The sequence below is a fragment of the Rhyacophila brunnea genome, unplaced genomic scaffold (assembly GCF_057557595.1).
Source record: "Rhyacophila brunnea isolate RB1 unplaced genomic scaffold, BYU_Rbru_1.0 scaffold_21, whole genome shotgun sequence".
NCBI classification, from domain to species: Eukaryota; Metazoa; Arthropoda; class Insecta; order Trichoptera; family Rhyacophilidae; genus Rhyacophila; species Rhyacophila brunnea.
In genome coordinates, this window is record NW_028232871.1 from 15,797,189 (window position 1) to 16,950,621 (window position 1,153,433).

The 1,153,433-nt window shown below is 34.6% G+C and overlaps 12 protein-coding genes and 1 non-coding gene across 16 annotated transcripts; 6 read left to right on the forward strand and 7 right to left on the reverse strand.

The window, feature by feature from the left end:
• Positions 1–14,460: 14,460 nt before the first annotated feature.
• Appl (amyloid-beta-like protein) lies at positions 14,461–694,862 on the reverse strand. The gene is made up of 13 exons (XM_085949210.1): positions 694,732–694,862; positions 188,147–188,341; positions 168,944–169,079; positions 97,600–97,821; positions 28,567–28,791; positions 23,901–24,352; positions 21,867–22,130; positions 20,902–21,150; positions 20,477–20,671; positions 18,685–18,948; positions 17,556–17,723; positions 16,984–17,157; positions 14,461–15,922 (listed from the first exon to the last, which is right to left on the reverse strand). The coding sequence occupies exons 1-13, from the start codon at positions 694,795–694,797 to the stop codon at positions 15,809–15,811; spliced, it is 2,724 nt and encodes a 907-aa protein (XP_085805336.1). The 5' UTR covers positions 694,798–694,862; the 3' UTR covers positions 14,461–15,808.
• TRNAS-UGA (transfer RNA serine (anticodon UGA)) lies at positions 252,033–252,114 on the reverse strand. The gene has a single exon. It is a non-coding gene; the product is annotated as a tRNA-Ser (tRNA).
• A 1,094-nt stretch (positions 694,863–695,956) lies between the features above and the next one.
• LOC147070789 (persulfide dioxygenase ETHE1, mitochondrial) lies at positions 695,957–704,841 on the reverse strand. Its single transcript, XM_085948785.1, has 5 exons — positions 704,483–704,841; positions 702,273–702,417; positions 700,273–700,487; positions 697,164–697,434; positions 695,957–696,390 (listed from the first exon to the last, which is right to left on the reverse strand). Exons 1-5 carry the CDS (start codon positions 704,615–704,617, stop codon positions 696,341–696,343), a joined length of 816 nt encoding a protein of 271 aa, XP_085804911.1. The 5' UTR covers positions 704,618–704,841; the 3' UTR covers positions 695,957–696,340.
• A 2,018-nt stretch (positions 704,842–706,859) lies between these two features.
• On the forward strand, positions 706,860–828,126 carry mlt (tubulin folding cofactor E like protein mlt). The gene is made up of 7 exons (XM_085949211.1): positions 706,860–707,197; positions 786,046–786,419; positions 792,174–792,853; positions 792,931–793,030; positions 818,149–818,333; positions 824,448–824,579; positions 826,267–828,126. Exons 2-7 carry the CDS (start codon positions 786,129–786,131, stop codon positions 826,460–826,462), a joined length of 1,584 nt encoding a protein of 527 aa, XP_085805337.1. The 5' UTR covers positions 706,860–707,197; positions 786,046–786,128; the 3' UTR covers positions 826,463–828,126.
• On the reverse strand, positions 720,570–726,720 carry LOC147070791 (uncharacterized). The gene is made up of 3 exons (XM_085949251.1): positions 726,609–726,720; positions 725,275–726,335; positions 720,570–720,587 (listed from the first exon to the last, which is right to left on the reverse strand). The coding sequence occupies exons 1-3, from the start codon at positions 726,718–726,720 to the stop codon at positions 720,570–720,572; spliced, it is 1,191 nt and encodes a 396-aa protein (XP_085805377.1).
• A 7,561-nt stretch (positions 828,127–835,687) lies between the features above and the next one.
• Positions 835,688–847,230, reverse strand: Grp170 (hypoxia up-regulated Grp170 co-chaperone protein). Of its 2 annotated transcripts, none has more exons than XM_085949209.1 (6): positions 847,115–847,230; positions 846,629–846,959; positions 843,598–844,059; positions 840,527–840,743; positions 839,110–839,448; positions 835,688–837,563 (listed from the first exon to the last, which is right to left on the reverse strand). In XM_085949209.1, exons 2-6 carry the CDS (start codon positions 846,946–846,948, stop codon positions 836,157–836,159), a joined length of 2,745 nt encoding a protein of 914 aa, XP_085805335.1. In that variant the 5' UTR covers positions 846,949–846,959; positions 847,115–847,230; the 3' UTR covers positions 835,688–836,156. The 2 variants fall into 2 exon arrangements, with proteins under 2 accessions (XP_085805335.1, XP_085805334.1); XM_085949208.1 differs by having other exon boundaries at positions 839,101–839,448.
• A 2,867-nt stretch (positions 847,231–850,097) lies between these two features.
• On the forward strand, positions 850,098–881,353 carry eIF5 (eukaryotic translation initiation factor 5). 2 transcript variants are annotated; one of them, XM_085949213.1, is made up of 11 exons: positions 850,098–850,279; positions 850,541–850,679; positions 869,500–869,596; positions 870,180–870,646; positions 871,597–871,795; positions 874,077–874,194; positions 874,393–874,576; positions 875,067–875,207; positions 877,195–877,451; positions 879,227–879,434; positions 880,059–881,353. In XM_085949213.1, exons 5-11 carry the CDS (start codon positions 871,639–871,641, stop codon positions 880,374–880,376), a joined length of 1,383 nt encoding a protein of 460 aa, XP_085805339.1. In that variant the 5' UTR covers positions 850,098–850,279; positions 850,541–850,679; positions 869,500–869,596; positions 870,180–870,646; positions 871,597–871,638; the 3' UTR covers positions 880,377–881,353. The 2 variants fall into 2 exon arrangements, with proteins under 2 accessions (XP_085805339.1, XP_085805340.1); XM_085949214.1 differs by having other exon boundaries at positions 850,271–850,411.
• A 25,819-nt stretch (positions 881,354–907,172) lies between these two features.
• SrpRalpha (signal recognition particle receptor alpha) lies at positions 907,173–917,149 on the forward strand. Its single transcript, XM_085949215.1, has 10 exons — positions 907,173–907,339; positions 907,455–907,707; positions 910,174–910,293; positions 910,962–911,100; positions 912,455–912,608; positions 913,325–913,478; positions 914,272–914,414; positions 914,572–914,727; positions 915,294–915,501; positions 916,337–917,149. The coding sequence occupies exons 1-10, from the start codon at positions 907,223–907,225 to the stop codon at positions 916,765–916,767; spliced, it is 1,875 nt and encodes a 624-aa protein (XP_085805341.1). The 5' UTR covers positions 907,173–907,222; the 3' UTR covers positions 916,768–917,149.
• Positions 917,150–937,783: 20,634 nt separating this feature from the next.
• Usf (upstream transcription factor usf) lies at positions 937,784–944,982 on the forward strand. Its single transcript, XM_085949018.1, has 7 exons — positions 937,784–937,915; positions 938,189–938,238; positions 939,583–939,672; positions 940,541–940,714; positions 941,076–941,182; positions 942,122–942,324; positions 943,520–944,982. The coding sequence occupies exons 1-7, from the start codon at positions 937,869–937,871 to the stop codon at positions 943,674–943,676; spliced, it is 828 nt and encodes a 275-aa protein (XP_085805144.1). The 5' UTR covers positions 937,784–937,868; the 3' UTR covers positions 943,677–944,982.
• An 8,991-nt stretch (positions 944,983–953,973) lies between these two features.
• Positions 953,974–959,222, reverse strand: Ype (yippee zinc finger protein). The gene is made up of 4 exons (XM_085948953.1): positions 959,134–959,222; positions 958,818–958,956; positions 954,675–954,834; positions 953,974–954,339 (listed from the first exon to the last, which is right to left on the reverse strand). The coding sequence occupies exons 2-4, from the start codon at positions 958,933–958,935 to the stop codon at positions 954,252–954,254; spliced, it is 366 nt and encodes a 121-aa protein (XP_085805079.1). The 5' UTR covers positions 958,936–958,956; positions 959,134–959,222; the 3' UTR covers positions 953,974–954,251.
• Positions 959,223–960,825: 1,603 nt separating this feature from the next.
• On the forward strand, positions 960,826–962,672 carry LOC147070797 (uncharacterized). Its single transcript, XM_085948969.1, has 2 exons — positions 960,826–961,403; positions 962,099–962,672. Exons 1-2 carry the CDS (start codon positions 960,958–960,960, stop codon positions 962,475–962,477), a joined length of 825 nt encoding a protein of 274 aa, XP_085805095.1. The 5' UTR covers positions 960,826–960,957; the 3' UTR covers positions 962,478–962,672.
• A 12,789-nt stretch (positions 962,673–975,461) lies between these two features.
• On the reverse strand, positions 975,462–991,027 carry LOC147070798 (uncharacterized). Its single transcript, XM_085948807.1, has 12 exons — positions 990,832–991,027; positions 990,458–990,699; positions 988,490–988,669; positions 988,263–988,396; positions 987,603–987,863; positions 986,565–986,784; positions 982,191–982,307; positions 980,614–980,734; positions 980,400–980,537; positions 980,154–980,302; positions 979,876–979,970; positions 975,462–977,204 (listed from the first exon to the last, which is right to left on the reverse strand). The coding sequence occupies exons 1-12, from the start codon at positions 990,961–990,963 to the stop codon at positions 976,543–976,545; spliced, it is 2,451 nt and encodes an 816-aa protein (XP_085804933.1). The 5' UTR covers positions 990,964–991,027; the 3' UTR covers positions 975,462–976,542.
• Positions 991,028–991,238: 211 nt separating this feature from the next.
• Positions 991,239–1,036,259, forward strand: LOC147070799 (protein FAM177A). 2 transcript variants are annotated; one of them, XR_015070922.1, is made up of 3 exons: positions 991,239–991,535; positions 993,565–994,736; positions 1,036,225–1,036,259. XR_015070922.1 is itself a non-coding variant. In XM_085949216.1 (2 exons), exons 1-2 carry the CDS (start codon positions 991,359–991,361, stop codon positions 993,853–993,855), a joined length of 468 nt encoding a protein of 155 aa, XP_085805342.1. In that variant the 5' UTR covers positions 991,239–991,358; the 3' UTR covers positions 993,856–994,852. The 2 variants fall into 2 exon arrangements, 1 of the variants encoding a protein (XP_085805342.1); XM_085949216.1 differs by lacking the exon at positions 1,036,225–1,036,259 and having other exon boundaries at positions 993,565–994,852.
• The last annotated feature ends 117,174 nt before the right edge of the window (positions 1,036,260–1,153,433 follow it).

Below are 1,153,433 nucleotides of genomic sequence, written 5' to 3' on the forward strand. Positions count from 1 at the left end.
ACGCCACGTCGTGGAATGGATGACGCTTTTAATCGAGAATTGGAACGTGAACGTGAATATGATCGAGATGCATTGAACCTATCGGTTCGATCGAATGTACCAATGTTGAACCCCGAACAGAAGGAAGTGTACGATACGTTAATGAAGGCAATTGATGATGGAAACGGTGGCTTATTTTTTCTCTATGCGCCCGGTGGAACTGGGAAGACATTCCTCATGTCATTGATTTTGGCTACTGTTCGCGCGAGATCCGAAAATGCTGTAGCACTTGTTTCTTCTGGGATAACGGCCTCATTCAACGTTGAAATTGCCCTTAAACCTTCAAACGACTGAAACACCGACAAGCAGTATTGCGAAACACTCAGCAATGGCTAAAGTTTTGGTAGCAAGTAAAATCATCACCTGGGATGAATGCACAATGGCGCACAAATGCGCATTGGCAGCACTCAATCGAACTATGAAAGATCTGTGCAATTACTCAAGATGTTTTGGTGGCGCAATGATTCTACTATCTGGCAATTTCCGCCAAACACTACCAGTCATTCCAAGATCGACCGCTGCCGATGAAATAAACGTTTGCCTCAAATCATCGACTCTGTGGCGCTATGTGAAGAAACTTCAGCTGACGACAAACATGCGAGTTGCATTGCTAAACGATCCATCTGCCGAAGATTTCTCCAAGCAATTGCTGACTATCGGTAACGGCCGTGTTGCTGTCGTAGAATCGAACGGATTTCGTTTCCGTTGAATTTTTGCAATTTCGTCTCAACGAAGGACGACCTCATCAACAAAGTGTTCCCGAACATCATTGCTAACCACAAAAATCACAATTGGTTGAGTGAACAAGCAATTCTTGCGGCAAAGAACATAGATGTGGATCACTTAAACTTCACAATTTAAAATCAAATCGTTGGTCCACTGCATTCCTTCAAATCTATCGACTGTGTAACAAACGAAGACGAAGCAACCAACTATTCAACTGATTTTTAAACTCATTGGATCTGCCTGGCATGCCACCGCACAATTTACAACTGAAGGTTGGCTCGGTAGTCATCATGTTTCGAAATCTGAACCAACCAAAACTATGTAACGGAACGCGTTTGGTGGTGAGAAAACTCATGGGCAATGTGATTCACGCGACGATAATCAAAGGAACGTTCAAAGGTGAGGAAGTTCTCATTCCGAGAATTCCGATGATCCTAACCGATATGCCATTCGATTTTAAACGAATTCAATTTCCGATTCGTCTTGCATTCGCCATAACGATCAACAAATCACAAGGCCAATCCTTGAGTGGCCTGAATCTAGAAAATGAATGTTTCTCTCACAATTGTACGTAGCATGTTCACGTGTCGGTGGTTATTCGTTCTCGCACCTAACAACAAAACGAAAAATGTCGTAAGTATATCACAAGATGTTTCTATGAAGGGAATCGACTCGAGTGCAACCCATCCAGCAAATAGTTTAACAGAAAGTAGTGCAACAACGCTATGCAAATAATTTCGATTCGCTTCAATAAAGCAAATACCTTGCTGTCACGTGAATTAAGGTGAATCGGGGTAAGTGTAACTTTGGGGTAAGTGTAGCTACTAAGATATCTCAGTATCTACTACAAATTGGATGATACCATCTATGGAAAGGTGATAGCAAAGTCACTGATTTATTTTTCATTCATCCGATTGCGACGAAACTTTGGTAAGTTGTTGTGTGCACACCCGCCGAGATTTCTGAAATAGTGCAACCATATTCTCTATTCGTATGCGTTCCTATACCATTCATCCGATTGCAATGAAACTTTGGTGAGTTGTTGTGCGCATGCCCGAAAAGTTTTCTGAATTAGTACAACCATCTTCTTATTCTTCATTCTATCTTTTTTTATTCGTATTGTTCTTTTACCATTCATCCTATTGCGACGAAACTTTGGTAAGTTGTTGTGTGCACACCCGCCGAGATTTCTGAAATAGTGCAACCATATTCTCTATTCGTATGCGTTCCTATACCATTCATCCGATTGCAATGAAACTTTGGTGAGTTGTTGTGCGCATGCCCGAAAAGTTTTCTGAATTAGTACAACCATCTTCTTATTCTTCATTCTATCTTTTTTTATTCGTATTGTTCTTTTACCATTCATCCTATTGCGACGAAACTTTGGTAAGTTGTTGTGTGCACACCCGCCGAGATTTCTGAAATAGTGCAACCATATTCTCTATTCGTATGCGTTCCTATACCATTCATCCGATTGCAATGAAACTTTGGTGAGTTGTTGTGCGCATGCCCGAAAAGTTTTCTGAATTAGTACAACCATCTTCTTATTCTTCATTCTATCTTTTTTTATTCGTATTGTTCTTTTACCATTCATCCTATTGCGACGAAACTTTGGTAAGTTGTGTGTGCACACCCGCCGAGATTTCTGAAATAGTGCAACCATATTCTCTATTCGTATGCGTTCCTATACCATTCATCCGATTGCAATGAAACTTTGGTGAGTTGTTGTGCGCATGCCCGAAAAGTTTTCTGAATTAGTACAACCATCTTCTTATTCTTCATTCTATCTTTTTTTATTCGTATTGTTCTTTTACCATTCATCCTATTGCGACGAAACTTTGGTAAGTTGTTGTGTGCACACCCGCCGAGATTTCTGAAATAGTGCAACCATATTCTCTATTCGTATGCGTTTCTATACCATTCATCCAATTGCAATGAAACTTTGGTGAGTTATTGTGCGCACGCCCGAAAAGTTTTCTGAATTAGTACAACCCTCCTCTTCTTCTTCATTCTATCTTTTTTTATTCGTATGGTGCTTATACCATTCACCCGATTGCGATGAAACTTTGGTGAGTTGTTGTGTGCTCACCCTTAAAGGCTTCTGAATTAGAAAAATCATCATCTTCTTCTTCATTCTATCTCCTTTTATTCGTATTGTTCCTATACCATTCATCCGATTGCGACAAAAATTTGGTAAGTTGTTGTGTGCACACTCGCGGAGATTTCTGAAATAATGCAACCATCTTCTTCTTCTATTCGTATGCGTTCCTGTTCCTATACCATTCATCCGATTGCAATGAAACTTTGGTGAGTTGTTGTGCGCACGCCCGAAAAGTTTTCTGAATTAGTACAACCATCTTCTTCTCCTACATTCTATCTTTTTTATTCGTATGGTTTTTATACCATTCATCCGATTGCAATGAAACTTTGGTGAGTTGTTGTGCGCACGCCCGAAAAGGTTTCTGAATTACTACAACCATCTTCTTATTCTTCATTCTATCTTTTTTTATTCGTATGGTGCTTATACCATTCACCCGATTGCGATGAAACTTTGGTGAGTTGTTGTGTGCTCACCCTTAAAGGCTTCTGAATTAGAAAAATCATCATCTTCTTCTTCATTCTATCTTCTTTTATTCTATCTCCTTTTATTCGTATTGTTCCTATACCATTCATCCGATTGCGACAAAAATTTGGTAAGTTGTTGTGTGCACACTCGCGGAGATTTCTGAAATAATGCAACCATCTTCTTCTTCTATTCGTATGCGTTCCTGTTCCTATACCATTCATCCGATTGCAATGAAACTTTGGTGATTTGTTGTGCGCGCGCCCAAAAAGTTTTCTGAATTAGTACAACCATCTTCTTCTTCTTCTTCATTCTATCTTTTTTATTCATATGGTTCTTATACCATTCATCCGATTGCAATGAAACTTTGGTGAGTTGTTGTGCGCACGCCCGAAAAGGTTTCTGAATTACTACAACCATCTTCTTATTCTTCATTCTATCTTTTTTTATTCGTATGGTTCTTATACCATTCATCCGATTGCAATGAAACTTTGGTGAGTTGTTGTGCGCACGCCCGTAAAGTTTTCTGAATTAGTACAACCATCTCCTTCTTCTTCATTCTATCTTCTTTTATTCGTATGGTTCCTACACCGTTCATCCGATTGCGATGAAACTTTCGTAAGTTGTTGTGCGCACACTCGCAAAGGTGTCTCAATTAGTACAACCATCTTCTTATTCTTCATTCTATCTTTTTTTATTCGTATTGTTCTTTTACCATTCATCCTATTGCGACGAAACTTTGGTAAGTTGTTGTGTGCACACCCGCCGAGATTTCTGAAATAGTGCAACCATATTCTCTATTCGTATGCGTTTCTATACCATTCATCCGATTGCAATGAAACTTTGGTGATTTGTTGTGCGCGCGCCTAAAAAGTTTTCTGAATTAGTACAACCATCTTCTTCTTCTTCTTCATTCTATCTTTTTTATTCATATGGTTCTTATACCATTCATCCGATTGCAATGAAACTTTGGTGAGTTGTTGTGCGCACGCCCGAAAAGGTTTCTGAATTACTACAACCATCTTCTTATTCTTCATTCTATCTTTTTTTATTCGTATGGTTCTTATACCATTCATCCGATTGCAATGAAACTTTGGTGAGTTGTTGTGCGCACGCCCGTAAAGTTTTCTGAATTAGTACAACCATCTCCTTCTTCTTCATTCTATCTTCTTTTATTCGTATGGTTCCTACACCGTTCATCCGATTGCGATGAAACTTTCGTAAGTTGTTGTGCGCACACTCGCAAAGGTGTCTCAATTAGTACAACCATCTTCTTATTCTTCATTCTATCTTTTTTTATTCGTATTGTTCTTTTACCATTCATCCTATTGCGACGAAACTTTGGTAAGTTGTTGTGTGCACACCCGCCGAGATTTCTGAAATAGTGCAACCATATTCTCTATTCGTATGCGTTTCTATACCATTCATCCGATTGCAATGAAACTTTGGTGATTTGTTGTGCGCGCGCCCAAAAAGTTTTCTGAATTAGTACAACCATCTTCTTCTTCTTCTTCATTCTATCTTTTTTATTCATATGGTTCTTATACCATTCATCCGATTGCAATGAAACTTTGGTGAGTTGTTGTGCGCACGCCCGAAAAGGTTTCTGAATTACTACAACCATCTTCTTATTCTTCATTCTATCTTTTTTTATTCGTATGGTTCTTATACCATTCATCCGATTGCAATGAAACTTTGGTGAGTTGTTGTGCGCACGCCCGTAAAGTTTTCTGAATTAGTACAACCATCTCCTTCTTCTTCATTCTATCTTCTTTTATTCGTATGGTTCCTACACCGTTCATCCGATTGCGATGAAACTTTCGTAAGTTGTTGTGCGCACACTCGCAAATGTGTCTCAATTAGTACAACCATCTTCTTATTCTTCATTCTATCTTTTTTTATTCGTATTGTTCTTTTACCATTCATCCTATTGCGACGAAACTTTGGTAAGTTGTTGTGTGCACACCCGCCGAGATTTCTGAAATAGTGCAACCATATTCTCTATTCGTATGCGTTTCTATACCATTCATCCAATTGCAATGAAACTTTGGTGAGTTGTTGTGCGCACGCCCGAAAAGTTTTCTGAATTAGTACAACCCTCCTCTTCTTCTTAATTCTATCTTTTTTTATTCGTATGGTGCTTATACCATTCACCCGATTGCGATGAAACTTTGGTGAGTTGTTGTGTGCTCACCCTTAAAGGCTTCTGAATTAGAAAAATCATCATCTTCTTCTTCATTTTATCTTCTTTTATTCGTATTGTTCCTATACCATTCATCCGATTGCGACAAAACTTTGGTAAGTTGTTGTGTGCACACCCGCGGAGATTTCTGAAATAATGCAACCATCTTTTTCTTCTATTCGTATGCGTTCCTATACCATTCATCCGATTGCAATGAAACTTTGGTGAGTTGTTGTGCGCACGCCCGAAAAGTTTTCTGAATTAGTACAACCATCTTCTTCTCCTACATTCTATCTTTTTTATTCGTATGGTTTTTATACCATTCATCCGATTGCAATGAAACTTTGGTGAGTTGTTGTGCGCACGCCCGAAAAGGTTTCTGAATTACTACAACCATCTTCTTATTCTTCATTCTATCTTTTTTTATTCGTATGGTGCTTATACCATTCACCCGATTGCGATGAAACTTTGGTGAGTTGTTGTGTGCTCACCCTTAAAGGCTTCTGAATTAGAAAAATCATCATCTTCTTCTTCATTCTATCTTCTTTTATTCGTATTGTTCCTATACCATTCATCCGATTGCAACAAAACTTTGGTAAGTTGTTGTGTGCACACCCGCCGAGATTTCTGAAATAATGCAACCATCTTTTTCTTCTATTCGTATGCGTTTCTATACCATTCATCCAATTGCAATGAAACTTTGGTGAGTTGTTGTGCGCACGCCCGAAAAGTTTTCTGAATTAGTACAACCCTCCTCTTCTTCTTAATTCTATCTTTTTTTATTCGTATGGTGCTTATACCATTCACCCGATTGCGATGAAACTTTGGTGAGTTGTTGTGTGCTCACCCTTAAAGGCTTCTGAATTAGAAAAATCATCATCTTCTTCTTCATTCTATCTTCTTTTATTCGTATTGTTCCTATACCATTCATTCGATTGCGACAAAACTTTGGTAAGTTGTTGTGTGCACACCCGCGGAGATTTCTGAAATAATGCAACCATCTTTTTCTTCTATTCGTATGCGTTCCTATACCATTCATCCGATTGCAATGAAACTTTGGTGAGTTGTTGTGCGCACGCCCGAAAAGTTTTCTGAATTAGTACAACCATCTTCTTCTCCTACATTCTATCTTTTTTATTCGTATGGTTCTTATACCATTCATCCGATTGCAATGAAACTTTGGTGAGTTGTTGTGCGCACGCCCGAAAAGGTTTCTGAATTACTACAACCATCTTCTTATTCTTCATTCTATCTTTTTTTATTCGTATGGTGCTTATACCATTCACCCGATTGCGATGAAACTTTGGTGAGTTGTTGTGTGCTCACCCTTAAAGGCTTCTGAATTAGAAAAATCATCATCTTCTTCTTCATTCTATTTTCTTTTATTCGTATTGTTCCTATACCATTCATCCGATTGCGACAAAACTTTGGTAAGTTGTTGTGTGCACACCCGCCGAGATTTCTGAAATAATGCAACCATCTTTTTCTTCTATTCGTATGCGTTTCTATACCATTCATCCAATTGCAATGAAACTTTGGTGAGTTGTTGTGCGCACGCCCGAAAAGTTTTCTGAATTAGTACAACCCTCCTCTTCTTCTTAATTCTATCTTTTTTTATTCGTATGGTGCTTATACCATTCACCCGATTGCGATGAAACTTTGGTGAGTTGTTGTGTGCTCACCCTTAAAGGCTTCTGAATTAGAAAAATCATCATCTTCTTCTTCATTCTATCTTCTTTTATTCGTATTGTTCCTATACCATTCATCCGATTGCGACAAAACTTTGGTAAGTTGTTGTGTGCACACCCGCCGAGATTTCTGAAATAATGCAACCATCTTTTTATTATATTCGTATGCGTTCCTATACCATTCATCCGATTGCAATGAAACTTTGGTGAGTTGTTGTGCGCACGCCCGTGATGGTCAGCGATAAAGGACGAGGAAAGCATGAAAAAATGCTACTCGACCGCGAGAATTTTTTCAAATAAATTTCCAGCGATAAATATTCCTCGGAGAATGCTTGAAAATTCGTCTCGCCAATATTTTATTCCTCCGTGACAACTGATTAATGGAGCTGAGGATTAATAATAAAAAAGACCCACGTGGATATGCACCAAGTTGAGTTTCAAAGTTAAATATGCAATAATTGCCAATATTCTACATTATTCTTTTCAACATTCTATAAATTAGGAGTTATAATGATCCAGTATTACCAGGGAACACAAAATTAATGGGAACTGGCTTAGAAAGCATAGTATGGTATAACAGGGTAGGAATCTAGAGTTAAAAGAAAAAAGAAGAACTTAAACACGTGTTAAAGAATATGTTATTTTCCAAGACCCACTATATTCAGACCGTTCCACGAAACTGAATTTCGATTGTAGTACAAGTTATTGGTTATACTTCGAATGTAATATGGAAAACCTCGTATATACCTATGGGATATGGGATGCCTCCACCAAGGGCATGCACACATATTTTTGTTCTTTCCTAATTTTTAATGGCGATTTCAGATAACCGGTTTGGCACCTGACCGCTACACCAGTTGAGTTTTGAAATAGTGGATTCGCTGTAAAGCTCTATGAGCATGGACTTGTTACCAGACTTACATGTCCATGTGGCGGAAAACTACAGCATCCATACCACATCTTCTGGGAATGTCCGAAAAGGTGCTCCGAAAGGGAAGATAAGTCGGTCCAATCAGCTGTTGGGCCCATCAAGCCGTCCGTCCTAGTAGTCACACATGCCAATTTTGTTTAAAACGTTTGCGGCGTCTTATGTGGAAGATCACTTTACATGTACGGGCCCAAAGGGTTCAACGAATATCTACAAATTCAACGGAATGTCCCCTGTCCCGGAATTTTGAGGACACGGCCATCGTGATGCTTGCAAAAATGTAAGGTTAGTGAACGAAATGTAGGACCTGGAAAATTATAAAAAGAAAGATAAATTATTATACGGACGGGAAAAGGATGACAGGAACAGGTAAAAAAAAAAAACTCTCTACATACCTGGATTGTGATACATAAAAGTTATTATCTATTTAAGACGGCTGACATGTTTATTGTTACACGCATATCACGCATCGGAACTCCATATCAAATTATAAATTACCAGCCCTGCAAAAGTTTACAATCCTTGATAAAACTAAATAAATGTTTCGCAAACGAACGCGTAGTTTGACAGCGTTCCTTCACACAGGGCCACGTACACCTTCTTAGAAAATACATGCAACCTTGAATACTGCAGGCGCATTTACCGTTCAGAGTTTCAACAATTTGTAAGTCTCCCCCACGCGTCTTCCGAGCGTGAAAGTACCCCTCGTCATTAGGATTTTTTAGATATTTTTTAAAGTTAGGATCAGTATTGATACGACGTCAGAGGAGAGATAAACACCTATCCCGTGCGGCGTGACGGAATGCTTGATTACAAGCCGTACAAGTGCGTAACCGCTAATATTGTGTAAACCAAACCATGTGATGAGTAAATTAAAGTGAAGTGCAAACCAATTAAATGTTGCGTGCCCTTAAGTAACCGACATGCATAACCCCCGCCAAATTTAATGTGTTTTATCACCGATTGTGCGCCCTATAATAACTACAATCTATCTTAGTCATGCTGAATCAATGTATACCCTAATGTATGACTTCAATGTGTCGAATGAACAAATCTAGCTCTGCGGAGCTTTAAAAAAAAAACCTGTGTTAATCATTTTAATACTATTTGTGCCCGTTATACAGCATCTCTTACTTTCCAAACCTGAAGTAATGGTTAATGAAGGATTCCACCAACATACACGTGAGTCCTTTGAAGGTATTAACGGCCATATATTTCCGATACAAGATTTCACGGCGATATTTCACGGCGGAGTTTCCGGACACGGTCAAATTGGGGGCTCTGAGGTAGCTACAACCCCTTCGCGGTCCTGTGGGTATGTATGTAAGTTTCAGTTATGAAGAGAAGAATAGAATAACATGGTTTTAATTAAATAAAATAAGCATTTGTGTTTTATTAGTTTTTATTATAGATAAGTTTAATTACAATAAATGGCCACATAACAGAAAACATTCACAAAAGTACTAAGCTATAAAATCTGAAGTATAATAGTCCCGTCTTGCAGCTCGCAATATTTCATCCTCAACTTTTTATAGAAACTAAATCATAATCATATCGACAGACACATATCAAATCTATTTCTTCTTTAAATACTTTACGAGGTAACTATTCTTGCATAGCCCCCCCCTTAATACGAAATATAATTTATTTTTTAATATTTCGAAACAAACACCCTATGCACATCTATTGTATATTAATGTTATTCATTTTTTTAAACACATAACACTAATCTTAGATTTTAGTTTACAGTTAGTATTTTTTTTTTTTAATTAAATGTGTACTCGTGTACTATCCAAAATAAATCTCTACTACATCAGGGTCAAAATTGATGATTTAGATTTTGCATACCTTTTCAATTGATAACTGTACATACATTGATAAAAGCTTTATCGAAAGATTTCATATTTTATTTATTATTTTGAAGCGAAAAACTCTAATCCAACACTCCATTTACTTCTTACGATCGGTTTTACATAGTGTTTTTTGGCAACACTTTTCACAAACACCGGACAATGACAACATCCACTAAAACACTAGTATTCAATACTTGTTAGATCAAAAATACAGCACGCTGACGTCAATCAATGGGCAGTCAATTTAGCATTATAAACGCATATTACATATTTTATACCAAAATTGAAACTGTAAACCTATATGTGGTAAATTCAACAGATGAGTTAATTGTGTTGATTTTTTTTCATTTGGGATTATTGTGCGGTGTTTTTGAACAGTGTTGCCCGTTTTTTTGTTTTATTCCAGTTTTACTTAAAAATAGTTTAGTGTACTCGATAGTCTACATTTCGAAACTTAGGGTAATTTTACAAGATATTGTGCTATTAATATCCGGACGAATTCATGATTACACTTGTCTCTCTAACATTATAAATAGTCATTAAAAACAGAAGCCACCGCTCTACTAATAATTTACAACTTTACCACTTCAAGTTGTGAACATTTCAACGCCGTGAGGTGAAACAGTATCTCTCTCAACTCAAAATACACCCGACTCTCTTTCTCTCTCTCCCTTAAGACACTCCCATATATTTTCAGCATTATATATTTTTAGACTCACTCAACTCTGCTCGAAGGCAATTGATTTTAAAGTCGAAAGTAACAACTATGTCTGTTTAAATTTTTGTTACTTAAATTGAAGGTTGTATGTAATTATGATCTTTAATGCCTAATGCGGTCCATTTAAACATTATATTATAATACCTCAATTTGGCTAATGAAATAAAAAAATACACAGTATAGTTCATTTCAATACCCAAAGAAATAATAATACAATTGCTTAATTGTGAAATATTTCTGCAAAATCTGTAGGTGTCTGAAGACTTTTCTAATGAAATAATCTTCGTTTAATCGTTTTGATGGATTTGGTAGTTATATTATTATCTCTTTCTGAGTCGTTAAGTATACTTAGCTGTTTTGAATGAAGCTATTGAAAACTTTAAGTTATATTTTGGTCAATAGAGATTATAATAATTATAATTTGATAACTTTAATAATATAATTACATTGCGGGAGTTTCGTGTTATTTTATCAAAACAAAAAGATTTTGCATATATATTATAGGAATGCTTAAGAGAGATGTATACCGCTTGTTTTCAAAGAGTCGATTTGTGACGTACATACTGCTATTTTATTATCTCGTGAAGGAAAACATCAATTTGCTTAATATACCAATAACAACAAAGTTATGATGGAAAAACTTGCAAATAAAGTGCTGGAATGTGGGTGACACAAAATAAATTTGACTTCTTAAATACGATATTAAAAGTAAAAACTAAAATACTCGAGATGCTTTCGAGAATTTATTATCATTTTGATTTATATTTTATTACAAAAACTGGAGAGAAACTAGAATATCTTCTAATTTCAACAAGTGAAAACGAAAGATAAATACATAATATTATAAATTTCATTTCACACGTTGAAGTAAGATTTTATATACCTCCAGAATTTTAATTTATATAATAAATTACTTAAATAAATGAATAAAATTAAAGTTATATATCTCAGGTAAATGGAAATCGACTGCGTATATATATATTATGAATAGTTATAAGAGGATTTAAATATTTTCATTTAATGCTTCCATTTGGGTGATGAAATATAAAATATAATAATATTAAGATCGCAAAAATATGAGAATGCGAACGGCCGATGGAGATTCATTTGCTCTCTACGTCGAAGGAACAGGAAAATCCGCTACATATTTTATATTAATACTCTGATTATTACAATGATAACGATTCTTCAGCCATGTTTGTTTGATAACCCAAGCGTAGAACACGTTATAAGTAAGTACGATACAATTATTAAGATCTAAGGATTTTATCCAAGCAGACACGATCAGATCATCATATGGACAACTCAAATGAACCAATGTTCGAATCATTTCAGTACAATATATCCAATCGAGGAAACGCGGATTGAATATTTGGAACAAACCAATTATTATTCACAATCTATAATATATAATGCAATGTTACATCATATTATGAGAATACTACCATAATTTAAGGGGCAAGGGCGCAACGGTAACGAATGCACTGATCCCGGTCTCCAATGAATTCACTTTAAATATAAGTATTATAATCAGTGATGTGACTTTTTCAACATTAACACTTTTTCACACCATAAATAGTGAGTATGTATGTATACTGCTAATTTTACAATATTTGAATTATTTATGCTGACAGACAGAACTATATGTTTGAGGCAAATTTTAGTGCACATTCAATAGACGGTAAGATGTCAGTTGTAACCGTTGCCTTATTATTTCCTGAATTATTATTAAATATTTTGTTCAAGAAAATAGGATATAGGTATTAAATTGATTCGAACAAAAATTCTTCCGAACAAGTCAACACACCATAGTATATCAAATTGTGTTAAAATAAAAATGAAAAAAGCCATAAATGGAATGAGTTTATAATAATATATCAAAGTAATACTAAACAGGAGTATAGATAATATTAAAGCTTGATGCACTAATCCATTTATTTATTTTTGTATTACATTTTACGACAATTTATAATAATATATTATGATTCTAAAATAACATTGTCCATCTTATTGTTTATGAGAGTGACTTGACAAATTAATTAAAAATACCGAGCGTATATATATTTTTGACTTTAATTAAAACATAGCAGCCTCTAATACTTGTAGAGTAAAAAATAAGAAGTAATTAAAATATAATTCATCAGCTACCTCAATAGAGGCGTACGACACTAGACATTATTGTATTTTAATAATAGCTTAAGGATCTTTAGTATACACAGGCAATTTAATCTACAGTCAAAAATCGACTCTTACTAGATCTGTATATAAATTTTTACGATTTATAATAATCAAAAAATAAAATACGAGATAATATTTTAATAAATAAACGAAATAATAATAACAACTGTTGCAAAGTATTCGACAATACCTTTGACAGTACATCAATTATTTACTTTTTAGACATTATGTTTTTTTTACTGCCGATTTTTTAGTGAAATTATATTTTCATAACTATGACCGCATGTGGCGGTGGTTGACAAATTTTGATGACACGTAGAAACACAATCAACTTTTATTTTAAAAAAGTTTTAGTTATTATTTGTTTGTTGTTTATGACAGGTTTGGAGGCCCCCTCGTGATAAGCCGATAAGCAGATAACCTGTTTTAAATTTTCGAAATTTCTGACGAAAGTCTCAAAACCGCCACTTTGTTTATGTATGATTTCATTTCAATTTGACATTAAACTGAGTAATGATTTCACTCATTCGGAGAATATGGACCAAAATAGTGAGATTGGTTGATAACCTATTGAATCCCATGAGAATTTGAGACAGTTACGCGATTTAATTGCGCCTGTACACGTGCACGGATTTACTTGCATCAATAGTGTGTATTTTAAACTATCACAATAATAATAACAGTTTACACGTAAAAGCACTCACTGTCTAGCCAATCTCATTCTTCAAGAATAAGCGACACGCGATGCTATTATATGGTACTGTTTGACAGGTCATAAAAATCGGTTAACCTCAAAATGAGTCTATGTGCGGTGTAGTTGATTTTTTTACCGGCAGATTTGCACGGTCCAATTGTCGCGTGAAAATACAGAAGCTTCTGAACTTTTTTGATACAATAGTCATGTAATACGATAATACGTACTGTCAGCAGTAAATCCATGCACGTGTAAACAGGGTATAAAGCATTATATTATCACAGTGGTGATTTTATGTACGTGGAGGCTCCCCTTGCGAAAATTCTGCTTCTTACGATGAACCGCCATACGGAATTTATTCTTTGACAAAGCGCTTGACTCATCTGCTTTTATGTCAACCACCACTAAGTCAGTTAGAATATTATTTTTCACTAAAAAAAGTGCAGTGGTATTGTTGAAAATAACAGTATAGAAGGAAATTGCATGTAATGTACTGTAATGTACATTGGAAAAAATGTAGGTAAAATAAAGTTATGTTAAGAATGATATGGCCAATGCAAATTTGTTTACCTATGGTAAAAGTAAAAAAGAAATTATCTTACCACGCAATACATTACTTTTACTCGGGTCTGGCTTAATATATTATATTAATGATTTCTTCTGTCACTAAATACAAAAGCGGTAATGAATGTTAATTTATTGTTCTCTGCATCATTTCTATAACGTATTTAATCATACACGAGATATTGCATGTATATCTAAATACAAATACACGTATAAATATAATATAATATATATATTTTATAAACATAGCTGCGAAAATACTGGGAGTCGTCGTCCTGTTTACAATATGTGAGTGAATCTTATTACTTATTAGAAGAAAGTATTGAAAACATTTTACAAATAATCTTTATTTTAATCAAAATGTATGTTTATGTATAATGACTACCTACGAAAACAGAACAATGAATAAAAGAAGAAGACAAATAAATTATTGGTAATAATATTAAACCCGTCTCTTAACGATACATAAAAAACTTTGATAATTTACACAAAACTTTCTCAATTTTTCAACAAAAGCCGAGCATGTGTTAAAATTAAATCAGTCTAACATTATATTCCTCGGTCATTGTAAAAATAAAATACACGCCAAGCTTCAAGATTTGATACTTGCGGCGGATACTGGGTACTGTTCTGTATACGAAAGAAAAAGGAAGATATGTCAAAAATTACTTTTTACAGAAGAGCAAAAAGACAGCTTTTTACTAATTCATAAGAGTTCGATTTTCTCATTTATGCAGATGGTTAATTTGGAAAATTGATTTAATTTTTTTAGAGTTATCTTTCTTTTCTTTTCACATACAGAATTTTTGTCAAAAGTGAAGAGAACAGACGATGCAGGCGTTTGTTTAAGCCGGTTCTCACATCAAAACTCGTCTTGTGTGGCACGCAGCCATAAAACAAACCTTCCGAGAACTGATTGAGTATTACTTACACAAGACTGCGCACATCTACCTAGTGACAGTCGCCCGTAGCCTTCAAAACGTATAGATATTTGAATGCGGTGATCAGCGAGCCGGTATAGGAATGATCAATTCGTAGGTGTTTGTATGCTAAGCTCGAGAAGGATGCAACTTGTCGATTGCAACAGCAGATGTTTTTTTCAACAACTAAACAGTCGCATTAGATCAATCTGCGGAGCTCCATTTGGCAACATGTGTTTTGGAAATAACGATGACGTCACATCGACGTATTCGACATGTTTCAGACGAGGCGAGTTTTGATGTGAGAGCCGGCTAAGTGCGCTGAGGTGAAGATGCGACATTTGTTTTGACCTGACTCAATTTAGAGGGATTCTTAAACGTTGTTCAGGGTGTTTCAATGTATGAGGTTGTTATGAATTACCCTATTGCATAAGTGGAAATATATGTTTAATTAATTTGATTTTAACAGTGCTCTATGTCAAATTTATGCAATGAAAATTTTATATCGATCAATGTACAAGTTCTAAGGTTAATATGAAAAATTCATAAGACTCCTCTATATGTCCGTAGGCTACACACAACATCAATACAAGTTTTCAAAGTAATCGAGAACTGGAGCGAAAGGAAACTGAAAGAATGCCATCGCACTCCAATCTGAATGCACTCCCCCCGCCGTCTGATAAACCGGTGTTTGAAATGCGAAACAAGGACCGAGACGGGTCGAATGGAAAAAAGTGTACAAAAGCGGATTATTTCTACTCCTTCACTTCAAAGTATTTGTAGGTGGGATTCTCGTAGCCGTTTATCTGCATGTTGGCCACGTGGCGCTCTTCCGGTGTGGGCGGAACGCACGGTCCGGTCTGGTCAACCTGCAAACAATTATAAAGATTAAATAAAATTTAAAAAAAATAGATTCTGCGCGGGTTACCCAAGGCAGACTTGACCTTCTCTAATATAGGTTATGAAATAATGCAAAAACGGTTTTGCACTTTGATAAAAACAAATTTCTATAATCTAATAATAAAAACTAATATGTATGTACTATCTTAATTAAAATATGAATATTGGCAACGTTATTTGAGGGGCTCGAAAGTAAATAATGTTGAAGGAGAAATGTTGTAACAAAGATATTTGTTAAAAAATCTGGTTTTATATTCCCCATAGCAACAAAATTGGATGAAATAATAATAGAAAACATGATTTTTATCCCTTTACTAATGATGGCATAATGGAGGCATAAAAATAATATAAAGAACCGTTTACATGATTCACTTTTGACGATCATAGCGGAGGAATCATCCCCAGTGACCCGTGTAAACGCACACTCATCAATGAATCATCGAAGGTGATCATCCGGAATCAAAAGTGAATGAAGTTCAACTAGTTCTACTTTTTTATCATTTTGTGTTCACTGCGGATGCACACTGCTCCCCTGAATACTGTCATCACATTCCCCATGATATTACGTCGCATTACCTTTGTATATTAGTATATTAGCTTATGGTTTTATCCACCAACGACTCTTTTTCCTATTCCTCTTTCTCTCAATGAAATTTCTGCATTCATAAAACAAACCATCACAAATTGTTTGAATTCCATCCTGCAGCATAATTTCACTTGACGCCATTTTGGATGAATTGCGTATTTCACTTTCAGTGACAGGTGTAAACAAAAAATGAACGCCTGCATTCAATTCACTGCAGATGATCATCCGCAGCGACTAGTCTAAATGAGCCTGAACTATTTTTAACATAAGAAAACTACAAAATTTATGGATACAACATAACCACTAAACATTTTCTATTTATTCTTTTGCTAATAAAAATATGACACCAAATTTTTTCGAATATTTGTCCCATAGCATTTTACTTCAAAGCCAGTTATTTAATGCTTCATCTCTTTTGACAGTTTAAATAGAATAAGGTTGTACCTCGACGAATCCCATAGCGTGCGGGCTGGCGGCATTGCGGCGTTTGACGACAGCCACTCCGATACCCACAGCGCCCAGCAGAGCGGCGATACCCACGAACAGCGCCAGGTACAAACCATGGCCGCCGTGCCCTAATCCCCCACCTCCGTAGATCTCCCGTCTCACTGAGTAGCTCTGCGATTAAAAACAAATCGTCATTAGTAGTGAATGTCAATTGATTTACTTCATATTTCTATCAAACTATTAAAACAGCAGGTTCTAAAGCCTTTTCATACTCTAATTCAGCAATGACCAACATACTAAAACAACACAGCTAAAAAAAACCAATGCAGATTCTTGTCTATGCAGATGACAAGAAATAATTACCTAACAGATTCTGATATGTACTAGTAGAAGCTTTCACTGGTCTGGAAGCATCCGCTAATTTATTCATTAGTCTTCACATTCATATATTTAGGTTCTATCTAGTAGGCAAGGTTTCCTTCATACACTATTTTAAAATGTCCAGGGAACAAGAAGTATAGAAGAAGACGGCTTCTATCTTGAATTGATAAGTGATATAAAGTACTTACGGGTTCTCCATGGCCGATATCGTGCATCATGGAGTGTGCTGGAGGGGGGTCGGGATGCGATCGGGAGGCGGCTGCCGCCTCTTCCGCCAGTCTCTGCACGGCTGCGTCATCCACCGTCACAGCCGGAGACGGGCCCCAACTTGCCGGTGCATGTGATGACTGCTCCTCCTGAAAAACATAATACGGCATCAGCGCTATTCATTATTACCTGTTCATATCATTCCAAGCCAGGCAGGAATGATATTAACCGATATGTCATATTCAGGGAGAATACATCTGAAAATTTTATTTCAACCGTAATTCATGCATTTAAAATGTATGAGATGCCAAGTGCAAAAATAATTAGTTTTTTAGTTAGAAAATTGCAAGTGACCAATATATAGAAATAGTGTCCCTAGAGAGAGACATATAGAGCAGAGACGCATTCAATTAATAAATAGGTACATGGATGGGCTTATTTGATTTTTACAAAGCAACTCATTTCGGTTTTATGTTGCATGTGTTTTATTTATTTCATTATCATCATTAGCCTGTATCAATCCACTGCCAGATGAAGACCTCTCGGAGCTGATTTCATTCCTCTCGTAAATATTTTGATCGTCAACTATTTTGTCAATCCAGTGACCTTTATACCCTGTTTACAAGTGCATGGATTTAATGTTGACAGTAAGTATTATCGCGGCCAAAACTAGAAAATGTATGGGTAAACATGTATTATCCTGCAGTTGCAAGCTTGCATGCATGAATCAAAAAAGTTAGAAAGCTTCTGAATTTTCATGCGACAGTAGGAATTTTTTTGATATGCCCCTGCGCAGTAGAACGATAGTGGTGAACCTGCCTGCAAAAAAACGATCTATATTCATTTTGAGGTTGATGAAATGAAAATGACAACATCACGTCTCGCTTACTCTTGAAGAATGAGACTGGAGAGACAGTCAGCATTTTTACGTGTAAACAGTTATTGTCACTATAGTTTAAAATAAGCACTATTGCTGCCAGTAAATCCATGCACGTGTACAGGTGCTATTAGGTCTAATTTTCAGACGTTTTCTGCGTCTTCGCCACTAGATGATTGAATAAACAACAAAGAGCTCCAAATGACTGTTGGACCAGATATCAATCAAAGTACCTGGCTGTCTTCAGTATTGCTTGTGACCATTACGTCCCTGTCTTGATAGCCCGTGGTGGGCGTTGCCTGCGATGCAGAGATTGGGGTGGGGTTGGGCTCTGCAGTGGCCACGGCAGCCGCGGCCGACACGGCGGGGGTGGGTTCGGGGGCGCGGCGAGCGTCTTCTGACGGCAAGTCGAGAAGAGCATCATCAGCGTCATCATCGTCTTCTAATGACTCTTGTTCGAATGTCCCTGCCATCTTCTTTCCCAGAACGGCTTCCACCTTAAAATGAAGATATTTAATATTCAATGAGGGAACTTGATAAAGTTTAAACATAAATCATTTTAATGTTTCATAATTACTCAGAGATCATAGATATGATGTGTAGTTTTTATGATAGTTCCTTCATCAGAAATTACCAAAATCTTAAAAAGACACAACTGCAGAAATAAATATGGATAGCGTAATAAATAAAATTAAAACTACTCCACTGTATGTCGTATGTAAGGCGTGACAGAATAGATCCTCTCTTTCTGACATTAATTTATCAGAGTGTGAACATTATTTGCTGTTTGAAATCTTTAGCAATAGTTAATTAGTAGTAGATAACATAAATAATTTTCTTTTTCTTTTCTTTTGACCATGTCCGATCCTAATAGGATCATATTATGGGCCTCCACAGAGTGGAGGTTTGTATTAACAGATTTTATTTTTACGAGAAATGGATGTCAGCCACTTGCTCAACCTATTAGGACCATACTCTGACTCATGCACAAATTGAAAAAAACAATATGTGAACTTGCCAGACCCAGGATTCGAACCTGGGACCCTCGACACTATAGACCGGCGCTTAATCCACGCGGCCATTGTGGGTGGATACAGGATAAGTCAATACACATATTATAATATATTTGATTACAAAAATCGAAACCAAGCCAAGCCAAGCCAACAACAAGCAAACCAAAGATAAATAATTACAAAATCACAAAATCTGTGTTTTAAAACATAAATGCCAGTATAATTATTAATAATCATTTAAATCAAAAAACATCATAATATAACCTACGGCCATCCGCTCACACAGAAACTAAAATCTGATGAACTGGTTGGTGATGGAACTCATAAACTGGCCAGTGACTGATGCTTCGCACACGGCGCTACCTATTGAAACCTAATAATCTCATAACCTCAAACTGTCAAACCCATTGTCTTTCCTACTTCATTCTAAGCTTTTTCTGTAATATCTTTTCGGGAATATTCTGGCAGCTTGTAATTATACAGGCAGGAGTATTTCTCAACATCTGCCACATGTTTTAGATTAAAAATCGGTTCGCCCATCTTTAACTTTTGACGTCTTGACTTGTTAAGCTTGATAGTTCAGTTCAGTGCTACCAATTTTGGTAAGAAAATATGATTTTTCATCTAATAAACTGATATTGGTACCAATGTTTTATGGGTGACTGGAAACTGAGAGACTGGGAGACTAGCACATCGTGTGTCTTCGGTTTCGGTAGCGGACGTTTTGAAACTGAGAGATTCCAATCTTGCCGTCAGCGAGCCGGCATTGAAATACATTAGCTAGATACTGGAATTTTAGTCTTGTCTTTTTTGAGTATTCACGTGAGCAGTTGCCCTTAATGTATTGTAATGAAATTGCCTTCGGCGATTCTTATAGAAATCACAAATGGGTCCATTTGGAAGAAGATTCAACATCTTTACATAAAACAGTCTATCTAACTCATCGAATGTTAGGACTGAACCCACTATAATAAAGTTTCAATTACTGAAATATCATGGGATATGATCTTACCCGATGTCTTTCTTGTCTCATGTCGGCCCTCTGCCGCCCTCTCTGTTCTTTCCTCATCCTCTCCTCGGCCTTGATGCGCTCCTTCTCTGCAATCTTATGCTCAACTTCGGTCCTGTACTTATCCAGAATGGCGGCTTCCGCTTCTGGCGTCATGGACAGCATAGATCCAGGCGTCTCGTCTTTTGATCTCAGAGCCTGTTATCAAAGATGCGTAATATTGAAATAAAGCACAAAAGAACTATGTCTATCCATCTATACAACTGACACAGAATATATAGAATTTCGAAATCACCAGATGACCCAATTTGGTAGTTCCTATCAAATCCGAAATAACCAAGATATCTAATATGGACACATCACTATTGGTTTCAGCGGCGTTTCTCGAACAATTGACAAGCTGCCACATATACAGAGGAACCCATTACCTGAACATAGTCATCCATGAGCTGTCCAATCTTGGCATGAAGGTCGGGGTACCGCCTCAACATTTGCAGGCTATGGTTGACGGTTCGGTCGATATCGACGAGTCGCTCTAGGGTTCGAGGCCTCTCTGCAGCGGCCGCCTCGGGACCTCCTCCTCCTCCCAGAAGATGACGGTAGTGCGCGATGGCATGGGCTCGGTCCTTGTGCAGGGCTCTCAGTAATTTTTGTAGGCATTTTTGGACGCGATGGGTCTAAAAAGTAAAAAGGTACAGAAAAATATTATTTAACAAAATGCTTAATGAGTTGGATTTGATCACAGAACAGATAATAAATAGAATTCCGATAGGCTATATACCAATACAGTAAATTTTGACGTATTGTTTTGAATGTGTGAGTGTTGTACGAAAATTAACCACACATTATAGACGTGCAATAGTGTGTGTAATGCACCAATATTAAATGAGCATCAATGCATAAACCACGAGCAGTTGTCAGTATTCGATGTATGACGTATTCTTGATAGGTGTTTAAATTTATCCCGTATTCTTCCTTATTCGAGATCGGTTGCCTGCTTCTCCTTACCCGTTAGGTATTTCAGTTTCCATTATTTATAAGTTCCCTAGATTTGATAGATAAATGTTTATAATAACTTCATCTATATTACCTACCTTTACCTATATTAAAGTGTGAGTACCTAATACATATTCAATTAAATCTATTACAAGTCAAGCTTTGATGAGAAGAAGTCACGATTGTTGTACGATAGTCAATACTGCAAACATTTTGAAAGCTGAGAAACTGTTTCATCTAGAAACAAAGTCACAATGGTCCTCAGGATGGTTGGACTTACTTGGGTACACCTTACCTTTCAACTGACATGAGAACACTGCCACAGATATGATCTGAATTTACAATTATTTAAAGTGTAACCGGAGCTAAAATTCTGATAAAATAAAATGAGTCTTACATTTGGTGGAGCATCGGCCAAGGCCCGAGTGTAACAAGCGAGAGCATCCCGTCTTCTCTGCGCGATGTGAGCCAGAACCCTCTGCTGGTGAAGGGCGGCGAGTCTCCTCTGTTCAGCGGCCCCGGATCTCTCCAGATCTCGCACTCCCGCCTGGAAGCGAGACGTCATCCGTCTGCGGAATCCGGCGGCTCCCCGGGGATCGGCAGCGCGCATCTCCTGGTATCGCTCCTCCAGCTCCGACCATTCCTTCATGACCTTGGTCACCTTCACCATTTGGGCGTGGTGAAGAAGACAAATGAGGGACAAGTAATCAATACTGAGCAGGACGAATCGACACAAAATACAGACAGTCAGTGAGATGATGCTCATTAACATTCATTTAGTTCTAAAATATTACACTGTGTCACAATAAAGGCCGGTTCGGATTGGTTGAGTAGTTTACTCGAGTGGCAAGTGATTTAGTTACCAATAAATGATTTAGTAACTGAAAAATGTCCGAACATAGTACATTAGTGAATGACGTGTCAAAATGAATAGAGCACAGCGTAACAAAGCAAAAATAAATAATTAATAATTTTTTTTATTCAACGAATTCACAAGATTTAAGAATGTAGGTTTAAAAAATAAATAAGTTAATAACTTCATTTATAATGGCTATATTAGAAGATTCGGAGAAAGAAATTCTACAACTAATGAACTTGACTAAAGAAAATGTGTTCAGACTTGTCTCATGGCTTGTTTGGTATTTGGGGAGAGGTGGTGGGGGCCGCTACTCAACCGAAAAAATAGAACAAAATCGATTGACTCGACTAAATGATTTTACTAAATTACTTGACTAAATTTGCCTCTTCATACACGTTTAGTTACTAAATTACTCGCTACTCGACTGAATTACTCGACTAATCCGAACCGGCCTTAAATTGAAAGTCAAAGTGATAGAAATACTCTCATTCCAAAACAGTTCCAAAAATGTCTATTAGATATAATTTTTAGGATTCTTCTGACGAAACGAATGAAGTGGTCAATTACCATGAAGTAAATGATGTAACTGCCACCTCAGAAAAATATTTCAAAAAGATAATCAAAAGCATAGAACAATAATTCTGTAAGTACGTGAGAGCTAGATAACGTTAAATCCCAAAAAAACTCTTTAAGTAAAACGAATTATAATTTGCAATTTTTCATGCCCTTTCTGTTAATGGGTTACATGTAAATTGTACGTAAAACATTTCACTGTGGCACAGTTCGCCGTGAGCTTTCTTATCGGAAAGAGATGACCATACGGTCTCCAATTTTATTAGATTCAATATGAACGTTAATTCAATTTTTATAGTTGATTTTGGCAAAATTCATGAATTCAAAAATGACTTAACCTAACAAATAATCCGGTATATCGGCTATTTTCAAAATTTGTTTGCTGCTGGCTTCCTGTAAAGTGTAAACCGACAAGAAACGTGTTTTAGTTAGCCATGAATTTTATGTCAGTACTATACGACCTAAAGAGGTTGGACGGTCTTTAATATACGACCATATTATTTATAGTACAAGTTTCCGGACACACTGTTAATATACTAGGTAACTTAATTGTTTTAAGAATATCTGGTTATTCTTATGAATAGAGTCAATGCTTGAATTGGGATTGTTGTAATCGTTTAGGTAAAGAACTTTTACCTATCTCAATTTCGACATAATTGGACGTCACACACTGGCACTGAGTTATAGAAATTGAAATATATAAAAATTCGTAATAATGACTATTTAATACTCAGGGAGCTTTCGCATAGACAAAATTCTCGTAGCGAATCCTCCAAATTTGTTTGGCTTTCGGGACGTAGATATCTAAAGCCGCTACTGAACGAATAAAGTAAATAGTCGGAAATGGACGACGTTCGGAAGCGTGTATACTCAATAGCAGTGAGGGTGGAGGTAGGCTGTTAAAATCCGACATAAATAGTGCACATTAGCTACCTCTACCCTTCGCCACTGCTTAATAGTAGTTTGGTAAGATAGAAAAAAAACAAATATTGTAAAAACCTTCTCGCGATGGGTCTCCTCGAGCCTCTGCTGCGCGTCTTTGAAGCTCTGGTGCTCCGCCCTGGGGTCGAAGTGTGTGAAATAGGGATCCTGGGTGGCGACGGAGGGTGCAGCCGAAGCGGGTCTCGCTCCGTCAGCGGGTGCTGCGGTGGCTACGCGAGCTGGCGGCGCGGGGGTCGTCCTCAGCGGGATGACGGTGATCGCGGGCGTGACGTGTTGAGGAGTTGACATGGCGGCCGGGCGCTTGGTGGTCTTGAGCCCCCATCTCCCGGCGCTGGCCGACGGAGAGGCGTCTTCTGGCTGGCCGTACGCGTCGGAATCGGCGTCCTCGTCATCGTCGTCGTCGTCCGCCTCTGCGTCGCGGGAGTCTGATCCTCCGACATCGTCGAAGCCGTCTTCGGAATCTGCGTCAGCCGCGTCGTTGTCGATATCGTCTATGTCATCTTCGTCCACTGAAAGATGAGAAATTTACTTCATCAATCTCGCATTTTAATATGATGTACTGTCATGGTCAATTTGAATCGAACCTGCTCTAAAGCAGGGATGGCGAACCTTTTTACTTACGCGTGTTAAATTTTCCCAAATATTATTCTTCGACTGTCTCACGTGCCGGGCAATTATGGGGAAAAAATAGTTTTTAGAAATCCTATTAAAAAAATGATGATATTCTAGATACCACTCACAGAACATAGCAAACATATAGTTTTATCACTTTTGTCAATTCTGTCATACATTTTGGTCTACCAATTTTGAAACTGTCTTACTACTAATTTGTATTCATAAACAAAATTTATTAAACATAGCATCGAGCATCCTGTTGAATAACAATAACAGAAACCATGTAATTTAGGTATATTTCTTAGATTATCTAAAATTATGCACGTGTATGTGTATATTATTTAGGGTCTATTAAAGTCAGACTTTTGCAGTGACATCGTCACATTGTACAATAATTTCTTCATATAATTATTTTTACATATTTCCACAATACACGGCTGCATATTTGTACAGTTTCTTTTAGTTTTTACTAAATTGGAGGCATAGTAGCGGTAACCGTTGAGCGTGTCATCAGCTACTGGCAGATTGGAAGTGACTAACAGTGACCATGCTGGACATGTGCGCCTAATATGCTAAAACATTATTCAAATAATAGCGGCTGTGCTACCCGCTTGGTCTAGAGAGCTACAATATTTATGCCGAATAAGACTGTGTTCTTTTGATTTACACCACCACCGACTGTAGTGGGTGTAGTCGTTCTTTTCGCCGAATGTTTACCGTCAATTTTTGGTTTTTTAATATTGAGGTTCCAAAATATTAATTGAAAATGGACAAATAAAAGTATTATTGCATTTAACTATACACAAACCTACTCAACACAACACAGTCTAATTTCTCGTTTATTCGTCTTTTGTCTATTGCGCTCGGTGTACCTACACCATGGCCCCCACATCCTGAAACGGGTCCTCAGGCTAGGATATTTGGCTGGCCCTCTACCTACCGTCAAGATTAAAGGCAGTGTGAAACACTACATTAATGTTTTTAAAATTGTGTTTTAGTTCAAATTAAGAGTACTTATACAGTGAATTATTAGCGATGTTTAATAAATCTACTAATAATGGAGCTGTCGAGTATCGACACATACCTAATAATCAGAAAATATATTGAACAATTATATAATTTTAAATGTTCACGACCATGAAGTATAATAGAGCCACAGGCGACTTTTTTTTACTATTAAAGCAAATTTATGTGTGTTTATCTCACCAGCAGTTTAGGTCAACCCGACACGCCGAGCCCCCAGGCTAGAGCCCTGTCAGCCATCACCGGACATGGCCTACACCACTCCGGAATTCGGATGGACACCGAGAATTTTTTGACAGTTCCATTAGGGATTGGGTTTCTAAAAAAACCGACATTAGTGTTTCGAAATTTTTGTGTTAGAAATTAAAATCTAAGAAATTTTTCTAAAATGGGTGCTGGAGAATTACAAATCATTTTTTTGTCGTGCTTTTATTTGGCTAAGCCTAAGGTATAGTTTATTGGCTTTCAATTTCAATGTTTAAAATCATTCTGATAATTGTTATGTTTGGGGTGCCAGGGCCCCTTGCCCCCCCCTGGGTGCGCCACTGATTGAAATTATAATACTATAAAAAATACACAAAACAACCAGGGAAAGTGTATTGCCATTCCAAAATATAAAAATAATGCCTTCTTCTATTTTCAGTGGTTGTTTTAGGTACATACGCAAGCTTAAAACACTGTCATGTTTGGATAAATATGGACCTGCTAAAATGATAACTATGTGATAAACCGTCATTAACGATTACGCTTAATATAGAATAGTCACATTTACGGGATTTTACATTGATTATTTCGATGGCTTAGAGCAAAAATATTGTATCTCCAGTTTTGGTCGAAAATGAGTTAAGTACTGAAATGTACCAAATATAGCCTATATTTTTATGTGTTAAAATATTGCATCTTCTAAACCTACCATTTCAAAGATATATACCTATTTTTATATCACAAAATCTAATTTTCCAAGGTTTCCAAACTTTCAATTGCAGTTTTCTCAATATTATGATTTATGGAGATACAATATTTTAACTCTAAGCCATCTTCTGCAAACGGAAGAAGGTTTCCTTCAGCATATTTGAATAGAACATTGTGTAATCAACTTTTCTACCTACCTTTTATGCCAGAATTACTACTACTAGATTCACAAATTTTTTGTTTCTCATTTTTTGCAGATATTTATTGTGGATAGAAATGAAATTATTTGATAATAATTAGTTTGATTATTTATGCACAAATTGACACCAGACTTTCTCCGATCAGATGAGGCATTCTCTCGCTATAGTGGTCACAAGCATTGTAAATCGATCAAAATAAGTTTGCAGTGCGGCTTCTTCTGGCGCCTGATAAGGTCAGTGCGATAATATTATGCGTGATGAATAAAGCCTAAGGACCGACCTATGCAATTATATAATTTACATTAAATGTAATGCTTATTTTTGAAGATTATTTGCCTGCTATATCTATCCAATTGGACCTATTTGGAATAAAGTAAAATGCAGTGGGGTGTGTTAACAATATTATTATAGATAACCGCCTTGTTTATGCGAGGCGAATAAAAATAACGGGAATGTGTAACCCAAACTGTTAACTATTTAGATGAGTTTATAAAAATATATAAAAAATGTCATAGTTCTCTAAAGAAAGTATTTCTTTCATACAACTCTTAAACCAGCATGGATGCTTCCACTAAGTAATTTCCACTATATACGAGGGTGGGTCAATAAGTCCTTAGAAAAGCCGACAAGTGGCGCGACTAGTACTGTAAGCGGTTTGTTTTCATGCAGCGGCACTACCGATTCAGTATGCTGCGAAGTTTCAATCAGATTGGTCGGGTTGTTGTGTGTTTTTCGTACATTTAAAAAAAAAATTTGCTTGTGGAAAATGGAAAAATGGAAAATGGAGAAAATTGAGTTTAGAGCTGTTATTAAACATTTTAATATAAAAGGGTTAACAGCAAAGGAAATAAAAAATGAGTTGGATTTAGTTCACGGCATATCTGCTCCTTCACTTGCAACTATTTATAACTGGTTAAATGAATTTAAACGTGGTCGTACATCAACAAAGGATAAACCACGCTCAGGACGTCCTGTAGAGGTGACTACACCAGAAATGATCAATAAAATCCACGATATGGTGTTAAGTGACCGAAGATTAAAGTTGAGTGAGATAATTGAGGTTACAGGGATCTCAAAAGGTAGCGTCATTTCTATTTTACATGACAAATTGGGCATGAAAAATATTTCTGCAAGATGGGTGCCGCGTTTGCTCACAGTCGACAATAAACGCAATAAGGTGGTGGCCTCTAAAGCCCTGTTGTCACTCATGCAACGCAATCCGGATGAATTTTTTCGTCGCTTTGTGACTGTAGATAAAACATGGATACACCACTATACTCCCGAGACGAAAGAACAGTCAAAGCAGTGGATTGCGAAGACAAACCATGTCCAAAGAAGGCGAAAACCGTAAAATCAGCTGGTAAGGTTATGGCTACTGTATTTTGGGATGCACGTGAAATTATTTTCGTTGACTATTTGGAAAAAGGAAAAACAATAACAGGGAATTATTATGCATCTTTATTGGACCAGCTAAAAAACGAAATTGAAGAAAAATGGCCTCATTTAAACAGGAAAAAAATCCTCTTTCATCAGGACAATGCCCGTGTTCACACATGTTTACGATCAATGGCTAAAATTGAAGAATTGAAGTTCGAATTGGTCGACCACCCACCGTATTCGCCAGATTTAGCCCCCAGTGACTTTTTCCTTTTCCCAAACTTAAAAAAATGGCTAAGTGGACAACGTTTTTTTTCAAATGAAGAAGTCATCGATCGGACAAATGCTTATTTTGAGGACCTTCCGAAAACTTATTTTTCTGACGGTTTAAAAAAAATTGAGAAACGTCTAACCAAGTGTATTGAGCTCCAAGGAGATTATGTTGAGAAATAAAAAAAAAATACAAAAATAAAAACTGTTTTAATGCTTTTTTCTAAGGAATTATTGACCCACCCTCGTACCATCGGGTTTTCGTTAAAATTTACTGGGTTTTATAATTAGTTTGAGCGAGTATTCGATTAAAAAAAAACCCGTACCGTCAGAACCAACCGCGCCGTTAGACGAAGGTTCGTCAGCCATTTCTTGATCGTCTTCTTCCTCGTCAAGGTCTTCGGTTTCGTCATCATCGTCATCATCATCGTCATCCAGAGCTTCGTCGGCCGCGTCACCGTCTCCCGCGAGGATATCGTCGTCCTTCGTCAGCAGGTCGGATTCCGGCTTCAGCAGGTCCAAGTCAATTGGTTTTTTTACTTTCAAGTTATCTGTTGAAAAAGAGAAAATGCACGGTTATTGATCTGGTCAATAATTTGGCACCAGCCGGAGGGTAGAGAGCTCCCCAACCGATACGTAGATCAAATGTTCAACACCCGCAATTAATTAGGTGATTACATTGATGGTAGGGAGTGAAGGGACCCTATGGGAAATCTAGATTTAATTCTATATTACATTTCACATACCTATATCTCAAATTATACAATGGCGAAGACTTGATACGAGCGAGTATTTTAAGTTTAACTTGATTCATTATTACGTCCATGAGTAATGAAATTACAACGTGAGAAACTAGCGATATCTTTAAATATTATGTATATATTTCATTATTGGGTCTGTAATCGTAACTATAGAATACGCAAGAAGACTAGAGATCAACAGGGATTATTGGAGGCACAAGTAGCGAACAAGGATTAAGAACAGGGCTTGAAATGGACGGAAGCGTACTGGAACGCCGATCCCGTTCATAAAATCCTAAAAAGTTTCGCTTCCTTCTCGTGGGAAAATTAATTTGACTAAGCTAGATCGGCCAAATAACAAAAAAAAATCTGACGCACTTATTTATATAAAATTAGATAACCCTGTAATATTTTCGTAAAATTACCGAGCGCTCCAGTTCGTAAAGTGTTTCATTTCGAGCACTGATTAGGAAATAAAAAAAAACGTAACTAATATTTGTGTAAAAGTAATTAGACAAGTTTGCAGAAATAAGAAGAAATCAGAAGGTTCTATGTATAAATGATATTTGAAACAGTCAATTTATTCTGAAAATTTTGAGTTAATCCGAATATGATATACCCAACATAATATTGCCGCACGTTACTACTATAATATTATATCAGTGGTGAAGGGTGGAGGTATGCTGTTAAGATCCGCCATAAATAATCCACAGTAACCTTGGTCAGGCATACGTATTTGTTTTCATTGAAATAAGTCTACAATTTACAGATGGTGTTGTTAGTTCAATAAAAACAAATACGTATGACTATATAGTAAAGTTTAATGTGCACTATTTATGGCGGATCTTAACAGCCAACCGCCACCCTTCGCTACTGCTATTAAGTATATATATATAATATTATATTGAACACATTGATCTCGTTTATTCTTTTCATTTGAATATAATCGTTCACCTCTGTCTGAAACTACAGTATCTAGAAACTGGCCTGTGGGGGTGATTCGCACACAGCGCTACTGGAACTCTAATATCATAACCTCAACCTGTCAAACTGGGCCATCAGCTGTTTTGTACACGATGAACAGCAAATCGTACCAAAAATCCGACAACACGCACGCTGACGCAATTACTAGAATACATCACTCTCTTTAGTTTATTATCCTGTCCATCGAATATTTAATAAATAATGTCTTCGAGCGGGTCAAGTGATGACGAGTCTTTTACGAGGTTATTACAGATACAGCAGACAAAATAAAAGAAGATTTTGGATACATCCTTATATTGTTGCCTTCTTTGACGTCATGGTTTGTAATCTTGTATCTTGGTGGTTTATGTTTATGGCATGACGTTGTTAGAAGTGCTACCAATTTTGGTAAGAACATATGTTTTTTTCATCGAATCTACTGATATTGGTACCACAGTTTAATGGATGACTGGCAACCGAGAGACTGGGAGCCTAGCATGTCGCGTTTCATCAAGTTCAGTTGCGGATACTTTGAAACTTACCGTCAGCGAGCCGCCATTGAAATACATTAGCTAGATACTGGAGTTTCAGTTCCGGCGGATTTTAGTTGCTGCGTCGGCGAAGGGCCTTATAGTGGAACAACATAATCTTAATATTGCGCAGTATGAGATTTCTTCTACTACGCACTGATCTTATTTATAATATGAAGCCTATTGCATCGTTTTCTCTCGCTCTAACTACCTACGTCATATTTTCTGCCAAAACTACAAAACTTGACGTGAAGTTTTAATAGTTTACTTTGTGGTTATGGAGTAAGAATGACATTAAAAATACCGTTAAAATATGAATACATCCTGTCGAGTGTCTGGTATTTGAATAACAAAACAAAATAGGTCAGCCTCACGGGCGCCAAAGCTGACACGAAATTTCCGATACAAGCTTTCACGGCGTATCTATATAAACGAAATCACGTAAATTCATATTAGTATAATATTATTGGTTCTGGAAACTGGTAGCCGCAAGCAATTATTAAAGTACACAGGCAATAAATACGTCGTATGGAAAATTAGACGAACAATAATTTTAATATTAATACTATCGACCGAAGGTACTTGATGGAATTTGAATTTAGCCGTAGTGATTTGGCGGGCACGGCGCGGCGGCGTCTTGCGGAACTCAAACGTATAACCGTGTGTATTATGCCCCAAAAAAGACACTGTCTACGAAAATTTTACACACGGTTATACGTTTGAGTTTCGCAAGACGCCGCCGCGCCGCCCCCGCGCGACCACTACGTTCTTGCACTAATGGATTAAAGTTTTGTACTATTCCATTTAAGTCGTTTTTTGCCACTCGGGTTTCGCCTTTCGGCATCACCAGGCACTGTGTTTACTCACCAAAAGGCAAACACACACTGGCAACGAATACAATTGGCTCTAACATATACCTATAACAAATCAATACAATAAAGTAGTTAGGTATGTATCAATTAAGTCAATACAAATAAATAAAAAATAAGTAGGTGAAATGCTTATACTTATATATATACATAATAATAGTATCTACACTCGATAAGCATATATAAATCGTCAAAACCTAATAATAGATCGTTAGTAATTATAAACAATAAAAATACAACTGGGAACAATGGTATCGTATTGGGAATTAATGGAGTTAACTAATAAGATATATCTATGATATCAGTCTGTAAAAGTTATCAGTTGAACAATTAATTCTTCTTCTCGACCATGTCCGACCCTAATAGGATCATATGGGCCTCCACAGAGTAGAGGTTTGTATTAACAGATTTTGTTTTTTACGAGAAATGGATGTCAGCCACTTGCTCAACCTATTAGGTCCATACCCTGACTCAGACACAAATTGAAAAACAATATGTGTACTTGCCAGATCCAGGATTCGAACCTGAGACCCACGGCGTTATAGTACAACGCTTAAGCCGCGCGGCCACCGTGGGCGATCAATTAATTACAATTAATAGGTATTCAATAATATTTTTTGACTATACCTACTTTTTTTTTTAATAATATTCCTATATAACCAAACCAAATCAAACAAATGGGTAAAACAAACATATCTAAAAGATCAGGAGTTCTATTCGACAAAATGTTGGTTTCTGCAAATGCGACACTTTATCTCTGGGATAGGGAATGCAATCCCGAGCCAAAATTCTGATCCCGGGATTTCGGGATAACAATTTGACAATCCCGGGATTGCCATTTTTTTTCCATTGTTGATATAAAAATTTTATATTTACAAATAACATTGATAAAAATAAATCTAGTATACTTTATACTATTTAAGACATTTATTGTTAATATTTTATACGTTCAATCTTGGAAATACATAAGTTTAATGGAGTAAATAATATTGTAATATAAATAATAATGTGAATTTAATATGAGATTGCTGTTTCTGATAGTGAAGACTTAATGAATGGGTTAGCGAGTTTTAAAATAGTAAAGCAAATCATGGTGTACTTATGGCCTTTCCGCTTCATATATCTAATTAGTCAGCCAAATATGAAACTGCCGTAAAACGTATGAGATGATGGTGGAATTACTTTGTTAATAGTGCGAAGCATTGTTTTTTTTCCAATCTTTCTCAATTTTATTAATTTATGTGAAAAAATAAAATCAATCGGCAACTTACACATGGGTATAAATCAAACTTCATTCAAACTCAGTTTATTTCTAACGTAGTTATTTGTTATTAAAAGTATTTTTTTCTGTTCTATTCTCGTTTTTATTTTATTTTCCATAAAAAATGATAAAAAAATCAATCCCGAAAGTTTCGGGATTATGTTTATCAATCCCGGGATGCATAGGTATCGAAAATAGCTCGGGATCCCGGGATTGGAATCCCTACTCTGGGACATCGAACAGTTATTGATTGAGTTCACTCAAAGTACTCTGAGTTTATCATAATTAAAATTCCAAAGAAAAATATGAATTAGATAAATTTCACATTTGACGCGATATTATGTGGATTTGAAAAATAATCACATGTGTTACGATGAAGCAAATAAGTTTTCATTAATTAATTTAACAGTTTTTTCTCTACAATTTAATGGTAGAATTACGGTACCTACAGAATATTTGGCAAAGCTTTCATAATCGGTAATAATTGCGACACAACATCATAGCTAGGTACCCATTGAATTAGTATAATTTCTATAGCAGTCATAATTATTTTAATTCCAAGGAATATTCTCAAAGTGTTCAAAGCAAAGTTGCCTTTTGTTTGTTGACTAAAAACTTTCCGTTCAATTTCGATTCCTTTGAGAACTGTAGCGAGGGGAAACAAAAAAATGCAGTGGCGTTTTGAATGAGATCATAACAAGGTTTATAATAAATATATTATACTGTCTTCTATGGCATATGTAAATGAGTATATTTATAACCCCCACGATGGCCGAGCGGGTTAAGAGTCGGCCTATGGTGCCGTGGGTCTCAGGTTCGAATCCTGGGAATTTGTGTATGAGTCAGAGTATTAGAGTAGAGAGGACTTAATAGGTTGAGCAAGTGGCTGACATCCATTTCTCGTGAAAACAAAATCTGTTAATGCAAACCTCCGCTCTGTGGAGGCCCATACGATCCTATTAGGATCGGACATGGTCAGAATGAAAAAATCGTTAACAATAATAATTATTAATGTTTGGGGATGATGAGGTGTGTGAAGATAAAGTCATAGTGGCTTGTACGTTGAGAGAGGAGAGTTTATTCATCGTTATAAGAATAAATAAATACAATAATAATACCCCGTTTACACGTGCATGGATTTACTGTTGTCAGTAAGTATTATCGCGGCCATAACAAGAAAATGTATGGGTAAACATGTATTATCCTGCAGTTGGCAAGATTGCATGCATGAATCAAAAAAGTTTGGAAGCTTCTGAATTTTCATGTCTACAGCAGTGTTGCCATCTTTTTCTATGCTAATTATAGTACAAAGGTGTAAAAATTATAGTATTTCTGAAAAATATATAGTACAGGAACATTTTACGTCTTGAATCCTTTAAAGTTATAGTATTTTGGCATATTTGGCGTAAAACTATAGTATTTTACATTTTTCGCGAAATCAAAATTACAGTATTGTACTATAATTATAGTACGGTTGGCATCACTGGTCTACAGATAAATCTAAATTATTACGCAGAAATAAAATACTATCACTGATTGGTAGGCAACACTGGACGCCACTGGATGAGTGGCGTAATAGAGGTTGTATTTAAGGGTCTATTCCGGTCGCTTTTAAGCAAAAGACTTTCTCCGCGTAAACCAACTTTTCTCAAAGAATAGTGATTCTTTTGAAGATACTATATTCTTAGTTCTTACTCACACGGGTGTTCGACAGTAGGTGGTTTTGACAGTAGGTACGAATTTCATTAAAAATAAAGGTCTCGTGTTTTAGTTTAGCACTGAACGTATGTCGGTATATCGGTGTATTGAAATATCAATTCAACATAAGGACTGTTTTGATTCATATTTCTTTGAAATTATTTTGTTATGTGAACAAAATTATTTGAATCAAGGCTTAGCCTATCAGCTTTATTAATGTGAAAATTCCCCCAACAAGAGGCGCTTAGTGAAAACACACAAAGCTTGCAAATTGGGACATTTTTGATATTTTACATATTTACGGCATGATCTCAAAATTTAAGCTCAAATCGAGACTAATAAAAAAATAAATATAAAAAATCAATAAAACTGCGAATTTGTATTTTTCCCCAATATATTACAGAAAGTTTAATAAACTATATTTTAATAATAAACATTACCATAAAATAACATGTAATAATAAAATGGGATCCTTTAACGAATTCACATTTTATATTACTTTTATAAAAAAATATATAAGTTTATCTTTGTCTTTGAATAAACATATTATTTGTCAATTTAGATTGAAAATTATCAAAAAATGTATCAAATTGCAAGATTCGTATTTTTCCTGTAAGTGTCTCTGGTATGCGGCGCATTCACCTTAATATAAATCAGGGCTAATACAAAACCCGGTTGTCCTCTTTAGTAGGTATTACCAAAATCAAAATTCGCTTAATTTTGAATGAAAACAAATCGTTACCTCATTACTACAACTAGATAACTTGATTTTCACTGTTTTTGAGATAGCTATTGAATATTCTTCTACGTTTCCTTCTCTACAAAATGATAAAACTAGGTAAGTCAGAAGTTAATGGGAACTGTCTGAACTGAACTGGGAAATGTTTGAAAATATTAGAGAACTTTAAAACAATAAAGGCATTAAATAAATAAAATAATATATCTACAATATTTTTTCAAACACTTAGACAAGCACAACTTTCCGTTTTTATTTTAAATAATAATTATAGCTTAGATGTATGTTAATCATGGAAATTTTAAATTTCATTTTCCCAACAATGACCAAATCAGAGTTATCTACAGTATAACCTCGTTTTTACGTGCCCGGAATTCACGTTTTCCCGGCAATTGCGTGTATTTTTTTCAGTCCCGATGTATTTCAGTACATTTAATACCCGCATTTACGTTTTTCTTTCCCGCGATTTACGTCGGAAATATTCAAAATATGCGAGTTACGCGCACTTGACAATGATTGGGTCGTGACATTCGAACGATTTTTCAATAAAAATTTTAATTGAATGTTGTTTTTTAATAAAACGTTATTTTTTTAGAAACATAAAATTTAAATGTTCTTTTTTTCAATACCCCCCTTTTACATTTTCCCTCCAATTAGGTTTTTTTTCTTCAGTCCCTTAAAAAACGTAAAATAGGGGTTATACTGTAGTTGTAGTATTAAGGTGACGAAATAATTTTACCACAATTTTTGTATAATTATAAAATCATGTGATTCCTAGCGGTTCCCAGTTCTCGGCCATTTAACCTTTTAAACCAAATCGAGCCTATAGCCACTTTTGAGATAACTTTTAAAATAAGTTTTAAAAATGTCAGTTATGTTTTGTTAAGTTGATATCCAATCATAATCATGCGTCGGTTCGCATCCCTTACTGATGCATCCTATGCATACTACCATAATACCCCGTTTACACGTGCATGGATTTACTGTTGACAGTAAGAAAATGTATGGGTAAACATATTGCATCATCCTGCAGCTGGCAAGATTGCATTCATGAACAAAAAAAAATTGGAAGCTTCTGAATTTTCATGCGACAGTAGAATTTTTTCGATCTGCGCCTGCGCAGTAGAACGATAGCGGCGAACCTGCCGGCAAAAAAAAAAACTACGAATGAATTTTCAGGTTGACCGATTTTCACTACCTGTCAAATAGTACGAAATAGTACTATAAAATGACAACATCGCGTCTTAAAGAATGAATTGGAGAGTGTCAACACTTTTACGGTTAAACAGTTATTGTCACGATAGTCTAAAACACTCACTATTGCTGCCAGTAAATCTATGCACGTGTACAGGCGCTATAACTCGAAATACCTGACGACGTCAGTTCAACAGCATTTAGCTATTGTATAACTGCGGTAAGCATGTAATTTCAAACACCGTTGAAGCTAATAGATGGATGATCGGCTTATTAGCTTAATCAACTGATTATGACGTACGCAATGTGACGTCACATGATGTAACTCATATCACTTCATATTTGTAATACAAAATGGCCGCTTGTCAATTATAATTTGCAATAATGGATTCGCTACCACAAACGTTTTTTGCCGCGAGTGTTCAGAGCCTTGTTCATTTTGTAGATGCCGCAGTTTTGCGATATTTAACGAGAAATGATCAGTAACAATGTTATGAACACGAAACGTCAAGATGCGTTATTGGCAAAAACTGCATGTATTGTCATATGGAAATGTTTACTGTGAATACTTTATCATTTCGTGCATTAGAATTATAAAATAAATGTGATAATATAACTGATATTTTTTTTAAAGTTCATAATAATTATTCAATTTATATGGTACCGTTCGCAAAGTTTCACACATATTCACAATTTCAAAATCTTAAATTAATTATCGGGGAATCAAAATTTAGAAGTTGGCATCGATATGTCGCCATGGCGCGTATGACGTTACGAATGTCACTAACCAATGGATTTGATTTGCGTTTATGCATGCAAATTGGCAGTATTTAAGTAATTTGACGTTATATGCATACGGCGGTTAGAATGCTTTTTGAGGTTTCCGTTCGGTGCTGGATTAATCAAGACTATCTTTCCTGGCGCAAATTAGCTGGAAAATTTTACGCGTTCCTTTTATAACCACGGCTGTGATTTTTAATGAGGCTACCGCATAAAACAAACACTAATGTGCCCAGCCGAAATGTGAAAGGGGGTTGAAAACGCCCCCTCGTAAAAGGGAAAGGCATCTCAGTGAGACAATACGGCCGAAACATCTCACATCCGACTCGAGGATTGAACTTTACTGGGTAAGAAATTTTATTTGACACCAACTCTGTAGGGGAAAAATATAAGAAAATCACGTAAGTAAGTAAATTACATTGTTCGATATTAAGCAGATGATAATATCGGCCTCCACAGAACGTTTTAACAAATTTGGGTTTTTACGAGAAATGCCATTTGCTCAACCTATGTGTCGATGCTCTGTGCCCAGGATTCGAACTGGACATCAACAAATTTATGAACCGCAAAAACACGCGATTTTGACATGAGTCGAAAATGTGTAGGCACGCAGAAAATGATAAAAAACGTTCATTGAGTTATGCGGGTGTCGATGTAGCGCGGTACGCGTGAGGGGACCTCATTGTTGTTCTGGTGATTTCGGCAGATTTTTTAAATACCAAGAAAAACGACATTACATATTTTTACCCATGCAGCCAACTGTGACAGCACATAACGTTCTCATAATATATTTGAACCTTTAGTGTACTTACTTCATTTATAAAAGTGCTTGTATTTAGCTTCCAACACTAATAAGGCTAAATTCTAATGGATTTAAACATAAATCCATTAGAATTTAAATTCAGATTCCATCAAGTACCATCGGTCGATAGTATTAATACTAATAAGGCTGTTTTATTTCAGTGCGGCCCTGGACAATAAATCTCAGAGGTTTGTTGCAGTATAAGAAGGGTTTTATTCAATATATTAATTGATATTTTATCAACACGTGACCAGATAAAAGAGTTTGAATACATAGTATCATAATATAATCTGTTTGTACACTAAAAAGTAATTTCGGAAAGTTTATGGTGTGGTTGAAATGGGTAGCTATAAAAAAGTATACTTAATTTTTTATTCTAATAAACACGGAGAACTATTTTGATGGTTTAACAATAGGTATGATATAGTAGTATTATTTGTGAGTTTTTGAAGTTATTCTTCTTTAGGCGCGTTTGGAAAATCAGATCAGGGGCATTATGTTGTAACTTGTGAGTTCAAGTCACTCGGCGACATGACGTCATATGACATCATTGTGACGTACTACCGGAGTGAGTCAATAGTCTTAGGGAAATTAACGCTACTTTAATACTGGCGTTATTCATTGTCCTCATACACAAATAGGTGTTTCAGCATAATAATATCTATGGTGAGCCGTGTGCATTGAGCGGCTCGCCTCGATGCGTGTATTGAGCATACGGCACAATTACGTCATGTCGTCGGTGACTTCATGTCACAAGTTACAACATAGGGCTGCAGAGTGTATTTTTGGCGTGTGACATGTAACACATAATTTATTTTTTCACCCGAAAAAAATCGCACTCGATTGGATTCGAACCACGATTGTTCGGTTATCAGCCGAACGTACTGCCTTTACGCCACATACATAAGTACACACACCGATATTTTTTTTGATTTTAATTAAACTATTCTAATAATGGTTAATTGTATTACTTATTTTACAACTGTGGTACTAATTCAAAGTCATTTTATCACAGAGTTAAAAACGTGTGTCATTTACTACAAATTAGTATAATTTGCACATTTTTTCAGCTTCACTTGATATAATATTTAGGTATTTAGGATATGTCTCTAAAGAACGATATCTTCAACGTCTGTGCTCCAGACAAATTGCTCCGATTGTAGAAAAGGTGTAATGTTTAAAATAATTTAAACACAATTTCATGCATATAAATAATATATGCATGAAAGGAACATATTATTATGCATATATGAAAGTACGAACGACAGACGCACGCGAACAATCACAATTTAGAGCGAGGATGCCGGAAGATTTGGAGCCTCTTATATGGCGATATATCACTTATGATGAGCACCGCTCGGGGACGCATTTGGAAGATGTTGCCAAAGCAGAATGTGTCCCCGCGTGCCCTAAATCATACCCGCTAAGTGGAAAGGTGTGTGGCTTTGCTTCCTTGACACATTTTTCATTCTTGTGTTTACATCAAAGCGTAAAATGGCGATTTGCATTCATTAACGTGGGAAACGACAATACAGGTAGACTTTTGCACACGTTTTGTAAACAGAATTGGGGCACGTGGAAGCTCACCGTTTAATATACCATCTATTAGGTGCTACTAATCATTGGAATAGGGAATCCAATCCTGAGCAAAAATTTGGATCCCGAGATCCCGGAACTGTTCTCGGGATTTGTATTTTTTTTTAAATAATTAATATTACATTTTTATATTATATTATACAAATAACATCGCTCAAAAACGTCTAGCGTAATTTATACTATTTTAAGACATTTATTGTGAACGCTCAATTTTAGAAATACATATTTAATGGAGTAAATATATTGTTATATAAATAATGTGATAGTAAAACTGTTTTAATATTATTTATTTAAGAAAATATAACAAATACAAATACAAGTTCAATTGTGTTGACAATAAATACAATACATATAATAAAATTCACAAACATTCCGAGATTCTAAGAATTTCTATTCATTCGTGGATGTGTTTGCATTAAATTCGATGAGAAAATTAAAACATACATTCATACAATTTGGCGTAGAAACAAGAGGTTGCGATGAACGTCCGTGGCACTGGCGGTTAGATGCCATTTGCATGCCGGCACGTCAGTGGCGTCTAACTGCTTAAAGAAACGGATTTATTATTTTTCTGATATTGTAACGATTGCGCATGGAAGCAAAAAAAATGGTTATTTATTATCAGTGGGCATCCGGTGATTTCCCCTGTGACATGACACGTCACTAACATAATGATTTTGTAGACATGCCAATTTTATTGATTGTGATTGATAACAAATCAATACCGAAAGATTCGGCATTATGAGTATTAATCCCGGGATTTATACGTATCGAAAATTGTCCGGGATCCCGGGATTGGATTCCCTACATTGAAGATAACAAAAGTATCGTTACTTATAATAAGTATAAAGTTCCATGAATATTGTATCATATGATATTAATGATCTTTACCATGCATGCCAATTATTCCATAATTTATTAATTAACCAGATTTTAATTAGTTTTGGGCCTGCTTAATTGCTCATCGCAAGATAGAGATCGAAAACTATAACTTGAGATGCGGCGTAATAGCTCGCAATACACCGGTAATACTCAAACCGCAACACTGGCGCCAAAGCCACGTCTCGAGTTATATTATAATTATTGTTGTCGGTATTAATCTGTCGAGACTCGATTTGTTTGTGCATGTTTACGTGCTCAGTACAGGAATTCTACACGCAATCACAATACGAAACCGAATGTGATAATATCAATGTTCCATCTCTTTTTCGACGCGGTAATTTTGTACACCCACGATGAACACCCAAATTCAGATGCTGTTTTTCAATAAACGTGGACCAGAGTATGGACCTAATAGGTTGAGCAAGTGTCTATATAATATATAAAAAATGTAATATAATATGTATATAATTATAGTATTGGAGATTAGTATGGATGCCAACAGAAAAGGAGATTAATTAATATAAATGTGGCGAATGAATGACAAATCATCGTGGCAATGTCATTTGGGATGTAGCATACGGGTATGCTTAGTATTTTAGCGAAAATAGTAACTTTTTAAAAATCACACCGTCTTTTTCATAATAGATTTCAAATATAATCTTAATATAAATTTGTTTCAAATATGCGAGGATATTATTTGACATTGATTTTGTTCTTTCGCACAAAGAATCATTATATTAAGAGTATACAATTTGACACCCTGTGTTTTTTATTGCTTTTAATGAAAATGTATTTGAAATGCGTGATTACTTTCAAATGTTGAATAAATTAAAGGAATTTTCCAACAATCTATCGCAGGGGTAGCAAACCTATGGCACGCGAGATGATTTTGCATGGCACGCGTTTGAAGAGAAAATAAATACATATAATAATAATAAATGACAGATCACATTGTATAAAAAATAGCAGGCAAATACTATTCAAGAATAAGCATTACGTATAATGTAAATATATAATTGCATAAGTCGGTCCTTAGACTTAATGCGTCACATATAATATTATCACACTGACCTCATCAGGCGGCGGAGGATGCCGCAACGCGAACCTCTAATTTTGATCGATTTACGATGCTTGAAACCACTGTAGCGAGAGATTGCCTCATCTAATCGGAACGATTCTCGTGTCAATTTGTGCGATAAGAACCAAACTTATTAATACACGAACAAACAATTTCATTTCTATCCACAAAAAATGACTGCACCAAATAAGAATCAAAAACTTGGTGAAGCTAGTAGTGGTAATTCTGGCAGACAGTTTCAAAATTGGTGGACCATGTATGGCGTAATTGAAAAAAAAATCGGTGTGTGTACTTATGTACACGCGTTAGAGGTTTACTTCTTTGGCGTAACAAAACAAAAACAAAACTTGTGATAACCTAGATTCTTCGACTACCTCTTAATTATCTTGTTAAATTACACTATCAAGAAAAAGGACCGCTTATTGGAACGAAGTTGGTTTATTTCTATACACTTTAACTTATATTACTAAATTATATAATTATTTATCGTTGTTTTTGTTTTTAAAGTAACAACTGCCACTATGACGTTTAATAGTTTGTTTACGCAAGGAATTGCAATTGGCCGACAATAATAAATTCGCTGCCTAGACAACGGAACAATTCTAAACTATAATATTATACTGTATAATCGTCACGATTGCAATAAATTGTAAATATGTGGCGTAAAGGTAGTGCATTCGGCTGATAACCGAACAATCGGTGGTTCGAATCCAATCGAGTGCGTTAATTTTTGTGTGAAAAAATAAATTGTGTTACATGTCACACGCCAAAAATACACTCTGATCTGATTTTCCAAACGCGCCTAAAGAAGTATAACTTCAAAAATGATAAAGCTATACATATAATATATTCTATGAGTGGGATCTAGAAACCATCATTTTTTTTAAAACGATTTTTTTTCATGAAAAACTGCTCGGCACGTCAGACAGTTGAAAAATAATATTTGGGAAATTTTGGAACGCGTACATAAAAAGGTTCGCCAACCCTGCTATCGTATATACTTGATCCAACGGAATAACTGGCTGTCATTTCGATCACAAGCGCAACATCGCAAAGCTTAGGCCCCGGTTTCAAAAACCATTATATAATTAAATCTGGAACAAGTCAGACGAATGAATGTCAGAATCATTCTCTTTGCGTCCACTTCGCTGAATATTCGCGGCAACTTACAAAACTGACTTCCGGGAGGAGACAGGGTGAGTCTGAACTGAAGTAAACAATTATTCGGATTCGCAGAAGTGTCGTGTGATTTATCAGGGCGATGACCGGGTAGCGGAAGGATTCTGATGAAGAAGCCACAGCTGTTTTTATGCTAAATTTTGAATACATACTACAATTATTACTGAAACAATCAATGATACTTCTGAGCAGTGGCGGCTCGTCTATATGCACTGCGGTACTGCAGCACCCCCAAGCAAATTGAGACAAATGTAATATTATAATATACATATTTATTTATGTATATTATATGAAAATATCAATATTATTAAGCGTGCAATCAACTCGCCCGCGCATCGATACATCTGTAGTGTTCGATACATCTGTAGTGTTCGATACATCTGTAGTGTTCGATGTGTGGGTTATCACTTTGGGAGTCGTCGATGTGTCGTAGGTTATGGTGTTGTGGATGATGATGAAGAAGTCGAAGATGTATGCCGGAGCGAATTTTATTAGCCGTAACGGTTGGTACAATAGTATGTTACAGAAGTTATGTTACAATACTAAACTTATGATAGGTACGGATCCGAGGTCCGCATCTCGGTACAATCAGATGTTGGGCGAAGCGATAGAGAGACTGCGATAGTAACAGACTGGAAATGTATATTCGAGTGACATTTTGATAAATCATTATTCGTAATTTATGCAGTCGAAAGTAATACCTAAACATTATATTCCAGTACATAATTATATTGAACGAGTCTGTTAAGATCCGCCATAAATAGTGCACATTAAACTTTGATAAGTCATACGTATTTGTTTTTATTGAATTAATACTACAATTTACTGATGGTGTTGCGCGATATGACAAAGTTGTGCACAATTTTTAATTCATTCTTATTTGTTTTTGTTGGATTAAAGATACATATGAATGACCACGCGGTATTTGAGGGTGCTCGGTAAATGCAATTGAAATTATGGTGCAGTCATATAAATTATAAATGGTACTGAACAGCCGACATAATTCAAAAAGAATCTGTATGGTTACAATTAGCATAATAAATAAGAATGAGTGTTTACTTTTGCTTGTATTGTTAAGTAAATACATATCCACGCTTTCCAGATCAGTTTGTAAGGATTTCATCAAAACATGTCAAGTAAAAGGAAAAACTTATACTAAATTTACGTGGTCCATTAGCGAAGTCTCGTAGTAACGAATATACTTAAGAGAGGAAAAGTAAACTCGCTTTATTTATCTGTTAGTCGAAATATATTATAATATGGTCAATGGGGTGCAATTGGGGTTCTATTGAATATTCATCAGCTCAGAAGTTGGGCAAACAACTTTCGCGAATTACTTCTGCGCAACCCCAAATGCCACGGGGGAGTATTTTACTCACATCAACTAAGTATTCGGGATATTAATTACAATGTTAGACAAATCTAATGATATTTCAACTGAATTTTAAAGCCATTACAAATGATAATGAAACAAAATGGTTCCATAGTATTTATTCCCCCGACCATGTCCGATCCTAATATGATCATATGGGCCTCCACAGAGTAGAGGTTTGTATTAACAGATTTTTGTTTTTTTACGAGAAATGGATGTCAGCCACTTGCTCAACCTATTAGGTCTACACCCTGACTCGCCAGACCCAGGATTCGAACCTGGGACCCACGGCGTGATAGTCCAACGCTTAAGCCGCGCGGCCACCGTGGATGTTAAATATAGTAGTATTTATTCAGTCATCCGTAACTACATTTATCAATAAATTTATAAAACTATTTAATTCTCTACACAAACTGCCATTATGCACATAAACTATGAGAAGGCGTTCGATTTATTATATTATTTTCAATAATATATACAGTAGCGCCTGTCAATCTCCATAAACTATCGCGCAGATTTCCTATCAGCAAAGGAGTCCGACAAGGTGATGCAATATCATCTAAACTATTTACAGCAACCCTTGAACACTTATTCAGACAACTTGGCTGGACTGACAAAGGGATCCCTATAAATGGAGAATACCTGAGTAATCTGCGATTTGCCGATGACGAAGTAATTTTCTCGCAAGACTCAGAAGACCTTCAAAGCAGAATGCAGGAACTCGCCGAAGTAAGCAACAAAGTAGGCTTGAACATAAATGTAACAAAAACTAAAGTCATGTTCAACTGCTTCGCGGGCCAAAAAGAGATCCTCATCAATGGCACTCAGCTCGAACAGGTATCTATCTGGGACAACAAGTGTCTATAGATGGATGTATATTTGATGAAATTGTTCGCAGAGTAAAGCTAGGCTGGAGTGCTTTTGGCCGCCTAAATAATGTCTTATAAAGTGACCTCACACTGTGCCTAACGCGCAAAGTGTTCAACGCGTGTGTGCTTCCGTAATCACTAATGCGTGTGAAACATGGACCCTAAGTGAAAGAGAGATCCACAAATTTAGAGTAGCACAACGTGGTATAGAGAGGTGCATGCTGGGCATAACGCGAAAGGACAAAAAGAGGAATGAGTGGATAGGGAGACAGGCAAGGGTTTGCGATGGCATAGAGTTCGTAAAAAACCTCAAATGGAAATGGGCTGAACACATAGCTCGAAGAAGGGACAATTGTTGGACAAATTTAGTCATCCAGTGGTATCCAGGAGGTACAAAACGTCCACAAGGTAGACCTAGAGGCCGCTGGATTGATGAAATTGTAAAGTTCTGCGGAAGTACGTGGTACGCAACGCACAGGACCGAGAGAAGTGGGATCATCTTATAGAGGTCTTCATCCAGGAGTGGACAGATTCAGGCTGATGATGATGAAGTAAATGGTGGAAACATATTTTTATTGAACCGTGTTTCAATGTTAATTTATTTCAAGAACCAGATGCGGCAGAATTAGGTTAACAGTGTAAGCTTAATATGGCTCCATACAAAATGTAACACGAGTCGGTATCGATAGTAAAACAGGTACCGAATAATCGATACCCGCGAAGTGAGTGAGTGGCCGCAGCATACAATATAATTTATAAACATGCCCCCCCCCGCAGGAAGTGAAGCCTCTTTACGAGGTCAACATTATTCCAGTGGCATGCATAATTCAGGAGGATAAAAAGTGTTTCCGCCGTCACACTCTATTTTGCGAAGGCGGGAGTGAGGGGGGTGCACTTAGGTTTTATTAGCGACAATAAACTATGTTCCGCGGGAGGTATTTAATTTATTTCATCTCGTTTCGTTTGTTCTACGTGAATTAATGCCGCGTCTCCCCGATTTCGTAAACGCGCGTACCACTGTCCAACAACAGCTGGCGGCTGAGTTACGAAGTGAAGGGTGGTTGGTTTATAATCACTAATTACTATTACGTTGCTTTATTCTTTTTGAAATTACACTTTTTTCATGACACTAAAATTCACGGGAACGTTGAACAACGCTGATCGGTTCTGAAAAACCATCGTGATTTATTTGAATTTGTTGACAAACAAAAAAAAAAAAAAAAAGAACGGGCAGAATCGATCAGTAGACCTTTCGATTAGCAAGCGCGCATGCTGCCTATTCCGGTCATTGGGTGAAAAATAATAAAAACTATTTTCTATATGATTTAAGCCTCAATTACATTGAGCTTCTTTACGAGCTGTTTATTGGCGAATTTACAATCTGCCTGTAAAGTCGCCCAGTATAATCATCGAATAAGCTAATAAGCAGGTTGTAAACACTCTACCGAGAAAAGTTGAAAGCCGGTCAACTTTACACGCTACAAGCCAGCGTGTGGGCCTACTGCGTCTGCGCAGTAGAGCGCAGTACCAACCTCCCGGTAAAAAAACGAACTACGTTCCGTCAAAATAGTTGCTGGCTTGTGGCTTCTCAGCGAATGGAAAGTTTTGTGTGTAATCATCAAATCGCAGTAGCTGAATCGCCCGCTTTCAAATTCGCCAATAAACAGCTCGTAAAGAAGCTCAATGTAATTGAGGCTTTACCTTCAAATTGAATTAGAACATAATAGCGCCTGTACACGTGCATGTATTTACTGGCAGCAATAGTGCGTATTTTAAACTATCGCGACAATAACTGTTTACACGCAAAAGTGCTGACTGTCTCTCCAATCTCATTTTTCAAGTGTAAGCGAGACGTGATTTTGTCATTTTATGGTACTATTTGACAGGTAGTGAAAATCGGTTAACCTCAAAATGAAGAAAGTTCGTTTTTCTGCCGGCAGGTTCGCCACTGTCGTTCTACTGCGCAGGCGCAGATCGAAAAAAATCCTACTGTAGCATGAAAATTCAGAAGCTTCCAAACTTTTTTAATTCATGCATGCAAGCTTGCAACTGCAGGATGATATAAATATTGTTTACACATACATTTTCTTGTTATGCCCGCGATAATACTTACTGTCAACAGTAAATCCATGCATGTGCAAACGGGGTATAACACAATAAATTGTAAATTTTATTTCATCAAGACCTTAAAATTAAATTTCATTGATATAAAACAAAACTATTTTTGTAGACGAAAACAATTAATACATTATCGATTTTTATAAGAATTAGTTATGTAATATTAAGCTAGAACGAGGAAAAAAAGTAAATTACATAATCGATTCGAATGGTAGCATAGAGTGGAGGTTGCTGTAATAACAGATTTTTCATAAGGAATTCGTCCATCCTATTTGGTCTATGCCAGTGGTCTTCAAACTGTATTCCGCGGAACCCCGGGTTTCTGCGGCACCTCTCTGGTAAAAAAATGTAATTATTTTAAGATATATTTTTATAAGGATGGGATGGGGTCCCCGAAAAAAACTTATAATTCTAAGGGTTCCGTGAGACGGCAAAGTTTGAAGACCACTGGTCTATGCAATGGAACAAAATATATAACATACATAATTTTGAAAACACTTCTGAGAAAATAATACATATAGGTACCAACAGAAAAAAATCTTTTTGAAAAAAGTAACCTGGATCATGTTTTCAGAAGTGTTTTCAAAATTATGTATGTTCAATAATATTATATTACATTGTAATCTTATAAAAATATAAATCAGTCAGTTTATATAAAACTGTTTTTGTGACGAGTGCTTCATTATCGACTGAGACAATTAATTTGTACTCTATAACCTCGATCGATGTTACTATATGGATTTTCTTATTGAAAATACGTCGTTGGCTGAAGGATGCCACACGGTGTGAGATAAGAATAAGCACTATGATAATACAAAGACTCATTCTATATCTTTCCCACTTTCTTCACGCAAATCAAAACAATACTGTTACAGTCGTAGAATTTGTTACAATTCGTTTACACGGTGTTGCTGAAACTAAAAGAAAACCAAGTTTCTCTCAAAATATGGCCCTGCAAACGGTAAAACTTCATCTCACTTGAAAAGCACCAAGTAATATGTACGCGGTTTGCACAGCCACTAAACTCGACAAGAGCTCTGCGCGGAATAGGTACTTAAGTCATTTCAAAATATTATTAAAACTTATTATGTAGAATCTTTACGGGGCCTGTTTTATTATTCTAAAAGACGTAAGTAGGTAATTATAAAAGATAACGCATATTATGTATGTCTATTACCAGCGATGTATACATTCTCTAGTGACGATGCACACAAGCAAATTGTTCTAAGGTACATGGCCAAAAATCAAATCTTAAATTGTCAAAAAAATAAAACAGCGTTTTATCGGGGGGATGACAATGATGTTTACTTACCCCCGATGTTAAGATTAAAGTTTAGAAAGTTGCACATGGTATGTTCGGGCAGTGATGAATTAATACACGGGGTTGGTATTTTCTTGGTTTAATTTTATGATAATAAATTTCGGATAAATACGGCACTAAGAAATGACCATCACATTGATTTTAGTCTGAAATAATTATATACTTAGAGGATATCTAGCGTAGACCCACGTCTACAGATATCTATGTTGTAGCAGCGTAGCTCAACAGGTATACGACAAAAATACGCGCTGGGAAAGATAATCGAGAATTAATTAATACCATTATCGAAAACTAATTAATTGTAACTGGTGGACACTGCATATTATTAAAACTATAATACATCATATTATTGTATACACAGCGTAGAATGATTTAAAGTAAATTTATTCTTTATTGACTATTTAGATAAGAATCACAACAAATTGAGTACGTCACACGTACTTAGCAGTAGCGAAGGGTGGACGTAGGCTATTAAGAGCCGCTATATAAGTGCACATTAAACTTTGTTAGTCATACGTATTTGTTTTTATTGAACTAAGACTACAGTTTACAGACGGTATTGGCTAGTTTTTAAAATTCAATTAAACCCTGCCTAACCAAACCATAATAGTTTTGGTATATTTTGGGCAATACGACAAAATTGTGCACACATTTTCGTTCATACTTATTTGTTTTCGTTGGATTAAGAATACATATTACACATATTGCTGGTTCATTAAGCCCTGCCAAAACCAAATTATAATACTCGTAGATACAAAATATTATTCTATCTATAAAATATTCAAAGTTATGTATGATTCAAACGCATAATTTTAGATATTTTATAGATAGACGAGTATTTTTTGACTAATATCTATTATCGCTTGTTTTTCGCAGGGCTTAATTTAATTTTAAAAACTAACCAACACCATCTATAAATTGTAGTTTTAGTTGCGACTGACAAAATTTAGTGTGCTCTATTTATGGCGGATCATAACAGCCTACCTACACCCTTCGCCACTGGTACATAGTAACGAAACCTCAAAAATAGACCAAATATGACAGCCTTGACTGAATTTTAAATGCGCTGTATATATTGTCTATGGCTACCATTTCAATCACACTAAAAACGCACAGAAATCGTCAAGTATTGTAATAAGAAAGTTATAAAAGCTCTATCTAGTTACAGGTAGTCCAAAATTTTTCTAAATCACAATTCACGCTGCAAGATGGGTCAAATGGGTCTCAGCAGTGTGAAGATATCTGGACAAATTTTTTTGCACGATATCATTCGCATAACATATTAAATTTAATATGCGCTGGTTCCTAACACACAACATATTGAATGTAAACCATAAATACGCAAGATCAGAGGTCACGACTCATAGAAACAATATGCGAGGGTTTTAACCCTTGCTCCAAGGTGGACGCATAAAATTATGCGTACTTTAAAATGGCTGCCTAGGTAAAATATACGATTTCGTCGAAACTTTCCGGTTTCTTTGTGAAACTAATTTGCAAGTTGTTCGAGTGGAACAATTATTATCATTATGACAGCAAAACTTTGCGTACAGTCAGACATCATGTGGCATACATTATAAAAAATATAACATCATTAGAGTGGCGAAGGGTGACTTTTGGAAAGAGGTAGGCTGTGGAGATCTGAGAAAAAGAGCACACTCGTCATGTATACTTACGAAATAAGAAGTCAATACGATATTACTACTAATGAATAGGTACACACTAGGGATTCTCGGTATCCTGGGATTCGGGATCCCGGGATCCCGAGATATTTTCGATACCTATGAATCCCGGGATTGATAAACATAATCCCGGGATTTCGGGATTGATTTTTTTATCAATTCTTATGGAAAATAAATTAAAAGCGAAAATATAACAGAAAAAAATACTTTTAATAAAAAATAACTACTGAGTTTGAATGAAGTTTGATTTATACCCATGTGTAGGTTGCCGATTCATTTTATCTTTTCACATAAATTATTAAAAATGGAAAGATTGGAAAAAAACAATGCTTCGCACTTTTAACAAAGTAATTACACCATGCTATCATACGTTTTACGGCAGTTTCATATTTGGCTGACTAATTAGATTTATGAAGCGGAAAGGCCATAAATACGCCATGATTATTTTTGCTTTACTATTTTAAATCTCGCTAATCCATTCATTAAGTCTTTACTATCAGAAACAGCAATCTCCTATTAAATTCACATTATTATTTATATTACAATATTATTTACTTCATTAAACTTGTGTATTTCCAAGATTTAACGTATTCAGTATTAACAATAATTGTCCTAAATAGTATAAATTATACTAGATTTATTTTTGACCGATTTTATCAATGTTATTTGTTAATATAAAATTTTTATATTAAGGGGGGACATGCTCGTCGAAGGTCAAAATTGAGTTTTTATTGTATTTTCAAACCATGATCCTGGACACTCCTTAAACGTTGTAGATGATCTATTTATATAATTTTGAAGCCTTATTATCCTTTATAGTTATTTTAAACATTTGATGACTGCATGAAGTATTTTTGTTACATAAAATAGTATTCTTTTAAACCTCTCGCTCTAATGTTTTAGAATATAGTCATATTTCGGTACATAACTGTGCAGTGGTGTTAAGATTTTTTACATTTATTAATTTTTAAATGCATTTATAAAACCATTAGTATAATTAATTACGAGATAATTTTTGTAAAATATTCACGATAAAAAATTATTTTGACAATCTCTGTGATCCCAAATTTGACAAGAATTAGGCATTTTATTATTCAAAAAATCGGCAAGATTAACACATTTGAAGATGATTCTAAAGATATTTATTATAAGCTATGTCTTTCACCATTCAAGTGTGATAAAAATCTTATGAATAATGATTGCTTTATAATAATTATTGACCTAAGAATAAGGTAGTGTTTTTTTGAAATACGCCATTTCTTTTGTCATTCCCTAGTGGTTAAGCTACAACATACGGCCGTAGCCATAAAATGACAAACTATAATTAAAGTAGGGAGTAAAATTATGTTAACGCGCGTGTTTGAACATGTACCTAACCGAATTTTTTTTAATTTTTTTTTAAACGGTACATGTTCAAACACGCGCGTTAATATCATTTTACTCCCTACTTCAATTTTAGTTTGTCAATTTATGGCTACGGCCGTATGTTGTAGCTTAACCACTGGGGAATGACAAAAGAAATGGCGTATTTCAAAAAAACACTACCTTATTCTTAGGTCAATAATTATTATAAAGCAATCATTATTCATAAGATTTTTATCACACTTGAATGGTCAAAGACATAGCTTATAATAAATATCTTTAGAATCATCTTCAAATGTGTTAATCTTGCCGATTTTTTGAATAATAAAATGCCTAATTCTTGTCAAATTTGGGATCACAGAGATTATCAATATAATTTTTTATCGTGAATATTTTACAAAAATTATCTCGTAATAAATTATGCTAATGGTTTTATAAATGCATTTAAAAATTAATAAATGTAAAAAATCGTAACACCACTGCACAGTTATGTACCGAAATATGACTATATTCTAAAACATTAGAGCGAGAGGTTTAAAAGAATACTATTTTATGTAACAAAAATACTTCATGCAGTCATCAAATGTTTAAAATAACTATAAAGGATAATAAGGCTTCAAAATTATATAAATAGATCATCTACAACGTTTAAGGAGTGTCCAGGATCATGGTTTGAATATACAATAAAAACTCAATTTTGACCTTCGACGAGCATGTCCCCCCTTAACAATGGAAAAAAATGCCAATCCCGGGACCAGTCCCGGAATCCCAGGATTGTCAAATTGTAATCCCGAAATCCCGGGATCAGAATTTTGGCTCGGGATTGGATTCCCTAGTACACACTAATGACAACGACACACTAATTCAATAAACCTTCAAAAACTCGCTGACGACATAAAATTGAGCGATGAGTTTAAATTACGTATTTTCCAAAACATTTATACACATCAAAAACCGTTACATAATTTATTTTTTTATTTTTCAAACAATCTATTATTAAACTATGATTATGATTTTCATATGATGAGATGATTTCTAATTAAATTATGATTAAACACCATATTTTTTTTTAAATTATCTAATAATTTTAACTATTATCTAATTGTATGGTTATTAAAACCTTTTATAAAAATTATATACTTTATTTAAAAAAAATAATCATGTGAGGATGGAGCACATTTCGACCTAAGTGGATCTGTTATTAAACATAATAAATGGTCAGTAATGGTGAACCCTATATTCGTAGTACGATTTTTTTGGTATGACATTTGACTGTTGGCATCAATGAATCATTTTTCTTCAAATATGACAATTAAAATGCTGTTTTTATGAATAAAATAAAATTTCGCGACAAAGTAATTCACAGAAACGAATTGAAGGAATAAACAAATTCATTCATCACAGGTATTACAATCCAATATGGTTTTTGGTCGCCACCAGAAAACGTCTACATCCCCCTTTGCCTGCCAAAAGCTTCTTCCACTATATTAGCTTTAGCGGAGTTGTCCATCGTTACCAACTAACTGTATGTGATGTATGGTAAAGTGGGGCAACTCTATTGGGTAGGTCATGTATATCTCTAAGATAGCAGATATAATATATCGTCGGTGTTTTGTAAAAAGGGCGAATTAACCAAAATGCTATTTTACAGGAGGAGGATTTTTAACTTTTGACATTTATTTGTTTATTAACTGTGGATGACTATAAATATCTAACAAGTTTATAATAAAGCTTAGAAAGAATATTGTCATTATTATATAATATTTTAAAAGGCCTTAAAAGGCCTAATATGTCACATTCAATTTTTATTCGTAATTTTAATTAATTTGATTTTAGTCGATTATCGTTTTTTAAGTACTTTCCTGTGGAGAAACAAATGCGCCGTTTTTACACAACAAAGCTAGTGGGGTACATATTGTATTTTCATTAAAATCTCGATTTCGCCAAAATCGTCGATTCGCCATTTTTACAAAACACTGACGATATATTCACGGTCCTAATCGAAATACCACAAGAGAGATTTCGTTGAATTATTTACGGAAAATATGAGCGTTTTATCTACATTGGGTTGTACCTAGTGCCGAAAGAGACTTCCAATAAAAAGCAGATTTCATTAAGTTTTAATTTCAATGTTTTAAAATCTAAAATAAAGGAAAAATACATATTGTATGTACTGCAGTGGCGAAGCGTGGAGGTAGGCTGCTAAGATCCGATATAAATAGTGCATATTAAACTTTGTCAGTCATTCGTGTTTGTTTTTATATGACTACAATTTACAAATGGTGTTTGTTAGTATTTAAAAATCAACTAAACCTCGCCTAAACCAAATCGATTCATTTCGATCAATTCAATCAATTGGCATTTTATGGGCATAGGCGATTCGACAATAAAATGTAAACTTTTTCATTCATACTTATTTGTTTTCCTTTAATCAAGAATACAAAATATTGCATATTATGTTGTCGGCTAGTTTTTTTAAAATTCATTAAGCCCTGCCTAAACCAAACCACAGTAGATAAAAAATATTATTCTATCTATAAAATATCCAACATTATGTATGATTTAATGTCATAATTATAGATATTTTATAAATAGACGAGTATTTTTTTACTATTATCTATTATGGCTTGGTTTTCGCAGTGTTTAATTGAATTTTAAATAACTAACCAACACCATCTGTACATTGTAGACTTCGTTCAACGAAAAAGCATGTATGCCTGACAAAGTTTATTGTGGACTATTTATGCCGGATATTTACAGCCTACCTCCACCCTTCGCCACTGATGTATTGTATGTACGCTGTAGAAATATTTAAGATAGAAAATACAATTTTTTAAATAACGTTGTTGAATTCCATGTAGCTAAATAGTTACTTATTACTTTTAGCTACACTCGCCCGGCTTTGAAATCGGTGCATTCCGTTTTTCAGAGCATTTATACATCTTTGGATCAAGGCGAGGAAATAAAATTGCATTTTATTCGTTTAGGGGCGCCTTTAGACAGCTGAACACAATGTATAAAGAATGATACGATAGCATTGCTCTGAAGAAATTATAAAATCTCAACCAAAACTAAACTCAACCACGTACTTATTTGGATATTCCCGATAGAAAATTTTATATTATGTAGTGCGAGTGATATCATAATGCATCTGTAATAGTGCCTGTACACATGCATGGATTTACTTGCACCAATGGTGTGTATTTTAAACTATCTCATTCTTTCAATTTCATTCTTCAAGAGTTAGCGAGACGCGATGTTGTCATGTTATGTTACTATTTGACAGTCGTATACCATTATGGGCGATAGCAGTAGCGAAGGGTGGAGGTAGGCTGTTAAGATCTGCCATAAATAGTTCCTGTGAGTCATAAATATTTGTTTTTATTGAATTAAGACTACAATTTATAGATGGTATTGGTTAGTTTTTAAAAATCAACTAAGCCTTGCCTAAACCAATCCATAATAGTTTTGGTATATTTTGGGCGATACGACACAATTGTGTACACTTTTTCATTCATACTTATTTGTTTTCGTTGGATTAAGAATACATATTACACATATTGTTGGTTTATTTTTTATATCCATTAAGCATTAAGCCCTGCATTTAAACCAAACTATAATTTATAAAAAAAATATTCTATCTAGGTATAAAATATTCAAAGTTATGTATGATTTAACTGCATAATTTTAGATATTTTATAGATAAACGAGTATTTTTTGACTATTATCGCTTGGTAATCGCATTATTTAATTGAATATAAAAAATAACCAACACCATCTGTACATTGTAGTCTTATTTCAATGAACGACTGACAAAGTTTAATGTGCACTATTTATGACGGATCTTAACAGCCTACATCCACCCTTCGCCACTGGGTGATATAAATCGATAGTTAAAGTAAAGAAAATATATTCAGAATAGGAACACTGCAGTAGATTAAAAACGAAACTTAGGAAAAGGATAAGTTTCCTTCGAGTGGTGTTTTAAAACAGGAATGTTTATTCTACACTAAAAGTAGAGGTGGAAGCTTCGCTTTGGAAGAAGTGGCCTTCTTAAATAACATTGTTGCAGCTATGCTCGGCTAGACTTCACATTTCTACTTGTACACTCCGATTCCATTAGTTATTCATGTGGCTTTGGAAAAACTCTGTCTCAATTGATAACTTCCTTCACCTTGTCACGCCCCGGTGTAGGAATATAGGGCAAGCACAAGGTCGGCACTTTTCTCACTCCAACCTTACGTATCGTGCCTCTTGCCAGTGACGTCCCGTGGGGGTAAGCCGATTGAGCGTCGCTTGGGGGCGGCAGTTACCCGAAGGGCGGCAAACCGAGGAGAATAATTAGGTACCTACTTATGTATAGAAATAGCTACCTAAACTTAGTAATAACGGAAATATCTTTCCATTAAAAACATCGGCTCACTGGGTGGAGACAAAATGTATTAATTACTATAAAAGGTTTAACAGGACTGTATTTTTTGTCGGGTTCGCAATATCTAGTTTACTTCGATACTATGAACGTTGCGTCTTTGGTGATCAGCAATCACATGTGCAGATTTGCGAATTACCTTTCAATTAAAAGTAGGTACCTACATACTTAATTAATTTAAATTTATCCAAATATGTTTGCCAGTTACTCGCGAGTTTTAGAAGTTGTTAGGTGTATTTTTAAATGTATCTGAAACCGTAGACTGGCAATATTGTCTATTGAAGCAGATATGGCATTTAAATTAGATTTAGATACAAAACATTTCTTAGATATTGATGTCATGAAGGGATGATAAAAATACGATATAAAAAGGGGGCGTCATTTTGGCACTACCTAGGGGTGGCATTTTGTCTTGGGACGTCACTGCTACTTGGCACGTGAGACCTGTAGCGCGTAAATCGCTTGTGTAGAACCGCTGCAGGGTGAGGGAAGGTCGGCTATGGTGACTTAATACATGTCCCAACCACGTGAAGCGTCTCTTCGAAGAGACACTTTTGTCACAATTAGGTAATACAACATGATTTATAATACATGAAATATTGGAAAACCTTTTTCCAATGCCTGAGTAAATATTTATATAAAGATAGTGTATTTTTAGGTTCCTTCCAGGCGCGCACAAAAGGAGAGTTTTCGGGTTTAGACCCCAGGAACGAAAAAAAATTAAATTATTTAAACAAGTGGTGTTGAGAAGGTGCTACAGTCACGAAATATGGGTTTATTTACAATTTTTGAAATTAATAATTTCTGATACCTACTATGTTGCGATAGTGAAATGAGAAAAGATGGGGTATCATAATGACATATTCTTATTTATTTTTCTACAAAATCGATTGATTGCTAAAGCTTAGCTCCCAATGCCCCGAAGTATTAATCTTTACAGCACGTTGGCTCTCCATAATAGATGGGTCTATTGTTTTGGCACCGCATCAGTTGAAGTATGGCACTATGGTCGAGAGGGTGCAGAAGAAATTCTTGAGACTCTTACTTGAGGTTGTATGGATACTATCCGTGGCTTTATCCAACTGACATTCTCTTAGGTATGCTTACATACAGCAGTCTGCAATTTAGAAGAGATCTTTATTTAGCTATGTATTTTTTTCGACTTATACGAGGTATAGATGAGAACTCTCCCATTCTGGGCAGTGTTGGCCCTGTGTGTCCCTTATAAATATCTTAGAAATAGAGAGCATCCGTTGTTTATTCTCCCAAGGTGCAGAACCAACCTGCCACTGGCAATGCCAATAGGGAGGGCGATAACTTTTCAACGAAATTGCTTCGGGTGTTGATATATTCCACTTGCGTAAGGTGAGTTAGGTGGATGCTATTTTATAAATTCTTAAAATAGTCCCCTTAGCAAACGCGGTGTACTTCTTTGAACTTCTATAATATGTATAATTAATTGTAGTTTCACTACTTTTGTATGTTTATATTATGTTCTCTTTGTATATTTTCATTTTTATTCCTTTTATTACTATTCTTTTTCTTTCTTCTTAATAATAATGTTTCATGTCATGTTGTGAACGTCTTAAACTTATAATTTGTATTGTCCATAATATGTTAAAAAATAAATTGAAATATACGTCAATATTTTAATCGTAACAATGGATACAGTATGACCGTCCAGGCAACAGGAATATGTTGAGAGAACCGTCTCTAACCGTCGAAAGCTCTCTAAATGTATGTAGTAAATGGGTTACATGCAGGAAGAGCGAGGAAAATTTCACATGGATACTTTACATGTTACATTTACACGATGAAATTTGAGTTGTTACTTTGTGAGTTTAAAATAAAACATTTGAAATAAACCATTTCTTTTATTCAATGAATAATTCACAAGATTTTGAGAATGTAACATTCCATATTGTAGTGAACATACATAACTTGAAAACATCGCAGATAAAAATACCCACTAGAAAAAATGACATTTGAAAAAAAAATGGATTGATTGATAACCATTGATGTCGCGCCAATCTGTGCATTAACCAATTATGTTATGAGCCTCCTATATAATTACGACAATTTAAACTAGTAGGTCGTACACGAAATGCTTATCAAATTGCGTTATTATCGACTATCGGTTTTTGTGTATTAAATCAAATTACTAACCAACGCCCGGCTCTCGCCAAATATTTTAGTTATAACGTCTACTTGAACTTGCTAACATTTTTTAATAAAAAAATTATTTTATTCAATGAATAATTCACAAGATTTTGAGAATGTAACATTCCACAATATTGATTTAATACACAAAAATCGATAGTCAATAATAACGTAATTTGTTAAGAATTTCATGTATGACCTGCTAGTTTAATTTGTCGTAATTAGATAGGAGGCTCGTAGTATAATTCATGCACAGATTGGCGCGACACCAATGGTTATACGGTTTCAAATCTCGTCGAGTTTCTTATCGTTTTTTCATCATTTTCTACATGCCTACACATTTTCGACTTAAGTCAAAATCGGGTATTTTTTGGTTTTGGTGGTTGGCACTATCTACTTTCTATGCGAATATTGTCTATTATCTATTGTCTGTAGGTTGGGTTCTGTTAAAAATATTATCTATGGATATAATATCGCAATTAATTGTAACGTACGAAAACGTAGAATCTGTGAAAAATAATTGAAATTAGCATGAATAATAATTCAAAATACTAATTTACTGTTTTTAAATAGAAAATTGGAAAGTGCAGTGACTTACTGCAACTAAATTGCAGGTGCACACAATATTATTTATAAACAACTTCGGTGCACTTCCAAACAAAGTAGTTTCAGAAAAGTTTTCGGCTCATACGAGTTGCTTGCGGGTAATGGGTTCGGTTCGTGTGAAAGGTGCACAAGGTACCGACCGGATACAAGAATGTTTACAACTTGTTTCCGACATTATTTATGAAGTTGGAAATCACGAAATATGCAGCCGGAAGTTCAAAAGTAAAAGTCAGAAGTTGGCGGGAATATTAAATTTAGAGAAAACGCTAAGTGTTTTTGAAAGGTACACAATATGTATGTTTATGACATCGTCAATACGAAACATGGAAGCGAAAAAACGTGGCGGAGTAAAACTCAGAAGAGTGGGTGTGATTCGGGATGGTTTTCTTTTTCAGTTACGTGACATGACGAAATTATCATATTTAAAATGTAGACCACGATCATCAGTAAAGAAGCAATGGTTAGTTAGGAAGGTGGAATTTTTTTGTTATATAAGTACAAAAGATGATTGCCAATATTGGCGGCAATTTAACCTATTGAAGACAGACAGAAATAGTGGACCAACAGCCAGATTAAATTCTAGGGTAAATTTAACAAGAGCCTAAAACTGCTACAACTTTTATAGTATGTATATAATTAATTTTAATATTTTTTAAACTTGTGTAGGTATTGAAACGCTTCAATATAAACTCATATTGTAGGTAAATTTTTAGGGTTTCAAGAAATATTTAAAAATAAAACATTTTCACCAAATTGACGCCATTTTCCAGAATCACTTGGTCAACAGCGGCATCAAAATGGTGTCGATTGTCTCCAATGGGTTAATCGGTAAACCTGGTCACCAGGATATCAACGTAAGTGATATTCAGTCAAAAAAGTGCCCCACGTAGTCCAATTCGCAAAGTACTGGTTTCTTATATTAAGCGGTGTCCACATTTGCAACAAGTTGCTGGCAATCTCATTAAATTTCTATTAAAATAATTTATGATCGTAAAATTATGATAATTATAGTACTTAGTACGATTCTCAGTGAGGTCACAACACATATATCAATATGAACTTTACTTATTTGGTATTCAAATTTATTTTACAGATATTTGACAGATTATAAATTCCCGGCATTCACAACATTGCATTAAACAACATTTAAAAAAACGATAGGGTAAAAAGAAGAGTAAAACGCATTCGTAAGCAGATTGTAGTGTATTTTTGGCGTGTGACATGTACACATAATTAATATTTTCACACGAAAAAAAACGCACTCGATTGGAGCCGAACGCACTACCTTTACGCCACATTATGATACTGCAATCGTGAGGATTATACAGTATAATATTATAGTTTAGAATTGTTCCATTGCCTAGGCAGCGAATTTATTATTGTCGACCATTTGCAATTTCTTACGTAAACAAACTATTAAACGTCAGAGTGACAGTTGGTACTTTAAAAATAAAAACAATTATATAATTTAGTAATATAAGTTAAAGTGTATAGAAATAAACTAACGGCGTTCCAATAAGCGGTCCTTTTTCTTGAGTGTGTAATTTAACAAGATAATTAAGAGCTAGTCAAAGAATCTAGTTTATCACAAGTTTTGTTTTTGTTTTGTTACGCCAAATAAGTATAACTTCTAACGCGCGTACATAAGTACAGACACCGATTTTTTTTAAAGTACACCTAATGTCAGAAAGAGTTTCATTGAATACGGTTATGGTTCTTCAAACTATCATTACCAATGGCAGTTTAGTTCTGAACTTTGGGAGAACACAACAGATTTCTCCCGATTTCTAAGATGTATCTGTTGTAAGTTTCATAAATAATGTTAGTTACACAGATGGAATACTTTTAAAAGTATACACTTAAGTACACCTAATGTCAGAAAGAGTTTCATTGAATACGGTTATGGTTCTTCAAACTATCATTACCAATGGCAGTTTAGTTCTGAACTTTGGGAGAACACTTAACAGATTTCTCCCGATTTCTAAGATGTATCTGTTGTAAGTTTCATAAATAATGTTAGTTACACAGATGGAATACTTTTAAAAGTATACACTTAAAAAAATAATTAGAAGACTTTAATTAACGTTTAAAGAGCTTAAGGGGGGACATGCTCGTCGAAGGTCAAAATTGAGTTTTTATTGTATATTCAAACCATGATCCTGGACATTCCTAAAACGTTGTAGATGATCTATTTATATAATTTTGAAGCCTTATTATCCTTTATGGTTATTTTAAACATTTGATGACTGCATGAAGTATTTTTGTTACATAAAATAGTATTCTTTTAAACCTCTCGCTCTAATGTTTTAGAATATAGTCATATTTCGGTACATAACTGTGCAGTGGTGTTAAGATTTTTTACGTTTATTAATTTTTAAACGCATTTATAAAACCATTAGCATAATTTATTACGAGATAATTTTTGTAAAATATTCACGATAAAAATTATATTGATAATCTCTGTGATCCCAAATTTGACAAGAATTAGGCATTTTATTATTCAAAAAATCGGCAAGATTAACACATTTGAAGATAATTTTAAAGATATTTAGTATAAGCTATGTCTTTGACCATTCAAGTGTGATAAAAATCTTATGAATAATGATTGCTTTATAATAATTATTGACCTAAGAAGAAGGTAGTGTTTTTTTGAAATACGCCATTTCTTTTGTCATTCCCTAGTGGTTAAACTACAACATACGGCCGTAGCCATAAAATGACAAACTATAATTAAAGTAGGGAGTAAAATTATGTTAACGCGCGTGTTTGAACATGTACCTAACCGAATTTTTTTTTATTTTTTTTTAAACGGTACATGTTCAAACACGCGCGTCAACATCATTTTACTCCCTACTTTAATTATAGTTTGTCATTTTATGGCCACGGCCGTATGTTGTAGCTTAACTACTAGGGAATGACAAAAGTAATGGCGTATTTCAAAAAAACACTACCTTATTCTTAGGTCAATAATTATTATAAAGCAATCATTATTCATAAGATGTTTATCACACTTGAATGGTCAAAGACATAGCTTATACTAAATATCTTTAAAATTATCTTCAAATGTGTTAATCTTGCCGATTTTTTGAATAATAAAATGCCTAATTCTTGTCAAATTTGGGATCACAGAGATTATCAATATAATTTTTTATCGTGAATATTTTACAAAAAATATCTCGTAATAAATTATGCTAATGGTTTTATAAATGCGTTTAAAAATTAATAAACGTAAAAAATCTTAACACCACTGCACAGTTATGTACCGAAATATGACTATATTCTAAAACATTAGAGCGAGAGGTTTAAAAGAATACTATTTTATGTAACAAAAATACTTCATGCAGTCATCAAATGTTTAAAATAACTATAAAGGATAATAAGGCTTCAAAATTATATAAATAGATCATCTACAACGTTTAAGGAGTGTCCAGGATCATGGTTTGAATATACAATAAAAACTCAATTTTGACCTTCGACGAGCATGTCCCCCCTTAATTTAGTAGTACCTAAGTATTTTGTATCCAATTAAAGCGATACGACTTTTCTGAAAACGTATGGACGGCATAAAAAGTATGCAATAAGAATTTTTACGATAATAAACAATACTAACGATAAAATGACACATTTTGAAAAAAATTCCGTGCGTTCATGAACATCTTAAAAGTTTTATATGGCTTTCTGAAGCGTAAACATTTTTTTTATATCGCATAAAAGAACGAAAAATTTTAATATTGTCTAGGATATCTTGTGTAAAAAAAGTGTAATAAGTAAGTCAATAAGTCAAGGATTTTAACGACTTTTACTTTCAAAAAATAATAGCAATAATAAGAGGTAAGTAGGTAGTACTAAATAAAATCTTAGTCTACGGTCTTATTATTATTTTCAATGCGGCTAGTGTCGACCTTTAAAATAATAATAATACAGATAAATATTTACATTGAGGTAATAAACTTATTTCTTCTTCTTTTGGCCATGTCCAATCCTAATAAGATAACATGGGCCTCTACAGAGTGGACTAGCAGATTTTGTTTCTACGAGAAATGAATGTCAGTCACTTGCTCAACCTATTTGGTCCCATACTCTGACTACGCAAATTTGAAAAACAATATGTGTACTTGCCAGACCCAGGATTCGAATTTGGGACCCACTATGGCCGCGGGGCTTAAGCGTCGGCCTAGGTATTAAACAGTGGACGGAATAGAAATATGGACCTATCGATTATCAGGCGCGTACGGTCGTCGTTACGCCACTTACGTTGTTGACAAATATTATTGGAGATGCGAAAATATCACAAAATAAACCAATCGATAATGAGGCAGATAACAGTGTGCGATGTGATAGAAGTCACCGAGCAGGTAAAATAATACTGGGCTGGATATATCAGTAGCGAAGGGTGGAGAAAGACTGTTAAAATCCGCCATAAACAGTGAACATTAAAGTTTGTTAGTCATACGATTTTGTTTTTATTGAACTATGACTACAATTTATAAAGATGTTGGTTAGTTTTTAAAAATCAATTAAACCCTGCTTAAACCAAATCATAATAGTTTTGGTATACTTTGGGTGAGCTTAATTGGTTTGTTATAATTAGTTCATAAAAATAAGCAATTAGTTTGAATTACGTATGTATGTTCCTTAACATTTATAAACGTAACGTACGCTCAAAATATATTACCTATCATCTATGAAAATATCCGTTGTTGTATATTATATATTATGTTCCATAAAAACTAGACATTTTAAAATACTCTACATTTAAAACACAGACTTAGGTAGGTACAATATCAGATATCTAAATTGTCTAATGAGTGAAATAATAAATAAATAAAAACCACGACATAAATTATTTTATATTTTTAACAATAATCAATACATATTTATGTGATTGAATCCCATAGAAATTATTTTTTAAATTATCTTCTTATTAATTATTTTGAATAAATGTGCTCTCGCGATGTAAGCGCTAACGAAACAGCTTGTGCATTAATTATTGTATGCGGGATGCCAGACATTTTGAAATAATGAAAAATAAACTTCATATTGAAAAACGCGATATACAGAAGCGAAACGCGGTGTGTTCTATTTTTTTAAACTTTCGAGAGATGCCATAGATGGTGCTTATTAAAATATGGGAAAAGATCGTAAAATAATGACAATTATACGATAGATGTCTTTGGGCATATTGAATATATTATTATTTGTGATTATATAAATACGTCAACATGAAAATAAAAATTATTTTTCTTAAGAAGGTAGGCTTTAAATAATCGCCTACTATGGAGTCTTCGCCACTGTAAGGTAGGTTATTATTTGTGATTATATAAATACGTCAACATGAAAATAAAAATTATTTTTCTTAAGAAGGTAGGCTTTAAATAATCGCCTACTATGGAGTCTTCGCCACTGTAAGGTAGGTTACCACCCAGCAGTGGATCGACCCCATCTGAGACTAATCAGCATTTCAAGAGACTTCTACCAAAAAAATGTGAGTTAATATCAGTCCAATTCTGACATTAACCTGTTACTAGAGTAGGTACATAAGGTTGCCACACTTTAACACAGCCTCTTTAATCGACTGTCATGTCATCAGTGATAAAAGTCATACAATATAAAATAGAATGTACGAGGCATATCAGCTGTAATGGTGAATGACAGGAAAAAATGTGTGCTAATGGAAATTGACTGAGGACCGGGAACGAATTACCGAAACGTCGGAAGAAAACTGATAGCGAAAGAAAAAAATATTTCCCATACGTACAAAACATTGAACTATTTACTGAGAATTCTGTATTATAATCATATACGCAGATACGAATATTGAGCCATCTGTCATATAAACAAATCAATACTGACAGCATTACCCTTGTACTGGTTAGAATAAAATAAATAGAATTTTGAAGAAACGCAATCTTTTGTACATAAATAATTTTGAAAATACTTCTGAGAAAATTTATTATAACCAATAGAAAAAATCTTTTTCAAAAAATTAAGACACCCCGCAGGAATTGATACACTCTGTGTACTAGAATGTCCCTCTGTGGAGGACGAAACCGGTCCTAATCTATTGATTAAAAGTGGAATAAGTACTATAAAAAAATTGCGTTTCATTAATTTAATACAACAATACAATGCAGTTCCACCATGAACTAACAGTTAACAAAATAAAAGAAAAAGAAAAAAAAAGTTAATTATAATATTTAGAATAATATATATTATTTTTAACCTAAAACTCCGTCGGTTTAATTTATATCGTAGTGGCTTTTAAATCAGTCAGTCTCCACCTGTTACCTTCGCGTATCTAAAAGCACCACTGAGAACACCGGTATAAATAATAAAATTGGCTGAATTTAATTAATGAAAATCAGGAATCAAAGGCAAATAAAGTGCAAAATACGAAACTACCTATGTACAAGTCGTAATTTAAAGTATATAACATTGTTGATAATAGGTTTGATTACATATATATTTAAGAAAAAGAATAAAGGATATTTTTATGTAAGAATAAAGCACTGTTCTACGCGATTATTTTCATTTGAAACACAAGGTTAGTTTACAAAACTCATTCAGGTATGTGCCTACATAGATAGATCGCATTGTCCGCAGGGCGCAATACTATTATAGCCTGTTAAAGTTTGGCGCATATTTTTGGCTTGTCGGACATTTGCAATAAATCTTCAGCGGTGACAGGATTCGGGCATTTGAGAAAGAGGTAAATTCACGACAGGATTTCAAAGGAAGGAACGATTCCATTAATCCGATAACATGTATTATTCGGAATCGACAATGGCAGATGGAGAATTTTAAGGAAATACCTAGTAATGGAATGTAAGTATAAAACAACGTTTGGGGAGGTCTTTACTTTGTAGCAGATTTGTCCTACGAGAGAGTAACGTATACCTATATTAATTACAGAAAACTGTATTTTTGCGACTTGCTAATAATATGTTGAAATATCATAAAATACATTTATCATTTCAAATAGAGAACGTAAACGTTGATTGCAAACTTAAATGGAAAGTTTACCGAACATATTTTACTGTATAAATAAAACAACGTTTGGGGAGGTCTTTAATTTGTAGCAGATTTGTAATACGAGAGAGTAACGTATACATTAATTACAGAAAACTGTATTTTTGCGACTTGCTAATAATATTTTGAACTATCATAAAATACATTTATCATTTCAAATAGAGAACGTAAACGTTGATTGCAAACTTAAATGGAAAGTTTACCGAATATATTTTACTGTATAAATGTTTAGTAAACAACATTAAATTAACTTTTTAATTAACTATTATTTTTATTCAACGAATAATTCACAAGATTTAAGAATGTAACATTATAATTATTGAACATACATCAATTTGAAAACACTTCTGAGACAATATTATAACCAATAGAAAAAATCCTTTTTTTTTTTTTGAAAAAGAATGACACCCCAAAAACTATTAGCAAGTTCAAGTAAGTTACAACAAAAATCTTGAAGTGATCCGTGACGTCGGTTAGTAATTAAAGTAATATTATATCTCCTTTGATTTAAAATACAAAAAGCCGATTGCCAATAGTAGCTCAATTTGGAAAGCGCTTCAGAGAGTATTAATAGCTATTCGTTAAAATTTGTCACTATTAAGTATGTCGCCTTTAGCATAGTGGTCTATGTGCATGGGCGCGAAACCCGCGAGATGCAGGTTCGATTCCTGCGGGTATCATACTTTTTCAAAAAAGATTTGTTCTATTGGTTATAATATTTGTCAGAAGTGTTTTCAAAATTATTTATGTTCATTAAATTAACTGTATAATATACGAGTCTATAAAACAATAAGTTGAAAAAATATATATAAAACAGACGTCTTATGTACGAAAATATGGCTTTATTCTCAATTTTACAATGATTACGTTAATATTAATACTTCTTTATGATAATAATATATTTAACAAGGTCATAAAATGATTTCTTGGACGAGCAAAGGTTTTTCTTTTGTACCGTCTTTCAACGAAGGTTAGCGACCTGATTGTGGTGTACACCTCTCTATCTTGGGGCAGTAGTACCAGATTCCCGATGCCTGGGATCTTGAATTGGCCAAGATTCTTTCTCTCTACTTAAGCTTCTACTGCTCTCTACGCCATTGCGGAGAATATGACCGAATTATGAAGTTTTCCTGCGTTTGATAGTGGGTTGTAAGTTCCCTTGACTTATTGGCTTGTCTTAATATGAGATAGGTCATCGTGGTGGCATATACATATTTCTTAAAATATATCCAGATAGTTTAGGCTTACCACCTAGAGATATCCTTTTTCTTTTTTAATTTTCAATCCTTATATGGCATGTGGATCCTTAAGTAAAACGCCTGCGCATCTATTCTATACACAAGACTGCTTTCGGCCGCTATCTAGGGTAGGAAAGTATCCAAGTATTGGCACTTATTGTGTTATATTTATTTATTTTATATATTTAATATATTTTTTTTTATAATTATGTACCTTTTACTTTACTTTTCATACTGTTTTTATGATACTGCATATATTAATTTATTCTTTACACTGTTTCTTTGTTTTTAAATGTCATGGTTGTGAACGTCTTAAATTTGTAATTTGTAATGTTCACGGTATGTAAAAAAAAAAAAAAAAAAATGGATTGTAACAATCACAATAAGTTAGTTGTAATTGTTACAAAAGTGTTATGTTTAACTGCACCTCTCTTGGCTGTGATAAATTTTAGAGTGAGATAGATAGTTTTGGCAGTTCATATGGCTAACTAATTGTAATTGTTATAATACGTGTTAATATTTCGATACTTTCCTACCCTAGTTAGCTGCCGTAAAGGCCGAAAGCAGTCTTGTGTATAGAATAGATACGCTGGTCGTTTATAACCTTTAAGGGACCCCAAAAAATTAAAAGGACGTTTCATTTAAATGGACCATTACTGCTGCATCGCTTTATTATAAGTTTTAAGTATTAAGTACGAGTATTATAAGTTTTAAGTATTAAGTACGAGTATTATAAGTTTTAAGTATTATAAGTTTTATACTTAGATTAATGAAATATTTCACGTAATTTTATATGAAAATACATATATATATATTAATCTCCCGAGCACATTATGTACCCAGTGGCAGCAGGGTATAAATAAAGCGGCCAGCGAAACGTCAGCCGAGAGCTGCAATCGCCATGTCCGGAAAATCCGGTTCGCCGTGCTGTTCCGGTCGATTGCAATCGTAACAGAACAAACACCACTGGCAGGGCCGCAAGAACAGACCCGGATAGTAGACACCAATTAATGATTAAACAGCATCGATTCGTACACCCGCGACTTAGCAGTACTTAATTAATTTCGAAATTTTATCTTCGATCCACTTTCTAATTATCTGCCGTTCTTTATTTCCCACATACAATAATGATCCATACGTTGCAGTACAGTGCAATTAGTCCAGTGTGATTAAGCCATTCAAATAAACAACACCTAATCGAGTAGTGTAAAATAAAATAATAACATGTGTTACATACGTTCAATATTTTAAATCATGCCCCCCCCACAAGGGGTGACAGGGCTCTAGTCTGGTGGCCCGGCGTGGTGAGTTAACCAATTAAGTGTCATAAACACATACATCAAATTTACTCGAATAGTAAAAAAGTCGCCTATTTCACTTGAAGAATATTGATATAAAAAGTTGTAGCTGTGTGATGCAATTTGATTGATATAATTAAATGATAATTCACGCGTAGAATTTTATTTCATAATTCATTTAAGTGTGTTGTATCCTATCTAATAAATGTGGCTATTTATCCAATATGACAAAGGGTCGTTGTTTCTTGGTTACCAGATAATTGTCGCTAACAGTTCTCCATAATAGTGTCGATAACTCAATAATTCAAATGATTTTATTTAGACACGAAATGTCCTTAATTTCACCGCGGAATACAATTTTGGTAACACTACTGTAGAACATCAGACTGCCTTAACCTTAGCGGTATGTAGGGGGTCCGCCAAACATCCTGGCCTGGAGGCACGCTTCAGGATGTGGGGGTCATGGTTCAAATACAGTCGTAAACTTGTTTTTTATAATATTATGCAGATAGTGATAAACACATCATATAAGTTATCACGAATCTACAAAAAGAATGCAGAATCTCTCGAGCAGTTTAAAACATAATTGAATTAAAGTCTCTTTTGTTTGTATTTTCCAGTTAGTACTGAGTGATACTTACACTCCCATAGTGATAAAATTAATAATCTCACTAAATTCTTATAAAACCAGGGCCGGATCTAGGTTAATTCCACCCTTAAATCAAATAATCACGCTTGTATCATTAAAACTATAAGGCGCAATCCAAACTAATATCGCCCGCATGATAAGCATGTTGCTCCAGCAGGACTGGCGCATAATCCGCCCGCAATGGGAAAGTTAAGCCTTTGATGGCCCTAATCCGGACCTGAATAAACCCCCTAATAGGCGGCGAAGGGTCCGGGACCGACCCGCCCCCGCCACTGCCTCGATTTCAGCCCGCCGATATAAATCGTCCGTAATAAACAGGGAATAAATTTACGGGCGACATCGCATATAAATGTACAGCCAGTCACTGATAAAAAATTACCTTGTTATACGAACGTATTGAGAAAAAAATGATCAGCGGACCACTGTCTCGCTTCAACATTATTATGAAATCGTAAACGACAGAAAACATATACTTTTCTTAATAATAACGATGAAGAGAGTTAGCATTACAATAATCTCAAAAGATATTATATTAAAGGTGATAAGCCAAAAGGGGCGTAAAGATCAACTTGCAAAATAGATAGCAAATTGATAAAAATATTTTCCTGGTTTCATAATTATAATTTTGACTAACACCGTACGGTGCAGTGGCGAAAAGTGGAAGTAGGCTTTTAAGGTCCAACATAAATAGTGCACATTAAACTTCGTCAGTCATACGTATTTGTTTTTATTTTACATATGGAATTGGTTAATTAAAAAAAAAAAAAAAACCCTGCCTAACCAAACCGCTTTGAGCGATCCGACAAAATTGTGTACACTTTTTCATTCATACTTATTCGTTTTCAGTGAATTAAGAACATAATATTATTATACACGTTGTTGGTCACTTTCTTATAATTCATTAAGCCCTGGTTAAATAAAAAGATACTATATAAAATATTATTCTATCTATAAAATATCTACATTCTATCTATAATATAATTATATGTATGATTTATTATTTGGTTAGGAGATGAAATAAGGAACAGGCAGGGTAGGTTGGTTTAACTCCCAAATGAATAACTCAGAGTTTGGTGCGTGAATGAAATGAACCCTGGTTTTATTATCTCCTTCCAAATAAATATTGATTTAATTATTACAGATAAGTTTATAGATTATAATTTAGATGTGTGAAATCACGATAATGCGTTCTGATGAATTGCGAAGTTCGACCGGGCGGAGCGTAACGATAACCTTATGGTTAAATCTTTGATAACTGACTGACGATGTTGATTTCTTCTACTGAGTGTTTTATAGTGATTCGATACAATAGAAAATGCTGCTATCACTACTTGAATATTTTGATAATCATGCTTAATTGTGTAATGCATGATTCGTTTCGTAAAGTATAAACAATTGATTTCAATTTGAACAATTATGCAGTTTTAATTAATTGAGCAAGATTGATTTTCATACAAACAACTTTTGTACATACCATGGTAAACCTATATAGCATTATTTCTTAATTTGCGATATTATTGATTAATTGAATTATTATATTATTTTGCAAGATACATTGTAATTATAAATTAATTGTTTCCTGCCAAGTTATGCTGGATGGTAGGGTATTGACCGTACAAATATCATAATTATAGATATTTTATAGATAGATGAGTATTTTTTGACTATTATATATTATGGCTTGGGTTTGCAGGGTTTAATGAAAACAAATACGTATAGCTGACAAAGTTTAGTATGCACTATTTATATCGCATCTTAACAACCTCCCTCCACCTTTAATACCTACTGCTACGCTGTGAACATTTCGTAATTAGTAATGTTGACTTATTTAAATAGAGAGTATCCTATGGGACAGTACAAAACTCGCAACTAGTTGGAAATTAATAATTTCTACTAGCCAAATGTCCGATATTAAGTTAGCCACAACTGAGACGTTATATTATTAATAATATTAAACACATCGCTTGTGTTTCTTACTTGCATTAAGTCGCTGATGTTGGCAAGGTAAATTAAGTTGCTTAATAATGACCACATGCATAGTCAGACTGAACTGTCTTAATCTTACGCAGTCAAAATCGGCGAATTAGTAGAGCGACGTATTTAAGATTATTTCTAATATAACGTCTCAGTTGCGGCTAACCTAACGTCGAGATCTCTGCATTTGGCCCTGAGAGAAATTTATGTTCGATGTTAATTAAAATTCTTGGAATACCTATCATTAAACATATTATCCAAAATTAAGGTGTTATGCTAATGAAATCCAAAACGATCACATAATAAGTATTGATTGGTTTTGGTAAATAATTATACTAACACAAGAATACTGAAGTAAGAAAAGCCTTTAAACAATTTCATTATTATTTATAATATATCAAAGAAAGACATTAATTTAAAAGGATTTAAGATTTTCGCATCCAAAACAATATACGAATAAAGATGAAACATTCTATCGGTCTTTGTCCTGAGATTACAGATCGTTTCAACTAACGATTCCACTCACGTATTAACCCCAGTTTACAATCTATGTAAAACAAACAATAATCTTAAAAACATGAAAGTTTATCGTATTTCAGTTCACTATTTAAACTTTACGATTTGCTTACCTATAATTCAGACGGAATATAGTTCTGACAATATGCATTTTTTAATAGTGTATCTACGAGAGTAAGATAGATTACCTTCGTTAGAAAACTTATTCTGGGATTGAACGAAGGGAAGAAGGTCGACCTTTCGAAGACTATATCCAAAGACGTTGAATAAAACCGTATTTATACAGACATTTATTATGTGAAGCTGAAAAAAGGTTACTAAGACTAAAGATTTAATTTTATAGCTGCAAGTAATTTAGTATTGCAGTAAACTTCAAACTATTATTATTCGAATTTGCCAAAAAGAGAACTATTTGGTATAGAAAAATCTGTAAGTCATTCGGTAGGTTGGGCCGATTATGGCCCAAATCCCACCCTTAAACCCGCAAAAATATATCAAACCGACCATCCTTATTATTATTTTCATCCAGGCACTTAACAAGCACGGGTCAGTGATAGCCCGTGATTTAATGACAGTGAGTTAAGTCAACTTGCAAGTGTGGCCATCGTTTAATCAAGAATTCAATACGAGTCTCCATACGAGCTCAGTAAATAAGAACATTTTTATTCAAGCCGTGTTACCGATACAGGATGTTCTGATCATTCATACAAACGTTATCATCATTTATATTAGCCCAAGTGTAACAGTGAGAGTGACACTCCAAAACTATTTACCTACTAGTGCGTGATTGCATGATCCGGGACCAGTCTTAGCGTGTGCCAGCCCTCTGAACATCTCCTTCAAAATTACAGTTCACAAAAGCTGAACCACAAACTTTGCACTGTTAGTTGTCAACCGTATGAAGCGAAAACCGCAAGTATTCAATACAATTTGAGATTCTTGAAATAGAGTTAAAGAGAGAAATAGAAAATATAATATGCATATCATTATTATCGGGTCTAGGACGATTTGGCACCGGACAACTGGACGTCACGGAATTCAAAAATAAATAGACGTTAGGTACTTATAGGTACTTTAAAAAAATATATTCAATATTAGTATTTATATTTCAATGATTATAATATTATGATTTAGTAGTTGGTGAGAATGTAAATATGCATACGTAAACAATGATTTAATCGTGCATATGTTTAAGTTCCAACGAAAAAAGAGTTTTTTATTTTATATAAAGCCTTAGGCATGGTAATTCTCAATCCGCGATAAAGAATACAATATTATGCTAAGAGTAAAATAAATTCAAACTACTAAGTAGTAAATAGATACTGATTAAAATACCTCGTCTACACGTGTCTACGACAGCGCGGCGTCCAATTGTCCGGAGGCCAGTCGTCCCATTCCTTTATTATCTATATAATTAATTGAAGTATCACTTTACTTTTATTAATAATGCGGTTTTATAACTTTACTACAAAAGGAATCACTAAACGAAACATAGTCTACTTAAACTTGATACGATTCAGAATTCGCAGGTTGGCTGTAAAGAATGGGAATCTAATTTCAGAGAATGTCTTTTGTTTTCTAAATAAAAAAGAGCAAGCTATAAGATTGTATAAAGCGATTTGAAAGAAATTGAAGCCGGGATGGATCATCTGATTCTCAATAGACAATGAATAAAATACTTCCAGATCAACTATATACCTATATCTTATGTATAAAAGTAGGTATGTACCTCATGAATAATTATATGCGATGATTAAAATATAAAAATGTATCATATAATTAATGAATACTCTGGCGAATAGATACATATATTTATATTTTGGAGGCGCAATTGCATTAGTATAGCAGAAAAGAAACGGTTGTGTAGTAGTAGCAGTGAAACAATAAAAGGCGAGGTAATCGTAAGGTTAAATACAAACTAAAATTTAGCTTTTTTTAAAAAATAAACTATTTTCTTTTATTCAACGAATAAGACACAAGATTTCAGAATGTAACATTCTATATAATGAATATATATAATTTGAAAATCTTCGTTTAATTGGTAAAACATACTGGCGCGAATCTAGCAGATACAGGTTCAAGTCTCGTGGGGTGTCGTATTTTTTCTTCTTCTACAAAACGATTTTTTCTAGTGTGTATATGCATGAGATGTTTTCAAATTATGAATATTTTAAAATTTAGCTAGAAATGACGACGTCCTATATAACCTTAATTAAAAAATTATAAAGATAGTTGTCATTATGGACGTAATTTAAAAAAAATTCGGGTCGGTTGGTGAACCCAATGCTTACGGGCCTTTTTAATTAATTTTTTAATTAACGTGTTAATTTGCATTTTAAAAGCAATTAGCAAAAACACAATTTTGTGCGGCATTGGGTTTTAATTGGTAAAACTCTCGCCCGAAACGTGATAGATGTGGGTTCGAACCGTGTACCTACAGATCAATATTATTTCAAGGGTAAAGATCCAAATTATGAAATAACCTTAGAAATTAGAAGCGTATCACGATTAAAGTGTCAATTACATTGAGCTACTGTACGAGCTGTTTGTTGGCGAATTTACAATCTGCCTGTAAAGTCGCCCAGTGTAATCATCAAACAAGCTAACAAGCAGATTGTAAACACTCTACCGATAAAAGTTGAAAGCCGGTTAACTTTACACGCTACACGCCGGCGTGTGGGCCTACTGCGTCTGCGTAGTAGAGCGCAGTAGCAACCTCCCGGTGAAAAACAAACTACGTTTTGTCAAAATAGTCTCTGACTTGTGGCTTCTCAGCGAATGGAAAGTTTTGTGTGTCATCATCATAATCGCAGTAGCTGAATCGCCCGCTATTAAATTCGCCAACAAACACCTCGTAAAGTAACTCAATGTAATTGACGCTTAACGTAGAAAAGCTCGTAGCATCGAAACAAGCCTTGCCTATACTATTTTTTTTCCAGATTTAATATTTAGCTAGTGTTTACGCCAATTTCCAAATCCAAACGTCATTTTCACACCTTCCGCGTGTATCAACAACACACGTATGTGTGCACAAAAATAAGTCTCAATTGTGTCAACATAGAGATGAGTACCCGAGGTCCCACACTTCTGTCACTCCTACTTCGAATACAGTCCACTATTTTAGAAGCAGCTAGATGTACTTACCCTTTTAAAAAACGAATATAGTATATGGCGTTAAAGTTAACATTTTTGACACTACAGGAATAAAATTATTACAGACGCTTAGCGTTGACCATACCGTTGTTAATTTTATGTAAGTAGTAGAAATGGTAAAAGAAAAAGAATAGAATTGTAAGCATTAATTAAATATCAATGTGAAATTATTGCTTAAGAAATAGGTAATTCAATTTATTAGTTAGTCCAATAACCAACCCTTTGACTGGGAGAGGTAACCAATTCGGAATCGCGCCCGAAATACCAAAACAACAATAACTCATTAATTCGCTTTTCAAGGAGTAATATAACCGAAAGCGGGTGGGTGAGAATCCTTCGCTCGGCGCTAAATATTCAATATTCCTGGGCGGGAATTTCTCACATGACAAAGAAGCTGGATTCCCCGCGTCAAACATGATTGTATATGCGAATGCGGGGAATTTGGGGAGAATCGTCAAAAGCCTTAGCGATCAATTTGGATTCCTCTTTCGCCTATTAATACGGAGGGCTGCGGGATTAAGGTATTACTAATAGGGAACGCGATACCTAAATTGAACGCAAAACCTCGCGGGAAAAATTCCGGAAATATTTTCTTTATACACTGAAATGATAGAACTTAGAAATATAAGAACATTTGAATAGCGTGATTGATTTCAGATATTGATTTTTTCATCCAAGATAAATAAAGAAATTATAGGTAAGATAAATTTTACGGTAAAACGTCACATCGAAAGGTTGAATTTAACGATTTTTGTATATAAATTATGTACGTGTTAAAATTTAATGTTTAGCAACTTGAGCAAAAGAGAAGGACAAAAGAAATAATGAAATTTTATTGACTGTATTTTTAGTTCTCTGTGAATCCTCCTATGTCTGATATTTACGTTTTCGGTAGTTTTCTTATGTTTAAATGGTAATATCGGTATCTTGAGTTCATGAGTTTGTTGTTTGTTGATGACTTAAAATTCTTCATGGAAGTTGTCACCTTGGACGATTGTCGTCAACTGCAACTTGCTATTATAGATAATTTAGATTGGGGCAGGCGTAACAAACTGGACTTCAATATCGATAAATGCAATATTTTATCGTTTACTAAAGCCTCATGAGTATTGTTTTTCCAGTATTCTCGCGAATATCATCTGTACGGGATCCTGGCATTACGTTTGACAGTAAGCTGACATTTATTTAGTGGTCATATGGATACCATTTGTAAAAAGGCGCTAAAAATGTTTGTCTTTGTCTTCCGTATTTCCCGGGTTTTTTTTTGATGTTACGGTACTAAAAATTCTCTATTACTCCTGAGTTAGAAGCAGACTTTAGAGTGAGTCTATTGTTTGGGCTCCGCATCAGTTGAAGTAAAGCATTATGGTAGAGAGGTTCCATAAGACATTTTTGAGACTCCTTTACTTTCGGCTGTATGGATATTATCCGTGGCTCCAACGTTGCACGTCAAAGATTCTGGATCTAAAACAATAACTTCGTTTGTGGCGGTCAATTGTTCGCGAACCTCAATACAAACAGTGGTTACCCTGTGCCGGTGCTACGACGGCGTAACTCTGCAGTCGTAAATAATTGTATTTCGCAGAACAGGTTTATTATTACTATTACGTTAACAACTTGTTTGCGCAAACAATGACAATGTTTAACTACCTGCCAGATAAGATATGCTTTTCGAATTTAATTTAACCCTTACAACCCTCACAGAGAACGCTGCATACGTGACGTTAATGGTGGTATTTAAAAAAATAGTTTTAAGTTATTTTACGAATCAACGAACACGTAACCCTTTTATTGTTTAATACAGTACTTTTTTTAGTCTTATAAAACTGTGGACATTACTTAAAATTGTACAAAATATAAAGTAAAAATATTAAAATATGAAAACATGTAGTAATATCTGAAGTAATTACCCGGCATCTGGTGTGTACACAGAAAAATGGTATGGGAACGCATGTAACGGTCCATTTAAAAAAAGCGTAATATAACAAATTTATTGGTTAAATTTTATCAAAAAAAAAATGGACCAAATTCCATAATTAGCCGATGCCACTGATTTCCGCTCTTACACCGCCTGTAACTTACCGCGCCTCGTCGTGTCTACAGAATATCCTCACATTTTTCAGCATACAACGTGCCCAGACATTCTATAGTCTGCAAATATAACCACTGATGGGATGCTTATCCATGAATCGCTGCGACTTATCGTAATCACGAGTGGTAATTCTGTTTATATTAGATGGTCCTAAATATTTGAATAATAAATGTCCGTTTATGTCATCAGCGACTCGTTGTCGCGTTTATTATACATTTCGTATGGGCATAATGAAATAATATATTATTTATAATTTATATTATATCGTTACATAACTAAGTAATATTCCATTCACCTAAATAATTTGTGTTTTTTTCATTAGGCTCTCATATAGACCCTCTAATGTGGGCGTCCGCTCTGCTTGTGTCTGAATACATACGATGTCGATAATTTGAATAAAAATAAATAATATAACACGCTTAGCATTTCACGTATCGGAGCCGGGCGTCGGTTAGTAATTAAGGTAATTAATATTCCTTTAACACACAAAAACCGATAGTCAATAATAACGCAATTTGATAAGCATTTCATGTATGACCTACTAGTTTAAATTGTCGTAATTATATAGGAGGCTCGTAGCATAATTGGTTAATGCACAGATTGGCGCGACACCAATGGTTATACGGGTTCAAAGCAGTCGAGTTTCGTATTTTTTTTTACAAATAAGATTTTTTCTAGTGGGTATATATATCTGAGGTATTTTTAAGTTATGTATGTTCAACATTTAAATATTTGGTACCTCTGAATAACGTTCTTCAACTTCACCGTCGGATGATTCCAGATACAAGTATGTGTTATCTATAGTATTTCTGTCATTGATGTTAATATTGATTTAATTTTAGCAGATTCCAAAATGTAAACGAAATTTTTTGTTCGAAGCAATTTAGTTTCACTCGAAAATTGGGTAGATATTTAAATAACCTACGTAAATAAAAAAAATCGCTTTGTTTGCTGAACGTACTTTTAATTCAATTAAAAGTTGCATCCACATTCAATTATTCATTACGTCACTCTGGCGGTGGAACTGAAAATAACAAAAAAAAACGCTGGAATATTGCCGCGCTTTTCAAACTTTTATTCAAAATTAATCTCGTATTTTAGTTTCTTACAAATGGGTATTAACTGCTGATAAACTAAAATGTCCGTGAAGTCTACAGAAGTCATGGAAAATGTACTGGTTAATAGAAAATTATGGTTTATGTACGCAGTAAAATTGTAATCTACACATATGTGGGGTTCGATGTGAGTTACCACTGTGGGAGTCGTTGACGTGTCGTGGGTCATGGTGTTCAGGATGATGATGAGGAAGTCGAACATGGATGCAGGAGCGAGGTTTATTTGCAGCGTAACGGTCGGTACAATAGTATGTTACAGTAGTTATGTTCCAATATGATACGGATCCGAGGTCCGCATTTCGGTACAATGAGATGTTGTGCGGGACGATACGAAGATTGAGATAATAACAGACCAGAAATGTATATTCGAGTGACATTATTGTTCGCTATTTATACAATCAAAATAATATTCTTTTTATTGAAATAATCCAGTCAGATATTATCTGGCGTTTGCGTTAATGGATGACTGACTAAGTGAAAAACGGATATACGGAATTTATTATTGCGGTCAGCTCCTTACCGAGTTTGCTATAATTTGACACTACGGAAAATTGATTTTAATTTGTAATTATATATTTCTATACATGTACACACAGTCATACACCCAACAATGCCTTTTCCAATTCGGGAAAATAATTGCATGCAGATCTTTCATTGAATTCTCCAACCGCCACACCTTAGGAGTCCCAAGACTGCTTCGCCCTTATAATGCTTGACTGACTGATCGGTCCATATCTATAATCCACAACATTGAATATCGTGACGCTCACTTTAGTCGTGCGATTTTGAAGGTTGATAATATACAGTCCCCTAAATACTTATTTGTACACGTTATATAATATACTTATTATTTTTTCACTGATACAAAAATTAGCAGCAGAATTTCTGCTGCACATCCAGCGTTTTGACTCACATGACAAATCGCAGTGACATATCTGATCTTTGTGTTCTGGGATAGCAGCTCAGATTTTTAGAAGATCCCAACGTAGTATTTATTGGCAGTTTGTTTCGGTATTATGTGCCAATATCATTGTCGGTTGTAACAAATGGACAATGAACGATATTAAACACCTTATATTGTTAATATCGTAGGGACCAAAATGGAAATGGCTAAGATAACTCATTGCTCGCCAACCGTAGAAGACGGGACTAAGAGAAGAGAAGAGAAGGGAAGAATATAAAAATGACAATAAATGCTATCACTCTGCTGATAGAAGGGGTGTGTAAGGTTCAACTTCAGAACTTGAAAACTTGTACACTATGACTAAAGAAAGAAAAGCTCCGACAGAAAATCAGGGAATTTTCACTGCCCATCACAATAAAACACAAAACAGTCTTACGTCTGTTTACACAAAGATGAACTTATTTGAATTCAGTATACTATTTTGTTTCCGAGCCTACATTAGTACGTATGGATCCTGGAATACTTTTGTCATGGTTTTGTGATGCCTTTCATATATGCATCAAAGTGAAAAACGTTAAAACACGTTGGCGAATCTAGAGAGGCAAGCCTGTGACTATTTGGGAACCGCCGCGATAATATGCATTATAAACGCCATTTTGAATTGTTAAAAATTAGTCCAGTACAGCCAACGGCGGCGAAATTAATTTCTCGCGCTTTTTCGATCAGCGTCGCGCGTGATTGATTGGACGCAGGACTGGGCAGAGTGGCCATTTTGACGACAGTTATTGTTCGATGAAAAACACATAAATTTGAATACAGAATTGTTCGAACCTAGTTAAAAGGATGTTGTAGAAACGTTAAGGTAAAATAGAACAATGGTACTCAATAATTTGGTGACGCTCACACATTAACACTGATGAAGAGGATATGATAACTTGTCGTTTTTCTTCCGAGAGTCTGAATTTCTGTAATAAATCTAATGATATTCAAGAAAACTGTTATGGAATAAGAAAACTTATATTAATTGATCATGTAATTTATTAATAAAGGCTGCGCCAAACCATTTTATTAGCGAGTAAAGGTGGTAACATGAAGTATGTTAAAATTATAAAACATGTTGTGAGCCCTTTGTTCGGGAGTTGATATCCGGGAGGCGAAGGCTGGACCGTCTATCCGCCGGAGCTCCCGCGATTTGATTGTCGATCTCTGGAATGCCGAATCGTTAATTAAATATTTTAATTATTAAACTGCCGATGTTGATGGTGTAAAAATAACTCGTAATAAACTAATATAGACTTATGTCACAATATGTTTACGAGTTCATTATTGCCGCAGTAGTTGGCATGCGGCGCTCCCTCCACCTTTGCGTTTTCATGTTGGGCTAAGGCTTCCTTATGAAGCCGTTCCCTAACAAAACCAAATAGAGCCTTTTTTAATAATTATATATAAGTTACACCCACGATAGCCACGCGGCTTAAGCGTCGACCTATAGCATCGTAGGTGTTAGGTTCGAATCCAGGGTCTGGATAGTACACATATTATTTTTCAATTTGTGTATGAGTCTGAGTATGGGCCTAATAAGTTGAGTTGCCGAACTGGCTGACATCCATTACTCGTAAAAACTAAATCTGTCAATACAAACCTCCACTCTGTGGATGCCCATAATATGATTTTATTAGGATCGGACATGATCGAAAAAATATATATATATGAGCACAACGTTTCTTAAACCTTAAAATAATTTAACAATGTATATGGATTACAATAAAACAAGCAGTGTAATATAAATGTTCTTGAAATCATTTTAAAACCAGATACAGTTGAAATTTTTGGAAGGATGCAGTTGTGTTTTTTTGTTTAAATGTAATCATAACATAAAAACCGAGGAAACAATCGATTTTGCGAAAAATAGTCGCATTTGAAACCATATACAATATCTACAAACAAGTATTTTCAGCCATTGGTTTTAGAACGACTCCATTTTCTTCTCGGCTGATAAGGGTTTTAAAGTGGATTTTGAAAAACGTCCACCCAAGTCACATTAAATCGATTATTTCTGTATTTCTCATAATATTCGTATGTATGTTAAATTTAAAGTTCTTTATTGGCAAATCCATATTTTCTCTTAGAACACTTTATAATTATTAAAACTACCTAAATGTTGAATATTGTCCGTATGTTTAAAAGGTTGACTATCCCAGCAATATCTCTCGATTAAGACCGAGGGTGGTACGGGGCGGGTTTGGTGGAGGGACTTTAACTATCCCAGCAATACATTACCGTTGGATTTTTTTTAAATATTAATAACCATGCCCTGCTTTTTGGTACAAGGTAGTTGGGTGGGTTAGTTGCATGTTAGTTGATGTGGAGCTAATTAGGTTCCTCCATGTATGTCTTTAATTTTCTTTATGGCCAGGATTAAATATTTTGTGTAGTGTTCTTGAGTTGTTCTATTGCTTAGTACTTCGTGAGGCTTTTGGAGGTCAATTTCATAATAATGCTGTCTACATCGAGTCCTGAGAGTCCATCGCTTCCTTTCTAGTATAGGGCAGTCGTTGATGACATGCCGCACAGTTTGAGATGTGTTGCCGTCACATGGACAACAGTAATCATCCCTCAATTTAAAACTTTTTAGATAAGCTCGCACCGCTCCGTGGCCTGTTAGTATCTGTGTGATATTTTTAAGTTCCTGACAAGAGTGATGGCACAGTTTATGTTTGGAATAAATTTCTGCGTTATTGATCCTGTAGCGGATGTTGTGTATCTGTGGTTCCATAGCTCTATTGTGTCTTCGTTTAGTTTTTGTTTTGCGTAACTTAGAGGGAAGTGTGTGTAGGTTAAAGGTCTTTTATCTGTTGTGGCTTGTTTAGCGTATTTATCAGCTTCCTCGTTTCCGGCTATCCCTGTGTGACTTCTTATCCAGAAGAATCTAAGGTTTGTTCGGTACTGTTCGGTTATACGGAATACAGCGGAAAACCCATTTTGAAAATAGCCGATAAACTGGATTATTTGTTAGGTTAACCTAACCAAACCTAACCTAACCTAACCCAACCAAACCTAAACTAACAAATAATCTAGTTTATCGGCTATTTTAAAAATGGGTTTTCCGTTGTATTCCGTATAACCGAACAGTACCGTTTGTTCCTATCATTCGATAGTGTTAAAATGTCTCTTACTAGTGGGTGTGTGGATGATGGGTTTTGGATAACCGTTGCATTAAACGCAGTGGAGTCGTGGAAGATTTTTACTATTGGCTATATTTTCTCATGATTGTTTTCAGAATTATGTATGTTCAGTAATATAATTGTTCATATTTCACTCGCGACTCTGAACTATCGTGCCGAATGGTCGGTAAAAGTAGCCGAGTGTTAATTGTAATTAAGCCACTGTAAGGCAGATGATAATATAATAAAAGTGCATGTTTATATGTATACTTATATGTAATTAGTACACAATGAATAGAAATGTACCTACATAAAACATTACAATTACTAATATGTAACAAGCTCAACTACCCTGCGCGCCTGTAGCAAATAACCAAACAGACACGTAGTCACATTATTATGAGATGACGTTTTTTTTTTAAAAAAGGAACGAAATTGGAAAACATTTGAAAATTCGAAATTCGAAACGGCTAAATAGCGGGAAAACAATTACAGTCAATTAGTTGACGCGACCGAGCGGAAAAATATGCAAATAAAACGTACTGCTGACGTGCCGGACGTGCCTAGTATTTTTCATTATATTATGCACGTGCTTGCTATTCCTTCTTCGTTTGTTTGTTTTTTGTATTTATTTACAACCCCAACAAATAAACAGAGAAAAGCGCGGGACGAATTGCGCATTTAATTGCCGATTGGAAACAAAATGAAAGAGAAAATAATAACATGTTCATTTTGTAGTGTATGTAAACGGATGACTCGTTCAAATGTACGAGCACAATATTAGGGGTTTCGTTTGCCTCGAGCGAATATTGAACGTTGTAAAATAAAATAAAACAAAACAATCGTGCGTTATCAGATGAATACATGGGGTCCTAAAAGACAAAATATTTTCTAAGCTTATTAACCAAATTAATTAAATAAAGTAATACTTACTTTGATTTAAAATACAAAAGCCGATCGCCAATAGTAGCTCAATTTGGAAAACGCTTCAGTGAATATTAAAAGCCATTAGTTAAAATTTGTCGCAATTAAGTATGACTCATTTAGTATAGTGGTCTATGTGCGTGGGCGCGATACCCGAGAGATGCAGGTTCGGTTTTCTATTGGTTATAAAATATATTTTTCAGAAGTGTTTTCAAAATTATGTATGTTTATTAATCAAAGATGTTGAAAAAACTTTCTACAGAAACATACAAAAGATTCACCGATAATGTTAGTTATAAGTCATTGCAGAGAACTTCACACTACTGATGACATTTGTTTTTCAATTTGCAGGGTGCGTAATAGTACAATCCGTCACGACAAGTAGATAAGATGAAGATGCCGAAAGGCGAAACACGGGTCGCAAAAAAAGACTCGTATAGAATAGTATAAAACTTAAATTCATTAGAATTTAAAATCAAATTCCACCAAGTTTACCTATGTAATGATAGGTATGGGTTTACGTAGGGTGTTGATTTATATTTTTCCACTTATTAAAAACATGGATTCAGGGACATTGTAAGTAAGTTGTATTTCGCTTGACAAGTAACAATTAATTATTAATAACATTTGTAAACGCACGCTTTGGCGCAAAAAAATGGCAAATCGTATTTAGAGGCGACGTTCAAGGTTCAAGGGTAGGTTACCGACTGACTGTCCCGTACCTACTCTCGATCCTTCGTCCGCCCAGAAAACAGATAACGGTAACATTCTTTTCGTTCGTTTCGCTGTGCGTGCATCCTGGTCTAGCCTTGACTCATTTACAGTTACAATAATATCATCATATTCCCAACTCTGTCGATTATAGGATTTTTGATGGGTGATTTAGGCATTATGATATTTGGTATCAGTAAGAAATCGGGAGTATAAGGAGTGTTTTCCATTGATGATGCCAATTGGAATGGAAATGCATGTGCTCAAGTAAACTGTCGTATATCGATATATTTGACTTAGCTGAGTTTAAAATGTAGCAATTATAGTTGTAATTTTAAAACATATGCACGAATGATTTTGAATTGACATAATATAGAGTTACCACTCAATTATACTATTACCGGACAGCAATACTCGAGATCAATTAATTATATATTAACAATGTCCAATTACCAGTCCCGATGTGCATGTTTGTGGCAATAACATACTACCGTATTCATAGTCTGTTATAATAATTAATTTCACGTGTTGTCTCATGTAATTAGGGCGAGATTGTTTCGATGCTACTCGAGTCTATCAATCAGAGAGCACCTCGCGTTTACAGGTGTGCACACTGACAGACAGATCTTATTGTGTAAAGCAGGTGTATTCAACCCGCGGTTCTGTCGCCTGCGGCGCAGGATAGGTAGTGATGCGGCCCGAATAAGTGCACTAAAACATATTACGAGCATATGCTGTGTAGTTTTGATGTTCGGCATTTACAGTTACATATTATTCGGAAAATCGACTTACAGAATTTTTTTGACTTTGTCTCCTTATTGAACTTCACTGGGATTCTATCCTACCAGATAATGTTCCTATCTTCACCATTACGCCATATATTTATGTCACGGTTTTTTTGGAGCACGTAAATTTATGCGCAACAGTTTTAAAGGGTGAAGCACACCACGAGTAAAATCAGAACAATAATTACAAGACAAAAAGAACTTTTTATATACGTTTTTAAATTTTCTGTTGAATCATATAAACTTGACTTGACTAGCTTAAAACGATCAAAAAAATTTGTACTTGATAGAAATACTGAATAATGAAATGTCATTTCATATTGATTTCCATGGTAACGCACTGTCATGTTATTTTCATGACACACTATTTTTATGTTGACAACACTACGCAAAAAATGGACAGGAGCACGCCGGATAGTTCGTACGCAGTTCGTCGAACTATTTCCGGCGCTAAAAACATAAAAGCGGCTTGAGAACAGAAAGGCGAGCGGCAAGGAGGCTCTCAGTTTTTAGCCTTCAAGTGAAGCAGACGTGTTTCTCGAGTTCCAAGTCCCGGGAACCGGGGCACATGGCCTTGATGTCCTGACGTTTTGGAGACGTTGATGAAAGCCCACTGAAGAACGTCCCCGACAGGCCAGGAGATCGAAGGTACCCCCATGGACCCGGCACGTTCAAGGACCGCGATGGAAACTGAAGAGCATATTTTTTATATTTGGTATTGATTTTTGTTCTTTTTATGTTACGGTCCACCAAAGTAGCCTTTGATTCGAACTAGCTTTTGATTTTAATTCTACCTATGTCTGAATATTATATCGCGTTAGGCGCTCGAATTCATTTGATAAATAATTATACAATTTTATACAATGTCGCCCGCAAGGTAAACTCATTCATTAATTATACATTTGTTGAAATTTCTCTACTTGCTTTTTATTTAATTATCCTTATCACTATTGTCTCTATGCATCATCATAGAGTGGCGCTCAAACCGAGATCATCATTTTAATTCCATTTATATGTCTTTCATTATTATAGCTACCATCGAATGAGTGAAGTAACCGGACAGGTAACTGAGGTCCGAGAGGTAAAAGTCAATCTATCCACGACCCTGCATCTTTCCCCGAGTCTCATGCTATCCCTATCCGATCCCATCTCCACGCACCATACCCAGGCGCACCTGCCTACATACTTCCCTTCCAATTCCCTTCCTATCCATACAATCCTACCCACCTCCCATATCCATACCTATTCCTCATACCCCCACATAAATCAAACCATGATAGCACGTATATATTATTAATAATTTAGTAACCCTAGCAACCAATAATGGTATTGAAATAACTTTTTATACAAAACAGAATTAACTAAAAATGAATTCAATTCTACTTAAATATGGCTAAAAGTATTAAAAATGCACTGGCATCGTGTTCTGATATATTCTAAAAGTTTCAAATGTCTAGCTAGTCGGGAAGTTAGTTAAAAATCGATTGCAAGATTTGTACGGGACAAACAACCACCGGACAAATAAGAATACGAACTAAGAAAAACGTTGTAAAACTATCTGACGAGCATCTTGAGAACTCACTGAGAATAATTACGACTGCTACCATCAAACCAAACACTGATGCTTTTGTTAAAAAAAAACGTGAAATATCGAACTTGTTTTATATTATCTCTATTTCTTTTATTTAATTACATCATTATATAAAAAAGATACCTATAAGTAATTAATATAAAATTACCCGCAACATTTGTTCTCTGCGAACAATTATTTTTAAATGTTTAACTTGTTCTGCTAATAAAAAAATGGTGTGTGTACGCGCGTTAGAAGTTATACTTCTTTGGCGTAACAAAACCTGTGACAAACTAGATTATTTATCTTCTTAAATTAGACACTCAAGAAAAAGGACCGCTTATTGGAACGCCGTTGGTTTATTTCTATACCCTTTAATTTATATTACTAAATTATATATTGGTTTCTCGTTGATTTTATTTTTAAGGTAACAACTGTCACTCTGACGTTTCATAGTTTATAAGGAATTGCAAATGCCCGACAATAATAAATTCGCTGCCCAGGCAAAGGAACAATTCTAAACTATAATATTATACTGTATAATCGTCACGAATACAGTATCATACTGTGGCGTAAAGGTAGTGCGTTTGGCTGATAACCGAACGATCGGTCGTTCGAATCCAATCGAGTGCGTTTTTTTTCGTGTGAAAAATAAATTATGTGTTACATGCCAAAAATACACTCTGATCTGATTTCCCAAACGCGCCAAAAGAAGGATAACTTCAAAAATGTTCTACATCACTCGTGTACAATGTATATATTATTATATATTCGAGAGAAATTAATTAATTGGGTCATATTACATACATGGCAGCCAGGATTATGTATAAAACAATATGTCAATCAAAATCCGCTCTAGGTATGGTGTATCTATCCAGCCATGCATGTATAATAATATGATTAAAATGATTTTATTATGCAATAAGTATATTATGTCAGACTTCACTATTATATATGTACATTGCCACTAGACTAACATTTTGAGTTTTATTTAGTTTATTTTATATGTATATTAATGTGTTTTAATGTATACAAAGCGACGTTTATGGTTGTTGCAATGAGTCGAGTAGATTTTGTGATTTTAAATTCTTGCGATGAAATGGTGCAATATATTTTAAGGTACTTTCGACTAGCACAATATGTTATGTTGCACAAACCTTCAATAGGTAATCGATTAAACATTCAATAAGAAATGTTTGATATTTATCAATTTTGTCTATATAAACAATTTTAATTGGTGTCTTCGTGGTTGGAGTGTTAAAAAACATTTAAGCGATTGATGAAGAAAAAAAATCGGTGCGTGTTTATGTACGCGCGTTAGAAGTTACACTTATTTGGCGTAAATTTTAATTTATTTATTATGAAGGTTTTAATTAACTTGTTAAATAAAACACTCGAGAAAACGGCCAATTATTGGAGTGCCGCTGGTTTAAAATTATCTTGTTGCTTCATTCCATGTTTATTAATATTATTTATTATTATATTATTAAATTACACACTTAGAAAAGGAGTCAATTATTGGAGCGCCGCTGTTTTAAAATTATTCTATTTCTTCATTACGTAATTATTAATATTATTATTTTAATTATCTTGTTAAATTATAAACTCAAGAAAAAGGGCCGCTTATTAGAGCGCCGCTGGTTTATTGCTATACACTTTAACTTATATTACTAAATCATATAATTAATTTTCGTTGTTTTTATTTTTAAAGTAACAACTGTCACTCTGACGTTTAATCCTTTGTTGTGGTGACGCACTTTCGTAACGGTGTTTCGTAACTCTCAATTTCACCGTCTACCAAATGCGCCAAAAGTTTGTATTATAAAAAAAAGAATTAAAACCAGTCAACGTAATCACTGGACAACCACGTCATAATATTATATCGCTGGTCGGTAATCAGAATTCTCCGAAACCGGAAAAGGACAAAGAAGTGTCCTACAAGTGCCTACCAACACATAAAGAAAAGAGCAAACACAGACATTTTTTGATGTCAAATGTCACCCATTCGTATTATTCGAACTAACGCAAAGGATCGTTGGGGTGGAAACGAAAGTTTTCTACTTCTAAATAATATTTCAAACGAAAAAACGACGTCCTTGGCAACGTTTGATAACAATGGAGTGGAAATAACTAATATCCCAACATGATGTATTATTACACGCGACCGAAACATGGGAATTTGATACGCTGTTTATTGAGGCATGTATATCAGAAGGAACACACACTTTTGTTAAAAAAACGTTACTTTAATGTTGTGTGAAACACCAATAAAGTGTTTAGATCAATAACCGGATTTTTTCGTTCAGTAAATATTTATCTATGGTGGTAAACAACTCAATCCATGTCAGCATATTGATCGGCGATATTAAATATTATCCATTTCCCGTAGTGTCAAATTATGGCAAACTCAGTAAATAGCTTACTACAGATATTATTTCCGCGATACCCATTTTCCATATAATCAGCTATATATATCCAATGCCGCAAACTCCATATAGGTACCTAGTAGCTGACTCAATTACAATAATTATTTCCTAAATATTCTTTTCAAGATATCATTTTGATTGTGAGTACATCAATAAATAGCGGATCATAATTCACTGGACATGTCACTCGAATATAAGTTCCCGGTCTGTTAGAATCTCAGTCTCTAAATCGCTCCGCACAACATCTCATCCTCCCGAGATTCGGACTTCGGAACAGTATCATAAGTATTGTAACATAACTACTGTAACATAATCTTGTACCGACTGTTTACGCTGCAAATAAAACTCTTTTTATGTATTTCGAATAAAGAATCGAATTACATTAAAACACTTCCAAATTGGTAGGATCTCTGCTGATTCACACTGGATGATTTGATTTATAAGACAATAAAATTCGCCTTTGATTAAAAGTAAAAATAGCAGGCCATTAATTATGCAATCAAACATTAAGTACCCAAAGGTTGTAAAGTTTAACCCTCAGTCTGCCTACGTATGCAAATGAAACGAACCGCGGCTACACCTACGAGCTCAAAATCACGATCGTGCGAGTAAAACAGTGCGGAGCGTGGTGAATAAAATGTTAATAGCTCCAAACCGATTTAATGGGATATTAGTTCGCTACGCAGGGGTTAACTGTGTGTATCGATTCGCTAACCCACCGGCGACGTGGGCGGATCCAAGGGCAGGGGCCATTGCCACTTTATCGAACGAATTTAATTTTAAGTTAATTGAATTATTACTTCATAATATGTAGAGGTCTACTCAACCCTTCAACTGACGCATTATTGTCTATGCTCTTTTATATAGTATATACAATAATACGAACAGGAAATAACAGTCAATAAATCAGTTGCATTTCGGCCTTTCCACAGTGTTCAAATTTTCCATTTACGCGCGCAGCTCCGCGTAATATTTAACCTCAAATCAAATCATAATGTAAACCTTCAAACTCAACATAAAAACTAATGTGACAGTCCTAGTATTAGTACCGTGTGAATCCAAACTTTATATATACAATACAAAAACAAGAAAATGCAATCACTGTGTATCATTCGTCAATACCCGCATAACCAAATCACGCACACTCAATGCTACCTTCCAGAACAGATAAAAATAACATAGGGGCTACATCACCATCACAGAGATAACCCCCGATACATGTTGATTAAGTTTACTAAAAAAATCGAAATATGAACTGTGTGTGGTTCCCGGTATGTGCTATCGACAATCGATTTATTAAACAACATCGAGAGATTATAGTTAAAAGTCACGAGTCATCGAACAATTTATTGATATGAGCAAACCTAACAAAATTTATTTTATGATATTTAAATATATATATTATATAAATTAAAATAACAAGATAAGTTCTGTGTTAATAAAAAGTTTTGCCAATCTAAAATTAAAGTTAGTAGTTGTGCCACATCACAAAAAACTACAAATGGTGACCACGACATGACATCACAAAAAACTACAAATGGTGACCACGACATGACATCACAAAAAACTACAAATGGTGACCACGACATGACATCACAAAAAACTACAAATGGTGACCACGACATGACATCACAAAAAACTACAAATGGTGACCACGACATGACATCACAAAAAACTACAAATGGTGACCACGACATGACATCACAAAAAACTACAAATGGTGACCACGACATGACATCACAAAAAACTACAAATGGTGACCACGACATGACATTACAAACAACTACAGGATAACGGTATATTGTACGTGTTAAAACTTTGTTTAACTTCTCGGGCTCCACTAACCAAACAATAAATCGCGAAACCTAGTTTCTTAAACCAACTTTACTTATAAAGTAAGATCATTTAAAATTATTTTTGATACACGTATTTCATTAAAAATCGTCAATCCCAGCAGTGAGCGAAGAAATTTTGATGATGATGATAATGATAGAGAATGGTAAATGCTCCTCCATTAAAAAAATACTAAACAGTAAACACACTATTATATACAAATCTATATGTCGGCAATGTTCACCCGGTAGATCGAAAAACTGTTAGAAGGCGCCCTTAAAGAAAATTGAATAAATTAGCATAATTTCATTTTATTTTCTCCAGTATTCTAGTAAATATTTTTTGTATGTAATTATTTACAAAAAAATGTCGCTTGCGATGCAATATCATTATAAACATTAATTCACGTAATATTCAATAAATACATATAGGCACTTGCACAACAATCTATATTTATGATTTTTCAATTTTTTAAGAGTTCTGAATGAAGCGCGATTTTAAATTATCAAAGTAGCTTTAAGCTTCAGCGATTAAAATTTGGAGTCACCGCTTAATATCGCACAGTTGATAATTTAAAATGACTTATTTTTGGTGAATTAAATGTCCCGCTTCTCTCCAGATATTTTGCTGGATCCGTAAGTGCTAGCAGAGAACAGGTTTAGGGTCGTAAATGTTTGATTCCGAACAGAGTGCCCTCCCTGCGAGGACTTCTGCGAGCCTGATACTTTTTCGGCAAATCTGAAATGATTTATTTGACGTTTCCATATTTTTTATGATCATCTTGACGGGTGGATATCTGCTGCATGAAGCCTTCCTTACCCACCCTCATGCAATTTCATTATAAATGGCTCTATTGGGGTGGCTTTTATTATTATCGGTTGAATAGACGTACAAAAGGTTATTGCCATTGTGGTATAATAAGTAGGTCTAATCTTCCGTAGGTTTCCTCTAAGAATTCTGTGAGACGGATACATTTGGATAAATAAGGAATGAAAAAAATAAGTTTAAAAAAGCTTGGTCAACTGGTTTCATACGCGCTTTTTGTATTACAACGCTTCGACTTTTAATTTGGTAACCATATAAAAGTAGGTTAAACTATCTTGTACATATACAAATAATAAACCATTTCTTTTATTCTAAGAATAATTCATAAGATTTGAGTATGTAACATTCCATATTATATTGAACATACAACTTGAAAACAAACCAGAAACTCACTAGAAAAAAGCATCGTATTTTTTTTCAAATGTGATGTTTTCCAAGTTATGTATGTTCATTGTTCAGTATACAAATAAGTTTAAGGGTTTTGATATGTTGTTATACCCACATGGTTTTGTAGCGTACGTATATATCACATACTTATTGCTGTTTATGATTATTCATATAAAGTCTAAATAGTGATATTCGTTGAACAATAATTATAAATAACATGTCTTACGCTGGCAAGGCGTTTTTATCTTTTATGTCTGGAAAATAAATGTCTATGGAGAAAAGTGTAACACAAATTAATAATATGCAATGTGAATACTACCGTGCAGCTAATTTGATCGTTAGCCTAAATAAATTTTTTTTGAGCCCCACTTTCATTGGGTTACATGTAAATTGCACGTATTACATTTCACCGTATCACAGTTCACCGTGAGATTTCTTATCGGAAAGAAATAACCGTATACAATACGGTCATCTCTACTTTCATATCCGATTTTGGCAAAATTCATGAATACAAGAATGACAACTTAACCTAACCTGACAAATAATCCAGTAGGTATATCGACTATTTTCAAAATTTGTTTGCTGCTGGCTTCCTGTAAAGTGGAAACCGACAAGGACCATGTTTTATTTAGACATGGATTTTATGTCAGTGCAATACGACCCAGAGATTTAATATACGGCCATAATTATTTCCGATACAACATTTCACAATGAATTGTGATACGACGAACTGCATAAGTACAAGTTTTCAGATACGACAGTGGGGATGCCTAGAGTTGGGTTTCGGGAATTTCCCGACGGGAATTCTCGAGAAATTTTAAAGATTTCCCATCCCGAATCTCGAGAATTTAAATTTTTAACATTTCGGGAAATCCCGGATCTCGAGAATCTTTTCTCTGGATTCGGCATTTCTTTATTATCAAATATTAATTGAAAAACGATTTTCTATATGAAAAAAGTGGACATATAACACAAAACGTTCAAAGACTGATCGGGACATTTAACACAAGTCGGCTCAAAATGAGCGCAATTTTTGCAACATCACGGAATTCTGTGTCTCAAAGCGTAGATCCGCGATTGTCAGACGCAGCGATTGACAGTCTGTGTTTTTTTGAAATTCAATTTTAATTAGTAATGTTTTGAATAAGTTTTGTTTTTCTACTTCCATTTTGTTTGTCTTCTTACATAAATAATTTTTTTTTTTGGAATTCGTAATGTTTGTGTTTTTACACTGATTTTAGGATTTTTACAGGTTTTTTTAAATTTCCCGATATCTCGAGAATTCTCGAGAATTCTTTTCTGGAAATCCCGAATCTCGAGAATTGAAAATTTCATCATTTCGGGAAATCACGAATTTCGAGATTGAGATTTTCTTGGGAAATACGCAACTCTAGCTATGCCTCTAAGAGTTCCGAAGAAAAGAATACAATAATATCCCGGGAAGTTGAAGATGACATGGTGAAATGGAGAAGATAAAAAGGAAATTTTGGAATGAACAGTGTTACTTTGTAAATCTCAGAATAAAAACTGATTTTACCATCTATAGTAAGAACGCCAAGGATTAATTCAATGTCAAAATTAAACGGTTTGACAAATTGCAGACATAAATAATTAACTGTCAGTGACAACCATCAGTGTAATTAACGAAGTCAGATGTATAAATTTACCTCCAAGTGCTGATTACAAAGCAGAATTAACCACTATTTACTTAGAGATTTATTATTGAAACATCGCCGAAGAGCAGAGATTTTGACGTATGGCCTTAATAATTAATATCAAACTTATCCAACAGTTGTACCTATAAGATATTTAATAGAGTTGTCTTACAGGAATACAATATTGCGCATTTAGGGCAGGTGAGCCAAACTCTGGGATTTATTAATTTGTGAATATTTTTTATTATTCCGCATTCAATTGTTTTCAAGATTCTTCTCATATAGATATTTACATAATGCATAACTAGGGATTCAATTATTTATCGATACCGAAATACTGGTTTCAAAAAACAAAAATACCGATATTTTCAGTATTAAGAGAGCAAACACGTTTATCATACATATTTTAAAAACACTTCTGAGAAAATGTATTATAACCAATAGAAAAAATCTTTTTGAAAAAAGTAAGACACCCCATCGAACCTGCATCTCTTGAGTTTCGCGCCCGTGCACATTGATCACAATGCTAAAGGCGCCGTACTTAATTGCGACAAATTTTAACTAAAATGGCTTTTATAATACTCTCTGAAGAGATTTTCAAAATTGAGCTACAGTGGCTGATGGCTTTTGTACTTTAAATCAAAGTAGGTATTACTTTTATTACTAACCGACGTCACGTATTACTTCAAGATATTTTGTATTGTAACTTACTTGAACTAATAATTTTTAATTAGCATTTTTTTTAAATTCATCGAATAATTCACAAGATTTGAGAATGCAATATTCCAAGTATTGAACATACATAAATTGTTAGGATCAACTAAGTTATCTCGTTCGCCGTAAAAGTAATAGATTTATTGTATTAATACGTACGAAAATGTTCATTGTAGACACCAAATCATAACGATCATAAGTTAACTGAAGTGTCGGACAACACAAAAAACATGGAGAACGTTAAACATACTTGTCTGATTTAACACATTCGAAATAAACCTACTATATAATAATAAAATACTTATATAGTTGGCATATTTACATAATGTTGGTATAGTAGGGTGAATACCCTACCATCCACCATGACTTGGTAGGAAACCATTAATTTATAACTACAATGTAACTTGCAACATAATATTGTTAAAATTGCAAAACAAGCGATTCATGTGAGTCAATCAAATTTCAACAGAAAGCTAATTTAGCAAAATAATATAATAATTCAATTAATCAATAATATCGCAAATTAATAAATAATGCTATATAGGTTTTCCATGATGTGCACATAAGTTGTTTGTATGAAAATCAATCTTGCTCAATTATTAAAACTGCATAATTGTTCAAATTAAAATCAAATGTTTATAATTTACGAAACGTATCATGCATTGCACAATAAGCATGATTATCAAAAATATTCAAGTTGTTGATAGTAGTATTTTCTAATGTATCGAATCATTATAAAACACTAAGTAGAAGAAAGCAACATCGTCATTCAGTTATCAAAGATTTAACCGTAAGGTTATCGTTCCGCTTCGCCCGATCGAATTCGTAATTCATCAGAACGCATTCCCGTGATTTCGCTCAGCTAAATTATAATCTGTAAACTTATCTGTAATAATTAAATTGATATTTATTTGGAAGGAGATAATAAAACCAGGGTTCATTTCATTCACGCACCAAATTCTGAGTTATTCATTTGGGAGACAAACCAACCTATCCTGCCTGTTCTCTATTTCATCTCACTTCCAAAGTATAGTACGGATGTGAAGAAATAAGAAAGCTGATAAGTGACAGAATGTCCTAGACTCTAGAGTCACGTGGTCATATACTGCTACTACTAATAAATTAATATGGCAGAGGAAGATTAAAATTGTAGACAAAAAATGCGTTTCGATTAATTGTGATTCCTGCTACCCTTCGCGATCCAATACCACGGAAATAGGAAACGCTGGTTCACTGGGATGAAATGAAATTAGTTTCGTTGGTGGAATAAAACGTCCAGCCATAAATGTAAAAAAGAAACCGCGAATTTAATGACCTTTCCGATTTATGTGGCCCTTGTAGCAGCAGACTATTCGACAGAATAAATATAAATAAATAAAATCTACGCTGTAAATCGGACTTTTATGGGTTTCCATTTGAATGGAAGTATGTACGGTAGGTGGCGATACATTGTGAACGATTTGACAACTTCTTGCAATGGCGATGATCGCACTTAGAAAGTAGTTAGGTACATTCAAAGATCCCACCACTTAGTAAGTACATATTATTATTATGTTCTAAAGACGTTGCAAAAGTTTGATTGGTACATTTAGTTAGTTTTTACTAATATTGGTCAACTATAAATACGTCTACCTACTAGGTAATTATTCTTAATAAGAAATGTTTTCTTCCTTTTAAAACTTATGTGAGCCTGATACATTGGTTGATGAAATAATATCTGTACCTTAGAGCTGAAAATGCGGAAGTCACATTTTTATCGTTTTTGAGTTAGTATACAGATTTAAATGTGTATTCACGTTCTGCTAATGCTGAACATTTGGGTTCAATTTCACACGTTTTTCAAAATACTTACCCACTGCTAAAACGACGGTAGTCCAATTATATTTTAGTGCTGAAAAAGTATGTCCAATTTAAGTAAATTTTGCTTTAATTTATACCAAAAAGATTAATTGCAAAAGTGCCAAAGTTCAACATTAGCAAAATAATCTAGGATATCTGAAAAGTTACATTTGTAGAGACATTTGACTGAAAAGATTTAAAACTGCTGTCCTGCAAAATATTGAATATGTGACTTCCAGACTTTTAGCTCTAAGGTAGGATTCAGAAGTTGCAGAAACATATTAAAGTATTACCAGCAAGTCATTTCGCATTGAAGATTCATTCACATACAATTTATCAGTGTGTTAAACTTACGAACATTCCATACCTGTTACATCTGCAGAAACTGCAAAGTTAAACGTAAATCTTGAATTTATTATGAATGTTGGCTTTACAATTTACCGATACGAAAAATCGCACCCAATTAAATACGCCAACATTTGATTGATTATTTGTCAGGGTTGCACTGCGATAAAAACTCCTTGTTGTGTTATAAGCGGAAAACATACATATAAAACCAGACATCAATAAAATGTGAGTGTTGGTTGTATTAGGAGTGCATAAACCAAGCATGGCCACGAATTAGATTATTTAAACGGTCCACATGGGTGGCGACAAATATATTATATTATTTCACTTTCAATGAAGTAATGAACCAATTAAAAAAAGCCATTAGTTAAAATTTGTCGCAATGAAGTATGACTCCTTTAGCATGCGAGGCCGCGATACCCGAGAGATGCAGGTTCGATGCCGGCGGGGGTGTCTTACTTTTTTCAAAAAGATTTTTTCTGTTGGTTATAATATATTTTCTCCGAAGTGTTTTCAAAATTACGTATGTTTATCAACTAAAGGTGTTGAAAAAACCTTCTTATATAGAAGCATACAAAAGATCCAGTGATAAAGTTAACTATAAGTGTCTGCTTTACGCCCCTGATGACGTTTATTTTCCAATTTGCAAAAGATTTTTTCTATTGGTTATAACATATTTTCTCAGATGTGTTTTCAAAATTATGTGTGTTTAATGAATTAATGTTTAAGATGATTAAAATCCACAATATTTATCTAAAATCAAAAGAATGAACAAAAGTCAAATGTATCAGGGACACATAAGATGACAATGGATACCTACTAAGACGCGAAATGGATTTTATAAGACAATAGAGTCAGTCTCCATTCTGCCGGGAGAGATGGCGCGTGTAAATAGATTTGGAGACAGAGTCTGTGCTGGCAATCCGTTTAGCGCGCGCTTCGGGCGCCAAAAACCGCCCTCATTCGATATTCGAAATGAAATTGTGTCAAGTTGGAGTATACAAAGGCAAAATGGAGGAGACGCTAACCTGACGACCTGATTGATGGATTTCCAATCTAAATATATATATATTAAATACCCGAATTTATTTTTACACTTTATATGTAGTAAATTTAACTACCTACATACAACATTAGGTTAGAAATACAATATAACTTATTTAGTGCTGACACCGCGACTGGCGCGTTTGCATGCCATTAGATATAACTAACATGATATTTAAATCAAGACTTTTAAAGACTGATATCATAGATAATATATCTCATTAGTTAACTGCATTAATTCCCAATACGTTACCATTGTTCCCAGAATGGACGATTTTACACCTCTTGAGTGTAGTATTTTTATTGTATATAATTATAAGAAAGACTAGTAGTCTTGATAATGGTGTTACAACCGAAACACCTATCGACAAAACCTTTTTAAAAAAAACCTGTAGAATTTAATATTATTTATATGTTCATTTCTTGTAAATTGGAATTCTACCAAGTAAATGCTAACTCAATTAATAAATAGTATATAATTATACCAAAAATAATAGAAGGTTTTATGTCACGGTCCGGTATATAAAGTAAGCGAGGCAAAATAGAAAACATATCCGTACTGTTAAATATGCTAATGAAATAATCCGTCATACTACGAACATTTGACATAATACATTAAGACTATGATTTATTTGTGTAATGACACTCAAAATATTGTGGCATAACACATTTTTATCGCTAAGATCCGTTTCGCACGGGACACCTGTGTGGCGCCACACAGGTGTCCCGTGTGAAACGGGTCGAACTGTCATTAATCGATATAAAACGATGGATATTATACTATCTAAAGTCAATGAAAGACGGACTTTACCACTGTCAACGCAAGATAGCTCCGCTCCGGCCATAAATATGCGTTGAATTCCGTAGAGTTCTGAGCAACTTTTTAAGTTCATTGATGTTATAGCATGATATGAACAGATTAATCAGGAAAAAACCTACCTTTGAAGTGCTTCGGGCAGCAGACGAATTCAACTCCAGAAAACAGGCTGATACCGCAGGGCAGGAGCATGGCAAAGCTCCTCAACTGTAGTCCACGGTCCTGGCATGCTCTCCCAGCAGTCACGTTCCACCTGCCGAACTGCCAACAATGGCTCTGATTGTGGATATGGTCGAATAGACAGCTCTCTGGCACGAGCAGAGCGTCTGATTGGAATGGACCCTCTGGAAAGAATAAGAGAATAATGAAATTAGTAACAGATCTTCAAACTACTAATAATGTGTGGAGAATGGATCAATTGAAAATGCATATAAAGAAAACTTCTGTAGACAGGAACACTATTTTTGATTATTATTATGATGCAGTAGATGGAGAATGTTTATTAATACATATAAGTTGTAAAAGACATTGATAAGACCAGTTATTAATTGCATATGGTGCAAAAACCTGGCGTACAACCAAAAACAGAGAACGGTGCGAGCTTTTGAACGAGAGTTGGACTTCGGACTTATTAATAATACTCATTCACGGAGACGATTGGAGATACAATGATGAGCATAATGAGTTATACAAGGACCCGCATATCGTCCATATAGGTACTATTAATAATAAGATATCAAAGAAATGAGTGGAATGTGTCTTTGCCCAAAGGATATTATTAAAAAATCAGGATTATCTTATTACTTATGGTGTTGTACGACTAGTAGATTTTGCCAATAGAAGTTTCTTTTTTCTTCTTAATTCATATACGCTTATTAGTTACACCATATGGATACCATTCGCAATCTCCAAGATTGTCACTTGACAGTTTTCTTGTGTCTTCCGAGGCCATGCCAATATTCTATAGGTCCGCTGTATACACACTGTTGATGGGATTTAGCGGTCTTCTGGAACGCAGGAATCCAGTTGGTTTTAAAATAGTCTTGTACACTTACAAATGGCACATTTTAGAGGCTGCATGGTTCTAAATATTATCTCATTTTTACTGCTAATTTCATACGCACATACAGTATCTATCGCAGTGATTAAAAATTCATTAATCGGTCATTTTGAGCCTTTGCACCGGCGTAGCACCGTCATAATACAGACATCGACTGATGCTCCAGCAATTCCCACTCGGATAGCGAGTTATCTTTGCGAAGTGTCATTTTTTGGTGATGTGCACCCCCGGCATGGCCCCCACATCCTGAAGCGGGCCCACAGGCTAGGATCTTTGGTGGCCCCCCCTACCTATCTCTAAAGATAAATGCAGTGTGATGCTCTACAGTAGCGTTTTCCAAATGGTGTACGCAGTAAAATTAATGTGTATATTTCGTGTTTTTTTGTATATTTTAATACTTACATCAAATTATGTTATCCATATGAACTATTATGGAGTTGTCGAGTATCCATACACATTTAAACATTGTACAGAAATTGTGTTAACATACGAGGGTGGGTCAATAAGTCCTTAGAAAAGCCGACAGGTGGCGCGACTAGTACTGTAAGCGGTTTGTTTTCATGCAGCGGCACTACCGATTCAGTATGCTGCGAAGTTTCAATCAGATTGGTCGGGTTGTTGTGTATTTATCGTACATTTAAAAAAAAAATTGCTTGTGGAAAATGGAAAAATGGAAAATGGAGAAAATTGAGTTTAGAGCTGTTATTAAACATTTTAATATAAAAGGGTTAACAGCAAAGGAAATAAAAAATGAGTTGGATTTAATTCACGGCATATCTGCTCCTTCACTTGCAACTATTTATAACTGGTTAAATGAATTTAAACGTGGTCGTACATCAACAAAGGATAAACCACGCTCAGGACGTCCTGTAGAGGTGACTACACCAGAAATGATCAATAAAATCCACGATATGGTGTTAAGTGACCGAAGATTAAAGTTGAGTGAGATAATTGAGGTTACAGGGATCTCAAAAGGTAGCGTCATTTCTATTTTACATGACAAATTGGGCATGAAAAAAATTTCTGCAAGATGGGTGCCGCGTTTGCTCACAGTCGACAATAAACGCAATAGGGTGGTGGCCTCTAAAGCCCTGTTGTCGCTCATGCAACGCAATCCGGATGAATTTTTTCGTCGCTTTGTGACTGTAGATGAAACATGGATACACCACTATGCTCCCGAGACGAAAGAACAGTCAAAGCAGTGGATTGCGAAAGGTGAACCATGTCCAAAGAAGGCGAAAACCGTAAAATCAGCTGGTAAGGTTATGGCTACTGTATTTTGGGATGCACGTGGAATTATTTTCGTTGACTATTTGGAAAAAGGAAAAACAATAACAGGGGATTATTATGCATCTTTATTGGACCAGGTAAAAAACAAAATTGAAGAAAAACGGCCTCATTTAAACAGGAAAAAAATCTTCTTTCATCAGGATAATGCCCGTGTTCACACATGTTTACGATCAATGGCTAAAATTGAAGAATTGAAGTTCGAATTGGTCGACCACCCACCGTATTCGCCAGATTTAGCCCAGTGACTTTTTCTTTTTCCCAAACTTATAAAAATGGCTAAGTGGACAACGTTTTTTTTCAAATGAAGAAGTCATCGATCGGACAAATGCTTATTTTGAGGACCTTCCGAAAACTTATTTTTTTGACGGTTTAAAAAAAATTGAGAAACGTCTAACCAAGTATATTGAGCTCCAAGGAGATTATGTTGAGAAATAAAAAAAAAATACAAAAATAAAAACTGTTTTAATGCTTTTTTCTAAGGAATTATTGACCCACCTCGTATTATTGAAGGACAATAGCGACGCACTATTTACTATTGGAGCAAATTTGTGATATGGGTTTATCCATTTACCTGGTTAACTCGTCACGCCGGGCCCCACCTGAGCCCGGGCCCCCAGACTAGAGCCCTGTCAGCCCCCCCCCCCCCCCTTGTGGGGGCCATGACCCCCGGTATGGAAAGTTTTCGGCACCCTCGATGTTTAGTCCACAGCTATTCAGAAAAGATTTGTATCGGGCAGGTGTTATTATAATACATGTATAAAACGTTGGTTTTCTTTGCGTTGATCTTCAAACTGACGCAAAACAAATTATTGTTATGCAGTATGTTGGGGGGGGGGGGGGGGGTACTATTACGATATCTTCCTAATTTCTTCCCGTGTGCAATAAATCCGAGGGCCATTTGTATATTATCTATTGGAGCTATTGTCCACAATGGACACATCGGTTTTGTTGTATCAGTTTATCTCGCTCGATATGATAATATAATTATAGGCACTCCGTGATGCTGCTAACAATCTAAAGTCGGAGGTTGAGCCAAATTGTAGAAGCCGTCATTCCTTTCTTTCCACCTACCTTCGAATCCTTATTTTCTTATTGCAACAAGACCACCAGTCACGGGTCATGATTGACCGTGTTGAAAGTTAAGTTCAGTTACGTCTTCGTTCAGTTCAGTTTGTTATACCGTTACCGTCGCTAACTAAAGCGTGACTCATATTTAACATATCTATTCGACCTTCTAACGCTAAATCTGATACAGTGAACGTCGCGTCTATATCATCCATCCTGAACTCATCCTCATCATTCATCAACCTCATAATATATCCTCCATCCAAAAGTGTATCGTCCGTTTACCAGTGCGTGAGTGCGTGAACACCGAACTAGTTCCAGTGCGCGCCAGCCCTCTCAACATCAAAGGTATTCTCGTGTAAATCGCCCCCCCCCAGATCCGGAATCTAGAAGCATCCTTCAAAATTACAGTCCACAATAGCTCATCCAGTCGGTATCGCTAAGTGTCAACGATCGCACCTGTTATATCGCCTTGTCTCTATTGAACCTCTTTCTTGTTTCTTGCCCAAGCTATCGAATTTTACATATAACCTGCTTATAACCAGTCTTATCAACTGACGGTTCACGTTAAAAATATTTAACGGCCCACGTGCGCCACGTAGGTCAAAATGGAGATCTTATGGTATTTCATGACATTCCTTAAACGTTGTAGATAATCTATATACTTGTATAATTTTGAAGCCTTATTATGCTTTATATTTATTTTAAACATTTGATGACGTGAAAAAAACGTTTTTTTCGGTTCGGTACATGTTCAAACACGCGCGTTAACATGATCTTACTCCCTACTTCAGTTATCGTTTGTCATTTTATTGCTACGGCCGTATGTTGTAGTTAACCATTGGGAAATGCCAATAGAAATGGCGTATTTCACAAAAATACTACGTTATTCTTAGGTCAATAATTATTATGAAACAATCATTATTCGTAAGATGTTTATCACATTTGAATGGTCAAAGACATAGCTTATAATCAGTATCTTTAGGATTATCTTCAAATGTGTTAATCGTGCCCATTTTTTGAATAATAAAATGCCTAATTCTTGTCAAATTTGAGATCACAGAGATTATAAAATATATTTTTTTATCGTAAATATTTCACTATATAATGTTAACATTAATTTAACTAATGGTTTTATAAATGCGTTTAAAAATTAATAAATATAAAAAATCTTAACACCACCGCATATGGATGCTCTGAAATATGATCATAATATTCTAAAACATTAGATCGAGAGGTTTAAAAGAATACTATTTTATGTAATAAAAATACTTTATGCAGTCATCAAATGTTTAAAATAAATATAAAGGATAATAAGGCATCAAAATTATATGAATAGATTATCTACAACGTTTAAGTAATGTCCAGGCTTATGCTCTGAAAATACCACAAGACCTCAATTTTGACCTACGTGGCGCTTGAGGGCCCAGAAGTAAAAAAAAATGTTAAGTGAAGAATGTTAAAGATTAGTTTCGATTGGCAAGGCCGATAAGAGTGATAATGATAAATGTACCGCTATCAGTTGTGAATAATGATACTCCGTTTACGCGAACTTATACATTGCGGCGTTCGTATAATTGGGCGTAAAGCCCCGCACTCATCATGGGAAAACCGTAAAAAAGTCACCGGAATAAAATTGTGGGGTGTGACAAAAATCCATCTATTTCTCGCGGCGCATAAAACATGAATAATTTTTACATTTCCTCCAGGCGGACGCCGTATTAATTCCCAGTCCGCGGTCGTAATCCGTGATCCGCTCTCGAATCTGGGACTCGCGTTGCGAAGCTGCGGGTCGCGTACGATTTAGGGCCAAAAAAATTAAAGCACTTCTTCATTTTTTCATTTTTTATTAGTCCACGTCTATTCCGTAGGTAAAACATTATGGACACTAGAGGTGAGTTAAAAATACTGTCACCAGTTTGTGTACTTAAGTCTCGGCATGCAACTACCCATACTAAATACGTGTGGACCAATAAACTTGTTAGAAAGCATGAGATGAGATCATCGCGACTCGCCTTTCAATACTGTTCACATTAAATGCGCGCGAGCGAAATTGCATAATACACGTATGTCGAGCTGTGATACACACAACTGTAATTGGCGTCATTGCTCTCTCTTTCTCCCCAGTTGTAAAGTTGGTATAGTGAAGGACAGTAATGGTGACAAGTTCGTTTTATAGTACTAATATGGAGTTAGTTTTAGTTCCAGTTAAGTATGAGATTGATAAGTATTTACGCGTTTATCTGGTTTCGTAACGACGAGTTTCTCGATTTTTTAGTGTTATAAACTGAATTCAAATTTTGGGCGTGTTGTATAAATGAATAATAATTATATAAACAATTTGTGTAAAAATGGCTTCTAAAAAGCACTGACACAGCTTTGCACGCTAAATATATAATATCGCAAATATTAGTAAGTATTTTGGAACAAGTTTCGATACTAAGAATTTTTTATACTGGTAGTAAGTATACTTAGTCTTCAAAATAGATCAGTTTTCCCACCCCTAATGAACACCACTGTCACTCATTACTTGTCTGTATTTATCAAGGTTTAATCACAATGGATCACAGAACAGATAATAAATAGAATTCCGATAGGCTATATACCAATGCAGTAAATTTTGATGCAGGGTTTTGAATGTGTGAGTGTCCTAAGAAAATAAACCACGCATTATAGACGTGCAATAGTGTATGTAATACACCAATATTAAATGAGCGTCAATACACAAACCGAGAGCAGTTGTCAGTATTCGACGTTTGACGTATTCTTGACACGTGTTTAAATTTATCCCGTATTCTTCCTTACTCGAGATCGAGTGAGAAAAGATGTACAATATTTTTGTCGGACCGTCCATAGCATGCCAAAACTATTATGCTTTGGTTTAGGGAGGGTTTAATTGACTTTTAAAAACCAACCAACTTTATTTGCAAATTGTAGTGTTAGTTAAATGAAAACAAATACGTATGACTAACATAGTTTAGTGTGCACTTTTTGTGTCGGATCTCAACAGCCTACTTCCACCCTTCGACACTGCAACCAAGCAACAATGACCTTCTATATCCTCAACCTTAATCTACTGCCAAACTACCAATATTCTTGATGGAACGACATTTTATTAGAAGTATTGAATAGTTTAAATTTTTTCGTGATTCTATATTAAACCTAAGATCGGTTTTACCCTAACGGATATGTTTAACTAACCCACGATGGCCGCGTGGCTTAAGCGTTGGTCTATTGGGTTGTGGGTCCAAGATTCGAACCCTGGGTCTGGCAAGTACACATTTTGTTTTTAAATTTGTGTATGAGTCAGAATATGGACCTAATAGGTTGAGTAAGTGACTGACATCCATTTCTCGTAAAAACAAAATCTCTCAATACAAACATCTACTCTGTGGATGTCCATATGATCCTATTAGGATCGGACATGGTCGAAAGAAGATAGCCCATCCATGCATTTGCGTACCTACCCCAATCGGAAGCCGCAGTAGGTTACTCACAGGAACTGAATAAACAAACGGCCGCTCGCGTAGGTACCTAATCTAATGTAAAATTATTTTTCTAGGACGGGTGGTTTGAAACCCCTCGGCCCCGGGTTCGCGCGAGAGCGGGGTTTACGCAAAGATAACGACGAAGGATCCCGGGCGAGTCCACTTTTCCCTCAGCCGCAGCCGGAATACTGATGAGTCGCCATTTTTCAACGCGCTCCTCGCTCAGACTACCTACCTACTAGGGTTGCCACATCATTACTCCGACAAAATGATCACTAGGTAGGTAAATTACCGTTTCCGGTACGACTCGTGGCATATAGACAAGAGGTTGTTTTACAAGGATCATTTATTAGCCGCTCGCTCATGTATCAGACCAAAAACACACATTGATTCAAGAAAAAACAATCACAATGAGATTTATCAGTGAGTTTTTATTTGTAAATTTTTAAACATTTATATGTAAAAAATAAAACACGATTAATAGGTCGATTATCAGCTCGATTTAAACTTGGCTCAAGGATACACGCTTATTTCGGGACAGTGTACAAATTGGATGACACCTTTATTTAGCAGTGAGTTTAGAACCTGTGATCAATTGATCTGTAAGATTGCGTCTGCACGAATAGGTAATTTAGTAAAAAAAATATAGACATTAAGTACCCAGTATTAAACTTAACAACGTCTATCAAATAATCTAAAATTCTAAATATTAAAGTAAATAAATTGACAGAATATGTCAGACATGAACGAAAATTTGAAAACGCAGTTTTATTGCAATGTGGTTCATTTTTCAACCAAAAATAATCGCAATTTACGTGTATATGGTAATATTTTAAGTGTACACGTTAGCATAATAGGATAATGATACCTACTGTAAAGCCATTGCAACGTATCATGCTACGATGTACCTATATCAGTAAGCTAATGTTTAACATACAGAATCGTAGTAGTAGAATAAAATATATATTTAAATTGTAGGCATACTTTTATGAGAAAAGTTAATTTCATTGCACATTAAAGTTCACTGGCTGTTTTCCGAATATGTCCAATACTAATAAGATCATAATTATAGGCTTCCACAAAGTGGAGGTTTGTATTAACAGATTTTGTTTTAACCAGAAATGTATGTCGTCACTTATTAGGTTACTATTAAGTCCATACACTGACTCTTACACAAATTGAAAAACAATATGTGTAATTGCCAGACCCAGGATTGGAACTTGGGACCCACGACGTTATAGGTTGACGCTTAAACCGCGCGACCATCGTAGGTGCTAATCTAAAATTCTCGAATATTAAAAAAGTGCATAAATTTATTGTTTAAATACAATATTCCCCATATTTTATTTATAACGTCCAAAAGCACAACCATTCATTTAAAAATCATCTTCCGTTTGTCTTTTTGACAGACCGAATACACGTAACTAATTGAATTTGAATTGAATTTTAATAAAAAATAAAACACAATTAATAGGTCGATTATCAGCTCGATTTAAACTTGGGTCAAGGATACACGCTTATTTCGGGACAGTGTACAAATTGGATGACACCTTTATTATATGTTGATATTATTCCGATCCTAATAGGATCATAATATCATATTAACAGATTTTTTTTATTTTTACGAGAAATGGATGTCAGCCACTTGCTCAACCTATTAGGTCCGTACTCTGACTCATACACAAATTTAAAAACAATATGTGTACTTGCCAGACGTAGGATTCGAACCTGGGACCCTCGACTCTATAGGCCGGCGTTTAAGCCACGCGGCCATCGTGGGTGTTGATATAATATATAAAAAAATACTCTACCGCTTATGGAGATATACCTACACATTCGGTAAAATCCTACAAAGCCCACTGTCAGTTGTGTCTACCGTGAAGTTAGCCTCAAAGCGATATAATTGGTTGCATATCGACTGATACCGATGGTTCCACCAACGAACGTTCCTGATTACCTTTCATGAAACATCAAAACAATTGATAAAAAATGTTAAAAAAATATAAATAATAAAATTTTAAAACTGTGCAAAGCAAGACATATCTACCTAACGTAAACTTTACGCGGGGATTCTAGCAATACAGAATTATAAAATTTACAGGAGATCTAACAAAATATGAAATCATTGAACATACATAATTTTCACATAACAGTTCACAGAACATACATAACACTTCTGAGAAATATACGTCACTGTTCTGGCAGAAGACACTAATTCGAAAAAATTATATTTGTGTTAGTTATACAAAAATGTTCCTTATTTCAAACTTTACCGTCTGGAAACCTTCTTAATAAATAAACAGTCTTTATTTTAAAGTCGTCCTTTTTACGATTACTTAATAAACTCACATGATAGACCATTTCAAACATTTTAACAACTTCAAAGTCAAATGACTCAATATTAGTATTCTCCAGTTAGTGTGTTCTGCCAGAACAGAGACGAATTATTATTATAACCAATAGAAAAAACCTTTCTGAAGAAAGAAAGACACCCCACCCCGCAAGAATCGAACCTGCATCTCTCGAGTATCGCGTCCACGCACATAGACCACTATGCTAAAGGAGTCATACTTAATTGCGACAAATTTTAACTATTCGTTGAATAAAAAAAAATAGTTAATTAAAGATTAAATCATTCATAAGAAACTAAAAGAGTATATATTATTTTGTTCGCTGTAAAATATTTATCATTGGGAATTTTAAATATTACATATACCTACCATATAATGGATTTTTTTGTAAATATGTTATTTAAAGACATATTTGTTTTTCTAGGTAGGACAAGTACCTATCAATTTTTTGTAGCACTTAATGATACACTGATTAGCAACTTATTTGCGAAAAATGTAAATTTTGACACGGACGTCAGATAGGACGCATTGTAAAAATTCCCGTGAAAAAATATAATATACGAGGGTGGGTCAATAATTCCTTAGAAAAAAGCATTAAAACAGTTTTTATTTTTGTATTTTTTTTTATTTCTCAACATAATCTCCTTGGAGCTCAATACACTTGGTTAGACGTTTCTCAATTTTTTTTAAACCATCAGAAAAATAAGTTTTCGGAAGGTCATCAAAATAAGCATTTGTCCAATTGATGACTTCTTCATTTGAAAAAAAACGTTGTCCACTTAGCCATTTTTTTAAGTTTGGGAAAAGGAAAAAGTCAATGGGGGCTAAATCTGGCGAATACGGTGGGTGGTTGACCAATTCGAACTTCAATTCTTCAATTTTAGCCATTGATCGTAAACATGTGTGAACACGGGCATTGTCCTGATGAAAGAGAATTTTTTTCCTGTTTAAATGAGGCCGTTTTTCTTCAATTTTGTTTTTTAGCTGGTCCAATAAAGATGCATATTAATCCCCTGTTATTGTTTTTCCTTTTTTCAAATAGTCAACGAAAATAATTCCACGTGCATCCCAAAATACAGTAGCCATAACCTTACCAGCTGATTTTACGGTTTTCGCCTTCTTTGGACATGGTTCGCCTTTCGCAATCCACTGCTTTGACTGTTCTTTCGTCTCGGGAGTATAGTGGTGTATCCATGTTTCATCTACAGTCACAAAGCGACGAAAAAAATCATCCGGATTGCGTTGCATGAGCAACAACAGGGCTTTAGAGGCCACCACCCTATTGCGTTTATTGTCGACTGTGAGCAAACGCGGCACCCATCTTGCAGAAATTTTTTTCATGCCCAATTTGTCATGTAAAATAGAAATGACGCTACCTTTTGAGATCCCTGTAACCTTAATTATCTCACTCAACTTTAATCTTCGGTCACTGAACACCATATCGTGGATTTTATTGATCATTTCTGGTGTAGTCACCTCTACAGGACGTCCTGAGCGTGGTTCATCCTTTGTTGATGTACGACCACGTTTAAATTCATTTAACCAGTTATAAATAGTTGCAAGTGAAGGAGCAGATGTGCCGTGAACTAAATCCAACTCATTTTTTATTTCCTTTGCTGTTAACCCTTTTATATTAAAATGTTTAATAACATCTCTAAACTCAATTTTCTCCATTTTCCATTTTTCCATTTTCCACAAGCAAATTTTTTTTTTAAATGGACGAGAAACACACAACAACCCGACCAATCTGATTGAAACTTCGCAGCATACTGAATCGGTAGTGCTGCTGCATGAAAACAAACCGCTTACAGTACTAGTCGCGCCACCTGTCGGCTTTTCTAAGGACTTATTGACCCACCCTCGTAATATAATAAACGATCTCGAGTACCTATTCTCAAAATAGAAAATTCGAAAAGCAAGAATGTTACTTATACATTTTATTATACGGATTCGCACGGGGGGAAAATATGGACACCCTAAAGGGTCGTAAGGCAAAACACGCGCTATTTCTTTTGAATGACATGCGCGCGTGCTTTTGGAAATCGAAATAATGCGTTTCACACTCTTGCACTATTGGGAATTCAGTTTGAAATTGGAGAAATGGTGGCGATAACACCGAGCTGTGGTTGGAATACGACAAGGTGTTAATAATAAAATATTAAAATAAATAAGATAGAGATAAATAAATACATTACAAAGAATCTAGAGAATTCCTACTCGAGGGGTACAAAAGCAAAGGCAGCTATCTCCCAATTTTATGTTTTTGAGAAAAAGCCCAAAAACTTATAAATATTATAGGAGATTTCGTTGGAATCTAAAAAAAATACATGAATTTAGTATTTTGATATCAGGAAACAAATTCATTCTCAGTTTTCTTTAATGTAGTCTATAAAAATAAAATTAACATTTAAATCGGGAGATTGTTGCTTTTGCTACCAAGCGGTGGAGATTGCTGCCTTTGCATCTGCAATGCCGACATCTTTGCTGTGTGTTAATTAGTTCGAAGGAAAACCTCAACTTTGAAAGGGAAATTTAAAAAGATTTAAAATTAGCACCAACTAAAATCACCGTCTAGTATGGAGCGGCCATCCTGTGGCGTGACATTCCCTTGCATTTAATTGGTTGAAGTGGAGATTGCTGTGTATGCTTTTAAAACGACAGTGAGATTACTGTATTTGCTTTTAATAGCGATTTTCAAAGGTGCGTTTTGACGATACAATGCTGGGTTTGCCACTAAATATTGAATTTATTTGGTTCACAATTATAATCTCTATGGAACTGTATTGACAACTTTTTTTTCGAGATTTCGGAAATTGCTATCTATGCTTTTATACCCCTCAATTAATTTATTCAACTTTTTCAATAATATCTCCTTAAACCAGTTTCAATTCTAACTCAAAGATATTTTTAAATCCGTTTACATACTTATTAATGATCAATAAAATAAAATTAGAATTACACTACGCTACTGTCATGTACAAAGGGCGTAGCAGACGGGTTTTAAAAACGAATACACCTTATTATGACGAAAACGATGGCTGTTATTATATATTTTGTTTTAGTCATATTTAAAATGTTCTGATGATGGGTTTGTCACGTAATCGCTAGTTCAACTAATAAATAACATACATAATTTCAAACACTTTTGAGAAATATCTGACACAGGATTCGCGCCCATGTGCTCTGACCACTAAACTATACGTGTCATATCTAATTGTGAAAAAGTTGACTAGTGTTTTTAGAATACTTTCTGTCTGAAGAGCTTTTAGATTTAGTTACTTTTTGGCAATCGGAATCTTGTATTTTAAATCAAAGTATTAATATTACCTCAATTACTAACCGGTGTTAAGACCTATCCAAATTTTAGTTGTAACGTACCTACTTTTACGTGCTAGTAATATTTCTACAAATATATATTATATATTTGTAGAAATATTACCACTCAGCAGTAAATGAGTGACAGACTTCAACGTGTACGTTTTTTTGTCAAAACAAAACAGTAGAGCGATAATAATCGTCAGTATTTCCTCAATTAGAACTAGATCTGTAGGGTATGTTATGATTGGTTAATTGCGACAATATCTCTTGTACTGTATGTATGTACTGCATTTGTATAAATTTGAAGGACAATGCATCAATCTTCACTCAACTAATGTAACATACGTTCAATATACTCCACGGTGAAATAATCAACGAACACATACTTCAAGAACAACGGCTTACGAAGAAATGTTATACGGTCAATTGTATACGTACAAATTTCCGGACACGGACTTGCATATTATGGTTATAGGGTTATAAAGAAAAGTACGATATTTAACTGCAGTTTGAGATTAAATAAAACATAGTTTAACTGACGCATTTATCGCGAAGCATCAATTGGATAACCGATACAGAATGTTTACAAACACAAAATATTTTAAGTAACGAAGCTCTGCAAAAACTTTTTTTACGTTTCCATTCACGCGTAGGGTTCCCTCGTGGATAGATGGCGTCAACAAACAAAATTTTTCAACATATTACTATGAATGCATACAAATAAGAAAACTCGCATACAAAATAAATATTAAATTATGCGTGTGTATACAACATGTGAGCAAACCTGATCTACTAATATAAAAACTAATTAATTAATTTTAATCATATAGCGAGCAGAATAAAAGACAGGATACAAAATCAATGGCTACATAGAGCTATCGATGACTGCTGTTTACTTGGGGTAACGAGTTGGGAACAGGTTACTTTGGATAAGAGCAGATGGAGAAAGTTTTTGGAGGAAACCAAGATCCGCCATGAATTGTCGCGCTTTTTATGATGATAATAACATATATACAATGTGATGGTTACATGTACATTGTACGTAAAACATTTCACCGTGAGCTTTCTTATCGGAAAGAGATGACCATATTATACTATACGGTCTCCAATTTTATTAGTTTCAATATGAACATTAATTCAATTTTCATAGGTGATTTTGACAAGAATGAGATGAAGACATGAATGCTAGAATCAAAACCTAACCAAACCTAACAAATAATGCAGTATATCAGATATTTTCAATAATTTGTTTGCTGCTGGCTTTCTGTAAAGTGTAAACCGACAAGAACCGTGTTTTATTTAGACATGAATTGTATATCAGTACTATACGACCCAAAGAGGTTGGACGGTCTTTATTATAAGGCCATATATTTTCGATACAACATTTCACGGTGAAGTGTGATACGGCGAACTGCAAAAGTACAGGTTTCCGGACACGCAATATATTATTTTCAGAAATGAACTTTAGTATGTTTAACGCAATTTTTTATAATATAAATGATAACAAGTTGGGTTTGAAATTCAAAATCTGGTAAAATCTCACGGTGCATCTTTGGAACCAGAGCAAGGACCCAATGAGTTCAGTAAATATTTAAAGTATTTTTTTAAGGTAAAGGGACAGCCTCGTAATCAATTTCAAATATGCTTCACGAGGACAGGCACCAAAAAAGAGGAAGAAGAAGTGAAACAGTTATTTGAAAATAGTCGCACCATTTACATCGTTGCATGAAACACAAATAAAATCGTAAACAGTAGTTTTTACTGTGTTTTAAACCAAAAGCCCGCTCTCTCGCGAGGATTCATTGCCGCCATTAATTCGGAGGCCCTCTTTAGTATGAGCGGTGGGTAATGGTTTAATTATTTACCGCCATTTTATTTCACTGTCTGTTTCGTTCGAAGGAATAGGCGCGCATCGCAAGAAACTAATTACAGGCCGTAAAAAATTTAGCTGGCGGACTTAGACCTCCTTTGCACAAAATGAAAATACTTAAGCGTGTCCTTAGAGACCATTTAAAACTGAACCAATCCAAGGAATCACAGCGCACTGAACGTATAAAATAATAATGAAAGCAATACAAAATTAACACTTATTGCAGTTGCATGTAGAGATTGCAATACCGAAAGAAAATATCAATACCGGTGTTATCAGTAAATCGAATATAGCTATTACAATCTCTTTAAAAACATTATTTTTAAGAAAAAAACCTATCTACCTACATTTATTATGGTGACATTTAAAAGTTTCGTATTAATTATATTTTCATTTCTTTTAAAATGGAATTCTACAGAGTAAATGCTAACTCAATTAATGACTTTTTATTACTTACCCGATTAGTTTAATTAATTTAGTCTGACACTTTTACAAACAAGTAACGCAACTTTACTTTTAGTTGGTAGGTACAATAATTATTGTATTTTGTTGGTAAGAAAAGCCAATGCAAGAAATAATTTATAATTATAAAAGATGATTATTAACGTGGTCACCCACAGATTTTTTTATTCAAAGCTAGCGGATCGCAGGGAACAAGACAAAAAAAACTGCCGACTTTACCGAATCACCCTGGGCTGTCGAAGACGTCTTACTTGTTTTTAATTGTGTGCAATTTGGCGGAAAAATATAATATATACAGTTGCTTACCATTCGGTTATCCAATGAGCTGGGTTTTGTTTACTCTTCTGCCGACATCCTACAGTTTTATTTTTTATCTTGCCCATCTCGCGTAAGGCTATCTGATATTACAAAAGTCACACAGTACAACAGTGTTTAAATCTAATATGTAATTGCACCGGTTTAATTAAAAACTATAACGAAATTAACATTTTAATGATTTACAGATTTTCCTATGTTATATCAACTTAATAGCAATTTTAATGAGACCAGATACATATTACGATATATCCAAAATACACATCATCAGATAATATGTGAAATATTTTGATAAGCAAAAAAATAAGAACAATACAAAAATAACATAACATAATCAGCTAGTCTTTTCATAATTATTTTAGATGAATGTTGTATGCCGTCTGACGCTTGGAAGTATGTAATTATTCCATCTGTACAGTAAGCTATTTTTAACTTAAAATTTTTTGACAGCCCTGTATTCCGTCGGCCGGCACCAGGCTACGTCGCATACATGTTATGTTTGAATGTAATAATAATAATAGTAATAATGATTATTCATTCGACAGAGAATTTTAATTAATAATTATTGCGTTTCTTAAAATAAATCCCCGATGGTTAGAGGTTTTTGAGGTTAGACTGAATTAAAATGACGTCCTCTTTCAACGCTGAGATTACTCTCTGAATGAACTATGAATGACCTTGTTCCTGTTCAGCTCAGTCTTAAGTATAAATAAGCACGCTGCAGGAAAAGCTTATTCATTTCATCACTTCGTGTACAATCATCAATAATGTTATTATAGAATAATTGAATATTTGTCACGGATGTTTTTTATTTCGAAATAATATCAGTAGGTATGTTAATTTATCGAGACAATTTTATAAATGGGCATATTTAATGTATTGTGTTTTATTGTTATTTCACCTATGGATTCAGTCAACATTTTGCATTTTATCAGCACATAACTTATACACTCAATTGAATAGGAAATACAGTACAAACCAATGAAGAAATAACATTAAATTCATCGTATCATACTGAATAATTCGGTATTTTCGATTATTAAAACCGGTATTTCGGTATTTATAAATACTGTAATACCGGTTTTTAAATACCGGTATTGCAATCCCTAGTTGCATGGAATGTCACAAATCGCTATACACTATTTTCATTGTCTATTGACTGACGAATAGTGAAAATAAATGTAATGTGTGCAACAGCATGCGTATATAACTAGTCACAATGCCATATGGTAATACAAGGTAATAGCGCCTGTACACGTCCATGCATTTACTTGCAGCAATAGTGTGTATTATAAACTATCGTGAGAATAACTGTAAAAGTGCTGACTGTCTCGCCAATTTCAAGAGTAAGCGAGACGCGATGTTGTCATTTTATAGTACTATTTGGCAGGTCGTGAAAATCGTGTAACCTCAAAATGAATCTGCGCGGAGTAGCGCGGCGTTTTTTACCGACAGGTTCGCCACTATCGTACTACTGCGCAGCCGCAGTAATAGAACAAATCCCAACTGTCGAGTGAAAATGCAGAAGCTTCCGAACTTTTTTGATTCATGCATGAAATCTTGCAACTTGCATATTAATACATGTTTACACGTGCATTTTATTGTCATGGCCGCGATAATACGTACGTACTGTCAGCAGTAAATCAATGCACGTGTAAACGGGGTATTACACTAGGATTCATAAAGATAAACATTGTATACAAACTGTTTTAAACATTATAATTTTCATTTTGAATTATGACACGCAGTTTTTTGTAAACATCCCAGAAACCCAGAATATTATAAGCTTATGCATATAACTGACTTTGCAACTGTTTATTGATAAAATTTATATTAGAATTCAAAATAATAAATATATATATTCTTACGATAAAATATTATACTTACAGTATTTTTAAAAATAAGATTAAGAAAATTATGTTATATAACATTAAAAATAATTATTGTATTACTTAATTTAAAAAAAAAATACAGAGAACATCTGTCACATTTCTTGAAGTAGGCTATAAAAATATTGTAATATGTTCAGATTTTCGAGTGTATGTACTCTGGCATAGAAAATGTTCAGACTATTGACAAAAATAGGCAATAAGATTTTACGTGGTAGGAATACAGAAAAATAGTTTTTACTAGGCTAAGGCTTCTTCATATACTCTCTATACTATAAATAGAATTTGGATGTTACCATTCAACGTGTGACGATTCACCATTTTTCAACCCGGTGGAGCAAGATAACAATAAAAGTAAACTGCGTCATCTTTTTAAATTAGCAGTATTCTTTTTTCATTGCAACAGTGTCGAATAAAATGTGCTTTCTATAAATTTTGAACTAGATTTAATGCAAGAAAAAGGCAGAGCATTCGTTATCGAGTCATCTTTTTTCTACCACATTTTAATAATCAGAGATAATATTTAAGCTTCCTCTTCTTTGACCATATCCGTTGTCACGCGTAGACCATATGGACACCACACGGCGATCCAACCCGTGCCGGATCCGGCGATCCATGTCGAAATTTTTGGCGAAGAAAAGATTTGGCGAAGAGAAGATTTTGGCGAAAGAAAGAAAGAAGAGAAAGAAAGACAAAAGATTGTTAATATTATGCCTTTATTAACGGATTACTTATGTTATAATGTTGTAAATGAAAAAAATGGGGGCCCATATGAAGCGCCTAGTTTCAAAAGCCCCTAAAACGATTTTAGGTAGTTAGTTTAGGTGAGAAAAATGAGAAAAACTCATATCTATTAAATCTACGATGTATTTATTTTTTAATTCGTTACATTCTATAGAGTATTTTGGTTATCCATTTTAGGGATATTTGAAAATCACACCCAAGCATTTTAGCGGGTTTTGAATTTTACCCTAATTTTTCATCATACGTATTGACGATTTTTAGCGTTTTTTAAAGTTCAATCTTTGGCCATCGTATAGCGGACAGCAGAGCCAGTCCAAAAAGGTTTTTTTCTTCCTTTCTTCTTTAAGCACTACGGTGCATGGTTGTAACATCAGTCTCGTGCGGCTCCGTTTCTGGAAGTCATGAGCACTTAAAATCACTTCTCTCAGACAGATCATAGTGTCATGGAAGGTAGCCGTGCATATCCACGGCTGTACATACATGACGGGTGGTGGTGGGATAACAAAGTAGGTAATAAAAATATCCATTTGAATACATATCTAACTCAAAAATTTTCAAAAACCGTTTTAGGGGGATTTGAAACTAGGCGCTTCATACTTGGAAAACAGGTTAATCACAAATATGACGGGATTCAATTGTTCCCATTTTTAGTAGTCAGAACCAAACCATCGGTAAATTAAAAATAATACCTATATTGAAAAATAATTCAACTAATTAATGTAGAGAGGATACAAAAGGCCAAATACAAAACAATTCCAATTTCAAAATAATTTTATACTTTGAAACATGAAAATTATTTGTTCGAAATTTGAAATATATATTTTTTTAGTTTGAAATTTGAAATAATTATTTAATAGTTGGGAATTATTTTGCCGCGAGTCAATACATTCGATTGCCGGAACGATAGAATACTGTCCATTCCAAACAACAATAATTCCACAGAAGTTGGAAGGAATTAATTATTTGTTTTGGAACTCACTTCAATCTGCGGATAGCGGATTTCCACAAAATTGTATTATGGGGATTAAGAAAGATTGGGTACCTGTTAACTTAAATTGAAATCTGAAATTGGTTGTTATGTCTTTGAATAATTTATTGATCATCATCATCACAATACCAGAATAGATAATTACATAATATATAATATTATGTACTTACTTGATTACGTTTCTGTATTACTTTTTCTAGATCAAGAGGCCCGATTAAATATAATTATATTATGATACAAAGGGAAATAAATTACTTTTTGGATGCGTTGCCTGTTAGCAATAACATGCCACCTTCACCGTCATCTTTTGAGCAACCTAGATTTGCCACCCCCTTCGATCCTCAGTGTCTGAGTCCTGAGACAGACCGAGTAAGGTTCTTCGCTTGGTCTGCCCAGCGCGCCGACGCTTTTTATCTGCTTCGGCTTCCCTGGAGGTTACCCAAAACCACCCTCTCTACAGGTTATCCTATCCGCGATGAACAAATCGTCCAAATCACCGCAGAATACGTCTCAAATATTTGTTGAGAGCTGTTCCTTAATATGTAGTCCCTGGATGATTGACTGGTTCGTCCGTCCAAGAAATGCGAAGCATTCGGCGCCAACACCACATTTAGAAGGCATCAATTACCTGTCGCTTCCTTACCCTCAGGGTGCATGACTCGACACCGTACAAAAATACGGGGAGCACGAAATAATAGGTTGATAAATAGGTAGATCTGCGCGGTCTTCATATGCAACATCGGATCGACGTTCTTGGAAGGTTTGATTTATGGCTGAGCGGCAGACGAGGCGTGTTTACACGTGAGAGCCGGCTTAGTTTCAAAAAAAAAATCTGCTGTTGCAATTGACAAGTTGCACGTGTCTCAGGCTGATACGAAGACGCCAGGATGCATACAAACACCTACGAATTAGTCATTCCTATACTGGCTCGCCAATCGCCGCATCCAAATATCATCCGGATCGACGTTCTTGGAAGGTTTGATGTAATCTCAATTGTACGTTGTTGCTACATTGCACGTCATTTTATTTGTGAATACTGATCGAACGAGGTTAATTTTAAATCTGTCGTTAGTAATTCACTGCCAATGTTTTTGGTCTTCAATTACGACATCACTGCAAATAATATTATCAAATAAGCCTCATTCACAAAGGCCTTAAATACACGAACCCTAATGAAAGCGACACAAAAAAGCTCAAAGCTCTCCCCTCTACGCCGCGCGCCGAACAAGCGAACTTTTCATCATCACAAATAGAACCTTTTAAAGTGACTCTTAATTACGGCCCTCGGCCCCGCGCCTCGAGCCGCAGAAAGGTCGTTATTTTCTTTTTATTGGACATTTTCGTTTACTCGCATAACAAGTTTAGCGTGGCTTATTGTCCGGCTGAGTGTAATTCTTATTTTTTAAGAAAACACTTTGGCGATGAAAGAGCACGCCATTTCACTGTATCTTCTATGCCATTAGGAAGTTTTTTCTTCATAATTTAAAGCACTTGGTATTATCGTCTTGTCTGCTGCCACCCTAGCCACATTACTTTATCAGCGGATTCAGCGTTTACTCTGTAGTAATACGTATTTTATAAACACCAAGGCAGCCAATGTGTAAGGCCAACTATAATCAGGCCACGGTAGTGAATTGCGAGTAACAATAGTAGTGCTAATTATAATATATCTTCAAATGAAATACGGAAACCAAATTACTTATCATTATGCCCTCTGTATACATACATATATTTACAGTTGAGTGGTTCACAAGCATAGTGAAGTATTTTATAAACACCAAGGCAGCCAATGTGTAAGGCCAACTATAATCAGGCCACGGTAGTGAATTGCGAGTAACAATAGTAGTGCTAATTATAATATATCTTCAAATGAAATACGGAAACCAAATTACTTATCATTATGCCCTCTTTATACATACATATATTTACAGTTGAGTGGTTCACAAGCATAGTGAACCAAGTCCATTCTGATTATTTTTGAGTAAGCTAGGTCAAAACATAATATTTGAGCATTTCTAATTATGATTACAAATTTGAAGTGTTCATTTGAGTGCATCTAAGTTATTATATAAAGGAAATCATAGAATAAGAAATACTCAAATATTATGTTTGAACCTAGCTTACCAAAAATAACCAGAATGGACTTGGTTCACTATGCTTGTGAAACACTCAGTAAAGTTCGAGGGCTTAGTGTCAAACAACACTATCTACAAAAGTGCAACTTTACAGGAGAGCCAAAAATCGTTATTTTAGATTCTTGTAACTCAACAAGGGAAGTGTTTATTTAAAACCTAATGTTAATATTTTATAATTTATTGTGTATTGTACATTTATCTTGCTTATGATGATGTTAAAATTTATAGGGATAGTTTTTAAAAAATATGAAAACAAGGGTAACTTTTGTAGTTAGCGTTAAACTTTACTGACGATTTAATAAGAAATTAGAAAAGATTGACTTAACGTTGTTTGACTAGCATGTAGCCGTAAATGTAAAATAACGTTATCTCAAAAAAAAAAAAAAAACACTTTTTTGTAGATAACGTTGTCTGACTTTAAGCACTCGAGTTGACAGTACGTATTGCACGTATCGTAAATGCACGTGTAAACACGTATTAGGGTGCATGTTGTAAGATTGCAAGCATTAGGTATGCACGTGCGTAGTAGAGCGATAGTGGCGACCCTGCCGGAAAAAAAACCACGCACCGCATTTTGACGTTTACACTTTTTCACAACTTATCCAATAGCACTATACAAATACAACAACGCGTGTCGCTTATGCTTGCAGAAGAAGATTGGCGAGACAGTCGCCATTACGTAATACCATTTATTTCAATATGACACAATCATCATGTTCTATAAAAACTAGCATTACAAATCAGGATTCATAGTTTCGTGCCGCAGCCTGACTATATAGAGAGTCTTCAAAGATATCGATTGCGTTATTACAACGTTTTTCTTAGGTCGTATTCTTATTTGTCCGATGGTTGTTTGTCCGGTACAAATCATGCAATCGATTTTTAACTAACTTCGCGACTAGTTAGATATTTGAAAATTTTAGAATATATCAGAACACGATGCCAATGCATTTTTTTAATACTTTTAGCCATCTTTAAGTAGAATTGAATTCATTTTTAGTTAATTCTGTTTTGTATGAAAAGTTATTTCGATACCATTAATGGTTGCTAGGGGGTCCTAGCAACTAAATTATTAAATAATATATACGTGCGTTACTATGGAAATTAATATGAAATGACATTTCATTATTCTGTATTTCTATCAAGCACATTTTTTTTGAGCGTTTAAGCTAGTCAAGTCAAGTTTATATGATTCAACAGAAAATTTAAAAAAGTTGTATATAAAAATTTCTTTTTATCTTGTAATTATTTATTATTTTATTTCCAATGGCCCACAGGTCAAAAAATATTTTTTCCCGCTTTTCTTTGGAACACTATATCTACACACTATTTAAATATAGTGTTTACTTTCATTCAGTAATACCTGTGTACTATAACTATTGATATATCGCACCCCCAGTAAAATACTGTAGTAAGTCAAAAATTGGCATTTTGCAGGAGAGCCATTTGAAGTTTCAAATATTCTTTGTAAATACAGGAAAAGTCTGAATGTAAAAATTATTACTCATTTTTATGGAAAAACATGATCTATTTTCAACTGTATTCATCATTTTTCTCTAAAACATATACAAAGGGAGATACGACTGTATTTTATTAGGATATTTGACAATTTCATGGTAAAATTTGAATCAACTCAATACTTTCTATGTAAATTTCCCTACAATCACTCTAATAATTTCAACTAATTTGTTGGGCACTGTAAATGAAGGTTTTCAAAATATTAAGTTATGGTACAATCTTTAAAGATTTATTGAAAAAAAAAGAAAAATACAATTATTAGTTCAAAACAACAAAAAAAATACTTAATTATTTAATTTAATGGGAAAATAAATTTTTTACATACGATTTTTAATTTTTAAACATCACTTGGAAGAGAAGCAAAAAATCATAATAAAATTCACGATGTTTAGCGGTGCAGAGGAAAGCAAATCCTTCTTTTTAATTGTCGTTATTTTTGGCCACTCTTGATATGCTTTGGATATATTGAGACCATCCATTGGTAACGGTTTGCCTATTTGCTGTTGTCGAACATTCAATTTCCTACATTCTTCATGATAACTGGTTTTAAAAAAAATAATGTATGGATAGTCTCTGTCTACTTTTATAACTTTAATCTTCTGCCACAAAACTTTTTCTCCATTTTCATCCGTGTTGTAATTTTTACCGATTTCATCTGCTAGTTTTTTCATGTTGAGAAAATTATTTGTCGTCATGGGTTTAACTATGTATGGTTGTCCTGTTTTCTTACTTGTTTGTACAATGGTAATCATTTGGCTGGGCACAAATATTGGTCCACTTTTTAGAGCCCTGGTTTTCTGCTGCTCAATTGTAGAATGGACGATATCGCCTTCATTTTGTTTATGCCCGGTGACCAAAAACTTATGAGAGATCGTTGTATTTTTTTGTGAATTCCCGGTGGCATATAAATACATTGCAGCAATGTATTTATTTTTATTCTGCCCGGCACAATTGTCACTGTAAAAAATAAAATGCTCATTGTGGTGATATTTTTTACATGCATTGTAATCGAGTACACAGCTACCAATTTTATTGGATCCTCATGCAGGTTGACTCTCGTCCCACATGTATCAGTTTGCAATATTTTCAGTGATATTATAGACTGTACGATTGTACATTGCCAAACTTTCGTTTATAATGGAAAGTTGACACATTTCCGCAAGGAAGCGGTAAAACAGCCTGCAAATCATATACAGCTACATTAATGACGCTATTTTGGCCATTAGTTCGGGACTCTGCTACGTCTTTGATCTTTTCATCCCTTGCCTCTTTTTTCCAGGTTGATGTGTCTCATATTTTTCTTGAAGTTGTTTTTTTTCATCTGGTGGTGAAGAATTATTGTATAGGTAGCATTCAACGCACAAATCTTTTTTTAGGCTTAAAGAAGCCAATATTAAATTCGTCATTAAATATAGATGCGTATAATAGTGTTCTTTTCCAAATGGCATATTGCTGTCAGCTTGTTGTTTTTTGTATAACCGATACATTTCAGCTATTGTTAATTTACCATCTAAATACAATTTGGACGTCTGTGCACGCAAATAATGTTACTCGATAACTGGGAAAGACTTAATGTGAGCTCTTATATAATTTTTTTAAACATCACTAATTTTTTTGTGATTTTTGTGATCTCTTTGTTCTGGAATTGGCGTTCCGGAAAGAAGATCTCTTGTTTTCCATGCAGTGGAGCAGTACCTTTCACTCACCCCAAATGTGTTGATAAAGTATTTTTTGCATACTTCTTGTATTTTACTTCCATTTAATTGTTGATAACAAAAATTTTTGCCTCTGCTGCCTCGGCTTACTATACGTTCATAAATCAGCAGGTTTAATCTTGTCGATACATTAAATAATTTATAGAACTGACCGAATGAAAGAATCTAAAATTATATTGGAAATGGTTGTGGTTTTTGAGAAATGCGAGGAATAGCAGCTGTGTGAAATCTCCCGTCTTAGTGACATAATTTTGTTCACTTTCATAAATTTAGATTCAGTCTATAATAATAACAAGATAAAAAGAACTTTTTACATACCACGTTTTTAAATTTTCTGTTGAATCTATAAACTTGACAACTCTATGTATTATTAAATATAGAATACTGAAATGTCATTTTGACATTTCATATTGACTTCCATAGTAACGCACGTATATATTAATAATTTAGTTGCTAGGACCCACTTAGCAACCAATAATAGTGAGTAGTAAATATTACTTTTAACGAATTTTTTCCGAAACATACAAAATAGATGGCCAAAAGTATTTAAAAATGCATTCCCGTCGTGTTCTGATATATTATAAAAGTATCAAATGTCTAGCTAGTCGGGAAGTTAGTTAAAAATCTTGGACAAACAAATTAAATCTGTACGGGACAAACAAGAATACGAGCTAATAAAAACATAGTAAAAATAAGATTATCTTTGTAAAATATTGTTTTTCCGTTTACTGCTTTCTATATCAAATTTCCAAGAGTTATTGTTTTATTACTCACACCATCATACCAGAGTGAATTTAAAATATAATACAGACATAATTTTGAAAACACTTCTGAGAAAATATATTATAACCAATTGAAAAAATCTTTTTGAATAAAGTAAGACACCCCGCAGGAAACGAACGTGCATCTCTCGGGCTTAGCGCCGACGCTCGTATACCACTATGCTAGAGTTACCATACTTAATTACGACAAATTTTAACTAATGGCTCTTATAATATTCTCTAAAGCGCTTTCTAAATTGAGTTACTATTGGCCATCGGCTTTTGTATTTTAAATCAAAGTAGGTATTACTTTAATTACAAACCGACGTCACGGATCAATCCAAGATATGTTAGTGTTGAAGCTTCCTTGAACTTACTAATATTTTTTAATTAATTTTAAATATAATAGAATATGGTGGACTTCTTATTTAGACAAATGAAAAAAATAATCTAAAAAACAGAAAATTAAATACATATGCTTATTAAAGCTTAAAGCATAAATTTGATAAAATTCTCCAGTGGCGTTCCTAATACTTTTCAATGTGGCGGCACACCTGAGTGGAATAAGTTATTGGCATTTGGCAGCACACCGTGGCTTATTTCACGCCACATAGTTTGTAAATCACTGTTCGACAGTATAAATGAGATATTCCAAATTTTAAATATCGAACATTTTTAAAATACTATGTTAATTAAAAAAAAAAAAAACCTTTTTTAAAAGGCGAATGCTGAACTAGCATTCGTTTTTTATTACCTTATGTTATATAATATACTATTATTATTAAAGGGTTTGTCGTATATACTATGTGGAATGTAATAATAGACCGCATCATGAGGGTAAATTAAAATGGTCGAAGGCTGTCGAACGAGTGAGAGCCAATTTATTTTCCGTCAGCGAACAAAATAATATTTTTCGCAACGGCAGCCATGTTTTTTCAATGACGGATCGCTTTCGCGCCGGAAGCCTCGTCACTAAAGATTATTTCGTATAATCTCAACTGACTTCCACTTGATAGGGCTTCTTAGCGAATGATATCGGAAACAACAACACGGCAGGCATTTTAGTACAGACTGTAGCGGGAAAAAGATATACGAATTAATTATACACATTATATACATACCAACATACAGAAATACATACGCCATACTAAAGAACAGTGGAACACAACCACAAAATCCCGGTTTTCAGTAATTTTATCTGTTAATCAATACCTACTTTTAACATACATAATTTTGAAAACACTTCCGATAAAATATATTATAAACAATAGATTTTGAGAAAGACACCCCTGCAGGAATCGAACCTGCATCTCTCGGGTATCGAGCCAAAAACCGATCGCTAATAGTAGATCAATTTGTAAAGCGCTTCAGTAAGTATTAAAATTCATTTTGTAAAAAATTGTCGCAATTAAGTTTGACTCCTTTAGCATAGTGGTCTATGTGGGTGGGCGCGATACCCAAGATATGTTTTTTTATGCTGGTACGCAGGGCATAATATAATGATGTATATTGATTTCTATGAATGGTCGTTTATAATTCTTAAACTGTTTCTTTAAGATTTACGAATAAAGCTTTGGTTGTTATTAGAGATGCATACTTTGGAACGTCAGAAACATTCTGGTTATGAAATAGCGAACTACTTTGATAATTGCACGCCAGACGATGCACTAAATTTTCATACAACATATTATTATATTCTCGATTGAAATATAAAAAAAATAGTTGTAAGTTTAGATGTAATATTAGGACAATTAATATTTCATGAAATTGATTGTTGGGTGATTATAATTCTTTGAGTATCATTATATTGAGAGTGATGAAACGACGATGGAGCTGGTTAATCCACGTGATAAGGATGTTTCAAGACAATTTCGGCAAGGCCTGCCTAATCTTCAAGCCAACCGAATATCGGCACCCCGGTATACCGCTAAATACGACGGAACCACATGGTGATGGTATGACTTGGGAATACGCAAGAATATTGGGTGAGCGACAAGGATTCTTAGCAGGACTGAGGAAACTGAAGAGCAGGCATTATTAAAGAAGAAGAATAATAAATAATATGAACTTTGCTTTATAAAAATGCGAAATAGAATGCAGTTAATAATAAATAATCATAAGTCCAATGTAGTATTATTGTTAGCTATTTAGGGTTAGTTTTCTATAAAAGATGTTCTTCAATCTTTTTTGGAAGTCATTTTATTTATATATACATAGGTAGGCTTACCATACGTCCCGGTTTGACCGGAATTGTCCCGGTTTCACACATTGGTCCCGGCCGGTTTGGAATTCTGTCTCGGCTATTATTTCGCGTATAAATGATTGGCAATAATACATTATTATGATTGGCTGTAGGCGGACAACGCATTTTGTAAGTCTTACTAACAACACTTCAAATAGAAAAGAAGTAAAACTAGCGCCTGTTGTCGTTATATACTTTTTACCATTGGAAGGTATGCACGTAAAACTGCTGGATTTTGAGTCTGTTCACGGCGAGACATTGGAAATGTTGACTGACAACATAAGTTGAACATGGTGTGTAAAACGCCAACCTCCGCACCCGTTATGTATATGCTGCCACGTCATACGCGGCCGGCTAACATAACCCTCACGTGTGCCAGATCAAAGAATTTAAGCCCTCATTTTGTCCCGAGCAGAGCCGCACGGGACTGGTGATGCAACCTTGCACCGAAGTGCGAATGCATGATGTTAATTTGTATGGCAACTATCAGAGTCACTTTAATTTGAAGAGTCGCAAGGGTAGTCGAGAGTGTCCCGCTCCCCGTACGCTCTGGCGAATTTAGTAAAGGCCGCAACATAAGTTGAACAGTGCGTCGTCATGAGATTGATAAAAAGATTACATTTTGTAGTAACAATAATTGTACACGAATTTTGGAGGCGTACATAGAAGATGGCAAAATAACGTTTGCAGCCGACTCAAACAAGTATTTGGTGTTAATATCGTCGCAATTGGATGTGGAGCACATATTGTGCACAATGCACTTCAATCTGCTGTAGATGGTCTGCCAATTGAAATTGAAGCTCTTGTTTTGATAATATATAAATATGTTCATATCTATACAGTTCGAGTAACTCAGTGCAACTTTTTTTATGAGTCAATGTTAAAAAAGTTCATACCAGCGAGAAGTATCTACGACTAGTACAATAAATAAATAAAATAATTTAAATTTCTGCTGTAGCAGAATTCTTCCTTTAATAATAAAACAATTTTTAATGGTTAAATTTGGTCCCATTCTTGTCCCGGTTTAGAGTTTCATAATTATGGTAAGCCTGTACATAGGCAACGCGTCTAAATAATAGTGTTTCAATATATATAATCTATGATGTCATAGATATACAATCCAAAAGTGACTAATTAATAACCTACACTAAAATATCCGACACAATCAATACTCATGATATCAAGAAGCCTTAAGAGTGCTCGCAGTGAGTCAGACGAATGATTTAGCGAATAATGCACACGTGGGGCGGACACACACGACACGCGAGCGCGCCATCGCATCCCGCAAACACTTCCGGCTTCCGGGACCGCAAGATGGCGACGGGGCACTTCCGGCGGCGGGGTTTACGCGGTTTGGCAAACACCCGCAGAGCGCCACTTGAGTACGAGTCAATCTTCCCGTCGGTGGGTGCCTGCCTACCTACCTTTGAGCGCTCGGACATTAGTCATATGTCCTCTTTATACAAACGTGTTTAGACGTTTAAGGCTATACCTCAGCTGAAGCATGGTCTAAAAAAATCGTGACTAGGCGATGCGCGGAATGCGGGTCGCGGGTGCAAATGACGCATGCCGACCGAAATATAATTTGTCATATAAATCCAACATGCGTCTATTTAATGTTCTGTTTATTATTGGAATTCGAACGAGCGGAGCTGTTTGCCAGGGTTCGTCCTCACACGGGCCCAATTGGTCATGGAGATCTGGTAGCAACCGAGGACAACTTTGCGGCATTTGAGAAATTTGCAGCGTCGTATGGGGAGCGGGATAGTCCCGACTCTTCTGTAGACTCATCCATTTCAATTCGTGACACTCAGTATGCGGGTACACAAAGCGCTTAACGTCAGCGGACAGCAGAGCCAGTCCAAAAAACAAACATTTTCTTTCTTAACTTTCTTTTTTAAGCACTACGGTGCATGATTGCAGCATCAGTCCCGTGCGGCTCCGTCTCGGGACGGAATGAGCACTTAAAATCACTTCTTTCAGACACGTTTAAAGCGTCATAGAAAGCGGCCGTGCATATCCACGGTTGTGCATATATGACGGGTGGTGGTGGGCACTTTAACGTATGTTCTATTAGTAACAATAATAATATATTCATTGACATGTTTTCTTTTAAAAGTGAATGGGTAACGTTTTTAGTCATCTTTACACGATTTAAGAATTAATACCCCCGTCGCCATCACGAAACAAAATGACGTATTGACACCTCGACATTCGCTCTCAGACTGCCAGCTTGTCCAAAATTTCGTCGCGCCTATAGTTGAAAATTATTTGCCGTTTCACTGTAACACGTATTCACCGTTTCACGTGTTTCAAGTATCGCCTTAATAACATTACAAAATTATATGTTAATTCTCTAAAAATTATCACCTCCATCAAAAACCCTCAATTAGACAACTTAATCACAATTTAAAGGTATGGTACTCAATGTTGTATCTAGATCAGCGATTTCCAAACTGGAGGCGCGCCTATCTGGGGAACCGCAGACTATTGCAAAGGGATACGCTATAATGATGATAAATTTGGGTTGACTACTGTTGAAAAGTACAAATTGATTGAATTATCATGCGATACTTTGTTGAAACAAAAATTTTTGAGTTTTCACTCTTTTCACTAGGTCAATATTGGTAGAATCGAAGTGAAGAATGTAATATTTTGCCAAGCAAAGTAATGCAAGTACTCAACCCTTTCGTAACATCATATTTATGCGAAACGGGATTTTCTGCATTAGCTGCAATGAAATCCAAATATCGAGCCCGTTTAGTGGAAGATAAAGAGCTACAAACACATCCATCATATTAGAAACTAATTAATTTAAATATAAATATATACCATATAATACAACGATGGTATTATTATTATGTTAAAAACTTTTTATATTTTGTATTGATACATTTTTTACGATTTAAAAATAAGTTTGTATTATTTTTTTAAATATAGGGTAGGGGGAGGCGCCAAAACTAGTTTTTTTTTTTTTTAAAGAGGGGTGTAGTAACATAAATATAATATAGATAATGGATAATAATTAACCACGCAGACAGATTCAAACTATTCATACATTCATATGATTTTTTTGATAATACGGAATGCTTGAAAGCTACATGGATTCTTGGAGACGCCGCGTGGCGAACATGGATTAGAAATAATGTGACATTACATCTCCCCATATCGCCATCTCACCGAGGAAGCTCTTTGTAGAATACATACTTATATATAGTTACATAGCATAATCTATCTACATACGATAAATATCAAGCCATCCTATATAATGCGACACTTTAATCGGTTAGACGGTGTAAGTTTATCCGACAATATATATTTTCTATTTGGTTGGGCCGATTATGATTCCAATCCCATCCTAAGGCGTAGCTACGATCCTTATATGTAATGCATCCATCGGCTGTCGGTTTTTGACACGAACATAAAGGCGCTCGCAATGCTCGATGACTCGAACAACAACAGGATTCGTATCGAGATCGTGTGCCGTCCATACAATTCGCGTTTCATTACACGTAGCTGGATCCGGAATTAAGGCCGGAAAAATGTGTCACACCTACTATCTTCATTAATATTGGCATCCAGGCATTACACAATGACGGGTCATCAGTATATCGTAACAGTCAGTTATTAGTGGAGAACGAGAGAGTCAACTTGCTACAGTGTGGCCGTCGTTTAAGCAAGAACTTAATACGAGTCTCCGTACGAGCTCAGTAAATCGGAACATCTATTCAAGCCGTGTTACCGGCACAGAGTGTCTAATCATTCATACAAACGTCATCATCATTCATATTAACCCAAGTGCGAGTGACACTCCAAACCTATTTACCTACTAGTGTGTGAGTGCATGACCCGGGACCAGTTCCAGCGCGCACCGGCCCTCTCAACATCAAAGGTCAGTGCCTGGCATCCTGTTTAAATTACCTCCCCTCAGAATGAGTTAAAGAATAAAATATCAAGTCTTTGAGATATCACCGTCTATAGTTAAATTGTTTACCGTTAATACGGTTTTGTAAACTGCGGAAAAAAATGATTATCTGATGGTGCCAGGTCGGTAAAGTAATATGGTGGATATGATTTGATTCCCCATTTAAACTGCCTCAGTTTTTGAAACGTTCTTTGTACCGTATGGGGTCTGGCGTTATCGTTATCGGGAAAATGACAACTCTTCTGTTGGTCAGAGTCGACGTTTTTTCTTCAACGAATTGCGTTCGACGGTCCATGTCACATGCCTATTTCAACACGCTATTGGTGATGTCAATTGGGAGGGCAATAAATTTGTTCAACCAAATCGCTTCGGATGTTGATATATTCCGCCTACGCGAGGATGAGTATACATAGGTGGACGTTGTTTTATAAATCCTTAAAATATCGTCCACTTAGCTCATTAGGTGTGCTTCCATGCTTTATAATTTATATTTTTATAATTTTTGTACCTTTTACTTTACTTTTCATACTGTTTTTGTAATACTGCATGTATTTATTTCTCCATTACACTGTTTCTTTGTTTTTAATGTCACGTTGTGAACGTCTTAAATTTATAATTTGTAATGTTCACGGTATGTTAAAAAAAAAAAAAACATGGAGGTAGATCAATTAATTAACGCATCTCGTCAATATGCCGCAAGAATTAATTAATTTTAATATGTAAGTCTTAATTGTATGATGTAACTCATAAAATGTTGGAAAGCACTGGTATTTGGAATATAAAATCGAATGACATGTACATTACACATTGTCGTTGAAATACATATATCATTAGACGACATCAACTACTTTCAAAAGTGCTACGTCGTTCTAAGCCACTTCTACGCCGTGAAAAAGCTCCCGATAGTGATTCTTTACACTGTTTCTTTATTTTTTAAATGTCATGTTGTGAACGTCTTAAAATTATAATTTGTAATGCTTACGGTATGTAAAAATAAATAAATAAACATGGAGGTAGATCAATTAATTAACGCTACTCGTATTATTCAATGTGCCGCAAGATATAATTAATTATAATAGTACGATGTAACTCATAAAATGTTGGAAAGCACTGGTGTATGGAGTATAAAATCGAATGACACGTATATTATACATTGACGTTAACATACACATATCATAAGACAACATCAACTACTTTCAAAAGCGCTACGTCGTTCTAAGCCACTTCTACGCCGTGAAAAAGCTCCCGACAGTGACGTCATCGCTGCTACAATACGACGACGTCGGCGAGCGTCGCGACGTAATTATTTTAAAATAATAATAACAGTTTCACGTCGCCTGGTGGAAAACTGATCAGCGATCGCCAAGCAAGTCTTTTCATTACATCTTAATGGGTGTAGCAGGCCTGATCGGATGGTTAATGAGGCATTTATTTTAGCGCTGGATAGGCCATGTTATTAATATTTACGGAAAATTCGTAATGAAAGGAAATATAATTTAGCTAATAAGAAAATGATTGATTTTAGAAGGGTGGCAATTAAATGATATTACACGAGAAAGGGGGTGGAAAGATTCTATGTCTTTTCCGTTATCATATACGGTGTGGAAGCTTGGAGCCGAACGGATACAATGTTCCAAGAAATTGAAGCCTTAAATAACGGTATATAGGCTTACAGGCTTGAACAACATAATATGGAGTTTGGGTGAATACTTTCTTTATGGCGTTGAAAGTTGGACCATAGAAGAAAAAAAATAAAGATGCCAAGATGTGTCGCTGGAAGAATGTGAGGTTGGTCTGAGGATTGGCGCGCGAAACTGCTACTCAATAACTCAAAAATTGTTCTTCTTCTTCTTCTTCTTCCACGGCGCTACATCCCGGGGTGGGATTTTGCCTCCTCCACAACCGCTCTCCACTCACTCCGGTCTCTCGCCACACTTCTCCAGTTACCGGGTCTACCTAGATGAAGCCAGTCCATTTCTACGGCGTCAGCCCATCTCCTTCTTGGACGGCCTCTGGGTCTCTTCCGTTGGGGTAGCCACTTCGTCATGATCCTTGGAGCTCTAACTTCAGGCATTCTCTCCACATGTCCCGCCCATCGTAGTCTTTGGGACTTATAGTATCTTATGATTGTTTGCTGTTCAATCAGCTGTTCCAACTCGTGGTTCATTTTTATTCTGTAGTTCCCATTTTCCCACGTTGGAAAATGGGAACTACAGAATAAAAAACTCAAAAATTGTTAAATTAACAAACACTTTGTTTCAAAACTACGTAAACGCCCAATGAAAGAAAAATGTGCAATGAAATATTATGATTAGTCAAAGTTTTATTATTACTGTCTTCGTGAGTATTAAAAGAGGGATAATTAAAATAATTAAAATTTATGCCCTCCTATAAAATACTTAACTAACGTGGATATAATTAATTGTTATTACATAATAATAAAAGTGTTTTGAATGTATTTTTTAATATTTTTATGGAACATTTTCTAATAACAAGGTTTTAATTAGATAACAATTCAAAATTTTAGTATATTCGGCGGGCGTCATTAACAGCTTTTAGGTAAAGCCGAAAATCCGCAAAGTTCGATAATAGTATTAAAACTCTTTGAGTGCAGTGTCGGATGGGCGATCTGTTTGTATTGAAAACCCATTGTGCGCGCAACCCGGCGGCCCACACCACCATGCCCACTGGAAAAGTCCCACCCTGCTCCGATCGATCGATAAGCTAGCGGGCCATCGGTAAACTATGGCAGGGCTAAATGATGTGGTCACAATACTTCTGGATAACAGATCGACTGAGCGTTTTAGGCCCTTTTTGTGATTGTAAGAAGTTTTGTTAACACAACTGTATTATATTATGCAGGTAATATAGGCCAGGAAAGGACGTAGCATATACCGAAAACTAACTGTAGAGAATACAAAAATGTAATTTATTACAAAACAATAAAATCGTCAATTCAATTCTAAATTATCCTAAATGCCAATTTTTCTAAATACGTGTTTTTATATCAATCGATTCTTTATGAAATTTTTAACATTTCTGTAATATAAAAATAAATGCTTAGGATTATATCGAATTTAGAAAACAATTATTTTCATGCCACTTATTCAGTATATTAAATGACATTATTTGCATGCGCATTAATGTAGCATGCAGAATCGCACTAATCTGGAACTTCAGTAGTCTGGCATGATCTGAAGACATTTTTGGATTTGCGTAATTTATGAGAGAGAGTTTTGGAACAAGAGAATACAATCCTCGATAATAGATTATTTTGGTAAACAGACGAAAAACATATGTGGGAAAAAATGCATTTCATGTTTTGTTTATTTTCCAGTTTTTCATAAATTTTAGTTTTTCGGAAATTGCAGTAATCTAGCATTATTAGGTTTTTATCGTGCCTGATTAGTGTAATTCCATTGAAGATTTTGAATCTTGATTATCTGTGTTACTTGTGCAAATATTAGTGTTCTCCATATTTTTATACGGTATCGAATCATGGACCCTGAAGGCAAGGGAGCAGAAGGCAAACGATGCCTTCGAAATGACGTGGTGTTGGCGCCGAATACTTCATATTTCTTGGACAGAGCATAGGACGAACGAGTCGATCATCCAGAGATTTCAGATAAAGGAACGACTTTCGACAATATGTCTGTGATTCTGCAGTTTTATTGACATATTTTTTGACGCAAACCGGTTAACCTGGAGAGACTGGTGGTTCTGGGTAACCTCCAAAGAAGATGAAGCCGTCTTGCAGTCTTGACTCTGTCTTGATAGAAGCACAGGATCGAGAGTGGTGGAAAGACTTGGCCGCTCAAATGATGACAACATTTCAAGTTGGTCACAATCCTCAGTCACGAGGGAACGTCCGAGAAGAAGAAGTGTTTCCATAACCATAGTAAAAATACAATCGACAAGCGTACAGATATAAAAAATACTTAAAATACAACTATTACAAACGTTCACTTATTGTACCTAGTAAGTAATATAGAGACATCAATTTGACAATATCAATTATCTTCAGCTATTGATATCAAAAAATTTCATTTTGTTTCACAAAAGTAAATGGCATGATTTCCCCTGTTAGTGGCTGACGTCGATGGGGCCCCCACCCCCACCCCCACACGCACTGTCTGCCGTGACGGGGTAGTTTTTTCGTTCAGGTGACTCAGACAGTCGTATCAAAGGAAGGGGGGTCGATTTTTAAACAGAAAGAGTGAAAGAAAAAGGGACAATTCTTGCACAGTTCATTTCTTACGTGATGGATTCCACATTCCGCCGATTTCTTCGGAGGAATTCCAAATCTGTGGACACGCGCTGAATTTTACAGGATTCTTGGGAGTCGTTTTAAGGTAAAATGTAAGTTATTTTATCTATTCGGGATCGATTTCTGGGTTATTCGGTCCAGGAGGAGGATATTCAGTAATGTCTTTGACAGGCAAATAAAGCATATCATCACGTCCGAAGCAAAACCTCTTATCTGAAAGGATGTAGAGTTCCGTATTCTACAGGCAAATTCATACTTATATAAGTTAGTTATTTTCAACAAGTATTAAGAATCTAACAGTCTTCAATTTCTGTATTCAGTAAGTAATAATTACAAGATAAAAAGAACTTTATATATACCTACCACGTATTATATATATCTATTCTATGTATTAATAAATACTTTTTTTTGTACTAGATAGAAATACTGAATAAATATAGAATACTGAAATGTCATTTTGACATTTCATAATTATTGATTTCCATAGTAACGCACGTATATATTAATAATTTATATGCTAGGACCCCATTAGCAACCAATAATAGTGTTTCTAATGGTGAACTTCTAACACTATATTATAAAATTAATTTTAGTAATATTATTCATTATCATCATCAGCCTGAATCAACTACTAATGAATGAAGGCCTCTCCAAGCTTATTCCACTTCTCTCGGTCCTGTGAGTTGCGTTGGATCGTACTTCCACAGAACTTGTCCATTTCATCGATCCAGCGGCCTCTAGGTCTACCTTGCGGCCGTTTTGTACCTCTTGGGTACAACTAGATGACAAGATTTGTCCAACGATTGTCCCTTCTTCGAGCTGTGTCCAGCCCATTTCCATTTGAGGTTTTAAGTGAGCTCTATTACCCTAATATTATTACCTTGATTTAGTTACAAAGCATGTTGCTTTCTCTTAATGGAATTTGAAATACCACGGATAGCCTAGTTGTAAGAATGAGCCCTCAGTTTTATGCACTCAGTCAAACATTTTTTTCCAATTAAATAAGGTATGATTCTGAGATTTTCCAAAATGATGTATTCACATTTCATAACTTAATTAATGCCGTGTTTCAATACTGCTGAGGCATAGAATATCATTTTGTGTTCTATAGCTACTGACTTACCCATATTAAAAACTTTCTCGAGTCGCTTTAGTAAAAAAAATAATGTTATGCAAATTGTTCATAATTGATTTCCCCTAGGTAAGGTATGCATAGTATTATTACCCAAAATCTACTCGTATTAAATGATTTTAATTAAACTCCACTCCAGACATCTTACAATGTCAAGAAGAGGTACAAAATGCTGTAATAAGAATACAAAATTAATAAACAATATAAAGAACTGAAAGATTTCATTCAAAATACTTTACAAAAATGGTGCTGTTTCATTTTCATGAGATTAGATCAACTTGGGTGTTGTCTTCGCGATCAAAGGAATATCTATTCTTTTGTTTTCAAGTCTGTAGAAAATTGTTGTACATAAAAGTAGATAAACACATTTTTGCAATGAAGTAAAAAGTCTTACGATTATTTTGTGTTCTATCGTTTTGGGCCAATATTTATCTTCTTTGGCGAATTTACCATACTAGGTTCGTAATTAAATTATTTTTCAAAGAGAGGTTTCTTACTTATATCTTATATTGTATGTCAATTCAAAAATATTTTAATAATCTACGGAAAATCGTAATTTCAAAATGCCATAGGTAAGGATCGTAATTGGTAATTAGTTTTAGTGTTTTTGAATTAAATTTAACTTAATCGGTGATCTTTCAAGAACAAAAAACCAAAACTGAAACTAAATTAATACTATCGTTCGACGGTGCTTGATGGAGTTTGAATTTAAATTCATTGAAGTTTTGTATTATTCGAGTTTCGCCTTACGTCATCTTCGGGCACTGTGCGCACTCAACAATGGTAAAATGTACACTGACATTCTTAAAGCCTGACATTGTGGTAACGCGCTTGATGCATTTATTTTACCGATTATGGATTATACCCTAACTTTTAGTTTTTTTTTTATTTAATTTGACATTTGAAAAAGACATTGACAATTGAATAAATTTGACATTGCTCATTAGTTAATTATATTAAATTTCCAACACGTTACCAAGTTGCATTATTTATGAGAAATGACAATTTAATGAGCTTTCTGAATGTGATAATAGCAAGTATCTAATCTTTAACGGGTTTTTACACTTAATGTTGAAAATTTGTTTTTACTAAGGATTGAACAAAAGCGAACCATAAGTTCGAGTAAGAAAGCATTCGGCACACTTATATCTCCGTAATATGAATTACAGTAAGATAGAATTCTACGGCTGAATTAAATATTTTTGTAAACCTCGCCGGTAAATATTGATTTGAATGATTACATTCATTTAAAATCTGCGAGCACGTTATTTTTTGTTTTTGTGTTAAATATAAAGTTAATGGTAATTATTTTTAGTTAATTTTGTAGGAAATATGGTTAACTATATTGTGTTTAAATTTGGTAGCCATACTGAGAAGCAACATGATGGTATATCGTTTAATAACATAGTTAAGTTAATATAATAATACAATTATTGAGGTTCTACTGTGTGTTATACGCAAGAAACACGGGTTCATTTTACCTAACGATACCCACTCTCTTTATATTAATACTCTGAGGTTTTTGTATTTTCTTATAATCTTTTACTTTTATTGCATAAACAAGAATAAACTGTATACGTTGTCAGTATGCATTTATCATTGGTGGGTGCGCATAGTGCCAGAAGAAACCCGGATATCAAAAAACAGCTCTAATACGAAATAGTATAATCAATTAGATTACATAATCAACAATTAATTTGTTAAATCAATTAGAATGTATAATTGAAACATTACAATGTTACAATGCAAGCGGTATGTTTACATTTACGTAACAATAACAAATTCCATTGTGCCAACTGAATATAATTATTGTAGTTAATAAATAACTATTTGCAGTGTTGTGAATTTTAAATAACGCGTGTTAATAAATTCAATTTGCGAAAGCGCCATGTTACATTTTCAATTCTATTAACAAAGTACTTGCTTGACAGTCGATAGTTATATAATTTATTTGAAAATCGCGCCGTTCGTGTCACCGGAGATGAGTTCTCGCTGTAATAAACTATCGCTCGGAACTCAGTCGGCCATGGGAAAGGAGTACGGCACTCCTGCTTGCGGTTGTATCGACCGCAAAATGCGGTCGTACAATAGCAAGTAAGTACTGGCCAAAGATTAATATTGAGTTGTTTAAAAGACAATAATATGTCTAACGAAATATCAAAAAGATTTCTAAGAAATAGAAGGTGTAATTGTACATTTTTTTATACATACTGTATCGCAATAACATTATGCAATTTAATATGTACTGTTACCGGCCAAAACATTGCATCACCGGAGGATCCAATGCCATGAGCCCTGAACCATTATCGGGCGGTTTCATAGAGACATGAGCGGGGTCGATTACGAGACGTCGCAATTTCTACCATGTAAGAACATTTTATAGCCACCCTTTGAAACTTCATCATTTTAAAATAATATTCATTCTTTAAGGTGAATAATAATCAATAAATGTTTCTACGCCGGCCTTATGCAGTGCCCACACTGGCAACCACATTTTTTTTTAAATACGTTTGAGTTGCGCACGCCGCTCAACGCTCCGCCGAACGCGTCTAACTTGGACGGAGCCTAAGACTATTACCCCATTTACAAGTGCATGGATTTACTGCTGGCAATACGTATTATCGCGGCCATAACAAGAAAATGCACGTGTAAACACGCATTGTCATGCAAGTTGCAAGATGGCATGCATGGATCAAAAAAGTTCGGAAGCTTCTGAATTTGTTGGGATTTTTTCGATCTGCGCAGTAGAACGATAGTAGCGAACCTGCCGGCAAAAAAACGAGCTACACCGCGGCCGATTTTTTCGACCTGTCAAATAGTACCATAAAACGACATCACGTCTCGCTTACTCTTGAAGAATAAGATTGGAGAGTCTGTCAGCACATTAACGTGTAAACAGTTATTGTCACGATCGTTTAAAATACACACTATTGCTGCCAGTAAATGCATGCACGTGTAGAGACACTATAAGGGTATTATTGTATTCATGAGATAGTTTCCAATCAGTAGGACGAGTATGGCAGAAAACTGTTTATTAAAACTATAATAATGCAGAAAGGCTTCCGGCGGGGTCTCATTCGCTTTTCATGAAAAGGACTAGAATAACAATATAATGCATCGTGTAGACGAGAACATATTGACAGGTAGGCAGCCATAGTCATCATTATTGTAATTAACGGTGCTATACTATAAATACAAATTATTACGTTGTGAAAGGGTGATGCAATAAACTTTTATGGAGAGGGTTGATTGAAACCGGATTAATAGTGTCGCATTTTGTAATGACACATTTATAAAACGAATTGTGACTAGCTTTAAATTAAATGCAAAATAGTTGTCATATACACAACTCGTGTTAAACACGTGGATTTGGATCTAAATCAAGGATGTGTGCAACAACTTTTCGTATCCTTCTCCCTTTCATATATGGTATTGCTGTATTTCCAGTATGCCTGTTTCTGTGTTTAGCTTTTCCACTTTATTTCTCTCAACTTAGGTAATATGACGAGGCGTGTGAAGATAAAGTCGTTGTTGCTTGGATGTTGGGAGGAGAAAGTTTATTTATCGTTACGAGAATAAATAAATACAATAATAAAGATGACATTGTGGGGTTATAATCTCGGGTACCTACAGATGTACTGGTGAGATCGATGTGATCGAGAGATTGATTATATTAATGAACTGAGAGACTGGACTCGGGTGGTATGATGGTTGACTATGTTGAGTGATCGGACTCGTGATGATAGTAGTGCGTCGCGTGGCGGACTCGATGAGTGAGTGAGGATTTATGAATTGTCCTTCTTATTACAAGAGACATTGTCGCAATAATTAACAAATCATAATAGACCCTAATGATCTAGTTATAATTGAGGAAATAACAGATATATAATGTGTTATATAACGTGAAAGGACAAAAAGAGGAATGGGTGGATAGGGAAGCAGACAATGGTTTGCGATGTGATAGAGTTCATTAAAAGCCTCAAATAGAGATGGGCTGGACACATAGCTCGAAGAAGAGACGATCGTTGGACAAATTTAATCATCCAGTGGTATCCAAGAGGTACAAAACGTCCGCAAGGTACACCTAGAGGCCGCTGGATCGATGAAATTATAAATGACCGAGAGAAGTGGAATTCGCTTGGAGAGGCTTTCATCCAGCAGTCGATAGCTTCAGGCTGATGATGATGATGATAATATTTGAGACTTTGGGTGATGGGTTGCGGTTACAAACGTCATGGCTTCCGGCACTGTCAGCAAAATCCAATATTCGATCCGGTATCTCTGGTCGTAACGATCGACACATTGGCTAATCGGATTCCTTTTGGCATTCATCATAGAGCGACGTTTGCATTTATATACCTACACTACACTTCATCATAAATCATCTCTTGATAATGGCCTCTGCAACGAGCCCGAAACGTCGAGGATAGAAGAAGGAAGTACACACGGTGGAAACCCAAAAATCTATTACGATATTCAACAGTTAGTTTTTATAATAGAACCACAAGTGTTTTAAGATAAGATAGGGATAAAATACAGAACTAGAAAATTACGACCTATGAAAAATAATATATGGAAAAATAAATAGGTACAATTCATGTATTACTGTCTTGTTTCTATGATTGATGTCATATATATACCTACTTGTATTTCCTTTGCCAAATTATCTATATCCATTATTAACATGACGTTTACGTGTAAAAACTAAAGTAAAGTTTTTTCTTATTAATAATTTTACTTGATATTTTAGTTACATAATATGTTGATCCAATGACATGGGTGAATAAGGAATGAAACCGAGATTGTTTAAGAAAATTTAGAAAAATATTATATTATTCAGGTAATCTTATAAAAAACAGTCACAATTAAATAGTTCAGATTTTTGAACCGTGGAAAAATGACCCAACTTCCATAATCTCTGTCTGGAGCGGATGTCAAAATCGAGCCTTGCGAAAGCTTTGTAACTAAATTTCAAATTGATTTCAGAAATCAATTTCCTCTGAAAACTTTCAATGGTGAAAAGGAAACAAGTTAATTTGCTCATAAGTGGTACGTGTCGACTTTTCGCGAGCTTTCAGACGTGGAAAAATGTCAGAGCTTTCGCAAGAGGCCTTTGTAGGTTAGGTTGGCGAGGTCGGCACAAAGGGCGCGAATCCTACACAAAAACGAACCCGACACAAAGCCGAATACGGCACAATGGCGGCCTTCAATGCCCGCCCGGCCGTAAACAAAGGAAGTCATTTTCAAAATGTCACCACGTGTTTACTGCCGATAATAAAGTCTCGATAATGTGTGTTTGCTTTCCTTCGGTTGGAGAACTTGGTTATTAAGTGATCATTTATTACTAGATATTACATAACGATTGCTTGGATCATAACACTATACGTTAAATGCTAGAAGATATCAATATTTGGCCACGTATTTTTTTCGACTTATACGTGGTGTAAATGAGAACTCTTCCATTCTTGGCAGAATTGACTTGTGTCACTTGTGTGTCCCTGACATGGCTCCCACACCAAGAAGCGGCCCCCAGGCCAGGATCCTTGGTAAGCCCTCCTACCTATCACTAAGATTAAAGGCAGTACCTATGGCGCTCTCTACAGTAACGTTTTCCAAATGGTGTTCGAGGTAAAATTAAGAGTATTTAGTATATTTTTTAGCAATTTTTAACCACTTGAATAAAATGTTGAGTATCGACAAACATGAAAAATTGAATGCCATAACTACATGTTCTAAAACCATAATCAACATTAAAATTCGAAGTCAAATAGTCCCGCAGGAGACCGGGTCCGGGCCCCAGGCTAGAGCCGTGTCAGCTCACCCTTGTGGGGGCCATGGTCCCTGATAATTATCTTAGAAATTGGGAGCTTCAGTTGTTTTATCTCCCAAGGAGCAGAACTAACCAGCCATTGGTCATGCCAATTGGGAGGGCAATAACTCTATTCAACCAAATCGCTTCGGATGTTGATATATTCCACCTTCGTGAGGATGAGTATAGGTAGACATCGTTTTATAAATTGTTAAAATGGGGTCTACTTAACTCATCTGGTGTACTTTCTTGTACATATCTAATTTATATTTTTTGTATTTACCTACACTTTTCTACTGGTTAATAACTTAAAACTGATCTATTTTTTTAATAATACTGTTTTAATAATATTTCTTTGTTTCTAAATGGCACGTTGTGAACGTCTTAAATTAACAATTTGTAATGTTCAATATATGTTAAAAAAAAAATAACAAAAAAATAGTAATACTTAACGGTGATTCTGTAACGTTTTTAGTATGTATCTTTAGCAGAACTGATATCTCACCCTTCCCGGCACCAGTCCATCCATCCATCCAGTCAATCCAAACCATAATCCACAAAAAATATTCTTCCATCTATAAAATATTTAAAATTATGTAAGTTTTAATGGCATAATTTTAGATATTTTGTAAATACTCGTAAATGAACATTTTTTTACTACGTATTATCTCCTTACAATATGGCTAGGATTAGGCAAAGTTTGATTGAATTTTAAAAACTAACAAACACTATTTAACAAACATTGTAGTTTTAGTTCAATGAAAACAAATAAGTACGTAATATGATTGACGAAGCTTAGTATGCACTATTTACATAGGATCTTAACAGCCTACCTCCAACCTTCGCCACTGATATTTGCATACAGTATATATAACAATGTATCAAATAACAACTCGTAAATGGATACTATCCGTGTAACAAAGCCCTCAGCCTGAAACATACGGTTTTAGTTAGAAGCTTCGTATGCGAACATGGTCTGGTGCGACAGGAATCATCAATCTATGACTTAGCGAGCTGGTTGTCAGGCCGGTGGCATTTTGATCGTGAGGGTCCCGAGAAGACGAACGCGTCATTTTTTACAACTCCTGCTTAAGGTTAGGGAAATATATTATTATTTTTAAACGTCTGTCATGGCCCGAGGCTGTCAGGCGCGGGTCGCGGGGGAGGGGGTTGTTGTTATAAATGATACAACCAGACATGCCGAGGGTGGGGTAGTGTGTGTTGTAAGAATAATGTAAAGATGGATGGGGAAGATCGCATAACCGACGGGGAGCGGTCATATTAGTCGAATAATAGGGGAAGAAATGAATCAAGGGTGAGAAATTATATTTGAAAATAGATATCTCACAATGAACAACGGAATGAATTATCATTTCCGCTGCAAGATGTAGGACAAAGTAAAATGCAGAGACGAAAAGTAATTCAATTCAATTTAATTTTTTTTTAAACATATTGTGGACATTACAAATTATACGTTTAAGACGTTTACAGCATGACATGAAACATTATTATAAAGAAGAAGAAAAAAGTAATAAAAGCGATAAAAATGAAAATATAAAAAGAGAAATAATATAAACATACAAAAGCAGTGAAAATACAATAATACATCTAAAGAAGTTCAAAGAATAACAACGAGTTTACTAAGGAGAACCTATTTTAAGAATTTATAAAATAGCGTCCACCTAAACTCGCCTCACGCAAGTGGAATATATCAACACCCGAAAAAATTTTGTAAGTTGATAGTAATTCAAACACGATTCTCTTTATGCGAACAGTTTTCTGGTTATACGGCAAGGTTCTTGCTAGGTGCCTTATTCTGGTAATGTATACATTGCCCCCACTAATAAAAAATCAATAACCCAAACGAACTTAAAACTATTATCAAGCTCCAGAATACTGCATACTTCGGCCATTCAGGAAATAAAGCAGCAAAGGCAAAAGCTATAAAGAGATTCTTTTCGCTACGCAATCTATAGATCAAGATAGGGAAATGTACTGGAATTTAGTTTCCAACATTCGATAGAAATATAAAAAGGTTGCGCATAATTGTTTAAGATCTTAAGAAAAAAAGATTTTTTTTTGGCTTATTTGGGAATCGAAAAGAATACCAGAAAGATGTCTCATGATTCCCGAGTTGATTCTAAATAAAAGAAGAATTTATAGATATGTACCACATTGCCAATATGGTTTTTTATAATATGGAACAAAAAATGCTTTCGATAAATTAAGTTTTTTTTGTTAGAAATAGTATTATTTACTTACAGAAATAATATAATATAGTATTGAAAAATAAATTCGCCTGTTTGTGAAATAAAAAGAAAAGTAATTCATGGCGCTAAGAATTCTTCAGATTTCGAGAATACTCGAATTAATTTAATCCTATCACGCATCGCTGAGTATTTCTTCAGTTAACAAAATTTTGAATAAAAGTTTTAAAGTTGAACGTAGACAGTTAATAACACTTTGGATGGTGGAGTATTTAAATTATTTTCCAATATTTAAATTCGTTAAAAGACAAAAAACTATTGTTTTGAGACCGACCATTTTTTTTATTATTTGGAACTTGGAAAAACTGTTTTTGAGATGTAGACTTACCATAGAATATTTAAAAATCGATGTTTTTAAAATTGAATATAAAAAAAATATTAAAACTATGAATTAGTCAAAAATCTCTTAGGGTCAACATAGAAAACTTAATAAACTAAATTGTAATAAGTACTAAATATGGCCATAAAATATATGTAATAATAAAATGGGTCCTGTAACGAATTCACATTTTATAACATTTTTTTACAATAATTGTAAGTTTATCTTTGACTTAAAATAAAAAAATGTTTTTCTTGTTAATGTTTTAAGATACATATTTATTAATCAATATAGTTGAAGTTGTAAATTATCAAAAGAATGTCTTAAATTGCAAGCTTCGTATTTTTCCGATGGGTGCCTCTGTTAGGTAAAGACATAACCTTAAATTGTTGTCAGAAGAACTCAGTTAATTTGTTTAGAAATGTTTATATTAAAAAAGTAGTGATTTATGTGAATCGAATCGAACGTATTCGTTTATGAAGCAGTCCTGATACTTTCGCGACAAATTTTGATCTCGCGTTTCTTTATTTCCGGGTAGTTTAACGCTTCCGTGACTAAAGAAGTTTTTTTCTATGTTTTTCTTTTATAACGTCAAGTTTATATGCGTATAATAGTGACTGAAGTCAATGTCTAATACATAATTTATTATTTTACGCATAAAAGTCAACAACATACAATTCCCAGAGCAAAAGTTGTAAGTGGGTACGTAGAAGGGTTAAGAATGGGTGTTTTTAAAAATGGCAGGTGCTACGGGAGCTTTGCTCACTCATCCGTAAGAGCCTTAAAGACGATATCTCGACAAAGAACGAAATATACTTCACCATCCTTTCACCCTCATCCCTCGCCGCTTCAACCCCCTGAATTATCATCAGCCGGCTATTTCCGGGTAGGCTGGAATCCACAAATAAAAGTACTAACTTACATCCATCAGATAGCTTTATGATGACTACAAGTAAAAATATCTTAAACATATGCGTACATAATTCATACATTATGTATACAAAAGAAGGTGACAAAAGATATTAAAATACCTCACTTAACATCGATGAATATTTTCCTATGGAGTAAGGAAGCATTCGCACGTACTACACTATTACCGGGTACTACAGTCCAGTTGGTAAAAAATGCAGAAATATGAATAATTATAGCTATGGAGAGGAACTGTTTTGTTCTCTTGCCTCATTTAAAATAAGTTGGTTCCAACGTTACACGAAAATTGTGTAACCGTATTTTGCCTGCCTTACCCAAAAAATATTGATTACTGAGTGTTATTGGGACCATTATATAATTTAATTTCTTATTAAATGTAAAGTTTATATATCTCTATATAACTCTAGGACAGAGTAAATTGTCATTTTATTTTTCACACACTACGTCAATATAACATTTATACGCCATTTATACGTCGAAAAAGTAAAATTTCAGGATAACGGATTTTAATTTTTCATCCGTTTGGTGTCTATCGACTTTCAGCATTACTGTTTTAAGAATTTCATGTTTCCGTTATGAATAACTACTGAACAGATGAATTGGGTCTGAAAGATATGATATTTAAGTACAAAAAAGTGCAACATTGTACATACGCACTGGATTTGATGTATAGATGTAATGTAATCTAATAATACTGGATTACTTGATAATAAAACATCGTGGCTATAATGATCGAATAATTTGTAAGATGTCACAAATGTTTCATTTCAAGCCAAATATTCTAATTCTTGATTTCATCACTTCAATATGATTTATATTTGGGTGGTTCACAATAAATATGGATCAAGTACAATATTCATAAAATTAGTTTTTTTGTTTCAGTGGCTAGCGTAGCTTTCGTAGCTCTACAATTTTCCGCATAAATGGCGATACTAGTATTGACAAGACATCAAATTGAATGAGAATCATGTCCATTTTGACAGTTCCTTCAGCAGAATAAGAGGTATTATTTATGTTTACTTTATGTTTCGACTATTTATTTTAATTGATCCATATATACAGTGAAAACATTCTTGAATTTTACAAAAGGAGTTTTAACTTTAGGTACAAATATATCAAGATCCGTTTCGATGGACTTGATCCATAATGATTGTGAACCACCCATTTGACATTCATGTATATCTAGAAATTAACCACTTATAATAAGCGTCATGTGAGATGAAATCGTATAATATATTCGACAGTTCGTAACGCATTGAGACGCCAATAAAGTAGAGCAGAACAAAAACCGGGTACAACGACCCGGAACCAGTTTTAAAATTATGTTGTAATTGCATAATAGGCTTCAATTACATTGTAAAAAAAACCTTTAAAACGCCACAAAACATTGACAATGGCACCCAGGGGAGAGACAATTAGATCGCTCCCCAAAATTGGGTTCAGCGGCAGAGACACCGCCCGACAAATGGGCGCCGATATAGATTAATGCATCGGGCGTCGATTTTCCGGGGGCGTCGCGGCGCTGCAAACGACGCTATGATTAATGGTGAGCGATCGGATGTGAAGGTGGACGTCTATCCGGTTTGCACGTGTGTGCTGAGCATCGCGACACGTGTAAATGGCGGCGCAGAGTCTATTAACTCCGCCCGAGGGGATGGGATTCAATGGATTCCGATGTCAACAGAAATTAGGTCTCGCGACGATTATTTATGACCCCGTTGAAGTGCAACGAAATCGGCAACATTCATATTAAACAAACATCAATACAATAACTCTTATAAAATAAAACACGAAACCACGAATTCACCTTTTATTACACGGTATAGGTAGTAGGTACCTATTCATCACATGCGAAAAAAGTTTTAAGGGGTCTCAGCCATCACGTAACGAGTTTTAGGTATCTTTGGGAGCTAAATTTGAATAATCTGTAGACTTTGTAGGAAATATGTATGTCATTATAATGCTCAGTCTTTTTTCAGTTTAGAAATTAACAATCGCTAACGTCGTTGTTTGAAATTGTGAATAAAGTCATAATTTGGTACATCAACGCAACTATTCTACACACAAGACTGCCATCGGCAGCTAAGTATTAGCACTTATTGTAACAATTACAATAAGTTAGTTGTAGTTGTTACAATAAGTGTGTTTTAACAGCATCTATCTTGGGTGTGCTAAATTTTAGAGCGAGATAAACAGTTTTGACGGTTTAGACGACTAACTATTGTAACAATTATAATAGGTACTTCGATACAAACAAATATAAAACTACCCTCGATAGCAGTCTTGCGTATATAATAGATGCGCAGATATCCATTAAGCAATTTTTACAATTATTATTTTGTCAAACCATACAAAAAAAATATTATTCCAGAAATGTTATGTAATAATATTATGTCGAGATGATGTCAAGATTGAGTAATTATAATAAGAAAAGTAAAAACCGAGAGAGTAGGTTTACTTTGATCATATAACATACATCCCAAGTCGCCTGGGGGCCCGGTGTGGCGGATCGACCAGCTAAGTGAGATAAACACACATCACACGTTTGCTATAATAGTAAAAATATGCGGCGCTATGTTACTAAAATAACATTAAAATTTTAAAATGTGTGGCTGTGTGATGCAATTTGATTTGATGTGATGATTTGTATTCCACTTATTGCATGTAGAATTTTGTAAACGCTACTGTAGAGAGTGACACTACCCTTAACTTCTTAAAAGTAAAACTTAAAAGATCCTGGTCTGAGGGCCGTGCCCAAGAGTTATTAACGATTGCATATTATCAGCTTTCAAGGGAAGATTTCCGATAAACAAAGACCTGGAAGAGCCAGAAAGTTCTGGATTAATCTCAGAGACTCTTATGAGCTCAGCACTCCATCTCTTTTCCTGTTCAGAGTAGTCATACAGTGAAAAAGATCATCGCTGACGTTCGATAACGTATATGGGAGAGAAAGAAGACGTGTTATGTCCTATTATGCAGTTAATAATTAGTACAAATTAACAACCAATTCTAAATCATTATGTTTGCAAGGACCTCATAATCGTGTGATACAGTCGTCAATGCACATTTGTTACCTATTTAATTATTAGATACAGGTTACATCTGGAATAGTGATGATAATAACGGTACTGAGTCTCATCATAGAAATGGTTTAATTAACTTGTCTGTTAAAATACAGATAACTGCGAGGGAATCAAACGGTATGTTAGTGCGGAGTTATCGTTCAGTGACCCGTCAGTTTATATGATTGGGGTTTTATGTTTTGTTTAATTTAAATTAAATACAATGAAATAAATAGATAAACTTATGTAATTTAATAACTATTTGGATCGGTTTTATTAGCGTGAGAGTTAAATACTCTATAACCACCCATATAATTTTAATACTTAAAGCGTCAAATGACTGATTGAATGCAAAAAATTGTAAGAAGGTTAGATCAATATACATTTTAAAAGTTTTCATTTTTCATATACAGTGTACAAGCGGTCTCTGAAAGTCATGGGTGATGATTCGAATCTCGCGTCTGGCAAAAACGTTTTGTTTTTTAAAATCTTAATTATTAAAATTTAAATCCAGAGAACTACTACGTCGCCATATTCGATCCATAGAGGATCATATGGGCCTCTAGATAGTGAAGGTTGTATTAACAGATTTTGTTTTTACGAGAAATGGATATTAGCTATCAAGCGTCAACATATTAGGTCCATACTCTGACTCCAAAAACACAAACTGAAAAACAATAATATGTGTTCTAATAGATTTAAGTTTTGTACTATTCCATTTAAGTCGTTTTTTGCGACCCGGGTTTCGCCTTTAGGGATCTTCAGGCACTGTGTACACTAACCAAAAGGCAAATACACAATGACAACCCACTGATACCCGGATCGCAAACTTAAACCCATGAGAATTAAAATTCAAATTCTATCAAGAAGCTTCGGTCGATAGTATTACTAATATGTGTATTTGCCAGACCCAGGATTCGAATCTGGAGCCAACGACATTATAAGCAGACGCTTAAGCCGCTTAAGTGGGCGTAGAGAAAGGATCATATTATTCTGAAAAACCATTGCTCATAAAAAGCCTTCGAATATAATTTTCAAGCTATGGGGGGCGTGGAAGCCTATAAGCAACGATTAGAAACTAAAATGGTATTTTACCAATTATGTATTCTTCAAAATTCTGTCAATTTCAAATGTTAGATTTTAACTAGGTATGTCGTAAATGATGGCGTCCGAAAATATGGTGGGTCCATTGCATGATTTTAATTGAATATTTAGATAATATTTAATTCAAATTTACAAATGTCAGAAACTGCATACATCTAATATACGTGTTTGGTTGATTTTATTTAGCTTCGACAGTATTTTTAAAAGGTGTGATATTATAATAATCTACCGTTATTCGAGGACGCTTGAGCCAGACGAAAGATCAAATATATTGTGACAATTTATTGACATTAGACTGACGGCGTCTATCACACTATTCTATAATTTCATACTATGTACGAAGGAATGTCTGCTTTTAATGTATTGAGTAATTCCATATAAGTTATATTATTCTGTGGTTATATTAAACCCCTGTGCAAAGTTATGCTTAGCACGTCAATGCTGAATTCGAGCCATATTACGTCTGGAGTGCAACAGTCTATGCAGAAATGCAATTAAAACAACGAATAAGGAACATGGCAATAGCCAAAAGCAACGTGGCTGTGATACAAATGTAAAGTGAACAAACTATACCTGATTGCAATGTTCTAAAATACTTGGCTTGGTGATATCACATCAGTGATAGAAAATTATTGTGTCAAATAAGTGTATCTTGAAACCCGTATAAATATTCAATGAAATACACGTTTTATGCGGAAGTATGAAGCCAAAATTTTCAGAATTGGCGTCTGTGCATAAGAATAATTGGTACTGTTCGGTTATACGGAATACAGCGGAAAACACATTTTGAAAATAGTCGATCAACTGGATTATTTGTTAGGTTAACCTAACCTAACCTAACCCAAACTAACAAATAATCCAGTATATTGGGTATGTTCAAAATATGTTTTCCGCTGTATTCCGTATAACCGACCAGTACCGAATAATTATTTGTATTTTATATCATCATCAGCCGGGGCCAATCCACTGCTGGATGAAGGCTTCCCCAAGCTTCTTCCAACTCTCTCGGTCCTGTGTCGTTCGCTGCCACGTATTTCCGCCGAACTTTACCAGTTCGTCAATCCAGCGGCTTTTAGGGCGACCTTGTGGCCGTTTCGTGCCCCTTGGGTACCACTGGATGACGGCATTTGTCCAGCGGCCGTCCTTTCGGCGAGCAATGTGCCCCGCCCATCTCCATTTCAGCTGTTTGGCAACGTCTATTACATCGCGTACTCCTGTCTGCTTCCTAACCCATTTGTTTCTTTTACGGTCCTTTCGCGTGATGCCCAACATACACCTCTCCATGCCTCGCTGTGCGACTCTTAGTCTTTGGACATCTCTCGTGTTGAGGGTCCACGTCTCGCAGCCATACGTGCGCACGGGTAGCATACATTGGTCGAACACCCTATGCTTAAGACACAATGGTAGGTCACTCTTGAAGATACTATTCAGACGTCCGAAAGCACTCCGTCCCAGCTTTGTTTTTCGAGCAATTTCATCGTGCATGCTTACGTCTATGGACACCTGCTGTCCGAGATAGACGTAGCTGCTGACTTGTTCGAGTTGGGTGCCATTAATACAGATAATCGCAGGGTCCGAAAAACAGTTCCTCATCTTACAACAAAAAATCTTGGAGTGATCCGTGACGTCGGTTTGTAATTAGTGTAATACCTACTTTGATTTAAAGTGAAATAGCCGATCGCCAATAGTAGCTCAATTTGGAAAACGCTTCAGAGAGTATTAAAAGTCATTAGTTAAAATATGTCGCAATTAAGTATGACGCATTTAGCATAGTGGTCTATGTGCATGGGCGCGATACCCGAGAGATGCAGGTTAGATTCTTGCGGGGTGTTTTACTTTTTTCAAAAAGATATTTTCTATTGGCTATAATACATTTTCTCAGAAAGTGTTTTTCAAAATTATTCATATGTATGACAAACGTGTTTGCTCTCTTAATACTGTTAAGTTATACTTTTTTTGGGGCGTTTGGTAGAGAGTGAAATTAAGAGTTACGAAAGTGCGCGACAGTATGAAGTTAGCTGCGAATCAGTCAGCTGTATACAAACGCAAGTTTGATAGTAGAATTGTTCCGTTGCCTAGGCAACGAATTTATTATTGTCGGCCATTTGCGATTACTTACGTAAACAAACGATTAAACGTCAGAGTGACAGTTGTTTAAAAATAAAAACAACGAGAAATAATTATATAATTTAGTAATATAAGTTAGTGTATAGAAATAAACCAACGGCGCTCCAATAAGCTCAAGGAAAATCTTGAGTGTGTAATTTAACAACATAATTAAGAGCTAGTCAGTCGAAGAATCTAGGTTATCACAAGTTTTGAATTTGTTTTGTTACGCCAAAGAAGTATAACTTCTAACGCGCGTACATAAGTACAAACACCGATTTTTTTCTATTGGTTTATTCTCTCAGAAGTGTTTTTAAAATCATGTATGTTCAATAAAAATATGAGGTTGAATTTGATTGGTCATTCAGGTACTATAATGCCTCAAGAAAGTCTTAATGTGGTCTGCTTTTCTTCGATATAATCGAATTTGTCCTGAAAATAGCTAAATCCATCGGAGAAAGGAAACAAGATATAGGTATGCACTTAAAATCAATTTTCGAATTTTTCACTAGACCATAAAGTTGTACAACTTTGTATTTGAACTGTGTTTTGTGTGAAATTTGGTAACTCAGATCAAGTCGTACACAATTTTGCACACATAAATAATCCACAGGGTGTCCACGGCGCTACGAGGCGCTGGGAAGACGGAAGAAGACAGGAAAGTGACAGGGATTCTGTTGTACATAGACTCCACGAAAGAAGAAGAAAACGATTACAATAATTATTCGTAACAGTAGATGATGTAAGTAAACATGCCACATTTCCCGAATTCACCCTACGCAAACTGCAATCTTGCTCAAATAGCTCCGCAGAATAAACAGAGGGGAAAGGCACTCTTCCTGATAGCTGTTTGATCACAATATTATTACTACTATTTTTGTAGGGGGAGACGTTAATGTGTGAAAATTGAAGGTTTCCCTCTCGCTGTTTGCTGAATATAAGGTACGATTAATGGAAATAAAATGTGGATAACGAGATTGGACGGAAGAATATTCAGGGCGAGCTATAAGTACCTATAGCCTATATGAAGGAGCAACCCGAAATCAAAATAAAAATTAAATACAGTTATTTATTTTAATCAATGAATAATTCACAAGATTTTGAGAATATAACATTCCATATATACAACATACATAACTTGAAAATACCTCAGATATATATATACCCACTAGAAAAAATCATATTTGAAAAAAAAAACGGAACTCGACGGGATTTGAACCAGTATAACCATATGTGTCGAGCCAATCTGTACATTAACCAATTATGCTACGAGCAACTAGTAGGTCATACATGAAATGCTTATCAAATTGCATTATTATTGACTATCGGTTTTTGTGTATTAAATCAATGAATATTAATTACCAACCGACGCCCGGCTCTCGCCAAATATTTTAGTAATAACGTCTACAACTTATGAACAATTTTTAGTAAACCATTTATTTTATTAAATGAATAATTCACAAGATTTTGAGAATGTAACATTCTATAATATATTGAACATACATATCATTATATATTAAATTAAATAAAGTCAATTATAGACGTTACAGATATATGGACTATGTCGAAAAACGCAACAAAAATATGCTAACTTAGCTAAGTTATACCCGCGAAAGTAGGCAGTAAATAAATTCAAATATTTGCATTTCGTGTATATAGTTACAAGACTTGTGCAATTTTTAAATAATTGAATATATTCGACGGAAATACTTTGTTCAATTAGCGGCAATATCTATCTATAGATATAGCGATGGTTTAAATTATAGATATTGAAAAAAAAACTAGTTAATCTGCACTGACGTGGTACTAGAGTCTTATGTTATAACTCCCCATGAAGCCACTTTCAATTACCGACCATGGAAAGCCCTCAATGAACTGAGAACATGGTGAAAGGAAATTGTGGATTCCACGATGACCAAACCTGCAAGTGCACAGAAACATATTATATTCATGCAAGACATGCTGACTACAACTTAATTTTAAGGAGACCTGTAGAGGTTTTACCCAACTCTACAAACGGCCACACTATTGTCTATGCTCATGTTTGGGGCATAGACAGTAGTGAAGCGGAAACATGAATATGAGAAATCTCGAGTAACCGCTTTTCTCTGTAAAGGTTACAAGGGAGCTCCGGTCCTTCACTAACATATCAAGTTAAAAGATTCATCAATATAATGAAATTTCAGTAATTTACTCGAGTAATTTACAGTGTATAACCAAACAAGTTAACTGTGCGCCATATGTAAATAATACCAAAACGCAACAAGTGTGTATTATTCTACTCTGCCCCGAAAACAATATGTCACGCATATTAGCAACCTTTCTGATAAACTAATAACGGATGTAGTTGTAACACCAAACTACAACCAACATCCCTTATAGATCAAGACAAGGAAAATGGTGTTGACGTTGCTAAGTTTCAGAGCAAACTCCTGCAGCCATCAAAGAATAGTCACAATCAAGAAAATTGACGTCAGCTCTACATGAAGGTATTCTAGATCTTCAAAGATTAGTTTGATAGTTAATAGTAGCTAATATTCATGGGACTTTATTATAATATCGTGCATTAAATTCATTCTTCAGATTGCCGGTAAATGCCCTCAAACATTCCGCGTCACGCGCATTATGCATTAAATGTCGCATAAAAGACCCGAAATAATATCATATAAAAGAAGCCATCATTAGTCCCCGCCATTAGCTTTCATTTTAAGCGGGTATCAGCCAATTTGTTTCATTGTATCACTACTTACTTACTTACCTTGGCATCAAATGCCAGAATTCGCACAAAAGACATTAAGGGCCATTACGCTGACAAAAGGTTCGTTAGAACTGTCATTGCGATGCGTGTTGTCTACGTTTCGCAAACATAAAACATTTGTTATGAAGATAGCGCAAATTCTTAAAAGTACAGCGAATTGACACTCGATTTATCGAGGTTGTATTAAACGGGTGGATTAATCGTTACGAAAAAAGGAAACGAATGAAATTTCATCCCATATCATTTATTTAAGTGAAACTTCTTTATATCGATATATATATTGATATCGGCGAGAAGTTGAGTATGACCGACTGGAGAGGGAGAGAGCTTGGGATACTGATTCTTGAGGACGGTCTAGCAGACAGCCATGAACATAGTCTCTAACGGCAGATTAAGAGACGAAATTTCTCACTAGTCGCCAATCGGAGACAGACAACGAGGTGTCCGCACGTCGATTTGTTTTGTCATGGCGTCGGATGAAAATATTCTTAAATCGTGTAAAGATGATTAAAAAACTTTACGTATGTACTTAAAAAAGAAAACAAGTCAATGAATATACTATCATTATTAGTAATATAACAATAAACATAACATTAAATGGACGCATGTTGGATTTTTATGACAAATTATATATCGTTCGGCACGCGTCATTTGCACAATCCGCGCATCGCCTAGCCACGATCTTTTTAGACTATGCCTCAACTGAAGTATAGCCTTAAGTAATTCAGTGTAATGTGGCGTACTCAATCAAATACTGTAAGTGTTTATTGTATGGTAGTTTAGTTTATAAAATTAGATACTTTAGGACACATACTGAATTGTTTCTACAACATGTGTTTCGCTCACTTGTTGATATTTAATAAAAGGTCCTTTACAACATTGTTGATTTTTTACCAGGTTTTAACATGTTTGACCAGGCTGCTATAATTAGTTCAAAATAAGTAGTTAACGAATTTATCTTATTAAAATACTCTATTTGATTCATTAGTTGACAATTGTATTAATAGGTATTTAACATACGTAAGTTTGGTATGAAATCTGTGAAATTTTCACAATAGACATTTTATTGTACCTGTGATATATTCACACGGCCAATGCCTCACTAGGTTCTACTGATCAAAAGATTTTTGCACAATGCATCCTAAATATCGATCCCAGGATATAGCATCACAATTTATTATTGGTGCTTCTTGCAATAAAACTTGTGGGAACTTACTCTTAAAAATCTCACACAATAAATCTTAACTTCGTTAAGTAATCGGTACTTATTCTAAAAGGTGTCCCTTATTTATTGATTGAAAAACATCCCTAGCAATATTTACACAAGTAGTAGTAACATATTAAATAATTATATTAGTTCACATCTTATACACACCTATTAATATTTCATAACAACAGCTCTTTATTCAATATTGCGAAAAAAATACTAACATTGACGGTGAGACAAAAGTGTCGTTTCCGATTCGCACAGCGTCGACAAGACACAACATTCGCCGCATGTCAAAGTCAGCTCACTCGATCAGAAGGAAACTCCTCCAAGTCTTAATTGTCGACGTAATGTACGGGGAAACGGCCACCTTTGTTTTGGCTTGCTCAAACAATGGATGATAACTCGCTCGTGGCTTGTATCTTGTATATCTCGAGTCACCTCGACTCTACACATATTATGTACGCGCACCATATGTAGGCATCGTATAATTTATAATATATCGAGATTGCTAAGTCAAAATAGCGTAAATTAAGTTTTGCAACTTTACAAGAGAGTGATTTGAAATAAGAATTTTGTTAGTTTCCTCATTTTATATTTTTCGTTGACATCTTCTTGGTCGTTCCCTTATAGTTGAGCATCATTACCACCACAGAACAGATAATAAATAGAATTCCAATAGGCTATATACCGATACAGTTTATTTTGAATGAGTGTCCTACGAAAATGAACCACGCATTATAAACGTGCAATGAGCATCAATGCATAAACCGAGAGCAGTTGTCAGTATTCGACGTATGACGTATTCTTAACACGTTTTTAAATGTATCCCGTATTCTTCCTTACTCGAGATCGGTTGCCTGCTTCACCTTACCAGTTAGGTATTTCAGTTCCCATTATTTCTGAGTTCCCTCCCTGATTACCACATTTATAATGCAGTCATCTTCTATGCGACCAGAACCGGAGGTTATCCAATATCACCGGTAACTCCAGATCATCCGGTTCGTAACGGATAATATATCCGAAAATTGGCGGAATGCAACTGACATAATGCATTACAATTATTAATTAAATTAAAATGATATCAAAGTACAAGTTGAGTACTTACACGACAAAAAAAGTTCATTTACCTACGGTAATACTTGAGCACCCGAACGGAGGTGTTGAACATGTCAATGTACGAACAGTAATAAAAAGAATGAATTAAAAAATCTAAAATAACAAGCTTCGTATTTTTCCGCTAGGTTCTCTGTTGGAATTAGGATCCCCCTTAACAGATTTTGTTTTTACGAGAAATTACGAGAAACTTGCTCAACGTATCAGATCCATACTCTGACACATACATATTAACAAATTGAAAAAAAATATGTGTCCTTATACTTGCCAGACCCAAGATTCGAACACGATATTATAGACTGACGCTTAAGCCGAACAGCCATAGTGGGTGGGTATTTTGATTTGTAATGGATCAAAATATATCGTCTCTCGATTGTGGACACGAAACTGGATCATACTCAAGAGCTCACCATAGTCAAATATTAATAATAATGGTATCAAACATTTTAACAAGACGTTCGAAAACCAACCCATTTGAAGGGATTGGAAGAAACAAAAAGTGAATTTTTGGCGCGTAAACGATAACCGGACGAAAAATCGAGAAATCGCAGGTAAGTCCGTACCCTGCCTGTCACCTGGCGACTCGCGACGCGTGACTGGTGACACGTCACGTGTCGCCGCGCGTGTTTCCGTCGCGCTACGTCGTCAAATGACAATTTAACTGAAGGACACGCTTGAGACTTTACTTTGTTTGAATTTTGGACATTCGGATACAAAAGCTATCATAATAAACCAAAGGTATGATTACAACACTCTAGATATGGCAACAGCGTACAGCTCAATAAATGTATGCTTGAAACACAATATGTAAATTCACGATGTACCTCTATGATATTTTAATAAATGGCAACACTATTAATAAAATTAGAATCAAGAGCCCTAAATAATGTTTATCAGAAGGGATCATGATATACATTTCGATGGAACGGTAGTACCTAATTGAGACCAAAACTAGTCACGTCAAAATGTCCAGGCATTCAGTCAATTCATGTATTTTTTTTATAAAAAGAGATGTTTTTTTTTAATCAATAAAACTATAAATTAATCAAAATTCTTTTCTATACATTAGAGAAAACGGTACTGTTCGGTTATACGGAATACAGCGGAAAACGCATTTTGAAAATAGCCGATAAAACGGATTATTTGTTAGGTTAACCTAACCAAACCTAACCAAACCTAACCCAACCTAACCTAAACTAACCCAAACTAACAAATAATTCAGTTTATCGGCAATTTTCAAAATGCGTTTTCCGCTGTATTCCGTATAACCGAACAGTACCGAGAGAACTTAAGGCGATGTCTTTACCTACTAGAGGTACCTAGCGGAAAAATACGAAGCTTGCTATTTGAGACGTTTTTTTGACTATTTACAATTTCAACTGTATTAATTAAAAATATGTATCTGAAAACATTAAAAATAAAAATATTTTTTATTTTAAGTCAAAGATAAACTTACAATTTTATTGTAAAACATATTATAAAATGTGAATTTGTCAAAGGACCCCATCTTATTATTACATATATTTTATGGTCATATTTATTATTAAAATTTAGTCTATTAAGTTTGCTATGTTTTGTCGATTTTTGACTAAATCATGGTTTTAATATTTTTTATATTTATTTTAAAAAACATCGATTTTTATAAAAATATAAATGTGTATAACTTGAAATCATTTTTATTTATATCAAATCGAGATTCAATATTGGGACCATGACTAAATAAGATTTTCAGATAATCATTATTTGTAACTGATAGACAGATAACCTCCCTAGTGTTTATTATTTTTAGACGACATTTTAAAATGGAAAAACATTATAAATACACTATTTATGGACGACATTTAAATGTTGTATGTGACCCTTTCGCGGGCAGGTAGCTTGACATTGTGAACTTTCGTATCATTAAAATATCAATACAGCAAACATGTTTAATGAGCCATATGGAGACAAGTAGATATACATTTATTACATTGACATTTTACATGATAAAAGGTCTATGATTATTTTAGAATCTAAAATATTATCACTTATGATATTTAAAACATTATTCTTCACCTCTTTTGGCTGCTGGTCAACTATGCCGACATAACACGGCGTCACAGTAAATATGAGGAAAAATTGATTGTGTTAAGATTTAAACCTATCATGCAGAAATTCAGATGAAACAAGACTATCAAAATCGATAGGTATAGAAAAAGATAGGTGTTATTTTAGTCGTGTTTAAGCACATATCCGCTCGATTTTTCAAGTTCAACCATTATTCACTTCCGAGGATTCAAAAATTTAATAATATGTAGCAAGGCGCACTATTATCAGCGATCGAAATGGAAAATTGATAATTTTCCCATATATTAATATAAATATTAACATAGTTATGTAATTTTATAAAAATAAGTGTGTTAAATTTTTTTATATGGCATATTTAACTGAGACGGTCAAATTATTTTTTCCACGAGACAGTGATCATTTTGGGGATGTCATGAATTTGAACGGCGCTCCGGTGCGGTCCGATCCATTTCGAGCTTTGACTATTATGGTTAAACCGTGACACTAAACGTAAAGAATAGTGAAAACTTATAAATTATTTCCTTAATTCCACGAATAATTTACAAGATTCGAGAATGTAACATTCTTTATATTGAACATGTGCGTCGGTTAGTAATTGTGGCACATAATAATTGACACCTTGATTTACAACATAAAAATCGGTAGTAAAACTAAACGCAATTTGTTAAGCATTTCATGTAAAAGTTACTTAGTTAATTTCGTCGTAATTAGATAGGATGCATGTAGTTTAATTAGAAAAACACATTGGCGACGTGAATCCAGTAGTTACAGGTTCAAGTCGCATCGGGTGTCGAATTTTTTTTTTCAAAAACCTGATGTGCTTTAAAATGCAGTTAAAATTCTGGTTATGAAAGTAATATATGTATGTATTACTATTATAAAATTGAAATAACTCAAGTATTATAATTATGTAACCAAATCTACGACGCATCCTGGAATACTGAATAAAATAATGATAACAAAACTTGAAACGCCAGTACAAATAATAGTTTCGAGTAAATAATATTCTAAGTAAATTAATTCAGCGAATGCTCGACTTTGCACTCCGGGATGCATCTCATTACCCACTGCGCGCATTGGTGACACATGACTCGAGAATTGCACCACGAATGAACAAGAAAACAGTAAGTAGGTCCTTACATATAAAAAGAATTTTTCTACGTAATGAACGTAGGGATATTTCAGTGTAGAAATAACATGACGTTATATTCTATGTAATATATAATTACAATTAAGTGTTTTGATTTTGTCCGCTCTGAGGAACACGATGAACCGACATTAACCATACATCATAGGTATTTATACAGAAGATAATTGGACGGTCTGGATTTTGACATATTGCTTTGAATAGTAACATACTGTTTTATGGAAAGCGTCAATTACATTGAGCTTTTTTATGAGCTGATTATTGGCAAATTTATAATCTGCCTGTAAATTCGCCCAGTGTAATCATCGAATAAGCTAATAAGCAGGTTGTAAACACTCCACCGAAAAAAGTTGAAAGCTGGTCAACTTTTCACACTACACGCCGGCGTGTGGGCTTACTGCGTCTGCGCAGTAGAGCGATGGTGGTGGAAAAACGAACTACTCATTTTGAAATTTACATTTTTGACGTTTAATGGAAACATTGTTATGGAGCGTAGCGACCTCCCGGTGAAAAAACGAACTACGTTCCGTCAAAATCGCTCGCTGGCTTGTGGCTTATCAGCGAATGGAAAATTTTGTGTGTAATCATGAAATCGCAGTAGCTGAACCGCCCGCTTTTAAATTTGCCAATAATCAGCTCATAAAAAAGCTCAATGTAATTGACGCTTAAGTGTATATCTGAATTATATTTTTTTTTTCATAATAAAAAAAAAATATTTTCTTTTTAACACTACAGGCCATGAGACTCAAATACAAAAATGTAGTATATTTAGTAGGTAATATAAGAGACACTATTACAACACCCAGGCTTTGAGAAAATCACATACTTAAATACATAATATTATTAATACTATCGACCGAGGATTTGGGAATTTGAATTTAATTTATTCTAATGGATTGTATTCCATTTGAGTCGTTTATTATATGAAACCCGGGTTTCACCTTTCGACATCTTCAGACACTATGTACACTCATCAAAAGGCAAATACACACTGACAACGAATACAGTTAATTCTAACTTATATAATAATAATAAATTAATACAATAAAAAAATTTAACAAACAAATTATGAATAATTAACTATTTTTTTTATTCAACGAATAGTTCACAGGATTTAAGAATGTACCATTCCAATTATTGATAATTTTGAAAAACACTTTCCGAGAAAATATAATTTGTCGGAATTAGTAGTCACTGCGTAGCATAGAGGTAATGCGCGGATGGGACGTAAACCCGGGAGATGCAGGGTTCGATTCCCTGCCGGGGTGGCTTACTTTTTTCAAGAAATAATTTTTCTATTGGTTATAATATATTTTCACAGAAAGTGTTTTTCAAAATGATGTATGTTAAATTATGAATAGTTGAAGTGTTCACATACACATCACATATCAGTATCACTAATAAAACAATCAATATGTGTAATAAAAGATCATTAGATAATAATCAATTACACTAATTCTATTACTACATTCAAGAGGTGTAAAATCGTCAATACTGGGAAAACGATGGCAAAGTATCGGGTATTTTAATGGAGTTAATTAATAAGATATATCAATAATATCAGTCTTCAAAAATATTCTTACATGCTAGTTTTGTATTCGTTATCAGTGTACCTTTTGGTGAGTGCATTTGTTACCTGAAAATGCGAAACGCTAATTATATTCTAAGAAGCTATGTTAATTTTATTTATTTATTTTTTAATCATATCTCAAAAATATAATAATAATATGCTACATTATATTATATTTTCTACCCGCTTAAGTTTTGGCCTATAGTGTCGTGGTCCCGGGTTCGAATCCTGGGTCTGGCAATTACACATATTGTTTTTCAATTTGTGTATGAGTCAGGGTATGGACCTAATAGGTTGAGCAAGTGGCTGACATCCATTTCTCGTAAAAAAACACAAAAATCTGTTAATACAAACATCCACTCTGTGGAGGCCCATAATATGATCCTGTTAGCATCGAACATGGTACAAAAAAAAACATTACATCTCCATGTTCGATACTAAGAAGATCATTATGGGCCATCAATGAATAGAAGTTGTATTAACTGATTTTTATTTTGATGAAAAATGGCCGTTAGCCATTTGCTCAAACTATTAGGTAAAATATATGTTAAGGGTAACTGCAGTATGTTCAAAATACGTGTAGTAAAGTAAATACATACTTGTAAATGTTTTATCACTCCAATTAATTTCACGAAAGCTTCGAGTGGCAGAACACGTGGAAACGATCAACTACCCAAGTCTACATTTTAAGAGTTGTGCCCTGGGAACATAAAAATAATAGGAAGTGGGTTGGTTGCCCTGTAGGTGGCGTAAAGACATGATAAAGAATATTATATTTTCAATAGTTAAATCTGTATCATAATAATTATGTATTGCAGTCTGTCACGTAAACGAAACGCACATAACAGTTTTGTAATATTTCAGGACACTCTAATAAATAGACATGGCGACTGGCTTTCACATTCATATCTGTTCACAATTTATTATGTGGTGCATTACAGTTTCAGCAAAAAGCTTAAAGAACACCATTCCGTTCAAATGATAGCTCAAAGAGCTTGGCAGGGAAGCAACCATGTCCATGCGGCGAAGAAAAACAGGATGCAAACCACAGACTCTGGGAATGTCCGAGAATGTGCTCCGAGAGGGAAGAGATGCTCAAATCGGCCCAACCAGCTGTTGGGCCTATCGGGCCGTCCAACCTGGTCGCCACAAAGGCCAATTATCTTGCTTTTAGAAAATTTGCGGCGTCTTACTGCGGGCGTGAAAATCCCTTCACATAATTTTTGGTACCCGTACGATTAGCATCGTTTTTTGTTATATATATTTTTAATTAATTTTCTTTTCGTTAATTCTCTGTGCCTTTTCTCGACCCCGGCACTTCGCAAAAGAGTAAAATCAGTAAACTCAGTCAAAGCTCACTTGAGAGCGTGGCGACTTCAGACTTGGGTAACTGCTCCTGAGATATTCCCAGTCATAAAAAAATGATGTTTCACATCCAAACGTAGGGTCATGTGATACGCCCAATTAAGACCGGGTGTGGTGCGGGGTGGGGCCATTAACTTCAATGTTGAAATGATATTTTGCCATATGTGAATCGGTTTTTAACTTTCGTCCAATTTGACTTCGTACAATTAACCATAGAATAATTATATGAGTCGCTTTTCTCAGCAGAATACAAATTTAATATATTGTAAAATGTAACGTGTCACGTGTCACGTAGCATCTGGACGGGGGTAGGGGTGGGGATGTTTTACGTGTACTGTATTATTTCCTGTGCTCACTGCAGCCTGCAGAATGCACGGTTGGCCTGCACTGGGCGCATCGTTAATTCGGCGTTACGCTATTTTACGTTATGCGATGCCCTCCCGTCGGCGCCACGACGTGCGCCTTCGACCGAGCAATAAAAGTAGCATCGCCGAACTAACTGCCTTATAAATACATACACGACATACCAAGAAAACTAAATTATAAGTTATAAGCAATGCCCTTATAGTAGAATTATTGAATCAAAGTAGCATTATGTAGAATGGCACCAATCTTTTATAAAATTACGGTACTTCTGTGGTGGCTATTCGCATGCTCGCCTTTCATTCTCTTGAAGTCGTAGGTCACGTCTGCTTTTAAAGGATTTTTCCCTGTTCTCACTTCGTATAGTTTCCAATCCAGATATTCTAGAAAATTTGAATTTTTATGCACTCGTCAATTGCATGGACCCATGACCTATTTTGGGTGAAAGCTGTTTCCTCATGTCAGACTCACCAGGCACCAATAGCGAGGGCTGTGCCCTAGAAATATAGACATTTTTAGCGATACATCATGATATATTCTGTTTTTAAAATTCTTTTTTATTGTTTAATTTGTATTTTTTATTAATTTTTTTTGTTGTTTCTTATTTTATTTCTTTTCTATATAAATATATACCTAAATAAAATCCACGGTAGCCGCGCGGCTTAAGCGTTGGACTATAACGCCGTGGGTCCCAGGTTCGAATCCTGGGTCTGGCAAGACACATATTGTTTTTCAATTTGTGTGTGAGTCAGGGTATGGACCTAATAGGTTGAGCAAGTGGCTGACATCCATTTCCCGTAAAAACAAAATCCGTTAATACAAACCTCTAATCTGTGGATGCCCATATGATCCTATTAAGATCGGACATGGTCGGAAAAAAAATAAAAAATAAAACACAGTTCTTGACGGTTTACACTTTTGGCAGAAATAGCCGATTATACTAGATTATGTGTTAGGTTAGGTTTTCATTTTTGAATTCATGAATTTTGCCAGAATCAGCTGTGAAAAATGAATTAATGTTCATATTGAATCTAATAAAATTGGAGACCGTATAGTATACAGTCATCTCTTTCCGATAAGAAAGCTCACGGCGAACTGTGCCACGGTGACATGTTTTACGTACAACTAATAATTGTAACCCGCAAGGAGAGGCATTAATCCAGCAGTGGATCAAGAGTAGATGAGACGATTATTCATATTATGTATATTAAAAATCGAGGTCGGGTAAAAACGACACTATAAAAGAACTAAGTATATTATCCGTATGTAAGTCACCTGCGCTAGGAAATAAATATCAGCGTAGAAGGTCGCTTGACTTGGGTCGTGTTTCAGCAATCCATTCATGCAGATAAAATAAATCACCTCGTCGACGATGTGCATGCGCACCACGACATGGCTTGGACTTGCTCGCGGGATAACTCTTGGCGTTCAATTACACTGCGGAATATTTCTGCAGATCTACAAGATACTATATATTTTTTACCATTTCGTCAATCTAGCAATATGTATTAGTAAGACATCCAATCCCGGGATATCGGACACAATAAATTATTATTATGTGTACAACATATTGTTAGTGAAGAGTCTGTACCTGCACATGTCACAGGGGGGAATCGCTGCATGCTCATGTTTAATAAATTTAATAACCATTTTTTGTCGTCATACGCAATCGTAAGAACATCAGAAAAATAATAAATTCGTTCATTTAAAACCAGTTAAGCCAAACACACATTGAGGTGCATGTCGCGGACTATCACGTGAACTCACGGCGATAAAAATGACTATGGTTTAGTCATTTTGCAGAATATTTTGAATGTGCACCATCTCGTAAATTCACTGAATAATGACACTGATGAAGAGTGCCTACTATAATGTATTAGTAATTTGAATTATTATTCATGATAATAATTTCAATTAATTTTAACAATTTCTACGTGCGCGTACGTTAAAATACATGCGGCGTGACATTCATAGATAATAGAACACAGCCTGCAGACCATAGATAATAGACAACATTCTCATAGAAAATAGGTACATAGTGCGAACTGCTAAAAACAAAAAAGAACGTCAGTTTGAAATTGACACGTTTGACGTGACAGACAAAAAGTGTTGGCATGTGGAATATGATAAGAACGTTCAATAATTATTGTCGTTCATTGAATCATGCAGGTGCCAATGTAGTGAAAATCAACGTAAAGTGCGCTCGTTCTTGTTTTAATGATTACGGCAGATTTTGCCAACTGACAATGATAATTTAAAGGTTGAAAATGTGCTACGGGATGGGAGCATCAGTCTGATAAGATTTTGAACACCAAGAACAGCGACATTACACACTTTTTTCCCCGTAGCGGCAGCCCTTAACATGCACCTATAAGTGGGTGTGCCTTTAGACCGCACTGGCGTTCTGGCACGCGAACGGCGTTTAACCGCCAGTGCCACGGACAGTGCCACAAGCAGGCACTTGTTTCTACTTCGAATTTTATGAATTTTATCTTTTTTTTGAAATAAATATAAAAAAACTGTTTTACTTTCACATTATTATCTATATTACAATATTATTTACTCCGTTAAACCCATGCATTACCAAGATTGAACGTACACAACGCACCGTGAGTGTAAAACCAAGGTAACTGCAAAATACATATTTTGGATATATTAGGGTTTGAAGTCTTCGTTTTGTTAGGAGAAAGAGTTTCTAAAAAAAACCATAATGTTATTTGGTTTATATCTACATTATATTGCATGTTCTTTCAGTTACTTCACTTTTACGTTATCAAGTTCACGACTTTTGCAGTTGTTTTGCATTTATTCTCGAAATTGAAAAAATTGCAGATGCCTTGGTTTTACACTCACGGTGCGACAATATTAGCAATAAATGTCTTAAATAGTATTTAATTTTACTAGATATTTTTGACTTTATCAATGCTATTTGTATCAATAAAAAAATATTACCTATCAAAAAAACGCCAGTCCCGGGATTGTCAAATTGTAATCCCGAAATCCCGGGATCAAAACTTTGGCTCGGGATTGGATTCCCTAGTGGTCTGAGACCATACCGGCAATTTTTCAGATGTTACGGTTTAATTTGTTTTTAATTAAAACTTTACGTCGTATTTTTTTTTACCGAGAATTGGTTATATAAACAAAACGTGCCACGTGTTTCAGTCTATTATGTAAAATGTTTTTTATTATTTGAATAATGCCTGTTTATTAAATGAAAGGTGAGAGCAAAAATAGTCATGTAACATTATGAGCGAAGGTACTACATTATATCATTATGTTTCGCCTGATTTATCTGTCTGTAACGCAACGTGACAAACCACAACGTACACACATATAGCCACATCGAATATATAAAACGCATTGAGCGCATCGATAATAATGATGACAGTTGGCATTGCCACCTGGTATTTTTTTCTAATTTTATCAGAATAATATAATTTCTTTAATGGTATTTACTACCAATAATTGTTGGTGGAAAGACATTATATTACTTAAAATAAAACACAGTAACATAGTAACTTATATAACAAATTAATAGAATAAAATAGGTACAAATTTTATCAATTCCATATTAAGGCTATACCTCAGTTGAGGCATGGTCTGAAAAGATCGTGGCTAGGCGATGCGCGGATTGCGGGTCGCGGGTGCAAATGACGCATGCCGACAGAAATATAATTTGTCATATAAATCCAACATGCGTCCATTTAATGTTCTGTTTATTGTTATATTAGTAACAATATTAATATATTCATTGACATGTTTTCTTTTTAAAGTGTAACGTTTTTAGTCATCTTTACACGATTTAAGAATTAATACCCCCGTCGCCATCAAGAAACAAAATGACGTATTGACACCTCGACATTCGCTCTAAGACTGCCAGCGAGTCCAAAATTTCGTCACGCCTATAGTTGAAAATTATTTGCCGTTTCACTGAAGTATCGCCTTAAGTGAATGATCACAATAAAAAATATAACAAACAAATTACCTTATCAGTTGATCACTAATAGTAATAAGTAATAACTCAATAAGTGTAAAATCGTCCATTCTGGGAACAATGATAATTGATAACGTATTGGGAATTTAATAGCGTTAACTAATGAGATATAATAATATGATATATCTATGATGGCGAAAGGCGAAACCCGGGTCGCAAAAAACAACTCAAATGGAATAGCACAAAACTTAAATCCATTAGAATTTAAATTCCATCAAGTACCTTCGGTAGATAGTATTAATATTAATGATAAATATAATGAACGAGGCTATTTATTATTATCGAATCAAAGCGTAGTTAGTACCTACCGATATTCAGTTACTATATTTTATATTGTGTAGTAAAGGGGATGCTGTTATGACGTATAACGAGTTAGTAGGCAGTAATAAATCACGAGGTAAACTGCTGAAAGTTTATTCCAAAATGAATACGGTTTTCATGATATTAAAATTTTAGCGAAATTAACTGCGGCCGTAAAATATGGGCCGCAGAATTTAGTTTATCGAGAGCAAATTACCTGCCAACAGGTGTGCACTAAATATCACTATTGTGCGCGCCGTAATATTATAATTAATGCTTATTATAGACTATGAAAATAATTAATACTGATTTATGAATATTATATTTGATACGATGCGAATAGAAACTATATAAAAGGATGCTCGCCTTTTGTAGGGCGATGAAACGAAAAATCTACCTTTCAATAGAATTTCGACTACACTTAATACGTACAATGCAGTTGCCCTACCTGTGTAGCAGTGGCGTAGGATGACTTTTGGAAAGAGGTAGGCTGTGGAGATCTGAGAAAAAGAGCACACTTGCCAGGTATAGGCCGTATATTGTAGCTTAACCACTGGGAAATGCCAATAGAAATGGCGTATTTCAAAAAAATAGTACTTATCTTATTTTACTTACCAGAATTAAGAAGATAATACGATATGAGGTACTACTAATTAATAGGTACACACTAATGACAACGACACACTAATTCAATGAAACTTCAAAAACTCACTGACGACATAAAATTGAGCGATGAGTTTAAATTACGTATAATGCCATTAAACGCCATAGTATTTTTATTTCAATTATCTAATTATTAATTATATTAGTTAAAGTGCAGTCATCGTGGTTTTAGGCTCTGCGATAGGGGCCTATCATATTTCATACAATTCGATACTCACAAATAATTAATAAATAATCCGACATTTATTTACGTCAAGACAGATGGCGCGCTGTGGCATATTTTTTTTAAACCGTTGCTTTTGTAATCAGTATAATACAGTCCTACATACTATACGACATCTGTCGTTGGAAAATTAAATTATAGATTACAAAATAATCAAGTGATTATATTATAAATACATCGAAATGCAATTGAAAAATATTTTTGTTAAGAGGTAGGCTTAAAATAATCGCCTAGTATGGAGTCTTCGCTACTGCTATGTAGTCTTATGTACATTCACGTGTACTTATTGAATATGATGGAAGCCTGACGATACCTCTTTGCAGGATTGTCAGGTACATAATTCAATCAAGACAAACCCATGGATTAACAATATATAAGTAAAACACGGATAGCTAATGTAAAATCACTGCGCGGCACACGTTTATTTTCGACACATTAATTAGCGGTACGTTTATACATAGTTAGAAATAGTTCGATAAAAATAACTAAAATAAATAGTTGAAATGTGGCACACTGGTATTTAATATGGTGATCGAAGGTACTACTTGAGAGAAAGGTAAAATCACTGGTGGTGCTGTTGGAAGCAGGCTGTGGTGGGAGCTTGTGATTTCTCGTCTATTTTTTTTCGAGATCCGAGAATTAAAGTAAATTAAAGTTTTCTCGTGAATTCGAGATTGGATTATAAATTTCTTGAGAATTCTCAACAATCTCGAGAAATCAATATTATAATGAAATTACCTAACCGATTTATCTTTATTTTTAAGCCGTTTCGACCAAAAAAAAAACCGGGAAATTTAGGAAATTCGGTACTGTTCGGTTATACCGGAGGCAGCGGAAAACGCATTTTGAAGATAGCCGATAAACTGGATTATTTGTTAGGTTAACCTAACCAAACCTAACCTAACCTAACCTAACCTAACCTAACCCAACCTAACCGAACCTAAACTAACCCAAACTAACAAATAATCCAGTTTATCGGCTATTTTCAAAATGCGTTTTCCGCTGCCTCCGGTATAACCGAACAGTACCGGAAATTCTATTCACAATCAAAAAGTCAAGAGGTTTTTAGCATCTCACTTTATTTTAGTAGATGTAATTGTTTTGCAGTTTTTTTGTGTTATTCAAAATAGGTATAAAGCTCATATGAAAAAAACTTTTAATGCTCAATAGTTTTAGAGGTATGACTGTTTTGAATGCACTATTGACTATATAATACATTTATCCAATAAAAAATTGTTTTTTTTTTAAATTCTGTAAAATATAATAATTTTAAACTAATTGAATTTTAGCGCAGGTACATTGACAAAGTTTGAATGAAATTTTGTCATAAACTAATATCGAATAACTTGAAATGATACGGAAAGGTATTTCAGCGTAATTGTTATTAGAAACTATAACGTTTCTACCGGATGAAACCCTCTCTAAGCTTTAAACTAGTAAAACGGTTATGCTCGAAATATAATATACATGTCAGGTGTACATTACTTATTACATCAGACCTTCTCGTCTCCACTTTCCATTAAACTCAAAGATACCCGGCGCGAGTGGAAGATCGCGGTCGGCTGAGATATCGCCGCGCTCCCGAGCCGAGGGTCCGGCCCCTAAGCCTGGCAAGGGTCGGACTCGCGTAATGGGCGATGGGCCGCCCCGGGGACGATTTACAGCTGGAGATCGGAAGCGCCCCGAGGTGCTGTAACGGCGGAAACTTTGCCTTAAGGCCCTCGGCTTTAAGCTTAGAGAACGGTTCTTGTAATAATAATTATTCCGACACAATATTGTGGGGGTTGCATATGAAATTTGGTAAACATTATTATTAGATGTGTGAGTACGCGATGATACTTAGTTTAATAGTAAAATGGATTGACATTTTATGCTACATCGTTTGGTAGCGATTCAGAAAATCGCATAATATTCAGTAAGCGTCTAATTTAAGGTTGTTAACATACATAACTCAAAAACACCTCAGATATATATCTATCTTCGACAATGTCCGATCCTAACAGGATCATATGGGCCACCACAGAGTGGAGGTTTTGTATTAACAGATTTTATTTTTACGAGAAATGGATGACAGCCACTTGCTCAACCTATTAGGTCCATGCTCTGACTCATACACAAATTGAAAAACAATATGAGTACTTTGCAGACCCAGAATTCGAACCTGGGACCCTCGACTCAATAATAGGCCGGCGTTTAAGCCACGCGGCCATCGTGGGTGTTGATATATCTATACCCATTAGAAAAAATCTTATTTGAAAAAATAGGATGCTCGACGGGATTAGAACCCGTATAAATATATGAAGACGTGCGATCTTTAAAATAAAACATCTATTTCCCTTAACAAGTTCAAGTTCGAATGGTCATTGTGGATATTCGATCACGACCTACAGGAAATACGGTTCATCTTCAGGCTCAGTGTCAGCCCAGTCTATCCGTTACTCCAAAGTCCACGCACCCCTTTCTCTGTGGTCACAATTACGCATTCCATACAGTCCACAAGTATTTGTGAAATCATTGCGACAATTACGGGTAACCGTGAAAACAAAAATTGGACTCACCGAGGCAGCGGAAGGGTTTGACCCAGCGGGCAGCCTTGCACTTGGCGGGATTGCTGGCTCCTAGCCTGCACCAGCCGCCCACTTTTAGGTAATGTGATGCCTCTACGATGTTCGTGATGTCTCGCGTTGGGTACACCTGAAAAGAAGGAAAAAATAAGCATTACATTTATAAATTTTAGACATTTTATCGCATTGCTGCGGTAAGTGAAAAAAATGTACGGCTGAGATGGCTGTAAAATATGAATTGCGCGTCGTACTTGACAGACACATTGATATAAATGATTTGAAGAATGATACTTTCTAGTGGTGCGTTCAACTGATTAAGTGTGTCGCCATCTCACATATATCCAACAAACATTTAAAACTAACCTAGTAAAACTGGACTATACGTAATAATTTAATAAATAGATTCCACAAAAATGAATGATTTTTTTTCCCCTTTGGCTGTTCTATTTTGTCAGTGTTCTGTTTTGTCACCATTCTGTTTTGTCATGTTCTGTTTTGTCCGGTTACCGAATTAATATTCCTGTCATGGAAATATCTAGCGATGATATAAATGTCAATAATTAAGCAAGAACTATCATACACCACCCACTACGTCTCACACACACTGAAGTATACGCTAACCAACCCTTAGGAGGCTGCTCATGAGATATGCGTGCGGCGGCCTTATCCAAGACGTAAGGCGCATCAGTTGATGGTGGAGAGAGCAGAAGAAACGCCTTTACTTTCGGCTGTATTATATATTATATACGATATTATCCGTGGCTCAATCCGACTGACTTTCTCTTAGGTATGCTTACATACGGTAGCTTAAAGCTTAGAAGGGAACTTTATTTAGCTTCATTTTTTCCCCCGATTTATATGCGGCGTAAATGGAAACGCTGCCATTCTTAGGGGCATTGGCTTGTGTGAATCGAGGGCATCCGTTGTTTGTTCTCTCAAGGTGCAGAACATTAGTGATACCAATTGGGAGGGCAATAACCATGTTTAATGAAATCGCTTCAAATATTGATATATTCCACTTACGCGAGGGTGAATTTATCAAATCACTTCGGATATTGACATATTCCACTTACGTGAGGATGAGTATAAGTGGGTTTTGTTTTATAAATTCTTAAAATAGGGTCTGCTTAGCTCGTTCGGTACTTCCTTGTATCTAATTTGTACACTTTTCTACTCTTTAATGCTGATTTATTTCTTTTTATGAAGTTATACTTATTTTGGCGTTCGGTAGAGTGAAATAAATTGAGACTTACGAAAGTGCGCGACAGTATGAAGTTAGCTGTGAGTCATTCAGCTGTATAAAAACGCAAGCCTGATAGTAGAATTGTTCCGTTGCCTAGGCAACGAATTTATTATTGTCGCAATGCCTTACGTAAATAAACGATTAAACGTCAGAGTGACAGTTGTTACTTTAAAAATAAAAACAACGAGAAATAATTTTATAATTTAGCAATATAAGTTAAGTGTATAGAAATAAACCAACTGCACTCCAATAAGCTCATGAAATATATTGAGTGTGTAATTTAACAACATAATTAAGAGCTAGTCAATCGAAGAATCTAGGTTAGAACAAGTTTTCATTTTGTTTTGTTACGCCAAAGAAGTATAACTTCTAACGCGCGTACATAAGTACACACACCGATTATTTTAAATAATAGATGATACTGTTGTATTAATATTTCTTTACTTCTGTTGTGAGCGTCTTAAATTAATAATTTGTAATGTTCACTGTATTATGCAAAAATAAATAAAATTTGAATTATATTTGACCCTATCAAGGGCTGATGTTTCTGTGATTGTCTCACTGATACTATTACATACCTAACATACTATCGTCACAAATTTGGGCTAACCCTAACGAATCTGGTTACATGTAAGTTGTACGTATGCATTTCGGGACACTTATTCGTGCGCCGCAGTACGTGAAACATGAGTTCGTAGAACATTTTATCAAATGACGAGTTCTTCGTTGAACATTTCACCGTGGAATACATTTGTAGGTATCTTATAAAATGCGGCGATAGTTTGCAAATAGTACTGTTCCAATTATATTAGCCCTAACCCAACCTAGTAAAGACATCTCATAAAATTCGTCACATGTTGTAGCATACGTACAAATATACTCCACGGTGAAATGTTCAACGAAGAACTCGTCATTTGATTAAATGTTACACGAACTCATGTTTCACGTACTGCGGCGCACGAATAAGTGTCCTGCGGTGAATTGTTTATGTACAAATTTCCGGATACGAACGAGTCTCTGGATAAGGTGTGTTGTGTAGCGAAAAACGAAATTGAAGTGAAAAATAAGGAAGATTTTTATTGCGATCACAAGACGAAATAAATACTTTTATTTATATTTTCTTTTTTTTCCGACATAGCGTTGAAAGCTAATCTAAAGTTAGCAATAGAGTGCGTGGAGCAGATTCTCATTTTGTTTTTAATTAAAGTTTTAATTGGCATACGCCAGGGGTTGTCAATCATCGATCGCTCGCGAAGGACGGGCGGAATTTATTTCATATTATTCGCGAAAGTTAAACAATGGAGTTGATTTTAATTAAACACTCTTTAACGGAAAAACATAGAGATTGATTCGTTCATTGTTGATCATATTCATTTACAGCAATATTATTATGTACCTACCATTGGCGAAGACTGCTTAGTTATAATCTTTGTATAGTAAATAAAATGAATTTTCCGACTCGTTTTCTTCTGGGTATGCTATCAATGCGATCCTTGTCCACCCGAAGAGTGATTGCTCTTTTAAATCATTTCTTTTTACTTCTTCGTTGGTTCAATTTTACAATCTGTATATACTGGCATATATTAATTTTCATGTTCCCACCAATATTACTCGTAACTCTATGGTCTTCACGATACCCAGTCGCAACGTAAGAATTGATAGCACAATAAAGGTTGATTTATTTTTTATTAACTATATCATGTTTGTGGACGTATTAAATAGGTTAAATTTATAATTGTATTTATCATTTTACTCTAATATCTACATAAGCGCATATTTTCTTTTCTACCTTTTTATTATATTGGTTGCTATTTGTAATTAAGTCATTTTTATAATTTGTATTTATTATCTATTATGGCGCATTGGCCAATCGCTGTAATCCCACAATACTCTTTTTCTAAATACATAAATATACGATTTTGAAAAACTTTCATACACAGCTAAATTGTTATTTAACGAATAATTCACAAGATTTGAGAATGTAAAATTCTTTATTGAACACGCATAATTTAGTTTTTCTAATGAAGTGGCTAAATTTTTAAAGCAAGCTCAGTGCATCAGTTGTACGACTGCTAGTAATTAATTTCGTCATAATTAGGTGGGATGCCAGTGACTCAATTAGTAAAACACATTCACCGACCGAAATCCGACTCAGTCTTGGGTACTCTCTCCCAGGTCATTCCCAGGCAAAATTAAAATAGATGCTTCACATCGCCACTGTAGGGTCCCGTGATATGCTCGATTAAGACCGAATGTGGTGAGGAGCGGGTTTTGGTTTGGAGGGAGTAACTTCAATACCTTTTTAATTACATTGCTTGTCATGTTGTGAAGGTTTTAAACCTAAACTTTGATAAGTTCAAAACAAGACAGGTAAAGAAAATTCTTTCGATACCCAAGTCATAATTTTTATTATATTATTTATTAATAAATTGCAGCAAATTTATATTTGAATTAATTTCGGGTATGTTTAAATGTATATCGCAACACATGTTAATTAGAGCAGGTAAACATGCTCTGCGCAGAGTATGGGTAAAAACTCCATTCATTTTAGTAAACAAAATTAATTGAATGAAAATATTAAGTAAGTAACATCTTTGGCGAAGGTATGTACTAATTCAAACGTTCTACATGGGTAACTATTAACACAATAGTTATATATCATAGAGTTGTATTCCTATAATATCAGAATAATTATTCCTGCAGGCTTACAATAAAATAACATTCAATAAAACAGCGTTGACATAGTGTCCGCTCTCAGCGAGGCAAAATAATTTTAGTTGACGCAAAAATACGCACAATAAAAAAAGAGCACGGGGATTCCCTCCGGGCAATATTTACACATTATAAATATTATTTTAATGTTAAATAAATGTGTTTTAATGAAACAAAAAACATAAATTTCAGTTAATCATGATTTTCGTAATATATACGTAATGTCGCCCCATTTTTATGACTTTATTTTATTTCAAGTAAGTATAGGTAGGTATATAGATACTAAATTTAATATGCTGAATTAAACATATTACAATAAAACTTTAATTTACACGGAGTATTCATTTTAATGCTACCAGAGTGCTCAGGAGAAAGAGGGAAAAACGTGTTCCAATGTGACTATGACTAGGTATGTAATAAATATATCATTGAACACACCGTCTCAATGATAGCTGAAGAAAAATAAGTATACAATACTGTTTAGTATATTTAACATCATAGATATTTAAGAAAAAGCCTTCTTCCATTTGAATTAAGAATATGAATGTGATGTTGCATGGCAGATTCATTTGTCAGAAGCATATACCTAATTATAGTTTTTTTTATACTAATAACTAAGATTACATATTGACCGATTGACTGCTGACTCGATAATTACTTTTTAATTACCACATTTAAAAAGCATGTTAATTATATCGAATGGCCACCTTAATCGTTACGCGCCGGGCGCGTCTTTAGCGTCCAATGTATTAAAGTATACAAGTAAATTGCCTTTTTCATTCATAAACGAAACATTACGAAGTTATTATCAATTATAGTTACCCATTCAGTACTTGTAATGAATAATCATTAATAAAAAACGAAGATTTTTGCCGGTAGATACGAGCCGGCAATCTACGTGCTTCCTCGACAAACTTGGTCCCATTGTTTCGCATTTAGACAAACAATATATAAATCCATAAGTAAGCATCCAAAACAAGGACATAGACACCAGGTCGCCATTTGTATTAATTCACAAACAATGTATTCGATGCTGCCAATACAGAAAATTATTTTTTCTACAGTTATTCTATAATTAAGTACTTCGTCTAAAAAATATATACCACTAAGCTGGATTTACAGAATATCTCAAATGCGCAAAACCATCATCAAAATACGTTAAAAAATGCAGTAGTATTCATATATACCGATATAACATGAAATGAAAATGGCTTATCCAAGTAGTTCCTCATAACATACGCGAAAGAAGGTATGGAAGCAAGCAGCGAGCAGAAAATATCACCAGCGACATATCTCAGTGCTTTCTGGATAGGTAGCCGCGACGAAAGCTTCGGAGGAATACTTGAAAGCTCATCCTGTCAGTCGCAGAACCGGTAGACTAGATACAACGAGAGCTTTCACTGAGTGGCTAAAGCTACATGCATGAAAGGCGACCTATGGGCTTTTTAATTTGGGATATATCATAATAATATTATTAATAACTGTATTATCAACTTTCCGCGTTGCACAAAATTGAAAAATAAAGAAATATAGAATATTACAATGATCAAATCAATAATTCGTTGAATGTTCAAGTAGCACATCTCTATAAATTGTCTATATCGTCACCGTTCAGGCAAAAGTCACCAACCCTAAAAACATAGTTTTGAGATATCGCAATTTGAAAGTTTGAAAATGCTGGAAAAATCAGATTTTAATGTTTTTAAGGTTTTATCTACATTAAATTATTTTCGCATGTCTTCTTAATAATTTCTTTAAGGTAATTTTACTTTTTGATGCTAGTTAAAACATCTGGAAGGTTTTGAAGGAGGCAAGGTAGCTCAATTATGGTTTGGTGACTTTTGCTTGTTAATAATCTGAACAATGTTAGCCAAAAGAAGGATCAGTAAAACTCACCATCCATAGTATAGTGACTTTTGCTTGTATATTTATAACGAAGGATTAATTTTTTTTGTATAGTCAATAATGTCTATTCACCTATAATGACTTTTGCTTGTTAAGATTTTATCGAAAGTCATTTAGTGAAAAACAAATAATTCGGATTTAAGCAAAATTTTACTAACTAATGTACTGTGGTGAGTTTTGCATCTTAAAGAACATAATTTTACGCTTCGGGTGACATACTCAACTCAAAACAGCCATTTTCAGGGTTGGTGACTTTTGCCTGAACGGTGACGATATGTACTTTACACCAGTGAACAAGCCAATAAAAAAGCGAATGGTATTATTATATAATTATATTACCTAGTGAAATATAATTTGTTATATTATAATTGAGCCCTATTTCGATAAATCTTTTTCAATGACTAGTCATACGTTTGTCTAGATAGTACTAATCAAAAATCAAAAGTTAATCTCGATAACAGATTACAGCATGTATCTATGACATGTCATTTGAACTGACGCGTCTTGTTTAACGCTATTTTTTCGGAGTGGCTCAATTATATTTCGTATTTTTATTTGTACTTCAACTACAATATAATTCATAATGTATGGTACCATATTATGGTACTGTAGTGAGCCAGTGGAAAAGGGTGGAAGTAGGCTATTAAATCCAACATAAATAGTCCACAATAAACTTTGTCAGCCATGCGTATTTATTATTATTCTATCTATGAAATATCAAAAGTTATGTATGATTTAATTGTATAATTTTAGATATTTTATAGATACACGAGTATTTTTTGACTATTATCTATTATGACTTGGTTTTCGCAGGGTTAAATTGAGTTATAAAAACTAACCAACAGCATCTGTAAACTGTAGTCTTATTTCAATGAAAACAAATACGTATGACTGACAAAGCTTAGTGTGCACTATTTATGGCGCATCTTAACAGCCTACCTCCACCCATCGACAATGGTGCACTGTTAAACTATATAATATGTGTTTTGATCTAAAAATATAATACAGTATGGGTTACTTATTCTCGATATTCTGTGCAATAGGTTACAAATAATTTGTTTCACTACCCATATTTTTCAGTATCAATTTACTGAATAATTTCACGTATAGATAGAAAGACACACCGCCTCTATATCAGTAGCTTTACGTGTTCAAATCTTATGGATGGATCAAATGGGTATGATTTAAAAAAATATATGTAATTTGCAATTCAAAAAATGGGATAAATGAATGAGTAAGGTTGCAATTACTCGCTGCCCCACATTGCTGATGAAGCGCGATTGTGATCGTTGGCCTGAAACCATCAGTGTTAGTTGGCATCCTGCTTCTGGCAAAATTCATGGGATATTTTGATGTTTGCAATTAAGAACATGTATCCAATTGGTTGAGCGAATAGGTAACCTCTATTGCATTGGAAAAGTTTATTTTTAATGCAAGTATACTTTGGTAGACAATTTATCATGGTTGAATTATAGTACACGTTAATACAATTAATTTTGCAATAATACACACCCTGATAAATATTTTGTGTATCATTTATTTAGAAAGCTCTCTTCTCTTGTATATCTTATATGATACAAAGAAAGCTCCAGCCAACTACCTGGCCTCTTACACAACAGCTGTTCCGAGCTTTCCACTTTGTTTTCAGCTGTTATAGTCATCTCAGACTGCCAGGACGTACCTGTATAAAGTAACATATGACGATGCACATGTATTATGTCGTACGAACGCAATACTTCTTATAAAAAATATAAGACAAACATATCATATGAGACAGTTTAAGCCACAATTCTAAATGAGAATTGCATTCTTAAACGATGGTTGATAAAATAATACTACACAACGAATAAATCATTCTGTGCTTTTTAAATTCATATGTCAAATCTCTGTAAAGAAATAGCACCGTGCATTTAAAATATGACAAATAATGCATTCTAGTATCCATATCGACTGTTTTTTTAAAACAATTTTACATAATATATTTACGTATACGATTAACATATTAATTTTTAATTAACTATTTCTTTTATTCAACGAATAATTCACAAGATTTAAGAATGTACCATTCTAATTATTGAACATACATAATTTTGAAAAACACTTCTGAAGAGACCTACGAGATTCAAGAGAGTAAAAAGTAAGAATGCCTTGTAGAAAGGCAGTCGGCAAATAATCATTTGACGAATTATCGAAAGGAAAATATGTCTTAAAATAAAGACATCGAAGACGCGACGCGTTCTAAAATAAGCTTATAGGAAACCTTATAAAGACACTAGATACAGAATTTACTCATTCATCTCTGAGAATTGTCAGTGAGACAGAATTAATGCGTTTTCGGTTACATTTGAAATTGTATCAATTATAATAATGGCACTATATCTGGGCAACACTGTGTTTATGAGGTCTCTATACATCAATATTAGAAATTTCTGATAAATAAATTAATAATATTAATTCCGATTATAATAGCAGAATTTAAATTCCATAATATTAAAGACAATTAAATCAGTCAGTCGATTGTGTGTTGTCAGGGTTGCCACACGCGGATTTTGCACTCGGAGCTTCTGTAAGTCGCTTCAAGGGGCGAGCCAAGTAGCAAAGGCACTACACGCTAGTCAAGTGGACGGAAATAGTACCTAAGGCTTCAAGTCGGAAGGCAGCATACAGGAGACACTGATAACACGCGAAAAGAAGATTTTGTTCCTTAAATAATTTATCATTGTACCCAGGGTGCAGAATTAGGACAGGTGGATTATAAACAAAGATGGATTATTTGATTATTATTGAGTGTACAACATACTCTAATATAAATAACCCAATATAATAAAATGTGGAATTTCTGATGTATAAATGAACGGTGAAAATAATTATGTGAGATTAAACGATATACGAGATATATAGAGGCATTTATCGGTTGCCAATTAATGTTAGAAATTTTAATTATTATTTTGAAGCAATAAATATAGTTGTATCGGCTACGCCACTGTTATGAAGAAATGTGAAAGCGGATATTTCCATAATACACCTTCTCATTCTATCATGACTATCAGCTGAGCATGGACATTTTTGATACTTAATCTTTAAAATTATTTATTGGAGACTGTTCCGAAGATGGGTTTACAGCCCAGAACAGCAGTCAACATAAATAGGTGATAAACTATTATTGAACCTGCTAAACTATGCGAGAAGCTCCTGAAAATGAATATCCGTATTACTATTGAAGCATAATACGTCTGTTTACATAATGAAAAATTGTTATCGTAGTCTTATTTCAATGAAAATTAATACGCGTGACTGACAAAGTTTAGTGTGCACCATATTATGTGGCGGATATTAACAGCCTGCCTCCACCCTTCGTCACTGGAGTTTGTATTAACGAACCTGAACATAATGAATAAGTAATAATAAAAAACTAATTATTATTTCCCACGACACGAAACTGATTTAAAAAAGACTATTATCTATTATGGCATGGTTGTCGCAGGGCTTAATTGAATTTTAATAACTTACCAACATCATTTGTAAATCGTAGTTTTATTTTAATGAAAATTAATACGCGTGACTGACAAAGTTTAGTGTGCACCATATTATGTGGTGGATATTAACAGCCTGCTTCCACCCTTCGTCACTGGAGTTTGTATTAACGAACCTTAACATAATGAATAAGTAATAATAAAAAACTAATTATTATTTCCCACGACACGAATCTGATTTAAAAAAGGGTTATACAGTTTAATTTTCCCTTTGTCACCCTCACTTAGTCCACTTGCAATATCCATGCGTGTCCACTCATGCAGGAGCGAGGATGCCAGATAATAATACCATAATCTAGCGCACGGGCCACGGGGTAATCCGGGGCAATTGTGCGAGCGTAATCTGAAACTCGAGCCTTAAAACCTGAAAAGTAATTACTTTCAAGAGGAGCTGCGGGCAAGACCGCGCTCACAAAGGGCCTTTTAATAAATTAACATTTTCCGAGGGCGCGCCGCGGCAGGCCATCTGGTGTCTAATTTTTACACCGAATTCCGCTCCGAATTACGTTCAACCAGGTTTACCTTATCTACGAAGGTGCGATACAATACTACCCAGACATGCACTGGTGTATTTTCAGGAATTAGTTTCATTATACAAGTTAAATAGGTCACTGACCCTAAATTTTTCAAGTGGGCGTCCACCGACGGAGTGGTATTTAATACTCGGGCGGTTTGCATTCATTGCATTGCATCAATACTAAAAAGAGATTTGATTACATATTATAAAATCTGTGATATAAAGAAAAATATTTATAAATTCATGCACGAGATGGTGACAAGTTAGTTGAATGAAATAATGTTTTTTTTTCTAGTAAGGTTTATTAAAAATTGTTAACAAGTTCAAGTAAACGTTATAACTAAAATATTTGGCGAGAGCCGGGCGTCGGTTAGTAATTAAGGTAATTAATATTCCTTGATTTAATACACAAAAAACCGATGGTCGATAATAACGCAATTTGATCAGCATTTCGTGTAGGACCTACTAGTTTAAATTGTCGTAATTAGATAGGAGGCTCGTAGCATAATTGGTTAATTCACAGATTGGCGCGACACCAATTGTTATACGGGTTCAGGTATATATTATCTGAGGTGTTTTCAAGTAATGTATGTTCAATATATGGAATGTTACATTCTCAAAATATTTTAATTATTCATTGAATAAAAGATATGGTTTATTATTATAATACTACCGATAGCCCGCATGGAATACGGTAAAAAATATATACAAAATGAAAAATAGACTGCTTCAATTCATTTTTTCTCAGATCAATGAGATCAACGGTGGGGTGTAGGCAGACGCCTTTCTACCAGCACCTCACCTCACCACTCCACCGATGCTATTTGACCACTTTAACCGCTCTTGATAAATTGCTTCAAATTCGTTATTCACCAACGGTTGGATGTAGGCGTGCGAGCCTCGAATGATACAATAAAAATCGAAATACAATATATATATATGAAGTTTTTATGCACGGAAAGTGTGTAGATTCTGTGCAACTTGATTGAAAGACGCAAAAAAGTCACCTTCGTTTCACATTATATGGTTTTGACCGTACGGCAAAAAAATCTAACGGCGACATTTTTTTAGTGGCGGGAAGATCATGGCCATTTTCACATTACACGGCGACGGTTAAAAACCGAAACGGCGCCGTATAACAGCCGTCCACTTCCACTGTATTCACGGCGCCCAGATGGTCACCGATGACTGTACGTGACGCACGCTTTCACATTAAGCGGTTTTAAATCATACGGTCAGTCGATTCATTATAACCAAACAGCACAACACTCAACCACGAACTGAGCTTGTGACGGAAAAAAATCGTGCATAAACCGTATAGTGTGAAAATAGCATGAACTTGTTGCCGATTCGGATTATTTACTGTTCGATTTTTTCCGTACGCTTAAAACCGTACAAATAGTGTGAAATACGGGTAAAACAGTTGGACTCGATCATACCTACAATGTGGATAAATTCAAACAGGTAAAACAGAATTATTATTAGTCAGTCACTTGAGGTCTATTCGGTGACAAATTAAAAGGGGCAAACGCTACCCCTATTTTCATTTTCACCCCAATCGCCATTACCAATGTCAAATTCTAGTGTCGAAGAAGAAATAATCGATATTCTTAAGTGGTTCAACACTAAGAACAGTCGAATAATTGGTAGAAAATCCCTAGAGTAAACAATATCAAATAAAGATTATAATTTTAAGATAAACGCTATAAGTTTATCTCGGAGACAAGATCTCTAATAAAACTGACATCAATATATCCATCCAGATAAAACTCACCCCTAGAAACAGACGTCGTCTCGCTTCGTGGAAACTTATTAAAATCACAATTAAAATTTAACGACTTGTGATCCGAAACGGACCCCTTTTGACCCGCAATGAAAGCTGCGGCCGGACCGCCCCAAAGAAGTAAAGGTCGCTTGACCCATTCGCTTAATCTATACATATTTATATAGACCTTTCTTTTTGGGGGAGGGTTTGGTTTTATAGGGTAACATTTCACAAATTGCGGCCTTTTCTTCGAGGGCGGCGTCATTGGCTAGGGATTTCGTTTCTTTTGACGTTGGTTTTTAAGCGCATAAATCATAAAAAATAGAAAGGTAGGTAGGATAAGTTTTCTAAAAATACTTATAATTTTTGCGAGTACGATGGTTCTGATAAACAAAAGTGAGACAAATTCAAACCCCATAACATAATATGTATAATAAAAGTATGAACCTCAAAAACATACATGAGACTTGGCGCCTAATGAGACTTGAACCCACATCCAACACACTCTTGGTGTCACCTTTTCCGATTAAGCTACCAAATCCATTTAAAATTTCCTAACACCCATGGGTCTGAGATGTTATTTAAAATTTCGTAAATAATTTTAATATTATTGGAAACAATATTTTAGTTTTTGGCATAGGTACCTACATATGTACGTATACTTGCTGATACTTATTGTTTTTATTTAAACCTGAATAATAAATAAGAATTGAGAATGTAACATTCTTTATTGAACGTAGATAATTTAGTACAAGTAATTTTTTTTCAAGAATTTTCTGACGTTCTTCCGTGTTTTCGACAGTCTAATTTATTTGTTTTATATATTATATAGTGAACATAACAAATTATACATTGAATGACATTATGACACGAAGAAAATAAGTAACAATATATAATCAAAAAATCGTGTAATAAAAAAGGGTAGAACATACTGGCGCAAACCCAGTGGATTATGTTCGAGTTCTGCAGGGTGTCGTATTTTTTTCTAGTAAGTTATATTTTTCTGGGTGTATGTAAATACAAAAATCATAAAAAAGCCTATTTTATAATTTTATGACAACGTCCACATAAAATCACCCTCACGCAAGTGGAATATATCAATATACGTAGCGATTTGGTTGAACACAGTTATTTTCTCCTTGATTGGCATTACCAATGGCAGGATAGTTCTGGACTTTATAAAAGCAAACAACTGATGGTATTAGTTTATGACCGAAGACTCAATACTACTAAGAAAACCGGGTGTTCCGGATGCCGCCAAAGAGTACGACACTTCGTACCTTTGTGGCACAGCCTCAAAAGTTCCGTCGTCGTGACCGGCCCTTGCTCACTCTGCAGCGGTGCTACAAAAGCGATCTACGCGTTGCAGGTCTGTAATGGCGGGAGGCGCAAGAGTAGGCGATGGATCGAGGGAAGTGGTGCGAACTTGTGCTTGCCCTATGCCCCAATACTGGATCGTGAGATGGTGAAAGAAGAAGAATAATAAAAAGTCAGTAAAATAATTGCGAAAAATTTCAATCATACGTCCATATTTTAGCCGCTGTCGAGTATTAAATATGTACAAACCTGATTCGAACTATAATATCGTAAGATCCGAAGAGACCCGGAAAGTACGCAGGACGAAGCACGTTATTTGTAGTGTGTCATGTTACATTTCACGTGACATGTCTACTTCTTCCCGCTTTTTTGAAAGCGTCATGTCAACAAACAACTTATTTCCGCCCACAAGATCTAACTCCGGGATTAGATTTAGTGCAGTACGGATGTGCCCGGTTAACATTTAGATACAGTTTCAACGCCATTTGTAGTTACTTCCTTTTGGACAGGAAGGGTTCGCAGTTCATAATTCCAGCCAAGATGAAGTTCCAGCCATCACACTTAAAACATAAAGCTAAGTAATCATTACCATCTTAGAAGAAATACTCTATGTCCCGTACCAAGTGAACGCTTCTCAAATTTGTATTAAAATTTGTATTTGTTTTCGTATCATTTTAAATTTCAATGTAAATTGGTTGTGTGTAATTAAATAACACTTTTAACGATTAAGCTGTGTTCTTATTTTTATTTTGTTATATTTAATTTGTAAATACACACCTTTCAAGGCGCCCAAAAATTATAATTTAATATTTCAAACGAGTTTACAAATGACATTTTATTTGAGGTAGATGATGATTTATAAAGCATTCTTTACAGAAGGTTTAAGTTAACAGAAAGCCGAACTCATATGCTGTGAGATTAATAGTACTAAATATTTCATGTTTTATCGATTGAATTAGTTGGCACTCCATGTTTAACAATTGTGTATTACAATTGTTAAACTTCTTCTCTATTATCATTCTAACGATACTACTTTACACTTTTCCTTTTTTTTAAATATGACAAGTGCCTTCATACAAAATGGCAATCATATTATGGTCACTAAACGAATTTGCACAAAAAACTTATAGTATCATTTTTATACTTAAATATGAGATAGTAAGTAGTAAAGTTTATCTCAGTACTAGCGAACAGATACGCCGAATAACAGTAAAATGTTTTGAATTCTGTTAGAAACAAATAATAAAGATCAACCAAGGATTACCGCTTGACCGCAGAGTATCGAATCGGAAAACTCTGAGGTGAAATTGACGGCACGTGCAATGCGCATACAAGGAACCGAGTGGAGTGAACACGGAATGCAATAATTTCTTTTGAGTTAGTTAGAAAAACTTTGAGTTCTTGTGAAAGTAAACCGTCTACGCGATACGTCGTGGTTTACCCCATCTCGTCTGTGATTCTATATTATTTCATGCCTAGATTTTAGTAGAGAAGATTCAATTCTTATCACGAATGATGCAAGCAGTAATATTATAAATGATTGGTAATGTAATATTTCTTCATATTTAAACTATGCACAGCGCGAGAAAATACTGGCACCAATGTAACTACAGTATATTTAACGAATAATTCACAAGATTTAAGAATGTAACATTCTAATTATTCAACATACATAATTTTTATAAACACTTCTGAGAAAATACATTATAACCAATAGAACAAAATCTTTTTGAAAAAAGTAGGATCGAACCTGCATCTCTCGGGTTTCGCGCCCATGCACATAGACCACTATGCTAAATGTACCTTACTTATTTCTCTTATAATACTCACTGAAGCGCTTTCTAAATTTAGCTAATGTTGGCTATCGGCTTTTGTATTTTAAATCAAAGTAGGTATACTTTAATTACTAACCGACGTCACGGATTACTACAAGATATTTTAGTGTTGTAGCTTCCTTGAACTTGCTAATAATTTTAATTAATTACTTTTTTTATTCAACAAATAATTCACAAGATTTAAGAATGTAACATTATAATTATTGAACAAAATGTGGGATGGTTTCCGATTCAAATGTGAATTTATACGTATCCGTTAATGACTTATATTATATTTTTAATCAAAACTGTATTTTGGTGTCAGTTATTATCAGGCAACAGTAGAAAGCGCTGTATTAATAATCAGTGCGCTTCCCAGATACGTACATAAGTATCGACGTTGCATTACTAAAATCGGTGATGTGACAATTTTGTCAGAACGTTTTTTTTTATTTTAATATTTTCTATTCGTTTATATCAGATCTCAAAGATTAGTAAAATTCTGTATATAACACAAAATATAAATATAATTATACAAATCTGGATCCCAAAAACCCGAGTCGGAAAAACGACTCACAGTATAAAATTTACATCAGTTAGAATATAAAAATCTCCGATGTGCATGTCTTATACTACTATTATTAAAAGCACTCAATGATGACGAGCTTTAAGTAGTGTAATCAAAGCCTACCTTCATTGCTGTGCTTATAAAGCAGTTTTATCTTCTGTAAAATTTAAATTTAAATCACTCGGAGAATTTAACAGTATTGATCAGTTAATTGTATTTATTGTGATTGTTTTTATAATATTTACATTGCTAATAACTTGTTTTTTTTTAAATATCATGTAATGAAATAATAAGTTGTAATATCTAAAATACGTTTTATTAATAAATGAAATTATAGTGACAAAATGCCCCTCGTGTAGTTAAGTGACGTGACTGCACTGGCTGCAGCCGCATCTCATCCACTGGGAGAAAGAACCCCATCCATTTGCGTTGGCGCTCAAGAGGCAGTCGTAGCACTAGTAACAAGTCTTACGCAAGCCTTCGTAAGTTTTGCCAACTAATAACAATGTGTGTTAACTGGCGAAGTTGCGAAGTAACGGCCAAGTGGCGGCTGGATGACGCGAGGGTTATAACGAGGCAGGCCCTTTTCATCTCCACAGTGATTAAGGAAAATAGTGCACAGAGCCGGTGAGATATTGGGTTTCCAATTATAAGTATACAATTAATAACTCATAAAAAATAGTTTCAGTTGTTATTTAAGGCTTATATTTCAGCTGAGGCAGGCTTTAAAATGATCGTGACTACGCGACGTTCAGATTGTGCAAACGACGCGTGACAAACAAAACATAATTTGTCATAAAAATTCAACATGCGTCCATTTAATGTTGTGTTTATTGTTATTTAAGTAATAATAATAATAATATACCTATTCATTGACATGTTTTGTTTTTCGAGTAAATACGTAACGTTTTTTAGTCATCTTTACACGGTTTAAGAATTAATTCCTCCAACGCCATCACAAAACAAATTCACGTGCTGACAGGTCGATTATCGCTCTCCGATTGGCAACGCGTGCGAAATTACGTCCCACCTATTGCTGAAAATTATTTGCCGTTTCACTGAAATATGCTCTTGGGATATTACGTCACTACGGGAGTTTTAGTGATAATAAATCGTCGTCGGGCACGTACATTTTTCGAACGGTACGACCACTTAATGAAAATAAATATAATGTAATATTGAACATACATAACTTGAAAACATTAACCCACTAGAAAAAATAAAATTTGAACAAAAAAATACGATAGATTTGACCCGTATAACCACTGGTATCGCGCACAACTGTTCCATTAACCAATTATACGAGCATTCTGAATAATTGCGACAATTTAAACAAGTAGGTCATAAATTAAATGCGTATTAAATTGCATTTTTGTTGACTATCGGTTTTTTTGTATCAAATCAAGGAATACTAATTATTTTAATTACTAACCGACGCCCAACTCTCGCCAATTATTTTAGTTATAACATCTACTTGAACATGCTAACAATTAAAAAAAAAAAAACTATTTCTTTTAATTCCCAAGATTTTGAGAATTTGACATTCCAAATATTGAATACACATAACTTCAAAACATCTCAGATATATACCTAGCCACTAGAAAAAATCATATTTTAAAAAAAATACTAAGCTCCGCGAGATTTGAACCCGTATAACCAACCACTGGTATCGCACCAACCGCTATATGCTTGATTAAAGGTGACAACACCCAAGCCACTTCCCTATAGTTGTCTTTATTGGTCCTATCAATCTGATTTTTTCGCCAATCGATTGTCCTCTATATAAAAAAATATGAAAAATATGGTATCGATCTACTTTTTAAGATAGCGAAAGTGGCGTTTAATATCTGTGTGCATCGCAAATCCTAACTCACCACACACCGCCTTGGAGCAGTGTTACAAACGTAAAACAAGCTGATAATTGAATCATCATCATTAAAAGCATTTTGATGAACAATCATAAAAAATGCAAACGACAATATATACGGTATACGTACATTATCACAAACGACAAAGGAAGCCGACAAATATGACGACTAAAAACTCTTGTTAAGACATATTTTTTGATAAATTCTAAATTTCCACAGCCTTATATTATGTCAAGTCGACAGTCAATACGGATGCAATGTGATAAATAATACTTATTTATGACGATGACGTAAAATGGTATGATAGGTTTACATTGAAAATATAAATATAATAAAATATACCTGTGATAATAAAACATATCTCCACACTGTTGGGTACTGTAGAGGTTTCGTATAACTCTACAAACTGTCCTGTTGTTGTCTGTGGTCATTGATAGACTACAGATAACAACGCAACGATCATCAAACAGTTGTCTTTCGGCCTAGCTACAATGTAGTCGATACGCCCCGCTCTTCCGCGTATCCTTCTAAATTCAAAATTCAATCTACCTAACAACCAATATAAATGTGACAGTCATTTACTCTGTGCCGTGTTTATACTAAATTTATTACTACAATATAAAACCATGGAAATACCATCTCTGTGTATTATTCATTACGTCCCGAAACACTCCATGTCACGCATACGTCCGCAACCTTCAGAACAGATATTCACAACATCGGGGACCCCCGATAGTACCATTATTGTATACCATTTGTTTGTATTAAATAAAATGATTTTTTATAAATCTAATGCAATATTTATTTATTAAATGGATAACTAAATTAATTTAAAGACAAGCGCCTACGCATCGAGCGTTTAATTTAATAATGTTAGTAGTTTTACAAGTTAAATGGCTCTTACAAGATTTGCTTAAAATTTAATGTTCAAACAAGCTTATAACTTGTCGCTAATATAAAGCTACCATTTTCAATTATAACAGCATTATAATTAATATTAGTATGTGGGTGGCATCAACAACGCGAAGCTCTTTAGAAACACATACATTTGACAAGACGTCAGCAGTGAAAAATGGATACAGTGAGAATGGGAGAATTTTAATGGAATATAGATAACTAAGATAAAGAAAATACATAGTTCTGATACTAACACTCATGAGAAAATATGGCAAATAGAAAAAATCTTTTTCGAAAAAAGTAAGATCATGCCATCAACATAATGTCACACCACTCCAAACAAGCGTCGTGCACGCGTCGCGAAACAAATTGTCATTAGCCCATCCACACTGTGGCAGCAAAATCCTCTATGTTCGCGAGAAAACCAGACTTTAGTTATAGTTAATGCTTGCAGGTCTATATCGACAATTAGAAGCACACTGGTATGATTGATTAATTAATTGTTTTTCAATTTGTGTATGAGTCAGAGTATGGACCCAATAGATTGAGCAAGTGCCGACGTCCATTTCTCGTAAAAACAAAATCTGTTATTACAAACTTCCGCTCTGTGGAGGTCCATATTATTAGAATCGGATATGGTCGGGAAACAAGTATTATCCTGTAGACGCAAGCTTGCATGCATGAATCAAAAAAATTGGAAGCTTCTGAATTTTCATGCGACAGTAGGGGGTTTTTTTACGGTTTGGGTACGCCTGCGCAGTAGAACGACAGTGGCGAACCTGCCTGCAAAAAAACGAACGATACTCAATTTGAGGTTAACCGATTTTCACCAACTGTTAAATAGTACCATGAAATGACAACATCGCGTCTCGCTTACTCTTGAAGAATGAGTTTGGAGGACAGTCAACACTTTTACGTGTAAACAGTTTGTCACGATAGTTTAAAATACACAATATTTCTGACAGTAAATCTATGCACGTATACAGGCGCTATTACATACAGTCGAGTTCGTAAGGTGATTGAATGATTTGATTGAATATTGATTGAGATCCACAAACCTTTTTGCAGTACTCCAAGATATCCATCTTGTCCTTCATGCACGTGGCACCAGCCGTCGGCTTGGTTGCGAGGTCCGTCTCCCATCGTCCTTGGTCGTTCATGAACTGGGGGTGGTAGGTGGCGCCAGGGTCGCACAAGGCCGCCACCTGCGGCTCGAAGTGAGCAGCGCTTCCGCCTGATGATGATGCCAGTGTCTGCAAAGAGAAGAAATAATTTTAATAAGTTTTATGGATGAAGTATTCATAATTGTATCACAATATTATTCTATCTCTCCTTCTTAGTGAAGCATGAATACATGGGGAATGGCTACACGATCCACGTTTTAGTGAATATAGAGAAATAATAAATCTTTCTCTCAAGATTTAAAATATTATTTTTACGCACGTGTCTTGATAAAATGAGAAAACCTGATTTTGCTATATATTTTTATAGTGCCTTTTTAACGAGCTACATGACAAAGCATGAAAATAATCCTTGTATCGTGTAGAAAATATTATTATACCAAGAATTCTTTCGATTAAAACATGTTTCTTTTCCAACTATAATAACAATATCAATAAAATAAAAATATGCCAAACCGAACACATTCACCGTGCTGTAGAAAAGTAGGCACTAATCTAAGGGGCATCCATAAACTGAAACCGTGTACCATACAAAACTTATAGTTTCTGGTCATGAAAATATATTTTAAAAATATATAAGTTTGTAAGTGGAAGTGTATGATATACTATAAACGGATATGATCAGATGCTTATAATATACTTTGTGAACAATGAACATAATATGTTTCCATGAACAGAAATCATAAGTTTAGTATGCACACGGTTCTAAACCGTATACGGTTTCAGTCTTTGAATGGCCTCTAAGCCCCTTTTCACATTACACGGCGACGCTTAAAAATCGAAACGGCGCCGTATAGCAGCCGTCAATTTGAACTGTATTCACGGCGCCTGGACTGCCACCGGTGACTCAGTGATGTACGTGACCTATTGCACGCTTTCACATTAGTTTTAAATCCTACGGTCCGCACAACCACAAACTGAGTTTGTGACGGAAAAAAACCGTGCATATACATAATTTTGAAAAACCTACACATAAACATACACATAAACTTTCGGGATTCGAACTCATCTTTTACTTCCCGGGTGAGATTATCCAGTACCTACTCTACCGATCCTTTTACAAGTCATGCGAATAATATTAACTACTACGTTGTCTGAGGTGTTTCAAATTCAAAATAGGACTTTTATTAATACGAAGTTTTGTAGGTACCTCCATACCTTTTCTATAATTGTGTCAACTGTCAATAATTATTGTTGTTGACGCTTCAGTAAGCTGTTTGACATAATATTGTAGTTAAATATAATTGGAGATCTTGGCTTCAAATTTATGACTTATTAGAATTAAATTCGAGTTATATAAACAATTAAAATTAAAATTTGCATTAACATTTTTCAAAGTCATAATGTAGGCCATTAGGTAATGTAAATGGCCGATATAAGCTGATAGCAGCGCCGCGTTTGAAAATGGAACAGCGGAAAAACTTTGGCGGGTTTTTGTGGAAGGGAAACAAAGCGGGCTCCGAGGCGAGCGCGGGAAATAATACTGAGCGGTCGGCAGACACTGTTTAATAACTGCATTTTGCAATCTGTGTGCCTGCAGGGTTAGATAATACACAGAATGGGATTTCCCCAAAATAAATTTAATATACTGTTTCAATATAATGTACATAGTTAACGTTTACTGTAGTTATATATTGTCGCTCTCAAGGCAAAACCTTTTATCAGAAAATAATGAGTGCATATTATTACATTATTGTAATAAATGAGAATAAAATTCAGTTTTTGATGGCGTAGCATTCATATTTGTACAGTAGGAATGCGTGAAACGACAATTTAATTGAGAGTATTTTGTGAACTGAAGGATTGGATATCGACTAATTTGATCGTGTGAATAAATTATTTACCTTTTCTCAATCCAGCGCATCCATTCTATACAGAAGACTACTATCAGCCGGTAGGTATCGGCGGTTAACTAGGGTAGTTTATGAAATGTTAGTATTAAAGTAGTATAATTATTGTTACAATAAGTTAGCCGTCTAAACAGTCGAAACTGTCAAACTTTACCACAGCCAAAAGAGGTGCTGTTAAAACTTAGCACTTATTGTAACAATTACAACTAACTTGATGCAATTGTTACAATAAATGCTAATACTTAGATACAAACCTTCCCTAGATAGCTGCCGTAGCGACCGAAAGCAGTCTTTCGGGTGTTGCTACAAGCGTGTTATAAGTTTGAGCCCCGCCAATAAGTTAAAAATCAATTCCATAACCGTGTTTAAATTACGATATAAATGTACATTGATGTGAATTAGTAGCAAAATAAATGATCATAATGTACACACTATGCTTCACGTGAATAATTTATATAACATTTATTGGTTAAGGATTCTTGGCAGATTTTCATAATGAATGGTTGAAATAAATTCGTTCCAACACATACAGATATTGTGCAGGAGTTGAATACGAACCCATGACCGATGGATTCTGAAGTTGGCATTCTAACACTCGTCCGGTGTGTTGCATTAGCGTGTATTTCCGAAAAACTTAACTATATCGTCGATCCAACGGTTTTTGGTTCTACGTTTAAAATGTTTTTTTTTGGCCAATACCATTTTTAAAAAGGCACTAAAGATGTTGGGCTTTGTTTTGCGTACTTCCCGGGTCTTTTCGGATGTTACGGTACTAAAAATTCTCTATAACTCATTAGTTAGAAGCAGACTTGAGAGTGGGTTTATCGTTTGGGCCCCGCATCAGTTGAAGTACGGCCTTATGGTGGAGAGAGTCCAAAAGAAAATTTTGAGACTCCTTTACTTTCGGCTGTATGGATATTATCCGTGGCTCTATCCGACTGATTTTCTCTTAGGGATGTTTACATACTGTAGCTTAAAATTTAGAAGGGATCTTTATTTAGCTACATATTTTTTCAGACTTATACGCGGCGTAAATGTGAACTCTGCCATTCTTGGTGGTGTTGACTTGTGTGTCTCTGATAATTACCCTAGGAATCGAGGGCATCCGTTGTTTGTTCTCCCACGGTGCAGAACTAACCTGCCATTAGTAATGCCAATTGGGATGGCAATAACCATGTTTAATGAAATCGCTTCGGATATTGATTTGTTCCACTTACGTGAGGGTGAATTTAGCTTTGAATTTATAATTTGTTATGTTCATTATATGTAAAATAAATAAATTTGATTTGAATTTGATTTAAATTTGATTATCACTGAATAACTAGATATGTCACATGAATAGTATCATCTGTACCCGACACATGTGTACTGAAACTGCCTAAGTTATTATATCCTCCATCGGATGCAGCGTGGGGGTGTACGGATCCTGAAAAATAGCTCCTCTCAGTCGGATCTCATCTTCGGGCTGTGTCATAGAGTCAATTCACCAATAATAAGGTCTATCTGATTTAGATTGCGGTAATTGGACTATTTAAAAAAAGAACAGTGGGGAAGTAGATGTTTCTAGAAGCCAGTCAAGTCGTACATTGGGTTGTTTTACAAATAGTGATGATAATAAGGCATATTTCCCAGATTTTTCAATAACTAAAGTACATGCTATCCAAATTATGATGGCTTTTATGCAAATCGTCTAGAGTGAGAGAGGGTCACGTAAAGAGTCTCACCGTGTCAAGGTTCGCGCGTGCAAGGAAAATAATAAAATTGAAAATAAACGAGGGTCGTTTGGAGAGTGCGTCGAGTGATGTGGTTTTAATCTAAACTGAAAAGCCACGCTCGTAAATCGAGAGTGCCTCCGGATAAATTCAATTTAAATTTCCCTCAGTTCAAAGCGCTTTAATTGTTATTACTATTATCCTTGCAGCTTCATCGGAAACCAATTTCAATGAATTAATCACTAAATGCTATATACACAGTAATAACAAAAACAAACAAAGTAAAATTGATTTGGTATTTTTCACATAACAATCACGATTGATCTAGCACCGTTCACTGATTTTTAGCACGAATCACTACAGAATGTTATAATCCAGGGCTCGAAATGGACCGGAGCGCACCGGAGCGCAGTTCCTGTTCGTGAAATCGGTAAAATTATCGCTCCGTCTCGTGGAAAAAATAATTTGACCGTCTGAGCTAAATAGGCCATATAATAGAAAATCTATCACACTTATTTTTATAAAATATACATAAAATTTGATAACTATGTATTGTTCTTCGGAAAACTGTCGAGCGCTCCGGTTCGTAAACTTTTCCATTTCGAGCGCTGTTCTAATCTAGTCTACGCCAGACACATCTATATATTATGAACTTATGAATATTACGAATTTTGAAACAATTTTGACAACTTTTGTACACAATGTGCAATGTTAGTCTAGTCCACGCCACACACATTTGTATATTATGAACAATAATTCCCATTTGCATCCAAAAACAAAACTGCAAGATCATTATAAACATATTAACTGTACGTAAATGTTCGGTAATAATTTTGACAACATTTGTACACAATTTTTAATGTTAACCGATGTCAAAATTCACAACTTTGCATTGGAGAAATGTATTTAAAAAAATATATAATATATTGGTGACTTTATTTATTTTGACAAACTATCCTACTAGAAAATAGTTGTAATACTTGTATCTTTGTCACGGTTTACCAGAATTTATTGGTAATAAAATACGTCAAAAACTGTAAAAATCTCAATATTCTTAACGCAAACACGGATTGGAAGAGTATTAAACAATGAAAATTCATATCGGTTTGAATACTTTTATGCTTTATGTGAATCTGCCCTATATTTTCTTTCATACGACAACTCAAACGTATAACCGTGTGTGAAAATGGTCGTAAACAGTCTTTTTTTCGCCGACGTCGCCGTTATGGTTTGGTAAGACAGGTTTTAATTGACTTTTAAAAACTAACCGACACTAATATACAAATACGTATGACTAACAAAGATTAATGTGGACTATTTATGGCGGATCTTAACAGCCTACCTCCACCCTTCGCTACTGGTAGGGGGTGGCACGAGGAATACGAACGAGTGTTAGCCAATTCCTTGTTTCGTATTTTTTTATACACTGAATCGAAAGGCAAGGTAGTTCAGTAAGCACAAAACAGGCACCTAATTACTATCCACGTAAATACAAAATATATTTGAAATCACAGACCCTAGAATAACCGCTAACGAGGTCCGGCGAAATCTACTACAGATATCAGCTCATCAATCCGCGGAAAACGCGATCATTAATTATTCGAAACTTTTACGTAGGATTCCGATTTTCATTTTGTAGAAATCCTGCTTTGTATTTCGGTGCATTAGCGAAATGGAAAGCTTTTGTTTTGATGGCCCATTGTGCTCCGCCGTCGGATTATTTGGTACGCTTTATAATGATTCCGAATTAATATTATTTGATACAAAAAAGAAAAATACAACAACCATATTTGCACAAACTTACGCTAGCGAAAGCCCGCAAAATCATATGCGTAAAACAGATCCACAAAATGAAGATATTATTTAACATCCATAATTTTGAAAACACTCATGAGAAAATGATATAGTCAATAGAAAAAATCTTTTTTGAAACAGGTAAGACACCCGGCAGGAATCGAACCTGCGTCTCTTGGATAGGTATCGCACCCTATGCATTACCCTACGCTACGACTGTCATGCTTAATTGCGATAAATTTTAACAACTGGCCTTTTTAATACCTGCTCATAAGCGCTCTCCAAATTGAGTTACGGTATGCGATCGGTTGTTGTATTCTAAATTAAAGTATTTATTACTTTAATTACTAACCGAAGTCACGGATCACTCCAATATTTTATGTTATAACTAACTTGAACTTGCTAATTTAATTTAGTAATAATAATTTTAATTAACTACTTCTTTTATTCAACGAATAATTCACAAGATTTTAAGAATGTACCATTCTAATTATCGAACATACAAACTTTTGAAAGCAGTCATGAGAAAATATATCCAATAGAAAAAAATCTTTTTTGAAAAAAGTAAGACACCCGGCAGGAATAAAACCTGCGTCTCTTGTGTATCGCGCCTTGTGCATTACCACTATGCTACGACTGCCATGCTAAATTTCGTCAAATTTTAACTATTAGCCTTATTGGTCTTACTTTTTTCAATTTTTTTTTTCTATTGGCTGTATTTTCTCATGAGTGTTTTAAAAATTATGTATGTTGAATGAATAAAAGAAATAGCTAATGAAGGTATTTGTACTACTACACTACTCCACCACTGCTACCTGGCTACTTTACCTAATCGTGATGATGTGTCATAAGTGTGTGATTCGTCAAAGTGTAGATATTGTCACTTGCCACTCACCCGACGTCAGACTAACGTGAACGCTTGTCTGATTAAATTAATAACTACTTGAATACTTAATCTGTACGCCAACTGTAATTTTTCTTGGTAAAATAAAAACCGTTCTCCACCAAGTTATTGGTTATTTGACTCGCCACCCTCCAGGTTTAACACTACCTACAGTGCCTATCTAATAGGGTTGGTAATTGGATAATTTACTCATGTTTGTAGAAGCTTTGGCAAATCTTATTACATTTAATTAACATATTAACCTCTTTTAAAGCAAAGTAATATATTATATTAATAATGGTTTCTCCAAAATACTAAGGATAACTGAATATTCATGATTAATAATCGCAGGAGTGATAGAGAGGGAGGATCCCATGACTTTCTGAGTGAAATACTTTGGCTGAGACAGATTCAAATTCAATTATTTTTACACACTTATAGTGAACATTACAAATTATTAATTTAAGACGTTCACACCATGACATTTATAAACAAAGAAATGTTATTAAAACAGTAATACCAATATAAAAAAAATAGATCAGCATTAATACTTTGGACGCTGAAGACGCACATGCGCGTAATGACCAGGCGGCCGATCGATGTACTTAACGTTCATTTTAAAAGTACTAATTAAAAAATCATTATATAGTCAGCAGCGAATGAGTTATTAAGTTATTAAACAGCAGAAAAGTGTAAATACAAAAAAATACACCGAAAGAGCTAAACAGATCGTATTGTATTAAGTAATTTATAAAACAACGTCCACCTATACTCATTCACACGTCGGTGGAATATATAAACATCCGAAGCGAGTTGGTTGAACAGCGTCATTGCCCTCCCAATTGACATCATCAATGGCAAGTTAGTCCTGCTCCTTGGAATCACAAACAACTGATGCTCTCGTTCAGATCATGTATCTTTGTAGTCTTGATAATAGTGTGACAACTGAAATAGCAATCGACTAATAAACCAACCTGTAGAATTGAATATAAGTAATAAATTTTACACTTTTATAAAATTGAATTCTACAAAGTAAATGAAAATGCGGTGAGTAAATTAGAATGGCAAGAAAAGTAAACAAAATGGCCGCTTATGTGACAAAAATGTTAAGTGGTAAAAGGCTATAAATAATTGATGGAAAAGATTAAAATTATTACATTAGTAAGGCGTAAATTAGTCGATAATATTCGATATGTAAGTACAACTTAATCTTGTGATTAATTAACGGGGGTAAATTACACTGATTAAAACCTGGCGGTAAAGGTAAACAAGATGGCTGCCCGCATGGTCGAAACGTCACGTTATAAACATATTGCGGCCGCTCGCAAAAAAGACCTCGTAAACTTTCGGGCGCGGGTGTGGGAACCCTTTGTTTGAACATTTTCATAAGCGCTTGGGATTTTATGCAAACACCGGCTCACAATGGTACGACTTAATTAGAGCGACGGGACACGTGGTGGGGGTTCAGCGGGTGATCGTAAAATGTCTAACAGATAAATCGTAAAAACATTACGTGCATTCCGGAAGGTTTACGAGGATAATATTATGTAATAAAAATCGGTCACAATCCACAATTTTATGGCGATACAGTTTTATTGGAAATGAAAAATATGAAATAACCGGCCGAGATTAGTGTAATAACTTATAACATCACCCTTAACTACTTAACTAGACTCAAAATGCCTCCCTATATTATTGTTAGTCAAAATTTATAATACGTATCGTCCATATCTACTACGTTATTTTGCCATTTTAAGCTGACCTGTTAATTAATATTCAATTACCACATTTAAATATCATGTTAATTATATCTAATGGCCAGGAGGTAATACAAATGCGCCAGTCACGTTGTCAGCACTAAATGAGTGAAACGGATATACGCAATAGATTATTTTTTATCACAGGTACAGTATACACAGATTTTCTAGAGATCGGTGTTTCAAAATTTTAGTTATCAAAAGCTTTATTTGGCATTAATTATTACTATAGGTACATACATAGTATAACTATCGCAAACAAAATAAAATAACAAATACTAAACGTAAAGCTTACAAACACAATTTAACGAGAGGAGTCTCCGTTGAAATTATGAGTAATGACAAAAATTCTGTTTCTATTAGGTATGTTGTCGCAAAAGTTATCAATGATGCTTTGCAATAATTAGATATTCTTACTGTCGCGTTATCCAAAATTCTGAAATACTTTTTTTCATTCAATTCCGCTTTTATCAAGGGCCGCGATCCATGAATTTGGGAAGCACTGCACTAATAGTCTCCTCCTAAAAGTGCCATTCAATGCATGACCTGCTGGCCACAAAGAACATTACCTACCCTCATTTCTTTCAGACATTGGATTCATGGGAGCTTTACCATATTATTTTTAAAACCAGTTGCTAAGGTGAGATAGTGCTGTTAAAGGAAAAAAAATGTGGGAAGAACAATAATTTGAAGTCATCAACGGTTGCAACAATTGGATATATCATTGAGTTTGTGCATTAGCGCGTTGTAATAATTCACATTGTCTCATTTTCTTAACAAATTTTAAATCGGGTAAATAAAAACTGTAGATACTTCCTGTTCACCCGTTGCTTTGTGATAAACGCGTGCAAGTGACGCGGCTTCGTGTAGTGGTTGGAAGAAGAGCTCTCTTCTCTCATCCCGTCGAAGCCTTCGTTTAGTTTTGGCGCGAGGTTTATGGCGCGAATCGCCATTACCCTGAGCACAAGTTTGCGTCTTCAACACAAGCCATGCAAACAAAATTTGTGTATAATATGGAAACGTAAACAATATAATATCGTGTCTACGGGTATAGTGAATATTTGAAGGTACACTTATGGACACTACAAGTTATTGAAATTGTAGGCATGGATTCAAGATGTATCTTCTTATCGATTGTTTCAGCATATTATCATAAAAATAAGTATTTAAATGGTTTACGGACATTGCGGAATCCATTATCTTTGACTCCAGGTATTACGTATTCAAAACGAGATTTTTCGGAAAACGGACGATTCGGTATCGCCGACTGGATGCCAGGACAACTGTACGACGGACATCTGGAAACCATACAGATTAATGGAATACACGAAGAAATACGTATGCGTTACGACTTTACGAAATGTTATATCTGAAATATATGACCGTATATTAAAGACCGTCCAACCTCTTTGGTTCGTATCGTACCGACATAAATATCATGTTTAAATAAAACACGGTTTGTATCAGTTTACACTTATCTCAATAAGCCGGCATCAAACAAATTTAAAAAATGGCCGATATACTGGATTATTTATTAGGTTTTCATTCTTGAATTCATGAATTTGCCAAAATCAGCTATGAAAATTTAATTAATGTTCATATTGAATCTAACAAAATAGGAGACTGTAAAGTGCATAGTTTCTTAACCGGTGGTCCGCGAAGATCTTTGGGTGGGCCACAAAAATTTTCTGCAGTTCAAATAGTATCCATTTTTAAAAGCTTATCTTAAATTTCAAGTAATAAATATCTTTCAGAACTCGTGCATCTAGAAGGGTTCACAATGAATTAACAAGTCATTTATGGAATGAATGACAATATTGTATATGGTCATAAATCGTTTCATAGAAGGACGGGAGCGTGGTTTACCTAGAAACGCAACATTTGAAGTGGGGATGTATTATATTTCGACAATTGTTTAAAAAATGGTGTAGGTAGATATAAATATATATTATTTTATTCCAATGTTGATGGTCCGCAAAATAGTTTTTGATTTTTTTGTGGTCCACGGATGTAAAAAGGTTAGGAACATTGGTTTAGTATATTTCCGATAGAAAGCTCACGGCGAACTGTGCCACGGTGAAATGTTTTAAGTACAATTTACATATAACCGTACGAACGGGGGCAGCTTGAGTAGAACTGACAGAGTGTATCGCGAGGTTTCGCAGTGTTATGGGGATGTCGATGTGAGGTTAGCAATATTCAGAGATTGTAATTAAGCGGGCCGCACACTTGGGAAGGCACGCGGGTGCATTTCCGTACCGCGACTCTAATAGACGGGCTGCCCCGTTTCAGATAACGACGCCTTCTGTCTGCCTTCGCGGCACTATGTCACAGTGGCGTCGAAAGAAACCCAACAATAATGATAAAATAAAATGATTTTAATATTTTTCAACAACAAATCAATTTCATAATGTTCGCGTGATTATTAATTGCATCGGTCGCTTACTCGGTAAAGCTCACCGCCCGGAATACGCTGAATTTGGTACATTTGTAAAGGGTGGGCGTAACGAAGATTCCACGACGATAGTTGGAACTAAAGTAAGAAAATATTTGAAAAGACTAGCAGTGTTTTCTAACTAGTGTGTCCTGATTATCTATTTCTCATCGGAAAGACATCACCGTATGACGTATACTATACGGTCTCCAATTTTATTAGTTACAATATGAACATTAATTCAGTCTTCATAGGTGATTTTGGCAAAATTCATGAATTAAATAATGAAAATCTAACCTAACCTAACAAATAATCCAGTATATCTGCTATTTTCAATATTTGTTTGCTGCTGGCTTCCTGTAAAGTGTAAACCGACATGAACCGTGTTTTATTTAGACATGAATTTTATGTCAGTAATATACGACCCAAAGAGGTTGGACGGTCCTTAATATACGGTCATATATTATGCAATGCGTTCTGTTCGGGAATCGAAAAATAAATGACAAACTTGGAACGTCTGGAACATTAGACTGAATCTAACTAAAACAATATATTATTATGTGTAGGGTCAACGAAATAGCATCGCCAGGATGACATTTAAGTAGTGTATTTTTTTAAGCTTCGCTATTAAGACTCTAATAGTAAGTACAGACGCACGTTATTGCTCGATGGTTTTACGCTGATTCCAAATGTCTCAACGTATGTACCAGGGAACTCAGAAATAATGGGAACTGAAATACACAACGGGTAAGGCGATAGCAGGTAACTGACTCGAGTAAGGAAGAATCCGGGCTAAACTGTCTAGAATACGTTTTACGTCGAATACTGAAAACTGCTCTCGGTTTATGCATTTACGCTCATTTAATGTTGATGTATTACACACACTATTGCACGTGCATAATGCGTGCTTCATTTTCGTAGGACACGCACACATTCAAAAGCCTTCTTCACCATGCGGCTTATTGAATATAGCCTATCGGTATTCTATTTATTATCTGTTCTGTGGTGTGTACCAACCATCTGGCTCGATAGTTTTTTGTTCGACATCGAACAAACTGCGCTATCCTAAAATATTTGAGTGAGGACGCACCGGCAAGGCTAGTGTGGCCTCACTCTCATTCGTGGTCGAAGTCATGGCGGTGCGACGGTGGCCTCACAGCGTCTTGAGACGAGCATGCTTCCAAGTCAACATGCTCGATCGAGCAAAACCGTCGAGCAAGAACGTGCGTGGGTACAAGGCATAAATTTCTATAGATCTTTGTCTTCTACGTTTTTGTGTCCACTATGTTTAGTCAAGATGCCCCAACGAAGAAAAAAACATCGTTTTAATTAATTACTTCAAATATTGCGTGACATTCCAGTAGCGAGCACGCCTTTGAAAATTAAGATTTTGTTGAGCAGAAACACCGGTATGTTTACAAGATTGTGCCGGCTGAGAAGATTAAAGCAAATTGCTAATGGCTCCGGCAATGATGGAAATTACTTCGCTGTTGTAGCGACGCCATGTTTACTCGACTGCACGACGGTTTTGTTGGCTGCCAACGTCAACATACTCGGTACATTATTATTAATATTAATCGCATGCCTCTGGATATTCATTTACGCAGTTTTCACTCAAATTTACTGTACGGTAGGGATGCAACACGAATATCAAGTGGCAGCACACATGACACGACGCGAGATTCAATTTGTTATGCTACCGGTAGGATTTATTTTATTGTATATATAGTCAGTCATATCAGGGGTTTTACCTGAATATTATTCATAATTAACTATTTCTTTTATTCAACGAATAATTCACAAGATTTAAGAATATATCATTCTGATTATTGAGCATATATAATTTTGAAAAAAACTTTCTGAGGGAATATATTATTATAACCAAAAAAAATCTTTTTTTGAAAATAAGTAAGCCAACCCCGGGGAATAGACCCCGTATCTCCTAGGTTTACGCCCTGATCCGTGCATTACCACTATGCTACGAGGTGACATACCAATTGCGACAAATTTTAACTATTGGTCAATTTTAATACCTACTCATCAGTGCTCTTCCAAATCAAGCTACGTTGGCAATCGATTTTTGTTTCTTAAATCAAAGTAGGTAACTATTTACTATTACTTTGATTACTAACCGACGTCGTGGAATTTCTCCAATATTTTTTAGAAGTAACTACTTGCACTTGCTAATAAATTTATAATTAACTATTTCTTTTTCAACGAATAATTCAGTAAATAGCTTGATTTGGAAGAGCACTGATGAGTAGGTATTAAAATTGACCAATAGTTAAAATTTGTCGCAATTAGTGTGTCACCTCGTAGCATAGTGGTAATGCACGGATCAGGGCGTAAACCTGGGAGATACGGGGTTCGATTCCCCGTTGGGTTGGCTTACTTTTTTCAAAAAAGATTTTTTTCTATTGGTTTTCATATATTCTCTCAGAAAGTGTTTTTCAAAATTATATATATATATGTTGAATATTATTCCCCTAACTAAAGGATATACTGCATATGCATAGTAGCATCCAGTCATAATATAAATATTATTTTTTTTTAAATTTAAACATGAAGTGATGATTTTGTCACACTCTTTTTAATTTACTGTGGTCACAATACATTATTTTTTTATTGGCTAAAGATTAATTTTAAAACACGTAATTCAAATAAACTAATTCTATATGTACGAAAGCTTCATCTTGTGGGGAATCGATTTTAGTAATGATGTTTTTACAGAATATAAATGATTCTCAGAAAAAAATAGTTAATAATTTGTAATCGTAAGTTTCATGATGTCAAATTTTCTACAAATCAAAAACCTACCATGTAGTCCCCTCGTTAGAGATCAGTCACATTATATCAGGCGAAGGGTGGAGGTAGGCTGTTAATATCCGACATAAATAGTGCATAATAAACTTTGTCAGTCAAAAGTATTTGTTTTCATTGAACTAAGATTAAAATGTGTAGACAGTGTTTGTTAGTTTTATAAATTCAATTAAACCTATATAATCCAAGCCATAGTAGGATGATGGTAAAAAAATATTCGCTTATCTTAGATTCTAAGATGAATATATTTTATCGATTATGGTTTAGTATAGGCAGTGCTTCATCAATTTTAAAAACTAACCAGCACCATCTGTAATATGTACCTATTCTTTATTCAACGAAAACGAATAAGTATGACAGAAAAAGTATGCACTATTTTGTCGAACTGCCCATAGCATACCTAAACTATTATGGTTTGGTTTAGACAGGGTTTAATTGAATGTTAAAAACTAGCCACCACCATCTGCAAATTGTATTGAATGACAAAGTTTAGTGTGCATTATTTATGTCGAATCTTAACAGCCTACTTCCACCCGTCGCCACTGATATCATACCCCTATTTCCCCTGAGGGTGTAACATCATATATGAGCATCTGTATACCTAGATACTTGATTACTAATGACGATCGACGCATAACAAAATTAAAGTAAATACTATAATAATTTACCCAACTAGGTATATTACTTATTATAATTTTGTTGTTCGCTAATGAAGGAAACTTACATAATAAAGGTTTAACAAAGTAACGAAGCGAGGGAGATATTCTCGGAAAAAACAACCCCAAAGTTTGTAGATGAAAACATATTGCTGAAAGTGCGCGCGAGAAAACTGGTGGGAAACCACATAAGACGCCTCGGGGCTGGCGTGGATATCATCACACGGTAGAAAATATTGCCATGGAGATGAACACGGCGAAATATTGCATGATGGAAGAAATCACGGAGACGTGATGATTTTGAGTGAACGGTCTTTCTGTACTGAACAGATGTGTATTCTTATCAGACTGCACGGATTATTAGATAAAAATGCTATTTAACATTTTTAAAAAATCATACACGTGTGAAATTCAATGTTATTTTATATATTGCATATTAATTAAAACGTAAACCAGAAGCTTAGATATTATAATTATAACAGTCACTGTCCAATATAATGAATCATTCAAAATATGTCACAATTGAAAGGTTGAAAATCTATAGGGTCTAAGTGCCAAAAAATTATATAACAAGTTTTTTACTTCAATACAATCTGTACAATCTTACATTGAGCTACTTTACGAGCTGTTTGTTGGCGAATTTACAATCTGCCTGTAAAGTCGCCCAGTGTAATCATTGAACAAGCTAACAAGTAGATTGTAAACAACCTACAGAGAAAGGTTGAAAGCCGGTCAACTTTACACGCTACGCGCCGGCGTGTGGGCCTACTGCGTCTGCGCAGTAGAGCGTAGTAGCAACCTCCCGGTAAAAAAACCAACTACGTTCTGTCAAAATAGTCGCTGGCTTGTGTCTTCTCAGCGAATGGAAAGTTTTGTGTGTCATCATCACAATCGCAGTAGCTGAATCGCTCGCTTTTAAATTCGCCAACAAACAGCTTGTAAAGTAGCTCAATGTAATTGACGCTTTAGACCCTATATATTTCAATTATTATTTATTGATTAAAGAAAATGATTCATATATGAAGACGTCCATTATAATTACTATATACCGACCCACTGACCATTAAATGCAATAATTAGCGCTATCCTCGAAGATATTTTTTAACACTCGCAATGAGAAAAAATCCGTGGGAGCCAAGTCAAAACTGTAGGATGGGTGATTTCACTGATGGTGTCCTCGCCCAACAGCAAAGCACAAGCTTCTAAAAATATTCACGAACTGTTTTCTAGAATATACCTGCCATGGCGTATATTTCAAATGTTTGAAACACAAACCTTCGGTCGCCTGCCTACTAAAAGTAAAACCTTAACTTTTTGGACATTTCTTTGGATGTTGCTTCCTCGGGTTGACAAATGTAATGGTCAACTTTTGTGGAAATTTGATTTAGTAATTTGGAAAAGCGTACATTACCACCAAGCGTTTATTGACCTTCTTCGTCATTTTCCATTAATGATAAAAAAACTGTACCGCTGTAAGATTGTACGAGGAACATGGTATTACATTGAATGACAAAAGCACACTAGGTTGTAGTGCCGAAGGGTGGAGGTAGGCTGTTAAGATCGGCCATAAATAGTGTACATTAAGCTTTGTCAGTCATACGTACGATATTTGTTTTCGTTGAAATAAGACTACAACTTACAGATGGTGCTGGTTAGTTTTTAAAAATCAATTAAGCCCTGCGAAAACCAAGTCATAATAGATAATAGTCAAACATACTAGTCTATCTATAAAATATCTAAAATTACGCAATTAAATCATACATAACTTTGGATATTTTATAGATAGAATAACATTTTGTATCTAATATAGTTTGGTTTAGACAGGGCTTAATGAAAAGCAATATTTATGTAATATGTATTCTTAATCCAATAGAAACAAGTAAGTATGAATGAAAAAGTGTGCACAATTTTGTCGTATCGCCCAAAATATACCAAAACTATTATGAATTAGTTTAGGCAGGTTTTAATTAATAGTTCATTAAAATCAATTACGTATGACTAACAAAGTTTATTGTGCACTATTTACAGCCTACCTCTACCCTTCGCTACTTCTGGGTTGAGTAAATACATCTTTAGCTCAAGCCAATATATTCAAACATTTTTAATCGCACTCAATATTTTATTTTATCCGGAGTATGATCATTCATTTTAATGAACGCCCAAAGTAAATAATATATTGATTTTTCGTGTAAAAAGCCACTGTTATTACAAGTCTCATATCATACATCAAATTATCAATAAAGTAAGCTACATTCTCAAACAGTCATTAATAAAGATAATTAATTTACAAATAAAACAATAACAATCAATATACCTAGACTAAAATAACATTCGATAGCTTTCTTGGCTGGTTTTCAAAAAAATAAGCGAAATCATCATGCGATTGTCCGAGAATGAGCACAATACAATTGCGTTCAATATTTTGAAATATTTTACCTCGTGTTATAACACTCTTTGAAGGGAAAATTGAAACTTCAAGCAGCAATATGTGCTGCGAAAGTAGGGAAATGGGAAAAACGTAATACCGAGGATCTTGTACAATCAAGTAAGAATTCGCGACATACTTAAAGGGGGTTGGGAGCGCTCACAGGGATGGGGTGGCAGGTTTTCTTGCGTTTTCACGATACCATAATATACATAACGGAAGAAGATATAATAGTTCAATAAATATATACCTACGTACTTGTATGTTATTGTGTTTTACTTATTTTGATTTTCAGTCAGGAGATATCAACTAAATATGTCAAAGTAAATAGTTCTTTTATATCAATCACTATAACGATAGCTATGGTATTTTTTTTTTAAATTTATAAACATAGAAAAACTGTACTTAGTATTTATTCAGAGTTCAAAGAGATTTAATCAATAATAACCGGAAATACTTCAAACGGTAGGTACAAGAAAACAGATTAACAAGATAAGATGACTCGCTCGACCAAATAACCACATGAACTTGCCAAAGAATTATTTCAGTTCAGGTAGGTATCACATTTGACAACTAGAGACCACACTTATCACTAGAAACGATAGTGTAAGGTGTTAAGTTTCAAAATAGACGACCTGTATTATCGAAAGGGTCAAAGCTAATCAGACTAAGCTGACTGGTTGTAAGATTGAGAAATAAAAATAACAGAGTCAAATCCTAATCTGTCTACATAGCGCTTGCGGTGGCCAGTCAATGGGCAGCGCCATCTATGGATCTCTTTTCGCAGTCACGCCGCTACATAGCTAGAATAAAAATATAAAGGACGAAAGAATACAATGAATTTGCCAAATATACACATTTTTAAGTATTTATAAAATAACATCCACCTGCTGTTTAGATGCGAAGCTTGCTGTCATTCAATTAATATAATATATTATATATTACACAAGAATTTGCAATTCTAATTGGCATCCAGTTGGCTTAGTTCCAGTTTCATCCAGTTCTGTTCGATATTAAATATAATAATGTATAATATAAAAGTAACTGGGATTGCCTTTACAAAGTCAAAGAGTCTATAGTCTCTGGAATATTCACAACAAAATTCTACGATTTTCTACACACCAATAACGTAACACTGAAAAACGACTTAAACTTCGAAGTCGAAAAATGTGGCCAAAGTTTATGTTGTCATAATTTATGTATGTACTAACAATGACAGATGCCGCACAACATGCTTCAGTCGGAAGCATTCAAACTGAAATCACTCACAATTACTTATAAATAAATCAAAGCAAAGTTTGTATTACCAGATCGTAAACAAGGCGGTTTGCAGAGATTGTGTTATGTAATCTGATTGCGTTGAAACAGCGAATAAACAAAATATGTGTTGCCATGATACAAATTATATTATCGACCACATTATTAATAGAAATATTGGCGATAAAATATATTAGGTTTATACCAGTGGTGCACAAGTTTTTTGAAAGAAGGGCCAGTTTATCCATTTTATAATTTTTCACGGGCCGCAAAAGGTAAAAGTGTTAAAAAATAATGATATATTATACTATATGAGAATTATGTTTTATTTTTAATTTAAGGCTATACCTCAGTTGATGCATGGTCTAAAAAGATCGTGGCTAGGCGATGCGCGGATTGCGGGTCGCGGGTGCAAATGACGCATGCCGAACGAAATATAATCTGTCATATAAATCCAAAATGCGTCCATCTAATGTCCTGTTTATTGTTCTATTGGTAGCAATAATAATATATTCATTGACATGTTTTCTTTTTCAAGTAAATGGGTAACGTTTTTAGTCATCATTACACGATTTAAGAATTAATACACCCGTCGCCATCACGAAACAAATCGACGTATTCCCAGCTCGACGTTCTCTCTCCGAATGCCAGCGAGTCCAAAATTTCGTCGCGCCTATAGTTGAAAATTATTTGCCGTTTCACTGAAGTATCGCCTTAATAGTTACATAATTTTATCAGTAACTTCAATCAATCTCCACTCCGCATTACGTGAATATTTGCACGATGGAACGAGTAGTGAGATTTCTGACACTGCATACTGGCCAGCAAGCATTTTGATGTCTGGTTCAATGTTTGTGGTTGCTATCCTCAGTACAGCACTGATGTTATCACTGTGAAAGCGGTTTCTGTGTAGAGACGTGTTTAGTTTTAATAAGGAAAACGCTTGCTCGCAAATGTAGGTGCTTCCAAAAAGACTTGCAAAAAGCGCAGCCTTATAACGTAGGGTGGTAAACTGTTCTCCAGGAAGATATTTGTAAACATTCTGCAGATCGCCTTCCTGATATTTCGATGTCAATTGATCGTTGTTCTGCAAATCGATCAACTCTAGTTGCGATGATGAATCGGCCTCGTTGATTTAATTCATAGACATATCGAACACAGATTTTTATCATATTCAATGAAAAATATGGTGATTAAATACTTGTTATTTTAGGCCGCAACAAATGCCATTTCGGCCGCGGTTTACACTGTTGATATCCATGGCAGGGTGGTTTTCCATGAGGCAGGTGAGGCTGACGTTTCGTCAGAATGTAGCGAATTAATATAATTGATGTATTATAATTATAATATACGCAAGCTTTCGAGCCTTACTTGCATATTATAATGTGGTACATTTTGGTAATTACTTAATCTGAAAATTGATTAAAATATGTAAGTCATGGCCATATTGAATTTATGTTTATTTTTATCACTTACTATATAGTTGATAGAGTAAAGCAAATAAGTATAGAAGTAGGTACAGTATTTTTTTCTACGAATAATTCACAAATATTAAGAATGTACATAACGAAATAAAATAATTAGCGACATATTTTTAGACGTGCTTTCGATGGACGCAGGTTCGAGTCCTGTCCGGCGCACTATTTTTTAACGATTTTTTCCCAGTACGTATGTTTTTCCAAATTGCGTATGTAAAATACCTAACTATACATTGCAAACTTTCGATTGTATTTGGCCTATTCCGCATACGTGTATATTTTGACGTTAGGATTTTGTATGTGAGAAAGTATCGCGGTATTATAATATCGACTTCTCCACGTCAAAAAGGCGTAAGTAACATTTTGGTGATTTTCAGTTAAATATTAGGTTTAAAACAGAATGGCAAAAGGGCGTTCTTCGTAGATGTTTGCAAACGGAGTTACGATTTTTCAATTCGGGCGTAAGAATTAACGTACATACCACAAACGCAACGTAACGTACAAAAATTAAAATGATTATAATAAACAAATAAAACATAACAGAAATATCGTAATAGATTCTTGGGTTTCCACCGTGTGTACTTCTTCCTTCTTTTCTCGAAGACAAGAGAAGATATTTATAATGGCCTCTGCAACGAGCACGAAACGTCGAGGAAAGAAGGAATAAGTACACACGGTGGAAACCCAAAAATCTATTACGATAAAAACAACCGTGAAAGTGAATAAAATAATTAAAAAAAAAACAATTGCGCGTTTTTTTATGAAATTTGTATTTTTTCTTGGATAGCCTAAAGAAATTAAGTGATTTAAAAATTCAAATTGCAAATAAATAAATAAATTAACACTTCAAAAAGATTTTTTTTCTACCATAAATGAAAGAAAAATAAACTCGAATACTTAGAAAGAAGTTGTGAGGAAACGAAGTTGTTCTTAACATGATTTTTTTGCACTCTTTTGTTTTTTTCCTGAATAGTAGCGATTTGTCAATAATGCCCTTTTGACTTGGGAAAGCCGATATTTTCAGTGATGGAAATAAAAGTTGCCAAGTCGTATTATATTATGGCCAATCTACGTCAGGGTCGCGCGCGAAGCGACTCAGCGAACGCCAACATTGCCCCCGACCCTGCTCGCTTATTGCCCGTTTAATTAGCTGCAATTTATCTTCGCGTTCATCCGGCATGACACTCTAAATCACGCGGACCTGCTTTTGAGCGAACGCACACACAAGGGCACACACCCTCAAATATCAAAATATCTACCACGTCATGAAGTAGAGTGATGTGCGAGCAGTAAACTTCAAAGTGTATGCACGTAAGACAGTCACAAAGGGTCCGATGCTCTCCAATAATCGGATTACGATACTACATTAACTAATAAATTACGAGCTATGACAAAGCACAGTAGGTACTATTGAATTCCATCAATATCGTTCACTGATTAAAACACATGTAAAATACACTGATGTAAATATTTTTTTTTAACTTGATATAGCTATACGTCTTATAATACTCGCCAAGTCTATCCACGTCGTTTCGAGCTTACACCGTGAAGTTGTACGAGAAGCTCCATAAAATTATCGATTTGGGTTTCTTCAAGGCATGCTATGCTAGCCTTGATGCTATGCTAGACAAGTGGTTCTCATGTGAAATTTAACTGTGGCCGCACAATTGACATTGACAGTTCTATTGAAACGTCTGGTGGCCGCACCAAATTTCACTTTTGTTGTGATTGAAAAAATTGAAGCGAAATTTTATTTATTAAAAAAATGAATCAATTTATTTATAGAGAAGTCCATTTAATAAAAGACATTTGAATATTTTAGTACATAACTATTTATTTAAAAATAATGCAAATGGAAATTTCTCAATTTCAATGCGAGCTGCATGGCTGCTTTTAAGTTTACATCTGTCATCTGGGTTCGATATTTGTTTTTAATTAAGTGCATTACACTGCATGATCTTTCACAGTATACAGTAGAAAAAAATCGACAATATTAATAACGAAATTGTTGCCAATTCTTTGAATTGACTTGATTCTTGGTTGACGTATAACTTCGACCAAAATTTTTCAAAGGTGGTATTATTAAAATGGTTTTGTTACTTGGTCATGACACATTTCCAATAACGCATATTTAACGTTAGCCCAGTTAACTAAATTAAACACTGAAAATGATGTTGGTGGCCGCAGCAAAATCTTCTGGTGGCCCCGCACATAGCTACCTACTAGACAGAAGCTCATAGTTTTATACCTTTGTCTTATTTATAGCAATTTATCATGGTTCCCAATCTCGATGTTCTAAAAAGTGTGAATTTTTATGCATTTGTCATTTACCTAAATCGCAAAGTTTGTAAAATTGAGTTATGAATGCCATCCGTTAGGTAATTTTGAAATCTATATAATATTCTGTTTACTTTAAAATCAGTATTATCACTAAAATACCATTAAAATCGTTAATGAAAAAATGAGCATCTGTTACAGTGATACACAGTTCTTAGCAAAAAGGCAGTAATTGCACCTATTAATTACAGTTACTGCTTGTTTATTATTACTTTGTTTGTATTTTAACATCCTACTAATAAAAAATATCACCGTTTTTTATTAATACACAGTAGGTACAACAATTAAAAAAATACATTATGTCATTTATCTTGAAAGTGTGTGAGAGTCTGTTACTGCCTTGTTCCTTGGAAGGGCAGTATAAATCTCTTCAGACCAGTCTAGCTACATTCCTTAGATATATTCATTTGCTAAAAAAAACTTTGAAGAAAACATTTTTCCACGGAGAAGGAGCCTAAGAGAAGAAAGCGAAAAAAAACTTTACTAAAGCCAATGGTTAATTTAGCTGCAAGCAATTCTACATTGCGGATTCATTAAATTTGTCGAAAAAAATCACACTTTTGTGAATTCAGGGCCAAAAACGTGACAACGTGATAAAAGCGCAGTATCTAAGTTTTACAGAATAAACTATCATTATCTGGAATATTTCGATGGACAATTAGAAATAACAGCAAATATTATTACATACAGTATAGTATAATGAAACGTCAAAACAAGCCTCGATATAATATATTTTTCAATCATATCTATATTTCAAAAAGTTGAATCGCCCATCGAACCTATAATTAATCAATGACCAAATTCTGTGAACATATGTTTCATTATGAACCTTTAATACATAACATCTAAAGAAATAATTATTACACAATGACTTAGTGGATACCTGCACGTAGCAGTGAATGTTATATAATATCAACTATCTACTGCAGCGCTGTCCAACTTCTTTTAGGCCGCGGGCCATTTTTTCTTTAGGAAACATTTCGGGGCCAAAGAGGATAGGTACCTAAATGAAATGTCAGTTAATGTCAATGACATTAATATGGACGAAGCATCTGGAAAAAAAATGACACTCACTTTTTTGTCGGGTCTGCCGAATGGCATAATCTGTTCTAACGCCATTACAATAGAGGTGATATTGCTATAAATTCCGGATGATTTTTGTCTGATCTGCCGAATTGTTCGGTTCGAACGGGTTCGCTCAAATGAACATTGATACTAGAAACACTGTTCTAACGCCATTACAAAGAAGGTGATATTGCTATAAATTCCCGATGCGTGATATCGCATAATGGAAATTGCGTGACGTCTACCTATACATGTGCGAACGTATCTCTACTATAGTACGACAACATCTTTTTGGCTACGTGTTAAAACTGTGAACTAACATGTTCCGCCCATTTTAACCCGCAATTCACTAACAAGCTCCTCCCATTTAGTAGACAACAGCGCTTAGAAGCGTAGCCAAGAAGATGCTGTCGTGCAATAGATTGAGTGCGTTGTCCATTAATAATGTCATTGGATAATGTCAATTCAAAAGTTATTTATCTATACAAAAAAAATCAAAAATTACACATATCTAGAAATAATAAAAACAATAATAGATATTATTAAGTTATTTAATTTTTTTTTTTGTAAATTTTTTTATTCATCATAAATTAATTACGTGTACAAAACAAAGATTATATTTATGCGTACTTATAAGTTATTTAGTTGGAGCATTGTGGCCTTAGTTATTGAGCAACAATTTCTTTTATTTCAATATCAACATTTGTTGTGGCAAGTCTAATTATATTTTCAAGCGTGGAGTCCTTCAAGCTGTTTCTATATTTTTATTAGATGTATTTCATGTCACGCTCGCAGATATATCTACTTCCGAAGTCCAGAATCTCACATTTTTGGGTATTTTTCGATATCCAAAAGTTTAAACACTTCTATTCCAGTTGCTCCACTAGATGGGTCAGCCTGAAGGTCGCATAATTCCAATTGATATTTAGAATCAACAGAGCTAATATCGATATTGAATGGATCACTGAATAAATTAATACTCAGCTTAAGGTCATCAAATTGTATGATGGAAAATAATTGAAAAATAATTGGCGGGCCGCCAGCTGGACAGCGCTGATCTACTGGTTAGGTTAGCGATTCGAGACCAGTTCGATACAAATGTCAATAAAGTGACTGGGAGGAATATTTAAAATTCGAACGCTGAAATCAATTGGCAGGAAAGAAGAGACAGGCGTCAAATATGCAAAAAAGTAAGAAAGGAAGATGCAAAAAGAAAGTGTCGAAAGTGCCGCCTGAAATTCAAAATAAGAAGCGTCGAAGTCGCGAGGTTTCTTTTCCCTCTTTTTCATTTCTGACGTCTTTAGTTTTTAGTTTTTTCTTCACGATTTTATGCTGTCTCCCTGCAGCGACATTGTTTTCCCGGCAAGGATTTTGTCTTAATGGTTGCCAGAAAGACAAATTCCTACATTTGAGGGCTACACATCGCGCATACGAATTAGTTTATAATAAACGTATTAGAACATTATATATCTGCATATTATGTCTTAAAAATCCAGAGAAGAGATGATAATAGTTTAAAAACACATTTTTTATTATTACAAATGCGGTGGAGCGCATCTAAAGCCGCCAAAACGTTCGTAAAGAAGAGTTTGTTAAAGATAACTACCATTATATGCAAGCCAATAACAAAGAGTTACTGCTACACCTTTAAATGGTTAAAAATGTTAGTAATTAAACCTTCCCTATTTTGGGATGTGAATACAGCTGTCTTATTCATATGTTCTGTTGTCTGATATCTAAGTCTTTAGATATCAGGCCTTTAATCCAGGGTGGTTATAGACTGCGTAAAGAGAAGAGACCAAGTGTGGACCAAGTAACAGGCAGCGTCCGTATGAGAAAGTGTTTACGTATCTGATTTAACATTGTAGAGCTGTCAATCATATCACGATTTCGTTTAAGCCGACCCTGGAATTGAACATCCATGCTCTAGGCAGGTAATTGTTATGAAACTTAAATCTAATAACGACATAACAATATAAAATAATTTAATATATATTTTAGAAATGTGCAGTTAACTCCCATTTGTTTCGCTGCCAAACGCTGATATTCTGGCGTGTTTTGGTATCAATTTCAAATTTGAGAAACGCATTTATTTGAATAAAATATCGGATTTCGCTATATATACTAAGTATATACTCGTATAAATATAGGCAATGCCATTCATAGATACAATTTAAAATATGTAAGTAACATATACAAATCGATCAAATATTAAGTTGGACCGATGTGATTGTGTATCAGTGATTCTTTTTTTTTTTACATTTTCATCCTGCGGCCATACAGATGAATGAATTAATACAATAAAAAAGGTAGCCAAAGTAGTAAAGCAATTTTTAATTGGAGAAATTTTCCGGAGAGATGTAGCGTTAACCAATTGAAAATCTTCCGAGACAATGGCGACAACCGCGAAAATAAAAGGCGCGAAAATGTTCGTAGCGTTTCTTCCGGTTCGAAAATGAGAACGAAGCTTTTCCGCCTTGTCTGTGGTACGGTTTTTTTTTTCTGTTTTGCAATTCAGTTTTGTCTGAAAGCGAACAGAGGTACTTAAAACAATATCGAATAAATATTTAGACGCTAATTAAAATAATACGTTCGATCAATTTATATTGAAAGACGCTAATTAATATGACAGCAAATATTTAAATTTTAAACAATGATAAATGTATCGGAAAAAACATTTTTCGAATTCCGTATCACAAAAGCTAGAGATGGCATAAATAAATAATGTATGGAATGTAATATAAAAACAAATTCGTAGCAAAACTTGGTTAACCCTTTATTAGAAAGTTTGATGTTGCGTAATTACTATCTATAGGTAAACTATATCGCCATACTAGGATAAACTCGGTACATCGGTGAAAAAACACTGTCATTTACAGCCATAGCATAAAATTCCGTCCAAGTTTTACGACTTCATTTCCTTGCTGGACTATTGAATTAGTTGGGTGCTTTCCATCCTTGTAAAATGGCTTGTCCAATGGGATTAAAATCACCTTCGTGTGTAAAGCCGGATGCTCATTAGCGAGCCGTAACTAACCGTACCAGCGCATCTATTCTATACAAAAGACTACTTTCGGTCGCTACGGTAGCTATCTAGGGTAGGTTTGTATTGAAGTATTATCACTTATTGTAACAATTACAATAAGTTAGCTGTCTAAACAGTCAAAACTGTCTATCTCGCTCTAAAATTCAGCATAGCCAAGAGAGGTGCTGTTAAAACAATTACAATACATTAGTTGTAAATGTTACAATAAGTGATAATACTTTGATACAAATCTATCCTAGATAGCTACCGTAGCTCTACGAACTCTGAATGCGAAATATATTATGGTGCATGTCACCTACCATCACATGACGAGTGTGTAATGTCGCTTTTTTGGTGTTTAAAATGTTATCAGACTGATGCTCCGATCCCGTAGCACATTTTGAACATTTAAACAAACATTGTCAGTTAGAAAAATCTAGCGAAATCACCAGAACAACAATGAGGTCACCTCACGTCCATGATCTGCAAGTTGGGTTCCGTTCAAAATATTATCTATGGATGTCATGTCGCAAGTAATTTTAACGCACGCACACGTAGAAACTGTTAAAATTAATTGAAACTAGCATGAATAATTAATAATAATTCAAATTACTAATACATTATAGTTGGCACTCTTCATCAGTGTCACTTTTTAGTGAATTTACAGAGAGTGTGACAGTAGGCGACATGCACCTCAATTTGATTCGCGCTTTATGGTCAGTTACAAAGTTCAAATATAATAAGAGTAAACGTTGATCAGTGTCCATATGTGACAAAACTCAAAACATCCACGTAAAAAATAAATGCATTATAACGACCAAAAAACAAGCATGTATTTTTAATCGCAGGCCGCGGTCGACTCATGGCACGCCACACAAAAGTAATTGCAATTTTATAACGCGCCCCAAACTCCGGCATAAACATTTCTGGCAGGGTTCCCGCACCAAAACAAACACCCCGCGGTCTCGTACCAGACCACCCTCCCGTTTGCTTACTTTTTCGCCCACCTACGAACGGAGATAATTCCAAAATGTCTGGACGCAGGCATATTATTACGCCAAATTCGTTTAGTTATTTACACATTTGTGTGCAGCGTTGGGGTTCTGGCGGGGTTGGTCAGGTCTGCGACGGACGGCTGCTGCTCTTTAGGGTTTTTGGCAAACAACAACACTACAGGGCTGCGAATTAAAATACGTAGCGTAATGCTTGCCTTTGTGCAACAATGTGAACTAATGTCCTAAACAAAAATGTTTCCAGATACATGTAATGTTTGGCGCATATGTATGACAATTGTGAATATTTTATCCGAAACGCACGATTAGAGTTTGTTTGATTGAAAAGTTAACTTAACATCATCACAACAATTCTCAACATCTAACTATTCTAACTCATCAAACTCATCATCATTCATGTCTAAATAAAACACGGTTCTTGTCGGTTTTAAAATAGCCGATATACTGGATTATTTGTTAGATTAGGTTAGGTTAGTTTAGGTTAGGTTTTCATTCTTGAATTCATAAATTTTGTTCAAAATCGGCTATGATTATTAGCGCGGTTCACGCCTGACATCCCCATAACTGACTTGTACCAAATACTTTCTTATCTATAAAACAACCAAAGTTATGTATGATTTAATTGCATAGTTTTCGATACTTTATAGATATTTTTTGTCTATTATCTATTATGATATGGATTTCATAGGGTTTAATCGAATTTTAAAAACTAACCAACACCATCTGTAAATTGTAGTCGTATTTCAACGAAAACAAATACGTAGGTATGACTGATAAAGTTTAGTGTGCACTATTTATGGCGGAGCTTAACAGCCTACCTCCGCCATTCACCACTGAGTGAAAAGTAGAATGATATACTATTAATTATAGAATTATACACGAGCAACGTTAAGCAAAAGTCCTTCGTCCTTTAAAGTTGAATGCACTGCGTGTATCCTCTTTGAGGTTCATAGCAAAGGAGCTTACGTAATAAGATGCGACATTCAAGATCGAACTATCCGGCCTGCAGATATCACTGCCGTAGGACGGCCTCGTTGGGTATTCAAGTCGGGTGTTTTTGAAAAATCTCGCCCCTCCCTCTGAGTCACCCACATCTCCCCGTGGCGGCCCACATGAAATATTCAATCTGGGTGGGTACAAACCACACACTCTCCTATGAGTTATCTGTCTTTGAATAACATATACGTGGATATTTAAATTAAAAAAATATCTACATATTAATGGGACACTTAAAATCACTAAATTTAAATATGAGTACAATACGTCATAATATATGTATGCCCGAAACATCACTGACGTGTACGCCTACTGCCATTTCTAGCTATTTGTGGTCAATCATAATGTGTTACGAATCTTATGGTCCGATCACATAGTAAGTCTTCTTCTTCTTCGATGGCACAAAAGCTCAAGTCGAGCCCTGGCCTCCTCCACCGCCGTCCTCCAGCCGGGACGGTCATCCGCACGTCATTTCCAGTTCCTGATTTTTAGCAGCTGGTTGGCATCTTTTGTAATGTTATCACCACATCGTGTACGTGGCTTTCCCACTGGCCTTTTCCCCCCGGGTTTCCTTCGAGGATCTTCTTCGGTATCCGTGACTCAGGCATGCGCTGGACATGGCCTACCCAGTTTAGCCTCTGGAGTTTTATGAAGGTGGAGAGTTTTGAATCTTGGTATGAGCAATATAGTTCGGTGTCGTACCTAATTCTCCACTCCCCACCATCATTCATGGGTCCGTATATCCGCCTCAGGATCTTTCTCTCAAAGCAGTCCACAATTTCAGCTGCTTGTATTGATTTAGTATATAAGTTAGAGTTAAGAGTGTTAGTTGTCAGTGTGTGTTTGCCTTTGGTGAGTATACACAGCGCCTGAAGATGCCGAAAGGCGAAACCCGGGCCACAAAAAATACAAATGGAATAGTACAGAACTTAAATCCATTAGAATTTACAATAATAGTGTAATGTCTATACAATGTCCTGTGGTAAATGGCAAAAACGCAATGTTTTGCCCGTTTCCTCGATTCCACTAGTGACTACGACAAATTTTTATATTACCTTTGTACATAATACATAGAAAACCCAAATTTGTAATAAAAAGCTAAGTCTATATTTTAATAATGTCCATACGTTTTAAGCATCACGATTTTCAAATTGCTTTTGATTTTTTTTTGTAGAAAATATAAAAAATATTTACAAAAAAATTAGTTCGCAATAACTGAGGTCACGTTTGCCTCACTCTTCTCCGCGGTGCCCGTCCACATGGGCATCTATCGATAAATCACGAAGTCTGAAGCGCGTGTGAAGGCGCCTTTGTGGGACTCAAAGACGCACAAAAAGACGATTCTCATTTTATTATTCTTTTCAGTCTGCGATCGCCATTTTGATTTCGGTTCAAACGCCAAGGTCGCGCGGGGACGTCGTACAGAATGCAGTGAAAAAAGGATTCGAGATGCTTTGTACAGTGGCTCTTATTTTACCTCAATACATCTAAAGATGTGACGCATATTAATCTATGTCGCCAATGCTACCGAATCATACATCGCAACTAGAGATTGCAATACCGAATGAAAATTTCAATACCGGTTTTTCGGTATTTCTTAAACATTAAAAAACAGAAGTAGGTGCTTATTAATAAATAATATAGCTATTAAAATCTTTTTGAAATATTATTTTATAGCAAAAACCTTCATACCTATATTTCTTATGTTGACATTTAAAAATATGTATTGATCATGATTGTAGAACTAGTGATTATTTACAAATAATTTGAATATATTGATAATTTTAACAAAAGCCCTCAAAAGTTCATCAAGTGCAAATAAGTCCGGCTGCAGGAAAAACTTCTTAAATTCACCGCTTGTGAAGTCATCAATAATTTTAGAATAATTGAACATTTTTGTCACGGACGTTTTCTATTTCGAAATAATATTATGATAATTCATTGCGACAATTACTTTTGATGAAATTTGTTTTATTATTTCTTCACCTCTGTTGGATTCACTCAATATATTTGCATTTTAGCAGCACATAATTTATAATTCATTTTCAAAAACGTAAACGAGTGTGCTTTTTTAATACCGATAATTCCGGTATTTTGGATTTTTAAAACCAGTATTTCGGTATTGATACATATTGGTATACCGATATTGCAATCCCTAACGCAACTACGTCGGAGTGAACTATATTATGTATAAATAAAAAATAGACACACCCACACACATATCCTTATATTACACATATATATGGGTGGTTCAAAATAATTATGGATCAAGTCCATCAAAATGGATCCTGAGATATTTGAACCTAAAACTCCTTTTGTGAAATTCAGGAGTGTTTTCACTGTAAACTTGTACGTACCATAATTATGTTGATAGTACATGGATCAATTAAAATAAATACATAGTCGAAACATAAAGTATATTCAAGCTTTATTAATGTTAGCAAATACCTCTTTATACTGCTTAAGTAACTGTCAAAATGGACATGATTCACATTCAATTTCATGTCTTATCAAAACTATTATTGCCATTGATGCGGAAAATTGTAGAGCTACGATTGTGATATTAACACAATATAGAAATCTGTTTTATCTAGCCACTGAAAAAAAATCGAATTTTATGAAAATTGGACTAGGTAGATAGATCATTATAAAATTATATTATTTAGTTGAAAATGTCGGTAGGACGAAACCGATCAAAATTTATAAAATAATAGAAGTGGAATAAGAACAAAAAAATACGTTTTATTAAATCAATCAATAAAAAATTCATGCATTAGGTATAAGCTCGCCACTTTCACTGAAAAGTGGGTCCTTACATGATCCATAGGTTTACGGTAACCTACAGGAATTACCAATGTAGGTAGGTACACAATAACAAGACTGGCTTCACTTCATTCCCCAAGTTTCATTTGGGCGCCCGTGTGCAGACATTCGTTCAGTTTTACAGCTTATCGTTACTGTAACGGCCGTTAATTTGGCACGATGCCTCAGCTCGTAGAGGGCGGCGCTACAACCCGCCTACGACAAGCTCTACGCCGCCGGATGTAGGCACTGTGTGGACATTCTTATTAACCGGATACAGTTTCTTTTTCATTCCTTTCGCAGCGGACTAAATGAATGTAATTAAACGTTTTAGTTGGATAGTTAATTCTATTTATCTAGAATTGGCTAAATTGACAGCAGAGCTTTTAATGTATTGGATTCGCGCAAATTCAACATACATTTTTCTAGACTGTTGTGTAATTCACAAAGTCATAGATAATGTTAGATCATCTTGTAGCTTTTTGTGTTTTTATCGGTAGGTACCAGTAAATAAATATAGCTATTAAGTGCAGGTACATAATATGATGTGCCCCTCTCACTTTTTCTATTTGATACTTAAGGGGGGACATGCTCGTCGAAGGTCAAAATTGAGTTTTTATTGTATATTCTAACCATGATCCTGGACACTCCTTAAACGTTGTAGGTAATATATTTATATAATTTCAAAGCCTTATTATCCTTTATAGTTATTTTAAACATTTGGTGGCTGCATAAAGTATTTTTGTTACATAAAATAGTATTCTTTTAAACCTCTCGCTCTAATGTTTTAGAATATAGTCATATTTCGGTACATAACTTTGCAGTGGTGTTAAGATTTTTTACGTTTATTAATTTTTAAACGCATTTATAAAACCATTAGTATAATTTATTATGAGATAATTTTTGTAAAATATTCACGATAAAAAATTATATTGATAATCTCTGTGATCCCAAATTTGACAAGAATTAGGCATTTTATTATTCAAAAAATCGGCAAGATTAACACATTTGAAGATGATTCTAAAGATACTTATTATAAGCTATGTTTTTGCACATTCAAGTGTGATAAACATTTTTAGAATAATGATTGCTTTATAATAATTATTGACCTAAGAATAAGGTAGTGTTTTTTTGAAATACGCCATTTCTTTTGTCATTCCCCAGTGGTTAAGCTACAACATACGACCGTAGCCATAAATTATCAAACTAAAATTAAAGTAGGGAGTAAAATGATATTAACGCGCGTGTTTGAACATGTACCATTTAAAAAAAAATTTTAAAAAAATCGGTTAGGTACATGTTCAAACACGCGCGTTAACATAATTTTAATTCCTACTTTAATTATAGTTTGTCGATTTATGACTACGGCCGTATGTTGTAGCTTAACCACTAGGGAATGACAAAAGAAATAGCGTATTTCAAAAAAACACTACCTTATTTTTAGGTCAATAATTATTATAAAGCAATCATTATTCATAACATGTTTATCACACTTGAATGGTCAAAAACATAGCTTATAATAAGTATCTTTAGAATCATCGTCAAATGTGTTAATATTGCCGATTTTTTGAATAATAAAATGCCTAATTCTTGTCAAATTTGGGATCACAGAGATTATCAATATATTTTTTTATCGTGAATATTTTACAAAAATTATCTCGTAATTCATTATACTAATAATTTCATAAATGCGTTTAAAAATTAATAAACGTAAAAAATCTTAACACCACTGCACAGTTATGTACCGAAATATGACTATATTCTAAAAAATTAGAGCGAGAGGTTTAAAAGAATACTATTTTATGTGACAAAAATACTTTATGCAGTCATCAAATGTTTATAATAACTATAAAGGATAATAAGGCTTCAAAATTATATAAATAGATTATCTACAACGTTTAAGGAGTGTCCAGGATCATGGTTTGAAAATACAATAAAAAGTCAATTTTGACCTTCGACGAGCATGTCCCCCCTTAAGCAATTAGCATTCTATTATTGGAAACAACACAGTGTTTGTCAAAACATTCACATTGTAATGCATATGCGAATATTATTATTACATGTAGGCGGCTCTCGTGGTGCAGTGCGTAAGGCGCTTGCCTTCCACCCGAGAGTTCCTGGGTTCGATTCCCGGTCAGGACACACAATATTTATGTGTTTTTCTTAAAGCCTGGGTGTTTGTGATTGTCCAAAAATTACTAACCAACCACTTCGTACGAAAAAGCAAGGATATGGTTATTAATAATTCTAAAAAAAAAAAAATATTATTACATGTAAGGGAATAGACCACATTACATATACTTATGTATTTATGTGTTTTTAATTGATCACAATTTTTGAATACACATTTCATTTAAATGGTTTTCCTCTAGCATATTTACTATACCTACTTTGATTTAAAATACAAAAACCGATAGCCAATAGTAGCTCAATTTCAGAAACGCTTCTGAGAGTATTAAAAGCCATTAGTTAAAAATTATCGCAATTAAGTATGGCTCCTTTAGCATAGTGGTCTATGTGCGTGGGCGCGATACCCGAGATATGAAGATTCGATTCCTGCGGGGTGACTTACTTTTGTCAAAAAGATTTTTTCTATTGGTTATAATCATAGAGGTATTAAATAAAAAGAGTGGCAAGGAATAGGCTTACTCATACAACACATCGAATCAAGCAGGCCAACAATAGTCGAGAACTTACGAGAAATAGCGACGCGATAAAAAAAATCAGTGCATCACGGAGGATTTGCTTTGGTCATTATAACGTACCCATATAATATAATGTTAACGTGGAAATTTTGCCGCAACTTGATTACCAGCCCGCCTCACCATACTTTTTCACCATACCAGCCTGCTTCACCATACTTTCATATAACCTGCCGCCCCTAGAGTTATAATATATTTTCTCAGAAGTGTTTTCAAAATTATGTATGTCTAATAATAAAACTTGGAAATATATGCTCTGAAAGGGGGCTCTGACGTACATCTTACAATATAATAAAATTTATGTTAGTAACAAAAGCGATAAATAATAGTATACCTTTCAATAAAATGTGTCTCAGCAAGCCATACGTCATGCCCTGTGCAAAAAGGTTAACTATTCGTCACCGCACCCTTTTATTCCTCTCATCAGAGAAAACGGGGGTCATTTTGGGTCAAACGCTGTGCCAAATAATCAGCGAACTGCCGACGTAACGAGCGATCCAGATTTACACACGGTTTTTGTTGCAAAAGGGTCACAGCAAAACTATTTTTTCTTCTTTTGTTTTACTCCTCGATTGGGTAATGTGATTGATGGATGTATTCGTAGAAATGTTACATCATTGTGATCAATCAACTGGGTAGGTAGGTACCCGGGAAAAACTGTTGAAAGCGTAGGGTAAAACTCTTTACCATGGTCTGAAAAATTATCATATTAAGACGAACGTTCCCTTTAATTTTTACCACGTTTTTCTTAGCTCGTATTTTTGTTTTTCCGGTGCTTGTTTATTCAGTACAAATCTTGCAATCCATTTTAACTAACTTCCCGACTAGCTAGACATTTGAAACTTTTAGAATACATCAGAACACGATGCCAATGCATTCTTTTAATACTTTTAGCCATCTTTAAGTAGAATTGAATTCATTTTCAGTTAATTCTGTTTTGTATCAAAAGTTATTTCGGAAGAAATCCGTAATCCAATCCAATATTATTGGTTGCTAAGGGGGTGGTCCTAACAACAAAATTATTAATATATGCGTGCGTTACTATGGGAATCAAAATGACATTTCAGTATTCTATATTATTTGTTTGTTTGTTGCAAAATAGCAAAAAAATGATTTGTTGACAATTGCCTTATTTGTCCTAAATTATTAATACATAGAATTGTCAAGTTTATATGATTCAACAGAAAATTTAAAAACGCGGTATATAAAAAGTTCTTTTTGTCTTATAATTTCAATTTCAGTGATTTTATGTAATAACACTAACAACGATGATTTTTGAAGTAAATTCATCCCATATCGATACTTGACGTACAAAATTACAATTTTTTTGCACAGATATATCGGTACTTTCATCAAAAATTACATTCGCCTTCCGAGATATGAGTCGGAGAATAATTATTATTGTGCATGTATTGGTTTCGTGCATTCTAGCAAAATTAAATCTGGCGAAGGAACTTTATTTTACAATATTTTTGTATGAGGGCTATGCGGGGGATGAAAACATGAGTGCGGACACATTTTGGTAGGTGACATTTACAGGGAACAGTGATTAAGACGGATATTCTCACTTTACTGGTGTCGATTCTTGATAGAAAAATATTATTTGTAATATGGGAATCGGGGGATGGCGAACCTATGTACACACCCGTAGCGAAGGGTGGATGTAGGCTGTTAAGAACCGTCATAAATAGTGCATATTAAACGTTGCTAGTAGTCATACGTATTTGTTTTTATTGAACTATGACTACAATTTACAGATGGTATTAATTAGTTTTTAAAAATCAATTAAGCCCTGTCTAAACGAACCCATAATAGTTTTGGTATATGTTGGGCGATACGACAAAATTGTGCACACTTTTTTATTCATACTTATTTGTTTTCGTTGGTTCATTTTATTTTTAAATCCATTAAGCTTCACACACTGTACGAGCAATCACACATGTATGCGACCTTAGTGGTGGGAATCGAATCAGACACCCTTGTTGTGCGAAACAAGTTAAACTACGAAGGCCGACAAAACCGTTTTGTTATTTAAAAACGCTGGATTTAAGGGCGGACGTGCTCAGCGTGGGTCAAAATGGAGCTTTTTTCTATTTTCAAAGCATGATCCTAGACATACCTTAAACATTGTAGATAATCTATTTATATAATTTTGAAGCCTTATTATCCTTTATATTTATTTTAAACATTTGATGACTGCATAAAGTATTTTTATTACATTAAATAGTATTCTTTTAAACCTCTCGCTCTAATGTTTTAGAATATAGTCATATTTCAGTAGATAACTGTGCAGTGGTGTTAAGATTTTTTACATTTATTAATTTTTAAACGCATTTATAAAACCATCAGTATAATTTATATCGACATTATTTTAGTGAAATATTTACGATAAAAAATTATATTGATAATCTCTGTGATCCCAAATTTGACAAGAATTAGGCATTTTATTATTCAAAAAATGGGCAAGATTAACACATTTGAAGATAATTCTAAAGATACTCATTATAAGCTATGTCTTCGACTATTCAAGTGTGATAAACATCCTACGAATAATGATTGCTTTATAATAATTATTGACCTAAGAATAAGGTAGTGTTTTTTTGAAATACGCCATTTCTTTTGGCATTCCCCAGTGGTTAAGCTACAACATACGGCCGTAGCCATAAATTGACAAACTATAATTGAAGTAGGGAGTAAAATGATGTTAACGCGCGTGTTTGAACATGTACCTAACCGATTTTTTTAAAACGATATAACAAATAATAAAATGCCTAATTCTTGTAAAATTTTGGATCACAGAGATTATCAATATATTTTTTTATTGTAAATATTTCACTATAATAATGTCGATATAAATTATACTGATGGTTTTATAAATGCGTTTAAAAATTAATAAATATAAAAAAATCTTAACACCACTGCACAGTTATGTACTGAAATATGACTATATTCTAAAACATTAGAGCGAGAGGTTTAAAAGAATACTATTTTATGTAAGAAAAATACTTTATGCAGTCATCAAATGTTTAAAATAAATATAAAGGATAATAAGGCTTCAAAATTATATAAATAGATTATCTACAACGTTTCAGGTATGTCCAGTATCATGCTTTGAAAATAGAACAAAAGCTACATTTTGACCTACGCTGAGCATGTCCCCCCTTAATGCCAGATGCTAAAAATACAACACAACTGTTGGTAAAAAAAATACGTTGACTTGACCGAAACCGTACAAATTAAATTAATAATCGTGAACAATTTCAAAAATTTTCATCCATCCAATAAAAGTTTACTGCGCGAAATCCCTAAAATAATTTGAATGCGGTTATATATAGAACGCGGAGTATAGGAAATGGAGAACACTCCCACCAAGACATAATAAATTAGCTAAGCAGCTACCCGGCGTACGTACCTACCACTATGAATAATTCTTAATGCAGGCGCAGGACTGGAGGGGTAGGGGTGGCTGTGCAGTGACGCCGTAAGAAAACATGCCGGCCAAACTTTTCCAATTACGATTATGTACACTGAAAGGCAAGATTGAAACCTGAACTGGCTGTAGTTAGGCGCGTAGCATTGGCGTACGGAATTGCACGTACATATGATATAATATAGTACTAATATAAGTTTTGTGGATTGTGTGTGTGAATTTCGGTGGGTGACCGGTGCACTAATATAAAAGTGAAAATGATAAAATTTAAGTATCGTAATAAATATCAAGTAATAAACGATAAAATTTGATGGGGTACATATTGAAACGTTACCATATTAATCAATTTTTGAAAAAAGTCACTGATATCTACTAGTTAAAATAAATTGCAAAACTATTATTAGCAACATATTATAAGAATAAGTAAGGCTATCAATTTTAAAGTGGGTAACCTCCATTTTTACTTTTGTTGATATTTTTCTGGTTCTCTAAAAGTACTTTTAAATCGTATGTAAGTATATATTCATCACAACTAAAATTCATAGAAACCCTGACACCGGTTAGTTATTAAGTGTGATAATATATGCCAACAGAGAACCTAGCGGAAAAATACGAAGCTTGCAATTTGAGATTTCTTTTGATAATTTACAATTTTAACTGTTTTCTTTTTAATTCAAAGATAAACTTACAATTGTAAAAAAATGTGAATTCGTTGCAGGGTTACATCTTATTATTGCATTATATTTTATGGTTATATTTATTATTAAAATTTAGTTTATTAAATTTTCAAATTTTCACCGTTTAGATTTTTGACTAATAATTCATAGTTTTTATATTTTTTATATCTATTTAAAAAAAAACATCGATTTTTATAAAAAATATAAATGTGTATAACTTGAAATCCTTTTTATTTATATCAAATCGAGCTTAAATATGGGGACCATACCTAAATAAAATTTCAAATGTAAGATTTGTAAGGATGCATGTAAAATATACTTTACTCTATAACTACTAATAATTCAATCACGCTAAAAGCCGATATGAATCTCTTTATAGAAATAGATCTAACTATTGTAATGTATTTTATAAAAAAAAAATTACTACCTACGTTCTTGGATGAACATCTTTTTTGGTACGCCAGTTCAACATAACCTATAGCTATAAGATAGAATAAATTTCATCTTAACAATATAGTTCCGAGAAAAAAGGTGAAGCCAAAAAGACGTACGAATTCTAATCAATTCCTGGTACCACAGAATATTCTAAGGGCAGCCTTATTATAATATGATGTTCAAGTAAATAATATTATCAAAAGAAAATTTTGAAAAGTTTACCTTTTAAGAGAACTAAATAAATGTACAATATTATGTATTACCTTACAGCCATTTGTATCGTGTACCTAATACAATATTATTTAGTTACTACAAACACTTTACAGCGCTTTCCTTGTGATCGTTGTATTGACGATACCATGTATCTTGTTTCTATGGTTACTATTAATCGATTGCAATTAATTATTATGTATTTACTAAATACTTTATAAATGGTGCTCTTCTAAAAGTCAAAAATCTTTCAGAACTACTGGTTTAAGAGATTTAGAACTATCATCCACTGCTGGATCGCCTCCTCTAAGTCATTCCACTCTTCCCGGGGACCCGCTTATCGCTGCCACGTACATCCATAGAACTTTAGAATAATATTACGAATTAAATACAATGAGGACTACGTCGACCAATAAAAACCCATTTTATAACATTTTAGAAAAAATAAATATATTACTAAAACCAGAAAATATTCACAGTTATAATGAATGTTAGCAAAAAAATGCTGAATGTATTGGAAAAATCACAAGTTATATATTTCAGCAATCATACCACTCAGCATTAAATGAGCGACATCCAACAGCATTATCCAACTCATTATCTAAGGAAAGTACGACAGAACAATAGACCCCTCCAAACCAACTGCCCCGCACCACACTCACGAGATTCTACATTTTGGTGTGAAGCATCAGCAGTTTTTACGCCGCGTCTCAGGAGCAAATACTCACGACTGAGGACACAACACACTTAAGTGTGTTTTGACATAGTTTACACATAAGGATGAAAGATTATTTGTAAACGTCAAGAACGTAATGAGGGCAGCTCCACCGAAATGTTCTGGGTCGTCATATCATCCTGTTGGTGGCCGATGGTGGAGACCAGAGGTGGGAAAACTGGTCGATTTTGTAGACTATTAGTATATTTATTACCAGTATAAAAAAAATACTTAGCATCGAAACTTCCAAAATATTTACTAGTATTTGGGATATTATATAGAGAGTTCTGCGTGCCAAAGCTGTTTCAGTGATTTTTAGAAGCCATTTTTACACAAATTGTTTATATAATTATTATCCATTTACACAATCACGCATAAAATTTGAATTCAGTTTATAAGTTCCAATTATAACGCTGAAAATCGGAAACTCGACGTGACGAAACCAGATAGACGCGTAAATACTTATAATACTAACTAAAACTAACTCCATATTATTACTATAAAACGAACTTGTCATCATATCTGTCCTTCACTATAAATATACCAACCTTACTGGGGAGAAAGAGAGAGCAATAACGCCAATAACAGTTGCGTGTATCACGGCTCGACATACGTGTATTATGCTATCTCGCTCGCGCGCATTTAAAGTCAATGGTATTGAAAGGCGAGTCGCGATGATCTCATCGCATGCGTTCGAACAAGTTTATTGGGCCACACGTAGGTACTGAGTGTGTGTAGCATGCCGAGATTTGAGTACACAAACTGGTGACAGTATTTCCAACTCACCTCTAGTGGAGACGATAATGATAAAAATGTCTGAATAAAATAATTGGATTCGTTCCGCCAGAAATATACAATACATTTATGGTCGCCATGTGGCCATAATATGGCGGAAAATTAAGAATAAAAATATTCACGTCGCAGCCAGAGGGAAAAGGAGATCGGAGTAGAAGCGGGTACAGGGAAAAGCGGAGATGGGGAAAACCGATTTCCTGCTCGTGTATTATTTTTCATGACATAGGATTCGACATCAAAAGGCTTGTGTTATTATTAAAGTACGTCCGATGCTTAGTTTGATGTTATCAAATAACTCAGTTAGGGGGACGAATATGGATTTTTTGTGTATTATTATGTGTGGAGGAAATGAGGGAAACTTTATCGTATCCGTTTTTGGAATACCAAAATATATTCGACTATAAATATATTTTTCCATGCATACATTTATATACTGTCATTTAGGTCGATATACAATAATATTTCAAATAAATATATGTATGATTTTCGTAAATAAAAATTTAAACGACACAACATACAGTGATTACTGATTAGTGAGAACCATATATAATCAGCTATATGGTGTTTAAATGAGATTATTTTTCGTCTGGTTATTCAGGCAAACACCATCAATAAACACGACATATATCGAGGAGTCTGAACTGCTCGTGTCCAAGATAAAGATCTCAATAATTTAAAAAACATACATTAAATTCTAGAACATACATAATTTTGAAAACAGTTTAAAATTGAAACTGAAATTGACACTGAAAAATGAAAATATATTATAACCAATAGAAAAAATCGTTTCGAAAAAAGTAAGACACCCCGCAGGTATCGCGCCCACGCTCATAGACCACTATGCTAACGGAGTCGTACTTAATTACAGCACATTTTAACTAATAAAAAAATATTTAATTAAAAAATACAGTAGGTACTAACAATAAAAACTTTGTCTCAAAACCATAATGGAGTTCTACCACGTAAACGCTGGGTTAAGTTATAACTAACTACATTAGTGCATAAGTAGATTCGTGAATATACGCTGTCGCAGATACGATATAGTAAATTAATTACTATCGGCTTATTACTACAAGGTGATTAGGGTTAACCCCACCATTTGCTAAGTTCCATTTTCTTGAAAAAGAGATCGGTGACACTCATCTTTTTTAACATTTCTATGTATAAGAAAACCACCCATGAAGAACCAATTAGTGAAGGTGTCAGATCGACAGGATCATTAATAAAAAAGTTAGTTTATTTTAAGTATGTTGTATGGATACTCCATTTTTGAAATACCGGACCCCGCCTACAAATCTTAATATAATATATTACCACTGGATTAGTACTTGTGTAGGTACCAAATTTCAAGTCTCTGGCAAGCGAAAAGATTTTTTTAGCGGAACAGAAAAAGAAACATAAAGGCAAAAGGTTGCAGAGTGTAACTTATTTTTTTACATTATATAGGGTAGATATTATAATACCGATGTTTTTCGGTATTTGTCATATACCTGTATGCCTACTAGGTGCCTTCTACATTCAAAAATTAATTGTAATTCAAAAAAAGAAAGGAAGCGTATAAGATCAAGCTATAGGCAGGAATACGCGCTAAATTTGAAGAAAAAACTCGTTTTCCCCAGCGTGATGGGTTCAATTCCCCGGTGGGGTGGAATGAAACATGATCCGGTAATTTACCTATGCACACTCAAGCCACGTCAGCTGCTTTTTCCCCTGCCTCCACTGGCAGGCGTTTGCTATTAGCTATGTAGGTGCTATTAACTGCTGGCACATTTTGGGGGATAATCGAGTCGAGTTTTTAGAATGGGGGTAGGTATTTCGGATTCGGGGAAGATTGATCCACTAATATATTATTCAATGGTTTATATTTTTTTATATTATTACCTAAGTAGGTAAATCACCATTTTCTGTTCCAATATTAAGCCCAATCGAATAAACTGAATCAAGGTATTTTCAGATTTAGATGAATAATTTATATTTTATATTACATTTTCGGGGTTGTTAAAAATCAAAGTAAATATTGATACAATTTTTTAAACGAACATAATTTGAAACAACTCCAGAAACATGCTTACCTCCAGTTTTATTTGACATGGATGTGGGTTGCAGTCTCATTCGATGCAATGAATTATTTTCTCGATTTACCAACAAGAAATCATTATCTTTTATTCAATACTGAATATACATACGGTTTAAGAATGTTAGATTCTTTATTATATAAAAAAATACATTTTTTTAAAACCTCAGAAACATACATATTAGACTATTTTTTTCTATAAAAAAGAACCTAACATTCTTAAACCGCATTTAGATCGAGCAATCGAATGTTTGTTTTTCCCCCACTCCAGCGAAATTCTCTTGACGTAAACGCTTTATGTTGAGCAAGCATATCAATTTCGCTGGAGTGGGGGAAGAACAAACATTCGCGCGCTTGGTCTAAATGCGGCTTTAGACCTCATGTAGGTACATACAGTGGCAAGTAAAAAAATTAATTACAAAATAGTATAATAACTCTGTGATAATCAAATCTGTACAGCGTCAGACGTCTGTTACAATTAAGTTAATAATGTCATTTACCTACTCTAATTAATTGTAAAGTATAGTGCCTCCAGATCGGTGGAAGTAGCTTGGGTTAAACATAACTATAAGAAATAATTCGGATGAATCATTAACGGATCGATAGCTGAGAGGCAAAAGCACTGATCTCGAAAGTGAAAGACGTGAGTACAAGCCCCACTCGGACCAACTTTTTTAAAAGATTTTTCCATGAATGTTCTAGGTTTTTCAAAATTGTTATTGAAACTACTAAATTATGTATAAAGAATGCAAAGATCTTAAATATTGAACTTCATATATTATTTATTGAATAAAAAAAATCAAGTTATTACATTTGTTAAATACATAACGTAAAAAAATGACAACTAATTCCGTGTACTTTGCGTAAAATGTAAATACCTTTAGACAATCAATTCATTTTCTATTATTTTACATATTCACGTTCCTAAATTATAGTTTTTTCAGTATAAATTTACTAATAATTAACAAGAATTTTGATAATTTTTCGTACATCTTGGGATGGGCTACATGATTCCTACATACCCGATCGGAATATGTAGGAATCATGAAACTGGAAATAATGAAAAAAAATCTGAATTTTCATTAGGTAAGTATTATAATATAATATTCACAGAGATTTCATATACGAGAATATACAACGACTGTTTCGCATGCAATATAGTGCAATATATATGCGACGCGCGTGCCTATTAAACCCACTGGCTTTTCTCGTAAGATACTTACCTACATTGAAAATCACACACACGGGAGGCATTGAACTTGTATATGGAAACACTGAACATTATTATCGATAGCTGGATATATAATATACAAAATCGCGATATATACGTTGACTGAGATTAACGTTTGAATAGAATATCACAAAGAAGGGTTTAACAAATTGTACTAATTAATTAATGAATTACTTAAGGCTATACCTCAGTTGAGGCATCTAAAAAGATCGTGGCTAGGTGATGCGCGGATTGCGGGTCGCGGGCGCAAGTGACGCATGCCGAACGAAATATAATTTGTCATATAAATCCAACATGCGTCCATTTAATGTTCTGTTTATTTATTAGTAACAATAATAATATATTCATTGACATGTTTTCATTTTCAAGTAAATGGGTAACGTTTTTATTCATCTTTACACGATTTAAGAATTAATACCCCCGTTGCCATCACGAAACAAATTGACGTATTGACACCTCAACGTTCGCTCTCCGAATGCCAGCGAGTCCAAAATTTCGTCGCGCCTATAGTTGAAAATTATTTGCCGTTTCACTGATGTATTGTCTTAAGAAATAACCAGTAACTATTTAACGTATGGTTGGGCCAATTATGGTCGAACTCATCCATATATGTCCCTCCTACGGGTCACCAGTAGACCGTGATTGAAAAAAAATTAGTTACATCAAGAGAACGGGTGCACCTAGGCTTCTTATTACAGCTAGACCGTCGTTTAACAAGTAATTTAAAGCGCATACAGACTGATTCAAAAATTTAAGTGCAGACCACAAGCGTATACAGAGCAATCGTCATGGAAACCATAATTTTATTCGAGTATCCGTTCAAACTCCGTTAAAAAAACCACCCGTGTCCGTGTTACCGGCATATGGTGTCTCCTCATTCATAATATCGTTCATAAAAAGTGTACCGTGCTAGTGGCTAATAGGACGTGAGGGCAGGCACTAGGGACCAGCTTCAGCCAGACCGCTGAACATAAATAAGGTTAATGCCTGGACTAACTCCCGTGTAACCGCCCCCCCCCCATCATCCACATCTATCACAATCATTCCACCAAAAATTACAGTCCACTATGAAAAGCGCAGCCAATATACATAATATTATAATGGTATACTCATTCGGAATCGTGTGAGAGGTGTTTTATAAATAAAATTTGAACACATCAATTAACACAAACTTAAATAAAGCATATATTTAGATATACTGTAGAATCGATAATATCAAATTTCTATATAAACGATAATTAACTGTATTCGTTGCCAGTGCGTATTTGCCATCGGTGAGTGCGTATAGTACCTGAAGATGCCGAAGGGCGAAACACGGGTATCAAAAACGGTTAAAATAGAATCATACAAAACTCAAATTAATTAGAATCAAAATGACAAGTATTGGTCGATAATATTAATTAAAAAATACAATAAATTGCAGTTTTGATATTGCAAAAAAACACTAGCGTAAACTAACCAAAGATATTAATGTTGAACGCATATAATATTAGAAAATACCTCATATAATATACCCTTATACTAAAAAAACTTTAAAATACATAAGATGTCCGGCGAGACTTGAACCCGCATCCACTTGATTCGCACCAACGTGTTTTACAAATTTTACCACGTGCATTTATATTGCAACTAAAATTTTGAGAGATACTGACGTCGGCTAGCAATCAAGTACCTATTATTGGTACATTGATTCAAACCACAAAAGTCTATTACCAAAATTAACACAATTTGTTAGGCGTTTCAGCGCATCTATTCTATACACAAGACTGCTTTAGGCCGCTACAGCAGCTATCTAGAGTAGGTTTGTATCGAAGTATTAGCGCTTATTATAGTAATTACAAAAGCCGAAAGCAGTCCTGTGTATATAATAGATGGACAGATGACGTATGGATAATTCTGTCGTAATTATGTTGAACGCTCGTGGCTATATCTTAGGTATTTTTAAATTATGTATGTCGGATAAAGAATCTTGAAGTCTTGTGAATTAACCGATGAATAAAAATAAATAGTTTATTATAAATATTGAGTTGGTAACGATTTTATTCATTTGTTTAGAAAATGCCATCGCGATTCTGTGGACTGAATATATACAGGTTTATTATAATAGCAACTTACAGAACTATTTAAGTCGCATAGCAAAAATACCTTAATACACCCAGTCCTTCAATAAATTTAGGTTTTTTTGTACGTTGGATACGATAATTTACTAAGTAATAGTCGGAAAGTCACACTATTTAAAACACATAAACGTCGGAAATCGACAGAAAAAAAACCTATTGAGTCCGTTATCGCGACGCCAATGAGCTGCAATGGCAGAGTTAGTAGCAGTTGACTAAAAAGTAATGCGATGAGCGTGTATGCGGGCTGCGGGCGCGAAGCCGTTGAGGGTGGCTTCTGAAAAGCCGGCCAAGAAAGGCGTTTGATTGGTAGAAATGTATGGAAAGCGTGAGACTTTTGCGAATAAATGCGCCACTATATTTTAAAGACAGGGGTTTGCACCCCATTGCGAGATATTAAAAAAACTTGTATGTATATAAAGCTATATAAGTACCTAATATGGAAGAATGAAGGTGTTTTTACAACCGACGTACACTTATATACCTTCCAGCTTTTGAAGGTAAAGACCGAACATTTCATCACACACTTTTAATGCATATAAAAGTGATAAGGGATTACTACATTGATTTCGCCATCTAGTAGGCCAGCAGACCACACACAAACAAGTAAGAGACTTAGGCGTCGGTCTAACTATATCATATGTCAAGTCAAAACCACAGATCAGATTAATAAATAGAATTCAGATAGGCTATACTCCAATACACCAATATCGAATGAGCGTCAGTGCATAAACCGAGAGCAGTTGTCTGAAAGAAAGACAAACTTCTTTGTCGTGTCGGGTCTTCAATATATACAATGTGCCGCTCCAGAAGTTGGCGAAGGCAACACCATTTTCCTTGGCTTGTAGGATCTCGTCGAAATTGCAGCTTACTGGGCAAGCCTTGCATGAAAAAAGGTGCTCCATGCTTTGCATTTCACCGCACCCACAGATTTTGTCATCGGAGAACCCCCACTTCACCATGTTGCCTCGAGTGCGCCCTACCATGGTTCTCAGTCTGTTTAGGGCTTTCCATGTACAGTTCCCGAGACTAGCTCCGGGTGGGAGATGCTCTGCTGGCTTTACCCAATTTTCGAGACTCTCAGAGGCTGGGTTCGCCTCCCATGCGGATAGTCTATCTTCTTCGGGTGGGACGGTCAGAGCTTAGAATGGCGTATTCTTGACACGTTTTTAAGTTTATCGCACATTCTTCCACACTCGAGATCGGTTGCCTGTTACTCCACACCCGTTAGGTATTTTAGTTCCCATTAAATCTGTGTCCTTTGGTCAAAACTATCAAACTTCACGCTATAATAATTTAACTAACTATTTTATCAATATTTAAGAAATGGAAAACATCATTTTTGTTTCTAGAGTACTCAAAGAGTGATTTCATTATTTATAAGATTGTAAGTCATTTCGCAATGTAGATTCAGTTTCGGTAATTTTCACTTATACAAAGACGGGTCACGTTAGTGTTACAAGCCAATATATTTTATTAGGAAATGAAAAAAGGTCATATTATATTAATTAAAATAAATCACCACATGTAATACTTATATCACATATTATAGAGCTTAATAATAATTAGTACCGGTTTAGTCCGCTTCAATGGACTAAACTAAAAACTAAATTTTTAATGTAATATTTTCCATAATATCTACAATAAATTTAATAGTTTTGCCGTTAAAAATTGTTTGTATACTCGTGATATTATATAATATTTTGTATTAGTTGACGATATTCCATTGAAGCGAAAGAAGCCGGTCCTGACTAGTATAGAAATATGTGAAAAAAGTCTTTCCACTACAAAGTGATGGTTTACAGTTTAATCAGACAATTTGTAAAAATGTTATGATTTTTAGCTCTTTAGAGGTGTTCTGTCTGAAATTTATTAAAAATCTATAAAATAAATCTCAATTTCTTGAGCATCAATAATATTCTTTATTAAATTCTCGAATCTCCAATTGTATTGAATTACAATACTAAAGTACATTTGGTTTAAAACAGGTACCCAGGTATTTTTTTATGGTAGTTTGTAACCCCTTCGCGTCCGCAGCGATAGGGAACTAAGCCGGACACGTTTGCCATCCGGAAAAAGGTTTTATTAGAAAATTTTCTCTTTCGAAAGCACGGCGCAGACTACACGTAGAAGGAGTATTTCTGTGGGCGAAGTCGATATTTTTGGGTTGGCTAATCCAGCGTCATTTCAGTCACATTCTTATCGCCCTGCGACGCGAAGGGATTTTTCCATCGGGGTCACTCTCGTAGGTACCCCAACGTCCTACGCGCGCAGTGAAAGGACTACGGTATCGGAAGGTTTTACAAAAACATACAATAGCGTTGTTTAGCCAAAGGTCTACAGACAATAGTGATTTAACGAAAATCTCATTCATTTACAACTAGCAGTTATTGCATTTACCTACCTCTAAATTCGAGCCATTCGAGTCAAGATGTTGGTTTGGGCGTTAATCGATTAGCAAATAAGGCAGATAAGCAAAAAGGACCCAACTAACGTTTTTAGGTATTTTGAGTTGTTCAAAAAAAATCTTTCAATTTGCCAAAGAAATCCGGTGTAACTTCCATTTTATTTACATTATTTTCTTTTTGCTTAACGTTGTTTAAACCTCAAATTTTCTGTTATGAAAAAAGAACCAACTGCTGAGTATCTGTCATAGACAGTATCAAAGTGTCAGAAGAGGCAAAAGGTCAAGGTTTCTATGATGGTATGGAGTACTCTATCTTTACCTTAAGTTATTTTGCTTAGGTTACTCATTCACTGTTGACTAGATATTGATTTTTTAATTACCACGTTTCAAATGCACGTTAATTACATTGATCGGCCACCTGGTCTTTACGCGCCATGTGCGTCTTCAGCGTCCAAAGTATAAAAGATTTACACATATTTATTTACAATTTGATATTTTATGACACATAGACCGTTTACGACTTTGTAAGTAATATGGAATAATAAAAAAGAGAATCACCCGTTGGTTCCTTTATTTAAAATAGTTTCTAGTGATTGTTTGTATGGAAAATGTCATAAAATGAAAAGGAACCAACTGAATTATTGACTAATATCCTAAAATATTATATTACTGTATTTTATATTCTTTTACTGGTAATATAGATATATTAATAATAGTCACAGTATTTAATAGTTTTCATGTTCACAGCATTTACAGAAAGTAAATAAAAACAGGTACAGACTTTGAAGCTCAATATTTCAATTTAGTAATTTTTCAGTTGGTTCCTTTATGTTTATCTCAATCCGATTATGGATTATTATCAACCCAATCACATCCTTAAACCCGCAAAAATATGTCATACCTACCATCCTTATTATTATTGTCATTCAGGGACTTAATAGTCACGGATCATCAGTAGATTTAATAACGATGTGTTATTCGTAGACAACGACAGGGTCAACTTGCTAAAGTGTGGCCGTCGTTTAAGCAAGAACTAAATACGAGGGTCCGTACGAGCTCAGTCAATCAGAACATCTATTCAAGCTATGTTATCGGCACAGGGTATCTGATCATTCATACAAACGTTATCAACATACATAAATCGAAGTGTAACAGTGAGAATGACACTCCAAAACTATTTACTTACTAGTGCGTGAGTGCATGACCCGGAACCACCTCCAATCCACGCCAGCCCTCTCAACATCAAAGTGCAGTGCCTAGCATCCTGTTTAAATTCCCTCCCCTCCCAGATCCGGAATCCATAAGCATACTTCTAAATTACAGTCCACAAAAGCTCAACCAGTTGTATTTACGTGCATTTAGATTTAGAGGCTCCTAATATGAGATCTGCTCTTGTCGCCGTCAAATGCTTTAAATCAGAATGAATAAAACTATCAATATGTCTAATACACATTCTTATCTAATTTGTGTTTTCAAATTTTCTACGATATCAAGTCATGCACCCTAAGGCCTTGTCCATATGTCGCGATTTTACTCGCGCGCAATCCAGGTATATGTAACCTCATTGAGCCGTCCACACGCACTCGCGCCATCACGACTGTCGCATGCGGTCGATGTACAAGTGAACTCATTGAGGCCACATGCACTCGCGGCGAAACACGCGCCATGTGGACAATGCATAAAGGAAAGGAAACGCAAGACAAAATAAAAGACAAAAAGCATACGACGATGATGCCAAATGCTTCGAATTCCTTGGAAAGACCGAAAATCGGTTAGATCAGTCAATTCTAAAAATAGATAATGTGTTTCCTACGTTAATGCAAGGTAAACCAATCTAATTATTCATACATAACTTATGCACACATATATGTAATGTTTACAACAAATGAATCTACAATACGAGATAGTAGCGAAGGATGGAGGTAGGCTGTTAAGATCCCCCATAAATAGTGCACATTAAACTCTGTTAGTCTGTTATTGAATACAGACTACAATTATTAAAAATCCATTAAACCATACCTAAACAAACCATTATAGTTTTGGTATACTTTGGGCGATAAGACAAAATTGTGCACACTTTTTTATTAATACATATTTGTTTTCGTTGTATTAAGAAGACATATTACACATATTAATGGTTCATTTGTTTAAATTCATTATGATCTGCCTATAACAAACTAAAAAAATATTATTCTATCTATAAAATATTCAATTATGTATGATTTAATTGCATAATTTTAGATATTTTATAGATAAACGAGTATTTTTTGACTATTATCTATGTATAATTACTATTATATATGGCATGGTTTCGCAGGGTTTAATTGAATTTTAATAACTACCCGACACCATCATTAAATTGTAGTCTTATTTCCATGAAAACAAATACGTATGACTAACAAAGTTTAGTGTGCACTATGTATGGCGGAACAGCCTTCCTCCACCCTTTCCCACTGATACGAGATGACATGCAGCAAATTTAATTATTTGTCTTAGTAAGACTTTATTTCAGCGTCACTTTATTTTACCATATTTAATTTATGCTTCGTATTCCAGTGAATCCAAAATAAGTACCCAGTTTAGTTCCCGAAACTGAAAAAGACGCGTTGCGATTCACCGATTAATTTATGATATTGGAAAACAAATTGCCGAAAATACCTGTTTATAGCGAAAGCAAAATGCAGGACAAATCGATATGGGCCACTTGTGCGAAGAGAACGCGCGTATGATATTCCATAAAGGCGTAATAACGAATACTTTATTGGCAATTCGACTATCAGCCCATAAACTGCGACCTCCTTTGTCAAATAACCTTTCGAGGGCCGTACGCGCGGATACCCCTGGAAGCGACCGAATCACTCACTGCGGGATACATGAACATGCCCAAAGATACGATATTATTTTGTGAAGGAGTCTTACATTTTCATAAAAATATCGACAAACAAACAAGGCGATACGTCTGCGAAATATATTATCAATACCTAGCAGGTAGATACAAAGTGGTTATCGCATACGGGTTTCTTTAAGAGCAAGTATAATATTAAAGTTATATGAATTTTGTACGAAAACATAACTAAAAACCATCACGCTGATTAAATTTTGACGAAGTGGTAATCTGTACAAAGTTTGAAAATAATGATGATCCATGTAATTTAATTATATAATTGAATATTTCATAATAATTACGGTGGTATTGTAATATGATATTCGTCGTAACTAAAATTAATTCTAAAAGACTATAATGGGATTCAGTACCCACCGAAATTATCAAATACATGTGTCAAACTAACCTCCAATTAATAAGTAAGATTTAAATGTCGAGCTGAGATAATGGCACTTTAACAACAACATGATATTAAAAATGTATGTAAAATGGAAAATGTATAATTTTAAATTGTATTTTATTTCAAGAATAATTTGTTTGCAGCTTGGCTATTGTCAGCAGAACGTAGAGAAAACCTCGCATCTGATCTATATCATATCTCATTTTTTTATTTTTTGTGGACTGGCTACTTTCTGAATAACTATGTCTTTTTCTGTTCTGTTGATTATACCGAACAGTTGCTGTCGGTGGCGAAGGGTGGAGGTAGGCGCTGTTAATATCCGCCATAAATAGTGGACACTAAACTTTGTCAGTCATTCGTATTTGTTTTCATTGAAATGAGACTACATGTTACAGCTGGTGTCGGTTAGTTTTTCAAATTCAATTAAACCCTGCGAAACCAAGCGATAATAGATAATAGTCAAAAAATACTCGTCGATCTATAAAATATCTAAAATTAGGAAATTAAATCATACATAATTTTGGATATTTTATAGACAGAATAATATTTTTTATCTATTATAGTTTGGTTTAGGCAGGGCTTAATGAATTAAAAAAATAACCAACAATATGACGTGTAATATGTATCCTTAATCCAACGAAAACAAATAAGTATGAATGAAAAATTGTCCACAATTTTGTCATATTGCCCAAAATATACCAAAATAATTATGGTTTGGTTTGGGCAGGGTTTGATTGATTTTTAAAAATTAGCCAACACCTCCTCATTATTTTCAACTATGCGGACAAACGGAACGAAATGCAGGGATCGACGAAGATACATAAGGCCATTCAAGACGAGGTAAAAACCTCAGCAGTAAATTACACGAAACGAATAATGGTTAATGGTTCTACTCGCAGTTGTCATTCGTATGTTTTATTTATATTTTGTTCTACATGAACATAACGAGGTCCAAAAAATACAAAAGTAAAATGAAGGCCACACGGCATTGTCATAGATATCTTTAATGCAACCCATTCAATCTCCTAAAAGGGTAGTGGAGGCGAGGGTAAACATTATTATAACACAAAGAATAAACAAGATTATCAAACACACTTTGCTGTTTTCGACAGCCATAACAACAAGTTATTTTTACAAAGGTTAATAAGAACACTAAGTACTAGTATATTATACAGAAGGGTTAGTTTGATAACAATTTAATGGGAAATAACTTAAAATGAGTATTTTTGGAACAGTAAATTTTAAATGTTGTAATAGTCTATAGCTCTCCCTACACTATATTAATAACTAACATAATTTAATTCTTCCACTTTTTTGCGGCTACTGATTTTTTCCAAACATAATTAGTTCGTAAATAGAACATATTTTGCGGCAAGATTGGAACAATATGGTATGAAATTTTAACAAACACAAACACCCTCTCCAAACGAAACCCGCCCCGCACTACGTTTGATTTGAAGCATCCGTACAGTTGTTTACGCCTGGTAATTTCCCAGGAGCAGTTACTCAAGACTGAGGTCGCCACGCTCTCAAGTGAGCTTTGAATGATTTTACTCTAATGCAAAGTGCCGGGGAGAGAAAAGGCACAAGGTAATTAACAAAAAAGAAAGGAATTTAATAATTATAACAAAAAAACGAAAGCTAATCATACGGACGGCAAAAATTATGTGAAGAGATCTTCACGCCCGTAGTAAGACGCCGCATTTTTTTTTAAATGCAAGATAAATTGGCTTTTGTGGCGAAAATGTCACTCGAAAGTCAGATTCTGTCCAGTTGCGAGTCCTTGATTGGGTCGTTTTCGACTGTGGCTCCCCCATTAATTTTTGTAGGTCTGTACTTAGAATTATTATTTTTAATGACATTGTGCATTACAGGGATACCCCAGTACTAAAAATACTACCCAGTGACGTCCGTAAAAGAGTGCCAGTCGTAAACAAAGTCAGACCCTACCACTGTGCATTGTACAAGTCATTGGATAAATACAAATCCTACGATGTGTTCTTCTCACCAGCGCAATTGGATTGCATCGCAGGCGAATATTTCATCTCTACGAAGTTAGTTTCAAATGTAGTAATAGTCGTACTTATTAGTTAAAGATTATGATACCTGCCGATACCGTTAGCATTCAACCATGCCAAAATTGTATGCATATGCAAATGTAAAAACCAATACGTATTTGGATATTTCCGCGCGTGTAAAAGCGAAGCATTCATCAGTGGCAGAAATACCTGATCCAACAAATGGCCGCAGATCTATCTTGGGGGAGCTCTCTCTCCAAGTAAGTGGTGCTCTGTATGCGGAGGCATCGACAGGGCCGAAATAGGTCGCCGCCGCCGCTATGCGTTCGGCGTTGTTTATAGCGAATTTGCATGCAGGGTGGGACTAAATTATTTACGCAAAAATGCCGACCCCGGGGGACTGAAATGTGAACACAGCCGAGCCAAATATTCATTGGGTGATCTGCGTTATATTCCGCTTACGAAACACGACAGGGGAAAGAAATTTGGGATAGTTTGACGGAGGCATATTGTATTTTTTTACTAACCTTATTGTTGAAAAAAAAAATAAGTTTTCAAAAGACGTACTATAATGGGACTAAAAAATAAAAAAGTTTTTATCCCAAGTGATATTTTGTTCATTGAATCGAATCTCAGAATAAGTTAAATCAAAATTAAGTGCATAACAATGACAAACACATAATACATCAGGCATCGTTATATGTGAGGACTTCCTTTGGAGTCTTTGATCATTGCATCATTGTCGACTAAATATTAATTATTATATGAAGTTTTAGAATGTTCTTCTTATTGTGCCATCCCCTAGCAGAGGTCGGCCACCATCAAGGCGATCCTAACTTTGTCGTCTGCTACCCGGAACAGTTCAGTGGAGTTGCGGTTTTGAAATCATAATTATTTGTTATTATTATTGTTATAAAGTTATCTAGCTCAAACGGTCATATTAATTTTTCCATGAGACGGAGGTATACTTTTAGGGATTTCATGAACCGGCGATCTAGTCCATTTCGAGGCCTGAATAAAATGTTTTAATATCCGTCAAAATATTGAAAAAGAAACTCCTGCAAATGTACTATATCAATAGCTGATGCAATTTGGTTGAACGCTGTTATTGTCCTTCCAATAATAAATTAGTTGTTCGCCTTGGGAGAACAAATATCTAATGCAAAACAAAGCATTGTACATTATTAAATCCAACTAGTTGAAATAGACACTAAATAAAATAGAGTTTAATACAAATCAAAGTTGTAATGCTAAAATTAGTTGTTCAAAACAGTATTACTAAAGTAAGAATGAGTATTGATAGATTTATTTAAATTTACAATAAATCTTGATTCATCTTCCGACGAAATTCTGTATGCGATACGATGCGAGTTATTGCGCCGCCGACGGCCATACGTTAACAGAGATAAGCTGCGGTAGGTATGTGAACGGAAACGCCGGTAAGAGAGATAGCCGTGAAGTTGGCGACGAAATTTCCCACCTAACGACGCGGCAAACGTCAAAGTTTACGCTCGCGATAAGCCTCGTGTTATGCTATCGCGGCGCTTATGACAGGGGATTTGTTTAAGGCGTTATACAACACGATCGGTTGATAAAGACTGATTATATTCATTATCCAATTCAAAATAACGTATAGTATACAATACAGGTATGTACTTAACATTTATATAAAACATAAATACATATATTTTTATTTATGAATTATAGTGCGTCTCGGGTGTTACGGCGTTACAAAGTATCGGGTTTAGTAGAGTAGGTTCTTAAGTTTCACATTTCATAATAACAATTAATATATATTACGTAATGTCTCGATGACAAAAGTAATGATGAGCCGATTGCTGAATCAAAGGTGATTCTTATCAATGGCACTCATTATCGAGCAGGCCAACAACTACGTCGATTACGGACAACAAATGCCAATTGACGGGTGGTATGATTGACGAAATTGTTTTCAGAATCAAACTGGCATGGAGGGCATTTGGGCGTCTAAATACTTAAAATTATTTAAATAGTAGTTAATTAATTAAATAGTAATTAACAGGTCCGCAGTGAATGAGTTTTAAGCATAAATGTTCAACCAATGTGTGCCACCGGTGCTCACGTTTGCATGACAAATATGGACCCTTAATTAAATAGAAATTCGAAAATTACGAATAGCGCAACGCGGCATGCCATGGTGAATATAGGGTTTGATGCAATGAGTCATGTGGCAACCATAAAAGGGGTTCACGATTAGTGCTTCATAACGTGATGACGAATGCCGACAACTCAATAATTTGGATAATGGATATTGTAGATCTATTTAAAAATACGTGCAATACCTTTAATTTTACCTCTCGGAAATCTGAGGTTCCGCAGAATGCCATTTGGGAAATAATGGAGTGTAGAATATTACGCTACTCTTAACCATTGCGATGTGAAGGGAGGCCCGTCAGACATCCTGGCCAGGGGGGCCGCTTCAGGATGTGGGGGCCATGATTAGAATACAAGGCTTGAGAATAGTTAAAGCAGGTTAAAACAGAATTAAATGTAATTTAATCAGACTTCATGCTTCTATGTATGCAAAGTATAAATAAAAAGATAGATTTAACCATAGTAAGTTCTTTTATAAAGATTTATTCTGCCAAGCTTAGCGAAAGTCTGACATAAAGTATTTGGTAAGTAATTATTATTATATGCTTTAACTTGCTGTAACTCTGCTTTATAAATTTTATAAAGTAAAGTTACTTCCCTGCTTTATAAATCACCATTACTGTGGAACTGGTGGGCGGTTGGTATAGAAATGTTGACTACCCGTGATTTAAAGCAACGGAAAGAAAACACGCTTAAAACTGTGTTTAACTATCATTGGAATGGTAGAAAACTGGACAATATTGACCATACATACTCATACGCCATACACAACTCAAAAATATTCCGTTGCAACAATATCAAGACCGGATTAAAAGCATAAACGACAATAAAATACGAAATAATTCCATATAAACCAGAGCGTTGGTCTAAATTATTTTTTAATAGTCAGAGGAATGCGGCATGGCCACCTTATTTTATCCTTTTAATGCGACCCCCGTCGGCCGAGACTCGTTTTATAATTTAATTTCATAAATTCGGGGCGAATCGAAAACAAATTAGCGAGGGTAGGTGTATTCGAAACTCATTCAGTTAATATACACGACTGCAATCAAAAGACAGTAAAATACACGTTTACGTAGAGCTTACGGATGTGACAATATCGTTAATAATAATTATAATGTAACATTCCAGCATTTTCTATACTTATATTATGCACAAGTGGGTTGAGAAATTTATCATTCAAATCAAATATTGGCTATAAAAAGACCCCTGCAATTATTTTGGAATTCCGCTTGATTTAGGGATTAGATTTTATATGATTTTAAAACAACGAAACATACTTTCTATATTTATGGATTTTTTTTTTTTTTTTTGCATTAACACATATTATTAAAATGCCCACGATGGCCAAGCGGCTTAAGCGCCGACTGAAATGATCTAAAATTTAAATTTAAAAAATAATAGTCATCTAATTTGTATGTAGGTACCTACTAAATTTAAAGCTATCACAGTATTTTTATTATTTTCGTGCAGGGACAAATATTTTTTGAAATACTTATTTTAGTCTAATACGTCGGCTTAATCGTTAATAATAATAAACAAGAAATATGTCGGTTCGAATTTTGGGTCTGGAAAATACACATAATGCTTTTCAATTTGTGTTTGGAGTCAGAGTATGCACATAATAGGTTGAGCAAGTGGCTAGCATCAATAAAAAAAAATCTATATAATTTAAAATATAATTTTACATAATATTGCAATTATAATCAAGAGCGTAAAAAATGATGCTGATAAATTAACGTCTGACATCTGAGCGACGACTCTGTGAAGCTTCAATGCCGATTGCACAAAAATGGTATGACCCTCGCTATTTTATATACAGCATCAATTTTATTAATAGTCCCAGGATATTGTAATAATGTATATGTATTATCGATCTAATTTCGAAATAAACCAGCAAAACAGAATAACTATACTAATAGTTGAATATCATTACGACGATAAGGCAAGTATAAAAAACAGTCAATTCTCACTAATATTCATTCGATATTTCAATATACCTAAACTTATTTATTTAGTTAACTATTATTTTTTTTCAACGAATAATTCACAAGATTTAAGAATGTAACATTCTAATTATTGAACATACATAATTTTGAAAACACTTATATATATTATAAACCAATATAAAAAATCTTTTTGAAAAAAGTAAGACACCCCGCAGGAATCGAACCTGCATCTCTCGGGTTTCCAGCCCATGCATATATGCCACTATTCTAACTGCGTCATACTTCATTGTGACAAATTTTAACTAATGGTTATTAATACTCTCTGAATCGCTTTCCAAACTGAGTTACTATTGGCGATCGGCTTTTATATTTTAAATCAATGAAGGTATTACTTTAATTACTAACCGACGTCACGAATCATTTTTTTTGTAACTTACTTGAACTTGGTAATACTTTTAAATTAAGTAACTATTTTTTTTATTCAACGAATAATGGATTTAGGAATGTAATTTATAATAGATTTTTAAATATCCTCTGAAGATTTCATAAATACCTAAACATTTTTTTAAAAAAAAATCCAATTATGTATAGGATTATTCAAAGAATTATATATTGTTTTATTCATAACATGTTTGTTACAAATATTATTTTCTCGAAATCGTTATGTTACTCACGTCTTTAATCACTTTAAAAGAATTAATGCTTCGGTACTCCATTTACTTGGATTAATTATTAAGTGGAATTTGACGCATATGGAATGGGGACACTAGATATAATATACATACTTGGGTATGTACAAAGAGGGTGGCTTCGATGGGTAGTAAATCCCCAACATTTCAATAAAGCGCGCCAACACGGCGGCGGAAATGGAGTAATTAAGTTTGAAAATGGCGCCGTCCTGTGCTCTGCCCTTCCGAAGGTAAACGCCAGGTCAACAGGAAACGGGCAGAATTTCCCGCCTTCCGAAACTTGCCAATCAGATGCAAGGACAACACCGTGTGACGCACCGACACTACATAAATGTACACATGCATCGTGGAAATTAAAATAATTGCTGAATTTATTTTATATTTATGACTTAACTTTATGTCAGACTTTGGCAGAATAAATCTTTATAAAACAATTTACTGGGGTTAAATCCATCTTTTTATTTATATTTTGTATACATCGAAAAATGAAGTCTGATAAAATTACATTTAATTAACACAATGAAAATGTTTTTAAAACCCCTACCGCCCATAAGGTTTTGAACAATCAAAATCTTTTCTAGTCTACATTATTATCTCAAAATCAATTGAATCAACATAACGAAACATTATTGTTTGACAATAACGACTTGTACCACGTCGACGGGGTCGTTTATGCCTTCCGTGACTCATCCATCCTGTGTACATGAGCCAGTATCGCCGATCAAAATGCTGACACGTATTGAGTTGTTTATCCCCATATACTGCTAATAGAGATCCCCAAGTGCACGAAATTCTTGACCCTCTCAAAAGTGCTGTTGTGTATATTGAAAGTATCACAAGGTCTATCCGGCCCTCTTGATACAGCCTTATATTTTATTTTATCCACATTAACAGAGTCCTAGAGTGCTGGCGTTTTACTCAAGGTTCACAAATTCTTCTCTGACAACAGTAGAGAAGAGTGGAGGTAGGCTGTCCGCCATAAATATTGCACATTAAACTTTGTCAGTCATACGTATTTGTTTTTCTTGAACTAAGACTACATTTTACAGATGGTGTTGCTTTGTTTTTAAAAATCAATTAAGCCCTGTCTAAAATAAAACCATAATAGTGTTCGTATATTTTTTGGGCGATACGACAAAATTGTGCACAGTTTTTCATTCGCACTACGTCTTATTAGTTTTCGTTTAATTAAGAATACATATTACACACATTATTGGTTCATTTCTTTAAATTCATTAAGCCTTGTCTAAACCAAACTATAATAGATAAAAAATAGTCTATAATATATAAAATATCCAAAGTTATGTATAATTTAATTGCATAATTATTTCAGATATTGTATAGATATGAGTATTTTTTGATTATTATCTATCATGGCTTGGTTTTTGAAGGGGTTAATTGAATTTTAAAAACTAATGAACACCATCTGTAAATTGTAGTCTTACTTCAATGAAAATAAATACGCATGACTGAAAAAGTTTAGTGTGTACTATTTGTGGCGGATCTTAGAAGCCTACCTCCACTATTCGCCACTGTCTGACAGTATTTTCGTTTCGGCCTACGATGTAAATGTCAGGTACCTATTTACAGAAGAGAAAATACACAGATCATATTATTCAGATCAGGTATCTTATCGTAATATCAAGGTGTATATTATAATGAGAAATTCAAATGAACCGAGGTAATATTTAGCTTATCGTGGAATACCAACATAAAAAATGAAGTCGTTAATTTTTTATAACTCCTTAAAAAGAGAATCTTAAACACGCATCATAATAAACGTAAAAACCGAAACATGTACTACACAGAATTTCTCTACACAGTGCTAAGACCGTAAGATTAACTAAAATTTAAAATGTCGTCTCGGTATCATCACAATAAATTAAATATACCTACTACACACAGCTTGAAATTATACGGAAGTTTAAAAATGTGAGTGGGAAAATATTTGATTTAATATTGTTTACGGAAATCCTTAGTGAAAATAACAATTTAAAATGTCTTGATAAAACAGTTAAATATTTGTCAAATAAAAAACACATGTTTAGATAAAGCTAATTTTATATGGGGATTAAGTTTACGTTAAATCAATCTGTAGTTGTACCGTTAATTATGTTTTAATTTGGTATTACCTTCAACTAGTAAGTTTAGTTTTTTTTTTTATATGGATACATATTCGATTAATAAATACAAAACTGTTTTTATGGTTGTTTATTATTACATGTCTATTTTATATTTATATATTACATGCCAATATGGCTTTATAATCTTTGGTAGTTTTATGTTTATTGCGGACAAACAAAGAATGTGAGGAACGATTATTCGGTTATTTGTGAACTTCTTTATTGAAAGGTTTGACATCGACTACTCCTTATAATCTATATATAAATATTTTCGGTTAACGTTAGTTTATGTTAACTGTTTTTGTGGCGACTACTTCATTATCGACTGAGATAGTTCAATTTTATGTCGATAGATGTAACCATAAATCAACCTATTTAATTCCTTGCATTTTCGTCGATGCACTCAATAATACTATTTTTATATCGTTACCAAATCAATATGTAGGGTAGCAATATTCATAGAAATTAGTATATTATATCTATTTCGATAAGGCCGGTGTATTTTACGTGAGTTTCATTGGTATTGTCTAAACACGGTTATTTTATTTATAAAAACAAACGAAACTTTAATACAATACAGTGAATGTGTTAAAAAAGTATGTGAGCCATATGCATAAACGTGACTATGCGATTATCCGCAGTATACATGATGGTGTTGAATGTACGCGATCGCGCTACAAAGACGCAAAGTTTTTTACATGAAAATGTACATGCGTCAGAAAGAAACAACGTATGTATTTCAGACAGACATCAACACAAATATAGATATAATGTAATAAATAAAGACATTCCAAAATAATAACCAAGAATTTAACATACATAATTTTGAAAACACTTCTGAGAAAAAGTATTATAACCAAGACACCCCGCAGGAATCGAACATACATTTCTTGGGGTTCGCGCCCGTGCAATTTTAACTAATGGCTCTTATAATACTCTCTGAAGGTTAAATTATCGTCTAAAAAAACTCGACTGAGGTTAAAATTGAGGTGGATAAAAATAACTGTACCAAATAATGAATATAGTGTTAACTCAAGTATGGATGTATATTATTACACCCACTACATTAAAGATGGCGCAGATCTCATTCCTCTATGAGTCTATGGGAGGTTATACACCGTGAAATCAATTTCACGTGCAGCCGACTCACTTCGCATAAAATATGACAAGAGGGAGCAAAGAAATAGGCGCGGGAGGGATAAATAAATATAGAGCCACCCCCTGGGGTAGAGGAGTAAAGTCTTTGGCGAATTTCATTATTTTAGTGAAATGGTTTAGACATCTATAATATTGTTCAAAAATGCAGTGGTAGTTAACTTAGTCACTGGATATCATAAAAGAATTACCAGACGGATTGCACATAGTCTATTTCAGTGATGGCGAACCTATGGCACGCGTTTGAGGTGAAAAAAATACCTATAATAATAATAAATGACAGATCGCATTGTATAAAAAAATAACAGACAAATAATCTTCAAGAATAAGCATTACGTTTAATATAAATGATTTATTATAATAATTGCATAGGTCGGTCCTTAGGTTTTATACGTCACATATAATATTATGGAACTAACCTCATCAGGTGGCGGGGGATGCCGGGCCGAGAACCTCTAATTGTGATCGATTTACAATGCTCGAGACCACTGTAGTAAGAGAATACCTCATCTGATCGGAGCAATTCTGGTGTCAATTTGTGCGTGTTTCCCCGTGAAATGCTCCCCATGTTCGGCACGTTAGACAGTTGAAAAATAATATTTGGGAAATTTTGGCATGCGTATGTAAAAAGATACGCCAACCCTGGTCTATCCTATTGCAACCTGACTTTAACAAGATTAATAATTATACTACTATTATAAAATATATATTGAGAGAATGTCTCTTCTCGTTAGTTACTCGTTACTTATATATAATTTCAAACCAGGAATACTTACATACTGAATGAGCGCTATGCATACCCATGGTTTTGGGAGTTCTTCCTAAAACACTCTCGGCAAAACATTTCTCCCTCCAAGCACATTTTGGCCAAATAGAATCTCCAACTTGTTTATGCAGCGAATTGCAGGATGCCGATCACATCCTCTGGGAGTGTCCCCATATGTCGGTTGTAAGGGAAGAGCATCTCGAGTCGGTCAGACCCTCAGTTGGACCGGTCGGCCACTGCGAATTCGTATATACGAGGGAAAATGTCTCAGCTTTCAAAAAGTTTGTGGCAGAGGGCCTTTTTTCATCGAGAATTGACCGTAATGAATTATATAAAAAAAGCAATCACGCACACTCAACGTCACTCAAACTCACTACATGTCAACGATCTTGGGATGATTCTCCTGGGACACTCTGAGCACGGTCACCGAAAATTCGTTACGCCACAGTGTACACCTGCATAACGGATTAATAACAAGCGCAATCACGATAAAACTAAAAGTTTGAAAGATCTTGATGTCGGTTTAGCAAAGGTAAGTTAAGTAGGTACTTATTATTGGCACCTTGATTCAAAAGCCGATTGCAAAAATTATAGCAATTTGTTAAGCCCTTCAAGATGTATGTGTAAATCATCTAAGCTGCTGTCATACAAAAATCTCATATAAATGCGTTTTAAAGATTTTGCAAATCGCAGAATATGACATTTTCGATCTGCATAAAGCAACCAAGCTGCTGTCATACAAAAATGTCATATAAATGCATTATAAAAATATGACATATTCGATTTGCAAAAAGCAGCCACATGATAATATTATGTACTTACCTAATATTGAAATCCTGACTGTAAGGTTTGTTTTTCTACATTCAATAAAATTAATAAATATTATTTTCAATATTAGATTATATGTTTTTCATTTTATTATATATTATATAATATATAGATTTTTCATGTAAAAATTAGTGCCAGGCAGCTAAATATTATTGTATAATTTACAAGTTTTTTGAATAATTTTCAGAACTTTGAAATTCCCATAATACTTGAACAACTTAGAAGGTTTTTTAAGAAAATAGATGCAAAAATAACGATTTTTATTACAAAAATAAGAGTTAGCTGCATTCAAGAATGAACATTCTAAAAAACCCGTTTTGCACAAAACAGCCTGGACTGCTAAAACATCAAAATTTCATAGATTTTATGCTTTTATCTCTTTATAAGTTACACAAAATCTTATATATATATATAATATCTATCATTCAAAAGGTATAAACAGTATACAGAGGCTTTGTGGATTTAAAGAAACACACTTTACATAAAAGTGTTTGTGTGGACTGGCTGCTTTGCTCGCTCAATTGATAAACCGCATTGGCGCGAATCCAAATGCATGCGGTTTCAAGTCCCATCGGGCGTCATATTTTTGTTGAGTGGGTATATTATATCTGAGGTGTTGTCAAAGTATGTGTGTTATATTATAAGGACGTGTTTAACTTTCTCTGACTGTGACTGATAATACACGTCATTCCGCAATGCAAACTGATAAGAAAAAACAATGTAAATACTATCAACAATAATGGCACAAACTTTTCGCGCATACATCTTGCTGACGGAAAGAAATGTGCATTATTCTAGATATATTTACACAATTTTACTACGATATCTCAAAGTTACTGTACGCATTTGGCCTTCGAGTGACTTTCACTTTAATTTCGTAACGGTTCTAATAATAGAGTACATATTCAACAATTCGATCACATTACTTCACTAGGCTTAACTAATCTCGCTAAAAATATATAATATATTGAACATACATAATTCTGAAAACACTCATGAGACAATATATCGAATAGAAAAAAACCTTTTTTAAGAAAAAGTAAGACATCCGGCAGGAATCGAACCTGCGTCTCTTGGGTATCGCGCCCTGTGCATTACCACAATGTTATGACTGCCATGCTTAATTGCGACAAATGTTAACTATTAGTTTTATTAATACCTGCTCATATGAGCTCTCCAAATTGAGTAACAGTAGGCGATCGGTTTTTGTATTCTAAATTAAAGTATTTTTATTACTTTTATTACTAACTGACGTCACGGATCACTCCAATATTTTCTGTTGTAACTTACTTGAACTTGCTAATAATTTTAATTAACTATTTCTATTATTCAATGAATAATTTAAAAGATTTGTGAATGTACCATTCTAATTATTGAACATACATAATTCTGAAAACACTCACGAGACATTACAATACTACGACTGCCTCTTCTATTGGCTATATTGTCTCATGAGTGTTTTCAGAATTATGTATTTGCAATTAAAATAATGTTACATTCTTAAATCTTGTGAATTATTCGTTGAATAAAAGAAATAGTTATAATATTATATTATATTTTACAATATTTTTTTTTGGATACGATAACACCAAATAGTTTTTTTTAAATATTTGTACAATTTATACATTGTACATTCAGATTCAGAGAGAGGGAGCGTAGTAGTATTATAAAAAAAATGTTAATTATATATTACGTCTAATAAAAAAAAAATAAAAAAATCTCGCTGAGGACAGGATTCGAACCTGCGCGGGCAGAACCCATTGGATTTCAAGTCCAACTCCTTAACCACTCGGACACCTCAGCTGTTGATAGCTTCGCGAATAAGAACTATCCGTTCACTTTGTATCGCATGAATTATTTATGCCGACTCATCATTCAAGTTATTTGATTGCAGAAAACGGCTGAGCAAATATGATGCAACAGTGCAACTCAGATTAAATGTATTATTATAATATAATGATTAATGAACATAATATTTACAGTCAATTATTTATTGTAAAACAATTAATAATAATAAATTGCCAACCATACTATAAGTATAGTATTTTGTACTATAATTTTGTTTTTTTATTTTTATTTAACATAAGTACTTACATAAGTACATAATTTTGAAAACACTTCTGAGAAAATACATTATAGCCAATAGAAAAAATCTTAAAAGTAAGACACTCCACAGGATTGAACCTGCATCTCTCGGGTATAGCGCCAACGCACATAGAACAATATGCTAAAGGAGCCATACATAATTGCGACTAATTTTAACTAATGGCTTATAATATTTACTGAAGCGTTTTACAAATTTAGCTAGTATTGGCGATCGGCTTTTGTATTTTCGTTTTATTCGTTGAATAAAAAAAATAGTTGATTATTACCAAATTAAAGTAAGTTACAACAAAATTCATCTTGATGGAAAATGGAAAAATCTTGGAGTGATCCGTGACGTCGGTTAGTAATTGAAGTAATACCTACTTTGATTTAAAAAACAAAAGCCGTTCGCCAATAGTAACTTAATTTGGAAAACGCTTCAGTGAATATTAAAAACCATTAGTTAAAATTTGTCGCAATTATGTATGACTTCTTTAGCATTGTGGTCTTTAGCAGCGGGGGCGCGATACCCGAGAGATGCAGGTTCGATTCCTGCAGGGTGTCTTACTTTTTTCAAAAAGATTTTTATTTATTTAGGACAACCAACAGGATCAATCACAGAGGATAATTATAATATAGAAACTATATGATGGTCCCAATAACAGGCGGACACAAAAAGCATAATAAATCAAATTAAATTAAATCAAATAATGTTAGCTACAGCTGTAATGAATATAATTGTAGAGTTATTAAAAATCGTTAAGAAAGAAAACACCGTAGTAATCGTAAGAAAAATACAGAAAAAAACGAAAAAACATAAAAAAGTAGAAAGTACATAGTAATAGAATAAGATAGGCAATATAAGAAAAGAAAAATACAATTAAAACAGTCGTCCAGACACAATAATTATGAAGTCGTAGATTTTGGAGCAACTTAATTTGAAAGAGGTAAGAGAACAAAACAGATCCACTCGATCACTATGAAGATTTAATGTTCTGCAGAGTAGAGCCACTGGACAATTGAAACCGAGATTGGTTTTATATGTATGGATGTATGAAAGTGAGAAAATGTGTGGACGAATATTGACTCTTGGTACATTAAATTTAATGTAAGACAGTAGTTATGGGGTACCTTAATGGTTATTAATTAATTTGAAGATAAATAATTACAAGATAAAAAGAACTTTTAATATACAACGTTTTTAAATTTTCTGTTGAATCATATAAACTTGACTTGACTAGCTTAAACGATCAAAAAAATTTGTACTTGATAGAAATAATACTGAAATGTCATATTGATTTCCATATGATAACGCACGTACAAATTAATATTTTAGTTGCTAGGACCCAATCAAGCAACAAATAATAGTTTTACTTTTTACGGATTTCTTCCGAAATAACTTTTCATACAAAACAGAATTAACTGAAAATGAAATCAATTATACTTAAAGATAGCTAAAAGTATTAAAAAATGTATTGGCATCGTGTTCTGATATATTCTAAAAGTTTCAAATGTCTAGCTAGTCGGGAAGTTAGTTAAAAATCGATTGCAAGATTTGTACAGGACAAACAACCACCGGACAAATAAGAATACGCGCTAAGAAAAACGTTGTAAAATGAGGTCAGAAATAGTACGCCGTGTTTCTAAAGATTTGATTTTGAAATGTTCCATTTGGGAAGAATAATTGGGTAAGTTAATATTAAGGTGATTGCTAAAAGATAAATGATTTAAAAAACGTTTTTGCACTAGTTCCAATCTGTTGACATGAATAGTGTAGTGTGGGTTATATTCTGAACTGCAGCAGTATTCGAGTTACGATTTCTACCAGAGTGTTATAAAGAAGAATGTTGGTAGGTTTTTTAATGTTGGTAAATTCCTTCGATAGCCTCAAAAGAAAACCGAGCATTGAATTGGCTTTGGAAATAATCGAATCAAAGTGGTAGTGGAACGTCAACGTGGAATCAATAATCACCCCGAGATAGCGGATTTGCGACACTTCGGTGAGTACCATGCCATCTATATGGTATTTTGCCTGGTATAGTCTAGTTGTCTAGTACTCCGAAAATACTATATCGGAAAAAATGTTTTTTTTTATTTTTGAGATCTAAATTAAAAAAATACGTCAAAAGTATCAAAATTTCGATATTTCCGCAATACAAATTGCTGCGAAGTATGGGTACTATAATTACGTATCTACCTAATATAAAAACAAGTTACTCGAAAGACGTAAGTAAACAAAGCCGTTCACTATGATTTTAAATGGAATTTCTTGAATTCGCCGGTAAGCATTTTTGGTCGAAAGAGGTACTTAAATAAAAAGGGGCTTCGGAATATCTCAAATTCTCCATTATTTTTTTTGTGGGAAGCAAAAAACTTATACATTTTCAACAGATGCCAACTCGTACTATATTTTGTGACGAAATACTGTAGTTTATTGGACCGCGTACTTATAATTCGGTGACAAACATTCATATTACTTATACCTAATTAGAAGTGCAGATGAACACAACTTTTAATTCTACTGGGTACATACGTATTATTTATCACTAGCGATGGTCCACGACTTCTTCAGCGTGACATACAGAAAGAGAAACAACACAGATATACAAAATGAACAAATGTTTTGAAATCAACGACAGAATTTTAGTGGGTCCAAATATTTTGTATAGCATTCCATGGTTCTTTAGTTAAAATTAAAGTAGATTGTTCAACTTCTTGTAAAAGAGGATTTTTTTTTATGAATGACATTGGTGCTGCTGATGTTATTCTGGACCTAATACGTAAGCAAACACTTCGATATAGCAGTAGCAGAGCATCAGCGAGCGCCTGCATCGTCAGATGTCATTCTTCCGATTTACTGGTCGCAGAGGCACTGAAAGTCTTGGAAGGATAAAATGTGTTGCTGAGTTTCAAAACCCGCTATAACACTTTTTCATTATGTTGAGAAAATCAATAAAAACTTTTTGAACTAAAAAGGTTTTTGAATGTTTCAGTAGTGTTATAGCGGAATTTGATAGACACATTGATTTTGTTTCATAAATGACAGTTAATCGTAGCGGCTTTTGAAAGAGGCGATAAAATTTTCATGTAGAGATTTTAATAACGAATCCAACGATATTATATATATATCTTAATTATTTCAAAAATGGGTTATAGCGGGTTTTGAAATTTAGCGACACAAATATGTTATGCACGAAGAATATTTAAGAGTTACCAGATGAAAGAATTCACAGGAAAACATCATCCGTCACAAGGCTTGTAGAATATAGAGAAGAATGACTAATCTAATTCACAATTCGGCAGTCTGTCGGGATGATCAAAACAGTCACCAGGATTCCGTCGAGGGTGAAAAAGAAAACATAGCTCCGGTTTAATGATGTTATATTATACTGATGTTGAAAATATAATCCAATGAGATAGGTATGCAAATAAAGCCGTAGCTACAAAATGAATAAATAACACTATGAAACTCGCGCACATAGTTCACCAAATATCCTGGTACCGAAGATATCCTCAATATCCCGTGTAGCGTGAACTGGAAACGTATTACACGTCCGTATAGTCATGTAGTGTGTAGTGAATACATACTACGTGTATGTGTGTTGAATCTGTTTCAATACATGCGCGAACTCGATTAGGTACTTTATCGGAAAATACGGCGGCACACGGTAGACTTGGCTGACAGGGTGATCGTGAAGTAGTGTGAATTTTATATTTTAAGTTGACCGCATCTCCACCTGTCGTATTTGCAAACGTGTCGTAATGAAAAGATTTTAGTGCCTCACATCCGCGTCCTTAGACCAAGACGCAAATAAGGGATAAATTATTAACACCACTGTATTTAAAAAAAGAATTTATATCATAAGAAAAACATGTTGAATATAATAGGTAACATATTATATTCATTATAAACTGGTTTCGTATTTTTTTAATATAAAATAAAACACAAACAAATTATCGCGTTAATTAATTGTATGGTTTTTATGTTACGTTTGAGAACGCTTCAATGGGTCTACACAGAAATCTTGGTTATTTGGATCTGATCCCGTAAATCCTATGAGCAGAGACGCACACAACATCTAAATTGTTGACAGTTTTAGATATTTTGCAAAAAGATCATGTAAATGGAAAATCATCAAAAGAGTTTTGGAAGGTTCCAAAATACCATCCATCGATGTAGGTAATCCGACGGAGTTTCAGGATACGAATATGATCTTGGTCCTAGCTGGGAGGACTAATAAAGGACTGGTGAGCGACATGGATTCGTAGGACGACGTGACCATATGCTTCAAATGAGGAGCGGACGTGGACACAGAAGAACACAATATAATTTCGATTAGGGTATATACTACAGGCAATAACTATTCCATTCGCAATCAATTAAGTACTGTCTATCAACTAAACCTCTCAAACTTACCAATTACATTTGATATCAATCGGGTATTCCCACAGCCACAAAATGTATGTAACGTATCTGCAATTTGTTTATGTTTCAGGATTAACTAAATCAAAACTGCTTTCCTAAATGTCAATACTATCGACCGAAGGTACTTGATCGAATTTGAATTTTAATTCTGATACATTTAAGTTTTGTACTATTCCATTTGAGTCGTTTTTTGCGACCCAGGTTTCGCCTTTCGGCATCTTCAGGCGCTCATCAAAAGACAAATACACACTGATAACGAATACAGTTAGCACGAACAAATTAATACAATCAAGTAGGTACAAACTTTATCACCTACCTATTAAAAAAAATTAACAAACAAATTATTAATATTTAAAGTGTTTGTAAAAAACCCCTACCTTATCACTAATAGATCATTAGCAATTATAAACAATGAAAATACTACACTCAAGAGGCGTAAAATCGTCCATTCAGGGAACAATCGTCACGTATTAGGAATTATTTTTACCGTGGTTTTGACTTCCATATCATATAATATTCTCTTCTGAGTGAGATTCCATTGTTCAAGTCGTCTCTCCGATTCTGTAGCTTACAATTTTAGCGAGGTCTTCCATCCTCTACAGTTCCAGGGCAAATTTTAGTTCTTTGAAGTTTTCAAGTCGCAGCTATATCTAGGTACGCAGTGCATATAAATTTGGGGCATTGTATCGCTATGTGAAGTTTTTTACTCATACTATGGCTTGTGAAGTTTACGTAATGAATATGCTTTTGAAAACGCCTCGTAGTTATAGTCACACTGTAGTTAACCCTCCCACTTCGAGGCGAGGTCCCGTGCAAACACTCTTGATAAATAAGTACAGGGTAAAAGTGCGAGATATATCACGCGGTAAAGATCAGACCCGCGGTCAAAGGGTAAAGGCGGGGATTTCCATTGAATATTCAAACTTGCGTGCTACATCCATCGGAATCTGGCCAATTCATTCCTTGCCTTTATCGCTTGCCGGGAACAATGTACGTCACTCAAAAAAACTGCCTATTTCGGAAGAGAGAAAAATATATTTAATCAAATATGCTAGGAAAAATATTTTCAACCAAAAAGTTTAGACGCAGAGGTTGGGGAGACTCCACAGTAAATGATTATTTGAGGTTTACCTTTGACTCTTTAATTAATTACTTTTTTTTATTCAAAGAATAATTCGCAAGATTTAAGAATGTAACATTATAATTATTGAACATACATCATGTGACGTCGGTTAGTAATTAAAGTAAGTAATAACTACTTTGATTTAAAATACAAAAGCCCATAGCCAATATTAGCTTAATTTAGAATGCGCTTCAGAGAGTATTATAAGAGCCATTAGTTAAATTTTGTCGCAATTAAGTATGATGCCTTTAGCATAGTGGTCTATTTGCATGGGCTCGATAGCCGAGAGATGCAGGTTTGATTCTTGCGGGGTGTCTCACTTTTTTTTTGATTTTTTCTATTGGTTATAATATATTTTCTCAGAAGTGTTTTCAAAAATTATGTATATACATAAATAAATCATTTACATACGAGCATAATATATTAATGCGATTAGTGCTACAAATCGTACTTATTGACAATGCGAGTAAATAATGATATAGGTATACACGTTTAAAATCTATGGAAAGCGGCAGTGTCATATGCTGCGACCATTGCTTGTGTATTCCCAAACTCCATTTATCCGCCAGCCAGACAGTGGAGTTGATGCAGCTGTATCGACATAGCTTTTGACGAGTACATTTGAACGGGGACCAAATATAGTGTAATTCCAAACCCTACTTATCTGCCACCAGTGCGTCGCTGTTAATAGATGTGCTGATTACATAGCTACTAACGGAATGATCATACAATTCCAAAGCTTTTCAATCAACCTGATGGATGGCTGAAAGTCCCCCAACAATATTCTCTGCATAATATATATTATTTTTCCTGATTATTATTTTTTAAAACGCTACCTGGGACTTGGATGTTCCTATATTTTGGTGTATCATTAATTCGCCTCGTTACAGCACTCTGGGATTTCAATGCATTCAATAATATGCCTTATTGTAACCCTACGTAGAATTAATTTTGCAAGAGCATTATCATTTGTCAAGATAATTAATACACCCAGGCATCTTTATTATAAACGTAAACGCCAAACTGACAAGACGCGTGGCCTTCAAGTCAATCTCTCACCCGGATCGTTAAGGCTATACCTCAACTGAGGCATGATCTAAAACAATCGTAACTAGGGAATCCAATCCCGAGCCAAAATTCTGATCCCGGGATTTCGGGATTACAATTTGACAATCCCGGGATCCCGGGACTGGTCCCGGAATCGGCATTTTTCCGTTGTTAATATAAATTTTTTATATTTACATATAACATTAATAAAATCGGTCAAAAATAAATCTAGTAAAATTTATACTATTTAAGACATTTATTGTTAATATTGTATACATTCAATCTTGGAAATACATAAGTTTAATGTAGTAAATAATATTGTAATATAAATAAAAATGTGAATTAATATGAGATTGCTGTTTTTGATAATAAAGACTTAATGAATGCCTTTCCGCTTCATAAATCTAATTAGTCAGCCAAATATGAAACTGCCGTAAAACGTATGAGATCATGGTGGAATTACTTTGTTAATAGTGCTAAGCATTGTTTTTTTTTCCAATCTTTCTCATTTCTATTAATTTATGTGAAAAAATATAATGAATCGGCAATTTACACATGGGTATAAATCAAACTTCATTCAAACTCAGTTTATATCTAATGTAGTTATTTGTTATTAAAAAGTATTTTTTCTGTTATATTTTCGTTTTTATTGTATTTTCCAGCAAAATTGATAAAAAAATCAATCCCAGGATTCATAGTTATCGAAAATAGCTCGGGATCCCGGAATTGGAATCCCTAATCGTAACTATGCGACGCGCGGATTGTGCTAATGACACGTGCCGAACGGAACATAATTTGTCATAAAAATTCAATGTTTATTGTTATATTAGTAATAATAATAATATATGAGGCGCCGAGTGCCAAAGGAGCTCAAGCGCCAACTTTACAATTTTTGACATTTGGATGTAGGTTTTTTCTATAAATCGATATGTATCATGCCACAAAGTCTTATCGCTCAAATAATTATAGATAGTTTACAATAGAGATTTATTTTCTGTGGCATAATTGTTTTGGTCGTTATGTCGGCACGCCACAGAAGCTTATCCGCCATTATACTATGGAGAGCGCGAGACCAAAACAGCTGTCAGATTTGTCTTATTGAATATGCGTTCTCAACAGTGAAAAAAACTAAAAATGAGCTCAAGAAGGATTAGAAAAAAAGTTTCAATGTGTGTTAAACCTGTAAATGAGGAAAATCGCGGTAAGTTTAACATGTTTTATCCGTTTTTCATTCACATACGCTGTTGTTTAAAATATTTTAGATTACTTTTGAAATATGGTTATTAACGTCATTTTAGTAATTATGTCCACTAAACTTTTACTTCCATGAAAGAAAATAACTCTTATTTCTAATTTCATCTTGTTTTACATCCAATTACGATTGATATACACTAAAAAAAGTATTTAAAAAATCACCCGAATCCTTGAGAAAAAATGATGGTGTTAAATTTGAATAATGATTTTGTTATTTTGGCCAGTTTGGAGTAACGATTTGATTTAGTATTATTAATAATATTGGGTATATAGACGGTTATTACAAAAAAAAACAATCCAAAGGCTTTGAAATCATTGCTGTAATGGCAAAAACGTATTTAATATTATAAGGCAAATTTTATGCCAAACAAACTCATGTAACAATCATAACAAATTTGACCATTTTTTCAGTGTTTATTTGGCATAATAAAATTTGTTTATATCAAAATGTTTTTTTATTGCTATCCAAACCCTTACATTAAAACATTTTTTTTAAATGATTTATTTTTTTAAATTAACGCCATTATTTGAGTTTGAAAATGTTAATGCCACAGAAGCTTATGCAACAAAAAAAAGTATCAAGTGCCACCTTTTTTCATTTTTCTATATGCCAAAGGGGCTCAAACACCATTTTTTTTGGAATCCAGTAGATATTTTTCATTAAATATTATTGCAAATAATACTTTGATTTTTTTAAATTTGCTTTGCTTAGAAAATAATTGTCCATTTCAACATACAAGTTTAAAATTTAAAAAATAAATTCACTGAAAACTTGTCGGCCATTTTGTAGCACTTTTGTTAAATGGTGCTTGAGCTCCTTTGGCGCTCGGCGCCTCATATCAATTGATATGTTTTCCTTTTCGAGTACAGGCTAACATTTTTCAACATAGAGGTATTAAATAAAGTTTAAAAAAATCGACGTGCGCTCTCACCTCGAATGCCGCTCGGCGATTGGTGACGAATGCGAAATTTCGTCCCACCTATTGTTGAAAATTATTTTCCGTTTCACTTATGTATGCTCTTAACTGAACCGTGTCAGAAAATTAAATTATTCAATTTTGTCCGTGTTTCTCGGAAACAATTCAAAATGACATTTGACGATCGGGGCAGATAGTCGTTGAGTCTGAATCTCCTCGTGTAATTTTCATTTTAGCAAAGCAATGGTCAAGTCATGTGCGCAAAGGGTGTGAAGACCCGACAATGGGTGTAGGCAAAATCATGCATAGTCATTGCGTAATTCCACCTCTCGTTTCTGCTAACGACACAGAAAACAAATTATCCGCTGCCATTAAAAAGTTCCTTTGATGATTTTTTTGTGTTTTATGTTATTATGAAACGTCGAACGGCGCTGATTCTCTTGCAGCCGCCAGGGGACGTAATATTTCATAATGACAATAAAAGGTCTCTTCGAAGCGCGTTTCGAAAAGGTCAAATACGTAATAACAAAGTCGAATTATTATTATCAGTGCGAGGGGTGGACTTAGGTCTTTTCGCAAACGCGCGATAGAAAATTGAGACGCTTACCTTTTATGAATCGAATAAAAACGGCGTATATTTATGTATTATTTTTTTATATTATATTGTCTTGTAAATGGCAAAACGATATAAGTTCAAAGTAGGTCAAGAATTGGCATTTGGATTTAGCTCATAATTGTTTATCGTACATTCCTTTGTTTTCAGTAGGTTACAAAATAATATTATTACGAAAGGCATGTCATTATTATTTTAGATTAAATTATTTGAGATTCTTATAACTATGCTGGATATTCTTGGTCCATATAATAAATATTCCTACGTATGATTTTCTTTCTCTTCTGTGAGAGTTGTCAGGAGGAGAGATGATAAGTCGAGACTTGGTGGTTGCTCCGATGGATGGAGGAGCGAGTTTTATTCGCAGCATAAACAGTCGTTACAAGAGTATGCTACAAGAGCGTTATTTTACATTACTTATGATACTGTTCCGAGGTCCGAGCTCGGTGGAATAGAATGCTGTGCGGAGCGACTGAGATGAAGCTTACTGATCGGACCGAGATTAAGACTGATACTAATAGGTATTTAGACTGACTAACTCATCAACTATGACCTGCTAATTATATGCATGAATATTCGGTAAATTGCGAGTCATTGTTGATTAAGTTTGCAATTGAGAAATCTGTTGGCCTCTGCATTATTGCACTTCGAACGTTTCGATGCCATCGAAGAGTGTCACGCATGTAGAATATGCTGGCTGTACAAGGACAAGGTCCGAAGTCTGACCGCTACAGTAACTACTTTGTTTTCCCACCACCATCCGTCATGTATGTACAGCCGTGGATATGCACGGCCGCCTTTCATGACGCTATAAACGTGTTCTGAAAGAAGTGATTTTAAGTGCTCATTCCGTCCCGAAACGGAGCCGCACGGGACTGATGCTACAACCATACTCCGTAGTGCCTAAAGACGAAAGTTAAGAAAGGAAGAAAAAAAATGTTTTTGGACTTTCTCTGCTGTCCGCTGACGTTAAGCACCCTATGTATCCGCATACTGAGTGAGTTGAAATGGATGAGTCTACAGAGGAGTCGGGACTATCCCGCTCCCCATACGACGCTGCAAAGTTGGCCTCGATTGCTATCAAATCTGTGTGGCCAATTGGACTTGTGTGAAGACGGACCCTGGCAAACAGCTCCGCTCGTTGTTTCCATAAGCGGGCAATCCCAGAGGACGTGTTCAACGTCATGCCGGCAGGTGCAACCCGGCCCATCTACTATCAGGTCAAACTCGTGGAGTTTGGCGGCAAAGTTGCCATGGCCGGTGAGGAACTGGCTAATCCAGTGCGAAGGTTGGAGTCTTCTAGTTGGGTGCTTGCAGAATACGCCTGGAAAAGTAACTATAAACAATTTAGACTGTTGTCGTTTTATTTTGGTATTAAAGTTGCCGTCACTTTTCCATGTTTATTATTTACACTTATACTCTACAACCGCGCGTGTGAATAAGTGAATGAATAACCAATAAAATGTCACATCGAATACAAAATTAATGTAACGCGATATTAATCGTAACTTCCAAAAACATAATGCGACAATATTATCGCGAGGAAAATTTCGATATGCGTGCTTGCGTTTACGATATTTCCTTTGTTGCATGAAAAACTTTTAACAAACATGACTCCGTGGAAAAAAACCTATCAATATAATCCATGAGCGAGCCAAAAGCATTTCACTTCAAACAGACTCGATGTTGTTTGGTGAAAAACGTGTATGAAAAGCACGATGCATCATTCCCTATTCAACAAAATACACTTTGCAAAAACTCATTTTCGCTTTCATATACAAAAAAATGCTACCTTACAACATATACCGTGCCGGAAGCAATCAATATACCAGTGTTTTCTCTGCGTTTTTATAATAAAGAAAATTACTACGTTCGCTTCACAGAGTGAATTTTATATTACCAGACTTTTTAGTAAGTATCTTACTCCTGAAGCGGGCTCCCAGGCCAAGATGTTTGGCGGGGCCCCTACTTATCGCTAAGGTTAAGGGCAGTGTGATGTTCTACAGTAGTGTTTTCCCAAACTGGTATTCCGTGGAACCCTAAGGACCCGCAAGGTAAAATTAGGGGTATTTCGTATATTTTTAGCGATACTTTGTATTTTTAAATAAATCTAGAATTATTGAGTTATCAGTACTTGGCATCATATCATGAAGCACTGATCACGATCCCCTTTTGTGATAGCCAAGTAACATGCGACCCTTCGTCATATTGGATAAATGTCCATTTTCATTGAAATAAGTCTAAGACATAAGGGAATCGAAACCTGCATCTCCTGGGTTTACGCCCCGTCCATTGCATATACCTATATGCTACAAGGCGACGTACTAATTGCCGGGGTGGCTTACTTTTTTCAAAAAGATTTTTTCTATTGGTTATAATATATTTTCTCAGAAAATGTTTTTCAAAATTATGTATGTTCAATAATCAGAATGGTACATTTTCAAATCTTGTGAATTATTCGTTGAATAAAAGAAATAGTTAATTATAAATTATTAGCAAGTTCAAGTAAGTGACATCATAAAAAAATATTGGAGAAATCCACGACGTCGGTTAGTAATTGAAATAATAGCTATCTACTTTGATTTAATAAAATAAAAACCGATTGCACAAAGTAGCTTGATTTGGAAGAACGCTGATGAGTAGGTATTAAAAAGGCCAATAGTTAAAATTCGTCGCAATTAGTACGTCGCCTTGTAGCATAGAGGTAAATGCAACGGACGGGGCGTAAACCCAGGAAATGCAGGGTTCGAATCCCTGCCGGGGTGGCTTACTTTTTTCAAAAAGATTTTTTCTATTGGTTATAATATAATATATTTTCTCAGAAAGTGTTTTTCAAAATTATTCATAATTTGTTTGTTACATTTTTTTATTGTGACTCTTGACTCGATAGGTAGGTAATGGAGTTTTTACCAACTTTATTATATTGATTTGTTAAATAACTTAGAATTAATAGTATTCATTGTCAGTGTTTACTTGCCCTTTGGTGAGTGTACACAGTGCCTGAAGATGGCAAAAGGCGAAACCCGGGTCGCAAGAAACGACTAAAATGGAGTAGAAAAAACTTAACTCTATTACTACTGACTATTTATATTATCACATTATCGGTATGACAGTTTTATAGAATACACCATTGGAAACTAGGCTATTTATTAGTAAGACTACAAAACTTTACTACAAACAAAAAATAATTTTACCGATAGATAGATTCGTTGGATGCATAGAATACTAATATTAGATATATCAATAATGAATCGGCTGTCAGTCTCAGGACTGGTAACCCAGTTATAAAAACCGAATCGATCAATAGAGTATCCACCCCCGCCACCCGCTTAACTACTAGCATACCTACACGGACGATTTATTTTAAGGGCGGGTTATAATGCGACCCTGTGTGACGCACTGCTAGCTACTTACACCCCAATGGTTACGAGAATTACCAAACATTTTGTTATACAAGCACGGAACGTTGTCCGCTCAGAGGGACATTGGGACTGATGGAAAAATACAATTTTACATGTATTATCATTAAGAGGAAGATTCACTGAAACATTTGCGTCGAAAAATTGAAGAAATCAAAGCATATGTTTTTACTATATGGTTATACCTATATGGTTACCGATAATCTCAGAATTTCGAGGGGTAACGTAGCACAGCCAGACCAGGCAGAATATATGCGAATATTAGAGTAAATTCATGTAAAATTGGCGTTACTATTAATTTTACTTATAGAATACTAAAGTTTCTGTCCCCATGATGGACTTACACTGGGACTAGAACGTCCGCCATTGAAACCGTAGGTGCGATGTACACTGCTGCGTTTAGAAAAATATGTCTTATTTAATCCAGCGTAAACCCCAATGGGTTAGGCCGACGGCTTACAACCATTCCTCGTAAGAAAGAGTTTTTAAACATAATCTTCACCATGTGATACACTGAATAATTTACTTGGTAATTGTGAAAAAAATATATAGTAGTTACAGTTTTAAAAACGCATTTTTTATTTGAAGTACCCACCAAAAAAACTAAAATTGTATTAACATATAATTATAAAGATATTAAAACCAATTCCACGCATGTATATGCAAGTAAGTTTCCGATTAACGGATGAAATCCAGCCATAACCCAATTATGTCAGTATTAATAGATACAGTAACCATTTTATAAAAACACGTTATAAAATTATATAATGGAAAACGATATGTATACCAATTTGAAAATACGTAATGTCGAATTACAATGGAATAGGGTTGCCTATCACGTACGATTAAAGATTTAAATTTAGAACAGGATTTTCAAGCATGGGTTAAATATTACATCAATCCCGGGATTATACAAAAACATGTCATTTTTTTTAGTGTCTGATATTGCAGCATAATTTTAGGTTATGATAAAAGAAAATGTCTAAAATGTTCCTCTTTGGCGGACGAAACCGGTCCTAATCTATTGATTAAAAGTGGAATAAGTACTACCAAAAAAATTGCGTTTTATTAAATTAAAACAACAATACAATGCAGTTCCACCATGAATTGACAGTTAACAAAATAAAAGAAAAGAGAAAAAAAAGAATATACCTAAAGACATTTCACATTCAAAGACACTTTCTTTATTAATGGTAAACATTGTTTATGCAAAAGATGTCGAATCTTCTTCTAGATTAAGCCTTCTGTAGTTTCGTTATAAATATCGTTGAAACAAGCTCCAGGGGCCTTATGTTACAACTTGCGAGTTGAAATCGCCCGGTCGACATGACGTTATATGACATCATTGTGACGTACTACCGGAGTGATAATAGCATTCGAGAAAATAACGCTACTAAAATACTGGCGTTATCCACTGTCCCCATACACAAATAGGTGTTTCAGCATAATAATATATATGGTGAGCAGTGTGCGTTTGGCGGCTTGCCTCGAGCGTGTATTGGCTTACGTCACAATTACGTCATGTCGTCGGGTGACTTCATATCACCAGTTATAACATAGGCCTGCAGTTCGATGTAAGTGACTTTTTTGTATGAAAAAAAATATCATCAATTATGCGAAAATTAAACGTCCCGGCTACCTTATTTCTGTGGCGAAAGGTGGAGGTAGGCTGTTAAGATCCGCCATAAATAGTGCGCACTAAACATTGCAGTCATGCATATTCGTTTTCATTGAACTAAGAATACAATTTGCAGATGGTGCTGGTTAGTTTTTAAAATTCATTTAAACCTGCCTAACCGAACAAAAATATTCCACACTTTTTCTGTCAAAATTATTTGTTTTCGTTGAATTAAAAATACATATTATTACACGCGGTATTAGTTAGTTTTTTTTAAATCATTAAGTCCAGCCTTAAGGGGGGACATGCTCGTCGTAGGTCAAAATTGAGTTTTTTTTGTATTTTCAAACCATGATCCTGGACATTCCTTAAACGTTGTAGATAATCTATTTATATAATTTTGAAGCCTTATTATCCTTTATATTTATTTTATATATTTGATGACTGCATAAAGTATTTTTATTACATAAAATAGTATTCTTTTAAACCTCTCGCTCTAATGTTTTAGAATATAGTCATATTTCGGTACATGAATGTGCAGTGGTGTTAAGATTTTTTTACATTTATTAATTATTAAACGCATTTATAAAACCATTAGTATAATTAATGACGAGATAATTTTAGTAAAATATTTACGATAAAAAATTATATTGATAACCTCTGTGATCCCAAATTTTACAAGAATTAGGCATTTTATTATTCAAAAATTTGGCAAGATTAACACGTTTGAAGATAATTCTAAAGACACTTATTATAAGCTATGTTTTTGACCATTCAAGTGTGATAAATATTTTACGAATAATGATTGCTTTATAATAATTATTGACCTAAGAATAAGGTAGTGTTTTTTTGAAATACGCCATTTCTTTTGGCATTCCCCAGTAGTTAAGCTACAACATACGGCTGTAGCCATAAATTGACAAACTATAATTGAAGTAGGGAGTAAAATTATATTAACGCGCTTGTTTGAACATGTACCGTTTAAAAAAAAATAAAAAAAAATTCGGTTAGGTACATGTTCAAACACGCACGTTAACATCATTTTACTCCCTACTTCAATTATAGTTTGTCAATTTATGGCTACGGCCGTATGTTGTAGCTTAACCAATGGAGAATGCCAAAAGAAATGGCGTATTTAAAAAAAAACACTACCTTATTCTTAGATCAATAATTATTATAAAGCAATCAATATTTGTAGGATGTTTATCACACTTGAATGGTCAAAGACATAGCTTATAATAAGTATCTTTGGAATTATCTTCAAATGTGTTAAATTTGCCAATTTTTTGAATAATAAAATGCCTAATTCTTGTAAAATTTGGGATCACAGAGATTATCAATATATTTTTTTATCGTAAATATTTTACTATAATTATCTCGTCATTAATTATACTAATGGTTTTATAAATGCGTTTAATAATTAATAAATGTAAAAAAATCTTAACACCACTGCACATTCATGTACCGAAATATGACTATATTCTAAAAAATTAGAGCGAGAGGTTTAAAAGAGTACTATTTTATGTAATAAAAATACTTTATACAGTCATCAAATATTTAAAATAAATATAAAGGATAATAAGGCTTCAAAATTATATAAATAGATTATCTACAACGTTTAAGGAATGTCCAGGATCATGGTTTTAAAATACAAAAAAACTCAATTTTGACCTACGACGAGCATGTCCCCCCTTAACTAAACCACAATATATAAGAATTAATTATTCTTCTGTCTATTGAATATTTTTGCCTATTATATATTATGGCTTGGTTTACGTAGTTACATAGTTTAAAAATTAATGAACACTATCTGAAAATTGTAGGCTTAGTGCAGTGATTACAAATATGTATGACTAACAAAGTTTAGTGTGCGCTATTTATGTCGGATCTAAACAGCCTACCTCCACCCTTCGCAACTGCTTATTTAAATATACCGCAAGTTCGCGACGAGTGAATTGTTGCACGCCATGATTTACACATACCACTTACGATAGAACAATACATTTAATATTTTAACTTGGAATAACTGAAAGAACTTAACGATTTCTATAATATGAAAGATAATAAAAGACAAATAAACTTATGGTTTATTTTAATTTACCAAACAAAATTTGAAAAGTCAAACCCTGATGTCGACCGATGCGAAACCTGACCACCTCTTCCACCCCTTCTGCGTCAAGTCCTGGTGAGTAGGTCAACTTCCTCATTGTTGTGAAAAATGAAGAATATTATTCGATTGATACCTGACGATCATCCGTCAGACCGTCTGATATAAAACCATGATCACTTGCATACCTGAAACGAGAAAGAAAACAAATGATTAGTTATCTTAAAATTGAAATATGAATATACTTGCACGAATTTTTAATAGTATAATATTTATATAAGGGCACTAAAGCAAACGGAAAAGATGACAGCATTTCTTTGAGTGGACTATTGTTTATTTTTCAAAGTAAATTCCATCCAATTTTCTCACACAGTTCAACAATATTCGACACCATTTCAACACTTTTATTTAACCATATATACTGGCAAATATTATTTTTTATGTTCCCACCAATATCACTCGTAACTCTATGGTCTTCAACACCCTGTCGCAGTTTCATGATGCTGTGTATCGTGCGATTAACTTATTTGACGGCACCATAAATGTTGATTTATTTTCTATTAATTATATCATGTTTTAGGACGTGTTAAATAGGTTAAATTTATAATTGTATTTATCATTTTACTTTAATATCAACATAGGCACATACTTTCTTTTATACTTTCTTGTTATAGTGGTTATTATTTGTAATTAAGTCGTTTTTATAATTTGTATTTATTATGTATTATGACGCATTGGCCAATCGCTTTAATGCCATAATACTCTTTCTAAATAAATAAATATCCCTAATGTTTCAAAGTAACCATTTTCACTTCTAAATCTTTTTCGCGCATGACTCTCTGTGAAAATTATTAGTTTTTTTGCAGCACACGAAACAGCACCGAACACGCTTTTAATAGCTACTTTTAATTTCACATATCTTGTGAGAAGATTAAATTCTTTAGAATAAATGCATTTCGTAATATAATATGTCTCGGTCGATCAAGGAACTCAGAAATAATGGGAACTGAAATACCCAACGGGTAAGGTGAAGCAGACGACCGATCTCAAGTAAGGAAAAATACGGGATAAATTTAAAGACATGTCAAGAATACGTCATACGTCGAATACTGACAACTCCTCTCGGTTTATGCATTGACGCCAATTAATATTGGTATATTACAAACACTATTGGACGTCTATAATGCGTGGTTCGTTTTCGAAGGACACTCACACATTCAAAAGCCAGCGTCCAAATTTACTGTACTGGTACATAACCTATCGGAATTATTTATTATCTGTTCAGTGGGGTCGATGCTTGGAAGAGCTATTTGCAATTCCGGTTCTTCTTCTTCTTCTTCCACGGCGCTACATCCCGGGGTGGGATTTGGTCTCCACCACAACCGCTCTCCACTCACTCCGGTCTCTCGCCACACTTCTCCAGTTACCGGGTCTTCCTATATGAAGCCAGTCCACTTCTACGGCGTCAGCCCATCTCTTTCTTGGACGGCCTCTGGGTTTCTTCCGTCGGGGTAGCCACTTCGTCATGATCCTTGGCGCTCTAACTTCAGGCATTCTCTCCACATGTCCCGCCCATCGTAGTCTTTGGGACTTACAGTATCTTATGATTGTTTGCTGTTCAATCAGCTCTTCCAATTCGTGGTTCATTTTTATTCTGTAGTTCCCATTTTCCAACGTGGCTCCAAAGATTTTTCGGAGTATTTTGCGCTCGAAGACAGCTAATTTGTTTTCCTCGTTTTGAGTTAAGCACCAAGTCTCACAGCCATAAGTGACCACTGGCCTTATAATTGTTTTATAAATTAGAAGTTTACTTCTTCGGCCTAGAATTTTCGACCCCACCAGTCGCTTGCAGGCATGCCAGCATTTATTCCCGGAGATAGGTCGGATTTTTATCTCCTCTGCTGTCTTATTTTGGGTATTTAAGCTGGATCCGAGATACGTGAACTTGTCCACCCCTTCATATGCATGCTGTCCTATGTCTATATTCTGCAGCGGTACCTGCGTGTGCTGACCATATACTTAGTTTTTGACTGGTTTATTTGCAGCCCAGCGTTTTCTGCTTTTATTTTCATAGTGCCACCATGGTCGATCATCCTCTGTTTGGATCTCCTTGTAATTACTATGTCGTCAGCATAAGCGCACATCTGCGTTGTACGTAATTTCGGTTCTAATAAATTTAAATATTACTATTTCTCTTGCGTCGAATGCACCATATTCGATTTGTTACGAGACGTTAATAAATTAAACGTTTGAATCTTACCTCATACTCGTAATATTATGTAAAATTGTAAAACATCGTGCGATCCACTAACCAGTTGTTCGCGGTACACCAGTTCGGGAACTAATAAAAGGAAAAAGAAGAGGAAAAAGGAAAAAAAAATAAAACCCACCACCGGAGATAAAATGATTCAAGAATTTCTCATAAAAAGGGTACTTACACATTTTTTTTTACTAAATTACTTATAAGAATACCAATCTAGCAGAATAATTCTTTATAAACAACCAAAAACTATGTTTTTTTTATAATTTTGCAGTTATACGATGGTGAAACTTTTTGTGATTGCGAATTGCAATTTAAAAATAACGTAAAAGCGAATTTAATTAAAAATTCAGTGGCTATAGAAAATATAACTTAGTTTAAATATTGGTGTTCTTTATAGTATATCGACATCGTTTTGTAGACACTGTTTCTGCAAAGGTGATATAATCCATTTTGAAACTAAAATTGGAAACGAACAAACAGAGCCAAATAGGGGTCTAATACGTGCCCGCTCAGATAGGCCTGCATTCTCCACCGGAATTCCAATATCCTATCCAATCACTTCCTCATTACTTTGGCCTACTTCGGTCGCCATTTTCGTTTGACCATCGCTGCAAAATCGCAACACGTGTACACACGGACTACAGCGTCAGTGCAATATTGTATCTTTTTTTAAACTATGAAAATTAAAGTGATTTCCATAATTTCGAAACAAACCTCAGAAACATAGGTAGATACATAGGCAGGTAAAATGTAAGGAAAACGCGTTATTCTGTTGAACTAAACTTTTTACCATTGAGGTGAAGCCTTTACTGAGCCTTTTTTAAAGAAGCACCTAGCGGAAAAATATGAAGCTTGCAATTTGAGATTTTTTTGATAATTTACAATTTCAACTGTATTAATTAATATATATGTATCTGAAAACATTAAAAAGAAAAATATTTTATATTTTAAGTCAAAGATAAACTTACAATTAATTGTAAAAAATGTAATAAAATGTTAATTTGTTGAATCGGACCGCATCTTATTATTGCATATATTTTATGGTCATATTTATTATTAAAATTTAGTTTATTAAGTTTTCTAAGCATCGCTTAAGAGATTTTTGACTAATTCATAGTTTTATATTTTTTATATCTATTTTAAAAAATATCGATTTTTACAAAAAATATAAATGTGTATAACTTGAAATCCTTTTTATTTATAACGTAATTATTATTTAACGTTGGTTGTTAAATTAATTAATTATTTTTTGTAAATTTCGAAATGGGAAAATGTGGTGTGATTATTTTGCACTTTTTATTCAATAGGCAAAAAGAAGTACATATTGGAATTTTACTTTCACAAAATCTAACGTTTTTTCCTGCCAACTAGCATGTTTTCGGACCCCGTCTGGCATGTTTTTATCAACGCCAGTTGACATCAATTTGTCTGAATTTTCGTTTTCCGAGTTGGCACTTTGGATTTCAGTGTTTTTTAATGATTTTCTACGTATTAATGCACATATTATAAACATACTTATGATAAACATTTCAATGCAATACCTTATAAACAATGAGGATTTATATCAAAATCATTCGAAAACGTCCGAGTGCTACGTACATTATACGTATCATTTGTGTTGAATATTATTGAATATGCCAGCATTATTTGGAGTCCTAATAGGTCCATTTACACAATTAAGTTGGATCGAGTCCACAATAGATTTCTTAGATTTCTCTACTTAAAAACATACGGGTCCTTTCCTTATGATAATGATAATAAAATGAATTTCCCGACTCGTTTTCTTCTGGGTATGCTATCAATGCAACCCCTGTCTACCCGAAGAGTGATTGTTCTTTTAAAGCATTTCTTTTTACTTCTTCGTGGGTTCATTTACAATCCTTATACACTGGCAAATATTAATTTTCATGTTCCCACCAATATCACTCGTAGCTCTACGGTCTTCAAGATACCTCGTCGCAGGACAGATGTTATGTTTCATGATGCTGTGTATCGTGCAATTAACTTACTTGATGGCACCATAAAGGTTGATTTATTTTTTATTAACTACTAGCTGAAGTACCCGGCTTCGCACAGGGTCACTTCGTGGTTATATTTATCTTAGATATTTGAAAAATAATAAAAGTTAATTATTTTTTTAATATTAAAATATCTGTGTAATACAATATGGCAATATGAAAATAATTCTAATATGAGTAAAGGTCAAACATAAGAACACTAAATTAAAATCGAATCCAAAATATGAAAACGTTATTAATGTTATTAATATGTATTAAAAAAAAATCAAAATTGGATGGAACAAACAAACAACAAACTTTGTATTTTATATAATAATAATTTAGAAACCTTCGCAAGTGTGCGCACAACAACTGACAAAAGTTTCATCGCAATCGGATGAATGGTATAGGAACGCATACGAATATTAGAAGAAGATGATTTTCTAAATCAGAAATCGTCGTGGGCATGCGCACGACAACTCACCAAAGTTTCATTGCAATCGGATGAATGGTGTAGGTACGCATTCGAATAGAAGAAGAAGATGATGGTTTTACTAATTCAGAAACCTTTGCAGGCGTGCGCACGATAACTCACCAAAGTTTCATTGCAATCGGATGAATGGTATAGGAACACATACGAATAGAAGAAGATGGTTGTACTAATTCAGAAACCTTCGCGGGCTTGCGCACAACAACTGGTCAAATTTTCATCGCAATTAGATGAATGGTATAAGAACGCATACGAATAGAAGAAGATAGAATGAAGAAGAGGAAGAAGATGATGATTTTTCTAATTCAGAAATCTCATGGATGTGCATACAACCACTTACCAAAATTTCATTGCAATCGGATGAATGGTATAGGAACCAGGGAAGAAGCAGAAGATAGTTGTACTAATTCAAAAACCATTGCGGGTGTTACCACAATAAATGACGAAGGTTTCATCGCAATTGGATGAATGGTATAAGGACCATACGAATAAAAGAAGATAGAATGATGAAGAAGAAGAAGATGGTTGTACTAATTCAGAAACCTTCGCGGGTGTTGGCACAATTATTGACGAAAATTTTATTGCAATCGGATGAATGGAATAGGAACGCATACGAATAGAAGAATATAGAATAGAAGAAAAAGAAGAAGAAGAAGATGGTTGTACTAATTCAAAAACCATTGCGGGTGTTACCACAACAACTGACGAAAGTTTTATTGCAATCGGATGAATGGTATAGGGACCTTACGAATAAAAGAAGATAAAATGAAGAAGAAGATGGTTGTACTATTTCAGAAACCTTTGCGGGTGTTAACACAACAACTGACGAAGGTTTTATTGCAATCGGATGAATGGTATAGGGACCATACGAATAAAAGAAGATAAAATGAAGAAGAAGAAGATAGTTGTATTATTTCAGAAACCTTTGCGGGTGTTAACACAATAACTGACGAAGGTTTCATCGCAATCGGATGAATGGTATAGGAACCATACGAAGAAAAGAAGATAGAATGAAGAAGAAGAAGAAGATGATAATTTTTCTAATTTAAAAACCTTTATGGATGTGCATACAACCACTTACCAAAATTTCATTGCAATCGGATGAATGGTATAGGAACCATACGAATAAAAGAAAATAGAATGAAGAAGAAGAAGATGAGAATTTTTCTAATTCAGAAACCTTCATGGGTGTGCATACAACCAGTTACCAAAATTTCATTGCATTCGGATGAATGGTATAGGAACGCATACGGGACAGACACACAGACAGACAGACATACAGACAAACAGACATTCATTTTTATATATTAGTATAGCCTATACTCTTCCCGCAAGTGCAAACAATAAGTTTACAAAGTTTTATCGCAATCGGATGAACGGTATGGCTGCGCATTAAATACGAACAAACAAACACACAAATATTAATTTTTATATATTAGATATAATGTGTGTGGACGTGTTAAATAGGTTAAATTTATAATTGTATATATTATCATGTTTCTTTAATATTTACATATACACATGCTGTCTTTTCTATTTTCTTGTTATATTAGTTGTTATTTGTAATTAAGATATTTTTATAATTTTGTATTTATTATGTATTATGGCGCATTGCCAATCGCTCTAATGCCGTAATACTCTTTTTCTAAATAAATAAATAAAGATATCACTTGTCTTATTTGACACATATATGTATAATACCTATGTTTAAAGTTTTATACATATATGTGAGATTTATAACAGTCGATAAATAGCGTTGGGAATAAAATGGTTTTTTCACCCCGGCCCAGGTTGGGGAAGGTTAAGGCGACCGCAATAAACGCGAAACTGCGGCCTAGGTGGGGGTTGAAACGACCCCGCTACGTACAGTTAACCCTCCGCACTTGAATATTCCAATTTTCTCGGAGACACTGAGTTTTATTGGACGGGATTGAGGGGTTTTTTTAATATTCAGATTGAACAAGTTATTTTTTATAGTATTTTTTTACGCGCATATCGAAAAACAATTTCGCCAGAGTGAATATGAAAATAATTTAAATCAGTTCGCTTGGATGGTGCGATGTAAATGATTTATTAAGTAATTGTATAGGCACTTCTAATTTTAACAAATCTATTTGATATTATAATATTCTTCTTCGTGTCGGGATCTCATAACTGAGAATCGTGGTCCAGATGACTTGGCCATCAGATGGCAGATTCTGTCTTCAAAACTTTGCTCGATCCCACTCATTATCCAGTAACACGCAAAGTCTGTCTACCAAAATCTGCCGAAATCACCAGAATAACAATGAGGAGGTCACCTCAGGTTGTACCGCACTGCATCGACACCTGCATGACTCAATGAACGTTTTTATCATTTTCAACATGCCTACACATTTTCAACTCATGTCAAAATCGCGTGTTTTTTGTTTTTTTGCGGTTGACACTATGTATGTTCTATAAGAATATTGTATATTATCGATGGTCTGCAGGTTGAGTTCTATTCAAAATATTATCGATGCAATAATATCGCAAGTAATTTTAACGTGCACATACGTAGAAACTGTTAAAATTAATTGAAATCAGCATGAATAATGAATAATAATTCAAAATACTAATAATTGGAGTTAGCACTCGCTATCATTGAATTTACAGAGGTAATCGTTTAAAATATTCTGCAAAATGACGAAACCATAGACTAAATTTGTCGCCGTGACAGCGTGACGTGCATCTCAATATAATCACAACTTTAGTCATTAAATACTAATATAACTAATACGTGTACATAAAATACTGTAATAGATTGTTAATGTAATTAGTTTTTTTATATTAAAAAACATTTCAAAATGATTCAAGCTTTCTTAGAAATCGAAATGACTTTGTTAAAACAAAAGATTCAAATACGAAAGATAATTCTATCGAAATGTGTACGTAGCTCTAGCCGTAATGTAGTTTCGAAGAAAAAAGTGCAAAGCGATGTTGTGATTCATTTACCTACCATTAAATAATAGAGAACAAAGCCGGCGCCGTGACTGGCTGAAAGATTCTGAGAAATCACACAACCTTTACCAACGCAACAAACGCCACAACAAAAGCTCTTCATTTAATATGCATTTACTTACTTGCAGCGTAAAATAAACTTAACGCAATAAATGACGCTACCAGTAACAAAGAGCGACGGCGATTCTCTCGCTCAAAGGGGAGGGCAGATTGTGAAAGCTCTGGGGACGCCGGAGTAGTGGATAAAGCTCCAGCGCATTTTTTATGAGCCGTCGCGACGCCTGTATGCAGCATTGAATGCAAGAAAGAAGCCTTATCGAAGTCTGTTTGAATATGTCATACGTATGCAACCATTAAATTACGAGTATTACTCACATATTATTATATTAATTTCTGTATACTTTTTGTTTTAAGTCGTCACCGTGTGTTCTTACTTACTCTATATAAAACGTTTCGGGATCGTTGCAGAGTTTATTCTCGAGGGATAATATAGTAAAGTCAGATGTATGAATTATAACGCCGCTGTGTGTCGAAAAAAAATTTGCTAACCGTTATCGTTCCACGGAGGAGAGGGATGGGGATAGCAATAGTATTAGTTTTGACTTTCAGAACACAAACAGAAAGAATACACGGTGAGAGACAAAAAAGAGGCTGCAGCAAGATAATTATAATCCAAGCTCCTTGCAGAGGCTATTCTTTAAACAATGTTCGCAATAATTATGCATTTGAGAGTAAATCAAACGCATATAGAGAGGAAGGAGAAGGAATAACACGTCTCAAACAATAGAAAATGATGTATGTACAAAATTATGTATGTTCATTAATTAGAATGGTACATTCTTAAATCTTGTGAATTATTCGTTGAATAAAAGAAATAGTTAACTAAAAATTATTAGCAAGTTCGAGTGAGTTACATTAGAAAGAGAAAGGAAGAGAAATCCGTGACGTCGGTTAGTAATTGAAGTAGTAGGTACCTACTTTGATTTAATAAACAAAAACCGATTGCCAATAGTAGCTTGATTTAAGAACGCTGATGAGCAGGTATTAAAAAGGCCAATAGTTAAAATTTGTCATCATTAGTATGTCACCTCGTAGCATGGTGGATAATGCGCGAACGGGGCAAACGTGGTAAACCCAAGAGATACTTTCTTCAAAAAAGATTTTTTCTATAGGTTATAATATATTTTCTCAGAAGTGTTTTTCAAAACTATGTATGTGCAATAGAAAATTAATTATAATCAACGTTATTTCAGTATGTAGTAAATCTTTAATTTAGTTTCAAAAGGTTGACTATATCTGACTGTAGAGCGGCCCTCAAAGCCTACCCAGTGACGATGGGAGGGTGTCCTGCGATCGCGATAGACGATAGACCAAATGGAGACGATGCGGGCGGCGAATCATGAAAATGCAGACATGGGGTGATCTCAAAGACAGATTCCGCTGCTTGCATGGACTCACACAAAAGCTGGAAGTGTTTACAGCTACTCAACACACGCTGGACTTTTAATAATGTGGACACAATGTATAGTAAATAAGTTTTGTAGCAAAGAGAGACAGTAGTGAATGAAATGTGAGAGTAGTGTTTAAAGATTATTTAGCTTTGAAATTAGATATGTACTGTTTTACATTTAAACAAATGATAACGTAATTACATAAGTATGTATACAACGGATACATCATCAAAATATGATTATTTTAAAATGACTATATATTTCTGAAAATAATATATCTTCATGTAGTGATATAATGTTTAAAGGATTTGTGATTCGAAGAAATAACATCAGGAATCGTACGTTTTTTATACCTACTATAATAATGTTTAAATATCTATACAATTATAATCTGACCAGAACTATATTTCATTTATTATTAGTATTTTTTTTTGAAGATTAACCGAGATTTTGTTAAGCTTATATTACACAGTAATATCTACTTGAGCTTGTAATATAATGAACATAGCCAGTTTCATCCAAGTAGATTAGACATAGGGTCGGGAACATGGATACATTATCATAAACGGGGGTGAATATGAAAATTTTGATAATATAATTTCAAAAAAGTACTAGTAGAAATCAATATAGAAAAATTCTAGACTTTGAGTGAAACTTATTCTTTATTTTAAGTTAAGGGTTAGTTTTGTTTAATTTAATGTGAAATATTATTTAATACAAATTTAATATGTTGTGGAAAATGCTTCCAGACCCCTAATTTAAACGGCCAGCCTTAATTATTAAGCGGACACCAGTGGATCTGATCGCTAATAATTAAATATTTAAATAAACAAATATATAACTTTCATTTTAACAGTTTTAATTCTAATTCATGAAAGTTTTGTACCCGGCTAAAAAAAAGGATACCAAGATGTTGTTTTTCAATATCTTTAAGCACTACGACTTCTTCTTCGTCGGGAACTCATGATTGAGAGTCATGACACGGATAATTTAACCAGCTGACAGCTTGCTTCACGGGTTAGCTCTATCCCGCTAGTGAAACACCTGTAACTTCACAAAAATAAGTCCCACGTCCACCTTTATCAGATGTATACGACCCGTGATTAATGCAATGTTTTTTCATCACCTCTTTCTGAGCGGCAGACTAGATTTCTGCATAGTATTATTACAATCAATGAACACCAATATGATCGATGTATAGATCGGTAAAAACGATTCCTATGAAATAGTAAAATACATTCATCAATTAAAACTCCATAAGTACGTTCACTCGATAGTATTAATCACATACATTTAAGATAACTTTGTGCAAATTATTTTTTTTCTTTTTCTAATCATAATGTAATCCTCCGTAACGACTACTTCTCAGATAAACTTTGCTAATGTCTTGATGTAGTATCTCCTTATTTACTGTATGGGTATACATAAAGAAATGAGTTTACACGAATCTGTGCGCTTGCGCAGAGCATCATCATCGCTGAGATGCATCTTTTAAGTGCATCGGTCTTCTGACGCGCCGACACGAGAGCTCATTTAAGTTTTACTAACTCCACACTCTTCAGATAGCTGGATACACAGTGGTGTAACATTGCAATACGAAGAAAATACCAAGACTGTCATTGAAAACTGTCACAGAACTATAAATTGAGTTCAATTAATTATTACAAGTAGTTGAAAATAATAGCAACACAATTTTCACTACTTCAGCAATTGAATAATTCTTTAACGACTGTATTTCGCTCACATGGTGAGCTTTATGAACAGGGAACTGGCTTATATAACTGGGTGTGGTATAACAGGCTAAATATCTGAGTGTGGAAAAATATGGGATAAAATTAAACACGTGTTTTAACACGTGCTATTTTCAATAGCTAATATTATGCATTTTAGTTTGTCACGTTAATATCTTTGGTAACAGTCGACGTGGTTTTGATTTTATGGCGGTCAGGCCATAAACTACCCTGCTTTAGATCTTTGGTCCATGGCGATGGTTTATACATATATATATATATATATATATATATATATATATATATATATATATATATATATTAATCTGTTCTGTGTTTATGAAGTATGGGTATTTATAGAAATTTGAGCTGATGAGGATCGAAAGGGAGCTATGTAATATGGGAAAAGGATAACAATTCGTAAAATTCCAAGATATATAAAAGGGGATAGCATTTGTGTACACTTGTGCAACCAAATTTTAAACATCGTGAATAAACCATTATGATAAACTAATAAAAAAATATATTAAGAATTATTGCCAAGTAAAGGCTGAATTTATATTTAATTGAGATTTAAGAATGCCAGAGTCTTATGCATTCTCAGGGAGTAAAAATTGGATGTATGGATTGGCCAACATTTGAAACTCTCAGATAGCGTAGTTATAATAAATTATTTGTATGATTCAGACTATGATTAGTTGCTTAAGAGCACTTACCTGGAAAGTAAAAGTGAAACATTCACTTCAAAATTTGACGATTATTTGTTATTGTATGTGATTTTTTAACTTTACTGTAAGAAGTAGTTATAAGCAAAAGGCAGCTATTTGCCAAAGTCACGGTTTTTCTTTTCTTAAGAAAATTTTCAGTAATGAGTCTTTTGATTCATGGTCTAAGCAAAAACCAGTATATTTTGAATCGATGCTGTGTTTTTGCTTATGAATCTCGTTATACTGTCTTCTTGTTTAGAATAACTACCGTTTTCATGAAAAAAAAACGAAAAACAATGTCGATTTTTATACTGCTTTTGACTTTATGTCAAATGGTTCAGAATTTCACGTAGAGCATTATCTGTATACTGACTCAATTTGTGATTTTTGTCGAGAAGCTGCCCTTTTTATGAGGGCAGTGCACAACTAAGTATGTACTGATGTAAAAACTTACAGTAAGTTTTTTTTCAAATTAGGAGTATTATATAAGTTATTTATTCTCAGCCCCTCATTTAGCAAAACAGTTAATAATGGAATAATTATACTGTCGTTTGGAAGAACAATTAATTCGATGAACAAAGAAATAGGTTAAAAGCTTCATTAAGAAATATCACGTTTTCATTCACAGTTGAAATTAATCACAACTCGTAACATATATGTTTCAGTATATGATATATACGAGTAGCATACCGAGAATATGGAGCCAACAATATAAAGATATCTTGTATACACACCTACTTATATTATAATAATACATAATTTTGTATTATACAATATATATGTATATTAACATAGGTGTAAGGATTCGATGTGACACCACTGGTGTTAGATAAAATGTTTTAAGTGAAAAACTTTATGCTAGTACCTAACAAAAACGTAAGCGAGTATTTTTCATTTTTTTTTCTTCATTTTATTGAGATCGGGCTGGATTTAAACGACTTTTAATTAGTTACTGCAAACGCTGACAGTTTAATTACAACTTACGGCGAATGTAAAGCGCGACAATGTTAATTTAACAGCAAAACAGTGACATTTAAAATAAGACAAATGTTACAAAATAATCACAAAATTAACAATAATAATCATTTATTTTGGATTCGTTAAAATAACTTAGGCTAGGCCAAGGGTCGGCAAACCGCGGCTCGCGAGCCACACGCGGCTCTTTGAGTATTGGCGTGCGGCTCTTTGCCAAATTCCCAATTCACATTTTTTACAAAAAGGTATAATTGTTGTCGTTTTAAATCCGCCCATTGCAAAAGTCGACAAATAAAAATTTTCTCCATTTCATATTGACACGAGCACTTTTGAAATAGATTTTTTTTGTGGGTTTAACAGGCAAAGAGTTATGTAGCTCCAGTGAGCGCTCTAAAACATCTACAAAATAAGGTAGATACTACGATTTTTTATACATGGTAGATATATCTTTCCGAACTCATATTCAAGTCTACATAATAAATGTATGTGAAAAATCATTTTCAAACATAACAACAATATAAATAGCATTTAGAGAAGCCAAATAACCGATGAGAATTTGGAGTCGCGCCTAAAATTGAAAACTACAAGTTACATACCAAACATACAGACAATCTCCAAAGAAATGCAAGGAAGGTCATTGTTCACATTAGTTTTAAGGAATGCGTGAAAATTGTATGTAACTCATTTAATGTAAAAATTATATTTATAATTTCAACAATAAAAAAAATATATTTACGTTAGTTTTATTCGCAAAATCTTCTTGACTTGATAAATAAATAATAACGTTCACTGAAATAAATCATATTTATAAAAATATATGTATGGCTCTCGAAAAAAATTTTAACCGTTGTGATACTCATATTTGGCTCTTTTGGTCCAAGAGTTTGCCGACCCCTGGGCTAGGCTATACTTCAGTTGAGGCATGGTCTAAAACGATAGTGGCTAGGCGATGCGCGGATTGTGCAAATGACGCGTACCGAACGAAATATAATTTGTCATAAAAATCCAACATGCGTTCATTTAATGTTATGTTTATTGTTATATTACTAATAATAATAGTATACTCATTGACATATTTTATTTTTTAAGTACATACCGTAAAGTTTTTAGTCATCTTTACACGATTAAAGAATATTTCCATTCGACGCCATGACAAAACAAATCGGAATTTCGTCGCACCTACTGTTGAAAATTTTGGACTCGATGGCAATCGGAGAGCGAAAGTCGAGCTGTGAACACGTCAATTTGTTTCGTGATGGCGACAGGGGTATTAATTCTTAAATCATGTAAAGATGACTAAAAAACGTTACGCATTTACTTGAAAAAGAAAACATGTCAATGAATATATTATTATTGGCACTAATAGAACAATAAACAGAACATTGCATGGACGCATGTTGAATTTGTATGACAAATTATATTTCGTTAGGCACGCGTCATTTGCACAATCCGTGCATCGCCTAGCCACGATTTTTTAGACCATGCCTCAACTGAGGTATAGCCTTAACATTCGCAGTACATAGTCATGTGTTACGATTGGAATACAATAATTATTAAAGCTGGAACGGACCTCTGTCAGCTAGTACCTAAGTATTGATAAGATTTATAACTCTAACAACATCAATCGCTATTATTTTTGGGGGGGGTCATTACTACTAAGTGTAGCAACTACTAAAAACATAATAATATGTATAATACATCGAGATGTGATACCAGCAACGACTGCTTAAGCCTCAATTACATTGAGCTTCTTTACGAGCTGTTTGTTGGCGAATTTATAATCTGCCTGTAAAGTCGCCCAGTGTAATCATCGAACATGTTAGCTTGTTTGATGATTACACTGGGCGACTTTACAGGCAGATTATAAATTCGCCAACACACAGCTCGTAAAGAAGCTCAATGTAATTGAGGCTTTAAGATATCTGGATCATGACTAGAAGGGGGCCTGACAGGGCTCTAGCCTGGGGGCACGCATTAACGGGAGGGGGGTCGGCGTAGCAAGTCGACCAGTTAAATGAGAAAAACATAAACCACAAAATTACTCTGATAGTAAAAAAGTCGCCTGCGGCGCTATTTTCCTTAATAATTATTAATATTAAAAAATATGTGGCTGTGCAATGTAATTGATGTGATATGATGATTAATATAATAAAATGATAAATCAATTGTAGAATTTTATTTTATAATTATTTTAAGTGTGTTTGACTTAGACTTACAAAATGGCTTTTTATCCAATATGGCGAAGGGTTCCATGTTACTTGGGTGCCATAAAAGAAGCTCTCGATCAACGCTTCATAATATGTTGAGTGCCGACAACACAATAAATCAACGGGATTTATTTAAAAAATCGCTAAAAACACACGAACCCTGGAATTCCGTGGAAACCACTTGGGGAACACTACTGTAGAAAATCATACTGTCCTTAAGCTTAGCGATAGGTAGGGGGGCCCGCTTCACGATGTGGGGGCCATGATCTGGATAGAATATAGTACCAATTCCTCGATACTGCGAGGGCTGCGTATCAGAGACAGACACTCTTCTGTATGTCTGCCTCGTATTATTAGCTTATTTGGTCATACTGTTCGCTGTGGATCGAAAGATTAATTCATCTCGTCAGAGCAATATGCTTGGTAATAGAGGCGGGGATCAGGATACTAAATTCTATCGGCAGAAAATAAAAACATATATCATCGAACAGTCAATACAAATAGACTTCATCCATCCGCAAATGATGTAAAACTAACTAATTATGTACACATAATTTCTTTTATTGTGTTAACTGTCAATACATGGTGGAACTGCATAAATTTAATAAAACGCAAAAAAAAATGTAGTCATTCCACTTTTTTAATTTTTAATAAATTTGGACCCGTTTCGTCCGCCTCCGGTAATAAGTATAAATAAAAAAGTGTGCACAATTTTGTCAGATTGCCCAAACAATACCAAAACTATTGTGGCTTGGTTTTCGCATGGTTTAATTGAATTTTAAAAACTAACTATCACCATCTGTGAATTGTACTATTAGTTCAATGGAAACAAATACGTATAACTGACAAAGTTTAGTATGCACTATTTATTTCGGATCTTAACAGCTTACCTCCACCCTTTGCCACTGGTGTACACGTATATCTGCAGAGTGCACATCACGTAAGTTTAAAGATAAGAGCTGTATTAAAAGTTTATTCGAAATGTATCCCACGGCGGCAATAGCCGGCTTTAAGGTTGTTTACATTCCTGAGGCAACATAGTCGTCTTCACCGCCGCATTCAATTACAAACGAGATTGCTGTGTGGCCCACAGTATACACGATTCGAGAGAAAATGTAATATATTTAAAATACCGAGACAAAAAAAAAGTCAGAAAATTTCTTTCGGTAGATGTTAATAAAATCCGAGATTCCCGAAGCGTCTTCAAGAATCAGCCCTGGAAAACGACGCCGACCTGGCAACGAAGGGAAAAAGGTAAAAAAAAGAAAATGAGCAATAAAATAAGGGTTGCAGAAGAGCTCTCGAGAATATCAGCCTTGCTCTTATTCTTTTTTACGGTAAAGCAGCGCTTTTTTTCGTGAAACAGACTATTACACAGCTTCTCAAAATACCATTCAATCTAATTCTCAAAATAATATCAATTTATTAAACAATGTATCAATATATGGGTGGTTCACCAATGATGGCCGCGCGGCTTAAGCGTCGGCCTATAGCGTCGTGGGTACCAGGTGCGAATCCTGGGTCTGGCAAGTACACATAATATTGTTTTTCAATATGAGTCAGAGTATGGACCTAATAGCTTGAGCAAGTGGCTGACATCCATTTCTCGTAAAAACAAATCATCTGTTAATACAAACCTCCACTCTGTGGAAGCCCATATGATCTTATTAGGATCGGACATGGTCTGGTCAAAATAATTATGGATCAAGTCCATCAAAATTGAACCTGAAATATGTGGACCAAAAGTTAAAACTTGTTTTGTAAAATTCAGTTTCACTGTTTTCACTGTGAATACTTACCATATTTTGATAGTACATGGATTAATTTAAATAAATAGTCTAAACATCAACTAGGTATATTCAGGCTTTAACTCATTTAGTGCTAACACCGCGACTGGCGTGTTTGGAGTCGTTGGCCGTTAGATATAATTAACGTGTTATTTAAATGTGTTAATTAAAAGGTAAGGGAAGGTAAGCAAATTAATGTTAGCAAATACCTCTTTATACTGCTGAAGGAACTGTCAAAATAGACATGATTAACATTCACTTTGATGTCTTATCAATACTAGTATTGCCATTTATGCGGAAAATTGTAGAGCCACGACTGTGATATTAACACAAAATATAGAAATCTGTTTTATCTAACCATCAAACTTTATGAAAATCGAACTTGATAGATAATTATTGAGAACACCTATATATTAATGCTATCGACCGAAGGTACTTGACGGAATTTGAACTTAAATTCTAATGGATTTAAGTTTTGTACTATTCCATTTGAGTCGTTTTTGCGACCCGAGTTCCGCCTTTCGGCATCTTCAGGCACCATGTGCACTATCGTAATAGATTTTTGGATTTCCACCGTGTGTACTTCTTCCTTCTTTCCTCGACGTTTCCGGCTCGTTGCAGAGGCCATTATCAATATATGATATGGTATATTAGTAGATAGAATGCAAAAATGGTATCTCATTTATATCACGTGTGTCACCAAAACTGTAGTACCTATTTATACAACCTCAAATAGAGGCCTTCGAAGTTCATCTGAATCTCTTGGCCATTAGGTGAAACTTCGACTAACACAGGGCTCATTTGATCAACCACAACCGGCATCAAACTGACTAATTATAAATAAATTTTAAAACCATATCTTCTGTGTTAGTACCTATTTATTATAAATTCTAATGGTCGCGTTATATATCGTCGTATTAAGTCAGGTTGAAGGTCGAAGAGGAAGAGGATGAGTTCCATCCAGATGGACGGACCAAATTAATAATTCTACTGGTTTTCCGCCGATCCTTGGAAAATGATAAAATCATCTAAGCCACGATCCTCAGTCATGAAATACCGATGAAAAAAATAAGAAGAATTTAAGTTTAAAGTAGATTTATTCATTTGGAACCTTCAAATCATCAGCTCCATAATTATTATGATAAAAATATATCCACAGTTTGACGTTAAATCTATTTACTATTTACGCGCGAAAAAACAAAAAAAGCCTGAGTCGGCTGTTCCCGATGAGTCATCGCAAAATATTGAGCGTCACTGCATGATTGCCTATTACTCACCGGTCCTTCGCGGGGGCCTCCGCCCCGCAGTGTCTACGCCGCGCCGTAGAGCCTCTTGCGTAGCCCGCCTTCTACGCTGGCCGTAGCAGAAGATAAATCAATACTCACTCCCTTGAGCTGCTACGAAGCGAATAGCCAGTCATTCAGTGCGGCGTGCTGTATAGACTATTGTGGAGTGACCATGCTTTCGAGAATTTGTTGACAAGCATTCAAAATTGAGTGATTACGTTTTATTAATCACTTTACCAGTGTTAACTTTTAATTCTTGTTGGAAAGACATAGAGCCTGATGTATACAATGTAGAAGTTATATAAATCTAAATAATTATAATCAATATCCATAGATGACTTTTACGAAAGCAGTCAATAAGATGGCAACGTCGTCTCCTGTGATCAAAATTATCGCCCGTTGTATAATTATGATCTTTCGTAAATAAAATTAATAAAATATGTTTAATAGTAAACATATGAAACTGCACAATGAAATGAAAACACGCTCTTTGTGTATATTAAATGTCTCTATCAGTTCATCCACAAAGAATCTGCAAAGTTTGCAAGGCCTACAATAATGCATACAAATTATGCAACCATGTGCATTTCCTATCTGCGTAGATAAATTATCTACGCAGACCGAATCTCTCGGTCATTTTTTTTTTAATTTTGCCACCAGTTTATTTCCTACTTAACCGGAAATCAGCTGATTAATTCACTTATTCTATATTAACAATTTTCTACTGCTTACTATCATACTCGTAATAGCGTCTATACACGTGCATGGATTTACTGGCAGCAATAGCACGTATTTTAAACTATCGTGACAATAACTGTTTATACATAAAAAGTGCTGACTATTTGACAGGTCGTAAAATTCGGTTAAACTCAAAATGAGTATTTCCGCGGTGTAGTTCGTGTAGTTTATGCCGGCATTTTCGCTACTATTGCTCCACTGCGCAAGTACAGAACGAAAAAATCCCAACTGTCACATGAAAATTCAAAAGCTTTCAAAATTTTATGATTCATGCATGATATCTTGCAACTGCAGTTCGCCTGTTATTGGGACCATCACATATAATTTTTTTCTTTAATTCATATATATCCTCTGTGATTAATCCTGTTGGTTGACCTAAATAAATTTATAATTACAAGATAAAAAGAACTTTTTATATACAACGTTTTTAAATTTTCTGTTGAATTATTATGCTCAATATGCTCAAACTTGTACTTGATATGAAGTAAATAAAAAAACAAACAAACAAATATTATTATTATTATTTTATTCGACCATGTCCGATCCTAATAGGATCGATCATATGGGCCTCCACAGAGTAGAGGTTTATATTAACAGATTTTGTTTTTTACGAGAAATGGATGTCAGCCACTTGCTCAACCTATTAGGTCCACACCCTGACTCACACACAATTTGAAAAACAATATGTGTACTTGCCAGACCCAGGATTCGAACCTGGGACCCACGGCGTTATAGTCCAACGCTTAAGCCGCGCGGCCACCGTGGGTGTTAGCAAACAAATATAGAATACTGAAATGTCATTTTGACATTTCATATTGATTTTCATAGTAACGCACGTATATATTAATAATTTAGTTGCTAGGACCACCCCCTTAGCAACCAATAATAGTCTTTTACTTTTTACGGATTTTTCTGAAATAACTTTCCACACAAAACAGAATTAACTGAAAATGAATTCAATTCTGCTTAAAGATGGCTAAAAGTATTAAAAGAATGCATTGGCATCGTGTTCTGATATATTCTAAAAGTTTCAAATGTCTAACTAGTCGGGAAGTTAGTTAAAAATCGATTGCAAGATTTGTACTGGACGAATAACCACCGGACAAAACAAGAATACGAGCTAATAAAAACGTTGTAAAATAATACATATTTACACGTAATCTGAGAACTTTGTCCTCAAGGAAAACAAATAAACATCATGAAAATTACGAAAAGTTCATTGTCATGGAAGTATTGAAAGAGGTAATTTTTAAAATTGTCCTTCCCACGAAGACTGGTGGTAAGTTGATGGAATTATAACTCATACTTCACGCGAAGAAATTGCGACTAATTTGGAAATGATATCAGAGTTGTTTGATAGATATTTTACACACTGGGACCTTATGATGTAACTTGCGAGTTGAAGTCGCCCGGTCGACATGACGTCATATGACATCATTGTGACGTACTACCGGAGTGATAATAGCATTCGAGAAATTAACGCTACTCAAATAGTGGCGTTATTCATTGTCCTCATACACAAATAATAGGTGTTTCAGCATAATAATATATATGGTGAGCCGTGTGCTTGGGCGGCTTGCCTCGATGCGTGTATTGAGGTTACGTCACAATTACGTCATGTCGTCGGGTGACTTCATGTCGCAAGTTATAACATAAGACCACTGGAGACTTAAATTTTTTAGAAGAATAAATTGCCGAAAATGGATAAGAGAAGAATTTTTTGATAGTTAAATGACAACATTCGTCAAGCGATATAATCAATCCGTACAACGTATTAATTTATATTTAAGTTCACTCAAGTAACCAAACACAATTTTTTGAAAATACTAATACACTAAATATACAATAAATAGACTACCTATGTACTCTATTATTATTGATTGAACTCGCGTAAATTACACTTTTTATAATATTTATATTGTACCTGGCAATTCGAAAAAGATATTCACACTAATTTAGCAACATACGTGTCGTGAGTCGGTACTAACAAGTTAGTATCAGTGGAGTTTTAGCTTCAAGCGGCGTGTTTCTTTTTTACCCTACATTTAATTATTTTGTACCAATCGATAGTAATGTTGATTGGCTTCATTGTTGTCGATCATTGGCGGCGGTACCCGTTGTTATTGATTGTTTTGGGTAAATACCGCGTATAAAGAAGATAATTGACGAATGTCTTTCATTTAAATTCATTATTATTAAAAAAAAAAAAGCTAAATACATAATACATTTGTAATGCACTCCCGTTAGGCCCGTTTCAGACGGGACACCGGTGTCGCGCTCGATATAATATAGGAGGCCTTTATATTCGAATAAAGGTGCCTTTGTATTATGTTTATGAACGCCCCAGAGCTCATAATGAGTCAACGCATAATTTCGGGTTATAAATTAGAACATAAAACTGGCTGCGGTAATCAAAACAAATGTGTGGGCGGCTTGAGAATGTAGCAGCCGACGGAAAAGTGTACCGGACACGCATTGACTCATTAGCTCTGTGGCGTTCATAAACATAATATAAAGGCCCCTTTATTCGAATACAAAGGCCTCCTTATTATATACGAGCGCGACTATTATATACGAGCGTGAATGTAATTTAAAACACCGTTGAAGCTAATCGATGGATGATCGGCTTATTAGCTTAATCAACCGATTATGACGTAGGCAATGTGACGTCACTAATGTCATTTCATAATTCAAAATGGCCGCTTGTCATTTATAATCTGCAATAATGGATTCGCTACCACAAACGTTTTTTGCCGCGAGTGTTCAGAGCCTCGTTCAATTTGTAGATGCCGCAGTTTTGCGATATTTAACGAGAAATGATCATTAACAATGTTATGAACACGAAACGTCAAGAAGCGTTATCGGCAAAAACTGTATGTATTGCCATATGGAAATATTTACTGTGAATACTTTATCCTTTCGTGCATAAGAATTATAAAATAAATGTGATAATATAACTTTTTTTAAAGTTCATAATAATTATTCATTTATAATTATTCAATTTATATGGTACCGTTCGCACACTTTCACACATATTCACAATTTCAAAATCTTAAATTAATTATCGGGGAATCAAAATTTAGAAGTTGGCATCGATATGACACCATGGCGCGTATAACGTTTCGAGTGTGACGTCACTAACCAATGGATTTGATTTGCGTTCATGTATGCAAATTAACAGTATTTATCTTGAAGGCAATTTGACGTTATATGCATACAGCGGTCATTCACTAAGTCGAATGACAGCAGAATGTACATTATTTGAGATTGTTTTGTTCAGATTCATCAGAAATTCCCGGAGTCTCAACAATCTCTGGAAGGTCAGCCGGGAAGACGAAGGCTAGCGGGTCTTCGTGCAATACGACGTATGGGATATAAGTTCCCGGCATACTTTCCACGTGTGCATTCCAGAATACCCCATCCAACCACATCCTTAACTATATAATATAATAACCATATTTCACGGATTTGCAAAATAGATTTTGTTTCCACTGTTTTATTGTTGGTCCTAGAAACGTTTCGTAAAAATATTATAAATAATTACAAAAACAAAACCAAAAGGACTTTTGCGTGGTTGAGGGACGAGACCACTGTGATTGGGGATGACCAGGAGGTGTAAATGGAGAGTCGTCAGGAGGAGAGATGAGAAGTCGAGATTTGGTGGTGGTTGCTCCGATGGATGCAGGAGCGAGTTTTATTTGCAGCGTAAACAGTTGGTACAAGAGTATATTACACGAGCGTTATGTTACAATACTTATGCTATTGTCCCGAAGTCCGAACTCGGTGGAATAGGAGCGACTTACAAGAAGCCAAATGATCGAAAGGAAATTATTAATGATACTAATGGGTATTTAAACTGATCAACTCATCAACTACGAACCTGCTAATTATATACATGAATATTCGGTAAATTTCGAATCATTGTTGATGAAGTTTGCTATTGAAAAACTGCTGGCCTCTGCATTATTGCATTTCGATGTCACGCGTGTAGAATATGCTGACTGTAGATGCGACGATTGTGCGACAGTTTAAATGACTTGCTAATTATTACAATATTGAAATAATGATGACAAGGCCCGAGGTCATTGACAACTACAAAACCAACACAAAATTACATTGCCGGAGATGGTTCTCACTAGAAAAGCACCAGTGAAGCCAGTATTTTTATCAGGTATCAACGGTGTCCCGAGGGGAAGGCATGTAGGGTACATATTGTATCTCAACTATTTGCTTAGTGATTTGATTTTCTCTGCAGCGACGGATTTAATCTCATTATTGACACCTAGTATGTGTTTGCGAGTGAGTTGGGTACCTGGAAACTCGGGAATTGGGTCTATCACCAGATGGGAATTTCTCACTCCAGATACCAGCATTCATACTGCAAGACTTTTCGAAACTTATACCAGCTACTTGGCTTAGTTTATAACGGTATACCGATAGAAAGACGATTTTATTATAAAGAAGGAGATTAGAATATTGCCAGAATTTTATTCATCTTCTACCAACTGTACAAATACATGTATAAATACAATAACTAATGCACAGTAAGAATTGGAACCAATGGAAACACTAAGATTACATTGCCAACCGAACAAACAAAACTAACTATTTAAAGGCAAACGTCGCTTTGATCTAACCGTAATTCATTCCCACTTCATAAATCCATCTGTCAAGACGTAAATCTATTAAAAATTATATTTAAAAAGCATTTCGGGCTGTTTAAAATTAATGCTAATATTAATTATATAAGTGTGAATAATATAACTTAAAACTAGTAATAAATTAAGAAGTAAGGCAAGACGCGGTAGCCAAGAAGTCGCTGTGAATAGTTTAGACGCACCCTGCTTCAAAACTGCTACCTCGTACCGTAGGGTAAGCCATTTCCCATTAATTTTGTCTTCCCCGGAGGGCAGCATAGCGGTAGATTTTCGTACTAACGCATCCTAAGAAATTAGAACAAATTTCGTAATGTTTCACAATTAATACTGATTGTGTTTTACAATTTGATCGTTAACTTTTGATACAAGAGCACAAAGTTTCACCGGAATCTGCTGTCAATTTTCGATCAAAACGTCTTTTTTATAAATTTCAATGACATTCTACTTCTCATACTTTGTCAAAGTTTGTTCAAAGAAGTGTCAACTCGGTACGTCAAATACTTATATGAGAAATATCAAAAACATATCTTCCATTAAAAACATGTTTTAAACATATTATCCCCGAACTTTTTTTATTTCGTGTCGTATCATATGTCGAGAGTTTGGGAAAGTTGTTGACTTAGAGAGAGAGAAAGAGAGAGAAGGAAAAAATGCCAAATCACGTTATTTCGAAGTAAAACAATAAACTTTCGGGTACTTCTCTCCTCCTAAATGTTGCCAAGGAATAAATATAATATAACTTTTTGATATTTCTCCTTTGCGCCGGCGAGGAGCAAAAAGCGGCAGATGTTTGATTGAAAAAAAAACAACACGAACACAGATATGATTTTCTTTGATGACTGTAGATTATTTGCCAACGTGTAGTTTAATGGGAATTCAAATAAAGTTATTTACGAAACTGTAAAAATAAATTCACATTCCCGATTTTATTTAAATACCTACCTTCATAAAAGAATTGCCATACATAAAATAAAAATACTGTGTTTTTATTTAGGTCAGGCTTTTGCGAAACTCCAAGCACGTTGTATTCATATTCCGAAATCATTATATTTTTACTAATTAAAATAAAACAATAATGTATTGTATAAATAGTCCTACATCCGCCATGGTCGACCGGTTATGCGTCAGGTCTACAATATCGTAGGTCCCGGGTTAAAATTTCAGTTGTGTACTTGTAGATCCAGAGAAGTGATCTAATAATGTTGAGAAAGCGGCTAACATCCTTGTAAAAAACAAACTCCACTCAGTAGAGGCTCAGCCCATAAATGACCGTCTTAGGATCGGACATAGTTTTTTATAAATGTAGTAAATATATACGTGTTCAACATAATTTAATAATGCTCAGGACCGGTTTCGTCTTCTTCAATGGGACACCTATTTATTGACGACATGTCTAGTTTAAATAGCTTTAAGGTTGTATTTTTTATCAGTTGACGCAATGACCTTCACAGTTTAGTGCACAACCAGAATCAGATGAAGGTAAAAAGAAGATCGCCAATATTGAAGAAATTTTAAAGAACACATTGGATGCATAGTTGTTAATACACATTTCTGCATGGCCGGCATGGCCCCTACAAGGGGGACTGACAGGGTTCTAGCCTGGGGGCCCGGCGTGGGGGTTTGACTAGTTAAGTAAGATAATCAAACACCCAAGATTTGCTCTAATAGTAAAAAAGTCGCCTGCGGAGCTATTGTACTTACAAATATTAATATTTTAAAATATGTGACTGTGCAATAAAATTTGATGAGATATGATTAAATGATAATTCACGTGTCGAATTTTATTTTATATTAATGTGTGGTTTCTGACTAATAAAAAAGGCTATTTATCCAATATAGCGAATGGTCACATATTACTTGGCTACCATAAAAGGGGGTTGCGGTCAGTGCTTTATAATAAATGCTGTCGAGTACCGACAACTCAATAATTTAAGTGGATTTATTGAAAAATAAAAAAAATCGCCCTAAGTACACGAAACACCCTTAATTATAACCCGCAGAACCTTGGGGAACTCTACTATAGAACATCAAACTGTCCTTAACCTTAGCGATAGGTAGCGGGCCTGCCAAACATCATAGCCCGCTTAAGGATGTGGGGGCCATAAATTTTTGCATGCATAGTCTTTGGGCTGGTAGTTTATTTGGTAAAGCTTCTCGCCCAGATTGCAATAGGTATGTCTTTACGTTCCATTCTATCCGATATCTTTTCCAAGGATTTTCGTAATATTATGTTTTTGAGGCTGTTACAAATGTTGTATGTTATGATGTAACATTATAATATAACAAGCTTATCCTATACTGAAACAAAGTATTAAAAATGTTAGTATATATAATATAATCCAATCTAATAATTTTATTCTTTAAATAACTTTAGTCTTATACCTATTATCGTTATCACTTGTCAATTTTTCAAATGGGCGCTACAATGTTTCCGGCAGCATTGTCGACAAGTTTCTCGGCAGACTAAAAAACTTTCGCGATTTTGTTCATTCCGACAACCCTTCGCGTGGCGCTGAGAGGGTTTGGGGTTAACCCCCAGCTATCTGATAAGCGTATAATCTTTAGTGAATCTTGTAATTGTATTTGAAGCCCTGCGTCCATATTCAAAACAGATTCCATCCAACTGGGGATCCAATCATTCTTTATTCCGCCTTCGAGGTTCGAGCTTTTTATAGTAAAATTATTATAGCCGCGGGTCACAATAGAAATCGAAATGAAATTAAAATTGAAACCGAAAGGTTTACTACGATGCAGTAGCGAAGGGTGGAGGTAGGCTGTTAAGATCCGCCATAAATAGTGCACATTAAACTTTTAGTCATACGTATTTGTTTTTATTAAACTAAGACTACAATCTATTTACAGATGGTATTTGTTAGTTTTTAAAAATCAATCAATCCTTGCCTAAAGCAAAACATAATAGTTTTGGTATATTTTGGGCGATACGAAAAAATTGTGTACACTTCTTCATTCATACTTATCTGTTTTCGTTGGATTAAGAATACAATATATTACAAATATTGTTGGTTCATTTTCTTAAATTCATTAAGCCCTGCCTAAACCAAACTATAATGATAAAAAATATTATTCTATTTTTAAAATATCCAAAGTTATGTATGACTTAATTGCATAATTTTAAATATTTTATAGATAAACAAATATTGTTTTAAAACAGATTTTTGTTTTTTCGATAAATGGATGTTAGCCAATCGCTCAACCTATTAGGTCCATACTCTGACTCTAAACGCAACTTGAAAAATAATGTGTATTTGCCAGACCTAGGATTCGAACATGGAACCCGATTAATTATTACCGAATTATAAGCCGACGCGTAAGCCACTCGGCGATCATGATCGATCATCAACTAATAACAATTATGTGGATGATTTGAACAGGTGTCGAATTCCTCTGCTGCGGCATAGTCTCAGTGCATTGGAACAGAGAATATTTCATATCACTATAACAATAGAGGAAGTCAAGAATCTTTTTTTATTTCTCTAAACACTTTCTTTGACCACCGACGTGCATGGTTCCTAAGTCTCATTTCGGGACAAGTAAGTTTGAATATACATAATTTGAAAACATCTCAGGCACACCAGAAAAAATCACTTTGAAGAAAAAATACAACACCCGACGGGACTTGAACCTGGATGTTTTTCCAATTAAACTACGGGAATCTTAGTTAATTATGACAACTAGTAGTTGTTACATGAAATGCGTTATAATGTTGGCCATCGGTTTTAGTATATTACATTAATTAGTTAGTTATCAGGGACATACAAGTCAATACAAACAAGAATGGCAGAGTTCTCATTTACACCATGTATAAGTCGAAAAAAATACGTGGCCAAATATTGATATCTTCTAGCATTTAAACTACAGTATGTAAGCATACCAAGGATAAAGCCACGAATAGTACCTATCCATATAACCTCAAATATAGGAGTGTCAAAAATTTCATAAGGTTATATTTCAACTGATGTGTGGCCCAAACAATCGACTCACTCTTAAGCCGGCTTCTAACTAAGGAATTATAAAGGATTTTTAGTACAGTAAGGTTCGAAAAGACCCGGAAAGTACGTAAGACCCCAACATCTGTAGCGCCATGTAGAGTAGTGAAAGGAAAACTACTTGAGTTGTTAACACAGTAACACCATTATTTCGATCGTCACAGATCTAACTACAGTTCGATAAAAATTAATATAAATAATTACAAGATAAAAAGATTTTTTTATATACCTACCACGTTTTAAAATTTTCTGTTGAATCATATAAACTTGACAATTCAATGTATTAATAAAAACTTTTTATAATTAACTATTTCTTTTATTCAATGAATAATTCACAAGATTTAAGAATATATCATTCTTATTATTGAACATATATAAGCTAGAAAAACACTTTCTGAGAGAGTATAATATTATAACCAATAGAAAAAATCTTTTTGAAAAAAGTAAGCCACCCCGGCCGGGAATCGAACCCTGCATCTCCACGGGTTTACGCCCCATTCCGTCGCATGTAACCTATATGCTACGGCGTGACATACTAATTGCGACAAATTTTAACTATTGGTCACTTTTAATACCTACTCATCAGCGCTCTTCCAAATCAAGCTACTTTGGCAATCGATTAGTATGTCACGCCGTAGCATATAGGTTAAATGCGACGGAATGGAGCGTAAACCCGTGGAGATGCAGGGTTCGATTCCCGGCCGGGGTGGCTTACTTTTTTCAAAAAGATTTTTTCTATTGGTTATAATATACTCTCTCAGAAAGTGTTTTTCTAAATTATATATCTTTAAAAACTTTTTATTGTACTTGACAGAAATACTGAATAAATATAGAATATTGAAATGTCATTTTGACATTCATATTGATTTTCATAGTAACGCACGTATATATTAATAATTTAGTTGATAGGACCCCCTAAGCAAACAACAATAATAACTTTCCATACAAAACAGAATAAACTGAAGACGAATTTCAATTCTGCTTAAAAATGGCTTAAAGTATTAAAAAAATGCACTGTCGCCGTGTTCTGATATATTCTAAAAGTTTCAAATGTCTAGCTAGTCGGTAAGTTAGTTAAAAATCTTCAGTCGTCTAATACAAATCTTGGACAAACAAGAAAAAATTTATACTGGACACGCAAGAAAAAATCTGTACCGGACTAATAAGAGTACGAGCTAATAAAAACGTTGTAATTTACGACATTGATACACTATAACTATATAATATATAGAAGAATTTGTATAATAAGATACAATTGGTAAGTACTTTTCAAAATTCTTTTGGGTAACCTTAAGTAGGTAAACGAAAGAATTTCTAAAAATACCTATGTGCAAATAACACAAAATGAACAATTATGGAATTCATACGCCTTCGCTAAAAACCGAAACGAAAAATATCATATTTATAGTACATACTTACTGAAAATAGTGAAATATAAATATTTTTTTGAGAATTTATTTTCACAAAAAGGCGCGTCGACAGAATCTATTTTGGGTCCAAAGGTAAGAGTCCCAGAAATACGTCGCCGTAGTTTAGCATTAGCATTCTCCAGTGGCGCGCAGGTTAATGGTAAAAATGCGTAACGCGAAGGGGCAGGGGGTGCAGACGTCTCCGGATGAAAAACGGAAAAAAACATTACTTGTAATTCGTCGGACGTTCCGATCGAAAGCGCGACTCGTCGACACCTGCCGGCGGCCTTGTTCACACGGACTTGACCCCCCCCCCATTCACTTCGAAGTCTAATCCGTGATGATATGTTATACTGACAAAGGTAGTTAGAGACTAAGATTCGGGAACTTTTTTGGGTTGAACTCAAATAATATTGTGTTACTCGTATGATATCCCCCACCCGGCTAATAAACAAATACACGTAACGTAGCAACCCAATTTAGAAAGCGCTTCACAGAGAATTGTAAAAACAATTAGATAAGAGACGCATAGTGGTCAAAGCACATGGGCGCGAATGCCAGAGGCGCAGGTTCGTATCTTGACAGGTGTCATATTTTTTTCAAAAAGATTTTTTCTAGTAGTTATATATTAGAAGTGTTTTCAAAATTGTGAAGAATAAATTATTTCACTTATACGTGCCCAAAATGAATATAATCATAATAATAAATTGTGTTGCATTGGTGGGCGCAACTTCGTCACACGCCAAAAATACGGATGGCGGACAAAATCCCGAATGCTGAAATCTCGAATGGCCGAAATCCCGAAAGCCGAAATCCCGAATGCTGAAATCCCGAATGGCCGAAATCCCGAATGGCCGGAATCTCAAAGGCCGAAATGCCGAAAAATAAAAAAATACACAGTAATAATTGCGTAATCTTGAATTGCGCAAATTTTACAAGGGAGACAAAAACAATTTTTGTAGTGTCTCTCCTTTCAAAATTTGCGCAATCTTAACACCTATCTTGAATTAATTGCGCAACTTTTACAAGAGAGACAAACAAACCATTTTTTGTAGAAAATGGGTTTTTGTCTCACCTGTAAAGAATTGCGCAATCCTAACACTTATCTTGAATTGCGAAAAAAAGATAAGTGTTAAGATTGCGCAATTATTACTGTTTGTATTTTCTTTATTTTTCGCGATTTCGGCCTGCGGGATCCCGGCCATTCGGGATTTCAGCCATTAGAGATTTCAGCATTCGGGATTTCGACCCAAACCCAAAATATACACTCTGGTCTATTTCCCAAACGCGCCAAAAGAAGTATAACTTCAAAAATAGACAACAGATACTCTTCTGATTGCGTTAATCCTAGTCCTTCTACGATAAACTACGCCAATGTATAATCTTAACCCTTGTACAACAAAACCAATGTTAACTAACGCACGATGCACGAGAGACAAAACCACACACGATCCTGTGAGTTTAATTAAATTGGTAAATGAAAGTCAGGTTAATAACATTGTAAATATAACATCGTCGATACTAAGGGTAAATAATTCATACCGAATACTGCGATGTGATGATGCCTTCCTTTCCCTGCCTTAATTTGCCCGTATAACAAGGGCGGTTAATCTAAGGGTAGGAAGAGTTTATTTCGCAAAAGATGATCTACAAATATAAACCAAGTACCTATATGGATCCCAACCAACGAAATTGGAGAATTAATTTTGCTTTAAGGCTATAGGTACCTCAGCTGAGGCATTGTCTAAAAAGATCGTCACAATGGGACGCGCGGATTGTGCAAATGAAGCGTGCCGAACGAAACACAATTTATCATAAAAATTCAAAATGCGTCCATTTAGTGTTATGTTTATTGTTATATTAGTAATAATAATAATATATTCATTGACATGTTTTCTTTTTCGAGTACATGCATAACGTTTTTTAGTAATCTTTACACAATATAAGAATATATTCCTCCGACGCCATCAGAAAACAAATTGACGTGCTCACACCACTCGCCGATTGGCGACGAGTGCGAAATTTCGTCCCACCTATTGTTGAAAATTATTTGCTGTTTCACTTATGTATGCTCTTAACAACATAGAGAGTCAGCAGCATCACAATTCAATTTAAATTTAAATTTATTTTTTAACATATTGTGGACATTACAAATTATAACTTTAAGACGTTCAGAACATGACATGAAACATTATTATAAAGAAAAAAAGTAATAAAAACGATAAAAATGAAAATATCAAAAGAGAACATAAAATAAACCTACAAAAGCAGTAAAAAATACAATTATACATCTATATAAGTTCAAAGATGTACACCGAGTGTGCTAAGGAGACCCTATTTTAAGTATTTATAAAATAGCGTCCACCTAAACTCACCCTCACACAAGTGGAATATATCAACACCCGAAGAAATTTGGTTGAACATAGTTATCGCTCACCCAATTAGCATTACCAGTGGCAGGTTGGTTCTGCACCCTGGGAGAATAAACAACTGATCCTGTCTACTTCTAAGATAGTTATCAGCGACATACAGGTCAACACTGCCCAGAATAGCAGAGTTCTCATTTATACCTCGTATTAAATACGTAGCTTAATAAAGATATCTTCTAAATTATTGCAGACTGCAGTAAGAAAGCATATCTAAGAGAAAGTCAGTTAGATAAAGCCACGGACAGTATCCATACAACCTCAAGTAAAGGAGTTTCAAGAATTTCGCATAATACGCATAGAAACATCCCTTAATTTTCATGATGAGGGTTATATTATGAAGTGCAAAAAGAAACGGATCATTGTTATTATTGAGAGACTACGACGATATGGAAAATTATATTATAAAGCATAGATCCATATGACGTTCTAAAAAAGCTTGGTATATGGATTAAATAGTTATACAATTAATTATAGTGCGGCGAATCAGCCTTTGTGGATTATGTTATTTCAGGTAAATCGTAAACATTCTAATTGAAATGCGGTGCGCGCCGGAATTACAAGAAAACATTAATTTACAGGTGTATTTATTACTACAGATAATACTTGGGTAGTTATTATTGTAATATTCATAGCATTCAACAAGGTTATACACAAAATAGCTCAAAATATTATGGCTGCCATATTAATATATTCTACATCCATCCCACATAACAAAATAAAAACCCTTATATCAAATAATATTTGTACCATAATATAATTACTGATTGTTGAAAAATCATAAACATAAACTTGAATTAAAAATACTTTTTTAACTTTTTTAATGCATTTAGAAATTGAATTTGTTAATGCCTCCAAGAGCTTTAAATGTGTTGAAAAAAGGCTAGATATTTAGTTTATTTATTTTCGTGCGCATCAAATTTCTGACTATCAGATACTTAATTCAGGTAGGTCGGTACCTATTTTAGTGAGAAATAAAATACGATGAAAATTTCATGCTAAATGTTTTTCTATATTACTCCGATTCTCCCTCCGCGTATAGAAAATATGAATATAACAATTTATTATTCGAAACATTCTAAACGGTATATTATTCTTTAATTCTCTATGTCTGTACCTACTACAAGACATAAGCTGTCGTCTTCAAACATAAAACGAAACTTGAACGCCGTTGATACAATATCGATATCTGTTGTCAATTTTGAAATAATTTCTGTTAAAATGTGTTTTTTACACGTACCTAACGACATGTTTTCGATTCTTGCACTTTTTTTCGATAAGCGAAAGCAAAAGCATTCATTGACTTGGTAAAATAATTTTATTTTTACAAAATCTAGCATTTTTTCTGCCAAATAGCTTATTTTGATACCCCGTCTGGCATGTTTTTGTCAACGACAGTTGGCAACATTGCTTACAGACCTATTTTGCATGACGCTTGTTTCAGATCATTGAACATAATATTATATTCTGTATATTGTAGTATGTTTGGTTCTCAAAATTATATCGACGGAATCTTTATTAACCAGTACTTGCACAAGTTTATTATAGATCAGGGTTTCCCAAACTTTTTCTGCAATAGAACACTTCGCAAACCCGGAAATTGTAACGGAACACTTAGTTTATTTTTTAGGTTATGTATGTATTAGCGCGGCTAAGAGTTCTGTCAATTTTGGCAACTGTCGTTAAACTGACAAGATTTGTCAGGTAAAAACAATATACCCCATCTTTTTCATGCGCACGATGTGAGAAAAGATGGTACCTAGATCATGGCCCTGACATTCCGAAGCGGGCCCCACACTAGGATCTTTGGTCGGCCTGCTACTTATCGCTCAGGTTAAAGGCAATGTGACGATCTACAGTTGCATATTCCAAATGGTGTCCGACGTAAAATTAAGGGCACTTTAAGCGATTTTTTGTATTTTTAATACACCCACTTTTATGTTGATATGCACAATTATGGACATGTCAAATATCCACAATAACGACAGTGGAGATTGATCATCACTCGCCTTTCAATATGAAGAAGATTCTTTAATTATTTTAGTTTTACTTATTTTACTTCTACTTAGTAGAAGATCTTTAAATGTGTTGCAGTGTATAAAACCTTTCCAAATGGTCACGGAACACCTATTTAGGTTCGGCGGAACACTGGTGTTCCGCGGAACATAGTTTGGGAAACCCTGTTCCAGATGATTCTAGTGGTGCAGATTTTCGAGTCTCGAATGATTTTCTCCAGGACCACATTGAATAAAACACAGATCCATGTATCGTTTAGATATTATAAATATATAAATGAAATGAATTCGATATCCAAAGGTGTAGCTAGATCAAACTACTGCCAGGGGTGTGTCTTGGCTCACTAATAGCCGGTATGGGGAGAGGGGTGCAATGCTGTGTGTAGGGTCTTATCGAATTACTCTGTTCGAGAAGAGTACGTACGAGTAAGTGGATTGTCACTTTATTATGTTGGTGAGGAAAATTGGCTGAAGAATTGAATTTGTCCCGCGGCGGCCGACAGATGGCAGAGCGCAACGCTCAGAAAAGTTCGCACTGATTAAGTGTTCTGCAGGCGATATAAGAAGCGGGGAATTGCAAATGTTCGGCTAATTTCAGTGTCGAGATATGAGTCGCTTTTCAAATTTACGAGGGGACTGGAATTAAATGCGAGTTGCGACGATTCCGCGGATTCCGATGCGAGAAGTGCTACTGCGATTGAGTGGCAGTGGATTATCTACCCTGACTTTGATCGTGTTGACAACTTCACCAACTATCTATTTAACTACAAACTACATATTTACGACATTAAAAATTACTTGTAAAAACGCTAGAATTTTGTCATTTTTGTGTCTTATTTATGATAGGTTACGACTAGCTATGGGAAATGAGTCACTTAATGAGGACTCCGACCGAATAGGTTAATTACGGATAGTGATTTGTTCGGACAGATTAGGTCAATTGTGTCTTTTGTAGCTGTAATAAAATGTATAGTACTAGCGCGTACGAATTACGGAATCTCGTCGCCACCCCACACGTTTCTTCCAATACTGCGCGCGCACTCTCGCGAATCTCGTTCGCCCCGAACGACATATTCCGTTCGCCGGCCAGCGTATCCTTCGCACCCACGTTTCTTCCTATACTGCGCGCGCACTCTCGCGAATCTCGTTCGCCCCGAACGACATATTCCGTTCGCCGGGCAGCGTATCCTTCGCACCCACGTTTCTTTCTATACTGCGCGCGCACTCTCGCGAATCTCGTTCGCCCCGAACGACATATTCCGTTCGCCGGGCAGCGTATCCTTCGCACCCACGTTTCTTCCTATACTGCGCGCGCACTCTCGCGAATCTCGTTCGCCCCGAACGACATATTCCGTTCGCCGGGCAGCGTATCCTTCGCACCCACGTTTCTTCCTATACTGCGCGTGCACTCTCGCGAATCTCGTTCGCCTCGAACGACAAAAGCGCCAGGTGACACGGGACCGATTTGTTCGCTGGCTAAAGATTAGTTTTAAAAGATTCGTTCGTTCGAGAACGACGCATGTCTAGTTACGACCACAGACCAAATTTCATAATTAAAATATATTTTAGTTATATCACCCATTTATCAGTTCACAAAACAGTAAATTCTTTTATTTTACTATCCTGTCTATAGTAATGATGTATTAAAAAATATGTATTTTTATATGTCAATTTTAATCATAATTTAACACTAGTTTTTATTATTACAACGCAACAATTTTATATACTAAGTCCATTAGCCTCTATCTCCCGTCGCACTAAACGCATACTGTGGCGTAGAGTTGCTACTTGATAACTTTTCACTCCGGCTCTAGGATGGCAATGGTGTATATATATATATTCATCAACCAAATTAATCATCCATCAACAGTGTACCGTCAAGAGCCGGGCACCGGTTAACCCAACAAACAATACCACGCGAATGGCAGTGCAACCAGACAACGGAGCCATTATAAATCATCATAAAAGTGAGTGTCTGGCATTCTGTAAAATCGCCCCCACCCCTAGATCCAGAATCCACATCCAAAATTATACAGTTCACTGCAAAAAGCGCCACCATTATGGGATCGGAGTATATTAAAATAATACAAACCCCAAATAAACTCCGCCTCTCTAGACAATATGCTGATAAGTTAGGAATAGCAAACCGGGCTAATTATGAGGGTTTATGACCATAATTTAAACATACAAGTAATAAATAGGGATATATAAAGCCAATCATTACGCCGTATGTGGGTTACGCCAGGACTAAGATAACGTAAGATAGTCCAATGCCAACATAACGATAAGTCAATAATACCTATAGTAAACTAGTACTTACATCTACGTCATTAAGAGAATGATATTCCAATGTAATACAATAATGAGTGTCTCGTAATTAAGCTAATGTGACTACAGCTTTAAACCGATACATACCGTTCAGTAAGTTCAGTATGACCGAGAAAGTGGTTATCTCGTAGACATACTGCCAGTTGTTGTAACTAAGTGTAGAAGTTTTAACACCACGCGAACCGTGAAAGAAAATAATACCTATTGTTTATTCGATTAATATTAATAATAACATTATACGCGGAACTCGATTAAATAACTGATTGTGGAAAACTAATCATATATCGTCTCTGTTCTGGCAGAACACACTAACTGGAGAATACTAGTTTTGAGTAATTTGACTTTGAAGTTGTTAAAATGTTTGAAATGGTCTATCATGTGAGTTTATTAAGTAATCGTAAAAAAGGATGACTTTATAATAAAGACTGTTTATTTATTAAGAAGGTTTCCAGACGGTAAAGTTTGAAATAAGTAACATTTTTGTATAATTTGCTGGTCGCAATAACTTTTCATTATTATATTTTAAATTTTTGTAATCAAAATGTAACTGTTTGTTTCCTTAATAAATAAAAATAAAATAACTAACTCAACATGTAATTTTTTCGAATTAGTGTCTTCTGCCAGAACATTGACGATATGTTGCAGTGTCGAAGGGTGGAGGTAGGCTGTTAAGATTCGACATAAATTACACGCCAAGCTTTGTCAGTCAAACGTATTTGTTTTCATTGAACTAAGACTGCAATGTGTAGATAGTGCTTGTTAGTTTTTAAAATGCAATTAAACCTTTCCTAATTCAAGCCATAGTAGATAATAGTCAAAAAATATTCGCTTATGTACAAAATATCTAAAATTATGTGATTAAACCATACCTACATCATTTTAGATATTTTATGGATATAAGAATATTTTTATCAATTATGGTTTGGTAGGCCAAGGCCTAATAAATTAAAAAAAAAAACAAAGCAACACCATCTGTACCTAACACGTATTATTAATTCAACGACAACAAAATAAGTACATATAACTGAAAAAGTGTGCATTATTTTTGTCGGATTGCCCATGGTATACAATATAAACTATTATGTTTTTGTTTAGGCAGAGTTTAATTGATTTTTAAAAACTAACCGGCACCATAATATGCTAATTAGTTCAATGAAAACAAATTATGACTCTCAAAGTTTAGTATGCACTATTGATGTCGAATCTTAACAGTCCACCTCCACCCATCGCCACTAATGTGTTGTATTATTTATAAAGAACTACTGTTATTTTTTAATGAAAGGAGAGATAAGTAACTACGCTGGATTAGAAGTAGGAGAATGGTAGTTTGACATGTCGTTCCTGACTGATTATAGATCGTAACAAATACTATCAAACATATTCACGATGCCGAAAGAAAATGCTACACAAAACAGGCCAAAGAGGATTCACAGAGACCTAAAAAATACTCACTACAGTCAACATCTTTCTTTCTAAATATGTCGCCCTTCCTTCACTTCACACCCACGATGGCCTATATCATCGTGGCAAGTAGGACACATATTGTTTTTCAATTTGTGTATAAGTTAGAGTATGGACCTAATAGGTTGAGCAAGTGACTGACATCCATTTCTCGTAAAAACAAATGCTGTTAATACAAATTTCTACTCTGTGGAGGCCCATATCGTCCCCTTGTTTACATAAGGGCACATGTGTCTATTATGTTATTCTGAGATAATCGATTTTAAAGAATTCAATTCTATTTTTAAGGTATTTTTACATTTACTAACGTTAATAGTTAGTTTCAACTATCTAGTTTAATCTAGTATTCAGTTTCAACTATTTAAATTGTAATAGATGTAATGAAATTTCAGATTGACAATGTTGTATAATAATTTTTTTTTATTGAAAATTGTATTTCACCTTATTTTGTAACATACTATCTTATGCCATTAGAGAACTATAAATCTTTCGATTCACATGGGACCCTTTGCGGATGAAAGATATTTTATTTCTTCATAATGTGGCATTTATAACTTAATACTGACCAAAATCGCACATACGACATTATAAGAATAATGACGCGATATGATCTTATTAGGATCGGACATAGTCGGAAAAAAATATTGTTGTTACTTCATCAGTTAAAATATTTTAACATCCTCAAAAAGAGATTGCCAACAATGAACTTATTAATATAACCTTTTACGTAAAATTTGCGGTCCAGTTATAGTATAAGCCCCGAGGTTTTTTTTTCATCAGAACAGAGGTTAAAGAGGTAGCTCTCGCAGTCAGAGTAAGTTATGAATTAATTATAAATGCTGTTTTGACCCACAATTTGGCAGCAGCAGCAAGTTGTAAATAGATCGATAAATCAAAGTCGAACGGGCATCAGCAAGTTAAGAAGGTATTCGGCAAATTTAATAACATCTTGATTCGAGATGCTAATTAAGAGATAGGGTGATTAGGGAAAAGGATAGGGGAGGGGCGTCACCGTGTTTATGTAGCCATGGAAATCAGTGGCGTCGCAAGAATTATCTGCGAAAAATAATTAATAACAATTTGCCGTATTTATTATTCAAGCTGTAAGATTTTGAAACGTGTCATATTTAATATAAATTATTATACAATAACAATTAACGTTGAGCAATATTCACGCAGAGAATCTAAAAATGCGGCAAGTATTCTTAGATACACATATATATAGCCATAAGCTTCACATAATATTAATGTGAAAATACATAATATTATGCATTATGCACTTTATTTAATATTATAGGATTGAGTTTTTGAATTGGATAGAAATACAAGATTGAAGTTTATTTGCAGCTTAAAAATATTTAATTAAAGGCTTAATTACATCGGCGGACACGCAGATCCAACGATCCACGCCGACCGTCGTGACCAACGTCTTTACACTATAGCAATTATTACACGCAAAGGTTCGATCGCATTGGTCCTTGCTTTTGATTGGTTTAAAATAAACAATGTGGTGGGTGCTATTATTAAAAATATAGGCTGACCGACGAAAACTATTTCTTCATTAGATTGGTGGCAACACTAAACAGTTTTCCCTCGCAATTGTACCTCAAAACTCAGCTGTCAAACCTAACCTCGCAAGCGGGCGGCAGCTTTGGATATTTTCGTACATTCTCGGCAATCTTCGTGAATCGTGGCAGACGGAAATAGGATTGGTTCCAATGTGCTCAAGATCGTTCACGATCCCGGAAACCATAGATAATAGATTTTGGCAATTGCGGCAGACGATCGGGCCAGACGCAATCTACCAATGTAATTTGAGCATAAGACTAGTAGGTCTACTGTTTTAGAAAATGAGACTTTAAACACATAAGAATTTGTCAGTTATTGGTTGACGTATTTAATTTGATATTTAATGCCGAGGGAGTTAAAATATGCTATCAGCGTATATGACGGCTTGATGATCAAAGATAAGTTAGAGAACGCATATCCATGCATTTGTAGTGACGGTTAAATAGGTGAAAGAAATATAATTCTTTACCTTTTGAAATATATCATTAGGTCAATTAATTACGACAAAGATTGTCGTCATTATATTCTATTTGATATTTCATTGGTATATTCGGATGTTTTTAATATAATATTATGCATATCATTATAGTAACATTGGCGACCTGTTCTTTATTTAAATAATGAACAATCCTTTATTTATAAGAACATGATGTCTTTTGAATTTATTTTATTCTGAAAAACCCACACTTTAGAGATTGGCAACACCAAGATATTGGGACATTTACAATAGAAAAACTTAATATTTAACATATTTATGCCAAAAAAAATATGGTGTTCGTAATTATAGTGGTTACATGTATCTATGTATAACTGATAATAAACTTTTTGTGTTACAATTCGTTACCACAATGTGGGATTTAGTGGTGGTAGTGCTAGCACAGTAAAATGATTGTGGCTATTTTAAATTATGTCCATTATAAAACAACGGAAACTTAAGGCTAGGTATACTTCAGCTGAGGCATGGTCTAAGTTTAAAACGATCGTGACTACGCGACGCGCAGATTGTGCAAACGACCCGTGACGAATAAAACATAATTTGTCATAAAAATTCAACATGCGACCATTTAATGTAATGTTTATTGTTATTTAAGTAATAATAATAATATATTCATTGACATGTTTTGTTTTTCGAGTAAATACTTAACGTTTTTTAGTCATCTTTACACGATTTAAGAATTAATTCCTCCGACGCCATCACAAAACAAATTGACGTGCTCACAGGTCGACTATCTCGCCGATTGGTAACCCTTGCAAAATTACGTCTCACCTATTGCTGAAAATTATTTGCCGTTTCACTGAAGTATGCTCTTAACACTTATGAACAGTCTTCCTTAATATATACGCCAAATCTTCAATGATAAATTTCTTTATGATTAAGATTAAGAAAGGTTTATTAAAAGAAGGACGTCACTGCCGGTAAAATTTAACCCTTGGCGGTACGTAAATACGCCCCCGCAGTATGAGCGGGGATAGGAAATATTAATAATAAATTATCAGAAGATAAGAATGACTCGTTGCCAGTTGACGGTGATTCATCACCAAAATACGAGCACAAGAGAGAGATTTCGCGTTAATCATACGCCTTGGCAGAAGGGATTAACCCTTGGTTGGACGTGACTCTCACTGAAGAGAAAAGGGCTTTTATTTTGGAAGCGAATGAAGAAAACTTGAACGTCATATTTTCTTCAACTTAATCTACGTCACTGATAGCTATCTGTCGACAAGCAGTGTGTTCCTCGTAGGTGCAGAGCCAATCTATTATTAGTAATACAATGGTTACACATTAAACAAAATCGCTTCGTATATAAAAGGATACCACTCACGTGTTGAGATCAGTGAAACCTTTCAAGTAATATTGTCAATATATTAAGGGGGGACATGCTCAGCGTACGTCAAAATGGAGCTTTTATGCTATTTTCAAAGCATGATCCTGGACATTCCTTAAACGTCGTAGATAATCTATATACATAATTATGAAGCCTTATTATCCTTTATATTTATTTTAAATATTTGATGACTGCATAAGGTATTTTTATTACATAAAATAGTATTCTTTTAAACCTCTCGCTCTAATGTATTAGAATATAGTCATATTTCTACTATCTAGCTAACTACACCAACACTACCTTATCCTTAGGTCAATAGTTATTATAAAGCAATCATTATTCGTAAGATGTTTATCACACTTGAATGGTCAAAGACATAGCTTATAATTAGTACCTTTAAAATTATCTTTAAATGTGTAAAGCTTGCCTATTTTTTGAATAATAAAATGCCTAATTCTTGTCAAATTTGGGATCACAGAGATTATCAATATAATTTTTTATTTTAAATATTTCACTATAATAATGTCGACATAAATTTTACTAATGGTTTTATAAATGCTTTTAAAAAATAATAAATATAAAAAATCTTAACACCACTTCACATGGACGTACTAAAATATGACTATATTCTAATACATTAGAGCGAGAGGTTTAAAAGAATACTATTTTATGTAATAAAAATACTTTATGCAGTCATCAAATGTTTAAAATAAATATAAAGGATAATAAGGCTTAAAATTTATGTAAATAGATTATCTACAACGTTTAAGGTATGTCCAGGATCATGCTTTGAAAATAGCATAAAAGCTCCATTTTGACGTACGCTGAGCATGTGGGCCGTTAAGTTCAGAATAATTATTCGTAGGCCGCACAGAGACTATGGTATATTGTTTCCTGATCTGTATTATCACGCTGGTCACTGACCAGTTTGCATTACGTAAATTATAATATGATATTTTAAAAGGCCTAATAGCCCTAATATGTCACATTCGCTTTTTATTCATAATACGACTATCGTTTTTAAATACTTTCCTGTGGAGATACAAATTCGCCATTTTTACACAACAAAGCTAATGAGGTAGGTACATATTGTTTTTTCATTAAAATCTCGATTTCGCCAAAATGGTTGATTCTCCCTTTTTTACAAAACGCCGACGATGTGTCTTTTGTTAACTAATTTATCTTTTTTTTTTACACAATAAAAAAATTCAACCAATACAAAGCCTAATATTTCTCGCAAACTCTTGCAGAGGAGTTTGTTTCTTTTTTGTACTGCAAAACCGAAAACTTTCATCGAACCTTCACAAAAGAAAAGTTTTGTATCGAAAGGCTGGTCGTAGAATGGTGCTCTTAGTCAGTATTCACCGCTAACTTGTTTCCATACCGTCGCTTTTAGTCCACTTATATATTTCCAATGCCAGCAAACTTTTTCTACGGAACTTCCACGTCAATACTAAAAGCGCAACCGTATTATGAAGTTAAAGTTATTTGTTTCCGGTTCCCGTATTGCCAATTTGCAAACCGAGGAAAAAACAATAGCTACAGTAAACGCTCTTGTACCGAACAATAATAAAAGGTATTGATTTAATTCAGCAATTATCGAAGCACTCCACTGGTATTAATAACCCTAGTAATATTCAATTGCCGTTATGTATTTGAACAGAAGAATACAATACAAGAAAATAAAAATGTAGCAAAACTCAGTGGTACTATCACACAGATAATTTATTGAGGAGAATGGAAGTGCATATGAGAAAAAACTGACTAAGAGGCCATCAATAGACAGAAACTGCATGCGGTCTAGAACCGTGTGCCATACTAAACTTATGACTTTTGTTCATGAAAATATATTTTCACTAAGTTTGAAAGTATAAGTGTATAGTATTAACGGATACGATTAGATGCTGATAATATGCTTTGTGTAAATAATGTATTTCCATAAACAGAAATCATAAGTTTAGTATGGCACACGGTTCTAAACCGTATACGGTTTCTGTCTATGGATGGCCATAACGACATAATAGCATTTCGGCAGATAAATTTCAATGAAAAGTTATTAGGTGTCCATATTGAAATAAAAGAAAGGAAGTAAGTATTACACGACAATTCCGTAATGGGCCAATTAGCTGATACATTCCGGCCAGTGGGAAACGAGAAAAAAGGCAGTGCATTGCATAGTCAGCGGTGAAAGGAAAAAGCTCACGAACCGCTAATGGCCTGGTCATAATGAAAAGCGAGAGCCTGCACCGTAGCGGTGGCGACTCAATGATGGAGTGAAGCTAAACCATACCGATTGGAGTTAAATTTAATTATAGAATTAGACACAGACAATGCGGTCTTCTTTTCGGGCCATATTATATAGGTCGAAGGACCTAAAGATTTGTTGGTTCCTAAATCTTACTACCTAAGTATCACTTCCGGTCGAATTTGAGAGGGAAAAATGTGTAGGTACTTCTTCCCGAACGTTTGGGCGTCAGTAGACATCGTCTGTGGCTTGGTAGTCTTCGGAGCGATAAAAAAGATGATGGTTTGAAGAAAACGGTGAGATTGCTGAATAAAATAAAATTACGGTTGTTACATTTTGAATAAAATTATATATAAAAATGTGCAAGGGACGGTTATAAACGGTTAAATACTGTTTTAATGCTATTTCTTTATTTTTAAATGTCATGTTATAAAGGTCTTTAATTAGTAATTTGTAAAGTTCACTATATTAAAAAAAAAATTGTTTGGAAAAAAAAATTAGAGCATAGAATTTTAATAGAGCGCACTGTAATTGAATTAGTACATCTTTATATATATATTTTTTTTATATATAAATTTAAATATATATATATAAATTTATATATATATAAAATATCGATAGAAGTTTAAGGGAAAGATATCGTCGCTATTGGTTTGTCGAATATCCGTTTTTGTCGAAATCGACCTTTGAATGCAGAATGATTGTTTGTATCTAAAAGGACCAGAACCATCCTTTTCTTTAAATTGCTTTGTAATGAAAACAGCATTCATATGCTGTAAAAACAACAATTTAATTACCTTCATGTATTTAAATAAAGGATAATCAAATTTGTTTTTCGTCTCCTGAACATTTGACATTTGGTCTATTCGACAAACCAATACTACAGTGACGGATATGTGCACTGCGTATTTATATAGCGCACGAGTGAAGTTGATATAAAAATAAAAATGTGACTGCTAAGTTTTAAGAATAATATAAATAACTGCGAAATATTTCCAAACCGATGAAAAAACCTTAATCTGCATATTTTACAATACTTTTTATAGGAATATTATAGATTTAAAATTACCTCTCTCATATAGTAGGTAAATACGGTATAATAAATAGCATAATAGATACGTGTATAGTAACAATAAAATTCTAAACAAAAAAGAATATCATAGAGTTAAAAATTTCTTCAAATTTAGTTCAACTAAGTACCTACTAACTTTGTTCGCATAGCTATCAAACAAATAAACCTTCCAAATCTCTGGAGTAGCTGCGAAGAAAAACGAAAAACAAAAGCATAAGCGAGAAATAATTTGTCACCGGGGAGCCGGCCCGACAAACTTTTGAACACCGCAGCGCAAGAGCGCGCGAGAGGAGGTAATTACTGCCAAGGTTGCCATTCGCTGCACCAACAGGCTGCAGTTGGCGCCCAGCAAAAAACCACAAAAGAAACAACGAACGTGGAGAGTCCATTTTTCAGGAAACCTTCGCTTACCCGAGCTCTGTGGTGCTATGCTACGCAGGTCTCTACGACAGCGTTACTCAAAGTGCAGAATTCCACCAAATTACAATACAGAGATATTATAAATTATTATAGTCGAATTGAAATCATTATTTTACGTTATTAGCTTATCATATTAAATGGAAGTATGAGTGAAACATTGAAGTTAATCCCTCCAAACCAAAACCCGTCACGCACCACATCCGGTCTTAATCGAGCGTATCACGTGGCCCTACATTGGCGATGTGAAGCATCTAGTTAAGTTTTAGGCCGGGAATGCCCTAGGAGAAGATACCCAGGACTAAGGTTGCTACGCTCAAAGTGAGCTCTGACTGAGTTTAAAGTTACTTTCTAATGCAAAGTGCCGGGGAGAGAAGAGCACAGGGAAATTATGAAAATAAAAATGATTCTAGTGTATATAAAACAAAATAATGAAGCTAATCATACGGACAGCAAAAAATATGTGAAGAGATCTTCACGCCCGCAGTAAGACGCCGCAATTTTTTTAAATGCAAGATAATTGGCCTTAGTAGCAACCAAGTCGGACGGCTCGATGGTCTCAACAGCTGGTTGGACCGACCTGAGCATCTCCTCCCGTTCGGAGCACATTCTAAGACATTCCCAGAGGATGTGGTTGGCATCCTGAGTTTCCCCTCCACACATGTCCATCATGTCGGAAATGAGTGAAAGGAAACGTAAAAAAACATACTAAGTTTCTAGTCACCAGTAAGCGTAGCTAAAACAAAATATGCGTGTCTGGAAACTTGTACGTATGCAGTTCACCGTGAAATGTTGTATCGGAAATATATGGCCATATATTAAATACCGTATAACCTCTTTGCGATGTATAGTAGGTACTGGCATAAAATTCATGTCTAAATAAAACACGGTTCTTGTCGGTTTACACTTTACAGGAAGTCAGCAGCAACAAATTTTTAAATTAGCCGATATGCTGGATTATTTGTTAGATTAGATTAGATTAGGTTAGGTTAGGTTTTCATTCTTGAATTCATGAATTTTGCCAAAATCAACTATGGAATTTGAATTGATATTCATATTAAATCTAATAATACGGTCATCTCTTTCCGATAAGAAAGCTCACGGCCTTTTGAAAACTGTTTTACGTACAATTTACATGTAACCAAAATATGGATACAATGTATTTCCATGAATAGTTAATCTATGTATCGTTAATAGTTTCATGAACCATACCAATGCTATCAATGTAATCCTTATCCACCCGAAGAGTGATTGCTCTTTTAAAGCATTTCTTTTTATTTCTTCATGGGTTCATTTACAATCCGTATATACTGGCAAATATTAACCTACATGTTCCCGCCAATATTACTGTTAACTCAACGGTCTTCATGATAACCAGTCGCAGGATGGATGTCATGTTTCATGATACAGTGTATCGTGCGATTAACTTATTTGAGGCACCATAAAGGTTGATTTATTTTTTATTAACTATATCATGTTTGTGGACGTGTTAAATATGTTAAATTTATAATTGTACTTTAATATCTACATAAGCACATACGTTTTTGTTATATTGGTTGTTATTTGTAAGTCATTTTTATAATTTTGTATTAATTATGTATTACGGCGCATTGGCCAATCGCTGTAATGCCATAATACTCTTTTCTAAATAAATAAATGTGTATTTTTACTAGTACTTAATAATTCTTTGTTATATTAAATCAAAATGTTTAAATATCACCGATCTACGGGACTACGTAGACCTCTACACAGCCCTCTACGTCTACGAGACTATGTAGACTGCTACGCTGGGCGGAATAATTGAGTCAGATCGCGGCCTCAATGCTAACAAATCTGTAGAAATAAGTTTCGCTGGGCGACACGGAGCACAATGAACGAACTCTTGCAACTAATGACTCATTAAAAATGTAATACCGGAGAGCACTAGAACTAGTTAGGATTGAAAGGAATTAATACTGTGTTTATGAAAAGCTATTGCAATTAATACTACGTGGAACTATGCAAAACGTAGCCAACAATTATTAAAAAGTATAATGAGATAAAAAGAAATAAGGACTCGCCTACGAAACGTTAATGGTGGTTTAGCCTGCGCACCCATTAATGGCGTTTTTATGTATGTTTCCCTTCTATACCTCATGTAGACATACTGCGCCCACTGTCTTATGCATTTATTTATTTATTTAAGAAAACAAAACATTTTGGAAATAACAAATCTAAATTGAAGACGTACAAAACATGAGATTTACATTGTAACAAATATTACCGTCACAAGAGAGAAGAAGAGAATATATAAAATAATAATAAAACCATACTAAAGTACAATTTTACACAGAAAAATAAAATTTCGAATATAAAATACATAGCTTGTCACCGAAAATATCTACGTCATTGCGGAGCGCATTGACTAGTCTTGCACCCCTCGCTAATGGTTCCTGATAGGCTTGACACGAGGAAACGCTTCCGATTCGGAATAAATCATGGCTGCGACAGGCGCATGTAAATTCAAATTCATTAGGACAACAGGATTGTAAACCATCCCTCGCGATAACAGGCAAATGTATTATTACTACGGGATTTACAACGGCAAAGGTCGACATAATAGCGCTGGAGGGAGGGTTTGTGCGGAACGCACCTTTCAATGGTGCATGTAGGCGCACACATAAAGTAAGTGTACCTAATATAATTGTATAATTTTAGTACCTAATAACACTACACTACTTCACACAGTTTAGTCGAAATATTAGGTAGTACTACGCATATATATTCTTCAGAACACTACATAAGATGTGAGTCTAAATGACGGTTGTGTAGTGAAACAGTAGTGTAGTAGAAGGCTTTGAGAAAATTACATAAATACATTGTGACCTCTCTCAACTACGAGGGCCGCGAATATTAGTTATTTATTAGATAATAAATCGAACACTGTAGAATTAACGAAAATATATGATTTCTAATACGTGAATGCCAATTCAATTAATCTATATTCTATAATAATATAAAGAGATAAGTTAAAATCTCAGAAGAATATAAATTCGGTGCCTACACAGTTTAGAAAAAAACGTTAAGTCGATTTAAAAAGATTAGAAATCATAAGCAAGCTGTTAACTCAAGGGTTAAAATAATCACCCAGATAGTGAAAAGTTGTGAATTTCCGAGTCTCACTTGACCAAACTTTTTTCTATGATTTTTTCTAATGTGGTATAAGGTATATTTCCATTAACTATAATAACAATATACTCACTAATAGATTCATCATATCGGGTTTCTAGGTGTAAATAAAAAACAGGTACGAATGTCATCGATCTATTTTTCGAGATAATTTAACCTAAAAATTACCTTATAGACGTAAAGGGCGAAATCCCGTTACTATAATAATACATTGTTATTGAAAATAAGAAAAACGTTTATGGGTTAAAGCATATTTTAGAAGTTGAAAAGATTGGTTATGGAAGAGAGTAAACCCATTTAATGCCCGCATTTATCGCAGAATCCTGACCCCATATTTCGAAAAATACACGTGTATAAATTTAATATATTAATATGTGAATAGATTCTAAAGAATGATTTCTCACTATAATATCATAAGTATACATACTTACACGTACCAGATAAATGCACAACAGACGACAGGTCAAAAGGTGAAAAGATGAAAAGCCTTACCTGTAAGAAGAGAAAAAATGTTATTAGTACAAATATTATTTATCAAAGATTATCAATAATTAGCATCGGAACCAGTCCTAAAAAAGACCCTATCAATATATCCATCCACGATTAATGTCTATGAATTTTCTACGAATTCGACCTCGTATTTGGAATCACACAACACCCTTAACGGCTTACATGCCCAACGAAGGTCAAAATGGAGGTTTTATGGTATTTTCAAAGCATTAGCCTGAACACTCCTTAAACGTTGTAGATAATCTATGTATATAATTTTGAAGCCTTATTATCCTTTATATTTATTTTAAACATTTGATGACTGCATAAAGTATTTTTATTGCATAAAATAGTATTCTTTTAAACCTCTCGATCTAATGTTTTAGAATATAGTCATATTTCAGTACATCCATGTGCAGTGGTGTTAAGATTTTTTAGATTTATTAATTTTTAAACGCATTTATAAAACCTTTAGTAAAATTTATGTTGACATTATTATGGTGAAATATTTACGATAACAAATTATATTTATAATCGCTGTGATCTCAAATTTGACAACAATTAGGCATTTTATTATTTAAAAAAATGGGCAAGATTACCACATTTGAAGTTAATTCTAAAGGTACTGATTATAAGCTATATCTTTGACCATTCATATGTGATAAAACATCCAACGAATAATGATTGTTTTATAATAATTATTGACCTAAGAATAAGGTAGTATTTTTCTGAAATACGCCATTTCTATTGGCATTTCCCAGTGGTTAGGCTACAACATACGGCCGTAGCCATAAGTTGACAAACTATTAACTTAACTAGGGAGTAAGATCATGTTAACGCGCTAATGATGATGATTATATTATGAAACATGTTCGTATCAAAATTAAGTATGTCAACACCAAGGACAAAATATTTTCTCATAGTATAAAAATAGTAGAAGTCTCGATTTCATAATACGATATTTTCCAAAACAACAAGACATTGTTTCCGCGGCATAATAACAATTATTTGAAATGTAATCAAAATGGGTGGCGTGCTCTAGAAATCACTCCGCCAGACATTACGATGTTGTTTTCCTGGGCAGAAACTTTACCCGGTGAAAGCTTCGAAGAAAATCGAATTTGGAATCGTAATTGTTCGAAATAAAAAGCTTCCTCTAATTTGATAGAAACGCCCCGAACGGCCTAAGTGAAATATAATACAAATGGAGACATTACGGAAAAGGAGGACAAAGCCGTATTTATAATTGTGCCTATTACAAACGAAAAGAAGTATTAATATTGTCAATACGTTAATCCACGGTAGTTTTTAGTTGCCAACAAATCTATATATTAAAAACCTAATTTATTTATAATTATATCATTACGTATTTTGAAAAGCACCATGACATATATTTTAACAAAAAATATTATACAAAAGCTCATACAAACGAGAGACAAGGCAAAAATATGAATAACCACTACGAAATCATGAATCAAGTGATACCATATAACACTATTGAATTGTCTTACGAAAATAACACAAAGAAAAATAAAGGAATTAAAATAGTAACAAGCTGTTGAGATCACTTAAGATTTTAGGATGTCTATAAGATATTGTTTGGAAAAACAAATATACATTATTAATAAACCATTTCTTTTATTCAACAAATAATTCACAAGATTTTGAGAATGCAACATTCCATAATATATTGAACATACATAACTTGAAAACACCTCATATATATACCCATTAGAAAAAATCATATTTGAAATAATTACAAGATAAAAAGAACTTTTTATATACCACGTTTTTAAATTTTCTGTTGAATCATATAAACTTGACAATTCTATGTATAAATAATTTAGGATAAGTAAGGCAATTGTCAACAAATCATATTTAAGCTATTTTGCAACAAACTAACAAATATAGAATACTGAAATGTCATTTCGATTTCCATAGTGACGCACGTATATATTAATAATTTAGTTGCTAGGACCATCCCCTTAGCAACCAATAATAGTAGATTGGATTACGGATTTCTTCCGAAATAACTTTTCATACAAAACAGAATTAACTGAAAATGAATTCAATTATACTTAAAGATGGCTAAAAGTATTAAAAGAATGCATTGGCATCGTGTTCTGGTATATTCTAAAAGTTTCAACTGTCTAGCTAGTCGGGAAGTTATAAGTATAGTTATAACCACTGGTATCGCGCCACTGTGCATTAACCAATTATGCAACGAGCCTCATATCTATTGCGACAATTGAAACTAGTAAATAAAGCTCAGAAAGGTGGTCTCTCGGATGTATCACAGGCAAGATGGACAGATAATTTACGATATTTAGGATATAGTTAGATTGGGTAGATAAAGGATATTATTTTCAACACTCAAATTCGTGAGAAGAACAGCATTAGGTGGTTGAGACGACATGTGGATTTTCAAGATAACGGCCAAGGCAGTAACACTCTGCTTCATTAGAGCACAGAAGTGAGGAATCCGTCATTGCCTGCATTGATGCTACAAGAGCCATAATCGGCCTTCGTAGTCCAATGCGTAAGACGCTGGTATTTCATCCGAGGGCTTTGGGTACAATTCCCGGTGTAATCACAATATATTAATGAGATTTTCGCAAAATCTGGAAGAATCTGTTTCACTACACTACTCTCATTGGGTTTCATGCACTGTTGTAATTTTAAAATTAATATATACGTGATATGCGGGCGTAGAGTTGGACTAAGATATCGAATTGGATTAATCTAACAATATTAAATGTGTGATATTGTCGAAAATGTCGGATAATCATGGTGTAGCTCTTCCAAATGACACAGGAAAGTTCGCATTTTCCCCTACTGTCACATCATTATACGGTGTTAATGTCAACGTTGTATACTGTAAGGACCAAATGCCGATTGACAAACGCGTGCAAACTATATATTCACCAAATCTTAAGGTTACACTGATACGACCGAGTTACAGACACTCGAGATCGTGAATTGATACGTTATTCCTTCGAAAGAGTGCGTCTCTCCCTCACCCTGCAGCGGTTTTATAAAAGTAACCTACGTACTTCAGGTGGTGCGGCCTCATGTTTGCTCCTATGCTGGAGCGTGATATAGTAGAGTAGTTGTGGTATTCCACTATTCTACACCATTAAACATGAGATGTTTAACTCGTGTAAAACAACATGTTAAAAGACAGTGTTACAACACAAAGATAATTTGTTCTTCCAACTTCAGGAAACAGTCACACGGAATGTGTCGCCACATATATAGCAAGATTTTAGGGGTTTAATAAAAAAACAATCTGTCAAATTTTCCAAGTAGCTAATAGCAGATAACGGCAATGTGTAAAAAAAAAAAAAAAAAAGAGAGAAAATTTATTGCTCCGGATCGGCGGATGAGATTATAGTTTCCGGAAAATTTATTGAAAATGACATGCTAAATTTCCCTCGGCATCCCATCAATTTCATTTTCCACCTACAATATCATTACGAATTATTGCCGACGCAGAAACCCAGCTTCTTTTGGGCGGGATAAATATTTGCGGAAGGACATTTATAAGTTTATTGGACAAAATTCATGTATTTCTTTTACAATATTAGGTATTTTAGACCACAACGATGGTGCAGTATCGAATACTGTATTTTATACATTTACTCTGTCTAACAGGCTTTCGATTTGCGAGTAGCGTGATCTGAAAATACCCGGAAGCCAATATACAGCCGAAGGGGAAGGAAGAAAATATCTTAGGATTTAATAGAGAGTAATGAGTTAAATCTGTGATTTCCAACCAGGGTTCTGCGAGAAAAAGTGCAACCTTTTGGTTATAAAGTAATAACAATGCTTAATATCAATTATTTTGAAAGTTAAGCCTAGGGCATAAAGTCCACTAAAGCAGGCTTACGGAGCGCTCGCGCATTTTCTATGTGAATCATCGAAAATACAACGTAATCAAATACGCCAGCGCACACTGGATTTGACGACGCCTTGTGCCCGCCTGCCCCATGAGTCATCGTTTTTTGGCTTCTCAGCGATACGAATTGACGAAAATACAACGTAGTCCATTCATTGAACACGGCAAGCAAAATCACGCTCCTCGAAGCGTCGTCGATAAGACGGGCGAGAAGCCATTATTTAAGAACAATGAACTCTTTGTTTAGTTATTGCGTGTCCGATATTAATTACATGCCTCGAAAATTTTAATAATATTTTTATTGCTTTGTTATGAGAGACGCTGATAATAATAATTATTTTGTGCTCCTTGAGCCCCTTATTACATAGGTGAAGGGTAATGCGCAAGTGGGAGGGGGCCTACTCAGTAGTGAGCGCACCGAACGCTTTTTTGGTGGGCTTTATGCCTAGGTGTCATAACTATTAACGAATTACCCACCATTTAGGTACCTATATAGGAGGAAAATTTTTGGAAAATAGTAATAAGCGTCGCCACCTATTATGCACTGTTTTTTTGTTTCTGAAAACACTAATGTTACAGCAAAATATTGATTCATCGCTGTTTATGTTTTTATTGTAAAGTGCTTTATTGGACAATCCATTAATTTAAGAGTGTGGGAATAAACTTCGATGCTTCGTATGTAGTTGTGTAAACGATGTGTACGACATTAAGGGGGGACATGCTCAGCGTAGGTAAAAATGGAGCTTTTATTGCATTTTCAAAGCATGCTCCTGGACATTCGATATTCGACAATAGATTATCTACAACGTTTAAGGAATGTCCAGGATCATGCTTTGAAAATACAATAAAAGCTCCATTTTGACCTACGCTGAGCACTTCCGCCCTTAATATAATAAATTTTATCCCTAAATTGTTAGCTAATCCTTGTTTACTACCAGCACTGTCAGTGACTTTCCACGCAGGTAAGCAGGTCGTGTGTTGCTTGAGGTAGCACATTTCGATGGACGGCAAATTAAGGAAAAATGGTGAATATACGTAGGTAACTTTTCTAACAGAATATTCATTGGAGGACATTTCATTATCAGTCAGGTAATAGTTCCCCAAGGTTTTACAAAATATTGGTAGCAAAGATTATCTGTTACGATTACAGCATACCAACAGAATACAGACAGTAGATATATAAATTATAACATGTCTACCTCCAGCAAGTAAAGCGCGGTAATATGTACTCGTACCTATGTCATTTTTGGCATCTCTCTAAAATTGCAGAATAAACGATAGATGCTCAATTTATTTTAACTATTATTACAGTCAAACTTCTTCGTATCCGGAAACTTGTACATATTCAGTTCGCCGTATCACACTTCATCGTTAAATGTTGTATATATATGGCCGTATATTAAAAACCGTGCAACCTATTAGGATCGTATAGTACCTACTGACATAAAATTCATGTCTAAATAAAATACGGTTCTTGTCGGTTTACACTTTACAGGAAGCCAACAGCAAAGAAATTTTGAAAATAGCCGATATACTGGATTATTTGTTAGGTTAGGTTAGGTTTTCATTCTTGAATCCATGGATTTTGCCAAAATCAGCTTGAATTAATGTTCATATTGAATCTAATAAAATTGGAGACCGCATAGATACGGTAATCTCTTTCCGATAAGAAAGCTAACGGCGAACTGTGCCACGGTGAAATGTTTTAAGTACAATTTACATGTAACCAAACTTCTTAGGGTACAGTAGTGCAAATTCGTACAATGGTAATCTTAAAATATGTATGTACGCGTATTATGTCAATGTTTCGTGTCATGTTATAAACGCCTTGAACGTGAAATTTGCATGTTCACTCATGTAAATAAATAAATTAGAATCATTTCAAAAGTATAAAAAAACAGTGACGCAGTGTGAATTCAAAAATAATATTATTATTTCATGCGTAAAAACAGATTTACAAGTTTATTGGAGATTTCATTGCCTTAGCTCAGGGGCGGGTGTAAAATATGAAATGGGTCTTTAGACATGTTACAATAAATAAATAAATAAACGAAACAATAAAAAGCTACGGCGGCCTTGGCACGTGTATCGTGCGTCCTATCATGATATCCAGGGCTTGTCAGTCCGCAATATCTCAGCAGTAGGTACACCTACATGTACTTTGGTTAATAATTAAAAACGTGTGATTATTTTCTTTATAGCTGATAATGACCACACGAAGGTCAAGTGGAAAAGGCAGATTTTTAAAACTTTTTTGCATTGCTTGAATTAGTGTTTTCTAAACTATTTTATGGATGGTTAGCAAAAAAGTAAATAAAGTACTTACATAAAACATATTTATGTCCATCATCCGTTTCGCGACACAAATATTGAACCGGATATTGATTACTGCACCAATATAATATAATTACAAAGAGCTACATCCAATTATATAAAGAGTTTTAATCATTTGTCTATATATTAATACTATCGACCGAATAGATGGAAATGAAGTGATGGAATTTGAATTTAAATTCTAATGGATTTAAGTTTTGTACTATTCCATTTGAGTCGTTTTTTGCGATCCGGGTTTCGCTCTTTCGGCATCTTCAGGCACTGTGTAAACCAGTGGCGAAGGGTGGAGGTAGGCTGTTAAGATTCGCTATAAATAGTGCACACCAAACTTTTTTAGTCATATGTATTTGTTTTTATTGAACTAAGACTACAATTTACAGATGGTGTTAGTTAGTTTTTCAAAATCAATTAAACCCTGCCTAAACGAAACCATAATAGTTTTGGTCTAATTTGGGAAATACGACAAAATTATGCACACTCTTTCATTCATAGTTATTTGCTTTCGTTGGATTAAAAATACATATTACACATATTATTGGTTAATTTTTTTAATTCATTAAGCCCTGCCTAAACCAAACTGTAATAAATAAAAAATATTATTCTATTTATAAAATATTCAAAGTTATGTATGATTTAATTGCATAATTTTAGATATTTTATAGATAGACATGTATTTTTTGACTATTATCTATTATGGCTTGGGTTTTCAGGGTTTAATTGAATTTTAAAAACTAACCAACACAATCCTTAAATTGTAGTCTTATTTCAATGAAAACAAATATGTATGTCTGAAAAAGTTTAATGTGCACTGTTTATAGCGGATCTTAACAGCCTACTTCCACCCTTCGCCACTGGTGTAAACTCACCAAAAGGCAAATAAACAGTGACGACAAATACTATTAACTCTAACTTATATAATCAATTAATACAATAAAATAGGTAAAAACTACATTAACTATCTATCAAGTCAAGGGGCACAATAAAAAAATATAACAAACAAATTATGAATAGTTGGAAGTGTTTGAAAAAAAAACCCTATCTTATTAATAATAATACACTCGATAAGCGTACAATAAATCGTCAAACCCTAATAATAGATCATTAGTAATTATAAACAATAAAAATACTACACTCAAGAGGTGTAAAGTCGTCCATTCTAGGAACAACGGTGACGTATTGGGAATTAATGGAGTTACCTAACTTATGAGTTATTACTAACTTTCTCTTAGGTATGCTAACATACTGTAGTTTAAGTGCTAGAAGATATCAATATTTGGCCACGTATTTTTTTCGACTAATACGTGGTGTGAATGAGAACTCTGCCATTCTTGGTAATATTGACTTGTGTGTCCCTGATAACTATCTTAGAAACCGGGAGCATCAGTTGTTTGTTATCCCGAGGAGCAGAACTAACCTGCCATTGGTGATGCCAATTGGTAGAGCAATAACTCTGTTCAACCAAATTGCTTCGGATGTTGATATATTCCATCTACGTGAGAATGAGTATAGGTGGACGTTATTTTATAAATTCTTAAAATAGGGTCTGCTTAACTCATCCGGTGTACTTCCTTGTACCTATATACTTCATATTTTTTGTATTTACACACTTATACTATAGAATAACTTAATATTGCATAATTACAATATTACATAATACTTTTTTAATAATATTTATTTGTTTCTAAATGTCATGTTGTGAACGTCTTAAACTTATAATTTGTAATGTCCACAATATGTAAAATAAATTAAAATTGAAATTGAAATTGAAATGAGATATACAGTGAAACGGCGATTCTACGGGTTTGCAAGGGGGAAAAACGATAAATCCGTGAAAAGTTTTTTTTTTCAGTCATAGTCGGAATAAATAAAGACACTTGTTCGTTAAAATTATTATTAAGTACTTACCCACCCTTAAGAAAAGTATATTCACTTTTCAATAGTTTTTTTGCACTGCTACATGCTGATAGTATTTTTCAGATCGTAACTTTATACGATATTTTTAAGTAATGTCATAAAAAGGACTTATCATTCTTAAACTTGGTCCAAAAAGTTTTAAGGGTTACTATCCACTAAATCTTCACCAGTATAGGTGTAGTCACCCTGCATAGTTCAAATTCTATATTCTCGAAAAACACAACACTATTCTGATCTTGCCTTTAACAATTTTATATCAACACTGTCACCAGGATGCTTCTACTTTTATATCATTATATAGCCTGTCAGAGTTGGGAAACTATAAAAAAGTAGCGAATTCAGCCGATTTTACGTGAAAACGAAGCGATATTTCCCTGGGCGGATTGTTTCACCTACGTGACAGTTTTTTTGCTGTCACAATCATGTCAACCGGATGAACGAACTGTGTTTGCTCAAATTGTTTCGTACAACGGAATATGTTCTCACATTTCACATTACTTTTTGTATACCTGCTATACAACAAATATAAGTAAGTGAAAGTTATAACATCACACATACGAGTTAAATTTAGCATTTCCGTGAGAAAGAATGACACATTGACCTTAGCATTATAATAATTTACATAAAATTTCATCACGAAGTGTGATTGAAGATAATAATATGTACCTATATTAAATTTAGTCAGGAATTAACCCTCATTGAAGGTCAACTTGTTGTCAACAAGACTGTTTTATATAAGCGTTTGTTTTCTAAGAAATGAAGATATAATTAATATTAAATTCTAAACGTTTTTAAAAGGTTTTGTCGATAGCTATTTCGGTTGTAACACCATTATCAAGAAGACCTAGTCTTGATAATGGTGTTACAACCGAAATAGCTATCGACAAAACCTTTTAAAAACCCGTAGAATTTAATATTAATTATATTTTCATTTCTTGTAAAATTGAATTCTACCAAGTAAATGCAAACTCAATTAATAATCTTTTGTTTTCTATGTTATTATTTAATTTTTCCCTTTTCTCCGTGCATCACTCTTTCATTAGCACAATTACACAACTCAGTTACAGCACACTTGAGTGTCCAAATTACCCAAGACTTAGGTAACTCCTTATAAGATGTTTCATGTCATAAAACAATGGTAATGGGTCATATCATACCAAGGGTCTCGTTGGTGCGGAGGATAGTGTGATATATTGCAACCAGACCACAGAGCCATCATCAACATTATAAAAGGTCAGTGTCTGGCATCCTGTTAAATCCCCCCCACCCTAGATCCATCATCCACCATCACCTTCAAAATTATACAGTCCACCGCAAAAAGCGCCACTATAACTACATAGATTCCATATTATCAACTTCCTTTCGATTTGGGTTCGGTGCGATGTTTAGTCTGAAATTTCTAGCGTTAGTTTATTTGTTTATTTCTCTTCTCTTTTCCGTTTGGTATTACTTACTCAACTAGTACCAATTTGAAGATTTCTTTGTTTATACTTTAACTTCGATTCCTCACTACGGAAATCGAAAATAACTTTCAATGCCGGGGAGACTATGGTTGCGCCGATTGTGAGCGATTGTCATCCTTATCTCCCCACCCACATCCAAATTCCTTGGTATTGTCACAAGAGCCAACGATAAGCAATTACGGGTCATGAAAAACCGTGTTGCAAAGAACATTCAGTAACTACCAGCCAGCCGACGTGAGCGGGCTTCTGATAGCTTACCGTGGCTAGTAATTCAATTGAAAATACAGACAAATTCAGGAGTGACTTCAAGTGATTCAAGAGTGATCCAAAGTTAACTCAAAACATATCTGTAAGACATTCGTACGTACAAACCATTATCATTTATCATATATCATTATCATCCATAAATTGTGTACCAAGTGCCGCGAACAGGGTGACCCAAAACAAACTAGTGCGTGAGTGTAATACCCGGGACCCACGAAAGTGCGCGCCAGCCCTCATCACGTCAAAAGGTCAGTGCCCCGTATTCTTGTACATCACCGCCCTCCCCTATATCCGGAATTCCAGCATCACCTTCAACAATAATACAGTCCACTTGCAAAATGCTCAATCATAAAATGGTCCACATAATAATATGAAAATATTACAGTTAAATGTTTTAACGGACTGCGGATATTTGGCCTAATAAAATGCGTTTAAAGTGTTTTTATATTAGGATGTCTGAACACTATAAACAAATTCCTATTCCACTTTTAATAAGTAGTTTTAGAAAAGAGATCTGTTTGCTTTGTTCTGGGTGGATACTAAACAAAAAAAGCAATTTCCAGTATCGTGAGAAGGATCGAAAACTCTCAAAGGAGTTGAAAGTCATTTTTGTACCCACGAGGAAAACATTAAAAAAAGGTTTTTTCCCCATTTCCAAGATAATTCTACTTAAGGCTTTTACGCCTTGGGATCTGCATCTCCCAAAAAGACGATAAGCAATTTCAATGAAACATTTTATTTGGTTATTTCAGTTATTTATTATACCTCTGAATTTACTTTATAGCCATAATAATATTATTTAAAAAAACAATGGAAAGATAAAGTAAATACGTGGTCAAAATAATATTACAATACCTATATTCTGGCGGAAAAGTAATTAATTTTGCAGTATCGATTAACTTATTGCCCAAATCTATCAAAAATTAAAAGAAATTTTAGATTCACTCACTCATTCAATTCTACATATTTAGTATATATATTTAGTGTGCAGGTTTATCTAAGATAAACCATAAAATTTTAAGTGTTTTATGTATATTATATCCTCCAATATGTATACTAATTTAATTTGAACCATTAATGTTTAGAATCTAAACGAATAATCACGTAAACTCGCAAAGGCATACATCTTCTATACTAGATTTATTTTAAAAATTTACTTATACTAAAATTAACATTAGTATTTAGAGGCATTCTATTATTTAAAAAAAAAACAGTAGGTATGTCATAACATAAAATATCTTCATAAATTTTAAATGTATGAACTATTAATCCACATACACCACTGAAAATGCTTCAAATACGCAAAATAAGTATATCGATATTATTTATAGTAGGTACATAGTAATTCCATATTATTGCGTTTAATAAATGCTGTATATAATTAAATATTTTATTTTATATCACAAAAAACATTATTATACTATTTGCAAAGGCCATAGTTATCTAGTTATAGTCCCAACTCTTCTATGTGACGGCACACAAGTACCATCCAGCATTACAATTATTATACTATATATGCAGTGGAAGTTACACTATTCAACAGAATTTCAAATACCTACCGTACAAGCACACATTAAATTTAAAAAAAAAACACACACACACACATTACAGAGAAGGACGCTTTTAGATGACGAACTAAACATTTGCAGGCAAGAAAAGTGTTCGATGGTAATTTTCCAATTATATATCTCCCCTCGGACAAATTGCTGCTGCTGAGTTGTGATTATATAGAATGACTGACAATAAAAATTTACAACTCTCCCCATTCCCCAGTGCTATAAGAAAAGTGCAATGTTGCATGAGGGTGTCAAGTGAAGTCAAGGACTTCAGCAATTCCACTTATTCAGTAAAGAGAGGGTGAAATAAATATCAGACATCGTATATTATACATTTGAATACTATCGACGGAAGGTACTTGATAGAATTTGAATTTAAATTGGAATGGATTTAAGTTTTTTACTATTCCATTTCTCTTAAAGACTGATATCGTAGATATATCTCATTGGTTAAAACTATAGATTGCGCTTCTTAAATGTAGTATTTTTATTGTTTATAACTACTAATAATCTGTTATTAGGTTTTGACGATTTATTATACACTTATCGAGTGTATTATTATTAATAAGATAGGGGTTTTTTTTACTAACACTTCAACTATTCATAATTTGTTTGTTATTTTTTTTATTGTGACCCTTGACTTGATAAGCAGGTAATGGAGTTTTTACCTCATTTATTGTATTGATGGGTTTATAAGTTAGAGTTAATAGTATTCGTTATTAGTGTTTATTTGCCTTTTGGTGAGTGTACACACTGCCTGAAGATTCCGAAAGGCGAAACTCGGGTAGCAAAAAATGACTCAAATGGAATAGTACGAAACTTAAATCCATTAGAATGTATATTATAAAACTAAGAGATATGTATGTGCTGGTGTTGAAAGTACTGGATCGAAGAAGAAAACTCGTGATATAACCATAAGGTTTGAGATATAAATTAGCGAAAATCTACGAAAAATTTTATTTGATTTAATAGCAGTAGGTAGTGTATAATCAATATTTGGTATAAAAAATATACAACCAAAATAATAATAATAAGACCTTTGTTTAATAGATTGTTAATTTAATAATAACATAATAAATAAGTTAAATAAGTAAGTCTTTTATTAAAAAAAAAAATCAAATAAAAAGTATCTACTTATGCAGAAATGCGACTTCTAAATTTGATAAATGAAAATTCTCCAAGAATTTCTTATGCAATATCATTCAGAAAAAGGCATAAATTATTTCGAAACGCTACTTGGAACGGAAAACTCTTAAAATTTTAACGTTTTTTGGTGCTAGAACACCAGAATGACTTGCGAATTAAAAATGCAATTCGCTATGGAATAGTCGTTTGCAAAGGACGAGAGCTATTCAATTAATGTATTTTAACAACATATCTACATAAATATTGCAATATTTAAAAACGACTATAAGAAGTCAACCAAAACATCCCATGATTGTATTAAGTATATCATTATACTGATATAGATTGCCAAATTCAAAACATACGAGGCCATCTGTAGTTATACAAGAAAATATAGACAAGGTAATGCGAAATAGATTGAAATCAAAAAATGCGATAAGTAATAATATAATCTACATTCTGGGTCGCTTATAAACAAAAATAAGTCATATTATTCTCTTTATAAATCTAATGGATAAGAATGTAGACTGATTAAGTCTGCCCGACGTTCAGTTCGACCAATTAGCAATTACGACTTGGTTTCCACAAGAGCTAATTTCTTAACATTTAGACACTGAAGTCAATGGGCCCACCAAACCACACCTGGTCTTAATCGGGTGTATCACGGGACCCTACGTTGGATGCGAAGCATCATTTTTATGACCCATGACTGGGAATGTCTCAGGAGCAATTATCAAAGACTAAGGTCGCCATACACTCAAATGTGCTTTGACTGGATTTAAATGACTTTCAGTTTAAGTACCGATGGGAGAGATGAGCACTTTATATTAAAAACCAAGCCTGACGGTCCGATGGCCTCAACCGGTGGTTGAAACGACTTGAGCAGCTCTTTCCTTTCCGTACACATATTAGGACATTCCCAGAGATTCTGATTTGCATCCCATATTTCTCCGCCACATGGACATGTTGAACGGGTAACAAGACAAAGCGAAAAGCGTCTGCCACTGAAGCGACCATATCCAGTCAAGAATTGACTGGTGTAATGATCTGGAGTTAAAGCGATTATCTCCATTCGCCATTTAATATATGGAAAAAAACATTTATGTGTGCCTGCCTTTGGTGGAGGCATCCTATTTTTTCTGTCAGGTTATTGGTAGCATTTAGTCAGTTTTAAGTATCATACTATAACGAGTGAGACAGTTTCTTCCCATCTCGGTTCGATAGAAATCAAATAGAATTGCATACTCCACGGCAAGCCGATCGCCTAAGTTCTTATTGGGATACTCACAGCGCAGCTTTGAACGCCACATACGCAAAGGTATACACATGTGGCGGGTCGTGGAAGAATAACATGCGTAGTGATATTATGTCCAAACTGTGTAATTAACATTTAGTAGAATACACAGTTTGGATTTTCACAGTGAGATAGCAATACTCAATTTACTGATGAAAGAATAACTACACTTATTTGAAGACTAATGGCTTATATCAAAATCTCATAGGTATACATAACTGTTCGACGCCATGTTCAGATATAAAAACCATTATAATATTCTAATCGCAAATCTGCAGTATGTATGTAACTATAGCTTGCTAAATTAAAATAGTTACTAGTAAACTATTTCTTTTATTCAACGAATAATTCACAAGATTTTGAGAATATAACATTCCTTAAATTGAATATATACTTATATGTTTATTAAAAAATTGTTAGCAACTTCAAGTAGACGTTATAACTAAAATACTTGTCGAGACCCGGGCGTCGGTTACCTTGATTTAATACACAAAAGCGATAGTCAATAATAACGCATTTTTTTGATAAACATGACCTACTAGTTTAAATTGTCGTAATTAGATAAGAGGCTCGTAGCATAATTGTTTAATGCACAGTTGGTGCGATACCAGTTATACGGATTCAAACCCGTCTAGCATCGTGTTTTTTTTTTAAATATGATTTTTTTCTAGTATGTATATATATATATCTGAGGTGTTTTCAAGTTATGTATTTTAAATTAAGTAGTTTGAATCATATCTTGTTTTGTAACCGGCCAACAACCATAGATGTAGTAAATAAATATACAGAAATTATGCGAAATAGTTTGCTAATCCGAGAAACTTAAACGCTGAGAATGTCTGGACTCATAATCGTGGTATTTGTTCATAATGGCCGATTTGATATACTAGTATGTATGCAAGTCAATGGGATTCGCATACTTTGGCTCGTTTTTAATCGATCCAACGACCTTCAAACAGGTAAATATAAAACATGCCTACTCAAGTTCACGAAGTTCGCGTATACGGCGTTTTATCCCATTCACTCGACAACGTTGAATGCAAAATAAATTTCATTAAGAGACCGACGCGAGTTTTAAACCTCCCCCCGCCCCGCCAAGCCCGCGAGCTTTATAATGTTTGCAATCTCATTTCGGGCCATTAAGTAGCCAGCGAATGCACTCCTATTTCAAAAGCTACTTACCTCCAAGCTCCTCTTTTATTCAATGTTATTTAAGCGGGCAACATTTTCCGGATGTTTGATTAAAAAGCTCACTCGAATTCGAGGGTATCAGTCGTTCAATTTTTGACGCATAATACGTCTTTCAAATACGTCCTATACGGGGGGCCGAATCAAGCCAGATATCACGATAATACTAATAATATCGACCGAAGGTACTTGATGGAATTTGAATTTAAATTTTAATGGATTTAAGTTTTGTACTCCCTATTTCATTTGAGTCATTTTTTGCGACCCGGGTTTCGCCTTTCGGCATCTTCATGCACTGTGTACACTCATCAGTTTTTATTTGCCTGTTGGTGAGTGTACACAGTGCCTGAAGATGCCGAAAGATGAAACCCGGGTCGCAAAAAACGACTCAAAGAAAATAAATAACTACAATATGGCTAAAACTCTCTTATTTAAACCTACATTTCTATAATGTAATTTTGTGTTAATAGTTACGTCTAAATTTCGACAACGAGGATTCGACCCACATAATTTATAATATGTAACTGTATATTTTAGCGATGCAATGAGATAAAAAAGCTACATTTTCTAGTCTTAATTAGATTCACTCTAGGCGGCTGTAGCAGTATCTATAACTATATAGGTAACTGAATATCATTATAATCGAATTTAATTGAAAACTAAATATACAATAATATCGATGTTCTGGTAACATCATGTGACAAATATTTACAGCAATTATTTATACCCCCATGGAACAAGAACAAAAATCTCGGCCCTTATTCTCCGGAGGCCAACCTAACACTGATCACGGCAGCAATCAGCAAGGGAAGGCAGAGGGTGCTAAGAATCCCCGGAAAGACGGTAACGGCTGCCTACCGATGACCATTGCCACCTATAACGCGAGAACATTATCCAGCAACGCCAAACTTCTAGAGCTCGAAGAAGAACTCGAAAAAATCCATTGGGATGTTGTCGGGCTCAGCGAGGTAAGACGACAAGGAGACGATATCGTCAATCTCCACAGCGGACATGTACTCTGTTATAATGGGACTAAGACCGGACGCACGAGCGGTGTCGGATTTTTAATCCACAGACTTTGGAAAGATCGCATAGTTGAATTTGATTTCTCCTCAGATAGAGTAGCAAGTTTAACACTTCAGCTCAGCAAAAGATACCAGATTCTGCTTTTGCAAGTTTATGCGCCCACTCAAAACTCACCTGATGAAGAAGTGGAGGAGGTATATGAAGAAATCAGTACGTTGAAAAATAAACGGAAATGTCATTTCACTATCATCATGGGGGACTTTAATGCACGAATCGGATCTCAACACCAGGATGATGTAGCGGTCGGGCACTTCGGACATGGCACCAGGGATGGCCGAGGAGACATGTTAGTGGAGTTTGCGGAAAACCACAATCTCTACATCATGAACTCATTCTTCAAAAAGAAGCCTTCCCGAAAATGGACATGGCGAAGCCCAGCAAAACGAACCAGCGAAATCGACTACATCCTCACCGACAAGAAGGATATTTTTCTAGACTGCACAGTCATTAACAGATTTAATACTGGCAGCGACCACCGAATGGTAAGGTGTAAAGTACGATTTAACATCAAACGTGAGAGATCCAAACTGATGCAGAAGCCCAGAGTCCGCAGAGGTTTGAAAAGCAGAGTCGAATTCCAACAAGAGCTGGAGAACAGGCTAGCGGCTTTCCAGGCTGAAAATGACCCCATCTCCCTACAAAACACCGAAGCAATAACAAAAATCATTATAGAATCTTCGGAAGAGACAGTTGCTGCTGTGGTTGAGCGAGTAAGCAAACTTTCAAAGGAAACGTTGGATCTTATGAAGCTGCGTAGGAGTACGAAAAGCGAGCAACAAGTTGCAAATGATCTCGAGTACTCCACGCTGTGCAAAACTCTACGTAAAAACGTACGAGAAGATCTTCGTAAGTTCAATATGAACCTTGTAGAATCAATTGTTGCGTCAGGAAGGAGCTTACATAAGAACAAGCAGCATCTGTCAATAGGGAGACGGCAGATCGCGACACTAAAAGCGCAAGATGGAAGTATCGTGCGTAACTGGGATCATCTACTGGACACTGTTGTAGAGTTTTACAGTGCTCTATACAAAGATGACACTGACATCAATTCAGATCTTTCGGTGAACGGAGAATATGGAGATCCTCTTCCCGAGGTTACTACCACAGAGGTGGAATATGCTATAATGTGCATGAAGAGTGGGAAAGCCCCGGGAGAAGATGGGCTGACTATCGATGTTCTCAAACTGGCCGGGAGGACGGTGAGCGAAGTGCTCGCACGTCTGTTCACGTCTTGTCTGCACGAAGAGAACATCCCAGAGTCATGGAAAAATGCCTCCATTATTATTCTCCATAAGAAAGGAGACACTGAAGATCTGAAAAACTATCGACCTATTAGTCTACTGCCAATTCTGTATAAGGTTTTCACGAAAATACTCTCAAACCGTCTCGAAACAATTCTAGACGAGAACCAACCAAGAGAGCAAGCCGGATTCAGAAGAGGCTACAGTACTATGGATCATATACAGGTCGTCAGGGAAATCATAGAGCGCTACCAGGAATACAAACTGCCATTATATCTTGGTTTTATAGACTATGAAAAGGCGTTTGATTCCATCAAAAAATTCTCAATTATAGACGCCCTTAGCAACCAAGGAATTTCCAGACGCTACATAAATATATTGAACAGTATATACAGTGATACCACAGCATGCGTGAAACTCCACAAACGGTCGTGTAAATTCCCCATTAACAAAGGTGTCCGGCAAGGTGAGACCATTTTACCTAAACTATTCACCGCTACTTTGAGGACTTATTTAGGAAACTTGATTGGGAGGAAAAAGGTGTTCCAATTAACGGAGAGCACCTCAGTCACCTGCGCTTTGCAGATGATATTGTTATACTCTCACAAGACCCGAAAGACCTCCAAGGTAGAATGCAAGAACTCGCGGATGTCAGTCAAACGGTCGGTCTAAAGATAAATGTCTCAAAGACAAAAGTGATGAGGAACTGTTTTTCGGACCCTGCGATTATCTGTATTTCTGGCACCCAACTCGAGCAAGTCAGCAGCTACATCTATCTCGGACAGCAGGTGTCCATAGACGGAAGCATGCACGATGAAATTGCTCGAAGAACAAAGCTGGGATGGAGTGCTTTCGGGTGTCTGAATAGTATATTCAAGAGTGACCTACCATTATGTCTTAAGAGTAGGGTGTTCAACCAATGTGTGCTACCTGTGCTCACGTATGGCTGCGAGACGTGGACCCTCAACACGAGAGATGTCCAAAAGTTAAGAGTCACACAGCGAGGCATGGAGAGGTGCATGTTGGGCATCACGCGAAAGGAACGTAAGAGAAACGAATGGGTTAGGAAGCAGACAAGAGTACGCGATATAATAGACGTTGCCAAACAGCTGAAATGGAGATGGGCGGGGCACATTGACGAAAGGACGGCCGCTGGACAAATGCCGTCATCCAATGGTACCCAAGGGGTACGAAACGGCCACAGGGTCGCCCTAAAAGCCGCTGGATTGACGAACTGGTAAAGTTCGGCGGAAATACGTGGCAGCGAACGACACAGGACCGAGAGAGTTGGAGAAAGCTTGGGGAGGCCTTCATCCAGCAGTGGATTGACCCCGGCTGATGATGATGATGATGATTTAGTAGGTATAGATAATTCAATTTATGTGTGTAAATAATTTATTAAGCTTTTCAGAATTTTGTTTATTTATTCAGTAAAACGAAATATGATTTAACTGCAAATTTATGTCACGCATTTAGATAGGTATATAATATTTAATTTATATCAAGGATGGGTTCAATATAATATATTTTATAGTTACTATATAAATTATAATAAATGTAGGTACGTAAATGTAAACATTTTGACGTATTTACATAAGTGTTTGCATACGATCAATAGGTAGTATTTATTAGCTGTTCGAAGTTATATAGAAACTTCATAAAAACATTTTCCTATACTCATTAAAAACTTACCCTCGTTAAAGTGTGCGAGTAATGCTACGCGATACATTGTCTGCTTTGTAAAAAAAAAAACTCTAATAATTACTTACAAGTTGGTGGAAAGAAGGCGGAAGATTTAAGCACAAAACTTACGAAAAGCTTTTGTAGCCATAGACCAGAGTGTAAGCACATCTTATGCGAGCTTTTTCAGCGCCGGCGACGCAATCAATCTCGATCAGCGCCGGGCGGCGATAAAAAAGGACGTCGCGACGCCTTGCAGGAGAGGGGCGACGCCCACCGGAGGGCTTCGACTGCTCATTAATGTTGCTCGCTCCAGGCGAGAGCTTTTGCACAGTGTTTTACATAGTGCAAACAGTGAAGCCTTTATCGATCAAGATAATAGCGTAGCTACACCCAACAAAGGCTCCGTATCAGGTATTCTTTTAATTATTTTTCTACAGTAGGTATTTTCTCTTCCTGCTTTTCTGTTACTCCCAGAATGGAAATGATAAATTATAAAACAGAACAATATGTAGGTACTGCATTACTACACATATGTAGGTATATACCTAGTTTATTTATCAGTTATAATAATAATTAAAATAATAGACAATACATTAAATATCAATTTCTTTTGATTGGTTCTACAAACCTATATGAATATTGACTGCGACTTAAAGGATTTAAAATCTTTTTAATGAAAAAAATAACATGTAAGACACAGCTCAAGGTATTAGAATTGGATCCTTGCTCTGGATTCACACACAAAGCCCATGTAAATGTGTCAGACTCGGAATTCAAACCCGAGACCGACGACTTAAGAAACAGTCATTTTACCACTAGACCACACTCGAGCAGTGGACAAAACCCGTATTGAGGTTTATTATATTATGTGAAATATTTAATATTATATATATTAATACTATCGACCGAAGGTACTTGATAGAATTTGAATTTAAATTCTTATGGATTTAAGTTTTGTACTAATCCATTTGAGTCGTTTTTTGCGACCCGGGTTTCGCCTTTCGGCATCTTCACTGTGCATTCACCATCTCATTAGCTAACTTCTTTTTTTTTTTTTTTTTGTGATTTTACCGAGGCTTTGACTGCGACTCGCTGTCATATCGCCTCTTCTCTTCTAGAAGGGGATCCTTCGATCAGGTCCTCACTCCTATTCTGTTAAATGGCTTTATAATTATTTTGTCTAGCTCTTCCGTCTTTCTTTCTTTCTTCTTTAGACGCCAGTGTTTTATGCACCAGAATCGCTCTCCTCCGTATCCATCCCTTCTGTATTTTCGATACATCGTGTAATCATTGAATTTCAGATAGTCTAATTCAGACCTCAGCCAAGTCTCTGAGATTAATGCTATTGAAATTTTTTGTCTTATTAAGTAGAGTTCTATATCATCCTTTTTTTTTGCTTCATACTTCTGGCATTCCATTGTAAAATCCTAATTTGTTTTTTATTATCCATTTTGCTCCAGAACCTCCCCTAGAATTTCCTTTAAGTGTCCTTCTTTGAATTGTTTGCATACCCAGTCCACTGCTTTAATTATTAGTTGTTTAATGATCTGCTGCCAGTCTCCCCCTTTCAGCAAGACTTTCATAATTTCTCCCATCGCGTTAACCTCTGTCTTCCCCTTTGAATTTTTCTTATTTTTTGTAGGCTTTACGCTACTATCATTAAATTCCTAGTATTGACGATTTTACACCTGTTGAATGTAGTATTACTATCTAATATTCTATTATTAGGGGTTCGACTATATATACGCCAATTGATTGTATTATTAGTGATAGGGGTTTTTTTACAAACACTTCAACTATTCACAATTTGTTGACTTAATAGGTGGGTAATTCTACCTACTTTATTGTATTGATTTATTATATAACTTATAATTAAATGTATCCGTTGTCAGTGTGTATTTACTTTTTGGTGAGTGCACATAGTGCTTGAAGATGCCGAAAGGCGAGAACCCGGTAGCAAAAAAAACGACTCAAATGGAATAGTACAAAACTTAAATCCATTAGGTAGTATTATAATAATATTGTGTTTAATTTTAATTAACACGATGTCGTTCGATCAAGAATTGCCAATTAACACAGTGTGATTGACAGTTTATTTGAATGAGTGAATATTTCTTTATACCTTCATAAGAAATTATGGTACTGTTCGGTTATACGGAATACAGCGGAAAACGCATTTTGAAAATAGCCAATAAACTGGATTATTTGTTAGTTTGGGTAGGGTTAGGTTAGGTTTGGTTAGGTTAGGTTAGGTATGGTTAGGTTAACCTAACAAATAATCCAATTTATCGGCTATTTTCAAAATGCGTTTTCCGCTGTATTCCGTATAACCGAACAGTACCGAAATTATTTATATCTCGTCGTTTCATGACATTCAATAATAAATGTTTGGCTTGACAATATATAAAGTCGGAACCGGGACAGGACTGACAAATTGAATGGAAGTATATTGTATACAAAATGAACTTCAAGTTTTCTTTTTTCTGTGAAAAGATTGACAGCAATGACCTGAACAATTCAGTACGTTTTGGAGAGAGAATATAATAATAATAACCGCAATGTCAAAATGAACGCAAAGCGTGACAATATTATTTATTTTTTATTACAATATTTCCTTCCTATGCAGCGGTATTCATTCAATTGCAGTCAATTAGTACAAAAACAAATGGATACTTATTGGGTGTATGCAAGCTAGGCAGCTAGTGTTGTCCGTGATTACCCACCCAGCTCAATTCCAGCTACGTAACTCCATAACACCAAATAACACCGTTTCGTTATACTACTGATAATCGAGATAACGCCAATAAAGTATTCGTATGCAGTGGACTATCGCTGACATCACAATACATGATACCTCGAGGAGCTATATAATTGACACGCCTGGTGGGACCGCTGTTAAAAGTGTAATTTTTGACGTTTCATACTAAATGCACGGAATAAGTTACATCATTTTTATTACAATTTGGCTCTGATTTTGGAGTTAAGTGTTGCGTTGGACGCTAATAGAAACACCATAAGCTAGATGCGTTTTTTGCAAGGTAGACGCCTAAAAATGCTAGATCTGGCAAGAAAAACGCTAAGTTGGCATGGGACGTGTCAAGTCAACTAGTGGTTTGTCATTTTTTGCAAAATATTTAAAATGTATCTCCGGGCAAACATATAGTTGGGAATCATTGATCTAGTCTAGAGCAAGGACCAATTGAATTTGACGACTGGATAATAATTATCATTTCTCGGAAGTCTGCTATTCAAAACTCCATTTTTGTAAGTCGATATTCTCAACTCTTAAGGTTATACTTCAGTTGAGGCATGGTCTAAAAGATCGTGACTAGGCGATGTGCGGATTGTGGAAATGACGCGCGCAGAACAAAACATAATTTGTCATAAAGTCAACATGCGTCCATTTAATGTTATGTTTATTGTTCGATTACTAATAATAATAATATATTCATTGACATGTTTTCTTTTTCAAGTACATGTGGAACGTTTTTTAGTCATCTTTACACGATTAAAGAATATATTCCTCCGATGCCATCACAAAACAAATTGACGTGCTCACACCTCGACTGTCAGTCTCCGATTGGCGACGACTGTGAAATTTCGTTCCACCTACTGTTGAAAATTATTTGCCGTTTCACTTATGTATCGTCACTGTTCTGGCAGAAGACACTAATTCGAAAAAATTACATATTGAGTTAGTTAAAAATGTTCCTTATTTCAAACTTTACCGTCTGGAAACCTTCTTAATAAATAAACAGTCTTTATTTTAAAGTCATCCTTTTTACGATTACTTAATAAACTCACATGATAGACCATTTCAAACATTTTAACAACTTCAAAGTCAAATTACTCAAAACTAGTATTCTCCAGTTAGTGTGTTCTGCTAGAACATAGACGGTATGTTCTTAAGCGAAATGCTAACGTACATTTTTTATATTTTCAAAATTATATACTTATACGAAATATCGTACAACAATTATTTTAGAAATAAATACAAAAGAAATCGAGCATAATAATATAATTTAGCTAGTGCGCATCACGTGGTGTGTTGATCCGGTAAATGCGACCTACTTCTTCTTCGATATAAGGTTAACGAAGCCAAGTTACATTATGTTATCTGATTCGGGTCATGGTTGATTCGCCAAAGACATTTTGCATGCATATAAAGAGAACAAATGTATCACATATAAGCTTTTTGTATAAGCAATACTATGTCGTCTCTGTGATTAATTCGATTTAATATACGTAATTAAATTCGTATACTGGTAAACCTTAGTTAAGACTAGCATACTGAAATAATTGGATAGTATTTTTTAAGGAACACTAACAAAAATACCACATATATTATGTATATATTTATTTGTTTAAACTTGGTGAATGCACATTAAAAAACAATAATACTAATGTACACGACACAGAATTTTTTTACTGATTTGACTTGAGATACTGAACATGTTAATGGAGGGACTATTAGTAAATGAATGAATCTTTAGAGTTTACCATTTTTCTTGACGGATCTAGATTTTTTTTTAATAGACATCTAACTTGCAAAATAGGCAGCTGGCGTAGGACGTTATATCTGACGTTTTTCGATAACGCAAACAGCTTAAAATGACTGATAAAAAAAGCTGAAATATTACACAAATTTCCTTGAAAATCAACACGCTGGCTGCATGTTTTTTTTATGATACGTAACGAAATGTAACATACGATATTTAAGTGATGACCAAACAACCAAAAAAACTTGTAAGCATATTTTGAATATTATATACCTAATATATAATATCGATTAAAAACGAAAAAACCATCTCATTGTTTTGTCAAAAATGTTGACATTAATTTTCGAAAATACACGATACGAAAATCCTTCCTTAACAAATATATACGAATCCAGTATATATTTCAGTATGGGTGAATAATTGATTTAATCAACCGCTGATATTAAATTGTTTAAATTAACTATGAATTATTAAAATTAAATATTCAATTTATAGAGTGATAATTTGTTATATATATTATGTAGGTATGCATATAATTTATTATATATGTATGTTTTGTTATGTATGTATATAACTTATGTGTATAATTTACATAGTGAGATTTGATATTGGGTAGGTACTTTAATCGTATGACAAGAATACGTATTTTAATAGTTATCGGGAAATCAAGATTTATAAAAATTGCAACATTATTAATAAAGGCGGAACGCGATGTGACAGACTTGAAATTATGCATGTTACGTTGACGTTATTTAGCATAATTTGACATTAAATGCATCTCAGACTTTTTTTAAAAAGAGCACAGCGTCAGCTGAATGCAGAACTATTCTAACTCACATTTGAAATATTTTGCAGAAGAGTTTTTTGAAACAGCCTACTTCAGTTAATTATTATTATATCATTAAAATATGATGCATCCATTTATCCATAAAGATGATAAATAATTTCAGTAAATTGTTTCAAAAAATTCTCTCCTGAAAAATTTCAAATGTAAGTTAGAATAGTTCTGCATTCAGCTGACGACAGGTTATAGTATTAATAATTAAAGAAATTGCTTTTTGAATTGACAAAATGCTTTCTGCTTTGACATGAAGAATTAGGTCATTAATTAATTAATTAATTAGGCCTTATTATCTTTACTACAGCTGATTGTGACGTTGCGATATAATTTATTGTCAAAAAAAAATCAACAATAAATTGCACGTCTTTCTTTCTTCCCAATACAAAAAAATTAAACATAACTCCATAATAACCCGCCCATAGTCAATTGAAAAATGAGTGTTTGTTCTGAAAATTTTCTTCTTTCGCCGTGACAAAGCGGAAAAGTAATTTATCATCTTGTAAAACTTGTAAATTGACTTTTCCGCTTGAGCAGGAGCAGTGACGGTGGCGGAGTGTAGTTTAGTGCAGTCATCCTCAACCGTTATGCCAACTCTCACGACACACTGGTATGTTATTAGGTGTGTCGCGAAAAATTTGACTATATTCTAAAATAGTCAACTGCCAAGTAGTGACCTAATCAAAACACGAAAACATCACTATTCGAGTTAAGTAGGCGTAACCTGAGAAGAATATTAATATCATATATTTTTATACTATATTCTTCTTCTTATTTTACATAATTTTAATATATTCTTATCTTATTTTACAGAATAGATAACTTAGTGGTTTTGCATCGCTTTTTCTCGCTCGGCATCGCTCTAACTATTTCTTCTTTAATTAACTATCTTTTTTATGCAACGAATAATTCACAAGAATTAAGAATGTAACATTCTAATTATTGAACATACATAATTTAAAATACAATATATAGACATAATAATTAGAATGTTACATTCTTGAATCTTATGAATAATTCGTTGAATAAAAAATAGTTAATTGAAAATTATTAGCAAGTTCAAGTAAGTTACAACAAAATATCTTGGAGTGATCCGTGACGTCGGTTAGTATTTAAAGTAATACCGACTTTGATTTAAAATATAAAAGCCGATCGCCAATAGTAACTCGATTTGGACAGCGCTTCAGTGAGTATTAAGAGAAGTTAGTTAAAATTTGTCGCAATTACGTATGGCGCCTATAGTATAGTGGTCTATGTGCATGGGCGCAAAATCCGAGAAATGCAGGTTCGATTCCTGCTGGGATTCTTCCTATTGGTTATAATATATTTTTTCAGACGTGTTTTCAAAAGTATGTATATTCAATTTTTTTATTTATGTAAAAACCACCGAACTTTACGGTAATGTATTAGGTATATTTATAGCACGCTGTTTATGGCAAACTAGAAAGACAATTGCAGTCCCATTGTGACAAAATGTTTTAGTATTACTTAAAAAGATGCTTATTCTGATGTGTCACAATGGTCGTAATTATAATATAATATGGTGAAACGCTATTAGAAAAAGGTTTAGAACTCATGTTTTACCGAACGGGTTCAAATAATATATTGCGCGATAAAGCTTTCACACAAAAGTGGGCTAACAAGGTCGCGAAAACTCCGATAATATCGACAAATACTTTGCACATTACATTATTTTCAACTAAAGCCTTACTATCGCAATTATAACTACATACCTATCTCGTATTACTTAAAGTAATCAAAGAGGCCAATACTTTATTAAGTAATATAATTATTGTAATATATCAAAAGGTTGTCCAAAAGTAATTTATTATGTTTAGTATAAATACATATCAGCCGATATTAATATACTGAGAATAGTGAAAGAAGTCATACATATTAAACATTTCTTCGTTCGGTATTTTTTTTTCTACTATTCAATGTGGAGTAATTAACTTACCTCTCGAATTTAATCATATTATTGGCTTATTCGAATCAAGAATGCTACATTCTTAAATATTGTGTTATTAAATTTAAAATATAAAGCGAGTAAGTACGTTAAATCTATAATTTGGTAAAATCCTGACTCCATTTAGGAATATAAGCTAGTTTTGTTAATAATTTGATTATAAATTATAACTAATGCTGCAGACTTATTCTAACACATCACTTAACATCGAAAAAGAACTAATTGTGATAAATATATCACATTTATCACTTAACGTATTCCGGCGGTTAATTATGTAAAAAAGTTAACCGTCTGTACTGTCAAAAGGTTTTATCTTTTTAACTGTGTCTCTGTCGGGCGTGCTAACGTGAGAACGAGACAGAATAAATTTTACATATTGAGAATCGAGATGCAAGATGCTTCGAAAAATAATTACGTCAACATCTCCGCGTCCTGTTGACATTGTAGGTTATGTTGACTGTTTGAGGCTTAAGGGTTTAATTTGTATATAAACTTCGCGGATTTCGACGTTCGGGAACCAAAACTATATGACATGACTAATAAAATTATAGGTTATGTTGATATGTCAATACAAAATTCTTGTGTTCGGCGGATTACCGATTAAATGGCGCTAGTTCGGCTTAATCTGCTCTTGTTTGGTCTTATCCGTTTGGGTTCAGCCGCACGAACATATCCATATATCCACCGACATGTCTAACAAGAACTAAAGTCAGCCGCCTTTTACTGTTTAATCACATTTAGTGTAAATAATTCCTGACGTGCTAATTTTGACCAATAGTAATACGGAAACGTGCGAAAGTGATACCTGTTAAGAATCGACCTGCCCAGTATTAATTAATTTTTTAACAACACTTCAAATTAATGTAGAGTTACCTATATTTTTCAATCTTTATAACACTGCAACACCCCATGAGGCACAATGGCAAAGTGTAGTAATAGTAAAATATTAGTGCAGTAGTAGCAATGAAAAAAATCACAGGCTTTGGAGGAAATCACATACAGAAGTAGATTGGTTTACGATGGCCGCCTGTATGTAGATATATCAATTATTATTGTATACGTAACTTAATCAGTGTCAGTGCCCGGATTGTGATGGGACCCCACTCGATGTAAGATTATTTCTAGAATTTTATAAATTATATATTTTTAATAAAAAAAAAATGGGAAGTAGATAATATTTCTGGGTGTTGAAGACCCCTTACCAAAAATATTAATAGGCTTCTACTTACTTACATAAGTACTTTAGCCTAAAAGGGTGAAATGAGAAATGAATAGAAGATATTCTGCTTGATTCTACCTGCCACCGCAAAAACTAATTTTGAAAGGGTTAACTGAAAATAGAAAGCCTGGGATTTAGCTCGGCATTATTATTAAATGTTGGATATTTCTATTTGAAACTTACCGTGACAGGATTTCCATTCTATGACATTTACGTTATTTTCAAATAATTTTTGGCCTTATACAGACCAAAGTATTATTGTTTCCGCAGTATACCTAACCTTTTACCATATACATATTATTTTTTATATGATTTAAATCATTGATAATCAATAAAATTATTATTAAAATGTGGGACAACAAACAAGAGCTTTAGGCCCATTTCAAACCGGACACCGGTGTCGCGCTCGATATAATATAGGAGGCCTTTGTAATCGAAGAAAGGGATCTTTGTATTATGTTTATTGACGCCCCAGACCTAATGAGTCAACGCGTGTCCGGTACACTTTTCCGTCGACCGCTACATTCTCAAGCCGCCGATACACTTGTTTTTATTACCGCAGCCAGTTTTATGTTCTAATTTATAACGCGAAATTATGCGTTGACTCATTAATTCCGGGGCGTTCATAAACATAATACAAAGGCCCTTATAAATGTATTCGAATACAAAGGCTTCCTATTTTATATCGAGCGCGACACCGGTGTCCCGTCTGAAACGGGCCTTACTTGACATAATTGAGATACTGTGGATTAGACGAGTACAATAACCATATACATATTTATGTGTGAAACGGGATTCAAAGATTCAACTGCTTTGACTGAAAACAATTGTGTTCCGAGCGTTGAAATTTAAGATATGAATGTGTATAAACCCTTGTCTGTCTTCTTATTCCTCTTTCTGTCCTTTCACGTTATGCCCAGCGTGCACCTCTCCATACCACGTTGTGCTACTCTAAGTTTCTGGATCTCTCTTTAACTTAGAGTCCATGTTTCACACGCATATGTGATTACGGGAAGCACACACCGGTTGAACACTTTGCGCTTTAGGCACAGTGGGAGGTCACTTTTAAAGACATTATTCAGCCGCAGATGTAATAGAGTTCGTAGTAAATGGGCTGGATACATAGCTAGAAGAAGGGACAAATTTAGTCATCCAGTGGTATCCAAGAGGCACATAACGTCCGCAAGGTAGACCTAGAGGCCGCAAAGTTCTGCGGAAGTACGTGGCAACGCAACGAACAGGACCGAGAGAAGTGGAATCAGCTTGGAGAGGCCTTCATCCAGCAGTGGATATATTCAGGCTGATGATGATGATAAATAGTAACAGTGGATCATTTGAAAACAAGACCTGATTTACAGAATGCTGAAAAAGGTTGCGTATATTTTCCAATCGCGTATTTATTTTTAAGTCGATTTACTTAACTTTGTCACCGGTGTACTGATTGATATTCGTTTAATCCTCACCTTATAAATTCTTCTTTGTCCATGTCAATTCATTAGGCAGAGCATAATATCGTCGCCCCAAAAGCAAAAGGGCACTTGTGCATAAATTGTTTTGAGAAAAAGTGTTTTTGGAGTGAAAAAAAATCGTGGAGAGGTTATTACTTAATATTTTGAAATGAAATTTGGAACACATGTGACCTAACTACCCAAGATTGAAATGCAATTTAATTTGTTTTTATAATTTGTCAATTTTTATTTTTAAGGGGTTTTAAATCACATGTTACCCTTTTCCTATAATTATGCATTTATGAATAGCTTTATCTTCATCTTTTGATTTGCGAGCGTCCAATTTATGCTTATTGTGATCTTCCAAAATATTTATTTGGGCCTTTTTGTCCGCTGCCAACATGTTTTTAAATTTTTCACAAATTTCACAAGTGCCCTTTTTTGCAAAGAAATTATTTTTTTTGTGCAAAGGCCCTTACTCACTTTTAAATAATTACACTTGTTACCTTTTTACTATACTATTTTTGTAAACATTGCACATAGTTCCTAAAATCGTGTACATGTTACCTTTTTCCTATACATTAAATGTAGATCAGTTTACAAATACACAAGTAACCTTTATTTTCTTTGCTCAATTGTGAATTCATGGGTTTTGCTTCACAAATGCCGTTTTGCCTATAATGTAGAGAAAAAAATTACGAAGAAAACTGCATTCATAACTCAAAACCGTCAAAATTGCACATGTGCCCTTTTGCTTTTGGGGCGACGATATGGACATCATAAGACGAATCCAAAATCTCTGTTATTTACTAAACGACCCAAGTCATTAAGCATCTCGCAGATCCGCCGAATATAATATTAGGTATAATATGGATGATATGTATTGGTCGTTACCTACCACGTAATTCACTCGTATGGATCCTACGGTCTCTAATTCTACATTTAGAACGTATTCTACCAACCGGACGACTAATTTTAAAAATCTAATCTAATCTTATCTTCGTCTCTTCTTGTAGCTGGCTAGTGTCCTGCTACTCTAGACTCTTGTTTTTATTTCATCTCTTTTACTGGGTGTCCATGTTCTGCAAACATAATATGTGATAACGACAAGTAAAAACATGTGAGCTTTGCATTTTAGTTACAATCGGGGGTCACTTTTGAGAAATTAAGATTTATATCTTCAGTTAATAGATATATAATACATATATATATAAATATCGTTGCATTTGATAGTAGCCGTTTATAAATAGATACAGACGCGAAAAAGCTTGTACTTACTCGTACATTGTTAAGAGGACGTTCTACAGAATTGGCCTTGAGAATTGAAAATATGATTTTTTAACATGTGGTCCATAATATCTGGTCTACTAGTTAATATAAAAAGGTCGTGTGAAAGTTGTTTGTGTCAATAAATTTGCTCTATGACTGATCAGACTCATATTTCACATTTATTTCATCAGGGCTGTCGAAGACATAAATCATAAATAATTATAATTTTAAATTTGTATTTATAATATGTATTATTTAAGTTTTGTGCATCTAATGCCGGGTCCACACTGGCAACAAGTTAAGTTGCTGGCAACCTCGTTAGATTTTACGATAATTATGATGATTATCGTAAAATTTCTTAAGCAATTATGGTAAGTATCGTAAAATTTAATGAGGTTGCCAGCAACTTGTTGCCAGTGTGGAAATGGCTTAATATCCACTGTGGTTCACGTAGTGGCATGGACCTGGGGTTAACTAATTCAGGAAGTCAACACCCATGATAGAATTTTTTCCAGTTTTGGTTGCATTATACCTATTCCAAAACTCTTCTTTAAAATTCGTTTCCGATTTTATAAATGGAAATTTCTCGGTGTACATAGTAAACAAACCTACGAATAAAAAAAGACAAGAAGGAACATACTGATTCATCGCAGTAAAATCTGGCAATCAAATTCGCCATTTTGAAAAGCGACGATTTTGCGTAAAAAAATATCACGTGGTCTGTACGTGTGCGGCAAACTTCGAATGTGTTTGTAATTTTGTGTATTTTATGTTTGTGTATCACGCATTGTCGGCCATATTTGCCGGCGTTTCTGATTGCCGTGATTTGTACACATCTTCCTTCCTGTCTTTTTTTATTCGTAGAAACAAACAGTATTTTTTATTAGTTATATGAAGTTGGCATTGAATTTGTTATAAAATAATACACAATTAAAAGATTTTGAAATAGAAAAAAACACATTTCCAAGCTTTCAGCCGTGCTCACTCATGCATGTCATTCGTCATTTAGATAAGTATATACACATTTTGATGTTATCTTTGCAAAGTGCGAATGTAATGTTTTCAAATAATTGATATGGATTAATTATACCATCGTATTATTTTCTCGAAATCATAAACATACTATAATAGTATTTGAGTATCAACCTATGTTCAATTTGAATTGGGTTATAATACTAATATACCCGTATATATATCAATAGTATGTTTGCTACAAAATCCACCCAAGTTATCAGTACGTACTTGCACAGGTTTGATTAAAAACTATGATGAAATTAACATTTTAAAAATATTAATGCTTAATATTATTTTGACAGCCCTGTTTTCTGATCGGCTTCATCTCGCATGTGTTCATAAAATAATAATAATGCTCCGCGCGGCAGACAATATCAGTAATAATAATAATGTTTCTTGAAATAAAATCTCCGATGATTAGTGATTTTTGCGAAAAGATCGATTTAAAATAACGTAGTTACGACGCCGAGGTCCTTTTCATACTGAATTATATTTGAATGTCGAGCTCTTCAGCGGCTCCTTAAAGTAGTATTTTAAATATCCACTATATTAAATAGATTTATTAGAAATCATATGTGGATAAATGGAGGCTTAACAACTACAACTAAAAAGCTTTTAGGTCTTCCACCATCAAGATTTTCGGGGATGTTGTCGAGGTGGACCGTACTGACCTTGCAAGGAAGAATGCAGTAACTGACTCTCAGATACTTTCGAGATAAATGACATAATGTGTTTTTTTCAAATTTTAGTATTGTGAATTCATAAATAACGGTGATATTTTGTATTAGTAGTATGTTAAAATACAACCAAAGTAATAATAAACAAGCAGTAAATGCAATAAATAGGTGCAATGACTGCCTTTTTGCTAATAAGTGTGTATCATTTTAACAGATGTAAATTTTTTCATAAGGGATTTTAACGGTATTTTAATGATAATACTGATTTTAAAGTGAACAGAATAATATATAGCTTTCAAAATTACCCAACGGATGGCATTCATAGCACAATTTAACAAATTTTGCAAGTTACTGCATTTTTCCGTGGAAGGGTAGAGTAGTCTGGGACTTATGCTTTTGAAGTAAAATGGACGACTACTGGACTGAAATAATGATTACAATCCAGGACGCAAGAGTGTACCGAGTTCATCTACTCTTTTCCCTATTTGAACCAGTTCAAGACTTAAAATTAATTGCTAAAAATCAGTCCGATGTGTATACAAAACGAGTTATAACACGATTGACAATGACAGTATTCATGATTAACCAGACATATCAGTTAATAAATCATTTACTATATGTACAATAAGATACAAAATACAGTGGACAGTAATAAAGCTCTAAAGCTCGGAGTAACTTAACCTTAATTACTGGCAATTGCAGAAAGCTCTGTATATAATTCGATGCCATTGGCGTGTTCCGCACAATTCCGTCAATTGCCTCCTACGACAAATCGACGGTAAAAAAAGCTCTGGGGAATAATTCTGTTCAAAATCTCATGGAGTAGACATATCAAGAATATTGAGTTAGTCTCTTTGATTAGCGTGTCGATTTTGTGACTTTCCTTGGCATACTTAGGATTTACATAACCTTAAAAAAACACAACTGAGGAAAATGAATGATACCTGTTGTTCGTCAAAGTCGAGAACCCAGAGAGAACTAACCATCAAAGCTTTTGATTGCGAATGGTGTTTACTACAATGTGCTACAATTTTTATTTAAGCTTTTTTTCTAGCCAGTGACGCCGTAAATATAAGAAATATAAGTTGTCGCAAAGTTTAGCAGAATTGACTACATAGGTCCTAGTTCTTCCAGTTCAACCGATATATGGGAATACCTACTCCCAGAGGAAGTGCTTCCATTGCCATTTTGCAATTACGTGATAGTATCAAGAAGATCTGTGAATAGTTGGCTGTATAAGTTTTTTATCTGTCACTTAAATAGGCCGACAAAAACTTAATAAATTGTTCTAAAAATACAAGACTACGGTAACGTTTGTGAAATGTAGTGTTTATTAAAACTGTTTTTTCGTTAGACATACCAGACCGTCATCGGAAAAAAAATTAGGCACTTGTACAAGACAGAATATTTTTTAATCTAAAATAATATTGGTTTTAGTGTTACGTTGATAATAAACTGTAGTCCATGGCCTTTCAGTTATTAGTAAATTCAAGCATATTGAGTTACTCGTACATCTCCATATATTGAACATACATAACTTGAGAACACCTGATATATTATACCCACTAGAAAAAATCACACTTGAAAAAAAATACCGCGGTATGTGGTATCGCGCCAATATGCTTTAACCAATTAAGCTACGAGCCTCATACCTAATAGCGATAATTTAAATTGATGTATGTTCAATAAATATGGAATGTTACAATCTCAAATATTGGGAATTATTCGTTGAATAAAATAAATGGTTTATCAAAAATCTCCATATATGATTATGATGGGCATTCATACATTATTATAAAGGAGTGTTACTTGAGATTTTCTAAACCACACGTTTACTTTTCAATATATATTTATATTTCTTAGAAACTCGGCTTTAAAAACCATGCAGATTGGGCAGGCATGCTCCGAGACTTTATTAAGATGAGAGTGAAAATATGGTCACCGTAACTAAAGTATGTTCAAAGATAGGTAAGGTCTATGTCTAGCAATAATCGATTCTCATCGCTTTTACACTGTTATTGCTTAAATTAAACGACAACATGCATACATTTACAATTCGCCGGCGACAGGTACACTAAGTGCTCCGCCCTCACCTGCCTTTTAAGAGAGGCAGAGTGTTTAATTGGAGATTACATGCGGCCGCCTGCATAATGCAGACGTGCATGCACAAGTGCATTTGCTGCAGGAAATTGAGCGAGGAATTCAATTAAGAAGTTTATGTAGTCAATACATGCCTATATGCGGAGTATATATGATTGCAATTTTCGCGATAGTAATAGCAATATAATATGTAGTCATAATAATCGAACTATCACAACATTATTAAATCGAGAAACCAGACGTTAAAATACTTTATAATATTATCGAAAAGAGAGAGCGGTCGATGGAAATTAAATTCATTGAAAGTTTATAAATTTTAAAAGTTCACAATTTTAATATAACTTTAAGTTAACTATTTTAGTTAAGTTGACTAGTTAAGTAATACGTACTTTGATTTAAAATACAAAAGCCGATCGCCAATGTAGTTTAATTTAAAAAAACGCTTCAGTGAGTGTTAAAAGCCATTAGTTCAAATTTTACGTAATTAAGTATGACTCCTTTAGCTCTGTGGTCAATGTGCGTGAGCGCGATACCCGAGAGATGCAGGTTCGATTTCTGCGGGGTGTCTTACTTTTTTCAAAAAGATTTTTTCTATTGGTTATAATATATTTTCTCATCAATAATATTATGTATGTTTTGTTTAACTACTCTCAGTTATTTATCAGCTTAAAATTTCCCATAATAAAGCTAAAATATTACACCAGATTTGATCGAAAATCAACATGCCGATCGTATATGTAGTTTATATCTTACTAGGGGGCAGCGTCGCCTGACAACATTCTTGTCGATGCGCCATAATGCGATAATGTATGAGTCTCTGTGGGTGTCTTGTGCTGCGTTACAGACAGATAAATCAGAACAGATATATTATATATGTAGGTACATATTAAAATAATTAATAGACTAAATGTTACATACAAAATGACGACTAAATTTCTTATCTGCATTAATATAAAATTTTATGACCGTATTAGTTGTAAAATACTAAATTCTTTTTCGATCTTTGTTCTTGTAAAAGCGATGTTTAAAATTATGACACTTTTCTATCTGTATTATTTTCTTACCCTATCTGGCATATTTTTGTGAATGACAGTTGGCAAAACTGCTACTAAGTTAAAATCAATATCGTACTGAGTCACGAGTATTTTATTTAATCATGCATTGTCGGAACAGACCGACTTTCTATTATGGTTTCATCGAATCGCAGTAAATTGTATTCCGTATCGGATATAAGATTCAGCGAAGTGTTCTCACAGAGTGATGGAACGGGCTAGTTTTATTTATTGATGATCCGCCGACCAATGGCATTAAATGAAACATTTCAAAGGACTTAGATAAGCGAAAATCTAAAACAGTAAAATAAAAAAAATCTAGTGAAACAGATTTCGCTGTGTGTGCGTACACCAGGGGTGTCAAAAATATTGTCTGCCACCGAGATATCTTTATTCATAAAACAATATAATTATCACACTAAATCTAGAACCTTGTATGGGAACCTAAAATTTTTCATGCGGATTCTTTATCATACATTTAAGGCTTGAAAGTCTATAGGGACTAAGTGCCAAAAAAACATATAACAAGTTTTTTACGTCAATACAATCTATATGCCTAGCCAAATGATATTCTGAAGGGTCTAAGTTCCTAAACTCTACCATTTTTGTTACACAAATACATTGAAATATGGGCGGGGTCTATGTGCCCCTACATACCTCTCTACATATAACGTTTCAATATTGTTAATATGTTATATGCAATTTGTTTAAATAATTAATTCTTCCTTTGTTTATTTTATCTTTAGAAGTATGCAAATTTATATTATACTGATGCTCTGTAATTTTGTAAAAATAAAAATAAAAAGTTTTCATATACCTATTATGTATGGTTTTACTTTCTTTTTTTTTTTGTTATATCTCAGTTTCACATTTTTGGCACATAGACCCTATAGAATTTCAACCCCCCAATTTTAACACACTTTCAAGATATTGATAACATGAAATATAAACAACGTCATAGACGCGGGTCTCGATTGCGAGAGAATTAACCGTAATACAATTATATTGACGTAGGAATCACGAACGCTTAGTGCACGCCAACCGAGGTTTCGGGAAGTTGTTCCTGGGACACTTTCGACACAACGCGAAGAGAGCCCAACGTTCGTTACGCCACAGTAGAGCGTAGAAACATGGAGGGAAAATCAAGTTGAATATTAGAATTACATTTATATACTTACTATTAATGTCAGTGCTTATGGTACCTATTAACAAATATATAAACCGTACGATGGACAGCCTCATGCAATACCATATCTGTACGCATTATGAAGATTGCAAAATTTACTTAACTTCAATAAAAAAATAGCTAATTAAGAATGGTTTTCATACTCATTTCATACCTTATGAAAATTGTGTTATCCAATTAAAGAAAAATGAGTCGGAAGCCAACAGCGGTGGAGTGAGGTTGTACAACTTCGCTTGAGTACTCGGGTCGCTATTCGCCTGGTTACTCGCGAACGGTTATAAATACGGGATACAACAAAAATAATATTGTTTGTAAATGAATTTGACAATAAACTCAACATGTGTGGTCCCATGTGATTTTGACAATCAGTGCCAGTGCTTGAGAAAAAGTGAAAAATATTTATTGTTGCACGGATAGTGCACTTTGTGCGGGGAGTGCGTCAAACGCTGTGAAGCGAGGGGTTGTCCACACTGTTTTTTGTTCACACTGTTGCGCGAATTCCAAGACCGCGTGAACGGCAAAAGCAATAAAATGGAAAACACCACGATGGAAGTGAATGAAACCAAAAAAACGAAGAAGAAAAGAAACGATGATGAAGAGGAAGTGGTTGGAGAAAAAGAAGAAGAATGGCAGACGGTGACCTCTGGAAAAAAACCCAGAAGAGACTCTGGGGTCACTCCAAAGGGAAACCAAAACATCGTCATGATAGCGACGGGAAGTAAAATTCCATTAAAATTGAAAATAGCGCAGATGCTGCATAAGGCAGGAGTAAAAGTACAGAAAATTTACAATAAAAATTTAAATACGTACATCCAAGTAGAAGACGAAAAAGAAGCAGATAAAGTGAAACAAGCTGGAGAACTCAAAGATCTCGGTTTTGTGACCAAAGAGAATGACTCCTGCTCTTATGGAGTAATAAGAAAAGTCGATATTGATATGGACCTCCAAGAACTGCAAATGGAAATCAAAAGTGATGCAAAAGTAATCAACCTTAAGAGGTTGACAAGAAAAGGTGATACAGGAGAGCTGACAAAGACCTCGTCAGTCAGTATTAAATTTGGGGAGAAAATATTGCCGAGAACAATTTACATATATGGAGTCTCTTTTGCTGTAGAACCGTATGTATTCAGGGTTATGCAATGCTACAAATGCTGGCGATATGGGCATATCGCGAACAATTGCGGACGTACAGTAGAAACGTGCCCTAAGTGTGGTGAAAACCACAAAACCTGCGAAAAAAATGAGGAAATTACGTGCATCAATTGCAAAGGTAACCACGCGGCAAACAGCCAAAAATGCCCAAAGTGGCAAGAGGAAAAGAATTGCAAAGAAGCAATGAAAAAAATGAACATACCTTTCAAGGAAGCAAAAAAAAATATGTTAAATAATAGCTATGCTGACATATTAAAACAAAAAAAAATCGTAGGAAGAGATGAAAGCGAAACAATTCAAAAAACTAAGGAAAACAAAAAGAAAGAAGAAGCGGTGGTAGAAGCTTCAGGCTCAACAATAATATCTACAGGTAGTAGCGTAAAGCCTACAAAAAATAAGAAAAATTCAAAGGGGAAGACAGAGGTTAACGCGATGGGAGAAATTATGAAAGTCTTGCTGAAAGGGGGAGACTGGCAGCAGATCATTAAACAACTAATAATTAAAGCAGTGGACTGGGTATGCAAACAATTCAAAGAAGGACACTTAAAGGAAATTCTAGGGGAGGTTCTGGAGCAAAATGGATAATAAAAAACAAATTATGATTTTACAATGGAATGCCAGAAGTATGAAGCAAAAAAAAAGATGATATAGAACTCTACTTAATAAGACAAAAAATTTCAATAGCATTAATCTCAGAGACTTGGCTGAGGTCTGAATTAGACTATCTGAAATTCAATGATTACACGATGTATCGAAAATACAGAAGGGATGGATACGGAGGAGAGCGATTCTGGTGCATAAAACACTGGCGTCTAAAGAAGAAAGAAAGAAAGACGGAAGAGCTAGACAAAATAATTATAAAGCCATTTAACAGAATAGGAGTGAGGACCTGATCGAAGGATCCCCTTCCAGAAGAGAAGAGGCGATATGACAGCGAGTCGCAGTCAAAGCCTCGGTAAAATCACAAAAAAAAAAAAAAAAAAAATCAAAGAAAAATCGGTGCGTGTACTTATGTACGCGCGCTAGAAGTTATACTTTTTTTGCGTAACAAACCAAAAACAAAACTAATTGTGATAACCTAGATTCTTCGACTAGCTCTTAATTATCTTGTTATTTCTCGTTGTTTTTATTTTTGAAGTAACAACTGTCACTCTGACGTTTAATTTGTTTACATAAGGAATTGCAAATGCCCGATAATAATAAATTCGTTGCCTAGAACGGAACAATTCTACTATCAAACTTGCGTTTGTATAGAGCTGACTGATTCGCAGCTCTCAATTTCACTGTCGCCCCAAAAGAAGTATAACTTCAAAATATGCCACAAAAATATTGAATAGCTAACTAATAATAATAAATAGTTTCAAGCATACATATGGAATGCCAATATATACGCGCAGTCATATAGTTTGAGTAGTCTTAGTGGTTGATATGACGTTATACCTACACAGTATAGCCAGTTCACCCCTAGCGTTTGGCAGCCCGTCGCGAACAATTCCCGAAAGCAGCTCGGTTATTGCAAATAAGGTCGTATTTTTAATTCAACTCCAAATGATAGTCCGACAGAGTGGAGTCGAGTCCCGGCCGGGGTGGGGTGGGGCGGAGATCGCATCTGGGGAGGCCAAATTATCCCATAAAGCAATTCAGGGCCCAGGAGACTCGTTTCGCTTTATTAAAGTGATCCAGCAGAGACGAGTGCCACTGCTGACTGTGACGTATGAACTCTTTAGCTGGGAAATCGAAAGAGCCGGCACAAAGCTAACAACGCACTTATCAGACGGCATTTGCTTCAAAAGCTTACTATTTTCGACGTCAAACAATATAATACGTATTATCATTGAATGGTAGAGTAGTTTTATTAACACCAGTACAGATTGACAAAATATTTTTGACAAATCGTTACCTTACTTTGAAAAGGTTCTAACTGACATTTTGGCCTAAAATTACTTTATGGTGTAAAAGAGTTACATTAGCCATATTCTATCATTTACGTTCTATTCACATATATTGTCAAATATGGGAATTAGCAATATGCCGGAGTTCTTTCTACATGTTTTTTTTTTATATTGAAAATATATTTCATAAATTCCAAATTTCAAACGCTCATAGCTCAAAACATGGTCAAATGCAATTAGAACCATTTCAAAGTAAGGTAACGAAATGGCAATGTAAATAATACGTGACAAAGGGGTATTGATAAAGTTTGAATGTATTGAATTTGTCTGCAGGTACGGTTCGTTATTTTAGTAGGGCATTGTTTTTTAGATCGTGTTCCCCTTTAAAAATCACTTTTAATCTTGATTACCTGTTTTGCTACCCATTTAAAGTATGTAATGTATAATATACATTATTTATATCTTGCAGTGGCGACAGGTGGCTTTTGGAAAGAGGTAGGCTGCGGAGATCTGATAAAAAGAACACATTTGTCAGGTATACTTACGAGAAATAAGAAGATACTACGATATTACTACTAATGAATAGGTACACACTAATGACAACGAAACACTAATTTAATGAAACTTCAAAAACTCATTGACGACATAAAATTAAGCAATCAGCTGTCAAATTACGTATTTTTTCAAAACATTTATACACATCATAAATCATTTGATAAAAGTTCTTTTTATTTTTAAAAACAGTCTGTATTTATTAATATTCGATTAAACACCATAGAATTTTCTTTTTTTAATTATCTAATTATTAATTGTTTAGTTTTAGGCTCTGCGATCGGAGCTTACGTTAGTTCATACAATTCGATAGACTGGGCGGGGCTACGTGACGTAAAGTCCATATCAAAAAATGGAGAATTATTTGAAACATAATCCGACATTTATTTACGTCAATACAGATGGCGCGCTATAGTATATTTTTTAAAACCTTTGTAGATTATTTTGTAATTATCTGTGTAATATATTCCTTTGCATACGGCATCTCTCGTTAGCAAAATAAATTATTTTATGGAATATATAATCAAGTGATTCTATAAATAAGTCAATATGCCATTTAAAAATATTTTTTTTTAAAAGGTAGGCTTCAAATAATCGCCTAGTATGGAGTTTTCGCCACTGATATCATGTTTGAAACATTGAAAATACTAAACGATGTTAAATTTGATTAAGTTTTTAGTAATATCGAAATAATTACATACAATATTATAAGAATACTAGCTGACCAGGCAAACGTTGTTCTGCCATATAAATTATTTCTAGTGAATATTTTGGTTGTTAAATAAAAAGTAACGAATGTATCGTAAGTGTGTGGGGATGGGATCTATGACAGAAAGAGGAATAGAGCACTGTAGACGATGACCACCGATAAAAACAAAAAAACATCAACCATTCATTTTCTCAATTCAAAATGAGTAATGATGTGCATAATGAATGAATTACCTGTGACAGGATCTCGTTGTTTAATGTTTATGCAATATCCGTCTTGTCCCTTCCAGAAAATTAGCGGATATTGGAGAGCGTCGTATGAACGGTGTGTGTCAGCGATGAACTCCAGATTATTGTTTCTTCTTCGAATCACGATTTCTCGCGTCGATGTGCGGTCGCCAACCATGATTCCAGCAATGTCGTCAACAACAGTCGCATTGAATCGACGTACGTGCTCTCCAGCTGGTGTTTTATCAGGATTGATGACAATAGCGTGATTGTCACTTTGCAATTCGTGCATGTGTGAATTCGTGAATTGAGGCTATTGTAGCCGCAACGTGCATCCACATAATTGATGTCCTCACCGCCGCGCCCATGAAGTCGATTTGTAAAAATGTATGTGGTTCGTTTGGCATTAGCAGCAATGAGCCTACTTTGTGGTATACTTGACCTTTGATTTTGAACGTAGAATGGAATTGTTGACCGTTTGCCGCAGTATTGTGAACTATTTCTGTTGCTCCGGACGAAGTCATTTGGAAGCATGAATTGAATGTGCGAATGGACTTCAGGAACAGGTTTGAATCTGGAACCGTGCCAATGAGCAAGCTGTTCAATGGTTCTGGTGGTATCTCAATTTCTGGTAGTTGCACTTTTCCTGATGCGCAACACATCCCGGCTGACTCATGTTTGAATTTGAGCGCATGACAATGGGGACATTCTTTGTCCATAGCACCAATCAGCACTTTCGGATGAGCGGAATATTCAATATCTGGCTCGTACTCGAATGCGAGACGAAGGAACGAAGCGGATGTAAATGTTCGATGTAATTGTTGGCGTTGTCGGTCATTTTCTCTGCGTGTGTTAACTACGAACCGGCGCGCTTGGCTCCGTTCCAATTGTCGTTGTTGATTTCGTTCAGCTCGTGCCTCTTGTGATTGAGATGCACGCAATTGCGACATGCTTACACGCACGTTTTTGTTATCATGTTGGATTTGTTCGTCTGTTCTTTCTACTCTACTATTTCGCATGTTTGTTGCTTTATTCGTTCGACGGCCCAAATGGCCCCCCTTGCGTCTTGCTGGCATTGTGCACTGTAATACACGCACATAAAAATAGATAAATTAAAATAAATCGTACAAAATTTTGCACGCACTGCGTTGTGATTTGCCGAATGAAATGTCAAAATGAATTCTTCTCGGACGTAGTGCCATCTGTCATTCAACAACATAAATAATTTCGTTCTGTTTAAATACGAACGACGGTTAAATTTGTTCATACAAAAATAATAAAATCGCGAATAAAAAATGGGAGGATGGGGTAGGAAAATGAAAATTTGATGTAATAGGTATTTTTTATGCTAAACAATAAAAAAAATACAAAAAAAAAATTGTCAAAAAAATAAAAGAAAATTTTTCTGGATAGAGATACCCTGATCACCTAGCGGTATGAAATATACTTGTTAACCTATTCTCATACCTACCAAATATACGTAAAAAATTCATAAAAATCGGTCGAGCCATTTCGGAGGAGTTCGACCACAAACATCGTGACACGAGATTTTTATATATATAGAGATATTGTAAGTGTGTTTAAATTATAATTATTTTCCAATTCAATTTTTACATCTATTATACCGCTAAAATTCTTGTATAATGACAAAAATACTTGTGCAAAGTTTTTACGGTGACACACTCTTAACGCACGTGATGTCATCTTCCTCCATTTACTAAAGTGGAAAGATGCTGTCACTTTGTTCATTTCTATGGTTTTTCGTCTGGATTCGGGACTAGGAGGTGGACAAATAACACACCGGAATTGTGGTGGAAACGACGAGATTTATTTAGATATAGATTTATATACTAATGGTTACATTTCCATAATTTCTTTTATACGTAGCGCGAGTTAACAATATTTACTGTCTGGCAGTCGGCTGCGTTCTCCCCGCCATTTTATGTTTTGCTACCAGCGAGAAGCGTTGTCGAAAAGACGGCAATGGTGACGTTGCAGATATTTTTAAACGGCCGGGATGTAACGGGATGCATGCTGTAATTGCCGGCTTTATTATTATTTATTTTCGTAATTAACCCTTACTATTTGTTCGTTTGATACCGATTTTGGCTTTTCCAGATTCAAAGAGACATCCCCAAATGGGGACCATTTGGGAATGTAACAGTAACCAGTACCAAAATGACTGTTATTAAATTATTATATAGACAATTGATACCGCCTGAAGATATCTGAATTTAAATTGTGTGAAATCTATAACAGCTATCTGATATTCAAAGTGTTATCTTGGAACACAAAATAACCTAACATTTCCCGACTAAAATGAACTGGTTATGGTCAATGAATGGACCTGTGCAGAATAGTTCGGATTTTTTTTTTTTTTGCGAAGCCGTCAGTATACGAGCGATTGGGACTCCGAATTGGAACTGATGAAGACTACTTACGGAGGCCAGGGTCCACCCCGGGTAGTTACGCCACGAATTATGAAATAACGAACTATATGTATGTTTCGTATTATTTAATTTAGTGTGATGGCTTTTTCGGCGAGAAAAATGACAGTTAACAAACAGTTTGATACCATTAAAGTGATTATGATTATAATTAGTACAGTCCGGTTATCCAGTCTCTGGGGAAATAAAAGGATAATACATACAAAAGTACATTGTGTGAATATAAAGGTAATGTGACACATAAAGCTAGCTATAAATAATATTGGCGATGGCACAATAGTCCGAATATTAGGAGAGAAAAAACGACACGATATCGGTCACGTCAAAAATGATATCCGCCTAATTGACAGTTTGTCAGACGAGCAACTCATTCGGACGCCAGCTGTGTTGGAATAATATGACAAAATACCCATGACTATAATGAATAATATATCTCCGAACATATAAGTACAGTTAGTATTAGGGATTCCAATCCCGGGATCCCGAGCTATTTTCGATACCTATGAATCCCAGGATTGATAAACATAATCCCGAAACTTTCGGGATTGATTTTTTTATCAATTTTTATGGAGAATAAAATAAAAACGAAAATATAACAGAAAAAATACTTTTAATAGCAAATAACTACATTAGAAATAAACTGAGTTTGAATGAAGTTTGATTTATACCCATGTGTAAGTTGCCGATTCATTTTATTTTTTCACATAAATTAATAAAAATGAGAAAAATTGGAAAAAAACAATGCTTCGCACTATTATATTAACAAAGTGATTCCATCATGATCTCATACGTTTCATATTTGGCTGACTAATTAGATTTATGAAGCGGAAAGGCCATAAGTACACCATGATTTGCTTTACTATTTGAAATATCGCTAACCCATTCATTAAGTCTTTACTATCAGAAACAGCAATCTCATATAAAATTTACATTATTATTTATATTACAATATTATTTACTCCATTAACCTTATGTATTTCCAAGTTTGAACGTATACAATATTAACAATAAATGTCTTAAATAATATAAATTATACTATATTTATTTTTGACCGATTTTATCAATGTTATTTGTAAATATAATTTTTTTATATTAACAATGGAAAAAAATTCCAATCCCGGGATTGTCAAATTGTAATCCCAAAATCCCGGGATCAGAATTTTGGCTCGGGATTGGATTCCCTTGTTAGTATGTATTCAGTGTCTAATAGTACTATAATAGTAAGTCTATAGTAAGCATTCGTGATGCAAAACTAGCCACGTCTAGGTCCCCTCTATAAGTAAACGGATTGTTACAATTTGAAATAAAGCATCAGAATATTCTAGTTAAGTTTATTATTAATTACTATTAATTCATACAACTCACATTTAATCGATTCACTAATATCTAGTTTGATATTGGTAGTTGAATTATAACCTAACTCGCTGGCATCAGTATATCACACCTGGTTAACCAACGTGTGAGCACAGTTCATTAAACCCACGTAGGTGTTGTTTGTTTGTTTATTTCGTATAATATACTCGTAATGTATTATATCCACAAGCCGGACAGCTAAAACTAGTCTGAGCGCCCGTGGTGCACCAACATGTATTTACGAATGCACTCTCCAATGACATGCCTTGTGCTAGAGTTAGAATTATATATTATATTCTAAATATACGTTTTGATATTTTAGTCGTATATATTTTTTTTCAACAGTATAATATGAGAATCATTGTCTTTATTCAAGACATTTACAACAGAAATGTTACAGTGACTCTACCGTAGTTACGACTTTATAAACATAAACGAATCTCGTCCAATACCAATAATTGATTGAATGTTACTCCATGTTACTCCAAATTGCCGTCACTGCTGGCAGATTAATTATAGACATTTTTATGATAAGAAACAGCTACAATGCTCACGATTTCTTAGGTTACCTATCTACCCGACAATTAATAAGAATACGAGCTAATAAAAACGTTGTAAAATATCTAAAATAATGCGGTTAAACCATACATAATTTGAGATATTTTATAGATAGAAGAATATTTTTTGTTGATTATGGTTTGGTATTAATAGGCAAGGCTTAATGAATCTTTCAAAAACTAACGAACGCTATCTGTAATATACATTCTTAATTCAACGAAAACAAATAAGTACCTATGACTGAAAAAGTGTTCACTATTTTTGTCGGATCGCCCATAGCATACCTATACTATTATAACTTGGCTTAGACATGATTTAACTGAATTTTAAAAACTAACCAGTACTGCCAAGCAACCAACTGCAAATCGTATTATTAGTTCAACGAAAACAAATAAGTATAACTGACAAAGTTTAGTGTGCACTATTTATGTCGAATCTTAACCGCCTATTTCCACCCTTCGCCACTGTAGTCTATCTATTTACTGGTAGATAAAGGCGGAAAGGCCTCTCTTAAATTCATTTTAATCTTTTATGTCCTTAGTTCATCGTTGCCACGTATTTAATGAGTTTGACGAACATGTTTTGGTCTGCTTCCCTACCCATAATATTATTTTACTGAATTTCCTCTTTCTTTTTAGTACAAATAATCAAAATCTATGTTAGGTATCTAGAGGTAGGCTGATCCGCCATAAATAGTGCATACTAAACTTTTTCAGTCGTAATTATTTGTTTTCATTGAACTAAGAATATAATTTGCAAATGGTGCTGGTTAGTTTTTAAAATTTAATTAAACCCTGCCTAAACAAAATCATAATAGTATAGGTATGCAATGGACGATCCAACAAAATAGTGCTTACTTTTTCAGTCATATTTATTTGTTATCTTACGTTATGGTGTGAGTTAGATTTATAAAATTAATCAAGCCCTGTCTAAGTCAAACCACAATCGATAAAAATATTATTCTATGATATAAAATGATGTATGGTTGAATGGCATAGTTTTAGATGTTTATAGATAAACGAATATTTTTGACTACTATTTGCTATGGCTCGGATTAGCCTGGGTTCAATTGAATTTCAAAACCAATTTAAACGAATTTTAAACACTACCTACAGATTGCAGTTTTAGGTAGTTTTAATATGTTCGATTGACAATGTTTAGTATGCGATATTTATGTTGGATCCTAACAGCCTATATCCACCCTTCGCCATTGCTATCTACCATATTGTTCATTTAACTACGCCATGCATTCATCTGAGTCTGACGTTTAGCTTCACAACAGGGCATGAGTTCCAATAACAGCAAAGATAAGCCAAACACAGAGATATCCGAGTTTTTAAAAAATCACAAAAATGTATTATGACCTCGAACCCGGAGCTCCCGGATGAGAAACCAAAGATTATCACCAGTTGACCGTTGAGCAGCTGTAGCTATCTGCTCGGTACCACGGCCAACTCCATCTCGGTATTTAGCAGTAGAATCCATGTCAGTGAAAATGAGGTTCACCAAATTCCTCGTAGGCCCAGTTTGAATGAACAAGCAAACTGACCGCGATCTAACGTTTTCATCCGTCATACTACGAGTACCAAGCTAGATGTATTCTACGAACTGTAAAACCATGTAAATATTTTTATAATATAACTATGTTAAGTCACATCGCCATTGTTTTCGGGGCCTAAGAGAAAATGGCCTTTAATTTTTCTATTTCAATTTATTTTTTAACATATTGTATGCATTACAACTTATAAGTTTAAGACGTTCACAACATGACATGAAACATTATGACAAGAAAAGTACTAAAAACGATAAAAATAAAAATATAGAAAGAGAACATAATATAAGCATACAAAAGTAGTGAAAGACAATTATACATCTATAGAAATTCAAAGAACTACACCGAGTTTGCAAAGGAGAACCTATTTTAAGAATTTATAAAATAGCGTCCACCTAAACTCACCCTCACGCAAGTGGAATATATCAACACCCGAAGCAATTTAGCTAACCATAGTTAGCGCCCTCCCAATCATAACTCCCCTCGGTACTTTTAAGTATCATAATATTTAAATTTATTAAATCGTATTTTGAGTGTTTTTACATAAGTACATAACAACTTTTATGTTAATATAATATCCTAAATATGTCATTTAACGGTTTGTATTTGTACTCAGAACGTGGTCTTAACAGGTTGAGCAAATGGCTGAAATCCGTTTCTCGTAAAAAGAAAATAGCCAAGATCCACACCGGACTGTGAATCCAATAAAGAAAAAATGACAAGGTGATAACTTTTGGTGTTTCAAACGGATCAGACAATTAATAATTGGAATCCCGTCTTGTCAACTTCTGCCGAATAGTGTAACTGTGAAGGCTTCAGATTATACTACTCACAGAAATTCGTAATATAAATAAATGTATGCTAGGAAAACTGTGTATGTATTTTTATTTTACTTTAACCCGCCCTCGGCGATATGTGCATATTTGAAAAAATGCATTGATTGCTTTTGGCTTTTAACAAAATTCCCACTAAAAGCATTGAGCGCATGCGATCGCGTGTGACTGCCCACTCCACCCCTTCAATTTCTAGTCCGTCTCTGTAAATTTATATCGATTCGATGGTAAAAAGCCGAATGAAAATTTTATTGATGATCCTAATATCACTATTGCAGTGACCCGTTACAACGATAGATTTCACTGCCGGTCTATAAATCCCTACAATATTTACTATCCAATCGTAATTCCCTTTATTTTATTAAGTTTCAACCAATGCGTTCTTCCACTACAGCAGAACCTCGATTATCCGGATTTATTTATATGCATGGCTGATAAAACTCAAGATTATCACATAGCGGTATGGAAAGGTGCATGTTGCGTAAAAAGCACAAGGGTCGAAAAAAATATGAATTGATAAGGAAGTACATAAATAGAAATGGTAGATATAATGCCCACGATGCATCAAAAACTCAAAGTGGAGATCGGCAAGCCACAGAGGATCAATAAATAAGTCATAATCCACTGACAACCAAGTAAAGGACGAACAATTTCGCTGAATCTATTAGATAATTAAATTTAGCGAAAGTACATCTCTAGGATGAAAATGATGTAATATATTCTAAAAATATATGTTTTACATAATATTATCTATCTATTTGTTTATTTATTTATTACTACATATAATTATTAAAGCAAGTGAATATCATTTGATCTAATTTTAAACGAGGTAATCAGGCAAATAGACGTATCAATGTAGTAAAAAGTGCAAAGTTATAAAACATATACTCTACGTGGCAACGAAAGAATACAGACAGAAAAGAGTGAAGACAGTAGAGAAAAACCTTAATCGAGCAGTGGAGCGAAAGTAACTGAGATGGAGTTGAGAAACCTATAAAGACGTAAGAATATTGATATCTATCTGCTCCGCATAAGGTGCAGACAATGGCCAAATTGACAGAATGTTGTTGTTAAGTGCAATATTATAAAGAAAGGTAGGTAGGTTATGCAAGTAATTATGTGAACTATTATTGAACTGATTAAATTGTATTGTATTGTATCGCCTGGTTGCCACAAAGGCCTGGTTGCCACAAAGGCCATTAGTCGCCACAAGGGCCAATTTTCTTTGACGTTGCAACGTGCAGATCTCTTCACTTAGAATGTTCGGCAGTTTTGTATTAGCTTTAATTTGTTACTTATTTACTACAATTTTTAATATTGCCTCTACGTGCTCATCTCTACTATGGGTACCTTATGTTAAAGTCATGTAAATTCAGTTAGGCACATTTTAGTGCATGGCGACCTTAGTCTTGGGTAAGTGCTCCCGAGGCATTCCCAGTTTTTAAAAAATGATGCTTCACACCAACAGTAAGGTTCAATGATACGCTCGATTAAGACCGGGTGTGGTTTGATGGGGCCATTAACTTCAATGATCAAATTGCAATCAAAACAAGTAATTCTCCATAGGTGCATACAATCGATGTGTCCAACACAATTTTATCACGATGCCACAAGAGAGTTCTACGCGCTGCACGGCTTAAGTATATATCTTCCTTATCGAATTCATCAAGACATCGTAAGATTATGGAAGGATCACGCTACGATACTTGTACAACTACTCACTCAAATTCCACGGTTGATTTCGGATAAAAAAGCGACAGAATCACCGTTCTTACCTGTAAAAAAGAAAAAGACAACACATTAGTTTAACAGTTAAATAAATCTTTTTAAAAAGTTTGACCTACTTCTCAAAATAAAATAAAACTTATTTAATTATGTATATCGTAACAATGCACCGTTAGCGTCGATTGACGGTATTGCAATGCACTAATGGAATTAAGATTCGACAAGCCCCTTCCCTTCCGGACTAACGAGACACCTAATGGCGTCTCCCCTAATGCAAGATGCGTGTAAAGCCTTACATCAATTTAGAACTACCCTCACCGTAGTAGAAAGCCGTATATATCTTGTAACCTTTCTTTGTGTTATATTCCATAGTGCTGTGATAATAAGCCAGCATAATATAACACATGCTATAGATGCGTTGTATACTGTTCAACGGAATAAAAAGAAATTTATAGAAAATATTATTTTCCGAACGGCAGTATTCGTATATTATATGGCATTCGGCCACACGCACATTGCTCAGTTAGAAAGAACATTGGAGAATATCCTGCCATAGCTTTTTGATTTAATTTGTAAAATAAGGTTATAAACACTCATATATATTATGGCACTGTACGATATTAAACTATAGTGTCTCTACATAACTTGAAAACACCTCAGATAATTATTATACCGACTAGAAAAAATCATATTTGAATTAAGGTAAGTAATAGTCCTTGATTTAATACACAAAAACCGATAATCAATCATGTAATTTGATAAGCATTTCACGTATGACATGCTAGTTTAAATCATTGTCGTGATTAGATAGGAGGCTCGTAGCATAATTGGTTATTGCACAGTTGGCGCGATACCAGTGCTTATACGGGTTCAAATCCCGTCGAGCATCGTATTTTTTTCAAATGTGATTTTTCTAGTGGGTGTCTGAGGTATCTGAGGTGTTTTCAAGTTTTGTATGTTCAATATATGGAGATGTTGGAGTAAGTCAATATGCTTGAGTTTACTAATAATTGCCAGGCCATGGGCCAAAGTTTATTATCAACGTAACACTACAAACAATATTATTTTAGATTAAAAAATATTCTGTCTTGTGCCTAATTTTTTTCCGAATGACGGTCTGGCATGTCTAACGAAAACAACAGTATTAATGTATGTTCAATATATATGGAATGTTATATTCTGAAAATCTGGTGAATTATTCGTTGAATAAAAGAAATGGTTTATCACAATGTCTCTATTCCGTCACTAGCCATCATAATCGGACGGGTTTACTAGACCCATCTCCAATATACAATTTCAATTATAAAAACACTCAATTTAACTGATAAAACAAAGTAAGTTAAGTTATACAACAGTTTTTACTGGTAATACTTTATGGAAAGACTTTTTATTAAAAATAGCAGTTGTGTAATGTGTAAGTTATAAATTTATTTTTGTGGTTTTTTAAATTATTTAAAAACGACATTGTATAGAGACCTATAAATTCCAATGATAGTATATTGATTAGATCCATCGCAGGATAGATATTGCGTTTCATGATGCTGTACATATTATATCGTGCTATTTATCTATTCGATAGCAACACTGAGATCGATGTATTGTCTGTGAAAATATTGAAAAGGTTGGATATATTTATTATTATTTTATTGTTCAAATTCTTAATAGTTTGTTTTTTCTCAAACTATCTCTTATTTACTTTCGGATTACTTGTACGATGTACATAATTTTGGGAAAGGGATATCTGGGCGCCACGACAATTGGGCGCCGCACTGTCGAATAAAATAAATAGACGTTCGTTACGATTTTATACAGAAAGTCGTCGAGAAATATTAATCAGTTTCTATGTTCCAAATTGAGAACTATTAAGCCTGAGGCTTTATATAAAACTAAAAGAATTCTCTTCTCGTTGAAACTTAGACATGTCCACAATTAAATCATTATTTACGTGTGCATATTTAAATTCTCACCAAGTATTAAACAATAATTTAAATATTTAAAATAATACTTGATATTTTAAAAATACCTATAATTCGTATATTTATTTTCGAATTTCATTCGAATGCGTGGCGCCCAGTTATCCCGGCGCTGAATCGTCACAAACCCATATTTTTATATGATTTCTTATATTAGTGTTTTAAATTCCTTCCAATTAAAAAAGTGCTTCCCGTACGTGAAACATGGACCTTAAGTAAAAGAGATATCCAGAAAGTAGTACAATGTGGTATGAAGAGGTGCACGCTGAGCATAACGCGAAAGGACAAAAAGAGGATTGAGTGGATAAGGGAACAGACAAGGGTTAGCGATGTAAAAGAGTTTGCTAAAAACCTCAAATGGAAATGGGCTGGACACATAGCTCGAAGAAAAGACAATCGCTGGACAAATTTTGTCATCCAGTGGTATCCAGAGGTACAAAACGTCCGCAAGGTAGACCTAGAGGCCGCTGGATCGATGGAATGATAAAGTTCTGCGGAAGTACGTGGCAACGCAAAGCACAGGACCGTGAGAAGTGGTGGATAGATTCAAGCTGATGGTATGGCAAGTATTTAGTAGGTATAAATAGCAGTTTGAATAAAAAACTATACCTAATGCAATATTTAACGGAATAAATTGTTTATACACATTTTCTAGAGAATGGATATTTGCTTTTCTTTTGCAGCAGCTTTTTAAGCGGGTCATAGCGATAAAATATTACCTATATAATATATTTTATATAAAAATCTCTTCAAAATGGCCAAAAGCCGGCAATTTGGGAGGGACGATTTAAATAAATCACTGCATAAAATCCACCCTCTAATAAAGGGTGACGTCACACGCAAAGTGATTAATAATGTATCCGCACGATGGAACAATGCACATTATTATAAGAATATCGCTACGAGGGCAAAATTGCAAAAAGCTTTCCTTGGGGCGGATGTGTTTAATCGGCAAAAGCTCGCGGAATGAGGCTCGATAATTAATTATTAGCTGAAACTGAGAAGGTCTCTTGTTGATTGACGTAAAAGGGGAACAGACAATATATAAATAACGACAACACCCGTTTTAAATATTTAATTATGGATGTTATCGTCTATAATCTATATCAAAATTAAGGAAGATATTGTTGCATACAGTGAGATTGAAGCGACAAGTCAACGACACGTAATTCGTTGGATTTGATCCGAATACAATATGAACTGTCTGAATATTATTTGTATATCCACGGATGTTGTTACAAATATAATTATACAGTAACATAATATTACCAACCAAACAATTTAAATTCCAATAGAATTGATTACTTTATCATCAACCATCAAACCTATTCAAATTCAATTCTAATTGTATTTATTTATTTTTACAAAAAGGCTGCGCCAAATTGCGGTGGCCATAATCCTTACTCCCCCCTCCCTCAAAACCCAGTATTATAGACCAGACAATTAACAATTACGGGTCATAATAGACCGGGACTGCAATGAACATTCAGTCACCTCAAGAATACGAACGAGTGCGTGTTGCCGCGCTACGTTAACTACCGAGTGATTCAAAACATTCTGTTCTGCCTTCGTTGCACTAAGCCTGTTACGGTTTGAGTGAACGTAGCGTTCATCACTCATAAATCCTTCCATCCTTCATCAACCCTATATCATATCATCCTTAAACAGAGCAGGTACGAGTCAAGTGCCGCGCACCGGGTGACCTAATATAGACAATACCGCGCGAGTGACAGTGCAATCAGACCATGGATCCATCATAAATCATCATAAAGGTCAGTGTCTGGCATTCTGTAAAATCGCGATTCCGGACTCCACATCATCCTTCAAATTATACAGTCCACTGCGAAAAGCGCCACCAGTGAACATTACAAATTATTAATTTAAGACGTTCACAACATGACATTTAGAAACAAAGAAATATTATTAAAATAGTATTACTTAAGTATATAAAAAAAAAGAAATAGATCAATATTAAGTTATTAAACAGTAGAAAAGTGTAAATACAAAAAAAAATATTAATTAGATAGGTACAAGGAAGTAGGTACACTGAATGAGCAGACCCTATTAAAAAATATATATAAAACAACGTCAACCTAATACTCATCCTCACGTAGGTAGGTGGAACATCATCATTATAATCAGTCAGTGGCTGATTTAGGGACGCTGAGACCCGACGTACTGATTAATTTTAACCACCCAACGATAAAAAATTAAATAAAGTCACGTCATTTAAATAAACATAAATAATTATAATTTTTATTTTTTTATTATAACTATTATTATTTTATATATTCTCTTCTTCTCTCTTATGACGGTAATATTTGTTATAATGTAAATCTCATGTTGTGTACGTCTTGAGTTTAGATTTGTTATGTCCACAATGTTTTTTTTTTTTTTTTAATAAATATAATTGAGGATGCCAATGAATAATAATAGTTTATTTCTTATCGTTATGTAAAGCTGTCCCTTTGTTAGTTCAAGGCATGCTTTATGTATATAAAATGTTATACGTAGGTAGGCTCGATTTTGTGAGAAATACGCATCTTTTTAAGATTATGGTATATTTAATTTAATATTTATATGACTGATGTGAACTGTTTCGATTGTCCATTTTAAATCTCCTAGCGAATCTATTGCGTCGTCGAAGAAAACCGCCGCTGAATGTGATAAATTAAAATAATATGCCTAGTATCGCGAAATGTTTCGTTGTCAGATCCAGTGACGTCCCTAGATAAAATGCCGCCTCATTTTTTTATACATTATTTTTATCATCTTTCATCCATCCAATACCTAAGAAATGTGTTGTATGGATACATTACTAACAAAATATCAGACTAATAAGGACGTCGAAGGGCAACGGAAGTAAACTAGATATCGCGAACCCGAAAAAACCAATGAGCTGATTTTTTTAATGGAAAGATATTTTCGTTATTACTAAGTTTATGTAGCTATTTCTATATATTCCAAATAATTATCCTCAATTTGCCGCCCTTCGAGTAACTGCCGCCCTCAAGCGATGCTCAAACTGCCTACCCCCACGGGACGTCACTGGTCAGATCTTTCCAATATCAATCCTCAGTCTCCATCCATATGATCAGCCTACAACCTTCAACTAAACATCATGCAGCCCGCAGCTCCTCACAACATTAATGTGTTTCCAGAAAACTGCAAGGATCATACGAAAATATACTAATACAGATCCTAAGATCATACAGTCTTCGCTACTGGACGAATCATATTAAGCCGGTTCGCACATCACAACTCGCCTTGTGTGCCTGACGGCCATAAATCAAAACTTCCTAGACCCGCCGGTCAGTGTTGCATGATACAACCTCGCACATCTCTAGCGATATCGACATTCGCCGCATTCGCGCGTAATCTCCCGAAACGTCAAAATATACTCTAGCTAGACGACGCCATTGCGCAAATATGTCATCAGACGCGGAAACAGCGATTATTATGTATTGGTACCGGATACATTTATGGAGAACTCTCTCGTCTGCCATTTTTATTGTGTTGATTGTATGAACAAACGTCAAACGCGGTGACCAGCGATGAGCGAGCAATGACAGTGTAGACAGAGACAGAGACAGAAATGGCCGATTGTGCGGCTCTGCGCATGCGCGGAGTCGACATTTGTCGATATCGACATGCAGGCTCTAGCAAACGCAACTCGTCGTATGCAGGAGCATCGCAGTTGCATCGGCCAATCTGCGAAGCTCCATTTGATAACGTTTGTTTCTTGGTTTACGATGACGTCACATCGACGAATTCGTCGTAAGACGCATGCGGCGAGTTCTGATGTGCGAGCCCTCTAAGGCTATACCTCAGCTGAGACATGGTGTAAAAAGATCGTAACTATGCGACGCGCGGATCGAGCTAATGACGCGTGCCGAACAGAACATAATTTGTCATAAAAATTCAACATGCGTTCATTTAGTGTTATGTTTATTGTTATATTAGTAATAATAATAATAATAATATATTCATTGACATCTTTTCTTTTTCGAGTAAAGGCATGACGTTTTTTAGTCATCTTTACACGATATAAGAATATATTCTTACGACGCCATCACAAAAAAAATGGACGTGCTCCCACTTCGAATGCCGCTCGGCGATTGACGACTAATGCTAAATTTCGTCGCACCTATTGTTGAAAATTATTTGCCGTTTCACTTATGAATGCTCTTAATTTACTTCTCTCTCGCTTTAATACGAAAATGGATGACCCGCGCATCCCATAATAGAGATGAACATCTGAGGAACTGCTTCCCTCAACCAAACAATGATCGCCTCATTAGTCATTAAAAGTCCGGTGACGTCACAACGGGCGGGTTCTCTTTATTATCCGACTGCCGTATGTTCGCTGGCCCTTTGTCTCAACTCCTTTCACGTCTGGCAGTGATACTTCGCGCCGTGTTCGCGTCACACTCCAGAGGACCCTTCCGGCCCTTTACTTGATACCCCCTGAGGGACCTCGCTCGCCGTCGAGTGGAGAATAACGTAGGAGGTATCTATTTTTGTTTTTCCTTATTGCCAGAATAAAATTTGGCCCTCCTTTTCGCAAGCTGTTTATTAGTAGGTATTATAATTATAATATGGCAAGTATTCTGGCCTGCTAAGTAAACCAACAGTGTTTTGGCTTTAGTAAAATTAGAACCTAAGTTTTACCCATTACAATGTCTATTTAGCAGTGGCGAAGGGTGGGGGTAGGCTGTTAACATCCGTCATAAATAGTGCACACGAAACTTTGTCAGTCATACGTATTTCTTTTCATTGAAATAATACTACAATTTACAAATGGTGTTGATTTGTTTTTAAAATTTAATTAAACCCTGCGAAACCCAAGCCATAATAGATAATAGTAAAAATACTCGTATATCTATAAAATATCTAAAATTATGCAATTAAATCATATTTCATAGATAGAATAATATTTTTTATCTTTTATAGTTTTCTTAGGCAGGGCTTAATGAATTTTATAAAATTAACCAACAATATGTGTAATATATGTTCTTAATCCAACGAAAACAAATAAGCATGAATGAAAAAGTGTGCACAATTTTGTCGTATCGCCCAAAATATACCAAAATTATTATATTTTGGTTAGGCAGGGTTTAATTGATTTTTAAAAACTACCAGTACCATCTGTAAATTGTAGTCTTGATTCAATAAAAACAAATACGTATGACTAACAGAGTTTATTGTGAACTCTTTATTGCGGATTTTAATAGTCTACCTCCACCCTTTGCCACTGCTATTTAGAGATTATGTCAAAACAATCCAATAATTTTAAGTAATATAAGAGAAAGTGTAGTATAAAACTTAGCAGGGCATTCTTTAAGACTATTATGGGATGCCAACAAGTAAGTGAATTGTCAAAATCTGTGTCAAAAAATATTTCAGTCCAGCAGAAAATAAGATATAGAACAGTGGTCTCCAAACTCAATAAGAATGTGAGCTACTTTCAGAAATTGAAATTGTCTGGTAAGCTACTTATACATATTACTTCTTTATATTTTTTTTATCATCGTCCTTTATCGTACCATAAATTATTATATTACTTAAAATAAATTAGGACACCGGACTTCCAATAAAACATAAAATGCGTGGGCACTTTAATTGTTTATTTATAAACAAAATAATAATTGAAAAATATCTTGATATAAGTGTGAGTAAAATTTAAAATAATTAGTGAAAAGAATGGTATTCACTTTCCTCCACATTTTTTTCAATTCTCGGTGAGTACCTTGTCACTCCCAGCCAGTGTTGCCATATTTTTCTATGCTGATTATAGGACAAAGGCATAAAAATTACAGTATTTCCGAAAAATATATAGTACAGGAATATTTTTCGTCTTGAATCCTTTAAAATTATAGTATTTTGGTATATTTGGCGTAAAATTATAGTATTTTACATTTTTCGCGGAATTAAAATTATAGTACTTGTTGTACTATAATTTATTATAGTACAGTTGGCATCACTGCTCCCAGCCGAATGCAATTATCAAGATGTACATTAGTGACCCTTGAAGAAGTGTCTTTGGAGGGCATGAACCCTCACCTGGTTAATAATTTTAAGAAGTTTCATTACCTCATTGAATTTTAGGTATTTTGCACACAGTGGCTGTTGGTGAATAATGCAGTGATAGGATGAAAAGGCTGGAAACATTTCAACTTTCTGGCATTCGGAAATAAAGTCCACTAATAAAATTTGAGAGCCAAATTTATAAATATGATAAAATATCCTACGCGAGCTACCGAAAATGCCATCGCGAGCTACCGGTATCTCGCGAGCGACCGTTTGGTGATCACTGATATGGAAGCTGATGTAAAACGCACCCTGGATGGTGTAAAACTTAAATTCCTTCCCCTTTAGGGGATTTTAACGAGTTGTAAGTGACGAGGACCGTTGCGGAAGCGATTCCGGATGAAAAGCAATTTAGATATCTGGCCGCGCCGTAAATTACCAGCGCAATTATTATTACTATTATTGGTGGCAGGCGCACGATTTGAATTTTCCCGCTCGCCGCCATTTTATGACGCCGGCCATTTTGCGCGACTAGCAAAAAAACATGGCATCATTAAAGATAGGTACTACGTTACATACATTCATTATTTAACTTCATACAACACATGTTGGGAGATGATTTTCATTAATTAAGACTATAATAGAACTACCTACTACAGTCCCGATTGAAGCTATCAAATTATACGTATTCTACAGATTATTAAAAAAATAGTCAGTATCAAAACATCAGTTCAAGAATAGACTAAAACCGGGGTCGGGGATTATCCAAAATCTATGTCTATCAAATGGTTTTTATTAGTTACATGCAATTAGATAATCGATTACATTGAAGAATAAGGTTCTTGCAAATACATACATGAAATAAATGAAAATGGTAGAATAACTGTACTACTGAAGCATTTTATTTACAGTACCTTCACGTTTTTATATTTTTGAAGGTTTGGAAAAGCAGGTTTCATTTTTAATAAAAACAACATTGAGTTCAGGGCTTTTATGTCAGAGCGTTTAACCCATTTGGGGTAATTATTTTCTTCCTGTTCCCCATTTCCCGAATCATTGCTAAATGGTACCTACACAACGCGGACAAACTATATTTACCCTGAACGTCAGTAGGTACATAAGATAAATGTGAAAAAAATCTAAAATTGTACATTTTGAGTTTACACATGGTCTGGTTGTTGAGGGACGAGACCACTGTGTTTGGGAATGACTAGGAGGTGTAGATGGAGAGTCGTCAGAAGGAGAGGTGACAAGTCGAGATTTGGTGGTTGCTCCGATGGATGGAGGAGCGAGTTTTACTTGCAACGTAAACAGTCGGTACAAGAGCGTTAGGTTAAGTTAGGTTAGGTCTGGTTGTTGAGGGACGAGACCGCTGTGTTTGGAGATGACCAGGAGGTGTAGATTGAGAGTATATTACAAGAGCGTTAGGTTAAAATACTTATAATACTGTTCCGAGATCCGAGCTCGGTGGAATAGAATGCTGTGTGGAGCGACTGACACTAAGCTTACTGATCGGGTCGAGATTACAATTAATACTAATAGGAAATTAAGCTGACTAACTCATCAACTATGACCCGCTAATTATATGCATGAATATTCAGTAAATTGCGAGTCATTGCTGATGAAGTTTGCAATTGAGAAATCTGCTGCCCTCTGCATTATTGCACTTCGAACGTTTCGATCCCATCGAATAATGTCACGCGTGTAGAATATGCTGACTGTAGATACGACGATTGTGCGATAGTTTAAATGACTTGCTAATTCTTACACTGTCGAAATAATGCTGACAAGGCCCGAAGTCATTGACCACTACACATGTAAGGAGGAGAAGAGGGGCGATATTTAAAGTTTTCTTAAAGACTATCTTCAATAGGGACGTCACTGTATGTTTGCAACATACATTAATTATTATTTTAGATGCCCATATATTATTACGTCGGGAGTGGATGTAGTAAAAAAAAAACAAAAATATTTTGATAAACTGTTTTCTATACCGCTTTTATAATGGATATTAAACTCTGTAATACGAAAAATATGGTGCATTTAAGTCGAAACACACCCAATATAATACATTTTATTAGACTATGTGTACAATTAAAAATGTTATGAGGCTTTATTTTTATTTATAGGCACAGCTTATGTTCGCCAAATATATTACGGCAACAACGAACACTGTCAGATTACAATTCACTTTACTGGAAAAAAAACTTTTTTACACTTTTTTTCTAAAGTGAGTAAGTGGGTCAGAAAACATTGTGTGTTCCATTATTTTCGCAGATAAATCACACGTACAATACTAAGTGTCTTTGTTATATAGTTAACACTAGGGAATCCAATCCCGAGCCAAAATTTTGATCCCGGGATTTCGGGATTACAATTTGACGATCCCGGACTGGTACCGGGATTCGCATTTTTTTCGATACCTAGTTAATATTTTTTTTATATGCAAATAGCAATGATAAAATTGGTCAAGTATGTCTAGTATAATTTATACTATTTAAGACATTTAAGGTTAATATTTCGTACGTTCAATCTTGAGTAAATAATATTGTAATAAGTATAGACAATAATGTGAAAGTAAAACAGTTATTTATTTAAGAATAATTCGGCGTAGAAACAAGTGCCTGCCTGCACGTCCGTGGCACTGGCGGTTAGACGCCATTCACGTGCCAGAACGTCAGTGGCGTCTAACTGGTTAAATGAACGTATTTAATATTTTTCTGATGTTCTTACGATTGCGTATGACAACAAAAAATGGTTATTTATTATCCTTGAGCATCCGGCGATTCCCCCTGTGACACGTGCAAGTACATACACTTTACTAACATATTTTTTTACAAAATTTAAAAAAAAAATCAATCCCGAAGGTTTCGGGGTAATTAGGAATCGAAAATTGTTCGGAATCCTGGGATATGATTCCCTAGTTAACACACATAGGTTATACCACGTATTCAGTACCACTACCGAAATACATTCAAGAATAGTTTTAATATTAAATTTGGTTAATAGTCAAATGATTAAGTTCTAAACTATGTTCAGTTTAAGATTTCCTCGGGAGAGTTATTTGAATAATATAGTGTACCTACATAACTACTAAGAATATACTATAAACAGTCAGACTCTGGACCAGTGGTGCGCATTAAATGTCACTCAGATATGTTAGATTTTTTAACTAGCTCGTCAAAAAATACATATTTTTTAAATATTTCACACTAATTTTAATACAGTTTTATTGTCAGTACATATTTATTACTAAAAGTTTTCAAATCTTTTTAACACGTTATAGTTCTGGCTGATTCTATTTGATGCGACGCCCGGTCTGGGTTAAGACCAATGACATTAATATGGACGAAGCATCTGGAAAAAAATTACACTCACTTTTTTGTCGGGTCTGCCAAAAGGCATAATCTGTTCTAACGCCATTACAATAAAGGTGATATTGCTATAAATTACCGATACTTTTTATCGGGTCTGCCGAATGGTTCGGTTCGAACGGGTTCGCTCAAATGAACATTGACACTAGAAACACTGTTCTAACGCCATTACAATAAAAATGATATTGCTATAAAATCCCGATGCGTGATATCGCATAATGGAAATTGCGTGACGTCTACCTATGCATGTGCGAATATCGCTATGCGCGAATTTACTTGCTAGCTACTGTATTGAGTGCGTTGTCCATTAATAATATCATTGGTTAAGACGCGGACGACTTGTCGTAGGTCTCGAAACTCACTCTATTAAATCTAGCATTTTAGAATGCAATAGTTCTTACTACATAATATGTAACTATGTATATCACTGCATATAGACGATGTTTTAATTGGATATAATTATTATCAAGTATAAGGTCGTGGCAACTAAAATTGTGAGTCGGTGGCCCTTACACTATCTAAGAATTATATTAAGTCTAATGTCATTACGTCGGTTTATATTACAAGACGAGATTGTTCACAGCACCAAACTGACATAGAGCCAGAGTGCATTTGGGCGCCAGAATAGTATCTTCAAAAGTGACTTCCCATCGTCTTAAGCATAAAGTATTTAACTAATATGTGCTACCAACGTTCACGTATGCGTGTGAAACTTAGACTCTTAATGTTAGCATAAATTACGAGTAGCACAACGTGGCATGGAAACATGTTGGAGATAATGCGTAAATATCAGAAAAGAAACCAATGGATAAGCAAGCTGAGTACGCGACGTGATAGAGATCGCTAAACACGTGAAATGGCAATGGGCTGGACATGTAGACAAATGTCGTCATACAAAGATACCAAGGGGTAATAAACGCCCACAGGGAAGCCCTAAAACCCGCTGGATAGTTGAACTCATATAGTTCGGTGGGTGTACGTGGCAAAGAACTAGAGAGCCAGTGGAGGTTTTAATCCAGTGTGATGATGATTATGTTTGATTTTATTTTATTTGTCATGCTTTGTGTGTCCGTCTGTTATTGGCACCATCACATACTCTTTATTGCAGTGGCGAAGGGTGGAGGTAGGCTGCTAAGATCCGCCATAAATAGTGCACATTGTCAGTCATACATATTTGTTTTCATTGAAATAAGACTACAGTATACAGATGCTTTTGGTTAATTTTTATAACTCAATTAAACCCTGCGAAACCAAGCCATAATAGATAATTAATAGTCAAAAAATACTCGTCTATCTATAAAATATCTAAAATTATGCAACTAAAACATATATAAATTTGGATATTATAGATAGAATAATATTATTTTATCTATTATAGTTTGGTTTAGGTAGGACATAATGAATTAAAAAATATAACCAACAATATGTGTAATATGTATTCTTTTCCAACGAAAACAAATAAGTATGAATGAAAAAGTGTGCACAATGTTGTCGTATGGACAAAAATACCACCATTACTATTATGGCTTGTTTCAGACAGGGGTTAATTTATTTTTAAAAACTAACCCACACCATCTTTAAATTGTAGACTTAGTTCAATGAAATCAAATACGCGTGGCTGACAAAGTTTATTGTGGACTATTTATGTCGGATCTTCACAACCTACCTCCACCCTTCGCCACTGCTTTATTGCAATTATTGATTATACTATTATTCTCTGTGATTGATCCCATTGGTTGACCTATAAAAAAAGATGATATTCACATGTTGAGGAAACATCCACAGGCATTATAATAAGGTGAAGCGTAGTCATTTTATGTTGTTATGAGAACTTACATACATTATTAATTTGTACAAAAAATACCATACTATAAGCAGTGTTCCGGTAAGGTACTATACTGGCCTAGATAAACTGTAGAACTACCCACTCGTCGGGTTAAGATTTCACCAAACAGCAGAACCCTTATCGGCTTATGAGAAAGACTACCCTCCATCCCTCTCAATGCCCCGCATCTGGAGAAGGGTTGATAATCCCAGCAAAGCGTCTGCTGGGGTATTGACCAAGCGGGGTTGTTAGCGGCCATATTGTAAAAACAAACGAATCAAAATCGGATGATAATATTATATTAAACATATTTGCAGTTTACGCTAGGGACGATCCGATGGGGGAGATAAAGTATGGACAATAATAATATTATGTCGCATTATTGAGACAGATATTAGACCACCTTTATAACAATGCAATCGTTTAAATAATTAAATTTCGAACAGCCTAAGAAATGTTACATATTATTATAAACCTAATATATTTTTCTCTCCAAATTTGGAGAAATTTTGACACCGATCAGTAATTAAAATACATAATAATTAATACTTAAATTTAAAATACAAAAGCCGACTGCCAAAAATAACGAAATTTAGAAAACACTTTAGAGAATATCGTCATCATAACTGATTCATAGAGTTGGTATAACCCAATTTTATAAATAAAATGCTTATAACTTATAACTTTTCGTATAGAGTACTTTGATATTATTTGAATCGCTTTTTACACATAAATTAATACCTTTTTGGTAATGTGAAAAAATCTCCAAAGTAATTTTATATATTAGAGCACATTAGTTTCAAAAACTACGTAACGACCATTTTTTTTTTCAAATTTTGATGCCAGACTGTTATTTATTTCAATATCTAAATACCTACAGAGATTATGCATATAAAATATGGCATTTAGTTGCAAGAACTAGTCAAGTTAAAAAAACGTTTAATTTCGCATTTAAGGTTGATTTTCATTTATAGTCAATGATATCAGAAAGCAAAATGGACGTTTTCTTTTTCCAACTAATTAGGGTTATATAAAGGAAACGTTATTGTAAGCAGGATAGTAAATTTGGTTTCAAAACCACCTAAATCCATAATATGATTCACTTTCAAAACCTATCCAAGTATATTTTAGAGTAAATAACCTTTTGCTTCACATTAAAACCCGCAGAAAAGGTGTTAATATTTATGTCTTCTGTATTCGTTTTAGCTTGTCTTATTTTTTCGTATTTGTCAACAATTTGGTTTGTGTAGTTAAGCAAATTTTGATAATAATGTACATACTCATATATCACTTACGTTCGTTTAATTCTCAGCGACTCAATTAAAAATATGTTTACCAATGTGAATAATACAATTAACTTGGAACTATAGAGCTTTCTGTCAAGTTGTAAGTACATATTATATAGGCAGGTATAATGTATGTTTTTGTTAGTCAATAGGTACTAGAAGGAGGAAATTTCCAGCTAACAATGTCATTAATATGAAATATTAATGTAGTTACTGGCGGTAGGCAACTTAAAATATTGTTTACTTGACTATCGTGGCGTGCGCGGATTCGGTAATAATAAACTAGTGTTGCTGGGAGTCTATTCCAGGGTCGGCGAACCTTTTTACGTACGCGTGCCAAAATTTTCTAAATATTATTTTTCAACTGTCTGACGTTCCGAGCAGTTTTTCATGGGGAAAACATAGTTTTTAAAAATTCTATATACAAAATGATAATTCTATAGATACCACTCACATAACATAGCACACTATACTATCACTTTTTTCAATTACGCCATACATTTCGGTCCACCAATTTTAAAACTGCCTGCTAGAATGACTACTACTAGCTCTACCACGCTTTTGTTTCTTATTTGGTGCAGCCATTTTTTGATGGTATAAATGAAATCGTTTGTTAATGTAGGTATACATTATTTTGGTTCTTTTGATTTACACTAGAAGTACTCCTATCAGATACGGCATTATCTCGCTACAGTGGTCTCAAGCATTATAAATTGATCAAAATTACAGATTCGCGGCGCGGCATCCCTGCTGCCTGATGAGGTTAGTGCGATAATATTACATGTGACCAATGACATTAATATTGACAAAGCATCTGGAAAAAAAATGGCACTCACTTTTTTGTCGGGTCTGCCGAATGGCATAATCTGTTCTAACGCCATTTCAATAAAGGTGATATTGCTATAAATTCCCGAGGCTTTTTGTCGGGTCTGCCGAATGGTTCGGTTCGAACGAGTTCGCTCGAATGAACATTGACACTAGAAACACTGTTCTAACGCCATTACAATAAAGGTGATATTGCTATAAATTCCCGATGCGTCATATCGCATAATGGTAATTGCGTGAAGTTTACCTATGCATGTGCGAATGTCACTATGCGCGAATTTACTTGCTATATACTGTATTGAGTGCGTTGTCCATTAATAATGCCATTGCATGTGACGCAGAAGGAGTAAGGACCGAATTATAGGTACACTTATATATCTACATTAAATGTAATTCTTATTCTTGAAGACTATTTGTTTGCTATTTTTAATACAATACGATCTGTCATTTATTATTATGGGTATTTTTTTCTCTTCAATATAAAACATTCGCGTGCCATGCAAAATCATCTCACGTGCCATAGGTTCGCCACCACTGGTCTATTCGATCGCAGATAGAAAATGTTTTTCTGGATGGCGAATACAATTTATTCGAGTTACATCAAGATACTGGCAACACACTCGCGATTTATGTTGCAAAGCTTTTCAGAAACAACACATAAACGCCTTATTATTTATAATATATCGGCGAAGACTTCGGTTATTGGAGAAAAAACCAATACTATAATAAGCCTCCTCGTCTATTAACAGTCCGTAAGATAACTTAGATAACATATAAGTTAAATATATACATATATGACTCATTTATTATCGATAGCAATACAGTTTATTATTAATCTAACTGATCATTTGTTAGTAATTAATTGATATTGTCTTTCAACTGGTCTGCACAGTAATGATCACTTAGCGGTCACTAGGCAAGTCATAATATCGAAAGATAACCTGGTATCGCAATCGTATCTGAAGAAAATATCGGAGTATCGGTCAAAAAGTGTCGATACTTTATTGACATCCCTAGTGGTCACTACCATGAATTTAACAAGGTCATCTTTAAAAATCCTTGACCCAAGATTACTAGTAGTTCTTTCAAGCATCGACCCAGACGTATTATCCATTATTATAGACACGACCACCAACTACTGCGAACTGCATTGCCCATACTCGATACTAGGGAATCCAATCCCGACCCAAAATTCTGATCCCGGGATTTCGGGATTACAATTTGACAATCCCGGGATTGGCATTTTTTTTTTTATATTTACAAATAACATTGATAAAATCGGCAAAAATAAATCTAGTATAATTTATACTATTTAAGACATTTATTGTTAATATTGTATACCTACGTTCAATCAATGGAGTAAATAATATTGTAATGTAAATATTAACGTGAATTTACTATGAGATTGGTGTTTCTTATAGTAAAGACTAAATGAATGGGTTAGCGAGATTTAATAGTAAAGGAAATCATGGTGTACTTATGGCTTTTCATAAATCAAATTAGTCAGCCAAATATGAAACTGCCGTAAAACGTATGAGATCATGGTGTAATTACTTTGTTAATAGTGCGAAGCATTGTTTTTTTCCAATCTTTCTCATTTTTATTAATTTATGTGAAAAAATAAAATGAATCGGCAACTTACACATGGGTACAAATCAAACTTCATTCAAACTCACGTTTATTTCTAATGTAGTTATTTCTTATTAAAAGTATTTTTCTGTTATATTTTCGTTTTTCTTTTCCATAAAAATTGATAAAAAAATCAATCCCGAAGGTTTCGGGATTATGTTTATCAATCTCGGGATTCATAGGTATCGAAAATAGCTCGAGATCCCGGGATTGGAATCCCTACTCAATACTGTATTGGACGGCAGCACGGTCGGGCGCTACTTAAATGCTACTCGGCGCAACTGACTACCGGTAGGATACTACCTCACCCTGGACCCTGTATGTTCCCCATATCCTGATACTTTAATTGGCGCATTAATTTATGGTAGTAATAGTCCGTAATTGTAACCATTGGTAGGATGTTACTCACCTATGAATTGTTGCGACCTGTTGTCGAAGTGATGTTACTGTGGATTACTATTAGTGAATGTTACTCACCTAGTTGAACACCATTATAGTTTTCCTTATAATCGTGATGAAGTTGGCAGTTTTAAACATTCAGCTTTGATTTACTATATCGGTCCTGATTAATATTAAACAAAGCGGAATTAGTAGTGTTTTATTTTAATTAATTCAGCATTGAGTTGAATTCTCATTCATGTAACCAGCATAAATAAGACAAGATAATTTCATGAGATAATTTAGAAACAAACGCATTATAATACTTCTTATAAGTACGTGAAGTTAAAAAAAAGAAAGTAAAAAAATACGTACCTACCTACATAGTTATGTGGGGGAAATCTGACACTGACGTATCGTGACATTTTATATAATAATAATTCAAAGGTGAAGTAATTTCTTGCGACAAATCATTTTAAATGCAGTCAAAAAGTGTTAGTAAATTCAGAACAAAAATCGCGTGTCTGGGTTAAATAACCATTCTTGTGCGTACAATAAATAAATCTTCACAATCGCCCTTGGTCGACAAAAATGTATTACGTATTTAAAAGAGAGGGCACTTTATCAAAGGGGCGATATTTAAAAATTAGCTAAATTTCTTATTTCTTGCTACCACGTGGAATTTTCACCAATAATAATATAATTTTGTAATGCCCAGAGGTCGAGAGGAATTAATAAGTTAGGGACTGCATTAGTTATGTATATATTATCACATTATGAAGGTACAGGAAAAATATCAATTAAACACAACAATGATTAAAAAAATTAATAAAACCGGGTTAGATCATTGTTCTGATGCAGTCTAGACCAAAGGTTCCCAAAATTATTTCGCAACGCCAATAACTTCAACTATAGTCTAAGTGCCTCAAGCAAGTCAAAAAAAACACAGCAAAATAATTAAACCTGTCGACGTTGTAAGTCCGTTGGCGTGTTTTATTTATAATGGTGTAAGTAGCACTGCAGTGGTCAACGGCATTCAATATAAAATAGCTGACGATGGTGTGTTGACACTTGCGAGTTCTTAATACCTAAAATTATAGAAGTTGCCGTGATTGCTTCACACTGTAAAACTACATTTTTCAAAAGGTCTGCTTCATGAAATTTTACTGCAATGACTCGGTATTTTGTAACTACAGGCAATACTACTTTGTGGTACTTAGAGCCTTATTTAATACACGTATTCAAATTTGGAGAGATCCTCGCGTCGGCTAGGAATCAATGTATTACCTACCTATTATTTTTACCTAGATCAAAATACCACAAAAACCTGATAAAGTACCAATATCTATAAATGCAATTTGAGAAGTGCTTCAGTTATATAAATACTAGTTAATTTCATCGTAATTAGGTAGTACAGAGGTGGAAAGTATTGGTCGTTCAATAGATGAAAAATTCCATGGTGGTAACAATCCTCAGCCACGAGCGAACGAACAGATAGTACGCAGGTGGCTCAATTGGTAAATCACTTTGGCCGACATCTGAGAGATGCGAGTTGTGTTCATGACCTGTTTAACGCCTAAAAAAAGTTTGACAGATATTAGTGACAGGTACCAACATTTTGGGTACATTTTGAAAATAAGCCAGACCCTGCAAATAAGATAGCTGCAACTTTCTAAAATAAGTTTGTTTGTGAATATTGTGTTAAAGGTTTGTAATAATAATCTGCCTGGAGCGTGGCTGGGAATAATTCCGAGAAGGCAGGACGCCCTACTCGACTGTCACCTTTGGTGCATTGTACTTCGCATCTTTTTAATAATAAACATCATTCTCCGTTTACATGTACCTATACCGCATCCTAAACTGAAACAACCCTGGATCAAGTTCTCATCTACAAGCCTTCATACTAGATTATTATCGATTTGGTATCACGATAATTACAAAATAACACGCAACTACTTTATTTAAGCGGAGTTTCTAGCATAAATAAATAAACACGATGTAACATGCGTAAATAAATAAATGCCTCCAAGCAATGGGCTTTCGTTTCTTTTAAAACGACGTTCGAATTACAAACAAAGGTGATACATCAAACATTGCTCGAAAAATACGCGTCACGTTGCCAAAAACAAAATGCGAAGTCTATCGCGCTAAGTTTGCGCGAATGTTAAGCAAGTGCTTTTGACAGCTTTAAGCTTCTCGACTCGACCCACTAACGCAGGCGTATCCAATGCCATCATCAATCGGGTTAACTTTCAACATCAGTATAACTTTGGATCACATTTATTTAGAAGATTATCATGGCATTACAGCGATTGACCAATGCGCCATAATACATAATAAATACAAATTATAAAAATTACTTATTTACAAATAACAACTAATATAACAATAAAGTAGAAAAGAAAGTATGCGTTTATGTAGATATTAAAGTAAAATGATAAATTTAACATATTTAACTCATCCACAAACATGATGTAGTTAAGGTGACGCATCAGTGAAACGCCAAACAATGTTCAACTGTACGCGCGACGAAAATTTGTACTTGCTTCGCATTCATTGAGAAAACGTGGAGTCGGACGCACGTCACTTTGCTGCGTGATGGCGACGGGCCAATTAATTCTAAAATCGTGTAAAGATGACTAAAAACTTTACCCATTTACTTTAAAAAGCAAACATGTCAATGAATATATTATTATTGATACTAATAGAATAATAAATAGAACATAAAATGGACGTATGTTGGATTTATATGAGAAATAATATTTCGTTTGACAGGCGTCATTTTCACCCGCGACCCGCAATCCGCACATCGCCTAGCAACGATCTTTTTAGACCGTGCCTCAACTAATGCATGGCCTTAATAAAAAATAAATCAACCTTTATGGTGCCATCTAATAAGTTAATCGCACGATACACAGCATAATGAAATATCACAACCGTCCTGCGAAGAGGTATCATGAAAACCGTAGAGTTACGAGTGATATTGGTGGGAACATGGTAATTAATATTTGCCAATATATTTATTTAAAAAAAGACACGTTGAGTACATAACAAATTATTTATTCAGGACGTTTACAACATGACATTTAGAATAAAAATTTCAAGTAATCAGTTAGAGAAAAAACAAGGATAGAAAAAAACAAAGCAAAAAATAGTTTTATACAAAAGAAATAAAATAAAAAAACAGAATATATAATGGATCGCCAAAAATATCTTTATCTCTCATCTCTAGGGAGTGCATTGCCCAGCCGCACAGCCCTCGCTATTGGTGCCTGGTGAGCCTGACATGAGGAAACAGCTTTCACCTAAAATAGGTCATGGCTGCGACCATGCATGTAATTGACGGATTGTAAATGAACCTGTATATATACGGATTGTAAATGAACCCACGAATAAGTAAAACAGAAATCTCCCTGGATTAAAAAGCAACGAGATAGAAAATTGACGATTTAAAACATATTATATGTATCCTTTTCCGATTCCCAGTTACCATGATTATATGCCCAGAATTTTGAAGGAATATTCTGATATGTCAGTGAGACACAGAACACAGAACGCGTCGTACGAGGGTATATAGGTACGTCATTCAACCATTCAATTTGGAAAGGCTTCCAAAAAGCAGAGACATTATTGACTATCAAAAAAACATAAGGTGTAAAGTCAGAGAGGCGGTTTTGGATATAAGGCAAAAACACCACCCTAGAAACCAATGGATAAATAGACAGGCCAGACTATAATAAATGTGGTTAACTAGTAATGCATTAGACATCTCGCTTGGGGTCCAGGTCGCCGATTGGTAATTAGGGCATTTATACCTTTTAATACCTTGGTTTAAAACGCAAAAACCGACAGACAAACATTACAAAATTTGATGAGCATTTAATGTAAAAACTATGTAAAAGCTAAAAAAAATCTTGGGAGTGATCCGTGACGTCGGTAAGTAATTAAAGTAATACTTACTTTGATTTGAAATACAAAATCCGATCGCCAATAAGTAGCTCAATTTAGAAAGCGCTTCAGTGGGTATTAAAACCCATTAGTTTAAATTTGTCGTAATTAAGTATGACTCCTTTAGCGTTGTGGTCAATGTGCGTGGACGCGATACCCGAGAGATGCAGGTTCGATCCTGCGTGTCTTACTTTTTTCAAAAAGATTAGTGTTTTCAAAATTATGTACGTTCAACAGTTAGAATGTTACATTCTTAAATCTTGTGAATTATTCGTTGAATAAAAAAAATTGTTAATTAAAAACTACTAGTTAAAATCTTCGGAATCAGATATGGTGCCCGTAGCTTAATTGGTAAAGCAGATTGGCGTGAATTCAGTGGTTACAGTCGCTCGTCAGGCGTTATATCGTTTTCAAAGAAAAACAATCTAGTTTGTGTGTATCTGAGGTGTTTTCAAATTAACGTTCGTTCAATAAAATTATAAATAATGTACAACTACACATAGGTATTGTGTAATTATTGAGTTTTAAAAAGTTACTTTGGGAATAAAACAACTTGGAACTGAAATTGCTCTATCATTAGTATTAAAATCAGTAAAATTCTAATGAGTTTTGCTACAAAATTGTTTATATTTAGCTCTATAATTCTTATTGACTCCTATTGCACCTGGTGCCTAGCCTCCCAGACGCATCCAGTACCACTTTAAGAAACCATACTTTAAAAAATGATATTTAATGATCAGTAAACGATAGGTTAAAAGGCCCTGATAAGATAAAACAAACAGTACGGTCTTTACTAAGTTCCAAAAGTAATACTTCAATTTGTTTGGCTCGGGGGGACATAGGAAATGAGTGAGGTGTGTTTGCGACGCTCGCGGTACCGTACACTAGGTAGGTACTTAGCGAAACTTAACAGCTTATAATACTAAGATATAAGAACTTGAGATGGTATTAGGATTTTTCGTGGAATTATGTCTGAATAAAGGAATCAATTATTTATTCAAAGAAACTTATGAATAATAAGTCGATTTCTTGGATAAAAGCAAATAAGGTCAGGTCAACCAGAGAGAAAGACTTTTAATATTTCCCGCCTTCCGAAGTGGTTTATCAACAGCTATTTTTTATTCATCACTTTAATATACCACGAAGGTACTTAGTGAAATAAAATAGTCACAGAAAATCACAGGCTTGAGAAAAGCACATAAGCGCACAAGTACATAATATACATTGTGACCTCACCAGGTCGAACCCAGAACCCCCAGCGCAGTGTTTTTCAAACATATTCGTCCTTCATGTCTAAAGATCGGGGTCCCAAAAAAAACTGCCCGAACAAAAACCGCACGGACATTACCGCCCAGACATTACCGCCCAAACATTGCCGCCAAAACAATTTAGATATGAGACAATTTTTATTTTTACATAATATTATATTTTAGATTAGTACTTACACAAATAAAAAAACATACTTAGGTACAAATAAAGATATAAAAAATATAAATTATTTAAAATTAAATTTCAATATTGTGTGCTAACCTTCTTAAATATTCTAAATTAGAAATACTACCATACAAAGGCATTAACAAAGTGTTCAAAGTTGATGATTTTAAGTTATTACTCTACTAACAACGGATTGAATCTCAAATTACACTGATTATCGTAAGTATGTAAATTTATATTTATACGCAATTCGATAAACCAAAAAAGGAGGTCTAGGTCTACTTTTGTCTCAAGCTTTATGTAATTATTAACAATCTCTTCTAATATTACTCCGCTATTTTTAACGGATACACCACGCAATTGTCATCTTCACGAAATCTAGTCTCAAAAGTTGTATTATTCATAATCCCTCCTAACTTTGCTGCCCCAAGCAACGTATCTCCTTATAGCCACACGGAAAGCCAATATCACTGCGGCTACCCTCACTTCCATCATATCTTAAGATCTACAGGGATCTATTATCTTCATGAAAGTATTTTTTATCAAATTGGGACAGGTGCTGTCCAGAAATCATAAGTATCGATGATTATCATTGATTTAACAAAGGGGTCTCTCACTTATATCACGAATTATCGCGTTATAATATTGTCTGGAATTATTACATTTCTGTGTTAGTCGCGATGCTCCAATGCACTTGAATATTCAGTATACACATGTGGTAGTAATTTCTGGAATTCTCGAGAACACAAAAATTTCGTAAACTAAAAATCTCGAGAAAAGAGAACCAACTTTTCTCATGATTTATCAATCACACCTTCCACTAAGCTTACCCACCATAATTATGAAACTCTAAACCGGGACAGGAACGGGATATATGGTAAAGAAACAAATTTAACTACCAAGGATTGTTTTATTATTAAAAGTATGCACAATAGAAGAATGCAGGCCTGCTGCAGCAGAAATTTAAATTATTTTATTTATTGTACCAGTCGTACTTCTCGCTGGAATAAACTTTTTTCGCACCCTACCCCGCCGTCTCATAACATATACGCTGCTACGGTTAATCATGACAATTTTTTATTGACAATCATTCGTACGCGGAACTGCTGGGACGAAATGCAAACCCGGCCGGGACTCCGGGACCAATGTGTTAAACCGGAACAATCCCGGCCAAACCGGGACGTATGGTAAGCTATAGATACATTTTTCCCAAACTTTTGAGAATTTCCGCGGAGCCTTGACGGCTCGCGAAACCCTCGATCGAAATCACTGCATTATTGAGTAAGCAGAAACAATGTATTTTTTAAGAACAAAAAACTAACCCGGTACAAGTGAAAGGTTGTTGGGTTAACATTGAATCAGTGAAATGAAATAAAAGTTAAAAATAAGAAAACGCTTCCATTGTATTCATTGTATTTCTTTCTAAAATAAAATGAAACAATATTTCAAGCTTTCGCGGTTCGCCGACAAGCGGTATGAGGTCGCTGTTTCTCTTTATTTTATTCCCGTGTAAAATTTTATCAGCCGCCAGAGAGAAAATAATACAAAATATTATATTATTACGTAGGTATTTCTTGACTTTTTTTTTGCTCGGCGGTGTTAAAAAACTAAATCGGCAGCTTTATTTTATAGCCGGTAGAGGGCGATAAGAAAAACCTGCGATACGTCTAGCTGAGATGAAGTACCGTTCGTATGTTTTCCATATTTTTATTACGCGTAGGTTACAAGAAGCAGGTCCGGTGTTAGAACGATTACATCGATTGGGCCTTGCGCTCTATGGGGCCGGGCCTTACATTTGACAAAATTAAAAAATAATATAAAGTTCGTTTTTAACAATAATGAAATATTTGTTGTAAAATATAAAAACTAACTTGTGAAGTAGAATAATAGAATATTGTAAATTTGACCTCAGTATTTAAGAACATCTGCGACGTGTTTTGATAAAAATCCAAGACCACTTTACTGAAAATACGGTCAAAATGAGCTCCTCCTCATTGTGAGACATGATACATCTGGAATGAAAGTCCTGATAAGGGCAGGGCATACGTATCTAATGGAAAATGGCATGATGCACCGATCGGTATGAATTATGAACAGCTCATAAAATGTATACCTAGCTACCGGAAAAATATGTACAGTATACTGAAAGAGTAATTTAAATTGTATTAGAATTTGAACAGTCTTAAGAGCAATGACAATAATTGTTGAATAAAATAATAATATATCAAAAGGGACCAAATTTCACTTGGTCAAAACTCTGGTCTTCTCCATCTTTCTTTACAGTGGAGACTTACGCCATAAAGAAATATGGACGTAAATTGCAAATGCATTTAAGTTGCGGTGTTAGAGGCGTATCCTAAAGGCTCATTTAGACGAGTCACTGCTGATTGATCATCCGCAGAGGATTGCATTCTGGCATTCACTTTTTGTTTACACGAGTCACCGAAAGTGAAATACTCAATTCATTCCAAAATGGCGTCAAGTGAAATTGTAGTGTAGGTAAGAATTCAAACAATTTGTTTATAAGAATGACTGCAGAAATTTCATCGAGAGAAAGAGGGATAGGAAAAAGAGGTGTTAGTGAATAAAACAATGGGTAAAGCGATATAATATCATGGGGAATATGATGACAGTAATCAGAGGAGCAGTCCGCATGCGCAGGACTTTTGGAATCATCCGCAGTGAACACAAAATGATCAAAAAGTAGAACCAGTTGAACTTCATTCACTTTCCACTCCGGAAGATCACTTTCGATGATTCGTCGATGAATGTGCGTTTACACGGGTCACTAGGGATGATTCCTCCTCGATGATCGTCAAACGTGAATCATGTAAACGGTACTTCAGAAGTTTTCCATTCTGTAAAAAATAAACGTCTCACGAAAGCCAGTTCTCTAAAATGTCTCAAAAGAAGTGCTTTCGCCACATAGCCAGGAGGGAAAACAATAATTAGGAAAGTTAGTCGAGACATCCAGTGTCGACGCGGAAGAGAGAGGTTGTCTGCTTGATACTACGAACAAGGAAAGGACCCTACGCGATTCTAATATCTTCAGCTGTGCAGACGGAAATGTGTATGTTGGCATAACAATAATATGATATATATATATATATAATTTAGAAGAGATTTTTATTTAGCTACGTATTTTTCCGAATTATACGAGGTATAAATGAGAACTCTGCCATTCTGGGCAGTGTTGACCTGTATGTCCCTGATAACTATCTTAGAAATAGGGAACATCAGTTGTTTATTTTCCCAAGGTGCAGTACCAACCTGCCACTTTTAATGCCAATTGGGAGGGCGATAACTATGTTCAACCAAATTGCTTCGGGTGTTGATATATTCCACTTGCGTGAGGGTGAGTTCAGGTGGACGCTATTTTATAAATTCCTAAAATAGGGTCTCCTTAGCAAACTCGGTGTACTTCTTTGAACTTCTATAGGTGTATAATTGTATTTTCAATGCTTTTGTATGTTTATATTATGTTCTCTTTTTATATTTTCATTTTTATCGTTTTTATTATTTTTTTCTTTATAATAATGTTGTATGTCATGCTGTGAACGTCTTAAACTTATAATTTGAAATGTCCACTATATGAAAATATAAATTGAAATTGAACTGAATGATCAAATTTCAAGTAAATTGTTAAAATGTAATAATTGATAATTACCTCATGGTGGCCACAAGTATGTGTTCCAAACGGGGCTAACACTTGCCAGGACCGGCCCTGGATAGAACACAAGTATAATGTACGGATCGGTACGACGGATAATACCTATTGAGACGCTATTGAAACCGGCAGGTAAACAAAGATAAAGAAGCAATCTCAAGGGAGGTATACCGTTGTTACTTTTTGCAAGTAAATTGTGGCTGTACTCTCGTAGACTGAAAAATCTAATCTAAACACCACTATGCTAAACTGGGTGTATCGTTCCTTTTTTCAATCTTTATGAAAAAAAAACTTTTTTTATACTATTTTCTAGTAAGTATCTTCTTCTACCGATCTTCACTTAATTGACTGCTCCCCGTAACAGTTCAGTGAATGATATTAGTCGTCTTCGTTGACCTTTCCTTCGTTAATGAGCTGCATAATTCTATTATATAATAGTACACCTCAGTTATTTTGTTTGAGAACATCGATATTAGTCAGCCTATCAGTCAAATGGATTTAGAGAATAGACCTATGACCTTTTTAGGCCTTAGGTTACTTTATAATGCTCAGCAGAAAACTCTTGATTTCATATCGAGGGTGTGGTAGGTAAATGAATTTGATTTACGGACGGATCCCGGAGATATTTATTTTTTATACAAATTTTAATATTAATTGACAAGGCACATTATATTTTATTTAATAGTTGTGCCTCTCCGTTATTAAATTGATTTTAATGTATTGATAGGGGCTCGAGAGTACAACACAAACATATACCCCTCCAAATCAACCCGCACCGCACCACACTCAGAATTAATTGAGCGTATCACGAGGCTCTACGTTTGGTGTGAAGAATCAGTTGTTTTTATGGCTGAGAATTTCTCAGGAGAAGATACTAGGTCGAACAGCATGATGCGCACAGCAGCTGGCTGGGCTGACTTTAGCATATCTTCCTTTTCGGAACACATTCTCAGACGTTCCCAGAGGATGTGGTTTGCATCCTATAGTACTCTGCCACATAGATATGTTGGTCTCGAGATTATAATTATGTCCTCTATTGTCTTTAAAAAGTGTGGCGCTAGCTCGCTCTCTCTCTCTCTCTTTTCCTCGTGGCTGAGGATCGTGACCGCCTTGAAATTCTGTCATCTTCTGAGCGACTAATACTCTCCATCCATCTCGGTCCTCTGCTTCCATCAGGACAGAGTGAAGGCATCAGCTACGTCATTTTAAATTTTACATTTGAAAACACAGTTTTCTAAGAAGACCGATCTAGGCCAGTGATGGCGACCCTATGGCACGCGTACCACCAGTGACACGCGAGATGATTTTGCATGGCAAGCGTTTGAAGAAAAAAAAATACCTATAATAATAATAATAAACGACAGATCGCATTGTATAAAAAATAGCAGACAAATACTCTTCAAGAATAATCACTACGTTTAATGTAAATACATATATAATTGCACAGGTCGGTCTTTACGCTTGTTGCATCATATATAATATTATTACACTAACCTCATCAGGCGGCGGGGAAAGCCGTGCCGCGAACATCTAATTTTGATCGATTTACTATGTTTGAGACCACTGTAGAGATAGAATACCTAATCTGATCGGAGCAATTCTGGTGTCAAAGAAGCAAACTAATTAATACATTAACAAACAATTTCATTTCTACCCACAAAAAATTGCTGCGCCAAATAAGAAACAAAATCTTGGTGGGGCTAATAGTAGTAATTCTGGCAGATAGTTTCAAAATCGGTGGACCGAAATGTATGGTGTAATTGAAAAAAGTGATAAAACTATATGTTTGATATCTTCTATGAGTGGTATATATAACATCGTCATTTTTTTTAAATAGAAATTCTTAAAAAATATTTTTTTCCCACGAAAAACTGCTCGGCACGTCAGACAGTCGAAAAATAATATTAGGGAAATTTTGGCACGCGTACTGTCATTTCCCTCCATTTTCGAAAGTGGAAAGCACGCTGTCACTTTGTTTGTTGGTATGGATTGTCGTCTGGATTCAGGACTTGGAGGTGGACAAATAACACACCGGAATTGTGGTGGAAACGGCGAGATGTATTTACGTTTACTATTATATAATGGTTACATTTTTTCACAGTTACTATTTCTTTTATATGCAGCGCGAGTTAACGATGTTTACGGTTTGGCCGTCTGGCGCGTATTACCCGCCATCTTTTGTTTCGTTCCCCGCGAGAAGCGTTGTCGAAAACGGCGACGTTGCAAATATTTTTAACGGCCGGAATTTACGGCATTGCCGGCTTTATTATTATTTATTTTCGTAATCAACCCTTACTATTAGTCGATTTGGTATCGATTTGGCCTCTCCAGATTCATAGAGACATCCCCAAATGGAGACCATTTGGGAATGTAACAGTACGTAAAAAGGTTCGCCAACACTGATCTAGGCTGAAATCTCTATAAAGTTTATACATAAATAAAAAAAATCCTTCCTTCCTGATATCGAGCCTGCGATCACGTCATGTGGAGCTCGCCTACAAAGGCATTGTAAAACATGCATACATCTTGCTTTAAAGGTGAAAAATCCATTGACACATTTATCATTGAAGGGAAGCCCCTCCTGTACAGGTGGACGGGTAATCGATACTAAAACGGCACATTATCTAATAACACGGCGCGCGTAAAGGTGACGTCACGGAGCGACGTTATCGCCTCAACATGCCTACGCGGCGAAAACAATAATCCGCTAAGCCGTAAAGCCCTGCGCCAGTGGTGACTGTGCGTCTCATTTTGATGGGGACACTCTCAATTTTGATCTCTACTTCGCGAACCACTAAGAAACTTCATGCTGCAGTAATCTCCAGCCAGCGCAACATACGTTAAAGTGCCCACCACCACCCGTCATATATGCACAACCGTGGATATGCACGGCCGCTTTCTATGACGCTTTAAACGTGTCTGAAAGAAGTGATTTTAAGTGCTCATTCCGTCCCGAGACGGAGCCGCACGGGACTGATGCTGCAACCATGCACCGTAGTGCTGAGTCAACTAGGCCGAGGAGTGAATAGGTAAAATTTCTCCCTGGTCGCGAGAAAACAGTGAGGAAATACAGAACGGCCTACGTATACGCATGCTCGAGTGAAGGCGCCTTTTCATGATATCGCGTATCGCTACAGATGTGGACGGCATGTTTATTCGATCTTCTTTTTATTGTGCCATCCCCTAGCGGAGGTCGGCCACCATCAAGGCGATCTTAGATTTGTCGTCTGCTACCCGTAACAGTTCAGTGAAGCTGAACACGGAGGTTCTTAAGCCACGAAATGCGGCGCCGTCCTCTGCTACGCTTGCTATTGATCTTTCCTTGAATGACATGTTGCGAGAATGCTGTAATTTTGTCCTCTCATAATGTGGCTGAGGTACTGTATGTAGTATCCTGGTTTTGATACTACGCAGAACTTTTCGGTCTTTTCCCATTCGATTGAGAACTTCAACATTTGTTACCCGGTCAGTCCAAGGAAATTTGAGAATGCGTCTATACAGCCACATCTCGAAAGCTTCAAATCTCCGTGACATCTCTTGGTTTAGCGTCCATACTTCCATACCATAGAAAAAGAATTGAAAGAACATAACAACGCACCATACGCAGTCTCAGACCTGAGTTAAGGTCTCGATTGCTAAGGAGGCGTCTCATTTTGAGAAAGACACTTCAAGACAGACACTTCTCGTTGGAACATAAATATATGCACGATTAAATCATTATTTACGTGTGCATATTTAAATTCACACCAACTTTTAAATCATAATATAATAATCTAAATATAAATAATAATATTAAATATATTTTTTTAAAGTACCGATGAGTACATAACGTCTATTTATTTTCTAATTGCGTGGCGTCCAGTTGTCCCGGCGCCAAATTGTCCTAGACCCATTGGATCATCCTAGATTACTAACATGTAATTTGTATGATTCGTACAAAATAAAATTAACCGAAAACACTATTCACTGTAAAAAAGCATATTGAAGGCGCTAATTACTTTTAATATTTATGTCATATTATTCAACAGAATAATTCAAAAATCTCAACACAGCACTATAGAGTGTAATATTTGTTAGCGATGGGAAACCTTAAAAATATATTATATACATACAATTTTTGGCCGTGTAAAAAACGACGTAGAACACACCTCAGTGAATAATAAATTCAAAAAAATCTGTCCCGTTTGGTAGCACAAAATATATGCATCCCAATTTTCCGATACGTAATGTTCTCGTGAATGAGAAGCCGAACGCGTATTTGTTACACTGAAGAAAAGTGTTTTCTGTTCGCGTATATTATATGCTATTGAAAATTCGGCGAATCAATAACCCAGCGGGTAGGTAGGATAATGTTATGAGATGGAAATTTTTGTTTTCCCAGCGAGTATGGAAACATACTGAAGGCGGGATTATATCGGAAAACAATTACTGGGAAGATATATTTCGCGGGTATAATGTAATATATTATAATATTTTCTCGGCGTCTGAGGATTTCGTCTGGCGTTGTCTATCCAGTCTGCTTGGACGGAACGTCTTTTATTTAAGACCTGGTTTCCACGATCGACAAATGCATGGCGTTTCAGAAATTGGCAGCGTCATGAAAAATAATAATTTGTCTTATCGTAGAGTTAAGACCGGATCTAGAGGACCCAGCTAGAACTTTTTTATCTCGTCAATCTTGCAACAATTAAAAACGAATATGTAAAGATATTGTAATAACAGTGGAGTGGTGACGTGAGTATAGGCGCACATTATCTATCCAACCGTTGTCTATTCTCGATCGCTAGTACACAATACAATGGTAGAGCTCCCTTTGTGATATGTAATAAAAGAACAATTAATGGATCAGTGGGTCTATTCTATACTTATCGACCGCTAAAGTGATAAAGTGATAGATATTATCAAACTTAGGGTAGGCTTGTATGTAAGTATTAGCACTTATTGTAACAATTATAATAAGTTGGTAGTATTGTTGCAATAAGTGCTATCTTTTAACAGCTGCAAGAGAGGCGCTGTTAAAATGTAACGCTTATTACAACAATTACATCCAACGTATTGTAATTGTTACAATAAGTGCTAATACTTTGATACAAACCTACCCTAAGTTTGATAATATCTATCACTTTATCACATTAGCGGTCGATAAGTATAGAATAGACCCACAGGGGTACCCACCCAATTCGTTTGGTAAGCCAAAAAAAATATTACTGATTTACGTGTAACCCAGATAAAAAAATAAAACAAAAAACTTATTCAGAATATTTTATTACCTTATAATTAATTGTTTTAACTTGTTTTTGTATATTCTTTGATATCTTTTTCATATTGACTGGTAATTTAGCCGACGTGCATCGCAATTGATTGGTCGTCTTTTCATCGAACAACCTGCTGCGACGTTTCGTTTTTACATTTAATTTCTGTTGATATGTTGTCCCAAATGCTGCTGTAATGCACATTGACAGTCGTTTTAACTTGAAAATTTATCTTGGAGGGCATATTTCTGATAAAAACTCAAGCTTATTCACTTCAAACATGCACTTTAACTCTATGCTTGATTGCAGTTCTATTAGCTCCATTTGTAAATTTGGAGGCGCTGATTCCACCTCCACGTTAAGAATATTTTGAACATTTCCTCATACTTTTGCATAAATGAGAATCTGGTATCAAATTCTTTAATTAACTTTGTGGTTTCATAGAATATATAAAAAATACGGTCACTATTAAGTACGGAGTGTGTGAAGCCGGAATAAGCTTAAAAACAGGTGCTAGCACGCAGCACAACAATAAAGTTCTAATTTCACAAAATATAATATAAATGTGAATGAATACAAAAATGCAAAATATAGAAAGCTGAAAACTTCAATTGGGCATTGGGTCGCAGGTTGGGCATGCCTGTAATAGATAGTAATTACTAACGATTCGCGTCGCAATAACTCACAGATTTTAAACTTTTCACGCATTAAAATCATATTTTCCACACAATTCACCGCAGACATTAAAAAAATTGAAGGTATTGCAATAAATTTAATACTATTTCAGTTATGTATTTAGATTAGACGTCTAAAAACAAAAAAGGTGATAAATTAAACCATTTGAAAGCTCCGTAGATAAAAGTATGAAATAGTGCGCGACTCGGACAAGAAAAAAAATACGATACCTTTATACCCCGTAATCCGGTAACAGTTACATTAAAAAAATGATATTATGTTATCTTATATTCATAATCTAAAAAATATATCATTAGGGGTGTACGTATGTACGAAAGTAGGTACCTAATGAGCTGTTTTAAAAATCATTAAATGCGAAATATTGATAACAAACATTGAAAATAATTACATACAGCAACATCAAACGCTAATGACATATTAACACACATGCTCTTTATAAAATATCGTCTCTATCGTATTTCGTCACTGTTCTGGCAGAAGACACTAATTCAAAAAAATAACATATTGGGTTAATTATATCAAAATGTTCCTTATTTCAAACTTTACATCCTGGAAACCTTCTTAATAAATAAACAGCCTTTATTTTAAAGTCATCCTTTTTACGATTACTTAATAAACTCAGATGATAGAACATTTCAAACATTTTAACAACTTCAAAGTCAAATTACTCAAAACAAGTATTCTCCAGTTAGTGTGTTCTGCCAGAACAGAGACGATTTATTTAAATTATTGTTTTAAAACTTTTCTAGTGACTTCGTGAAAACATTTGCATCACAAGAGATATTGTCGCATTTAACAGATTACAATAGAGCTTATTGATAGTTATAATTGAGGAAATGCTGACCATCGTTTTCGCTCCATTGTTTTGTGTTGACAACAAAACATACTCACATATTATTAAAGTAATGATTGCCACATCCCATTGCAGAAATAAGTACATACGTGGGATTTCACGATGTTGTCTATCATGCTTTTGACCAATAGGTAAGAAGATAGCATGATATTATTAATTATTATGTTTTTTTCGATAAATCATTGGATGTTTTCGACAGTGTTATATAAATGGGTCGGGGTCCAGGCCAAGATACATCGGTTCAGTAAACATTGAACATTGTATACAAACTGTTCGAAAGTTGAGATTTTCTAGTCGAACATACAATTTGTGAACATTTAATAATATGGTCTGATACTAACAGATGACCGTGGATTGTTGATTTTTGATAAGGATGGAAAACATTGTTGTTTTAAGTTGTGGCATTATAGATAATTTTATATTATAGGTATTTAATCGACGCTGATAAAAAAATCAAAGAAAACTCCTCATCTAGAGTTTGACATAATATTATTTATGTGTTTTAAATTTAAAAATATATCTTAACATTGATTTAACGTATTCTCAGATCATAATCGTTTTTATCAATTTCAATGAATAGACATATTTTAACATATGGATTTTCTGATTTCTTAGCCCTACATATAGTATGTTTGTTTGACTACTTAACTTAAAACTTTAATAATTATTTAATGTATGTATTACTTATTTTAATTATTTATTACAATATAATTTATAGATTAATGTAGATCAGGGGGGAGCAAACTTTTTGGATGGAGGGCCAAATTCAAGAATTCAAAATGAACGGCGGGCCGCAAGTAAAATACCATTTTTAGATATGCACTATTTATAAATAAACATTACAAAGAAATTAATGAGAAGAATGAAACTGTTGTACATTTTTTAACATTTTTTTAAATTCAGGTGTTAATTTTGTAGTTGATATTCTCAAAACTGGTTGTAAATGGGCATCGGAGATATTTGATCCTAAGGATTTTTTATTGAGGTTCATGATCGAAAATGTTTGTTCACATATATTGGTTGATCCAAAAATAACGAACATTTTTCTTGCATAATCTTTAAGTTGGTCGAATTTGTCTGAATTAAGGGCATTGTAAATTTGGAGATTTCTTCACGATGATGCAATTCTCTTAAATCAGAGTCACACTGCAGATCAATAATCTCAAGTTGTAGCTCTGTCGGTACACTATCAATATATATTGAAAATGGATCGCGTACTATTGCTAAACAAATTTTAATCTATTGTCAATATTTTTTTTAAAATATTCATAATCAGAAGTACAATTAATGATGGCGGGCCGCAAAAAAATACCCGGCGGGCTGCAGTTTCCCCCCCCCCCCCCCCCGATTGTAGATAATATAATAAAACATATTATATACCATTCAATGTAATGTAAATACCATTAGCGTGTTGTGTGTAGGCTTTTACGTGAAACATTTATCAGATAATATAATTATATATTGAAATAATTGATGCAAATTTTTCGTCCGGGTAAGTAAATCAGACTGAACAATTCCCAAGATAAAAAAGTAAATTCATTGAACTCGTATACTAGTTACTAGTGCACCAAAGCTTTACAGAGCTTCCAATCTGAAAGCTCAGCCCTGAATAAGTCAGACAGAATAAATGGAAATGTTCTTTGAGTTCAGTCAGCGGAAGAAATTATGGACCATGATAATGCAATAACTCCTAACCCCAACCAAACTTGGTGCTTCAAGTTAGACGTGTATTGCAAGACGGATAACTATTTTTCTAGACAGAAAGAAAGAAGATAACAAAGCCACTGACCATAAAATAATTAAAAGGTAATGTACATTATATACCTATTATATGTTTTTCACTAATTTCGAATATGTTGAATTAGGTAGGGACTATACTTAATAATTGAATATCAAAATTAACTTACCAACACATTCACTTATATAGTGGCAGTGTTTAGAATATGAATAACATAATTTATAAATTACCCACCCACCCGAAAAACACTTACGATGGCCGCGTGGCTTAAGCGCCGGTCTATAGTGTCGAGGGTCCCAGGTTCGAATCATGGGCAAGTACACATATTGTTTTTCAATTTGAGAGTATGGACCTAATAGGTTGAGCAAGTGGCCGACATCCATTTCACGTAAAAATAAAATCTGTTAATACAAACATCCACTCTGTGGATATGATGCTATTAGGATCGGACATGGTCAGGAAAAAAAATTATAAATACGCCCAGAAATAAAAATGGAATTATTTCTATTCTAATGGATTTAAGTTTTGTACTATTCCATTTGAGTAATAGTACAAAACTTAAATTCCTTTAGAATTTAAATTCAAATTCCATCAAGTACCTTCGGTCGATAGTATTAATGTGTAATTATTTCTCATCACAGATTATCAGTACGTCATGCTATATTACACGGGTCTAGGACAATTTGGCAACGGACAACTGGACGCCACGGAATTCGAAAATAAAGAGACATTAGGTACTTATAGGTACTTTTAAAAAAAATATCCAATATTATTATTTATACTTCAATGATTATATTATGAACATTATATTATTTAGAAGAACACTAACCGAGAGAGTATATCACAACCAATAGAAAAAACTTTCTTTGAAAAAAGTAAGCCAACCGGTCGGGAATCGAACCCGGCATCTCCAACGGGTAAACGCCCCAAACTAGTCGCATTCAGCCATTATGCTACGGAAGACATACTAATGACGACAAATATTTAAGCTATTGGCTATTAAATACCTACCACTCAGCGCTCTTCGAAATCATGTTACTTCGGCAATCGATTTTGTTTATTAAATCAAAGTAGGTAGTTATTTTACTATTACAACGATTACTAACCGACGTCTTATTAGCAAGTACAAGAAGTTGCTTAAAAAATATTGGAGAAATTCCTAGACGTCGGTTAGTAATCGTTGTAATAGTAAAATAACTACCTACTTTGATTTAATAAACAAAAATCGATTGCCGAAGTAACATGATTTCGAAGAGCGCTGAGTGGTAGGTATTTAATAGCCAATAGCTTAAATATTTGTCGTCATTAGTATGTCTTCCGTAGCATAATGGCTGAATGCGACTAGTTTGGGGCGTTTACCCGTTGGAGATGCCGGGTTCGATTCCCGACCGGTTGGCTTACTTTTTTCAAAGAAAGTTTTTTCTATTGGTTGTGATATACTCTCTCGGTTAGTGTTCTTCTAAATAATATAATGTTCAATAATCAGAATGATATATTCTTAAATCTTGTGAATTATTCGTTTGAATAAAAGAAATAGTTAATTAAAGATTATATTATGATTTAATAGTTAGCAAGAATGTAAATATGCAGACGTAAACAATGATTTAATCGTGCATATGTTTAAGTTCCAACGAAAAAAGTGTCTTTTATTTTATATAAAGCCTTAGGCATGGTAATTCTCAATCCGCGATAAAGAATACATTATGTTAAGAGTAAAATGAATTCAAACTACTAAGTAGTAGATAGAAACTGATTAAAATACCTCGTCTACATGTTTCTACGACAGTGCGGCGTCCAATTGTCCGGAGGCCAGTCGTCCCATTCCCATATTACACACATCGGTTATGTCCGATAGTGTGACCATCCGTAATTTAAGAAGATAGTCCTGTATTTGAATATGGTATCCGTTAGATTTATTTTATTCTGAAAAACCATTTTTTTATATAATCGTGTTTTATTTCAGCCGAGAAAACATCTGTCACATTAGTGGATTTTGTCTTAATTCCAAACGGATATTTTTGTAAGAATATTTTTCATCACTCATCAGTTACAGGATTATTTCCGAAGAAGGTATCCACCATTCTCGCCAATGCAATATTATCTTCAGCGTAGATATATTACTAGATACTTCCCCAGATGCTAGATTTTCGTGGTGAGATTTACAAAGCTCACTGTCTCAAGGTCTATTTTTATTATAACGTCGTGAAGCCTTTCCTGATTTTAACCGGCATACAGACAGGAAGAGCATCACTTTGTGGTGCTGGGGATGAATAATGTTGGCTTCATGGACCGCTGAGAAGGCGAACCAGTCGATTGACAATAAGCCAGATAATCGCGACTTGCGAAGGCTGCCCACCATCAACCAAAGTTTAGTGCCCGGAGTTTCCTCGTCCGCCATACCCATTATACAGTCCACTAAATTATCACTAGCTAGTATTTTTTAAATATGTGCTCTGATATAGTAGGTACTTGATAAAAATCTTATAGAAACACTAAAACTTTCAACTCGCACAATTTTAGTGAGAATTCTGAAAGGATTAAACCAGTGGTTTCCAAACTTTATGTTACTACGCCTCCCTTAAAAAAAATCTAATTATGGCGTCTCCCCCCCCCTTTATTTCATTAAATAATACAGACACATTTTGAAACTCAACAACGTACTAAAAAAAAGTGAAAAAAAATATATAAAAATAAACAAGGTTTTACTACTTATTATATTCATTTTTAAATTAATTTGTTTTTCATGCGATGAATGTGCTTGTTTATTAGCACAATCAATTTCAATAGTAGTCAATCCAAATTCATCATCGTCCATTGACAAATGGATTCTATCATGGGCCCCACATCCTGAAGCGGGCCCCCAGGCCAGGATCTTTGGCGGACCCACCTACTTACCGCTGAGGTTAAGGGCAGTGTGGTGCTCTAATATAGTGTTTCCTAAATTATACACGGGAGTTATCATTTATGTATATCAATTAATTATCATATAGGTATCACGTGAAATTGCAACGCACAACTACATTTTTAAAATATTTAATAGCCTTGAAACATGAAACCTTGAATAATGAAATAATGTGAAAAGTGCATTAGCAAACTAACCAAGAACTCGGTAAATAGATTGTTTGCTTCAATATATTTGGCGCAGAAATCATTTAAAAGTGGAAACATGGCAACTTATTTTTTCCAATGCTCCAATTTTTGATGAATCCCTTCACTTTGTCTTTTTAAATCAGTGAATGCATTAGTGGTCCTTGCATTGATTTATTCACTCATTTTTTTTAAATTTCAACCAAATAGACAAGTTTAACAACAAAATTATCGTTCCTAAACAAATTTGCCACAAATTTCAACATTATGATTTGTCCCTTTTATTTCATTTTTTCACGAGATAGCCAGCGCGCTTCACATTGAAATTGAAGTGAGGTATTATCAAATTAGTCTCCATATTTTCAGACAGGTTTGCAAACAACATTTTATAGGACTGTTTTTTTTATGTAGTTTATAACTAACTGCCGTGTTATAAACTATGCATTTGCAAGTGCAAACCTGTGGTTACTAAATTTTGTTAAACCTTTCGCGCCTACCAGTTTGGAAATCGCTCGATTAAACTGTTAGATCGGAGTTATTGCATCCTTTACCGCTACGCATATGGGTATATTTTATGATATAGAAAAGTAAAGTGGGCAATGTATGTAGGGGCTTTTCCCGAGCCAATATATTTTCGCAGGGAGGGAAAACTCAAACTTAATTCCATGCAGGGGTGGCGAAGCCTTCACTCACAATTTGCTCCTGATTCATCAAGTCAAACGTAATTTTATCTACATATTACGTTGAAAAAAATGATGCGTTTAAAAAAAACATTATGTTGGCAACAAGCGAGGTACCTAGCATAAAAAAGTATTATAATATTGTGTAACATCCAATCCAACAGGTGTTCATTCAACTAATTTATTATTTAGTAATATATATCTACTTATCACACAAATAAGTGTTTTAATAATATATGAAAATTAACCTGGATATTACGTCCCTAAATATATTAATATGTATCTATTCATAATATTAATTAATACTACGACCGAAGTTGATCGAATTTGAAATAAAATTCTAATGGATTTAAGTTCTGTACTATTCCATTAAGTCGTTTTTTGCGGCCCGGGTTTCGTCTTTCGGTATATTCATGCGTTGTGTACACTCACCAAAGGCAAACACTTAAATCCATTAGATTATTAGAATGGCGTCGGTAAATTTATATCTTCTTGGTATATTGTGTGATTTCAATGAAAAAATATCAAGTTTAACTTCAAATTAGTATTCAGCACCATAAAATACATGTCCAAATCGGAAGGCAATTATAGAACATTGAATTTTTCTTCGTCCAATTGGAATTATGGGCCTACAGGGAAAGCGGTTCAATATCTTAAAAATGTCCCATAGGATTATATTCATTCATCATGCTAAAATTCCTTCTTTTATATAAAAGTACAAAATTTTTAGCTGCCTTGGACTATAGGTACATGCGCGATTGGTTCATATTGAATATATTATATTGCCATATTTTTTAAGTTATACTTCTTTTGGGGCGTTTGATAGAGAATGAAATTATTCAGAGCTGCGCGCGCACACCGTTAGGAAAGTGCGGGACAGTATGAAGTTAGCTGCGAATCAGTCAGATGTCTGCAAGTTTGATAGTAGAATTGTTCCGTAGGCAACGAATGTACGAGTATTATTGTCGGAAATTTGCAATTCCTTACGTAAACAAACGATTAAACGTCAGAGTGACAGTTGTTACTACTGTTGATAAAAACAACGAGAAATAAATTATAATATTAATAGTAATATGATAGGTTAAAGTGTATAGAAATAAACCAACGGCGCTCCAATAAGCGGCCCTTTTTCTTGAGTGTGTAATTTAACAAAATAATTAAGAGCTAGTCGAAGAATTTAGGTTATCACAAGTTTTGTTTTTGGTTTTTTACGCCAAAGAAGTATAACTTCTATCGCGCGTACGTAAGTACCTACAGTCCTACACGCACTGATTTTTTTTTTAAATATTTTACCACGTTTTTATTAGCTCGTATTCTTGTTTGTCCAGTACAAATTTTTACTTGTTTGACCAAGATTTGTATTGGACGATTGAAGATTTTTAACTAACTTCCCGACTAGCTAGACATTCGAAACTTTTAGAATATATCAGAACACGACGACAATGCATTATTTTAATGCTTTTAGCCATTTTTGAGCAGAATTGAATTCATTTTCAGTTAATTTTGTTTTGTATGGAAAGTTATTTCGGAAATAATCGTAAAAAGTAAAACACTATTATTGGTTGCTAAGGGGGTCCTAGCAACTAAATTATTAAAATATACGTGCGTTACTATGGAAATCAATATAAAATGTCAAAATGACATTTCAGTATTCTATATTTATTCAGTATTTCTATCAAGTACAAAAAAAAAGTATTTATTAATGCATAGAATTGTCAAGTTTATATGATTCAACAGAAAATTTAAAAACGTGGTATATAAGAAGTTCTTTTTATCTTGTAGTATTAATTGTTAAGAATCTGTGTATCAAACGTACGTCATAATAAATATATGGAAGTATACAATCAATGGTACGATCCGTAGTAGGGAGCAATAGTTATTATTCGTTTCACCGATCGCAGGCAGTATGTCATAATATAAGTTTAAATAACTTCCCAACAATAACGCAGAGCGCGTGTTGCCCCGAGCCATAAATTTCAAAGTTTAGAATATGGATGGCGTTTTGAAGTTGGAGGTGTACCTAACCCACCTAGCATAAATTATTGCTAGCCAACAAACAGAACGATCTGCGGACTATTTGGAAATACTGCGCAATGACTCACTAGGCAAACGAGGGTAGATTTTGGCAGGGCGAGCATAAGGCTGGTGTCACACTGTACGGTATCTTTTTTTGAAGTGATCTCGCTCCAATTTTATTATATCCGTGAATATAGGTTTTTTTTCAACCAAACTATACACGGTACCTACCTTAGACTATAGATACATCTAGACGTCACCCATTGCATTGCTAAATGAAGCTGCGTGCCGTGCGTTTGGTTTGTGGGCGAGCGAACGCATTCGTATTCAAATGTTCGAGACCATAGACCATTTCGCTAGTGTTCGCCCAAAGTGCTCGCGCTCAGAATTAAAATATATTTTTCTATTTTTTTACGTTATATAGTATTTTCAAGCGGTCAAAATGCAACCATTAGGTAAAAATATTCATAAGTTAAGTTATTTTAAAGAAACACGGTCACTTGATATTAAAATATATAATAATATACAAATAAATTATCACGAACATGTATCAACTTACCTATGAAACGTAATACCATCTTCTTGCTTATCAGTACGGCTACCAAATTTTAATACAACACACAGAACCATATTTTCTACTTAATTAACTAAAAATATTTACCACTGACTTTATGTTTAACACAAAAAATAGCTATGTTAGCAACACGGTTATCGACGCATAGTTAAGCAATACGGTAAGATTTGGCGGCTACACCGTAGCAAAACATCTCCCAAATCTGTAAACCTTTTATCTTACTCTAGAAAATTTAAAAAAAAATTAAAATGTTAAAAAAGTTCATTCCAGCGAGAAGTACGACTATCTACAATAAATAAATAAAATAGTTTAAATTTCTGCTGCAGCAGAATTCTTCTTTTAATAATAAAACCATTTTTAGTGGTTAAATTTGTTTCTTTGACCTATCTCTCATTCTTGTCCCGGTTTAGAGTTTCATAATAATTATTGTAAGCCTAATTATATATTATTAAAACTTTTGTTTATAAAATATTTCAGGGTCCTACTTTTCGGGCGTGGCACTACAATGATAGTTAGATTATTTACTTTTAATTAGAGAGATTTACTTAATTTGGAGATTTTAAATAGTTTTGTTAATATATAACCATAGCGGTATTCGAACCCGCGCTAATGTGCTCTACCAACTAAGCTACGTGCATCCCACATAATTGCGTCGAAAGTAGCTAGTAGATTTGTTACACCTCTTGGAAGAGCTTCGCCAATTGGCAGTCGGCTTTTGTATTTTAAATCAAAGTATTAATTACCTTAATTTTATTACTAACCGGTATCACGATCTCTTCAAATTTTAGTTATAACATATTTTGTACTAACTATTTTTTTATTCAACATAATATAATATTTGTAATGATAGTTTATTGAATTATTAGGAAGTGTTAAAACTAAAACTATGAGAGATCCTGACATCTGCTAAGCAATTAAGAAAAGTACTTATCATTGGTACCTTCATTCAAACTACAAAAGAAGATTGCCAAGATTAACGCATTTTTTTAAGTCGTTCAAGATTTATAGATACTAGTTAATTTCGTTGTAATTAAGTATGAGCAGTTGGCTCAATATTGTTAAAGCATATTGGCCGGAATCCAATGGATGCGCGTTCGAGTCCCGCCCGGCGTCGTATTTCTTTCAGAGATTTTTTCTAGTAGGTACCTACATATCCAAGGTGTTTTACAATTGTATAATATATTCAATAAAGTATTTACTTTAAATGATATTGTAAACAGTATTGTTATTTTGGCGGCCGTATAAACTTGACTTCCAATTGAGAACACCGATTGATGTAATAGTCCGGTGTTTCCCAAAGTGTGGTACGCGTACCCCCTGGGGTACGGTAGAGTTTGGTGGGGGTATGCGCTGCAACGGGCTTTGGCTGCGCCTGGTGTAACAAGCATTAATACGACATCAATACAACATCCATGCTAGAAGGTTTATCGCATCGGATGAAGAACAATTGTTGGAATTAGCTTCAGACGGATTATTGAAAAATAAATATTAGGAGTGTACTTTAAAATCATTCTGGTTGCAAATGCAACATGTGTATCCAGTTTTAACTGAGAAAGTCCTGAAATACATTTTGCCTTTTCCAACATCATAACTATATGAAGTTGCTTTTTCAGCATTTAAAATAAATGGAACAGGCTTTTGGATGTGGAACCTACCGCATCTCAGATTAAAATTAACAACCAGGGAACCAAATTATGATGATCTGTCTCAACATAAACAATTTCATTCTTCTCATTAACTATAATGAATTTTATTTATAATATAACTTTTATTTATATTTTATTATGAATGAATTTTATTTTTCATTTATTATTATTTTGTTTATGTACTAAAAAATGTAAAAATAAATATTATTGATTGATTGTTATTGAAGTACTTATATGCAATTTTTTTGACGAGGGGTACTCAGTGTTACGAAAATTATAGAAGGGGTACACATATGTCGAATGTTTGGGAAACACTGGAATAGTCCCAGGGAAATTAATATAATGTCCAACAATCTTTATATGACACTATAATTTTTTTAATGTGTAATGCTCATAAAACAAACTAATTAATTAAGAAAGGCTTCTGAATCCAATTTTCGCCTCGAAATAGCCTGACAATAACGTAATTAATGAGGGCGGACTCTGGCAGGCAGAAGGTTAAAGAGGCTTTTAAGGAAACGAATACAATCGTAAGTTAGAAAGCGGTTGACTTGTTTTATTCGATGCGAGGGGGTGGAAGGCAATGAATTAGCGAGGGCTGCACAAAAACATACCAATTTATTGAAGAGACCTGACAACCTTTTTTGCCGAGGAAAGCCTGAGACGCTTAGAATTGTCAGTTTTGTCTTACTTGTGTAATGCGTATAGCGCATATATCTGTGATAGTGTACATGTGCAATTCAGATAGAGGAAACATATGGCCGTATAGCAGTGAGATAAAATTCAAGTCTAAATAAAACACTTACGAAAACGTAATAAAAATCACATAGAAATACAATCATATCGTATAAATTTATATAGAATTCTGAATAATTCAAAAGAATGTTATCATGTGCAAATACTCCAAGAACAACGCGTCATTTTTGATCGCAATGCTATATGGCTATATTTTTCCGGTACGACAGCTCACGGTGAACTGTAATACGGTTAACTACGGTTAAATATTAACCGTTAGCATGTTTCGTCGACGAGCATATTGTTTCGAACAAGTCGAGGCGATCGACTTTTGTATTTTAAATCTAAATTTAAACATAACTTAAAAAAAAAAAAAATATGTATGGTCCTAATATTGAAGCTTGATTTGATATAAATAAAGAGGATTTCGAGTTATACACATTTATATTTTTTATAAAAATCGATGTTTTTCAAAATAGATATAAAAAATATTAAAACTATGAATTAGTCAAAAATCTCTTAGGTGATGCTTAGAAAACTTAATAAACTAAATTTTAATAATAAATATGACCATAAAATATATGTAATAATAGAGTGCGGTCCGATTCAACAAATTCACATTATATTACATTTTTTACAATTGTAAGTTTATCTTTGACTTAAGGGGGGACATGCTCGTCGAAGGTCAAAATTGAGTTTTTATTGTATTTTCAAACCATGATCCTGGACACTCCTTAAACGTTGTAGATAATCTATTTATATAATTTTGAAGCCTTATTATCCTTTATAGTTATTTTAAACATTTGATGACTGCATAAAGTATTTTTGTTACATAAAATAGTATTCTTTTAAACCTCTCGCTCTAATGTTTTAGAATATAGTCATATTTCGGTACATAACTGTGCAGTGGTGTTAAGATTTTTTACATTTATTAATTTTTAAACGCATTTATAAAACCATTAGCATAATTTATTGCGAGATAATTTTTGTAAAATATTCACGATAAAAAATTATATTGATAATCACTGTGGTCCCAAATTTGACAAGAATTAGGCATTTTATTATTCAAAAAATCGGCAAGATTAACACATTGGAAGATGATTCTAAAGATATTTATTATAAGCTATGTCCTTGACCATTTAAGTGTGATAAACATCTTATGAATAATGATTGCTTTATAATAATTATTGACCTAAGAATAAGGTAGTGTTTTTTTTAAATACGCCATTTCTTTTGTCATTCCCCAGTGGTTAAGCTACAACATACGGCCGTAGCCATAAATTGACCAACTATAATTGAAGTAGGGAGTAAAATGATATTAACGCGCGTGTTTGAACATGTACCTAACCGAATTTTTTTTAATTTTTTTTTAAACGGTACATGTTCAAACACGCGCGTCAATATCATTTTACTCCCTACTTCAATTATAGTTTGTCAATTTATGGCTACGGCCATATGTTGTAGCTTAACTACTGGGGAATGACAAAAGAAATAGCGTATTTCAAAAAAACACTACCTTATTCTTAGGTCAATAATTATTATAAAGCAATCATTATTCATAAGATGTTTATCACACTTGAATGGTTAAGGACATAGCTTATAATAAATACCTTTAGAATCATCTTCAAATGTGTTAATCTTGCCGATTTTTTGAATAATAAAATGCCTAATTCTTGTCAAATTTGGGATCACAGAGATTATCAATATAATTTTTTATCGTGAATATTTTACAAAAATTATCTCGTAATAAAATATGCTAATGGTTTTATAAATGCGTTTAAAAATTAATAAATGTAAAAAATCTTAACACCACTGCACAGTTATGTACCGAAATATGACTATATTCTAAAACATTAGAGCGAGAGGTTTAAAAGAATACTATTTTATGTAACAAAAATACTTTATGCAGTCATCAAATGTTTAAAATAACTATAAAAGATAATAAGGCTTCAAAATTATATAAATAGATTATCTACAACGTTTAAGGAGTGTCCAGGATCATGGTTTGAAAATACAATAAAAACTCAATTTTGACCTTCGACGAGCATGTCCCCCCTTAAAATAAAAAATATTTTTCTTTTTAATGTTTTCAGATACATATTTATTCATTATTATAGTTGAAATTGTAAATTATCAAAAAAAAATGTCTCAAATTGCAAGCTTCGTATTTTTTTCGCTAGGTGCCTCTTTAAAAAAGGCTCAGTGAAGACTACGTCTTAAGAATGACTCCTTTAGCATTGTGGGCAATGTGCGTGGGTGCGATACCCGAGAGATACAGGTTGGATTCCAGCGGGGTGTCTTACTTTTTTCAAAAAGATTTTTCTATTGGTTATAATATATGTTCTCAGAAGTGTTTTCAAAATTATGTATGTTCGACAAAAGGTGTTGTTATTACAGTGCTTTCTTTAAGAAAATTGCCGATAACTAACCAACGCATTAACAATGGAAAGGTTACTAATTAATAAGAGAAAACTAGTAAATATTGTCACTATTTAAACATCCTTATCAGAACTCCTTGGAATACTCTGCGATGAATAAAAAAAATAAAGAAAAATATCATCGCATAAGCGCCTTCAGACGTCAAACGAAACGATCGCCCATACTGATTTGGTGTAGTACAAAAGCTTCCAACGGATTTCAACTCATAAGCTTTTAAATTATTAAGAATATGCATCCTGCATTATACCTACTGCAAAGTAAACAAGACTTTTGAGATATTTACTTCTGGAAATAAATTGAAACAGGTTTAAAATTACGCAATGTAAGGTAATACAGGTAATAGGTAATAAGGTAAATATTTTCATCCCGAAACTTGAGAATTGAAATTTTTAACATTTCGGGAAATCCCGGATCTTGAGAATCTTTTCTCGAGATTCAGGAATTGTTTATTATCAAATATCATTTATTGAAAAACGTTTTTTTTTTTAATTAACAAAGTTTGGTTCGAGAGGTTTGTCACACAGTGTGCGATCGTGTGATTTTAGTTCTATAAAGACTCTATTCTACTATATTCTGTATTCTATAAAGAATATATTAGACTGATCGGAGCATTTAACACATTTAAGCCAACGTCGACTCAAAATGAGCACAATTTTTCAACATCAAGGAATTTTGTGTCTCAATCAATGACATTATTAATGGACGACGCACTCAATACAGTAGCTAGCAAGTAAATTCGCGCATTCGCATGTATAGGTAGACGTCACGATATTTCCATTATGCGATATCACGCATCGGGAATTTATAGCAATATGACCTTTATTGTAATGGCGCTAGAGCAGTGTTTCTAATGTCAATGTGCATTTGAGCGAACCCGTTCGAACCGAACCATTTGGCAGACCCAACAAAAAGCATCAGGAATTTATAGCAATATCACCTTTATTGTAATAGCGATTATGCCATTCGGCAGACCCGACAATAAAGTGAGTGTCATTTTCTTTTCCAGATGATTCGTCTATATTAATGTCATTGGTCTCAATAGGGTACGCGATTGTCAGATACAGCCATTGCCAGCCTGTATTTATTGAAATTCTATTTTAATAAGTAATGGTTTGAATTATTTTTGTATTCCTATTTCTATTTGTTTGTCTTCTTACTTAAGGGGGGACATGCTCGTCGAAGGTCAAAATTGAGTTTTTATTGTATTTTCAAACCATGATCCTGGACACTCCTTAAACGTTGTAGATAATCTATTTATATAATTTTGAAGCCTTATTATTCTTTATAGTTATTTTAAACATTTGATGACTGCATAAAGTATTTTTGTTACATAAAATAGTATTCTTTTAAACCTCTCGCTCTAATGTTTTAGAATATAGCCATATTTCGGTACATAACTGTGCAGTTATGTTAAAATTTTTTACATTTATTAATTTTTAAACGCATTTATAAAACCATTAGCATAATTTATTACGAGATAATTTTTGTAAAATATTCACGATAAAAAATTATATTGATAATCTCTGTGATCCCAAATTTGACAAGAATTAGGCATTTTATTATTCAAAAAATCGGCAAAATTAACACATTTGAAGATTATTCTAAAGATATTTATTATAAGCTATGTCTTTGACCATTCAAGTGTGATATACATCTTATGAATAATGATTGCTTTATAATAATTACTGACCTAAGAATAAGGTAGTGTTTTTTTGAAATACGCCATTTCTTTTGTCATTCCCCAGTGGTTAAGCTACAACATACGGCCGTAGCCATAAATTGACAAACTATAATTGAAGTAGGGAGTAAAATGATATTGACGCGCGTGTTTGAACATGTACCGTTTAAAAAAAAATAAAAAAAAAATTCGGTTAAGTACATGTTCAAACACGCGCGTTAACATAATTTTACTCCCTACTTTAATTATAGTTTGTCAATTTATGGCTACGGCCGTATGTTGTAGCTTAACCACTAGGGAATGACAAAAGAAATGGCGTATTTCAAAAAAACACTACCTTATTCTTAGGTCAATAATTATTATAAAGCAATCATTATTCATAAGATATTTATCACACTTACATGGTCAAAGACATAGCTTATAATAAATATCTTTAGAATTATCTTCAAATGTGTTAATATTGCCGATTTTTTGAATAATAAAATGCCTAATTCTTGTCAAATTTGGGATCACAGAGATTATCAATATAATTTTTTATCGTGAATATTTTACAAAAATTATCTCGTAATAAATTATGCTAATGGTTTTATAAATGCGTTTAAAAATTAATAAATGTAAAAAATCTTAACACCACTGCACAGTTATGTACCGAAATATGACTATATTCTAAAACATTAGAGCGAGAGGTTTAAAAGAATACTATTTTATGCAACAAAAATACTTTATGCAGTCATCAAATTTTTAAAATAACTATAAAGGATAATAAGGCTTCCAAATTATATAAATAGATTATCTACAACGTTTAAGGAGTGTCCCGAATCATGGTTTGAAAATACAATAAAAACTCAATTTTGACCTTCGACGAGCATGTCCCCCCTTAAACTTTAAAAAAAAATCAAAGTTTTTTAGAATTTGTCTGGTTTTAGATTTTTTTAAATTTTCTCCATTTCTCGAGAATTCTTTTCTAGAAATCTCGAATCTTGAGAATTCAAAATTTCATAATTTCGTGAAATCTCGAATCTCGAGATTGAGATTTTCTCGGGAAATACCCAACTCTTAATACAGGTACGGTTGCCTACTGTTCGGTTCGAAAAAAACTAGTCAAATGCTATTGATCTATCAGAAGCTAACAAAGCCTTCTTTAGCTAGAAGCATAATATGATATTATTATCAGTCATTGATCACATTCAACCCTTTGTTAGCCAACCTCCGGCGGGGAACCCGGGGTGGGAGACAGTCGGAATGACGTCACGGGCGTCAGAAAAGCCCGCCATACAAAAGTGCGCGCGGACCTCTTCCGGAGGGCGGGGAATCCTTATCTCATCCCTCAGCATGGCGACAGCATTTAAAAATAGCGGCAAACTGTTGTTGGAAGTCAGCCCATTGTCGGCGCTGTCTCCGTGAGGATTAGCCGCTTCGACTGTGTTGTTAACACACCATTTATAGAAACAACGCCACGTATTTTTAGCGTCTACAGATTATGGCGTTTTCTATATAATATCTCATTAGTTAACTCCATTAATTTCCAATAAGTTACCATTGTTCCTATAATTGACGATTTTATACCTTTTGAGTACTGTAGTATTTTTTATTGTTTATAACTACTAATGACCTATTATTAGGTTTTGACGATTTATTATAAAATGCTTATCGAGTGTATTATTATTATTATTAACTAGCTGAAGTACCCGGCTTCGCACAGGGTCGCTTCGTGGTTATATTTATCTTAGATATTTAAAAAATAATAAGAGGTAATTATTTTTTTAATATTAAAATATCTGTGTAATACAATATATCAATATGAAAATATTTCTAATAGGAGTAAAGGTCAAACAAAAGAACACTGAATTAAAATCGAATCCAAAATACGCAAACGTTATTAATGTTATTAATATGCACTAACAAACCAAAATTGGATTAAACGAACTTTGTATTTTATATAATACTAATTAAGAAACCTTTGCAGGTGTGCGCACAACAACTTACAAAAATTTCATCGCAATCAGATGAATGGTATAAGAACGCATACGAATAGAAGAAGATAGAATAGATGAAAAAGAAGAAGAAATGGTTGCCTCAATTCAGAAACCTTGGCGGGCGTGAGCACAATACTTGATCAAAATTTCATTGCAATCGGATGAATGGTATAGGAACGCATACGAATAGAAGAAGAAGAAGATGGTTGTACTAGTTCAAAAACCTTTGCGGGCGTGCGCACAACAACTGGTCAAAATGTCATCGCAATCGGATGAATAGTATAAGAACGCACACGAATAGAAGAAGATAGAATTGAAGAAAAAGATGAAGAAAATAGTTTTATCAATTCATTAACCTTTGCGGGCGTGAGCACAACACTTGATCAAAATTTCATTGCAATCAGATGAATGGTATAGGAACGCATACGAATAGAAGAAGATAGAATATAAGAAGAAGATGGTTGTACTAATTCAGAAACCTTCGCGGGTGTTGGCACAATTACTGACGAAAGTTTCATCGCAATCGGATGAATGATATAGGGACCATACGAATAAAAGAAGAAATAATGAAGAAGAAGAAGAAGAAGAAGAAGAAGAAGATGGTTGTACTAATTCAGAAACCTTTACGGGTGTTACCACAAAAACTGATAAAGGTTTCATCGCAATCGGATGAATGGAATAGGAACTCATACAAATAGAAGAATATAGAATAGAAGAAGAAGATGGTCGTACTAATTCAGAAACCTTTGCGGGTGTTATCACAACAACTGACGAAGGTTTCATCGCAAGCGGATGAATGATATAGGGACCATACGAATAAAAGAAGAAATAATGAAGAAGAAGAAGAAGAAGAAGAAGAAGATGGTTTTACTAATTCAGAAACCTTAACGGGTGTTACCACAAAAACTGATGAAGGTTTCATCGCAATCGGATGAATGATATAGGAACCATACGAATAAAAGAATACATATATAATAAAGAAGAAGAAGAAGATGGTTGTACAAATTCAGAAACCTTCGCGGGTGTTGGCACAACCACTGACGATCGGAATCGGATGAATGATATAGGAACCATACGAATAAAAGAAGATATAATGAAGAAAAAGAAGAAGATGGTTGTACTAATTCAGAAACCTTTACGGGTGTTACCACAACAACCGATGAAAGTTTCATCGCAATCGAATGAATGGTATAGGAACAATACGAATAAAAGAAGATAGAATTAAGAAGAAGAAGAAATAATGATTTTTCTAATTTAGAAACCTTCATGGGTGTGCATACAACCACTTACCAAAATTTCATCGCAATCGGATGAATGGTATAGGAACCATACGAATAAAAGAAAATAGAATGAAGAAGAAGAAGAAGATGATGATTTTTATAATTAAGAAACCTTCATGGGTATGCATACAACCACTTACCAAAATTTCATCGCAATCGGATGAATGGTATAGGAACGCATACGGGACAGACACACAGAAAGACAGACAGACAGACATTCATTTTTATATATTAGTATAGCCTATACTCTTCGCGAAAGTGCAAGCAATAAGTTGACAAAGTTTTATCGCAATCGGATGAACGGTATGGCAGTGCATTCAAAACGAACAAACAAACAAACAAACCCACAAACAAATATTATTTTTTATATATTAGATAAGACAGGGGATTTTCAAACTCGAACACTTCGACTAGTGATAATTTGTTTGTTATATTTTTTATTGTGACCCTTGACTTGATAGGTAGGTAATGGAGTTTTACCTACTTAATTGTATTGATTTATTATATAAGTTAGAGTTATGAGTGCTCGTTCTCAGTGCGTATTTGCCATTGGTGAGTGCGCATAGTGCCTGAAAATGCCGAAAGGCGAAACCCGGGTCGCAAAAAACAGTGCAAAGTCGTACAAAACTTAAATCCATTAGAATTTAAATTCAAACTCCATTAAGTACCTTCGGTCGATAGTATTAATATTAAAACATGTTGTATTTGGCTGAAGTCACTGAGGCGTTATAAAATTAAACAACGATTTGTGTATTTTAACCATTACAAAGAAATATTCACATTCGTTGTTAAAATGATAAGCTTTCGTTTTCTTTGGGGCAATTGTTGCACTGATCGTCAAATTCTTTTTTTTTTCTTTCGACCATGTCCGATCATAATAGGATCATATGGGCCCCCACAGAGTGAAGGTTTGTATTAACAGATTGTGTTTTTACGAGAAATGGATGTCAGCCACTTGCTCAACCTATTAAGTATACACTCGGACTCATACACAAATTGAAAAACAATATGTGTACTTGCCAGACCCAGGATTCGAGCCTGGGACCCACGACGCTGTAGGCCAACGCTTAAGCCGCGCGGCTATCGTGGGAGGATCGTCAAATTATTATCATACTATTCAAAGAGCCTACTACGCAACGTATAAAAAGTGAGGAGATCTTTCAAATCAATTAGAATTTAACTTCAAATTCCATCAAGTGCCTTCGGTCTTGTCGGATCTTGATAATAATATTTTCATTGTGATATAACAAAACGCTGATTACCACCTCCTTAAGGGGGGACATGCTCGTCAAAGGTCAAAATTGAGTTTTTATTGTATTTTCAAACCATGATCCTGGACACTCCTTAAACGTTGTAGATAATCTATTTATATACTTTTGAAGCCTTATTATCCTTTATAGTAATTTTAAACATTTGATGACTGCATAAAGTATTTTTGTTACATAAAATAGTATTCTTTTAAACCTCTCGCTCTAATGTTTTAGAATATAGTCATATTTCGGTACATAACTGTGCAGTGGTGTTAAGATTTTTTACATTTATTAATTTTTAAACGCATTTATAAAACCATTAGCATAATTTATTACGAGATAATTTTTGTAAAATATTCACGATAAAAAATTATATTGATAATCTCTGTGATCCCAAATTTGACAAGAATTAGGCATTATATTATTCAAAAAATCGGCAAGATTAACACATTTCAAGATGATTCTAAAGATATTTATTATAAGCTATGTCTTTGACCATTCAAGTGTGATAAACATCTTATGAATAATGATTGCTTTATAATAATTATTGACCTAAGAATAAGGTAGTGTTTTTTTGAAATACGCCATTTCTTTTGTCATTCCCCAGTGGTTAAGCTACAACATACGGCCGTAGCCATAAATTGACAAACTATAATTGAAGTAGGGAGTAAAATGATATTGACGCGCGTGTTTGAACATGTACCGTTAAAAAAAAAATAAAAAAAAATCGGTTAGGTACATGTTCAAACACGCGCGTTAACATAATTTTACTCATTACTTTAATTATAGTTTGTCATTTTATGGCTACGGTCGTATGTTGTAGCTTAACCACTAGGGAATGACAAAAGAAATGGCGTATTTCAAAAAAACACTACCTTATTCTTAGGTCAATAATTATTATAAAGCAATCATTATTCATAAGATTTTTATCACACTTGAATGGTCAAAGACATAGCTTATAATAAGTATCTTTAGAATCATCTTCAAATGTGTTAATCTTGCCGATTTTTTGAATAATAAAATGCCTAATTCTTGTCAAATTTGGGATCACAGAGATTATCAAAATAATTTTTTATCGTGAATATTTTACAAAAATTATCTCTAATAAATTATACTAATGGTTTTATAAATGTGTTTAAAAATTAAAAAATGTAAAAAATCTTAACACCACTGCACAGTTCTGTACCGAAATATGACCTTATTCTAAAACATTAGAGCGAGAGGTTTAAAAGAATACTATTTTATGTAACAAAAATACTTCATGCAGTCATCAAATGTTTAAAATAACTATAAAGGATAATAAGGCTTCAAAATTATATAAATATATTATCTACAACGTTTAAGGAGTGTCCAGGATCATGGTTTGAAAATACAATAAAAACAAAATTTTGACCTTCGACGAGCATGTCAAAGCCCCCTTAAGTCAAACTAAAAACCAAGGACACTATCAAAAACTAAGGCCAATGATGTTTCTCCTGTCAGAGCAATTGAGTGTGCGCTCTTAATTCCATACGACATGTAAAACGCCAGAGGTGAAAGTTGCTTTATTCCAAAACAAATAGCACACAAAATATGTGATTACGGAGGTAATTCGAAATGCGAGGGTGTAACGGCAAGAAAATTAAACGGCCATAATGTATTCATGAAGGGCGGGGGGAGGCGGTGACGAAGATGGCGGCATTTCGCTTAAAATAATAATAAGGAAGCCGAATAATAATTATAATTTCGCCGTCTCTTTTGGGGCGGATGCTCGAGCGACGCCGCTGCGAGGATTCCGACGATCGCGAGGAAACGTGACGAATATTGCAACGGAGATTTGCTGCGGCGCGAAGACTTCTAAAATAAATCGTTACCATCCGAGATGATAATTGGTTTTGAGCGTTGAAATGGCATAACTAATTCAATTCAGAAAACTCAATGAGGATTACATCCAGGGGCGGGTCTAGCGGTAAGCGGACTAAGCTACCGCGTGGGGCCCCGAGGTACCAAGGAGTCCCGAGATCTTGGAATGTCTTTAAAGAATTGTCTTACTGACGGATTTTGATAATTTCTGTGATTGGGTGCAGTTCATCGTATACTTTATTATGGTCTAGCTACTTAAGTCTTAGTTTCCGAACAATAATATTTCTTAAAGAAAACAAGGACACATTAAAACCACACCAGACGTCTATCGAGCTTCCAAAGAAATGTCTTGCACATTCCCAAATGTAGAAATATTATTGAATTTTGTTTTAACAACCCCTTATCTAATAAATGCGTCAGGTGAAAGATCGTTTTCTGTTTTAAAGCGTGTAAAAAAATATTTGAGACGTGGGAGAAGAAAGATTAAATAGTATGGCCATTTTGTATATAGATCAAGAAATTTTAAACCGAATTGACACTGCCAAAATAATTGACGAATTGAAGAAATAAATCAAGACAAAAATTTATTTAAAAAATACGTTTTTTTTATTATATTTGAGGAAGTGAGATGGAATAAGGAACCGGAGGGCAGGTTGGCTCCCAAATGAATAACTCAGAATTTGGTGCGTGAATGAAATGAACCCTAGTTTTATTATCTCCTTCCAAATAAATATCAATTTAATTATTACAGATAAATGTACAGATTATAATTTAGCTGAGTGAAATCGCGATTATGCGATCTGATGGATTTACGAAATCGATCGGGCGAAGCTAAACGATAACCTTACGGTTAAATCTTTGATAACTGACTGACTATTTTGATTTCTTCTACTGAGTGTTTTATATTGATTCGATACAATAGGAAAATGCTGCTATCACTACTTGACTATTTTGATAATCATGCATTATTGTGTAACGCATGATTCGTTTCGTTAAGTATAAACAATTGATTTTAATTTGAACAATTATGCAGTTTTTAATAATTGAGCAAGATTGATTTTATACAAATAACTTTTGTGCATATCATAGCAAACTTAAATAGCATTATTTATTAACTTGCGATATTATTGATTGAATTATTAAATTATTTTTGCTAAATTAGCTTTCTGTTGAAATTTGATTGAGTCGCGTAAATCGCTTGTTTTGCAATTTTAACAATATTATGTTGCAAGATACATTGTAGTTATAAATTAATGGTTTCCTGTCAAGTCATGCGGATGGTAGGGTATTGACCCTACACATTCCTTTGTTATATTTTATGTTAATAAATGAATGAGAGTTTCTATGTATAAAACTTTTTTTCTAACTTAAATTTGGGGGCCCCGAAGTTTTTACCGCTCAGCGCCTCCAATTGACTTGATCCGCTACTGATTACATCGATTCATAAAAGTTGTAAAACGCAAATTACCATTTCTAATATTCCCAATAAAATATCACCCGCCGCAAACCAGAGCTTAGCATACGGCTTCCGATCATTGATAAATTGTCCATTGTTATTCAATCAATGATCTAATGGCTATGGCTAACGCATTTTAGGCGCAAATCCCACAAGAAGCGACGCGATGTGGCGTTGTGTGGAAGAAACGACAAGTTTAACAAGACGTAAGCAAAGCAAATAGAACTGTAAACACTACTTGACGATAACCCTATCGAATAAATAACAATTCTTAAAACACTTCGAAGTAAATATATTATAACCAATAGAAAAAACCTTTTTGAAAAAGTTGTGTATGATCAATAATTAGAATGTTACATTGTTGTTACATTGTATCTTGTGAATTATTCGTCGAATAAAAGAAATAGTTAATTAAAAATTATTAGCAAGTTCAAGTAAGTTACTACAAAAAAGCTTGGAGTAATCCGTGACGTCAGTTAGTAATTAAAGTAATACCTATTTTGGTTTAAAATACAAAAGCCGATCGTCAATAGTAGCTCAATTTAGAAAGCGCTTCAGTGAATAAAGCCATTGGTTAAAATTTGTCGCAATTAAGAATGACCCTTTTAGCATAGTGGTCTATATGCGTGGGCACGACACGAGAGCAACGGTGCAGCATTCAGGTTAGATTCCTGCGGGGTGTCTTACTTTTTTCAAAAAAAAGATTTTTTCTATGGGTTATAAATATAATATATTTTCACAGCAGTGTATTCAAAATTATGCATGTTCAGTAATTAGAATTTTACATTCCTAAATCTTGTGAATTATTCGTTGAATAAAAAAAATAGTTTATAACGTCGCCCATATAATGTGAACGTCTTGAATTGATAAGTTCACTAGTAAAATTTAAATAAATAATTTTGAATTTAAATTCTTGGAACAGCGTAATAAAATACGGTCTTTAGTATAACCCAGAAACGTTACCACAGTGTCAATCGATAGCGGTCGACCTTGCGAGAGCTTTGCGTGAATAAAAAATAAAGCACAGACCTCGAAGGCGTTGCAAGGAGCTTTTTAGTGTCGTTAGCTGGCGCAATGTGATCTCTGCCAGCTGCTCGAATTTATTGTACTTTACCGAGAACTTTCCAAGCATAATTCACCATCTCTTACCTGCAAAGAAGAGAAACATAGTATTAGGCTACAGTACATAAATTATAATTTAATATGTTATTCCTATGTTAATAATAATAATACACCCACGATGGTCGATCCTGGATCTAGCAAACACACAAATTGAATACCTATGGACCTAATAGGTTGAGCAAGACGTGGCTAACATAAATTTTTCGTAAAAACATAAATCTGTTAATACAAAGTATGTTGAGTATAATCACATTTTAAGGTCAGTTATTATATAAGTTAGAATTAACTGTATTCGTTGTCTGTGCGTATTTGCCATTGGTAAGTGCACATAGCACCTGAAGATGCCGAAAGGCGAAACCAGGGTCGCTAAAAACGACTCAAATGGAATAGTACAAAACTGAAATCAACCACAATTTTAATGCAAATTACATCATGTACGATAGTATTAATATTATAAATTTAGATGTAAATAGATATTGACCACGTGAAAATTATTATTGTTTTTGTTTTTAAATGCACCCTTTAAACTTTTAACAACATCCCGCTTTGTTGTTCTCTAGAACATAAGCATGAAAGTTTAAGGCCGTAACATACATAGGTATAATTCGGGTCTAGGACGATTTGGCGCCGGGACAACTGGACGCCACGCAATTCGAAAATAAATAGACGATAGGTACGTATGCGTACTTAAAAAAAATAGTTAATATTATTATTTATATTAAAATTATTATATTACGATTTAATAGTTCGTGAGAATTTAAATATGCACACGTAAATAATGATTTAATCGTGCATATGTTTAAGTTCCAACGAAAAGAGTTTTTATTTTTATTTAAAGCCTATGCATGGTAATTCATTGGTAATGGCAATAAAAAAAACATTATGTTAAGAGTAAAATGAAATAAAACTACCACGTAGTAGGTAGAAACTGATTAAAATTCATCGTCTACGTTCTGTTTACGTGTCTACGACAGTGCGGCGTCCAGTTAGTTGTCCCATTCCCTATAATTCGTACCTGCTTATTTTTTACAGTCTTTACACACACCATCGGCAGGCTAAATTGACAACTCACCCTATGTGTTATAATATAAATTATAATAGAAAAGCCGATGTCAAGGTTTAAGCAGTAAATAATAAGCACGTAATAGTATCCCATTTTCCTTCAACTATTATACAGCAGCTAGTAAGCTTTTGACAAATATGCCTGTCACTCAGCGGTCTGGCCCGCAAATTGCTTCACGACCTCACAATCAATCAATCCCGTCGATATTTACGGAATAACCCCGGCCGGCGACATTAACCGGCTAGATAAAATATTCCACCATCATTCGGCTGATGCCAAATTGGGGGCGCCCAATCCGGAAATCCCCGAGGGGCGGTCCGGTCCGCGCTCATTGTGTGCGTATGACGAGGCGATAATTACATTTCAATCATTGGCCGCCGCAGCGGTAGGTGCGACATTATAAATTCGATTAAACCGAATTCCCGACGTGGCAATACATTTTTCAATCAATTTATACAACCGCGGTTCATACTCTAAACCACTTCAACCAGCGCTCCTTAAATTTGAAAACATGGCCTCCTGAAGCAATAAGATCGCAAAATTAGACAATACAGTAGGTAACTGGCCATCAGTGATATGTTGTGACTTTTGAACACTAGAAAAAATCGTTTGATATGCATCATGAGATGTTTTCAAATTATGTATATTCAGTATATATAATGATCCATTCTGAAAGCTTGTGTCTTATTCATTGAATAAAAGAAATAATTTATGAAAATTATTAGCAAGTCTAATTAAGTTATAAAAATTAAATAATGGAGTAATCCGCGACATCGGTTAGTCATTAAGGAATTGATTGATACATACCTTAATTTAATATACTAACCGATAGCCAACCTTATAACGCAATTCGATAAGCATTTCATTTAACAACTACTAGTTAAAATCGTCGTAATTATCTAAGGCGCCCGTAGTTTAATTGGTAAAACATAATGGCGCGAATCCAGCAGATACGGGTACAAGCCCCGTCGGGTGTCGTATTTTTTTCTACAAAACGAATTTTTCTAGTGTGTATATATATATATGCATGAGATGTTTTCAAATTATGTATATTTAAATACATTGTTAGCATGCATACCTTAATATGGTCAAAAGACGTAGTCTTAAAAAATTATAAGGCAGATAGGTACTTGAATTTTTACTGCTCCCAACACTATTAATTGGCAGCACACTCGCTCGCAGAACACTAGCTGGGAAGCTCTGTTCTAATGCACTCAAATGTATATTATATACCTATATGAATTATTCCAAAGTATACATTTAGCTAGCCTAAAATCTCAGTGAGTACGAATCTCTCTTTGGGATAATTATTCTAATTCAGTCTTAAGTTTACTACGAAGTTGTTTGCATGTAGTATACCTACGCAGGTACTCCAGTTTGACTGTCCCTATAGACATATCGTTAATTAAAATTCTCAGTATTCTCTGGCATGTCTGAGAGAAGAATAAACGAGGGCTTTTGGCTTTCAAGCCTTGGCCTAAATATGGAGCTTTTTTTATTTTAAAACTTGCAATAAGTCAGTTTACAACGATGCGCTGGAAAGCGTTATAAATAACAACTCCATTTCTCACGATTTTGTCCACCAACGAAACGGATGAAAAACTTTTTGTATTCCAGGATATGATCGGCATAAATTATAGCGACGTTAGACACTAATTACTAGTAAAATGACGTGATACGATTCTATCTCAACTAACACACTATGGTTTTCGCTAACCAGGTTTAGCACTCAGGTATCGTCAGGCTCTTTTTTCAACACCACAAACAGGCAATGGTGCACAGTGGCAGTAATATATTAGTTGGAACCGTAGTAGCAACACAAACACGCCCTCCAAACCAAAACCCGCCATGCACCACACTCGGTCTTAATCGAACGTATACGAGGCACTACGTTTGATGTGAAGCATCTGTACAGTTGTTTACGCCTGGTAATGTCCCAGGAGCAGTTACCCGAGACTGAGGTCGACATGCTCTCAAGTGAGCTTTGACTGAGTTTACTGATTTTACACTGCAAAGTGCCGAGAGAGAAAAGGCACAAGGAAATTATCAAAAAAGAAAGGAATTAAATAAATATAACAAAAAAAAACGAAGCTAATCATACGAACAGCAAAAAATATGTGAAGAGATCTTCACGCCCGCGGTAAGACGCCGCAATTTCTTTTAATGCAAGATAATTGACCTATGTGGCGACCAGGTCGGACGGCCAGATGGGCCCAACAGCTGGTTGGACCGACTCAAGTAACTCTTCTTTCTCGGAGCATATTCTCGGATATTCCCAGAGGATGTAACCGTAGTAGCAGTAAAACAATCTCAGACTTCACCGGAAATCGAAGCCGGACCCCCGAATGAGAAACCACTACTTTAAGGCTAAGACTCTGCAAACTGCAGCATTCGCGTAAGTTTGCAACGCCGTATGTCTTAGCCCTTACGCGTTTCTATTTACTCGTCAATTACTCTGTTTATGTACCTATTGCATATTGTAGCAGATTTTTCAGCCATAAGTTTCGTTTCTACCTATCGGATAAAATCAATAAATTTTCAAAATCTACAGCACACATATTTACCATACAAACATTCGATTAAAATTCTGTAGTTCCCGTGCTCGGTCTTTAGAAAAATTGAATTGCAGGGCTCGGATTGGAATCGGTTCGAATGAATAGTTTCCCGATGCATTTTTATGAGCGAGCGAGCACATCAATTGCATTCTGCCCGGCAGACCGACAATACTATTCACGAGCTGTTATTGCATTCCCCGAAGGATTGCCAGCAATAAATAGCCTATTACTGTTATGAGAAACATAATAAATTGTCAGTTCGAGCGCTGCACATGTGATAGAATAAATAAATAAAAATACTATTCTGATTCAAAATACATGTTTTTTAAACAAAAATTATAATACATGTATATATACAGAGCTTAAATATCATAATATGTGTAGAGATATAGAATTAATAAGTAAGGAGCTGAACTCAATAATAAATTCTGCATATCCATTGTTCACTTAGTCAGTCACCCATTGATGCAAACTCCAGGTAATAGCTGACTCGATTATTTCAATAACAAAAATATTATTTTGACTGTATAAATAGCGAATAATATTTCATCGAAAATGTCACTCGAATATATGTTCCCGGCCTGTTAGAATCTCAGTCTCTATATCGGTTCGCACAACATCTCATTGTACAGAGATTCGGACCTTGGAACATTATCATAAGTATTCTAAGTATTGTAACATAACTACTGTAACATACTATTATTATTGTACCGACTGTTTAAGCTGCGAATAAAATTCACTCCTGCATCCATCTTCGACTTCTTCATCATCATCCTCAACACCATGACATAAGACACCCCGACGTTCCCACACATGTGAAGCTGAAAAAGTGTTACTACAACTAATGAGTAGCCTCAAATCACTTCACATTACGAATTCATTTCTTACAAACTTCACACTGCAATCGCCCGCATCTGTCAAAAACAGCAAGCATTTGAAGACTGTTTTGATATTCACTCAACCAACGAAAATCAAAATATAAATCATCATCATAGATGAGGAATGTATTCATGTGAAGAGCAGGGACAGCAAAATTAAGAACGATGATACTTTTTGTTGTTTACAGCCCTAAAGAATCCACAAGAAGATCACCAAGTCGTCACATCATTCATTATCGTAATTTAGTGACTGATTTTGAGGCCCTATAATGTACGATAAAAATGAACAATCGTCCACGTTCACGAAATCTAATATAACAGATTTCGGTATGGAATATACGTAAATTATTCCTTAATTTGCCGTTTCGTATCAACGGATGAGCTTACTCCCACGAGACGTGCACAGATTTTAATCATTGTTAAATGATATTTGTTTGTTTGTTCTTTCTGTCTAAATCGATAGTTTTACAAAAATCATCAATTTGTGAGATATAAGCAGATGTTGATATAATTAAATTCTTTTATTACTAGTTTAAAGTGTTCGAAGGTTTACTTTTTAAAAGTTCTAACGAATCTGTTGCATGATTTGCATCAAAGGAAATAGCTACTGGTGGCGATTTTAGCAGTGGACTGTAATTTGAGTGATGATGCTGGTTGGTGGATTACGGATCTGGGGGGGGGGGGGGTTACTGAGAGCGCTGGCGCGCGCTGGGGCCGGTTCGGTGTTCACGCACTTGTAAACGGACGGTATACTTTTGATGGATGCAGTGACGTCCCGTGGGGGTAGGCAGGTTGAGCGTCGCTTGGGGGCGGCAGTTACTCGAAGGGCGGCAAATCTAGGAGAATCATTTGGTATACATAGAAATACCTACCTAAACTAGTAATAACGAAAACAAAAAGTGTTAATTAACATAAAATGTACAACCGGACTGTAATTTTTTGTCGGGTTCGCGATGTCTAGTATACTTCCTTCGACGTCTTCGGTAACCAGAAATGACACGTGCAGATTTGAGAATAATTACAGTTTGACTGATTAACCAGTGCGTCGTAATTCCTCAAGACAGCAAATTAATGTATCGCAAAAATGACATGTAAGAAACAACTAAATTACCAACGTTAAAAAAATCCCCACTCTTAGCGAAAAAATATATATAAATTTAATTTTGTATGTTTTATTGGTAGATAGGTATATATTTGTCAGTAATGTATCCATACAACACATTTCTTAGATATTGGAATCCTGAAAGGATGTTAAAAAATACTGTAGTGGCATTTTGACGCTGCCTAGGGGAGGCATTATGTCTAGGGACGTGACCGGATGGATGATATATGAGGTTGATGAATAATAATGATAGGTTCAGGATTAATGATATAGACGCGACGTTCACTCAAACCGTAACAGATTTAGTGCTATGACGGTCAAGCATATGCATTTTGAGTCACTTGGTAGTTAACGACGGCTAAGCTATAGCGAGCCCGCATGGTGACCGCTTTCTTGATGTCACTCGAGATAACTGAATGTTATTCGCAAGCACGGTCGTCGCATGACCCGTAACTGCTAGTCGCCCTGACGTGACCGGATGGATGATATATGAGGTTGATGAATAATAATGATAGGTTCAGGATTAATGATATAGACGCGACGTTCACTCAAACCGTAACAGATTTAGTGCTATGACGGTCAAGCATATGCATTTTGAGTCACTTGGTAGTTAACGACGGCTAAGCTATAGCGAGCCCGCATGGTGACCGCTTTCTTGATGTCACTCGAGATAACTGAATGTTATTCGCAAGCACGGTCGTCGCATGACCCGTAACTGCTAGTCGCCCTGGTCTTGCGATAATAATAAATAAGGATTCGACGGTAGGTGGGAAGAATGGATGAATGCGACCTCAATTGGCCCAACCAGCCACTATGTATTATATACGAAGCCATGACTAGGAATCAAAACGAGAATGGTAAAATGACTGCCCGGTCCGCATAGATATCGCTTCGTATCAGCCAAAAAAATAAAGTGACGAATGTCTATCGTGAAAGGGATCAAAGAAATAATCAAAGCTTAAAAATAGATAGAACTAAGTTGGAATAGTTTCGCTTTATCATCACTACAGATGCTACCTTATTCGTCTTGGCCCAAGAAGCTGATATACTGGTTTGAGCTTAGTAGTTCACCTATGTTTCGAACAGCGAATGACAAGAAAAAATGGTGAAAATCGCTGACGTCAGATAACCAATATGAAGAATAACACAGAAAAAAGAAAAGTCATTTTCAGTACACGTAAGAAGACAAATAATATGCACTGCAAAAACCATTTTGGTTGCGCAAATCCGATCAGCTGATGACAAGGCGAAAAGACTGCAACACATCGTAAAGAGTGAACCCGTCGCAGTAGGTAATTCAAAAATCGCACCACAGTCACTCGTAAAGTTTACGATCGAACAGAAACAAATCCGCAAACAGCCATACATCACAGTGCTGCGCTCGGAAACAGTCCAAGTCAAACTTTTGTGGGTTCCATGCATTGACATATTATAAGTTATACATACATATATCATACATTATATGTGAAATAGACAATGTGTCTGCAAAATAAAAGCATTCCTAAACATTCATGATCGGCTTTTAATAGGTTAGGTTGAAATGGAAAACGTATCTGAATTCAAAATTTATGGGGATACCTACACTTTATTTCTTCGAATTTGACATAAATTGAATACAATTTAGGGCGGATTTTCCATGCATCATGATCGTAGGTTCACCCATATTGACGTCTTTTTAGTCTCCCCCTATCTGATGTTATCCTCAATTTTAACTGAGGATTTTTCTCGGAATTTCCTCATTTATAATCTTCACTACATACAGTTTTGGCTGCAGATGCTCTGACCTTGATCCTAAACCATCAACCGCTTCCTCTACTCCCTTTCTCTAGTTCACGTACGTGAGTTCATCGATCGAGAGATGTTTTAAGGCGTTCCTATGGTCGTTGAATGCCCCCTGAGTACAACTATGTTTGTATTTGTCCAATGGTCGTCCAATCGCCGAGCGAAATGTCCAGCCCATTGATATTATCAGCATAACGACGCCTTTCTCATCGCGTAAGAATATCGATACTCTTGTCTGATTCGTCCATTGGTTCGTCCTTCTGAGTATTGCTCAACGTGCACTTTTCCAGGCCACGTTGCGCTACTCGTAGTATTTTGATTTCTCTTCACATTGAGAGCAATGCTTTACTTGCATACGCGAAAACAATAGTTGAAAAAATTTTACTTTTGGCACAATAGGGGTCACCGGTTTATATACTTGTGAGATAATTTCACAATTCAGATCCTGGTATTAATAACATTTACTAGACTAATAAAACTAATATAAATAAGAAATTCACAAGCAACTATGGTTCTCCCAAGGAGCAGAACTAACCTGTCATTCGTGATGTCAATTGGGAGGGCAATAACTCGTGTTCAATCAAATCGCTTCGGATGTTGACATATTCCACCTCCGCAAGGATGAGTATAGGTGGAAATTGTTTTATAAATTCTTAAAATAGGGTCTGCCTAGCTCATTCGGTGTACTTCCTTGTATCTAATTTAAATTTTTTGTGTTTACACTTTTCTACTTAATACTGATCTATTTCTTTTTTATATAATACTGTTTTAATAATATTTATATGTTTCTAAATGTCATGTTGTGAACATCTTAAATTAATAATTTGTAATGTTTACTATATGGGGGGGAATGAAATTTGAATTTAATAAAACTTCACTTAATATAGTCACGGAGACAGATTATAGAAAAAGCCGACCTAAAAACATGACGACATTTTATCTGATTTCTAACATTGTATCATACTATTCATACTTCCAGTCAAAACATAGAAGTAAATAATTTGATGACAGACATAGAAATCGTAAACCCCGATTCGCTATTTGCGCAATGACAGATTTATTATAATCTTTAGACATTATTCGAATAGCACATACATCTTAAGTTCGCAATCATTTATTTATATTAACAACATCAACAAAGTGACGAAATGTTTTATTACCTACCTATAAAAGAGAAGCACAGTGACATACTTAATTGAATGCAATATTTTATTCATAAATGTATTCAGACTGAAAGAATAAATCGTTACTTTGTTAAGTTTTCGGAATTATAAGTAAAAAAAACAGCATGATACAATGACCCAGGCATAGATATCTTATATAAATTCTAACAGGAAAGGTAGCATGGCGAACATGTGAAGCGCCTAGTTTCTAAAGCCCCTAAAACGATTTTAGGTAGTTCTGAGAAAAATGAGAAATAACTATTTTACGTAGTTTTGAAAAAAATGAGGAAAAATCATATCTATTAAATCTGTGAACTTTATGTAAGTATTTATTTTTTGATTTGTTACATTCTATGGAGTATTTTGGCTTTCCATTTTAAGGGTATTTGAAAAGCACACCCAACCATTTTAGCACGTTTTCAAATTTACCCTAATTTTTGATCATACGTATTGAAGGTTTTTGACGATTTTAAAAGGTCATTCTTTGGCCATCATATAGGTAACAAAAGTAGATATCCGTTTAAATACATATATAACTCAAAAAATTTCAAAAACCGTTTTAGGGGCTTTTGAAACTAGGCGCTTCATGTCTTGTGTTCTTGGAATTTAGCCAGCCACCATTCATCTAGGCGGGTAATTGATTGCAATTTACGGATATTTAAGCTCATTTTAAGTAAGCAAGTTCCCTGGAGATAAGAGAACGTGCAAAACTAATTGAGTGCCCTTGGAGATAGCATAATATGTCATTGTAAATGATAACTAGGAATTGAAAGCCAGCAATGCTTTTTGAGGCACGACCTAAAACTGGGACTCAAACTGGTTACATACTATGTCCTTTTAGGCTTTTAGTCCTGTTACTCCTGTTATATTATGGTGTGGAGGTGTGGACACTTACAGTAATGGCCGTCTGACAATTTTAAGCTTTCTAAATGTGGGTGTAGAGACGCATGCTCCTTATCAGCTGGAAAGACAAAGTTATGAATGACGAGAATGAAAAAGACCAACGAAATAACCAGAGATATAAAAACAAGAAAGTTGATATCAACTTCTGCATCTTATCAATCAAGGGAAGATCTCCGGTAAGCCCTGGAAGAAGAAGAACGGCCTGATTCAAGAAACTCAGAGACTTGTTTGAGCTCATCGTTTCATCTTCATTTAAAACAGCGACGACGTCCGATAACGGATGTAACCTAATTTTAATATAAAACCCTACACTAAACCTTGGCGAGAGCTGGGCGACGGTTAGTAATTAAGGTAATTAATATTCCTTGATTTAATACACAAAAACTGACAGTCAATAATAACGCAATTTGATAAGCATTTCATGCATGTCCTACTTGTTTAAATGGTCGAAATAAGGTAGGAGGCTCGTAGCATAATTGGTTAATGCACAGTTGGCACGATACCAGTGGTTATACGGGTTTAAATCCCGTCGAGCATGGTATTTTTTTCAAATACGATTTTTTCTAGTGGGTATGTATCTGAGGTGTTTTCACGTGATGTATGTTCAATATATGGAATGCTACATTCTCAAAATCTTGGGAATTATTCGTTGAATTAAAAAATAGTTTATTAAAAACCCTAAATATTTTTTTACGCAACCTAATTATAAGGCTGCCAAAAGCCGGTTCCAGGTGTCAACTAGTCGAAATTGGTCGGTTTTATTCTTCGTCTTTGGTAATGCGGTAATATTTTTACTGCATAATAAAATTAATAAATAAATTACTGCTGAATTGGGCTGTATCTGCAGTTAGGCATTCGATTAAAAGTTCAATAGGCCACGTAGCTTCTTAATGTTTTTTCGAGGCCACAAAATAACAATTTCTGATTAAATTCAACTTTATTAGAATAACATCATTACCACGGCCCATAAATTCGGCTGGAGTGGGCGCGCACCACAAAAGACAAAAGGAAAATTAAAGACTGCCCTCAAGATATAAATATTCAGAATGGCGATTCAATTTTTAATTAAAAAAAATAATTGCCCCGAGTGGTTAAAGTCAAACAAAGGAGCCTGGCTTCTGCCGCCCATTGTTTTCGAGCGACTGCACGTTTCGATAACTCGATTTAACTCTCTGTTCAAACAATGCGTGCGGAATTAAATTTGTAGGAAACGAATAATACGATTAGGTACTAACTACAAACTACATACACATTTTCTTTGTGTTAAGGTCAGTCGCGAAATGGTCCGTAATCCACCGACGATCAAAACATACGGCCGTCAAATGCACGATATAATATTATGTTTTCTTAGTTATCGCTTTTTTTATATTTTCGTGCCGAAACATAATATATATTCGTTGGGATGATTTTTTCGAGTGAAAGCATAGAACTTTTAAATGTTTTTTATTACCTACAATTACAACAAAATACGTAAAAACGTGGAAGTAGGGAGACAATAAAATATACACTTGTTCGCAAAATTAAAACCAATCCACTATTTTTTTTATTCAACGACTAATTCACAAGATTTAAGAATGTGACTTTTTAATTATTACTTACATAATTTTGGAAACACTTCTGAGAAAATATATTATAACCAATAGAAAAACTCTTTTTTTGAAAACATTAAAAATTAAAATTAAAAATCTCAGAGTGATCCGTGACATCGGTTAGTAATAAAGTAATATTTACTTTGATATAAAATAGAAAAGTAACTCGCTTTGCAAAGCACTTCAGAAAGTATTAAGAGCCATCAGTTAAAATTTGTCGCAGTTAAGTATGACGCCTAGAGCATAGTGGTCTATGTGCATGGACGCGAAACTCGAGAGATGCAGGTTCGATTCCTGCTGGGTGTCGTATTAAAAAAAAAGATTTTTCTATTGGTTATAATACGTATATTTTCTCAAAAGTGTTTTCAAAATTATGAACATAATATGTTTAAAACTAATCAATTCAGTGTGTTTTAAATTACTTTTCACGACCAGTGCTAACTATGAAATAATATATTTTAATCCGTAGTGTAAAAATTTAAATATACCATGTATTTGTATTTATCCACGCATATATTAATTGAAGAGCCCGGGTCAAAACGGTGTCAACCGTCATATATTTAGTTTTAAGAAAAAAGTTAATCGACCAGTTTTTAATCCGTAGTGTAAAAATTTAAATATACCATGTATTTGTAATTATCCACACATATATTAATTGAAGAGCCCGGTTCAAAACGGTGTCAACCGTTATATATTTAGTTTTAAGAAAAAAGTTAATCGACCAGTTGGTGTAGAACTAAACTTCCGCCAATTTGTAGGTAATACTATTTCACCTCAATATATTAATTATTTAAATACCGAAAACACGCAAATCCGGCGAGTTTGTATAATATATTGTTGTTACTTCAATACAGATCCAAAACACCTGAGAGACGATTCTCATAGTTGGCAAACTGGATTCAATTTTAACAAAAATGAAGTTTGACACTATCTTATCCCGGGCCCTTTAATTCAACATATCTACCAAACGTGGACAACCGATTATGGATAAATATATTTTCACACTTATCGCTTAGTAAAAGCTATCCAAAGAAGTTATCTACCAAACGTGGACAACCGATTATGGATAAATATATTTTCACACTTATCGCTTAGTAAAAGCTATCCAAAGAAGTTATCTAGACAAAATCAATATTTTATCCGCATCACTGAGAATATTATATATTCATTTAGAAACCGTATACCCAAAATGTTTCTTCAATTCAAGGACTATTGAAAGCAAAATATCCTTTTAAATATCACCACAGCAGTTTAGCGACGAGCGGAATATACTTGGCCGAGCAAAATGAATGCGCGGGAATTCGGACGACTTTTTTATTTCATTTGAACGGAAACTGTTTATAATATGAAGAAAGCCTTACAAATTTTCTGAGCCGACTTAATCGGATTTCGCAGAAAAGACTTTTTTGACAGTAAACAGATTGTTTCGCACAGGGTGATAAGGAAGGCGCTTAATCGTCGTCTCGTTTTATTGCAGCGCGACAGACAAAATCTTTGTCCATTCTTTCTTCAAAGCTAATTTTACCAACGAAGTAATCGTCATTATCAGCAAGGGTAGAGTCGCTGCTGGAGGTTGTCGGAAAAATTTCTACGGTCAATAGTAGTTAAAGAATGAACAATCCAAAACGGGCTTAGTAAAAAATGACAATTTTTCATGTTTTAATGTAGGTACCTAACACGATAAATTGTGTTGAAGATCTACGTCTCATTAAATATTCGTTTGATTCACTGAATCGTAAGTAATGTGATTTTCCTCAACACTAAGGTAATAACTGATACATACCAAAATGCACTAGATGACTAGACATAAATAATTTTAATATATACGGGGGGGCTGACGGGGGTCTAGCCTAGGGGCCCGGCGTGGTGGGTAAACCACATCTGTGAGATAAGTACACATCACGAATTTGCTCTAACAATAAAAAAGTCGGCTGCTCACGACATGAGGTTGTGCGGTGCAATTTTTCACTGTTTTGTGCTGATACTCTAAATTTCAATAATTCAAGTAGATGTATCAAAACTACAAAAAAATCGCTAAAAATACACTGAAGGGCATTACTTTTAGGTACCTCTAAAACAGTTTTGAAAACGCTTCTGTTGAGCGTCGCACATGCCATTAAACTTAGCAATGGGTAGGGGGGCCTGCTTTAGTATGTAGAAGGCATGCCGATGATCACAATTTAAAATTAGGATATTTTGGAATGATAATCTTCAATCAGGGCAGACAAAAAACATATTGAGATATATGTATAAAAATTCTACTAATTTTTACTCATCTAATTGACTGAAAGCTCGAAATATGAAATTTCAAATCTGCATTATCAAACGTCAGGCACTTATAGTGAATCAGACACGCAATTATTATTGAGTCCAACTCTGAAGAAGCATTGTCTTCGTTTAAAGACGATGTTAAAATATGATGTGATACGTACTGAGCGTCACAACTTTATGTGTTGATTGTAGACACTTTAAACGCATGACGCGTCATTTGAACTGATTTATTAGCGAAAACAGGCGTTACCGTGACAACACTGATAATGCTCATTTTCCAAAGAAGCGCTGAACTATTTTTCTTACCGCTATATTGGTAAAGGAAAAAACACAAAGTGAATTATTAATCTCGTCAAGGTATATTTTCATAAAAGCAAAAGTATGAGGACAGTAATAGTCACCCTGTATCGACTCAGCAGGGCACATTTTTATATTGCCTTCTGCTTTTAATATGTTCGCCGTTTCTTCCTTACTCCAAGGATAACATTTTCATTTGGCGGTGTTCAAAGGGAGTTGCGAAAAAAATGTTTTTCCTGCAAAGTCTTAAGTATCGTTGACGTGATAAATTGTTGTGAGTTCGCATTTTAAACAAGGTCTAAACACATCGAGGCGACGGTTCGCATTTTTACATACAAGCAGGACTTGATGTGGCCAAGATATTCTGCAGGTTTTCGCGTACAATATCTATTTAGTTCTGTGAAAATATTTCCGCACAATTTAAATGTACAAAATATTGTTACTTAATTAAAACTACGATGATACAATGTAAAGTAAAGGCTAGTACGTGTCGTACAAAATTGAAACGTAGCATGTGGAGAATTCAAAGTACAACAGCGGTATAATACAATATTATCGTAGATATAAGCATGAATTACCACAAAATAAACGCTGGCTCTATTGGGAAATTATTTCCATGCTTTACCAGCCTAACCACAGCGTTCGCTTATAATCAGCGGAAATTTGAAATAAAACGAAACACGTGTCTAAAAATCAATGTTATGGCGTGTGATAGCAACTGTGTGTAATGTTGGACATTTTTCAATATACGTATTATATTCATCAGAAGAAGGAAGGCATTACTACCCGGAATTCTATTCTTGCACATAGCTATAATATTGCAAACCTACAGGTTTAAATTTTGAAAATCGGTTAACAAAAAAAATGCATTTAAAACGAGAGTTGCATTTTGAAACATGTCTTCTTCATTCAAGAGCATATGGACCGCATCCAATTTTATTATACCTATCGCTCGCGAGTCGTTTCTTGCGTCTCGCAGGCCATGCCAGAATCTCATTGCTCATGCGGCATCCTTAGCACTTGACCGAGCCAGGTCTAACGTAGTTGCTTCATGTTAGATTGCTGTGTGGTTTTCTCTCGCCATTTCTGAAATACCACTCCCATCCAGATACCGATCTCTCTTTGAATTGCCATTTTCTATGATATAAAACCCTCAGGTATTTAATACTTTGAACAATCTCAATACACTGCCCATCACTGATCGAGGGACATTTTGATCGGGCCGACCTAATGCCGATAAAATAACAAAACTTGACTGATTATAAGTCAATATAAGATACAATTGTATGCAGCGCAGTTCAATTAAGATTAGGAGACTGCTCTGCGTAGGTCATGTACACCCTATGAATGGTTATTATTCAGCAACGAGAGTAATGTCAAGTAACCTGATAAAAAGAGGCAGAAAAGGTTAGATGAAGCTACAAATGAAATGACTACCGTGTACATAGGGTACCAAACTGAAAAGCGTTCACTATGGATGGGACAAGAGGAGAGAGTTGGTGGAAGAAACCAATACCTCCCCGAGTTGTTGAACTCCTGATGATGATAAAGTCAATAAAAAAACTTAATTAATACTCAAGAATTTCATCTGTTAAGCACTGAATTAATTTCAATTAAATAAGTAAAGTGAATAGCGTCTCGTTTTGCAAAAGAATTTGTAATAAAACATTCATTTAGACATTTCCAGACGCCATGACTACAATCGCAGTAATGAACGTGGAGAAACAAACGGTACACTATATTATCATGGATGGAAAACGTGTGGCAATCGTGCCCAAAATGACTCAGTTGGTATTAATGCTAATAACAGATTAATGAATCCCCGCAGCCCAATTTTTGATCGAAGCACTATGAAACCCGATGTGCGGGTGTACTTCGATTAAAATAGGTGAAATTTTTAGTTGGACATAATTATAAGAAATAGTGTGTGTACACGTCTTCGAATGGTATCGAGGCATGAATAAAAATGAAACATAAGTGCGAGTGAGTAAGCATTGAGTAAGATAGAATTTTTACGGATGAATTAAAAAGACACGTCGACACGGAATTTAAATAACATTTTTATCCATTTTGGTAATGATTTCATATTTAATCAGTACTTACCCGTTAACGTTGCATTATTAAATGATATGAAATGGATATTTGCAGTTTAATTGGGTGGGTAACCTAAGGTGACATTAGTTTTTTTTTACCATTCCGATTCTAATAAGATCGTAATACATGGGCCTCAACAGAGTGGAGGTTTTGTTTTTACTAGATATGGATGTTAGTCACTTGCTCAACCTCTTAGGTGCATACTCTGACTCAAACACAAATTGAAAAACAATAAGTGTATTTGCCAGATCCACGATTCGAGCCTGGCACCTACGACAGTATAGATAGACCGACGCTTATTGCTACATACACATAACGTACATTTGTATGAAATTGAAAAAATAACCCACCTAAGTTACAATATGATGTCACTGGCGTATTCTACTAACGTGTCCACTTTAATATTGAGAGAACTATTGATTTATATGTACCCGTATAAATGAATGATTCCAACAGTCCAAAAATGGAACGATGTGTGCTTAATGCTGGTTTTCTTTTACATAATAATCTTACGAAAAAATATTATTTATTACAATGATCTTTATAAAATCAAAACTGACGAAATCTCTACTGCGTGACGTAATATTCTCAGTTTTCCTATCCAATTGATTGTTATGTATATCCAGCGTATTGCATATAGCATAAGGCAGTAGGTATATGATATTAAAAACAATTAAATATGTCCCAGATGAAAAAAATAAAATGCAGCTACAAAAATCACACGTCTCACTTGATTCTTGTTCACTGAAGTTTCGCCTTCAAATAGAACATTAAACTAAACACAGCAATCGTTAAATCATTTTAGTTTTTTTATAATCGTTCAAGTTAAACATTTTTAGGTGACAATGATTGAATTTCCTAGCGAGCTGAAAAAGGTTCGCCGTCCCCGAGCTCCTTGCGGTGGACACGATGGTGAAAATATAAAATTAAATTTAGTAAAAGGAGAATGGCAATACAGATAATAATAATAACTGTCAGATGATAATACGTTGCGTATAATTATGTTGAGAATGCGAAGAAATTTAATAAAACAAACGAACGCGCCTAAATGTTATCACGAGACTGACTGGCTGCGATGAGCTTTCCCAGAGTCAGACGAAAGCTTTTATTCCCACTTATAAAAGAGATAATAATTAGTTATCTCAGAATGCGAGATATAATATTAATTAATATTACTATAGAGCTAATTTTAATTAGTACTTGCGTGTTACGAATGCATTGATATAATTGTGGAATGGAGTACGCCAAATACGATATTTATCTTTACAAGGGATTTAGCGTTAACTTGATGAGATTCATGATAATTTATAAAATGGGTATTTACCACATAAAAATTATCTTACGACACATCATTTATATTATATTATACTTATGTGATATTACAATTATTATCAATAGTATGGTGAGGGTAAAAAATTGGGTATGCAATGTGGGAAAGAACAATTATTAGTACTTACTTCACCCTGTCACTGTGGGGCATTAGCCGGCTCGCACATCACAACTTGCCTTGTGTGCCTGACGGCCATAAATCAAAACTTCCGTGACCGCCGGCGAATGTTGCATGTTACAACCTCGCACATCTGCCTAGCGACATCGACATTCACGCGTAATCTCCCGAAACGTCAAAATATACTCTAGCTAGACGACGCCATTGCGCAAATATGTCATCAGACGCGGAAACAGCGATTATTATGTATTGGTACCGGAGACATTTAAGGAGAAGTCTCTCGTCTGCCATTTTTATTGTGTTGATTGTATGAAAAAACGTCAAAGGCGGTTCCAGCGATGAGCGAGCAATGACAGTGTAGACAGAGACAGAGATGGCCGATTGTGCGGCTGTGCGCATGCGCGGAGTCGACATTTTTCGATATCGACATGCAGGCTCTAGCAAACGCAATTCGTCACATGCAGGAGCGTCGCAGCGTCGCAGTTGCATCGGCCAATCTGCGAAGCTCCATTTGATAAAGTTTGTTTCTTGGTTTACGATGACGTCACATCGACGAATTCGTCGTAAGACGCATGCAGCGAGTTCTGATGTGCGAGCGAGGGACCATACGTCCCGTTTTGAATGGGACCGTCCCGTTTTTAGATAGCCTATCCCGTTGTCCCTTAGCACAGCTTCGGGATGCCGAAAAGTCCCGTTTTTTGAATGAAAGTAACCCACGGCAACAATTTCAGAAAAACAGGCGCGAAAAATCAAAAAATCGATAGAAAGGCACCGGTAGAAAGGGTATGTTGACTTTTGAATAAATTGTAGATGAGCGAAAAAACACAGCTGCAAGTCGCAGTTCTTAAAGCAATGTTACGAGTAATTACCTGAGTAAATTTTAAGAATTCCTGCCAAGAATTTCATTCTTATTTGAAATCAAAACCAAACTTTGTTCTTGAAAAAAAATATAGGACGACATAAATTATTTATTTTCATGTGTTCATTCCTGTTCTTTTCATTAATAAATAAAAACTATGAAGAAAAAATACACATACTATTTATTACCTAAAAATTAGTAGATGTTCCGTTTTGAGGAAAAAAATAAATAGTCACGTTAGGCATATGTCAAGAACAGGATCGCATTTCCCCATGGTCCATCGCCACATCTCGCGCCTCCCACCACGGGAGACCTGCAGCGCGTAGATCGTTTTTTTGCACACATAGATTCTGAAGTCTTAAAAGTCGACATCTTTGAAGCTTGATGAGATGCCACGCCATACAAGACCACAGGTAATATTTAATAATGGCGTGATATTTAATAAACAGTTATAAAAAAATAAACTTAGTGAACAGTAAGTAAACACTGTGCCAAATTTACTCTGATTTAAAAATATTAAAAAATACTGTCCATTCAAGCTTACTATCTTTAAAATTATTTCATTTTCGAATTGCATTTAGCATTGAAAACACTGCCATCAGACGACAAAGCCCTCAATGATTGAAATACCGTTAAACCAACCATTCATAAGTTTATAGCGACTTCTCGCGGTTCAGATAAGGTTGGATAAAACATCAAATGAATCACGCTCCGCCGACCGTACCTACTCGTGCTACATAGTTCGGTGCATTCGATAAAATATATCGCCTTCGAACGAGCTTCGCCTTACGAAACATCCGTTACCTATAACACCGGAACGGTTCGGTGCTAAACTCTGCGGCGACAGAATGGAGTTACAGCGACGCCTATTATTATTACTTGAACGTTCACGGCAGAGCTTTCAAAGCTCCTTCATACATAATAGCTAAGTTAAAATTACCGTCGAGTTTTTTGAAGTTTAATTTAGCTCTAAAATATGATTGAATTCATGTAATAGTAATTCAATTCTTTAAAATATGGGTGGTTCAAAATAATTATGGATTAAGTTCGTCAAAATGGATCCCGAGATATTTGGACCTAAAGTTAAAACTCCTTTTGTAAAATTCAGGAATGTTTTCACTGTATATACGAGGGTAGTCCCAGAAGTACCCGACCTAACAAAGAAAACACAAAAAAATTGGGATTTTTTTTTTCTCTGTGGTTGTTTTTTCTTGATTTCATCACTCAAACGCTGTAATAAGTTTGCATAATACACGCCGTTGATCGATTTTCCTTTCTGAAAATAATCAATGAAAATAACCCCACGCACATCCCAAAAACTGACGCCATGACCTTGCCTGCAGATGGAACTGTCTTCGCCTTCTTTGGAGCCGATTCTCCCCTTTCAGTCGATTTTTTTGACTGTTCTTTCATCTCAGAAGGGATGGACCCATGTTTCATCAATGGTTATGAATATACGCAAAAACTCTGCTTTATTGCTGTGAAACTTCGCCAAACACTCGATTGAAACATCCTCACGATGCTGTTTTTGTTCCATTATGAGTAATCGCGGCACCCACCTTGCGCACAGCTTTCTCATGTCCAAATTTTCAGTCAATGTGTGATGTACAGCACTTTTTACAATGCCTACCATGTCTGCTAGCTCGCGCAATATCAGTCGACCTTCGTCCAATACCGTTTTGTGGATTTTCGTCACCATTTCTGGCGTGGTCACCTCATTTGGTCGACCACTGCGATGTTCGTCTTGGCAGCTCGTCCGAGCTCATTTAAACTCAGCCACCCAATATGTTACTGTTGTAAACAAAGATGCAGACACTCTCAGAGTAGAATCTAGCGTCGCTTTAATATTGGTTGGACTGAAGCCTTTCAAATGAAAGTATTGTATCACATAACTATGACCAATTTTTTCCAAGTTTACAAATTCACTGAGAGCGTTCACTGTTGATGGCTGACAAATAATTACTGAACAACGTAGCGTCGTCAAACTTCAAACTTAGGATTTATAAGGTTGGTACTTTCTATCATGGTCATTATTTTCAAACAACAACTGCTATCTATACGTCAGGTCGGGTACTTCTGGGACTACCGGTACTTACCATATGTTGATAGTAGGTACATGGATCAATACAAATAAATAGTCAAAACATAAAGTATATTCAGGCTTTATTAATATTATCAAATTAATGTTAGCAAATACCTCTTTATACTGCTGAAGGAACTGTCAAAATGGACATGATGATACATTCAATGTGATGCCTTATCATTTATGCGGAAAATTGTAGAGCTACGATTGTGATATTAACACACAATATAGAAATCTGTCTTATCTAGCCACTGATTTAAAAAATCGAATTTTATGAAAATTGGACTTTTACATATAGCAATCAACCAATCATACGACAGACTACAGTACAGACTAAACTAAAAAGGCTTGAGTGGATCTATTGTTTGAGCACCGCATCAGTTGAAGTATGGCCTTTTGGTGGAGAGAGTTCAGAATAAATTCTTGAGACTCCTTTACTTGAGGTTCGTATAGTTGGATAATATCCGTGGCTTTATCCAACTGACTTTATCTTAGGTATGCTTACATACTGCAGTCTGCAATTTAGAAGTGATCTTTATTTGGCTACGTATTGTTTTCGACTTATACGAGATATAAATGAGAACTCTGCCATTCTGGGCAGTGTTGACCTGTGTGTCCCTGATAACTATCTTAGGGTCGTATGCATGAGATACCCAAAAATCTTATAGACTATATACTGCACGTTTGTATGCATGAGTACAAACGTAATTCGTTGTTTAGTGACTAGTAGATAATGGCAATCTTATAAAAATACATTCCCCGATCAATAATTCAAAATTTTGAAATTGTAAATGTGTCTGAAAGTGTGCGAACGGTACCATATAAATTTAATAATTATAAATGAATAATAATAATAATTATCAGATTTATTTTATAATTCTACTGTACGAAAGGATACAAGTATTGCCAGTACACATTTCCATTTGGTGGCAATACTGAATACATACATTTATTATTATGACTAACTTCACTTCAATTCAATCCAATTCAATAATGTCGAAACAGAATAAGAAAAAACGACAGAAATGCAAATGGGTTTAGATAATAATATGTAATGATATCTATATAATATTAGCATTTATACCAATCACCGTATGACACTAATGATGTATCCAGTGTATTTGAGAATTGTGCCTTGTTTATTACAGTTATCTTACAATAATTAACTAGGTAGGTAGGTAACATAATATTTTGAAGAAAGCAGAATGCTTCCAATTGCATATTTTAATGCCAGATACAACAGTAGGTACCTATTTTGCGGTCGTTAAGCGGCGATATTTTATCGTAATCTTACGTAAATCCATATTATCTCTCCATGAGAAATATTGCGCTTTGTAAGCGAAATAGGTACGAGGCATTGTATCAGTTACCTACTAAAATGAAATTTGAAAGTGACAGATGAAGCAGCCATTTTGAATGGCGTGTGACGTCAGATTGCTTACGTCACAAATAGTGCCATACGCTATATGATGTAAAATCGGTTAAATAGCTAATAAAGAATTTGGGAATCTCATACATACGGCCCTTAGAAATAAATAACATCAGTTGTTTAATGCTAGATTTAGCAATAAAAACGCTAAATTGGCAACGCTGCTCACACATATTTTTTCTAGTACATACCTAGGTATGTACCTATCCGAGGTGCAAATTATGTATGTCCAATAGCGAATGCTATATTGATAAGTTGTGTACATAATATTATTCATTGAATAACACAAGGTTAAATTAAGTAATTTATTACAATGGATTGCCAATTTTATACATTTATGTAGAAAATGAAATTATTATAATAATATTACAATGTTACCGTTTCTAACACTGAAGTAAAAACACAACGTAATTCTCGATAAACGCTTCTAAATTAAATTAAAAGCTCCTGCATACAATGTACGAGTCCAACCTCCGGTAGACTGCGAAGAAGCGCCGCAGATAGACGTCCAACCGACTAACTACTTTACATCGAAATTGTTCGTGTAACTGCAAACTTGCGAATGAAGTTCTCTCCACAGTATGTATGTAGGTATATGCACTTACATTACACTCATTCTGCAGGCAATACGTCGAGAAATGATGTATATGGCTCCGGAGAAAGAACCTTGCGTCACATCAAACGTAACAAAAACGGAAAGTTCTCTTACTTGAGAAATAATGGTAATAAATATTGTGATTTATAAGAATAATTTATTTATTTTATTGTGTTAACTGTCAATTCATATTGGAACTGAATATTATTATTGATTAATTTAATAAAACGCAAAATTGTTTAGTACTTATTCCACTTTTATTATTTAATAAATCTGGAACGGTTTCATCCTCCTCAAAGGGGCATTTTCGTAAAAAAAGTCTTAATTAAGTACGGTACCTTAACGGCCCACATACTCAGGGTGATTAATTCGTCCCTTAATTGGAGCATATGGATACCACGCGGCGCCTCCAAGAATCCCTGTCACTCCCCAGTCTTCTTGCTTCGTTCCAGGTCAAACCAGCATCCACCGTATACACTCTATAGTCTATAGATAGTATTTAGCGGCCTTTCAGAACGCCGGAATCCGGTCGGCTTGAAGAACAGGCAAGCCAGGTTGAGGTTCTCTTCTGGCATCCGCAGCACGTGGCCGAGCCAGCTCCAACGTCGCGTCTTCACTCTCAGCGTGATGAGAGGCTGCTTGGTGCGTTCTCTTATCTCCTCGTTGCTCCTAAAGCAAGCCATACCACACACCCAGTATCTGTCACAAACATCTGTTTTCGAAGCTCAGTATACGGTTGCTCTGAGCCTTCGTAAGGTGCCATGATTCACTACCGTAAAGCAGCACCGCCAGAATACAAGCGTCGAATAGGCGGCATTTGGTTTTGACCGAGTACAATCGTGAGTCCCAGATATTCCGCATCGAGTTGAATGTTGCTCCAGCCATTCCCATTCGGATAGCGAGCATTTAAAGGGTGTATTTATATTTAGTTTGAAGTCAGGGGGGAGCTAATGAATATCGTTTAGCAGTATTCTTTTGTAATACACAAAAAAGTTCTCCAACCTCTGGCGTAGAATAACGATTTCTTTTGTAGCCAATTCCGTTATCTTTTACGATTGTTTTGAGCGTCAGGCTTATAATAGCGGACATCGCTCTCAAAAGCAGCAAGAAGTCAATGCGATATCCCTGAACGATGCGAGCAATCTCGAAGATTAATCCTCAAGTGAACCTAACTATCTGGTGCATCGCTTGTATCGAAATCGATTAGGGTGTGAGCAGAAGGCGAAGTGTTCAGGAAACGGAATAATAATAGCGTTTCACCTCGCATGCGGAGATTATTACGGCGATCAGGAGATAAATTGCGAACAGCGCAGATTATAGAGTCGTTTGAGTAATTGCAGGATTGCATCAAAAGGATCGATCCGCACATAGAAGCTTGTAATATAGAACAGCACTTTTTGTAAATGAAAGAGTAAAACGCGAATCAAATTGAGGTGCATGTCATGGTGCATGTCGCCTACTGTCACGCTGTCGCGGCGACAAATTTAATCTAAGGTTTCGTCTTTTTGAAGAATATTTTGAACCATCACCATCTCTGTAAAGTCACTGAAGAATGACACTGATGAAGAGTGCCTACTATAATGTATTAGTAATTTGAATTATCATTAATTATTCATGCTAATTTCAATTAATTTTAACAGTTTCTACGTGTGCGTACGTTAAAATACTTGCGGTATGTCATCTATAGATAATATTTTAAACAGAACCCAACCTGCAGACCATATATAATAGACGACGTTCTTATCGAAAATACATAGTGCCAAACGTTAAAAAAACCTGATTCCTGAAACCTGACCATGACATTCGAAAAGTGTAAATATGTGGAATATGATAAAAACGTTCAAAACGTCATGCAGGTTTCGATGCAGTGCAGTTCAACTTGAGGTGACCTCATTGTTGTTTTAGTGATTTCGGTAGATTTTGCCAATTGACAATGTTCGTTTAAAGGTTAAAAATGTGCCACGGGATGGGACATCAGTCTGATAACATTTTTTTCCCGTAGCCGCAGCTTACTGTGACGTCACGTGATAGTCCGCGACATGCACCTCAATTTAGTTCGCTCTTAACAACGACGAATAAAAAAATAATGCATTACTTCCTGCAGGTCTATTCTTAACAGTTATCACTTTAGCACGTTTTAGTTATTATCATTGGTCAAAATTAGCACGTTAGGAATTTTTTACACTAAACGTGATAAAACGCTTACCGACGGATATCTTTAATTCTTGGTGGACATATTGATTATCTGGAGAAGTAGGGAACTTCATCTAGCATAGTTTATAAAGTATTTGCTATTGGTTAATTAATTAGCAAGCTTTGTGAAAGCCTACCGTATAGTTTTGAAAAATGTTGACATCAGTTAGTTTATTAGTTTAAAGGTATCTTTCGTCAGCAAAACTGATAAATGACGACTTATAACTCGGAAATTCTTACATAATATTGTGTTTATAAAACGCTGTCTACAATAGACATGTTTTTATCGTTTTTACACAAATACTTTTAATTTTTTCAAACAAATCTAAGCTTCTTGTTTACATATTGATTAATATAAAATGCAATAGAAGCATAAATTCCTAAGATGGGTGTAAAATTTCAATGTTCAATAAATAATCTCTTCTTAAGTCGGTAATATTTTATGTATCCAATAGAAAAAAGTAATTCAAATTCAAATTTGATTTATTTTTAACATATAGTGAACATTGCAAATTATTAATTTAAGACGTTCCAAACATCACATTTAGAAACAAAGAAATATTATTAAACCAGTATTATAAAAAAGAAATTGATCAGTATTAAGTTATTAAACAGTAGAAAAGTGTAAATACAAAAGAATATAAATTAGATACAAGAAAGTACAACGAATGAGCTAAGCAGATCATCCTCACGTAGGTGGAATATATCAACATCCGAAGCGATTTGGTTGAACAGAGTTATCGCCCTCCCAATTAGCATCACCAATGGGAGGTTAGTTCTATTCCTTGGGAGAACAAACAACTGAAGCTCCCGATTTCAAAGATAGTTATCAGGGACACACAAGTCAATATTACCAAGAATGGCAGTTCTCAATTACACCACGGATTAGTCGAAAAAAATACGTGGCCAAATATTGATATCTTCTAGCATTTAAACTACAGTATTTCAGCATACCTAAGAGAATGCCAGTAATGAGTAATTCGTACAGATACATTATAAACGTACCTTTAAAGTACATTTAATTAGTTAGCAATACATACTTTTTTTACCATGTTATTCTTAGCTCTTACTCTTGTTTGACCGGTGGTTGTTTATCCAGTAAAAATCTTGCAATCGATTTTTAACTCACTTCCCGACTAGCTAGACATTTGAAACTTTTAGAATGCATCATAACACGATGCTAATGCATTCTTTTAATACTGTTAGCCATCTTTAAGTAGAATTAAATTAATTGTCAGTTAATTCTGTTTTGTATGAAAAGTTACTTCGGAAGAAATCCGTAATCCAATCCACTATTATTGGTTATTAAGAGGGTGGTCCTAGCAACTAAATTATTAATATATACGTGCGTGACTATGGAAATCAAAATGACATTTCAGTATTCTATATTTGTTTGTTTGTTGCAGAATAACAAAAAAATGATTTGTTGACAATTGCCTTATTCGTCCTAAATTATTAATACATAGAATTGTCAAGTTTATATGATTCAACAGAAAATTTAAAAACGTGGTATATAAAAAGTTTTTTTATCTTGTAATTATTTACAAATAATATGATTTTGGGGCTAATAAATAAATCGGGAACCTGAGATTGCAATGCCCAGTCGTAGCTTAGCCTTGGTCAGGTATCAGAAAGTTAATAAACTAAATAAATATACCTACTTATCTTGAAATCGACTACAACAATCGAACAGAACGAGCAGTAGGTACCTATATAGACAATCACCAAAGCTGTTATTTCACTCTAAAATGTTTTAAGCAGAACCACTTCGATTCAAGCGTTGCACTTGCCCTCAACAATGGCGGATTCTCCAAACAATTCATTCAAATTACAAACGCTCGAATCGGCTAAACGCTAAGCCCACCCATTCAGCTCCACCACTCACTCCCATCTCCTCCCCCATCTTAAGTGTGACAAATTTATTGTCAAGTCTAAACAAAGCAAAGTTCGTCCCCGGCGTCCTGGCAATGCGGGCTTGATAAAACTTTTACTAATGCAGTTATCTCGATAACGACCGTGCCACGATTCCGCGAATGCAAGAATATCATACTCGGTGTGAACGTGAACTTACTGAGAGAAATTACTGTTATATTCTTATTGTCCATGTTATAATTTTAAACACCGCATAATTAGTATTTAACTACGATATATTATGTACCCACATCTATCAGCTATTCGGTGATTCTCAACCGTTTTTTCGTCTCTCTCTCTCTCGATCTCGAAAATCTCGAGGAACTCCACCTGTTTGACACGTTAACGTATTGAAGCCTAAATTACAAGATACACGTATAAAACACACATACGTAATTTGTTTTCCTTCCATTTCACATGACGATTAGAAGAAAACGGCGAGGTTTATTGCTGAATAGAATAATTGAATGTAGTTATGCAGAATCTAGCCAGTCCACAATAGTGTCGAGCTGAGATAATGGCACTTTAGCAACAACATGATGTTGAAAATGTATGTAAAATGCAAAATTGTAAATAGTATTTTATTTCAAGAATTAATTTTTTGCGGCTTGGTTATTTTCATCAGAACGTAGAGAAAACCTTCTCGCATCTGATCTATATCATATCTCATTTTGGTACAGTTCGGTTATGAGGAATACAGCGGAAAACACATTTTGAAAATATCCGATATATTGGATTATTTGTTAGTTTGGGTTAGTTTAGGTTAGGTTGGGTTAGGTTAGGTTTGGTTTGGTTAGGTTAACCTAACAAATAATCCAGTATATCGGCTATTTTCAAAATGTGTTTGCCGCTGTATTCCTCATAACCAAACTGAACCTACATTTTTTTTATTTTTTGTGGACTGGCTACAATTACAGTTGTTACATTTTGAATAAAATTATAATTATATAAAAATGTGCAAGGGACGGGCCTTGTCAACAAGTACAAAACGCTTCACAAAATCTTTCTCGAAAAATCGAACAGCATCTGGCTGCCACGTATGATCAAAATCACAAGTGTAATATATGAATATTAGAAAAAAATTCTATTAGAAATTAGATTATTGATCTACTGACAATGTCTGCCGGTAAAGGACATCTGATATTTCCTTCCCAAGACCGTGAAAGACAAGAATGAAGAGTATTAATTAAGTTGTCAAAGGGTGGCTATAAAATCTTATTACGTGCTAGAAATGGATCCGTCCATAATAGACCCTGCTCATACTAATATGAGTCCGCACAATCACATTATTAATGGACGACGCACTCAATACAGTAGCTAGCAAGTAAATTCGCGCATTCGCATGTATAGGTAGACGTCACGCAATTTTCAACCCGTTCGAACCGAACCATTCGGCAGACCCAACAAAAAGCACCAGGAATTTATAGCAATATCATCTTTATTGTAATGGCGTTAGAACAGATTATGCCATTCGGCAGACCCGACAATAAAGTGAGTGTCATTTTCTTTTCCAGATGATTCGTCCATATTAAAATGTCATTGAGTCCGCATGAAAATGGTTTCGGTCTCTATAGATATCTAGAGGAGACCTACCACAAATGGTCAAATTGTTAATGTTAATTAAGAGTCGATATATTTTTGAGCATTCGAGCAACAAGATGAAAAATATCTGTATAATCCGTAATAACAGAATTCTAAGATCACTATTATTATTGTTATTTTGGAGGCATCAGTTTAGTTTACTATTACAGACCCAGAAATGATGCAGCAGCGACACATATTAGTTGAATGTGAAACAATTTAGTTAGGTACGAGAATAGTTTCCCAACTACGGAATATGTTGAAGAGTTACTCGCACAAGCAGAACTCGGATATGCGAGAGATGGAACTCGAAACGGAAGTATGCCATTGCAGATCGTTCGAGTCGGGAGTTATACGAGAAGTTATACGCCCTTACAGGTGGATGGAATAATAAACACACAGTTGGAATGATTATTTAATATTTTACATACAAGTACACTAACTATTTTTGTATATTTTGTTGAATATATTTTGATGTAAAATCATGAGATTCTACCATTGATATACTACTAGATGAGGAGTTCCCATACAAGTGTCATTTTAAAAATGTACCACAAAAGAAGATATTACCAATATCGACTTATAATATTTCCTTGTAGGTATAATGCGTTAAGGCCGTTAACATGGATTCCCGAATTTCACCCGTATTGCCCTGGCTGTAAAACTAAATTTGCGTTCTTGGAATAGTGACCCTAAGGGTGTCTGCAACCCAAAGCTTGCAAGCTACCAAAAATGCATGTCTGAGCGGACAGAGCAAGTCATCATGCGCTGATTATTAGTTAGAGTAAGATGCAAGCTAGATCGGGCTTACTCTTAATTATTGCCAGGTCGTTTTCGAGACAAATATTAAGTGAGCTTATATAGAGTTAAGTCCGCTGATATTAAAACAGTAAGTTTTAACACTGGCCGAGTCGCTGAAAATCGGGCGTCATTTTAAGAAGCATATGATTCATCCAGTAGTATATCAATGGATTCTACATATAAAATATAAACGCATTGCCTTTTCTTACTCGTTATTAGAGAATCCAATCCAGAGCCAAAATTTTGATCCCAGAATTTCGGGATTACAATTTGACGATCCCGGGATACAATTAATATATTTTTTTATTTATACAAATAGCATTGATAAAATCGGTCAAAAATGTCTAGTAGGTATAATTAATACTATTGAAGACATTCATTCTGGATTATTTGTTAGATTAACCTAACAAAACCTAACCTAACCTAACCCAACCTAACCTAACTTAAACTAACCCCAACTAACTAAGAAATAATCCAGTATATCGGGTATTTTCAAAATGTATTTTCCGCTGTATTCCTCATAACCGAACTGTACCATTATTTTTTTTATTTATCCAAAAATAGCATTGATAAAATTGGTCAAATATGTCTAGTATAATGTATACCTATTATGTAAGACATTTAATATTAATATTGTGTGCGTTCAATCTTGGAAATACATGGGTTTAATGGAGTAAATAATATTGTAATATAGATAATAATGTGAAGGAAAAACAGTGTTTTTTTTTATTTAAGAAAATATAACATTCTTAAATTCCGGCGTAGAAACAAGTGCCCGCCTGCACGTCCATGGTACTGGTGGTTAGAGTCTGTATTCTATAAGCTGGCGTCACGTCACGTCGTTCGCGGACGGAGAGTATTGTGCCATCGCGTCCGACTGTTGCAAGTTTTCAATGGGAGGGAACGAGAGGGAATGCTGCAGCGGGGGGAAATCGCACACCAGCTTATAGAATACAGACTCTAGACGCCGTCCACATGCCAGAACGTTAGTGGCGTCTATCTGGTTAAATGAACGATTTTATTATTTTTATGATATTCTTACGATTGCGTATGACGACAAAAATGGTTATTTATTATCCGTGAGCATCCGGCGATTCCTCCTATGATATGTGCAGGTACATACACTTCACTAACACAATTTTTATACATACTAATTGATTGTGATTGATAAAAAAATCAATCCCGAAGGTTTCAGGATTATATTTACTAATCCCGGAATTCATAGGTATCGAAAATTGTCCGGGATCCCGGGATTGGATTCCCTACTCGTTATCACCTGCACGAATGAGGTAATTGCAATTACTTTCTATTGAAAATACTGCCGAAATATGGATAAGTAATGAAAAGCGATAATTAATTAAATAATTCTTCAGTGAACTGTACTTAAACTAAATTTTGTTATATTTAGAGATTATTGTTGAGAGAAAAAATAAAATCATTTCATATTATACTTAAGTACATAAAATATTTTACTCAGTATAATGAATTAGTTTGATATAGAATGTATTGGCTGATTATTTTTAGAAATATGTTTTTCCGAAGAGGAAAAATATGAAATAGAAACTCTCAGTATGAAGGACTTACAAAAACGTAATTATTGTATTGAGAAAGAATAGGAGACACGAGATATAATGAAATTCGTTCTTGTCGCTTCGCTGACAAAGTACCTCTATAACTAAAGGTATTTTATTTCAAGGAAAAGATACTTTTCAAATAACAAACACTCTTGGAATACCTCCCATTTGTAGGTAAAACAATGAGAGTAGAGTCGTTTGCATATTATCCAAGGTTGGATAGTTTTCGCTTGGATAACAGAGCTCTGGGGGTTGACATTATCGGGGATGACGATGATGTTTTCTTACCCCCGATGTTAAGTTTACAGTTCAGAACGTTGCTTGATGTGTGTGACATGGTATGTTCGGGCAGTGATGAATAAAACACGGAGTTGATGTTTTCTTGGTTTCATTTGATGAAATTAAATTACGGATAAACACGGCACAAAAAAAATGACTATCACATTGATTTTAGTTTAGAGTTGAAAGGTTTACATGAATTTGGAATTTAGATTTGGTGAGAGACACAGAGCAGTGGGGCGTGACGACTACATTATAGGAAGGCCGAAAGACAACAGTTACATTTGCGTTTGCGTTAACGTCTATGTACCTATATGGTCTATAAATGACCATTGACAATAACATGTCAGTTGTAGGGTACTAGACTACTTGTACTAGACCTCTACAAAATAAACGAATACAAAATAAAAATCATAGTAATGGTTTGAAGCGGTCACCTGTTCAATAATGACGTACTTTAAGAACTGGAGATAATAATTAACGAATTTATTTACCCCAGCTCTTGCATTACAAACACTGAATGCTGTGATAAGAATATTTATTACAGAATCGGCACCACAAAGGGAGCAATGACTCACCTGAACAACATATAGAAAAGGTGAGTAACAATTTAAGAGACCAAATCTCGCCAGGTGAAAACTGGTCTTATTCACCTTTCTTTATGGAGTTGAGACTTTCTGTAAAAAAATCAACATGACAAACTGTGTGACATAGACATATGGAAATACAATCATTTGGAAAGGCTCATCGCTTCCAGGAATATCGAGGGACGACGCGGATGATATAGGTCGCCTTCAGCTGATGTGACACTACTGTACAACTCGAAGTTTTTTTTTTAAATGCGGGTCGTACAGACGAGTCACAAGACTTCAATTAAATGGAAGGGTAAGGCCATCCTCCCACGGCGCAACTGAAATCTGATGGAACTGGTTTGTGAAGGAACTCATAAACTGACCAATGTGATGCTTCGCACACGGCGCTACTGAAACCCAGTTGAAATAATAATCACATAACCTCAAACTATCAAACTGGACTGTCAGCTGTGTTGTACAAATACTGACAATACGCGCGCTGCAGCGTTTACAATTATGTTATTTTAATTTTCCGATTAATATTTACTTTTGACGTCTCTGGTTGTTTTGGTTTTTACGATATGACGCTAGCGGCTTTACGAAGTGCTACCAATTTTGGTAAGAAAATATGATTTTTCACCGAAATCTAATGATGTTGGTACTACTGTTTTACGGTGACTGGAAACTTCAGAGACCGCGCGACTAGCATGTCGCATCTCTTCGCGACTGTTTTGAAGCTGAGAGATTCCAGTCTCGCCGTCAGCGAGCCGCCATTGAAATACATTAGCTAGATACTGGCTGGAATTTTAGTTTCAGTTTCGACGGACATAAGTTGCGCCGTGGGAGGATGGCCTAAGAGTAAAAAGCGTTCTCTGTATCTGATGTAATATTTATCTGTTCTAAAGGTTGCTGATGCGTGACATGGAGTGTTTCGGGACATGATGAATAACACACAGAGATAGTATTTTCATGGTTTTTTGATTATCGTTGCGTTGTTGACTGTGGTAGGATAGGAATAAATGTCAAAATTTTAACCGTGAAGAGAGGATTTCTGATTAGCCTGGCAGGAGAACGTTATACGTCAATCATTTTAGTAGAAACCTGTAGAAACCAATTGGACAATTTGTTCAGAATTTTGATGGACAGGAAAACGCTTCTCAAAATCATCGTCGACGAAAGATAACAGATAGAGAAAAAAAGAAAAATAGATAGGTATTTATATATATAGATACTGTTTTCTCTACATGCTTTGTAAGATGAAATTCATTGATTTTTATTTCGAATGACATTTTGTTGTATGAAAAACCGGTTTTCTTCGTGAACATATGGCACATACGAGATACTTCAATGGTGTGCGTTTTTTTCTTCCCACTCTGGCCCATATATCCCCAACGCTGTCGAGCGTGACAACATTGTCTGCGGAGGAAAAAAAACGTCATAAAGTACGTCGCGTATTTGAGTAAAACGAAACCACACAAAGGAAAAAATAGAGTATCACAATATAATAAATACACTTGGAAATAAATTTACTTTTTCCAGACACACGCCGTAAATTATTAATAATCTTTAGAAAGAATTGCGAAATTGTGTGCGGATTCTTGGCGCATTGTGGCGAACGTATTATTTATTTATACAAAATAAAATTGAGCTGAATAAATGATATTCTTACAATATGATTTATATAACTTAATCCTCCTACAAATAAATACAATGTCAGTATAATATACATTCGAAGCACAGACTGGCCTCAGACAAGGAGATCTTCTGGCATCCTTTTAAAATATCATTAGAAAAGACGATGAGAATGACTGAAATGTATGTACATAATGGACATTAAAATTCTAATGGATTTAAGTTTTGCTTTATTCCATTTGAGTCTTTTTTTGCAAACACTCACTGACAACGAACACTCTTAACTCCAATTTAATGCGAAACCCTGGTCGCAAAAAACGACTCAAATGGAATAGTACAAAACTTAAATCTATTAGAATGTAAATGCCATCAAGTAGGTACCTTCGGTCGATAGTATTAATATTATAATGGAGATTCTCGCCAAATGACATCATCAGACCTTATTTCTTCAAAAATGGGGCTGGAACTCACGTTGCGGTCAATGGAGATCATTACCTGACCATGAAGAACATATTTTTTTTAAATATGGATGACAGTGATCCGGACGAGATGTGGTTTCAACAGGATGGCACTACGTACCATATGGTGACTGCAACCACCGTCTTATTGAACTCTATAATTGATTCCGAAAAATGGAAGTCAATTGGCCTCGAGAATTGTGCGATTTTATACCTCTGAATTAGTTCCTGTGGGGCTACGTAAAGTCACCAGTTTATACTGATAAATCAGCAAGAAATTGTCGCCATGGAAACCAACATTGTCCTTGAAATAGTGGCCCAAAATTGGAGGTCCAGAATGCGCTTCATCAAAAACAGCCGTGGTGGCCATATACCGGAAATCGTTTTTCAATGCTATGTATTGATCTTTCAAATAAAAACATGATGAAAAGTTATTTTTGTTGTATTGTGTTTTACAATTCCAAGCACTGTTCTATCGGATTGCACAGTTAATGTACGACAAAAATTGTTTCATAATACGCCGTTTATAAACAAAAAACATTGACCGATTATTGTCAATTTCGGTGCTTTTTCAAACAAGTTGTATTGAGGACCTGATAACTATCTTAGAAATAGAGACCATCAGTTGTTTATTCTCCCAAGGTGCAGAACCAACCTGCCACTGGTAATGCCAATTGGGAGAGTGATAACTATGTTCAACGAAATTGCTTCGGGTGTTGATATATTCCACCTACGTGAGAATGAGTTTAGGTGGATGTTGTTTTATAAATTCTTAAAATAGGGTCTGCTTAACTCACCCGGTGTACTTCCTTGTACCTATCTAATTCATCTACTGATATATCTCTTTTTTTATGTAATACTGTTATATTTATATATCTTTGTTTCTAAATGTCATGTTGTGAACGTCTTAAACTTATAATTTATAATGTCAACAATATGTTAAAAAAATAAATGAATTGAATTGAATTGAACCAAACACACCCGATGGAAGCCATGGGTTGACGCTTTGATTTAGTTTTTAATTTCCATCCGACAGTAGAAGGCTTTATTCAATATCTTCACATAGTTCTGAATTTTTTTATTGAAATACTTAACTCTTTCAAGAAATTTCAATAAATTATTTTAAAAGTTAAGCCGCCAGAAAGTCCTGACCCGTGATAGGTGATGGTTTCATGAAAAGTTATTGAGGTGACCAGAGACTTGAATGAACGAGTCATCGCCCAGCACTCGTCGTCTGGCGTACTTAGACACAAAGAAAATAAAATCAAATCGCTACGTTATTTTATTGTACACTTTATCGTTGATTGGAAGTTCTGATTGGATAATTAATTATTCATTTCTGCGTCATTAACTTCAAGACAACTCTAAAAACTTCTATATAATTTAATTTAGATAAATTGAACAATGGCAACAAAAAATATTGACATTCCATACATACATTCGTAGACAAAGAATAATTCTTTTAACAGTATATTTAAACAATGGGTTAGTAATAATTATTAAGTGGTACCCCGCAATAGACGAGTGTTAAAAGTATCCACTTATGAAGTGGTGGGTCTCGAATCCTGAGTCTGGAAATTATTATGATGCTGTTGTGTATTTGGACCCAAAACATAGACCAAATATGTATATTAGATTGTAGAATATATTATTCAATAGCATTGTTACTTGAATGAACAAAGAAAAATATTATGTTTTCATAATGGTAACAACTACCGAGGTTTTTTTTAAATTTTCAAACATATTAACCATATTGAATTTAACTCAGTGACTCAATAATTAGAATGTTACATTCTATCTTGTGAATTATTCGTTGAATAAAAAAAGTAGTTTAAAAATTATTAGCAAGTTTGAGAAAGCTACAAAACTAAAATATCTTGAAGTAAACCGTGACGTCGGTTAGTAATTCAAGTAATACCTACTTTGATTTAAAATACAAAAGCCGGTAGCCATTAGTGGCTCAATTTAGAAAGCGCTACAGAGAGTACTACAAGACCCTTTAGTTAAAATTTGTCGTAATTAAGTAGGTATACTTAGTCCCTTTACCATAGTGGTATATGGGCGTGGGCGCGAAACCCGAGAGATGCAGGTTTTTTCTATTGGTTATAAATGTTATTTTCTCAGAAGTGTTTTCACAATTATGTATGATCAATGACTCCAGTTGACATGCAATATTCAAGAACGCCCTGAACTATATCAGCGAGATATGTGAAAGCCGAAGTATCACAAAAACCTGAGCTCTGGTGGGAAAATAATCGACGTGTATGAGATGTAGTTCCGGTGGAAGATTTTCCAGATACTTTGGGGGGTCATTCGCACAAATGTGTCATGGAAATTTTTGACATACGACATCAAAGAACGTCTTTCATGCACATTTGGCCGCATAATCAGAAGAAAATTAGTCGTACAAAGTATTTCTTCGACAGAGTGATCGGTAACTCCATGTAAATCGAGAAGTCTGATGGTTTCAGTCACATCTGCTTCATATAAGTGTATTGTACAAATTGAGGGGTTAGGAACCTCACGAAACGTACCGACACTAAATAAAAATTCGCACAAAGTAAACGTAAATGGTTTTAAACCGTTTGAAACGCGGAGCCATGGTTACACTTATTTTAATTCGAAACAGTTTGACATTATCTGCGCTCTAGTCTAGACAGAACTGTGTCTAAGCACTGTGAATAAAATTCTGATACGTCCCACCGCCTCCAAAGAGTTTTATGAAGTCTACGTACAATTTTAATAATGAAACACTGCGACTTTCGAGTAATTTGATCTGAATACGTTGATAATATCCAGAAGGCGCGCTGACGTCTACCCCACACTACTTATACCTACACATAGCTTTATGAACTAATTCAAAATATAATTATTTGAAGTCATAAGTAATATAATTAGTAAGTATACACTGTTACCTATAAAATAATATGCTGCTAAATCGTTAAGGGATGAAAATTAATTTATTATTAAATTATTATATTTAGTTTTAGCACTTTGACATCTATCTCCATTTGATATTAAAATCCATAGTTCTATAATCCATCCGCCGCAGCTCGGCCATATCGTTCCATTGACCGGACTACGGACAGCTTATTTTATTATGTGTAACCTAACCATGCAAATTCATTTCGCTATATTTCCGGGACAGCATTCGAAATGTAACCTGAAATCGTAACTTACTTATAAGTGGGTGAAGAGTGGAGGTAGACTGTTAAGATCCGCCATAAATAGTGCACATTTAACATTGCCAGTCATACGTATGCATTTTTATTGAACTAAGACTACAATTTACAGGTGGTGTTGGTTAGTTTTTAAAATTCAACTAAACCCGGCCTAAACCAAACCATAATAGTTTTGGTATACTTTGGGCAATACGACAAAATTGTGCACACTTTTTCATTCATACGTGTTTTCGTTGGATTATAAATACATATTACACATACCTATTATTGGTTCATTTTTTTAAATTCGTTAGGCCCTGCCTAAGCTAAACTGTAATAGATAAAAAATATTATTCTATCTATAAAATATCCGAAGTTATTTATGAATTAATTGCGTAATTTTAGATATTTTATAGATGGACGAAAATTTTTTGACTGTTATCTATTTCGCAGGATTTAATTGAATTTTAAAAACTAACCAATAAAATCTGTAAATTGTAGTCTCATTTCAATGAAAACAAATACGTATGGCTGACAAAGTTTAGTGTGCACTATTTGTGGTGGATCTTAACAGCCTACCTCCACCCTTCGCCACTGATGTGTACCGTAAATCGTTTCACTAGAATATTTTGCCGGGGATACTACGCCAGTCAAACGAATTCTATTAGACATGAATTTAATGCATGAATGTGTCTAATGACCAATCTGCATGATTGAAGAAAGAAGAAGATAAAAGATGACTTGATTGCAGAACATCTGAATTGAAGGACGTGTGAGCAAAAGAAACGTATTGGAATACAGCCTAGAAAAATAAAAAGATAAAAAGGATTTTTGTTCATTTAAAGACAGTTAAAGTTTGTTGTAAGGTGGATCAATACTTGGATATCCCTCCCTTCAGGGAAGGATTATAGCAAAATAGCTATACGATTTTCCCAATAAAAGAAGATTGCCCGAGTATATAGATGTGAATATAACTGTGTACTATACAGGTAGGTTTAAGTGAGTGAAATCACTCTATTTCATCTGCTTCAGTGTTGACGGGTACATATGTTAATAATAAGTATGAAGTTGTAATACGTCATAATGAATCTAGACTATGTATGTATAACAACTGCAATTGAGTGGTAACTAAGAAATTTGAAAAAAGAATTAGAAATAAAAGATATTCTGAAATAATTACAAGATAAAAAGAACTTTTTATATACAGCGTTTTTAAATTTTCTGTTGAGTCATATAAACTTGACTTGACTAGCTTAAACGATCAAAAAAAATTGTACTTGATAGAAATAATACTGAAATGTGATTTTGACATGTCATATTGATTTTCATAGTAACGCACGTATATACTAATAATTTAGTTGCTAGGACCCCAGACCCCTAGCAACCAATAATGGTGTCGAAATAACTTTTCATACAAAACAGAATTAACTGAAAATTAATTCAATTCTGAACTCAAAAAAGATGGCTAAAAGTTTTAAAAAAATGCATTGGCATCGTGTTCTGATATATTCTAAAAGTTTCAAATGTCTAGCTAGTCGGGAAGTTAGTAAATCGATTGCAAGATTTGTACTGGACAAAGTACCACCGGACAAATAAGAATACGAGTTAAGAAAAACGTTGTAAAAAATGAAAAGTTTCCAATGGTAGGTAGGTATGGCATAGGTTAACATTGCAATACCATTTAAATTAGTACAAGGGGTAGTTATGTAGGTATTTTATACCAGTATACCTACTAGAAAAAATGCACAGAATGGGATAGTTTGAAAATATCAAGTATTAAGCGATGATGACACCCTACTAATGCCATTTGTTTAAAATAAAACTATTTACTGGTTAGTAACATGGTTTTTTTATATCGGAATCCATCTGGATGCATTTAAAAACCTTCAGTAATAAAGCCGATTCTCGAAGCATTTAAAGTTTACCCCGCCCCCCATTTGAGCAGTGTTTTGATAACAGCACCGACGCCTATGTCGAAGTGGTTAGACGCATTCTAACCACCCCCTCACCCCATTGTCAAGTGTTGTGTCAACATAACATTATAAACCAACTGTGTAATTTATATTGTGAATCAATAACCAGTTTGCATAAACAGTGAATGAACCTCCTCCCACAAAAAATATTCCACCCTTCAATCCCACAATTCCACCCTGTATACATCCGGAGCCACGAGAACGGTTTGTTAGTAGGTACTTTGAACCAATGAAAATTCTCTGAGAATCGTGTAATTTTAACAGCCTGTATGTTGGATGAAGACATTTCCAATCTGATTTCATGCTTCTCAGTCTTGTGAATTTCGTTACCACGTACCTACATACGCAGAACTTAACTATTTCTTCCAGCACCCTCTAGCTAGGACCTAGGTCTATCTTTCAGATATTTTTTATGTTTTAAGTACCACTGGATGTTAGATTATTTGTTAAACGATTTTGTATTTGAACTAGGTGTTCAGCCCATTCAATTATTATATATTTTGTGAAACATGAATCGTATGCAATGAGCTCGATTCGACCATTGTTTCTCAACTGAACTGGGTGCGGCAGATAATATGAATAATCAATCACCAGAATGCAACGAGGTCGTATAAACAAGCTGAATCGGAGCGATAATGAATGACTATATTCGCAGAATGTGTTTTTGTCAAGTCCGCATAATGCTTTGTTTCAAAGTTTAAACAATACCTGGTGATGCACTGATAAGTGAACACAATAATCGCCCATAATGACTTCGTTAAGTTGCAAACCAGATCTTCTGAAATATTTTGACATCGTGACCCCAATTGAAAGTTAGAGAAAACTGAAAACTCTTGAAGTTAATATTAAAAACTTCTTCCACAAAACGCGACTGCACGCTTAAGAGGACGTTCTACAGAAATGGCCTTGAGAATTGAAAATATGATTTTTTAACATGTGGTCCATAATATCTGGTCTACTAGTTAATATAAAAAGGTCGTGTCAAAGTTGTTTGTGTTAATAAATTTGCTCTGTGACTGATCCGACTCATATTTCACATTTATTTCATCAGGGCTGTCGAAGACATAAATCATAATATATATTTATAATTTTAAATTTTTATTTATAATATATATTATTTAAGTTTTGTGCATCTAATGCCGGGTCCACACTGGCAACAAGTTAATTTGCTGGCAACCTCGTTAGATTTTACGATAATTATTGTAAAATTTCTTAAGCAATTATGGTAAGTATCGTAAAATTTAATGAGGTTGCCAGCAACTTGTTGCCAGTGTAGAAATGGCTTAATATCCACTGTGGTTCACGTAGTGGCATGGACCTGGGGTTAGCTAATACAGGAAGTCAACACCCATGATAGAATTTTTTCCAGTTTTGGTTGCATTATATTCCAAAACTCTTCTGTAAAAATCGTTTCCGAGTTTATAAATGGAAATTTCTCGGTGTACATAGTAAACAAACCTACGAATAAAAAAAGACAAAAAGGAACATACTGATTCATCGCAGTAAAATCTGGTAATCAAATTCGCCATTTTGAAAAGCGACGATTTTGCGTAAACAAATATCACGTGGTCTGTACGTGTGCGGCAAACTTCGAATGTGTTTGTAATTTTGTGCAAAGTGCGAATGTAATGTTTTCAAATAATTGATATGGATTAGTTATACCATCGTATTATTTTCTCGAAATCATAAACATACTATAATAGTATTTGAGTATCAACCTATGTTCAATTTGAATTGGGTTATAATAATAATATACCCGTATATATATCAATAGTATGTTTGCTACAAAATCCACCCAAGTTATCAGTACGTACTTGCACAGGTTTGATTAAAAACCATGATGAAATTAACATTTAAAAAATATGAATGCTTAATATTATTTTGACAGCCCTGTTTTCTGATCGGCTTCATGTCGCAGGTGTTCATAAAATAATAATAATTCTCCGCGCGGCAGAAATTTTCAGTAATAATAATAATATTTCTTGAAATAAAATCTCCGATGATTAGTGATTTTTGCGAAAAGATCGATTTAAATTGACGTAGTTACGACGCCGAGGTCCTTTTTATACTAAATTATATTTGAACGGCGGGCTCTTCAGCGGGCCCTTAAGCCCAGATTATTCCTACGTGATATGTTATAATACTTTACATCACGCGGTTGACCTACTTATGTCATATTTATAATAATTACAAAATATATAGTACTAAAAACTAATTAAGAACCAATATGAATTAACTATTCATATTAGTTAACTCCATAGGAACATAATATTTTTATTATTCAACCACGGAGACACCCATTGGAGACAGGGTGAATTTTTCATGGTTACTTAAAAAGGCACACTGATTACTAATAATTACAAGATGAAAAGAACTTTTTATATAAGTACCACGTTTTAAAATTTTCTGTAGAATCAAATAAACTTTACAATTATATGTATTAATAAATACTTTTTTGTACTTGATAGAAATACTGAATAAATATAGAATACTGAAATGTCATTTTGACATTTCATATTGATTTCCATAGTAACGCACGTATATATTAATAATTTAGTTGCTAGGACCCCCTTAGCAACCAATAATAGTGTACTGGACACAAGAAAAAATTTGTGCTGGACAAACAAGAATACGAGCTAATAAAAACTTGGTGAAATTGATAGAACTCATTTATTATTCATTTAATTCAAATAAATCTTTTAAATATGTATAGGTAAATATTGAATTACTTATTCTATTATTTATTTATATTTTAACATGGAAAATGTTTAACTCATGATCTCCGATGCAAAAGAGTTACGAAAAAAGACGTAGAATTACTATAGACGCGCAGCCCGCCCGCGGCCCGCGCCCCGCCCCGATTACTTACGCGAGCCGATTATTTTTATTTTACGTTCAGTAGCCTGCATTCTGTGCGACGTATTATTCGTCTGTTGTTATTACTTTTTTAGTTTAATTATTGTAATTACATAATTTTCAGAAAAGTAAAATTGTTTGAATCCTTTGGATTCGGTTACTTTGACAAATAAATTTTCTTTCGAATTTGGACAACCAGCATTCAGAGAATCAGTAGGCAAAGCATCTTCCATATTTAACAATTTTGGCCGTCAGGGTTAAAGTAACCATCATCTGAGGGGCCCAGAGGGGCGGAGCCCCTCGCGAGGCGCAAAGCGCAGAGTTTTTTATGTTAACTTTATGTATCAGTGGAATCAAAAAAACATGTCAAAGATAGTTTATTGGGTTTTTTAGCCCTTTTTTATACAAAATGACATAGATAAAAAGTCCATGATAGAAGTAATTGATAAAAGATAGCTATACCAAAACCGGAACTAAATATAATACACTTAAAGATATTTAGACGATGGAGGGAAATTATATGTTGTTTACCGTCTCAAACACCTCATATCTACCAAACTGATCATTGTTATCACAAATTTAAATAAAAATAGATTTTATAAATCAAATAATTCGTAAAAAATATATTGGACTGTATATAACTAACAATTGTAGGTATCCAAGAGGTACAAAACGTCCGCAAGGTAGACCTAGAGGCCGCTGGATCGATGAAATAATATGGTTCTGCGGAAGTACGTGGCAACGCAACGCACAGGACCGGGAGAAGTAGAAGCAGCTTGAAGAGGCCTTCATCTAGTAGTTGATAGATTCAGGCTGACGATGATGATATAACTAACATTATAAAATGATAGCTATATCCATTATTAAGTAATTTGAAATTTAAAAAAAAATCAAAATATGATTAAAATTGTTTGATTTTCATCATGTCCTGCATCCTATAAAAACGGCGTCAAATTGGCGCAAAAATTTAAGAAACATGATCATTCAATTGAATTCATACAAAAAAAATTTTTATATTGTTCCAAAATGTTTATAATACCATTCCAGCTTCATAAATAAAACACACGCGTGACTTCACATTGCACGGTTTTGTTATTCTACGGATGTTCCTTTCGTTGCGACAGATGATAAGGCTCATTCCACATAGGCGATTTTTAATGTCTCGCGCACAGAGAGCGAAGCTCGGTCGAATGCACACGGGTCATTCGGATCAGGCACTCTGTGAGCTCGCATCAAACAAAATGCTAATTCAAAATGCATTAGCCATCTGGCGAACGTTTGAAATTTAGCTTAAAAATATAACAAAAAAAAACTAATCTCGTATCTTGCGTTCATGAGATGGTGGTTATAGATTTTTCGGCCTGTTGTAATCAACGAAGCGCATAGTATTAATACCTAATGAACTCGTAATAAGTAGGGAATCCAATCCCGAGATCCCGGACAATTTTTGTTGGCTATGAATCCCGGGATTAGTAAACATGATCCCGAAACCTTCGGGATTGATTTTTTTATCGATCACAATCAGCTAGTATGTGTACAAAATATTGTTAGTGAAGTGTGTGTACCTGCAAATGTCATAAGGGGAATAGCCAGATGCTCACGGATAATAACAACCATTTTTTGTTATCATACACAATCGTAAGAACATCTGAAAAATAATAAATTCGTCCAGCTGGACACCATTGACGTTCTGGCAGGTGAACGGCGTGGCGTCTAAAGCCTCAATTACATTGAGCTTCTTTACGAGCTGTGTGTTGGCGAATTTATAATCTGCCTGTAAAGTCGCCCAGTGTAATCATCGAACAAGCTTCGTACATGTTCGATGATTACACTGGGCGACTTTACAGGCAGATTATAAATTCGCCAACAAACAGCTCGTAAAGAAGCTCAATGTAATTGAGGCTTGACCGACAGTGCAACGGACGTGCAGGCAATTAAAAAAACGGTTTTAATTTCACATTATTGTCTATATTACAATATTATTTACTCCATTAAAACCATGTATTTCCAAGATTGAATGTACACAATATTAACATTAAATGTCTTAAATAGTAGGTATGCATTATTATACTAGACATATTTGACCAATTCTATCAATGCTATTTTTGTATAAATAAAAAAAAATGGTACAGTTCGGTTATGAGGAATACAGCGGAAAACACATTTTGAAAATACCCGATATACTGGATTATTTGTTAGTTTGGGTTAGTTTAGGTTAGGTTAGGTTAGGTTTGGTTAGGTTAATCTAATAAATAATCCAGTATATCGGGTATTTTCAAAATGTGTTTTCCGCTGTATTCCTCATAACCGAACTGTACCAAAATAATATTAACTATCGAAAAAAACGCCAATCCCGAAATCCCAGGACCAAAATTTTGGCTCGAGATTGGATTCCCTAGTAATACGTCATGAGTTAATCAAATGAATATCCAATAATCAGTAATTTGAAACTATTATTCGATAGGGTAATCTATCAATACACCTGTCAGGTACAGCAAGACAGCAAGCAAATCAGAGACAAAAACCGAGCCAATAGTTTGACGTCTTCTGTAGAGCGTAGAAAAATCTCGTCAACAAACATTCCACGTGGGATAAGAAAAAAAGACGCATTAAAATTTCGGAGTTATCGTTTGCGGGCGAAGAAAATAATATTTTGAGTAGAAATTAATTTCTTTTTTCATATTTTGTTTTAAAAAATCTCTTTTAAAAAAATGCGATAGCTTTATTCAACCCTCCCATGGAAAAATCAAACATGGAATTCTAAATAGAGAAAAAATATAGTAAGATCAAAGGCATGAGAGCTTTTTTGGCAAAATACCTATAACATTTCGTTCGTTCGTTCATCATAAAAAAAATATAGCGATATAATAAAATCATTTAACATAGCTCGAAGAAAGGACAACCTTTGGACAAATTTAGTCATCCAGTGGTATCCAAGAGGTACAGAATGATAAAGTTCTGCGGACGTAGCAACGCAACGCACAGGACCGAGAGACGTGGAATCAGCTTGGAGAGGTCTTCATCCAGCAGTGGATAGATTCAGGCTGATGATGATGAAGATAGTCCCGAAAATATGAAAAAATTGGATTTGGACTAGAAAGTGAAATGATAAGTTGGCAACGCAGTTTATTAATCGTATAAGAATCACAATACGATGAAAAGCAAAATATGTAACCATTATTGACTAAAAATATATTAAACAATACATATTATCTAAAAGTAGTTGACAAAGAGGTCCTCACCGTAATTTAATTATGTTCTTTATGCACTAGGTATAAATTTTGTTTTATTTTATTGTATGAAAACTTCTAGGTATTTGTCAGTAATAAACAACAATATATCAACACAAAGGATTAAAACGCGTAAATCCAAAAAAGGGGAAACTAACATTATACGGGCCAGCGGGGCAATGTACAGTATTACCTCATTGTAAGAATTCTCATCTTCCCCCAAAGCCCCATAATAAGTGCGCCCATCTCCTCTGAGAGGCTGCATAATTTTTCGGAAGGCGCCGCGCGACAAATCAGCGAAATGAAAAAAAACACCCTTTCAAAAAAAAAAAAAACACGTAAAATTTCCTTTCCGCTCCAAGAAATACTACACAGCGAATACATTTACACATCAACCATGTTTCTTTTCTCAGAAGCAAGGATAAAAGATTACACTTTCATGCCGTGGGATTTAGTTTTTCATTCGATTATTTTTGTAAAAATAAGATAAACTAATAAGCAATTCTTCATTTTGTGAAAAGGGGATTTCTATTGAAGCTACTGGAATCAAAATAAAAATTACGACAGCTTTTTAGGCAGACTGTCACTTTCGCACGGCTCTCTGGCTACCAACAGCGGTTGTGTTTTCTTCGTCGATATCTTTCAACTGCTCATTGAAAACTGACACATACATTATTATGGTTATATCGGATACACTGATACAGTTTTCTTTACGCCACATAAATTATTGATGATACAAGGTAGCATGTATCAGTCAGTTAGTGCAGGATCCCATAGACTTACTTCGTATCCAAGAAAAATAACGAATGAACCTCTACCAAATTATTTAGTTAAACCATGCAAATGTAATTCTAACTGCCGTACATCATCATGTAGTTATAAGAAATCGGCTTTGACATGTATATCATTGTGCAAATGTGTAAGTAGTGTTTGTAAAAACTGTGATCATGATACTTAAAGGAGTTTGGACACTTGACTTGTTGTTTCTTTTTTTTTTTTTTTTTAAATAAATGTGTACTTAGTGTGGTTAGTGGTTATCGTTATTTCATTTATTCACCTACCTATATATGCAACCTACATTATTTCTGTATTAACCATAATACTAAAACTAATGTCATATGCTAGATATAGTAAAGAAATCAATCTGGGTGATTCTATACAAAAATGCTACTAAATAAAATAATTTAAGCCAAGGAGGAACTTACGAATCGATAATTTTGAACACATTGCACTACCAGCTATTTTTATTTTTTCAAATCGAACGAACCGTTCTACGACCATGCCGATGGTATGGTACAATTATTGCATTTCGCAATCAATCCTTGATTCGGTCTTGGTTTTATTGAAGAACTCAGAACAATTTTTGGTGGGTTATAAGAAAAAAAATTAAAACCTCAATAAAAAAAAGATACCACTAATATCGCCTGGCAACATCTACATTATATATCTTTGTGACCCCTAGATCCTATTCCAATTGTCAAAATGCGTTCCGCATATTATGTATACGAAAAGTCTATGGGATCCTGCACTAAGTAGAATACAATTGTTACATTGATCAATAACCATCTTCGAATAACGATGATGTCAAAGTTCGGTCGTGACGTTTTCTTATATTATGTCTTCTCCGGACAATTGGCGACCGAATTGCAGCGAATTCCTTTATCTTAGGCCAATTATTATATCACATCACGATCTCCTTAAAAATTACCACCACTTAGGAAGGTTTTGTAGCCAAGATAATCTCCTTCTGCGTATACCTCTTTACTATTCATCAGAGGCGAAGGGTGGAGGTAGGCGGTTAAGATCCGACATAAATAGTCCACAATAAACTTTTTGAGTCATATGTTTTTGTTTTCATGGAACTAAGAATACAATTTCCAGATGGTGTTGGTTAGTTTTTTTATATTCAATTAAACACTGCGAATACCAAGCCATAATAGATAATAATAAAAGAATAATCGTCGACGTATAAAATATCTAAAATTAGCTATTATACAATATACATACTTTTGGATATTTTCTAGATAGAATAATATTTTTTATCTATGGTTGTGTTAGGCAGGGTTTTAATGAATTTTAAAAAACTAACCAACATGTGTAATAATATGTATTCTTAATTCAACGAAAACAAATAAGTATGAATGAAAAAGTGTGCACTATTTTGTCGAATAGCCCATAACATACCAAAACTATTGGTATGTTATGGGCTATGGTTTGATGTAGGCAAGGTTTAATTGATTTAAAAAAACTAACCAACCGCATCTGTAAATATTGTAGTCTTAGTTCAATAAAAACAAATACGAATGACTGACAAAGTTTAATGTGCAGTATTAATGTCGAATCTTAACAGCCTACTTCTATGTGAGATGGTAGCTATAAGTATTTTTAGATTATTAGTAAAACCTCATGATTGATATTGTGATCAGTTTATGATGTCACCATCAAACGCCGAGAGAGCCGCATCTAAACAGCTTTATTAACAATCACAAGAAAGAAATACTATTTATCATAATCCCTGAATTGTATTATTATTGATCATCAATTTCCGACTTCGTGAATTAGGATGATTCGAACTCGTGAATATAAAAATTATCTCTCACTCACCCCAGAACCCTTGTTAATATTTTTATGCATTTCGCCTCCGGCGCATATTCTTGCATTATCAGCTTTTACGTAATTATGATTTCTTAAGGCTCTTCAGCTAAGGCATGCATGGTCTAAAAAGATCGTGACTAGGCGATGCGCGGATTGTGCAAATGACGCGAGCCGAACGAAATATAACCTGTCATAAAAATTCAACATGTTATGTTTATTGTTATATTAGTAATAATAATAGTAAATTCATTAACATGTTTTCTATTTCAAATACATGGTGCGTAACGTTTTTCAGTCATCTTTACACGATTTAGGAATATATTCCTTCGACGCCATCACAAAACAAATTGACGTGCTCACACCTCGACTTTCGGTCTCCGAGTGCGAAATTTCGTTCCACCTACTGTTGAAAATTATTTGCCGTTTCACGTATGTATGCTCTTAATAACGCGTAGAAAATGGGTCGTGGATAAAATTACATTAGTAACCACCGATCCAATATCTGGATAACCCAGGCATAATTTCATATTAATTAATTACGAATTGATTCACAAACTAGTGCCATTTCCGATAAGACCATGACCTCCAATAAGTTCAGAGAATAAGACACACTTATCGACAAATCAATGTTGAGTTGACATATTAGGGCAAAGCGAAGGTTGAAGTCAAAATAACATATTGTTCTATTGAATATTAGGTATCTTAACCAGACGGCGAACATTACTCGAATGCCCCCAAACAAAATGTCGTACGAGAGGGTTAATATCCAAAGTGACAAAATGTTCATTCATAAATATTAAACGGGGCCTCCGACGAGGATAGCAAGGCTGTACGGGGAACCCCGGGGTACGTTAAACATATGAAAGCCTTAAAAGGGCGGATTCAAGGCCGCGGGCGAATTTCGTTAGTCACTGGCTCCTGTGTGCTTAGGTACACGTGTGTGAATTTCATAATGGCCACGTGGATTGCTTTGATTAAACTTATTATTTTGAATCGTCGAAATATGAACAGTGAAATTTATTATTTTGTTAAAATTTAGTAGGTATTTCTAAGTACTTCTACGGGTCTAAAATGAACATGCTAAATAAAAGAAAAAGAAATAAAATATACTCAGTACTAAATCAAATTTATAGAAAAAACTACATAATATATGAAAATTGAGCTGGGAAACGGTTATTAAAGCCAATGATTAGATAATTTGCGAGAAATTTCGCGTTTCAGATTCATTTGTAGCAATTGCACAGCTTTGTTATCTGAAATTTATTTGCTAAATATAAAAAAACGCTTAGCACAAGTGTTACAAGCGTGTAGCGTCAATTACATTGAGCTACTTTACGAGCTGTTTGTTGGCGAATTTAATAGCGGGCGATTCAGCTACTGCAATTGTGATGATGACACACAAAACTTTCCATTCGCTGAGAAGCCACAAGCCAGCGACTATTTTGACAGAACGTAGTTCGTTTTTTTTTTACCGGGAGGCTGCTACTGCGCTCTACTGCGCAGACGCAGTAGGCCCAAACGCCGGCGTGTAGCGTGTAACGTTGACCGGCTTTCAACTTTTCTCGGTAGAGTGTTTACAATCTGCTTGTTAGCTTGTTCGATGATTACACTGTGCGACTTTACAGGCAGATTGTAAATTCGCCATCAAACAGCTCGTAAAGTAGCTCAATGTAATTGACGCTTAGAACAGGGTTTAATTTACAATGAATATTTAAATGGAAAATAACCGTACAACCCCCGTGTTTAAATACCTCTATTGTACTTTGTACAGGAAATTATTTTTTTTCTACAATTACCATTTTTATTGAACTACACGATAGTTTCTAATATAAAAAAGTTAATATCGACCATGCCCATACACCCAATAGTGTTTTATAACTTTCTACTAACTCACGATTTTATAACTAAGTAGGTATCTACATTATATTGTATTTTATTTCATACATTTTACTTTACACCAAGCATTGACCGTTAACAGCATTAAAGTGATTTGTATATTAATATATTATAATTGGCCCAAATATAAATATCGTTGTATCGCGTAGATGTGGAATCAACATTGTCAAATCCGTCTCCATTTCACTTGTCTTAACATCATGTACCTGAATCGAAAGATACTTTTCCTGGAACCCACACTGAGCAAAGTAACCAGTGTTCGTGGAAATAGGGGAGGAAGAAATAATAGACGCGATGAGTCATGGGATAATATAGTGTCGCGTCGCATATATACGATACGGCATACATATACGTCGCCTTCGAAATATACAATATGATATCGCTTCTCTGCGACGTAGCGCCCATTACTTCGAGTGCGCAAGTCATACTATTTGATACGAAGACGCCAGACACAGTGTTGGGCCATGTTACAACCAATAGGTGTTATACACAATGGTATACCTACATACACCAACGAGTAGAAAGCGCTTGACTTTGAACAATGTGTAATAATAATTATCGACAAAATGTAGATGGACTATAAAATACTGCTTGCAATAATTGAAGTTATACTTCTTTTGGCACGTTTGGGAAAACAGATCAGAGAGTATTTTGGCGTGTGACGAAGTTACGCACGCCAATGTAATACGTTTGGCGTGTGACGGAAGTTGCGCGCGCCGATGCAGCACATAAGTTATTATTATGATTATATTCATTTCGGTCTCAGGGGTACATGCGCATGCGTATAGTGTCATTTAGTAAGTCGTTCAATACAACCAAGTAAACAGCACGTGTTGTAAACAAAACCAATATTGTGTTATAATAAATATGTATGTTTATAAACAAATTTCAGGAGACTAACATTCTACACTTTATATTTGAGTGTATATTTATTTTTCATTGTAAAGATTGTGTTTCAAGATTCGGGAGTATATTAGTGTAAGTATTATTAATGATTAAATTATATATTAATAAATACATAAATTTTGTGAATGTTTAGTTGGTAAATAATTCAAAAAAATGATTAAAATTTGATTTTTTATTAATTCACAATGGGCACTTCTGAATCGATTATAACCGTTGTATGGCAAAGATGAGTTTTGTTATTGTAAGTATATTTTATTATTTTTTAACCTAGGCCAGTGGTGGCGAACCTATGCCACGCTAGATGATTCTGCATGGCACGCGTTTGAAGGAAAAATACGTGATGATAATAATAAATGGCAAATTGCATTGTATAAAAAAGCAGGCAAATACTTTTTAAGAATAAGAATTTCGTTTAATGTAAATATATAATTGCAAAGGTCGGTCCTTAGGCTTTATTCGTCACATATAATACGAGGGTGGGTCAATAATTCCTTAGAAAAAAGCATTAAAACAGTTTTTATTTTTGTATTTTTTTTTTATTTCTCAACATATTCTCCTTGGAGCTCAATACACTTGGTTAGACGTTTCTCAATTTTTTTTAAACCGTCAGAAAAATAAGTTTTCGGAAGGTCCTCAAAATAAGCATTTGTCCGATCGATGACTTCTTCATTTGAAAAAAAACGTTGTCCACTTAGCCATTTTTTTAAGTTTGGGAAAAGGAAAAAGTCACTGGGGGCTAAATCTGGCGAATACGGTGGGTGGTCGACCAATTCGAACTTCAATTCTTCAATTTTAGCCATTGATCGTAAACATGTGTGAACACGGGCATTGTCCTGATGAAAGAGGATTTTTTTCCTGTTTAAATGAGGCCGTTTTTCTTCAATTTCGTTTTTTAGCTGGTCCAATAAAGATGCATAATAATCCCCTGTTATTGTTTTTCCTTTTTCCAAATAGTCGACGAAAATAATTCCACGTGCATCCCAAAATACAGTAGCCATAACCTTACCAGCTGATTTTACGGTTTTCGCCTTCTTTGGACATGGTTCGCCTTTCGCAATCCACTGCTTTGACTGTTCTTTCGTCTCGGGAGTATAGTGGTGTATCCATGTTTCATCTACAGTCACAAAGCGACGAAAAAATTCATCCGGATTGCGTTGCATGAGCGACAACAGGGCTTTAGAGGCCACCACCCTATTGCGTTTATTGTCGACTGTGAGCAAACGCGGCACCCATCTTGCAGAAACTTTTTTCATGCCCAATTTGTCATGTAAAATAGAAATGACGCTACCTTTTGAGATCCCTGTAACCTCAATTATCTCACTCAACTTTAATCTTCGGTCACTTAACACCATATCGTGGATTTTATTGATCATTTCTGGTGTAGTCACCTCTACAGGACGTCCTGAGCGTGGTTCATCCTTTGTTGATGGACGACCACGTTTAAATTCATTTAACCAGTTATAAATAGTTGCAAGTGAAGGAGAAGATATGCCGTGAACTAAATCCAACTCATTTTTTATTTCCTTTGCTGTTAACCCTTTTATATTAAAATGTTTAATAACAGCTCTAAACTCAATTTTCTCCATTTTTGTAAACAAGCAAATTTTTTTTTTTAATGTACGAAAATAAAAAACAACAACCCGACCAATCTGATTGAAACTTCGCAGCATACTGAATCGGTAGTGCCGCTGCATGAAAACAAACCGCTTACAGTACTAGTCGCGCCACCTGCCGGCTTTTCTAAGGACTTATTGACCCACCCTCGTATTATCGCACTGACCTTATCAGGCGGCATGGACCAGACTAATTAATACATTAACAAACAATTTCATTTATATCCACAAAAAATGGCTGCACAAAATAATAAACCAAAATTTGGTGGAGCTAGTCGTAGTAATTATTCCCATAGACAGTTTCAAAATTGGTGGACTGAAATGTATGGCGTAAATGAAAAAAAGTGATGAAGCTATATTCGTGCTCTGTTCTATAAGCGGTATCTAGAACATCATATTTTTTTTAATAGAATACTTAAAAACTATTGTTCCCCATGAAAAACTGCTCGGCACGTCAGACAGACGAAAAATAATATTTGGGAAATTTTGGCACGCGTACGTAAAAAGGTTCGCTAACCCTGACCTAGGCTCAAGACACACCGGCCGCAAAACAGAATATTTGTATGGTGTTAATTCCTGGGTCATAATACTTGTATACATTTTAACCATCAAATGTATACAAATTATGTATGTGATCCCGGGTGATCATTGTTGAGATAGGTTAGTATTATTTAAATTGAAGTTAAGGAATAGATAATTTCTTAAATGTACATTAAAAACGCAAAGTCTAAACACGTACCATTTACAATATAAATAAGTAGTGAAAAAATGTGGTCCGTTAATGGATACTACTAAGTTTTCAACCCTCTTACTTTAAATATAAAAAAAAATATTCGGTTTGCAGCGAATGACCTTTATCCCGTATCTTGGTAAAACTTTAAAACTAAGTAACTACATACTTCCAGACACAAATATATTAAGTACATGGTTTTCATGTTGCGACTTGAAAATTCGCAAACAATATAATCGTTTTGTAATTTTTAAAACAATTAACAATTTTCTAAAAAAATGAGACTATTTATCTCAGACAGGCTGCAATACAGTAATTGTTGTTAAGTGTCTACTGATGGGTATGGGTTTACGTAGGGTGTTGATTTATACTTTTCACTTATTAAAAAAACACTGATCAAGGAACATTAAGTATATTTGACTTGACAAGTAACAATTAATTATGAATATCATTTGTAATCGCACGCTTTGGCGTAAAAAGGTGGCAAATCGTATTTAGAGGCGACGTTCAAGGCTCAAGGGTAGGTTACCGACTGACCGTACCTACTCTCGACCCTTCGTCCGCCCAGAAACGGTGCTTTCTTTTTGTTTGTTTCGCGGTGCATCCTGGTCTAGCCTTGACTCATTTACAGTTACAATATTATTATTATATTCCCAACTTTGTCGATTGGAGGATTTTTGATGGGGGATTTAGGCATTATGATATTTGGTATCACTGCTTATTGTAGATAATGGTATCAGATATCAGAATACAAATACAGACAGCCAACAAGTACTTTGGATTCCGTAAACAGCTGAAACCAAAGTGTTATTTCGAAATACGAAAATCTAAATACTTAATATCCAAAACACTTCAGAGACGAGTTGTCACATATATGGATCAGAATTTTAAGAAGTTTAGAAAAGGTCTAATATTTGAAAAAAAGATAATAAATAATATGGAGTTTGAGGCCGCAGTTTCTTTGAAAAGCTAGATCCAAACTATTAAAATTTATCGAGTAAAATGGGCTGGTCATGTTCGATGAATGGCTTAAGTCGATCAGCCTAAGGAGTTGGGCGGATAAATGTTGGGAGGCACGAATTGCGTGATTCAGATTCTGAGTGGATGATTGCAGATGATAAACTAGACTAGAGACGATGACTTGAGAAGACCAGGGTCCGCCACAGTGATGACGTATTATTGTCAATAATAATCAAATAAATAAATAAAACTATTAGGTATATTCACACCATTGTCGAAGGCACGTGGAGGCGAAAGGAATGAAGAAAACAGACATCATGCGGAGATTACAGGCGTCCCGAATGCTTTTTACTGATATTTATGGTTAGTTTTTGGTCAGCCCTTGACCTAAATCGATATTTAGATACGTGAATATCAAAAATTCATTTCGACTGTTAAAAGGAAAAAGGACTTAATCCACACAAATCAAATTTTACAGGAGGCACAAAAACGTTTCTGTTATGGTTTTCCGTAAAAGTTAAAATATACAATAGATGTAAATAAACTTTTAGTGCATTAATATGATTATTTTGTTATTTTATTTTCCCAATCTGATATTAATAATTCTTGAGGTAATTAAAAAAAATGATGGTTAATTCTTTTTTCTCACTTGACTTTCTTCGACTTATTCGACATTTGCCGATTACATCTGCAAATCTTATAAAACCTCAAATTCAAATTTTATTTATTTTCACATATAGTGAACATTACAAATTATTAATTTAAGACGTTCACAACATTACATTTAGAAGAAAAGAAATATTAATACAACCGTATCCCTATATAAAAAAGTAGAAAAGTGTAAATACACAAAAATATAAAGTAGATACTTACAATGAAGTACACCGAATGAGCTTAGCAGACCCTATTTTAAGAATTTATGAAACAATGCCCACCTACACTCATCATCGCGCGGGTGGAATATGTCAATATTGTAAGTGATTTGGTTGAACAGAGTTATTGCCCTCCCAATTGGCATTACCAATGGCAGGATAGTTCTGCACCTTGGAAGAACAAACAACGGATCCCTTCGATTCTTAGGATAATTATCAGAGACACACAAGCCAATACCACCAAAAATGGCAGAGTTTCCATTTACCTATTATACTATATCCAATAAAACCTATTTTGAAAAAACTGATGGTTAACACATTTTTCCTTTCTACAGTAGATTTGTTTCTCCCAAATAAAGCACATCGCTATTGCCTCATTGAAGATGGCATTGTACCTGCATGTTCTAATGTACATATATAAATCTTTTTAGTAACATCACACTAGCCGCCTACGCCAGCTGATTATTTGATAAATGTGATCGATAAGCAATTGCCCATAATATTAAATGTTATTGCTTTGTTACACTTTCTGCAGTGGGCGGCTATAAAGCTTCAACTTAGTCTCTTCCTAGGCGGGGACGCGACAACTGGCTTTCTCTTAGGTATGCTTACATACATACTGTAATTTAAATGCTAGAAGATATCAATATTTGGCCGAGTATTTTTTTCGACGTGGTGTAAATGAGAACTCTGCCATTCTTGGTAATATTGACTTGTGTCCCTGAACTATGTTAGAAATCGGGAGCATCAGTTTGCTCTCTCGAGGAGCAGAACTAACCTGCCATTGGTGATGCCAATTGGGAGGGCAATAACTCTGTTCAACCAAATCGCTACGGATATTGATATACTTATCCACCTACGTTAGGATGAGTATAGTTGGACGATGTTTTATAAATTCTTAAAATAGGGTCCACTCGATGTGCTTCCATGCTTTATAATTTATATTTTTTATAATTTTTGTACACTTTACTTTATTTTTCATACAGTTTTTGTGATACTGCATTATTTTTTTTTTACACTGTTTTTTGTTTGTTTTTAAATGTCATGTTGTGAACGTCTTAAATTTATAATTTGTAACGTTCAGGGTATGTAAAAAAATAAATTTGAATGTGCAAAAGTCGACATCACAAAATACGCCCGAACATTATTCTATATGGCAAATGTTTCTTATTAATGCTTACAAATACTAGTTAGCCAATATCGAAAACGACCAAAACGTTGATGATTTTATAAAGCTAATACAGAAAAAGCATAGATCATTCTTGAATCTGTATCTGCTGGATTCACGCCAGTATATTTTCGATAAGCATTTCATGTAACAACTACCAGTTAAAATCGTCGTAATTATCTAAGGCGCACGTAGTTTAATTGGTAAAACATCTAGCGCGAATCCAGCAGATACAGATTCAAGTCCCGTCGGGTGTCGTATTTTTTTTTCTGCAAAACGATTTTTTCAAGTGTGTATATGCATGATGTTTTCAAATTATGTAATATATTCAGTAAATATTTTAATATTATAGCATCACAATTCAATAATAATTCACAAATTAATGAATAATATAATTAATTTTATATGAATTTTATTCAGCGATATTGCGCAATAATTTATACGGATGGAGCAGAATTTTTTGCAAGTCGGGCAATATTATAATATGAAGCGCCTAGTTTCAAAAACCCCTAAAACGATTTTAGGTAGTTTTGAGAAAAGTGAGAAAAAATCATATCTATGAAATCTATGAAATCTGTGAACTTTATGTATTTATTATTTAATTTGCTACATTCTAAAGAGTATTTTGTTTTTCCATTTAAGCGGTATTTTAAAAGCATACCCAACTATGTTAGCGGGTTTTGAAATTTACCCCAATTTTTGATCATACGTATTGACGAATTTTGGCGTTTTTTAAAGTTCAATCTTTGACCATCATATAGGTCACAAAAATATCCATCTAACTACATATCCAACTCAAAAATTTTCAAAAACCGTTTTAGGGGCTTTTGAAACTAGGCGGTTCATATATAGTATTTATATTATATGTTTCTTTTTACTCCTTTTTGCGAGGCTTAGTAATGAGTAATGATAAATAACATATAAAACGATATCATATCGATAGCACGTTGGTGGTTTCAGGCGTCGTTTTCTTAACCACACATTGCCCCGTTTAGTGTCAATCCCAAGTTACTCCATTATGGCCCAAAGATTGATTGACAACGGTCATTACAGGGAACCGAACCCGGTATCGGCGCAGATAAAAAAAACCATTATTCGGTGGATTTAGTGAAGACGGTTCGAAGCAATTACGAAGATTTATCTGGCGCGTTCACAGTGAAATGCATTTTGGTATTGACTTGTGTGGACGGGTAGGTACATCTGCGACTGGGATTTCTACTGGAGTCTGGTACAAACTCCTACGCACAAAGATAAAATATGATGCGCTCAATTCTCAATAGAAAGTTATATCGTTCATGAGACATTACGTGTTTACCACAGATGGCGATATTAAGTACCCATTACTACTTCTCTATTATGTAATATTCCCTAGATAATTTCTCTATTGCATGATAATAATATTGTATTTAAAATCAAAATATTAGATTAGTGAAAGAGTTTTTATAGTTTGTTGTTACCTGGCTGCTGTTATAGGTACATAATATATGAGACAAGGATAGTGTTTATACAGGGCTCGAAATGGACCGGAGCGCACCGGAGCGCCGTTCCGGTTCGTGAAATCGGTAAAATTATCGTTCCGCCTCGTGGAAAAATAATTTGACGGACTGAGCTAGATAGGTCATAATATTATACAAAAAAATCTAACACTAATTTTTATATAATACTCAAATTAATTTATATGTAATTTGATAATTACGATTAATGTTAATATCTGTTATATAATGTTAATATCTGTTAATAATAGTACGACATTTAGGCTTCATTCATGTATTATGCCGTTTAAGGCACTGAAAGTGTGGGTGTCACTGGGTTCTCTCATACGAATATAAACTACAGCGCTCGAAATGGAAAAGTTAACGAACCGGAGCGCTCGATAATTTTATGAAAATATTAACGTTGTTATCTAATTGTATGTGTATTTTGTAAAAATAAGTCTGTTAGATTTTTTATTATATTACATATCTAGCTCAGACGGTCAAATTTATATTTCCACGAGACGGAGCGATAATTTTAGCAATTTTATGAACCGGAACGGCGCGCCGGTGCGTTCCGGTCCAATTCGAGCCCTGGGTATGTACGAAGATTGCTTCGCAGTTAAATAATTCAGGATTGAGAGACTGAGCAGTGTTGATCATGTTCATCGTATAGCAATAGATTATAGACGATAATACGTTTGCAAAAAAACAATGTCGAGTAAATCAATACGGTACAGAAGGGTTGGTAGGACAAAAAATCGTTGCCTAGATGAAGTCAACGCTGACTGCCGTATCCTTGAGGTACAACTATAAAGAAGGTATTGGAAGAAACCAGGACACGTCCTGGTTTATTGCGTTCCTGATGACGATGATGATGTTATATTAAGGCAGCAATATTATGTCCGCAACCATGTCCGATCCTAATAAGATCATAAGGGCCGCCACATAATGGAAGGTTTATATTAACAGATTTTGTTTTTACGAGAAATTGGTATCAGCCACTTGCTTTAACTATTAGGTCCAAACTCTGAGTCATACACAAATTGAACAACAATATGTGTACTTGCCAGACCCAGGATTCGAACTTGGAACCCATGACGCTATAGGCTGACGCTTAAGCCACGCGGCCATCGTAGTGGATCTCAATATTATCATAATATAATTTCATTCGTTAAAAAATCTTATTTTTTAAATACAATATTAATAATCATATTCATTGTTATATTATTGCCGTACAAGACACAACTTAGAGTTATAGTAGACCACGTATTTGGAGAAAGGGTCATCCCACAAAGTAGAGCTTTGGAACTTTTCCAATAAACAATGGCCTCGACTTGCGAAACTTATGATTATGCCCATGCGCCCAGATGTACATTTGCAAGACGTTTCGGCGCCATTGGAGGGGTTGGCATTGCATTATTTGATTGTCGAAACTATAACGCGTGATATTTGAAAATACTTGTGCCATTATGCCAACCCTCAATCCTGAGCTGGTTCAAATTCACACTGTTTTAGTTTCATCCAATTGTTCGAACGAATTTCTAACAATATTAACTCGTAAAAAAAGTGTATTAATAAAACATACAATCTTTGGAGATTTACACGCTCCCCCGTTTTAGAAATTTACGTTGATAATTCGAACACCAGTTATCTTACAAAGGTTGAGGGAATCGAGATTAAACATATCTAATAATTATTCGAATTCAAAATATCGCTACCTCAGTACAAAGGCACACTATTTATTTGACAAAAACCTGTTAGGAGAAAATGGCTGTCAAAGTTTTTGAATACCAATAAGAGAGTAAATAGATATTTTTATATAGTATTTATATATTATTATGTAAATATCCAAAAAAATGTTAATTAAAATTATAAAGAACCACCTGAAATTCCCTCCCATATATTAAATCAATGTATGTAATAAAGTGTAATATTGCACTAAAATTATTATTCTTTCGACCATGTCCGATCCTAATAGGATCATATGGGCCTCCACAGAGTAGAGGTTTGTATTGACAGATTTTGTTTTTTACGAGAAATGGATGTCAGCCACTTGCTCATACTATTAGGTCCATACCCTGACACACACAAATTGAAAAACAATATGTGTACTTGCCAGACCCAGGATTTGAACCTGTCCAACGCTTAAGCCGCGCGGCCACCGTGGGCGTTAAATTATTGAGCACTTAAAATCACTTCTTTCAGACACGTTTAAAGCGTCATAGAAAGCGGCCGTGCATATCCACGGTTGTGCATATATGACGGATGGTGGTGGGCACTTTAACGTAGTCCTTTGATATTCATATTGATGTCATACAAATTTATCTGAAATATTAAGGTAAAATAAATTTCTACAAAAGTAGCGCTGATTCTCCATGTTTTATAATTCATAAGTCAAAACTGGCATTTTGTCAAATAGTATACCTGAGGCTGCGATATATATTGTGATGTTCGTATGTGTGGCATATTATATACTTAACAGTGCCCACTAGGTTTTATTATGGATTATAGATTCTACAATTCTTTTTAAGTTGATAACTATTTCAGTGGCCATAATGTTATCTACGAAACCACGTATATACCACCTACTGCAAATTGTGAAATTCAATAATTGTGTCGCTACATTTCAAAATCAGCCAAGTCCACCTTTAGGTATTTTTGACTTTTTTGTGAATTATTGAAGAACTACTGCTTTCTAACATTTCTGCATTATCAAAATGTGGAATTTATTAATTTTAAATATTCTATACTCGAAATAATATAAACTTTCACCCTTGTAACTGTGTAGAAAACAAAAAGCTGTTTTTCTCCTATTCATCTATTATGGACTTGGCTGATTTTGAAATCTAGCGACACATATAATCAACACTACACTGGTGTAATATGAAATTCTACTACTGTTCATTGCTAGACTACGGCATCTATATCGAGACATACACATCATCGCGATCGTTTCTAGAACTAAAACCATTGCAATACCGCCAGCATGCAAAAAACGCATGGCGTAATACTGTAATCGCATACCATGACGTAACGTAAATGTCAATATATAGAAAGCGCACAGTATATTTTACATTATAGCGCCTGTACACGTGTGTGGATTTACTGGCAGCAATAGTGCGTATTTTAAACTATCGTGACAATAACTTACTGTTTACACGTAAAAGTGCTGACTGTCTCTCAAATCTCAATCGTCAAGAGTAAGCGAGACGCGATGTTGTCATTTTACGGTACTATTTGACAGGTAATGAAAATCGGTTAACCTCAAAATGAGTATAGTTTGTTTTTACCGGCAGGTTCGTGTCGCATGAAAATTCAGAAGCTTCCATACTTTTTTGATTCCTGCATGCAAGCTTGCAACTGCAGGATAATACATGTTTACCCATACATTTCTTGTTATGGCCGCGATAATACGTACTATCAACAGTAAATCCATGCACGTGTAAACGGGGTATTATACTTTCTTCGACAGCTGATGTCAGTAACTGTTAATGATATAGTGGCCATTATGGAGTTATTTTGTGTTTTTTTTAATAAAAAATGATTTTTAAAAACTCACTGCTCAAATAAAAAAAATATTTTAATGCGGTTATATTTAGATTAAAATACAAAAAGTATTCCATATAGCTCACCCCCTTATAAATTTTCCCAGAGGCAGATCCGCTTGTCACGGAAACCAAAAATATCCCTCCTACTGACAGGGGTTAAAGGTTAGAGGGCCCCGTCGTCAAAAAAGTTTTGACAGCCTCGTATTGTTCAGATAAAGATTGGGAAACTCATATTTTATTTAACAGATTATAATATTATTATTAAATATAAATATATTAGTAACACAATTTAAAAAACGGTGCACCTGTATCTTTTGAAAGTTTTAGCACAAATTAAAAATGTAAAAATCCAAAAAATACACCGTAATGAAAACAAAAATAACAATAAACCATCCTTATTTAGTAGGTCAGTATGACAATATTATAAACATATCCAATGCCTATATATAAGGGGTAGCCAACTTGTTTGTTATTATAATCATTTTTGTATAAAAATGCAGTCGCAAGCAACAAAAAAAACAGTGTAAGTATTGGTTTTCACTAGTACCTATGCGTTATATTGTTATCTATTTTATAATGACCGAGATACAAGCTTTTAAATGAGTCAACATCGCATTTATATGGTTTCATTGGATTTATACCTGATTTTAAATTTTAATTTTCTATTTTAATTTTCATATAAATCTTCTATTTTTTTTAATCTGGCAAAGTCTCCAGCATATGTTTTATGAAGTATCTACCTACTTACTGCAGCATGTTTTTAAAGGACAAACTATAGTTCGAATATCTTCACAAATAATAATCCTTATTTATTTCGAAAGTGATCAAGTATAATAAATCAATATTAATTAGCAATGAGGAGATAAGAGAACGCACCAAGCAACCTCTGATCACGCTGAGAGTGAAGATGCGACTTTGGCTGACCTGACTCGGATGCCAGAAGAGAACCTCAACCTGGCTTGCCTATTCTTCAAGCCAACAGGATTCCGGCGTCCTGGAAGGCCGCTAAATACTATCTATAGAGTGTATACGGCGGAGCTACCGGATGCTGGTTTGGCCTGGAACGAAGCAAGAAGACTGGCAAACGACACGGATTCTTGGAGGCACCGCGTGGTGTCCATATGCTCCAATTAAGGGGCGGATATGGCCGAAGAAGAAGAAGAATCACCATTAAACATTGATTTGTATAAGCATTAAAGCTACCTACTAAACATGTTAATTTGTCTGACACGTGGATCCATAGAGCATAGAAAAATGCAATGTTGAAGAATGCGGCTGGGATCGACCCATTGACAATAGATAGATTAGTTTAAACTAATATTTACATAATTATGTATGGCCTTTTACATATTTGTATAGTACGCACACATTGACGGGTATTAACATGAATACTGGAGCTGTGGTCGACCCTGTATTTACTCCGCAGCGTTGCTACAGGAACAATCTGCATGCAAGTCTGCAAGGCATGGGAAGGGATGAAACCGCCTCGCTGTTCCTAGTGAAATGGCACGACCTTGTGTTTACTCGATGCTGATGCGTTACAGGGTAAGTTACTCACATACTGCCTTCGCCGTGGCAGGTTACAAGTCACTTTATCAGAATTTCATAGGGTTTACCTGGAAAAAGAGAAAAATACAACTATTAGTGATTAGATATGTAAAGAGAGACAAAGTGTCTTGTGTAGAGTGTACAGTAGTGTAAACGTGGAAACAATCATTTACAAAATGGAGAAATGTTATTTATATTGAAATATGTAGGTATAACCAGCGACAGAGACGCGTGAAAATTTGCATATTAAATTCAATGCGTCGTCTTTTGCACTAGTCGTGTTATTGAAAATTTAATCTAATTTTGCAAATGTCCGTTGAAAATGTTTTGTAACTGTAATCATTTATGATACCTAATCTACTCTTGCTCTAGTTCAACAGTAAATACGGTACAAAATTGCTCGCCACGTGATTTTAGCTAAAATAACAGGGTGACAAAGCAATCAATATAATAGTTATTCTAATAATAGTTGTTCTCTATATTATCATCACGGATGTACAAGCTTACCTGTAACACCCAAAAATGCCAGAAAACGGATACCTCACCAGGAAAAAGGAAAAAAAAACATCGCCAAAATTCATCGACAAGATCGTTATGTTACTGTCGATGTACTCAAAATGGGTAGGTACCTACATACTAATTAATAAAAATGCTTAATCTCCAGAAAGTGAACAAATTATTGTGAGTGCTATGATAGTTGATAACGCCATATTTTATGTCCCAATGCGCAACGTTCAACCTTTGTGTGTCTGATTTATTACTTTTAATGTGGAATAATTTTTAATTAACGCAATCATTTTAATCTCCGTGCGATATATTCAACAAGTGGAGTTTTCATCAAATTTTATGTACCTACACGTAATTTGAATAATTTAGATTTTTTAAATAAATTATTATATTCTTATTCGGTTAGTATTCCCAAAAATAACGTTATAACTTTAGATTATATTATGAACTAAGTATAATATAGTTCTGAAATGTAGGTACAAGATACTTAAACTACGTCTTACGCCTTGTTAAAATGTTGGAAATACGAGAAATAAATATCAGAACGGGCGAAATACCTCAAGAAAATAAAACTTTACTGCCTGCCAAAGTAAAAACAAGAAAAAGGTATCGAACTTTTAATATAAAAATGACATTCAAAGACGAGGCCATGTTACTGTCTATTAGACACAGACGTATAATATCAGTGATGGCGAATATAAGTTACGCGGGCGAGTTTCGAATAAAAAATCAATATGAATAAGACGTCTCTATAAATAGTTCTAGTCGTCACCTTTAGTCGGTTGCCACTGGTGTGACAAATAAATATCATATTATTAAACTGTACGCAAAAACTAAGAATACTATAAGAATACATTTCTTAAACATCTTTATTTTAAAGTTTATAATTATTTTCCTTTTGACAGGTTCTCAATTGAGTATTTTCCAACTAACTTTCTTCAAGGCATGCTCGCCTTTCATTTTCTTGAAGCTTGTAGGTCACTTTTGCTCAGCATTTTTTCCTGCTCTCGTGTGGTATTTCCAATCCCGATATTATAGAAAAATTGAATTTTATGCACCCGTCAATTACATACGTGGTCGCAGCCATGACCTGTTTTGGGTGAAAGCTATTTCCTCATGTCAGGCTCACCAGGCACCAATAGCGAGGGCTGTGCGGCTGGTCAATGCACTCCCTAGAGATGTAGACATTTTTAGCGATGCATTATGTATTCTGTTTTTTAAATTATAATTCATTCTTAAATTTGTATTTTTTTTTTAATTAAGTATTGTTGTTTTTTTATTTTATTTCTTTTCTATAAAATTATTTTTTGCTTTGTTTTTTTTCTCTACCTTGTTTTTTCTCTAATTGATTTACTTGTACTTTTTATTTTAAATGTCATGTTGTGTACGCACTGAATTAATAATTTGTTATGTGCTCAGCGTGTCTTTTTTTTTAAATAAATAAAAAAAATAGTAAATTTTGGGAACGTAGTAGTTGATATAACTGGATGAAAGTAGTTATCATGCCAATTCGCCATGGCAATATTCATTTATCCTATAAATGTCAAAAAGTATTAAAAAACCTAGATATCTCAAAATATAAATTGTATCATCAGAATGTAACTGTAGACACAGTGAGGGTTATAAACATACAATTTTTCCAATGCCTTGTAGTAATGGTTTCCATAGAGTTATAAAATATCTGCTGATCGCAATGTGCAGTGAATATAATAGTGTATCAGTTTCACTAATATTCGTAAAGAAATACATCATAACTCAAGTTAAATAGTTGGTGATCACGTCGGGGTCACCACTTTGGGGTTGATGAGGTGTGTGAAGATAAAGACGTGGTTGCTGGGATGTTTGGAGGGGAGTTTATTGATTGATACGAGAATTGATTATATTAATGAACTGGGAGACTTGATTCGAGTGGAACGTCGGTTGACTACGTCGAGTGACGGACTCTCATGACGATAGTAGTGCATCACGTGACGGACTCGGTGAGTGAGTGAGGATTTATGGATTGTCCTTCATATTTATACAAATGCAGTCCATATATTACAAAAGATATTGTCGCAATTGACAAAATCATAACAGACCCTACTGATCTAGTAGTGATTGAGGAAATGCTAACAATCGTTTCGACGATAAAAGATACATATAAAAATGTGTCACCCATGTAATGCTGAGTGGTATGATTGCTACATAGTTATATAGTGGAACAACTTAACCTTGAAATTGCGCAGATTGTAATTTGTTCTACTGCGCACAGATTGCAAAGTTAATATTTCCGACTGCTCTTACATGAAGCTTATTGCAACGTTTTGACTCGCTCGGTGTTTTCTCGTATATTGTCTGACAAAATCATCCAACTTACGTTTATGTGGTATGTTTATGTGGTGATATTGTGTTTGCAAAAAAACTATTCAATCGATGAATTTTAACAAAGTGGAAGTAAGATCTTGGTAAAGATTTTACCACACCATTTGAAATGTCCAGTCTCCAATGACAAACTGTGAATAAAAAGAAGTTGAATCAGACAACGACAACAAAGTGTGAATTCTGTAAATATATATTTTTTTAATTGTAATATACTACCTAATTAATACCTACCTAATCGTAATAAATATACCTAATATATTTGTCTAATTTGAATAATTTTTAAAGAATCAAAATATATACATTTAATTTGTACAGCTAAGCTAGCCATCACTGATGTAGACATTGAATAATAATATTATCAATCTTCCTGCAAGAAAAAAAAGTTTTCTCTAGTTATGACTGATTCAATCCGAGCCATCCATCAGCCATCGAAAGAAATTCAAAATGATATTTTTCAAAAAATAATTTTGTTTGACAATGGAGATGAATTGCGGCTCTTTTTTGCGCATTTATGATACGAAATATATAAGCAATCCGTCACAATATGGATTCGCACACAAACATTATTAATAAGAACTGTATTGAGAAAAAGGCTCATAATAATTATGTAAGTAGTCAATATATTATATTATCTCTCTATATTTCTTTATTATAAAGACAGACGTTAGATTGACGCCTTTGAGATGTATTTCATTGATGGGAAATACCAAAGAAAAAAGACCGGCTTCATAAAATATAATATCTCCAAAGAGTTATGCAGTTGAACATACATAATTCTGAAAACACTTATGGGAAAATATAGCCAATAGAAAAAATCTTTTTCGAAAAAAGTAAGACACCCGGTAGGATTCGAACCTGCGTCTCTTGGGTATCGCGCCCTGAGCATTACCACTATGCTACGACTGCCATGCTTAATTGCGACTATTGGCCTTTTTATATTTTTCTCAAGTAGCCTTAGCTTTTTCTTAAGTAGCTTAAGCCTTTATCAAGTTCTATATGAGGAGATAATAGAACGCACCAAGCAGCCTCTCATCACGCTGAGAGTGAAGAGGCGACGTTGGAACTGGCTCGGCCAAGTATATAGCGTATACGGCGGAGCTACGGGATGCTGGTTTGACATGGAATAATGCAGGATGATTGGCGAGCGACATGGATTCTGGAAGGCGCCTCGTGGTGTCCATATGGTCCAACTAAGGGGCGGCGGATATGGCCGAAGAAGTATTTTTATAGAAAAGGAAATAATGTTGAATCTTTTTTTATTTCGGCATTTACGTTGTATCAATTTCTATAAAATGTGACAATCTATTAATCACGGTCTAATCGTTTGTTGGGGTGATGAATATCATGTGGCTACTTACTTTCTCATAATATGATTTATACCAAGTTCAGCATTTTCTCATAAAATGCAATTTCTCTCTAAAGAAACATTCTTTGCTCAAATAACTATAATACTTTAAGACCGATATTACAAATCTGCGCGCTTATATGTATTTTTAATTCATCCTAAGGGGCTGCAATAATTCATTGGTTCAGTGGAGTTAGACAGATGTCAAGGTGTGTAATTTAAAATTGCCTAAACATCGCCTAATTCCCACATTAAGGTGAAAGTTAAATGTTAGTTAACCTTTTGCCATTGAGTCTTTGCCAATGGTATTTTTGTCAGTCTAATCACTAAATACCCGTGGCGAGGGGTGGAGGTAGGTTGTTAAGATCCGACATAAATAGTGCACTCTAAACTTTGTCAGTCATACTTATTTGTTTTTATTGAACTAATAATACAATTTGCAGATGGTGCTGGTTAGTTTTTAAAATTCAATTAAACTCTGCCCGAACGAAACCATAATAGTAAAGGAATGCTATGGGCGTCCGCCACACACTTTTTCCGTAATACTTATTTGTTTTCTTTGAATTGAGAATATATATTACAGACTGTGTTGGTTATTTTTTTTTAATTCATTAAGCCCTGCCTAACCAAACCATAATCGATAAAATTATTCTTCTATCAATAATTTCAATTTTCAATCAAAGTTTAGTGTACACTATTTATGTAGGATCTTAACAGCCTACCTCTATCCTTCGCCACTGCTAAATGACAACCAAGCACTGGGGTAAGGATAACTGGTAAATACAAAGATTTTGTTTTTTAAATGGGTGTGTGTACCTACTTATGTACGCGCGTTAGAAGTTATACTTAAAGAAGTTATAATTAAGTTATGCGTAACAAAACAAAAACAAAATTTGTGATAACCTAGATTCTTCGACTAGCTCTTAATTATCTTGTTAAATTACACACGTAAGAAAACGGGCCGCTTATTGAAGCGCCGTTGGTTTATTTCTATACATTTTAACTTATATTACTAAATTACATAATGGTTCCTCGTTGTTTTTATTATTAAAATACCAAATGTCACTCTGACGTTTAATAGTTTGTTTACGTAAGGAATTGCAAATGGCTGACAATAATAAATTCGCTGCCTAGGCAACGGAACAATTCTAAACTATAATATTATACTGTATAATCGTCACGATTGCAGTATCATACTGTGGCGTAAAGGTAGTGCGTTCGGCTGATAACCGAACAATCGGTGATTCGAATCCAATCGAGTGCGTTTTTTTCTGTGAAAAAATAAATTATGTGTTACAATATGTCACACGCCAAAAATACACTCTGATCTGATTTTCCAAACGCGCCTAAAGAAGTATAACTTCAAAAAAATACTAAACGAAAATTGTTGATATTAATGAGTCCATTACTTATTCAGCCATTTATTACAAAGAAAATGATGAATAATAATCTCGCTCACAATTTGGCGAAATTCTGTGCAGAGCATTTTTAACTCCCCAAATGTTTGGGTTGCTCATAATCCGTCGGACAAAGGGCGGCTCGAACACGTCTCGAAAGATTAACGCCAGTCTGCGATAATCAAAAAAAGCTTCCGAAGCAAGAATTCTTGACCTAAATAAAGCGCATTTGGCATAGGCCCCTCCCCTAATGGATTTGGCAGCCCGCAGCCGCCGGGAGGCAAAAATTTCACAATTGCCCCAACTAAAGAGGAGAGAGAAAGATAGACAATTCCTGGAAACGCAATCTGAGAGATACGCCATTTCCGTTTTTAATAAAAAGAGTTTTAACGACGTACTTGCGCCATCATTCTCGGGGCACGGCTTTATTTATGGCCCCGTTGTAAAGTTAAATTATTTATTTAATGCACGGGACGCCACTGGAAACAATTTTTCGCGCGATATAATGAAGTGATTTATTTGTCTGAAAGTGTTTTCAAATATTACTCGAAATAATTCAGCACTGCAGATATAGTATGCAGATAATCATAATATATAGGTACCACAATAAACTTTGTCAGTCATACGTATTTTTTTCATTAAACAAAGTCGACAATTTACAGATGTTGGTTAGTTTTTTTTTTAAATAAACCCTGCCTAAACCAAACCATTTATTAAAAAAAAAAAAACCATAATAGTTTTGGTATATTTTGGGCGATACGACAAAAATGTGCAAACCTTTTCATTCATACTTATTTGTTTTCGTTGAATTAAGAGTACATAATACACATACTGTTTGTAATTTTTTTTTAAATTCATTAAACCTGCCTAAGCCAAGCTATAATAGATAAAACATATTATTACAAAATATCCAAAGTTACGTATGATTTAATTGCATAGTTTTAGATAAGTACTTTATAGATAGACGATTTTTTTTTATTATCTTCATGGCTTGGTTTCGCAGGGTTTAATTGAATTTCAAAAACTAATCAACAGCATCTGTAAATTTTAATCTTATTTCAATGAAAACAAATACGTATGACTGACAAAGTTTAGTGTGCACTATTTATGGCGGATCTTAAAAGCCTACCCCAATCCTTCGCCACTGATAGGTACTTACAAGTATTAAAAATAAACAGAAATTATCTGTGTGTAAGGAAAATGGATATAGGTCATTAGAATCATTACTTTTCAGGAGACCCAAAATAATATTATGGTAAAACAAGTTTGTACGGAAACTTCCAGACTTGTGTGCGAAATTTACAATGAGCTCACGTTATTATAAATTAAAATATTATACATTATATAGTACATTGCTCACATTCACACGATATAAAATCTCATTAACTGATAACCACTCCATACTAATCAGTCGATACCTCATTCGCTGCATATCGTTGAATACCACTACGCCCACAAATGAACGGTTTCGAATGCGTTTTGAAATGATAGAAATTTTGCATGCATCAAACTATGTGAATTTAGTTAGCTAGGGGCCTATCGTACTCGTAAATGGTAAATCAATGGACATTTACTAATTTTCAGCGGTTTCGATACGACTCGTCGCTTTTCTCCTTTGCATACTTTATATGCATTATTAAATTGGCATATTTAACTCATTTCTTTTTACCTTTCGCACACCGCATTAGGTACCACATAACCCAAATTCAAAGCAGAGTCTACCGAGAGGCCGGAGAGAGGATGACAACGTGAAATAAAATCATTGTATTTCATTATGTGGAAGGTAGGAGAGAACAGGAAACATGCTTCAAATGGACAGATTAAATCAATACATGATTTTCCAATGATTCAGTTACTTTGCTTCGAGCCAAGCAGTTCTAGATTCCAGACAGAAACAGTGTTTAGTTACAATTTAAAGACAATCCCACCGATACAAGTAACATTACGACACAATGTTACGGTCAATTACGGTCAGTAAATCGATGTATTAATACAAAATATTATCATCCATTGCTTTCGGTCCCAGCAGTCTACAGCAACTCCACCCATCAGTAAATCGATCCAGCGACGCCATGTTCCTTCCACCTGTGGGTTTGGCACCAGGTGGACATGTACTGTCAATCTGAGCTAAATATATAAATATTTATAGTACATTGTACGTGTGGTATAGCTATTCATTCCACTTTAAAAATCGTTTGCCCTCAAACACTTCCGCAATTTCATCCTACCCACCCTTTCATACAGTCTACTTAAATTACAACCATTGGCATATCTTTTTCCATTCCTCGATTTACGTGCAGACAATAATGACTTAAAGGTATTTATTCCACAGTGTTGTCATTCTATTCCAACAATCCAAATTCCATTTTTTGTCCGGTGACATAACTTGTACATATTTCGAATAATACACAGTCAACTGCCAGTCCTTCAAAATCTCAACATGCAATTTATTTTTATCACTAATAGGTAGCTACTCAACGCAGAAATTCTTCAAGGGTAGGCACACAAATAATTATAAACATTTTCTAAGAATTTATGACAGCAGTAATGGCTTACGTAAATTTGTTGGAGCATATTATTATTTAAGCTTGGGGAAAGAATGGAGATGACACAATAATGAAGATCTCTGAAAGTCGCTGCTTACAAAATGTTGTAATTAATTATACAAGTACTAAGTAATTTTAATTTTTATCAAAGAAAACGAAGCCTTAAAAAAACTATTCTTCTGACTAGCGTGATGACCGCTTAGCTACAAAATGGGGTGGTAACATCAATTTATGACGCATGAGCGATACTATATTTATTTTATTAATAATCTAATATGTTCTATAATATCTATATGCGAATAGAAACTTCATAATCTGAATAAATTATAACTGCCAATAACAACTTAGTTTTCGAAATGTTTCGTATTGATAGGTTTGGTAGTATAAAGGTAAATTTTAATAATAAAAATAGCACTCATTGTCAAAAACATTGACCCATAGAATATACTTAAGTATTTATTTCGCCGTATGAACCATAACCTCATTACTACATTGACTTTAGTAACTGGCTAACACATATAGATACTGAAAAAATATTCCCGAATCAACAATATCATAAGTATGAATTTATATTGTCACGTTTACTGTAAATTCTTTGTGGGAAAGAAATCATTAATTAAAATAAAATAAAATAAAATAAAATATACAAAACTTATTTTAATCCACAATTAATAGTAAGTTGTAAATGCCCTTTTAATATTTTATTCCTTTGTTGTGAGAAGAATTTTTTAGGTTTTCAAATAAAGTGTCATTTGAAGTCTTTTTGTGTCAAAGTGTCATTTGAAGGTCACTATAATCATAATAATAATACACGCAAGATGTAAAAGTGTAACAATGAAAATACCTTTGCATTGTTTATACCTCTAGTGACTTACATAATTAGAAAAATCCCAGAAACAAGTTAAACATCCATACTTAGTGGGGGTGAAATGATCACAATCACAATATGTATAGAGATATAGAATTACAAAAGTAAATATCTATTTTCCCCAGTGTCAAATTATAGCAAACTCGGTAACAAGCTGACCGGAATAATAAATTCCACATATCTGTTTTTCACTTAGTCAGTCATCTATTGACGCAAACGCAAGATAATAGCTGACTCGATTATTTCAATAAAAAGAATATTATTTCGATTGTATAAATAGCGAATAATAATTCATCGAAAATGTCACTAGAATGTACGTTTCCGGTATGTTACTATCTCAATCTCCGTATCGTCCCGCACAACATCTCATTGTACTGAGATGCGGACCTCGGATCCCTATCATAAGTTTAGTATTATAACATAACTGCTGTAATATACTATTGTACCGTCCTTTACGCCCCAAATAAAACTCGCTCATGTACTCATCTTCGACTTCTTCATGATCATCCTCAACACCATGACCTACGACACGTCGACGACTCTCACAGTGGGAACTCAAATGGAACCCCACATCGATGACCCACATCGAACCCCACATATGCATATATAATTGGCATATAAAAATGCAAAAGACTGCGTTGCATCTGATGGTATAAAAAGGCCTGGTCGGCCGAGATTGAGATGAATACACTGCGCCACAATTTAAAAAAACCGCATTGCTGAAATGTCCAGAATGGAGAATATTTTGAGAAGGGTTGTAGAGCCAATAATTAAATAATGATGTGCCGACAGAAAAAAATTGCGACTAAATAGATTTATAAATGTATATTTTCAATCATATCACCAATAAAATATTAAAAAAAACAACATTATTCTGAATAAAAATGCACAAATTGATTACGAGAAAAGCAAATGAAATATATTGGGTAAGAAAATATATTTAGGCCAACATCAAAATATTAAAGACGCTAATAACAAGATCGATTGTCAATTTATTTTTTAAAAAAATGTTACCGTCACATCAATCAAGTCTCTGTGATCTGACTATGGTTAACTGGCGAATGCTAACGATCCTCTCATTTCTGGCAGACTAAAATGAAGGTTACATTTCCCATTATCCTTCCCATTCCGAGCACTGAAGGCAATTTCGCGAACAACTTTGTACCAGTAGACACAGACATTCTAAAGAAAGACCATAATATTAATTGTACAATGATATCTCTTCTGACTTCTAATAGTCTATTAAAATGCTTATTATTATTCAATGAAAACGGTTCAAAGAATTGTAAAGGGTTTTATCTTCTCTAAGCTAAAATACTAACTTCTTAATGGCGCTAACTAAGCGAGATTAGTTCCTTAGTGGTTTATGAATATATACATAATCACAGTATGTTGAGTTATTTTAAGAGAATCGTTCCAAATACGACGGCGTGTTTTCAGATTTGATGCCGGCTACCAAATAAAATAAACGACTTGTCTAAAGATGTTTTTTAAATTTTAGATTTCTGCCGTGTAAGGTGTAAATAGAATATTCAGTTTCGATAATAAAAATAAATGGGGATGAAAATGGGGATTACTAAATTAACTAAATTGGTGGTAGTCAAAAATCGATCGACTCGCAAGAGAATCGTATCCAGGATGCTTAGAAGTTTTTTTTTTAAATTTCAACTAAAGCGATAGAATCTGAAATAAAAAAGAATATTAGCATCGAGTTTAGCGCCCGCGTTGGATGCTAAAGTTCCCGGTTCGAATCACGTGTATAGAAAATTGTGATGTTGCTTTTAATGTGTGTTTGGTCCCAGAGCATATACCAAATAGGTTGAGCAATTAATTGTTTAATAGCCATTTCTCGTAGAAAATCTATTCGCGATATTCACACCGAATCGTAGGGGTTAATAAAAAAAGGGGTTAATTACTTAGTTATAAGTTAGCCGTCGAGCAAACATTTATTAAACAACGATTCATTGAACGTTACGTTATATAACTAGTTTTGTGGTGGTATGCTTGTGATGCGAACCCACGATGGCCGCGCGGCTTAAGCGTAGGCTTATAGCGTCGTGGGTCCCAGGTTTGAATTCTGGGTCTGCCAAGAACACATATTGTTTTTTAATTTGTGTATGAGAGTATGGACCTGATAGGTTGAGCAAGTGGCTGAAACCAATTTCGCGTAAAAACTAAATCTGTTTATACAAACATTCCAATCTGTGGAGGCCCATATGATCTTATTAGGATCCGACATGGTCGAAAAAAACATGATACTATTGCTGCCTTGATATAAATATCATCATCGTCATCAGAAGCACAACAAACGAGGATGGGTCCTGATTTCTTCCAATACCTCTCTACAGTTGTACCTCAAGGATACGGCAGTCAGCGATGACTCCCTAGCCTGGACCTAATAGGTTGAGCAAGTGGCTGACATCCATTTCTCGTAAAAACAAAAATCTGTTAATACAAACCTCCACTCTGTGGAAGCCCATATGATCTTATTAGGATCGGACATGGTCGAATAAAATAATAATGATTGTGATTTTGTTTTCTAATATATTGTATTTCTTAAAACAAAAGTTTTTAAGAGTGATTGCCCAAGGCGTCATAATACACGGAACAAATACAAAGTACGCAGAATCAACTAAATTAAATGTGTCATAAATCCATCATTAGATGTCCCTACTGCCATTAAACTCCACGTTAAGTTAATTAAACGAAGCAGAATTTTGAATATATTCTGAGCACTCACTCAACCACAGTCCTATCAACATCAACCAATAATAATATGTCTGACATAAAAAAAGTAATATTGGGCGAAAAAGCAATATTTTATGAGCACTTTTCTTTCATTCGCAATGGATTTCATTCTCTCTGTCTATTTTTATAAATTATAGCACATATAACTTTAATATCTATCACGAAAAGAATATTTCTAAATGTCAAGCCGCTAATTTATTGTAAAAGTGGTACTAATTGAAATCATTATTAATCAGTTTTTATAAGTAATAACATAATATTAATATCAACATAATTGAGAAAATTCTCAGAAACATATTAGAAAAATTCAATAGAAAATAGTTTCCGAGTAGGATTCGAACTCACAACATCTTTCACTGTCCGGGTGAGTGCTCTAATCCTTTTAACTATCGACTCGGCTCATGCGTATTAATACAAAAAAGTATGTTGTTCGAGGTTCTTCAAATTCCGCTTATGGACAAACATTAAATTATTATTTGTTTTATTGAATATGTACCTACTGAATATAAGAAAGTGAGTGAAATTACACAATTTTGAAAAACTTTAGAAACAATCATCAACAATCAATCATATTTTATTTTTTGGAAAAACTCGTCTGTGAAAGATATGAATTCGAATTCCACTCGGTCCAAGTTTTTTTACTTATATATGTTTCAGAGGCTTTTCTAAATGACGTGTTTTCATTTAAAAGAATCTGACATTTTCTTATATTTTACGTATATTGAATATTCAGTATTCTGACATTGTCTGGTAGGTATATGAGTTAGGTACAGATTTTATTGAAGTATCATATTATCTGATCTTTCTGCACCCTTTCGCCATATTGTGCATATTCATAACATAACAGAAACCTGAAATTCTTAAAACCATAAACTCTTATTTATTGACATTAAGAAAAATGTTAATTAAATAAAAAAGTAATATGTGATATCGTCATAATTAGATAATACGCACGTGGCTCAATTGGTAAAGCACATTAGCGCAAATTGCTAAGAGATACGGGCTCGAGTCCCATCAGGCGTCGTATTTTTTTGTTTAAAAACTTTTTCTAGTACTTACCTACACTTATGACGTGCGTTCTAATTATGTATGGGAAAAAATAGTTAGAAAAGGTAAGGTAAGTTTAATTTAATTTTAAGAGTCAATGTTATAAGCATACCACATAGGCATGAAGTTCGATAGTTTTGACAGAAAATATGACGTGGTTATGTGGTGGGTTAAGTCCTTTGCTCGGTACAAATATTTTCCAAAAATATTTTTGTTTTTTCTTTGTATATTTTTGAGGTTGTCCCAAGTTACATAAGTTAATGAAGGATGTTAAATTCTTATACTTTGTGTGGGTATTATCCAGTCTTTCTTATTGGTATGTTGCTGAGGCTGTTTCAAATTATGAAGAATAATTCTTCAACATACCCTTGTACACCACTAACCCTGGATATTGTTATACAAAAAGCCTATTATATTTAATAACATTAAAATATTCACAGTGTGTAGTTTTCCATACAATGATCACATGAGTTTCCCCACACGTATATTATATAAGATGTGCTATAAAAACTACATGTAATAATAATATGATAAAATGTCTGCAGAAACGTAGAGAAAAAAGTGCTATCACGTGAATGACAATGGGAGCGGGCCATAAAATTCCTGCGCGACCCAACTTGGCGGAGGAACGCCTCGCGAAATTCGCAAATTCTCGGCGCATATTAAAAATTCCCTCGCGGATATTCGGCGCCCGCGCGCCTGCTAAAAATGAGCAGGCGGCCTAATCCCCCCAGCCGCCCCTGATAAAAAAATATATTCGCGTATCGCGTATTTGTATGCAAAGCTCCTTTCTGCGACGAAATATAATGACTGGTTTAGTTTTTACACTTGGGTAATAAATATTAATCGCGGTCCATCAAACCAGTGGATTATCAATACTACTGCTAAAATAAATACTCTTGCTTAGAAAATTGCACGCAGGTCGAATTAAAAAAAAAACTATTTGCTACTGATAACTCTCCTTCCCGGCACCTCGTGAAGAGGGTGGGAGACCGAGTGATGGTACCTATTTACTTTGGGGTATGCGGTGTATTGTAAAACACGTTGACACAATATCAAGAGCGTACTTCAGTGAAACGGCAAATAATTGTCAACAGTAGGTGCGACGAAATTTTTCACTCGTCGCCTGGACTCGCCAATCGGAGACAGACAGTCGGAGTATGCGCACGTCGATTTGTTTTGTTATGGCGTCGGATGAAAATATTCTTAAATCGTGAAAAGATGACTAAAAAACTTTACGTATGTACACATGTCAATGAATATACTAATCTTATTAGTAATATAACAATAAACATAACATTAAATGGACGCATGTTGGACTTTTATGACAAATTATATTTCGTTCGGCACGTGTCATTTGCACAATCCGCGTATCGCCTAGCCACGACCTGTTTAGACCATGCCTCAACCTAAGTATAGCCTTAAGTATTAAAATATTGACAATAAAACAAAAGATAATATACATCATTTTGAAAACACTTCTTAGAAAATATGTAATAACCAATAGAAATCTTTTTGAAAAAAGTAAGTCACCCCGCAGGAATCGAACCTGCATCTCTCGAGTATCTCTCCCACGCACATAGTCCACTAAGCTGAAGGAGTCATACCTAATTACGATTTTTTTAACTATTGGCCTTTTGGCCTATTGGCGCTTCCCAAATTGAGCTACTATTTGGCAATCGGCTCAATTAGAATGTTACATTCTTAAATCTTGTGAATTATTCGTTGAATAAAAAAATAGGTAATTAAAAATTATTAGCAAGTTCAAGTGACAAACAAAAAATCTTTGTAAGTGACAAACAAAAACCTACTTTGATTTTAAATACAAAAGCCGATCGCCAAATAGTATCTCAATTTGGGAAGCGCTTCAGTGAGTATTAAAAAGGCCAATAGTTAAAATTTTTCGAAATTAACTATGACTCCCTTAGCATAGTGGACTTTGTTTGTGGGCGCAATACCCGAGAAATGTAGGTTCGATTCCTGCGGGGTCTTACTTTTTTTTTAAAGATTTTTTCTATTGGTTATAATTAGGGAATCCAATCCCGAGCCAAAATTCTGATCCCGGGATTTCGGGATTACAATTTGACAATCCCGGGACCCCGGGACTGGTCCCGGGATTGGCATTTTTTCCATTGTTAATATAAAAATTTTATATTTACACATAACATTGATAAAATCGGTCAAAAATAAATCTAGTATAATTTATAATATTTAAGACATTTATTGTTAATATTGTATACATATCTACGTTCAATCTTGGAAATACATAAGTTTAATGGAGTAAATAATATTAAATATATATAAATAATAATGTGAATTTAATACGAGATTGCTGTTTCCGATAGTAAAGACTTAACGAATGGATTAGCGAGATTTAAAATAGAAAAGCAAATAATCATGGCGTACCTACTTATGGCCTTTCCGCTTCATAAATCTAATTAGTCAGCCAAATATGAAATTGCCGTAAAACGTATGAGATCATGGTGGAATTACTTTGTTAAAAATGCGAAGCATTGTTTTTTCCAATCTTTCTCATTTTTAATAAATTCTGTGAAAAAATAAAATGAATCGGCAACTTACTCACGGGTATAAATCAAACTTAATTTAAACTGAGTTTATTTCTAATGTAGTTATTTTTTTATTAAAAGTATTTTTTCTGTTATATTTTCGCTTTTATTTTATGTTCCATAAAAATTGATAAAAAAATCAATCCCGAAATCCCGGGATTATTTTTATCAATCCCGGGATTCATAGGTATCGAAAATAGCTCGGAATCCCGGGACTGGAATCCCTAGCTAGAACAATCCCTAATTATAATATATTTATATAAGTGTTTTCAAAATTATGTAGGTATGTACAATATATTATATCAAATTAAACGATGAAAGATTATTATTCTAAAATTAAATTCGGGCATATAAATTGTATGTTATAAAGTTTTTTTTATTGACAAGCAAGTAGGCTGTAACTACGTCGAAAGTTTCTAAACTATGGCTAAATAATTTGGCACAATTACGATTTTATGAAGATATTTATGAAAACAAATAAAAACTATACATATGTACGTCAGTATGATGCCATTATAAAACAAGCTTTGTTAATTTACTCCAAGGTCGATTCTAATCGCGTTTCTTTAAGAAATGCGCACTCAATTTCCCACAATGGGAAACCGCTTAAAGTATTAAAAGAAAATTCCACAAAAGTTCTATTGAATTTTATCATTAATATCTAGAAAAAGAAATTTATATCACAATAAAAAAAATATAATAGAATCTGAAATAATTGTAGTAGGTAATGTATTTTCATAATTTTAATTAATTAATTTTAAGTTTTTTACTATTCGCCTTCTTCTCCCAAATCAGATTTAGTTTACCTTGCCTATGCCTCCTCTACCTAGTACTCAATCCTTTATCTGCTACTTCACTGCTTTCAATCCTTCCACGAATAATACCCTGCAAATACGCCATGCGTTATCATCACCATCGGCCTGTTTCGATCCGCTGTTGGATGAAAGCACCCTAAAGTTCTCTCCACTCTTCGCGGTTCCTTATTCGTAACCAAACCTTAATAATCCAACGTTCCTACGACATTGTGTACAGGACCGCATATGCGGCATGACAGGCGAGGTGGACTGCGTCCCCCAAGGGGCGGCACACTTACCGTTTTTTTCCAGGCGTATTCTGCAGGCACCAAACTAGAAGACTCCAATCTTCGCACTGGATTAGCCAGTTCCTCACCGGCCATGGCAACTTTGCCGAGTTTGACTTGATAGTAGATGAGCCGGGCTGTACCTGCGAGCATGACCACCAACCACGACCACCAGCAACCTAGGCCAACTTTGCGACATTCGAGAAATTTGCAGCGTCGTATGGGGGACGGAATAGTCCTGACTTCTGTACAGACTCATCCATTTTAACTCATTATGCGGATACATAGGGTGCTTAACGTCAGCGAACAGCAGAGCTAGTCCAAAAAAAAATCTTTCTCAACTTCCTTCTTTAAGGACTACGGTGCATGGTTGTAGCATCAGTTCCGTGCGGCTCCGTCTCGGGACGGAATAAACACTTTAAATCATTTCTTTCAGACACGTGCATATTCACGGCTGTACATACATGACGGGTGGTGGTGGGAGCCTGGGTAGGCTCGTATATCCCTCGGGTACCACTGGATTATCGCATTCGTCCAGCAGTCATTTTATCTTGTTGAGATGTGGTTCCACCTTTCACCATTTAATTAAACATAATTAACTACGTCGAATACTGCCTTATGAAAATCAGAAATGTACTGAGAAAAATGTGTCGAAAGTGTTTTACGGAATTATCGAATGATAATCGAGAATTTATTTAGTATACAACCTAGAGCACAATATTGATAAAACAGTTAATTGTTATTCACATATTATTGTTATCCACAATAACAAATAAATTTAATACAATTTAATAATAATTTCAAAAGATGTCATATTATTTTCGGTAGTTAGGTTAGTTAGGTAGTATAGTTTTGTAAAAATGCCTTTTTTACAGGATTTTTAAGTTTTGACATTTATTTATTAATTACCTGTGGATGATTATAAATGTCCAACAAGTTTATAATAAACCTTAGAAAGAATACTTGTCTTTATAATAGGCTTTATAAACCTATAATATTTTAAAAGGCCTAATATGTCATTTTACTCGTAACACTAAGTAGATATTTGCCCTTCCGATTATCGTGTTTTAGTACGTGTAGATATTAATTCGCCGTTTATACACAACAAAGCTAGTGAGGTACATATTGTTTTTTCATTAAAATCTCGATTTCGCCAAAATGGTTGATTTGCCCTGTTTACAAAACAACAACGATATTATATAAATGTTAAAAATGAACCCTCTTTTACGTTAAAAATATTGCCACATCATGACAGTTGTCTTATTCGAATTGTTGTAAATGAATTTTCTTACTGTACATTAATTTGCTACAAGTAAATGAAATTTCCATATCACGGAAAAAACTAGCAGTAAAAACTGGAGGTTATGGGAGTCGGCTGTTGGCTCAGTGCCACGTACACTCGCTGTACAGCGGTGGGTTTTGTCTTGGCTTAAGATGGCGCAGTGGGATGCTTCTCATATGTGTGTGTACTAATCAGGACAGTAGGTCGTTCTGTTGAATTTTTGATTTTTTTCTCTGGCCCGATTCGGATCAGGGACAGTGCGACATTATAATATCTGAAATTACACTGCACCAAATCCGTGCAGAGCCATATAACCCAGTGGCGAAGAATGGAGGTAGGCTGTTAAGATCCGCTGTAAATAATGCACATTAAACTTTGTAATTTATACGTATTTGTTTTCATTGAACCAAGATTACAAATAATTACAGATAGTGTTGGTTAGTTTTTAAAATTCAATTAAACCGAGCCATAATAGATAATAGTCAAAAAATACTTGTCTATATATAAAATATCTAAAATTATGCAGTTAAATCATGCATAACTTTGGATATTTGGTGGATAGAATACTATTTTTAATCTATTATAGTTTGTTTCAGGCAGGGCTTAATGAATTTAAAAAAAATAACCAATACTATGTGTAACATGTATTTTTAATCCCACGAAAACAAATAACTATGAATGAAAAAGTGTGCAAAATTTTGTCGTATTGCCCAAAGTATACAAAACTATTATGGTTTTAGGCAGGGTTTAATTGATTTTTAACTCACCAACACCATCTGTAAATTGTAGTCTAAGAGGCCATCCATGGGCTGAAACCGTATGCGGTTTAGATCCGTGTGCCATACTAAACTTATGATTTTTCTTCATGAAAATATTATATTTTCACTAAATTTGTAAGTGGAAGTGTATGGTATAAACGGATACCATCATATGCTTATAATATACTTTGTGAAAATATAGTTCCATGAACAGAAAATATGAGCTAAGTATGGCACACGGTTCGAAACCGCATACGGTTTCAGTCCATGGATGGCCTATTAGTTCAATAAAAACAAATACGTATGACTGACAAAGTTTAATGTGCACCCTTCGCCACTGTTACTTACTACCCCTTACTAACTACTGAAAGATATACATACTTATTTGAAATATTGAAATAAATGATTATTTTTACAATATCTACACGTTCTGGATTGGGGAACGTTCATTAAAAATAATAAGACAGATCGTAGTAAACTCCTACGCAGACAATAATTTGTCCATTCAAATCATGCACGATGAATACTAATTAAGCCCGGAACGGAGTGTCATTCAACTCGCCCCATCCACTGAGCCAAGCTTCCATGCGAGCGGCTGGCATGACGTAATCCGGGATTAGGCCGGCACTTGCGTCAGCGGCGTCCGACTCTCTGGCGCTGATATGAAACCTCGACTGAGGTGGCCTGCCAAAATCCCCCCGATAACTCACGAATTGAAAAGCCATAAACGCCCCCTTTGAACAGCGGCGGGAAAGTGACTGCTCGCCGCCCCTGACTGCCGGAAAGAATAAGCAAAAGTCTGTGTTCCTAATCTTGAGATACCAACAGGCGCGCTGCGTACTTGTGCTATAAATCTCGAGGCGTCAACCTTTTGGCGGACTAATTACGAATTGATATTATCCGCCAGAAGCAATTCAATAAAACAGATCACAAAAAGGTTGTTGACAGAGTTAACCTCGACAGATTTTCTTTGCTAGGAAAACACTCGAGCAAAGCAGACAAATCGGAACCTATTTTCATAACATTCGTAAATATCGATTGTCCTAGCTAGGCATTCGAATCCCGGGATTCCGAGCTATTTTCGATACCTATGAATCCCGGGATTGATAAAGATAATCCCGAAACATTCGGGATTGATTTTTTTATAAATTTTTATGGAAAATAAAATAATAACGAAGACATAACAGAAAAATACTTTTTTATAACAAATAACTACATTTGAAACAAACTGAGTTTGAATGAAGTTTAATTTATACCCATGTGTAAGTTGCCGATTCATTTTTTCACATAAAAATAAAAATGAGAAAGATTGGATAAAACAATGCTTAGCACTATTAACAAAGTAATTCCACCACGATCTCATACGTTTTACGGCAGTTTCATATTTGGCTGACTAATTAGATTTGTGAAGCGAAAAAGCCATAAGTACACCATGAATTGCTTTACTATTTTAAATCTCTCTAACCCATTCATTAAGTCTTTACTATCAGAAACAGCAATCTCATATTAAATTCACATTACTATTTATATTACAATATTATTTACTCCTTTAAACTTATGTATTTCCAAGATTGAACGTATACAATATTAACAATAAATGTCTTAAATACTATAAATTATACTAGATTTATTTTTGACCGATTTTATCAATGTTATTTGTAAATATAAAAATTTTATATTAACAATGGAAAAAATGCCAATCCCGGGATTGCCAAATTGTAATCGCGAAATCCCGGGATCAGAATTTTGGCTCGGGATTGGATTCCCTAGTCCTAGAATTGGCTAAATCCGCTAAATAGCCCATCTTATTATTATAGGTTGGCGTAGTTGGCGTAGAGCGCCTGTCTATGAATCGATTGCTTCAAATAATATACTTATTATAAAAAGATGAAAATATATTTTCATGAACAGAAATCATAAGTTTAGTTTAGGCACACGGTTCTAAGCCGCGTACGGTTTCAATCTATGGATGACTTCTAAGATACCGAACATCATTTTGATAGCAATGTTTACGGTGTGGATTTTCGTTGAGTTTCAAACAAACTATTGGGGCACGTGCATTTGTGTATCAGCGAAACTTTAAAAACAATTGTATAATTATTTTGTAATAAATATAATATCTCTTGGGTGATTTTGTGTATTTCATTCATAAGACATGGCCTACCTAACGGATATGTCCCATTTTTAAATAATATGTTATGTATTTGATATTGGATTGTGTTCAGTTATAATAATATCGATGAACATAACCCTCTCATGGCATGATGATAATGACTGGCGACATGAAAAAGTGAGGGAAATGGGTTACTTTCTGGGTGTAGAATTAAGAATGTACAATTCTCGAATGAGAAGAAATAAGGATAAAGTTAAACACTTTTTAATATTAATTATATCTGTGTCATAATAGGACACGCGGATTCAATATTGGTAATATTAAAGGACATTGTGGAGGCTTTGTATAGCCTGAACGTCATTATTAAATCTCAAACCAAATCTAACTTCAAAGTTGTGGTTTATGGCGACTGGGTTTCGCATTCTGCGTCATGCACAATGGTTTTGTGGGTGTAAAACAGTTTCTTGTAAAGTATAATGATGCCCGCCTACTATAACGTCTTGCTATCGCGTTCCCCGCCACACGCCGCAGATACTTCCACCGTATGGAGTATAGAAAAGAGGTGAGTTAGAAATACTGTCACCAGTTTGCGTACCTACTCAAATTTCGGCATGTACTACCCATACTCAGTACGTGTGGCCCAATAAACTTGTTCCAAGAAACTTGTTCAAAGTTCGAACGCATGCGATAAGATCATCGCCGCGACTCGCTTGTTGGTAATGTTGGTAGACATTCAATAATAGTGACATTAAATGCACGCGAGATAGCGTAATACACGTATGTCAAGCCGTGATATACTCTACTGTCATTGGCGACATTGCTTTCCACAGTTGTAAAGTTAGTATAATGAAGGACAGAGATGGTGACAAGTTCGTTTTATGTAGTAATAATATGGAATTAATTTTAGTTCCAGTTGAGTATGAGACTGATAAGTATTTACGCGTATTGGTTACGTCACGTCGAATTTCTCAATTTTTTAAAGTTATAATAATTATTGGAACTTATAAACTGAATTCAAATTCTATGGATAATAATTATATAAACAATTTGTGTAAAAATGGCTTCTAAAAACACTGACATAGCTTTGCACGCCAAACGCTCTATATAATATCCCAAATACTAGTAAGTATTTTGGAACAAGTATCAATAGTAAGTATTTTTTTATACTGGTAATAAGTATAGTAAGTTTTCATAATCGCCCAGTTTTCCCACCTCTAGTTCGCATAACCCAACTACAGAATGAATCCTCTGACCCACGACACTATTTTGTATTTATTATGAGTAGTTTATTATGTATATAATATGTCGTCACTGTTCTGGCAGAAAACACTAATTTGAAAAAATGACATATTGAGTTAGTACCAAAATGTTCCTTATTTCAAACTTTACCGTCAGAAAACCTTCTTAATAAATAAACAGTCTTTATTTTAAAGTTATCTTTTTTAAGTTTACTTAATAAACTCACATGATAGACCATTATTTCAAACATTTTAACAACTTCAAAGTCAAATTACTCAAAACTAGTATTTTCCAGTTAGTGTGTTCTGCCAGAACAGAGACGATGTCATCTGTAATAAAATTGTACTTGTGCCATATGTAAACAAATAAATGGATAACGCTAACAATTTAAATGAAATCCGATGAATGCAAATTGCATTAACGGCCCACATGCTCAGGGTAGGTCAAAATGGGGGGGGCGGGGTTTCATGCTATTTTCAGAGCATAACCCTGGACATTCCTTAAACGTTGTAGATAATCTATTTATATAATTTTGAAGCCTTATTATCCTTTATATTTATTTTAAACAGTTGATGACTGCATAAAGTATTTTTATTAAATATAAAAAATTATATTGATAATCTCTGTGATCACAAGTTTAACAAGAATTATGCATTTTATTATTAAAAAAATGGGCAAGATTTGCACATTTAAAGATAATTTTAAAGATACTGATTATAAGCTATGTCTTTGACCATTCAAATGTGATAAACATTCTACGAATAATGTTTGCTTTATAATAATTATTGACCTAAGAATAAGGTAGTATTTTTTTGAAATACGCCATTTCTATTGGCATTCCCCAGTGGCTAAGCTACAACATACGGCCGTAGCCATAAATTGACAAACGATAAATGAAGTAGGGAGTAAGATCATGGTAACGCGCGTGTTTGAACATGCACCGTTTTAAAAAAATATTTATTTTTCAGTTAAATACATAATAATATAAATAATACGTAATAAAAATAATTTATGCAGTCATCAATTGTTTAAAATAAATATAAAGGATAATAACGCTTAAAAATTACATAAATAGATTTTCTACAACGTTTAAGGAATGTCCAGGATCATGCTTTGAAAATAGCATAAAACCTCCATTTTGACCTACGCGGCGCACGTCCCCCCTTAAACAACATCACAAATTACTACCAAGTGAACGTTCGCTCCATTGAAAAGATACAAAAGGGGTAGTAAAATATAACGAATCTGACTCATTGATGGTGCAATAGTGATGGCACGTAATCCGATATTGACGACGGCTGCTCAATGCGGTCGTCTGAGTCATCGTCCGGCGGCCAAACGTTATCGATTTTGTTCGGCGGAATTATTACGTAAATACACGCTCGCCGACCACGGACTGCCAGACGTTTCCAAGTGGAGCGCGAAGACTGCGAACGCGGCGGGGGAGAGTTTACATGCAAAAGAGAGAAATGGGGTGTTTTGATTGGCTTGGTTTCATTTACTTTCTTTGAAGAATTTTTGTACACAAACAAAATACTGTTTGATTACAACATTGTATTAATTGAAATATGTAGCGTTTTTCCTACACCCTACACTATAATTAATTCAAGTTATTTTTTAATTTGTTTTTATACATTTACATACTTACTTACTATTATACCCCGTTCACACGTGGATAGATTTACTGTTGACAGTAAGAAAATGTATGGGTAAACATCATAGAGGTATTAACTCAATTTACACTCTTTTGAATTTCGTAGGTCACTTCTGGTCTTTAGACATTTTTGTCTGTTATCGCGAGGGATGGTTTCCAATCCCGGAGTCCTAAAGATATTGAATTTACATACGCCTGTCAATTACCTACGTGGTGGCAGCCATGATCTAATCAGGGTCGGAACCGTTTCCTCGTGTCAAGCTTATCAGGCACCATTAGCAAAGGGTGCAAGACTAGCCAATGCTCTCCCCATAAACATAGACATTTTCAGTAACGTGCTATGTATTTTGTTTACGAAATTTTATTTTTCTGTAAACAATTGTATTTTTTATGTCTTTATTTATACTGTCTTTGACATATTATTATGGGAGTCTACGATGGATCGGTCACGTATATAAAGTGCCGGAGGAAATACCAATAGGACGAGCTATGTATTCATCGCCAGGTCGATAGAAAAAACCTGGACGGTCGAAACTGGGGTAGGTAAGTACCTAGATTGCGGGGATTTCAATTTCAATTTATTTTTTTAACATATTGAGGACCTTACAAATTTTAAGTTTAAAACCTTCACAACACGACATGAACATTATTTATAAAGAAGAAAAGTAATAAAAACGATAAAAATTAAAATATAAAAAGAGCGGTGAAAATACAATTATGCATCTCTATAGAAGTTCAAAGAAGTACACCGAGTTTGCTAAGGAGACCCTATTTTAATAATTTATAAAATAGCGTCCACCTAAACTCACTCTCACGCAAGTGGAATATATCAACAGCCGAAGCATTTTGGTTGAACATAGTTATCGCCCTCCCAACTGGCATTACCAGTGGCAAGTTGGTTCTGCACCTTGGGAGAATAAACAACTGACGCTCTCTATTTCTAAGATAGTTATGCTCGGCAAAAGCAATTGGAAAACAATGGCATAGAGAGAGAAAGTATATGAAGGAGGTCAAGACCTGTCAAAAGATGCGACAAAAATTAAGATATGATGAATCCCGAGTAAGGGTGAGAACATTTCGCTCAAACATCACTTCTACGGCATTGCGTGCGAGCAAGCTTCTAGGATTCGTCATGAGACAACCCAAGCCATTCAAGATTCCAACTGTTTTACGTACACTCAATGTGTCGTTAGTACGGAGTATATTTGAGTATGGGTTTCCTATAAGCTTGTTTTAGAGCGTGTTCGGAAAAAAATTCTTCGACATCTTTATGTTAAAGTTTATAATTATTTTCCTTTTGACAGCTTCTCAAACGAGTATTTTCCGACTAACTTTCTTTAAGGCATGCTCGCTTTTTATTTTCTTGAAGCTCGTAGGTCACTTCTGCCCTGCTCTCACGTGGTGTTTCTAATCCCGATATTATAGAAAATTTGAATTTTTATGCACCCGTCAATTACATGCGTGGTCGCGGCCATGACCTATTTTGGGTGAAAGCTGTTTCCTCATGTCAGGCTCACCAGGCACCAATAGCGAGGGTTGTGCAGCTGCTCAATGCACTCCCTAGAGATGTAGACATTTTTAGCGATGCATTATATGATTATTTTTTTGTGCTATGAAATTATTTTTTGTTTTGTTTTTTTTCTTTACTAAGTTGATTTACCTGTACATTTTATTCTAAATGTCATGTTGTAAACGTCTTGAACTAATTATTTGTTATGTGCTCAACGTGTCTTTTTTTTAAATAAATAAATAAACATGCCTTGGAGCGTTGGACTATCACGCTGTGGGTCTCAGGTTCGAATCCTGGGTCTGGCAAGTACACATATTGTTTTTCAGTTTGTGTGTGAGTCAGGGTATGGACCTAATAGGTTGAGCAAGTGGCTGACATCCATTTCTCGTAAAAAAACAAAATCTGTTAATACAAAACCTCTACTCTGTGGAGGCCCATATGATCCTATTAGGATCGGACATGGTCAAAAAAAAAAAAAAAAAAGGTTTGCATTAATACTGATTTATTAAATCAAAACAAACATTATTCATAGTCTCGTGGCATAATTTGCATAATATTAATGTTGCGGCAAAACTTTAATACAAGAAGTTTTCAAATTTTTCCGGTGGCCATATGAAATTCTCGGAAGAAAATTAGCATCTGGGAAATGTCGGCGGAGTAATTATCATTGCGCTCAACGCAGAGCATTCTCACAACAGCGAACTCACAAATTCATTTCGCATCTTGACTTCACAATAAGAAAGTAAAATGAAGACTTCCAACAGAATTAAACTGTGTTAAAAAAATATCCATCATTTCATATTTTCAATAATATAATATATAGCAGTTATATTAAATTAATTCGCATTATGGCGACCGCGATAAAATGACAGGTGATTCAAAAATTCAAACAGATAAATAAATATCTCTAAATGAAGTAGAATAAAAGTATTTCAACAAAAATATCTATGAAAGTATTATAACCTGCATGCAGTCAGTCCTCTTATAAACGAAAATATCTTTCAAATGTTTGTTTTTAATAATTAGATAGGACACAGATAACTTAGTGGTCAGGGTAAATCGTCGCAAATCCCAGGGGACACGGGATCGAAACCCGTTGGGAGTATTATTTTCAATTTTTTTCTTCTAGTGGTTATTTAGTGAGATGGAATAAGGAACAGGCAGGATAGGTTGACTCCAAAATGAATAACTCAGAATTTGGTGCGTGAATGAAATGAACCGTGGTTTTATTATCTCCTTCCAAATAAATATTAATTTAATTATTACAGGTACGTTTACAGATTTATAATTTAGCTGAGTGAAATCACGAGTATGCGTTCTGGTGAATTTACGAGATCGATCGGGCAAAGCGCAACGATAACCTTGCGGTTAAATCTTTGATAACTGACTGACATATTGTTTTCATGTACTTACGTGTTTTTATAGTGATTCGATACAATAGAAAATGCTGCTATCACTACTTGAATATTTTGATAATCATGCTTTGTTGTGTAATGCATGGCTCGTTTATAAATAATTGATTTTAATTAGAACAATTAAGCAGTTTTTAATAATTAGGCAAGATTGATTTTCATATAAAAAATTTTTGTGCATATCATGATAAATCGTTTTGTAAATTATAAATAATTTATAATACAATTATTGAATTATTTTTGCTAAATTAGCTTTCTGTTAAAAATTGATTGTCTTGCTATTTCAACAATATTATGTTGCAAGATACATTGTAATTATAAATTAAGTCATGCGGATGGTAGGGTATTGACCTTCCTTACAGTTATATATTTTTTCTGGGGTGTTTTTTAAATTATGTATGTTCAACAAAGAATGTTAGTCTTATGCCGTATTTAGACCAAGCAAACGAATGTTTGTTCTTCCCCCTGCGAACTTCTTATGCTCGCTCAACAAAAAGCATTTACGTCAAGAAAATTTTGCTGGAGTAGGGGAAGAACAAACTTTGCTCGCTTGGTCTAAATGCCACTTTAAATTTTGTGAAATATTCGTTGAATAGAAAAAATAGTTTATTGAATTAAAATGATTTTGATTTATAATAAATGTCCGCAAGATAAATACCTACTTACTTAATAACTTATTTATGATATATACTTAGAGGATGTATAAGGAGGCTACATAATATAAAATATTATGTCAATTAACTTATACCTAGTATTTTATTGTTACATTATGAATACAAATTTACAAAGTTAGTTTTATTATTAATTTGCGTAAACAGATTAACGTACGTGCGTGATATCTGTTTCATGTTATATTTGTTCGTTTTTTTAATGACAAGTTTGACAACTCCCATACAAAATTTAATAGTGTGATAAGCAGACTCTGAGTATTAAAAATACAGTACTTTAATAAATAATATTGAAATATAAAATTGAGTAAAATATTCACCTGTTCAAGATTTTATAACTTTCTGGCAAAACAACCGTATCATGTGCTTCAAGGAAAAACGCCAGTAGTTGGTTATACTTATTTTAAATGAATTTAAGCAGAATTAAATATATGTATATGTTACACCGAATGTGCGAAATCGACTATTACATGAAATGGGCTAAATTTTGGCTAATTCATGTAATAGTCAAGCCTGTTGCCTTATTCATGAATTAGGTAAATTTTCTGCTGAGTACATGAATTCGCCAGGGTATGGAATTCTTGAACTGTCAACATGACAGAAGAAAAAGTAAATTTAATACGGATGGTTTTATTAGTTATAATTGGACATAATATAATATTATTATTATTAGTTTAGGTTAAGTTAGGTTAGGTTTTGTAATTCTGAATTAAATTACTCAACTGAATGTCCATTTTGAGGTTAGCTAACAAGTGTCAACAAACTATCACAAACATACAATCGACCATTGCACGATTGATACCCAAGCACGAATCAAATCGCGAAAATACCTTTCAATAAAATTCTTCCGTTATCATATTATAATGGATAGTAAATGGATATGAACGTTATTGTAGTTATCGATTGGTATATTTTTATATTATAATCAATGACATTTGACACATTTGGTTAGTTTGATTAGTTGCAAAAAACACCACCGGAGCGCGATCATCTATTTTGACCATAGATAATATTATATGTACATTTTGACCAATGCATGAGCATTTGAGACATTTAGTTTAGTTGCAAAAAATACCACCGTAGCGCTACTATCTAATGTGTCCAATGCATGAACTAGGCAGAAAAATTACTGCCGAATTCACGCACTCGCCAGATATTTTGTCTAATTCATGAATAAGGCAACGGGCTTGCATTTTTCATGATTTAGGCAAAATTCTGCCCATTTCATGTAATACTCAATTTCGCACATTCGGCGTAACATATATACAGTTATTCTATAGAGGGCTACATTTCGTATTGCGAATATAGCCCTCAGTTAATTATGCGCTGTTTAAATTCACCAGTGATCCACTGAAACACGATTTGAAAGATCACCCCGAGTGCATAATCACTAGTTTTAAAGGCCATTCTTCCAGTAACTACACGAAATTCAACTTTGACAACACACGAATCAGCAGTGCTCATTGCTAAATAGCTTAACCCACATTCACGGTTGAAGCGGCAACGGAAGCCTACAACGAGGCTTTTTTGCGCGCCCGGTAAAACTAAATTGTAAGGCAATTGAAACAATGCAAACACCTGACTGTGCTTTCAGGTCTAGCATAAAGAAGTGTAGAGCTTTCTTTTGAAGAAAACTGGGGCGTTTGTTATTTAAAGCTATAAGCGACTGTGAAACCTTGACATTATGTCGTATATAACGATAATACTGCCAACTGAAAGAGATTGGTGTAAATTAATTTTAAAGTAGAAATTAACTATGTACTTAATTTTTATATTCATACTATTATAAAGATCGTTGTATGTGACCCAAGTTGGCAGTCAGTTTTATACAAAGCCATTACCTGTATATTGTGTATTGGTTGATGGCAACTCTGGTGGCGAATAGCAGTAGGGTATAGGTACTCGTAGATACGTACTATATTTATATTATACTTCTTCTTTATAATAATGTTTTATGTCATGTTGTGAACGTCTTAAACTTATAATTTGTAATGTCCACAATATATATAAAAATAAAATGAATTAAAATTGAATTAAATAACTAATACACATAACTAATAATAATTACAAGATAAAAAGAACTTTTTATATACAACGTTTTTAAATTTTCTGTTGAATTATTATGCTCAAAATGCTCAAACTTGTACTTGATATGAAGTAAATAAAAAAGAAACAAACAAACAAAATATAGAATACTGAAATGTCATTTTGATTTCCATAGTAACGCACGTAAATATCAATAATTTAATTGCTAGGACCACCCCCTTAGCAATCAATAATAGTCTTTTACTTTTTACGGATTTTTCTGAAATAACTTTCCATACAAAACAGAATTAACTGAAAACGAATTCAATTCTGCTTAAAGATGGCTAAAAGTATTAAAAGGAATGCATTGGCATCGTGTTCTGATAATATATTCTAAAAGTTTCAAATGTCGAACTAAGTTAGTTAAGAATCGATTGCAAGATTTGTACTGGACAAACAACCACCGGACAAACAAGAATACGAGCTAATAAAAACGTTGCAAAAATGATTCTGCGTTAAAGTATGTATATTAATACAGGAATGACGAAATCAAATATTTATTTGCACTCCACTGCAAATAATACAACCCTTAGATATTTTTTCATCCTACGATAATCGCGAGAGAAAATGGGACGCAAGACTATTGATGCATACAAATTTACGCTTCGATAACTAAGAATCTCGAACAAAAAATAGATTTGAATGAATTTCTGCAGGCTTATCAAAACTGAGACCCGCAGCCTTCATCCGGACCCACTGACTAACACAAAACTGAAACTACCCATACATATTATACAGGGATTGCATTACCGAATGAAAATGTCAATACCGGTTTTTCGGTATTTCTCATTGAATACCGATAGTAATACCGATATTTCTTAAACATTAAAAAAAAACAGAAGTATGTGCTTATCAATAAATATAGCTATTAAAAACTTTTTAAAATATTATTTTATAGAAAAAAAAACTACGTAGGTACCTACATTTATTATGGTGACATTTAAAAATATGTAATGATCATAATTGTAGAACTAGTGTTTTTTACAAATAATTTGAGTAAGTATATTGATAATTTTAACTAAAGCCCCCAAAAGTTCATCAAGTGCAAACAAGTCCGGCTGCAGGAAAAGCTTGTTAAATTCAACGCTTGTACAGTTCATCAATAATTATTGAATAATTGAACATTTTTGTCACGGATGTTTTTTATTCGAAATAATATTATGATAATTCATCCCCACAATTACTATTTGATGAAATTTGTTTTATTATTTTTTCACCTCTGTTGTATTCACTCAATATATTTGCATTTTAGCAGCACATAACTTATAATTCATTTTCAAAAACGTAAACGAGTGTGCTTTCTCAATACCGAAAATTCCGGAATTTTGGTTTTTTAAAACCGGTATTTCGGTATTGATAAATACTGGAATACCGGTATTGCAATCCCTAACATTATATACTTTCCCGTAGAAGACTTTAGATGAGATACCAAGTACCTAGCTTTGAAATGGGGGAGACCAAATGTCTAGCCGATTTTATTGGCTATTTAAAAAGGGTCCGAAAGGCCATTAACGCCAGACTGTGTTTGAGTAGGTGAGGAAAATGTGAAATAGCACGAGTGCAATTACTTTTACGCATATCGGTATATCTCTGTAAAGACTGTATAGAACAGGCGTACAAAACAGAATTATCCAAGTCAAAACTGAAAACGAAATAGTCAAACAGTTTAAGGTTATACATTAGCTGAGGCATGGTCTAAAAAGATCGTGACTACGCGACGCGCAGATTGTGCAAACGACGCGCGCGGAACAAAACATAATTTGTCATAAAAATTCAACATGCGTCCATTTAATGTTATGTTTATTGTTATATTAGTAATAATAATAATATACTCATTGACATGTTTTCCTTTTAGAGTACATGCGTGACGTTTTTTAGTCATCTTTACACGATTTGAGAATATAATCCTCCGACGCCATCATAAAACAAATTGACGTGCTCACATGTCGACTTCCTCTCTCCGATTGGCAACGATTTCAAAATTTCGTTCCACCTATTGTTAAAAATTATTTCCCGTTTCACTGATGTATGCTCTTAACGAAGAATTTCATATGAATGTGGACGCACAGGACAAAAGCACCAGACTTTTCCCCCGTAATAAGGGTCATAGCTATTGATTTACGCTAAGAACCACCTACCCCAGGAGCCATCTTGAATTCCATAACAGCCATCTTGAAATATAACCTAGAGGCGGCAGATTATAATATGAAAGTATGGTGAAGCAGGCAGGTTATATAAAAGAAAGTATGGTGAGGCAAGCTGGTAAATAATTTGCGGCAAAATTAACGTTAACATTATTAATTACGTTATAATGACCAAAGTAAATCCTCCATGATGCCCTGCATTTTTTTATCGCGTCGCTATTTCTCGCAAGTAGTTGGCTATTGTTGGCTTGCTTCAATCAGTTGTATGAGAAAGCCGATTACTTGCCCCTCTTGTTATTATCTAATATGTACCTCTATGAATATAACTATATTACCAATATCCCGAGTTCGAAAGCACTTAGGATCACAATCTCGGTGTGTAAAAAATATACATTTTATAGGTATGTAAAAATAAGTCGATGAACCATTTTATTTTGGATAAAAATACCGATTTCACTAAAAAAAACTAAAGGATATAATATGCAATTTAGGTACCTACTATGACTAATGATAATAGTTTACATGTCCGAGAATGGAGGGCAAAGTAAAAAGTTTCAATTCTGTCGCATGTGTTATATACACACATTCAATAATAAAATTATTCTAATAGTATTGGACACGCCTATATTTTTTTATAACAACACTTGATGGCGATTCCAAAATTCCAGTTATATTGTAGTTGAATTGACAGCGATAGAAAAAAATAATACCTATATTGAAAAATGGCGGTCTGTGTTGACGTTTTCTTATACTGTAAGTACATACATTCTGCTATTTATTTTCGATGAATATCTAAATACGAGTATCATGGTTAATTGCAGAAAAACTGTTTTACGCTTGAAATACTAAAGTATTGCGTTGCAGCCATGACAATTGAATCTCAGACCAGAACACTGTGAATGTAATCCAAATTAAACAGCAACCTGAAAGTACTTACAAGGTCAATTGTTTCCATATAAGAAGATTTCTTCCTTGTAAAAAATTTAAGCAAAAATACTGTTAAAAAGTTTGACTGAAAATTTTGTTCACATGACTAAGAAATTGACTGTGAAAATCAATAGTGACGAGATAACAGACATTCACATCAAAATAAAAATAATATTGATAGCATCTGGTTACGTATATACATGTTATTCGCAAATAAGTAAGGTAAAGTCCAGTTTACTGCTCCCCTTTGTGAGAAAACTGAAGGCCGTAGGCGTTTGCGTAGAAATATTAGGGTAGGTGCCTATACTAAACTGACACCACCGTTTTATCTGTAATCCCACTAGTGGCAGTAGAAAGTTTTAAAAAATTGCCAACGCCTCAGAACAGTAAGTACTTACAAAATTTACCCTCTCCCTCTCTCGATGGAAAGTTATAGAATTAAACTTTATAATAATACTTGGAAAGGGGTGTTTTTACGATATTGTTACGTAGTGAACTTCACTGATTAATTCGACAGTATGAAAGTTTGGCTTAAGTTGGTATGGGCTTATATACGTAATAACAATAAAATTCCCAAAGAATAATATTATTATTTAGGTACTTTGTAAAGTTTATTACATAATATTATATACTAGCCCAGTGGTCGGCAAACATAACGTGCATTTTATGAAGCCAATAATTAATTGTTTGACCACACCAACTGAACGTGCTATAATATATATTTTATTTGGATAAAACGATTTTTAAAAAATCTACATAATATTATATTAGGCATGCTGCAAATCTGTGATTTCTGTTAAATGTACAAGATTAGCCGTCATTTTATTTGGTATGACTGTAGATTTACTAACTGATGTTTTTACAAGACGCATGGATTTTTTGGGTACATGACCCGCACCTGATTATTATTGATTAGGGATAGGATGGGTTAAGAATCTTATAATAATTGTAGGCAGTATTGTGAAATTTGAATAAACTTAAGGGCGGACGTGCTCGGCGTCGGTCAAAATTGAGCTTTTTTTCTATTTTCAAAGCATGATCCTGGACATACCTTAAACGTTGTAGATAATCTATTTATATAATTTTGAAGCCTTATTATCCTTTATATTTATTTTAAACATTTGATGACTGCATAAAGTATTTTTATTATATAAAACAGTATTCTTTTAAACCTCTCGCTCTAATGTTTTAGAATAGTCATATTTCAGTACATAAATGTGCAGTGGTGTTAAGATTTTTTACATTATTAATTTTTAAACTCATTTTTAAAACCATAGTATAATTTATATCGACATTATTATAGTGAAATATTTACGATAAAAAATTATATTGGTAATCTCTATGATCCCAAATTTGACCAGAATTAGGCATATTATTATTCAAAAAATGGGCAAGATTAACACATTTGAAAATAATTCTAAAGATACTAATTATAAGCTATATTTTTGACTATTCAATTGTGATAAACATCCATCGAATAATGATTGCTTTATAATAATTATTGACATAAGAATAAGGTAGTGTTTTTTTGAAATACGCCATTTCTTTTGGCATTCCCCAGTGGTTAAGCTACAACATACGGCCGTAGCCATAAATTGACAAACTATAATTGAAGTAGGGTGTAAAATGTTGTTAACGCGCGTCTTTGAACATGTACCTAACCGATTTTTTTTTAAACGGTAAATGTTTTTAAAGAGTATTGTGGCATCACAGCTATTGGTCAATGCGCCATAATTCAAATTAAAATCTATTTATTTTACTTACATATAATGAACATAACAAAATATAAATTTAAAGCGTTCATGACATGACATGAAATAAGTGTTAACAATTTTTCAAATAAAAATACAGAGCAATGTGAGTTAATAATAGATACAACAAGTAATAAAATAAGAAATAAAATAAGAAAAGAAATAAAATTACATAAATAAAAGTAGATGGAAGCACACAGAGTTAACTATTGATAGACCCTTCTTATCTATCTTAAAAACCTATAAAACAACGTCCACCTAAATTCACCCTCACGATCCTGCTGGGTGGCTTACTTTTTTCAAAAAAAAAAATTCTATTCATGTTTAAGTATAATATATTTTCTCAGAAGTGTTTTCAAAATTATGTACGAGTATGTTCAATATCATATACTCGCATCGAAGTGACTTGATAATTCTCAGTCTACAAGCCATTGGAAATAGGTACTTACTAGTACGATAATATAATCAGCTCGAGAGAAAATTTATATAAAATCAAGTGCTGATTCATGGTTGTCAACCAAACACAGCAGGGCGTGTAAATTCTAAGAGCTTAATATTAGACGAATATTATTGCATTATCTCTACTTGTATATGAACGATCCCCACAGAGATAAATGCAATGAAACTTAAAAGCATTACATTCTAGAAAATATAATAATATTGATGGTTAATTAACCCATAGCTTACGGGCCGCACAAAATTGTGTTTTTGCTAATTACTTTTCAAATGCAAATTAACACGTTAATTACAAAAATTAATTAAAAGGGCCCGTAAGCATTGTGTTAAGACAATGAAAAAAATATACGTAAATGTAGTACGTGTGTTTAACTAATATTATATTATCTTCTTAAAGCCTAGTATTTTGATGTCGCAGTTAATGCATTTAGTTCACTTACGAGTATACTTTAAAATTGATTTTTTTTTATGTAAGTGTATTTATTTAGTTGTATTTCTCAATAAAACCTAGCTCCATTATTTACTAATAATGACAATTTAATTAGCTTGCTGAATATCATCATCATCATCATCATCAGCCTGAATCTATCCACTGCTGGATGAAGGCCTCTTCAAGCTGCTTCCACTTCTCTCGGTCCTGCGCATTGCGTTGCCACGTACTTCCGCAGAACTTTATCATTTAATCGATCCAACGGCCTCTAGGTCTACCTTGCAGACGTTTTTTACTTCTTGGATACCACTGGATGACTAGATTTGTCCAACGATTGTCTTTTATTCGAGCTATATGTCCAGCCCATCTCCATTTAAGGCTTTTAATAAACTCTATTACATCGCAAACCCTTGTCTGCTTCCTTATCCACTTATTCCTCTTTTTGTCCTTTCGCGTTATGCCCAGCATGCACCTCTCCATACCACGTTGTGCTACTCTGGATCTCTATTTTACTTAGGGTCCATGTTTCACAGGCATATGTGATCACGTGAAGCACACACTGGTTGAACACTTTGCGCTTTAGGCACAGTGGAAGGTCACTTTTGAAGACATTATTCAGGCGGCCAAAAGCACTCCAGCCTAGCTTTACTCTGCGAACAATTTCATCAAATATACATCCATCTATATACACTTAGATAAATGTAGCTTTTCACCTGGTCGAGCTGAGTGCCATTGATGAGGATCTCTTTTTGGCCCGCAAAGCAGTTGAACACGACTTTCGTCTTTGTTACATTTATTTTCAAAGTTGCTACATTATACCCACTACGAGTTTTACAAAAATTCCAAATATTCAAAAATTGTTTTTACACTGTTAATCCTTTACTTAGTAGTAATAAGGTGTTTACCTTCTTTCATTGGTAAATAGAATTAGCTGTATTCGTTCAGTGTGAATTTACCTTTTGTGACTGCGCTTAGTCCCTGAAGACGTCGAAAGGCGAAACCCTGGTCGCAAAGACGACTGACTCAAAAGGGAATAGGACAAAACTCAAATCAATTAGAATTTAAATGTATATATTATTATTTCTTTAAACTTTAAAAATTCATTTATATTTATATCTATGCTATACCTAACTAAGTATGATAAAAGTACTTATGTAAAAATTGAGCTGCATTCAATTTTTTAAATTGATAATATTTTATGCTAGGTTTTACGACATATGCTATAATATTGTGATGGGTAAGTAGCATTTATTCAGTTCCCTACAGTGCACTTGAATGCATAAAATCGAAAGGTTAAAATGGACACGTTCTGACAAAATCTTCAATAATCTAAGTGAATGTATATAATTTATTAGTACATTATTACAAAAACATTTTTATGAGTAGATGCTAAACAAATGTAAACATAGATTACATTTGAAATAATGACCATTATTGCAATGTCGGTAGAGTTCATTTTTCAATCACGTTAATCTGTATCCAATATCTATATATTATGAATGAAAGAATATTGAAAATTGGAAACTGGCTAAAACTAAAACTGTTTGGAGACGGCACACTGATATGATCACCCGTTGATAGTACCAAGTAGGGATTGCAATACCGGTATTCCAGTATTTATCAATACCGAAATACCGGTTTTAAAAATCCAAAATACTAAAATTTTCTGTATCGAAAAAGCACACTCGTTTACGTTTGTTTGAAAATGAATTATAAGATATTATGTGCTGCTAAAATGCAAATGTATTGAGTGAATCCAACAGAGGTGAAAAAAAATAGTAAAACAAATTTCATCAAATATTGTCGGGTTGAATCATCATAATATAATTAATTTTAATTATTAAAGTTAATTATTCTATAATTATTGATGACTTTACTAGCGTTGAATTTAAGGAGCTTTTCCTGCATCCGGACTTATTTGCACTTGATGAACTTTTGAAGGCTTTAGTTAAAATTATCAATATATTCAAATTATTTGTGAAAAATCACTAGTTCTACAATATGATCAATACATATTTTTAAATGTCAACATAATAAATGTAGGTATGTAGGTTTTTTTCTATAAAATAATAATTAAAAAAGATTTTAATAGCTATATTTATTGATAAGCACCTACTCCTGTTTTTTTATGTTTAAGAAATACCGGTATTAATACCGGTATTCAATAAGAAATACCGAAAAACCGGTATTGACATTTTCATTCGGTATTGCAATCCCTAGTACCTAGTAACATGTCAAAGACATCTGACGAAAATTTAATCACCTTCATTGCTATAGAGGAAGAATTCATTTTTAACTACATACCAGATGTACACTAAGATTTTTGGCGGACAAATGATGAGGTGTTAGCAGAATAGGACAATAATACTGTAAATACTTCGCAAAAGTATAATTATTACCATTATTGCTATGGAGACATACTTACTTTTTCAACCACGTTTACGTGTAGGTAGTAGGTACCTGTTCATCTATGAATGACTGAAATTTGAATGAACGTACTTTGACAAACACAGATATGTATGATTAGTATGGCTTATGAGGGCTTTTTATTTTTCATTTGCTATAAATTAACTTCGAATATGTAATCTATATTTTATGAAATAATAAATACATGTAAAAAAAATATTTTGTTTATATATAGTATAATAGGATGCTGTTTTTGATGCGTTACAATTAACTTGAAACCAGTTTCCACAATGTACGTCACTTTGTACCCATCCAAAACGTGAAACATCCACTAATTATAAAAGGGAGTGCGTAGTCGATTAACTGCATTTGAAATGATTCAACAGCGCGACGCATGTCATTTGCGAGGTGGGCGCATTAATCTAACAACCCGTCGCTGTATATTTCAATTACGCATTGAAGAAGTATTGGTCAATCTGCGGCTCGTGGCCCGATTTGTGTTTTTTTAAGTTAAAAGGTTATTATAGAATCTGACAGGATCGTCAAAAGTTGAGCAAGAAAGCAATAAAAAGTAAAATAATTTAAAAACCACATTCCCAGAGGTACAATTACAGTCTTAGAATAACTCTCACTGAATTGACCTACCTAACACCACAGCAGCTTAGGGATTCAGCTGGAATCGGTTTCTGGTTGTCTCATAGCTAGAGTTAGCTTCAATTTAGTTATAAATAATATTATGTTGACTAATATTTATTGTATTTTTATGACATTCTGAATTTGTGAAAAACAATAAGTTGGCTGTTATTCTAATTCCACCAATTCCATATTGAATAATTAAGCGATACGGAGGATCGAGCCTACTCACTACCTATTCTAAAGAGATGAGCGTTTTAGACTATATTATATCGCGGCGAAATAAATTATAGAAAGTAGGAAATTTCGCAAAATAAAATAAGACCCAAAATTAAGCTCTACGTGGCGATACTGTAGAGTGTAGCATCATCATCGTCATGATTATCTAATGTAAAAATGGTAAATTATATTTCAGTAAACTGTTACAATATTCATTAATACTATTGCCAATAAACATTTCAATGAAGTCTTTCGCCCGTTCACCATAGCGATTGTACAGCCCTGACGCGGAGATATGATTTATTCGAAACGTTTCCATACAAGCGCACTTAATTGAGATATACAGCCTCCATATAAATAAAAATTAAACTCTAATTCGACGTTTATAATGCCTTTTTTAATTTATAGACCCCAACATACAGCGTAGCGATGAAATCGACATGTTTTTTTTTTAAATACACAAATTTTCAACGAATCGTGCTATAGAACGAGACCAGAAGATGTTTTACATTCAACTATTTCCTGTAATAATTCTTCAAATGAGTATTTTGCGAAATTTTGTTAAACTCAAATGTTCTAAGAATGGGAATAAAGGGAGGCGGATGATCTGGCAAAGGAAGCTGGCCATTCAGGGATGCCATATCAGTGGATACCAGAAAACCTGGACTGGAATGAGGCCATAAAGAATATGTGCCAAAGCATGTGGATAGATTTTCACCATAAGGCATCCCTAGAAAAGGGGGAATGCAGTAAGTCTATTCTACCATCACCACAATTGGTGCCCTGGTTTGCAGAGTCTCCTTTGAAGAGAAATCAGCTTAATCTGATACTGAGGCTAAGAACAGGTCACACAATGGGTAAAATACTTAATGTCTTCATGGGAAGAAGCGATTCGCAACTCTGCGATGAATGTGATGTTTTGGAGGACATTGTACATATTTATAGCTGTACAATGCCATAAATATGAACGACACAGAGTGCATCTGCAAATTGCGGATATCTTGAGAATGTCGACAAATTGACAGGTGCCCTGGCGGTGGGTAAGACGGAATAACTTGGCAAAATTGTCAAGTTCTTTTACAGAATTGGAGTGAGGACTTGATCGGCGGATCCCCTTCTAGAAGAGAAGATGCGAATGACAGCGAGTCGCAGTCAAAGCCTCGGTAAAATTATAAAAAAAATATATGGTGAATTTCTTTGTACCTTTCAATTATTACCTGCGTACTCGCAAGCTATGATTTAATCTGGATCAATACTGTGTATTTAAGCGCGAATCAAATTGAGGTGCATGTCGCCTACTGTCAAGCTGTCGAGGCGACAAATTTAGTCTATGGTTTCGTCATTTTGCAGAATATTTTGAATGATAACCATCTCCGTATATTCACTGAAGAATGACACTGATGAAGAGTGCGAACTATATGTATTAGTAATTTGAATTAATATTTATTATTCATGCTAATTTCAATTAATTTTAACAGTTTCCACGTGTGCGTGCGTTAAAATTACTTGCGACATGACATCCACAGATAATATTTTGAACAGAACCCAACCTACAGACCATAGACAGGCAACATTCGTATAGAAAATACATAGTGCCAACGGGTAAAAACAAAAAAACGTGATTTTGACATGACAGTCGAAAAATGTAGGCAGGTAGAAAATGATAAAAACATTCATTGAGTCTTGCAGGTGTCGTTGCAGTGCAGTTCAGCGTGAGGTGACCTCATTGTTTTTCTGGTGATTTTGGCAGATTTGACTGACAATGTTCGTTTAAAGGTTCAAAATGTGCTACGGTATGGGAGCATCCGTCTGATAACGTTTTAAATACCAATAAACACGACATTACACACTTTATTCCCGTAGCAACAGCTTACTGTGGCGTCACGTGATTTGATCAGAACTTTACGCTTATCAGACACCAAAAGCGAGGGTTAAAATACTGATCATGAAAGTGTACCACGCATCTCTGCGCAAACAGTCGCAAACAGGCCTTCATTTTATTTAAGCCAACCGTACTCTTGTAGCCTAGAACAGTGGTCCCCAACCTTTTTATCGCCGTGGCGGTCAACGTTTGATAATTTTACCGCGCCCCGCTGAAGGGGTTGATTGTTTATATTTTAGATTGTTTTCATTTAATAATTTTAATTTAATTGTATTTAAACATGCCTTCAAAATAAAATACAGTTACACCAAAAAATTAATATAAAGTGATTTAACATTTTAACTCACTAGAATGCTAAATCAATGAGAACCCTGAACTTCTTTCTTTGCAACGTGACGGTTCCATTTGGGAGACAATCACACCCGAAGTGTGCTGCTATGTCCAGTTTTCTCCGTTGTTTTGTTTTGATTGCTGTCATTGTATAAAACCTCGCTTCACACAGATAGGATGTCGGAAATGGCAATAGGGATTGAAGTGCTGTGGTGGCAATCTCCTTCCTTGGGTTCCTTGGCAGCCCGGTACCATTTGATCTACGGACCGGGGGTTGGTGACCATTGGCCTAGAAAACCGCTTAATATGGATCTAAGACATGCATGACATGGCATAGGAAAACTAGTGCGAAACGAGTATTTTCATAGACGTCAAGTAGTGTTCATAATACGTTCCGATGAGATGTGTACTAAGAAATAAGAATATAAATAAACACGTGCAAATTAAGTGGTGTGGCAATTTTAAGCTCGTAATATGATCATCATCCGCCTTCCGCAGTTTGGACTAGTCGGTATGGTTACTCTATAACAACGTTATCCATAATATTGTGGAGAGAGCAATCGGCGGACCTTTATGAGGGCTTATCGGACCATTCCGACCCAAATGTACGGTGACCATCATTATGAAACTGTTGGTATGTTTTGTGATGAAAACATATCATGAATAGGTAACAGTAGCGAAGGGTGGGGGTAGGCTGTTAAGATCCGCCATAAATAGTGCACATTAAACTTTGTTAGTCACACGTATTAGTTAATAAACTAAGACTACAATTTACAGATGGCATTGGTTAGTTTTTCAAAATCAATTAATTATTTGTAATTAAATTAAACACAATTTTTTCAGTACTTATTCCACTTTTTAATTAAATTTTTGTACCGGTTTCGTCCTCTTCAAGGGGACATTATCGACAGTTGATAATGTCCCCTTGAAGAGGACGAAACCGGTACAAAAATTTAATTAAAAAGTGGAATAAGTACTAAAAAATTGTGTTTTATTTAATTACAAATAATTAATCAAATAATACAATGCAGTTCCACCATGAATTGACAGTTACCACTAAAAGAAAATCAATTAAGCCCTCCCTGAACCAAACAACATTGTTTTGGTATATTTTGGGCGATACCTCCGGCATCCTCAAATTACTGTCCACTGCACAAAGCGCAACCAGGGGTTGTACTGCGATTTCTTCGCTAACTGTCGATAGAATACGACACCAAAAGAAGAAGAAAATAAATCCTGTCCTCGTTATATATGTATTATATCGACTTCACATTGGTGGTATGCGCCTGTTTATTATTACAAATTACTTATTTTCTTTTCTTTCGACCATCCACAGAGTAGAGGTTTGTATTGACAGATTTTGTTTTTTACGAGAAATGGATGTCAGCCACTTGCTCAACCTATTAGGTCCATACCCTGACACACACAAATTGGAAAACAATATGTGTGTCGCTAGATTTCAAAATCAGCCAAGTCCATAATAGATGAATAGGAGAAAAATAGCTTGTTGTTTTCTCAAATACACAGTCACAAGGGTGGAAGTTTATATTATTTGGAGTATAGAATATTTAAAATTAATAAATTCCACATTTTGATAATACAGAAATGTTAGAAAGCAGTAGTTCTTCAGCAATTCACAAAAAAGTAAAAAATACATAAAGGTGGACTTGGCTGATTTTGAAATGTAGCGACACATGTGTACTTGCCAGACCAAGGATTCGAACCTATTACAAATAGCAAATTACAAATTACAGTCCACTGCAAAAGCGCCCCCACATACGATGACCCAAAACTATAAAAACTTGACAATGAATTGTTTCATATCGCAATCTGTAGTCACCCCACGCCGTCCGGCAGTGTATGCGCATAGAATTAATCAGATTAGCGAAGGCAGAGTCTCGTTTTGCTATTAATTTGTACATTAACACGCGACCGACCGGCTACGCTCCCCGCCCCCGAAACATCCGAAACACAACAACCCCCACTCGATATTACACCCCCACACCAATAATATTTCCCGCTGCAAATAGGGGATATGTATTAGATTTGGTTAATCAGGGTTGCCCAGATTACCCACCCGATTTGGACACATAGAAAGGTTGCAAAATTTTGCATGGTATGTAATTATCGTCGATACAAAATGGCTATAACAGTGAACATGAGTGTTAGTGGGTGTTTGTGATATTCTCTTCCGATCATGTTATAACCCCGCAAAGAGACCATGGGATACAATCCACCAGTGGAGGTAGGCTGTTTAAGATCAGCCATAAATAGTACACACTAGACTTTGTCAGTCATACGTGCTTATTTGTTTTCATTGAAATAAGACTACACTGTATACTTAGATGGTGTTGGTATAGTTTTTAAAATTCAATTAAACCCTACGAAACCAAGCCATAATAGTCAAAAAATACTCGTCTATCTATAAAATATCTCAAATTATGCAATGAAATCATACATAACTTTGGACATTTTATAGATAGAATAATATTTTTATCTATTATAGTTTGGTTTAGCCAAGGCATAATGAATTTATAAAAATGAACCAACAATATATTGTGTAATATGCATTCTTAATCGAATTAAAAACAAATAAGTATGAATGAAAAAGTGTGCACAATTTTGTCGTATCGCCCAAAATATGCCACAACTATTATGGTTTGGGTAGGCAGGGTTTAATTGATTTTTAAAAAACCAACCAACACCATCTGTAAATTGTAGTCAAGTTCAATTAAAACAAATACGTATGACTAACAACGTTTAATGTGCACTATTTATGACGGATATTAACAGCCTACCTCCACCCTTCGTTACTGCAATCCACACTAATAATATCAACAACAAACCATAATGTTAATATGATATATTTATTATTATAGGATTTACTTATTCACCCGTATGGCGGGGTGGTGTAGTTGACAACATGAAGCGTCTAGTTTTAAAAGCCCCTAAAACGACTTTTGACAGTTCTGAGAAAAATGAGAAAAATTCATATCGATTGAATGCGTGAACTTCATGTATTTATTATTTGATTTATACACTATAAAGAGTATGATATTTAGTATCCTTTACTCACTTTTTGCATATTTTACTGAGAGAATATATCAAAAATCAGATGATTTTCATTTTAGGGGACCGTTTTAGGGGTTTTGGAATTAACATGTATGATTTTAGGGGGTTATGAAACTTACATTATAGCAATGGCGCATGAGGAAATTGCAAACTGTGGTTATGTTTCTTGGAGAAAAAATAAATATGTTTTGTACAAATTAAAAAAATATTTATTCGAAGTTAAGTAACTAAAATTAACAATATAAATTATGTTAACTATATAGAATTTATTATTGTATACATACATATATAATTTAAAATATTACAAATAATAATGAAATAGAACAGTAGTCTATACTTATATATAAATAATTACAAGATAAAAAGAACTTTTTATATACGTTTTTAAATTTTCTGTTGAATCATATAAACTTGACTTCACTAGCTTAAACGATCAAAAAAATGTATTATAGTAACGCACGTATACATTAATAATTTAGTTTCTAGGACCCCAGACCTAGCAACCAATAATAGTGGATTGGATTACGGATTTCTTCCGAAATAACTTTTCATACAAGACAGAATTAACTGAAAATGAATTCAATTCTACTTAAAGATGGCTAAAAGTATTTTAAATATGCATTACCATCGTGTTCTGATAATATATTCTAAAAGTTTCAAATGTCTAGCTAGTCGGGAAATTAGTTAAAAATCGATTGCAAGATGTGTACTGGACAAACAACCACCAGACAAACAAGAATACGAGCTAATAAAAATGTTGTAAAATACGACATCGTTATATGATGACATATCATTGCATATATTGCTTTCCTCTAAATTCTGAATGTATCAAAAACAACCTATAGTTGATATTCGTCTACATCGAAGTTAATAGTATATAGTTTGTAAAAACGTATGCAGCATCTGTCGTAGTTAGAATTATAATTCAAAACGCGAATAGACTGTCAAACATATTAGGTACATTCCTTTAGCCAACAGCCGACTGGACATGTCGGTCACGCTGAAGCACTCTCAACCCCTCTGGATGGACATGGCGCACAAATTATTTAACTCCGTTGCAGTCAGATGCAGGCCACTCGTGATACAATTAGTGTGTTTGGTAGTTCTGCCGCTAAATGGTCTTGACCTAAAACAATTGGCGATGAAACGAGTCGTGTAATTATTGACCAATTCCATCTAACGATTTGTGGAGTATGCCGAAATACATACTGATGCGATGGGACATAGTACATGTTTATTTATATACCGTTGTTGTTGGATATTTTACAAAATATTCGCTGGAATAAGCTATCGGGGGGATGAACGTCGTGTTATTCTCACCCCCGATGTTATGTTTAATCGACGAAAGTTGCTTGATGTGTGTGTGACATGGTATGTTCGGGCAGTGATGAATAATACATGGAGTTGGTATTTTCTTGGTTTTATATTGTAGTACTAAAGTTTGGATAAGCACGGCACAAAGAAATGACTGTCACATTGATTTTAGCTTGAGTTGAAAACTGGTTTACATTAATTTGGAATTTTGAAAAAGTGAGAGACGCGGGACAAGTGTAGACCACATTATATGAAGGCCGAAAGACAACTGTTACATTTACGTTTGCGCTGTTGTCTATAAATGACCATAGACAATAACATGTCGGTTGTAGGGTTATACGAAACCTCTACAAAGTATTTTTTATGTGTTAAATTTAAGAACATAACTGCACGTATTAGAAGACTCTAAAGTCTAGTTACATGACGTAATGATGGCTGCATGTAAATACGATGTTCATGACACAGACAGCAGATTTAAACGACAAATCAATATTGTTTCATCGTCATCTTTGAATAAAGTTATTACAAGTTTTAATTGGTTATCTAATGGAACACTGAATCACAAGTAAAAATGTAGCAGTCTTTTTACTGAAAATATATAATTACTTTACCGTGTACTACAGGTATAACGAACCTTTTTCTATACATGTGTCGTATTATTCGCGTCTAATTGGCGCATAATCTGTTCGAACGTCGACAAATTAAGCCAGTGTTGCCAGATACAGTAAATTTTAAAATTCAATAGATTCTAGATCAATTAAAAATAAAATAAAATATTACATTTTGCATGCAAATTTCGAACATTGTCACAAAAAATGATGTCATAGATTTGCTATACATGCCGTACGATAACAGTTAAAAATAACAAGTAAAAAAATCTCACTATAAAATCCATAAAATATTTTATCTCCACAGGTATCTACATACTAACTGCCAAAATATGCATGATACTCGTACCTACTTTTAGTGCAAATAATTATAGAAAACTCACACAGGATGACACCACTAGTTCTCGTAAGCAACTCTGTCATTTTAATTGTAACCGAATCAAAAAAATACATATCTAACATTATATATTTGGTAGCGAGATATATAATAGACGAAGTACCTACTAAATCGATGCCAGGTTGCTAGTTCTCGTAAGCAACTCTGTCATTTTAATTGTAACCGAATCAAAAAAATACATATCTAACATTATATATTTGGTAGCGAGATATATAATAGACGAAGTACCTACTAAATCGATGCCAGGTTGCTGCAAGAGCTGAAAATCATAATTTATTCCATTCTGCCAGCGAAGTACCTACCTATATATAAAAAATATTAAACTGTCTAAAATAGATACGTGAGTTTTTGAATAGCCGTTAGTTATCAGCACACACTGATGCAATATTAACGTAACGTATAAAACTGCATTGGTTTCCATGTTTTCGGGTTTCGCCTTCCCCACAATTTCGCAATTTGCCTAATTGGCCAAACCGTTTCTCGGGATATCTCTCTCATAACTACCAACTAACAAAACTAATAACGACCAACAACAAAGGGATATAAGCCTTTAATATGAATTGTAGTAATTGCTGGAGATATAACCTTTGTAAGTACGGTAACTGAGAAATATGTTTGATCAATTTTAATCAATGGTGCCTTAAAATTCACAGACACGATGGCAAGTGTTATTAGGGAGGTAAGTACAATATTACAACTGGATTAAAATGACTTATTCGCACTATACTCTTAGATCAAATGCATAGAATGTCGACGTTATATAAATCTAACGAAAGCTTTGCATATACATAATATGAAAAGAGAAGATACCAAAATTGCGATTTAAGTGACAACGTTGCGTTCTGCGATCAAAAGTTTTAATATTTTTTATATGATGCTGGTACTATTGTATTGTATATTGGGATATTGTACCTACCTATAATATTTGATTAAAACTACATACTCAATGGGTTGGGCGAATAAACAACAGCAATTCCTCGTTAAAAAGTCCGTTAATACAATTAATACAACTGCTTCGATTAGGATCAAATCGGGTAACGTACCTAGTGATAAAAATAGTTAATATAAAACATTTCATTTAATCAACGAATAATTCACAAGAATTTGAGAATAATTCCATATATTGAACATACATAGCTTGAAACCGCTAGTCAATAACAACGCAATTTGATAAGCATTTCATGTATGACCTACTCAATGACATTAATATGGACGAAGCATCTGGAAAAAAAATGACACTCACTTTTTTTGTCGGGTCTGCCGAATGGCATAATCTGTTCTAACGCCATTACGATAAAGGTGATATTGCTATAAATTCCCGATGCTTTTTGTCGGGTCTGCCGAATGGTTCGGTTCGAACGGGTTCGCTCGAATGAACATTGGCACTAGAAACATTGTACTTACGCCATTACAATAAAGGTGATATTGCTATAAATTCCCGATGCGTGATATCGCATAATGGAAATTGCGTGACGTCTACCTATACATGTGCGAATATTGCTATGCGCGAATTTACTTGCTAGCTACTGTATTGAGTGCGTTATCCATTAATAATGACATTGGACCTACTAGTTTAAATTATCATATTTGGATAGGAGGCTCGTAGCATAATTGGTTAATGCACAGTTGGCGTGATAGCAGTGGTTATACGGGTTCAAATCCCTCCCGAGCATCGTATTTTTTCAAATATGATTTTTTCTAGTTGTTTTCTAGGTGTTTTCAAGTTATGTATGTTAATATAAACATAAAATGATTAAATGGATCATGTATTATTGTTTTATTTGTAAACAGCACACTGCGATTAAAGCATTTCATGCATATTTTGGACAGACACACCCACACGAGTTCACTTTGTCGATTGATCGATACGCCACTGTTAAAAATGCATGACCAATGCAAATCTTAATATAATATAATTTTCTATTTTTTTTTTTACGTTATATAGTATTTTTAAGCGGTCAAAATGCAACCATTAGGTAAAGATATCCATAATTTAAGTTATTTTAAAGAAACACTAGGTCACTGATATTAAAATACATAATAATATCGTATACAAATAAATTATCACGAACATGTATCAACTTACCTATGAAACGTAATACCATCTTCTTGCTTACCAGTACGGCTACCACATTTTAATACAACACACAGAACCATCTTTCCTACTTAATTAACTAAAAATATTTACCACTGACTTTATGTTTAAAACAAAAAATAGCAATTTTAGCAACACGGTTATCGACACTTAGTTTAGCAATAAACTAAGATTTGGCGGTGACACCGTAGCAAACCATCTCCCACATCTGTAAACCTTTTATCTTACTCTTGCGCGTGTCGCAGAGATTATAAGGGTGCCGAATACTTTCTCACTCGTACTTATGCATCGTTTTTGTTCAGGCCTTGATGCAAATACATTTTATTTCATTTTTGGTTTGTGTTCCCGTAGATAATTCTTAATGAATACAATATCGCTTCGTACGAAACCGTGTTCACCATGTATGTTTACAGATGTACAAAAATGTAGATGCCTTTTTCAATGCAAATGTATGAAATACGTAGATATAATGTATCCCGTCTGCATCTGAAGAAGTAGGCAGGTAATCGATTTAATTCCTTCGCGCAGACGGTGGCGTAAAAGTTGGCAACATATTTCAAGCGTTATCTAAGCGGATCGGCGTGCAAATTGAAGATTGCGGTCCGCGATTCGCCGCCCAGGACACCCCTAATAGGCGGCGATATCTCATCCGCCCTCCTACCCCATCCGCGGAAGGTTGGGCGACCGAATTCGTCTTTCTCGTCCTGTGATGCGAATGGCGCACGACGAGAGGCGGAAAAGTGATTCAAGGCAATATCAGTCGCCTAGGCCCTAAACCAAAGCTTCCTAACTGGGGTGCCGTAAGATAATATTATTGTAAATTAGATACAGTAAAGCTCGGACAACAACGACTTGCATTGACCCACACTTACAACTAAAATGAACGACTGAAAAACATCGACGAACATTGTGTGACTCTGTATACACGTAACTGCACCGTGTTTGATACGCGAAATATATTATGGTGCATGTCGCGGACTATCACGTGACGTCACAGTAAGCTGCCGCTACGGGAAGAAAGTGTATAATGTCGTTTTCTTGGTGTTTAAAATGTTATCAGACTGATGGTCCCATCCCGTAGCAGATTTTGAAACTTTAAACTTTTTACTAACATTGTCAGTTGGCAAAGTCTGCCGAAATTACCGGTACAATGAGGTCATCTCACGTTGAACTGCACTGCATCGACACCTGCAATGAACGTTTTGTCATCTTCTACATGCCTACACTTTTCGACTGTCATGTAAAAATCACGTTTTTTTTGTTTTTAGCGGTTTACACTATGTACATATTTTCTATAAGAATGTTGTCTATTATATATGGTCTGTAGGTTGGGTTCTGTTCAAAATATTATTCATGGATGTAATATCGCAAGTTGTATTGCAAAAATAATTTTAATCAGCATGAATTATGAATAATAATTAAAAATACTAATACATTGGAGTTGGCACTGTTCATCGTTGAATTTACAGGAATTGTGATCGTTCAAAATATTCTGCAAAATGACGAAACCATAGACTAAATTTGTCGCCGCGACAGCGTGACAATAGGCGACATGTAGGCGACATGCACCTCTTGTGCACACTTTTTCATTCATACTTATTTGTTTTCGTTGGATTAAGAACACATATTAGACATATTGTTGGTTCATTTTTTTAAATTCATTAGCCCTGCCTAAACCAAACTATAATAAATAAAAATATTATTCTATCAATAAAATATCCAAAGTTATGTATGATTTAATTGCATAATTTTAGATATGTTATATATATACGAGTGTTTTTTGACTATTATTGATTATGGCTTGGTTTCGCAGGGTTTAATTTGATTTTAAAAACTGACGAACACCGTCTGTAAATTGTAGTTTTATTCCAATGAAAACAAATAAGTATTTCTGACAAAGTTTAGTATGCACTATTTATGGTGGATCTTAATAACCTACCTCCACCCTTCGCCACTGTTAGGTACATAAAAAAACTTTATTAACTTTCTTCTTTAAGCACTACGGTGCATGGTTGCAGGATCAGTCCCGTGCGGCTCCGTCTCGGGACGGAATGGGCACTTAAAATCACTTCTTTCAGACACGTTTAAAGCGTCATGGAAAGCGGCCGTGCATATCCACGGCTGTGCATATATGACAGGTGGTGGTGGGAACTTTAACGTAGTTACATTTTAGCAATGTGTACGTATTATGTAATAAATATTATTCGGTGTGCAGCATTTTTTTATAATTTGGATAGCGTGACACGATAAAGGTTGGGAAGCACCGGTATACGCAAACGCCCACACCCGTAGCGCAAATATATTATATATTTATTTGTATTTTTACTGGGGTGACAAGTGTTGCGAATCACTTTCCGTAGAAAATAACCAGGCGACTCATATGTACATAAATATATTTAAAATATGTAATTTTAATTAAAATATTTGTTATTCGAGACTTATAACAAACAAGATTTAAGCATGCAAGATTCGGCAACAAAAAATGAGAAGTACAAGAGGTCGTGCATATTATATGACTTCACCAGAGGGGGGGTATCTGATATAATGTGATAAATAAAACAAAAATACTTATTTTCAGAAAATAAAATATTCCAAGAGAAGAGTACAGGTATATTAAAATCGATCATTTTTAACAAATTCATTTTTTAGTGAATGGGGTGGGGTTCAAAAATGTAACAAAATTTAAACAGGGTGGTAAAATAATATGTCAATTACGGTTGTCCCTATAACTAGGTAGATGAGTCATTGATAAAATTTGATGAATTTGAAGTCAGGAATGTTAACATACTTGAAATTCTAATGGATTTAAGTTTTGTACTATTTCATTTGAGTCTTTTTTGCGACCCGGGATTCGCCTTTCGACATATTCAAGCACTAAGCGCACTCACCAATGGTAAATACATACTGAATACGAATAGAGTGAATTCTAGCTTATATAATAAATTAATACAATAAAAATAGGTAAAAACCTTATTGCCTAGAGTATGTATTCTATAAACTGGCGTACACGTCGCACGGTAAGCATTCTGCCATCGCGTTCGACTGTTGCAAGTTTTCAATGGGATGGAACGAGAGGGAATGCAGTGCTGAATCTGAAGCGGCGGGGGGGGGCGGGAAACCGCACGCCAGTTTATAGAAGACAAACTCTACGCACTAAGTAAAAATAGAGTACAGTTGAACTACTATAGATGTATAATTGTATTTACACTGCGTTTGTATGTTTATATTATGTTCTCTTATTATATTTTCATTTTTATCCCTTTTATTACTTTTCTTTTTCTTTCTTCTTTATAATAATGTTTCATGTCATGTTGTGAACGTCTTAAACTTATAATTTGTAATGTCCACAATATGTAAAAAAAAAAAAAAAAAATATATATATATGTGAATTAATTAACCCATCGTCGATACACCTACGTCCTACACCGATAATTGGTTTTGGGCAGCCTCCAGAAGAAGAGCGTCGGCGCGCTAGAGCGACCAAGTGAAGAACATGACATGGGGCAGCATTCACTCTGCCCTGAGAGAAGCAGAGGATCGTGCAAAGTCTTGATCGTTCAAAAGATGAAAATATTCCAAGGTTGCCACGAACCTCAGCTATGAGGTAACGACCAAGAAGAAGAATACCTATACAAATATAAAAAAAATATGGTCACATTAGCACATATGCATGGAATGTGGAAGGGGCGGTTGCGTCTTGTGAGATATCTGGGTCACGAACGAGCCTCCCTCCCCATCGGGGCCCTAACTCAAAAACACCCGAATTTACATTCATTAAGATTTAAGAAACACCGTATTTAACTTTTAATAAAGATCTCCCCGCCAAATAATGAGGCCCTCGGCCGTTAGCTGCGGAGATGTAATATTATACAAATCAGAAAAGAAAAAAATTAAAAACACTGATAAAGAAAACTCTTCAGAATTATTATTAAAAGTCAGAATATTACTCCCAGGTATATGATACCTATAATATTACATTTCGTAACTGTGTTAAAACAACTGTCACCACTGAGTTCGGCCATTCCGCCGTACCCATCGAAACTGAATACCTACAGAAATAATAATATTCTTTGAAATTAACGCAAAATGTGAGTTAGTTTCAGCGCTCGAAATTGAAAAGATTACGAACCGGAGCGCTCGAGGATATTAACATGTTTATCAAATCTTATTTATGAGTATTTTATAAACATAAGTGTGATAGATTTTTTGTTATATGGCATATCTAGCTCAGACAGTCAAATTATTTTGTCCACGAGACGGAGCTATAACTTTATAGATTTCACGAACCGGAACGGCGCTCCGGTCCATTTCTAGCACTGGTTAGTTTTTCACTAACCTTATCTAATATTAATTTAAGATCCGATATAAATAGTATATACTTAACTTTATCAGGCATTTCATCAAACTAAGACAGTGGTCGGCAAACCGTGGCTCGCGAGCCACATGCGGCTCTTTGGCCCCTTGATTGTGGCTCTGCCACAAATGACCACGTACGGAGAAAAACAGTGAAAGATAGAGCAATCAAAATGTCTTCGAATATAACCAACCATTAAGTCGAAGATTTTAAATTGGTTTCAGCTTTATCAATAGCAGTTGACGAGTCTTGTGACATAAATGATACAGCACAAGATTCACTTTTTGTACGATTTATTTCATCTACAAGTCCTAAAGAAGAACTTTTATGATTAATGCCACTCAAAGGTCAAACACGTGAAGAGGATATTGCAATTAATGCTGTAATTGAGTGAATCGAAAAACATCATATTCCACTCAATAAAATTGTGTCAATTTCAACAGATGGGGCGAAAAGTATGACCGGCGTAATAGAAGAGGTTGTTGCTATTTTGAAAGAAAAAAATTATCACGAGATACCTACTTGCTTACTATTGCATACCTACCTATATAGTTTAAGTTTAAGAAATTTGGCTCTCAAAAGAAATATCAAACGTTGTACTGTTGATATTTGGCTATGTTGACCTTTGAACTAAGACAACAATTCGCAGATAGTGTAGGCCAATTTTTAAAAATCAATTAAATCCTGCCTATACCAACCATAATAGTTTAGGCGTGCTATGGGCGATCCGATAAAAATAGTGCACACTTTTTCAGTCATTATTACAGATGGAGTTGGTTAGTTTTTTTTTAATTCATTAAGCTCTGCCTAAACCAAACCATAAGAGATAAAAAATATTCTTCTCTATAAAATATCTAAAACTATATATGATTTAATGGCATAATTTTAGATATTTTATAGATAGATAACTAGTTTTTTACTATTATCTAATAATGGCTTGGTTACGTAGAGTTTAATTAATTTTAAAAACTAAAAAACTAACCAATAAATACTATCTGCATAATATTGTAGTATTAGTTCAATGAAAACAAATATGTATGACTGACAAAGTTTAATGTGTACTGTTTAATGTCGGATCTTAACAGCCCACCTCCACCCTTCCCCAGTGATACATATTTTAATAATAATATGTGTGTACGTTTTTAAACTCTTGGTTGATTTTTTGAGTACCATTTCCCATATATTTAAAGACTTGAAATTTGGTAGATACATATTATACATTCCGGTGAGAATTCTGTTGAAGTTTTCAAACAGGGGGTCTCAAAACAACATTCTTCCCAAAACAAGACAGAAATCTAAAAAAAAAAAAATAGTGATGTCGATTTAGTTTCAGAATATTTTTCATATAATATTATTATACAGATCGAACATTAATGATTATGTAGATATCTATTCTGAATATGGTATATTCCGACAGTCGGCACAATTATTATTACGTAACACTGAAATATGAGATTGGAAATTGTTGACTTTGAATTAAAATAAAACAGTATTTTTTAAATTTCGAAAACGAATATACAATGGGTTTACATTCAATATGTAGCATATTTTATAAAGTCACTTATCATGATTTGCCACCCAGTAAACGCTCTCAATAATCTCTTGGAAAGGTTTGTGCTAATCTTTATTCATTATCATCATACTTTCTGACGATTTGGTCCCTTTATAAGTTTATAAGGTGACTGATGAATATATATGTTATATTAAAAATAACGATGTATGACACGTGGCAGGCAATGGTGGGCACATCGTGACTGCAACCAGTCGCAGCCACAATAATAATAGTCGAGTGTGCGCTAGCTCTTATCTCACACGTCATAAATAGAGAATAGGTACTATTGGTTAGGTTATCACACTATTTGACATTCACTGTCAACATTTTATATATTTTACGTAAAATAAAAATAAAACATCTAGAATCTTACGATGACGTCCAAGATCCGACTGTTTTTCTGTGTAACGTTAAGTAAATTACCTGAAACAAAAAGAAAAATAATGAGTAATATTGTATATTAGTATGTCAAAAATCAACCAACTTACTCAGAAGAATAATAATGTCAAGCATACTGTATAAAATTCTTTATGTTTTTTTTTCTTCTTTTCACTTGTGAGGGTAATATTTGTTATAATGTAAATCTCATGTTGTGAACGTCCTGAATTTGTTATGTCCACAATATTTTTTTTTCTTAAATAAATATAGCAATCATACCATTCATCATTAAATGAGTGACACTTTAATATGTATGTTTTGTTGTCAAAACAAAACAATATTTCCTCAATCATAAATATATCAGTAGGGTCTGTTATGATTTGTTAATTGCGATAATATCTCTTGTAATTTATGTCCTGCATTTGTATAAATTGTAAGGACAATGCATGAATCTTCACTCACTCATCGAGTTCGTCACGCGACGCACTACTATCGTCCTTCACTCGACATAGTCAACCGACCACTCAGTTCATTAATATAATCTCTTGATCACATCGATCTCATCAGTACATCATTACCCGTGATTATAACCTCACGCTGTCATCTTAATTAAAGTAGGTATTATTGTATTTTTGTAACGATACATAAAATCTTCTCTCGCAAGCCTATAAGCCACTACGACTTTACCTCTTCCACCAGTCATCAACCACCAGATAAATATAATAACCACAAGGTAACATTAAGTGCCACCTCGTAACTATAATGTATTGATGTATTATTATATATTCATTTTTTACAAATTAGTTACACAAGGATCAGTGTTAATAAGGCATGGAAAAACGGGGTAAATAGTTCGTAACCAAAAATAATAGGTTACAATAGATAAAGAATTGGACAGAAAGTTATGGGTAGGTGCATACTTATGAAATCTTGGATATAAGTAAAAAATTTAATATTAAAAATATTATGAGATTTTTATTGATGCATAGACGCCATGAAATATATGAAAATTGAAAATCTTATAGACAATATAATATAATAATCAGTCATGTTGAAGAAACCAAATAAACCTAGATCCCCAATTTCTCTCTTCCTCTCCCTAGCGACACTATCTCAGTATAATAATGTATAAGTATTTCTTTTTGCAAGCTATTGCAGAATCATTTTTTTTTTTTGTAGAATCGCGGAATCTGGTTTTCTTTTAGCATCAGATGTCGCCACCAGTTTTCAAATATTCTAAACGCGTGAATTACATTCGAAACAATTACAATACAATTGCCACCAATTGGTCGCTATGTGCCTTATTTCAATTCGCAGGACTACATATTATATGTGATTGATACATGCTCGTAGTAAAATGATATTAAGAATTAAATAATCATTTTACTGTTAGGTATTTGCCCATGCGACATAGAACGACTATATCTAATGTCTCGAATTGCAACTGTATGATGATACGTAAGTTTACAGTAGGTAATAAATACATGAGATCAGCTATTTTTAACTTAAGGTGACGCATCAGTGAAACGCCAAATAATTTTCAACTGTACGCGCGACGAAATTTTGGACTCGCTGCCCAGCGTTGCCATGTCTACTGAAATTTCAGTAGATCTACTGATATTTTTGGCAAAATACTGAATCTACTGATATTTTCTGAAATCTACTGATATTTCTTCATTTCACAAAATTCCCACCAGCCGGGAAAAAAACTAGCCATTTTTGAAAACTTGGGAATCTGCGGCCCGCGGCGAAACTTTTTCTCCTAAAAAACGAGCCGACCATGAAAAATAGGGAACCTGCGGCCCGCGACGAAATATTTTTCCCAAAAAAAAACAAGCCGACTATGAAAATCTGGGAACCTGCGCCTAAAAAAAACAAGCCGACTATGAAAAATTGGGAACCTGCGGCCCGCGGCGAATTTTTTTTCCTAAAACAGAAATCTACTGATATTTTGTCGAATCTACTGAATTTTTTTACACATTCTACTGAAATTTAAAATTTTGACTTGGCAACACTGGACGCTGCCATTCAGTGAGAGAATGTTGACCCAGAAACACTTCACTTTGCTGCGTGATGGCGACGGGTCAATTAATTCTAAAATCGTGTAAAGATGACTAAAAACGTTACCCATTTACTTTAAAAAGAAAACATGTCAATGAATATATTATTATTGTTACTAATAGAACAATAAACAGAACATAAAATGGACGTATGTTGGATTTATATGACAAATAATATTTCGTTTGACAGGCGTCATTTTCACCCGCCACCCGCAATCCGCGCATCGCCTAGCAACGATCTTTTTAGACCGTGCCTCAACTAATGCATGGCCTTAACTTTATTTGATTGACATTTCATTTGAACACCCACTTTTGTCTACATTTTAACGGTGTAATAAATATGAATATTTTATTGTGGCATATAGCAACGAACAAGTCAGATTACAAAAAATCATGAAAGCAACAAAAAAAATGTCAATAAGTCAGATAGCTTTTGAAGTAATGAGCTTTTTTTGGGCGCACGTTGAAACAAAAAGCATTTTAATACAGTAAAAGCTTTTCGCAGTTTGCCAAACTTCCAGTAGCGATGGATTTTTGAAGCGAATTTAATTTAGATCGAATGGAATTTTGAAAATATTTTTATAGTTTTCAATTAAACTAAGTGTATACCAGATAGATGGAAAATGATTAAGTATGATTGGCATCCGCCGACCAGAGTGCGAAACTCCGTGCCATTATGCCTATGGTATTACAAGAGAGGTCTACGTATTTTAATATTAGCAAGAAAAACAAAGTCAATAAGTCATAGCATGAATCGCATAACGTAAGCATTGAACCGAGGGAAATTGCGTGGCCTTGTGCTTTCTCTATGTTTTGTATTAGTAGGCCGGAGAGTGCGGTGGACTATATACAGATAAGACGATCTGCACACAGAGTCGACGCGATACTAATTAATCTGAAATCAAAGAAACTGACCTCGCGTAATAGCATGATTGTTGAACGTCATGCACAATAATACCAGACGAAAAAACAGTGACAATGTTACGCATTACATTAAATTTGTCTGTGTGACAGGTACCTAATATATTTTTCAACCTTCTGGATAAAAATATATTATCAAGATAGTCCATCATTGTCGTGTGTACAAAGTGTTGGTTAAACACCATGTTACATAATTTGGTTTTGGGAATTAAATAAATAAAATTCATAGATCGAAGTTGCATAATATAGTGTTTATTTTATATTGTGTTTTCATTTTGACAATTAACATAAACAGATATGAATTAGATTGATTCAATTGACAACCCAACATTGTTGCCAACTGTCGTTGACAAAAACATGCCAGACGGGGAATGAAAACAAGCTATTTGGCAGTAAAAAACGCTAAATTTTATGAAATTAAAATTTACTTATTAACATGCCAGACGGGGAATGAAAACAAGCTATTTGGCAGTAAAAAACGCTAAATATTGTGAAATTAAAATTTATTTATTCTACCAAGAAGGAAGTCAATATTTTTGCTTTCGCTTATTGAAAAAAGTGCAAAAATCGAAAAAACGTCGATACGTGTAAATATCACACATTTTAACATAAATATATTTCAAAATTGACAACAAATACCTACAAATTGTGTCAACAGCATTCAAGTTTCGTTTCATGTTTGAAGATGAGAGCTTCTTTCTTATAAGACAAACATAGATAATTAAAGAACATACCTTTTAGATACATAATTATTGTTAAATTATTATTTTATATACGCGAAGATTTGGTATAATATACAAAAAGATTAAATAATGCATGAAATTGTTTCATCGTATTTTATTTCTTATTAAAAATAGGTACCGACCTACCTGCATTAAGTATGATTGTCAGAAATTTGATGCGCTTGAAAATAAATAAATTAAATATCTAGCGTTTTCCCAATACATTCAAAGCTGTTGGAGGTATCAAAAAACGTTAGTAAAAACGCCACACGACTTAATAATGACTGCGGAATATAATAATAATTAACATAATGATGTGTTGATTTCATTGCAATACAAGGAAGCCGTGTTTTCAATATAGTATGACATCTTTGTTTATGATGTTCTGTTTCTGTTCTGTGTTTGGGTCTGTTTTAAATATTTTTGTAGGGTTTGTTGTACAGATTCATTGCAAACATACAAAGGATTTGAATTCACAAAACCCCAATCCAAGACGGTTTAGGTTTCCGGTTTCTAAATTTCACCATTCGGCAGAATATAAATAGTTTCATTTCCATGGCACTTAACCTTCTCAGCCATTTGTTAACCGCTGACCGTGCTCGAGTACTGTTGAAAAACGAAAGTAGGCTGTGAAGAGAATCGATAGCTTTTTACAGGTGACTATTTTACACAGGACAGTGCGTCGCGTCACTGCGCCACGTAGTATTGATTATTTAGAACATTGTTTTGCTGTGAAACTAAAAATAGATACAAACTACACCAATTATGGAACATTCCGACTATGATAGTATTCATTTACGTTTACATGGTAACGGTAAATGGTAGTGGAGAAAACTCATTCTTAAACGTTTATTTGGCTTTGAATAAAAAACTTTAAATAAAAAATTAAGTTTATTACCATTTTAAAATAATGTTATACAACTGTACTAAACCATAGTCCAGTGGCGAAGACTCCATATAAAAAGCATGAATATATTAGATAATATGAAGCTACAGTAAAAAAAGCCGTTGAATTTTTTAGCGCAAATTCGATTCCCAATTGGGCATTGATTTTTTCAGCAAAATATCTATTATAATCGTAGTATTAGTAGTATAGTATAGTATATAAAGTAGGTATTACTTTATTTACTAACGGACGTCACGATCACTCCAAAATATTTTAGTATTGTAGCTTCCTTGAACTTGCTAATAATTTTTAATTAATCATTTTGTCAAAAAAAAATTCTATTGGTTATTTATAAGTAATATATTTTCTCAGAAATGTTTTCAAAATTATGTATATTCAATAATCGAATCTCGGTGGATAGCCACTGAAGTAGTATAGTTTTTATGTTGCAGCGTGGTAGGTATTATACATTTAAAAAAATATATATGTATAAAATATTAGTAATATAAGATTGTAGTAAATCAAATAATGATACATACCATAACAATAAATATATGTCTAATATTATTACGTAGTACGTTGTCCACTATTTCTGGACAAACTCCGCATCTACAGCATTTATGGACCGAACGCCACTGATATATAATATTCAGTGGTTTCCAAACTTTATGTTACTACGCCCCTCTTTAAAAAAATCTTGCCCCCCCCCCCCCCCTCTTATTTCATAAAATCGTCTCTGTTCTGGCAGAACACACTAACTGGAGAATACTAGTTTTGAGTAATTTGACTTTGAAGTTGTTAAAATGTTTGAAATAATTGTCTATCATGTGAGTTTATTAAGTAATCGTAAAAAGGGTGACTTTAAAATAAAGACTGCTTATTTAAAAATTAAGAAGGTTTCCAGACGGTAAAGTTTGAAATAAGGAACATTTTGGTACTAACTCAATATGTCATTTTTTCGAATTAGTGTTTTCTGCCAGAACAGTGACGAAATAATACACACATTTTTAAATGATAAAAAATGTATTAATACAAAAAATCGTAATTGACAGAATAATAACAAAAATTACTAGAAGTACCTACCTACATAATTATATATAAAATTTTAATGCGAAGGATGTGCTTGTTTATTATATTAGCACAAAGTTTATCAAATTGCAGATAATTCAGCTAACCCCGTTTCGCAAAAATATGATGTTACGAATGGAAACTTTACTTGCATTGATTTGCTTGACAAAGTATTATATTTTTCACTTCGATTCAACTAAAATCGAACAAGGGTTTCACTCTGAATTTTTTGTTTCAATGAAGATAATTCTATATTTTTTTTCCTTTTCAATAGAAGTTCATCCAAATTCATCATCTAGATCGCGCCTCCTTTCGCCCTAGTCTAAGTCTCCCAGTTTGGAGATCGCATATTATATAATAAACGTATCTCATACAAACCGACATGTCATCAAAACTTCTGTGAACAACTTTTTCCCCTTATTACCATAAAAAACGAAAATTCTAATATGATTCACAGCTAACCCTTGTGTGTATAACACGACAAAGGGCATATTTATGTAAGAAGTCACACACAAAAGACACCTGTGTGTAATGCGGCAAAGGAATAATAAATTAACAATTAGCCAAACTTATTCGGGGGGCGGGGGAGAGTCTGGGCGAAGGGAGGGCGTCATTGAAAGTAAGCAAAGGCGAAACCTCTTGTGTAAGCACTTAATTGGATTCGGCATAATGAAAAGTTGGGTCGAGCCGGCAACGTTGCGGCAGGGATAAATCCCATTATCTTTCATTTGAGCCAAAAGTTTATCATTGCCGAAGACAACTTTTCAATGCGGGGTTGCCGAATCTCTATCTGCTCGAGCGCGGTTTGATAACAACGCGAAGGAGATAACGGTCCGCCTGCGAAAGTCATACAACGTCGCATTGTTTACGTTTGTGCGGGAAACTAATTTTCTTCCAACAGTGTACATACGTAATACATATGTCATGACGTAGAAATTACTAATACAAGAAAGTATATAGTCAATATAAACTTGCTTGGTATAAACGCTTCTTTAAGCATAAAAAACGGATACTTAACGGCCCACGTGCTCGTCGTAGGTAAAAATTGAGGTTTTATTGTATTATCAAACCATGATCCTGGACACTCATTAAACGTTGTAGATAATCTATTTATATAATTTTGAAGCCTTATTATCCTTTATAGTTATTTTAAACATTTGATGACTGCATAAAGTATTTTTGTTACATAAAATAGTATTCTTTTAAACCTCTCGCTCTAATGTTTTAGAATATAGTCATATTTCGGTACATAACTGTGCAGTGGTGTTAAGATTTTTTAAATTTATTAATTTTTAAACGCATTTATAAAACCATTAGTATAATTCATTACGAGATAATTTTTGTAAAATATTCACGATAAAAAATTATATTGATAATCTCTGTGATCCCAAATTTGTCAAGAATTAGGCATTTTATTATTTAAAAAATCGGCAAGATTAACACATTTGAAGATGATTCTAAAGATACTTATTATAAGCTATGTCTTTGACCATTCAAGTGTGATAAACATCTTATGAATAATGATTGCTTTATAATAATTATTGACCAAAGAATAAGGTAGTGTTTTTTTGAAATACGCCATTTCTTTTGTCATTCCCCAGTGGTTAAGCTACAACATACGGCCGTAGCCATAAATTGACAAACTATAATTGAAGTAGGGAGTAAAATTATGTTAACGCGCGTGTTTGAACATGTACCTAACCGATTTTTTTTTTATTTTTTTTTAAACGGTACATGTTCAAACACGCGCGTCAATATCATTTTACTCCCTACTTCAATTATAGTTTGTCAATTTATGGCTACGGCCGTATGTTGTAGCTTAACCACTGGGGAATGACAAAAGAAATGGCGTATTTCAAAAAAACACTACCTTATTCTTTGGTCAATAATTCTTATAAAGCAATCATTATTCATAAGATGTTTATCACACTTGAATGGTCAAAGACATAGTTTATAACAAATATCTTTAGAATCATCTTCAAATGTGTTAATCTTGCCGATTTTTTGAATAATAAAATGCCTAATTCTTGTCAAATTTGGGATCACAGAGATTATCAATATAATTTTTTATCGTGAATATTTTACAAAAATTATCTCGTAATAAATTATACTAATGGTTTTATAAATGCGTTTAAAAATTAATAAATGTAAAAAATCTTAACACCACTGCACAGTTATGTACCGAAATATGACTATATTCTAAAACATTAGAGCGAGAGGTTTAAAAGAATACTATTTTATGTAACAAAAATACTTTATGCAGTCATCAAATGTTTAAAATAACTATAAAGGATAATAAGGCTTCAAAATTATATAAATAGATTATCTACAACGTTTAAGGAGTGTCCAGGATCATGGTTTGAAAATACAATAAAAACTCAATTTTGACCTTCGACGAGCATGTCCCCCCTTAAGCAAAGATTTTATTTTTTATTTTACCGAGGCTTTGACTGCGACTCGCTGTCATATCGCCTCTTCTCTTCTAGAAGGGGATCCGCCGATCAGGTCCTCACTCCTATTCTGTTAAAGAACTTTACAATTTTGCCGAGCTCTTCTGTCTCACCCACTGCCAGGGCACCTTTCAATTCGTCGACATTCTCACTCTGTGACGTTCATATTTACGGCATTGTACTGCTATATGTAGATACAATGTCCTATAAAATATCACATTCATCGCAGAGGTGCGAATCGCTTCTTCCCATGAGTACATTAAATCTTTTACCCATTGTGTGACCTGTTCTTAGCCTCAGTATTAGCTGGCTCCTCTTCAAAGGACAGATACTTAAACAAAATAAAAATTGGTTCATTTCAATTCAAATTGGTTTTAGAGGGAAAAAATAAGTAAATATTGACCAAGGTATACAGTTATACATAGACTCCTCTAAATTAATCCATCCCGGTCTTAATCGAGCGTATCACGAGACCCTACGTTTGTTGGTGAAGCATCAGCAGTTTTTTACGCCAGGTAATGAATGTCTAAGGAGCAGATACCCAAACTGAGGTCGCCACGCACTCAAGTGGGCTATGACCATGGCCCCCATATCCTGAAGTGGGCCCCCAAGCTAGGATTTTTGGCGGGCCCCTCTACCTATCGTTAAAGATAAAGGCAGTGCGACGCTCTACAGTAGCGTTTTCCAAATGGTGTACGCGGTAAAATTAATGTGTATATTTATTATTTAGTATTTTTTTGTATATTTTAATACATCCATTTGAATTATGGAGTTGTCGAGTATCAAGTACAAAATAAAAACTTGTATCGTACAGCCACATAATTCTAAATAATAACATTATGAAGAAAAGTAGTGCCGCAGGCGACTTTTTTACTATTAAAGAGAATTTTTTATGTGTGTTTATATCACTTAACTGGTCGACTCGCCATGCCGGGCCCCCAGGCTAGAGCCCTGTCACCCCCCCCTTTGTGGGGGCCATGGCTATGACTGAGTTTAAAGAGACTTTCTAATAAAAAGTACATGTGAGAGAGGAGCACGTTGAGATAACAAAAATAAATGATTCTAATTAATAAATAGGAACAATGCGGACATACAAAACTTTTAAACGCAATAAATTGGCCTTTGTGGCGACCAGGTTGGACCGACTTGGTAACTGTGGATAACTAACATTCGGTGCGCTCTTCACCTTCACCAAAAACGGTATTCGCAAGTTCGTGGCGAGCAATATTTCAAATACATGTAGAATACGTCAATTTTTAAATTGTCGACAGAAATTATTCCTCAATTTTCCATAGACTAGGTACAGGTACCCATTAATTAAAGTAAAATACACAATGTACAGTACTTTTGCTACGTGCTAAAGTACGATATTAATTGGACATAGTTATGCAGAAAGTAGCCAGTAACAAAAAATAAAAAAATGAGATATGATATAGATCAGATGCGAGAAGGTTTTCTCTACGTTCTGCTGAAAATAGCAAAGCCGCAAAAAATTATTCTTGAAATAAAATACTATTTACAATTTTACATACACTTTTAATATCATGTTGTTGCTAAAGTGCCATTATCTCAGCTCGACATTATTGTGGACTGGCTACATTCTGCATAGCTAAGTTCAATTAAAGTTTAAATATAAAGTAATTAAGACTATACTTCAGCTGGGGCACGGTCTAAAACGATCGTGACTACGCGACGCGAAGATTGTGCAAATCACGCGTGCAGCAGAACAAAACATAATTTGTCATAAAAAGTCAACATGCGTCCATTTAATGTTATGTTTATTGTTCTATTACTAATAATAGTAATATATTCATTGACATGTTTTCTTTTTCCAAGTAAATGGGTAACGTATTTTACTTATATTTACACGATTTAAGAATTAATTCCCCCGTCGCCATCACAAAACAAATTGACGTGTTGAATAGTTGAAAATTATTTGCCGTTTCACTGAAGTACCGTCTTAATGGTTAACAGGTGATCGTTAAGAGGTATTTTTTAATACATTATCGTATAATATTATGTAAATAATATGTTATAAAATAATATTGCTAAATATATAAAACAAAACTAATGTTATAAACTTTTAGACGCCCTGAAAAGGAGCCTTACATTCACATGTAATGAGACTGAGCATTAAATTTATGAATGAAGAAATAATAGATGGCTATACTTAAAATCAACTTTTTAAAATAGATATGGTTAAAAATAGAGATCATTAGAGTAAAATCTGCGTCAGAATGATCATAAAGTCCGCGATGAATATCTCAAATTATGATTTAGTCACGTTTTAAATCATGTTACGGGATTCGCTGAACCCGGGTGAAAGAGAGAGAGAGAGAGAGAGAGGGAGAGAAAAAGTTTCTTCCTCCTTAAAAGCCTAATGCGATTTGATTTCATCTTTTTTTACGCTCCCTTCTTCTTCTTCTTCTTCTGCTTCTTGCTACATAACGAAATCTCGGTAATTTAATAATAATGAAAACGTACTTTGGAGAGGCTAATTTGCCCCCCGGCGAAATGTGTGCCAGCGTAAAGACGTATCCTTATAACGAACGCACTATACCTCCTCACTTACGCACTGTACGCCGAGTAATGTAATTTATTATGTTTCTTTAGTCACTTTTCGTCGCTTCATACAGTAGAAGCAACAATCTAGTGAGTGATGGGGTTTTCTCATAGCGCCTGGCGGATGCCACATGCTCCACTCCAAGAGTGGACATAAATATAGCATATATAAATCTAATTAGTTAACTCCATTAATTCCCAATACGTTCCCAGAATGGTCGATTTTACACCTCTTGAGTGTAGTATTTTTATTGTTTATAATTATTACTAATGATCTATTATTAGGTTTTGACGACTTATTATACACTTATCGAGTGTATAATTATTGAGAAGGTATGGAGTAACCTATTAGTAAACTATTATCGGTTTCCACCGTGTGTCCTTCTTCTTCCTTCTTTACTCGACGTTTCTGGCTCGTTGCAGAGGCCGTAGGCTTCTATTGATAGGTGGTAGGTGAAGTTTTTACCTACTTTATCGTATTGATTTTTTATACAAGTTAGAGTTAATAGTGTTCGTTGTCAGTGTGTGTTTGCCTTTTGGTGAGTGTACACAGTGCCTGAACATGCCGAAAGGCGAAACCCTTGTCGTTAAAAACGACTCAAATGGGATAGTACAAAACTTAAATCCATTAGAATTTAAATTCAAATTCCATCAAGTACCTTTGGTCGACGGTATTAATATTATAAATATATTTATTGTAAAAATAAATAATCGCCCAACTAGGGACTAGGATGCGTACACATTTTCGACAATAATTATAACCATAAGAATTATGTGAAATAAATTGTACATTCATTTAGTTATATATTTCAAGTATCACCTAATCGCAACTGTGTCAACGAGCTAAAAGTACCATCGTATTTATTTTTTATAAAAAAGGGAAAATGAACGTTGGTACGAAATAAACACACTAAGATCGACTTAATATTTCACTCCTGCGTACGTATTTCATTTTTAAAGCCATCTCATTTTTTGTCTTGCGTATTACGTGCATGTACTATGACACAAAAACATACACATAAAAAAAAGAAATTCCCGACAAACAACCCAAACAACAAAGAGTGAAAATCAACCCTTAAAAAGGGCGAAACGGCGGCGGGTGGGGTGTAACTTCGTCCGTCATGATGCGAAGAGCTGCATATTTACGGGGACCGAGACGGTATAAAGATGAAATATTGGAATCGTACCGAATGAAATATTACAAACTATTATTGTATTAATTATAACTGGACATTATGAAAAAAAGCTCTAACTTTCTTTGTTATTGTTCTATTCCTCTGGCAAAAAAATATGAAGTTATCCGAATAATTAAATTACTAAACATCTAATAATCATCATTATCATCAGCCGGGGTCGAACTAATGTGGGATGAAAGCCTCGCGTAACGCAAAGCGCTCTTCTCGATCCCTAGTTCTTCGCTACCATCTACGTCCACCGAACTTTATGAGCGTCTATCCAGCGGGATTTATGACATCATTGCGATCGTTAAGTCCCCACTGAGTACCACAGCGTGACGGCATTTGTCCACCGGTTGTCCAACCGCTGAGCGACATATCATGTCATCTGCTTGAAGATCTCTATTACATCGCCATCATCCACATGTCCATGCCGCGCTGCGCATGTATCACGTGTATACCTATGTAACCACTGGTAGCATTGGTCGAACACTTTACGCTTAAGATACAATGGGAGTCACTTTTGAACATGCTATTCAGACGCCCAAATGCGCTGCATGCCAGTTTAGTTCTCTTGGACATCTAGTAATACAATAATAAAACTCCATTATCAAAATATTCCAGCCATTTTGTTCAATGTCTTCAATTGCTCCATTAAGCGGTTTCTTAAGGCCTATGGGTTCATTCGTAAGAATCAAATTTGATGTAAGCGCCTCAAAAAATAGCCATACGCTTCAGCGCATATCAAAGTAAAAAAAAACAAAAATCGCTTCGCTCGGCGTCTCCGGGAGTAGATACGAAATCAGAGGTTTTAAAAGTGTTGAATTAATAATAAAAAAATTTTTCCTAACATATTTTATAAACATTTTTGTGGTAGGTAGAATAAATTATAATAATAAAAATAGTAGACCTCCAAAATAAGAACCTCATATTATTGATATGCTGAATTTGTGAAGTGACACCTTTTCTTGAACCTATCATATTGTAGGTTCAAATTCAGTCCAAATATTTTTCAAAAAAAAATCTAATACTTATGTATGTTTCTGAGGTGTTTCAAATTGGTATATTATTTATATATATCGGTGTGTATGAATACAAAAGTTATTCATTTTTTCATGAGCTAACATTACAAATTATAAGTTTAAAACATTCACAAGATGGCATAAAAGATTTCTGTTATTATTGCGTTATTATTGAATTATAAAAACATGACTCATAAAAGAAAGCAATTCAATGAATATTTGTCGAGGCACAATTTTTTTTAAATTTAGTACGCAACAATCAAGATTTAAGAAACCATTATTATAATAACGTGTATTTGACGTCAGTACGTTTTGGTCGCCGCGGAGGATTTCAGAACATTAGTGTATAGAAAATTAATAATTGGTTCTTTAATTAGTGTACAGGCTTAACGGTATGTAATATATTAGAATAACTATTATAAATTATTATTTTTTTAAATTTTTTTCTTCTCTATTGATAGCATCTAATATAATTATTTTATTGAGGGTTTATTATATCCATCGACCGTGTTAGTCTAGGATCAGCGAGTTCAGGCAATATACAATTCATATAAATCTTGTCAGTTGTGATGTAAAGAGTAATATTGTTTTTATTATTCAATGAACTAGGTTCTTACCTCAATATATTTTTTACTTGTGTTAAATAATTACTAATAAATGCCTAAGGTGATTCCATTCAATTCAACTCGGCATTAAATATATTAAATTCTAATGGATTTAAGTTTTGTACTATTTCATTTGAGTCGTTTTATGCGATCCTGGTTTCGCCTTTCGACATCGTCAGGCACTATGCGCACTCATCAAATACACACTGACAACGAAAGCAGCTAATTCTCACTTAACAATAAATTAATACAATAAAGTAAGGTAAAAACTTTATCACCTACCTATTAAGTCAAAGATCACTATGAAAAATTTAACAAACAATTAATTATGAATAGTTGAATTATGGCAGTATGAAAAAAAAAGATTTTACCACAAACCATCCGAAAAATGCATATATCATAAAACATATACAAGATTTTGTGCCCCAAAAGACTTTTTTTATTATTATTTTAACGATTAATAAAATTATGACACATGTTTCAGTGGCCATTACGATGACAGCATTCGAAAACGTATTTTACTTTAAATTTTCTACCAATTTACTATTTGTGACATAAACCACTTAACGGCCCACGTGCTCGTCGTAGGTCAAAATTGAGTTTTTATCGTATTTTCAAACCATGATGCTGGACACTCCTTAAACGTTGTAGATAATCTATTTATATTATTTTGAAGCCTTATTATCCTTTATAGTTATTTTAAACATTTAATGACTGCATAAAGTATTTTTGTTACAAAAAATTGTATTCTTTTAAACCTCTCGCTCTAATGTTTTAGAATATAGTCATATTTCGGTACATAACTGTGCAGTGGTGTTAAGATTTTTTACATTTATTAATTTTTAAACGCATTTATAAAACCATTAGTATAATTTATTACGAGATAATTTTTGTAAAATATTCACGATAAAAAAATTATATTGATAATCTCTGTGATCCCAAATTTGTCAAGAATTAGGCATTTTATTATTAAAAAAATCGGCAAGATTAACACATTTGAAGATGATTCTAAAGATACTTATTATAAGCGATGTCTTTGACCATTCAAGTGTGATAAACATCTTATGAATAATGATTGCTTTATAATAATTATTGACCTAAGAATAAGGTAGTGTTTTTTTGAAATACGCCATTTCTTTTGTCATTCCCCAGTGGTTAAGCTACAACATACGGCCATAGCCATAAATTGACAAACTATAATTAAAGTAGGGAGTAAAATGATATTAACTCGCGTGTTTGAACATGTACCGCTTAAAAAAAATAAAAAAAAATTCGGTTAGATACATGTTCAAACACGCGCGTTAACATAATTTTACATTAAAAAATGATATTAAAAAAAGTACGTGGGTTAATCAATGAAATGTATTATTTCACGCATTTCTTTCATACAATATATACCTGCAAAACTATTATTAAGTTCAACATCCATTGTGGCGTGACAGTCGTTTTGGCCAATTTCGAAAACAGGACCCGACTATTTGTCATTTATTTTAAAAAGTTAAGCGATTCAGAAAATTTTAATGACAAAAAGATTTATTTGAATATTATTTATTAGATTTTAAATAAATAAAGAGTTTATTGTGTATCAGTTCGTTTTAAACGTGCTTTCTATTTCCACGATTCCGAGAAGACAGGAAAAAACGGGTCCAATGGCCGTAAGAGATTACTAGAAAATAATGCTAGCCACTTTCCCAACGTATTAAGTCCGTGATCTGGGTTCAAACACATATCTAAAAACAGTAAGAATTTGCCAAATCCAAGATTCAAACACGAGATCCACTACTTCCAACTAAATATTTTGTGTAAAACATTTCTCCGCCATTTTTATTTGAATTTAGGTTATACTGGGATATTTTTAAAACGGCTCTTTATCTTAAAAATTACCCTTACGTTATATTATATAAAAGTACATTTGTTACCTATTTTGCTGGACTATCACGATCCAATATTATTATTAAATATTGAATATTATTAAATATTTTAGCCGATTTGTTAAAAATAAATTATGAAAATAAGTCCAAATAAAAATGAAATAATAATAATAGACACAATGTCAGCATCGCGTGGATGTTGCGATGTCTGACAGTATACATCAGGCTGGATGCGCTATAGAAATTAATCTCGGAATTGACGAAAGTAAATATTTACCAGAAGAAATCGTAGACATTTTTTCCCCATTGTGTGTTTCCCTGCGCGAATCTAGATGCGTATTTGACAAGATATAACGATTTTCAAGTTAGCCAAATATTCTTGCATGCCATAAATAGAGTTGGGTTTCGGGAATTTCTCGACGGGAATTCTCGAGAAATTTTCGAGATTTTCAATCCCGAATCTCGAGAATTGAGATTTTTAACATTTCGGGAAATCCCGGATCCCGAGAGTCTTTTCTCGAGATTCGGGATTTCTTTATTATCAAATATTAATTGAAAAAAAAACACAGGAAACATAAAACGTTCAATGACTGATTGAGACATTTTACACAATTAAGCCAACTTCCAACTCAAATTGATCGCAATTTTTCAACATCAGGGAATTTTGTGACTCAAAAACGTACGCGATTGTCAGATGCAGCGATTGAGTCTGTGTTTTTTGAATTATCTTTGTTTTCCTACTTCTAGTTGTTGGTCTTCTTACATAAATAAAAAAAAAACATATTTTTTGGAACTTGTCTTTTTTACACGGATTTTAGGATTTTTTACAGATTTTTTTAAATTTCCCGAAATCTCGAGAATTCTCAAAAATTCTTTTCTGGAAATCCTGAATCTCGAGAATTCAAAATTTTATCATTTCGGGAAATCCCGAATCTTGAGATTTAGATTTTCTCGGGAAATACCCAACTCTAGCCATAAATATTGTTTAATTCTTTTCACAATCTTAGATTTTACACCATGGCCGTCTCCTGTATAGGTTTCTTAACAAGAGAGAGATACAAGAGATTGGAATCCCGGTATTAAAAGATATTTTTTTGATACTAAGATGCCGGGTATAGGACAACGTTAGTATCAATCACTGTAAGCACGTCATAATATGATTTTGTACTGACGAAAAATAATGTAATAAAGAATTAGTACATAGGTACATAAAAAGTACATGGTATGTTTTATATCAAAAAATATATGGGACTAATGAAATTTTTATGTATTTTAATATTTTTTGATCATAAACTTACTGTTTTAGTTGTGACAAAACTCAGTCAGCAAGTTCAGTTCCGGGATTTCGGAATCAATATGTCTACTTAATAGAATTACAATTGGTACATTAGTAGAATATCGTAAAATTCTTCTCAGGCGATATACTAAAACTGTTGGAAAGTAATTTCGTCGTGGCGTAATGCTAGAATAATTTGTCATTTTTCTACTATACATCGAAAAAAACAGCATCTGAATTCAGATGCTGTTACCTAATTAGGTACAGTCGCAATATTCGAAGGCGCAACTCATGGATTTAGAGCAGGCGATAATGAAATTTGTTTTCTTACTAACCTATAGCAGACAATATAGGTAACTAGCAACACTGCAATCAGTCAGTTAATTGGTAGCGACTGCAAACAATATAATTATTATTATCAGAAATTCGTGACCCACACTAAAACCACGACGACAAAGATCATGTGAATAATGACGTATACTGGTGTTCCTTTTTTTTGTGCCATATCCGTTAACGGACGTTGACAATGGGTTCGGTCATTTCCTCCCTGTCTATCGCTGTTCTAAATAGGGTTGAAATGCTGAGATAAAACCAGTTTCCAAGGTTCTTGCGCCAAGATGTACTTCTTCTACCGGGGCCTCACATACCGGAGATCTTTTCTTGAATGATAACATGCATAATTTGATACTAGTGCTATTTCAATAAAACATATGGAATAATCTCTAACTAAAGGTTGCTATTAAAAAACTACCTACCTGAAAAAAATTCTATCGCAATCCGGGAGATTGTTTTACCAATAATAATTAAGCTACAGACTGAATTCAGTTCAATTATATTATTACAACTATGCATGTATTAACAAATTAAATACCTACATACAATAAAATGGTATTGTTAAATCAAATCCGAAGATTTAAATCCTTTTATACGAATTTAATGATATAGTATGTTGATATTTAGAAAAAATAGATGAGTTGCCTAATATTGTATCCCGTTATATGGCCCAAAAGTGCTGTAAAGGTGCTTTAAGCATCCGGATATTTTGTTAAAAAAAACGTTGTAAGCATTATTATAAAAGAAATTAAGCTAAATAACTTCGGAAAGAAATTACACGCTATTTCGTGCTCCAGTTTACAAGAGAGTTGTATATGTGAGTGGGTATACGAAACGCGGCCGGAAGCCTCTTATAAATATGGCGTCTGGGAAAACGCGACTTCCGGAGAAACTTTGTCGAATTTTCATCTGGTAGTGTTCTGCGCGGATGATGCCGTAGCAGGCGTAGACCCGTCGTAGACCGTCTACGCCAAGTATACAAAATAGTTGTTTAGTATAATGGACAATTAATTCAGTGGTAACATTTCTTATTACGACAGTTTTTTGGGACAATCGTAAATAGTAAGTAATTATTATTTCGTTTTTATCATATTTTATTGTTTTTATTATATACTAGCTGAAGTACCCGGCTTCGCACAGGGTCGCTTCGTGGTTATATTTATCTTAGATATTTGAAAAATAATAAGAAGTTATTATTTTTTTAATATTAAAATATCTGTGTAATACAATATGGCAATATGAAAATAATTCTAATAGGAGTAAAGGTCAAACATAAGAACACTAAATTAAAATCGAATCCAAAATATGAAAACGTTATTAATGTTATTAATATGTAGAAAAAAAAATCAAAATTGGATGGAACAAACAAACAACAAACTTTGTATGTTATATAATAATAATTTAGAAACCTTCGTAGGTGTGCGCACACAACTGACAAAAGTTTCATCGCAATCGGATGAATTGTATAGGAACGCATACGAATAGTAGAAGAAGATGATTTTCTAATTCAGATATCTTTGTGGGCATGCGCATGACAACTCACCAAAGTTTCATTGCAATCGGATTGATGGTATAGGAACGCATACGAATAGAAGAAGAAGAAGATGGTTGTACTAATTCAAAAACCTTCGCGGGCGTGCGCACAACAACTGGTCAAAATTTCATCACAATCGGATGAATGGCATAAGAACGCATACAAATAGAATAAGAAAAGATGGTTGTACTAATTCAGAAACCTTTGCGGGCATGCGCACAACAACTGGTCAAAATTTCATCACAATCGGATGAATGGCATAAGAATGCATACAAATAGAAGAAGAAAAAGATGATTGTACTAATTCAGAAACCTTTGCGGGCAAGGGCACAACACTTGATCAAAATGTCATTGCAATCGGATGAATGGTATAGGAACGCATACCAATAGAAGTAGAAGATGATTTTCTAATTTAGAAATTTTTGTGGGCATGCGCACGACAACTCACCAAAGTTTCATTGCAATCGGATAAATGGTGTAGGTAGGCATTCGAATAGAAAAAGAAGATGATAGTTGTACTAATTCAGAAACCTTCGCAGGCGTGCGCACGACAACTCACCAAAGTTTCATTGCAATCGGATGAATGGTATAGGAACGCATACGAATAGAAGAAGAAGAAGACGGTTGTACTAATTCAGAAACCTTTGCAGGCGTGCTCACAACAACTGGTCAAAATTTCATCGCAATCGGATGAATGGTATAAGAACGCATACAAATAGAATAAGATAGAATAGAAGAAAAAGAAAATAGTTGTAACAATTCAGAATCCTTTGCGGGCGTGAACACAACACTTAATCAAATTTTCATTGGAATCGGATGAATGGTATAGGAACGCATAGGAATAGAAGAAGAAGAAGATGGTTGTACTAATTCATAACTCTTTGCAGGCGTGCTCACAACAACTGGTCAAAATTTCATCGCAATCGGATGAATGTTATAAGAACGCATACAAATAGAAGAAGATAGAATAGAAGAAAAAGAAAATAGTTGTAACAATTCAGAAACCTTTTCGGCGTGAGCACAACACTTGATCAAAATTTCATTGCAATCGGATGAATGGTATAGGAACGCATACGAATAGAAGATAGAATAGAAGAAGAAGATGGTTGTACTAATTCAGAAACCTTTGCGGGTGTTGGCACAATTACTGACGAAAATTTTATTGCAATCGGATGAATGGAATAGAAACGCATACGAATAGAAGAAGAAGAAGATAGTTGTACTAATTCAAAAACCATTGCGGGTGTTACCACAACAACTGACGAAGGTTTCATCGCAATCGGATGAATGGTATAGGGACCATACGAATAAAAGAAGATAGAATGAAGAAGAAGAAGAAGAAGATGGCTGTACTAATTCAGAAACCTTCGCGGGTGTTGGCACAATTACTGACAAAAATTTTATTGCAATCGGATGAATGGAATAGGAACGCATACGAATAGAAGAATATAGAATAGAAGAAGAATAAGAAGAAGAAGATGGTTGTACTAATTCAAAAACCGTTGCGGGTATTACCACAACAACTGACGAAGGTTTCATTGCAATCGGATGAATGGTATAGGGACCATACGAATAAAAGAAGATAGAATGAAGAAGAAGAAGAAGAAGAAGATGGTTGTACTAATTCAGAAACCTTCGCGGGTGTTGGCACAATTACTGACAAAATTTTTATTGCAATCGGATGAATGGAATAGGAACGCATACGAATAGAAGAATATAGAATAGAAGAAGAATAAGAAGAAGAAGATGGTTCTACTAATTCAAAAACCGTTGCGGGTGTTACCACAACAACTGACGAAGGTTTCATTGCAATCGGATGAATGGTATAGGGACCATACGAATAAAAGAAGATAGAATGAAGAAGAAGAAGAAGATGATGATTTTTCTAATTCAGAAACCTTCATGGGTGTGCATGCAACCACTTACCAAAATTTCATTGCAATCGGATGAATGGTATAGGAACGCATACGGGACAGACACACAGACAAACAGACATACAGACAGACAGACATTCATTTCTATATATTAGTATAGCCTATACTCTTCCCGCAAGTGCAAGCAATAAGTTTACAAAGTTTTATCGCAATCGAATGAACGGTATGGCTGCGCATTAAATACGAACAAACAAACACACAAACACACAAATACACAAATATTAATTTTTATATATTAGATTAGTGTATAGTTAGTATTAATATTAGTGAGATCATTAATTATTGAATATTGATGAGTGTGTGCATAGAGTTTGAAGATATTATACCTTCAGATAACAATGGACAAAATACGGAACGCAAAATTTTAAAGAAATTTACGAGTTGATTATAAACTCCATTGAATAATTTACCGAATATATTTTGACAGGGTATAAACTGTTAAATTTTATGAAAATTTAAGTTATAATGCGTCTGTGATAAAATAATAAATTGGAAAACTATGGACATATTTATGGCTTTATTTTCAATTTTATCACAACGACGTTTACAACAATACTCATATGTGGTATTAATATATTTTATATGGTAATAGTAACGAAATACCCTTAACCTTGGGGTTCCTTGGAAACCACTTGGGGAACACTACTGTAGAAAATCACACTGCCCCTAACCATAGCGATAGGTAGGGGGGGCGCTTCAGGATGCGGGGGCCATGACTGTATTTCACGAATAAGAGGATACAACAGAGAAATTACAGTATACCTACATAACACCTTAAAGTTAATAAAAATAAGAGCTATCTTAAACCGAAATTACAGATTGTCTATCCATACACGAGTTTAACAAATTAAATCAGGGAACTATACCGCCTTGATAGATATGAAATATTCTTAATTTTCGACCTTCACACAGCACTCTAGCCCAAGAGCGCACTTCAGTGAAACGGCAAATAATTTTCAACGGTAGGTGCGACGAATTTCTCACTCGTCACCTGTACTCGCCAATCAGAGACCGATAGTCAAAGTGTGCACACGTCGATTTGTTTTGTCAGGGCGTCGGATGAAAATATTCTTAAATCGTGTAAAGATGACTAAAAAACTTTACGTATGTACGTAAAAAAGAAAACATGTCAATGAATATACTATTCTTATTAGTAATATAACAATAGACATAACATTAAATGGACGCATGTTGGATTTTTATGACAAATTATATTTCGTTTGGCACGCATCATTTGCGCAATCCGCGCATCGCGTAGCCACGATCTTTTTAGACCAAGCCTCAACTGAAGTATAGCCTTAACACTTTCACGTACACTAAATTCAACTCATGCGACGCAGCGTGTACTCGGTGGTAATCCATGCTAATTTTATAGACAAAGCAATAAAAATATTTAAAAATATACAGCTGAGTGTCTCTCAGGGTGTTAAGCCGGAAAGTCAAAAAAAAAAAATATGTAGGCGGAGAAAGGTATGAGGATATTACGCATTTAATGTTTCCCGGATCATAATTATTTATACGAGGATACACCAACTTTGTCTTACTTCGCGAAGATTTTCTCTTCTTTTGAGAATACTCTTTTGTCGTGTCTTTCATTTCGCGCTGATTATAATAACAGCTGCGGTTCAGGTCATATTATATGTATTGGGATAAACAACTCAACCCGTGTCAGCATATTGATAGGCGATATTAAATATCCATTTCCCCGTAGTGTCCAATCATGGCAAACTCAGTAGATAGCTGATTGTTTCCGCGATATCCATTTTTCCACATAGTCAGCTATATCCGATGACGCAAATTCTATATAGTATAGCTGACTCAATTATAATAATTATTTCCTAAATATTATTTTCAAGATATTATTTTGATTGTGAGTACGTCAATAAATAGCGGATCATAATTCAATGGACATGTCACTCGAATATAAGTTCCCGGTCAGTTAGTATCTAAGTCTCATAAACGCTCCGCACAACATCTTATTCTACCGAGATCGGACCTCGGAACAGTATCATAAGTATTGTAACATAACTACTGTAACATACTCTTGTACCGACTGTTTACGCTGCAAATAAAACTCGCTCCTCCATCCGTCGGAGCAACCACCAAATACCCCCATACCACCCATGACATCACCATGATCCCCACATACGTATGACCACCAATATAAAGGTATCTTAAAGGATTGGCTATTAACTTCTTAAAATACAATCTTTTCGAGGTAAAGGAAAACAACATCGTACGCGGAGACGCAATATAATAAAAATAAGACTGAATTTTCATGAATTTCGTCAGTAGCGTCGCAGGAATTCAAGTTATACATATTGTAATTTTCCTCTTTGGCTAGATTGGAAAAAGGGGTCTAATTCAGAATCCAACAAGTAATTATAATGTATTTATTTAGTATCGGTAAATATGATCCTACCTTGAATATACATAACTTGAAAACACCTCAGATATATACCCACTGGAAAAAATCATATTTTAAAAATAAATACGATACTCGACGGGATGTGAACCCGTATAACTACTGGTTTCGCGCCAACTGTGCATTAATCAGTCATGCTACGAGCCTCCTATCTAATTGCGACTATATAAACTAATAGGTCATACATGAAATGCTTATCAAATTGCGTTATTATTGACTATTGGTTTTTTTTTCAAATATGATTTTTTATAGTGGGTTTAACTCTAGTGTTTTCAAGTTATGTATGTCCATTATATGGAATGTTACATTCTCGAAATCTAGTGAATTATTTGTTGAATAAAAGAAATGGTTTATTAAGGATCCTATCTGTTGTACACTTTATTATAGGAATGATATTAATTAAAACTTCGACATAGTCAGTAAATAGGTGGGTACAATAGAAAGTGTTCATTTAAAATCAACCAAAATGAAATTCGAATCATAAAAACGTTTAATTTTTGTAATTAAAATAAAATACAATTCAATTCATTATCAACTTTTTCAATTACAACTTGTCACAAAACAAGACACTAATACAATCACTAGTGTACTAAAGTAGCCTTCGCTGACACTCCGCGTCTCTATTGAAAAATTATCCACTTGTTACCGTCACAAAAAAAAATAACAAATTTTGTCTCCACGACAATGATAATTTATGGAATGAATTGAATAATTTAAGTCGAAGAGAAGTTTACTTTCAGTTATTTTTCTTTCAAGTAAACCATACAAAAAAACTAAAGAAAAAGGTGAAAAAAAAACCTGATAAAATTTTAGTTATGAAAATAAGAGGTACGACTTTTATTTAGTTTTGAAACTAAATAACTGGCAGGGGTCAAAAACCTTGTAGAGGAAAAAATATAATTACTTGTTTAGATATGTAAAAATATCAAGTCATAAATGAGTCGTATAGTATCAAAAGTATAACTGTCGCAAATATATTGAAATTTAACTAAGTATGCCAAATTATTCTTCTGACCATAATGTACGACTAGCAATATAATATTCGAATCAAAATCAAATTCGTATGGTATAAAATTGTCATGGAAAATAGGGCTTGGTATCAGAATTAGAACTGTTCAATACTTTGGAAACAAAAGTAGAACTGTTCAATTTTAATTGAATTTCTAATTTCTAACTCTAGAAACATATTGCATGCTATTATAACACTAAAAACCCCAACAAAACGTTTTTCGTCATTTTCTCGAAATGATGAATAACGCACAGATCTACTTTTGATACTATACGACTCAAATATAGTATCACAGCAGTAGCGAAGGGTGGAGGTTGGCTGTTAAAATCCGCCATAAATAGTGCACATTAAGCGTTGTTAGTCATACGTATTTGTTTTTATTGAACTATGCCTACAATTTATAGATGGTGTTAGTTAGTATTTAAAAATCTATTAAGCCCTGCCTAACAAAACCATAATATTTTTGGTATACTTTGGGCGATACGACAAAATTGTGCAAACTTTTTCATTCATACTTATTTGTTTTCGTTGAATTAAGAATACATATTACCTACACATATTGTTGATTCATTTTTTTTAATTCATTAAGCCCTGCCTAAACCAAACTATAATATATTTAAAATATTCTTCTATAAGTATATAAAATATCCAAAGTTATGTATGATTTAATTGGAAAATTTTAGATATTTAAAAGCTAGATGAGTATTTTTTGACTATTTATTTTTAAAAACTAGCCAACACCATCTGAAAATTGTAGTCTCATTTCAATAATAAAAAATACGTATGACTGACAAAGTTTTGTGTGCACTATTTATGAAGGATCTTAAAAGCCTACCTTCACTCTTCGCCACTGTATCACAGTGTTATACGGAGAGGTAGATTTTGTGGACGTATTTTTCAATTATTCTTCTTCTACATTATTGGTTGAAAGCGGAGGGTGGAGTGTCGACTTCATTAATTGTATTATAAGGTTGTCGCATTTTTGACAATTTTTAAAGTTTTAATGAAGTATTATTTATTCAAGATTTAATGCAAACAAGTTTTAATAATGCAGCATTATTTTATTGAAAGTATGTCAATTTCAAAAGTATCAGAAACATATTTAGAGCTTAACCAACCCTAGTGTCCTTCCTGCGATGTCTGGTAGGTAAACTATGTTACATATTATTATAAGTATAATTTAAATCTAGGTAGGTAACTACATTAATAGTCTGATTTATAGACGGCATCAGCAATACTCGAACTGTCTTAGAATGTTTTTTAACTGAATAATAATGCATTATTTTCATTGACTAATGCCTGAAAAGCCAACGAGAAGTAGACTTTGAAAGCGTCAGGAAGTTTTTTGGTTAAGAATACCTGTCGACGACAATATTGATAATAAATAAAAGCTTCATTCATCGTAGCCTTGGCCTATAGTACGTACGCTGTACCATGCCACTCGAGATAACATCGTCCGTGATATTTTGCGAAAAGTTCACCATCAGATAACACCATCGACTACCGGTGAAGAGACTGGCAAAGTGCCCGCGAGCAGCGAACGTACCGCACTTATCGAGAGGAAACTTCAGACGCTGTGCAAAATTTTGCTAGGATTTCTTTTATCTCTTAATGCATATTTTTATATTCATCTTAAGTATCCTATGTACTAGTTTTTTTTATCCCCCGTATATTATTCGCCTTAATTGAAAGTGTGTTCAATTTCAAATTATTAATAAATAAACATATCCGCTATAGTTTCTTCGATATTTCAATGTAAGCTTTTGATGTTATGTTTGTGTTGGGTTGTAAAAGAACCTCTGAAAACTCGAGCTACTCAATAGATCTGGGGTGACATCACCCTTTTCACTCATAGTTGGTGTTTTATTTACCTAAATGGCATCATAGACTGACGACCGTGTGCCCTTTATAGTATTTCGGGCGAGGTAAGTTAAATATTCTTCCCTTAGTTGGAGCATATGGATACCACGCGACGCCTCCAAGAATCACTGTCGCTCGCCAGTCTTCTTACTTCGTTCCAGGTCAAACCAGCATCCCGTAGTTTCGCTGTATACACTCTATAGATAGTATTTAGCGGCCATCCAGGACGCCGGAATCCGGTTGACTTGAAGAACAGGTAAGCCAGGTTGAGGTTATCTTCTGGCAGTTCCAACGTCGCCTCTTCACTCTCAGCGTGATGAGAGGCTGCTCGTTGCGTTCGCTTATCCCGTCGTTGCTCCTAAATTCATACCATTCGCACACCCAGTATCCGTCGCTAAACATCTGTTTTCGAAGCTCAGTATACGTAGCTCTGAGCTTTCCTATTCGCTACCGTAAAGCAGCACCGTCAGAACGCAAGCGTCGAATAGGCGGCATTTGGTTTTGGCCGAGTTCTGTTCTAAAAGCTACAACTAAGTAACCAATAGATACTATACATTTAATATAACTCCTAGCTATATTATCGTATAGATTAGTGGTTCTCAGGTAAAATTTATATGTGGCCGCACAATTGACATTGACAGTTCTATGGAAACGTCTGGTGGCCGCACCAAATAAAAGACGCTTGAAGATTTTAGTACATATCTATTTATTTAAAAATAATGCAGATGGAAATTCATCAATACTCCTCTTTTCCAATGCGAGCCGCATGGCTGCGTCTAAGTTTACATCTGTCAACCGGCTTCGATATTTGTTTTTTATGAAGTGCATTATACTGAATGATCTTTCACAGTACACAGTAGTCGGAAAAATCGTCAATATTAATAAAGTAATTGTTGCCAATCTTTTGAATTAACTTGATTCTTTGTCAACGTAGAACTTCGACCAAAATTTTTCAACAGTGGTATTATTAAAATAGTTTTTAAGTACTCATTTCCAATAATGCATATTTAACGTTAGCCCAGTTAATTAAACTAAATACTGAAAATGATGTTGGTGGCCACAGCATAATCCTCTGGTGGCCGCACATGAGAACCACTGGTATAGACAGTGTACAACGTAGTAGATATTATCAGTAGCGAAGTGAAAACTGCTCCCAACTCATTTTTAATTGTATGTCACTTGTACCCATTTATTTTTCATCGCTTCAGGGATGACACAAATTGAAAGTACATAATTCAATTTGCCTTTCTCCGGCCAGTTTAGCTCGGAGTACCTACCTCATTGAATATAAAATACTGCTGTAGGTAATCCAGACAAATCTGTATCGCCCAACAAGATATTGATTGGCAGACTCGACCCTAAAACTACGAAAAAAAACTATCGAATAAAACAAATAGGGCTATAAATCGAATAAGCGATACCGGCGCCTCTCTGTGTTCGCCATAATCCTACCAATTCATTTCTGACCCTGTATTATTGGGCACACAATACCTATTATGTACCTATACAGTAGATATATTTATACAGGTCCAAGCAGAAAGTCGTGCAAATCGAGGATTGTTTAAAAATAGAATTCTCTTAGTGACAAATTAAATTGTTTTTTTTAGAAAATATAATAAAAGATATAGGTTTTTGCTAATGGCCCACATAATACGAGTATCATCACTGTGGGTAGTCGTGGTGTTGTGGAGGAAGAAGTCGAGATTTGGTGGTTGCTCCAATGGATGTTGGAGCGAATTTTATTTGCAGCGTCAACAGTCGGTACAAGAGTATTACAGTAGTTATGTTAGAATAATTATGATACTGTTCCGAGGTCAGAATGAGATGTTGTGCGGAGCGATATAGAGACTGAGATTCTCTTATATTCTACTACTTATATTCGAGTGACATGTCTAATGAATTATGATCCGCTATTTATTGACGTACTCACAATCAAAATAATTCTTGAAAAGAATATTTAGGAAATAATTCATTTAATTTAATCAGCTACTATATGGAGTTTGCGTCATCGGGTATAGCTGACTATGTGGAATATGGATATCGCGGAAACAATCATTGCAATCAGCTATTTACTGAATTTACCATTATTGGACACTACGGGAAATGGGTATTTAATATTGCCGATCAATATGCTGACACGGATTGAGTTGTTTATCACCATACACATAACCTAAGAGTATCATATGGATCTCAACGGATTGGAGGTTGTAATAAAAGATTCAGTGTAAGCTAAACCAGCGAGAATTTTCCTGATGTGCATATAAACAAATATTAAACATATATAGGCTTTACCTTCTGAGCCTCACCCATTTCATATACTGATGAAGACAGTGAGTCAGGTCTCAAAGACAAACATCATTAAAGTAGGCACATAAGAAAAAAAACTTTGGATTATAGCATACACTATGACTATTATTTATATATGCATATGTGAATCATATAAGAGACGGATAACTTCGTAAAATAAATATATTATGGCGCTGCTGCTTAGTAAATAAATATGTTGTCTCTATTCAAGGTTGGTTATTTATTATATTGATTTATATTCCTTTAGAAGGTAAGCTTTAAATAATAACCTTCATTTCACCTGCGTTTCATACAGGGGCTCCGGGTTCGATATTGCCGGTGCAATGACAAATCAATTTGTTCAACACCTTGCCAAACCCAAAACCTCGGATGTATAATATATTATATTCTTGAGTATGGGTCCATTATCTGGAGTCCTTACAAGGTTTCCTATAAGCTTGTTTTAGACTGTGTTCAGAAAAAAAATCATGGACATCTTTATTTTAATGAATATAATTATTTTCCTTCTGACGGCTTCTCAAACGAGTATTTTCCGACTAACTTTCTTCAAGACATGCTCGTCTTTCATTCTCTTGAAGCTCGTAGGTCACTTCTGCTTTCTAACAATTTTTCCCTGCTCTTGCGTGGTATAATTTCCAATCCAGATATTCTAGAAAATGTGAATTTTTATACACCCATCAATTACATGCGCTCAACGTGTTTTTTTTTTAAATAAATAAATAATTAAAATAAAATATATGAAAAACTATACATACAGAAATGAATATAACCAGACCACCGGAATTCAAATCCATGAACCATGTTTAAAAAGCTCAAGGTGCTAACCTACATTGGATATATACGAATACATTATGTGTATGTATAAGACTCCGTGATAATATAAAAACATATTTATAAAGGTGCAAAACAAAAGTACCTACTGAAAGACAGGTCCTGGTGCAATATATACGCAACAAAATAAAACAATAAGTTTATATCTGCATAACTAGAACGAAAGATGTTCAAGAATATGGTCCCGCGGGAGTGATAGAGAGAGTGGGTCAAATGGTGGGTAGCTCTTTCCTGCTTCGTCGAAATATATAAGAAAACGTTTATACAGTGGCGGACCATGAAAAAACAGATTATCCAAATAAGAAGTATATAATCTATACTATAGTGTTATAGGTATTTTATCCATACCATAGAGTTTACTTCACGTAGTCGAAGCCTTCACATGTTCAAACCTCTCGCATCTAAATATTTATAATTTTGTGTTTAGCATGGGTATAAGTACTGTTAAGGCGATGTCTTTACATACCAGAGGCACCTGGACGAAATATACGAAGCTTGAAATTTGAGACATTGTTTTGATAATTTACAATTTCAACTGTATTAATTAATAAATATGTATCTGAAAATAAAGAAAGGTATTTTTTTTATTTTAAGTCAAAGATAAACTTACAATTATTGTAGTAAAGAAATGTTATTAAATGTGAATTTGTGAAAGAATCCCATCTTATCATGACATATTATTTTATGGGCATATTTATTATTAAAATTTAGTTTGTTAAGTATTCTATGTTGTCCTAAGAGATTTTTGACGAATTCATAGTTTTAATATTTTAATATTTTTTTTTGTGATTTTACCGAGGCTTTGACTGCGACTCGCTGTCATATCGCCTCTTTTCTTCTAGAAGGGGATCCGTTGATCAGGTCCTCACTCCTATTCTGTTAAATAACTTTACAATTTTGCCTAGCTCTTCCGTCTTACCCACCGCCAGGACCCCTTTCAATTCGTCGACATTCTCATAGATATCCGCAATTCGCAGCTGTACTCTGTGAAGTTCATATTTAGGGTATAGTGCTATATGTACAATGTCCTCTAAAACATGACATTCATCGCAGAGCTGCGATTCGCTTCTTCCCATATGGACATCAAATCTTTTGCCGATTGTGTGCCCTGCTCTTAGCTATATTTATTTTAAAAAACATCGATTTTTATAAAAATATAAATGTGTATAACTTGAAATCCTTTTGTGGAGAGAGAATAGTCGTCGTTACTTGGATGTTGTGAGGAAAGAGTTTATTGTCCGATACAAGAATAAATAAATACAATGATACAGGCGACAGAGTAATATTATAATCGCGGGTACGGACGTACTGATGAGATTGACTATATTTTTGAACTGACTGCCGATTTACCGAGATGTTAATATAACCGAGAGACTGGACTCGAGATGAGTCGAGTGACGAACTCGATGTAAAAGTGAGGATTTATGGATTGTTCTGTCTTTTTATAAAAATGCAGTTCATAGGTTACAAGAGTCATTGTCGCAACTAAACAAATCATAATATTCCCTACTGATCTAGTTATGATTGAGGAAATGCTGACTTCGTTTCCGCTAGTTGTTTTGTTTTGACAACAAAACCTACATTATGCTGAGTGGTATGATCACTACATGTCCGTACGATTGGTGAGATATTCGAACAATATAAGTACCTAGTTCATTTTTGAGGCCGCAAAGACCCAAATGTTAGGTTTAATAGTGTAAATGTCAAGTTGTTAGATGCGATGGATCTAGGGCTCTTTTTTTAATAGTGCCCACCACCACCCGTCATATATACACAGCCGTGGATATGCACGGCCGCCTTCTATGACGCTTTAAACGTGTCTGAAAGAAGTGATTATAAGTGCTCATTCCATCCCGAGACGGAGCCGCACGGGACTGATGCTGCAACCATGCACCGTGGTGCTTAAAGAAGAAAGTTAAGAAAGAAAATTTTTGGTTTTTTGGACTGGCTCTGCTGTCCGCTGACGTTAAGCGCTTTGTGTACCCGCATACTGAGTGTCACGAATTGAAATGGATGGAAATGTGCCGCCACCAGAGGAGATAGGCGGACAACGTTAAGAGGGACGCAGAGAAGAGTCAAAACCGCCCAACGGGTCAAGGGGCAACACATATTCAAAAAAATATATGGTGATTACACCCATCAAGATTGAAATTCTCACCACTTTTTGATTAATAATCGCGCACGCTCCAGATCAGGCTAACCAGATTATGGGAGGTTATTCCCGGGAAACTCCCGATAAAAATATAAGGATATCTAAGATTCACCTCACACTAGGTATTACACAAGAATAAATTGAGCATATACATAAGTATTTTGTATAAATCGATAGTGCATACTACGAGGTGCCCCTGTTCGCTCAGGTTCCGGAAAAGGGCGTCGTTGCTCCTAGGGTGAGCGAGTGGCACCCCCATCGACGAAATCGGGCGTGACATTTCAGGATGCTATTGTTTTATTTTTATTCCCGATACTCTTACTGAAATACACCGTTAACTTTTTTTAGTCCGTTTTATTTTACTTGGTTTTTTATTTGGATAACGAATCAGTTCAAGCGATTATTTCAGGAAGGTGTCGGCGTCTCGTGGAAATTATGGTTTCATAATGGTTTTAGGTTGTCAAAATATAAAGTAGGTAAGACCCAATAATATAACTAGAGTTGCTCTTTTGATCGCTGCTTCGACAAAATATTGAAACGAACTTCTACGAATGAATACATTTTTTTATTAATATAAACTGTTTTGTAATAACGAAGGACTCCCCAAGGACCTGTCAATCACTTTCACCAGATCATCATTGCATTTGACCCGATTGCAAGGGTAGAATAGCAAATGACTGAACTCAACGGTTAATATTTCCTACCTTTCCAGGTTTAACTTACATCCTGAGATACCGACTCTTAAGTACATGCAATACCTTCCAAACATAGAAAAAACTAAAAATATTATGTGATATTCATTAGTTAACCAGATTTACATTTAACTATTTTAAAAAAATGTATTAAAAGTATGGTTGGGCCAATTGTGGTCGCATTCATCCTTTCATCCCACCTACCCTCGAATCCTTATTTATTATTGTCGCAAGACCAGGGCGACTAGTATTTACGGGTCATGAGACGACCGTGATTGCGAATAACATTTAGTTAGCTCGAGTGACATCAAGAAAGCGGTGGCGTACGGGCTTGTTATAACTTAGCCGTCGTTAACCACAAAAACGAATATACTTGTACTTCGTTATGCTAAATCTGATACGGTTTGAGCGAACGTCGCGTTATCATCCATCCTGAACTTTTCATGATCATTCATCTCAAAACCAAAAGAGAAACCGTGAGAGTGACATTCCGAACAAGCTTCAGCGCGCGCCCGACCTATTAACATAAAAAGGTCAGTGTCTGGAATCCTGGTTAACCCCCCCCCCCACTACCCTAGATCGGTAACCCACCAACTAGCATCTTCAAATTACAGTCCACTGCAAAAATCGGCACCATATTCCTCACATTTCACTCATATCATGTATACTCTTACTATTGAATTCTTAGATATTCAGTTACTTATAGTAAAAAAACTGTTATAAAATCTCATCGCGAAACGGTAAAGATTCACACCGCATTGGTTCTCCGAAAATCTAATAATAATTAATATAAAAATGGATGTTAATATACTAAATGGGTAAATAAATACGCTTACTGCATCAAAACTTATCTTTCGCAGGTATAACTCTTACATATGGTACACCTCTATTAAAAATCTCGCTACGAAAGAAATACACGGAATGGAAACTAGAATAATAAATAAATGTTGTAAAATCTAGATCCCGCTCTATGTATGTATTTATAATTCATGCCGTGTATGGAAAGTTTATAAAGATGGGAAAGAAATCCGAAATCAAACGGAGCGACTAGGCCGGAATACAAAACGGTCCGAATCTCCGCGGCCAAGACGCACGGAACATATTCTATGGTAATAATAATATTAAGAAAACATATATATGCACGTACTTACAACCTTCATTGTTATATTTTTTGAAAGCTTCTTTGTGGTATAAGCTAATATAATATCTAAGTAAGTCGCTACATAATTTAATTTTCTGTTTCTTTCAGATTTCTTAAGGGACGCGGAAAGCTTTCACAAAAAGTGTAGATTCTCTTAATAAATAATGTCATACATATATTATTTTTTTCAGAATGAGGTTAATCGAAATGTGGACCGCCAAAGATTGTATAATAAAATTAGAAACTGCGGCAAAAGATTATACATTCTACCACGTAAATGCTACTCCACAAAAATACAAACCAGATATGTTAAATCTCCTTTGAGGTGGAGCCTTCTTTCAAAATCTTTGAAGGCGATTTCAGTTTGTCGTAAGTACTATTTTTGTATGCAAAAAGTATTTTTGGAGTTTATATGCGCTTATATGGAAATTGCACCTCTGGGCTATTGCACTGGGCATAACGCGAAAGGACAAAAAGAGTAATGGACGGATAAAGAAGCAGACAAGGGTTTGCTATGTGATAGAATTCATTAAAAGCCTCAAATGTAGATGGGCTGGACATGTAGCTCGAAGAGACTAGGAGAGAGAGGGAGAGGCCTCTCCAAGCTGATTCCACTTCTCTCGGCCCTGTGCGTTGCGTTGCCACGTACTTCCACAGAACTTAACAATTTCATTGATTCAGCGGCCTCGGGTCTAGAACGATTTGGCGCCGGGACAACTGGACGCCACGCAATTCGAAAATAAATAGACGTTATGTACTTATGTATTTATACGTACTTTAAAAAAAATATTTAATATTATTATTTATATTTAAATTATTATATTATGATTTAATAATATTATAGTAATAAATACGCACACGTAAATAATGATTTAATCGTGCATATGTTTAAGTTCCAACGAAAAAAGAGTTTTTTATTTTTATATAAAGCCTTAGGCATGGCAATAAAAAACATTATGTTAAGAGTAAAATGAATTAAAACTACCAAGTAGTCGATAGAAACTGATTAAAATACATCGTCTACGTTCTGTTAACGCGTCTACGACAGTGCGGCGTCCAATTGTCCTGGCGTTTAGTTGTCCCATTCCCTTCAGGCGGCCAAAAACAATAATTAATGACAAGTAATAAATTAACAACAAAAAAACACAATTTAAATTCATCACAAAAAATGCGTCACTAAATATTCGTCAATTTCGTATCTCGTCATTAATGTGTACCAATTATTATTGATCCATAGTATTCTCAGAGTATGCATTCACTGTCCGCACTCTTTGCCTCGTGAAATAATATCGTGATATCATAATGAACGCATACAATATTCATAACGATTACTTACTTAATGATTGTGCTGTTTCATTGAAATATCTAAAGAGCGAGTCGGGGCCGGTACCTATTAGCGAAATGAATTTTCCGAGGATAAAGCGAAGTAGTTCCGTTACATATATATGTTTATATCGATCTCTATGGCGAGTAGAGGTGAAAATAATATTGATTATATTCTAAGCAAAGTAATATTATACAACAATGATGCATATTATCTAGGTTTCTTATAAATAGTAGCAGATATTTTAGTTTACTTAATTATCTCAATCTACCAAATATTACAGTCATTGCTTTATTGCTTGGTTTAGTGAGACTATCTTTGAATTAAAATATTTTAAAACCATCATTTTTCACAAAAAAATACTACAGCCTAGTTCTATGATGGGTGTATGTAGGATAGGCTTTTACCTAAATTCGCATAATTATCTTTGACGCGTACATAGTTTTTGACATTTCGTAGAAAAATATGAGCCATTCATTGGTTTTGTGTTTTGTGTGCCTACTGTTTTTATATTTACATCTTTGCATTATAATTCGCATATAAAAAGATAGCAACACTGCCTCACGTTAAAAAGTGAAAAATATCTGAAGTACGCCAGTAGACAGTTGAACGAGTGCGTCTAACACATTTAATGTAAGGCATGTGCAAAACTACTCGTTGTTAAAGCATAATTACAAGTTGAAGGGAACTTGAAGATGAAGACGACGAAGTGTAGATATAGCTAATAAAATGTACGTTATCAATTACCAAACCACACCCTGAGACGAAATCCCGATTTGACCCTCTACCGTCCCTAAAAAGTAGCATAATTAAATTAGTTGCCTAGAGTCATAACTCACATATTATTCCAAAAATCGAGTTTTGAGATAATCGCAAAAAAGCACCAGAGCAAGTTCTTTTGTAATTAGATGAAAGGTGTTGAACTCCATTGAATATTAATGAGTGAGTGAGTGGATTTGCATTATTATTTTTTTTGATATATATAATACTCATAAGGTTGCAGATACACAGCTTACTATGAGAAATAGAACTCCCTGATTGGTAAGAAAGGCCTTGGTGACAGAACTCACAGTATTCATTGAAAAATGTCAGTTATGACACCAACATTCAACTTTGTCAACGATTTTCACATGGTATAAAATGAATTTTGACAGCCAACTACTGTTCTTTATATAGATTAATGCCCTTAGAATCACTTGGTGTATTTAACTAAAAATGACAAAATTGCAAAATGTGAGTTATGATTCTAGGCGACTCAAGGGTTAGGCTAAGGCCACATCGGTAGGTGCCTTGCTTGATGGCTACGTGCTAGGTGACATATCCTAGCGAACGGACGCACACTATACTATTGCAATGGCCACAGTGCACGCCTCGCTACGTGATTATTAGTCACCTCGTGAGTCTCCCAGCGAACAAACGTGTTGATTATTTTTATTGCGTCATCTAGTGATTTTGCCATTATCTATAGATTTTTCAAGATGGCGGATGTTTCTTTAGTGTGACAAACGTCAAACACCGTATATTTTGAGGTTATGAATAATGACGCATGTGATGAATTGACATTATGCATCCAACATGTTCGAATTTGAGACTCGAAATTTTAAACTTTAAATTCTCTGTGAGAAGTAGCTTTCTGGTTAGTTTTGAGAGTAAAATATCGTTGTTGACTAGAGGGCTCCCAGATGTTAAATGAATTTGTACCTAAGCACGTAGCGTGCAATGTGGCAGTAGTGTTTTTAGTAGACAAGCTTACACCTAGCTCAGCACTAGCGAAGCACTTGCCTATGTGGCCGAAGCTTAACACTACCTATGGTGATTGTTAAATGCTTAAACTACATCTAGTTCAACGGGCAAAATTCCCATTGTATCTGCCTCAGATAAAGCAATAAGTAATAAAAAAAAGTAACATCATTATTTCTCCGTCTAACGAGGAAACTAGTCGAAAATGTTTTCCGCCATTCTCCGTTCCCAATTGTTATTTTGCATTGTTCCCGAGGTCTTTATCAGTGCCGGTTAATTGTCTCGTTGAATATTCGCGAGTCTTTTCCAGAGAACTTTAGCATTCTTAATTAGATGACCCGCCGGCGAGGGAAAGAAAACTAAACAGAAATAATGACATTCGGATGACTGCGCTGCAGTGGACAATTTTCGGAACAGATTAAAATCATTTAGTTACAATGAGGCGCTTCCTTGGCAATCGAGACTTTAACCCAGCGACTGCGTATGGTTCGCTGTTCAATCTTTTTCCATGCTATGGACACAAAACCAAGAGCTGTCACGGAGAGTTGAGGCTTTCGAGATTTTACTATATAGACCCAGGGGTAGTCAACCTGGTCCATATCGCCCACTAGTGAGCGTTTCAGCTTTCATAGTGTGCGGTAGGAGTTTTAAAATTTAAAAATTGAGCCAGATATCCAGTATTTAGTTTCGCAGCATCAATCTCATTAATGATTTAATTAATTAAATGTAATTTCATCAGACTTCATTCTTCTATGTCTAGGCAAAGTATACATAAAAATATAGACTTTACTACAGTTACTTGTTTTATAAAGATTTATTCTGCCAAACTTAGTGAAAGTCTGACAAAGTATTTGATAAGTAATTATTATTATATGCTTAACCTTGCTGTAACTCTGCTTTATACATTTTATAAAGTAAAGTTACTTCCCTGCTTTATAAATCACCATTACTGTGGAACCGGTGGGCAATTAGAAAATTTTACTACTAGTAACAGGGATACAAAAGTGGGCGGAAGGTATAAAAAGGTTGACTACCACGATATAGAAGATTATAGACCATGACCGCCACATCCTAGAGCGGGTCTCCAGGCCAGGATGTGTGACGCGCCATACCCCTCGCGCTAAGGTAAAGGGCGGTGTGATGATCTACAACAGTGATTCTTAAATGGCATTCCACGGATCCACATGATCTCGCAAGGTAAAATTAAGGGCATTCCGTGTATTTTAAGGATTCTTTTGTATTTCTTATTAAATCCATTCGACATATTGAGTCGTCAGCACTCCGCATAATATTATAAAACACTGATCTCGACCCCTTTTGCGATAGTCAAGAAGTACCTAACATGCGATCCGTCGCCATATTTGATAAATAGCCATTTTTATTACTATTGAACCAAATTTGTGGTGTTTGTTTATCTCAGATAACTGGTCGACCCGCCAAACCGGGCACCTAGGCTAGCAACATGTCAGCCCCCCCCCCCCCCACATTATGGGGCCTATGATATAGAATATACACATCCTCAAAATTCCTTGAGCTGACAGGGTGACAAAATAAATGTTGTCGTTCTCAATATAATGGGAAAGGACCGATAAGTTCTGTGTAGAATTACAACCTGCACATCTATTTTATACACAAGACTGATTTCGGCCGCTATTTCAGCTATCTAGGGTAGGTTTTATCGAAGTATTAGCACTTATTGTAACAATTACAATAAGTTAGTTATAATTATTACAATAAATGCTATCTATGTTTTAATAGCACCTCTCTTGGCTAGGCTAAATTTTAGAGCGAGATAGACATTACACTACTAACTTATTGTAATTAGTATTTAATTAGTAGTGGCCGAAAGCAGTATTATGTATAGAATATATGCGCAGAACACTACAGTAATTATTAGTACAATTATTTATTATTTAATAGTTTTAAGATTCGTATGTATACCTAATAATAGCAATGATGATCTCGGTAAAAAATCATATCACAAGAAAATTAACTACAAGGGTTCGCATATTAAAAAAACCCATATAATATAAACACCGTCTAAAAAATATGTGCATAATGCAATAATTAGCCGGTGCATATAATTAAAACATGGCTACCCTTCGCGCCAGTTCCGAATAAACAACGAGCGCTTTGGCGGAGAAAAACTGCACTATTACTTCATTGTAGAGTTTTCATTGGAGTGGAAAGGGAAAAACTACACCTCACTGGCCAGGTAAGTGGCGCTTACAACGGGCTAGAGAGAGACGAATATAGTCGTTTTGCCCCACGGATTATGGCGTTAAACGAAGCGGCAGGAACGCTAAGATAAATTGCCTGCTGTAATGCATTATTATTGCGCTATACTCGTGTTTGTTTATATGTATATGTATCTAGATACATTTAAGTAGGTAGTTAGTAGTTACATAATATATTATATGTTTAATATTTAAACCTTACCTTACATACGTAGAATCTTCTCATATTTTATTAAAGGAACCTTTTGATAAAATTAATGATCTCTGTCTACCCGGAATGTCGAGATTGTGTATTATTTAAAACAGAAGGAAAACGAGTGATTATAATTAATCATAGTCAGTCGCAGAAGCCTGTCCTGAATGAGGCTGAAAATCGTTCCCGTTTCTCGACGAAGTACAACATTTATCCAATGCGTAGTGATTGCTTGTCACTATTGTCTTTTCGTCCAGTCTATTGGATTCTTAAGTTGTGATTATATGGAGATGCATGTCGCGTACTATCACGCTGTCATGGCTACAAATTTAGTCTATGGTTTCGTCATTTTGCAGAATATTTTGGTATGCTTACATACTGTAGTTTACGTGCTAGAAGATATCAATATTTGACCACGTATTTTTTTCGAATTATACGCGGTGTGAATGAGAACTCTGCCATTCTTGGTAGTATTGACTTGTGTGTCCCTGATAACTATCTTAGAAATCGGGAGCATCAGTTGTTTGTTGTCCCGAGGAGAAGAACTAACCTGCCATTGGTGATGCCAATTGGGAGGGCAATAACTCTGTTCAACCAAATCGCTTCGGAAGTTGATATATTCCATCTACGTGAGGATGAGTATAGGTGGACGTTATTTTATAAATTCTTAAAATAGGGTCTGCTTAACTCATCCGGTGTACCTATATATTTTTTTTTGTATTTACACATTTATACTGTAGAATAACTTAATACTGATCTATCTCTGTTGTTATGTACCTACCTAATATTGTTTTAATAATATTTCTTTGTTTCTAAATATCATGTTGTGAATATCTTAAACTTATAATTTGTAATGTCCACAATATGTAAAATATATGAATTGAATTGAACACGATCTCTGTAAATTCAATGATGGAGTAACCTAATAACGAGTCTCTGTAAATTCAATTATATTTTAAACGGAACCCAACCCGCAGACCATAGATAATAGACAACATACATATAGAAAATACATAGTGCCAACCGCTAAAAACAAAAAACACGCGATTTTGACATGACTCAAAATGTGTAGGCATGTATAAAATGATAAAAAAACGTTCATTGAGTCATGCAGGTGTACTGCAACTACAATGTGAGGTGACCTCATTATTGTTCTGGCGATTTCGGCAGATTTTGCCAACTGACAATGTTCGTAGGTTCAAAATGTGCTGGGAGCTGGGAAAAGGGGATGGGAGCATCAATCTGATAACATTTAATAGCGGCAGCTTACTGTGGCGTCACGTGATAGTACGCGACATGCACCATAATATATCTTGCGCTTTTGGCACATTGAGATCGAACACGCAGCCACGACTAATTGTTAAAATTATAATACGAGTACTTTAATACAAAAATATGAAAAACTGCCCTCGATAGCCGCCGATAGCAGTCTTGTGTATAGAATAGATGCGCTAGAGTGGTATAATACCACTTCAGTAGCAGACAACTGTTGTCATCAATGATATTGGTTATTAGTAGTGATCGGAGGATGATTGCTGCTTTACGGTATGAAAACAGCTACAGACATAGGTTTTGCTAGATGAATTCCGTTTCAAAATGTCTTAAGGAAATAATACTTGCTTAAAATACACTTTAAATCTACATACATAATCAAACAGCAAAATATTTTTTTGTCGACCATATCCGATCCTAATAGGATCATATGGGCCTCCACAGATTAGAGGTTTGTATTAACAGATTTTGTTTTTTACGTGAAATGGATATCAGCCACTTCCACTTGCTCAACCTATTAGGTCCATACCGTGACTCACACACAAATTGAAAAACAATATCTGTACTTGCCAGACCCAGGATTCGAACCTGAGACCCACGGCGTGAGAGTCCAACGCTTAAGCTGCGCGGCCACAGACACCAAATCTTTTCCACGATGGCCGCGTGGCTTAAGCGCCGGTCTATAGTGTCGAGGGTCCCACCTCCTTGGAAACCTTGGAAACCTGGGTCTTTCAAGTACACATATTGTTTTTCAATTTGTGTACTTCAACTGTTCAACTCCGTGGAGGCCCATATGATCCTATTAGGATCGGATATGGTCGAAAGAGGAAGAAGAAATCTTTTCATGATATTATTTCATAATCGATAGAAATGAATGTCAGCCACTTGCTCAACCTATTAGGTCCATACCCAGGACTCACACACAAATTGAAAAACAATATGTGTACTTGCTAGACCCAGGATTCGAACCTGAGACCCACGGAGTGATAGTCCAACGCTTAAGCCGCACGGCCACCGACACCAAATCTTTTCCACGATGGCCGCGTGGCTTAAGCCCCGGTCTATAGTGTCGAGGGTCCCAGGTTCGAAACCTGGGTCTTGCAAGTACACATATTGTTTTTCAATTTGTGTATGAGTCAGAGTATGGACCTACCTAATAGGTTGAGCAAGTGGCTGACATCCATTTCTCGTAAAAATAAAATCTGTTAATACAAACCTCCACTCTGTGGAGACCCATATGATCCTATTAGGATCGTATATGGTCGAAAGAGGAAGAAGAAATCTTTTCATGATATTATTTCATAATCGATATACGTTTTGAAAAATTAATACCAAACTTTCCAGCACCGTTCCATTGTTAAGCCCGGCTTCGCAACACAATAGTTAAGGCTGACTTTTCTAAAATATGTTTCTATTATGCTTACAGCCGGAATAATGGTCGGTCTATTCATTTGGAGGGGAGGGGGGTGTTTTAATTTAACGCGGCCGCTAGAATCGGAATCGCCGCGATAAAACCGCGATGAGAAATGACCGCGTCGTAACTTACGCCACTTACATACTTATTCAGTTCGCCGCTTTTTATTTAGTGTTAAATCGAGCCAATAAACAAAGGAATAGTGCAAAAGAATACAGCGAACTGGCTCTAGTTTTAATATGGGTAGGTAGTAGGTACCCGCTGATCCTAATCGAGTGTTTTAATTCGCAATATGTATTGGTTACGACAGTGGTAAGCAACACCAAGCCATTTTCACATGCCAGATTCGAATCGTGGGTATGGCAAGTGCACATATTGTTTTTCAATTTGTGTATGAGTCAGAGTATGGACCTAATAGGTTGAGCAAGTGGCTGACATCCATTTCTCGTAAAAACAAAATATGTTACTTAATACAGACTTCCACTCTGTGGAGGCCCATATGATCTTATTAGGATCGGACATGGTCGAGAAAAAAATATATATTATTCAATGTACCAAGGTACATAATGTGTAGGTGGATAAAGATGCAAAGAAGAGTACGCGATGTGATGAGCTATCTAAGTAGGTGAAGTGGCAATAGGCTGGACAAATGTCCAGGCATTAAACTGCCATAAGGAAACTACCTCAAAACCCTCAGCATTGACGAACTTACTAAGTACGGTCGATGTACGTGGCAACTGGCAGCGAAGAACTAGGAACCGATAAGACTAGAATGAGCTAGGGGATGTCTTCATCTAACAGTGGATTCACTCCGGATGATGATGATTATGATAATAATTGAACGATTATTGCAAATAACAGTAAATATATGTTATTAAGAAAGTGCCTACATTCGCCTAATTCAGTCTTCCAATGCTGCAATTTAACGTCCATGTTTACCATATTAGTATGTGTTGCCTTATCTTAACTATTATATCTTCCTAGTATATCTTAATAGCCTACCTCCACCCTTCGGCACTGATACCTACTATTATCAACACATACTAATATGGTAAACATGGACGTTAAATTGCAGCATTGGAAGACTGAATTAGGCGAATGTAGACACTTTCTTAATAACATATATTTACTGTTATTTGCAATAATCGTTCAATTACTATCATAATCATCATCATCCGGGGTGATTCCACTGTTACATGAAGACATCCCCTAGCTCATTACAGTCGTATCGGTACCTAATTCTTCGCTGACAGTTGCCACGTTCATCCATCGTACTTAATGAGAACGTCAATGCAGATGATTTTGGGGTAGTTTCCTTATGGCAGTTTAATGCCTGGACATTTATTTTGTCCAGACTATTGCCACTTCATCTACTTAGAGAGCTCATCACATCGTGTACTCTTGTCTGCATCTTTATCCATTGGTTTCTTTTGTGGTTTTAACGCGTTAGCCCAACAAGCATATTTTCATGTCACGTTACGCTACTTGTAAAATTATAATATATACATATTTTGTACATAACTAAATGAAAATGAGAAATGAGCAAATTGGGGTAAGGTAAGAAAGACTACATAATTGAATGAAAATTATATAAAACAATACCAAATTTGTGGAAATTTTCGATATTGATATCAGTATTTTCCGTTGCCCCCATCTAACGGCAAGTGTCGCAGTTACCTTGAAACAGAGTGGCGAATATTTTTTAGTTTTTATTCGTCGCACGTTTCCTTCCAGCCATCTTGTTTTATTCTATTAACAATGCGCTTTTCGGATGACGTCGTCTGCGCCGGAAGGAAGCGTTTTCGCGATCGGAACTAGTTTTTAAACCCGGCGTTGGCTTCTTTAAGCCGCAGAATATTGTGGATACAAAAGAATAACGTATATTGAAATACGTATCGATTACTATTGCATATTGTACACGTACCGTCGCTGGTAGAATATCTTGTAAAAAATACAAGAAAATTGTAGACCAGTGGCGAAGGCTCCATAGTAGGCGATTATTTGAAGCTTGCCTTCTAAGAAAAATAGATAGAAAGTATTTAAATTTAAACAAATAAAAAAATGTCTGGGAACCAATTGTATAAATCGTCAGAATAATTAATTAATATTTAAAAAATAAAAATGAGAGCCATCTATCGTCAGAATAAATAAAAAATAAGTGACGAAGCAGCGCCTCTAACGAGTATTGAAATATCGATTCACTCGAGATGACTTTGGCGTGCTTTTTGTATGAACTGCGTGTCACGTGGCATCGAGGTGGCCTGGTTTTGTTCATACGAATCTATAAGCTTATAAGCAAAGCCTATCTTCGCATGTATTTTGTGTCTATGGCTGTCGCTTTATTCAAATAATAATAATGCGATAATTAACAAAAGTAATTTCTATGGGTTCAATCACGTCATAAAAAAATTGAATATTTTTGAAAATAAATAATAATTTTGTTGTGATTATTATTTATCGGTTAATTCAGTCAGATACTAACATATTTATTATTTTTTTGTTCAGTTGTTTGTCATTTTGAGCTGTTGATACAGCTATATTTTTAGGCGTATGCTACGTATAGGATCCACAACCTACCTCTTTCCAAAAGTCACCCTTCGCCACCGTTGTAGACATGTCGTGATAAGCAAAAAAAAAATACAATGAAGCCCATATAAGCTATCAATGAGTACAAATCTGGGAAATTACACGAAATCATATATGTGGAATCACACCTGACTCCTTAAAATGACACCAACCAAGACAAGTTTAGTATTAGCGGGAAGAGTACTATGGGGACCAAATCTTATTACAGTTCACAGAGTAATTTGATATTGTGGCGCTTCTAAAATAAAACTAAAATAAGGCTATATAAAACCTCCATCCGGCCCATATAGTTTGGAATACTAACCCTTATCAAAAATAGGAAGATTCCACGTTGTCAGGAATACTCTTCAGTTAATTGGCTATTGTGACTTGAAGGGGAGGTAAGGAGTGACGGTTGGGCTAGTAGACATATAGGTACAGATCATCCTTGAGGCTTAGGCAGCAAATGGAGCTTGCGGCAGATAATTTCGTGGGAAGATATTTCCTGGGGGCAGCTAAGACTCGGTTAACGGTTATCACCAGCCTACAACCTTCATTCACGATTGTATCGTCTTTTGATGGTGGAGGCAACGGACTGATAAGAATATTCCACTCTAAAAAAAGATGGCCGACGATATCATAAATAAAAGCAAAAAATATCAGGCCACTGCCGAATTCAGCTAGAGTAATATCGATTAAAAACTAACAAGAAGTAATAAGCGGCTAATCGGCAACACGCGTCAATTTCTTTCCCGTTTGACTTGTATAATATCAGCTGATAGATGATGAATTTTTTCACCGGACTATCCGCAATTTCCCCTGGGCTCCGTGATTATCCTCGCCGGAATCCGAAAAAGCCTCATGATAAACGATACAAGCGCCTGGCAGGCATCCCACATTCTGTTCGGAAGCCCCACACCCCCGACCCTCCGCCCACGTGTCATATTAATCAATCTCTCCTCCGAAGCGATATAAAAAGGAATTCTCCTTTGAGGGATATCATTTTCTCGCGCGATTCCGCGCCGTGTTGTCAGTATTTATTTTTTTGGTGTATCTATTTTTTCTTCCATTCGGCAAAATGAACGCCCTGGTTTTTTGGCAGGCTGTTTAGATGTTTCTTTATGAAAAGAAAATACTATTTAATAAAAATGAAAGAACACGTTCAAAATAAAACCAGTATTAATTTCCCAGGAATTCCAAAGCAAAGCTTCTTTGTGTATTTAAAAAGATATTAAAGAAGGAGGCCTTCGGATTGACTGAGAGGCTAAATAGAGTTCAAATGTAGTAACATGTTAGGCAGTGGCGAAGGCTCTATAATAGGCGATTATTTGAAGCCTACCTTCTAAGAAAAATAGATAGAAAGTATTTAAATTTAAATACCTACTTATATTTATATCGTCAGAATAATAATTAATATTTAAAAAAAATATATATATATATATATAAATGAGAGCCATCTATCGTCAGCATAATGTATAATAAATAAATAATAAGTGACAAAGCAGCGCCTCTAGCGAGTATTGAAATATCGATTCACTCGAGATGAATTTGCCGAGCTTATTGTATGAACTGCGTCTCAAGGGCATCGAGGTAGTCTGGTTTTATTCATACGAATCTATAAGCTTATAAGGCAAAGCCTATCTCCGCATGTATTTAGACTGTGACTTTGACGCTTTATTCATTAATAATTAATAATGCGATAATTAAAATAAATAATTATCTCGTGATTATTATTTATCAGTTAATTCAGTCATAGACTAACATACATATTATTTTTTGTTTAGTTGTTTGTCATATAGGGCGGTTGATACCTCTATATTTACCGATGATTCATTGCTCAATTCTATATCGTCAGTGAGCTATTGAAACTTCATCGATTTCGTGTGACGTTGACATTAGTGTGTACCTATGTGTGTAATATCGTATTATCGTCCTATTTCCCGTGAGTATACCTGACAAGTGTGTTCTTTTTCTTTGATCTCCACAGCCTACCTCATTCCAAAAATCACCCTTCGCCACTGATGTTAGGGAATTGGGCCATGTGATTTGAATACTCGCGATAGCCAACAACGTGAAAAATATAAGCAAAGGAAACACTGAACAACATAAAAATAAACAGAATACACAATGGGTAGAAGATATGATGATCTTCCTCGTAGGTGAAAGCAATTCAAGACTCTACGATGAATGTTATGTTTTACAAGACATTGCACACCTAGTGGTACAATGTCCCAAATTTGAGCGACACGGAATATAGCTGCGACTTACAGATGTTTTGAGAACATCGAGGAACTGAAATGTGGCTGCGCGTTAGAGAAGACGGGAAGCTCAGTAAATTTGTACGGTGATTTTGAACCCAGTATCTACGTCAGACAACTTTCCCTTATGCGAAGCGCCATCAATTATTATGAACCCCGAAGGTATAGGTACATACAGCTTACAAAAATAATAATAAGATTTGTTGCGGTGCTTTGATAAACGATTGTGAAAGTTTTCTCGGACAGTCAGTGGTCAGGTTTGATTAATGTATCCGGCTTAGTGGGGTAATGAAAACATTTGAGGAGGGTGGACGGGTTCGTTTCCCGCCCGCGCGCATTCATTAATGCATAATTGATGGCGGGGGTTTAATTAATTAATAATAAAACATAGCGCCCCGCGTACAAACGAAACCGCCCCAAACTACACCGCTGGCGCAAGTCCCGTTTATGTTTTTTTTTCCTTTATTTCTCTGTCTCCTTTCTTCTTCAAGGTATAAAAATATGTATCGGTATAGCCGCGAGGGGAAAGTAAAAAAATGTATTTTTTTATTTTTTTAAGTGGATTAATTTTGAAAGGAGTACCGCCATTATTTCGATGAAAAAGTATTACTACTATTGTGTTGTTTTGGATTATAAATAATGAAAAATACTTATACTTTATTTTATAACCACCTACTTTAGAAGTATTTTCTGAATAATCATTTTCACTCCGTGATGTTGTACAATATAATATAATTATGGTATAGGTTTTTCTCTTTTTTTACCCTTATCGGACGTCATTACGATTAGGGAATCCAATCCCAGGATCCTGGACAATTTTTGATACATATGAATCCCGGGATTAGTAATCACAATCAATTAACATGCGTACAAAATCAGTATGTTAGTGACGTGTATGTACCTGCACATGTCACATGTCTCGCAGGGGAAATTGCCGGATGCTCACTTGTAAATAGATAACCACGTTTTGCTGCCATACGCAATCGTAACAACATCATAAAAATAATAAATCCGTTAGACGCCACGGACGTGAAGGTACGCACTTGTTTATATGCCAAATGTTATGAATATATGTTTTATTTTTCTCATTGAATTTAATTATTAATTAATAATTAACACAATATCTATGAATGAATAGCAATTGTTAGAATCTCGGAATGTTTGTGAATTTTACTTATTGTCAACACACGAATATGTTATTTTTTATTTTCATTGAACTTGTATTTGTTATCTTTTCTTGAATAAAGAAATAAAACTTATTTGCTTTCACATTAATATTATTTACATTCAATATTATTTACTACATTAAATCTATGTATTTATTTACAAGATGGAACGTACACAATATTAACAATAAATATCGTAAATAGTAGGTATAAATTAGACTATACATTTTTTACCAATTTTATCAATGCTATTTATATGTATAAAGTGTACCGAACATCGAAAAAAATGCCAATCCCGGGATCGTCAAATTGTAATATCGACATCCCGGGCTCAAGATTTTGATTCGGGATTGGATTCCCTAATCACGATAATTTTGGATATTATTTATTGTCGGTGACTACGCTAAACATGGGTGGTGTCCTGAGCTCAAATATGTGTCTGATATTCTTAAGCCAAGACGTTCTTCTTCTCCTAGGGCTTAGTTTGCCAGAAATTTCACTCTTCGTCTAATTCCATACTACCCGCACCATGCCCGGTGTCCTGGTTCATTGAGTTGCTTCTGAGCTTAAATTAACTCAAGTTGATATTAATGTAAAAATTAAACCACACAACGGGTAAAGAAATTGATACCATCATAAAAAGAAACGATACGCAACTTTGCAATGAATATCATGTTCAGGAGAGATTGCACACATAGCGATACAATGCCTAAATTTGAGTTATTCCCTACGATATGCAGACTTCTTAAGAATTTATCATCATCATCATCAGCCTGAATCTATCCACTACTGGATGAAGGTCTCTCCGACCTGATTCTTTTCTTGGTCATGTGCGTTGCCACGTACTTCCGCAGAACTTTATCATTTCACCGATCCAGCGACCTCTTTTGTACCTTGGATACCGCTGGATGACTAAATTTGTCCAACGATTATTCCTTCTTCGAGCTATGTGTCCTCTCCATACCACGTGTATGGATCTCTCTTATACTTAGGGTCCATGTTTTACACGCATATGTGATTACGGAAAGTATATAATGAAACTGAAATTTATTCTGGTATTGAGGAAGACGGGGGAGTTTGGTAAACTCATATTGTTTTCAAATACTTAATTGAAGAGAAGGTTTGAATAATGGATTCTCACTCAGGTTAAGAAATGATAGTCAACACCTCGTTAAAATTATGAAGAAAAAATGTTACTTAAATATAAATTTAATACCACATTGCATGTTTCCACTCCCCAGCTAGCAGTAAGAACGGATATGTATTTTCATATTTCTGATTTCACGCGGAAGCTTTTGAATGCGAGCTTTCAAGAATACTCGGTGTGAATTCTCATATACAACTCCCGAAGCTGAGAGAGCGAGGTAAAGCTTTTTTAAATGCAGGCATATTACTACGATACTATCAAAGGAAGTGAATTACATTCTGCCAGTTTACCTATTCAAAGCTTATTTCTTCCACTTCACGGGGAGCATTCGCATTTATTGTTGAGAACGAATGCAGTAAACTCGCTAACAATTAGGCTTTGAGCGAAGACTGCTTGTTGGAATCAAGTAAACGTTGGTTAAAGCAACTACGAGACTAAAGTAAGTTGTGCTATAATAATTAAAAATATGATCCTTTCCCAGATTACATTGCTCATTTTCTAACGAAGCAGTATTGATAATAATTATAACTTGACATAAGTTTAAACGAAAATCGTGTAGGTACTTTATAAGCTCACTATATGAGCGAAACACGTGTCGTAAAACAATCTTTATATTATGTTCTAATGGATTCAAGCTCTGTACTATTTCATTTAAGTCGTTTTTTTGCAACCCGGGTTTCGCCTTTCGGCATCTTCAGGCGCCGTGTACACTCAAGAGAGTTCGTTGTCAGTGTGTGTTTACCTTTGGTGAGTGTACACGGCGCCTGAAGATGCCGAAAGGAGAGACCTGGGTCGCAAAAAACGACTTAGATGGAATAGTACAGAGCTTGAATCCATTAGAATTTAAATTCAAATTCCATCAAGTACCTTCAATCGATAGTATTAATACTTTATATTATGTGCTAAATAATAAGTGATAAACTATCTAAACGGCCCTGGTAGTCCAGTGCGTACAGTGTTGGCCTTTCATCCGGGGGCCTCGAGTTCAATTTCCTGTATGGTCACGATATATTTATGATTTTGTAAAAGCCTGGGTGTTTGTGATTGTTTCCTTGCTATTACTAAATACCTACACTACGTCTTTGGGCATCATGTCTTGCTGTAGTTTAAAAAAAATATATATACATACCTATATGTATATTTAACAATTCTAATTAATAATATTAATAGTATAGAAATTTAGTCTACTAAACGAAGTGCTATTGAAAGATACATCAGAATCTAGAGATGTGATTATATTGAGATGCAAGATGCACCGCTATGGTTTCGTTTTCTTGCAGAATATTTTGAACAATCACACATTATTCATGCTAATTTCAATTAATTTTAACAGTTTCTACGTGTGCGTACGTTAAAATTACTTGCGATATTGCATCCATAGACAATATTTTGAACAGAACCCAACCTGCAGACCCTAGATAATAGACAACATTCATATAGAAAATACATAGTGCCAACCGCTAAAAACAAAAAACACGCGATTTTGACATGAGTCGAAAATGTGTAGGCATGTAGAAAATGATAAAAAAAACTTTCATTGAGTCATGCGGGCGTCGATGCAGTGCGGTTCGCGTGAGGTGACCTCAATCTTGTTTTGGTGATTTCGGCAGATTTTGCCAACTGACAATGTTCGTTTAAAGGTCGAAAATGTGCTACGGGATGGGAGCATCAGCCTGATAACATTTTAAACACAAAGAAAAGCGACATTACACACTTTTACATCTTACTGAAACGTCACGTGACAGTAGGCGACGTGCATCATAATATATTTGGCGCTTAAGTTTTGGTTGACATAGAAAAATGCACACGAAACGACACTTAAACAAGACAAATAGTACAACCTTATACCTATTCATAGTACTCCATGATTTCGGCTAAATGTGGTAAAGTATCATTAAATTGTGTTAAATCCGTAATATGTTAAATATTATTATCTATGTCAGTGGTTGCCAAACCGTGGGGCATTGCATCTTTTCGCTTACTTATTCTTTTGAAGTAGGCGCCATAACTGAATCCATCTTCATAATTTCAATACCTGAGTGCTTTATGAAATTGATTAAAAGCAAAACAAGGTCGCGAATACCTGACTCAAATTTGAAGAATTCTCTGCTGCTCAGTAAAAAATTTAACACCAAACATTGAAAGACTAGCGAAATCCAAACGCTCAAAAGCTCTCAGTGCTCCATCCCGCTCAGAGCTCTCTCTCAATGTCTCATCACATCCAACAACACTGTGGTCCAGAGTTATCGTTACGAAACGATCCTCTCCAGCAGCTGTAGCACCATCAACGGGGTCCACGACAGCGATCACCCTCTCGTCCAAGAGATCATTTCTGACTATTGTAGATTGGTGCTCCAATAAACGTGTTCTTTGAAGTGGCATAAATTAATTAATTTAATTGCATGTTTGAGTTATTCCTTTTCCTCCCCTATCCCAATTTACCAACCCCAACCGTGAACGTAAGAAGGTAGAAAATGTGCTCGAGTTGTATGGCGCATCTGAACTCGTCTGTAAAAAAAATGGCGCATGGTATGCAAAAGGTTGGACAAAAACCATAACGTGGATATAACGTCAGTGCCCCGATCTCTCTCGCTGGTCATAGCGGACGTTCCTGCGGCCGTGAACTTGTACAAATTAGTTCGCAAGTTGAGGTTAGCATTAGCAGAATACTTGCGACTGAAGCAGAGTTAAGGCGAGAAAATTAAAATGACTAATTGCCGCAATTAGAGCGTCGAGGATAGTAAAGCGGACGCATAGAGGTCAACAGTAAGAGACTTCGCGTCTAGTGCACGTTTTTTATCTTTGGCAACACCTTACCTTGACAATTCATATTGTCAACTAACGACGCAGCATTATAGCCCCTTACACATGCGTAGATGGTTGCGCCGATTGTGAGTAATTGTCATCCTTATTTCCCCACCCACATCCTAATCCCCAGTGCTATTGTCACCAGACAATCAATTAGCAATTACGGGTCATGAGAGACCGTGTTGCAAAGATACAAGCAGTTACATCTACATAGCGGACATGACCGAGCTTCTGATAGCTTACCGTCGCTAGTAATTCAATTGAAAATACAAACAAATTCAGGAGTGACTTCAAGTGATTCAAAGTGAACTCAAAACATATCTGTAAGACATTCGTACATACAAATCATTATCATTTATCATATATCATTATCATACATAAACTTTATACCAAGTGCCGCGAACAGGGTGACCCAAAAAGAACAATACCGCGCGAGTGATAGTTGAAACCCGACCACGGAGCAATCATAAATCATCATAAAGGTCAGTATTTGGCATTCTGTTTAATCGCCCCCACCCCTAGATCCGGACTCTTCATCACCTTCCAATAATACAGTCCACTTGCAAAAAGCTCAACCAGTAGATTTATTGCTGTCAATACATGTTATCGCGACAATCAAAATAAAAGTCAAATGCTAACCCTTATTGTCTTGGAATTTGCAATATTGTATGCATAGATTAAAATAGATAATAACATAACAAACAATTGCACCACGCAGGACTTTTGACGTTTTACCGCCCCACTTAAATTTTGCACAATCTGTCAAATATCACACCACAATAATTTGTAGAGGCTTTCTATGGTCATTGATAGAGCATAGACAACTACGCAAAAACGGAAATGGGAAGGGTTGCATTTCGACCGTCCTAGAAAAGTTGCATTTTGGCCTTTCAACAATGTAGTGTACTTATTCCGCGTCTCACTTAATCTAAATTCCAAATTATAATGTAAATATATCAACTCAAACTTAAAATCAATTGAAAGTCATTTACTATGTGCCGGGTTTATACTAAATTTATTACCACAATATAATACCATGAAAATACCATCGCTGTGTGTCACGTCCCGAAATACTCCATGTCACGCAAACATCCGCAACCTACAGAACAGATATTCATAACATCGGGGACTACCAAGCATCTTCATATTACCCCCGATAAGTGACTTGAAAAATAAGATTGGCGAGATAATCAGCATTTTGTGTGTAAACAGTTATGTTCCATATGTGTTTTCGGACATCGGTAATGATTTTGACTAGCCTTTCCTGTATGCCATTACTCTAAACAGAGATAGAGTACTGATAGAAAACTAGTCTCTGAAATTCTTGACGTTCGTCTTCTGCCAGAACCTTGCTTACCAATCTTCCCTTGAATGATAAGATGCAGAGTTGGAATTTTCCAGAATGTCAAACGATGTGGCCAAAGCGACACATTTTATACTATGAAATTATTGAGCCTGTAATCGTAACTGTTATTTGTATGACCGTGGATAATTAGCGCCGCAATTGGCAAAAAACAAAAGAGATTCAGTTTATAATAGAAAATTTCTATACTAAAATAATGAAAATGGACTGAAAAAAAATAGTTAGCTTTGAGATTTTTGTGTTACACCCAATATATAATAGAACGAATAACTTTTATATCTTAATGATTATCTCTGTCGTCATTCATCAAGAAATTCGGTGGGAGTACGTTACAAAACACAAAAAAATGATAAAATATTTAATTTAAAACTTTAAAAAATATGGGTGTGGCATTTTGATTACATATTCGCAATATTTAATATGGAAACTTAAATACAGTTATTTTAATAATTACGCAAATAAATGAGGCAATTCAAATTTAATATTTTTATAAATATTGTACCTATTTCGTATTTTACGCTCATTCTTTTCTGGCTCAATGAAATTTAAACGCCTACTAATTGAATTAGACCATCCATAATAATTACGAAATGTACGTCTGTTTAAATTCAACGTGATCTGTACTATCATGAATGATACTGAAACCCAATAAAATATGTAGATATAATATGTATGTATTATGAAAAAATCACATACAGCCAATGATATAGCTTCACTTTACCTCTAGATACTAACAATACAATCGTTTGTATCTATTTAAACATATTTTTCAATTGTTTTTACGGAAAATAGTAAAAATAGTCGTGTGGATTAATATTATTAAAATGTTAAAATCGTGATGTAGATTTAGCATTATACTGTATAGTTTTTAACGCTTTTTCGGATGATTTATTAGATATTAATGATTACTAAGACTTCGGCCAACATAAGTCTAGTATCCTCTCCTATCGTACGAAAATTTATATATATATATTACGTTGACCTGACCAATATTGACATTAGTTGAAATGTTGACTCTCACCAAGACCAATAAGAATACGCTTGGAGTATTCGAGAGAAAGATTCTACGTGGGATATTTGAGTCCATAATAGTAAGATAAAAGTGGCGTAAACGATATAAGCTAGAGATATAATGAATGCATATAATGAATATAAGAAGAATGTATCTCTGTAATCGTTAAAAGCGTAAGTGAAACGGCAAATAATTTTGAACAGTATGTGGAACGAAATTTCGCAGTACTAGGCAATCGGAGGCCGACCGTCGAGGTGACTGCACGTCAATTTGTTTTGTCATGGCGTCGGATGAAAATATTCTTAAATCGTGTAAAGATGACTAAAAAACTTTACGTATGTACTTAAAAAAGAAAACATTTCAATGAATATACTATTATTATTACTTATTAGTAATATAACAATTAACATAACATTAAATGGACGCATGTTGAATTTTTATGACAAATTATATTTCGTTCGATAATTTGTCATAAAAATTCAACATGCGTCCATTTAATGTTATGTTTATTGCTATATTAGTAATAATAATAATATATTCATTGACATGTTTTCTTTTTCGAGTACATGCGTGAAGTTTTTTAGTCATCTTTACACGACTTAAGAATATATTCCTCCGACGCCATCACAAAATAAATTGACGTGCTCACATCTCGACTACCTCTCTGCAATTGGCAACGAGTTCGAAATTTCGTTCCACCTATTGTTGAAAATTATTTGCCGTTTCACTGATGTATGCTCTTAAACTTTGTAGACTGCCATAGACTGAGAATGTAGCAAGAATGGACAGTGCCCAACGACTCCGGTGATTAGACGGTATCAACAAGGATGTTAGATTGGTCGACGAAGACTATTCGAGAATAGGATAGAGGAAGATGTAGAAAGTTCTTGGGTGAATCAAGAATCCGTCATGGGTTGTTAAACTATTGATAATACCACTGAAGACTTATTCAGTTTACTTGTATATCGTCATAATAATTATGTATATAGTGCCAAGGGGAATGCAATATGCATGCAGAATGTAGCCAGTCCACAATAATGTTGAGCTGAGATAATGGCACTTTAGCAACAACATGATGATTAAAAATATATGTAAAATTGTAAATAGTATTTTATTTCAAGAATATTTTTTTTGCGGCTTGGCTATTTTCAGTAGAATGTAGAGAAAACCTTCTCGCATCTGATATATATCATATCTCATTTTTTTATTTTTTGTGGACAGGCTACTTTCTGCATAACTATGTCCAAATGTGTATAGTGTATAAAACAGTAGCGAAGGCTAGAAGTAGGCTGTTAAGAATCGCCATACATAGTGCACATTAAACTTTATTAGTCATACGTATGGCCCCCACAAAGGGGGGGCTGACACGGCTCTAGCCTGGGGGCCCAGGCTCAGAAAGGGCCCGGCGTGGCGATTCGACCAGATAAGTGATATAAACACACATCACAAATTCTCTCTAATAGTAAAAAAAAGACTTTTTTTCTTCGATAATATCTATTATTATTTAAAATTATGTGGTGTACGATACAATTTTTAATTGTGTATCGATGCTCGACAACTCCATAATTATTCAAATGGAAGTATTAAACTATACAAAAAAAACACTAAATATACACATTAATTTTACCGCGTACACCATTTGGAAAACGCTACTGTAGAGCATCACACTGCCTTTATCTTTAGCGATATGTAGGGGGGGCTGCCAAAAATCCTGGCCTGGGAGCCCGCTTCAGGATGTGGGGGCCACGGTCATACGTATTTGTTTTTATTACACAAAGACTACAATTTACAGATAGTGTTGGTTAGTTTTTAAAAATCAATTAAACCCTGCCTAAACTAAACCATAATAGTTTTGGTATACTTTGGGCGGTACGACAAAATTGTGCACATTTTTTCATTCATACTTATTTGTTTACGTTGGATTAAAAATACATATTAGATACCTACACAAATTGCTGTTTCATTTTTTTTAATTCATTAATAAGCAGCTCTGCCTAAACCAAACTATAATAGATAAAAAAATATTACTCTATCCATAAAATATCTAAAATTATGCATGATTTAATTGCATAATTTTAGATATTTTATAGATAGACGAGTATTTTTTGACTATTACTTATTATGGCATGGTTTCGCAGGGTTTCATGGAATTTTAAAAACTAACCAACACCGTCTGTAAATTGTAGTCTTATTGCAATGCAAACAAATACGTATCTTCACAAAGTTTAGTGTGCACTATTTATGGCTGATGAGTATAAAAATATAAGCGAGCGGTTCAAAATGAGTGCATTCGTGTATTTTTATAGCTATTCAGCGGCAAGAAGACATGTCGGCCAGTGCAATAATAATTGCATCAGGCGACGGTCAGGGCAGGTCTCCCCAAGGATTGAAGACAGTTATAAAATATGCAGTTACATAATATATCGGAGAAACGGACTAATGCATTTACAAGGTAGAGTATAAAACTGAATATATATATAATATGGTGCTATTTTATAAAGACACATGCAATGCATAACAAGTATCTAAAATTAAACGTGGGGAGGGGTATTAATTATTTAGGGTTATATGTTGTTTATAGTGGAAGTTCGTCTTTGCTGAGCGTCTCCTCAAGTGTATAAATGAGTCGGAATGAGTCGGTCCTTAAATGAGTCGGAAACAATGCGCAACCAAATAAATCTGTATTCAAACTTTTACACTGTAGTTTTCAGGTTCGAATCTTGGATCTGGCAAGTACAGACCTACAAACTTATCTGAAGAATGAGATGGGGGAGCCACTGTTGAAAACTACCCAATCACGACTTGTAACTGGCCAAATCTGACATTCGAATGACCTTTTTCAATATGACGTCCTATGGTAGTTCGTAGTTCCATTTTTGGTCATTCTCCAGATAAGTTTGTAGGTCTGAACACAGTGTTTTTCAATTTCTGTCAGAGTTTGGATCTAATAGGTTGAGCAAGTGGCTTACATCAATTCCTCGTAAAAACAAAATCTGCTAATACACACCTCCACTTTGTGGAGGCACATACGAACGTAACATACCCAAAAGAAAGAAAGTTAGATAAAAATTATGGCAAAGACTTAACACTAAACAATTATTTAACATTGCCACAAAATATAATGTAATATATATACTTATATTATTTTTTCTTTTAACTCGAAACATTGAAATTATAAGTAATAAACATTATTATATATTATGCATTGTCGGCATAATTCCAAGTCGATAGTACAACATTATTCAGAAAGTTTGATAAAAAAAATAAGCAAAGTGTCATCAAAATTGCCACGCGTGACTGTATGGCTGTCCAAGTTTGCACCGTTAATTTTTTCGCCTACTTTTACGCAACTGACAAATATTAAGTATTCGAAGTAAATAGCTACCGGATCCAAACGATCGATCCATTCTCAATCATGTCTTAAACTAATGATTTTTAAAATCATCCATTGGACGCACTGTTGGGAACCGATATTTGAATAGCACTGGAATATAGGTCACATAGATTCGATGAGTTTCGTCAAACGGGTTTGGACGGGGAATAAATGCATTATGTTGTGCAACGAGTGTGCATTTTGTTTGAATTGGGGCGATACGTATTTTGTGCCAACACTATTCCTACCAAAGATTTTAGCGAAATTGTGTACTCGTGTAAAAAATACAGATTTTATATGGCAAACTTTTTAGAAATGTGCATATAAAACAATTTAATAATTCATACCCGGTATGTATATCGTATATAGGAAAAATTGTCTGTTGATGTGTACGTTTAATCTTTTTATATCATCATCATCTCAGTCACTCTCGGATCCACTGCTGGATGAAGAAGTCTCCATTATTATACGTGAAGGCCGTACGTCCACGTTAGATGCATCTTATTAGTCAATGGTATCTAAGAGATATTAAAAGAGCTGAAAGCCGACGAAACAGCTCGCTGGATCGATGGGATAACACAGTTTAGCAGAAGTACATACCATAGTCAAACGAAAGGCTATGGACCGAGACGATTGAAAATCCTCCATCCAACAGTGGATCGAAAGGGGCTGAGATGACTTAAAAATAAACACTACTATCATAATATTTGGTTCCACAACCCAAATTCTCAAATAGCAGAATAAATCAGACAGTTAAATTACCCGGAATCATACAAATTCGACGATTATCGCAGCCTAATCTACACATACAAAATTAAAGGAATACATTGGTGACAGCACAAATGATATTCCAGATTATATAGACAAAGTTGGCGTTTTTAGAGAAGCCTATGGTATAAAAATAAATTCAATCCAGAATACTATTACATGTAGCATCGGTACTGTAGCCAACAGAGTCTATCGAAGCATCGTATTCCCCAACACTCATTACAGCATTATTATTATTTAATAACGTCAAATTCAAATATGCAAAAAAAAAGATTTTTTCTATTGGTTATAATACATTTTCTCAGAAGTGTTTTCAAAATTATGTTTACATTCTTAAATCTTGTGAATTATTCGTAGAATAAAAAAAATAGTTAATTAAAATTATTAGCAAGTTCAATTAAGTTACAACACAAAATATCTTGGAGTAATCCGTGACGTCGGTTAGTAATCAAAATAATACCTACTTTGATTTAAAGTACAAAGGCTGATGGCCAATGTAACTCAAATTTTAAAATCGCTTTAGCTTATAGTATTATAAGAGCCATTAGTTAAAATTTGTCGCAATTAAGTACGGCGCCTTCAGCATTGTGGTCAATGTGCACGAGCGCGAAACCCAAGAGATGCAGGTTCGATTCCTGCGGGGTGTTACTTTTTTCAAAAATATTATATTTTCTATTGGTCATAATACATTTTCTCAGAAGTTTTTTTTTCAAAATTATGTATGTTTATATTATATCGCCGTTTGGATGTTGGATCAGTCATTTTGAATCATTTTATATTTCCGAAATACATATTAATACAATGAAGAAATGGGTACATAGAAAATACGTATTTAAAGCATTCATTTAATATACAAATTGAATTAATATCATAACGTCGAAGGACCTAAATGAATAGATGAAAAATCGCTTTGATTCTCGTATCAAAGGAACGAGGATTCCGATGGGAAACGAATTTGTATGTCAACAAGCGCACAAAATAAAATTTTCATTTCACAAACATATCCATTTTCCCTCTCCCTCTCTCTCCTTTGGAAAGCAATCAAAAGAATAAAGAAGCGGATCAGGGGTGGAACGTGCGTCCCGGGCGAAACGGGAGCTAACCACGTACCGATTTTTAGTTTACTCAGTATGCATGTCGAATACACTGCAGCTTACAATGTGTACGGAAAAAACACACAAAATAACAACAATGCACACAAACTAAAAAGAAAAACGACCGAGCATGATACGAGATTGGTTATGGCGTGTTTTCAACTATACTTCAAATAACTACTTTGAGGTTGTTTACTATTTAAAATTGATTCACCTATTGGGGTAATCCTGGATAGATTCCAGAAATACACCCAGGATCTAATTCAATAGCGAAGGGTGGATGTAGGCTGTTAAGATCCGCCATAAATAGTGCACATTAAACTTTGTTAGTTTGTTTTTCATTTACTTTTAAGCCAATCTCTAGTGCGGCCCTTTGGAGGTGGTCAAATTCTTTCTTCACAATCTGTATGGATCTGCCCATCATGTTGAGGTCGTCTGCGAAGCTAGCCAGCCAGTTGGCTCGGTCTGCTTAATATAAGTATGTAAAGTTATGGTACAAAGCCGACAAAATCAGAGTAGGCTGAGCCAAAGTTCCAGTTTTGGAAACCATCAATTTGAGCTTGTCAACCAATTCACATACCTGGGTTCCAATATTACAAAAGAGAACGAGGAACTGGAAGAAATAAAAGCCCGTATAACCGCTGCAAATAAATCGTAATTCTCATTGATGCCCATATTCAAATCCAGAAATGTCCACAGATAAACTAAGACCCGCCTCTATAAAACCGTCATACGCACAGTCGTTGCATACGTGTGCGAGTCATGGATGCTAAATGTGAAAGCAGCTGAAATGGTGGATTGCTTTGAGAGAAAGATCCTGAGGCGGATATACGGACCCATGAATGATGGTGGGGAGTGGAGAATTAGGTACAACCGGAACTATACCGCTTATACCAAGATTCAAAACTCTCCACCTTCATAAAACTCCAGAGGCTAAACTGGGCAGGCCATGTCCAGCGCATGCCTGAGTCACGGATACCGAAGAAGATCCTCGAAGGAAACACATGGGGGATAAGGCCAGTGGGAAAGCGACGCACACGATGGGGTGACAACATTACAAAAGATGCCAACCAGCTGCTAAAAATCATGAACTGGAAAAGACGTGCGGAGGACCGTTCCGTCTCGACTTGAGCTGTAGCGCCATCGAATAAGAAGAAGAAACTTTGTTAGTCGTACATATTTGTTTTTATTGAAATAAGACTGCAATTTACAGATGGTATTGGTTAGTTTTTAAAAATCAATTAAACCCTGCCTAAACCAAACCATAATAGTTATGGTATATTTTGGGCGATATGACGAAATTGTGCACACTGTTTCATTCATACTTAATTACATTAATTGTTTTCGTTGGATTAAGAATACATACTTATTACACATATCGATGTTACATTTTTTAAATTCATTAAGCCCTGCGTTCATCAAACTATAATGGATAAAAATATTATTCTATCTATAAAATATCCAAAGTTATGTAAGATTTAATTGCATGATTTTAGATATTTTATAGATAAACGAGTATATTTCAACTATTATTTATTATGACATGGTTTTCGCAGGGTTTAAATGAATTTTAAAAACTAACCAACACCGTCTGTAAATTATTGTAGTCTTGTTTCAATGAAAACGAATAAATACGTATGACTGACAAAGTTTAGCGTGCACTATTTATAGCTGATCTTAACAGCCTACATCCCCCCTTCGCCACTGGGATCTATATAGCTACCACATTACTTATTCCAAACTCAAAACTTAATTGTATACACCTCCGTAACTATAATTATTACATTCATAATAATTCATCTGTAAGGCTTGTAAACCACCATATTCTTATGCTAACTATGATGGTATAACATGACAAAAACCCGTCCCGTTTGTTATTAAATTAAATAATATTCGTGGGATACCGTCGGGAAAAAATTTTCTCTTGAACTCGGTAGATGGCGATAAAATGCAAGATGGCGGGATTGAAACACCGCAAGCAGCCCCTACGATCAGGCAGTCCCCATTCTTAACACAGAAACAGAATGAAGGACAACATAAAAATATTATGAAAATACGGTTTCCATTGGGCCTGTATGTCGCTACATGCTGAGAGGATGCCCGCTGGACAACGTTTTCATCCGGGTCACGTAGTACTGACGAAGAAGATTCGTATTGATAGAAGACGAAGACTGTCTATAGCTTCAGAGAGATCATCAAATGACACTTCGCAATGGGACTAACTGGGGCAACAATCATCCCAATGCGAAATATCTGCGATCCCGAATTAATGATTCCGTTCGATCAGAACTAAAATATACAACCTGTCCTACACTTGTGTGACAGCATACTGACATGCACGGTCCCCATATTCTGAAGCTGGCCCCTCTACCTATCACTAAAGATAAAGGCAGTGTGACGCTCTACAGTAGCGTTTTCCAAATTATGTACGCGGTAATATTAATGTGTATATTTAGTGTTTTTTGTAAATTTTAATACACCCATTTGAATAATGGAGTTGTCGAGTATCGATACACAATTAAAAAAATTATCGGACAACCACATAATTTTAGATAATAACATTATTGAAAGAAAAATTTGTGATGTTTGTTTATCTCACTTATCTGGTGGACTCGCCTCGTCGGGCCCCCAAGCTAGAGCCCTGTCAGCCCTCCTCCTTTATGGGGGCCATGTTGACATGACAAGTTGAAGATGCGAGAGGATCGGCAACAAAAAGAAGGATTCTTAAAGAGAACGAATAATGTCAAAATGAAGAATAAAACATATGCCATTGACGAAAAAAAATGTATCCACTGGTATATTTTGCTTACCCACGACATATATAAATTGGTTACGGCGTCAGAAAATGTATGCTCAGCAATAAAATATATGAGGCGTATAAAATTACATTTTAAACGTAAATAAAGATAAACAAATTGTGCTATATCACGGATTGATCTAAATCTAAATAAATACCCGAGCACTTCAATCAGCGCCGCAGAGGCGTGAAGCATGACAAAGTCATCCCGAATAAAGTACATAGTCGTCTGGGTGATGTTCATTTCAATCGGGCAGAGTTGTTTGCATACAAACTTAGAACCACTTTTTATTTTATTCCACGGCATACAAAATGAAACAAAGAACGAAGCGTTTAGTCATGCTTGGCGGAGTCAAACGTGCGTCCGTTTGCTTGAGAGACAGCAACAAATTATTATCATGTCTAAGTAGTGTTGTTACAATTAATATACCTGTATCATATTATTATTATCGTATATTTTATCAGAAACGGACTAAGGCATTGGCTTTTAGAGCTTACATTCCAGGAGGGAATGGGACGACTGTACTCCGGACAATTGGACGCCGCACTGTCGTAGACACGTAGGTATACAGAACGTAGACGAGGTATTTTAATCAGTTTCTATCTACTACTTAGTAGTTTTAATTCATTTTAATCTTAACATAATGTATTCTTTATTGCGGATTGAGAACTTTCATGCCTAAGGCTTAATATAAAATAAAAAACTCTTTTTTCGTTGGAACTTAAACATAATTATGCACGATTAAATCATTATTTACGTGTGCATATTTACATTCTCACCAACTATTAAATCATAATATAATCTTTTAGATATAAATAATAATGTTAAATATTTATTTTAAAGTACCTAACGTCTATTTATTTTCGAATTCCGTGGCGTCCAGTTGTCCGGTGCCAAATCGTCCTAGACCCGTCCAGGAGGCTCCATTTGTTGAAGCCCCGATTTTATTCTGCTATTAAACTTTTTTTGTATATTTTAGTACAATGGTGGTGAACCTATGGAACGCGAGATGACTTTGCATGGCACGCGTTTGAAGAGAAAAAAAAATACCTATAAAATAAATGACAGATCGCATTGTATAAAAATTATTAGGCAAATACTCATCAAGAATAAGCATTACGTTTAATGTAAATATATAATTGCATATATCCGTACTTACGCTTTGTGCGTCACATATAATACTATAGCACTAACCTCATCAGGCGGCGGTATAAGCCGCGCCGCGAACCTCTGATTTTGATCGATTTACAATGCTTGAGACCACTGTATCGAGAGAATGAATCATATTATCGGAGCAATTATACTGCCAATCTGTGCGTAAAGAACCAAACTAAGTAATACAGTTACTTACAATTTCATTTCTACCCACAAAATGGCTGTACCGAATAAGAAACAAAAACTTGGAGGAGTTTGTAGTAGTAATTCTGGCAGACAGTTTCAAAATTGGTGGACCGGAATGTATGGCGTAATTGAAAAAGCGATACAGCTATATGTGTGCTATGTTCTATGAGTGGTATCTGAAACATCATCATTTTGAAATAGGATTCTTAAAAACCATTTTCCCCATGAGAAACTGCTCAGCACGTCAGACAGTTGAAAAATAATATTTGGGAAATTTTGGCACGCGTACGTAAAAAGGTTCGCCAACGCTGTTCTAGTAGATTGCTCGATATATCAGCAGGATTTGTTTAAATTAAAATGTTTGAAAACAAAGCTAAATACTATGTAGGTAATTATAAAAAAAGAGAATCCTGTAACAAATATATACGAAAACATTTGAAAGGAAAACGAATCAATAGCGGCAGTGCTGAGATAACTAATCACAATTTTTCAGATAGCAAACGCGCACGATTCCAGAGTAATGATAGAAAGAGAGAACGTATTGAGGATGGGGTTATATCGCGGACAGCGACTCAACTATTGTGCAATTAACTACTTACACAAGACGGCTATCGGCGGTAGTTAATCATATTTATGTTTTGAGGTGGTTAATTGTTAAAATAAGTTAACCGTCTAAACACTCGTTCTTACTTCGTTCCAAGTCAAACCAGCATCCCGTAGCTCCGCCGTATACAATACATAAATATGATAAAGTGATAATATCACTTTTTAGCCGTCTATAACCGCCTTGTGTATACAATAGACCAACGGGTCACTTTTTAATGATACCTGTATTAATTTAGTTGACGCAAATACAACAATTAATTCAGAATCCGGAATTGCAAACTCAAGAGTGCAAAAAGCGTTAGCTCTTTGGAAAAGGTTCTCAGTCCATTCTAGGACTATTAGAAGCACTAGAGTCTGAGCCTACACGATTTTTTAAACATTATTTTCTCTAATAATCAACATCAATAAACACCACAGGCACATTGAATTTATAAACATACAAAAATAAGTATTGTGCAAGACAGTGTGAAAATAATTTGAGTATGCAAAAACAGAGCTTTCACGAATGGTAAAGCTCCGAGGCGAAAGCTCTTGAAGACGGTCGATAAAAAGCGCAAGAATTTTATTTTATTTAGCGCTCTGAAAATGCTGACATCTTATTCCGTTTACAGGTAACGCAACTTATAGAGCGGGACTTATGTCGTGGTTTATTCGCATAGAATAAGTACAGCTCGAGGCGGTATTCAGAATGTCTACTGAATATTTTCTGGCGGTTTGGGTAGAAATAGGCGAGCGGTAAATTTTGCGTCAAAACCACACGTAGTACAGCTAGGTAACTCGAATATACCAGCCACATAGGCAAATAATTATTATCTAAAAATGAGTGCTTAATTAATAGCGTCTAAAAACTGATAATTACATTCTTCGACTCCATATTGCCAAAGTATTCATTATATTATAATATTATGGAATGACTAAGAATTAGACTTAATTATGACAAATTATGCCAGATCGACTAATGCTAATGCAGACTGATTGCCCGGTCTAATAATAAAATCAGATCGTGCACTGTTTTGTATTGTCTTTGGTAAAAGGTTCAGAAAATCCTCATATGGGGACAGTTGACAAGGAAACATGGCTGCAGGCTGTAAAAAACGGTCAACACGACGACCACGGGTTTCTTTACCAGGCTAACAACGATATCGACTATTGAGAAACTTATATTCGGATATTTATAATTTATAATGTAGTAAATTGTCACACCATGCGTTGGCTGTTAAGGAGTAGGCCGTACTCTGAGACCCCATTCTGTATTTTAATTTTTGAAGTGTAATGGGGAAGCTTAGGATTCTTAGGTATTTAAATATTTTTTTGAGCCGCCCCCCAACAAAATATCAAAAATATCTGTCTGTTTCAGACAATTTTCAAACATGTAAGCCCTATTTGTTAGCAACTATTTTTAAATATTTTTGGATAATTACATATTTTTACATATTCTAGGTTTAAGCACATATTTTCACATAAACACAAAATTTCAACATCAATCACTACCTCCTCAACCCGTGATAAAAGATTCACTTTCGAAAATTTATTATTTATTGTAATAAAGAGTTTTTTGTTTTTTAGCACATAATTATGAAATTTTAATAACATATTTTCCAATTAAATCTACATATTTTAGGTACCTATTATTCATTTTTTAGCACCTAAAAATCCTAAACCTAGTAATGGTATATGTTTATATTTATGCAGTAGACAATGCAGACATTGTTTGTAGTGTTTAAATGCACTAAATCCTCTAATTGAAATCCCAATTCGTAGCTCTCTGTCTAGTGGAAGACAACGGAAAGTCATTAGGTTACAGTAGGTAGGTACCTATAAAAAATGATTTGTAAAGAATATTTATCGCCCATCCAATATCTAATGCAAAAGGATCGTAACTGCAAATTCTTAGTTTCGAGAAAATCGCATTTGAAGTTTTGTATCTACATGAAATGTACAGGTTTAACAGCAAATATCTCGAGTACGGAGATATTTTTATTTTGTTTTCCTAATGACTTATGGCATTTTTAGAGTATAATTATATGAATCCTACGGTTATTTTTGCATTTAAAACAGAAAATCAAGATTATATCACCTTGTGGTCCTTTTGCATTGAATGGGCGAATGGTTCAGTGGCGAAAACGTATATATTTGAGACTCATCTAATATATATATACATAATATTTTTTAATTACGAGAATTTAAGGGCGGACGTGCTCAGCGTGGGTCAAATGGAGCTTTTTTTCTATTTTCAAAGCATGATCCTGGACATACCTTAAACGTTGTAGATAATCTATTTATATAAATTTGAAGCCTTATCCTTTATATTTATTTTATACATTTGATGACTGCATAAAGCATTTTGATTACATAAAATAGTATTCTTTTAAACCTCTCGCTCTAATGTTTTAGAATATAGTCATATTTCAGTACATAAATGTGCAGTGGTGTTACGATTTTTTACATTTATTAATTTTTAAACGCATTTATAAAACCATCAGTATAATTTATATCGACATTATTATAGTGAAATATTTACGATAAAAAATTATATTGATAATCTCTGTGATCCCAAATTTGACAAGAATTAGGAATTTTATTATTCAAAAAATGGGCAAGATTAACACATTTGAAGATAATTCTAAAGATACTCATTATAAGCTATGTCTTTGACCATTCAAGTGTGATAAACATCCTACGAATAATGATTGCTTTATAATAATTATTGACCTATGAATAAGGTAGTGTTTTTTTTTAAATACGCCATTTCTTTTGGCATTCCCCAGTGGTTAAGCTACAACATACGGCCGTAGCCATGAATTGACAAACTATAATTGAAGTAGGGAGTAAAACGATGTTAACGCGCGTGTTTGAACATGTACCTAACCGCCGTCGAAAAGCTCCATTTTGACATACGCTGAGCATGTCCCCTTTAACATATATAATCTATCTATGTTACGTTATGACCATTATTAATAGTTTCCTATAATACCAAAATAACATTATCGAACGTTGAGTTTGTAATATGTAATTAATATTGAAGGATAATAAATACAATTTGATATATTTTAATTTAGGTGAGAATTTCTTTTCAAACGAATTAGTAATGTTGGGACATTTAGTCTTTATGAGTAGTCGTATGGTTAATAGCGATTATCTGCAGATACTTATCTGTGAGGACAGTAAAGGTGACATAAGCCGTCAGTGGAAGTGTTGTGATGTCTTACCTGAAACAAAAGAAAAACAAATATCAATTAGTTTTGCATTAAATTATCAACAAACCATTGAGTAATTAAAAAATTCGAATTCAGAATAAATGTAAACATTGTGTATTTTAGTAGACTAGTGATTATAGCATAATAATATGTTTAGTCTTGTAAGATATCTAAGTAAATATTTGATAATAATTGTATTCGCTTATATGCAAATTTGATCAGCTGAGATGGTGTTCAAAAGAGGTAATTTTATTAAGGTAAAGATAAAAAGATTTTTCTTTCAGCGTTTGATGGTAGCAGAATGTATGAACCCTGATTTATACTGTACGTGTGTTTATTGACGAGAAAACTTTCCAATTAAATTTTCACATTAAAAATCATAGATTTGACTGAAATATTTTGAAAGCAATAGGTAAATATTATAACTATTTTTTTTATTCAACAAATAATTCACAGGATTTAAGAATGTAACATTCTAATTATTGAACATACACAATTTGAAAACTCTTTTGAGAAAATATATTATAACCAATAGAAAAAAATCTAAGCGCATCAGAATTAGTTAAAATTTGTCGCAATTAAGTATGACGTCTATAGTATAGTGGTCTATGTGCATCGGCGAGAAACCCGAGAGATTCGGGTTCGATTCCTGCTGGGTGTCTTACTTTTTTCAAAAAAAAAAGATTTTTTCTATTTGTTATAATATATTATTTTCTCGGACGTGTTTTCAAAATTATGTATGTTAAATATTATGACGTTTAAGGGTATCTTTTTCTTGCCAATGTCGGAAAGGTGAAAGCGGAATTTGAAATCGGATTGAATTCATAATGATACGGGTTGGATAAACCGATAATTTCGGCCAACGATAATCGAGTCGCAACCCTCGTGTATAACGGCCAAGTAACTAAACAAGGCACAGTCATGTAATATACGGAATAAGAGTAGTCCTTAGTCGCAACGATTTCCAAAACTCCGTTACGAATAAGATTACATTCGCCCGACGCAGCATGCTGTCACTACCAGTGCTGGCTGGTGGTCAAGTAATCTTGAAAACCTGCAGCATTCTACCCTGCCTCCACCATGTGTCATTCATTCACACTATCACAATTAACTTCGATAAAATAATACACAGAGTGTGGTCTTACAATGGAGTATACTACACTCCCATCATATCAAGTTACCATATTGTAGGAAAAGTGTTGAGAAAATGTGAAAATTGAATGAGGCCGTGAAGGGCGAACAGCTGTTCCCGGCAGCCTCCAGTGTTTCTGGGCGCAGCGCCGAGTGGAAGGCGACGTCTTCCGCCAATTTACGTAGGCGTCGGAAAAACAGACGTCGCGTTGAGTCACCTGTTTAAATCGAATTTATTACAACGTATGTAAAGTTCCCCGTCGCCATGAAACTTATTCTCCTGGTGAGAGGGTATTTTTGAAAAAAATCCCCCAACGTGTCAATAATAGAATGTGATTATTCTTCATAATAAGAACGATTACAGCGAAACCCATATTTGGAACATTACACACAAATATAACATTCATAATGACGTGTTAAATCGGTTATCGAAAAAAATGTGGTCACCACTTAAAGCTATCCACCATTCGCGAAATTAGCCACCCGAGATCAATTTTTCAATTCAACCATGTCCGATCCTAATAGGATCATATGAGCGTAGAGGTTTGTATTACCAGATTTTGTTTTTTACGAGAAATGGATGTCAGCCACTTGCTCAACCTATTAGGTCCATACTCTGACTCACACACAAATTGAAAAAACAATGTGTACCTACTTGCCAGACCCAGGATTCGAACCTGGGACCCACGGCGTTATAGTCCAACGCTTAAGCCGCACAATTTAGGCAATCGTTAAGACGCTTCAAATTATCATATTTGGCACAGTGAATCTAATTAATTGGTCCTTAGAAACCATATTTTTTTATTCAACGAATAATAAAAATGAATGCACTAAACGGACGATACACTGTGATGGATGATAATAATATGAGGTTGATGAATGATGATGATAGGGTGTATGAATGATGGATGCGACGTTCCCTCAAACCGTAACAGACTTAGTGCAACGAAGGTCGAACATATATGTTCTGAGTCACTCGGTAGTTTACGCGGTGCGGCAACACGCACCCGTTTGTTCTCTTGAGCTAACTCACGCGCGATGGCTGTCTTGAAGTAACTGAATGTTTTTCGCAATTACGGTCGATTCATAACCCGTAACTGTCGGTCACTTACTTGGTCTTGTGACAATAATAAATAAGTGGCTTTGAGTAGGTGGGGAATAAGGATGACGGCCACCACAATCGGCCCAACCAATTAATGATGAAGAAAATTGACGCGAATCAAACGGATGCGGATGCAAGTCACATCCGATTTTTTGTATTGGGTACACCTATATCTGATGTATTTTCAAATTATATATTATGTACATCGTCTTTTTTATCGTAATATTATTTGTGCTAGGACAACTAAAGAATAATTAATAATGTATTTGCAATTTTTCTATTATAAAGTCTTCGATCAATCGAATGAAAAAAAATGTCACAGAAAGCCGTGTTATCAACATAGACTGCGTAATTACGCTATCATTTTACTGTTGAGAAAATATTTCAAAAAACAAAATACCGAGCTTTATAAACAATTAAATATTATTAGTATGAATATGAATTGAGTAGGTATCTATTACGATCACCGCAAACATTTCTTCAACATTTCAACGGAATCTTTGGAAATTATGTTTAGTATGGTTTTTAATAAACCTATAAACATTCGATAAATAAATGTAATATCGAAAAAAATATTAAACTTTTATTCACATAAATATAATAAATAGAAAAAGACATATCCTTGAGACTTATTCGTGGAAGAAACTTGAAGCAGATATTCTGAAGTGGTCCTCTTTGGATTGTAGTAACAGTGATAATAACACTTTATACTATATGATGGTTTTTATTTATTTATAAGATAGAAACACTTTGAGCCCACGCTGGTCTTCAGTTTTAGTGTGTTTTAGTTATAAAATAGAAACACTTTCGGTTTTAGTATTTATTCCGAATTCACACAAATTAATCAACAATAACAGAGAATACTCCAAACTGCTTACGAAAACAGATTAACAAGATTAGATGACTCGCTCTACCAAATAGCCAGATGAAATTGCCAAAGGATTAGTTCAGTTCTGGTAGGTCGGTAGGTATCACATTTGAAAACTAGATACCACACTCATCACTAGAAACGAATCTCGATGGTGTTAGGTGCTTAGTCTCAAAATAGAGGACCTGTACGATCCAAAGTCAGGTCAGGGTTAATCAGACTACACTGACTGGCTGTATGACTGTGAGAGATGTCAATTTTAAAGTCAACATAGAGTTAAATCTTAATCCGTTTACATAGTGCTTGCAATGTTCAGTCAATGGGCAGCACCATCTATGGGTCTCTTTTCGAAGTTACGCCGCTGTCTATAGTTAAATTGTAATCTGTTTACATAGCGCTTGCGATGTCTAGTCAATGGGCCATCTATGGGTATCCTTTTCATTTTTCATTTCATAGCCTTTCCAATTGCAGATGGCGTATTAAAGTATGTCGTACATTCGTCAGGGTGGGAAACAACGAATCGATCTAAAGCCACGGAGATCACTAATGTGGTACCTACTAAAACTTCTGCATGGGTCTGAACGAGTGTGGTGCTTACTAGAAATGCATTATATTAAAGTACCCACCATCGATTGTGCATTTTAGTTTGTTTTCAGTGTCGCCGCTCTGAAATTTCGCAAAGACATTTGGCGTGTAATGTAATATCTTATTCTCGTGTGGCAACACTTTCCAGCGATAAGAAACATAAAACTTGTGCGAACATTTGCCACGCTCGGCGTTTCGTGAATCGACCGACGCTTCTCAAATTTAGCATGCAAAGTACACAAAGAATTTTGACTGGATATAATACTAGAGGGAAACCTTATGAACATTTTGTATTACAACACTTGTGGAGCGGCTTGTTTTGACATTGAATTTTATGATTGTTTGAAAACATATTCTAAGTAATGAATGCTTCGGTTCCAGTACAAGTCAACCATGATTCGTTAAATTAATAAATATATATCACCTTTTCACAATCGAATCAAAATTCAGGGATTATCTTAGCAATACTCATTGAATGAATCCAAAAATATGTTGAAATGCTTGACTCGCAGTGACTTTTAATAATCTATTTTCTATCATATTTACGTTGCGTCTATTCTTTCGAGTATACTTATAATCAATTAAAATAGATACCACTGTAAAGTATCTAGGCCTTCGACGTTGCTACAAAAGCAATCTACGCTGTGTCAAAATTGAATTTCATATACGTGTATAATATGAATTCGTAAGACGATATTCTCATAGAAATTGAGTATTGCCCGACAACAATAAATCGGCGATAACAGGAAGTAGCTGTAATCGCATTTGTAAAAGACTTCTAGTGACGTACCTGTAATGGCGGCAACGCGTGCTAGTGGCGTATTTAAACACTGTATCGGCTCTCCTTTTTGATACTACTCTTTTTTTCCCGCAATAACCTAAAAGTTTACTAATAATAATTCTTACATCACTCCTGATCGTTTTAGACATTTTTATTATAAAAGAGCTTCTAATTCCGTAAATTGATAGATCAGTACACAATGGTGCCGTAAATTTAAATGATAAATTTGGGGGCGTTCCTCTTTTGAAAACGGAAGTGTGATTAGCTGCATTGAAGTGGATTGGTAGTTCACAGTTTTAACACGTGGACAAGAAGTTCTTGATTGACAGTTTTTCGACTTTTTATTTTTGTTAATATTGTTCTGTTATTGGAATATAATTATAAAGAAAGATTGATAAATCATTTTAATTTACTTTGTATGTGTTTCAATATTTTGTTTATAAAAAATACTAAGGCGTCTCTTACATAATCAAATTGACAGATTCGATCATAAAAATTGATCGTAAAGTACATCGTGTCAGTTTAACAGTCAGTTTAGTCAAAAAGTAATGTCATTTATATTATTCGGATGCCGACGCTGCAAGCAGGAAGCCAATTTGAATTATTTTGACTGATGGGTCAATAAGTCCTTAGAAAAGCCGACAGGTGGCGCGACTAGTACTGTAAGCGGTTTGTTTTCATGCAGCGGCACTACCGATTCAGTATGCTGCGAAGTTTCAATCAGATTGGTCGGGTTGTTGTTTTTTATTTTCGTACATTTAAAAAAAAAATTTGCTTGTTTACAAAAATGGAGAAAATTGAGTTTAGAGCTGTTATTAAACATTTTAATATAAAAGGGTTAACAGCAAAGGAAATAAAAAATGAGTTGGATTTAGTTCACGGCATATCTGCTCCTTCACTTGCAACTATTTATAACTGGTTAAATGAATTTAAACGTGGTCGTACATCAACAAAGGATGAACCACGCTCAGGACGTCCTGTAGAGGTGACTACACCAGAAATGATCAATAAAATCCACGATATGGTGTTAAGTGACCGAAGATTAAAGTTGAGTGAGATAATTGAGGTTACAGGGATCTCAAAAGGTAGCGTCATTTCTATTTTACATGACAAATTGGGCATGAAAAAAGTTTCTGCAAGATGGGTGCCGCGTTTGCTCACAGTCGACAATAAACGCAATAGGGTGGTGGCCTCTAAAGCCCTGTTGTCGCTCATGCAACGCAATCCGGATGAATTTTTTCGTCGCTTTCTGACTGTAGATGAAACATGGATACACCACTATACTCCCGAGACGAAAGAACAGTCAAAGCAGTGGATTGCGAAAGGCGAACCATGTCCAAAGAAGGCGAAAACCGTAAAATCAGCTGGTAAGGTTATGGCTACTGTATTTTGGGATGCACGTGGAATTATTTTCGTTGACTATTTGGAAAAAGGAAAAACAATAACAGGGGATTATTATGCATTTTTATTGGACCAGCTAAAAAACGAAATTGAAGAAAAACGGCCTCATTTAAACAGGAAAAAAATCCTCTTTCATCAGGACAATGCCCGTGTTCACACATGTTTACGATCAATGGCTAAAATTGAAGAATTGAAGTTCGAATTGGTCGACCACCCACCGTATTCGCCAGATTTAGCCCCCAGTGACTTTTTCCTTTTCCCAAACTTAAAAAAATGGCTAAGTGGACAACGTTTTTTTTCAAATGAAGAAGTCATCGATCGGACAAATGCTTATTTTGAGGACCTTCCGAAAACTTATTTTTCTGACGGTTTAAAAAAAATTGAGAAACGTCTAACCAAGTGTATTGAGCTCCAAGGAGATTATGTTGAGAAATAAAAAAAAAATACAAAAATAAAAATAAAAACTGTTTTAATGCTTTTTTCTAAGGAATTATTGACCCACCCTCGTATTATGGTCAGTTATTTCATTTAAAGAAGAATCGTGTGGTACTAGAGACATAGCAACCGAATGCAGCCAATTAAATTAAATAATTGCAAAATTATAGAAAAATAATTTCGATTGACGCAACTTAACTGGGGTAATATTATAAAATGCTTTATTTTATACAAAAAAACAAAATCAAAAATACATTAGTCCGAGTGATTGGTACGAGACGGTAAAGTGAACCGTGTCCAGAAACTTGTACGTATGCAGTTCGCCTTAACACACTTCACCGTGAAACGTTGTATCGGAAATATATGGCCGTATATTAACGACTGTCCAACCTCTTTGGGTCGTGTAGTACTGACATACAATTCATGTCTAAATAAAACACGCTTCATGTCGGTTTACACTTCACAGAAAGCCAGCAGCAAACAAATGTTGAAATTAGCCGATATACTGGATTATTTGTTAGGTTAGGTTAGGTTTTCATTCTTGAATGAAATGAATGTTGCCAAAATTAAAAGTAGACTTGACATATGTTTGGTTCTCATTAGGTATACTTATATAAACTTTTCTACCATTCATGGAACCAGCATTAATTAATAATGCCAGAACTGGAATGTACAGATATTTTATTGTACGTATGCAGTTCGCCGTATCACACTTGTGAAATGTTGTATCTGAAATATATGGCCGTATATTAAAGACCGTCTAACCGTCCGACCGTCGTATAGACTGACATAAAATTCATGTTTAAGGGGGGACATGCTCGTCGAAGGTCAAAATTGAGTTTTTATTGTATTTTCAAACCATGATCCTGGACACTCCTTAAACGTTGTAGATAATCTATTTATATTATTTTGAAGCCTTATTATCCTTTATAGTTATTTTAAACATTTGATGACTGCATGAAGTATTTTTGTTACATAAAATAGTATTCTTTTAAACCTCTCGCTCTAATGTTTTAGAATATAGTCATATTTCGGTACAGAACTGTGCAGTGGTGTTAAGATTTTTTACATTTATTAATTTTTAAACGCATTTATAAAACCATTAGTATAATTTATTACGAGATAATTTTTGTAAAATATTCACGATAACAAATTATTTTGATAATCTCTGTGATCCCAAATTTGACAAGAATTAGGCATTTTATTATTCAAAAAATCGGCAAGATTAACACATTTGAAGATGATTCTAAAGATATTTATTATAAGCTATGTCTTTGACCATTCAAGTGTGATAAAAATCTTATGAATAATGATTGCTTTATAATAATTATTGACCTAAGAATAAGGTAGTGTTTTTTTGAAATACGCCATTTCTTTTGTCATTCCCTAGTGGTTAAGCTACAACATACGGCCGTAGCCATAAAATGACAAACTATAATTAAAGTAGGGAGTAAAATTATGTTAACGCGCGTGTTTGAACATGTACCTAACCGAATTTTTTTTTATTTTTTTTTTAAACGGTACATGTTCAAACACGCGCGTCAATATCATTTTACTCTTTACTTCAATTATAGTTTGTCAATTTATGGCTACGGCCGTATGTTGTAGCTTAACCACTGGGGAATGACAAAAGAAATGGCGTATTTCAAAAAAACACTACCTTATTCTTAGGTCAATAATTATTATAAAGCAATCATTATTCATAAGATGTTTATCACACTTGAATGGTCAAAAACATAGCTTATAATAAATATCTTTAGAATCATCTTGAAATGTGTTAATCTTGCCGATTTTTTGAATAATAAAATGCCTAATTCTTGTCAAATTTGGGATCACAGAGATTATCAATATAATTTTTTATCGTGAATATTTTACAAAAATTATCTCGTAATAAATTATGCTAATGGTTTTATAAATGCGTTTAAAAATTAATAAATGTAAAAAATCTTAACACCACTGCACAGTTATGTACCGAAATATGACTATATTCTAAAACATTAGAGCGAGAGGTTTAAAAGAATACTATTTTATGTAACAAAAATACTTCATGCAGTCATCAAATGTTTAAAATAACTATAAAGGATAATAAGGCTTCAAAAGTATATAAATAGATCATCTACAACGTTTAAGGAGTGTCCAGGATCATGGTTTGAATATACAATAAAAACTCAATTTTGACCTTCGACGAGCATGTCCCCCCTTAAATAAAACACGGTTCTTGTCGGTTTACACTTTCCAGGAAGCCAGCAGCAAACAAATTTTGAAAATAGCCGATATACTGGATTGTTTGTTAGGTTAGGTTAGGTTTTCATTCTTAAATTCATGAATTTTGGCAAAATCAGCTATGAAAATTGAATTTATGTTCATATTGAATCCAATAAAATTGGAGACCGTATAGTATACGGTCATCTCTTTCCGATAAGAAAGCTCACGGCGAACTGTGCCACGGTGAAATGTTTTACGTACAATTTACATGTAACCAAAGTAAACATCACCTCGACGATGACATAAAAAGATTGTCATATTGTCAATCATCGTATATCTGGAGACGTCTGTTGCTGGAGTAGACTTCGCGTAATAGGTAAGTATATTATTTATGTATTCACGTTTTTTCTTTAAGATTTACAGCGTTGCTCGCAATACTTAGGTAGGTATGGGTTGCTGGCAATTAATTAATGTGCCTTCAATCACCGATGACGTGTCCATATGGACTACTATTCTAACTGTTCATAGTATGCGATGTATATTTACATTTTAAGGTACCACATTTTCTCCACTTCAACGTCGAGCTCCACGTATTTATCTATCTTCATATTATTATTATAATGTATTGTGTTTATAATATTATTGTAATATGTAGTACCTACTTACCACAATAATACAATGAGCTTTCGTCGAAAGTACCTCGCTTGAAGAATCTGTGCTGGAGAAGTTTGAAAGGTGTTTACAATGAAAGTGCTTTGCGATTCGAGTGGAAGGCTTTTCGATTAAATTCACATTACGGCGTCAAAAGCTTCGCTGATGTTCGCGAAAATACTCACATATTCGTAGGTACATACTCACTCGTCTGTCGCACATACCAGGAGCTTTTGCATTTTGCAGGTAACTAAGTATAATATGAAGGGAGAAAATAGAGTGATAGATTTCTATCGGGGGAAAATATGCTTAAAAACCTGGTGATACCAGCAAGATGAAACGTATACTTCCTATTAAGTAGGCATAATGCGTCAGTAAGAGATGAAAATTAATGCATGTTGATGGTGAAAAAATCATATTTTAACTTACACAGTGCTTACAATACGGAGATAGCATAACGAATGATTAGAGTATCGAGAAATTAGCGTGTAACCCAAGAGATTTAAGAGTCATACCTAATTATAATTCAGATATGGTGATGTATCGGGGGGATGAATGAATTGTTATCTTTCTTACCCATGATGTTAAGTTTATGTTCTCATGCTTGCTTGAGTGTGAATGATATAATATGTTCGGGCAGTGATGAATAATGCACGAGTTGGTATTTTCTTGGTTTTATTTTATAGTCATAAAGTTCGATAATACGACATTAAGAAATTACTGTCGTATTGATTTTAGTTTGAGTTGAAAGGTTTAAATTATACTTTGGAATAATTTTGATATGGTGAGAGACACTGAACAGTGGCGCGTGTCGACTACATTATAGGACGGCTCAATGATAACCGTTCATTTCCGTTGCATCATTGTTTATGGTCAATAAATGACCATAGACATTAACGTGTCGGTTGTAGGGTTATACAAAACCTCTACAGATGTATGGTGAACATTAGGCAATATACACAATCAATAAAAAAATATATGGATGAGGAAGAACCATCAGCTTATCATCGGCGTTTGACAAATAAACGAGTTAAGCGATGGCGTGCTCGGCAAAGTCAGTACAAAGACTCCACCAGGCTAATGCAAAATAATTGCGTCTGAAACATTAGAACAAAGACAGTATGATATAACGTATAAATAAACTATGAGAGAAACGGAGATAGGGATAAAACTTATGAGAATGTTAGGTAATAGGTACTGCCATCCGGTACCTATTTTTTTTTCGACCATGTCTGATAATAATACGATTATATGAGCCTCCACGAAGTGGAGGTTTGTATTAACAGAATTCGTTTTTTATGAGAAATGGATGTCAGCCACTTGCTCAATACATACTCTGACTCATCCACAAATTGAAAAATAATAGGTATGTGTACTTGCCAGACCCGGGATTCGAACCTGGGACTCACGGCGTTATAGGCCGATGCCTAAGCCGCGCGGCTGTATGTATCTACTATTTGCTAGTAAATGACATTACTTATATTTAAATAAATTGTTAGTTTTATAAGATGTACCTAATCATTTTATTTTGAAATAATACAATGTATCTTTATCATAAGAACAAGAAGATTATCGCGCTATTGTGTACTTTTCTTCTGTGCATATAACATTCAGAACGTAGTACCTTTTTATTAAAAACGAGTTGTCTAAAATCTACCGATGAAATGGTAAAAACTGCAAAAAATAACTATTTTAATAATTCACGTAACAGTTGTCGTCTGAGTACTTTGAATCGAACTACAACATAGTTGTAAACTAGAGAGCTTTCATGGTACGGGGGTGTCTGCGTTTGAAATTCAAATTAGGCTGGGAGCCATTTTGAATTTGACAAGTCATAAAATATTTACCTGTTTGATATCTTTTAAAAGCGAATTATCGATTGGCAAAACGATAATGGAGGGATGTTTTATGATAGTTTAGTTACATACACAAATTTCATGTTTGTGATTTAAATAATATACGAAATTAATCAAATATATATACTTCGAATTCAAATTTAATATACCTACTTAGTGATGTGTTATATCTCTGTTAAAATTGTCTTAGAGACCTTATGTATCTTTGACACCTAAAACTTAATAATGACCATTAATTTAGGTACAGATTAACTTACTTAAAATAAATGTGTTAAAGTACGAAATTAAGGTTAACAATAAAAATAAAATATGCATCCGCGATGGCCGAGCGGTAACGAGTCGGTTTATAAGATCAAAGGTATCACGTAAGTATTGTTTTTTATGTGAGTTTAGACTCAGATCATGGACATGTGGTGAGTGAGATGGGTAACATTCATTTCTCATAAAACAAAAAAATCTGTTTCAAAGTCTGTTTTTGAGATCGAGGATCCACATCGGAATGTAGAGCCAATTAAAAAAATTAAACCTAGTATGTATTAAATCAAATAAAATTACAGAAAATTTATTTGGTATTTTTTATGACTAGGAAATCATTACCCGAAAGGAATATTAACATTTGCGAACATACATAATTCTGAAAACACTCATTAGAAAATTCGTAACTAATTTGGAGAGCGCTTATGAGCAGGTGTATTAAAAAGGCCAATGGTTAAAATGTGTCGCAATTAAGCATGGCAGTCATAGCATAGTGGTAATACTGTTAATGCACAGGGCGGATACCCAAGAGACGCATGTTCGATTCCTGCCGGGTGTATTACCTTTTTTTTTAAAAGAGTGTTTTCAGAATTATATATGTTCAATAATTAGAATGGTACATTCTTAAAATCTTGTGAATTATTCGTTGAATAAAAGAAATAGTTAATTAACAATTTTGTTATTATAAAAACTTAATTTCACTTTATGGCTAAAGAAGTTTATATAAAAATGATAACGTCATAATTATCAAATATAGTTCTTCACTGATATTACTTGCTCCTAATATGAATATCTCTCTAGCGTCGTTCCCGCCTAAATGGCGTCACAACGCCTCATACATATTTCGACGTCGAATAAGAAGACGTAGTGGCGTCGCCTAACAAAATTTGAAGTATTCCAATATAAGCGTCTGAATGGTGTCCACAGTCTGGTCCAGTGGACGAATTGCATTCGCACGTCCTCGCGTTGCGAATTGCGCCAGTGCATTCCGGCGCGTCGCCTCTCCGAATAGTTCCCGCTGAATTATTGCACTCACATTGCCAGTATTAGGCATAATACGCCAGACCGCTTGCAAATATGACATTGTATAATTCGGGATATTATTATGCAGTGGACAAACGCGCCTTGCGGTTTAAACTCGATTAAATGCGCACTCAGATTAGCTAATAAAATGACGCTATTATGCAGATACTTTATGTAAATGCAATAATTATTATGCAGTGTGCTCAGTAGGTATACTCAGTGAGGACCAAAATGCATGTTATTCTGAGCGTGCGTGCAATCGATGTTGCTGTGACATCCACTATTACTAACATCTTTCTTATACAGAGGTAGCATTAATTTTGAAGACGTCATTTCGTCATCGAAGACGAATTTGCATCTAGCGTATGGCGTTAAAACTAGTGTTTTTGACATCGCAAATGGCATATTTTTTCATAAAAAAGTTAAAATATTACACCAGACATCCTTAAAAATCAATATTCTAGCCTTCTGTACTCTAAAATAAAATAAATGCAACATAGAATATTTAAAATGTACCATTTAATTATGACTAAATTTCGTGGTTTCGCACACAGTCCATATATTCTATACACAAGGCTGCTATCGGCGGCTATCGAGGATAGTTTATCATATTTATGTATGGAGGAGGTTAATTTTTTACAATAAGTTAACCATCTGAACTGAATTAATATTATATATACTAGAAAATAAGTAGATAATACAACCATAGATAGATATATATACATAATAGATATATTCATAGGTTATATTATATACATATTCATTAGATATAGTCATTTAACTGTCATTTACTTTTGTTTGTAAGATATAAAAAGGCTTTTTATTTTATTTTATTTATTTAACCATCTGAATTGTCAAAAAGTGCTATGTTTTAATAGCACATCTCTTGGCTGTGTTAACTTTAAGAGCGAGATAGACAATTTTCGACAGTTTAAACGGCCAACTTATTACATCAATTATAATACCTCAATGCATAAATATGATAAGCTACCTTCGATAGCCGCCGATATCATATGCATAATATATGCACTGGTACCCCTACTATACTGTTTGAACAAACCACCAGTCGTTTTCGACACCTTACGCGCAACTTCCTGTGACCGATAAGAATGGAGGGAGGTTGAAAAGACCCGGGCTGATGATGATAATGACGAATCGTTTGTTATCGACTCTACAACAATGGTATTTATAAGATTTTTTATCGACTCCTACCTATACCTTCTGTAAATAAACAATGTTTTCCATCCGCGTCGAAATAAAAAAAAAACATGAAATTTGTACCACAACTTTAAACTTCTAAATATTATTATGTTTATAAAAATGTCGAAGAAATTTTTATTTTAATGTATATTTATTTTCCTTTTGACAGCTTATCAAACGAGTATTTTCCGACTAACTTTCTTCAAGGCATGCTCGCCTTTGATTTTCTTGAAGCTCGTAGGTGACTTCTGCTCTTAAAAGCATTTTTCCCTGCTCTCACGCTGTTTAGTTTCCAATCCCTATATTCTAGAAAATTTGATTTTTTATGCACCCGTCAATTAAATCACCTATATTGGGTGAAAGCTGTTTCCTCATGTCAGACTCACCGGGCACCAATAGCGAGGGCTGTGCGGCTGGTCAATGCACTCCCTAGAGATATGGACATTTTAGCGATGCATTATGTATTCTGTTTTTAAATTCTATTTTATTGTTTAATTTGTATTTTTTTTTTGTATTTTATCGTTGTTTTTTTATTTTATTTCTTTTCTATAAAATTATTTTTTGCTTTGTTTTGTTTCTTTAGTTGATTTACTTGTACTTTTTATTCTAAATGACATGTTGTGAACGTCTTGAATTAATAATTTGTTATATGCTCAACGTGTCTTTTTTAAATAAATACAATTTGTTCACGCACATACATTTGGACTAGTGAGCACCGCACGCACCTTCAAGTAATAATAAGGACGAATTTTAAGGGTGAGCAAAATAACCGATTAACTTGAATTATCAAGACTAATTATTGGGATAGAAGATAGTCCGGATAACGATAAATCCGGATAATCTTTCGACTATCGAGTTTTCACTCAAATAATTATCTTTTTTTTTTAAACCGAAAATATACTGTATTCAAATTTAACTTAAATAATTATTGGTTGTTGGTGATCGTCATTCATCGCCCTTCGCAAAGATCTCTCACAGCACCCATTCGTAGCAAAAATTCAAAAACAGTTTCAGTTATTTATTTAGAAAAGAGTGTTATGGCATTACAGCGATTGGCCAATACGCCATAATAAACACACATTATAAAAACAACTTAATTACAAATAACAACCAATATAACATGAAAGTATGTGCTTATGTAGATATTAAAGTCAAATGATAAATACAATTATAAATTTAACGTATTTAACACGTCCACAAATATGAAACAGTTAATAAAAAATAAATCAACCTTTATAGTGCTATTACTATCTATCCTCATTCTGCTATGTTATGTAATGTCCAATACGGTTATTTTACAATGATCATGAGAAAAACATCCATCATAAGGGTTTAAAGTTATATTTTACATTGTCCTAAAACTCTCTCTGATTGTATTAATAAAATAATAAAAGTTTCATTTCATTTGCGCAATAAAAATCTCGCCGTCGTAATCCCAGAACTACCAGCTGACCGATACATTGTTTTCGTTTTTTAAGGCAAAATAAAAAAAAATACGCTGGCAAAAGCACCCCTTGGTCCAGCGAGAAAAACATCAGCGCGGGCGCATAAATAATGGGTTCATATCGAAAGGGGAAGGTGGGGTGAAGCGGACCGGAAACATTTGTCGTACACTCGCGAAGGGTTTGCTTTTTGTTTTTTTTTTTTAATCTGACAGTCGGAAAAGGGTTCGAAAGCGACCATTTCCTGCCGCCATTGCGGTCCGCCTGATAAGCTTCGCGGCTTCCTACACTTCGCACATTCTCACCAAAGTCGCAGTCTCGATAATTTCCGAATTTCCTCTCTTACCCTATAATAATGTATCGTATCTCGTATACAGAATAAAGCCGATCAATTTTATAGAGGTCGACAAAATGTAACATAAGAATCATGGTGTATATTTTTTATGTAGCTACATTAAATGGAGTAGAGATTTGAAATCTTTTTTCTGTTTTACCCGATCCTTGAAGACGCCTGCGCTTGTGGTGTCAGGCTTTCCTGATACCCTCCGTTTTTCACAGTATTCCTTTATCTTGAGCAGAGAATGATACATAGTTTAAAAATTAAATAATATGCATACACTCTCAATAAACATAAAAATTGAACATACATAATTTTGAAAACACTTCTGAGACAATATAACAAATTTTAACTATTTGGCATTTTTAATACTCATTGAAGCGCTTTCCAAACTGAGCTATTATTTAGCAATCGGCTTTTGTATATGAAATCAAAGTAGGTATTATTTTAATTACTAAAAGACGTCACGGATCACTCCACGATTTTTTGTTTGTAACTAACTTGAACTTGCTAATATTTTTTAATTAACTATTTTTTTTATTCTACGAATAATTCACAAGATTTTCTTAATGTAACATTCTAATTATTGAACATACATAAGTTGACTAAAAAAAATAGTTAACTAAAAACATAAAAATCCTGAAAACTGCCAAAATAGCGGCTTTATTTTGCTCTTCTATCAATCAAGCAACAAAACATTTTAACACAGATTAACTTGTCGGCGTGACGTTTTACACAAACAATTACAGTTCAGTTGCAGCTTGAACCCATTTGTTTTTCGTCTAATTTTGTAGTAAATATTATAGACAATCGACTATTTGAAAAAATGAGATAGAGTTTTTTTTAAGCTATTAAGTTTTTATTAATTAATAATTAATAAGCTACGCTCAACTGAGTCTTATTTACCTTTACGTTTACATATACACTGTTAATACATAATTATTACAATTACTCATGCAGTTATTACAAATCAAATTTACAGGAGAAAAAAAAATACAATTTACACTTGTAGGCCACACTCCGTCAGAAACACTTGGACACACTGGAACGCCTTGATATTCAGCCGAGCCCAAAATATCGAAAGATCAGTGGCAATTGGTACTTTTGTTTGCTTAGTTCTTCAAGAAGCCTGTCTCTGGGCATCATACAGAGGACATTGCCTAGCAACGTGATTACTATCTTCAATTTCACGATGTGATGCGAGCCAGGGATGCGGCGTATCGCGCCCTGTGTATTACCACTATGCTACGGCTGCCATGCCTAATTGCGACAATTTTTAACTATTAGCCTTTTTAATACCTGCTCATAAGCGCTCTCCAAATCGAGTTACGGCACAGTTAATGGACAGGGCACGATACCCAAAAGACGCAGGTTCGATGCCTGCCGGATGTCTTACTTTTTTCAAAAAAGATTTTTTCTATTGGCTATATTTTCTCATGAGTGTTTTCAAAATTATGTATGTTCAATAATTAGAATGGTACATTCTTAAAATCTCGTGAATTATTCGTTGAATAAAAGAAATAGTTAATTAAACGAAAATTGGTAAAAATATTGAGTTAATTTTCACGGAAATAAATGGATTAAGTATATCTTTTAATCACCCACGGTGGCCGCGTGGCTTAAGCGCTGGACTATCACGCCGTGGGCCTCAGGTTCGAATCCTGGGTCTGACAAGTACACATATTGTTTTTCAATTTCTTTCTTTCTGTGTGAGTCAGGGTATGGTCCTAATAGGTTGAGCAAGTGGCTGACATCCATTTCTCGTAAAAAACAAAATCTGTTAATACAACCCTCTACTCTGTAGAGGTCCATATGATCATATTAGGATCGGACATGGTCGAAAAAAAATATATCTTTTAAAGTACCTAGTCTTATTTTATTTGACTCATTAGATGTTTGCAAAAATAAGAGTGCTCTCCATATAGCTCTCCAAATCTTTCGTGTCTCCATATAGCTTACTCATAATAAAAACACACGTGTACAGAGATATAAAAATGCGGTGTTTGCGAAACGCACCCTAGTCCGCGCAGCAGTAAATTGCCTCAACCCTCGGGGAAGCCCCGCCAGCCCGACTTATGAATAAATTCGCCCCAGTATAAATTGACATTGTATTTCGTGTCCAGAGTAGATGTGCAGATTATCATCGCGGATGACGAATGGGGAATGCCCCTGACGAGCAGGTTATTCTTTCGAGTGTTTTCCAGACTGTATTAAGAAGAACGAGGAAAATGAAAGCACGTTTCGGATATATGTTTTATTTTTGTATACAATGCATTTAGAATTAGTGACGCGACCTGTGTAAATAATTTCGCGGTGTGTTCCTTAATATGTCTAGTGCACAGTGGCGAAGGGTGGAGGTAGGCTGTTAAGATCCGATACAAATAGTGCATAGGTACTAAACTTTGTCAGTTATACGTATTTGTTTTCATTGAACTAAGACTACAATTTACAGATGGTGTTGGTTAGTTTTAGAATTCAATTAAACCCTGCGAAAACCAAGCCATAATAAATAATAGTCAAACAATATCGTCTATCTATAAAATATCTAAAATTATGCCATTAAATCATACATAATTTTGGATATTTTATAGGTAAAATAATATTTGTATATAGTACAGCTTAGTTAAGCAGGGCTTAATGAATTGGAAAAAAAAACTGACCCACATGTGTAATATTATGTATTATTAATTCAACGAAAACAAATAAGTATGAATGAAAAAATGTGCACAATTTTTTCAGATCGCCCAAGTATACCAAAACTATTATGGTTTGGTTTAGGCAGGGTTTAATTGTTTTTTTTTAACTAATCAACTCCATCTGTAAATTGTAGTCTTTGTTCAATAAAAACAAATACGTATGACTGACAAAAGTTTAATGTGCACTATTTATGTCGGATCTTAACAGCCTATCTTCACCCTTCGCCACTGCTAGTGCATGGCCTCCACATCCCAAATCGGGTCCCCCGGGCAGGATCTTTCGCGGGCCCCCCTACCTATCGCTAAGTTTAATGGCATGTGTGACGCTCAACAGAAGCGTTTTCAACATTTTAGAGGTAAAAGTTATTTTTAGCGATTTTTTTGTAATTTTGATACATCTACTTGATTTATGGAAATGAAGTGCCGAGTATCAACACAAAACAGTCAAAAATTGCACCGCAAAACCTCATATTATCTGCCGGGCCCATAGGCTAGAGCCTTCTCAGCCCCCTCTTTGTGGCGGCCATGCTCTAGTGTTGTACCTATTGACGGAAAGTTGCGAAGATAGTTCACTTTCCAAAAATATGAACGACTGAAGCAATATTTAACTCGATGCTGAATATCTGGGACTGTATTTGGATTAAACTAAATTACAAAGTAACAGACCGCCCTCGTGTCTCCTGATGAATAGGAGTGTAAATCGCGGAAGAGAGAGTTTGAATGTGTTTGATGAGTGGTGGTTACTTCAGGATGAACACTGCTTATGATAAACTGATTTATTGACACGGTAGAAATTACAAATATGGTATAAAATATTGTATTTGCACAACGCGTGTGCGGGAAGACTTTATTTAGAACGCGTATAAATATTATTTCTCTCCTCGCACAACGCGTGTACTGGAGAGGTATCGGCCAGAAGCCACATACTGAAATACTTTTCAAGTGGGGGTAGTGAATTTTGTGCATCTGAGAAACATAGTAAACCAAATGCATCACGTAGCTTGAGCGGACACAATGTTGCCTGTCGTACAAAAGGGGTGTCAGTGGGTATCTATAAATTCAAGTACGACTGGATTCCATATTTTTAGCATTAACCGAACATGGACATGTTTTTAAATTTATATACTTAGCTGATAAATATAAAAAATTGACTCTTAACTCCAATGTATTGATGTAACCACTCACGGTTTGGAGTAAATAGATACCTACTAAAATTTTGAAATCAATTATGGCGCATCACGTTTGACACCAGCGCCCTGCTGTGTTTAGCTAAGATTATTCAATAATCATAATAATATATTATGCCGAGTCTGTCATCGCAGATATCATACGTCTGTTCAATGAGACGGAGGCATTATGATAACCCGCGATAGCTGATGTTTACCTTACAATAATAATTTAGATATAACGTTTCACTTAAAATCTCGATTTAACCCGCGTCACGCCGCAACCCACGTCAAACATTCAACAACGCGGATTAGCGACTAGCTGCTCAATTAAATTAAAATATTTTACAATAATACGAGTAGGTATGTTAAAAATGAAAACGCGTTTACATATAAATCAATTATTGTTTTACTTTGCCAGTGGCTGCCGATGGTACCATTTGGTGGGAGTGCACTGAAAACCTATTTACGTTAAAAAACAAGTTTTCAAAAAACACAAAATTAAATATGTCCATGGTGAGAGATATCTTTTGTAATAGAAAGGTACATGACGTATTAAATTATATATTTATCTTGATTAATCTGTCTGTATGTTTGTAACGCAGCGCAACACTGCAGAGCTTCGCACACTCGCTCTGTCTGCCAAAGGTATACACATCTAGCAATAAGCTGTGTCTATCTGACGTACATAATTTTACATACATATGAGTTTGCGCCTTTGTTGTGCGATCGCATAAATGGAATACCCACGTTGCATCTCTCTTATGCGAGCTGTAATAAATTGTCGCTTTTAAGCATTTCGCTCACACGCTTCTTAACCCATTTACTGTATTGTAATTAAAGTTTCGCTATTTTTATAAGTAAATAGAAAAAAACTACTTTACGACAATACCAATGAAACTCAAGTAAAATAGGTATACCATTTTATCGAAATAGATACCTACCAATTTATATTGGTCTTCAAAATGACGTGGTAAGCTATGAATACTGTTACCCTATATTGTTATGCTTAAGATATAATTTTTATTATTATTAGCCAAATAGTATTAATGACCGCATCGACTAGAATGTTGACAGGTGGCACTGCCACCTCATATTTTTTCTAGTGATCTCAGAATAAGTTAAATCAAGACACATAACATACTCTTGGGGCGTGATGTCATATATGGACGACCCCTAATACCATAAGTGGAGGAAAGACACATTCTTCTGCAAACGAAGGCTACGACGAAATCACTTTGCAACGGTGTCAGTGTCATTTTGAAAGTAACCATACCGACATCTAAATGAGTCACCAATACTACCAGAATAATCTGACACCATTATACACTACAACAGTTGTAGTGAGCAGAATGTTTTAATTTGTTCCTTTCCATACGAACTGAGGGAACTTTAAAGTAATGCATGTAGAACATGAGCGTGCTACTGGTGATTCAAAGTAACTGGTGCAGGAATCTTTAGCGGCCAACAGGTTAGCCATAAAAGTAAAGCACGATGCACACAACACAGCAATGGCAGCGACTAACATAAAAGTATCGTTGGAGCGCGCGAGTGTAGCATTACACGGCAAACAAATTGAACGTAGTTTGTGCGGAACGATTTGCAACAAAGTGAGCTGTTTTGTTTCGCTAAGTCAGCGGGATGCAACAGCGCTGCACGAACTGTGGTCCGCGGAATTATGTTACCATAACTTTACTACGAAATTGAAAATGAAACTTACCGTTTGTAGAGTGAAATGGCGATAGAAAGTCCTGACAATACACGCATGCATTAACAGAACGCAGTGGCGAAGGATGGAGGTAGACTGTTAAGATCCGCCATAAATAGTGCACACTAAACTTTATCAGTCATATGCATTTTGTATTCATTGAAATAAGACTACAATTTACAGATGTTGTTGGTTAGTTTCTAACTTTTTTCTAAACCAAGCCATGATAGATAATAGTAAAAAAATACTCGAATATATATAAAATATCTAAAATTGTGCAATTAATTCATACATAACTTTTGATATTTTATAGATATAATATTTTTTATCTATTATAGTTTGGTTTAGGCAAGGCTTAATGAACTTTAAAAAAATAAACCAACAATGTGCAATATGTAGTCTTAATCCAACGAAAACAAATAAGTATCAATACAAAAGTGTGCACAATTTTGTCCTATCGCCCAAAATATACCAAAATTATTATGGTTTGGTTTAGACAGGGTTTAATTGATTTTTAAAAACTTACCAATAACATATGTAAACAAAGTTTAATTAGTACTACGAGGGTGGGTCAATAATTCCTTAGAAAAAAGCATTAAAACAGTTTTTATTTTTATTTTTGTATTTTTTTTTTATTTCTCAACATAATCTCCTTGGAGCTCAATACACTTGGTTAGACGTTTCTCAATTTTTTTTAAACCGTCAGAAAAATAAGTTTTCGGAAGGTCCTCAAAATAAGCATTTGTCCGATCGATGACTTCTTCATTTGAAAAAAAACGTTGTCCACTTAGCCATTTTTTTAAGTTTGGGAAAAGGAAAAAGTCACTGGGGGCTAAATCTGGCGAATACGGTGGGTGGTCGACCAATTCGAACTTCAATTCTTCAATTTTAGCCATTGATCGTAAACATGTGTGAACACGGGCATTGTCCTGATGAAAGAGGATTTTTTTCCTGTTTAAATGAGGCCGTTTTTCTTCAATTTTGTTTTTTAGCTGGTCCAATAAAGATGCATAATAATCCCCTGTTATTGTTTTTCCTTTTTCCAAATAGTCAACGAAAATAATTCCACGTGCATCCCAAAATACAGTAGCCATAACCTTACCAGCTGATTTTACGGTTTTCGCCTTCTTTGGACATGGTTCGCCTTTCGCAATCCACTGCTTTGACTGTTCTTTCGTCTCGGGAGTATAGTGGTGTATCCATGTTTCATCTACAGTCACAAAGCGACGAAAAAATTCATCCGGATTGCGTTGCATGAGCGACAACAGGGCTTTAGAGGCCACCACCCTATTGCGTTTATTGTCGACTGTGAACAAACGCGGCACCCATCTTGCAGAAATTTTTTTCATGCCCAATTTGTCATGTAAAATAGAAATGACGCTACCTTTTGAGATCCCTGTAACCTCAATTATCTCACTCAACTTTAATCTTCGGTCACTTAACACCATATCGTGGATTTTATTGATCATTTCTGGTGTAGTCACCTCTACAGGACGTCCTGAGCGTGGTTCATCCTTTGTTGATGTACGACCACGTTTAAATTCATTTAACCAGTTATAAATAGTTGCAACTGAAGGAGCAGATATGCCGTGAACTAAATCCAACTCATTTTTTATTTCCTTTGCTGTTAACCTTTTTATATTAAAATGTTTAATAACAGCTCTAAACTCAATTTTCTCCATTTTTGTAAACAAGCAAATTTTCTTTTTAAATGTACGAAAATAAAAAACAACAACCCGACCAATCTGATTGAAACTTCGCAGCATACTGAATCGGTAGTGCCGCTGCATGAAAACAAACCGCTTACAGTACTAGTCGCGCCACCTGTCGGCTTTTCTAAGGACTTATTGACCCACCCTCGTATTTATCTCGGATCTTAACAGCCTACTTCCACCCTTCGCCACTGATAGAAAGATGTCAAGAATATAGGCTACCACTCCCAGGTTTCATTAATTATAAAAAGGTATTTGATTATATATAAAAAAAAAACAATTATAGCCGCCATGTTCAATAAAAGGGATCTCTAGGCGCTATATAAACTTTAATTTAACGTCATGAATAACATATGCAGTGATGTAACAGCTAGCTTGATAAGCCGTCTTGCGGGTGTTTTATTAGCAAGGGTGTCCGACAAGACGCCTCGATCTCACCTAAATTATTCATCGTTAATCTGGAAGATCTACTCGGACGAGTTAACCGAGAGAACAGTGGAGTCGCCATTAATGGCGAATACCTGTCACCTGCACTTTCCAGATACTATGTTGTGTTTGCGAATGGCCCAGGAGACTTTCATAACAGGATGCAGGAGCTTACAACTGAAAGCCGCAAAGTAGGTTTAAAGATAAATGTCTTGAAGACAAAAGTAATGATAAACGTCTTTGCTGAAGCAAAAGCGATCTTCATAAATGACACTCAAATCAATCGAGTCAATAACTACGTTCATCTTGGACAACAAATGTACTTGGATAACAATGCATAACGAGATTGCTAGCAGAATTAAACTGGGATGGAATGCATTTAGACACCTGAAAAGTACCTTCAAAAGTGATCTCCTATATTGTGTATTAAGCATAGTGTTTAACCAATGTGTACTACCAATTCCCACGTATTAAATTTCAAATCAATTTAATTTAAATTTCAATTTGATATGACAATGGTCCGGACATATCGCTCGGCAAGTGGACAACTGCTAGACAAATCCCGCCATACAGTGGTACTGAAGGGTCACTAAATAACCACAAGGAAGCCCTAAAACCCGCAGGATAGACTAACTCATAAAGTTCGGTGTATGTATATGACATGAGAGCTAGGGAAAGCCTTGATCCACCAGTAAACCGACCCCAGCTAATGATGATGATGATGGTAACCTCAGACGCGTCACAATGAGTGGAAAACAATATTTGGTTGTTTGACGAAAATACATTAAAATGGAATATCGACAGAGCGTCTATGAATAAAGACCTGTTCGATCTCCATAAGCCCAAGGATAACTGATGTAAAAAATGCAATATAATCAGGCCTCGAAGCCACGATATTGGCGCAGCATGACAGGTTGACAAACAGCGTAAACTCGATAAGTACACGATGCTTCAAAAGCAGGCGTCCCACTCGCCCGTGTAAACATTGCTGCAGAATTTATCATCCGGCCAAAGTGGACAAACGATCCAGGCTAGTACAGAGTGGCTCTTTTGAAACGCGGATTCGAGCCTGAAAGCCTTTGACGTCAGTTAATTATCATTACTTTGCCAAAGGACTATCAATAATTCAAATCGACTTCTGACAGACTTCGACATAGAAAGAAATAATCAAACAAGTAGAATAAACGTTAGCCCCTTTACTACCCTACCAATATGTTTTAAAACATAATTTGAAAAATGGAGTGATGGTGGATTAATTTAGGAAATTTAAAATCGCAATAAAAATATTAAAAATGATTTAATAACCTATTTAGTTAGACATGTCACATAATTAATTCGATAAAGATTAATATATGGGTGGCTCATAATAATTATGGATTAAGTCCAATTTTCATAAAATTCGATTTTATTGTTTCAGTGGCTAGATAAAACAGATTTATATATTGTGTGTTAATATCACAATCGTAGCTCTACAACTTTCCACATAAAATGGCAAAACTAGTATTGATAAGACATCAAATTGAATGTGAATCATGTCCATTTTGACAGTTCCTTCAGCAGTATAAAGAGGTAATTGCTAACATTAATAAAGCCTGAATATACTTTATGTTTCGACTATTTATTTTAATTGATCCGTGTTCTATTAAAATATGGTAAGTAAGTATATACAGTGAAAACATTCCTGAATTTTACAAAAGCAGTTTTAACTTTAGGATTCAAATATTTCAGGATTCATTTTGATGGACTTGATCCATAATTATTTTGAAACACCCATATATGTAAATCCTGTACATAAACCAGTGTTTGACCATCGATAATACGTTATCATCATGGTTGAGAATTATTTATATGCGCAATACATCAATGTCTAATTAATAATATTTCGACGGAATTTTTAGTTAGGGATCAAAAGAGACTAAAATTTTCAGTGAAAACCTTATTACATTACATTACATCACCATGTTTGATCCTAAGAGATTCGTATAACACTACACAGAGAGGAGGTTGTATAAACAAATATTTGTTTTCACGAGAAATGGATGTCGGCCACTTGCTCAACGTAGGAAGTCCAAACAGAAGTTAAAAAAAATAACATGTGAATTTTCCAAGACATAGTAATTGAACTCGGGACTTTACAAGGTGACACGTTACCGCTCGGCCACCTATATATATAAATTTTATATTTTTCAACAATTTGTTTTCAACGAATGACAGGGGGTAAAAGATTTTGTTACGAACTGTAACTGAAGTATGGGGGGGGGGGGAATGCTGAAAATTGTGTGTCGTCATTAATGGACAAAAAACCCCTTGCGACGTTTTTGTTGGACAATGCGCGAAAAACAAGCATCATATACGTTGATGACAAGTCTATCTTTGGCACAGGGTGGATGATGTATAAACAGAGATTTGTTTTCACGAGAAATGGATGTCGACCACTTGCTCAACATATTGAGTCCAAACACACGTTGAAAAATAACATGTGAATTTGCCAGAAACAGGAATCGAACCCGGGACTTTATAAGGTGATACGATACCACTCGGCCATATAATATATTTATATAAAATTTATATTTTCAACAATTCATTTTTAACGAATGGAGTAAACAGTATCATATACGTTGATGACATGTCTATCTTTCAGTGGCGAAGGGTGGAGGTATGCTGTTAAGATCCGCCATAAATAGTGCATACTAAACTTTGTCAGTCACGTATTTGTTTTCATTGAAATAATAATACAATTTACGGTGGTGTTAAGTTTTTAAAATTCAATTACACCCTGCGAAACCAAGCCATAATCGATAATAGTGAAAAAATACTCGTATATCCGTGAAATATCTAAAATTATGCAATTAATTCATATATATCTTTGGACATTTTATAGATAGAATAATATTTTTATCTATTATAGTTTGGTTTAGGCAGGGCTTAATGAATTTAAAAAAAGTGAACCAACAATAATATGTAATACCTATGTATTTTTAATCTAATGAAAACAATTAATAATTTTAATGAAAAAGTGTGCATAATTTTGTCGTATTGTCCAAAATATATCAAAACTATTATCGTTTGTTTTGAACAGGGTTTAATTGATTTATACTAACCGATACTATCTGTAAATTGTAGTCTTAGTTCAATAAAAACAAATACGTATGACTACAAATAAAGTTTAATGTGCCTAATTATGGCGGATCTTAAGAGCCTACCTCTACCCTTCGCTACTGCTATCTTTAGTATCCTCATAAAAAGATAAAAACAAAATAACAATTAGCTTCTCATATTTATATTGTTTATATTCGCCACACCGTATCGTTTGCAACGAGCAATTTTCCCGAATACCCTGGACTAAATTATACTTCGCTACATACTCCCTCGTTAGTCGGATGAGACAAGCATAAAGAATGGAGCTCGGACAGGAGGATCACGACTGCAACATTGCCATGCGTGAAACAAAACGTTATTTAACGACCTCTGCAGATAATTCATTGCTCACGTCATGAAATGTTAAAGCCGGCATTTCGTGGCCAATCAAACAGAATGTAGCACAGTGCAACTCAATAACACAACTACAAGAAATTATATAGTAGATATATCCAAGTAGCGAAGGCGAAGATCCCATACTAGGCGAAATATATTGTTTAACTGCTAATAAGGTACCAAATATAAATTGACTGGCGGCTCGATTAACTCGATTTATATAATAAATTTTAAAACATTTCCATGTTCAGTTAATGCTAAAAACACGGAGTCCAGTAGTACCTACTTGAATTTATAGATACCCACTGACATCCCTTTTGTACGACAGGCAACCTTATGTCCGCTTCAAGCTACGCGATGCATTTAGTTTACGATGATTCCCAGATGCACAAAATTCCACTAATTCCACTTGATATTTTAGTAGTTCAGTGTGGGACTTTTGGTCGCTACCTCTCCAGTACACGAGTACTCCGAAAGTCTTCCTGCACACGCGTTGTGCAAACTGTTCCGGACAGCAGATAATAAATCAAATATCACCCTGCTGGTAACAGACTTAAAAGGTACCACTATAAAAAGAATAGAATTTTTAGCTTTATTAGTATGTACATACTACATGTTAATAATTTTTTCAGCGCAGGAAATTATTTTTCTTAAGCGTATATATATCGTAAAATATCCAAATAACTCAGTGTGGAATTAGGGCAGTGTTTACTATATTATAATCCTTCTCATGCGGCTCCACACCCACGTCTAGCGATGTCAAAAAAGTATTAAAACATATTTTTGACAGTTGACAAATTTTTAATATTGGGTAAAAAGCTCTCGTCGACAAAGATTTGTGATACTAAACTTATATGTACCTGCAAGTTGACACTTATCAGTACCTATCGATACTTTCTTATGATATGACAAGCCTACCCGTGATAGAGCAAACGCCCTTGATTACGAAGGCAAGGCGTGTATCACTGTGGGAATATAAATGCAGTTGTCAGTTAGATCATTTTTGGCATGATTTTGGAGTACCTAATTAAAAAAAAAGAAGCAAGTGTAAATATAAATATTTCTCAATAATTTAAAACAGCTTCATAGCTTTCAATAGGCACACACAAAATATAATTAAGTACCATTGTTTGTAAGTAAAACATGTGTGTCAAATCATATCTAGTATTTTACTGATAGTCATATTCCTTAATCTATTATAAAAATACAAATAATTATATTTTTAATTAAGGGCATACTTATTCAGTGACATTCAGTAAAGCAGTAAAGCACATGCGTACTGAATAAACTTGTTTATATTGTCATGAAAAAACCTGAGTATTTTCCCGACGTTGGCTTATTCTTTCAAATTATATTTCGCCATCAATTAGTGTTGTGATACTTTGGGTTATAAATCTCCCTCCAATTATGGTCCAAACTACGGTTTATCCTGAGATCGCTAATCAACGCTGTGCTGGAGTTATTTTTCTGCATCTGAAAAATGCATTTAAAAGTGACTTGTCTACCGAAATTTATTGGTGACACCACAAAAGCCACCATTTGGAAGTAGTTCAAGATCTTTGTATATAATAAAATTTGCAGAAAAACCATAAACCGAAGCAGGACACATAATTCAGAAGTAGCCCTACTAGAAGGTAATCCACAAAGGTAGACCTAAAAGTCGCTGGATCGACGAGATGAATAACTACGTCGAAACGTCATGAACAAAACGAGGAATGCTATCAACTTTGAGAAACATTCATCCAGCAGTGGATTGATTCAAGTAGGTGATACGAGTAGATATATACGAGCGTGCTCAAAATAGAAAAGTTTATGAACCGGAGCGAATATCAGTGTGCGAGGTTTTGTTATAGGTATCTATACCTTATGCATCTACCTAACTACCTTAGACATTCAAATGCAAAAACAGTTTTTAGACATCTGATATGCGCTACCTACTACTAAAGATTTGAGCAGGGAAAGTTTTTCAGCGCCGCAGGCGAAAAAAACATTTTTTACGAAATATGCTATCAAAATGGTATTATTATTTTTCCATACTTTATCTGCAGCATTTAAGCAGAGCATGGTGTGTCTTTTAGATTAATTAAATTAGTAATATCCTACAATATCCACAGACATTAAAGATATCAAAAGGCGAATCCTGGAATACTAAACCGAAATCCTATAGAATAGTACAAACCTCTCATTAGTCAAAATTATGCCACTGTAAGATTGTATAAAAAAATAAATGTAACAAAACAGCCCAAAACCTTATTATTGTTTGTAGAAATACATGTGTACGACATGTCAAGTTTCGTATTAAACTTTATTAAACAATGTCAAGGAACCGGAACGCCATTTTTAATTTTTCCACGAGACGGAGCAGTAGTCTCTAAAATTTCACGAACCGGAGCTGTGCACATTACGTAGGTATATATTTCAACTTTTTACGAAAACATTACTAAAAGTGGTCGTTGTAAAGATGGAATCAAAAATTTTAGGAGTAGGTATGATAGTAGAATTGGATCTGTAATGTTGTTTTTAATTAATAAAACGCATTTTTTGTAGTACTTATTCCACTTCATTTAGGATTAGATTAGGACCGGTTTCGTCCGCCTCAGAGGGACATTTTCAGTGACAGTTGACTACAAAACAGTACTACAAAAAAATCGCGTTTTATTAAATAAAAACAACAATAGAATGCAGTTCCACCACGAATTGACAGTTAAAAAAAAAAAAAAAGAATTTGATCTGTTTTAGATGAAAGAAGTCCATTCCACCTAATTGACTGGAGACTCAATAAGAATAAATGATAATATATTAAAAATAGTATCGGTCGCCAGATCAGTCTGACAACCTTGCCAGTCTGGTCTACATTATTCCCAATGTCATCGAAGCGAGAAGCAAACAAAGCAACGAATTTCGATCAAATGATGTAACAATAATAATAATAATAATTCATTTAGTGTTTTTTTTTTATTGGCGAAGCCGTGCCTTTTGACCTCGCCGAGTGATTCAATGAATCAATCAGACAGAATGCAAATTCGAGATCCAATACAGTTTCGTCGAGATTCATGATTTATGACGTCATAACGTCGTTCCATCGTCATTTTTATCGGCAGAATGCGCCGTCCGTAAAAATGTATTGTCCTTCATATGCTATACATTACTTCAGCTGAGGCATGGTCTAAAAAGATCGTGACTACGCGACGCGCAGATTGTGCAAACATGCGTGCTGAACAAAACATAATTTGTCCTAAAAATTCAACATGCGTCCAAGTATTGTTATGTTTATTGTTATATATTCGTAATAATAATGTATTCGTTGACATGTTTTCTTTTTCGAGTAAATGCGTAACGTTTTTTAGTCATCTTTGAGCAAGTCAAATTGACGTGCTCACAGCTCGACTATCGTTCTCCGATTGGCAACGCGTGTGAAATTTCGTCCCACCTATCGTTGAAAATTATTTGCTGTTTCACTGATGTATGCTATTAAACTTTGTAGACTGCCATAGACTGAGAATGTAGCAAGAATGGACAGTGTCCATCGACTCCGGTGATTAGACGGATCAAAACAGATGTTTACGAACAAGCTGTGAATATTTTGGTTTTGTACAGCGGATCTCAATCTTTTACATCGTTACCATTATTTAACACTATACGGTTTTAACCGTAAGGAAAAAAATCGATTGGTAAAAATCCGAAACGGCAATAAGTTCACGCTCTTTTCACACCATACGGTTTATGGACGGTTTTTTTCCATCACAAGCTTAGTTTGTGGTTGAGTGTTGTCGATTTAAAACCTAATGTGAAAGCATGCACATCGGTGGCCGTCCTGGCGCCAAGAATACAGTGGAATGGACGGCTGCTATACGGCGCCAATTTGGTTTTTAACCGTCGCCGTGTAATGTGAAATGAGCCATGCTCTTCACACCGCTAAAAGAATGTCGTCGTTCGATTTTTTGCCGTACGGTCAAAACCGTAGAATGCGAAATGAGCGTAATGCCCGTTTCAGACGGGACACCGGTGTCGCGCTCGATATAGTATAGGAGGCCTTTGTATTCGAATAAAGGGACCTTTGTATTATGTTTAGGAACGCCCAGAGCTAATGAGTCAACGTATAATTTCGCGTTATAAATTAGAACATAAAACTGGCTCCGGTAATAAAAACAAGTGTTTCGGCGGCTTGAGAATGTAGCGGCCGACGGAAAAGTGTACCGGACGCGCGTTGACTCATTAGCTCTGGGGCGTTCATAAACATAATACAAAGGCCTCCTTATTATATTCGAGCGCGACACCGGTGTCCCGTCTGAAACGGGCCTAACACACATTGTAGCCACTATAGTTGGGTTTCATGCCCTATTGTAGTGTTTAAAAATTCAACAAAAAAAATCAAAAAATGATAATACCATTTTGTAAAATGGAAGTCTACCAGGTGAATACTAACTCGATTAATAAATAAACTGATTAAATCAATTTAAAATTATTGTTTGATGCCACTTATTCAAATGGGGAAGTAGGTATCTAAGACCTGTCGCACATTACAACGCAATTCAATCATAAATCGCAGGGTCATTTTGGTCCTTTTAGGTCATTTTGCGTAATTTTAATATTGCGATACGAAGCCACAGATATGTACCTACGTAGATTGTGAAAAATATACATATTATGTTTAAGTTTTAGGAATTTTCAAGGACAATCCTTCAGCGATCTGAAAAAAATCGCCAACTCATTCATGTACTATGAACATGAATGAGTTCAATGTTGCCATGATCAAGAATATTATGAGAAATATAATATTATTCTCTCTGGTTAAAAACTATCCCTAGTTTAAAATACCCATGATGTGGGCGGACAATCCGAAGTAATCGGTGTGCATGCTGACCGTTAAAGCCAAACAAAGGGATCTTTATTCATCACTGCAGCCCACTGACGTCTGAGTTACATGCAATGGCGTACTAACGAGAGGGTATCAGATAATTGTCTTCACTATCTGAACGAAAACATGTGTTGTATCTTCCATATTATGTGACTAAAACTATGCTAAACATATTATTTAAATTTTGTGATTGCAATGTAGGTAAGTACATAATATCTAATATTCTAGGCGAAATCAAAAGTACCTATGTAAATGTACGCTAGAACTATATTAGTTTAAAAAAATGTTTGTGTAAAAATGTAATAAATCAAAAAAGTTATTTTAACGTGAGCCCTGTAAATTACTCCCTATTATATAAAGTAAATTATTTATAGGTATTATTTTGAATACATTAAGTACCTACATGATATATAATATCATTAAGTGGGTAAAAAAAATCGTAGTCAGTTTATGTTTTAAATGAGAACTCTGCTATTCTGGGCAGTGTTGACATGTGTGTCCCTGATAACTATCTTAGAAATAAAGAGCATCAATTGTTTATTCTCCCAAGGTGCAGAACCAACCTTCCAAAGGTAATGCTAATTGGGAGGGCGATAACTATGTTCAACCAAATTGCTTCGGGTGTCGATATATTCCACTTACGTGAAGGTGAGTTTAGGTGGACGCTATTTTATAAATTCTTAAAATAGGGTCTCCTTGGCAAACTCGGTGTACTTCTTTCAACTTCTATAGATGTATAATTGTATTTTCACTGCATTTGTGTGTTTATATTATGTTCTATTTTTATATTTTCCTTTATATCGTTTTTATTACTTTTTTTCTTTATAATAATGTTTCATGTCATGTTGTGAACGTCTTAAACTTATAATTTGTAATGTCCACAATATGTTAACAAAATAAATTTAATTGAAAACGTCCGACATGTATGGATATGACATAAGAATTGCAATCCGGGATTTCGTGATTAAATTCTCGATCCCGATCCCGGAATCCCGGGGCTGGCGAAAAATATACTATGCACAGATAGAGCCCAAGTGATGTAAACAAATGTATGATTAGAAAGAGATGATATAGCGCGTTTCATTAGGTACATCCCGAGCACTGGATAAGCACTTCACTGCTACGATGCTAATTCCACATATACGTAATCCATGTAATAAAACACCTCCAGCTAGCTCTGTATTTCGGTGGGATGGCAGCCAGGGTCGGATGGGAGGATATTAAATGGAAATTGCCCGTCGGATTTGCATGGAGGACTGTACGCCCACTCGACTGACGGGTAGATACCTACATTGTTAGTAGGTATAGTGAACATTGAACACGAAACTGATTTAAATATTTTGTAAGTATGGAGATATTAACTACAACGGAGAATACATTTTTGGAAGTTTTCTGAAAAAAAAATACGTTTATCACAATATTCGATAAAGCTAGTAGCATACGTTAAAGTTCCCACCACCACCCGTCATATATGCACCGCCGTGGATATGCACCGCCGTGGATATGCACCGCCGCTTTCCATGACGCTTTAAACGTGTCTAAAAGAAGTGATTTTAAGTGCTCATTCCGTCCCGAGACGGAGCCGCACGGGACTGATGCTGCAACCATGCACCGCAGTGCTTAAAGAAGAAAGTTAAGAAAGGTTTTTTTTTTGTTTTTTGGACTGGCTCTGCTGTCCGCTGACGTTAAGCGCTTTGTGTACCCGCGTACTCAGTGTCACGAATTGAAATGGATGAGTCTACAGAAGAGTCGGGACTATCCCGCTCCCCATACGACGCTGAAAATTTCGAATGCCGCAAAGTTGGCCTCGGTTGCTATCAGATCTCCATGACCAATTGGGCCCGTGTGAGGACGGACCCTGGCAAACAGCTCCGCTCGTTCGAGTTCCATAAGCGGGCAATCCCAGAGGATGTGTTCAACATCTTGGTTGTCATGCCCGCAGGTACAGCCCGGCCCATCTACTTACTATCAAGCCAAACTCGTGGAGTGGGCCGGTGAGGAACTGGCTAATCCAGTGCGAAGGTTTTAGTCTTATAGTAGCAGTAAGACGAAGACTCAAATGGGAAGATACAATTTTGATTGATAGCCATTCATTCAACAAATTTTACACACGCCCTGGATTCAACCGCACATAATGAAAGACTACACACGGGTTTCCGTGACCCTTTTTGTTAGTGTGCGAAATTTGCAAGCATTTATTCTGGCGTAAGTCTATTCATGGTGAAATGGCAAACCAGACCGAGCACAAATCAGCTATCAGCCTGCTGTCAAATTGGCTATCGCTGGAAAAAGTGTTGCCAATTCGAAAACAAACCTTTAAAAAGACACTCAAGAAGTAAACTTCTCTGTTTGAAAAACAGAGTCGAGATTTTTTCAGATATTTGAATCGTTAGAATTGACCAAAATCCACCCCGCAATCAGACAAATATATATACAACAAGCCAAGTGGTTATCGGTTGTACTTGGCACCATTTTTTTTTATAATAATGAATGTTTTTTTTTAAATGAACATATTATGTATTATGAAAAAAAAAACAATACATTAGTAGAGAAAACTTAATAAACTAAATTTGAATAATAAAAAATATGTCCATAGAATAATATGTAATAATATCCTTTACCGAGTTCAACGAATTCATATTTTATAAAGTTTTTTTTAATTGTAACACTACACTGCAATAATATATGCATAGAATAAAAAATATGTTTCTTTTAAATGTTTTTTTTTAGATATAAATTAACACTTTAAAATATAAATTATCAAAAAAATAGCTAGCATCATATTTTTCTTTTGGGTTCTGTAGGTAGAGTATTCACCTCACTCACATACCTACTATGAAATATTATTATACACAAGTATACATTGGGGTCAACAATGTAGTGTTGTTTCCAAGGCAATTTCGTCACAAATTAAAAATTACAACGAACTGGCTTATATAGGGAAATTCAGAGCTTCGACTGCAATTCAGAATGCAGGTCAAAATGGCATGTGGCCGGCGACGAGTGTGTTTGTGTTCGGCAAACCGTGGTCCCGGGCTGTGTGTTTACCGGGCGCAAACAACCGGGGAGCGATCGCCCGTGCGGAACAACCCTGGTACACCGGTAATGGAGTTCGGCATAATTAAAACCGGTGGGTCTGATTTGGGCGTTTCGGATTACGCGGAATACCTATGTCATCACATCTATTTTCGGGGGATGGTTCTCGTCGTCCGACTTCGAGGACGGTCGAGGGTAGGCTGCGCGGCATGTACCTATTACTTACTGTAATGAAATACTCATCATGCCTACCGGCTATTATATCACTGAAATTCTCGGCCATTCTCCTTTCAATTCAAATTGCGAAACCTTAATTAGGGTTTAAAATACAAATATGCCGAAGCACTATCAGCCAACATGACGTTATACTATATTGTCTGTATATTGAATATTACGGAAAATATAACTCAAAATAAATGTAAACAGTAAAGCCCATATTCTTATATTGACTTTTTCAGAGACTAAAAACATTTTATTTTTAATAAACCATTTCTTTTATTCAAATGAATAATTCACAAAGATTTTGAGAATGTAACATTCCATATTATATTGTACATACATAACTTGAAAACACCTCAGATACCCACTAGAAAAGAATATATTTGAAAAAAATACGAAACTCGACGGGTTTGAACCCGTATATCCATTAGTGTCGCGCCAATCTGTGCATTAACCAATTATGCTACGAGCCTCCTATCTAATGACGATAATTTAAACCAGTAAGTCATACATGAAATGTTTATCAAATTGCGTTATTATTGACTATCGATTTTTGTGTATTACAATAAAAAATCTCGAAATCTTGTGAATTATTCATTTGAATAAAAGTAATGTTTTATTAAAAATTGTTAGCAATTTCAAGTAGACATTATAACTAAATAAAAATTACAAGATAAAAAGGACTTTTTATATAAGTTTTAAATTTTCTGTTGAATTATTATGCTCAATATGCTCAAACTTGTAAATATTGTCAAAATTGTAACAATACTGAAATGTCATTTTGACATTTCGTTTTGATTTTTATAGTAACGCACGTATATATTAATAATTTAGTTGCTAGGACCACCCCCTTAGCAACCAATAATAGTCTTTTACTTTTTACGGATTTTCTGAAATAACTTTCCATACAAAACAGAATTAATACTTTGGACGCTGAAGACGCACATGCGCGTAATGACCAGGCGGCCGATCGATGTAATTAACGTGCATTTTAAAGGTGCTAATTAAAAAATCATTATATAGTCAGCAGCGAATGAGTAACTGAAAATGAATTCAATTCTACCTAAAGATGGCTAAAAGTATTAAAATTGGCATTGACATCTGTCATGTTATTTTAGAACATAACACACTAAGCCAAGCGAAGTCTTTACGACGGCAACACTACGCAAAAGATCGGCCGGATCACGCCTGCGCACGGGATAGTTTGTACGGAGTTCGTGATACGATTTCCGGCGCTAAACGAGATAGCGGGCTTCGTACATGAAGGTGAAGCAGGAGTCGTTCTCTCAGTCTTGATCGTTCGAAGGAAGCAGACGTCTTGGCCAGTTCCGAGCCTCGGACCCGGGGGCACAGGGCTTTCGATTTCCTGACGTTTTGGAGACGTGGACGATGGCCATCCGAAGGACGTCCCCCCCACGCCAGGAGATCGGAGGAACTCCACGGTCCCCACACGTTTGAAGACGTACTCCTCGATTCCGTCCTGGAAGGAATCGAGGGCAGCGAAGAGGCTGGAGAGCCTTTTGTGTAATTGGTATTTATTGTTCTTTTATGTTACGGTCCACCGACCGAATAAGCTTTTGGGTTTTTGTTCTTATTTGTTTAAATATTATATATAAACTATATTCTAAAAGTTTCAAATATCTAGCTAGTCCGGAAGTTAGTTAAAAATCGATTGCAAGATTTGTACTGGACAAGCAACCACCGGAAAAACACGAATACGAGCTAATAAAAACGTTGTAAAATATTTGGCGAGAGCCATATTATATAATATCTTTCTTTCTTTCGACCATGTCCGATCCTAATAGGATCATATGGGCCTCCACAGAATAGAGGTTTGTATTGACAGATTTTGTTTTTTACGAGAAATGGATGTCAGCCACTTGCTCAACCTATCAGGTCCATATCCTGACACACACAAATTGAAAAACAATATGTGTACTTGCCAGACCCAGGATTCGAACCTGGGACCCACGGAGTTATAGTCGAACGCTTAAACCGCGCGGCCACCGTGGGCGTAAATATAATATAGCTAATGAGATTAATGATATTATTTTATTAAATAGTAGCAAAGACATAACTAGAAGCTATTAAGAACTATTAAAAGGCAAATAATTTTCAACTGTATGTAGACCGAAATTAGGACCGCGTTGTCATTCGGAGAGCGATAGCGAGGCGTCTGCACGTCGATTCGTTTTGTCATGGCGTCGGATGAAAATATTCTTAAATCGTGTAAAGATGACTAAAAAACTTTACGTATGTACTTAAAAAAGAAAACATGTCAATGAATATACTATTATTATTAGTTATTACGAATATAATAATAAACATAACATAAAAAGGACGCATGTTGAGCTTGTTTCGTTCGGCTTCCGCCATTTGCACCCGCGACCCGCATTCCGCGCATCGCCTAGTCACGATCTTTTTAGACCATGCCTCAGCTGAGGCATAGCCTTAAGTCCTTGTTTCAAGAGATTCTAGGAGCCTATATCATAAGAATCATAATTAAGGTGTGTTTCTCGTGTATTTTAAAACTTTAAGCGACGCACATCCAAATATAAATGTTAATATAAATATGTCCGCTTGTTAGATCAGCAAATATAGCGTCGTAAGCAGCTATATCTCGTTTTACTCCCAAAATGAGTTATGCAAACTCATATCGCGTTATCGCTCAAAGTTGTCTCCCACTTCGGGGAGAGAAAATCCAGAAGAGCCAACAAACGCAACGATAATAATAATCAGAGACGAAATCGAAATAATAAAAAAAACGAGGAATTGCGAAAAGGGAAACAAAATTCGATAGTTTCTATTTTCGCGCCGCGATACAAAATATGATATGACATGGAGAGAGTTCCCGGAAGATGTGTTTCCATTTTGTTTGTTGCCAGAAAAATGAAACAGAATATACTGGAATTGAAGCGAAATGTGAACCGAAAATATTATTATTGATCTATATCTAAATAATGGGAAAATAACGTGGGCTTGATGTGTTAACTGCATTGACTTACGAATCGACGAAGTATGTGAAAAATGAAACAGTCATCATTGTTACAATAAATGCTAATACTTGGATACTTTCCTACCCTATTTAGCTGCCGTAGCGGACCGACAGCAGTTTTGTGTATAGAATAGATGCTGTGGTACTGAATTACGAGGTGATGCTAGTTATTGATTATCTTCGAACGCAATGCGGTAACCTGTTCGCGATAAATAAAGATTTTCGATGGAATATTTCGTTAAAATTATTAATATTTATTTCAATATTCAACAATCATCATTCTACAAACAATTTACCTTTACTATATAGCATTCAAACTCAAAGTATGAGCAATAACTAGCACTACCATCGAAGTTTATATAGTCGTGTCAAGGCCTGACTGTATTGGGTCTTAATCTGTCCATATAAATTTAAATCTTTCGTGAACAGTTGAATACGAATGTAGATGAAAATAAATTATACCTAGTGTCATTATCGCAATGAATTGCGTTGAATTCTTTGCAGAATTGTTGTAAGTAATGTATTGTACAATACATGTTAATAATTTTATGTAGGTATTTGTTATTTTACCTACATTGCAACTATTGTGATTATTGCAAATGTAATGTTTGCTTGATGTATTTCCCATTTTATATTCTAGTAACATGGCCACGTCTATTTTGAGATGTTGTATTAGTCTCGTCATAGTAAACGAAAATGGTTAACTTTTAAATTTATATGAACCATAATTATTATGTTGTAAAAATAAATGACAAAAATGTGAAAATAACACAAATTTGTAATCATATAAGTACATTGTAGTTATTGAGGTTTTCGCCACTATGAACACTGGTTTTTTATACTTACTTTAAATGTCACATAACCGAATTAAAGACATATTTGAATAATGTGGTACAATCAAAACAAAATTAAAAAATCCAGTAACTATCTCGCAAATTATATGTAATTAGATTTGTTTGGCTAAGTTGAGTTGGGTTACATTAATAACTTATGTTTTGTAATGTTAAGTGGTAAATATGTGTTTATATAAAATGATATTAATTGAGTATTAAAAAAAAGATAATATAACTCATTTATTAATTTTCGATTTATAAAAACTATTTTGCGCAGCAGTTTCTTAGATTAGATAGGAACAACAAACTGACAACAACGCTCCGTGTACACATGGGTATCTTAGAGATAAAAAAACACCCTCTTCGCCAGTTTATGGTGAAATAAGGCTTTGTCTTGTTTAGCTGAATATCTGCAAAGTGTTCCTCGCAGCTGTCATTGTCGGGCGAAGAAATTTCGATTTTCCGAATTTCCCGATTAAGTTGTAAAGTGATTTCCTCGACGCTCGTAAAAATCTCTCCACTTGTACAAACTTGTTTTACGACTCCCATTAAATTACGAGCATTACCTAAACTCACACACACACTCATTTTTCCTGAGGTGTTTTTAAATCCACCAAAACTGGATTCACTTAGTTGCAATTTTCGCGGATCTCGTTGTTGGAAGGAGAGAGACCACTGTGTTTGGGGATGAAAAGGAGATGTAGATGGAGAGCCGTCAGGAGGATAGATGAGAAGTCAATGTTTGATGGTGGTTGCTCAGATGGATGCAGGAGCGAGTTTTATTTGCAGCGTAAACAGTCGGTACAAGAGTATGTTACAAGAGCGTTATGTTACAATAATTATGTTATGATATTGTCCCGAGGTCCGAACTCGTGGAACAGGAGCGACTTACACGAAGCTTACTGATCAGACGGAGATTATGATTGATACTAATAGGTATTTAGACTGATCTGCTAATTATATACACGAATGAAGTTTGCTATTGAGAAATCTGCTGGCCTCTGCATTATTGCACTTTCATGTTACGTGTGTAGAATATGGTGACTGTAGATGCGACGATTGTGCGTAATTGTGCGAAACATATAACTGATCGTGTTTCGAACCCAGATCTGTCGCATTGTGGGCGAGGTCTTTACCAATTAATCTATCAGCTTAAATACTTTAATTAACTAATTTACCAACCACCACGCATGTGAGGTATTTTTAAATTCCGTCAATAATGAAATGACAAACATATTATGTAATTGATATCAATGGACCGATCGTATACTTAATGGATACCGGGTGTGCGATAGTCTTTAAAAATATGGAGGACGTAAGAAAGCGGATCGTACAGCCTCTCGTTACATTGCAGATGAAGATGAAGAGAGCACCATTGCACTGTGCAATGAATACATGAAGAAAGTCTCAACCTACCCGGCCCTATCTTAAAACCAGCCAGATTTCAACAGGTCACTAAATTTTGTAATATTTAGTGATTATTTAGTAAATACCATCCACAGAATATATACGGAAGACCTACAGTATGGTGACATGACTGGCATTGGATTCTTGGAGTCAATATACTCTATTTAAAGAGCGGACTTGGACAAAAATATAATTAATAATACTAAATTTATCGCCTTTATAATATTGTGTTCAAAATCGTTTGTTTTCTTTAGTAGGTACTTGGGGTATTAACGCGTGTGCTAGTGTGTTATCCTCTTCAGCATTTATCGGTGTTTTGGGGTCATTCCAGAGGTCACTTTTGTGAGCTAATTTTGTGTTTACTCAGTTTACTGTATGGTAGATGAGGGGATAGTAAAAGCGATGATAATCCAATTGCCAAAGGATGCAAAAAATAACCGCGAAACGATTAACGCGACGAATGGATAATCAGAACTGTGTATTTGTTTAGTATAGAGAAAACACTGTTATTAGATTATGAAATGAATTTTTGAATGTTAGGTGTTTAACCCAATACTGTAATTGTACGAACGTCTGCTTTACGATGGCTCGCGATCAAAAAGAAGGAATAGTTTGCGATACGGATAAATAATAAGGTAATGTAGGTATTCAGAGTTAGAGAAAAATATAACTGGCTAGGTTTAATTTAAAATAGATCCATCAGTGTGTGGCGATTGATTTAAATGGCGCGCAAGAGGGGTGTATACGTACGCCTGCGCGTGACGTCACTGCCCATTATTTTATTCCTCCCTCCAACCCCTTTATTCAATATCCATATTGGCGGAGGAATTTTAGAAGTATTAAACTGATGTCGGGTTATTTATGGCATTATGGATATGGAAACTAATAAAAAAAAACTTTTGGTACTATAAAAAGTGTAGTTTATTAAAAAAACTTGGTTACGGGCAAAGTTAACTAAAATAAAAGAGAAAGATGTGACCAAACAGAGTAGTGTGTATAATATTGATACGTTGAAGTATGTGTGTGAATGGAAACTGTCAATAACACAGTCAGCGACTGGATTCTATCTAGACGAAATGTTATGGAATCCGGTAAAATGCATGTAGTTATTATATAATACTTATTATGTGCATGAAAAGCTATATGACCGTAATGAAAAAAAATTTCCGGTTTGATTAGTATAAGCAGGGAACTGCAATACCTAACGAGTGTGGAGAAGCAAAGAGCGGGAGAATACGGAATAAACTTAAACACGTGTTTAAGCCGTCTAAGCAGTCAAAACTGTCTATATCGCTTTAAAATTTAGCATACTCAAGAGAGGTGCTGTTAAAACAAAGCACTTATTGTAACAATTACAACTAACTTATTGTAATTGTTACAATAAGTGCTAATACTTCAATACAAACCTACCCCACATAGCTGCCGTAGCGGCCAAAAGCAGTATTGTGTATAGAATAGATGCGCAGGTCATAGTTGCATAGTTGCTATATGGAATTTGGAAATAGAAATCAAAATATCGTGGGTTGTAAAGAAACTCTTTGCGTTTAATGTTTTAATAATAGGTACCATCAACGGATTAGTGTGTGAAAATGTTTTACTAACGAAACCGTTATTGATTATTTTAATAAAATTTAATATGGAAGAAATACGTAGGTAAAAGGCTAAAAAATATACTTAATTAATTAATGCCTTTCGTGGATTGTTATATAGTGATACAACTAATATTTTTCAAGAGTCGAAGTAGATAATAATATGTTTAAATATATCTCTCCATTGTTAACACAGTGAAATTGTACACTAGAGAGAGTGTTTATTTATACTGTGCATAATAAAAGCATCTTAATAAATACATGGTGTATAATTATGTATATTTTATTTTTTACTAACTATTATTACTGAACGAAATCCTTCAGTATACTTAATATGTGTTAAAATATTATAATAGCAGTTCATTACGGCTATATTGATTTTTCAAGATAAACGATAGCTTGTTCAGACAAAATCTATTATTTACGATACAGTGGCGTGGCGTGTATGAATAGAATAAAAATTACAACCTAAGTAAACGATTGACGACCGTGACTGTAGTCAGATCGGGAGTTCTATTTTACCTATTTGTTCGCAGTTTTCTCATCCATCTTTCCTCTTTCATCCAAGTAGAAATAACTCTATCAAAGCACATTTGAGTGTGAAGTGACAAAGGTCATAACGTAACACATTCCCAGCCATATAAAACAACACCTCATCTAGTTGCGCCTCGTGATATGCCCGATTAATACCGGATGAGTTTTATTGGATTGTCAGAATCCTGCAATCGCGATATGCAATCAATCCAATATTCAATATTTGTTTCAATAAAATTAATACCTACTAATTGAAAATATATAATTTTGAAAACATTTAACCTATTAGAAAAAAAAATATAAAAGGGTAGGCCAAGTCGAACTCGAAACTCACATCTTTCACTATCCAGTTGACTGCTCTAGCCCATGAGGTATCGGTCTGTTCATGACTACTGGCTTTGTAATTAAATTGAGGTAATTATATTACTAACTCGACTTAGTTAGTAGTCGTAGTAGTTGCTAGGCGTTAACCAAATTTATTTATGGGGTCTCCATACTTGTGAACAATTATTAAATTGTGAAAGAGGCACAATATGAAGGTTTTCAAAACTGTGTATTTTCAATAAGAAAATGTTAACATTCATAAATCGTGTCTATTCTGTATTTAATAAAAAAGGAAAATTAAATATTAATACTTTTGACGCAATACTGTTTCTAAACCCCGATTTTTATTACTAATCACAGAATTTATAGTTTTTTTTTTATGTATCAGTCAATATCGGTCAACAAAGTGAAACATGGCACAATGAAAGTGGTTTACGTTATTAAGAGCGTACATAAGAGAAACGGCAAATAATTTTCAACTGTATGAAGAACGAAATTACGGCAGCGTTGTCATTCGGAGAGCGATAGTCGAGGCGTCTGCACGACGATTCGTTTTGTCATGGCGTCGGATGAAAATATTCTTAGATCGTGTAAAGATGACTAAAAAACTTTACGTATGTACTTAAAAAAGAAAACATGTCAATGAATATACTATTATTATTACGAATATAATAATAAACATAACATAAAAAGGACGCATGTTGAACTTTTATGACAAACTATATTTCGTTCGGCTTCCGTCATTTGCACCCGCGACCCGCATTCCGCGCATCGCCTAGTCACGATCTTTTTAGACCATACCTCAACTGAGGTATAGCCTTAATTATTTTTTCCCCATCACCAGTACTACTGTGATAAAAGATTTATATACATACGCAAAAATATTATATGTACCTACATTTTATTCATCATATAAAAATATAAATGTTGGAACCTCTTAGGAACGCTATCTGAGAATATCAAAAAGAATCAAATTTCAACACGAATGTTGAAAAGGTATGAAAACCGAAATACTTAGTATTCGAGACCTAATATTATATTTCGAAGAATTGTAATATAGACCTTACTTTTTCTTCGCGAAGTAAAAGATTTTTCGCATGATATTACAACAAACGTGGGAACATCTATATTATATCTGATAAATAAGTAAGTACTTATAATACGGGCCGAAGTGAGTCATGCCACTGATTCAGGGGGTAGTTAATTTCACATTCAGCCGTGGTCCCTCTGTGAGAGTAGCTCGTTAAGTGCATTTGTATTTTTAATTGAATCGACGTCGCGGCGGCCGTCTTCGAGAAATGGCGACCGGCGCCGGTATGCGGTCGATAACCTTTTAAAGCAAATCTATTTCTATTATAATACATTATTTATAAATTATAACAGAGCTCTCGTCACGTATTATAAACAACAATACTCATACAAAATATATTAATTAATCCACTAGTTTTAATAGTACCAACAATTTATGGTTATAATTATAGCATAGCTATTTTAACTAGTATAGTTTTTATTAAACTCGTCCTAACGAATAATATTGAAGTTGCCATTAACAAAAGTTACTTTAGGTTTTACTATGTATGTTACGTGAGCTTGAATCCGCATGGGTGTGGCAGGCTGCATTCAGCCAACTTGGAGTCGCATGGAGGTCAAGGCTGTATTCTGTGAGGACCAAATGTCGGTTGTTCAGCGCGTGCGTGCTACCTGTGATCCTGTATGGCTGAGACATAGCATCTTACTAAGCTTCAAATGTCTCGGCTTTTGAGCTTTGAGAATCGATGTCTCCGCCGAATCTTAGGGGTACATTGGTACGACCGCGTCACAAACACCTGAGTTCGTGAGCAGACACAGCAGCTTTCAGTGATTGAGGTAATCACGAAGAGACGTTTTACGTAGCTGGGACACGTGTTCCGGATGCCGCCAAAGAGTGCGACACTTCGTACCCTTGTGGCACAGCCTCAAGGGTTCCATCATCGTGGCCGTCCCTCCCTCACCCTGCAGCTGTGCTACAAAAGCGGTCTGGAATGGCGGGAGGCGCAAGAGTTGGCGATGGATCGAGGGAAGTGACGCGAACTCGTGCTTACGCTATGCCCCAACACTGGGTCGTGACAGGGTGAAAAAGAAGACGTTGATAAAATATACCGAAATAGCCATCTACTCAATTTTAACCAATTTTAACCATAGTATTTCAAACACCATTTTATATAGAATTCTTTGTATGTATTATATTATGTTAAATAAATTAATTAACTGGAAAATTAATGCTACCCAAATTTTGTATATGACTTTAGAGTAATACTTTATATTAAGAATAAAAATACACAGTTTATGTAGGTATCCATCATTTCATTAAATTCATGGGTACGCTGACAATGTACAATGTAATATCTTACAGTGGCGAAGGGTGGAGGTAGGCTGTTAAGATTCGACCTAAATAGTGCATATTTCTTCAATCATACTTATTTGTTTTCGATGAATTAAGAATACATATTATTTCACATTTGTCGATTAGTTTTCATTTATCGTTTCATTAACCCCTACCTAAAGCAAACCATAGTAGATAAAAAAATATTTTAACTATAAAATATCCAAAATTATGTATGGTTTAATGGCATAATTTTACATTTATTTTATAGATAGACGATTATTTTTTTAGTATTATGGCTTGATTTTCGCAGTGTTTAATCGAATTTGAATAAAGTAAAAATTGTAGTCTTAGTTCAATGAAAACAACTACGTATTTCTGACAAAGTTTAATGTGAACTATTTATGTCGGATCTTAACCGCCTACCTCCACCCTTCGCCACTGTTATCTTAAGTTAATTGAGAGGAATAAAAATTCAAATCAGAGCGTAAAATAAAATATAAACATAATAAAGTAAAGCTTCTTTCCTGTGTTCGGGAAGAACGAACGCCTACAGGACAACGTCTGCATCGGACGTGGGAATATTACCCTCACAATTAATCTGACTAGGTACTCAACAAGCGACCTCCTCCCGATCCTAAGTGAAAGCTTCGTTTCCCATTATAATTCCATGTGAACGCGCCACTAAATTCTAGTGGATATTCATGCCACTAACACGCTGAATATTTAATTTTTTTAATATTCCCCATGATTAATCATAATTCGTTTATTGTACTTTCCTACTGACTTTTCTCCTACTTATGTATGCTATTATACAATAATTCAGATATTATATATATTAATTTATTAGACCGTGATTTCTACACAGCAGCTCTCCTTTAGCTTCTGTCCGTTTTCACTCTCCTGACATTAGCACGCTTTCGCACACGGTTAGAATCTTCTACTACATAACTACAATCTTTGAAGGTTTAGCTCTCTCTGGGGTAGAAACTGCAAACAAGCCCTGAACATTTTGATAGAAATATTATCTGCTGTATTTATATGCTACTCAGCGATTACATGACCAACATTAATAATTGTTCTGTACTGTGTACACTGAATTGCAGCGCAGTTATATGCATTACGATCAGGAGACTGTGCTGGCAAGATCACGTTCATATTATATAAATGACAGCGCACCCACGAAGATGGTAAGCTCGAGTAATTCAACAGAACGCAGAAGAGGCAGACCAAAAATTCGCTCGCTAGAAAGAATCACCAGTGACCGCAATAATACTTAAGATATCGAACTGGAAAGTGGCCACCATGGATACGAACACAGAGGAAATTAGAGGAAACATTAGAGGAAATCAGAAGCTGATCTAGCTTGTCGCACTCTTGATAATGATGATGGTGATAGTCTGAGATTATTTCAATATTAAGCCGCATTTAGACCAAGCAAGCGAATGTTTGTTCTTCCCCCACTCCATCGAAATTCTCTCACCTTTTGTTGTGCGAGCATACGAATTTCGCTGGAGTGGGGGAAGAACAAATATTCGCTCGCTTGGTCTAAATGCGGCTTTACCACTTGTAGAATCGGACAATGGCTTATTGATTAATATAAATGATCATGTTCATAGATCTCTAGTATTCCACTTTACAAAATGATAATAAAAATTAGTAGTTTTGATTATGACGTGTCAACCGAAATAGTTATCGACCATTGATATAGAAACAGGATATTATTATATAATTCCATGCATTAAAGACAGCTGACAAGAATCTGTAAACATCACCTTTACTGCAATATAGTTAGAGTCCAGTTTCAACTACATACAATAATTAGTATTATACAATAAGCATTTGGAGTTAGGCTACATACGCATTGGTCTAGAGCAGGGGCGGGCAAACTTTTTGGATGGAGGGCCAAATTCAAGAATTCAAAATGAGCGGCGGGCCGCAAGTAAAATACCATTTTTAGATATACACTATTTATTATCACGAAAAATAAACATTACAAAAAAATTAATGAGAAGAATGAAAGTGTTGTACTTACATTTTTTCAAATTCAGGTGTTAATTTTGTGGTTGATATTTTCAAAACTGCTTGTAAATGGGCATCGGAGATATTTGATCGTAAAGAATTTTTATTGAGATTCATGATCGAAAATGTTTGTTCACATATATAGGTTGATCCAAAAACAAAGAACATTTTTCTTGCATAATCTTTAAGTTGTTCGAATTTGTCTGAACTAAGGGCATTGTAAAATTTGGATATACCTATCTTCACGACGATGCAATTCTCTTAAATCAGTGTCACACTGCAGACCAATAATCTCAAGTTGTAGCTCTGTCAGTACACTATCAATATCTATTGAAAATGGATCGCGTACTGTTGCTAAACTTGTCTCAATTTTTCGGAAGTCACCAAATCATTGTAAAAAATCGTCATTCAGAACTTTAATAATTTTACCATAATTCTTCAAATTTATATTCTGGTATATTCAGCAACTTCAAAGTTGGAAAGTGGTCCACGTTCTTATTCGATATTTGTCGAAGGAACAACTTGAGTTTTAATTGAAATCCATTCAAACTCTTCACCATATCGTGGGCATATATTTTTTTCCTTGCAACGCAGAGTTAAAAGTATTTAAATGTGTCACGATGTTCAACATAGAAAAGAGTGGTTACATAGTGTGAGACGAGACGCAAGGAAGACGTACTGAGATAATACATTAACGAAACAACAAATTCTTCAAATTTTAATCTATTGTCAATATTTTTTAAAAAAATATAAAAAAAGTTATTCGTAATCAGAAGTACAATTAATGATGGCGGGCCGCAAAAAAATACCCGGCGGGCCGCAGTTTGCCCTCCCCTGGTCTAGAGCAAAACAATGATACATTAACGCAGTATTTAAAATTACCCTTATTACAATGCAGGTAAAGTTAATTTTTCACATATAATTATTTTTTATCCTACAACTATTAGTTTAAATCATCGTAATTTAATAAGATGCCCGTAGCTTAATTGGAAAAACATACTGGTGCGAATCCAGCAGATACAGGTTCAAGTCGTCGTCGTCGTCGTGTCGTATTATTTTCTATAAAATGATTGTTTTTAGTGTGTATATGCATGAGATGTTTTCAAATTGTATACCTAGACCTAGGACGTATTCAATTATTTATCCGTTTATTATGAAAACATAAAATTTCAATGAGACGTTTCAGGCAGACTAAAATGTATGCGGCTTGGTGTCATTTTATTTTTCACATACTTCGCCCATTTATAATCGACTCGTAAACCAACATAAAATTTATATTATCATTCGTTAAATGTTACAGGCAAGACATACTGATAAATATCAAGAATCTATTTAGGTTAAAGTAAATACAATAAAGCCAGCAGTGAGGTACTGTAAAGCTCCCGCAGAGGGGAATAAGAAAAATTGAGAGAAGATTTTAAATAAAATTATTTCAAAAGCGAGCCGTTATCTGATATCTCAGTTACTTCTGCTAAGTCTTTAAGAGGCTTAGGACAAAGGACGGAGTTTCTTTTTAATTTCACTAAGCCAATAAGAGGTTGAAATATAATAATTTATCAAGATCAATTAATGAAAGATTAAATAGGGACTAATATTTTTTATTCTGAGTATTAAAGACGTAATCGACACTTTTCAGGATTACGATTTACATCTGCGAAAAGGGTTTTCTTAATAAATCATTCTGCAGTTCAAGAATTATTTGTAAAAAATTCGTCCGTCATGTTTTTATGGTAGTTGCATGGTAACCATTTTTTCTCAACCACTTTTAATGAGTGGAACATCATCAGGAACATTCGAACCAAATAAATAAGCCGAATAAATGTTATTAAACTAAATATAACAGTTTTTAATAAACCATTTCTTATATTCAACGAATAATTCCAATGACATTAATATGGACGAAGCATCTAGAGAATAAAATGACACTCACTTTGTGTCGGGTCTGCCGGATGGCGAAATTCATATTTTAATATCGGTATCCTACGCTCAAATGAACATTCTGCTTGCAAGCGGTCTGGCGACACCGCTGGGTCTGCCCATACGGACTGTCAGGTTTCGACTCCACCGTTATTATTGTGTTACAAAATGCCAATGTGCCTAGTTAAAAATTGTAAAAAAATCTACTAAACACTCCAAGAAAGATGGGATATCACTTTGCATGTGTTAGTATTATTTATTATTTATAAAATGCCATTTTAAGATATTGATGAATGTTTATTCAATGCAATTGAATGACAGGAACCATTGGACAGTCAGTCGCCTGTGGTTCGCTGGGCTCACTTGCGTCTAATCTCCGAGAAGTCGTAAGTAACCGAGAATCTGTTTCTAACGCAATGAGTCATGACACTAATACGCCATTACAATAAAGGTTATATTACTATATATTCTCGAAGCTTGTATCACATAATGGAAACGGATACGTCAATGGTCACGTGACATCTACCTATACATCTGTGAATGACTTTCATGCACAATTTCTCGTGCGCGCCGGGTATGAAGTGAGACGTCCATTTAATATGTCATTGAATAATTCACAAGATTTTGAAAATGTAACATTCCATAATATTGAACATACTTAACTTGAAAACATCTCAGATCCACTGAAAAAAATCGTATTTGAAAAAAATACGACGCTCGACGGGATTTGAACCCGTATAACCACTGGTATCCCGTAGACAGGTGCGAGCAATGGGTGGAGTTTGAAACAAATGAAACTACAACGCGAAATTACTTACAACTAATCAAACCACTAGCACTATAAATATTTAATTCAGCTTATTTTATATATTTATTCAGCTGCACAACAGAATATCTTGGACATCTTTGGGCCACACCGATATTTACTGGTAAGAATTTAGTGATTCACTAAAGCTTCAGCCACATAGGCAGGTGCTTCGCTAGTCCTGAGCTAGATGCTATGCCTGTCTACTAAAAACACTACTGCCACATTGCAGGCTACGTGCTTAGGTACTACAATTGACATTTGGGAGCTTCAAAACTAACCAGAAAGCTTTTTCTCACAGAGAATTTAAGTTTAAAAAGTCTCAAATTCTAACTTGTTGGATGCATTCATATCATGCGTCATTATTCATAACCTCAAAATATACGGTATTTGACGTTTGTCATACTGAAGAAACATCCACCATCTTAAAAAATCTATAGATAATGGCAAAATCACTAGATGACGCAATAAAAATAATCAACACGTTTGTTCGCCGGGAGACTCACGAGGTGACTAATAATCACGTAGCGAGGCGTGCACTGTGGCCATTTCAATAGTATAGTGTGCGTCCGTTCGCTAGGATATGTTACCTAGCACGTAGCCATCAAGCAAGGCACCTGCCTATGTGGCCTTAGCCTAACCCTTGAGTCGCCTAGAATCATAACTCACATTTTGCAATTTTGTCATTTTTTAGTTAAATACACCAAGTGATTCTAAGGGCATTAATCTATATAAAGAACAATAGTTGATTATCAAAAGTGGCCATTGCGATAGAATAGTGTGCGTTCGTTTACTAGGATATGTCACCTCGCACGTAGCCACCAAGCAAGGCACCTGCCTGTGTGACCGAAGTCTAAGCCATGGCCTTTATGAAATTATTCATCCCTATATTAAATCATTGTAACTAAATGAAATTTATGCATTATATTAAATACTCGCCGATACAACTATAAGTTTGTATAGCTGAGATAATGAAATCAAACTCAAACTTCGGGGTGTAACAAATTTCAAATAAATACCTCACACACCATTCAACCGAAACTGATTTTCTCAGGCGGGTTATGTCAAAGTTTAGAACAGGTTTCAGTCGCTGGGTGCTTGAGTGGATTTTTATGGATGGCTTTCCCGAGCAAAATAATGCTGTATAAAAAAAAGTTTAATAGCTTTCGAATTGAAGAGGCTTTAGGAGTAGTTTAAATTGTGAAAAGTTGAACAGTTTTTTGTTTCTTTCTTTATTCTTTTAATAGAGCCGTAAAAACTGAACGGGAAAAATTATTATCAATTTACTGCTATTTTAACAGAGTTACGGAAACTAAATAATGGTTTTATTGCGTAATTTGAATAACAAAAAATCTACACTATATCCTGGGGCAGTTTTCTATAAAACCGATGAGGCGGCTGTATCAGCATGCTTAATCCAGACTAAGAAATGAACATTATATACAAATTATTGTTTCCGAACTTTTTATTATTCTGATACCAATATCCATGAATTGTTGTTTTCCGACGTGAATGGAAAACATTATTCATGTACTGATATCACTGGCGAAGGGTGGAAGTAGGCTGTTAAGATTCTACATAAATAGTGCACATTAAACTTTGTCAGTCATACATATTTGTTTTCATTGAAATAAGGCTACAATATGCAGATAGTATTGGTTAGTTTTTTTTTTAATTAATTGAACCTTGCGTAAACCAAGCCATAATTAGATAATAGTCAAAAAATAGTTGTCTTGTCTATAAAATATCTATAATTATGCCTTTAAATCACACATAGTTTTAGATATTTTATAGATAGAAGAATATTTAGTAATCTCTTATGGTTTGGTTAAGGCAGAGCATAATGAATTTTAAAAAACTAACAATCACCATCTGTAATAATATTACAGATGGTGATTGTCAGTTTTTTAATGTGCTTATTATGTATTTTTAATTCAATAAGTATAACTGAAACAGTGTGCACTATTTTTATCGGCTTGCAGGGTTTAATTGATTTTTAAAAACTAACCAACACTACATATCTGCAAATTGTTACGTATGACTGACAAAGTTTAGTGTAAACTATTTATATCGGATCTTAACAGCCTACCTCAACCCTTCGCCACTGACTGATATGCATGGTCTGGACTACTTCAGAAAGTATCAAGATCTTAAAAACATGTATATTTTTCACAATATGCGTGTATAAAAATGAGGGTTAATCGTATATGACTTTTAAAACTATAAGCGTCTCAAGAATCCACCTAATACTAAATATATATACATATAAAAATACGTAAAATCTTCATTATTTAGATACTAATTTCTGGCTCTGATTTTAATGTAATTTATTCACTATATTACAAACGGTTGGATCTAGACGCGCGCCCCACTACCGATACTTCACCACTCCACCTTTTCTAATTGTCTACTTTACCTACTCTTGATGAATTGTTGCAGATGCATTATTTTCGAGAAATTTTTTCTCAACCTTGAGATGTCGATACTTTATTATATTTGTACCAATAATGTAGTATATAAACTCTGCAAGTTTCATCAATATTCAATAGAGTAAAAACATTTCATCATTCATTCAATAGAGTAAAAACAGACAAAAAAACAAAAATTAAAAAGGTATAATGTAAATATGTAGTCAATATGCTGATCAAAACCAAGTTTTATTTATCGGTATAGATTGACCTCAAACCTACTGTTAATGCTACCTTATAATCGTCTGTGTTCTGGCAGAACACACTAACTGGAAAATACTAGTTTTGAGTAATTTGACTTTGAAGTTGTTAAAATGTTTGAAATAATGGTCTATCATGTGAGTTTATTAAGTAAACGTAAAAAGGATAACTTTAAAATAAAGACTGTTTATTTATTAAGAAGGTTTCCAGACGGTAAAGTTTGAAATAAGGAACATTTTGGTACTAACTCAATATGTATGTCATTTTTTCGTATTAGTGTTTTCTGCCAGAACAGTGACGATATTTAAAATACATAAATTCCGATTAAAATATCAAATGGACGCATTACCCTAAATACCTAAATGTTTCAGGCCACCGCTGAATGGTAAAATTCACCAAGACCTTCAGGCCGGAAACGGAAGTGGATTGGGGGGTGGAGAACTATTAACCGCAGGCCGATATTAAATCGAACGTTTGCCAATTTTAATGACCTCTCCAACGCTGAAAAATGCCTTAACATGGTTGGGAATGATGGCTTAATGAGATACTCTGTAGAATATGTATGGATATATTATTTTAATAACAATGGGAAAATTAATTTTCGTCGGAAATTGCACCCACATTAATTTTATAGTGTAGATCAATTTATAGTCGTGAGCAGCGTTGCCTACTTAGCATTTTTCGATAGGCTTGCAAAAAAATACATCTAGCTTATGGCGTTTTTATCAGCATTTTTTGATGCCTCCAACAACTATAAATGTGCTGAAAATAAGCTAGATTTTTAGTTTATTTATTCAGATATTTAATGAAGGTGGGTCGGAACTTGATGAATAAAACAGCAGAAGGTAACAATTTGAATATGAATTTACATGCGCCTGTCAATTACTTACGTGGTCGCAGCCATGATTTATTCTGGATCGGAACCGTTTACTCGTGTCAAGCCTATCAGGCACCACCAGCGAAGGGTGCAAGACTAGTCAATGCACTCACCAAAGACGTAGACATTTTTGGAGTCGTGCTATGTATTTTGTATTCGAAATTTTATTTTTCTGTATAAAATTGTAGAGGTGAAAATTTCCTCAAATCTTCCACTTTTCTCGGTTTCATTTGTTGCTTCTTGGATACCAATATATGATAGAAGTGAGCTAGCGCAACAGTTGTTATAGTAGGGTTTTTTTATCACTATTATTATTTTATATATTCTCTTCTTCTCTTTTGTAAGGGTAATATTTGTTATAATGTAAATCTAGTGTTGTGCACGTCTTGAATTTAGATTTGTTATGTCCACAATGTTTTATATTCTTACATAAATAAACATCTTACGCAATCTTTACATTATAGTGATATATTGGTATCAGAGATTATAATTTAATGTGTGCTTAGACATGTGGTGTGGCATCGGATTGACGATTATCGTGGATTCCACTCTCAGGTATACCTAATTATTACTTATCGTAGGTTGTTAGATTAATTAATTATTTTTTTATAAATTTTGAAATGAATTTCTGAGAAAATGTGGTGTGATCAAGGCCTGAACAAAAACGATGCGTAAGTGCGAGTGAGAAAGTAGTCGGCACCCTTATAATCTCTGCGACACGCGCTAGAGTAAGATAAAAGGTTTACAGATGTTTGAGATGATTTGCTGTAGTGTTGCCGCCAAATCTTAGTTTGTTGCTTAACTTAGCGTCGATAATCTGCAAGTGCGTGTTGCTAAAATTGATATTTTTGTGTTAAACATAAAGTCAGTGGTAAATATTTTTAGTTAATTAAGTAGAAAAGATGTATCTATAGTCGAAGGGTGTGATTTTTGCACGTATGCCCATTTTTTAATGTTTGCACTTTTTTCTATCAGCAAAGAAAGGTATTAAAACTCAAACTCAAAATCTAGTGTTTTTTCCTGCCAAAAGGCTTGTTTTCGTACCTCGTCTGGCACGTTTTTGTCAACGACAGTTGATAGCACTGGTCGTGAGCTACCTACCAAATGGTTTACCACTAGTATGTGTCATTCAAACATATATATAGATATTTGATATTATCTTCGACGTGTTCAAATCTAACTTTTTGGGAAGTTTTTAATTTCTACGCCATATTTTTCAAATGTCAAAATTAAATTAATGTTTTTTAAATGGTAAGTGATTAATGTCTTTTTGGCGTATCTTTCATCAACTTTAAATAGTGATTTTGTAAGCAATAAGGCCACTGGTTTTGTAATAGGAGGGAGTTGGAGTTATATGACTGTCAAGCAATACCTAATCACACTACACCTACACCCTTATATCGATGGACAAAAGTTCTGTCCAGAATTCAGACTTATGCGTGGTGAAAAAAAGAATTCTACACATTTTGGCCGATGTTGATAGAATGTGTGTCCCTTCCCTACTAAATCGATTATTTAGCTCAGGAGTAGTCAACCGTTTTATACCTACCGCCCACTTTTGTATCTCAGTTAGTAGTAAAAATTTCTAACCGCCCAGAAATGGTGAGTTACAGTGACGTCCCGTGGGGGTAGGCAGACTGAGCGTCGCTTGGGAGCGGCAGTTACTCGAAGGGCGGCAAATGGAGGAGAATCATTAGGTATATTTATATAAATAGCTGCCTAAACTTAGTAATAAAAGAAATATCTTTAAAAAATCAGCTCGCTGTTTTTTTTTTTCGACCATGTCCGATCCTGATAGGATCATATGGGCCTCCACAGAGTGGAGGTTTGTATTGACAGATTTTGTTTTTTACGAGAAATGGATGTCAGCCACTTGTTCAACCTATTAGGTCCATACCCTGACACACACAAATTGAAAAACAATATGTGTACTTGCCAGACCCAGGATTCGAACCTGGGACCCACGGCTTTATAGTCCAACGCTTATGCCACGCGGCCACCGTGGGCGGCCACAGCTCGCTTTTAGAAAACAAAATGTATTGTTGTTTTTATTTAATAAAACGCAATTTTTTATATAGTACTTATTCCACTTTTAATTAATATATTAGGACCGGTTTCGTCCGCTTCAGTGGGACATTTTCGACAAAATAAAGGAAATTAAAACAAAATGTATTAAGTAATTAACATACCTACAAGGTTTAACAGGACTGTATTTTTGTCGGGTTCGCGATGTCTAGTTTACTTCCGTTGTCCTTGGAGGTCACGTCCTTGATGACCAGCAATGATACGTGCAGATTTGTTAATTATAGGTAGGTACATACGTGCCTAATTTAAAAATTTTCTAAATATTTTTGCCAGTCATGAATTTTGGAAGTTGCCAGGCGTATTTTTAAATGTATCTGAAACCTAGGACTCACAATATTGAAGCAGGGATAGCATTTAAATTAGATTTAGTAGTATATATTTTGTCGGTAATGTATATAACAACACATTTCTTAGATATTATAGTCATGAAAGGATAATGAAAAATACTGTAAAAAAAATAGGGCGGCCTTTTTTCTCTGCCTAGGGGCAGCATCTTGTCTGGGGACGTCACTGGTGATTTATTTTATAACGTAAGGAAGTTATTATATATTTATTATATATTATAGGAATTATTATATATCATTTATATATAGGAAGTTATAGGATGTAACTTTATTCTATAAAATTTATAAAGTAGAGTTACAGCAAGTTAAAGCATATGATAATAATTACTTACCAAATACTTTCAACAAATACGTACTTTCACTAAGTTTGACAGAATAAATCTATATAAAACAAATTACTGGAGTTAAATCTATCTTTTTATTTATACTTTGCATACATATAAGCATTAAGTCTGATGAAGTTACATTTAATTAATTAAATTATTAATGAGATCCCCGAGGCTGATGCTGTGAAACTAAATAGGTACTGGATATCCGGCTCAATTTTGTGAAATGTTTTTAAAACCCCTACCGCCCACCTTGAAAGCTGGAACGCCCACTAGTGGGAAGGTAGGGAACAGGTTGACTACCCCTGATTTAGCTCATTCAGTAGACTCCACGTCGTCTTTATTTATTAAGTATTATGTTTATAGTATGGAAAGAGAAATAATTGCTTGTTTTCTGCATGAAAGTCTTAAATTGAAAATTTATTATAGAAAGAAAGAATGTTTTTTAAAATTAATTTCGCATTACTTGTTAACCAGCAATAGATAACTTGATTAATGAATACTGCAATAATTCACATGGTTATATCTAATATCTACACAACTATTTAACACCGAGTCACTTTTCAATACACTCGAAGTCCATAATATTGGCGGTCATTCCGAAGGAAGCCATTTTAGATTTATTATTGCGAGCCTCCGTCGCTGGCAGCGCTGGAATGCACTTCCCGCGTACATTTCAATATTCATGAGTTCCGGTGTGGAAATGACGGAAGGAAAGGCAGAGGGAGCGGTAGGAGAGTAACAAAATGACGCCTGAAGTGGAAATTTGAGTAGATACGTATAATTTATTTACTCTGCAGTTTGGCGTGCACCTAAATGCCGTTATAAATAAAAAATATATCCCGATTCCGGGTAATGTACTGTAAGTAATTATAACTATTACATACTATAAATTGCAGGAAATTGCAGGAAATTGTGAGTTTTTTTGACATGTGATGCGTAATGCTTGGTGAAAAATACCAACTGCAAATTGGGAGAACTGGAAAAAGAGGTCCAGACATAAGACAAGCCAAATTGTTATTATTCCAAGCAGCAGAACGGACGACACTGGACTAAGTTAGGTATTATAGAAAGCAGTAACGAAGGGTGGAGGTAGGCTATTAAGATCCGCCATAAAAAGTGCACATTACATTTTGTTAGTAATACGTATTTTTTTTATTGAACTAAGACTACAATTATTTAATGATGGTGTTGGTTAGTTTTTTAAATTAAATTAAATCCTGCTCAAACCAAACGATTATAGTTTAGGTATGCTATGGGTGATCCGACAATAATGGTGGACACTTTTCCAGTCATATTGATTTGTTTTCGTTGAATTAAAAATACATATTATCACTGTTTAGTTATTTTTTTAATTCATTAAACCTATACGAAACCATAATCTTTAAAAAATATTCTTCTATCTATAAAATATCTAACATTACGTATAATTTGATGTCATAATTTATAGATACTTGAACTATTATCCTCAATTGCATGGATTAGGTAGGATTTGATTGAATTAAAAAAAAAACTAACAAACGTTATCTACAGTCTACACATTGTCGTGATAGTTCAATGAAAACAAAATGAGTTTGACTGACAAAGTTTAGTATGCACTATTTATGTCGGATCTTAACAGCCTACCTCCACGCTTTGCCACTGAATTAGAAAGACTACAAAAAATAATATTGCGAGACATTTTATTTCTTATTGAAAATGGAAGGAATAAATTTATTGTGAAAAAAAGATCCCCGTCATCTAGACAAAAATTCAAAACCTTTTTCAAACAATCTTCAAGCTACAATCCTATTATTACAATAACTAGTAGATATTAATGTATTGTGTTAAGTCAATGTGAATTCGAAATGTTTCGTATGATTTTAAAATACATATAATTGAATTACTGTGAAAAAGAATCTCAAATTCAAGACAATTATGAGTCAAATTTCAACTCAAAATCATACGTGCATAAAGCCTAGTACCCACGTACGTTCTTGCTCGACGGTTTTGCTCGATCGAGCATGTTGACTTGGAAGCATGCTCGTCGTTGCGTCCATACAGTCGAGCAACTCGACACAAGACGCTGTGAGGCCACCGTCGCGCCGTCACGACTTCGACCACGAGTGAGAGCGAGGCCACACGAGCCTTCCCGGTGCGTCCTCACTCCCTCACTCAAAGTACATCCCGCAAGAATTACCGACTTTCAATCTTTTTCGGATAACGCAATTTGTTCGATGTCGAACAAAAAACCATCGAGCCAGATGGTACACACGTTGAGACATGTTGGAATCAGCGTAAAACCATCGAGCAAGAACGTGCGTGTGTACTTACTATAATATCGTGAGCTTATTCTATTAGCCGTGTTTAAAATTAAATTCACTGTATAGCCATATGAATGGCCATACGAATCAATAACTCGCTATGGTACTAAATTTAATTAAACTAAAGAAAATTGACTTGCAACGCCTATTCGATATTCACTGAATGCAGCTAATGAATTAAATATTAAATAAATTAAATTTACTAATTTTAGAGCGAGTCTGTAGATGCACGTGGTTGCAATGGATATGACGGCCAATCCAAGTGTCAGGCAAATTTTTTAATATAAGTGCACGCGGTTATTTAAAATATCGTTTTACACAAGACCACAACACACCAGCTCCACAATGTATAGGTACACGTTACTAGGTACACTATCAATTAGTGGTTTTAACATAATTCTATGGACTGGAATTCGTCGAGATCACTAATATAGAAAACTTTAGTTGGTCAGGTATAAATAATTTTATTAGGGAAATGTCGCTCGACAACTGCCCCCAGTGGGCACTAAGCGATAACAGTGACGCTTTATAAACCGGTGGATCGACAAACTTTCAACACATGAACGTGGTAGCTAAGAACTAGGGACCAATAAGAGTGAAAAGTGCTATGAGATGCGAGGATTGACCCCGATTGATGGTGATTGACGAAATTAATAATAATATAAGGGCGCTAATATTAAAACAGTTAACAATATTAAGCAGAAATGCTACGTTTTTTTGCATAAATCTATTTAAAATCAAAAAAACAGATGAGGTCAAAATTTCGCACGAACGCGATTGTCAAATTGTTGTGCTTTTCGGATACGAGACAGGAGCCCCTGTGAAAAGCAAACGGTATGTACATAGACTTATTTTTTAGTTCCAGGACCTTTTACTATTTCTATGTTTATTCTTTACTTTACAATTAAGCAAAATAATCAATAACATGACAACGTTTTAAAAATGTTAAAAAAAGCTTTTGGTGATCGAAAGTTACAAGAAATCCAATTTTTCGTAAAAAAAAACAGTTCATAGCATTTGGACGATACTTCTTGAATTGCAATATATTCTAATAATACTTATTATTCTTTTGAAAACCTACTACAACATGCCATGAATCCCAATGACAGCGATGACGTAAAACAAGTGTAGCTAATAATATAAGTAAAACAATAAAAAGCCTGAATACTTTGAGGAACTCACATACCTACATATTATATTGTTACCTCACCAGGATCGAACCTGGAGCGTAATTGTAATACTACGTCGATTGAAGCAGGCGTAGTTACACAAAATGTCAAACTTGTTTTAGTTTGAATAATATAATAAGACATTTAGTACTGTTATTCTTTCGTGTTTGCGTAGATAATCGGTGCCAAATATAATGTTGCGTTGTCTGTAATCGGTAAACGATATTAAATACTAGGTATGTTTACTTGATTTCTGTTACAGTGCATAATATGCTTGTTATGCGTCGTGCGCCCGAAAATCTGGTATATACTAATAAAGTATTTATTATTAGTAAAGTATATACTAACAAAGTATTTATTTTTTTGTTATAAGGCAGGGCTGGTTAACTTTCGTCAGGGATATTCTAATAATGTTTTTAAATTTTTGGTTAGATTACTGATTTGGAATTTGAAACGTTTTCGTGCTAGGGGTTTCGTTTGGTAATAATACTATGAATAGTATGAACCCTTTTATTAATTTACATAATTAGAAATGACAAAGCATATGGCCATTAGTTGAAAAGGTAAATTCTACAAAAATCGTTTCCAGCTACTCGAAAAAAGTGACGTACGATTATACAAATTTAAAAATTGTAAAAAAACTTTTTAAAACTCTTATTTAACTAAAACAAATCTCTCTTTACTCGCGATGAATAACAAATTAGAATAGTCCTGCATTTCGTTATTTCAAACACAAAACGGGTGTTTTGCTAAAGCTCAGTAGGCTTGAGCGCCACGCAGCTTTTAAATTTATTACGTAGAGGCGTTTCTTATTCCCAGCACAAAAAACAGACCGCGATGTTTACATTTTAGAGACGCTCTGTATTTATTTACACTCAACTCTGAATATACGTTAGTTTAGTTATTTGACTTTAGATTCTACTCTGGGTATGGATTACCAGCGGTCCCTTAACTGTTTAACTCTATACGAATATGTACCATTTTACAAAAAAAAATAGATCGGAGAAATTTACAAAGTTGTGGATGTGGTCAGTCATGGAAGACAACTCCGTAATGCAGACATGTAAATGATGGACGAAACTAGAAACTCACATATATGTATAGATAGCTAGTATTCAAACATTGATTTACTACTGGATGAACCATATTATGCTTCTTAAAATGACCCCCCATTTTCAGCGACTTGGCCAAGTGGGAAAACTTACTGTTTTAATATCAGCGGACGTAACTCGATATACACTCAATTAAGTATTAAATAAAATAAAATTAAGTAATATTCCCAGTTCGTTCCTGATAATTTTCCAATACCATAAACAGTGTTTTTCAAACACCTTTAGAGTCACTATTCCACACACAGAAATTTAGTTGTACAGCCCTTGCGATACGGGTGATATTCGGGAATATATACATATTATACTTTTTTTTATTGTGACCCTTGACTTGATAGATAGATAATAAAGTTTTTACTTACTTTATTGTATTGATTGGTTAAATAAATTAGAGATATTCGTTGTCAGTGTTTATTTGACTTTTGGTGAGTGTGCACAGTGCCTGAAGATACCAAAAGGCGAAACCCGGGTCGCAAAAAACGACTCAAATGGAATAGTACAAAACTTAAATCGATTAGAATTTTAATGGATTTACTATCTATCGACTGCATCCGTGTGGAAGTTAATAAATACTCCAGTTTAGAGAAACAGAGTTCAGCTGAATATATGTTAACTGCGTCTACATTCCTATCATGCGACACTTTAACAAGCAAGTATTCTAGCTTAGTGTTTTCCGTTTAACACACGGCATACCATGAATGCAAATACGCGCGGCGCCAGCCCCGAGAGATTTCTCTGCGCCGCGCCGAACTTTCAGAATGGTAATGAGAGTTAAAAGTTACCTCGCAGAGCTTTCGGAGGTTTTCGGCTCTAACTTCAGCGGCTGAGAAAGTGCTTACGTCTGGCATTTACAAATGTTTATTATTTATCATACTTGCAGTCGGTGGGTATACATTATTATGGCTACACTTCTGTGCCCAAAGTTTAAACCGAGAACTCGAGAAGTGCCATCCATGCATTAGGGGTGTTCAATTTCATACTAAACTCACGAGTTTAGTTCTCACTGGAACATTAAACAACACAAACTCGATCTTAATTGATCGTATCACGAGGCACGTTTGATGTGAAGCATCTGTACAGTTGTTTACGCCTGGTAATGTCCCAGGAGCAGCTACCCGAGAATGAGGTCACCACGCACTCGAGTGAGCTTTGACTGAGTTTACTAATTTTACTCTAATACAAAATGCCCGGGAGAGAAAAGGTACATCGGACATAAAAAAAATTCGGTGCCTTACTGCGGGCGTAAAGATCTCTGTATGATTAGCCTCGTTTTTTTGTTATATTTATTAAATTCCTTTCTTTTTTGGAACATTTAACAATTGATGATTAGGCAGCTAACTTCTTACTTTCTTAAAAACAGTCTCAGAAACCTCTTCTTCTTTTTCCTGGCGCTACAATTCTAAGCCTCATCCGACATCTTCCCCTATACAGGATGTATATACAAAGCCACTTCCCTCCAGTTTAGGATACTCAATGTCTTAGAAACAGACCAATCAGAAAAATCATAGAAAAATACTTGGATTGAGAGGATTCGAACACGTGTCCTTCGTTTACCGGGCAAGTACTCTTATCCAATTAAACCACCGATCCAAGTATTCTTCGGTTACATGTAAATTGTACGTAAAACATTTCACCGTGGAACAGTTCGCCGTGAGCTTTCTTATAGGAAAAAGATGACCGTATAGTATAGGTCTCCAATTTTATTAGATTCAATATGAACATTAATTCAATTTTCATAGCTGATTTTGGAAAAATTTATGAATTTAAGAATAAAAATCTCACTTAACCTTACAAATAATCCAGTATATCGGCTATTTTCAAAATTTGTTTGCTGGTAAAAAGTGTAAACTGACAAGAACCGTGTTTTATTTAGACATGAATTTTATGTCAGTACTATAATACGACCCAGAGGTTAGACGGTCTTTAATATACGGCCATATATTTCCGATACAACATTTCACAAGTGTGATACGGCGAACTGCATACGTACAAGTTTCCGGTATTTTTCTCGGTGACACATCTAGGCAAAGAGTCGTCCTTAGGCAGTCTGAAGATTTGGCCAATAAAATTTCTGTACATTCCAGTTCTGGCATTATTAATTAATGCTGGTTCCATGAATGGTAGAAAAGTTTATATAAGTATACCTAATGAGAACCAACCATATGTCAATTCTACAGTTTCCCTTAATTCTGTTGTGATTGTAACGTACTAAATTAATTATAGGCAGCAATGTTTTTCCGCAGTATAAATAATTAATTTGTACTAAGTAATTTCAGGTGAAATTAATTATTAATAGTACCTACTTCAAAGTTGAGACTTTCTTCTAAAGAAAAATCCAAGTAATTATATGCTTCTACCATTTTCTAGCTTAGAAGTGTCTTGACAGTAATTCAATATTAATGAACCTACGTGGGTACATAATTATAGTCTAGTATCTAGTAGTAATAAACTATTTGGCAGGTATCTTGTATACTTTAATGGTGTTAATTTATTGTCAATTATTGATGGAAAGACATTTTATTAAGTACCTACTTAATTAAAATAACACAATATATTATAATATTATCCACATTTAATGTGATACTGATAACTAGGGAATCCAATCCCGAGAAAATTTCGATCCCGGGATTGGCATTTTTTCCATAGTTAATATAAAATATATATATATACAAATAACGTTGATAAAATCGGTCAACTAGTATAATTTATACTATTTAAGACATTTCTTGTTAAATATTGTGTACGTTAAATCTTGGAAATACATAGGTTTAAAAGAGTAAATAATATTGTAATAATGTGAATGTAAAGTTTTATTTATTTATGAAAAGATAACAAATAAAATACAATTGCTATTAAAATAAAAAATAACATATTGTGATAAAAAAAATTTAGATTTAAGTAATTAAACCATTGTTCTGAATAATATGCCCTAAGTAATCTCCAGAATAGCATTTTCTGGTAGTGTGCAATGAATGGTTTACTTTTTATAAAAAGAAGACAGCTTAGATGTAAATGGCTGAAACGTCTAACTAAATGTTTCTTGATTTATTTATTCTATTTCTCAAATTCATTTTACGGATGTTACCTGCATCGTATATATTATCTGGAATTTTTAATGTGTGTTAAACTATTTACAAATCTAAACTATTTACTGTAATTACTGTGTTAAAAGTGCGAAGCATTGTTTTTTCCAATCTTCCTCATTTTTATTAATTTATGTGAAAAAATAAAATGAATTGGCAACTTACACATGGGTAATAAATCAAACTTCATTCAAACTCAGTTTATTTCTAATGTAGGTAGTTATTTGTTATTAAAAATATTTTTTCTGTTATATTTTCGTTTTTTTTATTTTATTGTCCATAAAAATTGATAAAAAAAATCAATCCCGAAGGTTTCTGGGTTATGTTTACCAATCACGGGATTCAAAGGTATCGAAAATAGTTCGGGATCCCTACTGATAACTGTCTACGACAGTCGAGGAATGAAACTCGCAATTGACAGTGTGAAAGGAAAAAAAGGAAACAACCTGTCAATAGGTTACTCACTTAAAACAAATACTAAATCATAGTATATTGATCGAAAATGGAATTGTGAAACTGTCACTGGATTCAAACCTCCAACCCGCCGATCCGGATCCGACGGTACGAAATTCAATCCCCTGTTCCATTGTATTCATTGCATGTAGGTATCAAAAATAAATAAATCCTTCGTAGTGAACTTCTACAAATATGAATCATCGAAAATAACATCAATGATAAAAATGCTTTCAATTCTGTTTAGCTTTCAATATTGTGATGGTTATAAGATAATAATATTATATACAATTTGATAGCATAAGGAGATATGATTTACGCCTTCTTACTATTCCAGCAACGTAAATATCCGTATGTTATTATATATTACCATTGGTAGTTGGTACCTTTTCCTAGCAGGAAACACACGCACTTTTTACCTGAGATAAAAATGTATACAAAAAATTCAGTCGCATAATCTTTCGAATTAGAAATTGTGATACAGCCACGAAAGGTGAGCGGAGCTTCTTTAAATTTAATAGAATACAAATAAATGTGTATTTTTTAATATTTAAGTACTAGCAGCAGAATAATACTGCCCTTATTGTACCTAATTGGAAAAAGAAAATTGAATTACCATTTAAGCTCTAATTCAGATCAGAACGAACCTACAACGTCAACAGCGTTAATGTATCTTAAACACTTTTTTGCATAAAATCATCATAATCATCATCAGCCTGAATCTATCCACTGCTGAATGAAGGCTTCTCCAAACTGATTTCACTTCTCTCGGTCCTGTGCGTTGCGCTGCCACGTACTACCGCAGAACTTAACCATTTCATCGATCCAGCGGCCTCTGGGTCTACCTTGCGGACGTTTTGTACCTTTTGATAACTAGATTTGTCCAGCGATTGTCCCTTCTTCGAGCTGTGACCAGCCCATTTCCAATTGAGGTTTTTCTAGTGAAATAGTTTAAATCACTCAACCATTTGTTCCATAAAGACACATTGAATTGATTAAAAAAAACAAATGAAAACACCTCAGATATTATATACCCATTAGAAAATATTATATTTAAAAAAAATACGAAACTCGGCGAGATTTGAACCAGTATAACCATTGATGTCACGCCAATCCGTGCATTAACCAAATATGCTACGAGCCTCCTATCTAACGACGACAACGTAAACTAATACAAATGGTTATACGGGTTCAAATCCCGTCGAGTTTCGTATTTTTTTTCAAATATAATATTTTCTAGTGGGTACCTACTTATATATCAGAGGTGTTTTCAAGTTATGTATGTTCAATATATGGAATGTTACATTCTCAAAATCTTGTGAATTTTTCATTTGAATAAAAGAATATTCGTTTATTTTCTGTTTTACTTGAATACACCTGTGTAAGTATCATATTATTTCTTTCTTGTAATTAAGTCATTTTCGTTTATTTCATATTCTCGGCTTTACTTTTCATAAACATTTTACACTTGTATTTTTTGAGTAGGTATTGGTCAATCACTGCTGTATGATTCAACTTTTTTTTTTAAATAAACAAATAACAATGACAACTCGCAATCAATCAGCTTTGGTGTATACAATTATCTTCGAGAAAGATTGCATGTCATTCCTTATTAACAGGTGAGCGCGTTATAATTTATTTTAGTATATTTTTTGTACTAAGTATTATAATAAATTAGTCTCTATAATCAAGCCGGGCTACCGAACGGATTAGTCCACAATGAATTGTATAATTTAGTATTTATACCTGCGATACACGAACCGAACACCGTAACTCAGATGTTACAAAAACAGAATAAGAAATGTATCTTTTCAATTAACAATTTCATGTTAGTAGCTAGTGTGGACATGTGAATCAATGTACTATCGTGACCCGAGTTTAATTTGATAAAACATGTCCATGTTTCTAAACTACACTAAAACCACCACTTGACTCTTGGGGAGGTGCCTACTCAGTAAATCATATAGTTAAAAATCGATAAAAACATCTTACAAGTAGGTACCTACTCGTTTATAGTGTGAAATGAACAAAAGAATTTCGACTGCGTCCTGCCGGCGAGAATCGAAGTTTAACTGGATAAAGTATGATTCACCTGAGATTGGTAGGTAATTAGGTAGATATTTTCATTAGGCACATAACACTCTTCTGCCATACGTACAACTATTTATTATATAGTGTATGTGTTCTTTCAAATATCACATAACCAAGTATGCCTTTTACCCATAATTCTTGGATGGATTTTTTTTATATCTACACCTACAGTCTAGGCCCTAGAAGGGATTCATAGCAATCATAACATATGCTTCCAGCTCACAATTCAAAAGCATTGATACATTTTTATTGTCCACGGCATGGATTTGAAAATCAGAATTTCTAAATCAACATACTTACGAGTATTTATTATACGGTTACATGTAAATTGTACGTAAAGCATTTCACCGTTCGCCATGAGCTTTCATATCGGAAAGAGATGATCGTGTACTATACGGTCTCCAATTTTATTAGATTCGATATGAACATTAATTCAATTTGCATAGCTGATTTTAGCAAAATTCATGAATTCAAGAATGAAAACCTAACCTAAAAAGTAATCAAGTATATCGGCTATTTTCAAAATTTATTTGCTGGTGGCTTTCTGTAAAGTGTAAACCGACAAGAACCGTGTTTTATTTAGACATGAATTTAATATCAGTACTATACGACCCAAAGAGGTTGGATATGTGTTGTACGGCAAACTGCACACGTCCAAGTTTCCGGACACGTTATTATACATGTATTAGATTTTAGAAATAAGATAAATTTGGAATTCATTAAAATATTTCATCTTAGTTTCCTTCATTATCTCCAAAACCAAAGATTATAATTTTATAAAATTTTGGTTGGGTATTTTTTTAACTAAGTATAAGTTTTTAGTTATTACCTGACAAATAGATATAAAACATTAGTATTACTATTATAAAACTATTAACTCGTAAAACGTATTAAAATTACTATTAGCTTCTTGTTGTAAGCTTCTCACATATTAGAGGCACCTGTCAACCCGCAGGGAAGATTGAAAAATAGATCTTGTTTTATTAGAGGCTCTAGTATACAGAAAAAAATAATAGATCGGTGCTTAAATAATACCTATACTACCCTTTCACACGATTCAGAGGATAGTGTTTACTCAAAGATGTGTCTTTTTATAAGAGACATTAGTTTTATTTACTACATATTATTTACTTACTATCTGAGATTTCGATCCTAAGGATAAGTCGCCGAAAAGCATGACTTAACTATAGACAATCCTGAGTATAGAGTTAAGGAATCCTTAAACATAGACTACTTTTGTTATGAACACGCCCCCTTCTGTATTACCATTTACCACTGACAGCTGCTGTCAAAATAAATTCGCATGTCTATAAAACAGTCCATACACTCAAATTCATTTAACAATGTATCTCAATATGGATATTGAAAGTGTTAATTCGTTTGGCATGTACTTGCAAAATATTATTTTACTTTTATACGCCAGCCCGCAGAAATAAAAGATGCCAGATGATAGAATGACACTTGACGCTAGTGTTACTATGTTAAAAAAAATATCTTGCGGTGCCTGTGGAATCACGTATAATGACTTATAATGGAAACATAAGAGTTTTATAATTAAATATTAATATGTATTTATAGTTATTGCATTTATAAAATCCAGTTGTCATATTTTTGTCATCGTTTAACAATTATAAAATAATTTACCTAAACTACAGGAAAGAGAATTTTTAAATATGCTATTATTTTCAATAGAAATGATCTTAACTAAGGACAATGATTCTACATAGTGTTTTCTGCTAAGGAAATTTTTGTTATGACAAATGTTGCTGCATTCCGCTCTAAGTATTTATATACATAACAGTCCTTTCAAGCTCCCCCCCTTAAACATCTCTTCAAAATTGGTTGTGTAATAATTTAGTTGTTGTGAGTTGTTATCAAAAGAATTAGGCATCATGGTACTTTTCCTTCGTGTTAATACAATATGAACAGTATTTTTTTTATTTCCACCATAATAAAGTACTTACCTTATCTACGGATTTTGAAAAAAGGGACAAAGGTCGGTTTTTGAAATACAAATTAATCTGATGGACGCTGGTGCTATAATACTTAAATGACATAATGGACGAATGGCCACCGTAGCGATAAGGGAAGAGAAGTATACACGCTGTTATCGTGAAGGTGGAAAGAAGACTTAACTGGCGAATAAAGAATTTGAAATATTGAATATAATATATCGAATCATTGAAATAAGGCGGTCTGGAATTATACTTTTTCGAACAATCTCAGAAGAAAAATTACTCGTGGTACATACTTTGAATACCACTATTTAAAAATATTATGTTGGATATTACACATTTAATAAAACAGACATAAAACGTGTATATCGAATTATAAAATACCATGGACAGAGCGAACATTAAGTAGGTAGCTCACGTAAGTGGAATATATTATTGATATTCGAACAAAACCATCACTCCCTGCTCAGATCAGTTAGTTCAGTCATTATTTTTTTATTGTGTCTTGCCACTGTGGGTAATTAACACTTCATATCAATAACAAGTCCCATTCTCAAGTAAAAACGTAAGTAATGTGTACTGTAGAATAAAGTTCACTATGTTAATATATTATTATAATTACCTTATTTACTAACAAAATATAGGTAATTATTATATTATACTTTGATTTAAAATACAAAAGTCGATTACCAAACAGCATAACACTATTTAGAAAGCGCATCAGAGTATTATTTATAAATAATAAACGTATACATAGCTCAATGGTCAGAGCACATTGATGCGAATCCCGGGAAGCGCAGATTCGGATACTGCTGGGTGTCTATTTTTTCTTCTTATAATGGTTATATTATATTTCTCAGGAGTATTTTCAAATTATGTATGTTTAATAGGTTTTATTATTGGTGACTTTAATTCGTGATTTTATTCACAAGTTAACACGTTTTGAATGGTTAATTTGCACTATTAAGTTTTGCTGCGCGTGGAGATCAGGTCACACTCACAATTTTTGTGCTACGTGTCATAACTGTATAGAGAAATGGAACCGTCAACCATCGATGTAATCATCTCACGTTGTGTATTCAAAAATTAGATCATAGGTATTCAAAATAAAGGATTTTATTACTCGCGATTATGATAACATGGTCGCGACATACAAAGTAAGTACATATTTATATAATTTTTCAAAATAACACAAAAAACACATGGCTGTAGGACGCAGCTGTTTTGTATTTAATTAATTATCAGTCTATATTCATTGGTATGATCTTCGTGCATGTCGCTTTGTTAAATTCGATATAATTACTTGTATATTTTCAATAATTATTAATAACCCGTTTGAGATTAAAAAGATTTATTAATAAATTTAATATCACAAATTAATTAATTGTGCTATTAATGTCGTAGAATATTACTATATTATTTTGAATTGAAATACAAAAGTCGATTTTCAAAAACTAACGCAATTTAGGAAGCATATCACAAACTATTGTAAAATCCCCTAGGTAACTCTGTCGCAATTAGATAGGACAGTTATAGCTTAGCGAATCGTGCTGGGTGTCGTATTTTTTTCAAAAAGATTTTTTCTAGTAGTAGTTATATTTCTGTGTTTTCAAATTATGTATATTCAGTAAATGAATGATGTACTTTTGCATTTTGTTTTTGCAACTTTATTTTTCTGTAAGTATAAAATTGTATGTTTTTTGTTTTCAAAAATTTTATTTTTCTGTATTGAATTGTACTTAAGTATGTTTTGATTTTATTTTATTTTTTATTATTATTGTTATTATATTTTTTCTATATTCTCTTCTCTCTTGTGAGGGTAATATTTGACTTATAATGTAAATCTCATGTTGTGTACGTCTTAGATTTGTTATTTCCACAATGTTTTGTATTATTAAATAAGTTAATAAATAAATATATATTGTGAATTATTCTTTAAATAAAAAAATAGTTGATTAAATTATATGAATTTAAAGAATAGTAGGTACATATAGAAAATTCTTTTTCTATATTCTTCTAAGAGTCTCTAAGAGAGTTTTACATAATAAATATAATCAATTAGTGTGTTTTAACTATAAGTAATTCATTGATCTGACATTACATTTGCAAAATTCATTACATTTATTTATAATGTTCTATATTTAAAATGTGTTGTTTTTTTCTTCCTTTATTAAAACAATTACAAGATAAAAAGAACTTTTTATGTACAATGTTTTTAAATTTTCTGTTTAATTATTATGCTCAATATGCTCAAACTTGTACTTGATAAATGAAGTAAATAAAAAAAACAAACAAACAGATATAGAATACTGAAATGTCATTTTGAGATTTCATATTGATTTCCATAGTAACGCACGTATATATTAATAATTTAGTTGCTAGGACCACCCCCATAGCAACCAATAATAGTCTTTTACTTTTTACGGATTTTTCTGAAATAACTTTTCATACAAAACAGAATTAACTGAAAATGAATTCAATTCTGCTTAATAAAGATGGCTAAAAGTATTAAAAGAATGCATTGGCATCGTGTTTTGATAATATATTCTAAAAGTTTCAAATGTCTAGCTAGTCGGAAAGTTAGTTAAAAATCGATTGCAAGATTTGTACTGGACAAACAAGAATACGAGCTAATAAAAACGTTGTAAAATAGAATACATCTCGCATACTATCATTCTGCCTTGATACTTTGTGATATGATATTTCGTCTTACATTCCTTTCCCTCCGGCGATTTTACGCTACCGCAGCTAAAGAAGTGTAACTTAAAAAACCACGACAATTTAATCGGTAAGTGCTTTCAGTTTTGCATTTTACCTGAGTATTTCATTGATAACTTATAACTGCGCAGTACAAGCAAGGCAGTGATGAAAACTGGCGGTCTGCGACTGCGAGTCAAGAATATGAAATTAGCATAATATGAAAAACAACGCAATAGGTACTAGGTAGGCTGGGGTAAATCGCGTCGCGTGTTCGGCGACACTCGCGTCATGAAATTATAAAAATGTCGACCGCCTACAGTCCACTGCCTATTTTTAAACATTCAAGGCAGGCAGAACTATAATAAATTCAGATCAATTTTAAAACCGCCACCTCAGGTCTTTATTATTAACTACCTACACTATCATAATTCGAACGAAATGGGGGAGGCTATGGTCATTTCTTCACTAGGGTTATGTAATATATATTTTTTATATAATTAACTGCAAATAAATACTTACGTAACAAAATATTCAACGTTTACTTGAAGGTAATTCATAATAATGTAAGTATACAATTAGTTAATCAGTTGATATTCACCATATAGGTAGACACGCTCGCATTTCATTCTCTTGAAGCTCGTAGATCACTTCTGCTCTTAAAGCATTTTTTCCCAGCTCTCACGTGGTATACTTTCCAATATTGGTATTATTTTATGCACTTGTCAATTACATGCCTGGTCGCAGCCATGCGCTATTTTGGATGAAGGCTGTTCCCTGATGTCAGGGTCACCAGGTAGTGACGTCCCTAGACAAAATTCCGCCCCTAGGCAGCGGCAAAATGCCGCCCCATTTTTTTATACAGTATTTTTTATCATCCTTTCATGACTCCAAAATTTACAATATTACGAGTCCACGGTTTCAGATACATTTAAAAATATACCTGACAACTTTCAAAACTCGCGAGTAACTGGCAAAAATAATTGGATAAATTAATTAGGTAAGTATGTGTCTACCTATAATTCAAATATAATTCACCCAAGGATAATGGACGTAAACTAGACATCGCGAAACCGACATTAAAATTACAGTCCTGTTATACCTTTTATGTTAATTAATACATTTTGTTTCCAACCAGTGAGCTGGTGGAAAGATATTTCCGTTATTACTAAGTTTATGTACATGTTTCTTTATATACCAAATGATTTTCATTGATTTGCCGCCCTTCGAGTAAGTGCCGACCCCAAGCGACGCTCAATCTGCCTACCCCCGCGGAACGTCACTGTCACCAGACACCAATTGCGAGGGCCGTACGGCTGGTCACTCCCTAGATATGTGGACATTTTTAGCGATCCATTATGTATTGTGTTTTTAAAACTTTATTTTATTTCTTTTGCTTTTTTCTTTACTAAGTTGATTTTTAGGTGTACTTTTTATTCTAAATATCATGTTATGAACGTCTTGAGTTAATAGTGTGTTATGTACTCAATGACATTAATATGGACGAATCATCTGGAAAAGAAAATGACACTCACTTTATTGTCGAGTCTGCCGAATGGCATAATCTGTTCTAACGCCATTACAATAAAGGTGATATTTCTATAAATTCCTGATGCTTTTTGTTGGGTCTGCCGAATGGTTCGGTTCGAACGGGTTCGCTCAAATGAACATTGACATTAGAAACACTGCTCTAACGCCATTACAATAAAGGTCATATTGCTATAAATTCCCAATGCGTGATATCGCATAATGGAAATTGCGTGACGTCTACCTATACATGCGAATGCGCGAATTTACTTGCTAGCTACTGTATTGAGTGCATCGTCCATTGATAATGTCATTGTATGTACTCAATGTATCTTTTTCAAATAAATAAATAAAAATTGTTTTACGACACGTCCTTCTTTGTATGGTAATTTTTTTATCAAGAATGGGTTTCTGTAATTTTGATAATTATTATTGTCAAAACTGTGATCAAAAGAACTGTGTGATATAGAAAAGAGGTGGTTATATTCAAAACTATAATTGAGGAGAGACGCATAGATTAAATTAATAATTAGAGAGGCTAAGAATTATTCGCAGAAAACCCGCTTTCGGAACTGTGGCAAATACACATGTTTTTCAACATGTCTTTAGTTCCAGATTATCTAATATTTTAATAGGTCAACGACAATTTTTTTTTGCAAATATATCTGCTAAAAAACATCATCCGAAGGCCCCCAGTCGAATCGGATTATAGACCCAATGATTGTGTTCAGCAGTGGCGAAGCGTGCAGGTAGGCTATTAAGATTCGACATAAATAGTGCACACTAAACTATGTCAGTCATACTTATCTGTTTTCGGTGAACTAAGATACAATTTGCAGATGGTACTGGTTAGATTTTTAAATTCAATTAAATCCTGCCTAAACAAAACCATAATAATTTAGGTATGCTATGGCCGATCCGACAAAAATAGTGCGCACTTTTTCAGTCATACATATTTGTTATCGTTGAATTATGAATACATACATAATACAGATGGCGTTGATTAATTTTTTTTTAAATTCATTAAGCCATGCCTATACCAAACCGTAATCGATAAAAATATTCTTATTTTATAGATAAACGAATATTTTTTGACTATTATCTACGATGGCCTGAATTGGGCAGGGTTTAATTTTATTAAATGTTAAGAACTAACAAACACATTGTAGTCTTAGTTCAATGAAAACAAATACGTTTGACTGATAAAGTTTAGTGTGCACTATTTATGTCGGATCTTAACACCCTACCTCCACCCTTCGCCACCAGTGTTTAGGTATACCTAATATACAATATAAATATATTTAATATTATCTTGACGTTGTGCGGTGTTAAAATGTTCTGTTATAAAAGTCAGATCGCTAGTTGAGATAGAACGACTAGAGAAATATGATAAAGTTTTGAATTACCTACATACAATAAATTGTATTGGAAATCAAGATGAATTAAGTGTATTTTAACATCTCAAATTTAATTAAGTATAAATTGTATCCATCAAACACACCCAAGGATTCGAGTTTATCGAAATGTTAGTACCTACTTATATTGCCCGTCGACGACATTCACAAAAGAAGTTCCCAATAATGGTCGCGAGTTTTTTTTCTTTATTTAAACAGGGAAATGTCGACATAAGGCCTGCGGGCCTGTTTTGCCTCCAACGACTCCCTTCACGAACCTTTACGAACCCCGAAACATTGTAGAAGAACAGATAGTCAATATCATACGAATTTTCTGGGATTATTTTTAAACAAATGCCAAAACTAAGTTAAATCTAGTTAATTAAATCATAAATAACTTTGGATATTTTAAAAATACATAGAATAATACTTTTATCTATTATGGTTTGGTTTAGGCAGGGCTTAATGAATTAAAAAAAAAATGAACACAATATGTGTAAATTGTATTATTAATCCACCGAAAACAAATAAGTATGAATGAAAATGTATGGACAATTTTGTCGTATCGCCCAAAATATACCAAAACTATTATGGTTTGGTTTAGGAAGGGTTTGATTTATGTTTAAAAACTAACCAACACCATTTATAAATAATTGTAGTCTTAGTACAATAAAAACAAATTTTAACAACTTTACTTAGTAGGGCAGTATGTATATTCGCTCCTTTATAGTTTTATTGACATGACGTGATAGTTTTAACCCTGTAATTCATCATGTAAAAAAATGAATTTAAATATTTAGGTACTTCATCAATCCTTCAAACTAGGTTAATACCTACTTCAAAAAGTTTTTACGAAACCCATACCGTATACCTAATATTATATGCTTGTGTTATATGCTTATATGTTACCTAATATTATATGCTTGTCTGTGATAAAGACAGTGTGTGCGTTTTTTTATAAATAATTAAAAATCATTAATAATTTAATTATTTCGGTTCAATTAGTCCACATCGTCAGCATCGAATGTTCCAAATAACCTCAATGAATTCCCTTGACAAGTACCAGCTATAGGTTAGACTTGACAATGCCTGCTTCAAAGCTTTGAAATTTATTCAAGCGCATGCACAGCTTTTTGCTCGTACCAAAGCACATTCGAAACTTAATCAATACTAGTCTAGTCTCTAGTCGTGTCTTATCGTAAAGTAAAAAGCATCCATATCGCAGGCGATAGTCAAATACCTATACCTATATTTAGGTTATTAGGTGATTAATACAATAATCAATCAAACACTTTAGAGACCTATATAGAATGGTTCATTTAATAATATGTTTATAATATTAATACTATCGACCGAAGGTACTTGATGGAACTTAATTTAAATCCTAATGAAATTAGGTTTTATTCCATTTGAGTAGTTTTTAAAGACTGACATAGATATATGTCATTAGTTAACTCCATTAATTCCTAAATATGTAACCATTGTTCCCAGAATACATGATTTTACACCTCTTAAGGGTAGTATTTTTATTTTTTATAATTACTAATGATCTATTATTAGGTTTTGACGATACGCTTATCGAGTGTATTATTATTCTGATAAGGTAGGGGTGTTTTTACTAACACTTCAACTATTCATAATTTGTTTGTTATATTTTTTTATTGTGACCCTTGACTTGATAGGTAGAGTATACACAATGCCTGAAGATGCCGAAAGGTGAAACCCGGGTCGCAAAAAACGACTCAAAAGGAATAGTACAAAACTTAAATCCATTAGAATTTAATATGTTTGTACTACAAAACATTCATGGCGATTCCATAATCTTTTCTCTGCACCCGTAGATATACCTACTTAACAATAATTATAATATAATATTATGAATTAACAGCATTGGAACATGCAAAAAAAGTAAAATATGTGTTATTTTTGGTATTGTCGGCCTGTTAGGCATAAAGCCCATTGACGCAGCGAGTGCGGCGCTCGCGCAAAATTTCTACAAGTGGCGCCGTAAATCATCAAAAATACAACGTAATCAAATACGCCAGCGCCCACTGGACTTAACGATGCCTTGCGCGCCGCCTGCTGCATGAGTCACCGTTTTTCGCTTCTCGGCGATACGATTTAATGAAAATACAAAGAAGTCCATTCATTGAACACGGCTACCAAAATTACGCTGCTTGAGGCGTCGTCGATCGACGGGCCAATAGCAATTATTTAATAACAGAGAACCCATTGTTTTATTTTATTCCGTATCATTATATTTCGCTGGTTGAATAATGTCGTCGTAAATATTTATTACAAGCCCCGAAATAATATAATATTTTTATTGATTTGTTATGAGAGACGCTGTAAAAATAATTGTTTTGTGCTGCTTGGGCCGCTTATTACATAGGTGAAGGGTAATGCGCGGCGAGAGACGTGTGATTATGGTTATGAATACGCCGACTTCGCCCGCTCGACGCGTTCTGTGGGCACCATCGCTTAGACGCTTTGATATTATATTATACATACAGTTTATACACCTACAATTAATTGCTATTAATGCTAATAATTGTAAAATAATAAAGATAATTTTGTAACATAAAATACGATACACGTATTGTACCTATATAAATTTTCAATGCTGATACAACCGTCATAACAAGATTTGGATATAGAACTGTCAGCAGTGCTTCTACATCACTGCAAAGGTCTTCGATATGTGGAAGTTTTTTGGTGGTGATTGCTCGCCATTCGCTCGACCCCCTTTGCAGCATATCAGAAGTGAACAGCTAACATCTCATAATATAGTCAGGGACGATAGTTTACCCTATCTACTTTCACTTTTATCTTTCTACAGCAATTCGCCATCTTCTCAAACAACGGTTAGGAACATATTAATTAATGATTTTTTTCCTTTGTTTCTTGTTGTGCTGAGTACTGAACCCGGGACTCTCTGAATGTTGTCCCCGAGATCACTCTAACTATTCACTGAGTAGGTACTTTATTTACATGCATTGATAATATAATATTACCCCGAGCACACCCAATAATAAAATATTCGTAGGATGTAAAGTTAGTCGCGGCAGTCAGTGGCGGAACTACATAACGTGAGGGGGGGCAGTTTTTAATGCAAGTGCATATTTACAATGGTTATATTTAAAACATTAAATTGCATCATGTAGCAACCAACTTAGTTGGTTTATTTGTATTTTTAGTAATAATTCCACATTTTTTTATTATCTCTAAATATGAATATCCAGACCCCGTCACGAATAGGTATTTATCTATCTTTAATATCTTGATTCAAAATCACAAAAAAATGGTCGCCAATTTGACACTTAAGAAGCATATTTTGTCAATTAATTACAGCGTGGTTAGGTTTGGCAGAGGTTACTTAACTGATAAAGCAGGCTGGAGTGCTTTAGGCCGCCTGACTAATGTCTTCAAAAGTGACCTCCCACTGTGCCTAAAGCGCAAAGTGTTCAACCAGTGTGTGCTTCCCGTAATCATATATGCGTGAGAAACATTGACTGTAAGTAAAAGAAAGATCCAGAAAGATAGAGTAGCACATCGTGGTATGGAGAGGTACATTTTGGGCATAACGCGAAAGACAAAAAGAGAAATGAGTGGATAAGGGGACAGACAAAGGTTTTCGATGTAATAAAGTTCGCAAAAAACTTCAAATGGCAAAGGGCTGGACACATAGCTCGAAGAAGGGACAATCGTTGGACAAATTTAGTCATCCAGTGGTATCTAAGAGGTACAAAACGTCCACAAGGTAGACCTAGAGACCGCTGAATCTATACGATGATAAAGTTCTGCGGAAGTACGTGGCAACGCAACGCACAGGACCGAGAGAAGTGGCATCAGCTTGGAGAGGCTTTCATCCAGCTGTGGATAGATTCAGGCTGATGATGACTTAATTGGTGAAGCGCCGCAATCTGATGGACGCAGGTTCGGGTCCCACTCTGTGACAATATGTTTTAGCAAAGAATACGGTTTTTTGTGAAATAACTATTAGGTAGACTTAATAAAATATTACAATACTTTTTTACAACGAATAAAAGTAGGTAGGTTTTACGATTGCTGGTGATATCAAGGGGGTAACAGTTTTTTCGTGTGGGGTCAAAATTTGAAGTGACGCCAATGCCGACAGTGTGTCGGAAACACGAAACCAGACATTCGAGTTTTACATAACTCAACCATAAAGCACCCACGCCAGAAGGATTGTGTTACATTAACACTGTTACAAGTTACAAGGCTGGCCGTGTTTCCCGGAGAACAATATCGGATCTCGCGAGGACTATTAAAACTTGCGGGAAGATATTTTCGACGAGTTTTGTGACAGATACCCTCCGACAATGCGTTGCGACAATATCCTCTTTCATTTTGATCCCCGTATAGACGTGACTCTTTTCATAGGTAAAAGTTGGGAGAGCTCAGTAGATGTATGAAATGCAGAACAAGGAAGAAATGGAATATCATCGAGGAACACAACGAATTCAAATTAGATAAACAGGACCGACTATTTGTCATTTATTTTAAAAAGTAAAGCGAATCAGAAAATTTTAATGACACAAAAAGGTTTATTTGAATATTATTTATTAGATTTTAAATAAATAAAGTGTTTATTATGTGTCAATTCGTGTTAAACGTCCTTGCCATTTCCACGATTCTGAGAAGACAGGAAAAAACGGGTCCAATGGCCTTAACTAAATCTTATTTTTTGAGATCGACATTTTTTAATTTCAGTGTGTCACAGTTTTACAATTATTGTACTGTGGGAAACATTAAATTTGACTTCATCGTTACGCATAATTATTGTAGAATTGTGTAATATAATAATTCTACATACCTACCTACCAGTGGCAAAGGGTGGAAGTAGGCTGTTAAGATCCGCAATAAATCATGCACACTAAACTTTGTAAGTCATACGTATTTGTTTTCATTGAAATAAGACTACAATTTGGGAATAATGATGTTGGTTTGTTTTTAAAATTCAATTAAAACCTGCGAAAACCAAGCCATAATAGATAATAGTCAAAAAATACTCGTGTATATAAAATATCTAAAATTATGCAATTAAATCATACATAACTTTGAATATTTTATAGATAGAATAATATTTTTATCTAACTATAGTTTGGTTCAGGCAGGGCTTAATGAATTTAAAAAATGAACCAATAATAGTGTAATAAATATTCTTAATCCAACGAAAACCAATAAGTATGAATGACAAAGTTTCGTTTAGGCAGGGTTTAATTGATTTTTAAAACTAACCAATATCAAGTGTAAATTGTAGTCTTAGTTCAATAAAAACAAATACGTATTACTAACAAAATGTGCACTATTTATGGCGGATCTTAACAGCCTACCTCCACCCTTCGCAACTGCTACCTACTATGTTATACGCCATAATATATCCAGTGTTGCCAACTAAAATATGCCAGACAGAGTAAGAAAATAAGCTAGTTATCGAAAAAATACTAGACTTGTCAGAAATGTTTAGAAACTAGTATTTATTTTGTAATGTCATATTATAATATAAAAGAGAATAAAATTGAAAAAGAACATATTATTTCGCAACCAATAATTAAAAATATATGACTCCGAATTAATGTCGGTCGATACGAAGGAAGCCTAAATTTATGAAATTTAAGCAAAAAAGACAACTGGTTCATATAATATCTTGACATTAACGACGCATTGCAGATTCATTTGCAGAGAACTTCACATTCAAGATTACATTTATTTGCCAATTTACAGGGCGTATAAAAAATACTTATTATTATTATTCAGTTTAAAAATCATGTACTTACTTAAATGTTTTTAACTGCACTAAAGTAAGTTATCACAGTAATCACAAAAAAGATTTCCTCCGTTGTGTATGTAAGAAAATCGGAATGGCAACTGAGCGATCTTAATATTTTTTTTGTGGAGTTTACCAACTTATCCATGTTACATATTGTGCTTACAAAATTATTCCAAATGTCAAAACAGAAATAACGTATTTATATTAATAGTCAAAAATATTTATTGTGCGTTTATTTAGATTGAAGGTAGAAAAGAATTGCATTGAAGCTTTTAATGAGAAAGCTCAGCTGTTTGTGGTATTGAAAAATACTAGATTTAACGCCATATACGTAATATTTTGTAAGTTAGATGCATATTCAACAATACTAGATCTGACATGAAAAGTGTAAAATTTAATAAATACTACAGAATGAGAACTCCGACATTCTGGGCAGTGTTGAGCTGTATGTCCCTGATAACTATCTTAGAAATAGAGAGCATCAGTTGTTTATTCTCACAAAATGCAGAACCAACCTGCCACTGATAATGCCAATTGGGAGGGCGATAACTATGTTCAACCAAATTGCTTAGGATGTTGATATATTTCACTTGCGTTAGAGTAAGTTTAGGTGGACGCTATTTTATAATTTCTCCTTAGCAAACACGGTGTACTTCTTTGAACTTCTATATATGTATAATTGTATTGTCAATGCTTTTGTATGTTTATATCGTCACTGTTCTGGCAGAAGACACTAATTCGAAAAATGACATGTTGAGTAAGTTATACAAAATGTCCCTTATTTCAAACTTTACCATCTGGAAACCTTCTTAATAAATAAACAGTCTCTATTTTAAAGTCATCCTTTTTACGATTACTTAATAAACTCACATGATAGACCATTTCAAACATTTTAACAACTTCAAAGTCAAATTACTCAAAACTAGTATTCTCCAGTTAGTGTGTTCTGCCAGAACAGAGACGATATTATGTTCTATTTATATATTTTCATTTTTATCGCTTTTATTACTTTTTTCTTCTTTATAATAATGTTTCATGTCATGTTGTGAACGTCTTAAACTTATAATTTGTAATGTTCACAATATCCTAAAAATAAATAAATTGAATCGAATTGAATTGCATAGTAACATACTTACTAAATAATAATATTATGCCGTAGGTAGAGGTGAATTTAATATTTAAGACGGTCAATAACACCAACATAATATTTGTTATCCGATAGAATTTGCTTTATATGGCTACCCATTGGCCGATATAAATAGTCAGTATTATCAGTTACTTTAATTAAATTTTATTGTATACTAGCTGAAGTACCCGGCTTCGCACAGGGTCGCTTCGTGGTTATATTTATCTTAGATATTTGAAAAATAATAAGAGGTAATTATTTTTTTAATATTAAAATATCTGTGTAATACAATATGGCAATATGAAAATAATTCTAATAGGAGTAAAGGTCAAACATAAGAACACTAAATTAAAATTGAATCCAAAATATGAAAACGTTATTAATGTTATTAATATGTAGTAAAAAAAAAATCAAAATTGGATGGAACAAACAAACAACAAACTTTGTATTTTATATAATAATAATTTAGAAACCTTCGCAGGTGTGCGCACAACAACTGACAAAAGTTTCATCCCAATCGGATGAATGGTATAGGAACGCATACGAATAGTAGAAGAAGATAATTTTCTAAATCTGAAATCTTCGTGGGCATGCGCATGACAACTCACCAAAGTTTCATTGCAATCGGATTAATGGTATAGGAACGCATACGAATAGAAGAAGACGAAGAAAATGGTTGTACTAATTCAAAAACCTTCACGGGCGTGCGCAAAACAACTGGTCAAAATTTCATCACAATCGGATGAATGGCATAAGAACGCATACAAATAGAAGAAGAAAAAGATGATTGTACTAATTCAGAAACCTTTGCGGGCAAGGGCACAACACTTGATCAAAATTTCATCACAATCGGATGAATGGCATAAGAACGCATACAAATAGAAGAAGAAAAAGATGATTGTACTAATTCAGAAACCTTTGCGGGCAAGGGCACAACACTTGATCAAAATTTCATTGCAATTGGATGAATGGTATAGGAACGCATAAGAATAGAAGTAGAAGATGATTTTCTAATTCAGAAATCTTCGTGGGCATGCGCACGACAACTCACCAAAGTTTCATTGCAATCGAATTAATGGTATAGGAACGCATACGAATAGAAGAAGAAGAAGAAAATGGTTGTACTAATTCAAAAACCTTTGCGGGCGTGCGTACAACAACTGGTCAAAATTTCATCACAATCGGATGAATGGCATAAGAACGCATACAAATAGAAGAAGAAAAAGATGATTGTACTAATTCAGAAACCTTTGCGGGCAAGGGCACAACACTTGATCAAAATGTCATTGCAATTGGATGAATGGTATAGGAACGCATAAGAATAGAAGTAGAAGATGATTTTCTAATTCAGAAATCTTCGGCGGCATGCGCACGACAACTCACCAAAGTTTCATTGCAATCGGATGAATGGTGTAGGTACGCATTCGAATAGAAGAAGAAGATGATGGTTTTACTAATTCAGAAACCTTTGCAGGCGTGCGCACGACAACTGACAAAAGTTTCATCCCAATCGGATGAATGGTATAGGAACGCATACGAATAGTAGAAGAAGATGATTTTCTAAATCTGAAATCTTCGTGGGCATGCGCATGACAACTCACCAAAGTTTCATTGCAATCGGATTAATGGTATAGGAACGCATACGAATAGAAGAAGACGAAGAAAATGGTTGTACTAATTCAAAAACCTTCACGGGCGTGCGCAAAACAACTGGTCAAAATTTCATCACAATCGGATGAATGGCATAAGAACGCATACAAATAGAAGAAGAAAAAGATGATTGTACTAATTCAGAAACCTTTGCGGGCAAGGGCACAACACTTGATCAAAATTTCATTGCAATTGGATGAATGGTATAGGAACGCATAAGAATAGAAGTAGAAGATGATTTTCTAATTCAGAAATCTTCGTGGGCATGCGCACGACAACTCACCAAAGTTTCATTGCAATCGAATTAATGGTATAGGAACGCATACGAATAGAAGAAGAAGAAGAAAATGGTTGTACTAATTCAAAAACCTTTGCGGGCGTGCGTACAACAACTGGTCAAAATTTCATCACAATCGGATGAATGGCATAAGAACGCATACAAATAGAAGAAGAAAAAGATGATTGTACTAATTCAGAAACCTTTGCGGGCAAGGGCACAACACTTGATCAAAATGTCATTGCAATTGGATGAATGGTATAGGAACGCATAAGAATAGAAGTAGAAGATGATTTTCTAATTCAGAAATCTTCGGCGGCATGCGCACGACAACTCACCAAAGTTTCATTGCAATCGGATGAATGGTGTAGGTACGCATTCGAATAGAAGAAGAAGATGATGGTTTTACTAATTCAGAAACCTTTGCAGGCGTGCGCACGACAACTGACAAAAGTTTCATCCCAATCGGATGAATGGTATAGGAACGCATACGAATAGTAGAAGAAGATGATTTTCTAAATCTGAAATCTTCGTGGGCATGCGCATGACAACTCACCAAAGTTTCATTGCAATCGGATTAATGGTATAGGAACGCATACGAATAGAAGAAGACGAAGAAAATGGTTGTACTAATTCAGAAACCTTCGCGGGCTTGCGCACAACAACTGGTCAAATTTTCATCGCAATTGGATGAATGGTGAATGGAAGAAGAAGAAGAAAATGATGATTTTTCTAATTTAGAAACCTTTATGGATGTGCATACAACCACTTACCAAAATTTCATTGCAATCGGATGAATGGTATAGGAACCAAGGAAGAAGAAGAAGATTATTGTACTAATTCAAAAACCATTGCGGGTGTTACCACAATAACTGACGAAGGTTTCATCGCAATCGGATGAATGGTATAGGGACCATACGAATAAAAGAAGATAGAATGAAGAAGAAGAAGAAGATGGTTGTACTAATTCAGAAACCTTCGCGGGTGTTGGCACAATTATTGACGAAAATTTTATTGCAATCGGATGAATGGAATAGGAACGCATACGAATAGAAGAATATAGAATAGAAGAAGAAGAAGAAGAAGAAGATGGTTGTACTAATTCAAAAACCATTGCGGGTGTTACCACAACAACTGACGAAGGTTTTATTGCAATCGGATGAATGGTATAGGGACCATACGAATAAAAGAAGATAAAATTGAGAAGAAGAAGAAGATGGTTGTACTATTTCAGAAACCTTTGCGGGTGTTAACACAACAACTGACGAAGGTTTTATTGCAATCGGATGAATGGTATAGGGACCATACGAATAAAAGAAAATAAAATGAAGAAGAAGAAGAAGAAGAAGAAGAAGAAGAAGAAGAAGATGGTTGTACTGTTTCAGAAACCTTTGCGGGTGTTAACACAACAACTTACGAAGGTTTCATCGCAATCGGATGAACGGTATAGGAACCATACGAATAAAAGAAGATAGAATGAAGAAGAAGAAGAAGGTGATGATTTTTATAATTCAGAAACCTTTATGGACGTACATATAATCACTTACCAAAATTTCATTGCAATCAGATGAATGATATAGGAACCATACGAATAAAAGAAAATAGAATGAAGAAGAAGAAAAAGATGATGATTTTTCTAATTCAGAAACCTTCATGGGTGTGCATACAACCACTCACCAAAATTTCATTGCAATCGGATGAATGGTATAGGAACGCATACGGGACAGACACACAGACAGACAGACATACAGACATTCATTTTTATATATTAGTATAGCCTATACTCTTTCCGCAAGTGCAAGCAATAAGTTTACAAAGTTTTATTGCAATCGGATGAACGGTATGGCTGCGCATTAAATACGAACAAACAAACACACAAATATTAATTTTTATATATTAGATTATAATCTTTTAGTTTAAACTATTATTATTGAGCACAAAAGCTACACAAACCCGTCTTATAAATTTGTACTGAGTCTACGTGTATATTTCATTATTTATTTGTTTTACACATTGGTGCGTTGCGAGCAGATTTGTCAATGACATTATTAATGGACGATGCACTCAATACAGTAGCTAGCAAGTAAATTCGCGCATTCGCATGTGTAGGTAGACGTCACGCAATTCAATTATGCGATATCACGCATCGGGAATTTATAGCAATATGACCTTTATTCTAATGGCGTTAGAGCAGTGTTTCTAATGTCAATGTTCATTTGAGTGAACCCGTTCGAACCGAACCATTCGGCAGACCCAACAAAAAGCATCAGGAATTTATAGCAATATCACCTTTATTGTAATGGCGTTAGAACAGATTATGCCATTCGGCAGACCCGACAATAAAGTGAGTGTCATTTTCTTTTCCAGATGATTCGTCCATATTAATTAATGTCATTGAGATTTGTCATCGTGTCATCGATCTTCGTTGAGCAATTAAAACTAAAATAATGACGATAGATTAATTAATGCCATTAGGAATGTCGTAGGAATTTATTTATTTTTTAAGGCGACGTGGTATTCTAAACATTAGGTGTTAGTGTAAATAGTTTATGCTTCGTGAAACTTGGGCGACGAGGATATTATGAAGGAATGACGACAGCGACTAAACGCATTTGGAATGAGACGAATATCGAGTCTCCCGGATGGCCAATCAGACAAATGACTCCATCGTCAGAGAGCTTGATATTGGAGAACTCCTCGGTTTTTCTGCTAAAAGCTCTCCTCTCGTTTATTTTTGGTCGTATGGCCGCAGCGAGAATGACAACCTGGAAAAGCACAAACCTAAACCTTTGTGATAAGAAAGTCTGGAAATTCAAGCAACTCCTTCGATGAAAAGTAAATTTAACTACGATTAATAAAATTCGATCGCATTAAATTGTAATAATTGTACGTATCACCTGATCTCTGAATATAAGCTAATGTAGGATTAACAATTCCATTTGCTGAAGAAACACAATGTAAATCATGGATAATAAAATAACATTACACAAGTCATTATATTATGTTAATTTTATCAACGAAACCCACTGACAGCAGTAGGGAAGGGTGGAGGTAGGCTGTTAAGATGCCATAAATAGTAAGTACACATTAAACTTTGTCAGTCACAGATATTTGTTTTTATTGAACTAAGACTACAATTTACAGATATGGTGTTGGTTAGTTTTTAAAAACCAATCAAACCCTGCCTAAACCAAACCGTAATAGTTTTGGTATACTTTGGGCGTAACGACAAAATGGTACACACTTTTTTTCATTCATACTTATTTCTTTTCGTTGGATTAAGAATAGGTATATATTACACATATTGTTGGTTCATTTTTTTAAATTCATTAACCCCTGCCTAAGCTAAACTATTATAAATAAAAAAATATTATTCTATCTATAAAATATCCAAGTTATGTATGACTTAATTGCATAGATAATAGATAATATATATTTTATAGGGGGGATATTGCTTAAGCGTTGGACTATCACGCCGTGGGTCCCAGGTTCGAATCCTGGGTCTGGCAAGTACACATATTGATTTTCAATTTGTGTGTGAGTCAGGGTATGGATCTAATAGGTTGAGCAAGTGGCTGACATCCATTTCTCGTAAAAAAACAAAAATCTGTTAATACAAACCTCTACTCTGTGGAGGCCCATATGATCCTATTAGGATCGTACATGGTCGAAGAAGAAGAAGAATATATTTTATAGACAGACGAGTATTTTTTGACTATTATTCATTATGGCTTGGTTTCGCAGGATTTAATTGAATTTTAAAAACTAACCAACACCGTCTGTAAATTATAGTATTATTTCAATGAAAACAAATACGTAATATGGCTGACAAAGTTTAGTGTGCACTATTTATGGCTGATCCTAATAGCTTACCTCCACCCTTCGCCACTGATTGACAGGTACATTATAAAACCATAACTATTTTATTTAAGAAATAACAACTGTTCGGCCATTTCCGCCCCTTGCTGGAGCATATGGACACCACACGGCAATAACAATATCTCATATTCACTATCACGTTGTTGGTTTTATAAGGGCAATTATAAAAAAAACAATTCTGAATAATAATTATTGTAGGTACTGAGTACTTTTCCATGAACAAAATAACGCTTGTGGGGTCTAAAATTACATGGTTGAAATAAGATAACTGAAAATGAGATGCGATATGAAGAGATAAATTATTATTATCTCTATGTATGCTCATGTTTAGACAGTGTTTAGTTTAGTTAGCTGTTAGATATACCTACAACAATTCTATGATTACATCCACTACGTACTTTTTATGACTTGCTATAAAACCCGAGTCATTGTTTAGACTTCATAAAAACATCTCTACGTGCTATGCTATATAATATGCTATGCTATATGCTATGCCGTTTAATACAAATATCATAAAACGTAGGAATACCTAATAATTATTATTGGATTGTGAATTATTTTAGTATGACAAACAATTTAATAATATTATCCATATACTTAGTTATCTATCCATACCAATAATAGTAAAATACGTATTTATTTTCCGATTTTCAGCGTATTATATTTTGAGAAAATACATACTTAGGTAAATTCGTGTCAGATTCTTGTGGCAGTGCAGGCGACTTATTTAGGTTGCTTTCGTTATGTACTTTTAAATGACACCAACACCGTTACACAGTGGTTGTAAAAAACCTTACTTTAAAGCTAAAGCAAAAATATGTCAGTTTCGTATGTCTACAAATCCAGAGTGCCGTCCAATCTTTATAATAATTATAAATATAGATAAGTGCCTAAATACAAAAGGCGTTGTCAGTAATAATCATTGATTGGATATTCTATCTACCTATAATATTAATTTTACTTACATCTCTTGCAAGAAAGACGTGATAAGTAATGAAATAAAACACTAATTTTAGTATAGTGCACATCAGTGGACTATCCTCTACCTCTCATAGGGTCAATTATTGTCAGGCGCCCTTCCGAAGTTTCCTTTATTAAGCTTATTTTAGAGCGCGTCCAGAGTAATTTCTTTGACATCTTTATTTTAACAGATATAACTATGTTTCTTTCGATAATTTTCCGACTGCCTTTCTTCAATGCGTACGAGGTTTTCGCTCTATTGAAGTTCGTATGTCACTTCTGCTTTGAAGATGCACTCGGGAGGAATGGTTTCCAATCCTGGCGTCATGAAGAATTTAAATTTATAGGCGACCGTCAATTACGTACACGGTCGCAGCGCAGCCATGATTTCTTCTGGATCAGAACTGTTTCCTCGTGATAGGCTTATCATACACCACTAGCGAGAAGTAAGAGACCAATCAATTAGGTACCAACAATCAGACAAACGTCTTCAGTGACTTTGTTATATTGTTCCAACACTTTTCATGTTTTTTTTTTTCTCTTTCTTCTCAGGGTAGGTAATAATTATATATGTAACTTACTCGATTATAACCAGTTTTATAAGTAATAGTTTAATTGTCATTATGTGAACATTCTGAATTATGTTTTTAAATAAATATTACTTTTATGAAAGTGAAAAATCAGGAATAGGTAGGTTAGTACTTACGCAAATATTTTATATCATAATATTTCATTTTTTGCCATTCGTTTCGACATAAATTTGTCAATTATGAAATTTTACTCCAAGTATTGTAAAACATTATTTATGTTATTATTCTCATCTCAGGCTAATGTTTTCTATGTATTTTGACTTAACTCGTTCGATTAGATTTGATTAGAACCAGTTAGGTATTTAAAAATTATAATGTCATGTTGTGAACGTCTTGAATATAGGTTGAAAATATTTATTTTTAAGTGTTTAAAGACAAAACCGCTCTTAGGTATAGACATGTGGAAAAAGAACATACTTAGATACTAATTTTAAAACTAATTAAATTAGTGTTTTATGTTTTCTTCATTGTATATTTAGACTGTTCCCTACATTTTATATCCTTCTAAATATTGTTTGTAATTTCTTAATTGATAGACTATGGGGACCTGTTTTTATCTGTATACTGTTTTATCCGGTTTTTACTTTTGGTTCTATCATTGCTGCGGATTTGAACATATGAAAACACCGTCCGAATATAAACAATAAACTTATAAAGAACTTTCAAGACCTGACACTATATTCATTATTCATTCATCTCTGTGTACAGATACAGATGTTAATAGGTTCCTAAATGAATGTCTCTTCATAAGAACACTTAATTAAAAATTAAACTTGGTCGATTGTACATTTGTAATTACATTCTGACTTCATATAGTGAATGCGTTAATAATTAATAAGACATTATCTAGCTACATACTTAAGTGTCTACCTATACATAGCTTAAGTAAAATAATTAAATATATACTTGTATAATTAATAATATACCTAGGTATGGAAACAAGTCTTCTTTTTTTATAGGGAACTACCTATCAAATTTGTACCTGTCTACTTATGGCCTAGGTACAGCCTGCATAATTTCTGGTTATTGTGGGCTAGAAATGATCGAAAACATTATTACTTTCAAAGATAGAAATAAAACTTACAGGTTCTAGATAGTTTAAGTATGTTTTTTTCTTTATTTAAGTAGTGTTTTATACAATAAAATTCAATTTACCTATATGCTGATTTATATAAATGAAATAAAACTTGATAAGTCGTAAGAAATGTACCAATGTAAACATTTGTATATTTTTAATGAATGTGGTGTAACTTTTTCAAAAATATAATTTATAATAAATATTAAGTAAGTATGTTTAAAAGTATTTCGTTTCAGAAGAAATAAAATGACTTTTTGCATCATAATAATTACCTAGTTACCATAAAACTGTAGGTATACAATTTAAGTGACATAGAAAATTATTAAGGGTGCAAGCACAAAAAAAAACTGTGAATAAAATTGTAATTTTTTTTTTTAAATTACGAAACAATACGATTATGACAACTGTCCTATCAGATTCTAATAAGATGTAAATACCTTAAATAATACAAAAATACACTTTAATACAGTCTATTTTCGAAACTTTTCACTAATAAGTCGTAATATAAATTTTAATGGATGAAATCGATTGATAATTTTCTAAAAATATTCGTATTCATATTTCTTGAAGATAGATTAATTGCGCATTTCGACTGTTGTGCAATTATTTGGGTTCACAATAAAAAAGCTCATTTATGTTATGTCATGACATTTGTTAAAAGTTCAAATAGATAAATAAAATTTACAAAATACTGAAATAATTCGATTGTTTATTTATCTTTTATTTATCCAAACACGGGAGTGTTTCCGTTGAATGAATTTTAGGTACTTAGCAAAAGCGCTATAATGACAATTGAGCGGTTAGTTGAATATTAATTCACTGAATGTAATTTTTGAAGCATAGTCCACCGTTCGAGTTAAACGGAATGTTTTATAAAAGACAACAGAAAATCGATGAGGGGACGACGTCAGCCTTGGAGAAACATGCAAGGGGCATCGCCGTTAATGTTAAGTGTCAGAATCGATCTTCAGTCGGCGCCCGAACTGTTAAAAACGTCAATTTTAAATGAAAAAAACGGCAAACCTACCTGGCCAACTGCGAAAATCCCACAGAACAGTAGATAAGCACACATCATTGTAAGAAACCTCGACATTTTGGGGGTTTTACCAGCCCAATTTAACACGGACACTGTCACTCTTTGAATTATTTCACTGCACTGGCGGCCGTGGTAGCAGACAGTATGGGAGGTGTCTTCGATACAAGCCAGTGTTGCCATATTTTTGTGATCGAATTATAGTACTCGGTCCAAGAAATTATTGTATTGCGGCCAAAATTATAGTACGTGTTGTCCTTATGGTGAAATTTTATACGATTTTTGCTTCTCACAAAAATAATAACTTACCCTTTTATTTAGGTACCTACCTCTTCCGACCAAAAACGCTTACCGACGAATTCAAGTTACAACAGTCATGGATTTTTTTACATTTTTTGAGCAATGTTTTATCCAGGTTCTCCAAATGTCCTTCTTGGCGAAAATATATTACTTTCATTTTATATTATTAGAGTTCATTAAAAGCCTCAAATAGAGATGCCCTGGAGACATTGCTAGAAGAAGAGATAACCGTTGGACGATTTCAGTCATCCAGTGGTATCCAAGAGGTACAAAACGTCCGCAAGGTAGACCTAGAGGCCACTGGATCGATGGAATGATAAAGTTCTGCGGAAGTACGTGGCGACGCAACGCACAGGACCGAGAGTAGTGGAAGCAGCTTGAAGGGGCCTTCATCCAGCAGTGGATAGATTCAGGCTGACGATGATATTACTTTGCAACAATTTATAGTACGGAATTGTCGAAATTTTAGTAAGTATTTTTTACGTATTTTTCCGATATTCAAAAATTATAGTATTTTGGGCGTACTATACCTGTTTTATATCGCACATAGTACGCAGAAGAAAATTAGGTTCTATACGTTTATCCTGGATACAGCGGCAAACACATTTTGAAAATAGCTGATATACTGGATTATTTGTTAGTTTGGGTTAGTTTAGGTTAGGTTAGGTTAGATTATCCTAGCAAATAATCCAGTATATCGGCTATTTTCAAAATGTGTTTGCCGCTGTATCCAGGATAACCGACTAGTACCGAAAATTATAGTACAAAATACTATAATTATAGTAGGGTTGGCAACACTAATACAAGCGAGAGCCGAGAGGCGACATCTATCCTACGCGCATGCGTAAATCGCATCTCGCACAAAAAAACATAAATGACAGAATTGATTCGATTTTTGAAAAATAATAAAACAAACCGATTGTAATGTTCAAATCGTTTATTTGGAATCTAAAAAGTATGAAAAATATTTATACGAATGATAATACAGCCTTAAATTAGTCGCATGTTCCCAGAGCAGCTTTTAAAATTAATATGAAAAATTTGTATTCTGCACGAGTAGTAGGACATCATGGTGAAATAGATCGATGGCGGTTGCTAGGCAACCGTCAACACGTACTGCGCAATAATAAACGTATATACGACGTTTATTTGCGAATATTGTTTCATGTTTCATAGGCGCCACTAATACTTGATTTTCTTAATTAAATCGTGCTTCACAATAATCATAATCACAACACAACAATATCATTTTACATATCTATTTACCTATAATAATTGATCTTTTCGTAACATTCATACTTCTTTACTTTACTTCAAAAAGACCGCATACTTTATTGGCGGGCACCGCTTTGTCTGAAATTTAAAAAAAGAACAACCTTTAGATTCATGTTAGATAAAAATATTTTTAGGTACTTATTACAATAAGAAAAAATACGGAAAATAATAAATCATAACAATCTGTTAAAACATTATCGATAACCAATGCTCAACTGACAGCTCGATGAATGCTACCCAAACCTTTTTATTTTAGGTATGGTCCCAATATTGAAGCTTGATTTGATATAAATAAAAAGGATTTCAAGTTATGCACATTTATATTTTTATAAAAATCGATGTTTTTTGAATTAAATATAAAAAATATTAAAACAATGAATTTAGTCAAAAATCTAAACGGTCAAAAATTAAAAACTTTAGTAATAAGTAAACTAAATTTTAATAATAAATATAACCATAAAAAGAATGTCTTTTGAAAATGAAAAATCTTTTTAATGTTTTCAGATACATAGTTATTAATTAATTAATACAGTTGAAATTGCAAATTATCAAAAAAAAATCTCAAATTGCAAGCTTCGTATTTTTAAACTAGGTTCTCTGTTGGCATAAGGATCCCCCTATGATCCCCCTTAAGCGGGAAATATTAAAACATTAAAATTACCCTTCTAATTTTAAAATTAATGAATATTATCGATTTGTAGAAACAAAAGCAATACATATTGGAATCTAATAAGATACCTACCTGTCAAAAAAATAAACCATTTTATTATCATAAGAAAAACAATATCGACAATCGATCGTAATGAAAAATAGCAATATGCATAAAATAAAAAAGGTTTCGAAAAGCTCACCGATCATTTTCGGGTATGGCAGATTCAAATTGTCCATAATTTCCACGAACTCTTCCAAGCTTTTGCTCAGCCTGGGATTGTAGTGTTTCTCTTCGGCAACAGATGTCGCCGTGAGGCCTTTGTAATCGTGCGCCGGATAAATGGTGTAGTTCTCGGGTAATGAGAATATTTTTTCGTAAACCGACCGATAGAGGGTTCTGGCGTTGCCCTCTTGAAAATCCGTCCTGCCACAGCCACGAATCAAAAGAGCATCTCCTGTGAAGGCGATTCCCTATAAGGAAAAAATAAATTTATTAATTAATGAATTACACTTCATGACCCTTTAGTTTTTATGAACAGTCATCGGGTGATTGTTTTCATCCTTCTAAAATTTAATTACCAGTATCTTCTGCATCCTAAATTGAGAAAACGAAGCTCCTATAGCCAATAAGCATGAGTGTTGTGTACACAGTAGAGCAAAAGAAAGTTGCATACAAGAAAAATTCAGTGATTAAAATAGTTATATAATGTTTGAGGCTTTCACAGTAAGTTGTTTTATCGTAGTAGATTTTTGGGTTTCCACCGTGTGTCCTTCTTCGTTCTTTCCTCGACGTTTCGGGCTCGTTGCAGAGGCTATTATCAAGAGATGATATGTTTTTTATGAAATGTAGTGTAGGTATATGAATATAAACGTTGCTCTAAGAATGTCAAAAGGAATCCGATTAGCTGAGAGCAAACGTTGCTCAGAGTAATGTGTCAATCGTTACGACCAGAGATACCGGCTCGAATATTGGATTTTGCTGATAGTGCTGGAAGCCATGACGTTTTTAACCGTAATCCATCATCCCTATTAATATTTTCAAGGTTTCTATGGATTTCGATGGCCTAATTTACCAATCGTGCGAAATATCCTTTATTCCGACCCAATATCTTGGTTTTAAAGTCAAATTTGTGTCCTGTATCCATTGAGTGCTCAGTAATTGCTGACATCGTATAGTGTTTATGTCGGTATGCCCTCTCATGTTCACTCAAACGTTGAGGAAAGAAGGAAGGACACACGGTGGAAACCCAAAAATCTACTACGATGATTAAAATAGTCTTTTGATTATTGCTACTGATTGACCACATGTGGGTGTGACAGGTTTGCAATGACTTGTAACTAAGCATCCCACCAGTGGTTATACCTACAGGCCTAAATAGCTAAATCATAGCGTGGAGTGTTTGAATATGGTGAATGTAGGCAGGGAAGTGACAAGGTGTGTGTGAACATCCCATACAAATATTGTGGGAAATTCAGTTAGCAGCATGCGGTTACGACCGGTGGTTGTGGTTATTATGTACTGTTTAACAGCCTTAATACGACACGATGCAGAATCGTTTAAAAATATTGCTATTCAGATATTTCTACAAACTACAGATTTTTTAAAATCTAACTAACTCTTTTTAAAGTCTAAACACATTGCTCACAACGGATCGAGTAACATGTTTTCCCCCACCACCGACAACAACATGCTGCTCCGAAATGATTAGATCGAGTGGAGTGTGGATGCATCACGTTGTATCGGATCTTAACAATATGTTTCTGTTCCATAATACACACTAGAAAATGGTAAGATATGATGACATTCCACACATGCTATGTTCCATCGTATGGTACGGTGTGTTCCCCACTTTATCGGTAGGTATTAGTCACAATTTATTGTCACTCAAGCATTTATAAGCTTCTTGTGTAACTTTTAGAGAATGATAAGTTTAATTGCAATTTTGGCAAATGGGTTAAGTGCGTACTTGTATCAATCTATTATTATTATACTGAAAATTATCTTATCTGAAGACGAAATCGCAGACATATGCAGTTTTATTTCTGCGTGTCTATGCACGTGTCCGGAAACTTGTACGTATGCAATTCGCCGTATCACACTTTAACGTGAAATGTTGTATCGGAAATATATGGCTATATATTAAAGACCGTCCAACCTCTTTGGGTCATATTATAGTACTGACATAAAATGCGGTTCTTATAAGTTTACTTTACACTTTACAGGAAGCCAGCAACAAACAAATTCTGAAAATAGCTAATATACCGGATTATTTGTTAGGTTAGGTTAGGTTAGTGAGATCCCCGGGGTTCCAGCGGCTAGCTCAGAAGTCCATCGAACCCCGGGGATCTCAATGGCGCCCCACGTTGGGCGCCATTGAGATCCCCGGATTCACAAAAAAATAATTTCAACGGTCGGAGTATAAATAAAACTCGGTCTTTCGTGCTCGTAACGTGGTCTTCTTATATTTTCTTAATTTTTTAGTTTTACAAATTATATTTGGGATTTTTACAGTTGTAGTCGTCAGGTCCGTACCTATCGGAAAGGGGACGCTTACTCACTCTTTTCTTTTCTTTTTTCAAATCTCGCGTACCTACGCCGTCCAACAAAAAGGACTCTCGTGATTGGCCAAATTTTATCGCCTGATTTTGATTTGACGAATCACGAGGACCACCTCGGCGCAGGCGCGCAGGGATTTTTACGTTGCCGGCAAGCGCGGCAAAATTTATTATATTTAAATACTTATATTTAGTCTTAAAATTATCTCTTTCATACATCATCATTTATACATTTTAAATTAAAAAAATTACTTACGTGGTTGAGCAAGGAATCAGATTAGATGTTTTATGAAGCCGTTTCTAGAGGTCAGGGTTACGTTTCGACTTGAGCTACTAAATGATTATTTTACACCGGGAGAAGCCCGCCTGTAACAGGGGTGTATCATTAGGTTTGCATTTTTGGATTCATGAATTTTGCCAAAATCAACTATGCAAATTGAATTAATGTTCATATTGAATCTAATAAAATTTGAGACCGTATAGTATAAAATCATCTCTTTCCGATAGAAAGCTCACGGCGAATTGTGCCACAGTGAAATGTTTTACGTACAAGTTACATGTAACCGTCTATGCAATAGTCTTTGATCCCATGTCGGATCTATAATGTTATAGTCTCCCTTTGCATCAATTACAACGATAACCAAAATACAAATGGACTCCTTAAAATTCGCTCATAAGTAAATTTAACACTTGGCCGTCAATAAAGGCATAGCAACCAAGAATATACACTGACAAGCAGTGACAGTCTTTTACCTGTTCGTGAAGAATATAAGTGACGCATCCGTTCGTATGTCCCGGCGTTGACGCTACCACCAGCTCATGCCTTCCAAACTGAATGTTATCGTTGTCTTCAACATATTCATCTGCCTGCGCCCCGCTTGCTTTTGAAATGATGCTTTTGGTACCGGGCACATTTTTCTTTAACACTCCACTTCCAGTTATATGATCAGCATGCATGTGCGTGTTAACTGAAGCAATAGAAACAAAATGATTTAATTATATATCTGTTAACTGCAGATACGTCATAGAACTTGTTTTTAAATTCGAATTAATTATTTTAAGTGTTGGGTATTTTTCTACAATATTTGTCAGCTTATATACATTGTAATAAAGTCTTCAAAAGTGACCTTCCACTGTGCCTAAAGCGCAAAGTGTTCAACCAATGTGTGCTTCCCGTAATCACATATGCGTGTGAAACATGGTCTCTAAGTAAAAGAATGATCCAGAAACTTAGAGTAGCACAACGTGGTATGGAGAGATGCATGCTGGGCATAACGCAAAAGGACAAAAAGAGGAATGAGTGGATAAGGAGCAGACAAGGGTTTGGGATGTAATAGAGTTAATTAAAAGCCTTAAATGGAGATGGGATGGGTCGAAGAAGAGACAATCGTTGGACAAATTTAGTCATCCAGTGGTATCCAAGAGGTACAAAACGTCCGCAAGGTAGACCTAAAGGCCGCTGGATCGATGAAATAATAAAGTTCTGTGGAAGTATGTGGCAACGCAACGCACAGGACCTAGAGAAATGGAAGCAGCTTGAAGAGGCCTTCATCCAGCAGTGGATAGACTCAGGCTGATGATGATGATGATATATACTGTAGGAAGATTTATACACATGCCGAATGCAATGTTTGTGTCGTTAAAGGTGATCTCATAACAGAGACAATAAATTACCTCCTGAAAAACACCATAAATACGACATATGAATTCAGTATGAATATTATGTAAAATATGTTTTTATGGTTGTTGGAGATGTCCGCGTGCACATTGAGATCAGGTCTGCAAAGAGTGAGGAGCATTAAAATACATCGGTTGCCGTCTACATGGAAACTGGAGCCCAGACCGTTAGATTATGATTAGGTTTGAGATGGCAAGAAGCACTTTTGAAAAAAATGAAACATGTCTTCTGCAACCGAAACATAGGTCCGGGCACTAGATGTAGGTCGACCGAGTACTACTTGATCGATGGAATAGAAGCCTGGACGTTAAAGAAACTGACAGTAAGAAGACTGGAGGCTTTCGAGGTGTGGTTTTATCAGCGTACCATGAAGATATCCTGGGCAGATCGCATTATCAACAAGGAAGTGTTAAGACAAGCCAATACTACAGCACACTAAGAGGCCATCCATAGACTGAAACCGTATGCGGTTTAGAACCGTGTGCCATACTAAACTTATGATTTCTGTTCATGAAAATATAATATTTTCACTAAGTTTGTAAGTGTAAGTGTATGGTATAAACGGATACGATCAGATACTTTGGGAAAGTATATTTACATGAACAGAAATCATAAGTTTAGTATGCCACATATTTTTTGCAATGAGAAATATGATTCACACCAACTCATAATGCTGAGGCATAATATGTAGAAGGAGAATCTCTTGGAAGCATTATTCTATGCTATCATATTTAGGTATAGTTTGAGAAACCAAGGCCAAGAGGTCTTTTAACCTAATCATTTTTGTAGAACTCACAATCTTATATCTATTGACGAAGAACCCACAGCCCTGGTTCGTGGGTTTGAAGGGAAGAAGTATTATTAAATTGCATTATTATTTAAATCAATTCAAAGCGTTAGACGTTTGAATAACAAATTTAAAAATTAAATTGTTGTTATCTGCTTATCTCGATTTCAATTCAAAATTTTAATTGAGTAGGTACCAACTACCTTAACATGAGTACATATTAATGTGTTCATTTCTCCGACTGAAGTTTACCACCAATCTTTAAAAGCTAACGGCATCTCAACTTACTTGCATATTTAAGTTTTAGGCCTAATTCTTCTAATAGCCGGGCATCACGCTCGGCTTCCTCCAGAACTGGATCAATCAAAATGGCCTCCATCTGCTTTGTATCAGCAAGAAGATATGTGTAAGTACAACTCGGAACAGAAAACAACTGAAAAAGATAAAAAAGAGACCTACTATTATAGTATACCTATCATTATATTGTATAGTGTACAGAGTATCCAATAATAGAGTTATTGGGATATTTTTAATCATTTATTTACTTAACAATAATAAAATTTAAAACCTAGCGGTACATAATATTGTTAAAATTAGGCCTAAACGAGACTTTTTCTAAACTGATTACAAATAACATACGCATCTGCGATGGACAAGTGATAAATTATCTGCTAATACATTCGTGAGTCTCACATTTGAAACCCGTTTCGGATACATTCACATGCTGTTTTTCAATGTCTGTTTTGATCTAGCTAGAACATGGACCTATGTAATGGTTACATGTCAATTGTACGTAAAACATTTCACCGTGGCACAGTTCCCCGTCAGCTTACTCTCTGAAAGAGACGACCTTATACTATGTGGTTTCCAATTGTATTAGATTCAATATAAACATTCATTCAATTTTCATGAATTCAAGAATGAAAACCTAAGCTAACCAGCGCTCAAAATGGAAAAGTTTACGAACCGGAGCGCTCGACAGTTTTCTGAAGAATAATACTTAGATATCATAGTTAGAAGACATAGTTATCAAATTTTATGTGTATTTCATAAAAATAAGTGTGTTAGATTTTCTATTATATGGCCTATCTAGCTCAGACGGTCAAATTATTTTTTCCACGAGACAGAGCGATAATTTTACCGATTTCACGAACAGGAACGGCGCTCCGGTTTGCTCCGGTCGATTTCGAGCCCTGAAGCTAACCGAACCTTACCTAACAAATAATCCAGTATATCGGCTATTTTCAAAATTTGTTTGCTGCTGGCTTCCTGTAAAGTGTAAACCGACAAGAACCTCGTTTTATTTAGACATAAATTTTATGTCAGTACTGTACGACCCATATAGGTTGGACAGTCTTTAATATATGGCCATATCTTTCTGATACAACATTTCACGGTGTAGTGTAATACGGCGACGTACGTGCATATGTACAAGTTTCCGGATACGCTTATTTTATAGGTTAAACAAGTGGCCAACATCCATCCATAACAAAATCTGTTAAGATAAGAACCTGTTTGTGAAGCGGCCAAGATCCACATTGGATTGTAGAGCCAAAGCAGTTAATTATTTAAGTTTTTAATAAATTATGTGCCTATTCTCAGTAAATCCCTATTATCGGTATATGTGATAGGAAATGTCAGTTCATTAATATTATGACCCCCCTCCCCACCGTCACTTATCTGGTGGCATCTTATATGGTGTGTCCGGAAATTTGTACTTATGCAGTTTACCGTATCACACTTCAACATGAAATGTTGTATAGGAAATATATGGCCGTATATTCCTCCTCTTTCTGTCATATAATACTAACATAAAATTCATGTCTAAATAAAACACAGTTCTTGTCGGTTTACACTTTACAGGAAGCCAGCAGCAATTTTTTTTTTTTTTAAATAGCCGATATACTGGATTATTTGTTAGATTAGGTTCGTTTAGGTTAAGTTTTCATTCTTAAACTCATGAATTTTGCCAAAATCAGCTATGAAAATTGAATTCATATTCATATTGAATCTAATAAAATTAGAGACCATATATTATAATACATGGTCATCTCTTTCTGATAAAAAGCTCACTGCAAACTATTCCATGGTGATATTACAATTTACATGTCACCCTTATATGTTAGGTTGGCAACAAAATTGCAATAAAACTAAATTAAATAGCCTAATTTCATTTTACAATAAAATTATTACATACTAATTATTATAAAATAACATTAAAGTAGGTAAGTAGGTACATAATATTTTTTTAGAAATAGTAGAAATATAAAAAATAGGTTGGTAGGTATGTTGGTAGGTATGTTGGTAGGTACTTACTTGGTACCTACATAATAATAAATTGGGAAATAAATTATTTTTATTGTTCAATACCTACCCACTGAATATACTTAATTACCTACCTATAATATAATAATGTAAAAATTTAATTGCCGGAAATGTATAGGAAAATAAAAGGAGTTTTATTTTTTTTAAATACTATTGTAAAAAACCAAAGTTACCTGTCGGAATAAGAAGTCTTTGGAGAACGGCACCTTTTCGGTAAGCATCTTGGAATCACAATGATGAAAACGAACGAAATACCTGCCGGCCAAGCGGCTAATATTGATCAACCTACTTCCTGAAGTTAAGGCCATTGTTATTATTTTGGTATTACGGGTGGAATTAACTAATACAAATACAATAATATTAAATTGATCGCGTCTCGCGTTACACTAAACTTCGTATGAATCAGAATCACTCTCACTTGTAGCAGACAGGTTGGTTGTAATTATAACTTGATAACGGAATGTAATCTCGCTCACTGCGCAACATACTTGCAATATTTTGCGATGATTTTGTAATTTTGTTTTTGTTAAGTGTCAAAAGTCAAATATGCTGTCACGTAGACACAAATCAGCTGATTGGGTGCTTTCATTTTTACATCATAGATGGGCTAAACGAATCCAAAATTACGATAATGATTGATTTTTTTATTATATTTTTCAAATTTATTATTGTGTATTATAGTCAATTTATATATTTTTTATTCTTGTAAAATAGGTAGTAATTACTAAAAATTGTTAAGTACTAACTATTTGTATTATTTATTAGAAAAAGTTTTATTAATGTTAGAATCGCGTGTTGAGAAAAATCGATAAAACATAATTAGTATTTTATACACTAGGTACCTATCTATTTAGTAAGGGGTAGCTATCATTTTAATGTCAATGTTTTTCAAAAAAAAAAACAATGAAGACTGTTTGTACATTATGATAATTTATTATTATCTATCTACTTCGTAATTAATTTAATTTCAATGTATATTACAAATGTATAGCTGCATACAATGTTGTCTAGGAATGGTAAGTCTATGGGATCTTATTTATCAAAGCGTAATGATTTTTTAATTAAATGATATCATCCTACTTATTATAATTTATTGTTGCACAGGATTATAATATTATTGTATACTTAACTATAAATGTCAGATTTTTATATGTACAGTATTTATGGCGCCAAATCCTTTATCGTAAAAATCCATATTTTTTGGATTGAATCTGTGCTACACCGTTTAAAAAATGAGAAAAAACTTTTGATAGATGGACCCAGATAACACCTATTTTAGTAAATATACAGAAATTGAAACAAATGCACATCAAACGACTAAATTGTTCGTGTAAATCGGGAAAATTTGTCGTGTATTATTTTTTATTGCATTCAGCTACTGATTTTTTTAAAATTATTGATGGTGTTATTTGTTATAAATACAAATTTAATATTGGTTACCATATTAATATCCATGGGTAAATGTTGGCTTATTTGTCAAAATTTTTGTCGCTCGTAATTTAATATTAAATTTTATATTTAATCAAAGTATTATTTTTTTAATACTACATAAATACTAATTACACACTATTCTTGTCGTATAATTAATATTTTCTTATGAATATCAAGTAAGGACTTATGAATATTGTCCTTATTATTCGTAAAACGACGTCGTTTGACAGCGAATCAATATTGACATGCAATCCATTTTTGAATTTTAATCAGTGTTGCCATGTCTACTGAAATTTCAGTAGATCATCTGATATTTGTGTTTTTCCATAATTATTGTAAGTAAACTTATGATTGTTTTAATAATAAACGTGAAATAATTTACGCACGCCCTTTTTTGATGTCTGACACTTCTACATTGACAAAAAAACATTGTTACTCTACCCAAGAGCGCCATTTTACTCACTAACATAATCACTGTTCACAAAAAATTAATATTATTAGTTAAGCCTCGATGCCATTTAGCTACTTTACAAGCTGCTTGTTGCCAAATTTACAATCTGCTTGTAAACTCGCCCAGTATCATCATCGAACAAGGTAACAAGCGGATTGTACACAATGTACCGAGAAAAGTTGAAAGCCGGTCAACTTTACACGATACATGCTGGCGTGTGGGCCTACTGCGTCTGCGCTGTAGAGCGATATTAGCGACTTCCCGTAAAAAAACGAACCACTCAATACGTCATCTCAAAATAGTACCCAAAATTACGGTTTCAACTCGCTAGCTTGGCATCATCACAATCGCAGTAGCTGACTCGCCCGCTTTTAAATTCGCCAACAAGCAACTTGTAAAGTAGCTCAGTGTCATTGGTGCTTTATTGTTATTCTTATTAGTCTGAAATCATATCTAATATACTACATTTTCCAAAATCTACTGATATTTAATGGAATCTACTGAATTATTTGTCAAAATCTACTGAAATTTTAAATATTGACTTGGCAACACTGTTTAATAATACCAGTGAATGGTCACGTGTCCAATTGGTATCCAATAAGATTGTCTCAAATCCTGTTAGAAAAGAGCATGCGCCATAGCACAGCTGATGTAAACAAAGCGAAGTCAGTTTTCATTGAGCGTCTGCCAGGTGCGGTCGCTGTGAAAATGTTTTTAATGCTTCTGTAAAAAGTATTTCATTTGCCATATCTCGTAAGCCAGTTTCTTTTCTGTACACGTATGACGGAATATTGATGTTATAATAGTCGTTTTTCGTATTTGATTTACCGATAAGTGGAAAGTGTTATCTTTGTTACAAGTTTTTTTGCCTGTTCTGACATCTAATGTTTTCAACCAGTTTCAACAGTGCTATATCGTGCATAGTGTGATACTCTATCGTGACGAAAGATTTTCAAGAGACAAAGGATTTGCTCGTTTATGGAAATACCAGTCCAACAGAGCAGAGGTGAGAACGTCCTTCTTGAATAATATTATCTTAAATACATTTTCATTCTTTCCTAATAGATTCCTTATAGCAAAAGGAAATATATGTTCGAAGATTCAACGTCATTCAAAAAAATTGAAAACGTTCTTCGCACGTTAACTTAAGATAGACACCTACGTATGTATCTTTTTAAAACATTGATAATTTATTGTACACGAAAAAAACCTCTATAATGCTCCAACTTTTTACCTATGTACTTAGGTAGGTACCTGATTGAAATTAGGTCGTATGGTACCTATTTACGTAGGTATGCTAGCATTTCGGAACGGCTCTTGACAATATGTCTGAGAAGATTCTGCAGTTTTTTGGACATATTGTCAGGCGCGCACCGGACAACCTGGAGAGAATGGTAGTTTTGGGTGACCTCCAGGGAAGGCGAAGCAGAGGAAGAGCGTCTGCGCGCTGGAGCGACCAAGTGAAAAAGCTGACTGGAGGCACCATCCATTCTTCCCTGAGAGAAGCGGAAGATCGAGAAGGATGGAAAGTCTTGGTCGCTCAGAGGATGGCAAAATTAAAATGTGGCCACGATCCTCGCCCATGATTGCACGACCAAGAAGAGCTAGCATTTAATTTAAATTATGGTGGCTGTAATAGTTTTGGATAATTCGCGATCAGCACGAAGATGCAGAAAGGCGAAAACCTCTTCGCCAATTATAATCTGCAATAATTATCTTATTATTAATACGTACCTAATAAATTAATACTTTAACTCATTTAGTGCTGACATCGTGACTAGCGCATTTGCATTAGTTGGCCATTAGATATAATTAACATGATATTGAAATGTGGTAATTAATTAGTAATTAGTAGGTGAGCAGGGAATCGGATATTATGTCAATACATCAATACGCCAAACATAAAAAAATTAATATACAGGAAGACGGGTTGCATTTTCAATATGTATCTACATAACTAACTCCGTATAGCTGAAAAAGTATATTATAATAAAATTATATTGACGATGAAATCACCTTCAGTTTATTACAAAACGATAGGGAAAAATTTACGTACTTTGTGCTGTATACTAATGTATTTACTATATTACACGCCTAGGTTTTAATCAATAAAATAGAAGTAAATACCATAAGTATGTGAGTACATAAGTTATCATTTTTTAAATATTATTTTATTATTGCTGTAAAAACGTCACATTTCACATTGATTGGCGATATCTACCCTGTGGATAGGTATCTAATATTTACCTAATCGATTGGAACTGTCAGTCTATGAGCCCGATGCTCAATTCGTACTTACCATAAAATAACAGTAAAAATTGTAAGTGGCCGAAATCCATCTCTTAACTATAGATTATAGAGATAAGGAATCCTTAACCATAGACTACTTTTGTTATGAACTCGCCCCCTTGCCCCCCTTCCGTATTGCCATTTACCACTGACAGCTGCTGTCAAAATAAATTGACGTGGCTTTAAAACGGCCAATACACTCAAATTCATTTAACAATTGATCTCAATATGGGTATTGAACAACTATTAGATATCCGTGACATTTAATACGAAATATTTTCCTTTACTTTCTTGATTCTGTACATGTCTTAATTTAGTAAAACCGATTATCGAATTGAAATGTCAGTATCAATGAATTATGAATTAACTTTTCTTATTCAGATTTAGATATTTATGTAATATTAAACCAATAGATAGGTAGTTGAAATATATAAGTACTTAGTTACCTACACACCAACATGGTAATATTAGTTTTAATCACTCTATATAATTATTCACATCATGGCATATATTTGTAATAATTGTAAATGACAAAATCTGACATTTCAACGGCAAGTGTTACCGTATCGGGAAAAACATGGTCAAAAAATAACTTATATTATTCACTAATTGCGGAGACATTTAATCATTTTTAATAAATATTAATTGTGTATTTATAGTTATTGAATTTATTTTGTATATTTTTCATATTTTTGTCATCGTTTAACAATTACAAAATAATTTACCTAAATTATGAAAAAGAGAATTTTTATATATGGTAATATTTTCAATAGAAAAACAAAACGAAGCTATTGCAGATTTGGTGGACCATAGACAACTCGATCATAACTATGAAATGCTTTCTGCATAGTGTTTTATTGTAATTTTGTTGTAATTATGACAGACGATTGTGCATAGGGCTCTATATGTCATAATAAAATTAATCATGTCATAACAAATACAAAATTGACCTTGGCAAGAACGTGTTTATGAGATGAGCGGGTTCAATTCTGCGAGACAACTTGACTATAATTTTTATTACAAACTTCGTATCGTGCATAACTAAGTAGGCAGTCTCCCACTACTGGTGCTAGATTCTTTACTATAGAAATAAAACATAATTAATGATTAAAAAAAAAACATATTAATTAGTTGCAAAAAATACCACCGGAGCGCGACCACCTATTTTGACCATACATAAAATACGTATATTTTGACCAATCCACGAGCATTTCACACATTTAGTTTAGTTGCAAAAAATACCACCGTAGCGCTACTATCTAATTTGTCCAATGCATGAACAAGGCAGAAAAATTACTGCGGAATTCATGCACTCACCAGATATTTTGTCTAATTCATGAATAAGGCAACGGGCTTGCATTTTTCATGATTTAGGCAAAATTTAGCCCATTTCATGTAATAGTCAATTTCGCACATTCGGCGTAACATATATAAGAAAAAAGTTGTTCCTAGTGGAACCAAGTTTTTTTCGAGATTTCTGATGTTTTTCAAAATTATAAATACTTGCAAAATATTATATTTTTTACATGTTCCAGCCAAAAACCTAATGTTATGCGATAGTTACCTTCTACCTACCTCCTTGGCGCTATATTCAATTTCAATTTATTTTTTCAACATATTGTGGACATTACAAATTATAACTTTAAGACGTTCACAACATGACATGAAACATTATTATAAAGAAGAAAAGCATGGCCCCCACATCCTGAAGCGGGCCCTCAGGCTAGGATATTTGGCTGCCGCCCCCCCCCCCCCCCTACCTATCACTAAAGATAAAGGCAGTGTGACGCTCCACAGTAGCGTTTTCCAAAAGGTGTACTCGGTAAAATTAATGTGTATGTTTAGTGTTTTTTTTTGTAAATATATTTGAATACATCTATGTATTTGAATTATGGAGTTGTCGAGTATCGATACACAATTAAAAACTGTATCGTATAACCATATAATTTTAAATAATAACATTATTGAAGAAAAATAGCGCCGCAGACGACTTTTTTTTTACTATTAGAGAGAATTTGTGATGTGTGTTTATATCACTTATTTGGTCGACTCGCCACGCTGGGCCCTTCCTGAGCCCGGGCCCCCAGGCTAGAGCCCTGTTAGCCCCCCCTTTGACCATGAAGAAAAGTAATAAAAAACGATAGAAATTTAAAAAAAAACATACAAAAGCAGTGAAAATACAATTATACATATATAGAAGTTCAAAGAAGTACACCGAGTTTGCTAAGGAGACCCTATTTTAAGAAATTTATAAAATAGCGCCCACCTAAACTCACTCTCACGCAAGTGAAATATATTAACACCCGAAGCAATTTGATTGAACATAGTTATCGCCCTCCCAATTGGCATTACCAGTTGCAGGTTGGTTCTGCACCTTGGGAGAATAAAAAACTGATGCTTTCTATTTCTAAGATAGTTACAGAGACACACAGGTCAACACTGCCCAGAATGGCAGAGTTCTCATTTATACCTCGTATAAGTCGAAAAAAATATGTAGCTAAATAAAGATCTCTTCTAAATTGCAGACTGCAGTATGTAAGCATACCTAAGAAAACGTCAGTTGGATAAAGCCACGGATGGTATCCTTACTACCTCAAGTAAAGGAGTCTCAAGAATTTACTCTGAACCCTCTCGACCTCTCGACCATAAGGCCATACTTCAACTGATGCGGTGCCCAAACAATAGACCTACTCTCAGGCCTGCTTCGAACTAAAGAGTTATACAAAATATTGGTGGGATTTGGCCTCCTTCACAAGCGCCCTCACCAGTCTTCTCTAGTTTCCGGGCCTTTTCATCTTCTTCTACACCAGCGGTTTCCAAACTGGGGGTCGCGAAAAGTTTAACCTGTAATCCTGTATTGCTTCGTGTAAAATTACATTTTAGGCTCCAAGAATTTTTGTGAATATGGAGATTGATTGGATAAAGATTAGAAACCACTGTTCTATACAGTCACCCCACGACATTATTGACCTCCGTCTAGCTAGGTCGTATCCGCTGGGGCCCCTCTCGACTTAACCCGCCCATCGCTAACCATCACATTCAAATATTTAAAGGAACAATCACAAAAAATCGAAAAGAAGACTATGTTAGACGTAAACTATCACCAACTTATGATGTCAAAACAGACCTCCATCCTGTTTATCGCCACCTACTTTAACTCTGCACCAACGTACAGAATATTAATTTTCCCAACTGTTTGAAAAGTAAGTATAATAATGTTAGCTTTCACAATACTGTTCGGCAATAATTCGGTTTGATCGGGAAAAGGTGGTAATTCTAAAAATATTAAATAATAATATGTTCTTTTTAGTATTACAAACTACTTTTTTATTTTTATCGGATAACTTTTGCTTTTTAAAAAAGTTTTTTTGAATTACATTATCGCCCTTTTCGCCCATCCGTCGAAGTATTTCAATAATTAGGTATAATGAATGATGCAGGTCACAATATGAAGGTACAACTTTCATCGTATGTTACTGATAATTAGTGATAAGTACTGATAAGTTATATGAAACGAAACGAGTATTGTTTTATCATGGCTTACTTAGTTTATGTTTTTTTAATCAACCATCGTCCATCATATTGTGCCTTTATCTTTCTGGCGTTTAAAAATCGACCCACCCACTGATTTCTTTGTGAAAATGGACACGTTGATTTCAATTAGAACCCGACAATATTATAGAAACATAATAGCCCGTTACTTTTGGATGATATATATTATCTATTATATGTCTTAATATTTAGCAAATAGACAGCTGTGATACGCCAGACTCGACAACAATGGTGAACAGACACCGAATTAAAAAAAAACTGTGCGTCTACCTACTCATTTTTATATAGATTTATTGACATGACAACACTTCCTGCAAATTGTATTTTGCATATAAACATATTTATTAATATTTTCTTGCTGCTAATAGTAAAATCAGTGAACACAAAAATCTGTTCTGTGTGCAAAACGTTTCCAATGAAAAGTAGAGGAAACATCATAATGTAGACACGAATCTTATTATGAATTTTCAAACTGTGGAGGTGAACAAACGACTATTCGATGTGCGGATTCAAAAACACAACCCACTGATCGGTAGACGGCTAACAGAGTCACGTGAACGTTAACAATGAGATGAGTTGAATGAGTATTGGCTTTTAGTGAATTTAATATACGAATATAATATAAAAAAAAACATACATTACAAAGAATTTGATTTGCACAAGGTTTGTTTCGTATTTGGTAAAATACTATTTAGAATAGAGATATTCGCTCTAGCCATTGGGTCCTTGCTCAGGCTCTAGCGCACATTGCAAATAATACAACTTTTGAACCCGCACCCACGGCATCAAAGACGGGCATTCTGTCACTAATCGATTTAGAGTTTTGATGTTTAACTTATGTGGTAACGTTTATTCAATCGTAGCCAACGATTAATTTAATATTATTTATTTGAAGTATATTGAAGTCACGTCCCTAATGTGTTTGTTTTTGTGCTGCGACTTGTTTGTTTTTTATTGTCTAGCTTAATTTGCAGCGCAATCGTGAAGCGATTTGTCATTCTCAAGGGGAAAATTAAAAAAATATACACAAAGTCTCGAGTTCAAGCTGGTTGTTCCTAGCGTTGCCCTTTGTCGTGACTTTGCGCTATAACCTTTTGCTGTGCTAAAATAGGAGGACGCGGTCAAAATTAAATTTGTGGCTAGGTACGTACCTGACAACTTTATTTTAAACGACTACGTTAAAAAGAGTTTTTTTTACAATTGGTGCATTCGTTCCTATAGTAGTTTTAAGGTGTGTTTGTTGATTTTTGTTTAACTGAGAGTGTTTACTTCTGAAACTCGCCTGTCAATGAACATTTTTTAACATTAAGTATCCACTTAATAGAAAATGAAGACAAAACTGTAAAAAAAATTAGCAGCTTTCTAGATCGTGCTACCAATGCAATGCACATTTCGCACTCTGGACCTGTATGTTGATAGGTCAGAAATATCTGAATATTTTAGAATATAGTTTACATCAATTTTTAAACGCAATAGTTATGATGATTTACAATATTTACATTTTAATTAACTATTTCTTTTATTCAACGAATAATTAAGTAACAGATTAAGAGCCCTATGCACAATTGTCTGTCATAATTACAACAAAATTACAACAAAACACTATGCAGAAAGCATTTCATAGTTATGATCGAGTTGTCTATGGTCCACCAAATCTGCAATAGCTTCGTTCTGTTTTTCTATTGAAAATATTACCATATATAAAAATTCTCTTTTTCATAATTTAGGTGAATTATTTTGTAATTGTTAAACGATGACAAAAATATGAAAAATATACAAAATAAATTCAATAACTATAAATACATAATTAATATTTAATAAAAATGATTAAATGTCTCCGCAATTAGTGAATAATATAAGTTATTTTTTGACCATGTTTTTCCCGATACGGTAACACTTGCCGTTGAAATGTCAGATTTTGTCATTTACAATTATTACAAATATATGCCATGATGTGAATAATTATATAGAGTGATTAAAACTAATATTACCATGTTGGTGTGTAGGTAACTAAGTACTTATATATTTCAACTACCTATCTATTGGTTTAATATTACATAAATATCTAAATCTGAATAAGAAAACTAAATTCATAAATCATTGACACTGACATTTCAATTCGATAATCGGTTTTACTAAATTAAGACATGTACAGAATCAAGAAAATAAGGGAAAATGTGTCGTATTAAATGTCACGGATATTTAATAGTTGTTCAATACCCATATTGAGATCAATTGTTAAATGAATTTGAGTGTATTGGCCGTTTTAAAGCCACGTCAATTTATTTTGACAGCAGCTGTCAGTGGTAAATGGCAATACGGAAGGGGGGCAAGGGGGCGAAAAGTAGTCTATGGTTAAGGATTCCTTATATCTATAATCTATAGTTAACAGATGGATTTCGGCTACTTACAATTTTTACTGTTATTTTATGGTAAGTACGAATTGAGCATCGGGCTCTAACAGGCGTATGCATATAACAGCAAACTGCATTCAAGCTATTTACTGCAAATTTGCATGCATAAACCTAAATGTATCTGACGGATAGTGACGTCACGTCGCCGACGTAATACGCGTCATGCCATGGATAATGTTACCTAATTTTAAATTTAAATTTCCTGAAAATTAATTTAAAATTTTGAAATTGTGAATCAGTGTAAAAATGTGCAAACGGTACCATATAAATTTAATAATTATAAATAAATAATTATCATGAACTATAAATAATTTATTTGTTACAAAATCATATTTATTTTTTACTTCATAATGCACGAAATGATCAAAGTATACCCAGTAAATATTTCCATAATATGGCAATACAGCTTCACGGATCATTGTCAATATTATATTTACAAACACCTCCATTGAACCACGATCTCGATCATTTTTAAAAGCTTAGCATCATTTTTATTTTCATTTTTTAGCATCATCATGAATCCTATTGTGGCACAACGACGACGGGCAGTTAACTTCACGCAAGATGAAAAGGAATTATTAGTTAGCTGTGCCGATAGGGAAACATTGATAATCTCTGATGTATCTTTTTTGCAGTCGCAAGCGTCTCCTCCTTTCTGTTTCACACACATTTTCGCAATAATTTATAAAACCTACGAAGGTTTCAAGCCTCCTACTAAACGTTTGTTGTGATGAAGTCATTGTGTATTAAAGTGACACTGACAGCTCGCGCAGATCGCCGCCATTTTAAGTTTGGTGCGCATTCCTGTGCGCATCTCGTGACGTATGCATTTTTTATAGTTTCCTTAATCGGCCGATAAACGGCTTACTACGTTGAACGCAGTTCAAATGTATATGAATACGGCAGTAAGTGTATAAATTAAGAATGCACCATTATAATTATTAAACACACATAATTCTGAAAACACTCATTAGAAAATGTAGCCGGTAGGAATCGAACCTGCGTCTCTTGGGTATCGCGCACTGTGCATACATATGCATAATAAACGTTCCACACCACCGTGAGGTTCGATACTTTGTGCACGAAACAAGGCATAGTCGGGGGGGGCGCCAGGTAAGAGAAAGCGGTATAATATGCTTAGTATAAATACAATCGACAATCGCAACCGTAACAATAATCACATTCGCCCTGCCCAATTCTTACGCTCGAAAGTTTATTTTTGTTTTTAGCAAACAGGTCTAATAACTAACCGAAACTCTTCAAATTTAGCACCTTGTTATCTACCTATCGCATTTACTAAAATTTACGGGTTTGCCGTTCGCCATAAAATACTTACGCATGACTCGGTAAATTTTATGCATTGAAACCAGTGTTGTCATCTTTTCCTACACTGATTATAGTACAAATGCGTAAAAGTTATAGTATTTCTGAAAAATATATAGTACAGGAACTTTTTCGTCTTGAATCCTTTAAAATTATAGTATTTTGGTATATTTGGCGTAAAATTATAGTACGTATTTTACATTTTTCGGGGAACTAAAATTATAGTATTGTACTATAAATTATAGTACGGTTGGCATCACTGATTGAAACAGTTGAATGTCCGATGATACACGAGTCTTGGATTGAGAAATCAAAGCGATACTGTTCATTGTATGGAGAGGTTGCACAAAGCGGCATCATCCCACGCTGAAATTTCTGGCGAGGATCACTATGGCTGCGGGCATTGTAATAGGTATGGCCACTAACAACGCAAGACTGACTTAGTATGTGTATCCATGTCGTTCGGTAAAGTTCACCGATTTGAATGACAATCACTGCAATTACTGATCAAGTGATCCGCGACGGGTTGGTTGAACTGGCTATAAGTAATTCTTCCATCCAAGTTCATGTTGGACTCCCCAATCAAAGAAGTCATGTTCGATTGGATCAATTCCTACAAAACAGTAATACAATTTACTAAATAATTATATTAAGTATAATATATTTGTCTTTATTTCTATCTGCATGCTTAGGTAGTGTGTCTTTTTGAATTTGTTGCATCTTTTTCTTCGGCCATATCCGTCCTGTAGTTGGAGCATATGGACACCACGAGGCGCCTCCAAAAATCCCTGTCGTTCGCCAGTCTTCTTGCATCGTTCCAGGTCAAATCAGTATACACCAGTGGCGAAGGGTGACTTTTGGAAAGAGGTAGGCTGTGGAGATATGATAAAAAGAGCACACTTGTCAGGTATACTTACGAGAATAGTACGATATTTACTACTATTGAATAGGCACACACTAATAAATGATAACGACACACTAATTCAATGAAACTTCAAAAACTCATTGACGACATAAAAATGAGCGATGTGTTTAAATTACGTATTTTTCAAAACATGTATACCCATCAAAAATCATTAGATAAAATTTATTTTTATTTTTAAAAACAATCTATACTTACTTATTTATTAATATTCGATTAAACGCCGTTGAAATTATTTTTTCAATTATCTAATTATTAATGATTTTGGACAAAGTGCGCAGTCGTGACAACAATATTATGCGCGAATGTCTCTGCGAAAGGAGCTTGCCTCATTTCGTACAAATCAGCAGACTTGCTGAGGTTACGAGACGTAAAGTCCATACAAAAAAAAATCAGAATTATTCCAAACATAATCGGAAATTTATTTACGTCGAGAAGTCGCGGCATTTATTATTTAATTTACGGCGCGGCGCGCTGTGGTTTTTTTAATACATTTGCAGTTGTTTTGTAAACTGTGTAATACTGTAATACATTCCTACATATGCGATCTCGTTGGCAAAATAAATTATTTTTATATAACATAAAATAATGAAGTGATTAAGTATATAAATATGTCAATATGCAATTAAAAAATATTTTTCTTAAGAAGGTAGGCTTTAAATAATCGCCTAGTATGGAGTCTTCGCCACTGGTATACACTCGATAGATGGTATCTAGCGGCCTTCCAGGACGCCGGAATCCAGTTGGCTTGAACAACAGGCAAGCCAGGTTGAAGTTCTCTTATGGCATCCGAAGCACGTGGCCGAGCAACATCGCCTCTTCACTTTCAATGTGATGAGAGGCTGCTTGGTGCGTTCTCTTATCTTATTACTCCTAAAGCCTTCGTAAGGTGCCAAGATTCACTACTGTAAAGCAGCACCGTCTGAATGCAAGCATCGAATAGGCAGACTTCCCAGACACACCAGACAAAGGCATTTGTTGCACATTATGTGTGTTCAATTATATACACTGTATTTTTGATAAAGTTGTTTCCACTGTGTATTCAAAATAGTAAAGTAATATCTCCAAGTAGAATTAGCATTCGATATAGTATTTGATATATTTTTAAGTTGCTGTCATACATTCCTATTAGCTAAGGGCTGGCGAACCTTTTTACGTATGCGTGCCTAAATTTCCCAAGTATCATTTTTTTTAATTGTGAGAAAAGAAATAGTTTTCAAGAAATCTATTAACAAAGTTTAAAAATTGCTTGAGATTCTATTTTTCACCGTGTTTCTAGCCGAATGTAGGTATATTATCTTTTATTCTTTGGATAAATTTTTACTTGCTATAAAATTTTTCCAAGAGATGGTGGTACCATTTTAACCGTGCTTCTTTCATATTATATTCTCGTTCACTGAACGGTTTTCCATTTTTAGCGATTATGTTTGAGGCAAAATAACAAGTAGCTATTATATTTGAATGATTGCCAATAAATTTCATTAGGTTTGTTGATTGAAAAAAAAAATATTTTTATTGTTCGATCAATCAAGGACCGACCTATGCAATTATATCTTTACATTAAATTGAAATGAAATGAAATTCTTACGTTGAAGACTATTCACCTCCTATTTTTTATACAATGCGATCTGTCTGTATTAACCATGAATTTCGTCGTTTCCGTTCACGCATTGATTGGTAAATTACTAGTAAAAATAATATTAAAAACCGAAGAAAATACGCATGGCTTTGTCGTTATTGTTTTTTGATATTATATAATATAGATTTATTTGTAAAACTTTTTTGTTTTTTTTTTAATTAAGTAGTTTTTTTTCTCTTCAAAATAAAACATTATTCGCGTGCTATGAAAAATCATCTCGCGTGCCATAGGTTCGCCATCACTGTATTAGCTATTCATTTTGTGAAACATATATAGACTTATTGTGAACACTGTAAATATGGAAATAGTCTAGACATCCTAGACTCTTAGAAGTCATAGAATCTTCATAAATAATGAATATCTCGCATCGCACATACCTAAGTCAATATGCATCTAGAAAAAGTCGCATTTTATTTTTATCAAAGTTCAACGATGCCTGTCTGAAGTCGGTTGTTTGATTTATTCTCCTATGCCATTATCTAAATGAAAATCAAATAGCAATGCCATTGAAATCTTCTTTGAAGTTTGCTTTTTGCAGATATTTTGGCAACAGAGAGTTTTTGAGTTCAAATTAAACTGTTTTCAACTTAAAACTAATACCTACGTCTTTTCTTCTTTGCTCATGTTATCTTGGGTGGAGTATAATACAATAATATTTGTATTCAGATATGTGTCCAATCTTCATGCGTGTTCACAGACCTTGGCAGTGACGGTTGGCTTGAAGAAAAGTCAGTTCCAACGTCGCATTTTCCCTAGTATGTGACTAGAAGTTACGTGATCCGCTATTTTATACCTATCTCCTCGTCTTGAGTCTTCTTAACTAACCATAATAGCGCCTGTACACGTGCATGGATTTACTGGCGGCAATAGTGCTTATTTTAAACTATTATGACAATAACTGTTTACACGTAAAAGTGCTGACTGTCTCTCCAATTATTCATTCTTTAAGAGTGAGCGAGACGCGATGTTGTCATTTTATGGTACTATTTCGTACTATTTGACAGCTAGTGAAAATCGGTCAACCTGAAAATTTGTTTTTTGCCGGTATGTTCGCCACTATCGTTCTACTGCGCAGGCGCAAATCGAAAAAATCTTACTGTCACATGAAAATTCAGAAGATTCCAAACTTGTTTGATTAATGCATGCAATCTTGCCAACTGCAGGATAATACATGTTAACCCATACATTTTCGTACTGTCAACAGTAAATCCATTCACATATAAACGGGGTATTACTTGCATTAATAAAACAGCACCGTCAGAAAACTATTTCGTCTTGAATAATGTTATGCATAACCAACTAATAACGCGTAGTCGAGTAAATCCATTCACATATAAACGGGGTATTATAAAAACTATTTCGTCTTGAATAATGTTATGCATAACCAACTAATAACGCGTAGTCGATGTAAAATAAATGATACATTAGCATCGATTATACTGAAGAATAACATTATCGTACCAAGAATACTCATCCTATATGTAGCTGCAATCAAGTCATGTAATCAGCTCTCTAAACAGCGTATTGTATATTTTTAGTTCAAAATATTACTTAACTGATACGTGCACACCCACGGTGGCCGCGAGGCTTAAGCGTTGGACTATCACGCCGTGGGTCTCAGGTTCGAATCCTGGGTCTGGCAAGTACACATATTGTTTTTCAATTTGTGTCTGTCAGGGTATGGACCTAATAGGTTGAGCAAGTGGCTGACATCCATTTCTCGTAAAAAAACAAAATATGTTAATACAAAACTCTACTCTGTGGAGGCCCATATAATCCTATTAGGATCGGACATGGTCGAAAGAAGAAAAAAAAAGATAGATAAGTACGAATTACTATAAGTTTGATTATTTGATTTAATTCTTTAAATTCAGTAATAAAAATGCTAGATCCTCATGTTATAATGTTAAGTCGATAATGATGCAATGCTGATAGAAAACCCTTCATCTATGACGATGATGTACCCACTTACTTTGGTTTACATTTAAAATGTGTTTTAATCTATGTTTAACATTCTTTTCTATCGAAAATGGTATTTGTTAATTAAATTTTCAATGGTTCAACATACTCATTTTTTCTATCATGTAGTATAATTGTAGTAGGTATCCTTTATGATTGAAAGCTTGTTTTTATTTTTGCTCAAGTCTTATTTATCTCTGTCTTTTCCGGTTATATTATTTGGTGATGTTAAATATTATGGACACTATAATTATTTTCACATGACGTAGTAATTTTATTGTCAGCCGGCTTTGTGCCGCTAAAAATGCAAAACAGTTCGGTCACCCTACTGCGCTTGTATTGGAAAGCGACAACGACCTTGCACCGTTCCACATCGCATGCTGTGACCACACATTCGCGCCCTCCCGGGTACACTCATCGAGCTCGACGACCCCAAAAACCAGACGCTGCCTTTTTATATCGTCGGCTACAAAAGGTATAACCAGTAGATATGTGGATGAATTTCATTGTATCTGATCGCGTTAATGCACTTTTCACTTATAGCGTGAGTCCGTTTTATGTTGTCTCATTTTTGTGATATGGCAAAATGAAATTCATCTGAATCATGCTTTGTGATTTTGTTTTTAATAACATGTTGGGGACTTCTGTCTTCTGTTCTGGGAAATTTTCTGTATGGTTTAATAGCATCATTAAAATACCATCCCAGTTTTTCGACTTAATTACTTACCTTTGCACTAATGCGATGAGATCATTACGGTGCATTGATCTCAACATTTTATTTTATTATCTATTCATTCTTCTCTATAATATAAATAAAATTATGCTTATTTGCTAAAATGTGCAGTGTTTTTCTGTCTTGCTGTACTTGAAATTCGGTACACAGTTGATATAGCGATGATAAAACATTTGGGGGCGATCTAGTACTCCAAACATGGAGTCTCTACACAGTACCTGTACACAATCTAAGTTCATCAAAAACTATTGTTAATGACGCTATCAATCTTTACAATTAAAAAGTAAAGCCTTTACATTAGTAAGTTACTCGTGGACGGGTTTCAGATATTTTTTTTTCTATTCGATCAAAAATCCGATCAGATGTTGTAAAAAAAACTTAGATGTCGTCAATCCAATTTTCGAGATGTTGGAACACATTGCATTAGTGCACTTAGCGGCTTGCGGGGGGGGGGGGGTATAAACTTCACCATTACCTACACTATATTTTAATTGAGAGATGCGTTTTCTATAAACAATCTTCCTACAAACTCGTTATCAACAGACACTGTCTGTGTTTCTATTAGACATCTACAAGTTATTCTAATAAATTTGTTGAAGCGAAGTATCTTCAGCCAAAATTGCCTAAGCCTAATGCATAAAGCCCACCAAAAAAGCGCTCGGTGCGCTCACTACTGAGTAGGCCCCCTCCCACCCGCGCATTACCCTTCACCTATGTAATAAGGGGCCCAAGAAGCACAAAATAATTATTATTATCAGCGTCTCTCATAACAAAGCAATAAAAATATTATATTATTTCTCGGGGCTTGTAATTAATATTCACGATGACATCATTCTACCAGCGAAATATCGGACACGCAATAACTAAACAATAAGTTCACTGTTATTAAATAATGGCTTCTCGCCCGTCTATCGACGACGCTTCCAGGAGCGTGATTTTGCTTGCCGTGTTCAATGAATGGACTACGTTGTATTTTCGTTAATTCGTGTCGCTGAGAAGCCACACGACGGTGACTCATGGGGAAGGCGGGCACAATGCGTCGTCAAATCCAGTGTGCGCTGGCGTAAATACGTAATCAAATGATTACGTTGTATTTTCGATGATTTACGCGCCACTTGTGAAATTTTGCGCGAGCGCCCCACTCGCTGCGTTAAGTGAGTTTTACGCCTAATGCCTGGTCCACACCGAAAACAAGTCGCGCGACAACTCGTTAAATTTTACGATAAGCATGATAATTATCATAAAATTTCTTAAGCAATTATGATAATTATCGTAAAATTTAACGAATTGTCGCGCGACTTGTTTTCGGTGTGGACCAGGCATAAGGCCCTAAAGAAACGGAACTAAGACAATTCGTCACGAAATATAATAAATAATAACAATCGGGGTTTGTGGGTAGTAATTCTCTTCGTGTTTCAACACGCTTCAACTGCTTAATTTGCATTTACTTAAAAGTACTTTTAAAAATAAAATCCTACTAGTAACATTTTATATCATATTATCAGCGTATTATTGTTATTATCATAAGTTTTAATCAAAGCATTTTGAAATCGAGAATCATAATTATTATACATCCTCTGTGCATGAAATACGATGTTTGTCGGTACGTGTCTACCGACTTTTCAATAACTTAATCCCATTATATTTCTTACAATATTTTTCTCAAGTAACCTTCAGTAAATATTTTTTACTCATTATTAAAATTATTTATTTACATAATATCTCGATGGAAACAAAGGATGTTTTAATGAATTCATCAAGACCGGCTATTGCCAACATTAATTATTTTTATTGAAAACAGATCAATTATCTTTTCAAGAATTTAAGCGTTGTATTTTATAAACTGATAAATTTTAATTACTCCACGTAGCTACGCGGTTAACCATCTTTGTAAAATTTAATTCTCGACTGCATTTTAATGCAGTTGTCCGCATAACGTAAAGCCCTAATATTATAATGCACTTATATAAGGAAGACGCCAAGTTGTAGTTATGCCCATATATTTGCTAATTTTCGATTTTAAGCGATTGTACATGCTACATAATGACGTCTCAGTGTATAAAAAAACGTCTTTCTGTTTTGTTAAAACCTATACAATTCGTTTTTATTTCGCTGCAGCCTTGACAAATGAATCATAGTGCTCATGACGTGTAAATTTTGCCACAACTAAACCGGCAATGGGAAATGAATTGCTGCTAATTTTATCATTAGCATTTGTAACCATATGACCAGATTCATGTAAATTGTAAAACAACAGACAAAGGCATTAAATTAATTTTAACAGGTAATGCGGGTTGGTGTATTCGTTAATAATTCGATAGCATAGGACCGGTGTATTTTATTACAACGTTTTTCTTATTTGTCCGGTGGTTGTTTGTCCGGTACAAATCTTGCAATCGATTCTTAACTAACTTCCCGACTAGCTAGACATTTGAAACTTTTAGAATGTACTATCAAAACACGATGCCAATGCATTTTTTAATACTTTTAGCTATCTTTAAGTAGAATTGAATTCATTTTTAGTTAATTCTGTATTGTATGAAAAGTTATTTCGATACCATTATTGGTTGCTAGGGTCCTAGCAACTAAATTATTAAATAATATATACGTGCGTTACTATGGAAATCAATATGAAATAAAATGACATTTCAGTATTATTTTTATCAAGTACAAATTTTTTTGATCGTTTAAGCTAGTCAAGTCAAGTTTATATGATTCAACAGAAAATTTAAAAACGTTGTATATAAAAAGTTATTTTTATCTTGTAATTATTTCTTTATCGTCATCAGCCGGGGTCAATCCACTGCTGGATGAAGGCCTCCCCAAGCTTTCTCCAACTCTCTCGGTCCTGTGTCGTTCGCTGCCACGTATTTCCGCCGAACTTTACCAGTTCGTCAATCCAGCGGCTTTTAGGGCGACCCTGTGGCCGTTTCGTACCCCTTGGGTACCATTGGATGACGGCATTTGTCCAGCGGCCTTTCGGCGAGCAATGTGCCCCGCCCATCTCCATTTCAGCTGTTTGGCAACGTCTATTACATCGCGTACTCTTGTCTGCTTCCTAACCCATTCGTTTCTCTTACGGTCCTTTCGCGTGATGCCCAACATGCACCTCTCCATGCCTCGCTGTGTGACTCTTAACTTTTGGACATCTCTCGTGTTGAGGGTCCACGTCTCGCAGCCATACGTGAGCACGGGTAGCACACATTGGTTGAACACCCTACGCTTAAGACATAATGGTAGGTCACTCTTGAAGATACTATTCAGACGTCCGAAAGCACTCCATCCCAGCTTTGTTCTTCGAGCAATTTCATCGTGCATGCTTCCGCCTATGGACACCTGCTGTCCGAGATAGATGTAGCTGCTGACTTGCTCGAGTTGGGTGCCAGAAATACAGATAATCGCAGGGTTCGAAAAACAGTTCCTCATCACTTTTGTCTTTGAGACATTTATCTTTAGACCGACCGTTTGACTGACATCCGCGAGTTCTTGCATTCTACCTTGGAGGTCTTTCGGGTCTTGTGAGAGTATAACAATATCATCTGCAAAGCGCAGGTGACTGAGGTGCTCTCCGTTAATTGGAACACCTTTTTCCTCCCAATCAAGTTTCCTAAATAAGTCCTCAAGAGTAGCGGTGAATAGTTTAGGTGAAATGGTATCACCTTGCCGGACACCTTTGTTAATGGGGAAGTTTCACGCATGCTGTGGCATCACTGTATATACTGTTCAATATGTTTATGTAGCGTCTGGAAATTCCTTGGTTGCTAAGGGCGTCTATAATTGAGAATTTTTTGATGGAATCAAACGCCTTTTCATAGTCTATAAAACCAAGATATAATGGCAGTTTGTATTCCTGGTAGCGCTCTATGATTTCCCTGACGACCTGTATATGATCCATAGTACTGTAGCCTCTTCTGAATCCGGCTTGCTCTCTTGGTTGGTTCTCGTCTAGAATTGTTTCGAGACGGTTTGAGAGTATTTTCGTGAAAACCTTATACAGAATTGGCAGTAGACTAATATGTCGATAGTTTTTCAGATCTTCAGTGTCTCCTTTCTTATGGAGAATAATAATGGAGGCATTTTTCCATGACTCTGGGATATTCTCTTCGTGCAGACAAGACGTGAACAGACGTGCGAGCACTTCGCTCACCGTCCTCCCGGCCCGTTTGAGAACATCGATAGTCAGCCCATCTTCTCCCGGGGCTTTCCCACTCTTCATGCACATTATAGCATATTCTACCTCTGTGGTAGTAACCTCGGGAAGAGGATCTCCATATTCTCCGTTCACCGGAAGATCTGAATTGATGTCAGTGTCATCTTTGTATAGAGCGCTGTAAAACTCTACAACAGTGTCCAGTAGATGATCCCAGTTACGCACGATACTTCCATCTTGCGCTTTTAGTGTCGTGATCTGCCGTCTCCCTATTGACAGATGCTGCTTGTTCTTATGTAAGCTCCTTCCTGACGCAACAATTGATTCTACAAGTTTCATAGTGAACTTACGAAGATCTTCTCGTACGTTTTTACGTAGAGTTTTGTACAGCGTGGAGTACTCGAGATCATTTGCAACTTGTTGCTCGCTTTTCGTACTCCTACGCAGCTTCATAAGATCCAACGTTTCCTTTGAAAGTTTGCTTACTCGTTCAACCACAGCAGCAACTGTCTCTTCCGAAGATTCTATAATGATTTTTGTTATTGCTTCGGTGTTTTGTAGGGAGATGGGGTCATTTTCAGCCTGGAAAGCCGCTAGCCTGTTCTCCAGCTCTTGTTGGAATTCGACTCTGCTTCTCAAACCTCTGCGGACTCTGGGCTTCTGCATCAGTTTGGATCTCTCACGTTTGATGTTAAATCGTACTTTACACCTTACCATTCGGTGGTCGCTGCCAGTATTAAATCTGTTAATGACTGTGCAGTCTAGAAAAATATCCTTCTTGTCGGTGAGGATGTAGTCGATTTCGCTGGCTCGTTTTGCTGGGCTTCGCCATGTCCATTTTCGGGACGGCTTCTTTTTGAAGAATGAGTTCATGATGTAGAGATTGTGGTTTTCCGCAAACTCCACTAACATGTCTCGGCCATCCCTGCTGCCATGTCCGAAGTGCCCGACCGCTTCATCATCCTGGTGTTGAGATCCGATTCGTGCATTAAAGTCCCCCATGATGATAGTGAAATGACATTTCCGTTTATTTTTCAACGTACTGATTTCTTCATATACCTCCTCCACTTCTTCATCAGGTGAGTTTTGAGTGGGCGCATAAACTTGCAAAAGCAGAATCTGGTATCTTTTGCTGAGCTGAAGTGTTAAACTTGCTACTCTATCTGAGGAGAAATCAAATTCAACTATGCGATCTTTCCAGAGTCTGTGGATTAAAAATCCGACACCGCTCGTGCGTCCGGTCTTAGTCCCATTATAACAGAGTACATGTCCGCTGTGGAGATTGACGATATCGTCTCCTTGTCGTCTTACCTCGCTGAGCCCGACAACATCCCGATGGATTTTTTCGAGTTCTTCTTCGAGCTCTAGAAGTTTGGCGTTGCTGGATTATGTTCTCGCGTTATAGGTGGCAATGGTCATCGGTAGGCAGCCGTTACCGTCTTTCCGGGGATTCTTAGCACCCTCTGCCTTCCCTTGCTGATTGCTGCCGTGATCAGTGTTAGGTTGGCCTCCGGAGAATAAGGGCCGAGATTTTTGTTCTTGTTCCATGGGGGTATTTGGACATAACACACCACGCTGTCCAAACGGGTTGGTGTGTGGTTTTCTATCTGGGTTTACCTTCCCGTAGCCGAAGGGTCTCTCGTTTTAAGGCGCCAGAGTTTCGCCTTTCACCCTTCTCTATTAGCTACAGATGAGTTATACTGTCACAAGACACACCACATCTGCATTGCCCAGGGGACGCCGCGTGGAGGCTAGAGATAGGATTTGTTGGCCATCTGTAGAGTAGTGTCTCAACACTTTATAGAAATGCACCTATTGGCATTAGTGCATTTCATTGAGGCCCTAGCCAACCATTTGCCCCCTAATTATTTCTTTATAAAGTAATGAAATATGTACATGCTTTAAAACACCTACAATTTAAAGTATATAAACTGTCAGACGAAGAATTGTCTGCAAGTGTTGAAACATGATTACATATTTACTCGTATTGCGCTAGGGCATATCCGTTGAAATAGTTTTCATTTGAGAGGCAACAGATGAACCTCGATATTCTTATGCCAGTGTGTTTTCATCTTGGTTGGGTTGGCAGATAGTCCCCCAGGAGACTCCTATGTGACGCAGTACAGGTCCCAACGTGGGTTGAATTTCTCCATACTCACCCGAATCATCGAGATAATGGTTACATGTTGTACGTAAAACATTTTGCCGTGGCACAGTTCGCCGTGAGCTTTCTTCTCGGTAAGAGATGATCGCATACTATACTCCATCGATATTATCTCCAATTTTATTAGATTCAATATGTACATCAATTATTCAATTTTCATAGCTGGTTTTGGCAAAACTCATGAATACAAGAATAACATAACCTAACCTAACAAATAATCCAGTATATCGGCTATTTTCAAAAAAAAATTACTGCTGGCTTCCTGTAAAGTGTAAAAAATCAAGAACCGTGTTTTATTTAGACATGAATTTTATGTCAGTACCTACTATAAGACCCAAAGAGGTTGGACGGTCTTTAATATACCGCTATATTTCCGAAACAACATTTCACTGTTGAAGCGTGATACGGCGAACTGCATACGTACATGTTTCCGGACACGCGAGATAATACCGCCAAGAATATAACCGACTATAGCCATGTCTAGAGTTGGGTATTTCCCGAGAAAATCTCAATCTCGAGATTCGGGAATTCCCGAAATGATGAAATTATGAATTATCGAGATTCGGGATTTCCAGAAAAGAGTTCTCGAGAATTCTCGAGATATCGGAGATTAAAAAAAAACCTGTAAATATGCTGAAATCACTGTTAAAACAGACAAATTCCAAAAAACTATGATTTATTTTATTTATGTAAGAAGACAAACAAAACAGAAGTAGGAAAACAAAAATAATTCAAAACCTTACTTCCGTCAATCGCTGCGTATGACAATCGCGTACGCTGTTAAAAAAAATTCAAAATTCCCTGATGTTGCAAAAATTGCGCTCATTGTGAGTCGACGTTGGCTTAAATGTGTTAAATGCCCCGATCAGTCTTTGAACGTTTTATGTTTTCTGTTCACTTTTTTCATATAGAAAATCGTTTTTTCAAATAATATTTGAGAATAAAGAAATCCCGAATCCCGAGAAACGATTCTCGAGATTCGGGATGGAAAATCTCGAAAATTTCTCGAGAATTCCCGTCGGAATTTTCCCGAAACCCGACTCTAGGCCCATGTATCCCTATGACGTCGACGTCTTGACCGCCTCTCGATGCGGTTTCTTAACAGGGCTTTTTACGAGAAATGAATGTTAACCACTTACTCAACCTATTAGAATACACGGTAAGGTACATGTTCTGGGTCCAAACACACCTTGAGACGTATGCAAAACAACATGCGATTTCTGGTTACGGACCCGAGATCCACGACTTGATAAGCGGACACGTTACCACTCGTCTATCGAGAGTGCGAGTTATACTTACAACTTACAACTGACAATCAATTTGTACCTACCCTTGTTTGTAATTAATAGTAGGTAACTAATATAAGTGGTACCGCCTACCGCATTATGTATTCTGAATAAATAAAGCTATCTACATTTTGAATGATCAGTCGACCGGAATAGCTACCTATTGCATTTATTATTGTTTACCGAAAATATTGAATTAAATTTATTCTCACCGTCCATAGCGTATTTTTCATTCCATGGTACCAATGGGTACATCACATTACCATTTAGATGGGCAGCTGCCCCCCATTTGCTACACGCCATTATTATTATATAGACAGCGATATAATAAATATAATAAAACAATGTTTTAAAACTTTTCTAACCCATTGTAATCCAGTTAACTACATATACGGCAATTGAATTACTTAATTGTAAATAAATTATTAACACAACATAAATTCTTCATCTTTGACCATGTCCGATCTAATAAGATCATATGGGCCTCCACAGAGTGGAGGTTTGTACTAACAGATTTAGTTTTTACGAGAAATGGATATCAGCCTCTTGCTCAACCTATTAGGTCCATACTCTGACTCATACACAAATTGAAAAACAATATGTGAACTTGCCAGACCCAGGATTCAAACCTAGGATAGGTCCCACGACGCTATTGCCCAAAACATATTATATGATTGTAAAATACATAAATTGGATTTAATTGGTAAAGCACTCGCCCAACATGCGATAGATGTGAGTTCGACTCCCACTCGGTCCATGAACTTTTCAAGATTTTTTCACTGATCTTACCAAACTTCAAAATTTCGAAAGTTCAGATCCGAAGCATGTGAACGAAAATTACAAATTATTAAGGTAAATGGAATACTAATTCTTCGTCAGGACCTCATGACTGTGGATCATGACCTGCGTGATTCACTCATGAATTGGTGCAACCATGTGGGGTTTCTAATTTCTAATGTTTGCTTGAATATTCTGATGCACCATGAGGTCTAAAACACAAAACAGCGCTGACGACATAAACGGTTAGGCCATGCACATAACTACTTGTGCATGCGACAGCTCGAACTTGTTGGTGAGCACTGTTAGTTGTAGTTGCAGTCCAGGTGTTTATCGTTAGACTCAAAGTGCGAAGTATCTAAGTATGGATAATGTATCCGGGAAAATGTGGGGGTCCGAGGTTTTAGCGACGTAAAGCTATAACTAGTAGGCGGGGTAAATGTGGAAATCAATGTCACCTCTTAGATTTTATTAACCCCGACTCCTGCCGCGGTAAAATCAATCACGGATTATAAATTTTTTTCAAAATGGACCCCTCCCCAAACTATTTTTATATTATTCACTTCATTTTAAATGTCAAGTTTTTGACGTTTTGGACCATTAATTTGTAATCTCCATAATGTGTTGAAATAAATTTAAAAAATAATATTATAAAAAAGTAGGTATCACGTAAGAATATTATTGAATATTAATTGTTTAACTAATATCACAGATATACCCATCTCATTAGTTAACTCCATTAATTCCCAATACGTTACCATTGTTCCCAGAATGGACGATTTTACACCTCTTGAGTGTAGTATTTTTATTGTTTATAATTACGAATGATCTATTCTTCGATGTTGGCGATTTATATACACATAACGAGTGTATTATTATTGATAAACGCGTGTTATATATTTTTTTATTGTGATCCTTGACTTAATAGGTGGGTGATAAAGTTTTTACCTACTTTATTGTATTGATTTGTTATATAAGTTAGAGTTAATTGTATTCGTTGTCAGTGTGTATTTGACTTTTGGTGAGTTTACATAGTACCTGAAGATGCCGAAAGGTGAAACCCGGGTCGCGAAAAACGACTCAAATGGAATAGTACAAAACTTAAATACATTAGAGTTTAAATGTAATCGAATTGATCTCACTTAACGGAGCATATTATGGGCCTCCACAAAGTGGTTCCTCAATCTTTATAGGCTCGGCACTCCGATTTAAAGACACTTCTAGTAGACATATTAATATAATTAATGAACAGATCAAATCCGATTAAAAAACTTTCAATGTGTATTGATTTATTGTAGGTGTAATTTTTACTTTTATTATTTAATTTAAAATCATCAAGGGTCAGCTTTATTTTAACAATTATATTACCAAAATTTTGTTATGCCGTCAGGTGTGCATTGAAATGATACACCTTGCTTTTCGTTGCATTGTGTTGCACGCATTAACAGCTAATAGTAGGTCCCCTCTAGAATCTATTTCACGCTTGGGAGAGCGTTCAACTGATAGACATGGATACTGTTTTACAACTGCCTCTGTTAGGTACTCTTTTCTGCTAAAATAGTTATTAAAGTGAACATAAACATTTTTGGCAGCTGTACTTACGTGAAGTTTTACATTGAAAATAATGTCTGATATACGAAAATTGTGTAAATAGTAAGTAGTATACAAATCAATTAATTCACTTGGTCATTCGACTTCATCGGTGTTCGCTTTTACCAGGCACACTGCCCAAAACCAATAACCATTCGAAGCTTTCTGGGCGAAACATGAACTACGGAGCATGTAAATTAGACGTGAGTTGAAAATACTGTCACCAGTTTGTGTACTCAAGTCTAGGCATGCAACTACCCATACTCAGTACGTGTGGCCCAATAAACTTGTTCGAAGCATGCGATGTGATCATCGCGACTCGCCTTTCAATACTATTGCCATTGAATGCGCGCGAGTGAGATAGCATAATACACGTATGTCGAGCCGTGATACACTCAACTGTCATTGGCGTCATTGCTCTCTCTTTCTCCCCAATTGTAAAGTTGGTATAGCGAAGGACAGAAATGGTGACAAGTTCGTTTTATAGTAATAATATGGAGTTAGTTTTAGTTCCAGTTGGGTAAGAGACTGATAAGTATTTACGCGTCTATCTGGTTTCGTCACATCGAGTTTCTCGATTTTTTAGTTGTATAATTGGAACTTGTAAACTGAATTCAAATTTTTTGCGTGGTTGTGTAAATGGATAATAATTTGTGTAAAAATGGCTTCTAAAAAGCACTGACACAGCTTTGCACGCCAAACGCTCTATATAATATCCCAAATACTAGTAAGTATTTTGGAACAAGTTTCGATACTAAGTATTTTTTTATACTGGTACTAGTAAGTATATATATATATATATATTTTATTAAGCTTCGAAGTCTCAATTGAGTCTTATTTAGCTTTACTTTTTAACATACACTATTAATACATATTATTACAATAATTACTCATACGGTTATTACAATACGAATTTACAGGAGAGGAAGAAAAAAAAGAAAAAGAACAAAAACAGTTTAAACTTGTAGGCCACACTCACTCAGAAACATTTGGAAACACTGGAACGCCTTGATATTCGGCCGAGCCAAAAATATCGCAAGATCCAGTGGCAATTGGTACTTTTGTTTACTTACATCTTTAAGAAGCCGCTGTCTCTGGGTATCATACACACCTCTAGTGGACACTCGTACCGGGGCCCCAGGTTTGATTCCCGACGAGATTTCAATACGTCCATGTGATTTTCGCAAGCCTGGGGTTACTGCGATAGCATCACTGTTACTACTACATACATTTTTATATCCTTTTTTGTGTTACTTTATGTCTTATTCTTGTATTTATCAATTATTGTGAAAAATATACATTTTCTTGAAAAATTATAGAATTGTAATGAGTTGGCAACCACTACGAAATATGGCTGCACTCACTGTCTTAGAACCCGATCGCAGGTTACCAGCTTAGCTATCGTTTCGTAATCATATCTTATTTAGCAATCGTACGTGACCGTGGAATTTATTTTATGCGCCATTCTCTCAAATATTACGTGCGAATTATTGTAGGCATTCTTCTTCCTCTCAAAGCTGTTAAGCTTTAAGTTAAACTTATTTAACACATATGGTACCGTAGCTAATAACAGCTGGTAATAAGTTATGTTGTACATCCCAACTAGCTCCAAGGGCATCCATTTCACATGAGTTGTATCTCATAATCTCACCTTGTAGGTACCTACATTATGCGACGGCACAATATTCTATCATTTTATTGGTGAAAATGGTTAGGGTAGTTAAGAGTGGCTAACGGTGGAGGTAGGCTGTTAAGATCCGCCATAAATAATGCACACTACAATTAGTCAGTCATACGTATTTGTTTTCATTGACCTAACCCACAATTTACAGATGGTGTTGGTTAGTAAATTCCATTAAACCCTGCGAATTCCAAACCATAATACATAATAGTCAAAAAATACTCGTCTATCAGTATAAAATATCTAAAATTATGTCTTTAAATCATATATAAGTTTGAATATTTCATAGATATGATAATATTTTTTATATATTATAGTTTGGTTTAGGCAGGTTTTAATGAATTTGAAAAAATGTTCAACAACATGTGTAAAATGTATTTCTGATTCAACGAAAACATAATAGTATGAATGAAAATATGTGAAAAATTTTGTCGGTTTGCACAAAATATACCAAAACTATTATGGTTTGGTATAGGCAGGGTTTAATTGATTTTTTAACTAAACCCTGCCTAACACCACTTGTAAATTGTAGTCTTAGATCAATAAAAACAAATGCGTTTGACTAACAAAGTTTTAGTTGTAGTAAATTTATGTTGGGTACTAATAGCCTACCTCACCCTTCGCCGCTGGTAGTTAGTGGCACTTATAGTAAAAAGCAATCTTTAGCTATCCCAAGAATTAACAAAATATCAGACCAATGATATGTTCTGAAGTTCGTCATTATTTCTTCTTAATCTATCGAACTTTCCGTAGTGTGCAAATCGACGAATTCTGAAATCGCGAATGGGTGACTTCCTAAATAATGGCGACCACTTCAATGTTATTATTTTTTCTGCATCTGGTTTCCCTAGCTATAAGTTCTCTTGATTTACTGGTTAGTCTTCTTCTAATTGGTCACATGATCCATCATCTGGAACTGCCCGCTGACGGGATCCGACCGAGCGGAGCTGTTTACCAGCTGTTTACTACGTACCGGTGGCGAAGGGTGGAGGTAGGCTGTTAATATCCGACATAAATAGTGCACACTAAACTTTTCCAGCCATATGTATTTGTTTTCATTCAACTAAGGCTATATTTACAGATAATGATGGTTAGTTCAATTAAACCCTACGAAACCAAGCCATAATAGATAATAGTCAAAAAATACTCTACTACTAGAAAATATCTAAGATTATACAAATAAATCATACATAACTTTGGATATTTTATAGATAGAATAATATTATTAATCTATTATAGTTTGGTTTAGGCAAAATAAACCAACAATATGTAAAATATGTATTCTTAATCCCACGAAAACAAATAAGAACGACTGAAAAAGTGTGCACTACTTTTGTCGGATCGCCCACCATAGCATACATAAACTATTATGGTTTGGGTAGGCAGGGTTTAATTGATTTTTTAAAAACTAACCAACACCATCTGTAAATTGTATTCTTAGTTCAATAAAAACAAATACGTATAACTAACAAAGTTTAATGTTCATTATTTATGGCGGATCTTAACAGCCTACCTCCACCCTTCGCTACTGTTATTTAGATATAACCACAATGTACAATAATAAAATTACTCTATAATAATAAGTTTGTACCACACCTACGTTCTTTTTAAAAAATGGTGTGTTTTGCCGGATTTCAATTGGTAAATTAATTTTAATTTTCCTTAAATAGGTCACAACCTTCTTATGGATATATGAAAATTTAGAAGAAAAAGAGGTTACTAACGCCGCTTTCTCACGTGGCGAGTTTTGTCGTTCAACTGTATGTTGAATGACAGTTGAAAGTCAATTGATAAGAACCATATTCTTATTCAACAAATATAATCTAACTTATATTAATATAACTTGTCAGTTGATTTAAACAAAGTTGATAATATCCTCTCTACTTTTTCCGATTCAAGAGTGAATCATCAATCGAATCGACCGGTTCCCTAGAAAATTGCCTAGAGCCAAAGTAACCAACATAGATGTACTAAATATAGTAACCAAGGTATTAACAACTCACATCGGCGTGGCAAATTGGTTTGTTTTGCTTGAAACCAACTTGATTGCGACTATCGCTTCAACTGAAATCGATACGTGCAAAGATTGCTTTCAATTTCATCGTCAACATTCAACAGACAGTTAAGCAACAAAAACGCGGTATGAGGCGTACTGATAAATTAAATATTTCGCAATTGCGTATTCAGTTGTAACAAGAATAACATTTTTATTATATATACTATGCAATGTTACGTACTCAGGTTGTAAATTTGTAACACAAAAACTATCACACGAATCCCTCTTGATTTCGTCGACATTATGTACTGTATCAATATATTAATGGTATCAAGTAATTCCCATTCGTCTCTTTTTCACATTTTCTCTCCCCTTCTTTGTGAACATTACTTTTAATCAACATTATATAATAATACTATAAACATAATATTTACTTTGTGCTCTTATGAACGTAGGTGAGACTCCATAAAGTCTAAAATTAAATACGTGATACACGTGACGTCTAAAAACAAAATACGTGACGTGTACGTCACTTTGCTCGGAGGTGATTTTATAAAATTCATATGTTAGTCATACAAAATTATAAATTGTAATGAATTAAATTAATGGAACATACGTTTAAGGGCGAGCTACGAATTCCCAGATCTAAATTGACGTATGTAAATGGGATTTAATAGTTTTTAGTTAATAGAGATTGAATACCGATCCTATTATGAGATGTTAGTATTTACCTACTTCTTCTCGGTCGTTCCCTCATGGCTGAAGATCGTGACCACCTTGGATTTTTTTCATGTTTTGAACGACCACCACTTTCCACCCCTCTGCGTCTCTCAGGGTATAGCGAAAGATGCCACCAGTCACCTCATTCACTTGGTCGCTCCAGCGAGCTGACGCTCTTCCTCGGTTTTTCTTTCCCTGAAGGCTGCCCAAAACCGCCTATATACCTACAGTCATGGCCCCACATCTTGAAACGTGCCCCCAGGGTAGAATCTTCGGCGGGCCCCCTACCTATCGCTAAGGTTGCGATTTTTTGTATTTTTAATACACCCACTTGAATTGTGAAGCTGTCGAATATCGACAAACAATCAAAAATTGCATCACACTAGTGCAATTTTGTGATGTGTGTTTATCTCACTTGGCTGGTCGATCCACCACGCCGGGTCCTCCTTAAGCCCGGGCTCCAGGCTAGAGCCCTGCCAGACCCCCTCTTTTGGGGGCCATGCCCACAGTACAATAGAGATAGCGTGGGTCAAAATATTCAAATTAAATAACAAAATGTAATGTCTGACGACTGAAGTCCCCTAAAATATGTATGCAAAATTAATGTAATGATGCCAGTATTTTTAGGTAAGAATTCTTCTTTTTTCACCTGAAACGCTAACAGAATTTCATAGAAGACTTTCTCGTAAAAGGTTTATCCAAGAATCTCACTCCATAGTTTTCCAGTAGGTAGTACACTGGTCTCACGATGAAGTTTCACGTTTAGTATTCCGGAAGCTTCTGCTAGCTAGCATTTACCTTTTAAGGAAACCAATGAGAAGTTCAAAGCCTTAGGAGCGATCAGCAAAGTACTGCAGCTGTATTTTGTATGGTCCGACATAGTCTGATAAGGCATGTAATGTCGTGATAGTTTGACCTCCCGTATTTGAATTATTTGAAAGTGTCCGTTCTCTGAGATATATTGCAATATTGTAATTCGATTTCCTTAAAGGCTGCTCGGCGAATCCATTATAGAAATGAAAGCTTGCATGTGAACAATATGTACCTTCTAATTAAGAAGTACATGAATGGTTGAAAGGAATTTAGAAATTATTCTAGAGAATATGTTTAAAACTCATTCTTGACGTAATATTTCGGATGCGGAAAGAGTATATAATGATCCGCTCTACAGCGATTAATTGTGACAATTGTTTCCCTATTTCGCATTTTATTGGTATAGGTACCATGTTTTGGTTTCAGAACTGTAATATTTTTGAAAGCACTTTTTTCCTTTTGTTAGTCCTTGTTTTTTTAATATACCTATTATCTGTTTTTTAGCTATTCACTTGAATTTTTCAAAAAAGTTTGTATATGGTATCTCCTCTCAAGAGTTGCTGTTTTTGCTAGACCCTCCTAGGTCCCTGGCTGGTGACCATGATTTTGATTACGGTATATTTACATTCAATATGTCAGTTTATTGTCGCGTTCATCGATTGTACCCATTGACACAAAACGATAATGAAATTTATTCACTCGGCATGCGATTTCATGCATATAGGACAGGGATGGCGAACCTATGGCACGCGTGCCACCAGTGGCATGCGAGATGATTTTACATAGCACGCGAATATTTCATTTTGAAGAGAAAAGAAATATTACTATTTTATATGTTTAAAAAATGTTTTACAAATAAATATATAAGTACTTCTAAAGGTACTTACTTGTATTATAGTATTAAAAATCAATGACGACATAGCTATGCGTATTTCCTTCGGTTTTTCATATTATGTTTAGGTTACCAATCGATGTGCGAACGGAAACGACGAAATTCATGCATAAATAATGACAAATCGCATTGTATAAAAAAATGCAGGCAGATCATTTTAAAGAATAATCATTACGTTTAATGTAAATATACGATTGCATAGGTCGGTCCTTACTATCGGGGATTAAAAATAAAAATATACAATCAACAAACCTTATGAAATTAATTATCGGCAGTCATTCAAATATAATAACTGTTTGTTAATTTACCTCAAACATAATCTCTAAAAATGGGAAACTGCTCAGTGATGGAGAATATAATATGAAAGAAGAGTCGTTCAAATGCTTCCACGATCTCTTTGAGTAATTTAAAAACAAGGAAAAAAATATTCAACGAATAAAAGATATGCCTTCGGCTAGAAAAACGGTTAAAAATAGAATATTAATAACTCAATTGTAATTTTTAAAGCTTTTTATAGAATTCCTAACTATTTTTTTAGAAAACTTAAAAAAAAATCGCCATAAAAAAACTGCTTGGCACGTCGGACAATTGAAAAATATTATTTGGGAAATTTTGGCACGCGTACGTAAAAAGGTTCGGCATCCCTGATATAGGATAACGGAAAAAGTATCGCTGTTTTTCCATCCGAATGTGAACCGCCATCGATACTGCAGTCAAGGTAGATAATAATATAATATATATTATTATTTAGGTGCAGAATCGTTTTGGATAATAATTCATTTGCATACTTTTCATGTTGAAATAGCAATTAACCCAATACGGTCATTCTTGATGTGTGTAATGTCACTAATGTGTCACGGTATTCTAAAGGCGGGTTACATCTATCCATATTGATGAGTAGGTACAACTTCCAACTGACAATTACAATAATCATTACCCGCGATTGATCGACCTCTATGTGAAAGCAATCTCCAGATTCGGTTCCTCCGGATCCTCGGTTCCACTGCTTTTCAGGTCTTTGCCTCGGTCGTACCAGTGGAAAAGGGTGACTGTTGGAAAGAGGTAAGCTGTAGATATCTGAGAAAAAGAGCACACTTACGGGAAATAAGAAGATAATACGATATTAAGTACTTACTAATCATGAAAATTACACACTAACTTGATGAAATTTCAGCAGCTCACTGACGACATAAAATTTAGCGATGAGTTTAAATTACGTATTTTCCTACACATCAAAAATCATTAGATAAAATTATTTTTTATTTTTAAAAACAATCTATGTAGGTACCTTGTATTATTATCTTATATATTGTTTATCCATGTGATTAAATGCCTTAGAAATTATTTTTTTTGAAATTATCTAATTATTAATGATTTTAAACAAAGCTGCAGTCATAAACAATAATGTGCGCAAAGGTTTATGGCTTGGCAATTGGAGCCTACCATATTACATACAATGAGGTACACAGACTGAGGTTACGTGACGTAAAGTTCATACAAAAAACATCGGCATTCCTCGACGAATAATCCGATAAATACGTTAAAGACAGATGGCGCGCTGTGGCATATTTTTTTACACCTTTGATAGATTTTTCTGTAATCTGTATATATGTATAATATGTATATTCCTACTGGTGTCGTTCAATAATTAGATTATTTTATATAATATAAAATAATCAAGTGATTATATAAATACGTCATATGCAATTAAAAATATTTTTCTTTAGAAGGTAGGCTTTAAATAATCGCCTAGTATGGAGTCTTCGCCACTGTCTCGTACAGTATGGCTCCGTCATCGGTTTGCATCCTTGCAGTTTGAGGGATCATCCAAATGCGATTTATCGTCATCCAAACTACTAGACTTGCAAATACCCTGGTTAAATCTGTTCCTCTGGTACCGTAGGCAATGAAAGGTTTCCTGCGTGAAGAAGTGCCATCTTTTGCGCCATGTTTTTCTCCTTATACGGCTTACAACCACTGAGTGACAGCTGTCTAGTATTTATTCAGTGATTATCAACTGTCATAAAAGTAGATACCTAGTTTATTTCACAATGAATATAATATAACAAAATACTAATTATTGTCTACTAATCTCTTCATCGGACATCGACGATCCTGCAATTCTCCGACGCGAAATTTTGCATGTTAATTTTCTCATTATATGCATTCATTAATAAAGTTTCCCCTGAATCAATTTGCTTTACGTATTTTATACGAATTTTACCTCATACGTAAGCTCTTTGTGGCAAAGGAAAATATTTATTCTTCGTTCACTGACACTAACGTGACATATTTGACATTAACGTTTAATAAAAATATTTCGCAATACTTTTTTATTTGCGTCTTTATTATTTTTGACATTTCGGTAAACAACAACGCCATGCTAAAAATTTTAACAGTTTTATTTTATTCATTTTTTAGTATGTAGTGAACATTTTTTATTCATAGTGTTTATCAAAATAAAACAATAAAAGGTCTTCCTAGGTACTTTTTTGTTAATAAGACTGGTTTTTGTTTATGCCAAATTCTTATTTACTTTGTTGGATCTATTTATGTATTTATTTTAAATAAGACACGTTGAGCACATAACATATTATTAATTCAAGACGTTCTCAACATGACATTTTGAATAAAAAAGTACAAGTAAATCAACTAGAGAAAAAAAAACAAAGCAAAAAATACAAATTAAACGATAAAATTGAATTTAAAAACAGAATCTATAATGCATCGCTAAAAATGTCTACATCTCTAGGGAGTGCATTGACCAACCGCACAACCCTCGCTATTGGTGCCTGGTGTGTCTGACATGAGGAAACAACTTTCATCCAAAATAGGTCATGGCTGCGACCACGCATGTAATTGACGGGTGCATAAAAATTCAAATTTTCTAGAATATCGGGATTGGAACCTATACCACGCGAGATCAGGGAAAAATGCTTTACCTACGAGCTTCAAGAGAATGAAAGGCGAGCATACCTTGAAGAAATTTAGTCAGAAAATACTCAATCAACGTAGGTACCTATCAGTAACCGTGTTTTTAGTTTAGAAACTTACTAAATATAAACCTCTTTACTTTCTAATTGAGGTGCTGAGGATTAAAAATGAGACTTACTAAGAAAAGTTACTCAAATATGTAATTATTTTGTATGAAAAGTTATAAGCGTTTTATTCCTAACATTGGAAAACACTTGTTGTTGTTGTTATTTCAAAAAGTGTTGTTATTTTATTTTACAACTACGTAGGTACTGTCATTTCCCTCCATTTTCGAAAGTGAAAGGCACGCTGTCACTTTTATTCTTTGTATGGATTTTCGTCTGGATTCAGGACTTGGAGGTGGACAAATAACACACCGGAATTGTGGTGGAAACGGCAAGGTATATTTTCGTTAATATATTCTAAATGGTTATACAAATTCTTTTCAATTTAATTTTGGCGGATAGCGAGGCTAACACTGCTTACTGCGTTGCTGTCAAAAATGCTTCTCCCGCTAAAACAAACCGTCGCTTACGAGCGGTACAAATGCGGCGTTGCCGTTCGTATTTTTTTAACGGCATTCAGACAATGTTGCCGGTCAGATATTTAACATTATTTAATTATTTTCGCAATCAACCCTTACTATTTGTTGATTTGATATCGATGTGGGCCTCTCCAGATTCACAGAGACATCCCCAAATGGGAGCCATTTGGGAATTTAACAGTATCTATCTAATTTGAATGTTTGTCCTGAGTTGTCTTCCTTCAAACCTTGAAAAACGTAAATAAATATCAATATTTCCGGAATAGTAATCATTTGTGAAAACTGCTTCATTTACAGAAAGAATGTTGGAAACAGTTGTGTCCGTTTGTTTCATCCGTGCCGCGCTCTTTTAGACTTACTTGAAGACGCCCCCCCCTAAGAAGAATTTACAATCGCATATTTAACGTCGATTCACTCAACTTGATCAACGGTGTACTAATTATATTTCTTCAAGCTTCCTAAATTCCTTGATCCCTCAATCGTGTTAGGATGAAATTATTGTCCCGCGGCTCGTATTGGTATTTGGAATTATTATTACAATTAGGTACCTACGTAGGTACATAATATTTTTTTCGTATTTTTTGCACAATCCGGTAAGGCCGTGGATTAAAAAAAGTATTTCAAATTATTGCAACGTCTGTTTCCTCGCCACTCGATGAATAAATTAATCCGCTTTTCATTTTCCACCTTGACTCGTGGAGTAAGCATGCACCCAATTCATTGCCGCTCACCTGCATGTTGGAAAACCTTGATGAATTTAATAACGGATATTCTTTTCTAAATACTATATAGTAACAGCTATAAGTAACTACTAACTGCCATTTGAATATTTTCCGATTACGAAGCAAACATTATTAGACTTACCGTTTCTGTTGACTTGTTATGTAGGTAGCAGTAGCGAAGGGTGGAGGTTGGCTGTTAAGATCCGCCATAAATAGTGCACATTAAACTTTGTTAGTCATACGTATTATACGAACTAAGACTACAATTTACAGATGGTAATGGTTAGTTTTTAAAAGTCAATTAAACCCTGCCTAATCCAAACCATAATAGTTTTGGTATATTTTGGGCGATACGACAAAATTGTGCACACTTTTTCATTCGTACTTCGATAGATTAAGAATATTGTTGGTTCATTTTTTCAAACTCATTTAGCTGTGCCTAAACCGAACTATAATAGATAAAAAATATTATTCTATCAATAAAATATTCAAAGTTATGTATGGTTTAATTGCATAATTTTAGATATTTTATAGATAAACGAGTATTTTTAACTATTATCTATAATGGCTTGGTTTTCGCAGGATTTTATTGAATTTTAAAAACTAACCAACACCAAATTGTAGTCTTTCAATTAAAATGACTTACAATGTTTAGTGTGCACGATTTATTGCGGATCTTAACAGTCTACCTTCATCCTTCGCCACTGGTAGATAGGTATCTAACGAAAATCAATAATACCTCATATTATTATAGTTTAATGTTGTCTAAATTGATTTTTATATTCTTCGTTCCTAAATATTGAAATTGTAGCCCGAGAAACTGACATTTACAAAATAATATCGACCGTGTTTAGGAAAAAGGGCGTAACCGTCGATTTTTCGAAAAGTGTTTTTATTAGATATTAACAATGTATACAACTAAATACACGTTCTATAAAAAGGAACTAAGCCGCAAATGTTGAATTTGTACTATTGGATTAATAACAAATCGATTTTTTTCGACTGCTTCTACAAAGAGGTTTATCAACTGATTTTTAATGATAAGTAGCTATCATGATATAGATAGATATACTATAGAGTGTATACACTCACTCCAATTATTAGGTCCATGTTATGGATCCAATAACAATATAAGAATTTGCTAGGCGTGGGTTTCTAACCCACGACTTCAGACACGGAAGGTGGCAGGTAACGAAACTGTACCAGTCGTCCATCGCGGACACGATAAATAGATTGTTTGAATTTGTTAATTTAAAAGTTCTTATTAAATTTAATAATGTTATAAAACTGCCAACACCGCATACTTAGTTAGATAATAGTTAAAATTTGAGATTTAGTAATGTCTACAATTTTTTTAAATACACTAAATAGACATTTTGTTTGTCATTGTTATAAGTGTTGTAATTTGTACACTTTCTCCACCATCTGCAAAGTCTCTACGCACATCCTGATGTATACCGTGGCATGAAAAGCGCCGTTTAAAGTTGTGCATACCACCATGTCGGTTGTAAATGGCTATGTGCAGGATTTGTCTACAACCCGTATAAATTTGTACCTTGTACTCGAACATATTGTCGCGCGTTACGGACATATATGACAGATATATCTACTACATATTATTCTTTTGTATACACGTCATTTAAATCCACCCATAGAGAAATCATCGCAGATAACAGATAGCAGACAGACGGGAATTACTAAACAGATACGGGGTGTAAATATTAGTCGCTCCGTTGTTGATTATATTATTACAGCGTTGTATTTCGCACATCGTATGTTTGCTTTTACTTTTGTTATACGGGCTTGCCATATTATTTTCTTAGTCAATTTATTCAATTTTTATGGCTCCATTTGAAATAATTTTCACTTGATCCCTGGCCCCTGGATTAAAGGTTTACTTCCAGAGATGAAAATAACTGCAACTAAAGTTTTACTATGAAGACCACAACAACACGATATGTGTTAGTACGGTCTTATGGTGAATATGGTCCAGAAGATGTTTTTGAGACTCCTTTACTTTCGGCTGTATGATTATTATCCGTGGCTCTATCCGACTGACTTTCTCTTGGGTATACTTACATACTGTAGCTTAAAATTTAGAATACTGTAGCTTAAAATTTAGAAGGGATCTTTATTTAGCTACATATTTTTTCCGAATTATACGCGGCGTACATGGAAACTCTGCCATTCTTGGTGGTGTTGTCTTATGTGTCTTTGATAATTACCTACGACAATTACCTACGTGGTCGCAGCCATGATTTATTCTGGATTGGAACCGTTTCCTCGTGTCAAGCCTATCAGGCACCATTAGCGAGGGGTGCAAGATTTGTAAATGCGCTCCCCAAAGACATAGACATTTTCAGTGATGTACTTTACTTTTTTTTTTCTTTGCAACTTTATTTTTCTGTGTAAAATTGTATGTTTTTTGTTTTCAAATTTTTTTTTCTGTGTATGTTTTGATTTAATTTGTTTTTCTGTTATTATTATTATTATATTCTATATTGTAATATTTGTTATAATGTCAATCTCATGGTGTGTACGTCTTGAATTTAGATTTGTTATATCCACAATGTTTTGTATTTTTAAATAAATAAATAAACAAATAATTATCTTAGGAATCGAGGGCCTACGATGTTTGTTCTCCCAAGGTGCAACAGAACTAACCTGCCATTAGTGATGCCAATTGGGAGAGCAATAATCATGTTGAATGAAATCGCTTCGGAAATTGATATATTCCACTTATGTTAGGGTGAATTTCAGTGGACGTTGTTTTAATAGTTATTAAGATAGGGTCTATCAATAGTTCATTATGTGTGCGTTCATCTACTTTTATTTGTTTTCTTATTTTATTTGTTATTTTATTACTTATTGTATTTCTAACTCACATTGCTCTGTATTTATATTTCAAAAATTGTTAACACTTATTTTATGCCATGTCGTGAACGCTTTAAATTTATAATTTGTTATGTGTAAAATAAATAAATTTGAATTTGAATTTGAGTTAGTCTAAAATCTTCGTCACATAGCCACATCATAGTGAAGTGACGTTGAAGATAACCAACCTTCGATTGAAAAATCGAAATGTACGTACGCCTTGTATGTTCCTAACCGGATTTAGTTTCTGATGATCGTTGCCAATGAGTGAAGAGATCCGGTATTTTCCCTGCCCGGAGACCCACTGAAGCGTCTATTTCCGTTACCGAGAAAGATTAGGCCGTCGGCCATGGTGCGGTCGATTGCCAATGATGAGGTCGGATTGATTCGCTGCATCTGAATCTCGAGTTGCGCAATCGCGATCGATCACTGGGATCGTGTTTATGTTTTTATGCCAATGCTGCCTGCCAAGTCGACTAACATTTATATTTAAGTGTACTAATGCCCACAGTGGCTGAGCGACTAGCGCGTCGGCTTATGCCGTGGATCCCAGGGGTCTGGCAAATACACAATGTAATATGTGTCTGTGGAGTCAAAGTATGGGCCTAATAGATTGAGCAAGTGGCTGACATCCATTTATCGTAAAAACAAAAATCTGTTAATACAAACCTCCAATCCGTGGATTCCCATATGATTTTATTAGACTAGGTAACAAAATCTACTGTTAACTACTTGGCGTACCTACTTCTCAACGCAAGGTACGAATCAAAATAATTTTGCCAATCTTCACTGATTTTGATATTTAAAACAAATTAAATTATGTAATGTTATTATTGATGTACAGACATTCATCTAAAGCATATTTTTTCATAATTGACATTTTGAAATATCTGCAGTTATTTTTTATAACTCCATATTTACATTTTTACATTTAGAGCCGTTTCACACGGGACACCTGTGTGGCGCCACCAGCGTGGAGAGATTCCGTATTTACGCATAACTTAATGGGCGTGTTCAGACGGGGACACACGAGTGTCGCGTTCATTTATAATTTATTTATGTAGATGCGGAATCTCGTAGAAAATAGCAATAAAAATAATGTGTCTGGTAGGATGTGACCGATTTTTATTTACCTATATCGAGGTGTTACGAAAGAGAGACCATTCATTATAAAATAGAATAATAATTAAATTGCGTTCGTTGATATAATTTTATATTCCGTTTACGTGAAAACAATGTAACATCGTATCGTAAGTACCTACTACCCAAAGGGTCATCCATATGTGACACCACGGCGAAAATGTTTTGATTTAAAATGCGCCAATTGTTTTTTGAAGGTTCTGTAGAACATACACGACTTTTTCGAGAGGTACCTCCTGAAGTGATGATTTTCAACGTATTTGCTTGGGAGAGTTAAAAAAGGTGACGTAATTTAAATGAGGGTTCTGTTTTTGTGGTGATTGGAGAATGGGAGGGTAATTGAATTTTAATTCTAACGATAATGTTCATTACATTTCTCTGTTATTATTGATTAAATCTCTGTGAACTAGGAATAAATACTAAAACCGGTGTAAGTTCACTAAAGTGTTTCTATTTTATTAATCGGTACTATAACATACTCTAACTATAACTAGCGACATGACCCCCATATCGGGAAGCGGGCCCCCAGACCAGGATGTTTTGTGGCCCCCCTACCTATCGCTAAGGTGAAGGGCAGTGTGATTTTTTTTACATATTTGTGTTCCCTAAATTGTATTCCATGGAACCCCAGTATTTTTTAGGTCAAATTAAGGGTGTTTCGTGTATTTTTACCGATTTTTGTAATTTTAAATAAATCCAGTAAATTAAATTTATTGAGTTTTAGGCACTCAGAATCATATTATAAAGCACTAATCGCTTTCGCGACCCCCTGTGTAGTGGCTAAGTAAACCTTCGACATATTGGATAAATATCCATTTTTATCGTCAGGAAACACACTAAAAATAATTATAAAAAAAAATACTACGGATGAATTATCATTTAAGTTTATTAATCTTCATATGATATCAAATTTAATTTAAAATTATCTAATTATTCTATATACTTACATATAATAGCACCGCAGGCGACTTTTTTACTATTAAAGCAAATTTGATATGTATATCTCACTTAACTGGCCACGCCGGGCCCCCTCTAAGCCCGGGTCCCCAGGCTAGAGTTCTGTCAGCCCCCCCCCCCCTTCGTGGGGGCCATAACTGGCGACCAACGTGGGCCTAAAGTATTTCTATTTTATAAATAAAAACCATCCTATAAATTGAATTTAAACGTTAATTAAAATGAATCACAGATAATGAACAGAATGTTTAAGATGAGCAGCGTTTGTCATCTAAATATTATTAACGAGTGGCCAGGCCACTTGGTCGGTAGGTGTGTTGAATTATTGATCCCGGAAGCTGAGATTGATTCGCAGATTTCGAATGCAGTGTACTATCAGTTGAAATAAATTACCGCGTTACACTCGGCTAATCGAAAGTTATACACTCACCTCGATAATTCAGTAAAAATATATTATACGGATTACTTATGTAATAATGTTATATTATATTTTAAATATTGTGCGTACGTCTGCGATAATAGAAATTCAAGAAGTGAGTAAGGAAGTACATATCTGTATGATTTATCGTTGAACAAAATGAAAATAATTGGAACTAAAACAGATTCAAATACTCTAATCCAGTGCTGCTCAAACTTTTTTATACCACAGCTCCCTAAATTAGAAAAAAAATCCAAGGCTGCCATCCCCAAAAATTTTAGTTTTTAGTGACCAACAGTATGTACTTATTTACTATTCATTATTATTATAGGTACATTTTATTAAAAATAATAGAACTTCATTACTTGCTTGTCTAGCAAAAATTAAAAAAAAAAACTTCAAATTTATTACAGCTGTTCAATGAGAGGAGTGTGATTGCATATTTTAACATAATAAATCAATATCCTGTACAATGTTCTAAATACTAATTCGCAGGGTTTGCTCCAAAGTCTTGAAAGAGACGACCTGTGTTTATTTTGTATTACTAGTAATGATGAAAATGCTATTTCACATAGGTGTGTTGTCGCAATTAGGTCAATATAAATTTTGTATAATATTTGTTTAATATTAGTACATATTGTGATCCCGTGAAAATTCGACCTCGAGATTTAGACTGATTTGTATGAGGTATCGTCCAGTGATCACATTTTCATGATTTTTTTTCAAATACTTACTGAAATACTTCGCTGCTCCCTGGCAGGTGCTCTAAGGCCTCCTAGGGGGCCGCGCCTCGCAGTTTGAGAAGTACTGGACTAAGCGATACGTAAATGTTGTGTACATATTATTTAATAGATCGTAAGGTACCTAATTGACCCCATTTGGGGATGTCTCCTCTAGGAGTCTAGAGAGCTAAAAATACACCTTAATTTTACCGCGTACACCATTTGGATAACTCTACTACAGTGCGTCACACTGCCTTTACCCTTAGCGATATGTAGGGGGGGGCGCCAAACATCCTAGCCTGGAGGCCCGCCTCAGGATGTGGGGGCCATGGGCAGCAGATTAACTACAAGTATGTAGGTGTGGTGTATTTTCGTGTAATACTACAAAACTTGAGGAATACGTGGCGTTCTTAGATCTATAATAATTATTCATCGTACGTTTAATTGATCTAAATTTATTCTGCAATATAATAGTTAGCTGTCAGTGGCTTGTAAAGATTAAATAAATATAATATACCTTAACTTGATTCCACTCTGTTGAAATTGCCGTCATAATTTCGTAATGAAAGCTCTCAGATTAGTTTGTATAACATAATAATTTTGTTATAACTCGCTGTCGGGGCGAAACTGTGTCAAGTCGCTTGCACAACAAACCTCGCAACATTTAAAATAGGTTCGGGAGTAGGTCATCTATGCGCAGAAACAGCGCGAAACTTACCACTGTTTTATTTTGAGCCCAACACTAATAAATACGTAAGTTAGAGGTACCTACATACTCATCAATTTTCCTGCCACCTATACGACGTTGAGTCTTTCATATGGCTCACTGTTTTTTTAATCGGATGGTGGAATATAATATATTGTTCCTATTCCTGTGTTTCGAACACGTTACAGAGTTCATTCTCAGGTGTAAAATTATGTGTGAACTACAAATCAGAAAAAAATTGTGACCTCTTCAATTTTGAAAAAATATTGATAATAATTTATGATTAATGTGGCGGGAATTTAGCAGGTACCACCACATTTGCCTCGCGGACCCTCGCACTTTTCCGGGTACATACCCCATACGCAGACACTCCGTGCTTCGAGCCTAGCGATGAACACCTGACCTACCTCTATAACTATTTATGCGGATGCTCAGAAACGAGTTATTGCGACATCTTGCATCCAGGAGTGGTTATCGAATGCACGCGGCCTAACGGTTATAGTTATTTTTTGGATCGTTGCGCTCCTTTCACAGTACCTACTATACGGTTTTGACAAAACGTGGCATCAATAAGAGCATGGGCTCTTTTCATATTACACTGGGACGGTTAAAAACTGAAACGGCGCCGTATAGCAGCCGTTCATTTCACGGCGCCCGGACGGCCACCGATGACTCAGTGGTGTACGTGACCTACTGCACGCTTTCACATTAGACGGTTTTAAATCGTACGGTCAGCACAACACTCAGCCACAAACTGAAGAGCTTTTGACGGGAAAAAACGTGCATAAACCGTATAGTGTGAAAAGAGCGTGAACTTGCTACCGATTCGTATTTTTACCGTTCGATTTTCCGTACGGTTAAAACCGTACAGTGTGAAATAATGGTTAATGTCCGTTTGTGTCGTCTGCGCTGTCTTGTCTTTTAGACATGCCGCGTCATATTAAAGCAAATATCGAAGGCCCCAGAAGTTTGCACGGATCCATGAGTGTCACTGGTATTCCACTGACACCATATCGTAGAACGCCGAGAGTAGTGGTGTCAACTTTTTGAGAAGTCAACTTTCCTAACGGAGAAGAATACCTAAATATGATTTTTTGAAAGAGGTCCGCACCCGAACCACCCCCTTCTTGTGTGCGTGCCTGACTCCGGGCATTATTTTTATCGCGCTATTATTATTAATGACAATACTGACTGTTGCCACTACTATTATTTGTCCCACCATCAAGCCTAGTTCAGGTCGACTCAACATCGTACATAATATGAAGATGGGAGACATGTGGAATCGTGAAGACGTACTGACAAACAAGAAATCAGTTTTTAATTGAAGTTTACCGTGATTTTTGTACTGTTCCCGTCATAAGTAGAGACGCATGGTTTCGTGGAATGTTGTTTTTAATAAAAACGCAATAATTAATAGCGGGATTGTACATTACTAGACTGTGATATTTTTGCATTGAAAGATATATTTTTATTTCACTAATTTAATACGTATAGATTCGCCGATACGGTAAAGGTATTGATTGACAGTTTCAATTTATTGATGTAATAAAAATAACATGATTATTTTTTGTAAAACAATCAATACAGGTTGCCCACGTTCATTATGAAAGTTTTAATCGGTTTCGGAGAAGAAGTTTCAAAGATACAAATTAACATTATGTTATGAGATATGGACCAATAGTGTAATAAATCATCGTTACAATATATTAATATGAACACAATAAAATAACCCACCAATCAGTTTGTTCAAAGATTCGTAATCTTTATGTAATACTTAAATTGTTATTAAATTTAATATAATATTATTCTTACAAATTGCGCACACTAGTATTTGTTGCAAATATAAAAATATATATTTTCTAACGCTCCACCCATATTTTATGTATTCAATAATAATTATTATGCAATCATTACCTACATCAGTGGTGGCAAACCTATGGCACGCGAGATGAATTTGCATGGCACGCGTTTAAAGAGAAAAAAACCTATATTAATAAAAAATACTCTTCAAAAATAAGTATGACGTTTAATATAAATATATAATTGAATAGGTCGATTACTATGCAGTATGTGTCACATATAGTATTATCGCACTCCACTCATCAGGCAGAGGGGGAAGCCGCGCCGCAAACCTCTAATTTTAATCGATTTACAATGCTGTAGTGAGAGAATGCCTCATTTGATTGAAGTAATCCTGATGTAAATTTGTGTGTAAATAGAACCAAACTAAGTTATACAGTATCAGACAGTTTTCTTTGTACACATTGAAATGGTTTTACCAAATAAGAAACAAAAACTTGGTCTAAAAGTTCAATTTCAGTTTTTGGGGGACCGAAATATATGACGTAAGTCAAAAAAAGTAATAAAGCTATAATATGTGTGGTATATTCTGTGGGTGGTATCTAGAACATAATTATGTTTTAATAGAATTCTTAAAAAAAATCAATTTCAGTTTTATGTGGACCGAAATATATGACGTAATTGAAAAAAGTAATAAAGCTATATTATGTGTGATATTTAATATGTTCTGTGGGTGGTAACTAGAACATCATCATTTTTAATAGAATTCTTAAAAACTATATTTTTTTACATGAAAAACAACTAATCGGCACGTCACACAGTCGAAAAATAATATTTGGGAAATTTTCAAAAAGGTTCGCCAACCCTGACCTACATGTTATGTAAATTTAGTTTCATTTTAAACATCAGAATGGTATTATTATGCAAAAAAACTATAGCCTACTTTATCATAATTATCTATTAGGTATCTGTTCGTTGGTCGGTAGATACTTGGGAGTTTTTCATTGTCGAAAGTCTTCTGTAGGCAAGTTCCGTGAAAAAGGTACAGTTTTCGGCGTGCTAGCTCCCTTCGGCCCCCCGCCAGAGCAACATCCTCCCTTCGTTCGTCTAAGTTCCATTATCCCGAAAAATAAATCGAAGACACCCAGATTTTTTACACGTCTATTTGAATTCCGTCCATGAGAAATGTAGCAGGGTATATATTTTTTTAAAACGTTGCATTGAGACGCCATATTTGGAGTGCCGGACTGCCCCTAAATTTTCAATATAATGTCACCGCATTAGCACCTGTGTACCGAATTTTAGCCGAGTGTGTCCGGGAAATAGGCGAAAATTTAGCGATACATAAAAACGTTGCAGGTTTTGGCTTATCTTTTTTATATTATAGAGTAGACTCGTTTTTCGTCAGCAAGTGGGTACTTGATTTATTGAAAATAATATGTTTTTTGAGTATAAAATGACAACGATCGATAAGATAATACATTATTATTTGTATCTCAAAATTTCATTTTGATGTACCTAGGTATCTTTCCTCAAACTTATCTCGGACTGACTTATGAGATTAATTAATTGAATCATTTCTTTTATAATAATAAAGAACAAAGTCAAAAGATTATCTGCATAGTAACAATAATTATAAGTTGTCAATAAGACTGGCGTGTTTACTTGGTAGAATTCTATTATAATGATTTTGGCTATAAAACTACTCTCAGAAGCATAACGATATAAACCTAGGTACACTCTCTCTAATTTTCGGAAATTCACTGTTAGGGTTAGTTGTGTGTTTTTAGATGGTTCTGTGGATGTGTTCTGATAATCTATGCTCATGACCCCCGCAAGGGGGGCTGACAGGGCTCTAGCCTGGGGGCCCTGTCTCATGGAGGGCCCGGTGTGGCGAAACGACCAGATAAGTGAGATAAATACACATCAAGTCGTATTTTACTTCAATACTGTTAATATTTCAAAGTATGTGGTGATGGATGCAATTTTTAATTGTGTGTCGATAACTCTATAATTATTCAAGTGGATTTAAGTAGTAAAAATATATTAAATGCCTACCCATAATTTTACCATGAACACCATTTAGAAAACGCTACTTTAGGGCATCATACTGCCTTTAACCTTAGCGATAGGTAGGGGGGGGCGACAAAGATCCTAGTCTGGGGGCTCGCTTCATTATGTGGGTGCCATGCTATGTTATAAGGTTGGAGTAGGTCTAATGTAGGCAGTGTTGCCATATTTTTCTATGCTGATTATAGTACAAAGGCGTAAAAATTATAGTATTTCTGAAAAATATATAGTAGAGGAACTTGTTTGTCTTGCATCCTTTAAAATTATAGTATTTTGGTATATTTTGCGTAAAATTATAGTATTTTACATTTTCCACGGAATTAAAATTATAGTTTATTCACTATTTCATCATCTATTCCTATTCAAATAGGTAATAGGAACATTTATGAGCTCCCTGTATAGGAAGTAGCTGTCCAATGAATATTCTAATACAGTGGTGCCCAGCCTTTAGTATATATCGAGTAAATTAAGAATATTTAGTCTATATCGAGCAAAATAATAATTTTAAAATTTTAAGCGAGCCACACATAGGACGATGACCTTTTTTTTAATCAGCACAATAGGTAAAATAAAACATTACACTTTTTAGGTTTTTTGTGCATTGCAAGTATATGTGCAATCTTAAATGAAGCAATTGTAGCAGCTCTTGATTTAGCTACGGATAAGGATATTCAGTACCATATTTTTTTATGAACCGTTGTAAAATGTCGTTCTACGTTGCACTTTTTTTCCAATAGCAACAGCTCCTGAACCGCAAATCAAATAAATACATTTGTTCTTAAAATAAATAAATATTTCTATATATATCCACGAGCCACATTAAAACGGTATGCGAGCAACACGTTGCTCGCGAGATACAGTTTGGGCACCGCTGTTCTAATACATTATTATGTACAATCATTATGGACATAAAATGTAAAGTTACTATAGGGCTCCGGCGATTATTTTGTGATCCAATAATAACCAGTGCACGCACCATCAAATCAATCGACGAAGGAAGGCCGTTGCCGTTCCCGAATTATTTGGGTCACTGTCACGAGGACAGGTTTCTTGTACACGTGCCGTCCGCATGCGCATTTCGCGCGAAAAACTTGATAAAATACCTACTGGACAAACACTTTTTCCGATACGTAATATTCCGGATTGTTATTCTTTTACTATGCCATGCTGCCAATTTATAATGAGGCGCAATTTTATAAATATTTCTGGCTAGCTTACGTCAGTGTGTCGTACTACTATATGTATAGCGGATTTTGTGTGGGGCTTGGTTCGGCACACGTATATGAATAATTATGTTGCGTACAATATGAATAGTTAATAACAATAACACACGAAGAAGTCATAATTATGCCGGTTGGAAAGTATCTTACTTTCCAAACTGGATTTCTCGAAATGTAAATACTTGTAACAATAGGCAATATAATCTTTCATAGCCGTGAACCGTGATTTTTAAATATCCTAGTTTGATGTCTTTATTTTAAGACATATAACTATTTTCCTTTCGATGATTCGTCAAATGATTATTTTCCGACTGCCTTTCTACAAGGCATGCTTACTTTTCACTCTCTTGAATCTCGTAGGTCTCTTCTGCTCTTGAAACACTTTTGCCTGTTATCGTGAGGGATAGTTTCCAATCCTGGTGTCCTAATGAATTTGAATTTACATGCGTCTGTCAATTACCTACGTGGTCGCAGCCATGATTTATTTCGGATCACAACTGTTTCCTCTTGTCAAGCCTATCAGGCACCATTAACGAGGGCTTAGATGTAGCATATGGACACCACGAGGCGCCTCCAAAAATCCTTGTCGCTGGCCAGTCTTCTTGCTTCGTTCCAGGTCAAACCAGCGTCCCGTCGCTCCGCCTTATACACTCTATAGATAGTATTTAGCGGCCTTCCAGGACGCCGGAATCCAGTTGACTCGAAGAACAGGCAAGCCAGGTTGAGGATCTCTTCTGACATTCGCAGCACGTTGCCGAGTCAGGTCCAACGTCGCCTCTTCACTCTCGGCGTGATGAGAGGCTACTTGGTGCGTTCTCTTATCTCCTAGTTGCTCCTAAAGTCATAGCCACCGCACACCCAGTATCCGTCGCAAGCATCTGTTTTCGAAGCTCAGTATACGGTTACTTCAGTAGTCTTCGTGAGGTGCCATGATTCGGTACCACAAAGCAGCACCGTCAGAAAGTAAGCGTCGAATGGGCGACATCAAACTTAAGCTACCAATTTTTAAAAAAAAATGTGCTTTTTTTGAACACTGTCATCTTATTATTACATATTATAATACTATTGAAATCGTAAAATTATGACTTCGGCTCCATGGTGTATCGCGCGGGCGAATATTACATATTATTACATAATATATCGCACCGAAATTTTCAATGTCGTAGGTCCCAAGTTCGAATCCTGGGTTTGGCAAATACACATTGTTTTTCAATTTGTATCGATCTAATAGGATAAGCAAATGGATAACACATATTTCTCGTAAAAAAAAATTTTTTTCATACAAAACCTCCACTCTGTGGAGGCCCATATGATCATAATATTAAGAACGGATATTGGTCATGGTCATAAATAATCTACTGACTCGGTGAACACAGCCCGTTAAGAATTCCTTACCTGTATATTGTTATAAGTACATAATATTCTTATTGAACAGATGATTTTGTTGGCACTGCGCACTATATTTTTTTTTCAATGTTTACAAACAAACGCGCCCGCACAGAGCCACTCACCAGTTGCCAGTTCGATGTGCTATTTTCACTATCTAATCGCAGGTTTTTGAGCATACTAAAACATAATATTATTATTATTTATTATAGGTACTATGTATGTATACATTTTTATGAAATTCGTAATAGAGATATCTGGCATAACTGGTTCAAGGTTCATCATAACAGTCATAATGTTTATTTTACATGTTTTACAAAGTTGACATTGGTTTAATCAACTGGTACCTAATTGATTTCTCTTGAGTTCTTAAGGCGATACTTCAGTGAAACGGCAAACAATTTTCAACTACAGGCGCGACGAAATTTTGGACTCGCCGGCTTTCGGAGAGCGAACGTCGAGGTGTGAATACGTCAATTTGTTTCGTGATGGCGACGGGGATATTAATTCTTAAATCGTGTAAAGATGACTAAAAATGTTACCCATTTACTTGAAAAAGAAAACATGTCAATGAATATATTATTATTGTTACTAATAGAACATTAAATGGACGCATGTTGGATTTATATGACAAATTATATTTCGTTCGGCATGCGTCATTTGCACTTAATACTTATTGTATTATTAACTCACACTTCTCCGTACCTATTTTTATTTTTAAAAACACTTATTTTATGTCATGTCATGAATGCTTTGAATTTATAATTTGTTATGTTCATTATATGTAAAATAAATAAATTTGATTTGATTTGATTTGATTTGATTCGATAACTTAGCTACATATTACAATAGAACCTCGATTATCCGGACTATTTTTAATATTACCGATATGTCATCAAAAAGAAAACGTGTCGTATTATCATTAAAAGACAAATTGGATATAACCTATGCTTTGAAACGAGGTGACTCGGGACGTTATCTATCTAATAAATATGGTGTCGGAACGTCAACTATCTCGGATAAAAAAAACAAAGTGAAACTATTATGAAGTTTACTAAAATGTCAGAAGATGGAATCTCAAAGCGGAAAGTTATGAAAAAGTCAGGAAAGAAAGAAGTTGAAGAGTGTATTTTATGTGGTTCATGCAAAGTCGAAAGAGTCACGTCAGTAATACAACCAATGAAACAGGGTGTAATAGAAACATCAAACGTTTATATAGAAAGATTATTGCCAGCAGACGAAAATAATGAAGAAACAGTTATCAGCTGCTACAAGAAAATAAATTTAAAAGATTGTTCCTACATGGCACCAGATAGTTGGAATTTTTTAGATGTGTCAACTTTGAAAAATTCATTGAACAAACTTTTGAAAAGACGTAATAACAAAGACCATTAGTAAGTTCCAGTAACGCGGTAGAACCTGCTTTAAGCTTTAAGCAAAAATCAATAATTTTTTTTTTTAATAAAAAAATATTTATTATACATGTGTATGTATTTGTAAATCTAGACAAATAAAAATTATTCATACTGAGTATACTTATCTTTCTCTGTTAATTTTGATTTTTTTTCTATTATCCGGATTTTTCCTTATCCGGACTATCTTCATCCCCAATTAGTCCGGATAATCGAGGTTCTACTGTATTATAAAGTGTTTTTTTTTATGATTTTACCGAGGCTTTGACTGCGACTCGCTGTCATATCGCCTATTCTCATCTAGAAGAGGTTCCGCCGATCAGGCCCTCACTTCAATTCTATTAAAGAACTTTACAATTTTGCCTAGCTCTTCCGTCTTACCCACCGCTAGGGCACCTTTCAATTCGTCGGCATTCTCAAAGATATCAGCAATTCGCAGCTGTACTCTGTGTCGCCCATATTTAGGACATTGTACTGCTATATGTACAATGTCCTCCAAAACATCACATTCATCGCAGAGCTGCGAATCGCTTCTTCCCTTGAGGACATCAAATCTTTTACCCATCGTGTGTCCTGTTCTTGGGCGCAATATCAGCTTAATCTCATTTCTCTTCTATAAACCAGGGCACCAAATGGGGGATGCTAGAATGAACTCACTCCATTTCCTGTTTTTTAGGGATGCCCTGTGGTGAAAATCTATCCATGTGCTTTGTGCTATCATTCCAGTAGGTACAGGATTTCTGGTATCCACTGATATGGCAACCCTGATTGGCCAGCTTCATTTGCCAGATCATCCGCCCTTTCATTGCTCTCAATACCCGTGTGCGATGGGATCCATTAAAAATTATCTTTACCTACATTGCAATAAGGGTGTTTGAAATTACCTGCTCTGCTTCAGGTCGATCTTAATATTGATATTTTCTTTATTAACATTATTTTGCAAGATGTGTTCCATATTTATTTTACTAACATTTTAGTTTAAAATCCTTTCTTTTCGCGCATTTCACAATAACACGGAAAGCCGTCGATTTAATTTGTATAACATTTCTTTGGATTCCGACGTAATCTCAAATTATAACAATGTGCAAAATTCAAAATCCACAAAAATCACGATTAATTAAAAATAGTTTTCTGACAGCAAGCTGACTCCACCAAAAATAGTTACAAACAACCCCGTGGGTAAACTTTATTGCCGATTTATCGTTTATTCGGAAACCTACAGTGATATAAGATTACAACACGTACACAGTGAGGAGGTATATTAATAGACTTTTATGCGAATTGGATGTTAACCATTTGTTCAAATTATTGTATGCGTGGTTTGGATCTACATATGCCTACATATCGATTAAAAGCAAGCGGAATTCTAACTTCTAACCACTATGATTGATTGAGCAGCACAATAAACGAATTTACGAAAACAGGGCAACCAAAATTACTGTAATCAAAGTTCTCCCATGAAATACTAAATGTTCATTTTACTTTCTCTCTACCCTACACTTTCTATAGCGTCAGGTTATTTTTAAAAAATAAGACCGACTCCTAAAAAATGATAGTTCGGCTACGAGGGTAAAATTGTCAGCTTCCGATATGTTTGCAACTTCTTACGGGGTGGGGGGTGAGAAAGTCTCTTCTCGTCAAGGCTTGGCCATAATATCTAGATTAATTCAGAATAGGAATCACGCACATTCTAATGCACGCCAACCAATGTCTCGAAGGGGTTGCTTCAGTGGCACTCGGGGCATAACCTTGAAGGGGGCCTATCATGCTTTAAGTCACGGTATACGCTTCCGTACCGCGTGAAGGAAAAAGCACGTTATATACAGGAAATAATTCAGCCACTGTGTTTTAAGCCATGTCTATATAAAATAGGTTTTCATATTGTTGAATATAATATGTATAAGAATTCACGCTGGTAGTATTATAGTCTTGATGACACTTGTTGTGTAATGATTACACTTGTCTCTGCTATGCGTCAATCATTCTTTCCTGGCAACGTTTCTAGTGGCCCAGCCGTGGAAACAGTTTTCAGTTATGCTGTTCTACGATTCTTGGATAATTTCAGTCCTATTCGTGATACATGAACGATTTTATTTTTAGTTAAATTAAATAATTAAAAAATGTTATTTTTAAAGTTTTAGTTCGAGTAAATTATAAAACTAATACTTATTTATATTATGTTTATCATAAAAACAATTATCAACCGTTTTCATACTATTTTAGTTAATCGCTCTTAAAATCAATACTTAAATTGATGTATTTACATTAAGATACTACGTACATTTTTTCTCCACTTCGCCACATACCAGGTCACGAGTTGACCACATCCATACCAGACTCCTCCATAACTACTACCCCATTTTCTTTCTCCTCATAATAGTACCCGTTATAAACTAATAATACGAAATTCTGGGTTACTCTCGGTCAATATTGCCAGATAGAAATTTCAAAATTATTTAAGTAGGTACCTACTTACCTAGATTAAATATTGACCCAAAATATCACTAAAAATGTATGAAAATTAACCAACTTAATGATAAAATTGAATATAGAATGCATATAATTCACAAATATCTTACAAGTGATACTTTCCAATATCTTCTTTTCTGACCAAAAATATAAGTAGAACTACCGAATTTTCAGTAGACATAGAAAAACTGCTCTCGGCACAAGTTTAAATGAGCGCCCAACGTTTGTTACATGAAGGTATACGCGCGTACAAAAATCCTCGTTAACGTGTTGGGTAATAGAGCGGAAAGCTATGTGTATTATTCACTGTATGTATAAGAATATTTGTATCCAAATACAAGTTTTGACGGTAAAAGATTTCGAACTTTTGGCGATACAGTCAGCTAATACTTATGAAGTAGACATAGGCTTAGTATCGTGAGTTGGACTTTTAATGCGGTAGATATTTCATAACGTTCTACTCGCCTAATTGGCCAAATTTATTGTATTTTAGAAAACGTTTTGAAGACTTCATAAGTAGTTATGTAGTTGTATCACTTGCTTATATAACGCTTATATATTTGGGTCGAAGCACCTTTTTGTCTCGTACCTGTCCATGTTCATTATTACGATGATTGCTAGTCTTGCACACTGTACTTGCAACCAATTTTCATTTGAAAAATGTACCTATATCAAGCCAAATGCACCATAGGTATACAATAATATATATAAGATTACGTATATTGTGGGATTAGAATTGAGTGGTCAGTCAAATCGTGAATGCCTAGAGATATACATGGCCCCCACAAGGGGGGGGGGGGCTGACAGGCCTCTAGCCCTAGCTTAAAGGGGTCCCGGCGTGGCAAGCCGACCAGTTAAATAAGAAAAACACACACCACAAATTTGTTCTAATAGTATTTTAAAAAAAACCTATTATAATATATAAAGGCGCTATTTTACTTCATGATTATTAACGTTTAAAAATATGTGTCTGCGCGTTGTAATTCGATGTGATATGATGATTAATATAATTAAATGATAATTCACACGTAGAATTTTGTTATATAATTATTTTATGTATTTTTCCTGACTTAGGCGAATATATGGCGAAGGGTTCCATGTTACTTGGGTACCACAAAATGAGGTCGCGATCAGTGCTTCATAATTTGCTTAGTGCCGACAATTCAATAAATCAACTGGATTTATTTAAAAATCGGCATAGATCCTGGCCTGGGGCCCGCTTTAGGATGTGGGGGCCATGGATATGACATTTATTGGTCGATACAGAGTGCTCGGAAAACTAAATAGATCTAGCTATCAACTCACAACTGACTAAGTCATCTTATCATCTTTTTTGCTACTTTCTTATTTTCTTCCCCCATACTCACTTCCAATTTTTAAGGGAACTAGCGAGGAGCGAATGGCATCTCGCTGTCCAACGTTTTATCATCACCTTAGCTATTACTAGGCAAGGTGGCTTCCCTGTCAGGCATAAAACCCACCAAAAAAGCGTTCGGTGCGCTCACTACTGAGTAGGCCCCCTCCCACCCGCGCATTACCCTTTACCTATGTAATAAGGGGCTCAAGGAGCACAAAATAATTATTATTATCAGCGTCTCTCATAACAAAGCAATATAAATATTATTAAATTTCTAGGGGCTTGTAATTAATATCGGACACGCAATAACTAAACAAAGAGTTCACTGTTCTTAAATAATGGCTTCTCGCCCGTCTTATCGACGACGCTTCGAGGAGCGTGATTTTGCTTGCCGTGTTCAATGAATGGACTACGTTGTATTTTCGTTAATTCGTATCGCTGAGAAGCCAAAAAACGATGAATCATGGGGCAGGCGGGCACAATGCGTCGTCAAATCCAGTGTGCGCTGGCGTATTTGATTGTATTGTATTTTCGATGATTTACGCGCCACTTGTGAAATTTTGCGCGAGAGGACGAATGGACCGGAACGCACCGGAGCGCCGTTCCTGTTCGTGAAATCGGTAAAATTATCGCTCCGTCTCGTGGAATAAATAATTTGACCATCTGAGCTGGACAGGCTAAAAAAATCTAACACACTTATTTTTATGAAAAAAAACACATAAACTTTGATAACTTTAGTATGTAAAAATCTTCAAAAAACTGTCGAGCACTCCGGTTCGCAAATTTTTCCATTTCGAGCGCTGAGCCCGGCCTAAATTTCCATTTAGCGGGAAGTTACAGAATTGAGTTGCTCAAATCGATTCGACATAGTCGTCACAAAGGCCAATTTTTATGCTTTCAAAAAATTTGCAGCATCGTACAACGACCGTGAAAATCTCTTAACTTAGACTGTTCGGCAGATTAGTATAATATATCAGCTTTTTGTTATATGATTTTTATATTTTTCTGCTCTTAATTATCTCCCATGGTGATTGTAGTTAGTTCGTGGCGACACCAGACTTCGGAGAATTCGTTATAAGACATTTCCAGACATTACCACTCGTATAGTATCTCCTCACATCTTACAAATAACTACCTGCAATAGTACGCCTATCATCCTATGCAAGCATCTATTCTGGAAATCAGCATAATATGGTTGCTACGAATCTTTAAACCTTTACTTTAACTATGTCTCGCTACCGTGTACCATCACTGTCCACTTTATTTTATTGTCATATACCTATCATTCATATCTCACTCAGGTGTGATATAAGACAATTGTTATTAGTTATTACTTATTACTTAGTACTAGGGAATGCAATCCCGGAATCCGGGAATATTTTCGATTCCTATGGATCCCGGGATTAGTAAACGTAATCCCGAAACTTTCGGGATTGGTTATTTATCAATCACAATCAATTGGTATGTGTACAACATTATTATGTACTGCACACGTCACAGAGGGAATCGCCGGATGCGAATAATAAATAACCATTTTTGCTGCCATACGCAATCGTAACAACATCAGTGGGTCTATTCTATACGTATCGAACACTAAAGTGATAAATAGTATCACACTCAGGGTAGGTTTGTATCAAAATATTAGCACTTATTGTAACAATTACACGAAGTTGGTTTTTATTGTTGCAATAAGTGCGATATTTTAACAGCAGCAAGATAGGTGCTGTTAAAATATAGCACTTATTGCAACAATAAAAACCAACTTCGTATAATTGTTACAATAAGTGCTAATATTTTGATACAAACCTACCCTAAGTTTGATAATATTTATCACTTTATCACATTAGCGGTCGATAGGTATAGAATAGACCCACAGAAAAACAATAAATCCGTTTTATTTTATAAGTGAGACTTCATGGACATGTAGGCACGCACTTGTTTCTACGCCGAATTTTATGTCATCACTCATCACTCATCATGAATGTATGTTTTAATTTTCACATTTAATTTAATACAAACACGTCCACTGGGTTTATTCTATGCTTATCGACCGCTAAAGTGATAAAGTGAAAAATATTATCAAACTTAGGGTAGGTTTGTATCAAAATATTAGCACTTATTGTAACAATTACACGAAGCCGGTTTTTATTGTTGCAATAAGTGCTATATTTTAACAGCACCTATCTTGCTGCTGTTAAACTATCGCACTTACTGCAACAATAAAAACCGGCTTCGTGTAATTGTTACAATAAGTGCTAATATTTTGATACAAACCTACCCTAAGTTTGATACTATTTATCAATTTAGTGTTCGATAAGTATACAATAGACCCACACGAATGAACAGCAATTGCTATATTCTCGGAATGTTTATAAATTTTATTATACGTATTGTATATAATATTGTCAACACAATATGTACGTTATTTTTTTAATTTTAATTGAACTTCTATTTGTATTTGTTATCTTTTCTTAAATAAATAATTTCACATTATTATGTATATTACAATATTATTTAAATTCTACCTAGGTATGTATTTCCATGATTGAACGAATACAATATTAACAATAAATATCTTAAATGGTATAAATTATACTAGACACAATGCTATCTGTATACATAACAATAACTATCGAAAAAATCTCAATCCCGGGATCGTCAAATTGTAATCCCGAAATCCCGGGATCAAAATTTTGGCTTGGGATTGGATTCCCTACCAGTACCTAATTAATGATATTAATCGTAATCTTCTGTTTTCACCAAGGAGTTGTTAATTGGCCAATCATTTACAGTCCTCCAATCCTGGAGGCCACCATCGAGCTATCTGTTCTATTTTATTTTTGGTACGATGTTATCCCGTTGTTATGCTGTGTCGAATATTACCGTTCGCTGCACTCATTCAATCAGTAGCTTCTCATCTGTCATCATTGCACAGCAAACGACTCCGAAATCTCCTAAGTAACCAACTCTACGGACGTTGTCTTCATTGGGTCAGATTTCTTATTAAACTATTGTCTCTGTACACTTGTAATATTACATTATTATCTCTTACAAAATATGATATTATAACTAACAACTCGCTAAGTAAATGTTTATAATTTGAGACTGGTCTATTTTTTTTTTTTACTTTCTCTGTTGAGCGAGTTTTTTTTTTCATTATTTCACGTAATAATGAATTCAGCGAGGCGTACTATTTTGTTGTTTGGAATCCGAGCACATTTTTCATAGTTCGTTGTCGACGTGTAAATAATTTAATTTCGTTACGATTGACAGCTATGTCCACATTGGATAGTTTCAATAGCTACAGGTGTCACTTCTGTCATGGCAATTATCAAATTCAGCCAACTGAAGGCCCAAAGCGACTCATTATTTTGAAATTCGTAAAATCATTAATCCGAACTTTTTAGGTGTAAATATGTTTAATTTACGTGGAGGTCAGAGACACTGACACATTTGGAGGCCCCCTTGTGATTTTTTAAAAACTAAAATGTGTATCTACTTTCTAACGAAGTCACCACATCGGTGACTTGATAGAAAACCGCCAAAGGTTTTAATAATCGTATTCGTTTCTTTATTTACCGCCCTTAAGCAATGCGTAACCTGCATATCTCCACAAATTCTGTTTTATTGTTTTTTTTTAATTATTGTTGTTTTTTATTTCTTTAAAATATTTTTTTTGCTTTGTTTTTCTCTCTAGTTGATTTACTTGTACTTTTTATTCCAAATGTCATGTTGTGAACTAATACTCATATAATTTACTAAACTCATTAATAATTTGTTATGTGCTCAACATGTCTTTTTTTAAATAAATCAATGTATACAGCTATTGTTAAAACTTCATAAACAGTCTTGAATGTTACCTATTAGTAAAGGTGCTATCACTAGTCGCAAATTTGTTCAAACAAATGTACCTACTGACTGCATAACCGACACAAATTAAGAGCTACGTTTGTCACGTTCAGCAAATATCTATCATATAGATGTGGACGTGTCCAGCGGGACCAAAATACTATGGAGCGCAGTTGGACATCTGAATGATATCTTCAAAGGTATTGTCACATTGTGCCTAAAACGTAAAGTGTTCGACCAATGTGTTCTACCAGTGCTAACATAATATGTATGTAAACATGGACACTAAGGCCATCCTCCCACGGCGCAACTTATGTCCGTCGAAACTGAAACTAAAATTCCAGCCAGTATCTAGCTAATGTATTTCAATGGCGGCTCGCTGACGGCGAGACTGGAATCTCTCAGCTTCAAAACGGTCGCGAAGAGATGCGACATGCTAGTCGCGCGGTCTCTGAAGTTTCCAGTCACCGTAAAACAGTAGTACCAACATCATTAGATTTCGGTGAAAAATCATATTTTCTTACCAAAATTGGTAGCACTTCGTAAAGCCGCTAGCGTCATATCGTAAAAACCAAAACAACCAGAGACGTCAAAACTAAATATTAATCGGAAAATTAAAATAACATAATTGTAAACGCTGCAGCGCGCGTATTGTCAGTTTTTGTACAACACAGCTGACAGTCCAGTTTGATAGTTTGAGGTTATGTGATTATTATTTCAACTGGGTTTCAGTAGCGCCGTGTGCGAAGCATCACATTGGTCAGTTTATGAGTTCCTTCACAAACCAGTTCCATCAGATTTCAGTTGCGCCGTGGGAGGATGGCCTAAGTGAATTTCGAGGAATGAAAATAGTAATATGCATGTTGGCACACGGCCACAAATAAACCGATGAATAATCGAGCGGACAATATGTGATGTTATAGATGTCGCACAAGTTGAGGAAATACCAACGGGTTGTATAATATAATTATATCTAAGCGAGTACACAGTAGTACCCGTTGGGTACCAAAGGACCTAGGGTCATCCTAAAACCTACAGGAATGAGCAGTGACGTCCCAAGACAAAACGCCGCCCCTAGGCAGCGCCAGAATGCCGCCCCATTTATATACACTATTTTTTATCATCCTTTCACGACTCCAATATCTAAGAAATGTGTTATATCGATACATTACTAACAAAATAATATATACATACCCACTAAATGACTATAAGATACAAAATTAAATTAAAAATGGTTTCGTGGGGATTTTTTTGTGTTTTACGTGGGGTTTTTTTGACGTCGGTAATTCGTATGTCATTTTTCCGATACATTCATTCGCTCTGTCTTGGGAAATTAAGGGCGATCCGTGTCGCTTTTCTTCTTCACAAAACTTGGCAACATTTGTAATGATATTTTTAACCTGAAATCGATATAATGACGGCGCGACACTTCGATACAGACTAAAATCGTTGACCATTACCGGTACGTGGGACGCTCTGTAGCTCTAGTTTGGCGGCCAACGCAACTTCCGTGCGCACTCTGTAATTATTCGCAAATTTTCACGTGTCGTTTCTGGTCACCAAGGACGTCGAAGGGTCAACGGAAGTAAACTAGACATCGCGAACCCGACAAAAAATTATAGTCCTATTAAACCTTTTATGTCAATTAATAAAGGTACCTATTTTGTTTCCAACCAGAAGGCTGAATTCTTTAATGGAAAGATTTTCGTTATTACTATGTTTAGGTAGCTAGTTCTATATATACCAAATGATTCTCCTCGATTTGCCGCCCTTCGATAAACTGCCGCCCCCAAGCGATGCTCAATCCGCCTACCCCCACGGGACGTCACTGGGATTGAGTAGAAGAGACTAGGGGACACATTTATCCTGCGGCGGATCGACCACGTGATGATTGATGATAAAATTTATGCAATAATTTACCATGTCGATTCGAACTTTTCGGTACAGGAATGTCTTTAATAATATTTACATATGGTATCTGTAAGATTTGTAGTCGTCCTTCAATACGTTATAATGTTATATGCATAGATGTAGGTACCTATTTAATTTGTCAATAATTGCTATACATTTTTAGGAAGTTATGCAAAGAAGGCAATAAATAAAATTATAATTGACAGTGAAAAATATTGAACCGGTTGCTTACCGAAGTGTACCTCTGTCAAATTGTGCCACGTTTGGATTTCCGCACTCTTTCTTACCAGTGCAGCGTTTGATAAAGTTAATTAATAGCATTCATTATTGCAAAATGGCAAATCAGTAGACCGAGTTGCATCTATTGCAGACGTTTTAATTGCTGACCAGTTACTGGCTGGTACACCTCCTTATTGTACCTATCTATTAATCTAACTTACGTCAACATTGCAAGACGATTCACTTAATATACAAACGGAAATAATTATTTTTGTTATAGGAAAGACGAAAATTTGTTAATACATCTTTTTCATAAGCATCACATCAGTCTCGATCCATTGCTGGATATATGCCTCTCCTTGTTGTCTCCATTATTCTGGTTTCTTAGTCTTTCGCTGCCGTGACTTCCGCGCTAGACTTGATTGTCTCTTTGTGACGCGGTCGTCATTTAGGTTTCTTCGGTAGGTACCAATTAATGATGAAATTTGTCCAACGATGATCTGTTCTTACTATCAAACCTACCAAACCTACCTGCCCATATCCACTTAGGTCTTAACATTTTTTAATATACACAATAATTAAATTTGCTCCATATTTTTCATTATTTAAATAGGAATATAATCTTATTAAATAGCAATCTTGTCTATTACCTAAATAAATCTCCACACTATGAAGAGCCTATATTTTTAGGTACTTACAGTTTTTTTCTCCACTGCGCCACGCGAAAGACTGTTCTACAATAGCAGAAGCATGTGCTACATAGCTAAATCGTGTCCGAAAACCTATACAGTTCGCCGTATCACACTTCACCGTAAAATGTTGTATCGGAAATATATGGCCGTGTATTAAAGACCGTCCAACCTCTTTGTGTCGTATAGTACTGACATAAAATTCATGTCTTAATAAAACACGGTTCTTGTCGGTTTATACTTTACAGGAAGCCAGCAGCAAACAAATTTATTAAGTTAGGTTAGGGTTTCATTCTTGAATTTTGCCAAAATCACCTATGAAAATTGAATTAATGTTCATATTGAATCTAATACAATTGAAGACCTGTAGTCAATGACATTAATATGGACGAATCATCTGGGAAAAAAAATGACACTCACTTTATTGTCGGGTCTGCCAAATGGCATAATCTGTTCTAACGCCATTACAATAAAGGTGATATTGTATTGCTATAAATTCCCGATGCGTTATATCGCATAATGGAAATTGCGTGACGTCTACCTATACATGCGAATGCGCGAATTTACTTGCTAGCTACTGTATTGAGTGCGTCGTCCATTAATAATGTCATTGCCTATAGTATACAGTCATCTCTTTCCAATAAGAAAGCTCACGGCGAACTGTGCCACGGTGAAATGTCTTACATACAATTTACATGTAACCATGCTAAATTCACCTTTAACAGTGAACACTTCGAATTGATCCGTTGAGCTTATGTGAATCTCATAATATTACGTCGCATTATATGTTATTGATATTCATAGCTTGCATTCAGTGAACAATTAAGCCGATGTCATAAGTATTATTGCATTGTAATCCATGTCATCAGTGGAATATAAATGATACAGGCAGGTGATCACTGATCAACGATCATCTTCCGCGTCAATTAATCAGCGACACGATTATAAAATACAAATAGAAAACGCAACACGCCGCATTTAAACACTACCAGTTTCTGAAAACTTGAGTTTCGAATCAACAAAAAAATTAAATTCCTTCCAACATAAAAAGTTATGCTAAAATCTACAACAGTTTTCCACCGCGCTCAGTTTTCACCTATTTCCCTTTTTTGTGATTTTACCGAGGCTTTGACTGCAACTCGCTGTCATATCGCCTCTTCTCTTCTAGAAGGGGGATCCGTTGATCAGGTCCTCAGTCCTATTCTGTTAAATAACTTTACAATTTTGCCTAGCTCTTCCGTCTTACCCACCGCCAGGACACCCTTCTATTCGTCGACATTCTCATAGATATCCGCAATTCGCAGCTGTACTCTGTGAAGTTCATATTTAGGGCATTGTAGTGCTATAATGTACAATATCCTCTAAAACATGACATTCATCGCAGAGTTGCGATTCGCTTCTTCCCATGAGGACATCAAATCTTTTGCCCATTGTATGTTCTTAGGCTCAGTATTAACGTAAACTCATTCCTCGTCAAAGGAGACTCTACAAACCAGGGCACCTCTCGTGGTGATGGTAGAATAGACTTACTCCATTTCCCCTTTTCTAATGATGCCCTATGGTGAAAATCTATCCACATACTTTGGCCCATTTTTTGTATAGCCTCATTAAAGTCCAGGACCTATTTCCCTTATATAATGGCTTTTAAATCAGTACACAGATGCTGATATGGTGTCAATTTTATCGAAATTTGGGTGTGGTCCGTTACTCGTACCTACGATCTTCTTCAAAAAAATAACTTGTCTGACTTAATGTCGCTATCGATCTGAAACACTCCTTCTCATAGACGTTTTCCAGGAGTGTAAAAACATTGGTGTAGCGATTTACTTTTTGAGATAACGGAGCTGCATGCATTAGTGCGCGTCGTCGTTTTGCCCTGTAGCGAAGGGAGGGCATGGACTCTGGTAGGGTTCAGGGTTGGGCCCCCGAAAGTTGCCTAACTAGTAATTTTATTAAAGTGTAATCATTATATTAAACGTTTTCTTGCGTAGCTTTTTGTATTGATACATGAGATACAAGCATAAAAACGGGGTAATAGCAGCGTTACACTTCGTCACTAGACAGTATCCGACAACTAGATAACTTGTTTTTCACTATTTTTGAGATAGCTTTTGAATATGATTATACATTACCTTCTCTACGAAATGATAAAACTATATAAGTCAGAAGATAATGGGAACTGTATTAATTTTGTGTTTGAGAATATGAGATAACTTTAAAACCATAAATGCATTCAATGAATAAAATAATATACCTGCAATAACATCTTTCATACAATTGAACATTATTTAATTATTGTTCCCAATTCGTCAGCTGAATGCAGAACTATTCTAACTCACATTTGAAAGATTTTGCAGAAGAGTATTTTGAAACAGCCTACTTCAGTTATTTATTATTTATATGGACAAGTGTAGACACCATTTTTTTCATCAATAATCCTATTAAAATATGATGCATCCATTTATCCATAAAGATAATAAATAATTTCATTAAGTTGTTTCAAAAAACTCTCTCCTCAAAAATTTCAAATGTAAGTTAGAATAGTTCTGCATTCAGCTGACGAATTAGACAAGCACAATTTTCCATTTTTATTTTAAATAATAATTATAGCCTAGATTTATTTTAATCAAGTAAAGTTTAAATTTCATTTTCCTAACAATGACCAAATCAGATTTATCTAGTTGTAGTATTGAGGTGACGATTTGTTCTTAATCGACCAATGGCTGCATAGTGGTCCTTTTTGTCTCGCCTAATTTGCTAATTCACCGTATTTATAGAAAGACAAGTGAACGCAGGTAGGTATAATATGAATAATGAGAGTCTGGTTAATTTCATTCTATTCCAGCTCAAGTCAACCCAATACTGCAACCTCGGTTTTGCCCTATAGCTCCCCATCCATTGCTATTATTATATATTATAAGGGTTTGCACGTAGGTATAGGTACATCATGCTCTCACTACAAATCATTTGCAGACCATTGAACTATCGTAGAATTACGCCTACGTTGTGTATACAATGTAAAGATCTACTGTTTTCGTTTATTACACTTTATACCTATAATATTGCTGCTACCCCAATGAAATGAAATTAATTAATATTATCTCAATAACTCTTCAAAATTACGTGTAAAAACTACCCTATCTCATTAGTTAACTCCATTATTTTCCAATACGTTACCATTATTCCTAGAATGGACGATTTTACACCTCTTGGGTTTAGTATTTTTATTGTTTATTTATAAGTACTAATGATCTATTATTTGGTTTTGACGATTTATTATAAATGTTATAATATGCTTATCGAGTTTATTATTATTAATAAATAGGGTTTTTTTACTAACACTTCAACTATTCATAATTTGTTTGTTATTACCACGTTTTTATTAGCTTGTATTCTTGTTTGTCCAGTACAATTTTTTTCTTGTTTTTCCAAGATTTGTATTGGATGATTGAAGATTTTTAATTAACTTCCCGACTAGCTAGACATTTGAAACTTTAAAATATATCAGAACACGATTACAATGCATTCTTTTAATACTTTTAGCCATCTTTAACCAGAATTGAATTCATTTTCAGTTAATTCTGTTTTGTATGGAAAGTTATTTCGGACAAAATTCGTAAAAAGTAAAACTATTATTGGTTGCTAAGGGGGTACTTATTAATATATACGTGCGTTACCATGGAAATCAATATGAAATGTCAAAATGACATTTCAATATTCTATATTTATTCAGTATTTCTATCAAGTACAAAGTATTTATTAATACATAGAATTGTTTCAGTTCGAAATTCTTTTTATATTGTAATTATTTTTTATTGTACCCTTGACTTAATAGGTAGGTAATGGAGTTTTTACCTACTTTATTGTAATGATGTAGAGAAGTTAGAGTTAAGAGTGTTCGTTGTCAGTGTGTATTTGCCTTTGGTGAGTGTACGCAGCGCCTGAGATGCCGAAAGACGAAACCCGGGTCGCAAAAACCGACTCAAATGGAATAGTATAAAACTTAAATCCATTAGAATTTAAATTCAAATACCATCAAGTACCTTCGGTCGATAGTATTAACATGATGTTTTAGAAGTTTGCGCGAAACTCACTTTATTTTGAATAGGTATAATACACACTGTAGAAATGATTAAAAACAGTTAAAAAATAAATAATAAACATAGTAAGTATATACTATACATATAGTAATGTATTTTGTCGCACAACGCATATTTATTATAATATACACTTACAGGCCATACAGCGGTAGACATCGACTTAAATGTGAAGGGTACTCTAAAGAAGGGTAGTTTATCGGTTATTTTATAGCCCGACGCGAGAGTTCTCATCATGATACATGTGACAGCCATTTTCTTAACGTCACAAAAAGTTCGTAATAGTATCCAAAATATTTTTGATATTATTCTATAAAATGTTTATCCCCGACTATTTAATGTGTTAGGAACTGTACAAGCTTGTCAAATGCATCTCTAGAACCATCAGTAATAATTTTCTTGCGCTACGTTTGTCAGTGTTTAGGGGAGGGCGAGCGGATATTATCTCATTTTCCGAGGGTATAGGGTTGTGATCATAATAAAATGTGCTTGCGATGCATCCAATGCACCTTTGCGTTTTCACCCCAATGGAAATACCACCATTTCTAAAAGGTAGTCAACCTACCCTGCTGTAAGTATCGGAGCCGGTTACAGTAAGCGTTCGCGAGTCAGCATTTTTCATACTAGACAATTTAGAATTTTTGAGGAAGCATTGTCATACTCGTATCTAGCTTACAAACACTAGTAGATACCTATGTGACATTAAGTCTAGCGTATTTTGTATTGGAAAATGTTGTTAAAAATCACTAAAGGTGGGCGTACAACATTTCCGCATACCCACGCGTATTATCTACAGGTACAAACCGTCCCCGAAATATTATATCTAGACTTCCTAACATCCTAAACTTTATGGTTGCGTCTAACCTTAATAATCTCAATCTCTAGATTCGGGATTTCCAGAAAAGAATTCTCGAGATGTTGGGAAATTTATAAAAAAAAAACTGTAAAAATCCTAAAATCAGTGTAAAAACAGACAAATTCCAAAAAAATATGATTTTTATACTCATAAGTAGAGTTGGGTATTTTCCAAGAAAATCTCAATCTCTAGATTCGGGATTTTCAGAAAAGAATTCTCGAGATGTTGGGAAATTTAAAAAAAAAACTGTAAAAATCCTAAAATCAGTGTAAAAACAGACAAATTCCAAAAAAATATGATTTTTTTTTATTTATGTAAGAAGACAAACAAAATAGAAGTAGGAAAACAAAAATAATTCAAAACATTACTTATTAAAATGGAATTTCAAAAAACACAGACTGTCAATCGCTGTGTCTGACAATCGCGTATGCTTTTGAGTCACAAAATTCCATGATGTTGCAAAAATTGCTCACATTTTGATTCGACGTTGGCTTAATTGTGTTAAATTCCCCTATCAGTCTTTGAACTTTTTGTGTTTTCTGTCCACTTTTTTCATATTGAAAATCGTTTTTTTCTCAATTAATATTTGATAATAAAGAAATGTTAAAAATTTCAATTCTCGAGATTCGGGATGGAACATCTCGAAAATTTCTCGAAAATTCCCGAAACCCTACTTTACTCATAAGTTCAGTCCCATGCAACAATTCTTTTCTACGGGAAAACTTCAAAAATGTGGCTATAAGTCGCTGTGATGTCTATCCACCATTACATACTGTTTTCGTCTTATCTAAGGGCATTTTTCAATATTACTCATATTAGCTACGATATAAACGGTAAGCTTTCTAAATACTGACACCCTCTTCGAGTAATTATAGGTATGGGTAATATGCCATCGCACCCCTAAATCCCGACAGTTCTAAACTGCATTTGATGTGTTTAACTCATGCAGAACAGACAATTTCAACAGAGGTTGCAATAGGGAGTTCACAATAATTAACTATTTTTTTTAACATGGTATCTATATATATATATATAGTTATCTAAGAGTTAACATTATTCTATACGTACTTCTTATTTTTGATCGAGCTGAAAATGGAAACAATATTGTTCACTAAATTAAATTAATCACATCGGCCTACTTATAAATTGTAAAAGTCTTGCCATACCAAAAGTAGAATTATGTACAATATAGATATGAAAATAATACGTCATAATCTATCCCTTAATGAGTTAATAATTTGTACGCTAATGTCAGTGTTGGTGGCTAGGTACATTGGTAACACGTGGTGGCAATTTGCACCCCCGAACTGCTGTTGATTATGTCTTCAACCCCTTCCGTCCCGCTTATTGGTTTTATTGATCCAATCCCCCCCTAAGCAGTCACTAAGCGTAATTTACTCTAAAAAGTGACTTTCAAACGGAAAATAAAGGGTTGTCTTTTTCGCCAGTGTCGGTATAATTCCATCAACCTTTTCACTCATATCTCAATATATTATATTATGCTCTTCGCACGATAACCATTATCATCATCGGGAGTGCGACAAACCGAGGCTTATCCTGATTTCTTCAAACCACTCACTCTAACAGTCCCTATCCATAATGGCTTTGAAGACGTATGTGAGCACAGGCTGTATTAGTTAGTGTCTTGTGAAGCGTGCCTTTAGCGAGATAGCAGGTGTGACTTAGAATATTTTTAGAGTTTATTTAGCAGGGGTAGTCAACCTTTTTTTACCTACCGCCCACTTTTGTATCTTTGTTAGTAGTAAAATTTTCTAACCGCTCACCGGTTCCACAGTAATGGTGATTTATAATGTAGGGAAGTAACTTTACTTTATAAAATTTATAAAGAAGAGTTACATCTAGTTAAAGCATATAATAATAATTACTTACCAAATACTTTATGTCAGACTTTCGCTAAGTTTGGCAGAATACATCTTTATTAAACATCTTACATACTGTAGGTATTGCACTGTATTACTGTAGAAGCACGAAGTCTGATGAAATTACATTTATTTAATTAAATTATTATGAATTAAAATGTTTTTAAAACCCCTACCGCCCGCCATGAAAGCTAGAACGCCCACAAGTGAGCGGTAGGGACCAGGTTGACTACCCCTGAGTTAGACCAATGTAGTTTTTTTCACTGACATGATTCTTTTATAAATTTTCAATGACCCAAGGCAGATGAAACGGTCGACTCTATGAAACTTTCTCATGGTGTTTATTATTTTAATTATATTTCGTTTATCTGTCATATTACCTAAATTATTAAAAAGTAATCTGTCTTATTCATTCGCCATTCCCAGATGCCATATCTTCAATGTCCATAGCTATTTGGATCTCTGAGTAAATCGCTTACAACCAATCCTTGTGAAAGTATGTCAGGACACTTGTATTGTAGAGGCATCGTAATTGGCATTTGGAAAAGTTGAAAAATTATCATGTTATTTCTCCAGCATATACAATTATTATTGGTAACAAAGAATGGTCTGATCCTTTATCAATTCTTCTGTTAGTGTCAATATACTCTCGCTTTGACATTGCATCAACTTCTCGACTATTGTGGTTTCATAATGTGCGACTATTATCGTTTGATTTAGCGAAAAGTGAATAAACCACACAAATTGCATCTGAAATAGCGGTGTGTAAATTTATAATTGGCCTAATTACCTACTTGTTTGTATAATGAGTTTATTATTTTAATGGCAGCGTAAACGGATGAAAAACGAAGACAAGCAGGAAATACAATAATCGTTTCGCTTTTCGCCGTGCGGTGTTGCGCAACAGTCGTGACGTCACTGCCACTGTCCAATGTTGTGCTGTCGTCCAGTTTCCCATCCAATTAAGTCATAATGCTATTCATCTATCTATCGATATACGTCCATCAAGCGATTTTACATTGATCATTAATCATACTATTAGAAACCGATTAATTCTCAATTAACTATTACAGTATAATACCTCGATTTACGCTACCCTGACTGACGCGAATTCGGAGTTACGCTACCCCGACTTACGCGAACTCGGAGTTCCGCGATTCTTAATTTTTTCGTTTACGAGTGATTTCGATGTAAAATCATAAAGTTTGGGTGACAGCTATTGTTTTTGAGGACTGGTTTGGTCACCACTTCATATCCGAAGTCGAACGTTATTGCAACTCTAAAGAGATTGCATTTATTAAAGTAATGCTTGCTACGATGAAATTATGTGTACAAAAAGAAGGTATTGTGTCGTCAGACGAATTACTTAGATCTTATGAAGCCATCGACATCAAAATAACTTTTTTACGCACCTAACTCATTTATTTTTTTAAATATTTTGTACATAATATTAATATTTACAAAGAACTGCAATCTTATTAAATATCTATGTATTTATATGCACAGTTTGTTGTATCCCGTCTTTACGTGCAAGTAAACTTCTAGGACCTAGGTCAGGGGTGGCGAACCTATGGCACGCGAGATGATTTTACATTGCACGCGTTTGAAGAGAAAAAAATACCTATAATAATAATAAATGACAGATCGCATTGTACAAAAATAGCAGGCACATTCTCTTCAAGAATAAGCATTACGTTTAATTTATATATGTAATTTCATAGGTTGGTCCTTAGACTTTATGCGTCACATATAATATTACAACACTTACCTCATCATGTGGCGGGGGATGCCGCGCCACGAACCTCTAATTTTGATCGATTTACAATGCTTGAGACCACTGAAGCGAGAAAATGCCTCATGTGATCGGAGCAATTCTCGTGTCAATTTGTGCAATAAGAACCAAACTAATTAATACATTAACAGACAATTTCATTTATACCCACAAAAAATTACTCCACCAGATAAGAAACAAAAACTTGGTGAAGCTAGTAGTAGTGAATTCTGGTAAACAGTTTCAAAATTAATTGGTGGACCGAAATGTATGGCGTAATTTTGGCACGCGTACATAAAAAGGTTCGCCAACCCTGACATAGGTCCTAGAATTAATCATAGGACAATTTACATAATTCAAGAATCCAAAAAATACCATGCGTACACTCGATGCATCACTAGTGTGTAGTATTCTTTAATACCGATAAATTATCTGGAATCCTTATGAACATTCCTACAAGTTTATTTTAGAGCGCGTCTAGAAGAAATTATTAAAACAACTATTTTCCGACTGCCTTTCATCGCTCGCTTTTCACTCTCTTAAAGCTCGTAACTTTATCTCTTTAGGACATTTTTACCTTCACTCTCGAGGAATGGCGTCCTGAATGAATTGAATGTATATGCACCCGTCAATTACCCACGTGGTCGCAGCCATAATTTATTCTGGACCAGGGGCCTTATGTTATAACTTGTGACATGAAGTCACCCGATGACATGACGTAATTGTGACATAACCTCAATACACGCATCGAGGCGAGCCGCCCAAGCACACGGCTCACCATAGATATTATTATGCTGAAACACCTATTTGTGTATGGGGACAATGGATAACGCCAGTATTTGAGTAGCGTTAATTTCTCGAATGGTATTGAGACACTCCGGTAGTACGTCACAATGATGTCATATGACGTCATGTCGACCGGGCGACTTCTACTCGCAAGTTACAACATAAGGCCCCAGAAGTGTTTCCTCGTGTCAGGCTTATCAGACCCTATTAGCGAGGGGTGCGAGAATAATCGATGCGCTCCCCTGATACATGGTCAATTTCAGGGATGTCCGTGAATTTTATTTGGGGAAATTTTATTGTATTAACATTGTTTAATATATTTTTTTTATTTTCTCTCCTGATGGTAATATTTACTATGTAGGACCCAAAACATTCCTGTATCTAAGGGTAAACTGTGGTGGGAATATATGCAAATACTTTTGTACCTGTTATTTACAGGTTCATCTAGTCTACAGTTTTTGAGATATACTGGGATGACTTGTTTGCACTGCACGTTATAAGTAGTCCGGTATTGTTGTCATGAGATATCAGTATTTCTAATAATATTTTATATTATTCACATATTGAATGCAAAGATGCAGTGGACGAGCCGTATACAGTCTGCTTTTGAATCCATGGATTGCGAAATTGAATCCCACATTTTATATTATAATATTATGACTAATTTATTCATATGTTGATTTTTTCAATGCCTGGTTAGCGTTTGCATTCAGTTAAACGAGTGCCTAACATCATTTCTCATAGTAAAAATCCATTTAAAAAACCTTTTCGTGCGGCGACCAAGATTTTCATCAGTTTGTATAGCCAAAAAGTCACATTAAGGACGGTATTGGTAAACTACTTTTTAACTTTTTTTAAACATTTCTACGTTTTTTTAAGGAAACAAACAGTTACATAGATATTGATTACAAAAATTTTAAATATAATAATGAAAAGTTATTGCAACCAGCAAAGTTTCCATGTATACATTATAATATAGTTAAGCCTAACAAGATAGAGAGTAAGAATAACATAAATATAAAGAAATTACATAAGAAAATTACATGAGAAAAATGAGGAAGAATAATGAATAATTAAATTATATACAAAAAAGTAACATAAAAAAAATATATAAGTATATATACTTAGATTATAGAGATTATATATCTATTTATACGACATTTTGGAGATAGCGCGTTTAAATGAAATAGGTGAAATATTAAAAGGATCAACGGTGGAGAAATACATTATTATAATTTAAACAAGAACGCCGAATAAAAGAGTTTTGTGCATAATTAGAATCGCTACGACTGACATGGTACAAAGTTTGGTTTCGCGTAAATCTTGATGGACAATGGAAACCCACCCTTTCGAGTAGGTTTGGCGAATCAACAAAACCATTGATAATTTTAAAAAGAAAATATTGATCAGATATAGAACGTCGACTTTCCAAAGATGGTACCATAAAAGTTGCAGTGGTCGAAATAGAATTAGATAAATTTAATCATAACAGTAAGCTTTAAATAACTAGATACTGATCATTTACCTACATACAACAGGCACTCTTCTCCACTGGATTTATTATTATAGCAAAGACACTGATTTCAACAAATTCTTAAACGCGCGCTTTTTTCTTCTATTAATATAATTATTATACCTAACGTATTTTTATATAATCCGTTTCATCAGTTTGACATCCCTGAACAGACAAATCTTCCCACACACTTTTGATTTCTCTTCGCTAGCTAATTAATGAATAATCATTGTAATACAATAATGTTGCTTGCCTCTGGCATAGTGACCGCTGCGGCCGTTTCGACGAGCACAATACGACCAAAGTTGATATTAATTGTATGATAATTTAATTCAATTTTGTTATATCCGCTCTAGTGTGCCAACATTGTACATGTGCACTTTAATAATGATGGGTAGTATTACATCATGATTGGCGATTTGATTTTGATAGTATGCTTCTTATTGTGATATTTAAGAAAATAGTTAAGTACTTAATACAACTTACGGATGAAAAGTTTTCCTATAAAAATCAATCGTTTTTTTCTGGAACTAAGTTATAATGCCAACAATGCAAGCAGATCCATGGCATGGGCAAGAAATACTCACATTAACAAATGGGCGATTTTTAATTATTATCTTCTACCGACGGTACGCAGGTCCGGTCTCAGGACAGTTTGACCGATTGGGCCCGATAAATCCTCGAGCCCTAAGTGACTGGTCATCGTCGTAAGAAAAAACAACAACTAATGAAACGACAAGAGAAAACTTGTTTTTTTTTAATTTAACTAACTATTTTATAGTACAGCAATTAAAACGCGAGGCCATTATAAATCTAGAGAAAGTTCGACGCCATTATCTATTCAAGAATATCTTTCGTGTATTTATTAAAGGTATTCAATAAACCTTAATCCCGTTTTTATGTTAATATTAAATCTTACAGAAGAAGCTAGGAAGGAGATTTTTCTGATAATAAAATATCATCTCGATTCACTAAGTAGTGTTGTAATTATCAAAATTTCAAGTAAATTGTTGTATATAATAATAATATCTACTATAAAAATAATTGTTTATTGAGTTTGTTAAGTTTTACACTAAGCATCCCCCGCCTCCGCCCCCTCCCCCATTAGGCCGTGGCCTCGCAGATATACTACTCAATCCCTGCGGACCAGTTAATTACTATTTAATTTACATGCTAATAGTATCGAAAGGCCATCTAATGGCAACGCACCAGTTGCGTTGTCAGCACTAAATGAGTAATCGGGCCTCACACTTGATACGACCGGCCCCGATGTTACGTTACGATCCGTATAAAGAATAGTAATACATATCATAAAATATAATCTTTGTAAAAGGCTCTGGCCTTCGACCTGGCAAGGAGCAATACATGTTAGTGTCATTTTTGCTACTGGGTATGAAAAATGAAGGTTTGCTACCCTCATCCTATTGGATTCATCCATTACATGCTACGATGTCAAGTCAGCTGACTTGTTCAACACATGAATACATTTTTAGTGAAACTATCCGAATCTTTGCGTGAGCTTTTCAAAATATTTTCTCGGCGTAATCAGAAGTGTCTAGAGAATTTTTTTTTATTTTTCATGCCAATAATTAACCCGACTAATTTTGTGTGCGCCAATCAAATGTCTTTCAAATGGCATTCGTAATAAAAATTAATAGATACAAAATCATTCTCACTTTTATTTCATAATACCAACAGTCGAGGTAAGTAGATCATTTGTGCAGTGGCGTAACAGACAACTAACAGCGTTCAATAGCACAACATTTTAGCAAGCTGTAATTAAAAATGTATGCATGCATATTATTGTGCATTCAAAAAATAATGATTGCGAATTAATTAAGCCGCAATAAAGTGAGTTAAATTTATAATAATCATTTGATTCTTGCGTTTAGATAACTTGGTGATTATTTATCGTGCATTTCAAATTACATATTGTACATAATATTACCTTGTGAAATTTCAAAATTTTACTTATCCATATAGTATTTCACCGTATACAGATTCGGCGGTTTTTTTTTCAATAAGTAATATATATCATCTTCTAATGTCATTTCTTCTTCTTGGTCGTACACCTATGGCTGAGGATCGTGACCACTTTTTAATTTTGCCATCCTTTGAGCGACCAACACTTTCCATTCTTCTCGATCTTCCGCTTCTCACAGGGCAGAATGAATGGTGCCCCCCAGTCAGCTTTCCCTGGAGGCCACCCATAACCACCAGTCTCTCCAGGTTGTCTGGTCCGCGCCAGACAATATGTCCAAAAAACAGCATAATGCGTCTTGACATATCTGTCGAGAGCCGTTCCTTTATCTCTGCAGTCTCTGGATGATTGACTGATTCGTCCTGTGTTTCGTCCAAAAAATACGAAGCATTCGACGCCAACACCACATCTCAAAGGCATCGATTGCCTTCCGCTCCTTTGCCTTCAGGGTCCATAACTCGACTCCGTATAAAAATATAGAGAACACTAATGTTTGCACAAGCATCATTTTTGTGGCAATCGAAATTCCGTTATCCTTCCATATACCTAGTGGTAAGACGTGTTATCGCATTTTTCAATATCAATCTGTGTGCGTCTTCTTATTTCCGCTTCACATCCGCCCTTTCCATTGATGGTCGATCCCAGTTATACAAACTCGTTCACTGTTTCTAAGTTTTTGAGTGCACTTGCTGTGTTGGTAGAAGGTTAGCCCGATCGACTACCATTAACTTGGTCTTAATCCTTTTAATAAGGAGGCCGTATTTGCGACTTTCTTCCTCTATCCGGTGTACAGCTCTGCGAGTTCTCTTTCATCAGCAGCGATTAGTGTGGTATCATCTGCGAATCTTAAGCATTTAATTTCGTATAAAATATTGTAATTTATTACTTATAGTATTTATTGCTCCCTATTTTTACATACGTGTCTGTTAAGATTTTTTTCATTTTAAAGTACCTACTTAGATACTTTTTTGGAAAATCCCCAGAAACCTAAAACCTAAAACTAATCTTGTACTAGGTGGGGTTCGGGCAAACGTTTTCGATATATTGGCCACGATTCTTGCCACTAAGTTACTGACCCAAGTAGGTACTAACCTTGCAGATGTTACCTAACAATTACGATTTTTACTACGTTTTTCTTAGCTCGTATTCTTGTTTGTCCGGTGGTTGCTTATCCAGTACAAATCTTGCAATCGATGTTTAACTAACTTCCCGACTAGCTAGACATTTGAAACTTTTAGAATATATCATAACACGATGCCAATGCATTCTTTTAATACTTTAAGCCATCTTTAAGTAGAATTGAATTCATTTTCAGTTAATTCTGTTTTGTATGAAAAGTTATTTCGGAAGAAATCCGTAATCCAATCCACTATTATTGGTTGCTAAGGGAGTGGTCCTAGCAACTAAATTATTAATATATACGTGCGTTACTATGGAAATCAAAATGACATTTCAGTATCCTATATTTGTTTGTTTGTTGCAAAATCGCAAAAATTATTTGTTGACATTTGCCTTATTTGTCCTAATACATAGAATTGTCAAGTTTATATGATTCAACAGAAAATTTCAAAATTACAAATTAAATTACAAAGATTGATGTTACTTGTGGAATTTAAAACACCTCAAATATCGTAGTTATTATAATATTAAGGGTTGGTTCTTGGGCCGTTAAAATAGTGTTAATAACCCTCACCTGGATTGCGTAAGACGTGTGTTCAAATCTCACTCGGTCTAGGGTTTTTTCTATGTTTTTTTCCAATACTTATGTTACAGAATATGCCTTTCCAGATTATGTGTGGTATTGATCAATTATTTGTACCGTGTCAAAATATAGTATTATTTGAATTATTATGTTGTGATTAGGTTTTTCTATTTCGCTATTCGTTGTTATATCTAATTATTTCACACTATAATATATATCAAAATGGCACCTATGGCACGTGAATGTTTTATATTAATGAAAGAAAAAATATAGATATAGATATAAATAAATACTAGGTACTGAATAATTTAATAAATATGTTGTTTTACAAAAAAGTTTTACAAATTAATATACTTATTATATTCAGTACTTATATAATATTAATAAATAATTTCAACATAGCCACCATATGTATTTTCAAAGGTTTTTAATAATATTTGCCAATCGATGGACAAACGGAAACGACGAAATTTATGCATAAATGACTGATCGCATTGTATAAAAAATAGCAGGTCTCAGTAACCCTTCAAGAATGAGTAGATATTACATTTGATTTAAATTGCATAGTTCGGTTCTTAGGTTTTATTCGTCATACATAATATTAGCGCACTGACCTAGACAGGCGGCGGGGGAAGCCGCGCCGCGAACCTCTGATTTTGACCGATTTAGCGGGAGAATACCCTGATCAGCGGCCATACCATGTTGAAAGCACCGGTTCTCGTCCGATCACCTGATCAGAGCAATTTGTGAAGTGTCAAATAATACAGTTATACTCATGAATTCAATTACATATTATATTTATTATTATTGAACCTCTTTATATAATTCTTATAACTATTTTTTTTCCTTATAAAAAACTGCTCGGCATGTCAGATAGTTAAAAGATAATATTTACGGAATTTTGGCACGCGTGCCTACGTAAAAAGGTTCGCCAACCCTGCCCTATATAATCCTAATATGATGTCAACTAGTTTTTTGTGAATATGTAAAAATACATGTTGATATGTTGGAGGAAACAACTGACTAAATTTTTAATCGAAAAACAATCATTTTTGTTTTTGTCATATTGGTAACATTTCGTTTCGTGACGACGTATCACGCTCCATGGGCATTGCTCTCCACTGCGGGCAGGAAAGGGAAATAATGATGACTGACATTTTTTCAGTTGGCAAACTGCAAGAACAACGAATTTGACAGATTCTGTTTGAATTTGCCGTCATGATTTGTGCGGCTCGCGGAACTGGGAAATTCGCCATAGATAATTCTTGCGACATTAAAAGTAAACTTCGAATATTTTTGATCGATAATTTGTTAATGGAGTTGACAATGAGAGATTGACCTTTTTATTATATTGCACGACCATTGCAAATTGCAAAATCAATAGACGGCTTGATGTGGTACTTAAGTTGAAAAAATCACCATTGCTTTATCTATGTTATCGATCCGTTTACGAGCCACGCAGATAGTAGGTATTTGTTAGCAAAAAGGAAATATATCGTTATACATAGGTTCTCCGAGTAATGTATTAAAGATAATAATTATGTGTGAAGTAGAGTCCAGCATATTTGATAAAGTTGGTTTCGAATCTGACATCAGCAGAAAATAACCAATATCAAAATCAATTTAGAATAGATAAAACACTAATTCATGTAATAAGAATTAATATCGTGTTTTCCCAAATTGTATATTATATTTATACGTCTGAGACTTTAAAGAAAAGAGAAAGATGTAAACTAAACCCATTTGAAATGTGGTGCTGAAAGGAGATGCTGGGAGTCTCATGGATGGGAACTGCAGATTCGAATCTCTCCGAACTCTCAAATCTTTTGATTACATAACCAGTAGCGGGATGGAGTGGAGATGACGAGAAAATGCTTCTTCAAGATTCTAGAATAGATTTATATATTCATTTAAGAAAACGAAACATTTTGGACATAACAAATCAAGATTCAGGACGTTCACAACATGAGAACATTATAACCAATTTTACTCTCAAAAGAGAGAGGAATAATAATGCAAAAATAAACAATTTTTTACAATAAAATAAAGTTTCAGAAACAAAATGCAAAGTATATCCACTGAAAATGTCCATCTCTTTAGGGAGCGCATTTACTAGTCTTGCATCCCTCGCTAATGGTGCCTGATAGGCTTGACTTTAGGAAACAGTTCTGACCCAGAATAAGTAATGGCTGCGACCACGTAGGTAATTGACAGGCGCATATAAATTTAAATTCTTTAGGACGCCAGCATTACGAAGATGAACGTACGCAATCAAGAATGCTATGGGTTTTCTTATGGGTTAGCGTGCCGCTGATGATTTATGGTATAAAAGCCAGTCACACAGAGTGGCGAGGTGCTGTAGAAGAAGAATAATTGTAAACCCACAAAAATATTTATTGAGTCTTACTGAATGTTCACTGAATTTATTTGAATTTACTACTTTTTTACTTTGCATAATATTTTGCTGTCAGAGAGCCGTCCAATCTCTTTGGTTGCTATCCATTTTAATTGCATTAACTTTTGAAAAATGAAAATGCTCCAAATAAACTGTAAAACCCATCCGAGTATCTCATGGCGTTTTATAAGAACCGAATAGATCAATCGATTATAGTAATTTAATGAAGCAATAAATTACAAAGTGCGGCTTAAAAACAACAACTTCCGAGAAAAGTAATTTGCCGACATTTTAACGGACAAGTTCTGAACATTTGCTTTAGTTAGAAAATTGCACTACCTCCAATAGAAACCTTTCTCTTTTTATGATTAGTGTTATTTGTTGCAGTGCATTGGTTAGATAGACATTTAGAAACCGCAAAGAAAATCACTTAATTCTTTTGAATTCTGATAATCGTATGCGAATAGTAGGTACGTAATATGCAATGAAATAGATTTACCTTAACATAATATCTGAGGAGAGAAGTGAGGACATCGTAAGCATTCACGACCTAAGATCAACCCAAATGATATTGTTTAAATAACTCCAATCTGTATTCGACTCACTATAACATTACCAATAGTCACAGCACTCACAGCCACTGGTGATAACCACGTGTTATGCATTGCATTTTTCTTTACCGACTGTCTGTATAGGACAGGGGTCGGCAAACTCTTGGACCAAAAGAGCCAAATATGAGTATCACAACAGTTCATTTTTTTTTCGAGAGCCATATGTAGATGTATTTTTATAAATATGATTTATTTGAGTGAATGTTATTGTTTATATATCAAGTGAAGAAGGTTTTGCGAATAAAACTAACGCAAATATAAGTTTTTTTATTGTTGAAATTATAAATATAATTTTTAGAGAAAATGAGTTACATACAATTTTCACGCATTCCTTAAATCTAATGTGAACAATGACCTTCCTTGCATTTCTTTGGAGAGTGTCTGTATGTTTGGTATGTAACTTGTAGTTTTCAATTTTAGGCGTGACTTCAATTTCTCATCGGTTATTTGGCTTCTTTAAATGATATTTATATTGTTCATGTTTTAAAATGATTGTTCACATACATATCATGTAGACTCGAATATGAGTTCGGAAAGCTATACCATGTATTAAAAATCCTAGTATCTACCTTATTATGTAAATCTTTTAGAGCACTCCGCTGTGTTGTGAAATTAAATTGCATTTTTCTCTCTCCAAATCCTCAATTTTGGTGGTAAGACCTACAAATTTGAAGCTACATAACGCTTTGCTTGTTAAATACAAAAAAAAATCCTTTTCAAAAGTTCTCGTGTCAATATGAAATGGAGAAAATTTTAATTTGTCGACTTTTGCAATGGGCGGATTTAAGATGACAACAATCCTTTTTGTAAAAAATGTGAATTGGGAATTTGGCAAAGAGCCGCACGCCAATACCCAAAGAGCCGCATGTGGTTCGCGAGCCGCGGTTTGCCGACCCCTGGTATAGGACATCCGCACAAGCCGGTTGCAACTAACTACGGCATTCAAAATCCCCACAGCTACTTGATGCAACTGACTGTCGCTCGTACCTATTACTTTACCATGCCCAGTTGCCTGCTGCATCTTCCCATTAATACACACCTGGTCTGCGGCTTACTGCACTCACATGTGGTGATCGCGGGTGCGTGGCATTACTACATACTAATATTAATTTGTCACCGACTAAGATGTGGGTACCTAAATTTAGGGTCACCATTCGCTATTTCGATATTCTCCTAATTGGATTGGACGGGTGGTGGTGGGCACTTTAACGTGTTCTATTAGTAACATTCTGCAGGCACCAAACTAGAAGACTCCAACCTTCGCACTGGATTAGCCAGTTCCTCACCGGCCATGGCAACTTCGCCGCCAGACTCCACGAGTTTGGCTTGATAGTAGATGGGCCGGGTTGTACCTGCGGGCATGACCACCAAGATGTTGAACACATCCTCTGAGATTGCCCGCTTATGGAACTCGAACGAGCGGAGCTATTTGCCAGGGTCCGTCCTCACACGGGTCCAATTGGTCATGGAGATCTGATAGCAACCGAGGCCAACTTTGCGGCATTCGAGAAATTTGCAGCGTCGTATGGGGAGCGGGATAGTCCCGACTCTTCTGTAGACTCATCCATTTCAATTCGTGACACTCAGTATGCGGGTACACAAAGCGCTTAACGTCAGCGGACAGCAGAGCCAGTCCAAAAACAAACATTTTCTTTCTTAACTTTCTTCTTTAAGCACTACGGTGCATGGTTGCAGCATCAGTCCCGTGCGGCTCCGTCTTGGTACGGAATGAGCACTTAAAATCACTTCTTTCAGACACGTTTAAAGCGTGCCGTGCATATCCACGGCTGTGCATATATGACGGGTGGTGGTGGGCACTTATTATATTCTCCCAATTGGAATAACGGTCGTTTTCATTGTTTCAAACTTTTGTTAGATATACATATTGTGGTGCATTGTGCTAAATGAGTTGTTTCTTTGATTGCAGACTAAAATCACGTATCCCACGCACAACCCCATCCGCCAGCACCACGGAAACCCTCGGCGCGCCAAGCGTGTCCAGGGGACGCGATGCCCTCCCTCCTAGAGGCGCTGGACAAGAAGTACGGCTGGCAGTCGCCGGCCAATGGGGGCGTTGACTGCGCGGGCTGCTGCTCCTCATCGCCGGCCAAGAGCGCCGTCGCCGACCTGCCCGTCGCCATCTTCGTACCGAAACGGCCGCCTAGGCTCAGCGTCCCTACGTTGCTCGTGCTAAACGATTGCGACATCGAGACGGCTGGGGACGCCCATCAGCTGGATGACAAGTGCGCCGGCGTCGAGGAGTTGGACCTCGCCAAGAATAAGTTAACCAAATGGGAAGAGGTAAATATTGTCTCATGTTTTTCGCATTTTAGTAACATCTTATATGAATAGAACTTCTAGTTACTCGTCTCATTTTTTTCAGAATAAAAACCATGACATAAGGGTTGAATTTAAAAGGTTAGTTCAATTTAGTTATGTCCCACTCCCCTGCAGGGAAGTCCTGCGCTTTCAATGGCGGCAAATAAAGACAGGAATGCGAATATTACTTTTATTTCAGAGTAGTTTCGTGCAACCGCAATTTGATTACAGGGGGTACTCGCTCTTAAAAGTGGTTATGTATTTGACAGTTTAAAAGAGTTGCGTAGCCATTTTTCGCTTAAGATATATGAAAAGAAATAATAAAATATAGTAGTAACTATAAAGCCTTCTCCAGATAGCGCGTGTCTCGCCGCGCTTTACGCGCGAGTACCAAAAATGTGCTGAACAAGTTAGGTGACGTAATTTATTTTTGAATGTGCATAAACAACGTCGCCTCGAGCGGCGAGGCGGTCGACATCACATGCTACTCGAAGCGCAACACGCGCGTACTCGAAAGTCTGGCGATCGCACGCGCTTGACGCGCGAGACGTCGACAACTCAATGAAACACGTGCACCTGAAATTTGCGTGAGTCATTATGCGCCATCTAGACAAGGCCTACTATAGCAAGTGTCGAGTGTTTGCCTAGGTTTAAAAGTTTAAACCTATTTCAGACTGAAAATGAAATTGACTGCAGATACTTTATTTAGTGTCGTCACTTTTTTTCATTACAGTACGTTGCACATTCATTTATTGATAGGTTATGTAAGTAGCAATGATTAGCTTAATTTTTTTCGATGATAAGAGACTTAAGGCGATACCTCTACCTACCAGAGGCACCGAGCGGAAAATACGAAGCTTGCAATTCGTGACATTTTTTTGATAATTTACAATTTAAACTGTATTAATTAATATGTACTTATCTGAAAACATTAAAAAGGAAAATATTTTTTATTTTAAGTCAAAGATAAACTAACAATTTGTCAAACGATCCCATCTTATTATCACATACATTTTATGGTTATAATTATTATTAAAATTTAGTTTATTAAGTTTTCTATGTTTTGTCTAAGAGATTTTTGACTAATACATAGTTTTAATATTTTTATATTTATTTAATATTTATTTATTTAATAATAATATAAATGTGTATAACTTGAAATCTTTGTTTATTGATATCAAATCGAGCTTCAATATTGGGACCATACCTAAATAAGATTTCATATATTATGTTTCAAAGAATAACTTACTGGTAATGGACGTTCAGTTCTGTTCTAAATTCTTCAGCATTTATTCTTATTTATTATTAGTTGACATGATTTTTCACTAAATCGACATGGCTTATTACCTATTTGTTTTTTATTCTTATTATTTTAGATTGTATTTTTAAACTTGACATTAGCAGTACCTTCGCGAAGGCTGCTATGGTGGCTGGTTTTGTTAAGTACTTGCATAAAACATAGTTATAAAATAGTCATTAGTGTGAACATTGGTTTTTATTATTTGGCCTCGATAAAGGGAATGTTGCCTCAAACACTAACTAAACGGGGTGCCTACACCGAGTGAAGTGAAGGCATTTGGTATTTTCATTTGAATGTACAAACTGACTTCGCAAATTATTCTTATTGATACTAATATCGTGAAATCTTAGGTGGCCCGTAGAGAATCAACGCAACCTCAACATAATTTGAACTTCTCTGATTCCGATCTCGCGCACAAACAACATGTTATCACAATTTTGAAAACACTTCTGAGAAAAGATGCTATAAGTGTTATAACCAATAGAAAAAATCTTTTTGAAAAAACTAAGACACCCCGCAGGAATCGAACCTGCATCTCTCTGGTATCGCGCCCACGCACATAGAACGACTATGGTAAAGGAGTCATACTTAATTGTGACACATTTTAACTAATGGCTTTTAATACCAACTGAAGTGCTTTCCGAATTGAGTTACTATTGTCGATCGGCTTTTGTATTTTAAATCAAAGTAGGTACCTATTACATTAATTACTAACCGACGTCACGGATCACTCCAAGATTTTTGTTGCAAGTTACTTGAACTTGCATGTTTAACTAACTATTTTTTTTATTTAGGTTCAATAATTAGAATATTACATTCTTAAATCTTGTGAATTAGTCGTTGAATAAAAAAAAATTTTTTTTCGACCATGTCCGATCCTTATAGGATCATATGGGCCTCCACAGAGTAGAGGTTTGTATTTACAGATTTTGTTTTTTACGAGAAATGGATGTCAGCCACTTGCTCAACCTATTAGGTCCATGCCCTGACTCACACACAAATTGAAAAACAATATGTGTACTTGCCAGACCCAGGATTCGAACCTGAGATCCACGGCATGATAATTAATAATTAATAATAATAATAAATAGTTAATTAAAAACATGTAATCTGCTAAACGAAGGGAAAAAAATTGGAGTGCATTCGTAAATTACAGACAACATTGTATTTGATCATAGCTTGGATGTTACTGTGATTGTTTCATTGCAACTGCTAGGTACCTACTGTTTCACTACTACTACAAACTACACTATTGTTATTGGATCTCATGGAATATTGTAGTGGGAAGAGAGAAAAAAAAACAACGACTTGGACGAAAAACATGTTATTCTCACGGCCTTCTAGTATTGTCGTGTTGTTGTTCATTTGACAAGATCATGAAAATGGCTGCAGCCTCAGCTGAAAGCGACAACCATGCAGCGTAGCTAACAATAAAGTTTTCCGCGCATATTATTTTAAACTGTGTGTATGTGGATGGGTGTATTAGGTTACATAATATATTTTTTTAATGTCAAAAAATTACATATGTAACGTTGATAAATTGGGACTGATTCAAGCATGCTTAGTTAAACTCTGGCTGGAATAGAAGATTTTTGGCTCTGGTCAGCCTCACTTACCTAAACAAAGATAGAAATTAATTAAAATAATTAATCATAGGTAAAGGCATTTTCACATAGTGAATGTTATATTAGGTAACATACTTTTTAAAACTTAAACTGCCCTAGCCCATTGAGTCCTTACACTAGATCATGGGCGGCCAACCTTTTCAGCAGCCGGGCCAGATTCTAAAAATGAGATTTCCTCCCGGGCCGCATGACCTATTTTTTTTTATTATACAAAACAAAAACGAAATATATATTATATATCATAATAAAATAAAACAAAAATGAGAATCAAACATATTTATTAGATTAGACTTTTTTTTAAATACAATTTGAACAAAATAATATAAAAATAATAAATTTTAGTGAATAGTTTGATTTTGTGTGGCAGAACTTTTTCGACCATGTCCGATCCTAATAGGAACATATGGGCCTCCACAGGGTAGAGGTTTGTGTTAACAGATTTTGTTTTACTTTGGCAGAACTAAGTGCATCAATATCGATATCGAGTGAGGTTGTTCCTACACGCATACAGTTTTCCAAATACACATCAGTGATTCGTGTTCTCACTCGGGATTTGATAATAATATGCTTCATCCGACTAAAAAGCATTGCATTAGAGCATGTTTGTAAAATGCAGGATATTTCTCCTTGTCCAAATATGTTTTGTAAAACTCTTCCAAACCAACCTGATGGAGTTTCCCCTTTAATTGTTCATCGCAACACATTTCACTATGTTGTTCACCATTTGTAAATTTCCCGGTAATAAATTCACGTCTACTGAGAATAGCGTTACAAATGCAGCAAGAAGCACACAGTGCTTTTTAAAATCTTGAGCCAATATCGAATCTCAATTTGTGAAATTTTCTCACTGCTCCACGGGCCATAAGTTGACACCCAGTGGGCCGCGGGTTGGCCACCCATGCACTAGAACTAATAGATATTTAAAAACAAAATGAAGTTTTCACCAGCTGCGGGCTTCGTATTTTTATATAATCGGCCGAACTCTCTACAAACTAGGCCAACATGGGTGAGATAGCATTAGTATTTTTTAAATTGAAGCTTTGCATGCCTTGCTTCAATTCTGAACTACAAACTGGCGTATAATACCAGCTATAGACTGTGGTTTATTGTCACAAAATGGCGTTGTGGGTTCATGGATTGACTGCTTCCAGTGATGAAGAATGAACGTAAGCAACATAGACAACAGATAGGCAACCATCTGATCCCAGTGATTCTTGTTTTATTCAGGTTTGAAAGTCGAACTCGGTTATTACGATCACGGATAAAGCGAGATCTCGGATGTAAAGAGGAAACATTCGTTTACATTTTAGTTTATGATTTTCTCCATACATTTATTCACTGTTCTAACGAGCAACTTATCGGATATACCGAGAAAAGTTTTTCTTAAAACTGTCAATGTGTCGATCGTTTAAAAACATATCGACCCTAAGCAATAAAATCCGACAGGACAGGATGCCGCCGAGATCGCATTACGTTTATGACACGAGTTAAGTGTCTAGGTACCTACCTAATTGGTGTTTTTGTCGACAATATTGGAAAAGTATCCAAGCATATGGTTGAAATAAGTAAAAAATCCAAGGTTTGTGAAGTCAGTAGGTACAATAAACAACTTATTTTGTAGTTTATGAATGCCATGCTTGTTTCGGGGATTTTTACGATGGTTTTCAGATTTTTTTATTTTCGACTTTTTGTGTTATGTTACCACTCATTTAAAAATACCTATTCTCTGATATAACGAGTAACGCTTATAACGAGGAAATTCAGTAGGTCCTATCTTCCTCGTAATAACCAAGTTCGACATTTATTATAATACTGCTTGTTATTTCCGTTGACTTCTGTTTCACAATGATGTGTATAAATAAAATATCAATTAATTTGTGGGACTGATGACTGGTGATGAATTGGATGTCAGATGTGGGATTAATGACTGCATACGATGACCCCCTGATGTGTGAATTTCAGAATTTTCATCTCGAGGATGTTTTCCGCTTAAAGTTAGTGCTTCTTCAATTTTATAAAACAAATACTTAAAAACCATCAGCAGATAATTTATCCAGAACCAAACAGACAGCAACTGTCATCGTGTCAACTCTGTTATTTATTTTATGGAGATTTTTTACTTATTCTTGATTTACATTATTCTGCCGTATTAATTTTCCCCTATTATTTGTGAAGTTCGGTTGCTATTTATGAAGGATGTGTTTCATTTCATCGAAACACCGTTATACGTGCAATGCTCCCTAATTTATTCAATTCGTGTGTAAGCAGATCAGTTTAAGTTGTCTTGTGCTGACCGCTGCAGCGCGAAAAGCTACTCTTCATATTTATATTATTTATTTTTATGTATATTTAATTTGCGGTACGCGAGATTTTAAATTAGTATATAATTGAAACACGCCACCGACTGATAAATAATGTAATTTGTGTTCACTCTGGTCCGAATCGTTGAACATTGCAACCGTTGAACATTATACAACAATCAACTTTATTCCGCGTCAGTATTCAGTAACTATTTAACATTTAGATGTACTATTATGTAGCGGTGGTGTAGTAGTGACAGATCGTCTGCCTCTAAATCCATCAGTCGCAGGTTGGAATCCCGCACCTGACTTGTTTTTTCTTCGATTTGGGTGGGTTGGTGGTCGAATAGCTAGCAAATTTATTTAAAAAACGCCTGTTAAGATAACTTCAACTTTGTGGAGATCCATTTTATAGGCTCTGGCTATATATGTTTTTTACCTTGTAAATAGTGTCACTTAATAAGTATTTCTCAATTACATATTGCCAAAACCCAATTTTCTTTTTTTGCAGGTGTTTGGAATTCTCCAGCACATGCCTCAAGTTAAATTTGTCAATTTGAGCTTCAACCGTCTCTCCGATCAGCTGGATGCCCTCAACAAACGCGCTTCGCACAACGCCTGCTGGTCGCATCTCCGCAACCTCGTTCTCAACTCGACGAGAGTCGACTGGGCCAGCGTTCAAGCTCTGTTAAAACTCCTCCCTGCTCTCGAAGAGTTGCATCTGAGCCTGAACGAATACGACCACGTCAATTTAATACAAGATTTCGAAGGAGATAAGCACATTAATGGAGGAAGTAACGCTAATGATGCCATGGTTGTTGATGATAACAGGAACGGTACAGAAGACGATGAAGATAAAGAGAATCTTAATTGCGATAGAGTCAATGGGTCTGTTGGTGCTAGTGATCAAAGCAGACTCGGAAACGAAAATGCTGTGAAAGGGAGAGATGTATTTAATAAGACTTACCCCCAAGTGAGGAAACTGCACTTTAGCGGAAATCCCGTGAGCAGCTGGCGAGAAATATGCAAATTAGGCTACGCCTTTCCAAATTTAGAGTCTCTCGTGCTGAATGAGTGTCCGCTGAACAGTCTCGACGTGGACGGAAGCAGCGCCAGCGGCTCGGAGTTCGGCAGGTCAGAGAGTGAATGCGAATCTGCCACGCCAGTGGAATCTCCACATAACGGTTTCAGGTTGGCAACTGTCTATTCATCTCATGCTATTACTTTTTTGTTTGGCGTCTTGTCACATTTGTTTATTTTCTCCGCAGGAACCTTCGATTCTTGAACCTGAACAACACCGAACTGGCCACGTGGGACGAAGTGGACAGACTAGGGAGATTTCCAACCCTCACCAGCCTTCGAGTTCAGGTCAGTTTTTTTTCTTCAATTTGAAAACATTGTCTCATTTTTTAACTATGTAGATGTGTTATGGATCATCGATAATAAAATTACATCAGGAGTTGATTTGATTTTGTCATAATATTTGTTTCAGGCTTTCGAATCTAAATTGAATATACCGTTGCTCGATCACTATAACAGATTGTATTAATTCTTCTATACCTAGCTGTTTTCTTCCGAAACAAAAATCTAGGCTTATTTTTCTTTCAAAAAACACATCGATATCCTAGTGACTAGTCCTATAGGAAGACAACTCAATTTTCAACTCAAAAAAATTCAACGGGTCATAAAATCGAACAACCCTTTCTGTGATTAATCATTAATTTAATTATAAACGGGAATGTCTGAGTTGAATTCCATTGTGAACTTACCAATGAAGTTATTTTGAACCAAATAAAAAATAAATACATTTACGTACTTCAAAAATCAAGGCTTTAACGGTTTAAAGGTTTTGAGTTAACAATGCCATTCGATGCAGAAAAGTCTCCTTTTTATAATTCAGCAAAAAAAATAGTCAAAAATGTCTTCAATGTGTCATAAAATCGAATAACCCTTTCTGAGATTAATTAGTAATTCCGTTATATAATCAAATTTATTGGTTAATTCCTTATTAAAATGTACAATTTCATTGTGTATTGATGAATTCCACTAAATTAAATATAAAAAATCATACAATTTCAACGAAATCAAGGCTTTAAAATTAAAATGAGAATTACTGCAAAAAAATCAAACGCCATTATCTTGGAACAAGGTTTTATGAGTTGTTCCCCTATTGAACTGGGGGTATCGATACAATAAAATGAGAATTTGTGCATAATTTTCAAACGCCTTCAAAATCTTAGACTTAGAATAAGGTATTTTGAGTTATTTCCCTATATAACTAATGCATGGAGTCATGTATCCCTTATTTCGAAATCATTGTTTTATTTTCTTTGTAATTTTGAAAAAAAAAATACCGTGCATAAATTGAAACAGAAAAAAATCTCACACGTTCGATTCTGATTAAATTTTTGAATTTGCATCTCAGAGAACATACACTTTTAGGGCGTCGTGAAAATGTCTTCCACCCCTCTCTAAAGATGTGTGCGGTGGAGATGGTGAATGGCGTATAACCAAATTTATTATAAACGCCGATAAAATACCTCAATAATTTAGCATGTTCTACATAATATTATTGTTATAACCTACACAATCAAACATGTTTTAATAGGGCAATCGTTCAAATAAGTGGATAACATTTTCGTTGTTAAGTCGAATCCCTTTAGCTTACATTATTATTTTTATGGTTGGTTCGTCCTTAAATATGTCGTGACCTCTCTCAACGAACGGCCCTTGGCTTTTAGGGCCCGGGACCGAATCCCCGATACTAGGTCAAGGGCTTCTGGGCTCGCGGCTTCCGGGAATAATACATTCTGCTCGCCTAGGTTTATGTTGCGAAATGTTTCTTTACGTCGCCTATCATTTCGATTCGTTGGATAACTGTACGTACATTTTATGGGCTTTTTACCGGTTTATACAATAATATAATAAATGCCTACTATTAAACCGATTAGATTCACCAAAATAATATGCTGAATTCAGTGCTAATTTTGATTCTTTAAATTGATTAGGTCAAAAATAAAAGGGCTTATCACTTACACATTGAGATACCTACATAACAATAATGACACGGTTGTGATGGGTTTTTAGATACATTGTACGTTTTATTGTATTATATCATGTTAATAGTGTCCTGAGCGACTTTCACCATCTTTTAAATTAAAAATATTAAAGTTATTTGGTTTAATTTGAATATCTCAAAGAGTGACTGTTGTGCATGTCGAAAATTTAGAGAACCCTTTTGCTCCTTACTTACTCAATTGTAATTCAATTGTAACATAATTTGAAATACCTCGGAAACATGTATTTTAAAGGAGAAAAAATCTCGATAAACAATTGTAGTTGGTCCTGGACCATGGCCCCACATTCTGAAGCGGGCCCCCAGGCTAGGATTTTTGGCGGGCGCCCCTACCTATCGCTAAAGATAAAGGCAGTGTGGTGCTCTCAATGACATTAATATGGACGAATCATCTGGAAAAGAAAATGACACTCACTTTATTGTCGGGTCTGCCGAATGGCATAATCTGTTCTAACGCCATTACAATAAAGGTGATATTGCTATAAATTCCTGATGCTTTTTGTTGGGTCTGCCGAATGGTTCGGTTCGAACGGGTTAGCTCAAATGAACATTGACATTAGAAACACTGCTCTAACGCCATTACAATAAAGGTCATATTGCTATAAATTCCCGTTGCGTGATATCGCATAATGGAAATTTCGTGACGTCTACCTATACATGCGAATGTGCGAATTTACTTGCTAGCTACTGTATTGAGTGCGTCGTCCATTAATAATGTCATTGGGTGCTCTACAGTACCGTGTTCCAAATGGTGTGTGTTTTTTTTTTTGTATATTTCAATACGTCCATTTGAATCATGGAGTTGTCGAATTTCGATCCAAAATTAAAAATTGTATCGTAAAACTGCATAATTTAAAATAATATCATTATTGAAGAAATATAGCGCCACAGAGAATCTGTGATGTGTGTTTATATCACTTATCTGGTCGACTCCCCACGCCGGGCCCTTCCTGAGCCCGGACCCCCAGGCTAGAGCCCTGTCAGCCTCCTCTTTGTGGGGACCATGTCCTGGACTCACATACATCGCATTCCGGGCGTGCAATAATATTCATCCCGAAAATTCTCAACAATTAACTATGCATCTGATGTGCTAATATTGTCGACGATCTTTTGTAATTTTGAATCAACGGACCTCTCCAAGTATTAGTTTTATTGAAGTGTTACTTGCGCATTTTTTTTTATTTAATGAATACTACACAGGATTTAAGAATGTTGCAGTTTTTATTGAATATTTTAATAGTCAAAATGAAAATAATTCTGACAGCAGTAAAAGTCAAACAAAAGAATACCAAATTAAAATCGAATTCCTATGCAGTCTGTAGTAAATATTCAAAATTGGAAGGAACAAACAAATAAACATACTTTGTATTTTTTTACATATATGTACATATAGAAACTATGGAGTTTCATATTATTAACAAATTATCAGCGGAATAAACAATATAAACAATGAAATATCAGTAACAAAATATTTCAACAGCTGTTTCAGACGAACAATGAATTGCTGTCTTTGATCGAAGCTTTATCATTCTATTCATCTGACAAAATAATAAATGACATTTGTATAACAATATTGTAATTATTTAACCTTCTGTCTGCCCATGTTACACGTTATACCGCTACCTTTCAAATGTCTGACAACTCAAAACAAATAATAAATATAAATATATTATCTTTTGTGTTAGGTACCTACTTTAATTTTAGACTGACAGTTTTATTATTGGTTAAGAACCGGTATATAAAAAAACATGCGCACCTCTTAATCCAAACAATTTAGTATGGCTTTCCAATAGTCGAGAAATGATTCGAAATACGGGGCCAACGTGGTTAGATGTAAATTGTACGTAAAACATTTCACCGTGAGCTTTCTTATCGGAAAGAAATGGCCGTATAAGTCCTATACGGTCTTCAATTTTATTAGATTCAATATGAACATTAATTCAATTTTCATAGCTGATTTTGGCAAAATTCATGAATTCAAGAATGAAAACCTAACCTAACCTAACAAATAATCAAGTATATCGGCTATTTTCAAAATTTGTTTGCTGCTGAATTCCTGTTAAGTGTAAACCGACAAGAACCATGTTTTATGACTATACGACCCAAAGAGGTTGGACGGTCCTTAATATACGGCCATATATTTCCGATACAACATTTAACTGTGAAGTGTGATACGGCGAACTGCATGCGTACAGGTTTCCGGACACGGGCCAACGCACATATGCACGAATGTAAGAACTTGGGCAATCGTTATTCTTAAAAAAAAGTTCATTTATAATGTATTTAATATAAGTTACGTAAATTTTCTTTTCGGTTTCGATACATTATCGATACATATATTTTTTTAATAATGTTTGTCTATTTTATACTTATATCAAAGTTTTTGATCAAACGAAAAAAAAAATCGCACAGAATTACGTGCTGCCATTTGCCTAAATAATTCAATAAACAAAATAGCTGTAGAAATAGTTAAATATTACTACGATATAGTGAACATGAAAACATACAATTGGCACTTTTATTTCTTCATTATTTCGACGCAAACTTTTGATAATTCGTTTGACATGGGTTTTAAAAAACTATTGACAATTTGACTAAAAATATTAAGTAGTTATTACGTATTCTAATAATTTCGTGTCCAGCAGCTGCTGTCAAAATGATTCATCCATCATCGAATTGGTTAAATAAGCTTTTAAATCTAAAAAAACTCTCCATCAATCATCTTATCACGCTCCAGCATACGAGCATAAGGAAAGCACGAAGTTACGCTACCTATTTTAATTTTGCAACGCGTAGATCGCTGCAATGTGAGAAAGGGTCGGTCACGACTATGGCATCCTCAAGGTATGTCCATAAAAATATCCCTGAATTTCTTTTACTTTTCGGGCTAATTTTGCGCCCACTACAAATCCTTGCCTTCCAGTGCCCACTTGTGTCTTATGGCACTTATGGCACCCATCAGAATGTAAACTGTTCACACTTTCCTAATCATAGTTGTAAAGTATAGAGAAATATGTTATGAAAATTATTATAATTACCCATTTAAATAAGAAGGTTGTTTACAATTATTTTTTTCTACAATGTATAATATTTAAGTAACATGGTCATGTTTATACGTATAGTCAATAAAGTTTAATGGTTCTTTACATTTTCCAAAATGCGATGCAATCGTCGAATCCGGTCGCGCCGCTAAAGCCTAACAATACAGCCTGCGGTGCTTTGACCTGTGAACGGCGTTAACCCTTTGACCGCTGGGTTAATAATAAGCGTCGTGCTTACCGCAACAATTATGGTTTACTTACCGTTGCGAAAAAATAATAACTCTTCGAAGAATTATAAAGAATTTACTTTTTAACTTTCATTACCTACCTATATTAAATAACTTTAGCTCCTGCATTATAATTGGGCAAGCACAAGATCCCGCAACTTCCTTTGGTCCATCGCCACTTTTACCGCTTAAGCGTCAATGACATTGAGCTACTTTACAAGCTACAAGTCGGCGTTTTTACAATCTCCTTGTAAACTTGCCCAGTGTCATCATCAAAGTAGCTAACAAGCAGATTGTAAACAATCTACCGAGAAAAGTTTAAAGCTGGGCTACTTTACTCGCTACTTGCTGGCGTGTGGGCCGATCTGCGTCTGCGCAGTAGACCTATAGTGGCGAACCTGCCGGTAAAAAAACGAACTACTAATACGTCCTGTCAAATAGTACCAAAAATGACGGTTTCAACTCGCTATCTTGTTGGCTTTTGAGCGAGTGGAAAGTTTTCTGTGTCATCATCACAATCGCACTAGCTGACTCGCCCGCTTTTTAACTCGCCAACTAGCCGATTGTAAAGTAGCTCAATGTCATCGACGCTTTACCGCCGTGCAGCGTGTATACCGCTCTTGTCAAACCGCTGCTGCGTTAGGTAGGTTCAGCCAAGGAGATGGAATCCTTGAATCTGTACCACAATAGTACGAAGTTTAGCACTCTCTGGCTGCATCAAGCGACGTGAAGAGCTTCTTCAAAATTACGTCAATTACCAATGACAAGTGTCAGCTTACAAACTATTGCTTGTAACGTAAAGAATATTGCAGAGAGACATTATACCATTTTTTCTTCGATTAGTTTATTTTCGATTGGTGAAATAACGTCATAATCTTCACACAATTTTTAGTTTCCACCAGAGCGTTAGAGCGGAGCTCGGAGCAGGAGCACGGAGCACTGGAGCAATAGGATTTTACCCGGAGCAGAAGCAGAGCCGGAGCACCGAAAATTCGTAGTGCTCCACTGCTCCGGATGTTTTTTTTTATTATTAAATTTTCGTTCTAAAATCCAATGAAAATAGTACCTACTTATATTTTGACACTTTGCAACACTGGAGTTATTTGAAATATGGCAATATTTCCGAGTGATAAATAACCTCACTTTTTTGACAGAAGAGGCACTGAGAGATGATTTGCTGTCGGGATTTTGTTTAATATTTTTCTATAATCTAAGGTTTAATAGAATTAATAATTAAATGAGGATTATTTTAAAACTACTTTTAAAACTTTTACCCGGAGCGGAGCCGGAGCAAGTATTAGGTCCCGGAGCGGAGCTGGAACGGAGCAACTCAAAAAAGGGTCCGCTCCAACGCTCTGGTTTCCACGACATATCTTTGTTATAATAGATGATTTTTTATTACGGTTTTATCGTTTGGACATATTTTAAAGACGTCGTGGGGTCAGACCACATCGACCCCATAATGTGACGTATTAAATCTTGAACTTTGCTATGCCAGTTTAGAACGTGTACCTAGCTTTGTATAATATGACAGCTAGTAGGTAGTTACCTGTAACCAGTTTTTAACTGGTTGTTGCAGAGACGCAATAGATCAAGTTTAATGTGGCACGTAGTGTTTGTTGGTGTTGGGCTCTTATACTTAGTGTGTTACATTATTTATGTCATGCAATTTGGATCGTGATTGTCTTACGAAATTATGTTAAACATTATTTGCAATTATTAACTACATTCGCCTATTAGCATCCAGGTTCGTGAGGTATTGGATTTATATATTATTATCATTTGAGGAGAGAAATTTATCATTCCCCATTCAGTATCATTTTATGATAAATTGATAACTGTCGCTTTAAATAATTAAATATGTAAGTATTTCATTTTGTAACAAAAAAATCTCTCGTAAACGGTACCGTGTTTTATGAGGAATAGTAAAGTTGTTGTAGAAACTCATTCGCCCTACAAATTCGATCCTTGCTTTGAAATGAATGAATACACGATTTGAAAAAACTAGTTTTTTACCCGACTCTACGACTTCAGAGATGGATAGGTCCACATTATTCTACTAAGGCTTTTCCACTCAAGACTATACTCAAAAAAGGCGAGACTGTAACTAAAATTCCAGTCAGTATCTAGCTAATGTATTTCAATGTGACTCGCTCACGGCAAGACTGAGGCCTTATGTTATAACTTGTGACATGAAGTCACCCGACGACATGGCGTAATTGTGACGTAACCTCAATACACGCATCGAGGCGAGCCGCCTAAGCACACGGCTCACCATAGATATTATTATGCTGAAACACCTATTTGTGTATGGGGACAATGAATAACGCCAGTATTTGAGTAGCGTTAATTTCTCGAATGCTATTATCACTCCGGTAGTACGTCACAATGATGTCATATGACGTCATGTCGACCGGGTGACTTCAACTCGCAAGTTACAACATAAGGCCCCTGGGGCCCTATGTTAGAACTTGCGAGTGCAAGCTTCCCGGTCGACATGACGTCATATGACATCATTGTGACGTACTACCGGAGTGATAATAGCACTCGAGAAAATCACGCTACTCAGACAGCGGCGCTATTCATTGTCACCATACACATATAGGTGTTTCATCGTAATAATTATCTACGGTGAGCACTGCGCGCGGGCGGCATGCCTCGAGCGTGTATTGGCTGACGTCACAATTACGTCATGTCGTCTGGTGCCACACGAGTCGATAGTTAGGAAATCGGGGCCCTGGAATCTCTCAGTTTCAAAACGTTCGCAACTAAACTGAAGACACGCGACATGCTAGTCTCCCAGTTTCTCAGTTTCCAGTCCCCCATAAAACAATGGTGACAACTGACAATATCAGTAGATTCGATGAAAAATCATATTTTCTTACCAAAATTGCTAGCGCTGAACTGAACAAGCAATAATAACTGAAGACGTCAAATGTTAGAGATGGGTGAACCCATTTTTATTTTTTTAATTTGTGGCAGAAGTTGAGAAATACCCCTACTAATAATATTCCCGTAAAGATATTACGGAAAAGGCTTGGAATGAAGTAGGACAGGCAATGGGTTTGACAGTTCGAGGTTATGATATTATTATTTCAAGTGGACTTCAGTAGTGCCGTGTGCAAAGCATCAGTCGTTGGCCAGTTTATGAGTTCCATCAGCAACCAGTTCGTCGGATTTTAGTTTCTCCGTGAGCGAAAGTCCTTAGTAGTACACCGTGGGGATATTGTATCATTTATTAATATAATAATACATATTTATTTATTTAAGAAAACAAAACATTGTGGACATAACAAATCTAAATTCAAGACGTTCACAACATGAGATTTACATTATAACATATTACCCTGAGAGAAGAAGAGAATATAAAAAACATAAGTACATTTTTTCACAGAAAAATAAAATTTCGAATACAATACAATAGCACGTCACCGAAAATGTCTCCTTGGGGAGCGCATTGACTAGTCTTGCACCCTTGCAATATTATACTGTCCAATACATAATGTTGCTTATTTCAATATATATATTTCACAATAGTTTTACAATAGATTAAAATCTTCACGTCTTAAAATGAGTTTCCGGTTTGGGAGAATATAACTGTTTGCAATTATTATAGGACTGGATTGGTTGTAAATATGGATCGTTTATCCGCAACAAAGTAGTAACTACGAAACAAGCAATTCAAATAGCACAACGGCGATAAATATTGGAAAATCACTTACTAGGTACTTTTAAAAACGCAATTTGAAAAAATACACCTTTTGGTGTGTAGTAAATAAATTAAATTGTGTTATGTTTTGTAAGGCATTTAGACGCACGTGCTTATTTTAGTAAAATAAACCTGTCGAAGGTCGACCGTGTATTGTTTTTTTAAACACTTCTTAAGTTTTTTTTTGTTGTATGGAACTACGTCGTTTTTCCGAGCAACGTAATAATATGTATAATAAAATAAATAATTGAATCCGTATAGCTAAAAAAACCCATTTTGTGAGCCTTGACATTGAACATTGTAGTCAGAAAACCAAACCGCTACAAACACTATCACAGCATTCAGATAGAGTCAACCTTTGACATATCGGTTGCGTATTGGAACGTCCGTCATTCAAACGTATGTGAAATATGCTCCATAGTGACGATACAACATTTCCCTTTCAAATATATTATGTCACCCCCACTGTTTATCAAATTAGGCAAATAAAACTCCAGCGTTTCGTTGCTTATCTCCCCAATCCAATTATAGCTTCTGGCTGTTCGTTAATCGTGTGCTGCCCTCCGAGTACATTTCGGTATCGCCTTAATTTGGAGAAGTTTTCCTCGCGATATTTTCACTTGATTAATTTCGTTCAATAGATAAATTATCTTTGGAATCCCATAAGAATATTTAGGATAATTTATTAAATTTATTGACTAATAGATAGGTAATAAACCGGGTAAACAGTGGCTACCAAATTACAAGTATTTTTCAATTAGGTAGGTACTTATAATATTAGAAGACATTCTACCACCGGACCATGAAAACAAATGCTTATACCGAGTTGTAATTTATTAATTTGAGTGTAGTCTGATAATCAGCTTTCTCAATTATGGATAATCTGCCATTATTACTCCATGTCCAAATGCTATAAAGACAAGAGCGTGAATTTTCGACATGCACCCTTCTTGTGATACAGGCACAACGCAGTTTCGCCCTTGTACAATATAACATTATAACAAATGCATAATATGTGTTATGAAAGAGTGAAATAGGCAGGCCTCCAAATGAACCGGAGCGCCGTTCCTGTTCGTGAAATCGGTAAAATTATCGCTCCGGCTCGTGGAAAAAATAATTTGACCGTCTGAGCTAGATAGGCCATTGCCATCTCCCGTCAAGTCGGGGGCGAAAAGATGCTTCCTCTCCTCACTCAGTATGCTGGTGGTTTCGTCATCGTCTGTCATTTGGTACTTGGGAGTGTACAAAATAACACCGGAATGGTCGAAAACGGCGCTTTTTATTTGGAGTATAGGTACCTGGTGCTACATTTTATATGATTTTAATAACTTTTGCGGAGATCAAAATGTAGGTACGTGTTTACAATTCGACTGTCAAAATACTTCTGCTGCGCGGTGTGTTAGCTGTCAGTGAGTACAAAATGCGGCGATGCCATTCATGTATTTTTTAACGGCATTTAGACAATGTTGCCACGTATTTACTTTCCGATAATGGCTCGGGCCTCTTCAGATCCAATGAGGAGACATCCCCAAATGGGGACCATTCGTGGGTGTAACAACATATATAATAAAACATCGAACACACTTATTTTTATGAAATACACATAAAATTAAATAACTATGTTTTTTTTTAACTATGATAACTGGGTTTGGGTCGAAATCCCGAAGGCCGAAATCCCGAATGGCCGAAATCCCGAAAGCCTAAATCCCGAAAGCCGAAATCCCGAATACCGAAATCCCGAACGCTGAAATCCCGAATGGTCGAAATCCCGAATGGCCGGAATCCCGAAGGCCGAAATCCCGAAAAATAAAAAAAAATGCAATCACCAATAATTGCGCAATCTTGAATTGCGCAATTCTCGCAAGAGAGACAAAACCCATTTTTTGTGGAAATATTAATTATATTATAATTTAAGATAAGTGTTAAGATTGCGCAATTTTTGCAGGAGAGACAAAAACCCATTTGTTCTACAAAAAATGGCTTTTGTCTCTCTTGGGAAAATTGCGCAATTACTGATGTTTGTGTTTTTTTATTTTTCGTTCTTTTATATTTACACAAAAAATGGGTTTTTGTCTCTCTTTTTAAAATTATTGATGTTTGTATTTTTTATTTTTCGGGATTCCGGCCATTCGGGATTTCGGCCTTCGGGATTTCGTCTGGCACCCATGATAACTGTGTATTGTTCTTAAGAAAACTGGCTCGTAAACTTTTCCATTTCGAGCGCTGGAAATAGGGCAATCGAATGTTGCTTGAACCTTTTCTAGTCATTATGTGTATGTGGATGCAATGTTCCGCCGACATCCGTCGTATGCGCGATGCGCATTTTCGGCTTGGATGTTGCTCGTGCAAGCCAAATCTTGACTAAATTATTATACTGCGATGTTGTATTAATTATTAATAATGATCAAAGGTTGACTCATGCTCGCAGGCTGTATTTAAATGACCCGGAATGTTGCCAATCGACAGCCAAATTGACAGATTACATAACTAAAAGTAACCATGGCAACCAATGGCAACGAATCAGCGCTCCACGACGTCAATAACGATTGCTTTTTTCATGTTTTCAATTTTTTACTGGTGTTACCATAAATTATATATTCCAACTACCTACCTACATAGTTTTATCAAACTTTTTTGGTTCCGGGTGTGCGCACACAAAAATTACATAATGACCAAAATGGTGTTGAGTCTCTCCCGAAGCATTGTCCATCTCACTTAATGTATGTTTTTTAAAAATTTAACATGGATAACGTAGGTATTTCCTTGGCGTTACAGTAAGTTGAATAATCATAAAAAGGCTCTTTGAAATAAGTAAATTTGAAAGTAGTATAGGTACTTATCTAGACTAGATCTTTTATTCATTGTGATACATTTTAACAAATTTCAGAATACAATTCATAAGTCATCAGTGGTTACATAATATTGTCTTCCGCCAATGTAATATTATGGCGCCCTTCTGGTTTCGTTTGCTTCACAGACTTGGCCAATTCATTAATTTGCACCCCAAAAGTTGCAATTTCCAATTCTGTTGCGCGTTTTATTGATTCATCTGTAGGAATTTGTAAAAAATTTCATAAAAAAAAACTCCAGAATATTATAAATGTTTGACCAGCAGCTCCTTAGCTAATGAGACTGCAAGACTACTATGACTTGATTACAGCAATTCTTGGACCAGTAAAATAGTTGGACCGCTTTTATTCGCCTAAGAACATTGTGTTATATTTGTACTGCATCTCTCTCCCAATTACCATGCTGCCGAACTTATTTTCCTGAATCTATTAGTCCGAATAATTCCGAAATGTCAGAATAATTCTAATTTGCTGCTACAGAAGGGCCGCAAATTGTATGGTTATTAAATGGTTTACAATAGATATTTCATTACAATTTAAAACCAACTTTTATCGGGTCTGGGACGATTTGGCACCGGACAACTGGACACCACGGAATTCGAAAATAAATAGACGTTAGGTACTTATAGGTACTTTTAAAAAAAAATTCAATATTATTATATATATTTCAATGATTATATTATGATTTAATAGTTGGTGAGAATGTAAATGTGCAGACGTAAACAATGATTTAATCGTGCATATGTTTAAGTTCCAACGAAAAAAGAGTTTTTTATTTTATATAAAGCCTTAGGCATGGTAATTCTCAATCCGCGATAAAGAATACATTATGTTAAGAGTAAAATGAATTCAAACTACTAAGTAGTAGATAGAAACTGATTAAAATACCTCGTCTACGCGTGTCTACGACAGTGCGGCGTCCAATTGTCCGGAGGCCTGTCGTCCCATTCCCCTTTTATCTGGTTTCTTTTTTTTTTTTTAAATAAGACGTGTATGTATGGAAATAAGATGCCCTGAGACGGCATCAATGTATTGTTAGGGTACGGCGTAGGGCGAGTCCAGGTTTCATACTACGTCAAGCTAAACGCTGATTCTGGCTTATTTTCGAAAGGCGATCACACGTACGTATCAGTTCAGAGTACCTCTGTTGATACTACACAGTGTAGTACACATATACCCCACTATCATTGTGACGGGAAAACAAACTTGTATTCAAATAAATAGATAGAGATTAAAATAATTGCAAACAGTTATATAGGCACTGAACTAATGTATAATAATAAATAATATATAAACATTATCATAATCATATTTTGCGGCACGTGTTTGAAATGGTGACGTTGCATTTTAACCTATGTAATCATTTTACTTTATCTTGCAAACAAAATGTGCAAATAATCGCATTAGCAAACGCTTTTCGTATTTGTATAAATTTTATATTGCGTAGTAGATATTCTCCTTATTTACAGGGTTCGAAGTGGATCGGAAACTCTCGTGTATAATTCATCTGTCCGTCTTATGGAAATATTAAAACTTACGCTTTGTTTGGTGTTTGCTTTATATAGTTTTTCTTCATTTTAAATACGAAACATAATACAAGATAACAGATAATATTATGTATGGCGTGTCTGTCGTAAACCCATATTTCTACAGGCAATAATCAGAAATATTTTTGGGCGATTTCAATTTTGGTCAGCAAACAGACTATTAATAAATGGGCCATGAAACTAACTAGTGACATTTGAGAATGCTCGTATTTTTAAAAATATTGGAATACTTACCTTCTAATCAAAATGTATGGTTGTCATAATAATTGTTTTGTGTTTTATTACTGTACCTTAAACAAAAGATGGAAGAACAAAATACACGATAGTAAAATGCGAAAAATGACGAATTAGAACGAGAATTCGTATTAACGTTATTGTATATTCGATATTAATGAGTTCAATTTGACTGGGACACATTTTGTGTGAAAGAAGTGAGTGTTGTTTGTGTCTAAGTGAAATTTGAACTGAAGACTGGTACCCAATAATAGGATCATTTCCTTTTTATTTTTAGGTATGTATTCCGCTTAGAGAGGGTATAATTGCTCTGATTGCGACGATCTTATGAATAAATTCGTAATTGAAATCTTTCCGGAGCATAAATAAATAAAATAAAGTACCATGTTTATGAGTTGATTTGATCAAGAATAGTAGACGCGTTTTAATTTAAAAATCTTAATAAAGACCGCCATCTTGAAAATAATTTATTCAGAGTTGCAAAAGTTTTTAAAAAAACCCCAATAAAATATGCGTTTAATCCTTTCCACGTGGACGGAACACCTGTTGTACACTAATTGATTGGCCATTCAATATAATTAGCATGTTATTTAAATGCGGTAATTAAAAAGTAATTAAATGCTCTGCAGTCAACAAGTTAAAAAAATAGTCTCGCGACGAATGATAAATTATCAAATACATTCCAAGATTTCAAAAATAAGGAAGAAAATTTCTCTAATCCCACACATTTGTATTCAAAAGAAGAACGATCAGGGGATGGATTTTTTTAACCTATCGAACATGACAGGTGGCACTGCCACCTGATATATAAAGTATGTAAGACCAGTTTGTTGATTTTCAAGCAAATTTGATTTGAACCAGCTTTATTATGAGATGTTTGCTATGGATATTTTGACAAATTTGATTTTGTGCCTACTAGAAGGTAGTTATATAAAAATTAAATCGAACGTACTCGGAAAATTTTCGAGGCTTCCGGTTCGTAAATTTTTCCATTTCGAGCGCTGTCTTATAATAACCGCAAAGTGATGCTCATGATATTATTATATTAATGTGGCTAGCCTTTGTTAGATGTAGGAAACTTATCTTATTGAGAGTGAGTACCTACTTAACACGTCATTTTCCGACGCTTCTTCAAAAATACTTTGCCGCCCACATAACTATGGCGACGCCTTGCAAAATATAACGACGCAATTGAGAGTGTAAGGTATCGCACGATAGTCTATCTCTATCGGATACTATCCAACAAAACGATATCTTCATAAATATTTTCGACATAGAGATAAGAATTTAAAAGAAAGCTTTAATTTAATATATCTAATGAACTTAATTTAATTTTGAGAAGCATTTCCATTGTTCATTTACTGCTTTCTAATTTAAGATAAATCGTTGCATTGCATATTTTCTCCATCACAAATATTATTGTTTAATGTACCTACATTAAACTGTAGGAAAATTATTGATTGTTTATTAACTAGTTTTGTTACTTATGTATAAAGAATTAACTGAGGATATACCTAATACAATTAGGTCAGAATACTAACGGTTTATTGAATATTATAAATTACTAATGATATTATTATGAATTATGACTGTGTACCTACTGAAGACGATGGTAATTATTGCTAATGAACAGTAGAATACTGAACTTGTATGAGATGAAAGGAGGAAATCACGAACACATCTCGATGTAAAATTACTTTAAAATATTTACAAGACAAAAATAACTTTTTATAGTTATACAACGTTTTTAAGTTTTGTATTGAATCATATAAACTTGACAATTCTATGTATTAATAATTTAGGACAAATAAGGCAATTGTTAACAAATCAATTTTTGCTATTTTGCAACAAACAAACAAATATAGAATACTGAAATGTCATTTTGATTTCCATAGTAACGCACGTATATATTAATAACTGTGTTGCTAGGACCACCCCTTAGCAACCAATAATATTGGATTGGATGACAGATTTCTTCTCAAATAAGTTTTCATACAAAACAGAATTAACTGAAAATGAATTCAATTCTACTTAAAGATGGCTAAAAATATTAAAAGAATGCATTGGCATCGTGTTCTGATATATTCTAAAAGTTTCAAATGTCTAGCTAGTCGGGAAGTTAGTTAAAATTCGATTGCAAGATTTGTACTGGATAAACAGCCACCGGACAAACAAGAATACGAGCTAAGAAAAACGTGGTAAAAAAAATACAATTTTCTGAAACCTCAGATACATAATATCTACGTATTAGAAAAAAAGTTGAACCGAGTCGGACTCAAAATAAAAAAAATCTGTGTGTACTTATGTACGCGCGTTAGAAGTTATACTTCTTTGTCGTAACAAAACAAAAACAAAACTTTTGAAAACCTAGATTCTTCGACTAGCTCTTAATTATCTTGTTAAATTACACACTCAAGAAAAAAGTCCGCTTATTGGAGCGCTAGGTACCGTAGACGTCAAACCACTCGTCCGGACAGTGAAAGACGTGAGTTCGAGAAATGAACTCTTTTGCCAGGTCAATGCATTGACTATAATACAAATGCTTATGTTTGTTCTTTATATTTTTCTTGGGTGCAAGAAGAAGAGTTCCCAGTGGTTCCTATGGTGAATTTGCACTGTAATGGTCATTTTAATTGCCGCGCGAGGAAACCACACTTAATTTCTTTTTAATTTGAACCTATTTGTATGATATTTAATTTCCTAGTGTCGCTAGGCTCTTTCATATATTCCTTCCTTTTCAGGGCTTATTTACACAAGAAACGTGATAAATTTAATAAGAGAATGTGAAGATTAATTTTTCAAACGTATGGCGTAGGTAGATTTCAGTTTCATTCATCACAGGCCATTCTATTTTCAGAAAACATATTATATTATATTCCTTCACTATTCATATATGGATACACTGCTAATAAAAATACGAGTTGCTATTAAACATGCTGTTACAAATCGATATTTCCAGCTGTCTTGACACAGGGTATGGTTTTATTTGGATAGATGAGTTACATGATAAATAATATGCTAGCATAAACACACCTACAAATGTAATGCATAGATCAATGCTACATATTTTTTGGAAATCGATTACCACCAGTTTTTGTGTGAAGGACTAGTCTGACTTTGACAGCTGATGAATAACAGGAATGTATATTATTTATTAATAACACTGATAGTTAATATATTTGATTTGAGAATATTTTATAATTCAATTTGAAACGAGAAAGGGCGAATCAATATGTCAAGCAATCTAGGATCTGATTTTGACAGCTGAACAGTGGACCACTCGTTGCTTGTGCAGTCAGTCCCGGCACCAGATTTTTTTGATTCTTTTATTTTTTTCAACTTTTGCGAGTAGGTAGATCTAAAAATTAAAAAGAAATATTAATGGCTACTTAGTAGGAATTAACTACTTATTCTGACAAAATTATTAAATTGTAATAAAAACAAAATATGTTGTAATAAATAAAAATCTATACGTTTTGTGTATAGGTATATTTTGTGTAATTTCATTGTTATCTTTGTCAATAATGAATATCCTTAACAGCAAGATTGTTGTCAAAGATGTACAAAAAAGTACACTATTTCTATTGAAACCCCTATAAAACCTTAGTATCAAGGAATAAGCTCAGTTTACCTTATTCACTTATTTCTAACTACAAATTACAACGCAGAGAGTTATTTTTTCTCGCAAATTTCTTCCTCCAATTCTTCTGTGATAGCCATTACAACTGAAGTTATTAACTTGTTTATTTTTGCTTTGTTACGTTGTGCTCTGTTCATTTTGACACGTCACTCACTAATGAACTGTGTTCGGACACTTTTCAGTTACTAATTCACTAAATCACTCGCCACTCTACTAAATCACTCGCCCAGTCCGGACCGGCCTGGCTGGGCTAGTGGATACCTTTAGTCCGACTGCTGGCCGGCCAGAGTCTTTGAAATGTTTCAAAGTCGTCAGGTGAGCGCAATAAATTCAATGGGTCCATTCTAAAAAAAAACATCAGTTGCCTACCTATCTATGTACTTGCCTAGTATTAATCTAATCGCTCTGGTATTCAATTAGCTTCGCAGGTACTTGACACATAATAATTTTGTGTGACTACTGCGCACTACTTTTGTCGCTGACACACACGGACACACCCACACTAATTATTACCCACACTCAGACGAACTGCAATCGGTGTGATGCTTTGTTGTTTTTTTTTTCTTCCATTTTCCTAATGTGCCTTTGCCGAACGTATTTTTCATTATATTATTATACCTAGTCGATATGTTATACGAAAATTGTTTTTCAGATAACCGCCAGTTTCAGATGAATTTCAATTCAACAATAATTATTCCAAAGTTCGATAAAATGTCCAATGACTATTTATTTAATGTTGGTTGTAGGTAGAGTTGGGTATTTCCCGAGAAAATCTCAATCTCGAAATTCGAGATTTCCAGAAAAGAATTCTCGAGATATCGGGAAATTTAAAAAACAGTAAAAATCCTAAAATCAATGTAAAAACAGACAAATTCGAAAAAATGTGATTTTTTTTATTTATGTAAGAAGACAAACAAAATAGATGTAGGAAAACAAAAATAATTCAAAACATTACTTATTAAAATGGTTATTTCAAAAAAACACAGACTCTCAATTGCTGCCTCTGACAATCGCGTACGCTTTTGAGACACAATATTCAATGATGTTGCAAAAATTGCGCTCATTTTGAGACGACGTTGGCTTAATTGTGTTCAATGCCCCAATCAGTCTTTGAACGTTTTGTGTTTTCTGTCCACTTTTTTCATATAGAAAATCGTTTTTTCAATTAATATTTGATAATAAAGAAATCCCGAATCCCGAGAAAAGATTCTCGAGATCCGGGATTTCCCGAAATGTTAAAAATTTCAATTCTCGAGATTCGGGATGAAAAATCTCGAAAATTTCTCGAGAATTCCCAAAACCTAACTCTAGTTGTAGGCAGTTTCAATATTAATTTTATGTTCACTTACCTAGTTGATACAGGTGCATAGAAGAACCACGCCGAAGAAGTCTGAAGAAAAAACTCATTTTTAGAAGGCATATAAAAGAAATTTACAAACGCAAAATATTCATACTATAACCATAACATACTGAATTATAACGTGATGTGATTTAAAATAATCGAATCAATAATCGTTATTTATAAAGAAAAATAATTGCACCGCGGGCGACTTTTTTAAATTAACAAATTCGTGAGATAAATTTTTTTCGATTATTATTTTATCTCTATGACTCACTGAGTTTTCTGCCCCCCATTTGTCGTACAGATAATTGTATTTTTGCAGAGACGTTTCGGCTTAATTTATCATACTATTGAGACGTTGAAAGAATGCTTTTTCTGTGTGTTTGTATACAACTGTGTTGTAATAGTAAGTTATAGATACTTGTAATTTTTATTTAAATTAAAGAATGTTTACTTATTCGGTCCTAGCAGTTGCATACAACATTCGTCTGCCAACAGAAAGAATTATTATGATTGATATGTTTAACATTTCTGTCGCTACTAAGGTTTAGGATCACTGTAGTTAAGATTATACGCGTAAATACATAAGTACATACCCAAAACATAAGCTAAGATTTAGCTGGTCTGAATGTGGGCGAATCTGTGTATAGGTATAATAATTAGATGGAAGCTTCCCAAACTTTTTTGAACGGCGAACTAGTACAGATCTGGGACACGAAGAAAAAAGATTAATTTTTAAATGTAATATAATAATTCATTTGATACATTCCGTACTAGTTATCGGTAATTTTCATGCTCCAACCGACGTAACTCGTAAGTCTTCGGTTTTAAAGATACCTACCTTATCGCACGACATACGTTGTGTTCTATGATGTCGTATATCATGCGGTTGGCTTATTTTATGACACCGTTGTATAATGTGTTTAATATGTGATGTCTTGAATAGTTAACAATTGTTGTATATTTTCTGTTGCATTACTTACAGAGCTTTATTTTTATTGTTTATCGCGTACCCAATAATATAATAACAATTATGTAATGAGTACTTTTTTATTTCATATTAAACTGTAGATATAAAATGTGGCGTATTGTCTAAAAACTGTCGTAATAGTTTAGAATCAATAAATAAATATACCTACTTATTTAAACTGTTTATAAGTTTATACCTAAGTATAGGTAGCTATTTTTATTAATTTCACACAAATCACTTGCAATTAATTATAAATTAATTAGACATCCTAGATCCTAACAATTAGACATAATCGAAAAACGTGGATGTTAGATAGATATGTGTAAGATAATATTCAAGTAATCAGTAGGTTATCTACATATTATAACCACTATACATTACCACAAGTCGTAGGAAGTCTCAACCTGGTGTTCATATATGAGGTGATTTGGACATCGCGATTTTGCGAGTTGCCAGGAAATACCTATATACGGTGAATGTATCGTGGTGAGGCGGGGACAATTAATCCAAGCCGTTCCTGAAAGTGAACTAGTCTGCGACGTCTTGCGATTTATCCGTTGTATTAGTTATTATTAAGGGAATCAGCGTAGCAGGCGAAACCTTTATCAAAAATCTGCCGGCAATCTTAAGAAAACTTTATTCAAATAGATATTTTATTACGTGTGCACCGAAGATTTTTTTCTATTTTTTATTTAATCTTTGTGACTAAATTGTGCCAAAAATCACCAAGCGATCCACGAGTTTTGGAAGCGCTGAGCTATATGTATAATTTAATAGTTTGCATTTCTTTGTGAATATACATGTGGTTCGATGAACCGCTATTCTTATTTGTGCTTCGCCCAAGAATCGTCTCACCAATCACCATTCTGCTTCTTCCGAAGACACCGCATTATTGTCTTCGTCATCTCGTTTGATTGATGTTTAAATTATTGTTCACGTGACACATTGAGTGATTGTTCAATAATCGGTTTTGCAGGTTTTGCAAGCTGTATTCATATAACGTTGTGCCGGTCATTTCCAGACTATTATGCAAATCGAAAATAGCGATAATATTTATGATTTTGTGGTCCTTTGGATTTGGTTTGGTCTTCATGAGGTTTTTTTTTTTAGAATTATTAATAACCATGTCCTTGCTTTTTCGTACAAGGTTGTTGTTAGTAATTTTGAATAATCACAAACACCCAGGCATTGAGAAAAACACATAAATATTGTGTGTCCTGACCGGTAGGATCGAACCCAGAACTCTCGGGTGGAAGGCAAGCGCCTTACGCACTTCACCACGAAAGCCGCCTACTACATGAGGTTACGTCGATGACCCTTCTCACATGAATTGGTTCTACAATTTATTGATATTGCCTATGTCTTTACTCTATATCCTGGCATGTTGAGAATTACCTGTTTTCCATGATTGTATAATATAAGTACACTGTTTATGTTATTAAAGCTTCTGCCTGTTTGCCCTATATAAACTATTCAACAAGTTTCACAGTAGTAAATAAACACCGCGTCTCTGAAGTTGATTATAGTCTAATCTTTACTATTTTTTTTTTTTTATATTATTTTAAATGTGTCATTTTTATGATACGATACAAATGGTCGTGGGGGGTCATTAATAGATTGAATATTGTTTTGTACTCAAAATGCGCATCATCCGTTTGACCTTGTGTAGTAAATTTTACACCAAGTAGCGTAGCATAGTTTAATTAATGTTATTTGACATGGGCCATCACAGCACCACAGTTGTGTTTTAAGGCATAAAGCCCATTGACGCAGCGAGTGCGGCGCTCGCGCAAAATTTCTACAAGTGGCGCGTAAATCATCGAAAATACAACGTAATCAAATACGCCAGCGCACACTGGACTTGACGATGCCTTGTGTCCCGCCTGCCGCATGAGTCACCGTTTTTCGCTTCTCGGCGATACGATTTAATGAAAATACAAAGAAGTCCATTCATTGAACACGGCTACCAAAATCACGCTGCTCGAGGTGTCCTCGATCGACGGGCGAAAAGCAATTATTTAATAACAGAGAATCATTGTTTAATTTTATTGCGTGTCCAGTTTATCGCTGGTTGAATAATGTCGTCGTAAATATTAATTACAAGCCCCGAAATAATATAATATTTTTATTGCTTTGTTATGAGAGGCGCTGTAATAATAATTATTTTGTGCTGCTTGGGCCGCTTATTACATAGGTGAAGGGTAATGCGCGGCACGAGACGTGTGATTATGGTTATGAATAAACGCTTCATACGCGGACTTCGCCCGCTCGACGCGTTCTATGGGCACTATCGCTAAGGCGTCTCATAAAGGATACGTTTTTACTTGTTTTGATGCGATCAAATCAGCAATGCATAGGTATACTAGTGATGTACAACATATTTGGAAAATGGATCAATTTATCCAATTACCCCCATATTTTTTTCCCGTTATACTGCGAATGGCATACGTGTTTGACATATTTGTGGTTATTCATGTTAATATTCTCTAAATATTTTGACATCATTAGCACACCTTCCGCTGAATCCATGTAATTGCGCGAGGGTGAGTTTAGGTGGACACTATTTTATAAATTCTTAAAATGTGATCTCCTTAGCAAGCTTGGTGTACTTCTTGGTACCTACTTCTATAGATGTATAATAATTATATTTTCACTGTTTTTGTATGTTTATATTATGTTATCTTTTTATATTTTCATTTTTATCGCTTTTATTACTTTTTCTTCTTCTTTATAATAATATTTCATGTCATGTGGTGAACGTCTTAAACTTGTTATTTGTAATGTCCACAATATGTTCAAAAAAATTGAATTGAATTGAAAATAAAATTCAATTCCACATTGAGAAGCTATTTCACGAGTCACCTATTTCCCAACCATTTCAGAATTACATATTTCTCATTTTTTATGCCATTTAAACTTCATCTATTGGGAAAATATATATTAATAATTTACAATACATAATGTGAATTCAGTATTCGAACTTGTTTTGAAATTTGGTAGCAATGTATGCGATTTGTAAAGTTCCACAATATCAAATGAGAAGTGTAGAAGCAGACCGAGCGTCCAGTTCCACCTTCACTTCCATCTATTTACTATTTAGGCTGTCCCTGGTAGTATTGGTGGACAACATTTTTGGCAATATATATATATATTATTTTTAATATACAGGAAGGAAAATCTGCCCCTGCGGGTTCTATACACAAGCCTGCTTTCGGTCCGCTACGACAGCTAAATAGGGTAGGAAAGTAAAAAAATAATTCGATAATTTCCTACCCTATTTAGCTGCCGTACCGGACCGAAAGCAGGTTTGTGTATTGAATAGACCCGCTGGTAGAATAGAACAATTGCAACAGAATTTCTGTCGGTGTAAAATTTATAATTGCTTCAATGTTTTGTTTAATGAAACATTTTATACAGAAAGTCTTCTTCATTTCTTCATTTTCCACCAGCATATTATGGCAATCCTGCGTTACTTCAATCGTTTAATTGGCGTTCCTAAATGCCCCAATAAATCTGTCGTTTTCCTCACCACTGACCTACTATTAAAGTGAACACTGCAATTTCTTTCTCGTCTATTCAGACAGGCATTAATATATTTTACGTCGCTGTTTTGCGGTGGGGTTTATTACATTCACCGTGAACTATATACTTTGTTACATGGAATGATGATACAGTTATTAAGTGTTTTCAAGGAAACTTGGTTCTAACGGGTACTGGCGTAAAGGGCACAGCCGCGGTCGTAATATTATTGTGTATTATTTTCTAGTCTTTGCGGAAAATTCATAGCATGTTGGCTAATATATTTTAAAAATTTTGTACCTAAGTATTTTGTTGTATTTTTATCCAGATGTTTCCTAATTAACATAGCATAATGCTGATCAAAAACATTTGTATATTTTCAATCTTATAAAAGATTATTAATAACAAAATAATCAAATTATAAAATATCTATACGAATCGGGAAACAAAAATTATAGGTCGTAATTGTATCGTACGTAAACGTTTCGATAGAAATGTTTGGAAACAATTTTGATACAACATTCGAATAGTAACAGTCGTATAATACACGGTCTATTTTTCTCCGAACCAATATATCTTGGTCTGGACCAGTGATCGCCAAACGGTAGCTCGTGGAGGCATTTTCGGTAGCTCGCGTAGGATATTTTATCATATTTATAAATTTGCCTCTCAAATTTTATTATAAGACTCCGAAATGAAATGAAGGCATTGTTTTGTTCTACCTACTTATGTGAATCAACGTTTTCCACTATGAAGGTGGTTAAAGGTAGAAACAGACTCACAGATGTACACAGGGGCGGCTTTACCTTAAGGGTTCGTAGGGACCGTCCCCACCGTTATCATGTCAAAAATACACGTCCGATATTTTTACCATAGTCATAATATATCTACTTAATTACATGACTAAAAAATGGACTATTTAATTTATTTAAATCCATCTAAAAAAATTGCAAATTTATAGAGATATTTATTATTATTGTACTTATAAATAAATAACGCAATGATTGTAAATTATGTAATAACATAATGATGATTACGCGGTATTAAAATAATAAATTAAATTAAATACGCCCTATTTCACGGTGACTACATATGTACAAATTAAGAAAGCTATTTCGTCTATTTTTTTCTGACCACTCAGACCTATCCCGTCGCCGCAGTAGAAATCTCGTTACTTATACAAAGGATGTGAATGCATTAGCGTTAGTATACGTATACTAGGGAACGAATCAAATGACCCATTAGTGATTAAAAACGCTCGCTGTTTGGCGTTGCTTGAAATTGATAATGGTAAATCTATATATGTAATAGTATCTAATTATTATTATTCAGTTAATATTTTTAAGTACGCTTTTTGGATGTGATTAAGTAACGACTTTGAATATCATATTATTTATTCTGAAAAAGTACTCATTTTCTCATTCATAACATCATATTATTATAAGTAGATTGGTACATAGTAGAAAATAGGTAGGTATGTATATTTAATAATAATTAATGGCTAAACCCCACCACCAAGAAAGTCGTCGAGCCGCCACTGGATGTACATCTTGATAATTGCATTCGGATGGGAGTGACAAGGTACAAGGTACTCACCGAGAATTGAAAAAATTGTGGAGGAAAGTGAATGCCATTCTTTCCACTAATTATTTGTACTTTTACTCACACTTATTTCAAGATTTTTCAATTGTTATTTTGTTTATAAATAAATAATTAAAATACGTATTTTATAAATTTAATTGAAGTCCGATGTCTTAATTTATTTTAAGTAATGTAATAATATTATGTATGGTAGGATAAAGCGGGTAAAGGACGATGATAAAAATTTATACAGATGGAATATGTATAAGTAGCTCACCAGACTATTTCAATTTATGAAGGTAGCTCACATCCTTATTGAGTTTGGAAACCTCTTGAGTCTCCGGAGAGTCTCTGGACTAACCATGACAATACGGGGTTTATTCGTTGCATTTAATTAATACATTGCAAAATACCGTGTGGACGGCTTATTCATTCCGTTAAAAGACATAGATAATGGTGGTAAGTACTTCCTTATCTCTGAAAAGGATAGTGAGATGAATGTAAGTGTTAATTTATACTTCTAACACACTTTACTTCGGTTGATCATCTTATTTTCACGGGAACGGATCAGAGAAGGCTCGCGTCTATCGTTTATCACAGCCGCCATGATACTTTTTAAACTGTGCGCGCCCTACGGAAACAAAACTGCGAGAAATATATTTTTTTTAAATCTCCTAGCATAATTATTAGTATACTTCACGTTGCATCCCTTATTGATGTATTATTATGTTGTTTGTATGTTTTATTCTAGGGCTGGCCGTTGTGGGAGAGATGCGAATCGACGGAGCACGAGCGGAGGCAGCTGCTGGTGGCCAGATTGCCCGCCGTGGAGACCCTCAACGGCGGAGGCAGACTCGGCGCCGAGGAGAGGGAGGACGCCGAGAGGGCGTTCATCAGATACTACATGGAGAGGCCCGAGAGCGACAGACCAGACAGGTATTTTCATTTGCTATCCATATTCAGTCACCGTCTACTTGCACCTACGAAACCCATAGACTCGAGATGCCTGATTACTTTATGTAGTAGGTAGTTTGGATGGAGTCATGGTTTTTTTTAAATATCGAGAAAACCACCGGAATGTATAAATAGGACACATGATTCTACACGTGGCATATATCTGAAATTATCAACTTGTGTTCAAATGTGTCCAATTCAAATGGTAGACAATTAAGGAGTGCAAGTATTAAAATATGAACAGAGTACCATTTAGATAAGAAATTTGTGAGTTATATAAGAGATTTAAGGGTAATAATATGTAATCTTATATATACTTATCGAGTTTCCAACTCCAGATAAGGCTATCCGCTCACGTGAATACTCAAAAAAGATGAGATTGATACTCTAGTATCTAGCTAATGTATTTCAATGGCGGCTCGCTGACGACAAGACTGGAATCTCTCAGTTTCAAAAGTCCGCGATCGAAACCGAAGAGACGCGACACATGCTAGTCTCCCAGTCTCTCAGTTTCCAGTCACCCAGAAAACACTAGATTCGATGAAAAATCATATTTTCTTACCTTACTTAAATTGGTAACACTGAACTGAACTAAACAAGCAATAACAAGTCAAGACGTCAAAAGTTAAAGATGAGCGAACCGATTTTTAATTTAAAATATGTGGCAGATGTTGAGAAATACTCCTGCCTGTATAATTACAGGTTGCCAGAATATTCCCGTAAAGATATTACGGAAAAAGCTTGAGGTTATGCAGCGCTCGAAATGAAAAAAATTGCGAACCGGAGCGCTCGACAGTTTTCTGAAGATTTTTACATAGTAAAGTTATCAAAGTTCATGTGTTTTTTTTTTTTCATAAAATTAAGTGTGTTAGATTTTCTATTATATTATGGCCTATCCAGCTCAGACGGTCAAATTATTTATTCCACGAGACGGAGCGATAATTTTACCGATTTCACGAACAGGAACAGCGCTCCGGTGCGTTCCGGTCCATTTCAAGCCCTGAGGTTATGAGATTATTAGGTTTCAGTAGCGCCGTTTGAGAAGCATCAGTCACTGGCCAGTTTATGAGCTCCATCACCAACCAATTCGTCAGATTTTAGTTTCTTTGTCAGCGGATGGTCTAAGTATACAATTAAGGGTTTGTCCGAGGGAACAATTATTAATTCTGTGGTCCCCGATTTGTATAAGATAATTTTTTACCTCCATAGTCTGCAATATATCGGCTGACCGTGTTGTTACTGTTCCTAATTATAATGATCCATCTTCTGTCGTATTGTGTTGGTTTATTTTCCCGCTCTGTGCAGAATGACGGTAATTCGAACTTATGCAATCGAGTAATTATTAGTATTTCCCGCCAATGTCCGCTTCCGGTCACTGTGTCCGCCATGACATTCCCCTGACGCGCACGCGATGGGACGATGTTTTTTGAATTATTATTAAATTATTTTCTTGTATTTTATATAATAATGCGATGTTATATAATACGTTTGCTATATAATACGTTTGCTCTCGGTGGATATTTGCCGCTTTCGAATGATTTTTTTATCTCCGCCGTCACGTTACTTATGCCATCATTATAATATTATGAACAACGATTAATGACACTATTGCATTATCTTTTCGCCAACGTCATTACATAATTACGCTTCCAGACATTTTACAGGAATCTGTTGCTGACCTTCTTTGTTTTTCAACCCCTATAACGGGCTCTATACAATATAAGCGAAATGATTCAAACACTAATAACGTAATAACTAACTATAAAAACAATACATAATAATATATACCTACTAAATTATACATTATTTTATTCAGAAATGGTATCATAGGAACGAATTATTTTGCAATTTAAAATCGCGGATATTAATGTATATAAAAGAAAGTTAAAAATGAATATGTACCTGTCTAATTTTTACTTCCCACTCTAAATTCATCTGTTAAGCATGAAAAATAAATAATTATCGGTATTAGGTACCTACATTAAATTTGATCAGATCTGCATTCGTAGCTAAACCGAATCGATAAATAATAATTTAATATGAATTGATGAGGACAAGCGAATAATTGTACCTACATAGGCTATTACACGATGCTTGTTTGATAAATGCTTGGGAAAAATGTCATCTTACCCATACCCGATTCTAATGCATAATATAGTACCTATTTAAATTGCGATGCATTTTTTTAAACTTGAGCTAACGTGACAAAGTGAACACAGAGAACAGAAAGTAACGTGACAAAGTGAACACAGAGAGAGCGTCATAAAAAGTACAAACTTTATCTTTCTATGTATGTACACGTACCTACTTACAATATCATGGCCCCCACAAAGGGGGGCTGACAGTGCTCTAGCCTGGGGGCCCAGGCTTAAAGGGGGCCCGGCGTGGTGATTCGACCAGTTAAGTAAGATAACCATACACCACAGATTAACTGTAATATTGAAAAAAAAGTCGCCTGCGGCGCTATTTTACTTAACGTATAGTACCATTTAAAATGATTGCGATGCAATTAAGTGTAATATTATAATGATTGATATAATTAAACGACAATTTAAGTGTAAAATTTTATTTTGACCTGACCTGACATGACAATGACTATTATAACACTAATGTAAAACATCACACTGCCCTTATCTTTAGCGATGGGTAGGGGGGCCGCCAAACATCTTGGCCTGGGGGGCCGCTTCAGGATCTGGGGGCCATGTACAATATAGTACACTAAAGTGACTTTATAAAACATCCCTTACCTAAACTCAACTCACGTAAGTGTACATAATAATAACTCATACATACGTATAGGTATCGAGTTCAACAATATTTCGGAGCAGAGAATTAGTTGTCGTATCTGATGCATGTGTATACGTATGCCTGCAAGAAATCTTTAAATGTAATTTTACCAAACAGTTTTCATGAAAACGGAATTTACACTTAATTTATTCTTTTTTGCACACCTGGTATAGTTTGTAAAATACTCTTCAATGAACCCGTGTTTCGCGGGTATAATCCCGCGGTCGGCAACGAAAACATGCTGTTATTTCAATGTGCGGTTGATCGAGAGCAAGGGTGCAGGATATCGGACGAATGGCTAACAACCATTCCCCGTTTAAAAAAACTGCCAATCTCTCAACTCCATTCTGCTTCGCTCAGGAGTTCGCTCGTAATTTATTTTATATCGATAAAAAAATAACTGATTTGACACAGAAATTATCAATAAATTAAATCATAATAGTAATATAACATTGTTAATTTAGTCCTGTCGTTTTTCAAATCTTGTTACTAGTCGTGGGTCCCAGGTTCGAATCCTGGGTCTAGCAAGTACATATAGTGTTTTTCAATTTGTGTATGAGTCAGAGTATGGATCTAATAGGTTGAGCAAGTGGCTGACATCCATTTCTCGTAAAAACAAAATCTGTCAATACAAACCTCCTCTCCGTGGAGGTCCATATTATGATCCTATTAGGATCGGACATGGTCGGAAAAAATGAAATTATGAAATATATTGCCTATGCTAAGCCAAATGGGCGTTATTGACAATTTGTAACTTACGTGAGGAGTAAATGTGGGAGTAAAAAATAGTAATTTTGTCACGAAATAATTCTTGCTGACACATTTTCGGGACGCTGAAGATACATAATTTTTTGTTAACTTCATAAATAACTGTTATTCGGCATAACATCCCTAACATCATTATTATTATTTACATCGTGTCCAATTCGGCCCTGACAGATTTTTATTATTTATTAGCAGCCAGATCGAACGTCCTACGATCTCAATAGTGAATAGAGTAATAATTTCTCTATCCATTTTGAGAAACTTGAACAATTTAAAGTAACACGTATGGAAAAATGATAATGTACGGGGTTCTAAGATATCCTGAATCACCGTTGCAGGCTCCAGTCTCAAGGTAGCTAACACTAGAGATGATAGTAGACCCTGTGACCAATTATAATCTATCAAAATCATTGGAATGTTACTTTCGATAACACCAAAAATTTTGAAAGAAAAATCTACGCAGATGTAGCTTTTTATATATGAAAATTAAGCTGGAAATGGGTTACTAAAACTAACGATTAAATTGATTACCTGTAAGTCATTTCGCACTGCAGATTCATTTGTAGCATGTTTTATCCTTGTCACGTGGGATTTACTTGTTAAAAGTCACACTAAGAAAAAATCTCAATGTACTTATATATTTACTTAAGGTCATACCTCGGTTGAGACACGGTCTAAAAAGATCGTTGCTAGGCGATGCGCGGATTGCGGGTCGCGGGTGCAAATCAGGCATGTCAAACCAAATATAATTTGTCTTATAAATCCAACATGTGTCCATTTAATGTTCTGTTTATTGTGTTATCAGTAACAATAATAATATATTCATTGACATGTTTTCTTTTTAAAGTAAACGGGTAACGTTTTAAGTCATCTTTACACGATTTAAGAATTATTACGGCCGTCGCCATCACGAAGCAAAATGACGTGTTCCAGCTCTACATTCTCTCTCCGAATGGGAGCGAGTGCAAAATTTCGTCGCGCCTATGGTTGAAAATTATTTGCCGTTTCACTGATGAATCACCTTAAGAAAAAAACATATTGAGTACCTACATAGCAAATTATTAATTCAAGACGTGCACGATATGACATTTGTGTCATCGGCACTGGATAGAGGCCACCAGGTTGACTGTTCTTACAATGACTTCTCGAAAGCATTTGACAAAGTCGATCATGACATCCTGATGGAAAAACTCCAACTTATTGCATTGTCGGATCGATTTTTGAAACTATTCGTTTTTTTTTTTAAGTTATTTTAGGAACCGTCAACAATACGTATCGTACGGCCTTTATCAGTCACAGACTTTTTACACATTTTCTGGTGTCCCCCAGGGCTCAAACTTAGGGCCGTTGCTGTTCACGATTTTTATAAATGACATAGGTAGCATTGGTAATAAAAAAAATGCTATGTTTTTGTTGTTCGCTGATGACTTGAAACTGTTTTTGGAAGTTGTCACCTTGGACGATTGTCGTCAGCTCCAACTTGATATAGATAATATATTAAATTGGGGCAGGCGTAACAAACTAGAATTCAATATTGATAAATGCAATCTTTTATCGTTCACCAGAGCCTCAAAAGTGTTGTTTTTCCAATACTCGATGCATGGCAGAGTTCTGTCACGAATATCATCTGTAAGGGATCTTGGCATAACGTTTGAGAGTAAACTGACATTAGCCATATAGTTACCATTTGTAACAAGGCGCGTAAAATGTTGGGCTTCGTCATGCGTACTTCCCGGGTCTATTCAGATGTTATGGTATTAAAACTTTTATTTATTTCTTTAGTTCGAAGCAGACTTGAGAGTGGGTCTATTGTTTGGGCACCGCATCAGTTAAAGTATAGCCTTATGGTGGAGAGGGTACAGAAAAATTCTTGAGACTCCTTTACTTGAGGTTGTATGGATACTATCCGTGGCTTTATCCAACTGACTTTCAATTAGGCATGCTTACATACGTCTGCAAATTAGGATAAATCTTTATTCAGCTACTTATTTTTTTCGACTTATACGAGGTATAAATGAGAACTCTGCCATTCTGGGCAGTGTTGACCTGTGTGTCCCTGATAACTATCTTAGAAATAGAGACCATCAGTTGTTTATTCTTCCAAGGTGCAGAACCAACCTGCCACTGGTAATGCCAATTGGGAGGGCGATAACTATGTTCAACGAAATTGCTTCGGGTGTTGATATATTCCACCTACGTAAGAATGAGTTTAGGTGGACGTTGTTTTATAAATTCTTAAAATAGGGTTTCTTTAGTTTGTTGTTTTCAAATTATATGTTCAATAAAAGAATCTTACATTCTTAAATCTTGTCAATAATTCGTTAAAAATAATTTATTAAAAAAATTAACAATGAAAGAAAATTTTCTAAACAAAAATACTTATTGTGAAAAAAAAAAGTTTTTTTTATCGCTGAACCGAACTGAAAGTAGTAATCGCTTTCAAGTGTTGTAATACAAAAAGTTCACATGAATCCCTCTGGTTATAGTCCAAAGTCTTCTATTTAATACCTATTCTCTCAGTAATGTAAATATTTTCAATTTCAGATACTCGGAACTATTAGCCGTCCACGGAAAACTGGATCCTTTGGTGAATGTAGACCTTCGGCCAGAGAAGAGAGTCAAAGTTACCTTTACATTTGGAGACGTCAGCGAAGTTCGCACCGTCGATGTTTACAGGTACAATGCCATGATTTTATCATTATTCATTCTTACCTCTCTATGACTGTCCATGTCAGTGGTAACTAGATAGGTACCAGGTTTTCAGAATCCAAGCAATCATGAGAAGAAGAAGACAGTGCTTAGGCTTTTCCGAGACATCATCTGTTCCCTCATCATTTTTTACTGACTCCCCCACCGTTTATCTCAAGCATCGGTTGACCTTGAACCTCTGTATGCGGGTATTTTAGACCTTTCACTTAGAACAGCTGGCATTTAATTTTAAGTACTACGACACAGAAGACTGTCTTGCTTTTCCCTTCACCACCCATCACATCTCCACAACCTTTATGCGGGCGTATAGCATGACGTAACAAGCGTTACGCGCCTTTCAAAGTTGTGCTGGGAGTATCCCAAGATCAACTTCTTAAGATCTCGGTTGATGTGTGTGATTCCTATTCTGATATAATATATTAACTTTTTGAAAGCTAAGAAATTTTCCCTCGCAATAACCGACCGGTATAACTGAGGTCGGACCAAACATGACACTCACATAGTACAATTATATCTGACATCTGATTATAAGTTTGCAAAGTCCTGGGTTCGATTCTCAATAATGATCCTAGTGATGTTCATAAGCAAAGTGTACGCTTTTATGTTTAGTCTCAAATTCAGTATCTACTAAAATCGAGTACTGCATTTTATTATTTCTTTTCAGTTTTGTATCGGAAATATACAAATTTAATGCAATGTAAATCATTCAACTTCTGACATATTGTGTCAGTGCCATAGGCGAAAATAGCTCCTTTTTACGAAACCTAAATATAGAATCATTCTCTTTCTTTTATTTATTTGCCATCCATAAGCAGCGCATGGTTTGCCTATGCTTACGGGATGTCACATAGTCTTTTCTTACCCAACCCATACTAGGTATCCAACTGACTTTCTCTTAGGTATGCTTACATACTGCAGTCTACAATTTAGAAGAGGTCTTTATTTACCTACGTATTTTTTTCGACTTATACGAGGTATAAATGAGAACTCTGCCATTCTGGGCAGTGTTGACCTGTGTGTCCCTGATAACTATCTTAGAAATAGAGAGCATCAATTGTTTATTCTCCCAAGATGCAGAACCAACCTGCCACTGGTAATGCCAATTGGGAGGGCGATAACTATGTTCAACCAAATTGCTTCAGGTGTTGATATATTCCAATTGCGTGAGGTGAGTTTAGGTGGACGCTATTTTATAAATTCTTAAAATAGGGTATCTTTAGTAAACTCGGTGTACTTATTTGAACTTCTATAGATATTGTATTTTCACTGCTTTTGTATGTTCATATTATGTTCTCTTTTTATATTTTCATTTTTATAGTTTCTATTACTTTTCTTCTTTATAATAATGTTTCATGTCATGTTGTGAACGTCTTAAACTTATAATTTGTAATGTTTACAATATGTTTAAAAAAAATAAATAAGAAATACTTAATATTATGTAATACTATATCGTTCCATCATTCTTTAAAATGTAAAGAAAATCATGTTACAGCATTACATTTTCATGGCAATGGCAGGGTGAGCTTTGTGTACACGTCATCTTGATTTTATAATAAATTAAGAATCCTGATATAATGTGTTGGAGATCAGAACTATGTATGAAAGTTAGGTATGTACTGGTTTTTTCTTAAGATTGTATAATATGATGTTCCAGGACGGTGGTCGACTTAAAGCAGAAGCTGGAGAGGATGGCGGGATTCCCGGCCAATAAGATGCGACTATTCTACGTCGACCAGGACCTGCGAGACTTCCAGGGCCCCGAGGAGATGAAGTTCCCCCACAAACAGCTCTACTCCTACAACATCCGCTCCGGAGACGAAATCATCGTCGAGTCCAAGAACACCAAGTGAATTAGATAATAGACCACTAAATACCGTGGATGATTTAATGCTACACCATTCTGTGAAGAGATATCTATTTGTACTTGTTTTACCATTATCTTCGGTATTCAAAAGTAGGTACTGAACCAGGATCACAATTCATCGGCACACACAATATAAGTATCTAAGGCATAGTAATATTAAAAAAAACAAATCGATAGCCGACACATCTAACCGTTTCATTTATTTGAACGTTAAGATATGCGGCTCTGAATAATTTCATGTCTGCAATCATGGAATAGCAAAAATGTTTCACGTTTATTTTTTTATGAGACTTGTATAACTAGTTATTAATCCAGCGAGACACGCAGGGGTGGTGTTATATATCCATTCATACTGTTTCGTAACAGTTTGTATTAAGATAAGTAGATACTTATAACCACCGCACTCAGTACTGTCGAGTAGTTTCACAACAACACCCAATTGCCATTCTATGCTGTAACAAATAAGATTGATTGAAACCGTGGTAACTTTTACCGTGCATTGACGCAGTCGTAGGACGGTTTGTCCCAAAATTAAAATTGTAGATTTTAGCGTTTTCAGCATTATCGATTCATGGAATCGGGTTTAAATTCTTTTGCAAACAATAATTTAGTATGTAGAATTTCAGCATAGAAAAACATCTGTTAATTTAACGGAATCTACAAGGGTTGTGCATGCAAAAATGAATTGTTCTCGCTTTGAAACTAAGACTACCTACCGTAAATAGGTATATACTGCAGTATATTTCATATTTTTAATAGAATTTTGTCTTTAGTAAGAAGTTTGGAAACTCATTTTACAAATTTCATTATTCATTAAATAGATAGCTTTAGTTTTTGGAATGGGCGGGTTTTTTGACAAATATAACACGTTTAGGCAAATAATATCTCTTTGTGGGATGCATATAAGTATAATGGTGGATTAAATCTTATTTAAATGGATTTGCAACTTATTATTTCTAACAAGTTTGCTTTAGTTATTTATACTTGATTAACCTATGAAATTCGGCTTCACTTTGCAATGTTACATATTCAAAGAAACTATTCCATAGTAATGGAACGTGATAATTTGCCTCATATATTCTTTTAAAATAACAATGGAGTAATTATTATTTCAATATTATTAATAATATCTTAGTCAAACCAAAAGTTCACGATTGTATGGTGAAGGGTGGCTGCAGATTGCAGAGCTAACCAGCCGGCTAGGCCCTATTGTACAATATATCTTTGGTTTGACAATATAAAGAAATCTAATGTATAATACCTATTATTAATCATATCTTTTCATAAATTATTGTCCAATGTAAGTAAAATAAACGGTATGGTTTTTTTTACCAGATACCTACCTATTATAGGATTATAATAATTGAGGAAATGGATAGAAAGAGTACACCATAACCGTAATGTTATTTTCTTAATCCGAGATAAGAACCTCGTGTTATGTATCATTCTGTGCGCAAGACGGTTTTCTAAAATAACTGGTAGTACGGCATTAGGCGAATCTTTGAGTCAGTACCCGTATTTTACCCATCGTGCGAAGTCACACCTTTCGACTATCCGACAAAGATGGTTTTAACCAAGAAATATCTGTTTATTTAAGCAATCTGCCATTTTGTTTGAGTCATCGTGTTATGCCATTGGAAACAAAGCTGACGTCGCATATAATATTTAAAAATAAAATATAATCCCACAAGGTACATTTCCATTCTAAGTTGTGGAAAATATGTTGAGCGGTGATGAGATAGTACCCAAAAATTCTAGTTAATCTTAACGCAACCGGCGGAGGCATTATTTTTTATGTTTCATACCTGAGATAATTAATGACTTTTAATGATTTCAGGGTTAAGGGTTACGTTAGAATACATCTGCCGCTCGACTCCTATACTATGTCACCAAAAATCATTTCATTTGCCGCTGATTAAAATGTAACATGCTGAAACGTCTTATAGATGTATTATAATATCGATATGTCATAAACAAGACGGCATCAAAATATTTATTCGACCCCTCTTCTACCTATCTCCTCAATTGTTTAAAAAAAACTATTTACTTTTTTGAATAAAGCGAAAGTGAGACCACTGTCAATAATATAATAGAAATGAAAGTGATAATAAACAGAATTTATTATAGTATACTAACAATTTATTGTGTAATATTTATAATATAAAATTATTCTGTATGTGTAATCATTGGAATATAATAATTAAAAGTAATTTTCAAATTATTAAATGTTTATTAGTTGCCATAAACGAATTAACTTAATTAATAATATACCCATGCACTGTTTAACTGCCAAATAAGAATAAACTAACAAAAGTTTAATTAAATATTATTGTAATAGAAATTGATTATTACCAATAATTTGTATTGAAACCAATTTATGTAGACACGGTCGAGTTATATACGATTACAGAAAACAATAAAATAAATTTCTCTATTTCTACTAGTTTTATATTTTCTCTATATTATATTATTATGTAGTTGTTCGTTTTTTTCTGTAATGACACCGAGTGAGTACCTTACAATTGACTCTCAATTTACTGGGGCTTAAAAAAACATTAAATCCCCAATATGTGATGGAAGAAATGATAAATTATTACTATACAAAGATGTTGAACTGAACCTTTGTAGAGTCTAAATGTTTAAAGTGAAGAAAAATAAACCCTATGTCTACTAAGGGTTCATGGTTGATATCAGTGGCAAAGGGTGGAGGTAGGCTGTTAAGATCCACCATAAATAGTGCACATTAAACTTTGTTAGTCATACGTATTTGTTTTTATTTAACTAAGACTACAATTTACAGATGTTGTTGATCAGTTTTTAAAAATCAGTCTAGTCAAACCCTGCCTAAAGCAAATCATAATACTTTTGGTATTCTTTGGGCGATATGACAAAATTGTGCACACTTTTTCATTCATATTTATTTGTTTTTTATTACACATATTGTTGGTTCATTTTTTTTAATTCATTAAATCCTGACTAAACCAAACTATAATAGATTAAAAATATTATTCTATCTATAAAATATCCAAAGTTGTGTATGATATAGGTATTTTATAGATAGACGGGTATTTTTTAACTATTATCTATTATGGCTTGGTTTTCGCAGGGTTCAATTGAATTTTAAAAACTAACCAATACCATCTGTAAATTGTAGTCTTATTTCAATGAAAACAAATACGTATTACTGACAAAGTTTAGTGTGCACTATTTATGTCAGATCTTAACAGCCTACGTCTACCCTTCGCCAAGTATACTCACTAAAAGGTGCTAAGTGATCCACTGGTATTATTACATTTTTATGTGAATGTAATGTGTAAACGCACAACACATGCAATGAAATTGAGGAAGACTATTATGATAAATTGTGGAGCTATGAATATTTTTATTGAAATTTTAGATTTACAGAGAAATAGATTACCCCGTCCGCCCTGGCAAATCGATAGTCAAACTGTATTTGTTTTGAATTAATTTCAGAGATATTTCCATTGGGAAATAAATTCAACTTCTTATTAGCTAAATTCTACGTAATCAAGTGACAAGAAACCAAATTCAACACACAAACTTAACATAACAGCTGTTAAAATGAGTAAAGTTGTCAGTAAGGTGCATTAAGTTATTCATAAATATAGTCGAACTTGGTTATTACGAGGAAGAGGGGACCGACTGAATTTGTTTGTTATAAGCATTACTCGTTATATAACATTTTTCGCGCCACATTCTTTTTGTGAAGAAAGTGTAAAGAAGTTGTTTATTGTAATGAGGTGCTGAGCCGCCGGCGCTGGTAGGTACCTACTGACTTCACAAAGCTTCGATTTTTTACATGCAATTTCAACCATATGCGTGGAAGCTTTTTCAATGTTGTTGGCGAAAACACCAATTAGGTACTTAGACACTTAACTAGTGTCATAAATGTAATCTGATCCCGGCGACATCGGTATAGTTAACTGCCCGGTAAGATTTTATTCCTTAGGGTAGAAAATGTTGTTTTTAAATGATCGACACATTAACAGTTTTGCTCAGTATACCCGAGAAGTAGCTCGTTATAAAAGTGAATAAATGTATGGAGAAAATCATAAACTAAAATATCAACGAATGTTTCCTCATTACCTCCGAGATCTCGCTATTTCTGTGATCGTAATAACCAAGTTCGACTGTATTCTATTTTCAAAAAAAATATTCTATTCTAATTCAAAATATTCAATTTGAAGGGTTTGATTCCCCCCTACACTTTTATATGAACTATTTTTTATCATAGTTCATAATATTGGATAACTAAAACAATAACAATAAATAAACTGATAACTATGTAAGTCTTTGTTCACCAAATATGAAGGTTCCAAAAAAATAATTGTAATCACACATACTGCCTTATATCCATTTAAATTTAGCTACATCTACCTACAGATTATACTTTTCTATAAACATCTCATGTTACTTTGAGTCATTCAAAACTAATACAAGTTATCTGGTGATAAATGCCTATTTCTTTGTGTTAACAAATTTTGGTAAAATGGCGACAAGTCAAAATAATTAATTTTACTTTCTTAAATTAGTGAACAAACATACCGTACACTTCGAAAGGGAAGAAATATGTATCCTTATCAATTTAAAAATAACCTATTACGGTTACATGATACTGTACAATTTTTAATTATCGCAAGTATTAAGAATAGGTATGAATATTCATCAGTCAAAGACAATTTGGCGGTGTCAAATATTGTTAGGCGTAATAATTCCTTGACCCGATATAAAAATATACCAAGCACCAGATGGTTACAATATGTAAATTGTATATATTACTTTTCACCGTAACAGTTCACCGTGAGCTTTCTTATCGGAAAGAGATGAAAATTTACACATTGTTCATGGACCATTGTAGACAATGTTCCTTCAAGAATGGAAACCTAACCTAACAAATAATCCAGTATAGCTATTTTCAAAATTGGTTTGCCGCTGGCTTCCTGTAAACCCTGACAAGAACCGTGTTTTATTTAGACATGAATTTTATCTCAGTACTGTACGACCCAAAGAGAATGGACCATATATTTCCAATACAACATTTCACAGTGAAGTGTGATACGGGAAACTGCATACATTACATCACATAAAGCATTAAAATCTGCGAGAACTCAGGAGAACGTCTTTATTATACATTCTATTAAATGTAGATACTCTTTATTATGTATTAGGCTTACCTGTCTACTCACTGCGAGCATTTCATTCATCTGTAGCTGTATCCAGATGTCTCGTCAATCAGTTGTCCGGCGGACCGGATCGTCTCGTACCTAAATTCATCAACTAATAATATTGCAGGGCATATTATATCAGTGTTGCATAGATTCCATCTGTGATTCCGATGACAGTTCTAAAACTAAATTACAATTACGCAGTGTGTTGTTTGCGCCGGTGTCTTTATTCAACGGATACTTCGAAAAATATCACATTCTAAGAATAGCTACGGGTTATTAATTTTATATAAGACTTCTCACCTTATAAATTAATAGGCGGTTGGATGAAAAATTCTTTAACATTTCATGAAGCTATATTTTTATCAACCGATGATGAATCACATCGTACAGGTATGATTTGTAAATATGCATGATCGGTGAAACAATTTACAGTATACACCGATCCAGTAGTCCTTAATTATTAGCAATGTGATTGACTTTTTGATGTTTTAGTTAGATGTATTAATCAATTATTATAAGAATTAACTCCAAGTTTTGTAGGCTTTGTAATAATCCTCTAACTAAATCTCATCTAAATATATTAGTACTGGGCCCTGTCTGAAAATTTAGGAAAATAAACATAGAGACGTGGATTTCTATACGATTTTCTGAATACAGTTGCCTTTCGATTTACCGAGGTCGTTCAATAAATAGCAAAAAAATACCTTTCCTCTTTTGAATTAAATTTTGCATCCCCTACGGCCTGCTGAAAAGTGTTTACAGTGGAACCCCCTGATTTATCGTTTTTTAAGAGCCCCTCCAAAAGAAATGATCAATGCGAGAAAGTCCAAAAAGTAAGAAAATCATTTTCAAAAAAATTTTAATTATCGGATTGTTTTAACCCTTAACACTCGAGTGCCGCCATATCGGCGGCATTAGAAGTTTCCCGTATTACTCGAGTGCCGCCGTAGCGGCGGCACCGCCTATAAAGTCATTTTTTATAATATTTTCAGAAATTTTTATAATGCGATTTCAATCAAGTTAGAATGAATAATAATAGGTTATTACATTTATCTGAGAAAGAAGTCGGCAAAAGAATACTGCGTGCCTAATTTCAACATAGTATTTTTATCGGAATCTTCTCTTTTTTTATTCGTAGGTCGTCGCTTGCAAGCAATGTTTTTTTGTCACATAAATTTTATTTATTGAACGTTCCCAGACTAGAGTGAAGTGTTTGTCACGCATGATTTTGAAGTGTGTTTATATTTTTTATTGGTTCTCGCTTGCGCAGGGGCGTCTCGTATAGTTTACAGTTTTATATTTGAATACTGTTTTTGATGACAATACTTACTAGTATATTATGCCGATTCGGAACCTATATAATGTGAAATACTCTAATGAGTCAAATGAAAATTATTACGTATCGATTTATTATTTTTTGAGAAATCTTTTGATAATGTGTACCGCACTGGGAATGAGTTGTTATGATCCCGAAACTAATTTAGGAAATTTACGAGACAGCCGCTTATATTACAAGTGTATTTGAAGGCAATTCATTTGTATCATATTTACAGTCATAATGGACGATTTACACTTTATAGCCAGTTCTCTACATACCGCTATTTCATTACGATTCTGTGATAAGCCAGGATTACATATTGGAGATTGCTTTGTGAAATACCACACAATGAAGAATTATAAATAAACTAAAAATAAGTACAGTATATTCATTATAAATTTATTTTACAGAATAAAAAAAAAAAAAATTTTTACATTTTTTTCACCAATTAAATGTTTCATATTGAAATTATGCTTTGTGCGGGAAAAAGTCTCGAGTGGGTGGTATGTACCTATAAAAAAAATTTCGAGTGGAAAAGGTTAATAATAATGAAATAGAATCAGAAAATTTATCTTTTTACAAAGAAGTCTTTCATAGTGAGTTGCCTCGGAGTTTTAATTCAAATAATGACCCCTCTAATTCGCTCACTTTTGAGTAGTAAAACGATCAATCGGGGTAAATTTGTTGATCGAGGAAAACAATAGATCGGAAAACAATGAATGCGGGATTATTTAACACTGTTCTTATGACTTTTAAAAAAGATGGATGAATACGGGAACGATAGATCGAGGTTCCACTGTGTGATGTCGAAATATTAAACACATGCAGCGAAATTGCCGTCCTGGAACCAGACTGTACTGGGTATAGCATACTTTTAAGATGATCGAATCCAAAAATTTTAGTGTCACCAAACTTGTTCGGTGGAGGTAGACATAATTTGGTAAAAAAAAAACCACAATACATAATAGAAGTCGTTTGATAGTTGTGTAGTAAAGTTGTAGTAAGTTAATAATGTATGCATGTAATCAATTCCGAGCCATGGTTAATGTAGTAACTATTTTACTAGTCTACCCGGTGCACATGAATAGCTTGATTAGATTACTATTGTATTATGATAAAAGTTGTACATCTAACTAAAAACTGCATTTTTTGAGATATATAGTGCAGTCTGGTGCCAAGATGGCGAAATATTTTCATTAATGTTTTGAATTAAGTGAGAAATTTATTATCCGGAAAATAGACAGGACCCATTTACCCCGGTAAATTGAAAGTCAATGTTTTTAGACACTGTTAATAGGACCGCATGACCCTTTTTTATTCATAATTCACAATTTACTAAATGAAAATAATTTGAAAATATTATGACATCTCACAATGTTTTGCATACATTTCGATCATAATGTTATTGTATTAGTTTAACATATCCTACAATATGAGCGAGACAAAATTATGAACAATAAATCACTTAACGTATTCACTGGAGACATTTTCGTAAATGAAGGCTGATAGCGCTCCGACTATTTCAAAGGTTATTTATATATGTAACCGTAACAGCGTTATACATATACATAAATGTGCATAAAATGTAATTATTAAATTTAGAAAATAAAAATTTTAGTGACTAATAAAATGATATTGAAAATTTTAAATGTTTTATTTCAACTGCCCGTAGTATTGTGATGACAATTATTGTAAAACAGTGATGCACAAACCGCGGCCTGTGACCGCACGCGGCACAAAATAACAAGTAATTCATCACCAATATGTAAATTTAAGATAATAAAATGTATGCCTCGTCTGGTATAAAATATCATTATTTATTAAGACTTTTACCCACTGTGACCCGTCAGAAATTAAACAATGGATAAATTGGCTCTTCCAAATAGGTTCTACATCACTGTTGTAAAACATTTCGAAGGTTGAATGTTGACCCAACAATAATAATCTAACTTAGTTTAGTGCTGGAAAAAATGCATATCGATATATTATATCTGTCAGCATATTTAAATTACGTATAGTGACATGTCTAATCTCGATGGACCCCGGATTTGACAAGCATAGTTAAAATGTATCGAAGACGGTGGTGAACGGTAAAAAAAGGCGCCTAGCAAAAAGCTCGCCATATAAACATAAAAAAACCCTGTATCTATAAAGAGAATATCAGTCTGCATACAATATTATTTTTCTGGTGTAAGCCATTACAGCTGTAATTATTTAAAATGACAAATAAAATTAGAAGATACTTAAAATCATTATTTAAATATATTTATATTAATTTACTAATAATTATTTAAAGCAAAATATGTACAAATGAGGCAAGAGGTTCATGGGTCGTAAAATACTTAAGATAAAACAAAATTAAAATGTCTAGTATGACAGTTATAACAGGGCTTCAAACCATTATATTTTTTTCATTTCGGTAAGCACAGAATATAATATATTGGTTCAGTTCCGGTTTTCGTTCCAACAAAAATTACGGCTTTTCAAGTTTTCGGTTCAGTCCCAGTTCAAAACCCTGAGTTATAATTTGCACTTTTTGTGAATAGTGCAGTGCACTCTACAATTATTGTGTTAGAACAGCTGCCTGTGGAAAAAAGTACAGCATTTTCCAGGAACACGCCGCATTTCGCAGTCACAGGGGCAAAAAAGTGAAGGAGAAGAAATAATTATCTAGTTGTCAGGGGTAAAAAATAAAACAGTTAAATTGAAATAATTTAATATATTATTGATGAGTAACATAATATTGATGACATCCCTCGCGGACAGTTTGTCTCTCACAGAGTTCTAGTGTCTCTCTTTCTAACTCTTTTCTTCCTCAGTCGCCTACCGATGCCGATAGCCATAATACGGACCACAAGGGCGAACATCTCCGATATCATCTTGAACGATCGGAGAGCCTTTCGCTTTATTAGCGCCCGATCGCCGAACAAATATTGAAAACGCATGGGTGAGTCGCCCGCGGGGATGTGGAATTTCATCAATTTAAAAAATCCTCGACCGAACATAAATAAAGTATGACGAAGGGGCGTCTGAAAATGAAATGTCTGAAGTATCACACGTAAACGCTCGCTTTGGGCGAACGGCCGACCTCCCCGGTCCCCCGAACGGGGCGGCTGCTACCTCGGGCCGCCGGAGTGGTCGTTGGAACTCTCCCTGAACTAGCCGACGAGGGATTATAATTCCCCGTGCGGCGGCTCTCCGCTGGCATCAGGCGGAGTGGAATCGTCATCGTCAGGTGCAGGCAAGACAGGCTCCTCGGGTGAGTCAGCCGTCTCTTCGGCAGGCGGGGCGTCGATTACATTCTCTTCGGTCTTCCCGGCGGGTTCTGTCGCTTTCTCTTCCTTTGGCGCGGGGGGTTTCTTGGGTTTCCACATCTTCATCTTGTTGACCAGGTACTTGACTTCCCTGTCAAGCTCTCCCAACTTCTCGGTTATCGACTTTACGGTGAGTTTGACCTCCTGGTTTTTCTTCTGTTTCTTCTGCTCCGCGACTGACTCTTTCATCCAGGCGTCGGTGTCGTCTATCGCTTTGGTGAGCACAGTGATTTCCACCTCCGTGAAGACATCCCGCTCGGGGTTGGCATCCTTGGTGAGATTTTTGGCACTGAGCAGAAAGGCGCGGGAGGCGTCGAGCAAAGATTTGAGCGCGGCCAGCGCGTCAGGTCTCTCATCATGCTCCCAGTGCCGGCTGTAGATTTCGTTGGTCTTTTTCTTCAGCTCCTTGAGGCGGCGCTCGTACTGTTCCACGTCGGCGTCAGCCCCGTCCTCGTACAGCCATTCTGAGGCCTCCGAACAGGCGACACGGACTGCCTCCACCTCCTCCTCTGTTCCGCAGGCGGAGTATTCTTTGGTATCCATCTTAGTCCGGGCGTCGATGACGAAGGCCTCCAGGTTATTGAGCGCGGTCTCACGGCGCGTCCGCTCGGCATCAAAACGATCGAGGGCGGCAATCTTGTCGAAGGAGACTGCAAAACGCTCCTCTGTCATAACGGGCACGGACAGCGCGCTCTCCGACGCCTCGATGGCCTCCTTGAGAATGACTATCTTGGGTTTGGCGGCCTTCGCCTCCTCGGTTTCCGTGGAATTCTCCTTCGGTCTTTCGGCGGAGGTGTCATTCTTCTCGGCAGCCGGCGCCTCCGTTCGCTCTTCCGCCCGTTCCTCATTATCCCCATCGGGCAGGGGCTCCTTTTTGGCGGCATCGGAGCCAAAGAGCTTGCTGATGGTGCTCCCAAGCTTGGCGAAGGAGCTCTCCTCGGCCTCGTCCTCTCCGGGGGCGAGCGTCTTTTCGGCGACAGCCTCCACACCCAGAAGGCGCAGCAGCCCGGAATCGTCCATGGCAAAGTGCGCCTTGATCCCCTTGGACTCGGAGTCGGCTCCTTGATTCTTGGCGAGAGCGTCCGCCACACCCGTCAGCTGCACACGGGACAGGTTGAGCGAGCCTACATTTCGTAGCTCGTCGGCCGGCAGGTGATCCATCTCAGCATAGTTCACATAGAAGCCGAAATCGCCAGCGTGCCGGTTGAACGTGATCACTTTCTTTTGGGGGTACGGGTTCATTGGTCCGAAGAGAGTTCTCTTTACCTGAAAATAACAAACAAGGCAGTGATCGACAAGTGTATATTTTTTATATCACATTTTCAAAGGCACAAAATATTTCGTGTCTGTCATTTTCTCGATCCGACCGATGAAAATTATAATATTTGTAGGATTAAGAAAAATAGAGATACTAAACACAGCATTCTTCGGCATTTATACAACCTGAGATACTATTTCGTTCCTGTATATTTAATACGTCCTATGTGGCTCGAGTCCTATTCTGAGATAATCGAAAAAAACTGTTTTAAAAAATAGTCGTAAATGATATAAATTTTTTAACATTTTTCATAGATCCTAATCATAAATTAAAATTGGAAATCATATTTTTTTATAATATATTTATCGTAGATTTTTCCACGTTTTTATCAGATAGGATTAATTCTATATGCTTAATGTTGAGCCCGTTGAATCATATCATCGGCTTAACTCGCAAACTGCTCATCTCCAAACTCCATGCTGTCAGGAGAAGGAGAATAATTCGTATCAGAACTTTTTTAGGTACGGTTAAAATTATTGTTAAATCGATAAATATTGTTATTCACATAACATATTATGTGATATTCATTAGAAAATATTGCCTAACTCCAAATTTATTCAGTTTTTATACTCTCCTGAACATTTTACCAAAATGTATATAAGCAGTTTGCGAGTAAGCCAACGATATGTTAAAATACTGACCTATTGCGGTGGACGCTCACATAGGATTAATTACAGTGCATGATTTTGAATGCTCTCACATAGTATTAATTTAATATTGATTTTATTTATTTATTTGATCTTTGCACAAGTGATATAATACAGATGGAAGAAAAACTCATTTTCATCAAAATCACCACATAGAAGGTATTTAATACACAGGGACGATTTATTGCCCAAAGGTAATTGTATGCGAACAAGAAACCGTTTTTGTTCCTACTATCTGGGAATTCCAGCCATAGTCTCTATTCAAAAAGTCATCATAATAATATCATGTCCGAGTCCAACAATTTATTGTCATTTTATTATCATCTTGTAACGGATTTTGAACTACTGACTTTAGATTTTTAATTTAGCTAAGTAGGTATTCATGAAGCATTATTCATATTATTTTATAAATTTTAAATATATGAATACGACAATTAAACTTATGTGTTCTTGTAAACGAGCTATAGCAGGTTGGATTTTCATGACAAGTTGGCAATTTCAATAAATGTGTTATAATAAAATTATTGAATTAATTAAGTACCGGCAACACTAATTAGTTGTCAAAAATCGCATTCCCGCAAAATTTCTGTTGTTCAGTTCAGTTTGGTTGAAATGCTGGAACAAAGCTAAACTATTCAACGCGATGCGATGCAAGAAGTATAACTTTGTATGTCAGTGATGCCTTTCGAAGTGATGTGTGATGTATTTTGTAAATATTTATACATATTATTGTTTACGCGGCGGGGTGATGTTCAACGATCGATCGAATGTATAATTCTACTGTACCATCGTTAAAACGGACATTGTCGTTTCGGTGGAGAAAATTAGGGAATCCCACCTGTCTGACCTGGCCTTCGCTGTCCCTCTCGAAGAGAACTTGAACAGGGAAAAGAACGGCGTCCTTGATGATGAATTTCTTGACTTTGAATCCGACGGAGAGGTCGGCGGCACGGTAGACGGCGCCCAGTGCGGCCGCCTCGTCCGTGTTGATGTTCTTCCCTAGCTCTGAGCCCACGTTCTTCTGCAGTATTTCCTGCACTTTCGGCATCCGCGTGGCTGCACCTACCAGGATCACCTGGCTCATCACGTCCACGGTGAGTCCCGCATTCTTCAGAGCCGCTATGAGGGGTTCGGGCACTCTCTCCAGCAGATCTTTACACATCTCCTCCAATTCCTCGCGGGTCACCTGAAACACCCGCATCATCTTATGAATCCTACGTTTGCCATTCTATGGTAATTTATTTATGATCGTAATGAATATTGCTGATGCTCCTGCTCCGTACCTACTGCAAAAAATGCTGTCGTATTGCAACGATACTAATATGTACACCGAATGGAAAGTGATATATAATGCAACAGCCTATCTTGGTACATAGTGATGCAATATAATCAGGTTCAATGAATCGAAAGCGAGTAAAAGCACTGTATGTACATTCCAGTAGTGCACAACATTTTTCAGCTAAGGGCCAATTTACCCAAAAAAAATCCTACTACTAGGTGCCGTAAGCTTTTTTTATTTTCTCGCTCAAAAAAATACAAAATTTCACCATCTCACTAATTTAGTTTTACTAAAAGTTTAACTGAACAGCGGTTTATTATCAAATTAAATAATTATTTTGGACCAAACGTTTTTAATAGTTTTCATTAGAAAAATCACAGAATAACTTGTAAATGTATGAGTGTCTATCAGTGGCGGGCGGGGGTCTTTTGATACTGCGCAATGGTTTACTTTCTATAAAAAGATAGCTTTGGTGTAAAATGGCTGACTTCCTCAGAAGGTGAATTAAATCCTTCTTGGTTTATTTATTCTGTTTCTTTAAAAAAGTTTTAGATTAGAAAAACACTTCACAGATAACACCTGCATCGTACATATTGTGGATTTATTTTTTCAACAAATATGTAACCATCGCTAAACATCGTTAAAGTAAAGAAAAAAATATATTTTTCAGAGCGCTGTGCTAAATAAAAGTCCCAATGGGAATTTAATCATTGGCCTTAGTGGCTTTTATTGAGTTTCACTTTTATATTGGGCTCTCTATCTCTTTATAGAAAAATGTCGTTTTCAACATCTTCAACTGAAGAAACAAAACAAAACCTTTAAGCCTTGCCATTATTTCATGTATTCAGATCAGTCACTAAAATAATATTACGAGTGATCGGAGTAATATGATTAACAATGGTGAATCAGTAAGTTTGCGAAGAGTGTCCATAAACATGCAGAACGATGGAACGAGAGATCCAACGATGCAATAATGTGAACGAACCTGAACTCTGAAGTCATGGTCATCCAACAGTCCTTCCACTTGCGCGTAGTGGTCTGCGTTGGCCGACAGCACCACCTTCACCCGGTTGGCCTCCTTCAGGAGCTTGGCCATGCTGCGAGGGTTCTTTGTGACATCATTGGGGGTCTTTTTGAGTGCGTTGAACTTGGCCGCCAGGTGATCTCTCAGCCGCAGCGTCACCTCCAGCCCACCTAGAGTTCTGCGAACCGACCTTAACATTTAAGACTCACGACAGCAGTGAAAGGTGGAGCTAGGCTGCGGAAAGCCAACATAAATAGTGCACACTGAACTCTGTCAGTCATACTTATTTGTTTTCATCGAGTTAAGAATGCAAATTGCAGATGGTGTCGGTTAGTTTTTAAAATTCAATCAAACCCTGCCTCGGTCGAATCGAAATGTGATCAGTATAGGTAATCGGAAATCGAATACTATATAATAAACCGCAACGTATAGAAACACAATAGACAATCTTCATTTGGATTTTAACAAGTAAAAATGTGAATTTTAGGCCGGTATAAAAGTAATTTTGATAAAATGGAGTAGGTACAATATATTAACCAAAATTTCTATTGGAGTTTGCAACTGATCTGTAATTTTTTCAGAAATTTGCAATATAGGTACATGATACATTTTACAATACAAAAAAGAGTCTTTAATAAATTTTTAATTTTATAAAAATCGATGTTTGTTTAAATATAATGAACATTACGAGGGTATCTGACAGAACGCATTAACTCAGTTTTTGTTGTTTTTCTGTTTTAAATGCCAAAATGTATATAATTTTACGCTCTACGTCCTGTAAAACGCACAAAGGCATAGGAGAATAGGCATAGTGAGAAAATAGAAACATTATTAAATCATATTGTTATTTTTTTATTCTGATAGAAAGCATGATAATGACCTAATGCGTTCTGCGTATACAAAATACAGGACTTGTAACATGTCGTATATTGTGTTTGTCATAAAGGTTAGTCTTTATAATGAAGAAAAAATGTTTTTAAATCATAAAAAAATCTACGTGGGAGAACGCTTTGAAAAAAAATTTAAAGTCCTTTTTGCGATTATCTCAGAACTTGTTTTAATGACTTAATGTTTTCTGTCAGTATACCCTCGATTAAAACTATGAATTTGTCAAAAATCTTATCTGTACATTAGAGAAAACTTAAACTGAATTTTAAAAATAAGCAAGACCATAAAATATTATGTAACAAGATGGGATCCACCTATAACGAATTGACATAATATTACCTATAACATTTCTTTTTAAGGTGACGTCTTTACCTACCAGAGGCACCTAGCGAAAAATACGAAGCTTGCAATTCGAGACATTTTTTTGATAATTTACAATTTAAACTATATTTAACTCGTTCACTGCTAACAAGTTAATTACCCTATTTAATTATAACATTAATTGCTACAAGCTAGGTGCGGTGTGCGCGTTGAACGACTTAATACAATAAATGTATCTGAAAACATTAGAAAGAAAAATATTTTTTATTTTAAGTCATGATAAACTTACAATTAAAAAAAATATTATAAAATGTGAACTTATTAAAGGATCCCATCTTATTATTACACATTATTTTTATGTTCATATTTATAATTGTATGCTGTGTATTGTGTGCTGGTAGGTGGAGTAATTGCCTTAAAAATTATATAAAAATTTATCAATTCCTCGCTGAATTAATTTTCATCAACCAACAAAAATATTGTAACATTAATAATAAAATGAATTAAAATAAACAATATGTAAAAATACTGTTTTAATGTTATTTTCGTAAAATAGTAATAACCCGTTTACACGTGCATGGATTTACTGTTGACGGTAAGAAAATGTATGGGTAAACATGTATTATCCTGCAGTTTGCAAGATTGCATGCATGAATCAAAAAAGTTTGGAAGCTTCTGAATTTTCATGCTGCAGTAGGACTATTTCGATCTGTGCCTGCGCAATGCAGCAGAACGATAGTGGCGAACCTGCGGGCAAAAAAACGATCTACGAATGAATTTTCAGGTTGAGCGATTTTCACTACCTGTCAAATAATACGAAATAGCACCATAAAATGACAACATCGCGTCTCGCTTACTTTTGAAGAATGAGATTGGAGAGACACTTTTACGTGTAAACAGTTATTGTCACGATAGTTTATGGCACTATTTATTCCGACCATGTCCGATTCTAATAGGATCATATGGACCTCCACAGAGTAGAGGTTTGTATTAACAGATTTTGTTTTTTATGAGAAATGGATGTCAGCCACTTGCACAACCTGTTGGGTCCATACCCTGACTCACACACAAATTGAAAAACAATGTGTACTTGCCAGACCCAGGATTCGAACCTAGTACCCACGGCGTGATAGTCCAACACTTAAGCCGCGCGGCCACCGTGGGTGTGACACTATTACCGCCAGTAAATCCATGCATGTGTACAGGCCATGGCCCCCACAAAGGGGGAGCTGACATGGCTCTAGCCTGGGGGGCCGGGCTTAGGAGGGGCCCGGAGTAGCAGGTCAACCAATTAAGTGAGATAAACACACCGTAAATTTATAAGCTCTAATAGTAAAAAAAGTCACCTGCGGCGCTATAAGATGGATAGAAATTTATTTTATAACTATTTTTGGTGTTTCCTGACTAACAAAAATGACTATTTATCCAACATGGCGAAGGGTTACATGTAACTTGGCAATCACAAAAAAGGGTCGCCATCAGTGCTTCATAATATGATCCCGAGTGCCGACAATTCAAGCTGATTTATTTAAAATACCAAAAATCGCTAAAAAATACACGGAATAACCCTTTATTTTCACATTAAAAAATATACGGAGTTCCGCGTAATATCATTTAGGAAACACTACTATAGAACATTACACTCCCCTTAACCTTAGTGATAGGTTGGAGAGCCCGTCAAATATTGTGGCCTGGGGGCCCGCTTCAGTATGTAGGCACTATGGTACAGGCACTACTATATTGGAATGCACAAATTATGGAACAAACTGAAGAGTTTAATAGGAGATATGCACAGATGATGATGAAGCAGAAATGTGACTGACCTGTCGTAGCCCACCCCGAGCACCTGCAGCTGCGGGTTGGTTTCTGTGAATCCCCTCTCTTTGGTTTTGACAATCTTGTACTCGGCCACGGACGCCTTTGTGCTGTGCGCGCCCATGTCATAGAATACCACATAATGGGCTGAGTCGTTGATTTCTTTCCGCCGAAAAATGCCATAGTTGAGCGCCACGGCCGCATGGTCATTCATCAACTGCAGAACACGCACCTCGGCCAGGCGCGCCGCCTCCAGCATGGCGCGCCGCTCCGCTTGGTTGAAGAAGCCCGGCACCGTGATGATGCACTCCGTGATGATCTGGCCCGTGCTGGTCTGCGCAAACTCCCGCGCCTTGCTCAGCAGCTGAGCGATGAGCTCTTCGGGGGTGAAGCTCGTGTTCTCGTCATGTCTGAACACGGGAGTCCCCCGGTCGGGATCCGCCGATATTTCATAGTGCGGGAAGAGTCTCCTGCGACACGGAAAGTAAGGAAATTAAAAATAACATTCCTATTCTCAGAGAAATGCATGGTAGTGACCAATCGTAGAGATAGACTGCAGGAATCCAATATAAACAGTGCACACTCTGTTGTCATACTATTATTTTGTTGTCATTGGAACTTAAAATACAAATTGCAGATGGCGTCAGTCATGTTACACTTAGCCAACAGGCAGTACATTAACTCGGAGTCACATTTTTTCATGTGTTTGTAATTATAATGGTCAAATTTTAAAAACATGGCTGAAAAAAACATCCTACCAAATATATTTGTGCTATCACAAAAATGATAAAAATTTAGTAAACAAAAATTTATTATAATACAGCCGAACTTGGTTATTACGAACATGGAAATAGCGAGATCTTGGATCTAATGAGGAAACATTCGTTGACATTTTACTTTATGATTTCTCCATATATTTATTCACTTACGTATATAATGAGCTACTTCTCGGGTATACCGAACAAAACTGTTAATGTGACGATCATTTAAAAACAACATTTTCGGCCCTAAGCAATAAAATCTGACCAGGCAGTTAACTAGACCGATGCCGCCGGGATCGGATTAGGTTTATGACACTAGTTAAGTGTCTAAGTACCTAATTGGTGTTTTCCCCGACAATATTGAAAAAATATCCATGGATATGGTTGAAATTGCATGTAAAAAATCCAAGCTTTGTGAAGTCAGTAGGTACCTACCAGCGCCGGCGTCTCAGCACTACATTACAATAAACAACTTCTTTTATAGTTTATGAATGCCATGCTTGTTTCGGGGATTTTTACAATACGATGGTTTTCAGATTTTTTATGTTCTATGCTTAAATAGAACGTGGCGCGAAATAACGATATAGCGAGTAATGCTTATAACGAGCAAATTCAATTGGTCCCATCTTCCTCGTAATAACCAAGTTCGACTGTATAAAAAAACATCATTTGTGCACTTTTATTTTCAGACATTTCGTCGCTGTAGGATTGGTTTCCCGAATAGACCAAATGTTCAGGAGACGAAAAACAAATTTCATAATCCTATATTTAAATACATGGAGATATTTAAATAGTTATTTTTACAGTATATGAATGATGTATTCATTACCATTACAAAGTGATTTAAAGAAAAGGATGGTTCTAGTCCGCTTAGATACAAAAAAATATTCTGCATTAAAATGTCGATTTTGACAAAAACGGATATTCGGGAAACCAATCCTATAGCGACGATTTGTCACTGCAAGATTATGGATCATTTCACGACTACTGGACAGATGAGCAGAGACAACATACCCAGTGCAAGTTGTCACCTCGCAAAACCAAATATCATAGTTTCTTTCAATCAACTGATTGAGCGACATAAGTTTTACAGACATAAGAAAATAAGATACATACTGTCCAACAAGAAGATTTAGGCACAAGCCGGAAGGCACTGTCGTTGACTAAATGGGAGGAGCTTGTTAGTTCAGTTTTAACACGTAGCCAAGAAGATGTTTGACAGTAGTTATCGTATTATTTTACGTACTTATAGATTTCTGAACACCGCTCTAAGAATGTCCTTAGAGCTGGCGTTCGCATTAATACACCTACACTACACTTCATCGTATCTCTTGATAATGGCCTCTGCAACGAGCGCAAAATGTTGAGGAAAGAAGGAAGTACACTCGAAACAGGTGAAAACTCAGAAAACCAAAAATACAATAACAAACCGTGAAAATCTTAAACATTAAATATTATCTTACATCTGTAAAATGTTACGTTTCACAATCAGTCGATTGAAAAAACTATGATATTCAATTTCCCGAGATGAGAAGCTATGCTGCGTGTACTATAAAATATATTAATCACTACATGCAGTACTCTCAAATAGTTATACAACTAGACCAGGGAATTGTCGTTAAATCATTTTGTGGTACAAGTCGGTTATCCTGGTTACAGCGGCAAACACATTGGTAATTGTGCCGCAGAGGTGGACATGAGCTTTTATAATTTTTTTTTACGAAAACAGTTTATTCTATGTAGACAATTACAATAAATACCTTTTTCTGTCGGCGCATCGGCTTTTCGATCCAATAATCGTTGATTGAAAATTTGAAATTTTCATACATTTTGATACACCATTATCACAAACTTAAATTATATGAGGTAATATTAGATTGGGGTAGGTTAGGTTAGGTTTGGTTTGGTCTAAAAAGAAAGTTGTAAAATCTTATGTCCACCTCTGCGGCACATTTACCAACACATTTTGAAAATAGCCAATATACTGGATTATTTGTTAGGATAACCTAAGCTAACCTAACTTAACTTAGGTTAAGCTAACCCAAACTAACAAATAATCCAGTATATTGGCTATTTTCAAAATGTGTTTGCCGCTGTATCCAGGATAAACGCATAGAACCCATTTTATTATTCTACGTTCGACCGATATAAATATTTTTAGTTAATTTGACAGTTTAGTTACAATTTTCCTCTACACGCAAGAATGATAACCGATTTCAACAAGGATTTTGCATAACCTTTTTTATTAATGGACAACAATAATGGTACGCGCGCTCACATGTATCTCTGAACCAAGGGGTGGTCCACTGTCTTTCCCAGAAGGTCCAGCAGATGAGAGTAGCTGTTCTTGGGAAACCTCACTCCTATTGTGAAGGCGTCTTCGCCGAAGGTCCTCTCTCCGTCTCTGAAGGCCACCACGGCGGGAGTCTTCCTCTTGGACTCCTTGTTCAGGGCCATCTCCATCGGCACTCCGGGTGACACGACGCCGACTTTCATCCACTCGGAGCCGAAGTCGATCGACATGACCGCCGCTCCGCTAGCCGGGCGGAGGCTCATCGCGCACAGCACGAAAGCCGCGAAGCCCGCGGAAAGCTTCATTGTAAATACGCCTGAAATGTGATAAAATATTCAATGAATGCGAGATGTTAAATGAAAAAAATAAAAATGCCGCATAGGCGTTCTGCTATGTTGTGGAATGAAATGTCAAATGTTTAAGAGGGAAATCGCGAGTAACTATACGTAATAACAGGAAAAATTCACTGGCCTTGTGAGGACTTTTAACTTCCGATGAGTCTACCGGGCAATGTTATTTGGTAAAAGAGATTTTTAATTGAAATTTCATCACTTCTCTTCGGGTCTGGACCACGTCAGGCCATGTGCATAGACAGCTGGTAGTTCTAGAGGTTTTTTGGTTTGGTGTGGCGTTCGGTGATTGGTCAATTTTATTGTACCTCTTTTTTGATTGGCTGTTTTCTGTTACCACAAAGTTTTCTCGCTTGACTGAATTGTCAAATGCATGACGTACGGTAAAACGGCAAACTAATTTCAAACATATTATAAGGCTATAAAGTTACATATTATTAAAACTATTATTTTTTTAAATTATATAAAACAATAATTTACCATATTAAAACCATATGAAATTGCCCAACCACCATTTTCAGCTGGTAAATAATAATATTAATGTCATGAAAATAAAATGTATTATTATTGGGGTCAGTCGGGTCGATGGTCCGATGGATAGTAGGTAAAGTATTCGACGTATGTACTTTAAATACTATCTACATAATATGTACTATTAACTTTATTATTATAGTACATATGCTCAAAGTAGGTACTAAAACTTAAAAATTGACAATAAAATTGGCTAGCGAGCCGATCCGCGAAAAATATATTGATAAAAAGCAGCGCCATCTTTAGATTAATAAAGCCTGAGCATATTTTTTTGCACAAGCAACGAGTGGTCCACTGTTCAGCTGTCAAAATCAGATCCCTGATTACTTGGCGTACCTATTGATTCGCCCTTTCTCGTTTCAAATTGAATTATAAAAAATTCTCAAATCAAATATATTAATAAATTATAAATAATGAAAGGAGTTTTACCTACCAATAAAACTCTTATTATTCATGTTGACTTTGAAGTCATTGACATAGGGTTTGCTCTTTCTTCTTCGCGTGAGGTTATATTCTACTAATTTATTTTCCTTTTTCTTCTCGTTGGTCATTCCTCCGTTTTTATTTACTGGTCATACCCGCGCGTCAATTTTTTAAGTATGGAGTTTGGGATCCTTTTGTCTTCATTAAGGATTTTACTTTCTTATTGTTTACATGTTACGTCTGACAGTTCATTCTAACTATCAAAAAAAATTATCTATGTTTTGTCTTGTTCTGTTTTGTCACGTTCCGTTTGGTCGTGTTCTGTTTTGTCTTCGTTTTGTCGCGATATTGAACGCGTAATATCACACGTGACAGACGTCTGCTGCTACAATTTATATGTTATAGATCTACCATCGTAAGTTGGCAGCCGGTCGAATTTGAAACTAAAATTGTCAATCGAGGATAAATGGTTTAGTAAAAGAGTGTGTTATTTTTACACACTGCATTTTGACATTTAGCTCAAACACAGTTTCGTAAACAAACCATTCTTGAGATAAAACAATTTAATCAAATTCTTCCGCACACAGCATAACCAAAATATAACGTGTGAACAAGTTTAGCTTTATTATTATACAAGAAAGCATCTCTACACACTTAATTTGTACATTATAAATGGTTATACAAAGAAGAAATATTATACTAGCTGAGCTTCTGCAGGCGCTAGTATAAGTTTAAGTCAAAACAAAAAGTCTGGGTTAAAGACTATAGACGGTGTTTTGGTCACCTATCCTTAATTCGTGGATTACGTCAAAACTATCCCGATGATTTAAAAAATTATTTAAGAATGAACAGTAGTTCATCATTTGATTACAGATTCATCCTCATTATTCCCGATCTCCTAATCCATATTTGACATGTTTGCCGTTGGAAGCTCTTGGTCCTTCGTGAAGAGCAGCAGATCGTAATACCACAATGATGGCTCATATACCTACTTCATCTTCTCCGCTAGGTACCGCTACGTCGACTTTCCTCTACTTTTTTTAAACTCTTTCCGAAAAGAACCCCTAAGGTTTTAATTTTTTTTTACTACAAAGTCTCTATTAGCCTCGGGAAATCCTCTCTCTTTGAAAAAATTAATTATTTTTGGATACGCCACATCGCGTAAATTTCTACTTTCATATGCCGCCGATTTGATTCTCCACAAACATGGGAATATTTTATACAATATGTCCATAAGGTCCGTTATACATTGGAAAGAGAAATTGCGAACGTCCATTTGTGACGAACGTAGTAAAACGATTTGACGTATGGCACACGTGAAAGATGAAACGTAGTAAAATGTGTTAAAAAAACGACCAAGCGCACGGCACGCGTGAAAGATTGGACGCGACTAACCTCACTCTTTCCGTTGTTCGAAACGAGACTAGACACACGGTCATTCCCGTGCGACATCGCGCACACGAAGCTTTCACGCAGACAAGATTGTGTGTGTGCAGGCTGCTAATATCAGTGACGTCCTTAGGTAGGTAGGTACAGAGTGCTATCCCTGTGAACCCTCAAATTATAACTGGTCTCACAATGTGCACAAGTACAATGGACCTCAAGTTGTCATAATTATTATGGTTCAATTAAAATAATATTGGTTTATAGCCCGAAAGAGGTGTATGTTAACTAAATAACTTAATTATGGTAAAATTAACAATTAACTAAAATAAAATAATAAAGAACTATAAATACTAAAATAGTAAATGCTAAAAACTATAAATACTAACATAATAAAGAGATTGAAGACAAGTTTTAAACCAATATAATGCACCTACCTAATTCTGTCACGTAAATGCCAATAATTCAGGTAGGTAGATACAGACCTACAAACTTATCTGGAGAATGGCCAAAAATGAAACTACGAACTACTATAAGACGCCATATTGAAAAACGTCATTCAAGATCAGATTTTACCAGTTACGAGTTGTGATTGGGTAGTTTTCGACAGTGGCTCCCCCATCTCATTCTCCATGTAAGTTTGTAAGGCTGTACCGTTCCATGCGATGGTGGATAAAGTCACCCTAGCGATAGTAATTTATATAGCTGGCAATCTTCGCCAGTGTAAATTGAAATTGAACGCTTCCGGCAGTTCTAGAAACATAAGAATTCTAAATTTTCATTTATTTTCGGTCGTCATTTGAGACATCGAGGGTCTTTTTATCTGAGTTATTCGTGTTCTTATAAGTACTATTTTAAATATAAACATTTAAGGTCATTCCAGTTCGCAGCGGTGACCGACGCAGATTATAATATCTACTCGTACTTTCGGCGATTGTACGTAGGCAACGTGAGTGTCCCACTCCATAATACAATTTCGTGTTGTTTTCTTTTCATTTTATCTTTAGCTATCAGTACCACGTTTTGAACCATATGGGTTATGCAAATTACACAGTTTGCTGCTTTCGTTCTCGAGCTAAAGGTTCCATAAGTGATTTATTTCATTCAAACATAGCTCAAGTGTGTCCTATAGTAAATTCATAGGAGTGAAGAAATTGTGCTATTTCGAGCGCTGTGTGACTTCCTAATACATACTGTTTTATTTTTTTAGATTGTGTTTTTAATAAACATTGAGGCGGCTCACGGAAAGTTATTCCCACCTGCATCAGTGAGGATCCCTTTTATTTTCAAAGTCCTGATACCGTCCAGAGGGGCGTTACCATTTTATATGACTTTAGAAAGATTTGCTGGTGAGTACATACTGTTAACTTTTATAATATTTATTTTACGAATATACCTACATATTGATTATAAAATTGATTATTCTCAGTTTCATTAACCATTACATATTGTACAATCTAAAGTTGAGTGTATTTTCCCAATTCACTGTTCAAATTTACTGCATACGTATCGTAATTGACAGTATGTAATAATAATTTTGTGAATACGGCTGTTGCTCAAAACGTCATAAACGTAATATAATTTCTAACCTAAAATGAGCGATTCGATTTCGCTACCATTTATACCAAATTACCGGCGAAGACGATGCTGCACCATTGTAAAACGTTTACCTTACTCGAATTAGTTGACATAATGTGACCTGCAACTGGCACAATTCGATTTATTCTTCCATTTTCCGTAACTATTAAAATTACAACCAGAGAAACGAGCGACATCTATTATGTACGAAATTATTGGTTTAATAATCGACATTCGACAATCGTTCTGTAAGTACCTACATATTGAAATGCGATAAATTAGATCCTCTAGTGACGTCTATAAGTTTGAAATTATTGGCATGTTAAGAATAATTTGAACGAAAACCACTAGCTACTTTAGAGAAATAAGATGGATTTTTAAGATCTCTATCAAAATAATATTTAATAAAGTCAAATTAGAAAAGGAATTTCCATACGTTATTTTATAGGTATTACCGTCAACAGAATATAACACTCTCTGTCTAAGCTTCTGTCTATTCTGAGACCTCACAAAGTGTTCCGAGTCCAGTTAGCGTTAACACATTTGTTACTTTCATTTGATCATTTCTCGTACTATCTACTATCTGTTTGTTACTACTTAATAGTTTTTTTTTTAATTATTAATAACCATGTCCTTGCTTTTTCGTACAAGGCGGTTGTTAGTAATTTTGAACAATCACAAACACCCAGGCTTTGAGAAAATCACACAAATGTATTGTGTCCTCACTGGGATCGAACCCAGAGCTCCCGGATGGTAGGCCACTGCACCACGAGAGCCGCCTGTTACTAATAGTTGTCTCTGTTTGATGTCATCATTATGATTATCCGGCAGGGTTTATCAATGGCTACCAACAGTGGCGGCTCAATAACTTTCTAAGTAGTGGGGTTTAGTCATTAATGATTAAATATACACACCTACTTCCCCATATTATACATTATGTATCAAGCTACTTATAATAATATGATTTTATTTTTATTAAAGGGTAATAAGTAATTTTTCAGAATTCATACTATGATTATCTGAGTCGTTACTCAATCACATCTAAAGAACGTGTTTAAAATTATTAACTTAAGTAATAATAATAATTACGTAGTATAGACTTACCATTACATGCCGGTTTTGAAGAACGACATTACAGCGAGCTTTTTTTTACTCACCTAGGGGTTATTTGAATCGCTCCCCGGTATGCATATACTAACGCTAATCCATTCGTATCCTTTGTAGAATGAGATTTGTACAGAAGCCATAGCTTTCTTTATTTGTACATAGGTGTCACCGTGAGATAGAGCATATTTAATTAAATTAATTACATATTTTAATACTGCGTAATCATTAATATGTTATTACATAATTTACAATCATTTATTTATTTGTACTTATAATAGTAATAAATTTATCTATATAAAATAGCAACAGGTTTAGATGGATAAAATAAATAATTCAATAAGTAGTTCATTTAATCATGTAATGAAATAGGTATAAGTATTATGTCCAATAATAAAAATATCTGACGTGTGTTTTTGACATGATATGAATGTGGGAATGATCCCTACGAACCCTTAAGGTAGAGCCGCCACTGGATACCAGTCATTTCTTTAAAACTGGAATCAATTCGCCGATGCTGTGGATTGGTGCTTTTCGAATACCTCATATAGTATGGCATTTGAACAGCAGTTTTCCACGTTCAGTTTATTTCCACCATTCCAGTACCGACCTAGTTGCTTTTTTCTATTTTTTTTCTCTTGCAGTCGTTTCACGTTAAGCCCATCATGCATTTTTCCATATTGCATACCGCCTTAAATGACATCATTTCGCTTAATAATTATAGGTACATTGCGTAGCAACACAAAACATTAGGTTTCTTTAGTATTGAAATGCATTGAAATGTTTTCATTTTTTAATCTCTCCATGGTATTTATAAATTAGTAAACAATCAGCATTAAAACAATAATATTCAGGCATAGTATAGGCTTATCTGCCAGTATTTTTCCTTTCAAATTTATTGAATGCATTTTGATTGCATAGTTTCAATACCACTTACCTACTCACTCACTGATTAGGTAGGTACAATATGTTTCAAGTATGTACCTAGGGACTTATATATGTATGCATTATTAATTTTGATTTTTATTTCGATGGTTAAATTAGTATTAGCCTGCCACCTCACCTTTTATTAGGCTCGAGGTAGGTATATTTTACTTTTTGAACACTTTGGAAAAGGTATTCAATTAGATAATTTTGGTATTATCAGACTAGCTTGGAAAAGGTGAGGTCTACCAGTATTTGGTGTCAGCACATAAATGAATGTTTGTGATATTCTATTACTTCCTTCTTACCCATTCACCAAATAGGCCTTTGGGGATATGGGGTTTGATTTAATCTAATACATTTTCGGAGCCCCGAAGCCAAATACTCTTTATCTTGAAGTGGGTATTATATTTTACATGTTCCTATTGGGTATCTCTGTTTCATTCTTGATTTTGGATGAACTGTCTGTTTTCTTTACTATCGGTTCATTAATTGAATCTTATTTATCATCATTGAACAGTTAAAAACCTCAAATACAATTTTATTTTCACTAAGTAAAAGATGGGCAAACATCTGAAGGCCAGACTTACGCTTACCTACCAATAATAATTATGGTAATAGTTTCTTTATGTTGTTAATGCATCACCTGAATTCTTTACTGATAACCGATAAGTATTGCCGACTCCTGACTTTTATATATGTCTATACTGATAATGTCTCAATTATTCTAAAATGTAACTCCTTAATTGATTTAAATCATGATTTGCCAACCTAGGTGACGGTAAGTGGTAATGCACAGAGCGCGAAACCCAAGAGACGCTGGTTAGATTCCAGCGGGGGTGTCTTCCTTTTTTCGAAAAATATTTTTTTATTGGCTATATTTTCTCATGAGTGTTTTCAGAATTATGTGTGTTACATGCATTAACGTATGAATGGATTTTGTATCGACAGTAATAATGTCATTAAAATTAAATGTATTATTATGAAGTGCTCATCCGTGAAGCGAATTTTCTCATTGTCGAATATAACCTTCGTTTTTATTTTCATTCCAAACCCGACGTATATACATACCTGCACGCTCCGTTTTAATTGTGCATCGAAAAGAATATTTCGATGATTATATTTTTTTACAATAATTGCAAATGGATATTATGTTTTTTTTACATGTATTAACCTTGCGGATTGATAATATGTATAGGTCTGAGTAATGGCAAAAGGCTGCGCGAAAATAATATTAGTTTTATCTACAGTCCACCTACACCAGGGTTGGCGAACCTTTTTACGTACGCGTGCCAAAATTTCCCTAATATTATTTTTCGACGATCTGACGTGCCGAGCAGTTTTTCATGGAGAAAAAATAGTTTTTTTAGGAATTCTATTAAAAAATGATCATGTTCTCTAGATACTATTCACAAAAAATAGCACACATTATAGCTTTATCACTTCAATTAGGTACGCCAGACATTTCGGTTCATCAATTTTGAAACTGTCTTCTAGAATTTATACCACAAGCTCCACCAAGATTTATTTTCTTATTCGGTACACCCATTTTGTGGGTAGAAATGATTTTTTTGTTACTGTATTACTTAGTTTGGTTATTTACACCCATATTGACATCAGAATTGCTCCGATCAGATGAGGCATTCTCTGGCTACATTGGTATCGAGCGTTATAAATCGATCAAAATCAGAGGTTCACGGCGCAGCTTAACCGCCGCCTGATGAGGTTAGTGCGATTATATTATTTATAACGTATAAAGCCTAAAGATCGACCTATGCAATTATATAGTTACATTAAACGCAATGCTTATTCTTGTCATTTGTTATTATTATATGTATATTTTTTCTCTTCAAAACAAAACATTCGCGTGCCATTCAAAATCATCTCGCGTGCCATAGGTTCACCACCACTGGTCTACACCTAGCATCTACCTGCCTGCATGACGTTACGCAACAGAATACATACAAACACAAACGTCACGATGACTTGATAAATTACATTACAGTTACACTATTCTATTGAATATTGGGATGAGCAGGCTGCAATCACTCAATCAGTCTTCAGATTGTATCTTTTGATTGTACAAAACTCGACATGTAGGTGTCTTAATTTAAATTCCACTCTTCCTTTTTACCGATTATTTATTTATCGAGATTATTATACTTTCCCCACGATGGCCGCGCGGCTTAAGCGTCGGACTATAGCGTCGTGGGTCCCAGGCAATGACATTATTAATGGACGACGCACTCAATACAGTAGCTAGGAAGCAAAATCGCGCATTCGCATGTATAGGTAGACGTCACGCAATTTCATTATGCGATATCACGCATCGGGAATTTATAGCAATATGACCTTTATTGTAATGGCGTTAGAGCAGTGTTTCTAATGTCAATATTCATTTGAGCGAACCCGTTCGAACCGAACCATTCGGCAGACCCAACAAAAAGCATCAGGAATTTATAGCAATATCACCTTTATTGTAATGGCGTTAGAACAGATTATGCCATTCGGCAGACCCGACAATAAAGTGAGTGTCATTTTCTTTTCCAGATGATTCGTCCATATTAATGTCATTGGTCCCAGGTTCGAATCCTGGGTCTGGCAAGTACACATATTGTTTTTCAATTTGTGTATGTGTCAGAGTATGGACCTAATACGTTGAGCAAGTGGCTGACATCCATTTCTCGTAAAAACAAAATTTGTTCATACAAACCTCTACCCTGTGGAGGCCCATATGATCCTATTAGGATCGGACATGGTCGAAAGAAACGAAAATTATACTTTCGTTTGCAATGGAAAAGGTCGACTCAGACCCGAAGAAATAGTGCAAACTTAGGAAGAGTCACACTTTAAATCATGATTTTAATCCGCTGACCGTCCAGATTTTACAATTTAAGATTTATGACTTTTTGATAAGACATATTTTCAAACATAAGCACATTCTTCTTTTTATTGTGCCATCCCCTAGCGGAGGTCGGCCATCGTCAAGGCGATTTTAGATTTGTCGTCTGCTACCCGGAACAGTTCAGTGGAGCTGCACTCGTACCAATCACGGAGGTTCTTAAGCCACAAAATGCGGCGCCGTCCTATGCTACACTTACCATTGATCTTTCATTGAATGACAAGTTGGGGAATGCTGTACTTTTGTCCTCTCATAATGTGGCCGAGGTACTGTAGTTTCCTGGTTTTGATACTACGTAGAACTTCTCGGTCCTTCCCAACTCGATTGAGAACTTCAACATTTGTCACCCGGTCAGTCAAGGAATTTTGAGGATGCGTCTATACAGCCACATCTCGAAAGGTTCAAGTCTCCGTGACATCTCTTGGTTTAGCGTCCACACTTCCATACCATAGAAAAGAATTGAGAGAACATAACGTACCATACGCATCCTGAGACCAAGGTTAAGGTCTCGATTGCTAAGGAGGCGTAAGCAGATAAGTAATTTAAAATCCGGTTTATCAAAGATAACTTGGTATTTTAATAAGGATAATCATGCCGAGAAATTGCCGAACAATAAAAGAGATCATGATTTTTTCTAAATGTAACAAAATTGACATTTGTGGCGACCAGGTCGGATGACCCGATAAGGCCCAACAGATGGTTGAACCGACTTGAGCAGCTCTTCCCTTTCCGTTCACATTTTAGGACATTCCTAGAGTACAATGTTGATCGGGTAACAAGACCAAGCTCATGGAGTCCGCCAGCGAAGCCACCGTGGCCAGTTAAAATTTGACTGTTGTGATGGCCCGTACTCGGAAGTTAAAGCGGTTATCTCCATTCACCTTTTGATATTGCGGCGCACACTTTGAAAACCACTTAGGTATGTGCCTACTGACATTGCTAATTTTGTTGGCGATGCGGACTGTTTCGGTTAGGCGCATTGCAGTCATTCGCTGCTGCATCACGCTGGTTTCCAATTTTAACCTTGTCAGCCAACAAGCCTAGTCGGCTAAGTATTTACGACTCAGTCAATTAGATTGGTACAGTGCCTAAATATATTACAGTCGAACTCGGTTATTACGATCTCGGATGTAATGAGGAAACATTCGTTGACATTTTGGTTTATGATTTTCTCCATACATTTATTCACTATATATATAACGAGTAACTTATCGGATATACCGAGTTAAAATACTGTTAATGTGTCGATCGTTTAAAAACATTTCCACCCTAAGCAATAAAGTTTGATCTGACAGGATGACGCCAGGGTCGGATTACGTTTATGACACTAGTTAAGTATCTAAGTACCTACCTAATTGGTGTTTCGCCGACAATAATAAAAAAGTATCCACGCATATGGTTGAAATATCCAAGGTTTGTGAAGTCCGTAGGTAACCTACCAGCGTTCATTACAATAAACAACTTCTTTTGTAGTTTATGAATGCCATGCTTGTTTCGGGGATTTTTACGATGGTTTTCAGATTTTATATTTTCGACTTTTTGTGTAATCTGACCGCTCATTTAAACATACCTATTCTCTGATATAACGAGTAACATTTATAACGAGCAAATTCAGTCGGTCCCATCTTCCTAGTAATAACCAAGTTCGTGTATAATGAAAGCGTTTATTGGAAATTGGTTGGGTGCTTTTGTATTGCATATTTGTTTGTACCGAGGTCTTACTTTGGTGCTCGGAGATTTATTTGCTTAAGGGGGGACATGCTCAGCGTATGTCAAAATGGAGCTTTTGTTCTATTTTCAAAGCATGATCCTGGATATACCTTAAACGTTGTAGATAATCTATTTATATAATTTTGAAGCCTTATTATCCTTTATATTTATTTTAAACATTTGATGACTGCATAAAGTATTTTTATTACATAAAATAGTATTCTTTTAAACCTCTCGCTCTAATCTTTTAGAATATAGTCATATTTCAGTACATAAATGTGCAGTGGTGTTAAGATTTTTTACATTTATTATTTTTTAAACACATTTATAAAACCATCAGTATAATTTAAATCGACATTATTATAGTGAAATATTTACGATAAAAAATTATATTGATAATCTCTGTGATCCCAAATTTGACAAGAATTGGGCATTTTATTATTCAAAAAATGGGCAAAATTAACACATTTGAAGATAATTCTAAAGATACTCATTATAAGCTATGTCTTTGACCATTTAAGTGTGATAAAAATCCTACGAATAATGATTGCTTTATAATAATTATTGACCTAAGAATAAGGTAGTGTTTTTTTGAAATACGCAATTTCTTTTGGCATTCCCCAGTGGTTAAGCTACAACATACGGCCGTAGCTATAAATTGACAAACTATAATTGAAGTAGGGAGTAAAATGATGTTAACGCGCGTGTTTGAACATGTACCTACTAACGGTACTTTTAATGCTAAGCAGAATTGAATTCAGTTAATTCTGTTTTGTATGTTTCGGAAAAAATTCGTTAAAAGTAATATTTACTACTCACTATTATTGGTTGCTAAGTGGGTCCTAGCAACTAAATTATTAATATATACGTGCGTTGCTATGGAAATCAATATGAAATGTCAAAATGACATTTATGTATTCTATAATATTTATTCAGTATTTCTATCAAGTAGAATAAAAAGTTTTTATTAATACATAGAATTGTCAAGTTTATATGATTCAACAAAAAATTGAAAAACGTGGTAAGTATAATTATAAAAAGTTCTTTTTATCTTGTAATTATTTTTTTTAATCTTTAGGTATGAGTGAATTTCAGAAAAATGCGTTTTAAATTTGGAATGGTTACATACCTATTATAAACATAATAATATATCGGAAAATACCCCTTACGAATTTACTCTATTAGAATTATATATGATATGAAATCGTTGAAGAAAAGAGCATTCTCGTTAAAGTTCTTGTGTATATTGAAAATAGGTTAGTTACTCGGAAAAGCGAGGTGCAGATTTTCTTTGAAAATTGGCCCTTGAACTGCGCGGAGGCAGGATGCGCCTCCCCCCCACCTCTCGACCCTCTCGTCCCGCCGTCGGCGAAGTTTCCCGGTGCAGCGTCGAAATGCACCCGCAGACCGCCGTCTACCTGGTGCACCGACGCCGCGCGCACGCGTCCCGACGCGATCAATCCTGCAGGTGCGCGCGTGCGTACCGCAGCTTCGGCGGCGCGTGCAGCCTCCTCGTCGCTCGGAAACCCCAGCCTTGAACTGTACCTACATGCCGTCGATTTCCACTTTCTGTACTGTATCTCTATACTCTGTTGTCCACTCCCCGAGTGGGGCACGAGTTTCGACGTAGCTACTGCACTCTCTGTGTCTCTTAATTTTTTATCCGTCAATCGATGCTTCCATTCGTGAATAGCGGTGGCGAAGGGTGGAGGTGGGCTGTTAAGATCAGACACACTAAGCTTCGTCATTCGTACCTGTTTGTTTTCATTGAAATAAGACTAGGTACAATTTACAGACGGTGTAGGTTAGTTTTTTTCAATTAAACCCTGCGAAACCAAGCCATAATAAATAATAGTCAAATAATTACAAGATAAAAAGAACTTTTTATATACAACGTTTTAAAATTTTCTGTTGAATCATATAAACTTGACTTGACTAGCTTAAACGATCAAAAAAATTGTATTTGATAGAAATAATACTGAACTGTCATTTTGACACTTATTGATTTCCATAGTAACGCACGTATATATTAATAATTTAGTTGTTAGGACCCTAGCAACCAATAATAGTGGATTGGATTACGGATTTCTTACAAAATAACTTTTCATACAAAACAGCATTAACTGAAAATGAATTCAATTCTGCTTAAAGATGGCTAAACGTATTAAAAAAATCATTGGCATCGTGTTCTGATATATTCTAAAAGTTTCAAATGTCTAGCTAGTCGGGAAGTTAGTTAAACATCGATTGCAAGATTTGTACCGGACAAACAACCACCGGACAAATAAGAATACGACCTAATAAAAACGCTGTTAAATACTCGTTTATCTATAAGATATCTTTATGCAATTAAATCATACATAACTTTGGATATTTTATAGATAGAATAATATTCCAACAGTATGTGTAATATGTATTCTTAATCCAACGAAAACAAATAAGTATGAATAAAAAAGTGTCCATAATTTTGTCGTATCGACAAAAGTATACCAAAACTATTATGGTTTGGTTTAGTCTGGGTTTAATTGATTTTTAAAAACTAACCAACACCATCTGTAAATTATTGTAGACTTAGTTCAATAAAAACAAATACATATGACGTAACAAAATTTATTATGCACTATTTATGGCGGATCTTAACAGCCTACCTCCACCCTTCGCTACTGATTCATAGGCTATACCGTGGACGCATTGAATACACCATTACATACAATGTCTTGACACAAATTCAATAACTATTATTGCAATGCAGGTAATGTTAATTTTCAACTGCGTACAATATGTATTTTTACAATGAAAATCTGGCGATATAGCTGTAATGGCATATATCTTCAACGCGAATTTTTCAAATTGATCCTTATTACAACGCATGTAGAGTTCATTTTTTGTTCACTTTCATCTGCGCGTATGAGTGAACTCGGGCAGACTAAGGATGTATAATGTGGCACAGTGCCTTCACTCATTTCGTCCATTACTATTAATACGTCAATAGCCGTAAATGAAAGATGAACTTTAGACTTTTCAGGTATTGTGGAACATGGAACGTTGCATCTTTTTCAATTTCAATTTATTTTTTAACATGTTGTGGACATTACAAATACTTATAAGCTTAAGACGTTCACAACATGACATGAAACATTATTATAAAGAAGAAAGAAAAAGAAAAGTAATAAAAGTTCAAAGAAGTACACCGAGTTTGCTAAGGAGAGCGTATTTCAAGAATTTATAAAATAGCGTCCACCTAAGTCCTAAACTCACCCTCATGCAAATGTTCAATTTTCTCTACAAGATAATGAATTTATTTCAATCTGTCCGTAGGTACTTTCAACTGTCGACAATCCCTTGATTGCATTCGCAGACCATTCTGTGTTTGTTGGTAAATACGTTTAGCGGGGCAAGTCTCGCTTGGGTTGGTTATCACTGTTATGACTTGGGGTAGTCACGCCGAAATGGCACTCGTGGAACGCGTTAAATAACACTTGTCTAGGTCAAATATTCAGCGACAGGATTTCCATTGCCCAGGTGTTACATTGTAATTTATTGATCTCAACACATCAAAGTATGGGTAGATTTAGCGACGAATATTTCTATATCACGTTTTTCAAAGTATCTAAATCTTCTTTGTGAGACCAAAGTTAGTCACAAAATATTATTTAGCATCAAGGCAGCATGCTATGCGATTTCGCTTCATTCGTTTCGAGTTAATTAATTTATTTAAGAAAAAACATTGTGGACATAACAAAATTAACATGTATTTACATTATAACAAATATCACCCTCACAAGAGAGAAGAGAAGATATAAAATAATAATAATAAAAAATAAAAGTAAAAACATACTTAAGAGCGTACTTCAATGAAACGGCAAATAATTTTCAACAGTAGGTGCGACGAAATTTCTCACTCGTCGCCGATCGGAGAACAACAGTCGAGGTGTCCGCACGTCGATTTGTTTTGTCATGGCGTCGGATGAAAATATTCTTAAATCGTGTAAAGATGACTAAAAAAACTTTACGTATGTACTTAAAAAAGAAAACATGCCAATGAATATACAGTATAACCTCGTTTTTACGTGCCCGGAATTCACGTTTTCCCGGCAATTGCGTGTAATTTATTCAGTCCCGATGTATTTCAGTACATTTAATACCCGCATTTACGTTTTTCTTTCCCGCGATTTACGTCGGAAATATTCAAAATATGCGAGTTACGCGCGCTTGACAATGATTGAAGAGGTTGATATTCCAACAAAAGAAGAAGCAATGAGGTTCATCGAGGGTTTAAAAACCTACTTTACAAGCTTTGCTGATATTCAAGATGACACTTTTAAATGTTTATAAGTCTTGAAAGAGAATTTCGAAAGAAAAAAACAACGAAAGCAACAAACTAATATACCTACTTACATGATTTTTTTAATAAAAAATAAAAAAAAATTCAATAAAAATTTAAATTGAATGTTGTTTTTTAATAAAACGTTATTTTTTTAGAAACGTAAAATTTAAATGTTCTATTTTCAACCCCCTTTTACATTTTCCCTCCAATTAGGTTTTTTTTCTTCAGTCCCTTGAAAAACGTAAAATAGGGGTTATACTGTACTTACTATTATTATTAGTAATATAACAATAAACATAACATTAAATGGACGCATGTCGGATTTTTATGACAAATTATATTTCGTTCGGCACTCGTCATTTGCACAATCCGCGCATCTCCTAGCCATGATCTTTTTAGACCATGCCTCAACTGAAGTATAGCCTTAAGTACAATTTTATACAGAAAAATTAAATTTTTAAAACAAAAAACATACAATTTTATACAGAAAAATTAAATTTCGAATACAAAATACATAGCACGTCACCGAAAATGTGTACGTCTTTGAGGAGCGCATTAACTAGTCTTGCACCTCTCACTAATGGTGCCTGATAGGCTTGACACGAGGAAACGGTTCCGATCCAGAATAAATCATGGCTGTGACCACGTAATTGGTACCACAGGTAATTGACGGGCGCATGTAAATTCAAATCCATTAGGACACCAGGATTGGAAACCATCCCTCGCAAAACAGGCAGAGATGCTTCAAAGTGTTAAATGCAGCATAAAATAAACTAAAACTTTCGAATCGAGTGAAATGAATTTTCTTGTTAGATATTTATTATGTAAGTACACAATACATTGATATATTTTGCTCATATTTTTATTCTTTCTTATTGGTCGTTTCCTCACGGGTGAGGATCGTGACTACCCTGAAATGCAGTAATCTTCTAAGCGACCGAGGCTCCATCCCTCATATCCTCACAGTCTCTCCAGGTTATTCGGACCGCCCGAGTAATACGCCCCAAAATTGTAGGATGCGTCTCAGCCGTATTGTCGAAAGCCGTTCCTTTAACTGGAGCCTCTGCGTCTGGAGGACTGGTTCGTCCTGTGCTCTGTTCAAGATATACAAAGCATTTGGCGCCAACACTACATTTCGAAGGTATCAATAAAATTGCCTTCCGCTCTCTTACCCTCAGGGCCATGATTCGACACTTGAGAGTAGGTATCTATTTAAGGCAGTGGTCGGCAAACTCATTAGTCAACAGAGCCAAATATCAACAGTACAACGACCGAGATTTCTTTTGAGAGCCAAATTTCTTAAACTGAAATTATATAATATGTAGGTGCCTACACTGTTACCACTATTAACTTAATAAACTTTAGTTAAAGATTTAAGTCTTAATTAAACTGTAGGTACACTGAATGAAACTTGATATCATACTTAATAATGATATCATGTATTGATAAAAATTAAATTGTAAGTAAGGTATCCATAAAATTAAATCATGACAGTGACTGACAATGTGAATAATGGCCTTGCATCTCCTTGGAAAGTTTGGTTAAGTCAGGTTTGTATGTTGTTTTTAATTTTAAGCACGATTCCAGGTTCTCATCAATAAGACGACTTCTCAATTTACCCTTGATTTCCTCTCTTAGAATTCTCTTTACTAACCACAAAACATGCAATATTAACATTGTTAGAAGATTTTATTCTGCAATTAAATACGGAACTTAATTTTTCTTGACTCTTTTAAAGTTCCTCAACTGCTTAGTGCGAAATGACGCGTGTTTAGTTGTAAAGTGTCCCTCCAAATTTGACTTCGTGTTATGCGCCAATTTTTTCCGACAAATAATACAGGTCGGTAGGCCATTAAAGTTTTGAATAAACGCGAAAGTCTTGGTCCATTCAACTTTAAATTCACGGTTTTCGTCATCCGTTTTTCTTTGCGTCTTCTTTGTAGCCATTTCAAATAGGGCAGATGGCATTTGTGGCAGAGCCGCACTCAAGGGGCCAAAGAGCCGTATGTGGCTCGCGAGCCGCGGTTTGCCGACCACTGATTTAAGGTAAGGTCAAGAGTGGCGAACCTTTTTATGCAGTGCCAAAAAGCTGTAATAATTAGCGGGGCGACTGGAGGGATTAAAAAAAAGTTTGCTATTTTAATTTTAAGGAGGTTTTAGGTTGCTTTTAGGAAGGGGCATTAGAAAGCTCTCGAGAAAGCCGAGATCTTTTTATTAGCTCCCCTTCCCGATATTTTTCTGCACAAAAGAAATTTTCCGTCCAGAAACTAGATATTTTGAGCGTTCCCTTCGAAATGATTTTAATAATATAAGTAAATATGCGTCCAGAACCCGAGTGGATTTCCCACGTTTTCCAGGTGCTATGTATAGTTGGTGCCCTTTATTTATTTTCGTTAAAAAAACCGCCGTCCCGAATGAGGTTCAACAATTCATTCGGGAAATGGCGTACCCCTTGGACCTAGATCGTGTCATTTTCATCTTTGAATGTTTCGTGTATACTTATAATATGTACTTCATGTTGAAAATAAAACGGTAGGTGTCTAAATAAATTTAATTTTAATTAAGTGCGCTGCTACTGTATTTTCTTTTTGTTGAAACAAGGGCACGAGTGTACGGTATTTCACCAGTACTTACTTTGAAGCTGATATAGCATGACTAGGTCAATAATAATTATGTCCCGAAGTGGCTATAATACCTATGCCTATCCTCTTTAGTCTCGGAGACAAATTTAATGTAATATTATGGATTACGCATAGCGATAGCGCTTTGTTGTGATAGGGGTTGCCTGTGGACCAGCATAGTGTGTTCCGGTCATAAACGAATAATGAATGTGCCAGAATATAAAATTGAGCGTTTCAAAGTGCGATCACGCACGTTTCGCTCGCGGCCGCCCTTTCATTCGAGCGTGTCGATAATTCGCACGCCATTTGTGGTTCCGTTCGCCCACCTTCGCACTCTCCGGGCGAAACGTACGATTGATATCGTGAAAAATATAATACATATTATATTAATATCGGGAAAGGAAGAGGGCGATCGATGCCCGGCCGGCTCGACCGGTAACGGCCGCGCAGGCGCGTCACCCGCCGGGCTCGCGCGTCCGCTTCCGGCGCCGACGCGCGCCAGTCCCGGCGGAAAAGCCTCCGCGGAAAGTCGCGCGCCCTCCCGTCGATCTCGCACAAAGGAAATCCGCCAAAGCCATTTCCCAAAACCGATTCGAACGCTCCGAGCGCGCCCCTCGACGAATCGTCGCCCTCTCGAGATTCGCGTCGAGCCGAGTCCCGTCGCGGAACCCGTCCGCCCAATCCCAGTCGCCGCGAAGGCGACCGTCACCGTCGAGGTTCGTCTGCGGCTTCGAGAATCGCTCTGTCAGGCGTGGCGAGGTCCCCGGGCCGCCGGGAACCCCCCGAGCCGGCGCTCCGCTGGTCCGCTCTTTCGGCGACCGCCGCGCGACGAGAGTGCGCTCCTGCGGCGCCGCATTGCCGCCCCCGGAGGCTCGGAGGCGCGGGCGCCGCCCAGCCCCCCTGACGCCGCCGACGCCGCCGCATCCCTTCCGCTTCGCCAAGGGCGCGCGCCTCAAGGAGGGCCGCCGGCCCAGCCGCATATGGTGCCCGATAGCGGTAATCGATCTCACTCTCTTATCGCGATCCCGTCTGCTCTTTCGGCCGATCATTTTATATTTGGGTGGTTCACAATAATTATGGATCAAGTCCATCAAAATAGAACCTGAGATATTTGGACCTAAAGTTAAAACCCTTTTGTAAAATTCAGGAATGTTTTCACTGTCTATACTATATTTTGATAGTATGTATATGGATCAATTTAAATAAATAGTCGAGACATTAAGTATATTCAGGTTTCGTTCAGCAAATTGATGTTAGCAAATACGTCTTTATACTGCTGAAGGAACTGTCAAAATGGACATGATTCACATTCAATTTGATGATGTCTTATCAATATTAGTATTGCCATTTATCCGGAAAATTGTAGAGCTACGATTGTGGTATTATCACACAATATAGAAATATTATGTTTTATCTAACCACTGAAATAAAAAAAATCAAATTTTATGAAAATTGGACTTGATTCATAATTATTGTGAAACACCCACCCATTTATATCAATTCATATAATATTATGTGGTAGTTTTAGTTCGTTAATTTCATTGGGAAAAGCATGAGAAGTCTTAAATCTTAAAACTTACGGTTCAATATCGCATTCCACACTTGTATTATGAAATTTTGTCTCCAGTGACAAACAATGTTATCGTCTTTTAATTTGGAAGGAAATTCGAACTTTATTTAAATAGTTACTAGTTACACCAGTTCACTTTCTTATATTACTCACCTATATAATATATGCCTAATTTATACATTAGTGAAAACGAGTTTCACCACTATTATAATGTATTGACAAAAAATACATTAAATAATCGTATCCGAGAAAGAAACTTGTTTTTTGTGCTGTTTTCGTAAATCATGGAAACTTCACAATAGTAACAGCTTTAGTACTCTTATCTCTCACTCACAATATCAGGGTGATCTCTAAATCTAACAGAGGTGGGCTGTTAAGATCCGCCATAAATAGTGCACATTAAACTCTGTCAGTCATACGTATTTGTTTTCATTGAAGTAAGGCTACAATTTACAGATGGTGTTAGTTAGTTTTTAAAAATCAATTAAACCCTGCCCAACCAAACCATAATAGTTTTGAACATACATAATTTTGAAAAACACTTTCTGAGAAAATATATTATAACCAATAGAAAAAATCTTTTTGAAAAAAGTAAGCCACCCCGGCAGGGATCGAACCCCGCACTCCTGGGCTTACGCCCGTTCATGCATTACCTCTATGCTTCAAGGTAACCACTCATCAGTGTTCTGAGTGGGTATTAAAAGGGCCAATAGTTAAAATTTGTCACTATTAGTATATTTTGAAAAACTCAATTTTCAAAATATTCAAGCCAGATAAACGACCCTGTATCATCATCATCAGCCTGAATCTATCCACTGCTGGATGAAGGCCTCTCCAAGCTGGTTCCACTTCTCTTGGTCCTGTGCTTTGCGTTGCCACGTACTTCTGCAGAACTTCATTTTATTGATCCAGCGGCCTCTAGGTCTACCTTGCGGACGTTTTGTGCCTCTTGGGTACCACTGGATGACTAAATTTGTCCAATGATTGTCCCTTCTTCGAGCTGTGTATCCAGCCCATCTCCATTTGAGGCTTTTAACAAACTCTATCACATCGCAAACCCTTATCTGCTGCAACGACCCTGTATATAGGACAATATCGATGATGATTTAGTCCAGCAACACAGCTAAATAATTGTGTGCCTGACTAATTAGTATTCAGCACCATGAAACACATGTCTCAACTGAAAATCAATCCAATCATAAGGTAAATATAGAAAATTAAATTTATCTCCGCCATTTTTGAATTTTGGGACTACTAGGTAAATTTTGAAGTTGCTCAATATCTTAAATATTTCTGCACATGCTGCGTATGCTGTTGTCGGCCAAATTTTGTATTTTTACATTGGGTACTGGGGGATAATTGTACATTGGGTACAATTATCAATTAGAAATATACAAATATACCACCAATGCGCAATCTTTCATTCTTGGAATGATATTTCTGAATTGTCATTTCATTATGATTGATTTCACGGCCGTGTGTCCTTCCTTCTTCACTTGACGTTTCCTTGCAGAGGCCGTTATCAAGAGATGATAGGTAGATTGCAAGATGAAAAAAGTCGATGTGTCGCACCTGTGTCGAGTTTGTAATATGTAATATATAAAATTTACCAGTTTCCAATAGTAATTTAATATTACCTATTTATGCTGTCTGATGGTAAATAGAATAGCAATTAATACTTATTATATACTGGTACCTAGTGGTCACTAGTATTTTTTTTATTGATTGTTGTTTTTATATAAATTTGACTTCATCTGACCTTTAGTAGGCAGATATCATTTCTATGAAAACATTCTGCTTAGGTAGGTGTAGGTACTGGTTTATTTGAATTACTGACAACTTACTTGATATTGACAAGTAATGTAAACATTTTTAACTTAATATTTGAATCGGTTTTATTTATTTATTTAAGAAAACAAAACATTGTTAACAAATCTAAATTCAAGACGTGCACAACATGAGATTTACATTATAACAAAATATTACCCTCATAAGAAAGAAGAAGAGAATGTTTAAAATAATACAGTCGAACTTGGTTATTACGATCACAGAAATAGCGACATCTCGGATGTAATGAGGAAACATTCGTTGACATTTTAGTTTATAATTTTCTCCATATATTTATTCACTTTTATAACGAGCTACTTCTCGGGTATACCGAGCAAAACTGTTAATATGTCGATCGTTTGAAAACAATACAAAATACATAGCACGTCACCGAAAATGTCTACGTCTTTGGGGAGCGCATTGACTACTCTTGTACCCCTCGCTAATGATGCCTGATTGGCTTGACACGAGGAAATGCTTCTGATCCAGAATAAATCATGGCTGCGACCACGTAGGTAATTGACAGACGCATGTAAATTCAAATTCATTAGGACACCCGGATTTGAAACCATCCCTCACGATGACTGGCAAAAGTGTTTCAAGAGCAGAAGAGACTTACGAGATTCATTCGGCTTTAATAAGCTAGCTACCTACACTGATTCTACCTACACTCAAAACATCCTTACGATCAGTAGGTATTGTCATTAGAGGAAACACATGTAATAATTAATGAGAGTCTGGCCACAATGCTATTTATGATTTCAAAGTGTACAATGTTCAATTCATATTGAATATAGAAGTTTATGAACCGTAATTTTTCAACACCGGACATGGCGGTTTCAATAGAAAATATCCATTAGGATTAAACCGGTCTCTGGTGTTGGGTGTAAAATAATGATGAAACATTTTGTATGTTTGTTATTTCTAACAACGTGTCTTTCCATCGACAATTAATAGTGAAAAAAATTATTATAGATAGAATACCCCGGAGTTACGCGTAAGCGGGTTAGACGAAAATCACTTAACATATAAATTTTGTTTAATTGGGACCAAGGACTGACAAAAACACTAGTTTAGAAGAAAAATATTTATTAAATTAGCAGTTCTTTGTACATTATGTACGAAATATTAAAAAAATGAATGAGTTACGTAAAAAAGTTATTTCGATGTCGATGGCTTCATAAAATCTAACAAATTCGCCTTGACCACACAATGTCTTTTTTACACGAAGAATTTCTTTGTAGCTTAACCCATTCTTTGGCCTGAGTCTGTTTTCTAAATATTTTAAGCCCTTTTCAATAAAGCTGAGACCTTCTGTTAAGCTTGCGATTGTCATGTGCTTCTCTGGCGAAACCGGGTCTGACGTGTCGGAGAAAGAACCGCGTAACTCCGAATTCGCATAAGTCAGGGTATTACTGTATATTGAAAGAGCTCTACTTTTGTTTGACATGTGTTTAACAGTGTATAATTTGATCAGCCACCATTTGGTGTATTTCATTTTGTGTGTTTACGTGTTGATTGATGATTATTGATTGTTCTCTGGCATATTGGCAAATTTCATCTGGCACAATACTCGATAGCTAACGAGTGTGTTGTTTTGTTACAGAGACATCAGTACAGCGAGGAGACACCTGCATCGGCCCCCCGACTGCGTTAACAAACGCATCGTGCATGACTCCATTCAACCTTCACAAACGATATAGGTGAGTTTTTATTTTATATGCAATACAATCTCGATAACCCAGATTTTGATTATTCACTATTTATGTAGGTATATTCCGGAGGTCAAATGGATTTCTTTGTTTTTTCAATCTGTATTTATCATTATGCGGACTATGTTCATCCTCAAGGGATAATCGATGTTATATTGCACTTCTATAAATATAATATATCATTTATTCAATCTTAATAACATTTTATTGTGGTATTGAAAACCTTTACGTATCCTCTGTGGACAAAGTATCATGTATTCCCATGAAGGTGACACAAGGACACGTGTGAAGTACCACCTTCTGCACGAGGTGTGGTAGAGGGAACAGAGGCTGGAGGGATGGTACCGTGGTCACTGCACAAAAAGGGGGACCCGCAAGACCAATAATTGACAGAGGTATCACTTTCCTCAGCATTCCCGGGAAGGTGGCACAGATTCTCCTGTAACGGTATCGAGAGATGAATATACCTCTTGCCTGTTGCTTCGTGAGCTGGTGGATTCATATTAGTACCTGTTTACCCATTATAATTTTTAAAAATGCGAAGGCTTTCAACCCGTCCATGTTTGTGTTGCAGAACATCAAAATTTCTGAGCAGCAGACACCGGATCTTGCGGCCGTTTAGAGAGACGTGACTGTCGGCCGATCCGCCGCTTTATGGAATCGAGCGAATGAATCTGTCGATTGGCGACGCCCACGCCACCGCCGCTGTGCAGCGCCCCCCCGACCTGCTCTCGCCGCGTCCTATGGAGATCGCTCCGCGCGCGCTCCCCTCTTCCGCCGCACCCTCATGCTGAATCCGCCCGCGGGCGCATTTCTTCTCTGTTTCTCCATGTTGTTGTTTGTTTTCGCCGCGAGTTTTAATCCGCCGCGGGGTGACCTGTGCCGCACGTCAGATCCCGTCGGGTCTACGTCTTTCTATCCTCGATTTATATAAAAGTAGTGCAGAAAATTTTAGCAAATACAAGTATTGCCATATTAATATCGACATCAATATACCGGTCGGTCGAACTCGGGAGAGGGCGGTCAAGATTTGCTATCCAGGTATGCATACATTATTTGACTAGACTAGACTGACAACGTTTAATAAATATAATATAATAAAATAAAATATAATGAATACCTAAAATCTTGACACTTTTTTTCATTTCTGACTATGCGTCGTTCAACGCTCTACGGATTATTTATACATGAATGGCTAAAATTTGATACAAGCTATTTTGTTTAATTTTTATATTTAATCTGAATTGAAGGCACCAAAAACAGCTGTTGTTTTTTGTTGTTAGTTATTTTCAATTTCAATTTTGCAGACATATAGTGAGTTAGTTATTGCTTCAAAGTATTAAATTAGTATCAAAAATTAACATCTAAACTATAAAGCGTCAGTTTTTGTCTCTATTCACCACTTTTAATGGAATGTACCTAGTTCAGTCGAACTCAGGTTTGGAATATAATATGTTAATGTCTTCTGTTAACACTTGCCCACACCTGTTAATTATTGGAAATACACTGTAATTTGTCAGCATTTTGGAGCCAGAGTATTTTTCTTAGCCACGCAATCGATAGTATTTTCAGAATTAAAAAATTATCGACATATTGGTCAAAAGTATTGAATAGTTATAAATGTAGAGTTAATATAAATCATTGTTTGGTTTATCAATGGTTCAATTGAATAAATACATGCACAGTGGATTATAATGCATGACCCTAGCGCCTTATCCGAAAGTATTAAAATATTATTTTATTGCCAACAAATATGTCAGACTTCAGAGATGTCATAATGTGTTTTAACTTTTTGTTTATTTTTGCATCACTACGCACAATTAATAATACCAATTTTATTGTGCGGTGCAATTTGTTGCTAATAAGTCATTTACTGCTAACTGAACGGCCGCATAAGTTAAGAGGCTCATAACAAGTAAGCGAGAGTATGCATCCGGCCCTTAATCTATTCTAACCGAATATAATCTAATGATTTGAAAACTGTGGCACAGGGGAAGCGGGCTAAGTGTCGGGTGATCTAGAGAAGCATCAAGATGGGTTCGCTGAACGTGAACAGGAGTGTGTCTGATGCGTTCTACCGCTATAAGATGCCGCGGATCCAGGCCAAGGTGGAGGGGAAGGGGAACGGCATCAAGACTGTCATCGTCAACATGAGCGAAGTGGCCAAAGCCATAGGCAGGCCTGCCACCTGTGAGTTTTTCCTCAGTTTTTTTTCCAATCGAGTCGCGATTATTATGACTTTATGTCATACAAGTAAATCTCTAACAAACTAAATATAAATAGTCACCCTGCCACGCATGGCAGAAGAAAGACTTTGTTGTTATAGTAAAAAAATAATATGTATTTACAGTAAAACCTCATTAATACAAATTCCATGAGTATGGGGGGAAATATTAAAATTTTGAAAAAAAAAAATTTTGATTTTCATTAATTTTGTTTACGATCATAGATGTGCCTACCAAATTTCCGATTCCGTGTGTGTTAAGGGGTCATAAAATGTCAGGATTATTTTTATTATCTTAAAATAAGAAATTTATGATGTTTTAAGAAAAGTCTGTCACAATTTTCAATGACTGGCTCATGAAATAGTGTACTATATTACGATTTATTGAATATTTCTATATGAATTAAAGGTATGGTTTATATGAAAATAATGTTCAAGGGACTTTTTTTTCGCGAAAATTTCGAATTATCCGTGTTCTTATTAACACTTTACGGTCCGGGAACGCCACATTTGCGTCCTTATCGAGCCGAACGTTACGATCCGGGGACGCCAACGTGGTGTTTTGACTTACGCATATCTTTACTGTGAAAAATAAATATGAAATTTAATATTTGGTTGCAAGATCTATCGACAGATGGTTGAATGACATGTGCAAGAAGTAAAATCACGATGGAAAAAAAAATATTTCGGGGTTTTTACAGAGATGGCGGACGTAATACCATTTTTTGTACCTATACCATTTTTTTAATTAGTTACAAGCCCGTTTCTAGGCGGAGACATGAACAAAAAAGGTAATAAACACTCAATGTTATATTCCAGTGTCGTCACTTCAACTTCGAAATTTAATTGTCGACCCTTTTCAGTGGCAGTCAACCATTTATGAACCTGCATTCTTTTTTTTTTAAATGAACGCGATTTTTAGCTATGAAATTGCGTGCTATTTGATATTTTGTCTTTAATGGTTTACTACCCATGAAACGTCCACCATGCTTCATCATCCATGATAGAAATTTTAACTTGAAAATGAGAACAGTTATAAATGTGAACTTGTATCGCGTTGTCATTTTCGTTCGCTTTTTTCGGGAGATTATTGCTTGTGTAACTGCATAAATAATAGCTATTATTATTTATATTTGTTGCACTAAATTCATTGAAAAAATAATTAACCTAAGTATATTTTAGCTAGGATATATATTTTTAGGAGATTTTAGTGATATTGAAACACTCATTTGCTCCTATGAGAACACGCCACTGCACTGCCTCTATCGGCTAGCTCAGCCATAAAACTCGTAAAACCAATAAATAAGTGTTCGTTCGGGAATGAATGTGCATTTATTTTTAAACACTCACAGTTTGTGTGAAGTCTTTGTTATTTTATTATATTTGATAATCAGAGATATGAGTAGTCGCGCTAAAAATGAATTGATACGTATTCTATAGCGGTGTGAAACATTTTATATTTGAATATTTTATTACATTTTTTAATTAAAAAATAATATATTGTGATTGCTTTATATCAATAGGCTGTTTCCTTTACATTATATTTAACAAATTGAACTAATCTAATAACATATAATAAACAATTTACGAAAATTTACAAATTATATACTTTACCTTTATGGAACGCGGGCCAGAGGTTGACAAGTGTTGAATAAATGACACAATTTGATGCATTGATATATTTTAAGTATTTTTTGAAAATTTTATTGAAATATATCAATAGGTTCAAAAGTTATATCATTTTTAACTTCGTGATCGAAATTTGTTGATTTTCATTTAAAAATACCGGATGTTGGTGTAGGTACGTCGCGAAAATTCGCGGACTGTATAGTGTTAACGAGGTTTTACTGTATACATAATATGTATAAATCAAGCCCAATGACAGTAGTGTAGTGAAACCGTACTGTACTTGGTAAATTTCTATTCTGTATCTGGCGGTTGATTCGCATTCATTTGTATTTTATGTAGAGGTATGTAGAGGTATCGTTTGAGCAGAGTAGAGGTATCTTTTGAGCAGAGTAGAGGTAACCTGTGCACCCTCGACAGTATACAAAAGCAAAACCTCACAATGAATGCAATTATTTGAGTAATTGGCCAATTCAGTGAATATAATATAAATTGTGTTATTACCAACTCATTGATCAGACAGGAAAATTTATTTTTATTTATATTGAATGTTGTACATTTAAAATTTGTGTTTATGCCGCTTTCCAGTCCAGCGGGTGAATGGTAACCGATTGGTTTCAGATCCCACCAAATATTTTGGATGCGAGCTGGGAGCGCAGACGCAGTTCGATGTCAAGAACGAGAGATTCATCGTCAACGGAAGCCACGACGCCGTCAAGCTGCAAGATCTCTTGGACGGGTAATATTTTCTTATATTTCCATCTATTATTTTATTTTTTAGATGGCTACCTACGGTTTCAGAATGCTACACGTTGTTTGTTGTTTAAATTTGAAGAACCGCAGCGGTCTTCAAGGTACTCTGTAAATTTAAAGAAATTAAATAACAAATTGGCAGTCGGAGAAATTTTAATGTACGCGTGTTTGTGTGTTTACTCAGGTTCATCCGCAAGTTCGTGTTGTGCCCGGAGTGTGACAATCCTGAGACAGAGCTTCTGGTGAGCGCCAAGAAGGGTGTCATTTCGCAGGGCTGCAAGGCGTGCGGCTACCACGGCACTCTCGAAGTCAACCACAAGCTGAACACCTTCATTCTAAAGAACCCGCCTAACGCACCCGCCGGACAGGTATGCGAATCCTGAGAAATCAAAAATCACCGATTCATTTCAGAAGATATCTCGTTCTGTTTTTTTTTTGTCTTCATAAATACTTATGAAAGCGATTGCAATGGTTCATTCATTCATTTAAGCGGGGGTAACTCTGATGTGAGACATTTTTATCTCATTGCAGTCATTGGACCTGACTGATAAATCTCAAAGCTAGAACCTACAATGCAAAATGACTTACAGGAAAATCAATCATCGGTCTTAGTAAACGTATGCACATTTAGTTCATGTGAACAGTGATATGACTCGTCTAAGATATGGCATGATAGATGGCAAACACCTCGGGTGTGCTCTAATTTTGTGGGCTGAGTGACCTCTGTTGATTGTGGTAACATATTATTGTTACGGCTTTAGTACATTATCAGTTTAACTTTCATATACGAAGGCTTCTATCTCCATGTAAGTTTTTTCTTAAATTTTTTGTGACATGTATATGTATTTTGTTGCGTAGAATGCGTCGGGCAGCGAGGGCAAGCGCAGCAAGCGCTCCAAGAAGGGCTCCGTCACCAGCAACGGAGAGTCACACGAGGCGGGAGACGCCGCCCATCCTGACTCGGAGTTCACCGCTGACGTTCCCAAGCTCACCCCGCAGGTCTGTGCCTGTTTTATTAATCAACCGAAAACCGTTAAATCAATCCCCTGGATTTAATAATAGTATCATTGGGATACTGGTATTTTTACTCCCCGTGTCCTATTAACAGATGTCAGGATCAGGTCTGATATAGATATGGATATCACGCTATTATGTGTAATGAAGTGCAGACGTCAGCAGAAAAATGAAACACTTAATGCTATAGAATTAATATCAAAATGTCAGCTTCGTAGTACATATTTGGAAAGTTTTATCGAGAACAACCGATGGAGACACTGACAGTTTAAAGGAAAGCTAACCTTTAATGACTCAAATGGTGTTGATTTTCTTGAGGAATCTACGTAGTTTCAGTCTGCGTTTTGTAATTTCATAGAATTTGAGGAAGGTGCTTTGAGTTGTTCATGTTTAGTGGAACTGTCCTAATGTTATTTGCATTTGTCCGGGCGTAAGCATCTGTAGTAGTCCGTAAGCGTCCGGGAATCTTCATATATTTTTCAATCATTGAATAAGATCGTTACATAATGTTTGATTCAGGTTTTTGTTATAATTTATTAATTAACTGTGATCTGTAAATAGGATTTTGTTTTGTTTTTAAGAACATTGTTTATTTGTATAAGACTACACAGACAATTAAACTGACTACTGTACCACAACATTATTTAGGCGACAACAGGAAGTCGCCCTTGTTGCGTATAGAATATTTCTCAGTGTTGTCATTTTTTGAGAAAACAAATCCTGCGAAATTAGGTTTTTAATTTATATTGATTCTATTCTCAGTAAGTAATTAATTTATAAGTCTAATTATTGTTCGATAAGTATCAATAGAAAAATTATTTCAAATAATTTCACCTCTTAATTATTACTATTATATTAAGTTAATTAATACAGCGTAATTATTGAATTTGGAACGAAATATATCATTGAACCCACATTAACTGATAATATTGCTGCAGGTATTTATTAATTAAATAATTAGGAGAACATAAATTATGATTAAATAAGTAGAAGTGAAAGATATTAACATATTCAATATTATATTGATGAACCAATCACATTTTTTTATAATTTACAAATGAAGTCTTTTATATCGTATTTTTAGTAAAATTGTTGTAGAAACACATACCTACTGTGAAAATAATTTGCTATAAATTAAATTATATCCAACATTATAAATTTTAAAACAATATGTACCTACTTATCGGTTTAAAAATACAAGGACAATTAATTAACTAACCGTAAATACAAATAAGATTAAAATAATTGATAACATCATAAGGTCATCAACACAACTTTTAAAAGTACATTTCCAAGGACACGACATTAAAAATTGATTAAACCAATCATCATGTGAGGCATTCTACATCAGACATATTGGCTTTATCGTCACTCGATACTAATTCACTTTCATTACTGCTATAAAAATCGACACTAAAAACTAAACTTTGGTCACTCATAGTCTCACAACATCTATCTTTTACCATATAATCCTCTTTCAAATGTATTGTGTGTTCACATTGTTTTTTCCAATCGTTCGGTGTTATTGTTCCAAAAGTATCTTCTGTTAGCCTCTGCATGTCAGCTACTCGGCAATCAACATTATTACTTCCAATTCTTCTTTTCGCAAGTGACCACATAAATTCTACATTCACGATGGCCGAGCGCGACATGCGTAGGCTTATAACGCAGCAGGTCCCGGGTTCGAATCCCAGTTCTGGCAAATATAAATGTTGTTTTTCTATGTATGTCTCTATGGATTCAGAGCGTGGACCTATAAGGTTGAGCGAGTGGCTAGCATCTATTTTACATAAAAACAAAAATCTGTTAATACAATCTCTGCTCTGCAGAGGCCCATATTTTCCTATTAGGATCGGAAAAAAAAGAAATATTTTAACTGTCATTATTTCGAAATGAAAATTTTGCGATAACACGACACAATCGAGGGTTCAAACTGTTGGAATTGTAAATTAACGTGTGCGAATGTGTCCAGGTGTCTTCTGAGGCGGGCGTGGTCACAGGAGCGGAGGAGGAGGAAGACGAGTGGGCAGTGGACGTGTCCGAGGAAGCGGTGCGGGCGCGTCTGCTGGACCTGACGGACGGCGCCAAGCACATGACGCTCACCGATGACCTGGAGAAGAGCGAGAAGCAGCGCATGGATCTCTTCTACGAGATGGTGAAGGCCAAGCGGGACGCGCATCTGCTCGACGCGGCCGCCTCGCAGAAGGAGATCCTCTCCGAGGCCGAGAGGTAATCCCGCATTTTACGCTTCCCTCGGTGACATCTAGTCGAGCGGAATATATATAATATTTGTTACTCTACTGCAAAATGTTTCGCTGCTGAAATTATGATATTAAATAAATCATGTATCGTCATAATATAATATAATGTACCACTTTATAAGCTCGATCATACTTGGTTATTACGAGGAAGATGGGACTGACTGAATTTGCTCGTTATAAGCGTTCCTCGTTATATCAGAGAATAGGTATTTTTAAGTGAGCGGTCACAACACAAAAAGTCGCAATTCAAACAAAAATACATGATTAGAATTTTTCTCCGAAACAAGCATGGTATTCATAAACTACAAAAGAAGTTGTTTGTCGTAATGAACGTTGGTAGGTACCTACTGACTTCACAAGCCTTGGATTTTTTACATGCAATTTAAACCATATGCGTGGAAACTTTTTCAATATTGTCAGCGAAAACACCAATTAGGTAGGTACTTAGACACTTAACTAGTGTCATAAATGTAATCAGATCCGGCAGCATCCTGTCCGGTCGATTGCTTAGGGTCGAAATGTTTTTAAACGATCGACACATTAACAGTTTTAAGAAAAATTTTGACCATATTTTTGCTCGGTATACCCGATAAGTAGCTCGTTATAAAAGTGAATAAATGTACGGACAAAATCATAAACTAAAATGTCAACGAATGTTTCCTCATTACATCTGAGATCTCGCTATATCCGTGATCATAATAACCGAGTTCGACTGTATATATTATAATATATTATATGAGAGGTGCATCGGCTGGTGTATTCAAATTTCAGAATCAACCAATCAATTTCCTGTTATCAACAACCCATTACTACCGCTTTACAAAACAAAAATTGGAAATTTTAAACAAAGTTTAAATGTATTGTAGAATGGTAAAATAAATGACTTTGAATAATTTTAGTATTAGGTATAATATGTTTCGATCAAATTTAGGATTGTTCTAAGTATGCGACAAAGTGTCCTCATCGTGATATTTGTATGTATGTACGATTTTTTATTAGTTTGTACGATGTATTTCTGTATGAAACCTTGCTGTTTACATTTTATATAAATTGTGCACAGGACCTTGAACACATTTTATTCAAGATTTTTTTTTTGGTGTTGCCCCCTGACCATGCATGGGGAATGTAATCATATTTCAGTTATGATTAAGTCCGATGGTCGGGAGAAGTAAAACAGTTTGTAGTGGTTAGCTTCGTGTGTCACAAGAGCATGGTGACAATACACTTAATTTAATTGACCATAGATAATAAAAGAAATGTATGGTAGATGTGGGTAGGGGGAATAATATGTGTGACTAGACTGCAAAATCTTTGACGTGAGACCTGGCGGTGGTGCTCGTGTTGTGTCTTGGCTGCGTGTGTTATCCAAGCCGCCGCCTATCACCGTAAAGATTTCGCACTATATTATATAATATTATTCCAACAATTTCACATTTTGAAAAACCTTCAAAAAAGATTTTATCTAGAAGTGTAATTCGAATATGCATCTTTCACTTTCCGGGTGAGCACTGCCAACCCATTGAGCTATTAAATGATTCCTAATGGCTATCTGATGTTCCAAATAATGGAAAGTGAAAACCAAATCCCACTTATTTTTTGTAAAACATTATATTTTTAACATTACTTTATTCTCCATGGCCGTAGGTTGTCTGTTTTATATTTTGGGTATTTTCATCTCATATATCAGATTGACAGCAAAAAATACTGTAATTGTTTGTATCATGTGTTCGTGTTCCCGTGCAGGCTGGAGATAAAGTCGAAAGCGCCGTTGGTGCTTGCCGAGCTGCTGTTCTCAGCGTCCATCGCCACGGAGATCCGCAAGCACCGCGTACTCCTCCTACGCTTCACACACCAGGACCTGCGTGCCCAGAGATCTCTTTTGGGCGGCGTGGAGCAGGTGGTCGCCCTCCACAAAGACACTCTGCTGCCCAAGATCGCCGTCATTCTCAAGGTGCGCCCTCCCTGCTTCGCTGCTCTCTGTTTCTATCTCAAGATGAAGACACCGAGCTCCATCTCCCTGATGTTTCTATCAATTTTTATGCAAAGACAATCTTTTCTAAGACTATGTATCAGATAGTTTTATTATTAGGAAAATTCGAGTCAGTTTCAATTCTACATGAAGAATGAATTAATCATAGATTTAATTCCATAATCTTCTCATCGGAAAGAAACATCCTAAATAAATAATGTAAATTAGTAATGCACATTGCTTATTAAACTTTCCGCCCTCTAAGTGGGCTGTGATAGATTCGCTCTCTGGAAGTGACATACTTGGACAGGTAACTCCAAATTACAGATCACTCACAGGTTGCGGTTTCCAATCCTACGGCAAATTCACATTTTTTTCAATGATGCAATGAGCTGATAGGTTGGGCAAATCGTTGATGTCCATTAATTGTACTGACAATTTTGCTACATACACTGGATTGGATTGTAGAGCCAAAGATAAAATGAAAATTATTTATAATTTCTCGAATAAAGTGGTGTCTCGCTCCCAAATTTTGTCTGGATCTATTTCTATCACCAATCGTTCTCATGTTGTATCTTGCTGTAATCGGCTGTTTTCATCATTCAGTTGCTGTACGACGCGGACGTGCTGGAAGAGGCGGCGCTGCTGGAGTGGGCGGACAAGGTGTCACGGCGCTATATCTCCAAGGAGCTGGCGGCGGAGATGCGGCGCCTGGCGGAGCCTCTGGTCAAGTGGCTACGAGAGGCAAGCGAGGAGGAAGACGAGGGTAGCAGCGACGCTGATGCGCCTGACGATGACCTGCAAATCGAGTACGACGACCGCGCTAAGGCCACGCCTATCAAGGCGCAGCTGGCTGCGCCCGCTCGGCCAGCCCGTGCACCTCGCGAAGACGAAGCTGACGACGTGGACATTGACGCCATCTAGAGACCGCTTCTTTGATTATCACCCCTCCCGCCGACCCTCTCCCCTCCGCATGTTTTTTTTTTATCCTCCATCGATACGGTTTTTTCTGAATTCTTACCAGTCTCACGAGATGTCGACCCATTACAAAAAGAAATACAACTTCTTCGAGCGCATCATTCGGCTGAAGACCTAAAGAAACGACAAATCTCGAAGATTGAAGGTTTAAATTGATACATCATACGATCAATCCAACAATACAGCGGTTACCGTGTCGGTTGGGATTTTCATTTTGTGAAATATATTGTAATTCTCATGTAATATTATTACGCTTGAAACATAATTATAGCCTGTTATAGAGCCTACGTCCCTCCAGCATTGAGTCCTTGAATTTTACCTCCTTACAATGGAGTAACTGTCAATATTTTCCACCATATTTCCAATTTGATATTAAATTTAAATTATACATTGTTTAGTGCAGTTTTGCCTCGCAACGATTTTATCAGTCAGTCGACATTTCGGAAGAGTAGAAATGTTAATTTGGTCTTTTCAGATAACCATACTATATACTATGTAATATGTTAAATGCATGTTCCGGGAGTGGAAAATAGAATATCCGGTGCACGACGGCGGTCTACAACATGAATTGATACAATACAAACAAAAACATTTTAAAAACATTCATCGAGTGCGCCTGCGATAATCTCTTCACGGTTGATACCTTAGTAAAATAAATATTCAATGTGATTCCCTATCACTTTTTTAATGAATTCTTTCTCGCTATCATTTTTTTTTTGAGTTGCCGCATTGTGTCGATAGTAATTTATGAAATCTAAGTAGCGTGATAAATTTGTTGTACTGAAAATAGTGTCACTCGAAATAACGTAAGAAGGTCTGTAAAAATCTAGAATGCTAAATGGGGAACGATATTTTCACTTTATGTTTGCCAATTTATATTAAGTTGTTTTAATTTGTATCAAATAAATTTTTATTGAACATAACATGTCTTTTTTCACTTCTTACACCCGCTTCTATTATTCTTTGAGGCGAGTCCGCAGGCCGCCTGGAAATTGGATCTCGATTCTAAAGTCAATTAACCTGATCCCTCAGATCTATGCTGGGATATCTCATAAAGTGTGCTGCGATAGAGCTATTTAATATAATATCGAGTCTGCAACAGTTTGATGTAATACATATAATATTATGTACTTGCGATATAATCTTTTTTATGCGGATTTCACTATTAGTGTCAGAAAAGAGTGCATAAGTCAATTTAGATAATAAGAAAACTTACCAACCGGAAATTAAGAATTGTCATTTCCCTCCATTTTCAAAAGTGAAAACACGCTGTCACTTTGTTTCTTCGTATGGATTTTCGTCTGGATTCAGGACTTGGAGGTGGACAAATAACTCACCGGGATTGTGGTGGAAACGACGAGATGTATTTACGTTAATATATACTAATGGTTACATTTTTTCACAGTTACAATTTCTTTTATATGAAGCACGAGTTAACGATGTTTACTGTTTGGCCGTCTGGCGCGTATTACCCGCCATCTTGTGTTTCGCTTTCAGCGAGAAGCGTTGTCGAAAAACGGCGACAATTGCGACGTTGCCGATATTTTTAAACGGCCGTGATTTAGAGCATTGCCGGCTCTATTATTATTTATTTTCGTAATCAACCCTTACTATTTGTCGATTTGGGCCTCTCCAGATTCACAGAGACATCCCCAAATGGAGACCATTTGGGAATGTAACAGAAGTCTGAAAATTACAAGTTCTTAAGTTAAGACAAGTTTTTGCTCTATGAAATGATAGAATTAGATCAGGGGTAGTCAACCTGGCCCTACCGCCCACTAGTGGGCGTTCCAGCTTTCATGGTGGGCGGTAGGGGTTTTAAAAACGTTTTCATTATGTTCAGTAGTCACCTCAACGAACTTAAATTGGACATGGAAAAACGATTTGAAGATATTTTGAAATTGAAGGTGTATGACTGGATGAAAAATCCTTTTACCCCAAATATTGAAGAGGCTGATACAACTTGCCAAGAAGAACTGTTAGAAATTAGATATGATGAAGTAAGTATGTTTATATGTAAGAATTTGTATACCAGTATAACCTAGATAATTCGAAATCCAAGGGACTCTGAAAATTTGATTTCGAATTCGCGAAAATCGCTATAAATTGAATTTTCTGAAGAAAAAAAATTTGTCAATTTGTATGGGGACTGTTCGACCCAAAAATGTTCTTCTAAGCCTATAATTCTGGATTGCAAAGTTGTTCAATTACCAAATAAAGAAGTTACCGAAAGTTTAATAGAAATGCCACTGTTACAAAAGTTTCCTGCAGAAAATATAGAAAAAACTTCGTTTGAAACACTTGCTGAATTCTATCAGTAGTAAGGCGCCTATAAAGAAGAGAAAAATGGTTGCTCCAGGAGCAGAAGTGATTACATGTTATGATGTTATAGAGTGAATGAAAAATAATGTCCCAGTAGAAAAGAAAATAAAGCCATTGCAAGACAAAACTAACATGCAAAAGAAGGTATTGAAAACGATAAAAGTACACCAAAACAAAAAAAAAAAACCCATCGGAAGAAGATTTGTTATGGACATCAAGTGACGAAAGCGAAGATAATATGCAAGACTATATTAATGATTTGCTCGGCGATGAGGAAAACGATCCTTCAATTAATATGCTTAATGGTTTGATCAGTTTGATGTTACTGCAGGTGCATCTAATTCAGAAATGTTAGAGATTGGAAAATGGATTGTAGTACAATTTGCTACAAAAAAAACTGTGAAACATTTTGTCGGAGTTATAATAAAACGAGCAAGATGACAGAATTCTGACAAAGTTTGCTCGAAAACTTGAAGGTGTATGACTGGATGAAAAATCCTTTTACCACAAATATTGAAGAGGCTGATACACCTTGCCAAGAAGAACTGTTAGAAATTAGATATGATGAAGTAAGTAAACATAAATTTGATAGTGGTGGATATGAAGTCCTATGGCAAAATACAAAAATGCCTGTCCTATATCCAAATATGTGGAAAATGACATTCAGTTTATTGATACCTTTCGCAACCTCATATCTCGTGGAATCAGGATTTAGTGCTGTCAATCATATTATGAACAAAAAAAGAAACCGCCTGAATATTTCTGAGAGAGGAGACATTCATTTGTTCCTCACAAAAATTGAGTCAGACATCCAGTGTTTAGTTCCACAACCCTCAGGGATCTCATTAATAGTTTAATTAATTAAATGTAATTTCATCAGACTTCATGCTTCTATGTATGCTAAGTATAAATAAAAAGATAGATTTAACTACAGTGAGTTGTTTTATAAAGATTTATTCTGCCAAACTTAACGAAAGTCTGATTATTTGGCAAGTAATTATTATATGCTTTAACTTGCTGTAACTCTGCTTACTTCCTTACTTTATAAATCATCATTACTGTGGAACCGGGGGGCGGTTAGAAGATTTTACTACTAACATATATAAAAGTGGGTGGTAGGTATAAAAAGGTTGACTACCCCTGTGAGTAGGGTGTATCAGTATTTAGAAATTTAGTAAGTTGTAATGCAGTAGCTGTAATAATATATAGGGTAGCCAGATTTGGTTGAATGTGAATACGGGACATTTCACCTAGCATCTTTGTTGAAAACAGTTTTTTTTTAATTAATTCAATATTTTTGAAAAATGATGACAGTTAAAACAATAGACTTTACTCTGTATTTTGAAATAATATTTTCATTTATACTTATACGCTCTGAATATAAATTGTTTTCAATAATTGGGTACACATGGACATTGGAGTGTCATTGGGGGAGTGGTACAAAATATAAAAAGAACTGGACACATCCCTTGGGCATGCACGTCTTCCTCTGAAATACGATGGTTACACCTTCTGTAACATAGCAAACTGCGCTTCTCTCTCCCAAAGTTCAGTCAACAGTCGCTTGTAGCTGTGCACAATGATAATGCAGTATGTCACATATGATGAAAACAAAAAAAAAAAAACATCTTTAATGACATAATGAGCCATGAGTTTATGTGATAGTCAGGAACTTCGCCTTATAAGCTGATTGATAGTAATGAAAATAATATATTGCACGAGACGGATAAAATGCCTGCCTCTCAATCTGAAGACCTCGGGTTAGAATCTCGCTGTTAGGTCAGATTAAAATGTGCTTACAATATGTGTTCAGATCTAAAGCATAGAGTGATGGCTTAGAACAGTGGTCGGCAAACTCATTAGTCAACAGAGCCAAATATCAACAATTCAACGATTGAGATTTCTTTTGAGAGCCAAACTTCTTAAACTGAAATTATATACCTATGTAGGTACACTGTTTATCAACTAAATTGTAGTTAATGATTTAAGTATTAATTAAACTATTGGTACACTGAATAAAACATGATACGAGGGTGGGTCAATAATTCCTTAGAAAAAAGCATTAAAACAGTTTTTATTTTTGTATTTTTTTTTTATTTCTCAACATAATCTCCTTGGAGCTCAATACACTTGGTTAGACGTTTCTCAATTTTTTTTAAACCGTCAGAAAAATAAGTTTTCGGAAGGTCCTCAAAATAAGCATTTGTCCGATCGATGACTTCTTCATTTGAAAAAAAACGTTGTCCACTTAGCCATTTTTTTAAGTTTGGGAAAAGGAAAAAGTCACTGGGGGCTAAATCTGGCGAATACGGTGGGTGGTCGACCAATTCGAACTTCAATTCTTCAATTTTAGCCATTGATCGTAAACATGTGTGAACACGGGCATTGTCCTGATGAAAGAGGATTTTTTTCCTGTTTAAATGAGGCCATTTTTCTTCAATTTCGTTTTTTAGCTGGTCCAATAAAGATGCATAATAATCCCCTGTTATTGTTTTTCCTTTTTCCAAATAGTCAACGAAAATAATTTCACGTGCATCCCAAAATACAGTAGCCATAACCTTACCAGCTGATTTTACGGTTTTCGCCTTCTTTGGACATGGTTTGTCTTCGCAATCCACTGCTTTGACTGTTCTTTCGTCTCGGGAGTATAGTGGTGTATCCATGTTTCATCTACAGTCACAAAGCGACGAAAAAATTCATCCGGATTGCGTTGCATGAGCGACAACAGGGCTTTAGAGGCCACCACCCTATTGCGTTTATTGTCGACTGTGAGCAAACGCGGCACCCATCTTGCAGAAATATTTTTCATGCCCAATTTGTCATGTAAAATAGAAATGACGCTACCTTTTGAGATCCCTGTAACCTCAATTATCTCACTCAACTTTAATCTTCGGTCACTTAACACCATATCGTGGATTTTATTGATCATTTCTGGTGTAGTCACCTCTACAGGACGTCCTGAGCGTGGTTCATCCTTTGTTGATGTACGACCACGTTTAAATTCATTTAACCAGTTATAAATAGTTGCAAGTGAAGGAGCAGATATGCCGTGAACTAAATCCAACTCATTTTTTATTTCCTTTGCTGTTAACCCTTTTATATTAAAATGTTTAATAACAGCTCTAAACTCAATTTTCTCCATTTTCCATTTTCCACAAGCAATTTTTTTTTTTAAATGTACGAAAAACACACAACAACCCGACCAATCTGATTGAAACTTCGCAGCATACTGAATCGGTAGTGCCGCTGCATGAAAACAAACCGCTTACAGTACTAGTCGCGCCACTTGTCGGCTTTTCTAAGGACTTATTGACCCACCCTCGTATCATACTTAATAATGATCTTATTTATTGATATAACTTTAATTGTATGTAAGGTACCATAAAATTAAATCATGACAATGATTGACAAACTCAAAATGTGAATTATGGCCTTGCATACCCTTGGAAAGTTTGAATACGTCAGGTTTGTAGTTGGTGTTTTTAATTTTAAGTCAACCACAAAACATGCAATATTAAGTTTGTTGGAAGATTGTATTCGGTAATTAAATACAAAACTTGACTTTTCTAAAGTTCCTCAACTGCTTTCTTCCTTGCATTACCGATAAGATATTTAGTGCTAAATGACGTGTGTTTAATTGTTAAGTGTCCCTCTAAATTTGACTTCTTGTTATGCCCCAATTTCATGTTATTCGACAAATAATACAGGTCGGTAGGCCCTTTATTTTCGTCATCCGATTTTCTTTGCTTCTTCTTTGTAGCCATGTCAAATATGGCAGAAGGCATTTGTGGCAGAGTCACACTCAAGGGGGCAAAGAGCCGCATGTGGCTCGCGAGCTGTGGTTTGCCGACCACTGGCTTAGAACCATTTATATAAAAAAGGTTTATTATGAAAATAACCATTAGGATATCTACTATAATATTAGTTATGATCCGCGTTGTGGCAGAAATTGTACCTAATTTACCGCCAAGGAAAGTCGTTCTCGTTCAATATATTGTGTCCGTGCCCCGTAGGAAAGCGCACACATTAATTGGAAAACAAACAATATAGAAAGTACACACGCACGTTCTTGCTTGATGGTTTTACACTCATTCCACCATGTCTCAACGTGTGTACCATCTGGCGTGATGGTTTTTTGTTCGATATCGAACAAATTGCGCTATTCGAAAAAGATTGAAGGTCCGTAATTCTTGCTTGATGCAGTTTGAGTGAGGGAGTGAGGACGCACCAGCAAGGCTCGTGTGGCCTCGCTCTCACTCGTGGTCAACCTCACAGCGTCTTGTGTCGAGTTGCTCGACTATGTGGACGCAACGACGAGCATGCTTCCAAGTCAACATGCTCGATCGAGCAAGAACGGCTTTAGGTGTGTGGATCTTACCCATCCGCAGCATTCGAAGTCACAACCCATGGATTGAGACGCGAACATTCAAATCCACGTCCGCCACATGGCCACATGTTGTAAGTATACTCTTTTCATTTATATAATATATTATATTATAATGTTTCATTTGATTAATTATTTGTCAATGATAATGTCCCCTTGAAGAGGACGAAACCAGTACAAAAATTTGATTAAAAAGTGCAACAAGTACCTACTAAAAAAAAAAAGTTTTATTTAATTACAAATAATTAATCAAATAATACAATGCAGTTCCACCATGAATTGACAGTTAACACAATGCTTACAATTCCAATTAATTTTGTGATTAACGTGTTAATTTGCATTTGAAAAGTAATTAGCAAAAACACAATTTTGTGCGGCCCGTAAGCTATGGGTTAACACTATAAAAGAAATTACAATGTTTCATTGCCAAATCAACTTGTTATCAGTGTTGGAAAGCCATTGCCTGTATAGCGATTCACCTTCTGTAGCTCTGCTAGCATGCAGAGCCGGCCTGTGACACTCTGACCACCCCTTTCATACAGAGTACCTACTAGAATAATAATAAGAGTGGACACTGAAAATTGTTTCACAGATACAACTAAAGTCGAACTTGGTTATTACGAGAAAGATGGGACCAACTGAATTTGCTCATTATAAGTAAAACATTTTTCGCGCCACAACAATAATAATTTATTACAAATCAAAAGTAAAACATAGCCTATTTAATGGTTTAACTGAAACGTTGTCACCTCACAAGGAGGGGGTGGGAGTGTAGGAGTAGCGCTGGACCCCCCCCCTGATGAAGTAAGGTTACGGTGATCGTCTGCTGGCTTCTTCTTTCGGGGACATGCTTATTGATTGACAACACGGAATTACAGGCGAAGACAGGGCGTTTTATTTAATGAAATCACGACAAGGAATGGACTTCGTCGATTAACAAAAGATGCGGTGCCTTCTTTAGTGGTGACAATCAATAAAGATTGCATACAAATATCCAATTAATATTATAAAGAAATTTATTATAATATATAAATGGTATCATAAATTTACATAGTTTTTACAAAATGAATATATTATTATACTTAATTAATATAAAATTCTACTTAATATTGAAATACATATTATCGAATGAATTTTGGCTGGTGATTACGCAAACATATTTTTATAACTTCTATAGGCTGGCAGGACTGACGCTTCTGTTGGTGGCGTCCTTTGTCTCTGCTATTCATTAGTTGATTGTTTTTTTTCCTTTGTTCGCAAGCGGAAAAAATTGAGTCTTACAAAAGTACAGTTAAATTTTGAAATTGTGCATTAACACGAAGCATAATGAAGACAGCAACGTCGCGGAAGGACTGGCGATGGAGACCGACTCGAATGAGTCGGAATTACTGACGGAGGATACCGTGAGTGAGCTGAGGGCGTCAGTAATGTTACTGGATAATAAGGTATCGCAGATTTTTTCAATGTTGACCCAACAGGGTCTGCCTGCAGTGGTACCTACTCCGCAGAAGCCGACGGTAAACATCGACTCTCCGGTAAGTTTCTTACGGCCGCCCGCAAGGCCCGAACCAGCGGAAAAACCCAACAGGATTCCGTTGCCTGTATTTAGTGTCGTAGTACAGGAGCCTGCTTTACCGACGCCAGACAAAGCCCGGGTAGCGGAACTTACCAGACTCCAGCTTTTCGACACAGATAATTGGGCGGGGGTTCGCTATGCTGAAACTCAAAAACAGTATTTGGCGGCCCCGTCCTTCGTTGAGTTGGGACTCGACGATGAATTACGCCCCTACGATCGTTCATCGCAAACAATTCACCTGATGGAGCGTACGATCGCCGGCCTCCAATATGCGATGCTCGCTCAAAAGGAGTGCATTTGGGACTCGTTATAGCGAGTGGTCGACTCTGTCAGCGACTACACCATTGGTACGGCTCTTTTTGAGACGGTCGTAAAGGAGTTCGGGAACTCGTCAGCACTCAACTGTCTGAGGACGTCACCCGAATCCTTTGTGGAAAACGGGCAGAGCTGATTCAGACGAGGCGGCAGAAGATCCTCTTGGTAATAAAAGACACATTTACGCGAGAGGCTCTTACCAAGATCCCACCTAGCACCGAACACATCTTCAACAAAGATAAACTGGCGGTTTTCCTAGAAAGAGGTGGGGGTCGCGAGAAGGTCTTCGATCAGACCTCCAAAGTGGTTGACCAGGGAAGGTGGGAGAGTCAACCTAGCACTTCGTGAGGTGGACACAAGGATACCTTTCGGAAGCAGGGATACACGAGGAGGATATCAGACCAGGTTAGGGGTGGCTTTCCGAGAGGCCCACGCCCATCCAACCGAGGTTTTCCTAGAGGTAACCGAGATGGTGTGAGGGGCACTTACCCTAGACGTAGGTGACTGTGTCTCACTCACCACTTTCACAGGGGGACGCCTCCAGCATTTCCAGGAAATCTGGCAGACCAAGGGTACACCACCACTATTATTAAAAATAATAACGAGAACCCGTATTCCGTTTATAAAGAAACCCCCTCTAATAATGCCTTTCGTACAATTCCAGAAGGATTTCCAAAATCCGCGAAATCCAAAAATGCGACAATCGCCGGAGATCACTTCGCAAATCGCGGAACTGAAGAAATCGGGAGTATTGGAATCGGCGGAGCCATCTCCGAGCTTCCTCTCAACCCTGTTCCTAGTAAGGAAGCAAGACGGCAGTCAACGACCCGTCTTCAACCTAAAACGCGTAAACGGTTTCCTACAACCAAGGCCGGTCAAACTGTTCCACCATTTCAAGGTCCCAACATTCCTGCAAAGGGAAGACTGGGTAGTAAAAATAGACCTAAGCAGCGCTCGAAATGGACAGGAACGCACCGGAGCGCCGTTGTGGTTCGTGGAATTCCAAAATATACCGTTCCGGCTCGTGGATTCATTTAAAATTGCGTTGCGGTTCGTTAGATTGAGATATTTATTTGTGAATGTATCTTTTAAAGTTTTTCTCAAAATTAAAAATTAACAAAGTTATGTCATGCCGGGCGTGCAAGGGTTAAAAATAAAATTTATGACATCCCTAAATTTCTTTCAATTTTCTTTTTTGTGTCGATACATTCGTGTCTAAATGCATTATCTAAACACTCCAAATAATTGCATACTTACATAAAAAAAGTAACTACAGCTGCAAGCTACAAAAGAATTGTGCCTTTGCTGACATTGTTTGAAAACCTTTTGTACTTAAATAACTTAAATTCAATGAAAAATAAAGTTGGCACCTACATATTTGTATAATAATTTCTAAAGTATGAAACATCTCAGTACAGTCTCGCTTTTACCTTTGACTGGTATGCATTGCGAATTTACTTACCTACTAATTTATTACTTATATTTTATTGTGAGTGATAAAACTTATTTATTTTCATCGCCATCTAATCGCCGTGTTAATTTTATACCCACGTCTATTTTTGCGGGCAAAATTTTCGGTGGTAAAATTAATATGATAAAGTTTGGTAATTTAAATCGTACAATTCCGCTAAAATATACTTATTAGTGATAATCGCTTGTTTTTTAAAACATTTTGTATTATTTAAATTTGTTCTCTTAAATTTTGGTTAAACATCTCAGCAGGCGATACCTTTCTATATATTACATATAAGTATATTTTTTGTCGTTGGTATCCAAACTGATTTAACATATAATGCTGTTGACCAGTGGCCACAAGCAGAATTTTTTCGTTTTGAAAATGATAAATATGAGTGGATATTTATAAATTTTATGAAGGTTTAATTAAGTAGTAGGTACTTCGTGTAAATCTTCTAAAACATTAAGAATTCACTCCGATAAGCATTTAAGATCGACAATACAGTTGAAACAGGGTTTTCTGATTCAATGTCATTTCGACAATTGACTCGACGTGTTAAAAAATATTTATGACGTGTCGTAAACCCTTATTTTTACAATGAATAATAAATGAATGCACCATTATGCCATTTTCCTACAAAAATGTTTTTGGTATGAAACTATTGAATAGCCTACCGTAATTAGTTTATTTTTAAGGGACGTTTCTATTGTGTTATAATTACATACGTTGTAACTTGCTACTTTAAAAATAATAGAAATAATAGATACCTACTATGTAGAGAACTTTTAGTTAATTTTTGTTTGTAAATTTGTTTTAAAAAAAAGGAATATCCTCCAATAAAATTTTATTACTATCATAATAATGAATTATTGTTCTGTATTATCATTATTCATCACCGTGGCAATAATAATGACTATAATGAGACTAGGTAAGGACAAACATCACAAATTGAATCGTTTAGTTTAAAATACACTCACAAATTAGGTAGGTACGTGTTCAGCGCGGACAACAAATAATTTTAGATGGTAGTCATAGATTAAATAAATACGGTGGTAAGTTCTTTAATCTGAGGTGGTAAGTGTACGTATTGATACACCCCTGTTACAGGCGGGCTTCTCCCGGTGTAAAATAATCATTTAGTAGCTTAAGTCGAAACGTAACCCTGACCTCTAGAAACGGCTTCATAAAACATCTAATCTGATTCCTTGCTCAACCACGTAAGTATTTCTTTTTAATTTAAAAAGTAAAAATGATGATGGATGAAAGAGATAATTTTAAGACTAAATATAAGGATTTAAATATAATAAATTTTGCCGCGCATTGTGCGTGAAATCCTCGCGCGCCGGCGCCAGGGTCAGGCTCGTGATTCGCCGAATCAAAGATCACGCGATAAAATTTGGCCAATCACGAGAGTCCTTTTTTTGCTGGATGGCGTCGGTACGAGGAATTTAAAAAAAAAGAAAAAAAGGAAGTTAGTAAGCGTCCCCTTTCCGATAGGTACGGACCTGACGACTACAACTGTAAAAATCCCAAATATAATTTGTAAAACTAAAAATTAAGAAAATATAAGAAGACCACGTTACGAGCACGAAGGACTGTGTTTTATTTACACTCCAACCGTTTGAATTTTCTCTTTTTTGTGAATCCGGGGTTCGATGGACTCCTGAGCTAGCCGCTGGAACCCCGGGGATCTCAGTATATTACAATAATGGTAACCAAAGCATCATCATTGTAACATATAGGTCATTGACTCCACAACGAGGGGCTGAGAGGGCTCTAGCCTGGGAGCCCGTGCTCAGGAGGAGCCCGGCGAGGCGAATCGACCAGATAAGTGAGATAAACACACATCACAAATTTGCTTTAATAGTAAAAAAAAGAATTTTCTTACAATACTATTATTTATAGTTATGTGGTTATACGAAACAATTCTTAATTGTTTATCAATACTCGACATCTCCATAATTCGTATGGATGTTTTAAAATATACAATAAAACACCAAATATACATATTATTGTTACCCCGTACATACTGCCTTTATTCTTAGCGATAAGAAGGGGCCCCACCAAAGATCCTAGCCTGGGGGCCAGCTTCACGATGTGGGGCCTATGGTATAGGTATATACATACACTACAATATTAGTCATTATAATGTTGAATATAGGTAGGTACCTACTGATTAATGACAATTTTATATTATTCTATAGGAATCGTGTTTAGCAACTCGAGTTGCACCTTCCGTCATGTTTTATCTTATATAATTAATGAACTTCTTCTTCTACCCTGTCATGTCCTAATATTGGGGCATAGGGCAAGCATTGGCGCCACTTCCCTCGGTCCATCGCCATGCGCCTCCCGCCATGTCAGACCTGCAGCAAATAGGTCGCTTTTGTAGCACCGCTGCAGGGTGAGGGAGAGGCGGCCACGGCGATGGAACCCTTGAGGCTGTGCCACAAGGGTACGAAGTGCCGCACTCTTTGGCGGCATCCGGAATACGTATCCCAGCCACGTAAATCGTCTCTTCGTGATAACTTCAATCACCGAAGGCTGCTGTGCTCACGAACTCGGGTATTTGTAACGCGGTCGTACCAATGTACCCCTAAGATTCGGCGGAGACATCGATTCTCAAAGCTCAAAAGCCGATAATTAATGATACACCATTGGTAATTTAAAATGCTATAATTACGTAGTTTGGTGATGATGGCTTGAAGCTTTTCTTAGAAGTAAGTATGGCCTAATGGCCCTTATGGTGGAGAAGGTTCAAAAGAAATCTTTGAGGATCCTTTGTTTGAAGCTGTGTGGATGCCATCCATGGCTTTATCCGATTGATTTATCTTAAGAACGCTTACACACTGTGTTCAACCAAATCGCTTCGGATATTGGTATATTCCTCCTGCGTGAGAACGAGTTTATGTGAACGATTTATAAATTCTTTGTTTTATAACTTCTTAAATAATTAAATGGCGTAGTTAGCTCTATCGGTGTACAGATATGTACTATATAAATTTTGTATTTACTCGTCTCTGTATAGGTACTTACTATTTTTTCTAATAGTTGCTGCATCTATTTCTTTATTTTTTAAACACTATTTTAATACTATTTCTTTGATTTTTTTTTAAATATTCTGTGCTCGTCTTGAATCTATAATCTGTAAAATTTGTTATATGTAAATTAATTTTTAATTTGAATCTTTATGGTAGGTATATGGATATGTTGTTTTTTAAGTTTAATTAATTAACAAACTGAAATATCCCAAATGAGACAGTAATATAAGTTATAAGCAGTGACGAGTGGTGGTAGAAGTAACATGCCTGCTGATTATGGGTGGTAGATAAAGTAAGAGTAAAGAATAATACAATTCTTGACGGTATACTTTGTTGAGATGAGGTTCTTTCGCCTGCGGCGCTGACAATCCTTGCCCACTTGCTCAATATACATCCACGTAAGAAGTTCAAAGTTTATTGTTGCATTTATACATCCAACGTACGTACGTATGTAAAGAAAAAAATTAAGCATACTTACCGTTTTTTCGGAAAATTATAGAGCGTTCCTGTTCGTGAAATTATCCATTTCGAGCACTGGACCTAAGCCAAGCGTACCTACATGTACCTATAGCTATACAACATCTACAACGTACGAGCGCTCAATTATCAAGAAGCCACCCTCACCGAACAACATCGATTTCACCACAAGCTCGAGAGGACATCATGTGGTGGATTCGAGCGGTGGGCTCCTCAGAAAAGATTCACAGGGCAACCTACAATCACTTCCTCACCACAGACGTAGCCGATTCAGGCTGGGGGGTGCAGTTAGACGAGTACCACCTATCAGGTACATGGACACAAGGCCAATCCACGTGGCACTCCAACCGAAAAGAGTTGTATGCAGTACTCTCAGCCATACAACTCCGGGAGCAAACGCTCACGGGATCAGAATTACTCCTACAAACCGACAACAAAACAGTGGTGGCCTACATCAACAACGAAGGGGGCACAAAGTCCGCAACCCTACTAGGTCTTTGCCGACAGATTCTGGAAATCGCCAACCAGGCCAGTATATCATTGTCTGCACAATACCTTCCAAGCAAATACAAGCATCAGACCATCTCTCACGCAGCAAAATTATCCCAGAATGGCACCTAGTTATGGCGGCTACAACTCCCCTATTTCAAAGATGGGGACTCCCAGACGTAGACCTGTTAGCGTCCAACACAGCCCATGTTGTCGCAACGTATGTCTCACGAAATCCGAACGATGCCCTTACACCAGTGACGTCCCGTGGGGGTAGGCAGATTGAGCGTCGCTTGGGGGCGGCAGTTACCCAAAGGGCGGCAAATCGAGGAGAATCACTAGGTATATATATAAATAGATACCTAAACTTAGTAATAACGGAAATATCTTTCCATTAAAAAATTCAGCTCACCGGTTGGAAACAAAATGTATTAATTAGGTACGAATAGGGATTTTTTGTCGGGTTCGCGATGTCTAGTTTACTTCCGTTATCCTTGGACGTCACGTTCTTGGTGAACACCAATGACACGTGCATACCTAATTCAAAATTTATTCAAATATGTTTGCCAGTCACTCGCGAGTTTTGGAAGTTGTCAAGTGTATTTTTAAATGTAGGTACCTATCTGAAACTGTAGACTCGCAATATTGTCTATTGCAGCAGATGGCATTTAAATTAGATTTATATTGTTAGTAATGTATCCATGCAACACATATTTCTTAGATATCGGAGACATGAAAGGATGATATTATAAAGTACTGTATAAAAAAAATGTGGCGGCATTTTGGTTCTGCCTAGGGGCGGCATTTTGTCTAGGGACGTCACTGCCTTACACTGTTCCACGACGCTTCAGTCGACAGTGGGACTTCAAACTAGCCTGGATATTCCCACCACCGAATCTAATTCCACAAGTAAAATATTTACTAGTGGCCCCATGGTGGAAGAAGTGTTTTTGGAGCCCAGACCTACAGCAGAGATCACTGGAACCCTCCTACCCGATCCCGCACTTAGAGTCATTTCTAATGGACACGGTGACAAACCATCCACTTCCACAAGTCCAGGACCTCTCACTCCAGTTATGGATAATTTCGGGTGGGCAGAGTTAGTTTCTAGCTGGTCGGTAGAGGACAGATCACTTCTCACTTCCGGCTGGCGACCATCCACTTTGAAGAGCTATAAACCTGCATGGGACAAAATGGAAGACATGGTGCATGGCCAACTCGATAGGCTATAATACCCCCGAGCCGATTGAAGTGGCTAGATACCTGTGTCACTTATACAATAAGGAAGGTCTTTCATATAACACTATCCTTGTACATAAGTCAGCCATAGCTACCTTTTGCAAACCTATGATCAGTAAAGATATCAGCAGTAACATAGTAGTGCGTCATATGTTAAAAGCCATGTCCACCCGCAAGACTAAGCCTACAAAACCACCGATTTGGGATCCAAGAATAGTCGTAGACTACCTCAAGAAAACAACACCACTAGTGTAAATACCTATTTACAACCCATATGAAGTTTCACGCAGAACAGCTATATTATTATTACTTGCATCGGGACGACGGGTTCATGACCTTACCCTACTCAGTGTAGCGGATAATGGCCTAATCGATAATGGCGACCATATAATTCTATGGCCAGTGTTTGGTTCCAAGACAGATACATCAAGGCACCGCCAATCTGGATGGAAATTAAACTGTCCCAGTTGCCAAAACATCGATCCAGTATTTTGTTTACGAAAACTTATCTGCGTTTTCCATGAGAGAAGAGAAGAAGGTGGCAATATTCCGGCATTATTTATCTCGTCAAGAGGCCCCACAAAACCTGCGACTCGAGCAGTCATCGGAAATTGGGTGAAGTCAGTACTCGCTGATGCAGGGGTACAGGAATCACCACTCAGTCAGTATTCGATCAGCAGTCGCCTCCCTAAATTGCTTAGAGAATTACCCCAAAGATGACATCTGCAGAGAGGTAATTGGCGCCAGGAAGTTACTTTTAAAACATTTTACCAAAGACCGATAGACACACAGACTTCTACAGCGGGGGAATAAAATATATTGACCTCTCTGTTCAGCCTGGTGCACTGAGTCTAAAAGCAAGGACTATATTATTACCTAATTCTCATGTTAGGTTTCATCCATCCTATCTTGCAGGATCTATCTTGCTTTACCAGGTGATAACAAACAGATATCGCAAGGGACTTCAGAGTCAATAGCAAATAATGAAAGGAGTTTTACCTACCATTAAAACACTTATTATCCTTGTTGACTCTTAGTGCTCGTCCGTGGTGGTTTGACGGGCGCGGCGCGGCGGCGGCGCGGGCAACTCAAACGTATGAACATGTTTCGACGTGTCCGTAGACAATGCGCGGGGACGGGTGTTCGCGCGTGTTGTTTTGGGGCGTCTAGCTCAACGCAGGCAAGATCGTACATGCGGCGGGCTCTTCCCATACTGCGCGCATAGAAGTGTCCGCACTGAATGGACGGGCGCCGACGCGGGAAACGAGCGAGTTGCGGGTGTCTCAGCGCTTGGCCGTAGTCATGGGGCGTCTTCGACGCGGAATAGGCGCGGGGACGGGCACGGGTAAAGTGTCCGTAGTAGCCCGCGCGCGTCCAGTCGTGTTCAGCGTCAAATCAGGGATAGGAAACCATAAACACAGAAAAGTTTTTGCTGGAAAACTCCTATTTAAAATGGCAAAACTTTGCAGCAAAATATGGCGACAATGAAATCAATATGGAAAGCACTTTAACAGAAGAATTTTATAACTTATACAAGAAACTGCGGGAACAACCAGACAAATTTTTCTAATAAGAGTAACATGAGCAAATATTTGATTAAGTATATTCTAATTGACTTAAGGTTTTTACTATTCTTTTTGAGCCATTTTTTGCGATCCGAATATCGCCTTTCGGCATCTTCAAACACTACCAATGGTGAATACATACTGTCATCTAATACAGTTAATTCCTGTTTATTTGGTAAATTTATATTTTTATTAATATAAATTTAAATTCCATCAAGTACCCTTGGTTGATATTATATTTTGATAATATATTGGATAATATAATTATAAGAAAACTTAGTTTAAAAATGACTTTTGGGTTCTTAAGGTGTGAATGAATGTAGGTGTAGAGTATACGCTTCATAACTTTGCACCCCGGCTCTAGGATGGAAATGACGTACCTACTTAATATATTTAATTTTTATTGTGTTTATATTTTTTTATTAAGGAAAACAAACATTTACATAGATTACAAATATGTATAAAATAGACTAGAAAAAAGATATTGCAACCAGCAAAGTTTCCATATAAATTATAATATAGTTAAGCCTAACAATATATAAAGCAAGAAGAACATAAAATACAGAGAAATTAGATAAAGAGATAAATGAGAAAGAATATTGAATAATTATATACAAAAAAAACATTTTTTAAGTACCTTTATAAATATAAGTAAGATAAGTATACAATATTATAAGTATGTGTGTTAAGAATTATTGAAATTTAAACATATTATTTTTACATATACTTAATATTATTTATATAGTAAAAAGTGCAAAATTATAATATTTACATCACTTCGCACTATCTATGCTTTGCGAAGATAATACCACAAATGCACCTGACGCGCGCGGTAAGCTCATGATGATTTGAGCGCTTGGCCGTAGTCATGGGGCGTCTTCGATGCGGAATTGGCGCGGGGACGGGCACGGGTCGAGTGTCCGTAGTAGCCCGCGCGCGTCCAGTCGTGTTCAGCGTCAAATCAGGGATAGGAAACCATAAACACAGAAAAGTTTTTACTGGAAAACTCCTATTTGAAACGGCAAAACTTTGCACCAAAATATGGGGCCAATGAAATCAATATGGAAAGCACTAATTTAGCAAAAGAATTTTATAACTTATACAAGAAACTGCGGGAACAACCAGACAAGTTTTTCGAAAAAGAGTAACATGAGAAAATATTTGATTAGGTATATTCTAATTGATCTAAGTTTTTTTCTATTCTTTTTGAGTCATTTTTTGCGATCCGACTATCGCCTTTTGGCATCTTAAAACACCACCAATGGTGAATATACACTGTCATCTGATACAGTTAATTCCTGTTTATTTGGTAAATTTATATTTATGAATTTAAATTCAAATTCCATCAAGTACCCTTGGTCTATTTTATAATTTGATTATATATTGGATAATATGTAAGTTAAAGTTTAAAAAAGACTTTTCGGTTCATATGGTGTGAATGTAAGTGTAGAATGTACGCTTCATAACTTTGCACCCCGGCTCTAGGATGGAAATGATGTACCTACTTAATATATTTTATTTTTATTATGTTTATATTTTTTTATTAAGGAAAACAAACAGTTACATAGACTACAAATATGTATAAAATAGACTAGAAAAAGATATTGCAACAAGCAAAGTTTCCATATAAATTATAATAATTATAGTTAATCATATTAAAATTTAAATACAGAGAAATTAGATAAAGAGATAAATGAGAAAGAATATTGAATAATTATAGACAATTTTTTTTTTTTTTTATGTACCTACCTTTATAACTATAAGTAAAATAAGTATACAATATTATATGTGCGTTAAGAATTATTGAAATTTAAAGATATTATTTTTACATAATATATATTTATTTAGTACTACATATTATATTAATACAAGTGAATATCATTTGATATAATTTTATGCGACGTAATAAGGCAAAGAGGCGTATCAGTGTAGTGAAAAGTGCAACGTTATAAAACGTATACCTACTTTACATCACTTCGCACTATCTATGCTTTGTGAAAATAATACCATAAATACACCAGACGCACGCGGTAAGCTCATGATGGTTTGAGACACCCGCAACTCGCTCGTTTCCCGCGTCGGTGCCCGTCCATTCAGTGCGGACACCTCTATGCGCGCAGTATGGGAAGAGCCCGCCGCATGTACGATCTTGCCTGCGTTGAGCTAGACGCGCCAAAACAACACGCGCGAACACCCGTCCCCGCGCATTGTCTACGGACACGTCGAGACGTGTTCATACGTTTGAGTTGCCCGCCCCGCCGCCGCCCCGCGCCCGCCAAACCACCACGGACGAGCACTCAAACCATCATGAGCTTACCGCGCGCGTCTGGTGTATTTGTGGTATTATTTCCACAAAGCATATATAGTGCGAAGTGATGTAAAGTAGGTATACGTTTTATAACTTTGCACTTTTTACTACACTGATACGCCTCTTTGCCTTATTACGTCGCATAAAATTATATCAAATGATATTCACTTGTATTAATATAATATGTAGTACTAAATAAATATATATTATGTAAAAATAACATCTTTAAATTTCAATAATTCTAACGCACATATAATATTGTATACTTATCTTACTTATAGTTATAAAGGTAGGTACATAAAAAAATGTTTTTTTTGTCTATTATTATTCAATATTCTTTCTCATTTATCTCTTTATCTAATTTCTCTGTATTTAAATTTTAATATGATTAACTATAATTATTATAATTTATATGGAAACTTTGCTTGTTGCAATATCTTTTTCTAGTCTATTTTATACATATTTGTAGTCTATGTAACTGTTTGTTTTCCTTAATAAAAAAATATAAACATAATAAAAATAAAATATATTAAGTAGGTACATCATTTCCATCCTAGAGCCGGGGTGCAAAGTTATGAAGCGTACATTCTATACCACATTCACACCATATGAACCGAAAAGTCTTTTTTAAACTTTAACTTACATATTATCCAATATATAATCAAATTATAAAATCGACCAAGGGTACTTGATGGAATTTGAATTTAAATTCATAAATATAAATTTACCAAATAAACAGGAATTAACTGTATCAGATGACAGTGTATATTCGCCATTGGTGGTGTTTTAAGATGCCAAAAGGCGATAGTCGGATCGCAAAAAATGACTCAAAAAGAATAGAAAAAAACTTAGATCAATTAGAATATACCTAATCAAATATTTTCTCATGTTACTCTTTTTCGAAAAACTTGTCTGGTTGTTCCCGCAGTTTCTTGTATAAGTTATAAAATTCTTCTGCTAAATTAGTGCTTTCCATATTGATTTCATTGGCCCCATATTTTGGTGCACAGTTTTGCCATTTCAAATAGGAGTTTTCCAGTAAAAACTTTTCTGTGTTTATGGTTTCCTATCCCTGATTTGACGCTGAACACGACTGGACGCGCGCGAGCTACTACGGACACTCTACCCGTGCCCGTCCCCGCGCCTATTCCGCGTCGAAGACGCCCCATGACTACGGCCAAGCGCTTAAGTCCAGAGAACACCTACCGGGTTTCCTTGAGACATATCATAATGAATAGCAGAGACAAAGGACGCCACCAACAGAAGCGTCAGTCCTGCCAGCCTGTTAAACAAGATGAGCAACCAGAGAGATAAATAATCGAGAAAAAAAGGGGGTAAAAAGGGCCAGCACAGAAGAACACCAGGCAAAAAATACAATCAACATCTCAAGAGATTTCAGAGTCAACAAGAATAATAAGAGTTGTATCATTGATGCAATTTGTCTCCAACTCGGCAATCCATTCGCATTTACCCCGTTAAAATATCCCGAAAAAAGCACCCGCATCGGTATGGAAGGTCCGGTCAAAAGAGTCAAATAATAATCGAGCAAAATATATTACAAATTGATGGCTTTCATTGTATCTTTAGATCTCCTGCGTGCATAAATGTTTCGTTTGTTCATTAACAACAGGTAAGTAGGGAGCATTACAGCGGCGTTGGCTTTTTTCGAGACTCTTTTGACCGAATCTTCCGTACCGATGGCGGGTGCTTTTTTCGGGATATTTTGACGGGGTACTTAGTGAAAATATAAAAATGCAAATTTTTCACGTAATTTCAATGGAAAAACCATAAAAAATATGTAATAAAATTACTCAAAGGTATACATTTAAAAATGTGGAAAAAAATGTTTTGTGTTTAAACTTGACGGCCGCTCAAAATCAAATTTCTGTTGTATTTAGTCTATGGCTCCAACCAAAGCTACCACCTTTAATACACTTTACGCAAATTGGGTAAACGCTGTAGCAATTCTGAATGCGCTATAGTGTACGTATAGTTTTCAGATTTAATTCATAAAAATTATAGAGTATTTGGCGTAAAATATTAATATTATTTACAATCTGGCGCGGAAATAAAATTATTTAGTCTATGTCTGCGTCGCTGTCGCATTGGTTTGATGCCGCATCAAATGCAAGCGGTAGCGACATCGATAGCGGCTGCGTTGCGAATTCGCTGCGAATATTCGTGTTGGTTTGTGCGAGCCAGGTTTTAACACAAAACATAGACTATAGATACACCTAGACGCCACCCGTTGCATGGCTAAATGAAGCCGCGTGCCGTGCGTTTGGTTTGTGGGCGAGCGAACGCATTCATCTACAAATGTTTGAGACCATAGACCATTTCGCTAGTGCTCGCCCAAAGTGCTCGCACTAGACACTCAGAAAAAATATAATTTTCTATTTTTTTATGTTATATAGTATTTTTAAGCGGTCAAAATGCAACCATTAGATAAAGATATCCATAATTTAAGTAATTTTAAAGAAACACTAGGTCACTGATATTAAAATATATAATAATATACAAATAAATTATCACAAACATGTATCAACTTACCTATGAAACGTAATACCATCTTCTTGCTTATCAGTACGGCTACCATATTTTAATACAACACACAGAACTATCTTTTCTACTTAATTAATTTAAAATATTTACCACAGGCTTTATGTTTAACACAAAAAATAGCAATTTTAGCAACACGACCTCGCAGGTTATCGACGCTAATTGCTCGGCCGTAGTGATTTGGCGGGCGCGGCGCGGCGGCGTCTTGCGAATTTCAAACGTATAACCGTGTGTATTATGCCCCAAAAAAGACACTGTCTACGAACATTTTACACACGGTTATACGTTTGAGTTTCGCAAGACGCCGCCGCGCCGCCCCCGCGTGACCACTACGTTCTTGCACTAAGTGAAGCGATTCGCCACGATTTTCCGGCGACACTTTTGGAAACTAACTCACACATATCGCTAGCCTACTATTGGTTTGTGACACAGACCAATTCAAATAACTTCAATAATTAGCGGGAAACGAGCATTACATGTACACATGCTTACTACTGCGATTGCGTTTGGTTTAGAATCAAACTTTCTGTTGGGATGTTATTATATTCAGCTATATATCTTATAAATAGTGATTTTACATGGCACTTATACACCGTAAAGCTTTATTTTACGTTTTTGTTATGTTCCATATCCACAAAATGCACAATGTTTTTCGTTTTTGTGGATATGGAACAAATTATGGATATGGAACAAACCAAGATAATATTTTTTCCTATTTTTGTATTAGAACGCGCGTAATATTTCATTGTTACTGTGTTTTCGTCAATAATAATAAATACAATATAGGTCATTATATTTATCATTTAATGCGATAAATAAAATTGTTACAATAAAAACATTAAAATAATCTTGGTAGGTAAGTAAAGATTGAAAAAAGACATAATATAAATTTGTAATAATAATACAATATCATCGAAAAAAATAAGAAATATAAAGGGAAATAAGGCAATTGAACGAATTATACATTATACAATTATACAAAGGTTACACTTACAGTGCAAATAGTGCTTTGAAAAAATCCTTATCATTTTGTGACTTAATGTTAACGATTTTCTTGTTTCCTGATGGAACATATTTTTTTAAATAGGAATTTGAGGTACTTAAAATATTGCAATTACTATTGTGTATACGAAGTGGAAGCCATTTTTTTCTAGAGCTTCTGGAAGGGGTAATTATATTACGACGAATCAAATTAATTTCAATGAAGTGACCATTGAAATCCTTTCGCCATATCACATTGGACAGAAGAAATCGTTTTTCGTATTGTAAATGCTTTAGTTTTGTGAATTGAATATTGTTAAAAGCATAAGAGGCTGCAATGACTTGGTAGTCGAAAAAATCTGCCTCAAACATCTGTAAAACTTAAAAAAACATTTTTTCTGATGAAATTTTCAATATATCTAAGTACCTACCGAATCAATGAAAATGGAGAATAAACCTCCCAAATTCTTAGGAAACGTTTAATTACGCTATGAGCAGTATCTAACTTTCGTAATGTTCCATGCCCAGGTTCAGAAAACTTTTGTTTAATTACGTTTTTACGGAATTTTTATTTTGAGGTACCCACACATTTATCCTATCACAAAATTATATACTTAATTATTTATTGTTGGAATGTCACGAATGATCTATGTTTTCACTTGCCAAAACATTTCCAGATCTGCCATTTAGGAATTCGTGCCAAATACAATAATTGTATACAGTTTTATTTATATCGCAATAAGCTGTAAAATTAAAGACATTCAAAAAAATTTGATACGTTTGCCTTTGGAAGAGAAAAAACATATTTTCTAAATCAAATGTTATCAGAAATTCTAGGGGAGATGGAGAAAAATCCATTATTTACTTTAAAACTTATATTTATAATAATACAATACGAATCACAAACAAATTAAAGCCAGTCAAACGTTATGCATGACGTAACTAAAATAATGTAACTATGACTAAATAAACTGACGAATTTGCGTATTGTTTTGTTCTTTGTCCACATTCTTCCAGATAAAATGCGCGATGCCATTGGTCGAAAAGGATATGGAACAAACCAATACAACTTATAATATAGCGTAGAAAATTATTAGTATTGGTTTGTTCTATATCCGGATATGGAACAAACCAATCCAATCTTTTGTATTATTTTTATGGATTTGGAACAAAAATATACTTACAACTAGTTTATTTCAATATTTTTTGGTCTTTTTTCACTGGATATGTAACATAACAATACTCAATGATCGTTTTACGTAAAAAAGTTTTTTTTGATAAAAGTGGTCTGTGTCACAAACCAATACTAAGCTAGCGATATGTAGACCTTTTATCTTACTCTAGCGTGTGTCGCAGAGATTATAAGGGTGCCGAATACTTTCTCACTCGCACTCATGCATCGTTTTTGTTCAGGCCTTGACACAAAACATTTTTTCCAGATTTTTTGAATGCACTTGTGCGTAGGTAGTGAACGTTAGTCCACGATTCTTTTTTGATTTTTCACCCATATTCAGCGTGCTATTTGATTTTGAAGTTTGTATGCAAAACCTGACTGCGTGGGTTTAAAGTTTTTTTTTTGTGAAATCACTTGTCGCATAGCTAGTGCGCGATTCTGGATACTTTTTATATTTTTTTCTCATAATTATAGTGCGTGAGATATTTGATATGAAATATTTGATGAACGTTAAGTAGAACCACCGAAGAAACTTTTTTGACTTCAATGAGACATCAATTATTTGTTTATTTTTGGCTAACGTTTGTGCACGTGCTTTTTTTATTTTCGAGGGAGATATTACCTATTATTATTTTTAATTTAGTGACTTGATACTTGATTCATTAAATTTGTATTGATTTTTTTTTTGTTAGATGCATACGATTATGATTTATTTTTATCTCTTATATTAAGCTAGAAATTTGATTTTGAGCGGCCGTCAAGTTTTATTACCAAACATTTTTTTCCCATATTTTTTAAATGTATAAATTTGAGTAATTCAATTGCATTATTTTTCATGTAAATTTTATTGCTTTTCTATTGAAATTACGTGAAAAATTTGCATTTTTCTATTTTCACTAAGCACCGCGTCAAAATATCCCGAACAAAAACAACCGCATCCGTTTGGAATGTCCAGTCAAAAGAGTCTCACAAAATAGCCAAAACGGTGTTATGCTCACTAAATTTTACGGTTTATAATAGATTACTTAACAATTGATATTTAGATTACACAAAAGTGTCAAAATTACAAAAACATTCATTATAAAACTAAACATTTGTCTTTTTATTTATGATTTTGAATGCATCAATATCAGTTTTAAAAGCAGCAAATATTAATTAGGTATACTGACCTACGGTTTTTCAACTTATGATCCGTAATAAAAATCATAAATAAAAAGACAAATGTTTAGTTTTATAGTGAATGTTTTTGTAATTTTGACAGTTTTGTCTAAGCCAAATATCATTTTTTAAGTTATCTATTATAAACCGAAATATTTTGTGAGCATTACACCGTTTTGGCTATTTTGCCAGACGCTTTTGACTGGACCTTCCAAACGGATGCGATTGTTTTTGTTCGGGATATTTTGACGGCGTACTTAGTGAAAATAGAAAAATACAGATCTAACGATAGAATGTAAACACCAATTTGTCATATATTTGGCTATTTTTGAGACTCTTTTGACTGGACCTTTTCATACCGATGCGGATGTTTTTTTCGGGATATTTTGACGGGGTAAATGCTAATGGATGGCAGTGTTGGAGACAAATTGCATCAATGATAATATAAAATTATTGATATATTTGAATGCTCGATACCAAAACGTCAAACAATCGCAGCGCTCCATATTGAACTTTGTAAGATAATAACTTTATTCCCTTCCGAAATCGGTGCGTCGCGAATAATCACTGTCGACAGCATTTCCGAAATTCGCACTCAAGACGCAAGGTGGTCGCGCAAGCGTGCTCTTTCCCATAAGCCAATACGAGCTTGATTGCCGAATATTCGCTTTGGTGTGTGGACCGCAATATTCTCGAAACCAAAAAAAAACACGTGCAAAAACGTAAGCCAAAAATAGACAAATTGATAACCCTATAAAAAGTTAAAAAAGTTTGTTGAGTGGTTCTACTTAACGTTTATCAAATATTTCATATCAAATAACTCACGCACTATATGAGAAAAAAATAAAAAAGTATGCAGAATCGCGCACTAGCTATGCGACAAGAGATTTTACTAAAAAAAAAATTAAGCCCACGCAGTCAGGTTTTGCACACAAACTTAAAAATCAAATAGCGCGCTCAATATAAGTGAAAAGGCAAAAAAGAATCGTGCACTTTACTACCGACGCACAAGTTAGTGTTAACAATTAAAATTTAAAAAAAATCCAAGTTTAGTGGCACAAGTATACAGCATTTAGCTGGGTCACACAAATTTAAATTCGAATAACCCCCTTAATGTGCGTGCACAAACGAAAAAAACGCGAGCACAAACGTGCAGTAAGTGCAAGAACGTAGTGGTCACGCGGGGGCGGCGCGGCGGCGTCTTGTATAACTCAAACATATAAGTGTATAACCATGTGTTAAATGTTCGTAGACAGTTTCTTTTTTTGGGGCATAATACACACGGTTATACGTTTGAGTTTTGCAAGACGCCGCTGCGCCGTTGCCCGCTCGTCACTGTGGCTAAGCGCTAACGATGCACAAACGAACGCACTAAAAAAAGTTGAAATTTCAACATTGGGTTACCCAACGTTTAGCTGGAACACTTAATTTTAAATAAGAATTTTTCGGTTATTATAGGTGCACAAACGAAAAAAAATAGTGCACAAACGTGCACTAACGATGCACAAACAAACGCACCCAAAAAGTTGGAGTTTTAACATTCTGGGTGATCCAGGTATATGGACCTCGAAATTTTTATTTTCCCAATTTCGATATTCGCCATAGATCATAGAGAATAGGATTATGGCGAGGAAACCTTAAAAATCGTCAATACCATAGACTAATATGTCAATAGTCTATGAAATACAAAAGTGACGTGTAGACGAGACGTCCTTACATGGTCGAAAGTTTTTCTTAATTTAGGTAGAATGTTAGATTTATTTACCATTTTCAGCAAAGGTGGAATTGTGCTTTGGTGCTTCCAAAGTACAAGTGAAATATTCACGCCATCTGTCAATGCTTTAATTCGCAGTGTCATCTTACAGGTAATTGATATTTTGTTAATGTTAATATTATATTCAACCATATGTAATTATTCAATGAGACAATAGGTTTCTTTCAAAGAACACGTAAATTATATGAATATTTATATATTTCTAGGAAAGAACTGGTAACAACTCGTTCGATCACAATTCACTCACACTCCAGTACAAACTGGACAATGAGTTTGAACTCATATTTGTTGTTGCGTATCAGAAGATACTCCAACTCTCGTATGTTGATAAATTTTTGAATGATGTCCATCTGGAATTCCGCGATAAATACAAAAATGATCTTCAAAATGCTACTCATTTTCGCGAGTTTGACTTCAAAAACATCTTCCATAAAGTGCTGCAAAAATCGGAGCAATGGGGTAATTATAAATAATATATTATTATTTTGAACATAGTGCATAATATGCACTATTATGCCAAAATAGTTAATAGTATTGTATCAATCCTTATGGAAGTCTTGGGTATAAATCTCAGATAAATAATCGGTTATAGTGCCGCAGATGACCGCATGACCATTTATCATTTTTTTTTTGCCGGAAACAGTTTATCGCATGTAGACAATTATATTAAATACCTATTTATGTCGGCGGAGATGCTTTTCGATCCAATAATTGTTTGTTTAAAGTTTGATATTTTCATACATTTCGATGCATCATTATCACACACTAAGGTTAGGCTAGGTTGGGTTTAGTTTAAAAATAAAGTTATAAAAGGTCATGCTGTCATCTGCGGCCATTACAAAAAATCATATATTTTTTCTCTCAATATAGTATGGTAAAATTACAGTACAAGTTGCAATCTAATTAAGAACACATTTTTTTCGATATGAGAATAGTTTATCTCAACTTAAGTATCATGTACACACATTGGTCGATTTTATAGAGCAGCCAATCTCTGAAGAAACAGCTCTCAGATTCGATCCCACGGCTGGATAAAAAAATGCATGTTTCAATGTGTGTGTGATCCAGTGCGTTATTGGTTGGACGAATGGTTAATAATCATTCCTCATCAAAAATCAGTTATTATAACCACTACTTCATGGAGGCCCATATGCCCCATATGATAAAGAGCATTGGTGTTGTATGTTTTCCCCACCCCATCCAACCCTTTATTTTTATATCTTCACATTGTCGAGTTGATGTACTCCGGAGTGAATATGGAGAAAAAATGCATTACCATGGACGCTTTGTTGTAAATAAGTCGTGAGAGGTGGTCTGAGCTACTCAAAATTTCTAAAGAGGGTAATGAGAATTTGTAATTTCTAACTTTAATAATTGTACCAGAGAACGTTTACAAGACACTCCCCATGCTCTCCTATGGTTCAGAAACCTGGATGTTAACTTTACGAAATGAACAAACCCTGAACATTTTTGAAAGCAAAATTCTCATCTGTATTTATGTGCCAATTATGTACGGCAACAATTAGACAAATTTTTAGAGAATATGATACAATGTTGAATTTTACAGTCTAGGTTATGTGCACAGTATGAATGACAATGAACCGGCAAAACGAGTAATCTCAAACAATCCAATAGCATGTACAAGTACAGGCAGGCTAGTTGCATTATTTTCATTTCACCGTAGCACAGTTCGCCGTAATCTTTCTTATCGGAAAGAGATCACTGTATACTTACCATACGGTCATATCTATGGCACCAAGATGAAAAAAATATGCGTTGTTCATGGAGCATTGCAGACAATAATGTTCCAATTTTATTAGATCCTGACCTAACCAACTTGACCTAACTAATAATCCAGTATATCGGCTATTTTCAAAATTTGTTTGCCGCTGGCTTCCTGTAACCAACAATAACCGTGTTTTATTTAGACATAAATTTTATATCAGTACTATACGACCCAAAGAGGTTGGAGGGTCTTTAATATAAGACCATATATTTCCACTTTATTACAACATTTCACTGTGAAGTGTGATATGGCGAATTGCATACTTACAAATTTCCGGACGCGGAATAGATTGAGGTACTGTTGTATATTTGGGTTACTAAACTGGAAAGTGGCTACTATAGATAGGGACAGGTGAAGAGAGTTATTGGAGGAAGCCAGAACTCACACTGGGTCTTCGTACTCATGATGATGATGAAAGCGTATCGGCACCCCACCAGACAAATAAAATCTAATAATGAAGACATACTGATGTGTTTATCGTATTTGTCGATGTATGATTGACTAGGGTAGGGTTACCATGTGTCCTCTCTTTGATGCCAGAAATATCGCACCGTGAGTGTAAAACCAAGGCATCTGCAAATTTTTAAATTTCGAGATTAAATGCAAAACAACTGCAAAAGTCGTGAACTTGATAATGTATAAGTGAAGTAACTGAAAAAACATGCAATATTATAATGTAGATATAAACCAAATATTATGGTTTTTTTTTTTAGAAACTATTTCTCCTAACAAAACGAAGACTTCAAACCCTAATATATCTAAAATATGTCTTTTGCAGATGCCTTGGTTTTACACTCACAGTGCGATATGTAAAAATATTTAGGTTTTTACCTTACACTTTGATATTTAAATTTGCTTTTAAGGATTACCGGTTATTTGAAGAATTGCGTGTGCAATTTCTTGCATGAAAAAGATGAAATCACCTATAGATTATTACTGTCTTTTTTGTTTATTTCAGTTACGGGTGTAATTATTAAGCTTTCGGTGAAACAGTCATAATTGTATACTATGTTTTAATATTTTCATGAAATTTCTAAATCTGCCAACATGGAATACATAAACTTTATAATTAGCGATAATAATTGTATTATTATATTGTTTATGGTAATTTATTTTGTTACGCGTCTTTTGCATTTTAGGTAAAGCTCAGGCTAAAATTCCCAAGCAAATGAGAACATTTGAGGACTCACTGAAGTCAAAAAAGACAGTTTCTTCCATGATAGAGCGGAAAGGAGATGAGAAGGAAACAAAAAAAAGTGGTAAGTGTGTAATTTTTTATGTACTTAAATTAATTTATCATCAATTATTAACTTTCATTTCAAGTTATTTAAAAATAAGCTCTTTTTATTATCCTTTGTTATTAAAGAATATAATTGTTTTTTGATAATTTAGAGTGTTTTATTCCCAAAATTGGACTTATTTATGCAGAAAGTAGCCAGTCCACAAAAAATAAAAAAATGAGATATGATATAGATCAGATGCGAGAAGGTTTTCTCTACGTTCTGCTGAAAATAGCCAAGCCACAAAAAAAATGTCTTGAAATAAAATACTATTTACAATTTTACACACATTTTTAATATCATGTTGTTGCTAAGTGCCATTATCTAAGCTCGACATTATTGTGGACTGGCTACATTCTGCATAACTACATTCAATTGTAACATGTATATCACATGAATATGGTGTGTGAAATATCATTTTTATTTTCATAACGACAGTAAGTATATAATTTGAATGATTTGGCTTGACTTGTCCTCCTTCAAACACTAAAAACATTTATAAACGTAAAATAAATAAACAATATTTCTTCATGGATATTAACGCGTTATTTGTGAATAAAACCTCATTTATATGTTTAGAAAACAGTTATGTAGAATTAATCGCATATTAATTATTATAATGTTGATCCTTTATCTTTTATTGGCAGTAAAAATTGTTGAATCAAAACCTAAAAATGAAACAAATGGCAAACCTGTCGTTGATAATGACTATGAAGATGATGTCATCGCCGCAAACAGAGCTAAAATGGCACAGAAATTGGCAACTAAAAAGAAGAGCGAGAAGGCGTAAGTATTCCATTTCATTTTAATTTAATTTACTGCACTTCAACTTTTGTCTGGATTTGCATATTTTCTTGATTGACTCCTATTACTCTACTAATTTAAATATCTACCTTTTGTATTACTTATTAAGAAAAGAGAATATATTATGACCGTTCGAGGTCCTAAGCGCATTGACCTTAATAATGATTAGCACATAAACAACAATAGCACTGTAATCTACGTTACGCCATATTATGTTAAAATGTATGTGAAATCCTTTATGCTTATCCGAAGGACCTGAATTTTTCAGTGGCTGTACTGTTTTGTTTGATTTTTGCCTCATGCGTTGCTTTTCTTTTACGATTAATAATGCATACTTGATGCAGATTTTGTTTTTCATATTAAAAAAAAAAATATATATAAAATGATTAAAATTTTTGGTACTGTTCGGTTATGAGGAATACAGCGGCAAACACATTTTGAAAATAGCCGATATACTGGATTATTTGTTGGGTTAACCTAACCAAACCTAACCTAACCTAACCCAACCTAACATAACCTAAACTAACCCAAACTAACAAATAATCCAGTATATCAGGTATTTTCAAAATGTGTTTTCCGCTGTATTCCTCAGTACCAAATTTTTCAGTAGGTGGGTACATATATATTTGTCAATGACATATTAAATGGACGACTCACTTCATACCCGGCGCGCACGAGAAATTGTGCATGAAAGTCATTCACAGATGTATAGGTAGATGTCACGTGACCATTGACGTATCCGTTTCCATTATGCGATACAAGCTTCGAAAATTTATAGTAATATAACCTTTATTGTAATGGCGTATTAGTGTCATGACTCATTGCGTTAGAAACAGATTCTCAGTTACTTACGACTTCTCGGAGATTAGACGCAAGTGAGCCCAGCGAATCGACTGTCCAATGGTTCCTGTCATTCAATTGCATTGCATAAACATTCATCAATATCTTAAAATGGCATTTTATAAATAATAAATAATACTAACACATGCAAAGTGATATCCCATCTTTCTTGGAGTGTTTAGTAGATTTTTTTACAATTTTTAACTAGGCACATTGGCATTTTGTAACACAATAATAACGGTGGAGTCGAAACCTGACAGTCAGAAATTTTGTATGGGCAGACCCAGCGGTGTCGCCAGACTGCTTGCAAGCAGAATGTTCATTTGAGCGTAGGATACCGATATTAAAATATGAATTTTGCCATCCGGCAGACCCGACACAAAGTGAGTGTCATTTTATTTTCTAGATGCTTCGTCCATATTAATGTCATTGATATTTGTATAAGAAAAATTAACAGGGTTTTATTTTATCAATATGAATATCATAATCTTTGCAGGCCTTCAAAATCGCCCAAGAGCCCTGTCCTTGATAAAGCCGGTAAGAAACCCAGAATTTGGGATTTGGGTGGAGGAAATCGTGACCTTCCTGACTTGGATCGCTCCAAGGATAAACCAGAGGATATGAGATCAGATTTTACACCCGAAGCACAGGTAATCATTATTATTATTATGTATCTTTAAAGTCTAATGCAGGCACAACTACTTGTGGCTGGTCGTATGTACACGTATGTAGTTACTTGCATCGACGGCCCATGTGTGCGTTGGCAGATCTAGCGATTAACTGTGGACTCGATGACTACTATAGCAAGTTGTACGTATTTCACACAGCTATGTGTGCGACCATTCCATAGAAGCACTGTCTATAGTTAGTGATCGACACTATGTGGACTAAATCATTTACTTCCTTATTTCGACGATATCTGTACAAATTACTGCTTGACTTCACATCTTGGGAAACATAGGAACAGCTGATTGGCACCATAACAGTAAGTTGTCTTGTAAAATAGACTTCTACTGCGTACTGATTGGGACTTTTTTTAAATTTTTTTTTATTTAATTTTTATTCAAGACAGAATATAGGGGGTAATCATAAGTAATCAATTATTAGACGTGATTTTGCATTAATAATAGAGAAGCCTCCAAAACGTGCTTATTAAAAAATTACTGATTTCTTTTAGACTGAGTGGGATTTCAACACACGTACTTTCCGGACGAGTCCTCTACAACGGTGTTTCCTAACCGCCAGTCCGTAGACTGGTGCTGCTCCACAGACATTATTAAAACGTAACATTGAGAGAAGATTCTGTCATATCTATTTTTATGAATAATTTACTGAATATTATTTTTGAATTTATTGAACCTTACAGATTGTGGGTAAAATGCAAGGAATCATCCGAGATCTGGAAGTCGAGTCCTCAGATGAAGAAGAGGAGAGTAGCGACGATGAGAACGACACTCCCAACAAACAAACTTCTTCGAAATCGGCTAAATCCGGCGGTGGAGTTTTTGGAATGTTTAAGGGTAAACTTTTAACTCATTTTTGTATAATATTATGTAAACTTTTGCCCCATATACATACATCGGCTCAATCATTGCCATAATTTTGAATGTCTTTCGGACAGTCCACGTCGTAAAAATGTACATGCTTTAATCAAAATAACACTAATGGAGACCATGTGTTGTTACTTCCTGTGAAAGAGTAAAGATTTTCCTGCAAAAATAGCCACAGTTTTAATAAACTTGTTTATTTGTGTGCGGGCAGATGTATGTAGGTCTGTCCTGGACTTGGATTTCGAATGGCAAAGTGAAACCTGGGATGATAACATTGCTGCAGTAACCGATGGGAGAAGAAATCATTCGACTAACAAACTCAGTGCTCCCCAACCTATTTTATGCCATGGCACACTGAAGAAAACACATTTTTCAAATTCTTAGTATTACCATAATATAAATTGACATAATATGTGTATTTAACAATTATTTCTTATTGAAATACTGGATGACCACCATTCGAGAAAGATTGCTCACAGATATATTATGTAGTTGAAAATTGTAAAAGGGTCTTTTTTAAGTAGTCTTAGTCATACAATTCTTAAAGTAGTCTTAGTCTTAAAATTACTTTTTACCAAACACTTATTTTGGAGTCAATCAGTTTAAAATGAAAACTGAATATCTTTGAAGAGAATTTTAATGATTTGGTCACTCTGAAAGAGAGTCAATATTAACACCGAATAAATGCTTTAATCGTTATTGTTGAAGTTCAATTAAAATGTAGATATGAGGATAAAAATGATTATTCGTAAAAAATTTTTAGGTTTGGTTGGCGCTAAATCTCTGACACCGGAGACCATGCTGCCGGCATTGGAAAAACTTCAAGATCATCTCATTTCCAAGAACGTAGCGACCGACATTGCCAAGAAACTTTGTGATTCTGTTGCTGTTAAATTGCAAGGAAAGGTAATAAAGCCAACTGATGTTTTTTCAGTTAAAATTTTTGTATCACACATCAAGCGTAGAGAAATAGCAAATAATATTATCGTTCTCATGGATATATTTTTAAGATGAGTTAAATCAAATCAATTAAAATATAACTATATTTGGTAATCATTTTCAGGTTCTGGGAACGTTTGAAAGCATCGCATCAACTGTAAAGAGCACGTTGACGGAGTCTTTAGTGCAGATTCTATCACCCAAGAGGCGCGTGGATATTTTGAGAGATTGCTTGGAAGCCAAGAAGCAAGGACGACCATACGTTATGTCCTTTTGTGGGGTAAGAAATCTACCATTGTTATGTTGCATAAATTTACATAGAGATTTGTGGCAATAGTAGTCTAAAACTCACGAATATGCTTTATGATTTACTGCTGATCAGAACATTTTTTTAAATTAGGTACAAGTATTGGATGTTAGCATCTCATCTGTTGCATCCATGCCCTGGATCATGTTTTGTGAACCTTCTTATCGCTAAGTAAAGTAAATTACCATGATAAATCCTAAACAGAGCATATGGACTTCCACAGAGTGAAGGTTGAATTGTATGTAATGCTATCTGTACTTATTTCAATAGTTTGAATTATCTAAAAAAAATGGTTCATAAAACTTGGTGAAACTGTATACATACCTATCTTGAAATGAACAATTTAACACTTAGACCACAAATATATTAATTGAAAGCAGTATCTTAATTTTATCTAGCTAGTTGTATGGCAGGTTGTAACTCAAGAATTATTAGAAGTGTAATGTGCTTAACTCTGCTCCATAATGGACATCAGAGATTAAGAAGATAAATTTTCAACATCGTAAATCAATAATATGCTAAATTTATCTTTCTTTCAGGTGAACGGTGTGGGAAAATCAACCAACTTGGCGAAGATTTGCTTTTGGCTGATCGAGAATGAGTTGTCAGTTTTGATTGCGGCGTGCGACACATTCCGAGCCGGCGCCGTTGAACAGTTGCGAACGCACACTCGTCATCTTAATGCCCTGCATCCAGAAACCAAACACGGGGGAAAGACTATGGTGCAGCTCTATGAGAAAGGATACGGTATGTTTATCATTGAAATGGACAGTCTATTTTACTTGGCAGGCCGATAGGTAATCAAATATTTGCGAATTAAAATAATCATACGTAATTTGCACTGTTCTCGTTATATTTTATCTTTATCCCATGTAGAACAATGGCTAGAAAGCTTGGCTATTATGTTCGTCTCGGCTTTAAATTAAGTCTCTGAGTCAAATTCACACATTGGTTTTTTAATTAAAATGTGTGTTGAAATCTAATGGGTTAATTGTAAAAATGTCAATCAAGATGCCTTCATGCTGTGGAAGTTTGCTTGTTCCATATTCCAACTTTTTTTACCTATTTCGAATGTTGTCATAATTTTATAATTAAGTCCAGATACTCGAACGGCTTGCAGGATGTCTGTTGGAAATGAAGAGTCCATCTTCATCTCAGTTATAGGCTGTATCACAGTTGGTTTTTTTTTATCATTAAACTTCCACATCTTCCCATTTCATTTCATTCTCAATTATTGTCACCCACTGAAATTTTGACGCTCATTTGACATTGTTTTACCACGTGGCTAGATATTGTAATGCTACATCATAAAAGATTGATATGTATATTTATTTTTCTTAAAACTTGCTTCATTGGAATTTAGTCATTCACTTACAAATATCGACCGATAGAACTGCAGAAAATCCTATAGATATAATTAATAAACAATGCAAGTCTGAACCAATGTATGATTCCAGACTAAATCTGGACGAATGACAAACTTACCCATACCCGTCTTTTCTACTGGGAAGTTTTTTTATATTCATCAACCGGCTACGAGTACTCTTTTTAAATGTGGGATATGTATATAATTTATTTACAGGTAAAGACGCCGCTGGAATTGCAATGGAAGCAATAAGACATGCGAATGATTCAAAGATTGACATCGTCCTGATCGATACAGCCGGGAGAATGCAGGACAACGAGCCGCTGATGAGAGCCCTGGCCAAACTCATCAAGGTCAATGAACCGGACTTGGTCCTCTTCGTGGGCGAAGCCCTCGTGGGAAACGAAGCCGTGGACCAGCTGGTCAAGTTCAACCAGGCCCTCGCCGACCACAGCTCCAATATCAACCCCCATATCATCGACGGAATCGTCTTGACCAAGTTCGACACCATCGACGACAAAGTGGGCGCCGCCATATCCATGACATATATCACCGGGCAGCCCATCGTGTTTGTGGGGACTGGCCAGACTTACACCGACCTGAAAGCGCTCAACGCTAAAGCGGTCGTCCATGCCCTTATGAAGTAGACGTATGATTTACCTTTGTTGCCTTAATATACACAGCTTGCATTATTTATGTAATATGTAAGGGTTGTAAAGAATTTTTAGTGGATATCATTTCTATATGTAATGTAGCTGTGTGTAAAATAATACAATTATCTCCTCTTATAATGTATAATACTTTAAGTGATATCTCATGAGTTGTTTACAGTAAACCAATTTTAATATCATAAAACATTCTTTAGTATAAGGTCATTTTCCCACTGAAGCGATGCGAAAGCGGTGCAATTATAAAAAGTCCAGTGTCTGCTTTATCGAGCGTGACTTACAAAATTGGAGAAATCTTGAGAATTGCTCTGCAAGAATAACTTATCGCAGAACATTGCAATAATACAATCTAATTTCGAAGTGAATCAAAATATATGATCTCTGTATTAATAATTACATAATTATCATGATATTGAGTATGTAGATGTCTATCGGATACACTTCTCATTTTTATTTCTTCGATATTTCTGTGCAAACTTTTGATATTTTGTTTGGATGGATGATAAAGAAACCTTTGATAATTGGATAAAATAACTTTATATGAGGCGTCTAATTACAAAAAGCGACAGGTCCACAATTCGATATTTGCGGGAAACAACGTTTTTATGTTTCAAGCTTCAATTATTTGTTTTCACGTGAGATTATTTTTTCCGTTGTATTCTATGTCGAAATTAGAACCAAATGGCAATTTGTTTCAGCCGATAAACTCTTAAATGTAATAAATATAGGCAAAATAAAATTGGACGTAGCGCTACTTGTACCTCACTTTTTAATTTATTCCGCATAAGGCACATATTTCCGTGGCACTGTCATGAGTTTACCGGATGCTACAGCATGGGAGACACTATTTCCAATATTGAACGTTCCGTTACTGGTTGACTTAAACTCGCGCGAAATCAACCATGCTTTAAATATATGAAACACGGACTTGGCGCTTTTTGTAATAAATCGAGACTTAAAATATTTTTTTTCGTAGGGTTTTGTCGTGTTTTGGAATTTATAGATCGATACATATTGTGTAAAATTATACAAATTATGCATGCATATTTTTTTCTCGATTTTGACCAAATGTGGACTTATCGCTTTTTGGAATTAGATGCCTCATATCTATCTTTCTAAAGAATTATAAAATATATTTTGTTTTATTCATAAGATGTTATGAAAAATAGTGTCTCGAAACTTTGCAATAGTTTGTGTTTCACTCAAGATTTAAATCAGTTGCAATCGAATATAATGACGTTATTGTGCTATATGGATTCGCAATAAAATATTTATAAAATGAAATGGCAGATTCATCGTTGTATTAGAATAAAAAGGTTTTTTATGCAGCTCATGGAAAAGGTTACACAGTTCTTCCTGGAATCCTCTGGTTGTTTATAACTATTACGTCATATATTCATGTAATACAGGGGGTCCTCATTATCCGAGTATTCGTTATCTGAGTCCCCGCAGTTACGAATTTGCAGGGAAATGCAAGAAAACTATAAAAACACATAAAAAAACACAAGTACAATAGCTCATAGTTGTTAACTATCACTTTTAATCCCGCATTGCTACGCTATTTCTGTCTTGCTCACATGTCTTTTTCTTTTCTAAACGTGTCCCAATTAAACCCATATACTAGGTAATTTCGGTCCCCGTTTCGGTCCCAATTACCCTTGGATAATAAAGACCACCTGTATACAAACATGGAAATTTTTCTAGACTCATTTTATACAAAATTCTTGGCAATTTCCCATCGTTAGCTGAAGCGGCTGACATAATCAGTTGCCATGAGTCGGCTGCAGGTTTTGTCACGATCAGCTTTGTTGGAGATGTTGATATAAATTGTGAATAACTATTTTTTCTATAATTGTTTCGCAGTTTGCTTCATTGGTAGAATAACCTTATTAATACGTTATAATTAATTACGTATTTATTGGACTTAATTAAAATACACTACGAAGTATTAGATCAAACCGAACTTCATTGGAATAATAAGTCATGTATATACACTATACAGTATTATAGTTATTGCATTCAATAAGAGTTATCTAACTTATGGTACTTATTTTCTTTTCACAATAATGATTGACAATAACCATTTTGTGAAATTCAAAGTTTATTGATTTTACTGTACACATGGAGACATGTATTGCTGAGCGATAATACCTATATATATTTATTATATAGTTATTATTATTGTATTACTATATTTAAAAAATAAATCTTTGTGTTTATGTTATGATAAATTTGTTAATTTGCCATAAATTGGTTTACATTGTGTATGATTAAACTGTTAATTTTTATACAGGTTGAGGTAATAAATACTTCTTGTGTAATGCACTTCATATTTGTTAATAAAAGTGATACTTAAAATACTGTTATGTTTTATTTCTTAGTTAACATTTTATTTTTTTGGTTATATTTATATATATGTATTGATAACGACGTATAAGGTATAAATTAGAGCTATTTTAAGGCTGCGATTGAAATCGAGTTGAATGTTGCTCCAGCCATTCCCATTCAGATAGCGAGCTCTCTGCAAAATGCCATTTTCCGTGATGTGTACCTCAGATATTTGAAGCTGTCGACACTCAATATTTTACTCGCCGCTAATCGGAGGGAAATCTGGATCAGGACAGGTGCTATTGCACAAAACTTTAGTTTTATTTGCGTTGACTTCAGTGTTGCCATCTTTTCAAAGTGGAATTATAGTACAGAGCCTCCAAAATTATAGTATTTGGGGAAAAAATATAGTGCGCGTTGTCATCTCTTGAAAATGTATAGGTTTTTTATTTTTCAGAAAAAAAATAATAGAGAATTTGAGAAACTCCGAGACCCCTTTTTATTTAGGTACCTCTTCCGACCAAAAATGCTTACCGACGAATTCAAGAAATTTCATTTTAAACCAAAGTCGAGAGATTTTTTTTTGTTTTTCGAACTTTTTTTTCCAAAGTTCTCCAAATCTTCTTATATTGCAAAATTATAGTATTTTGCACCAATTTATCAAACGAAAATATCGAAATTTTAGTACTTTTTCGATATTCAAAAGTATAGTATTTTGGGCGTACTATGTATACCTGTTTTATATCGTACATAGTACGCGGACCAAAATTATAGTACAAATACTATAATTATAGTATGATTGGCAACACTGGTTGACTTTCAAACCGATGCGAGACGAGTTGTAGAGGCTGTAGCTAAATTGGAAAAGCTCATTGGTGCGAATCCGTGGCGCGTGGTTACAGATTCAAGTCACATTCGGTATCATATTTTTTTCAAAACAGATTTTTTCTAGTGGGTATATAAGTACATCAGATGTTTTCAAATTATGTATGTTACCTACATATAATATAGAATGTTACATTATCAAATCTTGTGAATTATTCATTGAATAAAAGAAATGGTTTATTAAAAAACAAATCTTTCGAGAAAGAATAATAGTTTAACAGTCATCAATATATTCACTGAAGCAATTTATTTTATAATTTAATAAACTATATTGGTCTTCGACAATGTGATGCCCTAGCCCAGTAGTCGGCAAACTCGTTAGTCAACTGAGCCAAATATCAACAGTACAAGATTGAGATTTTTTTGAGAGCCAAATTTCTTAAACTTAAACTATATAGGTCAGTACCTATACTGCTTATAAACTTAATAAATATTAACACGGAATAAAATTTGAAATCATACTAAATAATGATCTTATTTATTGATAAAAATTAAATTGTAAGTAAAGTATCCATAAAATTAAATCATAACAATGACTGACATGACGTGACTTGTATGTCCTTGGAAAGTTTGGATAAGTCAGGTAGGCTTGTATATTGTTGTTTTTAATTTTAGGCATGATTCCAGATTCTCATCAATAAGAAGACTTCTCAAGTTACTCTTGATAAGGTTCATGCTTGAAAAAGATTGTTCGCGTGAGTATGTAGAACCGAAAAGGGAAAGACCAGCACCAATGCTAGTTTTTTCAACTGATCATAACATGAAGCAGAGCCGCATTCAAGGGGCCAAAGAGCCACATGCAGCTCGCGAGCCGCGGTTTGCCGACCACTGCCCTAGCCTATACATAGATAGCCCAACAAAATTACAGCGAATTAACAATTCTAGAGAAAGCTGTATGTAATTCAAAAGTGGAGATAAAATGAGAATATATTTTGTAAGCAGTTCAGATTCTTGCCTATATGGATTGCATATCCATCATTGACAGATTCAGATATGCTTTTATAGGTTTTAATGCATATTCAGTAAAAAGCGTAGGTTTGAAAATCAATGACACAAAAATGAAGTTAATGCCTATTCTGATCAACCAAGCATATAATCCCACACATCTCAAAATCAACGACTACTTATGACTTGATAGCTTTGTTATGCCTTGGGTTCCCTGGTAACAAAAAGTGCCATCAGTGGGTAATTATAATGAAGAGTCATAACAACACAAACATAGACCCTTCCAAACCAACCCGCCCCGTACCACACTCGGTCTTAATTGAGCATATCACAAGGCCCTACGTTTGTATATGAAGCATCAGCAGTTTTTTACACCTGGGAATGTCAGATGAGTCAGAATGAGCAGATGCCCAAGTCTTGAGATCGCCACACTTTCAAGTGAGCTTGGCTGAGTTTACTGAAACATGTAATTTAAGAAATAGTGCCATGGGAGAGAAAGGCACGGAGACTTCACAGAAACAAATGAATTTAATGATAATATATAAGATACAAAAAACAATACTGACAAACAAAATTATGGGAAGAGATCTTCACGTTTGAAATAACGTCGCTATAGGATTGGTTTGTCGAATATCAGTTTTTGTCGAAATCGACCTTTTAATGCAGAATGTATTTTGTATCTAAATGGACCAGAACCATCCTTTTCTTTAAATTACTTTGTAATGGTAATGACTACATCATTCGTATGCTGTAAAAATAACAATTTAAATATCTCCATGTATTTAAATATAGGATTATGAAATTTGTTTTTTGTCTCCTGAACATTTGGTCTTTTCGACAAAACAATCCTACAGCGACGATAAGACACTGTATTTTTTTTAAATGCAATATAATTGGCCTTTGTGGCAACCAGGTCGGACGGCCCGATGGGCCCAACAGTTGATTGGACCGACTTAAGCATCTCTTCCTTCTCGGAGCACATGCTCGGGCATTCCCAGAGGATGTGGTTTGCATCCTGTAGTTCTCCGTCACATGGACATCTAAGCTCAAAGAGCTTGGCATCGAATCCACTATGGCCTGTCAAAAACTGACTGGTGTAGTGGTCAGGAGCAGTGCCGGCTCATCCATGTGCACTGTGGTACTGCAGCACCCCCAAGCAAATTGAGACAAATGTAATATTATAATATACATAAATTTATGTATATCATATGAAAATATCAATATTATTAAGCATGTAATTAGCTCGCCCGCGCATCGATACATCCAATGTCCAATAATATTATCATATAGCGCGGTAAGTACTTGATTTTGCACAGTACCGATTTCAATAGAATATTCTCGAGTGGGCGACGGAGAGGCGCGGGCAGCGGTGCTTGCAGCTTCGTACTGCCGGTCAGACAGTCCGTTTTCAGTATTTCTCTGTTTCTGCGTCGTGCGTGAGTACGCGCGACAGAGCAAGGAAAGAAATATGGCTATAATGATTTATTAACATTGTTTAAATTTATTTCTGCAAGCAATTTATGCAAAGATCTTTATTTTAATTATTAATATAATTAATTATTTATATTTAATTTTTATGTTAATAGTAAGAAATAATCGTGAAACCAACATAAGAGGATGGGTAGATAACAGTACAACGCAGATGTGTGCTTATGCTGACGACATAGTAATTACAAGCAGATCCAAACAGAGGATGATCGACCATGGTGGCACTATGAAAATAAAAGCAGAAAACGCTAGGCCGCAAATAAACCAGTCAAAAACTAAGTATATGGTCAGCACACGCGATCAGGTACCGCTGCAGAATATAGACTTAGGACAGCATGCATATGAAGGGGTGGACAAGTTCACGTATCTCGGATCCAGCCTAAATACCCAAAATAAGACAGCAGAGGAGATAAAAATCCGCCTTATCTCCGGGAATAAATGCTGGCATGCCTGCAAGCGACTGGTGGGGTCGTAAATTCTAGGCCGAAGAAGTAAACTTCTAATATATAAAACAATTATAAGACCAGTGGTCACTTACGGCTGTGAGACTTGGTGCTTAACTCAAAACGAGGAAAACAAATTAGCTGTCTTCGAGCGCAAAATTCTCCGAAAAATCTTTGGACCCACGTTGGAAAATGGGAACTACAGAATAAAAATGAACCACGAGTTGGAAGAGCTGATTGAACAGCAAACAATCATAAGATACTGTAAGTCCCAAAGACTACGATGGGCGGGACATGTGGAGAGACTGCCTGAAGTTAGAGCGCCAAGGATCATGACGAAGTGGCTACCCCAACGGAGGAGACCCAGAGGCCGTCCCAACCCCAAATATCTTAACCACGAGCCGCCACTGGTCAGGAGTAGTGAATCCAATCCCGAGCCAAAATTTTGATCCCGGGATTTCGGGATTATTATTTGACGATCCTGGGATTTTGGCATTTTTTTCAATAGTTAATATAATATTTTATATATACAAATAACGTTGATAAAATCGGTCAAAAATAATTTTGGTATAGTTTATACCAGGGTTGGCGAACCTTTTTGCATACGCGTGCCAACATTTCCCAAAAAATATTTTTCGACTGTCTGACGTGCCAAAGTGTCGGCTCGTTTTTTTAAGAAAATATTTTCGCCATTTAATATTCATTTGTATATCTTTTTGAAAATTTTTATTGGTTTATACTAGGTATTTAAGACATTTATAAGATCGTCGAAGAGGACGTTCCAGAGAAGAGGCCCGAAGACAGAGCCCTGGGGACAACCCATGCTGGTGTGTCTCTCTACCAATGATGATCCAACCCGAAACTCGACCGATCTGTTGTTGAAGTAAAAAGCATGAAGTAAGAAGCTTTTAAAGTATAAGATGCCAGGATGCACTGTCAAACGCACCTGCAATGTCCAGGAAAACTCCGAGGACGTATTTACGGCAGGAATTTTCAGCAATGGCAATCTCTTTCCAGTCTTTCCTTATGTCGTTTTCCGTTAATTTATCTTTTCTGAAACCAAATTGATTTTCCGAAAGCAGCGGTGCATTCTTTTCCAGGTGGGCCTCAATCCTGTAGCACAGTAGCTTTTCCAACACCTTATCGAGAGCTGGCAAGAGTGTTAGAGAGCGGTAGGCTTTGGGGTCCAATGGTGCTCGACTGCCAGCTTTCGGGATTACTTTAAGTAAGCCCCGCTTCCAGCAGTCGGGGAATATGCCGCTCTTGATGCAGTCACTAAATATAGTAGTTAGTAATCTCTGGCGCAGCGAGGGTTCATGTGCGTTTGACAAGGATGTTGTCAATGCAGTCCGGGACTGGTGCCTTACCAGTTTTTAACGCACATATGATATAATAATTGATCTCCTGCATTGACGGGAACGATGAATGGTCCGTATTGATCAGTAGAGCATGGTGTGTAAAACTCCCACCTCCGCACCCGTTATGTATATGCAGCCACGTCGATGCGCGGCCGCCTAACATAACCCTTACATGTGCCAGATCAAAGTATTTAAGCCCTCATTTTGTCCCGAGCGGAGCCGCACGGGACTGGTGATGCAACCTTGCACCGAAGAACTAATGAATTATGTTAATTTATATGGCAACTATCAAAGTGACTTTAATTTGAAGAGTCGCAAGGGGAGTCGGGAGTGTCCCGCTCCCCGTACGCTCTGGCGAATTTAGTAAAGGCCGCAAAATTGGCTTCGGTTGCCACCATGTCCGCGTGTCCTATTGTGCCCGAACGGGGTCGGACCCGGGCAAACAAGTCCACTCGTTCGCAGCCCATAAGTGGACAGTCCCACAGGACGTGCTCTGCGTCCTGCTGGTCGTGTCCACATGAGCAACCCGATCCATGTCTTGCCAAGCCAAACCCTTGCAGTTTGGCCGCAAAGTTTCCATGGCCAGTCATGAATTGACTGGTCCAGTGGGTCGGCATCAGTCTCCTCGTCATATGTCTCACCGAGACATTCGGAAAGTATAGAAAAGTCTGGCGGCCCTTAGAGGAGGCCATCCATCTCGCCTGCCATGCCGCAAATGCGGTCTTGTAGACCAGCTCAAATACAGTCTTTCTGTAGCTCACGCCCTCCATTCTCGATGGCGGTGTCAGAGGAACACCGGCGAAAGTTGTATTGATCCTCCTCATAAGGAGAGTGATCGATCCTCTAATTTGAACGAGCAAGTCGAGGGGAAAGACCCTCGCAAGGACCACCAAGGCATCCGTAGATGTGGTCCTATAGGCCTTAGTAAGGCCAATCAGAGCAGCCCTCTGTCCACTAAGCAAAGCCCTCTTCACAATTGTCAGCGAGGCTTTGGTGTGCCACACGCTGGACGCATAGCCAGCGATGCCCATGAATATATCCTCGTAGGCGATTCTCAGGGTCCGAGGCTTTAGGCTCTAATTGTTGCCCGCCAGACGAGCAACCTTCTGATAGGCTGAGTTGGCCTTAGTCACAATTACTTTAGCATGCTTTAAAAAGGTCTGCTTCTCGTCCAGAACGACCCCAAGTAGGTCACCTCTCGAGAAAACCTTATAGATGAGTCGCCGAAGCGCACTGCGGGTGATCGCTTATTTATGTTAATCCTTGAGCTGCCCTTAACAGCTTCCGTTTTGCCAGGTGCAAATGCAAGCTTATTAAGCTTACCTCAGTTTAGGATTCTTGATAATGCATCCTTAGCTACGCGCTCGAGTGTCGCACGGTTCGACGAGCCAACTAGTAAAAGAAGGTCGTCGGCGTACGCGATGAGCGCGCAGCCTGGAGACAGAGGTAACGTCAAAACATCGTCAAAAAGTACATTCCATAGCAAAGGGGCCAAGCACGGAACCCTGCGGACACCCCACGGTGGTCTCCCTGTTAATCAATTCAGTGCTAGAGTCGTACATAACTTCCCTTTTATTAAAATAGCTTTGCACTAGGGCAGTGGGCAAACCACGGCTCGCGAGCCACACGTGGCTCTACCACAAATGACCACGTACGGACTAAAACAGTGAAAGATAAAACAGTCAAAATGTCTTCGAATATAACCAACCAGCAAATCGAAGATCATAAATTGGTTTCAGCTTAATTAATAGTAGTTGACGAGTTTTGTGACATAAATGATACAGGACAAATTTGTACGATTTATTTCATCTACAGGTAATAAAGAAGAACTTTTAGGATTATTGCCACTCAAAGATCAAACACGTGGAGAGGATATTGCAAATGCTGTAATTGAGTGCATGGAAAAGCACAGTGGCGCACCCAGGATATAATATTGGGGGGGGCCAAGGAGGAGAATGTAAATTAGTCCTATAGGCTCTTTTTCTTCTTCACAGCCTAATTTCTCGTTTATCGGTCTTTTGTCTATTGCACTCGGTGTACCTACACCATGGTCCTAACATCCTGAAACGGGCCCTCAGGCTAGGATATTTGGCGGCCCCCCTACCTACCGCTAAGATTAAAGTCAGTGTGAAACACTAAATTAACGTTTTCCCAATTGTGTTTTAGTTCAAATTAAGGGTACTTATACGGTGAATTATTGGCGGTTTTTAATACATCTACTTTAATAATGGAGCTGTCGAGTATTGACACATAATAATCAGAAAATATATTGCACAATTATATAAGTAATTGAAAATGGTCATGGCCATGAAGAATAATAGCGCCGCAGGCGACTTTTTTTACTATTAAAGTTAATTTATGATGTGTGTTTATCTCACTTATCTGGTCAACCCGACACGCCGGGCCCCCCATAACCCGGGCCTCCAGGCTAGAGCCCTGTCAGCCCTCCCAAGCTATGACCTACACCACTACGGAATCCGGGTGGTTTTTTGACAGTTCCATTAGGGGTTGGGTTTCTAAAAAAACCCGACATTTGTATTTCGAAATTTTGTGTTAGAAATTAAAATCTATTTGTCTAAGCCCAAAGGCATAGTTTATTGGCTTTCAATTACAATGTTTAAAACGGGGGTTTGTTAAAGTTTGGTAAAAGTTTAAAATGTTTTAAAATGGGGGTGCCAGGGCCCCTTGCCCTCCCCCCCCCTGGGTGCGCCACTGACTGTTGGTCACTAAAGACTAAAATTTTTGGGGAGGTGAGCCTTGAATTTTTATTTTCTAATTTCGGGGGCCCGTGGTATGAAAAAGTTTGAGAAGCACTGGTCTAGACTCAAGAGCTACAATATGTATGCCAAATTCCACCGAAAAAAATGTTCTTTTGATTTACACCACCGCCGACTATGGTGGTTTTAGTCGTTCTTTTCGCCGAATTTTTATTGTCGATTTTTTAATATTGAGGTTCCAAAATATTAATTGACAATGGACAAAAAAAAGTATTATTGTATTTAACTTATACACAAACCTCTTCAACACAATACAGCCTAATTTTTCGTTTATCGGTCTTTTGTCTATTGTACTCGGTGTACACCAGTCCGGAATTCGAGTGGACACCGAGAATTTTTTGACAGCTCCATTAGGAATTGGGTTTCTAAACAACCCCGACATTTTCCAAATTTTTGTGTTAGAAATTAAAATCTAAGAAATTTTTCTATAAATGTGCTGGTGAATTACATTCTGATAATTTTTATTTTGGGGGGTGCCAGGGCCCCCTGGCCCACCCCCTGGGTGCGCCACTGGAAAAGCATCATATCCCACTCGATAAAATTGTGCAAATTTCAACAGACAGGGCAAAAAGTATGACCGGTGTAGGAAAAGGGTTTGTTACTATTTTGAAAGAAAAAAATAAGCACATTGCATCATTCGTCAAACAGCGCTTTGTGCGAAGACATTTCCAAAAGAAATTAGCAAAGTTAGCTCTTAATCATCGCCAATTTTTTTTTTAGTTAGTTTAGTACGCAGATCTTCTGCTGCATAACAGGGTACGTTGGTTATCAAGAGGAAACGTTTTAAAACCTTTCGCTTCCTTATTAATAGAAATTAAAGCATTTCCCCTTGAGAAGGGTGTTCACTATCCAGAAATAGGTAACGGGCAATCAGTTGATCCAAAAAAAATATTTTATGGGAGACGTTACGTCTCATCTAAATTAGCTTAATCGTAAACTGCAGGGGGAAGGAATTTTTCGATGTTAGAAAAATTTATTTCATTCAAAAACAAATTATCCCTTTTTGGTTAAGATTTCGAAAGAGAATCTTCGATTCACTTTCAAAGCCTGCTGAAACATCGCTACGAAAATAATTCTGATATTGACATTTGCTATTTCAAAACAACAATTTTAAATATGAGGGAAGCTTTTCTCAACAGGTTTCAGGAATTCAAAAACAGCAAAGCGACGTTAGTCTTTGTTAAAAAAAACCTCTACGGTAACAGATTTAATTTTTTTGTGTCTGTAGTTTTTTTGTTTTCCTTCATATAACTGGGTGTACTTGATTCCAAAAAAAAATTCCGGAAAATGTTCATTTAAATTCTTTTGAAAATTTCTCACCCCACTCTTGCACCTGTCAGATGGACATCCCGAAAAAATGAACCTTCTCGGAATCAGCTCGTTGAGGTATCAAAAGATAGGTGATCTTAATCTAGAAGGGATTGCGTTTACAGATACCAAGAAAATTACGAGCTCGCGGAATTAGGATCGATTTGAAAATCGTTTCCAGCTGTTTTTTTGTACCTACATCGACTTATACGGTACCTACATTCTCAGTCTAAATCTTACATATTATTAAATCGCATAGGTACTGGTAAATTCCAATTTCACTATTCCTAATACTTAATATCTAATTTTTTGCTTCCGCTCATCCCTTACACACCAGAAAAATCCCGCTAAATAACCAAGTGATATGATCATAGGTTTTTTCTGCTCCGCTAATTGACTTAGGAGGTCAAGAGTCGCACTTTAGGCCTACAAATCCTTATTTCCGACTTTTCATTTAAGACGGGAAGTCCATAGGTATGTCAGTACCTACATCTATAGTCTAAGTTTGAGATATTTTGCTCTTCAAAGAAATTGTACTGTTGATATTTGGCCCTCTTGACTAATGAGTTTGCCGACCACTGCACTAGGGCAAAGAGGTCCCCCGGGATCTGTCTGAGCCGAAGCTTAGACATAATTAATGGCCACCATGCGGTGTCGAAGGCACCGGTCATGGCCAAAAAGAAGCCTGCCACAATGACTCCTTCTGAGTCCTCAAAAAATTTCTGTGCAAATCTGATGGCGTCCTCAGTAGACTTGCCGGGTTTGAAGCCAAATTGCCTACCCGAGATAGGGTAGATTCTCTCAAGGTGGTCCTCCAGCCTTCTGCTGATTAGCCGCTCCAATATCTTACCTAGCACTGGCAGGAGAGTGATTGGACGGTACGCTTTTGCGTCATGCGGTGGACGTGTGCTCATCTTAGGAATAATCCTTAGGAGACCCTTCTACCAAGAGTCCGGGAAGATTCCCCTGCTCATGCAGTCAGCACACAGTCCGACAATCTCATGGGGCGCTCGAAGCCACGCCCCTCTGGCAATCGCATTGCCCATGATCCCATCAGGTCCGGGAGCTTTGCCCGCCCTGAGGCCATCAAAAATTAATTGCACCTCCGACTGGGTAGACTCAGGAGAATGCTGAGTCTCCAACGGCAAGATTGCAGATAGTCTTAGATGACTGGTTATGTCATCCTCATGTGCCGTAGGTATGTCCTGTGGAATTAGAGCTTCCAGCAGTATGGATGCAGACTCTGCGCTGTCCATCGCAATGGTGCCATCGGGGCGCCTCATAGTCGCCATGACTTTACCAGGCCTTGAGCCAAGCTTTATCACGCGGAAAGGCTATAGATTATAGTCCCCCATTTCAGAGACAAAATCCCGCCAGTGCTTTTTCTTGGCTTTATTTAACTTTTTTTGAAGTTTGCCATTGCGGATTTATAAGCAATCTCCGCAGGTTCATCATTTCTGGATAAGTTGTTCTGAAATCGTCAAGCTCTTTGCAATTTCCTTTGGGTAAGTCTCATGGTCATTCTCAACGACGTCAATTTTGGTATCCACCATGGCGCAAGGTTGGGCGGCCTCAAAGAGGTTCTACCCAACGTGGACTCTATAGTTTGAGTAATGAACGCAGTCAAGTCATTGGCTCTTTGGTGGAGATCTTCAGCCGACATGGCAGAGGCCAGTCTATCAATTTTGAGGTCAAAAGCATCCCAATTGACACCGCTCGTCCGAAAGCGCCTGGGAAGCAGTGCGCTCTCGGTTTGGCTCAATGGGGCCGCATCTCCCCCAACTCTGAACAAAAATGTGATCAGACGGTGATCGCTAGCAACCGCATCCATGTGGACCTGCCAGTCCAGGCCAGGCGCGTCTGGCAACGCCACTGGATGTCAGAGTGACATCAAAGTGTGACTCACCATTTCTGGTGGGGAAAGTGGCCGGCCCGTCAGGGTCGTTTATCATCGTCAAATCAAAGGCAGCCAAGAGCTCCTCGAGTGGCTTAGGACTGTCCATGTTAGGCCTGGGCCCAGAGGGGACCCAGAGCAAGGACTGGACGTTAACGTCCGCCCCAACAATTATCTGCTTGCCTCTGCAAGCGTATAGGATCTTTTACAGGTGTTTTGTGCAAGACAGGGTAGAAGAACTGTACTGAAAATACGCAGATATAACTACAATGGAGAGCCCCCTGTTATTAGCAATCTCCGCCACCGCGAAGAGCTTATTGGATAGATGCGAGAGATGCAACACAGTCAGTGCGGTGTCAATTACAAATATGCAAGCTAGAGACTTCGGGGTAGCTTGTATGATACGGCCACCACTTAGACCCCGATTGGGACCAAAGGCGTATGGCTCTTGTATCATAATTATGTCCGTATTCTGATCCCTAGCAACCTCAAGCGGCTCGGGAGATGTGGCTCGACCTCTGCCCACGTTGATCTGAGCGAAGGAGATCATTGCGGACAGTAGTCAGTGCGGCTTCTTTCCTCCTCAATAGCGTGTAGGCGCGCGGTACAGTCGGGGTCGGTGGCCAAGTGGCCGTTCGGCTTCTTGCATCGGGTGCACGCACGGCACTTGTCCGGTTCGTCAGCGGTGGGGCAGTCCGCTCTGTCATGCCCTTCTCTAGTGCAGTGGCCGCACGTTGTAACCTTAGCGCTGAAACCCTTAGCCATGTGTTCGTATAAATGGCACTTGTGTACACTTGACAACTCCGCAAAAGTCACGCACAGGGAACGAATTCCACCGCATGAAAAGTCTACCGTCATTAAGCAACGCCTCTCGAGCCTTTCCCGGGATCGACATTATCATATGAAAACGTTCGGTCTTCGCCTTGTGGCTCAGTTTGGTTCCAGCGTAACCCTCAGATGCAAGGCCAGACGCCTCCTGGGTATTATTTATGATTGGCTCCTTGAGCCGCTCTTCTGTCGTCTCAATAGGCACATTAAAAATTATGACGCGGGGAAGCTTTCTTCCCGCGACTTGGGCCTTTAAGCCGGCCTCAGTCAGCGCAGAGGGAGCTATGAGCCGCTTAGCCTCATCGTCACTTTTGGGATGCACGATGGTCCCGTCTCCCCGAATCTTGCGTACTCCGGTGATGTGCACTCCCAAAGTTTAAGGCACTATAGTTTTCTTGGCCGCATCCTTTGTGGCAGTCGATTCTTGACCCTCCTTAGTCGGGTGAAACATCACCCCCGGCCTGGCGACAGCTTTCGGAGGAACTGGCGGCCATTCGGAGGTTCTAGTTGGTTGAGCCTCTCTACGGATTACGTCACTCCAAAGAGCCCTGTGAGGAGCATTAGAAGGAGCCTGGATGATGGCTCTCGTTAAGGAGGCACGATCCTTCACAATTGCCTTGTGCGCCTCCAGCTCTATCGCCATGGCCCGAGTTTCAGTAATTGCCATCTCAAGCTCCGCGGCAACTGCGTTCACGATTGCTCTGGCAATACGACTGTCCTTCTCGAGGGTGGCAAGTGCCCTCTTGATGGCAAGCGTCACCCTGGATGCACTCTCCCGAGATCCAGAGAGAATGCTCAAAGCCACGGGACTGATCTCCTCGCAAGATGCTGAGGCTGAACCAGCCCTTGACTTAACGCCTTTGCCTTTAGAAGTGGAAGCGCTTTGCTTGTCCTTGTCTTTTTCCTTTTCTTTTTCTTTATCAGGCCTTTTATCCTTGGCCTTGGGGGCCAGCTTGGGGTCATCAATACCCTCAGCCACGTCCAACTTCCGCTTCCTAGTGGACATTCCTTCCACTTGCATGGGGTCCCCTTTGTGGTTGACCATGGCGCGCTAGGGAACGCTCGTCACACGTTGCTAAATAACTTTGTGTCTTTTCACTTTAATGTCAGTTCGGGGGTTATGAGCGCCGTTCCAATATGGAATGACGTTGTTTATTTGTATAACGTATAACGGCCATGCACGATCCTTTATAATTGTGACGTGTAAATTTTGCAATTATTTAGGCTTTCAAAAGTTATAGCATGGTCATAGAAATATTATTAGTACCTACATTAAATCAAAAAAATCTTAAACTATCCCGTTTGGTTATAAACTACAAAGTAAATATTATTAATAAATATAAGGCTGCGCGCAGACGACAAAGCGAAGTTTCGGATTCATCCGCCAAACGTCGTTTGCGGGTCGAATGCGTTTTGTTTGCGTTTCGTTTACGGCGATATATCGACGATGCTGTCCAAACATCTGGACAGAGAAAACACAGTTTTCAAGGAGATTCATAAACGCCTTTTTTTGAAACTGCACCCTGCTGCGAGAGTATTTATCTCTCATTACAGTGGTGTACAAGGGTAAATAAATCAATATAAAATCAGTACATAATATTGCATTATACCTACATTTATTTTCCCACTATTGCTTCTTTTGGAGCTGGACTGTTTTATATCGATAGCGTTTTGAAAATTACCTATTATTGTGCCTATTATGTATCATCATAAACTTTGTCTGATCAATACTATCGACCGAGGGTACTTGATGGAGTTTGAATTTAAATTCTAATTGATTTAAGTTTTGTACTATTATTATTTATTAATACAATAAAAAAAAGATTATAAGTTAATACACGAAGAAAGGGTAAAAACCTTATTACCTAGATACCCACTCAGTAAAGGATGAAGTATAAAAACATAATATTGTGAATAATTTGAATACTTGCATTGTTTCTAAAAACTTGTTGTAAATACTATTAATACATTCGGTAGGTAAGCAGTTTTACAAAATAAAATAAAAAGTTTTGACACAGCACAGCTATGAGAAGAAGTATTTCATCAGAAGAAAGGCTCGCCATAACTAGAAGGTAAACTAAACTAAACTAAAAAATATACATATACCTATACAAGTACATAGGCACACACCTATCAATAGTAGTAGGTAGGTATTCATTATTCTCACTACAATATATTATTATTGGTACCCGTTTACATTTTAGTGTATATATATATAGACCATCTAGATGAACAGATTTTAAGGGAGATATTTCAAATGTTTATTTATAATATGTTTTAAATATTTATTTGATAAAAGATACAATAGGTATAATAATATAATACATTGTTCTAACAAATTATATACAAAACATCTATAAAATATTTTAATTAAATTATATCTGTTTTTTCCCCATTGCATAAACGCCACTGTGAAATTCTTGATGACACTAATTATTAAGAAAGAAGGATTTTTTCAAATTTTTCGGACTAAAGTAATAAATTATGTCATACAATATGTGCCTTATTGTGTTCTGCAAACTGATAGTAGTAGTCTTTGTTTTCACCCCTAGTGTTATTATGGAAGAATTTATTTATTGCACTATCCGAAGAATTTAAAAAAAACCTTTTTTTGTCTCAGAGGCCAGTGGCGAACTAAGATGTAAACATTACCTACATATTATTAAGTATTTCTTTTTTACCGTTTTACCTAGATATTTTCATAGTGTAGAAATTATTTCAAATGACTTTCATGCGGATTTTTGTTAGCTATATGCAAATGCAGACATAGTCCAAATAAGCATTAAGCATTCGGTAACCGGACAAAACAGGACATGACAAAACAGAACATGACAAAATAGAACATGACAAAACAGAACATGACAAAACAAAACAAAACAATAACAATACAGAACATGATAAAACAGAACAGCCAGGTTTTTTCCGGGTGTTTTGTTTTGTCACATATTATAAATAAACATTTGAAATATCTCCCTTAAAATCTGTTCATCTAGATGGTCTATATATATATACACTAAAATGTAAACGGGTACCAATAATAATATATTGTAGTGAGAATAATGAATACCTACCTACTACTATTGATAGGTATGTGCCTATGTACTTGTATAGGTATATGTATATTTTTTAGTTTAGTTTAGTTTACCTTCTAGTTATGGCGAGCCTTTCTTCTGATGAAATACTTCTTCTCATAGCTGTGCTGTGTCAAAACTTTTTATTTTATTTTGTAAAACTGCTTACCTACCGAATGTATTAATAGTATTTACAACAAGTTTTTAGAAACAATGCAAGTATTCAAATTATTCACAATATTATGTTTTTATACTTCATCCTTTACTTAGTGGGTATCTAGGTAATAAGGTTTTTACCCTTTCTTCGTGTATTAACTTATAATCTTTTTTTTATTGTATTAATAAATAATAATAGTACAAAACTTAAATCAATTAGAATTTAAATTCAAACTCCATCAAGTACCCTCGGTCGATAGTATTGATCAGACAAAGTTTATGATGATACATAATAGGCACAATAATAGGTAATTTTCAAAACGCTATCGATATAAAACAGTCCAGCTCCAAAAGAAGCAATAGTGGGAAAATAAATGTAGGTATAATGCAATATTATGTACTGATTTTATATTGATTTATTTACCCTTGTACACCACTGTAATGAGAGATAAATACTCTCGCAGCAGGGTGCAGTTTCAAAAAAAGGCGTTTATGAATCTCCTTGAAAACTGTGTTTTCTCTGTCCAGATGTTTGGACAGCATCGTCGATATATCGCCGTAAACGAAACGCAAACGAAACGCAAACAAAACGCATTCGACCCGCAAACGACGTTTGGCGGATGAATCCGAAACTTCGCTTTGCCGTGTGCGCGCAGCCTAAGATGTATAGGTAAATCGTTTTACAGTGGCATCATGGGTACGACAAATGCGGTTTGCAGTTGTAGTGGTATTGTTTGCTAGCATTGAAACAGGTATTGTCGCAAGTAATTCAATACACGCGCGAATCGCCTATGGTGCCACTGTAAAATGATTTACCTATACCTACTTACTAAATTGAAACACTTTGTATAACGTTAACAAATTTTAACGAAACAACAAATTTAATAACAGCTAGCTTAACACTAATTAAACGATTTATAATGATCACTTAGCGAAATAACTAACTAATTTTATTATCCTAAGTAAGTACTTATTTGTAATTTTAGACGGAAAAATAAATTTATTGAAACACGACTGTTCACGCCGAAGACCGTCTCACTAATCTGATCGGTAGAGCAGTCTCAAAGCGGACCATCCTCATGGCTCCATCATCTTCTGATTCATCATCCAGAGGGATTAGCACCTCGAGTAGGTAGGACCGTAGCCGTTTCAGACTCGGTACTGGTGTGTCCACCATCCGGTTTCTCGATACCGCACATGACTCTGTTGGGTCTATTTCCCAGTAAAGATTCGGCAGCTCCGGTGATTTCTACAGTCAGCCGAGAAGCGGCTGAGTGAAGGTTCGGGATGAGGAATCTTGCCATCCTGTCAAGCTTTTAGGAACGCATTCCTTCAAACTTTTTCCATAGCCCGTCACGCGTTCTGAAACGCGCGAGCGGGAGACGGGATACGTCGGAAATGCCATCACGCGGGGAGTCAACGTCCAGCTCAAAAGTGATCAACCGGTGATCACTCATGGAAGCACTCTCATGGACCCTCCAGCCACTGATTCGTCTCGCAACGGACTCAGTGGCCAGAGCAATGTCAATGTGAGTGCGCTTCCGGAGTTAGCATGTGACACAAAAGTGGGCATGCTACCCGGGTCGTTGAGGACGACCAGGTTGTGATGGTGCACCAACTCCTCGATGACGTCCGCGTCCCACAGATGGTGTTAGACTGGTGCCCAAAGTGGCGACTGCGTATTGGCGTCCGCACATATGATGATATCTCTGTCACCAACCGAGCGGAGGATGCCGTCAAGCAGCTGGACCATGTGTTCATTTGTGCTCTTAAACCTGAAGTATGCGGAGATAACCATCGCACTATCGTAGTATATTCTTGGGTTTTCACCGTGTCTCCTTCTTCCTTCTTTACTCGACGTTTCGGGCTCGTTGCAGAGGCCATTATCAAGAGATATGTTTTATGATGAAATGTAGTGTATGTATGTGAATGTAAACGTTGCTCTAAGAAAGTCAAAAGGAATCCGATTATCTAAGAGCAAACGTTGTTCAGAGTAATCTGTCAATCATTACGACCGGAGATACTGGCTCGAATATTAGATTTTGCTGATAGTGCCGGAAGCCATGACGTTTTTAATCGTAATCCATCATCCCTATTAATGTTTTCAGGGTTTCTGTGGATTTCAATGGCCTCCTTTACCAATCGTGCGAAATATCCTTTATTCCGACCCAATATCTTGGTCTCGAAGTCAAATTTGTGCCCTGTATCCATCGAGTGCTCGGCAATTGCCGACATCGTGTAATGTTTAAGACGGTATGCTCTCTCGTGTTCACTCACACGCTTCTGTACCGTTCTAGAAGTCTGGCCTATATACTTTTTTGGGCATCCACGACAGCTTATCTGGTATACACCTGCCGAGTACAAAGGCTGTGAGTCCTTTACTGGTCTTAGCATATTTCGGACCTTTGTCGATGTTGAGAATATTGTTTCAATATTATGTTTCCGAAGTATCCTGGAAATAGTATCTGTGGTGTTTTTGATGTAAGGTAGATAGGCCCGGCCTTTGAACTGTGTCTTTTCCTCCTGACTGATCGGGTTAAGGTTGATTTTGCTTCTGGTGGCTTTTTGGATCATATTGTGAGAATATCCGTTTGCTTGAAGAGCCTTTGATACTTGAGATATCTCGGATTTTAAATACGAAGATTCTGCAACGAGCCCGAAACGTCGAGTAAAGAAGGAAGAAGGAGACACGGTGAAAACCCAAGAATATACTACGATAAAAAACAACCGTGAAAGCCTCAAACATTATATAACCATCGCACTGTCTTCACCAGCAAAGGCGATGTCAGCGTACGCGACTAGCCCAGAGGAAAGGTGCGAGAGCGACAACACGCTAAGGCGAGGGTCGGGAACAAATAGATATATTATAAAGGCCTTTGACTCTGCACATCTGGCATTGACAACAAGGTCCGCGCACCCAAATCCCTTTTCAGCGTCCCAGTGGTACGGTTCTGCACCAGCGCCAGCGACATGCCGGTAGCCTGCATAGTGACAACCGACTGCCATTTCAATTTTTTTCAAGTTATACACATTTATAATTTTATAAAAATCGATGTTTTTAAAATGAAAATAACAAATATTAAAACTATGAATTAGTCAAAAAGCTCTACTCTTAAAAATAGAAAACTTAATAAACTAACTAACCAATTCACATTTTTAACATTTTTCGTAAATTGTAGGTTTATTTTTGACAAAATAAAAAATATTTTTCTTTTTAATGTTTTCAGATACTTACATATTTATTACAGTTGAAATTGTAAATTATCAAAAAAAGTCTCAAATTGCAAGCTTCGTGTTTTTCCGCTAGGTGCTTCTTTAAAAAAGGCTCAGTAAAGGCTTCACCTTAATAAGGATATAATATAATAATTATTATTACATAGTATTTATATTAATTATAACTCAGTGAATATTTTATTGATTGCATGGAACCTCGAAAAAAACTAAAAATCTTCTGACCAGGATAATATTTTTTTCCCTTTAAAATAAATGTTTTGAAGTGCGGCAACACTGGAGAGTCGCCATTTTTATTCTGCCGCTCACATGACCTGTTTATTTGTCCCCGTGATCAATTGTGAAAATTCAAAAATATTTTTGACGGAATGGCAAAAATCGAGATCGATTTGCTTGACACTTCGTTAGACAACAGGTATTTAACAAATTAAAGTATCCAATGAATATAAAACGTTCATAATGATTATATAATCTACATTTTATTAGTGTTGAAGGTCAAATCTAAACCACTTGGCAGTAATTACGGTCAACTCATAATTTTGTTGTCATCGGTTTTATCAGTGCAATGTCGGTAATCGGTGTGTTATGATTGATTAGATTCAACAGTCGCTCCATTTTGTTGACATGTTGATATTTTATTCTAATATTATTTTGTGTTATTCTAAATACAATTATAATTTCATTACAGCGGTGATGGAGATCATGAGATTATGGGATTAGTAGATGAAGGATCATTTGGTAAGAATACTCGATTATAATATTTCTATTTAGCCATATTGGTAATAAATTAATAACTTCTTTGCTTCACAATTTAAGATGTTACTGACCTCTGAAATCTCTCCAACTTCCCATCAATCCTTATTAGCTTCAAGTTTGATTTCGACAAAATTTCCATCCCTTTTGTAAATGGTCGGTCGACCCTCGTTCTGCCTTCAGGCTCCTTGGATATTAGTTGATTGTGTCAACTAGTAATTAAATTCTTTATAATGAAAAAATTCAATCATTCCAAGGATCGCCCTGCCCTGATGGTGGCAAACCTCCGGTTGGGAATGACACGATCAGTAAAATTTTGCTTACTTTCAATACTGTCTTATTGAAAAATACATTATCGTCAATGATTTTTAGGAATGGTTCCCTGTTGTGGTGGTCACGTGAAGTACAATATTACTAACTTATATACAATATAAGATGCCTTGGAGCTTTGAATGAATGTGAAGGGTAAATCGTTGTAAAGGCGGCCCTCGTAGTCCAGTGTGTAAGGCGCTGTCCTTTCATCCGGGGGCTCCGGGTTCAATTCCCTGTGAGGTCACAAAATATTTATATGATTGATATTGATGTCCGAGTGTTTGTGATTGTTTCACTTCTATCACTAACTACTCTGTTCACTAGTCACTGGGCCTCATGGCATGTTGTAGTGCAGGGATTCCCAAACTTTTTCTGCAATGAAACACTTCACAAACCCGGAAATTTTAACGGAACACTAAGCTTATTTTTTAGATTGATTCCTACTTATTACTTAATTATTACTTAAAATTTGAAAAAAATGTTAATAATCATGAAGTATAATAGTGCCCCCCAGGCGACTTTTTTTTTAAACTATTAAAGCAAATTTGTGATGTGTATTTATCATACTTATCTGATCAACCCGCCACGCCGGGCCCTCCCAGAGACCGTGCCCCCAGGCTAAAGCCCTATCAGCCCCCTCTTGTGGGGGCCATGAAAACAATAATAGCTTGTTTTGAAAAATTGGGGTACTCTTCTGACAAACTCGCCCAGAAATCATTTAAAGGCTGATCTTCAAATCAGAGTCACTAATTAAATCAATAAGATTTTCATAGTCACTTGCGCTTAAGCCGACTGGTTAAGCTGTCACGGAAAATGGATTCCGAGCCCAGGAACCGTCCTTACTAGTTTTCAGAAAATATTGCAAAAGTGTATAAAACCCTTCCAAATTGTTGCGGAACACCTATTCAGGTTCTGCGGAACACTGGTGTTCCGCGGAATATAGTTTGGGAAACCCTGTTGTAGTGTATAAAAATCGTAAAACTGTCCATTAATAATATTATTTTATGTTTTTGGCAGGTAGTGGAGGGGATGATAAAAGTCATATTCCCGCCCAAAGATTCTTAGATTCTGGGGAAGAGGATGGTACATACAACTATCGTACTCAAAGTGAGTTACACTGTTTTTGCATCACAATTATGTTGAAACAATGTAAAGGTTAACGAACATTGAATAAAATGGCTCAATGATGTCGAATATTTTGAATAGTGTCAAAATATTCCTGAACCTTGAAGCGTTGGTTAAATTTTTTTTGTTTTAAATGTATTTTCTAAAACAATAAATTTACCTACATTTTAATTTATAATCAAAAATTAAAAAGTAATTTTAAGAAACTTTTGTAAAATTAAACCTGTCTGCAATTAATATTCAATGAACGTTATGTTGACCTGACAAACTTAATGCATATTATTATCATACAGGCAAAACTATTCAAACTGAGTAACATATTATTCTTTAACACGTGTTTAAGTTAATCACATATTTTTCCACACTCTGCACCCTCTTGTACTACACCCGGTAGGGTAAGCCAGTTCTCATTGATTTTCTCCCTGTACTGGCACCATATTTTTAGGATAATTGGCTTCATCATCATCAAAACTAATAGAATAAAATTTCTAAATAATAGTTATGTATTAAAACACATTGGAATCTCCAGAACACCATCATTAAGGGGTTCCGGGTCAGAATCAAGGGTTCGGTCCCCTTAATAGTTATAGGGTTCCAGTGTACGGTTCCGCCCCCGTTTCCAGCTCTGATAACCATATAAAATTTTGTCTGGCATTCAGTCAATTCAGTTTCTACTGTATATTAGTTCATATTGACGTTATTATTACTTATGCTCACACAGTAGTAACACAATATAAGTACCTATTATCACGAATATTACTCACAGCCTTATCGGAATACAAAAATATAATGTAAAGATGATTATAATATGTTATATCTGTTGGTATTTCAATCTTTTTTATTGTTGTAGATAGTGGAACAGTGACATATCGCTTGGTGCACGTGGGGGCGGACGAGGGAGGCGGGGGAGAGATGCCTTCGAGCGGAGGCACCTCTGTTTATCACTCGCATAGCCCCGCTTCGCTTCTTCCCGATGTAGGATCCGGAGCGCCTGTGCAAACTGTCCTGGCCAGCCCTTTGAATGGTGATATTTTTCTTATGTTCCAGTACTGCCCTTGCAAAATACATTCAATCATTGACTCCTTTCGTAATATATAAAAAAAATTATATTAAAACACTTGAAATATTTATAGTGTGGTTGATTTTGTTACCAGAGCAAAATTAATACTGTGTAATTTGGCACATTGGAACGTGGCGACTTGGTTATATCTAGTATTAGTTGTGTCTTTTTAATTAAGACGCTGCAATGCGGTATAAGTAATTTATTGCAGGGCTGTTATGACACATTTTTTAACTAGCGTCGAGTTGATAACATTATGTCAACGTTAGGAAGTCTTTGAACTAATAACGGACAAGTCACTAATATTTTGTTGTGTTAATTTCAGGACAGTTTTATGTGATCGGCAACTCCAGTGAAGTGTTCGGGAGTGCGGGGCCTAAAACAATTATCCCCCGAGAAACACACTCGAGGGTTACCAATGTTGTTAAAAAGGTTTGTGAAATTATTCATTCATTCATTTGACCATATCCGATTCTAATAAGATCATATGGGCCTCCACGGGGTGGAGGTTTGTATCAACAAATTTTTGTTTTTACGAGAAATGGATGTTATCTTCCTCAACCTATTAGGTCCATACTGTTGACTCCAAACACAACTTGAAAAACAATATGTGTATTTGCCAGACTCAGGATTCGAACCTGCGAAAAACCAACGGATGCTTGAAATGCACCTGACATTAGCAAGAATGAAATCTGATGTAGGGATTTATTGAACAACAGACGCATGTAACAATCAATAGCATTTATTTATTAAATGTAAATTTCCCAAACAAATGAAAAGGTGCCCAATATAAACTATTGTAATCAAAGCGCTTCAATTAGGTTATAATAATATTTGTAATTGGTTATGTGAGCTTATACATAATAGGCCATCGAGACAATCTAATTTGGTTGTGCATTTGTACCAATTTGTTTGGTATCTGGTTTTCTTTATGTGTGTTAGATGACGTAGGATAATGTTGGGTGGCCGTGCCATCCCAAGCCATGCCAAGATGGGGTTAAACGTCAGTGTAATTATATGTGGATACGTAATAGATGCGTTTTTTCTTTCGTTAGCCATTTTTTTTTCGATAAAAATCTGTGTAGGCAACACCTTTTTGTGCCAGGCTGGTCATACATTATTATATTAGGGTTTGGCCCAACCACTGCATCAGTCCGTTTGGAGAGCATCTAATGTCATCATCTCGGATCTCAACAAAAATATATTAGGAGTTTTCAAATATGTAGATCTCTATTTGTAAATAAACTAGCAATTATATTATTGTCCATTCTGCCGACAGTGAAAATATATTTTGATCGTTAGAAAAGCTGATTCAAGCAGGGTGTGGTTTCGATTCAAATATTATATTAGATTATTTTTTGTTGCATACAGCGAGATGACAGAAGAAGGGCGACACACAACGAAGTTGAGAGACGTCGCCGAGACAAAATCAACAATTGGATTGTGAAATTGTCCAAAATAATTCCTCCCAGTCAAGACGGCGGAGATAAGGCCGGTCTCGAAGGTCAAAGCAAAGGAGGCATCCTGTCCAAAGCCTGCGAGTATATTACCGATCTCAAAGATAGCCACCAAAGGTGAGACATTGTGTTTTAATAAGTGGGGTTACTTTTAAGTGTGTCTCCTCTATGAAAGTGATCTTCTCTTTTGAGACCACTAACCGGAGCAATGTTGTGCTCTTATGAACACGGGTCCATAGATTTTTCAGCCATATTTATTTGCCTTCTGCCAAGGCCAGGCCATGGCACCAAACTGCGAATTTCGGTTATAGTGCTTCGAATGCAAATGCACCTGTTGGCACTAAATGAAGATTTTTGACTGCATATTTCGTTCATGTTAGTTAATTTGTTAGCTAGCTACCATTTTTTCAATATGAAACAATCATCATTTTCTACAAACAGTTCACCATATTACATTCGAAATATAAGCAATAACCAGCTCAATCATCGAAATTCGCAGTTTTGTGCTACGGCATGACTATAGAGGGTCTGTAGAGGGTGTAGTAATTCTAGCTGCCTTATCAATGTCAGTACAAATATCTTATTGTTTCATATTGTATTTCTATAATATTTTAAGAATATGTGTATAAATCCAAAGCTCAAAAGGCTGGCTCCTTTTGCATGAGTGAGGAGTGCTCCAACACAATATGAGTTCTGAAAAAATGTAACATCGTATTAGATATATGCACACGAAACTGCAATTCAGGAAGCCAGAAAGCAAACAATGACCTAGTTGACCTCGTAAAGATGGAGGGACAGTGTCGAGTTGGATTTAAAGATCTCGGTTGTCCTAAACTTGAGAGAAGCAGCTTTGAATAGACCTGGTTGAATACATGCTGTAAGGTGCCAGGAAGATGAAGAACTATAGGCATACATAGATTTTTGTTGCATAAGAGCTTCTTCAATATGTATAAGGAATACCGTTTCCTATGGTCCCAGTCATTCAATAAATACCGTAAATATTTATTTCTTTTGACTAGTTCTAGCCCTGAACCACTTACAAATATTCAAGCGTTGAATCATTTGTTTTGCTGATTATTATTATTTTTAATATCAAGCTATTGCTCACTTAGTTGATTCAGGGAAATCATTCAAGTCATCTGCATCAATATGCTGAATTGAGTGCCATTCATCATAACTTTAATAAAATAATTCTGCAACCTTCTTTAAAGATTAACAGTTATCTGATTTCATAATGTGAAGTTCCACTATCTACGTTCTGGAGTGATCTTTGAGATTCCTGTATGACTGATGCAACTGTTTTAATTTTTAGGTTATCTGAAACAATTAGGGATAACGATCGCCTCGCATCTGAATTAATGAAACTCAACCAGCAGCTGTCGGTGGTGAAAAGAGAAAACACAGCGTTAAGAAATCAGCTGTCCCACCACGGGATCTTGCTTCATTCTGAACAGTCCGAGGGGTCATAGCTCGCGCTTTACGGTTGCTCGGTCAGCGCCTCTAAATATATTTATCATATTTATTTCAGTTCATTTTCTTTTATAAAAACAGTACCACAAAGATACGTGTTGATTATTTCAAACATGTTTTCAAATGTTTGTAATTTTACCATATTTTTTCAAGTGAATTAAATATAATAAAAATATTATCAAACTTCCGTACACATCCTTATAAAATTAAAGGAAAGGACGTATTTTTTGTGAGAGTTATTGTATATGATTATTGTGTAATGTTAAGTTTGTTTTTTTACCAATATATTATTATTATTGCATTGTGTCGATACTTTCTTTTCAAACTGTTCTAGTGCTAATGTTCCCGTACTTTGTAAACTTTATGAGTAAAATGTGCCATGTTTTTATTAAATTTGGTTACGATTTCAGACACAAATCTCACAGTTAAACGAATTAATAACGCAATCACTATCTGTTCTCGGGAAGTATCGATATACCTAGATAGGCTATGGGGTTTTCTAATCATAGTGTTATATTTTTATTTTATCTACAAATGTATATTTTTTCAGTAACAATTAGTTGTATGATATGTAATCATAATTTTTTATTTTAAAATTTCGCAATATGTAATTAGTTATTTTGTGGGATTTTTTGCAAAATAGAATTGTGTTGTTTTTAATTGTGCAGCCTATCATCGAAGATTTTAGATTTTTTAAAGCAATTCTATTTTTGGAGGTAACAAAATTATAATTACTCCAGATGAAAAACAATTAAACTTAAACACATGCGTAACTGTTGGGCTTTCTTTCTTATATGATAGTAAAGTTAAGTGAAATTTTTGTGACTGCAAAATGTATCTCATGTAAAATAGCCGCATAACTAATTTATTTTTATCACCAAATGACGAAATAACTAATAGGTTTCGATTATGTCTTGAAAATAATAGTTTCTTAAACTAAGCTCCCTTTCACATATACACTCAAGACAACCGCAACTCATCAACTTTATCTATTAGATTTACTAGACATTCATAAAACACATGTTATTGAATGCATTGATGCATGCAGAGTTGACTCATACATAATTGATTTGCAGCTGATTTGATAAACGTATGGTAGGAATATCGCTTTCTTTTTTGTTCATATAACTGCTGCCGCCGGCATATTACAGTATAGTGGCCTGGCGTGCATCTCGGTTTCGACTATAGTTTGTGTATTTCCCGCCGCTGACAGACCAAATCTCACAGTATGACTGACAATGGCAACGGACGTTAGAGCATCTATTTTGTACAAGGGATCCAAAGCGCCAATGCAAGATAGATATGGTAACACCTAAAAAACTTCCCAGATAAAGACCCAATATACCGATCCATGTGTTCATATCGCCTAATTTATCAATAATTCTTGATATTCCTAATAGATAGACCACAGGTAAAGAAATTAAATCACAACTTAGTAGTATCTATACCCATTCTGAGTTTAATTTGGTTGCCGTCGCCGGTCTTTCGAATCTCACAGCACGACAATGCCAATAGCAACAGACCTCATGGCATATTTTTTGAACAAAAAATTCGTGAGCGAATAGGAAAACAATCCTGTTGGCTTTTCTGAGTACATTTTAAGACGGGTTTGCCTTGAATGCCTGTGTCGAAGGCGACTAAAAGTTTAAAAATTATCTATATCAAAAAATTTTTAATGTTTTAACTTTTTTTAGTTAAAACTTGGGCTTTGAGAATTTAACTAATTTAAAAGAAGATGATCTCAGTAAACATGAGAGGAATATATCATAATGGATTGAATGCTAAGTGCGCGTATTATTTATTTTATTTCAAGGACTCATTAAAAGTTATCAGTCACAAACTTTTACATTGCAGAAATATAATTTCAATATGGATTAGTTAACAAATTTGTATATAGAATAAGTTTATCATACACACACATATGTATTGTTTTGTTGACATTGTAAACTTAACTTTTATGATAGTGTGCTGAGGGGTCGGGTCATCCGTATGTAATGTCACCCTAAGAAGGGGATATGTATAATCTAGTGATTTGTGAAAATGTGACATCACAAAATCAGCAAAGTATAAACCATCTTAAAACTACATGTATATATTCTGTAATAATGTTAAATTGAAATCACTCATTTTCGGGAGGAGTTGAAAAGTATCCAAAATCTTGTGACATCGTTTACGGACAATCCAAGAAATTATAGACAACAAGAAATGAATGAATTAAAGTTTATTTATTTTCATTACATACACAGAGAAATAGCAAAGTTTTACTTTGCATAGTATTTTTAATTTTACATAGAAAACTAGTGTGCAATTTACTCTAAGTACCTATCTCATTATCCTTTTTGCGTGTTTTCTTTGTTTTTTTTTTGTAGATCATTGATGTAATATAACTAATGAAACTAATGACAGTGTAAAATTGTGACAATAGTATCATAAATTTAAAAGAAGGTAATATTATTACAAATCATATTAGATAATATAACAATTAACTGGATATGTGTACTACGAGGCAATTTTATTTTAAACACGATCTACTTTCTAATTCTAATACAGTTTATAAAAATATTCAATACGTATTATGTTGTTTCTTTATTATATTATGCAGTTACTACAAATCAATCTCACATCTCTTCATATTGTGCAGTTATTTTATTATTATTGGATTTTAATAGCACTTCTATCGTAATGGTGTTTGTAAATATTTTATGATACGATAACTATATTGATGTACATAATATGTAGTACAAAATGTTACTATGATATGAAATTGTCAATGTATTATCTGTTTATTATGTGGAGATGTGAGTTTAAATTGCATCTTTTTAGTCCACAAATCCTCAGAAATCATGGAATGCCAGTTAATGTTATTATTACGTAGTAAATATTTTAAATTAAATGAATCGCTTTCTATATAATTATAAAATTCCTCATTAATCTAAATGTGCCTTTAAAAGTGGCTCATAATCATTTCTATAAAGCATTTATGTATTGTATTCATAGATAATAAATATATTATATTTTGAAAAAAATGCTATAGAAAAAAAATGCTTGGAGCTTTTCCCTGATTATAATGCACCAAATAGAATGGTGGTAACATAGTCATAGTGATTAGGGTTTTTCGCTAAATCAATTAAGTAACTGATTCAATTTTACTGTTATTGTTACACAAGTCACATTAAATTATCCAAACACTGGCTGATAGCCAATAGCGATTCACCGAATATGGCTTTTTGCAAATTGGCAATTTTGTCAGTACAATACAATACATATTATTATGTGTTCTTCAGAATAGTAAAAATGTAGCAGTATATTGCAGAATTAATTTTATCCAACACCGGCGTCAGCTAATCATTTATTTGTTCAAAAGTGCATACAGGTAATTAATTGACATTAAAAATTTCACATGACTTGTTTTTGGAATATACTAATTGTTCTCGAATATGGCTAGTTAAATTAGGGATAGCAAAGCCACGTAATTTTCTTTTTGAATCATTAATTACAAACAAATGAATATTTACGCTTTAAAGCATGGGTGGCCAACCTTTTCAGCAGCCGGGCCAGATTCTAAAAATGAGATTTCCTACCGGGCCGCACGACCGATTTTTTTAATTATGCAAAACAAAAAAGAAATTTATATTATATATTAATAAAATAAAACAAAAATGAGAATCAAACATATTTATTAGATTAGACTTTTTTTAAATAATAAAAAATAAAGAAAATAATACAAAAATAATAAATTTTAGTGAGAAGTTTGATTTTGTGTGGCAGAACTAAGTGCATCAATATCGAGTGAGGTTGTTCCTCCACGGAAACAGTTTTCCAAATGCACATCAGTGATTCGTGTTCTCACTCGGGATTTGATATGCTTCATTCGACTAAAAAGCTGTTCACACGTGTAAGTGTTTCCAAATAGCAAAGTCACCAACCATTTCGCATTTCTCCTTTAACTGTTCATCGCAATATATTTCAAAATGTTCCATTTGTGAATTTACCAGTAATAAATTCATGTCTACGGAGAATGGCGTTGCGAATGCAGCAAAAAGCACACGGTGCTTTCTAAAATCTTGAGCCAATATCGAATTTCAATTTGCAAAATTAGCACATTTAGCGGCAGCATTTGATCGGCATCGGGCCACAAGTTGACACCCAGCGGGCCGCATGCGGCCGAAGGTTGGCCACCCATGCTTTAAAGGTTTCTTTTTGTAGTTATAGCAAAATTTATATCAATCAACCCGTACAATAATACAAGTGTACAGTCACGATCATGACAGTCATATAATTTTGATGATTTTCTTTTTATAAAACTATGATCTATTCAAAAAAATCATATTACTAAATTCTTATTAGGTATTGAATAATAATTACTCGTATTGGGTAAATCATGAATACTTATTTATGACCGACCCAGACATTTATTTTTTTGGTGAAATGTACAAAATAGTTATTGCAATAAAAATCAAATTCAAAATAACGACCTATCAGCTTGTTAGTTAGTTCAAATTAGAGTTTAAGATGAAGATGTTGATTTTTTTTGTTTGGTGTCTTTTCAAAAAGGTTTTGCGGGGAAAATACTTTTGTTTTATCTTTATAAAATATGTTAATAATTGTTGATGTAAATAACGAATGTTATTGTAAATGAACATTTCAGATTTTTGTTTACTGAAAATATATTATGGAATCAAAATATTGCGCTGTTTTCTTTGGATGGGGGGGGGGGGGGGGGAGTCATCAATATTTATGACATGAGAGCTATATTACCAAAAAATATTTATTTGGAAGCTGTATGTATCTGCACTGTTGGAAACTGATATTAAAGTGAGTTTAGTCTGTCACACGATTCTCAGTATTTTTGGCCCCCCTAAAATTGCACATACAATTGGCAAAAAAATGGGCAATGTATGACCCGATATCAGTGTCGGGCAAATGAGGCCGATGTGTTTTGTGCGTACACGTGACTTGAGATAAAGCAGTGCAGCATATAATAAATCATCATAAATCGATATAAACGAATCAAAAGTAAAAAAAGGATTTGGATCCGGTCCTACTTAAATAAACATGAAACAATAAGTAATATAAACCAGGATAGTTTATGGATAATTACTTACTTAAAAACTTTACAAGAATGTCAAAAATTGACTTTGAGTAGGTATTTGTCGAATATAATTAGTGCGAAGAAGAAGAAAGTATATAGAGTTATGAAGAAGGCAAGACCAATTATTACTACAATACAATCTACCAATCACTCTTCGATTTTAGGCTACTGGAGACTCTTCAATTGATCACATTGCTCCAGATCCATACGTTTGTGCAGTTGGCCTTTTCATATTTGTATATAATATAGTTTGGCTTTCATGTTTCATAGCTCAGGATGTAAATAAACCTCATTAATAAGCTCCAATACCCTGTCGTCTGTCCATTTATTCATAGTACGTAGTGTGAATTGACAATTTATTAGTTTTAACACCATATTAATATTAACCCAATGCTTACGGGCCTTTTTAATTAATTTTGTAATTAACGTGTTAATTTGCATTTGAAAAGTAATTAGCAAAAACACAATTTTGTGGGGCCCGTAAACATTGGGTTAATAACGACATGGCGAAAAATTATAATACCGTATTGTTGAATCGGCTGTCACTACAATGTTTTTGTTGTTGCTAGGGGCGAGGTAAGCCGTCGACAGGTCAAAGAGAGACACACATATGGAGCAGAGCGAAAAGGAAATAGATTTATCTAGCAATTATTGCCGTATTTTCGATTGTGTTTAATATTTTTTGATATATCGACCAACCATGCTGCCAGAAAGCATAGGTAATAGATCAGTGGCGATGTGCCCTTGAGAGCGCTAGAGCGCTGAACACCCACCCACTCAATTTATGCGAAAAGATTTTTTTTTTAAAATAAGTATTTCATTTATATTTGATTTATTAAAAGTGTTCTGATCTATTACCGTAGTCATTAATTCATAAATTCATATACAAAAACAAATTCTAATAAGTATGTATTTTTAACCGGCTATTTTAAATATATTATACAATGTTTATGTTCACGCGTCGCGCCGGCATCGCCCGTGTGGTTTCGCTTTGCCAAATGCCTCGCCATTCAGGAGCGCGTTCCCTCGATCGCTCAAGCAATCATGCCTTGTAATGAGAATGAGTGCGACAGCAATAATATTCGTCTGTAGCTGGTAGCGTGAAATAGCAATACTTCTTCGAGCGCCGCTCACGGCTTGTCTCGGCACGTTCCGTACTCGAACCGTATAAACGTATAACCAAAAAAGGACTTTGTCTACGAACATTTTCACACACGGTTATACGTTTGAATTGCGCGAGCTGCTCAAGGCACGTAAGACGCCCAGTAAAACCTCCCGAAAGCGGATTCATATTAATTATTGTCTGTTATTTATAGCTCGGATATTTTTTATAATGCTGATGTTGCCACAGCATTATTAAACATTTTAATAGAAAAAAATCTTATTGACACATTTACAAAAACGGATTTACTATTAAACTTAATTTGCACTATTCCGATGACATCAGTGAAAGTGAAAGATGTTTTTGCATACTCAAACGGATCAAGCGTTTTAGTAGAAACACCATCAAAAACCAAGATTGAACGCTTTATATATGCTCAGTATCCAAAAAAGAATGATACAAGACATTCCTGACTTCAACAAACGTGTGATTGAAAAATTTGTGTCGATGAAAAACAGAAGAATGGATTTCTCATACAAATGAACAATAACATAGGTACCTACTTGAACTTAAAAAAGTGAACTCCCAGTAAAATAACTCACCGTTCGCCACTGCAATAGATGGAAAGTTTCGGCAACGTAGACTACTACTTTCATGTTTTGGGGAACTATTAACAGCAACGCAATTGCCGTAAAAAGTTGCTTGTTTACGAGCCCCTTTATACTTCCTGTCGCTTAAGTCAAATTTTTTTAACCTAATTTAACCTAATTCATTAAAAATCAAATTTGTTGAACGAACCATAAGTTCATTAATAAAATTATGAAGAAACTTTCAGGAAATTAACCCATTGTGACTGACATTATTTTTGTATATGGGTATATAATACTAAATTGACTTCCAACATTCAAATATTAATAACTCAAAAAGTACCTAATGTATTTAAATAATTTGATTTTTTGCAAAAAGGATGCTTTAATATGATTTAAAAGACAGAAAAGAAATCAGAAGTATTTAAAGTGAGATAGGGAGGTTCAAAGTTCATTGAATAAAAACTTTTGTCAATTCTCAATAATTATTATGATTGTAAGCAATTATTGAATTGGAAGGAGATAAATCATTAAACCCACATTAGCGGATAATATTGCTGTCAGTATTTATTAATTAAATAATGAGAACACAAATTATGATTTAATAAGACGTAGAAGTGAATAGTATAAAATATATTAAATATAATATTGGCGACCCAATCACATTTTTTTTATAATTTACAAAATAACATCTTTTAATTGGTATTTTTAGTAAAGTTCTTGAAAAAACACATACTGTGAAAAATCCTTTTCTACAAATATATGTATATATCTACCTACCAACTCATAATCAATTGAAAAATAATATGCATCTGTTTGAATGAATACAAGGGATATAAACAGCGGTAAATACAAATAAGAATACAATATTGTAAACATCCTTAGGTTATTGTGCACATATGTTTCGCACATCAAAACATTAATAAAATACGTTTACGATACACACAAATATAATATACAAACATCATTTCCAGTATTTGGGGAAATATTTCTAGTACTGCAACACTACATTTTGACGTACTTGTCATGGCGGCAACGCATGATAGAGGAGTGTTTGAATATTGTATCGGCTTTCCTTCTAGATGCGACTTAATTTTTTCTTTGTAATAAACCAAAAGTATAGTAATAATAATCGTAACATCACGCCTGATTGTTTTAGACATATTTTTGTTACATAAAGTTTCAAATTAGGTAAATTAATAGATCTGTGCACCACGGGAGCATAAAATGAAATAAGAAAAAATCTCATTTGAAAATGGAAGTCTCATATGCTGTATCATAAGCTCCATGGGGATGGATAGTTCACAGTTTTAACACGTGGACAAGAAGTTCTGGTTGGATAGTACCTCTTCTAACACGAGAATTTCTCGTGTTTGGTCACAATGGGTTAAGAAAGAATACAATTTTTTGCAAAATAAATTTATTTATTCATTACATATACACTACAATAGGACATAGGTACCTACTAATATTTGTTTTTTGTATTAACAATTTAAATAGGTACTTATGTATATAAAATCTTAGTAATAATTTACAGGAGTCACAGTTTTATTAATCAATATCACAAAACAGATTAATAAATAGAATTCAGATAGGCTATACCCCAATACACTACATTTTGAAGCAGGGTTTTGAATGTGTGTGTGACATTTTAGACGTGCAATCAGTGTTGCCATCTTTTTCTATGTTGATTATAGTACAAAGGCGTAAAAATTATAGTACAGGAATATTTTTCGTATTGAATCCCTTAAAATTATAGTATTTTGGCGTAAAATTATAGTATTTTACATTTTTCACCGAATCAAAATTATAGTATTGTACTATAATTATAGTACAGTTGGCAACACTGCGTGCAATAGTGTGTTGCAACCTTCAAATACTTCAATATTGAATGAGCGTCAGTGCATAAAACGAGAGTAGTTGTCAGAACGAAGGACAAGCTTAGAATGACATATTCTTGACACGTGTTTAAGTTTATTCCATATTATTCCATACTCGAGATCGGCTGCCTGTAACACCACACCTGTTAGGTATTTCAGTTCCCATTATGTCTGTGTTCCTTGATCAATATCTACTTCAATGTAATATTAACTTTTGTTAATTAGCAAATTATGAATCTAAATTCAGGATTTAATACGTTCAGTGCTCAAAACACGTCTGGCGTGTGGCCATTAGATACATATACATTCACTGCTGACCAGTTAATTACCACATTTAATTATCATGCTAATTGCAACACGCCAGGCGTCTTTAGCGTCCAATGTCCAGGTGAATGTAGTCACTAGAGACATCTATTAATTAAGTACAATTTACAAAAATTTTACCATTAACCTGTACTGGCGTACACTAAGATGGGCATGCATACGTAAGTATGCCCAAACGAGTCTATGTTGTGATGGGTGTTTAAACATACTTGAAATTAATTGACATTGAATTTTGCCAAAGTTAATTAATAAATTATAATATTATTGGAGCACGTCAAAAGGAATAAGTGTTACAAAATACCCAAAAATTTGAGGTCATTTTGAATGACTCCTAAATTGTATTTAATTGTATGTTTTGTAATTTTGTAGCTAGACCAAACTACATTCCACCTTTGTCCAAGACAATGTGGCGTTCAGTAGTAAGAAATCAAATAAATCGATTTAAATTATGTGGACCATCTTTACTCATATTATATTTACAATAAACTTGACCACATTTCTCAGGATTTGCGACATACACCTGATCCTCTTTTTGCACGGGGGATAAGTTCCAAAGACTACCATGTAAAAAAAGATAAGGTGCCTATACAAAAATGGTAGATAGGTTCCATTACTTAAAATCAACTCAAAATACGAAATTCTTGAACTCATAAATAAATCGAATTTATTTATTATTTATTTTATACATTAAATACATAGTTTTTGATTTAAATTAAATTTAGCATAGAGAAATATATTCATTCAGTCCTGTTACTTGACAATAAACGTGCCCGTTTACTGCTGATTTTCTCTGGTGAAAAATCACTCTCATCGCTGGATATATTTAATGACACTGACACCGAAGCACGCGGCGCGTCTCTCGTATCGAACCCGAAGTGACTGACTAGTGGCGCTATGTATGTACATATGTATGTCTAAGCGGCATCCGGTGACAACATAATATGTTTGCACCAGTGGCGTGCGGTCCATTGCAACGCAATTTTTTGATAAATATATATTTGTATTTATATGTATTTTTATTCTTTTTAATTTTTTAAACCGTGTTAAATCAAAAAAATCAGTGTAAATAAAAGATAATAAAAAATAATCGGTACTTTTTTGAACCGTGTTATTTCGAAACCGTGCAAAAAGAGGATCGGGTGTATAAGGTTAAATAGTGTTAAAATTATGTAAACTATATATTGGCATGGTGGGAGGCACGAGAGTTGGCGATGGACCAAGGGAATCAGCGCGAACTTTTGCTTGCCCAATGCTGGGGCGTGACAGGGTGAAAGAAGAAGAATATTGGATATGTTGAAGAAGAACACATCGTTGAAGAAGATTTAAAAAATTTATTATCAGACAGTTGGAAAATTGCATGAAATGTAATAGTATTTCTTAAACTGTGCAGTCACAATAATAAAGCTTTATATAATATGCCGTTAAATGATGTCTTTGGGGCCTTATGCATCATGACAGAAAACATGTAACATTTTAAGTTAATTAAATTAGAAATGTTAAAAAATTAGAATGAAAATAATATGTATTACGATTCGATCAGTTTAACGTCTAACAATCAAAAAGTCTTGGTAGAGATTCCGAGTGCCGGGTCATTCTTCATGGTGCGAGACGTGTTCTTCGATACCATCGCTTTCAGTTACCAGGGCTCGTTCGAGGATAACTCTTCCTTCTTTATATCTGTAAGATAAAACAATAATAAGTGTAAGTGTTACATTTTCATTTGTATTTACATTATTCTAGGTTTTACTTAAATTTAAATACTCGTTAGCCATACCTTCCCAGAACGTATTTTTAAGAAGAACAAAGAAATACTGAACTAGGGTCTCTAAGCACAAAATGTATTAAACCGTGTGATGGGTGAATATTGTAATGGATTGGTTGAACTGGTTGAATGTTTCAAGGTCAAAGTACTTTTCAATAACACATGGAACCCTCACACTTTTATGGTGTTCTCGAATAATAAAGCAATTCTCAGGGTTCAGTTTCAGTAACAATTATAATGTCAAAGATACCTTTGATTTTCTTCTGTGGCAAATTCATATATCCATCCCAGTTTTGTGGTGCAATTTTTACACGAAACGTCTCTAACCATGTGCCGTCCTGTCAACATCACTCTGTCCTGTACTTCGGAATAGACAAGGTTCACGACCTTATTGAATAGGAAAGCTCGACCTGAAAAAAATAATAACACTAGATAAAAAAGAAACAAGAATTATCGCATAGTAATGAGTGACAGTTAATTCAATAGAAAATTATTGGTACTACATATTATACGGTTACAGGATGATCGGTGAATATAATTGTGCAGCTGTCTTCAACATAAAAACTTTAGTTCGTTCAGTTTGCGACAATGATTCTGCCGTCAGGTCTTTATTAGAACATGAAATTATTATATAATCAGAATAAATATTATATAGATTAGGTAAGTGAACTAATCAGTACCATTCTCGAAGACATTGTTGGGTTAATCTATGCAGGAGGACTCGTAGGGTCAGGCGTAGGGATGTTATATCGGTGAAAAAAAAATATCGGTACCGTTAACAGTATTACATCGAAACCATAAATTGAAATAAAAATCTATTCATAACATAAAAATTGTCTTCATCAACATGACAGATATTTACGAAGTCAATATTTTATTAACAATCCAATAAAATAGCCCGCTGTTCTCCATAGAAATAAGAACTTACACTAGGATTAATGATTACAAAAATCCTAGAGGATAGTAATCACCAAAATAAAAATTGAAAAAGTATATGAATCAGTGGCATGCTATTCATTATAAGTGATTTTATCTTATCTTCATTATAGTTATATAGCAAACATTAGATAGATACAGATACAGTGCGACTACCAAATTGAGTCTTCTACGTCACCGCGATCGTTTCTGGAACTAAAACCATTCGCACGCATTTACTTTCACTGCTACTATATTCTCCGCAGCAGTAATTCAGTTGTGTGTTCCATATCGCGTAGAGTTTTATTAACATTCAAATGCCTATACCAGGGGTCGGAAAACCGCGGCTCGCGAGCCACATGTGGCTCTTTAGGTATTGGCGTGCGGCTCTTTGCCAAATTCCCAATTCACAATTTTTACAAAAACTTTTGCAAAATTCACAATTTTTATTTTTTCTCATTATTTGTACACTTATTATATTATATAATGACATTATCACGAGCCTAATTTTTCCTCCGTGATGGTTGATGCCAAAAGGTATGATTGTTGTTGTTTTAAATCCGCCCATTGCAAAAGTCGACAAATTAAATTTTTCTCCATTTGATATTGACACGATCACTTTTGAAATACAATTTTATTGGTGGATTTAACAAGCAAAGTGTTATGGAGCTCCAAATTTGTAGATCTTGCCACCAAAATTGAGGAGTTGGAGAGAGAAAAATGTAATTGAATTTCACAACACAAGTGGAGCGCTCTAAAGATCTACATATTATAAGGTAGATACTACGATTTTTAATACATGGAATAGCTTTCCGAACTCATATTTGAGTCTACATAGTATGTATGTGAAAAATCATTTTCAAATATGAACAATATAATTAGCATTTAGAGAAGCCAAATAACCGATGAGAATTTGGAGTCGTGCCTGAAATTAAAAACTACAAGTTACATACCAAACATACAGAAACTCTCAAAAGAAATGCATGGTATGCCATTGTTCACATTAGTTTTAAGGAATGTATGAAAATTTTATATTCTGTAAAAATTATATTTATAATTTCAACAATAAAAAACATATAAATTTCGTTAATTTTATTCGGGAAATCTTCTTCACTTAATACTTAATAAATAGACAATTATAACATCTAATTAACTTAAATACCTATATCATATTTATAAAAATATATGTATGGCTCTTGATTTTTTTTTAACCGTTCTGGTATTCATATTTGGCTCTTTTGGTCCAAGAGTTTGCCGACCCCTGGCTTATACGTTTATACTTTTGTGGAAGCAGACGAAAGAACATTATTTCGAATGTAGAAGAATTGCGAGGAGAAGGAACAGCAAAGATGTCTCAATAGTGCCAGAGATAGAGTATCTGCAAAAGGCACGTGACGTAATAGTATCAACGCGCAAAAACAGCGTGCCGTTGGTAAACTATAAAGCTCGCCTTTACTGACAGCGTAAGAATCAGTAGCACAGCGATCACAACATAATACGTATAAATATGTTTGCCGCATATTTAGGCAGAAAGCGGGACATGTACGATTACGTTTATTTATACTGTCAGTAGTTTGCGGGTTACGTAAAAATACAGAATTGCATATCAGCGTGAAATACCAAATCCAATCTTATGTCTATTCTGTCTTGAATAAAAAATATGTTTAGTTTAAAATATAGTTTGGAATTGTTCAGGGATGTGTCGCATCCAGTGGAGACTCTTTTGACCGGACCTTCCGTACCGATGGCGGGTGCTTTTTTCGGGATATTTTGACGGGGTACTTGGTGAATATTCGCGGTGGTTTGTGCGAGCCTTAAACCTTCGTATAAAAACGCTCTAAATAGGTAGGTAGGTATGCGAAAATAAGGAACATTTTTCAAAATAACGTTATAGATAACAATATTTTATATATAAAATTGAGCCGTGTTAACTAAACGACATTGTTATAATTTCAGATAATTCCGACTCAAATTTGATCAATAAAATAAGAAATACGAGTGAAAATGGCTTGGATGGTTTGATTGTTCTTATAAGATTGTAATATGTATCCATAGTCAGTATTCCGTATTAACGCATAACCGAGAAAATTAAGATTAAAAAAAATTACGAGGTTAGTTTGGTATAATATTATGAAAGATAACACGCTTCATGAATATTTATGATAGGTATATTATGCCGAAAGGTATTTCAATCAGTGTGAGCCGTTTTATCGAGGCTATATAAAAAATAGGTACTGTTCGGTTAAAGCGGATACAGCGGAAAACGCATTTTGAAAATAGCCGATAAACTGGATTATTTGTTAGTTTGGGTTAGTTTAGGTAAGGTTAGGTTGGGTTAGGTTAGGTTAGGTTTGGTTAGGTTAGGTTAACCTAACAAATAATCCAGTTTATCGGCTATTTTCAAAATGCGTTTTCCGCTGTATCCGCTTTAACCGATTTATAACGATTTTAATATATATTATTTATTATAATATAAGATCTATCTATAACGTTATTTTGAAAAATGTTCCTTATTTTCGCATACTTACCTACCTATTTAGAGCGTTTTTATACGAAGGTAAGCACGAGTGTCTTTGTGTCAAAAGTTACTTTATATTTATTTAAATTTTATGAAATGCATTGGCGAACTCTAATATGCTATACTGATTTTTGAAAACGGCGAATTTTATTAGGTAATTGAAAACGTTTGAATTTTATTCATTGCAAAAGATTTTTATATTTGTACTTTTTGTCTACGCTTATAATAGTGATTTAGCCATATAATAGCAATTTTTCAATGATTGTCTATGCTCAAAAAGTGTCGCTTAGATGCTTTCAAGTATTGAATAAAAAAATCTGACGTTTCTCTGCGGTGTACTCTCGGTAAATTGAGCCAAAATATGTAAACATAATTATATGAAGAAGAAAAAGAGCCTATGGGACTAATTTACATTCTCCTCCTTGGGCCCCCCCCAATATTATATCCTGGGTGCGCCACTGGCCGCATCCACAACATCTATGATCCGCACACCAATGAACACCATATCATTAATATGATGATACATCTACTTCTATGGATGTGATATTAGGAAAAAGGTGTCGATATTGTATCGATGTCAAAGGACCTATCGATACTTTTTTGACATCCCTAGAAAGTGACAGTGATAAATATTGTCAAACTTAGGGTACGTTTGTATCAAAATATTAGCACTTATTGTAACAATTACAATAAGTTGGTTGTATTGTTGCAATAAGTGCTATATTTTAACAGCACCTCTCTTGCTGCTATTAAAATATAGCACTTATTGCAACAATTATAACCAACGTATTGTAATTGTTACAATAAGTGCTAATACTTTGATACAAACCTACCCATACTTTGATAATATTTATCACTTTAGCGGTCGATAAGTATAGAATAAACCTACAGAGGCGTATAATGTTGAGCACCTTTGGTTAAATAATATTTTTTATCTTCTACTATTTAATAATAATATACCTGTGGCTCCTGTAAATCTTGTGCTGATTAGTTCTGATCTATTTGTCAAATTCGTATCGCAGGCGGCACATGAAAATAGACGCACTCCTCCGATGTGATCGAGAAATATCTTACCCATTTTCTTGTGTACAAAAGTTCACTGAAATGATAAGAATATCCTTATGTTTACCTGAGGCGATACAATAATATTATCATCATAGTAAGTTAAGCCCACAATAACGACAGGTCAATCAATTACAAGTTTTATTACAGAACAATATTTTAAATAATATTAATGGGATATAATATAAACGTATTAAATTAATGATTTACTAACCAATAATAGTATAAAATTGTTGCGACAATGGACTTATTATTTGACTTTTACAATTTTTGACAACACATAGACTAACCATCCACAGAGTGACAGAACAAAGACAATGACAAGCTTGCCATAACGGTAACCTGTTTTTTCCTTTCTTAGGCCTTGTACTATAATTTCACAATTGAGAAAATTTTTGTGAAAACTTGTAGATTTTCAACCGAAGACAATGCTACTATAATTTTTGGGACCGCCACCGAATATTTTCACTGACAAAAAGATGACAGTACTGATTCTACACCAGTGTTATATTTTGAAAGTGGAATTATAGTATAGTGCCTTCAAAATAATAGTATTTCGGTAAAAAATATAGTACGCGTTGAGTAACCAATAATTTTCTGCATTTTCAAAAAATTAAACATGGGGTAATTAACGTCTTGTTTTTTTAGACAAAATGTCCATGAGGGGTAATTATCGTCTTGTTTTTTTAGACAAAATTCAAATGTTAAGTCAGTGGCTTCCAAACTTTATGTTACTATGCCTCCCTTTTAAAAAAATCTAATCCAGACGCCTCCCCCCCCTTATTTCATTAAATAATACAGACACCTTTTTAAATAGTCAACAATGTACCTACTTACGAATACAAAAATGAAAAAAAAAGAAACGGTTTTACTACTTATATTACATTAATTTTTGACGAATGTGCTTGTTTATTAGCACAATCAATTTCAATAGTAGTCAATCCAATTTCATCTTCGTTCATTGACAAATGGATTCTATAATGGACCCCACATCCTGAAGCGGACCCCCCGGGTCAGGATTTTTAACCACATATTTAAAATACTTTTTTTTTGCTATTAATAAAATAATGTGAAAAGTGCATTAGCAAACTAACTAAAAACTCAGTAAATAAATTTTTGTTTGCTTCAATATATCTGGCGTAGAAATCATCAAGTGGAGACATGGTGAACTTTTTTTTCGTCATTTTGATTTCCTAAGCTCCAATTTTTTATGAATGCCTTCACTTTGTCGTTTAAAATCAGTGAATGCATTAGATTTATTCACTCATTTTTTTTTTAAATTTCTACCAAATAGACAGTTTAACAACAAAATTATCGTTCCTAAGCAAATTTGCCTCAAATTTCAACATTATGATTAATTTGACCCTTTTATTTCATTTTTTACGAGATAGCCGTTGCGCTTCACAATAGTATAGAAGTGTGGGATTATAAAATTAGTCTCCATATTTGTAGAAAAGTTTGCAAACAACCTTTTATAGCACTGTTTTTTGTGTAGTTTATAACTAGCGGCCGTTTTATGAACTATGCATTTGCAAACTGCAAACCTGTGGCTACATTAATTATGTTAAACTTTTCGCGCCTCCCTTTGCAACACTCCGCGCCTCCCAGTTTGAAAATCGCTGTGTTAAGTAATTGACGTCACCTTTTTTAGACATGGGGATTATTTTTTTTTGCTTCTCACGGATTATTTATTATTTTCTTCTATTGTAAACTTTTTTCCGATTTCTCAAAATTATAGTATTTTGGGCGTACTATACCTGTTTTATATCGTACATAGTATGCAGACGAAAATTATAGTACAAATACTATAATTATAGTACGGTTGGCAGCACTGTTCCACACACTGCACAGTGACAGACGTATTATCTATGGACAGACGTGACAGTTGACATGACAGTGGTATATTAGTCTATGGTGGTGTGTTTACTGTTTATCCATTTCATTTCGAATTTTGATTGACGGTTGATTTTAACTTGTTTCGTTTGTTTTCTATGGTTTTTTTGTGGTCGCCAGCATTTGCGAAATTGTTTGTTTTACAATGTCCAATTCGCGAAAAAGCACGTTTTTACCTCCGGCTTCTAGACTCACATCGAAGAAAATCACTCCTAGTTTAAATGTGACTACCATGCATCCCGATAAATCAGATAATCTGCATCCCAAGAAATTGCCTCCGAAGCTCAACGCTACCAAGATGGACGTCTCCAAATTGAACCAGACTACGAACTCTACTTCCTCTGTGGCATCTTCGAGGGTCGACGGAAGTTCTTCGAAGGTTTACGAAGACCTCGAGAAGAAACTGGCCTTCAATGACTATCTGGAGGCACTCTTCGTCGACGCGTTAATCGAAGAGAAAATCGAATCGGAGAAATCCGAAGTCGACGTAAAGATGGCCGAGCTAGCGATGCGGTTAGAAATTAACAAAGTTATCCTAGAAAAAACGGACTCTAGATTGAAGGAAATCGCGTTCTTGAGCGAACAGCAGAGGTCAGTTTCACTCTATTATTATCTTTTGTTATATTTCTATCGAAAACAATATTAGTAAGCCTCATATACTGTTCTTTCAAAAACAGCACATAACACCACTTAAAAGGTGTTAAATTTTTTTTTAATCCAGCATAAAAAATCAATTGATAAAAGAGTTTCTACGGGGAACCAGGGGCAAGTTGCGCTCAACTAAATTAGACAGTCCACAATGGGCGTGACGTAGGCCAGACAAATATTAAACTGACAAAATCATTGAAGAATAACATATCCGGTAAGTACTTACTGATAAATAAATCATCATCGACTGCGACTGTATTACTATGGATTACCTCCTCCAGTAATCGGAAACTGTTTGTCAAGGAGCAAAACAAATTTTGAAAATAGCCGATATATTGGATTATTTGTTAGATTATTATCCACTTAGAGGAGTGATGCCCGATTAGGTTCCATGAGCGGTGTCAGGATTTCGGCTAGAATTCATGAATGACATCTCCAATGACTGTATTACTCTAGAGCAGGGATGGCGAACCTATGGAGAGAAAAAAATACCTCATATTCAAATGATTGTTTTAATGTCAGATTGAACTCACGTAGTGGTTGACGAATGAATTCCGGCCGATAAATCTCGGTGGGAGTAAAAGGGTTGATCTTTTCTAATGTGTGATAAATACTATTTTGGTTCTCTTTCTCCTCAGAATAATAAACCGCCAAAATGCCGACATGAAAACTTTTGATTGGGGGCTCGAGGACGCTTCTTCGCCGGCCACCCTCCAACGGCTGACTTCCAACTCGGACTTGTACTGCGACCGGATCGATTTGAAGCGCGTGGACATGGGATACCAGTCGGGGCGGCTGGACTCGGCGGTGAGGCAGACGTCTGAGGCTCTGGAGAGGACGTCAGGATCGTATCGCACCATGGGACTGTCGGCAGAAGCCTCCGAAGGTCTGGACCGTTGCGACAAGGCCGTAGCGGACATCGAGAAAGCGCTCAAGGAGTGTCTGGACGTGTTACCGGCTGCCGGAGCCAAACTCGTAGAGGGGGTGTCTGACAAAATGGTGACCGCCCTCTGCTGACTGTCGTTTATTCTGTTTAACGCGCCCCAAGTAAATTACTACAATTTTGATTTTACTGAATTTGTCATTTATTATAAAAAAAATATTTCCAGACCGACGACCAGAAACGTCATCGTCCTCTAATTTATCACTGACTGTCTTTTATTTATACTGGCAGGACGTGTATTTTTGCAATCAATAAAAATGTTTTTCAATTATTTGTCTTTTATTTTTGATTATCGAAAAAAAAATATGGACTAACGCGTTTGAGAAGTAAACTGTAGTTCGGCGAACTTAAGCCGACTTACACATCTAAACTCGTCTCGACTGCAACATGTCGAATATGTTGAGGTGAAGATGTAACTAAATGTACTGCCGCACACTGCATGATTGCAGCCTTTCTGTCGGTGTCGCATACGACAAATTTCACCTGATATGTGGCGCAGGTATAATCCCAAAGTATTGCACTCTGTCATTCATTTCGGCTTGCCGTGTGACATCACCGTTACGGCATGGCCTCGCCTATGCACATGGAAAAGAGTTGCATGTCGCACCCGGTGTTGATTTATGACTATCCCAGTTGAGACGATTTTCAATGTGCGACCGGCTAAATGATCGCATAATGATCCTAGTATCACCTCCGCATGTGTTACAGTTTATGCGCAATTCGAATTTATTTATTTTACTTACAGTGAACTTTGCAAATTACAAATTCAAAAAGTTCACAATATGACATGAAAAAAATAAAGACATAATAAATAGTACAGTGAAACCCCATTTTTGAAGAGACTAATGAAAAGGCATAAAGATGTCCGTAACAAGCGACTGACATTCAAATCAAAACGGGGATTATCGAACCAATATTGTGAGTGTGGTAACTAAGGACTTTGACGAAAGAAAAAATATCAGTATCGTATCTGAGTATTAGTCAAAAAATATCGATTTTTACAAGTATCGGTGTCGAATGATGCTCGTCCGCGATGGATTTATCACTCAAAAGGTATGAATACTTTTGTAGCATCCCTAAGACTGAAGTAATCGATCGCATTGTTTAAACTTGGCCTCGGATACTGCAGACGTGTCTATAAAAAGAAATGCTCCTATGCGTCTACACCTTCATATTGCCATACATGTATGTATGTAGGTAATTGAACATGTTAAAAGTAAATATTAATTTTAATTCAATTTTGAATATGTATTTCAGATGTAAATTGTGGGAAATAAAAACATAAGATCGCGTATTAAAGGTGCTAGAATGAGACATGACTGTAGAAACTAAACACAAAAATCGAGATTTCACTGTATTACCAATGTCAAATAACAGCGTCATAATCATAAAAATAAATTTAATACAAGACTACATGGATTGGAAGTACTTCGACTGAAATAAGTGGACGTAGACCCTGTTTTAGGAATTTATAAAACAGCATACCTACACATAAACTTGTGGAATATATATCCGAAGCAATTTTGTTGAACACTGACATTGTCTAGACATGTGTTTCCCGACCTTATATTTTGTGCCATGTCTCACTTCTACGCTTCAAAAATCTCCATGCCCCCTATCAAAATTTTATAGTTACCTAACAAGAGAATATTGAATGTATTGTTGACCTTTTTTCAAATTTCTCCTTCATATTCCTGCCATTTTTCAGTCAAATTAATAAGGAAAAGTACAAATAAAACAGTGCTGCTGTCTTTTTCTCGGAAAGTCAGGGTTGCAATAAGTATCAAAAAAATTATTTCGAAAATGGGTTTTTCCCATTGATATACTACTGGATGAATCATATGCTTCTTAAAATGACGCCCGATTTTCAGCGACTCGGCCAGTGTTAAAACTTACTGTTTTAATATCAGTGGACTTAACTCGATATAAGCTCACTTAATATTTGACTCGAAAACGACCTACCAATAATTATGAGTAAGCCCGATATAGCTTGCATCTTACCCTAACTAATAGTCAGCGCACAACGACTTGCTCTGTCCGCTCAGACATGAATTTTTGGTAGCTTGCAAGCTTTGGGTTGCAGAACCCTTAGGGTCACTATTCCAAGAACGCAAATTTAGTTTTACAGCCAGGGCAATACGGGTGAAATTCGGGAATCCATGTTAACGGTCTTAACGCATTACACCAACCTACAAGGAAATATTATATGACAATATTCGTAATATCTTCTTTTGTGGTACATTTTTAAAATGACACTTGTATGGGAACTCCTCATCTAGTAGTATATCAATGGTTTTTCCACAAAAAAAAATGTAACAAATATTAACGATTTGCACATTGCCCACCAATACATTCAAATTGCCCCACGTTGGGAAACACTTGTCTACAATCTACCCGATTGGCATTACCTCAGGCCTACTAATACGGGTACTTAGGATCACAGGGGTATGTCTACAAAAATGTTTTGGTGCTGTGAGCACATTTTAGTCGAAATAATTCACAATACTTAAAACCAGAGTGTTGAAGCAGGAGTACGAAGAAGTGAAGCAATGGAGTTTTACCCGGGGCAGGAGTGGAGCCGGAGTGCCGAAAATTTTTAGTGCTCCACTGCTCTGGATGTTTTTTATTATCAAATTTTCGTCGTCTTGGAAGTGAATAGAGCTATCTAGTCCACAAAAATTTCAAAAACGTTTTTATTTGACCAAACGATTTTTAAAATACGAGGGTGGGTCAATAATTCCTTAGAAAAAAGCATTAAAACAGTTTTTATTTTTGTATTTTTTTTTTATTTCTCAACATAATCTCCTTGGAGCTCAATACACTTGGTTAGACATTTCTCAATTTTTTTTAAGCCGTCAGAAAAATAAGTTTTCGGAAGGTCCTCAAAATAAGCATTTGTCCGATCGATGACTTCTTCATTTGAAAAAAAACGTTGTCCACTTAGCCATTTTTTTAAGTTTGGGAAAAGGAAAAAGTCACTGGGGGCTAAATCTGGCGAATACGGTGGGTGGTCGACCAATTCGAACTTCAATTCTTCAATTTTAGCCATTGATCGTAAACATGTGTGAACACGGGCATTGTCCTGATGAAAGAGGATTTTTTTCCTGTTTAAATGAGGCCGTTTTTCTTCAATTTTGTTTTTTAGCTGGTCCAATAAAGATGCATAATAATCCCCTGTTGTTGTTTTTCCTTTTTCCAAATAGTCAACGAAAATAATTCCACGTGCATCCCAAAATACAGTAGCCATAACCTTACCAGCTGATTTTACGGTTTTCGCCTTCTTTGGACATGGTTCGCCTTTCGCAATCCACTGCTTTGACTGTTCTTTCGTCTCGGGAGTATAGTGGTGTATCCATGTTTCATCTACAGTCACAAAGCGACGAAAAAATTCATCCGGATTGCGTTGCATGAGCGACAACAGGGCTTTAGAGGCCACCACCCTATTGTGTTTATTGTCGACTGTGAGCAAACGCGGCACCCATCTTGCAGAAATTTTTTTCATGCCCAATTTGTCATGTAAAATAGAAATGACGCTACCTTTTGAGATCCCTGTAACCTCAATTATCTCACTCAACTTTAATCTTCGGTCACTTAACACCATATCGTGGATTTTATTGATCATTTCTGGTGTAGTCACCTCTACAGGACGTCCTGAGCGTGGTTCATCCTTTGTTGATGTACGACCACGTTTAAATTCATTTAACCAGTTATAAATAGTTGCAAGTGAAGGAGCAGATATGCCGTGAACTAAATCCAACTCATTTTTTATTTCCTTTGCTGTTAACCCTTTTATATTAAAATGTTTAATAACAGCTCTAAACTTAATTTTCTCCATTTTTGTAAACAAGCAAATTTTTTTTTTAAATGTACGAAAATAAAAAACAACAACCCGACCAATCTGATTGAAACTTCGCAGCATACTGAATCGGTAGTGCCGCTGCATGAAAACAAACCGCTTACAGTACTAGTCGCGCCACCTGTCGGCTTTTCTAAGGACTTATTGACCCACCCTCGTACTAAAGAATATTATGGTGAAAAAAATAATTGATTTTTTTTCAGGAACACACTAATACACAGAAGACATTGTGAATAGATCCATGCAGCATAGAACTGTTCACCTCCATTCAATTAGTAATTACTGATTATTGTTTATGTTCTTGTCAGTGGTAAATAGACTCAAACGTTAGAGATCTTTTCACAAGTCGCGTATTTCAAATGGTAATACATCAGATTATGGTTGTGAATGGACATAACGTACAGGCTTCTGAGTTTAATGTTGCCTGCATTATGGATTACAATTATTGTATTAATAACTAAAATGAGTTTGTTCATTAAAAGAATATACACTATATATCAACGATATGAAATCCATGGGCACCATCAGGAGAGGTATGACCGATCGTTGCCGGAAAGTTTCCATAAGTATCGGTCTGTATCTGTAGTAGGCAATGGTCAGGTAATATCCTCATATTGTTTCTTAAATTACGGTACCGGACACAATCTCCCGTTGGTCCCCAAAAATTACCAATCGTTCCGTGGTTGGGGCCGCAAATATTGATATGGCAACAATATAGGTATATGAGTTGCTTAGTCGCCAAACCCGCTCTGGCCGATTTTTCAATAAAATTAGTTTTGAATGTACGCATGTGCTATATCTAGGTCTACCAGGCTATCGAGGTGTGAGTTTTAAATTCTGCCGTTTCGTCAAAAAATCAAAATGAATATTGACTATTAAATAACAGGTTACTAAATCCACTATACATAGCCGACCAATCAGACGTCGTGATTCAAACCATAAATTTTGGCATACGTTGAAATCGCTAAGTATACAAATGTCACCACTATTGTACGACAATATCTTCGTGGCTACGTGAAGGAAGGCGCTGTTGTCGACTAAATGGGAGGAGCTTGTTAGTTTATAATGGAAGTGGGGTTAAAAATGGGAGGAGCATGTTAGTTCACAGTTTTAACACGTAGCCAAGAAGATGTTGTCATAGAGTACTAGCATTAACATAATTTTAAAAGCAGTTTTTCGTAATTTACTCGAACCTGAAAAAACCTCCAGCACATTTATTTTATTTTAGATACAAGGCTGCTGTCAGCGCTATTGAGGGTACCTAGTTTATCATATTTATGTACTGAGCAATTAATTGTTATAAGTTAACCGTTTGAACTGTCAAAAGTGCTATGTTTTAACAGCACCTTTCTTGGCGAGCTCTTTAGAGCGAGATAGACAGTTTTGACGGCTAACTTATTGTAAGAATAATTATAATACCTCAATACATAAATATGATAAACCATCCTCGATAGTAGTTTTGTGTATAGAATAGATGCGCAGAGCGGGTTTAGCGACTGAGTGACTCATATTACATGTGACGTGTTTTCAAATTATATCTGTTCAATAAAAGAATGCTACACTTCAAATCTTGTGATTTATTCGTTGAATAAAAGAAATAGTTTACCCAAAATATAGCATATTTTTCCTACGCAAATGCGAAATATAAGCTGAGAAGTAACTGTATTTATCTTGTAGTACAGCAATAGCGAATCTTTTTATGCTTAGGTTAAAACTAACGATGGGTGGCATTACTGTTTACCAGAGGATTGGAGCGGACTAGAGGTGGAAAAACTGGTCAATTTTGAAGACTAAGTATACTTACTACCAGTATTAAAAAATACTTAGTATCGAAACTTGTTCCAAAATACTTACTAGTATTTGAAATATCGGCTATAATAGAATCGTTAAAAATACATCCGCTTTTCGAAAAGTCTCATTTTCGAGACAGGTACCGCTGGAACTATGGCACTAGTCACTCCTGTTTCAGTAGAAAATACTGAAGCATTAATAGCACTGGTTTCATTTATCTGTAAAGCATTTTCATTTACAGGTGGAGCTATATTTTGCCAGGCAAATTCAATATGAATAGTTGGGTACTTGCGCTGTAAAAGTTTCTTCAAATTTGACATTGACTTGTATGAATTTTTTATTTTACAAACATTACAGATGGCATAATATGTAACTATTTCTTTGGAACGATTCCACACGAAACTTAACCTTTTAGTAGCCATTTTTACACAAATTGTTTATTAAGTATAATATAATTATTATCCATTTATACAATCACGCATACAATTTGAATTCAGTTTATGTTTATAAGTTCCAATTATAACACTAAAAAATCGAGAAACTCGACGTGACAAAACCAGATAAACGCGTAGTCAGTTAGCGTTATCAGAACTCCGCTATTCCGGCTTGCGACTGACGTCAACTCGATGTAAATGTCATACTCAACTTAAACTAAAACTAATTCCGTAGTATTATACTAAACATACGCGAAGTCCGAGGCGATGATTTCATACGTAGCAAGACTAGGAACTAGCTAGCGTACGGCGAGATCTCATACCATGCGTCGAACCCCTGGAATCGATAAAGTCTCATACTCAACTGAAACCAAAACTCTTAAAACTAAAACTAAGGCAAACTCAAATAGTATACTATAAAACGAACATGTGACCATTTCTGTCCTTCACTATACCAACTTTACAACAGAGGGGAAAGGGAGAACAATGACAGTTGAGTATAATATCACGGCTAGACATACCGCGACCCGAAAACTACAGGGTTCTAAGTGAACAACTGCAGGAAAAAAGTTATGGGCTGTTAAAGTTTTGAACGCTTGTATTTTGTTAATTGTGATTGTTTTCAATTATTTTTTTGATTGAATATATCAATGATGGTACTGCTATGTTGTAACTATCAATAGAACTACTTTAAAACTAGTTTTTAATGGTTAATTTCATATATCATAATTTCGGTTAAAACTTTGTCCACCTGAAACTCAAACAAACCGCCTTTACTACAAGGTTCTAACTGAAATTTGTATGGAAATCCTGGTGATTGAGGACACATAGTTTCACTTTTCATGTTAAAATAAATGAAATTCTTGAAAGTTATTTAATATAATATTTTTTTTCAGAGAAAATGTATGGAAATTGTTGGGAAAATGGGAAATTCAGAAAAACTTAAATATTTTTTGTAATTCATCTACATCAGATACATTTATTGTAATTGTGTATACAAGATTGTTGTTACTAATGGCTGAAGGAATGTTGTGTAAAAATTCTTCTACTAAATTATTCGCCTCAATTTTAGAATAAACTTCAAGCCAGCAAGTTGCATATCTTTCAGATCCATCATAACATTATAATGATATTGTATAATTAATATACTAAATCTCTATAGTATGGGAATTCTCAGGAATAGGGATTTTAGAATGCAACATAACCATTTTTTCACCTCATCTACTGAGATTTGAAACATCGCAAACATTTATTTCACTTCCAGTGGGTCTATTCTATACTTATCGAACACTAAATTGATAAATAGTATCAAACTTAGGGTAGGTTTGTATCAAAATATTAGCACTTATTGTAACAATTACACGAAGCCGGTTTTTATTGTTGCAATAAGTGCGATATTTTAACAGCAGCAATATAGGTGCTGTTAAAATATAGCACTTATTGCAACAATAAAAACCGGCTTCGTGTAATTGTTACAATAAGTGCTAATATTTTGATACAAACATACCCTAAGTGTGATAATATTTTCACTTTATCACTTTAGCGGTCGATAAGCATAGAATAGACCCACAGGAAGACTTTTAAACCTAAAACATTAAATCAATGAATGAAATAGCCTTAAAATACTCTCAATATTTAGACATTATTATAAACAAAAGGGTAAAGAATAAAGTGTACAATGTTCGTTCGACATTTACATTATTAAAATAATCAATTATGTAGGTATTGAAATTAACGGTTTGTGAATATGTAACTGTAACGTCGTTTGTAACAAAATTTTAAAAACTAACGATAATATAATTAAACCTTACTTACGTTTCATAATATTATAATTCATCTATTAGTGAGTTCACAATTTACTGTTGGGATATCAAATATCACGAAACATTTTTTTGAGGTTATGTATCACGAAGTTATAGTAGTTTATGTAAATACTCATGGTTTCTAGTTAAGTATACTGCATGAAGTCATAATAATAAATTTAAAATACAAAAGAACAAGATTTTACTCTTCACATTGCAATTAAAACCATTTTAACAACTTTAAATGTATTCACAACCACGAAATGTCAAAGCACATAGAACTTTGTAGAACGACGGATCTTTTTAGATTATGGTAGAACTCTGTAGTACCACAGATATTCTGTAAAGTGCACATAGAACTCGGTAGTATTGGGGTTTAATGAATAAATATAAGAAATATCGACCTCATATTGATATAGTATGTAGATAATGTGACTTGGAAGACTGCCTCATTATTACTTTAGTTTGGCCAAAAATCGACACTTAGAACCTTGTAGTTCTCGGGTCGCGATACGTGTATCATGATATCTCGCTCGCGCGCATTTAATATCAATAGCGTTGAAAGTCAACCAGCATTACCGAATGGCGAGTCACGGCGATGATATTATTATCATCGAATGCGTTCGAATTCGAACATCTTATACGTTTCAAGTTTCTTGGGCCACAAATACTTAGTATGGGTAGTTTCATCCGAAACTTAAGTACACAAACTGGTGACAGTATTTCCAACTCACCTCTAGAGCGGACCCTTTTTTGGGTTGCTCCGCTCTGGGGCCTAATACTTGCTCCAAGTAAATATGTAGATAAATTTAATGTTAAAAAATAGGTACTTAAGTAGTTTTGAAATAAGGTTTATTATTCGTCCTTTTCATTATCAATTCTATTAAACAAGATCGTCGACAGCAAATGGTTTTCATTATCTGCCTCTTCTGTCAAAAAGTGAGGTTATTTATCAGTGGCAGTACAGCAGTGTTGCCGTATTTCGCAAAGTTTTAAATATAATATTTTTATCGGATCTTAGGATGAAAATTTAATAATAAAAAACACATCCAGTGGAGCACTACAAATTTTCAGTGCTTCGGCTGTAAAACTCCATTGCTTTAATGCTCCGTGCTCCTGCTTCAAGCTCCGCTCGAACGCTCTGTTTATAACTCCCCTCATTTTCTTTTACCTATCCTTTGCAACTTTCAAAGAAAATTCTTGGAAATTTTTTACAGTACAACCTCGATTATCCAGATTGATTATTAGAAATGACTATGGTCTAGATAGTTGAACAGTAAGATGTGGTATATCCATGCCATTCTTTGGAAATTTCACCACTTACCTGTACGTTTCATTGATGTGTGCGTATACAAGCTTCAACGACATTTATTTTGGGAAAGGATGTGGAAAACCAAAACAAGCATTATATTATTCACAATAAATTTATATTCCCAATAATATAATATTTCCAAACTATTTAGCTTAGTTTTATAATTATCGTAAGAAATATAGTATAGAATACAATTTATTACTACAGTATAAATTATTGTTTTAAATATTTAAATAAATCAGTCCACTCAAACCAGAGTGTAAATCAAGCAATGAAAAATAATAATTAAATGCCCAAGAGCTAAGACACATGGCCTTGCAAGTTGCCCTGTTGATACGGTTACTAGGTTTGGCTAGACTACATTATCTATGCAAAGACCGACCCAGCATCCGTACTATATACTCGCAGCACCGTGTCTTAGCCCTAAGTCAAACATGGATTCAAATTACACATTATTCTAAATGACACCGTGAAATATCTACATATAAAGAAATCTATTTAATGTGTAATAAAATTATTTATATAAGGGGTCGTCCAAATATGACATCACACTCTACAGGGGGAGAGGGGTCTGCTAGAATATGATGTAGAAGATAAGGGGATTGGAGAAAAAGTGACATCACAAAACCAGCAAAATAACTAAGAATAAAATATTTCAGGAACATTTTCAATGAATTTGTATTTAAAAAATGTGATGGGACAGTAAATTCCGTGTATGGCGTGGATATGTTGATAAGTTTAAAAACAAAAATTCTCTGGGAAGCTATTTGTACGCTTGGCTTTCTGTGGTAAATCGGATTAATATATGTTTTTGAGTGTTTTTAAATTTTGGTAAAATTTTTGTAAATCCTCAATAAACTAAAATTTAAAAACATTCCTGATTTACCACAGAGAGCCAAACGCGTATAGCTGCCCTGAGAATTGAGGATTTCAGACTTATCAACAATTCAGACCATACACGGAATTTGTGAAAAAAATTACAAAAGGGAGAGTGGAAGAAATACCGAAAATCATGTGACATCTTCATGGACGACCCTTAAAATTATGATACAAGAGAGAAATGCATTGTAAATGGTAATGATCAATTTTTCTGTGGTAAAGTGTTGATTGGCACTATTTTTTGAACAAAGATTTACACAGCTCATTATTATAATACAATTTAGAATTCAATATATATTACAAAAAACAAAGCATGTACTAACATAATAAATATATAGTGGGTATTGAACTGTAGATATTAATCTATACTACATTATTTATTACAAAATAGATCAGACCAACAACATGTAGTAATAATTATTAATGCATTTCATATTAAATCTACGAAGGTTTTACAAACGGTGGAGTATCCAGGATTGTTAATAATTTGAATGTGATTCTTTGCTCCCCTTCGCTGCTTTATTAGATTTTTAATGTCTCTGTCGATAGCCCTATATGGGAGCATACACTTGCAGAAGCTGAAGCTGGTGTCTTCTGTTGATTCGAATGATCAAACTAGCCGTCCCATCAGATGAGCACTTCAATTCAACTATGCGATCTTATAACGCCTGTACACGTGCATGGATTTACTTGCAGCAGTAGTGTGTATTCTAAACTATTGCAATAAAAACTGTTTACACGTAAAACTGCTGACTGTCTCGGTATTATTTGACAGTCGTGAAAATCGGTTAGGTAACTTCTAAATGAGTGTGCGCTGTGTAGTTCGTTCTTTTTCCGGCAGGTTCGCCACTATCATTCTACTGCGCAGGCGCAGATATATGCAGGATAGAACATGTCACAAGTGCCTCGATAATACGCATTGCCGCGATAATACGTACTGTCAGCAGTAAATCCATGCACATGTAAACGGGGTAATACAGAAAGTATAAGTTACAAATATAAATCATAAACAAAAGTATGTGGGGTTATTAAACTTATGTAAGTCTTATTCTTAATATTACATTTGAATAAAATATTAAATAAGGTAATTATAATTTTAATATTATTTAATAGAATGCTTCATCTTTAGATAAATAAAATGAATTTAAAAAAATGTGCATAGCTACCAACATTATAATAATTTAAAAAAAATTATGGAATACTGTAATATTCTATGGCATTTTACATAATAGTACGGATGTGCACACAATGTTTTCTTAAATAGGCAATTAATATGTACATAGACACAAAATAATCAAAACCAAAACTACTGTCCGACAAGAAATCGGCGATAAACTAAAGTGATAACCGTAAAGAAAAGAATAGACCTGCAGGTGATTTAAAATAAATGGCTCGTTCATAAGGTATGCCATTTATTACAGTAGAACCTTGATTACCCGAATTCTTCCGATTATCAGTTTGTTTGATTAAAAATATATTTTCAAAAATTGCTATGAAAAGGGTTTATTCTATAAAAAGATTTTTTCCCCAATTAGTCCGGATAATAGTGGCCCTACTGTATTTACAGTCGACTTGACCTCGCGGCAACTTTCCAGTGATACTTGCCAACCTTTCCCGGATAAAAAAAATATTATGCAAGTATGTTTGAGTGAAGAAAATGCATTAAAACCAAATAAAACGAGATTCTAAAATGACATCTGAAAAAAATGCACACATTTTTCTTTTATTATGAATTGATATTTCGAGTGTACATAATGTGTAATTCTGTTAATAAAGCTTTAAAACAAAAATGGCACATCAAGTTTTTTTTATAAGGCAATATTGCACGTTCCTAAACACGCCAATGTGGCGTATGTGCGGTTTGTAATGCTTTGTTTACTACAAGCAGGTCATATTGACGGAAGGGGTAGATTAGTGTTAACAATGAAGTCTTACTCATTGAAATTTAATTACAAAACTTATATGTTCATAGAATCATGAAAACTTATGCATTAAGAAACATCCAATGATTATCATAGTATTTAGTATCACACACAATTTACATTTTGAATAGATGACCGAACACATGTCCGATAAAGTTGCCATATTAAATGCGAGATTATAATATTAATTTAATAGTACACAATATACCTCACTATACGGCAGTTCATTATACAATTTTTTAAATTATGAATAAATTTTATTCAAAAAATACTGTTTGATGCCGAAAAAAATATTATGGCCGTAAAAATACATGTATAAAAAGATTTGAACGAATAAACATTGGAAATAAAGATATAGAGACAGGATGGAAAACGAATAACAAGTCACAAACACCTGGATCATAAAATTGCAGCCGACAGTCAACCTAGTAGGATTTGTCAAAAGTGTTTCTCATTTTGAACAAGGAATAAATATCGTACTTCGATTGACCCGATGAAGTAGCATGTAATATTTTTGTAATAGAAAGCAATTTCAACTAAAAAAAGAATGATTCCTTTTATATGGAATTTCACTTTATGACCATCTTTACCTGTGACACGTCTGCTGTCATTTTTTTACCCAATTGAAATATGGAAAAATGCCGTAGAATATCCACACCTTCGGCAACAAGCTCGTAAAATGTTTTCCTGCATTTCAACAACATATTGCTGTGAATCTACATTCTCTTATCTAACCCTAATCAAGACACGATTAAGGTCACAATTATTGACAGATACGCATTTAGAGGATCAACTGAAAATGTGGACCTCTACGCTGCAACCAAATATTCCAATGCTTTCTAAGAAAAAACAAACACAAGCCAGTCATTAAAAGCTGTCAAATTAATAAATAGTTTTCATTAATTTTAAACATTTACTACATATGTGTCACTGAGTTTCAAAACCCGCTATAACACTTTTTCATTATGTTGAAAAAATCAACAAAAACTTTTTGAACTAAAAAGGTTTTTGAATGTTTCAGTAGTGTTATAGCGGGATTTGATAGACACATTGATTTTGTTTCATAAATGACAGTTAATCGTAGCGGATTTTGAAAGAGGTGATAAAATTTTCATGTAGAGATTTTAATAACGAATCAAACGATATATATATCTTAATTATTTCAAAAAAGTGTTAAGCGGGTTTTGAAACTCAGCGACACATATATCTGTGTAAATATATGTAATGTATGTATACATTTTAAAGGGTAAACCCATAAATAAATTAATTAATGACATTCATTGTTTTCCTTCATTTACAAAATAATGTAGGTCCATCCCTCGATTTACGCTTTATTTATTTGATTTAAGATAAATGAATGCGGTCTTCTGACAGGAAAAGGTTTGTCACCCCTGTATTAGTGTATGCTTAAAAGGGTCACTGGTGGCATTGTTGGTTACCGGAATCCTGCCGGTTTTAATACGAAACAGGCAAAGGTTACACATTTTGCAATTGAATATAATAATTATTATCATGCGATTAATGCTTAAATTACACAAAACACTGCGATCCATTCCGACCACGTGGACTAATTGAGTGGGGTCATAAGAATGTCATATTAAATCTGTTTATAGTCTGGAGTGAGATAAAGAAGTTTCTACTCTTGCCGTATATTCTAAGGCGTTAGCTTACATCTGTCATGTAGACATTTTGTCTTCATAATCAAAACTATTTTATCATTATTTACAAAATCACTTAGAATTGGAGTCAACGAATGCTATTTATTATTTAAACAGACAATAACTGGACGAAACAAAAATATAATAAATACAATCGACAACTTGTTATTTGTCTTAACAAAATCTCCAAAAGTTTGCATCGAGGTGAAGTGAAAATGCAAATAGAAAACTGTTCAGTGTGGCCATCAAACGGATTAAGCAATATATTTTAGATTACTTATAATGTTCAACACAAACATAATTATTATGTTATGAGCCACTCACCAAAAGCATTGATACGATCCAATCGGTGCCTAAATTATTGCGTGTAATAGCAATTTATGGATGACAATTATTAACGACGATCGGTCTGACTGATTGTGTAATTTAGTCATAATAGCATCGATCAATCATCACAATTAGCCATATAAAAAAAGAGTCATTATTTATTCGTTTAGTTTATTCAACAAAAAATGTGCCGACTGGACCTGGAGTAGTGTGGCAGCAGTATAATCCGTATACTCCGTTCTCTGCTGTTGGGCACCCAAGATACTGTTGTGATTGGCCAACTCGAACGCCCTTTGAGTGGCCATCAGTCCGGACACTGTTAAATTTTGTTTCTGGACATCGGCCAAATCCATTACTTTGTTCTGAAGGTTATTTGATGAGACAATAAGTAGATTATTGGAGGCGGCTGCGGCGGCCGCTAACTCAAAAGCTCTCGTATGCGCCGCAGAAACCATCAATTGTTGGTCTTCATTGCCGATCAAATTGTTAGAATTATTGGCCAATGATAATGCTTTGGAATGCTGATTGCTGACATTGCGTTTTAGTTTATTCGAGATGTCTTCGGGATTGTGCGACGACTCTACAGGAGAAACTTGCAGTGATTTGTTTTGGGAGAGAAGCATAAGGTGGTTTTCGTTGAGTAGGTTGTTGGCGGCAGACAGATTATTTCCCAGGCCCGCTGATGCGATGATTCCAGATCGTGAGATGTTAGGTGTCGTGTTCTGATTCTGCCCGCAGTTGTTTCTTTTTTTGTGAGCTCCGAGATCGTTTGACTGGGCAAAAGCCCTGCCGCACGAGTTGCAGATGTACGGCTTTTCTCCTAGAATAAATAAATAAATATTACCAAGCAGCTGTATAATATATTAAAATTATGTTATAAATATCAATTAGAATCACAATATAGTAAAAACATTATACGACAAGAATTCCTCATCAAGATTAAATAATAATATTATGTAATTACATTAACATTATTATACTGTATTGATAAGTTTTGTATGTTTTGAGAAAATTGAATTTTAATGATTTGAATAGATAAAGGCGAAATTGAACATACATATTATTTATCTAGGTCAAGAACCCCGATTAAATATAATTATATTATGTCAAAAAGTTCATTAAAGCGTCAATCTGAGGCGAAAGATCTTGGGATAATTTTTGATTCTTCATTATCTTTTCACTCGCATATAACTTCTACGGCTCTACGTGCGAGTAAGCTTCTAGGATTCATCATGCGACATTCCAAACCATTCAAGAATCCAAATGTATTACATACACTCTACGTCTCATTAGTGCATAGTATTCTTGAATATGGGTCGATTATCTGGTGTCCTTATGAAGTTTCCTATAAGCTTATTTTAGAACGTGACCAGAAGAAATTTCTTCGATGTCTTTATTTTAAGACATTTAACTATTTTCCTTTCGATAATACGTCAGATGATTATTTTCCGACTGCCTTTCTACAAGGCATGCTTACTTTTCACTCTCTTGAATCTCTTCGGTCTCTTCTTCTCTTGAAACACTTTTGCCTGTTATCGCGAGGGATGGTTTCCAATCCTGGTGTCCTAATGAATATGAATTTACATGCGCCTGTCAATTACCTACGTGGTCGCAGCCATGATTTATTCTGGATTGAAACCGTTCCTCGTGTCAAGCCTATTAGGCACCATTAGCGAGGGGTGCAAGATTAGTAAATGCGCTCCCTAAAGACATAGACATTTTCAATGATGTACTTTGCATTTTGTTTTTGAAACTGTATTTTTCTGTATAAAATTGTATGTTTTTTTATTTTCAAAAATTATATTTTTCCGTATTAAATTGTACTTAAGTATGTTTTGATTTTATTTAATTTTTTTTGTTATTATATTTTTTTTTCTATATTCCCTTCTCTCTTGTGAGGATAATGCTTGACTTATAATGTAAATCTCATGTTGTGTACGTCTTGAATTTAGATTTGTTATGTCCACAATGTTTTGTATTCTTAAATAAATATATAAATTATGCATAAGAATGAGATAATACCCTTTCAATTACCTTATTTAAAAGTACTTAATTTTACAGCATAAAAGTAACATTGCAATTAAAAGCAATCAATGTATTATCATAATAATTACATATTGAAATAAAGTACAGTGAAACACTGATTTGATATAACGTCAATATAGGAACAACGTAAAGGGTATTGAAGATAATATCTGGGTTTCAGGTATGGTGGATGATGAAGTCAAGATTTGGTGGTTGCTCCGATGGATGGAGGAGTGAATTTATTTGCAGCGTAAACCATCGTTACAAGAGTGTGTTATAGTAGTTATCGAGGACCGAGTCTCGGTAGATTGAGATGTTGTGAGGAGCGTTACAGAGACTGAGATACTAACGTACCGCGAACTTATACTCGAGTGACATGTCCAATGAATTATGATCCACTATTTATAGACGTACTCGACTCATACAAAAATTGAAAAACAATGTGTACTTGCAAGACCCAGGATTCGATCCTGGGACCCACGATGCTATAGGCTGACGCTTAAGGCTAAACATCAGCTGGGGCTCGGTCTAAAACGATCGTGACTATGCAACGCGAAGTTTGTGCGAACGACACGTGCAGAACAAAACATAATTTGTCATAAAAAGTCAACATGCGTCCATTTATTGTTCTATTAGTAATAATAATAATATATTCATTGACATGTTTTCTTTTTCAAGTAATTGGGTAACGTTTTTTAGTCATCTTAACACGATTTAAGAATTAATTCCCCCGTCGCCATCACAAAACAAATTGACGTTTTCACAGCTCGACTTACGCTCTCCGATTGCCAGCAGCGAGTCCGAAATTTTGTCGCACCTATAGTTGAAAATTATTTGCCGTTTCACTGAAGTATGCTCTTAAGCATGGGTGTAAAAAAAAAATATTTAGGAAATAGGTATTATAATTGAGTCAGCTATTCTATATGGAGTTTACGTCATTGGATATGGCTGACTATGTGGAAAAACGTAATATTGCGGAAATTATAATTGCAGTAAGCTATTTACTGAGTTTGCCATAATTGGACACTACGGGAAATGGATATTAAGGAATTTATAATTGCGGGCAGTTATTTAATATCGCCGATCAATATGCTGACACAGATTGAGTTGTTTATCCCCATAGATATAAAAATTAGTTTGGAGTATATTATGTCACTGTGTTCTTTCACCTTTAAGAGAATTTTCTTTTTCTCTGGAACTGGCAACATTTTTCTTTGCTAAGATATTATTGGAAGGGGTATAAACAAAAAAATAGTAAAAAACAAAAAACTTATGCAATCACTCTGTGTAACCTTGATTTCTTGCACTGCAGATAATATATAAATAGATATGCACAATGTCTGGAATGATTGCCATGCATTGCATTGAATCTAACTCATTCCGCATTTGTATTTTATTTGATGACTGGGGAAACTATATTTTTTTATTATTATTGTTAATTTTAATAGAATGTATTTAAAACGTACCAGTGTGTGTACGCATATGAATTGCGAGCTTGTCAGACCGGGCAAAACCTTTATTACAAATGCAGCATACGAAGGGACGTTCACCTGTGTGTTGCCTGAAATAAAAACATTAATTTTAGGAAAATTTAAATTGATTCATGAAAAATTAAATCACTGACAATTGACAAACTATTGCTTAAATTGGTGTTAGTTTTCAGTAGATACTCATGAGTAGTTATTATATATAAGACTAAGGTCTTTACTTATCCAGTAGCGATAGAAGAATAGAAATCAATCACCTCATGTGTAGGATGAGATCAGTAGTTCGAGGATAGCCTTTGCCGCAAATCTTGCAGACACAAGTCATGGTGCCGGTGTGCCTCCTCATGTGCACTGCCAGGTTTGACAGACTGCTACAGGATCTTCCACAAGTTGAACATAAGTGCGTCTACAAAGATAAACAATAAAGAAACATAAGTTATTAAATTCAACAATTTTGGTGTCGCAAAATCCTAGAAAAGGAAAATTTTAGTAAATATTTTTACCTTTTTATTTGGATTGGCGGTCTGCGGTTCTACACCTTTGCCATTGTGTGTCTTCATATGAGATTGCAAGTGATTGGAATGTTTTACAACCTTTCCACACAGCGGACAGATGTGAAGCGGCTTTTCCACATGATCGTTCTGATGAAAAAATAATTATTATATTGTTGAATATAAATGATCTAATAAAAGAATTCTAATGAACTAATTGGCTTACAAGGTGGGTTGCCATGTGTTTGTCCAAATGGAGTTGCTTGAAATATCCTTTTCCACATTTAGAACACAAATATGACCTCTCTCCTGAGTGATGTTTTATGTGATCCATTAAAAGTTCTCGTCTAAAATCAACAATAGAATATAAATGATAAATAATTTAGAAAATACTGCAAGACAATCATTATATTATTTGAGGCGTCTAATTCCAAAAAGCGATAAGTCCACATTTGGTCAAAATCGAGAAAAAATTACACACGTATTCTTTGTATAATTTTACACAACATGTATTGATCTATAAATTCCAAAACGCGACATAACCCTGCGAAAAAAAATATTTTAAGTCTCGATTTATTACAAAAAGCGCCAAGTCCGTGTTTCATATTATTTAAAGCTTGGTTGATTTCGCGCGTGTTTAAGTCAACTAATAAGGGAACGTTTAATATTGAAAAGGGCGTCTCCCATGCTGTAGCTTTTGGTAAACTCATGACAGTGCCACGGAAATATGTGCCTTATGCGGAGTAAATTAAAAAGTGAGGTACAAATAGCGCTACGTCCAATTTTATTTTGCCTATATTTATTACATCTAAAAGTTTATCGGCTGAAATAAATTGCCATTTGGTTCTAATTTCGACGTATAATACAACGGAAAAAATATTCTCACGTTAAAACAAATAATTGAAGCTTGAAACATAAAAACTTTGTTTCCCAAAAATATTGAATTGTGGACTTGTCGCTTTTTGTAATTATTTTATCGATATACCTTTAGCAATAGGTCTATGAATAAAAACATAATATTACTGCAGAATATGAATAGAAACCGATAGGTACAGGAGGCCTTTTCGTGCATAATTGGTTTCTGGAAATGTGTACGAATGTACAAAAGTAGAGTAATGTAAAAAAAAACATCAAAAAGTGTACTTCTTCAAAATATTTATTTATCAATAGATATAATAAAGTTAACGATGCATATTATAGCAAACAGATGTTTTCTTTATAGACTTGCCAAGAGATAGTTGCATACCACCCTTTGTTCTTTGTGGAGAGGAGACTACATGGAAGCGCACAGTTTTGGCATTATCAACAAAATCTAGATTTTAAGAAATGTACAAAAGTAGAACATACAAATATCGAGGGCCGTCTGTACATTTAATTCAATGAAAATATTAGGAAACCGCTATGTTGACCATTTTTAGATGTTCACCCAGTTATATTAGGGAGAATAACTATTTTCGTCGATAAATGATTTCAAATCGAAAGTAAAACACTGCTAATGGTTTTGTATGAATGATATTATATAGGATTCTCTTATAAACCGTGTCTTCAATTTTCTTTGAAAAGTCTTCAATTATAAACGGCAAATAAATAAATTGAAAAACAACGAATATCTTACTAAATTATAAAAAAAATCATTCATGTAATTTATTAAATGTATAAAATTAGAAATATTTAAATTTTTGATAAGATTTTATTATCAAAATAATAAAGAAAGATAAAGATTTTTGCATATAATTTGACAAAGTTGTAGACAAAGGTTAATCATTCCTGATCTATAAACATAATAAAAAAAAAGTTACTCACTTCAAAAATTTTTTTGAACATTGATTGCATGAAAACTTTTTTCCTATTTTTGCCACATCTTTCGCTATCGCATCAATTTTGCTGCTCTTCTTTCTTCGCTTTTTACTCTTCTCTTTACTGCAACAATACATGAAAACATCACCTATTTTATAAATTGTCATGATTTACGAGGCTAAAATGTATCTCTCGAACATAAATACAAGTCCACACTGCGTAGCACTCGGTGTAGCCTAATTGATAAGAGTGCCCGTCTCTGAAGTAGTGGGTTACCTGTTTTATTCCGCATCTGGATTAAAATGCATGTTGTTTTTTCAACATCTATTTGATCCGTGGAAAGACAGAATGAATGTGGAAAAAGGCCGATAACTTTTCTCCGGGATAAAGTCTGTTAATGTATAAATGTTTAGCTGTATCGATTTGACTATGTGTGAATTAGAAGGGTATCAGAAGGTTGGATTGAAATCCAAGATTGATGACGATTGTGCTCACATTTATTGGTAGATAGTTACATTTACTTTATGGAATCTATTTTGTCACACAGGACTGGAAACAAGTAAAGGTTGGAGAAACGGAAGACATGTCAGGTGCACTACAAATGCGGTATTGTAATGAAGATGGCGGCGCGTGTGTGGTGCTACGCTTTCGGTGTTGCCAAGTGTGACACTTTTGCTCCATGTTCTTCAGCCTCCACAGATATATAAAAAAATAAATATATATATATAATATTCCTTATAACACTACAACAGGCCAATGGTCCAATGAAACAGTAGTGTATTTAGTAATAGAAGTGAAACAATCACAAACATCCAGGCTTTGAGAAAATCACATAAATATATTGGGACCTCACTGTGAATCGAACCCGAAGTTCCCGGATGAAAGGCCAGCGCCTCACGCACTGCACCATGAGAGTCCTCCCTAATGTGGAGGACTATTATGTGCTCCACTTAGGGGCGAAAATATAATTTTTTTACTTTGGAAAAGTACATGCTCCGCCTTGTAGCAGAGATAGTGGTTTACCTTCTCTGTTTCGAGGGACGACACCATGCATGATTTGAAAGTCCATTCTTGAAGAGTTTATGTTACCTAACTTTTTTTACTATATTGGTGTGACAGTTCTACACATTTATAAGATACTAGCGGAGCCAGCTGGCAGCCGCCAGTCTGTCTCGCTAGGTCTTGCAGACGGCTTGGCGGTGTTGGATATTAATATAATTGTAAAGTATGCATAGACGGCGCCATAGTTTTCCCTTCAGGATGAATTTTCATTCCCCTCAGACAGTTTGCCATTTCGCTGATTTGTCAGTTTTGCGATTTTCAAGTCGTCACTGCCAATATAAATTTGAGGTCATATGACTAGTCTATTCTGGATTCTGACCTTCACAATATCGTCTGACACCACCTCAAGCTGATAGGCCTAGAGAACAGCTGGCAATCGCCGATTGCTACCACTGACATTTTAATAGAATATACCTAATATGTACTTTTTCATTCATACTTATTTGTTTTCGTTGAACTAAGAATACAAATTACGCATGTTGGTTATTTTTTTATAATTCATTAAACTCTGCCTAAACCAAACAATAGTAGTTAAAAATATTATTCTATATATTAAATATCTATAATGATGTATGATTTAATGCCATAATTTTAAATATTTTATGTGTATTATGGCTTGGCTTTCCAGGGTTTAATTGAATTTTAAAAACTAACCAACACCATCCGTAAATTGTAGTCTTAGTTCAATGTAAACAAATACTTATAACTGACAAAGTTTAGTCTGTACTATCTATGGTGGATCCACCCTACCTCCACCCATCGCCACTGCAGGATAGTCTTATTTTTCATACATTTAGATTATTGCGTTATAATACATTTTATTTATTCAATGGGGGAAGACGCCAGTAGATTGAAAACATGTAAAAACTATTTTTCATAATGTCTTTTAAGATACTCGTAATTGCCACCCAGAAGGGGTGTGTCCATATGCTTTGCTTAGGAGCAAAAATGGTATTTTATTTTAAAATTCTTAAGTACTTAAAATATCTACTAATGAATAATTTCCAACATGCTAAATTTATTATTTAGCAAATTATTTGGGTGGGGAAATAAAAAAATATTATTTTTATCATGTAAAAAAATTGAAAAAGTAGTAGGTACTTACTTATTGTACCTAATTGTATTGTAAAAAGTCTATATTTATATTCATAAGTACATTATATTTCACGTATAAGTGATCAATGCTAAAATAGTAAACAGCATGCATAATAAGAAGCATTATTGGAATTTAATTTTTATATTACTAATGATGTAAAAGAAGAAGAAAGGTTACTGTAATTTTATATATAGTAATTATTATTATAAAATATATAAAATATATAAACATCATTAATTTTTAATTACTTGTATTAAACGTCATATCAATTTTATTTACTTACCTAAATGTAAAAATAATACAATTGTTACTGAATCAGGATAACTACCTATATATTTTATATGGAAGTATGTGATACTATAATATTGAGAAGAACGCAATATGTATAATATAATGTAGTTTCTTATATTACTCGTAAGTCTGAAATTATTCAATTTATTGATTGCAATATTAAAATTAACTTCATCTTACAATAAAATGTCTTGATTTAAATTGATTATTTATGGGTGCTAATAGAAATGTCATATTTTTTTCGATTATTCCTGCAAATTCTAAATTTGAAATCTGACAGGTCAAATGAACTTAAAGGTGGTTTGCGAAAGAAAACAAATGGCAATCATTAGTCTATTAGTTTGACAGATAAAAACAGTGACGTGGTTTTAGATTATAATTTTGTAGTAATTAGTGAGGAAATATGCATTTAATTCTTGTTAAAATTTAGAGTACGCGAATGTGGCGATTTCAGATTTGAATAGTTTTGTGGAATAATCATTCTGATTTGTGAAATATCGATTATATAGAAAGTATTAAGCGATATTATAATCAATTTGCGGTAGATAGACAGTAAAGTAGCGAAAATGTATGGTGACGGATATAAAACGCGATTTAAAAATGATATTATCTGTGATTGTGTCGAGTTTTATCAGATTTGTGCCGGATTCAAATTGAAGTAGATTCGGGACTCCAAAAATTGAAGTGAATTCCTTTAATAATCAACAAAATGGTATTTGAATAAAAAAATTGGTGCGTTTTCCAAAATCTCTTAGGATAATAATATATAGGAGATAATACACATTATTTCACTAACACAATTACACAGGGACATACATACATACATCATTTTCCATATTGTGATGTACAGTGTGTAACACACCAACCAATTTACATGTCTGAAATATAGGCCACTTATACTTAAATGCAGAGACTACTAGAATACTTTAAGAATAATGATAATAATGAACATGTCGCTTGTGTTTTGATTACTTCCACTAAGTTGCCGACAGCGGCGTAAAGTTAGATGTTACTTAAGGGCGGACGTGCTCAGTGTGGGTCAAAATGCAGCTTTTTTTCTATTTTAAAAGCATGATCCTGGCCATACCTTTAACGTTGTAGATAATCTATTTATATAATTTTGAAGCCTTATTATCCTTTATATTTATTTTAAACATTGGATGACTGCATAAATTATTTTTATTACATAAAATAGTATTCTTTTAAACCTCTCGCTCTAATGTTTTAGAATATAGTCATATTTCTGTACATAAATGTGCAGTGGTGTTAAGATTTTTTACATTTATTAATTTTTAAACGCATTTATAAAACCATCAGTATAATTTATATCGAGATTATTATAGTGAAATATTTACGATAAAAAATTATATTGATAATCTCTGTGATCCCAAATTTGACAAGAATTAGGCATTTTATAATTCAAAAAATGGGCAAGATTAACACATTTGAAGATAATTCTAAAGATACTAATTATAAGCTATGTCTTTGACCATTCAAGTGTGATAAACATCCTACGAATAATGATTGCTTTATAATAATTATTGACCTAAGAATAAGGTCGTGTTTTTTTGAAATACGCCATTTCTTTTGGCATTCCCCAGTGGTTAAGCTACAACATACGGCCATAGCCATAAATTAACAAACTTAAACTGAAGTAGGGAGTAAGAATATGTTAACGCGCGTCAATTTTATGTAATAAAAATACTTTATGCAGTCATCAAATGTTTAAAATAAATATAAAGGATAATAAGGCTTCAAAATTATATAAATAGATTATCTAAAACGTTTAAGGGATGTCCAGGTTCACGCTTTGAAAATAGAACAAAAGCTCCATTTTGACCTACGCTGAGCATGTCCCCCCTTAAGGTCACTTAAAGACTATGCATTTGGCTATTGATGAATACAGAATGGGTCCTCTTTAAATTAAATACCTGTATGGTTTCTTATCAATCAGAATGTTTTCTAAGGTTACATCTTCAAGCTCAATCTTAATATCAACTTCTTTGCCGGATTTTCTTTTGTTTTTGTGATGCTTTTTATGACTTTTTCCAATCATTTCAGAGAGTAGTTTGTTTGTGTCGTAGTCGGAATCATTTGTGTCATCATTATGATGGCTGTCATTCAACTGAAGGTCTATAACAGTTGGAAAATCTGGAATGAAATGAGATATCATATAACCGGAATATTTATGCTGTGATTACATTATGATGCACGACGCGTACTGTCACAGTAAGCTGCCGCTACGGGAAAAGTGTGTAATGTTGTTTTTCTTGGTGTTTATCAGACTGATGCTCTCATCCCGTAGCACATTTTAAACCAATAAACGAACGTTGTCAGTTAGCAAAATCTGCCGAAATCACCAGAACAATGAGGTCACGTTACACATACCACACTGCATCGACACCTGCATGACTCAATGAACGTTCTTTAACATTTTCTACATGCCTACACATTTTCGACGCATATCGAAATTGCGTGTTATTTTTTTGTGTTTTTAGTGGTTTTCTCTGTGGATTTTCTATTAAATTATTATCTAGTATGGGTCTCCAGGTTGGGTTTTGTGCAAAATATTATCTATGGATGCAATATCGAAAGTAATTTTAACTTACGCACACGTAGAAACTGTTAAAATTAATTGAAATTAGCTTGAATAATGAATAAAAATTCAAAATACTAATACATTAGAGTTGACACTTTCCATCATTGAATTTATAGAGATAGTGATCGTTCAAAATATTCTGTGGAATGAAAAAACCATAGACTAAATTTGTCACCGTGACGTGACGTGCATCATAATGTATTTGAACTTTTACGCATCCTACTGGTAGGAAATATTCCGCACTGCTTTACAGATTGTTGAGTATGCGGTGCATTGACGATATTGGTATTAATAAATCTTCTTAAATTTTAATTAAAGAAAAAACAAATTTGTTTACATATATGGAGAAGACATTTTAATTATATCATACCATCCGTCTGCAAACTGAAGTCGTTATCATCCGACGGATATGAACTATCAAAAGGCAAATCCATATCATCATCAGCCAAAATCGTCTCGGGTTCCGTTTTGACCGTGACATTGTTGTGCAGTGGCATTTCTTCATCCTTGTCCGAGCTCGTCTTTGTTTCGGGTGGGTGCATTTTTTGGTTATGCCTCTTGAGATGGAGATTGGAGGTGTAGAAACAATTGCATTTACTGCATCCATACTCGGAGTCATCGAGATGGTAGCCTGCCAATAAATTGTTACATTATTAGGTAGTAGTAGGTAGTTGGCCATTATTCTACATCAAACATGGCAAGGCTGCAATTTCATAGCACTGTATGTAGTGTAAGGGATGTGAGTGGGGGTTGGTAGCATAGGTCTTTATGCGAATGAGCATTCAGCATCAGATTGCCGCTGAAATGTTTGCTGTTATAATGGTAAGTCTATAATACCTCTCAGATGTGAAAGGTATCTAGAATTAAGGGTTTAATTGAATTTTAGAAACTAACTAACACTATCTGCAATTTGTATTCTTAGTTTAATGAAAACGAACAAGTATGACTGATAAAGTATAATGTGCACTATTTATGTCGGATCTCCACAGCCTACTTCCATCCTTCGCCACTGCACCAAGAGTATACGTACCGACATGCCTCAGTAAAACTTCATGTTTTGGAAATTGTTCACGGCAAAGGGGACAAGTGTTGATTTTTTTGTTGACGGCAAATTCTTTATGGGTGATTTGATGACATTTTAAATCAAATTCCTCGCCAAATTTTCTGCAATAATCAATAAAAAAAAACATGAATAAAAGTGTTACTGTAATAAAGAAATAAAATAAATCATGTGGGGAATCTGTGTTTTTATTTTACTTTCTGCAGATGTTGCAGGAGTGGCTTTCCATCTCTTCTTTGACCATCGCGGTATGGTTCCGGATAACATGATCAATGAGAAGCTTTGTTGAGTCATAAACTTTCTTGCATATTGCACATTCATATGTTGGAAGCAGGTTGGTTGCATTATTTTTGGTATTTGCATCTTCTCTTGTTGATCTATAAATAAAAAAAAATACATAATTTGTTACCTTATTATTTAGTGACGTGCCGTTTATAGATGCTGTAAATTGGTAGCATCTCCAGAAATAATCGAACAAGACGTAGGTACAATGTAATAATATTACAGGTAACCATCGGTCATCGCGACCTTGGCGGGCGTTTCGTTATACCCGATCGATTTTTAACAATATTTTTTCGTCCCGTACTTGTTTTGATATATTGTGCTATGTACCAGGAATTGCCATATTGAGTGAAATCACGCGTGTAAGATGTTTCTCGCTCACTAACATAATAATAATAAAGCCATGAACACCAGTAAAACAAAATTAATGTTATTTTTTCAGTTTAATAACCAACATTGTTTACCCTGGTTGGCCGGTCTGCACATCTAATCGTACGCAGGTTATTCAACTCATTATGTCAAAATTCAGGTTCAAAAAAAGTTCAGGACAAAAATAATATTATAAATCAATTGCGATATAACGAATTTGTGATGCGCTAGGGTTAACTGTATATTATATTTATTGTGCAATTTCTTATAATTATACTACTTACTGAAGATTCTATATCATTAATATATTTATTACATTAATACTGCATAGCTACAAGTCTGTAATACCACACACTAGACTGACTAAATTAATATTAATAGTTACAAAACCCTAAGTAGATGATATGCAGCAAATAGTGGGTTTTTTTAGTTTGAATAGCATCCCTACAAGCGAATGCCTCTAGTAAACAATGCTAGAGTAAAATATTAGTTAATAGAAAAGTGTTTGAACTATTATACCTAGAGGGTTTCGTTAATATTGCAACACACGATGGCTAATCAAGAAAATTTAAAGTTGAATTGGTAACCATAGAAAAATTAATAATACTTTTATAGAGGTTTACTCAACCCTACAGCTGGAGCATTATTATCTATGCTCATTTATATAGCATACGAACAGGAAATGACAGGCAATAAATGAGTTGCATTCCGGCTCTTCAACGATACAGTCAAATTATGCACGCAACTCCGCATAACGTTTCAACCTTAAAATCATGTCAATCCTACTAAATTCAACATAAAAACTAATGTGCCAGTCCTGTGTATTGCCATGTGTATCCAAATTATTATCTATAATACAAAACCAAGAAATGCAGCCACTGTGTATCATTCTTCACAACCCGAAGCACCATATCACGCACACACAACGCAACCGTCCAGAACAGATATCAATAACATTGGGGCTACCTCAGCATCTTCAAAGATACCCCCGATACTTTGTCTTGGTAGCATTGAAACAATATAAGTCTATGTTGTTATACTATACAGTATACATACTTAATATGATGTACAATTATTTACGATTGTTTATTTCAATAATTTGTGTGAAAGAACACATTTGTATAGGTAAATCAGTATACAGTGGCACCATAGGCGATTCATAGGGGTATTGGAATTGTTTGTTTCAATGCTAACAAACAATACCACTACAACTGCATGCCATTTTTACCATGCCTGCCACTGTATACTGATTTACCTATAAGAAACGCTAATACAAGGTGTTTTTATCTAAATGCTGGCGAAGCGAATAACTTCAGTTGTATGTGCAATGCTGGTAATGTGCGAATGGGAATGTATTCATTAAAACGTTGAGAAAGATTTGTTTTTCCCTCGAGTAGTAACTGAAGAATTCTACAACGGTCATACTGTCATGTTGCCTGCTGTCTTTAGACTCAAACAATGCTTACAAATCTAAATCTAGTTGTAAAAGATAACCTACCATAATGTAAACCCACCTGATATTATCTTCAGTATTTGATAATGGGATTTCATACTTGAGAAAATCACTCAAATCTTCAAAAGCGCACAATTCCTCTTTAATATCCAGAACGGAAGAGGGCACATTTAGGGTATTTGTCACATAGTTACGTAATTTTGCATCAGAAAGCTCGCATTTATATTTAAAGCTGACAGCGAGCTGTGCCTGTTTAACGCAAGGACTGCATATCTGTGTCGGTAAACCATCATCCTTGATAACCTGCAATAATTAGGGAGTTATAAAGCAATTAACTTTATTCAAATACCGTTTCGACTAATTGAATCCGAGTACATAACGTTATTCGTTTATAAGTTTGACATGACATAAATAACCTCGGGAGTGGACGCGTACCTTCACATCAGAGCATGTCATCACAATTTGGGAAATCTTTCGCCGATTGTCGAAGAGATCTGTCATTTCCGAACATTCTGTCAAACACACTCGGCAAATTCGATCTAAATTGTATTTTCTTTTAGGCTCCATTGTGAATTGAAATTGAATTGCTAAAACAACATGTCAAAATTGAAGAGCATCCCTGAGTGTTTTCACATTTGAAAAAGTCGTTATATTAATTGATGAAAAAATAGGTGCCCACATTTACACAATCATAAATTAATCGAGTTTATTGGATGATTTTCTTTGTTTGAAATTCAAAAAAATTATTATATTTTATGACATTCATTTTCCTTTCACTAAATTCTAATCTTAGCATTTAATATATTAATATCATTTTTTAGAAATAGCAACATTCATCTGTCAGTGTCAAGTAAAGAAAACTGAAAGTGAGACGTCATACGGTAATTGTTATTATTAGGCACCTATATCAAGTTTTCTTGATAGAATCTACTGCTGACTACTTTCAATTAAATATAAAGACTATGGAAAACCCTTTGCAAGACATGTCTAATGGTATAGAGACGGGCGGAGCGAGAGATTTCAAAATGCAAGTGAGGTTACCGAAAAGGGTAATTCACTGCAGCGATGGTGTCATTGAAGAATTCAGCGACGACGAAACTGACAACGCAAAGCCAGTACAAACTACTGTCATTGATACGGTAAGATTGCGCTCATTAAACGTCGTATGGTATTCGGTTGTACAATTACTTATGTGTGTCAGTAGGGTGTTGCAAATTCTGCAGTCATTAAATAGACGTTATGTCTATTGTCTTTTATTATTTTTTGTTAAATCTTGACTATTTTACTTGGTACTTACTTTACAATTATTTGACTTCGCCTATAAGAAAACTAAACACAATTTATTAACAAATGTAGATTGGCGGAAATATAAGAATGGTGCCACGGTGAATATTAGGTGCACAAGTATTATTTCTCATTATGTGCAATAGATAGGCGGGGTCAATTTGTATACTGTCTATGGCTGCTATTGCAGACAATAGTTACATCGTTCCGGTCATATATTAGTCTATGGTTCCGGTCATATTGGCTTGTCTCACTTAGCCCTCCATCTTCAATATTTTTTTACTCGCCCAAACTATAGAACCCTATTTTCAATGTGATACCGGTATAATAGTGATTTTGGTACTGTTCGGTTATCAGGAATACAGTGGAAAACACATTTTGAAAATACACGATATACTGGATTATTTGTTAGTTTGGGTTAGTGACATGTCCGGGGTTCCAGCGGCTAGCTCAGGTGTCCATCGAACCCCGGATTCGCAAAAAAGAACGATATATTTATGTTTGTTAGGTCAAATAAAACACTAAGTCTTTCTTGTGCGGGTCTTAGCGTTATATATTTTGATATTTAGTTGGACAACGTTATTTTGTAGTCTTTTACATATTTTGTTTTTACTATCAGTTTCGCAGGTCCGTACACGGTTTACAAAGGACGCTTACTAACTTTTTTTTTTTTTTTTTAATTTCCCGTACCCACGCCGACCAGCAAAAAGGACTCTCGTGATTGGCCAAATTTTATCGCGTGATCTTTTTGATTTGACGAATCACGAGGACCACCTCGGCGCAGGCGCGCGGAGATTTTAACGTTGCCGGCAAAATTTATTAGATTTAAATACTTTAATAATAAATATTTTACACATTATATTTAGTCTTAAAATTATCTCTTTCATCCATCATCATTTATACTTTTTAAATCAAATTAAATTTATCTTAATTACACCTCCGCCCAGTATATGATTTTCACACACCGGACGAAGGCCTTTACTTATGAAATAAAAAAAAATTACGTAGTTGAGCAAGGAATCAGATTAGATGTTTTATGAAGCAGTTTCTAGAGGTCAGGGTTACATTTCGACTTATGACTACTAAATGATTATTTTGCACCGGGAGAAGCCCGCCTGTAACAGGGGTGTATCATTAGTTTAGGTTTGGTTAGGTTAACCTATCAAATAATCCAGTTTATCGGCTATTTTCAAAATGTGTTTTCCGCTGTATTCCTGATAACCGAACAGTACCGTGATTTTATAAATGTAGTTTTATTTTAATTGTAAATGGCTTCCCATCACATTGAACTTTTGATGCTATTTTCTATTATTATTAAAGAAAATTACATATTGATCTTAGGCAGGGGTAGTCAACCTGGTCCGTACTGCCCACTTTCCGCGTTCCGGCTACATGGTGGGTGGTAGAGGTTAATTAAATTATACGCTAAGTTGTTTTATACATAACAGTGGGCGGTAGGTATAAAAAGGTTGACTACCCTTGAATAAGGTGTCTGAACGGAATATTCTATGGGGTTTGATTGATCAGTCGCACGCAATCCATGGAGGAGGTGGTGATCTTTTAACTCATTTAGTGCTGACACCACGACTGGCCATTAGATATAATTAGTATGATATTTAAATGTGGTAATTAAATATTATTTAACAGGTCAGCAGTGATTGCATTAACACACTTAAATCATGATACACATTTGATTTCACTGTATAATATGCTATCTCTGTATGACAGTGGGTTGTTTTTGAAAGTAGAAATTTACACACACACATTTATTATATACTTTGCTCTTTATTCAAATTTAAATATTTTTTTTTTACCACACAGCTTAATATATTTTTAATTATTTAAGTACCTATTAATAAAAAAAGTCTTTCGCATATATTACAGCAATCGATGACGTGGGTCCCCTGGCTTATGCATTACGCTTCGGTGGGCGGCGGCAAAGCTCTAAGCTACTGCGATTATGTTGGTGAAGGACTTGCGGACATTCTTGGAATCACCACACCCAAATACCAGCTAGAGCTGAGCGAGCATGAGAGACTGGAGACGGAGAGGATTGAAGCCGAGAAGGAAGCGGCGGGGTGGATAACTTCAGCGCCTAACGGTCAATTACCGCTAATCACCGCTCAGCCGCCTCAAGGTTTTGGAACTACGCCAGAAAATCCTGTTCCAATTTAATTTTGTGACAAAGCTTTCATCTTACTACCATCTCATAATCTTTAATTTAAACACTTAAATGAATTATTGAAAATTATTACGAAATTTAGCTTAATGCATTCTTCTTTTTCGTCATCTTTTGTGGCCTTACAGACTTACTGTCTCAAGCAGACTCTTTAATTCTACACACTTTTTCTAATCTCCTTCTTAATTTTCGACCTCCAGCGCCCACAGGTCTTTTTGTACATGGTGGCATGCGGCATACGGGACAAGAATGCCTATGATATCCATAACAGATAAATAAAATGAAACATGATATTTCAGGGAAGTCATCTTTCCAAATAGATAACATATTTGGGTACAATTCATTACTGGAAGCCAAGCGGGAACAACAGAAATTTTCATAGCCGATTTCGGCATAATTCATGAATTGAGGCGTATTGATCTATAAATTCCAAAACGCGACAAAACCCTACAAAAAAAAATATTTTAAGTCTCGATTTATCACAAAAAGCGCCAAGTCCGTGTTTCATATTATTTAAAGCTTGGTTGATTTTTCGCATGTTTAAGTCAACCAATTAGGGAACGTTCAATATTGGAAATGGCGTCTCCCATGCTGTAGCATCCGGTAAACTCATGACATTGTCACGGAAATATGTGCCTTATGCGGAATAAATTAAAAAGTGAGGTACAAGTAGTGCTAGGTCCAATTTTATTTTGCCTTTATTTATTACATTTAAGAGTTTATCGGCTGAAACAAATCGCCATTTGGTTCTAATTTCGACATAGAATACAACAGAAAAAATAATCTCACGTTAAAACAAATAATTGAAGCTTGAAACATAAAAACGTTGTTTCCCGCAAATATCGAATTGTGGACCTGTCACTTTTTGTAATTAGACGCCTCACGAATGATAACCTAACCTAACAAATAATCCAGTATATCAGCCATTTTCCAAATTTGTTTGCTGCTGGCTTCCACTAAGTAGACAAAAACCAATATTTATTTACATGGATCGTACATTGGAAATACATTAATAAGCGTTAACAAACATATCGTCGGTCCCTATTAAAAAAGTCGGATCTGAAAATTTGTCATTTTCGGATTATTACGTAAAAGTTATTTAAACACTTTAAACATTTATACCACAATCACAGTTTTTTTTTGTTTGTTTGAAAAATTTCGAGATATTCATGTTAAAAATGACGGATCTGCCGAGAGTGTCCGAATAACAATGTCGGTTCTTACCAACCGACATTGTTGGCTGGGCGTGGGTGAGCAAGATGCGTCGGATCTGACAGTTGCTGCTATGTTCACCGGACAGACGGATGTTTTTATAAACGTTTAGAAAAGTTTCTATAACCCGTACTTTTATTCATTATGGCAAGCAATAGGTCACAAAGGATATTTGATGAAACATCTTCGATTGCTCGTACTGAAAAATAGCATTTTGCAGATCCGACTTTTTTAATCCGACGAAGGGACCGACGATATGGTAGTAGCGTTGGATGTCATGGTGATTTGGAACAATAGATTGCAAGTCTATTCGATATTCAACACATCTGCCAACGATGCTGCTCCATTTAGTTTGGAGGCATTAGAAATGTTCATCGTTAGAAAGTATTTTAACACTTGGTGTGTACGTGATCTCAATAATTTTTCATAAACGGTGCCTAGTGCTTTCTTCTCTAAATTTATCACCCATGCTTATTCACAATAATAAACAATATTAAGTATGTATTAATATATTATTTTATAGTAAGTAATTATAGTATTTATTAATTTATTAATTCAATAATTTTTCATTTTCATACCTTCGTGGCTTAGTGACTTTATGTGGCATTAATCTGCCTATGCCGTCTACCCACGTAATTATATCTTTTATGAGCTGTGTTAAATAACCATTATAGTATGTATTTAAGTAATTATGAATTATGTAGTAAATTCAAAATTCTATCCTTTCAAAGTCCATAACCAAAAAAATATTGTAACTGCTATTTTTACACTAACGGACACTTTTTTCAAAATTAACATCTTGAACGATCTAAATGACGAAGGCCCACTCGAATAGCGTATTCACCTACATTTTAACATAATTCACAATTATTGTAGAAAATTTTTTATACTGTACGCCTTATTAACTATGTGCATTGTATTTTATATTAATAAGTATGAAAATAATAAAAATTTTATAGTTTTCTAAGGGTAAACGGTATATGTTTACATTTTACCATCAATATAAATAAATGACTTTTTTATTTCAGTGTTAGAATAGGTAAACTTAAAATATATTGTAGTTTACATCATGTTATATAATTTATATTAAGTAATTTAAGATTTATTACAATTGAGAAAAGAAATAAAGCACAAATTAAATGAGCAGACTCACGCTGACCATCGAGCCTTATTGATATATGTAATTTTGAGTCTCTTTTAATTGAGTCGCGGATAGAATAGAACAATTTCTATTTTTGCCCGACATAACTCGGCGATTGGGATGATATATTGGCTTACAGCTATGAGCGCGCTCTGTTAATATTGTCAGTTTCATGTCGTTTATAATGAAATTCACCTGATTTTATTCATTATACAGATAATAATGATACAATTCAAAAATAATATACTAATAACTACAACATTCAACAACTTCTTACTTGTCCAATTGCAACGTCCAATAGTTTGCAGTAACATTTAAAGTAATAAAATATGAGGGAAGTCTGTTTATACGTCTTCGGTGTTTTGTAAAAAGGGCGAATCAACCAAAATGCTATTTTACAGAAGGAGGATTCTTAACTTTTGACATTTATTTGTTTATTACCTGTGGATGATATCTAACAAGTTTATAATAAAGCTTAGAAAGAATACTGTCATTATAATAGGCGTTATTATATAATATTTTAAAAGGCCTAATATGTCACATTCGCTTTTTATTCGTAATACTAAATGGATATTCGCCCTTACGATTATTATTTATAAGTACTTTCCTGTGGAGATACAAATTTACCGTTTTTACACAACAAAGCTAGTGGGGTACATATTGTATTTTCATTAAAATCTCGATTTCGCCAAAATGGTTCATTCGCCATTTTTACAAAACACCGACGATGTAGCCACTAAGCTGACCAATAGCTGATAAAGTTTGATTTACTTATAATTTTTAATTCTAGTAACACAATATTATATCAAAACAAGTGTCGTGACGATCGAACTGGTATCTGAATCGTCGCATTTAATTTGTATTTAAAGGTTGATGATTGCTCAAGAAAATTGGCTTGAGTGGTCTGCCCGCATATTTAGAGTAAAATGATAATGAGATGTATAATATTTTGGTTAATTTTAAATAAATAGTATATTTGAATAACATTCTAGTTATCTATCTATATTAAACTAGGATAAAATTAAAATTTGTAGGTATAATTTATTATGCGACTCACATAAGTTGGCACTACAGACGATTCAGGTTCATTGCCGACTATACAACCTTCCTCAAAAAACCTCCATTTATCTCTAGTCAGTTATGTATTCAACCTCAGGATCTATCTTGATGTAGTCTGCCCATTTCCTCCGGAGCCGGCCTAGTGCCTACTGCAACTCTTTCATAAATGTTCTAAGAGAACGACCTATACAATCTATACATAACCAATTTTCACAAGAGTTAACTATTTTCAGTTAGCATTATTTTGATTAAGCTCTTTGGAGGTATTTACAAAATTGTGTTATTTACTGCAACATAATAATATCATTTATTTGGTAATGCAAGCCTAAAGCATATAGCCGACCCCATGCGAAATCGTAAACAGTCATCCCACATGAAAATTTTAAATTGTGATAAATTAATGATAATAAAACACAAAAAATATGCTGTTCCAAAAAAATCAGCCTTATATCTACTATACTTGTAACACTATAATTATTATAAGAAATAAACACATGGGTCAGTGTAGTAATTAGCTTAGTCGATATGCTTGAAATATTTTTTTATTATACTTAAATATATGTAAGGAGTATAAAATATTTGAAAATTTTAATCCTTGTATACAAATTATAATTGAAATGATTAAAATAATAGGCCATCCTCGTGCAACATACATGTTGTCCATTCGGACGGGGTGGGCCTGCAGTTATGTATTTTTTTTTTTACCATGATATCCATGTGGCCACCACATAGTGGAGGTTGTATTGACAAATTTTTGTTAGCCATTTGCTCAACATATTAGGTTCATACTTTTGATCCAAACACACATTGAAAAACAACACGTGAATTTGCTGGATCCAGGAGCTACGACATTATAAGCTTGATACGTAACCGCTTAGCCATTGTCGGAAAGTGCGGTTATATATTTTTTATTGTTAAATATCCGAATTTATATATAAAAATAAAAGAGTTTTATCATTTACTGTTTGTTTTTTTTCTCCATTATGATGATGTATTACGTTTATTGATATTTTTTGTTGTTTTAAGCTAGCCCCTGTGAACGCAGACGACACTACATCTATCTATCTGCAGTAGTGTCTCCTGTCTCTGTCGCCGAGTTTGAACGGTAGACCAATTAAAAAAAATGCTATGGCGATAAGCTAAAATAAATTGTGAGCGTAGTAAGTGCCTACTTTCAAAGTGCGAAATATAATAATAATTTCAGGCATTTCAAAATCATGTATTCCCAAGGGAAAGAATGCTGCATTCTTAAAATATCTTATGTATCAAAAGTCTTCAATAAAAAAATTGCATTTCAAATCATTAGCAAGTGCAAGGACTTGAATATCTAAAAATTAGGATTACTCCTGAAATGATTTATAAATAGGCTTACCATAATTATTATAAAACTAAACCGGGACAGGAACGGGGTATAAGGCAAAGAAACAAATTTAACCACCAAAAATTGTTTTGTTGTTAAAAGTAATGTAAAAAAGAAGAATGCAGAAGGTCCGGCTGCAGCAGAAATTTAAATTATCTTATTTATTTATTGTACTAGTTGTATTTACTTCTCTCTGGAATGAACTTTTTTCGTACATTCCTCGCTGTCTCATCCCATATACGCTACTAAGGCCAATCATGACAATTTATTATTGACAATCATTCATACAACAATCAATTCAGACAACAGCCGGGACTAAATTCCAAACTGGCCGGGATGCCGGGACCTATTTGTGAAACTGGGACCTATTTGTGAAACTGGGACAATCCCGGTCAAACCGGGACGTATGGTAAGCCTATCTATAAACCATGTTGGTAATGTCACTACCTACCTTAATTTAAATTACAGATATCATTACATACCAATACAACTATGAATTCTTTGTGCCGTACACATGGTGCAACTGTAGAGTGATTTACCTATACCTACCTCAAAAGACAGAATATTACATATTACGAGTAGAAGACTTTTTGCATAATATATTATATGAGATACTTCTGTCAGTTCTGCATTCAAAAAAATATCGATACCTAATTGGTATCGGAATTGTATCGATAGCGTTATTGTTCAGAAGAATAATTTTTGCTTAGTAATTATCGACAATTTTTTGGTACCTATCCTGAATCCTCTATCTATACATACAATGCATAGAAATCCTAATTTCATTATCGGACGTTGAAACTTGTAGAAAAGAATAAAATTTAATTGAAAAAATGTGTAATTAAAAGACGTTTAGGGGAAGCTGTTGTACCTTGGACATGGTTGTACCTCGAACACATGCATGTTTTTGTATATTGGCGCCATTTTATCTTGAAATTTACAATAGTAGTTTGAACACCTTCATCTTGGTGGATAATTAACGCCAGTTTCAGACGGCAAGTGGCACGCGTGTTTATGTGAAGTGAGTTTGAAAATTTTCGTTCGTAAAAGTAAGTTTTTTTAATTTTTTTTTTTGTAAATATATGCCATACTATGTTTCTTGTGTGAATAAGTAATAGTGTAATTGAATTATATTTCATATGTCCATAACATTGGATTATTATAGATTTTGTATTCCTTACCTAAAAAAACTATTAATTGTTTTTGTCATTTTGGCGTGGTGTTGTACCTTGGACATAAAAAATGCGTTGTACCTCGAACATGTCCAAGGTACAACGCGTTTGCCACCCATATTGTGTATGACTATGATTAGTATTGTTCATTCATTTAAAAATTCAATTTAATTCAAACTATTATTTAAACTTGTTCCAGGTGTTTACTTAATATGCCTCGTACGTATCAAGACAGGAATCAAGAGGGTTCGCCCGGATAACGAAAAAATACAAAGTGCGATCCGTTTAATAAAATAACAAAAATATACGCTGAACAGAGCTTCGAAACTAAACGGGTTACTCAGAAGCACAATAAGAAAGTATATTCATCATTTTGAAAATACTGAAAAGCCTGCACCCTTTATGAAAATCTTGCTTTATAGAAAATTTTCAGTGAAGAAGAAGAACATAATATGTTGCTGCAATACATTACAGAAGCTGCATCTTTGTAGTATGCCTTCTATGATAAGACCTCACCCCAAAGCTGCCCCGCGGAAAAATAATCGCCAGGGGCGAGAAAAGGGTCGATCTCGTAGTCTGACTGATACACCGGAGAAATTAAGAATCGAGGATAAGAAGAAAACCAAGCTGGCGAAGACTTAAAATATTATTCCATCGAAAAAAACTAATTATGTTCTTAAAAAAGTTTCTGCTGTTAAGAAAAAGCTAGTAGTTAGTTTCGAATCTTCATCAGCAGAGTCATCGGCTGATAATTTTGCACTTCAAGACTCCAGCGATTCAGAAGGACCTCAAGAATTTCAAGATGAATTTTAATCTACACTGAATTTAGAATATCAAGTGGGGGATTTTGTAATTTTTCTTTATGAAAGAGAATAATTATTTTCTAGGAAAGATCCTAGAAATATGCAAGGATGGGGCCAAGATTAGCTCAATGCGAAAATCGCTAAAGGGTTGGAAATGGTCGGAGAACATCGACTCGAAGAATTATCCTTGAGGTGACGTAATCCAGAAAATTCTACTACCTGAAAAATGCCAATCTAAATTTACTTAATTTACTAAATTCTAAATCTACATTTATCAAGTTAAGGAAATGGTCAAGTATTAGGGTGATAAGGAAGAGATAATTGAGGTTTTATTATTAAATACGATTCATTTTATGTGTTATAATATCTACCTAATTCTAATTAAGATAATTATGGTTTATGATTAAGTATAACTGTTATGAAAAAAATGTTCTTCTGTTCCATAAAATATATTTGTAAAAAGCTTATTTTCTTTTGTCGTAATAAACAAGCGAATGCGAATTTAATAAATCTGTGTTTTTATTTAGCATAGGTACCTAAATGTCCCCTTATTAGGATTTTTTAAATGTATGTCCAAGGTACAACACAACCTTCATATGTTCGAGGTACAACACCCCTGTTGTACCTTGGACCTAAATCCACATTTTTTTATATGGCCTAAAATCACCATAAATATCAAGATATTTAATTTGATACATGTATCAAAGCATGCGCAACAGATGCTAAAATCAAACCAACTAAATTTGGCAATTTTACCTATAACCAGTAATTTATGAAAAATCAAAAACAGAAAATAGGTCCGAGGTACAACAGGTTCCCCTACTTATTATTATTATTATAAATGGAGACAGTGACGTCCTGTGGTGGCAGGCAGGTAATGCGTTGCATAAGGACGATGAATGAAGGAATGAATACAAATATTAGGTACCCACAACTTTTGAGAGCAGAAGCGATTTTCTACGAAGAAAGACATTAGTTTGAAAGGTAAACGAAGTATAAAAAATCTGTCAACATTAATTATTCAACTATTATTGTGTTGTAATACGTCATATTGTAATGGCGGTTTGTTGCGCAGGTGAAATTTTCATAAGGGTGCCAACACATTGACTGCTGACTAGATAATTACTTTTTAATTACCACATTTAAATAGCATGCTAATTATATCGAACGGCCACGTAATCATTACGCGCTAGGCTCGTCTTTAGCGTCCAATGTATTAAAGAAAGCGTGTCAGCGCCACATACCTAAAACCACTGTGTGAGAGTATGTTTCCTGGAAAAATGTTCTTAACTATCAGTAGGATGTTGTGTATGTGAATTTAAAGATTTTTGATGTAGATGTTTGTTTAAGATCGCCGAAAAGAAATAATAGGTAAATAACGAATTTGCAGACAATTAGAAAGAAAAAATGAAAGGGGATGGCACTATAAGTCTGCTTAAGGCCGGCACTTTGCCTAGAGACGTCACTGACTGGATCCGATTAGATACGTAAATAGTTGTCTGTTTGAGTTTTTGGAATTTGAAGGTTTGGAAAATGTTCAATTTGACTGTTTCCGCCCTTCTCTCCACTCTAGATTCTACTAAATTCTGCTTGGGTTTTATCATGCTAATGGCATACAAATTATCTATCAGTTATCTACTTCTACCGTAACAGTGTGACAATAGATATTTTGTAAGACTTATAAGTTGGCCAAACCAGTTTCTAATAAAGGTTTGTATGGATTATCATAATCAGTTTCAAATTGGATTCCATTTCGTAGCAGTCGCAAAAGGAAGGATAGTGTACGGGATCAGGATGTCACAAATTTATAACGGTAGCATCCGTTGATAAAAGACGTACCTATCAGGATACTTTATCACATACAAAATCCCAATATTAAAGTGGACACGTTAGGACTAAGGGCGCAGACACATGGTATCGCAGACGATGCAGATATTATTTGGTTCCAAGTGCATCCAATTAGAATCACCAATTGGCTAAAACAAATCCAATTGGTGATTCTAATCGGATGCAATTGTTATCAAATATGACCCTGCATTGACGCACGTCCACTGCAATGCCGTGTGTCTGCAGCCTTAGATACACCGCGCTAAAATGTGCAGCAAATTGACGCAAACTGTGGTAGTTCTTTCTTGATTCCAATTGGATACAGTTAGAATCAAGCAAGACATGCGTTGTAATATCTTCTGCAAATTGCTGTAACCGTGGTAAAATGACAGAAACTCTGGTGGATGATGCATGATTCCAGTTATTGGAATCCTTATTAAAATGTAGATAGAGTTCATATTATCTACATAGGTAATATGTACCTATACATTTTACGATGAAGTTTGGCCGACAGCTATACCTATATCTATATGTTGGCATAATAGAACAATATTAGTATAAATATGCTGTATCCTTATGATTGCACGCACTGAGAGATCCACAAGCTTATTAAAAAACTATTACCTATATTCAAGAAAATTAATTATCACTGGCATTGTTGGTCTCATATCTTACCAGATAGGTAAGATTTGAGAGTTGTAAAACAGCAAATTGAATGAATAACAATGATGTTGAACAAACTCCTCTTCTGTAGACACTGAGCAAGAATGGACCATGATTTGAGTTGCCCCATCTCCACCCGCCATATAGGTATATGCAGCCTCGGTTTGTGCACAGCCGCCTTCCATGACGCTATGAACGTGTCAGAATGAAAAGATTTTAGTGCCACACCAAGGAAGTCCCGAAGTCTCTTCCCGAAGCGATGCTGCACGAGACTGATGTAGCAACCATGGCCTTAGTGCTTAAAGAAAGAGTTTTAGAAAATAACTTTAAACTTTCATAAACACTCTCGAATGAGAGGCATTAGTCAGAATTTGCGTGGGTACAAATACAATATGGGACATCTGCCAAATGGAAACGTACTTCAGGTAACCACAAAAAAGCTCCACCTGGAAGAAGATTCAACATCTTTGGTTATCCATTTATGAAAAGTGGCATAAAATAAACAAATATTTGGTAAAAATCGTGGAATTAAAATATAACTTTTGGATTTGTTTTAATCAATTGGTGATTCTAATCGTATGCAATTATTGGAATCAAATAAGACCTGCGTCGACTGCAATGCCGCGTGTCTGCGCTCACTAGTGTTATTGTTCGCGGCGGTCAATTTGCCGTAACTCTACCAAGCACATTAATGAAATTCGTATCTACTAAATAAGGTTATGTATTGTATGTAAGTATTAATTTTACTTTTACTATTAATAGGATTTATTTTTTGACCCTGTCTACAAAAAATCCACCCCCTAAGGCTGTAGACACACGGCATTGCAGTTGACGTGCGTAGACGTGCGTCGACGCTGGGTTTTATCTGATTCCAATTGCATCCGATTAGAATCATTAATAGGATTTGTTTTATCCAATTGGTGATTCTAATCGGATGCGATTGAAATCAAATAAGACCTGCGTCGACTGTAATGCCGTGTATCCGCGCCCTTAGGCTGCAGACACATGGAATTGCAGTGGACGTGCGTCGACGCAGGTCTTATTTGATTCCAATGTCATCCGATTAGAATCACCAATTGATTTATTTTATCCATTTGGTGATTTTAATCGGATAAAATTGGAATCAAACAAACCCTGCGTCGACACACGTTCAATGCAATGCCGTGTATCTGTAGTCTTACATCATACAAAATAATCTAAAGTAATTTAACTAAATATTAATATAAATTTAAACCGTCTTACAAAAAACTAAAATAGGTATCTACTAAATCTTAAATATATTAAATGCACGGCATTTATGTGGTAACATATTTTTTTGATGATTTTATGATGTTTGAGTCATTTATGTTCACAACTGTTTCGAGTTCTAACCTATTCCCCTAACGATCTAAGCGAAGCTGATTAAAAGCTTAAAAACTGATGAGATATCGCGTAAGGACATTAAAAATCTATACACCTATAGGTACTTATAAAATAAACTTGCGCCGCATGCGATTTTTTTGCTGTGCATAGAAACAAATAAGAAAATATAACTATGTACGACATTTTAACAAGGGCGCAGACACACGGCATTGCAGTCGACGTGCGTAGACTTGCGTCGACGCAGGTTTTATTTGATTCTAATCAATGATATTATTAATGAACAACGCACTCAGTACAGTAGCTAGCAAGTAAATTCACGCATAGCGACATTTGCACATGTATAGGTATACGTTACGTGACAAAATTTCGCAATTTGCATTATGCGATATCACGCATTGGGAATTTATAGCAATATCACCTTTATTGTAATGGCGTTAAAACAGTGTTTCTAGTGTCAATGTTCATTTGAGCGAACGATATTGATATTAATTGATATTAAATATGAACTATGCCATTCGGCAGACCCGACAAAAAGCATCGGGAATTTAAGGCAATATCACCTTTATTGTAATGGCGTTAGAACAGATTATACCATTCGGCAGACCCGACAAAAAAGTGAGTGTCATTTTTTTCCCAGATGCTTCGTCCATATTAATGTCATTGATTCTAATCGATGCAATTTGAATCAAACAAGACCCTGGGTCGACGCACGTCTACGAACGTACATTTCAATGCCGTGTGTCTGCAGCCTTATTTGGGATAGCATGACACACGACGCTGCAAATCGAGACTGTGGTGCTACAATGCAGGTCTTGCTTGATTCCAAATGGATGTACTTGGAATCAAGCAAGAACCACGACAGTTTGCCGAAATTTAGTGAAAATTGCAGCACCGTGTATCCTATCCCATGGAAGGTTATGTCATGACTTTGTAATTGTATAAGAAACATCTGTGTTACCGTAAATAATGGAAAGATTTATTTGAGTCACTCGCAATGCATGTTGCGATAAGTTGATATATTTTAATGCGTATCCGGAAATTTGTACGTAAACAGTTCACCGCAAGATACTTATTCGTGTGCCGCAGTACCAGTGATGCCAACCGTACTATAATTATAGTACAATACTATAATTGTGATTTCGCGAAAAATGTAAAATACTATAATTTTACGCCAAATATACCAAAATACTATAATTTTAAAGGATTTAAGACGAAAAATGTTCCTGTACTATATATTTTTCAGAAATACTATAATTTTTACGCCTTTGTACTATAATCAGCATAGAAAAATATGGCAACACTGCGCAGTACGTAAAACATGAGTTCGTGTAACATTTAATCAAATGACGAGTTCTTCGTTGAACATTTTTCACCGTGGAGTATATTAATTGTAGGTACGTGTATGCTACAACATGTGGCGAATTTTATGAGATGTCTTTACTAGGTTAGGTTAGGTTAGATTAGGTTAGGTTAGGTTAGGGTTAATCTAATTGGAACAGTACTATTTGCAAACTATCGCCGCATTTTGTAAGATACGTACAAATGTATTCCACGGTGAAATGTTCAACGACGAACTCGTCATTTGATAAAATGTTATACGAACTCATGTTTCACGCACTGCGGCGCACGAATAAGTGTCCCACGATGAACTGCATTCGTACAATTTACATGTAACCATTTTAATGAACCTAGAATTGTTAGAATTTGTAATTTATTTTATTATTAAAAAATAAACTTACCTAAAACTTCCAAACACGACGTGTTTTATTTTAAAAGAGAGGGCCCGCAATTATTATCTATTGATTAAATTTAGGAAAACAACCTTTCAATATCTGTTTAAATAGGAAGGTATTATACCTATACGATTTTCATTCATGGTTATATCTTCTTAAATAAAATACCGACTCTGATGATGAATACTCATTTCAATATTGGTTGTAAATGCTCATATTTAATTGCAGGTCCGCAAGCACTCTCCCGGCCGCCAGGTGTCGCAAACTGCCGGCGCGGGGGCGTCCCGCAGGGGCGTACGTTCACATACGTGAAGGGTTAGCAGATACGGGCAATTTAATATAATTTCCATGACTGGCGCTCAACTTGGGGAGGCTTTCGGGACCGCAACCCTCCCTGGTGAGGTACCTACCCCCTCATGTGCCCTCACCCACCCTCCTTTTACTGAACGCGCCGAGTTCCTTTGATCCCCACTCACGATTGTGAGGCTTGCTTTAGATAAAGCCTGTGGCGGAGTCAGGAAGTCCAAGGACATTAAAAACAGTATTATTATATTATTAAGTTTTCTATAATTTCCAAATGATTTTCTACTTTCAAATAAGAATCTTATTAGTAACCAACGGTGTTCATCATTTTATTTGGACACACATACATGTGAAGGAAGATAAAGATAAGTGGGTACTTATTAAAAAATGAGTTAAATATAGCATACCTAATATTACGTATGGACCATAATTCAATGATTCTGAATTAGTAAATTTTACATAAAAACATAAAAAAATAGCATACTCAAATGTCAAATCTTTTTTTAAACTCCTCAGAAAAATAAAGATTTTAGAGTTATAGATCCACCAGTATAAGTTGTCTACTGCGTGAGGGCGCTACATGCTAAAATTTGACATATCATTCAATACTTTTTATACTTGATAAGCTTAGTTCTAAATTCGAACACCGGACGATTTTGGTATATAGACTAATGTTCCCTTTATTTTCAATAATGATGTATTGCCACGCTTATAATCATGAAAGCAATTTCTTTTACAAAATTTCAATATTAAAGTTAACATATTTTGTGGAATAGGTCAAAGACACGTGACGAGAATGTGGAAAATCACCCTTATTACAATGTGGGTAGAGTTAATCTTTCACTACTAGGTATAATATATTATATTTTAAAATATACATTACACTTGTACAATGTTTCATTAATGTTATTAAATATAGATACTTATATAATGCTGTTTCTAATAATTTATAATACCTATTCTATAATACGAGTATTAACCGTTGGCACGTACCTACGTCTGAAAAGTTTGTCATCGCTGTTAGTTATATAGTGCTTTTTTGGATATAGGTACGTCGTATCCGCAACTATATAATATCTACTTATATTTTTAGATATAATATATTAATACACTTACTCCAATTTCAATACCGGGCCTCGGTAGAAGAAGCGATATGACATATATTCAGTACAAGCGATTATTATTGTCAATGCCTTCCAAACTTATTACTAATTAATAATTTTAACAATATGATGCAATATAGATTTTTTGTTTTTAATACAATTAGGTAGTTTGAAAATTATTATTTTGAAGAGAAAAAAGAAAAAGTAATTTTTGAACATTATTTTTAAGTACTTAGGTACTACCTACTACCAAACTGTTGCAGGATGGATTTATGCAAGAATCCAAAAAAACTCATTAAAAAAAGCCACGCCATTTACGTAGGAAAGTAATAGGTATACCTAGATATCTAGGAACTTGTTTTTAGTTTCTAGGTACTTAAACAATACATTTTAATGTGAATACCAATAACATATTGGGACATACCTAGGTACCTATATATTACCTACCTATTTTTTTATTTGTTTCTAACGTTTACAGACATGTTTCAATTTCAATTTATTTATTTTTAACATATTGTGGATATTACAAATTATAAGTTTAAGACGTTTACAACATGACATTTAGAAACAAAGAAATATAATATATAAAAAAGAGATAGATCAGTATAAATAGAGATAGATAGTATGTTATTAAGCAGTAGAAATGTGTAAATACAAAAAATATAAACTAGATAGGTACAAGGAAGTACACCGGATGAGTTAAGCAGACCCTATTTTAAGAATTTATAAAACAACGTCCACCCATCTCGTCCTCACGTAGGTGGAATATATCAACACCCGAAGCAATTTCGTTGAACATAGTTATCGCCCGTTATGTATAATACTACAGCTTATTCATATGTAATAAGTAGGCACATTTTGTATCGGGGTGTATTCGATTATAGGTCCACGACGAAATCACTTTCTAACAGAGTAACTGTCATTATTTGAAAGTAACGATACCTAAATGAGTCCATTACCATTATACAATTATTTAAAATGCAGGGCTGTCACATTAATATAAAACTATAGCACCTACCCATTTAAGTATCTACTTATATACTTATGTATTTTTTACATACTTCACTAATAATGATCGAAAATGGTGGAATACCTACCCGTATTGTTTTGAATACAACCCTTTATCGCCAAAACCCCAAAACAGTGAAAGGAGGATAGAGAAATCGTACAACTACCCTCAGTTTACAAGAGCACATGTATATGCATACAAATATAACCCGCTCCCATTTACCTGCCAATTTGCGCGACGAAACGACCTAAGCGACAACGCGCCGCGGAAGCAGAACGGCGTTAGTCCTAAACGAGGGGAGAGTCTTTGTGTTGTTTTGTTTGTGGAATCGGATCGACGCTTGTTGCGTTAAAGGATGAGAGGTCCGGGTCCGTAGATATATTGTGTGGCGGGCTAGGCGCCCGGCCGCGTCGCTGGATCTACAGGGTGGTTAGAAATATTCGTATCTAATTATTAATTTAAAGAAAAATAAATAAGTTTTACCTAGGTTTAATATTATAGGGAATCTTATCAAAACTACTGAATGCAAACCTGACAATGGATTAGGATGATCATGATCATGGTTTGGAATTATTACTTTCGAATAAATATTTCAAGAAAGTAATATGATTCCTAATTGAAAACAAAGTAAAGGAGATAAAGAACACCTGTTTCTTCGGGGCTTTATGCAGTGGCGTATTTACAGTGCAAAAATGATATGTTGAAGTGTCATGACCGCCATCGTGGCGCTGTGATCTATGCCGGTATTGTAGTTCTCGAAACGGCCACGTTTCACGTTAAACTTGCCGCAGACTAGTGACAAATAGGTCCGTTGCACTGGCTGATCAATTAAAAATAATAATTAAGATTTTGGTAAGTATAATTAAATAATTGTATGAATAGTTTATTTAACTATTATGTTTTAAAAGGGCTTTAATCATATGAAGAGTCGAATGTGTTATTTGCATCAAAGAAACTTGTCGCTGACTTTATGAAGAATACTAATATATTATTATACCTAATAAACTCGAGTAAAGCGAATGAAAGTAACCATTATTTGACAATTTTTGTTTGAACACGACTAGTGTTTTCCAATACCTACAGGTAGAAGGGATGCATTTAGTTCTTGGAAATTGTGTTTGTTTTCAGAAACACGCGTGCGTTCGTCAATAATTAATTGGTTTCAGTGGGTGAACGGCAACGGTGTAGTAGGTATTACTAAATAGAAATGTCCCCGTGGGTTGATTAATCATTCAACTTTTCATAAATATATCCTGATAATTTTCTGAAAGCCGATTATTTTTTTTATAAAGAGATGGTCAGTCAAAAAAAATTACCAACAATCATAAATTAACCATGCTGTCAGAGAATCAACACAAGAAACATGTAAACGATTGAATTAAAAAGACTATCAGTAATCCACTTCAGAATTTGATTATCTAATCGTTTTCCTCGTATTTATCGTACAAAGTAACAACGACACAATATTCTATATTGATGTTATTTAAAAGTATTGTGTGTAATACAATATTGATGAGAAGTGTTGCGCTCCGGTGAACGGTGAACGGGCTGTGAGAGCCACAGTAGTTATTAGTCATAAATATTTGTTTATCTATAATTTTTCTAAAATTATGCACAAACCATACAATATTAAAAAAAAATAGATAATAATGAATATTTTTATCGATTATGGTTTGGTTTGGCCGTGAATTTAAAATCTTAAGATACGAATTACCTTTGAGGCGTCTAATAAATGTTCCTATGTTTGTTATGTGGACTGTGGATGTCTGCCTCGTTAGTTTACATGGTCCTTTCAGAACAATAGCTTCAGTTTTATGTTGTGCGTATGACAGTAGTTGATTTCCCCCAAGCCATAATTACATCGCCCCGTACTACACTAGGCTTATCATGGGACCGTACAATGGATATGAGCACCAGTATTTTTTTATGACTGAGAATGTCTCAGGAGATACCCAAGTGTGCTTTGGGAAAGAGAAGCAAAATTTAAAATTGTAAATAACAAAAGCTAACATAAAACTGCCGAACAATAAATTAAAATATCTTCACGTTGACAGTATGACGCCGCAAATTTTCTAAATGCAATAAAATTGGCCTTCAACCGGGTCGGATGGTCCGATGAGCCTGACAGCTGGCTGTAGCGACTTGAGCAGCTCTTCACTTTTCATACACATTTTAGGATATTCCCAGAGGATGGAGATTACATCCTGTAATTCTCCGCCACATGGACATGTTGAATTGGTAAAAAACCCATGCTCATAGAGCCTGTTAGCGAAACCATCATGTCCAGATAAGAATTGACTGGTTTATGTATATGGTCCGGTCATTAACCAATTCCGATCTTATTGGTTTACGTAACTGCAAATTGTATTTTTAGTTCTATGAAAACAAATACTTAAGTATGACTGACAAAGTTTAGTGTGCACTATGTATTTATGTAGAACAGCCTACCTCCACCTCTCGCTACTATGATGTAGGTATGTGTAATTATGGTGCAACTTTTTTTTTATTTCTTTCTTCTTTAATATTTTTTTTCTTTTTTTTAATGAGAAGTATCGAGAAAATAATATGTTAAACTATCATTAATAATATGTAATACAGAATCAACGTTAAATGTTACATTTTCTCCAAATTACGAGTCAATTGCAATTTACAATGGATAATTTTCGGAATATATTTGATTATTTCATTTATTAAAAAAAGAATAGTTCTATAATGCACGTTTTAACAAAATAATAAATTAATTGGAAAGGGTGCTTTATCCACGAACATATGATGTACTGAACATGGCTTTATGCTCAATTTTACAATGACGATGTTAACAATAATACTCGTCTATGGTGGATGTATATAAATTTCTAGTTTGAAAAAAGAAAGGGCACCATAATGACATGTAGGTACATCTTTCCTACAGTGTCTAAGAATTATGCAGGCTTTACTCCTAAAGATACACGAAATTATTGTTTTTCGATCTTTACACGGCATGTGCGTGCAACCTTAAGATCTAATTGAGTTTACCACGAATATCAGTTGAATCAATAATGTTAAATATAATTTCGCACGTCGTTCACTAACTTAACCTATTAGCTTTGCCGAACACACATTGTGAAACAACACGTAAATTTTCCATACACGGGAGTCAAACCCGCGACAACTTTAGAAGCGGACAGTTTGTCACAAATCAACCGGGGCCGCTTTAAAACCTTTGTAGACCCCAGGTTTGTGTGCCCGGTCAATGGGATCTGAAATTAATTTTTTTAAATTTCTGCATGGTCGAATAACGAAAATGTATGAAGTTTCGTCGTACTTCATGTTGTTATTATTACAAACTAGGCCTATAACGAAGTACTACCGATGTACATCGCACAACACAAATGTGATGAAAGACATCCACTATCTATATCGACATGCACCGACGCAATCTTCCTTTGGCCATCCAAAGTGATTTTAGAGTCATTGTGTTAGAAAGAATGGCGAGATGAAGTGAGAGATACGACTACGCAGCCTCCTCAATGGCGCCCGTTAAGAAATTGCCACTTAGGGGCACAATAATAACTTCGCTGTTTAAAAAAAACGAATCGAATAATAACGTAAATTACGAACAAGGACAATAAGAAGATGTCGGGATCCTCCAAACTGCGAAACATGTGGTGGTCTGTCTGCTCGTTTCAACGCCGTGTCACCGTGTCACCAATCACCGTGATAATGGTGGCGAAGACATGGTTGGGAAGAGTCTAGGTGCATCAATCGTAAAGATATGACAGAAGAAGTCATACTATAACAATGCTCTGTATGGTGTATAAGTTTGACTTTAATAAAAACAAAGCTTACAGTTTTAACTTGGTTTGATCAACTTTGGTGGAGTGTTGTTTAGCGGTGGTGCAATGTAGCAGTGTTAACATTAAACTGAAAGTACACATTGTACTACAGCGTCTGTGTTTATACCAGTGAGGATATAAGTGTGAATGAATAGTATACATTAAAATTGACAGGTACCTGTTGCTAAATTTCGATTTTTGTCGTGAAAGATTGTCGGTCCTTAAGTACCTATCCGTAAGCCCTGGGATGGATAAGGCGACCCTGCCGTCAACTCGTTCGAACAATAAAAAACTTAATCTCAATTTGGTACAATTGTAAAAAAAAATATTATTTCGTACAAAAAGGGTTAGATCGTTTGCAATCGCCGTGCCGTATGGAAGCGGGGCACATACATTCAAAGTCTCATAGGGGTGTCCGCCGCAGATCAATATGCATGTCGTAGTGTGAGGGTGGTTGGCGTACTCTAAAGGGCTATGATTGGCCGGCGGGCCGGGGGTGGGGGCGTGGTCTCTGATGTCCTGGCCTCGCCTGTATCCCATAGTTTGTAGTGGGCGAGCTGGCGTCACATCACAACGGGACACACATCATCGCCCCCATGATTACGGCAGACCTTCTGATTGGGGTGCACATGGTCATGTCCCCAAAAAATTGACGGTCAACGATGTCTGATTTCGTCCACACAGATAGATACAACGAAAATAAATATATTTTTAACAAATTAAGTATAGATTAATATTCGCCAAAGTGCACAAAAGCACCTAAGTATTAATCTTATTATTAGATACACTCTCAGAAAGGTATTTTTACAATACGGAATAAGTAGGTAGGTACTTAATAATTGTTATTGATTTGATCTCTGATAATATAACATATACTATTTACACGGTGGCCGCGCGGCATAAGCGTTGGACTACAAAGCCGTGGGTCCCAGGTTCGAATCCTGGGTCTGGCAAGTACAAAAATTGTTTTTCAATTTGTGTGTGTCAGGGTATGGACCTAATAGGTTGAGCAAGTGGCTGACATCCATTTCTCGTAAAAAACAAAATCTGTCAATACAAACCTCCACTCTGTGGAGGCCCATATGATCCTATCAGGATCGGACATGGTCGGAAAAAAAAAAAAAAAAAAAATTTATAATAATCTGTCTCCTGTTTTTATACGCGGATTTGGATTAGGGTGAGGATTTTTTTTTTACATTGGTCATGAAATACATGAAACTTATACCTACATCTTCAAATTACTTTATAAGTCATGACGCAATCGATTCGTCATTCCAAACATGTAATACCATACACGTATTAAATAACATAAAAAAATAAAGAGGGATGCGTACTTATTTCACAAAAAAATGTATAAAATATTAGGTGTAGGTACTCAGTTTGTGAGATATATGTATGCATTTTTTAAAGATTTTGGTTTAATTTATTGATTATAATATGACCAGTTGAAACTAGTTCGAGGTCTCCTTTCAAAAAATGACGAATCGATTGCACCAGTTGCGTCAAAGAAAACCGCACCTGGTAAAACATAAAGTATGTAGGCATCTAATAAGAAGAAAGTATTTTTTATTATGAATAAGTTAGTTCGTATATATATGTAGGTAATCATGCGTGATTAATGTATGTTGTCAAAAAGTAAAGAATAATGATCCTTCAGTTTTATTTGAAAAAAACATTCATATGACACACTGCAATTCTAACATAACTTTTTAAGGGTTGTTTGTATAGCGAATTGAAGAGTAGGTAGGTAAACATGGTAAAAAAGCTTTGTATTGTTTTATATAAGAATATCAATGATTTCAAAAATAATACTGCAGACCTACCTCGAACCTTGTGTATCTACCTACCTACCTACTTTGATAAAATAGATTTATTTAAGTATAATAAAAAAATACTTTTCTAGATGCAGCTAGATAAGAATGATGTTAACACTAAAATTTTGAGATATCCTGACGTTGTCAACTAGGAATCAAGTATATATTGTTGAAACCTTAATGCAAATGCACAAAAGATGGTCGCCGATATTAATGGAATTTGAACCTTGGATCTACAGCTGTTGTGAGTGAATTCTAGCGTGGTTTATTGTACTTTTAATATCAGAGAACAGAATGATAATTTACATAGAATTCCGACAGGCTATGCTATATTCATATTCAATACGCTACATTTTGATGCAGGGTTTTAAATGTGTGAGTTTCCTACGAAAAGGAAACACGCATTATGGAGTGCAATAGTGTGTGTAATACACCAATATTAAATGAGCGTCAATGCATAAACCGTGAGCAGTAACTGCTGTTACAACTACAACTGTTGTCAGTATTTGACGTATGACGTATTATTCTTGACACGTATTTAATTATTTTTTTTTAATTTTCATTTCATTTAATTTCAAACAATCATTAGCAGGACCGCATTTACACTTGAAGGGGGCCTGGGATAATATTCCCCCCACCCCCCTAAAAAACATAACTTATTTTTTTATGAAACAACTGAAATGCAACACAAGGCTTAAACAGTACATTAGATATTATTTGATTCGCCTACAAATTAAAGGTGTTTGATTATATCATTGCGAGATATATTAATTAACACTATTATTTCAAATTATTTTTCGGGCTCCGGGACCTCTATCTATTCGGGGGCCCCGGGCTATAGCCCCTTTAGCCCAATTGTAAATCCGTCCTTAATCATTACTATTACTGCTCTAGCCTTAGTAGGCGTTGAATACTGAATAAACGTAAAAGTCTGATACCATGGGTATCGAGGTGTAAGTATACCGAAGTATAAGATATTTTGCGCCAAAAATATAGATTAAGAGGAATATACATAAATAATTACAAGATAAAAAGAACTTTTTATATACCACGTTTTTAAATTTTTTGTTGAATCATATAAACTTGACAATTCTATGTATTAATAATTTAGGACAAATAAAGCAATTGTCAACAAATCATTTTTTTTGCTGTTTTGCAACAAACAAAAATATAGAATACTAAAATGTCATTTTGATTTCCATAGTAACGAACGTATATATTAATAATTTAGTTTATAGGACCACCACCTTAGCAACCAATAATAGTGGATTGGATTATGGATTTATTACGAAATAACTTTTCATACAAAACAGAATTTACTGAAAATGAATTCAATTCTACTTAAAGATTGCTAAATGTATTAAAATAATGCATCGGCGTCGTGTTCTGATATATTCTAAAAGTTTCAAATGTCTAGCCAGTCGGGAAGTTAGTTAAAAATCGATTGCAAGATTTGTACCGGATAAACATCCACTGGACAAATAAGAATATGAGCTAAGAAAAACGTGGTGAAATAAATTGCAATCTTCTCACGTGGTTCATAGTCAATAATAAGTACCAACTACAGTACCTACTTCAAACTAAAACAATTTTAATGTTTTATAAGATTTTACAATGTTAATCACCCTGTTAGAATGCATGCAATGAATAATTCTATAAAATAAATGATTCTGTCAAGGCCTGAAAAAAAACTAATCATAAGTACAAGTGAGAAAGAATTCGGCACTCGTATAATCTCCGCAATATGTGGTAGAGTAAGATAAAAGACATATGAATAAACGACTAGTGAAGATAGTCATGAAGCCGGTAAATATAATATTTACGTCACGCCACTTCCCTCGATCATGTGAGATAGTACGTAGATCGCTTTTGTAGCAGCGTTGCAAGAATACGAGCTAAGAAAAACGTGGTAAAATGAACATACGTTTACTTTACACAAACACTATTAAAGAAGCATAATTTGTATTATTTAACGACACGACTGTTTGATAAATAAAATTCGTGGGATATGCACCAGCTTAGTGTTTACTTTATTTCGATGGAATAAAATTCAACTCGTAAACCGTAGTAAAGCGGCTGGTTGGGCACATCTTTACGATTCAGTTCATAGGTGAATAAAAGCGAAATATGTATTTTATTATGCATGGATAGTTCGGGAGTTGCGACAATGTACGAAATGTCGCGAGACATGTAATAATATTCTGTTATTTGTTCCTGTTTGCTCGAGTGAAATATCCCTCCTTAAGCGGTCATAATTTAGGGGCTTCGTTTTTATATCGTTTTAATAAAAACATATTATTTTTAACATTAAAGCTAAGATAAATATTCGTAGAACACCACATTATGAGAAAAAATACATCTAGTATTTTGGTAAATTACGTAGTCAGCTTCACAAACGGTGAGTTAAAAGATCTTTTAAAATAAAATAACCTTAACTCATATTTTTGACAAAGTGAAGATATGGTTTGGAGGCTTTTGTTATTATATTGTAATAAAATACTGCTTAACGGCCCACATGCTCAGCGTAGGTAAAAATGGAGCTTTTATGGTATTTTCAGAGCATAGCCCTGGACATTCCTTAAATTAAGTAGGGAGTAAGATCATGTTAACGCGCGTGTTTGAAAAAATATAAAAAAAAATATTTTTTAAAAAACGGTACATGCTCAAACACGCGCGTTAACATGAGCTTATTCCTTACTTTATTTATCGTTTGTCAATTTATGGCTACGGCCGTATGTTGTAGCTTAACCACTGGGAAATGCCAATAGAAATAGCGTATTTCAAAAAAATACTACCTTATTCTTAGGTCAATAATTATGATAAAGCAATCATTATTCGAAGGATGTTTATCGCATTTGAATGGTCAAAGACATAGCTTATAATCAGTATCTTTAGAATTATCTTCAAATGTGTTAATCGTGCCCATTTTTTTGAATAATAAAATGCCTAATTCTTGTCAAATTTGGGATCAAAAAGATTATAAAATATATATTTTTTATCGTAAATATGTCACTATAATATAATGTTAACATTAATTTTACTGATGGTTTTATAAATGCGTTTAAAAGTTAATAAATCCAAAAAATCTTAACACCACTGCACATGGATGACTGAAATATGCCTATATTCTAAAACATTAGAGCGAGAGGTTTAAACGAACACTATTTTATGTTATAAAAATACTTTATGTGGTCATCAAATGTTTAAAATAATTATAAAGGATAATAAGGCTTCAAAATTATATCCGTATGTCCGTATAATATACCTATCAGTGGGTCTATTCTATACACAAGGTTGCTATCAACGGTAGTTTATCATATTTATGTAGGTATTGAGGCGGTTAATTGTTACAATAAGTTAACCATCAAAACTATCAAAAAGTGCTATGTTTTAACAGCCCCTCTTTTGCCTGTGTTAACTAGATCGAGATAGACAGTTTCGACAGTTAAGACGGCTAACTTATTGTAACAATTATAATACCTAAATACATAAATATGATAAACTACCGTCGATAGCCGCATATAGCCGCATATAGCCGCCTTGTTTATAGAATAGACCCACATAGGTGTTTTAAAATTATGTAAATAAGTACCTGCTTATTTTAAAATTAGGGTTTTTAACAATTATTCGTGAATAAACCTAGTTGAAAGAAATAGAATAATAATAATAACATTTTATGCAATGAATATTATTATGGAGCATTTTTATCAAAAATTCACTCAGTATGTAACAGATTATTGTTACGTTTTTTGACTTGGGTCAATTGAAAGTGTCGTAAAGCGAAACCGGTCTTGATTTTTTATACAATTTTGGAAAAGAACGAATAATATTTACAAGATAAAAAGAACTTTTTATATACCACGTTTTTTAATTTTCTGTTGAAAATTTGAAAATTCTATGTATTAATAAATATTTTTTTTTGTACATGATAGAAATACTGAATAAATATTATAGAATACTGAAATGTCATTTTGACATTTCATATCGATTTCCATAGTAACGCACGTATATATTAATAATTTAGTTGCTCGGACCCCTTAGTAACTAATAATATAGTGAGTAGTAAATATTACTTTTAACGAATTTCTTCCGAAACATACAAAACAGAATTAACTGAAAATTAATTCAATTCAGTATTAAAAGAATGCATTGTCGTCGTGTTCTGATATATCCTAAAAGTTTCAAATGTCTAGCTAGTCGGGAAGTTAGTTAAAAATCTTGGACAAACAAGAAAAAATCTGTATCGGACAAACAAGAATACGAGCTAATAAAAACGTGGTAATAATAATAAAAAAATAGGTAAGTACTAATAGTAGTATTTCCTTTATCAATATCTAAACAATATTTTAGAAATAAAAAACAATTAAATGTGTGTTTTATTGATCGTTCTATCAAGTTTTAATAGGAGTTAATTTTTAAGATATAAAATTACAACTAAAACGTTCCAACGTAAATCCCTGTCTGCATAATATGGACTGGCGGTGCAGGTATGTAAGTATCACCTGAGAATATTATTTGTCATTTTCACATATTTGCGCAGGAATGTCTATATCGTGAACTCGCATCTCACGGAGACAAACGCTACGAGTTATACCTACCTTGCCCCTCGTATGAACTTAATTGCGATTTTCATATAAAACGTGCGCCATGCGGCTATACTTGGATTTGGATTTAAAATATATGTGTAACTAAAATAATAGGTGTAAGACGAATTTTTTGAATAAAGAACATTTTGCAAGTGCCTAATACCTCTTGCAGGTAAATCTGTTACTAGGTATAAATATTTATATGATTTACGTGGGTTTATATTAGGCACTCAATTGAAATAATTGAAACCAATTCTATGGAAATATAGTTTCTGTTTTACGTTAGATAGATAAATAAATCATTGACAATAATTAATTGTTGCAATTAGAATTTTAATATCTTTATCTATTAAAGATAAGTAGTAACAGTAATTATATTTCGTACCTACGTTTTTTATACTTAAAATAGTACAAAAACATAAACAACGTATAAAATTAGGCAAAGAATATTTGTAGGCATTTAAGATATTTATAAAATTATATGCGATTCCAATATGTGGGGTGTACTTAAATAATTCGCGAGGTTACTGCCAAAAGTTTTTCAAACGAATATTTCTTGACTATTAGGTATCTATTATGGCTTATATTGGGCAGGGTTTAATTGCACTTAAAAAAACTATCAAACACTAAATACACATTGAAGTCTTAGTTCAATGAAAACAAACACGTTTGATAGACAAAGTTTAGTGTGCACTATTTATGTTGGATCTTAACAGCCTACCTCCAGAATTCGGTACGGCCATATTTGTGATCATTTCAAAAACTGACATTGTGTTGCATCCCCTTAACTATTAGTTATTTTAAAATACTGTTTAAAATATGACGTATTAATATCACTGATAAACCTAGTATTTTATTAAGTATATATTTATTTATCACTAATGATGAAGCCATTAACTTTATTACAAATAATAAATAAATATTAAAATATAATTGTTTCAACGAAATGCCTTCAAAACATATTCTAAAAAGAGTCATAAATAAAAATCTATATTTTAAAACACTTTTCACCAAATAGATTCTGGCGATTGTAATAAATTGTCAAAGAATGTCCCGAGCTTACGCCTAATTTAATATTTCGCCAAATAAATGGGTTGTTATGGCAAGCGTGCGGTCGCCGGGGTCACTCCCCCGGAATTTAAAGGAAAAGGGGGCCATCCCCGTACCTGGCTTGACCCCCGGCTAACCTTCCTGGGTCTACGACCTGACCCAAGCCCGCTCGCAATGCTTGACAATGAGAGGCCGATGTATGGCGTAGCTTATATGAACAACGTAGAGCTAGCGTAGACTCCTGAGCTTTCGTGATTTTTTGGTATAATATTCATAATTAAATTGAGTACCTACTAAAAATGTTATTGTCTTGTATTTTAAGATATTTATTTATTACATACCTTTTAAATTAAAGCATCTCGATGAATTATATGTAGATACTTAATTGACATAATTTGCTACGTTTACAGTTGTTATGAATGAATAGAATATTAATATTCATTAGATAAGTAGGTAATTCAATTTGATTGTAGAAACATCACTCTGTCAAAGTAAATTTTGTAATAAATCAAACATTTATAGTTATTTAATTATAATTGGTAAGACTTATATTATACTATTTCATAGTAATCGGTCGTAAAAAGCCGATTTTTGTTATTCCATGTCTTCAAACGTTATGTATCTAATGGTAAAAATACAACTGAAAAAGAAAAACACAAAGCTTCACAATACCAGAAAAAAAATCTTTTAGTATTTATTTACTCATATAGATTTAGGTACTTATTACTATAATTACTAATGGAAGTATGGAAGTATGGACGCTAAACCAAGAGATGTCACGGAAACTTGAAGCTTTCAAGATGTGGCTGTATAGACGCATCCTCAAAATTCCTTGGACTGACCGGGTGACAAATGTTGAAGTTCTCAATCGAATGGGGAAGGACCGAGAAGTTCTACGTAGTATCAAAACCAGGAAACTACAATACCTCGGCCACATTATGAGAGGACAAAAATACAGCATTCCCCAACATGTCATTCAAGGAAAGATCAATGGGAAGCGTAGCAGAGGACGGCGCCGCATTTCGTGGCTTAAGAACCTCCGTGATTGGTACGAGTGCAGCTTCACTGAACTGTTCCGGGTAGCAGACGACAAAAAGATCGCCTTAATGGTGGCCGACCTCCGCTAGGGGATGGCACAATAAGAAGAAGATTACTATATTTATATGGATGACAAGATCCGACATAAATATTCCACACTAAACTCTGTCAGTCAAACGTATTTGTTTTCTTTAAACTAAGACTACGATGAGTAAGTATACTTATAGTGTTTGCGAGTTTTTTTTTTAAATTTAATTAAACCATGCTTGTTCTAAGTAAGAGTTAAAAAAATATTCGTTCATCTATAAAATATTTAAAATTATGCCATTAAACCATACATCATTTTATAGATAGAAGAATATTTTTTTATCTATTATGGTTTGGTTTAGACAGAGCTTAATGATTTTTAAAAAAACTAACTAACACCATCAGTAATCGCCCTAAGCATACCAAAATTGTTATGGTTTAGTTTAGGCAGGGCTTAATTGAAATTTAAAAACTAACCAACGCCATCTGCAAATTGTATTCTTACTTTAATGAAAACAAATAAGTATGATTGACAAAGTTCAGTGTGTACCATTAATGTCGAATATTAATAGCTTACCTCTAGAGTAGACAGAGGGCCTAAATTTGCCAAATGGCGAAAACAAAATAACTAATATTGATTAATAAATTTGTAACAAGTAAGTACTGTCAGTTGCTATTAGTATTTTAAATAAATAGAACATACGGCAATCGCGGGTTTTTTGACATTAAAAGTGATTTATTGATGTTTGTTCATACTTACGTACTTATACAATATATAAAATGATGTAGAATGTAAATTAATGGAGAGTAAATATTACATGTTTAAAATAATGTAATATGGCTACTCAATTTTGGAATCAGAATATTATGTAGGTACATATTGAATTCTTAAATATTTTAATCACAAAACCGTAGATATACCTGCCCATTATTATATTAATGTTATTGTTATTCTTGTCCAGTTTTTAAAGCGCGTGCTATTTCAGTCGTAACAAAAACATTTTTTTGCCATGCCGTAGAACGAGTTTTGTATCGCGAATTTATAATTATGCGCGAAATAAAAAGTGCCCACGTATAACATCTGCCAGATTTATTATGATTGTTTTCAAAATGGAAAGCGATGGTCAAAAAAGGTTGGACAGCTTGCAAAAAAAGGTTTCTTCGGTTTGGTTCCGGTAGCCATTGCCCAGCCAGTGATGGCGGTGAATAATAAATTTATATTTAGTAATATTATTACATAAACATTTTTGTGCATTATAATGTAATATTTACATTCCGATAGTAAAACTAATAATATAAATTAAAAAATCAATTGCAATCTTCTCACGTGGTTTATACTCGTAGTAATACGTACCAACTACAATCATAATTTGATTCAGTGCCTACTTCAAACTAAAACAATTTAAATGTTTTAAATATTTTACAACGTTAATCACCCTGTTAGAATGCATGCAATGAATAATTCTATAAAACAAATGATTCTGTCAAGGCCTGAACAAAAATTAATCATAAGCACTCGTCTAATCTCCGCAATATGCGTTAGAGTAAGATAAAAGACATATGAATAAACGACTTAGTGAAACTAGTCATGAAGCCGGTAAATATAATATTTACGTCACGCCACTTCCCTCGGTCATGTGAGATAGTACGTAGATCGCTTTTGTAGCAGCGTTGTAGGAAGAGAGAAGGTCAGCCACGGCGATGGAACACTTGAGGTTAGTTAATAATAGAGCTAATTAAACAGTTACCTACCCTACCCAACTATGATAGACGAGTGGCAGACTGTCCGTTTCTGAAGCCATCGGTTGCGGATTTGAATCACGCATTTGATAAATTCTTGATTTTAATGTGTGTTCGGATCCAGAGCGTGGACATTATATATTGAAAAAATGAGTAATTATCATTACTCGTAAACATAATATACTTATTAAGAAAACTCTTTGTGAGTCGTCCAAAATTTTCATTTGATAGTAGAGGCAATGGAGAAAAAAACACTGCCTGACTCTTTATAATATTTTAGATATTATGTAGATAGATGATAAATTATTATAACTAGAAACTTATCATCTCTAGTAAATAAATATAAACTTCATAATTAAACAGTAATTCTTCGTAATTATTGTCATTAAAATCAATTAACAAATACATACTTATATAAAATTTTTAAATTTTACAAAGATGTTCAATGTTAGTACGAATAAAAGTAATTTAGTACATAGTACGTTGTTTTATACGGCATACCACGGACGCCATTGATGTTTATTTAAATGCAACAGTACTCATCCCTTATTGTGTTATTTTCGTTTCATTTATTATAGTAGAGACTTGGCGAACACCTTTTTCATTTGTTAGCCCTTTTTATCAAGATCGTTCGTCTGATGCTAGAGCATTATGCTTTTATATTTTTATTAAGTCCTCTTTGGTGTTAAGCCTTACATTCGTTATTCAAACTCACTATCAGCCATCTGTGGATAATACTATGAACTATTAAACAGAAACTAGTAACATTTTTAAATATTAGAACGCGTCTTCATTTTTTTTATAATTAATTAGGAACATACTTAAAAAAACAACACATTATTTTTTAATTGTGCCAGACATTACTTTCTAAATATTTAGAGTGAAATTATGATTATTTTATTATGATTCAATTTGATTGTTATTTTGTTAAATTAGTTAAGTAATTTTTGAAATTCATAAGTCAGTATTAGGCACTGATGAATGGTGGAGATAGGCTGTTAAAATCCGACATACATAGTGCACACTAAGCTTTGTAAATCAAACGTATATTTTGTAAACACTGAGTAACCAAGCCATAATAAATAACAGTCAAAAAATATTCGGCTGTCTATAAAATATTTTTTATATGTTATGGTTTGGTTTAGGCATGTTAATGAATTTAAAAAAATCAACTAACACTATCTGTAATATTATGTACCTACCTATTTTTAATTCAACGAAAATAAATAATAATGGCTGAAAAAGTGTGCACTATTTTTGTCGGATCGCCCATAGTACATATACATATACTATTATGGTAATCGTTATATGAAAACAGTACAGAAAATGTAAATTACCTTGTCTCATACTATGTGGCTCCATTGAGTGGACGTTATATTAACAGTGTTTAAACGAGCAATAGTTGTCAGCTATTCACCCAACACACTTGTTAGGTACTTACACTAAAACCGCATATAAAATAGCGTAAAGATATAATATAGACAGTGGAAATTTTCTTTGATTTATTTCAAAATTGGTTATCTTAGCTGCCAACAAATAACAGGTAAAATTAATTAAAACAAACATGATTATAAACTTAACGTAATAACAACTACACAGATTTAAAAGTATATGAAAATTAACGTGTCAACCGCACGATATACAGCATCACGAGACGTTTAGTAGCTTAAAATACAATGAATAAATGTAACAAAAAGATATGCAATGTCAATATAAATTTGATACTATTCTAATAATTAGTATGAAGTATTCAAAAAATACATATTTAGATATAGGTAAGTAGTGATACGTACCTAGTACCTAGTGTAAATTTTATGTTTCTCTGTGACAAAAATAAATTAGTAATATTTATTGATGTAATGTTTAATTAATACTGATAAAAATATTTAACAACAGCTGAAGTTTGGGAAGTGGTTAATATGAAATGCCTGATGATGCAAATGAGAGCAGATGTTATAATTTAATCTAGAGCTCTATTTGCAAAAAAAGGTTCACTCGTTCATTGTATCAAAATAGGTTTTTTACCTGAACCGTACACCTACCGGTAATGGCAACAAAGCAAATTAAAAACGGTATGCAAATTCAGGCTGCGATCGGTTGAAAACTACCCTTCAAAAATAGGTAGATAGGCATTTGCGAATCTATAAAAAAAATGGACGCTCACATTACTATGCAATTCATGCTAATTTTTATGCAGGTAAATCGTTTTAAATGTTGATGTATTTAAATATTTTAAATGCATCAACTTAGTATATAGAATGACCTTCAAAATATGCAAATTAATAATAATATATTATATACTATAGAGTACTTATCTACCAAGTACTATTGCATGATATATACAATGTTAGTATGCTAAAAAGATATTATGTATAGTAGAAATTTAAAGCGAATTTCTTAAAATATACATTTTAGATAAATATTCTAGTTTTTACAATAGTATGTACGTTCCTACTATAGTTTGTTTCTAATTTTCGAAAATAACGACTGTGAATAGAATATATTTATTTTTATATGATTTGTATTGTGCTCTTATCAGCAGTTAGAATTCAATTAACATTTTGGTAATATTTTCTAAATTCAAATTATAGTAAGTTTTTTAAAAATTCAATTCGAAAAGAATACAAAGCAATATAACAACATTGATGCTAATTTACAAAAAAAAAATATGTAGTGGTATTTTCTCTGTCATATTGATAGGTAGATCGAATATAATAAAGATAGGATTGATAGAAATGATAGAAATGAATTCATACCAACGAATTTTGAATATACATGTATATGTATATACACTATAATATACACTATAATATACACTATAAATATAGACGTTATTTACCTATGTTATGATATTTGAAATTATTAATTATCAAACGCATGAAGCAAGGTTAGTTAGTAAACTCCACAAATATTAACATCTTTCAGTTTGTATTCCGATTTTATGACACAATAAATGGCTTCCATTTTTGTATGTTCAGTGTGATTTCTTACTCGACTACAACAGTTATAAACGGTTTTACAAAAATTTTACCAGATTTTTCTACCAAAAAATCACGCTGAAGAATATTATTGGCTACTCGGATTATTTTTGTACACGACATGCAAATTGGAAAATAAATGTTATGAAAGTGAAGTTTATTGTAAATGAATCAGTAATGCGAAGTCACTTGTAGCTAACTTAAACAGTAGACTAGTGTTCCTTTTTTTGATTCAATTTCATCTCAATAAAAAGGTTTTTTTTCAACATCTTTCTATTATTTAAAATAATAATAAAGATAATACCTACTTATTCAAGAAGATCTGCGTTTACTTGGTAACAATTTATAAAATGAATTTATCACTTAGTATTAGGTACTTGATAAAGTTTTCCATGTAAGCGAAATAAATTTGATATACCTACTTGTTAATATTTATATCTGGTGAATACCAAGTAATAAACTAATTTTATAAATATCCGTAAAATTATTAGAAATTATCCGTTAGGTAGGTGCTTATTTTAAAATGTTACAACGTTTTTCTTAGCTCGTATTTTTATTTGTCCGGTACAAATCTTGCAATCGATTTTTAACTAACTTCCCGACTAGCTAGACATTTGAAACTTTTAGAATATATCAGAACACAATGCCAATGCATTTTTTAATACTTTTGGCCATCTTTAAGTAGAATTGAATTCATTTTCAGTTAATTCTGTGTTGTATGAAAAGTTATTTCGACACCATTATTGGTTGCTAGGGCTCTGAGGTCCTAGCAACTAAATAATTAATATATACGTGCGTTACTATGGAAATCAATATGACATGTCAAGTACAAATTTTTTTGATCGTTTAAGCTAGTCAATTCAAGTGTATATGGTTCAACAAAATTTAAAAACGTTGTATATAAAAAGTTCTTTTTATCTTGTAATTATTTACTTGTAAGCAAATGCAATACAAAAAACAAAACTTTAAATGATTTGTCGCGTAGTAAAAAAAATGTCGAAAAATGCTTTTACGAAAGTTTAGAAATTATTCAATAAAATACAATATATTATGTTCAATGAATTATTACTGTTTATTGAGTTTATTCGGTGAAATCTAGTTATCCAATATTATTTAAATGCTTTATTGAGCTTGTTCTAATAGTTTACCGTCGGCGTCTAGCTGAAGTCAATGCCTACACCCCTTGCCGACGGTAACTGAAAATAGATGATTTTCACAAGATAATAAAACAAAAAACACATATTCCCTCACAATCAATTCCGTGTATCACCAAATGTGTATTAGGTATATAGTTAAATGCTCAATTTTATATACCTAAGTAATTACTTCCAAGTTTTTTTATCGAATGGATTACGTACTTAAGTATTGAAATGTCTGCTGAAACAAAAAAACCAATGGTTGTGGCAGTGGCGAAGGGTGACTAAGAAAGAAAGAGGTAAGCTGTGGAGATCAGAGAAAAAGAGCACACTTATCAGGTAACTTACGGGAAATAAGAAGATAATACTTACGATATTACTACTGATGAATAGGTGCACACTAATGACAACGACACACTGGTCATAGGTTTCACCGCTGAATTTGTCAAATTATTTAAATCATTTATGGCAGTAGAATTCCACGCATACTCTTCTTTACCAAACAATACGCATCGCCAAGAAAAAAGTTTGTTTAATGTATAACTGCCAGTTAAAAACAAATATTTATCATATAAATTGTTGTGAAAATGTCTAATATAAGTTCTTTTGCTGTATTCAAATCTAAATGAACCCTTGGAAGGTCAAGCTTTGATCATTTTTAATTTTTGAAGAAACGTCAATCTTGGGAATGATTTTTTTAAAATGCAATCGTTCGCACATTTTCTATCGGGACACTATACAATTTAATAAATACTTATATATTTAAAGCACTGGCGAATGATTTCGGTACAATATGAGATAATTTATCCACATTCAAAACACAGTACATAACACACTGAATTTTGTATTATAAAATAAACCTTTATCACCGCTTTGAAATGTCAAAATGACATGAACTGTGACTAGCATGTTATGTTTGTCTATGACTGAAGTAACCTAAATAATAATCGCGAATTAATACAATATTTATTTTTAATAACAATTTATAAATTATATGTGATCGAACACAATAGTTATTATTTTTTTTAATCATCCTTATTATTTATTATTTGCTTTTAAAGATACGCATAGACAATAAACAAATCAACATAGAGCATAAGCTTGTCTGCTTTCGCTTCCGAGTCAGGAACAAAAACGCAGACATGCATGAAGTTGGCAACTGAATTGCGGTAGAAAATTCGGCTTGGATTATCGTTGAAATAATTCTAAAAATAGCACTCACGTTGTGATGTTCCGTCATTTATTTTTGATTCGAAACTTGACTAAATTAAACGCTCTACTTATAAATAACGACGATAGATGACAAACAATATTTTTATTATAACCTACAATATAGATATTTATTTATTTAAATTAAATACTTGAAAATAGAAGGTAAGCTTTAAATAATCGCTTAGTATGGAGCCTTCGCCACTGGGTTGTGGTATAAGTATATGACAGTAAGTATGCGATATTCTTTGGCGTAAATTACGCAACCGATTCGTCAGAAAAAATAATAGGGTGCCTCCAAATAGTTCGAACTAGTCATAAAGTTATTAAATTATACAAAAATTTAAATGATATTATGCCTATTTCTTATGATTGTAAAATATTACCGAATAAATTCATGTAAGCTATTTATCAAAAAATGGTAGGTCTACTACTGTATGTATGGTAATTTATAAGAAAAAGAGTCTGTGTACGCGAATAAATTTATTGAAATTCAATCAAACCACGTATCAAATAATTATACCTACTATGCTTATCGTTTGAATGCGTGAATTTATTTGATTGATTAATTGAATTAATTGTTAGTTTTTATTGTAGGGAGTCTCCAAATCAGTCAGTGCGTCGGGCCTCTATGCCACAAAACACGTTACAGATTATATGTATATCTACTAATGAGGATTTTTTTGCATTCAATTCGATTGTAATTTGATTATTTTAATTATTTTTTACATTTATAGGGTTGCACTATGTGATATATTTTTTTTTATCAAGCTTTGTAATTTTTGTTTTTAAACATTTCATGATATTTTATGGCGATAGATAATTAGGTATTTACATAGAAACATTTAAATGGATATAAATAATATTTTACATACCAATTTTCAGATTATAATCACAGAACAGATTAATAAATAGTATTCAGATGGGTTCACTACATTTTGAAGCAGGGTTTTGAATGTGCGTGTCCAACGAAAAGAAACAAACAATATAGACGTGCAATAGTGTGTTTTGAAACCTTAAAATACAGCAACAGAGCAGTTGTCAAATGAAGGAGAAGCTTAGAATGACGTATTATTGACACGTGTTTAAGTTTATCCCATATTATTCCACACTCGACATTGGTTGCTTGTTACTCGACACCCGTTAGGTATTTCAGTTCCCATTGATTGTGTTCCCTAATCATAATACTATCAAAATTAATCAATTTCCTATTAGTAGCGATCGACCACAAGTTACCATAAAAAAGGATTAATATGCTGCAATCAAGTATCGCACATATCTACCTACCTATCTTTATTTCCCGTTTATATTTATTTGTTTTTTTTACACTACTTATAGATTTCTGCATGTCTTTATTATTGTTTGCAACACTGACTAATTATTATAAAATATTCCAATTTTGAAATAGGTGCGTATTAAAAATATACAGTTGGGTAAAATTCAATTTACCGGTATATATGAAACTGGTATAAAATTATATTAAAGGGTGAGCTCGCCAGCCAACCAGTAAACCAGTAAGTAGGTACCTGTTCTACAACATAATAATTGACTAATTTCACTCAATTGAAAATTGCTTAGGTCATTGGAAAGCGCCTATTCATGGTGTTAAGGCATTTTTTTATTTATTAAATATTTAAGAAGGTCCCGAAAACCTGTTTGGATCGCTGAAAAACCGGTAAAGCTTCTGCAATATAATTCAACTCGTGCTTATTTTTTTTAAAGCTGTGAAAAGAATTCTAACAATAAACACAGAGTAATGAAAATTGGCAATATTTTGTTGTCGGTTTACACGAGCAAATATTGTGCAACAGTGTTTATGTGACAGTATTTCATTTAAATACAAATCCATGTTTATATTAAAAATAATGGCACTACAATCTAATTATACCTAGATATATTTTTCAAACTCAAAGGCACATATTACTTTGTTTGATGGATAGTGTGCAATATAAAAATGATAAAAAATTTATACAATGGGAAATAATATTATATTGTAGTTTTATTTAATAGTTATTACGTAAAGAAGTTTCAAGTACCTATTAAATTAATAGATAAATGGTATTTATTGTATCAATTTATTAAAATTAAGGCATCAAATAACCAGTTAATGAACTAAATAGAGCAATTTTTATAAAATATAAAATTGTGTTTTGTAACAGCGTTTCAGATTGTCTTCTCTAAGTTAATTATTCTTCCTTCATAAACATTTAAATTTAATCGGCAATATCATGTTAGAATAATTATTGTATCAAAGTGTATTTATTTTATTTTATGACAATTTTCAATTAGGAATGGATTCATAGTCTTTGAAGGCTTAAGCTTAAATGTTGTTTTTTTTTTTTTTGAATTATTAATAACTATGTCTTGCTTTTTCGTACAAGGTGGTTGTTAGTAATTTTGGACAATCACACCCAGGCTTTCAGAAAAACACATAAATATTGTGTCCTCACCGGGAATCGAAGCCAGAACTCTCGGGCGGAAGGCCAGCGCCTTACCCACTGCACCACGAGAGCCGCCTAAGCTTAAATGTTATATTCGAATCACTAACGACTATCACATATACAAATGACAGTTGTCCCGCAAAACGCACCTAAAATGAACGGGTTGATTCAATATGAATATCCACTGGTATTTTCACTCATTGATCTCGGTATTTATAGTTGTGCTTTGTACTGTCAAGTCACACAATTTTGACGTTTGATGTTCATTAAATTTGTATAATAGTTTCATTAAAAATTTATTTAATTCAATAAATATAAGTTTTTTACCGGATATTGCACATTCAGTTAAAACTGTCCATAATATGCAACTTTTTCATGCATAGGTATGTATCAAAATCAGACATATCCATGATTTTCATTCAAAACCCAACTAAGTATATTGTTTTTACTAATCTGAAAACCTAGTATGACATACATTTATTTTTTACAACGTTTTTATTATCTCGTATTCTTGTTTGTCCGGTGGTTGTTTGTCCAGTACAAATTTTGCAATCGATTTTTAACTAACTTTCCGACTAGCTAGACATTTGAAACTTTTAGAATATATCAGAATACGATGCCAATGCATTCTTTTAACACTTTTAGTCATCTTTAAGCAGAATTGAATTCATTTTCAGTTAATTCTGTTTTGCATGGAGAGTTATTTCAGAAAAATCCGGAAAAAGTAAAATACCATTATTGGTTGCTAAGAGGGTGGTCCTAGCAACTAAATTATTAATATATACGTGCGTTACTATGGAAATCAAAATGAAATATCAAAATAACATTTCAGTACTTATTCTATATTTGTTTGTTTGTTTTTTATTTACTTCATATCAAGTACATGAGTATATATGATTGAGCATAATAATTCAACAGAAAATTTAAAAACGTTGTACATAAAAAGTTCTTTTTATTTTGTAATTATTACATTTAAAGTGTGCTAGAGTTAGTGGCAATCTGATTAATTAAAAACAGATTTTTCTTCAAATAATCAAAGAGTTATAATTGATGGGTATCAAAAATATTTAGGGTTTGACATGTTGCGTGGAATGTTCCTTGCGTGGTTTACGTAAAATATTGTCCCTATGTTATTTTATAGCACATACGGCGCACTTTAGAATTTAATTTCGGAACACACGCCCATAGAGTAAAAGGATTGCGCGTACTTTATGACCATTGGTCAGTTCATAAATCAAACTAGCGCATGCGTCCGCGAACAGTGTTTATGTGCTCTCTGGCCCTTCGGTTTACACATTGTTAGTCAATATTTAGGTAGCCCCTTCATATTGATATTTTCTTTTCACTCGTATGTATTTGAATTTAGAATACGGTAAATTGTGTTTAATTTCTGGAGGTTGGCTGCTCGTAAATCATATAGTTTTTGGTCGGTTGGGCTTTATTTGGCGGGTTGGTTCATTTAATGAAAATTAAAGGAACCAGAATGTAAGATGACTTTATTCATTGAATATGATATTATTGCTGTTAAATCTCATAGTTAATACATACATATTATAAACCGTACATCAAGTTATTTAGATAACTAATGGGTATAATTCAGTTAATGTTAATATTAAAAACATACTTACATACATACTCATAAATAATGGGAACTGAAATAGGTACCTAACGGATGTGGAGTACCTAACATGCAACCGATATCGAGTGTGAAAGAATATGGGATAAACGTAAACACGTATTAAGAATACGCTTTCAAATTCATTATTGGTTATTTGAAGATTGCAACACACACTATTGCTCTCTATAATGTGTGGTTAATTTTCATAGGACACTCAAACATTCAAAACCCTGTTTTAAAATTTAGTGTATTGGGGTATAGCCTATCGGAATTCAATTTATTAATCTGTTCTGTAGGCACTACTTAATAATTATTGGTCTAATTAAAAAAAATAGGTAACTAGATAGATATATTAGGAATCATTATCGAAAAAGTGCAAACTGAAATAATATTTAAAAACACAATATTATGAATAATCTCTGTATGCAATGTTGTCACTAATGCTTTCTTTCATAGAAAGCAAGCTGTTATTTACAATCAATCAATATGTGACTGATTTCAAGATGCATTTACTTTCGATATTATATAAAAATAACAATTACATCATAGGTAACTGCTGTAGGTAACTAGGAATCTGTATTTTAAAATAATTGTTTAAATTTATTAAAAAAAAATAGCTGCCTATCGTTTACTTGTGCAACCGTATTTCATTATTAAAATGTTTAAAAATTGTGTGTTCATATAAAAAATGAACACAACAACCACAAATAAAAATAAAAATAAAACTGTTCCATTTTTAAATGTTGAGTCGCAATGACCAATAAATTTAATACAAATTAGCCTTTCATGACACTAGCATAAATCAAGCTAAAGAATAAGAGGCCGGTAAAGTTATTAAGCTGATTATTCCGTCTCCATAGACATAAAATTTACTCTCGCACTTCCGTATCCGAGTATAACAAGAGTGCCAACTTTTTAAAAACATTTGCAAAAGGATTTAAATTCATAATGTGAAGCGAGAGGGTGCTATGCAAGAAGAAAAAGTGAGTGGTTGATGGGTATATTAGTGTCTGTCTATAGCGAGGTACTTTTTAAATAAGTAGGTATGCAAATTGGTAGAGGTCATTGAATTAAATAATGCATGAAATATATTTTTGTAAAAACATAATTTTGCCTATTTAATATCTACATCGAATTATAAAATTTTACTGAAAGAATAAGTGCCTAATATGAAAAAAGGTAACGTAAATTATATTTTGGTTTTATTCGTTTATTTAACTTTATATTATATTATTATGAAAACACATACAGATAGGTATACCATTTACATGTGCAAGAAGTTGTCTATATCGTTGAATGTGTTTATATAGTTAGTTATTATTGGCTTGTATAAAAAACCATGATTTTTCGTTAGTATAAAAATTATAGAATTCTTCATTAGTATAGTTACTTGATTATCGAGGAAAAACTCTGGAATTCAACATTATTTATATTTAATCAACCAGACGAAAGACTTAACAATCGACAATATTCGATAAAGTAATAGTTTGTATTACCTACCTAAACACATTTTTCAAAGATAAAACGTTTGCGCCGCAGGCGATGTTTTTTTGATAAAACTACGTTAAATCATAAAATGGTTCGTTTCTCCACAATTTGGTCATTTCAGGATGTCATTTTCGGTTCACTTTTTTTTCTTGCAGGTTCAACTAATCTCCACTTCTACGCTTCTACCAGATCTGGGCCCGGGGTGGTTGCCCCTTTGCACACCTTTGTTAGGCCAGTGATATAACAGGTGCAATATAAACGTTATCGGCGATAGTGACAATTTTTTATTTATTTTTTCTTTCGACCATGTCCGATCCTAATAGGATCATATGGGACTCCACAGGGTAGAGGTTTGTATTAACAGATTTTGTTTTTTACGAGAAATGGATGTCAGCCACTTGCTCAACCTATTAGGTCCATATCCTGACTCACACACAAATTGAAAAACAATATGTGTACGTGCCAGACCCAGGATTCGAACCTGAGACCCACGGCGTGATAGTCCAACGCTTAAGCCGCGCGGCCACCGTGGATGTCAAATCGTGACGATAGTGACAATAGATAATAAAAATATTATACTATTATTATATTATACTACTGCATGTGCACGGGAAGAAATCGAATCTGTATAACTGAGCTGTGTAACTTAATTAAAGCTAAAGACATGAGTAGTATTTAATGAATGTAATTAGAAACAAAACAAAATTAAACTCAAGCAGAGGTTCATGGAAAGTGTACGTGAATATTTTGAAGGTGGAGATTCTTTGTAGTTGGTAATACAATATCTATCTTTTGCAATAATAATTGCAGCCTCGTCAGTATCGCTTCGTCAGGCGGGCTGTACTGCTACTTGAAAAGTGGGGAAAGAAAGAGAAAAGTGTAGTAGTAGAATGGAAAAGATTGCCGACGGAGTTGCTAATTATGAATGGAGGAAAGTTGGCACGCTCGCGTTCCTTGTTCAAAATGTAAACGAACGCAGTGACGGGAGGTGGTATGGATTTTTATTTATTTAAAAAAAACATAAGTTTAATACTCTTCATATAATATATTATATGCTGACGTAACACATGTATAACAGTATGCACAGTGGCGGGTTTTACGAGGTCGAGTGCCCGAAGCACTGACTAATTTAGAGGCACCCCACGATAAAAAAAACATAAATTATAAACTCCCAATGTACCTTCCTACATGTTAAAAATAGTAGTATTTTCTTTTTGTAGAAGTGCGTTGGAGTCTTTATGCTATAGACTTTTTTTTTAAGTTGGTTGGAAAGATTTTGTTATGAACTGGGTTTTGGGTATTGGGTTTGATACTAAATTTATGTATTTTTAATGACTTTGGCATAATTTATTAATAAACGGTGTGAACTTTTACGTGGCCCCTTTTAACACGTCTCATAATAAATTGCGTCATCTGCGTCAAATTTAATGAATAACTTCTTCGAAATATAAAACGACATAGTAACCATATTTTCCACTTAGATATGCGTTAAAATTATTTGCCCAAAAACATTAAAATAATCTCTAGCTTAGTAATTGTCAAATATTGCAAAAGAAATTTCATTATTCTAAGTATGCATTGGTTATGTGTTAATAGGACTTTAATTATATTTTTCACTAACGAGAGGAGTCTAGAATCTAGATGATAGTGTTTTAAAGCTTAATACATTAATATATATGTAGCTCATTTACTTATATTTGCATTATAAAGAGGTACCTACACTGTAGGGGAATATTTTTTTTTTCATATATGTATGATGTAGCACCTATGCGTTACATGTATAATATTTTTTTTTATTCAATCATGAAAGTACCAATAAAGGACTTCTTGGAAAATATTTCACTTAAATCGTTAACCATATTTTAAAAATATGATTAATGAAATAAAAAAGAAGACTGGATACAGAAGATACCATAAGATGAATACCCAATAAACTATAATACTTAATTATTAACAGGGATTTTAGCAGGTTTAGTAGAGTGGTACCTACTGTCACATTCATGATAATGTGTGGCTGAAAATTAAATTAAAAATTGTAAGAATTTAAAAATCTTTGCAATTTTGGGAGAAAAAAACTTTTTTGTAAGCAGTCAACACTTGATGGTGCGGGCGAACAATTTGCTTGCTTAAGTCACGTTCCCGCCATCCATTCCATAGCAATGTATTGCCTGCCCTATATTATGATTGTGTTTAAGATTGTATTCATAGTGTATAAATAACCAACAAAATTTATTTTATTTTTATAAAAACCTTGTGACCACGTATTAATACTTTGGACGCGGAAGACGCACACGGCGCGTAATGACCAGGCGGCCGATCGATGTAATTAACGTGCATTTTAAAGGGGGCAATTAAAATCTCATTATCTCTTCAGCAGCGAAAGCGTTAATGTTTATTTTTACATACATTTATATCTAACCACGTGTATAATATAGAACTCGCTAAAACTTACTAAGGTATCCTGAAGTAATGAAGTTACAATACCTACTTAACTTTTTAGCAGGCAAAATTATACAATTTTGAGTTTAACTACCTGTAAGACGAAGTTAATTAGTTATACAAACGACTTTTGTGCCATGAAGTCCATTCTCAGAATCGTCACAGTTCAGATTTTCTTTTCTGGCATTATGACAATTATGGGACAAGTCTGTTTACTGGAAGCAAGGCGGGAACAATAGCAATTATCATGAATTTAAGAATGATAACCTAACCTAACCTAACCTAACAAATAATCCAGTATATCATCTATGTTCAAAATTTGTTCGCCGCTGACTTCCACTAAATAGACAAGAATCCTAAATATATCAAACTAATATTCTCGTATCATAATAACCGAATATCTAAAAGGCGCCTTAATTATTCAGCAATTTAAAAATAAAATAAGCAAATATCTTTTTCGTCGCCACCTCTGGTTCGTTTGGCACTGAACCGAATATAGTCCTAGGTCAAGGTCGCATTTTCTTTTTACTACGAGGTATCTGAACTCTTCAGCGTCGTTCCGTTTGCACCACGTGCTCCGAGAGGATTGTTCTCTTTGCTTATTAACACCAGTGTGCCAGGTTAAATAACCGCTTTTTTACTGGTTCGCCGCCGCGGCCTTATTAAGAGCGCCGTTCCAAGTTTGAAAACTTTTATAAAATAGGATAAAAATAGTTCCGAACTTTGCCTGGAAAGATTTCGCATTTTAAACTTTGGAACAATTTTGCGGATGAAAGTGAAATGAAATTAAAGACAGAGTTTTTTACTTGCTCGATTTTTTTTCTCCAAGAAAAAGTTTCGGAATTCTATCAATTTTTTCCGTTTATTTTGTGCCTACCTAACATAGTTATACAAATAATTTTGAAGCGTTTATTGGTAGGATATTAATACTTAAATAAAACATTTACTTTTTAATCATTTTTTCTCTTCCATAGGCTCCTAATCTACACTTATCTACTAGAAAAATTCCAACGCCTTTCACCAGTCTCAACCTATACCTATTGTCCGTTAAGATCGTAATAATTGTGAAAGATAGGCAAGCATATAATATTATTAAGTCCTTGTTGCATTCTAGACTGCTTAAATCATTCTTAATTTTTCGTATCAGGACCTTTTGCCGCTGGGCACAGTTAAATTTCGATAATCGTCGAAAATTTAAATAATTCTTCCAATATAACACGAATGATGGCTATATGAGAGTGATAGTTTTAGGTGTTGAGAGTCCCGATACGCTGACAGGTTTGGAGACCTCATTGAAAAATGTTGTCTGTGCGATAAGCCGTCATTGCATATTAAAATATAACAAAAGTTTTTTTTACTAATATTGTAAAAATATGCAACTATTGTATGATTTTGGTACTGTACTATTTTGTTACAGTCAAATGTGTAAAACTTATTTTTTTATATGTTTAATATCTGTACCTCAAAGCCAGTGTATCGTATATACGATTTTGCAGAAAATTAGTTAAGTAGGTACTTTTGTATATAAAGTAATACCTTTCATAATTGTTGAACTTGACTTTGAGTCTACTCTTAATCGAAATATAAAAATCCTGAAAACAAAAAGGTGAAAGTCTACAATCAACATGAGGCTGAAAATATTAAATTGATTTTTTCTGAAAATGTTTTTTTAGGCACGATGGGGTATCTAAAAAGATCAGCAAATTGCACTAAAGTTGAAGGCTTTTCATTATCAGCCTGCAAGAAAATATAAATAACTAACTAAAAAATATTACCAGGTGGCAGTACCACTTGCCAATATTCTCACACATCTTATCCCTCTCTCATACGTTTACTTGTATGTTATATCCAGGGAACTCAGAAATAATGGGAACTGAAATACACAACGGGTAAGGCGATAGCAGGTAACCGACTCGAGTAAGGAAGAATCCGGGTTAAACTTACACACGTGTTAAGAATACGTTTTACGTCGAATACTAAAAACTGCTCTCGGTTTATGCATTTACGCTCATTTAATGTTGGTGTATTACACACACTATTGCACGTGCATAATGCGTGCTTCATTTTCGTAGGACACTCACACATTCAAAAGCCTGCTTCAACATACGGCGTATTGAATATTGCCTATCGGTATTCTATTTATTATCTGTTCTGTGGTTATATCTTACTGTCTTTGTTATGGTATATCAGACTCAATTATTAGTAAGTTGCTGCATCAGCTTGATGGAGTCTCCTGATTTTGCCGAACACGCCATCGCCAAACTCGTTCATTTGTCAAGCGGCAACGCATAATGATGGTTCTTCTTCATTCATATTGTTTATCGATCGTGTATGTTGCCTAACGTTAAAGTGGGTTATAGCAAATCATCCAGATTATTTTTAAATCTCTTGGATAATACACAAATTTATTGATACTTAATCTAATTACTCAAAACGCTATTACTGCACTGCAAGCATCTGTCAAATTATCATATGTCTTCTTAACGTTTTGTTGACGACCCAAATAAAATAAACGATTCCTCTTGTTTTTCAAATCCAGAATTTTCGTTTATAAGTGTATATTTAATACGTTTTCCCCGGTCTCGCTCTCTGTTACACATTTTTTCATATGTATTCTCCCATGCGTTACAGATAATTGGCACTGGGACAAATGGACGCCGCACTGTAGAATGAAATAACGTTCATTAATGAAATAAGTAGACCTTCATTACGATTTGATTCAGAAAGTAGACGAGGAGGTTTCATAAGTTTCTATCTACTACTTAGTGGTTTTAATTGATTTTGCTCTTAACATAATGTTTTTTATTGTGGATTGAGAATTATTATGGCTGACGCTTCATAGACAAATAAAAAAACTCTCTTATTAGTATTAAATATATATTTTAAAAGTAAGTACTTATAATTCACGAACGTCTATTTATTTTCGAATTTCATTCGATTGCGTAGCGCCCAGTTGTCCCGGCGCCGAATAGTCCTAGGCCCCAGATAATTCGATACAAATATATCAAATGTAAGGTAACGAGATCATTCAGAAAGAAATACGTCGTTACTTATGTTTAATCTTAGATATTTAAAAAAAATATCGCTTATGATTTTTGTTCAGGATTTAATTAAATTTTAAAAAGTGACGCAATCAATTTTATTAATTCTATTATATTATATATTCTACGGTGATACTAGTTTGTACCTATTGAGCAGTAGTAATATAAAATTATTAGTCTTGTAAGTATGACTAATAAAATACGTTCCAAAATTCACTCTTCGTTATTGCTGTTAAAGTGATCCATACATTTATAATAAATATTATTTAAATGAAATTATTAATGCAAATCAAACCTGAGTTTGTTGATTTCTTTATCTACGCAGGAATCCATCTCATTCCTTTCCACTTTCAAAAAAGCAAAACAACAAAAACTCCGTCAGTACAAAACTCGCTCCCAAGTTCTGCGAAGAAAAAGCTCCGGTAGAAAAGCATTTAATTAGCTCGCGAGCTTTAAGCTTTAGCGGCCCAAAGAGCCGTCGCTGTGGAACGCCAACCCTCTAGCTTTTAATTAACCCTTTCTTTCATCTACGTGCCCTTAAAAACCCGAGTGAAAGCATATAAAGCGAGTCGGATCGGCATCGTTGCGATGCATTTAGGTTCACATTCAACTTCTGAAGGTAATACTGGAAATTTTTGTATAGAAAGAATTGAAAGCAGCTTGCATTCTACCTGGGATTGTAGATTAGTTCATTTTACGAAGTATCATTTTAAGGCCAGATGCAGATATATCACTATTACATTAACCTAAATAACGTAGATGTCTAAAATCAATACAGAATTCAGATAAATATAGCATTGTATTTCAGTTATTCGCACTCAAGATATTATCCTGACATGAATTTAGATTGAAATTGAAATGAAATTGAAATGAAATCAAAATACAACACTGGACCGAGCATGATATACCTGAGTATTTTGATAATTGTAATTTGCATTACTCAACCTTGCCACTCACTAAATGGCCGGTTTACATACTGCGCTGCAAGCTGCAGGTCATTCAAGACACACGGCACTGAAAGTTTCCTCGTTGATAAGAATACTAGATCGGTTGCATAGACATGGCAATGCACATTAGTAGCTGGTTTGTTTTATTTAAGTCAGAATTAACTGAAGTGTGAAATGTCACTGAGGTGTTTTTGATTGATATTTTTATTAACGGACTGTTAAAATATGACTAATTTTACTACGTCAACTCAGTGAAAAAGATAGAATGGTCTACAGATCCGTATGCCAGGAAATGATACGTTACGAACATATGCATTGTTTGATGATCCCTCTGTTGTTTTACCCCAGTCGCACATTTAAACTTGTCTCTACTGTGACACATCAAATTTGTCGTTGTGATTTTGTTGTCATTCACTAAACACAGTACTGCCACACATAGCGTGGGTAGAAAAAAAAAATCTCCTTGTCACGTGTAACAAAATATATCACTCGACAAGTGGTGCAGGTAGAATAGTAAAATGTCATGTGCAGAAGCTGCTTTTTCATTCGTTTCGGTTAACCGCATGTTTCTAGCATGCGCGCGCGGAATATAGTTAAACATTTCGTCCGGTTTTGATATATGACCATATTCGAGTAAAAATGATTTTTTATATGTGACTGTGTGTGACCGGGTATACAAGTAAAAATAGGGAGACTTCGATGGATAGTCTAAGTTTCAAAAATGGAAGAAACACGTCACTAAAGATGCTCACATTCAACATACCAGAAGTGAATAGGAAAGTCATCAATTGGATGTTAAATTCGTAATAACGTTTTAGTATTTTTTTCCGGGCTGGTCTTCGGTTACAAATTCACCCCTGCATATTACACAGAAAGATTATACTTTTAGTTTTAAAATCATTAAAATATTAGAAATGTTAAAAAAGTACTGAAAAGTTTTTTAACCTTTAAACTTTACAGTATTCGATAGATAAACATTTTAGTTGTTAACTGGTGCGGCGCACCCGATAAAATTATCAACGCATAATGTGTACCTACAAATGTTAAGTCAACTGTGACTAATACATAATATCATGATGTTGTTTGAATAAATACGCTTATATCAAAAGGAATATACTATCCAATATATGTTACAACATAATATAAATAAAGTTTAATCAATAATTTAATTGACACTTTTTCTATTAAAAAATATCAATTTTCATGTTCTCTGAAATGTCACTCGTAACCTTGCGGTCTTCAAGATGGTTACATGTAAATTGTACGTATTACATTTCACCGTAGCACAGTTCGCCGTGGGTATACGATCATATCTATAGAACCGAGATGAAAATATTACGCGTTGTTCTGTATTTTTAATTTAATTATATACCTACCTATTTTCTACTGTCTTTCCCTTATATTTCGGTAGTTTTTATGATGTATTTTGTAAATGTTCAGTTAGACACAGTACTATACGACCCAAAGAGGTTGGACAGTCTTTAATATACAACCATATATATCAGAATATATAACATTTCACGGTGAAGTGTGATATGGCAAACTGCATACGTACAAATCGTCACTGTTCTGGCAAAAGACACTAATTCGAAAAAATGACATATTATGTTAGTTATACCAAAATGTTCCTTATTTCAAACTTTACCGTCTGGAAACCTTCTTAATAAATAAACAGTCTTTATTTAAGTCACCCTTTTTATGATTACTTAATAAACTCACATGATAGACCATTTCAAACATTTTAACAACTTCAAAGTAAAATTACTCAAAACTAGTATTCTCCAGTTAGTGTGTTCTGCCAGAACAGAGACGAAATTTCCGGATACGCTTCAAGATACCCCATCGCAGAAAGGATGTTATATTTAATGATGCTGTATATAGTGTGATCGACCTATTTTATTACACCATGGTGACTGTATGTATAGTACCTAGAAGAGACCATGTTATCCTGAATATAACTATAAGACAATATAGCACGGATGACACAAATAGACACTAACGATCCTAATATAATTATGACTGTTAAGTCATGCCCATTCGATAGCCACTCATGTATTCTTAAACTTGCAAGGTATGTGTTTGTCGTTAGATTCAAAGTGTAAAGTTTCTGGTTATGAAGAATGTACTTAGAAAAGTGCAGTATTCTGAGGTTGAAGCAACGAGAATATATAGGTATAGGCGGGGTAAATGCAGAAGTCAATGACACTTGCTACATTTTGTTATCCGCGCCCCCTCCCGCCGCCTTCAAAATCAATGAAAAATATTATGGATAATTTTTGAAAATGAATCACCCCGAATCATTTTTCTGTGTGCACGTCTGGGACGGAGATATCCAACATATAGGGTATTTTTGCAGTTTTTACAAATTTTCGTGAATCCTTTCCTGAAAATTTATGGAGTCCGCGAAGATGTACTAGTATATTGAAATTATTAACCACACCAAGCCAAACTCGTCCCACACTGCATTCGCTCTGCACCACACCCTGTCTTAATCACAGTACCCTACGATTGGTTGTGAACCACCAGCATTTTTATTTATCACTAGGAATGTCTCAGTGGTATTGACTTAAAACTAAGGTCACCACACACCAAAGTGTGATTTAATTTAGTTTAGATTACTTGCGCCAAGATGGATTACACAAAGACCCCCTCAAACAAACTCGCCCCGTACCACACTGTATCATGTGGCCCAACGTTTGGTTGTGAAGCATAAGCAGTTTTTTATGTCTCACGAGCAGATACCCAGGAATGAGGTCGCCACGCTTTAAAGTGGCTTTGACTGCGTTTACTGATTTGACTTAATTTAATAAAAAGTAGGTACCATGGGAGAGAAAAGCACGAAAATACGGACATACAAGTGGGTTATAGTGATTATGAACGTGCTATAATTTTATGTAGGTGTTTTGTACAAATGTAAGTTTTAACTAAATATAACAAGCCAATGTTTTAAATAATCTACGCATTTGTGCATCTACCTACAAATCGAAATGTATTATTATCGATTTTTTAAAATCTGTATTATATTATTGTGAATATAATATTGTAATGAAAAATAAATCGTTTGATGCAGCAAACGCATTGCACATCAATCAAATAACCCTACAAATATATATCCATTTTGCATCGCTAATCTTTATCAATAGACCTTGTTAGACTCACATTATGTAAGTGTCAAATGCATGAATCGATAATTTTTATTCCAGTTGTGTGATGGTTGCATATAAAATCTGTTTAAATTTGTCTCAATCATATAAGTGAGTAAAATAATACTTACTCAAAATTAAACATTACAAATTGTGTGTTCTTCTATTTTTTGTTACGAGGAATCGGTAAATAATATAATATATAATATGTATACCTATGTGTTTAATTTTCCTTTATTTCTAATTAACCTCAACTGACACCTACATAATATAAAATAATTTCAAGATAAAAAGAACTTTTTATATAGGTACCGCGTATTTAAATTTTCTGTTGAATCATATAATCTTGGCAATTCTATGTATTAATAAAAACTTGGTAGAAATACTGAATACATATTATGATAGAATACTGATTGATTTCCATAGTAACGCACGTATATATTAATTTCGTTGCTAGGACCCCTTTAGCAACCAACAATAATAACTTTCCATACAAAACAGAATTAACTGAAAATGAATTCAATTCTGCTTAAAAATGGCTAAAAGTATTAAAAGAATGATTTGTCGTCGTGTTCTGATATATTCTAAAAGTTTCAAATGTATAGCTAGTCGGGAAGTTAATTAAAAATCTTCAATCGTCCAATAAAAATCTTGGACAAACAAGAAAAAAAATGTACTGGACACACAAAAAAATCTGTACTGGACAAACAAGAATAAGAGCTAATATAAACGTGGTAAAATACAAACTTTGTTTCTTCAAATTACCTTTTCTGCCAATTCCAAATTTTGAATTTCAATTTCTTTTGTTTGACTTGGTCGGCTCTTGTATACCTAGATACAGCTATTTTATTATTAAGAATGTACAGACCTACAAACTTATCTGAAGAATGGGATGGGGGAGCCACTGTCGAAAACTACCCAATCAAGATTCGTAACTGGACAAAATCTGATATTCGAATGACATTTTGAAAATGGCGTCCTATAATAGTTTTTAGTTCCATTTTTGGCCATTCTACAGATAAGTTTGTATGTCTGTAATTATTATTGTTTTGTTAAGTAAGGGAACCCGGGTACTTAAAGATTACTACTTACGTATAAAAATTAATGCTACCACGGCAGAATTATATTATAATATATGCAAAGTTATAATTTTGTTATTGTAAATAGTGTAAACAATTGTTTTCGATGCACATCCGTTGTGTAGGTACTTAAATGTCTTTTGGGTGGTTTGCACCGGATTGCACGAACTGGTTTTAAATTATGCAAAGGCTTACGAACAGGTTGCTTAAAGCCAGTGGCGGATTTAAGGATTTAGAAGCCCGAAGCAATGACTAATTTTGAGACCCCCCAACGATATAAAATAAAAACTATAATTTGTAAATGGAGAAGTCAGTGGCACTGCTAGATTTTCTTGAACCCCCTGATACTTAAAATCGATACATACAAAAATATTTTCTTCAAATTTTTTTTCAAAATGGGTTCCCTAAACTATTTTTTGTGTGTCTGATTACTGTCCGACAAGAAGATCTAGGCAATAATCGGAAGTCGCTAGTGCGGTTAGAACTAGGAGCAGCTTGTTAGTTCACAGTTTTAACACGTAGCCAAGAAGATTTTGTTGTACAGTAGTTGTAACTATGAATTATTTTTCACCTATTGTATTATAATACTAAACTGCAGAATAGTATTTAGAATATGTAGATAAATATTTCATCTATTAGTTTTGGACGTTATAATATGATTATTATTTGTAATAAAGTAATTAAAAGCTTTCCTCAATTAGTGTAGTCAAATTAGATTATAATGTAATGTAAACTTTTACTTGTTAAGTTAAGTATCTAAGTATCAAACGTTTTGACTTAGCGGCCATCTTATGAATACACTTTGGCAAAATAACGAAGGTCTGCCCGTAAAGTAAATTGACATAGTGACTTTAAGCCAAATTTGCAAAGAAAGCTGTCATTAAATAACCAGTAGCAGGTGTATAACGAGGTCTCTCGTAGACGGCTGAAGTGTCAGAACGACCGCCATTTTGGCCCGTAGCGGCCGTCACGGCGTAGGCACGGTGTTGCTAGATAAAGCACGATTTAAATTCCCGAGAACAAACTAATAAAGATGGGCAGACCACGTCTTGTCGGCAGCAGCATTTTCAGTGCAGCGTTAAATTGCCGTAATAAGGGGGAAGTTGTTCTAAACATAAACATAATCTCTTACTAATAAAACATTTTACTCACCATTTTTGCGGTAGACGAAGCATATAGATTCCTCTATATATGAAAAATGACTTTGATTATAAATGCTGTTTCTAAACCGCGGCAAATTTTTTTTACGCAGATGACGCAATCGATTCGTCAGAAGATTTAAAAGAGGACATCGACACAGTTCAAACCAGTCATATAATTATTAAGATGTATCAGTTTTCTAAAACGATGCGTATTTGTGTCACTAGACTTCAAAATCAGCCAAGTCCACCTTTATGTATTTTCGACTTTTTTGTGAATTGCTGAAGAACTACTGCTTTATAACATTTATGCATTATCGAAATGTGATATTTATTAATTTTAAATATTCTATAATCGAAATAAGTAATATGAACTTCCCTCACCCACCCTCGTGACTATGTACTTGAGAAAACAAAAAACCTGTTTTCTCCTATTCATCCATTATGGACTTGGCTGATTTTGAAATCTAGCGACATATTTCTCACAAACTGAGTATAAAGTTTACTCAAAGCACAAAAAATCCCTGTAATTACCTAACATCAAAAGGGAATGTAATATCACTACTAAAACATATAAGTACCTACTTGTATAAGTATAAAAATAAATCACTAATATTATCAATTATGTATTATCACAGTCATCTTCAATATTAATTTGATAAATAAGATATTATACTATCTACTATAACTACTACTTCACCCTGTCACGCTCCAGCATTGGGTTATAAAACAAGCACAAGCATAAGTTCACGCCACTTCCCTCGGTCCAACGCCAACTCTCGCGCCTCCCACCATGTCAGACTTGCAGCGAGTATGTCTCTTTTGTGGCACCGCTGCAAGGTGAAAGAGGGCCAACGACAGAAACCTTGAGGCTGTGCCACAAGGGTATGAAGTGTGGCACTCTCTGGCGGGATCCGGAACAAAAAACAAAATAGTGTACCTATATAAGTAGAAGCAAGAGAGTTAGTGGATAGTTGATTATTAGTTTTTTTTTTTTAATTTTTCATCGTGGAGGGCTTCAAAATCACTCAGTGAATCGCGTTTCCAAATCCATAAAACCGCCACTGCTTACAAAGTTTTGTGTCCGCGGGGTTTGACCAGTACAAGTCTCTCAGAAAAGCACGTGAGTGAGCATATCGATTAAAACACTACACAGTGTACTAGATTATACAATGATTATTGAAACAATTAGTGAGTTTTCCTCGTTTGGTACGCCATTGAGGTGTAAGTGCGTGCACAAAATGTTTTGAGTTGGAATTCATATTAAAAACGTGAGTCGTCTGGCAACGTCGATGCTCGTTTGTGTTCCTCATGATTATATTGTTACTTACGATGCCATGAAAGTGTTTCGCATATCTGAAAGCATTTTCCGGCATGCCAATTTAAAAATATTTCACCGAGGGTTAATGCCGATTCACGTTGTGACCCGTGATTTGAGCAAACTTTGATAATAACAAGCAAACGGAATTTATTTATTATCTTCTTCAAGTTACAACGAAAAGCTCTCTTAACACGTACAGACACCAACTTATGATAATTCTATATTTAATATACGATATTGTCATTCAAACTGCAGTGCCTTCTTATATTTTAATACTACAGTGTAAAGAGTCTTTGTTGCCATCTATTGAATTAATAATTATAACAAAACAATTACAAGATACAAAGAACTTTTTATATACAACGTTTTAAAATTTTCTGTTGAATTATTTATTATGCTCAATATGCTCAAACTTGTACTTGATATGAAGTAAATAAAAAACAAACAAACAAATATAGAATACTGAAATGTCATTTTGACATTTCATTTTGATTTCCCTAATAACACACGTATATATTAATAATTTAGTTGCTAGGACCCCCCCTTTAGCAACCAATAATAGTCTTACTTTTTACGGATTTCTCTGAAATAACTCTCCATACAAAACAGAATTAACTGAAAATTAATTCAATTCTACTTAAAGATGGCTAAAAGTATTAAAAGAATGCATTGGCACCGTGTTCTGATATATTCTAAAAATTTCAAAAGTCTAGCAAGTCAGGAAGTTAGTTCAAATTGCAAGATTTGTACTGGATAAACAACCACCGGACAAACGAGAATACGAGCTAATAAAACGTTGTAAAATGATTTCTAGCCTAATGAAGCAAGTAAAATTATATTATAAGTTTATGAGTGATCAATAATAGTGTTATTTAAATGCTACCATTTGGAGGCTACTTTTTCTATTGCAAATATTTTTCAATAAAAAATGAAACAAACAAAATATATTAATTATATCGGTTAGAAATTATTAAGTTGTAGATATGCCAACGCTTAAAATATGTCATATGTATTAACGTCCCTTGGCACAAACACAAATAAGATGATGAAAAGATTCACTGGATCCACTTTACCAACATGTGCTATTATGATCTCCAAAAGCATCTGAAGATACTCGTAAGGAAAACTAAAACAATAGTCTATAAAACTCTCCTGCGCCCAGTATTAAGGAAGGGTCATAACCCACGGTGGCTGCGCGGCTTAAGCGTTGGACTATCACGCCGTGGGTCTCAGGTTCGAATCCTGAGTCTGGCAAGTATACATATTGTTTTTCAATTTGTGTGTGAGTCAGGGTATGGACCTAATAGAATGAGCAAATGGCTGACATCCATTTCTCGTAAAAACAAAAATCTGTTAATACAAACCTCTACTCTGTGGAGGCCCATATGATCCTATTAGAATCGGACATGGTCGAAAAAAAAATGTTGGAGAGACACTAAACAGGGTGAAAGAGATCCTGAGAAGAATCATTGGGACTGTTGAGAAAATGGTATTTGGAGTTGAAGAGAAAAGTTGCCGTATAAAAATGTAGTCACTGCGCTGGATCTGCAACGTATAGTTGCATATAATTTGTGAGAAGTTAATAGCAAGGCAAGTTATGTACTTACGTATTTCCTGAGGGTAATGTAAGGCCAGATCTGCCAAAACTAAGATTGAAGAACTACGCTTAAGGGGATTTAAGCAACTGGAAAGTTTTTGGAGGAAGCAAAGACACGTCGAATATTATAATAGCAGAAATTATTTATTAACGTGTTGACATAAACGATATCATATACGTATGTTTTTATATTTACGAACAACATTACAACTATGTTTGTCATGATTAGAATATTGTAATATATAGATCGTTAACCCTACAACCTACAAACACGTCATAAGGCTCAATGAGAGTAGTGTGGAAAATCAATAATATGGTAGTGAAGTAAAACAATCAAATACATAGGCTTTGAAAAAATCACACAAATATATTGTGGGTCTTGCCGGGAATCGAACTCGGAGCCCCCGGATGAAAGGCCAGTGCATACTATGTTTTCTTTATCATATACTTGAAAATAAGCATACATATTTAAATAATCACAGTTTTTAAATAAATTAAATCAGAACTGTCGCGTTGACAAAAGCGTAGAAAATATCTTAACCCTTTTTACATCTCTTTATGCATAGCTCATTATGCCAATAATCCCATCGATAGTGCAACGACTTTCCGGCATCTGGGTTACGGTTTTTTTATACTGAATTATTTACCCCGGGGTAGTTTTTGAGGGTAAATCATTTTGAATTATAATTTATTTCAACCCTTGCTTCGCTACCGGTGACGCGGACTGTTGATGAAGGCATTGTGAGAGTTTCGCTCCACGAAATGTGCAATAGGAAATGTGCATATACGCCGTACCCTCCCATTGAGATTTGATATTTTTAATGTGAATCTAACACCCTTTTGCATAAAAATGTGTGTTGTACTTGCGGATAGATAAACTTATGCAACATTACAACTGAAAGGTTAAAATTGCAAAGTTTATTGCAACAAGAAGATACTATGGAAAATGTTATTGGGAAGATGAGGATTAATGCTTACAAGATAAAAAGAACTTTTTATATACAACGTTTTTTAATTTTCTGTTGAATCATATAAACTTGACTTGACTAGCTTAAACGATCAAAACAAAATGTACTTGATAGAAATACTGAATAATGAAATGTCATTTCATATTGATTTCCATAGTAATGCACGTATATATTATTTAATAATTTAGTTGCTAGGACCTCCTAGCAACCAATAATGGTATCGAAATAACTTTTCATACAAAACAGAATTAACTGAAAATGAATTCAATTCTACTTAAAGATGGCTAAAAGTATTTAAAAAATGCATTGGCATCGTGTTCTGATATATTCTAAAAGTTTCTAGTTAGCTAGTCGGGAAGTTAGTTAAAATCGATTGCAAGATTTGTACTGGACAAACAACAACCGGATAAATAAGAATACGACCTAAGAAAAACATTGTAAAAAAATAAAATAACACAAACTATAATAAATATAAGAACAAAAATTTTATATAACTCTTTCCAAAACTTTATAAATGATATTATCTCGTTGTTAAATTGTCTAATAATACTATGTAAATTATTTATATTTATTTTTATGTATTAGTGTTTTAAGGTATGCGCACACACAAGAGAGTTTGAGTCTAGAATCAGGAACAATACAAGAAGATTACTCCTTCTTCTTCTTCTTCTTTCTTAAGACCTCATGACTGAGGATCGTGACTCGAATAATTTGATTGTCGAACAGCCTACTCAATAGGTTGGCCAGTCTGCCATTGGCATTCTACATACGCACGGCCTGTAGGTATAGTAAAAATTATGAATTGGTGAAACCATTTGAGGAATAAATGTTTTATTTAATATGCAGCATGTCTAAAAGTGTAAAACTCTGATGATACAAACGGACACTAATGATCATTATTATTATCAGCGTTAGGCCATACGCATTCGATAACTACTTGTAGATGAAACAGGTCTCAATAATTCTTAGTTATAGCTGCAGGTCAGGTGAAAATCACTATTATAATAACGGAGTATCTGGGTATGAGGAATGTACTTTAAAAAGTGCAGGAGTTTGTTGTTGAATCAACGAAAATGTGAAAGTTAGTGGCACCTGCTAGATTTTGTTAACCTAGCTCCCTCCAACCACATTAAAAAATAAACAAATATAAGTATTATGTGTATTTTTTCATATGGACCCCTAAAAATCAATCTTCTGTCATTTACCTAAATTAAACAGAAAATAAATAATATATACCTACAATGTTTTTAAATTTTCTGTTGAATCATATAAACTTGACTTGACTAGCTTAAACGATCAAAAAAAAATTGTACTTGATAGAAATACTGAATAATGAAATGTCATTTCATACTGATTTCCGTAGTAACGAACGTATATATTATTTATTAATAATTTAGTTTCTAGGACCCCCTAGCAACCAATAATGGTATCGAAATAACTTTTCATACAAAACAGAATTAACTGAAAATGAATTCTATGGCTAAAAGATGGATGAACAAAATTTAAAAATGCATTGGCATCGTGTTCTGATATATTCTTAAAGTTTTCAAATGTCTAGCTAGTCGGGAAGTTAGTAAAAAATTAATTGCAAGATTTGTACCGGACAAATAAGAATACGACCTAAGAAAAACGTTGTAATAAAAATCTTTTCGCACTATGAGATTACATCATTCTAAATGGAATAAGCTTCATTTTTGTAATCTTTACATGCAGTATAATTTTTTCAGAGATTATTTGAAAACTATACTTATGATATAAAAATAAATAATGTAATAAATAATATACTCGTCATGGGCATACATTAGAACCATTTCAATTTAACGTCAGGATGCTGAATAGATTATTATTAGAAGTAAACTTTTTTATGCAAGGGTACGAATTATTTTTCTCAAAGCGGAAGGGTTAAAAATTTAGATTTAAAAATGTCGGCTGCTGTGAATTCATCCTACGACAACAAAAGAATGCAAAAAATATATTACAACCAAAATCTGACACCAAATTAGATAACTGTGATGTACTACTAAGTATCTATTATAAGCTCTTATTTGTTATGTCTCAAAATATTATATATAAAAAACAGTCATTAATTATTCGATTGATTAAAAAATATCATCCTAATCGTTATCTAACCAAAATCTTTCTTTAAAACAAAATAATAACGACACGTTTCGGCAGATAAAGTGTAATATATTAATTTTTTTTTGTACAGTTCGGTAATCCGGAAAAATTAAAAATAATCCAGTATATCGGGTATTTTCAAAACATGTTTTCCGCTGTATTCCTCATAACCGAACTGTACCCAAATATCAATTAAAATGTTTATCAAAATAAAAACCAAAAATTAAAACTTTACTATCATTTTATTTGTATATAATTTTGTCTTATTGCATTAATAATTCAATGATTTTTTCAACTGTGTCGAGGCCCCCTTTTAAATATTCTGACGAATAGATTGCGTCATATGCGTCAAAGAAATTCGAAGCTGTGTTTGACGATAGAGGATATACATTATGTTGATTTGATAAGTCGTATAGTAATTATTGTCTAACAATAGTTTCATAAAATATATATAATTGTTTGTGTGTGAATCAAAAAAATATGAGAAGGAGTTATATGTATTGAAGAATAAAGAAGATAATACAATTATATGGCGCGCACAGAAGTAGGGGGGGGGGGGTTCTAGTTCCGGACCTCTCCAAGAACGAAAAAAATACAAAATTATTAGGTAGTTAAATGAAATAATACATTTTTCTTCTTCGTCGGAACCTCATGATGAAATGAATTGAAAGCGATAAGTCCTGATATCTTACACGATAAATTAGGATGATTCCGTTGGACAGACCATATCTTTAGAGTGGAAGACACCCAATCAACTCAATCACCTAAAAGGGACATATTTAATGAACCAGGAGGAGAGGTGAGGGTTAGGAACCTAAACTGAGGTTATATTCTGCATATAAAGTGACACAGAATTCCTGAGACAGACGGAGGGAAGTAAAGGTATTTTCTGAAAGTGGCCAAGATACACATTGAATTTTACCCACTACTTATAATAATAATATTCACATTCCTTCTGGTTTGGTTACTTAATATTGTTAAATTACGTGGTCTCCGCTGGCTGAAAGAGAGTCAACTCTTCTTCTCGGTTGTTTCTTCATAAGTGAGTATCGTGACCATCCTAAAATTCAGTCATGTTCTGAGTGAATAAGACTCTACTCCTAGGGGTGGCAGGTTATATAAAAGTATGGTGAAGCAGGTAAGTATGGGGAAAAAGTATGGTGGGGCAGGCTGGTAATCAATTTGCGGCAAGATTTCCACATTGATATTATATCATACGATTACGTGACCAAAGTAAATCCTCCGTGATGCCCTGCTTTTTTTATGGAGTCGCTATGTCTCGTAAGTTGTCGGTTATTGTTGGCCTGCTTCATTCAGTTGTATGAGAAAGCCGATTCCTTGCCCCTCTTTATATTCAATACCTATTTGCTCTACTCTAAGAATATATTCCTTTCTTTACGTTTAGTTCATTCAGAACGGAGATATTTGTACTATTTGACGTCTATAGAATATGTCTATAGAGTCATATGTCAAGTGCATTTATTTTGTATCTTAAATAAGTAAAATATTTACCTACTATATAATATTTTTTACGGCAGTGTTCCGTAAATGAGAGACTAAAATTCAAGCAGGTATCAAATAATCTTGCGTTTATCAAACAGAGTTTTTTTATATTTAGCATTCTGTGAAAGAAAGAATGAAAGGGTTAGGGGTGAATACGTGACACCAATTCATTGTGTACGTCAGTTATATGGACAAAATAGAAATGTTATAAAAAAAATGTCATAAAAAAACGATGCACCGATTGCATTATTGTAATGCATAAAAGTGAAGCATACTTTTGTAACTAGTTGAGTAAAGTTGAGATAAGTCTTTACGATTAGAAATTTCAATTTAAAAGATAAATTTAATTAGAAAAGTTTTATAATGTTATTCTTTTATTATAGACAGATTACTGAATTAATCTTTAAAAAATAAATTGGATTGACTGAAAATATTACCCATTGCTGAAAGATTATTACAATATTTGATACTAGGTGTCTGTTATTTATATGCATATGACGTGGAAAAATAAAGGTGTATAAACAAGGATATTAAATATATTTCTGTCGACTTTTTTGGGATAGCATTTGACTGGTGGTCATTAGATTCTGGGTTAAAATTAATTGTTGAATCATATTTAATATGCTATTTAAAAAAATCTATTAAGTATTTGCTTATATTCTGTTTTTATGTTTACATTAGTTGGTTATGTCCAATTATCACTTTTTAAAAATGAGTAAAACCACCGCCATCTTAAGATCAGTAAAGCCTGAGCATAACCTTTTGCACAAGTAACAAGTGGTCCACTGCCATACTATTTATTGATAAAAAAAACTTTCAAGCAGAGTTTTGTATTCTATAATGACTGAATAGTATAAATAAGTTGTTAGTTATTGTCGTTTAGAATCGACTGTCACATTGACAAACGTCCTAGTGTATTATGATATTATTATACACAGAAGAAGTTTACTTACGTTGATTGTCACTTTTAATTATTAATAACACAGAACTACTAAATCAGATGAAATCCAAGGTCTCCAAGATAGGTACGTTAAAATAATCTGAAACTAAGAGGGCTCGCACATCAGAACTCGCCGCATGCGTCTTACGACAAATTCGTCGATGTGACGTCATCGTAAACCAAGAAACAAACGTTATCAAATAGAGCTTCACAGATTGGCCGATGCAACTGCGACGCTGCGACGCTCCTGCATGCGACGAGTTGCGTTTGCTAGAGCCTGCATGTCGATATCGACAAATGACGACTCCGCGCATGCGCACATTTGCACAATCTCTGTCTACACTGTCATTGCTCGCTCATCGCTAGTCACCGCGTTTGACGTTTGTTCATACAATCAACACAATAAAAATGGCAGACGAGAGACTTCTCCTTAAATGTCTCCGGTACCAATACATAATAATCGCTGTTTCCGCGTCTGATGACATATTTGCGCAATGGCGTCGTCTAGCTAGAGTATATTTTGACGTTTCAGGAGATTACGCGCGAATGCGGCGAATGTCGATGTCGCTAGAGATGTGCGAGGTTGTATCATGCAACACTGACCGGCGGGTCTAGGAAGTTTTGATTTATGACCGTCAGGCACACAAGGCGAGTTGTGATGTGCGAGCCGGCTAAGAATACTCCGACAAGTGAACACGACAGACGTGTCAGCTTGAGCACTCTATAGACAATGATAGGTTATCCATAGAGAACGGGAGGGGCGGAAAGGTAGGACCAGTCGTGAAATGGTCGGCTTTCCTCTTCAGTCGGCAATGGTAAAGCCAAATAGTGTAGGCAAGTCATTCGTTGCTTACCTAAAACCATCGCTGTTTGAAAGTAAGTTTCGTGGAATTGTTCTAATTTTATTCTCAGTAGATTTTTTGTATATTTTTACCTATTTAAATAAATATCATTTAAGTCTGCTTAAGGACGTCACTGGTAATAATTATTGCGGTATATATTGATGAAAAAAATTAACTAATTTTATTTTACAATATTGCAATCTACAATAATTCGTAACACAACATTCATTAGACTATCAAAAATAACCCTTTCTAAAGTCATGCCGGCATCTCCGATTTTTTGTATGTCACACGGTGGGTATCGGTAGAATTCAATAGACAATCCATATACCTACCGAGTTTTATTGGGTCCCATTGATTATCTATGGTGAAAAAAATATAAAATTTATTCCTTCCCGTACGAGAGATACTTTTGTATTCAGACGGGGTATCTCGTTTCAATGTGTCTGATTTTTTTAAACCCAGTGTTTAGTTACCCAGGGTTTTTTCGCCGCGTGAATATATTTAATTTGCATCGGAAGTTCATATATAAAAAAACCCTTCGTAATAATATTATTTTGCATGGTTCGCATTTTATAAATAATTTCTACGTGTTCATCCTTTGTCATGTCTGAGAATGATTTCATTGATATTTTTATTTATTATTATTAAATCTATTCAAGGGATTTCTATAGGTGGTAAACATTTTGAGTTCTTTGGTGTGGAAAAAATCTAAATTAAAAATCACTCATTCGATGGGGTTGAACAAGATTTTTTTACCAGTCATTCATAAGACACTCTAACGTCTAGATTAAAACTAAGTTAACTGCAACTATTAACTATCAAAAATATCTAAATAATTACAGTATGTAGGTACTTCAAAGACGTACCTGCATTACAAAAAGTTTTGTTTCACATAATTCGAGTAATGCACCTGCGTAGTATTTAATTTAAGTGATATTCAATTAGATTGTATATACTTATAGAGTATATCTATAGGTATACCATAGACTATAGATTCATGACAAATGACAGAAGTGTAGTGAAACAATAGTGTATTTAGTAATATTAGTAAAACAATCACAAACACACAGGCTTTGAGAAAATCACAATTATATAGAGTATTGTGAACTCACTGGGAATCAAACCCGTAGCTTCCAGATGGAAGGCCAGCGCTTTACGCACTGCACCACGAGAGCTGCCAACTCATACAGTGATATTGCCATATCAGTGGCAAAGATTCCATACTAGGCGATTATTTAAAGTCTACCTTCTTAAGAAATATAATTTTGAATTGCACATTGACGTAGGTACCTATATAATCATTTTTTATTGTAATCTAATATATATACTTATATAATCAATCGTCAGTGAGTTATTGAAATTTCATCGAATAAGTGTGTACAGACCTACAAACTTATCTAAAGAATGGATGGGGGAGCCACAGTCGAAAACTACCCAATCAAGACTCGCAACTGGACAGAATCTGACATTCAAATGACGTTTTCAAAATGGCGTCCATATGATAGTTCATAGTTCCATTTTTGACTATTTTTGAGATAAGTTTGTAGTAGTTATTCATCAGTAGTAATAGCGTATTATCTTCTTATTTCCCGTAAATATACCTGACAAGTGTGTTATTTTTCTCAGATCTCCACAGCCTACCTCGTTCCAAAAGTCACCCTTCGCCATTGATATAGGTACATTAGGTGTTATTGAAAATTATAATAAATAAGTATACAATAAGTGAAGAGGTAAATCTAAATAATTACAGTGATGAATTACTTGATGACAGAGCAGTAGTCTCTGATGCCGTGGGTTGCAGGTTCGTTCCTACGGCTGGAAAAAATACACATTGTATTTTTCCAATATGTGTTGGGTGAATGACTGAAAACTATTCTTAGTCAAAAGTCTGTTTATATAACCTTCATTAAAAACCTATAAGATCCGCTTAGTAGGGAACAATTACTTTACCCTTAATTGCATTTAAATTAGGTCGGCAATTAAAATGCTAAAAGCTAAACTATTTGAAATACATAACACATGTTATTTTTATGTAGATTATATTTGTTGAATAAAATGTGTTTTTACGTTATATTATATTATAATCAGTGAATAAAATACCCCAGTAGCTAATTTCGATAATAAGACTATCCGTGTGATCCTTTTCATCTATAAATTTCTAAAGGTGAAAGACACCTTGAATCAGATGTTGGTATAAAAGGGTGCCAAAATATTATATAACTACCCTTGCAAAAGGGTTTAGGCAAGATAGCAGGTATCTGAAGTGTTTGATTTATTGAAGAAACATCTGAAATAGATATTGACCCTAGATTGCTTTTATACTATTATTGCAACTAATAGAATTGCCCTTCATATTGAAAGAGTATTGTGAGGTAAAAGTTATGTTATGAGCTTTTTTGGTGCAATAAAAAGCTGTGTATACTTACTTAATAATTGTATGAAATTTCGATTTAAAATTTCTTCAAGGTAATTTTGAATAAATCAATATTAGGAATAGATTGAAGTAATTATTTGTGCAGTTATATGTGTATTTGTGTTATTCTTTAACAGCGATGAAGATTGCCTGTTGGAAGAACGTAACCTAACCATACCCTTCCGTTAGTTTACAAAGTGATTCTCTATTTATTTTTTTAATTTAGTTGAACATTGTATTTTTAAACATTATTGGGAAGTATGTGGTAATTACATATAGAGGAGACACAATACTGTTGTCACATAAGGACAAGCGCGCGCACAGAGGAATGGTTTGGGGTGGAGTCCATTTCGAAAAAAATATCCATTATACTTTTCTGTTGATTTTTAAGGCGGCGAGAGGGGACGGGGTAAATAAAATTTAGCAGATGCCAATGCACATTTAACCGTGGACTTTTCTGGGTACATTCCCCATACACAGACACCGGTATAACTAAAGGCGTTCAGCTACGTGTTAATGCGAGCTGTCGTATTCACAAGTGGTTATCGAATACGCATAGCTTAACGGTCATAATTATTCGGATTGTTGGTGTCCGTTTGTATCGTCCACGCTTTGTCTTTTAGATATGCCGCATTGGAATATTAAAGCAAACATAGAATACCCAAGATAGTTGGACAGGAGCGGAGCCAACCCATTGAGAAGATATTCAAATCATTCGAGACACAATCTTCAGTCACGCAGTCCTGATGAAGACTAATAAGAATTATAAACATACCACACAAGCGTGAAGTTTGATAGTTTTGACAAAAAATATGGCTTAGTTAGAGCGACGCTGAGCGAGATAAAACGATGCAATAGGATTCATGTAAGAGCAATCGAAAATAATAATAGTAACGATAATAAATTTACCCTATATAATTCGTGCGCAGTAGAAGAAATTGCAATCTGCGCAATTTCAAGTTTATATTTTTCTACTATATTATTCGTTTTACCTAAATGTATTTTTTTCGTTTCTAGGGGGTCCGGACACGAAAACCTCCCCCTTGTATGCGCGCCTGTGTAGGGATATTGAGATTTACCTTTATATAATAATAAATAAATACTTAGTTCAGGGTTAACGTTATATAATGGATTAGTAACTAGTATTTGACACTATTAATTGGTTTCTTTTATTTTGTTAACTGTCAATTCATGGTGGAACTGCATTGTATTGTTGTTTTTATTTAATAAAATGCAATTTTTAAAAGACATAAATAGTATTAATAAGTCAATTCAATTCACAATGGAACTAGGGAACAGTACAATTAACTTCTTGGATTTAACAATCAATGTTACAAATAACAAACATACATTTAGCATTTTTAGAAAGGATACCTTCAGTGAAAACATTATTAATAACTCTTCTAGACACCATATCTCACATTAATCATCAGTTTTCCATGCTTTTATACATCGTTTATTAATGGTTCATATGTCCGAAAATAGTTTTGTTTTGGAGTTAAAGACGATTAAACAATTCGCTTTTAATAACGGTTATGACTCACGTTTGATTGATCGCATTCTGGCCAACAAATCAAAAAAAATAGCTTTATTAAATGTAACCTCTGGCTTGGTGATAGATGAAGCCAGTGTTAAAAAACGCTGGGTTAAATTATGTATCCTAGGAAGAGTGTCTGAGAATATTTCAAGAAAAATAGATAAAAATCTTTTCAATGTAACATTTTACAACACACAAAGTTTGAATTCAATACTGGTGAATACTAAAGATAGATTAGATAAACTTAGCCAAAGTGGAATTTATCTATTAAGTTGTGACTCTTGTGATGCCAAATATGTTAGACAAACGGGACGATCTTTTAACACTAGGAACAAAGAACATTTAGCCTGTGCCAAAAATGGTAATGAATCTTCATCTTTTGGAAATCATTAAATTTATGTTTTAATAATCACTCGTTTAATATCAGTAAAAATTTTAAAATCGTGCATTTGAATGAGAAATCTATAAAATTGGATAAACAGGAAATCCTAGAAATTAATAGGTATAAATTTTTTCCCAATTCTAATTTGTTAAATGATCAATTATATTTTGTGTCTTCTCCATTATTATACCCTATTTAATATTTGGGATTGTTATAACATAACTTTATATATTGTACATTATTTATTATTTAAATTTTTATTTAATTTTGACTAATATTTTGGTTGTATTTGTTTTTGTATTCGATCTTACTTCAATTGATAATATTATTTTTTTTATTATTTTTTATAAAAAAAAATTATTGTACATTTTGACCAATCATAAATATTTGTTATAAGTGTTGATTGTTTCATATTTTGTGGTTTGTTAATATTTAAAATAATTTGTTTAATGCCCATGATGTAATATGAAATATTAATGTCCAACCTCATTAATTTTAAATTAATCTGTTATTGGGAAGGTATTATTGGACGGATAATTTATGTACCTATTGTTATATTATTTATATCGTTTTGGATTTTTTTTTGATGAATATTGTTTTAAAAAAATGTATTCAGTTGAAAATGTCCCTCTGAGACGGACGAAACCGGTCCTAATCTATTGATTAAAAGTGGAATAAGTACTACAAAAAAAATGCGTTTTATTAAATAAAAACAACAATAATATTAATTTGTATTACTTTACTTAAAATACCTACCCTTTCTGCTTATTTTTCGTGGTATTATAACCCTGTGTGGGTGTTGGTGTCCTCTAGCATCTAGACTTTAAATCTAACTAGACATTATCATGCATAAGTCTTCCAAAAATTCTATGATATAAACATACTTAATAAATATATCAATCATTTGTGGGGACCATAAAGTATGTCAAATAGAAAAAAAACTTGTTGTATAATAAACCAGATTATTGTTAACCCTTCGATTGTAGCTATTCATTGAACACAATGCGATTTACTTTGAATCTTTTAAGGGACGTAATGTTTGTTTTTCGGTCAAAAAGTTTCTTCTAAAGGTTTTGCAGAGGGTTAAAATTGTATCAATTTTAAAGAAGCATTGAATTAAAATTCAATTTACGAGGTTCCCATCATCAATCAATACGTTTATTTTTATAAATGATCCATGCGCGATCGCAAATCGAAATAATACAAATTACCAAAGATCATTAATTTAACATTTTATCATGCAGTAGGCGCTGGTTGTAAGTGGTTAATCTTTGAAATCATACCATTTTAATATTAGTTAATACTTGATTTGGCGATTAATGTTATAATTGAATCAGTAAAAATCATTGCCTATATTGCTACGGATGCGGGTTCAATTCCCAGTCGGTATTTTTTCTAATATGGAAGATTATTTAACTTATCAATAAAAAGTGTTGCATTCTAAAATCTTCAATATTATTCATTAAAAATATTAGCAAGTGAATTTACGTTACCTACAGCTAAAATTTGGTCAATTGGATAATATTTTTTTATTTCTAATAGAAGGTGCCCATGTTTTTCATTACCTTTATAGTAAAATATCTATGGCCGTTGCAGAGAGGTAAAAAATGTCTGTTTTAAAATTAAAATTTAAAGAGGTACCTAGCTTATGCAATTTATAAACGCAAAAAGAATAATTAATCTCTTTGTTTCATTTGCCACAACTAGTAATTAGCTAGTAAGGGGAGCAGGAACCTGCCTTATATTTAGAAAATCACAACTGGGGTGTACAAATTTATAATTATTTTACACGAGTAGGTTATCTGGCAAGGCATGGGTTATCTTGATGCTAAAATAACAAGCCTCCCCTTTTACTAGCTACACCACTGACTATCTTGGCCCATGATTAGTGGCGTGCATAATATTTTGAATATATTAATATTATGGTAGTCAGAGAAAACAATAGAACACATTAAAAATGAGATAAAAATCCATAAAAATTCCGTGGCGTTGATAATCTGTTTAGATATGGAATACAAAAGAAAAAATCTGGGACGCACAACGATGAGCACTATTAGAATCCCAAACATCGTGATGTATGGAAAACCCACTAGCCGTAGTTCTCCTGGAAGCCCTTCCCAAAAGTAGAAAGATAATTGGGACTCAACTTCGGATATTTGATAATAGGCCTAAATAATATTGTGATTATATATTACGTCATCATAATCATCAGGGGCGCGGCAACCCGGTGTGGGTCCTGGCCTCCTCCAACAGCTCCCTCCACCTATCCCTATCCAGTGTAGCCGCTTTCCAATTTATTACCCCCAGAATACGGCAATCACTGGCAGCTCCATCCAACCAGCGAATCTTTGGCCTCTCTCTTCTTCTACGTACTATTGGATTGCTGGACATCACTCTCTTTGCCGGTTCATTGTCATTCATACGGTGCAAATGACCTAACCATCGCAGTCTCCCAATTTTGATTGATTGAACTGCGCTGCAATCTTCGTACAGCCCGTAGAGCTCAGCATTATATCTTCTCCTCCAATTGGTGCCATCCCTGATCGGTCCATATATACGGCGGAAAATTTTTCTTTCAAAGATGTTCAGGGCTCGTTCATTTCGCAGAGTTAATGTCCAGGTTTCCGATGCGTAGGTGAGTACTGGCTTTACAAGTGTCTTGAGTGCTTTTGGTTCGGCGAGATAGTATGCGGGACTTAAAATGTCCTAACAGGCCAAAGTAGCATTTATTCGCAGAGATTATAATTATATTACGGCAGTGATAAAACCTCATTTATGGGTACATCTTGAAACCGTATTGTTAATACGCTAAAAGTGAGCATGTGATCTGCATTTAAGCAATGGAGTGTTGGAAAATTGAGTTTGTTCAGGTTTACATATTGCATCATAGTTATTATTAAACTACAGCGAATTATATATATATATATATATATATATGGAAAGAGAATTTTAGAGGAGCTATATGAAGGAACAAAAATTAAAGTATTTATTCGTATTAAAAACTGTTATTGGTACTTTTGATGGTAGATTACGTAAAGGTAATAAAATTTTCAGATGTGTGAAATTAAAATAAGTAGGTATATAATATTTGAGACTAAAATAGTAGGTATCGGCATTTTCAATCTGCTTATAGTCGATTTTATGCTTAGGGTATATTACCGCCTACTGTTCAGCACGGTGATTTTGTTATTATTTAATATCGTGGACCCGTGGACTAGGGATTTCAATCCCGGGATCCCGAACTATTTGGTAAACATAATCCCGAAACTTTCACGATTGATTTTTTTATCAATTTTTATGGAAAATAAAATAAAAACGAATATATAAAAGAAAAAATACTTTTACTGACATATAAATAATCTTATTATATTATCTTTTCATAAATAAATAAAACTGTTTTACTTTCACATTATTATTTATATAACAATATTATTTACTCCATTAAACCTACGTATTTCCAAGATTGAACTTCTTCTCTTCTTTCGACCATGTCCGATCCTAATAGGATCATAATATGGGCTTCCACAGAGTAGAGGTTTGTATTGACAGATTTAGTTTTTTACGAGAAATGGATGTCAGCCACTTGGAATATAACGCCGTAGGTCCCAGGTTCGAATCCTGGGTCTGGCAAGTACACATAGATTGAACTTACACGATATTAACATGTCTTAAATAGTATAAACTATACTAGATTTATTTTTGACCGATTTTATCAATATTATTTGTGTATATAAAATTTTTATATTAAGTATTGAAAAAAAGCCAATCCCGCGATCGTCAAATTGTAATCCCGGAATCCCGGGATCAAGATTTTGGTTCGGGATTGGATTCCCTACCGTGGACAATATGTGTGTCAGTCAAATAGGACGAGATTTTTTAAATGTCTCAAGGGTTCCGAAAAACAAAAAAGGTTAGGAATCACTAGATTGTGATAAAATGTGAATGTTTTTAATGTTTAAAAAAATACTACTAGTACGAAGATAATAGCTATGTATTATTTAAATTGATACCCAAGATAACGTAGTTATTAGGTAATAATATTTGTAAGTTTGGTAGTTGGGTCGGTATATTAATGATTAGAGTCCCGCTAGAATTTCACACGGTCAGAGATTTTTCTTATATGTTTATGAGGATTTTCCAACTTATGTAAAATCAGTGATTTTGATAAATTTTTAAATATTTCATCTTATAATATATTTTTTTGTCCAATTTTTCCACGTCACTGTTTCTACACGTCGGTTCAACCAAATTAAATAGGTACATAACGCAATTACAACTCTACTAAAATCTTCTAAGCTTTGATACTATGCTTAACCGGATCTGTTATTTACAGGGCCGAATTTAGAAATTGTGATAGCAAAAAGATTATTTATATAATTCAAAATACATTTTGTGAGAAGGAAAAACAAAGGCGTTTAGTTGAATTTAATTTTTATAATTTATTAAACATTTTTGATAAAAGTAAAATTGAATTTATTATTAATTCATACACTTAATTTCGTTGATGTTGTTGTCATAATTGGTATAAACTATAAAGGGATACTTATTTTATTGGAGTTTGAAGATATGCGCAATCGAATCATTATTTAAGCGGATACGCAGAACGCGTGCGTTAAACGAACAAGTAATTTTAAACTGTCGAAGTAATTTTTCATTATAAAAAATGGTATACATATTAGTATTATTGCCACATTATAATCAGTGACGTCCCTAGACGAAGTGCCACTCTTAGCCAGACTTAGGATACCGCCCCTTTTCATTTTTAGTTAAAAAAATTATGCAAATATGTTAGGTACCTACCCAGCTATTTTGTTAATTATTTAAAATAGTAAGTTCAATTGTTAAAAAATGACATACACATCATCTAGTGAGAATTAGCGCATTTCCATAAAATATACTCTCAAAAATTAATGTTTTATGGTACGTGCCTGCAAACGTGCGTATCTACGTTTTTATCTGTGCGATAACCCGCCATTCAGTATTATAATACAAAATAATTACAAGATAAAAAGAACTTTTTATATACCTACTTACAACGTTTTTAATTTTTCTGTTGAATCATATAAACTTGACTTGACTAGCTTAAACGATCAAAAAAATGTGTACTTGATAGAAATAATACTGAAACGTCATTTTGATATTCATATTGATTTCCATAGTAACGCACGTATATATTAATAATTTAGTTGTTATGACCCCAGACCCCTAGCAACCAATAATGGTGGCGAAATAACTTTTCATACAAAACAGAATTAACTGAAAATGAATTCAATTCTACTCAAAGATGGCTAAAAGTATTAAAAAAATGGATTGGCATCGTGTTCTGATATATTCTAAAAGTTTCAAATGTCTAGCTAGTCGGAAAGTTAGTTAAATATCGATTGCAAGATTTTTATCGGACAAAGAACTACCGGACAAATAAGAATACGAGGTAAGGAAAACGTTGTAAAATAGGATAGACTGCCATAATTGTTATGCTACCGTTATCTGTCAGCACTTTCTAAAAAAACGACCGCATCGTCTGCTTCATGAAAAAACGTCACTGCCCAAAAAACATTGTAATATTTTGTATTCGTTCATTCATTTGCCGCCATTTAAAATGTTTCGCCTCTAAGCTACGCAAGACCTACCTACTCTCACGGGACGTCACTGCTTATAATATCCATATGTAGCATACAGTAGGTGGATAAATTATTTTAAGGGTACCTACTGGTATCCGAGATTCAACTAAAAATAATCGCCGTAGATATGGATAGAATAATTAAATTTTGTACGCTCTGCGTACCTATTTAAAATCGCGATGACGGGGCTATATGGGGATAAGCGCAGAAATGCCACAGAAAGCAATTTCGGAAAAGCTCACTTAATATGATCAAAGACTGTAACTTGCTTTTTATGCTGTTTGCCGAAAAAACATTTCAGGTTGACAAATAATATGTTGTCTCCTACGGCAGTGTAACGTAACCATTCAATATTTTTATGGCATAGATTATTTGAAATTAGCTTAATAGTCTAAAAATACAAAAAAAAATCATTATTGAGCATACAAATTATTGTGAGCCATATATAACTAAATAAATATTTTCAATAAATTATTCTGTTTTTAGTTGAGCAATAATAAGTACTTATAACATATTGTTAGGTATAATTTTTAATGGATAGTTTTATGGGTTACATGACAAAACAGAACAGTGACAAAACAGAACAACGATAAATATAACTATGACCTTTCAGGAAAAATATTAATTTAATATTGAAATTGTCTTATCTCTATTACGTTGATAAATTTTTAATAGCACAGATTTTCAATACGCCATAATAAATCAAATTATATACCTAATTTCTGCATTCCTAATAGCTAGAAAGCCTCAAATAAACGGGACTTTGCCGGCAAGCTTAGGATATCTCATCTTAATCAATATAATATGTTCAAAATGATGGGTGACTAGGTACAAAAAAATAATGACCTCACCTAACCAAACCCAATCTAACCTAACATAACCTAACCTAACCTAAATAGATTCTACAAAAAATATTGTTTCATTTTTCCCCTGGCTGTTCTGTTTTGTCATGTTCTGTTTTGTCACTGTTCTGTTTTAACCATCCAGCCATCAGGGCGATCTTCACTAACTATATATTTTACTACCCGAAACTGTAAGGTGGTTGCTGTTGCTACTATTCATGGAGTTTCATAATTAAGGAAATGCGACGTATTCCTCTGCAACATAACTTTAATAATAATTTGAATTATGAGCTGCCCTCTCATAATGTGGTTCTTCTAGGTACCTTATCCTGACACTGTATAGTCACATATACATTTTTTTTAGAATTATTAATAACCATATCCTTGCTTTTTTGTACAAGGTGGCTGTTAGTAATTTTGGACAATCACAAACATCCAAGCTTTGAGAAAAACACACAAACATTGTGTCCTCACTGGGATCGAACTCAGAACACTCGGGCGGAAGGCCATTGCCTTACCCACTGCACCGCAAGAGCCGCCTTATTCATATATAAATTACACATATACACCCACATATACAGTGGCGATTTTCTTTGACGCAGATAATACAATCGATTCGACAAAACATTTAAATGTAAGTCTCGATTTTAGAGACTGAAAATTTTACCAAGATCTTAAAAATATGCGTATTTACGTACAAAGTGCCACTAACATCAAAGCGGCTCGAACCATAAGGGCTCAAACAGATACGTACGTTTACATAAAACAATTAAACTTCTATAATTATTATGTAGCATCAATGTTACCTTCAATAATAATTATTTTTAGTTACAGGTGTGACTTTAGGAAAGAGATCGGTAGGTATATTGATATTTTTACTACATACATTGGTGGATAGAATTTATGGATTCTATTTATTTTTTTAAATCGTGGGGGCCTCAAAATCAACCAGTATCTCAGGTCTCCGCGTCCTTATGCCACTGTACATATAAATCCTTAACTTCATGTGATATTTCCTTGTTTAGTATTCATACCTCATGAAAAAATTGAGAAGATATGAGTGGAAACCATGTGCGTTGTTTTATGACTAGGGTGAGATCTCAATTGCTTGCACACCTTGCTATTTATTAAGACATATATCATTTATCATGTCCATAATTATTTAATATACTGGGACAAGTCAGTTATTTCATGAAATACGATTAATAAAGGGAATTTATACATATTACAATTAGTAGTATTGATTTGTTGAAAATGTGTGATACTCGTTTGTGGTTGTGAATCACTGTTATATAGGAATGATTGAAGATTCCAATTTGAAGGAAGAGAAATAAGACAAAACATGGCAATATGGGATATTCTCAAAGGAGTGGAAATAAATTAGATTTACACCAGTCTTGAATTTGATATAGTAGGGTTTTCCTTTTTGTACCGCAGAGACTTTTTCTGTGGATTTCGCAAAAATAAGAAACAGAAGCCATAATACGGCATGTGCTGTGCTAAGATATTTTTTAATAAAAAGTATGTCATTTTGTTTTCAACTCTACCTACATAGTTTTTTTTCAGCCGCCACGCTTTGGGATTTAAAAAAAGCAATTTTCTCGAATTTGTGTATCTATTTGTGCCCCATATATTTGTTTGAATTTACAAAAGCAAGTGATATGAATTCATAGAATACGTAATAAAATTTATTATTTAAAAGTTAATATGAAACTTGAGGTAGAGAAATGAATTCAAAATAAAACCCCTGAATACAATACAATGTTACATGTGTATTTAGCTCACATTAATAACAATTTAAAAAAAAATGTAAATAATAATTATTTAAAAATGTAGGTGCTCTTCTATATTCTCAAATTAAAAATGCCACTATCCTTTGAGAACCTATTATTTATCTATTTGTAGTTTTGTCTATATAATAATATGTGTAATAAAACGAGCGCAAAGTATAATAATTATTCATCGATCACATAGCATAGCGTTACAAAAGTATTCCAATAGATGTCGATGGTAATGAATGTATTTCTGTAGGTAAAACAGTATACTACATTTTTCAGAATTTATCTCTTGGTAATGTAATACTATTAAATTAAATTGTTAACTTAACCCGCGTGTGTTAAATGGCATTATTTATCAATATATAAAATTATCTATTATTTATTCTCAAGACAAATGGTAAATAAATAAATCAACTGCGTCAAATATACTTTTAGTAATTCATTTCAATTAAATAATCTCATCATAATATCATATTCATACAATCTCAATCTTTCTAATACCAATATATGGAATAATTCAGGTACCCAAATGCAGTCCATGCCAATAATAATCTTGTCATATATTATATGAGTACAACTGTCGGTTGACATGCATTGTAAAAACAGACAGTGTTGTTGACTTGTGGAATTATTATTAATGCATATAGATAATATTAACGAAAAATATAGTATTTACCTGAACCAAAATCCATACATTTAATAGAGGTTTTATATTCTAAGCGGTTTGAATCGCTGCGGTTTGTTTATATAAATTATTATTGTAATTAATAGAAAAAGCAAAGCTATAATGAAATGGAACCGCCTGAACGTTTTTTTTGCAATAATTGAAATGAGCACCAGAGAATAAAAATATGACACATTTTTTAGACAACCGAAATATATTTTATGTAATTATTTATTTTATTATTATTCCATGTCGAATAGGGTCATCTGGGCCTCCCTCCACAGAGTGGAGGTTTGTATTAACAGATTTTATTTTTACGAGAAATGGATGTCAGCCAATTGCTCAACCTATTAGGTCCATAATCTGAATCATACACGAATTGAAAAACAATATGTGTACTTGCCAGACCCAGGATTCGAACCTGCGACCCTCGACACTATAGACCGGCGCTTAAACCACACGGCCATCGTGGGTGTTTATGTAATTAATATTATGTAACTACGCGTATATACCTACAAGCGGATGTTTTTCATATACGAGTATAATATTTGGCAGTTTGAGAATATTTTACTATTACATAAATATATATATGGAAAATTTATGTTCAACATAAAATATGTAAGTACTATGAATCTTTACTTGAGTCAAAAATATTTTTTGCGGAAATAATTAAAGAAAAATACAAATTTTAATGTTCAATGGAACATAATTGAAAAGGAATAATACGTAGGTAAATTTTACGTATCGAAAATGCAATAACTAACAAGTCACCCTTGGACCATCGGGTAGCTACGCCCTCTACATCACCCCACACAAAACTACCCCCGTTTTCACTACCGTCAAATATTATATCCCCTTCTCCCACCCAAAATCACTCCTTAAACCTCACCACCAACCCCCCTAGTGAGATTTTGCAAACTCACTCACAAAGTACCTACCAACATAATATTATAGATTAATAATCGATTTCGTAACGTGCAAACCGTAAAGTATGTTAGTCCTTCAGGAGTTGAACATATTGGGTATGTATTATGAAATAGCGCTCATGACAAAGAGGCATATTATTATATTGGTAAGTAAGTATTTATATTTGTAATTTCTCCTTCGATGTTTCATAATATTTCGTGTTACCTTTGAAAGTTTGCTCTGAGAAAAACGTTTGAGATTTAACTATTAAGCTATTTTACGGATTCTATGTTAACTTGTTGATCCATGAAAATACATTTTAAGAAACCTCAGTGGGTAGTACAATTTATTTTAAATTGTAATTCAATTATTCTTACTAAAATGCCTTAATTTGTGATAGTCTGAAAATAATTGTGTACGTGTATTTAAAAAACGTCTGTTACTTGTCACAAACGAAAAACGAAAAGAATATAGGTACGATTTTCAATGTCAACCTAGCTACGTTTCCATTATGATTTAAGTTTATTAATTTATGCTTCAATTAATATTATGTAATGAATTCGATAGGTAAGGTTAGGTTAAGTTGGGCACTACTTACAGGTGTTTTATACCTATTATTTCTTCTGGTTATCAAATTTAAAAGATTCAAATGATTGAAAACGGAAAGTAAAACAGATAGCTATTATATTATATTATTTGAACGTGATAATATCTTTTTGAATACCATATTTGGTCGTGAAATATTTTTACAACATATAAGTAAGATGCATACATACTATATTGTGTGCATAAAAACTCAATTCAAAAAAATTTCATTAAAATAGACACACTTATTGATTTAATTTAATAAAACATTTTTTTAGTACTTATTCCACTTTTAATAAATAAATCTGGACCGGTTTCGTCCGCCTCATAGTGACATTTTCAACTGAATAATCTTTATAAAACAGGCATTTTTTATCATAATAAATTCAAAAGGCGACACAAATAATCTACCAACACATTCAATTATCCGTCCAATAATACTTTGTCAATAACAATTAAATTAAAATTAATGAAATTAGATATTAATATTTCATACTACATCATTAAGGAAACTAAATAAAATAGTCTTAATTATAAACATAAAACAAAATATGAAGCAATACGCATTTACAATAACATTTGAATATTTATGATTGATCAATATTTATTTGTTAAAAGAGGAATTAGTACTAAAAACATTTGTGTTTTGTTAAATTAAATCAATAATACAATGCATTTCCACCTTAAATTGACAGTTAACACAATAAAAGAGAATGGACATACAATGTTTGTACATTATTAACCCATTGATAGGTATACTCCAATAACATTAATATGGACGAAGCATCTGGAAAAAAATGACACTCACTTTGGCATAATCTATTCTAACACCATTATAATAAAGGTGATATTGCTATAAATTCCCAATGCTTTTTGTCGGGTCAGCCGAATAGTTCGGTTCGAACGGGTTCGTTCAAATGAACATTGACCCAAGAAACGCTGTTCTAACGCCATTACAATAAAGGTGATATTGCTATAAATTCCCGATGCGTTATATCGCATAATGGAATTTGCGTGACGTTTACCTATACATGTGCGAATGTCGCAATGCACGAATTTACTTGCTAGCTACTGTATTGAGTGCGTTGTCCATTAATAATCTCATTGGTATACTCGTATAGTTATATTATACAAGTGTGCACTCATAGGTTGGGGGGGGGGGGGTCGAATCTATCCCCTACCACTACAAAAAGTGATACCTATTACTTCATATTTGATAAGTAAACACGAGAAAACATGAAGACTGGCAACATTGACTTTCCGAGTTTGTTAAACTCAAGTATAAATTATTTTACCATCCCTCCCGATGTCGCTAGCAATTCAAATCTAAAGATTTCCGCGCACCCCTCTCTTGAAACTTTGTATTTGCAAGGGTCGAAATTATTATAGAATCTAACATCACTAACAATCACAAAATTTACGCACCTGTGTGCATGGCAAATACGTTATTTTAGAAATCTTTTATGCTATCGGAGAAAAATAAAATTAAAATAATAATCTATCACTTAGATAGATTATATTATATCTAGCACTCTTTTAGTATTATTACATAAAGCACTTTTATAGTAGTAGTTATTGATAATACAAAATAATGAAATAACTACTAGATTATCAAGTATTATGTCATCATCATCATTAATTTTATTGTGACTCTAAATCCCTAGAAAATTTTTTAAACTTTATCCATTCCTAAAGCGTCAATTACATTGAGCTTCTTAACGAGCTGTTTGTTGGCGAATTTAAAAGCGGGCGATTCAGCTACTGCGATTTGATGATTACACACAAAACTTTCCATTCGCTGAGAAGCCACAAGCCAGCGACTATTTTGACAGAACGTAGTTCGTTTTTTTACCGGGAGGTTGCTTCTGCGCTCTACTGCGTAGACGCAGTAGGCCCACACGCCGGCGTGTAGCGTGTAAAGTTGACCGACTTTCAACTTTTCTCGGTAGAGTGTTTACAACCTGCTTATTAGCCTGTTCGATGATTAAACTGGGCGACTTTACAGGCAGATTATAAATTCGCCAACAAACAGCTCGTAAAGAAGCTCAATGTAATTGACGGTTAAGATCTAGCTCCAACGATTTCAGGATACATCCCTTATGCATCTCCCCAAAGTCACGCCATCGGAGGTATTTGAAACATTTGAACAGCAGGTCCATAGCGAAATAAATAAATAAAAATCTGCAAAAATATAATTTTTTGTTGTCAGAGAAACAGAACATTTCAATAAAAAAAACAATGTCTCATCAGCTTGTTCCCCGGATAGTAAAAAAGTTGCCTGTGGAGCAATTTTCTTCCGTATCATATTTTATGTAAATTTTTTTTATAAATTGTGTCACAATGTCCTCCATTACTTCACGTTATATCATAAAAAGCTAAATGTCTAATAGGTACAATCACAAAACCGATTAAATTATACTCCAATACATTACATTTTGACGCAGGGTTTTGAATGTGTGAGTGTCTTCTAAATATGAACCACACATATTGAATAGGCGTCAGTACATACAGCGAGAGCAGTTGTCAGAACGAAGGACAAGCATATTCATGACATATTGTGTTTAAGTTTATCCCATATTCTTCTACACTCGAGATTGATTGCCTGTTACTCCACACCCGTTAGGTATTTCAGTTCCCATTATTTCTGAGTTCCCTGGGTAAAATATTTCATAATTTTTGTTGTAATATTTTGATGATAATATATATCTTTTCTTTGATTTATTTCATATTTCCACTAAAATGTATATTTTTAAAGGGGAGGGGGTTTGGACAAATAATCACAACTTCATGTCACATACATGTATATTACCTACTACTTATATGTAAAAACAGCCTGCCATCTTATTTCAATCGCCATTTTGAAGTTATCAATTGAAACACTCTACAAACATTAAGGAGTCATCACTTTAGTGTTGTTATTCAAAAAAATAGAGTGAGTTGGCGGTAACTGAATTTATTTTACAAGGTGTTTACGGTTCTGTCAAATAAATAAATAATAATGTTATCGTAAGCCCAGTAGGTACCTACTCCCTTCCTAGTTACAGTTTAAAATCTTTGGTGTATAATCATTTTTTTATATTAGTTTTGGATAATACGTGTGAAGCAGTCATTCCTAAATGTATTATGATTAAATTAGTCTTGTTTTTAAGCTTAGAACAGTTATTAAGCATTTTAGGATAATGTGTTTGAGGTAGTTGCCAGCGACGACGTCGTAGATGATGCAATTGATTCGTCAGAATTTAAAAGGGGGTCTAGAAACAGTTAAAACCAGTCATAGAATTATTAAATTATAGAATTATACCAATGTCTTAAAAGCATAACAAGTCCTTGCAACTAACCTATAACATACACAAAAAAGAAACCTATTAGGTATATTCTTATAATAATATGTAGGTAATCACTGTCATCTTCAATAATAATTATTTTTAATTACAGCATGTGATTCTAGAAACAAGCTATATTGATATTATGTTTGGAAAATTTATTTATTTTTTATCGTGGGGGGCTTCAAAGTGCTTCGGGCATCCATGTATTTAAATCCCCCACTGGTAGTAGTATACAAAGGTATCATGATTCAAATTTAGAACCATATTCCTTAAGCGTGTACTTGTTTCAAATTTAGAATAGTTCGAGGTACTTACCTAAATCAGTTTGAAAAAAGAAATCCAAAATGGCGGGCGCGATTTTCAGCGGGAAAAACCATCAACGGCGTAACGACGTAACCAGGGCATCTCCCATCCGCCTTCAATAGTAATTCTATCGGACCGATAAGCCCAAAAGACCGAAGTCGTTCGCCTAAATTTATCGACGACATATTTTACCGTGGCTAACAACTGCTCACCCCACGAAGAAACAGAAACCGCGCATCACGCGCAATACCCATTGAAGCCATAACATTCTCACTCTCTCATATCATTACAAATGAAACAGAAATCTTGTTGTTGGGTATTCAGTTGGTATTTTATGTGATGGACGAGGGTTCTGGGTTTGTTGAGGGTCGTAAAATGAAATAGGCCCTAGCGTAGGGCGGTAATGCGTAACGCAGTGACAGCAAAAAAGATAATGTATTGATATCATACGAGTTTTTTTCTTTCGGAAATTTTCGCCTGCTCGCAAATTCGGTCGACTTTTTATGAAGGTATTGATATTAAAAGCTACGAGGCAAAAAATTACAAAGTCGATATCTAAAATTTTATTTTAAACAAAGCATAAAGAAAATAATTTTAAGTATGTAATTACCCTTATTATTTGTTTCACTTGAAAATCATTTTTGACATTTAAAATTGTTGAAGTCAATAAGAAGATACGAGGGTGGGTCAATAAGTCCTTAGAAAAGCCGACAGGTGGCGCGACTAGTACTGCAAGCGGTTTGTTTTCATGCAGCGGCACTACCGATTCAGTATGCTGCGAAGTTTCAATCAGATTGGTCGGATTGTTGTGTGTTTCTCGTACATTTAAAAAAAAATTTGCTTGTGGAAAATGGAAAAATGGAAAATGGAGAAAATTGAGTTTAGAGTTGTTATTAAACATTTTAATATAAAAGGGTTAACAGCAAAGGAAATAAAAAATGAGTTGGATTTAGTTCACGGCATATCTGCTCCTTCACTTGCAACTATTTATAACTGGTTAAATGAATTTAAACGTGGTCGTACATCAACAAAGGATGAACCACGCTCAGGACGTCCTGTAGAGGTGACTACACCAGAAATGATCAATAAAATCCACGATATGGTGTTAAGTGACCGAAGATTAAAGTTGAGTGAGATAATTGAGGTTACAGGGATCTCAAAAGGTAGCGTCATTTCTATTTTACATGACAAATTGGGCATGAAAAATATTTCTGCAAGATGGGTGCCGCGTTTGCTCACAGTCGACAATAACCGCAATAGGGTGGTGGCCTCTAAAGCCCTGTTGTCGCTCATGCAACGCAATCCGGATGAATTTTTTCGTCGCTTTGTGACTGTAGATGAAACATGGATACACCACTATACTCCCGAGACGAAAGAACAGTCAAAGCAGTGGATTGCGAAGGCAAACCATGTCCAAAGAAGGCGAAAACCGTAAAATCAGCTGGTAAGGTTATGGTTACTGTATTTTGGGATGCACGTGAAATTATTTTCGTTGACTATTTGGAAAAAGAAAAAACAATAACAGGGGATTATTATGCATCTTTATTGGACCAGCTAAAAAACAAAATTGAAGAAAAACGGCCTCATTTAAACAGGAAAAAAATCCTCTTTCATCAGGACAATGCCCGTGTTCACACATGTTTACGATCAATGGCTAAAATTGAAGAATTGAAGTTCGAATTGGTCGACCACCCACCGTATTCGCCAGATTTAGCCCCCAGTGACTTTTTCCTTTTCCCAAACTTAAAAAAATGGCTAAGTGGACAACGTTTTTTTCAAATGAAGAAGTCATCGATCGGACAAATGCTTATTTTGAGGACCTTCCGAAAACTTATTTTTCTGACGGTTTTAAAAAAATTGAGAAACGTCTAACCAAGTGTATTGAGCTCCAAGGAAATTATGTTGAGAAATAAAAAAAAAATACAAAAATAAAACCTGTTTTAATGCTTTTTTCTAAGGAATTATTGACCCACCCTCGTATTAAGCGCTCGAAGTGCTCCAGTTCGGAAATTCCTCGAGACTACCGCTCACTCTCGTGGAAAAATTAAAAATTATTATGACAATCATTACATTAATTTAAATTCCTAATGTAGTTTTATACAAAATTTTACATATTGTCATGTATACTTACCTATTTATACAAACAATAATAAGATTTTGTGTTGTTTTGTTACAAAGTTTTTGGCAATATTAATATAACATAAATTCTGATTATTGAGAGTTTTGTATCATTCCATAGGGTTTGGGTTTAGTACTCTATGAGTCATCTTCCGACATCGTTTATGTCTCTGTATACTTTATGTTGATTGATATTACTAATTGAACTAATTAAACGATCATCAATAATACATTGTTTTATAAGCGCAAAGCAATGACGTCCCACGGGGGTATGCAAACCATGCACTGCTAGTTAAGTAGGTGTGTATATTATAATAAAAAAACTCGCACACTTATATCATTTTCTACATGCCTACACATTTTCGACTAACGTCAAAATCAAGTGTTCTTTATTTTTAGCGGGTTTCTCTATGGATTTTCTATTAAATTATTATATATTATTTTAGCAAATTGGGTACTGTTTGTTGATTTTACCACTTTTTATTAGCTCATATTCTTGTTTGTCCGGTGGTTGTTTATCCAGTACAAATCTTGCAATCGATTTTTAACTAACTTTCCGACTAGTTAGACATTTGAAACTTTTAGAATATATCAGAACACGATGCCAATGCATTCTTTTAATACTTTTAGCCATCTTTAAGTAGAATTGGATTCATTTTCAGTTAATTCTGTTTTCTTTGAAAAGTTATTTCGGAAGAAATCCGTAATCCAATCCACTATTATTGGTTGCTAAGGGGATGGTCCTAGCAATTAAATTATTAATATATACGGGCGTTACTATGGAAATCAAAATGACATTTCAGTATTCTATATTAGTTTGTTTGTTGCAAAATAGCAAAAAAATGATTTGTTGACAATTGCCTTATTAGTCCTAAATTATTAATACATAGAATTGTCAAGTTTATATGATTCAACAGAATATTTAAAACGTGGTATATAAAAAGTTCTTTTTATCTTGTAATTATTTGTCTATGGGTTCAAATTCGTTTTTTTTAAATACCGTGAACATTACAAATTTAAGACGTTCACAACATGATATTTAAAAACATAAAAACACAAACGTACGCACACGTAGATACTGTCACAAAATGAATGGAAATTAGCATGAATAATGAATATTAATTAAAAATACTAATAAATTAGAGTTGGCACTCTCCATCATTTAATTTATAGAGATAGTAATCATTATAATATTCAGCGGAATGACAAAACCATACGTGTACTAAATTTGTCGCCTTACCAGAATGTGACAGTACGTGACGTGGTCATAATATAATTATTGCAGTATAAGGCATGTTTTTAGCCCCTGACCGCCTCGAAATAAAATTCTTTGACATCGCTAGTATGCAACATAATATTATGAAGTACTCAGAACTACAGAAAGATATACCTGCTCATAAAAATATACATACCTACTCGTGAGTCAGTCAAAAAATATTTTGTAAATTGAAAACTATATAAGTACAATAAATATATTCGTATTGCATACGTATGTGTAACTTTTCATTGAGTGCCTACATAATATTATAAATTTATATATTATATAAGTTAGTAATATCTTATAACATCAAAACGAAAGCTTTATATGCTCATTAGTAGAAGATTTTGCAGACGCTATTTTATAAGATTATATATATATATTATATTTGCATTCAGTAAAATGATAAATGGGTTGGATTGAGTAGGAGATCTTAATGTGAAGCCACGCCACGGTCTAGCCTAGTTAATATATCTTTAGGTGACTAGATAAATCCCTTTGATTCGAATAAATCGTTTATAAGCACTTTTGAAGGTAAGCCATGTAACCGTGTAATTTTGGGAGGTTATAAATGATAAGAATATTTAAATCAATAATGCTATTATATTATAATATTTGACTGCATTCTAAAAAAATATGTCTTTACCAATGAATTTGATCAATGAGTTTTTGAATGAATATGAAGAAATCAAAATTTCCACAAATCAGACCAATGCCGGTTCCATGACAAAACAGAACAGTGACAAAACAGAACAACGATAAATATAACTATGTACTTTCAGGAAAAATATAAATTTAATATTGAAATTGTCCTATCTCTATTATGTTGATAGATTTTTAATAGCACATATTTTCAATACGCCATAATAAATCAAATTATATACCTAATTTCTGCATTCCTAATCGCTAGAAAGCCTCAAATAAACGGGACTTAACTCGGTGTTGCCGGCAAGTTTAGGATATCTCATCTTCATCAATATAAAATGTTCAAAATGATTGGGTGACTAGGTACAACGAAATAATGACCTAACCTAAATAGATTCCACAAAAATTAATGTTTCATTTTTCCCCTGGCTGTTTTGTTTTGTCACTGTTCTGTTTTGTCATGTTCTGTTTTCTCATGTTCTGTTTTGTCCGGCTACGGATTTTATAAAAAACTGGGTCTGTGTGATTCTTAAATACTTATTAAATACACAAGTGTCATTAGGCCTCATGGTCTATAGTATTGTAAAGAAAAAATCCTGCATTTCGCAAAAAATAGATTTTTCAATGTGTATTTCATTCGAGGCATGGACCTAATCAGTTGGGTGAATGGTGAACAAGCATTATTCGCATTATGTGTACGAGAGCTCGCAATAATTTATAGGCGAGCACCCGTAGTTATTATACTTGAAGGCCAGGTGATATTTATAGAATCAAAGTGCAGAAATTTGAGCCATGTATATGGAGTCGCGATTTATGCACGGCCGCCTTTCATGATGCCATGAACGTGTCAGAATGAAAACATTTTTATGCCATACTTCCTTGTTCCGAAACGAAGCTGCATGAGAGTGATGTAGCAACCATGCAAGTTGATGCTTAAAGAAAGAGTTTAGAAAATAAAAAAAGAGTCTTGACTTGCTCTGACGTCATTTATCTTTAGTGACATGAAGTGTCCTCTGTACTCGTGTACTGAATCTCTGCCTAAGCAAGATGCATAGAGTCTGGGTATGAGGAATGAATCCGGAAATAGCAGGTGAGGCAAATAAAGCACCAGATTTTGTTAACCCCGCCTCCTTCCGCTGCTTTAAAAATAAATAATAAATCATTCCGGTTATTTTCTTCGAAATGGAACCATATTTTTGTGTGTACGCCTGCATGGCATGATTCTTGCTGACGAACATTTGGGAAGACGAAAATGACATTATAAATAATGTAATTCAATGTTAAATGTTTGTGTCAAAAAGACAACATGATATAAGTGATTGCAAATAGTTTTATAGAAAAAACAACTAAATATCTACATTGTTAATAGTCTAGAATAAAAACAAACATCTCACAAATAATAATGATCTGAAACATTTTCGAAAAATACAACCGGTCTTTTTTTATAGGGAGGGTGAAAATATAAGTGCGAGATAGGGTAAGGTAGGCACCCGTATACTGTCACGACTTTCCACCCCTTAGTTACACGTCCAAAGTATCTTTCCGAATTTCCGTTTTACTATTTGCGAAACAGGAAAATGTTATCGGCTCTCATGGGGAATGGCGCGGCCGATATAAGGAGACATGGCTCTCGGCCATTCCGTTTTGTCCCACTCTCTCCGACTTTTGCTCCTGCCGGGTAGAGGACAGCGCGGATGATAAGAACACTTGGAAATAATAAATGTAAATGTATATTGCTGCAGTTATCTTCTTTAATGTAATTCCTCCTCCTTGAAAAAGGTTCCAGATGATCTTTGTGATGGGTGATTATTATTAGGTATATGAGAACGCGGCCATCGTGGATTTCAAAATGGAATTCACATCTCTTATTTCAATCATGGGTCAAATCGATTTTAATCATGGATCAAATTAACATGCTGTGTTTTCAATGTGTGTTTGGACCCAGAATATGCACTCAATAGGTTGAGAAAATAATCAATTAGTACAATCTCAACTATACCACCAGAGCACTGTTTTTTGTAATTAGAAGGAAAGTATTGAACTCTCTTGAATATTAATACGTGAGTGAGTCAATTTACATTATTTTTTTAAAATATATAATACTCCCAAAGCTGCAGACATACATAACACTGTGATAAATAGAGCTCCCTGGTTGGTTACTAACGCCTTAGTGCAGCGCTCGAAATGGGAAAGTTTACGAACCGGAGCGCTCGACAAATTTTCTGAAGATATTTACATAGTCGTCAAATCGTATGTTTATTTTATTAAGACAAGTGTGTCAGATTTTCTATTATATGGCCTATCTAGCTCAGACGATCAACATATTTTTTCCACGAGACGGAGCGATAATTTTACAAATGTCACGATCCGGAACGGCGCTCCGGTGCGTTCCGTTCCATTTCGAGCACTGCCTTAGTGACATAACTCACATTATTGATTAAAAAATGTGAGTTATGACACCAACAGTCAACTTTATTAATGATTTTCACATGGTTTAGCGTGACTTTTGATAACCAACTATTTTTATTTATAGATTGATGCCTTTAGAATCACTTGGTATATTTAACTCAAAAATGACAAAATTGCAAAAGGTGAGTTATGAATCTAAAGGCGACTCAAATACAAATGAACTTGTTTGCAAAACGCAATCTATCTGTAAAAGTCATTATTGTAAATCTGCATTTTTTTAAGTATTTTTTGTCATATTATCCGATTATTGTAATGTAAAAAAAAACATGTGATATGTAGTTGAAAATAAACCTCTACTAACTGTGCTAACAGGTTAGCGTAATTATTGAAGATTTGCATCGATGTCTTTGAACGATGATTTTGCTAACGTGTCCACATTAATATTGAAGCTTTGTATGTTAGGTAGTGTCCTGGTATACGTAAATATTTTGAATATATTTTGTAATATAAGAAAGAATGAAACTTATTTTCATTATAATTGATGACTTTGGCACGTAATTTGAACAAAGAAGAGATTTTTGACATATTTTTTAAGACATGTTTCAGATACAATTACAAAAACAATGAAATAATAATAATATAAAAAAACAATTTCATATTCTTTTCGTTGTTATTATTAATTAGGAATTTATTTTTATTTTCCAGAAGAGAGTAAAATAATTTGTTCATTCCAGCCTCAGTTTCCCCATAGGGTGAAGGTGGGTGAACCAACATACCTCCCTATTTCTCCCCAACAGTTCCATGTGTGGATGTGTGTCTAAGGACTGTATATAACGAGGCTTTTGTGAAACGGAATTTCACCATGCTGAGAGATTTGGCGAGCTGAATATTTGAGTTTAATTTTGAATGTAGGTACGAAAACGCTTCAGAATTTTTTTCATTTTGTCGTAGGAGTAGGGAAAGGTTGAGAAATTTTCATATACGCGTGTCAGTCAAAGGTTATCCTTTCTTAGAAATATTACTAGAGTCTTTTAAAAATGTAAATTTACCGAACATAAGATCTTTTGAAATGTAAACAGCATATTTTGTTTTCAAAACGTATTTTTTTGTAATTAAAAAAAATGTTTTATATTATGTATTAATAGGTAAGAATTCAAGATTATTTTATAAGATCTTCAATATCAGAGGTAATTAGTGGAGCTTTGTATTTTGCCTAAATTGAAATCACCTAAGTTTATGCAAATTTCTCAGTCGTAGTTTCTAGTAGAAGTTTGTATAGCGAGCGTTCTCGCACAACACATGTACGGAATTCCCATCTAATTAAGGCCCCCACAATCGAACAAAGGACATGTCAGATGGCGCATACTCCAACTCAACCACTTTGACTAACAAAGCAGGTGGCGCTCCTACCCCACACTACATTTAACCCCAGCCTCCCCCATTTGCCTACCCCGCGCCGCGGCCTAACCAAAACCTCACATACCTACACGCCGTTACATAAATCCACATTTTACCCTTGATTCCATGCTCCCGACAAACACAACGTCTTAAATCAGTTTCGCCTTGGCAAGACACATAAGACTTTTTGCTACAGAATTAGTCGCTTGTAGTATGTGAGTTAAGACGTTTTCGCGTTGGGTGTAGCGTTTATACTGTTCGTCGTAGGCGAGTTAAGTCTTACTAGCGTCGCGAACAGTCGCCCCGGGCAGTTATTTTGTTGCCCTTCTCAGCTATGCGAGGATAACTGAGTAGGATATAACATGTGGGAGGCCGCCCCTAATGTCCTTTGCGAGTCGTAGAGAGCATTTTCTCTTGAAAGCCGGTGCGGCGTAGTACCGCGCCACGGGGAAAGGATAACGGCGAGCCATTTCGCCATTTTGATCGTTACGAGCTTTCAAAAGGACGATATGCCTACGGCGGAAGACATTGACATTTTACCGAGGGCCATCGGGCCAAGGGGACGACGCCATCTTGGCGATAAACCCGGGGATGGATGATTGCGTACTCACTACCCACTACGCCGGCGTCTCTCGCAGTAATGTACTGATAAGCTTATATGGCCGCGCGCCCCATCGACAAAAGAAAATTCTATCACATAATGGCTGTTCGTGTCGCGAGCATTACTCAATCGCTTTTACGATATGTCTTGAGGGATTTTTTTGCTGACGCTAAGGTTACGGCAAAATGCTAGTCATCATTTCAATGATATTGTTGCTGCGTAGGAAATGTAAAAAAATGTAGATAGCTTGATTGATTACAAGCTAGATAACGTTTCAAGATAAATAGCTTATAATATGAAAATTATATGAATTCCATATTTAAAAAATGACTTTATATTTTAAGACACGTGTACCCAATCTTTTTAGAAGTATGATCCTCTCCATTTTTACAACGCGTTTCTTAGCTCGTATTCTTATTTGTCCGGTGGTTCTTTGTCCGGTACAAATCTTGCAATCGATTTTTAACTAACTTCCCAACTAGCTAGACATTTGAAACTTTTAGAATATATCAGAACACGATGCCAATGAAATTTTTAATATGTTTAGCCATCTTTAAACAGAATTGAATTCATTTTCAGTTAATGCTGTTTTGTATGAAAAGTTATTTCGGAAGAAATCCGTAATCCAATCCACTATTATTAGTTGCTAGGAAATTATTAATATATACATGCGTTACTATGGACATCAATATGAGTGTCAAAATGACATTTCAGTAGATATTATTTCTATCAAATACATATTTTTGATCGTTTAAGCTAGTCAAGTCAAGTTTATATGATTCAACAGATAATTTAAAAACGTTGTATATAAAAAGTTATTTTTATCTTGTAACTATTTATATACTTTAGTTTGTTTATTTACTGTCAAAAATTACACATTTTAGAACCCGTGAATACAATTTTTTACCTTTTCCACCAGTATCTGTCTATTTTAGTGTGTTGATATGTTGTTCGTTGCAGGTAATAATATATATATATATATATAGGTACTGAAACTGTTTATTCCCACTTTTGACCGTATTCCCTAATATTTAATCGACGAAATTAATCGAGTGTCGGTTTTCCAAGTGTAAAAAATTATATTCACACATTTTACACAGAGTAAGTAGTTAAAATGAGATATATTCACTTCACTTCGGTACTCCACGATATCTGACCAAATATGGTGACGAATTGTTGGAAGTGCGTTATTTTTAAAATATTTATATTTAGTTTAAATTCTGGGAGCTTAAAAAATATTCTGAAAAAGTTTAAGTGTTGGGATCGAGCTTTACTGAATTTGTAGTGTAGTTTAAAATTTGCTTAACTTTCATTAATATTGGTCTAGTGGTTTTTGAGTTACAACAGAACAGATATAATAAAAAAAAAATATATATATAAATATATTGTGATACGCACATATAAAAAGTAAATACTGCGAAATCACAGACAGCTCAATTTTTTATTAGTGTAGCAATCATGCACACTTTAATATGTAGGTTTTGTTATTAAAACAAAACATTAGAGCAATAATAATTGTCAGCGTTTTCTCAATCATAACTAGATCACTAGTGTTTGTTTTGATTGGTAATTATGATTATATATATTGTCATATATATACTGCATTAATATAAATAACAATGACAATTTATGAATCCTCACTCAACTTATCGAGTCCGTCACGAGACGTCACGATATTGTCACGATTTTTTCACTCGACATAGTACACTCGTTATTCCACTCGAATTAAGTTTCTTAGTTCATTAATAGACTTAATCTCTTTTTCGTCTCGATCTTACCAGTCCATCATTCATTATCTGCGATAACAATCTCCACGTTTACATCTTTATTAAAATATTAATTCATTCTTGCAATGACGTGATTTGTTCCGTTATCTACAGCAAAATAAGTATAGAATAAGAATAAGTTATTTAATATAACACAGCGTGGAGAATATTATTACCACATTGAACAAAACTTAAAAAAAAATACTCCAACGTAACCAATTAATACGACTGTCTTTTATTGCGTTCCCGCCAAATCCTCAATTGTTCGCCGAATGTTAAATTTAAGTGCCACTTACGACAATTAGGCGGTGCCGTTTAAGAATGGATCCCCGAAAACAATTTCCCGCGGGATTTCTGACAAGAGAAGTTCCCGACATGTGGATTGGAGGAAGCCCCGGGATTAGAATTTCGCGGTGAGCTGATCCTCGCTTTTAAGCCGTGCCCACTCGCATACCCTGGATTGTAATCCAAATGCGACCCACTTTACGATCAACCGACTATCATGAGATTTGTGTAATTCATTGAAACGAAATCGATTTAAATATTTTTAACTGCACTAAAGTCGAATTATTTTTGTGGTCTAATACTTAGTTTGGGAAGTACCGTAAAGCAAGAAATATAAATAAATTTAGTTTTATTTATTACACATTTTATTTTTACGATTACTCTTAAAGTCTTATTTTTGTCATTTCAAAACATGGCGTATCCCACAAGTGCGAAATACGTAAACCATATTAAGCGCACAAAAACATAATACATTTTACTGATAACTTTAAATTTTAAATGATCAATATGCACCTAATATTTTTAATTATAATAATTAAAAAATATATAATTTACCTACTATATGCGTTTTTTAAGTTCATTTTTGTTGGTTTACCGTGTTTTCTGAATATTGAAAGTATTTAAAATTAATGAAATGATTAGTTCGTTAGAATGTGACAAAATAATTTCTGAAAAAAAAAGTAGTATTACGGGGGGACATGCTCAGCGTAGGTCAAAATGGATTTTTTCTATTTTCAAAGCATGATCCTGGACATACCTTAAACGTTGTAGATAATCTATTTATATTTATGTTTATGTACCGTTAAAAAAAATTAAAATTTTCGGTTAGGTACATGTTCAAACACGCGCGTTAATATCATTTTACTCCTTACGTCAATTATAGTTTGTCAATTTATGGCTACGGCCGTATGTTGTAGCTTAACTACTGGGGAATGCCAAAAGAAATGGCGTATTTCAAAAAAACACTACCTTATTCTTAGGTCAATAATTCTTATAAAGCAATCATTATTCGTAGGATGTTTATCACACTTTAATGGTCAAAAACATAGCTTATAATGAATATCTTTATAATTATTTTCAAATGTGTTAATCTTGCCCATTTTTTGAATAATACAATGCCTAATTCTTGTCAAATTTGGGATCACAGAGATTATCAATATAATTTTTATCGTAAATATTTCACTATAATAATGTTAACATAAATTATACTGACGGTTTAATAAACCTAAAAAATCTTAACACCACTGCACATTTATGTACTGAAATATGACTATATTCTAAAACATTAGAGCAAGAGGTTTAAAAGAATACTATTTTATGTAATAAAAATACTTTATGCAGTCATTAAATGTTTATAATAAATATAAAGGATAATAAGGCTTCAAAATTATATAAATAGATTATCTACAACGTTTACGGTATGTCCAGGATCATGCTTTGAAAATAGAAAAAAAGCTCCATTTTGACTGACGCTGAGCACGTCCGCCTTTCGTGATTTTTTTAATTTGAAAAATATAAATGTGTATTACTTGAAATTTTTCATTTGTCAATCTAATCAAGCTTTGATTTGATTGGTCAAAATTTCAAAGCTTGAAATTATATTAATTAAAGTTAGATTCATTTATAATATTATTATTATTAATATTATAATGTAAAATATTGTGAAACTATCAAACTAAATACATCTGTGATATGTATTGTACCTAATCAATAGTCAACCTTTAATATTTATTATGTTTGAATATAAGAGATATTTTTTATTTTCAAATAATATAAGAAATTATAAAGATCTAGTACTAGTACTATGTACCTACTAAATAATAAATAATTCATGTTAATTCTTCAAGTCAAATATAACCGACAATCAGTTATAGGCGACATTCAATTTAGCCCCAACACGACCAATTACCGGGGCAAAATGAAGTCTCAAGTTTCAAACACATTTAAAAATAAATAATTTAAAGTAATATACACATTCCCTTCCATTTTCAATAAAAATATGGATATATTGGTTTCGACTTTATTCGATAAAATTTATGTTCGCAATGATGTTGCTTTTACAAAAAAATCTTTTATATACATAAATAAGTTTGAAGAAATTTACGGTTGATCAAAGATATTGCTGATTGCAATGAGAATTATCCTTTAGTTATATTGTTGATCGTCTTACCCGAAGAGGAAGACAGTCCGCATGAAAAGTGACTCTGGCTTCTGAGTGTCTCAAAGAATGGGTAAGTCCAGGTAAGCGTCTCCACTCGGAGTCAGTCTCGTGTACAGAAAAGCACTCAAGATAATGTGAACCGTGAAATGGTGAAAAATGGTGACATATAAGACAATGACGATGAGATGAGCGTTCTTTGATGACATCATATAGAAAAATGAAAAGCGTGGAATACCTGTTTTTATACTTGATACGATGAAAATCTCGATGGTAGAGCCTCCAAGATCAGTTGGAAACTGGGTGAAGTCCAATGCTCTATAATGAATCTTGTTATTAGGAAAGAACCAAAAATATTTGACTGCCTTGGTGGATTCGGTGCATTGTATCTCCCAAGATCCAAAAAATAGATTTTCAATAAAATACACGAGTAATTATTAACTAGTTTTTTTATTCAACGAATAATTCACAAGATTTAAGAATGTAACATTCTAATAATTGAACATACATAGTTTTGAAAACACTTCTGAGAAAATATACATATTACCAATAGAAAAAAACTTTTTTGAAAAAAGCAAGACACCCAACAGGAATCGACCCTTCATCTCTCGGGTTTCACGCCCATGCACATAGACCAGTATGCTTAAGGCGCCATACTTAATTGCGACACATTTTAACTAATGGCACTTAATACTCTCTGAAGCTCTACAAAAGCCGATCGCCAATAAAAAACGCTTCTAGATTTTCAATAAAATACACGAGTAATTATTAACTAGTTTTTTTATTCAACGAATAATTCACAAGATTTAAGAATGTAACATTCTAATAATTGAACATACATAGTTTTGAAAACACTTCTGAGAAAATATACATATTACCAATAGAAAAAAACTTTTTTGAAAAAAGCAAGACACCCAACAGGAATCGACCCTTCATCTCTCGGGTTTCACGCCCATGCACATAGACCAGTATGCTTAAGGCGCCATACTTAATTGCGACACATTTTAACTAATGGCACTTAATACTCTCTGAAGCTCTACAAAAGCCGATCGCCAATAAAAAACGCTTCTAGATTTTCAATAAAATACACGAGTAATTATTAACTAGTTTTTTTATTCAACGAATAATTCACAAGATTTAAGAATGTAACATTCTAATAATTGAACATACATAGTTTTGAAAACACTTCTGAGAAAATATACATATTACCAATAGAAAAAAACTTTTTTGAAAAAAGCAAGACACCCAACAGGAATCGACCCTTCATCTCTCGGGTTTCACGCCCATGCACATAGACCAGTATGCTTAAGGCGCCATACTTAATTGCGACACATTTTAACTAATGGCACTTAATACTCTCTGAAGCTCTACAAAAGCCGATCGCCAATAAAAAACGCTTCTAGATTTTCAATAAAATACACGAGTAATTATTAACTAGTTTTTTTATTCAACGAATAATTCACAAGATTTAAGAATGTAACATTCTAATAATTGAACATACATAGTTTTGAAAACACTTCTGAGAAAATATACATATTACCAATAGAAAAAAACTTTTTTGAAAAAAGCAAGACACCCAACAGGAATCGAACCTGCATCTCTCGGGTTTCACGCCAATGCACATAGACCACTATGCTATATGCGCAATACTTAATTGCGACAAATTTTAACTAATGGCTTTTAATACTCTCTGAAGCGTTTTTTAATGGCGATCGGCTTTTGTAGAGCTTCAGAGAGTATTAAGAGCCTTTAGTTAAAATGTGTCGCAATTAAGTATGGCGCCTACAGCATACTGGTCTATGTGCATGGGCGTAAAACCCGAGAGATGAAGGGTCGATTCCTGCTGGGTGTCTTACTTGATTCAAAAAATATTTTTTCTATTTGTTATAACATATTTTCTCAGAAGTGTTTTCAAAATTATGTATGTTCAAATAAACTTGTGTTAATACCGCTATTGGACGTAGGTGGGGTATTTTTACAGACTAAAGGTACATACCCACATACAATGTAGATATACTCTTGTTTAGTTCATAATACGCAATTTCGTGAAAAACTAGATAAGTATATAATATCTGTGAAATAATCAATCGGTATATTTATTTAAACGTTTGGTTGCTACGTTATAATATTATTAGTTTTGAAAGTGAACGTCTCATGTATTGAGAACAAATCAATAGATGGAGAAAGGCCTGAAGAACCTATTCCGGCTTTGGAGCATTTTAGAAGGCTCGCCCCGTTCTGCTGGAGGCAGTAATATATTGTCAGCTGTCAACTGAAGGATTGGTCGCATGAATTCAACCAGATGAGCCCAGCTAAATCTTGTTACGCGCTGCTATCTATACGTTTCGCGCAGTAAGCGTTTTCATTCAAATATTACGATACAATGGGAAAACTGTGACGCGAGTACAAGTTTCTTCAAAATTGAATAGATATTGACGAGGTACACGTAAGTAGATGATAATATTGTGGAAAATATATTTCTTTGATTTTCTACTGCTTGATAAATGATTATATAAATGATGTATACCTATTATTTTTATATTTTATCAATGATATTATTATAATATAAAATTGTCTAATAATCTTAGCCATTAAGTCAGTTTATTTGAAAGCATTGTTTTAGCGCGAAAATGTAATTATTTATTTATAATAAGGGTATGAGGGATTTACTTATTGGTGGTATGAAATACTGATTCGTAATATTATCTGAAACAACCATCTGCAAAGTGCCGGTTCCGCCACTGTATTATTTAGTCAATTATCAACGGTGGTTTTTTTTAATGCAAATGACGCACTTGATTCGTCAGAAGTTTCAAAAAGAGACCTTAAAATCGGTATTTGATTTTTTCACATAATTTTAGTATAAAATACAGTAAAACCCCCTATGCGGAGTAGGTATATTATGAACATCCATATAAAAGAGTTGTATTAATATCAACAGACTATTTTAGGAGGAGTGGCTTTCAGCCATTTGCCAACATATTAGGTCACTGAATCAGATTACGTATATTGAAAAACACAATGTACATTTTTCGCACAGCCACATAGCCCGTGACGGACGGCTTCAGAAAGAAGATAATTGGGCCGAAGATCTTCAGTAAATATTTTGTAATTACAACGCCAGAAAAAATACCATAAGTGCGAGTGAGAAAGAATTCGACTTGCGTGTAATCTCCACAATATGCGTTAGAGTAAGATATAAAATATATACCTTTATGACTAGTGTATATAGACGTGAAGCCGGTAAGTATTGGTTTGACTGATGTACTTAGGGCAAAACCGGTAGTACGTTTTGGTGAATTATGTAGTTTTTGTTGTGTAAAATATAGTTACTGGTTAATGTGTTTAATTGATTTAGTAGAAAAGATGGTTAACTGTATTGTGTTTAGATATGGTAGCCATATTAAGTAGCAAGATGATGGTAGATATAAGTTTTCATATGTAGGTTAATAATAATAAAATTGAGTTTCTATTGTGCGTCATACGCAAAGAAACTGGCTTAATATAGCCGGACGGGAATGGGACGACTAGCCTCCGGACAATTGGACGCCGCACTGTTGTAGACACGTGTAGACGAGGTATTTTAATCAGTTTCTATCTACTACTTAGTAGTTTGAATTCATTTCACTCTTAACACAATGTATTCTTTATCCCGGATTGAGAATTACCATGCCCAAGGCTTTATATAAAATAAAAAACTCTTTTTTCGTAGGAACTTAAACATATGTACGATTAAATCATTGTTTACGTCTGCATATTTACATTCTCACCAACTATTAAATCATAATATAATCATTGAAATATAAATAATAATAATGAATATTTTTTTTTAAAGTACCTATAAGTACCTAACGTCTATTTATTTTCGAATTCCGTGGCGTTCAGTTGTCCGGTGCCAAATTGTCCTAGACCCAGCCGGACGATGCACTATATCTTTATATTTCTCTAAGTGTAATAATTGTATAACACACATCAACAGATGCGTCCAATCAGAAAAAACAATTCTGTGGTCCAAATGATTTGGCAAAACTTTTTTTTATTATCTTATTCGGATATCGGAAAATTCTAAATTCTTCTTCCGGCCTCCATTACGACTTGAAGGGTAAATAATCATCGATCTCCATTCCATTTGTCACGGTACTCTGGGACCGAATCGCCATTTCTGCGTCGCTGTTTACTCACTCGGCATTTGGGCGAAATTGGACCATAAATTTGGGCAAAGGGGGGCTAATGGGCCGAATATATGTTGACTCTAACGCAGACCCCGTAATAAAGACGATGTGAGGGTCTGCGCCGTATATATTATTCTATACACTCCGTCAGAGGCGCTCAACTTAAGGCATGAATATTTTTATTCGTTTCGGATTCTATACTTAGATATTGTGTTATGTTGAAATTGTCAAAAACAGGGCTCGAAATGGACAGTAGCGCACCGGAGCATTGTTCCGGGTCGTAAAATAAGCAACATTGTTGTTCCGTCTCGTGGAAGAAATAATTTTACTGCTTAACCGAAAATGGCCACATTATAACAACAAATTAACACAATTATTTTTACAAAACACATATAAAATTAGATAACTATGTTACTATTTTCAGAAAATTAATGAGCGCTTCGGTTCGTAAAATTTTCCATTTCGAGTGCTGGACTTACTCAAAAACATCTCGTCGCTTCAACCGTGGATACTATCACATTCCAAATATATTCCCTATATCCAGACACTCCATATTTTTAGTTTAGCGATAAACACCTTACCTGCAGGTATAGATAAGGGTGCTCACCTACGAGTTATTGCAACCTGTCGTATCCACAATAGGTTATCGAATGCGCGTGGCTTAACGGTTACAATTATTAGGATTGTTAAGGTCTGTTTGTGTCATCCATGCTGTTCTGTTTTAGACTTTCCGCATCAAAATATAGAGAAACATTAGATGTCACATAATGCCACATGCAGATGCAAAATGAATGCCACGGGTCTTGCATGTCGTAGGATGGCCATAGGATTGGAGACGACCCGTTGATAAGGCTGTTTGACAGCCAAATCATCGGACTCACAATTTTCAGTCATATAGTCATGACGAAGAGGTGAACAATTAATATTCTATTTACCTATATAATTTGTATTTTTTTCCGTTCTGGGGCGGGGGAGGGCGTCCGGTACATGAAACCCCCCAACTTGTGTGCACGTCTGTGGCAAGTAAAAAGTGTTTTTTAATACTATTCGATTCTTGTTTTTTCTAATGGGATTAGTTTAGGGCTTTAGGGTTTAGATTAGTAATAATAAAATATACAATAATATATTCAATTTTTTTTTTTAAATAATTTTAATATCTACTATTAGTTTGGTCGGTATTATATGCCAAACTCTAAGAGATTATTTAAACAGTTAGCTTAAAAAAATATTCAGTATAATAATGAAGAATTTTATAATAATTGATCTTTTATAATTTTATACGATCAAATAGTTTGTGACGCCTGTCCCACATATTCGCAAGGGCAAGAAATGAAGTCAGCATGTCGCTGAAATATGGCGTTAAGGCCCAGCGTTTATTTATTATTGGTGAAATCAAATTATTTCCCCAACAAGCTAAATATATCCATCTAATAGTTAATTTATAATTCAGATAATATCATTAAACGGATATATTTTATTGATGAATATAGTTGCTCATATTACAAACTATTTAGTGTTATCGCGATGTAAACATACGACGTGTAAAAATACGATATTATGTAATTTATTAATCTTGACGTTTCATATTTGGCTAGGAGATGGTATAAGGAACCGGAGGGTAGGTTGGTTTGACTCCCAAATGAATAACTCAGAATTTGGTGCGTAGATGAAATAAACCCTGGTTTTATTATCTCCTTCCAAATAAATATTAATTTATTTATTACAGGTACGTTTACAGATTATAATTTAGATGAGTGAAATCACGGTTCTGCGTTTTGACGAATTGCGAAGTCGATCGGGCAAATTGCAACGATAACCTTACGGTTAAATCTTTTATAACTGACTGACAATTTGATTTCATGTAGTGTGTGTTTTTATACAGATTCGATACAATAGAAAATGTTGTTATCACTACTTGAATTATTTTGCTAAATTAGCTTTCTGTCAAAAATTGATTGATTCACATAAATCGCTAATTTTGCTATTTCAACAGTATTATGTTGCAAGATACATTGTTATTATAAATTAATGGTTTCCTGCCGAGTCATGTGGATGGTAGGGTATTGACCTCCCTACACATGTACTAAATAGATTCTTATTGTAGTTTTCCATTACTATTTCTGGAGCTAGGATAAATTTTCATTAGACATTTTTAAATAAAAATTAGGTAATCATGTATGTATGTACAATTATCTGCAGTAGAATCATTAAATAGTTTATATTTAGCTATCGAATATCAAAGTAAATATAGTAAGTATAACAAAACTAGACGATTATAGCTTCAATTTTTTTGATATTTCGACGCAAACTTTTTATATTTTGTTTGCGTTGGGTTATAAAACAACCTTAGAAAATTGATTAAAAAGAAATACTTGACTCCGATCTTAATAGGATCGTATGGGCCTCCACAAAGTGGAGGTTTGTATTAACAGGTTTTGTTTTTACGAGAAATGGATGTCAGCCACTTGCTTAACTTATTAGGTCCATACTCTGACTCATACACATTGAAATAACAATATATGTACTTATATTTACATAAACATAATATAATATATCTCTAAAAATATTGTTATAAAAATAAGTTCTCGAAAATTTGCATTTATTTGTGTTTCACACGTGTCAGAAATATTATAATAAAATAATCACTTTAGGTGTATATATTTGTCTAGAATAATTATCATTGACGCATGAGAAAAACTCTTAAAATATGTATAAGAGAGAGTTAGACAAGGAGAAGACGTATTAAACATACATGTATAAACATAAATTCTAAATTTAAAAAACAAAAGGAAATTTTATCGGGTCGTAAAAGAAAACAAATGATAGGTAGGTGCACTCAAAATATTTGCAGTGCAGTAATAGCGTATTGAGTGATTAGATTGGAGTATCGATAAATAAATGTATTATCCTTGAGATTTTAGGGTAATTCTGATATGGAAAAGATGCTGTAATCTACTGCAATCTTAGGTAACATTCACAATCAATAAAACAGAAACATTATGGATAAAGAAGAACCATTAGCTAAGCGTCGCCGTTTGACAAATGAACGAGTTCACTTTGTTTAACTGAACAACATGAACGCCGTATCTCTATTATTTTTTAGTATTGTCACATCGTTAACCGATACAGTCATAACTCAAAAATCTGTAGTTTTCTGATAGTCCATTCTTCGTCCAGATTTAGAAAGAGAAACAAACTTATTTACTCTGTGATTAATGATTGACAATAAAGTGATATGTAAATTATACGTATAACTTATTCCAAATTAAGTTTATACGGTTTCTAGAACATTATAACCCCTTCACGCCCGTCACTTTGCCTCGCCTCGGCACAAACAAAGGTTGAGGTTGATAGTGACTTCTATATGGATATTGCCCGCGGCTGTTTCATACTACGCGTAGATCTTACTCGACGCCTCCCTACCCCCTTCGCCCGGTTCCAATAGGTTAGACCAAAACTTCTCTACAAAGTACAGTGGCGTAAGTGCTTAGAAGCAATAAATCAATACACCAATATTGTATTAATTATAATTTTTTTTTATATAATATATTATGTAGCTGTCAGTATATTAGTGATCAAATTAATTATTTTTAATGTATCAAATTATTCGACCGCAATAATATATTCCCAGCGACTCATATTCCAGTAAACAACTTATTACATGTATCAGCAGATTGGATGGTGATATGAAATACGCTATCGCAATGGAAAATTAGTCTAATATCCATTCCCATAGTATCATATTATATTATGACTATAATAATAAATAAAATTCACAGCTACTCGCTTTTAAACCGCTGACTCGTTCAATATAATTATGTACTAGAATATAATGTTTAGGTATTACTTTTGACTATATAAATTACGAATAATGATTTATCAAAATGTCACTCGAATATACGTTTCCAGTCTGTTACCATCGCAGTCTCTATATCGCTTCGCCCAACATCTGATTGTACCGAGATGCGGACCTCGGATCCGTACCTATCATAAGTTTAGTATTGTAACATAACTGCTGTAACATACTATTGTACCAACCGTTACGGCAAATAAAACTGCATAATATATCTTCGACTTCTTCATCATCATCATCAACACCATATCCTACGACACATCGTCAACTCCCAAAGCGATAACCCACACATCGAACCTCAAATATATATTGTTTTTAACACAACAGACCACGAGACCCAATGACAGTAGTGTACTTAGTAAACAATATAAAATCACATAAATATAATTATTATTGTAACCTCACTGGGGTTCAAACACGGCGTCCCCGGATGAAAGATGCCTTACGCACTGGACTCCGAGGGCCGCCTTAAAAGTAAAAAAAATCATATGTCGCTTATTGTCGGGTCGTATACGTTGTAACAGAATGTAGCATTATTACGATATCAGGTCTTTATTTAATTAATGTATTTATTAATCACATAATATAACAATAATGTATATAAAATATTAAAAAAAAACAACAAAAATATCTAATGATTTAGTAAAGATAATCCTCAGTTCAAATGAACCAATGAATCAATTATGATGTGTCTAGGACATTACATCTACAATTCTACAACATCTTGAAGTTTGAGAAAATTTTTGGGGTCCACTGGGGATTATTATTTAGTAAATAATAATAATCATATCCTATTTTTCGTTGTGTCAGTGTGTCACTCCATAAGTTAACAAAGGCAGCACTATTTACTAAGCTTGTAGATTCCATCAAGTACATTCGGTCGATAGTATTAATATAATAATTTATTGATAGTCTAATTACTCGACATGAGTTTACCTCATTGTAAGTATCTGCATAACTATTATGAAAGTATCATTTGTTTTCTTTCTCGGCCCGATTAAAATAAATGATTCATACGATTTTTCAAATTTGGAATTTTTGTCCTCGCTCTCTCTTACTCATGCATTACACATAATTTAAGACAGATATTATATCATCATCATCAGCCTGAATCTATCCACTGCTGGATGAAGGCCTTTTCAAGCTGCTTCCACTTCTCTCGGTCCTGTGCATTGCGTTGCCACGTACTTCCGCATAACTTTATCATTTCATCGATCCAGCGGTCTTGCGGACGTTTTGTACTTCTTGGATACCTACCACTGGATGACTAGATTTGTCCAACGATTGTCTCTTCTTTGAGCTATGTGTCCGGCCCATCTCCATTTAACGCTTTTAATAAACTCTATTACATCGCAAACCCTTGTCTGCTTCCTTATCCACTCATTACTCTATTTGTCCTTTCGCGTTATGCCCAGCATGCACCTCTCCGTACCACGTTGTGCTACTCTAAGTTTCTGGATATCTCTTTTACTTAGAGTCCATGTTTCACATGCATATGTGATCACGGGAAGCACACACTGGTTGAACACTTTGCGCTTTAGGCACAGTGGAAGGTCACTTTTGAAGACATTATTCAGGCGGCCAAAAGCACTCCAGCCTAGCTTTACTCTGCGAACAATTTCATCAAATATACATCCATCTATAGACAGATATTATATAATATACGGTAATAATCATTGATATATTTACGAACGCCACTGGCATGCCACGGTTGTATGTGAAACGTAATAGCAATAATAAACTTAGTCCTTATTAATGTTGAAGGAACATAATTAAGGCAGTTGCCATGGCGACAGGCTAGCAAAGTTCCTTCCACTATTCTCTCCGCACGCGCCTGTATATGTACGATGAGGACCGGTTTACCTATAGGGTTTCCGAGTTAACAATACGAGCCCGTCCAAACTTTTCACCGCATGTTTGTGATGCGAGAGTTTGGGAAATTCAGCTTCGCGTCCCTGCTCCTCTCAAACTGTTCGCTTCTAAACTTTAAGTGGGCCGCGCTTTGTCTAATATTCTGTACCACAGAGCTGATTCCACAAGCAGTATGATCATTTTATAATACTTTCTAGGTATTAAACGAATGGGGTTATACTCGTGGTTTTTTATATTCAATAAATCATTTTATTCTTCTTAATATTAATCAAATCGAACAAGTACATAGTTAAGTTTTACATGATAAAATAATATAATTAACTCATTCTCTATAGGTATACTTATTAAAATGCTTGGATGTTACTTCCATGCCTGCATCTGTTATCAAGAATACTTCCATCAAAAATGACCACATTAAGAGAGTAAAAGAAAATTTTAAACAGTGAAAAACATCTGCTCTATGCTGACATAAAGTATTCATCAACAAAGTTCCTTTGCTGAAGTGGTTGTTTTAGGTTGAGAGTAAGGCGTCAGTCTTGGCGACCTGACTGGTTGGGCGTGATTAACTTCCGTTTAATTGTGAACCCACTGGATGAGCTTCATGGCTTCAAGCTTCCTGGCAAATATGGCGTGATCCTAATCCGTTGTGGACATTCTAGATGTGCTTATATGATGCATAAGTTCGGCTTAAAAAAGTTCCCACTTTACGAATGTGGTGAGATTCAGACCACAGTGTACATCGTGGAGTCACGTCATGTAAGCCTTTCCCGGACGAGTTCCAGCCATAGATCAATCCAAAATGGTAGCTATTGCGTAGACTGATGCCTTGCCGGTGGCCTTGGCACTGTGACATTGTGGGTTTGTTTCCTTATAGGTAAATAGTAAGTACTTAATAATAACAAAAAAGTGAAAGAAACGTTGCATCATGCAAAATTCCATAGATGTTTATAGTTTAACAAAAATTAAGTAGACAAAATTTTAAGTTTCATAAAAATATGAGTCTTTATGTCCTATTTTTTGTCCAGGATCTCGTGAATAAGGATTCAACGACCTGCAGGACATGTGGTAACGGGGGAATCTCGCCAAATTTAATTTTGTCTATAACCTAACAAAATAAGTGCCACGAGTTTTTAAACTTTGTTTTACTTTTGACTACGAAACCAAAAACAAGGTCAAAACGACGTCTACTGAAAGGTTAGTTTGTTCGGTTGTTATTTTGGTCATCCATAATGAGACCTTGGTATCAAAGTGGGACAAACGCCACGTCCCACTAAATTCATGTTTTAATTGATTATGGTGGTGCAAGTGATGCTCTTTTCAAAAAATCCACCAAAAGTATCAAAAACGGTGGTTTTCATAGAGATTTTTGAGTTTAAAGTTGGTATGTTATATGAAAAACGGACACTTTTCACACATGTCTGTGAGTTTCCTGTAACATTTTGTAAATGGCTTATGTCCCACTTTGATACCAAGGTACTCAGATGATTAGAGATGTTACAAAATACAAGAGAAGTATCTTACATTTAATATTATTTTAGCAAGATACGACATGTAATGACATAGGTGAGCATGTTTGTTATAATAATAATTAAAAATTAAATAACATGTCTAGAAATAAAATGGACGTGTTACTCTCTAGGTTTATTTACTGATCAAAAAGTAGTACTTATAGGAGTATAGGACACTATGATGTTACTAAGTAGTAGATATATTCATTTACCGTTATTATCAAAAGGGGTCAATTAGATGCTGACTTAAGATATCTTCTGAATATTCTCATACCTCGCAGTGATATTTTGTTGTTATATGTGTCAAAAATCCATTAAAGATATTCGATTCATTGAAACAGTATGTTTTCTACGTTTTCACGTAACTTGAGAATCTACCATATGTTTGAGTGGTTATATTATTAAACCCTTTTGATGTTACATAATTTGTAAAAAATACTCACAGTTTTAAGATTTAGATTTAATTTAATAATTTTACGACTACTTTTTACAGCTTGAAACTGTACCCCCTTTTAAATCTTCTGACGAATCGATTACATAATGTGCTTCAAAGTAAATGGCGCTGTCTGGAACTACGACTCAGTGTAAGTATTGGCATCCTCTAAGAGTCCTTGTCCTGGGAAAATTTCTATCCAGTTCTTTACTTCTATTGTCTTGAGATTGCACTCAATATTATATATCTACTGCATAAGTTGTTAATAAATAATTCTTCTGCCATCGATAATAAAAGTAACTATACGTTAAAATTGTCGAGCTGGAACTATATATTTATTTCAACTTGATAATTATAGTGAAATTATCCGTCAAAGACAATATTAGTTTGGATAGAGCAAACTTATTGGCATCAGGTATACATAGTGTACATATAATATGACGACAGCCATACTTAGAGAAGGAAGAGTTGGTCTTACTTCGACTGGTGTAGGTAGTTGAGTACTTACTACTTGTGCTTGTTTAGTGAACACTTTGCAAGGAACTACTAGCAAGGAACCTCTCGGCTACAGGATATTACATAATAGGTGAGTTCTTCAGCCAAACGAGATCTTTCAGATAGAACCAGCGTCGAGATGTTTAAAAATAATAATAGCTAATAAAAATATTTTTAATTATTTTTCAATCAACTATAATTTGTTAAGGTTTATTATCTATGTATTTACAAAAATAACACATATGTACTAGTATCATGCTGATTATTATCCTTATGACTGCCAGATACGCCTTTACTAGGTACACATGTAGGCCAGCTATTTTTGGAATAAAAAAAAAAACATTAAAAATATGAAATAAGAACAGAATGATAAATATTTGTGAAAACTTACCAAATCAACATGTTTCTCGAGCTTAACGTGAATATTTTTGTACTAAAATAAATATTGTTTAGAAAATATATATAAACTGTTTAATTAGAAGTTATAACGTTTACAAGAACGCACGAGTTTACTCGTCCATGACCTGACGCGACATACCTACATGCTTTAACTCGGCTCCAAAATGAAATGAATAATTTTATTGATAACTAATATTTGTGGCGATCAACGAGTCATGTGAGAACAAACATTGTTAGCAAAATCCGTGACATACGAATCGATCGCGGTATTATAGTAATATAATATTTATTAATATTTATTATGTTATAGGTAATGTATCTCTCACCAAAGGCATGGGATACTCAGTGTCAGTATTATTAAATCGTGAGCGGTTCAATAAATAGGCTATCACAATTGAATGAATATCTCACTTCGCTTTTATCTTGATCGTGTAACACTCACTCCATATCAGTCACTCAGAATCGCCAAGTCTTGGACTACACATCTCACTAGTTTTTTATCGACTTATCGACTATATTGCACCTATGTAAATGTAACTTGTCAATCCGAATCTCGCCATCTCTACCAACAACTATAAGTCTTCTTATTTCGCTCTTCACTCCTCACTCCTCACTCATCTACTCAACACACCATAATCAGCGTACTTTCAAATATTTCTTACAATGTTGCTCATAAGACAGTATGTAAATATCCAATACGTATTGACATTAGCATCCGTTGTTTGTGCCTTTACCTCTGTGTATTTACCTTTGAGACTATCAACCGACACAGTGAGGCTGTTCTCTTGTGAAGACCAGCTATGAATTTAAAAATAATCTATGAGAAATCTCAGCTGAGACTTATTTATCTGTACATGTATACTATCTTAAAACATTTATAAAATAATAAATTCGTTTTCTAGGCAACGGAACAATTCTTCGAACATATAATAATAAATTTGCTGCCTAGGTAACGGAACAATTCTAAACTATATAATATTATACTGTATAATCTTCACGATTGCATTATCATACTGTGGCGTAAAGGCAGTGCGTTCGGCTGATAACCAAGCAATCGCGGTTCGAATCCAATCGAGTGCGATTTTTTTTCGCGTGAAAAAATAAATTATGTGTTACATGTCACACGCCAAAAATACACTCTGATCTGATTTTCTAAAGATTGCCTAAAGAAGTATAACTTCAAAAAATAATGATTATGAAAATAAAAACAAAAAAACTACATATTCGTAATCCAGTCCATATATGCTGTAAGTGTAGATACTCTACAGCCCTGGAAATAATCGACGTGGTACTATCTAACAATTATATTATTAATATTACGAAGATAATGATTTTAAAAATAGTTAAATTAGTTACAAAAGCCTAAGGACCTAATAAGCTAAGCAAGTGACTAACAACCATTTTTCGTAAAAACAAAAAAAATGTTAATTCAAACCTCCGCTCTGTGGAGGCCCATATTATAATCTTCTTAGGATCGGACACGGCCAAAAAAATGATATATTATGTAGAAAATATTAGGCATATAGTATTATTTATTTTTCAACACAATTTTTACAAGCAGATGTCACCGCACGGTGGTGGGTATATAGTATTAATATGTTATATTCAACCATGTGGTGTTATAATTTATACTCGTAGGTTTCCTTCTATCTAAAATATTGTATACATAAAAACGCTTTGATGTTTGACTGAGCTATAAAAATCTCAAGATTAAGTGGTAGTTGATATTTTTGACTTCTTAAATTTTCAAGGAGCTTTCGTCTTTGACTATCATAAAGTGGAAATTGACAAAAAATGTGATGTACGTCGTTTCTCCATTGTCATTTAATATCATTAATTATTCCTAAAGAATGCTGCAAGATTGTTGTAATAAGCTATGCAGCGATTATTTTTTTAATTGAAATTAATTATAATAACGCAATCAGCGCAGTGTCCTCTTGAAAGGAGCGCTTGGTTTCCTGTTGGTATATAACGTACAGTTTGGATGCTTATATACTTCGCCAAAGGCCCAGCGCACGGGGTTAGTTCCTTCCTCCCAGGTACATAGCGTGGGCATACAGGTACAGAGGTAACTACCTCGCCCGAATACGTCAAACCACGTCAGAGTATTCTCATTATTATTATTCCCATACCCCGAATTATAATAAAGCTTTGTGTAATAACACATATTAATACGTTAAGTTCACTGGCTATAAAACATTAACGGAATAATATTATTACACAACCCAAGATTGAGGTTTTAAAAGACAATAAAACCAAGAATGATGTAATTCGATCATACTAATAAAATCTGTCATTTTAGTAGTTTAATAATTGAAGTTGATACTACTTTAAGTATACCTACGCATATGGAAATTATATTTTTTTTATTTATTCACCGGCTTTGATAATGAAAAATTCTTTTCTGGACATTTTTAACATATTGTGGACATTACAAATTATTAGTTTAAGACGTTCACAACATGACATTTATAAACAAAGAAATAGAGATCGATCAGAATAGACATATTATATAGTAAGTTATTAAAAAGTAGAAATGTGTTAAAACAAAAAATATAAATTAGATGGGTACAAGGAAGTACACCGGATGAGTTAAGCAGACCCTTTTTTAAGAATTTATAAAACAACGTCCACCTATACTCATCCTCACGTAGGTGGAATATATCAACACCCGAAGCAATTTCGTTGAACATAGTTATCGCCCTCCCAATTGGCATTACCAGTGGCAGGTTGGTTCTACACCTTGGAAGAATAAACAACTGATGCTCTCTATTTATAAGATAGATAATAGTATGGAAACACCTAAAATACATGCGTATTGGAAAAAAATCTTTAAAACAAGTTTATTACATTATTAGAAAATGCAAGTATGTTAAGGCAACAATTTTAAGAAATCTCGATGCTGGGCTATATATATACCATTATAAATCATTTGGTGTACGAATTCAGAACTAAACTTATCACATGATAAAAAGTATCGAATGATATGTCAAATGTTGGCATGTGGCGCCCTCACTCAGTGGACAACTTATAGTGATGGATCTTTTTCATAGTAATCAAGGTACAAATATTACAAACCACAAAACCACAAACGCCAGTCAAATATTAACACAATTTGTAAACTGCTTCAATTGCAGGACAATTAGTTAATTTTCTCATTTAATTAGCTAAGGCGTAGACTGCTAAAGTGGTAAAGCACTTTGACCGTAATCCAATGTATCCAGGTTGGAGTCCTGTCCGGCTCATTATTTTACATTCATTGTTTCCAAACTATATACAATATTTTTTTATTCAGTGAGAAAGAATAGATCTTTCAATAATCTTTTATTTGATGTATACCAAAATTATAAGGAATATTTTAGATGTAATGCATAATATTATGCATAACATCTAAAATATTCCTTAACACCGGTTGTTTCAATGTTTAAATAAATTATTTTTTCTTAATAGCAGATGAGAGAAGTCTTAAAAATAAATTAACGAAGTGTTTAGAGTCATTGGTTTCAAATTAAATTATACGTATCTATACATTATTATAAAGTTAAAGGTGATTCCATAAATGAATAGAGAAAAAGTTTCAATGTATGCAAAAGATTTTGGTGGAAATTTTTTAAAAGAGATATTCTTGCCACTTGGAAAATTGTGTCCATCACGTTTTCCTTGGTAATGATTCAATTTGTGATCGATTTGCAGTCAGTTTTTTGCAGAGCATATACCTGAAAACTGCACATCTAACACACTTGCGAGTAAAGTGAGCCAGGTAATTTTTTTTAAATTAAAAAAAATTAAATGTTGATATATTATTATGATCATAATATTACACTTATATTATGTAATATTAAAAGAACAATTATAAATTTCAACTGCACCCATTTTTTCTCACTAGCTACAAACTAACAAATCCCATACCATATCATGTTTGCCCTCATAAGAAGCAGTACGAAACAACCCACCAATTATATGAAAATAGTAAGTTTTATCAAAGTTATATATTATTTTAAATAACATCTTTAAAGCAGACGGAACTACGAGTGTATATTATTATATACATGATTAAATTAGTTGAAAGTAATTTTGTATTGCAGATTTATTTGTCACAAGATTCACCTGTTCTATGAGATTTATTTTAAAGGGCGCATTATAGCCCTAAAAATTGGATTACATAATAATTATTAACCCTGTAGTGCAGTGATCTCTCTACGTACGGTGGGCGTCTGATAAGTTGACGTCACATTGTTTAATAGATGAGCGAGAATTTAGACTGACAGAATCATGATGGGTCATTATTATTTAGATGAACAATCAATCGGTGGCGGTTTTCAATGAACCAAATGAACTAGTTACTTTGTCAGATTGTGCGAAGAATTTAAAAAAAAAAAATTAACGGTTACACTTTGAATTATGTTAAAATAAATATTGCCACTCTTTTAACTTTTAACATTTAGTTGCGGTTTATCTCGTAGTTAAAGATTACTAAAGGAGGCATCCAAACCAGTCAAAGCTTCAATACTCCACACACCTAGAATCGGTACATTATGCAAATAATTTACCAATTCAATGCGACAAATAAAAGGCTGTCTTTTTCATTTTCGATCGTTATTAATTATTTAATCATACTAGAAGTAACTTTATGGTACAGGGTTTTTAATGAATACTTTCAAAATGGTATGTTTTAAGATTATTTTAAATTATATAAATTCTATAACAGTTAGTTTAGCTTCCTTAGTTCGATATTTTTCGTACTTTGACGTACATGAACAAGGTGTTTTTTTTCCTCGATATTATTACAACATTAATTCTCAAAAAAATAGATTCAGCTCGTTGATAGAATAAATAAAATTAATATTATATTAATGCGCGGCATGCTACCGATGTCTTGGTGAATCTTCAGAGCTGATGCGAACGTGCGTGCCATCCTTTATGTAAAGCAAATAAACACGAGCATTGTACCGTTTCAATTTTGCCCTTCTATGACAGAGGTTTATAATATATGTAACATTTTATACTTGGCAATAAAGTTATAAATAAAATATAATATATAATTCTAAACTATCATATTATCATATATTAGAGATAAGTAAGAGCATTGACGAAGGTGTGACGTTTGAAAATAGGTAGGCTGTGAAAATCAGAGAAATAGAGCACACTTCTCAGTTATCAAAAGTCAAATTCGAAAATATCACTTCTAAGATGCAATATTTTACATAACAATTTAGAATTGGACATTTTATAATAATTATATATTTAAAATACTGACAAATACCTTAGGTACAATATCAGATAACTTATCCACATTCAGAAAATACAATAATATGCTGAATTGAGATCACAAATCTTACAAATTGAAATAGAGTTCATCAATATCATGACATGACCAATAACTGAACAAAGAATATTAGTCGATGACTCAACTTATTGAACCATTTTATTGTGTTGTATTAATCAACTAAATACTATAACATATAAGCATGACATAAAATTCATTTTTATTTTTTAAAACAAATATGTAATTGAATGCCATAGATTTTTTTTTAAATTATCTTATTATTAATTATTTTGACAAAATTGCAGTCATCGACAATAATTTTAAGGCTATACCTCAGTTGAGGCATGGTCTAAAAAGATCGTGGCTAGGCGATGCGCGGATTGTGCAAATGACGCGTGCCGAACGAAATATAATTTGTCATATAAATCCAACATGCGTCCGTTTAATATTCTGTTTATTGTTCTATTAGTAACAATAATAATATATTCATTGACATGTTTTTTTTTCCAAGTAAATGGGTAACGTTTTTTAGTCATCTTTACATGATTTAAGAATTAATACCCCCGTCACCATCACGAAACAAATTGACGTGTTCACAGCTCGACGTTCGCTCTCCGATTGCCCAAAATTTCGTCGCACCTATAGTTGAAAATAATTTGCCGTTTCACTGAAGTACCGTCTTAAGCGCACATGTATTAGACCTTGCGTTTCGTGGCATGGAAAAATACATGTTGGGCATGACGCCGAAACCATAAAATTAACCAATGGATAAGGAAGCAGATAGAAGTACGCGAGATTGCTAAGCAGATGAAATAGCAATAAACTAGACGCGATTGGACAACCATTGAACAAATGCCGGCATACAGTGGTTTCCAGGGGGCACTAAGTAGCAACAGCTAAAATCCGCTAGATAGACGAACTCATAAAATTTGGTGGATGGATGTAGTAGCGAAGAATTTGGGACGGAGAAGAGTGGATCGATTCCAGCTGATGATGATGAAATATCTTTCAGTCAGCCTGGTAGCGCTAAAAATATCAGCCACTAACACCACTCTTCAAAAATAATTATTATGTTTGCTTACAGATTGTTATTCTAGGAAAGTGATAAATGATATTTTTATGAGGTTCGTTTTTTTTAAATTATTAAAAATCATGTCCTTGCTTTTTCGTACAAGGTGGTTCTTAGTAATTTTGAATAATCACAAACACCCAGGCTTTGAGAAAAACCCATACATATTGTGTCCTCACCGGGCATCGAACCCAGAACTCTCGGGTGGAAGGCCAGCGCCTAACGCACTGCACCACGAGAGCCGCTACTAGGTACGTTGGTAATTGGGGGTTTATACTTTATATTTTATTGTTTAATGTGAGGGCTTCAAAATCAGTCCGTGCCTTAGAATTCCGTGTCCCTAAGCCCGTCACTGTTTACCCCGACATACATTATATTTATTTATAATGTGACCCTAACGTAAGAATCGTATAGTATTCGCTTTTGAAGGCGTGAGTGCAGATTTGTATTCCGAATTAGGCAAATTCACTGTTATTTTTTCATTGTATGAATGCATACATAATAATATAATATATCGTGTACCCAATAGATTGATCAAGTGGCATATTCTAATAACGATTTTTCTAAAATCAAATAGTACATAATATGTAGGCATTATACATATTTCTAATGAAATAAATTTCAATATATATAATGCTGTAAAACTAGATGTTTTCATGTAAAATTCATATTATAAACATGAAGTTTACTTTATAAACTAACGATAAAATTAATCAGACATATGAAACTATTGGATATATATTCAATATCCCTGCCGTAGAAGCAACGTAAGCCCGAGCTTTCGGTCGTAGGCGGACAGCGGATGGGGCAAGGGGTAAAACGTTGGGGGAGGGCTAAACAGACAGTGTTTGCGGTTCCCACGGGCGGGAGGAGGGGTGGGGGCACTTGATTAGAGCGGAGTTTCTAAAAGCTCTGGACATGTGATGCGAGCTTTCGGGGCTCTACGTCGAATCGTAGAGGTTGAAAGCTTGTTTGCGTACGCCTACATAATATGAGTAACTAGGTAAATTTTAAATATATATGTATTTATGTCACAAACGTATTTATGTGAGTATATATTCTTATTACGTGTTGTAACGTAATATAAGAAGTAAAATATTATGTATTTTTAATCCTATTAACAGAAATTCTTCTTTCGATTAGAGTTTATCATTGACCAGTTTGGTAGCTACACTAAACATAAGAAGTATAATTTCCTAATATTTAAAATGCCATTATAAATTGTAGATAGTAATTTAATTAATCTTAAAATTATTATTATTATACGTATTTCTCACACATTGGGTAGGTTTTTGTAACATATTACCCAAAGTATAACAAAATCTTTACAACTAATATCAAATAAGCCTATTAGCATAACTATTCAAACAGATACATACATGTAAATAAAAAATAAACTTAAAATATGATTATAATAATATATCAGTGTCTAACCTCCTTAGTGTCCTTAAACCCATCACTGTCAATTTCCTATTCGTCGTGAAAATTATAAGTTTTTATCTTCTTATGGGTACAGGAAGAAACTATGCCTCAGCTTAAATCGCAGGATTCACATCTTAGCTTTCTCTCATTCCAGTCGCAGGCATTGAATGATGTGATACGCATCGAGTAATATGATGGGCTTACTCTCGGTTAATTTGAAAACAACTCTCGCGAAAACTGGTTAAGGAAATAAAACTAGAAAATCTAATGAAATCATAATAAATATTCAACTGAAAGGTACGATTTTTACATTTTCACGATTGAATTTCTACAATTTAATAATGCGATTTCGCGATCCCGCAAATGTAGCTGGTCTGTATTATATTTGTTGACTTTTACAGTTTCTCAATAACAATGTGGCTAGACAGCGCTCTACTGAAGGAATTGACTAATATTGTTATAATATGTAGATACATACACGAGCCACATTTTAAGCCCCATCCTCAGCGGAGGGTTCTAATCATCGGAGGGTGTTTAAAAGATAAATATTCTGCAGGTAGGCTGCCTCTAATAAGAGAATGTTTATGCGTAGGTCTGTAGAGGCTCATTGTTTCCACGCACAAAGCCTTATACCTACCCCTTTCGCTATGTATTTGCCAGCGATACCTTTCACTTTGATAAGAAACAAAGCCACTATGAACAATATAGCAAAGATGAATTATTTGAAATACGATGTCGTACTTTGATTGTAAAAGCGATTTATTAATTGGCTATATTTTGATTAAACTATATCATACCATATTACAACACATTATAACAAAATCATCCGATACAAAAACTAGTCGATTGTATAGCCATTCAAATATCGTCATTATTTTATCTTATACGTACTATCATAAATCCAAAACAGACTTTTGCAGGAGACCGTCTAACTTTTGTTTTAAACAACAGAACAATTCTAAATTTAAAAACTAAAAACGTAGGAAAAACCTCCTGTACAAAATGATATTTCCTAAAATTTAGGAGGTTTAAATTTTGCATTTTATGGATACCAATATTAAGAAGTATTTGTAAATTGATACTTGAAATAATTGTGCGTGTTATGAGTGCGAGAATCTTACAGTCTTGTGAAAATTGTAGCACCTGTACACATGCATGGAATTACTATCGGCGATTGTGCTTATTTTAAACTGTCATGACAATAACTGTTTACACGTAAAAGTGCTGACTGTCTCTCCAATCTCATTCTTCAAGAGTAAGCGAGACGCGATGTTGTCATTTTATAATACTATTTTGACAGGAGTGACAGGAAGTATTGAAAATCAGTTAACCTCAAATGAGTAGTTCGTTTTTTTACCGGCAGGTTCGCCAATATCGTTCTACTGCGCAAGCGCAGATCTGACTTGCGCAGAAAAAATCATCACAATTTGGAATCTTCCAATCTTGTTTGATTTATGCACGCAATCTTGCCAACTGCAGAATAATACATGTTTCCCCATACATTTTCTTTCTGTGCGCAGTAAATCTATGCACGTGTAAACGGAGTATTCGACTATACTAGCATATTCGATAATTCAGTAAACATCTTTTGTTTTTATCAAATTCCAAAATTAACCAGAATGTGTAGAATGTGTAGTAGACCAAAAACGAAGTCAATAAAAAGATGAAAAAGCAGTAAATAACTAAGAGTTATGATTAAATTTAATGAAAGTCATTTCGTATTGAAGATTCATTTAAACTACTATCGCCCACATCTGTCGAAAATTGCCAGTAGTCCATCAGTAATTTTTATGAATAAAATATTGAATGTACAGATATCGCTGTATTATTAAAAAATAAAAATAATAATAAATTACTTTTTTTATTGAACGAATAATTCATAAAATTTATGAATGTAACATTCTTTATTGAACACATAATTTGGAAATACCTCAAATATATTCCGACCATGTCCGATCCTAATAAGATCAAATGGGCCTCCACAGAGTGGAGGTTTATATTTATATATTTTGTCTATTTTTTTTACGAGAAATGGATGTCAGCCACTTGCTCAGCCTATTAGGTCCATACTCTGACTCAAACACAATTTGAAAAGCAATATCAGTATTTTTGTCAGACCCAGGATTCGATCCTGGGACCACGACACTATAATCCAACGCTTAGGCCGCGCCGCTATCGTGGTTATATATACATATTAGAAAAAAAAAAGATGCCGGGTGGGATTGGAATCTGCATCCATTGGATTCCAGTATATGTAGTTTACCAATAATTGCAAAGATCCTGACGTCTGCTAGGAATCAAGAGAAGTATATATTATTTTACAGTATTTGACAGTAATACATAAGAGTCAATTCACTTCAGACGATGTATTTTAATTTCAGAATATTTTTTTCTTCACTTTAAGTTTATTGTATTTTTAGAAACCATTCAATAATTAACTGTGAATTCATAATAATTATTTAAAGAAAACACTCCAATTATTATCATTAATTTAGTTATTTCTAGTGAATTAAATTAGTAATTAATTCAGAAGTGATAGTTAGCATCATTCACTTGTTCAATATTTTAAGAGTATAATACAATATACATACATAAAATATGTAATATAAAATGTTTACAAAATATCCAGTGGAGCCATTATAGCTTAGAGCCCGTTCATATCGTGATTCAAAGTGACGGTGTATTTCGGTCGGTTGTACAACTTAGAAGTAGACGAGTGAAGCCTCTCCTCTATATCCTCTGAAACTTTTGATTGTTATCTTGGGAGAAGGAATAAGCAAAAGAGACAGGGGAGGAATTGCGCACCAAACTTTGACTACCTTTCGTAGCTATTGTTGCATTAAATTTTGAGAATCGCTGTAATTACCACACATTTTATGTAACATGGTTATTGTTGAAATAGGTGTCTAGTATTAATTAAACATAGTGGCGTAGTGTCATAATTAAATTTTCTATGTCTTAATACAATTTTGTGTCCTCGCGAAACCTTCAATTTCATATGTAGCTAACAGTGTTTGGGAAAGAGACAACTGGGCGCCAGGACAATTTGGCGCCGCACTATCAAATGAAATAAATAGCCGATTGCCAATAGTAGCTCAATTTGGAAAGCGCTTTAGAGATTATTATAAGATCCATTAGTTAAAATCTGTCGTAATTGAGTATGGTTTGTTTAGATCATTTCTACGAATACGAAATGCTCTGCCTTGGATAAAAAAAAATAAGTTTATTTATTATAATAATTAATTACTTGGATTTTTTCTGAATTCTCTGAAATCTATGAATAATTATTAATTCTACTTGTTGGTTAAGGTTATCTTGATATTTTTACTGTTTTTATGGAAAAAATCGACATGATAATACTTCATTAATTTTTAAACTAGTAATTTAGAAGTTTTTTTTTAATTTTATTTTGCTTACATTATTTTTAGAAGTAATAAACACTTGTGAGTTATTTAGTTTTATTTATCATAAAGCCGATTCCGTTATCTACTAGGGGCATTTCAAAAAAAAAATAAGTAACATAATAATAATTAAGTGTTTGTTATTTATAATAATACTACATCTACCCGTCAAGATGAATGAAAACAATAATTTATTCCAAAAGTGAATAAAAAATAATATTCTGTTTAATTTTTGATAATGCATCTACGTACCAATCTAATTAAATACACTCCGTAATTATTATCGTTCATTTTATGAATATATTGGACCAGGTGCTATAGACAAATCCGTGTGAAAAATATGAGAACGCATTCTGACTTGTTATATTGGTTCTATACATCACACAGAACGATAATACGGATGTTGCCAGAAAATATTAGTTCTGAAATTAAAAAAAAAAACTCTACTGAAAATTATTCAGAATTCTTCAATAAAACCAACCATGGTAAGTACATATAGAATAGATCAAGGATAGCGAACCTTTTTGGGAAGTGGGTCAAATTTTGTTAATTATTTTTTTTAGTACTAGCTCGTGGGTCACTAAGTCACATATTTTAAAATATATCCATAAAAGAAAATAGCGCATAAATTTTATTGGAGAAGATTTGTGGTGTGTTTATCTCACTTAACTAGTCGACCTGTCATGCCGGGCCTCCAGGCTTAGAGCTCTGTCAGTCCCCCCGTTGTGGGGGCTATTTGTACCCCTCCGAATACTAAAAAACATAGAAACAAAATAATAATAATAACAAAGGAATAATAATAGTATTTGTATAGGATATATAGAAATAATGTGTTATTTAAGTATGAAACTTCATTTACCGATTGTTTAAAATATATGTATGCGTGGAATAAAATAAATAAACGCAAGTTTACTTTGCTTAACTATTACTATCCACTTGGATACCAAATGATTAATTTAAAAATGTTTAATTTGACGAATCCGGTCCTGAATTTTGATAAAATTGTTTACATGACAAATTACACACACATTCATTTTATTCTTTTCAATCACACCATATTTATCAAACCATTCTGTTTGATATGGTCTGGAACTTGTATCGTTCGTTTTTATTTTTTTAACCGCCGATACAGTACAGGGCTACAACTAAAAATATTTATATTTAGAACACAATAATTTGAGAAGAAATTTCTCATTAACGTACTTGATATACATACATAATATGTAGATGAGAAACTTTAATAATTAAAAAATAATAATAATGTTGAATTATTAAACACTTCTAGTTGCGTAAGACAAGGCTGCCATTTAGTTCAGCACTGGTACATCTCCCCGTTCTATGATGCAACGAATATGTATGCGCGTCAAGTTTATGACTAACTATCATGAGTCATATACGCTTCGCGACGAAAGGACGAAACACAACATTTTACGACCATGCACCTCATACATAGGTGCAGTGATACGATAGAAAATTTGCTAGCCAATGTCCACTTGGAAATATTTTTTTATAAATTTGACATCAGATATATTATATACCTACTTTATGTTTTTATTATTTTTGATTGTCTGTTATCTCTTATATAATATAAAAAATAAGTTTATAAAAATCAACGCGTGGGTCATTTAAAAATCCTGCGTGGGTCAGTGTCTGACCCGCGGATCAAAGGTTCGCCATCCCTGATATAGATCAATTAAGAACGCTGTAATTTTTTCCACGCCATTAGTACCATTGTAGAACATTTCGTATCTTTTGAAAAATTTAACCCACATTATTTATGTAAATGGTTTAGTTGTTATTTAAAAAAATATATATATTCAACTAAATTGTACTGGAGCACTAAGTAATGTCAAAATGACTAACCATTAAATTTCCACATACAATTATTTCTTGTTATGGTAGTGTTACGTTACAGTAAATTTCAATAATATATGCCATTTTATAAATAATCTATTCATTGTGGCTCAGTTACCTTTAGCATTGAGTCAGCCATTTGTACTTACATGTTGACATTTTTATCCATCTGTCAAAGGTCACATTGAGTGTCAAAAGTTCATGAAGTCTCACGCGTGCAAAGAAATCCCAAGAAACAAACAAGTTTTGCTCGATCCAGTTTTATTATTAAAGCCATTTCAAGTCATGTCTGAGATTAGTACATTAGAATAAGCATGTTTAAAAAAAGGTATGAGAATAACATCTACAATGTTCCACGAATCATATTATATAATTATTCGAGGTTTATAAAACATGTAAGGTTAGCTCTACGGCAGTCTCGCACAAAGAAAATGGTATGGGGGCTTATTAAAAAAAAATCCATAATAATTTAATTTGACTTTTAAAGGCGGCGGGGAGTTACGGTATTACAACAAATCTTGCAGGTGCCATTTACCAAGTCTATTACTTATAGCTCACTTAAACCATGGACCCCGGTACTTATACGGGCACATTCCTCATTCCCGGATACTCCGCACTTTAAGTCTAGCGATGAATACCTTGACTGCAGCTATAACCATGCGAGCTCATCTACGAGTTATATTCACAAGTGACAAGAGGTTATCGAATGTATGTGCCTTCAAAAACATTTTTCTTTTTTGTGTAAAAGATTAAATGTGATCGATATCCTTTTTCATTATTTTCGTGCCGGAACAAATATTCATTGGAGTGTTTTTTTTTTCAAAATGCCAGCATAGAATTTCTAAGTCATGTTTCGTAATTCATTGCGCCTGTACACATGCATGGTTTTACAGGCACCTATAGTGTGTAAATTAATCTATCGCGATAATTATTGTTTACACGCCAAAGTGCTGATTGTCTTGCCATTCTCACTCTCCAAACATAAGCGAGACGCGTTGTCATTGTATGGTGCTATTTGACGGGTTGTGAAAATTGGTAAACGTCAAAATGTTCTGCGCGGTGCAGTTTGTATTTTTTCCGGCAGGCTCGCCACTATCGTTATACTACTCCAACTTGCCTACGTCATGCAAGTTGGAACTGTCGCTAAGCTCTTTTGATTCATGCATGAAGTCTTGCAACAAGCACGATAATAGGTACTTGTTTACATTTTGCATTTTATCGTTATGGCCGCGACAATATGTAGTGCCGCCAGTAAATCAATGCACTTGTAAATGGGCTGTAAGCTCTAAGTATAATATTTTAGTTGCAATTAAACGCGTGAAAATTTTGCTTCAAACTGACATCCGACTTTTATGCTATATCAAAGTCACAACCGGAAAAGCCGAAAATGGAAAGAATTTTGTTTACGATGGGATATAAAATAACTTCTGATGATTGGTTAAATAAACAAATATATTATATTTAAAAAAATACTTTATATTCACATAAATATATCTAACTTTCGAAAACATAATAATTTGTTTTATTCATAAGATGTTTGTTATGAAAACAAGTGTCTCAAAACCTTGCGATTTTTTTTATATTTCATTAGTGTATCTTCTTAATGATTTGAGACAAGACATCCAGTCAGCGTCGTAGGCGAAAAAAATATCTTCTTCACAAAATTGAGTCTTATCAGATTCAGAGACCCAGTAGAATGTGTCACCTCAACGCATAGACTACCTATTACGTCACCAAGTTGATCGAATTGGTAAAATTACAAGTAGGTACCAATCCTCGTACAAGCCTGTTAAATTCCGATCGATTAGCTATTATTTTAGCTTGTTAGTATGGATTGATTACAGGCCGAACTATGTAAGATTTTTTCTTCTCTTCTTCTTTCACCCTGTCCCGACCCAGCATTGGGGCATAGGGCAAGCACAAGTTGGCGCCACTTCCCTCATCTATCGCCAACTCTTGCGCCTCCCGCCATTCCAGACCTGCAGCGCGTAGATCGATATTATAGCACCGCTGCAGGGTGAGAGAGGGCCGGCCACGACAATGGAACCCTTGAAGCTGTGCCACAAGGGTACGAAGTGTCGCACTCTTTGGCGGCATCCGAAACACATATCCCAGTCAAGTTAAACTTCTCTTCGTGATTACCTCAATCACGGAAGGCTGCTATGTCCACTCACGAACTCGGGTATCTGTAACGCGGTCGTACCAATGTACCCCTAAGATTCGATGGAGAGATCGATTCTCAAAGCTCAAAAGCCGAGACCTTTGAAGCTTTGTAAGATGCCATATCTCACAGTAATACAGGAGCACGGGTAGCACGCACGTGTTGAACAAACGACATTTGGTACTCACATAATACAGCCTTGACCTCCATGCGACTCCAGAATGCAGACCCCGCCATACCCATGCGGATTCCAAGCTTTAGTAAGATTTAGTAAACATTAAAATGAGAAACGCCTCATAAAATATCCCGAGCCACTCAGATTGCAAAGGTTGGGGGCTAATACCTCCCAAATTTCAGCTCCCTACTTCGGAGGACCGCCACGTATACAAACTTTACTGAAGTATTGGGATGGATTTACTTACCAATACCAGTAAAGTTGATAGTGATGATAATGCTATTCACATTTCGTCTTATATTGCTTTGAATTCACGAGCCGAGTTGTTAACAACTTTCGAAATTGAAACCTTATTAACGAAACTTTAGCCGCTCGGCAAAGACTCATAAGCACAAAACTACACACACCCTCACATACATAAAATAACTACCTACTATAATACAACGTCATAAGTGCGTCAGCCATAACGGAATCATATTATTATACTACTCGTGCTTGAGTTTCCTAATACAATATAACAACGTCTCTCAAAGTTTATTTCTTGAGGCCCATTTTGAATAAAATCATTCACTGATAATGGACGAACTGCATTAGCCGTAGATGCATAGAATGTCGAGTTAAATTAAAATAACATCAATAATATTATAAGTCAGTATGCTTACAGGGGTCGAAATGGATCAGAGCGGAGATCAGAGAGACTATCGCTCCGTTTTGTGGAAAAATTATAAATTGCGTTCTGGTTCGTCAATTATGATGAAAATAATTAAATTACTTTAAATTACATAATAACTCTCAGAGTTGAATACGAAACGCATTATAGATAAATAACATAAAAAATCTAACACTTTTTAATATTTTCGGAAACATAATCAAACGATCCGGTTCCTAAAAATTGAATAATAATAAATCAATGTTAAAATATTTTTTTATTAATTTAATGGTTACTCTATCGGTGCTTAAATGAATTAATTAAATTATTGCGGATCCAGTATACGTAATACGATAGATTTATACTGGATCCATTTTTTTTTATTAATATGGCAATATATTTAATACGTATATTTCAAAATGGCTCCTTTGCTAAATGTCATAGTGAAAATAATATAATAATAATATTATAAATACGTATTTAATATACCGCAAGTGTATATTATATTGAGTATTGAATAAATATTATAATTTTCTTTTGTCAGAAACAAATAATTAATATTCGAAAGTGTTTATTTAAGTTTTAGTTTAAAACTATAGACGTCAGATTATGCAGCTTACCCGGTGGAGCAAACATCGCTAATCTACTGCACAACATTTTAACATGAATTGAAAAAATGGTGAAACAAAGATCATTATGTTAATTCAGTGTAATGGCTGTAACATATACCTAGCTTTATCAACAAATATATTGATTTTTTTTTTTGTAAATCAATGTGAAATATTGTATTACAATCTCATTCCCGGCCCAGATGAGGAACCTTGATGGACGACCGTTGGGTTGTGGAGCGCACTTTGAGCAACGCTGTCATGTGATACGCCTGCAGAATGACGTGAACGATGACGCAAGATGCAAGGAATTTCCTCGCCAATACACCCGCCATTGTATTTTATGTATGGGAGGGAAGAGAAGCAGTGAAATTAATTTTACTCGGAAATTACGAACAAATTAGGGTAGAACTGGTTAGGCTTTTCATATGCACAGCCCGACTATAATAATGACATGATTGTGACAAATGATATTTTAACTTATTTCTTTAATTATTGTGGTACTGTGAGTTGCACAATAAAGTAAAAAAGACAGGCATACGATTAATATCTTAGAGTTGTGGTATTTGAGACGCATTTTGATGGCAACTACATTCTTGAAGAGACAAAAATGAAAGAACAGCTCTCTAAAATATGTCTAAATAACAGTGATTCCTAACCTTTTTGTTTGGCGGAACCAATGACAGATTTTATTTACTTAGCTAATACTTAACTGACAAGTATTATATTATAGTGCAGAGAGGGAAATTTAAAAAAATAGCTTTAATATAGGTTTTTAAAAAATCATTACCTTCTACATTTTATTATTTTTTTCATTGCTATTTTATAAGAAAATATGCTTTAAAATCTTTGTAATACTGATATACATAACCACAAATACTTACAGATGTTTAGCGCCGCAGGCGAATTGTATATTGTATACAATCTGAATTAGGAAAGAATTCCTTAATTTAATCTTTTAAGCAACGCATTATTATATGCCTACTCACACGGAATGTCCAGCCAAGTTAAGGTTAGGAAAGTATTTACACAACATTCGATGACAGAGATGACGAACAAAATTTTATTGGTTTACCGCCGGTTTACGTTTTATATTAATAATTAATGGCGCACGCGATAAAATAATAGCAAAATGCCTGATTCTGAGAGTTCAAATCTCGCGTATGGAAAATTTACATATTATAATATTTAGATCCAAACCATGTTCAGAAGGCAGTTCTCGTAAAAAAAACTTTTAAGAATCCTCCACTTCGTACGGCCATGATCGACAATAGGTTATAGAGTTAATTAAACAATATATTAAAAATGTGTATACTTGTTTCTATAGTATGATTGTAAAATTAATAACCATAAAGCAAATTAATTTTAAGATTTTTATTACACTTAATAAAATACTGGTGCTATGTTTTCACCACGGGATGCTTTGAAAAATAAAAAGACGGGAATTAAAAACAATAGACGCGAGAAATAAAAATCAAAGCCGCGCATTTCGGTCGTTTAAAAAAATATCCTTTGTTTTAGTGACCCCAGCAACTCTTTTGTGGTCAAACTGTACCATTGTTTCGGTATATGAAATGCATTGTACAGTGTTTAAAAAGAATATTATCGTTCTTTGGGAAAAGCTCTCATTGTCGGGAGCTTTCTAAGCTAACAATAATCATGTGTTGTGTGATGAATAATATTCACTCTGTTTGAACAATTGATGCTCGGCAGGGGGTTGTAGAATTTATTATTTTGCATATAATTTGAGTGAGTAATTAAAACAATCAACTGTCACGGGTTTTGTTTGCAGTCGTTGATTTTTATTCTAATCAAGCATAATACTGCACCAATAATGCTATCACATTGTGCGAAAGTATAATTATTATAATGTCATTCATATATTTTTTAGTATATTTCAAATTCACTGTTTTATATGGTGTATTGTTATATACATTTTGTTATTTGTTGTAGTTTTTAAATTTTAAATAAGTTTTTGACCGCTAGAATGATATCTTGCCTAAAACACAAATTATATGATATTATTTAACCTGCGCATAGGAACTCGCCATAATCACATATACTTGCGTAACATGGACTATTGGTAACAGAGATGTCCAGAAACTCTAACAGTGTTGTAATACTAAATATAGTAGCGGCTAGTCGCTGTTTTTTAAAATCTTAATGATAACCTCCCTCCACTTTTTCTATAAGTACAACATTTTTCAAAATTTCAATAGATAGATAATTTAAAAAAAAAGTTTTCCCAAATCCTGTTACTTTATGATGTTTATGAGATCGTTTCACTTATACTACTATACTAATGTCATATGCGTCAATTACATTGAGCTACTTTATGAGCTGTTTGTTGGCGACTTTAAAAGCGGGCGATTCAGCTACTGTGATTGTGATGATGACACACAAGACTTTCCATTCGTTGAGAAACCAACAAGCTAGCGACTATTTTGACAGAACGTAGTTTATTTTTTACCGGGAGGTCGCTACTACGCTCTACTGTGCAGACGCAGTAGGCCCACACGCCGGCGTGCAGCGTGTGAAGTTGACCGGCTTTCAACTTTTCTCGGTAGATTGTTTACAATCTGCTTGTTAGCTTGTTCGATGATGACACTGGGCGACTTTACAGGCAGATTTTAAATTCGCCAACAAGCAGCTCGTAAAGTAGCTCAATGTCATTGACGCTATAGACATATAGTCTCATGGCTTGATGTAGTATTTGAAGATGAAAAAAGTAAGTGATTTATTTTAAAAATGTCTACTGAAAAAAGTACAGAAAAAATCATAAATATTCAGAATAGGATATTATAATATGAAAAATACATTCATTATAATTTGTCAAATAAAACTCATATTTTTTGTAAGTATTAGCAACGCTTTTCCAGAACGATATTATAATATTATATTATACTTATAGTTTTTTTTAATAAGAATTTTCAGCCGACAGATTCGTAATTAAACCGTGATCAAAAAGCCGTTCAACAACAGTGGAACCACAATCGGTTTTAGCAAAAAATCACATGAAAATCTTTGGCGAAGGTAATATGTAAAATTTCATCTTTGAAACGAGTCACGAGTACAAAACACGCGAGCATTAACCGCCGTGTTTGTTTTTAATCAGTCAATGCTGTGGCGAAATTCAATTTAAGCTTTGTATACGCGTTATAGAGAAAGTGTAGAATGCGATATTTCACGAAATACCCTGGTAGAGACTGAAATTTTTATTCTCCATCTAATTACTTAACTACTTTTGAAGCGAGTCGTCAACTGGTATTATTCGTACGGGCAATATTTTTCTATATGGCAACTAGAAACAGGATCCTTGTTGATAATCAGATAGTGCAACCTCCTTCCAGCAGCTTTCGGTACAAACAGCTAACATCTCGTCTCAATACTTTTACTGACCTCTAGCAAATCATTTTATAACCTGCCGCGTCCAATTAATTAATGTAACTAATAAAATAAACTTAATAATTTAAAAAATTTGGGATAATATTATGCCTGTGTCTTGATTAGAACAATTATATAAACCAGTGGCGAAAGGTGGAGGTAGGTTGTTAAGATTCAACATAACTAGTGCACTTTAAATTTTATTAGTCATACGTATTTGTTTCTATTGAACTAAGACTACAATTTACAGGTGACGTTGGTTTGTTTCTAAAAATAATTAAACCCTGCCTAAACGAAACCATAATAGTTTTGGTATATTTTCGGTGATCCGAAAAAATTGTGTACACTCTTTTATTCATACTTATTTGTTTCATTGAAATACATATTACAATTAATGTTGTTGTTTATTTTTTTTAACTTCATTAAGCCCTGCCTAACCAAACTATAATAGATAAAACATATTATTCTATCTATAAAATATCTAAAATGTTGTATATTTTAAAGGGATTGATTTATAATTTTGATTTATAGATAGACGAGTATTTTTTGACTATTATCTATTATGGTTTGGTTTTCGCAGGGTTCAATTGAATTTTAAAAACTAACCAATACCATCTGTAAATTATTATAGTTCAATGAAAACGAATACGTATAACTGACAAAGTTTAGTGTGCACTGTTTGTTGCAGATCTTAACAGCCTACCTCCACCCTTCGCCATTGATAACCAACATACTCTCCAACAAGAAGATTTAGGCACAAGCCGGAAGGCGCTGTTGTCGAATAAATGGGAAGAACTTGTTAGTTTATAATGGGAGTGCGGTTAAAAATGGAAGGAGCATGTTAGTTCATAGTTTTAATACGTAGCCAAGAAGATGTTGTTCGACTATACCTGTCATCAGTGGTGAAAACTCTATAGCATCCATAATCTGGAAACACTGGAAGTCTAATGACGAAGATAACGTGAAAAGCTCCCTACTGAGTGGTTTCTTTCTACCAATGGCCCTCCAAGTTGCAGAGTACAGGAAGGCATTGCAAAGAAAAATAATCTAGGATAATTGAGTAAAAATTAGTGGAGGTTGTGACCTTCAGTAGTAAAGAATAAGTTTATGAAGAATAAATTTAAAGTTTTGATAGTCATAATACGTACACTTTACTTACTTATCTAGATATTTAATAAAACATCGCAATTGCACGATTTGATAGTGACAAAATGTGCCATTTGCTCAGTATGAGATAGAGAAACCCCCAGATTGTAGACAGGAGCAGACACGAACAAAGGTTTTTCTGAGAATAGCTGGAAGCCACAAAAGAATCCAATCCTGATAAATTCGCCATAGACAGCCCGCGGCGCTCAGGATATTAGAAACTTTCGATAGATACAAGGGATACGATACAGACATCTCTGAAATGAAATGTTTTACGATATCACATACCGTCTCAATAGCAATAAGTTACCCCTGTATAAAGTAAAATGGAGATGTGTCGTGTGTGAGTTAGTAGACTTGTCAGATTCTTTCAGGCAAATAGATCAGAATAATAAAGGTAAAGATTCCCGGAAACAATAAGTTTTTCACATACCTATAACATGTACGAATATATTATGATTGAAAACAATTCTACACATTGCAGATGGCCGAAGAGCATTGTGAACGATTGCCATTTTTATAGACCCACATTTTGCCGAGAGATAATTTATTCGAACATTATTTCAGAAACGAAATTTATTTTATTTTCAAGACTCAGATGTTCTAATTAAGTTTAAATATAAAACAATGACATTATCAAATTTGTTACATGTCATCATAATCATCAGCTGAGATTAATACACTGCTGAATAAAGGCCTCCCCTAGCTTCCTCCAATTTTCTCGGTCCTTAGTTATTTGCTGCCACGTATATACACAGATCTTTATAAGTTTTAGGGCGTCCATCTGCATTTCATCTGCTTGGCGACCTCTATCACATCGCGTACTCTTGTCTGCCTTACTTACTCAGTGATCTTTACGCGTTATGTCCAGAATGCACCTTTCCATAACACATACTCTCAGCATTGTTACACATATTTAATAATAATTATAATAAAAACATAATATACTAAAAAACGCATACGACTGAGATGTATTATAGGTATACATTTAAATTTTTGCAGCTAATTCATCTTAAAACACATAAAATGACACATACTGACTGACAAGTGAAAACCATATATTATATTATACTAGCTGACCCGGCAAACGTTGTTCTGCCATATAAATTATTTCTAGTGAATATTTTGGTTGTTAAATAAAAAATAACGAATGTATTGTAAGTGTGTGCGGATGGGATCTATTTCAGAAAGAGGAATGGAGCACTGTAGACGATGACCGCCGATAAAAACAAAAAAACACCAACCATTCATTTTCTCAATTCAAAATGAGTAATGATGTTCATAATGAATGAATTACCTGTGGCGGGATCTCGTTGTTTAATGTTTATGCAATATCCGTCCTGTCACTTCTAGAAAATTAACGGATATTGGAGAGCATCTTATGAATGGTGTGTATCAACGATGAACTCCAGATTATTTTTTCTTCTTCGAATCACGATGTATCGCGTCGATGTGCGGTTGCCAACCATGATTCCAGCAACGTCGTCAACAACAGGCGCATCGAATCGACGCACATGCTCTCCAGCTGGTGTTTTATCAGGATTGATGACATTAGTATGATTGTCACTTTGCAATTTGTGCATCTGTAATTTGAAGAATTTCAATAATTCATTGTGCTCATTCAATCAGGGCGTCCAGTTCACCGACGATGTGCCTGGCATTAGGCAAATTGAGGTTATTGTAGCCGCAATGTGCATCCACACGATTGATGTCCTCACCGTCCATGAAGTAGATTTGTAAAAAATTATGTGGTTCGTTTGGCATTGCCAGCAATGAGCCTACTTTGTGGTACACTTGGCCTTTGATTTTGAGCGTTGAATGGAATTGTTGACCATTGCCGCAGTATTGTGAACTATTTCTGTTACTCCGGACGAAGTCATTTGGAAGCATGAATTGAATGTGTGAATGGACTTCAGGAACAGGTTTGAATCTGGAACCGTGCCGATGAGCAAGCCGTTCAATGGTTCTGGTGGTGTCTCAATTTCTGGTAGTTGCACTTTTCCTGATGCGCAATACATGCCGGCTGACTCATGTTTGAATTTGAGCACATGACAATGGGGACATTCTTTGTCCATAGCACCAATCAGCACTTTTGGATGAGCGGAATATTCAATATCTGGCACGTACTCTCGAATGCGAGATGAAGGAACGAAGCGGATGTAAATGCTCGATGTACTTGTTGGCGTTGTCGGTCATTTGCTCTGCGTGTGTTAACTACGAACCGGCGCGCTTGGCTCCGTTCCAATTGTCGTTGTTGATTTCGTTCAGCTCGTGCCTCTTGTGATTGATATGCACGCAATTGCGACATGCTCACACGCAAATTTTCGTTATATTATTGGATTTGTTAGTCTGTTCTTTCTGATCTACTATTTTGCATGTGTGTCACTTTATTCGTTCGATGGCCCAAATGGGCCCTTTTGCGTCTTGCTGGCATTGTTCACTGTACATTGTACACGCACACCAAAAGATAAATTAAAATAAATCGTACAAAATTTTGCACGCACTGCATTGTGATATGCCGAATAAAATTCAAAATGACGCGACGTTTCTCTTGATTTCTTTTTGGACGTAGCGCCATATGTCATTCAACAACATAAATAATTTCGTTCTGTTTGAAATACGAACGACGGTTAAATTTGTTCATACAAAAATACTAAAATCGCGATTAAAAAATGGGAGGGTGGGGGTAGGAGGGTGAAAATTTGGGGTTGTAGGTATTTTTTGTTGCCAAATAAAAAAAATTGTCAAAAAAATAAAAGAAAAATTTTTCTGGATAGAGATACCCTTATCACCTAGCGGTATGAAATATACTTTACGACTTATTCTCATACTTAAAAAATATACATAAAAAAAAAAATCGGTCGAGCCGTTTCGGAGGAGTGCGACCACAAACACCGTGACACGAGATTTTTATATATATAGAGATATTATATAGAATGGTTATTCATTCAAAATACTGCGACACATACAGTTAAAAACTACATATTATAATATAATTGATATTATCAAAGCCATGTTTGCTCATATCTTGATAATTTTAAAAGATACATATATTAATGTGTTCATGGCATGTGATAATATTGTGATGTGTCGGTCTTTGGTTTCGTCAAGAGTTCCATCAAGTTTTTAACAATTTTGCCTAGCTCTTCCGTCTTACCCACCGCCAGGACATCCTTCAATTCGTCGACATTCTCATAGATATCTGCAATTCGCAGCTGTACTCTGTGAATTTCATATTTGGGGCATTGTAGTGCTATATGTACAATGTCCTCTAAAACTCGCAGAGTTGCGATTCACTTCTTCCCATGAGGACATCAAATCTTTTGCCCATGGTGTGCCCTGTTCTTAGCCTCAGTATTAACTTAAGCTCATTCCTCGTCAAAGAAGACTCTACAAACCAGGGCACCTCTCGTGGTGATGGTAGAATCGACTTACTCTATTTCCCCTTTTCTAATGATGCCCTATGGTGAAAATCTATCCACATACTATGGCACATTTTCTTTATAGCCTCATTCCAGTCCAGGTTTTCTGGTATCCACTGATATGGTACCCCTGAATGGCCGGCTTCCTTTGCCAGATCATCTGCCCTTTCATTTTCCTCAATGCCCATGTGCGATGATAATTATTATGTTATCGATTTATTACTTAAATCGTTTAATTTTACACCTTTTGTGAATAATTCTCTTTTATTATTATTATTATTATTGTTTCTCTATATAATTCTTAATGTAATATATATAATATGTATCTAACTGTTGTTTGCAATAATAAAATATTATACCCTCAAAAAAAATGTGTTCATAGCTCATTTTTAATTCAAATTTGGTAGATAGCCTACAATAATGGTATACAACCTATTTGACAGAAGGGCCACAGTGGGTGCAAGTCATGAAAATTAATGATATAGGTATTATACTACACTAGACATACAATTTAATTATTTTTACAATTAATAGTTACATGTCGACTGATTAATCTGCAAACCAGACAAATGTACTTTTGACCAAAAATAAGATTTTGATGGCATTTTGTTATAAAGCATATTATTTTCTATGCTCACACAAAATTTCAAATTGTCATTCTTCACACAGAACAGCCAACTTCAGATACCAAAATTCCAATATCGTAAATGGAAAAACTCCGCTCTTTATATAAATTTTCTTTATATTATATAAAACGGAACCTTAAATAGTATATTAATTCAATGTGCAGTATATTTTCTATTTTACAACGTTTTTCTTAGCTCGTATTCTTATTTGTCTGGTACAAATCTTGCAATCGATTTTTAACTAACTTCCCGACTAGCTAGACACATGAAACTTTTAGAATATATCAGAACACAATGCCAATACACTTTTTTAATGCTTTTAGCCATCTTTAAGTAGAATTCATTTCATTTTCAGTTAATTTTGTTTTGTATGAAAAGTTATTTCGGAAGAAATCCGTAAAAAGTAAAACAATTGTTGGTTGCTAAGTGGGTCCTAGCAACTAAATTATTAATATATACATGCGTTACTATGGAAATCAATATGAAGTTTCAAGTACAAATTTTTTTGATCGTTTGAGCTAGTCAAGTCAAGTTTATACGATTCAACAGAAAATTTAAAAACGTTGTTTATAAAAAGTCCTTTTTATATTGTAATTATTTAAATTGTTAAATTCCGCTCCATAGTTAAATTATTAAGTTTTTTCACCTTTAAATTTTTTTTAAAATTTGCCCAAATAAAGTTAGCCGGTTTGCAGATTATGCAGTCGATATCGCCCACGGGTGGCGGGTTGTGCATCACTGGCTTACACCAATATTTTTATGCAAAAAACAACAACCATCGAACTGGTCACCTCAGTTGTAGAATAAAGATTTAGGTAAATAATATTATAAAGTTATATATCTTCACATATTTAGGTCATAAAACAATCTAATCTCGGAGTATCTGATAGGATTTAGTATAACACTAGTATTACATAATATGTTACGCCGAATGTGCGAAATTGACTATTACATGAAATGGGCTAAATTTTGCCTAAATCATGAAAAATGCAAGCCTGTTGTCTTATTCATGAATTGGACAAAATATCTGGTGAGTGCATGAATTCCGCAGTAATTTTTCTGCCTTGTTCATGCATTGGACAAATTAGATAGTAGCGCTACGGTGGTATTTTTTGCAACTAAACTAAATGTGTGAAATGCTCGTGGATTGGTCAAAATATACGTATATTGTCTATGGTCAAAATAGGTGGTCGCGCTCCAGTGGTATTTTTTGCAACTAATCAAACTAACCAAATGTGTCAAATAATGTCATTGATAAATATACCAATCAATAACTAAAATGACGTTCATATCCATTTACTATGCGCAAAAAAACTAGAACTTTAATATGATAACGGATGAATTTTATTAAAAGGTATTTTCGCGATTTGATTCGTGCTTGGGTATCGTACATGCAATGGTCGATTGTACGTTTTTGATAGTTTGTTGACACTTGTTAGCTAACCTCAAAATGGACATTCAGTTGAATAATTCAGAATTTTAAAACCTAACCTAACCCAACCCAACCTAACCTAATAATATTATATTATGTCCAATTATAACTAATAAAATCATCCGTATTAAATTTACTTTTTCTGCTGTCATGTTGACAGTTTAAGAATTCCATGCCCTGGCGACTTCATGTACTCGGCAGAAAATTTACCTTATTCATGAATAAGACAACAGGCTTGACTATTACATGAATTAGCCAAAATTTAGCCCATTTCATATAATAGTCAATTTCGCACATTTGGCGTAACACATACAATAAGTGGAAGTTTTAATATTTCTACAAAATCTAACTATCATTATTTTTCTAATGTACGTAATATACATTATATTTAATATCAAGGACTCAGTCGTCTTGTCTTTATTATTCAAATAATAATTGATAATAAACTCATTTTCGTTTTGAATGTGTAAAGTTATGATATGAATTAATAATCCTGCGTACACGTGTGCTACATATCTGCCTATTTACCAAAGTCAGCCTGACATTTAAAATGGCGGCCGGGAGAGTATAGGGTTGCCTTAACCCTGCGGATGTCAGCATGAAATAAAAAAATCATCTATTTTTTAAATTTTATTTTAAAAATGCTTGCCGGGTTCGAATCCCGGGTCTAGAAAATTCTTGTATTGATTTTCAATGTATTTTTGGACCAACAGTATGGTCCTAATATTTTGAGGAAGCAACGTCCATTTATTGTAAAAACAAAAATCTGTTAATGCAACCTCCACTCTACGGAGACCCATGGTCCTCTTAGGATTAAATATGGTGAAGCAATGAATGATGATTATTACATGCAACGAAGTGTTAAGCATGTGAAAATTCGACGTAAATATTGAACACTAAACTATCTCAGTCATACGTATGTGTTTTCATTGAACGGATACTACAATGTGTAGATCGTGTAGGTTAGTTTTTAAAATTCTATTAAACATTGCGTAAACCAAGCCATAATAGATAATAGTCAAAAACTATTCATCTATCTATTAGTGCGTAGCATTCTTGAATGTGGGTCGATTATCTAGTGTCCTTATGAGGTTTCCTATAAGCTTATTTTATAATGCGTCCAGAAGAAATTTCTTCGATGTCTTTATTTTAAGACATTTAACTATTTTCCTTTCGATAATTCGTCAAATGATTATTTCCCGACTGCCTTTATACAAGGCATGCTTACTTTTCATTCTTTTGAATCTCATCAGTCTCATCTGCTCTTGAAACACTTTTGCCTGTTATCGCGAGGGATGGTTTCCAATCCTGGTGTCCTAGTGAATTTGAATTTACATGCGCCTGCCAATTACCTACGTGATCGCAGCCATGATTTATTCTGGATCTGAACTGTTTCCTCGTGTCAAACCTATCAGGCACCATTAGCGAAGGGTGCAATATTAGTAAATGCGCTCCTGACATAGACATTTTCAATGATGTACTTTGCATTTTGTTTTTGAAACTTTATTTTTCTGTATAAAATTGTATGTTTACTGTTTTCAAAATTTTTATTTCTCTATATTAAATTGTACTTAAGTATGTTTTGATTTTATTTAATTTTTTGTTATTATTATTATTATTATATTTTTTTCTCAATATTCTCTTCTCTCTTTGAGGGTAATATTTGACTTATAATGTTAACCTCATGACGTGTACGTCTTGAATTTAGATTTATTATGTCCACAATGGTTTGTATTCTTAAATAAATAAATAAATAATATCTAAAATTATGCCATAAAATCATTCATAATTTGGGATATTTTAAAGATTGAAAAATATTTTTTTATTTATTATGGTTTGGTGTCCAGGGGTTAATGAATTTAAAAAACTAACCAACACCATCTGTAATATGTATTCATAATTCAACGAAAACAAATAAGTATGACCGTAAAAGTGCGGATCGCCAATAACATACTAAAACTAATATGGTTTGGTGAGGCAGGATTTAATAGATTTTAAAAACTAACCGACAGTGTCTGCAGTCTGCAGTCTTAGTTCAATGAAAACAAATACGTATGACTGAGAAAGCTTAGTGTGCACTATTTCTGTCGGATCTTAACAGCCTACCTTCACCCTTCATCACTGGGTCGTACTAACTACTAGTGTACCCGAAGATTCGTTTTACATTTTTTTTTAAATTATTATTATGATATTGCGTGTTATCAAAGGGCTCGGAGTGTTATCAACATACCTATGCGGAATATAGTCTTCTTTGCTTCTAGATGCTACGCCCTAAGCCCTCGCTAATCCTCCGTGTTAATATCCCGACCAAACCGCTAATCCGCGGATTAACCAGGAACCGGATTGAAACGATATAAGTAGTTTATTTAATTAAAATAAACTCTCTTTCGGGTTATGAAATTATTAATTATATTTTTTAACAATTAAATAAGTAATAATTACAAGATAAAAAGAACTTTTTATATACAACGTTTTTAAATTGTCTGTTGAATCATATAACATTGACTTGACTAGCTAAAACGATCAAAAAAAATTGTACTTGATAGAAATACTGAATAATGAAATGTCATTTCATATTGATTTCCATAGTAACACACGTATATATTATTTAATAATTTAGTTACAAGGATCCCCTAGCAACCAATAATAGTATAAAAATAACTTTTCATACAAAACAGAATTAACTAAAAATGAATTCAATTCTACTCAAAGATGGCTTAACGTATTAAAAAATGCATTGGCATTGTGTTCTGATATATTATAAAAATTTCAAATGTCTAGCTAGTTGGAAAGTTAGTTAAAAATCGATTGCAAGATTTGTACCGGACAAACAACCACCGGACAAATAAGAATACGACCTAAGAAAAACGTTGTAAAATACCACAATTTTCTCCTTATTTGTTAAATAACATTAATATATAAATATATATGTATATATATACTAAGTATAGAATAGGTACAGTTAGTTTTACTATATGAATAGGTATGGTTATAATTTCGAATATTTGCCTTCTGATCAGGATTTTGACAATTTACCTGATACTAAATATGAAGTATAGTTTTATTTTTTTAATTTCATTAGAACATTTATAATTCAAAAACCACAGGACCAATATTGAGGAAACGTGCACAGATTATAGACTACGATTTTTATTAGTTTTGTTAAAAAACATTCCAAAGTTGAGATAATTTATATTGACGATTATGTTTATTAGATTATTAGGAAAAGCAGTCACATAGCAGGGGTGATGTGGTAAGGTGAGGCGTGGGTGTAGGTGCACGCCTCTACATCCGAATTTTGTTTATATTGATGGAAAAATTACATTAAAAGCATATAATCTTTTTTATTCATTGTATATATCGGTTATTTCGGTTATTCACGCGACAAAGTCATGGGTAGTCTGGTGTTAAGTAAACTTACTTTAAACAACCTACATAATATTGTATATAATATGTTAGAGACAAATAATTAAGGTACCTACTTACCTGGTGTCATGGAAGAATCAAGGTAAAACCTTTATCCGGTACTGAATATAATGTGGGTTATGATCATACGTAGTGTAGTTCGTGAAATCATATATTTTTAAGATAATACGTTTTTTTTAATTATCCGTTATTATGATAATTGCAAGCTAGACTACCATTTTACTGATACTGTTTAATTACAACGTATTTATTAACTCGTATTCTTATTTGTACGGTGGTTGTTTTTCCAGTACAAATCTTGCAATCGATTTTTAACTAACTTACCGACTAGCTAGACATTTGAAACTTTTAGAATAAATCAGCGATTACGAACACAATGCCAATGCGTTCTTTTAATACTTTTAGCCATCTTTAAGTAGAATTGAATTCATTTTCAGTTAATTCTGTTTTGTATGAAAAGTTATTTCGGAAGAAACCCGTAATCCAATCCACTGTTATTGGTTGCTAAGTGGGTGGTCTTAGCAACAAAATTATTAATATATACGTGCGTTACTATGGAAATCAAAATGACATTTCAGTATTCTATGTTTGTTTGTTTGTTTGTTTTTTATTTACTTCATATCAAGTACAAGTTTGAGCATATTGAGCATAATACTTGAACAGGAAATTTAAAAACGTATAGGTATAAAAAGTTCTTTATATTTTGTAATTATTTTACTTCAGTTTGTTCGTTAGTTTCAACTTGTTTCTTAGAAGCAATATACTTATATTTTTAAAAATACTTATTAATAATTTTATGTTTATTTCGTTTAAATATTCAACAGAATAATATATAATTTTAGTAAATGATTTATAATTAGAAAATATTTATAATAGGAAAAATTATTAATTCTTACTGGATCTCACATGAAAGAAATGCATACATAAAATATAATAAAATTTTATACGATCGTCAGGTCTGAATTTACTACAGAGCTACTGAAAAATTAATGATTTACTGAGGTGAAATGTCTTTTTTCATATAACCATGAAGAATTAAAAACATCACCACCATCGGTCAATATAGATCATATTCACTTCCTCTATAGTAAAATTTATTGATATAAAAATAGGTAAAGATTTTTGGATTACCACCTGTTCTTTTTCTTCTTTCCTATAAATTTTAAGGTTAATTGCAGAAGGCATTCTCAAGAAATTCTGTATAAAATAAGTTAGGTTAGGCGTATGAATAAAAATGTGTCGTATTTTTTGTCTGTTTAACTGAGCAAACGTTGCTCCAAATAAAAAAGGGAGTGATAGTGTATTGTATCATCCTGATTTACCAGCCCTATTAACTACATTATTTATTGAGAAATGACCTCTAAAAAGAGTCTGAAACATCTAGGAAGGAAGGAAACACAAGTTGTGACCCAAAAATCTATTACGATAATAAACAACCGTAACTCACAGTTGATAACAAATGATTTTTCGAAGAGATTGTTAAATTATTTGTTTAAATAAGTACCATATTATTATATCATTAAAAAAATACGTCAATTTAGCCTGACGCTGGATATGAACCCAGACTGATGGTGAGTCAGTGAGGCTCAATGACAATTGGTGAGGCTGAATAAGTGGCGAGTTTATGGACTGATTTCAAACCCCCCATGATAAAAAAAACGGTACTGTTCGGTTATCAGGAATACAGCGGAAAATACATTTTGAAAATACCCGATATACTGGATTATTTATTAGTTTTGGTTAGTTTAGGTTAGGTTAGGTTGGGTTAGGTTTGGTTAGGTTAGGTTAGGTTGGGTTAGGTTTGGTTAGATTTGGTTAGGTTAACCTAACAAATAATCCAGTTTATCGGCTATTTTCAAAATGTGTTTTCCGCTGTATTCCTGATAACCGAACAGTACCAAAAAACTGTTCGTTTACAAGTACGTATGCATCTATTTGGGTAGTATGTTACGAGTAGTTGCATGAATATTATTATGTTTTTGATAATAATATTTTATACCCAATTTGTTAGAAATATTCACCTTTTTATGACTGGTTTGAACAGTTTGCGGCCTCATTTCAAATCGTATAACAATTTGATTGAGTCAAAAAAATCACTAGGTACATGAATAAATAAAACGGGGTTAAAATAATGAAAGGTAATATTTGTTTAGATTTTCAAAAAAGGCGCGTAAAGAAGAAGAAGACGGTATTTGAGAAAAAAACTTGCTTATAATTTTTTTTGATATTCTATCTTGAAACTGATTCGTTTCAATATCCCAAATTACCGAAAACAAGTAGGTGTATTTTTAAAGTAGGCAAGTGTGCCATTTTCTCTTCGCAAAAAACAAAAAGTAGATCTAAATAATAAAAAGTTATAAAATCAAAGCGTAACCTGTCTCTCCCAAACACGTACGTGCGTTTCACGTTTTTTTGGAATCTCAAACACAAGGCACTTTCAGGGCTAAAGTAAGGGGTCATAAATAAACGATACACCATGTAGAATGGAGATACCTATATGGAGATTTACAAAACATGAGCGTTAGATTATTTATTATTTTTTCTTTGGTTCAAAAATCTAATGTGGATCTTAGCCGGATCATAAACAGGTTTCAAAACAGATTTTTTTTAGAAATGATAAAATAAATTATATTAAATTCTATAAGATATGTAGATAGCTATTTCGGTTGTAACACCATTATCAAGTCGACAAAGAATCAATACGACTTTGATATATAATTGAATATTACTGAACTGCTTTAAATAAAAATGTTAAAATGTTAACGATTTTAAGTGGACTGTATGTAGGAAAGGAAGATTTTGGATGCTGGGGTAGGGCGGTTATGCAGGGATTAAATCCAGGCACTAACTTAGGACAAAACCAGATTTGAGAAACATTTGAGATCTTTTAAAAATGGTAAAACCAATTCTCAGTATACCAAGCATTCAACACAACATGATGGTCACTAATGCCTCGTAAAAGTGAGCAGGCTATGCGTTACTTAGGGACGGAAAATTAAATAATTAATATCATCATAAGAACTTTTGAAAGCAGTGGCGAATTTATATTAAGTGGACGATGTGGTCACTTCGATAGAAATTAACAACATCTGTGTTAACTGTCAGTTTATGGTAGAAATGCATTGTATGATTCATTTAAATAAATACGCAAATTTTATCGTACTGATTCCGCTTTTAACTGGAACGGTTTCATTTGCTTTAGAAAGAAATTTTGCTAACCCTGAAGCGGACTATAATGGTCAAGTTATTTATTAATAAAAGTGAAATCAGGACGATACAATTTACGATTATATAAATTAAAGTACTAAATAAGACAGACAGAAGAAAGAAAGGAAAACCCAGCTCTGCACATGAACTGATGTCGCATTAGGCTGTTCTATCTGCGCTCTATGCCGAATGAAATTTGTTACACGTGACAAGTACTTATACCAAAAATGTCAAGAAAACATCAGCGAAATCACATCGATAAATTCAACGTGTTGCAGTCGTGACGAGTTTCTATGTGTAACTGGGCTTATATTGAAAAATCATATGTGAATTTCCCGTATCCGAGATTCGACCCCGAAATAAATGTCTTCATAAACGGACAAGTTATCTCTCGCCCATCGTGGGCGCCCATTTTTACAGAGTTACTTTTATTTAATATTATTTTAGCGCAAGTAAAGGCTTTGATTATCTACATTAGTTATTTCGATAAAAAATATTATAGTCACAGAATAACTTAAATAACTTATTATACATTTTTATCTAGCGATAGCTACTAAGTACTGACTTAAAATGTAAGAGGATACACATCATTTGAATAATAGAAATTTACTAATGAGATTTGATTTTTATCAAATCCATGAGATAGACGGCGGTTGAATCTAGGCGCGCATCCTATTACTCACACTTCACCTCACCTATCTGACCACTGACTGATCTACTTTTGATTACAATTTACTATGATCTCCAACTGAGCCCACGCGATCGACAACGGTTGGATGTAGGCGCGCGACTCTCTAGCCGCACCTCACCTCACCTCACCTCACTGATCCACCGCTACTTTATGATCACTTAATGAATTGACGCGTGTGTGTTATTTTTGAGAAGTTTTATCTTAACTTTGAAACTTCGGAATTAACTAGTCTGGTGTAAGTATGTATAAGGTTCATCAATATTATTTAAATAGTTTCCAACGTAACTTAACATAACATACAGACGAACAGTTTGTGATAAGGTACCTACCTATCATGAAAATAGTCAAAACATCGATCAACAGGAAAATATTATAAATTAGAAACAGCGATTTACTTATATTTTATTTATTGGTGTAGATTTAAATTCATTAAATTTCTTTCGGTTATCAAAGACAGACAAAATTAAAAACGGTGCCGATATAATAATTTGTATAATAATATGTGAAAACAAATATTATTTTCAATAAACGATAAAAAGTTCATAATATTATGGCATTCACCTTTCGTGAAAGACAAAGCTTAGAAAAGGCTTTACCTTATACAATAAAATATTCATAGTTTACTCAAAACTGAGCGTTAAAGCCGAACTTCTTATAAGTGTCTCTCCATGTGTTATTTTTTATACATAAGCTAGGTTAAAAACGTAGATACTTAGCTATTTCATGAATAACTAAAAAAAATAATCTCAAAAGAAAAGATTCGATTATTATACACGTAAACTATGTTTTAATATTTTCATTCCATCTTTTTATTATCTTTGGTTTTAAAGTTACCCGGTGCTTTACTGGCCGCTGATGGCATTCCAACATGATGGAAAGTCAGTGGCAAAATCAATCTTCTTCTTCTGTTGTAACCATGCAACAGATGTGTTTACTTTTTTCGACCCAAGTCACTTTTATGCTATCTATGATGGAGACGAACTATCGATTATAGATTTAATAACATAACACTATATGTGGCGCTGAAGACCTGGCAGAATGGCTACCTGGGCATGTCTCCAAAAGTAGGCATACATATATTGTGTTCTTCACGGTTCCATGACAAAACAGAATAGTGACAAAACAGAAAATGACAAAACAGAACATGACAAAACAGAACAGTGACAAAAACAGAACAACTATAAATATAACTATGACTTTACGTGGGTCTTCACTTAATATTTAATTTTACCTCCACCATACAGATAGTCTTAGTTTAAAGCAGGCAACTCAGAAATAATGGGAACTGAAATACATAACGGGTAAGGTGATAGCAGGTAACCGAATCGAGTAAGGAAGAATCCGGGTTAAACTTACACACGTGTTAATAATACGTTTTACGTCGAATACTGAAAACTGCTCTCGGTTTATGCATTTGCACACATTTAATATTGGTGTATTACACACACCATTGCACGTGCATAATGCGTGCTTCATTTTTGTAGGACACTCACACATTGAAAATTCTGCCTCACCATGCGGCGTATTGAATATGGCCTGTCGGTATTCTATTTATTATCTGCTCTGTGGTTTAAAGTCATGTAAATTCAGTCAAATCATATTCTGAGTGCATGGCGATCCCTGTTTTGGGTAACTGCTCCTGAGAAATTTCCAGGCATAAAATAACTGGTGATGCTTAACATAAAAACATCTATGATCTCGTGATTGATACCAATTATTAAAATAATGTGGTACGGGGCGGGTTGGTTTGGAGGGGTTTTGTTTTATGAATAATTACTGACGGTCATGTCATAAAACCAAAGAGAAATAAAGCATCCGAAATGCCCTCAACATTACTATATATTAAATGCGTCTCGTTACGTGACCAACTTTAATGAATATTATGATTCAGACATAACTAGTGAAAATAACGTATTCTTTAACGCGTGTTTAAGTTTATCACGTATTTCAGCCTCACCCAGAATGCAACCCACTTCCTATTATTTTTATATTTTCCAGTTGGAGTCCAGTTCAAAAACCAACCCTTGCCGTGGCCGTGGTCGCAGTATAATAATTATGTTAATTGGAAAGAATCACATATACATGTAAAATATATTTCTACAGTTAGGTAGTAATCTTTTGCATGTCAATAATATATTGGGATTGTGAAATGTTTATAAATGTTATGTTTATTCGTCATTATCAGCTTGAATCTATCCACTGCTGGATGAAGGCCTCTACAAGCTGATTCCACTTTGCCACGTATTTCCGCAGAAATTTATCATTTCATCAATCCAGCGGCCTCTAAAGCGGACGTTTTGTACATCTTGAATACCACTGGATGACTAAATTTGTCCAACGATTGTCCTTTCTTTGAGCTATGTAAATGGAAATGGGCTGGACACATACATTTTATGTACTTAAATAAAATTAATTCGTCTAAGGGAGTGACAGTAACTCCTGGTCATATGGTCAATTATTTCTTATTGTTATTTACTGTTTTTAGTTTCTTCAAGACCTACTAATTGTACGGTTTCTGAAAATATTAGAGGAGTATAATATTTGCGGTTAAAATTACACCATTAAAATATGCAATGCTTTTATAGATAGTCAGTGAAGCGGGGTCCTTCGAAAGGAATCCAATCGAGCTGATCCTTTTGACACCAAGTGTAGTGTGAAGGTGGAAGGGCGGAAGGCGCTAGGAAGCATCTCCGGAGATGCGAGCGCCCCTAAATATTTATTGAACACGCATTATCTTGGCCTACCGCCTTTTACAAAGGCGCTAGGGGGTGGCGAAATTCAATCGGGGAGATATAACACTTTTGGCGGGAGAAAATGAACATTGTTTTTGGCGCGGAATATTAAAAACGTTCGAAATTTAAATTATTGCATCCCGACCACTAGATCAAACTAATGTAGTAGTTACTGGTATAGTTTAGTAGCATCGTAGGTACAATTGAAATTGAATAAATTGTTCATTTCAACTATATTCTACGTATTTATATATAATTACATCACACAATTACTCAGTGTCAAACTAACTGGGTTTTGACTTCCTGCACATCTATTCTATTCACAAGGATACTATCTTGGCTCTATCAGCATCCCGTAGATCCTTGCATTTTATATATAAACCCTTCAGCGCATCTATTCTATATACAAGGCTGCTATCGGCGGCTATCGGCGGCTATCGAGGGTAGTTTATCTTATTAATGTATTAGGGCTGTTAATTGTTACAATAAGTCAACCGTCTGAACGAAACCCGCCCCGCACTTTACTCGGTCTTAATCGAGCGTATCGCGGGATCCTACAATTGGTGATGTGAAGCATCTGAAACAATTGGACTAGGAGTGTCCTGGAAGAAGATGCCCAAGACTTAGGTTGTTCTGCTCAAAGTGAGCTCTGACTGAGTTTGATGAGTTTACTTTAATGCAAAGTGCCAGGGAGAGAAAAGCACAAGGAAATTACGAAAAGAAAATGAAGTTACGTTGTGTATATAGCAAAAAAAACGAAGCTAATCATACGGACAGCAAAAATTATGTGAAGAGATCTTCACGCCCGCAGTAAGACGCCGCAATTTGTTTAAAAGCAAGATAATTGGCCTTAGTAGCAACTACCGTCTGAACTGTCAAAAAGTGCTATGTTTTAACAACACCTCTCTTGGCTGTGTTAACTTTTAGAGCAAAATAGATAATTTTTACAGTTTTGACGGCTAACCCATTGTAAAAATTTAATAAAAATACTTAAATGTGATAAAATACCCTCGATAGCCATCGATAGCCGCCGATAGTAGCATTGTGTATAGAATAAATGCGATGAAGGTTTTCTATATAAAATCCACGGAGCTGCGTGAAGCTGATAGAGCCGAGATGTCGCAATAAAACTGGCGTGCAACAGAGATTCTTGAAGACGCCGCGTGGTGTACAATGTACATAGAAGCGGACTTAATCGTTTTAGCGCCCGGGAAAATAAAAAAGATTAACATAATACAAAGCTTTTCTTTTAATTTATTTTATGTGCAAATATATTAACTTATAATACGGATATATTATCAAGTTCAACAATGCTTAGTTGACACTCCAATATTTAGATAATACAAATGGATTTATTTAAATGTAAAATTTTCAATAAATTCATCTGATACTATCTATATTATTATTGTTTTAATAAATTTATTATCAACTACTTACAATATATACTTACTTCATAAATATTTTTGTGCTTTCAAATTACTAAAATTATTTTTAATGATTGAATATTCTATTGATAATACTTTTACATAGGGCCATGTCATCTTATTATTTTGACATGTGGATGGGAAGGATGGAATTGGGATAGGATGGGGATGTAGGATATGGGTATGGGTAGGATGGGGGTAGTGGATAGGTATGGATGGGGATATAGGAATAAGCATGAGACTCGGGGAAATGGGATGCAGGGTCGTGGGTGGTTTGACTTATTACCTCTAAGACCTCAGTTACCTGTCCGGTTACTACACTCATTCGTTGGATGTTCCTGTATAATAATAAATTACATAATGATGGAATAAATATAAATATCTCGGTTTGAGCGCCACTCTATGTTGATGCATAGAGACAATTGTGATAAGGAAAATTAAATGAAAAGCAAGTAGAGAAATTTCAACAATTGTATATTATAAATAAGATAACTTGCGGGCTACAGTGTATAAAAATGTATAATTACTTAAGTGAATCACGAGCACCTAAAGCGATACAATATTTAAGTAAATAAGAACAAAAACCCAAAAGCTAATTCGAAACAAAGACTACTTCGGTGGACCGTAACATAAATGAACAATAAATACCAATTAAAACAAAAGGCTCTCCAGCCTTTTCGCTGCCCTCGATTCCTTCCAGGACGGAATCGAGGAGTGCGTCTTCAAACGTGTGGGGAACGTGGAGTTCCTCCGATCTCCTGGCGTGGGGGGGACGTCCTTCAGATGGCCATCGTCCTCGTCTCCAAAACGTCAGGAAATCGAAAGCCCTGTGCCCAGGGTCCGAGGCTCGGAACTGGCCAAGACGTCTGCTTCCTTCGAAAGGTCAAGACTGAGAGAGAGACTCTCGCTTCGCCTACGTGTCAAAAGCCCGCTAGCTCCGATAGCGCCGGAAATAGTGTCACGAACTCCGTACAAACTATCCCGTGCGCAGGCGCGATCCGGTCGTACTTATGCGTAGTGTTGCCCTCGTAAAGACTTCCTTGACTTAGTGTGTTATGTTATAAAATAACATGACATTACCTCCAACCTCGGTAAGAGAAGGACAAGCCATAGCGAGGACTTCGACTGTCAACTTCTCGGGGGGGGTCTTCTGATAGCATCAATCCTCCCAGGGGTTGGGCATCATGGACGGCATGCTTAGAGATAGCGCGGCTACAGGCGAAGCGAAGGAGACATATAGATGAAATTTCCACTCTGTTATTTGGTGACAGAGGGAGAGGCTTATGAAGAATCCAAAAAACGAAGAAGATTATTTGCTGAAGAGTGAAGAGCTGGGAGAGGTCTCGTAGATTTACCCTACCTAACCGGTCCACCAATAATTTATAAATTTTGAAAAAGATCTAATAAATATAAAAACACCTAAGCTCGTGTATATAGAAATAAATAAATAAAATATAATAATTTATCACAGATAATTCACATCATAACAAATAGTGGGGATTCAACCCAGCAGTGTAAAACTGCAATATTTAGAATGTATTAAAATTGATTTAGATAAAGCTTCCAAAAAGATATGAAGAGTTGTATAATAATTATTAGTTTGAAAAGATTTGATATCAGTATAAAAAATTGAAATAATAGCCAAAAAATTTACATAAATGCACCTCAGATAATAATAATATATGAAATGGTATAATAAATTAATATATTGTATATAAATGAATTAATATTTTGGTTCAAGAAATTTAATTCAATTCATTAAATTGATAAAATTGCAGAGATAGTATAATATAATAAAGTAATTAATAGAAATTAAAATTGCTTCCATAATTTGAGTAAGTATATAAGCATTGAGTAATTAAGTTGAAAATAATAATAGATCAGTGAATGATTTAATAAATTGATTTCAACTGATATTAAGTTATTGAAAAAAAGATGAACCTTTAATAGTTGGCAAAAGTTATAAAGTGCACAAAGCAAAAAATATATAAATCCTCAATCGTATATGCCGAGGTTTTTGGCAAGTATACATAATAAAAAATAATAAATACAATAAATTCACCAACTTGGTTCGAACAAATAACATACTAATTAATAAACATTGAGTGCCAGTTTGCTTTTGCGTGAGGGCGTATCTGTCGGAAAGTAATAAATACTGTGCGTCAAGCACCGTCCGAATATTTAAAAAGAACATTACTAAAATATACTACTTTCAGATGTCTAATCTGAATAAAAATAACAGTGTGGCTAACAACCAACAGCTGTGATGTGGATTCTCTGTTAAGCCTGAAAGAACAAATGACGTGTGATGGACTTCCAAGCCATGGTCCGGATCCCAAGCAGCGCTCCCACAAATAAAATAACGCGAACAAGGAGGATACTAAGCTAGAAAAGAATTCCTAGTACAAAATATAACATTAAAATTAATCATCGATTTTAGTATACTACGTTAAAGTCTACAATGGTGTAGCAAGATATCGTCCGTTCCAGAATATACGGCTCTGCTTCAAACTACTCTAAAACCTCGCGATAGCAAAACTAGCCATATCCCTTTCATACACACTTAAAGCTAACTACTTAAAATACTCCGCCGCAGATTCTGGACCAACTCAATCCCGCCAAACCCGAGACGCCATCTCGAGACAACTCCCTCCTTGCTGTTAGAGCTCCATCAAGAAGAGAACTGATCCGGATGAGCTAGAAAACGAAGTTAAGGAAGCACCACACGAAAACCAGGCAACGACGAGGAAACCATGAACACATCGGAAGCTAAATGTAATTAAAGAACAACATGGTTCGCAACTGGTCCGACATTCAAGTTGGGGCTGCAAAAAATAAAAAATGAAAGGCTAAAGAGATCGTATAATAACGTCCACTTTCTTCCCTCAAGGAATTTTGATAAGTAGGTTGATTTCCTTCATACAGTCCAGGCCGCTGCACAACATCATCAGTGTTGACAGACGATCGCTTCTATTATTCGCATCACGCCTGCCAACTCACCACCATAAACATCAGAGTGCGGTGGAATCCACACAATCAGCGGCAGATTCCAACGCCAAAAAGAGAGGGAACTAACGGGACCGTCTTCAGCACCGATAGTTCAACCCAAATACCAAGAGGGTTGACTGCTAGAGAAAAAAAAAAATCAGACGCGTCCGAGGAACATCTTCAGCACCCCGGATCACTAAAACACACCGGACAGTAGTGAGACACCTTCAGTTCCCACGACTTCCAAGGAGCTAGCAGCCAACAAATAATAATAAAATCTCCCCGCAACCTGTACCGACAAAGATACATTGAACAGAACAAGTATAACCAATTACTACAATCAATAAAAAAAAATATAATAAAAATAGCAAACAAAAACCGTCACGCAAAAACAAGTACAAAGGCAACTGGTATAAATAAAGATCACACGATCACCAGCGCGATGTACTTAATTAGACAATTGTAGGTAATTTTAAATATAGATATTTTATCACTAGGTAGCTAAACTGACAGGCCCTTCCAAACGCCAAGACAGCGGTTGCGTCTTCCGGGAACACCATAACTCTCATCCTGGCACTATGGTGGATTTTAGAACTATGCTTGTTTACCAAAAGTTGGTCCAGATGCTGTTTGTGTGGTATGAATTGAGTAGGCCTCCTTCCCGAAAGGTCTGCAACCACCACCTTTGCGATGGACGTTCACCGGAACAAGGGTGTATTGCCATGTGCAGGAAAGAAGTCAGTAGCTGAAATAGTTTACCATAGGTGAGTAAAAATTCACAAAGAAATTGAAATAAAGAAATATAGAATTTTATAATAGAAAATATTACTCAATGACATAATATATGTATAAAATTTGCGATAATTAATTCGATAAAAAGAAAATCAATCCAAAAAAGAAGCTTGTAAAAGAGCAAAAATAATAATTATAATTTATAAATATCTGAGGTGTGTAATAGACAAAAGACCAAACAGTACAAAATTCCTTCACAAAAAAAATTGAATATTAATAAATAGGCATTATTAAAATGCGGCCCTGACAAAATTCCAAAATAATTTGTTGAGTGTGACTAGCACGGAAACACACCTTTCCATAATAACAAAAGAAAAAATCTCTGACATTGTGTGTCATACTGAATGAAGGTTTGACAACTCCTAAAAGTTTCAAACATAGTTGATAATAAATAAAATATCAGCATTTTTAAAATATATTTGCCCAGTAAAATAAGCACGCTGAACAAGCAAAAAAAATAATCAATTATTAAATTCAAGTTAAATTGAAAGAAAAAATAATTTAGTTAGTTCCAATGTAAATGTAATTAAATATCAATTCAAGATTGTATTTGAAAGAAAAATATTTTAATACTCAAAGAAAAATTTTTTTTTTTTAAATATCAATGAAAGAGAATATTCAAAATTAAAATGTACTCTAAATGCATATATGGAAGTTTTAAATAATAATTATTTATTTATATAAAAAAATTGCAAAATCAAAAAGAATGTAATTAATAATTTAAGTGAAAGTAAATTGAATGTTTATGAATAATAAATAGCGGATGCTAGGATTTGAAAAGAGAAAAAAAGAATTTAAAAATATTAATTAATGTTAGCTTATATGCTTTAAAAAAATTAGGAGAGGACGGAAAGTTGCATATAGTTGAGTGAAAGCATCTAGAATGAAATCAAAAAGCTTTAAAAAAAATATGTCTTTAAATTAGAAAGGATTGTGACAGGAGAGAAAAAATTAAATTGATTCAAAAAAATATGTAGACGGAAGTTTTATATAGGAAACGAGAAGGAAAATTTTATTAAAAATATTCACCTGTAAAAATAATTATTTATGTATAATAAATAATCATTCATACGAAAGAACAGAATCTTGAAATTAAATATTTCAAATAAATTCTACGAAGGTGTCATCTATCGACTGCAAATGTAAGCGCGCTTGACGTTTAAAGTTTTACCCAGAAATCAATTTGGAATATGAATAATTGAATAGGAATTAAAAATGACTAAATTTATTTCAATGAACGAAAGGTTATTTCAATTTTATCAATAATGAACGCGAAATTAATAATTTCAATTGTCTACATTATAAAAAGAACAGATTTGAAAAACTAATATCGAACTGTCAAACTAGTAAGAAAAACAATGTAAAAACATATTATCCGAAATAAATGTATTCTACCGTCGCAAATAATTAATTGTAATAGCAAAATAAAATGAATAGAAAGTTAATAATTAAGAAGAAATGAATTCAGAATAATTTAGTGTCAAATTTTAACAAGAATGTAAATATATCACTCAAATAATCGATGACGGCTCGACTGCCGACTAAAATGAAAGACCCGATAATGATTTTATTCGAGATATAGAAATTATTAATTATTCACAATATAGAAATGGAACGAAAGGACCTTTTGTAAACTCCATTCCATAATAAGGTTCATCCAGCTGTCCAATTGATTTGGTGTTACATCCACATAGTATGTTTCAATCCAATGGTTCTGTCAAATTTGAGGTTAATAATTCTTGTCATCCAGTAGGTATATAAATGTTCATGTCGATATCGTCCTAGTTTAACATCCTTCCTTCTCCTTTGGAACTTTATTAAATCACTTATAGCACCATACTAAACATTAAACAAACTTTTTGCTGAAACAATCAATGGTTAACACAAATTCCGATGCCCAACTATTGACATTTCCATACCAATAATGTGGGTATCACATAAATTATAGAAGAAGTATGTATTGATGATAAATGTGCAAATTGTATTTCAAAATTAGGTGTAAACCATATATAACACTCTTAATATTAATTTGCGAAGGAATAATTGTAACTTACAACACAAAATTAAATAAATTCCACAAGGACAATGATAAAATTGACGTATTGATCTCTATCATTTAGATCGCCATCCTGCGCATACCGCATAGACTAGTCCGACGTCTCTTGCAAGTACCGCGTAAGTCAATAAAAGACTATATAAATATATGAAAAATATAACACACATAGTTACGACCACCGAACCAGAAAATTTTAAGAAAAATATAACGCAAATAATACGTTTTAATTTGTCATTAATTAATTTACAAGTTTAATAAGTACTATTGATAAAAAAAAATATCAAAATGCGTCTAAAATCACGCCGTGCGGATTCGCTTGCAACTCCACGACGGTAAACCAAAAAATTTAAAAGTGAGCCGGCAAAAATCGGTATAATTAGAACTAATGACTCTGAAAACAAAATACCGTTACGGTAACAATTATTGTATGAAATCGTGACTAGCAAAATTTAAAGTTTTATAATCGGAACAAATAAAATTTAGCAAATTAGGACAAAATAACGAACGAGTTCATAATCCGAAACAAATAACTGCGAGTCTTTAAGAGGTAAGTCATCGTGTTTTGGAAAAGAAATATTCAAAAAGAAACACGATGCTTGTTGGGTGCCAATGTCATGGAAAAAGGATTTAATGGGGGTTTAGGAAGGATGGGATCAGGAACGGGATATAGGATAGGGATAGGTTTGGGGATATAGGAATAAGCATGAGACTCGGGGAAATGGGATGCAGGGTCGTGGGTGGCGCCAATGTCATCTTATTATTTTGACATGTGGATGGGAAGGATGGAATTGGGATAGGATGGGGATGTAGGATATGGGTATGGGTAGGATGGGGGTAGTGGATAGGTATGGATGGGGATATAGGAATAAGCATGAGACTCGGGGAAATGGGATGCAGGGTCGTGGGTGGTTTGACTTATTACCTCTAAGACCTCAGTTACCTGTCCGGTTACTACACTCATTCGTTGGATGTTCCTGTATAATAATAAATTACATAATGATGGAATAAATATAAATATCTCGGTTTGAGCGCCACTCTATGTTGATGCATAGAGACAATTGTGATAAGGAAAATTAAATGAAAAGCAAGTAGAGAAATTTCAACAATTGTATATTATAAATAAGATAACTTGCGGGCTACAGTGTATAAAAATGTATAATTACTTAAGTGAATCACGAGCACCTAAAGCGATACAATATTTAAGTAAATAAGAACAAAAACCCAAAAGCTAATTCGAAACAAAGACTACTTCGGTGGACCGTAACATAAATGAACAATAAATACCAATTAAAACAAAAGGCTCTCCAGCCTTTTCGCTGCCCTCGATTCCTTCCAGGACGGAATCGAGGAGTGCGTCTTCAAACGTGTGGGGAACGTGGAGTTCCTCCGATCTCCTGGCGTGGGGGGGACGTCCTTCAGATGGCCATCGTCCTCGTCTCCAAAACGTCAGGAAATCGAAAGCCCTGTGCCCAGGGTCCGAGGCTCGGAACTGGCCAAGACGTCTGCTTCCTTCGAAAGGTCAAGACTGAGAGAGAGACTCTCGCTTCGCCTACGTGTCAAAAGCCCGCTAGCTCCGATAGCGCCGGAAATAGTGTCACGAACTCCGTACAAACTATCCCGTGCGCAGGCGCGATCCGGTCGTACTTATGCGTAGTGTTGCCCTCGTAAAGACTTCCTTGACTTAGTGTGTTATGTTATAAAATAACATGACAGCCATCAAAAATATTTCTTTCAATACCGATTCCGGGTATCGAAACTTTTCGTTTGATATGACGGCCATACTTTTATCCGTAAACAATAAATACTTCTGTTCTATTGATAAAATAAAGCGGTACTCTTGCTGCATTTAATCACCTCTTCAATTCTCTATTGAATGACAGTTGAAACTATATTGATAAGTGAGAACCACATTTCAATAAAATTTCAATGAGTTGCTTTCATAATAAATTGTGCACATGGAAACAATATTAATTACGATGTTATTGCATTTGGTTGACTATCCTATGTCATAAGAATGCCATTGTTATAGTTTCTTAACAAACTATCACGTATTCATCCAAAAAACGTTTTGATGTTGTTGTAAAAAATGAAAAAACCAAAAAATTATCTTGATTACGACAACCAATTAATCTGAGCCACGCACACAAGAGGTTAGGCCGAGACCCCCTCCTCCTGGGTCACAGAAATAAAAATTGTTAAGGTAAATGGCATATTAATTATTCTTCGTCGGGACTTCATGACTGGATGATTTGGATTTAAAATGGCCTTCTCAACGGGTTGGCTGTCATGCCAAACAGAATCGATAACCACTTGTAGATACAACAGCTCGCAATAACTTGTTGGTGAGCAGTCTTAGTTATTACCTACAGTGTAGTCCATTCCATGTGCTTATCGTTTGACTCAAAACGCGGAGTTTCTGTATCTGGAAAATGCTGGTGAGAGAATATGTGGGAAAATTGTATTAATTTCTTATTTAACATTCAACATAAAGTTGAGTATCAAAAATGGATTTGAGGAGAACCGTATCCAGAAATTTGTACGTAAAAAGTTCACCGCAGGACACTTATTCGTGCGTCGCAGTACGTGAAACATGAGTTTGTGTAACATTTAATCAAATGACGAGTTCTTCGTTGAACATTTCACCGTGGAGTATATTTGTACGTATGCTACAACATGTGGCAAATTTTATGAGATGTCTTTACTAGGTTAGGTTAGGGTTAATCTAATTGGAACAGTACTATTTGCAAACTATCGCCATATTTTGTAAGATACTCGTACGTACAAATGTATTCCATAGTGAAATGTTCAACGAAGAACTCATTATTTGATAAAATGTTATACGAACTCATGTTTCACGTACTGCGGCGCACGAATAAGTGTCCCACGATAAATTGCATACGTACAACTTTGCACTTTGTATAAATTTTCCATTAGTTCTCGTCATAATAGAATTGATAACATGTTTTTTTGGACAATTAACGAAGCTCCAATTTAGCACCCTAAATTATGATGCGCCCGGGGTGGTAGCTTACCTCGCAAATCGTTTGTTTCGTTACTGGATGTACACAATATCCATATAAGAAACGGTCGTAGACTAAAAAGCAGAAAAAATGTAAAATATGTTTGTAGTTTTTTTTTATATCTACGTCACACGTTTTTTCCACTCACGTAAAGTAAAGCACGACTGGAGCGCGGCGTCTGGTTTAATTTATTTTTAACATGTCAGATCGAGTAGACGTCCGACTTAAGATCCCCTCCTCCCCTTCAATCTTCATCCCTTTATAATGCCCCCCCCCCTCTTCGGCCCACCCCACAGCCCCGCGCCCTGCGCCTACACATGATGGAAAATGAAATGATGGATTGGCTGTACGGGCCGATGTAGCGGCACACATAATGCCTCTGCGTGTGCCTGTAGTTGTGCCCCATGCTCCGTTCCTCATGCCTGCTGGAGCTTTTTCTCAGGAAATTGAAGGAAAGCGACGGACAATCAATCAAAGGGAAACGCGAATAATGTTCGGGCTTTTATTAGATAATATTATACTAGAAGGAACGTTCATAAAAGTGTGATAGAAAATTCAAAAAAAAAAAAAAAAAAATCAAATCCACAGTAAATCACTATCACAATATATTCGATTAGATTAGGGCTGTAAAAATATAATTATATTATAGTCAAAGTATTTTTTTTACCTAGGTATTGCCTTCAAGTTTTCTATGAAATAAATATTTTTATAAATTATTTCTTTATTCAATACACAAGATAGTACTATAAATGGTAACATTCATCATTTCGATATTCAAATACAGGGACAGTCTCACAAATATAAATTGTGGATCGAATGGGATTCAAACTGTACTCGATTCTAGTGCTTTTCAAGGTTTTTGTCTAATATAAGTATATATATATTTACGAGGCGGTTTTAAAAAATAATACACATTTGTGGTTTTGAAACAAAGTTATTTTTATTAAGGGGGGACATGCTCGTCGAAGGTCAAAATTGAGTTTTTATTGTATTTTCAAACCATGATCCTGGACACTCCTTAAACGTTGTAGATAATCTATTTATATAATTTTGAAGCCTTATTATCCTTTATAGTTATTTTAAACATTTGATGACTGCATAAAGTATTTTTGTTACATAAAATAGTATTCTTTTAAACCTCTCGCTCTAATGTTTTAGAATATAGTCATATTTAGGTACATAACTGTGCAGTGGTGTTAAGATTTTTTACATTTATTCATTTTTAAATGCATTTATAAAACCATTAGTATAATTTATTACGAGATAATTTTTGTAAAATATTCACGATAAAAAATTATATTGATAATCTCTGTGATCCCAAATTTGACCAGAATTAGGCATTTTATTATTCAAAAAATCGGCAAGATTAACACATTCGAAGACAATTCTAAAGATATTTATTATAAGCTATGTCTATGACCATTCAAGTGTGATAAAAATCTTATGAATAATGATTGCTTTATAATAATTATTGACCTAAGAATAAGGTAGTGTTTTTTTGAAATACGCCATTTCTTTTGTCATTCCCCAGTGGTTAAGCTATAACATACGGCCGTAGCCATAAATTGACAAACTATAATTGAAGTAGAGTGTAAAATGATATTGACGCGCGTGTTTGAACATGTACCGTTTAAAAAAAAATAAAAAAAAAATCGGGTAGGTACATGTTCAAACACGCGCGTTAACATAATTTTACTCCCTACTTTAATTATAGTTTGCCAATTTATGGCTACGGCCGTATGTTGTAGCTTAACCACTAGGGAATGACAAAAGAAACGGCGTATTTCAAAAAAACACTACCTTATTATTAGGTCAATAATTATTATAAAGCAATCATTATTCATAAGATGTTTATCACACTTGAATGGTCATAGACATTCCTTATAATAAATATCTTTAGAATTGTCTTCAAATGTGTTAATCTTGCCGATTTTTTGAATAATAAAGTGCCTAATTCTTGTCAAATTTGGGATCACAGAGATTATCAATATAAATTTTTATCGTGAATATTTTACAAAAATTATCTCGTAATAAATTATACTAATGGTTTTATAAATGCGTTTAAAAATGAATAAATGTAAAAAATTTTAACACCACTGCACAGTTATGTACCGAAATATGACTATATTCTAAAACATTAGAGCGAGAGGTTTAAAAGAATACTATTTTATGTAACAAAAATACTTTATGCAGTCATCAAATGTTTAAAATAACTATAAAGGATAATAAGGCTTCAAAATTATATAAATAGATTATCTACAACGTTTAAGGAGTGTCCAGTATCATGGTTTGAAAATACAATAAAAACTCAATTTTGACCTTCGACGAGCATGTCCCCCCTTAATAATTTTAATAAAACACATTTTTTGTACTGAATCTACTTATTTATATATTAAATAATTGTACTGGTTTCTTCCACCTCAGAGGGACATTTTCAACTGATATAAAATACAATATACATTTAAAATAACTGAATTCAAAAAAAAGACAACACATTCACAAATACAATATTAAGTAGCCTTTCACCATGGATTGACAGTAAATTTAACACAATTAAAAATAAAAAAGTTATTTTTGTTAATTCTACTTTAATTATAGTATAGTTTTATTACGTAAATGCTAGTTAAAACAATATTATATCGCTACCTGTGGGTCTATTCTATACTTATCGACCGCTAAAGTGATAAAGTGATAAATATTATCAAACTTAGGGTAGGCTTGTATCAAAATATTAGCACTTATTGTGCACACCTATCTTGCTGCTGTTAAAATATCACACTTATTGCAACAATAAAAACCAACTTCGTGTAATTGTTACAATAAGTGCTAATATTTGATACAAACCTACCCTAAGTTTGAGACTAATTATCACTTTAGTGTTGGATAAGTATATAATAGACCCACTGAAAGCAACAGTGAGATAAAGTAAAAAAGTTAATTTTGAGATAGGTATGCCAATCGATTGCTGCAAGCTATGCACACATAATGAATCATTGAGTTTTTTTTAAAAATTGTTATACCTCATTTAAAAAAAATGCTACTCTAGTATTTATTAAAATTGTCCTGTAACTTCAAAGCAATTCAAAACAATAGTGGGATAACGTTACTATGACGCAAACATTAAAATGTAATTATCTCGAAACAAGTATTTTTGACTTTTATTTTGACGTGATATGTAGTTGCTTTCAGGTAGCAATATATACATTAGAATTATTATGTTATTATTATATTGACATAAATAAAGAAAAATTACACATGTAAATACATAATACTTATGACAAACGCCATGAGTCTTTATTTTAAAATTGTGTAAGTACAGAATAATAAATAATCGATTTAAAACACACTTGCACTGGGCCATACGATTTTTGGTTTTTTGATTTTTAATAACTTTGCAAAGCATTTAAAAATATCTTTGTAATGTCGATTAACGCAGTAATCGATTTGCGGCATGGCGTTAATAATTTTGTTTCATTTTTTAACCATGTCTGGGAGTGTGGAAGAAGAAGAAAGATTATTCGGTGTACTAACTGTAAGTAAAGGATTAAAAGCTCTCTACGATTAACAATGAGTCAAGAGAGGATAGACTGCCACGATTGCACGCATATTCCAAAATAAGCACTATATAGTTATGCTTCTACGAAATCGTGAGAAGCTTTTGAGTATCTATATATCTCTTGTATGTTTTATGTCCAGCTTAAAACAATTTTTTTTAAAATTAAATATGGTCTAGGAAAGCCAAAAATGTCAAAAAAGAAGCCGTATAATTTAAATAGTAATTACATGGTCAAATATTTTATATTAAAAATATGATATAACATGTAGTAATATAAAAAATCCACTTTGAATATAATAAAAAAAAGTTAGGAACACTTCAATTTTACGGTGATGAATGATTTTCTCTTTTCATAATACCCCCCTAAAAAGAAAATATATCAAGGGAAAGTTTCCCTGCATCTTATTACGGGACGGGCAGTGGCCAAAATGCACCCTAACTGGAGTGTGGGGGTGTAGAAAAGTTGTAGGCCTCTAAAGAACTGCCGGGGGTGGAATTGTATCTTGGGGAAAGGGGATTTTCATCCCCTAGCGCCGCTGATTCAAATTGATGGCTTTTTGAAACGTAGATGACTATGAAACGTTACTTTAGTGTAATATGTGGACGTCAATACACATATGAGTACAACTTTATTTTCTTATACAAATTTATAACAAAAAGAAAATAATTACCATTTGTGGTAAAACTTCAAATAACGAATTGTTATGAATGAATGAATAATGAATTAACACACTTAATTTATAGGGAATGGTTAATGTTTGGCAATTCACCCAATCTATGGGGCCTTGCTCTGTTTCAAATATAAAAAAGCAACATAGCTAAATATACAGTCAGGGATTATAATAACGGTATTTTAAAACCCGGATCCCGCTATTTTTTTAAAATAAGAAATACCGGTAATTTTGGTATTATGAAAACAGAGAAATTAAAAATGCCAACTACATCTCAAATGACTGAATCACTCGAAAAAGGTAAAATAATAACAAAAAAATCCGCCTCATCTTGATTTTGAGATTTATCTCTAGACTTTAGTTTTGGATGGAATTTTTCAATGGATAAACAAAATTTTGTTGATTTCGGGTTCTGGTTGGAATTGTATTTCATTTTATGTTATGTGCAAAATTTGACGGCACGGAAAGAATTGTTTTAAATATTTTTAACGATACCGGATACAATAGGTACTACATATGGAAAAACCGGTATTGATATTTTATTCGATATGGCAATCCCTAGTGATGTGGTGTTAGATTTGCTATTTTCTAATGAAAAATAAAATTTAAAATTTCTGTTTTCATATTACATAAAAGTAGAATTATATATTATATTATGTTAAAAAAACAATTGTAAATAATATAATAACGTTTAGCTTGCCCAATTCCTACGCATTTTTGTTAGATGGTAATTATTAGATCTATATTAACTAAAAAACTGAATAAACATATGTCTTAACGGAGAAAATATATTGAATTTTTTTAAGGGCACCCAAGATATTCTGATGAATCAATAACACCACCACATGCCTAAATATACGTCTAATCACTTTGATATAATGGCACATGCTGCTGTAGTGCATTTGAATTTCTTTGAAGTAGCTTGTTTAGCTTGCACACTCTGCATGCAATTTTGAGCAATAAGTATTAGATCTAACTAAATTAAAAATTGAATCAAAAATTATCGTAAGTAGACTGAAAAAATACATTTAAAAATTCTCTGGGCATACAAATAGCAATCAATAAATAAAAATACGTTTTAAAAATTACACTTTCTGACATTTGAGAATAAGTAATTTTCATATACACGTAGTTTGTAAATTATACCTATAGAGTGATATAATATAGAATAGGTATTCATTTATAATTTTTTTTAATCTTGTATAAAAATTATTACAAGATAAAAAGAACTTTTTATGTACCACGTTTTTAAATTTTCTATTAAATCATTTATAAACTTGACAATTATTCTATGTATTAATTAAAACATTTTATTGTACTTGATAGAAATACTGAATAAATATAGAATATTGAAATGTCATTTTGACATTTCATATTGATTTCCATAGTAACGCATGTATATATTAATAATTTAGTTGCTAGGACCCCCTTAGCCACCAACAATAATAACCTTTCCATACAAAACAGGATTAACTGAAAATGAATTCAATTCTGCTTAAAAATGGCTAAAAGTATTAAAAGAATAGATTGTCGTCGTGGTCTGATATATTCTAAAAGTTGCAAATGTCTAGCTAGTCGGGAAGTTAGTTAAAAATCTTGAACAAACAAGAAAAAATGGTACTGTTCGGTTATCAGGAATACAGTGGATAGGTTAGGTTGGGTTAGGTTAGGTTAGGTTAGGTTAGGTTTGGTTTGGTTAGCCTAACAAATAATCCAGTTTATCGGTTATTTTTTATCACATAAAATGTGTTTTCCGCTGTATTCCTGATTCCGAACAGTACCAAAAAAATTTGTACTGGACACACAAGAAAAAATTAGTACTGGACAAACAAGAATACGAGCTAATAAAAACGTTGTAATAATGAGTGTACGAGTATTTCACAAAAATGCATTTGGTATTTGGAATGGTTACATATAAAATAAAGAGACACATCGGAAATATACTTACACGTTTACTATATAATATGATTATAATATCATAAATTAATTCAGGTATGTCTACCAATTTTGGCATTTATGATATTATATATCCCGTACTTTCAATATTAAAGAAAATGCCTCATTAGCGCTCTAACCGGTTACGGAGCTTTGGTTACATACGACCGATAAGATATATTATTACATACGATAGAGAGCAGTCCACATATCGATACCATTAACAATGTATTACGCGTGGGTGTGGATGTGATCAGCTAAAACACAATACCCGGGACTTTCTAGCGCAGAAATAAACAACCATTGGATAAAATACTATAAGATAATAATTTAAAATGTTATTTTTTCTAGTAACTATATCTGAGGTATTTTCAAGTTGTGTATGTTCAATATACGGAATGTTACATACTCAAATCTTCTGAATTGTTCGTTGAATAAGAGAAATAGGTATATTACAATTTTATTATCTTCCTAAAATGAATTTATATATTTTTTTTTTTAAATAAGTCAGTCATTATTAGTGTAAATGTAAAATAACAGTAAAGTAACATAATGTTATAGAAAGCACTTTCACAAAATAAATACAATATTTAGGCACCCATTTATATGGCGTAATTTTTGAATTTGAATGTTATACAGAAAATATTTATCTACAGTTTATTATTTATTTAACAAGAAAATATTACCAGGTGGCAGTGCCACCTGTCAACTTTCTCATACGTCGTCTCCATCTCTCTCATACGTTTGCGTGTATGTTCTGGTGTTTCAGACTCAATTATTTGTATGTGAGCTGCTGCATCAGCCTTCACGTCATCACTGAATACGTTAGATGTGAGATAATTTTATATACGCTCACGATGGCCGAGCGGTAGCCTATCAGGTTATAATGTCATGAATTCCGTGTTTGAATCCCAGGTCTATAAATTTCACATCTTGTTTTTTCAATGTACGTTTGGACCCAGAGTATGGTAATGGCAAAGGCTGGATGTAGGCTGTTGAGATTCGACATAAATAGTGTATACTAAACTTTGTCCGTCAAGCGTATTTGTTTTAATTAAACTAAGACTACATAGTGTCAAACTTGTCATAGTACAAGTGTCAAGCCATAGTAGATGATAGTAAAAAATATTTTTATGTCTATAAAATATATAAAATTATGCCATTAAACCATACATTAGTTTTGATATTTTTAGGCAGGGCTTAATTATTGTAAAAAAAATAACCGACAGCATAATATGTAGTATGTATTCTTAATTCAACGAAAACAAATAAGTATGACTGAAAAAGTTTGCATTATTTTATCGGTTTAGGCACGGTTTAATTGCATTTTGAAAACTAACTAGCACATCCCTAATTTGTATTCTTAGTTCGATGAAAACAATTAATAATTATGACCGACAACGTTTAGTGTGCACTATTTATTTCGAATCTTAACAGTCTACTTCCACCCCTCACCACTGGAGTATATGGGCCTTGTTGACATTTTCTCATAAAAAAATATGATTAGGTATAGGTACTACGTCTACTCTGTGGAGGTCCATATTATAATCATCTTAGGTTCGAACTCAGTGATGTAATAATGCAAGTTTATTTATGTGTAATATATATACTAAATGTGAAAAACTATCTTTACTTATGTGATTTTGGTTAAGTTTTATGTATACTTAATTGTAATCCATTAAAAAGTAATCGAAAGTCATTAATAGTTCGCCGACCATTGGTGCAAAAGGAGCACTGGAAGCCGCCGAAGCTGGCATGTGCGTGTGTTTGTTTGCGAGCTCGCGTGTGTGTAGCGAATGTGTGCGGAGAGAGAAAGAGAGACATGGGTGGCCGGAGTGATATATCGTACGGAGGTGTGCTACTAGCCGTTGCCAGGGCAGAGTCCGTTGCTAGGCAGGCTCCGCGCGCTCGCCCCCGCTGCAAACCGTCCCCGGCCTCCCCCGCCGAGTGCGGCTGACCCGCCCCAC

Coding starts and splice junctions, on each gene's coding strand:
- Appl (XM_085949210.1), bottom strand. CDS start 694,797: ATGTCGAGGTTTCTTACAATGATGTGTGCTTATCTACTGTTCTGTGGG. Junction 21,151..21,866: donor TGGCCGATGCTCCACCAAAT/GTAAGACTCATT, acceptor TTTACTTTTTAG/ACCCATCGCGTCCAAAAATG. Junction 17,724..18,684: donor GCAATACTGAAGACAGCCAG/GTACTTTGATTG, acceptor TATGTTTTTCAG/GAGGAGCAGTCATCACATGC.
- LOC147070789 (XM_085948785.1), bottom strand. CDS start 704,617: ATGGCCTTAACTTCAGGAAGTAGGTTGATCAATATTAGCCGCTTGGCC. Junction 702,418..704,482: donor AAGACTTCTTATTCCGACAG/GTAACTTTGGTT, acceptor TATCTTTTTCAG/TTGTTTTCTGTTCCGAGTTG. Junction 697,435..700,272: donor CTTATATTCTTCACGAACAG/GTAAAAGACTGT, acceptor TTTTCCTTATAG/GGAATCGCCTTCACAGGAGA.
- LOC147070791 (XM_085949251.1), bottom strand. CDS start 726,720: ATGGAACAAGAACAAAAATCTCGGCCCTTATTCTCCGGAGGCCAACCT. Junction 726,336..726,608: donor TAAGAATCCCCGGAAAGACG/GTAACGGCTGCC, acceptor ATTTCTCCTCAG/ATAGAGTAGCAAGTTTAACA.
- mlt (XM_085949211.1), top strand. CDS start 786,129: ATGCCCTCCCTCCTAGAGGCGCTGGACAAGAAGTACGGCTGGCAGTCG. Junction 793,031..818,148: donor TCACCAGCCTTCGAGTTCAG/GTCAGTTTTTTT, acceptor GTTTTATTCTAG/GGCTGGCCGTTGTGGGAGAG. Junction 824,580..826,266: donor CGCACCGTCGATGTTTACAG/GTACAATGCCAT, acceptor ATGATGTTCCAG/GACGGTGGTCGACTTAAAGC.
- Grp170 (XM_085949208.1), bottom strand. CDS start 846,948: ATGAAGCTTTCCGCGGGCTTCGCGGCTTTCGTGCTGTGCGCGATGAGC. Junction 840,744..843,597: donor CTCGGGGTGGGCTACGACAG/GTCAGTCACATT, acceptor GTCGGTTCGCAG/AACTCTAGGTGGGCTGGAGG. Junction 837,564..839,100: donor GCGAAGGCCAGGTCAGACAG/GTGGGATTCCCT, acceptor TGTTATTTTCAG/GTAAAGAGAACTCTCTTCGG.
- eIF5 (XM_085949213.1), top strand. CDS start 871,639: ATGGGTTCGCTGAACGTGAACAGGAGTGTGTCTGATGCGTTCTACCGC. Junction 871,796..874,076: donor CATAGGCAGGCCTGCCACCT/GTGAGTTTTTCC, acceptor GATTGGTTTCAG/ATCCCACCAAATATTTTGGA. Junction 874,195..874,392: donor CTGCAAGATCTCTTGGACGG/GTAATATTTTCT, acceptor GTGTTTACTCAG/GTTCATCCGCAAGTTCGTGT.
- SrpRalpha (XM_085949215.1), top strand. CDS start 907,223: ATGTTAGATTTATTTACCATTTTCAGCAAAGGTGGAATTGTGCTTTGG. Junction 911,101..912,454: donor AAAAAGAAGAGCGAGAAGGC/GTAAGTATTCCA, acceptor TAATCTTTGCAG/GCCTTCAAAATCGCCCAAGA. Junction 912,609..913,324: donor ATTTTACACCCGAAGCACAG/GTAATCATTATT, acceptor TGAACCTTACAG/ATTGTGGGTAAAATGCAAGG.
- Usf (XM_085949018.1), top strand. CDS start 937,869: ATGGCAAAAATCGAGATCGATTTGCTTGACACTTCGTTAGACAACAG. Junction 937,916..938,188: donor GACACTTCGTTAGACAACAG/GTATTTAACAAA, acceptor ATTTCATTACAG/CGGTGATGGAGATCATGAGA. Junction 939,673..940,540: donor ATACAACTATCGTACTCAAA/GTGAGTTACACT, acceptor TTATTGTTGTAG/ATAGTGGAACAGTGACATAT.
- Ype (XM_085948953.1), bottom strand. CDS start 958,935: ATGGGTAAGATATTTCTCGATCACATCGGAGGAGTGCGTCTATTTTCA. Junction 954,835..958,817: donor AAGATTTACAGGAGCCACAG/GTATATTATTAT, acceptor TATTTTTTTCAG/GTCGAGCTTTCCTATTCAAT. Junction 954,340..954,674: donor GCCACAGAAGAAAATCAAAG/GTATCTTTGACA, acceptor TTTATCTTACAG/ATATAAAGAAGGAAGAGTTA.
- LOC147070797 (XM_085948969.1), top strand. CDS start 960,958: ATGTCCAATTCGCGAAAAAGCACGTTTTTACCTCCGGCTTCTAGACTC. Junction 961,404..962,098: donor TTCTTGAGCGAACAGCAGAG/GTCAGTTTCACT, acceptor CTTTCTCCTCAG/AATAATAAACCGCCAAAATG.
- LOC147070798 (XM_085948807.1), bottom strand. CDS start 990,963: ATGGAGCCTAAAAGAAAATACAATTTAGATCGAATTTGCCGAGTGTGT. Junction 988,670..990,457: donor AATACTGAAGATAATATCAG/GTGGGTTTACAT, acceptor TTTTATTTATAG/ATCAACAAGAGAAGATGCAA. Junction 982,308..986,564: donor ATTGATAAGAAACCATACAG/GTATTTAATTTA, acceptor GTATTGTTGCAG/TAAAGAGAAGAGTAAAAAGC.
- LOC147070799 (XM_085949216.1), top strand. CDS start 991,359: ATGGAAAACCCTTTGCAAGACATGTCTAATGGTATAGAGACGGGCGGA. Junction 991,536..993,564: donor AAACTACTGTCATTGATACG/GTAAGATTGCGC, acceptor CATATATTACAG/CAATCGATGACGTGGGTCCC.